We start from the raw sequence: 1,153,433 nt of genomic DNA on the forward strand, positions 1-1,153,433 counted from the left end.
GAAAAGATTTTGGAGTCCTCATGGACAAGTTAAAAATGAGCCAACAATGTGATGTGGCAGTAAAAAAAAGTCAATGGGATTTTGGCCTACCTCAATAGGAATATAGTGTCTAGATCCAGGGAAGTCATGCTCCCCATGCTCTATTCTGCCTTGGTTAGACCACATCTGGAATATTGTGTCCAAATCTGGGCACCACAATTGAAGAGAGATATTGACAAGCTGGAATGTGTCCAGAGGAGGGCGACTAAAATGATCTGGAGAACAAGCCCTATGAGGAGCGGCTTAAGGAGCTGGACATGTTTAGCCTGAAGAAGAGAAGGCTGAGAGGAGATATGATTGCCATCTATAAATATGTGAGAGGAAGTCACAGGGTGGAGGCTTGTTTTCTGCTGCTCTAGAGACCAGGACGCAGAACAATGACTTCAAAGTAAAAGAAAGGAGATTCCATCTCAACATTAGGAAGAACTTCCTGACTGTGAGAGCTGTTCAGCAGTGGAACTCTCTGCCCCGGAGTGTGGTGGAGGCTCCTTCTTTGGAAGCTTTTAAACAGAGGCTGGATGGCCATCTGTCAGGGGTGATTCGAATGCAATCTTCCTGCTTCTTGGCAGAAAGGGGTTGGACTGGATGGCTCATGAGGTGTCTTCCAACTCTATGATTCTATGATTCTAGTGTATGTCACTAGACAGATTCCCCCCCCCCCCCCCCACCCCCAGAATATTACAGTGGGAAAATAATACAAAACTATAGATTGATGTATTTAGGAACTAGGCAGCTGTTGTGTTTGAAATTTACCACAAACCAATTCCAAGAAGAAATCTGTCATCAAGGTTGAGTCAAAATGTTGGCGGTAGTCAACCAGACCCTTTTAGCACAAACCTAGTCTTACAAGCAATTAAGAAACTGCCATCTGCTTCCACTAAGATGGCCGAGCTCCCTCCACCACCCCAGCATCATTACTTCTTCAGCTTTTTCAAAATGTTTGAGAGATTGTTGCTTGAGCAATACTGGCACCCATACAATATATCTTTCAGTGTCCAACTTCCTCACATAGTAAATGTGTAGGAAGAACTCAGACTGAAAAGCTGCATGCTTTTGCCTTTGAGACAATAGCAGAAATAAATAGATGCAATTTGTTACACTTGTGCCACTGACAAGATTGCCATGGGATGCTACAGGCAGCACAAACAGCAGAGAGCTCACTGTTCCTGCCAACTGCTCCATGTCTTCAGGGAATGGGCTGATTTGCTGAACCGAGATAAACCCTCATCCAGAATCCATAAATCGTTCTTCAGATCCTCATATTGAAAAGCTAAGTTGGCTATTACATTTCCCTGTATCTTACACATTCATATAACTCAGTAATTCTTGACTGTTGTCCCCGATTCTTCAGCTAATTCTTCCATTTATATCTTGCTTTGGTTTTTGTCTAGTATCACCATCTGCAGGTGTCCTAAAACATTCAAGGACTATAGAATTCAAAAGACATTTACTGAATGACCATTCTTTTATTCTATACTAGCTGTCCCCTGCCACTCATTGCTGTGTATTTGTCTCTGTGTGTGTATTTGTGTATATGTGTATATATGTGGAATGTGTCCAGAGGAGGGCGACTAAAATGATCAAGGGTCTGGAGAACAAGCCCTATGAGGAGCGGCTTAGGGAACTGGGCATGTTTAGCCTGAAGAAGAGAAGGCTAAGAGGAGATATGATAGCCATGTATAAATATGTGAGAGGAAGCCACAGGGAGGAGGGAGCAAGCTTGTTTTCTGCTTCCTTGGAGACTAGGACGCGGAACAATGGCTTCAAACTACAAGAGAGGAGATTCCATCTGAACATGAGGAAGAACTTCCTGACTGTGAGAGCCATTCAGCAGTGGAACTCTCTGCCCCGGAGTGTGGTGGAGGCTCCTTCTTTGGAAGCTTTTAAGCAGAGGCTGGATGGCCATCTGTCAGGGGTGATTTGAATGCGATGTTCCTGCTTCTTGGCAGGGGGTTGGACTGGATGGCCCATGAGGTCTCTTCCAACTCTTTGATTCTATGATTCTATGATTCTATGTGGTTTTGCGCATGCTTTGTAATGTAATTTGTTTTTTTTATTTTGGTTGCTTCTGCTATGTTTTCCAGTGTTTTTATGAATGATGGTCACTCATTGGCCTGATAGGTATATTGTGTCCAAATTTGGTGTCAATTCGCCCAGTGGTTTTTGAGTAATGTTAATCCCACAATATTGTTGAAAGCGAGGAGGAACTAAGGAGCCTTCTAATCAAGGTGAAAGAAAAAAGTGCAAAAGCTGGGTTGCAGTTAAACATAAAAAACAACAACATTATGGCAACAAGACTGATTGATAACTGGCAAATAGAGGGAGAAAACTTGGAGGCAGTGACAGACTTTGTATTTCTAGGTGGCAAGATTAGTGCAGATGCAGACTGCAGAAGACATTTCCTTCTTGGGAGGAGAGCAATGACCAATCTTGAGAAAATAGTGAAGAGTAGAGACATCACATTGGCAACGAAGATGCGCATAGTTAAAGCAATGGTATTCCCCGTAGTAACCTATGGATGTGAGAGCTGGACCATAAGCAAGACTGAGCGAAGGAAGATAGATGCTTTTGAATTGTGGTATTGGAGGAAAATTCTGAGAGTGCCTTGGACCGCCAGAAGATCCAACCAGTCCATACTTCAGGAAATAAAGCCCGACTGCTCATTGGAGGGAAGGATATTAGAGGCAAAGATGAAGCACTTTCGTCACCTCATGAGAAGAAAGGAAAGATTAGAGAAGATAATGATGTTGGGGGAAATGGAAGGAAAAAGGAAGAGGGGCCGACCAAGGGCAAGATGGATGGATGTATCCTTGAAGTGACTGGCTTGATCTTGAAGGAGCTGGGGGTTGTAACGGCCGACAGGGAGCTCTGGTGTGGGCTGGTCCATGAGGTCACGAAGAGTTGGAAGCAATTGAACAAATAAACAACAACAGTCACACAAACGAACATTAGATTTTTATTTATATAAATTTTCCCCTTAAGTCCTCTCCTTTGATACAATAGTACAGAATGAAAACATGCTTGAAAAATTATTAGGGGTGTGCAATTTTTTGTTAGTCATGGTAAGTTGTATCAAACTCATTAAATCCGTATTTACAATGTGATATCCTTCACGTAGGCATGGCCCACACCAAAAACTAAAAAATTGAAACTTACCCAATATATTTTAGTTTGAATTTTGTAAATCTCAGAATCCTCCCAAAATCAGTTTCATTTTCAGAGGGAAGCAGCAGGGAGAAAGCAGCAGGGAGAAAGCAAAGTTCACTGGGAAAGAGACTGAGAAAGCACAGAATTCTGGGAAATGTAGTTTGGGAAGGTGAGGAGCTCTATGGCAGACATTTTTTTTTAAAAAAAACTCCTGCCCTAAACTACATTTCCCAGAATTCTGCTCATCAGAAAGCCCCAATTAGGACAGGGGAGAGATTTTGTCCCTCTGTAGCAGCAGTCAGCCAGAGTTCCAAGAAATTGTTCAATCTGCAAAGCAGAGGACTGAGTGATACTTCTAGTAAGTAAATCTCTGGCCTGGGCTGGGAAGAAATACCTAAATGGAAGTTCTATTGGTTAATATGAGAGACATGCAATGAGATAGCTGTTGTGGCCTTTTAAAATATGTTTTTATCAAAACCTTTTTTAAAAATCCCTAAAATAAGTAGATGTGTAAAGCTTTCTGAAAGTTGGGAGAATGATCCCCTATTATCTTGTATGGCTGTATAGAAAATTGAAGAAGATGTCTCATGTAGTTTCCTTTAAAAATGTCGTTTATATATTTTTTTGAAATTTCCCCAAAATCCAATTATGAGTGAAACGTTCTGAAACTTGTTGGGCTAACAGTGGTAAATGTGTTCTACCATTGTAGCAAGTTTCACCCCAATAACTGAAAAAATGAGGGAGAAGGGATCCTACTTGAGCAGTTACTATAACGAACAAGTAATGAAAAGTCATTACTCTCATTATAGTAATGAAATCTTCATTTTAGAAACAAAACACCAGCGTCCCCTAAATTTGTAATAACTTTTGAAACATTTTTTAATCAATTGCACATGCCTAAAAATTATCCTTGCCATTTGTTATCAGTAATTTTCAAAATAGTGAGTCTTGTTTAGAGTCTATTTATGAATCCACAGAGAAGTCAATATAGGTATGTGTGGTGCCCCCATACTATCTAATTGCTTGGAAAGTGAACTAGTTGCACAGGGAACAGATGGAGAACACGTAGACCAACAGGCAACAAGAATTAATAACTGAAAAAGGCTTCAACCCCTTTCTCCTCCCACGTCTAACTGCCACAGTCCTCAGAAGAGAGTTAAAGCCCTTGAGAGAGGAGCTTTGCATTACTTAAACTCTTCGCTGTTTCTTCTCTTGTTGGTATCTGACTGTTGTTGGAGTAATGCTTGACTTGACTAACTTACTTTAACTTGGAGTGAGGTTATCTAGACAGAACCCTCCACAAACTGTACATGAAATGTTCATCCTCTCTAACTAAAAAGGGCTTAAATAGGGGTAAACAGTGAAAGTCTTTACGAAGGCACAACAGTATGTATGTTCAATGTATTGTCGAAGGCTTTCATGGCCGGAATCACTCAGTTCTTGTGGGTTTTTTCGGGCTATATGGCCATGTTCTAGAGGCATTTCTCCTGACGTTTCGCCTGCATCTATGGCAGGCTTCCTCAGAGGAAGCCTGCCATAGATGCAGGCAAAACGTCAGGAGAAATGCCTCTAGAACATGGCCATATAGCCCGAAAAAACCCACAAGAACTGAGTATGTATGTTGCTTTTTATTCATTACTAGCTTGGGTACCCAGTGTTCTTTAAAAAAGTCATTTTTAATTTTTTTATGAATGGTCCCATTAAGAAAATGCATAAGGTTGTGGGTGAACTACAGCTCTCAACATATCAGGTTAACTCACTCAAACTCCATCAGTACTTAAAGTTTCCTGTTAGACATGTGTGGCAAGTTTGCTCCAGATGTGTAATTGGTGGAGTTCAGTGTGCTTTCTGACAGCAGAATAAACTACAACTCCCAACATGGTGGGTCAGTCCACTCAAATCCCTCCAGTAGGTTCATGGGAGTTCTGTGTGCCAAGTTTTGTCCTGGTCTAATGTCAGTGGGGGATACAGTGTTTCTTGATATAGAACTACAACTCCCAGAAATCAAGGTCAATTCTCCCGAAACCGCTCCAATATGTTCATGGGGTTTCTGAGTGTCCCAAGTGTGGTCCAGGTCCATTGTCATTTGGGGTCAAAGTTTATCTGGATGTAGGTGGACTACAACTCCCAGGAATAAAGGTCAGTTTCCACCTCCTAACCTCTCCAGTATGTACAGTTGGTCATGGGAGTTCTGTGTGGCGAGTTTGATCCAGGTGCACCATTGGTGGGGGTCACAGTTTCTCTAGGTGAACTACAACTCCCCAAAATCAAGCTCAAACCCTTCCCCACACACCCTGCCCTCAGTATTTAAATTTGGGTGTATCAGGTATGTGTGCTAAGTTTGGTCCAGATTCATTGTCGTTTGGGTTCACAGTTCTCTCCATATGTAGGTGAACTTCAACTCAAGGTGAATTCCCTCCAAAGCAGTGGTTCTCAACCTGTGGATCCCCAGGTGTTTTGACCTACAACTCCCAGAAATCCCAGTCAGTTTACCAGCTGTTATGATTTCTGGGAGTTGAGGGCCAAAACATCTGGGGATCCACAGGTAGAGAATCACTGCTCCAAAGCATTCCAGTTTGTTTTTGTTTTGGTCATGGGGGCTCTGCATGCCAAGTTGGGACCAGGTCCATTGCTGTTCTTTGATTGCAGATCAACTATACGTCACATTACCTACAACTCCCAAATGTGAAGGTCCTTCATGTATTAAGGGTGTTCTCAATCCATTCAGGCCCTAAATTCAGTCGGAGAGTACAACTGCTTTAACATTTGTTTATATACAAGGCATCTCCTTGATTTTTGTTTTGGGCAACGAAGCATGTTGAACAATCTCTGACCCTCCAAGTAAAATTGGCTGCTACTTCCCGGCAGATGTCAGGTGGTGCAATACCGGCTAAGCAGTGTAATTTCTCCAGTGGTATAGGGCACAGACATTCCGTGATAATGCGGCATGTCTCATTAAGAGCCACATCCATTGTTTTAGTGTGGTGAGATGTGTTCCACACTGGGCATGCATACTCAGCAGCAGAGTAGCATAGCGCAAGGGCGGATGCCTTCACTGCATCTGGTTGTGATCCCCAGGTTGTGCCAGTAAGTTTTCGTACTGGCACCCACTTTTTGCTTGATGTTCAGGCAGTGCTTCTTGTAGATAAGGGCACAGTCCAGAGTGACTCCCAGATATTTGGGTGCGCTGCAATGCTCCAGTGGGATTCCTTCCCAGGTCATCCTCAGAGCTCGGGATGCTTGTCTGTTCTTGAGTAGTAGCCAATAGTGAAAGGACCAAGGTAGAGACATCTCCAGCTCATCCCTTGTTTGGGCATCAGCCAGCACGTCAACGACTTAAATCAAGAAATAGTTTTCTAAAATCTACAGAGACATTCGCTGGAACACCTCAGCAAGCAAGAGTCCAAAAATGGCAGGCTCAAACCCAGAACCTCTCAATGGCTGATACGAAATGAGAGACTCCCCCCTGGGCACACAGAAGGCTGGGCGACTTGGAAGGCGCTGAAAAGACTGCGCTCTGGCACCACGAGATGCAGAGCCAACCTTCAGAAATGGGGCCACAAAGTGGAATCCACAACATGCGAGTGTGGAGAAGAGCAAACTACAGATCACCTGCTGCAATGCACCCTGAGCCCTGCCACATGCACAGTGGAGGACCTTCTTGCGGCAACAGCAGAAGCACTCCAAGTGGCCAGATACTGGTCAAAGGACATTTAATCAACTACCAAGCTTGGAAAATCTGTGTCTTTTGTATGTTTGTTTGTTTGTTCTGTCAAAAATGTAATACAACTGTTCGGTTGCCTGACACGATAGATAGATAAATAAATAACAAGTAAAATTTCTATATGGGTAATGCTAATGAGTAGCTTGGTCTGAATGTTAAGCCATCTCTCTCTCTCTTAAACTTAATTCTTACATATGAATCAAGATCTTAATTATATGGGATAATTTTTTATTAGATTGATATGGCAGTAATAGTGAGAAGTACTCTCTGCTCTCCACCTACTAAGAGTCAAGGGAGCTGTCTACAGGTGAAGCATGCTAAATAATAATAAGTACACCAATTATGGTAAATCAAATAGAGCACTGACATTGTTAAAACTAATGACCCAAGACATTGCCACTTAACGCACATTTTGAAGTTCACTCAGTTGTATTAATTGTGATATTGCGGAGTGCAGAGATCTGTACCAGCAGTTTATCTGGAAGTTTAAATAATGAGGCAGTATCTGACAGAGGTGTGGTGCTCGCTCGTTCACTTTCCTCCTCCATTATTTTAATACCACTCTAAGTATTTTCTACCAATGGGGTCACAAAGTTATTTTACCTCCAGGAACAGCACTTCTGTAGAAGTGGAGGAACTTTAACCTTAGAGCTCATCTACAAGGGGTCGTTGCCTAAATTGAGTGAAAAGTCACCTCTGGATATCTATGCAATCTCAAGTTTAACTGCTATGGTGCAAGTCTATGGAATCCTGGGATGTGTAGTTTGATGACGTATCAGCCCTTCTCTGTCAAGAAGGAAAAAGACCTTATGAAATGATAATTCCCGGAGTGAAGAGAAAGGAGGCCAGGGGACAGTTCCACCTTGTCTCCTGCATATATCATCAGTTGGGGACCCTTCCCCCCAGCACCAACTGCCGCTCTGGGCCAGAGTGAAGAGAGAGGGGACCAGGGGACAGTTCCATCTTGTCTTCTTCATATGTCATCAATTGGGGGCCCCTCCCCCCAGCACCAACTACCGCTCTAGGCCAGAGTGAAAAGAGAGGGGACCAGGGGACAGTTCCATCTTGTCTCCTGCATATATCATCAGTTAGGGACCCCTCCCACCAGCACCAACTGCCGCTCTGTGCTAGAGTGAAGAGAGAGGGGGCCAGGGGAAAGTTCCATCTTGTCTTCTTCATATGTCATCAGTTGAGGACCCCTACCCCCCAGCACCAACTGCTGCTCTGGGCCAGAGTGAAGACAGAGGGGACCAGGGGACAGTTTCATCTTGTCTCCTGCATACGTCATCAGTTGGGCACCCTTCCCCCCAGCACCAACAGCCACTCTGGACCAGAGTGAAGAGAGGGGGGGTGAGGGGACAATTCTACCTGGTTTCCTTCATATGTAATCAGATGAGGACACCTCCTCCCAGCACCAGCTACCGCTCTGGGCCAGAGTGAAGGGGGGGTGGGGCAGGGGACAGTTCCATCTTGTTTCCTGCATATGTCATCAGTTGAGGACCCCTACCCCCCAGCACCAACTGCTGCTCTGGGCCAGAGTGAAGACAGAGGGGGGCAGGGGACAGTTCCATCTTGTCTCCTGCATATGTCATCAGTTGGGGACCCCTCAACCACAGCATCAACTGCTGCTCTGGGCCAGAGTGAAGAGAGAGGGGGGCAAAAGACAGTTCCACCTTGTCTCCTGTGCTATTCTAATAATATAATATAATGTAATATATGATGTATTGTATATACATATAATATTTATTTTATAATGTAATGCAATATAATAATAATAATATGATATTATAATTATATATATATATTTCATGTGATATTACTAATAATATTACAATATAATGGTATAGTACAATATAGTAATTTTTCATACTGATATTGTACTCTGCTAATAATATAATATATTGTGTGTGTGTGTATATATATATCTTGTAAGCCATTCTAAGTCCCTGTCAGGGTGAGAAGAGTGGCATATAAATGTCGTAAATAAATAAATAAATAAATGATTCTGTAGAAATGAGCCATGACAGTTAAAGTGATATCAAATTATATTAATTCTAAAGGGTAGGTGCAACCCTAGAAAGCCTTGGCTGGTGTTCATCCATGTGCATATACAAAAGGGTAGAGCTGCACATGGATCCGTTTTTTTCAAAATGGACTCTGGCTGTTTCAGTGAGCAGAGAACAGAGAACAGAGAAGTATCCTGAGCTCTGACGATCACCTGGGAAGGAATCCCATTGGAGCATTGCAGCGCACCCAAATACCTGGGAGTCACTCTGGACCGTGCTCTTACCTACAAGGAGCACTGCCTGAACATCAAGCAAAAAGTGGGTGCCAGAAACAATATCATACAAAAGCTGACTGGCACAGCCTGGGGATCATAACCAGATACAGTGAAGACATCTGCCCTTGCGCTGTGCTACTCTGCTGCTGAGTACGCATGCCCAGTGTGGATCACATCTCACCACGTTAAAACAGTGGATGTGGCTCTGAATGAGACATGCCGCATTATCACGGGGTGTCTGTGCCCTACACCACTGGAGAAATTACACTGCTTAGCCGGTATTGCACCACCTGACATCCACCGGGAAGTAGCAGCCAATAGTGAAAGGACCAAGGCAGAGACATCTCCAGCTCATCCCCTGTTTGGATATCAGCCAGCACGCTAACGACTTAAATCTAGAAATAGTTTTCTAAGATCTACAGAGACACTCGCTGGAACACCTCAGCAAGTGAGAGTCCAAAAGTGGCAGGCTCAAACCCAGAACCTCAACCAATGGCTGATACCAAATGAGAGACTCCCTCCTGGGCACACAGAGGACTGGGCGACTTGGAAGGCGCTGAACAGACTGCGCTCTGGCACCACGAGATGCAGAGCCAACCTTCAGAAATGGGGCTACAAAGTGGAATCCTCGACATGCGAGTGCGGAGAAGAGCAAACCACTGACCACCTGCTGCAAGGCAACCTGAGCCCTGCCACATGCACAATGGAGGACCTTCTTGCGGCAACACCAGAGGCACTCCAAGTAGCCAGATACTGGTCAAAGGACATTTAACCAACTACCAAACTCACAAGTTTTGTATTTGTCTGTTTGTTTGCTTTGTTCTATTAGAAATATAATATAATGGACTGGTTGCGCTGACACGACAAATAAATAGTGAGCCGTAACGGCATGGGCATAGCAACCATACAGAGGTAGCTGCGCACCTGCACAGGTTTCCCTGTGAGACTACGAGCTCTACTGCCTGCCTGAGCAAATCAGAAGAAGAAAGCTGTTCACATGCTCGCTAGCTCCGTGTTTTATCTCAGTGCCTTCGCTGCTCTTAAGATCGCTTCACTTGCTTTTGGACTTAATTCCAATCTTTTCCCTTGGCAATTTCATGTATTGTCATTTGCTTGAATGTAGCATTTGTTGGATTTCTTTAGTGGGTCTGTAGATAGTTTGTAGGTTATGTTTCCTCATCAGCTTCCCTATGCGGTCAGTGGTTCCCTTGATGTATCTCTGATGCAGTTGGTATAACATTAGCTGAATACAAACATCATTCAAAATACCCTTCTTTCTGCACTTCCCACTTGCTTAGTTGCTTCGTCTTTCATTCTCAGACTCCCTGCTTCATACAGATGCTCTTTCCATGTAAAGGCATGTGCATGCTAAAGGAGAGACAGAAAATTAGCTTTCGGGACAATTGTTCTCTTTTACTACATTTGAGATCAATCTAAATAACGTAGGATTGGCTGCCATCTATTTATATTCTCTAAGTGAAATTGGTCTATCATCACAATCAAGGCTTTCACAAGCATCAATTTGTTTTTCATTGTACATGCACCCAGGCCCAGCAACTCTTCTGTAAATGAAATTGTATGCATGGGTGAGCAAGAGATGGAATGTGTGCCTGTTTATTTATTCACCTGGAAATAAATAATTCTGATCCTAGGTGAAAAGGTACAGCCTGTTATTTTGGAAGGAAGGGGGGAAAATCATAAGAGTGAGACAAGAGCCCAACCATCAGATTGGTTTGCATTCAGCGCAATGTTTTGCATGTCAAAAACAGCAAGGCCTATGCACTATTTGGCTTACCCCCTTTCCATAGACCTTGGGGCTTGTATTGATGAAATTAGTACACAGCAATCAATCCAGTGAATACAGATTGATTTTTTTAAACCACCAACTTCAGGAGCAGTATTGCAAACGAAAGCCTTGGGGGTTTATGAGTTCCACATATCATCAGCTTATGTGGTTAATTGCTCGTGGTTTTTCTCCATTTTGATTGAACAAGAAAATTGGAAATGCAACCCATCTTCCAAAAGTGAAATTAGGCTGTGTATTTTAACTTCATGGCAACCTCAAACATTCCAGTTGCTTAGGTCTAACTATGCCGTCGCGCCTGGGGGCTACAACTCTTAGTGAAAGAGACATAGACATGACATCTTTCCCCCAGGGGATTGCTTCTTGCCTTCCTTTAGAGAACTGGAATTCCCAAGGACCAAAACACTGTAGATAACTCAAAATAGGTTTTATTGTTCACAAAGAGTTATCCCTTTAAGACAATAAGCTGGAAGTTTCAAAGGGGGTAAAGGAAATATACATTACAGTCTCTGGTTGTATTGGGTCCAAGGAGATTTCGCAACTGAGAAGGTTTTCCTGTTCCCTCTTTTCTCAATGGCTGTGAAGGTTGGAACAAATGCAACCCCCAGTCCAATGGCCTATGTTGAAAGCACAGAGTCTTCCTTTTGATGCCAAAGGACCAGTTTGAAGGCGCTTGGGTCTCCTCAATGTTGTCCAGGGTGAACTGGGCATGAAGTATGAGTCCCAAGGGTAAAAACCTTAGAATTGGTGATGAGAGGTAACTTAATTAAGGGCTTTAGAGCCAAGTCTCTTTCTCACGTCTATCTGATGGTAGAATGGAGAAGGAAAAGCTCAGCCCTCCTCCAGGAAGAGGTGGAGCCAAGCAATTAAGCTGAGGAAGCAATATAACTGGTGCAAACAACACTGATTGACAGCTATAAATAACCAATCAATCCAACTATACATTTACAAAGTAAGCAAGTATGAGCATGTTATACAGTTTAAACCTTTGCACTTTAAAGTTCTACACACAGGTGGTGCCACTCATGCCGTCACACTAACTATGATAAATGTGGAGTTCTAAGGCACAAGTGGGAGCGAAAGGATTGGGTTCAAGAAGGGAAGAAGGAAGAAGGGAGCAAGCAAAGCCAAGCCGGGGTTCGGCCTTCCCTTTCCCCGCCCCCTCCGGTCCCTTCAGATATTCCTTGAGGTGGTGGCCGGTTTTGTGTTTCTTCTGGAACCTTTTTCGGACTCTTTGCCCAAGTCAGCTGCCTCTTTTCCCCTCATTTCTCAGGAGGCTCCCCTCGCAATGCAGGCCAAGGGTGACAGGCCTTTGAGGGCTTCCAAGGTGGGGAAGAAGAAGCAGCCCCAAGCGCAGCCACCTGGCAAAAGTGAAGCCCGCTTCAGCGTCCTCAGCTGGGAGCAGGTACAGCGCCTGGACCACATCCTTGAGGAGGTCGTGCCTGTCCATGGCCAACTTCACATGCTCTCCATCCTTCCCAGGAGGATTGTCCAGGTGGTCCGTAGCCGTCTGGAAAAACATGGCATCACAGTCCACAATGTGAGGTTGAATAGCTCAACAGCGAGCATGAGGACAGTGGTTTGGGCTATAAAGACCTGGGTCTCATCTTTGGAGTTGACCTAAAAAGTGAGGATGTCTTCCAATTGGTGAAAGATGTTGTGATGGACTGTCTCTTGGACTTCCTCCCAGAAGGAGTAAACAAAGATAAGATTACTCCCATGACTATGTGCAGAAACGAGTGAAAGTGTACAATGAGACAGATCGCTGGAGCCTTATATCACTGTCAAACAACAGTGGGAAGAATGTGGAACTCAAATTTGTAGACTCTCTCCGACATCAGTTTGAGTTCAGCATGGATTCCTTCCAGATAATACTGGACTCACTGTTGCTTTTTGGGGAGTGTTCTAAAAACCCAATGTCTGCAAACTTCCACCCAACTGTCACTGGGGAGAGCATGTATGAGGACTTTGAGGAGGCAATGGACCACTTGAGAAATCGGATCATTGCCACTAGAAATCCAGAGGAAAATCAGAGGCGGGGGACTTCTGAAGTACTGCAACCTTCTCTTGAGAGGATTTAAGCCCAAATCTGAAGTTGACATGAAGGCACTCCAGAGATACATGTGTTCCAGGTTTTTTATTTATTTTCCTGACATAGAGGAGCAGCAGAGGAAGCTAGAGTCTTACCTCCAGAGCCATCCAGCCTCCGTTTAAAAGCTTCCAAAGAAGGAGCCTTCACCACACTCCGGGGCAGAGAGTTCCACTGCTGAACGGCTCTCACAGTCAGGAAGTTCTTCCTTATGTTCAGATGGAATCTCCTCTCTTGTAGTTTGAATCCATTGTTCCGCGTCCTAGTCTCCAAGGAAGCAGAAAACAAGCTTGCTCCCTCCTCCCTGTGGCTTCCTCTCACATATTTATACATGGCTATCATATCTCCTCTCAGCCTTCTTTTCTTCAGGCTAAACATGCCCGGCTCCTTAAGCCGCTCCTCTTTATTTTAAATATTGTATTGCTCCTTTCTTCTTTTGCACTACAAACAATGTATGTTCAGTGTGCATAGGAATTTGTTCATGTTTTCTTTTCCAATTCTTAATTTATTTACGACACTTATAACCCGCCTGTTTCAACCATACGGCAACTCAAGGTGGGTTACAGATTGGCACAATGCAATGCCATGCATTCATAAAAGTGCAATCAAAAACAGTCAACAAAACAATATAAAAACATATATAAAAACCATTTAAACATATAGTCACCGACGTCATCTTGTAAAAATTGTTTTCCAGTAACATCATCTGGCCATTCCATGTTCATCATTCATAGTTTCATGTTATCTATTCGTCTGCATTCTCAAAAGCTTGCTCAAAGATCCAAGTTTTTACCTTTTTTGGAAAGTCAGGAGGGAGGGGGTTGATCTAATATCCCTGGGGAGGGAGTTCCATAGCTAGGGGGCCACCACTGAGAAGGCCCTGTCCCTCGTATGAAGCAGATGGGACCGAGAGCAGGGCCTCCCCAGATAGAGTCATAGAGTCAAAGAGTTGGAAGAGACCTCCTGGGCCATCCAGTCCAACCCCCTGCCAAGAAGCAGGAATGTTGCATTCAAATCACCCCTGACAGATGGCCATCCAGCTTCTGTTTAAAAGCTTCCAAAGAAGGCACCTCCACCACACTCCGGGGCAGAGAGTTCCACTGCTGAATGGCTCTCACAGTCAGGAAGTTCTTCCTTATGTTCAGATGGAATCTCCTCTCTTGTAGTTTGAAGCCATTGTTCCGCGTCCTAGTCTCCAAGGAAGCAAAAAACAAGCTTGCTCCTTCCTCCCTGTGGCTTCCTCTCACATATTTATACATGGCTATCATATCTCCTCTCAGCCTTCTCTTCTTCAGGCTAAACATGCCCAGCTCCTTAAGCCGCTCCTCATAGGGCTTGTTCTCCAGACCCTTGATAATTTTAGTCGCCCTCCTCTGGACACATTCCAGCTTGTCAATATCTCTCTTCAATTGTGGTGCCCAGAATTGGACACAATATTCCAGGTGTGGTCTAAGCAAGGCAGAATAGAGCATGGGGAGCATGACTTCCCTAGATCTAGACACTATGCTCCTATTGATGCAGGCCAAAATCCCATTGGCTCTTTTTGCCACCACATCAAATTGTTGGCTCATGTTTAACTTCTTCTTGGAGTCCATGAGGGCTCCACGATCTTTTCCACACGTACTGCTCTCAAGCCAGGCATTGTCCCCCATTCTGTCTCTTTGCATTTCTTTTTTCTGCCAAAGTGGAGTATCTTGCATTTGTCACTGTTGAACTTCATTTTGTTAGTTTTGGCCCATCTCTCTAATCTGTCAAGATCGTTTTGAATCCTGCTCTCTTCCAGTTACAGCAGGGTAGAGACCATTCTGCAAGATAGAGACCATTCTGCACACAAAATACCTGCAGAGAATATCTGTGTCAGTGTTTTAGATGCAAAGTTACTGCATTCTAGTTACTGTCTTTAGAAGATTTCACCACTTTATGAGTCAATTCTTTGTTGGGCTATGATGCATGCTCGTATTTGAAACAAGAAAGAGAAACTGTATTCACATTGCTTCATATTTGTCCCTTAAGATATTTTCTCAGTCACATTTTGTAGATGAGCCTTTCTGAGAGTGTCTGTGCCTATATAATTGATACAGACAATTATATAATGGCCTTGGCATCATCTATTATTTCTGGTTTTGCTGTCTTTTTTATTTTTGCAAATTCTGGAGAGACTATTGAGTGTGAGTTCATGGGAGAGATATGATTTGAATCAGAGACCTTTTCATTTTCACCTTCATTTCTTAGCTACCATGCTACAAATGTGAGGATCTTAATTCCATTCTGAAAAATCACATTTAGCCAGAACTCTTTATCTAGTGCAGGAGTTCTCAAACTGTGCTCTGCAGAGCTGTTAGGGCTCCGTGAAGCACAGTCAGGAGCTGGGGGGGGGGGGGGGTCCCATGCCTCCAATCCTTCTGTCTAGTAAGCACATAGACTGTGAATGCCTGCTGCCACCACCATAGCCTACCTCTCTGTCCCCTCTTTGGCACCTCTCAGCCACCGCGACATACAGGGCCTCCCTGCCACGATTGCCTGCAAGGTCTCCCTGCCACTGCGTTGACCGTGCTTTTCCTGCATGGCAGAAACAGGTTGGGCTGGGTGGCCCCTGGGTTGCCACTACTACCACTACTACTACTATTATTGCAAAAGTTAGATGGCCCCTGAAATACTGTTGAGCTTATGTTGGTTAAAATTGTTCTTTATTTTAAATATTGTTATTGCTTCTTCTTTCTTTTTTTGCACTACAAACAAGATATGTTCAGTGTGCATAGGAATTTGTTCATTTTTTTTCATTTATTTATTTATTTGCAATATTTATAGCCCGCCTTTCTCAACCATACAGCGACTCCAGGTGGGTTACAGATTAGCACGATGCAATGCCATGCACTCATAAAAGTGCAATTAAAAACAGTCAGCATAATAATATAAAAACATATATAAAAACCTTAAAACTGTAGTCACTGATGTCATCTTGTTAAAATAGTTTTCCAGTAACATCGTCTGGCCATTCCATGTGCATCATTCATAGTTTCATGTTATCTATTCTGCTGAAATCTCAAAAGCTTGCTCAAAGAGCTAAGTTTTTACCTTTTTTTAGAAAGTCAGGGGGGAGGAGGTTGATCTAATATCCCTGGGGAGGGAGTTCCATAGCCAGGGGGCTACCACTGAGAAGGCCCTGTCCCTCGTGTGAAGCAGATGGGACCGAGAGCAGGGCCTCCCCAGATAGAATCATAGAGTCAAAGAGTTGGAAGAGACCTCCTGGGCCATCCAGTCCAACCCCCTGCCAAGAAGCAGGAATGTTGCATTCAAATCACCCCTGACAGATGGCCATCCAGCCTCTGTTTAAAAGTTTCCAAAGAAGGAGCCTCCACCACACTCTGGGGCAGAGAGTTCCACTGCTGAACAGCTCTCACAGTCAGGAAGTTCTTCCTCATGTTCAGATGGAATCTCCTCTCTTGTAGTTTGAAGCCATTGTTCCGCATCCTAGTCTCCAAGGAAGCAGAAAACAAGCTTGCTCCCTCCTCCCTGTGGCTTCCTCTCACATATTTATACATGGCTATCATATCTCCTCTCAGCCTTCTCTTCTTCAGGTTAAACATGCCCAGCTCCTTAAGCCGCTCCTCATAGGGCTTGTTCTCCAGACCCTTGATCATTTTAGTCGCCCTCCTCTGGACACATGCCAGCTTGTCAATATCTCTCTTGAATTGTGGTGCCCAGAATTGGACATAATATTCCAGATGTGGTCTAACCAAAGCAGAATAGAGGGGTAGCATTACTTCCTTAGATCTAGACACTATGCTCCTATTGATGCAGGCCAAAATCCCATTGGCTTTTTTTGCCGCCACATCACATTGTTGGCTCATGTTTAACTTGTTGTCCACGAGGACTCCAAGATCTTTTTCACACGTACTGCTCCCGAGCCAGGCATCCCCCATTCTTAAGCTCCTAGATGGTTCCTAAGGAGAGATACATTTGGACAGGTAAGCTGGGCTGGAACCATTTAGGGCTTTATAGGCTAAAGCCAGCACTTTGAATTGTGCCCGTATCAAATTGGCAGCCAGTGGAGCTGACCCAACAGAGGAGTGGTGTGCTCCCTGAGCACTGCCCCCATTAGTAACCTGGATGCCACCTATTTGGCCATTTGAAGCTTCTGAACAGTCTTCAAAGGCAAACCCACGTAGAGCGCATTGCAGTAGTCTATATGGGATGTAACCAGAGCGTGGACCACTGTGGCCAAGTCAGACTTCCCAATGTACAGGCGCAGGTGGCACATAAGTTCACGCAAACATTTTTCATCAATCTGCCACTGGCCTGGCCCATCTGTCAAAATTTTTAAATGCAATGCTGTTCCTGTGTTCAAAGGTTTATTAGGGTTCCATGAAAAAAAAAAAACTTTCCTTCATAAAGGGCTCCACAGCTTTAAAAGTTTGAGAACCCCTGTTGTAGAGCATATCACTCTCTTGAGCCAGAATCTGAAAACACTTCTTGCTTTTAATTTTTGAAGCCAATGTATATCATTTTAAATAGCAGATGTGCCATTTCTAGTCATTTTTGCCTTTGGGGCAACATATAGTATTAGCCATTGACGGTCAAGTTTTTCAGGATGGCTTTTCTCTCATTTTTAATAGAAATCCTCATAAGAAAGGTCAGCGAAGTGTAAAAAATCAATCATTCATAAGACGTCTTTGGTGCACACTGAAATATTTATGAATGATAAAACTGGCCTGACATGACAAAGTTCCGCTCAAAGGCCTCTTATGACAACATGACAAGGTTTCATAAGAGCCCGTGTATAATTAAAGGATAAATGGGGAATGGATAGAGATGTGTCCAGTTTCATTACACAAACCCGAAATGAGCAAGAAACCAGAATGACTGAGTAGAACAAGAAGTTAAAGTCAATAATTCTTGAGTTCAATTCGAGAAAAGCTATTTGAAGAATCTGATGAAGCAGCAGCAAAAAAATGACAAGTACTAAAACCCAATCCCATCCATTCAAGGCATGGTACGGTGTGCAAAGCGTAATTCCAATGTGACCAAGAACCTGGATAGATGTGTTGCTAGAGAGGCTGATAATCACTGTGTTTGTGTGTATGTTTTCATATTAAGTCTTACTTACTTAGGCTCATTGTCCAAGTAGGATTGCCTTCCAAGATTGGTGTACTTGCAGGAGGTCCATAGGTGACTATGGAGCCCTATTCTTCACCTGCATGTTCTCCCACAGTGAGGGCATTGATTTCCAGGTGGAAGGTGGTCTCGATCAGAGTTGGCTTGATGCGCCTTCCTTTTGCCATGTTTCTCTCTTTTGCCTGCCATTCATGCCTCTTCAAATTCTACGATGAGGTGGATCAGTAATTGGTCAAATGGACGAACCCAGAGGGTGATTTTCCCCAAAGCTTCCTCTTCATCCTGGAAAGAAGTGACGAGTGGAGTGCCGCAGGGTTCCGTCCTGGGCTCAGTCTTGTTCAACATCTTTATAAATGACTTAGATGAAGGGCTAGAAGGCATGATCATCAAGTTTGCAGACGATACCAAATTGGGAGGGATAGCCAATACTCCAGAGGACAGGAGCAGGATTCAAAACGATCTTGACAGATTAGAGAGATGATTGGCCAAAACTAACAAAATGAAGTTCAACAGTGAGAAATGCAAGATACTCCACTTTGGTAGGAAAAACGAAATGCAAAGATACAAAATGGGGGACGCCTCACTCGAGAGCAGTACATGTGAAAAAAATCTTGGAGTCCTCGTGGACAACAAGTTAAACATGAGCCAAGAAAGTGATGTGGCGGCAAAAAAAGCCAATGGGATTTTGGCCTGCATCAATAGGAGCATAGTGTCTAGATCTAGGGAAGTCATGCTACCCCCTCTATTTTGCTTTGGTTAGACCACACCTGGAATATTGTGTCCAATTCTGGGCACCACAATTCAAGAGAGATATTGGCAAGCTAAAATGATCAAGGGTCTGGAGAACAAGCCCTATGAGGAGCGGCTTAAGGAGGTGGGCATGTTTAGCCCGAAGAAGAGAAGGCTGAGAGGGGATATGATAGCCATGTATAAATATGTGAGAGGAAGCCACAGGGAGGAGGGAGCAAGCTTGTTTTCTGCTTCCTTGGAGACTAGGACACGAGACAATGGCTTCAACTACAAGAAAGGAGATTCCATCTGAACATGAGGAAAAACTTCCTGACTGTGAGAGCTGTTCAGGAGTGTGGTGGAGGCTCCTTCTTTGGAAGCTTTTAAACAGGGACTGGATGGCCATCTGTCAGGGGTGATTTGAATACAGTATTCCTGCATCTTGGCAGGGGGTTGGACTGGATGGCCCATGAGGTCTCTTCCAACTCTTTGATTCTATGATTCTACAGCACTGCTGGTCACAGCCGACCTCCAGTGGGAGTGTTCAAGGGCCAGGGCTTCCCAGTTCTCAGTGTCTATGCCAGAGTTTTTAAGGTTGGCTTTGAGCCCATCTTTAAATCTCTTTTCCTGACCACAAACATTCCGTTTTCTGTTCTTGAGTTTGGAGTAGAGCAACTGCTTTGGCAGACGGTGGTCGGGCATCCAGACAACGTGGTTGGTCCAGCGGAGTTGATGGTGGAGGACCATCGCTTCAATGCTGGTGGTCTTTTCTTCTTCCAGCACACTGACGTTTATCCGCTTGTCTTCCCAAGAGATTTGCAGGATTTTTCAGAGGCACCACTGATGGAATTGTTCTATGTGACGTCTGTAGATAGTCCACGTCTCGCAGGTGTATAGTAGGGTTGGGAGGACAATAGCTTTATAAACAAGCACCTTTGTATCCCTATGGATGTCCCGGTCCTCAAACACTTTCTGCTTCATTTGGAAAAATGCTGCACTTGCAGAGCTCAGGTGGTGTTGTATTTCAGTGTCAGTGTTGACTTTGGTGGAGAAGTGGCTGCCAAGGTAGTGGAAATGGTCAACATTTTCTAATGTTACACCATTAAGCTGTATTTCTGGCATTGGAGAGGGATTGGCTGGTAACTTCTGGAAGAGCACTTTGGTTTTCTCGATGTTTAATGACAGGCTGAGCTTCTCATATGCTTTTGCGAAGGTGTTTAGAGTGGCTTGTAGGTCTTCTTCAGAATGTGCACAGATGATGTCATCAGCATATTGGACTTCTATAACAGATGTTGTTGTAACCTTGGTTTTGCTTTCAGTCTGCTGAGGTTAAACAGCTTGCCATCTGTCCGATAGATAATTTCCAACCTTGCTATATGCCTGTGAGACGTCACATGCAACTCCTGGCACGATTCCTTCAGCGCAGCCTCTGGAAAATCCTGCAAATCTCTTGGGAAGACAGGGGGACAAATGTCAGCGTGCTGGAAGAAGCAAAGACCACCAGCATTGAAGCAATGGTCCTCCGCCACCAACTCCGCTGGACCAGCCACGTTGTCCGGATGCCCAACCACCGTCTCCCAAAGCAGTTGCTCTACTCCGAACTCAAGAACAGAAAATGGAATGTTGGTGGACAGGAAAAGAGATTTAAAGATGGGCTCAAAGCCAACCTTAAAAACTCTGGCATAGACATTGAGAACTGGGAAGTCCTGGCCCTTGAATGCTCCACCTGGAGGTCAGCTGTGACCAGCAGTGCTGCAGAATTTGAAGAGGCACAAATGGAGCACGAAAGGGAGAAGCGTGCCAAGAGGAAGGCGCGTCAAGCCAACCCGAGACCACCTTCCACCTGGAAACCAATGCCCTCACTGCGGAAGAAGATGCAGAGCAAGAACAGGGTTCCACAGCCACATACGGACCCACAAGAATATTGGAAGACAATCCTCCTCGGGAAACAAGGGATCGCCTAACTAACTAACTAAGATAATTTCCACTCCGGTGGGAAGATTCCCACCAACAAGATGAAGTATCATAGCAATGAAGATGGAAAATAAGGTTGGGACAATAACACGTCCCTGTTTGACACCTGATTCCACCTTAAATGGGTCACTTTGGGAACTTTTGCTGTTCAGGACTGTTGCCATCGTGTCATCATGGAGGAGCCGCAGGATGTTCACAAATTTGTTAGGGCACCCGATTTTTTGGAGGATGACCCAGAGAGCACTGCGGTTCACTGTGTCGAATGCCTTTGCAATATTATGTCATTACACATATAACAAAACAAAAAATCCCTAGAATCATAGAATCAAAGAGTTGGAAGAGATCTCATGGGCCATCCAGTCCAACCCCATTCTGCCAAGAAGCAGGAATATTGCATTCAAAGCACCCCTGACAGATGGCCATCCAGCCTCTGTTTAAAAGCTGTTTTAAAGCCTCCACCACACTCTGGGGCAGAGAGTTCCACTGCTGAACGGCTCTCACATTCAGGAAGTTCTTCTTCATGTTCAGATGGAATCTCCTTTCTTGTAGTTTGAAGCCATTGTTCCACGTCCTAATCTCCATGGAAGCAGTAAACAAGCTTGCTCCCTCCTTCCTGTGGCTTCCTCTCACATATTTATACATGGCTATCATATCTCCTCTCATCCTTCTCTTTTTCAGACTAAACATGCCCAGCTCCTTAAGCCGCTCCTCATAGGACTTGTTCTCCAGACCCTTGATCATTTTAGTCGCCCTCCTCTGGACACATTCCAGCTTGTCAATATCTCTCTTGAATTGTGGTGCCCAGAATTGGACACAATATTCCAGGTGTGGTCTAACCAAAGCGGAATAGAGCATGGGTAGCATGACTTCCCTAGATGTAGACACTAGGCTCCTATTGATGCAGGCCAAAATCCCATTGGCTATTCCCTATTCTGAATAATACTGCCTCCTTTCCTCCTTCTGCCCCATGAACTGACAACAAATACTATTATTATGCTGGAATATGAGAGCTTCCTTAAAGATTCTTGTCATCCACAACATCACACTATAACAGCAGGATGTCATCTTTAGGAGCGATTTGGAAAAGGCTTGGCATTGATTTCGTTCTACATGTTAGCTCTATTGATTACAGAAATTGTCTTGGCAACTGAGAGTCCTGTTGGAAATAGGCTGAGTAGCTGGCAAAGGTTTTCAAGCTTCACGTCACACTAAGATCAATCAGTCAAACAAGAACCAGGATCAACATTGGGTCTATCTTTTTCCTCGGGTGACAGCCTTGTACAACACACAATTTATGGGTCACCTACCTGAGTTGGCTCATCTCCTGCCACTGTCGCTCTTGCCCAATTTACATTTTCCGATGGGACCAATTTGTGCTGCCACAAAGAAGGAGAGGGCAGGGCATATTGATGCCACAATTGTTTTGGTGATCAATGACCATTCATCTGCTGGAATGCAGGCTACAGGAGGTGATCAGCAATATCATCCCATAATACTGGCACTAATTTACTAGTTTAAACTCAATTGCTCTGCCAACGTGATGAAAATCACAAACTTGGGCTTAGGCGATCCATTGATCCAAGAGATTCCCTTAAGTGATAAATTGAAAATGAAATAGGCAAGCAAATCATGGACGCATCTTTGGAGTTCACTGGAAAATGGGAAAATATAGAATCATAGAATCAAAGAGTTGGATGAGACCTCATGGGCCATCCAGTCCAACCCCCTGCCAAGAAGCAGGAATATTGCATTCAAAGCACCCCTGACAGATGGCCATCCAGCAGGCCCGTAGCCAGGATTTCGTTTCGGGGGGGGGGGGGGCTGAATTTTTTTCAGGGTTTTTTTTGGGGGGGGCTGAGTTTCGGGGGGGGGGGGTGAGTCTGAGTGAAAGAGGGTCTATCCTAGCAAACCTTTTGTATCATTGCCCCAATACCCCCATGCATATGGGATATATTGAGTATGGTGATCAGATCATGATATGAATAAACATAACAGTTTAAATAATGCACCAGTAAGGCCTTTTCGTGAACCACCATGAGAATTTCGGGGGGGGGGGGGGGCTGAAGCCCCCCCCCCCCCCCCCCCCGGCTACATGCCTGCCATCCAGCCTCTGTTTAAAAGCTTCCAAAGAAGGAGCCTCCACCACACTCCGGGGCAGAGAGTTCCACTGCTGAACGGCTCTCGCAGTCAGGAAGTTCTTCCTCATGTTCAGATGGAATCTCCTTTCTTGTAGTTTGAAGCCGTTGTTCCTAATCTCCATGGATGCAGAAAACTAGCTTGCTCCCTCCTCCCTGTGGCTTCCTCTCACATATTTATACATGGCTATCATATCTCCTCTCATCCTTCTCTTCTTCAGGCTAAACATGCCCAGCTCCTTAAGCCGCTCCTCATAGGGCTTGTTCTCCAGACCCTTAGAATCATAGAATCATAGAATCAAAGAGTTGGAAGAGACCTCATGGGCCATCCAGTACAACCCCCTGCCAAGAAGCAGGAACACTGCACTCAAATCACCCCTGACAGATGGCCACCCAGTCCCTGTTTAAAAGCTTCCAAAAAAGGCGCCTCCACCACACTCCGGGGCAGAGAGTTCCACTGCTGAATGGCTCTCACAGTCCGGAAGTTCTTCCTCATGTTCAGATGGAATCTCCTTTCTTGTAGTTTGAAGCCGTTGTTCCTTGTCCTAATCTCCATGGAAGCAGAAAACAAGCTTGCTCCCTCCTCCCTGTGGCTTCCTCTCACATATTTATACATGGTTATCATGTCTCCTTTCATCCTTCTCTTCTTCAGGCTAAACATGTCCAGCTCCTTAAGCCGCTCCTCATAGAGCTTCTTCTCCAGACCCTTGATCATTTGAGTCGCCCTCCTCTGGACACATTCCAGCTTGTCAATATCTCTCTTGAATTGTGGTGCCCAGAATTGGACACAATATTCCAGGTGTGGTCTAACCAAAGCGGAATAGAGGGATAGCATGACTTCCTTAGATCTAGACACTATGCTCCTATTGATGCAGGCCAAAATCCCATTGGCTTTTTTTGCCGCCACATCACATTGTTGGCTCATGTTTAACTTGTTGTCCACAAGGACTCCAAGATCTTTTTCACACGTACTGCTCTTGAGCCAGGCATTGTCACCCATTCTGTTTGTTCCTTTAGGAAAAAACTGAAATCATGGTTTCGAAACCAGGCCTTTGGCTAGCAGGCATGACAGCACTTTGAACATTGAACTGAACCACATTTGTGTTATAATAATGTAAAGGGCTATATGATTGTGATAACTGATGTTATTGTTTTTAATCTATTGAGTATTTATGGCTTTATATTGTGATATTAGCGGCATAAAATTGTTGCCAGTGTTAGCCGCTCTGAGTCCCCCCCTTGAAAGTTGAGAAGGACAGGGTAGAAATGTTGTAAGTAAGTAAGTAAATAAATAGAAATTGACAACATATACGAGGCTTGAATGAAAAGTAATGCCTCTACCTTCGTAACTCCTCAACAGATGGCAGTACTGGTATGCGGCAGGTACTGGCTTGTTCAGTAGACTCTCCTCTACAGTTCCATTTTGGTGGGAAGCCTTAGCATTGAATGGTTGTGTTGTTAAAGTGTGAAGTATGGAACCCTAAGCGGTCAGTGCCACTTAAGTAACGTGCAGTCATTGAATTCTTGACAGCAGAAGGTGTCAACTCAACATTTTCAAACTTACTCGCCCAATGACGTACAGTACTCACATCAACACAATCACCATAAACAGCTTGCATTCTCTGATGAATATCTGATTAATCTTCTTTGAGGTGACACCTTCTGCTGTCAAGAATTTAATGACTGCAAGTTGCTTATGTCGCAAATGGAACTGTAAAGGAGAGCCTACTGAACAAGCTGCTACCTGCCACATACCAGTTGTTTTTGAGATGCAGAACACAAGCCATCTAACTGGTAGATGGCATATGCTCTGTTCCGTCTTCCAGGAGCATAGTTTGCATTACCTTTTAGTTGCATGGCATAGTGTTCTTTTGCATTTCCCCAGGGCTGCTACAGACCCAGCAGCACCCTGGAGGTTAAACAGTATCAGAGTCGGGAAAGCCAGGCTGCAGGCCCTCTGCAGTTATTGGTTTAGAAAAGTATCTCTTTGGGTCTAGGGACCACCTTTTTTCCTGGGTTGAGATCTCCATTTTGGAATCTCCCCTGCCTCCTTCAGTAGAGAAAGAAAGCCTCAGATGTGCTGTTGGTCAGACAGGTGACTCTGAAAAAACCATTGTAAGAACGATTGAGAAATAGATAGAAAGATCAGTTAACTGATTGAGATACTATAGATTGAGATTGAGTAATATTGGGTCTGATTGAGATATAGATAGTAATTGAGTTACAGATAGAAAGATAGATTGAGTTATATAGATAAAGAAGCTTATTTAGTTATAGATAGATATTGAGTCATTGAGTATTATTGAGCATTACTTCATCTCCAAAGCTAACCTTGAGCTATAGATAGGGGGAAAACCTGCTTTTTTCTAACCATAGCAGCTCAGGGTTAGGGTGAAAGGATCCCAGAATTTTTTTCTGCCATTTGGGGAAAAGTTACCTCAGTAACTGAAGGAAAGGAAAGAAAGATCATCTCTATGGTTTCACCAATTGACTGTTTTGTTTGTAACTTTGACAAGCTGTGCCAAGTCTGCAAGGACTTTGAGAAATAAATATTCTGTTTTGGTGTTCAAAACCTGTAGTAGCCTCAGTTGCTGGAAATCTCAAGCTTCTAAAGAAAGACCCCCGCGGTCCGCCCAGACAAAGAGAGAAGCACATCTTAGTTTTATTTTTATAGGGTCTGGGTGTGACGGCACACAAGCCATCTAACTGGTAGAAGGCATATGCTCTGTATCTCAAAAATAGAGCAGGGCAAATATATTGCTCGCCCATAGATGCCATCTTAGCATCTTAAATATACTTTGCATTAATTTAATAGTAAAAAAGCAACAACAATCCCTCTATATCCTATATCTGTAGAGACATTTTCTACCTTCCGCTGTGTACCTGAGTATCTATTTTTCCAGTTAATCAGTCTTATTCGATTCTTTTGTTTTCATTACTTTCCCTTATAAAATGTTTAGTGAGGCCCCGTCTGCATTGCCGTATATGCAGTTAAACTGCATTATGTGGTGGTGTAGATGGGGTCTTACTAATGGGGTCTCAGTGTAGATGGGATTTGGTTCCCCTGAACCCAGTGCATTTAATATGTGTCCAGTGATGCCTATGAAAATTTATTTATTTATTTATTTATTTATTTATTTATTTATTTCCAGAATGCTGCAGAAAGGAGAAGGTGTCACAAAGCAAACTCTTTCTTACTCAGGGTTCAATTAGGATCTTCTGGGGAGGCCTTGCTCTTATTCTCTCCATCTTTGCAGATGTCGTTGGCGGGGACGAGAGACAGGGCCTTCTCAGCGGTGGCCCCTCGGCTATGGAACTCCCTTCCGAGGCACATTAGATCAGCCCCCTCCCTCTTAACGTTTCAAAAACAAGTCAAAACCTGGCTTTTTGAGCAAGCTTTTGCAAATGCAGTGTAACTGGCAAATTTAGAGCCATGGAATGACTGGACGATGCGATTGGAAAATGTTTTTAGTAATGAGACGCTGAGGACTTACGTTTTTACTGGTTTTATATGGTTTTATATTATACTAGCTGTTCCCTGCCATGCGTTGCTGTGGCCTATAGTAAGAATTTTTGAAGTAGAGGTAGATATCTGGACTATTTTGAAAGAGAGGTACCTACCTATTCCTTCCCCCTTTTTCTTCCCCTTCCCCTTTCTCTCCTTTCTTCCTTCCCTATCTCTTTCTTTCATTCCTTCTTTCGCTCTTTGGTTTCATCCTTCCTTCTCTCTTTCCTTCCTTTCCTCCCCCTTTCTCTACTTCTTCCTTTGTCTCCTTTCTTCTCTCCCTGTTTCCTTCTTTCTTTCACTTTTTATTTCCTTTTCTCCTTCCTTCTTTTTTTACTTCTTTCCTGCATTTCCTTCCATTTTCCTTTCCTTTTTACTTTCTCTTCTTCCTTCCTTCAGTACCTCTTGCTTTCCTTCCTTCTCTCCTTCCTTCCCTTTTTCCTTCCCTCCTTCCTTCTTTCCCTCCCTCCTTCTCTCTTTCCTTCCTTCCCCCTTTCCCTCCTTCATTCCTTCTCTTTTTCCCTCCCTCCTTTCTTCTCTCCTTCCTTCCTAGCTATTCTCTCCCAATACCATGGTAGAGTCCCTTCTAACTCTATTCTATGAGTCTATTTAATATAGTAATATATATAGTAGTAACATTATATTATATAGTAGTATATATAACAATAATATATATAATATGAGATATATGTATTATATAGTAATATATATATAATAGTAATATATATTGTAATTATATATATACAGACACCAACCAGTGATCCAACATCCATCCATGTGTGTGTGTGTGTGTGTGTACGCGTGTGCATGTGTCTACACTGCCGTATAATCCAGTCCTAAGTAGATAATCTGGATTTTACATGGCAGTGTGGAAGGGTTGAGTTTGGGTGCATCTACACTGTAGATGTAATAAAGGAGTATAAAGTTGGTGAGGGGAGGAGAAAAAGGAAAGAAAAGAAGGAAGGGAAGGAGAAGGAAGGAAGGAAGGAAGGAAGGAAGGAAGGAAGGAAGGAGGGTAGGAGGGGGTTGGACCGGATGGCTTTTAGGGCTCCCTTTCAACTGGTTGGCCATCCGTTATGAGGGCTTTGACTGTGTCTTCCTTTACTGCCAAATGAGGTTGGGCTGGATGGTCTTTGGGACTCCTTTCCAAGCCATGTCAGTTTCATGTGTCCCTATGACCCCCATCATGGCACCTTCCTCCTTCCCTTGGGCTGTGGGAGTGTGTGTGTGGGGGAGATAGTCAGAGTGTGTGCACAGAGTGTGGCCCACCTCCCTCTTTTTTCCTTCCCCCCCTCTCCCTTTCCTCTCCCTCCTCCTTCTCCTCAGCCTCTGCCCTTTGACCCCTTGCCTTAGTGTTAGGGGCCCGCAGCTGCTTTGGAACTTTCATTCTGTGTCCTCAACAGGAGGGGGAGGGGGAGGGGGCAGGGGAGGTGTGTTGTCGTCTTCCTTTTTGGAATTTAAAGGTGTTTTTGTGGGGGGTTTTCAGTGATGGTCACTCCTTGGATTGTGAGGAGTTTTATTGCCAAATTTGGGGTCATTTGGCCCTGCAGTTTTTTTGTTTTTAAGCCACTCATTATGCACTGAGCATTTATATATATATACTAGCCGTCCCCTGCCACGAGTTACTGTGGCCCACATGGGGATTCTGTGCGGGAGTTTTGGCCAAATTCCATCATTGGTAGATTTCAGAATGCTCTGTGATTGTAGGTGAACTATAAATCCCAGCAACTACAACTGCCAAATGTCAAGATTCAATTTTCCCCAAACTCTACCAGTGTTCACATTTGGGCATATTGAGTATCCGTGTAGAGTTTGGTCCAAATCCATCATTGTTTGAGTCCACAGTGATCTCTGGATGTAGGTGAACTACAACTCCAAAACCAAAGGGCACTGCCTATCAAACCCTTCTAGTATTTTCCGTTGGTCATGGGAGAACTGGTTCAAGACTGGTTCAATTCCATCGTTGGTGGAGTTCAGAATGCTCTTTGATGGTAGGTGAACTATAAATCCCAGCAACTACAACTCCCAGATGACAAAATCATAATTTTTTGAGTGATGGTCACTCCTTGTGTTGTGAGACGTTTTGTTGCCAAATTTGGTGTGATTTCGTTCATTGGTTCTTTTGTTTTTAAGGTACTCATGACGCACAGAGCATTTTTATATAGATAGATAGATGTTAATTATTTTAATGGTAATTTATTTTGTTGGGGGCATCAAATTGTGCCAACTGTAAACCGCCTTGAGTCGCCATCGGGATGGGAAAGGCGGTATATAAATACGGCAAATAAATAAATAAATAAATAAATAAATAAATATCCCATTATGAGACACTCAGTCAAACCATCCAGCCAAGCTTCCCCTGTTTAAGAGCAAATAGAGCTGCTAATTTTCAACACCTTGCTTTTTTTTTTGTGGTGCTGTTAGGGTAAAGATTGGCTCCTAGTAAATTATAAAATTAGAATTAGCAATCAGTTCTTAGCAATCAGCTTTCTTGATTGAAGACATTTGCCTCATTAGTCCTGAACAACCTGTGAGCACCATTAAAGCCTAATAGAATAATGAGCAAAATTACAGAAAGTGCATATGGCTACACACAATGCAGAGTGCTGCAGAAAGGCTACTTTATATTCAGTGGTAATACTCGGAGAGCATGGAGTCTTTCTGTACAACAATTCGAATGTGATGATGAAGATTTTTGATATAATTTTGAAGCAGCAAAGATATTTTATCCAAATGCACTGATATTCACAACAAAGAAAGAAGGAGAAGCAGATAAACTTGGCAGTATCAGGTTATTATACCCCTGAATACTAGGCATGGTTAGGTTCGGTCACAATTTTCATAATTCGGAATAAATGTGAAAAGATTTGCTTTTTGAAGCGATTTAGAAGTTTTTAAGTAAAGAAGTTTTAAGTCCTTTTGCCCTTCCAAAGCTTTTTCCGCGATTTCTGTTACAAAGCAGTAAGTGAGTCGGAAATTATTCAGCTTTCCCCCACTTCTGGTCCCTGGCCTCGGCTCAAGCCTGGGAAGCCGTTTTAAACCAGAGTGGATGAATTTCCTCCCTCTCCTCTTCCCTTGCATCTGTCTCAAGCCTGGGAAGCTTTTTAAACCAGAGTGGATGAATTTCCTCCCTCTCCTCTCCCCTCGCATCTGTCTCAAGCCTGGGAAGCATTTTAAACCAGAGTGGATGAATTTCCTCCCTCTCCTCTCCCCTCGCTTATGTCTCAAGCCTGGGAAGCGTTTTAAACCAGAGTGGATGAATTTCCTCCCGCTCCTCTCCCCTCACATCTGTCTCAAGCCTGGGAAGCCGTTTTAAACCAGAGTGGATGAATTTCCTCCTGCTCCTCTCCCCTCGCTTCTGTCTCAAGTCTGGGAAGCCGTTTTAAACCAGAGTGGATGAATTTCCTCCCGCTCCTCTCCCCTCGCTTCTGTCTCAAGCCTGGGAAGCCGTTTTAAACCAGAGTGGATGAATTTCCTCCATCTCCTCTCCCCTCGCTTCTGTCTCAAGCCTGGGAAGCTTTTTAAACCAGAGTGGATGAATTTCCTCCCTCTCCTCTCCCCTCGCTTCTGTCTCAAGCCTGGGAAGCGTTTTAAACCAGAGTGGATGAATTTCCTCCCGCTCCTCTCCCCTCGCATCTGTCTCAAGCCTGGGAAGCCGTTTTAAACCAGAGTGGATGAATTTCCTCCCGCTCCTCTCCCCTCGCTTCTGTCTCAAGTCTGGGAAGCCGTTTTAAACCAGAGTGGATGAATTTCCTCCCGCTCCTCTCCCCTCGCTTCTGTCTCAAGCCTGGGAAGCGTTTTAAACCAGAGTGGATGAATTTCCTCCCGCTCCTCTTCCCTCGCTTCTGTCTCAAGCCTGGGAAGCCGTTTTAAACCAGAGTGGATGAATTTCCTCCCGCTCCTCTCCCCTCGCTTCTGTCTCAAGCCTGGGAAGTGTTTTAAACCAGTGTGGATGAATTTTCTCCCTCTCCTCTCCCCTCATTCCTGTCTCAAGCCTGGGAAGCATTTTAAACCAAAGTGGATGAATTTCCTCCCTTTGCTTCCCCCGCCCCCCTGTTTCTGGAGTAAAACAACTACTTTCAAAGTAAAGACCAACCAATGAAACAGGAAATAACACTTTCAAACCATTAAGGAAGGATTTAAAAGTCTCAGAAGTTTTGAAAAGTTTTGAACATTTTTTTCTGTGAAAATCGGAATTGACTTTAGAATCGAACCACCAGTTACATCCGAAAAGAGTTCTGAACCTTTTTTTTAATCAAATAAGTCTATCGAATACCAATGTCTGGAGAACACAAGACAGAAGACCTGCTTGTGGGCTTCTTAGAGCTATCCAGCCAACCATATCAGAAGCTGTATGCATATTTTAACATTTAACCTATTATATTACATATACTCGATTTTGATTTCCTAGCCTATTTGTTCTGTTCCTTTTGGCTATATTATACTCCTCAATGGCTGAATTTAGCTACTATATGTTGCTCGTAGTTATTGTTATCTGGTCTTTTTTAGACAGTGGAGCTCATACATTTTTTTAGATGACCAATTATTGTCATTCCAGTGAGTCTCGCAGTTTCCCTTCCCTGGTTGGTGGTGAAGGGTGATGCAGAGGGACGAGGTGGGCGTTGCCTTCAGGAAGAGCTGTTCTTAGCCACACCCACCTCATCCCTCTTAATCGCCCTTCGCCGCCAGCCAGGGAAGGGAAACGGTGAGATTTTAAAACTGCGAGATTTTAAAACGTGGCCTTCAAGAAGAGCTGTTCTTAGCCATGGCCACCTCGTCGCGCTGCATCACCATTCGCCACTAGCCAGGGAAGGGAAACTGCGAGGTTTTGCCAAAGTTGCTTAATTGTTCTAAAAATCAAAATAACTGTGGGAGACATCCAAAAATAATTCCGAACAATGGGTAAGTGGTTTAAATTCGGAATTACTGCTCCCACTATTCCTGCATGGCTTGAAATTGGTTCAAAAGGGATTTTTTTCTGAATTAATTCCGATTTTAGAAGCTTCTGAACAAACTTGCCCAAGCCTAGTAAATATGTTGGTGTCAGGATGTGCCTTCATGTTTCCAAGAGATTCCAAGAAGTCTTCTTCCTGACACTGTCCTGACACTAGAGGGAGTAGCCATGATAGATTAGTTTATAGTAGGGCCATCTGGGCCAAGCTTTCACTTTGAAGATGTGGGAAAGGAATTGTAGTCTAAACTGTGATAAGCCAAGGGGGAAAGGGGGGAGCGAGGCCAGGAGGGGGATTGGGAGAATCCTGGCGGGAAACCTCAGTTCTCTCTTTGCTGTTGTACTGTATGGACTGAATAAACCGCAATTCCAGGATCTGTACTTGTGAGTGTGTGTTTCATTCTAAGACCCAGCGGTACCTGACATAAAGAGAGAACTCACAACTCTTGGCTCTACCCGTGAGGATACAACTATCCGGGAAAAGAGCATGTTCCAGGAAGGAGAAACCCCGATGGGAGCTGAAGAGAGCATTGGAGCTTCCCCCTCCCCGGGGCTGGAAAATGAAGGGCTCGAGGACAAGGAATCCTCCCACGACGGAGACCTAGGGATGGGGAGAGAACTCCCAGCGGCGCCTGAAGACTGGAGAGCCCCCCTGACTTCCACGCAGATGCCTCTGAGGAAGGATATAACAGTGAGGCGCAAGCTGCCCATGTTGGGGGCGCGGGAGCCTCCTCTCAGAGAACCCTCGCCCCTCGGCAGCGCATCGGCACTGCCTGCGCAGCACCTCGGGGAGAAAGTGGATGCGATGGAAAGAATGCTGCAAACATTCTCATTCCAACTGGAGGAGATGAGGAGGGAGGTGGCAGCATCGTGGAGGACCACGCTGGAGGAGAGGGAGCAGCGACGCTCTCTCCCACAAGGTATGGGGCGTGGATATCGGCCCTCGGGGAGAGTGGTGTTCGCTACGTAGGGAGAGCAGCCCCCTCCCCCTCCCAGGACCTCGGCATTCACCTCGGGATGGGCGGGGAGAAGCCAACTGCATGGAGGCCCCGGGAGATGAGAGCTACGCGTGTTCAACGGAGACCCCAAGCAACTCTCCTATTTCATCACAAATGTGAGACATTTTATGGAGGACTATGGGGACACCTTCCCCTCAGAGGGGGCCATGATCCATGCAGTGGGGGCCAATTTGAAGGAAGCTGCGGCCGATTGGCTCATGCAGATGTACGACACCCGAGCGCCGGAGTTGAGGAGACTGGATGACTTCTTGGGAGCGCTCCGGGAGATATTCCAACACCCCCTGGCGGAGGAAAAGGCAAAGGGGCAGCTTAAGAAAATCTATCAAGGCAACAAGACTGTTTCCGAATATGCCTTGGAGTTCAAAGCCATCGCAGGCAGAATTAGGGACTGGTCGGAAGCCACAAAGCTAGAATACTTCCGAGCGGGCTTACGCTCCGATGTGTTGGAGTGGTCGTTGCACCGGAGCAACCCAAGCACACTCGAGGAGTGGATTGTGCTGGCGGGGAGGGTCGAGTGTGACCAAGAGCAGATGCCGCGCAGAGTGAGAGAGAGAGGGCGAACCCGGCACCCCGCAGCAGGCCCGCAGGGAGGGTCGAGACGCCCCTCGCCCAGAGGAAGGTCAGCCAGCCACGAGAGAAGAGGAAGGAGGGGCCCCTGCTTCACATGCGGCCAGGAGGGGCACAGAGCGGCAGAATGCCCAAGAGGGTGCAACCCTCCCAACACTCCCAAGCCTGACAAGACACCTCCCGCGAGGCCAGCGCCAGGATCCAAAACCACGAAGGGAAAAGCCTCCACGGCGGTGGAAACCGCTTTGGCCCCGCACCAGCTTCCTGCAGAGGAGGAGGCGGACCTGGAGGACGCAGACAGAGATTCCTACCTGGCGGGAAACGGGCCAGATCTCCTGTGAGAGGCACCGCCAACAGGAAGATCGTGAAGACGTCAGGCGGTGAGTTAAGGAAACTAAATTGTGATGTGCTTAAAATGACTGTGACTCTGGCCAACCCCAAATCTGGACTGAGAGTAAAAACTGAAGCCATGCTAGATTGCGGGTGCACCAGGTGCCTAATCACCCCCTCCCTGGCAGCCAAATTGGGAGTTGAGCCCCAGGCATTAAAGACGCCAGTCATTTTCTCCCAGTTGGATGGGACAGCAGCACACGGGGCCCCAGTAAGGGAAAAAACAGACTATTTACACCTGGAGATGGGGACCCACAGGGAGTCCCTGCAGTTTGTGATATCCCCCATGGCCCATCAGCCGGTCATACTAGGGATCCCATGGCTGAAATGGCAAAACCCTCAAATCAACTGGGCTGAGGGAGTGTTTACCTTCGCGGATGGAGAGTATAGGCCTGCGGGGCTCAGCCAGACCCCTCCCCCTACACAAATACAAGGGGCGCAGGCAGAGGCGACTCCAGAGGACCCTGAATTGTGCCTCCCAGAGGTATACCAGGAGTGGTCAGACGTTTTTAGCGAGACAGAATGTGATCAGCTGCCCTCGCATAGAAAAACGGACTGTGCCATAGAATTTGAGCCAAATGTCAAATTACCCAGCCCAAAGCTCTACGCCATGTCTGAGCCGGAGAGAAAGGCCTTGAGAGAATTCCTGGATAAAAACCTGGAAAGGGGATTCATAGTGCCATCCACTTCGCCGGTGGCGGCCCCAGTGCTTTTTAGGCCTAAGGCCGACGGATCGCTGAGGCTGTGTGTGGACTATAGGGGCCTAAACGCCATATGCACCACCAACCAGTACCCCCTCCCCCGCATGTCGGACATTTTGGCACAACTGGGCAAAGCCAAAATCTTTACAAAATTGGACATCAGGGAGACGTTTTACCGCCTGAGGGTGAGGGATGAGGACTGTTGGAAGACGGTCTTTAATTGTTGTTATGGGCAGTACCAATGGGCCGTGACCCCCTTTGGTTTAAAGGGAGCCCCGAAGGTGTTCCAACAATTCATAAATGACATTTTCCGAGAGATGCTATATGATGGACTGCTGATTTACCTGGATGACCTGTTGATATACTCGGACTCCTTGGCTCAGCACATAAAAACAACACAAAAGGTACTCCAAATCCTGAGGGAGAACCAGCTTTATGTTAAGCTCTCTAAGTGCGAGTTTCACCAAACCGAACTCACTTATCTAGGCTTCCGCATATCCACAGAGGGGCTGGCCATGGACCCACCTAAGATACAGGATGTGCTAGCATGGGAACCTCCCCGCACCCGGAAGCAGCTGCAAGGGTTCCTGGGATTTGCCAACTTTTACCGACAATTCATTAAAGACTTCGCCGAGGTGGCGCTGCCCCTTACTGAGTTGTTAAAAACGAAAGGAAAGGGGGAAACAAAAAGGGCAAAAACCCTGGGGGCTAAACTGGAATGGACACCTGAGTGCCAGAAGGCTTTTGAGGTCCTAAAAGCAAAGTTCACAAGCCAGCCCATCCTAACACATGTCCAGCCAACCAAACCTTTTGTAGTACAATGCGATGCCTCGGAGGCAGCTTACGGAGCGGTGCTCTTACAAGCTGACGATGAGGGCCGGCTCAAGCCGTGCGCTTATTTATCAAAAAAATTCTCAGAGACTGAAAAGCGCTGGCATGTCTGGGAAAAGGAATCCTTCGCGGTGCGAGCGGCACTAGCCCACTGGCGGCATTTCCTTGAAGGTACCCAGATCCCTTTTGAGGTGTGGACAGATCACAAAAACCTACAGGCCCTGCAAACCCCATAGAGACTTAACGCCAAGCATCTCAGATGGGTCCAGTTCTTTCAGCGGTTCAATTTCCGCCTCAAGTTCGTCCCGGGAAAAACGAATCAGGTGGCAGACGCCCTCTCGCGCATGCCGGAGGCAGACTATTCATCCCCCACGGAGGCAGGGACGATCTTTAACCAACAACAGATGGGATTGGTAGTTCAGACTCGGGCCAAACTCAAGGACAAACAACCACCCCCCCAGCCAGCCTGCTGAATTGTTACAGAGGTTGATAGAAGAGACAGAAAAGGATGAGTGGTTACAAGAACACAAAGGGGACCTGTCCCAAGTGGGGGGGCTCTGGTCTTATGGAGCCAAATACTATGTGCCAGCTTCCATGAGAAAGAACATAATTAAAGGGGCCCATGACTCACTATTAGCGGGCCACTTTGGGTTCACCAAGACCCTCAAGCTGTTGGCCCGCCAGTTCTGGTGGCCCGCTATGCGCAAGGACATAAAAGACTACACTCGGGAATGTCCAACCTGCGCAAAAAACAAGCAGAAGGTGGGAAAGCCCACGGGGCTGTTACAACCTGTGGCCAACCCCACACAGCCCTGGTCAGAAATTGCCATGGACTTTGTAGTGGAACTGCCAGACAGCCATGGATATAACACTATCTGGACTGTAATTGATCTGTTTTCCAAACAGGCCCACTTCGTGGCCCTGAAACGGCTTCCCTCAGCCCCTGAGTTAGCGAAGCTGTTCCTTCACCACGTGTTCTGGTTACACGGCTGCCCACGCAGGATTATAACCGACAGGGGCACACAGTTCACCTCCAGATTTTGGAAGTCCTTTCTGTCCATGCTGGGGACTGAGCGGGCACTAAGTACAGCTTTCCACCCAGAGACTGACGGGGCCACCGAGAGAGTCCAGAAAACACTGCAGCAGTTCCTAAGATGCTATTCCACTTATCAACAAGACAACTGGGCCTCCCTGTTGGACTTCGCTGAGTACAGTTACAACAATAGCGAACATGGGTCCACAGGATCTTCACCTTTTAAAATTGTGGGGGGTAGGGACTTTCCCCCGTTCCCTGGCCTAACACCCCTAGGGCCAGGAGAGACTTCACCAGATGAATGGGGGAAGTCGATTGCAGCGGCTTGGCCTGTGGTTAGAGAGACTTTAGACAAGGCCAAGATGGACTATAAAAAGTTCGCTGACAAAAAGAGATCACTGCAGCCCCAGCTCAAAGTGGGAGACCTAGTCTACTTGTCCACCAAGTATTTGAGATCCACTCAACCGTCCCGTAAATTGTCCGCTTTGTATATAGGGCCCTTCCCCGTCCAGGAAGTTGTCAACCCGGTCACAGTGCGGCTGGAACTACCCCACACTTGGAGGAGGGTCCACCCGGTCTTCCACGTGAGCTTGCTGAAGCCCGCGTGCCCCTCTCCTAAATGGTCTGAGGCTGATTCCCAGCCGGTCCCCATCATGGTGGGGGCCCACACTCATTTTGAGATCAAAGACATTTTGGACTCTAAGCGGACACAGGGGAAGTTGTATTACTTGGTTCAGTGGTCCTCTAAGGCCATCCATCTGGAGTGGGTGTTACATGAACACGTCAACGCTCCGCGCCTTGCAAAGAAGTTCCACTCCACCTTCCCCCTGAAGCCTAAACCTTGATATTGTGTCTCATGTTTCTCTCTTTTTCTTTCAGATGGGGGCCATCTTCCGAGGGGGGGAGATATGTCAGGATGTGCCTTCATGTTTCCAAGAGATTCCAAGAAGTCTTCTTCCTGACACTGTCCTGACACTAGAGGGAGTAGCCATGATAGATTAGTTTATAGTAGGGCCATCTGGGCCAAGCTTTCACTTTGAAGATGTGGGAAAGGAATTGTAGTCTAAACTGTGATAAGCCAAGGGGGAAAGGGGGGAGCGAGGCCAGGAGGGGGATTGGGAGAATCCTGGCGGGAAACCTCAGTTCTCTCTTTGCTGTTGTACTGTATGGACTGAATAAACCGCAATTCCAGGATCTGTACTTGTGAGTGTGTGTTTCATTCTAAGACCCAGCGGTACCTGACAGTTGGGTTTTTTTTCATGTCAGAAGCGACTTGAGAAACTGCAAGTTGCTTCTGGTGTGAGAGAATTGGCTGTCTGCAAGGATGTTGCCCAGGGGCTGCCCGGATGATTGATGGTTTACCATCCTGTGGGAGGCTTCTCTCATGTCCCAACATGAGAAGCTAGAGCTCGACAGACAAGAGCTTACCATGCTCCCCGGATTTGAACCACCAACCTGTCAGTTGACCAGTCCTGCCAGCACAAGGGTTTAACTCATTGCGCCAAAAGGGTCTCCTATGTTGGTGATCTTGGATAACTATAATGTCTATAGATTTTATGAGCTCATTTGAATGAACAGATAAATCTGGGACTTGGGGTCTCCACTTGCTCCTGCCAAGCATTCAGCCCAAGGTAATGGTTAAACTGGAACAAACCACTATATAGGATGCATACTCTATTCCAGTTGCATCATTGGCAATGTGTGCTGGCCCATCTTCCCGGCATATTGGAGTGAGCATACAAACTTTTAAAACAACCTAACTGAAAGGTTATTTATGAACTGACTATAAAAGAAGAGCACATATAGCAATGTTAGCAGAAAGCCGCAAATGTTCTAATCATAAATCTAAATTAGTATGTTAGAAAGGAGAACATTAAACTATTATGTTAATTGCCTATTTAAATTCATTTTGCACGCTGGCACTAAAACAAAGATGCAAAAAACCTTATACCTTTTACATAGGTCTAGGCTTCAGAGGGATAGATTATTTTTGGGATCACATAAGTGTCAAGACTGAAAGTAGAATCTAAACAATATAAATAAAAATGCAATGTTGGTTTGTGGGATTAACATAACTCAAAAACCACTGGATGAATTGACACCAAATTTGGACACAACACACCTCTTAGGCCAACGAGTGATCACCACTCATAAAAACACTGGGAAACACAGCAGAAGGGACTTAAAAAGCAAAAAAGCAAAAAGATGTTACAGCACATGTGCAAAAACAGCTCCCCCTGCCAAACAAAACACACAATAGCATATCCACACTCTCTTCTGGACTACAGCTCCCATCATCCCCTAGACCAGGCCCTTTAGGAGAGGAGGATGATCCAAATGCACTGTTGTGTACGAAGCCACACAATCTCTTCGATCATCTGGAGAGGCCCTACTCGCACTCCCACCTCAATCGCAGGCACGATTGGTAGGGATGAGGGAGAGGGCCTTCTCGGTGGTGGCCCCCTGACTCTGGAAGTCACTCCCCAAGGAAATCAGGCATGCCCCAATTTTGGCAATCTTTAGGAGGAGCCTGAAAACGTGGTTGTTCCAGTGTGCCTTCCCAGAATAGGAAACTCCCAGCAATATGTCCCTAATTGCACCTTATTAGTGATCTAGGACTGTCTGTACACCCCATTCTTTTCCGAAATTCTATCATAGTTACATTTCACCTGGTCTAGCTCAACATTATTTTTAAAATTTTAATTATTACATTTGTTATTACTGCTGTTGTTGTTTTTTGCTGATGTATTGTGGGCTCGGCCTCATGTGAGCCTCATGGGGAGATGGTTGTTGTTGTTCATTCCTTCAGTTGTCTCCGACTCTTTGTGACCTCATGGACCAGCCCACGCCAGAGCTCCCTGTCGGCCGTCACCACACCCAGCTCCTTCAAGGTCAGTCCGGTCACTTCAAGGATGCCATCCATCCATCTTGCCCTTGGTCGGCCCCTCTTCCTTTTACCTTCCACTTTCCCCAGCATAATTGTCTTCTCTAGGCTTTGCTGTCTCCTCAAGATGTGGCCAAAGGACTTCAACTTTGTCTCTAGTATCCTTCCCTCCAATGAGCAGTCGGGCTTTATTTCCTGGAGGATGGACTGGTTGGATCTTCTCGTAGTCCAAGGCACTCTCAGAACTTGCCTCCAACACCACAGTTCAAAAGCATCGATCTTCCTTCACTCAGCCTTCCTTAAGGTCCAGCGGGATAGCGGGGTATAAATTAAGTATTATTATTATTATTATTATTATAATTATTATTATTTCCAAGCTGCAAGCTTTCTTCTTCTTGGATTTCATTGAAAGCATCCCAACTCCTGCATATTTCCAATTTCCTATTCCTGGACTACAACTCCCAGCAATCCTCCAGATAGATAAGATAGACATATTGGATAGAGATAGATAGATAGATAGATAGATAGATAGATAGATAGATAGATAGATAGATAGATAGATCAGGAGGACTGCTGGGAGTTGCAGTCCAAAAATAGGTAGAGAAGGAAGAAAGGGGAGAAAGAGGAAGGGAAAGAAAAGGGGGAGGAAGGGAAGAGGAAGGAAGGAAGGAAGGAAGGAAGGAAGGAAGGAAGGAAGGAAGGAGAGAAGGAAAGAAAAAAGGGAAGGAGAGAAAGAGGGAGGGAAGGTTGGCCACAGCAATGCGTGGTGAGTAATAATAATAAACATAATCATAATCATAATCGTAATCATAATTTTTATTTATACCCCACCACTATCTCCCCAAAGGGGACTCGGGGCAGCTAACATGAGGCCAAGCCCAAAAATAATAAAGTTAGACACAAAACAACAGAAAAATTACGTCACAACAAAATACATAAATTAGCAAAATAAAATAGTGCCAAATCTATATAAATAAAAATGTAATGTTCGTTTGTGGGATTAACAGAACTCAAAAACCACTGGACGAATTGACACCAAATTTGGACACAAGACACCTAACAACCCAATTTCACTCCAAAAATTTGATTTTGTCATTTGGGAGTTGTAGTTGCTAGGATTTATCGTTCATCTACAATCAAAGACCATTCTGAACCCCACCAATGATGGAATTGAACCAAACTTGGCAATCAGTTCTCCCATGACCAACAGAAAATACTGGAAGGGTTTGGTGGGCAGTGTCCTTTGGTTTTGGAGTTGTAGTTCCAGAGAGCACTGTGGAATCAAACCATGATGGATCTGGACCAAACTCCACACAAATACTCAATATGCCCAAATGGCTTCAAACTACAAGAGAGGAGATTCCATCTGAACATGAGGAAGAACTTCCTGACTGTGAGAGCCGTTCAGCAGTGGAACTCTCTGCCCCAGAGTGTAGTGGAGGCTCCATCTTTGGAAGCTTTTAAACAGAGGCTGGATGGCCATCTGTCAGGGGTGATTTGAATGCAATATTCCTGCTTCTTGGCAGGGGGTTGGACTGGATGGCCCATGAGGTCTCTTCCAACTCTTTGATTCTATGATTCTATGAACACTGGTGGAGTTTGGGGAAAATAGAATCTTGACATTTGGGAGTTGTAGTTGCTGGGATTTATAGTTCACCTACAATCACAGAGCATTCTGAACCCCACCAACGATAGAATTGGGCCAAACTTCCCACACAGAACCCCCATGTGGGCCACAGCAACGCGTGGCAGGGGACGGCTAGTAACATAATAAAAATCAAACACAGCTAGTAAATAAGATAAATATTTAGGGTTACTTCTCATTTGACTAAAAAAGCAACCCTTTGCAATTGTTTTTCCCCAATTGTTATAGAACACAAAATATTAACATTACATATTTCTAGATGAATGCAACACAAATATAGCAACTCTCTTCTATTTGAGGTGTTTAATTTTGAATATATTTTGATGGATTTTAACTGTGATTTTTTTTAGTACTCTTTGTGTGTAATTCTATTTTAGTGTTTGCATATTTGTATATTTTAAATTGTATACTAATGCTTTTATGTCAAGCTGCTGTGAGTCCCCTTTGGGGAGATTCAGTGGGGTATAAATAAATAAATATAATAATATTAATAATAATATTTTATCATAAGCAAAAGATTACATTTTTTTTCTAGTGCAGATTTTTCTGACAGTCTTTTCTATGCAGCCTTATTTTAAAGTGACTGCTCATTAAATCACAATAGGCTTTGACACAATATTATATGTTTCTGCCACATAACCCTAATTAACCATTATTGATACCATAATGACTTTTCAAAAACAATAATGATTATGTCCCATTTACAAAAAAAAGTGCCACCATTATATTCCATAATGTATGATACTCTAGCTATAACTAAAATGTATATAATAAAAGGTGGCAATAAATAGGTTACAAGCTCTCTTTCTTTTGCTTCAGTGTACAGTAGAGTAAATCATGAACACTTACTTACAAGCTGTTGCTGCATTCAAAAATCCATTCGTGAAAAGTGATTTGTGTTTGTTAAACTTGAATTTTAAAATTCGAACTGTTTTACTTGCTGAAATGGAACTTTCTGTTTGTTGCACTGCCACAAGCCACTGGATCACCCTCAAAGGCTTATTCCTGTTTAGTCTCAGGATTTAAGAAGGAGATGGCTTAGATGAAGGACTAGATGAAGGGCTAGAAGGCATGATCATCAAGTTTGCAGACGACACCAAATTGGGAGGGATAGCCAATACTCCAGAGGACAGGATTCAAAACGATCTTGACTGATTAGAGAGTTGAATGGCCAAAACTAACAAAATGAAGTTCAACAGTGACAAATGCAAGATACTCCACTTAGGCAGAAAAAACAAAATGCAAAGAGAAAGAATGGGGGACAATGCCTGGCTTGAGAGCAGTACGTGTGAAAAAGATCTTGGAGTCCTCGTGGACAAAAAGTTAAACATGAGCCAACAATGTGATGTGGCGGCAAAAAAAAAAGCCAATGGGATTTTGGCCTGCATCAATAGGAGCCTAGTGTCTAGATCCAGGGAAGTCATGCTTTCCATGCTCTATTCTGCCTGGTTAGACCACACCTGGAATATTGTGTCCAATTCTGGGCACCACAATTGGAGATGTTGACAAGCTGGAATTTATCCAGAGGAGGGCGACTAAAATGATCAAGGGTCTGGCGGCTTAAAGAGCTGGGCATGTTTAGTCTGAAGAAGAGAAGGCTGAGAGGAGAATGTGATAGCCATGTATAAATATGTGAGAGGAAGTCATAGGGAGGATGGAGTGAACTTGTTTTCTGCTGCCCTGGAGACAAGGACGCGGAACAATGGCTTCAAACTACAAGAAAGGAGATTCCATCTGAAAATCAGGAAGAACTTCCTGACTGTGAGAGCCGTTCAGCAGTGGAACTCTCTGCCCCGGAGTGTGGTAGAGGCTCCTTCTTTGGAAGCTTTTAAACAGAGGCTGGATGGCCATTTGTCGAGGGTGCTTTGAATGCAATTTTCCTGCTTCTTGGCTGGGGGGGTTGGACTGGATGGGCCACGAGGTCTATTCCAACTCTATGATTCTATGATTCTACAAGAAGTGTGATGGCGCGAGTGGCGCCACCTATGTATAGAACTGTTAGTTGCAAGATTTAAACGGTTGTATCGTGCTTAATCCTGCCCCTTTTACCCTGCTTATGTATAGTTGTATGGATTGGTTACTTATAGCTGTCAATCAGTACTGTTTGGCTCCACCTCTTCCTGCAGGAGGGGAGTGCTTCCTTTCTTTTCATTCTGCCATCAGAGTTTGTACTAGATGGACGTGAGTAAGAGACTTGACTCTATAAGACCCTGATTTAAATTACTTCTTAGCATCAGTTCTGAGGTTTATTACCCTTGAGACTTGTGCTTCATGTTCAGACCAACCTGAATGACGTTGGAAGTCTCAAGCGCCTTCAAGCCGGTTCTTTTAGCACCAAAGGAAGATCCTGAGTCTTCAAAACATAGACCATCTGAACTGGGGTTGTAGTATTCACAGCCATTGAGTAAAGAGGAAACTTGGTGAGGCTTCAAACACCTTGGACCCAGGACTAATTGAGACTGTAACGTATATATTCCTTCACCCCTCTGAAGTTTCCAGCTTATTGCTTTAAAGAAATGACTCTTTGTGATCAATAAAACTTATTTTGAGTTATTTACAGCGTTTTGGATTTTTTGAGAGTTCCAGTTTCCTAAAGGAGGGCAAGAAGCAATCCCTTGGGGGAAAGATGCCACGTGCATCCCTCCTTCATTAAGAATAATATCTCCCAAGCGCAGCGGCACAAGAAGCAATGGACAAAAGAAAACAAAAACAAATCACAGATAAACAATTTTGGGGTATTTTTTAATCTCTTTTTTTCCTGTCTCCTTATTTTCTAACTTTCCCTCTGACATATTGTTTCCCCACTTTCTATGTAACCCTTTCCCCTCTTTTGTTAGAATCTCTGATAAAACATAATTAAAACTATTTTTTTAAAAAAAAACAGCTTTAAGAACAAGAAGCCTCCTTAAAGCACGTACACATATCTGCAGCTGAGTGCCTCTCCTCTAGAGTAGAAACAGATAAGAAGCCTCCTTAAAGCATGAGTGCCTGCCTGCAGCGGAGCAACTCTCCTCTAGAGTAAGAAACAGCTTTAAGAACTTATCTCCTTAAAATGCCTTGGAAAGTGTGCATGTGGCGTGCAGGTCCAGGAGAGAAAGCATGTCACCAACCCGCAGTGCCTCTCCTCTTGAGCAGAACCAGGTTAAATGCTTAAAATGATGGGAAATTGAGCCTGGGAAGCCCTGTTCTGTCGCCGCTGGAGCTGAAATTAAATGCTTCTAAGAGAGGATGCAAGGCTTGCATCCAGCGGGAAGCCCGAGGGCCTGAGAAAGAACCTTTAGAGGAATTTTCCCTATTAAACAGGCTTTAGGAGACTTAAGCTTAAATACAACAGTCTTTATTAATGAACAAGCAGGAATTGTAAGATTTCTAAATAGTCTATAGGCTCTTGCAGTCTTGTTTACAGGAAACAGGCACTATCTTCAAGAAACTTTGTTTAACAGAAAAATTCCTCTTTAAAGCTCCTCCCAGGCTGCTGTGAACTTAAACCTGACTGGTTTGAGTCTGCTACCGGCTGAACTGCGTCTCAGAACCGAACAGACGTACCACCAGACTTGAAATCACTTAGCTGAAGATGAAGAGCTGTTATTCCCTCCGGAGGTCCTCAGGGCTGTGAAGCTGTTCCCTGTAACCCTTTGGGAATCTGTAGAGGCCTTTTATCTGTTCTTCCCCTGGAAGCCTTAAAAGACGAAGCCTTTGCACAGGAGGAACGTCTGTACACATCCTCTGCCTTGGCTTCCCTTGCTGTGACTAACTGAAAAATGGCCCCTTCCCTCCAAAAAGCAAAAAGGGGGCGGGACCAGGGATTCTAACTATAATTGGCAGGTGGCTTACCCTATAAATGCAAATTATAACAGGAAACCCCCTACTGCAAAATCCCAAGCATGGGATTGCACACAAACATTTAAACACAGCAAATAAATCTGGAGCCCCTGGAACAACTGTTCCAGAACAAGCCCCCTCCATAATGCACTGCTAGAAAACAGATCTTTTGGCACCCCAGAGTGAAAACAGATATCTGCCCTCCCAATTTCGGGAGGCTCAAAAAATGGATCAGGGTCCCCACTGAAAGAACTGGACACCGAAATAAATCAAGGTTTACTCGGATTGCACAAGCCTAATGAAAGGCGTGGCTCTCTAGCAACTGAAATAAATGGAGATTTTAATGAACCAACAACATTTTGACAGGAAATTGTTCTCAAAAAATTAGCTGGGAGTTAACATAGGGCAAATGGCAATCGCTGCAGACAAGGGCTGGACTGGTAGTGTGAATTTCCCCGTTAGAAACCATAGCAACAGTTCCAATTGGAATAGCTCTGTATTTTGTTGCTATTTTGAAAGGGTTACAGGTAATGCTAATGCTGTAGGGTATTTTGGTTTTTCGAAATAGTCATCTTTGTGCAAAGATCAGACGTTTTTTGAAATAATTAGAAGAAAACTGCTGTGAAACCGATGCAGTAAAGATAACACATCTATCGTTTGATCTAGACACATTATAACAAACTATATCTGCATTCATGTGGTCTATATTTTATTTTTTTCTTTATTTATAATTCAAACTTATATGCCGCCACTCCCCTCGGAGCGGCTTACAAGAACACAATTTAAAAACAATTTAAAACAATTTAAAACAACAATGTCAGAGATCAAAGGCCTGTTGAAACAGGTATGTCTTACATGCCCTGCGGAAAGCTGATAAGTCCCGCAAGACACGGACTTCAGGTGGCAGAGTATTCCAGAGTGATGGTGCCACTGCTGTAAAGGCTCTGCGTCTGGTTGCTGTTAGCCACAAGGTCTTGACACTGGGAATTTCCAATAGATCTTGGTCCTCAGAATGGAGGGATCTCTGGGGTTGGTAGGGGGTGAGGCGGTCCCTCAGGTACATCGGCCCCAGACCATGCAAGGCCTTAAAGGTGAGTACCATCACTTTGAAAGTGATCCAGTGCTCAATTGGTAACCAATGCAGCTGTAGTAAGATTGGTGTTATGTGGCATCTCGTCGGAATTCCCGCAAGAAGCAGAGCAGCTGCGTTTTGTACCAACTTGAGCTTCTGGATCACCAACAGAGGAAGGCCAATGTAGAGGGCATTACAGTAGTCCAGTCTTGAGATGACCGTAGCCTGGATCACCATAGCTAGGTTGTCCCTGGACAGGGAGGGGGCCGGCCGTCTAGCCTGCCGCAGGTGAAAAAAGGCGGTTCTGCTAACGGCGGAGACCTGGGCCTCCATCGTCAGCAGAGGGTCCAAAAGGATTCCCAGACTGGGTTGTTGTAGGTTTTTCCGGGCTATATGGCCATGTTCTGGAGGCAATTTTTCTCCTGACGTTTCGCCTGCATCTATGGCAAGCATCCTCAGAGGTAGTGAGGTCTGTTGGAAGTATGAAAAAATGGGTTTATATATCTGTGGAATGACCAGGGTGAGACAAAGGACTTTTGTCTGCTGGGGCTAGGTGTGAATGTTTCAGCTGATCACCTTCATTAGCATTCAATGGCTTGGAAGTGCCTGAGGGGAATCCTTTGTTGAGAGTGATTTTATGTGCCTGTTTGTTTCCCCTCTGTTGTTTTGCTGTTGTAATTTTTGAGTTTTTTAATACTGGTATTGCCTCCAGAACATGGCCATATAGCCTGGGAAAAGCTACAACAACCCAGTGATTCCGGCCATGAAAGCCTTCGACAAGACTCCCAGACTCTTTACCAATGGTGACGGGCATAGCGCCTCACCACCTAGGGTAGGCAGCTGGATATCCCCACTGCCCAGTTGAACCAGCCATAGGATCTCCGTCTTTGCTGGATTCACCCTCAACCTGCTGGCACGCAGCCATCCAGTAACAGCCTCAAGGCACTGATGGAAATAAGCAGGTACGGAGTCCAGTCAGCCTTCCATCTTCAGCACCAACTGAGTGTCATCAACGTATTGGTAACACTCAAGCCCAAAACCTCGAACCAGCTGAGCAAGTGGTCGCATATAGATGTTAAACAACAGAGGGGAGAGAATGGCCCCCTGAGGAACCCCACAAGATAGAGAGAGGGGACCTCTCAGAGACCAGGCCTCCCCTCTCCACTCGCTGTCCATGGTTGTGAAGAAAGGAGGACAGCCAGTTTAAAGCTGTCCCCCTGACTCCAGCAACAGCAAGGCGGTGGGTCAAGAGATTGTGGTCGACTGTGTCAAATGCTGCTGTGAGATCCAATAACACAAGCAGCGTCGACCCACCCTGGTCAAGCTGGCATCGAAGGTGATCTGTGATGGAGACCAGCACAGTCTCTGTCCCATGCCCCGCACGGAAGCTGGACTGGAAAGGATCTAGTCCGGCTGTGTCGTCTAGGAATTGCTGCAACTGCTCCGCTGCTGCCCTCTCAATCACCTTGCCCAGGAACGAGAGATTCGAAAGTGGGTGGTAACTGGAGGGAACCGAGGGATCTAAATCTGTTTTCTTCAGCAGGAGAGAGACCACCGTCTCTTTTAAACCCTCTGGAAAGACTCCTTGCTCAAGGAAGCTGTTTATGATCTTCAACAGAGGGTCACGTAATCCCTCCAAGCAGGATTTCACCAACCAAGAGGGACACGGATCGAGGGAGCAAGTGGTCGGTCTAGCTGCAGCTATATACAATTTGAAATATTAATAATGCTCAATGCTTACCTAGACATGTTTAGTTTGTTACAAAATTCACACATCCTTTAAAGTCTGTCAATAAAATGATTTTTTTATTAATAAATAACTGATCTGCAGTAATTCTGTACATCTTCAAAGGCTTTTGCAACCATACAATGTTGGCAAACTCTACATAAAACATCCAGATTCTCTTATTTCCTTCCTCCAACTAAGATAGCATGTTTGGCATTACTATATGTGTGTGTGCATATATCTATACACACAAACATACTTGCATACATATACATAAGATACATATATGATGTATATACCGATTTATACAAAATGTACACGTTCTGGAAAAGAAGCCATTGCGACTTTTCCAAACAGCATTGACTGTACAACATTCAGAATTTACATTGATATTACAAGGCACAGAAAGTGTGATACGAAGCCAAGGCCATATACTTTCTTATCTTCAAGGAGGCATCAAATGTTTGCGTGTTGGCTTTCTTAAGATATAACCAAAATGGTATGCCAATAAACGTTGCCAAAATGTTAGGAATTAATTTTTTAATGCTGAAGGACTTTGGTTCCATAATTCAATTATTTTGAAAGATACGAGGGTTGAATGAAAAGTAATGCCTCCACTTTCGTAACTCCTCAACAGATGGCAGTATTTGTATGCGGAAGGTACTGGCTAGTTCAGTAGATGCTCCTCTACAGTTCTATTTTGGCGGGAAGCCTTAGCACTGAACAGTTTTATTTATTTTATTTATTTCGAGCACTTCTACCCCGCCCTTCTCAACCCTCTGGGGGGGGGGGGGGGGGACTCAGGGCAGCTTACAACCAGCACAATTTGATGCCAACAATTCAAAATAGTAAAATATATAACAGCAACAATTATAAATAGTTTAAAAACATTCAATTAATACAATAACAACTAATAAAAGAAAAGCCAATCTGGTGGCCAACGTTCACCAAGTTCTGTAATCCGTAAGTCCTTTCAGCATTATCATAATCCTTTCCAAAGCTCTAGTCGTCATTGTCCTTGTCAGTCTGCCAGATTACCCAAAGGCCTGGTCCCATATCCATGTTTTTAACTTCCTTTTGAAAGAGAGGAGGGATGACGATCTAATTTCCCCAGGGAGTGAATTCCACAGGGGGGCCACCACCGAGAAGGCCTTGTCCCTCGTCCCCACCAGCCTCACTTCTGATAGAAGTGGGGCCGAGAGCAGAGCCTCCTCGGAAGATCTTAAATTTCTAGGTGGGACGTAGAAGGAGATACGTTCGGACAGGTACGCTGGGCCGGAGCCATATAGGGTTTTATAGGTCAAGACCAGCACTTTGAATTGTGCTCAGAACTGGGTCAGTTGTGTTGTTAAAGTGCGAAGTATGGAACCCTGCGCAGTAGGCCTGTCGGTTTCGTTTCGTTAATTCGTTATTTCGTATTAAAATCGTTATTTTTTGCATATCCGAAGCGATATCAAAACATATTTTTAAACCCGGAAGGGTTTAAAAATATCGAAGCAGCAGCCCCATGTATTTTACGAGCTGAAGCTCCGCTCGTTAATGGCATGGAGGCTGCTGCTGAGCGCGCCATCCGGCTCTGGCTCCTCCTCTTCCTCCGGAGCCCATTGGATGGCGCACGCGCGCTCACAAGCGGCCTCCGCGCGCCATCCGGCTCTGGCTCCTGCGCCCCCCTCCTCCTCCTCCTCCTCCTCCTCTTCCTCCCAGCTGGGAGGAAGAGGAGGAGGAGGAGGAGGAGGAGGGGGGCGCAGGAGCCGGAGCCCATTGGATGGCGCGCGCGGGCTCACAAGCGGCCTCCGCGCGCCATCCGGCTCTGGCTCCTCCTCTTCCTCCGGAGCCCATTGGATGGCGCGCGCGCGCTCACAAGCGGCCTCCGCGCGCCATCCGGCTTGTGTGACTTTTCAGGGCTGTATGACCATGTTCCAGAAGCATTCTCTCCTGACATTTTGCCCACATCTATGGCAGGCATCCTCAGAGGTCTGTTGGAAACTAGGCAAATGGTGAGTTATATATCATCTAATATTATCTATGGAATGTCCAGGGTGGGAGAAAGCCATTCAATGCTAATCAAGGTGACCATTACTGCAACATTCACACTTAGCCTGTTTGATCAAGAAAAATTTTTTTTCTAAAATGTTTTGTAAATAATAACGAAAATTCGTAAATAACAAAACATTTTTTTGGAAAGTTTTGTAAATATTTTAAATATCGAAACAAAAAAACACCCCAATTAAGAATCGAATTTAGAAACAAATTTTTTCTTGATCAAACAGGCCTACTGCGCAGACGCTTGGTCAATGCGACTTAAGCAATGTGCAGTCATTGAATTCTTGAAGGTATCACCCCAAAGGAGATTCATCAGAGAATGCAAGCTGTTTATGGTGATTGTGTTGATGTGAGTAGTGTGCATCCTTTGTGGTGACACCTTCTGCTGTCAAAAATTCAATGGCTGTATGTTTTTTTTGTTTTTTGTTTTTGTTTTTTTGTCGTGTCAGGAGTGACTCCTAGTGTGAGAGAATTGGTCGTCTGTAAGGACATTGCCCAGGGACGCCTGGATGATTTGATGCTTTTATCATCCTTGTGGGAGGTTTCTCTCATGTCCCTGCATAAGGAGTTGGAGCTGATAGAGGGAGCTCATCCGCCTCTTCCCGGATTCGAACCTGTGACCTGTCGGTCTTCAGTCCTGCCGGCACAGCGGTTTAACCCACTGCGCCACCAGGGGCTCCTGGCTGTATGTTGCTTAAGTCGCATTGACCGACCGTCTGCACAGGGTTCTATACTTCACACTTCAACAACACAACTGTTCAATGCTAAGGCTTCCTGCCCAAATGGAACTGTAGAGGAGAGTCTACTGAACAAGTCGGTACTTGTCACATACCAGTACTGCCATCTGTTGAGGAGTTACGGAGGTGGAGGCATTACTTTTCATTCAACCCTCGTCCATAAAAAAGGAAGCGAAAGGTTAAACACCTTGATCCATAAAAATGAAAAGGAATGTTATTAGCAGAATTAATTTAAACAAAACTAAATGCAGTTGATCTATTCTAATTATGATCAAATCTGAGTATCATCCATAATCAAAGATCTGATAAATGAATGAGGAAATATAATGTACATTCTGTTAGCACATAGATTTCTTAATTATTTTTGCACATATTTGTTTTTGTTTATTCCAGAGAGAGAGAGAAATGGGGCTTAAAATACAACTGTATGTATTTGTGATGCTTTTTAACGCTGGCAAAAATGACTTGGCTCTTAAAATTTGATTGTACTTCTAACATTCATCTACTTACACACCGACTACTAAAATACACACTCACAATGGGACCAAAAAGTAGGAAACTGAAAATCTCTGTCTTTCAAAAATAGCTTTTTATGTTGAATGATGTAAAACTGGTGGGAAGGTAACAGCAAAAGAATGGAGCTAAACAACTCAATGGATTCAATATGTTAACGCATTGATGAGAAGGACAGGAGGGGATGGTAGAAAAGTCATATGTAAGGGCAAAGTAGCAGGTGTACAAAAAAGTATCTTCTAAGTGTCAAGAACTCAACAATGTTAGCTCACCTTGTGTAACTGCTTGGAAAATAAGTATTCATACTTTGTTGACTTGTTTAGCTTACAAAGCAGAGGTGAAATCAAAGAATTTCATCTCCTTCCTGTTATCTCTTTCCAAATGTTTACAAAGTTGGTTTTGTGTGCACTTTGAAATGGTACCACATTTTAGTACATGTTCTATTGTCACAAGCAAAAAGTGACTGCTAGAAACAATATCGTACGAAAGCTGACTGGCACAACCTGGGGATCACAACCAGACACAGTGAAGACATCTGCCCTTGCGCTGTGCTACTCTGCTGCTGAGTATGCATGCTCAGTGTGGAACACATCTCACCATGCTAAAACAGTGGATGTGGCTCTTAATGAGACATGCCGCATTACCACGGGGTGTCTGCGCCCTACACCACTGGAGAAATTACACTGCTTAGCCGGTATTGCACCACCTGACATCCGCCGGGAAGTAGCAGCCAATAGTGAAAGGACCAAGGCAGAGACATCTCCAGCTCATCCCCTGTTTGGGTATCAGCCAGCACGCCAACGACTTAAATCTAGAAATAGTTTTCTAAGATCTACAGAGACACTCGCTGGAACACCCCAGCAAGCGAAAGTCCAGAAGTGGCAGGCTCAAACCCAGAAAACAGCCCTAAAGGCCCAGCACGCAACAGAACAAATCTCCTTTGGGGTGACACCTTCTGCTGTCAAGACCTTTTGCTTGTGAAACTTGGTGGTTGCTATCACAGGACGTCCAACTCTTTGTTTGTCATGCAAGTCAGATGTTCCCACCTCAACCTCTTTAAACTTACTTGCCCAATGATGCACGCACAGTACTCACATCAACACAATCACCATAAACAGTTTGCATTCTCTGACTAATCTCCTTTGGGGTGACACCTTCTGCTGTCAAGAATCCAATGACTGCACTTTGCTTAAGTCACATTGACCGACCATCTGCACAGGGTTCCATACTTTGCACTTTAACAACACAACTATTCAATGCTAAGGCTTCCCACCAAAGTAGAACTGTAGAGGAGTGTCTACTGAACAAGGCAGTACCTGTTGCATACCAGTACTGCCATCTGTTGAGGAGTTACGAAGGTGGAGGCATTACTTTTCATTCAACCCTCGTAACTTCACCACCGGCGAGCTAAAATTTCACAAGTGATATTATGTCTAATTTGCCAAGACCATAAGGCATAGATAATTTCCCTCATTAGAACATATTAGCTCACACAGAGATCCTTATAAAAGAGTTCTAATCCAAGAGGTTAAATACCACTAAATGAAATGAAAGAACAGCTTTAGAAATACCTTGCAAAGCACGATATGATTTTCCTTGTCCTAACCCATTTTTTTTCAAAAAAGACAAGGTCTGCCAACATAATTGTAACAGACATTTTTAACAAAAGAAGAACAAAGTACAAGGACGTTACTATGTTATTCTCCTTTTTTGAAGGTGTTCACCATGGTCCTAAAGCTGACACGGACACCCGAGAGTTCTCAAAAAGGGGAATTTACAATGTCATGTAAAAGACAAAGGAATTAAAAGGAATTAAAAGTGTATTGTGGTTTAAATCCATACTGGCAGAGAGGAGAATTTGACATTTGATTAATCTGGAAGAAAATAAATGTAGCTTTGAGACAGTGTTTCTCAATCTGGGGGTCGAGACCCCTTGGGGGAGTCACAAGGGGTGTCCAAAGGGTCGCCAAAGACCATCACAAAACACAGTATTTTCCGTTACAGCTCCCAAATGTCAAGTCTATTTTCCCCAAACTCCACTAGTGTTCACGTTTGGGCATATTGAGTATTCGTGCCAAGTTTGGTTCAGATCTATCATTATTTGAGCCCACAGTGCTCTCTCGAAATAGGTGAACTACAATTCCAAAACTCAAGGTCAATGCCCACCAAACAAATCCAAAGTTAAGACTTTCTGTATATATTTCAGATTTCAATATTAATGTCAAAAAACATAGTATGATTTTACATACGACACCAAATTGGGATAGCCAATACTCCAGAGGACAGGAGCAAGATTCAAAACGATCTTGACAGATTAGAGAGATGGCCAAAAACTAAAAAAAAATGAAGTTCAACAGGGACAAATGCACGGTACTCCACTTAGGCAGAAAAAACTAAATGCAAAGATACAGAATGGGGGATGCCTGGCTTGAGAAAGATCTTGGAGTCCTTGGATCTTGGAGTACATGTGAAAAAGATCTTGGAGTCCTCGTGGACAACAAGTTAAATATCAGCCAACAACGTGATGTGGCAGCAAAAAAAGCCAATGGGATTTTGGCCTGCACCAATAGGAGCATAGTGTCTAGATCTAGGGAAGTAATCCTACCCCTCTATTCTGCTTTGGTTAGACCACATCTGGAATATTGTGTCCAATTCTGGACACCACAATTGAAGAGAGATATTGACAAGCTGGAATGTGTCCAGAGGAGGGTGACTATAATGATCAAGGGTCTGGAGAACAAACCTTATGAGGAGCGGCTTAAAGAACTGGACATGTTTAGCTTCAAGAAGAGAAGGCTGAGAGGACATGGTAGCCATGTATCAATATGTGAGAGGAAGCCACAGCAAGGAGGGAGCAAGCTTGTTTTCTGCTGCCCTGGAGACTAGGACGCGGAGGAATGGCTTCAAACTACAAGAAAGGAGCTTCCACTTGAACATGAAGAAGAACTTCCTGACTGTGAGAGATGTTAAGCAGTGGAACTCTCTGCCCTGGGCTGTGGTGGAGGCTCCTTCTTTGGAGGCTTTTAAACAGAGCCTAGATGGCCATCTATCGGGGGTGCTTTGAATGCAATATTCCTGCTTCTTGGCAGGGGTTGGACTGGATGGCCCGTGAGGTCTCTTCCAACTCTTTGATTCTATGATTCTATAAGTTATAGGGAGAAGGGAGCAAGCTTGTTTTCTGCTTCCCTGGAGACTAGGATGCGAAACAATGGCTTCAAACTACAAGAAAGGAGATTCCACCTGAACATTAGGAAATACTTCTTGACTGTGAGAGCCATTCAGCATTAGAACTCTCTACCCCAGAGTGTGGTAGAGGCTCCTTCTTTGGAGGGTTTTAAACAGAAGCTGGATGGCCATCTGTCAGGGGTGCTTTGAATGCAATTTTCCTGCTTCTTGGCAGGGGTTGGACTGGATGGCCCATGAGGTCTCTTCCAACTCTACGATTCTATGATTCTAGACATGTTTTGGACATTAGTAACACCGAGCTTTGAGCTATCTATAGGTCAGACTTCAAGTGTGTTTGTTTGGTGACACCATTTGGCTTTTCCAACTCTATGAGTCTATGAATTGAGAAATTGCAAGAATTGGCAGTCTGAAAGGACGTGGCCCAAGGGATGCCCAGATATTTTGATGTTTTGCCATCCTTGTGGGAGGCTTCTCTTCTGTCCCTGGATGGGGAGCTGGAGCTGACAGAGGGAGCTCAACCCGCTCTTCACATATTCGAACAGCTGACTGTTGGTCAGCAGACCTGCCAGCACAAGAGTTGAACCCATTGCACCACTGGGGGCTAAAACCTATAATTCCAGTAGACAAATTTGGCACTCCACATGTCAATAGAGCCTCCAACCTCTACCTCCAGCTCCAACGTCTCTTTCCAGGATTGATATTTTCACTTTGCCTTGGAGACAGGTAACACACAGGTAGAAGATATTTCAGGGGGTTATTTTGAGGTCAGGAATGGGTGTTCAACTGAATGTTCCAAAAACTTGAGGCACATTGAGCAGAAGCGAGAGAACATTCAACCATCCCTAATTCACACATGTCTCATGTCATCTGCAGTTTGGCTCTCAATAACTGGGTCTGCAAATCCAGATGAAATTATTTTATTATCAGTTAGTTCGCAGCATCCCCTGAAAAATGTAATGAAAGAATGTTTTCCTCTTCTCACTCTTTGCTAAGAATCAGCAGTAAGCTAATTCCAGGCATCAGTGGTTTGAGTAATAAGAGGTATGATGAAGCTAGGATAAGTCTGCAACTTGCTTTGGAATACAAATTTCCTGTTTAGGACGGTTACTCGTCATGGCATTAAAGTAAGTTGTTTACAGCTCTTGTTCAGTTAATGTACCAGTACATGCAGTAGATGCCCATACTTTAGGTATAATGGCTCTGGAAGCTAATTTTGTCTGGTATAAAATGTAAACAGCTTAAATGGTTAGCCTGGCAATATTTCCTCTTGTTTTGAGAATTTAGGCTCAGCCATAGAATTGCTTCACCATCCTGAGTACATACACGATGCACTCATTATCGCCTTGCCATGGCCAGTTCACATTATTGTGTTTGTATTTTTTTCCTGAAGTTATTTAGATAATAAAAGCGTTATTATATTCTGCACGGGAGACATAACTACAATGTTGTAGCTATAATTTGTCCTCAAATCCAACTAATTAAAACTCACCTTAAAACGCAAGGAGATGCATTAACTAATCATAGAATCATAGAATCAAAGAGTTGGAAGAGACCTCATGGGCCATCCAGTCAGGCATGTAGCCAGGGGGGGGGGGCTCGGGGGGCTTCAGCCCCCCCCCCCCCGAAATTCTCATGGTGGTTCGCAAAAAGGCCTTACTGGTGCATTATTTAAACTGTTATGTTTATTGATATCATGATCTGATCACCATACTCAATATATCCCATATGCATGGGGATATTCGGGTAATGATACAAAAGGTTTGCTAGGCTAGACCCTCTTTCACTCAGACTCAGCCCCCCCCCGAAACTCAGCCCCCCCCCGAAACCCCCCCTGAAATTTTTTTAGCCCCCCCCCCCTGAAACGAAATCCTGGCTACGGGCCTGCATCCAGTCCAACCCCCTGCCAAGAAGCAGGAATATTGCATTCAAATCACCCCTGACAGATGGCCATCCAGCCTCTGTTTAAAAGCTTCCAAAGAAGGAGCCTCCTGCCCTGGAGTGTGGTACTCCAGGGCAGAGAGTTCCACTGCTGAACGGCTCTCACAGTCAGGAAGTTCTTTCTCATGTTTAGATGGAATCTCCTTTCTTGTAGTTTGAAGCCATTGTTTCACGTCCTAGTCTCCATGGAAGCAGAAAACAAGCTTGCTCCCTCCTCCTTGTGGCTTCCTCTCACATATTTATACATATTTATACATGGCTATCATATCTCCGCTCAGCCCAGCTCCTTAAGCCGCTCCTCATAGGGCCTGTTCTCCAGACCCTTGATCATTTTAGTCACCCTCCTCATATTGACATTCCATCTTGTCAATATGGAGTTTGTGATGCTAGAAAGAGGGGTAATGATGCATGAAATATCCAATCCCCTTCTGCCACTGAGCTGCAGTGCATCAGGCCGGGCATTGGCACAGCAGGTTAACCACCAGCTGCAATAAATCTTGCCAATCAAAAGGTTGGGAGTTCGAAGCCCAGGTCGGGGGTAAGCGCCCCAATTTCAGCCCACCTCACTACCCACCTAGCATATTGAAAACAGCAGTGAGTAGATAAATAGGGAGCATACAATGGCCCTATTAAAACAGCTTCATTGGCTACCGATAAATTGCTGAGCTAAATTCAAGGTGACGGTTATGACCTAAAAAGCTGTAAAACGGTTTAGGGCTCTGCCTATCTCCACGATCGCATCTCCTTGTATGATCCGGTGCGAACTCTAAGATCTTCCGGGGAGGCCCTCCTTTCACTCCCACCACCGTCACAAGTATGGTTGGTGGGGACGAGAGAAAGGGCCTTCTTGGTGGTGCCCTCCCACCTCTGGAACACCCTTCCAAGGGAAATAAGACAGGCCCCAACCCTCCTCTCCTTTCGTAAGAGCTTGAAGACTTGGTGGTTTCAACAAGCCTTTGAGAATGACCAGTTCTAGCCCAGCCCCAATATGTCCTTATACTTCCTACCTATTACCCCGGTCATCCCTCTAATAAAGTGGTTCTCAGTCTGTGGGTCCCCAGGTGTTTTGGCCTACAACTCCCAGAAATCCCAGCCAGTTTACCAGTTGTTAGGATTTCTGGAAGTTGAAGGCCAAAAACATCTGGAGACCCTAGGTTGAGAACCACTGCTCTAATAGGTCCTGGAAATGAGCAGCCACAGAGCCATACCTGCTATTGCTCTTAGTCTGTTATAGCACTGTAGTTAATTCCCGGTCCCCTCATATTGTGAGTTTGCACTAGCCTCAGCCCGGCCTTTTAATTGCTTTGAACAGGAAGGATTATTTTTAATATATATGTATTATTGTGATAATTTTATGCTTATGTTGTTTTGTTAATTTTATGTTATGCTGTTTACTCTGTATGTTTTGGTGATGTTGCTTGGAAACTGCCCTGAGTCCCCCTCGGGGAGATAGAGCGGGATATAAATAAAGTTTTATCATTTTTATATTACTACTTAACATGGGGAATTATTTTAATTGCACCATATGGAAATACCAGAAATTCCCAGTGATATGATCATAAAGCAGGAAGTCTGTGAACAGGGCTCTTTGGCATGGTGGATGGAGTGACAGTATATCCTCTCCCCAACCCACCCGTGGCTGGAATTGAGCATGATCTCCAAGACGCCGAAGACAGGAAAAGCTTAGACACCTCTATCTATGTACTATATCTGTCCTGTCAGTGTAAAAATGGCATTGAATATTTGCCGTATATATCTTCCGTGATCCACCCAGAGTCCCCTTCGGGGTGAGAAGGATGGAATATAAATACTGTAAATAAATTATGACAGGTCCCTATGGGTTGCTGCCAGGAAGGGGCTGTCATAGGCGATCTCTCATGGCCAAGGATGATTGCCTCTCTGAGGTAGAGTCTTGACAGTGGATCCATAAATGACCGTGAAAACCTATTCTGGATTCACATGGTCTTTCACAGTGGGGGATATAGATTTCCAGGTGGAAAGTGCTCGGGACAAATATTTGGTTGATGCGCCTTCCTCTTGGCTATCCACACCATCCTTCAATGTATTGTTGAAGGCTTTCATGGCTGGAATCACTGGGTTGTTGTAGGTTTTTCGGGCTACATGGCCATGTTCTAAAGGCATTTTCTCCTGACGTTTCGCCTGCATCTATGGCAAGCACTACCTCTGAGGATGCTTGCCATAGAAGCAGGTGAAACGTCAGGAGAAAATGCCTTTAGAACATGGCCATATAGCCCGAAAAAACCTACAACAACCCATCCTTCAATGCCTTGTTTGCCTACTGTCCAATTCTGGGCACCACAATTCAAGAGAGATATTGACAAACTGGAATGTGTCCAGAGGTGGGCGACTAAAATGATCAAGGGTCTGGAGAATAAGCCCTATGAGGAGCGGCTTAAAGAGCCGGGCATGTTTAGCCTGAAGCAGAGAAGGCTGAGAGGAGATATGATAGCCATCTATAAATATGTTAGACGAAGCCACAGGGAGGAGGGAGCAAGCTTGTTTTCTGCTTCCTTGGAGACTAGGACACGAAACAATGGCTTCAAACTACAAGAAAGGAGATTCTATCTGAACATGAGGAAGAACTTCCTGACTGTGAGAGCCGTTCAGCAGTGGAACTCTCTGCCCCGGAGTGTGGTGGAGGCTCCTTCTTTGGAAGCTTTTAAACAGAGGCTGGATGGCCATCTGTCGGGGGTGATTTGAATGCAATATTCCTGCTTCTTGGCAGGGAGTTGGACTGGATGGCCCATGAGGTCTCTTCCAACTCTTTGATTCTATGATTCTACTCTATAGAACTCCTTCGGTTGTTTTGTTAATCTTATGGTTATGTTGTTTACTTTGTAAGTATTGATGATGTCACTTGGAAACCGCTCTGAGTCCCCCCGGGAAGATAGAGCGATATATAAATAAAGCTATTATTATTATTATTATTATTATTATTATTATTATTATTATTGGTGCAGCTATTTGGTTTCTAAGGGAGTTTTAGTGGACATTTGCAAATATGGCCATAGTGCCATCATCATAAATGTGAATCTATAAGAGCTTATAACATTGTAAATACTGTTCAGAATGCCAGCCATTATTTCTGAAGTTGCAAAGAGAAAACTAACTTAGCAGGGCAGTTGCCCCCTTACAGTATGTTGGGAGTCTACAATATCTCTTAAGACTTATCATCCTGATACTTCTATAACTAATATATGGAAAGAAGAGACCTGCTCTTGCGGAAAATCTGAGTAAAGTTATGCTAACTTCAGGAATTGCGAGAATTAGTGGTGAAATTATTAGGAATCCTAAATCTCTCACAAGCACCCCATTTATATTGCTACCCACACCAGATCTTCAAATGTCTGGGAGGTAAGTAAATCACTACTTAATGGGGAGGTAGTACCATGAGATCTAAAATTGGATACAAAATTTAATTACATCTAAAATTAATTGACCGTTCTAAGGACATACGCAGGATAACTAAAGTTGGATCTTCTCCAAGATCAGATTTCCTTACTATATATTCTGTAGTTGGGTTCATGGTCCCTCAAGGTCTCCTAGGGGACGAATGTGCCCCCCTCCAGCCTCCCACTGTTGTCCACCTCTGGTTTTAGCTGTGGTTCTAGCATTGTGTAAGAATACTCTTCTGATGTTGTCTTTTTTACTTTTTGCTGTGTACTGGTATGCATAAGAAAAGTGGGTTGGAAACTCTGATTAGAAATGGGAGTAGGGATAATGTCGTGACACTTTACTGTATTCTTCTCAAGCACTGATGCAGCGTTTCTCAACCTAGGGGTTGGGACCCCTGGGGAGGTCGCAAGGGGGCATCAGAGGGGTGGATAAAGGGCATCAGAAAACACAGTATTTTGTGTTGGTCATGGGGTTTCTGTGTGGGAAGTTTGGCCCAATTCTATCAATACTGGGGTTCAGAATGCTCTTTGATTGTAGGTGAACTATAAATCCCAGTAACTACAACTCCCAAATGTCAAGGTCTATTTTCCCCAAACTCCACCACTGTTTACCTTTGAGCATATTGAGTATTCATGCCAAGTTTGGTCCAGATCCATCATTGTTTGAGTCTACAATGCTCTCTGGATATAGGTGAACTACAACTCCCAAACTCAAGAACAATGCCCACCAAACTCTTCCAGTATTTTCTCTTGGTCATGGGAGAACTGTGTGCCAAGTTTGGTTCAATTCCATCGTTGGTGGGGTTCAGAATGCTCTTTGATTGTAGGTGAACTATAAATCCCAGCAGCTACAACTCCCAAATGACAAAATCATTTTTTTTAGTGAAGGACATACATTGGGTTGTTAGGTGTCTTGTGTCCAAATTTGGTGCCAATTTGTCCAGTGATTTTTGAGTTCTTTTAATATCACAAACGAACATTACATTTTTATTTATATAGACTAGCTGTCCCCTGCCACACGTTGCTGTGGCCCACATGGGGTTTCTGTGTGGGAGGTTTGGCCCAATTCCATTGTTGCTGGGGTTCAGAATGTTCTTTGATTGTAGGTGAACTATAAATCCAAGCAACAACAACTCCCAAATGACAAAATTAATTTTTTTTGAGAGAAGGACATACATTGGGTTGTTAGGTGTCTTGTGTCCACATTTGGTGTCAATTTTTCCAGTGGTTTTTGAGTTATATTAATCCCACAAACGATCATTACATTTTTATTTATATAAATAGATGCCCAGACATATTTTTTCTCCTCATTTTGAGTCCATTCCCTCCCCAATCTGACATTTACTTCTCAACGAGATGACAAAAATCACAATGCATTGCCTCCAAAGCGATTTGCGTGGCAGCTTTGTCAGAGTCTAGAATTGTAAAAATTAATTCCAAGGTTTTGGCAATGCTTTTAAAGTCTTATCTAGCTTCAAATCCTGTAAACAAAAAGGAAACATGGCCTACTTGATAGACTTCAATGCAGATTTCATTTAGTAGCAGCAGAAGCCCCATAAAGCTGGTATCTGATTGTACGACTGCAACACTGGCATTAGACTGTTTGTAAGAGTAAAACAGATTAACACAGTACTTATTAAAGTCAGGAGAATCTTGTTTGTGCTTAAAAATAACAGCTGGAATCCTTTTAGGTCTTACATCTTCATAAGTAGATTTACATATGTAGAAATTCGAAATGCAGTTGTGTAAAGTTCATATCCAGTCGAAGCTATGTAGGAGAGCTAGCAAAGTGGCCAATGCACAACAGCATCAATGCACAATGAGACCCAATGTGCGTCAGGTGACAATATGCATTGGGCACTCATGCTAATTTCCCATTACACGTCTACACAATACAGGAAAGCTTTTTTCGCACCTCTGCTATAACTAGGCATATACTCATGTATACATCAAGACATTTAAATCAGCAAATGGGCCCCAAATCCTGGATCAAACTTTCCACAGGTCAATGTAAATATTGCATCATAACTCTTATCAGAAAAGGAAACATCCCCTTCTCTGAGATTTCTGACAAAAAGCAAGACCTTAGTATGTCCTAGGACAGTGTTTCTCAACCTGGGGGTCAGGACCCCTGGGAGGGTCGCGAGCAGGGTCGGCTCGTCCATTACGCAAAGTAAGCGGTTGCAGAACTTTTTTTTGCCAGGGGTGCAGAGGCGCCTCTGTAAATGCCCCTCGACCGCCACTTGAGGAGCGCCCCCTCAGCTCACAACAGCCCTAGCAGTCTGGGGGGAGCCTCGGCTTTCTTGCCTCGCTGCCGGGCGATCCTCTTCCCAAAGGGGCCGGGCCCTTGAGCCTCGCCTTGCCCCTCTTGTTCCTGCTCCACCTGGCCACCGGGTGTGCGAGCAGAGCCGGCGCTCAATTGTTCTCCGCGTTCGATCCCTTCCCCATGACCAGCTCCCTTTCCCGATCCCCCGGCGCTCCACCCGTCTGCTTTCCTCTCCCCAATCCGTGGGTGGGCCAAGGGGCGGAGCCACCGCACCTGGCCCGCTTTGGGTCCGGAGGCGTGTCTGAAGACCCCAGCATGCGCACCAAAAGTCGCCTCTTCTCCTGACTTTCTCTTCAACCATTGGGACCAAGAGAGAGAGAGAGAGAGAGAGAGAACCCCTCCGGCTGGAGGTATCTCCCAACTCCGCTCCCTCCTTTGTTTTTGCACCTACCTTCAGGAAAGGTGGGCATCTCCACCCCGCTCTCTCTCTCTTTCTCTCTCTCTCTCTCGGTCCCAATGGCTGAGGAGAAAGTCAGGAGAAGAGGTGACTTTTGGTGCACACGCCAGGGTCTTCAGGCACACCTCTGGACCCAAAGCGAGCCAGGCAAGGGAGCAAGTGCGGCAAGTGTAATTACTGGGATGTATAGTTTACCGACAATCAAAGACAATCAATCAATTCTGAACTCCACCAATGATGGAATTGAACCAAATATGGCACACAGAACTCCCACGACAAACAGAAAATATATATCAATGATTGGTTGGGGGGGGGGGGCCAAAATACTGTTTGCTTACCGTTGAAAATTACCTAGGGCCACTTCTGGTCGCGAGGAGTGTTAGAGGGGTCCCCGAAGACCATCAGAATATACAATATTTTCTGTTGATCGCGGAGGCTCTCTGTGGGAAGTTTGGCCTAATTCTATCATTGGTGGAGTTCAGAATGCGCTTTGATTGTAGGTGAACTATAAATCCCAGCAACTACAACTCCCAAATGTCAAGGTCTATTTTCCCCCAAACTCCACCAGAGTCCACATTTGGACATATTGAGTGTCCGTGCCAAGTTTGGTCCAGACTGATCATTCTTTGAGTTCACAGTGCTCTCTGGGTTTAGATGAACTACAACTCCCAAACTCAAGGTCAATGCCCACCAAGCCATTCTAGCATTTTCTGTTGGTCATGGGATTCCTGTGTGGCAGGTCTGATTCAATTCCATCATTGGTGGAGTTCACAAAGCTCTCTGATTGTAGGTGAACTATAAATCCCAGCAACTACAACTCCCAAATGTCAAGGTCTATTTTCCCCAAACTCCACCAGAGTCCACATTTGGACATATTGAGTGTTCGTGCCAAGTTTGGTCCACACTGATCATTGTTTGAGTCCACAGTGCTCTCTGGATTTAGTGAACTACAACTCCCAAACTCAAGGTCAATGCCCACTAAGCCATTCTAGCATTTTCCATTGGTCATGAGATTTCTGTGTGGCCAGGTCTGATTCAATTCCATCGTTGGTGGAGTTCAGAAAGCTCTCTGATTGTAGGCGAACTATAAATCCCAGCAACTACAACTCCCAAATGACAACATCAATCTCCTCCAACCCCACCAGTATTCAAATTTGGGCGTATCGTGTATTTGGGCCAAATTTGGTCCAGTGAATGAAAATCCATCCTGCATATCAGATATTTACATTACGATTCATAACAGCAGCAAAATGACAGTTACGAAGTAGCAACCAAAATAATGTTATGGTTGGGGGTCACCACAACATAAGGAACTGTATTAAGGGGTCGCGACATTAGGTAGATTGAGAACCACTGTCCTAGGAGAACCCAAAAGAAGAACGGACTCTTCTACATTCTCCACCGCAATGCCACTTCTGGCCTTTGAAATATCAATGTCTCATTCTCCTCTCCGTGGAACAACCTTTGACTTATTCATGGGTCACATCAAAATCCATAATTTTGGCCCCCAAAGCTTCCCTCAACTCAATAAATGAGGTCAATTTATACATGAGTATATACGTTACAGTTAAAGTAATATAATGTTACAGATTATATAGACGAGTGCACGTGAGTAGTCCAGCTACCCTAGTACTTTGTGAGTTTAAAAGGCTATAAAGAGGTTATTATTACCCATAACTGGCATCTCTTTTAAGATAAGGATCCTTAAATACTTCAGATGGCATCATAGCTTTCTCTCTCTCTCGTTTAAAGCCCCAGAACACTCATCAAACGTACTTTTGAGAGCATTTCGTGGTCTTAAAATTGTGAAATAAAACGAGGACATCAGATGAATGTTTTGTCTATTTTTGTGACATTTTCTTTGTCGGTTTAGTTGGAAAAAACATAGTACAGAGGTTTAGCACAGCTGGTAAATCATCAGCAATTATAAGATCTATCAACCAAAAGGTTGCAAGGAGATTCCATCTGAACATGAGGAAGAACTTCCTGATTGTGAGAGCCGTTCAGCAGTGGAACTCTCTGCCCCGGAGTGTGGTGGAGGCTCCTTCTTTGGAAGCTTTTAAACAGAGGCTGGATGGCCATCTGTCAGGGGTGATTTGAATGCAATATTCCTGCTTCTTGGCAGAATGGGATTGGACTGGATGGCCCATGAGGTCTCTTCCAACTCTTTGATTCTATGATTCTAAGTTTGAAACCCCAGGTTGGCGTGAGCTTCCAACTGTCACCCTAGCTCATTGTTTACCTAAACAATTCGAAAACAGCATTAGCTGTAATTAGAGAAATCAGGGACCGCTAAAAAGCAGGGGAAGTGTTTTACAACACCATAAACGAAGAAGGACAGAAAAAGCTGGGCAGCCAAAAGGAAGGAGGAAGTTCTGACAGCTCTTCATCATCGAGCAGGGATCCTCAAACTTTTTAAACAGAGGGCCAGGTCACAGCCCTCAAACTGTTGGAGGGCCAGATTATAATTTGAAAAAAAAAATGAATGAATTCCTATGCACACTGCACATATCTTATTTGTAGTGCAAAAAGAACTTAAAACAATACAAGAATGAAAATGAAGAACAATTTTAACAAATATAAACGTATTCGTATTTCAATGGGAAGTGTGGGCCTGCTTTTGGCTGATGAGATAGGGTGGTTGTTGTTGTGTGCTTTCAAGTCATTTCAGACTTAGGTTGACCCTGAGCGAGGGCCGGATAAATGACCTTCGAGGGCTATATCCGGCCCCCGGGCTGTATCCGGCCCCCAGGCCGTAGTTTGAGAACCCCCGTCATAGAGGATAGAGCAGTGGTTCTCAACCTGTGGGTCCCCAGATGTTTTGGCCTCCAACTTCCAGAAATCCTAACAGCTGGTAAACTGGCTGGGATTTATGGGAGTTGTAGGCCAAAACACATGGGGACCCACAGGATGAAAACCACTGGGATAGAGCAACAGCACCTCCTGGACTCAAGCCCAACCTGCCATGGCACCACAAACAGCTATAACAAACCACCTCCTGTTCTGTCTGTCTTGTCCAGCAAAGCATTCCAGCGGGGAAGCATGTGGGGAATGCGGAAGTGCTTCATCAGCGTCGCAGATGTATTGTCTATACAAAGTGGCACTGAATGTTTACCAAGCATATGTACTGTGATCCACCCTGAGTCCTCTTCAGGGTGCGAAGGGCAGAATATAAATAAAGTGTTGTTATTATTATTATTATTATTATTATTAGTAGTAGTAGTAGTATTTATTTATTTACAGCTTTTATATTCCGCCTTTCTCACCCCGTAGGGGACTCAGGGCGGATTGCAGTGTACACATATATGGCAAACATTCAATGCCAATTTTTGATATACAAACATATACAGACATACACAGAGGCTATTTAACTTTTTCTGGCCGCCACGGGAGCTGTTGCTTTCATCGTCCATCTGCGACACCGATGAAGCACTTCCGCATTCCCTGCATGCTTCCCCACTGGAGTCTTCTTTATGGCCTCATAAATCAGTTAATTTAGCCTCCCCACACTTTAAGGTGGTACCTAATTTTCCTACTTGACAGATGCAACTGTCTTTCAGGTTGCAAAGGTCGACAACAAGGCTACACACAATTGGTTGGAAACCCACTCCAACCTGGGCTGGCTTCGAACTCATGACCTTTTGGTCAGAGTGATCTTAATGCAGCTGACACTCAACCAGCTGCGCCACAATCCCGGTGCAGCCTATCTTCAATGTAGGAATCTGTCAACCTATAAGTAAAGGTAAAGGTTTCCCCTTGACATTAAATCTAGTCATGTCCAACTCTGGGCGGTGGTACTCATCTCCATTTCTAAGCCGAAGAGCCGGCGCTGTTCTCCTACAAATGGACCTTGAGCTTGTTTGGAGGTTCTAACAGGGGAGCGCAGCCGGGACCGAAGACTGGAGACCTCGGTACATTCCTTCTATACCTGGGACGTTGTCCTCTTCCACCGAGCGTGCAGCTTCGGGAGGGATGCACACAGAGCGGTGAGGGAGGAAGGGGACACCCGCCTAGCCAGCCGAATCAACCCTGGCAATCAATGGGGTGACAGATGTCGCAACCAGACTGCCCTCACATCCGGCGCTGTCCGTAGATGCCTCCAAAGTCATGTGGCCAGCATGACTTCATGGAGTGCCGTTACCCTCCCGCAGAAGCGGTACCTATTGCTCTACTCACATCTGCATGTTTTTGAACTGCTAGGTAGGCAGACGCTGGGGCTAACGGTGGGAGCTCACCCCACTCTCCAGATTCGAACCACAGACCTTTCGGTCAGCAAGTTCAGCAGCTCAACGGTTTAACCCACTGCACCACTGCACCCTTTCAACCTATATGAACTACAAAAGAACACGCTTTTCCCTGACTAACATTCCATTTTATCTAGATATTTTGACAGCTGTTATAATAATGCTAACACTCTAGCACTGTAGTTCATATACTTGTCCTCCCATTCCTTGTCAACCATATTTGATTTTTGAGCATAAAATCAGTTTCATCACTGTAGCTTCTTCTAGAGTTTTGTGCATATCCAAAACACCGGAGAAAATTCTGCAAAGTGTCGTTTTTCCTAAGAGGGCAACTACAAAAAATAAATAAATCTAGGATTTCTTCTAGGACATAGGACTTCTGAGAAATTTGCCTCAAATTCAGATTCTTCCATCTTGATGTTCGTCATCAGTAAATTATATATTTGTCTCCCTCCTTTTCCTGCCAAAATACCTGCACTTACCTGTTCCCGCTACACGGCCATGTCTTAAGTTTAAGTTACAAACTAAACCATAAATAACAGAACGACAGGGGGGAAAAATCACGTGAACAGTCTAAGACACAGAAATATCTAGATTTGAGATCATTTTAGGCATCTTGGCGCATTCACATATTTCCCTCTCCTGGATACCGTAGAATGTACTCCTTAACATTTTGTGTGAACCCTAAACAAATTCAACCTTCAGCATCAGGAGACAATATTTCCCTCCTCTCATAGAGAGGCATATGTTTTCCTTGGAGCTTAGCCGATTATTGTCTTCCTTGGTTTGGTGGCATGAAGGAGTGAACCACTGCAGGAAATACAGAACAAGTTAAGTTTGTGTGTTTTTCTTGTGTGCATGTGTGAGCATGAAATCATAGTATGGTTTGTAGTTTCTTCTCCGCCAACAGGAATTTCATCAAGGACAAAGTTGGACCCAGGCCTCAGTTCTTCAAAAGGAAAGCGACAACTAAAGTCCATTTTGTCTGCTGTAGCTGAAGTTGGATTCTTCAATCTGAGTTTCTGTGAGGTCCGAGATTTGGGGTTGTGTCCTTCCTATCTCTTCCAAAGCACAGGCTAGAGAGTCTAAGTCACCATCGTGCTGGTGCCTGGCTTCCCATAAGTCCAAAATAACAGCGGATGGGCTGTGCTGGGTAGCAAAGTAAGACAAATTCCTAAACAAGGAGAGAGATAGAAATAAAACAGTTAGGGCACAGTAATGTCTACTGTCGGTATTACATTGAGTGCTGCAGTGTAATACTCCAATGCCAGCAATACAGCTTAATGGTGTAACATTGGAAAATGTTGATCATTTCCGCTACCTTGGCAGCCATCTCTCCACCAATGTCAACATCGACACCGAAATACAACACCGCCTGAGCTCTGCAAGTGCAGCATTTTTCCGAATGAAGCAGAGTGTTTGAGGACCGGGACATCCGTAGGGATACCAAGATGTTTGTCTATAAAGCTATTGCCCTCCCAACCCTGCTCTATGCCTGTGAAATGTGGACTGTCTACAGGCGTCACATGCAACTCCTGGAACGATTCCAGGAGTTGCATGTGAGTTGCATCAGCGCTGCCTCCGGAAAATCCAGCAAATCTCTTGGGAAGACAAGCAGACAAACGTCAGCATGCTGGAAGAAGCAAAGACCACCAGCATTGAAGCAATGGTTCTCTGCCATCAACTCCGCTGGACCGGCCACGTTGTCTGGATGGGCTCAAAGCAGACAAATATCAGCGTGCTGGAAGAAGCAAAGACCACCAGCATTGAAGCGATGGTCCTCCACCATCAACTCCGCTGGACCGGCCATGTTGTCTGGATGCCCAACCACCGTCTCCCAAAGAAGTTACTCTACTCCGAACTCAAGAACGGAAAACGGAATGTTGGTGGACAGGAAAAGAGATTGAAAGATGGGCTCAAAGCCAACCTTAAAAACTCTGGCATAGACACTGAGAACTGGGTAGCCCTGGCCCTTGAGCGCTCCAGCTGGAGGTCAGCTGTGACTAGCAGTGCTGCAGAATTTGAAGAGGCACGAATGGAGGGTGAAAGAGAGAAACGTGTCAAGAGGAAGGCACGTCAAGCCAACCCCGACTGAGACCGCCTCCCACCTGGAAACCAATGCCCTCACTGTGGGAGAAGATGCAGGTCAAGAATAGGGATCCACAGCCACCTATGAACCCACCCCCAGCACACCGAACTTGGAGGACCATCATCATTGGACTATGAGGGATTGCCTAAGTAAGTAAGTAAGTAAGTAAGTAAGTAAGTAAGTAAAGGAGCGCTGCAGTGATGATGAGTATAGATTGTGTTGGTAGGTAGCTAGGTTACTGAGGAAGTTTGGCAGGGAAAGAAATTCAATAAACAAGACTGCAATCCTGCACATAAAAATGGTGTACCACTTTACTCTGGGTTGATACATTTTGTTCTTAATCAAATCAGTGACAGGCACCAGTCCCAACAATCCCATCACCCCTTAAGTTTGCAAGGAACCCTTTGCTTGTGTATGTAGACAGTAATCAAAATGGGACAGGCACTTAGAGAGAAGTGTCCACTCAACTTTTGAGTTCATTTATTTATTAAGTAGGGCTGGGCGGTTTCGTTCCTTAATTTCGTAATTCGCTATTAATTCGTATTTAAATTAGATTACGATCCGATATTGAGCCATGCAGGAATAGTGTGAGGAGTAATTAAAAATCGAAACAATTTTTCCAATTTATTTCGTATTGTTTCGTAATTGTTTCGTAATTGGTTCAAAATTGTTTCGAAATTGTTTCGTAATTATTTCCGTATGTCTGGTGCAAGTTTTATAGTTGTTGTTTGTTTAACAGTGATAAAAAATAAATTATCACACCAACAGTCAACAACAGAGGGAGAGGGAAGCTTCAGAAGTTCCCCCTGTCCCATTTGGAGTTTTTTTTTAGTATATTGTGCAATCGCGTCCGCCATTAATGAATCGATTCGAAATTAACGAAATTTCGTAAATAATGAAATTTTGAAATCTCAAAATTTTGGAAGTATTTAGAATTTGGAAACGCTAGCGCCCCCTGGAAACGAATCGAGTTTAGAAACATTTTTTTCCGTGGTTATCCAGCCCTATTATTTAGAACTTTTATATCCTGTTTTTCTCTACCTCTGTGGAGGGACTCAGAACAGCTAACAACAGCAAAAATTCAATGCTACACAATAAATAACATTTTTTAAAACAACCTGCATAACAAATAAGTTATAAAATATATATAAAAAAGTTAAAACATCATCCAACTCAATCCAAACATTGTGGTCCAATAACTCTTCGTCTTTAGAGGTTCAATCCATCAATCTGTGAATGCCTGATTCCAAAGCCAGGATTTCAGTTTTTTCCTGAAGGCTAGGAGGGAGGGGGCAGACCTAACCTCGTTGGGGAGAGAGTTCCATAGCCGGGGGCCCACCACAGAGAAGGCCCTGTTTCTCGTCCCCACCAAGCACGACTGCGAAGGTGTGGGACTGAGAGCAGGGCCTCTCCAGAAGATCTTAAAGTCCTTGATGGAGTGAGTTTCACTAAAGGATGAGATAAATTGCATCACAGGGCAAGTTGTACTGAGCAGGTTGAAGTATGGGGATTTACATTCATTCCTCAAAGGCACCCCTGAACAGCCAGGTTTTTAGGCTCTTTATGTTAGTATTGTGTGTTTTATGTAGGTATTTTATTTATTTATTTGCAGTATTTATATTCTGCCCTTCTCACCCCAGGGGACTCAAAGAAGGGCGACCGGAGCGGTCCTCATCATGGACGTTGTCACGGCCATCTTTGAATTGTCGTACCCACTTACACACTTTGCTTTCACTCATAACAGTATCACCGTACACTTCACAAATCTGTCGATGAATTTCTGCAACAGGCAGGTTCCTTGCTGACAAAAACCGTATCACTGAGCGAACGTTACATGCGGAGGGTGAGTTGATAGTCTTAAACATTTTTAAAGCACAGAACAGAACCATACAGGTTAGCTACAGAGCGGAAACTGAGCACAGTTGTTCCCGAGGCATGCCGGTACACAACGCACGCGCTCGTTGCGGTATGCGCGCGAACTACTAATGTCTACAACAAAGCGGACCTTACTTAAAAAAATACCCCTCGTAGATTGCAATCCCAATTGCAGGTTATTATTATTATTATTATTATTATTATTAACTTTATTTGTACCCCGCTAGCATCTCCCGAAGGACTCGATGCGGCTTACACGGGCCGAAGCCTCAAAACACAATACAATAGAAAAAACATAACACAACAATAAACAAAGCAAATCAAAACAATTAAGCAAAATAACAACAATGACAATAACATCAAGACACTATTAAAACTGGTTCAGCCGGCGCAATGGGGTACAGGGGTTAAAAGTGCTGAAATGGCAGGAGGAACGTAGGATTAAAAGTGCGGTGTGCAGCAACATTGGTTGTGCTAAAGTGCTTCAAGGACTTGGGATGGGGATTCCTAATTTGCAAAGGCACATCGGAACAGCCAAGTTTTTAGGTTCCTTCTGAAAACTGCTAGAGTAGGGGCCTGACGAAGATCTTTTGGAAGGGCATTCCAGAGTCGGGGGGCCGCCACAGAGAAAGCCCTGTCCCGTGTCCCCACCAAGCGCGCTTGCGACGTGGGTGGGATCACGAGCAGGGCCTCCCCAGATGACCGGAGCGAGCCTGTGGGTTCGTAGATGGAGATGCGGTCACGCAGGTAGGGTGGTCCCAAACCGTTCAGGGCTTTGTAGGTGAGCACCTGCACCTTGAATTGGGCTCGGAAAATAAATGGCAGCTAGTGGAGCTCCTTAAACAGAGGGGTAGACCTCTCTTGATAATGAGCTCCAGTTAGCATCCTAGCTGCTGCCCACTGGACCAATTGAAGTTTCCGAGCCGTCTTCAAGGGCAGCCCCACGTAGAGCGCATTGCAGTAATCCATTCTAGAGGTGACCAAGGCGTGGACCACCCCAGCCAGATCAGCCTTCACGAGGTACGGTCGCAGTTGGCGCACAAGTCTCAATTGTGCAAAGGCCCTCCCAGATACCGCCGACACCTGAGCCTCAAGTGTGAGCGAAGAATCCAGGAGGACACCCAAACTGCGGACCTGTGGCTTCAGGGGGAGTGTAACCCCGTCCAACACAGGTTGCCACCCTATACCCCGGTCCGGTTTACGATCGACCAGGAGGACCTCTGTCTTGTCGGGATTGATCTTCAGCTTGCTCTTCCTCATCCAGATCGACACAGCGGCCAGGCACTCGTCCAGCACCCGAGAAGCCTCCTTGGAATTAGGTGGAAAGGAGTAGTAGAGTTGTGTGTCATCCGCATAAAGATGGCACCCAACTCCAAAACTCCGGATGACCTCTCCCAGCGGTTTCATGTAGATGTTGGCTTTATTAACAAGCAATGGAATGTCTGTTATGTCTCCATGGATATCTTGAAGTTGGAAGTAACAAAGGGATTTGAACCTCTATCCTCATAACAACACTATTGTTCCAGGCCAAGGGAAGAATGACTGGTCCATGGTCATTCAATAAGTCAGGATTTAGTGGGGACTTGAACATGAACTCAAATCCCAATGCAGCATTTCAAGCCACCACAAGACATTGCTTACATTTGCTTTAGTCCTGAAAGAACTGTAATTCTGGATACACACAGCAGAGAAACATAGGCAGACGTGGTAAAAATCCCCGTATAAAGGGAAATGTGTGTGCCTCTCTCATCTTGTGAACAAAATTTACAATATTTTCTACTCATTTCCCCCCTAAAATGATCTTTGTGAACTGCTTGTGGACTTCCCACTGTGAGAAAAGAATTCGGATAAATCTTCAGTATATTCCAGTAAGGGAATTATTATGTTTTCTTCTTTTCTTACGTATTTGTAACACATTTTAAAGAATAAAGAGTTGGAAAATGAAGGCCATTTTAGTAACAAATCATGATTACCAAATCTTGTAAATAATGTAAAGGCACAAATTTGCCTTTATATGGGGTTTTGTACTGCTTTTGGCTTCATAATGGGACCTGGGTGTTTTAGATGTCTTTCTCCAGTAGCCAGTTTTGATTATGCTATAATGTTATCTGCATGATTTATGGAAATGTTCAGGACATTTATTTGCAAGAGACCTGGTGGAACAAACTGTTTTTTAAATGCACATTATTCTCAGACTCTATCATTAAGAGATTGTGCATCTTGATAAATTGACTGGTGTTACTTCCTGTGGGCATAATCATCTGAGGAAGGCTAATGAAGCAGACAGTGTCTGCATAGTTATACTTATATACAGCCCCAACTTACATAATACATGCACATAAAATTGCTTGAAATTAACCGTTTGCAGTGTTTCTGGGAAAGGAACTATGCAAATAATATTTTTCCAGATTCAGGGTATAGTGGCTGGTGGATTCTGGGAGTTGCAATTAAGAAAGTAACTTTTTCAAGTCACACCAGCTGTGTATATAATTTGTCTTAGGGCAGAGCTTTTCAGACAGTGTACCACCTCAAGGTAAAGGTAAAGGTAAAGGGAAAAGGTTTTCCAATGACACGAAGGCCAGTTGTGTTTCGGGTGTGGTGTTCATCTCCATTTCTAAGCCAAAGAGCCGGCATTGCCTGTAGACACCTCCAAGGTCATGTGGCTGGCATGACTGCATGGAGCAGCATTACCTTCCCGCCGGAGCGGTACCTATTGCTGTACTCACATTTGCATGTTTTCGAAATGCTAGGTTGGCAGTGGGAGATCACCCCACTCCCTGGATAAGAACCTATGACCTTTCAGTCAACAAGTTTCTGTGGCGAGAGAATCAGCTGTCTACGAAGACGTTTCCCAGGGGACGCCCGGATGTCTTGCAATCCTGCGAGGAGGCTTCTCTCATGTCCCCATGGAGCGTGCTTGCTCCATCCATGTTCAACATCTACACAAATGACCAGCCACTGCCAGAAGGGACAGAGAGTTTCATCTATGCTGATGTTCGTGCCATTACTGCTCAAGCAGGGAGTTTTGAGATGGTTGAACAGAAGCTCTCTGAAGCTCTAGGTGCCCTTACTGCCTATTACAGTGAAAACCAGCTGATCCCCAACCCATCTAAAACACAGACATACGCCTTTCATCTCAAGAACAGAGAAGCATCCTGAGCTCTGAAGATCACCTGGGAAGGAATCCCACTGGAGCATTGCAGCGCACCCAAATACCTGGGAGTCACTCTGGACTGTGCTCTTATCTGCAAGAAGCACTGCCTGAACATCAAGCAAAAAGTGGGTGCTAGAAACAATATCATACGAAAGCTGACTGGCACAACCTGGGGATCACAACCAGACACGGTGAAGACATCTGCCCTCTGCTGCTGAGTACGCATGCCCAGTGTGGAACACATCTCACCACACTAAAACAGTGGATGTGGCTCTTAATGAGACATGGCATATTATCACAGGGTGTCTGAGCCCTACACCACTGGAGAAATTACACTGCTTAGCTGGTATTGCACCAACTGACATCAGCCGGGAAGTAGCAGCCAATAGTGAAAGGACCAAGGCAGCAACATCTCCAGCTCATCCCCTGTTTGGGTATCAGCCAGCACGTCAACGACTTAAATCAAGAAATAAATTTCTAAGTTCTACAGAGACACTCGCTGGAACACCTCAGCAAGCGAGAGTCCAAAAGTGGCAGGCTCAAACCCAGAACCTCAACCAATGGCTGATACCAAATGAGAGACACAGAAGACTGGGGGACTTGGAAGGTGCTGAACAGACTGCGCTCTGGCACCAAGAGATGCAGAGCCAACTTTCAGAAATGGGGCTACAAAGTGGAATCCATGACATGTGAGTGTGGAGAAGAGCAAACCACTGACCACCTGCTGCAATGCAACCTGACCTCTGCCACATGCACAATGGAGGACCTTCTTATAGTAACACCAGAGGCACTCCAAGTGGCCAGATACTGGTCAAAGGACATCTAATCAACTACCAAATTTGCAAACTTTGTGTTTCGTCTGTTTGTTTGTTTGTTTTGTTAAGCGCGATTGGTGGGAACAAGGGAGAGAGCCTTCTCGGTGGTGGCCCCTTGACTCTGGGACTCACTCCCCGAGGACATTAGGCAAGCTTTGTTTATGAAATTGATTTTTCCCTGTCACACCTAGAGGAATGTATCTAGATAAAGGAAGTTTAATCCGACTCTTTGTTTGGCATGGCAAATCATGGACACATATCCCAAAACTTTGAAGATGTTTGCTTCACGTAAGCAGCAGCACAGAGCAGAACCAGATTGATTAACATGGCCGCTCTGTTGATGGTTTCTTTTCACAGGTAAAGAGACATCCCCTCTCAGTTGCAGCACAGAACACTGGATGGTTATGGTGCTTTGAAAGCTTTACAGGAAGACCAAAGCCGTTTCTGAGAGCGGTTAGCACACAATTCCTGTCAAAATATCAGATATTCGCTTCCTGACAGCAGGGTTGAGAAAAATCAATAAGTCAATATTGCACAAAAAGCATAGAAAGTTGTCTTCGACCAAGACTTTCTAGCAGAGCAACTTTGCCCCTCTAAAATAAGAATGACAGCTTTCGCTTTCTGGTCAGGTCAGCGAAGTGTTGAACTTCAAGTTATTTAGGATGAGATCATTAGCTAATTTATATCGCATGGAAGTACAAGGGTTGAATGATAAGTAATGCCTCCACCTTCATTACTTTGGTTTGGGTGGGAATATTTTAACAAATCAAATGCAGAAATAATCCTTAGAATGTGCTCTTTAACTACCACTATTTGCTTTTCCACATAATCACCAGACAATTGAATACATTTGAAGCAAAGATCTAGGGAAGTAATGCTACCCCTCTAGTCCGCTTTGGTTAGACCACACCTGGAATATTGTGTCCAATTCTGGGCACCACAATTCAAGAGAGATATTGACAAGCTGGAATGTGTCCAGGGGAGAGCGACTCAAATGATCAAGGGTCTGGAGAACAAGCCCTATGAGGAGCGGCTTAAGGAGCTGGGCATGTTTAGCCTGAAGAAGAGAAGGCTGAGAGGAGATATGATAGCCATGTATAAATATGTGAGAGGAAGTCACAGGGAGGAGGGAGCAAGTTTGTATTCTGCTTCCTTGGAGACTAGGACGCGGAACAATGACTTCAAACTACAAGAAAGGAGATTCCATCTGAACATGAGGAAGAACTTCCTGACTGTGAGAGCCATTCAGCAGTGGAACTCTCTGCCCCGGAATGTGGTGGAGGCTCCTTCTTTGGAAGCTTTTAAACAGAGGCTGGATGGCCATCTGTCAGGGGTGATTTGAATGCAATATTCCTGCTTCTTGGCAGGGGGTTGGACCGGATGGCCCATGAGGTCTCTTCCAACTCTTTGATTCTATGATTCTATGATTTCTGTCAACAATGAACAAGTTTTCTGAAGCTATCATGGAAGAAGTCGACCTTCTGTTTCTGCAACCAGCATCTCACAGTTCTCTCCACATCTTCATCAGAAGTGTAATGTTCCCACAGATCTTCTTTCATTATTGAGAACAGATGGAAGCCAGATGGTGCTAAATGTGGACTATATGGAGGATGTCATATGGTGGTGACATCCAGTCTCTGAAATTTAAGGTCTGTGTGCTTTCATTTCAGGCGTCAGCATCCTGGGTATCCATCATGCACAGATATTCTGATAGCCAAGCAAAGCAATAATGTGACCCACACGTTCTTGTGAAATGCCAATTATGCTTGAAATTTCTCTCCAAGTGATACGACGGTCATCCTGAATCAATCTGTCAACCTTTTGCTTGTGAAACCCGATGGCTGCTGTCACAGAATGCCGAAATCTTTGTTTGTCACACAAGTCAGATGTTCCCATCTCAACACCTTTAAACTTACGTGCCCAACGATGCACAGTACTTACATCAACACAATCACCATAAACAGCTTGCATTGTCTGATGAATCTCCTTTGGGGTGACACCTTTGCTGTCAAGAATTCAATGACTGCACATTGCTTAAGTTGCAATAACCAACCATCTGCCCAGGGTTTCATACTTTTCACTTTAACAACACAACCGTTCAATCCTAAGTTTTCCTGCCTAAATGGAACTGTAGAGGAGAGTCTACTGAACAAGCCAGTACCTGCCACATACTAGTACTGCCATCTGTTGAGGAGTTACGAAGGTGGAGGCATTACTTTTCATTCAACCCTCGTATATTGCCAGCAGAAGAGAGACCTTCCCTCTTCCTATTTTTTGTAGCACCCTTTACCACCTGCCATAAGTCTGAAAACAGTGAATGATGGGTTGTTGAGTGTTAGCTAAAATGACTTGATGAATTGTTTATTGTACTAGCCATAGGCCATGACATCCATAATATACTAACATTATAAACACTAAAATGCCGCTTTCTTCTGATAGAATCTTCAAATATAGGACTGGAGAAAGCAGAGACAGGAGCAAGGGGAGGCTTGAAGGCAAAACAATCCTGCCCTCAAGATGGACATTTGAAGGCTTCCAGGATTTTGGAGGAAGAGTGGAAACCTATCATCTCTCTCCTGAGATTTCTGGAGCAGTCTGATGTAAAGAATCCATTTACAGGAAGCGATCTAGATGTGTCTCCAACTCAACCTGTGGCAATACCATAGGAGTCAGTATGGGTTAAAAATGTGTACCTATGCTAGGTTTAGCCACTCACTAACCTTCTGAAAGCCTCCAAACCCCCATCTCCATGTGGCTATTCTCTGATTTGTGGGGTTTGGACATGACAACATAATGCCTGGTTACATCTCCATAGCTAGATGTCAACTGATTACAGAAATACCAACATCGATGTTATCATTTTACATCTGGCTATGGGAACATAAGCCAGATAATTATGGAATCCTACTTGCTGACCACAACAACAACAACAACAACAACAACAATAACTTGTGCCACAGATACCATCTGCGTACAACAACTAACTGGTGGGATCACAAGCCTGAAAAAGTTATAGAAAATGGGCACGTCAAACTCCTCTGGGACTTCCGAATTCAGACAGACAGAGTTTTGGAGCACAATACTCCTGACCTCAAAATCGTGTTAAAAAACAAAGTATGGATTATCGATGTTGCAATCCCAGGTGACAGCAGGATTGAAGAGAAACAACTGGGAAAGCTGGCACGATATGAGGATTTAAAGATCAAACTACAAAGACTGTGGCATAAGCCAATAAAGGTGGTCCCACTGATGATTGACACACTGGGTGCAGTGCCTAAAGACCTTGGCATGCACTTAAACACAATCGGTGCTGACAAAATGACCATCTGCCAGCTGCAGAAGGCCACCTTACTGGGATCTGCACACATTATTTGCCGATACATCACACAGTCCTAGATATTTGGGAACTGTCTGACATGTGTTTCAAATAATAATAATAATAATAATAATAATAATAATAATAATAACAACAAATTTATTTTTAGGTTCTTGTGGGTTTTTTCGGGCTATAGAGCCATGTTCTAGAGGCATTTCTCCTGACGTTTCGCCTGCATCTATGGCAAGCATCCTCAGAGGTTGTGAGGTCTTTATACCCCGCTGAGGTGAGGGAGAGAGACTATTTACTCTTTTTAAAAAAACCCACTTTGCTGCCTTATATTAGTTCAGTTTCTTCTTTTATATTGGCTGGGACTTTCTGTAGCTGTTAAACCTTTGTACTTTATATCACAGGCAATGAAACACCCTTGTGTATAACAAAGTAACACAGTTTATTTATAACTTCTGGCTCCAACGCTTGTGGTTACATTTGTGTTTTGCTGCAATCTTGAGGCTTACAGTCAGTATCATTTACTTGGTTAACTTTTCTGAATAAACTATCAATGTTTCACATTCACAAACATGTCACTTGCTTTACATACTCTTGGCCGAATTATATTCTGAACTAAGGCAACACTAGCCTTCTTTATGTTCCTTAAAATTCGAGCTCTATTTAACTAACTGCTTCACTATATCAGAAGTCTTTAACACATCTTCATAACTGCTTATTTCTATCAGGCACTCAGAAAACCAACTCTCCTCTTCACACACAGATTCCTAACTATCATTTTGGCCTTTTCAAATCCTGGGCCTACACTAATATGCATATGACCAATCGGCTTCACATATGCAAATGAATCCTATCTCTGCTGTTGCTACCCTGTCTGTGCCCATTCTCCCCTATCTGCCATATGTAAACATAGAGCTATACACCAAAACTTTAACATAGAGTAGCAATTTCACTACACCCACCAACCATCTCCCCAAGGGGACTCAGGGCAGCTTACAAGGGACAAGCCCAAAAAATTACAGATAAAAACACAAGCAATTAAAAACATCACATAAAATATAAAAACAATCACAATCATAAACAACACCAAAACAATATGGCTGAAAAAGGAACATAACTGAGGTTCAGTTACAAAGCATGGAATAGCTCTGCAGAGGGCTTTGGAGACTTTCAGGAAGTCAAGGGGAAGTGGCTTGGGTTCTGCACAGCAAAGAAGAGAACAGCACCCAAAAAACAATACCTGCTTTGAAAAAGAATGAATGTCAGTCTCACTGATTTATTTCTGCATATGTTTTCATGGATTTTAAACTTCTTCAGATGCACTGATAGAGCGTGAAACACATTCTTCTGTCAAGGTATTGGCTCTGCCCTTGCGGTTTGTTTTGCCAGCAAAATATCCATCATAATTTCTCTGTCTATATATGTTTTGATTTTTTTAAAAGTCTAACCTTGCACAATAGGAAGAAAAATCTTTGGGCAGAGATGAAGTATTGTTTACAATTTAGATCCTAGATGCTTTCTGCAGCTTCTGCAGCTTAATAACCTCTGCCATTACAGAAAGATGCACATGAAAAATGGATCAAAACATAAACTTTGTTTCTCACAAAGAAAAGGGAACCCAAGCTAATGTTCTAGGCAGTGTTTAGCAGGGCAACATTTGAGGTGCAGAATGTGATTAATTTTCTAGACACCATTATTTGAGATTATGTCTGTAGTTCCTTCCTGAAGCATAATGTTTCTCCGTCTTTGGCCGCCACATTTCTTGCCACTGAGCAGGCTGTTTGAAATGTTTGGGAGCTGAATTTCAAAACACGTAGAGGTCCAAAGGCTGGGGACCATCATTCTTGTATAATTACAATGAAAATATCATTGCAGATTTGATAAATGTGAATTTAATATGATGTGTTGGAATGAATGGAAGAATGAAAGGAGTGAATAATTTTGGAAACACCAGTTCTAAAAGATCAAGGCCTGCAATGACTAACTACCTGCTTGCTGGACTGTAATTAAAAGTTGCTAATAAGAACTGAAAAGTAAACTCTGATAAGAACTGGGACAGAGATAACAGAAATGTTTACAATGTTAAAAAGAGAGTCAACATAAGATCAACACCAATCAAGAAGAATCAACATCTGGCCAGGAAACTGAGTTGGAGTCAACATATTCCAGGATGGAAGACATCTATCACTAATTTACAACTTTGGGACTACATCAGCAGAATATTCCTATAAAAGACTTGATCTAATAATGCTCAAATTGTAACAGACCTGAGGAGTCTGGTTCACCCACTATGCTCTGCTCCACGGGAAGGACAGAGATAGTGTACGTATGGAGAGTGGCAGATTTGCAAGGGAGCAGTCTGGTCACTTTGGCCTTCTTTCTCAAGGGAAGAGGAAGAAGTGCGCTTTTGGAGTCTTGGGTTTTGTGCAGGGAGTCAGGTTCTGCTGTATGGAAAACAGAGATCTGGTCCTTGGCATTGTGCTTAGGGAAAGGATGCATTTTGTACTTTTCGTGTTATGGAAGTTATGGAACTATGTGTGACAGCGCGAGTGGCGCCACCTGTGTGTAGAACTTTAAAGTGCAAAGGTTTAAACTGTATAACATGCCCAAACTTGCCTAGTTTGCAAATGTATAGTTGGATTGATTGGTTATTTATAGCTGTCAATCAATGTTGTTTGCACCAGTTATATTGCTTCCTCAGCTCAATTGCTTGGCTCCACCTCTTCCTGGAGAAGGGCAGAGTGTTTCCTTTTCCATTCTACCATCAAACTTTCTATCAGATAGATGTGAAAAAGAGACTTGGCTCTAAAGCCCTTAATTAAGTTACCTCTCATCACCAATTCTAAGGTTTTTACCCTTGGGGCTCATACTTCATATCCAGATTGCCCTGGACAATGTTGAGGAGACCCAAGCACCTTCAAACTGGTCCTTTGGCATCAAAAGGAAGACTCTGTGCCTTCAACATAGGCCATTGGACTGGGGTTGTGTTTGCTCCGACCTTCACAGCCATTGAGAAAAGAGGGAACAGGAAAAGCTTCTCAGCTGCGAAATCTTCTTGAACCCAACTCTTTGTGAACAATAAAACCTATTTTGAGTTATCTACAGTGTTTTGGTCCTTGGGAGTTCCAGTTCTTTAAAGGAAGGCAAGAAGCAATCCCCTGGGGGAAAGATATCACGTCTATGTCTCCTTCACTAAGAGTTATAGCCCCTAGGCGCGAAGGCATACTATGCATTGGCAGGCTGCAGGGAAGTAGGGTCTGGCCTAAGAAGGTGCTTCTCCAAGGAGGGAGAAAGGGATATGGTAATATTTGGATGCATGAGGATGAATGTGTGTACATGGGTGTGAATGGTGATTGAAAATGTAATTCTCCTTTGTTTATTTGTTAGCCATGTAATTGTAAACCCAATGTAGTTGCATAGAATCTGTATGTCTGTATGTCCAATGTCATTCTTTGTGTAAAAGTTCTGATATACCCTATCACACTGGCAATTGCAATAAAAAGAACGTATGCCTTCAAATTATTGAAAAGTTATTCATGACATAATTACTGGCTTGAAGATACCAAACATGGAAAGCAATAATCTTTTGCCTTTCTATTATGAAGACTGTAAATATCACAAATGATCCTGAAGACCATCTTGAAAACCAGTCAGTCACTCTGGTGCTGGTGAACAGAATATTGTAGGAAGATGTGACCCTACAGTAAGCAATACTACAAGGAGAAGGAGCAGGGACCCCTGTGGAGATCTGTTTATCTTAGCATTGTTTGCTGGCAGGAGGGGACTCCTCACATCATCCTGAAGCATCACACTCAGCAGTAGCACAGACTTTCTTTGTGCTGCATGGCTGACTTCCAGGTCAGAGTGGGAATAAAAGCTTATCTACAATATCAAGATGATGTCTTTGATGCAGGATTTCAGCCAAAGTCTAGTGTGTACCTGGGGGTTTCTCTGTGTTGCCACAGAATCTATGATTATGGTAGACAACATGTCAGATTGTCCACCAACAGTTGTCAGTTTTTGGTCCCTTCATGAATAATAGAAGTCTGAACAAAGTTAAAGCAGCATATGGAACTCAAGAGTGACTGTAACAACAAGAAAAATAAATTGGATGAAAATAGTCTATCTATACTTACACTGAAAACAACCGAACACTCATTCAACACCAAACCTATGAAACATCTAGATCTGGAGAAATTACACTGTCTAGCCGATATCGCACCACCTGACATCCGCCGGGAAGTGGCAGCCAATAGTGAAAGGACCAAGGCAGAGACATCTCCAGTTCATCCCCTGTTTGGGTATCAGCCAGCACGTCAATGACTTAAATCCAGACATAGTTTTCTAAGAACTACAGATACACTCGCTGGAACACCTCAGCAAGCGAGAGTCCAAAAGTGGCAGGCTCAAACCCAGAACCTCAACCAATGGCTGATACCAAATGAGAAACTCCCCCTGGGCACACAAAAAACTGTGCGACTTGGAAGGCACTGAACAGACTGCACTCTGGCACCACGAGATGCAGAGCCAACCTTCAGAAATGGGGCTACAAAGTGGAATCCTCGACATGCGAGTGCGGAGAGGAGCAAACCACTGACCACCTGCTGCAATGCAACCTGAGCCCAGCCACATGCACCATGGAGGACCGTCTTATAGTAACACCAGAAGCACTCCAAGTGGCCAGATACTGGTCAAAGCACATTTAATCAACTACCAAACTCACACATTTTGTATTTTCTCTATTTGTTTGCTTTGGTCTTGTTAGAAATGTAATATAATTGACTGGTTGCCCTGACATGAGAAATAAATAAAAAATCTAGATCTCAAAGATCATCTGGGGAGGCCCTGCTCTTGGTCCTACCTCCTTCACAGATGTGACTGGCGGGAACGAGAGACAGGGCCTTCTCAGTGGTGGCCCCTTGGCTATGGAATGGCCTCCCTAGAGATATCAGATCGACCCCCTCCCTCCTAACTTTTCGAAAAAGAGTTAAAACTTGGCTCTTTGAGCAAGCATTCACAGATGTAGTGTAACAGGCTAATTTAGATCCACGGAACAATTGGACGATGCGATGGGAAAATGATTTTAGTAATGAGATGCTGAGGACTTGGGTTTTATTGTTTTTTATTGCTTTTATTGTTTTTGTATGGTTTATACTATATGTTAATATTTTAACTATATTTTAGGTTGTTGAGACATTGAATTAAGCTGATTGTAAACCACCTTGAGTTGCCTTCGAGCTGAAAAAACAGTATGTAAATATGGTAAATAAATAAATAAACCAAAAACATTGAGTTCCAATTGCCTTTGGTGTCTCATTTGCTTTTTCAAAGTGTAAATAATATAGTGAAAACACATACTTGAGTTCCACAATGTACCAAATGTATATACCAAACAACCAAATGCACAAAGATTAAGAGTTTGGAAAAACATCCACTATTTTACAATATAGAGAATTTGGCCAATATTTTAGTCCAAATTTGGGTGTGGGAGTAAAGAGGAATGCAAGGTCTTGATCTAGCTTTTCCCTTATGTTTTGAGTATTAGGTTCAGACTACCAAGATTGATTCTGTAGTGACTTGTTTTTCCATCCTATCTCTGCTGATTTAAAAGAAAAATGACAGGAAAACAAAGGGATGCCTTTTAAATGTTGCCTTCAAGAAAACATCAGTGCTTCTATCTGAGCAAATTGATAAGTCTTGAGAGAAGCCGAGCCAAAATACAACCACTAACAAACAAGGACATCTAATCACCTCTCAACAAAAGATTGCTCCAGGCACTGCCAGGCAATCAAATGCTAATCAAGGTGGTCAGTTGAAACATTCACACCTAGCTCCAGCAGACAAGAGTCCTTTGTCCAATCCTGGTCATTCCACAGATATATAAACCCTTTTTCCTACTTCCAACAGACCTCACTACCTCTGAGGATGCTTGCCATAGATGCAGGCGAAACATCAGGAGAAATGCCTCTAGAACATGGCCATATAGCCCGAAAAAACCTACAACAACCCAGTACAACCACTAAAATGGATTTCTTTTAAAGATAACTCTATATTCCTGTAACATTCAAATGCAATTTAACAGGATTAATTCCTGACCATAGGTAAGGAAGTCCCAAATCTCTGTCCTTAATGCATAGTAATATTGCCTTCTGCAAATATAGTTCCCTATGTGAATTTCCTGTGGCAAATCTCAAAGCACAGAAGGAGGTCATATGAATTAAAATAATACAAATAAGCACCACCTGACCATTGAAGGACTTTGAGTTGTTCACTCTTCAAGATACATTTCAATTCATTATCAGTGTGTAGATATAATAATATCAGTGTGCGCATTCAGAAGAAGATCTACAAGCCACTCTAAACACCTTCGCAGAAGCATACGAGAAGCTCGGCCTGTCATTGAACATCGAGAAAACCAAAGTGCTGTTCCAGCAGTCACCAGCCAACTCCTCTCCAATGCCAGCGATACAGCTTAATGGTGTAACATTAGAAAATGTTGATCATTTCCACTACCTTCGCAGCCACCTCTCCACCAAAGTCAACATTGACACCGAAATACAACACCGCCTGAGCTCTGCGAGTGCAGCATTTTCCCGAATGAAGCAGAGAGTGTTTGAGGACCAGGACATCTGTAGGGATACCAAGGTACTTGTATATAAAGCTATTGTCCTCCCAACCCTGCTATATGCCTGCGAAACGTGGACTGCCTACAGACATCGCATGCAACTCCTGGAACGATTCCATCAGCGCTGCCTCCAGAAAATCCTGCAAATCTCTTGGGAAGACAGGTGGACAAACACCAGCGTGCTGGAAGAAGCAAAGACCACTAGCATCGGAGCGATGGTCCTCCGCCATCAACTCTGCTGGACCGGCCACGTTGTCCGGATGCTCGACCACCATCTCCCAAAGCAGTTGCTCTACTCCGAACTAAAGAACAGAAAATGGAATGTTGTTGGACAGGAAAAGAGATTTAAAGATGGGCTCAAAGCCAACCTTAAAAACTCCGGCATAGACACTGAGAACTGGGAAGCCCTGGCCCTTGATTGCTCCAGCTGGAGGTCAGCTGTGACTAGCAGTGCTGCAGAATTTGAAGAGGCACAAATAGAGGATGAAAGAGAGAAATGTTCCAAGAGGAAGGCACGCCAAGCCAACCCCAACCGGGACCGCCTTCCACCTGGAAACCGATGCCCTCACTGCGGGACAACATGCAGATGAAGAATAGGGCTCCAGTCACCTACGGAGCCACCGCCAGGACACCGATCTTGGAAGACGATCCTACTCGGACAACAAGGAATCGCCTAAGTAAGTAAGTAAATATATAAGTATCTCCATTGCTGTCATTTGCATACATTCTCATTAAAGATCAAAGAAGCTGGAGGTCAGCTGTGACCAGCAGTGCTGCAGAATTTGAAGAGGCACGAATGGAGGGTGAAAGAGAGAAATGTGCCAAGAGGAAGGTGCATCAAGCCAACCCCGACCGGGACCGCCTTCCACCTGGAAACCAATGCCCTCACTGCGGGAGAACATACAAATCAAGAATAGGGCTCCGCAGCCACCTACGAACCCACCGCCAGGACACCGAACTTGGAGGACCATCATCCTCGGACTATGAGGGATCGCCTAAGTAAGTAAGTAAGTAAGTAAATATAATAATAACTTTTGAAACACTTAAGACACTAAGCCAAGGCTGGAGGACATCCTATTTACACGATGCATTGCTACTATTCTGCTAATATTTAAATGTTGTCATGATCACCTGTTGAAGCTGTTTTTCTGTGCTAACATCTGCCAGTCTTTGCCTTTGGCGTTGGGCGTGTCAAACGTTGCACATATCCTTTGCCTGATAGAGTATGGTATCTTGAAGGCTTGCGGTCCCATCTGAACTGGGAAGTTGCTGTCCTCATGTGCAAAGAAAGGGATTGTTTCTCTTTCAGTCTGCATGGAAAAACATGAAAATGGGTTGAGATTTCTCAGAAACATCTTAATTACTTCTCTGGACATTTTTTTTGTGTGAAACTGATTTGCTGTAGCTTAAACATAACCATCAAGTTCCATGTCAGAAAACAATACATATAGAGGGGCATTTTGTGGTGCTTCAATCTATTTGAAGAAAAAGTGAGGAAATTGAATTTGCTATACCATCCTTACATCCCACCTTGTAATGTAAGATTATCCGGGAGCTCTTGCTCCCGTCAACAGCACAAATGCGCCTGGCGGGGACGAGAGACAGGGCCTTCTCGGCTGTGGCCCCCCGTCTATGGAACACACTCCCAAATGAGGTAAAATCCACTCCCTCCCTCCTGGCTTTTAGAAAAAAAAAATTATGGTTTTGGGGCCAGGCCTTCGGGCAGTAGAAGTAAATGTATGCAGCATTTCAGAAAGACAATGACTGGAACAGCAATCATTTATTATTTTAAAGATTGTTTTATTGCTTGTGGATGTACTATTTTTAACTTGATTTATGTCTAATTGTAGTGTATAATTGTAATTGTTTGTACTGGCATTGAATTTTTGCCATTACTTATGTGTAAACCGCTTTGAGTCCCCCTCGGGGTGAGAAAAGCGGTATACAAATACTGTAAATGAATAAATAATAAATAAAATATAATAAGTTTTGGCAGGTAAATTTCATAACTTTATGGAAAAGAAGGAAGAAAGTGAAAGACAGATCCATTTAATAGCAACAGCATTTCCCATTTTAAAAACCACAAGAAGTCTCACCAAACGGATGCTATTCATTTTGAATAACAATTCCCATAATACCTGGTTAGCATGGCCAAGGATGAAAGGTTGTAATCCTACTGCAGTACAAAATAGGAAGTGGAAGGTGAAACAAAACAAAAGGTGAACTGGAAGGGGGTTGGGGGATCTAAGACATAGTTCTCCCTTTTACATTTCAAACCAAAAGTTCTCAGTGGAGAATACATACCAGAGGGAATTGAAAGAGTTGAAAGAACATCATCATCATCATCATCATCATCATCATTATTATTAGAGGCAAAACAAGAGTCCACAGAAGACAAGATCACTCTGCTGGCTGTTGCATCGGACACTTCCCAAGCGTCTAGGATTGTGTGATGTAAGGCAAATAATGCATGCAGATCCCAGTAAGGTGGCCTTTTGCAGCTGGTAGATGATAATTTTGTCAGTACCGATTGTGTTTAAGTGCAGGCCAAGGTCTTTAGGCACTGCACCCAGTGTGCCGATCACCACTGGGACCACCTTGACTGACTTGTGCCGAAGTCTTTGCAGTTTGATCTTCCCAAGTGTCTAGGAATTATTATTATTATTATTATTATTATTATTATTATTATTATTATTATTATTTACTGTGGTTCTTGTAGGTTTTTTCGGGCTATAGGGCCATGTTCTAGAGGCATTTCTCCTGACGTTTCACCTGCATCTATGGCAAGCATCCTCAGAGGTAGTGAGGTCTGTTGGAAATAGGAAAATGGGTTTATATATCTTTGGAATGACTGGGGTGGGGCAAAGAGCTCTCTGCTGAAGCTAGTTGTGAATGTTTCAGCTGACCACCTTCATTAGCATTTGAAGGCCTGGCTGAGCCTGGGAAAATGTTCTGTTGAGAGGTGTTAAGATGTGCCTAGTTGTTTCCTCTCTGCTGTTTTGCTGTTGCAATTTTAGAGTTTTTTAATACTGGTAGCCAGATTTTGTTCATTTTTCATGGTCTCTTCCTTTCTGTTGAAATTGTCCACATGCTTGTGGATTTCAGTGGCTTCTCTGTGTAGTCTGACATGGTGGTTGTTGGAGTGGTCCAGCATTTCTGTGTTCTCAAATAACATGCTGTGTCCAGGCTGGTTCATCAGGTGCTCTGCTATGGCTGACTTCTCTGGTTGAAGTAGTCTGCAGTGCCTTTCATGTTCCTTGATTCGTGTTTGGGCAATGCTGCGTTTGGTGGTCCCTATGTAGACTTGTCCACAGCTGCATGGTACACGGTAGACTCCTGCAGAGGTGAGAGGATCCCTCTTGTCCTTTGCTGAATGTAGCATTTGTTGGATTTTCTTGGTGGGTTTGTAGATTGTTTGTATGTTGTGTTTCCTCATCAGCTTCCCTATGCGGTCAGTGGTTCCCTTGATGTATGGCAGGAACAATTATTTACTGTATTTATATACCGTCTTTCTCACCCCTGGGGGGGACTCATGGCGGTTTACAACATACTAATGGCAAAAATTCAGTGCCAACATACAGAACACAAAGAAATCATAATAACTAATTACTAGGCTGGATGGCCATCTGTCAGGGGTGATTTGAATGCAATATTCCTGCTTCTTGGCAGAATGGGGTTGGACTGGATGGCCCATGAGTTCTCTTACAACTCTTTGATTCTATGATTCTATGAAATGACTATGAACTTAAAATCAATTAAACAATTAAACACAAGACAAACATAAAATAATCCAAGTATAAATATTAAATATGCAATGAAATCGTATACCATAGCTATTCCAAATTGTCATTGCCTCCTACATATGTCATCAGTTGGGGACCCCTTCCTCCAGCACCAACAGCTGCTCTGGGCCAGAGTGAAGAGAGGTGGGGCCAGGGGACAGTTCCACCTTGTCTGCTGTGCTATGCTAATAATATAATATAATATAATATAATATAATATAATATAATATAATATATTGTATATACATATAATATTTATAATATTATAATGTAATGCAATATAATACTACTAATAATATGATATTATAATTATATATTTATATTACATGTAACACTACTAATAATATTACAATATAATGGTATAGTACAATAGAGTAATATTTAATTTAATATTAAGTGTAATGTTGGTTTGTGGGATTAACAGAACTCAAAAACCACTGGGCGAATTTACACCAAATTTGGACACAAGACACCTAACAACCCAATGTATGTCCTTCGCTCAAAAACACAGCAGAAGGGGCTTAAAAAGCCCCAAAAAGCTAAATGATGAAAAGGTAAATGACAATACAGAAAAAAGGGAAGAAAGAGGGAGGGAAGGGGAGAAAAGGAAGGAAGGAAGGAAAGAAGGAAGGAAGAAGGAAGGAAGGAAGGAAGGAAGGAAGGAAGGAAGGAAGGAAGGAAAGGAAGAAAGAGGGAGGGAAAGAAAGAAGGAAAGGGAGAAGGAAGCATGGAAGCAAAGAGAGAAGGAAGGAAGGAAGGAAAGAGGTAGAGAAGGAAGAAAGGAGAGAAAGAGGGAGGGAAAGAAAAAGGGGGAAGGAAGGAAAGTTAGAGGAGGAAGGAAGGAGAGAAGGAAAGAAAAAAGGGAAAGAAGGGAGGAAAGAGGGAGCAAAGGAAGGCGGGAAGATGTAGAGAAAGAGGGAGGGAAGGAAATAAGGAAAGAGAGAAGGAAGAAAAGGGAGACAGCAAAAGAGAAAGAAAAAGGGGGAAGGATGGAAAGAGATAGAGAAGGAAGGAAGAAGAGAAGGAAAGACGGGAAGGAAGGAAGGAAAGAGGGAGTGAAGGAAGGAGGGAAAGAAAGAGAGAAAGAGGGAAGGTTGGCCACAGCAACGCGTGGCGGGTACAGCTAGTAACCTAATATATTGTATGTATATATATCTTGTAAGCCACTCTGAGTCCCCTTTGGGGTGAGAAGGGCAGCATTTATATGTCATCAATAAATAAATAAATATTAAAGGAGAAATCATCATCGTATGTGTTTTTCTCACTATTCAGCACATCAGGATGTGCCCTATGTTTGAGATTTTTGGGGTTTCCGGGCAGTGTAAATATTTAATACAAGTGGCACCATAAGCCTTTTTCATATAACATTTATGGCACATCTTGAAAGCTATGCATGCAAAGCAATAGGAACACTGCATTTACATCGCATTTGCTCATTGTTTTCAATTAAATATTCAGCAGATTGGGTTCTCTGCACTTTGAAGATAAGCTGTTGCTACCTGTCTTAGAAAAAGAACAACAACAATGATAACTCAAAGCACGGAGATTGTATGTGTGTGTATGTGTGTGCAGGTGCACGTGCGTGGATGTTGAATTAACCATGCCTTCCTATCATCTTTTTGAAGCAGGATTAAGCGGTATTTGCCATATCAATGAATCTGGTTGAAGAGGAAATCATTAAGAGGCAGCACATAGCATTCAATAGATTGAGTTCTAGTGGGAGAAACAAACATTTGCCATAATGGCCATGTTCTGGAGGCAATTTTTCTCCTGACGTTTCGCCTGCATCTATGGCAAGCATCCTCAGAGGTAGTGAGGATGCTTGCCATAGATGCAGGCGAAATATCAGGAGAAAAATTGCCTCCAGAACATGGCCATATAGCCCGGAAAAACCTACAACAACCCAGTGATTCTGTCCATGAAAGCCTTCGACAATACAATTGCCATAATTCAGGAATAAGGAAAACAAACCAAGTTTCAAACAGATATGTCCATGGCATGGGCAAGGAACACATGGGTAGCCATAGAATCCTAGAGTTGGACAAGACCTCGTGGGCCATCCAGTCCAACCCCCTGCCAAGAAGCAGGAAAATCACATTCAAAGCACTCCCGACAGATAGGCCTCTATTTAAAAGCCTCCAAAGAAGGAACCTCCACCACACTCTGGGGCAGAGAGTTCCACTGCTGAACAGCTCTCACAGTCATTAAGTTCTTCCTAATGTTCAGGTGGAATCTCCGTTCTTGTAGTTTGAAGCCATTGTTCCGCGTCCTAGTTTCCAGGGCAGCAGAAAACAAGGTTGCTCCCTCCTCCCTATGAATTCTTCTCACGTATTTATACATGGCTATCATGTCTCCTCTCAGCCTTCTCTTCTTCAGGCTAAACATGCCCAGCTCTTTAAGCCGTTCCTCATAGCGCTTGTTCTCCAGACCCTTGATCATTTTAGTCACCCTCTTCTGGACACATTCCAGCTTGTCAACATCTTTCTTCAATTGTGGTGAAACAGATTTGTGTTGAGCAGTTGCGTTGACTCCAAAACAGTATGATTTTCTGTATTTTTTTTAATGTTTCTGTCTACTTTTCTTTGAAGCTCCCTTTACTATGCTTTGTTTTCCTTTTAAATTGGATTTGTGAACTTTTATAACTATGGTTCTGTAGATATCATGAACTGCCAAAAAATAATTCTGCCGTTTCAGGTTACAGCTCAAAAGAGTTAATCATTCCCAGTTATTAAATATCTTATCTAACACAATTAAAAGTTCCAATCAAGTATTATTAAAGTTAACTCTGTACATGAGGCAGGGCAGAGTGGACAAGCATACAGGAAAGAACTGAATTCATCTCTTCTCTAATTGGGAAGAAAACCACAAAAATTATTTGTCCTCTTGTGTAAAGACAAATCAGTTGAATATTTGCATCCTATCTTGAAAGAACAATTAAAAGTTCCAGTCAAGTATTATTAAAGTTAACTCTGTACATGAGGCAGGGCAGAGTGGACAAGCATACAGGAAAGAACTGCATTAATCTCTTCTCTAATTGGGAAGAAAACCACAAAAATTATTTGTCCTCACGTCTAAAGGCAAATCAGTTGAATATTTGCATCCTATCTTGAAAGATGGTGTTTATTTTTTTTTTTACCGGCATCATTTCAGACCATTCTCTTCTCCTTCAATTACGTCTTTCAAAATTGCATAGCATCTAAGCAATGTTAGCAACAGATGTTCACATATTCAAAATAAAATACCAGTGACTTTTTTTTGTTCAGAAAATAAAACTAACTAAGGAATATGAGCAAATGTGCTGTCATGCGCTGGGCCCGTGAAAGAGTCTGTAGACAGGATGTGTTTTCTGAATGCCCAACGGGACGCCGGGGGTGCCTCAGCTGAGAGGCCTTTCGGATTTCCTCACACAAAGTTCTTTAAAGACTTAGAAAATTCAACAAAGTTTTTATTGTTGCTTAAATCTTTAATAAATCAAACAAATACTTGAAGGCTTTCAATCAACTGGTGGCTTGCTTAAATCTTGTTGACAAGGGACAGGAAACCTTCTTCATAAACTGTTTCTTCCTTCTACAAGGGAAATCCTTGACCCCTCCTTGGGCAATCTAACTTAAGCTCTGCTGGCGTGGGCCCCTACACCCGGTCCAAATTGTGTTATGGCTGCCGCAAGTGGTCCTTACCAAACAGAGTCCTTTAGTAGATTTCCAAGAGGAAAGAAGGCTCTCAATTCCCAACAAAGGCTGGCTATAGAGTTGTGGAACTAAATGCTATAGTTCTCTGTAGAGCTGTGGGACTGGATCCCCCCAGCAAAGCTGTAAAAGACGAAGCTTTCTACAGGTGGAACTGATTCACGTCCTGTACGAAAGGCTTCTCTGTGTGAACTGAACTAGAGGTCCCCCTTTTTCCCTCCTTAACCCAGAAAAAGGGGTGGAAGTAAAGAACATAATGATAATTGATGGGTCACTGGCTCTATGATTGCAAACCAAGGGAAGCAAAATGCATGGAACTTTGGAATACATGCAAACACTCAATAGAAAGGAAAAGAAGTTGGAGCTCCTGATATAGCAGTACCAGCACAGCAAGGGAGAATGGCTATTGCATTGGCGGTGGGAGGGCAGGGGAGATACTTGCCTCAAGAATAGATGTCTGAATCTGTAAGATTTGTTCATGGCCCTTGACTTGTCTGACACAGATTTTGCAAGAAAGCTGCGTGGTGGCAGGAGTGTAGCGCTCCAGAGAAAAGGCACAGTGCAGTGGCTGCTGATTGTTGCGCCACACCCGAGAGAATGGAACTTCCTAGAGAAAAGAAGGAAAGAGGAGTGAAGAAGGCAAAGGAAATAATAATAAAAATAATAATAATAATGCATATGGGCAGAAGCACCATTACACCTTCGTACTGTATCCTGTTTGTTATTTTCTCTTTTAGTATTATTTCCTTGAAACGGTTCCAGCCCAGCTTACCTGTCCGAAAGCATCTCCCCTTATGAACCAGATGGATCTTAAGATCATCTGGGGAGACCCTGCTCTCGATCCCTCCCTTGTCACAAGTACATTTGGCAAGGACAAGAGACAGGGCCTTCTTGGTGGTGGCCTCTTGGATATCAGATCGTCCCCCACTTCCTTTTAACATTGCAGAAAAAAGTCAAGACGTGGCTTTTTGAGCAAATGTTTGCAAAAGCAGAGTAACTGACATAGAAAAATGAAATGACTAGACGATGGACTGGACAATGTTTAAACAAGGAGATGCTAATGATTTTTGTTTTATTGATTTGTTGTGGTTTTATATTATATATTAATGTTTTTAGTTGTATTTATGATATTGTGTGCATTGAATTGTTGCTTGTAAACCGTCTTGAGTTGCCTGTGGGCTGAGAAAGGTGGTATACAAATACAGTAAATAAATAAATAAATTGCATTATTTGAGTCTGGTTTTTGTTTCAGACACACCAATTTTTATTCCATTTTTCTAATTGGATCCAGTGGAGCCATGAAGTATTCATTCCTTTTGGTTCATCTTCATTTTTTTTATTTTTCCAATTTTTTGTTTTATTCAATTTCCTACTCTTTTTAGTTCCCTTTTTCCAAATTCTTTATCTAATGTTTCCCTTTAATTCCTTTGGGAAATTCTTTTCCATTATTACTGGTGTTAATACAGAATTCTTATTAAACTGTAGGGGTGATGCAGATATTTGAACTGGATTGGAATTGTGTATTTTAACCTTTGTTTTAACCTTTTACCTTTTAATGAGTGTTAAAATATATGTGATGTGATAGGAAAACATCTCTGCTCAAGCTACTATTGATGGATTGGAGTTTGTGGATATATTCCAGTCCCACTATTTCTCTTTCCAGTGGTAGTTTATTTGTCCAAAAACAGCCATTCTGAGGTCAAGAGATTGCATTCCCAGGAAGACAGTATTTGTGTATTACCATTTGCAATATCTGATCTATGTCTAGGTATCCTCTAACAGCTCAAGGAAGAGTGCTGAAGGACATTGTTGACAGAGGATAGCACACATCTCATTAGAGGGTGAGCAAGTGAAGGCACCTCTGAGATTGTGGGTGATGTGATTAGGTCCTGTGATGACATTTCCAGAGCAGACCTGTGGGCAGAGTTGGCATCTAATCCATCCTAGTTATCATGAAAGAATGCAATGCTGTCATGGTATTAGACTATGTTTGCAGGCATTGTGCTTCAAAACTGAAGTTGGTTCCCAGTAATGAACTACTGTGAACAAAACATTCTGGTGAAGCATATGGATGGAAAGGAAAGAGGAGGAACGGGCACTGCATCCTTTCATGGTTAGAGTTGCATTGTGATTTGTGAGATAACTCTGCCCGTAGAAGGATATACATGCTGGTATTCATGACATGGACAAACCTAATTTTATTGTTATAGCGCTATTTTAGAAAATAGAATCCCAGAATCCCAAAACGGCTTCCGCCCCTCCAGAGGAACTGTGGACATGATCTTCACTGCACGACAGCTCCAAGAAAAATGCAGAGAACAAAATCAACCTCTGTACATGGCATTCATTGACCTTGCAAAGGCATTCGACACAGTGAATCGCAGCGCTCTCTGGACCATCCTCCAAAAAATCGGGTGCCCTAACAAATTTGTGAACATCCTGTGGCTCCTCCACGATGACATGATGGCAACAGTTTTGGACAGCAATGGCTCCCAAAGTGACCCATTTAAGGTGGAATCCGGTGTCAAACAGAGATGTGTTATTAACCCAACTTTATTTTCCATCTTCATTGCTATGATACTTCACCTTGTTGACGGGAAGCTTCCCAACGGAGTGGAAATCATCTATCGGACAGATGGCAAGCTATTCAACCTCAGCAGACTGAAAGCCAAAACCAAGGTTACAACAACATCTGTTATAGAACTCCAGTATGCTGATGAAAACGGCATCTGTGTGCATTCAGAAGAAGATCTACAAGCCACTCTAAACACCTTTACAGAAGCATACGAGAAGCTCGGCTTGTCATTGAACATTGAAAAAACCAAGGTGCTGTTCCAGCAGACACCAGCCAGCCCCTCTCCAATGCCAGTGATACAGCTTAATGGTGTAACATTAGAAAATGTTGATCATTTCCGCTACCTTGGCAGCCACCTCTCCACCAAAGTCAGCATTGACACTGAAATACAACACTGCCTGAGCTCTGCAAGTGCGGCATTTTTTCCGAATGAAGCAGAGAGTGTTTGAGGACCGGGACATCCGTAGGGATACCAAGGTGCTTGTTTATAGAGCTATTGTCCTCCCAGCCCTGCTATATGCCTGTGAGACGTGGACTGTCTACAGGCGTCACATGCAACTCCTGGAACGATTCCATCAGCGCTGCCTCCGGAAAATCCTGCAAATCTCTTGGGAAGACAGGCGGACAAACATCAGCGTGCTGAAAGAAGCAAAGACCACCAGCATTTAAGCGATGGTCCTCCACCATCAACTCCACTGGACCAGCCATGTAGTCCGGATGCCCGACCACCATCTCCCAAAGCAGTTGCTCTACTCTGAACTTAAGAACGGAAAATGGAATGTTGGTGGGCAAGAAAAGAGCCAACCTTAAAACTCCGGCATAGACACTGAGAACGAGGGATTGCCTAAGTAAAGTATTTTAGAAACATTTTTGGATCTTGTCTAGTTCTTTCACAACTTCAGCATCCTCATAGCTTTAACATCTTCATAATTTCAATGTCTTCAACTATTTATTTAACATTAAATATCATATGTGACCAATATTTTTGTGTTCTTGATATTTAGCTGTAAATCTGCCTTTGCACTTTGTTCCTTGGCTTTCTTCAATAATCATTCCAAGTTTTTACTATTCTCTGTCAGTAGTATACAAGAGTTAAATGAAAAGTAATGCCTCCACCTTTGTAGTTCCTCAACAGTTGGCAGTACTGGTGTACGGCAGGTAATGGCTTGTTCAGTAGTTTTGGCAGGAAGCTTTAGCATTGAACGGTTGTGTTGTTAAAGTGCGAAGTATGGAACCCTGTGCAAACGGTTGGTCAGTATGACTTAAGCAAAGTGCAGCCATGCGCGGCTTTCCTGCGTCCTCCCGCCACTGCCCCCTCCACTGCGGCCACGCATGGGACAAGGAAGAAGGAGAGCAAGCCTGCGGAAAAGCCTGCCGAAGGGGCTTCCTTCTCCTCTGCCGCCGCCGAGGAAAGCTCGTGCTCCACGAGGGGGGGAGGGAATGACAGAAAACTGGGTGGTCATCTGTCAAACTGACCAGTAGCGGCTGCATTTTTCACCCTCGGCTTATACTCGAGTCAATAAAATTTCCCAGTTTTTTGTAGTAAAATTAGGTGCCTCGGCTTATATTCGGGTCGGCTTATATTCGAGTATATACGGTATTAAAGTTAACTACATTATTTCCCTACCCATTGTCTCCCAATCTCAATGAATGTCCATGTAATCTTCATAGCATATATCGCTCAAACTCAAAAAAGCTCAAGTCTTGTTAAATTACCATGAACTGATGATTGATTTCCACAATGCTCTCCAAACTTTTAGTTGTAATTTGTAGCACAGGGATTTAATTAATAGGCATGCTAGGCTAATTAGCATTAAAACCACATATAAAGATGGAGGTAAAAATATCTGGTGGGTCATTAATGATTTGGATTGCAGTGGGACCCATTCCTTGGAAAATATCTTATCAACACAGAGCAAGGAGACCAATCACAAACTATATTATTTATTCATAAAGCATGTATGCCCATTAGGGATACCATTGAAGATCACTGAGAAATGCCTTGGAGCTTTAAATTTATGTGAAAATTATGCACAAAAACACCAGCCTTGTTACCCAAATACCTGACATGCAGTGAATGGTTTGATTCTCCAGAGGAAAGGTGGGATATCAAGGACAGATATCTGAAGACTGAAGGTATTCCCTTTGAAATGCAACAGCTTTGGTTCTTCCAGCAACTGTCCTCCTTGTTGCCTCTCCTCTGAAATCACTTCCTACAACGGAGAAGGAAAAGACGGAGAAAACAAAAAGACAATAAGAATTCTCTCCAAGGTACGATTCAGCCTTCCAGCCCTCATCTGAGATGTATCCAATAGGGAGATTCTTCATAAAATGGTGGCTTCTACTTTTTAATTGTTGGACAATATTAGTAAGTTTATAGATGTGACTCGTTTTAATGATTCTGAAATTGGGACTCAGGAACAATCTATATAAATAAAAATATAATGTTCATTTGTGGGATTAACATAACTCAAAAACTACTGGATGAAATGCCACACAATTTGACCACAAGACACCTACTAACCCAAGGAGTAACTATCACCCAAAAAAATTGATTTTGTCATTTGGGAGTTGTAGTTCCTGGGATTTATAGTTCACCTACAATCAATGAGCATTCTGAACTCCACCAATGATGGAACTGAACCAAACATGGCACAGAGGACTCCCATGACCAACAGAAAACATTAGAAGGGTTTGGTGGGCCTTGAGTTTTGGAGTTGTAGTTCACCTACATCCAGAGAGCACTGTGGACTCAATGATGAATCTGGAGCAAACTTGGCACGAATATGCCCAAATATGAACACAGATGGAGTTTGGGGAAAATAGATCTTGACATTTGGGAGTTGTAGTTACTGGGATTTATAGTTCACCTACAATCAAAGAGCATTCTGAACTCCACCAACAACAGAATTGGGGCTGTTCTGGTACGGCTGTACCAGGAGCTCCAGTTTACCTTGCCATTTGTGGATTGTTGCATGTGTTTTAAGGTTCTGTGCATTTGCAGTTAGATGGCTTTCTTTACTTTGCAGTTATTGGGTCAATGACCTGTCAATTATCGTTAGGTTCCCTAGTCCCGCCCCCTTTTGGGTTTTGGTGGGAATAGGAGCCATTTTAGTCCAGTCCACACAGAGAAGCCTTCCTTACAGGACTTAAACCAAGGCCTCCTGTAAAAGGCTTCATCATTTACAGCTTGGCTGGGGAGTAAAGGCCCCATAGCTTGGCCAAGAATATACAGATACAGCCTCACAGCTCTCTTGCTAGGCATCCAGTCCCACAACGCTTCAGCCAGCCATCACTGGGAAGTGAACATCTTCCTCCTCCTGGAAGTTATGCGAAGTCTCTGTTTGGTAAGGGCCCTTCGCTGCAACCATAAAGCAGATTGGACCGGGTGTAGGGGCCCCACGCCAACAGAAGAGAAGACAGATTGCCCAGAGTAGAGGTCGGGGATTTTCCCAACAGTGAAGAAACAGTTGCCTGCCTTTCGAGGCAAGATTGAGAAAGCCAACAGTTTATTAAGAAACTTTGAAGCTAATCATTGAAGATTTGTTATTTGTTCAGTAATAAAGATTTTGTTGCATCTTTAAAGACATTAGAGCCCATCTTTTCTGGAAAATCCCAAAAAACCTCTCTCTGAGGCAACCCCGTCATCCCGTTGGGCTAACAGAATTTAAATCCTGTTTACAGTTTTTTATAGGAGCCCAGCGCGCGACAGCACAGGGGCAAATTTCCCACACTGAACCCCCACGACCAACAGAAAATACTTGAGGCCATCCAGTCCAACTGCCTTCACCAGGGCAAGAAAACGTAATCAAAGCCCTCCTGATAAAGCCATCCACCCATATGAATGATTCACATACACACAGAGATATAGTATCATAGATTTGAAAGGAACCCCTAAAGAAGGACAATGATATGTTGCATGTTCCAGAGGACACAAACCAGACAATCTCCACATCAACACTGACAAAGAAACAACAAGAAATACTGTTTACCCACAAGCATAAAGAAATTACATATATTAGAAACCAACACTTTCTCATTACTTTATTTTCCAGATCACCAGACTGGACCACAGCAATGCGTGGCAGGGGACGGCTAGTCTATATAAATAAAAACGTAATGTTCGTTTATGGGATTAACATAACTCAGAAACCCCTGGATGAATTGACACCAAATTTGGACACAATACACCTATCAGTCCAACGAGTGACCATCACTCATACAAAAACTGAAAAACACAACAGAAGGGACTTAAAAGGCCAAATAAGCAAAAAGATGCTACAGCACATGTGCAAAAACACCCCCCCCCCCGACAAACACAACACACAATAGCATATCCACACTCTCTTTCAGACTAGAGCTCCCAGTATCTCTTAGACCAGGCCCTTTAGGAGAAGAGGATGATCCAAATGCACTGCTTCCAAGCTGCAAGCTTTCTTTTCCTTGGATATATCTCCTGCATATTTCCAATTTCCTATTCTTGGACTGAAACTCCCAAAAACCCTCCAGATAGATCAGATAGATAGATTAGATAGAGATAGGTACGTAGGTAGGTAGATTGATCAGGAAGACTACTGGGAATTGCAGTCCAAGAATAGGTAGAGAAGGGAGAAAGAAGAAGGGAAAGAAAAGTGGAGAATGAAGGGAGGAGGAAGAGAAGGAAGGAAGGAAAGAGAAGGAAGGAAGGAAGGAAGGAAGGAAGGAAGGAGAGAAAGAAGGAGAGAAAGAAGGAGAGAAAGAGGGAGGAAAGGTTGGCCACAGCAATGCGTGGTGGGTACAGCTAGTCTATATAAATAAAAGTGTAATGTTTGTTTGTGGGATTACCATAACTCAAAAACCACTGGGCAAATTGACACCAAATTTGGACACAATGCACCTATCAGGCCAACAAGTGACCATCACTCATAAAAACACTGTAAACACGGTGTTTTGGCCTTTAAAAAGCCAAAAATTAAAAATACATTACAACGCATGCACAAAACCACATATATGCACATATACACAAATATATACAGACACATATACACATACATAACACATATACACAGACTGGGCCACAGCAACGCATGGCAGGGGATGGCTAGTTTTGACATAAAATGAGAAGGGCTAGAAAAACAACTCCAGTAATAGTCTACTGTCAAGTGAGTTCAAGATGATGAGCACAAAACTGCAGGTGAATCAGCACATCCACATCATCACGACCTCAGCACCAAATTCCAAAAGCAGCCATAATCCATTCCTTTGCATGTGTCGTGCAAAACAGCATCTATCCTACAGCTTTGAGTGACAGCTCTGGGAGTAACAGTGAGAAGCAGGTCACAACAAAAATAGCTCGTGCATGCAATTGCTCAAAATGACTAGATTAACTGAGGAATAAGCCTGAGCCTGAGTAGCAAGTTCCGAAAATGACCAGCCCATTGGATCCAGAACTAATAGTGTTAGCACTACTACACTATTACTGCAATTACAGTTACCACCATCTGGTGCTCCAAGTAGCATGCCTTTATAAAGCAATGGTTTGCAACCTTTCTTTTGACCAGGGACCACTTGACCAGGGACCTCTCTCCAACATTACTACCTAAAGGTTACGAATCAGTTTTTGGTCAACTTTAGATTTGGTTTGATTATTTGGGGTGCTGATTCAGAGAATTGCATTGGATAGACCACATCAGCTCTAGTTTCTGATACGAAACATCCAATAGTCACCATCTGATTGCCCATATTTAATAATATAGAGCTGATGTGATAGTAAACTTTCATGGGTAGTCAGTCTCTCCCCTTCCAACTTCCCTGTTGCCTCGGCACTATAAGAGGGTTTCACGGGACAAGTCACTCTTGATGACATGTGGTTTCACTGGTGGTCCACGGACCACAGGTTGGGAATCACTGCTTTAAAGCCACGTAAAAAAGAACAACAGCCAATGTTGTACAGAATAGAAAAAATAGACTTTAAGCTGATACAAGCAAAGCAGTAAATAGGCTTGGGAGCAAGGACATGGCATTCCTTTCCAGGCAGAAATTTGCAACACCCCCCCCCCCCCCCCCACCACACACACACACCGGCTATTTAAGCTTTGGGGAAAAAATTAAAAAAGGTAGAAATCAATTAATTTTTAGTTAAATTTTAAAGGGCTACCTATCTTTAAATTGCTATCTTTAGCTATTAAAATACATGTTTCATGACAGTTCTCTATTTAAATATGTGCTTAATTATTAATCGAAAGATTTCAAATGGAGTTTTGCATGATTTCCAAGTGCACTTTTGAAGTTTATCTCTTTGTACCTCACTGATTATATATGTATGTATGTGTGTGTGTGTGTGTGTGTGTGTGTGTATACATACATAATGTAATGTTAGTTTGTGGGATTAACATATCTCAAAAACCACTGGACGAATTGCCACCAATTTTGGCCACAAGATACCTATTAACCCAAGGAGTGACCATCACTCAAACAATTTATTTTGTCATTTGGGAGTTGTAGTTGCTGAGATTTATAGTCCACTTACAATCAAAGAGCATTCTGAACACTAATGATACATACATAATGTAATGTTCGTTTGTGGGATTAACATATCTCAAAAGCCACTGGACGAATTGCCACCAATTTTGGCCACAAGACACCTACTAACCCAAGGAGTGACCATCACTCAAAAAAATTGATTTTGTCATTGGGAGTTGTAGTTGCTGGGATTTATAGTCCATTTACAATCAAAGAGTATTCTGAATACCAATGATGGAATTGAACCAAACGTGGTACACAGGACTCCCATGACCAACATGGGCATTGATTGGCATGGACCTTGAGTTTGTGAGTTGTAGTTCACCTATATCCAGAGAGCACTGTGGACTCAAACAATGATGGATCTGGACCAAACTTGGCACGAATATTGCATATGCCCAAATATGAACACAGATGGAGTTTGGGGAAAATAGACCTTGACATTTGGGGTAGCTGTGTTAGTCCTACATCGGAAGAAAACCAAATCCAAAATCCACAAAAGAGCAATATCTTTATTGGCCTATCTCTCTTTATGTTCTTTGTTTTGCTTTCTCCAGCACCCCAGCTTTGCCCAGGAAGCAGCATAAACCAACATCCAAAAAAAGAAAAGTCACGCTTTTGCTACATTACCTGAAATGCACAGGGGGTGTTATCCACGCAGTACACTCGCAGGCTGTAATCCAGTGAGTTGCAAGACATACTGCCAAAGACAGCTACTTTTAGCTCTTTAACAGAACAATCGGAGAGGGATTCCCCCATAATGGCATAAGTCCCAAATGAGTCCAAAAGTATGTGACAAGCATAAGGGTCCCAGAGGCAGTAGCAGGAAGTGGTTTCTTCTTCCACCGACATAACCTCCTGTATGCATAAGAACATCACAGTCAAAGAGGGAGAAAAGCAGTATTTATTTATTTAGCAATTTTGTATACCGGTCTTCTCACCTCCATCGAGGGACTCAGGCCGGTTTCCAACAACAATATCACAAACAATAATTAAAACATCATATTCCATACTACACTAAAAACATTAAGAGAGCAAAATACAGTCATATAATTACAATGGTCAGTTGTCACAATAAAATCGTTGTTCATCATCATCCATCCATATCACAGGGTATTGCCTCACTCGTCGAATGTCAGTTTCCAGAGCCACGTTTTCACGTGTTTTCTAAATGTCAGGATAGAAGGGGCAGTTCTGATCTCCAGTGGGAGTTCCAGAGCTGAGGGGCCACCACAAAGAAGGCCCTGTCCCTCGTCACCACCAGACGCGATTGCGAGGGTGGTGGGACCAAGAGCAGGGCCCCTCCAGACGATCTTAACAATCTTGATGGTTCATATGGGAGAATCCGTTCGGACAGGTAAACTGGGCCGGAGTCGTTTAGGGCTTTATAGTTCAACACCAGCACTTTGAATTGTGCTCGGAAGCTAATTGGCAGCCAGTGGAGCTGGCGCAACAGAGGAGTAGTATGCTCCCTGTACCCCGCTCTTGTTAGTAATCTGGCTGCCACTTGTTGGACTAGTTGGAGCTTCTGGGCAGTCTTCAGAGGCAACCCCACGTAGAGAGCGTTGCAGTAATCTAAATGGGATGTAACCAGAGCGTGGACCACCGTGGCCAAGTCAGTGGCATGGTTTAGAGCAGGCGTCCTGAAACTTTTTAAAACAGAGGGCCAGATCACAGTCCCTCAAACTGTTGGAGGGCTGGATTATAATTTGAGAAATTTGAGAAATTATAAAACATGAATGCACACTGCACATATCTTATTTGCAGTGCAAAAACACTTTAAAACAATACCATAATTAAAATGAAGAGCAATTTTAACAAATAGAAACTTAGGAGTATTTCAATGGGGAGTGTGGACCTGCTTTTGGCTGATGAGATAGGGTTGTTGTTGTGTGCTTTCAAGTCGTTTCAGAGTTATGTTGACCCTGAGCCCGGTAAATGATCTTGGAGAGCTGTATCTGGCCCTCGGGCCTTAGTTTGAGGACTCCTGGTTTAGAGTATGCATGATAGCAATGCATTATTTCATATTTGTTTGGTTTGCATTAAATATGAAAAAAGGAGATGGAGAATTTCCAAGGAGAATTATCTTTCTCTCGCCGGCGCGGCTGGCGAAGGGAGAGAGCTTTTGCCTCCTCCCACTAAGGAAGAATAACCAACCCAGTCGTAACTACTTTGGGGGGCGGAGCTGGAGGAGTCTAACCTGAAATACAACACTGCTTGAGATTTGTGAGTGCAGCATTTTCCGAATGAAGCAGAGAGTGTTTGAGGACTAGGACATCCATAGGGAGACCAAGGTGCTTGTTTAAAAAACTATTGTCCTCCCAACCCTGCTATACTCCTGCGAGACATGGACTGTCTACAGACGTCACATGTAACTTCTGGAACGATTCCATCAGCGCTGCCTTCAGAAAATCCTACAAATCTCTTGGGAAGACAAGTGGACAAATGTCAAAACGATCACCAGTATTGAAGCGATGGTCCTCCACCATCAACTCCACAGGACCGGCCACGTTTTCCAGATGCCTGACCACTGTCTCCCAAAGCAGTTGCTCTACTCTGAATTCAAGAATGGAATGGAAAACGGAATGTTGGTGGGGAGGAAAAGAGATTTAAAAAAGGGGCTCAAAGCCAAGCTTAAAAACTCTCCAACTGAGAACTGGGAAGCCCTGGCCCTTGAGTGCTCCAGCTGGAGGTCAGGTGTGACCAGCAGTGCTGTCGAATTTGAAGAGGCACAAATGGAGGGTGAAAGAGAGAAACGTGCCAAGAGGAAGGCATGTCAAGCCAACCCCGACCGAGACCGCTTTCCACCTGGAAACCAATGCCCTCACTGTGGGAGAACACGCAGGTCAAGAATAGGGCTCCACAGTCATCTACAGTCCCACCGCCAGGACACCTATCTTGGAAGACAATCCTACTCGGACAACGAGGGAATCACCTAAGTAAGTAAGTAAATATATAAGTATCTCCATTGCTGTCATTTGCATACATTCTCATTAAAGATCAAAAATATACAACTCATTTAGCTCTCCGGGAAAACCATGAATTACTTTGTTTGATCCATTTTTGAATCCATCTATCTCTTCCTCTCCGGAAAGAGTGTCACTTACCTCCCATTTGCCCTGATGCTTTTTCTTTTTCACATGAATGTTCCAGTGCTCAGAGTTTACTTCTGCACAGTGTGGTATTGTCAAGGCAAACGGGGTAGAAACTGTCACTTCTGGGGGACCACAAGTTACTTCTGGGCCAAGGAGGACTTCACTGCCTTCTGGCTGTAAGCTTCAAACAAAAAGAGAAGAGAGCTTACAAAGGAAAAGCCAAACATGACATTTTATTTCGAGAGAAAAAGTAAAAGCTAAGTTAGTTCATCTCCTTTCTTGCTCAAGTAGCAGTCGTGTCTGTTTTAGTGCTGACTACTATTTTTTTTTTTTTGAAAAAAAATATATTTTACAAGAAACTCAAATTACTGCAGGTCAAACTTTGCAGATGTTATCATCAAAACAACTCCTGTATCTTGCATCTGAAACAGAACATTTTCAGGATAAATGCAAATAAAATGTTATAGCTTGAGGTAATGTAATTCCCATTGCTTCCCTTTATTTCCAGAAATGACTACGAGCAATACTGAAAATATAATTTTTCAGATTCAAATTTAGGTCTACTTCACACATCCCTCCACCCCAACTTTGGAGGATGCTTTACAGTCAACCAGACATCACACACAGAGTGCCTAGAGAAGGAATCTGCAGTTGACGTGGCCAGGAAATGAGGGCTTGGCTACTACCTAAGAATGTTGTGTGATTGTATAAGTGTCATTCACACACATACATGTTATTAACTGCCATCGACTCAACTTTGACTCCATGCATGAATGTTCTGTCGTGCGCTGGGCCTGTAAATAATTGTCTTTAAACAGGACGTGCAACCTTTGCCCAGCGGGAAGCCAGGGGGCCCGAAGAGAAGTTCTCAGAGGCTTTCCACCACAAATAGTCTTTAGATGGCTTGTGAAGTATAACAAAGTTCTTTTAATGAACAATCAAACAGAAACTTCTCTTGACTTCAGTAAAGTTAAACAAATGATTCCAAGCTTTTAGGCAACTGGTGAATTCCTAATCTTGCCCACGAAGGACAGGCAGCTGTCTTCAATAACTTCTTTAAGGGAAAATCCCTTTTTAACTTCTCACAGGCTGACTGTAATCTAACCCTTACTGATGTGGGCTCCGCTACCGGGTCGAACTGCGTCTCGAGTGCCGAGTGGACCTACCAGTAAGGCAGCACACTCTCCAGCTGGAGTTCTTTGATCTTTAGGGCTGTTTCCCTGGAAAGTCTTTGGAGACTCTTAAGGCTGTTCTCCCCTGGAAATTCCTCAAACCTTTGGGGAGGCTTCCCTGGAGTTCTCTGGTTTGCTCTTAAGACTGTTTCCCCCCGGAAAGTCTTAAGGGTTGAAGTCTTAAGGGTTGAAGCTTTTGTACAGGGGAAGCTTTCGCACGTCCTGTACATTAGCTTTCCTTGCTGAGACTAAATAAAAAATGGCTTCCTTCCCTTCCCAATTGCCCTGAGCAAGGGGCGGAACCAAACTTAACGATGACGGACAGGTGACTTGCCCTATGACTGCAACCAAAAGGAAGCCACCTATCTGTAGAGTCCCTGAAACCCAGGGCTGCAAGCAAACATTTAATACAAAGCAAATAAGTTTGGAGCACCTGGTACAGCTGTACCAGAACAATGAAAATCCTCCAAGTCAACCAGTCTTGCAGATTTGAGGCCATAATTGAATCTATTTATTTGAACCTATCCTTCTCTTTCTCTACTACCTTCTAACTTACAAAGCACTATTTTCTTTTCAAGCAAGGCATGCCTTCTCACAATATAGTCAAGGTAGAACAGTTTCTTGGCTTCTAGACTTGATATGCTCTAGGACTTATTTATTTGTCTTTTTATCAATCCATGGTATCTGTTGAACTGTTTCCAGCCCCGCTTTTCAAGGGAGTTTCGTTTTCTAAAAATTACTTATTATTATTATAAACACAGGTAAAATAATGCCAATTTCAGTAATAACCTCATAGTACAAGCAACCTATTATTATCTATCTATCTATCTATCTATCTATCTATCTATCTAAATGCTCTGTGCATAATGAGTACCATAAAAAACAAAAGAACCAATGAATGAAATCACACCAAATTTGGCAACAAAACATCTCACAACAAAAGGAGTGACCATCACTCGAAAAATTACGTTTTTGTCATATGGGAGTTGTAGTTGCTGGGATTTATAGTTCACCTACAATCAAAGAGCGTTCTGAATTCCATCAACGATGGAATTGAACCAAACTTGGAACACAGAACTCCCTTGACCAAGAGAAAATACTGGAAGGGTTTGGTGGGCATTGACCTTGAGTTTGGGAGTTGTAGTTCACCTACATCCAGAGAGCACTGTGGACTCAAACAATGATGGATCTGACCCAAACTTTGCACAAGTTCTCAATACACCCAAATATCAACACAGATGGAGTTTGGGGGAAATAGACCTCATATCGTGTCAGCTTTTCCAGTTGTTTCTCTGCAATCCTGCTGTCACCTGGGATTGCAACATCAACAATCCATACTTAGTTTTTTAACACGATTGTGAGGTCAGGAGTATTATGCTCCAAAATTCTGTCTGTCTGAATCCGGAAGTCCCAGAGGAGTTTGGCATATTCATTTTCTGTACCTTTTTCTGGCTTGTGATCCCATTAGTTCTTTGTAGCAGGCAGATGGTATTTGTGGCACAAGTTCCAATTAATCATCTGAGCAACGGTATTGTGCCTCTGCTTGCAGTCTTTCTGCGTGATCTTCTTGCAGCAGCTGAGGATGTGATCTATTGTTTCATCTGCTTCCTTGCAGAGTCTACATTTGGGATCTGTTGTCGACTTTTCAATTCTGGCTTTGATGGCATTGGTTCGAATGGCTTGTTGGGCTGCCAGAATCAGGCCCTCCTTTGTCTCCTTTTTCAGAGTTCCATTTGTGAGCCACAGCCATGTTTTTTCTTTGTCAAATTGGCTCTCAATTTTTCCCAGGAACTGTCCATGGAGAGCCTTCTTTCGCCAGTTTTCTCTTCTGCCCTGGATTGTGTTTTTATGGTATTCCCTCTTTGTATTTTGCGCTTTGAGCAGTTTACTACTATTGACTTCCCTCAATGTTGGTTCTTGACTGCCTTTCACATAATCTGCCAGTCCGTGTTTCTCTTCTTCTACCATTTGTTTCACTTGCAGAAGCCCTCTCTCTGCCTCCTGATTTTCGGGGCAGGTAAAGTCTGTCGACATCACTACATGGGTGTAATGAGTAGTGGATTGTCATCAATTTTCTTGTTTTTCTGTCCAGATCATCCAGCTCTGCTTGTGTCCAGTTCACAATCCCAGCCATGTATCTAATGACGGGGATGGCCCAGGTGTTGATAACCTTGATCATTGTGCTGGTACGGCTGTACCAGGAGCTTCAGCTTCATTTTCTTTCTATTGCGTGTTTGCATGTATTCCAAGGTTCCATGCATTTTGCAGTAAGGTGGCTTCCCTTGGTTTGCAATTATAGGGCCAATGACCTGTCTATCATTGTTAAGTTTTGGTTCCGCCCCTTTTTCCAGGGCTCTGGGAGGGAAAGGGAGCCATTTTTAGTTCAGTCTTATAGTAGAAAGCCTAGCTATAGGATGTGGATCAGCTCAATCTGTAGACAAGCTTCATTTCTCACAGCATCCGGGGGAAACAGCTCCACATCTTTCGTGGAAAAGATCCAAAAGAACTCCAGCTGGAGAATCTACAAAGCCTTAGCTGGTAGGTCTACTCGGGTAACCAGAAGCAATTGGAGCCGGGAGTAGAGCTCACACCAGCAAGCATAGAAAGTAGATTGCCTGGGAGGGGTTTAAAAGGGTTTTCCTTTTAAAGAAAAGAAACAGTTCACGAAGCTAGTTACCTGTCCATTTGGGCAAGTTAAGAAGCATTTGTTTGACTTGTTAAAGATCTGAAAAGTGCTTGTTTAAATTGTTGAAGATCTAAGCAATAATACTTTGTTAAACTTTTCAAGCATCTAAAGACTTTTGTATAGGAGAATCCTTAGGGCCTCTCAGCCAAGGCAACCCGGCTTCCCCTGGGCACAAAGAGCACGTCCTGTTCAAAAGACAATTATTATAGGCCCAGCCCGTGACAGCACAATCGTATTTCCGCCATTTAATTTGATCTTCAAAACTTTTCTGACTCTTTTGATATATTCTTTGCTGACCACATTTTTCACTTGCCCATGCTTGATATTGATATTGTATAAATAAAGTTTATTATTATTATGATTATTATTGATATCTCCAGCTTATAAACTGTTTTCATTTGCATATTTTAAACTGTTGAGATTTCTTCCTCCAATTTTCATGCCTTCCTCCTCTGCGTCTAATCCTGCTTTATTTATGTTATCTTCAGCAGTTAAAGACATAAAGTGATAAAATGCAGCCTTGCCTGACCCTTCTGCAAATGGAAACTATTCCAATTCTCTATATTCTGTTCTATTATTATCCAACCCTTGTCCTGACTACAGACTACACATTAGGATAATCAAATGTTGTAGCACACCCATAAGGTTTTTTCATGATCTTTATCATCAAGGACTTTGCTATAATCAATAAGAGCAAAAGCTGATTTTCTTCTGAAAATCTTTGGCATACGTAATTTGGTATGCTATATATATGCCTCCTTCTCTACTTTTATGCATTGCAAAAGGCTGTTCTCTGCCTATTATGTAATATTAATTTACTCAGCAACAAGCTGTCCTGTCCTGTTTTAAAAACCAATTTGAGGCTTGTACTTTTGGTTCGAAAATATGACAAGTGGGAAAAAAATGGATTGCCTTGCCATCTGTTATCCACGCTTCAAGATGAGCTTTGTTATTGTGTGAGAAGGAGAAATCATGTTAAAGCTCAAGAACGTCCATATGCATGCACATGTGTTAGAGAAAAAGAGGTCTCTACTGCCAACACCAACTTAGAGAATTGTAGAGAGGAGATAGATCTGGAGTAGCATGGGAAATCTCATCACTCAGATTAGAAACATGGGATCTCCATACGCTAAAATAGTAGAGGTCATTGAGAAGAAACAAGTAGTGGAAAATCAGTGTACGAGGCAGATTCTTCAACAAAGTGGACTTTTTTTGCAGACTGCAGTATGAAGAGGCCTGTTGGATGCCTTTAGGTCTGCTATCTTCTGGAAATGTCCATATTTACAGCCATTTGTTTCATAGAATCCTAGAGTTGGAAGAGACCTCCTGGGCCATCCAGTCCAACCCCATTCTGCCAAGAAGCAGGAAAATTGCATTCAAAACAATACTGACAGATGGCCATCCAGCCTCTGTTTAAAAGCTTCCAAAGAAGGAGCCTCCACCACACTCTGGGGCAGAGAGTTTCAAAGTAAACGATATAGCTGCATAAAATCAAACATTAAACCACAAATAATCACATTGGGCTGGGCCAAATTAAAGGATAAAATTTAAAACACTGGGGGATACGACAATGTAAAAACCAGGGAGGTTGAGGTAGGATTTAATTGCATGAATCATAAAATAAAGTGCTTCTGAGGTCATTTTATACAAAGTTTGGTCAAGGAGTATCTTATATTCAATCATTGAAAGCACACTGGAATAACCAAGTTTTCAGGCTCCTCCTGAAGATTGCCTAATATCTCTGGGGAGCCAATTCCAGAGCTGGGGGGCCACCACAGAGAAGGCCCTCTCTCTCGTCCCCACAAGTTGCTCTTGCGATGAGGGCGGGAGCGAGATAAAAGCCTCTCCAGAAGATCGAAGAGGTCGTGTGGGTTCGTAGAGGGAAATGCGGTCGCACAGGTAGGCGGGTCCCAAACCGTTCAGGGCTTTGTAGGTCAAAACCTGCACCTTGAATTGGGACCGGAAAATAAACGGCAGCCAATGGAGCTCCTTAAACAGGAGGTTGACCGCTCTCTGTAATTCGCACCAGTTAGTAATCTGGCTGCTGCCCGCTGGACCAGTTTGAATTTCCAGGCTATACCGTCGCACCTGGGGGCTATAACTCTTAGTGAAAGAGACATAGACGTGACATCTTTCCCCCAGGGGATTGCTTCTTGCCTTCCTTAAGAGAACTGGAATTCCCAAGGACCAAAACACTGTAGATAACTCAAAACAGGTTTTATTGTTCACAAAGAGTTATCCCTTTAAGGCAAGAAGCTGGAAGTTTCAAAGGGGGTAAGGAAATATATATTACAGTCTCTGGTTGTCTTGGGTCCAAGGAGATTTCGCAGCTGAGAAGCTTTTCCTGTTCCCTCTTTTCTTTTGATGCCAAAGGACTGGTTTGAAGGCGCTTGGGTCTCCTCAACATTGTCCAAGGCGATCTGGACATGAAGTATGAGTCCCAAGGGTAAAAACCTTAGGATTGGTGATGAGAGGTAACTTAATTAAGGGCTTTAGGGCCAAGTCTCTTTCTCACGTCTATCTGATAGAAAGTTTAATGGTAGAATGGAAAAGGAAAAGCTCTGCCCTCCTCCAGGAAGAGGTGGAGCCAAGCAATTGAGCTGAGGAAGCAATATAACTGGTGCAAACAACATTGATTGATAGCTATAAATAACCAATCAATCCAACTATACATTTACAAAGTAAGCAAGTATGGGCATGTTATACAGTTTAAACCTTTGCACTTTAAAGTTCTACGCACAGGTGGCACCACTCACGCCATCACACAGGCCATCTTCAAGGGCAGCCCCACATAGAGTGCATTGCAATAGTCCAATCTAGAGGTAACTAAGGCATGGACCACTGTGGCCAAATCCGACTTCACAAGGTACGGTCACAGCTGGTGCACGAGCTTCAATTGTGTGAAAAAGATCCTGAAGTCCTCGTGGACAACAAGTTAAACATGAGCCAACAATGTGATGTGTCGGCAAAAAAAGCCAATGGGATTTTGGCCTGCATCAATAGGAGCATAGTGTCTAGATCTAGGGAAGTCATGCTACCCCTCTATTCCGCTTTGGTTAGACCACACCTGGAATATTGTGTCCAATTCTGGGCACCACAATTCAAGAGAGATATTGACAAGCTGGAATGTGTCCAGAGGAGGGCGACTAAAACTATCAAGGTTCTGGAGAACAAGCCCTATGAGGAGCGGCTTAAGGAGCTGGGCATGTTTAGCCTGAAGAAGAGAAGGCTGAGAGGAGATATGATAGCCATGTATAAAATGTGAGAGGAAGCCACAGGGAGGAGGGAGCAAGCTTGTTTTCTGCTTCCTTGGAGACTAGGACGCGGAACTACAAACTACAAGAGAGGAGATTCCATCTGAACACGAGGAAGAACTTCCTGACTGTGAGAGCTGTTCAGCAGTGGAACTCTTTGCCCCGGAGTGTGGTGGAGGCTCCTTCTTTGGAAGCTTTTAAACAGAGGCTGGATGGCTATCTGTCAGGAGTGATTTGAATGCAATATTCCTGCTTCTTGACAGGGGGTTGGACTGGATGGCCCATGAGTTCTCTTCCAACTTTTTGATTCTATGATTCTATAATTCTATAAGGCCCTCCCAGCCACCACCGCTGCCTGAGCTTCAAGAGTCAGCGCTGAGTCTAGGAGGACCAAAGGTATTCCAAAATACATAATGCTTTTGGTCCTCCGCATTCCGGATAAGGGATACCCAACCCACAGATGTGATAAAATATGACGAAAACAGTAGGGCTGGGTAACAAAGGAAAAAATTGTTTCTAAACTCGTTTTGTTTTTAGGGGGTCCATTGCGTTTCGTTTTTTTAAAAGAATTCCGAATTTTTTCTTTAAATTTTTTTTGTTATTTACGAAATTTCGTAAATTTCGAATTGATTCGTTAATGGCGGACGCGATTGCGCAATACGGTAAAAAACCCTCCAAATGGGACAGGGGGAACTTCTGAAGCTTCCCTCTCCCTCTGTTGTTGACTGTTGGTGTGATAATTTATTTTTTTTATCACTGATAAAACAAACAACAACTATAAAACTTGCACCAGACATACGGAAATAATAACGAAACGATTTCGAAACCATTTCGAAACAATTACGAAACAATTACGAAATAAATTGAAAAATTCGTTTCGATTTTTAGTTGCTCCTGCATGGCTCAATATCGGATCGTAAGCTAATTTAAATACGAATCAATAACGAATTACGAAATTAACGAACGAAACCGCCCAAGCCTACAAAATACATAATGCTTTTGGTCCTCCCCATTCCGGATAAGGGATACCCAACCCACAGATGTGATAAAATATAACAAAAACAGCAACAATGCTTCTAACAAGAGGTGCTCGTCAGAGAATAAACACAATTTAAGAGATTACGTCACCTAAGACCATACACAAGTAAATAGTGAAAAGCATCTGCCAAATATATGTAGTGTTTCCCTTTCAAGTGCTTGCTTTCCCAGGAGGACAAATCCCTCTCAGCAAGTATGGAAGCAGAAGCCAATGCTTTGATCGCTTCAGTGGGGATCAATACATTTTTTCAATAGAATAACAGCATGGAAAAACTACACACAGAAAATGACAGGACGGGTCTGTGAAAAAAGGAAGAGAAATGAAACCTATCACAGTGTGTGTATTCTTTTTTCAACATCAACAACAGCAGCAATAATGATGAATAAACAAACCTGAATCACAAAACAACAAGTACTTAGTACAGGTCAGTTAAACTGGCGTCATCCTCTATTGCAAGTGTTTTATTACTTAATCGTTTTCTTAATTTACTGTAATGGAGTTGCGCAGACACAAGCCCCTGGTACTCGTGGACAATAATTTCAGCTAGAACAGAGATGATCTTTCAACGATCTACTTCATTAATTTTATAGCGTTTGTTACTGACATTGATGTTAGTTATATATTCCCAGTTTATTTCTTCTTTGTACTATCTATATAAATAAAAATGTAATGTTCGTTTGTGGGATTAACAGAACCCAAAAACCACTGGACCAATTGACACCAAATTTGGACAGAATATGCCTAACAACCCAATGAGTGACCATCATTCAAAAACATTGGTTTTGTCATTTGGGAGTTGTAGTTGCTGGGATTTATAGTTCACCTACAATCAAAGAACTTTCTGCACCCCACCAATGATGGAATTGAACCAAACTTGGCACACAGAACTCCCATGACCAACAGAAAATACTGGAAGGGTTTGGTGGGCATTGACCATGAGTTTGGGAGCGCGTTAGGCCCCATTTGTATGTGAATGTATAGCTAAATTGTTGGTTACCTATAATGTTATTTTGCCCGGTTGAATTGCTCCTTTCTACAAATATGTAGGATACTGGAGGGAAGGATACTAGAGACAAAGTTGAAGTACTTCGGCCACATCATGAGAAGAAAGGAAAGCCTAGAGAAGACAATTATGCTGGGGAAAGTGGAAGGCAAAAGGAAGAGGGGCCAACCAAGGGCAAGATGGATGGATGGCATCCTTGAAGTGACTGGACTGACCTTGAAGGAGCTGGGGGTGGTGATGGCCGACAGGGAGCTCTGGCGTGGGCTGGTCCATGAGGTCACGAAGCGTCGGAGACGACTGAACGAATGAACAACAACAAATATGTTGAGACAAATATGGCTATTCCCCTTTCACCCATATTTCATGCTCTCTCTCAAATATTTGATTAGCCACTTTGTTAATTTTTTAAAAAATCTCCCCTCTTCCACTTTTAATTTGCAGTAGTAGTAGTAGTAGTAGTAGTAGTAGTAGTATGGATTGTCCATGTTGTAATCCCAGGTGACAGCAGGAGTGAAGAGAAACTGGAAAAACTGACACAATATGAAGATTTAAAAATCGAACTGCAAGGACTCTGGCACAAGCCAGTCAAGGTGGTCCCAGTGGTGATTGGCACACATGGTGCAGTGCCTAAAGACCTTGGCCTGCACTTAAACACAATCGGCGCTGACAAAATTACTATCTGCCAGCTGCAACAGGCCACCTTACTGGGATCTGCATGCATTATTCGCCGATATATCAAACAGTCCTAGACACTTGGGAAGTGTCCGACATGTGATCCATTACAACAGCCAGCAGTGTGTCTACTGTGGACTCATCTTGTTGTGTTTCAAATAATAATAATAATAACAACAACAATAATAATACATCACACAGTCCTAGACATTTGGGAAGTGTCCCACATGTGATCCAATACAACAGCCAGCAGAGTGTCTACTGTGGACTCATCTTGTTGTGTTTCTAATAATAATAATAATAATAATAATAATAATAATAATAATAATAATCTTTATTTATATCCCACCACATCTCCCGAAGGGACTCGAGGTGGCTTATAAGACAGTCCAGGGTGCACCTATAACATACAACAGGTTAAAATGGTACAAAAGTATAAAACAAGGCACATAAAATTATTTTAAAAAACCCATCAACACATGTAGCATAAAATCAAAATGATACAATTTTAAAACAACAGTAAATAAAACGAACTGCTGTCAATTCACAAGATGCCAAGTGCCTGCTTCATATGGGCCCACTGCGTCACTGGCTACACTGAACACGTATGGTTACGTACTCTGTATCCACAGGTTTTGTATGCACGGATTTAATCATCCACAGCTTTAAAAGGCTTTAATAAATAAGATTTTCAAAAAGCAAATCTTGATTTTGCCGTTTTGTATCAGGGTAGCTGTTGCACGCTGGGCCTGAAATAATGTCTGTTTACAGGACATACCTTCTGTATGCCCAACAGGATGCCGGGGTGCCTCAGCTGAAGGGCCCCTTAGATTTCCCAACACAAAGTTCTATTGAGGGTCTGAATAAATTCAACAAAGTTCTTTATTTGGGCTTAAATCTTCAAACTAATGAATTATATGCTTTATAACCTTGGAAAACCGGTAGCTTTCTCAATCTGCCAACAAGGGGCAGGCAACTGGAGGTAAACTGTTCCTTTCTTCCTTAGGGAAATCTTTTGACTAGGGCTGGGCGGTTTCGTTCGTTATTTTCGTAATTCGTTATTAATTCGTTATTTTTTTGATAACGAAGCGATATTGAACCATTCAGGAGCAACTAAAAAACGAAACGAATTTTTCAATTCATTTCGTAATTGTTTCGTAATTGTTTCGTAATCGTTTCGAAATCGTTTCGTTATTATTTCCGCATGTCTGGTGCAAGTTTTAGGGTTGCTGTTTGTTTTATCAGTGAAATAATATAATTATCACACCAACAGTCAACAACAGAGGGAGAGGGAAGCTTCAGAAGTTCCCCCTGTCCCACTTGGAGGTTTTTTTAGCGTATTGCGCGATTGCATCCGCCATTAACGAATCGATTCGTAATTGTTTCGTTATTTCCGAAATTTCGTAAATATCGAACTTTTTTAAAGAAAATTTTTGGAATTCTTTTAAAAATCGAAACGCAAAAACCCCCTAAAAACGAATCGAGTTTAGAAACAAATTTTTCCGTGGTTGGACAGCCCTACTTTTGACCCCTCCTTGGGCAATCTTTCTTTACCTTGCTGGCGTGAGGCCCCTTATAACGATCAATCAACGATCAAACGATATCCACCTCAAATTATAAAGGATCGCCAATCGATCTCACCAATGCTGCCACCAATATTATACCTGGATCAATTAATAGATCCCGCTAGCTGCCAAATCAAATTATAAAGGTTCACAGACCAAAATGACTGCTGCAAACCAATATAATAGATTCAAACAATCCACTGACGCCAACATGTAGAGCGACCACCAATTGTTAAGGGCTAATCAAATTAGAAAGACTTAATTATTTTGAAAGGAACTATTCTTTTGTTTAACAGGGAGAATCATAAACTGTGTAAGTTTTTGTCTGTATAATGGGTGACGACTGAGAAATATTGAAACTGTTCTGTTTGGCTATGCTGCCAACTTTCTATTTTTAGTGCTGAGGGAAACCAAGTAACACTTCTTTATGTTACAATGCTGTTTGTTCTGGCTTTAGAGAGGTTATATTTTGATCTAATATATTCACACACAGTCTGTGGTAGTGTGAAAATAGAGTAACAAGTTTATTAAACAGTCTTGAAAGTATTTCAGGTACAAAAAGCTTATCGGTTGCATTAAATAGTACAGTACTTGAATTCAGTTCCAGTCACAACTTCAAAACTGGGAATTTATATTTTCCCCTCAAAATAGATTCTTCCCTACAAACAAGCCCAATACCTCAGGGACTGTCTAGCTCAGTGGTTCTCAACCTTCCTAATGACGCGACCCCTTAATACGCTTCCTCATGTTATGGTGACCCCCAACCATAAAATTAGTTTCATTGTGACTTCATAACTGTCATTTTGCTGCTGTTATGAATAGTAATGTAAATATCTGATATGCAAGATGTAATTTTCATTCACTGGACCAAATTTGGCACAAAGACCCAATACACCCAAATTTAAATACTGGTGGGATTGGGGGAGGGTATTGATTTTGTCCTGTGGGAGTTGTAGTTGCTGGGATTTATAGTTCACCTACAATCAAAGAGCATTCTGAACTCCACCAACGATGGAATTGAATCAAACTTGGCACACAGAACTCCCATGGCCAACAGAAAATACTGGAAGGGTTTGGAGGGCATTGACCTTGAGTTTTGGGTGTTGTAGTTCACCTACATCCAGAGAGCACCGTGGACACAAACAAGGATGGATCTGGACTAAACTTGGCACGAATTCTCTATATGCCCAAATGTAAGCACTAGTGGGGTTTGGGGAAAATAGACCTTGACATTTGGGAGTTGTAGTTGCTGGGATTTATAGTTCACCTATAATCAATGAGAATTCTGAACCCCAGCAACGATTGAATTGGGCCAAACTTCCCACACAGAACCCCCATGACCAACAGAAAAAAACTGTGTTTTCTGATGGTCTTTGGTGACCCTCCAGGGGTCCCGACCCCCAGGTTGAGAAACACTGGTCTAGCTATAGTCCTTCCTATGAAGTAACTATCTAGAATCTATTTCCAAGTTAGACTTCTTCTTAATTCTCCACTGCTATTCCTAATCTACAACTGCTCTCTCCTAACTATCCGCTCCAACTCCCTTCTCTAACACACACAAGCCTCAGGGTTTTAAAACGCTACTTTTTTTCCTGTCAGCTTCTCCAAAGCTCCGCCAACTTTCTCTACACCAATCCCGGCCATTCCCTGCTGTCTTATGCCTAGGACACGCCCCTCTCTCCCTGAACTGCACTTAAGACGGCGTCTCCCTTCTCCAAAATGGCCGCGGATGCTTCGCCTAGCCCACTTTCTATCTTCCTAAGCTTGCAGGCTTCTCCAGGCCCTGCATCCTGGCTGTAAATAAGGTAAGGGTTCATCACAGTCCTACTCCCGGCTCCAAGCTACTTTATGGATAGCCCGAGTGGTCCCTTACCAGACAAGATTTCTGTAGATCTGCCAAGCTGAAAGGTATCCTTTAGATTATTCCACGAAGGCTGTAGGAACTGTCCTGTTGCCCCAGCAAAGGCTGGCTGTATTCCCCCAGCAAAAGCTGTGGAACTATTTATTTATTTATTTCGGGTACTTTTACCCCGCCCTTCTCTACCCCCGAAGGAGGACTCAGGGCGGCTTACAGAAAAGGCACAATTTGATGCCTATACAAATTACACATAATATACAAAACCATAGTTAAAAACAGTTATCACAGTTAAACAGTCAAACAACCAGTACATAACACATCATATAAAAACTACTCTCGTGATCAGCGTTTCGTCTTTCAGAGTTCCATAGATGTAATCCATTAATCATTTCCTAATCATCATCAAAGTTCTTCCTTTATCTGCCCGCTTGTCCGAATGCCTGGTCCCAGATCCATGTCTTTAGTTTTTTCCTGAAGGAAAGGAGCGATGTTGCAGATCTAATTTCCCCGGAGAGTGAGTTCCACAGGTGGGGGGCCACCACCGAGAAGGCCCTGCTCCTCATCCCCACCAATCTCACTTGTGATAGAGGCGGGGTCGAGAGCAGGGCCTCCCCAGAAGATCTTAGACTCCGGGGTGGGACATAGAGGGAGATCCGTTCGGACAGATTCACTGGGCCGGAACCGTAAACTATTCCTTTACTCCCCCAGCAGAGCTGTGAGTAGTGAAGCCTTTGTGCAGGTGAGATAGAGAAACACACACATCCTGCTGTTAGGCTTCAAACAGTGAGACTGAACAAAAGTCTTCCTTTGCCTCCAAAACCCTGGGAAAAGGGTGGGTCTAAAGACTCTAACGATGATAGCCAGGTTGCTGGCCCTATGACTGCAACCTGGGGAAGCTACCTGATTGCAAAAAGCATGGCTTAAATAAATTCATACAAACTAGCAGTGCAAGAAAAAGAGGTTCAAATCTCCTGGCACTGCCGTGCCAGCACAGTTGCCATTTTACAATGCAATAGTATACAGATTTTGGTATCCATGGGGTGGAATGGGTGGCTTGGAATCAAACTCAGAGGATAGCAAGGATCCATAACACAACTATCCTAGAGTAGACAAGACAATTGACAATGTTGTATTGCCTGCCCGTTTTTTAAAAATTGTGTCAGAAGTGACTTGACAAACTGCAAGTTGTTTCTGGTGTGAGAGAATTGGCCATCTGCAGAGATGTTGCCCAGGAGACACCCGGATGTGTTAACATTCTGTGGGAGGCTTCTCTCATGTCCCCCCATGGGAAACTGGAGCTGACAGATGGAGCTCACCCCATCTTGTGGATTTGAACCACTGACCTTCAGGTCAGCAGTTTAGCCAGCACAAGGGTTTAACCCATTGTGCCACTGTGGCTTCTGCCATCTTCAGATGTGGTTTTGCTAATTTAGCATGAACATCATTGCATACTGAAACCCTAAAACTTTCGGACTTGAAACTATGGATCCAAACATTTCCGTTTCTCCCATTTTCCCTTTTAAAAATTCAATTTCTTTTCACCCTGAAGAGAAACACGGTTTGGTAAACTTTTATAAAAATGGAGGAAAATTGTTCCTTTCTCAGCCTTGGGAAATAGCATACTGCTGTCTTAACATCAAATTATTTATTGTGTGGCCGACAACTGCCCCATGTGGCACCTGTGCATATCTAGAGACCGAGATAAACATCATTATTTACTCTGTGGTTTGTATTTATATCCTTAATCCCTTTTTCACATCAGGCAAGCCAAATTCAAACCTGGTCTCCTGCATCAAAAAGACACTGCTGACAAACAAATGGAAAAGTTTACCATTGGGCGGGGGAAAAGTTAGACAATTCATGTCCCATTGTGAGAACAAAACACAGGTTACATGTTCAAAACCACTGTATGTGTGCTTCCCAGGGGCTATGATTCCAGAGTTTTTATTTATGCTGGTAGGGATGATTCCCAATAGAAAACAATCAGTCCTTTCATGCATTAAAATCTTTTCAAAAAGCAAAACAAGAACATCGAAACAATCCAACAAGAGTTTCTATTTCACTGGGGAAGCAGTAAGATTCTCACGGCTATCTTTTGGCTAAGGTCACTTTTCAAATGTGAGGAAGTTCTTGAGAACTTTGTTGTAATATCTCTACTTGCGTCTCCAGGTGGCACAGCAGGGTAAACCACTGAGCTGCTGAACTTGCTGACTGAAAAGTTGGTGGTTCAAATGCCTTTATTAATGACTTAGATGAAGGGCTAGAAAGCATGATCATCAAGTTTGCAGACGACACCAAATTGGGAGGGATAGCCAATACTCCAGAGGACAGGAGCAGGATTCAAAAGGATCTTGACAGATTAGAGAGATGGGACAAAACTAACAAAGTGAAGTTCAACAGTGACAAATGCAAGATACTTCACTTTGGCAGGAAAAACGAAATGCAAAGATACAAAATGGGGGACACCTGGCTCGAGAGCAGTACGTGTGAAAAAGATCTTGGAGTCCTCATGGACAACAAGTTAAACATGAGCCAACAATGTGATGTGATGGCAAAAAAAGCCAATGGGATTTTGGCGTGCATCAATAGGAGCATAGTGTCTAGATCTAGGGAAGTCATGCTACCCATGCTCTATTCCGCTTTGGTTAGACCACACCTGGAATATTGTGTCCAATTCTGGCCACCACAATTCAAGAGTGATATTGATAAGCTGGAATGTGTCCAGAGGAAGGCGACTAAAATGATCAAAGGTCTGGAGAACAAGCCCTATGAGGAGCGGCTTAAGGAGCTGGGCATGTTTAGCCTGAAGAAGAGAAGGCTGAGAGGAGATATGATAGCCATGTATAAATATGTGAGAGGAAGCCACAGAGAGGAGGGAGCAAGCTTGTTTTCTGCTTCCTTGGAGACTAGGACGCGGAACAATGGCTTCAAACTACAAGAGAGGAGATTCCATCTGAACACGAGGAAGAACTTCCTGACTGTGAGAGCTGTTCAGCAGTGGAACTTTCTGCCCCGGAGTGTGGTGGAGGCTCCTTCTTTGGAAGCTTTTAAGCAGAGGCTGGATGGCCATCTGTCAGGGGTGATTTGAATGCAATATTCCTGCTTCTTGGCAGCGGGTTGGACTGGATGGGCCATGAGGTCTCTTCCAACTCTTTGATTCTATGATTCTATGATTCTATGAGCAGGGTGAGCTCCTGCTGTTAGGGCCAGCTTCTGCCAACCTAGAAGTTTGAAAATGTGCAAACAGAGGGAGCTCATCCCGACTCTCCCCGGATTTGAACCTCTGACCTGTCGGTCTTCAGCCTTGCTGGCACAAGGGTTCAACCCATTGTGCCACTATTTCATGAATATGTAAGACTCACCCAAGACCTGCAATCAGAGTTTAGATATGAACATCCCCAGTCCCCAAGCTGCTGTGCAGGCATTGTGTAAGCTTGATAGGCTATACAAATCCCTCTACCTACAGTGCTTACTCTAAGGCAGTGTTTCTCAACCTGGGGGTCCGGACCCCTGGGCGGGTCACAGTGAGATGTCAGAGGGGTCACCAAAGACTATCGGAAGACACAGTATTTTCTGTTGGCCATGAGCAGGGGTCCTCAAACAACGGCCCGGGGGCCGGATACGGCCCTCCTAGGTCATTTACCCGGCCCTCGCTCAGGGTCAATCTAACTCTGAAACGACTTGAAAGCACACAACAACAACAATCCTATCTCATCAGCCAAAAGCAGGTCCACACTTCCTATTGAAATACTAATATTAAGTTTATATTTGTTAGAATTCTTCTTCATTTTAATTATTGTATTGTTTTCAAGTGTTTTTTGCACTACAAATAAGTTATGTGCAGTGTGCATAGGAATTCATTCATATTTTTTTTCAAATTATAATCCAGCCCTCTCACAGTTTGAGGGACTGACCTGGCCCTCTGCTTAAAAAGTTTGAAGACCCCTGGAAATGAGGGTTCCATGTGGGAAGTTTAGCCCGATTATATCATTGGTGGGGTTCAGAATGCTCTTTGATTGTAAGTGAATTATAAATCCCAGCAGCTACAACTCCCAAATATCAAATTCTATTTTCCCCCAAACTCCACCAGTGTTCACATTTGGGCAGATTGAGTATCCATGCCAAGTTTGGTCCAGATCCATCATTACTTGAGTACACAGTGCTTTCTGGATACAGGTGAACTACAACTTCAAAACTCAAGGTCAATGCCCACCAAACCCTTCCAGTATTTTCTCTTGGTCATGGGAGTTCTGTGTACCAAGTTTGGTTCAATTCCCTCATTGGTGGAGGACAGAATCCTCTTTGATTGTAGGTTAACTATAAATCCCAGAAACTACAACTCCCAAATGACAAAATCAATTATTCCCCCCCCCCCCAACCCCACCAGTTTTCAAATTTGGGCATCTCGCATATTTGTATTGAATACATTCTGCATATCAGATATTTACATTACGATTCATAACAATAGCAAAATTACAGTTGTGAAGTAGCAACGGAAATAATTTTATGGTTGGGGGTCACCACAACATGAACAACTGTATTAAGGGGTCACGGCATTAGGAAATTGAGAAACACTACTCTAAGGAAGGTGCCGTCAGACCAAGACAAGCGGAATAAATTACAAGGAGGCTCAGAATTAAAACAATTATGAGGAAATAGTATACCAAGAAGGTGACAACAAACAATGCATGTCATCCCAGCTAAGGTCTCATCCCTGGTAATCTCTGGAACCGGTGAAACTCTAACTTTCAAGCAATTTATCCCTGCATGGTAGGCTTGGTTGATCAAGAAAAAAAATGGTTCTAAACTCGTTTTGTATATAGAGGGTGCTGGCGGTTCGATTTTGAAATTATTTCCGAAATTTTCTTGAAAAAAAGATCGGAAATACCAGGAAATATGAATCGCTTCCTTTCATAGAATCATAGAGTTGGAAGAGACCTCATGGGCCATCCAATCCAACCCCCTGCCAAGAAGCAGGAATATTGCATTCAAATCACCCTTGACAGATGGCCATCCAGCCCCTGTTTAAAAGCTTCCAAAGAAGGAGCCTCCACCACACTCCGGGGCAGAGAGTTCCACTGCTGAACGGCTCTCACAGTCAGGAGGTTCTTCCTCATGTTCAGATGGAATCTCCTCTCTTGTAGTTTGAAGCCGTTGTTCCGCGTCCTAGTCTCCAGGGAAGCAGAAAACAAGCTTGCTCCCTCCTCCCTGTGGCTTCCTCTCACATATTTATGGCTATCATATCTCCTCTCAGCCTTCTCTTCTTCAGGCTAAACATGCCAAGCTCCTTAAGCCGCTCCTCATAGGGCTTGTTCTCCAGACCCTTGATCATTTTAGTTGCCCTCCTCTGGACACATTCCAGCTTGTTTTGTTAATGGAAGGTGCCCCTCCCTCCCTCCAGAACCATTAAAATCTCGCAGTTTCCTTGCCTTGCCACGAGCTTCCATGCAGAAGGGAGAGGTGGGCGTGGCCAAGCACAGCCCTACTTGGAGGTCGCTGGGGGCGTGGCCTTCAGGAACAGCTATTCTTACCCACGCCCACCTCCTTCCTCTTTGCATTGGCGGCTTTGCGAGGTGGGCTTTGCGAGGTGGGCGTGGCTACCTCCCTGGCGACAAGTGGCAATGCGTAAGAGCTGGGCGTAGCCATGCCCACCTCTCAAAGCCCACCTCGCAAAGCCACCGATGGAAAGAGGAAGGAGGTGGGCGTGGGTAAGAACAGCTGTTCTTGAAGGCCACGCCCCCAGCATTTACGATTCACTGGCGGAAGTCATAAGGAAGATGGTGGACGCAGCTTCGATATGGCAAAAACACTTCCGGGTTGCCAAAACGCGTCGATATCGCTTCAAAAGGTAATTTATTTACGATTTCATTACAATTTAAGAAACTTACTGAGGAGCAAGAATATATGATGTATAGATAATTGAGAATATAAAGATTTATTTTTGTATGTATGAACAAATATCTATGTATTATTTAATATGAAATTGTAGATTAACAAGATAGGGCACTACAGGAAGAAGAAAGAAAATAAAAGTCATGAAAATACGGAAGAGCGGAAAATGGCACTGAAATACCGTAGCAGAGAGAGGGGGAGGTCTGCTGCCGTTGCGGGCTCTTTTTTTTTAATATATTCGTAGTCAGTGTGCTGTGTTAGTCTGTTGATGTTAGTTAGTGATGTCCATTGATGTGTTTATGTATGTTGTCATGAAATCTACCTTTAAGACGACAAGGCCGAAGCCTGCATGACAGTAGCTGTCATCTTGGAAGGCAGGCAGAGCAGGAGGAGGAGTCAAGCCGACTCCTGATTGGGTATAGCAATTGGGGGAGGAGTCGGTTGAGAGAGGGCAAATAAGCTGTCAGCTGGTGACAGAGAGAGAGGTGTCTTGACATCAGACAGGGAAAGAAGTGTTTTGACAAGGGAGAGAGAAGGAAGGGATTTTTAGGAGAGGAAGCTAGATAGAGCAGGGATCTGACAGAAAAGGAAGAGCTTTTAGTGAGCCTTAAGTTTAGGGAATAGGCTGAGACAAAGGCTAGGATTTTACTGTGTTGTGAGGGTCAGTAAAAGAAAGATTTGTCTCCCTATACTTGGGATAGTATAAGGGAGCTTATTGGCCCTGTGGTGGAGACAGATAGGAGTCTGTTCTCCAGTTGATACTGTTTCTAAGGATAGAGCAGTGTGTTTAAGGGAACTCACAATTTTAAAAGCTTTTCTGTCAGGGAAACTATTTGTTTAAGTAACCAAGTTTCTGCAACTGAATCACACTTCTGTACCACTCATTTCTATGAGTTGTTGTTAATATAAAGTTCAATAAACCATTCTTAGTTTACCTTTAACTGGTATATGCCTCAGTCTATTAATCGCCTCAGAACCAAGTCAATAAAAGAAGCCTTTTCAAAGTCCAGTCAGCCAGTGAAGAAGTCGCAGAAGAGCCAAGGGCAAATACATCTTACCTACAGCGCATTCACACCTTTTGGTTCCTCAGGCCAATAATACTGAGGTGGTGGCAGTCATACCTACCAGCAACATCGGTCACTTGTATATATAACATAGGGTCAGCCTCAAATTTCGTTACATATGTCTATATCTATATCTGCCGTTTTTGTCTTGTCTCTTTCTTTTTATTATTGTAATAATAAAATTCAATAATAAAAAAAAGAAACTTACGACTTGGATCAACCAAGCCTACTGCATGGGTTGAAACTCTCTGCCCCGGAGTGTGGTGGAGGCTCCTTCTTTGGAAGCTTTTAAGCAGAGGCTGGATGGCCATTTGTCAGGGGTGATTTGAATGCAATATTCCTGCTTCTTGGCAGAATGGGGTTGGACTGGATGGCCCAGGAGGTCTCTTCCAACTCTTTGATTCTATGATTCTATGATTCTATGAAATAGCAAGATTTTAGAAATTCTCTCTTGGTCAATGCAATATGACAATAGATGCTGCATCAATATAAATAAAACAATAAATTAATCCTAAAGGTTTGGTTTATCTTGATTTCTTAATTGGGCTCCACAACTTTTTTAATGTTCCCTAGAAAACATTCTATGTTTACTGTATTAACTGAAACCAGTGCTGCCTGCAAATGTCCGAGTGGGATTCGCCATCCACGTGCTGTGTGACCAATGTTAGGTACTTCTGCAGGGAGCTTTTTAATTGCTTTCTGAGAAGATGCTTTTCCCAGTGAACATAATGTGCAAATATATGGGAATTCTGGGAATTATTTAATGCCAAATGAACAGAAATCAACTAATTAGATGAACTCTCACACACAGCAAACAGCAAGAGCCTCTTCTCTAATAACCAGCATGGCAGGAGGACTGTGACTAGTGTACGGTTCGCTCAGTGTTTATTAAGGGAGGAAGGGGAGGAAAACATTGTATATTTGCAGGTATTTAAGATTCCCCGGAGTGCAGAGTAAACAAATCACAAACCAGATCTAATCCTTTAGACTTCATCAAAATCAGATGCTTGTTTTGTTTGGAGAGAAAACAGTATTTTCCAGCATTCTAATTACACAGTATTTGCTAGTTTTCAAAATTATGAGTGGGCGAAGGTAAAGAAGGTGTTTTAGCAAACATAAGAAATGTGAAATTCACCATGGTTCAATTATTTCCTCAAAATGACATTGTCAAGCTCTGAACACTATTGTTATCCTTGTAAGAAATGCATTTCTTCTATTTAAAAATGACTGCACATAAATGTAAAGAAAGAGTTTATGAAAAAGCTCTCATCAACTTTCTTTCACAGGAAACCTCTTAAGAGCATTAGAAAACATTCAAGTTATTTAAATATGCAAAAGGTTTTACACTCACTTACTGTTACACATAAACTTAAATTCATGGATGATGATGAGGCAAAATGGTCTACATTTTCATATCATAAGATCTCAGATAGATAGATGGATGGCTAGATAGATGGATAGATAGATGATAGATAGATAGATAGATAGATAGACAGATAGATAGTAGGCCTGGGCGGTTTCGTTCGTTAATTTTGTAATTCGTTAAATATTCGTTAATTTTAGCAATTACAAAACGATTACAAAACTTATTTTTAAACCCGGAAGTGTTTTTAAATATCGAAACGGCATGCGCCAAATATTTTTGTATTTCCGTCCATTTCGGAAATACGTAAGATGGCTAGATGCTTGCTGGGAGCTCTCCTCTCTCTCCTCTCCTTAGCCAGTCAGAGCCTGAAAGAGGAGGAGGAGGAGGAGGAGGAGGAGAGAGCGGGGAAGGCGCCGGCTGAGCAAGCGAGCGAGAGGGCGAGCGACCCTCAGCGGGAAGGCGGCCCGTCCCTCCTTCCTCATCTTTGCGGTGGGTGTGCTTCGTTCTCCCAATTCCGCACTGAAACCTTAGCAGAGGGCTGGGCTAGATGGCCTTTGGGGAGCCCTTCTCCCAATTTCGCATTGAGACCATAGCAGAGGGCAGGACTAGATGGCCTTTGGGGAGCCCCTTCTCCCAATTCCACAATGAAACTTTAGCAGAGGGCTGGAATGTATGGCCTTTGGGGAGCCCCTTCTCCCAATTCCGCATTGAAACCTTAGGAGGGGGCTGGACTAGATGGCCTTTGGGGAGCCCCTTCCTCCAATTCCGCATTCAAACCTTAGCAGAGGGCTGGACTAGATGGCCTTTGGGGACCCCCTTCTCCCAATTCCGCACTGAAACCTTAGCTTCAGAGGAGCCGCTTGAGGGCCCGCCAGAGTGAGTGCCTGCCTTCCCTCCTTAATAATAATTTCTCCTCCCTATTCTACTAAATTAATAATTAAATTAAAAAAATATTGAAAAAATACTGAAAAAAAAAGGGCGCCATCTTTACAAAATGTTTTGTAAATATTAACGAAATTTCGTAAATACCGAACTTTTTTAAGGGAAAATTTTGTAATTATTTTAAATATCGAAACAAAAAATACAAATCGATTTTAGAAACAAATTTTTGCGTTGTTACCCAGGCCTAATAGATAGATAGATAGCCTGGCTGCTGTGATGATCTGGAGGAAGATGAACAAGCTGAGGATCAATCCTGACAAGACAGAGGTCCTCCAGGTCAGTCGCCCATCTGACCAGGGTATTGGATGGCAACTTGTGCTGGAAAGGGGTTGCACCCCCCTGAAGTCACAGGTCCGCAGTTTGGGGGTCCTCCTGGATTCAGTGCTGACACTTGATGCTGGAGGTGGCTGGGAGGGCATTCGCACAATTAAAACTCGTGCGCCAACTGCGACCATACCTCATGAAATCTGACGACCATGGTGGTCCATGCCTTAGTTACTTCTAGACTGGACTACTGCAATGCACTCTACACGGGGCTACCCTTGAAGACAGCCCGGAAACTACAACTCGTACAATGCTCAGCAGCCAGATTAATAATTGGGGCAAATTACAGGGAGCGGTCAACCCCCTTGTTTAAGGTGCTTCATTGGCTGCCGTTCATTTTCCGGTCCCAATTCAAGGTATAGATTCTCACTTATAAAGCCCTAAATGGTTTGAGACCCCTTACCTTCCTGACCGTATCTCTCTCCATGAACCAGCACAAACTCTTTGATCTTCGGGGGAGGTCCTCCTTTCACCCCTGCCAGTTTCACAGGCTCATCTTGTGAGTACAAGGGAGAGAGCCTTCTCCTCTGTGGCCCCCCGATTCTGGAACTCATTGCCCTGAGAGATTAGGAAAGCCCCTACCTTTAAAAAGAATCTCAAGACCTGGCTCTTCCATTGTGCTTTTGGAGAGTAGCCATACAACATTACTGTATTGCTCCCCTCAACGAGTGTCCTTGGAGTACACCTCCCCCTTGTATGAAGGCCTGTTTACAACCCCGTTTCTCTATGAGCACTCCCTTGCAAATAATCTGCTCCTTTTATCTCACCCTGAGTTTTTAATCATTTTATTGTACATGTGGCCCGCTCACTGTTACCGTGATTGTTCATTGCATTCTTATGTTCTGTGTACATTGCTTATTGTATTCATATGTTTTTTGTATTTTATTGTGTTGTCGCTTGCGGTTTGGTTTGGTTTGGTTTGGTTTGGTTTGGTTTGTATTTTATTTTATTTTATTTTATTTTATTTTTTATTTTATTTTATTTTATTTTATATTATTTTATTTTATTTTATTTTATTTTATTTTATTTTATTTTATTTTATTTTATTTTATTTTATTTTATTTTATTGTAATTTATTGTAATTTATTTTATTGTAATTTATTTTATTGTAATTTATTGTAATTTGCTGTTTGGGCTTGGCCTCATGTAAGCCGCCCCGAGTCTCCACTGGGAAAGATGGTGGCAGGGTAGAAATAAAGTTTATTATTATTATTATTATTATGATAGATAGATAGATAGATAGATAGATAGATGAAAAGAATAGGAAATAAGAGTGTAAGGAAGAGAAAGTCAGAATGAACATGATGAAGCAATCTGTATAATAATTCACGAAGGAAATCTAGCAGACACATTAATTTATTCCATGTTTTTGCAAACATCTAATTTGCATCTTCAGCAATACCCACAATGGTCAAGATCCTTGAGTCCATCACATACTAGGCGAGGAACTGCTTTCTTTGAACTTGAACAGAGATCTATAGGAGAAAGTTGCTGCTCCAAGTTGCCTCTATGCGACAGCCTACTCATACATAAATGCACCTAAATGCCAAGGTTCAGTGAACAGATAATATGGGCACAAAAGTTCCCCACCTCTCCAATCATTGCCAACAGATGGCTGGATTTGCAGAAGTGCTACAACATCATTCAATTTTCCAGGCAATTAGTACCCTACCTATCTGATGAGGCTCTGGCAATAGTCATCCATGCCACGTTCACATCTAGGCTGGACTATTGCAACGCCTTGTATGTTGGCCTTCTCATGTCTACGCCCAAAAGCTCCTAATTGTTCAGAATGTGGCAGCCAGGTTACTCACAAGAACACCCATGAAATGCCATATAACACCAGTGCTACAGCACTTACACTGGCTTCCAACTAATTACCGTGGTCTGTATAAGATGCTAGTTCTGACCTTTAAAATTCTTTACGGCCAGGGTGCATTGTACCTTAGGGACCGTCTTTCCTTCTCCCAGCATCGGAGGTCGCAACAACCATCCCAACGTGACTTACTTCATATACCAGGTCCTAGAGAAGTGCACTTGGAAAGAACCAGACGCAGAGCTTTTTCTATTTCTGCCCCTGCCTTGTGGAATTCCTTGCCGTCCTATATGAGAGCCATGCGTGACTTAGGGCCTTTTACTCTAGCACTTAAGACCTGGCTTTTCACTAGAGCATTTGATCTATGAGGAGCGGCTTAAGGAGCTGTGCATGTTTAGCCTGAAGAAGAGAAGGCTGAGAGGAGATATGATAGCCATGTATAAATATGTGAGAGGAAGCCACAGGGAGGAGGGAGCAAGCTTGTTTTCTGCTTCCTTGCAGACTAGGACGCGGAACAATGGCTTCCATTGTGCATGTAGCAGGGCTCAGGTTGCATTGCAGCAGGTGGTCTGGGATTTTCTCTATGGAGACTAGGACACGGAACAATGGCTTCAAACTACAAGGAAGGAGATTCCATCTGAACATAAGGAAGAAATTCCTGACTGTGAGAGCCGTTCAGCAGTGGAACTCTCTGCTCCGGAGTGTGGTGGAGGCTCCTTCTTTGGAAGCTTTTAAACAGAGGCTGGATGGCCATCTGTCAGGGGTGATTTGAATGCAATATTCCTGCTTCTTGGCAGGGGGTTGGACTGGATGGCCCATGAGGTCTCTTCCAACTCTTTGATTCTATGATTCTATGTTAATCATTAATTTCTGTACGTATGTATTTTTATCTTTTACAATTTAGCTTGTAAATTGCCTAGAGCAGTGGTTCTCAACCTTCCTTATGCCCGTGACCCCTTCATACAGTTCCTCATGTTGTGGTGACCCCCAACCATAACATTATTTTTGTTGCTACTTCATAACTGTGATTTTGCTACTATTATGAATTGTAATGTAAATATCTGATATTCAGGATGTATTTTCATTTACTGGAACAATTTGGCACAAATACCTGACATGTCCAAATTTGAATACTGGTGGGGTTTTGGTGGGTTTATTTTGTCATTTTGGAGTTATAGTTGCTGGGATTTATAGCTCACCTATAATCAAAGAGCATTCTGAACTCTACCAACAATGGAATTGAACCAAACTTGGCTGACAAAACTTCCATGACCAACAGAAAATACTGGAAGGGTTTGGTAGGCTTTGACCTTGAGTTTTGGAATTATAGTTCACCTACATACAGAGAGCACTGTGGACTCAAACAATGATGGATCTGGACCAAACTTGACACGAATACTCAATATGCCCAAATGTGAACACTGGTGAAGTTTGGGCAAAACCGACCTTGACATTTGGGAGTTGTACTTGCTGGGATTTATAGTTAACCAACAATCAAAGAGCACTCTGAACTCTACCAATGATGGAATTGAAACAAACTTGACAGACAGATTGGAAGGGTTTAGTGGGCATTGTCCTTGAGTTTGGGAGTTGTAGTTCACCTACATCCAGAGAGCACTGTAGACTCAAACAATGATGGATCTGGAGCAAACTTGACACGAATACTCAATATGCCCAAATGTGAACACTGCTGGAGTTTGGGCAAAACCGACCTTGACATTTGGGAGTTGTAGTTGCTGGGATTTATAGTTCACCAACAATCAAAGAGCACTCTGAACTCTACCAACGATGGAATTGAACCAAACCTGACAGACAGATTGGAAGGGTTTGGTGGGCATTGACCTTGAGTTTGGGAGTTGTAGTTCACCTACACCCAGAGAGCACTGTAGACTCAAACAATGATGGATCTGGACCAAACTTGACACAAATACTCAACATGCCCAAATGTGAACACTGGTGGAGTTTGGGGGAAATAGACTTTGACATTTGGGAGTTGTAGTTGCTGGAATTTATTGTTTGCCTACAATCAAAGAGCATTTTGAACCCTACAAACTGAATTTGGACAAACATCCCACACAGAACCTCCATGATCAACAGAAAATACTATGTTTTCTGATGGTCTTTGGTGACCTCTCTGACACCCCCTCGCGACCCCTCCAGGGGTCCCGACCCCCAGGTTGAGAAACACTGGCCTAGAGCATCTCGGATGGAGGGCGATTAATAAGTAATTAAATATGATGACAATGATGATGATATACCACCAATTTTAACAAGGTCTGTATTTAGGTGAGAGCAACCACCTTGCTGCCCTAAATTCTACTGAATTCAGTATCTGTTTGAGTGCCAGGCTGACAAAAAAGGAATAAGGAAAGGTAAATGCAATCTAGATATGTGAAAGCTGTATCAATGACATCAAATTAATCCTTGTCTTCTTAACATTTAAACTAGCCAATTAATTTTCAAACCTAATATCCTAAGATGTGTCTCTGCTTGGTGTAACTCTCCCATAAGACTTAAACCTATAGCTATTCTAAACTACAAAGGAGCAGAAAGCCATGTAATCAACGAAATCCTTCCTTCCTCCTCTTGACTTCTAGAAGCCCCAGGAAAACAAGCCTTCTGTTAGCATTGTGAGTGTGCTTACAAAGATTATTTTTGGGGTCTACAGTAAGTTAGATACTGATTACAGTGACATTTAGACCTTGTTGGCCTTACAGTTAATTAAATTTGAAAACGAATTAATAATTAATTTGTGTGTGCCAAGCTCTGCATTCGAAGCACAACCTCAACTAGTGTCTTAAACATGCTCTGAAACACTAAGCAAAAATATTCAAGAAATTCCAGAAGGTTAGACACCTGGCAATTACTCGAGGGATCATCATATATTTTTAAACACTGTTTAGAAGACAGTATCTCCTGGCAAAGCAGGAATCCGGAAAATTGTAGCAAGCTGCGGCTCTAGTATGAGGGTTGACTGAAAAGTAATGCCTTCACCTTCGTAACTCCTCAGCAGATGGCACTACTGGTATGCAGTAGGTACTGGCTTGTTTAGTAGACTCTCCTCTACAGTTCCATTTTATTGGGAAGCCTTAGCATTGAATGGTTGTGTTTATTTATTTATCGAGTCACCAGCAACCAGTCAATTATATTACATTTCTAACAGAACAAAGCAAACAAAAAGACAAAATACAAAAATACAAAATACAGAATACAAAATTTGTGAGTTTGGTAGTTGATTAGATGTCCTTTGACCAGTATATGGCCACTTGGAGTGCTTCTGGTGTTGCTTCAAGAAGGTCCTCCATTGTGCATGTAGCAGGGCTCCAGTTGCATTGCAGCAGGTGGTCAGTGGTTTGCTCTTCTCCACACTCATGTCGAGGATTCCACTTTGTGGCCCCATTACTGAAGGTTGGCTCTGCATCTCGTGGTGCCAGAGCGCAGTCTGTTCAGCGCCTTCCAAGTCGCCCAGTCCTCTGTATGCCCAGGGGGGAGTCTCTCATTTGGTATCAGCCATTGGTTGAGGTTCTGGGTTTGAGCCTGCCACTTTTGGACTCCCGCTTGCTGAGGTGTTCCAGCGAGTGTCTCTGTAGATCTTAGAAAACTATGTCTAGATTTAAGTCGTTGGCGTGCTGGCTGATACCCAAACAGGGGATGAGCTGGAGATGTCTCTGCCTTGGTCCATTCACTATTGGCTGCTACTTCCCGGCGGATGTCAGGTGGTGCAATACCGGCTAAACAGTGTAATTTCTCCAGTGGTGTAGGACGCAGACACCCCGTGATAATGCGGCATGTCTCATTAAGAGCCACATCCAGTGTTTTAGTGTGGTGAGATGTGTTCCACACTGGGCATTCATACTGGTTGTGTTGCTGAAGTGTGAAGTATGGAACCCTGCGGAAACGGTCAGTCAATGCGAATTAAGCAACATTCAGTCAGAGGCGACCCTAGGTAATTTTCAACGGTAAGCGAACAGTATTTTGGTGCACCCCCCCCCCCAACCAATCATTGATATATATTTTCTGTTCGTCATGGGAGTTCTGTGTGCCATATTTGGTTCAATTCCATCATTGGTGGAGTTCAGAATGCTCTTTGATTTTAGGTGAACTATTAGGCCTGGGTAACAACGGAAAAATTTGTTTCTAAAATCGATTCGTTTTTTTGGGGGGTTTTGCGTTTTGTTATTTAAAATAATTACAAAATTTTCCTTAAAAAAAGTTCAATATTTACAAAATTTCGTAAATGTGAAAAAAATTACAAAACATTAACGAATCGATTTCCGAAACAATAACGAATCAATTCATTAATGGCGGACGCGACCGCGAAATACGCTAAAAAACCTCCAAAAACTTCTGAAGTTTCCCTCTCCCTCTGTTGTTGACTGTTGGTGTGATATTATAATTTTTTTTCACGAATTAAACAAAAAACAACCATAAAACTTGCCCCAGACATGCGGAAATAATAACGAAACGACCTCAAAACAATAACGAAACGAATACAATAACGAAATACGAAGCATTTACAAAACTATTTAAAAAATCGTTGTTTTAAAAAATTGCTCCAGAATGGTTCGTTATCGTTTTGTAATTAAAAAAATTAACGAATTATTAACGAATTACGAATTAACGAAACGAAACCGCCCAGCCCTATGAACTATACATCCAAGTAACTACAACTCACATATGTCAAGGTCTATTTTCCCCCAAGAGTGCCTCAAGAGCGTCCCTGGGCAAAATCAACGCTTACTTTGCGTAATGGGTTGAGCCGGCCCTGCGTGCAGTCATATATATCTTGACAGCAGAAGGTGTCATCTCAACATCTTTAAACTTACTCGCTCAATGCCACATAATACTCACATCAACACAATCACCATAAACAGCTTAATTCTCTGATGAATCTCCTTTGGGGTGACACCTTCTGCTGTCAAGAATTCAATGACTGCACGTTGCTTAAGTCGTATAGACTACTGCAATGCTCTCTACGTGGGGTTGCCTTTGAAGACTGTTCAGAAGCTCCAGATGGTCCAGTGAGCAGCAACCATGTTGCTAACGGAAGCAGCATACAGGGAGCACACAACTCCTCTGTTGTGCCAGCTCTACTGGCTGCCAGTCTGCTACTGGTACAATTCAAAGTGCTGGCTTTAGCCTATAAAGCCCTAAACAGTTCTGGCCCAACTTACCTGTCCGAACGCATCTCCCCTTACGAACCCTCCAGGACTTTAAGATATTCTGGGGAGGCCCTGCTCTCAATCCTGTCTTCATCACAAGCACATCTGGTGGGAACGAGAGACAGGGCCTTCTCAATGGTGGCCCCTCGGCTATGGAATGCCCTCCCTAGGGATATTAGATTGGCCCCTTCCCTTTTAACATTATGAAAGAAGGTCAAGGCTTGGCTCTTTGAGCATGCATTTGCAGACAAAATATAACAGGCACGGAAGGGGGAAAATGGAACGACTCAATGACACTATTGGATAACGCTTTTAACTAGGAGGCTCAAATTGATATATGTTTTTATTGATATTGATTGCTTTACTTGGTTTTATACTTAAATTAACTGTTTTTAATAGTATTTTATGTCTTTGATACTGACTGTAAACTGTCCTGAGTCGCCTGTGGTATATAAATGTAGTAATAAATAAATTGACAGACCGTCTGCACAGGGTTCCATACTTCGCACTTTAACAACACAACCATTAAATGCTGAGACTTCCTACCAAGATGGAACTGTAGAGGAGAGTCTACTGAACAAACCAGTACGTGCCGCATACCAGTACTGCCATCTGTAATGAAGTACGCATGCCCAGTGTGGAACACATCTCACCACGCTAAAACTGTAGATGTGGCTCTTAATGAGACATGCCACATTATCACGGGGTGTCTGTGCCCTACACCACTGGAGAAATTACACTGTTTAGCCGGTATTGCACCACCTGACAGTAGCAGCCAATAGTGAAAGGACCAAGGCAGTGACATCTCCAGCTCATCCCCTGTTTGGGTATCAGCCAACACATCAATGACTTAAATCAAGAAATAGTTTTCTAAGATCTACAGAGACACTTGCTGGAACACCTCAGCAAGCGAGAGTCCAAACGTGGCAGGCTCAAACCCAGAACCTCAACCAATGGCTGATACCAAATGAGAGACTCCCCCCTGGGCACACAGAAGACCGGGCCACTTGGAAGGTGCTGAACAGACTGCACTCTGGCACCACAAGATGCAGAGCCAATCTTAAGAAATGGGGCCACAAAGTGGAATCCACCACATGCGGAGAAGAGCAAACTACAGACCACCTGTTGCAATGCAATCTGAGGCCTGCTAGATGCACAATGGAGGACCTTCTTACGGCAACACCAGAGGCACTCCAAGTGGCCAGATACTGGTCAAAGGACATTTAATCAACTACCAAGTTTGCAAACTTTGTGTTTTGTCTGTTTGTTTTGTTTTGTTCTGTTAGAAATGTAATACAATTGTCTGGTTGCCCCTGACACAATCTATATAAATAAAAATTTAATGTCCGTTTGTGATATTAACAGAACTCAAAAACCACAGGACGAATTGACACCAAATTTGGACACAGGACACCTAACAACCCAATGTATGTCCTTCACTAAAAAAAATGATTGTGTCATTTGGGAGTTGTAGTTGCTGGGATTTATAGTTCACTTACAATTAAAGAGCATTCTGAACCCACCAACGATGGAATTGAACCAAACTTGGCACACAGTTCTCCCATGACCAACAGAAAATATTGGAAGGGTTTGGTGGGCATTGACCTTGAGTTTTGGAGTTGTAGTTCACCTACATCCAGAGAGCACTGTCGACTCAAACAATGATGGATCTGGACCAAACTTGACACAAATACTCAATATGCCAAAATATGAATACTGGTGGAGTTTGGGGAAAATAAACCTTGATATTTTGGAGTTGTCATTGCTGGGATTTACAGTTCACCTACAATCACAGAGCATTCTGAACCCCACCAACAATAGAATTGGGCCAAACCTCCCACACAGAACCGCCATGTGGGCCATAGCAATGCGTGGCAGGGGATGGCTAGTAAATAAATAAATCTGTAATGAAGTGGAGGCATTACTTTTCAGTCAACCCTTGTACTAGTTAGGTAAAATCCATACTAAAGAAAACAACGGGAAAAGCCCACAGTATATGAAAAACGGCATACATTTCCATGTGAAAAGGAAGAAAACAAGTCTGAAGCAGCTATGGAATTAGAATGCAAGTGGGGTTTAGAGAAGCAAAACTGAGACAGGAAGATTTCACATGCCTTCAAAAGAGCACCTAAGCAACAAAAAGCATACAGTCCCCGTGCAATTATGCAGAGTTCTAACAAAATTCAATGAAGTTTTGCATCTGTTCCTCCCTTCCCTCTTAAAGGATACCATAACTTGCCAGCACCAATGAGCGCTGCCCTTGACAAATTGCTAGCAAGGCTTTTCTAAAAGGACCTGAGTAACGGTCTTATTCATTATTTTCTGCTCCCATTGTTCATGCTTCTTTTTGCTTCCAACCATTTCTATTCAGAGCATTCAGCAATCCCTATAAGAAATGGAGGCTGAATGCCAAGGCATCAAGGTTGTATACAAACCATTAGTGCATTAAGTGTTTTCCCACAGTGCTCGTTTTATTGTCCATGAGTCTGATACCACAACAAACATTTCCCATTGTTGAGCTGCAGCATTATAAGCGTACACAGTGAGCCACAATATCTCCCCCTATCCACAAACATGGTGTCCTTGCTGTGAGTTGTTGTCAGCTTCTTAGGATATTGTATAGAATCTTCTGGCACACACTGTACACATGATTCCTCCTCCTCCTCCTCCACCTCTCTTTTGCATGGCTATCTCGACATCTAAATCTCTTTATCAACAGATCTGGGGGTGCTAAGTCAAGCATATACTGGGGAACTTGGGCCCCAATTTATAAAGAGACTTTATGGCAGTAGTTCTCAGCTTTCCTAATGCTGTAACCCCTTAACACAGTTCCTCATGTTGTGCTGTCCCCCAGCCATAACATTATTTTCATTGCTGTAATTTTGCTACTGTTATAAATTGTAATGTAAATATCAAATATGCAGGATATATTTTCATTCACTGGATCAAATTTGGTCCAAATACCTGATACACCCAAATTTGGATACTGGTGGGTGTAGAAGGGGATTTATTTTGTTATTTGAGAGTTTTAGTTGCTGGAATTTATACAATCAAAGCGCACTCTGAACTCCACCAAGTTAAACATGAGCCAACAATGTGATGTGGCGACAAAAAAAGCCAATGGGATTTTGGCCTGCATCAATAGGAGCATAGTGTCTAGATGTAAGGAAGTAATGCTACCCCTCTATTCTGCTTTGGTTAGACCACATCTGGAATATTGTGTCCAATTCTGGGCACCACAATTGACAAGCTGGAATGTGTCCAGAGGAGGGTGACTAAAATGATCAAGGGTCTGGAGAACAAGCCCTATGAGGAGCGGCTTAGGGAACTGGGCATGTTTAGCCTGAAGAAGAGAAGGCTGAGAGGAGATATGATAGCCATGTATAAATATGTGAGAGGAAGCCACAGGGAGGAGGGAGCAAGCTTGTTTTCTGCTTCCTTGGAGACTAGGACTAGGACGCAGAACAATGGCTTCAAACTACAAGAGAGGAGATTCCATCTGAACATTAGGAAGAACTTCCTGACTGTGAGAGCCGTTCAGCAGTGGAACTCTCTGCCCCGGAGTGTGGTGGAGGCTCCTTCTTTGGAAGCTTTTAAGCAGAGGCTGGATGGCCATCTGTCAGGGGTGATTTGAATGCAATATTCCTGCTTCTTGGCAGGGGGTTGGACTGGATGGCCCATGAGGTCTCTTCCAACTCTTTGATTCTATGATTCTATGTATTGAACCAAATTTGGTACACTGAACTCCCATGACCAACAAAAAATACTGGAAGGGTTTGATGGGCATTGATCTTGAGTTTTGGAGTTGTAGTTCACCTACCTTCAGAGAGCACTGTGGGCTCAAACAATGATGGATCTGGATCAAATGTGGCACAAATATTCAATATCTCCAGATGTGACCACTGGTGGAGTTTGGGGAAAACAGACCTTGACATTCGGGAGTTGTACTTGCTGGGATTTATAGTTAATTTATTTATTTACCACATTTAAATACCGCCCCTCTCAGCCCAGAGGCGACTTGTAGCGGTTCATAATAATAATAATAATAATAATAATAATAATAATAATAATATTTTTGTCGTGTCTGGAGCATTTTGAGAATATGCAAGTCACTTCTGGTGTGAGAGAATTGGCCATCTGCAAGGTCGTTGCCCAGGGGACGCCCAAATGTTTTGATGTTTTATCATCCTTGTGGGAGGCTTCTCTCATGTCCCCGCATGAGGAGCTGGAGCTGATAGAGGGAGCTCATCCACGCTCTCCCTGGATTCGAATCTGCGACCTGTTGGTCTTCCGTCCTGCCAGCACAAGGGTTTAACCCAGGCCTGGGTAACAACGGAAAAATTTGTTTCTAAAATCGATTCGTTTTTTGGGGTTTTTTGCATTTCGTTATTTAAAATAATTACAAAATTTTCCTTTTAAAAAGTTCGATATTTACGAAATTTCGTAAATGGTAAAAAATTAACGAATCGATTTCCGAAACAATAATGAATCGATTTGTTAATGGCGGACGCGACCGCGAAATATGCTAAAAAACCTCCAAAAACTTCTGAAGCTTCCCTCTCCCTCTGTTCTTGACTGTTGGTGTGATATTATAATTTTTTTTCACTAATTAAACCATAAAACTGGCCCAGACATGCGGAAATAATAACGAAACGACCTCAGAACAATAACGAAACGAATACAATAACGAAATACGAAGCATTTACAAAACTTATTTAAAAATTCGGTTTTTTTAATAATTGCTCCAGAATGGTTCGTTATCGTTTTGTAATTGGAAAAATTAACGAATTATTAACGAATTACGAATTAACGAAACGAAACCGCCCAGGCCTAGTTTAACCCATTGCACCACCAGGCTCTCCTAAAAAATATTGCTTATCTTTTTACCCTGCCCTTCTCCACCCAAGGGGGGACTCAGGGCAGCCTCACATAAGCACCGAACAATGCTACCATCATAAAGATAGTCAACAAATACATTAAAACATTAAAACAATTCATCAAAACAATAAATTAGTCACATCAGTTAAAACCAAATCCTATTCTGGGGTTAAATTAATGTTGCGGTATCCAAGTTTTATTTCCAATTGCTGCTGTCCACTAATTGAACGCCTGGTCCCAAAGCCAAGTCTTCAACTTTCTTCTAAAGGACAGGAGGGAGGTGGCCAACCTGAAGTCCCTGGGGAGAGAGTTCCACAAATGGGGGCCCACTGCCAAGAAGGCCCTGTCTCTCGTCCCCACCAACCATATTTGCGACGATGGTGAGATCGAGAGCAGGGCCTCTCCTGAAGATCTTAAACTTTGGGATTCTCAATTCACTTCTGACAAGATAAATAAATAAAATAAATACTGTTGGCAAGTGTCGCCACTGCCACCCCATGTTTCCTGGGCTTGAGTGGCCCATGGGAAAAAATGGGAGTCACCATCCCTCCCTGTCCTCAATCTCATGGTGGTCTCCAGTTACAAGGGATCTGCCTGTTGACAATCACAGTGATGTTGGCTAGGATATGGGATGGTCTTGGAATGGAGAGGGAGAGGGTATTCTTTTTCTCCCCTCCCCTCCACTACTTTGATGTCACATCACTCCATCTGATGTTACAATATACAATGCCTGACAGGCTGGAGATCACTGTGACATGGACATTGGGAAAGGACAGGAAAGATGGCTGTCTGATGGTGCCAAACTGCATTTGGCACTGCTGAGTGGTGTGAACTCCCTCTTGCCTCTGTAGCAGCTGGGGTAATTCCTGTATTTGTTAAATATTGGGGGTGATTGGGGACAGAATTTTGAAAATGGCATATTTAGGGCTGTGTGTGACGATGTGAGTGGCGCCACCTATATTTAGAACTTTAATTTGCAAAGGTTTAAACTGTATAACATGCCCAAACTTGCCTAGTTTGTAAATATATAGTTGGATTGATTGGTTATTTATAGCTGTCAATCAATGTTGTTTGCACCAGTTATATTACTTCCTCAGCTCAATTGCTTGAGCTTCCTGGAGGAGGGCAGAGCTTTTCCTTTTCCATTCTACCATCAATCTTTCTATCACATAGACGTGAGAAAGAGACTTGGCTCTAAAGCCCTTAATTAAGTTACCTCTCATCACCAATTCTAAGGTTTTTACCCTTGGGACTCATACTTCATGCCCAGTTCACCCTGGATGACGTTGAGGAGATCCAAGCGCCTTCAAACTGGTCCTTTGGCATCAAAAGGAAGACTCTGTGCCTTCAACGTAGGCCATTGGACTGGTAGTTGTGTTTGTTCCGACTTTCACAGCCATTGAGAAAAGAGGGAACAGGAAAAGCTTCTCAGCTGCGAAATCTCCTTGGACCCAATACAACCAGAGACTGTAATGTATATTTCCTTTACCCCTTTGAAACTTCCAGCTTATTGCCTTAAAGGGATAACTTTTTGTGAACAATAAAACCTATTTTGAGTTATTTACAGTGTTTTGGTCCTTGGGAGTTCCAGTTCTTTAAAGGAAGGCAAGAAGCAATTCCCTGGGGGAAAGATGTCACGTCTATGTCTCTTTCACTAAGAGGCGCGACGGCATAGTATGGGCCCTTCATAAAGACAGAAACGGGTACATCAATGAATACATGCGGATAGCATAGTTTCTTTACATGGCGATGTTAACTGAAATCAATACTTCAATTTGGTATTTAGGCAGAACTTAGACATATTATTAGCTAATTACTGGGTGTCAGCTCTGCACATCATGAATGTTGATGGCCTATTCTTGCTGTTTTAGAAGTCTAGCAACACTGACTAGTAGTACTCATGAAACCGAATCAAATACAGTTGGATTGAAGAATTCATGAAGTTTGAAACCTGTAAATGATTTTTCATTGAATGCTGATAAGCAGTCGTTTTCTTGCATCTGGTCTGCAAAATACTACTTTTGATTCAAATTCACCCCGAAGAGAGAATAATTTTAGGGTGGGAAAGGGGTTGATACTTTCTTTCTAACAAAGGACTGGACTATGAGGTGGAGAAATTCATATTCAGTAGCATAGGTCAAGGCCATAACAACATGCAAGCATGAAATACTGTATATACTCGAGTATAAGCCTAATTTTTCAGCCCTTTTTTAAGGCTGAAAAAGCTCCCCTCAGCTTATACTCGAGTCAATGTTATTTTTTATTTTACTATATTATTATTATTATTATTATTATTATTAGGTTAGCTATATTTTTATTATTTACTATTTACATGTATTATTATACTCTATTATTATTGGAAGGATATGTAAACACATGTACATTGAAGAAGGCTAGAATAATAGTTTAGTCAGAGTTGGAAAGTCTTATCTTATAGTCTTATGTAAATATTAATAAACAGTCAACCTACTGATGCCTTAATTAATGTAATTTTATTGGTATCTATTTTTAATTTGAAACTGACCCATAGCTGCTGCATTTCCCATCCTCGGCTTATACTCGAGTCAATAAGTTTTCCCAGTTTTTTGTGGTAAAATCAGGTGCCTCGGCTTATGTTCAGGTCGGCTTATACTCGAGTATATATGGTATGTTCGTGAACCATGTCGTTAGGTTGGAAAATAAATTCTCCTAGAGATTTTGAATAAATGTACCAAATTTCATAGAACCCTAGAGTTGGAAGAAACCTCATGGGGCGTCTAGTCCAAACCCCTTCTGCCAAGAAGCAGGAAAATTGCATTGAAAGCACCCCCAACAGATGGCCATCCAGCCTCTTGTTTAAAAGCCTCCAAAGAAAGAGCCTCAACAACATTCCAGGGCAGAGAGTTCCACTGCTGAACAGCTCTCACAGTCAGGAAGTTCTTCCTAATGTTCAGGTGGAATCTCCTTTCCTGTCATTGGGAGCCATTGTTCCATTGCGTCCTAGTATCCAGAGCAGCAGAAAACAAGCTTGCTCCCTCCTCCCTATAACTTCTTCTCACATTTAAAATTTTTATCTTTGAATTTGGCCCTGCCCAATGGAATATTTTAGGTTTTAATGTTTGATTTTATATTGCTGTGTCGTTTATTATATTAGTTTTGTATTTTATGAATTTTATTTTTCTGGCTTTGTCGTGCTTTTGTGTTATATTGTGTGTTTACTGTACTGATGGCCTCGTGTAAGCCGCACCGAGTCCCGCTGGGGGAGATGGAGTGGGGTATAAATAAAGTATTATTATTATTATTATTATTATTATTATTATTATTATTACACATGGCTACCATGTCTGCTCTCAGCCGTCTCTTCTTCAGGCTAAACATGCCCAGCTCTTTAAGCCACTCCTCATAGGGCTTGTTCTCCAAACCCTTAATCATTTTAGTCGTCCTCCTCTGGACACATTCCAGCTTGTCAATATCTCCCTTCAATTGCGGTGCCCAGAATTAGACACAGTATTCCAGATGTGGTCTAACCAAGGCAGAATAGAGGGATAGCATGACTTCCTTGGATCTAGACACTAGACTCTTATTAATGCAGGCCAAAATCTAGTTGGCTTTTTTTTGCCACTGCATGACATTGTTGGCTCATGTTTAACTTGTTGTCCACGAGGATTCCAAGATCTTTTTCACACGTACTGCTCTCGAGCCAGGCATTGTCCCCTATTCTGTCTCTTTGCATTTCATTTTTTTCTGCCTAAGTGGAGTATCTTGCATTTGTCACTGTTGAACTTCATTTTGTTAGTTTTGTGGCCTATGAGATCACTACTGAAAGCATGAGCATTTTTATTTATCTTTACTGAAGTCTCAAAATCTACATATAATCCTTCTTGAATGGTAGGATCTTGAAAAACGCAAAAAATACAAAATCCAGAGATTTCAACATCTCTGCATGTCAACATCTTTAAGGAAACGTCTAACACATTTTCCTCAAGATGTGGACCAAAAGACTTGGTTGCTTTGAAAGTCTTCCTGTTGTACCACACTGGGCTGGACTTGTCGAAGCTGCTGAAAACATCTCTAGGGCTTTGTTCTCTTTTTTACAAGGCAAACCTTCATGAAGAGGCTTGTAGCATTTTCACACAGTGCACAATTCTTTTCAATGCAGTCCCCTATGGTGAGATTTAAGATTACTATATCCTGGAGACTGATGTATTCCAGGGTGGTGGTAAACCAGACTGTTGGGTTGACAATTCTGCTTTTACTGCAAGGCTCTTGCTAAGAAAGTCTATAGTACCAACAGAGGGGAAATCCCAGTAAAAATATAGATACGAGGGTTGAATGAAAAGTAATGCCTCCACCTTTATAACTCCTCAACAGACTGCAGTACTGGTATGCGGCAGGTACTGGCTTGTTCAGTAGACTCTCCTCTACAGCTCCATTTTGGTAGGAAGCCTTAATATTGAATGGTTGTGTTGTTAAAGTCAAATTATGGAACCCTGGTCAATGCGACTTAAGCAACATGCAGTCACTGAATTCTTGACAGCAGAAGGTGTCACCCCAAAGGAGATTCATCAGAGAATGCAAGCTGTTTAGGGTGATTGTGTTGGTGTGAGTACTGTGCGTCGTTGGATGAGTAAGTTTAAAGATGTTGAGGTGAGAACATCTGACTTGCGTAACAAATAAAGAGTTGGACATCCTGTGAGAGCAATCACCGAGTTACACAAGCAAAAGGTTGACAGATTGATTTAGAACAATTATCATATCATTCAGAGAGAAATTTCAAGCATAATTGGCATTTCAAAAGAACGTGTGGGTCACATTATTGCTTTGCTTGGCTATCAGAAGATTTGTGCACGATGGGTTGCGGAAACAGTGTCGACTTCTTCCGTGACGGCTTCAGAAAACTTCTTCATTGTTGGCAGAAATGTATCTAATTGTCTGGTGATTATGTGGAAAAGTGAATAGTGGCTGTCAAAGAGCACATTCTAAGGATTATTTCTGCATTTGATTTGTTAAAATATTCCCATCCAAACACAAGTAATGAAGGTGGAGGCATTACTTTTCATTCAACCCTCGTTCTAAACAATTCTTTGTTTTCTTGCTGGAAGATTTGGATAGCTATACCTGCAGCAAATCCAAGTTGTTGGCTCTCTTGGAAGACTAGGTGCGGCAACTTATGGGCCATGTAACTACTCTTCAGCAGTAGCTTCTCGAACTCTATGATTCTATGAAAACAACTGATCAAGGACAGATCCAATCTCCTACAGGAGGGATTTTCATAATCAGATTGCGGGGGAGAAAAGCCATCATTTACCATTTTTCATTTTCCTTAACCTGAACTATAACATAAAAGTTGGTAGCCACATCTTTATAGTAATGTGTGGTTGTGGTCCCAAGTATGGGTCAATGGATCAATTACTTTTTGACAGACATCTCAGCTGTTTAATTTAGACCAGGTTAACTAGGCTCTAGGGAAGTCTGTTGGGGCATGTGGGAAGTCGGTTGGTATTTGTGTCAACTGTAAAATAAGATGCACAAAGCTTGTGACGGCACGAGTGCGCCATCTATATGTATAACTGTTAGTTGCAAGATTTAAACTGTTGTATCATGCTTAATCCTGCCTTTTTACCCTGCCTATGTATAGTTGGATTGATTGGTTATTTATAGCCGTCAATCAATGTTGTTTGCACCAGTTGAATTGCTTTCTCAGCTCAAATGTTTGGCTCCACCTCTTCCTGGAGGAGGGGAGTGCTTCCCTTTTTCATTCCACCATCAGATTTTCTACCAGGTGGATGTGAGTAAGAGACTTGGCTCTAAAAACCCCTGATTAAGTTACCTCTCAGCACCAATTCTGAGGTTCTTACCCTTGCTTCATGTTCAGATCAACCTGAATGACGTTGGGAAGTCTCAAGCGCCTTCAAACCAGTTCTTTTGGCACCAGAGGAAGACTTTGTGTCTTCAAACATAGGTCATTTGGACTGGGGTTGTGGATTGCTCTGGCATTCACAGCCACTGAGAAAGAGGGACCTGGAAAAGCTTCTCATCTGCAAAACTCCTTGGACCCAAGACTGTAATGTATTTTTTCTTTCACCACTTTGAAACTTCCAGCTTATTGCCTTAAAGAGATAACTCTTTGTGAACAATAAAACCTATTTTGAGTTATCTATAGTGTTTGGGTCTTTGAGAGTTCCAGTTTCCCTAAAGGAGGGCAAGAAGCAATCCCCTGGGGAAAGATGTCATGTCCATGCCTCTTTCACTAAGAGTTAGAGCCCCCAGGTGCGACGGCACAAAGCTGATTGGTTGGACCACACCTGGGGAGCTAGCTGAGCCTGGGAGTTTTGGATACAGCTACAAATTTCAGGCTTTTGCTGTACAGGTACTTGCAGACACACACAGAGAGACAGTTTGGAGTGTGTTCTTGCTTCATGCGCTGGGGAAGGAGATTTTCCTCATGGACATGGAAAGATAATTTTATATCTCTCTAAAAGGACATTGTTGACTGAAAGGTCACAGGTTCGAATCTGGGGAGTGGCGTGAGCTTCCTCTGTCAGCCCCAGCTTCTGCCAACCTAGCAATTTGAAAACATGCAAATGTGAGTAGATCAATAGGTACCACTCCGGCGGGAAGGTAACAGCGTTCCATGCAGTCATGCCGGTGTTGTGGCTGAGCTATGTTCTGACGATGAGGATGATGGGATTCAGATTCCTACTGGGTTTCAGCTTCCTGGCTCTTTGTCTGTGCCTCAAATCTCTGAGACTGCTTCTGAGGCTCTCACAGACAGTGCAGTCTCAATACAGCCATTTTCACCATAAAGGAATTTTAATGAAGGGGATAGCGAGCAGATGTCTTCCCACGCTGATACCGAAAGTGTAGATAGTGACTTGACCCGGGAAGCTCACCTTGATCTCCGGGTCAGGCGGAGTTCGTGTCTGGCAAGCAGAAGAGACGCCAGCTCGGTGAAAGGTCGTCACAATGCTTTTATGATGCTGAGAGCCTAATGTTTTGATGTTAGAAAGGTATTTAGGCCTCTTGGAAACTCTGTGAAAGCGTCAGTTCAACATAGCTTGTTAGCCTGAAAGCTTCATGGAATAATCTTAGCCTGGAAAGCAGTAAGCTTGGGATTTCTTGCATAGTGATTCACTGGTCAATTGTTTCATTGCTTGTACCTGGGACTCTGGTTTGAACTTTGCCAAAAGGATTATGTCTCCTGTTTTTACCTGAAGATCTTTGGAACTATATTCTGCTTTTAACCTTAATCTGTGGAATTTTGCAATGCTTATTCTTTATTTTGACTTGGAATTTTCTCCTCAATAAACTATAAAACTACAGTTCTTGTGTGGTGGTGTTTGGCAGCAAGGTGAAGCTTACTCTGAGTTGCAACAGCCGGCCACATGACCTTAGAGGTGTCTACGGACAGCACCGACTCTTCGGCTTAGAAATGGAGATGAGCACCACACCCCAGAGTCGGACATGACTGGACTTAATGTCAAGGGAATACCTTTACCTTTACTAAAAGGACATTATGTGAGTTAATACAACTGATCACAATATGTTGTTTTGTATTACGAAGAGTAAACTACTTGTCCTTTATTGATCATCTGTGTGGCATATTTTCTTTCTCTGGCAAGACAGTGTATGGACTGATAAAATGTGAACTACACGTGATTTCCATTAAGCCACAAAGTCAACACTAAATCTCATTTTATACTTCCTATACTGCTGAAAAAAGTTACCTTTAATACCCAGTGTCAGAAAACATATCAAGGCTCCCTCAACCCTTTGAAAAGCAGAAAGAATGTGTGGTGTTCTAATTAAAGTTTGCTTTTGTTTGATTTTTTCCCCACTCACATTTCAGAGAGCAAATCTCTTGATGACAATTCTTTTTGTCTGGCTTGCATTTCTCACTTTTAACCTACAGATGTAGTAAAACAGCAGACAAAATATGTGCCCCTTCTATTTAATTAACCCATTTTAATTCACTTCTACTGAGCCCTTGCAGATGAAACAGCTGGGTTCATTCTTATGGGGTTTTTTTGCCCTTTTTTGACTTCACATCTCTTAATCTTCTTTTGAAAATGATCAAAAAAATAACAGCAGCAGATGGGGTTGCAATATGAAAGGTTTTGCAAAGGAGCTCAAGTATCTAAGGTAGTGCTGAGGAGCTGAAAAGGGTGTCAGATTACATTTTGGGAAGAATCTGTATGCATCTAAATTAGCAGACCAGTCTAGATCATTATTTTTAATCTTGAAAGAAGACGGGACCACATGCAAGTCCTGTCCCTCTCTTTTCTTGGTTCCTTCACACTCTTATACGGGGGTCTTCAAACTTTTTAAACCGGAGGCCATTTCACTGTCCCTCAGACCGTTGGAGGGCTGGACTATAGAGGGGTTTCTTTCTAGTCCTCTTTAGGCAGTAATTCCAGGAGCAGAGAATGGGAAATCTTCCTATTTCTAGTCTGAACAAAATCTGGCTACCAGTATTTAAAAAAAAAAAACCCTCTAAAATTATAACTGTAAATAAAGAACAACACTCAAACACAGGGGAACTCCAGACAAGAAATAATCAGGGCCATCTAATCACCTCTCAACAAAGGATTCTCCCTAAAAACTGTCAGGCTATGAAATGGTAATCAAGGTGGCCAATTGAAACATTCATACCTACCTCCAACAGACAAGAGGTCTTTCTCCCACCCTAGATCTTCCACAATTTTCCTAGTTAAAGGTTTTCCTCTGACATGAAGTCCAGTCCTGTCTGACTCTAGGGTGTGGTGCTCATCTGCATTTCTAAGTCGAAGAGCCGGCATTGTCCGTAGACACCTCCAAGGTCATGTGGCCGGCATGACTGCATGGAGCGCCAGGGCAGCCTCCCTTGGCTGACTCACGCTGCCCATCAGGCCCGATGGGCAATGTGAGCCTGCCAAGGGAGGAGCAGCCCCGCGCGGCCTACTCGCACATAAAGCACCTCGCGAGATGTTTTACATGCGAGTAGGCCCCACGGAGCAGCTGCCCTTGGCTGGTTCACACTGCCCATCAGGCCTGACGGATAGCGTGAGCCAGCCAAGAGAGGGGCACTGTGTGGGGGGGCACTCCTCCTCCATGGGCCTGATAAGTGCCCTTGGCTGGCCGGAAGTGGCCCACGGGGCGTAATTTGAGGACCCCTTCTCTTATATATGGAAGACAAGAGTCTGAAACAGAAAGTCTCTGGTATCTGTGAATGCTCCTCGTGCGAACTGGAATCTCAATCTTCTAGAGTCCAGGAGTCACTTTAGAATGTTCTTTGATAACAGAGGGCTTTTATTCATACTATAACTCTCTATGGACCTCTTCATATGGGCAAAATGTTGGCAGTGGCAGTGGATTTTTTGCAGTTTTGCCACTTAGCCTACCTGTTCTGTGGCAAAAGCACCTTGGCAGCCACCTCTCTACCAAAGTCAACATCAACACCTGTTCCATCTCCCAGGAGCCTGATTTGCCTTACTTTATAGTTGCTCGAGGTTGCTTCCTCTTGCATTTTCTCCCAGGGCTGCTGCAGCTTTGAAAGAGTCCTAAAAGTTAATAGTTTCAGAGTCTGCAGGCCTCTTTGCAACTATTGGCTTAGAGAGCAGCTCTTTGAGTTTAGGGACTGCCTTTTTTCCCAGGGAAAGATCCCCATTTTAGATTCTCCCCTGCCTTTTCAGTTCGAGGAAAGGCTTCAGGCATGCTGATGGCTAGGCGGTTAGCTCTGGGAAAACCATTGCAAAAACTAAATTGAGTAAGATATATTAAGCTATAGATAGTATACTATACATTATAGATAAGTATTGTGTATTGTGTATTGAGCTGTATTGAGATATTATAGATAGATAAGCTTAATTGAGAAGATTGGGTTATATAGTTATAGAGAGAGAGTCTTGACTGTTTTGTCTCCAGAACTAACCTTAAGTTATAGATAGGGAAAAAACCTGTTTTTTTCTAAACCACAACAGCTTAAGATTCCAGGATCTTATCTGCCATCTGGAGAAAGGGTTACCTCTGTAACTAAGGAAAGGAAAGAATATTTTTGTAGTTTCATCTATTGACTTTATTTGACTTTATTTGCAACTTTGATGAACTGTGCCAAGTCTTCAAGGACTTTGAATAAATAAATATCCTTTTTTGATGTTTCAACCAGTAATAGTCTCAGTTGCTGAGTATCTCAAGCTTCTTAATATAGACACCTGCAGTTCGCCCAGGCATAGAGAGAAGCACGTCGCAGTTTTATTTTTTATATCATCTGGGCGGACGGCACACACCGAAATACAACAACGCCTGAGCTCTGCAAGTGTAGCATTTTTCCGAATGAAGCAGAGAGTGTTTGAGGACCAGGACATCCGTAGGGATACCAAGGTGCTTGTTTATAAAGCTATTGTCCCCTGATCATTTGAGTCTCCCTTCTCTGGACACATTCCAACTTGTCAATATCTCTCTTCAATTGTGGTGCCCAGAACTGGACACAATATTCCAGGTTGTTGTTCATTAGTTCAGTCGTCTCCGACTCTTCGTGACCTCATGGGCCAGCCCATGCCAGAGCTCCCTGTCGGCCGTCACCACCCTCAGCTCCTTCAAGGTCAGTCCAGTCGCTTCAAGGATGCCATCCATCCATCTTGCCCTTGGGCGGCCCCTCTTCCTTTTGCCTTTCACTTTCCCCAGCATAATTGTCTTCTCTAGGCTTTGCTGTCTCCTCATGATGTGGCCAAAGTACTTCAGCTTTGTCTCTAGTATCCTTCCCTCCAATGAGCAGCCGGGCTTTATTTACTGGAGGATGGACTGGTTGGATCTTCTCGCAGTCCAAGGCACTCTCAGAACTTTGCTCCAACACCACAGTTCAAAAGCATCTATCTTCCTTCGCTCCGCCTTCCCTAACACATCCGTAGGTTACTACAGGGAATACCATGGCTTATTCCAGGTAATAATAATAATAATAATAATAATAATAATAATAAATAGAGTTAAATAATAACATATAATAATAATAATAATAATAATAATAATAATAATAAGAAGAAGAAGAAGAAGAAGAAGAAGAAGTAACCTTGAGTTACTTAAGTATAAGCCAAGGTGGGCTTTTTCAGCCTAAAAAAGGGCTCAAAAACTTGGCTTATACTCGAGTATACACGGTACCCCTTGTAAATGATTTGCTTCTATCAGCGTAAAAAATATATATACCAGGAATGTACAGCCAAGGGACAATTGCAAACATCACTTGTACATAGTTGGAGCTTATTTAATTGCATTGATAGATGTTGCTAGGTATCTCCCAATCCTCACCCTGCACAGTAACAAGGAAATCTGCACCAGCCCTCAAGCAACAAGTGGAGAGAAAGATCAACAGTAGTTGCCAAGCATTACAGACTTCTGTATCTGAACTAGGGCTGAAAACATAAAAGGAAAGCAGAGAAAATACATTAGGAAGCACTACTGACTGAGGGAACTACAGGGGCTCAACCAAAGGAAGGCGGGGAGACAAGTTGGAGCAAGCTTAAATCAAATGGAAATAGGATTCTGTGCACTTTAAACATGAGATGAATGATTCTGCATAACATTTTGAATGTGATTGATCAGGGAACTGTCTTGCAAGATCAAGTCCAGCCTGAGATTCCACTGATACAGATCTTTGAGGCTCAAAGGATACGGCCTTGCCGTGCAGCAGAACTGGCTGATCACTCATATTTTGAAGCTATGTAAAATAATTCTAAGCACTTTATGAAGACTGCTTCAACCTTGCAAAATCAGCCTTTTGAGACTGAAAGCTTACCTAATAATGTCATTGAAACCAACACTTGTGAACATTCCTGCATTTTCTCTCAAATAGCAAACAAAGCATGTACCTGTGCAGCGTGAAAGAATATTTATTAGTTTGTTTACTTCACTTATATACTCAAAATGGTGTCCAACAAATTCAGGGCAAAAATTCAATGCCTTGCAACATATAAAAATAACCTAGTATAAAACAACAGTAACATATAATTATAAATTACGTTAAACCGTATTAAATAGAGAAACAACATCTAGACATTTAAACATGAATTAAAACATATTAATATAAAACATGAAAATCACATAATACAGAAGACAAAGTCTTTGTATTTGGTGGGCAGGAAAAGAGATTGAAAGATGGGCTCAAAGCCAACCTTAAAAACTCTGGCATAGACACCGAGAATTGGGAAGCCCTGGCCCTTGAGCGCTCCAGCTGGAGGTCAGCTATGACCAGCAGTGCTGTAGGCACAAATGGAGGGCGAAAGTGAGAAACGTGCCAAGAGGAAGGCGTGTAAAGCCAACTTCGACCAGGACTGCCTTCCACTTGGAAACTGATGCCCTTACTGCGGGAGAACATGCAGGTCAACCCACAGTCACCTACATACCCACTGCGTGTATACCGACCTTGGGGGACAATCTTACTTGGACTTACTAAGTAAGTAAGATGGCCAAACCTTGGGGGTTTTTTTTTGGGGGGGGGAGGGGGGTTGCAACTTTCTGGCATACAGAAACTTGAAACTTCTCTACACATAGGTTCTGATGAGCTATCATAAATAGTAGCCATTGACATTGAAACCTTGAGACAAAATTTGCTGAAAGCTGCTCAGCAAGTATTCTCTTCACATAGAACCCTTTTCCTCTAGGAAGCCCAGAAGCAAGACAAAAGAGAAAACACAACATTCATTAATATGATCAGCATTTTTTTGGATCAACCAAGCCTACTGAAGACTGACAGGTTGCAGGTTCAAATCCAGGGAGAGCATGGATGAGCTCCCTGTATCAGCTCTAGCTCGTAGCTCCCCATGCGGGGACATGAGAGAAGCCTCCCACAGGATGGTAAAACATGAAAACATCTGGGCGTCCCCTGGGCAACATCCTTGCAGATGGCCAATTCTCTCTCACCAGAAGCAACTTGCAGTTTCTCAAATCTCTCGTGACACGAAAAAAAACAAAACAAAAACAAAACATAGTCTGTATTTGAAAGCACATTGTAAATATATATGTGATACATAACAACAGGAACACTACCAGTACATAGAGTTCAGTTGGGAATGTCCACTTCATAACTTGTTCTCTTAATATCTTATCTCTACACTTGGCCACCAGAGAGTCATTTAGAATAGCTCATGCCTCTTCTAGAATATTGGAGATACTCCGCTCGGCTCACACGCTGCTCCAGGCAACGTTAGATGTGTACAAATGCCAAGCTGAATCTCTGGATTCACATTTCTTGTCCACCTTGAACTTGGCAGGCCATACATAATGAGGCCGAGGTCAACTCAATGGGCTGCAAAGACTTGCAGATGGGGCCACATTTGCCCTCCAACTGTATGCTGTGTGCAGGCCTGCTTGAAACTAAACAGCCTTTGCCAAATGCAGCATATTGACAGCTCCCCCGGGGCTCCAAACAAAGGCAAACAAAACAAACTTGTGGCAGGTTGGTTTGATTTTTTAAAACACAGATACAATAAAAAAAGAAGAAGAAAGGTGCCAGGAACCCATTTCCTATTCTTTTCAAGAGTTAACAACGGCTATCAAAAACAGCGAATCTGATTCAGGTTGGTCGTTCCCCTCCAGTAACAACAAGGAAAAGAAAACATCATTTTTAAAATACAAAAAAAAATGTAGGGCAAAATTATAGAATACTCAGAAGTACATTTTTAAAAAAGTAATTATGCCCATTATAATGGTGGAAAAAAGACATTACCATGATGGCCTCTAGAATTGGAGAGGAGGGTCCTTCTATGTCAGTGGTTCCCAGCTTTATTTTTTTGACCAGGGCCCACTTGACCAGGGACCATTCTCTAATATTAGTACCAAAAGGGAACGGGCTGGTCAGCTCTGCGGAAAGGAGTGGAAATGAAAAAACTAAAATAAAATAAATAAAAAGGAAGGTTTGTGGACCGGATTTTCATTCTCACGGCCCACTGCTGGGTTGCAGTTCACTTAGGGTTCTATTACAGTAAGTTGCAAAAGGATCAACATTAAGTATGTGTGTTAAAGGAAACATTATACTGTTACTCATTATGTACAGCTGCTAATCTAGGTCAGCTAGTAAAGTTGAGCCACACCTGGTGGGGTATAACTGTATGTGCTTTAGAATACAGTTCAGCTTTTTTTCGTTATCGCGGCCCACTGCTGGGTTTAATTATTTATTTATTATTCAAACTTATATGCCGCCACTCCCCTGGGGCTCGGAGTGGTTTACAAGAACAAGCTAAAATCTAACACACTTTAAAAACAATTTAAAACAATTTAAAAACAGCAATATCAAAGATCAAAGGCCTGTCGAAACAGATTGCAGCCCACAGGTTGAGAACCACTGTTCTATGTGATTGAGAGATGTGATCCAAAAGAAATTCTAATCCAGTGGTTCCCAACTTTTTTTTACCAGGGAGAACTTCGACGAGGGACCACTCTCCAACATTGTTACCAAAATGAATTCGTTTTTGGTCAACTTTAGGTTTGGCTTGGTTATTTCAGATGCTGATTCAGAAAATTGCATTGCATAGACCACATCAGCTCTAGTTTCTAATACAGAACATATGCCACCCAGTAGTCGCCATCTGCTTGCCCCCAGAAAACCATATTTAATAAAACCTCAGCACTATAAGAGTGTTACATAAATAATTGACCAGGGACCACTTGACAGATGACCACTTTGACCAGGGACCACTCTCCAATATTGGTACCAAAAGGTGTGGTAGTGGTCAGTTCTGCGGAAAGAAGTAGACATAAATAAAATAAAATAAATAAAAAGGAAGGAGGTTTGTGGGCCCGATTTTCGTTCTCGCAGCCCACTGCTGGGTTGCAGCCCACAGGTAGAGAACCGCTGTTCTATGTCTTGAGACATGTGATCCAAAAGAACTTCTAAAGCAGTGGTTTCCAACTTTTTTTTGACTAGGGACCACTTGGACCAGGGATCACTTTGACCAGGGACCACTCTCAAACATTAATACCAAAATGAATTAGTTTTTGGTCAACTTTAGATTCAGTTTGGTTATTTGGGGTGCTGATTCAGAAAATTGCATTGGATAGACCACATCAGCTCTAGTTTCTAATACAGAACTTATGCCATCCAGTAGTCGCCATCTGCTCGCCCACAGAAAACCATATTTAATACAACCTTGGCACTATAAGATGGTTACATAAATAAATGACCAGGGACCACTTGACAGACGACTACTTTGACCAGGGACCACTATCAAACATTAGTACCAAAATGAATTACTGTATATACTCAAGTATAAGCCTCATTTTTCAGCCCCTTTTTTAGTCTGAAAAAGCTCCCCTCGGCTTATACTCGAGTCAAGGTTATGTATTATTTTACTCTGTTATTAGTATTATTTTTATTTCATGTATTATTTTACTCTCTTTGTTATTATTACATTTACAGTATTTTACCATATTATTATTATTACATTGATTATTTTACACTATTTATGATTATTATTACATGTATTATTTTATTATTATTGCATGTATTATTTTACTCTATTATTACATTTATTTTTCTACTCTATTATTACTGTTATTATTGCATTTCCATTATTTTACTTTACTATTATTATATTTATTATTTTACTCTATTATTGTTGGAAGGATATGTAAGTACATTTACATTGAAGATATGTAATGATTTAATCAGAGTTGGGCAGTCTTAACTCAAATTACAGTTTTATGTAAATATTAAAAAACATTTATTATTATTATTATTATTATTATTATTATTATTATTATTTAAACTTATATGTCGCCACTCCCCTGGGGCTCGGAGCGGCTTACAAGAATAGCTAAAATCTAACAAAGTTTAAAAGCAATTTAAAACAATTTAAAAAAATAACAGTATCAAACATTAAAAGCCTGTCGGAACAGGTATGTCTTACATGCCCTGCGGAAAGCTGGTAAGTCCCGCAAGGCACGGACTTCAGGTGGCAGAGTATTCCAGAGTGATGGTGCCACTGCTGTGAAGGCTCTGCGTCTGGTTGCCGTTAGACGCAAAGTCTTGACACTGGGGACTTCCAATAGATCTTGGTCCTCAGAACGGAGGGATCTCTAGGGTTGGTAGGGGGTGAGGCGGTCCCTCAGGTACATTGGCCCCAGACCATGCAAGGCCTTAAAGGTGAGTACCATCACTTTGAAAGTGATCCGGTGCTCAATTGGTAACCAATGCAGCTGAAGTAAGATTGGTGTTATGTGGCATCTCATCGGAATTCCCGCAAGAAGCAGAGCAGCTGCGTTTTGTACCAACTTGAGCTTCCGAATCACCGACAGAGGGAGGCCAATGTAGAAGGTGTTACAGTAGTCCAGTCTTGAGATGACCGTGGCCTGGATCACCGTAGCTAGGTCGTCCCTGGACAGGTAGGGGGCCAGCTGTCTAGCCTGCCGCAGGTGAAAGAAGGCGATTCTGCTCACGGCGGAGACCTGGGCCTCTATTGTCAGCAGAGGGTCCAAAAGGACTCCCAGACTCTTTACCAATGATGACGGGCGTAACGCCTCGCCATCCAGGGTGGGCAGATGGATGTCCCCACTGCCCGGTCCACCCAGCCATAGGATCTCCGTCTTTGCTGGATTCACCCTCAACCTGCTGGCACGCAGCCATCCAGTAACGGCCTCGAGGCACTGATGGAAACAATCGGGTACAGAGTCTGGTCGGCCTTCCATCTTCAGCACCAGCTGAGTGTCATCGGCATACTGATAACACTCAAGCCCAAAACCTCAAACCAGCTGAGCAAGTGGTCGCATATAGATGTTAAACAACAGAGGGGAGAGAATGGCCCCCTGAGGAACCCCACCAGATAGTGGGGAACCCCACCAGAGGAACCCCACCAGATAATCTCCAATACAGAACATATGTCATCCAGTAGTCACCATTTAACCTCCTGATGCCTCAATTAATGTAATTTTATTGGTATCTATTTTTATTTTGAAATTTACTAGTAGTGGCTGCATTTCCCACCCTCAGCTTATACTCGAGTCAATAGGTTTTCCCAGTTTTTTGTGGTAAAATTAGGTACCTTGGCTTATGTTCGGGTTGGCTTATACTCGAGTATATACGGTAGTTCTTGGTCAACTTCAGATTTGGTTTGGTTATTTCAGGTGCTGATTCAGAAAATTGCATTGGATAGACCACATCAGCTCTAATCTCCAATACAGAACATATGCCATCCAGTAGTCACCATCTGCTCGCCCACAGAAAGCCATATTTAAATAAAACCTTGGCACTATCAATGGGTTACATAAATAAATATGCAGACAATCAACTATATTTAACTCTCAGCTGTATTAGAAGCTTGTTTCCCTAGTGGTCTTCTACACACTGGTATTCAGCAGACGAGCACAGCATATGCACATAATGGTTGTTCCTGTTTTACCTGGACTCGCCTTGGTTGATGGAAAGATAGATCTCCCAAGAGATTTCTTCAGGAATAGCCCCATGCGGAATCAGCAGGCTCACCCCTGTAACAAAACGAGAAGAAATGTTACCAGGAAATATTCTAAATCTCTGCTGGAAGGAAACTGAACCATGGTTTCTGCATATTGTCAGCCTAAAAGAACACAATGGCTTCCCTGTGGCCTTGTAAGAGATGGAACTCTGTCATCGTCATTTGAATGGCACGACATAGATCCCATTCCAGTTTATCAGCATTATGCATTCGACAGTGTTTGTATTGCAATCTCTCTTCAAGGTCTCAGATGAGATGAGGTTTCTGTTGTATGGAGCATTCAGAAAGCACAAGAGAAGAGTGCTCTTAGCCTGCAATAGGAAAGTTTGTATTCATTTGGAGAGCTGCCAGAGCCAATTTCAATACGACATTGTGAAGATACGGAAATAATAGGTTTTTAAATACAGCCCCTTAAATGTTTGCACTTGCCACGGAATTCAAACTTTGATGCAAAATCCGGGTCTTGCTATTGATTTTAGAGTAAATGAATTGGAACTCAACCTCTACAAATCCAGCTCTCATTCTGTTTGGATTCAGATAGCACCAAAAACAAAACCATGAGGGTTTCATTCCCGTTCCAGCTCCCTAATTTGAAACTAGTAAATGTTCCAAATGGCAGCCTTGAGAGGGTCTCAGAATATGGCACACTTTGAAAAGACAGAATATATAATGGTGGAAAAACTCAGCATTCACAGTTAGACTTGTTTCTCCATGCCTGGCTCCATTTCAACTCATCCATTCCCTGCACCTTATGTCAAGGGCTCTCAAACACTATTTACTTACATTCATCAAAATATGTGGGGCTCTTAATAACTAACAATGGACTTCTTACAATTATGTTGCCTGAAGAGAGAACATGAGCGTATTTTAATACAAAACAAAAAGTTGGGAGGCAAAATGTAGGGCATGTAGGAAAGAGAAATAGGATAAGTAATAATTTTTAGGAGCCCCCAGTGGTCCAATGGGATGATAAAAACAACAACAACAACAACAACAGACTTTTACAAGTAAAACAAGCAGTCAGAGAAGAAAAACACACCCTGGCAGAATATGTCAAGGTGTGCTGGTACGCCTGTACCAGGTGCTCCAACTTTATTTTCTTTCTGTTATCTATTTTGCAGTCATAGGACAGGCCTCCTGTCCATCATAATTAAGCTTTGGTTCCTCCCCTTGTTCTGGGCTCTGGGAGGGAAAGGAGCCATTTTTTGGGCAGTCTCACACAAGGTAGCTAAGCTATAGGACGTAGACCAGCTCGTCCCGTAGAATAACCATCCAGGGAAAAAAGAGCATCCAGGGGAATTAACCATCCAGGAGAAAAGTCCCAAAAGCTCTGGCTGAGAGTCACAGCCTCTCAGCCTCACAGCATCAGAGGGAACAGCCCTGAAGTTTCTAAGAATTCCCGAAGGGAGAACAGCATTACAGATCCAGGGAACTCCAGCTGAAATATCTTCAAGCCTCGGTTGGTAGGTCTACTCAATACCCAGACACATATAGAATCGGTAGTAGGTCCCACACCGACAAGGCATAGATAGAAAGCAGCCTGGGAGAGGTTAAAAAGGGTTTTTCCTACAGAGAAGGTTTAGTTAATCAAAGTCAGGTGCCAGTCCATTGAGGACTAGACTAAGAAAGCCTTAAAGTGTTGCTTGAACCTTTGAAGATTTGTTGTTTGTTCCATAATAAAGACTTTGTTGCATCATCAAAGACTCTAAAGACCATCACGTCAGAAAAATCCCTGAGAACCTCTCTTTGAGGCCCCCTAGCTTCCCGCTGGGCTTAAAGTATACGTCCTATAGAAAAGTACAGCTGTTACAGACCCAGCGCGCAACAGAACACAAGGAAAGCCTAGAACCTACTTTAACTGAATTCAATAATTGGAAACTTCTCAAAGCACAGAAGACAAAGAACCAGTACAAGAAAACTGCACTCCAAACCAGAGCTGACAGCTGGCACAACAAAGCATTGCATGGGCAGTTCCGTGACAAAATTGAAAGAAAAGTTGACAAGGAGAAGATCTGGTTATGGCTCATGAATGGAACCCTAAAGAAGGAGACAGAAGGCCTGATTCTTGCAGCCCAGGAGCAAGCCATCAGAACCAATGCAGTTAAGGCCAGGATTGTAAAATCAGCGGATGACCCAAAATGCAGACTGCAAGGAAGCTGATGAAACCATGGACCATATCCTCAGCTGTTGCAAGAAAATCGCACAGATGGACTACAAACAAAGACACAACTCTGTAGCCCAGATGATTCACTGGAACTTATGTCACAAGGACCACCTGCCAGCAGCAAAGAATTGGTGGGATCATAAACCCGCAAAGGTCGTGAAAAAATGAACATGCAAAAATACTGTGGGACTTTTAAATCCAGACTGACAAAGTTTTGGAACACAATACACCAGACATCATGATTAAGGGAAAAGAAAAAAAAAGTCTGGATTATTGATGTCACCATACCGGGTGACAGCCGAATTGAGGAAAAAAAAAAACAGGAAAAACTCAGTCACTATCAAGACCTCAAAATCGAACTGCAAAGGCTCTGTCATAAACCAGTCCAGGTGGTCCCAGTGGTCATTGGCGCACTGGGTGCCGTGCCAAAAGATCTCAGCTGACATTTGGAAACAATAAACATCGATAAAATCAAGATCTGTCAACTGCAAAAGGCCACCTGACTTGGATCTGTGCACATCATTTGAAAATACATCACAAAGTCCTAGACGCTTGGGAAGTGTTCGACTTGTGATTTTGTGATACGAAATCCAGCATATAGATCTTGTTTGCTGTGGCATACTGTGCTTTTGTGTCAATAATAATAATAATAATAATAATAATCTTTATTTATACCCCATCACTATCTCTCCAAGGGGACTTGGGGCAGCTTACATGAGGCCAAGCCCAGTAGTACAATAAAACAATATAGAACAAGAACAGAGCAGAAAAATAAAATAAAATACAGAACCAATATTGTTCTGTCGCTGCTGGGCTTGAAACGAAGAGCCTTTAAAACAGGACGTGCACCTTTTGGCCCAACAGGAAGCCAGGGGGCCCGAATAGAAATTTTGAAGGATTTTCACCATAAACAGGTTTTAGAAGGCTTGTGAAATAACAAAGTTTTTATTGGTGAACAATCAACAGAAACTCCTTTTGCCTTCAAAGGGTTAAACAAATACTTTCAGGCTTCAAACAACTGGTGGCTTCTAACTGATTCTTTGCTTTACTTTAAAGGAAAACCCCTTTCTAAATTTCTCCCAGGCTAACTATGAACTTAAACCTTATTGATGTGGATTCACTACCGGGCTGAACTGCGTCTCAACGCCGAGCGAACCTATCAAAAGGCTTGTAATCACTTAGCTGGAATCTTTGATGCTTAAAGCTGTTATTCCTTCCGGAATTCTTCAGGGCTGTAAAGCTGTTTCCCTGGAACTTTCGAGAATCTTTAGATGATCTTAAGACTGGTTCTCCCCCGGGAGGTCTTAAGGGTCAAAGCCTTTTTACAGGAGGAAATCTGTACACATCCTGTACATTGACTTCCCTGTAGAAAACTAACTGAAATGGTTCCTCCCTCTTCCCAAAACCCAGAAAAAGGGGCGGAACCAAAGCTAAATGAAGATGGACAGGGGGCTTGCCCTATGACTGCAAACTATAACAGGAAGCCACCCTGTTGCAAAATCTCAAGCCTGAGATTGCAAACAAACCTTTAGTTCCAAGCAAATAAAATGGGAGCTCCTGGAACAGCTGTTCCAGAACAAATATAAATATACACATCAAACAATATAAAAACAATATAAAATCAGAACATTTAAACCCTTGTGTCAGCAGGACTGAAGACCAACATGTTGGAGGTTCAAATCCGGGAAGAGTGTGGATGAGCTCCCTCTGTCAGCTCCAGCTCCCCATGTGGGGACATGAGAGAAGCCTTGCCACAACAATGATAAAACATCCAAACATCCGGGCCTCCCCGGGCAACGTCCTTGCAAACGGCCAATTCTCTCACACCAGAAGTGACTTGTAGTTTCTCAAGTTACTCCTGATATGAAAAAAGCAATAATTTTGCAGATAACTGTTCCTCCCATTGCATGAAGTTATTTAATAAAGTACAAGTGTCACAGGGGCTTGTGCAGAACATTGTAGAATCACAGCTGATGTCAATGCTCTAAAATAGTTGTGAGGAACTCAAAGCTCAATTTTTCACCCATCGTTTGAATATCGCTATGAGTCCAGGGTAGTTCTATAATCCCCATAACTTTGGCTAAATGTGCACAGACTGATGTATATATACATTCATGCAAAATTCTTTCGGTCCAAGTAGCAAATACTGAGATGCAGAAACAAGCAGTCAATGAATATTACAAATATGTAAGATTTGTGACTTTACATACCTGAATTTAGACTTCAGAGCTCCTTTTTTTGTTTTTGCGTACATACATTCATGTATGTGCATACACAAACAAATCAGATTGATTTGTGTGCTGGTATGGCTGTACCAGGAGCTCCAATTATGTTTGCTTTGTATTAAATGTTTGCTTGCAGCCCAAGGTTCCTGGGTTTCTGCAGAAAGGTGGCTTCCTTTGGCTGCAATCATAGGGCAAGTCACCTGTCCATCATCGTTAAGTTTTGGTCCTGCCCCTTGCTCAGGGCAATTGGGAAGGGAGCCATTTTTAGTTAGTCTCAGCAAGGAAAGCTAATGTACAAGATGTGTGCAAGCTTCCCCTGTACAAAAGCTTCAACCCTTAAGACTTTCCGGGGGAGAACAGTCTTAAGATCACCCAAAGATTTCCAGGGAAGCAGTCCTAAAGCTTTGAGGAATTTTGGAGGGTGAAGAGTTTGGAAGACCAAAGAACTCCAGCTGGAGAATATCCAAGCCTTTACTGGTAGGTCCACTCGGTGCTCGAGAAGCAGTTCGACCCGGTAGGTCTGATGTAAGGATCAGACCCTTACTGATCCTTACATCAGTAAGGATTAGATTACAGTCAGCCTGGGAGAAGTTAAAAAGGGATTTTCCTTTAAAGTAAAGAAGAAGTTATTAAAAACAGTTGCCTGTCCTTCGTGGGCAAGATTAGGAAGCCACCAGTTGCATAAAAGCCTGGAAGCATTTGTTTAACTTTATTGAAGACAAGAAAGGTTTTTGTTTGATTGTTCATTAATAAAGGACTTTGTTATTCTGCACAAGCCATCTAAAGACTATTTGTGGTGGAAAATCCCTGAGAGCTTCTCTTCGGGGGCCCCTAGCTTCCCGCTAGGCAAAGATCGCACGTCCTGACTTAAAGACAATTCTCTACAGGCCCGGCACATGACAGAACAATTTGGATCACACTTCACATAGCTTGGGAGGATCTAAATAATTACACAAAGCCCCAAAAGAAACAATTGTCCCCATTACTTCCCATATAATGTTTCCATATCTGGGATAATTCACTGTACTGAGTAGAAATTCTGTTGACAGTTAGATGGGTCTGTTTGCTAAATCCAGATATTGTTTGCTTAAACAAAGGTGACTTTTTGACCTGTATTAATAACAGTGCTAGTTTGGCTTCACTTACTTGAAGCACAAAGAGCAAAATTTCTTACTTTTCATTGCTCTGTTGCAATTAAACCCTGCTGAGGGTCTTGCCCTTATGTAATCTTCCTTTACTACACCATCTGAAAGTCACAATGATCCCGTGGGGAGACTATTATGATACTTGCAATAGCAACAGAAGTACAATGAGTCCTTGGTACCCACTGGGGTTTGGGTCCAGGACCTCCATAAATACCCAAAACTGTGGATGCTGAAGTTTTATTTTGTACAATGGCATAGTAAAACACTGTCCCTTATGTATAATTGAAAAATCAAGGTTTGTATTTAGAATGTATTTTTTGATATAGCAAAAGGATTGTATTGGGTTGCTGTGAGTTTTCCGGGCGGCATGCCCATTTTCCAGAAGCATTGTCTTGTGATGTTTTACCCACATATATGGCAGGCAGGCATGTAGCTTTGGGGGGGGGGGGAGTCTCAAATTTCTCAGGGTGGTCCACGAGAAGGTCTTACTAGTACATTATTTAAACTCTTATGTTTATTCATATCATGATCTGATCACCATACTTAATATATCCCATATGCATGGGGCTATTGGGGTAACGATACAAAAGGTTTGCTAGGGTAGACCCTCTTTCACTCAGACTCAGCCCCCCCCCCCCGAAACAAACTCACCATGCTCAATTCAATTCAATTCAGCACATAGACGATGGCTTTGAAAGGCAGCAGATCACAGGAGCTGTCTTCATAGACCTATCAGCAGCCTATGATACTGTGAGCCACCGCCTCCTCCTGAGAAAAATATAAAATATCACAACGGACTACCACCTGACCCGCCTCATAGGAAACCTGCTACAAAACAGGAGCTTTTTTTTTTGAGTTCCAGGGCCAGAGAAGCAGATGGCGGAAACAGAAGAACGGCCTGCCTCAGGGGAGCGTCCTTGCTCCATCCATGTTCAACATCTACACAAATGACCAGCCACTGCCAGAAGGGACAGAGAGTTTCATCTATGCTGATGATCGTGCCATTACCACTCAAGCAGGGAGCTTTGAGATGGTTGAACAGAAGCTCTCCAAAGCTCTGGGTGTTCGTGCTGCCTATTACAGGGAAAACCAGCTGATCCCTAATCCATCTAAAACACAGACATGTGCCTTTCATCTCAAGAACAGAGAAGCATCCCGAGCTCTGAAGATTACCTGGGAAGGAATCCCACTGGAGCATTGCAGTGCACTCAAATACTTGGGAGTCACTCTGGACCGTGCTCTGACCTACAAGAAGCACTGCCTGAACATCAAGCAAAAAGTGCGTGCCAGAAACAATATCATACGAAAGCTGACTGGCACAACCTGGGGATCACAACCAGATACAGTGAAGACATCTGCCCTTGCGCTGTGCTACTCTGCTGCTGAGTATGCATACCGAGTGTGGAACACATATCACCACACTAAAACAGTGGATGTGGCTCTTAATGAGCCATGCCGCATTATCACGTGGTGTCTGCGCCCTACAACACTGGAGAAATTACACTGCTTAGCCGGTATTGCACCACCTAACATTCGCCGGGAAGTAGCAGCCAACAGTGAAAGGACCAAGGCAGAGACATCTCCAGCTCATCCCCTGTTTGGGTATCAGCCAACACGTCAACGACTTAAATCTAGAAATAGTTTTCTAAGATCTACAGAGACACTCGCTGGAACACCTCAGCAAGCGAGAGTCCAAAAGTGGCAGGCTCAAACCCAGAACCTCAACCAATGGCTGATACCCAATGAGAGACTCCCCCCTGGGCACACAGAGGACTGGGCGACTTGGAAGGCGCTGAACAGACTGCGCTCTGGCACCACGAGATGCAGAGCCAACCTTCAGAAATGGGGCCACAAAGTGGAATCCTCGCCATGCGAGTGCGGAGAAGAGCAAACCACAGACCACCTGCTGCAATGCAACCTGAGCCCTGCCACATGCACAATGGAGGTGAGATGGATAGGTTTTTGGAGATAAGTGTGGTGTGCAGACAATCTTAATCTCTAGTAAAGTGCAATTGGGATATGATGCTAGGAATTTCATATTCTGGGAAGGCACATTGGAACAACCACGTCTTCAAGCTCTTCCTAAAGACTGCCAATGTTGGGGCTTGTCTGATATCCTTGGAGAGAGAGTTCCAGAGTCGAGGGGCCACCACAGAGAGGGCCCTGTCCCTCGTCCCCACCAATCGCTCTTGCGACGCAGGTGGGATCGTGAGCAGGGCCTCTCCAGATGATTGGAGAGATCATGCGGGTTCATATACGGAGATGCTTGTTTTATGAGTTTATTTATTGTTGTATTTGTTATGCTGTTGTTTTATTGATGGGTTGGGCCTCGGCCTCTTGTAAGCCGCAACGAGTCCTTCGGGAGATGTTAAAGGTAAAGGTTGTCCCCTGACATTAAGTCCAGTCATGTCTAAACTCTGGGGTGTGGTGCTCATCTCCATTTCTAAGCCGAAGAGCCAGCGTTGTCCGTAGACACCTCCAAGGTCATGTGGCTGGCATGACTGCATGGAGCGCCGTTATCTTCCCATCAGACCTATTGATCTACTCACATTTGCATGTTTTCGAACTGCTAGGTTGGCAGAAGCTAGGGTTGACAGCGGAAGCTTATGCTGCTCCCCGGAATCGAACCTGTGACCTTTCGATCAACAAGCTCAGCAGCTCAGTGCTTTAACACACTGCACCACTGGGGGCTCCTCGGGAGATGTTAGCAGGGTATAAATAAAGGATTACTATTATTATTATTATTATTATTATTATTAATAATAATAATAATAATAATAATAATCAGGGACATCTAATCACCTCTCAACAAAAGATTGCTCCAGGCAATGCCAGGCTATCAAATGCTAATCAAGGTGGTCAGTTGAGACATTCACACCTAGCTCCAACAGACAAGAGTTCCTTGTCCCACCCTGGTCTTTCCACAGATATATAAACCCATTTTCTTAGTTCCAACAGACCTCACTACCCCTGAGGATGCTTGCCATAGATGCAGGCGAAACGTCAGGAGAGAATGCCTCTAGAACATGGCCACATAGCCCGAAAAAACGTACAACAACCTAATTTAAGTGTAGTTCATAACTTTATTATTTTATTCTGAGTTAGCAGCATCTTACCTGCTCATGGCACAATCAAGCAACAACACTGGCCCCATTTTTTCTCCTACTCATAAAAAAGGCAGATGAGTCAAAAAATAATGACTGAACACTACAAAAACCCTATGTCATCAAAGAGGAAAAGTGCTTTTATTCGCAGAGCAAAGCAAGTATCTCATCTAACTGTTTGGATGCTCAAGGGCCAGCTTTCCATTTTTGACATGCCACTCCAGTAGTTAGCTTTGATTAAGAAAGAAAGAAAGAAACACCTGCTACCTTGACATCCTTTTTATTTCATGTGACAAGAGAACAGCCTCTTTTGAAATTAATATGATTTTGAATATTAAAAATGTACCCAGAAATCTTCACAGCTGCAGCCCTTTCCAAGCAATACTTCTCATGCAATTATACTTAGGTGGGTGAGGGACGGATGGGGAAGGGAGTCCTTGTTGGTATGGCTAGAAAATAATTCCATTTGGATTGAGGACAGTGGGTTGTTGTAAGTTTTTTAGGCTATATGGCCATGTTCTAGAAGCATTCTCTCCTGACATTTCCCCTGCATCTGTGGCAGGCATCCTCAGAGGAGCTCCCGGTGGCACAGTGGGTTAAACTCCTGTACCGGCAAGACTGAAGACCGACAGGTTGCAGGTTCGAATCTGGGGAGAGGCGGATGAGCTCCCTCTATCAGCTCCAGCTCCTCATGCGGGGACATGAGAGAAGCCTCCCACAAGGATGATAAAAACATCAAATCATCCAGGCGTCCTCTGGGCAACGTCCTTGCAGACGGCCAATTCTCTTACACCAGAAGTGACTTGCAGTTTCTCAAGTCGCTCCTGACACAACAACAAAAAAAATCCTCAGAGGTTGTGAGGTCTGTTGGAAACTAGGAAAATTGGGTTTATATATCTGTGGAAGGTCCAGGGTGGGAGAAAGAACTCTTGTTTGTCGGAGCTAGGTGTGAATGTTCATTTGGTCACCTTGATTAGCATTTGATGGCCTGACACTTTTTAGATGTGGCTTGTTACTGCCTGGGAAATTCCTTTGTTGAGAGGTGAGTAGGTGTCTTGAGGACAGTAGGGGTTTTCTAAATACTGAGAAGACATTCTTCATGTTAAGGAGCCGTGGTGGCGCCATGGGTTAATATCATCATCATCATCATCATCATCATCATCATCATCATCATCTTTATTAATCATCTCTCCAAGGGGACTCAGGGCGGCTTACAAGGGACAAGCCCAAAAATTACACATAAATCACAACTGATATAAAAACAATCACAATTGTAAACAACATCAAAACAATATGGCTGAGAGAAAGAACATAGCTGAAGTACAGGCTCACTGAGTGCAATATATTCTGAAAGGAGTCCAAGGAAAGTGCAACTATCAAGTAGGCAGGGCTGGAAATACTGTCATCAAAAGTATAAGAGGACTGGGTTAAACCATTGTGCCGGCTGAACGGCTGACATGAAGGTCGGTGGTCCAAATCTATGAGATTAGGTGAGCTCCCATCTGTCAGCTCCAGCTTTTCATGTGGGGACATGAGAGAAGCTTCCCACAGGATGCTAAAACATCCAGGTGTCTCCTGGGCAACATCCTTGCAGATGGCCAATTCCTCTCACACCAGAAGCAACCTGCAATTTCTGAAATTGCTTCTGACACGAAAAAAAATCTTCATGTTGAGGACTTGTACCAGATCTAGATAAGCAGGATATGAAATAAATATGATATCTAATATTTACCCTTGGATTTCTCTTGAAGAAACAGATAGATTTTAATTGTATTTTTATTGTATTAACTAGCCGTCCCCTGCCATGCGTTGCTGTGGCCCACATGGGGGTTCTCTGTGGGAGGTTTGGCCCAATTCTATCATTGGTGGGATTCAGAATGCTCTGTGATTTTAGGTGAACTATAAGGAGCCCCCGGTGGCGCAGTGGGTTAAAGCCCTGTGCTGGCAGAACTGAAGACCGACAGGTCGCAGGTTCGAATCTGGGGAGAGGTGGGTGAGCTCCCTCTATCAAATCCAGCTCCTCATGCGGGGACATGAAAGAAGCCTCCCACAAGGATGATAAAAAAAAAACAACATCAAAAATCATCCAGGCGTCCCATGGGCAACGTCCTTGCAGACGGCCAATTCTCTCACAACAGGAGCGGTTGCTCCTGACACGACAAAAAAAAAAAAAAAGGTGAACTATAAATCCCAGCAACTACAACTCCCAAATGTCAAGATTCTATTTTCCCCAAACTCCACCAGTGGTCACATTTGGGCATATTAAGTATTTGTGTAGAGTTTGGTCCAGATCCATCATTGTTTGAGTCCACAGTGATCTCTGGATGTAGGTGAACTACAACTCCAAAACCAAAGGACACTGCCCACCAAACCCTTCCAGTATTTTCTGTTGGTCAGGGGAGAACTGTGTGCTAAGTTTGGTTCAACTCCATCGTTGGTGGGGTTCAGAATGCTCTTTGATTGTAGGTGAACTATAAATCCTAGCAACTACAGCTCCGAAATGACAAAATCAATTTTTTGAGTGAAGGACATACATTGGGTTGTTAGGTGTCTTGTGTCCAAATCTGGTGTCAATTCCTCCAATGGTTTTTAAGTTCTGTTAATCCCACAAACAAACATTACATTTTTATTTATATAGCTATAATGTTTATTTATTATTATTTATTTATTTACTGCATTTATATGCCGCTCTTCTCACCCTGAAGGGGACTCAGAGCGGCTTACAATATATATTTTCATACAATACATTATATTATTAGCATAGTACAATATCAGTATATATTGCTATATTGCTCTATACCATTATATTGTAATATTATTAGTAATATTACATGTAAATAAATATATAATTATAATTATAATGTTTTAATTGTTATAAGTATTGTTACTATGTATTTTATTGTGTGAATTGTAGGCATCAACGTATGTCGGTTGGAAGCCGCCTTGAGTCTCCCTTGGGGGGGGGGGGGGTAGAAGTACCCAAAATAAATAAATAATAAATAAATGTGCCACAACATTTGATTGTCCTGCATTCAGGCACTGCCTGAATGGAAAAATGGAATGGTTACCATTCAGACAAGGCTGCAATTTTTTGTAATAAACTTGAGGAAACAGTTGTCAAAACTGGAAGAAGGAACATCAGCTAACAGTTCAAGATATATAGATGACATATCACTTGTAGAAAAGAGCAAAGACGTGGAATGACTATTGAAGAACGTCAGGGAAGAAAGTGCAAGGACAGGTTCACGGTGGAGCGTTATGAAAACAAAAACTATGACTATAGCTTTGTAAAATGACAACTTCCATGATTCCAATAGCGTTGAGCCATGATAGTTAAGGTAGTATCAAACTGCACAAATTCTATAGCAGGGGTCCTCAAACTTTTTAAACAGAGGGCCAGGTCACAGTCCCTCAAACTGTTGGAGGGCCGGATTATAATTTGGAAAAAAACACGAGTGAATTCCTATGCCCACTGCACATATCTTATATGTAGTGCAAAAAACACTTATAAAAAATACAATAATTAAAATGAACGATTTTAACAAATATAAACTTACTAGTATTTCAATGGGAAGTGTGAGCCTGCTTTTGGCTGATGAGATAGGATTATTGTTGTTGTTGTTGTTGTTGTTGTTGTTGTTGTGTGCTTTCAAGTAATTTCAGACTTAGGTTGACCCTGAGTAAGGGCCGGGTAACTGACCTTGGAGGGCCATATCCGGATCATGGGCCTTAGTTTGGGGACTCCTCTTCTATAGTGTAGATCAGGCATTGGCAAACTTCAACCCTCCAGGTGTTTTGGACTTCAACTCCCACAATTCCTAACAGCCGATATATTCTGTCATGCGCTGGGCCTGTGAAAAGGTCTGTAGACAGAACGTGCTCTGTATGCCCAACGGGACATCAGGGATGCCTCGGATTAGAAGCCCTATAGATTTCACTAAACAAAGTCTTTAGAAACTTGGAAAGTTTAACAAAGTTCTTTATTAGTGCTTAGGTCTTCAATAAATCAAAAAAAATACTTCAAGGCTTTGGATCAACTGGTGGCTTTCTTAATCTTGTCCACAAGGGACAGGCAACTATCTTCATGAACTGTTTCTTCTCTATCAGGGAAATCCTTGACCTCTACCTGGGCAATCTGTCTTAGGCTCTGCTGGCGTGGGCCCCTACACCCGATCCAAACTGTGTTATGGCTGCCTCGAGTGGTCCTTACCAAACAGAGTCCTTTTGTAGATTTCCAAGAGGAAAGAAGGTCTTCAATTCTCAGCGAAGGCTGGCTGAAAAGCTGTGGGACTGGATTCCCCCAGCAAAAGCTGTAAAAGACTAAGCTTTCTACAGGTGGAACTGACTCACGCCCTGTATGAAAGGCTTCTCTGTGAGAACTGATATGGAGATATGATAGCCATGTATAAATATGTGAGAGGAAGCCACAGGGAGGAGGGAGCAAGTTTGTTTTCTGCTTCCTTGGAGACTAGGACGCGGAACAATGGCTTCAAACTACAAGAGAGGAGATTCCATCTGAACATGAGGAAGACCTTCCTGACTGTGAGAACCGTTCAGCAGTGGAACTCTCTCCCCTGGAGTGTGGTGGAGGCTCCTTCTTTGGAAGCTTTTAAACAGGGGCTGGATGGCCATCTGTCAGGGGTGATTTGAATGCAATATTCCTGCTTCTTGGCAGAATGGGGTTGGACTGGATGGCCCATGAGGTCTCTTCCAACTCTTTGATTCTATGATTCTATGATTCTATGAACTGAACTAGAAGTCCCCCTTTTCCCTCCTAAACCCAGAAAAAGGGGTAGAACTAAAGAACCTAATGCTGATTGATGGGTCATTGGCCCTATAATTGCAAACCAAGGGAAGCCACCTTATTGCAAAATGCATGGAACTTTGGAATACATGCAAACACTCAAAGAAAGAAAAAGAAGCTGGAGCTCCTGGTACAGCCGTACCAGAACACAGTAGGCTGTAAGGAATTGTGGGAGTTGAAGCCCAAAACACCTGGAGGGCTGAGGTTTGCCTGGTGTGGATACACCCTCTTGGAATCAATAACACACTTAGGACTTAGTTATATCCTTCAAATATCTAGGTGTAGTTTTCCAATCTAATGGTAGCAGAAGAGCTCATGGGGATCAAGTATCCAACACCGCACAGGGGAGCTCAATTGCCATTCTTAAATATCTCAGGACAAGAGGGGGCCACTTCACACCGGCAGTGCTCAAGCTGTTTGAAGCCAAGTCATTAGCCCAACTCTTGTATGGTGCTCAGCTGGGCCCCTTCCCCAGTTTTGCCCCATTAGAGGTGGTTCAGTCCAAGTTTCTGAGATCGGCCTTGCAGGTCCCTAAATGTGTTTCTAATGCCGCCCTGTGACTAGAGACGGGCTTTATGAGAGTGGAGGCCAGGGTGTGGGTGGCCATACTTAACCTCTGGCTCAGACTGTCCCGTGAACCCCTTGGCCTTGCCCCACTAACCATGAAGGATGACTTCCAATCCACATGGAAGCAGGCGGTAGCATCCAAAATCTCCTCGTTGGGGTTTTCTCCAGGTCTACTATTAGCTATGGATTACAATCAAGCCAAAGCACTTATTAAACAACGTATCACAGACACAGAGCGCCAACTAGATCTGGCCTCAGCTCCAACCTTCCTTATCAGTGAAGACAGCAGATACTTTGCCTCCCCTATGGCATATTTAACATACTTAGAGGTTCCTATTCATCGAAGGGCTTTCACCCTGGCCCGATGCCACGCTCTCCCATCAGCTGTACTTGAAGGCCGCTACCGGAAGATCCCTTTCCCAGAGAGACTCTGCCCCTGTGACTCGGGCCATGTGGAAACAATAGAACATGTGCTCCTTCAGTGTCTGTTCTACAGGGATACCCGTGCCAGGCTTATCTTACCTCTGATAGACAAGCACCCAGGCCATTCAGGACAATTTTATACCTCCCTGCTACTTGCAGATACTAATTCAGCTACAACCTACAATGTCGCAAAGTTCTGTGCAGCAGCATACAAAATCCGCCAGGGAATGACTAGTTCCAAAAGTTAACTGTGTCCAGTAATCTTCTTCCCTGAATCTACAATTTGGTGATGGATCTGGGCATTGTATGTTTTTACCCTGTTTTCCCTTCTGCTCCCTCACCCATATTGTGTTTTTAGTAGTTATATTTATATTTATATTTTTAATGTACCAAACATGCCAGGTTTGTATGGAAATGTGACACTATTTCCTGTGCTGGTCAATGACCGAAATAAATGTTTTGATTTGATCACACTCAGGACAAAAAAGTAAGTGGTTAGGAACAGAATCAAGAGCGCATGCTGAACGTGACTACCTTAAAAAAAAAAGATAAGCCATTGACCTCTGGCTAAACTATGCAATATTGTGGAAATGCTAGCATTAGTTATGAAGGCTGCTGGCACAACACTTTCTGAAAAGATAGCCACAAAATTACAACCCTGTCAGAGTAACATCTGTCCTGAATAGATTGGTGTTCCTACTTCTTCTCCTGCATAATAAAGGATTTGTGCAGCATGCATTTTGATGGCTCCCTTCAATTCTCTGTATCAAACAGTTCATGTATCATGTCTTATTATGTGCTGTCCATCATCATATGCTCACTCTCATTATGACTACTGCTACAGATTGTTTTCTGAATCAATGCGTTCATCACGGGGTAGTGATATATCCTAATAAAATGCAGCATCTGCCTGAAATGTAAACAATCCTGTGAAAGGTTAGTTATTAGGTACTCAGAAATATTGGAAAATAACGAGAAGTGAGGTTGCTGAAAATGTCTGATGTCTTATTTTGAGTCTGCAAATGAAGAACCAGTTTTAATCAGCTATTTTTTATTATAAACTAGCTGTCCCCTGCCATGCATTGCTATGGCTCAGTCTGTGTTTTGTGTGTATATATGTGTGTGTATATATTTGTGAATATATGTATATGTGGTTTTGCGCAAGTGTCGTAATGTATTTTTTGTTTTGTTTTCTGGCTTTTTAAGTCTCTTCTGCTGTGTTTTTCAGTGTTTTTATGAGTGATGGTCACTCGGTGGCCTGACAGGTGTATTGTGTCCAAATTTGGTGTCAACTCATTCAGTGATTTTAGAGTTATGTTAATCCCACAAGCGAACATTATATATCTATATAAATAAAGATGTAATGTTCGTTTGTGATACCATCAGAACTCAAAAACCACTGGGGGAATCGACACCAAATTTGGACACAAGACACCTAACAACCCAATGTATGTCCTCCACTCAAAAAAAATGATTTTGTCATTCGGGAATTGTTGTTGCTGTAGTTTACCTACAATCAAAGAGCAGTCTGAACTCCACCAATGATGGAATTGGGGCAAACTTAGCACACGGGGCTCCCATGACCAACAGAAAAAACTGGAAGGGTTTGGTGGACATTGACCTTGTGTTTGGGAATTGTAGTTCACCTACATCCAGAGAGCACTGTGGACTCAAACACTGATGGATCTGGACCAAAGTTGGCACGAATATTCCATATGCCCAAATATGAACACAGATGGAGTTTAAGAGAAATAGATTTTGACATTTGGAATTTGTAGTTACTGGGATTTATAGTTCATTACATTTAAAGAGCATTCTGAAACCCACAAACGAAAGAAATGGGGCAAACTTTCCACACAGAACCCCCATGACCAAAAAGCCATCCAGTCATAAATATAGATAGATAGATATGATTCTCTCTCTCACACACAGATATAATATCATAGATTTGAAAGAGACCCTTAAAGAAGGACTAGGATATGTTGCATATTCCAGAGTAGGCAAACCAGACACTCTCCACATCAACACTGACAAAGAAACAACAAGAAATACTGTTTACTCACAAGCATCAAGGAATTACATATATTAGAAACCAACACTTTCTCATTACTTTATTTTCCAGATTACCAAACTGGGCCACAGCAATGCGTGGCAGGGGACAGTTTATATATATATATATATATAGACTAGCCGTCCCCTGCCATGTGTTGCTGTGGCCCAGTCTGTGTATATTTTTTATGTGTGTATGTATGTGTGTTTTTGTGTATATGTTGTTTTGTGCATGCATTGTGATGTAATTTTTGTTTTCTGGCTTTTTAAGTCTCTTCTGCTGTGTTTTTCAGTGTTTTTATGAGTGATGGTCAGTTGGCCTGACAGATGTATTGCATCCAAATTTGGTGTCAATTCGTCCAGTGACTTTTGAGTTATGTTAATCCCACAAACAAATATTACATTTTTATTTATATACTAACCATCCCCTGCCATGTGTTGCTGTGGTCCAGTCTGCATATATGTGTGTGTATATATTTGTGTATATATGTATATGTGTGTATGTATGTGTGTAAATATATATATATATATATATATATATATGACAGCGCGTCTGGCGCCGCTTGCATGTAAATGTATAGTTGGATTGTTTGATTATCTACAGCTGTCTAGCAATGTTGTTTTGTATCGGTTGAATTGCTCCCCCAGTTCAATTGTTTGACTCCACCCCTTTCTAGGGAGGAGGGCACCATCAATCCACCATCAATCAGCTCAACAGATGGACGTGAGAAAGGCTTGGCTCTATGCTCTAGTCAAGTCATCTCTTATCACCAATTTTTAAGTTTATACTCTTAAGATTCATACTTCATGCCCAGCTCACCTGGACGACGTTGAGGAATCTTAAGCGCCTTCAAACCAGTCCTTTGGCATCAAGAGGAAGACTTTGTGCCTTCAATATAGGTCATTGGATAGGGGTTGTGAATGTTCCGATTTCACAGCCATTGAAAAAGAGAGAACTTGGAAAGCTTCTCAGCTGGAAAACTCCATGGAACCAAGACTACAAAGACTGTAATGTATATTTTCTTTACCCCTTTTGAAACATCAAGTTTAATGCCTCAGAAAGATAACTCATTGTGAACAATAAAGCCTATTTCGAGTTATCTATAGTGTTTTGTCGGTCCTTGAGAGTTCCAGTTCTCTAAAGAAGGGCAAATAAAAAATCCCCTGGGGAAAAGATGTCATGTCCATGTTTCTTTCACTAAGAACCATAGCCCCCAGGCGCAACTGCACAATATATATATATGTGTGTATGTATGTGTATGTTGTTTTGCGCATGTGTAGTAATTTTTTTATTTTTTGCCTTTTTAAGTCTCTTCTGCTGTGGTTTTCAGTGTTTTTATGAGTGATGGTCACTCGTTGGCCTGATAGGTGTATTGTGTCCAAATTTGATGTCAATTTGTTCAGTGGTTTTAGAGTTATGTTAATCCCACAAACAAACATTACATTTTTATTTATATATTATTCATTATAAACTGTTTGTAATATAAATGGTCATCAGTAAAATGTTTTTGAAAGAAACAATGATTATTAAATATCAACAAGAAATTTGCATTTCAAAATACTGTAGCCTAGCAAGGTAGGATGCATTTTGCAACATTTTCAAAACCATAACAAATATCTACACCTAAAGGAGACCATATAGGTAGTTTGTTCCACTGTTGAATAGCTGAAAAGGTCCTATTGTTCAGTGCAAACCGCTGCATAGGAAAGCTGATGAGGAAGCATAACATACAAACTATCTACAGACCCACTAAGAAAATTCAACAAATGCTACGTTCAGCAAAGGACAAGAGGGATCCTCTCAGTTCTGCAGGAATCTACCATATACCATACCAGTGCCTAGAGCAAACTTTTGTAGAGAGGTGATTAGATGTCCTTGTTTGTTTCCTCTCTGTTGTTGTGCTGTTGTAATTTTAGAGTTCTTTTTAATACTGGTAGCCTTGATTAGCATTTGATTGCCAAGTCTATATAAGGACCATCAAACACAGTGTTGCCCAAACACAAATCAAGGAACATGAAAGGCACTGCAGACTAATTCAGCCAGAGAAGTCAGCCATAGCAGAGCACCTGATGAACCAACCTGGACACAGCATATTATTGGAGAACACAGAAATGCTGGACCACTCTCACAACCACCATGTCAGACTACACAGAGAAGCCATTGAAATCCACAAGCATGTGGACAATTTCAACAGAAAGGAGGAAACCATGAAAATGAACAAAAACTGGCTACAAATATTAAAAAAACTCTAAAATTACAACAGCAAAACAACAGAGAGGAAACAAACAAGGACATCTAATCACCTCTCAACAAAAAATTGCTCCAGGCACTGCCAGGCAATCAAATGCTAATCAAGGTGGTCAGTTGAAATATTCACACCTAGCTCCAGCAGACAAGAGTCCTTTGTCCCACCCTGGTCATTCAACAGAAAGGAATAAACCATGAAAATGAACTAAATCTGGCTACCAGTATTAAAAACCTCTAAAATTACAACAGCAAAACAACACTCAAACACAGGGAAACTCCAGGGAGGAAACAATCAGGGACAGCTAATCACCTCTCAACAAAAGATTTCCCCAGGCACTAACAAACTACCAGGCCATCAAATACTAATCAAGGTGGCCAACTGAAACATCCAAACCTAGCTCCAACAGGCAAGAGTTCTTTGTCCCACCCTGGACATTCCACATATATATAAATAAAGCCATTTTCCTAGTTCCAACAGACCTCACTACCTCTGAGGATGCCTGCCATAGGTGCAGGTGAAACATCAGGCAAGAATGCTTCTAGAACATGGCCATATAGCCCGAAAAACCTACAACAAAAAATAAAACTCAAACACAGGGGAGCTCCAGACAAGAAACAATCAGAAACACCTAATCACCTCTCAACAAAGGAGTCATTATTATGGCTCTGGCTCATTTACATAAACATCTTACACACATTTTATGCCATTTGCATACTTCCAGCAACCCACCTGTGTTGGGGATACCCAGACGTCCTCCCTGGTGGCCAAATACACCAGTGGTCCTCATCTCGTTTTGTTTGGAGAGTGTTGACAAATTTTGGATATATGCCGCTTTGTTCTTTGTATGTATAGAGTTGAAGGTTCTGTTGCTGTCATGTGGGAAAGTCCCAGAATGTGTTTTTCTCTGATATTCAGATCTGTCTGTCACACCCAAGGAGACCATGAAGGAGCTCTGAACTTTGACTTTGATGTCCGACAAAGGGTTGAAAAGGGAGGATTCTGTCATGAGTTCCTTGTCAATGGGGTCTTGGAGGCAAATGGGTCCACTGTAGGTTCTACTCACAGTCAGGTCAGGCTGCATGGATGAGTTCAAAAGAAGGGAATTACCTAATGGAAGCAAATCAATTAAGCAGTCAGTTATCGGTTTTATGTACAACATAAAGTATGCACATACAGTAGCACAGTGTACAGAATTAGCTAGGTCCTTGTGAGGTTGTAACATAAATAATAGTATTTTGGAGTGGAAATAGGAGCACACTGAACTGAGTATGACTGCATTTGCAGTAGTGAAGTAATACAAAATGCATTCCTTCATTTGGAAAATCAGATGTCAGAAAAATGTCCTTTAGAGAAATCCGATTCCCCGAAGTACAAAGAGCAAAATGCCACTGTATACCAAAAGTAATGCAGTTATATAATCATAAGGATGTATATCACATGTATGCTATGGTACTCCAGCATTCAATGTACTAGCAGCTTAACAAAATATATTTAACAAAGATACACAATGCAAAGCTCTAAACCAAAACATTCCCTTATGTGGGATGAACAACTGATTCCTAGAGCAAAATGCACAAGTTTGTAAGTCCTCTTTGAAAACCAAAAGTGGACTCCAAAAAAGGACTGACAAACCCACATTAGGAATTGTCGAAGGCTTTCATGGCCGGAATCACTGGGTTGTTGTAGGTTTTTTTCGGGCTATATGGCCATGGTCTAGAGGCATTCTCTCCAGACGTTTCGCCTGCATCTATGGCAAGCATCCTCAGAGGTAGTGAGGTCTGTTGGAACTAGGAAAAAGGGTTTATATATCTGTGTAATGACCAGGGTGGGACAAAGGACTCTTGTCTGCTGGAGCTAGGTGTGAATGTTTCAACTGACCACCTTGATTAGCATACAATGGCCTGACAGTGCCTGGAGCATGAACTTTGATGGACTATTTTGGACTATTTTGTTCTGGCTTATCTTCCTACCTAATTGGATTTACCCATTCCTTTAAAGTGCTTTTTTACTTTTACTGCTTTTTAATAATCTTCAATAATGGATTGCATTTCTACTCAACTGTGTGGTGTTTAAAGTCAGAGGGCTTTTCCTGGTCTGGAGTGGAACAGGGCCATCCTGTTGGGATTTCCTGGTTTAGCTGCCCAGAGGGACACTCTTGCTGTTGCTGGGGGAACTTTAAGAGGAGTGGTGGTCCTCATCAAGCTTTTCCTTGATTTGAGTCTATTGGGAGAAGGCTGATAGCCATACAGTGAGTGGCTTTCACCGTGTTCAACCTTATTTCTCTTGCAGTTAGCAGCAACTTTTCATTGCACATCGGGAAGGAGCGATACCAGCTAGCTTATAGAGTCCATCAACAGGTGTAGGTTTAAGACATCCTGTGATTATTCTGCATCTTTTGTTCAGTGCTTTGTGTGGACAGACTTGTGCCAAACAGGGCAGGCATACTCAGCAGTTGAGTAAGATGTTCACTGAGATATATTTTTTTTATTTGAACCAGGGAGAAGCATAAGGGAAGTGAGGACGGGGGGGGGGGGTGTCTATTTTTGCACCCTGTGGACCACATCTCAATGTTCTGGTACATCCAAAGTGATTGATTTTATATGCACAATTCTTCAGGAATTCAGAAGAATGGCTGGATTTTTTCATAGAATTGAAGAGTTGGAAGAGACCTCGTGGGCCACCCAGTCCAACCCCATTCTGCCAAGAAGCTGGAGAATTGCATTCAAAGCACCCCTGACAGATAGCCATCCAGCCTCTATTTAAAAGCTTCCAAAGAAGGAGCCTCCACTACACTCCAGGGCAGAGAGTTCCACTGCTGAACAGCACTCACAGTTAGGACGTTCTTCTTAATATTCAGGTGTAATCTCCTTTCCTGTCGTTGGGAGCCATTATTCCACGTCCTATTCTTCAGGGCAGCAGAAAACAAGCTTGCTCCCTCCTCCCTATGACTTCCTCTCACATATTTATACATGGTCTTTATCATGTCTCCTCTCAGCCTTCTTTTCTTCAGGCTAAACATGCCCAGCTCTTTAAGCCACTCCTCATAGGGCTTGTTCTCCAGACCCTTGATCATTTAGTCGCCCTCCTCTGGACACATTTTCCCCTACATGTTGTGATTTATGGGATTCCGTATTTAACTTTTCCACAATGGTCTGACTTCCTTGACTTTTAAAGAAATACTTTCATAATTCAACCAGCAGATACGGACAAAGGCACGTATAATAACATTGGCACGCACATTAAAGTTTCTTCACATAAGACTTTTTTAAAAAAAAGTGAAGAGAGTCTTCTTTGGTCTTTAGTTCTTTGTTTTCTACTTCTCATTTATAGTTCATTTCGAATTCTATGAGTTTACGGTCCCTTTTTTCCTCACTTACTTTTGAACTTTACTTTCTAAAAATAATACATACGCAGAGGAAAGTGTTGAGAAATCTTATTATGGAAAACCTCTGGCCTAGTGAATACTAAGCAAATTGATGACCCCATTTTCCAGAGGGCTATTGATTTCTTCTTCTGCCAGTGCTTTCATATTTCATTGTCTTAATAATTAGAGGGATCTTCACAGAAGAGACCATTGATCAGTACGTGTTGAATTTCTATCCTTTGATTTGCAAGCGCTTTTTGGGTAATTCGCAGAACGACATATAGGCACATCACAAAAAAGAGAACTAAATCAGCTTCTAATAGCATATAAAATATTAATTTAATCATATAACCAGCAGCCAAGGAGTACAAACACTACTTGATATGTAGGATAAAACCTGGAGGCACGAACAATTGGAATATTTGACAGTTTGAATTTGCTTTGGTTTCTCAAGTAAGGTGAACCTATCATGAGGTTTCAATAGCAGAAATGGAGCCCCCGGTAGTGTAATGGGTTAAACCCTTGTGCCAGCAGGACTGAAGACTGACAGATCGCAGGTTCGAATCTGGGGACAGCATGGATAAGCTCCCTCTGTCAGCTCTAGCTCCCCATGCTGGGACACGAGAAAAGCCTCCCACAAGGATGGTAAAAACATCAAAACATCTGAGCATCCCCGGGACAATGTCCTTGCAGACAGTCAATTCTCTCACACCAGAAGCAACTTGCAGTGTGCTGGTACGGCTGTACCAGGAGCTCCTACTTCATTTTTGTCAGGTTTTACAATGTATTGTAATGTTGAGTCATGCACTGCTAATGGGCTTCTTTTACAAATGCTGAGTCATGCATTAACTGTATATAGGGAATCATTTGGGGAATGTGTTCTGGCCTGGTCCAGGCGATTGTGAATGATGTAATCCTGGGTCTAAGTTAATGAGTTGGGAATCAATCAGAGATTACTATGTGTAATTGTATAGAATTGTATATAAGGAAGTCGTGTACAGTGTATATTTCTCCTTGTGCTGTGATGTTGTTTGTCGAAGGCTATATGTAATTAAAGAACCTGTCTGCAAAGACAAGATATAACTGTGTGCTGTGGTAAATCTGTAATATAATCTAGACTGGGGGAAAGGCAATGGTAAAACTGACAATGGCCGGGCATGTGCTCAAGTGTCTGTAAAAGGTTCCAGCGTGGCTGCAGGCCGTGGAAGCAGTTGACTGAAAATACTGTGCAAGAAGAAGCTACTGGAAAGCGCTGAAGTTGTGCAATTGATCTGCTGCTGAATTGTGAATTTAATCTCAACAATTTTCTTTATATTGAGTGTTTGCATGTATTCCAAGGTTCCATGCATTTTGCAATAAGGTGGTTTCCTTTGCTCTGCAATTATAGCCAATCACCCGTCAATCATCATTATGTTCTTTAGTTCTGCCCCTTTCCCCAGGGCTCTGGGAGGGAAAAGAAAGACTTCAGGCAGTCTTTCAGTTTTGGAAGCCCAGTTACAGGACGTGAGCTTTCCCCACCTGCAGAGAAGCTTTGTTTCTCACAACATTTGGGGGAACAGCCCTAAAGCTTCTAAGGAAAACAGTTTTACAGCACAACCCTTGTTGGGGTTAAAGACACAGATCCACATCATTCGTGGAGAAAATCCAAAAGGACTGCAGCTGAAAAATCTACAAGGTCTTAGCTGGTAGGTCTACTCAGGTAACCAGAAGCATTTGGAGCCGGGAGTAGGGCTCACACCAGCAGAGCCTAGAAAACAGATTGCCCGGGAGGGGTCAAAAAGGGTTTTCCTTGTTAAAGAAAGAAATAGTTCTCCAAGCAAGGTGCCCACCAGTTGATTCAAAGCCTTGAAGCATTTGTTTAATTTGTTGAAGATTAAAGAAGTATTTAATTTGTTTGTTGAAGACTTAAGCAATAACAAAGGACTTTGTTAAACTTTTCAAGTTTCTAAAGACTTTGTATAGGAAAATCCTTAGGGCCTCTCAGTCGAGGCACCCCAGCTTCCTGCTGGGCACAAAAAGCACGTCCTGTTCAAAAGCCAATTGCTATAGGCCCAGTGCATGCCAGCACATGCAGTTTCTCAAGTCGTTCCTCACACGACAAAAATAATGAGCTCCCTCTGTCAGCTCTAGCTCCCTATGCTGAGTCCAACACTCAAACCACCCCATCACTGCTTCACCATAGTTTTTAATATTTATTTATTTATCGTATCATTAGCAAACTGAAGGTACAGTTGTAATGTATTTAAAAAGCACAAAGTTAGCAAAACTTTGCATTCTATTAAATGTCCTTTGACCAGTAGCTGGCCACTTGGAGTGTCTCTGGTGTTGCTATAAGAAGGTCCTCCATTGTGCATGTGGCAGGGCTCAGGTTGCATTGTAATAGGCATCTGTGGTTTGCTCTTCTCCACAGTTGCATGTCATGAACTCCACTTTGTGGCCCCATTTCTTGAGGTTGGCTCTGCATCTTGTGGTGCCAGAGCACAGTCTGTTCAGTGTCTTCCAAATCACCCAATCTTCTGTGTGCCTAGGAGTGAGTCTCTCATTCAGTGTCAGCCATGGTTTGAGGTGTCACGTTTTAGCCTGCCACTTTTGGACTCTTGATTACTGAGGTGTTCCTGTGAGTATCTCTGTAAATCTTAGAAAACTATTTCTTGATATTAGGCATAGCTGATACACAGTAAATGGGACAGAGATGTCACTGCCTTGGTCCTTTCATTATTGGCTGCTACTTCCCAGCGGATTTCAGGCAGTGTAATACCGGCTAAACAGTGTAATTTCTCCAGTGGTGTTGGTCATAGACATCCTGTGATAATAGTTTTTAATAAAGGCTTAGCAATAGAAGAGGACCTCAGTTTGCTGCAATAAATATTCATAGTTCTCAAAAGATATAGAAGCTCCTATTTTCTTTCTCTCACATATCTTGAAGAAGTATTTTAAATACCATATATACTCGAGTATTAGCCGACAAGAATATAAGCTGGGGCACCTAATTTGACCACAAAAAACTGGGAAAACGTATTGACTTAAGTATAAACTGAGGGTGAGAAATGGAGTCGCTACAGGGCAATTTCAAAATAAAAATAGATACCAATAAAATTACATTAATTGTAGGCTACTTTTTAAATACTTACATAAAACTATAATTTAAGACTGCCCAACTCAGATTAAACCATTATTCTAACCTTCTTCAATGTAAATGTGCTTACGCATCCTTCCAATAATAATAAAGAGAGTAAAATAATAAATGTAATAATAAAAATAAAGCAAAATAATGAAAATGTAATAACAACATTAATAATAGAATAAAATAATAAATGTAATAATAACAATAATAAAGTAGCGTGGTCCCAGTGGTCACTGGCGCACTGGGTGCCGTGCCAAAAGATCTCAGCCGGCATTTGGAAACAATAAATATCAACAAAATCATGATCTGTCAACTGCAAAAGGCCACCTGACTTGGATCTGTGCACATCATTTGAAAATACATCACACAGTCCTAGACGCTTGGGAAGTGTTCGACTTGTGATTTTGCGATACGACATCCAGCATATAGATCTCGTTTGCTGTGGCATACTGTGCTTTTGTGTCAGTAAAATAATAATAGTAATAATAATAATAATAATAATAATAATGATTTTGTCATGTCAGGAGAGACTTGAGAAGCTGCAAGTCGCTTCTGGTGTGAGAGAATTGGCCGTCTGCAAGGACGTTGCCCAGGGGACGCCTGGATGATTTGATGTTTTATCATCCTTGTGGGAGGCTTCTCTCATGTCCCCGCATGAGGAGCTGGAGCTGGTAGAGGGAGCTCATCCGCCTCTCCCTGGATTTGAACCTGCGACCTGTCGGTCTTCAGTCCTGCCGGCACAGGGGTTTAACCCACTGTGCCACCGGGGACTCCAATAATAATAATAATAATAATAATAATAATACTAGAGCAAAATAATGGAAATGTAATAGTAATAGTAATAATAGAGTAAAGTAATAAATGCAATAATAACAATAATAAATAGAGTAAAATAGTAATAATAACAACAATAATAAAGTAAAATAATAAATGTAATAATAATAATACTACTAATAATAATAATAACAGAGTAACATAATATTTATTTTATTTATTTGGTATGCTTGTATACCGCTAATATCTCAGCCTGTGCGGCGACTCGAGTATAAGCCAAGGGAGACTTTTTCAGCCTAAAAAAGGGCTGAGAAATAGGCTTATACTCAAGTATATACAGTAATACTTGTTAAAAGATCACAACAGAGCACTCAGTCCACAAAATGAAGCATAGTAACACATGACAAAGGGACATATAGCATGACAAAGGGACATATAGCAATATTCTTATGTTTAGAATGATGCTGTCCATTTTTTCTCTGTGCCTTCACACTGACAGAACTGGTGATGTGTGGCTTGAGGCCATAGTGATATTACATGTCTCGTGAAGGACACAAACATGCTGAAGCAACTCATACATCCCAACAATATCCCATCAATAAGCAGCAATTGGAATTGTTACAAACCTTGTCTGGCAGTTTTGAAGTTAAATGTCTGGAAGCCTCCTGTAAGAGCCGACGAGTCAATCACATCCACACCGTACTCGCTCTGGCTCCGTCTGTAGAGAGTCACACCAATGACAATGACCGCTACGGTGATGACCGCGGCACCCAGGCCTGAGTATAAGGCAATGTCTGTTGCGTTCTCAATGTCTGCAAAGATTGAAAGTGTGGCACCAACTAAGCAACGGCTTCCTTCTCAATAGTAAAACACATATTTATTAATTAATTAAAAGTAGACATGGACTTCAGAAGTTCAGCTTTACATCCAAACACAGAAATTCCTTCTCGAGGTTTTGCTTTTTGGTAGGCTTTACTCGGGAAACACTGTTGAAGTTGTTTGCAATTTATAATGTAGATTTCAAAGTATGTATGTATGTTTAAAATGCAGCAGCTATGTGCCGAGTGTAATATATTCCTGTGTGGAAAGAGTTAAATGAACCATGGAGGGAATGGCATTCCTAGAGAGGTCATAAATCAAGTGTATCTAACAAATGGACGCAGTGTCGTACATCTTATGTCACTCTGGAATGCAAGAGGTGTGGACTAGTACTGATAATAGTGTGTTCGCAATGTTATGATCGGATGGTAAAGAAGCAAGTTTACGATGTGTTGAGTGTTAAGTAGGTTCTAATACAGTGGTTCTCAACCTGGGGTCCCCAGATGTTTTTGCACTTTAGTTCCCAGAAAACCTAACAGCTAGTAAACTGGCTGGGATTTCTGGGAGTTGTAGGCCAAAAATATCTGAGGACCCCAGGTTGAGAACCACTGTTCTAATGTATATAGCTGTAAAATAAAGTAATTTATAACCTGGCTGTGATTGATCTGTTCCTGCCTTGCTGTGCTGGCGATGCCACTGACAAACACATCCTGTGCAACCATTGGACTGGTCACTATTTGCACTCCATAATCGATATGGTGATGGATAGAGACAAGTATGGAAAAATTGCACATATTTACAGTATGCATAGAAAGAATGGGGGACACCTCACTCGGCAGCAGTACATGTGAAAAAGATCTTGGGGTCCCCGCGGACAACAAGTTAAACATGAGCCAACAATATGATGCGGCAGCAAAAAAAGCCAATGGGATTTTGGCCTGCATCAATAGGAGCATAGTGTCTAGATCCAGGGAAGTCATGCTATCCTTCTATTCTGCCTTGGTCAGACCACACCTGGAATATTGTTTCCAGTTCTGGACACCACAACTGAAGGGAGATGTTGACAAGCTGGAATGTGTCCAGAGGAGGGCGACTAAAATGATCAAGGGTCTGAAGAACAAGCCCTATGAGGAGCGGCTTAAAGAGCTGGGCATGTTTAGCATGCAAAAAAGAAGGCTGAGAGGAGAAAGGATGAGGGCCATGGATAAATATGTGAGGGAAAGTCATAGGGAGGAGGGAGCAAGCTTGTTTTCTGCTGCCCTGGAGACTAGGACATGGAACAATGGCTCCCAACAACAGGAAAGGAGATTCCACCTGAACATTAGGAAGAACTTCCTATCTGTGAGAGCTGTTCAGCAGTGGAACTCTCTGCCCCAGTATGTAGTAGGGGGTCCGTCTTTGGAGGCTTTTAAACAGAGGCTGGACAGCCATCTGTCGGGTGCTTTGAATGTGATTTTCCTGCTTCTTGGCAAAATGGGGTTGGATTGGATAGTCCACAAGGTCTCTTCCAACTCTATGATTCTAAGAGCTGATAACATCGACTCTGCAACTCACCTCCTAGGGATATCAGGCATGACCCAACATTGGCAGTCTTTAGGAGGAGCCTGAAAACGTGGCTGTTCCAGTGTGCCTTCCCGGAATAAGGAAATAATTCCCAGCAAAATGTCCTCAGAATGCACTTTAACTATTCATTGGATTGCGCTCCCCTCACTTCTTTTAAAACCCTCCTACCAGATTTATCCTAACTTGCCCAAGGTTTATTTTTTTAATTTTTAAAATATTACATTTGGCCCGGCCATAAGTTTTTAAATCCTTGTGTGTTAATGTTTATATGTGATTTATATTAATTGTTTTGCTTTTGTTTATTGCTTTCTTGTTTTATTGATGTGCTGTTGTGCTTGGCCTCATGTAAGCCGCTCCGAGTCCCTTGGGGTGATGGTTGCGGGGTATAAATAAAGTTGTTGTTATATTATTATTATTATTATTATTATTGTTATTGTTGTTGTTATTATTATTATTATTATTATTATTATTATTACTAACAGAAGTAAAGGTTCAAGGCTGGGTGCAATCCTAAAATGTGCTCACAATTGGCACCATTGCAAGAAGATGTACAATAGGGAATACATTGGGTTGTTGTAGGCTTTTTCGGGCTATATGGCCATGTTCTAGAGGCATTTTCTCCTGACGTTTCACCTGCATCTATAGCAAGCATTCTCAGAGGTAGTGAGGTCTGTTGGAACTAGGAAAAAGGGGTTTATATATCTGTGGAATGACCAGGGTGGGACAAAGGACTCTTGTCTGTTGGAGCTAGGTGTGAATGTTTCAACTGACTACCTTGATTAGCATTTGATTGCCTGGCAGTGCTTGGAGCAATCTTTTGTTGAGAGGTGATTAGATGTCCTTGTTTAATCTTAGAAAAACAAATTAACAAACAAAATCTACATTTCTTTTCTTTTTGCAAAAGAGGAATTATCTTCTACCAAAAATGTTAGGGGTTAATCTTAGAAACGATAATATTTAGATAGAAAATGGTGCAAAGATCCAGGAAAAAACCCAATATCACGGAGGTCGTGAAATTTCGTTTTCCGTTTAAAACTCTCCAGACAGAAAAGAGGCATTAATCTTTGTCAGCGGGACCAATTAGGTAATGGAACGGTGAAGGCTTGTTGCAACATTTCCAGGACTATGCTACTTTAGCAAATCTGCAGGGATTCTCAACCATTTCTCAACCATTTTTCCTCATAATTTAAAACTGAGACATGAAACTATTCATATATGTCAAGAAACAGAAACATTTCGGTATATAACACACTCTTGTCTTCATGCATTTATTCTTTGCATACAAAAGATATCACAGGCCATGGCATCCAAACTCTGCAATGCCCTGCTAAAAGGTTGGTGTTAAATGATGATGACCTTGCTTACTTTTCTAAGAAAAATCAAAATATTCATATTTGCACAGACATTTACCGTATATACTCGAGTATAAGCCGACCCGAATATAAGGTGAGGAACCTAATTTTACCACAAAACACTGGGAAAACTTATTGACTTGAGCATAAGCCGAGGGTGGGAAATGCAGCAGCAACTGATAATTTTCAAAATAAAAATAGATACCAATAAAATTCCATTAATGGAGGCATTAGTAGGTTAAATGTTTTTGAATATTTACCATGGCTAGCTCTGTAAGTAAAGTAGGGTCAACGGATATGATATGGTATCAACAATAACATAATAATAATAATAATAATAATAATAATAATAATGTATTTCAAAAGGTAAAGGTAGTCCCCTGACATTAAGTCCAGTCATGTCTGACTCTGGGGTGTGGTGCTCATCTCCATTTCTAAGCCAAAGAGCCAGCGTTGTCCATAGACACCTCCAAGGTCATGTGGCCGGCATGACTGCATGGAGCATCGTTACCTTCCCGCCGCAGCAGTACCTACTGATCTACTCACATTTGCATGTTTTCGAACTGCTAGGTTGGCAGAAGCTAGGGCTGACAGCGGAAGCTCAGGCCGCTCCCCGGAATCGAACCTGCGACCTTTCGATCAACAAGCTCAGCAGCTCAGTGCTTTAACCCATAAAATTAATATAAAACTGATAAAAATAGAAGGTGTGTATGCAGCTAAATATATTTTGACCAAGAATGTGCAACAGAAACAGCATTGTCTGTTGCCTCCAACAATTCCTCCTCTGTACATGAGGCAGGTCACAATGGACAACATACTGTGCTGTCGTGCGCTGGGCCTATAGCAGTTGGCTTTTGAACAGGACGTGCTCTTGGTGCCCAGCGGGAAGCCAGGGTGTTGATCTAAGAAGTATTTGATTGTTTGTTGAAGACTTAAGCAATAATAAAGGACTTTGTTAAACCTTTCAAGCTTCTAAAGACTGTGTATAGGAAAATCCTTAGGGCCTCTCAGTTGAGGCACCCCGGCTTCCCGCTGGGCACAAAGAGCATGTCCTGTTCAAAAGCCAACTGCTATAGGCCCAGCGTGTGACAGCACAATACTGTTTAGCTAGTAATGCACCACCTGACATCTGCCGGGAAGTAGCAACCAATAGTGAAAGGACCAAGACAGTGACATCTTCAGCCCATCCACTGTTCGGATATCAGCCATCACGCCAATGACTTAAATCAAGAAATAGTTTTCTAAGATCTACAGAGATACTTACAGGAACACCTCAGCAAGCAAGAGTCCAAAAGTGGCAGGCTCAAACCCAGAACCTCAATCTGTGGCTGATGCCAATTGAGAGACACACTCCTGGGCACACAGAAGACTGGGCAACTTGGAAGGCGCTGAACAGACTTCATTCTGGCACCACGAGATGCAGAGCCAACCTTAAGAAATGGGGCCACAAAGTGGAGTCCACGACATGCAAGTGTGGAGAAGAGCAAACCACAGACCACTACTATAATGCAACCTGAGCCCTGCCACACGCGCAATGGAGGACCTTCTTAAAGCAACACCAGAGGCACTCCAAGTGGCCAGCTACTGGTTAAAGGGCATTTAATATAATGCTAAGTTTTACAACTTTGTGCTCTTTAAATACATTATAGCTGTACCCTCAGTTTGCTACTGATATGATAAATAAATACCGGGAGTTCCAGTAGATCAGATGATGCTTATTTAATTCTATTTCTACTCCCTGGGAATATACAAAAGTATATTATGACAATGATAACGTCACCTTTGCAACTTTTTTTTTTAAAAAAAATCCAAATTTGGTAGCAGGCCACTAAATATTGGCAGTAAAACGTCACACTGACAGTGGCACAAATGTAATTGTCAAAATAATCACAACACCTGATAGACGCTAATATGTAAATTATTTTAGGTAATCTTTCCAAGCTGCTCAAGACTATTATTTGGGGTGACGTTACATTTAAATGCACCTCCTGGTGCTATGAAAAACATTGATTGGAAGTGTATTTTTATGGTAATGGAGTCACCGTTAACCATGATTAATGTTTATAGAAGCACAGGAAAGTAATTTAAAATGTGTTGAAACACAAAACGAATTTTTGTTTTCAAAAAAGGATCGGGAATTTGAAGTGATTAAATCAGAACAAAGTTTGCACGGCAAATGTTATTTCAACTTCACAATCATGTTTCTCAGTCTCTGTTTCTGTTCACCCCATCCCTTGCTTGGAGTCTCCGGTGGTGCAATGGGTGCTGTAAGGACTGATGCCCGACAGGTCACAGGTTCAAATCCAGGGAGAGCATGGATGAGCTTCCTCTGTTAGCTCTAGCTCCATATGTGGGGACATGACAGTAGCCTCCCACAAGGATGGTAAAACATCAAAAACATCTGGGTGTCCCCTGGGCAATGTCCTTACATGTGACGGTGCGACTGGCGCCACTTGTATGTAAATGTATAGTTGAATTGTTTGGTTATCTACAATGTTGTTTTGCATCGGTTGAATTGCTCCCCCAGCTCAATTGTTTGGCTCCACCCCATCCTAGGGGTCAATGACCGAAATAAATGATTTGATTTGATAGGGAAGAGGGCAGTGCTTTCTTTTTCATTCCACCATCAGACAGCTCAACAGATGGACGTGAGAAAGGCTTGGCTCTAAGTCAAGTCATTTCTTACCACCAGTTCTTAAGTTTATACTCTTAAGATTCATACTTCATGCCCAGCTCACCTGGACGACATTGAGGAATATTAAGTGCCTTCAAACCAGTCCTTTGGCATCAAGAGGAAGACTTTGTGCCTTCAATATAGGTCATTGGACTGGGGTTGTGAATGTTCCGACTTCACAGCCATTGAGATAGAGGGAACTTGGAAGCTACTCAGCTGGAAAATTCCTTGGACCCAAAGACAACCAGAGACTGTAATGTATATTTTCTTTACCCCTTTTGGAACATCACGTTTAATGCCTTAGAAAGATAACGCTTTGTGAACAATAAAGCCTATTTCGAGTTATCTATAGTGTCTTGATCCTTGGGAGTTCCAGTTCTCTAAAGGAATGCAAGAAGCAATCCCCTGGGGAAAAGATGTCACGTCCATGTTTCTTTCACTAAGAACTATAGCCCCCAGGCAGCAACGGCATATTACAGATGGCCAATTCTCTCACACCAGAAGCGACTTGTAGTTTCTCAAGTCGCTTCTAACAGAAACAAAAAAACCCATCCCTTTTAAACCCGTGTGCCAGCACGACTGAAGACCGATAAGTTCAAATCTGGGGAGAGCGTGGATGAGCTCCCTCTGTCAGCTCCCGCTCCCCATGCGGGGACATGAGAGTAGCCTCCCACAAGGATGGTAAAAGCATCAAAACATCTGGGCGTCCCCTAGGCAACGTCCTTGCAGATGGTCAATTCTCACACCAGAAGCGACTTGCAGTTTCTCAAGTTGCTCCTGACACACAAAAGAAGAAACTGAAATTTACTGCTCAATCAAGAATTTCTCTACCCCGACTGTGAACAAGACCTACATCCAAGAAATGCAATTCCAAACTTAAGAGAATTATATATAAGTCTATTTAGTGCAATTGCTTGTTTCTCAATTATCTTAATAATTGCCTTTGATTTTACATCAATGATGATGCATGTGCTCTTAAACCTGGTGCCCATTTCACTCAATAGTAAGCAACAAGCTGTATTTATATAACTTGTCTTTGATCTCACCGCTCCAAATAAATAGTTTAATTCTCTAAAGAACTAAAAGTACTAATATCGACCGGAGTGGTTTGGCTGACTCCTCTTTAAGGATGCAGCCATCATTATGCTGGAGATGAGAAGATAAACAAAGCACAACACTTGCTCAAACAATTGTGGGTGCTTCGAGCTTACCAAGTATATTAGTGTTGAGCAAGTGGAAATGTTTCCAAACAACGAAGTTAATAAAGAAATATTTCAACATTCTCTGGAATCAAGAGCATTTCAGTGCAATTACTCCGAATGGTTACCCATGAGACACATTCTGCATACTGGAATTGCTCCTGTCCAAGTGGGAAATTGTGGAAGCTGAGTACAGAAGAACCTAGAGAACTGCATTTCTCCTCTATTGTTCCCCAGTGCCTCAAAAATCCCTCCAATGGTTCAGGAAGCATTTCTGCTATATCCCTCCCAAACCAGTCCCAGAATATTTATAATCCATGAGTTCCCATATTAAACAACAGAAAGTTAAATGAAATTAACAAAATCTGGCTACGAGTATTTTTAAAAACTCTAAAATTAGGATAGTAAATAAAGAGCAACACTAAAAAAAAAACAAACCAGGGGAATTCCAGACAATAATCTATCAGAACCAGCTAACACCTCCAAGCAAAGGACCCCCAGGCAGCAATCAGCCAGGCTTCACAGCTACAAGGCAATTCACTGCTCACCATGGAGGCTAATTGCAGCATTTGCACTTGCCTCAAGCAGACAAGAGTTCTTTCTCCCACCCTAGACCTTCCACAGATATATAAACCTCACTTTTGCCTTATTTCCAACAGACCTCACAACCTCTGGGAATGTCTGCCATAGATGTGGAAAAACATCAGGAAATAATGCTTTAATATGGCCATGCAGCCTGGAAGACTCACAGCAACCCTTAAATCAAATTACTTCCTGCTCATTCCTGTTCCAAACAAAAGTTGTGCTGGTATGGCTGTACCAGAAGCTCCAGCTTTATTTGCTTTGTATTAAATGTTTGCTTGCAGTCCAAGGTTTCAGGGACTCTGCAGATAGGTGGCTTCTTTGGTTGCAGTCGTTTGGCAAGTCACCTGTCCATCATCGTTAAGTTTGGTTCCTCCCCTTGCTCAGGGCAATTGGGAAGGGAAGTGAGCCATTTTTAGTTAGTCTCAGCAAAGAAAGCTAATGTACAGGACATGTGCGAGCTTCCCCTGTACAAAAGCTTCAACCCTTAAGACTTTCCAGGGGAAAACAGTCTTAAGAGTCTCCAAAGATTTAGAGGAAAACAGCCCTAAAGACCAAAGAACTCCAGCTGGAGAATATCTAAACCTTTACTGGTAGGTCCACTCGGTGCTTCGAGACGCAGTTCGACTCGGTAGCGGAGCCCACATCAGTAAGGGTTAGATTACTGTCAGCCTGGGAGAAGTTAAAAAGGGGATTTTCCTTTAAAGTAAAGAAGAAGTTATTGAAGACAGTTGCCTGTCCTTCGAGGGCAAGATTAGGAAGCTACCAGTTTCATAAAAGCCTGGAAGCATTTGTTTAGCTTTATTGAAGACAAGAGAAGTTTCTGTTTGATTGTTCATTAATAAAGGACTTTGTTATACTTCACAAGCCATCTAAAGATCATTTGTGGTGGAAAACCTCTGAGAACTTCTCCTTGGGCCCCCTTGCTTCCCGCTGGGCAAAGGTTGAACATCCTGTTCTAAAGGAAATTCTTTACAGGCCCAGAGCGCGACAGAACAAAAGTCCTCTCCTTGGCCCAAATTAGCCCAAAGGGCTTGGAAAAGTAATGAAAACAGTTCCAAGCTCTTAAGAGGACCTCTGGGTTATATTGGTGGGTATGAAACATTGCTGGGAGCTTCACTTTGTCACATATGCATACTATTTCATTATGTTTATCAAGGTTAGACAACATGGTCATATCTGGGGGACATTTCCATCCTCCACTGGAACTTTCCAAGCCATATCCAAGTCCCTGATGCCCCTCATAACAAAACAAAGCAAACACTGGTGTCAGAATGTCTAGCTATTTCAATAAAAGCATAATTAGATATTTAAAATTCCAGCCCCCTAACCCAGGGCTGAAAAAAAAAAACCTTAAGAAAGAAAGGTTAGCGACCAAATGATTCTTCTAGTGTGGGACCATTACTAGGTAGGCACTATTTATTAGTGACGTGCATTTGGGTAAAAGCTTGTCCCATTTCATTTCCGGGTTTTCGTTGTGGGGCCCAATCCGTTTTCGGTAAGCCTCATGAAATTGGAAGGGTTGTGCTATCACATGCTGAGCCTGTAGCAATTGTCTATTAACGGGACGCGGTCTCTATATGCCCAGCGGGACGCCCAGGGTGCCTCGGCTGAGAGGCCCTATGGATTTCCCTATACAAAGTCTTTAGAAGCTTAGAAAGTTTAACAAGGTTCTTTATTAATGCTTAAATCTTCAACAAATCAATCAAATACTTTAAAACTCTGGAAAACTGATAGTTTTCTTAATCTGCCCACAAGGGACAGGCAACTTGCTTCAAGAACTGTTTCATTCTTCTATAAAGGAAATCCTTGACCCTTCCCTGGGCAATCTGTTCTTAGGCTGGCGTGGGGCCCTACTCCCAGTTCCAATTTGCTTTATGGGTAACCCGAGTAGACCTTACTGGCCAAGACTTTGTAGATTTTCCAGTTTGTGTCCTTTACCTTCCAGCAAAGCTGGCTGTATTTCTTAGTAAAGCTGTGGAACTGCTTTTCCCTGAAGTTTGTGAGAAACGAAGCTTTCTACAGGTGGGAGAATCTCACACGTCCTGTTGGAAAGGCTTCTCCATGATAACTGAGCTAAAGGTCCCTTTTCCCTCCAAAACCCTGGGGAAAGGGGTGGATCTAAAGGCTGCAACAATGATTGACAGGTTGCTGGCTCTATAACTGCAATCTGGAGGAAGCTACCAAATTGCAAAGTGCAAAGCCTTCAGGAATTCATGCAAACAAGCAAAGAAAGAAAAAAAGAAACCTCTGGCACAGCTGTTTTTTACTCTTTCGTTTTGGGGGTCGAATACAGGCCCATTATGGGGGGGGGGTTCCCACCCGCTAGCTCCCCATTCTGAGATGCTTGACTGCCTGGCAGTCACTGACAGGCATTTGTGTGTGTGTGGGCACTACACTTCTTCTATTCTCCCTCCCTCCCTCGAGCCCACAATGTCCCGCATTCACTCATGGGAGTCATGGTCAGGCAACCCCACATCTGGACCTCAGCAAGCATGCTTTATCAGGATGGAAGGAACCACTATCCCTCCCTCCTTTCCACTCAGAGAATGTGGCAGGCAGTGGGGCATGTGTCAACTGCAGGCAGGCACTGACAGGCGCATGCAAGCTTTCCAGGCCTGCCTGCAAACCCCACATCAAACACACACTCTCCCTGGAAAGTGTGTGTATATGTGGCGGGGCACAGGCAGGCCTGGAAAGAGCACTCATGTCTTTCAGTGCCTGCCTGCAGCCGACTGCCTGCACAGTCACACATCCTATTACACGCACATGCCCGGAAAGGAAGGAGCGGCGGTGGTTCCTTCCTCTCTGATGCCGAGGCCCAGATGTGGGGCTGCCTGGCCTTGATTCCCACAAGTGAATGCGGTGCATTGTGGGTGTGAGGGAGTGAGGGAGGAGGAGAAATAGAAGCACACAAAGCATGAAATATCAGCTCCACTTGAAAGCATGCTTTCATATTGAGCTAATTTTCGTGTGGGGAGGGGGCTTCCCGTTTCATGCTTCCAAATAAACGGAAGACACGAAAAAAAATGGAAGAAACTTTAAGAACGAATTTTGCACACATGTCTACTATTTCTCCTATTTCTCACTTACTCATTCTTCCCACTCCCCAATAAGAATGTGCCACAAATGCCTCTAGAACGTGGGCATATAGCCCGGAAAAATCTACAGCAACCCAGTGATTCCAGCCATGAAAGCCTTCGACAATACATTACCACTAATCCGTTATGAAATATCTAGCCTTGGATTGCATCCATCTGTTATTAACATAAATTTTGGTCTAAAATCCCCTCTGATCTTGGGAAAAAAGCAGGGTCATGTCTGGCTAGTACCTGCACTGGGATTGTGGCACAGCTGGCTGGGAGTCAGCTGCATTAAGATCACTACTGACCAAAAGGTCATGAGTTCGAAGCCAGCCCGGGTCGGAGTGAGCTTCTGACAAATTTGTGTAGCTTGCTGTCAACCTTTGCAGCCCAAAAGACAGTTGCATCTGTCAAGTAGGAAATTTAGGCACCGCTTATTCGGGAAGGCTAATTTACAATGCCATAAAACTCTTTAGCAAGCATGCAAAGAATGAGGAAGTCCATTACAAATGGACGGTGAGGTGAAAGCTCCCCTGGTGGCCAGAATACCCTCATAATAAAGCTGGAATGTTAAATAGCCTCTGACCGTCTGTCTATATATGTTGTGTGTCTATGGCATTGAATGTTTGCCATTATATGTACATTGTAATCCGCCCTGAGTCTCCTGCAGGGTGAGAAGGGCGGAATATAAATACCGTAAATAATAATAATAATAATAATAATAATAATAATAATAAAGACTATCAAAAATGCTAAGGGGAAGACATCCCAAATATAGGCATCCCAAATATTCAGATAAACTGGCATAACCATCTTGGAGTATCCCTTGCCTTTAAAAAAATACATGCAATCTTTGTCCATGGATGACTTGAAGCCACATACATGTACACCCATCCTCCAAGTGTGAGTTAATAAAATGTGAATCCATAAATGAGAAGAAATCTCACCCTTTTTTACTTAATATCCCATTTCATCATGCCTTCACACACTCACTGAGTACTAACATAGGAGGGATAACACTCTCTATTTTTACCTTCGGATAACAATTAAGCTACTAATTTAATTCCTTGACTTTGTGCATTCAGTGAAAAGTCTGCACATGTTTATGTCCAGAATTTCAGACAATGGAAAAAGTGGAATAAAGACAATGAAATACATTGAAGCTGAAGACGGAGCTAGCAAACCCCGTCCAGCTCTTGTCTTTGCACAAACAGTGAACACATGAATGGCACGTCTATGAAAGGGCTTGCATTTGCTGCCTACTCAGCAATCTATTTTTAGTTAATTTATATTTAGCTAAAATAATGTGTTTTTTATATAAAAAGGAAACCTTTGTCAAAGGAAATATAAGAAAAAAACTTACTTTGGGGTTTTATTTCATGAAGAGGCTTTCTATCTAAAAGGGGGAAGAGGAAATGGAAGCATGGAAAAGAGAGAAAAAGAGAGAGAGAGAAAGATGCACTTAATAAACACATAAGGAATGCATCTATTTCCGAGATCACTTTCGGTCCAGCTTTATGAATGAAACATTTTCTCATACGCTGTTGACAAAATCTATTTTTGGGAATTTCTCCCTCTTCCCTTTATAAAGATATGCTCTAGTTCCTTCCACACTAAGAAATAAAATACCAGAGTTTGATTTCCTTTTGTTTGGTTCACAGAATTCCAACATAATTCAAACAGAATGCACATTCTCTGTATTCTCAGATATAAGAAGAGCAGAATAGAAGGAGTATAATTCAAATGGATACTGGGTGTTTTTGAGTTTGGAGTCAACTGGAAGTGCCGTGCCCCATTAAGACCCTCACTGTTTACCTCTACTTTTTACTTAGAGGGATTAATATTTTATGTACAGTTTCAGGGGGGTCAGTCTAGACAGCCTCTTTGCATTTGGAGCCTCTATCCCTCTGACTATTTAAGAATCCCCTTCGGGGCAGAGACTCAGACAATGAACTTCTGGTTCTTGGAAGAGTCAGCCTTTTTGTGATTGGAAGGTTAAGACAGAGGAGGACCGGAAGGTCTACAAAATAGCCTGTCCAGTCAGAGCTGTTTTCAAGTCCAGTGAGAGCTAAATTCTGAGACAATCTTAGAGACAGCTGAACACCATACAAGAAAGAGACAACAAGAAGACATAAAGATTAAAGAGCCTAACTTCGGCTAGAACTGTGCTTATCTTTCAAAGACTTTAGTAAAGATAAAGGTTTTCCCCTCACATGAAATCCAGTTGTGCCCCACTCTGGGGTGTGGTGCTCATCTCCATTTCTAAGCCGAAGAACCGGCGTTGCCCGTAGACACCTCCAAGGTCATGTGGCCGACATGACTGCTTGGAGCCCATTACCTTCCCCCTATTGATCTACTCACATTTGCATGTTTTTGAACTGCTAGGTTGGCAGAAGCTGGGGCTGACAGCGGAAGCTCACACCGCTTCCCCAGATTCAAACCTGTGACCTTTCGGTCAACAAGCTCAGCAGCTCAGCTCTTTAACCCACTGCGCCACCAGGGGCTCCTTTCAAAGACTTTACCTCTCCTCATAAAAACTTTGTAGTGAGGAGAAGAGAAAGTCTAAAATGCTTGTCAGTTAATAAATTCTTTTTTGATTAAACTATATGGTCTCCGATCTGTTCCATGCATAGCCAGTTCACCTTCCAAGTAGTTAAGAGAGCATGGGGGCAGAACAGGTAATATTATTAGTCCTAAAAGCAAGTTCCTAAGCCAAAGTCCCAAAATATTTAGCAGCATATCCTCAATCTTTCTCAATTTGGCGCCACCGGAACTCCCGGTGGCACAGTGGGTTAAAGCACTGAGTTAAGGCATTAGACTTAAGAAACCATTTCTTCTGGGGTCCTTTCCCCCAATATCCTTCAACTAGACTTGGGTTAAGGCATCAGACTTAAGAAACCACTTCTTCTGGGGTCCTCTCCCCTAATATCCTTCAACTAGACTTGGGTTAAGGCATCAGACTTAAGAAACCACTTCTTCTGGGTTCCTCTCCCCTAATATCCTTCAACTAGACTTGGGTTAAGGCATCAGACTTAAGAAACCACTTCTTCTGTGGTCCTTTCCCCTAATATCCTTCAACTAGACTTGGGTTAAGGCATCAGAGTTGAAAAACCACTTCTTCTGGGGTTTTTCTCTGTAATATCCTTCAACTAGGTTTGGGTTAAGGCATCAGACTTCAACTAGTCCTGGGTTAAGGCATCAGACAGTTAGAAGTTTTTGGAATCCTTTCTGTCAGAGTGTTGACGTTTGCCAGCAGAAGGATTGCCAGATCAGCAGACACTGAGTGCAAAATAAGGACTCTGCAGTCTTTCAGTTACAAAAGAAACTAAGTTTTACTAAGTACATCCAAGACACGTCTTAACACAGCGAGCTACAAACAGGAACTAGTGGAAAACCGAAAGTCTCTGAACATCTGCTTATCTCTCTTCTCTCTGGCTGAGACGGGGGACTCCCTTCTGTTCCCAGCCAGAACATACATTATCTCATTTCTCTCAAGGTTACTTAATCACAGCCTCATGGACATTCTGCACAGTAATTTCTAATACACATTAAACTCCATCTTGAAATTACATAGAAGCACATTTAAAACACACATATATCTAAATTAATCCTGACACTTTCTCCTAATATCCTTCAGTGAGACCTTGGGATGAATTAAATTCCCCCTGTGGGGGACTCAACCGAGTCAGGTTCTTTCCTCCCTTCAGTAAACCATCCCAATATTTAAACAAACACCCCCCAAATGTCCTTTCACTACACCCTCCAAATGCATGCCGACCCTCACTTCCCTAGCAAAATAGTAAAAAAAAAAAAGGAGCAAAAGATATTAAACAAAGAAAAATAAATGAAATTGCCAAAGGAAAAGATTGGAATTTTGAAGACCAAAAGCAAGTGGAGTGATCCTAAGAGCAGCAAAGGCACTGAGATAGAACACTATCTAACAGCCTCACAGCAAAAGCCATGCAGGTGAGCGGCTGCTTCTCTGCACCCCAAAAGAAACAGAAAACAGTCATTTCTGGCAGCTGAGTGGTCTGTTGTGGATGGAAAAAATGGCGGGGCGCCCATGTCATTATGACTTGCCAAAACAACCAAAGCCTGTCTTGAAAAACGTATCCGTGCACAGTCCTACTGGCTAGGTAGCATTACTCGGCATTCCCCGAGTAAGGTCAAAATCATGGAAAACAATGTCGTGTCAAACTGGTTTTGACCAAGCATGTTAGGGAAAGAAAATGCTACTTAATGACAGAATTGGTTCAAATCCACTTTGTTCTGATGAAAAGAAAGACAATAACAAGCTGTGCCTGCAAACACACAAAATGGGGGGAAAACACTCAGAAATTACTTTACTGAAGCACTACACTCTGCTTCCTTCATAACTCCCTAAGGGGAGGGGATTGGAGCTGGAATGGAACATATTGCAAGATGATGTGGGGGAGAAAAGCAGCCTAGTCAGTATAATTGCTACTAGCTGAGGAAGCAAAAATAAGAATGAACAGAATGCTCTGCTGCAAACACATTGTGTGATCCACAGAGGAGTAAAAGCACCACTGAGAGAGTGGGAGAGAAATTGCTTTAGTACTTCAAGTGATTGCACTAGCAGAAATGTAAATTTGGGCTCCCGATAAAATGCACAATCTTATGAAAACTTATGAAAAAAATGTAAGAAGGCGGCACTGACACCAGTTTCATTCTTGTTCTCTTTCCACCAATACTCAACCATAAATATCTTTTTTAGATGTATCTGAAGGGGCCCTGAAGCTAGTGTTGGTGTTCAGCCTGTGATTGTGTTTCAGGGTCAGTGTGCTTTGGATGTGGGGAATGATGTTCAAGATGGCAATGGTTTGGTCAGTGATAATGATGCAGAGAATGACATAGAGACACCTGTTGAAAGTGTAGTTTCCCATGAGAATGTTCCTACAGTGTATAGGGATGATGGTTTACTCCCTGAATTGCTCCCAGAGAGTTCCCAGGATTTGGGGCTTGAAAACAACTCGGCACCTACAGAAACTAATGAGCATATAGATAAGCAGACGGAAATTACTGTATATACTCGAGTATAAGCCTAATTTTTCAGCCCCCTTTTTTAGGCTGAAAAAGCTCCCCTCGGCTTATACTTGAGTCAAGGTTTTTTTATTATTTTACTCTGTTATTAGTATTATTGTTAGTATATTCGTTTTATTTCATGTATTATTTTACTCTCTTTCTTATTACATTTACAATATTTTACCATATTATTACATTTATTATTTTACACTATTTATGATTGTTATTACATTTATTATTTTACTTTATTATTGCATTTATTATTTTACTCTATTATTGCATTTATTATTGCATTTCCATTATTTTACTTTATTATTATTATTACATTAATTATTTTACTCTTTTTATTATTGTTGGAAGGATATGTAAGGACATTTATATTGAAGAAGGTTAGAATAATGATTTAATCAGAGTTGGACGGTCTTATCTCAAATTACAGTTTTATGTAAATATTCAAAAACATTTCACCTCCTGATGCCTCAATTAATGTAATTTTATTGGTATCTATTTTTATTTTGAAATTTACCAGTAGTGGCTGCATTTCCCACCCTTGGCTTATACTTGAGCCAATATGTTTTCTCAGTTTTTTGTGGTAAAATTAGGTGCCTCAGCTTATATTTGGGTCGGCTTATACTTGAGTATATACGGTAGTCAAAACAGACAGGCCGAGCAATGCCTTCGGTGTTCTGCCAGGCTCCAACAGAAAAAGATATGGGCTGCTCAAGAAAAGTGAAACCAATTCCTGAGTACTTGGAAAAGCTTAAATGTTCCAAACATGGAAAATATAGCCAGATGAAGCATCGTTTAGAATCCTGCTAAGTACTTGTCCTCGTCTTATGGAAGCCTTGCTTGGAAGACTCATGCTTAAGGATTTCTTGTTTCCTGGTTTGGTTTTTTGTCTCTTGTGATTACCTGTTCATGCTTTGGATCAATGTTTCCTGGTTCTTTGGATTTTGTTAGAGAGTTGTGGACTTTGTTTTTGGACATTGCTGAACTCTATCTTGGACTAATTTGTTCCTGCTTATATTTTTACCTAATTGGATTTACCTATTCCTTTAAAGTGTGTGTGTGTGTATTTTTACTTTGCTGATTTTACTAATCTTCAATAAAAGAATTGTTTTCCCTATTCAACGTGTGGTGTTTTAAAGTCAGGGGGTTATTCCTGTCCTGGAGTGCAACAGCTGGTGAACTCTATCCAACGTGGGACCAAACAGATGCAAAGGTAGGTTAGTCAACGTGTCAGATTGCATCAGAGTGGAGCCCCCAGTGGCGCAGTGGGTTACACCCCTGTGCCGGCAGGACTGAAGAACAACAGGTCACAGGTTCAAATCCGGGGAGAGGCGGATGAGCTCCCTCTATCAGCTCCAGCTCCTCATGCGGGGACATGAGGGAAGCCTCCCATAAGGATGATAAAAACATCAAATCATCCAGGCATCCCCTGGGCAACGTCCTTTCAGATGGCCAATTCTCTCATACCGGAAGAGACTTGCAGTTTCTCAAGTCGCTCCTGACACGATAATTTTTTTGCATCAGAATGCTTTTGAAATGGAAGGGTGACAGTTTTGTCCAAGTTAGATGTTTAAAACATATGGATTCTGTTTAGGTCCTTCCCCAAATGTTCCACTTTGGGAGAGAGTACTTACATATGGTTTCAGGTGTTCATAAGTCTATCTCAGTCTCAGATATATAGGAAATCAGGGCTGTGTCCACCTCCATCATTTGTCTTCCAATATTCCAGCAGTTTTATTTTCTCATGAAAACTTCTTTCCTTCCATCTCAGGTCTCACCGGAATTTCTTTAGATGCTATTTTTTGAAAGTGCCATAATACTGCAAGATGCTGAAGGCAGAAGCACTTGTTTATCTTTTGCTGTCCTTCCTATGTACTCCTGTTTGTTTAGTTTTGCTTTTCTACTACATCTCTCTTCATTACTCTCAGCAGCCTCTCTAGCTACACATACCTCCTGATCTGAAAAAGCCCTGTGGCAGGAGCTGCACTCTGATGCCTTCCTTTGGGCTATAAGCGATATTTAGGAAGTGGTGAAGAATGTTGGCTGTCACAGAGATACTTGCACAATGAAAAATGGCACATTCACACACATTTCTCAGCCACTTTATAAGCACAGTAAACACAAGAATCAAGAATCCTGTTCATGACTATTTCTCTGGTTTTCTTTCTCCTTTCATAGAATCATAGAATCAGAGTTGGAAGAGACCTCATGGGCCATCCAGTCCAACCCCCTGCCAAGAAGCAGGAATATTGCATTCAAATCACCCCTGACAAATGGCCATCCAGCCTCTGCTTAAAAGCTTCCAAAGAAGGAGCCTCCACCACGCTCCGGGGCAGAGAGTTCCACTGCTGAACGGCTCTCACAGTCAGGAAGTTCTTCCTAATGTTCAGATGGAATCTCCTCTCTTGTAGTTTGAAGCCATTGTTCCGCGTCCTAGTCTCCAAGGAAGCAGAAAACAAGCTTGCTCCCTCCTCCCTGTGGCTTCCTCTCACATATTTATACATGGCTATCATATCTCCTCTCAGCCTTCTCTTCTTCAGGCTAAACATGCCCAGTTCCCTAAGCCGCTCCTCATAGGGCTTGTTCTCCAGACCCTTGATCATTTTAGTCGCCCTCCTCTGGACACATTCCAGCTTGTCAATATCTCTCTTGAATTGTGGTGCCCAGAATTGGACACAATATTCCAGATGTGGTCTAACCAAAGCAGAATAGAGGGGTAGCATTACTTCCTTAGATCTAGACACTATGCTCCTATTGATGCAGGCCAAAATCCCATTGGCTTTTTTTGCCGCCACATCACATTGTTGGCTCATGTTTAACTTGTTGTCCATGAGGACTCCAAGATCTTTTTCACACGTACTGCTCTCGAGCCAGGCATTGTCCCCCATTCTGTATCTTTGCATTTCGTTTTTCCTGCCAAAGTGGAGTATCTTGCATTTGTCACTGTTGAACTTCATTTTGTTAGTTTTGGCCCATCTCTCTAATCTGTCAAGATCGTTTTGAATTCTGCTCCTGTCCTCTGGAGTATTGGCTATCCCTCCCAATTTGGTGTCGTCTGCAAACTTGATGATCATGCCTTCTAACCCTTCATCTCATTAATAAAGATGTTGAACAGGACCGGGCCCAGGACGGAACCCTGCAGCACTCAATTCTTTTAGAACCATTTCTGTTGAACTGGTTGAAGACAGTCGAAAAAATGGGACAAAACCTTAAGTCCAGCACTATTTCTTGTAACTTGCTTACACATGTGCAGAAGATTGGCTTATTTATTTATTTAAAACATTTATATTCTGCCTGAAGAGGACACAACATCCAAACATTCAATGCCAGGACATGAATTCATTTTTTTTTTTTTTGGTCATGTCAGGAGTGACTTGAGAAACTGCAAGTCGCTTCTGGAGTGAGAGAATTGGCCGTCTGCAAGGACGTTGCCCAGGGGACGCCTGGATGATTTTTTAAATGTTTTTATCATCCTTGTGGGAGGCTTCTCTCATGTCCCCGCCTGAGGAGCTGGAGCTGATAGAAGGAGCTCATCCGCCTCTCCCCGGATTCGAACCTGTGACCTATCAGTCTTCAGTCCTGCCAGCACAGGGTTTAACCCACTGCGCCACCGGGGACCCCATCGCGTCTGGTGGGGACGAGAGACAGGGCCTTCTCGGTGGTGGCCCCTCGGCTCTGGAACTCTCTCTCCCATTGGAGATTAGATCTGCCCCTTCCCTCTTGACTTTCAGAAAGCTGGTAAAGCTGGTAAAATCTTGGCTTTGGAATATAGCATTTGCAGAATGAGGATTGAGTCAATAACGGCTGTCCACACTGGCGGATGGTGATGAATTTGTGATGTTACTGGCTTTTGTAATTGTATGATATTGTATGATCTGTATTTTAATGCATTTTGTATTAATGTATTATGATGCTATTATGTTTACTCTGTTTACTCAGTAAACAAGCTTTCTCCCCCCTCCCTGTGGCTTCCTCTCACATATGTATACATGGCTATCATATCTCCTCTCATCCTTCTCTTCTTCAGGCTAAACATGCCCAGCTCCTTAAGCCGCTCCTCATAGGGCTTGTTCTCCAGACCCTTGATCATTTTAGCCGCCTTCTTCTGGACACATTCCAGCTTGCCAATATCTCTCTTGAATTGTGGTGCCCAGAATTGGACACAATATTCCAGGTGTGGTCTAACCAAAGCGCAATAGAGGGGTGGCATTACTTCCCTAGATCTAGACACTAGACTCCTATTGATGCAGGCCAAAATCCCATTGGCTTTTTTTGCCGCCACATTGTTGGCTCATGTTTAACTTGTTGTCCACGAGGACTCCAAGATCTTTTTCACACCTATTGCTCTCGAGCCAGGCATTGTCCCCCATTTCTGTATCTTTGCATTTCGTTTTTTCTGCCTAAGTGGAGTATCTTGCATTTGTCACTGTTGAACTTCATTTTGCTAGTTTTGGCCCATCTCTCTAATTTGTCAAGATCGTTTCGAATTCTTCTCCTGTCCTCTGGAGTCTTGGCTATCCCTCCCAATTTGGTGTCGTCTGCAAACTTGATGACCATACCTCCTAGCCCTTCATCTAATTCAGGACGGAACCCTGCGGCACTCCACTTGTCACTTCTTTCCAGGATAGTTTTAATAGTTTTAAGGAAAAGTGATTGGGATGCTTTAGGAATTTATTTCCTATATGAGCAGGTGGGCTAGCCTTGATATACTTTGAAGCATTTTCAGCTATGATTCTATGCTGTGTTGTAGCCATGCCAAGGACAGAGATCAACATAGAAATGCAGAGGTTTACTTAATGATTGCCTATGGTGAAGAGTTCATTTCATGCACAGCAGGATGATCAAGCAGAAACCAGCACGACAGATTCACAGGCACAGAACCCAATAGTTGTAGGCATTCCTGTACACCACTACTGATACTTTTAGTTCCACATGAACAAGTGCATTTTGGCTTGTAAAGTATTTTAAAATTATTTCCTGTCCAGTAAATTGACTGGCTCAAATAGGGAGTCATAGTATTCTACATACCTATGAGACATATGAACAAGTTTCTGGTTGCTATTCTGATTAGGTATACTTGAGAAAATTCATACTAACCATATTAATGAAATACATTTTGAAATCAATTTCGAATTGGGTTGTTGTAGGTTTTTTCGCCCATGGTCTAGAGGCATTCCCTCCTGAAGTTTCACCTGCATCTATAGCAAGCATCCTCAGAGGTAGTGAGGTCTGTTGGAACTAGGAAAAAGGGTTTATATATCTGTGGAATGACCAGGGTGGGACAAAGGACTCTTGTCTGCTGGAGCTAGGTGTGAATGTTTCAATTGACCACCTTGATTAGCATATAATGGCCTGACAGTGCCTAGAGCAAACTGTTGTTGAGAAGTGATTAGAATTTAGAATTCTACCTTTTGACATAATATGTATAGATATAGATCAGAGACCCTCAAACTTTTTAAACAGTGGGCCAGGTTACAATCCCACAAACTGTTGGAGGGCCGGATTATCATTTGAAAAACAAAATGAATGTATTCCTATGCACACTGCACATACCTTATTTGTAGTGCAAAAAGACACCTAAAAACAATACAATAATTAAAATGAAGAATAATTTTAACACATATAAACCTATTAGTGTTTCAATGGGAAACACTAATAGGTTTATATGTGTTAAAATTATTGCTTTTAGCTGATGAGATAGGATTGTTGTTGTGATTGTTGTTGTGGTTGTTGTTGTTGTTGTTGTGTGCTTTCACGTCGTTTCAGACTTAGGTTGATCCTGAGCAAGGGCCGGGTAAATGACCTTGGAGGGCTGCATCCAGCCCTCGGGCCTTAGTTTGAAGACCCCTGATATAGATATTAGGCATGTGCAAAAAATCAAAAGAGTCGGAAATCGTAAGAAAATCGGAAGGTTCTAAGTCGGAAGCCATATCCGAAGCATTTGTGTGGCACATGCCAAATATTTGAGAACTGAAACTTACTCCATACTTTTTCCTTTTCCTTTTGTAAAACTCAGAAGGATCCCAAAGACAGTTTAATATTCAGTGCTAGGAAGCAACACCATTAAGCCAAAATACTGCCTGCCTTAGTGCCTGCCTTGCCATTTCTCTTCCTGGATTTAATGGAGTCTCTCTCGGCATGAGGAGCAGTGAAAAGAGGGAGCAGTGCTGTTCTGGTAGGGCTGTACCAGGAGCTCCAGCTTCTTTTTTTTCTTTGAGTGTTTGCATGTATTCCAAGGTTCCATGCATTTTGCAATAAAGTGGCTTCCCTTGGTTTGCAATTATAGGGCCAATGACCCATCAATCATCATTAGGTTCTTTAGTTCCACCCCTTTTTCTGAGTTTAGGAGGGGAAAAGGGGACCTCTAGTTCAGTTCACACAGAGAAGCCTTTTGTACAGGATGTGAATCAGTTCCACCTGTAGAAAGCTTCGTCATTATTATTATTATTATTATTATTATTTACAGCTTTTATATTCTGCCCTTCTCACCCTGCAGGGGACTCGGGGCGGATTACAGTGTACACATATATGGCAAACATTCAATGCCAATTTTTGACACACAGACATATACAGACATACACAGAGGCTATTTAATTTTCCTGGCCGCCAGGGGAGCTGTCGCTTTCATCGTCCATCTTCGACGCTGATGAAGCACTTCCACATTCCCCGCATGCTTCCCCCCTGGAATACTTTGCTGGAGTCTTCTTTATGGCCTCATAAATCAGTTAATTTAGCCTCCCCACACTTTAAGGTGCTACTTAATTTTCCTACTTGACAGATGCAACTGTCTTTCGGGTTGCAAAGGTCGACAACAGGCTATACACAATTGGTTGGAAACCCACTCCAACCTTTTGGTCAGAGTGATCTTAATGCAGCTGACACTCAGCCGGCTCCGCCACAAGCTTTTGCTGAGGGGATCCAGTTCCACAGCACTACAGCCTTTGCTGGGGGGATCCAGTCCCACAGCTCTACAGAGAAGCATAGCTTTGCTGGGGGGATCCAGTCCCACAGCTCTACAGAGAAGCATAGCTTTGCTGGGGGGATCCAGTCCCACAGCTCTACAGAGAAGCATAGCTTTGCTGGGGGGATCCAGTCCCACAGCTCTACAGAGAAGCATAGCTTTGCTGGGGGGATCCAGTCCCACAGCTCTACAGAGAAGCATAGTTTTGCTGGGGGGATCCAGTCCCACAGCTCTACAGAGAAGCATAGCTTTGCTGGGGGAATTCAGTCCCACAGCTCTACAGAGAAGCATAGCTTTGCTGGGGGGATCCAGTCCCACAGCTCTACAGAGAAGCATAGCTTTGCTGGGGGGATCCAGTCCCACAGCTCTACAGAGAAGCATAGTTTTGCTGGGGGAATTCAGTCCCACAGCTCTACAGAGAAGCATAGCTTTGCTGGGGGAATTCAGTCCCACAGCTCTACAGAGAAGCATAGCTTTGCTGGGGGGATCCAGTCCCACAGCTTTACAGCCAGGCCTTCTTTCTTCTTGGAAATCTACAAAAGGACTCTGTTTGGTAAGGACCACTCGTGGCAGCCGTAATGCAATTTGGACTGGGTGTAGGGGCCCACACCAACAGAGCCTAATACAGATTGCCCAGGTAGAGGTCAAGGATTTCCCTGATAATGAAGAAACAGTTCACGAAGATAGTTGCCTGTCCCTTGTGGACCAGATTAAGAAAGCCACCAGTTGATTCAAAGCCTTGAAGTATTTGTTTGAATTATTGAAGACCCAAGCACTAATAAAGAACTTTGTTAAACTTTCCAAGTTTCTAAAGACTTTGTTTAGGGAAATCTATAGGGCCTCTAATCCGAGGCACCCCTGGCATCCCGTTGGGCATACAGAACACATCCTGTCTACAGACCTTTTCACAGGCCCAGCACGTGACAGCACAAGTGCCTTTTGGGAAGGGGAGGAGTCCTATCCCAAAGAATTCAAAAGGCTCTGCCCTAAACTACATTTTCCAGTATGCATTAGCAACAGAAAGCCCCAATTAGGAGCGAAGATCAGTCTGTAACCAGCCAGAATTCAAATGGATGTGTCAATATTCTACACTATGATTTCTGTTCCTGGGTTATAAATGTCATTTCCTAATCGGTTCTGTCATGAAAAAAAGTCAAAAGTTTATTACACTGCAAAAACTTTTCTTTGAGCAAGAGATATTATCCTATATATAGCATAACTTTGTTGAGTCTCCACCAAATTAGTGAAGCTGCTGCCTCAAAAGCAAAGTTTCTGGAGAATAACAACTACTTTCAAAGTAAGGACTACACAATTAAACAGGAAATAATGGTTTGAAACTAGGGACAAATTTTCTTTATTATTAAAAATTGTTGTTTAAAAAAAACCCTGAAAATTCACCAAAAATCCATGGATAAATAAAACATTCTGAAACTTCATGGGCAAAGAGTGGTAAATGTGCTCTACCATTGTAGCAAGTTTCACCCCAATAACTCTAAAAATGAGGGAGTTAGAAATCTCTGAATTTTCCCCAATTATAGTAATTAATTATGTGCAATTACTACTACGAAATAGTAATGAAATTTCATTAGTGTCATTACAGTAACAAAATTTTCACTCAGTATACTTTAGAAACACTTTAGAAACGAAGTCTCTGAAATTTCCCTAATTATAGTAATTTAATTATGCACAGTTACGACTACTTTTGTTACAGTAACAAAAATTTCACTAAGTATACTTTAGAAACACTTTAGAAACGAAGTCTCTGAAATTCCCCTAATTATAGTAATTTAATTATGCGCAATTACTACTACGAAATAATAACGAAATTTCATTAGTGTCATTATAGTAACAAAATTTTCACTTAAGTATATTTTAGAAACACTTTAGAAATGAAGCGCCAGTACCCTCCAGTTTTGTAATGACTTTTGAACCATTTTTAATTGATTGCACATCCCTAATAGATATAGATACACACACACACACACACACACACACACTAGAGGTGTAAATGCTTTATTTCATACCATTAAGTAAGAATAAATAATTTTAACAATTTTCTCTGTGTTGTTGTAGGTTTTTCAGGCTATATGGCCATGTTCTAGAAGCATTCTCTCCTGATGTTTCGCCTGCATCTATGAACTCACAACCTCTGAAGATGCTTGCCATAGATGCAGGCGAAATGTCAGGAGAGAATGTTTCTAGAACATGGCCATATAGCCCGAAAAACCTACAACAACCCAGGGATTCCAGCCATGAAAGCCTTCGACAATTTTCTCTGTGTTCCATGAGAATACAAAACACTTTTCAAGCACTATTTGTACTTGAGGATTTTGTTGTAAAGATTCATTTGCACCTAAACATTAGGGCTGGGCGGTTTCGTTTCGTTAATTCGTAATTCGTTAATAATTCGTTAATTTTGTTGATTACGAAGCGATAACGAACCATTCTGGAGCAATTTTTTTAAAAAACGAATTTTTAAAGACGTTTTGTAAATGCTTCGTATTTCGTTATTGTATTCGTTTCGTTATTGTTCCGAGGTCGTTTCGTTATTATTTCCGCATGTCTGGGCCAGTTTTATGGTTTAATTAGTGAAAAAAATTATAATATCACACCAACAGTCAACAACAGAGGGAGAGGGAAGCTTCAGAAGGTTTTGGAGGTTTTTTAGCGTATTTCGCGGTCGCGTCCGCCATTAACGAATTGATTCGTTATTGTTTCGGAAATCGATTCGTTATTTTTTTTACCATTTACGAAATTTCGTAAATATCGAACTTTTTAAAAGGAAAATTTTGTAATTATTTTAAATATCGAAACGCAAATCCCCCCAAAAAACGAATCGATTTTAGAAACAAATTTTTCCGTTGTTACCCAGGCCTACTAAACATACATTGTTTTTTATGTAGGAAATATATTCTGGAGGTGTATTATAGGAAGCTGAAAAGGTCAAATCCTTCAAGATCTTTATTGGAGAGTCAAAAGAAATACTTGTAAGGTTTGCTCCTCATCTGGACAAGCAGAGAGCCTGTGCTCACCCATTAATGTGATCCATTTTCTGAACCGATAATACAGCATCCAAGGTAATGCCTGATATATTATTCACCACAGGTTGAAAACTTCCCTTCCAGCAACTGTAAGTCTTTCCACAAACTTCAAAGGATATGAGCTCCAAGCAAAAAGATTTCAGCAAAATGAATTTCAAAGCTGCTATCTCTCTCTTACACAAAAATACTTGTGGAAATATTTTACTATGTACGACTCTTACGAGGCTCTAACATGATTCATAGAATTGTTTACGAGTCTTCATTTAAGGCTGCAAATTTGAATACTTTCCTACTTATCTATCTAGACAGATAATTGTATGTTTGGGTAATTTAACATAAACACTTGCTATCAAAGCTACTCACCATGAATGCAAAGACCTTCAGTGCAGTTCTCTGACTCTTGATTTGGTCCTTCACAGAATTTCCCACCGTTACGTGGAGGAGGAGCGGTGCATTCACGGATCCTCAAATGCTCGCACTCAGGGCTACATACAGACCATTCACTCCATGCTTCCCAACCACCGTCCACTAAACAGAAGAAATAAATTGCATGCTTTAGATGGCAAATTGTTTTGGAGAGTTCAGCAATACAGGTGAAAAATCAATTTTTATTTTATTTTATTTTTTATTTAACTTGTATACCACTACTCCCAATTTGGCTCGGAGCGGTTTATAGAAATAGATTAAAACAATACAATTAGCTTTAAAACAACCGTAACAATAACAATAGGTAGCAAGGACAGACATAGCCCATCAAAAGCTTGCCGGAAAAGAAAAGTTTTACAGGCTTTCCAAAAAGCAAATAAGTCTCGAATGGTTCGAGTTTCCACCAGCAAGGCATTCCATAAATAAGGGGCTACAATCGAGAAGGCTCTATGCCTAGTACAGTGGTTCTCAACCTTCCTAATGCCGTGACTCCTTAATACAGTCCCTCATGTTGTGGTGACCCCAACCATAACATTGTTTTTGTTGCTACTTCATAACAGTTATTTTACTACTGTTACATATCATAATGTAAATATCAGATATGCAAGATGTATTTTCATTCACTGGACCAAACTGGGCACAAATACCCAATGCACCCACATGTAAATGCTAGTGGGTTTAGGGGAGGATTGATTTTGTAATTTGGGAGTTGTAGTTGCTGGGATTTATAGTTCCCCTATAATCAAAGAGCATTCTGAACACCACCAGCGATGGATTTGAACATAATTTGCCACACAGAACTCCCATGACCAACAGAAAACACTGGAAGGGTTTGGTGGGCATTGACCTTGAGTTTGGGAGTTGTAGTTCACCTATTTCCAGAGAGCACTGTGGACACACGCAATGGTGGATCTTGACCAAAGTTGGCACAAATACACAATATGCGCAAATGTGAGCACTGGTGGAGTCTGGGGAAAATAGACTTTGACTTTTGGGAGTTGTAGTTGCTGGGATTTATAGTTCATTACAATCAAAGAACATTCTGAACTCCACCAATGATAGAATTGGCTCAAACTTCCCACATTGAATCCCCATGACCATCAGAAAATACTGTGTTTTCTGATGGTCTTTGGTGACCCCTCTGACACCCCCTCGCGACCCCCCCAGGGGTCCTGACTCCCAGGTTGAGAAACACTGGTCTAGTAGATGACAAATGATAGGTCCGGATGTTAGGGACTGCAAGCAAATTTTGGTCTTCAGACCGGAGTAATCTGTGGGGTTGGTAGGGGGATAAGCAGGCCCTCAGGTTCTTTCCTGGCTTTCTCCTCAGCCATTGGGACCGAGAGAGAGAGAGAGAGAGCCCCTCCGGCTGGAGGTATCACCCACCTCTGCTCCCTCCTTTGTTTTTGCACCTACCTTCAGGAAAGGCGGGCATCTCCGCCTCTCTCTCTTTCTTCCTCTTGGTCCCAATGGTTGAGGAGAAAGTCAGGAGAAGAGGCGACTTTTGGTGAGCACGCCGAGGCTTTCAGACACGCCTCCGGACCTGAAGCGGGCCAGGCAAGGGAGCAAGTGCGCCGTGGCGGCTCTGCCCCTTGGCCCACCTGCGGATTGGGGAGAGGAGAGGAGCGCGAGGTGTGTGGAGTGCTGGGGGCTTGGGAAAGGGAGCCATCATGGGGAAGGGATTGAACGTGGAGAACGATTGAGCGCCAGCTCTGCGCGTGCACCCGGTGGCCGGGTGGAGCAGGAACAAGAGGGGCTAGGCGAGGCTCAAGGGCCCGGCCCCTTCGGGAAGAGGATCGCCCGGCAGCGAGGCAAGGAAGCCGAGGCTCCCCCCTGACTGCTAGGGCTGTTGTGAGCTGAGGGGGCGCTCCTCAAGTGGCGGTCGAGGGGCATTTACAGAGGCGCCTCTGCGCCCCTGGCAAAAAAAAGTGTACTGCAGCCGCTTACTTCGTGTAATGGACGAGCCGCCCCTGATTATGTATACTGTATATTTCTGCAAACATGTACATCGTTTTGTACACACTTTTATTTATCACAAAATCCTGGGTGTTTGGATGTCAATAAAGGATTGCACTTTCATTTATATGTTCATTTTAGAAATCGAATCTTCATGAAATTTCTTATCCAAATATGAATTAAAATTCTCCCTCCTTTCTATAGTGAGGCAATTAGTGCTCCCTTTAATGTCCTCTCAATGTTCATGGATGCGTACATGAAATAAACATGTGTCTTCTGCTAATTGATTGCTTTGCTGATATCTGTCTCTAAATCCTATTCTTTTTTAGTGGTATTATTTATTTATCATGTCAAGAGCAACCAGACATTTGTATTACATTTTTAACAAAACAAAACAAACAAACAGACAAAACTCAAAGTTTGCAAGCTTGATAGTTGAGTGGTAGATTCACCACTGCTCATCTCATTTGGGATCTGGATGCTCTGGGTCTGATGGTTTTCCTATGAAGCATCATGTTTTTAGTAACAACTGATGTTATGCCTGAATAAAAGAATTCTTGGTGTGAAAAAAAATCAAGGTCCAGTCAAATCTAGAGTCATAGATAATTCCAATGTGGACGAGAAATATCACAGTGGGGCTTGTAGGACATTTGTTAATGACTACCTAAAAAAATTCCCAAGGATGAATATGTTTTTGTTCACTGACTTACAACAGTTTCCTTTTTGTCCAGCTCTACTCTATATTGTTTGTGTGCACAATATTGAAATGAACAAAAGCAGATCAAAAGAAAGGAACGGGGAAAAAGAAATCCCAGTTTCAATAAATTCCAATTTAAATCCTGTGGACATGAACAGACACCTATGGTGTTCAAAGGACTATGAATAATAAAAGCTAAAGAGAATAAGCAGGCAATCTTAAAATTTACTGACATGCACAGTCCAGCTTCATTTGCAGCAAGAAGGTGAATTCAGAAGAACACAATAGACTATTGGCGGTTCTATTCTTCATGCTCATTTCTGCTATAGTCTGTAGGTTGAGGATCGCTTTGAAGAAAGTGGCAAATCAAAGCTTTTTAAGAAGTTGTCAAGGAAATTGTGTTGATTTGTGAGTACCAAAATGAAAATGCATTCATACATGCTAACTAGCATTATTTTATGGACATTCTGGGGGTCAAGAGAGAATTTCTGTGTTATATGATTAACTAGCTGTCCCCTGCCACACGTTGCTGTGGTCCAGTCTGTGTATATGTGTTTTGTGTGTGTGTGTGTGTGTATGTGTGTGTATTTGTGTATATGTGTATATATGTGGTTTTGCGCATGAATTGTAATGTATTTTTATTTTTTGGCTTTTTAAGTCTCTTCTGCTGTATTTTTCAGTGTTTTTTTATGAGCGATGGTCACTCGTTGTCCTGACAGGTGTATTGTGTCCAAATTTGGTGTCAATTTGCCCAGTGGTATTTGAGTTATGCTAATCCCACTGTGGTCAAGTGCGAATTTTAACCTACAGTCATGTATAACTATAGGTAGGTGTTTAAAGGGGTAAATATTTAAAATAGCATAACTAAGGGGATGGTAGCCAGCTCAGCTCCCTCTGAGATGGGTTGCAATGGAAAAAGGGGAGAAGCCAACTGCCACTTGGCAAAAGCAGGCATTTTAAATAGGCAGTCTGTGGTCAGAGAACCGCAGGGAAAGCTGGTTCTACTGTGTTGAGAAGCAGGAAGGTTTAGATAGGTCAAGTTGACTTATTTAGATTAGTAGTTAGGGTTTGAGCAAAAAGGGGAAGAGAACCCCAGTAAGAATTTTTACTGTAACAGAGATAACAGAGGGAAAGAATAGGCTAGTTAAGGAAAGAAACACATTTTGAAGGAAATAAGTTTAAAATCGGTCTAGTGGAAAGAACAGTCATAGAATCATAGAATCAAAGAGTTGGAAGAGACCTCATGGGCCATCCCGTCCAACCCCCTGCCAAGAAGCAGGAATGTCCTCTTAAGAGTTGTTTTATGAAAGTAACCACTAAATGTATAAATGTAACCACCAAAGAAATGTACCTCTAGGAGTTAAGAAACACTGAAACCATTAAGCTTCTATACTTCAATAAACTTATTACAGTTTCTCTTAAATCCAAATCTCTGTTTCGTATACTTTCGAGTCAAGCCGCGCTACACACCAAACAAAGATAAAGAGCATATTACAGGCTAGTGGCTGTGTTATCGATTTTATAGATTCATTACAAGTTGTAGGAGACCCTGACAAATCAGGAATGTCCCTACAACTGGTGGCTTTGTTAAACCCACAAATGAACATTACATTTTTATTTATATACTAGCCGTTCCCTGCCACGTGTTGCTGTGGCCCAGTCTGTGTATGTGTTTTCTGTGTGTATATATATGTATATGTGTGTGTATATATTTGTGTATATGTGTATATACATGTGTTTGTGTATATATATGTAATTTGTATGTAATGTATTTTTTGTGTTTTTTGGCTTTTTAAGACTTTTCTGCTGTGCTTTTCAGTGTTTTTATGAGTGATGGTCACTCGTTGGCCTGATAGGTGTATTGTGTCTAAATTTGGTGTCAATTTCTTCAGTGGTTTTAGAGTTATGTTAATCCCACAAATAATTACATTTTTATTTATATAGACTAGCTGTACCCGCCATGTGTTGCTGTGGCCAAACTCCCCCCCCCCTCTTTCTCTCCTTCTTTCTCTCCTTCATTTGCTCCCTCTTTCCTTCCTTCCCTTTTCTTCTTTCCTTCTCTCCTTCCTTCTTTCTCTACCTCTTTCCTTCCTTTCCCCTTTTCCTTTTCCTTCTCTTTCTCTCCTTTTTTCTTTCTCTACCTCTTCCCTTCCTTTGCTCTTTGCTTCCATGCTTTCTTCTCTCTTTCCTTCTTTCCATCAGGAGAGAATGCTTCCGGAATATGGCTGTACAGCCCAAAAAACTTACAACAAACCAAACAACACCTTCTCTGTTTGCATGGAAGTCAACCACATGTGAAGTTAGAGGAAAATAAGTGCAAATATAACATTTTCTGTGCAGGAAACTATTTTCTTGAGGGGGAAATAATATTTCTGCATAGAAATATTTTCTGCAAAGAAAAATCCGTTTCTTGCACAGAAAATGCCATTTCCTGTACAAAACAACCATATGTGAATTTTGTGCAAAATAAGTGCCAAACTGTGAAGATTCTTGATAATCCAATACTCGTCTAATCAGGATTTCATGACATTGAAATAATTTTTTTTCTGAATATTATTTCCATCCCTAGACAGAATTATCAATCCATTATGTCAATTTATTGTCATAAATATTTTGGCACAGCTGAAATCTCCATCATACCACACAACGTAAGGATGCCTCATGAAGAGCAGACCTAGCACCTGATGCTTGACGTCCATGTGACTGTAGAACAACATTCTGAAGAAGGACACACAACGGAGTTACTTTTCATAGTGCTAAGGCAGTGGTTTTCAACCTTCCTAATGCCACGATCCCTCAATACAGTTCCTCATGTTGTGGTGACCCCCAACCATAAAACTATTTTTGTTACTACTTCACAACTGTAATTTTGCTACTGTTTTGAATCGTCATGTAAATATGCAGGATGTATTTTCATTCACTGGACCAAATTTGGCACAAATACCCGTTTCACCCAAATATGAATACTAGTGGGGTTGGGGAAGATTGATTTTGCCATTTGGGAGTTGTAGTTGCTGGGATTTATAATTTACCTACAATCAAATATTATTCTGAACTTCACCAATGATGGAATTGAACCAAACTTGGCACACAGAACTTCCATGACCAACAGAAAATACTGCAAGGATTTGGTGGGCAGTGTCCTTTTGTTTTGGAGTTGTAGTTCACCTACATCCAAAGATCACTGTGGACTCAAACAATGATGGATCTGGACCAAACTCTACAAGAATACTCAATATGCCCAAATGTGAACACTGGTGGAGTTTGGGGAAAATAGAATCTTGACATTTGGGAGTTGTAGATACCAGGATTTATAGTTCACCTACAATCACAGAGCATTCTGAACACCACTGATAGAATTGGGCCAAACCTCCCACACAGAACCCCCATGTGGGCCACAGTAATGCGTTACTGTGTTGTGTGGTATGATGGCTAGTCTGTATAAATAAAAATGTAATGTTAGTTTGTGGGATTAACATAACTCAAAAATCACAGGATGAATTGTCACCAAATTTGGACACAATACACCTATCAGGTGAATGAGTGACCATCACTCATAAAACCACTGAAAACCACAGCAGAAGGGACTTGGTTTTGGAGTTGTAGTTCACCTACATCCAGAGAGCACTGTGGATACAAACAGGGACGAATCTGGACCAAACTTGGCACAAATACTCAATATGACCAAATATGAACACTGGTAGAGTTTGGGGAAAATAGACCTTGACATTTGGGAGTTATAGTTGCTGGGATTTATAGTTCACCTACAATCAAAGAGCATTCTGCACCCCACCAGCGATAGAATTGGGCCAAACTTCCCACACAAAACCCCCATGACCATCCCCCAGGATGAGAAACACTGTGCTAAGGGTTCAAGTTAAAGTAACAGTATTATTTCTGTCTTTCTCTTTTTCTCACCAGGACACAAGGAAGTGCAGGTAATTTTCTGCACAGACATTCCCTCGCAGAAAGCACCTCCATTAAGAGGAGCAGGGTTCGTGCAGGTCCTGGACCTCTTCTGCCATCCTCTGCCACAGCGTACATTGCAGTTAGACCATTCTGTCCAGGATGACCAACCTCCATTCACTGAAACCAGAATATTTGAAAGAAGAAACACAGATAACACATTATAGTTTTTAGAGAGTAAACCTTCATTTCAAATCCTTCCATTTCCAAGCTTTTTCTAAAAAAATATAAAACATTCTGTCTGTAAAATTTCAAGCTCGGTTGTAAATATTGCAAAATAAATAATATTACTAAATAAATAATGTTGAGATGCATTTTCATAAAAGGACTTGGTGTAAACAAATGCAAAACAGACTGATATGCCAGGTATGATGCTAAGGTGTTTCAGAAGTTGTGTTTCACCCCAGATTTGCTTAACCATAGGTCAGTGGTTCTCAACCTGGGGTCCCCAGATGTTTTTGGCCTTCAGCTCCCATAAATCATAACAGCTGATAAACTGGCTGGGATTTCTGGGAGTTGTAGGCCAAAAACATCTGGGGACCCCAGGTTGAGAACCACTGCCATAGGAGAAAACTATATTAAGTAGCTTTTCCTGAGTTAAGCTGGATCAGGCAGTGTTAAGCCACCCACGATGGCAATCCACACAGATCTAAGTGTTCAGAGTAGATATGCTGTGGAAGTGCAATATGGTTCTGCTTGCATAACTACTACACAATGCTGAGCCATATAGGATTGTGGCTTCAATGTGTAGTCTCTCACTAAGCATCTTTTGCATAATGCTTTTGTGCAACTAGGCAATAAAGCCATATACGATTCCGGCCCAGTTTATTTGTAAGAATGTATCTCCCTCTATGACCCATCTCGGAGTTTACGTTCATTGGGGGAGGCTCTGCTCTCGATCCCGCCACCCTTGCAAGCGCGATTGGCAGGGACGAGAATCATAGAATCATAGAATCAAAGAGTTGGAAGAGACCTCATGGGCCATCCAGTCCAACCCCCTGCCAAGAAGCAGGAATATTGCATTCAAATCACCCCTAACAGATGGCCATCCAGCCTCTGTTTAAAAGCTTCCAAAGAAGGAGCCTCCACCACACTCCGGGGCAGAGAGTTCCACTGCTGAACGGCTCTCACAGTCAGGAAGTTCTTCCTCATGTTCAGATAGAATCTCCTTTCTTGTAGTTTGAAGCCATTGTTTCGCGTCCTAGTCTCCAAGGAAGCAGAAAACAAGCTTGCTCCCTCCTCCCTGTGGCTTCCTCTCACATATTTATACATGGCTATCATATCTCCTTTCAGCCTTCTCTTCTTCAGGCTAAACATGCCCAGCTCCTTAAGCTGCTCCTCATAGGGCTTTTTCTCCAGACCCTTGACCATTTTAGTCGCTCTCCTCTGGACACATTCCAGCTTGTTAATATCTCTATTGAATTGTGGTGCCCAGAATTGGACACAATATTCCAGGTGTGGTCTAACCAAAGCAGAACAGAGGGGTAGCATGACTTCCCTAGATCTAGACATTATGCTCCTATTGATGCAGGCCAAAATCCCATTGGCTTTTTTTGCCGCCACATCACATTGTTGGCTCATGTTTAACTTGTTGTCCACGAGGACAAGATCTTTTTCACACGTACTGCTCTTGAGCCAGGCGTCCCCCATTCTGTATCTTTGCATTTCGTTTTTCCTGCCAAAGTGGAGTATCTTGCATTTGTCCCTGTTGAACTTCATTTTGTTAGTTTTGGCCCATCTCTCTAATCTGTCAAGATCGTTTTGAATCCTGCTCCTGTCCTCTGGAGTATCGGCTCTCCCTCCCAATTTGGTGTTGTCTGCAAACTTGATAATCCTGCCTTCTAACCCTTCATCTAAGTCATTAATAAAGATGTTGAACAGGACCGAGCCCAGGCCTATATATCTAAGAGACACTTCTTCAATCAAGCTTTCCTTGAGTCACTGAGACTTCATTTCTGCACAATCCCATCTCCTCATTCATTATATGTTGCTTCAAAATCAGATGCAGACCACCTCGCCCAGCTTTGGGCATGTAGAGTGGAAACTGTCTGGTTAGAGCTTGCATTATTCATCTATACCCAACACACTGTTGCAAAATGTAAGTTTGGCAGCAATATTAAAAGCATTAAGCATTGGTGGCATGGCCCACAGTTTGCTTTTACGCAGTCCAACACACATTTTATTTCTCTCCGTTACTGACCCTTGGGATGGGTTAGCTATTTCTGATTGTCTGCTTGCACCATGGTTGCCTAGCTACGTTTTAATAACTTGTGGCGAAGCATGTCATTTTGTAATAGCTGTTTGGTGTTAAGTTATCAAGGAGGCATGTTAGGACTGTCAATCAACAGGCTTTACCAGCTAATTAATGCTCTTGGTGTTAACTGTTTGTTCTGTTCACTGATTAGGATGTACATTGCAATATCTTAATCTAAGTGACACTTTTGGAACAGCTAAGCAGGATCACTCCATTATGCATTTATCACAGACACCACATTTATTGTTTGGGGAAGGAAAGGAAATAACTTTATTCAACAAATATGTGCAGCAACCTGCTCCATTCTAGAAAATCCGCCTATCCACAATCACTGCAGGGAAAAACTTGTGCCAGGGCTTCAAGCCACAGTCTAGAAGTCATCAGTTACACATAATGAGTTATTTATAATGATTTCACTGCTCTAAGTGGGAAAGATGGTGTAACTATTTTTGGGTAACTTCAAGGGGATTGTGTCTAATTTCACTAAAGCAGTGGTTTCCCAACTTTTTAAAAGTAATTTTTATTCATTTTACCAAAAGTAACATAAAACCACAATGCAACACAATACACTTACTAAAGAGAAAAACAGAACCAAGAAAAAAGAGAACAAAAACAAACAAACAAAACCCCAAAGGGTTGACTTCCATTCTTCCTCCTTTTACCCCAATAATGAAGAGAAAAAAATCTACAGTCCCCCCCAAATATATACATATGTATGTATGTTTGGCCTATGCATTTTGACTAACCCTGTATATCAGGGGTCTTCAGACTTTTTAAGCAGAGGGCCAGGTCACAGTCCCTTAAACTGTTGGAGGGCCGGATTATAATTTAAAAAAAAAAAACATGAATTAATTCGTATGCATACTGCACATATCTTATTTGTAGTGCAAATGACACTTTAAAACAATACAATAATTAAAATGAAGAACAATTTTAACCAATATAAACCTATTAGTATTTCAGTGGGAAGTGTGGGCTGCTTTTGGCTGATGTGATAGGATTGTTGTTGTGTGCTTTCAAGTCGTTTCAGACTAAGATTGACCTAAGCGAGGGCCAGGTAAATGACCTTGGAGGGCCATGTCCGGCCCTCAGGCCTTAGTTTGAGGACCCCTGATGTATATATTAGGGCTGGGCGGTTTCGTTTCATTAATTGGTAATTCGTTAATAATTCGTTAATTTTTTCAATTACAAAACGATAACGAATCATTCTGGAGCAATTTTTTTAAAAAACGAATTTTTAAACACGTTTTGTAAATGCTTCGTATTTCGTTATTGTATTCGTTTTGTTATTGTTCTGAGGTCGTTTCGTTATTATTTCCGCATGTCTGGGGCAAGTTTTTTGTTTAATTAGTGAAAAAAATTATAATATCACACCAACAGTCAACAACAGAGGGAGAGGGAAGCTTCAGAAGTTTTTGGAGGTTTTTTAGCGTATTTCGCGGTCGCGTCTGCTATTAACGAATCGATTCGTTATTGTTTTCGGAAATCGATTCGTTAATGTTTTGTAATTTTTTTCACATTTACGAAATTTTGTAGATATCGAACTTTTTAAAAGGAAAATTTTGTAATTATTTTAAACAACGAAACGCAAACCCCCCCCAAAAATGAATCGATTTTAGAAACAAATTTTTCCGTTGTTACCCAGGCCTAGTATATATATAATATAGTTTTTGCTCAGACTTTGTCAGAAATCTTATTTATCATCCTTATTAATAAAGTCTTCCAAAATCGTCCAATCCGTCCTTTTTATTTCCTTTCTGTTGCTTGATTTAAGTAAAAAATATCAATTTGTCTATCTCCTTAATTTCCATTATTTTATCCAACAATTGGGTCTTAGAGGGGATTGACTCCATTTTCCAAAACTTAGTAAAAGCAATTCTTGCTGCAGTTGCAAAAAAAGTGAACAATTTATCAACATTTAAATCTTTAAATAAATCCAAATCATATATTCCTAATATTTGGGTCTCATTGGAAAAGTTCTCAACTTTTTTTTTACCAGGTACCACTTGACTAAGGACCACTTTGATGAGTGACCACTTTGACCAGGGACCACTCTCCAACATTTTATTTATTTATTTACTTATTTATTTATATTTCAAACTTATATGCCGCCACTCCCCTAGGGCTCGGAGCGGCTTACAAGAGCAAACTAAAATCTAACACAAATTAAACAACATATCAAAGATCAAAAGCCTGTCAAAACAAACATGTCTTACAAGCCCTGCAGAAAGCTGATAAATCCCGCAAGGCACGGACTTCTGGTGGCAAAATCATAGAATCATAGAATCAAAGAGTTGGAAGAGACCTCATGGACCATCCAGTCCAACCCCCTGCCAAGAAGCAGGAATATTGCATTCAAATCACCCCTGACAGATGGCCATCCAGCCTCTGTTTAAAAGCTTCCAAAGAAGGAGCCTCCACCACACTCCGGGGCAGAGAGTTCCACTGCTGAACGGCTCTCACAGTCAAGAAGTTCTTCCTCGTGTTCAGATGGAATCTCCTCTCTTGTAGTTTGAAGCCATTGTTCCATTGGGTTCTAATCTCCAGGGAAGCAGAAAACAAGCTTGCTCCCTCCTCCCTGTGGCTGGATGGCCATCTGTCAAGGGTGATTTGAATGTAATATTCCTGCTTCTTGGCAGGGGGTTGGACTGGATGGCCCATGAGGTCTCTTCCAACTTTTTGATTCTATGATCTATTCTGCCATCAACTCCGCTGGGCCGGTCACGTTGTCCGGATGCCTGACTACCGTCTCCCGAAGCAGTTGCTCTACTCTGAACTTAAGAATGGAAAACGGAACATTGGTGGACAGGAAAAGAGATTTAAAGATGGGCTCAAAGCCAACCTTAAAAACTCTGGCATAGACAGTGAGAACTGGGAAGCCCTGGCCCTTGAGCGCTCCAGCTGGAGGTCAGCTGTGACCAGCAGTGCTGCAGAATTTGAGGAGGCACAGGTGGAGGGTGAAAGAGAGAAATGTGCCAGGAGGAAGGCACGTCAAGCCAACCCCGACCGGGACCGCCTTCCACCTGGAAACCAATGCCCTCACTGTGGGAGAAGATGCGGGTCAAGAATAGGGCTCCACAGCCACCTACGAATCCACAAGGAAACCCATCATGGAAGACTATCTTACTCGTCCAACGTGGGATCGCCTAACTAACTAACTCTATGATCTGTATGCTAAGTTCCTGATTGCTCAGAAATTTGCCTATATGTAAGTGGTACGTTTGAACAAATGCATTGCTGATATCCCATTCTGATCAAAAGTTGTATACTTGTAAACAAAACTGATGTTAGAGATAAGGAAAGAGCTTGGTGACAGATTTTGCCTCCTTTACTGTTGGAAGACTAGTAAAAGATTAACCTCTGACTTAAATTTCTATAAGAAGTGTCCACATATTAAACTAAATGGACAACAAGTTAAACATGAGCCAACAATGTGATGTGGCGGCAAAAAAAGCCAATGGGATTTTGGCCTGCATCAATAGGAGCATAGTGTCTAGATCTAGGGAAGTCATGCTACCCCTCTATTCCGCTTTGGTTAAACCACACCTGGAATATTGTGTCCAATTCTGGGCACCACAATTCAAGAGAGATATTGACAAGCTGGAATGTGTCCAGAGGAGGGCGACTAAAATGATCAAGGGTCTGGAGAACAAGCCCTATGAGGAGCGGCTTGGGGAGCTGGGCATGTTTAGCCTGAAGAAGAGAAGGCTGAGAGGAGATATGATAGCCATGTATAAATATGTGAGAGGAAGCCACAGGGAGGAGGGAGCAAGCTTGTTTTCTGCTTCCTTGGAGACTAGGACACGAAACAATGGCTTCAAACTACAAGAGAGGAGATTCCATCTGAACATGAGGAAGAACTTCCTGACTGTGAGAGCCGTTCAGCAGTGGAACTCTCTGCCCCGGAGTGTGGCGGAGGCTCCTTCTTTGGAAGGTTTTAAACAGAGGCTGGATGGCCATCTGTCAGGGGTGATTTGAATGCAATATTCCTGCTTCTTGGCAGGGGGTTGGACTGGATGGCCCATGAGGTCTCTTCCAACTCTTTGATTCTATGATTCTAAATGAGCTAACTGCTTAACTGCGTCAAACAAAACAGACCCATATTTGTGGGGCAAAAAGATATAGCACTTCACATCACTGACCATACACCACAACAGTGGCTGACAGGCTTCTTCGCTTGGCAACGATGTTGTTTGCCATACAGGTGTAGTTCCCAGAATCAGACAGGCGGGCTTGGCGGATGATCAGGTTGTGATCTGCCCTGGTGTCAATATTCTCATCCTCCGCAGCAACAATTATTTCTTCATTCTTCAGCCATTCCACCTGAAGACAAAGAGGACATAACAAGCAGGGAGGGAGGATTAATTCATTGTCATACAATATTCATACACTTTTGTGTGTGTGTGTGTCAGGAGCAACTTGAGAAACTGCAAGTTGCTTCTGGTGTGAGAGAATTGGCCGTCTGCAAGGATGTTGCCCAGGGAACACCCAGATGTTTTGATGCTTTACAATCCTTGTGGGAGGTTTCTGTCATGTCCTCACATAATAATAATAATAATAATCATCATCATCATCATCATCATCATCATCATCATCATCATCATCATCATCATCTTCTATATAAATAAAAATGTAATGTTAGTTCGTGCTACCATCAGAACTCAAAAACCACTGGGGGAATTGACACCAAATTTGGACACAAGACACCTAACAGTCCAATTTATGTCCTCCACTAAAAAAAATATGATTTTGTCATTTGGGAATTGTCATTGATGGGATTTATAGTTTACCAACAATCAAAGAGCATTCTGAACTCCACCAATGATGGAATTGGACCAAACTTAGCACACAGAGCTCCCATGACCAACAGAAAAAACTGGAAAGGTTTGGTTGACATTGACCTTGAGTTTGGGAATTATAGTTCACCCACATCCAGAGAGCACTGTGGACTCAAACAATGATGGATCTGGACCAAACTTTGCATGAATATTCCATATGCCCAAATATGAACACAGATGGAGTTTAAGGGAAATAGACCTTGACATTTGGGAGTTGTAGTTACTGGGATTTATAGTTCACCTACAATCAAAGAGCATTCTGACCTCCACCAATGATGGAATTCAACCAAACATGGCATACAGGACTTCCATGACCAACAGAACACACTGGAAGAGCTTGGTGGGCAATGACCTTGAGTTTGGGAGTTGTAGCTCACCTACATCCAGAGAGCACTGTGGACTCAAACAATGATGGATCTGGACCAAACTTGACACAAAAATTCCATATGCCTAAATATGAACACAGATGGAGTTTGGAGGAAATAGACCTTGACATTTGGGATTTGTAGTTACTGGGATTTATAGTTCACTACAATTAAAAAGCATTCTGAAACCCACAAACGACAGAAATGGGGCAAACTTCCCACACAGAACCCCCATGACCAACAGAAAATACTTAAGGCCACCCAGTCCAACTCTCTTCACCAGGGCAAGAAAATGTAATCAGAGCCCTCCTGACAAAGAGCCATCCAGTCATAAATATAGATAGATAGATATGATTCTCTCTCACACACACACAGATATAGTATCATAGATTTGAAAGAGACCCTTAAAGAAGGACTATGATATGTTGCATATTCCAGAGTAGGCAAACCAGACACTCTTCACATCAACACTGACAAAGAAACAACAAGAAATACTGTTTACTCACAAGCAGAAAGTAATTACATATATTAGAAACCAACACTTCCTCATTACTTTATTTTCCAGATCACCAGACTGGGCCACAGCAATGCGTGGCAAGGGGACAGCTAGTCATAATAATAATAATACTTTATTTGTACCCCGCTACCATCTCCCCAAGGGACTCGGTGTGGCTTACATGAGGCTGTGCCCACATGCAAAAACAACAACAGCAATACAAAACAATAAAATGAAACTCATAAATTAAAAAAAACAAGCAGTAAACATTAACAATAGTACAACAACACTTAAAAACCTATGGCTGGGTCAAATGTAAAAATTAAAATTAAAAAAAATAATGCTGAGCATGACCAGGTGAAATATACAACTAGGATAACATTTTGGAGAGGAAAGGGTGTGCAGACAATCCTAGATCATTGATAAAGTGCATTTAGGGACATATTGCTGGGAGTTTCATGGAACAACCATGTTTTCAGACTCCTACTAAAGTCTGCCAGAGTTGGGGCATGCCTGATGTCCTTGGGGACTGAGTTCAAGTCAGCCGATACACTCCCCAGACCCATATTATGTGCCATTCAGTCAATCTAATACACAAAACTGTCGCACTTTATCTCACAATTCAGCAGCAGATCAGTTGCACAACTTCAGCACTTTCCAGTAGCTTCTTCCTGCACAGTATTTTCAGTCAACTCCTCCCACAAACTGCAGTCACTCTGGAACTCTTTAGAGGCACTTGAGCACATGCCCAGCTATTGTCAGTTTTACTATTGTTTTCCCCTCCAATCTAGATGACACTACAAACTTACCACAGCACACGGTTATATCTTGTCTTAGCAGACAGGTTCCTTTAATCAGTTACACAGAGCCTTCGGCAAACAGCATCACAGCACAAGGAGAGAGAATACACTGTACATGACTTCCTTATATACAATTCTGTACCTTTACACATAGCAATCTCCAGGCCTGTCACGAGGGGGGGGGGGGGTTAGGGGTTCAACCCCCCCCCCCCAAAGTTTCAGATTTCTTTAAAAACCTGGTTTACTCATGAATTTTAACTGGTTAACCATATCCCCATGCTAAGTCTATGAGATGCAAAAAATTAAGAGTCCTTCCAGAACTGCGAGCACTATCTCAAGCAAATATTGACAATTTATTCACACTATTTGGGACCTGCCTACCTGCCTGACCACATCTCTGTGTATGAACCCACGCGATCTCTTTGTTCATCTGGAGAGGCCCTACTCACGATCCCACCTGCATCGCAAGTGCAATTGGCGGGGACGAGGGATAGGGCTTTCTCGGTGGTGGCCCCTCGACTCTGGAACTCTCTCCCTAAGGACAACAGGCAAGCCCCAGCCAGGATAACTGCATGCCCATCCCCCTCCAAACACCTACCCTTTTCACCTGGTCATGCCCAGCACTTTTTAATTTTAATTATTACATTTGGCCCTGCCACAGATTCTAATTGGGTCATGGTGTGTTGTTAATGTTATTGCCTTGTTTTTGAGTTATTTTGCTGTATTATTGTTGTTGTTTTTACTGTTGTATTTGGGCTTGGCCTCTTGTATTATTATTTATTATTATTTTAATTTACTTTACTTATATACCGCTGTTCTCAGCCCGAAGGCGACTCACAGCGGTTCACAACAAATAAGAACAGCAAAAATTCAATGCTACAGTGTAAAAACAGTTAACAACCTAACATATGACATAATTAATAAACAATTACTACAATAACCATTCACTATTCACTATCGTCTCATCATCAAAAACATGATCCAGATTCGTCATCCATTATTCCGTTCCAATGTTCATTAACCAATCATTGCAGTAATTATTCGAACGCCTGCTCAAACAGCCAGGTCTTCACTTTCCTGCGGAATACCATTAGAGATGGTGCTAGTCTAATGTCCATAGGAAGGGCGTTCCACAGCCGAGGAGCCAACACCGAGAAGGCCCTATCTCTTGTCCCCGCCAGCCGTGCTTGAGAAGGCGCACCGAGTCCTCCGGGAGATGGTAGCGAGGTACAAATAAAGGATTATTATTATTATTATTATTATTATTATTATTATTGTCATTGTGGGGTGTGTGTGTTGAATGTTCTCATTAAGGAGGGCAGACTTGGTGGAGGTGGTTGACAGGGGCAGAGCTGCAGGCTATTGAAGGCTTTTCTGCCCCCTGCTGTGCTCTTTGCTTCACCGTGAGCTAGGAGGCAGGTTTCAACCCCCCTCCCCTGCGAAATTTTCAGCCCCCCCCCCCGAAAATTTCAACCCCTCCCGAATTTTTTTCTGGCTACGGCCCTGGCAATCTCTGATTGGTTCCCAACTCATTGACTTAACTCAAACCCAGGATCGCATCATTCACAATCGCCTGGACTAGGCCAGAACACATTCCCCAAATGATTCCCTATATACAGTTAATGCATGACTCAGCATTTCCAATAGAAGCCTATTAGCAGTGCATGACTCAGCTATATTACATTACAACACATTGTAAAACCTGACAATGAGATTACTAAGACCTTCTTTTCACACTTCTTCTCAAGGAACCACAAGCTGTGGGTCTTATACACATTCACATCCCCAGGCACTCTATGGAAGATATCACTTCACTATGGAGAGCTGGCACAAACCAGCTCAAACTAAATTGCACCAAGCTAATTGGCACTGCAGAGCAGGCAAATTAAAGGCAGGACCAGCAGTCTCCATCAAAACATGTAAAAATCGAGGCTCCACTCTGAGAGGCAGATCCTCCAGATCTATAGGCATTAGCAAGTGGCTATTAAGTCACAATTTATTTCCCCATCTCCAGCTAAGGCAGACAACTTCAGCTGGGAACCGGTGGAAGAAGGTCTTGTCCTCTGTAGGTAATCAGCTTGTGGATCTGCAGCTACAGGCATTCATTAGCAAGCTATTCTGTGCAGACGGTTGGCAATTTATAGATTTCCTAGTTTATAAACAAATCTGCAGCCACAAGCTATCACAGCCAATTAGAATCGATGCCAGGCATTGAGTGTCTTCGCTCCCTCCCACCCACCCCCCAACCATCCATCAAGTTGCTTAGCTGAGAATAGAAGTAGCAAAAATTACAGAAGTGGGAAGGAAAAAAGTAATCCAGAAACAATGACACATTGCATTGAGATATGCTATATTGGGGTTATAAGGGATTATATCAGTGTTTCTCAACCTGGGGATCGGGACCCCCAGGGGGATTGCAAGGGGGTGTCAGAGGGGTTGTCAAGACCTAGAAGCCTCAAGTAGAGCCAAACACAAGATAAAGAGTTCAAACATAGCTTTAGTGTACAAAAATAGTCTTTTAAAGCACTTAACTTCAGTGCATAGAGTCAATGTAGCAATTTGGCATCAAAAACGCAGTAATATCAGTAACAAAAATATAACCTGGATTATAATGCTGTTTAATCCAGATTAAACTCAAAGTTCAGCAATCTGCTTGAAAATTAGCACAGCACAAAAACACAGTCACAGAAGATGAAAAACGAAGTCCCAAAAATGATGAGATGTTCAAGCACAAAGTTAGCAGAGTTTAAAGTTCCAGAAGTCAAAAGCGAAAGTCAAACTGGTCCGTGGTCAAGCTGTAGTAAAAGGTAAACACAGGAATGCAGGAGTCTCAGGAAAGCAGGAATGCAGGAACGCTGGAAGCTGTAGCCCAAGGACCCAAGCTAGAGAGTTTGCAGCAACAAAGATTTGTGTCCCATAAAGACACTTTGCCTTCTGCAAAGTATCATTCAAACAGAAGCCACTTTTATCTTAGATCTCCTCATTAGAGGATGATGAGCTCCCCACCCTTTCCTCATCGCTCTCAGCAGCATCCAACCCCGCAGCTGAGCCCGAGCGCGCATCCCTCCATCTCTGCCAGCGTCTGCTTAGACTTAGATCTTGCCAAGTGCTCCCCGGTTGCCAATCCCCTGTGAACCCCTCAAATTCATCACTGGAGGTGGGTTGGTTACAAATGTCCCTTATCTGTTGAACATGGGTGCAATCCAGCTCCTCCTCCTCCTCTCCCATATCACTCCCAGACCCATCACTCCTTTCAAACCCCATGAAATCCTCGTCCTCTATCGGGGCAGTAAGTATTTCCCAGATGCGCTTCCTCTGAAGCTCCTCATCGGACTCCGGATCGCGAGTAGCCCTCTTTACTCCCCTGCTCTCCTCCCCATCTCCCATTTTGCAATCAGAGAAACCCTCAAACGTCTCGGAATCACTTGGGGCCAATATTATTTCCCTAATGCATTTCCGCTGTTGTTCCCCTTTGACTCTTACACAGACCTCTTCTCCCTCCTACAAGTAGTAGGAACATTATCATCATGCTGAACTACAACAGGGGTCACCAAAGACCATCAGAAAACAGTATTTTCTGTTGGTCATCATAGTTCTGTGTGAGAAGTTTGGACTAATTCTATCATTGCTAGGGTCCATAATGCACTTTGATTGTAGGTGAACTATAAATCCCAACAACTACAACTCCCAAATGTCAAGATTCTATTTTCCCCAAACTCCACTAGTGTTTACATTTGGGCATATTGAATATTCATGCCAAGTTAGGTCCAGATCCATCACTGTTTGAGTCCACAGTGCTTTCTGGAGGCAAGTGAACTACAACTCACAAACTCAAGGTCAATGCCCACCAAATCCTTCCAGTATTTTCCGCTGGTCATCAGAGTTCTGTGTGCCAAGTTTGGTTCAATTTCATCATTGGCGGAGTTCAGAGTCCTATTTGATTGTAGGTTAACTATAAATCCCTGCAACTACAACTCCCAAATGACAAAATCAACCCTTCCAACCTCGCCAGTAGTCAAGTTTGGGCGTATTGGGTATTTGTGCCAATGAATCCAGTGAATGAATGTCCAGTGAATGAAAATACATCCTGCAGATCTGATATTTACATTACGATTCATAACAGTAGCAAAATTACAATTATGAAGTAGCAACGAAAATAATTTGATGGTTGGGGGTCACCAGAACATGAGGAAGTGTAATAAGGGGTTGCGGCATTAGGAAGGTTGAGAACCACTGGATTATATTATAACATAAATCAATCGTATTATATAAGACTAGATGTACCCACCACGCGTTGCTGTGGCCAACTTTCCCTCTCTCTTCTCTCCTCCTTTCTTTTTCTCCTTCCTTCCCTTTTTTCTTTCATTCTCCCCTTCCTTCCTACACTTTGCTTCCCCCTTTTTCTTTCCCTTCCTCCTTCCCCTTCCTTCCCTCTCTCATCCCTGCCAGCCATGCTTGTGACGAGGGCGGGATTGAGAACAGTGTCTCCCCAGATGATCTTAAAGTGCTGGAAGATATAATCTAGAGCTGATGTGGTCTATCCAATGCAATTTTCTGAAACAGCACCCCAAATAACTCCAGTAACAGGCCTCAAAATGAAGACACCAATGCGCCCCTGCTTCCAGGTGCCACATGGAATGGCTCCGCTCATGTGGAGGGAGGAGGCATATTGTCATGCCTTTTGCGGGTAGTCAGCCTCTCCCCTCCCGACATCCCCGTTGTCTCGGCACTATAAGAAGCCAGTCCCTCTCGTTGCAATGGTATAGTAATAGTAAGGCCACTGACCATATTTTAGTTCTTGTGGACCATTAGTCATCCTTCGACCACAGGATGGGAACCACTGGTTTTGGATGTCAATGTGTTTTTGAACAAAATTCAAAGTGCTGGGTTTAAACCTCGAAACCGAATTTGATTTGGGGTTTGAGTTTATCCTCCCCAGAATCTAAGATGAATTCTCTCTGGCAACTAAGGTGAGGTTTTTTTTGTGGACAACTAAAAAAAAAGAAGGATTTTCAGTAATAGTACCCCATCTTTGGAATGCCTTCCCTAGAGAGGTTGAGCTAGCATCTATCTAAGGAAAGACCTTTTTAAAATCGTGAACTGTTCTTAGTGCTTTTAGACCTGTCTATGTGTGGGAGAGCAACTTCAAGAATATGACATTAGCTCCTCAACAACACAATCCTACACTGGGAAAAAAATATCATTTATACAACCTGAAGCTGGGAGTTACTTTTCTCACTGTTAGTCAAAGCTGTTCCATTTGGCTGCTACTAAATTTCTCCAGCAATACATGGAGCGAGAGCTGCCAGATGTTCAAGCTGGGTTTAGAAAAGGCAGAGGAACCAGAGACCAGATTGCCAATATCCGCTGGAGAATGGAGAAAGGCAGGGAGTTTCAGAAAAACATCTACTTCTGCTTCATTGACTATTCTAAAGCCTTTGACTGTGTGGATCATAATAAATTGTGGCAAGTTCTTGGTGTGATGGGCATACCAAGCCACCTTGTCTCTCTCCTGAGGAATCTGTACAAGGACCAAGCAGCAACAGGAAGAACTGACCACGGAACAGGAGACTGGTTCAAGATTGGGAAAGGCATACGGCAAGGCTGCATCCTCTCACCCAACCTTTTTAACTTGTATGCAGAACACATCATGCGAGGATGTGCGGGGCTTGAGGAATGCAAGGCTGGGGTGAAAATTGCTGGAAGAAACATTAACAACCTCAGATATGCAGATGACACCACTGATGGCCGAAAGCGAGGAGGAGTTGAGGAGCCTTCTAATCAAGGTGAAAGAAGAAAGCGCAAAAGCTGGGTTGCAGCTAAACATAAAAAAAACCAAGATTATGGCGACAAGGATTGACAACTGGAAAATAGAGGGAGAAAATGTGGAAGCCGTGACAGATTTTGTATTTCTAGGTGCAAAGATGAGTGCAGATGCAGACTGTGGCCAGGAAATCAGAAGACGCTTACTTCTTGGGAGGAGAGCAATGTCCAGTCTCGATAAAATAGTAAAAAGTAGAGACATCAGACTGGCCACAAAGATCCATTGCCTAGTCAAAGCCATGGTATTCCCTGTAGTAACCTACGGGTGTGAGAGCTGGACCTTAGGGAAGGCTGAGCGAAGGAAGGGAGATGCTTTTGAACTGTGGTGCTGGAGGAAAGTTCTGAGAGTGCCTTGGACTGCGAGAAGATCCAACCAGTCCATCCTCCAGGAAACAAAGCCTGACTGCTCATTGGAGGGAAGGATACTAGAGACAAAGTTGAAGTATTTTGGCCACATCATGAGGAGACAGCAAAGCCTAGAGAAGGGAATGATGCTGGGGAAGGTGGAAGGTAAAAGGAAGAGGGGCCGACCAAGGGCAAGATGGATGGATGGCATCCTTGAGGTGACTGGACTGACCTTGAAGGAGCTGGGGGTGGTGACGGCCGACAGGGAGCTCTGGCGTGGGCTGGTCCATGAGGTCACAAAGAGTCGGAGATGACTGAATGAATGAACAACAACAAAATTTCTGAAGACTTGCTAATACAACTATAAATCCCAGCAACTACATCTCCCAAATGTCAAGGTCTATTTTCCCCTAATTCCACCAGTGTTCACATCTGGGCATATTGAGTATTTGTGCTAAGTTTGGTCTGGATCTATCAATCCTCGACCTCACCATTATTCAAATGTGGGTGTATTGGGCATTGGTGCCAAATTTCATCCAGTGAATGAAAATACATCCATGCATATTAAATATTTATATTATTATTCATAACACTAGCAAAATTATAGTTATGAAGGAGCAACGAAAATAATTTTATGGTAGGGGGTTACCACAACATGAGGAAGTGTATTATGGGATCGCGGCATTAGGAAGGTTGGGAACCACTGCGATCTATATAAATAAAAATGTAATGTTCGTTTGTGCTATTCACAGAACTCAGAAACCACTGGGGCAATTGACACCAAATTTGGACACTATGTCCCTAACAACCCAATGTATGTTCTCCACTCAAAAAAAAAAAAAAACAAACAAAAACAACGAAAACCAAAAGCAGAAAGGACTTCTAAACTGCATGTCCACAAAGGAGAAACTGCGTGTCTACAGAGACCCACGGCCACGCCCCCTCCTCCTCGCGGGGAAACAGCCCGCCGTTAAAGCCAGGCGCACGTGCATGGCCACATACACACACACACACACACACACACAAGTGAGTGGAGTGGAGGAGGTGGAAGCAGTCTCCTCCTCCTGTTGGAAGAGGAAAGGGCAGACGAATGCCAGCAGCAGCAAAGGAGGAAGGAAGAAGGGAAGGGGAGGGGGAGAAGGAGGAGGTGAGGAAGGTCCATGGTGCTTGAATGAAGGACCTTCCTTCTCTCCCTCCCTTCCCTTCTTTCCTCCCTTTCCTTCCTTCCTTCCTTCCTTCCTTCCTTCCTTCCTTCCTTCCTTTCCTTTTCTTCTTTCTTTCTCCTTCCTTTCCTTCTTTCCCTCCTTCCCTTCCTTCCTGTCCCTCCTTCCTTCTTCCTTTCCTTCTTTTCCTTCCACCCTCCCTCCTTTTCCTTCTTCTTTCCCTTTCTTCATTTCCTTCCCCTTCATTTCCTACTCTCCCTCCTTTCTTCATCCTCCTCCTTTCTTTCCCTCCTTCCTTCTCCTCCCTCCCTCCCTGTCCCTCCTTCTTTGTTTTCCTTCCTTCCCTTCTTTCCCCCTCTCCCTCCCTTTTTCCTTCCTTCCTGTCCCCCCTTCCTTCCTTCTTCCTTTCCTTCTTTCTATATAAGATATAAATACAATATTAAATGGAAGGGACAGTCAAGAAGTAACGAGAGAAGGAGGGAAAGAGGGAAGGAAGGAAGGAGAGAAGCAGGGAGGGAAAGAAAGAAAGAAAGATAGAGAAGCAAGGAAGGAGAGAAGGAAATTAAAATTGAAAGGAAAAAAGAGAGGGAAGGAAGGAGAGAAGGAACAAAAGATAGGGAGGGAAGGAAGTATGTAACCAAAGAGCAAAGAAAGGGAGGAAAGAAACAGGTAGAGATGGAAGAAAGAAGAGAGATAGGGAAAGAAATAGAGGAAAGGAAGGAAAGAGGGAAGGAAGGAGAGAAAGGAGAGAAAGAGGGAGGGAGGGAAAGTTGGCCACAGCAATGTGTGGCGGGTATAGCTAGTAAATAATAAATACCATCAGTCAAGCCCTTTTTGTTTGAGCAGGTGTTAATCAGGTACATTTTTATTTAACTTTTAAAATGTTTGTATATTTTATTTGTTTTTAAACATTTATTGAAGTGATCGTAATTCTTCTTAGATTTTATTATAAATGTTTTTAATTTACTGTTTTTGGAAGCCATCTCAGGTCATGCTCTGGGAGAAAGGTGGCACATAAAGCAAACAAATAAATAAACAGGAGAGCCATTGTTTTGCTGAGGCTGAAATTTGGTGAGATAAGGTGAAAGAAAAATGTTTATTTAATGAGGCTCATTTAAGAAGAATGACGATCTGTGCAAAAAGAGAACATTACGCAGAAGGGACATAAAGACAAAAAAAAAAAAATCCTGACAGTTTAACGTAGCCAGAAGATGATTTGTAAGGGACGGCACAGTACATGAAACACCTTTCATTTGCTTATACTAGCCGTTCCCTGCCACACATTGCTATGGCCCAGTCTGGTGATCTGGAAAATGAAGAAATGAGAAAGTGTTGGTTTCTAATATATATAATGTCTTTATGCTTGTGGGTATACAGTATTTCTTGTTGTTTCTTTGTCAGTATTGATACGAAGATTGTCTAGTTTGCTTACTCTGGAACATGCAACATAGAATTGTCCTTCTTTAGGAGTCCCTTTCAAATCTATGATACTATATCTGTGTGAGAGAGAATCATATCTATCTATAACTAAGGCTGGATGGCTCTTTGTCAGGAGGGCTTTGATTATGTTTTCTTGCCCTGGTGAAGGGAGTTGGACTGGATGGCCTTAAGTATTTTCTGTTGGTCATGGGGGTTCTGTGTGGGAAGCTTGGCCCAATTCAGTTATAGGTGGGGTGCAGAATGCTCTTTGATTGTAGGTGAACTATCAATCCCAGCAGCTACAACTCCCAAATGTCAAGGTCTATTTCCCTAAACTCCATCTGTCTTCATGTTTGAGCATATCAAATATTCATGCCAAGTTTGGTCCAGATCCATCATTGTTTGAGTCCACAGTGCTCTCTGGATGTAGGTGAACTACAACTCCCAAACTCAAGCCGAATGCCCACCAAACCCTTCTAGTGTTTTCTGTTGGTCATGAGAGTTCTGTGTGCCGAGTTTGATTCAATTCCATCACTGGTAGAGTTCAGAATGCTCTTTGATTGTAGGTTAACTATAAACCCTAGCAACTACAACTCCCAAATGATAAAATCAATTTTTTGAGTAATGGTCACTTCTTGGGTTAGTAAGTGTCTTGTGGCCAAATTTGGCAGCAATTCATCCAGTGGTTTTTGAGTTATGTTAATCCCACGAATGAACATTACATTTTTATTTAAATAGACTAGCTGTACCCACCACACATTGCTGTGGCCTACCTTCCCTCCCTTTTTCTCTTCTTTGTCTGTATTTTAGATGGATTAGGGATCAGTTGGTTTTCCCTGTAATAGGCAGTAAGAGCACCTAGAGCTTCGGAGAGCTTCTGTTCAACCATCTCAAAGCTCCCTGCTTGAGTGGAAATGGCACGATCATCAGCATAAATGAAACTCTCTGTCCCTTCTGGCAGTGGCTGGTCATTTGTGTAGATGTTGAACATGGATGGAGCAAGCACGCTCCCCTGAGGCAGGCCGTTCTTCTGTTTCCGCCATCTGCTTCTCTGGCCCTGGAACTCAACAAAAAAGCTCCTGTTTTGTAGCAGGTTTCCTATGAGGCAGGTGAGGTGGTAGTCCTTTGTGATATTATACATTTTTCTCAGGAGGAGGCGGTGGCTCACAGTATCATAGGCTGCTGACAGGTCTATGAAAACAGCTCCTGTGATCTGCTGCCTTTCAAAGCCATCTTCTATGTGCTGAGTCAGGTTCAGCACTTGCGATGTGCAGCTTTTGCCTTTTCTGAAGCCAGCTTGCTGTGGGATCAGACAGGGGTCTATATTTTCCATAATTCTATGCAAAATAAGTCTCTCCAGAACTTTGTAGAGGTGGCACAACAGGGAGATTGGTCTGTAGCTTTTTGGGTCCAGAAGCAATCAGAAACCAGAGACACACACAGAGATATAGTATCATAGATTTGAAAGGGACCCTTAAAGAAGGACAATGATATGTTGCATGTTCCAGGGTGGGCAAACCAGACACTCTCCACATCAACACTGACAAAGACACAACAAGAAATACTGTTTACCCACAAGCATAAAGAAATCACATATATTATAAATCAACACTTTCTCATTACTTTATTTTCCAGGTCAACAGACTGGGCCACAGCAACGTGTGGCAGGGGACAGCTAGTTATTTATATAGATTGCTTTGGATCTTATTTGAATTCTAGTCAGCTCCTTGAAAAATCTGGCCCGTCTAGAAAAGAACTGGCTTGAATCTCATACTGTGTTCTCTCCACAGCTGTTGAGTGCCTTTAAAGCAATAGGACTTTAAAGATGCTTCTTTCAAGAATGAGACACTGCCGCTTTCTTTATTTTATCTTATTCTTTCCAACGGTTTGAGGTTTCTCTGGGAGAAGAAACATCTCGAATGTCTCTGCAGGATACACAAAGAATAAGAGGAAGTAGGAAAATGTGCTAAATTTCCATATCTGAATTGAAACAGGTACTGCCCTTTAAAGGAAACAAAAAACAGGAAGCAAAGAAAGAAGATGAGAGATTAATTTGTACTGAACTCCTTTTGCCTTATCGGAGATATCTATTGTGCAGTTGTAATGGGCCGAATATGCAGACATCTCCTGTACTGGATTAGTCAGTGAGGAAATGTTAATGCCTTAATCATGAAGTAGAAAATGTCAGAATAATGGTCTAAAGCACACTCAAAATTTATCATTCCCTCCCCTCTTGATAGCAAGCATGCTCAGAATTGAAATGATCATATCAGGCAATACCCAAGCGCAAAATGAGCTATGAACGCAATTCAGGGGCAGTCTGGATTGACTCCACATATAGCATGGCAGCAAATAAATTAGTATAATCATATATTTGCACTAATGATGTATCATTTGGAAAGAGCAGCTTACAGTATTATCAAAACGAAAACCATATAAGAGAGATCCCTAGAGAGAAACGGCTTACTTACAAACAACTGATAAAAAGGAATGGACGAGATACAATACTAAAAACACGAGAGGAATTAAAACAAATGGATCCTTTGTAGGCTTGGGTAACCACGGAAAAATTTGGTTCTAAACTCATTTCGTTTTTAGGGGGCCCTTGCGTTTCGTTTTTTTAAAGAATTCCGAAATTTTCCTTTAAAAAAGTTCGAAATATACAAAATTTCGTAAAAATTACGAATCGATTCGTTAATGGCGGACACGATTGCGCAATATGCTAAAAAACCCTCCAAATGGGACAGGGGGAACTTCTGAAGCTTCCCTCTCCCTCTGTTGTTGACTGTTGGTGTGATAATTTATTTTTTATCACTGATAAAACAAACAACAACTATAAAACTTGCACAAGACATACGGAAATAATTACGAAACAATTTCGAAACAATTACGAAACAATACGAAATAAATTGGAAAAATTGTTTCGATTTTTAATTACTCGTCACAGTAGTCCTGCATGGCTCAATATTGGATCGTAGGCTAATTTAAATACGAATTAATAACAAATTATGAAATTAACGAACGAAACCGCCCAAGCCTAATCCTTTGATTTCCTGATTCCAATACTTCCAATTTAAAGAGAATTATGTAATAGATAAGAAAGTAGGTTTCGAGACAGAAGAAACCTTCTGGGATAAAATAAAAGTAGACACAAAACTAATTAGGAAAGTATATCAGCAGTTGCTAAGATGGTCAACGGAAGAGGAATGAGTGAAAGAAACTATGATAAAATGGGCCAAAGATATAGGCTGTTCTATTAACTTTTTGGACAAGGAAGTTAAAGTTCACATACTCCACTGATCTCAGAGAAAACTGGTTCAAAATATTCTATAGGTGGTACTTAACACCGGTACAGATATTAAAATTTAACAAAGGAAAAATAGATGGGAAATGCTGGAAATGTGGCAAACATACAGGGGACTTTATCAACATGTGGTGGAAATGCAAAAAAAGTCAAGACTTTTTGGCATCAGATTTATAAAAGAATAGAACAAATTTTACAAATCAAATTCGACTTTAAACCAGAATTTTTTTTGTTGGGGATCACAGATTTTGAGATGGATAAAAATACGAATAAAATATTTTTTTATTTAGTAACAGCTGCAAGAATCAAACTAGCACAGCTTTGGAAATCCAAAGAGATACCCACATTAGAACAGTGGATTTTAAAAATGCTAGATATAATGAATTCAGATTTACTAACTCAGAGAATGTCACATAGCCACATTAAAAACAAGGAAATGAACTTGGAAAACTTTTTAATTTTTCTAGAAAACGAGAATAAGGAAATAAATATTTTCAGAATGAAATAGAAGCAAAAGAATATATACTAAAGTGGCCGAGGATCGAAAGACAAGAAGAGTGAAAAGACTGTCAGTTAAAAAAAAAGATTACTCTTCACCCTGGGGGACCCAGAAGTGTACTACTCTCTCTCGTCAGAGACCACTTTCTTGTTCCGTACTTTTTTCTTTTTTTCCTGTTATATATATAATTTCATCCTAAGCTGTTGGGGTAATGCCTGCATGTGACCCTGGACCTGGTCAGCCTGCGTGTGACCTGACCCTGATTCTCTGATTGTATTTACTGATTCCATCTGAACATGAGGAAGAACTTCCTGACTGTGAGAGCCGTTCAGCAGTGGAACTCTCTGCCCCGGAGTGTGGTGGAGGCTCCCTCTTTGGAAGCTTTTAAGCAGAGGCTGGATGGCCATCTGTCAGGGGTGATTTGAATGCAATATTCCTGCTTCTTGGCAGAGGGTTGGACTGGATGGCCCATGAGGTCTCTTCCAACTCTTTGATTCTATGATTCTATGATGCAACTGAACACGCTACTGAACATGAATTTGTCCCTGATGGTTTGGAAACTGTTGATTCTGAGGTCAGTGGCTTGGAAAGTGAAACTATGCATCCTGATGGGAATGTTTCTGAATCAAGCGGTGATAGCTCTGCAGAGGAGCTAGCACCTGCTTTTTTTTAATGAGGATAGAAAAGGACAGATTTGGAAAAACAGGAGTAAATTGCAGAGTCTGCGAAGGTCAAGCAGATTAAAGGAAAGGGAGGCACAGGCTTCAAAGCCTGGAGGCGTGTCCCGAAACAGTTTCTTTAGTTTTAAGTGTCTCTCCCCGGGCTCTCTCGTTAGATCAAGCATCGTTTAGACTGAGGCATTACCTTGGCAGATTTCCCGGTTCCCATGACCTGCATTCCCAGAAGCTTCTAGTTTCCAAGTACGATTAGTGAAATGCTAACAGGTTCCAGGTTTTTATAGTGTTGCTTTTGCAATTTTGATCTAGTTCATAGATATTCCTGACTGCTGAATTTTACCATGGCTTTATGAACTTTGTATTTTCCTCTATTTTGTAACCATTTTTCATCAATAAAAAAAGGATTGTTTTTTCCCACAGTCAAGTGTGGTGGATTAATATCTTATGGTCTTGTTTCCTGATCTGGGTTGCAACATAAGCTATCTTCTTTTTTTTTCTTGCTTCTTGTTTAGCTTACCACATTGTTTCCCCACTTTCTATGTAAAAAGCTTACTTTTATTTTACAACATTAAAAAAAATCTCTATCCTATCACGCTCCACTCTTGTGAGCAACGTTTATTCCAAATAAAAATAATTTAAAAACAAAAACAGGTAAGAAACCCTGAACCCAAGCAGAGGCAAAGAGACTGATAAAGCACAGTATTTTGGGGAATGTAGTTTGGGAAGTCCAGAAGCCCTATGGCAGAGAATACAAAAGACCCTGCCCTAAACTACATTTCACAGAATTCTGCTCAGCATCAGAAAGCGCCAATTAGGATACGGGAGAGAGCTGTCCCTCTTAAAAGCAGCAAGAGTTCCAATAAATTGTTGAATCTACAAAGAGGAGGATTGACTGACACTTCAATTCTGGTAAGTAAATCTGTGCTGCGCTGGGAAGAAATCCCTACATGGAATTTTTTGTTTTGATGTGTTACACTTTAATGTTATGTTGTTTATGTTATTACAATTTGAATTTTTATATTGAAGTTGTTGTTCGGGCTTGGTCCCATGTAAGTCGCTCCGAGTCCCCGTTGGGGAGATGGTGGTGAGCAGGCCCGTAGCCAGGATTTTGATTGGGGGGGGGGGGCTGAGTCTGAATGAAAGAGGGTCCACCCTAGCAAACCTTTTGTACTGTTACCCCAATACCCCCATGCATATGGGATATATTGAGCATGGTGATCAGATCATGATATGAATAAACATAACAGTTTAAATAATGCACCAATAAGGCCTTTTCACAGACCACCATTAGAATTTCAGGGGGGGGGGGGCTGAAGCCCCCAAAGCCCCCCCCCCCAGCTACATGCCAGGTGGTGAGGTATAAAGATTATTATTATTATTATTATTATTATTATTATTATTATGGAAGTTCTATTGGTTAAATACATTCAATAGGATAGCTGTTGTCAAAACTTTTAAAACTTCCCAAAATCAGTAGATATATGAACATTTCTGAAATTTGAGCAAATAATCCCCTGTTGGGGGACATGAGAGAAGCCTCCTCGCAGGATTGCAAGACATCCGGCTGTCCCCTGGCAACGTCTTCGTAGACGGCTGATTCTCTCACTCCAGAATCAACCAGAAGCGACTTGCAGCATGCAAACAAGCAAGCAAAACAACCAACGGACCTTTTCAGGACCAACCATGACAATAATCTCAATCAACATTGAAGGCATGCCAGTTGCCAAAGAACAACTGCTCTATGAACTGTGCCAAGATAAGAAATCCCCTGTTATCTTGTCTCACTGTATAGAAAACACAAGGAGACAGCTCTTATAGGTTTTTTAAAAGGGGGGGGGGGGGTTGTAAAAAAAAAAAAAAGAAAGAAAGAGAAAACTGCTGCCCAATTACTGCTGTGTAGAAGAGTGAAGCAAAGGCAGAGAGAGTGTTCAAGAAAGGTTTTTGATGAACCAAATATTAAAATGCTAAAGGCATCTTGACTGCTTTCTTAAGACCTTTGAATAGGATGGATCTTCCTGCTGTGATGGCACTCCATATGCATTCTAAATACAAATTATGTTTGCTGCCGACTTCTGCCTTTTACCATCTGCTTTGTATCTACCCTTGAAAACTAGGAGAACAAACTTACAAAACAACATTTTCCATTATCTCAAAGCCTTTATGAGACATTAACTAGTACTCATACCTATAAGATACAGGAGATATGAGGGCCATGAGAAGATACAGGAGGCATCAGGGACAGGATGAAATGCCCCAGTCTCTACAGGAGAGAAATCTAGCAGCTGGGTTGTTGTAGGTTTTTTCAGGCTATATGGCCATGTTCTAGAGGCATTCTCTCCTGACGTTTTGCCTGCATCTATGGCAAGCATCCTCAGAGGTAGTGATAATATTCCAGGTGTGGTCTCACCAAAGCAGAATAGAAAGGTAGCCTTACTTCCCTGGACCTAGACACTATGCTCCTATTGATTCTCTCCTGACATTTCGCCTGCATCTAGGGCAAGCATTCTCAGAGGTAGTGAGGTCTGTTGGAACTAGGAAAATTGGTTTATATATCTGTCGAAAAACCAGGGTGGGACAAAGGACTCTTGTCTGCTGGAGCTAGGGTGAATGTTTCAACTAACCACCTTGATTAGCATTTGATAGCCTGGCAGTGCCTCGAGCAATCTTTTGTTGAGAGGTGATTAGATGTCCCCGATGGTTTTCCCTCTGCTGTTTTGCTGTTTTAATTTTAGAGTTTTTTTAAATATTGGTAGCCAGATTTTGTTCATTTTCATGGTTTCCTCCTTTCTGTTGTCCACATGCTTGTGTATTTCAGTGGCTTCAGTGGCTTCATTTTCATGGTTTCCTCAGGGACATCTAATCACCCTTCAACAAAAGATTGCTCCAGGCACTTCCAGGCTATCAAATGCTAATCAAGGTGGTTAGTTGAAACATTCACACCTAGCTCCAGCAGACAAGAGTCCTTTGTCCCACCCTGGTCTTTCGACAGATATATAAACCAATTTTCCTAGTTCCAACAGACCTCACTACCTCTGAGGATGCTTGCCCTAGATGCAGGCGAAATGTCAGGAGAGAATCAATAGGAGCATAGTGTCTAGGTCCAGGGAAGTAATGCTACCCTTCTATTCTGCTTTGGTGAGACCACACCTGGAATACTGTGTCCAATTCTGGGCACCACAATTCAAGAGAGATATTGACAAGCTAGAATGTGTCCAGAGGAGGTCGACTAAAATGAACAAGGATCTGGAGAACAAGCCCTATGAGGAGCGGCTTAAGGAGCTGGGGATGTTTAGCCTGAAGAAGAGAAGGCAGAGAGGAGATATGATAGCCATGTATAAATATGTGAGAGGAAGCCACAGGGAGGAGGGAGCAAGCTTGTTTTCTGCTTCCCTGGAGACTAGGACGCAATGGAACAATGGCTTCAAACTACAAGAGAGGAGATTCCATCTGAACATGAGGAAGAACTTCCTGACTGTGAGAGCCGTTCAGCAGTGGAACTCTCTGCCCCGGAGTGTGGTGGAGGCTCCTTCTTTGGAAGCTTTTAAACAGAGGCTGGATGTCCATCTATCAGGGGTGATTTGAATGCAATATTCCTGCTTCTTGGCAGGGGGTTGGACTGGATGGCTCATGAGGTCTCTTCCAACTCTTTGATTCTATGATTCTATGAATGCCTCTAGAACAGTGTTTCTCAACCTGGGGGTCGGGACCCCTGTGGGGGTCGCGAGGGGGTGCCAGAGGGGTCACCAAAGACCATCAGAAAACATATGACCAATTTCTGGTGGTCATGGGGGTTCTGTGTGGAAAGTTTGGTCCAATTCTATCATTGGTGGGGTTCAGAATGCTATTTCACTGTGGGTGAACTACAAATCCCAACAACTACAACTCCCAAATGGCAAGGTCTATTTTCTCCAAACTCTACCAGTGTTCACGTTTGGGCATATTGAGTATTTGTGCCAAGTTTGATCCAGATCCATCATTGCTTGAGTCCACAGTCTGGATATAGGTGAACTACAACTCCAAAAACTCAAGGTCAAAGTCCACCATAGAATCATAGAATCAAAGAGTTGGAAGAGACCTCATGGGCCATCCAGTCCAACCCCCTGCCAAGAAGCACCAGACCTTACCAGTATTTTCTCTTGGTCATGGGAATTCTGTGTGCCATGTTTGATTCAATTCCATCATTGGTGGAGTTCAGAAGGCTCTTTGATTTAAGGCGAACTATAAATCACAGCAACTCCAGCATTCCCAAATGACAAAATCAATCACCCCCAACCCCACCAGTATTCAAATTTTGGGCGTATCGGATTTTTGTGCCAAATGTGGTCCAGTGACTGAAAATACATCCTGCATATCGGATATTTACATTACGATTCATAACAGGGGCAAAAATACAGTTAAGAAGTAGCAACAAAAATGTTATGGTTGGGGGGTCAACACAACAGGAGGAAGTGTATTTAGGGGTCGCAGCATTAGGAGGGTTGAGAACCACTGCATTAACATTTCCTTAGCTATCTCCAACCAGAGACCTAATCTCATATCACGGGACAACAGTAGCAAAATGACAGTTGTGTAGTAGCAACGAAAATAACGTTATGGTTGGGGGTCACCACAACATGAGGACCTGTACTAAGGGGTCACGGCATTAGGAAGGTTGAGAACCACTGCTCTAGAACATGGCCATATAGCCCAAAAAAACCTACAATAACCCAGTGATTCCAGCCATGAAAGCCTTCAACAATAAATCTAGCAGCTATTTGTTAGCCTAACTGTCTTATATTTTGGCACGCACTTTGGTTCGCTAGGGAGCAATAGAAGAAACTAAAAGCATTCCCTGATAAACAATAAGAGAAAACACCTGAGCAATTCTGGACTTACCTAATTTTGTTATAGGTCACAATACAACAACACTGAGTATCCAAGATATTGGATTAAGCCATCTTGACCTTTAGAGAAACCTGACCTTCTTGTTCAGTCAATATAAAGAATGCACATACAGATAAGCGAACTGGATTACCAGCTCCCCTTGAAAAGAAAATGACTTAGCTTTCCAATACAAGAAAAAAATGTTTTGTTAGTTAAAAGACACAAAAAGGTCAACATCTGCACTAGTTTTTAGCATCACAAATTACTTTTTTCAAAGAAGCCTTCCTAAATTTACCAAACAGAAACAGTGTTCACTTATGCAGCAACAATACACAATTAAAACTGATTACAATATATTCAGGCATGGTAATTATTTCATCTGCACTTTTGTGTGAGTACTATTGCATATCACATGGTGGCCCAATTGCAGCATCTGCTACAATAGAATAATCTTGAGTGAGGAAATAGATGCCATTTGCTCAATGGGGAGCCTTTACTAAATCTGACTTTGCATATAATGTTGGGCTAAAACAGCAATCAGCTCCAGCCAGTAACACCAACCTTTGGGGGAAAACTTGACAGATATGTCTGTTGTAGTAGAGTCTGCTGGCAACGATACTACTACTAGTGGGAGTAGTAGAGGAGGGAAACGAGGTGCTCAGGAGTTAGAAAAGGAACAACAAAAGAAGAGAATCCGGGCAATACTTATGTCTCCCACAGACGAAGACTCCTTCGAAGGTTTCTCAGAGAGTGAAATGTGTGAGGAGGAGGAGGGACATGGGAGTAGAAGTGTCAAACGGATTACTCGGGAGCAGGAATCAGACAAAGAATGTCAAAGGAAAAGGATCCGGGACATACTTAGTGCTCCCACTGAAGATGAGGATTTCATGGGCTTTACTGAAAGAAATGGGTCTGGGAGTAGTGAGGAGGAAGAGGAATCATTGGATTGGACTCAAGTGCAAGAGGTCAGGAATGTGTGCATAACAACAACAACAACAACAACAACACTTTATTTGTACCCCACTACCATCTCCCCAAGGGACTTGGTGTGGTTTACATGAGGCCGAGCCCAAACACAACAATACAAGCAATTAAAAACACATAGGCAATAAGATACACAACATTATCAATAAAACAACACATAATTAAAAACAGTGGGAAGGCCAAATGTAGAGTTAAAATTGGAAATAATGCTGGGACATGAATGGAAGGTGATATTGGTGTTTGTGGAAGGGCATACGAGCAGACTTAAAGAAATGTAAAGTGCTTTGGAGGACAAAGTACTATGGGGTCATTATTCCGGTAAGGCACACTGGAACAGCCACGTCTTCAAGTTCCTCCTGAAGACTGCCAAAGTTGGAGCCTGTCTGATGTCTTTAGGGAGTGAGTTCCAGAATGCAACCCACATCCAGTGATACGTTTGAGGGTTTTTCTGGAGATTGGCAGTCTGGAGATACCAGAGATTCATGAGGAGACTTAAGTCTTGACAAGAGGTGGAAGAGTTGGAGAGATGGGTGTTGGCGCTCAGCTGTAATGGGTAAGACAACTGATAGTGATGAGGAAAGGGCGGAGGGCAGCTCATCAACGGATGATGAGTTGTAGGATAAATGAAGGCACTGAAACTATGGAACTTTGCAGTAGGCAAAGTGTTGGTTACGTGCCTTGGGTTTTGTTGCTGCCGCTTCTCTTGGGTCCTGGAACTGCAGGTTGCTGTATTCTTCGTGTGCTGACCGGCTTGGACTCTCATAAGTGCAGATTTCCCCTCTCCTTGACCACGGACTGTTTCTGACGACGACACTGCCTTTTGGACTTTAATCTCTTCAACTGGGACTTCTTTGACTTTGGACTGCTTTTGGACAACAGCTTCTCTTCACAGCGTTATCTTTAAACTGTGTGATTTTGGTGCATTTTGCTAGAACTCTTGTTTAATCCGGATTATTTGCCAGTTTAATCCGGTTTATTTGCTTAGTTCGTTTTTCAAGGTGCAAATTGCTGCAAACTTTGTGTTTTGGCCAGAGACACTGAAGGAAGTGTCTCTGAGTCCTGTTTACTTTGACTTAATAAACTGTTGATTTGTTTACATTACCGTGTCTGGCTCTTTAAAGGCATCTGAGTTCCGACAATGTCAGTGAGAATAATTTCACATATCTGGGGACTGAATGTTTGGCAATACTACCTTAAAACATGGGTAAGTTCTGTTATTATGCCTCATATCTGGTAGAAGACTGAGACAAAATGAGGGATGATGGCTGTCCTGATCCATTTCCACTCTAGAATAATGGGGATATTATTGTAGTATTCAAGTAAACATAATTGTCTATCCTATCAGCATTGTTAGGAGGAGGAGATTCATAAGATCACAACCTCTGTCTATATTATTAGGAAAACTGCAAGCAATATTTTCTTACTTATTGCAAAAGGAGGTGCAGAGATGTTCTCTGTCTTTTTTTTGCCCCACCCATATCACCAGATAATAGATTATATTTACTTATTTTGGTCATTTGTATATTGCCACCAATACACCAGATCAACTTTTGTTAGCCAGCTTTTTCTCTCAACACAAAAATGCTATGGAATCCTGGGATGCGTAGTTTGGTAAGAAACTGGCACTCTTTCACAAAGGAGAATAAAGGCCTTACAAAACTACAACTTTGATAGATTCCATAGCACTGAATCATAGGATTTAATTTGGTGTCAAATAGCATTCACCCTACAGTGTAGATCAGCATTTCTCAACCTGGGGGTCGGGACTGAGGGAGTCACAAGGGGGTGTCAAAGGGGTCGCCAAAGATCATAAAAACACATTATTTTCTGTTGGTTATGAGGATTCTGTGTGGGAAGTTTGGTCCAATTCTATCATTGGTGGGATTCAGAATGTTCTTTGATTGTAGGTGAACTATAAATTCCGCAACTACAACTCCCAAACGTCCAGGTCTATTTCCCCCAAACTCCACCAGTGTTCATATTTGGGCATATTGAGTATTCGTGCCAAGTTTGGTCCAGATCTGTCATTGTTTGAGTCCACAGTGCTCTCTGAATGTAGGTGAACTATAACTCCAAAACTCAAGGTCAATGCCCACCAAACCCTTACAGTATTTTTAGTAGGTCATGGGAGTTCTGTGTGTCAAGTTTGGTTCAATTCTATCATTGGTGGAATTCAGAATGCTCTATGATTGCAGGTGAATTATAAATCCCAGCAACGACAACTCCCAAATGACAAAATCAACCCCACCAACCCCACCAGTATTCAAATTTGGGTGTATCGGGTCTTTGTTCCAAATTTGGTCCAGGGAATGAAAATACATCATGCATATCAGACATTTACATTATGATTCATAACAGTAGCAAAGTTACAGTTATGAAGTAGCAACAGGGTCAGCACAACATGAGGAACTGCTTGAATCATAGAATCAAAGCGTTGGAAGAGACCTCATGGGTCATCCAATCCAATCCCCTGCCAAGAAGCAGGAATATTGCATTCAAATCACCCCTGACAGATGGCCATCCAGCCTCTGTTTAAAAGCTTCCAAAGAAGGAACCTCTACCACACTCTAGGGCAGAGAGTTCCACTGCTGAACGGCTCTCACAGTCAGGAAGTTCTTCCTCATGTTCAGATGGAATCTCCTTTCTTGTAGTTTGAAGCCATTGTTCCATTGCGTCCTAGTCTCCAAGGAAGCAGAAAACAAGCTTGCTCCCTCCTCCCTGTGGCTTCCTCTCACATATTTATACATGGCTATCATATCTCCTCTCAGCCTTCTCTTCTTCAGGCTAAACATGCCCAGCTCCTTAAGCCGCTCCTCATAGGGCTTGTTCCCCTACCCTTGATCATTTTAGTCGCCCTCCTCTGGACACATTCCAGCAGGTCAATATCTTTCTTGAATTATGGTGCCCAGAATTGGACACAATATTCTGGGCTTGAAGGGTTACGGCATTCAGAAGGTTGAGAAACATTGGTTTAGATGCTCTTCACAGCACTGATTTAATGGCCCTGGATTCCACTGGCAGTGAAATTTCATTAATTTGATGTGTCTGCTTCAGTTAAATCTACCAAAACTATTCAGATACGTGTGTGGTAAAAAAAAGACTGCCTATTCAAAACACAGGAGAAGGTGCTGAACTTTTGAGTTTGTTCTGTCTTTGAAGTTTCTTCACTTCAGGTCATAGTGTCCTCTTCTGGAGTTAGTTTGTGGGAATCATTCAGACGGTTTTTCAGACATTTTGAATTTTTAAATCAACTTTTGCTCACCCTGCAATTGTCTGTATAATTTCAAGCTTCTTTCAGCTTGTAGGCTGTGTCACTCTCATTTTCATTTGACAATTTGAAGATGAAGGATGAGACCCAGGGATCTATGCAAGGCCAAGCAAATATTGAAGGTCATATCACTAAGATTCAACCAAACATTGAACCACAGTAATTCTCAACTGCTATTTATGAAGGTGAAACGTTGTGAGAAAGCTGAAATGATGTCTTCAAGCCAGGATATGAATGGCTTTGGGAAAACAATAGCCAATAAAAACCGAATCATTTTCTGACACAATATTTGGTTCATAAATGTAATATTATATGACATAGGCCACAGACAAAGTTCAAGTGGGATGTTAAACAAATAAGAATGGGAAAGATCAGAATCAATGATCATAGAATCATAGAATCATAGAATTATAGAATCAAAGAGTTGGAAGAGACCTCATGGGCCATCCAGTCCAACCCCCTGCCAAGAAGCAGGAATATTGCATTCAAATCACCCCTGACAGATGGCCATCCAGCCTCTGCTTAAAAGCTTCCAAAGAAGGAGCCTCCACCACACTCCGGGGCAGAGAGTTCCACTGCTGAACGGCTCTCACAGTCAGGAAGTTCTTCCTAATGTTCCGATGGAATCTCCTCTCTTGTAGTTTGAAGCCATTATTCCGCGTCCTAGTCTCCAGGGAAGCAGAAAACAAGCTTGCTCCCTCCTCCCTGTGGCTTCCTCTCACATATTTATACATGGCTATCATATCTCCTCTCAGCCTTCTCTTCTTCAGGCTAAACATGCCCAGTTCCCTAAGCCGCTCCTCATAGGGTTTGTTCTCCAGACCCTTGATCATTTTAGTCACCCTCCTCTGGACACATTCCAGCTTGTCAATATCTCTCTTGAATTGTGGTGCCCAGAATTGGACACAATATTCCAGATGTGATCAGGGAAGGAAAAGGGGAAACCAAAAAAAGAGAAAGGAAACTGCCAAGGCAAATGTCTAGGATGGACATTTGACTTGCCTTTATGATATTCAGTACTTCAAGTCTCAAGCAAAAAGTGGGTGCTAGAAACAATATCATACGAAAGCTGACTGGCACAACCTGGGGATCACAACCAGACACAGTGAAGACATCTGCCCTTGCGCTGTGCTACTCTGGTGCTGAGTATGCATGCCCAGTGTGGAACACATCTCACCACACTAAAACAGTGGATGTGGCTCTTAATGAGACATGCCGCATTATCACGGGGTGTCTGCGCCCTACACCACTGGAGAAATTACACTGCTTAGCCAGTATTGCACCACCTGACATCCGCCAGGAAGTAGCAGCCAATAGCGAAAGGACCAAAGCAGAGACATCTCCAGCTCATCCCTTGTTTGGGTATCAGCCAACACGCCAACAACTTAAATCTAGACATAGTTTTCTAAGATCTACAGTGACACTCGCTGGAACACCTCAGCAAGCGAGAGTCCAAAAGTGGCAGGCTCAAACCCAGCACCTCAACGAAGGGCTGATACCAAATGAGAGACTCCCTCCTGGGCACACAGAAGACTGGGCGACTTGGAAGGCACTGAACAGACTGCGCTCTGGCACCACGAGATGCAGAGCCAACCTTCAGAAATGGGGCTACAAAGTGGAATCCTCGACATGTGAGTGTGGAGAAGAGCAAACCACTGGCCACCTGCTGCAATGCAACCTGAGCCCTGCCACATGCACCATGGAGGACCTTCTTGCAGCAACACCGGAAGCACTCCAAGTGGCCAGATACTAGTCAAAGGACATTTAACCAGCTACCAAACTCACAAGTGGTGTATTTTTCTGTTTGTTTGCTTTGTTCTGTTAGAAATGTAATATAATGGACTGGCTGCTCTGACACGACAAATAAATAAAGTACTTCAAGTAATTGCCGGAGATGCCAAGAACCACGGGCATGGATAGAATTGCTCGGATAACTTGTTGCTCATAATAATTTTGTTAAAATTACCCTTTTGAAGCAATATTGAAGCTTTAAAAAAAAAAAAAAAACAGAAGTCCCTTTGTCCTACCGAAGCTTTCTTAGGGAGACTGATGCAAGGTACTTTGGCTTCCTCATCTTTGCAGGTCTTTTCTGTCATCCCAAGGGAGAGTTTCGCCTGAATCTGAGAGCTTACATATATAGAGAATAGGCTTGGGTAACCATGGAAAAATTTGGTTCTAAACTCGTTTTGTTTTTAGGGGGCCCTTGCGTTTCGTTTTTTTTTAAGAATTCCGAAATTTTCCCTTTAAAAATTTCAAAATATACGAAATTTCGTAAAATAACGAATTGATTCGTTAATGGCAGACGCAATTGCGCAATATGCTAAAAAAACCTCCAAATGGGACAGGGGGAACTTCTGAAGCTTCCCTCTCCCTCTGTTGTTGACTGTTGGTGTGATAAAACAAACAACAACTATATTATATTATATTATTATAGTATTATTATATTATATTGTTGTATATTATATTATATTATTATATATTATATTATATTATATTATATTATATATTATAATATATTATATATTATATTATAATATACAATTATAATATAATAATAATATAGTAATATAATATATAGTATAATAATATAATATACAATACTATAATATAATAGTATTATAATAATATAATATAATTTATAATATATATTATATTATTATTATATTATTATATATTATATTATTATATTATATATTATATTATATTATATTATAATTGTATTTTATATTATATTATATTATATTATATTATATTATATTATATACTAGCTGTACCTGGCAACGCATTCCTGTGGCATAGAGTGAGAGGAGGAGGGAGGGGGGAATGTGGGATTTGCCAGCTGGAAGGAAGGAAGGAAAGAAGGAAGGAAGGTAGCCCAGTGCAGCCCAGAGTGAGGCAAGGAGAAGCATAAGGAGGGAAGCAGCAGAGCAAAGGGACCGGAAGTGGGGTAAATGCAATATTGTAAAACTTGCACCAGACATATGAAAATAATTACGAAATAATTACGAAATAATTACGAAATAATTACGAAATAATTATGAAATAATTACGAAATAATTACGAAATAATTACGAAAATTGGAAAAATTGTTTCGATTCTTAATTACTCCTCACACTATTCCTGCATGGCTCAATATTGGATCGTAAGCTAATTTAAATACGAATTAATGACGAATAACGAAAATAACGAACTGGATCGCCCAAGCCTAATAGAGAACGACTGCATTTGAAACTATGAGATATATTTCTTCCATGATGGCTGTTTTACACATCAGTGCTTGATGAGAGGAGTAAGAATGAGTCAACTTGCTGACTTTTTAAGCCATTGAAAACAGCTGCCCACCTTTGTGCTGCAACAAAAGCTTCCTGACTCATCCAATCCTCAGGATCTCCAATTTGTCTGAGATATTCAACACCCCTTCCCTTCTTTTTTCTCATTCTGTTCTGGCTTTTATGAAAAACACGTCAAATTGAAAGTACAAAAAGGCCATTACTGTAACTCTGGCAGTGCCTACAACTTTGTATTCATTGAAGTACTCAGCCTTATAAACATCTGTTATAAATAGGACCAAAACAACCCCACCGGTTGCTCAGCAGGAGAGAGATGCTTTAATGGGCTTCCTTTTGCAACATATCTGCATGTGGGAAAGCTAAACACCAGCAATGCTTTGCAACATAAAACACAGTAGTATCAAAAGGAAGCAGGCAGGGGAGATCATCAAGGAAACAAAGTCACAAAGATTTTATGATGTTCGAAGGGTTATCATCCTAGCTCAGACTGGTCTGCCTTTTTTTACAAATCCAGTATTTGTGCATTTCTTGCGACAAAACTCTTTCTACAAACCAATTAGACAATAAGCCATTAAGAGCGTATACACACTGCGGTATGCATCTGTACACATTCTGAAGATAGGCTGTGATTGTACTACAGTTGCACATTGTTGCAATTATCTTGCATCTTTATAATACTGGGCAAAATCATAGAATCATAGAATCAAAGAGTTGGAAGAGACCTCATGGGCCATCCAGTCCAACCCCCTGCCAAGAAGCAGGAATATTTCATTCAAATCACCCCTGACAGATGGCCATCTAGCCTCTGCTTAAAAGCTTCCAAAGAAGGAGTCTCCACCACACTCCGGGGCAGAGAGTTCCACTGCTGAACGGCTCTCACAGTCAGGAAGTTCTTCCTCATGTTCAGATGGAATCTCCTCTCTTGTAGTTTGAAGCCATTGTTCCGTGTCCTAGTCTCCAAGGAAGCAGAAAACAAGCTTGCTCCCTCCTCCCTGTGGCTTCCTCTCACATATTTATACATGGCTATCATATCTCCTCTCAGCCTTCTCTGGCGTTGGAACCAGGAAGAATTTACACCATCAGTCTGTGTAAGGGTCTTTGATTTTCTCTATTTTCTCACATCATAATTTTCTCATATCATGATTTTCTCACGTCATAACTTTTTCATTAAAGGTTGGCATCATGAATTTTCAACAATCCAGAAATACAGTGGCCCCTCACTTATCACGGGTGTTATGTTTCTGGACCACCCACGATAAGTGAAATTCTGCGTAGGGATGCACCCTCACCTTCGCTCCTCACCCTCCTTACCTTCCTCTTCCTCCTCCTCATTGCCACATGGGGCCTCTTGCCGTCACTTGGGCCCCACAATGCCTCCTCAGTCGTGGGGCCCAAGCTGTAGCAAGAGGCCCCATGTGGCGATGAGGAGAAGGAAGAGGAAGGTAAGGAGGGTGAAGGTGAGCCTCTTCTTCCCCCCTCACCCTCTTTACTTTCCTCATCCTCCTCCTCTTTGTTGCTTGGTGCCTCTTTCTGCAACGCCACATGGTGCCCATGTGGCAGCAAGAGGCCTCATGCGGCAACGAGGAGGAGGAAGAGGAAGGTAAGGTGGGTGAGGGTGAGCCTCTTCTTCCCCCCTCACCCTCTTTACTTTCCTCCTCCTCCTCCTCCTCCTCCTCCTCCTCCTCCTCCTCCTCCTCCTCCTCTTTGTTGCTTGGTGCCTCTTTCTGCAATGCCACATGAGGCCATGTGGCAGCAAGAGGCCTCATGGGACAACGAGGAGGAGGAAGAGGAAGGTAAGGTGGGTGAGGGTGAGCCTCTTCTTCCCCCCTCACCCTCTTTACTTTCCTCCTCCTCCTCCTCCTCCTCCTCCTCCTCCTCCTCCTCCTCTTTGTTGCTTGGTGCCTCTTTCTGCAATGCCACATGAGGCCATGTGGCAGCAAGAGGCCTCATGCGACAACGAGGAGGAGGAAGAGGAAGGTAAGGAGGGTGAGGGGGATTCTCTTCTTCCCCCCTCACCCTCTTTACGTTCCTCATCCTCATCCTCTTCATTACCCAGGGCCTCTTTCTGCAACACCACATGGGGCCCAAGTGGCAGCAAGAGGCCTCATGCTGCAACAAGGAGGAAGAGGAAGGTGTGGCGGGTGAGGGGGCACCTCGTCTTCCCTCCTCACCCTCCTTACCTTCCTCTTTCTCCTCCTCATTGCCACATGGGGCCTCTTGCTGTTACTTGGGCCACGCAACGCCTCCTCAGTCTCAGAGCCCAAGCAGTAGCAAGAGGTCCCATGCGGTGATGAGGAGGAGCCAGAGGAAGGTAAGGAGGGTGAAGGAGCACCTCATCTTCCCCCTCACCCTCCTTACCTTCCTCCTCCTCCTCTTCACTGCCTAGGGCCTCTTTATGCAATGCCACATGGGACCCAAGTGGCAGCAAGAGGCCCCATGCGGCGACAAGGAGGAGGAAGAGTAAGGTAAGGAGGGTGAAAGGGCACCTCGTCTCCCCCCCCTTACTTTCCTCCTCCTCCTCTTCACCGCCTAGGGCCTCTTTATGCAATGCCACTGGGACCCAAGTGGCAGCAAGAGGCCCCATGTGACGATGAGGAGAAGGAAAAGAAAGGCAAGTAGGGTGAGGGAGCACCTCATCTTCTCCCCTCGCCCTCCTTACCTTCCCCTTCCTCCTCTTTGCTGCCTGGGGCCTCTTTCTGCAATGCTACATGGGGCCTAAGTGGCAGCAAGAGGCCCCATGTGATGACAAGGAGAAGGAAGAGAAAGGCAAGTAGGGTGAGGGGGCACCTAGTCTTCCCTCCTCACCCTCCTTACCTTCTTCAACCTCCTCCTCTTCACAGCCCGGGACCTCTTTCTGCAATGCCACATGGGGCCCAAGCAGCAGCAAGAAGCCTCATGCGGCGATGAGGAAGAGGAAGAGGAAAGTAAGGAGGATGAGGGGGCACCTCATCTTCCCCCCCTCGCCCTCCTTACCTTCCTCTTCCTCCTCTTCTTTGCCACCTGGCGCCTCTTTCTGCAACACCATATGGGGCCCAAGCGGCAGGAAGAGGCCCCAAGTGACAAAGAAGAGGAGGATGAGGAATGCAAGGAGGGCGAAATTATTATTTATTTATTTTTTTTAAAAAAACCCCACAAAACAGTGAGTCTGTGATAAGCGGACTACAAAGGAGCGAGGGACCACCGTAGCTTTCCTGGAATAGGAAATATATTACAAGCAGGATCCCAGTTGATGCACCAACAACCAGGAGACTACCTGAATCAACAAGATAGGGATGTTTAAGTCTGTCAGTTTTGTTTTCTTTCACTATCTTTCTTTTCAATCTATACTTTAGCTCATACTGAATTTTGGATTTTTTTTCAATCTTAGAACATTAACAAATATAGCTGCTATATGATCATATGATCATATGATCTGCTATTGTGGCTACTTACCATCTTTGTCACCTTATTTTTCGTCACATTGCTATCAGCATTGCATGGTTGTGACATATTAGCTGTGTGAGGCCACACCTCCAAGTGAGTGATGGAACTCTGCTCTCCCATTATGCCAGTGTTTTTTAAAAAATCTACTTTTTTCAGTGAGGAGAAAGGACAGTGCAACCAATGATGACACCAGCATGCAACCACATATTTATTTATCATGTCAGGAGTGAACCAATCAGTTGTATTGTTGTTTTTTTTTATAAAAAACAAACAAAACAAAACACAACGTTTGCAGACTTGGCATTCTATTAAATGTCCTTTGACCAGTATCTGGCCACTTGGAGTGACTGGTGTTACTATAAGAAGGTCCTCCAATGTGCATGTGGCAGGGCTCAGGTTGCATTGCAGTAAGTGGTCGGTGGTGTGCTCTACTCCGCACTCGCATGTTGTGGTTGCCACTTTGCAGCCCTATTTCTTAAAGTTGGCTCTGCATCTCATATTGCCAAAGTCTGTTCAGTGCCTTCCAAGTCACCCAGTTTTCTGTGTACCCGGGGGAGTCTCTCATTTGGTATCCGCCATGGATTGAGGTTCTGGGTTTTAGCCTGCCACTTTTGGACTCCCGCTTGCTGAGGTGTTCCAGCAAGTGTCTCTGTAGATCTTGGAAAACTATTTCTTGATGGGCCGGAGATGCTACTGCCTTTGTCCTTTCACTATTGGCTGCTACTTCCCAGCGGATGTCAGGTGGTGCAATACCAACTAAACAGTGTAATTTCTCCAGTGGTGTAGGGCGCAGACACCCTGTGATAATGTGGCATGTCTCATTCAGAGCCACATCCACTGTTTTAGTGTGGTGAGATGTGTTCCACACTGGGCATGCGTACTCAGCAGCAGAGTAGCATAGCGTAAGGGCAGATGTCTTCACTGTATCTGGTTGTGATCCCCAGGTTGTGCCAGTCAGCTTTTGTATGATATTGTTTCTAGCACCACATCCTCAAAGTGTGGCCCTCCAGCTGTTTAGGCCTCCAACTATCAGAAGCCATAACAAGCTTGTTCAATTACCAGGAATTCTGGGAGCTGAAGGCCCAAACAACTGGAAGGCCACAGTATGAGAATGCCTGGGTTTGGGGCTCCATTTCCATGTGCCATGTGAAGGTCCTCACATGACATAAGGACACTTTTGGTTGAACTCTGTGGTGTTACCTAACTCCAAACAGCTTTACAATGGGAGACAGCAAAGGAAAGTCAGGTATCAATACAGTAAGGACATGGGATGGCTGGCCATGCCACAAAACAGGCAAAGACAAGAAGGAACGTGGTAAGATGGTTCCTTCCATTTTCTCTGCTCCATCAGATAAAGTCCTGAGTCTATCCAACTGTAATGAGATCTTCCTCTTCTTCTGCTGACATGTCTTCTTCTGATATGGTCAAATTATATCAGTCCCTTGGTTTCTAGAGAGAGTTCTGACTTGATTTGTTCCACTACCCATTCATCTGTCATTTTGACAGTTCACAGAATCCACAGAACTCTCTTCCAGCAACACATTTCAATTGAGTTGATTTTCTTCCTGTCAGCTTTCTTCACTGTCCAGCTTTAACAACCATACACCGAAACCAGAAATAAAGGACAGAGGAACTTGATTTTGGTATTCAATTACATAGTTTGTATGATATAACTATTAGTGAAAATGAAAAGAGAGAGAGAGAAAAAGATTAGGGGAAAGGAAAGGAAATTGGTAGGGTGTTATTTCACTTTAACATGATTTAAGCTAGTTGCAAACTTTAGGTACAATAGCACTAGGATAGGAATCCAATATTCTTTCATATCTTGTAGGATTGCAACTTCTTTCAGACACTTAGATAACAATACTATGAAGTTCTTTATTTATTTATTACATGTGTAATACATTTGTATTACATTTTTAACAAAACAAACAAACAGACAAAACACAAAGTTTCCAACCTTGGTAGTTGATTAAATGTCCTTTGACCAGTATCTGGCCACTTGGAGTGCCTCTGGTGTTGCCGCAAGGAGGTCCTCCATTGTGCATGAGGCAGGGCTCAGGGTGCATTGCAGCAGGTGGTCTGTAGTTTGTTCTTCTCCACACTCACATGTTGTGGATTCCACTTTGTAGCCCCATTTCTGAAGGTTGGCTCTGCATCTCGTGGTGCCAGAGCGCAGTCTGTTCAGCGCCTTCCAAGTCGCCCAGTCTTCTGTGTGCTCAGGGGGGAGTCTCTCATTGGGTATCAGCCATTGATTGAGGTTCTGGGTTTGAGCCTGCCACTTTTGGACTCTTGCTTGCTGAGGTATTCCAGCGAGTGTCACTGTAGATCTTAGAAAACTATTTCTTGATTTAAGTCGTTGACATGCTGGCTGATACCCAAACAAGGGATGAGATGGAGATGTTACTGCCTTGGTCCTTTCACTATTGGCTGCTACTTCCCGGCGGATGTCAGGTGGTGCAATGCCGCCTAGACAGTGTAATTTCTCCAGTGGTGTAGGGCACAGACACCCTATGATAATGCGGCATGTCTCATTAAGAGCCTCATCCACTGTTTTAGCGTGGTGAAAGGTGTTCCACACCGGGCATGCATACTCAGCAGCAGAGTAGCATAGCGCAAGGGCAAATGTCTTCACTGTGTCTGGTTGTGATCCCCAGGTTATGCCAGTCAGCTTTCGTATGATATTGTTTCTGGCACCCACTTTTTGCTTGATGTTCAGGCAGTGCTTCTTGTAGGTCAGAGCATGGTCCAGAGTGACTCCCAGGTATTTGGGTGCGCTGCAATGCTCCAGTGGGATTCCTTCCCAGGTAATCCTCGGAGCTCGGGATAATATGAAGTGACGTATAACAATATCTGGTAGAGATTTGCACATCAGCAACTATCCATTACCCTATACCAGGGGTTCTCAAACCGTGGAGCCCCTTTTGAAGCAAAAGTTTCTTGTGCAGCCTCAAGAAATGTTTCTATATTATATTATATTATATTATATTATATTATATTATATTATATTAAATGTATATCTATCAGGCATGGGCCAGGCCAGTGGCAGATGGATGGAGAGGGTTTGTATGAACTAATTCACACAGTGCAAAAAAAAAAAAAGGGGGGGGGGAGGAGCTAAAGAACAGTACCATCTTAAAAATGAATAATTTTAACCAAAATAATCTTAACAGTATTTCAGTGAAAGACCCCTGGTGCTATCCAGTCTAACCTTTTTCTGCCATGCAGGAAAAGCACAATCAAAGCATCCCCAACAGATGGTCACCAAGCCTTTGTAATAATAATAATAATAATAATAATAATAATAATTCTGGCAGCCCAAGAACAAGCCATTAGAACAAATGCCATCAAAGATAGAATTGAAAAGTTGATGGCAGATCCCAAATGTAGACTCTGCAAGGAAGCAGATGAAACAATAGATCACTTCCTCAGCTGCTGCAAGAAGATCGCGCAGACAGACTACAAGCAGAGGCATAACGCCGTTGGTCAGATGATTCATTGGAACTTGTGCCACAAATACCATCTGCCTGCGACAAAGAACTGGTGGGATCACGAGCCAGAAAAGATTACAGAGAATGAACACGTCAAACTCCTCTGGGACTTCCAAATTCAGACAGACAAAGTTTTGGAGCATAATATTCCTTTTTTTTTTTTTTTTTTTTTGGGAGCCTTCAAAAATTACATCGCGAACGATGTTGGAAGACTATCCTACTCAGACTCGGACTGGAGCATAATATTCCTGACCTCATAATTGTGTTAAAAAGCAAAGTATGGATCGTCGATGTTGCAATCCCAGGTGACAGCAGGATTGAAGAGAAACAACTGTAAAAGCTGACACGAAACTGCGAGATTTTAAAACATGGCCTTCAAGAAGAGCTGTTCTTAGCCACGCCCACCTCATCCCGCTGCATTGCCGTTCGCCGCCAGCCAGGGAAGGGAAACCGCGAGGCTTGGCCAAAGTTGCTTAATTGTTCTAAAAATCAAAATAACTGTGGGAGACATCCGAAAATAATTCTGAAAAAAGGGTAAGTGGTTTAAATTCAGATTTACTTCTCCCACTATTCCTGCATGGCTCGTAATTGGTTCAAAAGGGATTTTTTTCTGAATTACTTCCGATTTTAGAAGACAGCGACTGTACCTACCCATGCCTAAAGAGTAGTAATGTTCTGAGCCCCATGTGGCTCAGTGGGTTACAGCACTCAGCTGCTGAGCTTGTTGACCGAAAGGTCACAGGTTTGAATCTGGGGGGCGGCGTGAGGTTCCGCTGTCAGCCCTAACTTTTGCCAACCTAGCAGTTTGATCAATAGGTACCACTGCAAATGTGATCAATAGGTACCACTGCGGCGGGAAGGTAACAGCGCTCCATGCAGTCATGCCGGCCACATGACCTAGGAGGTGTCTATGGACAACGCTGGCTCTTCAGCTTAGAAATGGAGATGAGCACCACACCACAGCACAGTGACAAATGCAAGATACTCCACTTTGGCAGAAAAAATGAAATGCAAAGATACAGAATGGGGGACGCCTGGCTCGAGAGCAGTACGTGTGAAAAAGATCTTGGAGTCCTCGTGGACAACAAGTTAAACATGAGCCAACAATGTGATGTGGCGGCAAAAAAAGCCAATGGGATTTTGGCCTGCATCAATAGGAGCATAGTGTCTAGATCTAAGGAAGTAATGCTACCCCTCTATTCTGCTTTGGTTAGACCACATCTGGAATATTGTGTCCAATTCTGGGCACCACAATTCAAGAGAGATATTGACAAGCTGGAATGTGTCCAGGGGAGGGCAACTAAAATGATCCAGGGTCTGGAGAACAAGCCCTATGAGGAGCGGCTTAGGGAACTGGGCATGTTTAGCCTGAAGAAGAGAAGGCTGAGAGGAGATATGATAGCCATGTATAAATATGTGAGAGGAAGCCACAGGGAGGAGGGAGCAAACTTGTTTTCTGCTTCCTTGGAGACTAGGACGCGGAACAATGGCTTCAAACTACAAGAGAGGAGATTCCATCTGAACATGAGGAAGAACTTCCTGACTGTGAGAGCCGTTCAGCAGTGGAACTCTCTGCCCCGGAGTGTGGTGGAAGCTCCTTCTTTGGAAGCTTTTAAGCACAGGCTGGATGGCCATCTGTCAGGGGTGATTTGAATGCAATATTCCTGCTTCTTGGCAGGGGGTTGGACTGGATGGCCCATGAGGTCTCTTCCAACTCTTTGATTCTATGATTCTATGACCCCAGAGTCGGACACAACTGGACTTCATGTCAGGGGAAAACCTTTACCTTTACTAGTAATGTTCTAGGTCTATCATGGGAAGACATTATAAGATCAGAAAAACGAGTTATAGAATCAATTTACTAAAGAAGTACACAAATGGGATAAAATAATTGAACTCTCCCATAAGGAATAAACTTTTGACAACTGTCACAATTTTAAAAAGCAGCTCTTAATGCACTTTGAGAAGAAATCACGAGGAGCAGATAGCAGACAACTAGAGTTGCTTCAAGCTAGAGGTGAAATCTATTCGAATTATAACAGAAAACTGCCAGCAAGTGTAGAAAATGACATAATGACCTAAAGACAAAAAATGCTCAATATACATTCCAGTCTCCAAGAGAGGGGACATCAGGGATTTCAGTAGCCATTTTGTCTATTGTGCTGACTTCCAATTCAAAGCAATTGAAGCTCAAAATTTTACAATAAAGCTTTTCATCATACATACCGAGAGAAAAATGTTAGACATCCAAACAGGGTTCAGAAAAGGGAGATGGCATTGTAAAACGTATATTGGATAATAGGGTGCACTTAAGAATTTCAGTAGAAAATTACCCTGTGCTTTATAGAGTAAATCAAAGCCTTTAATTCTACAGATCATGGGAAATTATGGTTTGCTTTAAAAGACATGGATAGGCCGCAACATTGGATTGTCCTAATATTCTGGAAGGGGCTATTGTACGAACAATATATAGTGGAGCATAATGATTTCCAAATGGCAAAGGAATCAGCCAAGGCTACATTTTATCTCTTTATCCATTTAAATTATAAGCAGAACTCATCATGGACAAAGTGGGAATAGACTCAGAAAAAGCAGAGAATAGAAACTTGGAAAGGAACATCCGTTTTAGACATGAAAATGACACCATATTACTAGCAGAAAATAACAAGGATTTGATACAATTACGGATGAAATTTAAGAAAGTGCAAAAGGAAGAAAGTGGAAAAGCAAAAGAAAAGGCATAGCGGTGATTTATGTAACTTCAAAAATAAAAATAAAAATAGTTGAAGATTTTAAATTTTGTTGTTGTTTATTTGTTTAGTCCTCTCCGACTCTTTCATGACCTCATGGACCAGCCCACGCCAGAGCTCCTTGTCAGCCGTGGCCACCCCCAGCTCCTTCAAAGTCAAGCCAGTCACTTCAAGGCTACCATTCATCCATCTTGCCCTTGGTTGGCCCCTCTTCCTTTTTCCTTCCATTGGTTGTGTACTCCTGCATGGCAGGGTGTCGGACTGGATGGCTCTTGTCATCTTTGCAGTAATCTATATGGGATGTAGCAAGAGCCTGGACCAATGTAGCCAAGTCGGACGTCCCAAGGTACAGGCACAACTGATGCACAAGTTTTAGTTGTGCAAAAGCTCTCCTAGCCACTGCCAATACCTGGGGTTCCAGGCTCAGAGTTTGGTTTTTTTTATTGTGTCAGAAGCGATTTGAGAAACTGCAAGTCGCTTCTGGTGTGAGAGACTTGGCCATCAGCTAATACATTGCCCTGGGGATGCCCGGATGCTTTTGATGTTTTATCATCCTTGTGGGAGGCTTCTCTCATGTCCCTGCATGGAGAGCTGGAGCTGACAGAGGGAGCTTGTGACGGCGCGTGTGGTGCCACATATATGTAGAACTGTTAGTTGCAGGATTTAAACTGTCATTTTATTCCTGTCTACCTTGTATATGTATAGTTAAATTTCATTGGTTATTATAGCTGTCAATTTATTGTTGTTGTGCACCAATTGGCTTGTTTCCCCAGTTCAGTTATTTAGGCTCCGCCCCTTCCAAGAGAGAAAGGAAAGGTATCTCTCTCACCTTTTTTACCTCAAAAAAAGACTCATTGGATGGACGTGTGCAAAGCTTGGCCCAAAGCCCCTGGTCAAGGCATTTTTTTACCACCAACTCTTAGGTTTTTACCCCTGAGACTTATTCTTTATATTCAGACCACCCTGAATGAAATTGGGAAGTCTCAGGCACCTTCACACCGGTTTTTTGGCACCATAGGAAGGTCTTGTCCTTCAACATAGGCCATTGAACTGGGGTTGTGGTTTGCTCCGGCATTCACAGCCATTGAGAGAGAGGGAACAGGAAAAGCTTCTCAGCTTATAACTCCTAGGACCCTGGACTTTAACGTTTGTCAAGTATTTTTCCCTGTTGAAATATCAAGTTTGTGCCTAAGAAAGAGAACTAATTGTCAACAATAAACACCATTACGAGTTACCTGTTGTGTTCTGGTCCTTGGGAGTTCCAGTTTCCCTAAAGGAGGGCAAGAAGCAATCCCCTGGGGGAAGATGTCATGTCCATGCCTCTTTCTCTAAGACCTATAGCCCCAGGCGTGACGGCAAAGAGTTCATCCGCGCTCTCCCCGGATTTGAACCTGCGACCTGTTGGTCTTCTGTCCTGCCGGCACAGGGGTTTAACCCATGTGCAACCGGGGGCTCCAGGCTCAGAGATGAATCTAGGATCACTCCCAAGCTGCAAACCTGTGTCGTCAGAGGGAGTGTAATCCCATCCACCACAGGCTGTAACCTTGTGACCTGTTCAGCCGTACAACTGACCAGGAGAAATTATGTCTTGTCTGGATCCAATTTCCATCCATTACTAGCTAACCTTTAATAATAATAATAAGAAGAAGAAGAAGAAGAAGAAGAAGAATGGAGTCCCTGGTGGCACAGTGGGTTTAACCCCTGTGCCGGCAGGACTGAAGGCCGACAGGTCGCAGGTTCAAATCCGGGGAGAGGCGGATGAGCTCCCTCTATCAGCTCCAGCTCCTCATGCGGGGACATGAGAGAAGCCTCCCACAAGGATGATAAAACATCAAAATCATCCAGGCATCCCCTGGGCAATGTCCTTTCAGAAGGCCAATTCTCTCACACCAGATGCGACTTGCAGTTCCTCAAGTTGCTCCTGACATGACTAATAATAATAATAATAATAATAATAATAATACTCATTTGTCTGTGCTTTACTTTTTGCAAATCCATATCATAGTTATGATCAAATTGCATCATGCCAAGCCAAAAAAAAAATACTTTACATTTGCTTTTGGAGACACTGAATTAAAATATCTCACAATCTGTTTTCAACTCTGTTGTTGTTTATTCATTCAGTCACTTCTGACTCTTTGTGGCCTCATGGACCAGCCCACACCAGAGCTCCCCATCAGCCGTCACTACCCCCAGCTCCTTCAGAGTCAGTGACACCATCTCACTTCTGCAGGAGTCTACCGTATACCATGCAACTATGGACAAGTCTACATAGGGATCACCAAACGCAGCATTGCCCAACCATGAATCAAGGAACATGAAAGGCACTGCAGACTCCTTCAACCAGAGAAGTCAGCCATAGCAGAGCACCTGATGAACCAGTCTGGACACAGCCTATTATTTGAGAACACAGAAATGCTGGACCACTCCAACAATCACCATGTCAGACTACAGAGAGAAGCCATTGAAATCCACAAGCATGTGGACAATTTCAACAGAAAGGAGGAAACCATGAAGATGAACAAAATCTGGCTACCAGTATTAAAAAAACTCTAAAATTACAACAGCATAACAACAGAGAGGAAACAAACAAGGACATCTAATCACCTCTCAACAAGATTGCTCCAGGCACTGCCAGGCAATCAAATGATAATCAAGGTGGTCAGTTGAAACATTCACATCTAGCTCCAACAGACAATAGTCCTTTGCCCCACCCTTGTCATTCCACAGATATATAAACCCTTTTTCCTAGTTCCAACAGACCTCACTACCTCTGAGGATGCTTGCCATAGATACATGTGAAACATCAGGAGAAAATGCCTCTAGAACATGGCCATATAGCCCAAAAAAAACTACAACAACCCAGTGATTCCGGCCATGAAAGCCTTCGACAATACAGTGAACATTACATTTTTATTTATATAGATTTTGGAGGCTATGTTCAGCACCTTGAACAGATCCTTTAAAATTCAGAACGAAATGGAGAGGATTCACCACTGCATTCACATGGAAGCCACCAGCTGCTACTAATGGGAGTCCACTCTTTATGTTGTGCTAAAAAATAGTAAGTATCAAAAGGATGGAAAAGGAGCTGCTCTCCTTTGATCGTTTTTCAAAACGTAACTATAGCAGTTCATCCCGCTTCCCCTCCAACACTTCAAAGAGGAGGTTAAGCGGAAGAGGTTCAGGGACAACTTTGGAACACACATCACCAAATCTTGTTAGTGTTTTATGTGCTTTGACGAGATATACTCTCTAGACTAACGTCACTTAGTCCTTTGTTATCCCTTTCCAAATGAAACTGTAAGTCAGGGGAGGGGATCACATACTTTCCTTACAGAGAAGAATCATAGAAATAATTTCAGCAAACCCATTTAACTGCTCCCTTTCAAGTTATCATCCTCACAATGACTGACTGCACAGAATGAGTGAATACTGATAATCAGTTTACGGCATTATTCGATTGAAGGTTGTACACTTGCATGCTTGCTCATATTTTTTTAAAATGGACACATTTTGGCACCTTTACAGTGATATGACTTGATTGCAATGACTCAACACTGGATGTGAAAAATACATTTTCAAATATCCATTCACTCCTGAAAATTATCAGATGTGTAAATTATCCATCCAGTCTTTCTATAAATAGGATTTTTTTTTGGGGGGGGGGGGATCTGGAAGTGATTGCCAAAATAAATCTGCAGTCAAAATTATTAATACGTACATACTAATTTCCTTTGTGTGTGCATGTGTTATTTTGGGAGATTATTGGTCATTTTCACCCCTTCTCTGTGAGACATAAAATATCTGGATGGGGGCTAGGTTCAGGCTATCTTATATTGACAAGAGGAATCATAGAATCATAGAGTTGGAAGAGACCTCATGGGCCATCCAGTCCAACCCCCTGCCAAGAAGCAGGATTATTGCATTTAAATCACCCCTGACAGATGGCCATCCAGCCTCTGTTTAAAAGCTTCCAAAGAAGGAGCCTCCACCATACTCCAGGGCAGAGAGTTCCACTGCTGAACGGCTCTCACAGTCAGGAAGTTCTTCCTCATGTTCAGATGGAATCTCCTCTCTTGTAGTTTGAAGCCATTGTTCCGCATCCTAGTCTCCAGGGAAGCAGAAAACAAGCTTGCTCCCTCCTCCCTGTGGCTTCCTCTCACATATTTATACATGGCTATCATGTCTCCTCTCAGCCTTCTCTTCTTCAGGCTAAACATGCCCAGCTCCTTAAGCCGCTCCTCATAGGGCTTGTTCTCCAGACCCTTGATCATTTTAGTCGCTCTCCTCTGGACACAAGCTGAACTGCAAGCTGAGGATCTTTATGTAAAAATTGGCTGTCCTCATTTCTTCACAACCATGGACAGCGAGTGGAGAGGAGAGTCCTGGTCTCTGAGAGGTCCCCTCTGTCTTGTGGGGTTCCTCAGGGGGCCATTCTCTCCCCTCTGTTGTTTAACATCTATATGCGACCACTTGCTCAGCTGGTTCGAGGTTTTGGGCTGGAGTGTTACCAGTACGCTGATGACACTCAGCTGGTCCTGAAGATGGAAGGCCGACCGGACTCTGTCCCCGATTGTTTCCATCAGTGCCTCAAGGCCATTACTGGATGGCTGCGTGCCAGCAGGTTGAGGGTGAATCCAGCAAAGATGGAGTTCCTATGGCTGGGTCAAACGGGCAGTGGGGATATCCAGCTGTCTACTCTGGATGGCGAGGCGCTACGCCCGTCATCGTTGGTCAAGAGTCTGGGAGTCCTCTTGGAGCCTCTGATGACGATGGAGGCCCAGGTCTCCGCCGTGAGCAGAACCTCCTTTTTTCATCTGCAGCAGGCTAGACGGCTGGCCCCCTCCCTGTCCAGGGGCGACCTAGCTACGGTGATCCAGGCTACGGTCATCTCAAGACTGGACTACTGTAATGCCCTCTACATTGGCCTCCCTCTGTCGGTGATCCGGAAGCTCAAGTTGGTACAAAATGCAGCTGCTCAGCTTCTTGCGGGAACTCCGATGAGATGCCACATAACACCAATCTTACTACAGCTGCATTGGTTACCAATTGAGCACTGGATCACTTTCAAAGTGATGGTACTCACCTTTAAGGCCCTGCATGGTCTGGGGCCGATGTACCTGAGGGACTGCCACACCCCCTACCAACCCCAGAGATCCCTCCGTTCTGAGGACCAAGATCTATTGGAAATTCCCAGTGTCAATACCTTGCACCTAACAGCAACCAGATGCAGAGCCTTTACAGCAGTGGCACCATCACTCTGGAATGCTCTGCCACCTGAAGTCTGTGCCTTGCGGGACTTATCAGCTTTCCGCAGGGCATGTAAGATATACCTGTTTTGACAGGCCTTTGATTTTTGATATTGCCGTTTTTAAATTGTGTTAGATTTTAGCCATTCTTGTAAGCTGCTCCGAGCCCTAGGGGAGTGGCGGCATATAAGTTCAAATAATAAATAAATAAATAAATGCATACCACCCCTCTGCTATGCCTGTTCCACTGGCTGCCGGTCCATCTCCGAGCCCAATTCAAAGTGCTGGTTTTGACCTGTAAAGCTCTATACCTGGCCCAGATTACTTGTCCGAATGCATCCACCCCTACGTCCCACCTCAAAACCTAAGATCATCTAGGGAGGCCCTGCTCTCACTCCCATCAAGAGCACAAATGCGCCTGGCGGGGATGAGAGACAGGGCCTTCTCAGCGGTGGCCCCCCACCTGTGGAACACACTCCCAACTGAGGTAAGTCGGCCACCTCCCTCCTAGTTTTTCGAAAGAAACTAAAGCCATGGTTTTAGGACCAGGGTTTCGGACAATAAATGCAAGCAGCACTTTAAGGGAATGTTACTGGAATGACGATTTGGCTGATACTGTTTCACTGTTTTGATTATGGCTTATGTATTGTTAATTATGCTTTTATGTTTAATTGTGGTTTTAATTTTGTAATTTGTTATGTAATGGCTTTGGAATGGGGCCCATTGTAAGCTGTCCTGAGTCCCCCTTCGGGGATTGAGAATGACAGGATAGAAATGCGAGAAATAAATAAATAAATAAATAATAAAATTCCAAAATTGTCTGTGTGGGTGGCTAAGACAGTGCTTTCTGATGGTTCAACAGACAATTCCAGGGGAAAAGGAGTTCAGGTTTCGGTGATGGATGGCTGAAGTCCCTCAGCAAAGAATCTGTAGGGCTGTATAACCCTGGCCAAGCTGTGGGCTGTATATCTTCCTGGCCAAGCCGTAGAAGACAAAGCTTTCTACAGGAGCTCTTGGTTTTATGTCCTGTGTGAAAGGCTTCTCTGTGTGGACTGAATTCAAAATGCTCCTATTCACTCTAAAACAGTGGTTCTCAACCTTCCTAAAGCCGTGACCCCTTAATCCAGTCCCTCATGTTGTGGTGACCCCCAACCATAATATTGTTTTTGTTGCTCCTTCATAACAGTCATTTTACTAATGTTATATATCATAATGTAAATATCTGATATGCAGGGTGCAATTTCATTCACTGGGCACAAATACCCAATGCACCCAAATGTGAATGCTAGTGGGGTTGGGGGAGGATTGATTTTATAATTTGGGAATTGTAGTTGCTGGGATTTATAGTTTACTTATAATCAAAGAGCATTCTAAACTCAGCGATGGATTTGAACCAAACTTGGCTCCCATGACCAATGGAAAACACTGGAAGGGTTTGATGGCCATTGACCTTGAGTTTGGGAGTTGTAGTTCACCTATATCCAGAGAGCACTGTGCACTCATGCCATGATGGATCTGGTCCAAACTTCGCATGAATACTCAATATGCCCAAATGGGAACACCGGTGGAGTCTGGGGAAAATAGATCTTGACATTTGTAGTTGCTGGGATTTATAGTTCATTACAATCAGGGAATATTCTGAACTCAACCAACGATCGAATTGGCTCAAACTTCCCACACGGAATCCCCATGACCATCAGAAAATACTGTGTTTTCTTATGGTCTTTGGCGACCCCTCTGACACCCCCTCGCGACCCCCTCAGGGGTCCCGACCCCCAGGTTGAGAAACACTGCTCTAAAATCCAAAAAGGGGGCGGGACCAGGAAATCTAATTATAATTGACAGGTGGCTTGCCCTATGATTGCAGCCAAAAGAAGCAACCTATCTACAGAGTCCCTGAAACTTAGGACTATAACAAACATTAAATGCAAAGCAAACAAATTCGGATCTCCTGGTGCAGTTGTACCTGCTCAGTAACAAGAAAACATTGTCACAACATCAGGAACAACATGGCAATATTTTGTAAACACTGCAATATTATTTACATATTCCACTATCATGGTGTTTTGGAAAAAAAGTTCTTAATGTTAGAAGTGTTAAGATTTTTTTTCTTCTCGCACTTATACACACACAATAGCTACAACTAAGAAGCAGAGTTATTGGCTAACAAATGTGTTCCATTTAAGCAGTGCTACAACATGCATACCAAATGTACCTAAATACCAGGTTTCTTGCAAAACCCGAGTATTCAGGCACTTTTTCTCTCCCAACAGCCCCTCCATAATTTAAATAGGCTTGGATTTATGTCAGAAGAAATAAAGCAAGTTCTTTAATAGTAAAACTGTTGCAGTTTGAGCTTGTGTTTTATGGCACTTCCCCCAGATTGTTAAAAAGTCACAGCTAGGCGTATTGCATCTACCCAGTGTGAGCAGAAACCCCCCTCCCCTTATTTTATTTTAGATGCTAACAGAAGGCACGCACTAAAAAGAAATGCAACTGGACCATTGGATGACAAATGTGTTGACCATAGAAACAAGCTGAAGCAGCTTGGAGGGAGGGGAACCTGTTATCCTGTCTCCAAACGAAAGGTGTTTGCCAATTTGCTCTTGCTTTGCTTTCCCACACCAGATGTAGAGATATATAATGGGCGAAATGGTAGGCTGAATCGATCTGTCTTTTAAAGATGTGCACATTTTCAAGATACACTGAGCAATAAAGACAGAAAAAACACAAAATGGACAATTAAAAGGTGGCACAAGAACCTCTTACATAGCCAACGGAGGCTAAAGATGATGGTCAAAATCCAGTTGGGGCATTATATCTTCATAAATGGACTTACGTTTGCAGGAATTAGAACTGCATAGTTGCATACCATCTATATCCAGCAAATGGGTGCTGTTACACAGCAGTATCCTTTTACACACCTTTACAATCCCGTAATTGGATTTCTTAGTGCCTCTGCTATATGGTATGTATGGGGTCATAAAGGATTCCTCCCACAGTTTGTTCAGTCATGCTGGTAATGTCATAGCAGCGTTGCTGTCTCACTTATTCCAGTTTTTAAAATATCCAAATTGAATCTCATTTCATAAATCTGATCAGTTCTTATCCAAAAGCAAACGGAACAAAAAAGCCTGGCTAAATTCAATAGTTGTTCTCAGCGCAGATTGTACACATTGTACAGGCCTACCATGGAGTTTGAAGATGAAGACGCTGTGAGGCAAAAACCAGCCTTAAATCAGTTTCACAAACATGTTTAAATATGTAGGGATGGAATCCCAGATTTGTAACTCTGAGTCTTCTGCCAGAATGATTAAATGTGTCAGCTCTGCTTTTCTTACATCTTTTTCTTACATCTGTACGGTTCCGGTCCAGTGTATCTGTCCGAACGTATCTCCCTCTACGTCCCACCCCGAAATCTAAGATCATCTGGGGAGGCCCTGCTCACGACCCCACCACTCTCACAAGTGAGGCTGGTGGGGACGAGGAGCAGGGCTTTCTCAGTGGTAGCCCCTCACCTGTGGAACTCACTCCCGGGGGAAATCAGGGCATCATCATCCCACCTCTCCTTCAGGAGGAGGGTGAAGACGTGGTTATGGGACCAGGCCTTTGGGCAACCAGGCAATTAAATAAGACAGTCAGGTGAATAAGACCAACAGGATTGATGAAGTGGAAAGGAAAACTAGAACTATGAGTTAGCGATCGCTGACCATGTAAGAGAGGAATTGGGTTTGTATTGGTTTTTTATTGATTTTATTGATTTTATTGATATAATGCATGAACTAGTGTGATGTAATTGTGTAATTGTGTAATTTTGTGTCTTGATTGTTTTGTACTGCAGGCATCAAATTGTGCCTTGCTTCTGTAAGCCGCCCTGAGTCCCCTTCGGGGTGAGAAGGGTGGGGTAAAAGAACCCCAAATAAATAAATAAATAAATAAATAAATAAATAAATAAAAATGTAATCTTAGTTTGTGGGATTAACATAACTCAAAAACCTCAGGATGACTTGACACCAAATTTGGACACAACACACCTATCACGCCAACAAGTGATCATCACTCATTAAAAAAAACCAAAACACACACACACACACACACACACACACGCTGAAAAAGACTTTAAAACCCCAAAAACCAAAAAGACATTACAGCGCATGCACAAAAATGACTCCTTGCAAGGCTCCCTTCCCGCCAACGCCTAAGAACGGTAGAGAAGGAAGGAAGGATAGAAAAAATGGAAGGAAGGAAGAGGGAGGGAAGAAAGGAGTGAAAGAAAGAAGGAGAGAAAGAAAGAAAGAAGGAAAGAGAAGGAAGGATGCACACAAAGAACGCAGGAAGGAAGGAAAGAAAGAGGTAGAGAAGGAAGAAAGGAGGGAAAAAAGAAGGGAAATAAAAAGGGGGGAAGGAAGGAAAGAGGTAGAGGACAAAGGAAGGAGAGAAGGAAAGAAAAAAAGGGAAGGAAGGAAGGAAAGAGGGAGTGAAGGTTGGCCACAGCAATGTGTGGTGAATCTAACCTTTTGCCTGGAAGGCCGAATCCTGGAAAGTCAGTAGCTGACATGTTGAGAGATAGGCAGGAGAGCTAAGAGGCAAGAGGGAGGAGTCAGCCGGCTCCTGATTGGCTAGAGCAGTCAGGGGAGGAGTTAGGGTTTAGAGGGAAAAAAGGCTGTGTCTTTTTGACAAGCTGGGGAGTAGAGTTTTAAACATCGTAGAGTGAAGAAGTATATTTAGGAAGAGGGAGCTGAGAGGAATTTAGACAGAGAGAACTTTTGAAGTGAGCCTTGTAGTTAGAGCATAGGAAAGGCAAAGGTTCCTGGTTCACTATACATAGAAGGGTCAGTGAAGGAAAGCCTATTTTGCTCTGTGAGGCAGTCAGTGGGCTGTTCTCAAAGACACACTGTGTCAGTGTAGTGGCCAGTGTGTGGGAAGGAACTCACTGGGAAACAAAAGTTAAAGTCTTTAAGGAAAGACTGCTTGTCTAACCAGCTAAGCCTTTGAAACGCATTACGCTTTTGTACCACTCTTTTTAAGAGTTGATTTGTTCACCAAGTTTAAATAAACCTGTTTCTATTTTTCATCTTTAAACTGGTGTCTGCCTTGGTCTATCACACTCCTTAGATCTCAGCTAGCCTTAAGACAACTTAATTTTCAGTCCAGTCAGTGAAAGAAGCAGACTTTGAAGAAGAACAAAGGGCTTGAACAAACTTTACCTATTTCACATTCACACTCATGTTTTCCTCAGACATATATTGAGGTGGCGGCGGCGAATCTACCTAATACATCGGTCATTAACAACGTTAAATCAGTTGGTCACTTAACAATAATATTGAGGTGGGATAAGAGAGTCTTTCCCCCTTTGTCACAGCCATATATCCTCGTTAAAGTAGTGTCCAGCTGAACGTTAACATCTTTACACTGCTGGTAGAGGTGGGATTGCTTGTCCCCTCTGCCCAAGGTTGACGTTGATCTCCTTTACACAATGCATGGCAGGTACAGCTAGTCTATCTATATAAATAAAAATGTTATGTTTGTTTTGTGGGATTAACATAACTCAAAACCACTGGGCGAATTGACACAAAATTTGGACACAATACACCTATCAGTCCAACGAGTGACCATCACTCATCAAAACATTGAAAAACACAGTGAAAGGTACTTAAAAAGCCAAAAAAACAAAAATTACATTACAACTCATGTGCAGAACAACACACACATATATATATGCAAACACACACATACACATACACACAAATATACACACACATATACGCCGACTGGGCCACAGCAACGGGTGGGAGGGAACAGCTAGTGTATGTGTGTGTGTGTGTCTGTGTCTGTGTGTGTAAATGTAATGTTTGTTTGTGGGAGTCACATAACTCAAAAACCACTGGGCGAATTGACATAACATTTGGACACAATACACCTATCAGTCCAATGAGTGACCATCACTCATCAAAACACTGAAAAACACAGTGGAAGGTACTTAAAAAGCCAAAAAACAAAACACACAATACACCTATTAGTTCAACGTGCGGCCTGGGGGCCACGTGCTTGCTCCTAGGAGCACGTGGAGCCTCTGTGTACCAATGGGAAGGGGTTTAAAATATGCCACCTATAACTACTGCCCTGGCTCAATGCTATGGAATCACAGACATTTTAGTTCTGCAAGGCCTTTGGCCTTCCCTGCCAAAGACTGCTTATGTCTCATTAATCTACAAGTCCCAGAAATCCATAATATTGCACACTGGCAGTTAAAGTGGCATCAAACTGACAGAAAAGGTGGATTTGTGAAAGATGGACAATGTGGAACCCAGTTTGTAACTAACCACTGTTCTTCAATGAACCAAGAAGATGAAAGAAGAGGATTTACTATGCCCACAGGGAGAAAAAAAAATAAACTGATCTCAACACCAAAGTATTTTTCGTCAAAGTGGAATTATGAATTTTCAGAGCCGCTGACATTGCATATCAAGTATTCAGAGCTCTACGCGTAATTTTCATATTCATTTTCATATTCTGCTATAGATTTCCTTTAAGATTGTATCCGTATTACTGAGTTATATGTTCTTCCTTTTCAAGAGAATGTTTACAGATTTTGTTTAGATAAGGGTATGTAATAAGGCATTTGCATCAAAATGAAACAAAACAATTTTGTTTCTTTCCGCAAACACGCTGACTTGGTTGGATGCTTAGAGTTTAGAATGGAAATCATGTTCCCATACTGTACTTGTAAAAATAATGTTCCCGAATACTTATTTACAACCTACTTAAAGAGATTGGAAGGCAATACATGTTTCTATGCAGGTATTCATCCTTGCAAAAAGCTGATAAATGCAGGTTTTTGTAGGGTATATTTTTTTCATTTACTCTGAATATGTTTCAATGTATGAGAAGTTTGCTGTTTAGCCTTGGTTTAGTGAGACCAGTGTTCAGCTCACTCTTAAGGTTGGCACATGTTTCCATTGTTTGGCATTTTATGTTTAGACTTACATACATTTATATGCCGACACTGAGAAGTGGGAAGCCCTGGCCCTTGAGCACTCCAGCTGGAAGTCAGCTGTGACCAGCAGTGCTGTAGAATTTGAAGAGGCATGAATGGAGGGCGAAAGAGAGAAATGGCAAGAGGATGGCACATGTTCCCATCATTTGGCATTTTATGTTTAGACTTACATACATTTATATGCCGACACTGAGAACGGGGAAGCCCTGGTCTTTGAGCGCTCCAGCTGGAGGTCAGCTATGACCAGCAGTGCTGTAGAATTTGAAGAGGCATGAATGGAGGGTGAAAGAGAGAAACGTGCCAAGAGGATAGCGCATCAAGCCAACCCAGACTGAGACCACTTTCCACCTGGAAACCGATGCCCTCAATGCAGGAGAACATGCAGATCAAGAATAGAGCTCCACAGTCACCTACGGACCCACCGCCAGTACACCGATCTTGGAAGACAATCCTACTCGGACAATGAGGGATCGCCTAAGTGACATCTATATGCCATTTATGTTATATTATGTTTTTACTGGGTTGTTGTAGGTTTTTTCGGGCTATATGGCCAAGTTCTAAAGGCATTTTCTCCTGACGTTTCGCCTGCATCTGTGGCAAGCATCCTCATGATTTTTAAAAGGACAATATAAAAACATAATGTATTGTCGAAGGTTTTCATGGCCGGAATCACTAGGTTGTGGTAGGTTTTTTTGGGCTATATGGCCATGTTCTAGAGGCATTCTCTCCTGACGTTTCACCTGCATCTGTGGCAAGCATCCTCAGAGGTAGGGAGGTCTGTTGGAACTAGGAAAAAAGGGTTTATATATCTGTGGAGAGACCAGGGTGGGACAAGGAATTCTTGTCTGCTGGAGCTAGGTGTGAATATTTCAACTGACCACCTTGATTAACTAGGGAAATGGGTTTATATATCTGTGGAAAGACCAGGGTGGGACAAGGAACTCTTGTCTGCTGGAGCTAGGTGTGAATGCTTCAACTGACCACCTTGATTAGCATTTGATAGCCTGGCAGTGCCTGGAGCAATCTTTTGTTGAGAGGTGATTAAATGTCCCTGATTGTTTTCCCTCTGCTGTTTTGCTGTTTTAATTTTAGTGTTTTTTAAATACTGGTAGCCAGATTTTGTTCATTTTCATGGTTTCCCATTTTCCTAGTTCCAACAGACCTCACTACCTCTGAGGATGCTTGCCATAGATGCAGGCGGAACGTCAGGAGAGAATGCCTCTAGAACATGGCCATGTAGCCCAAAAAAACCTACAACAACCCAGTTATTTGCATAATTGAGCAACTTACAGGAAGGGTACAACAACTACATAATATACCGTAGATATTTTATTATCCAGGCGGAGGCCACTAGGGGGCACTAGAAACTATCCTTCTGATAGTCCATTTTACAGGGAGGGAGTTGAAGGAAGATAACCATTTTCCCCATTTTTGCTGGTTTTTCCCCCTCCCAACTTCCCTTATCATAAATAAGGGTTGCTTCCAGGATGGAGGACATGCGTGGGGGCAATAACAGGAAAACATGGTTTTGCTCCTTCAATCCACCCTCCACCCTCATAACATGGATTATCCATCTCTCTCTAGCGCTCCCTAGTGGCCTCCGCCCAGATAATGGAACAGTACCATAAATAGTACGTAGCAATATTGCTGGACCTTATTTTCACTGTACAGTGATTTGTAGCAAGAGACAAGCAAATGACAATGTACCTTGTACAAACCCAAAATAAAAGAGCTACTTATTCCTGGCTGATGGGAAATGTAAGTAGACGGTGTGGCATTTCAAACCACTTGCCCTGTTAGGTTGCAACAGAGTGGTCTGACATGGTAATCATCTGCTTCTAAGAAAACAAGACCCTTAAACATTAGCAGAATCATTATTTAAGGCCTACTGTCCTGGAAACCAAGGTTACTGGATATTAGCTGTCATGTATCTGAGCACAAGACTTAACAGCAAAGACTTTTGCTTCCTGTTCTTTCTAGTTATTCTGTCCTCAGCAATTCCCTTTCTGGTTTTTCGGGCTGTATGGCCATGTTCTAGAAGCATTCTCTCCTGACATTTCGCCTGCATCTGTGGCAGGCATCCTCAGAGGTTGTGAGGTCTTCTTTATTATTAATTTATGTTTTACTCTTTGCTTTTTAATTTTAAAAAAATTATAAATACTGCAAACACACACAAAGACTTAACTATGCTCGGAAAGACTTAACTATGCTCTGTGGTCATTCGACAGATATATAAACCCTTTTTCCTAGTTCCAACAGACCACAGACCTCACTACCTCTGAGGATGCTTGCCATAGATGCAGGCTAAACGTCAGGGGAAAATGCCTCTAGACCATGGCCATATAGCCCGAAAAAACCTACAAGAACCCTATGCTCGGAAAGTTTGAATAATCTCAGCACTCAATTTGCATTTTACCCTTTTGACATCAATTAGTTGTTACTATGGGTCGTCAAGTTGTTTGTGACTTCAATTGACACTAAGTGAACCTATTATGGGATATTCTTGAAAAAAAATTATTCAGAGGGGGTTTGCCATTGATTTCCTTTGAGGCTGAGAGAGTGTGATTCATCCAAGGTCGCCCTGTGGATCTCCATGGCCATCAACTGATTACGGGACTTGGACCTTGGATTCCCAGAGTCCAAGTCCAATACTGAAAGTACTACACCATCCTACCTCTCTAACATTTCTTATAACAGAACACCAATCATTAGGACTATAGAAAATAAAAGGTCTATGTTACCTTACACCAGCGTTTCTCAACCTGGGGGTTGGGACTCCTGGAGGGGTCATGAAGGGGTGTCAGAGGGGTCACCAAAAGCCATCAGAAAACACAGTATTTTCTGTTGGTAATAGGGGTTCTCTGTGGGAAGTTTGGCCCAATTCTATCATTGGTGGGGTTCAGAATGCTCTTTGATTGCAGTTGAACTATAAATCCCAGCAACTACAACTCCCAAATGCCAAGATCTATTTTCCCCAAACACCACCAGGGTTCACATTTGGGCACATTGAGTATCTGTGCCAAATTTGGTCCAGATCCATCATTGTTTAAGTCTACTGTGCTCTCTGGATGTAGGTGAACTACAACTCCAAAACTCAAGATCATTGCCCACCAAACCTTTGTAGTATTTTCTGTTGGTCATGGAAGTTCCGTGTGCCAAGATCGGTTCAATTCCATTGTTGGTGGAGTTCAGAATGCTCTTTGATTGTAGGTAAGCTATAAATCCCAGCAACCACAACTCCCAAATGACAAAATCAATCCCCCCCAACCCCATCAGTATTCAAATTTGGACGTATCAGGTATTTGTGCCAGATTTGGTCCAGTGAAGGAAGATGCATTCTGCATATCGGATATTTACATTACAATTCATAACAGTAGCAAAATTACAGTTATGAAGTAGTATTCCGTCTCCCAGGAGCCTGGTTTGCTTTTCCTTACAGTTGCTTGAAGTTGCTTCCCCTTGCACATTCCACAGGGATGCTGCAGCTCTGCAGAGCTCTGAAAGTTAACAGTTTCAGAGGCTGGAAAGCCTGTCTGCAGACCTTTTGCAGCTATTGGCTTAGAAAGTATCTTTTCGGGTTTAGAGACCGCCCTTTTTCCCAGGGAAGAGATCTCCATTTTGGAATCTCCCCTGCCTTTTTAGTTTAGAGAAGGAACTTCAGCTGTGCTGGTGGTTAGTCAGGGTAACTCTGAGGAAATCATTGTAAGTACTATTAATACTATTAAGATACTATAGATAGCTAAGCTTGATTGAGTGACTGAGTTATAGCTGATTGAGAAATTGAAGATTGAGATATTATAGATAGATACTGAAAATTGAGATTGAGATACTATAGATAGAGAAGACTATTGAGAAACTGAGTTATATAGATATAGAAAGAGAGACTTCATTGCTTTATCTCCAGAACTAACCATGAGCATAGATAGGGAAAGACCTGGTCTTTCTAAAAAGTAACAGCTTAGGGTTAGGGTGAAAAGATTCCAGGATCTTCTCTGCCTTCTGGGGAAAAGTTAACTCAGTGACTGGAGGAGAAGGGAAAGAAATAATATCTCTGTGGTTTCACCTATTGACTGTTCTGTTTGTAACCTCGATAAGCTGTGCCAAGTCTGCAAGGACTTTGAAGAATAAATATCCCTTTTTTGATGTTCAAAACCTTTAATAGCCTCAGTTGCTTCTCAACTGAGGCTAACAGTCTCAAGCTTCTAAAGAAAGACACCGGCAGTTCGCTCAGACATAGAGAGAAGCACATCTTAGCTTTATTTTTATAATGTCTGGGTGTAACGGCACAAGTAGCAACAAAAAAAATTATGGTTGGGGGTCACCACAACATGAAGAACTGTATTAAGGGGTCACGGCAGGCCTGTAGCGAGGGGGTGGTTTTAGGGGTTCACCCTCCCCCGAAATGTTTCAGATTTTTTTTTATAAAATGAGCTAGGAGGCAGGTTTCAACCCCCCCCCCCGAAATTTTAAATCCCCCCCCTGAAATTTTTTTCTGGCTACAGCCCTGGGTCACAGCATTAGGAAGGTTGAGAAAAACCGCCGTACACACTCTAGACTAGCCATCCGCCCTCACATTCAGTGAATAGTGCTGTTTTATGCTTGATACCAAAACAGCATTCACCTGTCAGTCCAACTGAATTCACTACATGGAATGAATGGTGGGCAGGAAGGCTCAGCCAATGCCAGTTCATGCGATAATATGGCTCCTTCAGGCAAGAGATCCAGAGAAATGGGAAGTAGGCAAGAGCTATGTGTCCCTGGGGCTGTTAAACTTGCCAGCGAGCCAACTATCCTTAGGTGAAATGGAAAATATTGTTCCATCTCTAGGACTGAAACAACTTTCAGCTGTCAGCATTGTTGGCTTTTATATGTGGAATTAGTGCTTTTGTCTTTCAACTCAGGCAGCAAAATGTCTTTGGCCAGCTTTGAGTACTCTGATCAAATGCAAAATTTATTCATATAAATCTTTTAAACTCCGGGCTTATCATTTAAGTGATACACAATGAGAGGCTATCGGAACTTGGCTTTCAAATAGGCTACTTAATAAGCACAGCTCTCCCCGAAACCCTACCAACTGGGAATATGGGCTGTAAAGGATGACATTATTAGTAAATTCGTTGGGATTGTCTCTGCTTTGTTTTTCATCTGTCAAAACAGAAACCGCTACGTTAGAGTTGAAAACAGATTGTGAGATATTTATATTCAGTGTCTCCAAAAGCAAATGTAAAGTTTTCTTGGCTTGGCGTGATGCAATTTGATCAATTTTTTGAGTGAAGGACATACATTGGGTTGTTAGGTGTATTGTATCCAAATTTGGTGCCAATTGCCCCAGTGGTTTTTGAGTTCTGTGAATAGCACAAATGAACATTACATTTTTATATATATAGATAAAAAGAAGAGAGAGTCCCCGGTGGCGCAGTGGGTTAAAGCACTGAGCTGCTGAGCTTGTTGATTGAAAGGTCGCAGGTTTGATCCCGGGGAGCGGCGTGAGCTTCCGCTGTCAGCCCTAGCTTCTGCCAACCTAGCAGTTTGAAAACATGCAAATGTGAGTAGATCAATAGGTACCGCTCCGGCGGGAAGGTAAGTGCGCTCCATGCAGTTATGCCAGCCACATGACCTTGGAGGTATCTATGGACAACGCTGGTTCTTTGGCTTAGAAATGGAGATGAGCACCACACCCCAGAGTAAGACATGACTGGACTTAATGTCAGGGGACTACCTTTACCTTTACCCTAAAAAGAAGAGGGGAAAGGAAAATGTTTTCTTTATACACGTAAAGTGGTGGAACATTAATATTGAGAGAAAGTAGGAAAAGGAAGAGAGAGGGAGAAAAAAAGATAATAATAATAATAATAATAATAATAATAATAATAGTAAAACTGGTGACTTCCATCCAATCCTTTGCGGTCTTTAACAAGTTTGTTCCATGTAAAATACATACTTGAAATAAAAATCATAAACTTTTGACTTTAACATATGCTGAGTCCATTTTCCTAATACTTCGATTTAATAAAATTTCAAAGTGCTGGCTTTAGCCTATAAAGCCCTAAACGGTTCTGGCGCAGCTAACCTGTCTGAATGCATCTCATCCTATGAACCATCACAGAGATTAAGATCATCTGGGAAGGCCCTGCTCTCGGTCCCACCACTCTCACAAGTGTGACTGGCAGGGCCGAGAGACAGGGCCTTCTCAATGGTGGCCCCTTGTCTGTGGAACTCCCTCCCTAATGAAATCAGGGCAGCCCCCTCCATCATGTCTTTCAGGAAAAAAAACGTAAGACATGGTTATGGGACCAAGCATTCGAACAGTGCAATGCAACACTTGTGATTAGTTGAAACAAGCCAGGTTCATAAATCATAGTTTGAAGTCATTTGGCCCAATGTAATATAATGTATGGTTTCTGCAAAGTATAAGCAATTGTTTCTTGGGCCTCTTCCACACAGCTGTATAAAATCCACATTGATTATATGACAGTATGGACTCAGATAATCCAGTTCAAAGCAGATAATGTGGATTTTCTGCTTTGATAATCTGGATTATCTGGCAGTGTCAAAGGGGCCTTAGTTGTTGCATCAGAGGAAAAAGGAAGCATATAAGTCCAAGTCTCTCTGTAGTTCTCTCATGAAACTATGGTTTAATATGAATTACATGCAGAGGCGGCTCAACACGGTACGCAAATTACACTTTTGTGTATAGCGCGCGTCTCAGGGGGCGCTCTTGAGGAGCTCTTGAGGTGCCCCTGCCCCAAAGAACACCAAGAGGCAGCTCACTCTTCCTCCCTCCTTCCCTCACAAGTGCCCATTGGGCATCTCCTCCTCCTCCTCACAGGGCAAGGGAGACAAAATGCCAGTGTGCGTCTGTAGTGAACTCATACCTTGTAGGCCGAAGCTGAAGCCTAAAAGTCAGTAAGCCAGCCTCCATCTTAGTGAGGGAATGCAAGGAAGGTCAGATCAGCAGAGGGGAGGAGTTTAGTTAGGCCAGGATTGGCTAGGACAGATGGGAGGAGCTGGAGCTGTCAGTGTAAAAAGGCAGGCAGTTTCTTTCAGAGAGAAGGGATTTAACATCAGAGGGAGAAGGGTTTTAACAGCAGAAGAGGGTAGTTTCGAGTGAGCTGGAGATTTCCTGAGTGAGAGTGTTTGAAGGCAGGTAGGGCTATAGAGTGGCCTGGAGAGCCAATAGCCGCCTGTGAACTGGTGTGGGGGGAAAACACACTGGTTGTTATACACTCTATAAAGGACAGAGTATTCTAGTGGGATCTAGATACGCTGAGGGGACAGATAAGTGGAGTCTGTCTGAGGGAATTTGCTCACGTCGAAGAACAGATACCCAGTTGGGAAGTTCAGTAAGCTTGTTAGGACTTAGGAACTGTTCAAGAAGATTGTGCTGTGCTAACCATTACGCTTGTATAACTCAAAGGAGAATCCAGTTGTTTGTTCTAGTAATTATAAATAAACTTTGTTCTAGTTCAACTTTACATGAAGTCCTCACATTGATTCATTCCAGTAAATCCCAACATCTTTTCGCCTCAGACACTTTAGGGGGAGTTAAAGGAAGGGCTGGGGCACAACAAGCTTTACCTCAGACATATCATCAAGTTAAATTCTCAAAATATATTTGAGTGGTGGCAGTAATACCTCAATACACATCAAGCTTTGTGACAGGTGTCCAGTTGGAGCCTTAGTAAACAAAGTCCTCTACCCCGTTCCTTCAAATTGGTACCAACGGCCAGACGGGTCACTCAATCTAGTTCACATTGGTGACCAACTGAGAGCAATATAACAGCCGAAGGAACATGAGAGTGTGTGTGCTAGGGAATATATTTTAAGTATTATTCCTTAGAGCAGTGGTTCTCAACCTTCCTAATGCCGCGACCCCTTTAATACATTTCCTCATGTTGTGGGGACCCCCAACCAGAACCCTAACATTATGAATCGCCATGTAAATAATGATCTGCAGTATGTATTTCCATTCACTGGAGCAAATTTGGCACAAATACCCGATATGCCCAAATTTGAATAGTGGTGGGGTTGGGTATGGGCGGATTGATATTATCATTTGGGAGTTGTAGTTGCTGGGACTCACCTACAACCAAAGAGCATTCTGAACTCCAGCGACGACGGAATTGGACCAAACTTGGCACACAAAACTTCCATGGCCAACAGAAAACACTAGAAGGGTTTGGTGGGGATTGACCTTGAGTTTGGAGTTGTAGTTCACCTACATCCAGAGAGCACTGTGGTCTCAAAGAATGATGGATCTGGACCAAACTTGACATGAATACTCAATATGCCCAAATGTGAACACTGGTGGAGTTTGGGGGAAATTGACCTTGACATCTGGGAGTTGTAGTTGCTGGGATTTATAGTTCACCTATACTCAAAGAGCATTTTGAACCCCACCAATAATTGAATTGGACCAAACTTCCCATACAAAACTCCCGTGACCAATAGAAAATATTGTGTTTTCTGATGGTCTTTGGCGACCCCTCTGATACTCCCTGGCGATCCCCGCAGGGGTCCCGACCCCCAGGTTGAGAACCACTGCCTTAGAGCTCAGGCTGATCATTATAGCGTCCCTCCCCAGGTGTTAGGAAGTGTGTGGAGAAGAAGGGACAATGCAGGGCACGCACTTCCTAATGCAGGGAAAGGGACGTGCAGCAGTCTTGCTGGGCACGCCGGAAAAGAGGCATGCATGAGGCCTCTTTTCCCGCATATAAATTAATCCTATGCAAGTTTACTCAGAGGTAAATCCAATTTATCGAAACGAAAGTGTCAAAACGGAGGTGAAAATGAAACAATGTCCAAATAAGCATGCACGGTGTTGCAATCTGAATTAAAATAAGGCATTTGAGTTTCAAATCACTGTTCAATGGAAAATGGAAAAATATTAAAAAAAACTTCTTTGTTCCAGGCTATGCTCAATTATCCAACATCACAATGAAATATATCCTTTATTATTTTATCATATTGAGACATAGCATAAAACAGATTTTAAAAGCGCTAGTGATCAGAAGCTTTTTGCCTTTGAAACCTGTTCTTTGTCTGAACCTCTGCCGAGTATTACTCTAGGCTCTCCAGTTGTGCCTGCTGTTCTAATACTTCATCAGAGATCCACGGCCAACAAAAAATATGCTCAGGGTAGTAAAGATGAAACACTTAAGAACAACAGTAACGTCGTCGACCAAAAGAGAGTGCCTCAAACAGGGAGTTTTTTCTCTCTCCTCTAAGTATAACTGTCAAAGGGCAAAAATGCATCCCCGAGTTTATGAAAACAGAACAAACAGAGCCATAATATAACACTTCACAAAATCCCAAAGTCTCTTTGCTCTACAAATATTTGTTAAAAGGAGGCAAAAGAGGACCCTCAGCCGATGCCTACGATTGTATTATGTTCCAGGAGCACAAATGTGTGAGTGTGTATGGGGAAAACATATGAATAAATTCTTTAAGTATATTGCTTTTGTAGGTAACAATGGCAAATGGATCCTTTAAAGCTTATTAATAGATAGGGAAGAATCTGCAGGGGTTCAATATTTTGTATTTATAGTTGTGATTAAGTGAGAAAGGAAGAGGGCAGGAAAATGGGAAAGAACCAAAAATAATTTGGACTGATTCACTGAGTGAATTTAGCATAGAATAGAATCATAGAATCAAAGAGTTGGAAGAGACCTCATGGGCCATCCAGTCCAACCCCATCCTGCCAAGAAGCAGGAATATTGCATTCAAAGCACCCCTGACAGATGGCCATCCAGCCTCTGTTTAAAAGCTTCCAAAGAAGGAGCCTCCACCACACTCCGGGGCAGAGAGTTCCACTGCTGAACGGCTCTCACAGTCAGGAAGTTCTTCCTCATGTTCAGATAGAATCTCCTCTCTTGTAGTTTGAAGCCATTGTTCCGCGTCCTAGTCCCCAAGGAAGCAGAAAACAAGCTTGCTCCCTCCTCCCTGTGGCTTCATAGAATCATAGAATCATAGAATCAAAGAGTTGGAAAAGACCTCATGGGCCATCCAGTCCAACCCCATCCTGCCAAGAAGCAGGAATATTGCATTCAAATCACCCTTGACAGATGGCCATCCAGCCTCTGTTTAAAAGCTTCCAAAGAAGGAGCCTCCACCACACTCCGGGGCAGAGAGTTCCACTGCTGAACGGCTCTCACAGTCAGGAAGTTCTTCCTCATGTTCAGATAGAATCTCCTTTCTTGTAGTTTGAAGCCATTGTTCCGCATCCTAGTCTCCAAGGAAGCAGAAAACAAGCTTGCTCCCTCCTCCCTGTGGCTTCCTCTTACATATTTATACATGGCTATCATATCTCCTCTCAGCCTTCTCTTCTTCAGGCTAAACATGCCCAGCTCCTTAAGCCGCTCCTCATAGGGCTTGTTCTCCAGACCCTTAATCATTTTAGTCGCCCTCCTCTGGACACGTTCCAGCTTGTCAATAACTCTCTTGAATTGTGGTGCCCAGAATTGGACACAATATTCCAGGTGTGGTCTAACCAAAGCGGAATAGAGGGGTAGCATGACTTCCCTAGATTTAGACACTATGCTCCTATTGATGCAGGCCAAAATCCCATTGGCTTTTTTTGCGGCCGCATCACATTGTTGGCTCATGTTTAACTTGCTGTCCACAAGGACTCCAAGATCTTTTTCACACGTACTGCTCTCGAGCAGACGGTCTTTTCTCTAAATCTGACTCAATCTTTGCAGAGGGTCTTTTCTCTAAACCTGAATAGAAAAACATAATACTAATATTGTGGTGTGCAATTCCTTTCTCACATTATTCGTAGTATTATATTGCATTACAATATTATATGTGTATACAATATATTATCATAATATATTGTATATAGATATATTTATAACAATATTATAAGGTAACACAATATAATATTATTAATAATACAATACAATAATTGTATATTATATATTGCATGTAATAATATTGCAGGATCGTAGTAAAGTAAAGCTTGTATTGTTGTTATTATTGCTTGTATTGTTGTGTTAGGGCTCGGCCTCATGTAAGACGCACCGAGTCCCTTGGGGTACAAATAAAGTGTTATTATTATTATTATTATTATTATTATAAGTAAAATATAATACGAAATTGTGCTATGTTCATAATTATAATATATTGTATGAACCAATAATATTGATCATAATTTAATACAATATAATGCTAATAACAATACAATATAATAATATATTTTATATTACATGTAATATTAGTAATAATATTGCAGGATCGTGGTACAGTAAAGGTAAAGGTAAAGGTAGTCCCCTGACATTAAGTCCAGTCATGCCTGACTCTGGGGTGTGGTGCTCATTTCCATTTCTAAGCCGAAAAGCCAGCGTTGTCCGTAGACACCTCCAAGGTCATGTGGCCGGCATGACTGCATGGAGCGCCGTTACCTTCCCTACTTCCCTACTTGATCTACTCACATTTGCTTGTTTTCGAACTGCTAGGTTGGCAGAAGCTAGGGCTGACAGCAGAAGCTCACGCCGCTCCCCGGAATCGAACCTGCGACCTTTCGATCAACAAGCTCAGCAGCTCAGTGCTTTAACCCACTGCGCCACCGGGGGCAGTACAATATAGTAATATATATAGTGGTATAGTACAATATAGTAATATATAATACTAATATCGTGCTATGCTAATAATTATAATATACTGTATGTACATATAATATTGATTATAATGTAATACAATGTAATACTACTACTAATAAAATATAATTATATGATTATATATTTTATATTACATGCAATATTTGTAATAATATTGTAGTATAGTGGTAAAGTACAACATAGTAATATATAATACTAATATTGTGCTATGCTAATAATTATAATGTATGTACATATAATATTGATCATAATATTGTAATACAATATAATAATAATACAATATAATAATATAATAATATTTTTATATTACATGTAATTTGTTATTGTTCATTCGTTCAGTCGTCTCCGACTCTTCGTGACCTCATGGACCATCCCACGCCAGAGCTCCCTGTCGGCCGTCACCACCCCCACCTCCTTCAAGGTCAGTCCAGTCACTTGAAGGATGCCATTCATCCATCTTGGCCTTGGTTGGCCCCTCTTCGTTTTGCCTTCCACTTTCCCCAGCATAATTGTCTTCTCTAGGCTTTCCTGTCTCCTCATGATGTGGCCAAAGGACTTCAACTTTGTCTCTAGTCTCCTTCCCTCCAGTGAGCAGCCGGGCTTTATTTCCTGGAGGATGGACTGGTTGGATCTTCTCGCAGTCCAAGGCACTCTCAGAACTTTCCTCCAACACCACAGCTCAAAAGCATCGATCTTCCTTCGCTCAGCCTTCCCTAAGGTCCAGCTCTCACATCCGTAGGTGACTACAGGGAATACCATGGCTTTGACTAGGCAATGGATCTTTGTTGCCAGTGTGATGTCTCTACTCTTTACTATTTTATCGAGACTGGACATTGCTCTCCTCCCAAGAAGGAAGCGTCTTCTGATTTCCTGGCCACAGTCTGCATCTGCAGTCATCTTTGCACCTAGAAATACAAAGTCTGTCACAGCCTCCACGATTTCTCCCTCTATTTTCCAGTTGTCAATCATTCTTATTACATGTAATATTACTAATAAAATTGCAGTATAGTGGTATTGTGCTATGCTAATTTCATATGTGTGTGTGTGTGCCAGGAGCGACTTGGCTGAAAAGTCATGCTTTTCTAAAACATTATGATATTCAAAAGATGTTTTCCAAAAGGTTATAAATGCCATTTTCCAAAAGGACAGAGGTTCATTCTGTGGCTGAAAAGTTTTGCAAAGAGTAAATCTAATATACTTAATTAAGTAGCTGATAATAGGATTTGTTACAACTGCTTTAAGGAAAGATTGCAAACAGATGACAGGCATATAAATACTTGAGAAGATGGATATACAAGTATTTGGCTCCTTTTTGGCTCTATGTAAAGATACCAGGTTTTGACACATACACGCAATGTCTGTATTTAATCTTCAATATATAGGACATAAAGCGTTGGAAACTGGAGAGCGAACCCATATAGGCAGCTAAGTTCTCTCTGAAATTCCTTCCTGTGATTTTGTTGATAGGAAGGATTGCCTACCAAAAGAGGAAATGGTGAGCTCACATGCTCCAAAATCCCTTAAGTCTTCATTAAAAACTCCATGTCACCACACATACACAGAGAGATAAATCTATCTGCGAGCCTCTTTGTTGGACAGCATATGTACTCCAAAGTTAACACACACAGCAAAAAGGTTTTGAATTTTTTTTGTGTGTGGATCCTTTGCTGGAAGCATAAGGAAGCTTCCGTGGCAAAGCATTAATGGAAGCAGCCTTTGTGCTGGAGATACCAAGGGACAGCCACAGACTCCCTTGATCTAATCAATAGCTGCCACTCAGCTTGAATGTGGCGTTGTAACCAACAGAGCTTCTTCCCCCTAAAGATATGTTATTTTGTGAGATATCAAATAAAACAAAAGCACAGGCTTTTGACAGCTCACTCAGAAAGAATGATAATCAGCCAAAAAGTTCGTGCGCTTTAACATTACCCAGTGGACTTCTACTGCGGAGAAGCACACATGGGTGAATCGGCAAAGTCACATTTTTTAAACAATTCTTGCTGCATAGCAACAATATTCCTAAACCATAGTTCAAACGAGCAGTTGCAAAATGAGTTATTTGTCAAAAGAGGAGTCCTCGTGGCAATGTCATTGGGGAGAACAAAGGGGATATGTGTTTATAGTGTATGTGTCCTACACATACCCAAATAATTACTGTCTGGTCAGTCTCACGTCGATACCAGGCAAGATTCTGGAAAAGATTGTTAAGGAAGTGGTCTGCAAACACTTAGAAACAAATGCGGTCATCGCTAATAGTCAACACTGATTTATCAAAAACAAGTCATGCCAGGCTAATCTGATCTCTTTTTTTGATAGAGCTACAAGCTGGGTAGATGCGGGGAATGCCATGGATGTAGCGTACCTGGATTTCAGTAAGGCCTTCGACAAGGTCCCCCATGACCTTCTGGCAAGGAAACTAGTCCAATTTGTGCTAGGCAAAACTACAGTGAGGTGGATCTGTAATTGGTTAAATGGACGAACCCAGAGGGTGCTCACTAATGCTTCCTCTTCTTCATCTTGGAAAGAAGTGACAAGTGGAGTGCCATCCACAGGGTTCCGTCCTGGGCCCGGTCCTGTTCAACATCTTTATTAATGACTTGAATGAAGGGTTAGAAGCAGGCTTGTAGCCGGGGAGTGGGGGGGATTGAGGGGCTTCAACCCCCCCCCCCCCGAAATTCTCATGGTGGTTCGCGAAAAGGCCTTACTGGTGCATTATTTAAACTGTTATGTTTATTCATATCATGATCTGATCACCATGCTCAATATATCCCATATGCATGGGGGTATTGGGGTAACAATACAAAAGGTTTGCTAGGCTAGACCCTCTTTCACGCAGACTCACCCCCCCCCCAAACTCAGCCCCCCTGAAACCCCCCCCGAGAAAAACTCAGTCCCCCCCCCCCCCCGAATCGAAATCCTGGTTACGGGCCTGGTTAGAAGGCATGATCATCAAGTCTGCAGACGACACCAAATTGGGAAGGATAGCCAATACTCCAGAGGATAGGAGCAGGATTCAAAATGATCTTGACAGATTAGAGAGATGATTGCCCAAAACTAACAAAATGAAGTTCAACAGGGACAAATGCAAGATACTCCACTTAGGCAGAAAAAAATGAAATGCAAAGATACAGAATGGAGGACAATGCCTGGCTCGAGAGCAGTACGTATGAAAAAGATCTTAGAGTCCTCGTGGACAACAAGTTAAACATGAGCCAGCAATATAATGTGGCGGCAAAAAAAGCCAATGGGACTTTGGCCTGGATCAATAGGAGCATAGTGTTTAGATCTAGGGAAGTCATGCTACCCCTCTATTCCGCTTTGATTAGACCACACCTGGAATATTGTGTCCAATTCTGGGCACCACAATTCAAGAGAGATATTGACAAGCTGGAATGTGTCCAGAGGAGGGTGACAAAAATGATCAAGGGTCTGGAGAACAAGCCCTATGAGGAGCGGCTTCAGGAGCTGGGCATGTTTAGCCTGAAGAAGAGAAGGCTGAGAGGAGACATGATGATAGCCAAGTATAAATATGTGAGAGGAAGTCACAAAGAGGAGGGAGCAAGCTTGTTTTCTGCTTCCCTGGAGACTAGGACGCGTAACAATGGCGTCAAACTACAAGAAAGGAGATTCAATCTGAACATGAAGAAGAACTTCCTGACTGTGAGAGCCGTTCAGCAGAACTCTCTGCCCCGGAGTGTGGTGGAGACTCCTTCTTTGGAAGCTTTTAAACAGGGGCTGGATGGCCATCTATCAGGGTTGCTTTGAGTGCAATATTCCTGCTTCTTGGCAGGGGGTAGGACTGGATGGCCCATGAGGTCTCTTCCAACTCTATGATTCTATGATTTTATGAGTCATGTCCCCATTTGCCATCTCAGAGACATGACTCCAAAAGGACACATACACTACAAACACACCTCACAACCTCTGAGAATGCTTGCCACAGATGCAGGCAAAATGTCAGGAGAGAATGCTTCTAGAACATGACCATACAGCTTGAAAAACTTACAACAACCCAGTGATTTCAGCCACAAAAGCCTTTGACAATAAGTGACTTTTAACTGAATGATGGTTGATATGCCAGGACAACAAACAAGCTATTCTGCCTTGTCCGTTCCTCCCTGTAAGTAAGGAGAAACCAAAATGCAGCTTACTAGCCATGTGGAACCCACATCTGTTGCAGTAGAGTATGTTTAGCAAGCTTCAACTGGTAGTAGGAGGGGGAAAGAGGTGCTGGATCAAAAGCAGCAAAGGAAGCGAATTAGGGAGATATTCATGACACCTACAGATTCTGAATCATTTGAAGGTTTCTCTGATTCTGAAATGGAGGAGGGAGAGAGATTGGGGCAGAGGCTTGAAACGGGCTACTCGGGAGCAAGAATCAGATGAGGAACGTGAAAGGAAACGTATCCATGAAATACTTAATGCTCCGACTGAGGAGGAGGATTTTATGGGGTTCACGGGGAGTGATGGGACTAGGAGTGATGACGGAGAGGAGGATGGGTTAGATTGGACTCGTGTACAAGAGATCAGGGACATATGTACCCAACCCACATCAAGTGAGGAGTTTGAAGGATTTTCAGGAGACTGGCAACCTGGAAATACATGGGGTGATCTAAGTCTTGATAGATGCTGGAAAAGTTGGAGGGACGGGCGGTGGCGAGCAGCTGTGGAAGCAAAGGCACTTGAGAGTGATGAAGACAGGGTGGAGTCCAGCTCCACCTCTGATGAGGAGTTATAGGATAAAAGTAAGGTATCAAACTATTGGAACTTTGCAGTAGGCAAAGTGTTGTATTGGGCTTGGGACCTAGTTGCTGCCATTACTCTTGCCTTGGGTCCTGGGACTGCAGATCGCTGTGCTTTTGTGCTTCTACTGACTGGAATCCTGTAAGTGCTGATTTCTACTTCCTTGCTGACTTCGGATTGTTTTTGGGATGACGACATCGCATTTTGGACTTAACTTCTGCTTTTGGACGTGCCTCAACTTTGGACTGTTTCCTGACTACATTTTTGCTTGCTCCCACCTTGCTACATTGTGTTTATTGAACTCTGTGATTTTGAAGCAGTTTGCTTAAAGTTTTTGTTATCCCAGATTATATCCCAGTATAATCTGTATTATATTCCAAGTTGTGTTTTTTGCTTGGCTTTTTGCTACAGACTTTCAGTTTTGCTAGTAACACTGAGTTAAGTGTTTCTAAGCCATTTTTGTTACTTTGATAAACTTCGTTGGACATTTACCCTTTTGTTTGGCTCTGTTAAGGCTTCTGGTTCACAACAACATCCCTAACCTGTTAGTAAATAGTCCCAACGGATTTCTAGACTTATTCCTATGTGCTCTGCCACAGAGGTCTACCTCCTTTACAATGATGCTATGGACAGAAATATTTCCTCTAGAAACAAGGCCAAAGTAGCAATTGCAATACCTCAATCAACTGAAGGGAGAAATTTGGTATTGTAGGAATACTGGAAGTAATTTAAACAAGTAATCATTTTGAATAGCCTTTCATTATAACTACACCCTACTATTAATGATTATTAAAAGAAAAGGACTTAAAATATTTGGGGAGAACACAAATGATTTTATTTATACGCACAGGACCTTCAGAGTAAAAGAGGTATTGATATTCCAGTCATGCAATCTATACAGAAAAACATAAAATGCATGTTATACGTATTAAGTAATCATACTGTGTTTTCTATAGCTGGGAACACAGTCTGGTGATGACCATAATTCACAAGCTATTTTTGCAAGAACCACAGTACTTTATTGCAATATACTTATCCTGCTAGATTACACGTCTCACCGTGGTGTGCAAAAACTATAAATACACCCGTCTCCCAGATATCGAAACAACACGTTGCTTTTACAACGCTGGCAACATTTTCAATTTTCAGTAGTTTTGTTCATATTTTGTTGATGTGTTTTCAATAGGACCGTGGACTGCGTTGAAGAAGGATTGCTTTGCATTTCCACTCAAAACAATGGTATTAAATAAACAAACAGAGTTTAGCTGGGTTTTTACAGCCTGAAACAGTCCATTAAGTTACCAAAAGCAGAATGAATGTTTAAAAAGGCAATTCGTATACAAAACGTCCAAGTCTTTTTTTAAAAAAACAAATTAAATGGCTGTTATTTTACAGGACTATTTTTACAGTGGCATCTTGTGATGGAAAGAATAAAATTAGAAACTGGTAAAGAAAAGCAGAGCAAAATCACATTGTTGAAGAAACCAATGAATAGAATGTGGCCTCTTCTCAGCTCTGTTTATCTAGGAGCCCTTTAAATGTCCCTGTTCTTTTCTTTTCCTCCCACCTTCCCCTTCTGTCCATAGTTTGCTTCAATTGGTGCAGACCAACTTCAAAGTGTAAAAGTATGGTAGTGCCCAACCAACTTTCCCAATAAACTCAGGCAAAGGCAAACTGCTGAAGCTTTGCCTAGACTATATATTCTTCTTCAGTAATATCTTTTAAACATATTTTTATTTATTTTATCATGATCTAATACAGTGGTTCTCCTCTTACCTACAAGAAGCACTGCCTGAACATCAAGCAAAAAGTGGGTGCCAGAAACAATATCATACGAAAGCTGACTGGCGCAACCTGGGGATCACAACCAGATACAGTGAAGACATCCAGGGCCGTTGACAATTTCGGCGGGGGGGGGGGGGGGTGTTGAAAATTTCGGGGAGGGTTGAAAATTTCAGGGGGGGGGGTTGCAACCTGCCTCCTAGCTCACGCTGAAGCAAAGAGCACAGCAGGGGGCAGAGCAACCTTCAATAGCCTGCAGCTCTACCTCTGTCAACCACCTCCACCAAGTCTGGCCTCCTTAATGAGAGCATTCAACACACACACACCCAACTTGGTTGCTTCACTACATTGGCTATTGCTGCAAGTAATGACAGTGTGAATAAATTGTCAATATTTGCTTGAGATAGTGCTTAGAGTTCTGGAGGGACTCTTAATTTTTGACATCTCATAGACTTAGCATGGCACAACCTGGGGATCACAACCAGATACAGTGAAGACATCCAGGGTAGGGCTGGGCGGTTTCGTTTCGTTAATTCGTAATTCGTTAATAATTCGTTAATTTTTTCAATTACAAAACGATAACGAACCATTCTGGAGCAATTATTCAAAAAACGAATTTTCAAAAACGTTTTGTAAATGCTTCGTATTTCGATATTGTATTCGTTTCGTTATTATTTCCGCATGTCTGGGCCAGTTTTATGGTTTAATTAGTGAAAAAAAATTATAATATCACACCAACAGTCAACAACAGAGGGAGAGGGAAGCTTCAGAAGTTTTTGGAGGTTTTTAAGCGTATTTCGCGGTCGCGTCCGCCATTAACGAATTGATTCGTTATTGTTTCGGAAATCGATTCGTTAATTTTTTTACCATTTACGAAATTTCATAAATATCGAACTTTTTAAAAGGAAAATTTTGTAATTATTTTAAATATCGAAACAAAAAAACCCCCCAAATACAAATTGATTTTAGAAACAAATTTTTCCGTTGTTACCCAGGCCTAATCCAGGGCCGTAGCCAGAAAAAAATTTCGGGGAGGGTTGACAATTTCGGCCGGGGGGGGGGGGGGGGTGTTCAAAATTTCAGGGAGGGTTGAAAATTTTGGGGTGGGGGGTGGGTTTGAAACCTGCCTCCTAGCTCACGCTGAAGCAAAGAGCACAGCAGGGGCAGAGCAACCTTCAATAGCCTGCAGCTCTACCTCTGTCAACCACCTCCACCAAGTCTGGCCTCCTTAATGAGAGCATTCAACACACACACCCCCAACTTGGTTGCTTCACTACATTGGCTATTGCTGCAAGTAATGACAGTGTGAATAAATTGTCAATATTTGCTTGAGATAGTGCTTAGAGTTCTGGAGGGACACTTAATTTTTGACATCTCATAGACTTAGCATGGGGATTTGGTTAATCAGTTAAAATTCATGAGTAAACCAGGTTTTTTAAAAAAAATCTGAAACATTTCGGGGGGGGGGTTGAACCCCTAAAACCACCCCCTCGCTACAGACCTGAAGACATCTGCCCTTTCGCTATGCTACTCTGCTGCTGAGTACACATGCCCAGTGTGGAACACATCTCACCACGCTAAAACAGTGGATGTGGCTCTGAATGAGACATTCCGCATTATCATGGGGTGTCTGCGCCCTACACCACTGGAGAAATTACACTGCTTAGCCGGTATTCACCACCTGACATCCGCCGGGAAGTAGCAGCCAATAGTGAAAGGACCAAGGCAGAGACATATCCAGCTCATCCCCTGTTTGGGTATCAGCCAGCATGTCAATAACTTAAATCTAGAAATAGTTTTCTAAGCTCTACAGAGACACTCGCTGGAATACCTCAGCAAGCAAGAGTCCAAAAGTGGCAGGCTCAAACCCATAACCTCAACTAATGGCTGATACCAAATGAGAGACTCCCTCCTGGGCACACAGAAGACTGGGCGACTTGGAAGGCACTGAACAGACCGTGCTCTGGCACCACGAGATGAAGAGCCAACTTTGAGAAATGGGGCCACAAAGTGGAATCCTCGACATGCGAGTGTGGAGAAGAGTAAACCACTGACCACCTGCTGCAATGCAACCTGAGCCCTGCTACATGCACAATGGAGGACCTTCTTGCAGCAACACCAGAGGCACTCCAAGGGGCCAGATACTGGTCAAAGGACATTTAACCAACTACCAAACTCACAAGTTTTGTATTTGTCTGTTTGTTTACTTTGTTCTGTTAGAAATGTAATATAATGGACTGGTTGCTCTGACATGACAAATAAATACAGTGGTTCTCAACCTTCCTAAGGCCGCGACCCCATAATACAGTTCCTATGTTGTGGTGACCCCCAATTATAAAAAATATTGTTGTTGTTACTTCAGAACTACTATTATGAATCGTAATGTAAATATCTGATATGCAGGATGTATTCTCATTCACTGGACCAAATTTGGCACAAATACTCAATATGCCTAAATTTGAATACTGGTGGGGTTGGGAAGGGGGATTGATTTTGATATTTGAGAGTTATAGTTGCTGGGATTTACAGTTCGCCTACAATCAAAGAGCATTCTGAGATCCATCAACAATGGAATTGAACCAATCTTGGCACACAGACCTCCAGTGACCAACAGAAATATATTGGAAGAAACCTTGAGTTTGGGAGTTGTTGTTCACGTACATCCAGAGAGCACTGTGGACTCAAACAATGATAGATCTGGGCCAAACTTGGCACGAATACTCAATATGCCCAAATGTGAACACTAGTGGAGTTTGGGGAAAATAGGCCTTGACATTTAGGAGTTGTAGTTGCTGGGATTTATAGTTCATCTACAATCAAAGAGCATTCTGAACTCCACCAATGATAGAATTGGGCCAAACTTCCCACACAGAACCCCATGAACAACAGAAAATACTGTGGTTTTTGATGGTCTTTGGTTCAGATGATTCACTGGAACTTATGTCACAAGTACCACCTCCCAGCGGTAAAGAATCAGTGAGATCATAAACCCTCAAAGTCATGGAAAATGAACAGGCAAAAATACTGTGGGACTTTTGAATCCAGACTGACAACGTTTTGGAACACAATACACCAGACATCACGATTGTGGAAAAGAAAAAAGTCTGGATGATTGATGTTGCCATACCAGGAGACGGTCGCATTGAGGAAAAACAACAGGAAAAACTCAGCCGCTATCAAGACCTCAAAATCGAACTGCAAAGGCTCTGGCATAAACCAGTCCAGGTGGTCCCACTGGTCATTGGCGCACTGGGTGCCGTGCCAAAAGATCTCAGCCGACATTTGGAAACAATAAATGTCAGAACCCAGATGCCTTAAAAAGCCAGACACAGGAGTATATCCAAAACAATAGTTTATTAAAGCAAAGAAACAGAACTCAGAGACACTTGCTACATTGCCTCTGGTCAAAACTTAAAATTTGCAGTAATTTGCAGCTTGCAAAACAAACTTGGAAAATAAACCAGATTAAACTGGCAAAAAATCCGGATTAAACAAGAGTTCCTCCAAAACACACCAAAATCACACAATAATAAGCAAACAATGAGCCGTGAAGAGTAGCCATCATCCAAAAGCAGTCCAAAGTCGAAGAAATCCCAGTTGAAAGTTCCAAAGTCCAAAAGGCAGCGTCATCGTCAAAAACAGTGCGAAGTCAAGGAGAGGGGAAATCTGTACTTATGAGAATCCAAGCTGGTCGGTACACGAAGAAGGCAGCAACCTGCAGATCCAGGACCCAAGCCCAACAAGAAAAGTGGCAGCGACAAGACCCAAGGCGTGAAACCAACACTTTGTCTAGTACAAAGTTCTATCACTCCAGTGCCTTCATTTATCTTACAACTTATCATCTGTTGATGAGCTGCCCTCCATGCCTTCCTCATCACTCTCAGCTGGCTTAGCCTCTACAGCTGAACGCCAACGTCCATCCCTCCAACTCTTCCACCTCTTGTCAAGACTTAGGTCTCCCCACGATTCCATGGTATCACCAGATTGCTAATCCCCACCACCAGAAAACCCCTCAAAAGTGTCACTGGACATTGGTTGAGTACACACATTCCGAATCTCCTGAACCTTGGTCCAATCCAGTGGTTCCTCTTCATCCCCACTACCCTCAGACCTATCATTCCCAGAAAAGCTCATGAAATCCTCTTCCTCTGTGGGACCAGTAAGTATGTCCGGGATCTTCTTTCTCTGACGTTCCTCGTCTGACTCCTGCTCTTGAGTAACCCTCTTAATGCCTCTATTCCCATCTGAATCTCCTTCCTCCTCCTCACTCATTTCATTCTCAGAGAAACCTTCAAAGGATTCTTCATCAGTGGGTGACATAAGAATCTCTCAAATTCTCCTCCTTTGCTGCTCTTCATCTAACACCTGGGATCCTTGTTTCCCTCCTCTACCACTCCTACTATCAGTTGCAGCATTGCCAACAGACTCCGCGACAACAATAAACATTGACAAAATCACGATCTGTCAACCGCAAAAGGCCACCTGACTTGGATCTGCGCGCATCATTCGAAAATACATCACACAGTCCTAGACGCTTGGGAAGTGTTCGACTTGTGATTTTGTGATACGAAATCCAATATATAGATCTCGTTTGCTGTGACATACTGTGCTTTTGTGTCAGTAAAATAATAATAATAACGTTATTCTTATACCCCGGCACCATCTCCTCAAAGGGACTTGGACTGGCTTACATGAGACCAAATGTCCGTAAGACAACAAACAAGCAATCCATCAAACAAAAACACAATTAAAATGAGAACATGATCAAATGGAGATCTAGTGGAAGTTCCAACCTGCCTGATGCTCAACTCATTGTTGTTCATTCGTTCAGTCGTCTCCGACTCTTCGTGACCTCATGGACCAGCCCACGCCAGAGCTCCCTGTCGGCCGTTACCACCCCCAGCTCCCTCAAGGTCAGTTCGGTCACTTCAAGGATGCCATCCATCCATCTTGCCTTTGGTCGGCCCCTCTTCCTTTTGCCTTCCACTTTCCCCAGCATCATTCCCTTCTCTAGGCTTTCCTGTCTCCTCATGATGTGGCCAAAGTACTTCAACTTGGTCTCTAGTATCTTTCCCTCCAGTGAGCAGTCGGGCTTTATTTCCTGGAGGATGGACTGGTTGGATCTTCTCGCAGTCCAAGGCACTCTCAGCACTTTCCTCCAACACCACAGCTCAAAAGCATCGGTCTTCCTTCGCTCAGCCTTCCCCAAGGTCCAGCTCTCACATCCGTAGGTGACTACAGGGAATACCATGGCTTTGACTAGGCGGATCTTTGTTGCCAGTCTGATGTCTCTACTCTTCACTCATTAAGCAGAGCAAATGCATTTTTGCATATATGTCAAACTGGTAAATATTCACTTGTGAAGAAGCAATAAAGGAACACAAACATGAAAATCTTTCAAAACCCAACCAAGTCAAGGACTTCCCCTTCTCTTGGTTCCTGACTGGTTTGTCACCATGGCTGTTACAATCAAACAGAATGTAACACCATTGCTATTACAATCAAAAAGAAGGAAGGGATTATGTTAAGTGAGCTAGAGAGGATGTGATAATTCATCCTGTTTGCAAGCTCCATCACAGAGAGACAGAATCTATTAGTCATATTGATTGGGGATGTTCCACCTTTGATGATACCGAGCTGTAGACAATGACAGAATCAAGTTATCCGCATTCATCATTCTTTTACTTTGAAAGTAAGTGAGCATGTTTCTACAGTGATGCCTCCTGTCTCAGTATAACTTGTATAAAGGAAGCGATAAAGTTCCTCCAGCGAGCAAATATTAAGAACACGTCATTTGATAATGAGAGCTGTATGCCTGAGAATTGGAGACAGAACGTGTCTCCATAATTCTCAGGCATACATATATATTTCAAAAGAATATCTACACCACTACATCTATATAAATAAAAAAATGTAATGTTAGTTCGTGCTACCATCAGAACTCAAAAACCACTGGGGGAATTGACACCAAATTTGGGCACAAGATACCTAACAGTCCAATTAATGTCCTCCACTCAAAAAAATTGATTTTGTCATTTGGGAATTGCGGTTGCTGGGATTTATAGTTTACCTACATTCAAAGAGCATTCTGAACTCTGCCAATGATGGAATTGGGCCAAACTTAGCACACAGGGCTCCCATGACCAACAGAAAAAACTGGAAAGGTTTGGTGGACATTGACCTTGAGTTTGGGAATTATAGTTCACCCACATCCAGAGAGCACTGTGGACTCAAACAATGATGGATCTGGATCAAACTCTACACGAATACTCAGTATGCCCAAAAGTTGAACACTGGTGGAGTTTGGAAAAAATATAATCTTGAAATTTGGGAGTAGTAGCTGGGATTTATAGTTCACCTACAATCAAAGAGCATTCTGAACTCCACCAATGATGGAATTCAACCAAACATGGCATACAGGACTTCCATGACCATTGGAAGGGTTTGGTGGGCATTGACCTTGAGTTTGGGAGTTGTAGTTCACCTACATCCAGAGAGCACTGTGGACTCAAACAATGATGGATCTGGACCAAAAGTGACACAAATATTCCATATGCCCAAATATAAACACAGATGGAGTTTGGAGGAAATAGACCTTGACATTTGGGATTTGTACTTACTGGGATTTATAGTTCACCTACAATCAAAGAGCATTCTGAACTCCACCAATGATGGAATTGGACCAAAGGTGACACACAGGACTCCCATGACCAACAGAAAAGACTAGAATAGTTTGGTGGACATTTACCTTGAGTTTGGGAGTTGTAGTTCACCTACATCCAGAGAAAACTGTGGACTCAAACAATGATGGATCTGGACCAAACTTGGCACAAAAAATCCCATATGTCCAAATATGAACACAGATGGAGTTTGAGGGAAATAGATCTTGACATCTGGGAGTTGTAGTTACTGGGATTTATAGTTCACCTACAATCAAAGAGCATTCTGAACCCCACAAACACAGAATTGGGCAAATTTCCCACACAGAACCCCCCATGACCAACAGAAAATACTTAAGGCCATCCAGTCCAACTCTCTTCACCGGGGCAAGAAAACATAATCAAAGCCCTCCTGACAAAGAGCCATCCAGCCATAGATATAGATAGATATATATGATTCACACACACACACACACACACACAGATATAGTATCATAGATTTGAAAGAGACCCCGAAAGAAGGACAATGATAGGTTGCATGTTCCAGAGTAGGCAAACCAGACAATCTTCACATCAACATTGACAAAGAAATAACAAGAAATACTGTTTACCCACGAGCATAAAGAAATTACATAGATAACAAACCACTACTTTATTTTCCAGATCCCCAGACTGGGCCACAGCAACGCGTGGCAGGGGACGGCTAGTATAATCATAAATGTGGAGTACATTTGGCAACATGGTTAGATACAGATTGCAGTGGAGAGGTTCTATGAAATTCAGGGAAGAGCTACAATAATTTAGGTTGATAGATACTACTAATTAATTTCTGACTTATGGCAACCCTAAGGCAAATCTTTTTCTTAGACTGAAACAGCGTGACTTGACTGAGGCATGCAATAGGTAATCTATGACTGAGAAGGGATTCTTTTCACCTACAGTCCTAATCCAATACTCAAACCACTACATTCCACTATTTAAAACATGTTAGATTAAAGTTGCTGTTGTTTGCTTTCAAGTTGATTCTACTTTATGGTAACTCTAAGATCCAGGGAAGTCCTGCTCCCCATACTCTATTCTGCCTTGGTTAAACCACACCTGGAATATTGTGTCCAATTCTGGGCACCACAACTGAAGAAAGATATTGATTTAGCGTGTCATCAGCAACCATTGTATTACAATTCTAACAGAGCAAAACAAACACACAGATTAAAAAGAAAAAGGAAAAAAAAACACACAGATTTTGCAAATTTGGTATTCCATTAAATGTCCTTTGACCAGTATCTGGCCACTTGGAGTGCCTCTGGGGTTGCCGCAAGAAGGTCCTCCATTGTGCATGTGGCAGGGCTCAGAGTGCATTGCAGCAGGTGGTCAGTGGTTTGTTCTTCTCCGCACTCGCATGCCGAGGATTCCACCCTGTAGCCCCATTTCTTAAGATTGGCTCTGCATCTCGTGGTGCCAGAGCGCAGTCTGTTCAGCGCCTTCCAAGTCGCCCAGTCTTCTGTGTGCCCAGGGGGAAGTCTCTCATCTGGTATCACCCATGGATTGAGGTGCTGGGTTTGGGCCTGCCACTTTTGGACTCTCGCTTGCTGGGGTGTTCCAGCGAGTGTCTCTGTAGATCTAAGATAACTATGTCTTGATTTAAGTCGTTGACATGCTGGCTGATACCCAAACGGGATGAGCTGGAGATGTCTCTGCCTTGGTCCTTTCACTATTGGCTGCTACTTCCCGGCGGATGTCAGGTGGTGCAATACCGGCTAAGCAGTGTAATTTCTCCAGTGGTGTGGGGCGCAGACACCCCGTGATAATGCGGCATGTCTCATTGAGAGCCACATCTACTGTTTTAGTGTGGTGAGATGTGTTCCACACTGGGCATGCATACTCAGCAGCAGAGTAGCATAGCGCAAGGGCAGATGTCTTCACTATGTCTGGTTGTGATCCCCAGGTTTGCCAGTCAGCTTTCGTATGATGTTGTTTCTAGCGCCCACTTTTTGTTTGATGTTCAGGCAGTGCTTCTTGTAGGTCAGAGCACGGTCCAAAGTGACTCCCAGGTATTTGGGTGTGTTGCAATGCTCCCGTGGGATTGCTTCCCAGGTAATCCTCAGAGCTCGGGATGCTTCTCTGTTCTTGAGATGAAAGGCACATGTCTGGGTTTTGGATGGATTAGGGATCAGCTGGTTTTCCCTGTAATAGGCAGTAAGGGCACCTAGAGCTTCAGAGAGCTTCTGTTCAACCATCTCAAAGTTCCCTGCTTGAGCAGTAATGGCACGATCACCAGCATAGATTAAACTCTCTGTCCCTTCTGGCAGTGGCTGGTCATTTGTGTAGATGTTGAAAGATATTGACACGCTGGAATGTGTTCAGAGGAAGGCAACTAAAATGATCAAGGATATGGAGAACAAGCCCTATGAGGAGCAGCTTAAAGAGCTGGGCATTTTTAGCCTGAAGAAGAGAAGGCTGAGAGGAAACATTAGCCATGCATACATATGTGAGAGGAAGTCATAGGGAGGAGGGAGCAAGCTTGTTTTCGGCTGCCCTGGAAACTAGGATGCGAAACAATGGCTTCAAACTACAAGAAAGGAGATTCCATCTGAACATTAGAAAGAACTTACTGACTGTGAGAGCTGTTCAGCAGTGGAACTCTCTGCCACCGAGTGCGGTAGAGGCTCCTTCTTTGGAAACTTTTAAACAGAGGCTGGATGGCCATCTGTCAGGGTGCTTTGAATGCAATTTTCCTGCTTCTAGGCAGGGGGTTGGACTGGATGGCCCATGAGGTCTCTTCCAACTCTATGATTCTAAGATGAAGTTATCATGGGATAGGGTACATAGGAAAATCAGAAGACCGCATTCCAAATGGATATGTTTAAGGAAGCTATGGCCATGTGTCTGCAAGATGTGAGCAGTGCTGGTAATAAAGCAATTTGGTTGTCTGTCAACAGTGGTTAACAACATTTTTTTGACAGGGACCATTTGACCAGGGACAACTCTCCACCATTAGTCCAAAAAGGGTTAGAAATCATTTTTTTGGTCAATTTTAGATTTGGTTTGGTTATTTGCAGTGCTAATCTAGAAAATTGCATTAGATAGACCACATCAGCTCTCGTTTCTGATACAGAGCATATGCCAGCCAGTAGTCGCCATCTGCTTGCCCACAGAAAACCATATTTAATAAGATGTGGCCTTATGAGAGGGTTTCACAAGACCAGTCACTGTTGCAATGGTGTAGTAACGGTAAGGCCACGGACCATATTTCAGTTCTTGCAGACCACTGTGGTCCACGGACCACAGGCTGGGAACCACTGCCATAAATCAATGTTATTTATTTATTTATTTATTTACAGTATTTCTATTCCACCCTTCGCACCCCGCAGGGGACTCAGGGTGGATTACTATGTACATATACATGGAAAACATTCAATGCCATAGACACACCACATATATACACAGACACAGAGGCTATTTAACATTCCAGCTTTTTCATGAGGGTATTCTGGCCACCAGGGGAGCTGTCACTTCACCATCCATTTGTGACACTGATCAAGTACTTCCTCATTCTTTGCATGCTTGCTGGAGATTTTTATGGCTTTGTAAATTAGCCTCCTCGCGTAAGCTGTACCTAAATTTCCTACTTGACAGATGCAACTGTCTTTCACGCTGCAAAGGTCAACAGCAAGCTATACAAATTGGTCGGTAACTCACTTCGACCCGGGCTAGCTTCGAACTCATGACCTTTTGGTCAGTAATGATCTTAATGAAGCTGATTCCCAACCAGCTATGCTACAGTCCCGGTTTCTTGACTCCTGAGTATCTTCCTGAAGCTTTCCCCCTTTTCCTTCTTTCCTTTTTCTCTTAAATCATCCTCCCTCCCTTCTTTCCTTTACTGTTTCAGCATGTCTTCTTTTCTTCAGTATTCACTATTCAGTAATATGGCTCTAGTCCATTTCTTTCATTGGCTTCCCGTTTATGTTTCTGATTTCTAGAATTTTTATCATCCAATCTTCTTCTTCTGGTATCTCCTTATTTTTCCAAAGTTTTGCATAGCATGGTACTCCCTCATTCTTTGCATGCTTGCTGGAGATTTTTATGGCTTCGTAAATTAGCCTCCCTGCGTAAGCTGTACCTAAATTACCTATTTGACAGATAAAACTGTCTTTCAGGCTGCAAAGGCTGACAGCAAGCTACACAAATTGGTCGGAAACTCACTCCAACCCAGGCTAGCTTCGAACTCATGACCTTTCGGTCAGTAGTGATCTTAATACAGTTGACTCCCAACAGCTGCGCCACAGTCCTTTTTTTGTGTGTTTCAGGAGAGACGTGAGAAACTGCAAACCACTTCTGGTGTGAGAGAATTGGCAGTCCACAAGAATGTTGGTCAGGAGATGCCTAGATGTTTGATGTTTTGCCATCCTTGTAGGAGGCTTCTCTCATGTCCCCACATGGGAAGCTGGAGCTGACAGAGGGAGCTCAACCCACTCTCCCTGAATTTGAACTGCAGTAGTCCTGCCAGAACAAGGGTTTAACCTATTGCACCACCGGGGGCTTCTCATGTTGACTTAACGGCAATTGACAACAGCTGCAAACATGTATATCTGGTTGTGTATTCTCGCATGGCTGTGGGTTGGAATAGATCATAGATCAGTGGTTCTCAACCTTCCTAGTATAGGTCCTCAAGTTGTGGTGACCCCCAATCATAATGTTATTTTCATTGCCACTTCATAACTGTAATTTTGCTGCTGTTGTGAATCGTAATGTAAATATCTGATATGCAGGATGTATTTTCAGTCAATGGACCAAATTTGGCACAAATACCTGATACATCCAAATTTGAATACTGGTGGGGTTGGGGGTGATTGATTTTGTCATTTGGTAATGCTGGAGTTGCTGGGATTTATAGTTCACCTACAATCAAAGAGCCTTTTGAACTCCACCAATGATGGAATTGAATCAAACTTGGCACACAGAATTCCCATGACCAAAAGAAAATACTGGGAAGGTCTGGTGGACATTGACCTTGGGTTTTTGGAGTTGTAGTTCACTTACATCCAGAGAACACTGTGGACTCAAGTAATAATGGATCTGGATCAAACTTGGCAGAAGTACTCAATATGCCCAAATGTGAACACTGGTAGAGTTTGGAGAAAATAGACCTTGCCATTTGGGAGTTGTAATTGTTGGGATTTATAGTTCACCCACAATGAAATAGCATTCTGAACCCCACCGATAGAATTGGACCAAACTTTCCACACAGAACCCCCATGACCAACGGAAAATACTATGTTTTCTGATGGTCTTTGGCGACCCCTCTGACACCCCCTCACGACCCCCCACAGGGGTCCCGACCAGGTTGAGAAACACTGTCATAGATGGTCTTTGTGGTCCCCTCCAACTCCCAGATTCTATATTTCTAACACCCCTACTGGTTTAAGATGGCATCTTAAACCAGAGTATAGATGTAAATGCACAAAGTGAGAAAAGAGATTGAATTGGGTATAGGGGCATGTACAATGGCAATGTTTATTTTCAAGCATACAATGGAATACAATAGATTCCATTTGTAGACCTAGCAATGAAAGAAACAACAGTGATTGGTCGATAAGTGGTGCTTCAGGACGTATCTGAACAATGCAAGAGACGCAAGATCTAAGGAAACCCACACAAAGGACTCCCATAAAGAAAGGACACATCAAGGCATTCGCTTGAAGGAATTTGGGGGAGATAAAACAGAAAGCGGGGGTATTCTCTATTGTAGAACACATCAGAATAACCTCAATGGAAAAAGGTATGTAGTATAACATATCTTGTTGTAAACTAAACAGCTGTGCTTACGTTAGTGAAATGCTGGAGATAACAACTTGATAGATTGTAAAGAGAATGTGAAAAGAGAAACTGTGGCTACATTTCATACTTTTGGTCGAGGAAAAATGTTAGCTGAAATCTCGGCAGAAGTCAAAACCCAAGACAAGCTTGAGAAAAAATATGTGGAAAATGGAGAGCTTTTAAACAGCACACATGCAGGGAACGGTATTCCTAGTAAGCTGAGAAATGTGTCAAGTTTGCTTTCTCCAACGCCTGAGTTTGAGAAAAATGAACTCAAAGTCTAACCCATGCCATTCCCAGCACAGAAGCAGACATTGAGTAATGCCCTTGATCACATGGGAGAAAGGAGAAAGATATATATGTTGGAAACCTTGTGAAGATGTCCTTAGAGGTCTCCATTCATAGACTTGCCAAAAGTAGACTTGTTGCCAGGAATTACCAGCACTGTTCAGTTTAAGGTTAATGAGTAAAATAGTACATTTCCCTCATGAATAAGGTAATTAGTAGGCTTGTTTGATTTTTTAAAAATGGTTCAAAACTCATTTCAGATGTAGGGGGTGCTGGTGGTTTGATTCTAAAGTCAATTCCGATTTTCACAGAAAAAAAATGCTCAAAACTTACAGAAACTTCTGAGACTTCCGAATCCTTTCGTTAATGGTTTGAAAGTGTTTTTCCTGTTTCATTGGGTGGTCTTTACTTTGAAAGTGGTTGTTTTACTCCAGAAGCGGGGAAAAGCAAGTGGGGTAAATTCTTTTCTTCTCCGGTTTAAAACTGGCTTCTCTGGCTGTAGCAAGACCAGGGACCAGAAGCAGGGAAAAGCAAGTGGAGTATTCTTTTCTTCTCTGGTTTAAAATTGGCTTCTCTCGCTGGAACGAGGCCAGGGACCAGAAGTGGAGAAAATCAAGTGGACTATTCTTTTCTTCTCTGGTTTAAAACTGGTTTCTCTGGCTGGAGCGAAGCCAGGGACCAGAAGCAGGGAAAAGCAAATGGAGTAAATTCATTTCTTCTCTGGTTTAAAACTGGCTTCTCTGGCTGGAGCAAGGCCAGGGACCAGAAGCGGTGAAAAGCTGAATAATTTCTGACTCATTCATGAGTCGTAACAAAAATGGAGGAAAAAGCTTTGGAAGGGCAAAGGGACTTCCGGTTTTCTTAAAAACTTCAAAATCGCTTCAAAAAGGTAATTTTTCCAAATTTATTCCAAATTTAGAAGATTTTAACGGTACCTAACCATGCCTACTAAGTGAACACAGAGAACATAAGACAGAAACAAGTGGCTGATGGGATTCTTAGCAACCAGAGTTTGTTGCTACTTCTGCTGCTGCTGTAAACCATTTTTAACAGGGCTTTGCAGAGAGACTGCAAAGCCACGCCAGGCTTATAAACTGCTATTAAAATGGTGTAGAGAAGCTATGGAGGTGGCAGTAAGTTCCACCAGCTGTCTACTTCTGTCTTGTGAAGGAACCCTGCTACCTTAGAGGCAAAAGTGGGTCAATGGCATGTTTCCTACTCAGAGTTCAAATGTTTAGTATTGTATACACGTGATTCTGCAATGGATTGAATCTATAGAGTATGCTCCCACAGCTATTACCAGTCCACTGTATGCAATTTTCATACTCAGTTGCAGTGAATGAACATTAATTCCCTCTCATTGTAAGTTTTCTTGAGTATCTCTGTGTTGAACTGAGGTCAAAATGCTGTTCAATTGTTTTTGTAAAATGTAGGTAAAGGTAAAGGTTTTCCCTGACATTAAGTTCAGTCATGTCCAACACTGGGGGTTGGTGCTCATCTCCATTTCTAAGCCGAAGAACCGACATTATCCATAGACATCTCCAAGGTCATGTGGCCGGCATGACTGCATGGAGCGCCATTACCTTCCTGCAGATCTACTCACATTTGCATGTTTTCGAACTGCTACGTTGACATGAGCTAGGGCTAATAGCAGGAGCTCATGCTGCTCCCTGGATTCGAACCTGCGACCTTTTGATCAGCAAGTTTATTTGACTATTTTTCTTAATAATAATATAATATATTTTTATATAAGCATTGCATATATTAGTATAAAACCGATAAAATATGTCTGTAGCCTCCAACAACTCTTCCTCTGGGCATGAGGCAGGGCATAGTGAACAAGCATACAGATGCAGAGTTGTCTGTTCTGCTCCACAGTCCCATCTAATATAATATATTATATACACATATAACATTTATAAAATTATAATATAATACAATATAATAATAATACAATATTATATTTATATATTTTATACTGCATGTAATATTACTAATAATATTACAATATAATGGTATAGTACAAAATCATAATATATAATACTGATATTGTACTATGCTAATAATTTAATATATTGTATGTATATATATACCGTATATACTATAATATAAGCCGAGTTTTTCAGCCCTTTTTGGAGGCTGAAGAAGCCCCTCTCGGCTTATATTCAAGTTAAGGCTCAGCCTGGAGAGGCGGCAGGTGGCGCGGTCCTAAAACCGCTTCTACTGGCGCCTCCTCCGCCTTCTCCTGGCTTCAGGATGAGGCAAGGCCCATTCCTGAAGGCAGGAGAAGGCAGGGTGGGCCCGGGGAGGTGGCGGGCGGCGGTCCTAAAGCCGCATTTCCCACCCTCAGCTTATACTCGAGTCAATGCATTTTCCCCAGTTTTTGTGGCAAAATTAGGTGTCTCGGCTTATATTCGGGTTGGCTTATACTCGAGTATATACGGTATATATCTTGTAAGCTGCTCTGAGTACCCTTTGGGGCGAGAAGGGTGCCATATAAATGTTGTAAATAAACAAATAATAAATTAAGTCAAAAGGCCTCACATTTTAAAGACTGAAATGTGTAATCCCAAATTAAATAATTATTGTTAAGATACCACATACAACATTTATGCCAGACTGAAAATCAAAAGACAAATCCAGCATTCCAGCCAGATGACTTCCCCCTTGCGGCCCCATTTGTATTCTATCATTAGTTTTTGGAGGTCATGGAGGAGAAATGAAATGGATCATGGCTGGCTGCCTGAGAACAAGCTTGTGCCTTTGAAAGTACCCAGCTTGATCCTCCATTTGCAATAAATTAGTCATCAGGATCGTATATCACCATACTTTTCAGAAGAAAGGAACATATTACCTTGATATCTATTGTTGTGGGGAGCACCCTATCATTAATCCGAATGTAGACTAGAATTCCAATGGTTATGAATCACTACATTAAGTAGGCTGCCTATCTTGATAAGAAGAGAAAATTAGCTCCGTACACCAAACCTTTATAAGAATTTTACTATCCAAAGCAAATATGACCTGTAAGGATTTACAGGCTTTATTAGCAGCAATAACTATTTTACAACCAACACCAGTAAATCAGGGTTTATTGAGAAGTCCACCATTTTAATCTGTGGAAAACCATTAAAATGTCGGCTTTTTATTGGACATCATTCCTAACTTTTATGAAAGATAGATTTTCCCATTTAACTGGCAAATGTAAAGTAGTAGAGTTGAGAATAATGAATTGATCTGAAAGTAGTCAAGTGGGCTGTGTTTCAAGAGACATAAGGTCTAAATCCAGAAACGATTTCCATGGTTCACTAGACCCACATTACACAATTAACATAAACACAATATATGAAAGGGAAGACGAGCTCCTCTAGCACACTTAATCCTCTGCCTCATAACATCCCAGTCATTTTATCTCTTCCTGTCTTTCGTGATGAAATGCCGAAGATCATTAAGCTGAGATGAGAACGCTATATGGCTTCTGTGGACAAAATTCATATATAGCTAGCCATCCCCTGTCACGCGTTGCTGTGGCCCAGTCTGTGTATATGTGTTTTGTGTGTGTATATGTGTGTATAAATGTGTGTATATGTGTATATATGTGTGTTTGCAAATATATGTCAGAGTGCGACAGAAACTTTGAAGCTTAGAAGAATGAACACATTGAGACTTCAGTAAAAGCAAACATATAGCTTTACTGAGTAGACAAATATACAGCACACACTCACATTGACACCCAACCAAAAAGAACAGAAACAAGACAAAAGCACCGAAGTAAGAAGGAGGAACAATATCTTATCTTTGGACCCTCTCTACGCGTTCCAGGCACATTCAGGGTCACAACTTCACAGTTCATTAGAGGCTTAACTGATTAAGCATTTCAGAGTCAATACACTCTCTGCTAATGCAATCAGGTTGCATTTACAGGCATTGCACAAAATTACATTTAAACATTCACATTACACTAATCTTACATTGACAATATATGTGTAGTTTTGCACATGTGTTGTAATGTATTTTTTTTTTTGGCTTTTGTAAGTCTCTTCTGCTGTGCTAAATTAACTGATTCATGAGGCCATAAAGAAGACTCCAGCAAAGCATTCCAGCGGGGAAGCATGCGGGGAATGCGGAAGTGCTTCATCAGTGTCGCAGATGGACGATGAAAGCGACAGCTCCCCTGATGGCCAGAAAAAGTTAAATAGCCTCTGTGTATGTCTGTATATGTTTGTATGTCAAAAATTGGCATTGAATGTTTGCCATATATGTGTACACTGTAATCCGCCCTGAATCCCCTGCGGGGTGAGAAGGGCGGAATATAAAAGCTGTAAATAAATAAATAAATAAATAATTTTTTCAGTGTTTTTAATGAGTGATGGTCACTCATTGGCCTGATAGGTGCATTGTGTCCAAATTGGGTGTCAATTCGTCCAGTGGTTTTTGAGTTTTGCAAATCCCACAAATGAACATTACATTTTTATTTATATAGATACTAGGCGTCCCCTGCCACACACTGCTGTGGTCTATTCTGTGTATATAAGTGTATATATTTGTGTATAAGTGTGTATATATTTGTGTTTATATGTGTGTTTGCATACACACACACACACACTAGCCGTCCCCTGCCATGCGTTGCTGTGGCCCAGTCTGGTGATCTGGAAAATAAAGTAATGAGAAAGCGATGGTTTCTAATATATGTAATTTTCTTTATGCTTGCGGGTAAACAGTATTTCTTGCTGTTTCTTTGTCAGTGTTGATGTGGAGAGTGTCTGGTTTGCCTACTCTGAAACATGCAACATATCATTGTCCTTCTTTAGGGGCCCCTTTCAAATCTATGATATATATGTGTGAATCATATCTCTCTCTCTCTCTCTCTCTCTCTCTCTCTATCTATCTATCTATTTATCTATGGCTGGATGGCTCTTTATCAGGAGGGCTTTGATTATGTTTTCTTGCCCTGGTGAAAGGAGTTGGACTGGGTGGCCTTAAGTGTTTTCTGTTGGTCATGGGCGTTCTGTGTGGGAAGTTTGGCTCAATTCTGTCATTGGTGGGGTTCAGAATGCTCTTTGATTGTAGGTGAGCTATAAATCCCAGTAACAACAACTCCCAAATGTCAAGATCTATTTCCTCCAAATGCCATCTGTGTTCATATTTGGGCATATTGAGTATCCCTGCTAAGTTTGGTCCAGACCCATCATTGCTTGAGCCCACAGTGCTCTCTGGATGTAGGTGAACTACAACTCTCAAACTCAAGGTCAATGCCCATCAACCCCTTCTAGTGTTTTCTGTTGGTCATGGGAGTCCTGTGTGCCACGTTTGGTTCAGTTCCATCATTGGTGGAGTTCAGAATGTAGGTTAACTATAAATCCCAGCAACTACAACTCCCAAATGACAAAATCAGGCTTTTTTGAGTGATGGTCACCTCTTGGGTTAGTAGGTGGCCAAATTTGGTAGCAATTCGTCCAGTGGTTTTTTGAGTTATGTTAATCCCTCAAATGAACATTACATTTTTATTTATATAGATATATAGGTGTATTTATGTGTGTGTATACATTGGTGTATTTGTGTGTTTATATGTGTACATGCATATTGTGTATATGTGTGTGCTTATCTATATGCTTACTTGTGTGTATATATGTTTGTATGTGGAGATGTATGTATGTGTGTGCATGTGTATATGTATATATATGTGTGTATATATATGTATATGTGTATATGTGTATATTTGTGTGTTTGTTTGTGCATATATATATATATATATATATATATACGTGTGTTTCTATAAATGTGTGCATGTGTGTGTGTGTGTGTGTGTGTGTGTGTGTGTATATATATATATATATATATATATGAGAGAGAGTGTATGTGTATATGTATTTACGGTGTATTTTGGGGGTTTTTAAGTCTGTTTCGCTGGGGTTTTGTGTGTGTGTGTTTATGGTGATGGACACTAATTGGACTGTTAGGTGTATTGTGTCTAAATTTTGTGTCAGTTCATTCAGTGGTTTTTGAGTTATGTTAATCCCACAAACGAACATTACATTTTTATTTATATAAATGAGGACAGGGAAAAAATATTTCTAATTGTATATGTTGGCCCCATAGAAATTTCAGTTGGGGAGACAATGGTAAAAAAGAAAAGAAGCAACAGAAGGAGAAAAATAGTCTGAAAATAGTTTTTCATCCACCTGAACATGTGTTTTCTGAAGCTATTTGGGTATTCTGATCCTACATAGATGAAGAATCTTCTGGGCAATTTAAGAGAGCATTTTAATACCTTATAATGTAATTCCTATTGGGGTCAAACATCACTCCAAAACTCATTCAAGATATTTTGAAAATTCTGGTGAATAAGATTTGATCATACTTGTTAATCTTTTCCCTTCAGATACAATCAGATTACTGAATTGTAACCGTTGTTTCCCTTTGATTGTCTCACCTGAAAAGAACATATTTATCTTGAACAGGTACATCGTGAAGATTAAGAGAGAAGATTCCAACTTTAGAAGTTCTGAGGATCTTTTTCCTGTTTCTTTTTTAAAAAGTTTTACACATATTGAAACCACATATTAAGTATAAAGTAAACTATACTACATTATGAACTTAATTACAAAGGACATCACAGTGTCTGATGGCTGTGATGGATTGGATGAGAGCTAACAAGTTGAAGCTTCATCCAGACAAGACAGAGGTCCTCCTGGTCAGTCGTGGGGCTGACCGGAGTACTGGGTGGCAACCTGTACTTGACGGGGTTACACTCCTCTTGAGGGCACAGGTCCATAGCTTGGAGGTCCTCCTGGACTCAATGTTGTCGTTTGTTGCTCAGGTGTCGGTGGTGGCCAGGAGGACCTTTGCACAACTCAAACTTGTGTGCCAGCTGTGACCATACCTTGTGAAGTCTGACTTGGCCAACATGGTCCATGCCTTGGTTACATCCAGATTGGACTATTGCAATGCGCTCTGTGTGGGGCTGCCCTTGAAGATGGCCCGGAAGCTCCAACTGGTACAATGGGCGGCAGCCAGGCTCCTTACTGGAGCAAACTATAGGGAGCATACAATGCCCCTTTTAAAACAGCTTCACTGGCTGCCAATAAATTGCCGAGCCAAATTCAAGATGCCCTAAATTCAAGCCCTAAACCAGTGCTTCTTAACTTTCCTAATGCTGTGACCCCTTAATACAGTTCCTCATGTTGTGGTGACCCCCAACCATAAAGGCCTTTGCATTCATCTAAAAACACCATGTGGTGTGCAATTTCCTCAGCTGGAATTATTGGTCCCTGGTTCTTTGAGGAAAATGAAGTCGCAGTGACAGTGAATTTGGACCGGTATGTAAACATGTTACAGGATTTCTTTTCCCACGGCTAGATGGGTTGGACTTAGGGGACATTTGGTTCCAACAAGATGGTGCAACTGCACGCACTTCAAGAGCATTGATGGCTGTTTTGAGGGAACACTTCCCAGAGCACCTCATCTCAATTAGGGGGGATTTGGAGTGGCCACTCTCCAAATTTGGCCCCTTGTGATTTTTTTCTATGGGGTTTTTTTTTTTTTAAATCCCGTGTTTACGTGAACCATCCAAGGACCCTACAAGATTTGAAGACCAACATCCAGGAAGAAATTGCCAACATAATGCCTGCTATGCTGGCAAGAGTAATAATAATAATAATAATAATAATAATAATAATAATACTTTATTTGTACCCCGCTACCATCTCCCCAAGGGACTCGGTGCAGCTTACATGAGGTTGAGCCCACAATAGAACAATAAACAATAACAGCAATAATACAAAAACAATACATAAACTCATAAGCAAAATAAGCAATAAGCATTAACAATAACACGATGCATTTAAAAACCTATGGCTGAGCAAAATGTAATAATTAAAATTTTAAAAATAATGCTGGGCATGAACAAGATGACATGTAACTGGGATAGAAGTTTTGGAGAGGGAAGAAATGTGCAGACAATCTTAAATCATTATTAAAGTGTGTTTAAGGACATATTACCCTTATTCTGGGAAGGCACACTGAAACAGCCACGTTTTCAGGCTCCTCCTAAAGACTGCCAGAGTTGGGGCTTGCCTAATGTCCCTGGGGAGTGAGTTCCAGAGTCGAGGGGCCACCGCCGAGAAGGTGGTCATGACAAACGCCAGAAATCGGTTTACTCATGGAGAATGGGGGACGCCACCTACCTAATTTGATCTTCAAAACGACGTAAAACAAAACTTTAGGTATGCGCCTTCATTATAAAAAAAAATCTGATTCATACAATGGGTTTTATTAAGTTTTGAAAAAAGGAAGTTATGCTGCTGCACCCTGTATGAGTCCCCACTGCCAGATAACCTGAGATAAACAGATTTTGGTCGTGTCAGGAACGACCTGGTGTGAGAGAATTGGCCATCTGCAAGGACGTTGCCCAGGGGACACTTGGATGATTTGATATTTTTTGTCATCCTTGTGGGAGGCTTCTCTCATGTCCCTGCATGAGAAGCTGGAGCTGATAGAGGGAGCTCATCCACCTCTCCCCGGATATGAACCTGCGACCCATCAGTCTTCAGTCCTGCCAGCACAGGGGTTTAAATGTATAAATAGGGCTGGGTAACCATGGAAAATTTTGTTTCTAAACTCGATTCGTTTTTAGGGGGTTTTTGCGTTTCGTTTTTTAAAAGAATTCCGAAATTTTTCTTTAAAAAAGTTCAAAATATACAAAATTTCGTAAATTACGAAACAATTACGAAACAATTACGAAACAATTACGAATCGATTCGTTAATGGCGGACGCGATTGCGCAATATGCAAAAAAACCCCCTCCAAATGGGACAGGGGGAACTTCTGAAGCTTCCCTCTCCCTCTGTTGTTGACTGTTGGTGTGATAATTTATTTTTTTATCACTGATAAAACAAACAACAACCCTAAAACTTGCACCAGACATACGGAAATAATAACGAAACAATTTCAAAATGATTTCGAACCAATTACGAAACAATTCCGAAATAAATTGAAAAATTTGTTTCGATTTTTAGTTGCTCCTGCATGGCTCAATATCGGATCGTAAGCTAATTTAAATACGAATCAATAACGAATCACGAAATTAACGAACGAAACCGCCCAGCCCTAATAAATAACTTAAATGCAATAACTTAAATAACTGAATGCAATATTCCTGCTTCTTGGCAGGGGGTTGGACTGGATGGCCCATGAGGTCTCTTCCAACTCTTTGATTCTATGATTCTATGAAATACTCTAAATATATCCCAGGACTTTGCATTATTATTTTTCAACATGCCAAACCATGGACCATGGAGCATCTCATCACTTAAATGCAGACCACACGGCAATATGACTTGGGCATGACTCCAGCCTTTGGAAACAGACACACTTGGAGGTGGCTTATTAATCTTCTACTGCTATGAGCAAAGTATTGTTAGAGAAATGAACTTCTATTGCTTCTGGTTCCCAACTGGAACAATGTTGTATTTTCTTGAAGAGCTTACTGTAAGATCTGAGAAACACATCAAGAGCACTGACAGCAAACACACACATACACACTGTTTATACACGAGGCTCAGATAATTTTTGAGCCATCGTTGTATAGGTTATGTTAATGACGTATCGTTCGACATTTAAACACAAAAGTAGAGACATCTTTGTAAAACAGAAAGGTTCTTTGCCCCATCATGATTTCATGTTCTTGTTACAGCATGTCACAAGATCACAAAACAAAAAGTGTTTGTTGTGACGTGCCATAGGGCTCAGCTCTCACCTCTGCTGCAGGTACACCCTCTGGCGGTCGACAATGGAGCACGATCATCCCTTCGAGAGGCACTTCCTTTCCCTGCGGGTCTTGCTCAAAGTTTTTGCGTAAATCTGCAAAGAAGATCATATGGAAGTTAACAGCGCCAAATACATGGAAGTATAAGACAACAAATAACTCTTTTTTTAAAAAAAGGATCTTGCGGCATCTCCAAGACCAGCACATATATTGTGGCATGAACAGATAAGCATTTCATACAATCATATGAGGGTTGAAGGAAAAGTAATGCCTCCACCTTCATTACTTGGGTTTGGATGGGAATATTTTAATAAATCAAACGCAGAAATAATTGACACATTCCAGCTTGTCAATATCACAATTCAAGAGAGATATTGACAAGCTGGAATGTGTCCAGAGGAGGGTGACTAAAATGATCAAGGGTCTGGAGAACAAGCCCTATGAGGAGCGGCTTAGGGAACTGGGCATGTTTAGCCTGAAGAAGAGAAGGCTGAGAGGAGATATGATAGCCATGTATAAATATGTGAGAGGAAGCCACAGGGAGGAGGGAGCAAGCTTGTTTTCTGCTTCCTTGGAGACTAGGACGCAGAACAATGGCTTCAAACTAGAAGAGAGGAGATTCCATCTGAACATTAGGAAGAACTTCCTGACTGTGAGAGCCGTTCAGCAGTGGAACTCTCTGCCCCGGAGTGTGGTGGAGGCTCCTTCTTTGGAAGCTTTTAAGCAGAGGCTGGATGGCCATTTGTCAGGGGTAATTTGAATGCAATATTCCTGCTTCTTGGCAGGGGGTTGGACTAGATGGCCCATGAGGTCTCTTCCAACTCTTTGATTCTATGATTCTATGATTCTAATCCTTAGAATGTGCTCTTTAACTACCACTATTAACTTTTCCACATAATCACCAGACAATTGGATACATTTATGCCAAAGATGATCAAGTTTTCTGAAATGGACACTCTGTTCCAATTCAGGCGTCAGCATCCTGGGTACCCACTGTGCACAGCTTATGAATGAAACAAATAGAAACGGATAGTGATTCTATACAAACGAACAAGACTACTGGCCAATGCAATAGAGAAGGGGTTAGTAAAAGTGGCCATCCAGTCACACCAAGGTGAGATTAGTGTTACTGGACAGTCAGGACTCCCTCCCATACCTTCAGAGGCCGAGGTGGAGGTGTCGGTCTAAACTATCCTGGTGCTAATCCAGCATTCATCATGCTGGATCAACCCTGAAATAAATGATCTTTGTAGATCCACCCAAGGAAACAGGGCGATCAATGGACCCAAACTGCAGGATGAGAGTTTCCACCTTCAGGATGTACTCCACTCATGGAGTCCGAACCGCAGCTATGTTCTTTCTCAGCAGTATTATTTTGATGTTACTTATAATTGTGATTGTTTTTATATTTTAATTGCTGTTTTTAATTTGATTGTATTTTATCTGTAATTGTTGGGCTTGTCCCTTGTAAGCTGCTCTGAGTTCCCTTGGGGAGATGGTTGGCGGGGTATAAAAATAAAATTATTATTATTATTATTATTATTATTATTATTATTATTATTGTTATTATTTGAAAAACAACAAGATGAGTCCACAGCAGACACTCTGCTGGCTATTGTATTGGATCACACGTCGGACACTTCCCAAGTGTCTAGGACTTGTGTGATGTATCGGCGAATAATGCGTGAAGATCCCAGTAAGGAGATGGTAGATGGTAATTTTGATTGTGTTTAAGTTCAGGCCAAGATCTTTAGGCACTGCACCCAGTGTGCCAATCACCACTGGGACCACCTTGACTGGCTTGTGCCAGAGTCTTTGCAGTTCGATCTTTAAATCCCCATACCGTGTCAGTTTTTCCTGTTGTTTCTCTGCAATCCTGCTGTCACCTGGGATTGCAACATCAACAATCCATACTTCGTTGTTTAACATGATTGTGAGGTCAGGAGTGTTGTGCTCCAGAACTCTGTCTGAATCTGGAAGTTCCAGAGAAGTTTTGTGTAACTTTTTCCAGCTTGTGAACCCACCAGTTCTTTGTCGCAGGCAGATAGTATTTGTGGCACAAGTTCCAATGAATCATCTGAGTAACAGTGTTATGCCTCTGTTTGTAGTCTGTCTGCGCGATCTTCTTGCAGCAGCTGAGGATGCGATGTATTGTTTCATCTGCTTCCTTGCAGAGTCTACACTTGGGATATATTGTCGACTTTTCAATTCTGGCTTTGATGGCATTGGTTTGAATGGCTTGTTCTTGGGCTGCCAGAATCAGGCCCTCCTTTGTCTCCTTTTTCAGAGTTCTATTTGTGAGCCACAGCCATGTTTTTTCTCCCAATTTGGTGTCGTCTGCTAACTTAGAAGGCAGGATCATCAAGTTTGCAGACAACACCAAATTGGGAGGGATAGCCAATACTCCAGAGGACAGGAGCAGATTTCAAAATGATCTTGACAGATTAGAGAGATGGGCCAAAACTAACAAAATGAAGTTCAACAGTGACAAATGCAAGATACTCCACTTAGGCAGAAAAAACAAAATGCAAAGGTACAGAATGGGGGACAATGCCTGGCTCGAGAGCAGTACGTGTGAAAAAGATCTTGGAGTCCTCGTGGACAACAAGTTAAACATGAGCCAACAATGTGATGTGGCGGCAAAAAAAGCCAATGGGATTTTGGCCTGCATCAATAGGAGCATAGTGTCTAGATCTAGGGAAGTAATGCTACCCCTCTATCCCACTTTGGTTAGACCACACCTGGAATAATGTGTCCAATTCTGGGCACCACAATTCAAGAGAGATATTGACAAGCTGGAATGTGTCCAGAGGAAGGCGACTAAAATGATCAAGGGTCTGGAGAACAAGCCCTATGAGGAGTGGCTTAAGGAGCTGGGCGTGTTTAGCCTGAAGAAGAGAAGTCTGAGAGGAGATATGATAGCCATGTATAAATATGTGAGAGGAAGCCACAGGGAGGAGGGAGCAAGCTTGTTTTCTGCTTCCGTGGAGACTAGGACGCGAAACAATGGCTTCAAACTACAAGAGAGGAGATTTCATCTGAACATGAGGAAGAACTTCCTGACTCTGAGAGCTGTTCAACAGTGGAACTCTCTGCCCCGGAGTGTGGTGGAGGCTCTTTCTTTGGAAGCTTTTAAACAGAGGCTGGATGGCCATCTGTCAGGGGTGATTTGAATTCAATATTCCTGCTTCTTGGCAGGGTGTTGGACTGGATGGCCCATGAGGTCTCTTCCAACTCTTTGATTCTATGATCCTTTTCAATTCTGGCTTTGATGGCATTGGTTCGAATGGCTTGTTCTTGGGCTGCCAGAATTAGGCCCTCCGTCTCCTTTTTCCATTTTCTGAGCCACAGACATGTTTCTTCTTTGTCAATTTGGCTCTCATTATTATTATTATTATTATTATTATTATTATTATTAGGAGAAACGTCTTGACTGTATATTGAGCTTTCTGGATTACAGGCAGAATATTGGCAAATCAAACCCTTACGAGGAAAAATCTATCAGATAAACAACCAAGAAGGGAGAGCAGAGGGATCACCTTTTAAAATAATGGTAGAGGTCCTTTCTTGCCCTATATCAAACCCTGTTTCTTCTTTCATATCCACATGGGACTTATTCAGCCATAAACCAAAGTGCGTTTGAAAACATGGACAAGGTTGTTTCAGTCAATGGAACTGTCAATGGAAACAAACTGAGCAGGGTTTTTTTTTTTTTTTTGGTTTTGTTTTTGTATATATCATGGCTACAAAAGGGCCCAGGGCCTTGCAGATATGATGTAAAGCCTTAATGGGAATGGGAAAAAACCCACAAGTGGATGTGTAGCATATGAGTGTTCCAACAGCAAGTGGCAATACAGGCTGAACATAAGAGAGCCGGATCGAATCACTTGCTTTAATGCATTTTTGGCTCCCTTTTCACACTTCCATGTCAGAAAAGAAAATTCACAGAACAGAGCACAAGTCAATAAAAAATTCAATTCTGAATAATAGCCCATTGCAGCACTGCAAAACTGGGGAATTATCCACTCCTTCAACGTAATGGCAGTTAATGCAGTGAAATAAAAATAATTTATGCATTCCAAATAAACCAACCAAGAAAAAAAAAACACAGCCATTTATAAAAATCACAAGTCTGTTGCGTTGCCTTATTAGTTTACCCCACTGTTCAATTTAAAGGGGCTCTGTTGTGTAGGCGTCTTTAGGTGGAAAATGTGGTAGAAAAACAATGCTTGAGAAACAGAAATAAATATAATATTTACAGAGATGTGAACATCACATTCCTCCTGGGGAATACTTGTTGCTTTATATAAGAAAATGCATTCTTGCCAAAGAAAGGAATGAGTGCAGGAAAAATGTAATTTTCTTGGTTCAGATGTAATACAACAAGTCAAAGTTCATTTCTGAGGCATGTGCTAGTCTGTGTTGCTCAACTGTTCCTATTAAACTCACCCTAAAAGCAAAAATATCTATGTTTTGAACTCTTCTCTGGCCATTGTAGGTCTAGGATAAACCCTAAAAACAACAGTAGCAGCAGCAACAACAACAACAACAACAACCAGATGAAATCTGGAAGTAGCTTTCCATTGTTTCATGATTTGAAAAAAAAGGCCCTTTCCAGGGAGCCCTACACATGGTATAGTACACTTCATAGAATCATAGAATCAAATCATAGAATCAAAGAGTTGGAAGAGACCTCATGGGCCATCCAGTCCAACCCCCTGCCAAGAAGCAGGAATATTGCATTCAAATCACCCCTGACAAATGGCCATCCAGCCTCTGCTTAAAAGCTTCCAAAGAAGGAGCCTCCACCACACTCCGGGGCAGAGTTCCACTGCTGAGCAGCTCTCACAGTCAGGAAGTTCTTCCTAATGTTCAGATGGAATCTCTTCTCTTGTAGTCTCCAAGGAAGCAGAAAACAAGATTGCTCCCTCCTCCCTGTGGCTTCCTCTCACATATTTGTACATGGCTATCATATCTCCTCTCAGCCTTCTCTTCTTCAGGCTAAACATGCCCAGTTCCCTAAGCCGCTCCTCATAGGGCTTGTTCTCTAGACCCTTGATCATTTTAGTCGCCCTCCTCTGGACACATTCCAGCTTGTCAATATCTCTCTTGAATTGTGGTGCCCAGACCTCACGGTGAGACTTTTTTTGCAATGGGTTTGCATTGCACTTTCAATGTGCCCCTTGACCTTCCATAGCTTTTCTCACCTGTTGCAGAAAAACTCATAAAAATAAACAACCCTTATTTCAAATTGTATCGAGGCCACCAGTTTGTAAAGGAGCCACCACTTTGTAAGGACTTACTAAATTGATAACACAACTAATGGCTGTAATATTGAATTGGTCTTACTTCAATGTGTAGCGTGGCTTAACTTGAAAGTATTTGTAACAGAGACTTGGCTTTAGAAGAAACTGTAACAAGTTTATTGAAGTATAGAAGAAGCTTGATGGTTTCGATGTTTCTTAACTCTTAGAGGCACATTTCTTCAGAGGTTACATTTAATACATTTCATAAAACAACTCTTAAGATAACTATTCCTTTTCATGTGAAGTGTAACTTCACTCAGGGAGCACACAACTCCCCAGCTGCGCCAGCTCCACTTGCTGCCAGTCTGCTACCAGGCACAATTCAAAGTGCTGGCTTTAGCGTATAAAGCCCTAAATGGTACAGACCCAACTTGCCTGTCTGAATGCATCTCCCCTTATGAACCCTCCAGGACTTTAAGATCATCTGGGGAGGTGTCACAAGTATGTCTGGCTGGGACAAGAGACAGGGCCTTCTCAGTGGTGGCCCCTCAGCTTTGGAATGCCCTTCCTAGGAATATTAGATCAGCCCCTTGCCTTTTAACATTTCAAAAGAAGGTCAAGACTTGGTTCTTTGAGCAAGTGTTTGCAGACACAATATAACAGACATGGAGAGAAAAACGGAATGACTTGACGACGCTATTGGATAACGCTTTTAATTAGGAGACTCAAATTGATATACGATTTTATTGATATTGACTGTATTACTTGGTTTTATACTTAAATTAACTGTTTTTTAATTTCACTTTATGTCTTTGATTCTGACTGTAAACCACCCTGAGTTGCCTGCGGGCCAAGATGGGTGGTATATAAATACAGTAAATAAATAAATAAATAAATATGTACAAATTCAACTTAAAAACAAACCCACACTGCAGCCAACATATTGTGTCCAATTCTGGGCACCACAATTCAAGAGAGATATTGACAAGCTGGAATGTGTCCAGAGGAGGGCAACTAAAATGATCCAGGGTCTGGAGAACAAGCCCTATGAGGAGCGGCTTAGGGAACTGGGCATGTTTAGCCTGAAGAAGAGAAGGCTGAGAGGAGATATGATAGCCATGTATAAATATGTGAGAGGAAGCCACCGGGAGGAGGGAGCAAGCTTGTTTTCTGCTTCCTTGGAGACTAGGACGCGGAACAATGGCTTCAAACTACAAGAGAGGAGATTCCATCTGAACATTAGGAAGAACTTCCTGACTGTGAGAGCCGTTCAGCAGTGGAACTCTCTGCCCCGGAGTGTGGTGGAGGCTCCTTCTTTGGAAGCTTTTAAGCAGAGGCTGGATGGCCATCTGTCAGGGGTGATTTGAATGCAATATTCCTGCTTCTTGGCAGGGGGTTGGACTGGATGGCCCATGAGGTCTCTTCCAACTCTTTGATTCTATGATTCTATGATTCTATGATACTGACTGTAAACCGCCCTGAGTTGCCTGCAGGCCGAGATGGGTTGTATATAAATACAGTAAATAAATAAATATGTACAAATTCAACTTAAAAACAAACCTACACTGCAGCCAACATGCTCATGTGTTTCGACATACAGTTTGGAGAACTCTAGACTAAGGAATTTACAAATTTAAAATCCCAGGTTTCTCCAGGAGGGAACCATGGCAGGTAAAGTGGCATCAACCAACTTGAATTATCCAATGTGCCTGTACAGCGGGATGCTCTGAATGTATCCACTCTGTTAGCAGCTGGAAACCACTTACAGGCTATGCGGACAGAAGCCTTCCTGCTTTTTGACGTTCCCAGGTGGCTCCATGCCACACATTGGCACCAATAGTCCTCTGGTCCGTGAAAATCCTCCACTTGCTGTCTTGTCACATTGATATATGCTTCCCGAACCTTCAAGCCTGAATGAGAAAGATACAGGAAAATTAGCTGATAGAAAATGGCTTACTCCAGCATAATGCTAAGGTTAGCCAAACCTTTGCTTTTTAATTAAACAATTCCATTTTTAATCAAGGCAAAGCTCTAATTACTCTGACAATAATGTATGGCTGCTAATTAAATTCTAACAGCCAAGTAGGTCAGGATGCATGAGCTGAAAGAATTTGCCTGCCAAGATGGTTTTCAGAAGCGTGTGATATCTGCATTCAAAATCTTCTCTTGGCACATCCATACTTCAAAATTGTTAGTTTATTTAGCTTGAAACACACACACACACACACACTAATATAGCAAATAAGCAGTCATCTAAGAAGTTATGATTGCAATTCTAAGCACATTTGCTTATTTATGTCTTTTAAATCTGTGGGATTTCCATCCAAGCAAAGGTGCAAACCTTTCTGCTTATTTGTTTCATTCATTGGCAGTATAGCCGAAAACAATAAAGCAGAGATGACAGAATGGTAGATATCAAAGAAATGAATACAATGTACCCATGATACAATAACAAATGGCACTAAGAGACCAGAATCATTATTAAAAATCTATACCGAAAGAAGGATTGATTGGATACAATAATTAATGGAATATGCCACTGGGATCCATGGCATTTCCATCAAGCTGATCCTTTAATTTGAAATAGCAACCTGTTAATAATCATTTCGGACAGCAGGCATAAACAGCACTTTGGATATGGAATTGGACTGGAATGGTGATACGGCTGTTATACTGTTTTAATTAATGTTCTATTTATGGTTTTAATTGTTATTCTATTGCTTTGTCATATGTAGTGGCATCGAATTGCTGCCAAATGTAAGCCGTCCTGAGTCCCCCTTTGACGATTGAGAAGGAATGGGATAGAAATATTGGAAATAAATAAATTGTTCTATAACTTTATAATAATAATAATAATAATAAGAAGAAGAAGAAGAAGAAGAAGAAGAAAAAGTTCTTGTGGGTTTTTTCGGGCTATATGGCCATGTTCTAGAGGCATTTCTCCTGACGTTTCGCCTGCATCTATGGCAAGCATCCTCAGAGGTAGTGAGGTCTGTTGGAATTAGGAAAATGGGTTTATATATCTGTGGAATGACCAGGGTGGGACAAAGGACTCTTGTCTGCTGGAGCTAGGTGTGAATGTTTCAACTGACCACCTTGATTAGCATTTGATTGCCTGGCAGTGCCTGGAGCAATCTTTTGTTGAGAGGTGATTAGATGTCCTTGTCAGGAGAGAATGCCTCTAGAACATGGCCATATAGCCCAAAAAAACCCACAAGAACCTAGTGATTCCAGCCATGAAAGCCTTCGACAATACAATAATAATAATAATAATAACAACAACAACAACAACAACACGTTATTTGTACCCCGCTACCATCTCCCCAAGGGACTCGGTGCGACTTACATGAGGCCGGGCCCAGACACAACAATACAAGCAATAATAACAACAATACAAGCAATTAAAAAACAATAAAATACACAACATTATCAATAAGACAACACACAATTAAAACAGTGGGAAGGCCAAATGTAAAGTTCAAAATTGGAAATAAGGCTGGGACATGGATGAAAGATGATACTGGTGTTTGTGGAAGGGCATATGGGCAGACCTAAAGAAATGTAAAGTGCTTTGGAGGACAAAGTGCTATGGGATCATTATTCCAGGAAGGCACACTGGAACAGCCACATCTTCAAGCTCCTCCTGAAGACTGCCAGAGTTGGGGCCTGTCTGATGTTTTTAGGGAGTGAGTTCCAGAGTCGAGGGGCCACCACCAAAAAGGCCCTCTCTCTCGTCCCCACCAATCGCGCCTGCGATGCTGGTGGGATCGAGAGAAGGGTCTCTCTGGATGATCGAAGGGATAGTGTGGGTTCATATACAGAGATGTGGCATACAGAGATGTTGCAAACCAGAAGGGACAGAGAGTTTCATCTATGCTGACTATCGTGCCATCACCGCTCAAGCTGGAAGTTTTGAAATGGTTGAACAGAAGCTCTTCGAAGCTTTACACGCTCTTACTGCCTATTACATGGAAAACCAGCTGATTCCTAATCCATCCAAAACACAGACATGTGCTTTTCATCTTAAGAACAAGCAAGCATCCTGAATTCTAAAGAATACCTCAGAAAGAATCCCACTGGAGCATTGCAGCACACCAAAATATTCAAGCATTGCTTGAATATCAAGCAAAAAGTGGGTGCTAGAAATAACAACATGACTGGCACAACCTGGGGATCACAACCAGAGACAGTGAAGACATCTGCCTTTGTGCTTTGCTACTCTGCAACTGTATATGCATGCCCAGTTTGGAATACATATCACCATGTTAAAACATATTGCATTATTACAGGAAGGGTATGTTCTACACCAGGGGTCCTCAAACTTTTTAAACAGAGGGCCGGGTCACAATCCCTCAAACTGTTGGAGGGCCGGATTATAATTTGAAAAAAATGAATGAATTCCTACACACACTGCACATAACTTATTTGTAGTGCAAAAAAAAAAAAACCACACTTAAAATCAATACAATAATTGAAATGAAGAGCAATTAGTATTTCAATGGGAAGTGTGGGCCTGCTCTTGCCTGATGAGATAGTGTTGTTGTTGTTGTTGTTGTTGTTGTTGTTGTTGTGTGCTTTCAAGTTGTTTCAGACTTAAGTTGCGCTGTCGCACGCTGGGCCTGTACAAAAGACTGTAGACAGGACATAAATTCTGTGTGCCCAACGGGCCGCCGGGGCTGCCTCAGATTAAAGGCCTTTGGATTTCCTTAAACAGAGTCTTTAGATTGCTTAAAGGTTCAACAAAGTTCTTTATTATTGAAATCAAACAGGTACTTCAAGGCTTTCTTAATAGTCTATTGGCTCTCTCAATCTTGTCCACAGGGGACAGGCACTATCTTCATAACTGTATTTTAACTAATGGGGAAATCCTTAACCTCTTATTTGGGCAGTCTGTCTTTGCCTCTGTTGGCGTGGAGCCCCTACACCCAACTGCTTCTGGCTGCTGCGAGTGACCCTTACCAAGCAGAGCTTTGTAGACTTCCAGGGGAAAAGAAGGTGTTCAGTTTTACGGAGATGGCTGGCTGAAGGGCTGTGGGACCGGATTCCCTCAGCAAAGGAGCTGTAAGGCTGTAAAATCCTCAGCAAAGGAGCTGTGTTGAGACTGTGTCTCTCTGGCCAAGCTATGGGGCTGTATCTCCCTGGCCAAGCTGTAGAAGACGAAGCTTTCTACAGGAGCTCTTGGTTTTATGTCCTGTGTGAAAAGCTTCTCTGTGTGGACTGACCCAAAATGCTCCTATTCCCCCCAAAACCCAAAAAGGGGGCGGGACCAGGGAACCTAACAATAATTGACAGGTCATAGATCCAATAAATGCAAACTAAGGAAAGCCATCTAACTGCAAAGGCATAGAACTTTAAAATACATGCAGTAATCAACAAATAGCAAGATAAGCTGGAGCTCCTGGTGCGGCTGTACCAGAACATAAATTGATCCTGAGCAAGGGCAGAATAAATGACTTTGAAGGGCCGTATCCGGCCCTCGGGCCTTAGTTTGAGGACTCCTGCTCTACACCAATGGAGAAATTGTACTGTTTAGCCGGTGTCGCCAGACATTCACTGGGCATCCACTGGGAAGTAGCAGTCAATAATGAAAGGACCAAGGCAGTGACATCTCCACTCCATCCTCTGTTCAGATATCAGCCAGCACACCAATGTCCTAAATCAAGAAACATATTTCTAAGATCTACAGAGATACTTGGAGAAACACCTCAGTAAACAAGAGTCCAGAAGTGGCAGGCTAAAATCCAGAACTTCAACCGGTGGCTGAGACCGGATGAGAAACTCTCTCCTGGGCACATAGAAGCCTGGGCAACTTGGAAGACGGTGAACAGACTGCACTCTGGCACTACGAGATGCAGAGCTAATCTTACGAAATGGGGCTACAAAGTGGAGTCCACAACATGCAAGTGCGGATAAGAGCAAACCACAGACCACTTACTACAATGCAGTCTGAGCCCTGTCACATGCACAATGGAGCACCTTCTCACAACAACACCAGAGGCACTCCAAGTGGCAAGATTCTGGTCAAAGGAAATTTAGTATAATGCCAAGTGTTTAACGTTGTTTATGGTCTTTTAAAAATACATTATAACTGTTCCCTCATTTCACTTCTGACACGATAAATAAAATACTTTGACCATGCTGTGAGGCTTCCTGTCCCACTATCTGTGTAATGTTAACCATGATATATCACTCACCATTGTATAAATGATGCCATTCACTTAAGAAAACCAAAATCTATCAAATATATGCAGCCATACTTTTCAAAGTGACAGTACTTTTGTCCTGAGTTTCTGCCACCTCATGCCATGGGCCATACATATAATTCTTTTAAAAATATCCACTTGAAGCAATTCTCCTTTCCTTGTATTTTTTTTTTCCGGTGGATGATACAGAAGGAGCCCGAGAGCTACAATAAAAAATTCAGAAGCTGCTTGCGACCTGCCTGCCCTACGATTCGCCCTCCACGCTAGCCTACAGTCTCTGGTCAGACATGCATTACAGATTTTAATAATGTTAAGAAGCAAGTTCTACTTGACCAAAGACACAAGCAAGACAAAAGAGACAACCAGAGGCAATAGTTGTACCCTAATAAATTACCTTCAACTCTTTTGAAATCTGGCATATGTCATTAGTCTTAGTCAGCTTTTCCTTGGGCTAATATGGGCAAGATTAGAAGCAGCAGCAGTGGGAAAGAATTGGGTCACTGAGGCAGCACAGACAGTCTGAGAAGTAAGGATTTCAAACAATAACATATCTCTCTTGCTTTTTTTCTCCAAGGAACTGAATGGAGTACAAGAGCTCTTTTCTTTCCCACTTTATCTTTAAAATAACCCAGTGTTTCTCAACCTGGGGGTCGGGACCCCTGAGGGGGTCGTGAGGGGCTGTCAAAGGAGTCGCCAAAGACCATCAGAAAACAGTATTTTCTGGTGGTCATTGGGATTCTGTGTGCAAAGTTTGACCCAATTCTATTGTTGGTCAAGTTCAGAATGCTCTTTGATTGTAGGTGAACAACAAATCCCAAATGTCAACGTCTATTTTCCCCAGACTCTACCAGTGTTCACATTTGGGCATACTGAGTATTCGTGCCAAGTTTGGTCCAGATCCATCATTGCATGAATCCACATGAATTCACAGTGCTCCTCTGGATATAGGTGAACTACAACTCCCAAACTCAAGCTCAATGCCCGCAAAACCCTTCCAGTGTTTACTATTGGTCATGGGAGTTCTTTGTGCCAAGTTCGGTTTAAATCCATCGCTGGTGGTGTTCAGAATGCTTTTTGATTATAGGTGAACTATAAATCCCAGCAACTACAACTCCCAAATTACAAAATCAATTCCCTCTTCCCAACCCCACTAGCATTCACGTTTGGGCATATTGGGTATTTGTGCTCAAATTAGTCCAGTGAATGGAAATATATCCTGCATATCGGATATTTACATTACAATTTATAACAGTACTCAATGGTTGTGAATGTTGGAGCAAACCACAACCCCAGTACAGATGGCCTATGTTTTGAAGACTCAGGATCTTCCTTTGGTGCCGAAAGAACCGGTCTGAAGGCGCTTGAGACTTCCAACATCGTTCAGGTTGGTCTGAACATGAAGCACAAGTCTCAAGGGTAAAAAACCTCAGAACTGGTGCTAAGAGGTCATTTAAATCAGGGTCTTTTAGAGTCAAGTCTCTTACTCACATCCATATGGTAAGAACTCTGATGGCAGAATGAAAAGAAAGGAAGCACTCCCCTCCTGCAGGAAGAAGTGGAGCCAAACAGTACTGATTGACAGCTATAAGTAACCAATCCATACAACTATACATAAGCAGGGTAAAAGGGGAGGATTAAGCATGATACAACAGTTTAAATCTTGCAACTAACAGTTCTATACATAGGTGGCACCACCCGCGCCATCACATAAACCATCACTTTGCACCAGAGTCAGAAGACTCCGGAAAGATGACTACAGCCAGCAAAGGCTCCTTTTGTAATGTGCTGTTTTAAATTACTTTATAATAGTCCTAGGTGGAGTTAACCCTTTATTTATCTTGTTTAAATAAACTCATTTGGTTATTTTTTCACCTTGCCTAAAAGTGCCTCTGTCTGCTAAGGGTCTTAATCATAACAGAAGATATACAGATAGCCCCCCAAGTAAAACCAGACACTATAGTTTTTTCCCAAAGGCTTGGGTGTGCCATCACAAAACCTATTGAGTGATCATAGGCAAGTCACACTTTCTTAGATTTGGAGGAAGAAAAAGCCAACTCCCTCTGAACAAACCTTGCCAAGAAGCCACTGTAATAGGTTTCCTTTGGTCACCATGAGAAGGAAACAACTTGAAAGCACAAAACAACAATAAACTATTGGTTTTAGCCAGTGAAAAATCTTACTATTTTGTAGTACTTTCAGAAGTACGACAAAATATTGTGTTCAAGCTGTGCATGGAATACGCAGAAAGGAAATGGAGAATCGGAACAGCGTGAAGGAAGAGCTCAAGTTTATATAACACAACTGCAACCAATGAGACTTGATTCTTTTCTTTCTTTTTTCGGTTGGTACTTCTCTGTGATGAAGAAGCGAATGCAAGTTGAAACACATTTGGCTTTTAAACATCTGTTTTGCACTTCATGATTTTGTTCAACTCCGTAAACCCAGGTTCTCCATTAATCAGTTCCTACTTTATCTCAGACACCAAGAGGCCTTAAGAACTCAATCTGTTCTTTCAAGAAGCAACAGGGAAATATAGATACTTAAAGAAGAAAGGGGAAGTAACAATCCTCGGAGTGGTGGATTAAAGCATGGAAAGGGGCTACAAAATGCAAATAACAAGAGGTGTTAAAGAGTTCCCCCCTCCCATGTTTTTCAGAGTTCAATAGCTTCAATGGTCTCAAATGCGATGCTAGCAGATATCGTTCGCAGGACTGCAGAGTGAACTCTGACCAAGCAAGGTTTTGATATTCCAAGACAGAGCATCCCACCTTCTTTGCCACTCATGGGAAGAAAAGCAAAACAAAATACTTGAAATCTTCCTTTCTTTTGAGTCTACTTCAGCTGATGATTATGCATGATATCTTGAGATTCAGAATCTTTTTGGTAGGTAAAGCTGAATATGTCTCTGTGGCCTCTCGTTGCCATATTGATCCACGCTGAACTCTTGGATCTCTTCCCCTCCTCCTTCCCCCCCCCCCCCTTTGGTCTAAAAGGAAAAAGAAGATGCTTGAACAGATCGAGGTTTTTTAATTTAATTTTATTATTTTCGTGTCAGGAGATACTTGAGAAACTGCAAGTCGCTTCTGGTGTGAGAGAATTGGCCGGTTGCAAGGACGTTGCCCAGGGGACGCCCGGATGTTTTGATGTTTTACCATCCTTGTGGGAGGCTTCTCTCATGTCCCCGCAATGGGGAGCTGGAGCTGATAGAGGGAGCTCATCTACACTCTCCCCAGATTCGAACCTGCGACCTGTCGGTTTTCAGGGAAACAAAGAGGAAAAAGTGGTGAAATAACTAATGTGGAATATCTAGTTGTTAATTTCATTGAAGAGCGACAAAAGGCAGGCCAAACTCCTAGAAAATGAGACATAGCTTTTCTCCCTCTCCCACAATACAGGAAAGTTGTTGTTGTTGCTTATTCATTTAATCACTTCCGACTCTTCGTGACCTCATGGACCAGTCCATGCCAGAGCTCCCTGTTGGCCGTCACCACCCCCAGCTCCTTCAGAATCAAGCTTCAGGGATAACATCCACCCACCTTGCCCTTGGTTGGCCTCTCTTCCCTTTTCCTTCAATTTTCCCCAGCATAGTTATCTTTTCTAACCTTTCCTGTCTTCTCATGATGTGGCCAAAGTACTTCATCTTTGCATCTTTGCATCCTTCCCTCCAATGAGCAGCCGGGCTTTATTTCCTGGAGTATGTGTTGTGACTCAGCTGGAACCACAGAGTGCCTCTGATGAGGATGATGGGACTCAGGTTCACAATCCGGTTCAAAATGTCCCTGTTATAGTCAATGAGGAACAGGGTGTGGAAGTTCAGTTTCCCACAGCAAGGAATGAGTTTGTTGATACTGAAACTAGCCAGGTACAGGTGCAAATTAACTCAGAAAAGGAGGATAGTTCTCAGCCTGATAATGAGCAGGAAGGCAAACTGGATAACACTAACGAACAGACTGACCTTGACGAAATGGGAACCTTAGATGGTGCTGACCATTTGGAATTCAGAGTCTGAAGGAGTGTGAGAATAGCTAACAAGAAGGAAGTCAGAGGCCAAAAAAACACCTTCATGTTTTGCAAAGGGTATTAAGCAGTGTGTTTGGGACCAAACCTTTGTCAGAGCAACTTTACATTAACCAAGAAGCTTGCATTTTGCTTGTCTGGGTTATCCTGCAGTTCTTGTGTTCATGGTCCCAGGATTCAGTCATGTTCTCATGGGAATTTACTTTGCTGGTGCTTTTTTGGATCATGCTTCAAAGTGTTATTTTGTATTGATCTTTTAGAACATTAGTTTTGCTTTTAAGAACTTATTATCTTTTGTTGTTGTTCATTCGTTCAGTCGTCTCCGACTCTTCGTGACCTCATGGATCACCCCATGCCAGAGCTCCCTGTCGCCGTCACCACCCCCAGCTCCTTCAAGGTCAGTCCAGTCACTTCAAGGATGCCATCCATCCATCTTGCCCTTGGTCGGCCCCTCTTCCTTTTACCTTCTACTTTCCCCAGCATCATTGCCTTCTCTAGGCTTTGCTGTCTCCTCATGATGTGGCCAAAGTACTTCAACTTTGTCTCTAGTATCCTTCCCTCCAGTGAGCAGCCGGGCTTTATTTCCTGGAGGATGGACTGGTTGGATCTTCTCGCAGTCCATGGCACTCTCAGAACTTTCCTCCAACATTACAGCTCAAAAGCATCTCTCTTCTAGGCCTGTCGGTTTTGTTTCGTTAATTCGTTTTTCGTTTTTTAATCGTTATTTTTTTAATATCCGACGCGATATCAAAACATATTTTTAAACCCGGAAGGGTTTAAAAATATCGAAGCAGCAGCCCCATGTATTTTACGAGCTGAAGCTCCGCTCGTTAATGGCATGGAGGCTGCTGCTGAGTGGTGCTGCAGTGCTGGAAGCCGGATGGCGCGCGGAGGCCGCTTGTGAGCGTGCGCGCGCCATCCCAGCGGCCTCCGGCTCCTGCGCCCCCCTCCTCCTCCTCCTCCTTCTCCCAGCTGTGTTGCAGGAAGTGCAGCTGGGAGGAGGAGGAGGAGGAGGAGGAGGGGGGCGCAGAAGCCGGAGGCCGCTTGGATGGCGCGCGCGCTTACAAGCGGCCTCTGCGCGCCATCCGGCTCCGGTTCCTGCGCCCCCCCTCCTCCTCCTCCTCCTCCCAGGAGGAGGAGGAGGAGGGGGGGGCGCAGGAACCGGAGCCGGATGGCGCGCGGAGGCCGCTTGTAAGCGCGCGCGCCATCCAAGCGGCCTCCGCGCGCCATCCGGCTCCGGTTCCTGCGCCCCCCCTCCTCCTCCTCCTCCTCCCAGGAGGAGGAGGAGGGGGGGCGCAGGAACCGGAGCCGGATGGCGCGCGGAGGCCGCTTGTAAGCGCGCGCGCCATCCAAGCGGCCTCCGCGCGCCATCCGGCTCCGGTTCCTGCGCCCCCCCCCTCCTCCTCCTCCTCCTCCCAGGAGGAGGAGGAGGGGGGGCGCAGGAACCGGAGCCGGATGGCGCGCGGAGGCCGCTTGTGAGCGCGCGCGCGCCAGCTGGGAGGAGGAGGAGGAGGAGGGGGGGCGCAGGAGCCGGAGCCCATTGGATGGCGCGCGCGCGCTCACAAGCGGCCTCCGCGCGCCATCCGGCTTGTGTGACTTAGTTTTCAGGGCTGTATATGACCATGTTCCAGAAGCATTCTCTCCTGACATTTTGCCCACATCTATGGCAGGCATCCTCAGAGGTCTGTTGGAAACTAGGCAAATGGTGAGTTATATATCATCTCTAATACTATGGAATGTCCAGGGTGGGAGAAAGCCATTGGTGACCATTACTGCAACATTCACACTTAGCCTGTTTGATCAAGAAAAATTTTTTTTCTAAAATGTTTTGTAAATAATAACGAAAATTCGTAAATAACAAAACATTTTTTTGGTAAGTTTTGTAAATATTTTTAATATCGAAACAAAAAAACACCCCAATTAAGAATCGAATTTAGAAACAAATTTTTTCTTGATCAAACAGGCCTACTCTCTTCCTTCACTCAGCCTTCCCTAAGGTCCAGCTCTCACATCCGTAGGTTGCTACAGGGAATACCATGGCTTTGACTATGTGGATCTTTGTTGCCAATGTGATGTCTCTACTCTTTACTATTTTATCGAGACTGGACATTGCTCTCCTCCCAAGAAGTAAGCGTCTTCTGATTTCCTGGCCACAGTCTGCATCTGCAGTAATCTTTGCACCTAGAAATACAAAGTCTGTCACGGCCCTTTTTTACTTTTTTTACTTTTTAATAAATTATCAAGAATTCTGGCTGTGTGCAGTTTGGTGTTTTCAGCAATGTGAACCTATTCTGAGGTGCGACAGTATGGACTGGTTGGATCTTCTAGCGGTCCAAGACACTCTCAGAATTTTCCTCCAGCACCACAGTTCAAAAGTGTCTTATCTTCCTTCGCTCAGCCTTCCGTATGGTCCAGGAATATGACTAGAGAAAGAACTGAGACCCCGTCCTCAGCATCCCAAGGCACCGAGATGGTTAATTATCCATCAAAGCAATTATGTTTTGCTCCTCATTTCTATTGAGATGGGGCTCATTGATTTTTTTTTTAAAAAAAACAATAGGTAGGGAATAATGTAGATGCAGACTTTTCTCTCTACTTTCCTTCTTCTCTCCTTCCCAACTCTCTCTCTCTCTCTATGTATATATATCTTTCTGAATTGCTTTTAATGGGAACTAACCAGACATTTCTAATTGAAAAATCAGTCACACACAGTTCCCCCTTTGAAATATAAACCTTTTGGAATAATAATTCAGCCCGAAGGTTCCTTAATTAGCTTATCTCTTCCTCCCACCCTCTCATTTTATTGGCTCTTCATCTGAACAGAAATACTTGAACTTCCGGTTATGATAAATTCAGGCTTATGGTAAAACTACCAATTTGAGGACACATTTTCTTTCTTGCTTCAGTTCTTCATGTTGCCTGGGAAAATCAATACACATTCGCACAACAGAGTGATTTAACAAAAAAAATCCCATGTAGAAACTTAAGTTCTCAAGAATTCATCATCAAGTTGAAGTTGGACCAGGGAAAAAGAGGACAGGTGTGATTGTGTGTATGCGTTTGCACTACAGATGCATTAAAATGTTCGGAAAAGTAAATACGAGGGTTGAATGAAAAGTAATGCCTCCACGTTCGTAACTCCTCAACAGATGGCAGTACTGGTATGCGGCAGGTACTGGCTTGTTCAGTAGACTCTCCTCTACAGTTCCATTTTGGTGGGAGCCCTTAACATTGAATGGTTGTGTTGTTAAAGTGCAAAGTATGGAACCCTGCACAGATGATCGGTCAATGCGACTTAAGCAATGTGCATAGAATCATAGAATCATAGAATCAAAGAGTTGGAAGAGACCTCATGGGCCATCCAGTCCAACCCCCTGCCAAGAAGCAGGAATATTGCATTCAAATCACCCCTGACAGATGGCCATCCAGCCTCTGTTTAAAAGCTTCCAAAGAAGGAGCCTCCACCACACTCTGAGGCAGAGAGTTCCACTGCTGAATGGCTCTCACAGTCAGGAAGTTCTTCCTCATGTCCAGATGGAATCTCCTCTCTTGTAGTTTGAAGCCATTGTTTCGCGTCCTAGTCTCCAAGGAAGCAGAAAACAAGCTTGCTCCCTCTTTTCTGTGGCTTCCTCTCACATATTTATACATGGCTATCATATCTCCTCTCAGCCTTCTCTTCTTCAGGCTAAACATGCCCAGCTCCTTAAGCCGCTCCTCATAGGGCTTGTTCTCCAGACCCTTGATCAGTTTAGTCGCCCTCCTCTGGACACATTCCAGCTTGTCAATATCTCTCTTGAATTGTGGTGCCCAGAATTGGACACAATATTCCAGGTGTGGTCTAACCAAAGCGGAATAGAGGGGTAGCATGACTTCCCTAGATCTAGACACTATGCTCCTATTGATGCAGGCCTAAATCCCATTGGCTTTTTTTGCTGCCATATCACATTGTTGGCTCATGTTTAACTTGTTGTCCACGAGGACTCCAAGATCTTTTTCACACGCAGTCACTGAATTCTTGACAGCAGAAGGTGTCACCCCAAAGGAGATTAATCAGAGAATGCAAGCTGTTTATGGTGATTGTGTTGATGTGAGTACTGTGCGTCGTTGGGCAAAGAAGTTTAAAGATGTTGAGGTGGGAACATGTGACCTGCTTGACAAACAGAGTTGGACGTCCTGTGACAGCAACCACCGAGTTTCACAAGCAAAAGGTTGACAGATTGATTCAGGATGATCGTTGTGTCACTCAGAGAGAAATTTCAAGCATAATCGGCATTTCACAAGAACATGTGGGTCACATTATTACTTTGCTTGGCTATCGGAAGATCTGTGCACGATGGGTACCCAGTATGAGAGAACTGTGAGACACTGATTTCGGAAACAAGAGTGTCAACTTCTTCCATGACGGTTTCAGAAAACTTGTTCATCATTGACAGAAATATATCCAATTGCTTCGTGATTATGTGTAAAAGTGAATAGTGGTAGTTAAAGAGCACATTCTAAGGATTACTTCTGTGTTTGGTTTATTAAAATATTCCCATCCAAATCCAAGGAACAAAGGTGGAGGCATTACTTTTCATTCAACCCTCATAATACGCAAGAGAAAACAGCAAACAAGAAAGCAAATGAGAGTCCAAAAGTGGCGGGCTCAAACCCAGAACCTCAATCAATGGCTGATACCAAATAAGAGACTCCCCCCTGGGCACACAGAAAATTGGGCGACTTGGAACCTTAGTCCTGCCATTATGCACAATGGAGGCTCTTCTCACAGTGACACCAAAGGCACTCCAAGTGACCAGCTTCTGGTCAAAGGAAATCTAGTATAATGTCAAGTTTTTAACTTTGTTTATGCTCTTTTAAAAATACATTATAACTGTTCCCTCACAACCAGATACAGTGAAGACATCTGCCCTTGCGCTGTGCTACTCTGCTGCTGAGTATGCATGCCCAGTGTGGAACAGATCTCACCACACTAAAACAGTGGATGTGGCTCTTAATGAGACATGCCGCATTATCACGGGGTGTCTGCGCCCTACACCACTGGAGAAATTACACTGCTTAGCCGGTATCGCACCACCTGACATCCGCCGGGAAGTGGCAGCCAATTGTGAAAGGACCAAGGCAGGGACATCTCCAGCTCATCCCCTGTTTGGGTATCAGCCAGCACGTCAACGACTTAAATCGAGAAATAGTTTTCTAAGATCTACAGAGACACTCGCTGGAACGCCTCAGCAAGTGAGTCCAAAAATGGCAGGCTCAAACCCAGAACCTCAACCAATGGCTGATACTAAATGAGAGACTTCCCCCTGGGCACACAGAGGACTGGGCGACTTGGAAGGTGCTGAACAGACTGCGCTCTGGCACCACGAGATGCAGAGCCAACCTCAAGAAATGGGGCCACAAAGTGGAATCCTCGACATGCGAGTGCAGAGAGGAGCAAACTACAGACCCCCTGCTGCAATGCAACCTGAGCCCTGCCACATGCACAATGGAGGACCTTCTTGCGGCAACACCAGAAGCACTCCAAGTGGCCAGATACTGGTCAAAGGACATTTAATCAACTACCAAACTCGCAAATTTTGTATTTTCTCTGTTTGTTTGCTTTGTTCTGTTAGAAATGTAATATAATTGACTGGCTGCCCTGACACGAGAAATAAACTGTTCCCTCATTTCACTTCTGACACCATAAATATAATATAATGCCAAGTTTTAAACTTTGTGTTTTCTTAAATACATTATAACTGTGCCCTTGGTTTGCTCATAACATGATAAAGAAATAAAGAAACATCTGAATTCCTAGAGTCCTTTTTTGTTTGTTGGTTTCAGGGTCAAAACAAACCAAGACACCCCGCTCATAATTAAGAGCTGTTAACACGTTTTCCTGTCAATACTGTAACTGCTTTAGAATTAGGAGTCTGGGCAATCAGACTTGCAAATGAAGCCGGTGGTTACATTTCAAGGATCAATCACATTTCTGCTGGCAAAGCCCTCCCATAATCCTGTTGCAAGTGAGGGACACTGAGGCAAAATTCATAGTTACCAGTCTGCTAATACTGACCTCCTTTTACCTTAACAGTAGATCTAGGGTCCCCATTCTTATCCCTACGATGTCAATGCAAGAGTTATTTGAGGTACATTGAGCTTAGAGATAGTGATGGCTGGTTTAAGGGCAACCCTGTGCGACCATATCTAAGTGGACATCCAACATCCCTAAATAATGATAATCTATATATATATAAATGCTCTGTGCATAATGAATACCTTAAAAACAAAAGAACAAAAACAAAACACCTCACAACACAAGGAGTGACCATCACTCAAAAGATTATGATTTAGTCATTTGGGAGTTGTAGTTGCTGGGATTTATAGTTCACCTACCATCAAAGAGCATTCTGAACTCCATCAACGATGGAATTGAACCAAACTTGGCACACAGGACTCCCATGATCAACAGAAAATACTGGAAGTGTTTGGTGGACATTGACCTTGAGCCTGGATTTGAACCTATGACCCGTCGGTCATATCCTTAGGGAGAGAGTTCCAAAGTCGAGGGGCCACCACAGAAAAGGTCCTCTCCCTTGTTCCCACCAGTCACACCTGCGAAGGGGGCAGCAGCGAGAGAAGGGCCTCTCCGGATGATCGAAGAGATCACGTAGGTTCATAAACGGAATTGCGGTTATGTATATCCCAATGGCAATTTTTTTTCATGTTAGGAGTGACTTGAGAAACTGCAGATTGCTTCTGGTGCGAGATAATTGGCCATCTGCAAGGACATTACCCAGGGGACGCCCAGATGTTCTCTCATATTCCCGCATGGGGAGCTGGTGCTGACAGTGGGAGCTCATCCACGCTCTCCCTGGATTTGAACCTATGGCCTGTCAGTCTTCAGTCCTGCTGGCATAAGGGGGTAACCCACTGTGCCAAAAAAATCGCAATGCTTTCTTCAATATACTGCAACATTTAATAGACCAGAGCACTCTTTACAGATATTAACACACAAAATAAGCATACTAGTTAAGTGAAACTTGGTCTAGTTTTCTAGCAAAATTGTTTTTCCTACTATGTTAAACTTCTGATCATCTCTCCCTAGAAAAATGGAAATTAGATGGAAAGAACTCCTAATCAATTTGAGAAAGAGCAACTGTGTAATAAATGGAAACGAATGCTGTTCATTTGATACCTTAGGTAATTTCGACTCACAGTGGTGGTCCAGCTCTTTAAATTGTTGTGAAAATTATAAGCATCATCCTTTGTCATCCTACGCAGCCTCAAAGAATGTGGAATGGATGCCTCTGGTAGTGCTATGCTAATAAGCTTTCTGTACTGCTGAGTGGCTTCGCGGCAGACAGAGCAGTACTGGCAAAGGATGAATAATTGCTTGGTATGTGCTAAATATAACAGAACAGCACCCAACTTCATCATTTGTCAGCTTTATTTGTTTAAATGAGAAAAATGCTGACAACAGTTATTGCTGTAATCTTTTCATTTTATCAGACAAGGAGACTTTAGTTACTCTTAGCAGGTCTTCATCCTACTGGCAAAACCCAGAAATGGAAATATTAAGAACCATTCTGAGACAAAAGTTTGTTGTTGTTCATTTGTTTCTGACTTTTCGTAACCTCATGGACCAGCCCATGCCAGAGCTCCCTGTTGGCAGTCACCACCCCCAGCTCCAAGTCAATCCAGTCACATCAAGCATCCCGAGCTCTGAAGATCACCTGGGAAGGAATCCCACTGGAGCATTGCAGCACACGCAAATACCTGGGAGTCACTCTGGACCGTGCTCTTACCTACAAGAAGCACTGCCTGAACATCAAGCAAAAAGTGGGTGCTAGAAACAATATCATACGAAAGCTGACTGGCACAACCTGGGAATCACAACCAGATACAGTGAAGACATCTGCCCTTGCACTATGCTACTCTGCTGCTGAGTATGCATGCCCAGTGTGGAACACATCTCACCACACTAAAACAGTGGATGTGGCTCTTAATGAGACATGCCACATTATCACGGGGTGTCTGCACCCTACACTACTGGAGAAATTACACTGTTTAGCCGGTATTGCACCACCTGACATCCACCGGGAAGTAGCAGCCAATAGTGAAAGGACCAAGGCAGAGACATCTCCAGCTCATCCCTTGTTTGGGCATCAGCCAGCACATCAACGACTTAAATCCAGACATAGTTTTCTAAGATCTACAGAGACACTCGCTGGAACACCTCAGCAAGCGAGAGTCCAAAAGTGGCAGGCTCAAACCCAGAACCTCAATCAATGGCTGATACCCAATGAGAGACTCCCCCCTGGGCACACAGAAAACTGGGCGACTTGGAAGGCGCTGAACAGACTGCGCTCTGGCACCACGAGATGCAGAGCCAATCTTCAGAAATGGGGCTACAAAGTAGAATCCACAACATGCGAGTATGGAGAAGAGCAAACCACAGACCACCTGCTGCAATGCAACCTGAGCCCTGTCACATGCACAATGGAGGACCTCCTTGCAGCAACACCAGAAGCACTCCAAGTGGCCAGATACTGGTCAAAGTACAGTTAATCAACTACCAAACTCACAAATTCTGTATTTTGTCTGTTTGTTTGCTTTGTTTCTGTTAGAAATGTAATATAATGTAATATAATCGACTGGTTGCCCTGACATGATAAATAAAAAGGATCCCATCCATCTTGCCCTTGGTGGGCCCCTCTTCCTTTTTCCTTCCATTTTCCCTAGCATCGTTGTCTTCTCTAAGCTTTCCTTTCTTCTCATGATGTGGCCAAAGGACTCATTGTGGTGCTGAACTTTGCTCCAGCACCACAGTTCAAAAGCATCCACCTTCCTTCACTCAGCCTTCCCTATGGTCCAGCTCTCACATCCATGGGTGACTATTGGGAATATCATTGCTTTGACTATGCGGATCTTCATTGTCAGTGTGATGTCTCCACTCTTCACTATTTGATCGAGATTGGTCATTGCTCTCCTCCCAAGAAGTAAGCCACAGGGAGGAGGGAACAAGCTTGTTTTCTGCTTCCCTGGAGACTAGGACACGGAACAATGGCTTCGAACTACAAGAGAGGAGATTCCATCTGAACATGAGGAAGAACTTCCTGACTGTGAGAGCCGTTCAGCAGTGGAACTCTCTGCCCCGGAGTGTGGTGGAGGCTCCTTCTTTGGAAGCTTTTGAACAGAGGCTGGATGGCCATCTGTCAGGGATGATTTGAATGCAATATTCCTGCTTCTTGGCAGGGGGTTGGACTGGATGGCCCACGAGGTCTCTTCCACCTCTTTGATTCTATCACTCAGAGAGAAATGTCAAGCATAATCAGCATTTCACAAGAATATGTGGGTCACATTATTGCTTTGCTTGGCTATCGGAAGATCTGTGCATGATGGGTACCCATGATGATGACACCTTAAATAAAAGCGCACCGACTTTTAACTTCAGAGATTGGATCTCACCACTGTATGCCATCCTCCATAGAGTCCAGATTTAGCACCGTCTGACTTCCATCTGTTCCCGATAATGAAAGAAGATCTGCGGAGACATCATTATGCTAATGATGAAGACGTTGAGAGAACTGTGAGATGCTGGTTGCGGAAACAGAGTGTCGACTTCTTCCGTGACGGCTTCAGAAAACTTGTTCATCATTGGCCAAAATGTATTCAGTTAGCATTTCACAAGAATGTGTGGGTCACATTATTGCTTTGCTTAGTTATCAGAAGATCTGTGCATGATGAGTTGCGGAAACAGAGTGTCGACTTCTTCCATGGCGGCTTCAGAAAACTTGTTTATCGTTGGCAGAAATGTATCCAATTGTCTGGTGATTATGTGGAAAAGTGAATAATGGTAGTTAAAGAGCACATTCTAAGGATTATTTCTGCATTTGATTTATTAAAGTATTCCCATCCAAACCCAAGTAACGAAGGTGGAGGGATTACTTTTCATTCAACCCTCGTATATTTCTCCTGCTGCTCGATTTCTACGAATTTTTACCGAAATAAAAACCTCATAAAATAGTATTTGAATCTATGTACCAATGGGCATTTCCTCCATCTTCTTCTACTCTGTCTGAATAAACTATGCTATGTGCAAACTGCTGGGAATTCTGTTCCAATATTTGAAGATGAAATCCAGGGAACAGCTGAATTTGGCTTTGCACCTGACTCTGACAGCTGTGCATCAAGCCATATGATGAAAGCACATAGCTCAAAATCCCAAGCATCTTTAGCTGGAAAATGTTTTGGGCTAATTGTTCTTGCTTTGAACTCAGCTGTAATTGAAATGCTTGTGATATAAAATATTTTTATACTGTAATTGTACTTGCTCTTACTAAAAAATTAATGCTGTCTGTAACCTTAAGTGCTACTTCTTAGAGGGGAAAAAAGAGTAGAGATAAATAAATACAGAAAGCAGGAAAGTTTGAGAAAATACAATTACGTTAGGTTAAATAACTGTACAGCACTTCATGGCCTGGCACCAGGTATTTGTCAGTCAACCATTTTTCTTTCATACAGTATTTTCCAATGAATTGAATGTGTTCAGATGCTCCAAGAAAATGAGTCAATGCACATGGGGAAATAAACAAACACTGTTATGACCATAAATGAAACTGAATCATAAACTGCAGGAGGAACAAGCAACTGTGCCAATGTTGCACAATAATAGTCAGGATCAGGGCCAGGAAGTGTAACTGCTGCTATCATTGCTATTGTTAGAAGGAACCATACAGCCAAGTTACATGACTAAATTAAGATGATGAAAATTTGGCTTATACGTGCCTCTGGGTACATACTGGCACACAGGTAAGAGGGAATTAGAGATTGAAACACCCAGATTGCTTCACATTGACTACTACAATGCTGTTTGCAAGAGAATTGAAAAAGAAATGTGTACAGAATTGCAAGTTGCATACATACCAAAGAACTTGCACTGCCTTTGCATCCTACCTGAAATATATCTTCTATTCGCACATTTTATATTGAATGTGGGGCATTTTCCTTTATTAGCCTATTTTAAAACAGTGCTCATATGTGCATACACAGGGACTGTGGCTCAGCTGGCTGAGTGTCAGCTGCATTAAGTGTAGGAAACCAGTAGAAAACCAGTTATGCCACTGGAAAACATCGGCAAACCGTGTTCCCCAGATGCATACACTGTTCCTACCCCACTGACCATGTATGGACATTACCCTTGAGGACAGGAAGGATGACATCATCTATAGCTGACCTCACCTGCAGGCTACCTCACCTTAAGATGACCTCACCTCTAGCCAATCACTCTGCCAATGATGTAATCCAACTCACTGTTACTATGCAAGCTTTGCAAAGAGCACAAGAAGGTATATAAACAGCTTGGCTGATCAATAAATTTGAGATCACCTTCACCCTCCTGGACTGCCTATTTTCTTTATCGTCGCTACATCTGGTGACCCCGACGTGATCCTCCCCGCCTTCTGCTCACCGCTGGAATAGCTTTCGTGCACGACAACGGTCCAACCGTTCCCAATCTCGTGAGTACATGGGTGGAAATGTGTCAACTTACCACCAGCAAGATCATGCTGGGGAGTTGCGCAAGTTGTTGGGGCAGAGGGAGGGTCCCGAAGTCAGTCAAGGAGACTTGGAAGACTTAGTTAGAGAAATTCAGAGCCACTGCCCTTGGTATCCACAGCAGGGGTCATTAAAACCATCGGATTGGGTCAGGATAGGTCAAACCTTCCTTGAAAAACCCCAGGGGACAATTCAACACTTATTGCTGTGGAAGCAATGTTGTGAAACAATCACTCTCCTGGGAGTGACAGATAATTGCCCACCCGTGGCTCCGGTCACGAATCAACCTCTCCCAACTCAGATCATAAATCCTCTTTTTACCCCGCTCGAGATGAGATATTCACAGATAGCCCTCCCTATCCCGCCTTCATGTGTCTTTGCTTTTGAATCATCCCCCGCCGATCCAAATCTCCCCTCTACTTCTCTTCAAAATAAACAGCCAAGTCTTGAAAAATTGTTACAGCCCCAGCCACTGAGAGACATGATTCCTCAGACCATTCAGAATGCTGGGGGCCGAGAAAACATGACCGCAACCCTTCTTGACATGGCAGGATTCGAGGAAGCTGTATCCTCGACTGAGCACATTCAAAACACAACAGCCGTGGTTCCAGACCTAATTTATGGCTCCGGCACATTCACTAAAACAGCTGGACGACCAGAGCTTCCCATAATGTCAGTTAATCCCGCAACATGCGCGGTTGAAGAATCTGACATTAATCACCAAACAATCATAAATATCATAATTCACCTCCCAGATTTTGAGTCTGAAAAGACATATGCTTTTAAAGGGGGAGTTACATAAATAAACAGTGCTTATACCACGTCTGGATGAACCGTTAGGTCACAGACCCCCACCTTTTCTTAATACATCATTGATGAGACAGTTTAACGACCCCTATCCCATTCCCATAGTTTCAATCGACACTAGCTAAGATACAGCTATGTCAATGTTCTCTTTTAACCCCTCTCTTTAAGAGACAACATTAAAACATTTCCATTCAACAAAACGTAAAGCTCCCATATATACTGTCATTAAATAAACATTTGTTACAAAATGATTTTCAGAATGAACTTCTGTTCAATCAGAAGTTCCAGGGTCATAAATACATACACAATATACAGTTAAAGATCAATATAGAGAGTCCTCATTCTTTTAAAGAGTGTTTTGATAAAAAGCTTTCAAAGTTTTATCTTTGATAAAGATAGACAATACACAGTCCTCTAAAGGTTATCAAACTTCATTTTCTTTAACACTAAACAATATTAATTAGTTATAAGATATAATGAGAGCCACTACAACTCTTTAAGATAGTTCTTTATGTTATACTAACCCTCAACTGAGAGATTGTTTGAGATTGTTTTCATTGTTGTTGTTGTTTCATAGTTATAATTTTACTCATTGTTATTGTTTCATAATTATAAGTTTTTTACTGTCATAAATTGTGATAAAAATGTCTTACATACAAAACAGACTTTCATTTGCTTGATCAAGTGTGATACACATACCCATATACAACAATTTAAATACTGATAGAGTTGGTGTTGATTTCATAATCAAGAGTTGTGATTCTTAAAATCTATAGTTCACAACTAAAACACATTCTAAACTCCACCAACAATAACATTAAACCAGGCTTGACACACAAAGCTTCTTGTCCCTTTCGTTTCAAAGGGTTAATTATATATAAGACTCACATTCAATTCATACAATCTTAAATTTTAATCACACCTAAACAATTACATGCTTGGTTTCCATGCCTTTCATCTGATACTTACAGATAATCAGCTTCACAAAAACACACTTCTTACAAAACATTAGTTGACAACACATGCTTACATAATAACAGATCTTGCTATGTTACACTTTAAACATTCTCATTTTAAGATTGAGTTTATTAAGTCTACAAATCATAACTTTGTTTGCTTCCTTTTGATGTTCTTCCTTCTTTCCTATCACACTACAACACGCTACAATCAACACTTTAAAAGTCTGATCTCAGCTTTCACTAGATTTAAACATTCTGTCATTAAATAAAATCAACACTCACTTCTTACAGACAGACACACACCTCTATTCGTTACCCACATTTAAAAATTAACAAAACAATACTCAAAACCAGACATTTATTGCTTTATTCACACATCATATCTACCTTACAAGACACTAAAATCCATGAGACAAAAAATCTCTCCCTCTCTCTCTCTCTGAGAGACCAAAAGCAACACACGCTGCCCAAAAAGGGGGGCATACATTCCACAACCCGTACAAGACACGGCTAGGCTCTGAGATCTAATCAATACACACACACACCAACATTGCCTCCCTTCCCCTTTCTGTCTGTTTTAAAATGATTTTTTTATTCATAATTGTTTATACTTGATTACTCTGTTTTATGCTTTTAATTTGTCTCTTTTATATGATATTATTAGATGTTTTTAAATATGCTTTCATTCTGCTTTCATGCCTAATACTTCAAAACTACAATTCCCTTCCTTACACACACCGATCCCCATTCTATACTGTGCTGGTCAAAGACCATAATAAATCATTGATTGATTGATTCATAGCTACCACATCCTTCCTCTACAACAAAACACAACCCTATGAGCCATGCCTTTTCATCCTCAAACTACAAAACCTATTATCCCTTTCTCATTACATAATCACTAAAGTGATCCAACAGCTTTGCTGTTGCTCATTGCCTCACTCATCCACATATATTTCAAAATACATTCCCTAAAGATTTTAATACAACATTTTCCACCTTGGTCGAGTCTATTCTTTCTGAGACTCCACCCACATTGCTACCTAAACCTAAAAAGAGTTTAAAACCACTTTTTTTTCCTTTTATGACTCTGTGTCAGTTCCAAAGCTTTTAAAATCATACCATCCCAATGCTAAGAGTTAAACATGGCTTGCTACTATTAACCTGGGTTTAACACACTCAGTTTTCTTAAAATGTTCAATTGATCTAATACATATGTTTACAGCTCATTTTAACCTACACCCCATAGACACTAAAACAAACCAGCTTTCACAAACAAACAACACACATTTTCCCTCATTTTTCCCTTACACAATTCTTCATGTCACTGTTGACACATTCTCTAATTACATTTAAACAACCCCTCACAAAAAAGACACACCAAACGTGTTCTCAACCACTTTCTTTATACCTTTACATTTATGAGGGTCCCTCCTACAATAAAAACTACCACCAAACCCTCTTATTACAGCGCTACGCTTACAACGTTCTACTCTTCCTACACATCTTTAACATTCCATACGATGGCCACACAAAACAAGATTGCTGAGCGTTCAAATCATACCTCTACAAACCATCTGCTTTTTCTCACACACAAAGAAAAGGGGGGAGTCACCCCCTTCCTCTTTCCTGCTCGTTTTTGGGTTTCGCTTTCCAATGGCCTTCCTATACGTGTTATTTACCATTAATCATTTGAATTTAATTTTATCTGATTCTTCTCTCGTTACCAGGATCCAGAAATATTTCCAAACCTCCACACCCCCTCTCCCTCCTCCTCCTCCTCCTTTGATGCAGGTTACCAGATCCGGAGTGAGAAGGCCCAGCCCCCCTCATCGCCTAGAGTCAAGGAGTTAAAAGAGACCTCATGGGCCATCCAGTCCAACCCCCTGCCAAGAACCAAGAGTTCCTGCTTCAACTGTCATAAACCTATGAACTTTAACAAACACAACTTGCTTTTTGACAACATTGTTTAAACACACATTCTCTGTCATTGACTTCTTAAATCAAGCGCTTTGGGTTCCTGCTCACTACATTTGCCTCTAAAAAGATGACGTGACACCAAGGCCTTCAAAATTCCATTCACCTTCTAGTCTATTCTATGTGTTGTTTCAAATCTCACAAATAACTTCAACAAAATACTTATGCATGTTGTTTTTTAATGACTTAGCTTAACATTTTAAGCAAAACACTGTACCTGCTTGATAAAACTTTTATTATCCAATTTGTTTACTCTACACAACTATTGATGGCTATATAATAATCTGCTACTGCTATATATATCCCATTGTTATAAGCTTCTTGCTAGCCTCACGCTCTGCTGACCTTTCCCCCCGCCTCAGGATAATGTCCTATATATGTCCTGGCCTTTAAATAAACAAAAAAAGGTGGGATGTAGGAAACCAGTAGAAAACCAGTTATGCCACTGGAAAACATCGGCAAACCGTGTTCCCCAGATGCATACACTGTTCCTACCCCACTGACCATGTATGGACATTACCCTTGAGGACAGGAAGGATGACATCATCTATAGCTGACCTCACCTGCAGGCTACCTCACCTTAAGATGACCTCACCTCTAGCCAATCACTCTGCCAATGATGTAATCCAACTCACTGTTACTATGCAAGCTTTGCAAAGAGCACAAGAAGGTATATAAACAGCTTGGCTGATCAATAAATTTGAGATCACCTTCACCCTCCTGGACTGCCTATTTTCTTTATCGTCGCTACAATTAAGATCACTCTGACCAAAAAGGTAATGAGTTCAAAGCCAGCCCGGGTTGGAGTGGGTTTCCAACCAATTGTGTATAGCCTGTTGTCGACCTTTGCAACCCAAAAGACAGTTGCATCTGTCAAGTAGGAAAATAAGGTGTGGGGAGGCTAAATTAACTGATTTGTGAGGCCATAAAGAAGACTCCTGCAAAGCATTTCAGCGGGGAAGCATGCGGGGAATACGGAAGTGCTTCATCAGTGTCGCAGATGGACGATGAAAGCGACAGCTCCCCTGGCGGCCTGAAAAAGTTAAATAGCCTCTGTGTATGTCTGTATATGTTTGTATGTCAAAAATTGGCATTGAATGTTTGCCATATATGTGTACACTGTAATCCGCCCTGAGTCCCCTGCGGGGTGAGAAGGGCGGAATATAAAAGCTGTAAGGTAGGTAAAGGTAGTCCCCTGACATTAAGTCCAGTCATGTCTGACTCTGGGGTGTGGTGCTCATCTCCATTTCTAAGCCGAAGAGCCAGCTTTGTCCGTAGACACCTCCAAGGTCATGTGGCCGGCATGACTGCATGGAGCGCCGTTATGCTGTAAATAAATAGATAAAGCTGTAAATAAATAAATAAATAAATATACCGTATATACTCGAGCATAAGCCGACCTGAATATAAGCCGAGGCACCTAATTTTACCACAAGAAACTGGGAAATCTTATTGACTCGAGTATAAGCCGAGGGTGAGAAATGCAGCAGCTACTGGTGAATTAGACAGATGGCCACCCAGTCTTTCTGTCATTCCCTCCCCCCCACGCGGAGCACGAGCTTTCCTCAGCGGTGGCAGAGGAGGGGGGGGAGCCCCTGCGGCAGGTTTTTCCACAGGCTTGCTCTCCTTCTTCCTTGTCCCATGCACAGCCGCGGTGGCGGGGGTAGTGGTGGGAGGAAGCAGAAAAGCCGTGCATGGGGTGAGGGGGGAGGGGAAAGTGTGCCGCATGCACAACTTCTTCGGCGGTGGAGGCAGGAAAGACATGCGAGGGAGAAGAGAAAGGTGTGCGCCTTGCTCTCCTCCCATGCCCTGTGTGCGACTTTACCGCCGCTGCCGAGGAAGGCGCACACGGGGCATGGGAGGAGAGAAAGGCATGCACCTTTCCCTTCTCCCTCGTGTGTCTTTCCTGCCTCCGCTGCCAAAGAAGGTGTGCGTGCGGCAAGAGAGGTTTAAACTGTATAACATGCCCAAACTTGCTTACTTTGTAAATGTATAGTTGGATTGATTGGTTATTTATAGCTGTCAATCAATGTTGTTTGCACCAGTTATATTGCTTCCTCAGCTCAATTGCTTGGCTCCACCTCTTCCTGGAGGAGGTCAGAGCTTTTCCTTTTCCATTCTACCATCAAACTTTCTATCAGATAGACTTGAGAAAGAGACTTGGCTCTAAAGCCCTTAATTAAGTTACCTCTCATCACCAATTCTAAGGTTTTTACCCTTGGGACTCATACTTCATGCCCAGTTCACCCTGGATGACGTTGAGGAGACCCAAGCGCCTTCAAACCAGTTGTTTGGCATCAAAAGGAAGACTCTGTGCCTTCAACATAGGCCATTGGACTGGGGGTTGTGTTTGTTCCAACCTTCATAGCCATTGAGAAAAGAGGGAACAGAAAAAGCTTCTCAGCTGCGAAATCTCCTTGGACCCAAGACAACCAGAGACTGTAATGTATATTTCCTTTACCCCTTTGAAACTTCCAGCTTATTGCCTTAAAGGGATAACTCTTTGTGAACAATAAAACCTATTTTGAGTTATCTACAGTGTTTTGGTCCTTGGGAGTTCCAGTTCTCTAAAGGAAGGTAAGAAGCAATCCCTTGGGGGAAAGATGTCACGTCTATGTCTCTTTCGCTAAGAGTTATAGCCCCCAGGCGTGACGGCATAGTATAAGTGTTCTGTAATCCACCCTGAGTCCCCTAGGAGAGATGCAGCGGAAAATAAATAGGGTATATTGTTACATTATCATTATGACTTTATTCAATTAAGGCCAGCAAAGCATATTAATTATATACGAGGAACGTCTGGGTTTTGGCTTTGTCAGTCAGGCCACACAAAGGAGATTCTCAGCCTTGAAAATCAGCTTCAGAGGATGTGAACATCACGTCTGAAAAGGCCAATTAATCACTGCAAATTCTTTTCCATTCTGAGAAAAATATGAGCAGGGAAATTCATCTCATTACTACTGCCAGTCCTCCAACCCCTTCCCCTTAAACAAGCAAACATTCATTTTACTGAAATGATAACAGGATTAGTTGCAGGAGGAAGCAAATATGCATTCCCCGTACTTCACTTTGCTGATTCGAGAAGTCACAGACAGGTAGGGTGGTCAGATCTGACTTTTTCCGTGGGTCACCTGCAAGTGGGAAATGAAGGTTTCTAGTTGTTTTGAGTTCGGCTCCTGGCAAGAAGAAATGACTATGTGCAGATCCCTTGCTCAGCTAGTAATGCAAGAGCTTGCTTCAGTTTGCAAAGTCTAATTGTGTTGTTGCTGCTATTTGCAAAGACTTTCCAGAGGAAAGGCTTTGCAAATAGATACTGAATTAGCTTCGTCCTTCCTTCCCAGTCAGAGAGCCAGGGTACACACTTTGCTCTGCACTATCTACATCTTGGGCTAGAAGCAAATAGGCTAGATTAGATGTTCCTAATCCTGCCTCTCTAAAGTAAATGATAAGGAGTGATCCCCTCATTTCACTTTGCCTTTAGCTAAAATGTCTACCTTGATTTCCAATAAAATAAAATAAAATATGTTCTCTGCATACTAGTGTGAATGACAAGTTACAACCAAACATGCTTGTTACTTAATCCATAAGGCATGATTACATCACTGTTCCCATATCTCGTGAAATCTGACCTGGCCATGGTGGCCCATGCCCTAGTTACCTCCAGGCTGGATTACTGTAACGCACTCTACGTGGGGCTGCCCTTGAAGACGGCCCGGAAATTGCAACCAGTCCAAAGATCAGCGGCCAGGTTGTTAACGGGAGTTAGTTACAGGGACAGGTCAACCCCCCTGTTTAAACAGCTCCACTGGATACCAATAACTTTCCGGGTCCAATTCAAGGTGCAGGTTATTATCTACAAAGCCCTAAATGGTTTGAGATCTGCCTATCTTCACAACCACATATTCCCATATGAACACTCGCACCCCTTGGGATCATATGGGAAGACTCTCCGGTCACTTCCGCCACCGTCTCAAGCACGATTGATAGGGACGAGGGAGAGGGCCTTCTTGGTGGTGGCCCACCGGCTCTGGAACTCCCTCCCTGGGGAGACTAGACAGGCCCCGATCTTATCCATTTTTTGTAGAGAATTGAAAATGTGCGTGTTCTGTTGTGCCTTTGATTGAGTAGTTTCACCAGAGAACTATTCCCTTCCTATCCTGACTATGCACTTTATTTGCCCAACGACTTGTTACCTGACATGTTTAGGCATCTCTAACCCCAGTTCCTTTAATATGCACTCTTCACTGAGCATATATATATATATATATATATATATATATATATATACACACATACACACACACACACATGTGTATATACATTATTTATTCCAATTCCTCTCCAGTGCCAGAGATACATCTTAATGGTGTAACATTAGAAAATGTTGATCATTTCCGCTACCTTGATAGCCACCTCTCCACCAAAGTCAACATCAACACCGAAATACAATACTGCCTGAGCTCTGTGAGTGCAGCATTTTTCCAAATGAAGCAGAGAGTGTTTGAGGACCTGGACATCCGTAGGGATATCAAGATGCTTGTTTATAAAGCTGTTGTCCTCTCAACCCTGCTATATGCCTGAAAAACATGGACTGTCTACAGATGTCACATACAACTTCTGGAACGATTTCATCAGCACTGCCTCCGGAAAATCCTGCAAATCTCCTGGGAAGACAAGCGGACAAATGTCAGTGTGCTGGAAGAAGCAAAGACCACCAGCATTGAAGCGATGGTCCTCCAACATCAACTCCGCTGGGCCGGCCACGTTGTCCGGATGCCTGACCACCGTCTCCCAAAGCAGTTGCTCTACTCCGAACTTAAGAACGGAAAACGGAATGTTGGTGGGCAGGAAAAGAGATTTAAAGATGGGCTCAAAGCCAACCTTAAAAACTGTGGCATAGACACTGAGAACTGGGAAGCCCTGGCCCTTGAGCGCTCCAGCTGGAGGACAGCTGTGACCAGCAGTGCTGCAGAATTTGAGGAGGCACAAGTGGAGGGTGAAAGAGAGAAACGTGCCAGGAGGAAAGCGCGTCAAGCCAACCCCGACCGGGACCACCTTCCACCTGGAAACCAATGCCCTCACTGCGGAAGAAGATGCAGAGCAAGAATAGGGCTCCACAGCCACATACGGACCCACAAGGAAATCCATAATGGAAGACTATCTTACTCGTCCAACGAGGGATCACCTAAGTAAGTAAGTAAGTGCTCCTTCAGTGCCCGTTCTACAGGGATACCCATGCCAGGCTTATCTTACCTCTGATAGACAAGCACCCAGGCCATTCAGGACAATTTTATACCTCCCTGCTACTTGCTGATATTAATTCAGCTACAACCTACAATGTCGCAAAGTTCTGTGCAGCAGCATACAAAATCCGCCAGGGAATGACTAGTTCCAAAAGTTAACTGTGTGTCCAGTAATCCAGTAATCTTCTTCCCTGAATCTACAATTTGGTGATGGATCTGGGCATTGTACGTTTTTACCCTGTTTCCCCTTCTGCTCCCTCACCCATATTGTGTTTTTAGTAGTTATATTTATATTTATATTTTTAATGTACCAAACATGCCAGGTTTGTATGGAAATGTGACACTATTTCCTGTGCTGGTCAATGACCGAAATAAATGTTTTGATTTGATTTGATGGTGGGCTCTAGGTTACGAGATTTGAGCTGGAAACATCAAGTATTTGAATGATCCTAAACTACCAACTTGTGCCATCACACCCAGACACTATGAAGTTAAAACTAAGATGTGCTTCTCTTTTTATCTGGGCGAACCACGGGTGCCTTTCTTAAAAGCTCCAAATTCTCAGCAACTGAGGCCAGTCAAGAATTGAACATCAACAGAACATTTAATTTACAAAGTCTTTGGCAGACTTGGCACAGCTTGATGAAGTTACAAACAAAACAGTCAATTTGGGAAACCATACAGATGTTCTTTTTCCTTTTTCCTTCAGTTACCAAGTTAACTTATCCCGAATGGCAGAAAAAATCCTGAGATCTTTTATCCTAACCCTGAGCTGTTATCTTTCAGAAAGAGCAGGTCCTCCCCAATCTAAGCTCAAAATTAGTTTTGGAGATGAAGTAATGAAGCCTTTCTGAATGGCAGAGAAATCCAGAGATATATCCTACCCCAGCAATGAGCTACTGTCTTCTAGAAAGAGCAGGTCTTTCTCTATCTGAGCTCAATGTCAGTTTCAAAGGCGAGAGGGTAAGCTCGACTCTAATCTCAATCGTACTCACAATGGCTTGTCTGAGCTTCCCTAGCTGGCCACCAGCACATCTGAGTTTTTTCTATATTAAAGAAAGCAGGAGAGACTTTACAAAATGGAGATCTCATCCCCAGGAAAAAAGGCGGTCTCTAGACCCAAAGAGACACTTTTTAAACCAATAGCTGCGAAAGGCCTGCAGGCTGGCTTTCCAGCCTCTGTTAATGTTTAACTTTTAGGGTGCTGCTAAAGTTGTAGCAACCCTGGGAGAAATGCAAAGGGATGCTATTTCAAGCAACTAAAGGGCAATGCAAACCAAGCTCCTGGAAGATGGAACACAACTCTATTCCAAAGTGTTTTTGAGCTACATCTCACAGAATTCTTGATCAGTCATGATGCTGCCTTGATTTCATATGATTTGAAATCCAACAAAAATTGAAGGACCAAGATTGGGGAATCTCTACCTTAAGCTATTCAAAGCACTTGTCTTACAAACAACTCTTTGAGACAGAACAATATTTTCCTCACATTGAATGTGTGTGGGCACTGAGTATAATTGTATATGGATGTTACTTGTTGCCATTGAAGGACTTGAATCATGGAATTGTAGTTTCAGTTTCATGACCCTTTCAGCTACATAGACCCGTTTTGATGATTCCGGTGAAAAGACAAATCTGGGCCCAACCTTCTGACACTGACAACCATACCGTTTCTGGGAAGTGATGAAACAGTAGCACATGTTACCACACCAGAAGCACATTTCTGAAATGACACATCTGTGAAGAGTAAGACCCTTGGCAGCAGTAATTTCATGGCATTTTTGAGCTTGAGTGAGCATCCACAACACTCAATCCACTATTTTAAACCAAATGTTGCCCCCTTCCATTATCTGGATCATCATTCTTGTGCGATGTATATCCTTTAGCTCAATCCATCCAGGATAATAGCAGTCTCTTATCTGTGAAGTTATCTAACCGATAGATTTTTCCACAGAATTGCAACTCACTTTCTATTGTAATTATTAACTATATATACTCGTGTATACAACTACCTCATGCATGAGTTGAGGGCAGGCTATGGGGGCAAAAAAGAGATTTTGCTTTGACTTGTGGATGAGTCAAGGGTAAAGCTTTGGGCCACAGAATGAATAAACCATGCCCTGTTCTTTCAAAAATGCACATAGGGAACACACTTAGGAAGACTTAAAGAGAAGAAGAGGACCTGTTCATTTGAGTGGTTCCACTGGGTTACAATACTCCATTGCTGATCTTAAAATGTCTACAGCTATAAAAATACGGATAGGAAAAGAAATATAAATGAGGGGAAAAAATGAAATGCAGCAGAAGGAGCAGCAGGAGCAGAAGATGTGAAAAAGATCTTGGAGTCCTCGTGGACAAGAAGTTAAACATGAGCCAACAATGTGATGTGGCGGCAAAAAAAGCCAATGGGATTTTGGCCTGCATCAAGAGGAGTCTAGTGTCTACATCTAGGAAAGTCATGCTCCCCATACTCTATTCCGCTTTGGTTAGACCACATCTGGAATATTGTGTCCAATTCTGGGCACCACAATTCAAGAGAGATATTGACAAGCTGGAATGTGTCCAGAGGAGGGTGACTAAAATGATCAAGGGTCTGGAGAACAAGCCCTATGAGGAGCGGCTTAGGGAACTGGGCATGTTTAGCCTGAAGAAGAGAAGACCTGAGAGGAGATATGATAGCCATGTATAAATATGTGAGAGGAAGCCACAGGGAGGAGGGAGCAAGCTTGTTTTCTGCTTCCCTGGAGACTAGGACGCGGAACAATGGCTTCAAACTACAAGAGAGGAGATTCCATCTGAACATTAGGAAGAACTTCCTGACTGTGAGAGCCGTTCAGGAGTGGAACTCTCTGCCCCGGAGTGTGGTGGAGGCTCCTCCTTTGGAAGCTTTTAAGCAGAGGCTGGATGGCCATTTGTCAGGGGTGATTTGAATGCAATATTCCTGCTTCTCGGCAGGGGGTTGGACTTGATGGCCCATGAGGTCTCTTCCAACTCTTTGATTCTATGATTCTATGATTCTATGAAATCTATATAAATAAAAATGTAATGTTCGTTTGTGGGATTAACAGAACTCAAAAATGAATCGGTGAATTGACACCAAATTTGGACAGCATACACCTAACAACCCAATGTATGTCCTTCATTCAAAACAATTTGATTTTGTCATTTGGGAGTTGTAGTTCTTGGGATTTATAGTTCACCTACAATCAAAGAACATTCTGAACCCCACCAATGATGGAATTGAACCAAAGGTGACACGCAGGACTCCTATGACCTACAGAAAAGACTAGAAGGGTTTGGTGGGCATTGACCTTGAGTTTGGGAGTTGTAGTTCACCTACATCCAGAGAGCACTGTGGATTCAAACAATGATGGATCTGGACCAAACTTGGTATAAATATTCCATATGCCCAAATATGAACACAGATGGAGTTTGGGGAAAATAGACTTAACATTTGGCAGTTGTAGTTATTGGGATTTATAGTTCACCTACAATCAAAGAGCATTCTGAACTCTACAAATGACAGAATTGGGGCAAATTTCCCACACAGAACCCCCATGACCAAGAGAAAATACTTAAGGCCATCCAGTCCAACTCTCTTCACCAGGTCAAGAAAATCTAATCAAAACCCTCCTGACAAAGAGCCATCCAGCCATAGATATAGATAGATATATATGATTCACACAGAGAAAGATATATAATATCATAGATTTGAAAGGGACCCCTAAAGAAGGACAATGATATGTTGCATGTTCCAGAGTAGGCAAACCACATCAACACTCTCCACATCAACACTGACAAAGAAGAAACAAGAAATACTGTTCACCCACAAGCATAAAGAAATTACATAGATTAGAAACCATTACTTTATTTTCCAGATCACCAGACTGGGCCACAGCAACGCGTGGCAGAGGACGGCTAGTGTATAATAATGTTAGGCAGAATCAACAAGTCCTGTTTTTTAAAAAACAAAACAGGGATGTTGCTCATTTTGCCTAACATTATTATACATTTACTACATTTATTATACATTATTATACATTTACTACATTTATTATACATTTATTATGATTCTTCTTCCTCTTCCTCCTCCTCCTTATGCATTTCACATGAAGCAGGTGAATATAGCACTAAACAAAACATGCAGAATAATCACAGGATGCCTCAAATCTACACCTGTTGATAGACTATAACAGTGTTTCTCCACCTTCCTAATGCCACAACCCCTTAAAATAGTTCCTCATGTTGTGGTATTTATTTATTTATTTATTTATTTATCGTGCCATCAGCAACCAGACATTTGTATTACATGTATTTGTATTAAATGTAATGTAATACATGTTGTGGTGATCCCCAACCATAAAATTATTTTCATTGCTACTTCATAACTGTAATTTTGCTACTGTTATAAATCATAATGTAAATATCTGATATGCAGGATATATTTTCATTCACTTTGACCAAGTTTGGAACAAATACCCAATACACCCAAATTTGAATACTGGTGGGGTTGATGGGGTTGATTTTGCCATTTGGGAGTTGTGGTTGCTGGGATTTATAGTTAACCTACAATCAAAGAGCATTCTGAACTCCATCAATGATAGAACTGCACCAAACTTGGCACACAGAAGTCCCATAACCAAGAGAAAATACTGGAAGGGTTTGGTGGGCATAGCCTTTGAGTTTGGGAGTTGTAGTTCACCTACATCCAGAGAGCACTGTGGACTCAAGAAATGATGGATCTGGATCAAACTTGGCACAAATACTTAATATGCCCAAATGTGAATACTGATAGAGTTTGGGGGAAATAGACCTTGACATTTGGGAGTTGTAGTTGCTGGGATTTATAGTTCACCTACAATCAAAGAGCCCCTTGAACCCCACCAAACACTGCTTATAGAGCAGCGTTTCTCAACCTGGGGGTCGATATCCCTGGAGGGGTCATGAGGGGGTGTCAGAGGGGTCATCAAACTTCCCACACAGAACCTCCATGACCAACAGAAAATACTGTGTTTTCTGATGATCTTTGGCGACTCCTCTGACACCCCTCTCGTGACCCCACCGGGGTCTCGACCCCCTGGTTGAGCCCCCCTACAAGGGTCTTCCTCTGAGGGCAAACCAAGAGTAAGTAATTTGGAAGTCCCTGAACAGACTCAGAAGTGGACTGGGCAGATCAAAAGACAACCTGACAAAACGGCACTACCTAGAACAGTGGTTCTCAACCTTCCTAATGCTGCAACCCCTATATACCATTCCTCATATTGTGGTGACCCCCAACCATAACATTATTTTCATTACTACTGTCATAACTGTAAATTTTCTACTGTTATAAATCGTAATGTAAATATCTCATATGCAGGATGTATTTTAATTCACTGGACCAAATTTGGCACAAACACCCAATATGCCCACATTTGAATATTGGTGAGGGGTTTTTTTTGGAGGGGGGGGGGTTGGGTTTGTCATTTGGGAGTTGTAGCTGCTTGGATTTATAGTTCACCTACAATCAAAGAGCATTCTGAACTCCACCAACGATGGAATTAAACCAAACTTGGCAAACAGAACTCCCATGACCAACAGAAAATACTGGAAGAGTTTGGTGGGCACTGACCTTGAGTTTGGGAGTTGTAGTTCACCTATATCCAGAGAGTCAAGCTAGGATGGATCTGGACCAAACTTGGCATGAATACTCAATATGCCCAAATGTGGCTACTGGTGGAGTTTGGGGAAAACAGACCTTGACATTTGGGAGTTGTATTTGCTGGGATTTATAGTTCACCTACAATCAAAGAGCATTCTGAACCGCATCAAAGATAGAATTAGGCCACACAGAACCCCATAACCAACAGAAAATACTGTGTTTTTCTGATGGTATTTGGCAACTCCTTTAACACCCCCTCGCGACCCCCCCCCCAGGGGTCCTGACCCCCAGGTTGAGAAATGCTGACCTAGAAGAATCTTCCACCTTGTGTGACTGTGGAGCAAAACAAACAACTCCACATCTGAATGCTCGCCCACAATGCCCTGCCTTATGCACAGAGGAAGAATTGTTTAAAGTAACAGACAAAGCGGTCACTGTTGCCCATTTTTGGTCTCAAATTATTTAGCCACTTATGTTCCCTCTATTTTACGAGTTTTATATTATTTATGCAATGCTTTTGACACAAAATAAATTAAAAAATAGCAATGGTCCTAGCTGTGTATATAGAGTTCTTAAGAGTTTATTGTGAGCATGAGAACATTGAAACAGACATGGACAATAATGGTGACTACTGTTTTATAACTGAAATAAATTGGAAAGTATTCTGTCCCCACCCCACTCCGCTCCGCTCACAAAAACCCAACATTTTTATACCACAATCCACAACACACTATGATTCCCAGTGCTGCACGTCTTTATCTTTCTCCGTTCCAACCAATGCTCAATTAATTAAAATAAATAAAATAAATGAAAGGAAGATCAAGCTGAGCCACTGAAGGGAGCATACAACATCAATTGTCTGAGCAACTGAATTCGTCTGTTCTGAAGATTAGATGCCTGCAGGCTAGAATACCTGTACTGGTAATTTAAATGTGCATAATTAAAAAACAGGATCTCGTTCCGTTGTAAAACACTAATGATTAATTGAAGCTAAAATCTAGTTTGGTAGTTCATACTTTTAAAAGATTGATACTTTTTAGTGTATTTATTTATTTCATTTAAGTTGTAGTATGCTATAAAATTATATGGCAATAATAACAGTAATAACGTAATTCTAGGATATAACAACAATATAGATGGCAGTGAATAAAGAGCTGGATTAAAATCAAGCACTGGAATATCCAATCCAAAGATCCTTCTGGAAAGCAATTTCAGTTATCAGTTATCTCTATATTATATTCTCTCTGACTGTTAAACACTAGGGCTGGGCGGTTTCATTTCGTTAATTCGTAATTCGTTAAAAATTCGTTAATTTTTTAATAACGAAGCGATAACGAACCATTCTGGAGAAACTTAAAAACGAAACGAATTTTTAAATACGTTTTGTAAATGCTTCGTATTTCGTTATGTATTCGTTTCATTATTGGTTTGAGGTCGTTTCGTTATTATTTCCGCATGTCTGGGGCAAGTTTTATAGTTGTTTTTTGTTTAATTAGTGAAAAAAAATTATAATATCACACCAACAGTCAACAACAGAGGGAGAGGGAAGCTTCAGAAGTTTTTTTAGCGTATTGCGCGATCGCGGCCGCCATTAACGAATCGATTCGCTATTGTTTCGTTATTGTTTTGTAATTTTTTACCATTTACAAAATTTCGTAAATATCAAACTTTTTTTAAGGAAAATTTTGTAATTATTTTAAATAACGAAACGCAAAACCCCCCAAAAAACGAATTGATTTTAGAAACAAATTTTTCCGTTGTTACCCAGGCCTATTAAACACAATAAAGCTTTATTATCTTAAATATCATCTATATTTATCATTTTTCAATAAGTACTCCCGTAACTGTGTGGAATAGAACCAGGGTTACTTTGATAGGCATTTACAACAAACAACACTATCGTATTATGAAATGATAAAGGGTTGGAAAAGAATAACATTATTAACCACTCAACATTATTATTATTATTATTATTATTATTATTATTATTAGGTTCTTGTGGGTTTTTTTGGGCTATAGAGCCATGTTCTAGAGGCATTTCATGTTCTAGAGAAATGCCTCTAGAACATGGCTCTATAGCCCGAAAAAACCCACAAGAACCTAGTGATTCCAGCCATGAAAGCCTTCGACAATACATTATTATTATTATTATTATTATTATTATCTTTATTTGTACCCCGCTAGCATCTCCCAAAGGACTCGATGCGGCTTACAAAGACCAAGGCCTCAATAAAACAATAGCATAACAAATACACAACTTAAAGCAAATCAAATCATTAAAGCAATGACAGAAACAACAAAAACAATACACCATAACACAATAAAACTAGGGCCGGGCCAAATGTAATGGGTACAGATTAAAAAGTGCTGGGTGTGACAGGTGGTACGTCGGATTTTAGGGTAAGTGCAATGTGCAGGCTACATTGCACCTAAAACTCCGATAAAGTGCTTCTAGGACATATTGCTGGAGTTTTCCTATTCGGGAAAGGCACATCGGAACAGACAGGTCTTCAAGCTCTTCCTAAAGACTGCCAAGGTAGGGGCTTGTCTCATGTCTTTGGGGAGGGTGTTCCAAAGTCGGGGGGCTACCACAGAAAAGGCCCTGTCCCGCATCCCCACCAGACGCACCTGCGATGCAGGTGGAATCGCGAGCAGGGTCTCTCCGGATGAGCGAACAGAACGCGTGGGTTCATAAACGGAGATGCGGTCACGAATCATATGCTACCATTATAATCAGTACGAGCCAGATTTGATCAACTCGATACAATGGTTAGATACGGGAGATTTAACAGCATCCCTTATAATGAATGGAGTTGTATCTATGGGGCACCTGAAATTGAGGCTATAGCACACATATTGTTTGATTGCAAATTGTATCAAAAGGTGAGAGACTTCCACCTTGGTCCATATATCAAACGGACAATGTATTGGGATTTTCACATCAGAACAACATATTTTATGTGTGGCCAAGACCCAAAAATAACATATCAAACAGCTCTGTACTTAAGCAAAACAATACGTCTGAGAACCACATATGATGGGCTGATTGGGGTAAATTGTAGGGGTGATAATGAAATATGATGTATAAACTCAGCTTGATCAGTTTATCAGTTTTATCATGTCTTATCATATGTATTTACTGTATTATTATAAGTGTCGTATTTTAACTTTCTACGTGGAGTGTGATCAGGTCTTGTCAGGCCTTGTTGTTCTGTTTCTTATTGTGATATGGCCTAAGGGCTAATCAATAAAATTACTACTAAAATTACTACTAACATTATAATCAGTAGGCTTGTGCGATCAATGAAAAAAATATCAATATTCATTACAAAATTAGGGGGTGGGGGGAAAATCATTTCTAAAGTATTTCTGAAATTGGACAGGGTCTGTATCATAACTATAATGAGCTAATTGTTGTTGTTTTTTTTGTTACACATCGTTAAATAATTGTGCCAATGGGGAAACTTCAGGTCCCTTTCTTCCTCAATGCTAGAGATATTGGGATGAAACTTACTATGATTACAGAACTCATTTACCACAGTTAGCCCATCAAGTTTCTGAACATTTCACTCATCCACAGATTTATTTGGGGAATTCTAAAAACTTTTACAAACAATATTTAAAAAAAGACTACAAGAGCTATCTCCATGATTTTTCTATACAACGACACAAGATAACAGGGGATCATTTCCTCCCCCCCCCCCCCCCCAAGTTTAGGAAAAAATCATATATTGACTAACTTTTAGGAATTGTTAAAGTTTTGATAAAAACTTTGTTTAAAGCCACAACAGCTATCTAATTAATTGTCTTTAACCAATATAACTTCAATTTAGAGATTTCTTCCCAGCCCAGCACAGATTTACTTAAAGCACTGAGCTGCTGAGCTTGTTGATTGAAAGGTCGCAGGTTTGATTCTGGGGAGCGGCGTGAGCTTCCGCTGTCAGCCCTAGCTTCTGCCAGCCTAGCAGTTTGAAAACATGTAAATGTGAGTAGATCAATAGGTACTGCTCTGGCGGGAAGGTAATGGCGCTCCATGCAGTCATGCCGGCCACATGACCTTGGAGGTGTCTACGGATAATGCTGGCTCTTCGGCTTAGAAATGGAGATGAGCACTGTAAAGATCCCTTACCTTTCCAGCCTGGGTGGCAGGGCCTAGGAGAAGCAGGCCAGTTAGTTGCAGCTTTAGAAGGCCTGGCAGAGGGCAGCAGGAGCCATTTTAGTTTAGGGAAAACACCATTTCAGAGAGGGGGAGTGGCCTAGGCCTGAGTCAGCCTTAGAACAGCCAGGATTGGTTTATTACAGGGGGGCGGAGTTTAGACTGTTTGGAGGGAAAGAAGAGGGCTTTTTCAGTCAGTCTGTTGTTGTTAGGGATTAGAGTAGGAAGGTAGTTTTAGGAGTTCGTGTTTGAGATTAGTTAAGAGTAGGCAGTTTGCCTTAGGTTTGCCAGCGAAGTAAGCTGTAGCAAACTGGAAACAGCTATTAGGGGGAAAATAGCTGGATTTGTAGTTAGCTAGGCCATAGTTTAGGATAGGTAAGCTACAGTTGTATCTTGACAGAGATTCAGCTCCTGTCAAGTATACTTGGTTTTAAAGAGAAGAAAATCTCTGTATCTTGTAACAAAGAAAGAACCATTTACATGTAACCATTACGCTTTGAAGACAAGAACCAACATTTTATCTGTAACAGCCAAGCTTTTAACCAGCATCTACTTTCTTCTGTATATTTCATCAATAAACTTTCCTTGTTTATTTTAAAACTCAAAAAGCCTGAGTCAAGTGTGCCTTTTGTGGCTATAGTCCTTTTTTAAAAAACAACCTCAAGTGTTTTCCTTTAAAGAAGAAATAGGACACAGTGCTGGGTGGTCCTTAAAAAGCATTTTTAATATTTTACGCAGCTAGGGTGTTCCTGTACATTTCAGTTTATGGTGGCAGCGGAAGTTATTCAAGTGTGATATCCCCTCATAACAGTTAAATAGGTGCCAGTGAATTCTTTATATTGGAGGGACAGTTGGTGGGATCTGCTTTACCCCCTGTCCAGAGATATTGTTTGCCATACTCGTGCCTTTATAAGCACCACACCCCAGAGTCAGACATGACTGGACTTAATGTCAGGGGACTTGTTGTTGTTCATTCGTTCAGTCGTCTCCGACTCTTCGTGACCTCATGGACCAGCCCACGCCAGAGCTCCCTGTCGGCCGTTACCACCCCCAGCTCCCTCAAGGTCAGTCCAGTCACTTCAAGGATGCCATCCATCCATCTTGTCCTTGGTCGGCCCCTCTTCCTTTTGCCTTCCACTTTCCCCAGCATAATTGTCTTCTCTAGGCTTTCCTGTCTCCTCATGATGTGACCAAAGTACTTCAACTTTGTCTCTAGTATCTTTCCCTCCAGTGAGCAGTCGGGCTTTATTTCCTGGAGGATGGACTGGTTGGATCTTCTCGCAGTCCAAGGCACTCTCAGAACTTTCCTCCAACACCACAGCTCAAAAGCATCGATCTTCCTTCGCTCAGCCTTCCCTAAGGTCCAGCTCTCACATCCGTAGGTGACTACAGGGAATACCATGGCTTTGACTAGGCGCATCTTTGTTGCCAGTCTGATGTCTCTACTCTTTACTATTTTATCGAGATTGGACATTGCTCTCCTCCCAAGAAGTAAGCGTCTTCTGATTTCCTGGCCACAGTCTGCATCTGCAGTAATCTTTGCACCTAGAAATACAAAGTCTGTCACGGCCTCCACGGTTTCTCCCTCTATTTTCCAGTTGTCAATCATTCTTGTTGCCATAATCTTGGTTTTTTTGACGTTTAGCTGCAACCCGGCTTTTGCGCTTTCTTCTTTCACCTTGATTAGAAGGCTCCTCAGCTCCTCCTCGCTTTCGGCCATCAGAGTGGTGTCATCTGCATATCTGAGGTTGTTAATGTTTCTTCCAGCAATTTTCACCCCAGCTTTGCATTCATCCAGCCCCACACATCGCATGATGTGTTCTGCATACAAGTTAAAAAGGTTGGGTGAGAGGATGCAGCCTTGCCGTACGCCTTTCCCAATCTTGAACCAGTCTGTTGTTCCGTGGTCAGTTCTTACTGTTGCTACTTGGTCCTTGTACAGATTCCTCAGGAGAGAGACAAGGTGGCTTGGTATGCCCATCCCACCAAGAACTTGCCACAATTTATTATGATCCACACAGTCAAAGGCTTTAGAATAGTCAATGAAGCAGAAGTAGATGTTTTTCTGAAACTCCCTGCCTTTCTCCATTATCCAGCGGATATTGGCAATTTGGTCTCTCGTTCCTCTGCCTTTTCTAAACCCAGCTTGAACATCTGGCAACTCTCGCTCCATGTATTGCTGGAGTCTTCCTTGCAGGATCTTGAGCATTACCTTACTGGCATGAGAAATAAGGGCCACTGTACGGAAGTTTGAGCAGTCTTTCGCATTTCCCTTTTTTGGTATGGGGATATAAGTTGATTTTTTCCAGTCTGATGGCCATTCTTGTGTTTTCCATATTTGCTGGCAAATGGCATGCATCACCTTGACAGCATCATCTTTTAAGATTTTAAACAGTTCAGCTGGGATCCCGTCGTCTCCTGCTGCCTTGTTGTTAGCAATGCTTCTTAAGGCCCATTCAACCTCACTCCTCAGGATGTCTGGTTCTAATTCATTCACCACACCGTCAAAACTATCCTCAATATTATTATCCTTCCTATACAGATCTTCTGTATAGTCTCGCCACTTTCTCTTGATCTCTTCAGCTTCTGTTAGGTCCCTGCCATCTTTGTTTCTTATCATACCAATTTTTGCCTGAAATTTACCTCCAATGTTTCTAATTTTCTGGAAGAGGTCTCTTGTCCTTCCTATTCTGTTGTCTTCTTCCACTTCCATGCATTGCTTATTTAAAAATAGTTCCTTATCTCTTCTGGCTAACCTCTGGAATTGCGCATTTAACTGGGCATATCTCCCCTTATCCCTGTTTCCTTTTGCTTTCCTCCTTTCTTGGGCTACTTCCAGTGTCTCAGCAGACAACCATTTTGCCTTCTTGGTTTTCTTTTTCTTTGGAACGTACTTTGTTGCCGTCTCCTGAACAATGTCGCGGACTTCTGTCCATAGTTCTTCTGGGACTCTGTTTACTAAATCTAGTCCTTCAAATCTGTTCTTCACTTCCACTGTATATTCGCTAGGAATGTTAGTGAGATCATATCTAACTGGTCTGTGTATTTTCCCTGATCTCTTTAGTTTTATTCTAAATTGGGCAATAAGAAGTTCGTGATCTGAGCTACAGTCAGGGGACTACCTTTACCTTAATAAGCAGATACTGTAATGAACAAAACCTTTGTATCCTATTAAAAATGGAGGGTTGGTTAAACACTTAATTCAGACCAGTCCATTCTGATTCTTCTACAATCTATATCACTCTGAATTGACCCAATGCAGTTCTGGTTTTGAAATTCAACCAAACTCGTGGTGCAGTCCTAGCATATACTTCAGTTTGTGAGTGTGCATGTGTATTCAAAAACTCGATTCTGCTTAAAATGTGTGTCATTTTATAATTTGCTCCTTATTCCCAGTCTCTATTCTCTGTTCGGGATCTGTTGTTTCCCTCGTCTCTTTCTCCTTTTATGTTGATGCTATATTTACTTTATTCTTTCAGAGCCAGAGTTTTTTTTACCAGTCTGGAGAGTTACAGAAAAAGAAGAGTGAGGAGTGGGCTAATAACAAAACAGACCTTTGAAATTACAAAACAGCACAATCGTCTTGTAATACTGGTTTGCAATTGTTTTAAGGGTCTTTCTAAATGAGAAAGGATATTGGATTTACAGTGAGTGCAATAAAATATTGTTATCATTTCTGAATATCCTCTCCAGCCTTACAATGACTTGCTATCCAGATATGCCATTATTGCAAGTTTCTGCGTTTAACATTGTTAGCTGTAAACAACAGGTTTTGTGTAGTAAGTAGTCAAGCTGCTTTTCTACGTGCAGGTACATTCTGCAAGAAATGATCTTAAAACATGAGATATATCAATGGAGGCATAAATATGTCACTGTCTCAATATTGTATCTAGACTTAAGCTCTTTTTCCAAATAATTTCTTAAAACATTTTTTACTCCACATGAAAGTATTTTATTTATCCTGTCTCCCATCGAAGAAGATAGGGCAGGATACAAATAAAGATTATTATTATTATTATTATTATTATTATTATTATTTTGTGTTGTATTTTATTTTGTTGTGTTGTATTTTCGGGCTTGACTTCATGTTAATTGTCCTCTTTGGTAGATGGTGGCGGGGTATAAATAAAGATTATTATTATTATTATTATTATTGTTATTATTATTATTAGAAACACAACAAGATGAGTCCATAGCAGACACTCTGCTGGCTGTTGAATTGGATCACACGTCGGACACTTCCCAAGTGTCTAGGACTGTGTGATGTATCGGTGAATAATGCGTGCAGATCCCAGTAAGGTGGCCTTCTGAAACTGGCAGATTGTAATTTTGTCAGCGTTGATTGTGTTTAAGTGCAGGCCAAGGTCTTTAGGCACTGCACCCAGAGCCCTGCCACATGCACAATGGAGGATCTTCTTGCAGCAACACCAGGGGCACTCCAAGTGGCCAGCTACTGGTCAAAGAACATTTAATCAACTACCAAGCTTGCAAACTTTGTGTTCTGTTCTGTTTGTTTGTTAAAATATGCAATGCAATTGTTTGGTCTGCTCCTGACACGACAAATAAATAACCCACTGTGCCGATCACCACTGGGACCCCCTTTAGTGGTTTGTGCCAGAGTCTTTGCAGTTTGATTTATTATTATTATTATTATTATTATTATTATTATTAGAAACACAACAAGATGAGTCCACAGCAGACAAGATCACTCTGTTGGCTGTTGTATTGGATCACATGTCGGACACTTCCCAAGTGTCTAGGACTGTGTGGTGTATCGGTGAATAATGCATGTAGATCCCAGTAGAGTGGCCTTTTGCGGCTGGCAGATGGTAATCTTGTCAGCGCCAATTGTGTTTAAGTGCAAGCCAAGGTCTTTAGGCACTGCACCCAGTGTGCCGATCACCACTGGGACCACCTTTACGGGTTTGTGCCAGAGTCTATTATTATTATTATTATTATTATTATTATTATTATTATTACTATTATTTATTTATTTATTTATTTCATTTATATACTGCTTTTCTCAGCCCTCAGGCGACTCAAAGTGGTGAACAACATCGATACAAAACATCACGAGACAAGTATAGGGCAATTAAAAACAATTGTAGCATAAATCATTAAACGTATAACAATAATTAGCACCTCAACAGTAAAATCAGAATCCAGTCTCATCATCCATTATTCCGTATTCCTATGTTCAATTACACTGTTTAATCAAATGCTTGTTCGAAAAGCCAGGTCTTCACTTTCCTCTGAAACGCCAGCAGGGAGGGGGCTGATCTGATATCTGTAGGCAGGGCGTTCCACAGCCGAGGGGCCACCACTGAGAAGGCCCTGTCTCTCGTCCCCGCCAAGTGCGCCTGTGATGCAGGCGGGACAGAGAGCAGGGCCTCCCCAGATGATCTTAGTGTCCTGGCCGGTTCATAGGAGGAGATGCATTCGAAGAGGTAAGTAGGGCCAGAACTGTTTAGGGCTTTATAGGCTAACGTCAGCACTTTGAATTGCGCCCGGTAGCAAACTGGCAGCCAGTGGAGCTAGCACAACAGAGGAGTAGTATGCTCCCTGAGTGCCGCTCCTGTTAGCAACCTGGCTGCCGAACGCTGGACCATTTGACGCTTCCAAGCAGTCTTCAAAGGCAACCCCACGTAGAGAGCATTGCAGTAGTCTATACGGGATGTAACCAGAGCATGGACTACCATGGCCAAGTCAGACTTCCCAAGGTATGGGCGCAGACTTCCCAATGTATTATTATTATTATTATTATTATTATTATTATTATTATTATATTTTAAGCAGAGGCTGGATGGCCATTTGTCAGGGGTGATTTGAATGCAATATTCCTGCTTCTTGGCAGGGGGTTGGACTGGATGGCCCATGAGGTCTCTTCCAACTCTTTGATTCTATGATTCTATTATTATTATTATTATTATTATTATTATTATTATTATTATTATTTCTCCTGATGAATGTCCAAACTGTCCCCCTATTTAAAAAATGTAGGAAGATGTGGTTCTTGTTTGGATTCCCCATCCTACATTTTCAAACCACAACACGTGAGATGTTTGGGAGAGAAAAAACACATTCAGTATCACATGGAAACCGATCCTGCCCTTACCTGTACTTTCATCTGTGGTCTCTTCGGAGAAATGCTCGTTCTGGTGGACCCACTCCCCATTGCACTTGAAGAAGATTTGCATTGCAGGTGCAGCTCTGCAGCGTAACACTATAGGGTTGCTTTTAATTATATATGCATCATCTGGCTCCTGAATAAAATGGGGCAGTGTCCCAGGAGCTGATGGGATAGATTCTGGAAGAATTTCACCGTTGTCATTTCCTGTAAAGGTAAAGGAAAGAAAGTGTCACATAGTAGCTGGGCTTTCTTACAAATCCCAGTATGAAATATCCCCCATTTAGTTGAGTTGCTTTATAATACATCTATATCTATAAGTCAGTGTTTGTAATCTTGACAGATTAGAGAGATGGGCCAAAACTAACAAAACGAAGTTCAACAGTGACAAATGCAAGATACGCCACTTTGGAAGGAAAAATGAAATGCAAAGATACAGAATGGGGGACGCCTGGCTCGAGAGCAGTACGTGTGAAAAAGATCTTGGAGTCCTCGTGGACAACAAGTTAAACATGAGCCAACAATGTGATGTGGTGGCAAAAAAAGCCAATGGGATTTTGGCCTGCATTAATAGGAGCATAGTGTCTAGATCTAGGGAAGCAATGCTACCCCTCTATTCTGCTTTGGTTAGACCACATCTGGAATATTGTGTCCAATTCTGGGCACCTCAATTCAAGAGAGATATTGACAAGCTGGAATGTGTCCAGAGGAGAGCGACTAAAATGATAAAAGGTCTGGAGAACAAGCCCTATGAGGAGCAGCTTAAGGAGCTGGGCATGTTTAGCCTGAAGAAGAGAAGGCTGAGAGGGGATATGATAGCCATGTATAAATATGTGAGAGGAAGCCACAGGGAGGAGGGAGCAAGCTTGTTTTCTGCTTCCCTGGAGACTAGGACGCGGAACAATGGCTTCAAACTACAAGAGAGGAGATTCCATCTGAACATTAGGAAGAACTTCCTGACTGTGAGAGCCGTTCAGCAGTGGAACTCTCTGCCCCGGAGTGTGGTGGAGGCTCCTTCTTTGGAAGCTTTTAAGCAGAGGCTGGATGGCCATTTGTCAGGGGTGATTTGAATGCAATATTCCTGCTTCTTGGCAGGGGGTTGGACTGGATGGCCCATGAGGTCTCTTCCAACTCTTTGATTCTATGATTCTTTAAGTTAGTTTTGTATGTATGTGGCAGCTTTCTGATTGGCTCCCATTTCCACAGGCCACTGGGACACCCACCAATGACAGAACTGGATGCAATTTGGCGCACAGATTCCCCATGACTAATAGAATATACTGGAGAGGTTTTGGGGACATTGTCCTTGATTTATGAGAGTTATAGTTCCCCTGTATCCAGAGATGAGATATAGTGAGATATAGTCACCCAATTTGTGCAGTACGATTAAATACAACTGGTAAAAATCATAGAATCATAGAATCAAAGAGTTGGAAGAGACCTCATGGGCCATCCAGTCCAACCCCCTGCCAAGAAGCAGGAGGGGAGTAATGATAGCCAATGGAATAAAACTCACACGGAGCCAAAGCCAGTGAAAATGATCATTTTAAGAATAAAACAGGCCTGGGAGATGAGAAACAAAATAGTACAACAGAAGTCACGGATAATCAGATACTATCACTGGTTTTCTCAATGCTTTGGCTGATATCCTCATTTTGCTGAGTAGGACAATGCAATAATTGGTTGGGGAAGGAGAATAAGAATCACATCACTCCAATATTTTACAGATGGAAATGCACACACATCTGGGTATAAATGCAAACAGGCAAAGAGGCCAGATGCTTTGCTGTTTCAGTATATTTTGAATCGTGCATCCTCAGTGGTTACTCAGTTGAAAAAGAACCCAGCCTGCAAATGTGCCATAAACAGAAAACAGAAACTAACAACCTATATCTAAAGTGAGCCAGAAGAAATTCCTGGCCATTATTATTACGCATTCAAGCATGTTAGAAGGCACTTGTGCAAAACATGTTATCACTCACATATGAGGGCCAGAGAACCAGATAGTTGAATAGCCCACCTCAATTTGTGCACTTGTGGCAAACAAACAAAAGATAATGTACAAGCCACCAGCCAAGCAAAACAATATACAGGATGTTCTTATACAACTCTGAAGCTCTCCATTCAATCATAATTTTCATCTCTTTTTATGTTACAACTAGGTCTTGGAAGATCTAACTAGGATCTAACTAGGCTTGCTGTGTATAAGTCAGGGGTCCTCAAACTTTTTAAACAGTGTTCAACAGTGACAAATGCAAGATACTAAGTTCAACAGTGACAAATGCAAGATACTCCACTTTGGCAGAAAAAATGAAATGCAAAGATACAGAATGGGTGACGCCTGGCTCGAGAGCAGTACGTGTGAAAAAGATCTTGGAGTCCTCGTGGACAACAAGTTAAACATGAGCCAACAATGTGATGTGGCGGCAAAAAAAGCCAATGGGATTTTGGCCTGTATCAATAGGAGCATAGTGTCCAGATCTAAGGAAGTAATGCTACCCCTCTATTCTGCTTTGGTTAGACCACATCTGGAATATTGTGTCCAATTCTGGGCACCGCAATTCAAGAGAGATATTGACAAGCTGGAATGTGTCCAGAGGAGGGCGACTAAAATGATCAAGGGTCTGGAGAACAAGCCCTATGAGGAGCGGCTTAAGGAACTGGGCATGTTTAGCCTGGAGAAGAGAAGGCTGAGAGGAGATATGATAGCCATGTATAAATATGTGAGAGGAAGCCACAGGGAGGAGGGAGCAAGCTTGTTTTCTGCTTCCCTGGAGACTAGGACGCGGAACAATGGCTTCAAACTACAAGAGAGGAGATTCCATCTGAACATTAGGAAGAACTTCCTGACTGTGAGAGCCGTTCAGCAGTGGAACTCTCTGCCCCGGAGTGTGGTGGAGGCTCCTTCTTTGGAAGCTTTTAAGCAGAGGCTGGATGGCCATTTGTCAGGGGTGATTTGAATGCAATTCCTGCTTCTTGGCAGGGGGTTGGACTGGATGGCCCATGAGGTCTCTTCCAACTCTTTGATTCTATGATTCTATGATTCTAAACAGAGGGCCAGGTCACAGTTCCTCAAACTGTTGGAGGGCCGGATTATAATTTGAAAAAAAAATGAATGAATTGCTATGTACACTGCACAGGATGAGCTCCCGTTGTTAGCCCCAGCTTCTGCCAAACTAGCAGTTTGAAAATATGCAAATGTGAGTAGATCAATAGAGACTGCTATGGCGGGAAGGTAACAACACTCCATTCAGTCATGCTGGCCACATGACCTAGGAGGTGTCTATGGACAAAGCACACTTGAGGCTAGAAAAATGTCTGTTGGCCACTGTAAGAGCAAAGCAAAATCTTCACATTCCTTATATAGCATTAATCCTACTTCATTTTTAATTTGGTGTTAACTGCTTATATCCTACACACTGCATATTTACATTGTGCATTTATATGCTCTTTTTATTACAGATATCTTTAATTTGTGTATTGCCTTATGGTCTGTTGACTGTAATACAGACTTTGATTGATTGATTGAAATACCATAGGTTATTATTTGGAAATGAGAGTTGACACTCTCTAGAGTCTCAGATGTTCTTTTTTTTTTTTTTAAGTAAACACATGCACATATTTTAAATGTAAGCGAAATGGGGACACTAAATATCATTTAAATTCTATTAAGAGTCTCCTTAATGCTGTAGACTGGTGCAGTCTGCCCATTTATGACATGGCAACTTGTCAGGATTTACAATGTATTATAATATAATATAGCTGAGCCATGCACTGCTAATGGGCTTCTATTGGAAATGCTGAGTCATGTATATAGGGAATCATTTGGGGAATGTGTTCTGGCCTAGTCCAGGTGATTGTGAATGATGTAATCCTGGGTCTGAGTTAAGTTAATGAGTTGGGAACCAATCAGAGATTGCTATGTGTAATTGTATAGAATTGTATATAAGGAAGTCATGTACAGTGTATATTTCTCCTTGTGCTGTGTGATGTTGTTCGTCGAAGGCTATATGTAATTAAAAGAACCTGTCTGCTAAGACAACATATAACTGTATGCTGTGGTAAGTTTGTAATATCATCTATACTGGGTGAAAGACAATGGTAAAACTGACATTGGCCGGGCATGTGTTCAAGTGTCTGTAAAAGGTTCCAGAGTGACTGCAGGCTGTGGAAGCAGTTGACTGAAAATACTGTGCAGGAAGAAGCTACTGGGAAAACACTGAAGTTGTGCAACCGATCTGCTGCTCAACTGTGAAATTCATCTCAACACAAGTGATAGTAATTATCATTTCCATATCGGTTTTATGAATTTCATGCATCAGAAAAAGCAAAAGGCATTAAAAGTTGTTAGGCAAGAGGACACAATGGTGGCACAATGAGTTAAACCCTTGTGCCAGCAGGACTGCTGACCGAAAGGTTGGTGGTTCGAATCTTGGGAGCAGGGTGAGCTCCTGTCTGTCATCTCCAGCTTCCCATGCAGGGACATGAGAGAAGCCTCTCATAGGATGGTAAAACATCCGGGTATCCCCTAAGCAGATGGACAATTCTCTCACAACAGAAGTGACTTGCAGTTTCTCAAGTCACTCCTGACACACACACAAACACACACACAAATGCTTCTGCTGGTGTCTTGAGCACAGCTATGTTGTATATTCTTGTTTGAACTTACACAGTTCAATAGTATATACAAAGGAGATAACGTAGACTAAAATATGATGTAATCACAGGATATTAGAATTAGGTGAACATGTTACCTTGGTTATCCAAAACCCAAAGAATTCACTGCAATTTATAACCCTGTTATCATCAACACTATCACTGTGGCTTCGCAATTATATTAAAAACAATGGAGAGCAAAACCTCAGCAGAATGGAAAACTGTGATATGATTTATCTGCTTGAAGATTGCCTGGTTTATTACTATGGCTAGAGGTTCTATTTCAATGACGCCTGGGTTATTTATCTGTTTGTTTCTTTTTTCCCTCCAAATATTTTTATTCCACACCTTTTTCATAAGAACTGAGAGCAGCAAAAAGATAAACCTATACAAACAATTCTAAATTAAAACAAATACAAAAACAAGATAAAAATATTAGTGTATACAGTCATGTATGTATACTAATATGTATACAAAACGATGGAGAAACAAGCCTCTAAAGTTTCCAAATGGCGCCAGTGGACCAAATCTTTCCGGCATGGAAACAGAAACCCCTCCTGCACTCAGGAAGTTCCCTAAAAACAAAATGGGGGGGGGGGGGAGGCAGCCAAAGACTAGGAACCAAAGATAGAACAGGGTTTTCCCAAATTGCACACTCCTACTTTGGAGACCAGCGTTTGACTTTCTGCTCAGTCAGAGAAACTCGCTGGGCTACCTTGGTGTACCTTGCAGCACACCCAAATACCTGAGAGTCACTCTGGACTGTGCTCTTACCTACAAGAAGCACTGCCTGAACATCAAGCAAAAAGTGGGTGCTAGAAACAACCAGACACAGTGAAGACATCTGCCCTTGCGCTATGCTACTCTGCTGCTGAGTACGCATGCCCAGTGTGGAACACATCTCACCATGCCAAAACAGTGGATGTGGCTCTTAATGAGACATGCCGCATTATCACGGGGAGTCTGCGCCCTATACACCACTGGAGAAATTACACTGCTCAGCCGGTATTGCACCACCTGACATCCGCCAGGAAGTAGCAGCCAATAGTGAAAGGATCAAGGCAGAGACATCTCCCGGTCACCCCTTGTTTGGGTATCAGCCAGCACGTCAATGACTTAAATCTAGAAATAGTTTTCTAAGATCTACAGAGACACTCAGCAAGCGAGAGTCCAAAAGTGGCAGGCTCAAACCCAGAACCTCAATCAATGGCTGATACCAAATGAGAGACTCCCTCCTGGGCATACAGAGGACTGGGCAACTTGGAAGGCGTTGAACAGACTGCCCTCTGGCACCACGAGATGCAGAGCCAACCTTCAGAAATGGGGCTACAAAGTGGAGTCCACAACATGCGAGTGTGGAGAAGAGCAAACCACTGACCACCTGCTGCGACGCACCCTGAGCCCTGCCACATGCACAATGGAGGATCTTCTTGCAGCAACACCAGAGGCACTCCAAGTGGCCAGATACTGGTCAAAAGACATTTAATGAACTACCAAACTCGCAAATTTTGTATTTTGTCTGTCTGTTTGTTTGTTTGTTTTGTTGTTAGAAATGTAATAAAATTGACTGGTTGCCCTGACACGACAAATAAATAAATAAATGTATTAATAGAACTTTTGGCCATCGAGCAATGTAAATCCTTGCAATGTTGCTCTCTCTATGCTTTTGCTTTGAAGCTGCTCAGTTGTGTTGCTATGAGCATTTATTCCATCTCACTACACTCTTCATCACTTTTATAAAGCTCTAACTTGTGCCTGAGGCAGGCCACAACACCTGGAATTACACACCGTTACCTTCAGACAGACATAATTGAAAAGCATCTCTGCCATCCCATTAACTTTGCTTCCAAATTCCATACAGAATAATATACGGAATATTAACCGAAGTAGATAAATCAAAACAATGGCTCAGACACAATCAAATTACTCACTGAATGATATCCCTGGACAAAAATAAACTATTTTCTCTGTTGTTTATTTAGTGTAACTATTTATTGTTCTGTGACAAAGGTTTTTAACGCCAACTGGGACTCCGGAGCACTTCTGCTTTCAAAATTATTATAACCTTTCATTTATATCTGTCAGTTTGCAAGATTAAGGCTATTCATACTCTAGGAAAAAGAGAAAGTTGAATGCTGCAATGAAAACACGACAATCAAATCTATCTGCTGATATATATATTTTCATAACACTGAACTTTTCTTTTTTATGACAACAATATAAGTAGGTTGTTAGAAGGGACCTAATACAGCAGGCATGGCCACACTTTCTAACTTGGGGGGCACAGGCTAGCATTCCCTGCTAAGAGGACTGGCTGCCCAGTGATGGAAGGAAGGAAGGGAAGGAGGAAGGAAAGAGGGAAGGAAGGAATGATGAAAGGGAGGAAGGGAAGGATGGAAGGAGAAAGGGGAAGAGAAGGATTGAGAAAAGAAGGAATGAAGGAAAGACAAACTGGAAGGAAGGAAGGATGAAAGGGTGGAAGGGAAGGAGGAAGGAAAAAGAGAAGGAAGGAAGGGAGGAAGGATGAAGTAATGAAAGGGAAGGTTGAAGGAAAGAGAATGAAGGAAAGACAAAAGAGAAGGAGAAGGAGGGAGAGAAGGAGGAAAGGGGGAAGGAAGGAAGGAAGGAAGGACAAAAGGGTTGCAAGGGAAGGATGGAAGGAGAAAAGGGGAGGTAAGGAGGAAGGAAAGAGAGAAGGAAGAAAAGACAAGAGAGAAGGAAGGAATGATGAAATGGCAGAAGGGAAGGATGGAAGCAAGAAAGAGAAGAAGGAAAAAGAGAAGGGAGGAAGCAAGGGAGGAATGGGAGGATGAAAGAAGGAAGGGAAGGGTAAAGGGAAAAAGAATGAAGCAAAGACATAAGGGAAGGAAGGAAGGATGAAAGGGTGGAAGGGAAGGATGGAAGGAGAAAGAGGGAGAGAAGGATGAAAGAGGAAAGGAAGGAAGGACGAAAGGATGGAAGGGAAGGATGGAAGGAGAAAGGGAGAGAAGGGTGAAAGAGGAAAGGAAGGAAGGACGAAAGGGTGGAAGGATGGAAAGAGAAAGAGGGAGGGAGGTAAGGAGAAAGGAAAGAGAGAATGAAGGAAAGACAAAAGGGAGGAAGGAAAGAAGGAAGGAAGGAAGGATGAAAGGGAGGAAGGAAAGGATGGAAGGAGAAAGAGAAGGAAGCAAGGAGAAAGAGAAGGATGGAAGGGAGGAAGGGAAGAAGGGAGGAAAGAGAGAAGGAAGGAGGGATGAAAAAGTAGAAGGGAATGGAGGGAGGGAGAAAGAGGGAAGGAGGGAGGAATGAGAAAGAAAGATAAAAGGAAGGAAGGAAAAAGAGAGGGGGAAGGAGGGAGGACAGGGCGAAGAAAGGAAGGATGAAAGGGTGGAAGGGAAGAGGGAGAAAGAGGAAGGTAAGGAAGGGAAGGAAGAAGCTAGGAAAGAGAGAGAATGAAGAAAGGATAGGATGGAGAGAGAGAGGAGGGCTTGAGCTGCATCTGGCCACCTAGCCTGGGTTTGCCCATATCTGAACTACAGTATAGTAAAAATAAAAATAGGATAAAAATAAAAACAAAAACGGATATCTTGCATCAGAAATTAAGGTATATAACATAGCTTTACATAGATCAGCTTGAATTCTTCTCTCAAATATATTAGCAATAGACGTGGGGAGAATAAATCACTGTGAATGTAAGAATCAAAGAAAAATTATGTAAGTTTAGATTTCCAAATGTTGACCCATTTCATTGAGAATAATCTCAATTAAAGAGTTGGAAGGGGGGGGGGGGGGTTAAAGCTATCCCTGCTTCCTGCCAGTGCAAGAATTTACCACTGTAGGAATCCCTGACAAACCCATTTTAAATTAATCCAGAGAGTTTAAAACCGAGTTTAAAATACTCTCATGGATATAGAGAGCATTAGCCATGCTAAGATGAGGCACCAGATATGCCATTAGCAACGTGTTGCATTTAAATTTTTCCAATTTTATGGACTATGATTTGGGTACTTTTTACCAGCTATATAGCCTCATAAAACTAAACAGCATATTATTGCAGGAAAATGTGCCTTAGGAAGTCCCTAAAAGGAGAAACGGAAAAAAGGAGGCCGGTCACAATGGAACCAACACTTTGCTCTTCCTTTGGAGCAACCAGTGTATTTACAGAGAGAGAAAATGGCAAGGAAGGAACGTTGTTTCATCTAAATTGTAAACATGAATTCCGATCCGATTATCAATTCCAACTTGTTCTCTGCCTTGGAGAAAAATAAGTGCATTGTGGGGTGGTGACAATGAAATTCAAATGCATCTCAACAGAGCAGCTGGAGATGGTTCAGTGAGCATTCAGCCAGTTTAGGCATCAAGTGCAAAGTGCTCACGTGGGAAAAGATCAGCTTGGCTCCAAATGTAGTATTTAGTCTGCAACAGGCTTGCTTGCTCAACCAAAATATGCACATAGACACACAAACCTTGGCTGGTTCTATATTGCAAACACTGCAGTTCAAACATTATATGATCAGTACAGTTTAAACTGCATTATATGGGTCTACACTGCCTATATAATGCAGTACTTGGGAGTTAGATCCAGCCTACATATTTCCCTACCCTTTGCACTGAATTCTCTTGCAGTTCATCTATATAAATACAGAGCCTCCGGTGGCGCAGTGGGTTAAACCCCTGAGCCAGCAGGACAGGTAGCAGGTTCGAATCCGGGGAGAAGCGGATGAGCTCCCTCTATCAGCTCCAGCTCTTCATGCAGGGACATGAGAGAAGCCTCCCACAAGGATGATAAAACATCAAAATCATCCGGGCGTCCCCTGGGCAACGTCCTTTCAGATGGCCAATTCTCTCACACCAGAAGTGACTTGCAGATTCTCAAGTCTCTCCTGACACAACCAAATCTATATAAATAAAAATGTAATGTTCGTTTGTGATACCATCAGAACTCAAAAACCACTGGGGGAATTGACACCAAATTTGGACACAAGACACCTAACAACCCAATGTATGTCCTCCACTAAAAAAAAATGAATTTGTCATTTGGGAATTGTCGTTGCTGGGATTTATAGTTTACCTACAATCAAAGAGCATTCTGAATTCCGCCAGTGATGGAATTGGGCCAAACTTAGCACACAGGGCTCCCATGACCAACAGAAAAAACTGGAAGGGTTTAGTGGACATTGACCTTGAGTTTGGGAATTGTAGTTCACCCACATCCAGAGAGAACTGTGGACTCAAACAATGATGGATCTGGACCAAATTTGACACAAAAATTCCATATGCCCAAATATGAACACAGATGGAGTTTAAGGGAAATAGACCTTGAAATTTGGGATTTGTAGTTGCTGGGATTTATAGTTTACCTACAATCAAAGAGCATTCTGAACTCCACCAATGATGGAATTGGGCAAAACTTAGCACACAGGGCTCCCATGACCAACTGAAAAAACTGGAAGGATTTGGTGGACATTGACCTTGAGTTTGGGAATTGTAGTTCACCCACATCCAGAGAGCACTGTGGACTCAAACAATGATGGATCTGGACCAAACTTGGCACGAATATACCATATGGTCAAATATGGCCACAGATGGAGTTTAAGGGAAATAGACCTAGACATTTGGGATTTGTAGTTTGGTGGGATTTATAGTTCACCTACAATCAAAGAGCATTCTGAACTCCACCAGTGATGGAATTGAACAAACATGGCGTACAGGACTTCCATGACCAACAGAACACACTGGGTTTGGTGGGCATTGACCTTGAGTTTGGGAGTTGTAGTTCACCTACATCCAGAGAGCACTCTTTGATTCTATGATTCTATGACCCAAATAGCTCTTTCCCACATATATGGCAATAGACACTTAGTTAACTTTTTAGCCTTCTGCCTGAACTGTCTTGTGAAAGTTGTTGATTGCATGTTTCTTAAGTGCTAACTACAAATGTTCCAGACAAGATGTACCCTTAGTGGAAGCTCATTTCTAAATACAGAGGGGGTACATTTTTAACTTTGATTTCTCTCGTTTCATGATTATTGCCCTATCAATTTTAGTCGCCCAGGCAATCCTTCTCCAATGCCAGAAATATAGCTTAATGGTGTAACATTAGAAAATGTTGACCATTTCTGCTACATTGGCAGCCACCTAACCACAAAAGTCAACATGGACACTGAAATTCAACACCGCCTGAGCTCTGCGAGTGCAGCCTTTTTCCGAATGGAGCAGAGAGTGTTTGAGGACCAGGACATCCATAGGGATACCAAGGTGCTTGTCTATAAAGCTATTGTCCTCCCAACCCTGCTATACGCCTGCGAGACGTGGACTGTCTACAGACGTCACATGCAATTCCTAGAACGATTCCATAAGCGTTGCCTCTGAAAAATCCTGCAAATCTCTTGTGAAGACAAGCGGACAAATGTCAGCTTGCTGGAAGAAGCAAAGGCTACCAGCATTGAAGCGATGGTCCTCTGCCATCAACTCCGCTAGACTGGCCACGTTGTCCAGATGCTGGACCACTGTCTCCCAAAGCAGTTGCTCTACTCCGAACTCAAGAACGGAAAACAGAATGTCATGCTATCCCTCTATTCCGCCTTGGTTATACCACACCTGGAATATTGTGTCCAATTCTGGGCACCACAACTCAAGAGAGATATTGACAAACTGGGATGTGTCCAGAGAGGGCCGGCTAAAATGATCTAGGGTCTGGAGAACAAGCCCTATGAGGAGTGGCTTGAGGAGCTGGGCATGTTTAGCCTGAAGAAGAGAAGGCTGAGAGGAGATATGATAGCCATGTATAAATATGTGAGAGGAAGTCACAGGGAGGAGGGAGTAAGCTTGTTTTCTGCTTCCTTGGAGACTAGGACACAGAACAATGGCTTCAAACTACAAGAGAGGAGATTCTATCTGTACATGAGGAAGAACTTCCTGACTGTGAGAGCCCGGAGTGTGGTGGAGGCTCCTTCTTTGGAAGCTTTTAAACAGAGGCTGGATGGCCATCTGTGAGGGGTGATTTGAATGCAATATTCCTGCTTCTTGGCAGGGGGTTGGACTGGATGGCCCAAGAGGTCTCTTCCAACTCTTTGATTCTATGATTCTATGATCTATGGATATTGGTGGACAGGAAAAGAGATTGAAAGATGGGCTCAAAGCCAACCTTAAAAACTCTGGCATAAACACTGAGAACTGGAAAGGCCTGGTCCTTGAGCGCTCCAGCTGGAGGTCAGCTGTGACCAGCAGTGCTGTGGAGTTTGAAGAAGTGCGAATGGAGGGTGAAAGAGAGAAATGTGCCAAGAGGAAGGCGCGTCAAGCCAACCCCAACCAGGACCGCCTTCCACCTGGAAACCAATGCACTCACTGCAGAAGAACATGCAGATCAAGAATTGGACTCCACAGTCACCTACGGACCCACAGACAGAACACCAACCTTGGAAGACCATCATTCTCGGACTTAGGGATCACCTAAGTTTTGTCACCCTCCTCTGGACACATTCCAGTTTGTCAACATCTCCCTACTGGTGAAGTTGTTAGAAAGCTGCCTAAACCCATTTGTATGGGCCAGAGTTTGAGTCCAGAATCCAGTACCTCCTAATTCAATAGGACACACCCAGGGGCGACTCAACCATTACGCAAAGTAAGGGGAAAATAGACCTTGACATATATGAGTTGTAGTTACTGGGATGTATAGTTCACCTACAATCAAAGAGCATTCTGAACTCCACCAATGATGGAATTGAACCAAATATGGCACACAGAACTCCCACGGCGAACGGAAAATATATATCAGTGATTGGTTGGGGGGAGGGGGGGGCGGGCGCCAAAATACTGTTTGCTTACCATTGAAAATTACCTAGGGCCACCTCTGCATACACCACAAAAGCGCAGGAGATGCCCAACACCAGCCTCTTTTTTGTCCTTCCCATCTCCCTGGCTATGAGCTTTATGTGATATTCGAAGAGCTAGGACTTTGTGAGCAGATGACAACATCACAAAGATGGTAAAAGCAAACAAAAGAAAGCCAAGACGCACTAGGGTGCATTTGCAGTGTGTGAGAAAAGAGTATTAGCAGAGAAAAGCACATTTGTTATTCAGATGGGAATGTGCAACCAGATGGGCCTTGTCTGCTTGCTCTTAATCAAGAAGACCTGACCCTCTTCCCCTTTTTGCATTTGGATTTCTTTTAAAAATTACTTAAGATGTTGATGAGAGCTGGAGATTTGATCTCCGCACAAATCCTTAATACCTTTGTACCTTTAATACATGGATTTGCTAAAGCCTACAGGGACGTGGTATTTAGCAAAGATTGACAATAAAGGAAACAGCAAGCGTGGTCAGCAATAGAACATGCATGCTGATTTGTTCCACAGCTTATAAAGAGTGCAAAGAATTACAATGTGTGTGTGTGTGTGCATGCATCCATGTAGTGGTGGGAGGGATCCACTTATGATTTATTTTCCAGCCTAAAAAGGAAGTTTGGACTCACATGGCGCCTGTCATGTGTCAAAATTTCTGACAGCTTCTCTGGTCTAATTCTCAAATATTGAGCCTCGTCCACACTAGCAAAAAAATCTGCACCAACTTCTATTTTGGGGCTGTGGGAAAATACAGTCATTTTAACACTGAAGACACTTTGGTTGCAGTCCCCCAGTTTCCAGGGAGAAAGCCCATATTGTTTCCCTATCAGGATTGCATAGGGTGAATGGGACAGATTGGAAGGTAAGTATTGTGCAGTGCTATTTGTTGAACACTGACAACATTGAGCTAATTTACTATTTTATTAATAAAGAACACCATTCATCTCATGGTTGGGATGGGCATGTGGAAGCCCCAAGGAGAATGAAAATAACTATGTTTGGCCAGGAATTTGGAAACAGTGGTCCCGAGGAGAGAAAAAAACATTTTTGGTCTTTCTCCTTGGGTCCACCACATATTACACAATTAAGCCCAAGCATAAAATCAATGGCAAGGAGGTAAATGAAGTTCAACAGTGACAAATGCAAGATACTCCACTTTGGCAGAAAAAACGAAATGCAAAGATACAGAATGGGTGACGCCTGGCTCGAGAGCAGTACGTGTGAAAAAGATCTTGGAGTCCTCGTGGACAACAAGTTAAACATGAGCCAACAATGTGACGTGGTGGCAAAAAAAGCCAATGGGATTTTGGCCTGCATCAAGAGGAGCATAGTGTCTAGATCTAAGGAAGTAATGCTACCCCTCTATTCTGCTCTGGTTAGACCACACCTGGAATATTGTGTCCAATTCTGGGCGCCACAATTCAAGAGAGATATTGACAAGCTGGAATGTGTCCAGAGGAGGGCGACTAAAATGATCAAGGGTCTGGAGAACAAGCCCTATGAGGAGCGGCTTAGGGAACTGGGCATGTTTAGCCTGAAGAAGAGAAGGCTGAGAGGAGATATGATAGCCATGTATAAATATGTGAGAGGAAGCCACAGGGAGGAGGGAGCAAGCTTGTTTTCTGCTTCCTTGGAGACTAGGACGCGGAACAATGGCTTCAAACTACAAGAGAGGAGATTCCATCTGAACATGAGGAAGAACTTCCTGACTGTGAGAGCCGTTCAGCAGTGGAACTCTCTGCCCTGGAATGTGGTGGAGGCTCCTTCTTTGGAAGCTTTTAAACAGAGGCTGGATGGCCATTTGTCAGGGGTGATTTGAATGCAATATTCCTGCTTCTTGGCAGGGGGTTGGACTGGATGGCCCATGAGGTCTCTTCCAACTCTTTGATTCTATGATTCTATGATTCTATGATTCACTGTTGAAAATAAAAAGAAATAACATGTATTGTCGAAGGCTTTCATGGCCGGAATTGTTGTAGGTTTTTTCGGGCTATATGGCCATGGTCTAGAGGCTTTCTCTCCTGACGTTTCACCTCCATCTATGGCAAGCATCCTCAGAGGTAGCATCCTCAGAGGTATCCTCACTACCTCTGAGGATGCTTGCCATAGATGCAGGCAAAACGTCAGGAAAGAATGCCTCTAGACCAGGGGTCTTCAAACTATGGTCCGGGGGCCAAATGCGGCCCTCCAAGGTCATTTACCTGGCCCTCACTCAGGGTCAACCTAAGTCTGAAACGACTTGGAAGCACACAACAACATCAACATTCCTATCTCATCAGCCAAAAGCAGGCCCACACTTCCCATTGAAATACTAAACATTTTATATTTGTTGAAATTGTTCTTCATTTTAATTATTATATTGTTTTAAAGTGATTGTTGCACTACAAGTAAGATATGTGCAATATGCATAGGAATTCGTTTATTTTATTTTTTTCAAATTATAATCTGGCCCTCCAACAGTTTGAGGGACTGTGACCTGGCCCTCTGTTTAAAAAGGTTGAGGACCCCTGCTCTAGGCCATGGCCATATAGCCCAAAAAAACCTACAACAACCCAGAAATAACATGGCTGTTGCCTTTCTAGGAAGGAGCAGGGGAGGGAAGAGAAAAATCTTGGTGGACATTCTGTCCAGTATTTATGTTGGCTACATTTACATCAGAATTTTCCAAACGGTGTGCCGTGACACATTAATGTGTTGACTGCAATATAGAGGTGTGTAACACAAAGGTAATGAGAAATGACAACCATCTTGGAAATGTATATGTTTTTATCTTACAAATATCTATTTAACCCTCTCTCTCTCTCTCTCTTTCTTTCTCTCTCTCTCTCTCTCTATATATATATATATATATAAATACTCTCTCTCTATATGTGTGTGTGTGGCAGCTCATTTCCAGGGCCTATTAGAGGGATGACCAGGGTAATAGATAGGAAATATAAGGCCATATTCAACAACGTTTGTGGCTGAGCTAGAACTAATCATTCTCAAAGGCTTGTTGAAACCACCAGGTCTTCAACCTCTTACGAAAGGAGGGGAGGGATGGGGCCTGTCTTACTTCCCTTTGAAGGGCATTCCAGAGTCGGGAGGCCACCACCGAGAAGGCCCTCTCTCTCGTCCCCACCAACCGTACTTGTGATGGAGGTGGGAGCAAAAGGAGGGCCTCCCCAGAAGATCTTAGAGTTCGTGCATAGAAGGAGATGCGATCGTGAAGATAGGCAGGGCCTGAACCGTTTAAGGCTTTATAGATCATGACCTGCACCTTGAATATAAATCCCACTTGCCTAGTTTCCAACAGACCTCACAACCTCTAAGGATGCCTGCCATAGATGCGGACAAAACATCAGGAGAGAATGCTTCTGGAGCATACATTTTGTTATTACAATTTACATATGTGTCCGTATCTCTTATAAGGGTTGGTTTAATCTCTGGTTTGCCAGTAAAACTGAATTAATGTGCCGTGAAATGATGGTCTAAACTGGGATTGTGGCATAGATGGCTGAGTGTCAGCTGCATTGAGATCATTTTGACCAAAAGGTCATGAGTTCGAAGCCAGCCCGGGTTGGAGTGGGTTTCCAACCAATTGTGTGTAGCCTGTTGTCGACCTTTGCAACCCGAAAGATAGTTGCATCTGTGAAGTAATAAAATAAGGTACCACTTAAAGTGTGAGGAGGCTAAATTAACAGATTTATGAGGCCATAAAGAAGACTCCAGCAAAGCATTCCAGCGGGGAAGCATGCGGGGAATGCGGAAGTGCTTCATCAGCATCGCAGATGGACGATGAAAGCGACAGCTCCCCTGACGGCCAGAAAAAGTTAAATAGCCTCTGTGTATGTCTGTATATGTTTGTATGTCAAAAATTGGCATTGAATGTTTGCCATATATGTGTACACTGTAATCCGCCCTGAGTCCCCTGCGATGTGAGAAGGGCAGAATATAAAAGCTGTAAATAAATAAATAAATAAATAAATAGCATGTCACCAAAAATGAAATATTTGGAAAACTCTGATGTACAGCCTCATACATTTTGCCATTCTCATTTCCATGATGACAAATGCCCTCACATTCTCACCTCAAAAGCAAGGCAATGGAGTCAACTGAGGCCCCATCCAGACAACTCCAGCAGAGACTTGTGGTGATATGACCATTTTTGCAAAAAGCCATAGCTATCCCACTGTTTGTTGCCCCACAGATTTCTGCCAAGAATGACCCTGTCATTCACCCTTTCACAACCCATTCATGTCATCCTTGAACAGCTCACTTATTAGTGCCACGTGACTCCTTCACTTGATAGGCCTGCTCTGCTTTTAAGGTGCATTTGGGGAGTTTGGAGTGACAAATAATAGGTTTCTCTTGCTGTCTCTTTTTCCTTTGTTAGAACCAACAAATGTAGCACACATATACTTTCGTCAAAAGGCTTCCTCCTCACACAAGGACACAGACAATATATTGTAATTTGCAGGTAAAATAAAATAAAAGTTGTTTCAGTTTATCCACAAGAGACTATAGAAGGTCTAAATTGTTCCGACATGCTCCAAAGGCGAGTAAGCCATTCTGGACATGCTGCGTTTTTTCCCCCTTTTAGATTTCTGTAGAGATATTGCTTGCGTTTCATTTCAGTGCAACTTGCAATCATAATTGGGTTGCCAAGATAATATCCGTACAAGTGTGATATGGTAAGACAATGTCAAAAAGAAAATAAAGAAAGGGATGTCTGCGCCGTTGAAACAGAGATGACTTTCTGATACCGGGTTGCAGCAAATAATGTCATAGTGAGCGTGGGAAGACAACTGTTCAATGTCAAGGCATTAAGGAGGGGCAATGTTAACACATCTCTCTGTGTGACAGTGTGATGCACAGACAACATCTCAACAGTGTCAAGGGGATGCTGATGTGAGCAGCATTGCAAATTTCAAATCAAAGCATGCCATCGGAATCGACAACTCCTGCCTCATTTTCTAAACTGCATGGAAGTGTTAAACATTTTTTTTTGCACCTATGGAAGTCTTCTGGAATACCATTTCAGGCTTTTCACTGCACCACGATCCCTAGAGAGTCGCTATCTGATTGTATTTACTTTGGCTAACTGGGCACTGGAGACATGTTTTATTTAAAAATGTGGATAAGACCTATAGATCCACAAAGTACTTCACCTTCAGCCAGTTCAAAGTCTCCTGTCTCCTTCCATTTCAATCTCTTTTCTTTCTTCACACACATTTTGCAAAGCACACATCTTAGACCACCACAAGGCATGTGATCTGCAGGTAGTATTCAGAAAGTATGAACTTTAGTTCTGGTTCTTGTAGGTTTTTTCGGGCTATAGAGCCATGTTCTAGAGGCATTTCTCCTGACATTTCGCCTGCATCTATGGTAAGCATCCTCAGAGGTAGTGAGGTCTGTTGGAAATAGGAAAATGGGTTTATATATCTGTGGAATGACTGGGGTGGGGCAAAGAGCTCTCTGCTGAAGCTAGGTGTGAATGTTTCAGCTGACCACCTTCATTAGCATTTGAAGGCTTGGCTGATCCTGGGAAAATGTTCTGTTGAGAGGTGTTAAGATGTGCCTGGTTGTTTCCTCTCTGCTATTTTGCTGTAGTAATTTTAGAGTTTTTTTAATAATGGTAGCCAGATTTTGTTCATTTTCATGGTCTCCTCCTTTCTGTTGAAATTGTCCACATGCTTGTGGATTTCAATGGCTTCTCTGTGTAGTCTGACATGGTGGTTGTTGGAGTGGTCCAGCATTTCTGTGTTCTCAAATAATATGCTGTGTCCAGGCTGGTTCATCAGGTGCTCTGCTATGGCTGACTTCTCTGGTTGAAGTAGTCTGCAGTGCTTTTCATGTTCCTTGATTCGTGTTTGGGCAATGCTGCTGCGTTTGGTGGTCCCTATGTAGACTTGTCCACAGCTGCATGGTACACGGTAGACTCCTGCAGAGGTGAGAGGATCCCTCTTGTCCTTTGCTGAACGTAGCATTTGTTGGATTTTCTTGGTGGGTTTGTAGATTGTTTGTATGTTGTGTTTCCTTATCAGCTTCCCTATGCGGTCAGTGGTTCCCTTGATGTATGGCAGGAACACTTTTCCTCTGGGTGGATCTTCATCTTTACTCTTGTGGCTTGTTCTTGGTCTTGCAGCTCTTCTGATGTCTGAGGTGGAGTCTCCATTGGCCTGGAGAGCCCAGTTGAGGTGGTTGAGTTCATCTTGGAGGAGGTGGGGTTCGCAGATTCTTTTTGCACTGTCTGCCAAGGCTTTAATGGTGCTTCTTTTTTTGACTTGGGTGATGGTTGGAGTTTTTATGTAGATATCTATCTGTGTGTGTGGGTTTTCTGTAGATGGTGTGACCCAATTGTTGATCTGGTTTACGGATGACTAGGACATCTAGAAAAGGCAGTCTTCCTTCATTTTCTTTTTCCATGGTGAACTGGATGTTTGGGTGGATGCTGTTAAGATGGTCCAGGAACTTGTTGAGTTCTTCTTCTCCATGGCTCCAAATGGTGAAGGTGTCATCCACATATCTGAACCATATCGTGGGCTTTTTGGTTGCTGTCTCCAGGGCTTGTTTTTCAAAGTGTTCCATGTAGAAGTTAGCTATGACCGGGCTGAGAGGGCTCCTCCCCATCCTTAATGAAGGCCTAACCCCACTGTTCCTCCCTTATGAGCTCCTCCCTCACAAATACATTTTTCCATGACTACCTCATCCAGGGTTTAGCATTTTTATCTTGAGCATTTGGCCCACCTGTTGTGCTCTATTTTTTCATTGTATTATTTTGCAACTGTTTATTTTATTTTGTTACTTTATGTATCTTATTGTCATGTAATTTTTATTTGCTTTGTATTTTATTTTGTTGTGTTGTATTTTTGGGCTTGGCCTCATGTTAATTGCCCCGAGTCCTCTTTGCGTAGATGGTGGAGGGGTATAAATAAAGATTATTATTATTATTGTTGTTGTTGTTGTTGTTGTTGTTGTTGTTATTAAACAGAAACACAACAAGATGATTCCACAGCAGACACTCTGCCGGCTGTTGTATTGGATCACACGTCGGACACGTCCCAAGTATCTAGGACTGTGTGATGTATCAGTGAATAATGTGTCCATATTTCAGTAAGGTGGCCTTCTGCAGCTGCCAGATGGTTATTTTGTCAGCGCCGATTGTGTTTAAGTGCAGGTCTACGTCTTTAGGCATTGCATCCAGTGTGCAGATCACCACTGGGACCACCTTGACTGGTTTGTTCAGTTCAATCCTTAAATCCTCATATTGAGTCAGCTTTTCCAATTGTTTCTCTTCAATCCTGCTGACACCTGGGGTTGCAACATCAACAATCCATACTTTGTTTTTTAACATGATTGTGAGGTCAGGAGTATTATGCTCCAAAACTCTGTCTGTCAGAATTTTATTATTAAAAGGCACAAAATAATATTTATAGTTGTAAAAAAATACACAAAACTATGCATATTAGTAAAAGAAATATTCACGGCCTCCTCACCAGGAGTGTGGCGCAGCTGGCTGAGATTCCGACCAATTGTGTTGCTTGTTGTTAACCTTTGCAACCCAAAAGACAGTTGCATCTGTCAAGTAGTAAAATTAGGTACCACCTATGTGTGGGGATGCTAATTTAACTAATTTACGAGGCCATAAAAAAGACTCCAGCAAAGCATGCGGGGAATGCAGAAGTACATACTTCATCAGTGTCGCAGATGGATGATGAAAGCGACAGTTCCCCTGGCGGCCAGAAAAAGTTAAATAGCCTCTGACTGTCTGTCTATATCTGTTGTGTGTCTTGGCATTGAATGTTTGCCATATATGTGTACACTGTAATCCACCCTGAGTCCCCTGCAGGGTGAGAAGGGCGGAATATAAATATTGTAAATAAATAGAAAACTAAAACACACAGCCATCGAAAAGGGCTCACCTTGCTATGTGTTGCCACGGGGTGTGGGGAAGCCGCTGCCTCTCGCCGCACCTTGCCCAGCTCCTGCAGCTGTTGATCCCACAGCTCCACAGTGTGGAACATGTGGCTTCACCCCATTAAAGTAAATGGCAGCATGGGAAGCCTCCCCTGTTGCCGTGCCATGCCAATTCCACCCTCCTTCACCCACGGAGCCAGCAAAATGTCATTGGATGGGAGCCGGTCAGTTCCATGAGTGACCGGGGCTAGATAAGCATATGCCACCAATTTTAGTCTGAATTGGTAAGGTTATAAAAGGTATCATAGATGGGTAATGGCTTGCCAAAACTGTAGGTGTGTAAAACCAGGGAAAGATATATGGAAATATTCATATGCATTTTAAAATAGATCTCTTTGTGGATGAGCTAATCTCCAGAGTACCGAATGGTATGGAAACATCCTTAAAGTGTTGGGAGGAATTAAAGTGAAGACCAAAAGAGAGAGAAAGAAACAGAGGAAACAAAACCGTCAGGGCCTCCCATCTTTAGATAAAATACTGCCAAAGAACAAATAGAGATCACAGCTGAGATCTGGAAGAAGGAGGGGATGCGTGTATTTTTTTCTTTTTCTGACTGCTAAAAAAGCCTTTGGGTGTAACTGCCTAAAAGCCAAATGTCTGCACGGTAGTTTAGCGGAGGAACAATATGCGAAGATCAATACATCGTCTGTTCCTTGGCTTCTGCCTTTTCTACTTAGCTAGAATGTTTCATTTCATTTTAATTTTCTTTTCTCCAAGCAGTAATTGTCTTGAGAGTAGAATCTTGTGCAGATCTTATTGAGGGTTGTTAAAGAAGCCTTCCTTGTAAAGGTTGTTGCGATAGAGAAGAAATTTTGTTCCTCCAAAACCGTAGTCTGCAATCTTGTACTGTAACAAGAGATTCCAAGGTACAGAGAGCTGATACTACAAGCTTGCTTGAGTGCGCTTTTCGCACAGCAATGAACACGAACGTGACTATTCAAACCCTGTCTTTCAGCAAGCATTTTACATCTTTAACGCTGCCAGGTATGTAGAATTCAAAGCTCAGGCACATGAGAGATTGAATGGTTACAGCATGTTGCTTTTTTTAAAATAAAGGGGAAATGCTGGGTGTTCTGTCGCGTGCTGGGCTGGAATTGTCTTTAGAACAGGTCATGCAACCTTTGCCCAGTGGGAAGCCAGGGGGCCCAAGGAGAAGTTCTCAGAGGTTTTCCACCACAAATGACCTTTAGATGTATTGTCAAAGGCTTTCATGGCTGGAATCACTAGGTTCTTGTGGGTTTTTTCGGGCTATGGGGCCATGTTCTAGAGGCATTTCTCCTGACGTTTCGCCTGCAACTATGGCAAGCATCCTCAGAGATAGTGAGGTCTGTTGGAATTAGGACAATGGTTTATATATCTGTGGAATGGCTGGGGTGGGGCAAAGAGCTCTTCCCTGCTGGAGCTAGGTGTCAATATTTCAACTGACCACCTTCATTAGCATTTGAAGGCCTGGCTGAGCCTGGGAAAATCTTTTGTTGAGAGGTGTTAAGATGTGCCTGGTTGTTTCCTCTCTGCTGTTTTGCTGTTGTAATTTTAGAGTTTTTTTAATACTGGTAGCCAAATTTTGTTCATTTTCATGGTCTCTTCCTTTCTGTTGAAATTGTCCACATGCTTGTGGATTTCAATGGCTTCTCTGTGTAGTCTGACATGGTGGTTGTTGGTGTGGTCCAGCATTTCTGTGTTCTCAAATAATGTGCTGTGTCCAGAAAATCCAACAAATGCTATGTTCAGCAAAGGACAAGAGGGATCCTCTCACCTCTGCAGGAGTCTACCATATACCATGCAGCTGTGGACAAGTCTACATAGGGACCACCAAACACAAATGAAGGAACATGAAAGGCACTGCAGACTACTTCAACCAGAGAAGTCAGCCATAGCAGAGCACCTGATGAACCAGCCTGGACACAGCAACTGTCTTCAATAACTTCTTATTTACTTTAAAGGAAAATCCCCTTTTTAACTTCTCCCAGGCTAACTGTAATCTAACCCTTACTGATGTGGGGTGATTTCAAAGCATTTTAAAAATCCGGAAGTCCCTTCCGAAGCTTTTTCGGCTATTTTCGTTATGACTCAGGAAGTGAGTCGGAAATAATTCAGTGTATTTTCAGCCCTCTCGCCTGCTGGGAGGCTCCTTGCATCCCCTCCAAGCCAATCAGGGGAGAAGTTTTGGGGAGGGGAGGGGTTTCAGCACTGGCAGCCATTGCTGTATATAAAGGGGAGCACGGCTCAGAGGCTCATTCAGAGCCGGAAAGGGAAGGGAGAAAGGGAAAGAGAAAGACAAAGACTAAGGGAAGGGAGGTTGTGTTGAAGGGAGGTTGGAAGAATAGCACAGGAGGCAAGCAAGCAAGCGGAAAGGAAGAAGGGCTGGAAGAAGGGCTGTTGCCAGCCATGCTTGGCTGCCTGTCTTCCTGCCTGGCTGGGCAGTGGGTAGCCTGCCTTGCTGCTTGTGTGTTGTTGCTGTTGAGGTTTGGGTCAGGTGGGCACCGCAACAATAGCATGTGGGTGAGTGGCATGGGTGGAAGAGCAACACGGAGGAACCAAAGCACTCACTCCAACATTTTTTAAAAGCCAACATTGTAGCTGGTCTCTCTGGCCTCGGTGTTTTTTTAGTTTGTGTTGCACGTTACCTCAAAAGAACTAGATCTCCCATCAATTCAAGCCACTCTTTGAACACAAACTCTCCTTCCCAAAGTAGTGAAATCAGCTTCCAAGGCAAAAAGGGCAGGGCTGTTTGTTATTTTCTTTTGTTTGCTGTGAGTTGCCTAAGAAGACACTAGAAATCCCATATTTTCCAGCCTTTACTTCCCTAACTGGTGAAATCATCTCACAAGGCCCCTAAAGCTACCAGGGCTGTTTGTTTTTTTCTTTGTTTGCTCTGTGTTGCCTAAAAAGACACTATTGCTCAATCACGTCCGCCATTAACGAAGTGATTCGGAAATTTTGGAAAGTTCTGAATTTTTTTCGGAAAAAAATCAGAATTCAATTCTGAATCGAACCACCACTACATCCGAAATGAGTTTTGAACCATTTTTTTTTTTTTTGGATCAACCAAGCCTAATAGTCGTAATAGCCAGGTAGTTAACTGGGGCTCCTTACAGAGAGAGGTCATCCCTCCTTTTCAAGGAGCTCCACTGGCTGCCATTCATCTTTTCCCGGTCCAATTCAAGGTGCAGGTTTTTACCTACAAAGCCCTGAATGGTTTGGGACCCACCTACCTGCGTGATCGCATCTCTATTTACAAATCCATGCAATCCCTTCAATCATTTGGAGAGGCCCTGCTCTCGATCCCACCAGCATCACAGGCGCGATTGGTGGGGATGAGAGAGAGGGCCTTTTCGCTGGTGGCCCCTCAACTCTGGAACTCACTCCCTAAAGACATCAGACAGGCTTCAACTTTGGCAGTCTTCAGGAGGAATAATGTGCCTTCCCGGAATAATGACCCCATAGCACTTTGTCCTCCAAAGCACTTTACATTTCTTTAAGTCTGTTCATATGCCCTTCCACAAACACCAGTATCACCTTCCATTCATGTCCCAGCATTATTTCCAATTTTAACCCTACATTTGGCCTTCCCACTGTTTTAATTATGTGTTGTTTTATTGATAATGTTGTGTATCTTATTGTCTATGTGTTTTTAATTGCTTGTACTGTGTTGTTATTGTTGTATTGTTGTGTTTGGGCTCGGCCTCATGAAAGGCGTACCGAGTCCCATGGGGAGATGGTTGTTGTTCATTCGTTCAGTCGTCTCCGACTCTTCGTGACCTCATGGACCAGCCCACGCCAGAGCTCCCTGTCGGCCGTCACCACCCCCAGCTCCTTCAAGGTCAGTCCAGTCACTTCAAGGATGCCATCCATCTATCTTGCCCTTGGTCGGCCTCTCTTCCTTTTTCCTTCTACTTTCCCCAGCATCATTGTCTTCTCTAGGCTTTGCTGTCTCCTCATGATGTGGCCAAAGTACTTCAACTTTGTCTCTAGTATCCTTCCCTCCAGTGAGCAGCCGGGCTTTATTTCCTGGAGGATGGACTGGTTGGATCTTCTCGCAGTCCAAGGCACTCTCAGAACTTTCCTCCAACACCACAGCTCAAAAGCATCTATCTTCCTCCGCTCAGCCTTCCCTAAAGTCCAGCTCTCACATCCGTAGGTTACTACAGGGAAGACCATGGCTTTGACTACCATCTTTGGGGAGATGGTAGCGGGGTACAAATAAAGTGTTATTATTATTAATTGTTAATGCTATTGTTAATGTACCTCACATGCCTCAATTGCTGTAAGACAGCTTGACTTTCTCTTTGTTTAAAGTACACTAAAGTTTCTAAGACATTTAATAAATAACACTATCAGCAATTTAAGAATCTGAAGCAGAACCTTGGTGGATCAGAGCAGATGGTCTTGCCTGGTCCAGCATCAACAGTGATCAGTCAAGTGTGTCTAGCCTTCAAACAGCAATCTTGGAAAGGCAGCAATCTTTTCTCACTGTAGCTTCCCAACACCAAATATCCTAGGCATATGCACTCCGTACCTTACATTTCCAGAGACACATCACAGTGAGTAACAGCTGTGTGTGCATCTAAACAGCCCAACCTCTGCTATCAGAGCTGCAATTTCATCAGACCTTCTCATGTTTCCTGGGGAAACTTGCAATGCACCTTTCTTAATCCCTCTCATCAGACAGTTGGGCGACAGGTGGAAAATTGTTCTGCCACTAAAAGAAAACAAAATTCATTTCCTCGGGCAATTTTCTGCAAGGACATTCCCCCCTCCCACCATGAATGAGCAGTAAGTTGTAGAAATAAATATGAAATATCACACAGATGCAACTCAAACAAATCACTAAGCAGAAACCTGTTCCCCATCTTATCAGGAAGTCGATGGTGAAAAGTTGATTTTCTGTTAACGCATATTGAGGGAAGCCTTCTAACACAAAGCAGGATTCTCCTCCATGAAATGAGAAGCTATTGTGTTTTTAAGCACACCAATTGTGCCTTCTAAACATCTAAGTATACTTTTCTTGATATCTTACACATGACACCAAGGAAGTTCATTTTTGCCTAAAGATAACCTATCACAGAGTTTTGTTAGCAGGATTATTCAGTTAAGGTTTGCCACTGCTTTCTTCTGAAGCTGAGAGAAAACTACGAGGGTTGAATGAAAAGTAATGCCTCCACCTTCATAACTCTTCAACAGATGGCAGTTCTGGTATGTGGCAGGTACTGGTTTGTTCCATAGACTCTACTCTATAGTTCCATTTTGAGAGGAAGCCTTAGCATTGAATGGTTGTGTTGTTAAAGTGCAAAGTATGGAACCCTGCGCAGCCGGTCAATGCGACTTAAGTGATGTGCAGTCATTGAATTCGTGACAGCAGAAGGTGTCACCCCAAAAGAGATTCATCAGAGAATGCAAGCTGTTTATGGTGATTGTGTTGATTTGAGTACTGTGCATCATTGGGCGAGTAAGTTTAAAGACGTTGAGGTGAGAACATCTGACTTGCGTGACAAAGAGTTGGATGTCCTGTGACAGCAACCACTGAGTTTCACAACCAAAATGTCGACAGATTGATTCAGGACAATCATTGTAGCACTCAGAGAGGAATGTCAAGCATAATCGGCAATTCAGAAGAATGTGTGAGTCACATTATTGCTTTGCTTGGCTATCGGAAGATCTGTGCATGATGGGTTGCAGAAACAGAGTGTCGATTTCTTCCGTGATGGCTCCAGAAAACTTGATCATTGTTGGCAGAAATGCATCCAATTGTCTAGTGATTGTGTGGAAAAGTGAATAGTGGTTGTTAAAGAGCACATTCTAAGGATTATTTCTGCATTTGATTTATTAAAATATTCCCATTTAAACCTAAGTAACGAAGGTAGAGACATTACTTTTCATTCAACCCTCATATTTGCTCAAGGTCAACAGGTAGGTTTCCATAGCCAAGTTGGGATTCAAACTCGAATCTCTCAGATCACCAAGGAAATCTCTGCATCACATTGTTGCTGTTTGCCTTCAAGTCATTTCCAACTGATACCATTCCTACACCAACTCTTAGGACTTCATCACACTAGAGAATGAATCCACTTAAAATCTGGTTGCTGCCTCCTGCATAATTCTGGAGTTTGTAGTTTAGTGAGGCTGTTAAAGGCTCCTCCCTAAACTACAAACCTCGGCATTCTGCAGGAGGCAGCAACCGGATTTAAAGTGGATTCATTCTCTAGAGTGATGAATGTCACACCTCAGGGTAGATTCACCTTGTTCAGAACACCACACACACCAAGGCTGTAGGTTTTGTAGTTTATTAAAGAAAAGGCAAAGTCTTAAACACAAAAGCAAAGTTGCAAAAGTTCAATAGCCAAACAGAGTCTTAAATGCAAAGGCAGAGTTTCCAAAGTCCAAAGGCAAATAGCACAAAGCATATTCCATAATCTGTCCGAACGCATCTCCCTCTACGTCCCGCCTCGAAGTTTAAGATCTTCTGGGGGGGGGGGGGGGCTGCTCTCGGCCCCATCTCTATCACAAGTGAGGTTGGTGGGGATGAGGAGCAGGGTCTTCTCGGTGGTGGCCCCTCACCTGTGGAATTCACTCCCTGGGGAAATAATATCATCGACATCCCTCCTCTCTTTTAGAAGGAAATTAAAAACATGGATATAGGACCAGGCTTTTGGGTAATCTGGCAGACAGATAAAGGACAATGACGACTAGAATTGATAGGATTTGACAATGTGGAATGAATTTACGGACTCTGAGCTGGCGAATGCTGAGCACTAGATTGGTTTTTATTGATTAAGATGTATAATTGATTGTTTTAGCTGTTTATATATGTTTTATCTTATTGTTGTGTTGTCATCGAATTGTGCCTTTTGTAAGCCGCCCTTGGGGGTTGAGAAGGGCGGGGTAGAAATGTGTGAAATAAAAATAATAATAATAAATAAGCATTGATCAAACATGACAGAGTCCCAAGAAGCCAAGATCCAAATCAAAGTCTCAAGTAGCCAAAAGCATTGCCCCAAAAGCCAAGGCAACCCAGAGAAGTTATCACGGTGTTCCCTGAAGTTGCACTGACAAAAAGTTGTCTTCAATCAGCTCACTAAATATACTTTCCCAGCATGAAAGCATTCCTTTGACCTCTAACCTCTCTCTTGTTTGCAAGCCTTGTACTGCTGCGAACCCTGAACTGCAAGCGATCCTCCCTATCTAAATCTGCAAAGCCTTCAAGGTCAAATAACTCATTATCCTGGGACTGGAAATCGGGAGCCTGAGAATCAGGCAGAGAGCTCACAGGCTGGCTTGCCTCCTCCACCTACACCTGTGAAGTTTCACTAAGATCAGAAACATCTTCTAAGACAACATCCCTTCCCATGGGAAATTGGAACTCCTCATCTTCAGCATCAACATCATCTGTATCAGCAACAGGAATATGTTCAGGAATCTGAAACCCATCATCCTTTTCCTGCTCTTCTTGAGAGCTCCAGCTGAGCCACAACAATGAGGTCCTTAACCAGGTTTCTTCCTTGTTTCAACTACTGTATCTTTGCAGATGGTAGAAAAACAGATATCTCCTGCACTATGTTTCTACTGCAGATTTAAATATTTCACTGATGTTTTCCTCTTGTACTCCTTCAGCAGTTTCATGTGAAAGTTGCACTTTGGGGAAATTAAGAGAACCATTTTGCATAAACCCAATTTATAATAGTTGCATCAGGGCAGAGAGTTTATCTCCACCAATGAGGATTAATATGATCTTTAGAAAACACTACTGGCCTTCCCTTGCCAGGCGAGATGAATGTGTTATCCTATTGTAATCCCATATGTATTCTAAATCTGTGTCTCACTTATGCATATTTATAAAAATGATATATTGCATTTATTAAATATTAAATGGATTACAAACTTGAAGAATCCTTCATGCATTTATTTAACATCTTGGTATTTTTTAAAGAAGAGCACATGGAATATATAAATCTCTTTTTTCCCCTTTAGATTCACAGAAGGTTTCTTTCGCCAGCATTCTAAAAAGGCAAATCTGCAACAAAAAGGCTTCTAGTATCTACTATGCAAAGAATACAAAAGTATAGTGGATGGGTGGAGGCAGGGAGAGAGATTTGGCTTATAAGCATTAAAGAGCAATAAGGATAGGCAGCGATGCACAGATATTATTTTCAGGACATTCTGAGGTTTCTTCTATTTAAACCAGCATTTCTCATCCTGGGGGTTGGGACCCTTGAAGGGGTTGTGAGGGGGGTATCAGAAGGGTCGAAAAAGACCATCAGAAAACACAGTATTTTCTGTTGGTCATGGGGGTTCTGAGTGGGAAGTCTGACCCAGTTCTAACGTTGATGGAGTTCAGAATGCCCTTTGATTAAAGGTGAACTATAAATCCCATCAACGACTAATCCCAAATGTCAAGGTCTGTTTTACCCATACTTCACCTGTGTTTACATTTGGACACATTGAGTATCCATGCCAAGTTTGGTCCAGATCTATCATTGTTTGAGTCTACAGTGCTTTCTGGATGTAAGTAAACTACAACTCCAAAACTCAAGGTCTATGCCCACCAAACCCTTCCAGTATTTTCTGTTGGTCATGGGCGTCCTGTATGACAAGTTTGGTTCAATCTCATCATTGATGGAGTTCGGAATGATCTTTGATTGAAGGTTAGCAACTACAACTCCCAAATGACAAAATCAATCCACCCCAACCCCACCACTATTCAAATTTGAGCGTATTGGGTATTTGTACCAAATTTGGTCCAGTGAATGAACATAAATCCTGCATATCATTACATTACAATTCATAACAGTAGCAAAATTATTGATATGAAGTAGCAGTGAAAATAATTTTATGGTTGGGGGACACCACAACATCAGGAACTATTTTGAAGGCTTTCATGGCCGGATTCACTGGGTTGTTGTAGAATCACTGGGCGCAGCTGGCTGGGAGTCAGCTGCATTAAGATCACTACTGACTGAAAGATCATGAGTTTGAAGCCAGCCTGGGTCGGAGTGAGTGTCCGATCAATGTGTGTAGCTTGCTGTCAACCTTTGCAGCCCGAAAGACATTTGTGTCTGTCAATTTAGGTACAGTCCAAGTTGCAGTCCAAGAATAGGTAGAGAAAGAGGAAGGGAAAGAAAAGGGGGAAGGGAAGAAGGGAAGAGAAAGAGAAGGAAGGAAGGAAGGAAGGAAGGAAGGAAGGAAGGAAGGAAGGAAGGAGGGAGAGAATGAAAGAAAAAAAGGGAAGGAGAGAAAGAAAGGAGAGAAAGAGGGAGGGAAGGTTAGCCACAGCAATGTGTGGTGGGTAGGTACAGCTAGTTATTAATATTAAACCACTAATCTACAGAACTTGCTGATCGGAAGGTCAGCGGTTCAAATCCACGGATGGGGTGAGCTCCTATTGTTAGCCCCAGCTTCAGGGTAGCTCTGGGAAAATCATTGTAAGTACTATTAAGACTATTAAGATACTATAGATAGCTAAGCTTGATTGAGTGATGGAGTTATAGCTGACTGAGAAATTGAAGACTGAGATATTATAGATAGATATTGAAGATTGAGATATTACAGATAGAGAAGCCTATTGAGAAACTGAGTTATATAGACATAGAAAGAGAGACTTCATTGCTTTATCTCCAGAACTAATCATGAGCATAGATAGGGAAAGACCTGGTCTTTCTAAAAAGTAACAGCTTAGGGTTAGGGTGAAAAGATTCCAGGATCTTCTCTGCCTTCTGGGGAAAAGTTAACTAAGTGACTGGAGGAGAAGGGAAAGAAAGAATATCTCTGTGGTTTCACCTATTGACTGTTCTGTTTGTAACCTCAAAAAGCTGTGCCAAGTCTGCAAGGACTTTGAAGAATAAATATCCCTTTTTTGATGTTCAAAACCTTTAATAGCCTCAGTTGCTGAATATCTCAAGCTTCTAAAGATAGACACCTGCAGTTCACTCAGACATAGAGAGAAGCACATCTTAGCTTTATTTTTATAACGTCTGGGTGTAATGGCACATGGAAGACAAAACTCTCACCAATCAATCACTCAATCATTATGAAATATAATATGACGAAATAAACAAAATCCCAACTAATATATTGAACTGCTTAACTGCACTATTTAGTTTAAGAGCTTCCAGGAGATTGCTATTTTCTCCTTGAAAATGTAAATTCATATTAATGTTTAATTGGTGCCTCCTCTGCCATTAAAAAGGCCCCACTATATGTCTACAAATATATTTGCATAATGATACGACTGCAAATGTATTTCATTAAGAACAGCACAGTTATTTGATATTTACTCAGTTTCAAATTGATATTTTCCTCCCAAACAATCCAATTACAGTGGCAAGCTTTTAAAAATAAACTCATTTCTTGTATTTGTTTTTCCTTCTATACATCTTACAGCCGAAGTCCATGAGATGTTAAACAAATGGATTGCTATTCTGTGTCTCTTTTCTGAAAAACTCTAAATGGTGGATATAAGGAAAGCCGATTAGCAGAATCAATTCAACATTTTCCTGCCTGAACCATATATCTCAAAGTGGGACCCAAGATGGATAACAATTTGAGTTAAAGCCAAATATAGTTAAAACTGTTTCCAGGGGGGAAAAATGTAAAACTCAATTGCACTGTCATACAAAAACAACAATTTAGAATAGTTTTGCTTTTAAAAAGCAATTAAAAAAGAATGGTAAGAATACAAATACATTTCCAACACAGATTAAAAGATCTTCTGCAGCAGACAGTTACAACTGTGTGAATAAACAAGAGGGAAATGGCCTTGGTTGTGATTTTTTAAAGTTTTTTCAAAGATCCAAGTAAGCCATTGTTTTTTTATGTAGCTTGACTCATAAACAAATGGAACCAACATTGGATGGAGAAGAATGAGGAAGAATATAGAAGGAATTGTCACAGACTGATCCTATGACTCCAATCCTATAAGTAGCATCTATCCTAGGCTGAGCATTAACCACCATCACTCAAATTTCTCGCACACATACATACACCCTTCCCCGCCACTCCCGTTCCATGCTTCATAGGAAATAGGAATCGCATATGCCTCAACTGACCTTTCTATAAGGTAAAGCTGGAATGTGTCCAGAGGAGGGCGACTAAAATGATCAAGGGTCTGGAGAACAAGCCCTATGAGGAGCGGCTTAAGGAGCTAGGCATGTTTAGCTTGAAGAAGAGAAGGCTGAGAGGAGAGATGATAGCCATGTATAAATATGTGAGAGAAAGCCACAGGGAGGAGGGAGCAAGCTCGTTTTCTGCTTCCTTGGAGACGTGGAACAATGGCTTCAAACTACAAGAGAGGAGATTCCATCTGAATATGAAGAAGAACTTCCTGACTGTGAGAGCCGTTCTGCCTCAGAGTGTGGTGGAGGCTCCTTCTTTGGAAGCTTTCAAAACAGAGGCTGGATGGCCATCTGTCAGGGGTGAGTTGAATGCAATATTCCTGCTTCTTGTCAGGGGGTTGGACTGGATGGCCCATGAGGTCTCTTCCAACTCTTTGATTCTATGATTAAGATGAGAATGACGAAATTTGCACGTTTCATCATACCCAGTATGGAAAGAATGTTATTTTTCCAGAAAAAAAAAAAATCAAATTTCCAGGCCTAGGACAGATGCACCACTGTGCTTTCTGGATGAAATATTTGTGCCAAATTTGGTCCAGATCCATCATTGTTTGAGTCCACAGTGCTCTCTGGATGTAGGTGAACTACAGCTCCCAAACTCAAGGTCAATGCCCACCAAACCCTTCCAGTATTTTCAGATGATTTCAGATAAAGGATATACACTCTGTACTAACTGTAGAAGTACCCAAAAAGGGCATGCAAGTTTTATAGTACCAAGATAATGTGAATTGTTTTGTGTTCATTCAGGGGCTGAGAAATTTATTTATTGAAGTGCTTCTACCCTGCCCTTCTCAACCCCCTAGGCGGGACTCAGGGCAGCTTACAAAAGGCACAATTTGATGCCCAACAATTCACAAAATAAAATATACAATTTACAATGTAACGACGACAGTTATAACTAATTAAAACAGTCAAACTAAAACAACAGCAGCAATTAAATCATCTTGTGGTCAACATTCGCCAATTCATAAATCCATAATTCATCCAGAATTGCCATTGTCCTTTCCTACTCTGGTTGTCATTGTCTTTTATCCATCTGCCAGTTTATCCAAAGGCCTGGTCCCATATCCAGGTCTTTAGCTTCCTTCTGAAAGAGAGGAGGGATGTTGATGACCTAATTTCCCCGGGGAGCACATTCCTTAAACATGAATCTTTCCAAAGCAAAGTTTTCAAGGAACAGGGATGGGATCTTGACTTGATTCCAAATGATGCTTCATCTGATGACAGATCCTGTACTTGGGACTTTTATCTCCTCGTTAAGCTATGTCCCCAAGTGGCCAGAAATTGGTTTCGCTTTAGCCTTGAATCCCTTATCTTTCTTTCTCTGAGCCTGGCAGAACACCGAAGCCACTGATCTGCTTTCCTATTCTAATAACATCTCATCTATCTATTTGCTCATTAATTTCTGCAGCTGGGCCAGATGCCGAGCTGTTCTCAAGCTCCAAATCATGGGAATTCTCTGGTAGCGATTCAGGGAGCACACCATCATCCCCACACCCTTCAGGGACATTCTCATGAGAAAATACACTTCAAACAAGGATCTCCTGGTCATATTCTGCAACAATATCATTGGAAACACCATTACCTTCACGAGCCTTATTGTGATCAATGTATTGTCGAAGGCTTTCATGGCTGGAATCACTAGGTTCTTGTGGGTTTTTTCGGGCTATAGGGCCATGTTCTAGAGGCATTTCGCCTGACGTTTCGCCTGCAACTATGGCAAGCATCCTCAGAGGTAGTGAGGTCTGTTGGAATTAGGATGCAGCGCCCAAACACGAATCAAGGAACATGAAAGGCACTGCAGACTACTTCAACCAGAGAAGTCAGCCATAGCAGAGCACCTGATGAACCAGCCTGGACACAGCATATTATTTGAGAACACAGAAATGCTGGATCACACCAACAACCACCATGTCAGACTACACAGAGAAGCCATTGAAATCCACAAGCATGTGGACAATTTCAACAGAAAGGAAGAGACCATGAAAATGAACAAAATCTGGCTACCAGTATTAAAAAAAACTCTAAAATTACAACAGCAAAACAGCAGAGAGGAAACAACCAGGCAGAGCTTAACACCTCTCAACAAAAGATTTTCCCAGGCTCAGACAGGCCTTCAAATGCTAATGAAGGTGGTCAGTTGAAACATTCACACCTAGCTCCAGCAGAGAAGAGCTCTTTGCCCCACCCCAACCATTCCACAGATATATAAACCCACTAGCTATACCCGCCACGTGTTGCTGTGGCCAACATTCCCTCCCTCTTTCTCTCCTTCCTTCCCCTTCTTTCATTCCCTCTTTTTCTTACCCTTCTTATTTCTCTTCTTCTTTCTTCCATCTCTGTTTCTTTCCTCCCTTTCTTTGGTCTTTGGTTACATCCTTCCTTCCCTCTTTCCTTCCTTCCTTCCCTCTGTCTTTTGTTTCTTCTCTCCTTCCTTCTGTTTCCTTTAACTTTATTTCCTTTTCTCTTTCCTTCTTTCCCTCCTTCCTTCCCCCTTTCCCTCCTTCATTCCTTCTCTTTCCCTCCTTCTCTCATTACTTCTCGACTGTCCCTTTCAACTCTATTCTATGGATCTATGTAATGCCGCGCGGGGGGTGAGGGGGCGTGTGTGTGCGTGTGCCGCGACGGGGGGTGAGGGGGCGCACGCGTGCGCATGTGTGTGTGCCGCACTGGGGGGGTGAGGGGACGTGCGCGCGCGCGCGTGTGTGTGTGCCGCACTGGGGGCTGAGGGGGCACGCGTGCGCAAGCGTGTGTGTGTGTGCCGCGCGGGGGGGTGAGGGGGCGCGCGCACGCAGGTGTTTGTGTGTGCCACGGCGGGGGTGGGATGAGGGGCCATGTGTGCGTGCGCGCCAGGGAGTTTGCGCCAGTGCGCATGCTCAGTTGTTTTGCCGTTTTTTGTGGTTGTTGTTGTGTGGTTTTGATTTCTGAGTGGATTAGTTTGTACCTAGTGGGTTGTCCTTGGGGCATGGCAATTTTGGTAGAGTTTTGTGGAGGGGTTTTAGAGTTTTGCTTCCCCGTTGGACGCCAGTAGGAAATTTATAGATATAGATTGTCCTAATTCCAACAGACCTCACTACCTCTGAGGATGCTTGCCATAGTTGCAGGCGAAATGTCAGGAGAAATGCCTCTAGAACATGGCCCTATAGCCCGAAAAAACCCACAAGAACTTATTGTGATCATTCCCCACATCCAAAGCACCCTGATCCTTAACATAATCACAGGCTGAGTTCCAACACCCTTGGCATTAACAAATGACTCAACCCTCCGAAAAGTTTTACTGTCAGCTGGACACCATCCTACTTAACTGCAATGGGCAGTGCTTGTAGAAGAATAATTTAGCCTATGAATTTGGTCAGAGAAGTGGTCTTTCCTAGGAGTACAGAGGCACACGTATTGTAATTCAGGTACAAAATCCTGGAGGGTATAAGAAACGGCTTGTGAAAAGACAGAAGGAGCTATTAATGAGCGTTCCCATTTGCTGAAAATCAGAGAGTGGAAAGCAGCTCCCCTCCCGGGTTCCATTACTGACTTCGCATTGTGGCTTATCAGACGCTGGACCCAAAAACAGCTTTGCTGACGCAAGTGGTCGACTGCAGGGACAGGACAATAATAAAAATAATAGCTGTGCTCAGCTCATAATTGCACCTTGTACTACAGTGCTTACTCTTAGCTAAAGTAGCATTTTATTTACTGGACTTATTGGCCAGAATGAGTCGGTGAGATCTTTCACCCCTCCTTCCGCCAACTCGATTCACAAATCAATTGTCATGATTAAGGTTTAAAGGCTTTGATGGGGCTAACTGCTGATTCAACGGCTGGAGAAGATGCTTACTGCTGAGTTATTTGACTCCAGAATGGACGGGGGAGATACAGCTTGGAGGAGAAAACAGAAAGTATGATTACTGATAGCAGGTAAAAGGGGAAGGCTGGGACTGGCTTGTCTTTCCTTCTTCTAAGGCAGTGCTTCTCAACCTTCCTAATGCCGCGACTCCTTAATACAGTTCTTCATGTTGTGGTGACCCCCAACCATAACATTATTTTCATTGCTACTTCATGACTATAATTTTGCTACTGTTATAAACCATAATGTAAATATCTGATATGCAGGATGTAATTTTGTAGTTCTCCTTCATTTTCATTCACTGATTTTGTCATTTGGGAGTTGTAGTTGCTGTCATTTGTAGATCACCGACAATCAAAGAGCATTCTGAACTCCACCAATGTTGGAATTGAACCAAACTTGGTACACGGATCTCCCATGACCAACAGAAATTACTGGAAGGGTTTGGTGGGCATTGACCTTGAGCTTTGGAGTTGTAGTTCACCTACATCCAGAGAGAACTGTGGACTCAAATAATGATAGATCTGGACCAAACTTGGCATGGATACTCAATACATCTAAATGTGAACACTGGTGGAATTTGGGACTCCCATGACAGAACTCCCATGACCAAGAGAAAATACTGGAAGGGCATTGACCTTGAGCTTTGGAGTTGTAGTTCACCTACATCCAGGGAGCACTAAGGACTTGAATAATGATGGATCTGGACCAAACTTGGCACGGATACTCAATACATCCAAATGCGAACACTGGTGGAGTTTGGGGAAAATGGACCTTGACATTTGGGAGTTGTAGTTGCTGGGATTTATAGTTCACCTACAATCAAAGAGCATTCTGAAATCAACTAACGATGGAATTGAGCCAAATTCGGCACACAGAACTCCCATGACCAAGAGAAAATACTGGGTTTGGTGGGCATTGGCCTTGAGCTTTGGAGTTGTAGTTCACCTACCTCCAGAGAGAACTGTGGACTCGGATAATAATGGATCTGGACCAAACTTGGCACAGATATTCAATACATCCAAATCTGAATACTGGTGGGGTTGGGGGAGGATTGATTTTGTCATTTGGGAGTTGTAGTTGCTGGAATTTATAGTTCACCTCCAATCAAAGAGCATTCTGAAATCAACCAACAATGGAATTGAACCAAACTTGGAACACAGAACTCTCATGACCAAGAGAAAATACTGGAAGGGCATTGACCTTGAGCTTTGGAGTTGTAGTTCACCTACATCCAGAGAGCACTATGGATTCAAATAATGATGGATCTGGACCAAATTTGGTACAGATACTCAATACATCCAAATGTGAACACTGGTGGAGTTTGGGGAACATGGACCTTTACATTTGGGAGTTGTAACTGCTGGGATTTATAGTTTACCTACAATCAAAGAGCATTCTGATATCAACCAACGATGGAATTGAACCAAACTTGGAACACAGAACTCCCATGACCAAGAGAAAATACTGGAAGGGTTTGGTGGGCATTGACCTTGAGTTTGGAGTTGTAATTCTGGACCAAATTTGGCACAGATATTCAATATGTCTAAATGTGAACACTGGTGGAGTTTGGGGAAAATAGACCTTGACATTTGGGAGTTGTAGTTGCTTGGATTTATAGCACTGCATGAAAGAGGGTCTACCTTAGCAAACCTTTTGTATCGTTACCCTATGAGATGCATATGAGATATATTGAGCATAGTGATCAGATCATGATATGAATAAACATAACAGTCTAAATAATGTACCAGTAAGGCCTTTTTGCAAACCACTATGAGAATTTTGGGGGGGGGGGCAAAGTCCCCCCCACCCCCGCCCCCCGGCTACATGCCTGGCACCAAACATAGCCAACATTGAATACTGATGGGGTTAGGGGGGCTGTTTTTGAATTCTGAGAGTTTCTCTTCCAAAAAAGGAAGAGAAGGACAGGCAGAGAGATGTGCTTTCTGATGATCTTTGGCAACCTCTTTGAACCCCCCCACCCGCCATGACTGCTCCAGAGGCCCCGACCCCCAGGTTGAGAAACACTATTTTAAGGTAACATTCTACAACACAGTTCAAAGAAACAATAAGCAGTACGTGAGATAAAAAACGTTGAAGTGACACATTTAATATGTTGCATTAACATTGCAGATTTGTATAAAACGCAGTTTCGCTGAACACATTTTGTCATGTTTTAATGAAAATATTAAGTATGCCGTCATTCACTCTATTTCAGGAAACATGAGGAAAGGCCTTTTTACCTTCCATGACAGATAGGATTTTTTTTCATTCAAAAGGGCAGCTAAGCAACAGCAATGCCTGTTTTTGACCTGAATATTCTTGAGGCTCTGCTTTTAAAATTATCCAACAAGTTTCATCATTCTTTTAAAAAATCAAAAATCAAATAAAGGGATTGCATTTTGATTGCTAGCTTTGTTTCCCCAAGTTGCCTTATAAACAGTTTCCTTTCCAGTAAGATTAGAACCAGCCTCAGCTTTTTCTCCCCGCTGAAAATATCTGCCTAAAACATAAGGCTGAGACAGATTGTTACCACTGTAAATGATGCAAATCTTCATTTGGAAGGGGACATAGAAGATGTTGTTTATTTGTTCAGTTGTTTCCGACTCTTCATAACCTCATGGACCAGCCCACACCAGAGCTGGCCATGGCCACCCCCAGCTCCTTCAAGGTCAAGCTTCAAGGATACATTGCACTGTCGAAGGCTTTCATAGCTGGAATCACTGGTTGCTGCGAATTTTCTAGGTTGTATGGCTATGTTTCAGAAGCATTCTCTCCTGATGCTGCAGGGTTCCGTCCTGGGCCCGGTCCTGTTCAACATCTTTATTAATGACTTAGACGAAGGGCTAGAAGGCAGGATCATCCAGTTTGCAGACGAGACCAAATTGGGAGGGATAGCCAATACTCCAGAGGGCAGGAGCAGAATTTAAAACAACCTTGACAGATTAGAGAGATGGGCCAAAACTAACAAAATGAAGTTCAACAGGGACAAATGCAAGATACTCCACTTTGGCAGAAAAAACAAAACGCAGAATGGGGGACGAGGCCTGGCTTGAGAGCTGTATGTCTGAAAAAGATCTTGGAGTCCCTGTGGACAGCAAGTTAAACATGTGCCAACAATGTGATGTGGCGGCAAAAAAAAGCCAATGGGATTTTGGCCTGCATCAATAGGAGCATAGTGTCTAGATCTAGGGAAATAATGCTACCCCTCTATTCCGCCTTGGTTAGACCACACCTGGAATATTGTGTCCAATTCTGGGCACCACGATTGAAGAGGGATATTGACAAGCTGGAATGTGTCCAGGGGAGGGCGACTCAAATGATCAAGGGTCTGGAGAACAAGCCCTATGAGGAGTGGCTTAAGGAGCTGGGCATGTTTAGCCTGAAGAAGAGAAGGATGAGAGGAGATATGATAGCCATGTATAAATATGTGAGAGGAAGTCACAAGGAGGAGGGAGGAAGCTTTTTTTCTGCTTCCCTGGAAACCAGGATGTGGAACAATGGCTTCAAACTACAAGAAAGGAGATTCCATCTGAACATTAGGAAGAACTTCCTGACTGTGAGAGCTGTTCAGCAGTGGAACTCTCTGCCCCGGAGTGCAGTGGAGGCTCCTTCTTTGGAGGTTTTTAAACAGGGGCTGGATGACCATCTGTCAGGGGTGCTTTGAATGCAATTTTCCTGCTTCTTGGCAGGGAGTTGGACTGGATGGCCCATGAGGTCTCTTCCAACTCTTTGATTCTATGATGTTTTGCCCACATCTATGGCAGGCATCCTCAGAGGTTGTGAGTTTTTGCTCTGAGGATGCCTGACATAGATGAGGGCGAAACATCATAGGAGAATGCTTCTGGAACATGGCCATACAGTGCAGAAAACTCACAGCAACCCAGTCAAAACATTGTTTGTTAGCTATTGGTGACAAATTGCATGCATGGATGTTTTGGTTTGGGTGTTGGACTAAGATTCTGGAAGACCAGAGTTCGAATCCTTGCTTGGCCATGGAAACCCAGTGGGTGACCTTGGGCAAGACACACAGATATTGAGAAAAACAGTGGCAAGCATTTTCTGAAGAAATCTCACCAAGAACATCCCATGTTGTGGTTGTCTTAGGATTGCCAATCAACTTGGAAGCACATTTTGCTGTTTATTCGTTCAGTCACTTCCAACTCTTTCTGTCCACCATGGCCAGCTCCAGCTCCTTCAAGATCAAGCCAGTCCCTTCAAGGATACCCTCTATCCATCTTGCCCTTGGTCTGCCCCTCTTCCTTTTTCCTTCCATTTCCCCCAACATCATTGTCTTCTCTAAACTTTCCCGTCTTCTCATGATGTGGCCAAATTACTTCATCTTTGCCTCTAATATCCTTCCCTCCAGTGAGCATTTATTTCCTGAAGTATGGACTGGCTGGATCTTATCGCAGTCCAAGACACTCTCAGAACTTTCCTCCAATACCACAGTTCAAAAGCATCTATCTTCCTTCGTTCAGCCTTCCCTATGGTCCAGCTCTCACATCCATAGGTTACTATGAGGAACACCATTTCTTTAACTGTGTGGATCTTCATGGCTTCAAACTACAAGAGAGGAGATTCCATCTGAACATGAGGAAGAACTTCCTGAGTGTGAGAGCCGTTCAGCAGTGGAACTCTCTGCCCCGGAGTGTGGTGGAGGCTCCTTCTTTGGAAGCTTTTAAGCAGAGGCTGGATGGCCATTTGTCAGGGGTGATTTGAATGCAATATTCCTGCTTCTTGGCAGGGGGTTGGACAGGATGGCCCATGAGGTCTCTTCCAACTCTTTGATTCTATGATTCTATGATTACCAGTGTGATGTCTCTACTATTAAGTATTTTATCGTGATTGGTCTTTGCTCTCCTCCCAAGAAGGAAATGTCTTCTGATTTCCTGGCTGCAGTCTGCATCTGTAGTCATCTTTGCACCCAGAAACACAAAGTTTTGGAGGCTGGGCATGGACTTGTGCAACATAGATCATTGCGCCAGGACTGGGGGTAAAGTGACTGACAGATTGACAAGTCACATAAAAATCTATAATGTTGTGCCCTTTGACTTATATAAAAGGTTGACTTACACATGAGTAAATATTGTACTTTTCTCTAAAATTCACATTGTTGCAAGCAATTCCCTTGCTTTTTTTTTAGAAACCTAGAGGTTTTCCTGTGAACTATGCCTTCCCAAAAAATTTGGCATAAATTTTGGATCAGAATGCTGTAAGATAGCATTCATAAAAGTATAAATATCGCAGCATTTCAGTTCTCCTAGTTATTCAGGAAATGACAAACAAATTAAAATAAGAATTAATAACATTTCTGCCTTTATCCTACTCAAAACCTGGAATGATGTTTTTCAGTGAACTGTTTCCACATTCCAAAGGTTGATCTTTGGATGTTTTCTAAAAATGAAAATTCTGCAGCTGCTGTACATGATCCTGAACGGAGACATATTTTTGTATCCAGCAGCATGATGCATAATGAGGCAGACACCTGTGCCTTCACGGATACCAAGCAGCTATATCTAACGTGTGGGAAGGAGAAGGAAAGCAAAAAGGAGAAAAAAAAGTGTATGCAAAATCTTTATGAATAAGCCAGCCCCCTCAACTCATCCAAAATAGCAGATAACAAGTTTATGTGATCTCATCTGGAAGGATGCTTCTGTGGAAAACATATCTATTTATTAATAATTGTTGTCTTATGATGGGGCATTAATTGTGTTATGAATCAGATATGAATAACTACCTACTAGAATCATAGAATCATAGAATCAAAGAGTTGGAAGAGACCTCATGGGTCATCCAGTCCAACCCCATTCTGCCAAGAAGCAGGAATATTGCATTCAAATCACCCCTGACAGATGGCCATCCAGCCTCTGTTTAAAAGCTTCCAAAGAAGGAGCCTCCACCACACTCTGGGGCAGAGAGTTCCACTGCTGAACGGCTCTCACAGTCAGGAAGTTCTTCCTCATGTTCAGATGGAATCTCCTTTCTTGTAGTTTGAAGCCATTGTTTCGCGTCCTAGTCTCCAAGGAAGAAGAAAAGAAGCTTGCTCCCTCCTCCCTGTGGCTTTCTCTCACATATTTATACATAGCTATCATACCTCCTCTCAGCCTTCTCTTCTTCAGGCTAAACATGCCCAGATCCTTAAGCCGCTCCTCATAGGGCTTGTTCTCCAGACCGTTGATCATTTTAGTCGCCCTCCTCTGGACACATTCCAGCTTGTCAATATCTCTCTTCAGTTGTGGTGCCCAGAATTGGACACAATATTCCAGGTGTGATCTAACCAAGGCAGAATAGAGCATGGGGAGCATGACTTCCCTAGATCTTGACACTATTCTCCTATTAATGCAGGCCAAAATCCCATTGGCTTTTTTTGCCGCCACATCACATTGTTGGCTCGTGTTTAACTTGTTGTCCACGAGGACTCCAACATCTTTTTCACACGTACTGCTCTCGAGCCAGGCATTGTCCCCCCATTCTGGTTCTTTGCATTTTGTTTTTTCTGCCTAAGTGGAGTATCTTGCATTTGTCCCTGTTGAACTTCATTTTGTTAGTTTTGGCCCATCTCTCTAGTCTGTCAAGATCGTTTTGAATCCTGCTGCTGTCCTCTGGAGTATTGGCTATCCCTCCCAATTTGGTGTCGTCTGCAAACTTGATGATTCTGCCTTCTAGCCCTTCATCTAAGTCATTAATAAAGATGTTGAACAGGACCGGGCCCAGGACGGAACCCTGCGGCACTCCACTCCTCACTTCTTTCCAGGATGATGAGGAAGCCTTGGGGAGAATCACCCTCTGGGTTCGTCCATTTAACCAATTCCAGATCCACCTCACCATAGTTTGCCTAGCCCACATTGGACTTGTTTGTTTGCCAGAAGGTCATGGGGGACCTTGTCGAAGGCCTTACTGAAATCCAGGTACGCCACATCCACGGCATTCCCCGCATCTACCCAACTTGTAACTCTATCAAAAAAAGTGATCAGATGAGTCTGGCATGACTTGTTTTTGATAAATCCATGTTGACTATTAGCGATGACCGCATTTGTTTCTAATTGTCATCAAAAACCAAACTTAAGTAGTTTGTTTGTGGTGTTTAAACTGGATACATAAGAGACAGAAGGAGAGAGATCCAAATATATAAATCAATTTGCGCCATATGATAAAACATTATTCTTCGCCAGTATGAACATATTCTTCCCTCTAAACCAACTTGAAGCAGAGCATTCAATTAACCTTGCCTAAAACAATTATGAAGAGTCAAGAAAGAAAGCAAGGATAGGAAACGCATAAATGAGAAATAGTGTTGTTAGGTCATGGTTAAAATGTAAGTTTAGAAGATCTGAAGAAAGCCACTCTGTTGTAGTCAAACAATGAATATCCCTTTTACATCCACCCTCCTTGTTCTTCCTTTTGCTTGAATGAAGATAAACTCTACAGCTAGTTTGGATCAGAGTGGTATGGCCATAGGCAGCTAGTTTGTATTAAGAACCTTAGCAAAGACATCTATATGATCCCAATGTCAACAATCTATATAAATAAAAATGTAATATTCATTTGTGGGATTAACATAACTCAAAAACCACTGGATGAATTGACACCACATTTGGACTCCATACACCTAACAAGCCAATGAATGTCCTTCACTCAAAAAAATTGATTTTGTCATTTGGGAGTTGTAGTTGCTGGGATTTATTGTTAACCTACAATCAAAGAGCATTCTGAACTCCACCAATGATGGAATGGAACCAATCTTGGCACACAGGACTCCCATGACAAACAGAAAACACTACAATGGTTTGGTGGGCATTGACCTTCAGTTTGGGAGTTGTAGTTCACCTACATCCCGAGAGAACTGTGGACTCAAACAATGATGGATCTGGACCAAACTTGGCACAAGCACTCAATACACCCAAATATGAACACAGATGGAGTTTGGGGGAAATAGACCTTGACATTTAGAAGTTGTAGTTACTGGGATTTACAGTTCACCTACAATCAAAGAGCATTCTGAACCCTACGAACGACATAATTGGGGCAAACTTCCCACACAGAACCCCCATGACCAACAGACAATACTTAAGGCCATCCAGTCCAACACCAGGGCAAAAAAACCGTAATCAAAGCCCTCCTGACAAAAAGCCATCCAGCCATAGACATACATAGATATATATGATTCACACACACACACACACACACACACTATTATAGATTTGAAAGGGACCCCTAAAGAAGGACAATTATATGTTGCATTTTCCAGAGTAAGCAATCTCCATATCAACACTGACAAAGAAACAACAAGAAATACTGTTTCCCCACAAGGATAAAGAAATTACATATATTAGAAATCAACACTTTCTCATTACTTTATTTTCCAGATCACCAGACTGGGCCAAAGCAACACATGGCAGGGGACGGCAAGTTATACATAAACAATAAGGGTGTGCAAATCTTCGTTTTGAAATCATAGGTAAAAGTAAAGGGTTTCCCCTGACATTAAGTCCAGTTGTGTCCGACTCTGGGGTGTGGTGCTCATTTCCATTTCTAAGCTGAAGAGCCGGCATTGTCCATAGACACCTCCAAGGTCATGTGGCCGGCATAACTGCATGAAGCGCCATTGCCTTCCCACCAGAATGGTACCCATTAATCTACTCATATTTGCCAACAGTGATAAATGTGTACTATAATCATAGCAAGTTTCACACCAATAGCTCTAACAATGTGGGAGATAGGAGCCCTGAATTTTCCCCATATACCCAGATATCTATAATTATAATTGGACCTAGAAAGCATAGGTAGGTCTTCTGCCACAAGGTTTTTAGCTTCCCACAAAATGAATATTCCACTTCCACTACCCTTAAGAAGAATATATACTAGGACTAGGTTTGAACAACTCGGTATTATGATGCAAACCAGGCATTACTGTAGCATTCCAAATAGTGAGAGATGTTGCGTATGAGGAGAACAAACTGTGGAAGATATCGAACATTTCTTAATTGACTGTCCAGCATAGACTGAACTGCGAGACAGATATCTACATCCAATATTATCCAACTGCAGGTCTCCCAACAGAAGTGACCTTCTGACATTCCTCTTGCAAGGACAGGAAAGATCCACCATAATCAGAGTAATCCTTTTCATTCTGAAAGCTATCAAGAAAAGAGCACATTTCCTGAAAGAAGACCCAGGAAAATCAGACTGACTGTAAATAGAAAGTCAGCTGCTGTCCTCTCCTTTTTGCCTTGTCTTCTACTCATGTTGTATTTAATTGTTTAGATTATTGTGGCATCGAATTGTGCTGTTTCTAAACCGCCCTGAGTCACCCTTGGGCTGAGAAGGGCAGTATAGAAATATAGTTAGTAAATAAATAGATAAATAAATAAATGGTCATATGACTGGTCAAATAAATAAATTTATATAAATAAAAATGTAATGTTCGTGGGATTAACATAACTCAAAAACCACTGGACAAATTGACACCAAATTTGGACACAATACACCTACCAACCCAATGTATGTCCTTCACTCAAAAAAATTGATTTTGAAATTTGGGAGTTGTAGTTGCTGGGATTTATAGTACACCCACAATCAAAGAGCATTCTGAACTCCACCAATGATGGAATTGAACCAATCTTGGGAAGCAGAACTCCCATGATGAACAGAAAATGCTAGAAGGGTTTCGTGGGCATTTAACTTGATTCTTGTAGGTTTTTTCGCACTATAGGGCCATATGGCCCTATAGCCCGAAAAAACCTACAAGAACCTAGTGATTCCAGCCATGAAAGCCTTCAACAACACATTTAACTTGAGTTTGGGAGTTGTAGTTCACCAACTCCCAGAGAGAACTGTGGACTCAAACAATGATGGATCTGGACCAAACTTGGCACGAATATTCCATATGCCCAACTAGGAACACAGATGGAGCTTGGGGGAAATGGACCATGGCATTTGGGAGTTGTAGTTACTGGGATTTATAGTTCACCTACAGTCAAAGAGCATTCTGAACCCCAAGAACGATCCACAGAACTTTCCACACAGAACCCCTATGACCAATAGAAAATACATAAGGCCATCCAGTCCAACTCCCTTCATCAGGACAAGAACACTTAATCAATTACTGTTTAGTCACAATCATAAAGAAATTAAATATATTAGAAACCAACACTTTCTAATTACTTTATTTTCCAGATCACCAGACTGGGCCACAGCAACGCATGGCGGGGGACGGCTAGTAAATTATTATTGTTATATTTGATTGCACAGTAGAAAATGTAGTTTATTTCACTACAATTCTTTACTTTTTTACTCTGGCATATGGCTCATTCAGTAAAAAAAAAATAGAATTCTTCCCATTGGTATTAATTACTTTAAAAAGTAGTTAACTGGTTATAGTTACATTACAGACCCTGTCCAATTTTGTAAACACTTTAAAAATAATTTCCCCCACCCCCTAATTTTGCAATGAGTATTGACATATTTTTCATTGATCGTACAAGCCTCATAAACAACAAACTACTTATGGTTTGGGGGCCTCCACCATCATAAACACATCTATACCAGAGGGGAGGGGGGGGCAATCAGGTTTGAGTAATATGAGTCTGGTTATGCATAGAAATTGCATCTAGTTTCATGATACATATCCAAAAAAAGCTCAGATGGAAAAACTAGGTGGGAAAACATACTGTGGACTGGGAGCTCTTCCATACAGCCCTATATTTCAGAATATCAAGGTAGAAAATCCCACATTATCTGAGTGTGGACTCACATTACCCAGTTCAAAGAAGATATTGTGGTGGTATGGCTGTACCTGGAGCTCCAACTTCTTTTCATTTATATTGAGTGTTTGCATCTATTCCAAAGTTCCATGCATTTTGCAATAAGGTGGCTTCCCTTGGTTTGCAATAATAGGGCCAATGATCCATCAATTATCATTATGTTCTTTAGTTCTGCCCCTTTTTCTGGGTTAAGGAGGGAAAAAGGGGACCTCTAGTTCAGTTCACACAGAGAAGCCTTTCGTACAGGACGTGAATCAGTTCCACCTGTAGAAAGCTTCGTCTTTTACAGCTTTGCTGGGGGGATCCAGTCCCACACCTCTACAGAGAACTACAGCATAGTCTTTGTTGGGGAATTTAGTTCCACAACTCTACAGCCAGCCTTCGTTGGGAATTGAAAGCCTTGTTTCCTCTTGGAAATCTACTAAAGGACTCTGTTTGGTAAGGACCACTCACGGCAGCCATAACACAATTTGGACTGGGTGTAGGGGCCCATGCCAGCAGAGCTTAAGTTAGATTGCCCAGGGAGGGGTCAAGGATTTCCCTTGTAGAAGGAAGAAACAGTTTATGAAGATAATTGCCTGTCCCTTGTGGACAAGATTTAAGCAAGCCACCAGTTGATTCAAAGCCTTGAAGTATTTGTTTGACTTATTGAATATTTAAGCAACAATAAAATCTTTGTTGACCTTTCTAAGTCTTTAAAAGAACTTTGTGTGGGGAAATCCGAAAGGCCTCTCAGCCGAGGCACCCCTGGCATCCCGTTGGGCATTCAGAAAACACATCCTGTCTACAGACTCTTTCACAGACCCAGCACGTGACAGCACAGATATTGTGGGTTTTTCTGATATAATATTTGGGGATATAGGGCTGTGTGGAAGGGCACTGGAACTGGTGCTTGGCCACTGTGACAGTCTGGATGAGGGCGAACAAATTGAAATTGAATCCAGACAAGACAGAGGTACTCCTGGTCAGTCGCAAGGCCGAACAGGGTATAGGGTTACAGCCTGTGTTGGATGGGGTCGCACTCCCCCTGAAGACACAGGTTCGCAGCTTGGGTGTGACCCTGGACTCATCACTGAGCCTGGAACCCCAGGTTTCGGCGGTGACCAGGGGAGCATTCGCACAGTTAAAACTCGTGCGCCAGCTGCGCCCATACCTTGGGAAGTCTGACTTGGCCACGGTAGTCCACGCTCTGGTTACATCCCGCTTAGACTACTGCAACGCTCTCTACGTGGGGTTGGCCTTGAAGACTGCTCGGAAGCTTCAAATGGTCCAATGTTCGGCAGCCAGATTGCTAACAGGAGCGGCACTCAGGGAGCACACCACTCCTCTGCTGCGCCAGCTCCACTGGCTGACAATCTTCTACTGGGCACAATTCAAGGTGCTGGCTTTAGCCTATAAAGCCCTAAACGGTTCTGGCCCTACTTACCTCTCCGAACGCATCTCCTCCTATGAACCGACTAGGACATTAAGATTGTCTGGGGAGGCCCTGCTCTCAGTCCCGCCCGCCCGCATCGAAGGCGCGGTTGGCGGGGACGAGAGACAGGGCCTTCTCGGTGGTGGCCCCTCGGCTGTGGAATGCCCTACCTGTGGACATCAGACAGGTCCTTTCACTGCTGGCATTCCGGAGGAAAGTCAAGACTTGGCTTTACGAACAAGCGTTTGGCTAAATAGTGCAACGAAATACAGTAAGATGGTACAACTGAACATAGGAATTGGTATAAGGATTATGACTACGGATTCTGATTCTGATTTGTTTGCTGAGGCGCACGTGTATGATAATGATTGTTTTTAACTTGATATGTTTTGTATAATGTGCTTTTAATTGCCTTTTTGATGTTGTTGTGTTGATCTTTACTATGTAAACCGCCTTGAGTCGCCATTTCGGCTGAGAAAGGCGGTATAGAAGTAAAGCAAATAAATAAATAAATAATATGGGATCAGGGTGTTGTTGTTGCTCTTCTGTTATTATCTACCTTCAAACTAACTCTGACTTATGTTGGACTCTCACAAGTACTACAGTACTCTTCTTATTTTGGGTTATCAAGTATAAACCCCTTTATTTTGCTTGGGAATCAAATAATGCTGTCTATTCTTTCCATCTGTAGCTATACAGTATTCTTCTTCATCTTCTCCATAATGTTCCTGTATTTTCTTTTCAAAGCTTTAGATTTATGAGGGGTTTTTTTGTTAAAAAATGAGTATCCAATTATGATAGCAGAGATAACAAAAACCCACACCATCCATCCAATCTCAGTTCAGTCACAGTCCACTTGTTATTTTCTGAAGGCAATCTTAAATCAATCCCTTTATTACTGTGAGTCTGTTTATTTGAATCTGTATATTTATTGGCTCATTCTGATTAATGTAATAAATTTGCAATTTCCTAGTCTCTCCAGTAAAATTATATACTGTAGTTATTTTTTTGTTCTTGCCCATTTTAATATCAGAGATGAAAAATAGAAAATATAATTTCAGGAGGTTCATACGCACTACTCAAAACTTGGCCTTCAGTCTATTTTTTTTAACATTTTTTGACATGTTAGAATCATAGAATCATAGAATTAAAGAGTTGGAAGAGACCTCATGGGCCATCCAGTCCAACCCCCTGCCAAGAAGCAGGAATGTTGCATTCAAATCACCCCTGACAGATGGCCATCCAGCCTCTGTTTAAAAGCCTCCAAGGAAGGAGCCTCCACCACACTCCGGGGCAGAGACTTCCACTGCTGAACGGCTCTCACAGTCAGAAGTTCTTCCTCGTGTTCAGATGGAATCTCCTCTCTTGTCGTTTGAAGCCATTGTTACGTGTCCTAATCTCCAAGGAAGCAGTAAACAAGCCTGCTCCCTCCTCCCTGTGGCTTCCTCTCACATATTTATACATGGCTATCATATCTCCTCTCAGCCTTCTCTTCTTCAGGCTAAACATGCCCAGCTCCTTAAGCCGCTCCTCATAGGGCTTGTTCTCCAGACCCTTGATCATTTTAGTCGCCCTCCTCTGGACACATTCCAGCTTGTCAATATCTCTCTTGAATTGTGGTGCCCAGAATTGGACACAATATTCCAGGTGTGGTCTAACCAAAGCGGAATAGAGGGGTAGAAGGACTTCCCTAGATCTAGACACTATGCTCCTCTTGATGCAGGCCAAAATCCCATTGGCTTTTTTTGCCACCACATCACATTGTTGGCTCATGTTTAACTTGTTGTCCACGAGGACTCCAAGATCTTTTTCACACGTACTGCTCTCAAGCCAGGCGTCACCCATTTTGTATCTTTGCATTTCGTTTTTCCTGCCAAAGTGGAGTATCTTGCATGCATCTTGCATGTTAGATCCATTATCAAGGTGTTTCTTTAAAGTCCAATTGCATCTCCTTTCACAATGATGGTGTCCCATTTCTCCTTCTTCTCCAGTGTTCTTTAGGTCTAAAAAACCTAAAGAACACTGTGTTTTAATTCCTCTATCATTTTATTTTGAGACTGTGTATTGTATATTTTGCTATTGTTTGCATTTTACTTTGATGTTATTATTTGTTTGTTTGTATTTTACTTTGCTGTACTGTAATTCTTGGGCTTGGCCTGATGTTAGCCACTCTGAGTCCCCTTGGAGACATGGCGGCACGGTATAAATAAAGATTATTATTATTATTTGGTTGTGGGCACAGTTCTTTTCAACATCTTTATTAATGACTTAGATCAGGGGTCCTCAAACTTTTTAAACCGGGGGCCAGTTTACTGTCCCTCAGACCGATGGAGGGCCAGACTATAGTTTTTTTTAAAAAAAAATCAATAAAAAATCCCTCTGCACATTGCAGATATCTTATTTTGCTGTGTGGAAGGGTTCTTTCTAGCCCTCTTTAGGCAGTAATTCCAGGAGCAGAGAATGAAAAATCTTCCTATTTCTAGTCTGAATAAAATCTGGCTACCAGTATTTAAAAAAACTCTAAAATTATAACTGTATATAAAGAACAACACTCAAACACAGGGGAACTCCAGACAAGAAACAATCAGGGCCAGCTAATCACCTCTCAACAAAGCATTCTCCCTAAAAACTGTCAGGCTATGAAATAGCAATCAAGGTGGCCAATTGAAACCTACCTCCAACAGACAAGAGTTCTTTCTCCCACCCTGGATCTTCCACAATTTTCCTGGTTAAAGGTTTTCCTCTGACATGAAGTCCAGTCGTGTCTGACTCTGGGGTGTGGTGCTCATCTGCGTTTCTAAGTCAAAGAGCCGGCGTTGTCCGTAGACACCTCCAAGGTCATGTGGCTGGCATGACTGCATGGAGTGCCAGGGCAGCCTCACTTGGCTGGCTCACACTGTCCATCGGGCCTGACAGATAGCGTGAGCCTGCCAAGGGAGGAGCAGCCCCGTGCGGCCTAGTTGCGAGTAAAGCACCTCGCAAGGTGCTTTACATGCGAGTAGGCCATGCGGAGCCGCTTCCCTTGGCTGGCTTACGCTGTCCATCGGGCCTGACGGATAGCGTGAGCCAGCCAACGGAGGGGCACTGTGGGGGGGGGGGGGGGCGGAGAAGGGCCCTTGGCGGGCCGGAAGTGGCCTGTGGGCTGTAGTTTGGGGACCCCTGACTTAGATGAAAGTTTAGAGGGCATGCTTATTAAGTTTGCAGATGACACCAACTTAGGTGGAATCAGAATTCAAATGTCAAGGTCGATTTTCCCCAAACTCCACCAGTGTTTGCATTTGGGCATATTGAGTATTCGTGCTAAGTTTGGTCCAGATCCATCATTGTTTGAGGCCACAGTGCTCTCTGGATGTTGGTGAACTATAACTCCCAAACTCAAGATCAATGCCCAACAAACCCTTCCAGTACTTTCTCTTGGTCTTGGGAGTTCTGTGTGCCAAATTTGGCTCATTTCCTTTGTTGGTGGAGTTCAGAATGCTCTTTGATTATAGGTTAGCAACTACAACTCCGAAATGGCAAAATGAATCCCCTCTAACCCCACCAGTATTCAAATTTGGGCGTATTGGGTATTTGTGCCAAATTTGGTCCAGTGAATGAAAATACATCCTGCATATCAAATATTTACATTATGATTCGTAACAGTAGCAAAATTACAGTTACGAAGTACCAACGGAGCTAATGTTATGGTTGGGGGTCACCAACACATGAGGAACTGTAATAAGGGGTCCCGGCATTAGGAAGGTTGAGAACCACTGGTCTAGATAGAGAGAAGTCACGGGGCCTTTGTATTCTGCTTTGGTTAGACTTCACCTGGAATACTATGTCCAATTCTGGGAACAACAGTTCAAAAGAGATATTGACAAGCTGGACGGTGTCCAGAGGAGGGTGACTAAATGATCAAAGGTGTGGAGACCATACCTTATGAGGAGCATCTTAAAGAATTGGGCATATTTAGCCTGCAGAACAGCAGGTTGAAAGGAGACATGATAGCCATGTATAAATATGTGAAAGGGTGGCATAAGGAAGAGGGAGCAGACTTGTTTTCTTCTGCCCTTGAAACTAGGACTAGGAGCAATGGGTTCAAATTACAGGAAAGGAGATTCCACCTGAACATTAGGAAGAACTTCCTAACCAAGCTATTCAACAGTGGAATTCTCCGCCTTGGAGTGTGGTGGAATCTCCTTTCTTGGAAACTTTTGGATGGCCATCTGTCAGGGATCCTTTGAGTGTGCTTTTTTCCGCATGGCAGGTGTTGGACTAGATAGCCCATTTGGTCTCTTCCAACTCTATTATTTTATGATTCTCTGTTTTGCTCATTTTTCTCACTTAAGTACAGAAATGTGGTTCTTGTCATATTTATAGCCTCAGACCACCACAGTAAGCATTGTAAAATGACAGTGTTTCTCTTACTATATTTATTCATAGACTGCAACAGGTGGGAATGTAATCAGTTAGCAGGTGTTGCTCAAAGGCTTACATTTTATACTGTGCTGGAAGTGTACCAACAATCTGATTCATTGGAGTAATAAATAATACATACCTCCTCCCAAGAATCAATGAATAATATTTAATTGATGTTACAGTCTGGTCCCAAGCATTATTTTCATTGTCCTGTCGAATACCTTTCTAAGGCTGAGGATTTGAAGTACATGGAGGAGGCACGTGGGTTTCAACGGTCTGTCATGTTACAAAACAAACCTGCCATACATACAATGTAATAATAATAATAATAATAATAATAATAATAATAATAATAATTTATCTATACCTGGCCACCAGCATGGGTGACAGACCTGGATCAATCTTGGCACACATAACCCCCATGACCCCCTGTACGTCCTGGTGAGTTATTAGGGAGGACAGCAAAGGATGATGGATTTGTAGTACTTTCAACCCCTTTGGTTTCCAGAGACCACTGTGGCCCCCAACAAAGACCGATAAAGGCCAAACTTGGCACACCGAGCCCCCATGACCCAATCTACTTCCTACTGCGGTTTGGAGGAGGGTGGATCATGGATAATGGGACTTCAAGTACCTCCACTCCTTTCCCGAGACCACTGTGACCGTCATCCGATGAAGACCAAACTTGGCACACATAACCCCATGACCCCCTTTAGTTCCTGGTGGGGTTTGGGGGAGGACAGACAATGGATGATGGGATGTGTAGTACTTTCCAACCCTTCGGTTTCCACAGAACACTGCAGCCCCCAACAAAGAGTGATAAATCCAAACTTGGCACATAGCGCCCCCATGACCCACTCTACATACTGGTGCAGTTTAGGGAGGATGGCCTACGGATGATGGGACTTGCAATACCTTAACTCACTTTCTGAGACCACTGCGACCCTCATCCAATGACTGATCTAGACTAAACTTGGCACTCAGAGCCCCCATGATCCACCCTACATCCTGTTGTGGTATGAAGGAGGATTCACCATGAATGATGAGACCTGCAGTACCTTCACACACTTCATGAGATCACTGTGACCCTCACCAATGACAGAGTAAGATCGAACTTGGCACACAGAGCCACCATAACCCATTCTACATCCAGGGGCTGTTTGGAGGAGGATGGACCATGCACGATGGGATTCACAGTACCTTCCTTAACTGATAACTGATAAAGAATACCTTTGCCACACAATGCCTTTCTCAAATAACCTGGGAAGCGCCAGGTCCCCAAGCTAGTACAAAATAAAACCAAAAGCAACTTAGGAATACAGTAAAACAAAGCAAAACAAAACAAAACAAAATAATGCAATGAAAAATCAATCACAAAGAGTGGGCCACATGTACAACATAAAATGATAAAACTCTGGATGAGAAAATGAAAAAAGAAATGTTTGCAAGGGTTTAAACACATAGGAGATGGAGTAGAGAGGACAGGCTTTCACACAAGGAAATATAGTAAGAGGACAAGATTGTATTCGGAACGACAAAAAGAGGTACATGGTCACCCTCCTAAAGCACAACGGAAAAGCCAAGTTTTGATATCCTTCTTGAAGGCTGCTAAGGTAGGGGCTTGCCTAATCTCAACAGGCAGTGAGTTCCAGAGTTGGGGGCCCACCGCGGAGAATCATAGAATCAAAGAGTTGGAAGAGACCTCATGGGCCATCCAGTCCAACCCCATTTTGCCAAGAAGCAGGAATATTGCATTCAAATCACCCCCGACAGCTGGCCATCCAGCCTCTGTTTAAAAGCTTCCAAAGAAGGAGCCTCCACCACACTTCGGGGCAGAGAGTTCCACTGCTGAACGGCTCTCACAGTCAGGAAGTTCTTCCTCATGTTCGGATGGAATCTCCTCTCTTATAGTTTGAAGCCATTGTTCCGCGTCCTAGTCTCCAGGGAAGCAGAAAACAAGCTTGCTCCCTCTTCCCTGTGGCTTCCTCTCACATATTTATACATGGCTATCATATCTCCTCTCAGCCTTCTCTTCTTCAGGCTAAACATGCCCAGCTCCTTAAGCCGCTCCTCATAGGGCTTGTTCTCCAGACCCTTGATTATTTTAGTTGCCCTCCTCTGGACACATTCTAGCTTCTCAATATCTCAATATAAAATGAAGATGTTACTAGTTTAGAATTTTTCACTAACAAAACATCACCCCAAGAGAGGATTAAAACTCGTCTAGCAAGCCTGGAGACGTATTTCTGATAAAAGATTTTACGGATAGATAGATAGATAGATAGATAGATAGATAGATAGATGATAGAGATAGATAGATAGATAGATAGATAGATAGATAGATAGATAGATAGATAGATAGATGTCACACGTGTGTGCTGGTTCTGCATAAGTGTCAGCTGAATCTCAGCATGCAGACCTGTTGGCCAATTAACCATATGTGATCCCCATCCTTCCTCCCCCTCCTTGGACAGATGCTTAACCTAGCAGTTACATAATAGTGCAATTAATAGAGCAAGGAGTGCTCTGGAAAGCAATAAGTGAAGAAACAGCTTGCATAAACTCTTCCTTATCTAACTAAATCCAAAGTTATAAGGCCATCAGTGTTTGTCTATAACAGGGCTCCTCAAACTAAGGCCCGGGGGCCAGATATGGCCCTCCAAGGTCATTCACCCAGCCCTTGCTCAGTGTCAACTAAGTCTAAAATGACTTGAAAGCACACAACAACAACAACAACAACAACAACCCTATCTCATCAGCCAAAAGCAGGCCCAGACTTCCCATTGAAATACTGATAAGTTTATATTTGTTAAAATTGTTCTTATAGATTCAAAGAGTTGGAAGAGACCTCATGGGCCATCCAGTCCAACCCCATTCTGCCAAGAAGCAGGAATATTGCATTCAAATCACCCCTGACAGATGGCCATCCAGCCTCTGTTTAAAAGCTTCCAAAGAAGGAGCCTCCACCACACTCCGGGACAGAGAGTTCCACTGCTGAACGGCTCTCACAGTCAGGAAGTTCTTCCTCATGTTCAGGTGGAATCTCCTCTCTTGTAGTTTGAAGCCATTGTTCCGCATCCTAGTCTCCAAGGAAGCAGAAAACAAGCTTGCTCCCTCCTCCCTGTGGCTTCTCCTCACATATTTATACATGGCTATCATATCCCCTCTCAGCCTTCTCTTCTTCAGGCTAAACATGCCCAGCTCCTTAAGCCGCTCCTCATAGGGACCAGCTTTGTGACCAGTCATTCGATTAGTGGACAGTGGGAATTGGAAAGTAGACTTGGATACTGCGACAACAAATGGTAAAATTTCAGATTAAATGGGAGTTCAACCAGAAATGTATATGGATTTGACATAAAGGAGCCCCATGGTGGTGTAATGGGTTAAACTCTTGTTCTCGCAGGACTGAAGACTGACAGGTCGGAGGTTCAAATCCAGGGAGAGCATGGATGAGCTCCCTCTGTCAGCTCCAGCTCCCTGAGAGAAGCCTACCACAAAGATGAGCAGATGGAGTCGGTTTGTATTTTAGATTTGCAATCATCATATTGCAATCATCATCCTTGTGGGAGGCTTCTCTCATGTTCCCGCATGGGGAGCTGGAGCTGACAGAGGGAGCTCATCTGTGCTCTCCCTGGATTTGAACCTCCGACCTGTCGATTTTCAGTCCGGCCGACACAAGGGTTTAAACCATTGCGCCACTGGGCGCAAGGTGAAGAAGCATCTTAGAAGCCTTACTCCGAGATCAGAGAACACACTATTGGTAATTTTCGAGATTAGGTGGACTTCCTACTTAAGATGGCAATTATATTTGCATCGTTAAGCAATAATACTTGGCTGAGAATTATCTGCTTTCCCACTTAGCATAATCTGAAAGCTTTAACAGTAATTTAACCAGCAGAATTCGGTTCAATAAATGGCATTGGTTTACCTCTTTCATATCTCTCTCTCACACACATTTCCAGGATGAGAACTATCCGCCTGCTTTGATCACATTGATGTCTGTCACCAAGACTGATTATAATCTGCTGATTAGCAAGGATCCGGCTTCAGGTTAAATATCTTTCCCTATAATGTTGCACAGAAACAATAGCCTTTGATTACATCAGGAAGAATGAGTTGGACCACCTTTGCAGAAATTAGAATATGGGGGAGGAGATGTTTGTGCAGCACAATTTCATGTGTCTGTGCTTCCTAATCACCTGTTGACTCACACTTCCACTATGGCAAAATATCATTAGTAGTTCTCTAGCTGAAAATATCTAAGAATGATTCACTTATATGAGAAAATGTAAACATCTCAACAAAGTCATTGTCGAATGGTGAAAAAAGATCCCTTTTGTATCAGGTTCTCATAACTCCTGGAACCATCACATAATGATATTTGGGGAATATGATAATTGCAAATCTAAAATACAAACTGACCCATCGGCTCATCCTAAACCACATGGATTGCCATAAGCCAGCATTTCTCAGCCTGAGGGTCGGGACCCCTGGGGGGTCGTGTGGGAGTGACAGAAGGGTCACCAAAGACCATCAGAAAACAATATTTTCTGTTGGTCATGGGGGTTCTATGTGGGACGTTTGGCTCAATTCTGTCGGTGGGGTTCAGAGTGCTCTTTGATTGTAGGTAAACTATAAATCCCAGCAACTACAACTCCCAAATGTCAAGGTCTATTTTCCACAAACTCCACCAGTGTTCACATTTGGGCATATTGAGTATCCATGTAGAGTTTGGTCCAGATCCATCATTGTTTGAGTCCACAGTGATTTCTAAGTGGAGCCTCCAGTGGTGCAGTGGGTTAAACCCCTGTGCCGGCAGGACTGAAGACCGACAGGTTGCAGGTTCGAATCCGGGGAGAGGCGGATGAGCTCCCTCTATCAGTGGAGGATCACCTGGGAAGGAATCCCACTGGAGCATTGCAGCGCACCCAAATACCTGGGAGTCACTCTGGACCATGCCCTGGCCTACAAGAAGCACTGCCTGAACATCAAGCAAAAAGTGGGTGCTAGAAACAATATCATACGCAAGCTGACTGGCACAACCTGGGGATCACAACCAGACACAGTGAAGACATCTGCCCTTGCGCTATGCTACTCTGCTGCTGAGTATGCGTGCCCAGTGTGGAACACATCTCACCACACTAAAACAGTGGATGTGGCTCTTAATGAGACATGCCACATTATCATGGGGTGTCTGCGCCCTACACCACTGGAGAAATTACACTGCTTAGCAGGTATTGCACCACCTGACATCCGCCGGGAAGTAGCAGCCAATAGCGAAAGGACCAAGGCAGAGACATCCCCAGCTCATCCCTTGTTTGGGTATCAGCCAGCAGGTCAACGACTTAGTTTTCTTAGATCTACAGAGACACTCGCTGGAACACCTCAGCAAGCGAGAGTCCAAAAGTGGCAGGCTCAAACCCAGCACCTCAATCCGTGGGTGATACCAGATGAGAGACTCCCTCCTGGGTATACAGAAAACTGGGCAACTCGGAAGGCGCTGAACAGACTGCGCTCTGGCACCATGAGATACAGAGCCAATCTTAAGAAATGGGGCTACAAAATTGAATCCACAACGTGCGAGTGCGGAGAAGAGCAAATCACAGACCACCTGCTGTAATGCAACCTGAGCTGTGCCACATGCACAATGGAGGACCTTCTTGTGGAAATACCAGAGGCACTCCAAGGGGCCAGATACTGGTCAAAGGACATTTAATCAGCTACCAAGTTTTCAAAATTTGTGTTTTTTTTTTATCTGCTTGTTTGTTTTGTCCTGTTAGAAATGTAATACAATGGTATGGTTGCTGATGACACGATAAATAAATAAATGTTATTTCCTAATTGGTTCTATCATAAACACATGGAAAAAGATGATTAAACCTGGAGCATATTTTGCTATAGTTTTCCAATGAATATCTCATAGGAAATAATACTTTCAAAGAGAACATATTATTATTATTTTCAAATTTTGTTACATAAGCAGGTTGGATTCACTTCTCACATCAAGTAAAAAGCTTCCCAAGTTTCAAAGCCCCCTTCCCCAATTCAAGGACCATTAGGAAAAATGTGGAATGTGGACATTTAGAATGAGTGCGTAGGTATTAAGGAGGTCACTCACTTTAGATGGCATTGGACCATTTCATAGAATCATAGAATCAAAGAGTTGGAAGAGACCTCATGGGCCATCCAGTCCAACCCCCTGCCAAGAAGCAGGAATATTGCATTCAAATCACCCCTGACAAATGGCCATCCAGCCTCTGCTTAAAAGCTTCCAAAGAAGGAGCCTCCACCACACTCCGGGGCAGAGAGTTCCACTGCTGAACGGCTTTCACAGTCAGGAAGTTCTTCCTAATGTTCAGATGGAATCTCCTCTCTTGTAGTTTGAAGCCATTGTTCCGTGTCCTAGTCTCCAAGGAAGTAGAAAACAAGCTTGCTCCCTCCTCCCTGTGGCTTCCTCTCACATATTTATACATGGCTATCATATCTCCTCTCAGCCTTCTCTTCTTCAGGCTAAACATGCCCAGTTCCCTAAGCCGCTCCTCATAGGGCTTGTTCTCCAGACCTTTGATCATTTTAGTCGCCCTCCTCTGGACACATTCCAGCTTGTCAATATCTCTCTTGAACTGTGGTGCCCAGAATTGGACACAATATTCCAGATGTGGTCTAACCAAAGCAGAATAGAGGGGTAGCATTACTTCCTTAGTTCTAGACACTATGCTCCTATTGATGCAGGCCAAAATCCCATTGGCTTTTTTTGCCGCCACATCACATTGTTGGCTCATGTTTAACTTGTTGTCCACGAGGACTCCAAGATCTTTTTCACACGTACTGCTCTCGAGCCAGGCGTCCCCCATTCTGTATCTTTGCATTTCATTTTTTCTGCCAAAGTGGAGTATCTTGCATTTGTCACTGTTGAACTTCATTTTGTTAGTTTTGGCCCATCTCTCTAATCTGTCAAGATCGTTTTGAATTCTGCTCCTGTCCTCTGGACTATTGGCTATCCCTCCCAATTTGGTGTCGTCTGCAAACTTGATGATCATGCCTTCTAGCCCTTCATCTAAGTCATTAATAAAGATGTTGAACAGGACCGGGCCCAGGACGGAACCCTGCGGCACTCCACTTGTCACTTCTTTCCAAGATGAAGAGGAAGCATTAGTGAGCACTCTCTGTGTTCGTCCACTTAACCAATTACAGATCCACCTCACCGTAGTTTTGCCTAGCCCACATTGGACTAGTTTCCTTGCCAGAAGGAAAACAGTATCTAAATATTAAAAGTGGGGTGGCAGAAGACAGATCAGGGTGGCCCTCTCCTATTTGAATAATTGGAAGGCACGGGAGAATGACATCTTCAAGTTTTTGGCTGTTTCCAAGGTCATGACGCCTGTCTTCAATGTCACAACCCCTAGCTATAGAAACCGAAACAGTGAAATGCTAATGCACTGAAATGTCACCAGAGAGAGAACAGCTGACATATGGCTGACATCCTCTTCATGTGGTAGTATCTTACATACTTACAGTAAATTCTCCTTCACACATACATAATGTTAACACAGTTTGCATGAGTACTCTGAATACTATTCCCTCATTAATAATTGACCATGGCTCTGCTCTGGATCTATAGTCTGCCCGAGACAAAGAGAGCTTAATGGACAAGGAAAGGAGTGTTCTCGTTGCCTAGTGCAACCTGAACCTAAAATGAGCCCTCCAGGAATACCAGCAGGCTGTCCTTGGCTTTGTCTCCGCCATGTCCCCTTTTAGACTCATAATGGATTTTTAAAAAGTACACAATCACCCTAATCTAAGAAACAACCGAGACTCACCCGTCTCTAAATGGCTCGAGATTCAATTATCACTCTCACATTCAGATTACATACATACGTATTTATTATTATGGTCAATAACCAGCACCAAAAATACATTCAGATTATTCATCCTGATACTATTTGCTCTACAGACTACTGCAACACACTCTACATGGGGCTGCCTTTGAAGACTGTCCGGAAGCTTCAACTAGTCCAACGGTCGGCAGCCAGGTTGCTCCACTGGTTGCCGATCAGCTTCCGAGCACAATTCAAAGTGCTGGTTTTAACCTTTAAAGCCCTAAACGGTTCTGGCCCAGACTACCTATCTCCTGTTATGAGCCATCACAAAGTTTAAGATCTTCAGGAGAGGCCCTGCTCTCAATCCCACGTCCATCGCAAACGCAGTTGGTGGGGATGAGAAACTGGGCCTTCTCGGCAGTGGCCCCCTGTCTGTGGAACTCTCTCCACAGAGACATCAGGTTGGCCATCTCCTTCCTGTCCTTTAGAAGAAAATTGAAGACTTGGCTTTCACAGAATCATAGAATCAAAAAGTTGGAAGAGACCTCAAGGGCCATCCAGTCCAACCACCTGCCAAGAAGCAGGAATATTGCATTCAAATCACCCCGACAGATGGCCATCCAGCCTCTGTTTAAAAGCTTCCAAAGAAGGAGCCTCCACCACGCTCCGGGACAGAGAGTTCCACTGCTGAACGTCTCTCCCATTCAGGAAGTTCTTCCTCATGTTCAGATGGCATCTCCTTTCTTGTAGTTTGAAGCCACTGTTCCGCGTCCTAGTCTCCAAGGAAGCAGAAAACAAGCTTGCTCCCTCCTCCCTGTGGCTTCCTCTCACATATTTATACATGGCTATCATATCTCCTCTCAGCCTTCTTCAGGCTAAACATGCCCAGCTCCTTAAGCTGCTCCTCATAGGGACCAGCTTTGTGACCAGTCATTCGATTAGTGGACAGTGGGAATTGGAAAGTAGATTTGGATACTGCGACATTGAATTATCTCCAAACTTGGATTTGGTTTTAACTGGCATGACTAATCTATTGTTTTAATGAATTGTTTTTAATGTTTTAATGTATTTGTTGACTATTTATATAATGATAGCATCATACGGTGCTTATGTGAGGCTGCCCTGAGTCCCCCCTTTGGGGGAGAAGGGTGGGGTAAAAGTGTATGAAATAAATAAATAAATAATATGATGGTGTGCTAAACCAGTAGTGAGAACCTTACACCCTTCAGACCATATCTGGCCCATCTCCTGCAGATATCCCCTGTCTGACCTCCATCATCTTCTGATACAGAGGAAAACTGTGAGGTCAGCGGGGGATCCAATCTTGGGACTAAAATATCTGTTTAGAGATATTCAGTCAGGTCCCAGGATATTTTACTCCCTACTTAGCATGGATTTTGGTGCTGTCTGGAAGCCCCCCTCGAATTACACATTCATCGCTGGTTCATATTCATGATCCCATGTAAATTTACAATTAGGCAATGCAAAAAGGGAAATATTCATTAGCGTCATAACATTAAGTTTTCCTTTTTTCAGCAAAGAAAATATTTCAATAAGTCTCATCAGAAATGGTTCCTCATATACCTATCTTGATCCTCAAATTCCAGATCCTTCCAGATATTTTGGATTATAATTCCCCTTGACCATATTGCCTAAACCTTCTGAGAGGTATGGCTCCAAAACAGGGAAGCAGTGGGGATATTATATTTGTTGAAGACTGACATAGCTTGCTCTCTATCACAGACGCACAGATGACATCTGAAGCACAGAGTGTTTGAAGACCAGGACATCTGTAGGGAGACCAAGGTGCTTGTTTATAAAACTATTGTCCTCCCAACTCTACTATATGCCTGCAGAATGTGGACTATCTACAGATATCACATGCAACTCCTGGAATGATTCCATCAGCGTTGCCTCTGAAAAACCCTGCAAATCTCTTGGGAAGATAGGCAGACAAATGTCAGCATTCTGGAAGAAGAAATTGAAGCACCTAAGCAATGGTCCTCCACCATCAACTCCGCTGGGTTGGCCACGTTGTCCGAATGCCCAATCACCATCTCCCAAAGCAGTTGCTCTACTCTGAACTCAAGAACAGAAACTAATAAAGATACTATACCAAAAACTACTGGAAAAAGACACAGAGACTGAATTAATAAAAGATAATATGATAAAATGGGCAGTGGACTTTGGTCACAATACATTGTTTAAGGAATGGGAAAAAGTATGGAGGAAAAAAAATATTCCAAATTGACTAACGTAACTGAAAAAATGTTCTATTGTTGGTATCTTACCCCCCCCCCCCCCAAAATTGGCAAAATTTTATAAAGGCGCAAGTAACAGCTGCTGGAAATGTGGAGACCAATTAGGCACCTATTACCACGTATGGTGGCAATGCAAAAAAGTGAAAACTTTTGGAAAGAGATATATTCATATACACAAAGAGATACATTCACATACACAAAGAATTTTGCAGACTAAATTCAAGTTGAAAGCGGAGTACTACCTACTACATCTATTAGATTTTGATCCAGGGCTAAATAATGATAAGTTACTGTATTACTTGTCAGCCGCAGCAAGGAATGTTCTAGCTAGAAAATGGAAATCTAAAGAACTCCCTACATTCGAATCTTGGATTCTGAAAATTAGGGAATATATGGAAATGGACGACTTGGCGAATATGGTCTATGAAAAAAGTAACAAGAGAAGGATCGACTGGCAACCACTGAAGAAATATTTAGATGAAAGGAAAAACATTCAGATATAACAACAGTGAAGGTGTTTTATATACACACACAAAAATTGTTACAAAGAAACTAGAAAGCAAGTATTGTGTTTGCTTTTTTTACCCTGTGGACTCTACTGGAAGTCAACCATATGTTTAACATGTCATCCCACCTCACTTCACTTCCCTCCCTTCCCTCCCTTCCCTTCTATCCCCCCACCCCTACCCCCTATCTCCCCAATTGTACTTCCCTTTATCCCTCCCTTCGTATTGTATGTCATAATTACTGAAAATCTGCATAATAAAGATGATTTATATATAAAAAAGAACAGAAAATGGAAGGTTGGAGGACAGGAAAAGAGATTTAAAGATGGGATCAAAGCCAACCTTAAAAACTCTGGCATAGACACTGAGAATTGGGATGCCCTGGCCCTTGAGTAGCTGGAGGTCAGCTGTGACCAGCAATGCTGTAGAATTTGAAGAGGCACGAATGGAGGGCAAAAGAGAGAAATGTGCCAAGAGGAAGGTGCATCAAGCCAACCCCAACCGGGACCGCCATCCACATGGAAACCAATGCCCTCACTATGGGAGAACATGAAGGTCAAGAATAGGGCTCCACAGTCACCTACGTATCCATCACCAGGACACCAAACTTGGAGGGCAATCTTACTCGGACAATGAGGAATTGCCTAAGTAAATCTGTATCAAAACATTGTCTTGGATGCTCAGCAGTATGTCTTTTCTCTCCATGAAAACATGATTTAATTTAGTAAGTTAGTTGTTTTTCAATTCTGCACAGTCAGGATTTGACACAGAATTGCAACAGGCAAAGGGCAAACCTGATTTTGGAAAGAAGCCATCTGGTGTTTGCAAGGGCAAATTTTATTATTTTTGTTTACTATGGAAAAACTCAACTTTTCAGATCAATTGATACTATTCAGATCAGTTCATATCTGTGATGCACGACAGCTCAAAATAGTTGGCACATTACATTAACACTTGGCTTATGTATCTGTTTTAATTTTGCAGGGCACACATATGCCTATGTAACAGCTACATGTGCTTAAATTATGTACATAAAAAAGACACCGATAGATAGGTGCAACTGTGACGGCTATCAGAATTGACACTGAATACCAAACTTGTCAGAATCTCCATTATGTGATTTAGAGCCATTTAATAGAGTGCAATAAAGAAGGGAGACTTTCTGCCCAGCCTTTACATCTCTCACAGGAGTTGGAGCGCCTCCAATTATACCAAAAGCTGTTTTGTCAATGCAAGAGGAATAAATCATGGAAGATGCATTTCACCTTTCGAGGAGCCAAGCAATCAGCCAATCCATCATCTTCCATCAGGAAGAAATTTAGCAAATAGCAGCAGAACAGCAGTCAATAAAAAGTGCTTAAATACTATCCTGGCTTTTACTTGCTGTGCTTTTAATTTGGTAAATAAATGCCTTCCGTTGGGCACACACCCTGGAGTCTTGGCGCTGACGTGGATTAAGTGCTCTGTTAGCTCCACGGTGCTGAATGGATCTCCGAGGTACAGCCAGCTATAATGGCTTTGAAACATCCAGCTGAAATCTCCCCGCTGTTTAATTTCAAACATTAAAAGGGTGCACGTGGGGGTAACAAAATCCAAGAGTTAAAGAGGTAGACCTGTTTAGTTTTATCTCGATGGGTAATGGTAGGAGCAAGGAATGCATTTCCTATCTGCAAGAAATACTATTCTAATAATATCTGGTAACTTGCAAATTAAATCATGTTTAGCCTTAGAGGATCTCGCTTGCCTCTTTCTTAATTAAACACTTTGAGGGGGGAGTTTATATATAAAGCAACGTTAAATGGAAAAGGGTGAATAAAGTTTACTTATTATTAAATATGGGTAACTACACTGGAAGGTTTATTATTCATCTTAAGCATCTTATATCAAACCGCGGGTAGTTGCATGGGTAATATATGAGATTTAGGTGTGTTAAATTAAAGGAGCCCCCTGTGGCGCAGTGGGTTAAAGCACTGAGCTGCTGAGCTTGTTGATCGAAAGGTCGCCGGTTCGATTCCCGGGAGCGGCGTGAGCTTCCGCTGTCAGCCCTAGCTTCTGCCAACCTAGCAGTTCGAAAACATGCAAATGTGAGTAGATGAATAGGTACTGCTCCGGCGGGAAGGTAACAGTGCTCCATGCAGTCATGCCAGCCACATGACCTTGGAGGTGTCTACGGACAACGCTGGCTCTTCGGCTTAGAAATGGAGATGAGCACCACACCCCAGAGTCAGACATGACTGGACTTAATGTCAGGGGACTACCTTTACCTTTACCTTGTTGTTGTTCATTCGTTCAGTCGTCTCCGACTCTTCGTGACCTCATGGACCAGCCCACGCCAGAGCTCCCTGTCGGCCGTCACCACCCCCAGCTCCTTCAAGGTCAGTCCAGTCACTTCAAGGATGCCATCCATCCATCTTGCCCTTGGTCGGCCCCTCTTCCTTTTGCCTTCCACTTTCCCCAGCATAATTGTCTTCTCTAGGCTTTCCTGTCTCCTCATGATGTGGCCAAAGTACTTCAACTTTGTCTCTAGTATCTTTCCCTCCAGTGAGCAGTTGGGCTTTATTTCCTGGAGGATGGACTGGTTGGATCTTCTCGCAGTCCAGGGCACTCTCAGCACTTTCCTCCAGCACCACAGCTCAAAAGCATCGATCTTCCTTCGCTCAGCCTTCCCTAAGGTCCAGCTCTCACATCCGTAGGTGACTACAGGGAATACCATGGCTTTGACTAGGCGGATCTTTGTTGCCAGTCTGATGTCTCTACCTTTACCTTAGGTGTGTATTTAATATGGCAATGTTGAAGAAGCAAAGACTACCACATCTGGAATATTGTGTCCAATTCTGGGCACCACAATTCAAGAGAGATATTGACAAGCTGGAATGTGTCCAGAGGAGGGCGACTCAAATGATCAAGGGTCTGGAGAACAAGCCCTATGAGGAGCACCTTAAGGAGCTGGGCATGTTTTGCCTGAAGAAGAGAAGGCTGAGAGATGATAGCCATGTATAAATATGTGAGAGGAAGCCACAGGGAGGAGGGAGCAAGCTTGGTTTCTGCTTCCTTGGAGACTAGGATGTGGAACAATGGCTTCAAACTACAAGAGAGGAGATTCCATCTGAACATGAGGAAGAACTTCCTGACTGTGAGAGCCGTTCAGCAGTGGAACTCTCTGCCCTGGACTGTGGTGGAGGCTCCTTCTTTGGAAGCTTTTAAACAGAGGCTGGGTGGCCATCTGTCAGGGGTGATTTGAATGCAATATTCCTGCTTCTTGGAAGAATGGGGTTGGACTGGATGGCCCATGAGGTCTCTTCCAACTTTTTGATTCTATGATTCTATAATATAATAAACGACACAACAATATAAAATCAACTATTAAAACACAAAAGATTTTCACTGGGCAGGGCCAAATTCAAAGATAAAATTTTAAAACGCTGGGAGATAGGGCAATGTAAATTATCGGGGAGGAGGATCCGGGGATAAGGAAGGATTTAATTGCACTAACCATAAAATAAAGTGCTTCTTAGGTCTATTTGTGCAAAGTTGGTCAGGGAGTATCTTACATTCAATCATTGTAGGCACTTTGGAATAACCAGGTTTTCAGATTCCTCCTGAAGATTGCCAGCGTGGGTGCCTGCCTAATATCCCTGGGGATTGAATTCCAGAGCTGGGGGGCCACCAAAAAGAAGGCCCTCTCTCTCGTCCCCACAAGTTGCACTTGTGATGCGGGCAGGAGCGAGAGAAGAGCCTCTCCGGAAGATTGAAGAGATCATGTGGGTTCGTAGACGGAAATGTGATTGTGCAGGTAAGGCGGGTCCCAAACTGTTCAGAGCTATGTAGGTCAGAACCTGCACCTTGAATTAGGCCCAGGCCTTCCACCTGGAAACCGATGCCCTCACTGTGGGAGAAGATGGAGATCAAGAGTAGGGCTCCACAGTCACCTACGGACCCACCAGTACACTGATCTTGGAAGACTATCCTACTCAGACAACGAGGAATCGCCTAACTGAACTCAACTAATACAGCAGTGCTTACTTTCTCACTAACCTTATTTGTTTTCTCCAAAAAGGAAAGGGATGTACACATTTCACTGTATTTTTCCCCTTTATTATAGTTCTTCATACAATTTCTCTTTTCAAAGAGAATAACTCGCACCGAATCAGAAAAAGAGGGTAAGAAAGCTCCTGACAATCACATAATTACCAACAACGTTCTACAGAGTCAGAGATTTAATGACTTTACATTTAGGACTTTATCACACAAACCCACTATTCCATTACCGTCACATTATCAGAGATAGTGGAAACTTCACTGCTGGCATTTTGGAAAAGCAGCAGAAGGGACTTATCACACCAAGGTAGATAATAGTAATGTTGCAAAACCAGGAGATATTAATGGGTTTTACCTATTAATAGTTGAGAATGGGAGGATCATGGGGAGGAGGCAGATCAGCAATGAGATGCAAATGGCATTGTGCAATTGGGATTGTTCCCAAAGGTGATGGCACCAATGCAATGCTAGTTTGTCTGGCTTCAGAAAGGATTCTTACGGTTAAGATTTAGCACTACAGACACCTCTTATGACAGCGTTTCTCAACCTTCCTAATGCCGCGACCCCTTAATACAGCTCCTCATGTGGTGGTGACCCCTAACCATAACATTATTTTTGTTATTACTTCATAACTGTAATTTTGCTACTGTTATGAATCGGAATGTAAATACCTGATATGCAGGATGCCTACCTGCATGACTGGATCTCTGTGTACGAACCCACACGATCTCTTCATTTATTCGGAGAGGCCCTGCTCTCGATCCCACCAGCATCGCAGGCGCGTTTGGTGGGGACGAGAGAGAGGGCCTTTTCGGTGGTGGCCCCTCGACTCTGGAACTCACTCCCAGAGGCGGCCCTAGGTAATTTTCAACGGTAAGCAAACAGTATTTTGCCCCCCCCCCAACCAATCACTGATATATATATATATATATATATATATATAGAGAGAGAGAGAGAGAGAGAGAGAGAGAGGCAGGCATGGACAAATTTTGGCCCTCCAGGTATTTTGGACATCCTACTGGTTATTTGGAATTGTGGATGTTGAAGTCCAAAACACATGGAGGGCCGAAGTTGGCCCATGCCATATATATATACACACACACACACACACACACACACGCTAGCCATCCCCTGCCTGCAGTCTGGTCATCTTGAAAAGAAAGTAATGAGAAAGTTGGTTTCTAATATATGTAATTTCTTGATGCTTGTGGGTAAACAGTATTTCTTGTTGTTTCTTTATCAGTGTTGACGTAGCGATTGTCTGGTTTGCCTACTCTAGAACATAAAACATATCATTGTCCTTCTTTAGGGATCCCTTTCAAATCTATGATATTATATCTTCCATGTGTGTGTGTGTGTGTGTGTGTGTGTTTGAATCCTATAGATCTATCTATATCTATGGCAGGATGGCTCTTTATCAGGAGAGCTTTGATTGTTTTCTTGCTCTGGTGAAGGGAGTTGGTCTGGATGGCCATAAGGCAGCATTTCTCAACCTGGGGGTTGAGACCCCATGAGGGGGTGTCAGAAGGGTCGCCAAAGACCACCGGAAAACAGTGTTTTCTGTTGGTCATGGGGGATTCAATGTGGGAAGTTTGGCCCCATTCTATTGTTAGTGGGGTTCAGAATGTTCTTTGATTGTAAGTGAACTATAAATTCCAGTAACTACAACTCGCAAATGTCAAGATCTATTTCCCCCCAAACTTCACCAGTGTTCACATTTGGGCACATGGAGTATTTGTGCCAAGTTTGGTCTAAATCCTTCATTGTTTGAGTGCACAGTGCTCTCTGGGTGTAGGTGAACTACAACTCCAAAACTCAAGGTCAATGCCCACCAAACCCTTTCAGTATTTTCTGTTGGCCATGGGAGTCCTGTGTGCCAAGTTTTGGTTCAATTCCATCGCTGGTGAAGTTCAGAATACTCTTTGATTATACGTGAACTATAAATCCCAGCAACTACAACTCCCAAATAGCAAAATCAATCCCTCCCAACCCCAGCAGTATTCAGCTTTGGGAGTATCTGATATTTGTGCCCAATTTGGTCCAGTGAATGAAAATTCATCCTGCATATCAGATCTTTACATTACAATTCATAACAGTAGCAAAATTACAGTTACGAAGTAGCAACACAAATAATTGTATGGTTGTGGGTCACAACAAGATGAGGAGCTGTATTAAGGGGTTGCAGCATTAGGAAGGTTAAGAACCACTGGTCTAGAGGAACACTTTCCTTCCTTCTGCCCCTGTCTTGCAGAAGCACATTCACACAAAATAGAAACATAACCTGGTAGGAAACTGTCTGCCATTTTAATCTTATTGATTCAATGCCAAGAGCTTTAAGCACATGCCTAACTCTCCCATTGAAATCAATAGGATTTAAAAGTGCATCACTTTGATCAGATCATGCCCTAAGGGGTTCTAACAATATTTTTAGAAAGGCAATAGCATTTTACCATTCCCCTAAGACCCGTATAAATCAGAGGAGCTAAACAGAGATGCTCTTAAGTAAAGCGAGCCGGACAGCTCAGGTTGGTTCCGTAAACGTCACATTTTAACATGGCTGAGAAATATTGCCTAGTGGAGATTACAGATAATACAGACTAGATTGTAAAGCACCTCCTAATCCCAAAATAGCAGTTATGTACCATTTTCCATTGCAAAATGGGAGAGATGTAGGGAAACATAATGTAATTATACACAGTAAAGTGTTATAGTTGTGGGATTTTCCCTTGTCCCCTCATTTGTGCGTCATTCTGTATTGGTACCCAAATTAAGATGTGGCTTCAAGGTTGAAGTCTCTGATAATAACTGTTTCTCCTGAGGCCAGGCAGTTCTGTGAACAAAATAGATCAGGTTGAAGGGCAATTGCAATAAAACCTCGAGATTGGCCAACTCGCAATAGTGCAGGCACTGAACCAAAATGCAACAGCTGCAAAATAAATTCATCGCTCTTGTCATATCTCTTGCCAGTTCAATTCAAGAGAGATATTGACAAGCTGGAATGTGTCCAGAGGAGGGCGACTCAAATGATCAAGGGTCTGGAGAACAAGCCCTATGAGTAGCAGCTTAAGGAGCTGGGCATGTTTAGCCTGCAGAAGAGAAGGCTGAGAGGAGATATGATAGCCATGTATAAATATGTGAGAGGAAGCCAAAGGGAGGAGGGAGCAAGTTTTCTGCTTCCCTGGAGACTAGGATGCGGAACAATGGCTTCAAACTACAAGAGAGGAGATTCCATCTGAATATGAGGAAGAACTTCCTGACTGTGAGAGCCGTTCAGCAGTGGAACTCTCTGCCCTGGAGTGTGGTGGAGGCTCCTTCTTTGGAAGCTTTTAAACAGGGGCTGGATGGCCATCTGTCAGGGGTGATTTGAATGCAATATTCCTGCTTCTTGGCAGGGGGTTGGACTGGATGGCCCATGAGGTCTCTTCCAACTCTTTGATTCTATGATACTATTTCAAATCTATGATACTATATATGATACTATATGTAGACCCTGTTTAGGGGTTTCTTTGAAAGAAACCCCTAAACACTATATCTCTCTGTGTGTGAATCATATAGATCTCTCTATATCTATGGCTGGATGACTCTTTGTCAGGAAGACTTTGATTACATTTTCTTGCCCTGGTGAAAGGAGTTAGACTGGATGGTCTTAAGTATTTTCTGTTGGTCATGGGGGTTCTGTGTGGGAAGTCTGCCCCAATTCTGTTGTTGGTGGGGTTCAGAATGCTTTTTGATTGTAGGTGAACTATAAATCCCAGTAACTACAACTCCCACATGTCAAAGTATATCGCCCCCAAACCCCATCTGTGTTCATATTTGGGCATATGGAATAGTCGTGCCAAGTTTGGTCCAGATCCATCATTGTTTGAGTCCACAGTGCTCTCTGGATGTAGGTGAACTACAACTCCCAAACTCAAGGTCAATGCCCACCAAACCCTTCTAGTGTTTTCTGTTGGTCATGGGAGTTCTTTGTGCCAAGTTTGGTTGAATTCCATCATTGATAAGTTCAGAATGCTCTTTGGTTGTAGATTAACTATAAATCCCAGCAACTACAACTCCCAAATGACAAAATCAATTTGTTTTGAGTGATGGTCACTCCTTGGGTTTGTAGGTGTCTTTTGTCCAAATTTGGCAGCAATTCGTCCAGTGGTTTTTGAGTTATGTTAATCCCACAAACGAACATTACATTTTTATTTATATAGACTAGCTGTACCTGCCACGCGTTGCTGTGGCCAACCTTCCCTCCCCCTTTCTCTCCTTCTTTCCCTCGCTCTTTCCTTCCTTCCCTCTTTTTCTTTCCCTTTTTCTTCCTTCCTTCTCTATCTGTTTCTTTTCTCCCTTCCTTTGCTCTTTGGTTCCTTCTCTCCCTCCCTCCCTCCCTCCCTCTTTCTCTCTTTTGGTCCTTCTCTCCTTCCTTCCCTCTCTCTTTCCTTCCTTCTTTCACTTTTTTATTTCTTTCGCTTCTTCCTTCCTTTTCTACCTTTCTTTCTTTCGTTCCTTCTCTCCTTCCCTCCTTCTTTCCCTCTTTCTCTTCTTCCTTCCTTCCTTCCTTCTTTATGTATCTATGTGTGTTTGTGTGTATATATATGCACATATGTGTGTATATATTTCTGTATATGTGTATATATGTGTGTTTGCATGTATATATGTGGTTTTTCAAGAGCCCCCGGTGGCGCAGTGGGTTAAAGCATTGAGCTGCTGAGCCTGTTGATCGAAAGGTCGCAGGTTCGATTCCGGGGAGCGGCGTGAGCTTCTGCTGTCAGCCCTAGCTTCTGCCAACCTAGCAGTTCGAAAACATGCAAATGTGAGTAGATCAATAGGTACCGCTCCGGCGGGAAGGTAATGGCGCTCCATGCAGTCATGCCGGCCACATGACCTTGGAGGTGTCTACGGACAACGCTGGCTCTTCGACTTAGAAATGGAGATGAGCACCACACCCCAGAGTCAGACATGACTGGACTTAATGTCAGGGGACTACCTTTACTACCTTTTATGTGGTTTTTCACATGTGTTGTAATGTATTTTGTGGTTTTTGGCTTTTTAAGTCTCTTCTGCTGTGTTTTTCAGTGTTTTTATTAGTGATGGTCACTAGTTGGCCTGATAGGTGTCTTGTAGGGCTGGGCGGTTTCGTTTCGTTAATTCGTAATTCGTTAATAATTCGTTAATTTTTTCAATTACAAAACGATAACGAACCATTCTGGAGCAATTATTAAAAAAACGAATTTTCAAAAACGTTTTGTAAATGCTTCGTATTTCGATATTGTATTTGTTTTGTTATTGTTTTGAGGTCGTTTCGTTATTATTTCCGCATGTCTGGGCCAGTTTTATGGTTTAATTAGTGAAAAAAAATTATAATATCACACCAACAGTCAACAACAGAGGGAGAGGGAAGCTTCAGAAGGTTTTGGAGGTTTTTTAGCATATTTCGCGGTCGCGTCCGCCATTAACGAATCGATTCGTTATTGTTTCGGAAATCGATTCGTTACATTTTTACCATTTATGAAATTTCATAAATATCAAACTTTTTAAAAGGAAAATTTTGTAATTATTTTAAATATCGAAACAAAAAAAAAACAAATTTTTCCGTTGTTACCCAGGCCTAGTGTCTTGTGTCCAAATTTGGTGTCAATTCATCCAGTGGTTTTTGAGTTCTGTTAATCCCACAAACAAATATTACATTTTTATTTATATAGATAAATAAATGAATAAATACATTTGCACAGCTTCAAGTGTAGGTCATGCAACTGGTCAGCCTAACTTCTGCCATCTAGCACACATCCTGCAAAATGGTTGGGATGAAATTTGGGGTCTTACGTGTGCCAAGCATGGGTTCTCCCATGGCTTGGCGACCCGCTCTCTTTTCCAGTTCCACCCTGCAGTAACAGCATTAACTTTGAATCTCTGCTGCAGTGAGACAGCCAGTTCCCTTTAGTATCAGCTGAAAAGCTCTGCTGTGCAGCATTTACCATGAACTCATTTAAATTCCACTTTGTTTATATTTGATGGGAAATTAGCATTTCCTCATACAAAGGAAAAGTGTTCTCTACCTTGAATACTGTCTCGTTCAGCACTTTATTCAGGCCCAAATTAAATCCCCAAAGCCTTTATAGTTTCTAAGGGATTAATAGCACTGATATTATGCTATTAAAAGTTTCATTGGAAAGGAGGTGGAAAACTCTACTCCTAGCATTTGTTAATTAGCTGGTGTTTTGCAGAGGTAACACTGTGTAGCTGTATATAATTAGACCAGTCAACCAATTATAGAGTTTTTACTTGATTAATCATCTGCCTTTTAAATGATCAATTAATAATTCAATTGGCACACACTTGCCTGTAGCCAGAAGATCAATACAAATGCTTTTATTCATGTTGTTATTGGTTTGTTGGTTATGGGCACAGAGGCGGATTCAGACATTCTTCTGGTATAGAGCTAACCCGTAATATAATAGTATTGGAGTGTTAAGAGTGTGTTTGGCTTTTTTGTGACAAGAACTTTCCAAAATTCACACATTTCTTGGCGGCTTCTATATTTACAGATTTTTTTTCACTGTTGAATAGCTTTTTATATGTGGGTGGAGATGCTGTTGGGAAATAAATGTCTCTATTTGGCTAATAACACATGAATTTCTTTTGGAGTACCAGAAATCCATCATTTTGCACTGGGATTGTGGCGCAGCTGGCTGATTGTCAGCTGAATTAAGATCACTCTGACCATAAGGTCATGAGTTCGAAGCCAGCCCGGATTGGAGTGGGTTTCCAACCAATTATGTGTAGCCTGTTGTCGACCTTTGCAACCCGAAAGACAGTTGCATTTGCCAATAGGAAAATTAGGTACCACCTTAAAGTGTGGGGAGGCTGAATTAACTGATTTATGAGGCCATAAAGAAGATTCCAGCAAAGCATTCCAGCGGGGAAGCATACGGGGAATGCGGAAGTGCTTCATCAGCGTCGCAGATGGACGATGAAAGCGACAGCTCCCCTGGCGGCCAGAAAAAGTTAAATAGCCTCTGTGTATGTCTGTATATGTTTGTATGTCAAAAACTGGCATTGAATGTTTGCCATATATGTGTACACTGTAATCCACCCTGAGTTCCCTGCGGGGTGAGAAGGGTGGAATATAAAATAAATAATAAATAAATAATTTTCCTCCAACAGTGCTTGCACTGGATCAATTACAGTAGGGACAAGGAGATGTTATGTACTGAGCTGCTGAGCTTGTTGATCGAAAGGTCGCAGGTTCGATTCCGGGGAACGGCGTGAGCTTCCGCTGTCAGCCCTAGCTTCTGCCAACCTAGCAGTTCGAAAACATGCAAATGTGAGTAGATCAATAGGTACCGTTCCGGCGGGAAGGTAACGGCGCTCCATGCAGTCATGCTGGCCACATGACCTTGGAGGTGTCTACGGACAACGCTGGCTCTTCGGCTTAGAAATGGAGATGAGCACCACACCCCAGAGTCAGACATGACTGGACTTAAGGTCAGGGGACTACCTTTACCTTTTAGCAACCATTACTACACCGTTGTCTTGAAACAACGCAGCAACAAGAGCGACTGATCTTGCAAAACCCTTTTATGGTGCCGAAGCAACGGGGATGTCAGGAGGGGAGAGGCTAACTACCCACAAAAGATTACTACTACCACATCAGCTCTAGATTATTAAATATGGTTTGCTGTGGGCAAGCAGATGGCAATTACTGGATGACATATATTCTGTATTAGAAACTAGAACTGAAGTAGCATACTCAATGCAGTTTTCTGAATCAGCACCCCAAATAACCAAACCGAATCTAAAGTTGACCAAAGACTGTTGGTACTAATGTTGGAGAGTGGTCCCTGGCCAAAGTGGTCTCTGATTTAAAAAAAAAAAGGTTGGGAAACATTGATCTAGAGTTATTTAAGTTATTATAGTCCTTGGTTGATGTATATTCCTGTTAAGAAGAAGGCATATGTTGACATCTTGAAGGCATCCCAAACTAGTATCCGGAGCATGATTGCTCAGTTATAGATGATTTCAGCATGCCATTTAATGAATTCTTTGTATAGTTATCTCTCCTAGTTCTTCTTTGCAATACCATATTTGGAGCTCTTGTGTGTCTTCACAAGCACAACATGCGTCATCACAATCATTTCCCACATTTACAACCATATCCCCTTGTGGCAGTCCTATCAGTTTAGTCACATCAGCTGCCTATAACATTTAGCACTGCTGTGCTGTCGCATGCTGGGCCTGTGCATAAGACTGTAGACAGGACATAAATTCCGTGTGCCCAACGGGGTGCCGGGGCTGCCTCAGATTAAAGGCCCTTGGATTTCCTTAAAACAGAGTCTTTAGATTGCTTAAAGGTTCAACAAAGTTCTTTATTAATGAAAAGAAGCAGGTACTTTAAGGCTTTCTTAACAGTCTATTGGCTCTCTCTCAATCTTGTCCACAGGGAACAGGCACTGTCTTCATAACTGTAACTAATGGGGAAATCCTTAACTTCTAATCTGGGCAGTCTGTCTTTGCCTCTATTGGTGTGGAGCCCCTGCACCCGGTACCAACTGCTTCTGGCTTCCGCGAGAGACCCTTACCAAGCAGAGCTTTGTAGACTTCCAGGGGGAAAAGAACACAGGTTTCCGTGATGGCTGACTGAAGTCCTTCAGCAAAGGAACTGTAGGGCTGTATAACCCCGGCCAAGCTGTGGGCTATATATCTCCCCAGCCAAGCCATAGAGCTGTATATCCCCGGCAAAGCTGTAGAGCCTTTTCTCCCCGGCTAAGCTGAGGGCTGTATATCTCCCCGGCCAAGCCGTAGAAGATGAAGCTTTCTACAGGAGCTCTTGGTATTATGTCCTGCGTGAAAGGCTTCTCTGTGTGGACTGAACCCAAAATGGCTCCTATTCCCTCCAAAACTCAAAAAAAAGGGGGGGGGGACCAGGGAACCTAACGATAATTGACAGGTGGCTTGCCCCATGATTGTAGCCAAAAGAAGCCACCCATCTGCAGAGACCCTGAAATGTAGGACTACAACAAACATTCAATGCAAAGCTAAACAAAATTGGAGCTCCTGGTACAGTTGTACCTGCTCAACTGCATTTTTACATGTTAGGTCTGTCATAAGAAGATTAACAATGGAAAGCTGTACTTCTGCACCTTCTCCATGAATGTTTTCAGTTGGGTGTAGCATACAGATTTCTTAAATAGAGTAAGGAAATAATAGCCTTGTTGAATATAGACTTATTTTTACCAGATTCTCTCATGGGCAACTTTCTACAGCAAATAGCTGGTTCAGTTTAAAGTAAAGGCATAAGTATGCAAACAGAGTTTTCATTTCCCTTACTCCCTTCCCGTGAATCATTCGGTGGCATGGTGTCAGCTCCAATGAGTGTTGCTGTGCGAAGGCTTCATCAGGAGTTACAAACACACACAATAGGTCGCATTCAAAATGTTAGTTAGTCATGATTCATCTCCTCCTACACTGTTGCACACATAAGTTATGAGCCCAGAACACTGAATCTAAAATATAGCTAATGAAAACAAAAAAAATGGTTAAAAGCTACCGATTCCCTCTAAGCTTTTGCTTTGTTCAAAGAAATGGACTTCTACACTGATACAATTTCACAGAAGTCTTTGGCCAGCATATTAAGACACATTGAGGGCTTATTCCCAGAACTAACACCTGGTTTCAGGAGTGCTAGATCCCAGGAACGGAACTAAGAAAATTCTAGACATATGCTCACAAGCCCAAGAGAATCATATGACAGAAAATATCAACCCATACCTGAGCAATGTAAAGCTGGATGTAAGGCCAGGCCAGCCATATATATATATTAGGCCTGGGTAACAACGGAAAAATTTGTTTCTAAAATCGATTTGTATTTGGGGGGGGGGGGGGGTTATGTTTCGATATTTAAAATAATTACAAAATTTTCCTTTTAAAAAGTTCGATATTTACGAAATTTCGTAAATGGTAAAAAATTAATGAATCGATTTCCGAAACAATAACGAATCGATTCGTTAATGGCGGACGCGACCGCGAAATACGCTAAAAAACCTCCAAAAACTTCTGAAGCTTCCCTCTCCCTCTGTTGTTGACTGTTGGTGTGATATTATAATTTTCTTTCACTAATTAAACCATAAAACTGGCCCAGACATGCGGAAATAATAACGAAACGACCTCAGAACAATAACGAAATGAATACAATATCGAAATACGAAGCATTTACAAAACGTTTTTGAAAATTCGTTTTTTTAAAATAATTGCTCCAGAATGGTTCGTTATCGTTTTGTAATTGAAAAAATTAACGAATTATTAACGAATTACGAATTAACGAAACGAAACCGCCCAGCCCTAATATATATGTGTGTGTGTGTGTGTGTGTGTGTGTGTGTGTCTTATATATATGTATATATGTCTTATATATATATACACATATATATGTCATATATATATATATATATATATATATATATATATATAAGACATACCTGTTTCAACAGGCCTTTGATTTTTGATATTGCTGTTTTTAAATTGTTTTAAATTGTTTGTAAATTGTGATAGATTTTAGCCATTCTTGTAAGCCGCTCCGAGCTTCAGGGGAGTGGCGGCATATAAATTCGAATTATATATATATATATATGGATGGTTGTGTCAGGAGTGATTCCTGGTGTGAGAGAATTGGCCATCTGCAAGGACATTGCCCAGGGGACGCCTGGATGATTTGATGTTTTTATCATCCTTGTGGGAGGCTTCTTTCATGTCCCCGCATGAGGAGCTGGATCTGAAAGAGGGAGCTCATCCGCCTCTCCCCGGATTCGAACCTGTGACCTGTCAGTCTTCAGTCCTGCCGGCACAGGGGTTTAACCCACTGTGCCACGGGGGGCTCCTGGCCAGCTATATAATATACTAACAACACTGCAATTTTCTTTTTAAAAGGCAAACTTCCATATGTACTGACTAAACGCACACCAAAAAAAAATCATCTCTCACTCAAGGTTAACTTCACATGATCACTGTGTTTTTTTCAAGTCTGCCCATCTTCCATTGGATGGTTTCCAGCTTCTCGTGAACTGGATACATGAGCAACTAAGCCCATGAATATCTGAGAAATGAAAACATATTGAGTGCATTCCTTGGTAAATGTAGGGCTCATCCAGGCAGGGCCGAAAATACATGATCTCTTGTGCTTTTATTGGAGGCACCCAAACAATGCCTCCGGTAAAAGAGGAAAACCCTGCTTCATTATCTGTTGATTATCTGCTTTAATAATCAGGATTATATGGCAGTGTAGAGGGGTCCATAGTCATTAGATGTCCTCATTAGTCATTAGATGTCCTCAAGTCTACATTTGAAGGAAAAAAATGGGGCCAAAATAGGATCCATCTTTACTGGTACAAGACTAGTATCAGAAAATCAGGACAGGAGCATAGTTACATGGGGTAGTGTAGAATAGAATCATAGAATCATAGAATCAAAGAGTTGGAAGAGACCTCATGGGCCATCCAGTCCAACCCCATTCTGCCAAGAAGCAGGAATATTGCATTCAAATCACCCCTGACAAATGGCCATCCAGCCTCTGCTTAAAAGCTTCCAAAGAAGGAGCCTCCACCACACTCCGGGGCAGAGAGTTCCACTGCTGAACGGCTCTCACAGTCAGGAAGTTCTTCCTAATGTTCAGATGGAATCTCCTCTCTTGCAGTTTGAAGCCATTGTTCCGCGTCCTAGTCTCCAAGGAAGCAGAAAACAAGCTTGCTCCCTCCTCCCTGTGGCTTCCTCTCACATATTTATACATGGCTATCATATCTCCTCTCAGCCTTCTCTTCTTCAGGCTAAACATGACCAGTTCCCTAAGCCGCTCCTCATAGGGCTTGTTCTCCAGACCCTTGATCATTTTAGTCGCCCTCCTCTGGACACATTCCAGCTTGTCAATATCTCTCTTGAATTGTGGTGCCCAGAATTGGACACAATATTCCAGATGTGGTCTAACCAAAGCAGAATAGAGGGGTAGCATTACCTCCCTAGATCTAGACACTATTCTCCTATTAATGCAGGCCAAAATCCCATTGGCTTTTTTTACCGCCACATCACATTGTTGGCTCATGTTTAACCTGTTGTCCACGAGGACTCCAAGATCTTTTTCACACGTACTGCTCTCGAGCCAGGCGTCACTCATTCTGTATCTTTGCATTTCATTTTTTCTGCCAAAGTGGAGTATCTTGCATAATAATAATAATAATAATAATAATAATAATAATACTTTATTTATACCCTGCCACAATCTCCCCAAGGGACTCGGAGCGGCTTACATGAGGCCAAGCCCAACAACACATCAAAACAACAAGCAATAATAAAAACAACAAGCAATAAACAAAAATAAACAATACAGTTAATATAACTCACAGGTAGGCAATACGATCTTAAATACACATACAAACATCTCCCATAAGGATTCAGTTTTCCCCACTATTTTCTACCACTGCAGTATGGAATGCTTCAGCTGAGCATTGAGATGTATAGTTTAGGCATCCAAAAAGAAAGGGGTAGGTAAAGCTCTTTCCCAACAAAGAAAAAAATGAGTTCTAGGTATTGACAAGTTTCAGTGCCTCGATCTCTGAGAATTTGGTGACTGAAAGACATTCATTTGGGTGGCCAGAATCTGTATTAATTCATAGCTACATCTCTCTATATATAAATGCTCTGTGCATAATGAGTACCTTAAAAACAAAAGAACCAATGAATAAATCACACCAAATTTGGCAAAAAAAGTCTCACAACACAAGGAGTGACCATCACTCAAAAAGTTATGATTTTGTCATTTGGGAGTTGTAATTGCTGGGATTTATAATTCACCTACAATCAAAGAGCATTCTAAACTCCATCAACGATGGAATTGAACCAAACTTGGCACACAGAACTCCCATGACCAACAGAAAACACTGGAAGGGTTTGGTGAGCACTGACCTTGAGTTTGGGAGTTGTAGTTCACCTACATTCAAAGACTACCGAGGACTCAAACAATGATGTATCTGGACCAAACTTGGCACGAATATCCCATATGTCCAAATATGAGCACAGATGGAGTTTGGGGGAAATAGACCTTGACATTTGGGAGTTGTAGTTACTGGAATTTATAGTTCAAAGAGTGTTCTGAACCCCACCAACGACAGAATTGGGCCAAACTTCCCACACAGCCCATGACCAACAGAAAATACTTACGGTCATCCAGTCCAACTCCCTTCATCAGGGCAAGAAAACGTAATCAAAGCCTTCCTGACAAAGAGCCATCCAGCCATAGATATAGATAGATATGATTCACACACACAGATATAGAATCATAGATTTGAAAGGGACCCTTAAAGAAGGACAATGATATGTTGCATGTTCCAGAGTAGGCAAACCAGACACTCTCCACATCAACACTGGCAAAGAAACAGCAAGAAATACTGTTTACCTACAAGCAGAAAGAAATTACATATATTAGAAACCAACACTTTCTCATTACTTTATTTACCAGATCAACAGACTGGGCCACAGCAACGTGTGGCAGGGGACAGCTAGTTCCTTATAAGCCTATGCAAGCACGCACCATGGTCAGAAATGCCGAAATATCCCTTGAACAGAGTGAGAACTAATGTGCCAAATCCACAAGTCTATAACCATAAAAACTACAGTACTTGATCCGTGTTGAGCTTTACAGCCAAAGTAAATGACATTTAATGCATCATTGCATTGAATGCACCTCCTTCCCCACTTTTTGTTTTCTTTCTGCAATAGCAAATCATTGGAAATTGGGACCACATTGCATGAGAGAAGGCACATTTCCCTTCCAGGGCAAATAGCTCCTGATGGCATTGGGGACTCATTGTCAGGATCATGGCACACAAAGGAAAGGTTAAGCTCACTTCTTTAAACTGTAGTCCCAATCCTGTTCAAGACCCCACACCAGTATTTAATATGCATGTAATTAAAATTATTCATGCATTTCGTCATTTAAACTTATTCATGCATTTAACCTATCCCCTGGCCTTAAAGTCTCTATTTGTGGTACCAGATATATTCATCACTTCTTTAAGGGTGATTTGGCAGGACAGCAATTTGCAAGCAATCACTCTTGGACGAAGTTTTACCCAGAGTCAAATAAATGTGCTTAATAAAAAAAGTGTGGGGTGGGGAAAAAGTTGAACACTGATGCCACAGGAATTTGTCTATATCTAATAAATTATTATTATTATTATTATTATTATTATTATTATTATTACAAGCAGAGGCATAACACCGTTGCTCAGATGATTAATTGGAACTTGTGCCACAAATACTATCTGCCTGCGGCAAAGAACTGGTGGGATCACAAGCCTGAAAAAGTTACAGAAACTGAACACGTCAAACTCCTCTGGGACTTTTGAATTCAGACAGACAGAGTTTTGGAGCACAACACTCCTGGCCTCACGATTGTGTTTAAAAAACAAAGTATGGATTGTCGATGTTGCAATCCCAGATGACAGCAGGATTGAAGAGAAACAACTGGAAAAGATGACACAATATGAGGATTTAAAGATTGAACTGCAAAGACATCGGACTGCAAAGACTGTGGCACAAGCCAGTCAAGGTGGTCCCAGTGGTGATTGGCACACTGGGTGCAGTGCCTAAAGATCTTGGCCTGCACTTAAACACAATCTGCACTGACAAAATTACCAAAAAAAAAAAAAAAGCCAATGGGATTTTGGCTTGCATCAATAGGAGCATAGTGTCTAGATCTAGGGAAGTAATGCTACCCCTCTATTCTGTTTTGATTAGACCACATCTGGAATATTCTGTCCAGTTCTGGGCACCACAATTCAAGAGACATATTGAGAAGCTGGAATGTGTCCAGAGGAGAGTGACTAAAATGATAAAAGGCCTGGAGAACAAGCCCTATGAGGAGCGGCTTAACGAGCTGAGCATGTTTAGCCTGAAGAAGAGAAGGCTGAGAGGGGATATGATAGCCATGTATAAATATGTGAGAGGAAGCCACAGGGAGGAGGGAGCAAGCTTGTTTTCTGCTTCCCTGGAGACTAGGACGCGGAACAATGGCTTCAAACTACAAGAGAGGAGATTCCATCTGAACCTGAGGAAGAACTTCCTGACTGTGAGAGCCGTTCAGCAGTGGAACTCTCTGCCCCGGAGTGTGGTGGAGGCTCCTTTTTTGGAAGCTTTTAAACAGAGGCTGGATGGCCATCTGTCAGGGGTGATTTGAATGCAATATTCCTGCTTCTTGGCAGGGGGTTGGACTGGATGGCCCATGAGGTCTCTTCCAACTCTTTGATTCTATGATTCTATGATTCTATGATCTGCCAGCTGCAAAAGGCCACCTTACTGGGATCTGCACGCATTATTTGCCGATACATCACACAGTCCTAGACACTTGGGAAGTGTCCGACGTGTGATCCAATACAACAGCCAGCAGAGTGTCTGCTGTGGACTCATCTTGTTGTGTTTATAATAATAATAATAATAATAATAATAATAATAATAATAACAACAACAACAAGAAGAAGAAGTCTGGCTTATTGATGTTGCCATACCAGGTGACAGTCGCATTGAGGAAAAACAACAAGAAAAACTCAGCCGCTATCAAGACCTCAAAATCAAACTGCAAAGGCTCTGGCATAAACCAGTCCAGGTGGTCCCAGTGGTCAATGGCGCACTCGGTGCCGTGCCAAAAGATCTCAGCCGGCATTTGAAAACAATAAACACTGACAAAATCACGATCTGTCAACTGCAGAAGACCACTTTACTTGGATCTGTGCCCATTATTTGAAAATACATCACACAGTCCTTGTTGTGTTTCAAATCATCATCATCATCATCATCATCATCATCATCTTTATTTATACCCCACCACCATCTACCCAAAGGGGACTCAGTGTGGCTTACATAAGGCCAAGCCCAAAATTACAGTAGTAAAGGTAAAGGTTTTCCCCTGACATAGAGTCCAGTCATGTCTGACTCTGGGGGTTGATGCTCATCTCCATTTCTAAACCAAAGAGCCAGCATTGTACGTAGACACCTCCAAGGTCATGTGGCCGGCATGACTGCATGGAGCACCATTACCTTCCTGCCAGAGCAGTACCTATTGATCAACTCATATTTGCATGTTTTCCAGGTTGCCAGAAGCTGGGGCTGACAGCGGAAGCTCACGCCATTCCCCAGATTCGAACCTGCAAGTTTTCGGTCAGCAGATCAGCGGTTTAACCCATTGCGCCACCAGGGGCTCCAGGACAACAATTTAAAATCCAAACAAACAAATAATAATAACATCAAAAGGAAATACATGAAATCTATATAAAAAAATGTAATGTTCGTTTGTGGGATTAACAGAACTCAAAAACCACCTAACAAATTGACACCAAATTTTGACACAAGACACCTAACAACCCAATGTATGTTCTTCACTCAAAAAAATGGACTTTATCATTTGGGAGTTGTAGTTGCTGGGATTTATAGTTCACCTACAATCAAACAACATTCTGAACCCCACCAAAGATGGAATTGAACTAAACTTGGCCCACAGTTCTCCCATGACCAACAGAAAATACTGGAAGAGTTTGGTGGGCAATGTCCTTTGGTTTTGGAGTTGTAGTTCACCTACATCCAGAGATCACTGTAGATTCAAACAATGATGGATCTGGACCAAACTCTACATGGATACTCAATATGCCCAAATGTGAACACTGGTGGAGTTTGGGGAAAATAGAATCTTGACATTTGGGAGTTGTAGTTGCTGAGATTTATAGTTCACCTACAATCACAGAGCATTCTGAACCCCACCAACGATAGGATTGGGCCAAATCTCCCACACAGAACCCCCATGTGGGCCACAGCAATGCGTGGCAAGGGACAAAATACAAAATTAACAATTGCAAAGTAACATAATAGAGAAACAAAAAAACAGTGGGAGGGCCAAATGCACAGGATAAAATTGATAAAACCATGGATGAGATAAGGAAATGGAGAAATATGTCTTGGGGGGGGGGGGGGAGCTCAGAAGAGGCGAGCAATGGAGTTGAGCCTTCATTAAGGGCGGGGGAAAGAGCATCATGAGAACAGAACTGTACTTGGAACAGACATAATATGGGATATGTGTTCACTCGCTAAATATACGCAATCCCAACTCAGATTGTGCCAGTTCACTTTGTTCATCTTTGAAAACGAGACAAAGACTCTGCTGTTTGCACTTCTAATCTCGCAAAGCCCCAACGGCAGTACCATACGTGCCATGGGGAAAGGATTGCTAATTTATGTAAAATATTACGGAAAATGATCTATATGACAGGTTTGATATAAAATGTTAAATGCAAACCATTACTCACTGAAGATAATTTGAAACACTATCATGTCAAGGGAGTCATTAGATTAGAGGATAAAAAGTAGGAATAGGTATTCAGATATTTAGACATATTTGCATAATCATGTGAAGGAGATAACAGATGCTCTCCTGGGCCCAACTAGCACACAATGAATAGAACAACAGTTTGAAAACTTAGCATTTTCTTCACATAATCATGACACAGGCCCTCGTTTCCTTGAGTTCCTAAGTTTACTAAAGGGACCTCTCTTTTTTAAGGAGTAAGATGAGGAGGGGGATGATTCAAGCAAGAAATAAAACTGGTTTGGGGAAATAAATGGGAACGAAAGGCTATTATTATCTGGGAGTGAGCCTAGAAAAGCAATGATTTAATCCATGCTGTGTAGTATCTTAATTAAGGCTGGTGTAGGACAAAATAAATTGTATGAGGTCCAAAAAAAAAATATGAAGGAAGGAAATCAATCAATCAATCAATCAATCAATCAATATACATAAAATGTAGTGGGTTACGAATCACTTTTTGGTCAACTTTATATTTGGTTTGGTTATTTGGGGTCCTGATTGCAAAAATTACATTGGATAGACCACATCAGCTCTAGTTTCTGATACAGAACATATGCCATCCAGTAGTCGCCATCTGCTTGCCCACAGAAAACCATCTATATAAATAACAATGTAATGTTCGTTTGTGGGATTAACAGAACTCAAAAATCACTGGACGAATTGACACCAAATTTGGACACAAGACACCTAACAACCCAATGCATGTCCTTCACTCAAAAAATTGATTTTTGTCATTTGGGAGTTGTAGTTGCTGGGATTTATAGTTCACCTACAATCAAAGAGCATTCTGAACCTCACCAACGACGTAATTGAACCAAGTTCTCCCATGATCAAAAGAAAACACTGGAAGGATGTCTTTTGGTTTTGGAGTTGTAGTTCACCTACATCCAGAGATCACTGTGGATTCAAACAATGATGGATCTGGACCAAACTCTACACGGATACTCGATATGTATAAATGTGAACACTGGTGGAGTTTGGGGAAAATAGAATCTTGACATTTGGGAGTTGTAGTTGCTTCCTACTGCTGTGACCCCTTAATACAGTTCCTCATGTTGTGGTGACCCCCAACCATAAAATTATTATCGTTGCTACTTCATAACTGTAATTTTGCTACTGTTATGAATTGTAATGTAAATATTCGATATGCAGGATGTTCTTTCATTCACTGGACCAAATTTGGCAAAAGTATTCAATACACCCACATTTCAGTACTGGTGGTGTTGGGGAGGATTGATTTTGTCATTTGGGAGCTGTCGTTGCTGGAATTTATAGTTCACCTACAATCAAAGAGCATTCTGAGCTCCACCAATGATGAATTGAACCAAACTTGGCACACAGAACTCCCAAGACCAACAGAAAATACTGGAAGGATTTGGTGGGAATTCACCTTGAGTTTTGAAGTTGTTGTTCACCTACATCCAGAGAGCAGTGTGGACTCAAACAATGATGGATCTGGATCAAACTTGACACGAATACTCAATATGTCTGTGCTGTCGCACGCTGGGCCTGTGCATAAGACTGTAGACAGGACATAAATTCTATGTGCCCAACGGGATGCCGGGGCTGCCTCAGATTAAAGGCCTTTGGATTTCCTTAAAACAGAGTCTTTAGATTGCTTAAAGGTGCAACAAAGTGCTTTATTATTGAAAACAAACAGATACTTTAAGCCTTTCTTAACAGTCTATTGGCTCTCTCTCAATCTTGTCCACAGGGAACAGGCACTAGCTTCATAACTGTAACTAATGGGGAAATCCTTAACTTCTAATCTGGGCAGTTTGTCTTTGCCTCTGTTGGCGTGGAGCCCCTGTACCTAGTACCAACTGCTTCTGGCTTCCGCGAGTGATCCTTACCAAGCAGAGCTTTGTAGACTTCCAGGGGGAAAGGAGTTCAGGTTTCGGTGATGGCTGGCTGAAGTCCCTCAGCAAAGAAGCTGTAGGGCTGTATAACCCGGCCAAGCTGTAGAAGACGAAGCTTTCTACAGAACCTCTTGGTATTATGTCCTGCATGAAAGGCTTCTCTGTGTGGACTGGCCCCAAAATGTCTCCTATTCCCTCCAAAACCCAAAAAGGGGGCGAGACCAGGGAACCTAACGATAACTGACAGGTGGCTTGCCCTATGATTGCAGCCAAAAGAAGCCACCTATCTGCAGAGTCCCTGAAACTTAGGACTATAATGCAAAGTAAACAAAATTGGAGCTCCTGGTACAGCTGTACCTGCACAATGCCCAAATGTGGATACTGGTGGAGTTTGGGGAAATAGACCTTGACATTTGGGAGTTGTTGTCGATGGGATGTATAGTCCACCTGCAATTAAAACGCATTCTGAACCCCAACTATGATAGAATTGGGCCAAACTTCCCACACAGAACCTCCATGACCAACAGAAAATACGGTGTTTTCTGATAGTCTTTGGCCACCCCTCTGTCAACCCCTTCGCAACCCCCTCAGGGGCCCCGACCCCCAGGTTGAGAAACATCAACTTAATGGGATATGACTGCTGAACATGTTGGCCTCATCTACACTATCATTAGGTGGCAGTGTAGGTGGGGTTATTATTTTTTCTTTCCTGAACTGAGCTGTATGAAGAAGTTTTGCCATTCTGCCTCAGGCAGCAAAGTATTTTAGAATTACTCTGCCCCTCCCCCCCAACTAAAAAATGAATAATAATATAGATCTTTCTACTTTCAGCTATGTTTATCTGACAATATTGTATTCAAGCTGAGAAGCCCAGGGAGGGGAGGAGTGGAAATTGCCAGAGCAAAAAAAATAATATAAAATAGAAATCCCAAACCAGTTAAATTTACTGAGCAGTTATATCCATCATCCATAAACTGAGTTTAATCCATAAAGGAGCTAATTAGATATCTGAAAATGGAATCCATGCATCAGTACGTTTGGAGAGACTTGGTTGGGGTTAATGAACTACCAGAGAACATATTGGAAAGATATATCCACAGCAGGCTTTCTGAGCTCGCCAATGAAACCATTTGATGGTTTTTTTTAATATAAAAATCTCATTAGGTTTCATGTGGCTTGCCCACCTTGAAGGTTCAGTTCAGTGCGCACTTTCTGTGTTAATGCCTCCTGCCTTGCACTCCGTGGCAACCACGGGCTTACCCAAGACCTTTAGGGCGGCTCCGTCTGCAGCAATCGGGTTGGTATGCAAGGCAGCTGCTGTTTCATTTTTATCTGTCTGAATAGCTGTTTGGTTTTTTCCCCCCTCTGATTATCCCAGATAGTAGACTAACACTGTCTCAGACAGATAAGCAGCTCAATACCATCCAGCACTCCATTAAGGAATTTAACTGAATCTGCAATACATCACACTCCCCTACTTTGGAAACTAATTTGGTGTTTGAAGTCAAAAGGACAGCAGCTGGCAGCCTGAATGGAGAAATACAGTATTCGCCTTTAAAAAACAGAAATGGTTGTGAGGGAATGTGAACTGTTGGGTGCACATTTGTGATCTGAAAAACATAACCCCACCATTTAACCAAGCTGAAACTGGTTTTGCACAAGTTACATACATGACCTGAGACATCAGGTCGGATGCAGATTTAAGAGATTGGGAAAGTTAACCATGTATGACAAAGAAAAATCCAATTAAAACATATTGGGTGGCCATCTGTTGGAGTGTTTTGAGGACCGGGACATCCACAGGGATACCAAGGCACTTGTTTATAAAGCTACTAGCCGTCCCCTGCCACGCGTTGCTGTGGCCCACATGGGGGTTCGGTGTGGGCAATTTGGCCCAATTCTATCGTTGATGGGGTTCAGAATGCTCTGTGATTGTAGGTGAACTATAAATCCCAGCAACTACCACTCCCAAATTTCAAGATTATATTTTTCCCAAACTCCACCAGTGTTCACTTTTGGGCATACTGAGTATCCGTGTAGAGTTTGATCCAGATCCATCATTGTTTGAGTCCACAGTGATCTCTGGATGTAGGTGAACTACAACTCCATAACCAAAGGACACTGCCCACCAAACCCTTTCAGAACTTTCTTCACTTCACTTTATTTCTTAATTAGTCGCTCTCCACCAAGGTGCTCCGAGCAACTTACAATCTAAAATAGCATTTCACAATATAAAAACATTCAACATAAAAATATTCAACAGTGACTATTTGGCAAATTAGATCTGATTACTTAAATGCACAACCAAACTTTCTGTTGGTCATGGGAGAACTGTGTGCCAAGTTTGGTTCAATTCCATCGTTGCTGGGGTTCAGAATGCTCTTTAATTGTAGGTGAACTATAAATCCCAGCAACTTCAACTCCCAAATAACAAAATCAATGTTTTTGAGTGAAGGACATACATTGTGTTATTAGGTGTCTTGTGTCCAAATTTGGTGTCAATTCGTCCAGTGGTTTTTGAGTTATGTTAATCCCACAAACGAACATTACATTTTTATTTATATAGATTGTCCTCCCAATCCTGCTATAGGCCTATGAGACATGGACTATCTACAGATGTCACATGCAACTCCTAGAAGGATTCCATCAGCGTTGCCTCTGAAAAATTCTGCAAATCTCAACAACAACAAAAATTGGCAGAGAGATACTGCAATAATAACAATAATAATTTGTTAATGTAGACTCTGCACGGAAGCAAACAAAATGATCACATTCTCAGCTGATGTAAGAAGATCACACAGAGGCATAATACCATTGCTCAGATCATCCATTGTACCTTGTGCCACAAATACCATCTGCCTGTGACAAACAACTGGTGGGATCACAAACCTTAAAAGGGTACACAAAACTACTCTGGGACTTCCAAATCCAGACTGACAGAGTTTTGGAGCACAATACTCCTGACCTCATGATTGTGGAAAAAAGCAAAGTACAGATTGTCGATGTTCCAATCCCAGGCGACAGCAAGACTGACGAGAATCAACTCAAAAAGCTTACACTATATGAGTATTAAAAGCTCGAACTCCAAAGGCTATGGCACAAGCCAGTAAAGGTGGTCCCAGTAGTAATCAGAATACTGGATGCAGTGCCTAAAAACCCTGGCCTGCACTTAAAAACAATCAGCGCTGACAAAAGCACCATCTGGCAGCTGCAAAAGGCTATCTTACTCAGATCTGCATGCATTATTCACCGATACATCTCACAGTCCTAGACATTTGGGAAGTGTCCGACGTGTGATCCAATACAACAGCCAGCAGAGTGTCTGTTGTGGACTCATCTTGTTGTATTTCTAATAATAATAATAATAATAATAATAATAATAATAATAATACATGTGATCCAATACAACAGCCAGCATAGTGATCTTGTTTGCTGTCTACTAATCCTGTTGTGTATAATAATAATAATAATAATAATAATAATAATAATAATAAACAATGTGTAATCCACACATTGTTTATTATTATTATTATTATTATTATTATTATTATTATTGCCAATGCTGCAATCCCAGGTGACAGCAAGACTGAATAGGAACAACTGGAAAAGCTGACACAATATGAGGATTTAAACATCGAACTGCAAAGACAGTGGCACAAGCCAGTCAAGGTGGTCCCAGTGATCAGCACACTGGGTACAGTGCCTGCACTTAAAAACAATTGGCGCTGACAAAAACACCATCTTGCAGCTGCAAAAGGCCACCCTACTCAGATCTGCATGCATTATTCACCGATACATCTCACAGTCCTAGACATTTGGGAAGTGTCCAGTGTGTGATCCAATTCAACAGCCATCAGAGTGATCTTGTCTGCTGTGGACTCATCTTGTTGCGTTTCAAATAATAATAATAATAACAATAAGACATGTGATCCAATACAACATCCAGCATAGTGATCTTGTTTGCTGTCTACTAATCCTGTTGTGTATCTAATAATAATAATAATAATAATAATAATAATAATAATAATCAAAGTGTGGATTGTCGATGCTGCAATCCCAGGTGACAGGAGGATTGAAGAGAAACAACCGGAAAAGCTGACACAATATGAGGATTTAAACATCGGACTGCAAAGACTGTGGCACAAGCCAGTCAAGGTGGTCCTAGTGGTGATCAGCACACTGGGTGCAGTGCCTAAAGATCTTGGCCTGCACTTAAACACAACTGGCACTGACAAAATGACCATCTGCCAGCTGCAAAAGGCCACCTTACTGGGATCTGCACGCATTATTCGCCGATACATCACACAGTCCTAGACACCTGGTAAGTATCCGACGTGTGATCCAATACAACAGCCAGCAGAGTGGTCTTGTTTACTGTGGACTCATCTTGTTGTGTGAAGCAGGATCAAACTGCATCCATTCTACAGTGTAGACATCCCCTGTCTTGTTTGCTCTGCCACCAATAACAACAATAACAATAACAACATCAACAACAACAACTCTGGTACAAGCCATTAAAGGTGGTCCCAATGGTGATCGGCACACTGGGTGCAGTGCCTAAAGACCTTGGCCTGCACTTAAACACAATCGGTGCTGACAAAATTACCATATGCCATCTGCAAAAGGCCACTTACTGGGATCTGCACACATTATTGCCGATACATCACACAGTCCTAGATGCTTGGGAAGTGTCCGACGTGTGATCCAATACCACAGCCAGCAGAGTGATCTTGTCTGCTGTGGACTCATCTTGTTGTGTTTCAAATAATAATAATAATAATAATAATAATAATAATAATAATGTTCTAATAATATAAGAAGCTGAAATTCAGGGTATTAATTCAGGTAGAATTAATGCTGTCTGAAACTGTAGAATTATATTGTTCACATGCGGAGAGAAGAGATAGTTGAATCTGTTAGTTTCATTCTGCCTAACATTCATTTCTCTTTTTCAAATCTATAGTTCTTTTCAATCTGCTCATAAATAACTGGAAAATCATAGTAAAAAAAAACAAGCTGCTTAAAATTCTTGGCCATCTGTGCGAGTCAGATTCAATAGGTTTAGTCATTCACAACACGGAGAAGTGTCATAATCCCCTGTTACAAAACCAGGTCCTGCAAAAGTTACTTTGTAATACTCAAGTCCCAGGAGTCCTTGTTGGATGGAGAATTCATAATCCAAAGATAGAATGTAATCATAATTCAGCATTGGGGATTCATAGTTTTAATTACAGTGAATGAAAAACAGACTTTTGAGAGTTATGGATGCAAAAGTTGCAAAGATATCGAATGTAGAATTGGGAGGCATCCCTTGTCAGTGCAAGAATCCACAAAAAAGACATCTCTGGCAGTTGCCCTTCAAACTTTGTATTGTTGGGTTGTTGTTTTTTAAAGTCCAATACCTACACTTCCTGAGGCACTCTAACAAAGTGAATTAGATAGTTTCAACGTCTACATGTGAAAGTTTTAAGTGTCAAGTTCTCTCCTGCACTCAGGCTGGGCAAATACATAGGGGAAACAAGTCAATTCCTCCCCCAGGCACCTCTATAGGCTACCACACACACATACACGAAAACACACAAACAATAGTTCTATATATTGTCGAAGGCTTTCATGGCTGGAATCACTAGGTTCTTGTGGGTTTTTTCGGGCTATAGAGCCATGTTCTAGAGGCATTTCTCCTGACGTTTCGCCTGCATCTATGGCAAGCATCCACAGAGGTAGTGAGGTCTGTTGGAATTAGGACAATGGGTTTATATATCTGCGGAATGGCTGTGGTGGGGCAAGGAGCTCTTCCCTGCTGCAGTTAGGTGTGAATGTTTCAGCTGATCACCTTCATTAGCATTTGAAGGCCTGCCTGAGCCTGGGAAAATCTCTTGCTGGGAGGTGTTAATCTGTGCCTGGTTGTTTCCTCTCTGTTGTTTTGCTGTTGTAATTTTAGAGTTTTTTAATACTGGTAGCCGGATTTTGTTCATTTTCATGGTCTCTTCCTTTCTGTTGAAATTGTCCACATGCTTGTGGATTTCTCTGTGTAGTCTGACATGGTGGTTGTTAGAGTGGTCCAGCATTTCTGTGTTCTCAAATAATATGCTGTGTCCAGGCTGGTTCATCAGGTGCTCTGCTATGGCTGATTTCTCTGGTTGAAGTAGTCTGCAGTGCCTTTCATGTTCCTTGATTCATGTTTGGGCAATGCTGCGTTTGGTGGTCCCTCTGTAGACTTGTCCACAGCTGCATGGTATACGGTAGAGTCCTGCAGAGGTGAGAGAATCCCTCTTGTCCTTTGCTGAACGTAGCATTTGTTGGATTTTCTTGGTGGATTTGTAGATTGTTTGTATGTTGTGTTTCCTCATCAGCTTCCCTATGCAGTCAGTGGTTCCCTTGATGTATGGCAGGAACACTTTTCCTCTGGGTGGATCTTCATCTTTACTCTCGTGGTTTGTTCTTGGTCTTGCAGCTCTTCTGATGTCTGAGGTGGAGTATCCATTGGCCTGGAGAGTTCTATATTCCTCTGCAGAGTTTCTCAAAATGACTACAAGAAATGAAGGCTCACCTATTACTGTTCCCATTTTAAGAGGGATCACAGAGGGAAATTGAGTCAGCCCTCCACATTCCCTAAGCACAATGCTTTCATGGAAGCAGAAAAAAAAAACACTAATTGCACATGAAAGGCACTGCAGACTCCTTCAACCAGAGAAGTCAGCCATAGCAGCGCACCTGATGAACCAACCTGGACACAGCATATTATTTGAGAACACAGAAATGTTGGACCACTCTAATAACTACCATGTCAGGTATAACGTAGTCAGGCCCCAGGGGATTAATACTTCACTAATATATCCCCTAGCACACACACCCACACGTTCCTTCAGCTGTTATATATCCCACGGCTGGCCACCACTTTGAAGGGTCAGTGTAAAGGATTTTATTTATTAAGGCTCCAACTGGACACCAACACAATCCTGTCGCAAAGCACTTTGAGGTGTGTTGAGGAAACGTGGATGCGTATTGGTAGAGTTGCTGCCACCACTCAAATGGATTTGAGAAATTATCTTGATGTTATGCCTGAGGTAAATCTTGTTGTTCGCCAGCCCTTCCTTTAACTCCCTTTAAAATGTCTGAGGTAAAAAGATGTTAAAAATTACTGGAACAGATCTTATGGAATGAATCAATGCGGAGGCTCTATTGAAAGTTGAACTAGAACAAAGTTTATTTGTATACTTGAACACACAACTAACTTCTTCTTTGAGGTACACAAGCGTATTTGGTTATCAAAGCACAATCTTCTTAAATGGTTTCTTGGTCTTAACAAGCTTGATGGTTTCCTTAACTGGGTTTCTTTTCTTTAACGTGAGCAAATTCCCTCACTCTACCCTAAATCTAGTAGCAGTGAGTCCCTCTGACAAATCAATCTTGGCTGTCCCCAGAGTATTTAGCTTCCCTCCTCACAGACATCCCTAATAGCTAAGATACCTTGTCTCCTAGAGAGTAAAAACAACTTGTGTTCTAACATTCACACAAGTCTTGATGTCTTCTTTGGAAGCTTTTAAACAGAGGCTGGATGGCCATCTGTCAGGGGTGATTTGAATGCAATATTCCTGCTTCTTGGCAGGGGGTTGGACTGGATGGCCCATGAGGTCTCTTCCAACTCTTTGATTCTATGATTCTATGATTCTATTATTCTAAGTCCACAGGTGGCTATCTTGACCCTCCAGGTCAATCCCTATAGACACATCTGCCTCCAAACACTCTCTCACAGGAAAACTTGAGCTCACTAGAAATCCACCTGCTTCCCTTCAGATCAAAATCCAATCTCCCCTCTGTCAGAAGCTGCCTGCCTTTTTACACTCACAGCTCCAACTCCTCCCATCTATCCTGGCCAATCCTGGGATAGCTGAACTCCTCCCTTCTGCTGATCTGCCTCTCCTAAGATGTCTGCCTCACTGTACTACCTTCCTAACATGGAGGCCAGCTTACTGACTTCTAGGCTTCGGCTTCGGCCTACAAAGGTACGAGTCATGACATCAGGCTACACAGATAAGCTATTGAAATCCACAGGCACGTGGACAACTTCAACACAAAGGAAGAAACCATGAAAATGAACAAAATCTGGCTACCAGTATTAAAAAACTCTAAAATTATAACAGTAAACAAAAAACAAAATTCAAACATAGGGAAACTTCAGACAAGAAACAATCAGGAAAACCTAATCACCTCTCAAGAAAAGAATTTCTCAGGCAGTAATAAGCCGCACCTAAAAACTGTCAGGCCATCAAATGCTAATCAAGGTGGCCAATTGAAACATTCACACCTAGCTCCAACACACAAGAGTTCTTTCTCCCACCCTGGACATTCCACAGGTATATAAACCCAATTTTTCTAGTTTCCAACAAACCTCACAACCTCTGGGGATGCTTGCCACAGATGCAGGTGAAACGTCAGGAGAGAATGTTTCTAGAACATGGCCATAGAGCCCGAAAAAACGACAACAACCCAAAACACGAATTTTCTTTCTTTCTTTTCTTCCTTTCTTCATTTTCTTTCTTTCCTTCCATAACTTCCCTTCCCTTCCTTCCTTTCCTTTCTTTCATTTCTTCCTTTCCTTCCTTCCTTCCTTCCTTTCTTTCCTTTCCTCCTTTCCTCTCTTCCTTTCCTTTCCTTTCCTTTCCTTTCCTTTCCTTTCCTTTCCTTTCCTTCCCTTCCCTTCCCTTCCCTTCCCTTCCCTTCCCTTCCCTTCCCTTCCCTTCCCTTCCTTCCTTCCTTCCATCCATCCATCCATCCATCATTTCTTCCTTCCCTTCCTTCCCTTCCTTCCTTTCCTTCCTTCTTTGTGGATGAGAGAATACCTGTCTAGAAAGCCTGCCACGAAGAGGACCTTTATGTCATCTCCAAATAACCACGCTGGAGGTGATTATCAACACCTCCCCAACAACACCAAAACAAATCCTCACGACATAACAGAGGAGAAAATGTAGTCAAATGTCTCACTTTTGACACCTGTATGAAGGCACAATGCCTTGTATGGTCAAATAGCCCAAGACAAGGAGGGAAGAGATCATATTGCTAAAATGATTTACGTGGATTTTGCTACATTCTTCTTAAAAGCAAACCAGACTGAATCCTTATACATTCAAGTCCTGAATTTGATCAGTGGTGTTTCCAAATGGGAATGTTGCTTACCCAACCTCACATTCCACCAAATGCAATAACAAAGCAAACAAAAATAAATTCATATTTTATTATGGAGTCCCTAGAAGAAAACAGACATGAGCTGAGAAAAGAGGATACCTTCGAAAATTGTATATTGCAGTTAAAATGAAGTGGATAGAGGTTTCAAAAAAAATCCAACTTGCCAGAGGGAAAAATAGCTAAGTATGGAATATAATATTTCAACCTGCTCAGGAAGGATATGACTTTGAACGTAAATGAGCCAACTAGGTTCCCATAAACAGAGCAAATTTTTGCTAACAGATGCAGTCTGAACACATAAACATATGGTATCTTCAACTGTAATTGGGGTTTGGGCTGCTGATTTATTTAGTTTTTTATCTGTTAACTGTATATTTGAGGTTGGATGTACTGAGGTTGCAAAAAATCATTTTAAAGCTGGCTTCTTGACTATACATAACCATGAGAATAACCTATCCAAGGAAGAAAGGGAAAAATATGTGTCCATTAAAGTGTCTCTGAAATGGCCCCAAATTGCACTTCATCAGACTTTTTCTTTAATGAAAATCTTGTGGCAACTGGAGGGTTGTAGGACTTTCTCTCACAGAAGTCATGGAATCATGGCATACCATATCAGTATGAGCAGCCTTGCTATCACACAGCTCTGCGTTTGTGCAACTGTGTCGATTTGCTGATCTGTGGCCGTGTATTCCTCCCTCTGTACAAGTTTGTAAGCCTGTCTTTCCATACTTTTGCTGCTCCATATTTTTTCCAAAGTTTTTAAAATCAATTTTGCAATTCCAGTTATAGTTACTGTATATACTCACATAATCCAACCCAAATATAAGACAAGGCACCTAATTTTACCACAAATAACTGGGGGGGGGGGGGGGGGGGGAGGAATTGACTAGAGTTAGGCCTGGGTAACAACGGAAAAATTTGTTTCTAAAATCGATTTGTATTTGGGGGGTTTTTTTGTTTCGATATTTAAAATAATTACAAAATTTTCCTTTTAAAAAGTTTGATATTTACGAAATTTCGTAAATGGTAAAAAATTAACGAATCGATTTCCGAAACAATAACGAATCAATTCGTTAATGGCGGACGCGACCGCGAAATACGCTAAAAAAACTCCAAAACCTTCTGAAGCTTCCCTCTCCCTCTGTTGCTGACTGCTGGTGTGATATTATAATTTTTTTTCACTAATTAAACCATAACACTGGCCCAGACATGCGGAAATAATAACAAAACGACCTCAAAACAATAAAGAAACGAATACAATATCGAAATACGAAGCATTTACAAAACGTTTTTGAAAATTCGTTTTTTTTAATAATTGCTCCAGAATGGTTCGTTATCGTTTTGTAATTGAAAAAATTAACGAATTATTAACGAATTACGAATTAACGAAACGAAACCGCCCAGCCCTAACTAGAGTATAAGCCGAGGGTGGGAAATGCTGCAGCCACTAGCAAATTTCAAAATAAAAATATATACCAATAAAATTGCATTAATTGAGGCATCAGAAGGTTAAATGTTTTTGAATATTTACCATTTAAAAAAAACCCAGTAAACTAGCTCTGTAAGTGGAAAAGGAGGTGTGCTGGTACATCTGTACCAGGAGCTCCAATTTTATTTTCTTTCTATTAAGTGTTTGCATGCATTCCAAAGTTTCAGGGATTCTGCAAAAAAGGTGGCTTCCTTTGGTTTGCAGTCATAGGGCAAGCCACCTGTCTAACATTGTTAAGTTTGGATCCTCCCCTTCTCCCAGGGAGATGGGAAGGGAAGAGGGAGCCATTTTTAGTTAGTCTTAGTGAGGAAAGCTAAGTTAGACGACGTGGACAAGCTTCACCTGCAAAAAAGCTTCATTTCTCAAGGCATTCCGGGGGGAAATTCCCAAAGCTCTGGCTGGGAGCTTGCAGCCTCTCAGCCTCACAGCATCTGAGGGAAACAGCCCTAAAGTCTTAAAGAAATTCCAGAGGGAAGACAGCTTTACAGACCCAAAGAACTCCAGCTAGAGAATCTACAAGCTTTGTCTGGTAGGTTTACTTGGTACCAAGACGCAGTTTGGAATCGGTAATAGATCCCACACCAACAAAGCTTAGATAACAGACAGCCTGGAAGAGATTAAAAAAGGGTTTTCCTCTCAAAGTATAAGAACAATTAACAAAGACAGTTGCCTGTCCCTTGTGGACAAGATTAAGGAAACCACCAGTTGATTTAAAGCCTTGAAGCATTTGTTTGACTCATTGAAGATTTGAGAAATATTTGTTTAATTTGTTCAATAATAAAGGACTTTGTTTAACCTTTCAAGCCATCTAAAGACCATTTCTTCAGGAAAATCCTCGAGGGCCTCTTTTGTGGCACCCTGGCTTCCTGCTGGTCACAAAGTGCACATCCTATTTCAAAAGACAATTATTACAGGCCCAGTGTGTGACAGAACAGGAGGGTCAACAAAAACAATATGGTCTCAACAATATTATTATTATTATTATTATTGTTATTATTATTATTATTATTCTGACACAAAGACACAGTATGTCACAGCAAACAAGATATATATGCTGGATTTCATATCACAAAATCACAAGCTGAACACTTCCCAAACGTCTAAGACTGTGTGATGTATTTTCGAATGAGGCGCACAGGTCCAAGTAAGGTGGCCTTTTGCCGGCTGAGGTCTTTTGGCACAGCACCCAGTGTGCCGATGAGCACTGGGTTCAGCTGTAATGGTTTATGACAGTGCTGCTATTATTATTATTATTATTATTATTATTATTATTAGCCTAGACAAATGTGCCACAGTGGCATTTAACAAAGGGAGGGTTACTCACAGCAAGGACATAGATATGCCAAACGGACAAACCACAAAATACAGTCAGCCTGAAGCAAATATCTGGGCATATTACAGTTGGACAATATCAAGCATGGGCATGTGAAAAAAATGTGGTCACCAAAGAATATGTCCAAAGGGTCAGAAATGTTTTGTAGAGCAAATAAAATGGTGGAAATACGATCAAGACTATCAACCCCTGGGCCATCCCTGTCATCAGATACACTGCTGGAATTGTGAACTGGACACAAGCAGAGCTGGATGATCTGGACACAAAAACAAGAAAACCAATGACAATCCACTACTCATTACACCCATGTAGTGATGTCGATAGACTTTACTTGTCCAGAAAATCAGGAGGCAGAGAGAGGGCTTCTGCAAGGGAAACAAACGGTAGAAGAAGAGAAACATGCACTGGCAGATTATGGGAAAGGCAGTCAAGACCCAACATGGAGGGAAGTCAATAGTAGTAAACAAAGAGGGAATTTCATAAGAATACAATGCAGAGCAGAAGAGAAAACTGGCAAAAAAGAAGGCTCTCCACGGACAGTTCCTCGGAAAAATTGAGAGCCAAATTGACAAAGAAAAAACATGGCTGTGGAACTTTGGAAAAGGAGACCGACTCATTATGTTTATTTATCTTAATCCTTGACTTCGACTGTCTATAAGTTATATTTAGTTATTTGATTCTATGTTCTGCCCTGATTGTTGTTTATCGGTTTTGGGCACTGAATATTTGGGCACTGTCATTTCTGTAAACCACCCTGGGTCCCTTTGGGGAGAAAGGATGGGTTATAAATAATTTTTATTCTTATTTGAAACACAGCAAGACAAGGCTGCTGGCTGTTGTATTGGATCACACGTTGGGCCCTTCCCAAGTGTCTAGGACTGTGTGATGTATTGGCGAATAATGCATGCAGATCCCAGCAAGGTGGCCTTCTGCAGCTGGCAATCTTGTCAACACCATTGTGTTTAAGTGCAGGCCAAGGTCCTGAGGCACTGCACCTTATTATTATTATTATTATTATTATTATTATTATTATTATTATTATTGCTACTCAAAATGCTCATTCCCATAGTGCATAAGATATCACTGGTATCAAAAATGAAATGCTTCATGGAGAAGCTCAGCCTGTCATAGAATATCGAGAAAACCAAAGTGCTGTTCCAGCAGTCACCAGCCAACCCCTTTCCAATGCCAGTGATACAACTTAATGGTGTAACATTAGAAAATGTTGACCATTTCCGCTCCCTTGGCAGCCACCTCTCTACCAAAGTCAACATCGACACCGAAATACAACAACGCCTGAGCTCTGCGAGCACAGCATTTTTCCAAATGAAGCAGAGAGTGTTTGAGGACCGGGACATCCGTAGGGATACCAAGATGCTTGTCTATAAAGCTATTGTCCTACCAACCCTGCTATATGCCTGCGAAACGTGGACAGTCTACAGACGTCACATGCAACTCCTGGAACGATTCCATCAGCGTTGCCTCTGGAAAATCCTGCAAATCTCTTGGGAAGACAGGCGGACAAATGTCAGCATGCTGGAAGAAGCAAAGACCACCAGCATTGAAGCCATGGTCCTCCACCATCAACTCCGCTGGACCGGCCACATTGTCTGGATGCCCGACCACCGTCTCCTAAAGCAGTTACTCTACTCCGAACTCACGAACGGAAAACAGAATGTTGGTGGACAAGAAAAGAGATTTAAAAATTGACTCAAAGCCAACCTTAAAAACTCTGGCATAGACACTGAGAATTGGGAAGCCCTGGCCCGTGAGCGCTCCAGCTGGAGGTCAGCTGTGACCAGCTGTGCTGAAGAATTTGAAGAGGCACGAATGGAGAGTCAAAGAGAGAAATGTGCCAAGAGGAAGGCATGTCAAGCCAACCCCGACCGAGACTGCCTTCCACCTGGAAACCAATGCCCTCACTGCGGAAGACGATGCAGATTGAGAATAGGGCTCCACAGCCACCTACGGACCCACAAGAATTCTGATTCTGGAGGAGGAGGAGGAGGAGGAGGAGGAGGAGGAGGAGGAGGAGAAGGAGAAGGAGAAGGAGAAGGAGAAGGAGAAGGAGAAGGAGAAGGAGAAGGAGAAGCAGCAGCAGCAGCAGCATCATCATCATCATGGAATTACAAATCCAAGCATTCTATATGCTGGAACCATACATCTAAAGTGGACCATAGAACAGTGCGGACAAAGACCTCATGCCTCAGAGAGCAATACTCTTCTGTTTTTTGTTATATATTCTGGTAAAGAAAAAAAATACACAGAAAGCCAATTATTCATTTGAAAACTATGCATATTGGGAAAGATGCATAGAAGCAAGTTTTTGCTAATAAGGAGAAATACATAAAATCCCTGTACAGTGAGGAAAATGCCTACAGAAAGTGCTAACTTCAGGAAAAATGTGTGTGAACATATGTCCATGTTTCCATTCACAAGGAGGAAAAAAAGTCTTACTACTTACTAAAAAAACAGGGAGTAAATGCTGAGGATCCGGGGAAGGGGGGGGGGGGGGCTGGTGTAAAAATGAAACAGATGGATTTTCATATCCCTAAACATCAATTAGAGAAAAAATGGGGAAAAAACGTTTTTAAACCCTAAATCCTAAAATGATTTTAAATAAAAAGCAATAAGCATGTTCTTCTCTATCTCTCCTTATAACAAAAGAGCAAATAAGACAAAAATATAATCGGGAAAAAATCATAATAGAAAAATAATCTGAATAGACCTTCACCTTCACTGCTGTTTTGCCCTTTAAGCAGCTTTAAAAAGCTCAAAACACGTTTAACAATGTAACACATTAAAAGAATGAAATTAGTTCATAACAATTTAAATGTAGTCTTTAAAAATGGGGGAAACAAGTAAAATCGAACACACACACAGCTCTACTGCTTTCCTTGTGCTGTTGCTCTAAAAAGGGGAGAGAAAAAAATATCAGGAGGAGTTCCAAAGAGGAAGGAAAAATGAAAGCAACAAAGCACTGAAGGGAAAATACAGAGAGAAATCAATAGCTTATTGCTTGAGACATTTAAAAGGTATTGGATGTGTCTAGAAGGAGACGTTGGGGGAGCAGAAGATGTAAGAGTTATCTGGTTTTCTGAAGGGCAAGAATGTGTCAGTGGTTGAACACACATTTCCAGCCTACAACCTCAAAGCATTTCCCTTGAACAGTGTCTTTCCTTTCAGTCTAAATAGAGGGAAGTGGTTTGGTAACTTTGGAGAAGCGGCACTCTCCAAAGAAAAGTGTTGTCTGCATGTTAACCACTTGGTAATGACTTGATGTTAATATGCTATAGGGCAGTGTTTCTCAACCTGGGGGGTCGGGACCCCTGAGGGGGTCATGAAGGGGTGTCAGAGGGGTCGCCAAAGACCATCAGAAAACACAATATTTTCTGTTGGTCATGGAGGTTCGATGTGGGAAGTTTGGCCCAATTCTGACGGGATTCAGAATGCTCTTTCATTGTAGGTGAACTATAAATCTCAGCAATGACAACTCCCAAATGTCAAGGTCTATTTCCTCCCAAACTCCACCAGTGTTGACATTTGGGCATATTCAGTATCCATGCCAAGTTTGGTCCAGATCCATCATTGTTTGAGTCCACAGTGCTCTCTGGATGTAGGTGAACTACAACTCCCAAACTCAAGGTCAATACCCACCAAACCCAGAATTTTCTCTTGGTCATGGGAGTTCTGTGCGTCAAGTTTGATTCAATTCCATTGTTGGTGGAGTTCAGAATACTCTTTGATTACAGGTGAACTATAAATCCCAGCAACTACAACTCCCAAATGACAAAATCAATTCTCCCTCCAACCCCATCAATTTGACTTATTGGGTAAGGTAAGGTAAAAATTTTCCCCTGACATTAAGTCCAATCGTGTCCAACTCTGGGGGTTGGTGCTCAATTTCTAGTTGGTGTTCTCCATAGACACCTCCAAGGTCATGTGGCCGGCATGACTGCATGGAACTCTGTTATTGGGTATTTGTGCCAAATTTGGTCCAATGAATGAAAATATATCCTGCATTTCAGATATTTACATTATGATTGAGAACAGTAACACAAGTACCATTAGGAAGTAGCAATGACAATAATTTTATGGTTGGGGGTCACCACAACATGAGACGCTGTATTAAGGGGTCGCAGCATTAGGAAGGTTGAGAAACACTGCTATAAGGTATTGTGGCGCACCGGGATTGTGGCGTAGCTGGCTGAGTGTCAACTGCATTAAGATCACTCTGACCAAAAAGGTCATGAGTTCGAAGCCAGCCCGAGTTGGAGTGGGTTTCCAACCAATTGTGTGTAGCCTGTTGTCGACCTTTGCAGCCCGAAAGGCAGTTGCATCTGTCAAGTAGGAAAATAATGTACCACCTTAAAGTGTGGGGAGGCTAAATTAACTGATTTATAAGGCCATAAAGAAGAAGACTCCAGCAAAGCATTCCAGCGGGGAAGCATGTGGGAAATGCAGAAGTGCTTCATCAGCGTCGCAGATGGACGATGAAAGCAACAGCTCCCCTGGTGGCCAGAAAAAAAATTAAATAGCCTCTGTCTATGTCTGTATATGTTTGTATGTCAAAAATTGGCATTGAATGTTTGCCATATATGTGTACACTGTAATCCGCCCTGAGTCTCCTGCGGGGTGAGAAGGGCGGAATAGAAAAGCTGTAAATAAATAAATAAATAAATAAATAAATTCCAGCTGAAATGACTGAACAGAGATTGATCCCATGCAAAAGCACATTGTTCTCAGAATTCCATGCTTTCCCTTACAGCGATGGAAAGGGCATCCAAGTGCCAAGTAAGTGTAATTATCCCATTCCCAAATTGACCATAGGCACAAATAAAATGTGGGTTTTTGAGATGAAGCTCAGCAAAGACAATATCGGTATCACTATCTACATTTGTGAAAAGGAAGACATACAGGAACAATCACTGTCTTAAGCATTTCACATTTGAAGACAACGCTGGGAAAGTTGTGTGTGTGTGTGTGTGTGTGTGTATGTGCAAATCTCTTGGGAAGACAAGCGGACAAATGTTAGTATACTGGAAGAAGCAAAGACCACCAGCATTGAAGCGATGGTCCTCCGCCATCAACTCCGCTGGACCGGTGATGTTGTCCAGGTACCCGACCACCGTCTCCCAAAGCAGTTGCTATACTCCCAAATCAAGAATGGAAAATGGAATGTTGGTGGGCAGGAAAAGAGATTTAAAGATGGGCTCAAAGCCAGCCTTGAAAACTCTGGCATAGACACTGAGAACTGGGAAGCCCTGGCCCTTGAGCGCTCCAGCTGGAGGTCAGCTGTGACCAGCAGTGCTGTAGAATTTGAAGAGGCACGACTGGAGAATGAAAGAGAAATGTGCCAAGAGGAAGGCGCGTCAAGCCAACCCCGACCAGGACCACCTTCCATCTGGAATTACAAATCCCAACCCCGACCACTGCACCACCAGGGGCTAACAGGTTTATCCTGGGTTAACTCACATTATCCAAGAGTGTCATTTGAAAATCAGAGAGTTCCTATTGTTGAGATTATTATTAGCCAAAAAAGACTGAACTCACCTGTCTCCCTAGCCTAACATTTGTTCAGTTACACTTGATTTCACCCCTACTCTGAACTGAATAAGGAAAAACAAATAGCTCAACACTGAATACTAGTGGGACACACAAATCTGGCTAGACTTTTAATTTTGGGAAAATCTCATTTACAAGAGGATCTGTTTTCCCCTTCTCTGCAATTTTGTTTATATGTCTAGCTGGCTTGATGAACTTTTGTTTGTTAGTTTATTCATTTAAGACTTCCACAGTGCTGCAAACATGGTTATATAGCAAAAAAGTGCCTGGTGGGATGAACAGATGCAAAAGACAGTGTGATCCTCTTAGTCTTAAGAAAGGAAGACAGCAAAAAAAGAGCAAAGCCAGAATAATTTTGCATTTAAAAAATCCCGGAAGAATCCAGAGCAAGACATCTGTGCGCAACCCACACAATTTAATTGTTCAGTTGAAGCTCTTCTTCAGATGGGGCTCCTTGAGTTATGGCTGGTTGTTGGAGAAAAGCAAAATGTACCAGGTGCAGCTATTTATACTTTATGTGATTCAGTAAATATCTTATCTTATTTTGTAACTTGAATAGAATTAAATCAGATAGCTGAGCCATGACCATTGTGTCTTGATTCCAGAGGCTGGGAATAGCCCTCCTTCCATACCAGATGCCTTGTTCCAACATCTACAGGAGGAAACAGAACCCAGTGTTTGCCGGACTTAATCCTTTACTTTACTGTCATCCTCTTTTCCTTGTGTTTCATTTTTTTTAAAATTGTGAGCCTGAGCAGGGAGTTGATTTATTTATTTACAATATTTATAGTCCGCCTTTCTCAGCCATATGGTGACTCAAGGCGGGTTACAGATTGGCACAATTCGATATCAGGCATTCATAAAAGTGCCATTACGAACAATCAACATTACTATATATATATATATATATATATATATATGGAGCCCCCGGTGGCGCAGGAGTGGGTTAAAGCACTCAGCTGCTGAGCTTGTTGATCGAAAGGTCGCAGGTTCGATTCCGGGGAGCGGCGTGAGCTTCCGCTGTCAGCCCTAGCTTCTGCCAACCTAGCAGTTCGAAAACATGCAAATGTGAGTAGATCAATAGGTACCGCTCCGGCGGGAAGGTAACGGTGCTCCATGCAGTCATGCCGGCCACATGACCTTGGAGGTGTCTAGGGACAACGCTGGCTCTTCGGCTTAGAAATGGAGATGAGCACCACACCCCAGAGTCAGACATGACTGGACTTAATGTCAGGGGACTACCTTTACCTTACCTATATATATACACACACATATATATATACACACACACACTAGCTGTCCCCTGCCACGTGTTGCCGTGGCCCAGTCTGGTGATCTGGAAAATAAAGTAATGAGAAAGTGTTGGTTTCTAAAATATGTGATTTCTTTATGCTTGTGAGTAAACAGTATTTCTTGCTGTTCCTTTGTCAGTGTTGATGTGGAGATTGTCTGGTTTGCCCACCCGTGTACATGCAATATATCATTGTCCCTCTTCAGGGGTCCCTTTCAAATCTATGATACTATATTTGTATGTGTGTGAATCATATCTATCTATATCTATGGCTGGATGGCTCTTTGTCAGGAGGGCTTTGATTATGTTTTCTTGCCCTGGTGGAGGGAGTTGGACTGGATGGCCTTAAGTATTTTCTATTGGTCATTGGGGTTCTGTGTGGGAAGTTTGCCCCGATTCTGTCATTCGTGGGGTTCAGAATGCTCTTTGATTGTAGGTGAACTATAAATCCCAGCAACTACAGCTCCCAAATGTCAAGATTCTATTTCCCCAAACTCCACCAGTGTTCACATTTGGGCATATTGAGTATTCGTGTGGAGTTTGGTCCAGATCCATTATTGTTTGAGTCCACAGTACTCTCTGGATGTAAGTGAACTACAACTCCAAAACCAAAGGACACTTCCCACCAAACCCATCCAGGATTTTCTGTTGGTAATGGGAGAACTGTGTGCCAAGTTTGGTTCAATTCCATCGTTGGTGGAGTTCAGAATGCTCTTTGATTGTAGGTGAACTATAAATCCCAGCAACTACAACTCTCAAATGACAAAATCAATTTTTTTGAGTGAAGGACACAAGGTGTCTTGTGTCCAAATTAGGTGTCAATTCATGCACTGGTTTTTGAGTTCTGTTAATCCCACAAACGAACATTACATTTTTATTTATATAGATATTTATAGTCCGCCTTTCTCAGCCATACGGTGACTCAAGGTGGGTTACAGATTGGCACAATTCGATGTCAGGTATTCATAAAAGTGCCATTACAAACAATCAACATTACAGTATTATACATATACACATACAGTTAAAGAATATAACATTAGTGCCATCCTGTTAAAAACGTTCCAGTAACCAGTAACATCGTCTGGCCATTCCATATTAATTGTTCATAGTTCCGTGCGATCTATTCCGTTGCATTCTCAAAAGCTTTCTCAAAGAGCCAGGTCTTTACTTTTTTCGAAAAGTCAGGAGGGAGAAGGCCGATCTAATATCCCTGGGGAGGGAGTTCCATAGCTGGGGAGCTACCACTGAGAAGGCCCTGTCTTTCATATCTGCCAATCGCACTTGCGAGGCAGGCGGGATCAAGAGGAGGGCCTCCCCAGGTGACCTTAAGCTCCTAGATGGTTCATAGGAGGAGATACGTTCAGACAGGTAAGCTGGGCTGGAATCGTAGGGCTTTATAGGCTACAGCCAGCACTTTGAGTTGTCAATTTAACAATTTCTAAGCCATTATTGGAACTGTTTGCACTGAAAGGTAGGGTATAAATTCAGGAAGGAAAGGAGGAGGGAGGGAAGGCAGAGTTACCAACTAGTCCTCCAAAACACTAGCAGGAACAGTGATTTGTCTACTAATAGAAAAAGCAATGAAAAACACAAGAACAAATAATTATGGACTCAGGTGGGCCTTCCTGGGTAGAGAATAAAATCATAGTCGCCTGTTTCTTGATTGTATGGATTATATTTCAGTCAAGAATAGGGCTCTATGGTCACCTACATATCCACGGCTGATCCTACATTTGGAGGGCCATCATACTCGGACAATGAGGGATCATCTAATTAAGTAAGTTTATGCATCATATTTCAGTACTGTTCCATTATCTGGACAGAGGCCACCAGGAAGTGCTAGAGAAAGAAGGATAGTCCATTTTAAAGGGGGGAGTTGAAGGAGGAAAATCATTTCCTGTTGCACTCCAGGACAGGAAAAGTCCTCTGACTGTAAGCATCACACCGTTGATTGGAAAACAATCATTTTTATTGAAAACAATCATCTTTATTGAAGATAATTAAAAAGCAGCAAGTAAAAAGCACTTTAAAGAAATAGGTAAATCCAATTAGGTAAGAGAAGATAAGCAGGAGCAAAAATAGTCCAAAGTAAAGTTCAGCAAAGTCCATAAAAGCAAAGCCCACACTTCTCTAATATAATTCAGAAAACCAGGAAACATTAATCCAAGGCATGAGTAGGCATTCATACAATCCAAGAATCCAAACCATGAAACAAGAAATACTTAAATAAAAATCTTCCAGCAAGGTTTTCATGAAACAAGGACGAGAACTACACTAATGCTTCATCTGACTATATTTCCCATACTTGGAACTTTTGTCTCCTCGTTAAGCTACCCCAAGCACTCAGAAATTGGTTTCACTTTAATCGAGATTCCCTTTTCTTTTTCTGTCGGATTCTGCCAGACAGCCAAAGGTACTGTTCGGCTTGTCTGTTTTGACTAATCTCCTGCCATCTCTCTATTTGCTCATTAACTACTGCAGGTGCAGAGTTGTTTTCAAGCTCCAAATCCTGGGAACCCTCTGGTAACAATTCAGGGAGTACACCATCATCCCCACATCCTTCAGGGATATTCTCATGGAATATTACACTTTGAACAGGGATCTCCTGGTCTCTGCAATAATATCCTTGACCAAACCATTGCCATCTTGAAACTCATTGACATCACTCCCCACATCCAAAGCACCCTGATCCTGAAACACAATCACAGGCTGAGCTCCAACATTTCCCCTTTTTGTGCTGATTATGCCCCCTCCCCACTTCCCATATCATAAACAAGGGTTGTTTCCACAATGGGGACATGGGTAGCGAGAATGACAGGAGCACAGGGGAAAATAGTTTTACTCCTTCAACTCACCTCGACCCCCATAAAATAGACTAGCCTTCTCACTCTAGCACCCCGCGTGACCACCCAGACAATGGAACAGTACTCATATTTCTGATAGGAAAGCGTTTAAGAAAACATGGAGCCCCCGGTGGCGCAGTGGGTTAAACCCTTGTGTCAGCAGGACTGAAGACTGACAGGTTGGAGGTTTGAATCCGGGGAGAGCACGGATGAGCTCCCTCTGTCAGCTCCAGCTCCCCATGTGAGGACATGAGAGAAGCTTCCCACAAGGTTGGTAAAACATCAAAACATCCTGGCATCCCCTGGGCAATGTCCTTGCAGACGGCCAATTCTCTCATACCAGAAGCGACTTGCAGTTTCTCAAGTCACTTGTGACACACACACACACACACACACAAATAAAGAAAACTTTCAAGGACATCTCAGCATTTTATATTTATTCATCATTTAATATACCTTTCTTTAAACATTCTCATCCCAGAGATGTATTCAAGTGGTCAGAAAAAAGTTCTCTTCCAATTAGAAATGAATTTTACTTCTTTTAGACTAGTTAAGAAGAGTAATTATACGAGTAGTATATCTTATTATGGGCTTTTTTTAAAAAAAGATTTATTAACAGGGTTAAGCCTTGGGGTTTCTATATTTACTCAGTGTGGCTTTCTCATATGTCCTTCGAACACACTGAAGATTTTTTTTATCAGATAGTAAAGATAAATGTTCCTTCAAGTTCTCAAAAACTCATGAAGGTAATTTAAGATTCTTTGGGATTACTTTTTCCCAACTGTCCAAGAAGATAAAGAATTGCTTCTTTGTGAAATGTTTGGATTATTTCTTATTGAAGTACCTGAACAAAATCCCAAAGGTATTGAAAACTTCTTCAAAAACATGCTAATCATCCTTTGCAAATATTGTTTGTTAAATGCACCTGGCACCCAAATATGTTAGGAACATCGAAAACACCTCTTGATAATTTTGTTTGTAATAAACCAAAAATAGTAAATATACTTATTCAACCCCAATATAACTCAATCTATACCTTTGCTGCCAGATAAAAACTGGCATGTGTTCTCCTTTCACAGGAGAGACTCTGGAATCAGAAAATGCTTTACACTGAATAGACGTTATGTTGCAAATGCTACAAGGGGACATTTAGGGCGTAAATACTACTGGCATTTTTGTGGGGCTAATGAACACCCTTCCACACAGGTATCCACAATTGCCCACTCCTATTTTAGATTATTTCAAATTGTTTTTAGTTTTTTGGAATTTTTATACTTCCCCAAAACAGGATGACACTGATACTAAAAGTGTTCCTAACATTTTTTTTAAAAAAACATAAATCTTATTTTTGAAATCCCTGAAATTGAAAAAAAATGAGTCCCAAACAGACTGCAGTTGATCTCCCTTTTCCATACTTCTGTAAACTAGAGATAAGATGAGCCATTCTCAGATAGGCTTGGCATCTAGAGAGAGCACCTGGAGAGGAACTAAACTATCACAAGTGATGATAGTAGTATACAATAAGGATACTACAATTTCATGTTGCCAAAAGGGTAGAAATGTGGAGAAAACACCAACAGGTGAAACATATATGCAGAGGCGGCGCTAGGTAATTTTCAACGGTAAACAAACAGTATTTTGCCCCCCCCCCCCCCAACCAATCACTGATATATATTTTCTGTTCGTCATGGGAGTTCTGTGTGCCATGTTTGGTTCAATTCCATCATTGGTGGAGTTCAGAATGCTCTTTGATTGTAGGTGAACTATACATCCCAGTAACTACAACTCGCATATGTCAAGGTCTATTTTCACCCAAGAGCGCCTCAAGAGCGCCCCCGGGCATAATGAACTATACTGCAAATGCTTACTTTGCGTAATGGGTTGAGCCGCCCCTGATCAAAGAGCATCCTGAACCCCACCAACAGTAGAATTGGGCTAAACTTCCCACACAGAACCCCCATGACCATCAGAAATATGTGTTTTCTGGTGGTCTTTGGCGACCCCTCTGACACCCCCTTGAAACCCACCCACGGGTCCCGACCCCCAGGTTGAGAAACACTGCTCTAGACCATGGCCATATAGCCCGAAAAAACCTACAACCCACTGTTCCTAACATTTTTTAAAAAAAAACATAAATCATTCACACCTAGCTCCAGCAGGGAAGGGCTCTTTGCCGCACCCCAGCCATTCCACAGATATATAAACCCATTGTCCTAATTCCAACAGACCTCACTACCTCTGAGGATGCTTGCCACAGATGCAGGCGAAACGTCAGGAGAAATGCCTCTAGAACATGGCCCTATAGCCCGAAAAAACCCACAAGAACCTAGTGATTCCAGCCATGAAAGCCTTTGACAATATAAATCTTATTTTTTAAATCCCTGAAATTGAAAAAAAACGAGTCCCAAACAGACTGCAGTTGATCTCCCTTTTCCATACTTCTGTAAACTACAGATAAGATGAGCCATTCTCAGATAGGCTTGGCATCTAGAGAGAGCACCTGGGGAGGAACTAAACTATCACAAATGATGATAGTAGTATTCAATAAGGATACTTCAATTTCATGTTGCCAAACGGGTAAAGATGTGAAGAAAACAAGAACAGTTGGAATATATATGTATATTAACCATACAATATGACTAAGAATAATTTTAAAAACCTGGAAGCCAAAATCCATATCCTAGTCTGGAGATTAACACATGAGCAATGGATTCAAATTGCAAGAGGAAAGATTCCACCTCATGATCAGGCAGAACTTCCGAATGGTAAGAGCAACAGTGGAATATGCCCCTTGGAGAGTGGTGGAGTCTCCTTCCACCACACTCCAAGGCCACCTTGCTGGGATCTGCACACATTATTTGCCGATACATCACACAGTCCTAGACACTTGGGAAGTGTCTGATGTGTGATTCAATACAATAGCCAGCGGAGTGATTTTGTTTGCTGCGGACTCATCTTGTTGTGTTTCAAATAATAATAATAATAATAATAATAATATAATTATTATATAATAATAATTATATATAATTATATAATAATAATAATAATAATAATTATTATTATTATTATTATTCTAGAACATGGCTATATAGCCTGAAAAAACCCACAAGAACCTTATTATTATTATTATTATTATTATTATTATTATTCCACAAATTGTGCCACAAATACCATCTGCCTGCGACAAAGAACTGGTGGGATCACAAGCCAGAAAAAGTTACAGAGAATGAACACATCAAGCTACTCTAGGACTTCCGAATTCAAACAGACAGAGTTTTGGAGCACAATACTCCTGACCTCACGATCGTGACAAGTATGGATTGCCAATGTTGCAATCCCAGGTGACCCATCAATCATTGTTAAGTTTTGGTTCCGCACCTTTCCCTGATAGAAACATGATTTCTATCCAATTATTACAAGTCCCAGAATCCCTGTCTATAGAGAAAACCTTGCTTGCCAAGGGCTGCTGCTGATAGAGAAAGAATAATTATTCTCTGTGTTCCTTGTTCAGTCAGACACAAGCAGATGCACTCCCTCACTCCCACACTCCCTAAAATTCTTTCAGCCATGGGTAAGCAAAACTTGCAGATAGATAAGCCACAGCTCAGGGTCAAACATTCAACAGGATCATTAAATAGGCTTTGACGTTAGAAACAGAAGAACCAATCAGAAGTTGCTTACGTGTTGTTTTTACCAGTTTGATATAAAAACTTGTTAAGTGTGCCACAAATGATGGACAGTTCTTTGTTTTTTGACCAGGATGGTCAAAAGGCTGTTCATCTCAGTGTTGATCAACCTGAAATAAAGCCTTTTTGAAAACCCTCATCGGAATCTCATTTCCTCCTTGCCCTCTGGGCTTGTCACCCTAAATTCCCAGTCTCTAACATCCCCAGGGCCCTGGGAGGAGAGGGAGCCATTTTTAGTTCAGTCTTACAGAAGGAAATTAAGCTACAGGGCGTGGAGCAGCTCCACCTGCAGAAAAGCTTCATTTCCTACAGTTTCGGGGAAAACAGTTTTACAGACCCAAAGAACTCCAGCTGGAGAATTTACAAAGCCTTGACTGGTAGGTCTACTTGGGACCCAAGACGTAGTTTGGAACTGGTAGTAGGACCCACATCAGCAAAGCCTAGATAGTAGATTGCCTGGGAGAGGTTAAAAAGGGATTATCCTTTCAAAGGAAAAGAGTGTAAACAGTTCTACAGTGTAAACAGTTCTCAAAGCCGGTTGCCTGTCCCTTGTGGGCAAGATAAAGAAAGCCACCAGTCATTTGTATGATTGTCGTTGAAGACTGAAGAAGTATTTGTTTAATTGGTTCAATAATAAAGGACTTTGTTAAACCTTTCAAGCCTCTAAAGACTCTTCCAGAGGAAAATCCTTAGGGCCTCTCTATCAAGGCTCCCTGGCTTCCTGCTGGGCACAAAGTGCACGTCCTGTTCAAAAGACAATTATTACAGGCCCAGCGCGTGACAGCACATAAGGTCATTTATCCCAAAAGACCTTGCTAGTTCTGCAATGGGGAGGTGTATAACAGGTTGCTCTTGAGTAAACACGACTCCTATCATTCTTCACATGTTGGCTGGGGATAGTTCAGATTAGAACCCAATAACAGCTTGGCTATTTCTGATATAAGGCAGCAAAAGAAGAGATTGGGTAGGAGGATGATTAAACAGGAAAAATGCAACAGCAGATCCTGAAATACAGAAAAGACCATCTGTATACCAATTCGACTTTACTAGGTTAATTGGTATTTAAGGGTTTTCAAAATGCTACTTATGCTAACCAGCCTCATCTTCATAAAGCTGTTCAAACATGTCATCTCATTAAAGGTTACTCATAATACATTTAATAATCCTTCCAGCTCCTTGACTAGACAAAAATGCAAATGTGTGTCACCCAAGACGTAACCTGAGAGCCAACAAATTATTGTTTCATTTGAGGCTGTGTCTGGCTTTATTTGTCAGACACGGTCTAATAATTTGGAAGTACTGTGTCACACTTCCTTTTTATGTCTGGCAAAAATCGAAGGCTTCCGCAAAATTTTTATAACAGTAAAAAAAATTACAAAACTATAAGCTTAGCACACTGAACTGCTTTTGGATGAGAACCAACTACAGTGTAAACAGAAGTGTGCCATGTTAAGTATTTATTTACATATTCCCATTACCTTCATTTTTTTTCATCATTCAACCAACCTTCGGCCAGGTTGAAAAACATCCTTGATGATTGATTTACTTGTAGTCTTTATTATAGCAGTCAAACCCATAGCCAAGGGGGGGGGGGGAGGAGTTATGGGTTCAAATCTACCCCTGAATTTACTCATGAATTTTAACTGGTTAACCGAATCCCCATGCTAAGTCTATCAAAAGCAAAAGTTAGAGTTCCTCCAGAAATGCAAGCACTAGCTCAATCTAATTTTGATAATTTGTGCTCCTTGGGAAGTTTGACTTGGCCATGGTAGTCCACGCTCTGGTTACATCCCGTAAAGACTACTGCAATGCGCTCTACGTGGGGTTGCCTTTGAAGACTGTTCAAAAGCTGCAAATGGTCCAACGAGCTAACAGGAGCAGTGCTCAGGAAGCACACAACTCCTCTGTTGCGCCAGCTCCACTGGTTGTCTGTTTGCTTCTGGGCACAATTCAAAGTGCTGGCTTTAGCTTATAAAGCCCTATATGGTTTCGGTCCAACTTACCTATCTGAACCATCTAGGATGTTAAGATCTTCTGGGGAGGCCCTGCTCTCACTCCTGCCTTCTTCACAGATGCGTCTGGCGGGGACGAGGGACAGTGCCTTCTCAGCGGTGGCCCCTCAATTGTGGAACACCCTACCTAGAGATATAAGATTGGCTCCCTTCCTCCTGACTTTTCGAAAAAAGGTGAAAACCTGGCTTTTTGAGCAGGCCTTCCCAAATACGGCATAGCTAAACGGAATTATGAAACTACTTGATAACGCAATGGAATAACAATTTGACGCTCTCGATAATGTTTTAAGGCTTTGTACGGTTTTTATTTTTTTGTGTCATATGCTATTGTTTTTAACAGAATTTCTTGATTGATTTTACTTGTTATAATTGTTGAGGCATCAAATTGTAGCCAATTTGTGAACCACTCCGAGTCACCTCTGGGCTGAGAGGGTCGGTATATAAACATAATAAATAAATAAATAAATAAATAAATAAATTATTCACACTATCATTACTCACATTTCCTTCAGTTATATCACAGAAGTATCCAATGGCTGTGTACATCCACAGCAGTGCTTAAATCAAGCCTTAGCAACTACTTGCAGCATTTCATCTGCCAAAAACTGCCAAGGAATAATATTATCTGTATGCAGTTTCCTCAGATCATCTTCCATCATACTCAAACTGTTGAAAAAAATATAAAAGACTGTGTCCCTGAATCAAGAGCACACAACCTGTTGCTGCTTTGTGAAACACACTGAGTTAAGTGACATTATGCAGTTTTACATTTTGTTAAACTGTACGGTATGGTAGTGGGAACACTTGAAGAACTAAAAGAGAATCTTCTATACAACAATGAGCCTTCTTCCCAAGCTGGACACCTTTTTAAAGCTGTTCTTAATGCTGAACTTGTAGTAACCATACACCTACGAAAGCGTCTATCATCATCCCTTCAGCTTAGCAAAACATTACAAAGAGTAGATATGCAAATTTTCTGTAGACTGCAACATGACAATAGTCTCTTTTTAAAAAGCCAGGGAGCTACGCAAAGAATCTTGAAATAATTTTAGGAGATCTTTTACGACGACTATAAAAAATGTTGCACAGTCCAAACTAACACAGTTTTAAGTGTTTCCAACAGGTGTTGTGACATTCTTTTGTAACTACTAAATTACAAATTAAGAATAATTACGAATTAAGAATAATTACGAATTAAGAATAATTACAAATTAAGAATAATTACAAATTTTCATTTTTTTAGACCAAAATAAAAATTTTATTTAATTAAGTCTATTTTTTTCATGTGAGGAGTGACTTGAGAAACTGCAAGTTGCTTCTGGTGTGAGAGAATTGGCTGTCTGCAAGGACATTGCCTAGAGAATGCCCGGATGTTTTGATGTTTTACCATCCTTGTGGGAGGCTTCTTTCATGTCCCCACATGGGGAGCTAGAGCTGACAGAGAGAGCTCAACCCACTCTCCATGGATTCGAACTACTGACCTCTTGGTCAGCAGTCCTGACACAATAAGGGTTTAACCCATTGCACCACTGAGGGCTCCTAATTAAGTCTAAACCAAAATATAGACTGGGTTACAGAATTTAAATTATTTTGTTTTATGGACCTACTGTTCATAATAATAATAATAATAATGATGATAATAATAATAATAATAATTTTGGGTTGTTGTAGGTTTTTCTGGGCTATATGGCCATGTTCTAGAGCCATTTTCTCCTGATGCAGGCAAAACGTCAGGAGAAAATGCCTCTAGAACATGGCCATATAGCCCGGAAACACCTACAACAACCCAGTGATTTCCAGCCATGAAAGCCTTCGACAATACTGTGATGATGTGTAACTTTTATTCTTATGGTTATGTGTTGTTTAAACAGTAGTTAATAAATGGTAGGTATGTAGGATGGTGTTTTGTTAGAGATCGTGGCAGGCTTGGCTTGGGATGAGTTGCGATAGCAACAGGGGCGGAGCCAACTGCCAACTGCCTCTTCACGGGGCAGCTGTTTGAAAGTGGCAGTCTGTGACCGGTAGAGTTACAGGGAAGACTGATTTCTCTAGTGGGAGAAACAGGGAACTAGTCTGTGACCAAAGAGTTACAGGAGAAGGTAGTTGATCCTGTGGTGTATGGAAAACCATCAGGAATATTATAGTTAGAGAACTATAGGGAAGACTGGTTCTTTAATATTAAGAATCAGGGTTTGGCTGGGAGACCATTCTATTAAATAAGCCTTTTAGCTTATTTGTTTTATTAGGACAGTTGTCCAGGAAACATACATCTGCTTATAGAAACCTCTTAAAGCCTGTACCTGAGGTTACTCATGAAACCTTACTAATGTAACCAATCAAGATTCGTGCCTCTTGTGAAGAAACAATCAAATCTGTTATACCTTGCTTGTTCCAATAAAATTGTTACTGTTCTCCTCAAGCCTTGCCTGATACAGTTTCTCCTAAGTCGAACAGCCTGCATAAGTAGGAAAACCAAAGCAGGGACAATAAATACTATGCTATCAAATAAATAAATACTTCTGTAACTAATAGTCCCTTTATAAACCAACTCTTAAGCTGATATTGATCATTGTCCGGCTCACACATTTGGTGGCAGTAGTTTTATCCTCCTTTACAAATACAATAATAATTTTATTTTTATACCCTGCCAACCATCTCCCCAAGGGGACTCGGGGCGGCTTACAAGGGATACACCCAAAATTACAATTAAAACACACATGTAAAACACTTAACCAATTAAAACATCAGATAAAAACAAATAACAGCACAATCATGGTTCACAAAATTTTGTAAGAAAAATTCACACACACGCCCTGATTTTTTTCTGGCTACGGGCTTGATAGTAGTTCATAGTACTACATGCAATATGCTGGAGGCCTCAACTAGATAACCAAAAGTTGAAAGTGAGTATTAAAAAATCCAATTAGAATTCAATTAAAATCTAATTAAAGTGCTAAAAATGTAATAAATGTTAGAATTCCCAGTCCTTGGAAGGATTAACTGAATTCCCAACTCCAGCCAGTCTTAAGAAGGCCTTATAACGTGGCAAACATGATTGGGGAAGTCTTGTATTGAACATATGGAGCTCGCTGTAAGTCAGAAGCAAACTGAAGGCACACAACAACAATATTCAAATGCATTGTTGCTAAATTACACCCTTAATATCTAAATTGGAAGTATATATGAATGCACAATTCAGTTGCTCAATTTTGAAATAGTGAAGTGTTCCTCTAAAAGTCTCCCCTATAGAAAAAAAATCGTATCACCTCATTTTATACTTTTTTTTTCTTCCAACAAAATGATCAATTCAATTCCATGGTGGTTACTTGGGTGATAAGCAATTTCATACCAAACAGGAGAGTTATGAGCCAAAAGCAGAATGATATCATTTACAATATAATTAAGCAATATAATTAAGTGAAGCCCTAAATATGTATATCCATATACAAGTATATTTCAGATTGAAATGAAGTTTTAGAATGACTGATCTCCCAGAAGTAAGGAAGTCCATTCAGGCACAAAAAAATACACCAGGTTTATTTTTTTATGCCTGTTTTCTATGAAGGTAAAGAAATTTTAGTTTCCTAACAAATAGTACTTTCTGAATTTTCAGCAACCAGAGGCAATGTACCGTATATACTCAAGTATAAGCCAGCTGCATCCGTACCTTGGGAAGGCTGACTTGGCCACGGTAGTACACGCTTTGGTTACATCCCGCTTAGATTACTGCAATGCTCTCTACGTGGGGTTGCCTCTGAAGACTGCCCGGAAGCTGCAGCAAGTACAACGCGCGGCAGCCAGATTACTAACGGATGCTGGGTACAGGGAGCACACCACTCCACTGTTACTCGAGCTCCACTGGCTGCCAATTAGCTTCCGAGCACAATTCAAAGTGCTGGTGTTAACCTATAAAGCCCTAAACGACTCTGGCCCTGTTTACCTCTCCAAACGTATTCTCCCCTACGAACCATCAAGACCATTAAGATCGTCTGGAGGGGCCCTGCTCTCGGTCCCACCGCCTGCACAAGCACGGCTGGTGGGGACGAGGAACAGGGCCTTCTCAATGGTGGCCCGTCGACTTTGGAACTCCCTCCCATTAGAGATCAGAACTGCCCCCTCCCTCATGACGTTCAGGAAATTAACAAAGACCTGGTTGTGGAACGTGGCATTTGACAACTGATTTAATTATTTGCCCACATGAAAGGTGGATGATGAATGGGATTGTGATGGTGTTGGACGATTTGGCTCTTTTAACTGGGATGATAATGTTTTAATGTGTATGGTGCTGATATTTTAATCTTGTAATGAAGTTGTTATTGTATTTTTTTGTATGTTAACACATGTTGTGAACCGGTCCGAATCCCTCTTTGAAGGTGAGAGGGTCGGTATATAAAATCTTGAAATAAATAAATAAATAAATAAATAAGCCGACCCGAATATAAGCCGAGGCACCTAATTTTGCCACAAGAAACTGGGAAAATGTATTGACTCGAGTATAAGCTGAGGGTGAGAAATAAAGATGCTACTGATAATCATCAGTAGGTTAAATGTTTTTGTGTATTTATATAAAACTGTAATTTAAGATACGACTGTCCAACTGTCCAAACCATTCTGCTAATTTTCCTCAATGTAAATGTGCTTACGTATCCTTCCAATAATAAGAGAGTAAAACAATAAATGTAATAATAATACATAGAACAAAATAATAAATGTAATAAAAATAATAGTACAGTAAAATAATGCAAAGGTAATAATAATAATAATAATACATAGAGTAAAATAATAAATGTAATAATAATAATAATAGTAATAATAGAGTAAATAATAGAAATTTAATAAAAGTAATAGAGTAAAATAATAACTGTACTAAAAATAATACTAATAACATAGTAAAATAATAAATAACCTTGACTCAAGTATAAGCCGAGGGGAACCGTTTTAGCCTAAAAAGGGGGCTGAAAACTAGGCTTATACTCGAGTGTATACAGTATGTGGAAAAGGAGTTGAATCAGTTGTGGATTTGGAGCACTTTTGCATTATGGAATTATAGCTGTATCATTCCACTTTAAATGAATTCTATAGAATCCAACAGTTTGTTGTTTGTGATGCACTGGAGCTCTCTGGCTGAAAATTAACCAGTTTAAACTGTGAATCCCAGGATTCCACCGAACAAAACCACAACATTTAAAGTGGATTCATAACAGTATAGTAGTGGATTCCCCGGTGGCACAATTGATTAAATCCTTGTGCAAGCAGGACTGAAGACCGATAGGTCGATGTTTCGAATCCAAGGAGAGCACAGATGAGCTCCCTCTGTCAGCTCCAGCTCCTGATGTCGGGACATGAGAGAAGCCTCCACAATGATGGTAAAACATCAAAACATCTGGGTGTCCTCTGAGCAATGTCTTGCAGACTGCCAATTCTCTCACTCCAGAAGTGACCTGCAGTTTCTAAGGCTCTCCTGACACACAAAAAATAGTGTTGTTCGAAAAGGGCTCAAATTGGATTTCTCCTAAAATATTTATATGGTGCCGTTTGGTCCCACCACAGACTTGTAAGAGCATTAAAAGAATACATAAACATAAGAAATACGCTACAATCAAAATGTAGCAATTTTATAAGAAGGATAGTCTATAAACTCAACAATCAGAAGGAGGAAATTCATCAACACGGTTTGCTTTTTACAGTGCACCAGAATGCCAATAAAGAAGAGAACCATATTCAGGAGATGAAGTTCCACAACATGGAAAGACTATAATAATAATAATAATAATAATAATAATAATAATAATGACGATGATGATGATGATAATTTGTCGATGTTGTAATTCCAGGTGAAAACAGGATTGAAGAGAAACAACTGGAAAAGCTGACACGATATGAGGATTTAAAGATCGAACTGCAAAGTCTCTGGCACAAACCAGTAAAGGTGGTCCCAGTGGTGATCAGCACACTAGGTGCAGTGCCTGAAGACCTTGGCCTGCACTCAAACTCAATCGGTGCTGACAAAACTAGCATATACCAGCTGCAAAAGGCCACCTTACTGGGATCTGCATGCATTGTTTGCCAATACATCACACAGTCCTAGACACTTAGGAAGGGTCCAACGTGTGATCCAATACAACAGCCAGCAGAGTGTCTCCTGTGGACTCATCTTGTTGTGTTTCAAATAATAATCATAATCATAATCATCATCCTAAGCTGCTGCAAGAAGATCACACAGACAGACTACAAGCAGAGGCACAACACTGTTGCTCAGATGATTCATTGGAACTTGTGCCACAAATACCATCAGCCTGCAACAAAGAACTGGTGAGATCACAAGCCGGAAAAAGTTACAGAGAATGAACACGTCAAGCTACTCTGGGACTTCTGGGATCAGACAGACAGAGTTTTGGAGCATAATACCCCTGACCTCAAGATTGTGTTAAGTATGGATTGTCAATGTTGTAATCCCAGGTGACAGCAGGATTGAAGAGGAACAACTGGAAAAGCTGACACAATATGAGGATTTAAAAATCGAACTGCAAATACTCTGGCACAAGCCATTCAAGGTGGTCCCAGTCGTGATCGGCACACTGGGTGCAGTGTCGAAAAACTTTGGCCTGCACTTAAACACAATCAGCACTGTCAAGATTATTATCTGCCAGCTGCAACAGGCCACCTTACTGGGATCTACACACATTATTTGCCGATACATCGCACAGTCCTAGACACTTGGAAAGTGTCCGAGGTGTGATCAAATAAAACAACCAGCAGAGTGTCTGCTGTGGACTCATCTGGTTCTGTTTCCAATAATAATAATAATAATAATAATAATAATAATAATAATAATAACAATTTTATTTATATCCTGCTCTATTTCCCCTAGGGGACTCAGGGTGGTTTCCACGTAGGCAAAATAACACACACACAAAACATACAGAGTGAAGCATAAACATAGGCATAAAATATTAACACAGCAAAAACTTTAAAACGGCACTCCATACAGTCATTCTGACCACATGACCTTGAAGATGTCTATGGACAACACTGGCTCTTCAGCTTAGAAATGGAGATGAGTACCACCCCCAGAGTCGGACATAACTGGACTTCATGTCAGGGCATTATGGTGTCTATGGTGTCATTCTGGCCATATGACCTTGAAGGTGTCTACGGACAACACCGGCTCTTCAGTTTAGAAATGGAGATGAGTACCAACCCCCAGAGTCGGACATAACTGGACTTAATGTCAGGGCATTATGGTGTCTATGGTGTCATTCTGGCCACATGACCTTGAAGGTGTCTACGGACAACACCGGCTCTTCAGTTTAGAAATAGAGATGAGTACCAACCCCCAGAGTCGGACATAACTGGACTTAATGTCAAGGCATTATGGTGTCTATGGTGTCATTCTGGCCACATGACCTTGAAGGTGTCTACGGACAACACCGGCTCTTCAGTTTAGAAATGGAGATGAGTACCAACCCCCAGAATCGGACATAACTGGACTTAATGTCAGGGCATTATGGTGTCTATGGTGTCATTCTGGCCACATGACCTTGAAGGTGTCTACGGACAACACCGGCTCTTCAGTTTAGAAATGGAGATGAGTACCAACCCCCAGAATCGGACATAACTGGACTTAATGTCAGGGCATTATGGTGTCTATGGTGTCATTCTGGCCACATGACCTTGAAGGTGTCTACGGACAACACCGGCTCTTCAGTTTAGAAATGGAGATGAGTACCAACCCCCAGAGTCAGACATAACTGGACTTAATGTCAGGGCATTATGTTTCCATGCATTATGTATCCATGTCTATTGGGTATGTTGACCTTCAGGTTGGAATCAATGTTCCATACTGTTGAGGAACATAACTAAGGAAGAGATAAAATGTATGTTACATTTAGAATGTGACATTACTCTGATTGAATACAAAAATTGACTTAAATTGCATTTTGTATTTGCAGTATTTGTTTATAACTGGCACATAGTAGCACACATCTAAACTACCTCAGTTTGTTGCAAGAATGAAACGGGTGCCAAGAAAAATGGACATGCTGCTCTGATCTCCTTGGAATGAGGGCAGGATAAACAAACAATAAATCTAGAAGTGGCCAGAAGAGAATGCCAGGATAGATGGATCCAAAGTTGTTTTGACTTCTTTGGTGGACCATAAATCAAGATGAGGACCTGTGATCCATCTACCAAGGAAAGGTCCCATTGCCTCTAGGCTGGTAAAAATAAATCTATCCATTTCTCTTAGCTTCTCATTTTTAAAATATTAATTTTGCTCTTCAGCTCATACATTTGTATTCATTTTTCCTAATGCACCTTTTTGTCAAATAGACTCTTTTTACAATAGAAGTCATTTTGATCATTAACCCACTAATAAATGCATTAAGAGTATATTAATATATACACTTTCTTCCATCATATATAACGCAACTTATATAACCAATTATTTTTGGTCGTATCAGGAGTGAGCGACTTAGAATCATAGAATGTGCTCCTGCAATTTGAGGTACAAAGGAAGGCCGAAACTAAGACAAGTCAAACCCGCATTTTGGACTTTAGGAGAGCCGATTTCCAAAAAATGAAGGAAATGCTTAGCAGCATTCCGTGGACACAGATACTAAAAGATAAGGGAGTTACGGATGGATGGGAATTTCTCAAGAGTGAAATACTCAAGGCACAATTGCAAACTGTGCCAACAAAGAGAAAAAACAGGACAAGTGTAAAGAAGCCAGAATGGATGTCCAATGAACTTCTAACTGTGCTAAAACACAAAAGAGGCATGCACAAGAAGTGGAAAAAGGGAGAAATCACCAAAGAAGAATTCAAACAAATAGCCAACACCTGTAGGGAAAAGGTCCGCAAGGCTAAAGCACAAAACAAGCTCAGATTCAGATTCTAGAATCAGATTCTATGATTCTAATCCTATAGTTGGAAGAGACCTCATGGGCCATCCAGTCCAACCCCCTGCCAAGTAGCAGGAAAATTGAATTCAAAGCACCCCTGACAGATGGCCATCCAGCCTCTGTTTAAAAGCTTCCAAAGAAGGAGCCTCCACCACACACCGGGGCAGAGAGTTCCACTGCTGAATGGCTCTCACAGTCGGGAAGTTCTTCCTCATGTTCAGATGGAATCTCCTTTCTTGTAGTTTGAAGCCATTGTTCCGCGTCCTAATCTCCATGGAAGCAGTAAACAAGCTTGCTCCCTCCTCCCTGTGGCTTCCTCTCACATATTTATACATGGTCCTCATCATATCTCCACTCAGCCTTCTCTTCTTCAGGCTAAACATGCCCAGCTCCTTAAGCCGCTCCTCATAGGGCTTGTTCTCCAGACCCTTGATCATTTTAGTCGCCCTCCTCTGGACACATTCCAGCTTGTCAATATCTCTCTTGAATTGTGTTTCCCAGAATTGGACACAATATTCCAGGTGTGGTCTAACCAAAGCGGAATAGAGCATGGGGAGCATGACTTCCCTGGACCTAGACACTATGCTCCTATTGATGCAGGCCAAAATCCCATTGGCTTTTTTTGCCGTCACATCACATTGTTGGCTCATGTTTAACTTGTTGTCCACGAGGACTCCAAAATCTTTTTCACACGTACTGCTCTCGAGCCAGGCATCGTCCCCCCCAAATTTGAATACCCCACCAGTATTCAAATTTGGACGTATAGGGTATTTGTGCCTAATTTGGTCCAGGGAATGAAAATACATCCTGTATATTTACATTATGATTCATAACAGGAGCAACATTAGTTATTATTATTATTATTATTATTATTATCATTATCATTATCATTATTTGTACCCCGAAGGACTCGATACAGCTTACAAAGGCCAAGGCCTCAATAAAACAACAGTACAACAATACACATAAACCATAAAGCAAATCAAAACATTAAAGCAATAACATTAAACAGTAAAAACAGTACACCATAGCACAATAAAATTAAGGCCGGGCCAAGTGTAAATACCCATTTACACTTGGCCCGGCCTTAATTTTATTGTGCTATGGTGTACTGTTTTTACTATTTACTGTTATTGCTTTAATGTTTTGATTTGCTTTATGGTTTATGTGTATTGTTGTACCCACCAATTAAAACTGCTGAGTATGACAGTTGAAATATAAGGATTTTTGGGTAAGTACAATGTGCGCACAATCTTAAGTCTCTAGTAAAGTGCTTCTGGGACATATTGCTGGGGTTTCCTATTCTGGAAAGGCACACCGGAATAACCAAGTCTTCAAGCTCTTCCTAAAGACTGCCAATGTAGGGGTCTGTCTGATGTCCTTGGGGAGGGCGTTCCAGAGTCGGGGAGCTACCACAGAGAAGGCCCTGTCCTTCGTCCCCACCAACCACGCTTGCGACGCAGGTGGAATCGTGAGCAGGGCCTCTCTAGATGAATGAAGGGAGTTATGAAGTAGCAATGAAAATAATTTTATGGTTGGGGAACTGTATAAAGGGGACACAGCATTAGAAAGGTTGAACTATAGGATTTGGATCTGTGCCTGGGCTTGACTTACAGCAAATCCAGACTTCTCTGTGTGCATTGGCACACACATACCTGAAAAGGCAGGGAGAAAAAGAACGAAAGCAATGAAGTGTAATTTGTAAAAACCCCTCTCTGAAGATATGCTTGGCTAGTATGTCAATTTTAATTATAGCCAGTGTTTTATGCATTTGTGACTGTCCTTGCCCCCCTCCCTTCATTATTCAGTAATGAAACTTGTTCAATTTTTTAATTAAAATGTAGGCAGCTCAAACAATGATTATGTTTCAGCACTCAAATATTGAAAGCACATTAGCAAAGAAGGAGCAGGAGGGGAAAATCTTTAATTCTTCATCTCCCCACCTCACCTAGCGGAATGTAGTTCTTCATAAACCATGTAATGATAGAATTGATTTCTCTCTCTTCCCCGTTCCCACTGAAGGAGAAGCTATGTATGAGGCACAGGGAAGAAGTTTTAAAGAGCAATGGGTAGATTTCAATTCACGCCTGAGAATCTGGTCTCAGAAATGCATTTTCCATCTGGTTTTCGGAGTGGGGGCATGGAATGGGGAACTATCTTTTCTCCTTTGAAACCATGTCCATAGAAGGTAATTACTCTGGGATGGAAATGTCAAATAGGGCCAATGACCTATGGAAAAGCATTATCTATCTATTGTGCTAGGAAAGAAAACACGAACTGGATAGCCATCTGTCAGGGGTGATTTGAATGCAATATTCCTGCTTCTTGGCAGGGGGTTGGACTGGATGGTCCATGAGGTCTCTTCCAATTCTTTGATTCTATGAAAGTTCATATCCAGTTCGTGTTTTCTTTCCATGTTCCCGAAGCATTCTCTCCTGACGTTTCGCCTGTATCAATGGCAGGCATCCTCAGAGGTTGTGAGGTCTGTTGGAAACTAGGCAAGTTGGGTTTATACATCTGTGGAATGTCCAGGGTGGGACAAAAAACCCTTGTCCACTGTTTTTTTCGTGTTGTTCTTTAATTACTGTTATAATTTTAGAGTTTTTTTAAATACTGGTAGCCAGATATTGTTCATTTTCATGGTTTCTTCCTTTCTGTTGAAATTGTCCACATGCTTGTGGATTTCAGTGTGTAGTCTGACATGGTGGTTGTTGGGAGTGGTCCAGCATTTCTATGTTTTCAACAAATAATATGTTGTGTCCACGAATCCATGAAAATGATCAAAATTGGTTACCAGTATTAAAAATCTCTAAAATCATAACTGTTATTATTATTATTATTAATATTATTATTATTATTATTAACTTTATTTGTACCCCGCTAACATATCCCAAAGGACTCGGTGTGGCTTACAAAGGCCAGGACCCACAACAAAAACAACAGCATAACATATACAACAATAAAACTCAGAAAGCAAACCAATAAACATTAAAGCAATAACAGTAAAACAATAAAACAATAACATCATGACACATTTAAAGTAAGGGCCGGGCCAAATGTAATGAATAAAAATTAAAAGTGCTGGGCATGACAGGAGAAATGTAAGGATTTTAGGGTAGGTGCGATGTGCAGGCGATCTTAAATCCCTAATAAAGTGTGTTTGGGACATGATGCTGGGAGTTTCCTATTCTGGAAAGGCACACTGGAACAGCAAGGTCTTCAAGCTCTTCCTAAAGACTGCCAACATTGGGGCTTGTCTGATGTCCTTGGGGAGAGAGTTCCAGAGTCGGGGGGCTACCACAGAGAAGGCCCTGTCCCTCGTCCCCACCAAACGCGCTTGCAACGCAGGTGGGATCGTGAGCAGGGCCTCTCCAGGTGAACTGAGGGATCATGTGGGTTCATATACGGAGATGCGGTCACGCAGGTAGGCGGGTCCCAAACTGTTTAGAGCTTTGTAGGTGAGCACCTGCACCTTGAATTGGGACCGGAAAATGAACGGCAACCAATGGAGCTCCTTAAACAGGAGGGTTGACCTCTCTCTGTAAGGAGCACCAGTTAACAACCTAACCGCCACTCGTTGGACGAGTTGGAATTTCCGAGCCGTTTTCAAGGGCAACCCCACGTAGAGCGCATTACAGTAGTCCAATCTAGAGGTGACCAAGGCATGGACCACCCCGGCCAGATCAGCCTTCACGAGGTATGGTCGCAGTTGGCGCACGAGTCTCAATTGTGCAAAAGCCCTCCCAGCCACCGCCGACGCCTGAGCCTCAAGCATAAGCGATGAATCCAAGAGGACACCCAAACTGCGGACCTGTGACTTCAGGGGGAGTGTAACCCCGTCCAACACAGGTTGCCACCCTATACCCTGATCCGGTTTACGATCGACCAGGAGGACCTCTGTCTTGTCAGGATTGATCCTCAGCTTGTTCGTCCTCAACCAGACAGCCACAGTGGCTAGGCACTCGTCCAGCACCTGAGGGGCTTCCTTGGAGTTAGGTGGAAAGGAGTAGTAGAGCTGTGCGTCATCTTCATAGAGATGGCACCCAACTCCAAAACTCCGGATGACCTCTCCCAGCGGTTTCATGTAGATGTTAAGAAGCATAGGAGACAGAATGGAACCTTGCGGGACCCCACAGGTCAAAGGCCAGGGGTCCGAGCAGGCGTCTCCCAGCTTCACCATCTGGGATCGACCCTCCAGGAAGGACTGGAGCCATGACAGAACCGTGCCCCCGAGACCCATCTCAGAGAGTCGACCCAGAAGGATACCATGATCGATAAATAAAGAACACTCCAAGTATAAGTCTGGTGCTGTTTTGTTTTTGTTTTGTCTTCCAGGTTTGTTTTTAAAAGTTGTATTTTTAAAGTATGACATTCAAACTTAGCAAATCTGTGAACCATAACATTTATTGTGAGATTACACTGCTCTTCCCATAATCCATTGACTTTTTCAAAATTTTAACCATTCAGTATTCACAGGAAATCACTTCGACAATTATACAGAAGAAGCATCACATTAAGAAAGGCTATGACAGAACACTTAGTTAAATGTTATATTAAAGATTCATCGTAAATTAAATATTTATAAGTATCCAACAGATCCTAGCATAGTTCAAAATCCATCTGTTCCCATCAACTACACTTTTCCTTTATCTTAATATATCCATATGCCACGGAGTAATAACCAAATCATTTGCTTTTAATCCTCAGAAGAGAAGGTCATACTAGAATCTGAGAGACAATGTTTGCCTTAAAGGGATAAAAAGATTGGGGAGCTTAAGAAGATTCTAATAATGGGATAATGCTCCCAAGAGTTGGTTGCATACAAACTCCTTAATGAGGTTGTTAAAATCAGTCCTCGTTCCCTACGATTCGATGCACAGAGACCCTGCGTATGTTATGCACCTTCCAATTTGGGCTGTGTCATCATAGTTAGATTATTATTAATAAGGCACAATGTCCAACCAGATTTATGACCAGCAATCCAGTGTACTAGTATGCATCTTACTGAAGCAAGGAAGCCAATTAACAGAACATTATATCGAAGAATTATTGTTATCTTTGTGAGTTGTTGGAACTGCTGCCAATATTACCATTGCATTCAGTTTTTACTAAACTACAACACTAAGATAGTTTTCTGGAAAATGAATGTTTGCTGTATTTTCGAAGGCTTTCATGGCTAGAATCACTGGGTTGTTGTAGGTTTTTCGGACTGGAAACTAGGAAAATTGGGTTTATATACCTGTGGAAGGTCCAGGGTGGGTGAAAGAACTCTTGTCTGTTGGAGATAGGTGTGAATGTTTCAACTAGCCACCTTGATTAACATTTGATGGTGTGACTTGTTACAGCCTGGGGGAATCATTTGTTGATAGGTGATTAGCTGTCCCTGATTGTTTCTTGTCTGGAGTTCCCCTGTTTCTAACAGACCTTACAACCTCTGAGGATGCCTGCCATGGATGCAGGCGAAACATCAGAAGGGATGCTTCTAGAACATGGCTGTACAGCCCGAAAAACCCACAACAACCCAAAGAATGTTTTGACTATAGGATTTTATGGGGCATTGATAGCATACATGAGGATCCCAGGAAGCATTTTATCTAGTTATGGATTAGATACGTTATGGGCAAACCCAGGCCCGGAGGCTGGATGTGGTCCCTTGGGCTCTTTTCTCAGGCCCTCTCTTTCTCTCACCACCCTATCCTTCCTTCCTTTTCTCTTTCCTTCCTCCTTCCTTCCTTCCTTCCTTCCCTCCCTCTCCCTCCTTCCTTACTTTCCTCTTCCTCCCTCCTTCCCTCTCCTTTCTCCTTCCTTCCTTCCTTCCCTCTTTCTCCCTCCATCCTTCCTTCCCTCTTTCCTCCCTTCTTCCTTATTTCCCTCTTCCTCCCTCCTTCCCTCCCCCTTTCTCCTTCCTTGCTTCCTTGCTTTCTTCCTTCCTTCCCCCTTTCTCCCTCCTTCCTTGCTTCCTTCTTCCCTCTCCTTCCCTCTCCCTCTTTCTCCTTTCTTCCTCCTTTCTTCCTTCCCTCTTTCCTCCCTCCCTCCCTCCCTCCCTCCCTCCCTCCCTCCCTCCCTCCCTCCCTCCTTCCTTCCTTCCTTCCTTCCTTCCTTCCTTCCTTCCTTCCTTCCTTCAGGTCTTTTCTCCCTCCCTCCATTTTCTTCCCCCTTTCCTTCCTCACATAATTTTCTTCCTCCCTCCCTTCCTTCTCTTTTTCCTTCCTCCTTTCCTCCTGAAGGATGTTTAGCTGGGAGAAGAGGGGTCATGAGAACCACGTTTCAAGATTGAAAACGGAGTCCTTTGGGGGGGGGGGGGCAGACTTTCCGCTGCTCTAGAGACCAGGGCACAAGAGAGCAATGTTTTCAAATAGCAGGGAAAGAGATTTTGTTGAAAAGATTAGAAAGAACTTCATGAGAGCAAGAGCTGTTGGAGAGTGGCCTAGGCTGCCTTGGAGTGTGGTGGAGTCTTCTTCTCTGGAGGCTTTTCCTCAGAGGCTATTGGGATTGCTTTAATTGTGCCTTCTTGCATGGCAGGGGGTTGGAAGTGATGGCCCTTGGGGGTCTCTTCCAGCTCTAGGATTCTAGGATTCTATATCAGGAGTAGGCAATACAGGGTCTAATGGATATACTTTTCTCTCTCATCCACCATCTCATCCTGACCAAACTCAACCCTTTTGGGGTCCAAACATTCCCCATCTTTCCTTCACTTCCTGCCTCCAAAAGAGAAGAGGAAGAGGAGGAAAGAGCAGGGAGGGGGGCTTGGGGAGAACCCCCCTGGCCACCCTCCTTGCTCCGGTCTGCCATCAACCTCAAAGTTAGAAAGTTTGCCCATGCCTGGACTTGATTCACACCCAATTTTTAAAAATGTTGCTTGCAATGCATTCCATTAGAACATGACTTGGAAGCACAAAACAATTGAAAAGATATGCATGATTAATTCTGCAGTAACAATAGATCAATAGAGGCGTATCGAGATATATATGTATAGATGCCAATGTGCCTACAGTAGACCATTGAAATCAGTGTAACTTAAATTGGTCACGACTTAATTTCCCTGAGTCTCATTCAAACAGAGATAAATAATGCAACATAGGATTTCCAAAGCACATTCAAACACACTGCATCAGGCATCGTCTTCAAGTGGCCTTCTTAATCTTTCATCATGCGCAAGGGATTGTCTCTTCAATGCTTTGTTCTTCGAAATTATCACAATTTGTTATATACAAGCTTACAGCTAATGCTGAATTGATTAACAACAAGACTATAATCGCTTCTACACACAAGTAACTCTGATTGAACTCTATGAAGTTTACTTCCATGTGAGTAAACCGTGGCACAGCTAGTTAGTAGCCAGCTGCATTAAATCACTACTGACTGAGAGGTGATGAGTTCGAAGCCAGCCCGGGTTGGAGTGAGCTCCCAATCATTAATAGTCTAGCTTGCTGTTGACCTAAGCAGCCCAAAAGACAGTTGCATCTGTCAAGTAGGAAATTTAGGTACCGTTTTATGCAGGGAAGCTAATTTAACTAATTTACAACACCATGAAACCTTCCAGCAGTGTGCGTAAGAATGAGGAAGTACTCCATCAAGGACACAGTGTCACAAGTGGATGGTGAAGCTCCCCCTGTGGTCGGAACCAAGAATACCCACATGAAGCCAGAAAGCTGAATGTTAAATTGCCTCGTGTCTATCTATATATGTTGTATGTCTAATGGCATTGAATGTTTCCATGTATATGTGCATTGTAATCTGCCCCGAGCCCCCTGAGGTGGAATATAAATACGTAAATAAATAAATACAATTGCAGCCTAAAATATATATTTACCAGACTGCTGGAGAGATAGGACAGTGCATGTCTAGACACTGAGATCAAAGGAGATTACATCCAGCTAAATGTCTACAGCAAAGATAGACTATGGCCCTTCAGACTGTGCTAGACTTCCAATTCCATCTGTTGCAACCTACACAGTAAATTACTCAGCAACAGTGAGCAATGCAGACCAGCAATATCTGGATAACCTTACATTGACTGTCCTTGGAGTATAAGATTAGTGTACAATAACATGGGAGGAAATGCCACAGAATTGGATGGTCCCTGTAATATGTTTCTGTTTTTTTTTTTTTTAAAAAAAGTTTATTTTATAAAATTCTATTAAAATCATTAAAAGCAAGAGAAAAAGGAGTGAAAAGAGAAAAAATAAAATAAAAAAAGGAAAAATTAAAAATAAGGAATAACTTGAAGATTTTATTTATTTATTTATTTATTTATTTGCAGTATTTCTATTCCGCCCTTCTCACTTCTGCAGGGGACTCAGGGTGGATTACAATGTACATATACATTGCAAACATTCAATGCCATAGACACACAACATATATAGACAGACACACAGAGGGTATTTAACATTCCAGCTTTTTCATGAGGGTATTCTGGCCACCAGGGGAGCTGTCGCTTCACCGTCCATTTGTGACACTGATGAAGTACTTCCTCATTCTTTGCATGCTTGCTGGAGATTTTTTTTGTCAGGATTAATTTAGTTATGTATGTGTTTTAAATGTGCTTCTATGTATTGCAAATATGGATGCCACTGTGAATTAGAAATGCTGTGCAGAAATGTTTATACTTTGAGGCTGTGATTAAGTGAACTTGAAAAAAGTAAGATAAGGTTTGTTCTTGCTGAGAACAGAAGGGAGTTGCCAGTCTCAGAAAGAGAAGATAAGCAGATGTGAAGAGGCTTTCGGTTTTGACTGGTTCTGAATTGTAGCTCGCTGTAGTAAGACATGTCTGATATATGTACTTAGTAAACTTAGTTTCTTTTGTAACTCAAAGCCTGCAGAGTCCTTATTTTGCAACTCAGTGTCTGCTTGATCTAGCATTCCTTCCACTGGGTATCGTCAATCTCTGACATTTTTATGGTGTCGTAAATTAGCCTCCCCACTTAAGCGGTATCTAAATTTCCTACTTGACAGATGCAACTGTCTTTCGGGCTGTAAAGGCTGACAGCAAGCTACACAAATTGGTCGGAAGCTCATTCCGACCCGAGCTGGTTTCGAACTCGGTCAGTAGTGATCTTAATGCAGCTGACTCCCAGCTAGCTGCGCCACAGTTCTTGACTCCTGAGTATCTTCCTGAAGGTTTCCCCTGAAGATGCTATTTTACTACAGCTGTGAATGATCCTTCCTCACTATCTTTTCTAAGGCTGATGGAAGATGCGGCCCAACAATATTTATATTGTCCATTTAGGTCTGCCTGCATAAAGAAGCCTGGACAATGATTTGCCAATGAGTCCAAAGTACATTGCACGCATTTTATAAGCCATTAGTTCCAATCGAACTACACAATGGTCTTTGGTACTGATCACTCACTGTGAAGGACTCCCTCTCCCACACTCCCTAACAATAGTCTGCTTGATAGGGAACATTATTTTAGCATATCCCTCCCTACAAGAGTCTGTTTAGGAAAAATACCTGATTACTCATACTCTCAACTGTGACACAAACTGAGAAAATAATACCCATTAATCTGCAGTTATTAGATACAATTGCTTTGCAGCCTGCCACATGCTAGAGACTTTTGCCCCCAATGGATCTGCTGCAGCAGCCGTTAATAAATCTGGTTCCAGGTCTCAGTGTTTTTCAGGTGCCACAAAAGGCCTCAACAGACACTCAAGATTTGTGTATCATGTACAAGAATAGAGAAAATGGGTTTTCCTGCACTTTGTTCTAGAAAACCACAAATTCTATCTTTCCTGAATAAATGATCAGCAAATTTTGGAAAACTGTCCCCAAAGGAACTCCTGCTTTTAAAAGATATTTCCAGCATAGTGCTCTTGCCTCCCATATTTTATCTATATATATATAAATGGTCTGTGTGTAATGAGTACCTTAAAAACAAAAGAACCAATGAACGAAATCACACCAAATTGGCAACAAAACATCTCACAACACAAGGAGTGACCGTCACTCAAAAAATTATGATTTTGTCATTTAGGGGTTGTAGTTGCTGGGATTTATAGTTCACCTACAATCAAAGAGCATTCTGAACTCCATCAATGATGGAATTGAAACAAACTTGGCACACAAAACTCCCATGACCAACAGAAAATACTGGAAGGGTTTGGTGGGCATTGACCTTGAGTTTGGGAGTTGTAGTTCACCTACATCCAGAGAGCACTGTGGACTCAAACAATGATGGATCTGGACCAAACTTGACACACACACTCAGTACACCCAAATATGAACACAGATGGAGTTTGTGGAAAATAGACCTTGACATTTGGGAGTTGTAGTCACTGGGATTCACAGTCCACCTACAATCAAAGAACCCCACGAATGACAGAATTGGAGCAAACTTCCCACACAGAATCCCCATGAGCAACAGAAAATACTTATCCAACTCCTTTAATCGGGGCAAGAAAACATAAAGTCCTCCTGACACAGAGCCATCCAGCCATAGATATAGATAGATAGATAGATATGATTCACACACAGAGATATATAGTATCATAGATTTGAAAAGGACATTTAAAGAAGGACAATGATATGTTGCATGTTCCAGAGTAGGCAAACCAGACAATCTCCACATCAACACTGACAAAGAAACAACAAGAACTACTGTTTACCCACAAGCATAAAGAAATTACATATATTAGAAACCAACACTTTTTCATTACTTTATTTTCCAGATCAACAGACTGGGCCACAGCAACACGTAGCAGGGGAAAGCTAGTGTGTGTGTGTGTGTTCCATATAAGTAAAGGTAAAGGTTTTCCCCTGACATTAAGTCCAGTCATGTCTGATTCTGAGGGTTGGTAATAATCTTCATTTCTAAGCCAATGAGCCAGCATTGTCCGTAGACACCTCCCAGGTCATGTGGCCAGCATGACTGCATGCTTGGAGCACCTTTACCTTCCCGCTGGAGCAGTACCTATTGATCTACTCACATTTGCATGTTTTCGAACTACTAGATTGGCAGAAGCTGGGGCTGACAGCGGAAGCTCACGCCGCTCCCCAGATTCAAACCTGCAACCTTTCAGTTAACAAGTTTAGCAGCTCAGTGGTCTAACCCACTGCACCACCGGGGACTCCTTTTTTATTCCATATACAAAACTCTCTGACTAACACTGTCCGAATCTTTAGCATAGATATCAACATGGAGTTTGGTTTGGACAAATGTTCGACAGTGGCACTGAAGAAGGAAATAATCATTGAAAATGAGAGAACAAATATGCCCAATGGCCAAGCGATAAAGTGTCACCAGCCAGAGGCCTATAAATATCTGGGCATACTACAGCTGGACAACATCAAACATGGACATGTGAAAATACATTCAAAGGATCAGAAAAATTCTCAAAAGCAAGCTCAATAGAGGCAATACCATCAAGGCCATAAACACCTGGGCCATACCTGTCATAAGATATACTGCTGGCATCATAAACTGGACACAGGCAAAACTGGACAATTTGGACAGAAAAACAAGAAAACCCATGACCATTCATAATTCATTACATCCTTGCAGTGATGTTGACCGGCTCTATCTGCCCAGAAAGTCTGGTGGCAGAGGACTTTCAAACAAGCAGTTGAAGAAGAAAAACATGCCCTGGCAGAATATGTCAAGGAAAGCCAAGAACCTGCTTTAATTGAAGTCAATAATCAGAAACTTCTCAAAGCACAGCAGACAAAGAGTCAGTACAAGAAAACTGCACTCCAAACCAGAGCTGGCACAACAAAGCCTTACAAGGGCAGTTCCTTGAGAAGATTGAAGGAAAAGTTGACAAGGAGAAGACCTGTTTACAGCTCACGAATGGAACCCTGAGACAGAAGGCCTGATTCTTGCAGCCCAGGAGCAAGCCATCAGAACCAATGCAGTTAAGGCCAGGATTGAAAAATCAGCGGATGACCCAAAATGCAGACTGTGCCAAGGAAGCTGATGAAACCATGGATCATCTCCTCATCTGCTGCAAGAAAATCGCACAGACGGACTACAAACAAAGACACAACTCTGTGGCCCAAATTATTCATTGGAACTTAAGTCACAAGTACCAACCACCTGCCAGTAGTAAAGAACTGGTGTGGCCCAGATGATTCACTGGAAATAATAATAATAATAATAATAATAATAATATCATAGAATCAAAGAGTTGGAAGAGACCTAATGGGCCATCCAGTCCAACCCCCGGCCAAGAAGCAGGAATATTGGGTTCAGATCACCCCTGACAGATGGCCATCCAGCCTCTGTTTAAAAGCTTCCAAAGAAGGAGCCTCCACCACACCCAGGGGCAGAGAGTTCCACTGCTGAACGGCTATTATTATTAGGTTCTTGTGGGTTTTTTCGGGCTATAGAGCCATGTTCTAGAGGCATTTCTCCTGACATTTTGCCTGCATCTATGGCAAGCATCCTCAGAGGTAGTGAGGTCTGTTGGAATTAGGACAATGGGTTTATATATCTGTGGAATGGCTGGGGTGGGGCAAGGAGCTCTTTCCTGCTGGAGCTAGGTGTGAATGTTTCAGCTGATCACCTTCATTAGCATTTGAAGGCCTGCCTGAGCCTGGGAAAATCTCTTGCTGGGAGGTGTTAATCTGTGCCTGGTTGTTTCCTCTCTGTTGTTTTGCTGTTGTAATTTTAGAGTTTTTTAATACTGGTAGCCAGATTTTGTTCATTTTCATGGCCTCTTCCTTTCTGTTGAAATTGTCCACATGCTTGTGGATTTCAGTGGCTTCTCTGTGTAGTCTGACATGGTGGTTGTTGGTGTGGTCCAGCATTTCTGTGTTCTCAAATAATATGCTGTGTCCAGGCTGGTTCATCAGGTGCTCTGCTATGGCTGATTTCTCTGGTTGGAGTAGTCTGCAGTGCCTTTCATGTTCCTTGATGCGTGTCTGGGCGCTGCGTTTGGTGGTCCCTCTGTAGACCTGTCCACAGCTGCATGGTATACGGTAGACTCCTGCAGAGGTGAGAGGATCCCTCTTGTCCTTTGCTGAACGTAGCATTTGTTGGATTTTCTTGGTGGGTCTGTAGATTGTATGTTGTGTTTCCTCATCAGCTTCCCTATGCGGTCAGTGGTTCCCTTGATGTCTGGCAGGAACACTTTTCCTCTGGGTGGATCTTCATCTTTACTCTCGTGGCTTGTTCTTGGTCTTGCAGCCCTTCTGATGTCTGAGGCTATTATTATTATTATTATTATTATTATTATTATTACATCCCAGTGGCACTGCAGATTAACCAAGTTCCCATCTCTATTGACTGTCTTTTGCAGCTCAAGGTTAGTTTAAAACTGCAGTAGCCAGGTAACAAATCCCCACAAAAGTGCATGACAGAAAGAATGTGCATCAGTGCTCTGTGATTTGTGTCATTACCACCAGGGCTTCAAAACCATTCCAGGATTTCCTGTGTAATCATCTGCACAGTGAAAACACTTTCTTCAATATTGGTTTGAACCTGCATCAAATGGTTCGGTTAGATGGGGCCTTGTTGTTCATTCGTTCAGTCATCTCCGACTCTTCGTGACCTCATGGACCAGCCCACGCCAGAGCTCCCTGTCGGCCGTCACCACCCCCAGCTCCTTCAGGGTCAGTCCAGTCACTTCAAGGATGCCATCCATCCATCTTGCTCTTGGTCGGCCCCTCTTCCTTTTGCCTTCCACTTTCCCCAGCATCATTGTCTTCTCTAGGCTTTGCTGTCTCCTCATGATGTGGCCAAAGTACTTCAACTTTGTCTCTAGTATCCTTCCCTCCAGTGAGCAATCGGGCTTTATTTCCTGGAGGATGGACTGGTTGGATCTTCTCGCAGTCCAAGGCACTCTAAGAACTTTCCTCCAACACCACAGCTCAAAAGCATCTCCCTTCGCTCAGCCTTCCCTAAGGTCCAGCTCTCACATCTGTAGGTGACTACAGGGAATACCATGGCTTTGACTAGGCGGATCTTTGTTGCCAGTCTGATGTCTCTACTCTTTACTATTTTATGGAGACCGGACATTGCTCTCCTCCCAAGAAGTAAGCGTCTTCTGATTTCCTGGCCACAGTCTGCATCTGCAGTAATCTTTGCGCCTAGAAATACAAAGTCTGTCACGGCCTCCACATTTTCTCCCTCTATTTTCCAGTTGTCAATCATTCTTATTGCCATAATCTTGGTTTTTTTTATGTTTAGCTGCAACCCAGCTTATGCGCTTTCTTCTTTCACCTTGATTAGAAGGCTCCTCAGCTCCTCCTCGCTTTCGGCCATCAGAGTGGTGTCATCTGCATATCTGAGGTTGTTAATGTTTCTTCCAGCAATTTTCACCCCAGCCTTGCATTCATCCAGCCCCACACATCGCATGATGTGTTCTGCATACAAGTTTAAAAGGTTGGGTGAGAGTATGCCTTTCCCAATGGGGCCTAACCCTTCCCAAGTCATGACCTTCAGTGTGGTCCATAAGCCAATTTGGGGGTGAAGTCCTAAAACGGAACCACAGAGTGTAATTGAACACAGGCAACTCCAGCACTGTAGCAACCAGGCTTTTGAAATATCTCTGGATAGGATTACCCACTCTCTCGACACAGAACATTAATTCTCACAATTAACTGAAGAAATGTCCCTGTCTCCCTTTCACTACTTCAGTGTTTGGAGGCATTTGTCACAGCTACATTGGGCATAAAGGAGAGGATGGATTGTCCGACCCATTTCAAGCTTACTCAGTATTTAAAGGAAGAAGGAAAACAAGCACAAGGTCATCTCCATGGAGTTCCCCCGATCCGTTCTCATTACCTAACACAACAACAACACAATGTCTTTTTTAAACAAGAGCCCCCTTTATATTAGAAATACTAAATTAAGATTTAGTTCTTGCCAAAGGGAATGAGAAAGCTATTCAGACCTTCGCTAGAACACTATGAAATAGCCCCTTTCTTTCAAAAAAAGGGGGAGGCTCGGGATGTACAATAATTGCATCAGAATCCTTTGGATAAAGCAGACGGCATTATTTGGAAGGTGCAGAACCATTTATGTTTAAAGGCTGAAATTAAATGCACAAATCTTGTTTAACTTCATCTTAGGCTTGCCAGCCATTTTCACAAACACTTCGGCGTGCCATTTGAAACCCAATTCTTTGGCGTTGGGAGGGGGGGGGGGAGAGTCGAATTAGAGGCATAAATCTCCAGTCGTGTTGATGTATTACTTTTATTAGACAGCTTTACATTCGACATATTTTAGACAAAGAAGTCTAATGCATATTTCATATTCCCTGTGTTTTTCAGAGGGCTCAAGAGGACATTTAAATAAAACTTTATAGGGCAGACCCAGGAACAGACTGTGTTGCTAAATCTCCAATCTAGGTCCAAAATAGATTTATGTGGCACTCTATCTCTTATGATAGAAGAGATGTTTAAAAAGTCAGTAGGCTAAGAAGATGTAAAACGACACCATTCTTCTTTCACAACAGAAGAAAACGAACAGAAGAAAAGGAAGATCTTTAGATGGAAGATCACCCATTCTGGGACAGAGTTCAGGTAGAACAAAATTCCACATGCACATACAGTTTTCTCTCTAGACAACCTAGAAACAACGATGAATCCAGATTGTGTATTGAAAGTATTCCAGTTCATTTTAATCATAATGTATCCAATCCAGTTCTAATCTCCAGTGGGAGGGAGTTCCAGAACCGAGGGGCCACCACCGAGAAGGCCCTGTCCCTCGTTCCCACCAAACGTGCTTGTGAGGCTGGTGGGACCGAGAGCAGGGCCCCTCCAGACGATCTTAACAATCTTGATGGTTCATAGGGGAGAATCCATTCGGACAGGTAAACTGGGCCAGAGTCGTTTAGGGATTTATAGGTTATCACCAGCACGTTGAATTGTGCTCGGAAGCTAATTGGCAGCCAGTGGAGCTGGCGCAACAGAGGAATATTATGTTCCCTGTACCTCGCTCCTGTTAGTAATCTGGCTGACCCTCATTGGAGTAGTTGGAGCTTCCGGGCAGTCTTCAGAGGCAACCCCATGTAGAGAGCGTTGCAGTAATCTAAACGGGATGTAACCAGAGCGTGGACCACTGTGGCCAAGTCAGGTGTATATGTTTTGTGGATATCCTGCCCTGGAGCTGGCTTCGAAGTGCATTATAGTGTCTGTGTAGAACTGCCCTGAGAGAGTTCAGTTCAAGTTGATTTCATCTTCAGTTATCTTCAGCACTGAATAAATGATGGAGATGCTGTAAAAACAAGAAAAAAGCTTTCCTGCCACTGCTTAACTAAACTGCAAGGGCTGTGGTTATTAATTTTGTAGCAACATTTCACTATTAATACCTGACAATTACCTGGGGCATTTGTTTTTGTTTCGGAAAGGCTTAGAAGCAAGGAGTTTTTTGTTTTCTTTTATGCTGAGCATATGCAATTATAAAACAACCCGACTCTTGTTAATGATGCTATCTTATTTCTGCATTATCATTCCGGTGTGTATGTGTACGCGCGCACACACCTATACACAAAAGCTCTACAGTATAATTTCAAAGGTAACATGTTCAAATGGTTTGACGCTAATGCCATAGCATCTCAGCATCGATAACAGCTCATAGACGCTAAAGATTCAGCCTTGTAAGCCAATTTATGAGAACCGGAGTAGTTAGAGACAAAATTGCAAATAGGAAAGTGCAGATTGCTTTGATTCAAAAAATTGTTGCCATTAAGTGGTTTACAAATAGCCTAGTGTTTCTGCATCATTATCCCCAATGTGTCAAAGTCAGTGGTTTCACAATATTTAAAGCACTCCCAAATTCCTCATAAATATCATTTATATTCTGGTGCAGCTATTCAGCATATCAAGGAATATAATTTACATCCCTCTATACTTATACAGTGAGACTGCCTGAACTGATGTATGCTAACCTGACATCAGTAATGACAACATAAAGGGCAAAGATTGTTTAAGTGCTTTGCCATATAATATAGCTCAAATGCGAGTTTTGTGCCACAGTCTGAGTTTATTGTTGTTCTGCTTTACCTGCTTAGGCGGAACAACTTCAGATTATGTTACTATTAGAGGGGATGGTAAAGGCATAAATGCACCCTTAGCATGATAAGAGGTGGAATGGTGCATGGACTATAACTAATATGCATGGATAGAGCCGTGCTGAAGACTAGCTGAAGTTTCCGAACAGTCTTCAAAGGCAACCCCACGTAGAGCGCATTGCAGTAGTCTATTCGGGATGTAACCGGAGCATGGATCACTGTGGCCAGATCACTCTTCCCAAGGTACGGACGCAGATTACTCGTTACTCACAATAATTTTACTCGTTACTCGCAATAATTTCATTAAAGTTATCTTTTTGAAGCAATTTCGAAGCATTTAAAAAACCCGGAAGTCCCTTTGCCCTTCCGAAGCTTTCTCTGCAAATTTTCAGCCCTCTAGCCTGCTGGGAGGCTCCTTGTCTCCCCTCCCAGCCAATCAGGGGAGAAGTTTTGGGAAGGGGATGGTTTCAGCACTGGCAGCCATTGCTGTATATAAAGGGGAGCACATGGCTCAGAGGCTCATTTGGAGCCAGGAAGAGAAGGGAGAAGGAGAAGGGAGAAGGGGAAAGGGAAAGGGAAGGAGAAAGAGAAAGAAAGACAAAGACTAAGAGAAGGGAGGTTGTGTTGAAGGGAGATTGGAAGAAGAGCACGGTGGTCAAGCAAGCAGAAAGGAAGAAGGGCTGGGATAAGGGCTGTTGCCACCTATGCATGGCTGGCTGGCTGCCTGGCTAGCTGGGCAGTGGGCACAGCCTACCTTGCTGCTTGTGTGTTGTTGCTGTTGGGCTTTGGGTTGGGTGGGCACCACAAGGGTAGTGTGTGTGGCGGTGAGTGTCATGGGTGGGAGCAACAGGGAGGAACCAAAGCATTCACTCCAACGTTTTTAAAAGCCAACATTGTAGCTGGTCTCTCTGGACTCAGTGTTTTTTTTAGTTTGTGTTGCATATTGCCTCAAAAGAACTAGACCTCCCATCAATTCAAGTCACTCTTTGAACACAAACTCTCCTTCCCAAAGTAGTGAAGTCATCTTCCAAGGCAAAAAAGGCAGGGCTGTTTGTGTTTCTTTTTTTCTTTGTTTGTTGTGAGTTGCCTAAGAAGACACTAGAAATCCCAAACATTGTGCAATCGCGTCCACCATTAACGAAGCGATTCAGAAATTTCGGAAAGTTTCGAAATTTTTTTGGGAAAATTTGGAATTCAGTTCTGAATCAGACCACCAGCACCCTTACATCTGAAAAGAGTTTTGAACCTTTTTTTTCTCTTTTGGATCAACCAAACCTAATATCTAACACACAATAAAGGAGCCTCCCATTGTTACACATGTTGGGTGCGAGGTAGAGATCTACAAACAGATATATAACACAGAATTCCATATTTTCCCACTCTATCATAAACACATCTTGGAAATGGGTGAGGTAGGAGTCAAATGTATGCCAGTTGACCTGGGAGAAGAGAGCAAAATGGATATATACTCTGGTATCTGGTATCAACCAGAGCATCTATAGCAGACATGGGCAAACTTGGGCCCTCCAGGTGTTTTGGACTTCAACTCCCACAATTCCTAACAACCTAGGGCTTTAAGACCAGCACTTTGAATTGTTCTTGGAAGTGCACTGACAGGCAGTGGAGCTGGCACAATAATAATAATAATAATAATAATAATAATAATAATAATGATAATAATAACACTTTATTTGTACCCTGCTACCATCTCCCCAAGGGACTCGGTGTGGCTTACATGAGGCCGAGCCTGAATACAAAAATACAAGCAAAACAACAACAGTACAAGCAATTAAAATAAAAACATAGACAATAAAATATACAACATTATCAATAGGACAACAAGCAAATTAAAAACAGTGGGAAGGCCAAATGTAAAGTTAAAATGGAAATAATGCTGGGACATGGACGAAAGGTGATAGTGGCATTTGTGGAAGGGCATACAGCAGATCTAAAAAAGTGCTTTGGAGGACAAAGTGCTATGGGATCATTAGTCTGGGAAGGCACACTGGAACAACCACGTCTTCAAGCTCGTCCTAAAGACTGCCAAGGTTGGGGCCTGTCTGATGTCTTTAGGGAGTGAGTTCCAGAGTCGAGGGGCCACCACCAAAAAGGCCCTCTCTCTAGTCCCCACCAATCGCGCCTGCGATGCTGGTGGGATCGAGAGCAGGGCCTCCCCGGATGATGGAAGGGATCATGTGGGTTCGTATACAGAGATGCGGTCACGCAGGTAGGCGGGTCCCAAACCATTCAGGGCTTTGTAGGTAAGAACCTGCACCTTGAATTGGGTCCAGTAGATTTTTTTTTGTCGTGTCAGGAGTCGCTCTTGTTGTGAGAGAATTGGCCGTCTGCAAGGATGTTGCCCAGGGGACGCCCGGATGATTTGATGTTTTTATCATCCTTGTGGGAGGCTTCTCTCATGTCCCCGCATGAGGAGCTGGAGCTGATAGAGGGAGCTCATCCGCCTCTCCCCGGATTTGAACCTGCGACCTGTCGGTCTTCAGTTCTGCCGGCACAGGGCTTTAACTCACTGCGCGACCGAGGGCTCCGGTCCAGTAGATGAATGGCAGCCAGTGGAGCTCTTTGAACAGGGGGGTTGACCACTCCCTGTAAGGCGCCCCAGTTAGCAACCTGGCCACTGCCCGTTGGATCATTTGAAATTTCCGGGCCGTTTTCAAGGGCAGCCCCACGTAGAGTGCATTGCAGTAATCCAGTCTAGAGGTGACTAAGGCATGGACCACTTTGGACAGATCTGCAACACTTTGGCCAGATCCACAACAGTGGGGTGGTAACCTGGCTGCTGCCCACTGGACTACTTGAAGTTTCCGAACAGTCTTCAAAGGCAACCCCATGTAGAGCATGTTATAGCAGTCTATTCGGGATGTAATAATCAGAGCGTGGACCACTGTGGCCAGATCAGGCTTCCCAAGGTACGGGCGCAGCTGGTGCACAAGTTTTAGCTGTACGAAAGCTCCCCTGGCCACTGCCAAAACCTGGGGTTCCAGGCTCAGCGATGAATCCGGGATCACTCTCAAGCTGCGAACCCGCATCTTCAGGTGGAGTGTAACCCCATCCAACACAGGCTGTAACCCTTTCAACTGACCAGGAGGACCTTAGTCTTGGCTGGATTCATAAAAATTCAGAATAAACAGATTTGCATCATAACTAGCAGAAGAACTTCTGAATGGCATTGTAGTCGTGTTTCTGCAAACGGTGAAGCTTTCCCATTATTGCCTAGCTTCTTGCTCTCCCTGTTCCTTGACCATTCCTTATCTTTTTAACATTTAGCCTCTGGAAGACTTCTTTGGTCCTAATAAAGGTATTACCTTCCACAGGCTGCTAAGCATTTGACATACAACCATCCACCTGGCACACTAAACCCACACATATCCCTCTCACGGAAATGACAGTTTTGTGCTGCTTGATAGATATGAAGCAATCTTTTGCTAAATTAAACTGCTGGTCTGTCTAATCCACTACTTTCTACTCCAGCAGGCATGAACTGTCCAAAGCTCCAGGCAAAAGCTTCCCCCAATATGCTACCCAATATGGCCTTTATGGAAGCATTTCATCTCAGTGCACTGTCTGATGTTGTACTTGATGTCCACAAAGGCTGCTGCTTCCAATAGTGATGAGCACTTATTTACTCAAACCTAAGCCCCTCTGTGGAACTGAAATGTCATGTACACATAGCCCAAAGGCCTTAAGACCCAAAGAGAGAGGACTACAAATGATGAAGTAATGGCTTCTGTATCAACAGGAAAAGCAAAACCTTGGGCAGTCTGCCTTGTAACGTTTGTGAGGATTAGACCCCACTGATGTTGACATTTCATTTAGCATCGCTGGAATATGTTTGCTTTTCTCAAATGGCAGCCAGGGCAAAAATTCTCGTTTTGAGATAGAGAGTTCTATTCTAAACCAGAAATAATAGAAGGATTATGGGAACTTGACCAATTCACCTGTTCAAGCAACTGATGAAAATATTTTTTTTCAAAATATCTTTCTAAACATACACATGCGGAGTAATAATTTTATACTACATAAAATATATATGAAATAGTGCCAAATAGCACACATTTATTTATTTATTTATCGTATTCATATCCCACCTTTCTCTACCTTGAGGGTTACTCAAGATGGCTTACAATCGTACCTCCATGGTACCTTAAAACATACAAACATATTAACTACAAAAAGAAGAGGAAAAAGGTGGGGAATAACAGGGTTTGATTTCCAATCTACCCGGGCATTTTTTTTCATGTCAGGAATGACTTGAGAAACTGCAAGTCATTCCTGGTATGAGAGAATTGGCTATATTTATTTATTTACTAGCTTGAGAAAGGCATTGTGTGGCAAAGGTGTTCTTTATCAGTTATCAATAAGTGAAGGTACTGCAAATTCCATCGTGCATGGTCCATCCTCCTCCAAAGAAGCACCTGGATGTAGAGTGGGTCATGGGGGTCCTGTGTGCCAAGTTTGGTCTTGATCAGTCATTGGATGAGGGTCACAATGGTCTCAGAAAGTGAGTTAAGTTACTGCAAGTCCCATCATCCATAGTCTGTTCTCCCCCAAACCTCACCAGACTGTAGAGTGGGTCATGGGGGCTCTGTGTGCCAAGTTTGGTCTTTATTGGTGTTTGTTGGGGGCCACAGTATCCGTAGGAACCAAACCATTTGAAATCCTATAATCTGTGGTCCACCTCCACCAATCCCCACCAAGATGTAAAGGGGGTCATGGGAGTTATGTGTGCCAAGTTTGGTCTTTATTGGTGTTTGTTGGGGACCACAGTATCCGTAGGAACCAAACCATTTGAAATCCCATAATCTGTGGTCCACCTCCACCAATCCTCACCAAGATGTAAAGGGGGTCATGGGGGCTCTGTGTGTCAAGTTTGGTCTTTATTGGTGTTTGTTGGGGGCCACAGTATCCATAGGAACCAAACCATTTGAAATCCCATAATCTGTGGTCCACCTCCACCAATCCCCACCAAGATGTAAAGGGGGTCATGGGGGTTATGTGTGCCAAGTTTGGTCCAGGTGCATCACCAGTGTTGATCACAGTGGCCTGTGAAAGTGGCAGCCAATCAGAAAACTGCCACATACACCTCCAGCCGCATACATACATACAAACTGACTTTTGTTATATATATATAGATTTGTTTGTTTGACAGTCATGACCATTTCAAAATACAACATGAATAACAGACAAGGCAAGAAGGAGAGGACAGCAGCTGACCTATTTACAGTCAGAATCTTATTTACCATCCTTGTGGGGGGCTTCTCTCATGTCCCTGCATGGGGAGCTGGAGCTGACAGAGGGAGGTCAACCTGCTCTCTCTGGATTCAAACCACTGACAGTCCCGCCGGCACAAGGGTTTAACCCACTGCGCCACCGGGCCTCTTTACTCAGGCGATGATAGTGTTCGTCAATTTACCTTACTATCTCTAACAAACATTATTGCCATTTTATTTGCCCTTTAAACTAGATAATAGGGCTGTCCAACCACGGAAAAAATTGTTTCTAAACTCGATTCGTTTTTAGGGGGTTTTTGTGTTTCGTTATTTAAAAGAATTCCAAAATTTTTCTTTTAAAAAGTTCGATATTTACAAAATTTTGGAAATTATGAAACAATTTCGAAACAATAACGAATCGATTCGTTAATGGCGGACGCGATTGCGCAATACGCTAAAAAACCCTCCAAATGGGACAGGGGGAACTTCTGAAGCTTCCCTCTCCCTCTGTTGTTGACTGTTGGTGTGATAATTTATTTTTATCACTGATAAAACAAACAACGACTATAAAACTTGCACCAGACATACGGAAATAATAACGAAACAATTTCGAAACGATTTCAAAACGATTTCGAACCGATTTCGAACCAATTACGAAACAATTACGAAATAAATTGAAAAATTCATTTCGATTTTTAGTTGCTCCTGCATGGCTCAATATTGGATCGTAAGCTAATTTAAATACGAATCAATGATGAATTACGAAATTAACGAACGAAACCGCCCAGCCCTACTAGATAACATTGCCTTCTGCTGATAACATCTACTGCTCTTCGAATGCTGTTACTGCAAACCTAATCCAACAGTCCATTAAATATGCAACAAGAGCCTGCCAATTTAGTGAGCCATGGTGGCGTAATGGGTTAAACCAGTGGTTCCCAACTTCTTTTTGACCAGAGGCCACTTGACCAGGGACTGCTTTGACCAGGGACCACTCCCCAACATTAGTACCAAAAGGGTTACAAATTGGTTTTTGGTCACTTTGGCTTATTAGCCTCGGCACTCACTTTTTGGTCAAGTTCAGATTCGGTTTGGTTATTTGGGGTGCTAATTCTGCAAATTGCATTGGATAGACCACATTAGCTCTAGTTTGTGATACAGAACATATGCCATCCAGTATTCGCCATCTGCTTGCCCACAGAAAACCATATTTAATAAGCCTCGACACTATAAGGGTTACGAATCAGTTTTTGGTCAACTTTAGATTCGGTTTGGTTATTTGGTGTGCTGATTCCAAAATTTGCATTGTATAGACCACATCAGCTCTGGTTTCTGATACAGAACATACGCCATCCAGTGCTTGCTCACAGAAAACCATATTTAATAAACCTTGGCACTGTATTTATTTATTTACTTTACTTGTATACCGCAGTTTCTCAGCCCAACAGGCAACTCAACGCGGTTTACAACAAGGATAAGATCAATCAACAATATACAATTTAAAACCATAAAAGCATAATATACAATATTGACACAACAATAGACAACACAATGCATCTCATAACTAGAGTCGTGATCCAATCCGTCGTCCAAATTTACATTCCTGTAATCATCACATTCATTGCACTGTTTAACCGAATGCCCATTCAAACATCCAAGTTTTTAATCTTCTTCGGAACACCATTAGCAAGGGGGCTGATCTTACCTCCATAGGAAGGGTGTTCCACAGCCGGGGGGCCACCACAGAAAAGGCCCTGTCTCTCGTCCCCGCCAGCCGCACCTGTGAAGCAGGCGGGATAGAGAGCAGGGCCTCCCCAGAAGATCTTAGGGTCCTGGCGGGCTGATAGGCAGAGATACGTTCGGATAGGTAACTTGGGCCAGAACCGTTTATGTTACAAACTAGTTTTTGGTCAACTGTTAAGTACTCTATCACCTTTGCCCTATCTCTTATCTACAAAATTAATTTCTCAACTTATATACCAGTCACCAGCACAGTTTGTTAGCTGATTCAAAACATCTTTTCTTGCTGTTTCTCATTTTTCCCTTTCCTTCCAGTCATTTTATTGGTGTATGTTTCCCAATGTTAAAAGAGTTGAATTTGGTGGTGTTTTTGTTAATTCCTTCTCTTTGTTCTTTAACTCAGCTTGAAACTTCTGTAGTCTCTGTCGTTTCTTCTTCTTTTTATTTCTCAATTTTGTTCTATTAAAGAAACCTCTCGTAAGTGCCTTGCTGGCGTGGCATACCACTTTGATATCTCTACCTTTCTTCAAGTTGTTTTTAATGTCCTTTGAACATTCTTTTGCTCTTCCAAGGATCTTTTCCTTCTTCAAGAGACTCCAATGAAAAGATATTTTTTTCTCCTAGTCAACTTTCATACAAGAACTGAATTACGGCCTGAAAAAGTTCTGGCAATACTTTTACATTCTTAATTCCACTTGTGTAAAGTAAAGGTTTCCCCTTGACATTAAGCCTAATCGAGTCCAACTCTGGGAGGTGGTGCTCATCTCCATTTCTAAGCCGAAGAGCCAGCATTGTCCATAGACACTTCCTACGTCATGTGGCCAGCATGACTGCACGGAGCGCCATTATCTTCCTGCCAAAGCGGTACCTATTGATCTTCACACATTTGCATGTTTTCAAACTGCTAGTTTGGCAGAAGCTGGGGCTAACAACAGGAGCCCACCCGTCTTGTGGATTCGAACCACCGACCTTCCGGTCAGCAAATTCTGCAGCCTAGCTGCACCACTGCAGCCCCTTATAAAGGACTTCACTTGGGAGTCCTTTATATATCAAATCCATGTCAGTTCGCACCCAAATATCTGGGAGTCACTCAGGACCGTGCTCTTACCTACAAGAAGCACTGCCTGAACATCAAGCAAAAAGTGGGTGCTAGAAACAATATCATATGAAAGCTGACTGGCACAACCTGGGGATCACAACCAGATACAGTGAAGACATTGCCCTTGTGCTATGCTACTCTGCTGCTGAGTACGCATGCCCAGTGTGGAACACATGTGTAATTTCTCCAGTGGTGTAGGGCGCAGACACCGCATTATCACGGGGTGTCTGTGCCCTACACCACTGGAGAAATTACACTGCTTAGCCGGTATTGCACCACCTGACATCCGCCGGGAAGTAGCAGCCAATAGTGAAAGGACCAAGGCAGAGACATCTCCAGCTCATCCCTTGTTTGGGTATCAGCCAGCACGTCAATGACTTAAATCAAGAAATAGTTTTCTAAGATCTACAGAGACACTCGCTGGAACACCTCAGCAAGTGAGAGTCCAAAAGTGGCAGGCTCAAACCCAGAACCTCAACCAATGGCTGATACTAAATGAGAGACTCCCCCCTGGGCACACAGAAGACTGAGCAACTTGGAAGGCACTGAACAGACTGCGCTCTGGCACCACGAGATGCAGAGCCAACCTCAAGAAATGGGGCCACAAAGTGGAATCCTCGACATGCAAGTGTGGAGAAGAGCTAACCACTGACCACCTGTTGCAATGCAACCTGAGCCCTGCCACTTGCACAATGGAGGACCTTCTTGCAGCAACACCAGAAGCACTTCAAGTGACCAGATACTGGTCAAAGGACATTCAATCAACTACCAAACTCACAAATTTTGTATTTGTCTGTTTGTTTACTTTGTTCTGTTAGAAATGTAATACAATTGACTGGTTGCCTGACACGACAAATAAATAAGTTCTTGAAAAATATGCTTCCCTGAGAAAAAAAGGATATTTTTTCGCTTCTCCATATTTATATCTCCATGCATGTATAAGTTTTTTTTTCCCATTGAGAATCTGCAAGTCCTTTCTGGTGTGAGGGAATTGGCTGTCTGCAGGGACATTGCCCAGGGGATGCCCGGATGTTTTCCCATCCTGTGGGAGGCTTCTCTCATGTTCTTACATGAGAAGCTGGAGCTCACAGACAGGAGTTCACCCCACTCCCCGGATTTGAACCGCCAACCTTTTGGTCAGCCGTCCTGTCAGCACAAGGGTTTAACTCATTGCACCACCGGGTTCTCCTATGTATGAATTCAAAATTATCCATTAGTTGAAAAATTATTTTAATACTTTCCCTTTTCTCTCCCTTAACTTTTCCCTTGATGGTCTATCTATCCACTTTAGGGGAAACACACAATTGCAATCTATTGTGAAAATTAAATTTTCATATGAAAATTCAAACACAAACAAAAAAGTTTGAAAAGGCATAAAGGCCAATCACAAGAATCTTTTGTTCCAAATACAATAGCAATACCCTAAGAAAACAATCATTAGCAAAACAGCCTTCTGTTGTGGTGTAGCAAACTCACTGCCTAATTTTGGATTCGTCCAAAAAAACCCTTCATCTTTTTTTTCTTACATGAGTTTCTTGTAAAAAAATTAAATCACATTTCAGTCATTCCAAATAATTTTATTTTTTCATTCTTTTCTGTGGGAAGAGAACATTTCAAGTCAAAAATGAGGCTGGGTTATCACGAGTGACTATTTCTGCTTTTGGCAATGTAGCTTTCTCCTCTTCATCCCCAGTACTTGTATGGCTTGAAGTTTGAACTTCCTTTTCTCCCCCCCCCCCCCCTTTGGAGAAGGTCTCCTCTAAATATTTTCCATACTTCTTCAGAAAATCTTTGGCCTTCTCTACTGTATTCCAATTAAATCTTCTCTATCTGTATCTCAGAAAAATTCTTAAAAGTGAAATCTCAAAGAAGAATAAGAGAATCTCTGTGTTGAAGGACAGATCCCCATAGCTGATCTTGAGCTATACGAGGGGCTGCTGATAAATCTTTGGCTTTACCCAGAAGAAAACGAGATAGGAAAATGAAACTTTACATTTATTCTACATACTCTCCATTGATATCAACACACTTCTTACATCATTATTCCAAGTTCTGTAAGCCTTGCAAAAAGAAGGATTTTGGTTGTGCCTTAATCCAGTCATCTGTTGTAACTATGGCGGAAATGGTGTGAAATTTGGTACCCTTGAGACAGGCCCGTAGCCAGGATTTTGTTTCGGGGGGGGGGGGGGGGGGCTGAGTCTGAGTGAAAGAGGGTCTACACTAGCAAACCTTTTGTATCGTTACCCCAATAACCCTATCCATATGAGATATATTCAGCATGGTGATCAGATCATGATATGAATAAACATAACAGTTTAAATAATGTACCAGTAAGGCCTTTTCGCAGACCACCATTTTCGCAAAGCCCCCAAAGCCTCCCCCCACCCCCCCCACCCCGGCTACATGCCTGCCGTGAGATGTTTCTTCAGGTTTGGAAACAGATGATAGTCGGAGGGAGCTAGATCCAGTGAATAAGGTGGGTGGTCAACCAGCTGAAAGCCTAGCTCCACCAGTTTTGCCATGGTTGCTTGTGCAGTGTGAGCAGAGGCATTGTCTTGCAGGAACAAGATTCCTTTGGACAGCTTTGTCACATTGCCAAGGCTCTGCCTTATTTAGGTAGAGATTAATCAAACTCCCAGTTTTATCAAACAGTTTAATTAAAACAGCACTTACTTGCTTTTATACTTGTTTTTATAGTCCAAAATATAAAACACAAAGATAGCACTCCATTACAGAATGAATAAAAACTGATAGCAAAAACAACTCCATAGTCAAAAGGGTCCAGTCCAGTGGTCAAATGCCGAGAATTCAATAAACAAAGTCCAGGGATCAAGAGTCTATACCGTAGTCAAAAGCCAGTCCAAAGGTTCAAGGTTCCAGGATTCCAAGATTACAGGAGACAGGCCAGGATACCGAAAAATCCAACAGACCTGGGGGGAAAACCAGCAGCATCCACCACCAAAATACAACAAATACTTTTCTCCCAAAGATCGGTCTCAAGGTTAGCTCCTTAAATCCAGTAACACCCAACTGCAAGCCATCTCCCGCACACCTCCACCCCTAATTGCTTTCACCCATGAACTCCTACTTACAGCTTACTCTAGAACTAATACTCACATTAACCCTTCCATCACCAACCACCTTCAACTGCAGAACATATGACAAGCTTGCAGCACCCTGTGGCCTTCAGAGCCGCCTTCAACTGGTCCAAAAGTTCAATGTAAAACAGTGCATTGATCGTGGAACTATTTTAAAGGTAGTCCACTAGCAGCACACCCGCCTTATTCCAGAACACCTTATTCCAGCACACCCGCCTTATTCCAGAACACCTTAGAGTTTTGCACCCTGAACTTCTTTGGACGAGGAGAACCACTGTGCCTTCACTCTTTTGACTGCTCCTTAGTTTCAGGGTCATACAAATAAACCCAAGTCTCCTTCATAGTGACCAGTAGATCCAGGAAGTTCTTATCAGTCCGGAAACACTGACAAATGGACTGGGAAGTTTTCACTCGCTTGCTTTTCTCATCTGTTGTCAAACATTTGGGGACCCGCTTTGCAGATAGTTTCTTGTTGTTGTAGGTTTTTTTGGGCTATATGGCCATGGTCTAGCATTCTCTCCTGACGTTTCTCCTGCATCTATGGCAAGCATCCTCAGAGGTAGTGAGGTCTGTTGGAACTAAGAAAAAGGGTTTATATATCTATGGAATGACCAGGGTGAGACAAAAGACTCTTGTCTGCTGGAGCTAGGTGTGAATGTTTCAACTGACCACCTTGAAAAATTAGCCATAGCAGAGCACCTGATGAACCAACCTGGACACAGCATTTTATTTGAGAACACAGAAATGCTGGACCACTCTCACAACCACCATGTCAGACTACACAGAGAAGCCATTGAAATACACAAGCATGTGGACAATTTCAACAGAAAGGAGGAGACCATGAAAATGAACAAAATCTGGCTACCAGTATTGAAAAACTCTAAAATTACAACAGCATAACAACAGAGAGGAAACAAACAAGGACACCTAATCACCTCTCAACAAAAGTTTGCTCTATTATTATTATTATTATTATTATTATTACTTTATTTGTACCCCGCTAGCATCTCCCAAGGGATTCGATGCGGCTTACAGCAGGCCGGAGTGCAACACAATACAACAAAACAGTACATAGCAAATAAAACAGTTAAAGCAGAAAACAATAAACAATAGCAATGCAACAGGACAATTATTAAAAACTGAGCCGGCCGGAGTAGGGGTACAGGATTAAAAAGTGCTGAAGTGTCGGAGGGATATGGGATTAAAATCAAGTGCAGTGTGCGGTGAACAGTGATCTTGGCTCTACTAAAGTGCTTCTGGGGTTTGGTAGTGGGGTACCTAATCTGAAAAGGCACGTTGGAACAGCCAGGTTTTCAGATTCTTTCTGAAAACCGCCAAAGTAGGGGCCTGTCTGAGATCTTTCGGGAGGGCATTCCAGAGGCGGGGGGCCACCACAGAGAAGGCCCTGTCTCGCGTCCCCACCAAACGCGCCTGTGACGTGGGCGGGATCACGAGCAGGGCCTCTCCTGATGACCGGAGTGAGTGTGTGGGTTCGTAGACCGTTCAGGGCTTTGTAGGTAAGCACCTGCACCTTAAATTGGGCTCGGAAAATAAACGGCAGCCAGTGGAGCTCCTTAAACAGGAGGGTTGACCTCTCTCTGTAATGGGCCCCCGTTAACATCCTGGCTGCTGCCCGTTGGCAGCAAGCCATTATATGCCAATCAAGGTGGTCAGTTGAAACCAGTCTGTTGTTCCATGGTCAGTTCTTACTGTTGCTACTTGGTCCTTATACAGATTCCTCAGGAGAGAGACAAGGTGATTTGGTATCCCCATACCACCAAGAACTAGCCCCTCGTATAGGTAAAGGTAAAGGTAGTCCCCTGACATTAAGTCCAGTCATGTCTGACTCTGGGGTGTGGTGCTCATCTCCATTTCTAAGCCGAAGAGCCAGCGTTGTCCGTAGACACCTCCAAGGTCATGTGGCCGGCATGACTGCCCCTCGTATAGGTCAAGATAATCACTTCAACCATTTCTAGATAACCTCAACCACTCAAATAAAATTCAACTCTTTCCCTACTCTCCCCTCCTCAAAAGAATACAGAACATACATTATAGAAAGACAGACGCTGGGAAAACCATGCCAACCTCTATATAACATCCCTTGAAAGTTTGTCTTTATTATTCCTTACTTGGCAGGAAAAGTTACATATTGGGATCTGTACCAGTGGGGCTGTTTTCTCTCTCTCCTTTTCTTGGCCAGCTGTGCTTTGGTTGCCATTCAGCAGAAATTCACCCATTCTCCTCTCTCATGAATTGATGGAGAATCTCAATTGCGACAATGTCCCAAGGCAATTTCAATTTATGTTCAACTGTTGTAGATTAGAGGAACCGTTTTCATGGCAACTTCTAATGCAAATTGCCTTTGTGCCCTTCTCTCTCTTTTTTTTTTTTGCAAGCTGCTTTTTGCTTGTTTTTCTTTCCTACATCTTCAAAGATATTCTGAGCATTATTCTGTCCACAAAAGATGATAAGCGTTTAACTCTTTGCTCTGCGAGCCATTTCAAGTTTTTCTTCACAATAAAAAGTGGGCATTTTCCTTTTAATCTCTTTACTAACACACAGTTGTGGAGAGCTGTATTTTGAAGTATGAGTATACTGAATGCGACAGTGGTCACCAGAGAGGATCATCACAGGCAACTGCACGATTCACAGAATATTATGGCACTGGCCAGAATGGATTTGAAGGAGTACTTTGTCTAAGACAGTGTTTCTCAACCTTCCTAATGTCACGACCCCTTAACACAGTTCCTCATGTTGTGGTGACCCACAACCATAAAATTATTCCTGTTGTTAATTCATAACTTTAATTTTGCTGCTGTTATGAATCGTAATGTAAATATCTGATATACAGGATGTATTTTCATTCACTGGACCAAATTTGACACAAATACCTGATATGCTAAAATTTGAATACTGGTGGGGTTTGCGGGGGATTGATATTGTCGTTTGGGAGTTGTAGTTGCTGGAATTTCTAATTCACCTACAATCAAAGAGCATTCGTAATGCTACCAATGATGGAATTGAACCAAACTTGACACACAAAACTCCCATGACCAACAGAAAATACTGGAAGGGTTTGGTGGGCATTGACCTTGAATTTTGGAGTTGTAGTTCACCTACATATGGAGAGCACTCTGGACTCAAACAGTAATGGATCTGGACCGAACTTGGCACAAATACTCAGTATGCCCAAATGTTGTAGTTCACCTACATCCAGAGAGCACTGTGTTAGGGACTCTGCAGATAGGTGGCTTTTTCTGGCTGCAATCATAGGGCAAGCCACCTGTCAATTATAGTTAGGTTCCCTGGTCCCGCCCCCTTTTTGGGTTTTTGGAGGGAATAGGAGCCAGTTTGGGTTCAGTCCACACAGAGAAGCCACACAGGACATGAAACCAAGAGCTCTTGTAGAAAGCTTCGTCTTCTACAGCTTGGCTGGGGTTATACAGCCCACAGCTTGGTCGAGGATCATACAGCCTACAGCCTGACCAGGATTATACAGCCTTACAGCTCCTTTGCTGAGGGACTTCAGCCAGCCATCACCGAAACCTGAACTCCTTCCTTTTTTCCCTTGGAAGTCTACAAAGCTCTGCCTGGTAAGGGTCACTCGCGGAAGCCAGAAGCAGTTGGTACCGGGTGCAGGGGCTCCACACCAACAGAGGCAAAGACAGACTGCCCAGATTAGAAGTTAAGGATTTCCCCATTAGTTAGTATACAGTTATGAAGATAGTGCATGTTCCCCATGGACAAGATTGAGAGAGAGCCAATAGACTGTTAAGAAAGCCTTAAAGTACCTGTTTGTTTTCAATGATAAAGAACTTTGTTGAGCCTAGAGTGTTTTAGGGAAATCCAAGGGCCCGTTGGGCAGACAGAGTTTGTGTCCTGTCTACAGTCTTATGCACGGGCCCAGCGTGCAACAGCACAGGCACAGTCTCAGTTCTCTATTCCTAATTCTTGATCTGCTGTAAGTACCGTATATTCTGGCATATAAGATTACATTCTAACCCAAGAAAACCTTCTCAAAAGTCAGGGGTCATCTTATACGCAGGAGTCATCTTATACATGGGGGTAGTCTTATACACTGGGTCGTCTTATACACTGGAGTAGCCTTATGCATGGGAGTCATCTTATATGCGGGAGTAGTCTTATATGCTGGGAGTTGCCTTATAGAGCGGGTGCTGAAACTTCTAATCCAGATTGGAGAATCTGTAGTTGCTGCATTTTGGGGGAAGCTCAAAAATGGCAGTGATCATGTCCCTGCCGTATGCAGCGACTGTATGAAAGCATTAAGGGCGACACTGTACAAGTACAGTAGAGGAAAAACCATTAATCAGGATTCGTGGACTTAATGTTGTCCCGATGTTGAGGTGATGGGGCACTTCACCAGGAAAGTGTAAGTGAAGGGTTGAGCAAGCTGCAGGCATCTGGGGTGCCCGTGGTATGGAAAAAAGAAAAAAATTGGCTCTGGGCCCAGAAAAACACACCTCTTTTACCCGTCTGGCTCGCCCTTGTATCCTATTACTATACCTCCTCCTCTCTCTTTCAGATCTCGTTCCTGAAGACTGCAGTGAAGCTGTGCAGGTGCGCATGTACGAGGTCTGAGAGGCAGAGAAGGAGGTACAGTAATAGGAAAATTACCATATTGAAATCAAATCTGATTGAGGCGAGGGAGAGAGACTGTTCCCTCTTTTTGAAAACCTCTTTGCTGCCTTATACTGATTCAGTTTCTTCTTTTATATTGGCTGGGACATTCCGTATGCTGTTAAACCTTTGTACTTTATATCACAGACAATGAAACACCCTTGTGTATAACAAAGTAACACAGTTTATTTATAACTTCTGGCTCCAACGCTTGTGGTTACATTTGTGTTTTGTTGCAATCTTGAGGCTTACAGTCAGTATCATTTACTTGGTTAACTTTTCTGAATAAACTATCAATGTTTCACATTCACAAACATGTTACTCGCTTTACACACTCTTGGCCAAATTCTATTCTGAACTAAGGCAACACTAGCCTTCTTTATGTTCCTTAAAACTCAAGCTCTATTTAACTAACTGCTTCTCTATATCAGAAGTCTTTAAAACATCTTCATAACTGCTTATTTCTACCAGGCACTCAAAAACCAACTCTCCTCTTCACACACAGATTCCTAACTGTCCTTTTCAAACTCCCTCACTCTTAACTGCCTCTTTCAGAATCTTGGCTTCACCCATTTGGAATGTTCAGCTCTGCTCTCCCCAACTGTCATTTTGGCCTAACAGCTTTTTCAAATCTTGGGCCTACAGTAATCTGCATATGACCAATCAGCTTCACATATGCAAATGAGTCCTATCTCTGCTGTTGCTAACCTGTCTGTGCCTATTCTACCCTATCTGCCATATGTAAACATAGAGCTATACACCAAAACTTTAACACAGAGTAGCAATTTCACTACACTGATGCTTTTAAAAATTTTATTTGGTGTGTGTTGGAAGAGGGGTAGTTTTATACGGCGAGTATATCCCAAACTCTATATTTTAACTGGAAAAGTTGGAGATCGTCTTATAAGCCCAGACGTCTTATATGCCGGAATATACGGTAGTGACTTTCTTGCATCCCTATCAGCCCTGGCCATTACACTGCCATGGAACCAGAAAGCTGCCTTCTGGGGAAATAGTTAATTGCACAGGCAGACTCTTACACTCTACCCACCAGATGTAGAATCAATATTTTCCCAAGTAGCCTTTTAGATAGCCTGGACCCAGCCAAATAGGACTTTATTTATTACACTATAAATTGTCTCCAGAAATGGACTGGCAGTGATGTTGTTGTAACAGGGGAGTCATAGGTTCCCTGTAAATGGTTCTGGTAAACGGTCTAGCCACCCTGTGAAATATTTGGGAGCATTCGTGGACAGAAATATGATTAAGAAACACAATTTGGCAATTTCCTTTTTAAAAAGAGAGACTAAAAGTTTTGTCTGATTAGTAAGCTAAGCATTGTGGCTGAAAAGCCACCACATCAACACACCGTTAATGGCAAAAGCTGGCTAACTATTTGATAATCTATATAAATAAAAATGTAATGTTTGTTTGTAGGATTAACATAACTCAAAAACCACTGGGTGAATTGACACCAAATTTGGACACAATATACCTCTCAGGCCAACGAGTGACCATCACTCATACAAACACTGAAAAAACACAGCAAAAAAGACTTAAAAAGTGGGGGAAAACATTACAATGCATGCACAAAACCACATATATACAAATATACACATATACACACACACAAAACACATATACACAAACTGGGCCACATCAATGCGTGGCAGGGGACAGCTAGTCTATATAAATAAAAATGTAATGTTTGTGTGTGGGATTAACATAACTCAAAAATCACTGCATGAATTGCCGCCAAATTTGGCCTCAAGACACCTACTAGCACACGGAGTGACCATCACTCAAAAAATTGATTTTGTCATTTGGAAGTTGTAGTTGCTGGGATTTATAGTTCACCTACATCCAAGAGCATTCTGAACCCCACCAATGATGGAATTGAACCAAATGTGGCACACAGGACTCCCATGACCAACAGAAACACTAGAAGAGTTTAGTGGGCATTGACCTTGAGTTTGGGAGTTGTAGTTCACCTACATCCAGGGAGCACTGTGGACTCAAACAATGATGGATCTGGACCAAACTTGGCACAAATATTTCATATGCCCAAATATGAACACAGATAAGAGTTTGGGGGAAATAGTCATTGACACTTGGGAGTTGTAGTTCACCTGCAATCAAAGAGCATTCTAAACCCCACCAACTACACAATTGGGGCAAACTTCCCACACTGAACCCCCATGACCAACAGAAATTACTCAAGGCCATCCAGTCCAACTCCCTTCACCACGGCAAGAAAACGTAATCAAAGCCCTCCTGACAAAGTGCCATCTGGCCATAGATATAGATACTAGATATATATATTATTCACACGCACACAGACATAGATTTGAAAGAGACCTCTAAATTATTATTATTATTATTATTATTATTATTATTAACTTTATTTGTACCCCACTAGCATCTCCCGAAGGACTCGATGCAGCTTACAAAGGCCAATGCCTCGACAAAACAACAATCTAACAAATACACATAAACCATAAAGCAAATCAATAAAGCAAAGCAATAACAGTACACAGTAAAAACAGTACACCATAGCACAACAAAACTAGGCCGGGCCAAGTGTAATGGGTACAGATTAAAAGGCGCTGAGTATGCCAGGTGAAATATAAGGATTTTTAGGTAAGTGCAGTATGTGGACAATCTTAAATCTCTAATAAAGTGCTTCTGGGACGTATTGCTGGAGTTTCCTATTCTGGAAAGGCACACTGGAATAGCCAGGTCTTCAAGCTCTTCCTAAAGACTGCCAACATAGGGGCTTGTCTGATGTCCAGGGTGTTCCAGAGTTGGGGAGCTACCACAGAGAAGGCCCTGTCCCTCGTCCCCACCAACCGCGCTTGCGACGCAGGTGGGACCCCTAAAGAAGGACAATGATGTGTTGCATGTTCCAGAGTAGGCAAACCAGACAATCTCCACATCAACACTGACAAAGAAACAGCAAGAAATACTGTTTACTCACAAGCATAAGGAAATTACATATATTAGAAACCAACACTTTCTCATTACTTTACTGGGCCACAGCAACGCATGGCAGGGGATGGCTAGTGAAAAATAAGAATATAACTCAGGGAGCATGTCACTTCCTCTCTCCTTTTCTATTCCCTTGTAACTTCTAACTAAATGTTATATCTTTTCCTTTCCTTCTCTCTGCCCTCCCTTCTTATATTCACACATCATGGGAGATCGTTTCAGAAGAGACTCAGAATCATATAGCAGCCAAACTGGCCTCCAAATAAAATGGTATTTGCCCAGGGTTGTCTTTAACATGTCATTTCATATGGAAGAAAACTGTACCTGACATATTCGGAGACAGGACCATTTAGGGCAAGGTTGGGCAGCTGTGGCCCTTGAGATACTGTTGAGCATCCTTCATCATGGAGTGTGTTGATCAGGACTGACAAGATTTACAGGCCAGTGACTTCTGCAGTCCCCTGTCCTTGAAGTAGGGCTTTACAGAAGGCACTAGCTGTAGGTTTTGTTTGTTTTTTTACCCAAACTCCCCAAGGCCAACCAAAGGGTGGCTCAGAAGCTGAGCCAATTATCAACTGAAGCTCTATGAGCCATGCACAAAGAGTAGGGAAGTGTCAGTTCTTGCTAAAATTACTAGCTGTTGAAACAACATAATGAGACAAGGTGTCCCAAAAAGAATCACAAAACCCTGTATACTTTTTCACTTTCAGCACAAGAAGGAAGAGTACATTTTTTCCTTATCAAGGTTTCCACAACTTACACAATATGTTTTTGGGCAAAATCTATTTATGACACTAGCCACATATACAGAGTGAGCACAAAAAAAGATGTAAACAATTCATTCAATCCTTCTAATCTGGAAACGTCTATATAAGGAGACAACAGCTAGCTTGCAGAAATGGCCATAATTTGAACAAAAAAAATACTTGTACATTTGCAAAATCTCACCAATATTACAGAGAAATATCTGATTGGTATGCAGGCAAGGATTAAAAATCTTGTTTTGTTGTACTCATTTATAAGAACAAGACAAAAATGACTTAATATTATTAATTGGGATAATCAGTACCACCCAAAAACCAATCTATATCTAAATTATTTCAAACTAGCTTGGGGACCCGGCGCTGCCCGGGTTATTAGAGAAAGTGGGTAATGGCGGTTCTGTATGCCAAGTTTGGTCTTTATTGGTCATTGGATGATGGTTGCATTGTTTTCAGGAAGTGAGTGAAGGTACTTGAAGGTACTATATCCTCCAAACAGCAACAGGATATAGAGTGGGCCATGGGGGCTCTGTGTGCCAAATTTGGTCTTTACCAGTCATTCGATGAGGGTCACAGTGGTTTCAGTAAGTGAGTGAAGGTACTGCAAATCCCATCATCCAAAGTCCATCCTCCAAACTACAGCAGGATGTAGAGTGGGTCATGGGGGCTCTGTGTGCTAAGTTTGGTCTTTATCAGTCATTGGATGAGGGTGGCAGTGGTTTCAGTAAGTGAGTGAAGGTACTGCAAGTCCCATCATCCATGGTCAACCCTCCCCCAAAACTGCAGCAGGATGTAGAGTGGATTATGGGGGCTCTGTGTGCCAAGTTTGGTCTTGATTGCTCATTGGATAAGGTGGCAGTGATTTCAGTAAGTGAGTGAAGGTACTGCAAGTCCCATCATCCATGGTTCATCCCCCTTAGAACTGCATCAGGATGATTTCATAATTGGAAATAATGGAAAAAGCAAAATACAAAGAATACCATGAACTGAACTGCACAAATATCTGGGACCTGATAATAAATGTTGTGTGTGCTTTTCAAGTTTAGCCTGAATAGGGTTGCCAAGGTTCTTTATTATAAGCCTTATTTGAGAGCTAGAAAACTTGTATATGGCTGAAAAGTACCTCTTATGAGAAGTGATGCCCCCATTTGAGGATTAGAAAGGTTTCTCTGTCATATGAATTGCACAAGATGTCAAAAAAAAATCCCAAATGTGTGCATCATGAATTTAGGGATGTGATAAACATGTTAATTTTACAGTGAAATACTGTACATGGTTAAGTGTACTAAAATCAAAATGATCAAAAATCTGGGGGGGCATGCTCTATGCTCTGTGGAACTGCTTAGAGAGCTGTGTAGATTTAACTTGGGAGAAGAGAAGGTCAAGAGGGGATAGGTAAGGGTAAAGGTAAAGGTTTTCCCCTGACATTAAGTCCATTCATGTCAGACTTTGGGAGTTGGTGCTCATCTTCATTTCTAAGCTGAAGAGATGGTGTTGTCCATAGACACCTCCAAAGTCATGTGGCCAGCATGACTGCATGGAGCGCCGTTACCTTCCCACCGGAGCGGTACCTATTGATCTACTCACATTTGCATGTTTTCAAACTGCTATAATAGCTTAAATATTTGAAAGGATATCATATTGAAGATGAAACAAGCTTGTTTCCTTCTTTTCCAGAGACAAAGGACCTCATCACATTAACCCCACAGTTCATAATGGATTGTGGCAAATCCAGCGTGTGGCATGGAGAACTCGTTGCCCCACGCTCCGAATCACTTGTCTTCCTCCTCACCTCATCCCATTGGAGAAAATATCACTCCGATCCATTGTTTTCAATGCAACACAGGAAGCTTCCCATGTTTCCACCACTGCCTCCTACACTGATTTCACCCCTCTTCAGGCACGGAAATAGATCTCCATTTGTTGATCTCCACGGAAATAGATCTCCATTGATTGTCTTTCAGGATCAGGGTGCTTTGGATGTGGGAAGTGATGTCAATGAATTTCAAGATGGTAATGGTTTGGTCAATGATACTGATGCAGAGAATGACCAGGAGACCCCTGTGCAAAGTGTAGTTTTCCATGAGAATGTTCCTGAAGGGTGTGGGAATGATGCCTGAATTTCTACCAGAGAGTTCCCAGAATTTGGGGCTTAAAAACAACTGGGCACCTGTCCCAGCTGCAAAACGTAATGAGCAAATAGATAGGCAGCAGGAGATTAGTCAAAACAGACAAACCAAACAGTGGCTTCAGCGTTCTGCCAGGATCCGACAGAAAAAGATAAGGAATGTCAATTAAAGCGAAACCAATTTCTGAGTGTTTGGAATAGTTTAACAAGGGGATAAAAGTTCCAAGTATGGAAAATATAGTCAGATGAAGCATCGTTTGGAATCTAGTGTAGTTCATGTCCTTGTTTCATGGAAGTCTTGCTTCGAAGATTCTCAAGTGTTAACTTGTTTGGTCATGTTGGCAGCACAACAGTATTTCTTGTTTCATGAAACAAGTATTTCTTGTTTCATTGTTTGGATTCTTGGATTGTATGAATGCCTACTGATGCCTTGGATTAATGTTTCCCGGTTTTCTGAATTATATTAGAGAAGTGTGGACATTGTTTTTATGGATTTTGCTGAACTTCACCCTGGGCCATTTTTGTCCCTGCTTATCTTCTTACCTAATTTGATTTATCTATTTCTTTAAAGTGTTTTTACTTTGTGTTTTTTTTAATTATCTTCAATAAAAGGATTCTTTTCCAATCAATGGGGTGGTGTTTACAGTCAGAGGGCTTTTCCTGTCCTGGAGTGCAACACCATTGTGGGATGGGAACCAGCGGCTTCCATGCCTGAAGACAGGTGAAACTGGTGTAAGACTGGCAATTTTGTCTGTCTAATGAGGTGGTAGGATATGGAGCAATGCATTCTAATGATGGAAAAACAGATTCCACCTAAACATTTGGAAGAACTTTCTGAAAGTAAGAATTGCTCAATAGTGGACTACGCTGCCTAAGAACACGGTGGAAGTTTCTTTGGAGCGTTTTAAAAAGAGATTGGATGACCATCTGTTAGGAGTGCTGTGATTGTGTATTCCTTCATGATAGGGATTGGGCTTGTGGTCGCGTCCAACTCTATGATTCTATTATTCTTTCATTTGGCTTTTAGGAAAACACACTTGTTAATAACTACTTCCCATATGTCATGAATTTTGGCTGTCCATTACTGTTGTTTCGAAAACTTGGCAATACTACATGGAAACAACAAATGGTCAGGGAAAACAAAGCTACAGCTTTATTAATTACTGCAGTATAGGCTGGGACCTGGCATGAGGTCTGACAACCTGTCTGTTATCTAATATGCCTAAGCGCTCAAATCATTTGATGAGGGATAAAACTGGAAGAACATTTCTGGAATCCCTTGAGTGCCAGCTGAATGCCAGAGTAGCACTGGCAGGTCTGTTAAATATTCTCCATTTCCCCATGGAAGTGCTCCATGGGCCATGAAGAGCCGTGAAAAGAATATGCAGATCCAGGGAAGAAAAACAGACGTTAGAGAAGATAGTGGCTTCTTGCTGTCCTACAAATCAAACTCCCTGGTAAGCCAGGGGCTACTGCATGTTAATAGACCTAGATCTACAAGCCACTCTAAACACCTTCGCAGAAGCATACACGAAGCTTGGCCTGTCACTGAACATCGAGAAAACCAAAGTGCTGTTCCAGCAATCACCAGCCATCCCCTCCCCAATGCCAGAGATACAGCTTAATGGTTTAACATTAGAAAATGTTGATCATTTCCGCTCCCTTGGCAGCCATCTCTCCAACCAAAGTCAACATTGGCACCAAAATACAACACCGCCTGAGCTCTGCGAGTGCAGCATTTTCCCGAATGAAGCAGAGAGTGTTTGAGGACGAGGACATCCATAGGGATACCAAGGTGCTTGTCTATAAAGCTATTGTCCTCCCAACCCTGCTATATGTCTGCGAAACGTGGACTGTCTACAGACGTCACATGCAACTCCTGGAACGATTCCATCAGCGCTGCTTCCGGAAAATCCTGCAAATCTCTTGGGAAGACAAGCGGACAAACGTCAGCATGCTGGAAGAAGCAAAGACCACCAGCATTGAAGCGATGGTCCTCTGCCATCAACTCCGCTGGATCGGCCACGTTGTCCGGATGTCTGACCACCGTCTCCCAAAGCAGTTGCTCTGCTCCGAACTTAAGAACGGAAAACGGAATGTTGGTGGACAGGAAAAGAGATTTAAAGATAGCCTCAAAGCCAACCTTAAAATCTCTGGCATAGACACTGAGAACTGGGAAGCCCTGGCCCTTGAGCGCTCCAGCTGGAGGTCAGCTGTGACCGGCAGTGCTGCAGAATTTGAGGAGGCACGAGTGGAGGGTGAAAGAGAGAAACGTGCCAGGAGGAAGGCGCGTCAAGCCAACCCCGACCGGCACCGCCTTCCACCTGGAAACCAATGCCTTCACTGTGGGAGAAGATGCGGGTCAAGAATAGGGCTCCACAGCCACCTACGAATCCACAAGGAAACCCATCATGGAAGACTATCTTACTCGTTCAACGAGGGATCGCCTAAGTAAAAAGTAAGACCTAGACCTTCTATTTAAAAGACTAGAACTCCAGAGCTTGAAGCAGTCAACTCCTAGTCTCAACAAAGAGCAGAATGTAATTCTGAATTTCTATAATATTGCTTTATATTTTGTTAGCAGAGGCCAGATTTGTACTGCATACCTCTAGTTATGGCCCCAAAATTTGTCCCCTTCATTTCATTCATGCTTCTGTTTTGTTCCATCCATTTGGATGGCACAAAATGGAAAGGCCACTCCTGAAACAAAATTGCAATCAATATGAAAGGCAAGCAGGCCTGTCTTTCAGATGGATTGTGTGGGCCTATGGGTGTGTCATGTATCATGTCCCACAGTTAATGGTGGTTGGTGGTGGCAGACCTAGCAGTTGGTGATGGAAGGGTTAATCTAAGCCTTAGTTCTAAAGGGCTGAGTAATTTGTAAGTAACAGTTCACAGATAAAAGCAATTAAGGGTGGGGGTATGCAAGGGATAGGTTGCAGCTGGATGTTACTGGATTTAAGGAGCTAACCTTGGGACTGATCTTTGGAAGAAAAGTATTTGTCTTATTTTGGTAGTAGATGCTGCTGGTCTTCCCCCAGGTTTGTGGATTTTCGGTATCCTGACCTTTCTCTGTTACTCTTGGAACCCTAGAACCTTGAATCACTAGACTGGCTTTTGACTACGGAATAGATTCTTGATCTCTGGGCTTTGCTTATTGAACTCTCGGTGTTTGACCACTGGACTGGACCTTTTGACTACGGTGTTATCTTCAGCCTGCAACAGTGTTTGCTCTCAGTTTTTGCTTTATATTCTGAAGCTCAGTAATATCTTTATGTTTTATATTTTATATTTTAGACCAGTGGTTCTCAACCTTTCTAATGCCATGACCCCTAAATAAAGTTCCTCATGTTTTGGTGACCCCCAACCATATTTTCGTTGCTACTTCATAATGGTAATTTTGCTACTCTTATGATGCATAATGGAAATATCTGATATGCAGGATTATTTTCATTGTTACAAATTTAACATAATTAAAGCATAGTGATAGATCACAAAAATGATGATTTAATGATGTGGTTTTTACTGTACTGAGCTGTACTATTTTAATATGTAATGAGTTGTATTTGCTGTTTTATCTGATTGTATTTGATATGTATTGTAAACCGACCTGAGTCCCTCGTTGAGGTTGAGAAGGCCGGTATAGAAATCTTCTAAATAAATAAATAAATAAATAAAAACAATATGCTCGGGAAGTATGGGCAATGGATGATGGGATTTGCAGTACCTTCAACAGATTCAGCTCTGACTTCCACAGACCATTGAGACTCCCACAAATTATAGACCTGGAACAAACTTGGCACACAGAATCCCAATGACCAACAGAAAATACTGGAGGGGGCTGGGAGGAATTGACTATGATTTATAGGAGATGTAGTTCACCTACATACGGAGAGCACTGTGAACTCAAACGACTGTGCATTTGGACCAAACTTGGCACAAATACTCAATATGCCCAAAATTGAACACTGGTTGCATTTGGGGAAAACAGATCTTGACATTTGGGAGTTGCAGTTGCTGGAAATGGCAGGGCCATGAGGGCAGCCCTCCACCTGGCCCCTGCACCTTGCTCTAACGGCAAGGTGAACCTTCTTCCCAAGCGCCTTTTACTGCAAGCTCCTGCTCTTGGCACCACACAGCCCTGTGGAAAGAGCAGGGGGAGGAGCTGATCAGGAGTGCTAGCTTTTTGGCTGGCACAAAGAGTCAGCAGCAATTTTGGAGGGGGCGGAGCCATCCAAGGCACCTTCGCGACCCCCTGAAAATGGCCCAATGACCCCCCTGGGGGTCACGACCCCCAGGTTGAGAACTGCTGTTTTAGACTATTCAAACAGCTAGACAGTAAGTGCTGCTTTAATTAAATTGTTTAGCTCAAACTCGGAGATTGTTTGGTTCATCTCTGCCTTTGTACTGGCAGAGCCCTCGCATTGTGACAGGGTGCAGGCTTTGGGCCTATGCATCCGGGCCTGGCAGGGCCTGAACCCAAGCACCCAGTAAGGAGTGCTCCTTACTCAGCGCTTTGCTGCAGGCACCATGGCATTTTGTACCTATGCGCCCTGGGCTGTCAGGGCCTGCAGCTGAGTGTCGAGAGAGGAGCTCCTTACTCGGCGCTCAGCTGCAGGCCCTGACAGACCCGGGCGTGTAGGCCGAGAAGCCTGCACCCCGTAGACCCAAAGTGCCATGGTGCCTGCAGCCAAACGCTGAATTAGGAGTGCTCATTACTTGGCACTCAGCTGCAGGCCCTGCCAAGCCCAGGTACGTAGGCCGGGGTGGAGACTTTGGGCCTAAACAAAAACAGAAACAAATATCTGATCTCCTGATTTTCGAAGGTTCAGACGAAAACAGATTATTATTATTATTATTATTATTATTATTATTATCTTTATTTGTACCCCGCTAGCATCTCCCGAAGGACTCGATGCGGCTTACACAGGCCAAGGCCTCAATAAAAACAACAGCATAACAAAACACAGCAAACAAAACACATAACTTAAAGCAAATAAAACAATAAAACAATAGCAATAAACAATAAAAACAACACACCATGACACAATAAAACTAGGGCTGGGCCAAATGTGAAGGGTACATATTAAAAAGTGCTGGGTGTGACAGATGGTATGTCGGAAATTAGGGTAAGTGCAGTGTGCAGACAATCTTAAAACTCTGATAAAGTGCTTCTGGGACATATTGCTGGAGTTCCTATTCTGGAAAGGCACATCGGAACAACCAGGTCTTCAAGCTCTTCCTAAAGACTGCCAACGTAGGGGCTTGTCTGATGTCTTTGGGGAGGGTGTTCCAAAGTCGGGGGGCTACCACAGAAAAGGGGCTACCCCACCAAACGTGCCTGCGATGCAGGTGGAATCGTGAGCAGGGTCTCTCCAGATGAGCGAAGAGAACGCATGGGTTCATAGACGGAGATGCGGTCACGCGGGTAGGCTGGTCCCAAACTGTTTAGGGCTTTGTAGATAAGCACCTGCACCTTGAATTGGGTTCGGAAAATAAACGGCAGCCAATGTAGCTCCTTGAACAGGAGGGTTGACCTCTCTCTGTAAGGAGCACCAGTTAACATCCTGGCCGCCGCCTGTTGGACCAGTTGAAATTTCCAAGCCATTTTCAAGGGCAGCTCCACATAGAGCGCACTACAGTAGTCCAATCTAGAGGTGACCAAGGCATGGACCACCCCGGCCAGATCGGCCTTAGCGAGGTACGATCGCAGTTGGCGCACGAGTCTCAATTGTGCAAAAGCCCTCCCGGACACCGCCGACGCCTGAGCCTCAAGCGTAAACGATGGATCCAAGAGGACTCCCAAGAGATCAGGGCCCCTACTGAAAGCCGTACACGAAACGGATCAAAGTAAGCCCCAAATGCACATGACTAATACCCTCCAACATTTCACAGGTGAACTGGGTGGTCATCCCAAGAAAAAAATTATTAATGATGGAGAACGCATAAGCTGCAAGAGGTTTTTTGGTTTAATTTACTAGGAAAGAATCACAAAAGAGATAATGCCTTAATCATCCATCTATTCTCCAATATATTCACAAAGGAATATACACTCACAGCTATTTTTTTATAAAATAAACACTATGTTGTTCTATCCTGATAAAACTACAGACTGCACATTCTGTTCCTTGTCCTCTACTGCAAACGAGGAAGCCCTTGCTAAAGCATACTGAAGTGCCCAGGAATCTTGGTCTTTCAGACTTGGGTCTTTGCCCACAATATTAACAAGCTGTTTTAAGCGTTCCACATAAATGGAGCTGAAAAACAAGAATATGATGATCGTTAATGGGCAAGTGGTGACTGATCTGTAAAATGAGGCACAATGCAGAATTCATTAAGGAACAAGTAGTTGTAATGCATGAAGTCTGATACATTGAACCCAAGCCAAGCGATGATCCAACTCAGTGCTTTGGAATTAGACTCCAGCTTCTGCATCAAGTAAAGCCATCCAACAAATCAGGAAGGTCTTATTTCTAAATGGTTGCTTGGTTCTTGGAGCCTGAAGAGCAAGCTAGAGATAAATTCACACTATTCAGCTATAACATTTTGTTACTATGTCCTGGAATCATGGAATCTTATTGAACTGGAAGGCAGGACAAAAGCCATTTAATCCAATCCTCTGCCACGCCGGAATACACAACTAAATCAGTTCTGAAAGATGTTCATCCAACTCCTGCTTCAAGGCCTCCAAAGGTGGAGAGTCTACACTAGGCTTGTGCATTTCGGCTGAACTTCGATCTGTTTCTGCTGGCGGATACTGGTAGATCTCCATATTTTATTTATCTATCTATTTATTTATTTATTATTCGAACTTATATGTCGCCACTCCCCTTGGGCTCGGAGCGGCTTACAAGAATGACTAAAATCTAACACAATTTAAAAACAATTTAAAGAAATTTAAAAACAGCAATATCAACAATCAAAGGCCTGTCAAAACAGGTGTGTCTTACATGCCCTGCGGAAAGCTGATAAGTCCCGCAAGGCACGGACTTCAGGTGGCAGAGTATTCCAGAGTGATGGTGCCACTGCTGTGAAGGCTCTGCGTCTGGTTGCCGTTAGACGCAAGGTCTTGACACTGGGAATTTCCAATAGATTTTGGTCCTCAGAACAGAGGGATCTCTGGGTTGGTAGGGGGTGAGGCGGTCCCTCGGGTACATCGGCCCCAGACCATGCAAGGCCTTAAAGGCGAGTACCATCACTTTGAAAGTGATCCGGTGCTCAATTGGTAACCAATGCAGCTGTAGTAAGATTGGTGTTATGTGGCATCTCATCAGAATTCCCGCAAGAAGCCGAGCAGCTGCATTTTGTACCAACTTGAGCTTCTGGATCACCGACAGAGGAAGGCCAATGTAGAGGGCGTTACAGTAGTCCAGTCTTGAGATGACTGTGGCCTGAATCACCGTAGCTAGGTCGTCCCTGGACAGGGAGGGGGCCAGCCGTCTAGCCTGCCGCAGATGAAAAAAGGCGGTTCTGCTCACGGCAGAGACCTGGGCCTCCATCGTCAGTAGAGGGTCCAAAAGGACTCCCAGACTCTTTACCAATGATGACGGGCGTAGCGCCTCGCCATCCAGGGTAGGCAGTTGGATATCCCCACTGCCCGGTTGACCCAGCCATAGGATCTCCGTCTTTGCTAGATTCACCCTCAGCCTGTTGGCACGCAGCCATCCAGTAACGGCTTCGAGGCACTGATGGAAATAATCGGGTAGAGAGTCCGGTCGGCCTTCCATCTTCAGCACCAGCAGAGTGTCATCGGTGTACTGATAACACTCAAGCCCAAAACCTCGAACCAGCTGAGCAAGTGGTCGCATATAGATGTTAAACAACAATCTTCATGCACCTCCTGAAAATGGGTACGCAGCCGGATGGAATTTTAGACCACAGAAAAATATAACTAGATCTGGCCCATTGTCATTTTCCTGTCATTTTAGCATTTGTCCTTATATCCTTCATTAAGACCGGGATTAAAAAGCATCAGAGTTAAGATACCACTCTTGCTGCAATACTTTCCCTGTAGAGGAGACCTGGGTTTAATACTTCCTTAAATCTCTTTCTGCTCTAGAGGAGACAGGAGCTATTGGCACTGCAGACGTGCATGCTCTCTCCCTGTGCACAGCTTTCCAAGGCATTTTAAGGAGGCTTCCCACTTCCGATGGAAGGAAGAGTGATGACCTGGAGCTATCCTACCCTGGTCTTCCTTTAAAAAGCCCTCTCTTTCCTCTTGATTGCACTCCAGGCCCTGCCTAGGGTGATACTTGCCTTTCTTCCCCTCACATCTTTCTGCTTCAGGTTTAATGCTTCCTTGAAGGTGGGCGTGGCTACGCCCAGCTCTTCCGCATCGCCGCTTGTTGCCACGGAGGTAGTCACGCCCACCTCGCAAAGCTGCCGATGCAAAGAGGAAGGAGGAGGGTAAGAACAGCTGCTCCTAGAATCATAGAATCATAGAATCAAAGAGTTGGAAGAGACCTCATGGGCCATCCAGTCCAACCCCCTGCCAAGAAGCAGGAATATTGCATTCAAATCACCCCTGACAAATGGCCATCCAGCCTCTGCTTAAAAGCTTCCAAAGAAGGAGCCTCCACCACACTCCGGGGTAGAGAGTTCCACTGCTGAACGGCTCTCACAGTCAGGAAGTTCTTCCTAATGTTCAGATGGAATCTCCTCTCTTGTAGTTTGAAGCCATTGTTTCGCGTCCTAGTCTCCAAGGAAGCAGAAAACAAGCTTGCTCCCTCCTCCCTGTGGCTTCCTCTCACATATTTATACATGGCTATCATATCTCCTCTCAGCCTTCTCTTCTTCAGGCTAAACATGCCCAGTTCCCTAAGCCGCTCCTCATAGGGCTTGTTCTCCAGACCCTTGATCATTGTAGTCACCCTCCTCTGGACACATTCCAGCTTGTCAATATCTCTCTTGAATTGTGGTGCCCAGAATTGGACACAGTATTCCAGATGTGGTCTAACCAAAGCAGAATAGAGGGGTAGCATTACTTCCTTAGATCTTGACACTATGCTCCTATTGATGCAGGCCAAAATCCCATTGGCTTTTTTTGCTGCCACATCACATTGTTGGCTCATGTTTAACTTGTTGTCCACGAGGACTCCAAGATCTTTTTCACACGTAGTGCTCTCGAGCCAGGTGTCCCCCATTCTGTATCTGTACCTGAAGGCAATGCCCCCAGTATTTATGATTCACTGGCGGAAGTTGTAAGGAAGATGGCGGACGCGGCTTCGATATGGCAAAAACACTTCCGGGTTGCCAAAACGCATTGATATTGCTTCTAAAGGTAATTATTTAACGAATTAATAATGAGATAAGAAATTAACGAACTGGATCAACCAAGCCTACTACGTACCCATCGCCAGGACACCGAACTTGGAGGACAATCTTACTCAGACAACAAGGGATCGCCTAACATTTAAAGAAAGCTTTCATATCCACTCTGCGTGTCTTTGGCGGAGCAGGAGCAGTGGGGGCAGCCCTTTAAGGCTTTCCTGGGGGCTAATGCTACCTTCTAGCCTTCTACACTTGTCTATTCATTTTAGAAGTTCACATTTCTAAAAAATGCACACCTAGGTTTGTACATATTTCTTTCTCCAAAATATATCTTAAACCCCCCGAATGAATGGTTCTCAAGGCATGTGAAATGGATATCCAAATACCTCCCATCCCTAGAGAAGGCCGCTATAAGTTAATCTTCACTGGTTTACTTTATATAAATATAAAGCCTGAAAGCTTGGAAGGGTTTCATAATACTACTTCAGATCCAAAAGTAAAGTCAGCTTATTGCTGATCCACTTTGCAATCATGGCAGTTTGGGGCAAATCATTTTGACAGTTCAAAAGATCCCACAGACATGCATGAGCAACTAAGACACATTAAAAACAGGAATGGACAAATCTGGATCCTACTACATGTCACCTTTGCATATTTTACCCATAATTCCATTCCGTTTCCACGCTAAGCTGCCAATAGAGAAGGGGAAATATCCTCTCAAAATATGTATTTAAATGTTTATTTTTTTCCCTTTCAAAAGTTATATTTAAATACTTACCTGAATGCATTTTAAACTAAAGATGGAATGTCAGTCCGTTTGAGATTTGAATGAATTTATAAGCCTTTCCCAAGACACTTCTACATTATTATTATTTTTAATCTGCACAGGATTTTGTATTTGCATTCGTATTTTGGATATATTTTCTGCTTTTGTCCAATGATGCACATTAATTTTTCATAGGTATTATGCTACATTTTGAGCTGAAAAATGCAAAATCCAGAGGATAGCAGCCCTACAATTGACACATTGATCTGAGGAATATGGTTCAGGTCAGTTGATTTCAAAATGAAAATCTTTAACCCAGTGTTTCTCAGACTTTCTAATGCCGCAGCCCCTTAAAACAGTTCCTAATGTTGTGGTAACCCCCAACCATAAAATTATTTTCGTTGCTATTTCATAACTATCATTTTGCTATTGTTATGAACTGTAATGTAAATATCTGATATGCAGGATGTATTTTTATTCACTGGACCACATTTGGCACAAATACCCAATATACCCAAATTTGAATACTGGTGGAGTTGGGGGGATTGATTTTATCATTTGTGTTCTGTCACCACTGGACCTGAAATGAAGTGCCTTTAAGAGAGGATGTATGGTTTGAATCCAGCGGGAAGCCAGGGGGCCCGAAAAGGAGCCTTTAGAGAAATTTCCTTCATTAAACAGTCTTTAGGAGGCTTGAGCTTAAATATAACAGTCTTTTACTGATGAACAAACAGGAATTGTAAAGCTTTCTTGGCAAAAAAAAACCAGTTCTCTCAAACTTGTCCACAGGGAACAGGCACTATCTTCAGTAACTTTGTTCAAAGGAAAATTCCCCTTTCTAGCTCCTCCCAGGCTACTGTGAACCTAAACCTGACTGATTTGAATCCACTACCGGCTGAACTGCGTCTCAAAACCGAGCAGACGTACCAGCAGGCCTGTAGTCACTTAGCTGGAGATCTTGACGATTAGAGCTGTTATTCCCTCTGGAATTCCTCAGGGCTGTAAGGCTGTTTCCCCGGAACCTTTGGGGATCTTTAGAGGCTCTTAAGACTGTTCTCCCCTGGGAAGTCTTAATGGAAGAAAGCCTTTGTACAGGAGGACGTCTGTATACATCCTCTGCATTGACTTCCTTTGCTGAGACTAACTGAAAAATGGCCCCTTCCCTCCAAAAAAACCCAGAGAGGGGCGGGACCAGGGATCCTAACTATAATTGACAGGTGGCTTGCCCTATGAATGCAGCCAAAGGAAGCCACCTATCTGCGAAGTCCCTGCAACTTAGGCCTATGAACAAACACTCAGTGCAAAGCACAAAATTGGAGCCCCTGGAACAGCCATGGCCATTGATGGAATTTATAGCTCACCTACAATCAAAGAGTATTCTCAACTCCACCAATGATAGAATTGTGCCAAACTTTCCATACAGAACCCCCATGACCAACAGAATATACTGGAAGGGTTTGATGAGCATTGAACTTGAGTTTGGGAGTTGTAGTTCACCTACATCCAGAGAGCACTGTGGCCTCAAACAATGATGGATCTGGGCCAAACTTGGCACCAATACTCAATATGCCCTATTGTGAACACTGGTGGAGTTTGGGGAAAATAGAATCTTGACGTTTGGGAGTTGTAGTTGCTGGGATTTATAGTTCACCTACAATCACAGAGCATTCTGAACCCCACCAACAATAGAATTGAGCCAAACTTCCTACAGAGAACCCCCATGACCAACAGAAAATACTGTCTTTACTGATGGTCTTTGGCGACTCCTTTGAACCGCCTCGCAACCTCCCCCCCCCCCCCCCCCCGGGGTCCCAACCTCCAGGATGAGAAACGTTGCTTTAACCCTTCCTATCTTAACCGGGTAAGACTTTTGGAGAGAGGCGAAATCTTACAGAAAGTACTTTCCATTCATCCTTAACTGAGATCAGCATATTTTATATTGTAGTTCTTGTTCTGTCGCCGCTGGGCCTGTAGTTAGTTGACTTTAAATATAGGATGTGTAACCTTTGCCCAGCGGGAAGCCAGGGGCCTAAGAAGAAGTTCTCAGAGGTTTCCACTACAAAAGAGTCTTCATATGGCTTGAAAAATACAACAAAGTCTTTTATTAATGAATCAAACAAACAGGTAATCAAACAGGTACTTCAAAGCTTTCTTGATAAAGAATTAGTTCTCTCAATCTTGCCCACAGGGGACAGGCACTATCTTCAATAACTTTCTCTAAAGGAAATTTCCCCTTTTTTAACTTCTCCCAAGGCTGACTAAAATCCAACCCTCACTGGTGTGGGTTCCGCTGCCAGGCCAAACTGCTTCCATCAGTTCTATATAAGTCAACACATCAGCAAGTCAGCCTAATCTACAAAGGCCTGATTCCATAGTGTGCCGTCGCGCTTGGGGGCTATTATTCTTAAGGAAGGAGGCATGGACATGGCATCTTTCCCCAGGGGATTGCTTCTTGCCCTCCTATAGGAAACTGGAACTTTCAAAAACCCAAAACGCTGTAAATAACTCAAAATAAGTTTTTATTGATTACAAAGAGTTATTTCTTAAAGCAATGAGCTGGAAACTTCAGAGGGGTGAAGAAAAATATACATTACAGTCTCAATTAGTCCTGGGTCCAAGGTGTTTGAAGCTGAGAAGCCTCACCAAGTTTCCTCTTTCCTCAATGGCTGTGAATGCCGGAGCAAACCACAACCCCAGTTCAGATGGCCTATGTTTTGCAGACTCAGGATCTTCCTTTGGTGCCAAAAGAACCGGTTTGAAGGCGCTTGGGTCTTCTCAATGTTGTCCAGGATAATCTGGACATAAAGCATGAGTCCCAAGGGTAAAAAACCTCAGAGTTGGTGCTAAGAGGTAACTTAAATCAGGGTCCTTTAGAGTCAAGTCTCTTACTCACGTCCATATGGTAGGAACTCTGATGGCAGAATGAAAAAGAAAGGAAGCACTCCCCTCCTCTAGGAAGAGGTGGAGCCAAACAGTACTGATTGACAGATATAAGTAACCAATCCATACAACTATACATAAGCAGGGTAAAAGGGGCAGGATTAAGCATGATACAACAGTTTAAATCTTGCAACTAACAGTTCTATACATAGGTGGTGCCACTCGCACAGTCACACATAGACAGGATTTTACTTGTTTCCAGAAGGTCAAGAGGGGTGCAGCAGATCTAATTTTAGTCAAGAGGGAGTTCCATAGCCTAGGGGCCACCACAGAAAAGGCCCTGTCCCTTGTCCCCGCCAGACGTAATTGCAACAATGGGGAAACAACGAGCAAGGTCTCCTCAGATGATCCTAGGACCCTAGGTGGATTGTAGCAGGTTACCTAATAAAAAAGGATGCCTTTTGCTATTTATGTCAACAACTACTACTACAGTAAACATAAAGGTAAAGGTTTTCCCCTGCCATTAAGGCCAGTTGTGACCGACTCCAGGGGTTGGTGCTCATCTCCATTTCTAAGCCGAAGAGCCGGGATTGTCTCTAGACACCTTCAAGGTCATATGGCCGGCATGACTGCATGGAGCCCTGTTACATCAACAACTATACTCGTAGTATTTTCCTTTTAAACCATATTTTATCTTCAGCCTCCAAATTTTCAAGCAAGACATGCTAAAGGCATCAAACATTCACCCAGCAACTCTTAGCTATTCCGCTCCAATTCTGCCCAGATCCAATTTCATCATTTAATCTTCAAGCACATAATTGGTTCACAGACTGCAGATAAAATATTAAATGAAAGGTTGTACAAGTGGCCCATTTCTAAACGCTTGCCCCGTCTTACAATTCAGAAAGAGTGACAAGCATTTTCTACAGCCAAACCACCATTTATCTCCCCTTATTCCAGGAACACAATATAGCACCATTTTTAAAACTAAAAATTTAATAAAAAAGGGGATAAAATTAGAGAGTTCTTCTCCAAAGCTGCGAAAAAGGACACCTAACATGCACTTCTAAAGGGATGAAAATGATAAAGCTTTACTTTGTTCCCTGAGGGTGAAAGACCTTACCGTTTGACAATACGCCACACTTGCACTATCATTTTTCAACTTGCTTATCACTTTATCCTCATTTTTTGCGATAATGCAACAGAAGAATACACTCAAAACGCCGAAGCATTAGCCCATTAAAATGCCCTGCCATGGTTCACATTGTTCAATTTCATAGATTTGTACATCACAGCCCCCAGCTAGGCTGTGGGGTAAAGTCATCAAAACTGGAACGAGAGGAATACAATTCTGCATTTCAACATCTTCAAAAAGAAAAACTCAGAAAGTTGAGAACTCAGCTATGGTTTTTACTTTCATTCTCAGCCAGGGAAAACATAAAATTGTCCTAGAATGGAACCTTAAGTGAATACACAAAAAGGGTTTGAAGCATTCATTCATTTATTTACTCAGTTCTTGTGGGTTTTTTTCGGGCTATATGGCCATGTTCTAGAGGCATTTCTCCTGACGTTTCGCCTGCATCTATGGCAGGCATCCTCAGAGGGTGAGGTCTGGAGCTGGGAAAAAGGGGGTTTATATATCTGTGGAAAGACCAGGGTGAGACAAAAGGCTACTGTAAGATGGGCTAGGTGTGAATCTTTTCAATTGACCACCTTGATTAGCATACAATGGGCTGACTGTGCCTGGAGCAAACTCTTAATGAGAGGTGATTAGATGTCCCTGCCTGTTTTTCTCTCTGTTGTTTTAATTTTAGAATTTTTTAAAACTGGTAGCCAAATTTTGTTCATTTTCATGGTTTCTTCCTTTCTGTTGAAATTGTCCACATGTTTGTGGATTTCAATGGCTTCTCTGTGTAGCCTGACATGGTGGTTGTGAGAGTGGTCCAGCATTTTTGTGTTCTCAAATAGAATGCTGTGTCCAGGTTGGTTCATCAGGTGCTCTGCTATGGCTGATTTCTCTGGTTGGAGTAGTCTGCAGTGCCTTTCATGTTCCTTGATGCGTGTCTGGGCGCTGCGTTTGGTGGTCCCTATGTAGACTTGTCCACAGCTGCATGGTACACGGTAGACTCCTGCAGAGGTGAGAGGATCCCTCTTGTCCTTTGCTGAACGTAGCATTTGTTGAATTTTCTTGGTGGGTTTGTAGATTGTTTGTATGTTGTGTTTCCTCATCAGCTTCCCTATGCGGTCAGTGGTTCCCTTGATGTATGGCAGGGACACTTTTCCTCTGGGTGGATCTTCATCTTTATTCTTGTGGCTTGTTCTTGGTCTTGCAGCTCTTCTGATGTCTGAGGTGGAGTATCCATTGGCCTGTAGAGCCCAGTTGAGGTGGTTCAGTTCATCTTGGAGGAGGTGGGGTTCACAGATTCTTTTTGCACGGTCTGCCAAGGCTTTGATGGTGCTTCTTTTTTGACTTGGGTGATGGTTGGAGTTTTTATGTAGATATCTATCTGTGTGTGTGGGTTTTCTGTAGACGGTGTGACCCAATTGTTGATCTGGTTTGCGGATGACTAGGACATCTAGAAAAGGCAGTCTTCCTTCCTTTTCTATTTCCATAGTGAACTGGATGTTAGGGTGGATGCTGTTAAGATGTTCCAGGAACCTGTTGAGTTCTTCTTCTCCATGGCTCCAAATGGTGAAGGTGTCATCCACATATCTGAACCATATCGTGGGCTTTTTGGTTGCTGTTTCAAGAGCTTGTTTTTCAAATTGTTATTTACTAGCCGTCCCTTGCCACATGTTGCTGTGGCCCAGTCTGGTGATCTGGAAAATAAAGTAATGAGAAAGTGTTGGTTTCTAATGTATGTAATTTCTTTATTTTTGTTGGTAAAAAGTATTTCTTGTTGTTTCTTGGTCAGTGTTGATGTGGAGAGTGTCTGGTTTGCCTACTCTGGAACATGCAACATATCATTGTCCTTCTTTAGGGGTCCCTTTGGAGTCCCCAGTGGTGCAGTGGGTTAAACCCCTGTGCCGGCAGGACTGAAGACCAACAGGTCGCAGGTTTGAATCCAAGGAGAGGTGAATGAGCTCCCTCTATCAGCTCCAGCTCCTCATGCGGGGACATGAGAGAAGCCTCCCACAAGGATGATAAAAACATCAAATCATCCGGGTGTCCCCTGGGCAACGTCCTTGCAGAAGGCCAATTCTCTCACACCAGAAGCGACTTGCAGTTTCTCAAGTTGCTCCTGACACGACAAAAAATAAAGGGGTCCCTTTCAAATCTATGATGCTATATCTCTCTCTGTGTGATTCATATATATCTATCTATATCTATAGCTGGATGGCTCTTTGTCAGGAGGGCTTTGATTATGTTTTCTTGCCCCGGTGAAGGGAGTTGGACTGGATGGCCTTAAGTATTTTCTGTTGTTCATGGGGGTTCTGTGTGGGTCACTTGGCCTAATTCTATTGTTGGTGGGGTTAAGAATACTCTTTGGTTGTAGGTGAACTATAAATCCCAGTAACTACAACTTCCAAATGTCAAGTTCTATTTCTCCCAAACTTCACCAGTGTTCACATTGGGTATATTGAGTATTGGTGCCAAGTTTGGTCCAGATCCATCATTTATTTATATAGATGTGGTCAGTTGAAACATTCACACCTAGCTCCAACAGACAAGAGTTCTTTGTCCCACCCTGGTCATTCCACAGATATATAAACCCAATTTTCCTAGTTCCAACAGACCTCACAACCTCTGAGGATGCTTGCCATAGATGCAGGCGAAACGTCAGGAGAGAATGCCTCTAGAACATGGCCATATAGCCCGAAAAAACCTACAACCCAGTGATTTCAGCCATGAAAGCCTTCGACAATATTAATTGTCCTTCTTTAGGGGTTCCTTACAAATCTATGATACTACTATATCTCTCTGTGTGTGTATGTGTGTGAATCATATATACCTATATTTATGACTGGATGGCTCTGTGTCAGGAGGGCTTTGATTAGATTTTCCTGCACTGGTGAAGAGAGTTGGACTGGGTAGCCTTAAGTATTTTCTGTTGGTCATGCGGGTTCTGTATGGGAAGTTTAGCCCAATTCGATCGTTGATGTGGTTCAGAATGCTCTTTGATTGCAGGTGAACTATAAATCCCAGCAACTACAACTCCAAAATGTCAAGGTCTCTTTCCTCCAAAATCCAACAGTATTCACATCTGGTCATACTGAGTATTTGTGCCAAATTTTGTTCAGATCCATCATTGTTTGAGTCCACAGTGCTCTCTGGGTGTAGGTGAACTACAACTCCCAAATTCAAGGTCAATATCCACCAAACTTTTCTAGTGTTTTCTGTTGGTCATGGGAGTCCTGTGTGCCACGTTTGGTTCAATTCCATCGTTGGTGGAGTTCTAAATGCTCTTTAATTGTAGGTGAACTATAAATCCTAGCAACTACAACTCCCAAATGACAAAATCAAAAAATTTTGAGTGAAGGACATACATTGGGTTGTTAGGTGTATGCTGGTCAAATTTGGTGTCAATTTGTCCTGTGGGTTTTGAGTTATGTTAATCCCACAAACGAACATTACATTTTTATTTATAGAGACTTACTTATTTACTATATTTATATACTGTCCCCCTCAGCCAACAGGCAACTTGGGGCGGTTCATAATTGGTACTAAGACCATAAAATACAAATAAAAACATTAAAATATTATAAAACCATAGCAACATTAATTAACAAACGTATATCATTAGCATCTCCTTACTTAAAACTTTGGCCAATCACATCGTCTAATTGTTCTATTTCCTATGTCATTACACTGCACTTGTAAACGCTTGCTAAAAAAAGCCAAGTCTTGACTTTCCTCCGAAATGTTAAAAGGGAAGGGGCCAATCCAATATCCCCAGAGAGGGCGTTCCATAGCTGAGGAGCCACCACTGAGAAGGCCCTGTCTCGTCCCCGCCAGCCGTGCTTGTGACGAGGGTGGGATCAAGAGCAGGGCCTCTCCAGACGATCTTAACGTCCTGAAAGGTTCATAAGAGGAGATATGTTCGGACAGGTAAGTTCAGCCAGAACCATTTACGGCTTTATAGGCTAAAGCCAGCACTTTGAATTGTACCTGGCAACAAACTAGCAACTCGGACAACAAGGGATCGCCTAAGTAAGTAAGTAAGTAAGTGTTTCAGAAGATTTTGCCTCACTTTCTGTCCCTGTGATCATTGCATTTTGAAAAAAAAAATGACTTGTATTGGAAACAAGGATTTGTGATAGATCTTCAGCTGAGAATGATACCTTTCCCCCATGATAACTCTTACAGGAGTGAATTTCTCTTCCAAAGGGTAGATTACTCTCACTTCCTGTTGTCTCACCTCCATCCTTGACTATGAGTCATTTGTAAGTTGGATGTTTGTTGTTTGCAACTTGGGGACTGCCTGTATTTATAGTAGTGCAAGTGGGACATACAGTCATGGAAGTAAAACAATTCAGTCTAAGGGTGCAATTCTTATTTTTTACTTTTCCTTGAGAGATTTCTTTTTGGTTCTTTTTTCTTCAATCAGTTTCTCCATTTCTGATTTTATTCTTAAAACTTACTTTGTTGCATCTTCCAAGTTTTTTCAGACCTATGGAGACCCAAAGATGAACGTGTTGTGTGTTTTTTGGAAATATTTGTTTGGAAAGGTTTTTGTCTTGCCTTCCTCTGAGGCTGAGTGTAAGTTGAACAATGTCTCCCAAAAGATTTCCATGTTTAAGTGAAGACATGAACCTTGATCTTCCAGAGTCCTTACCTGGCACTCAAATCACTACACCTCATTTTCATTCTCTCTCCATCTCTCTCTTAAAGTTTTCAAAATGGCAAAGGAAACAAAAACTGGGAAGCACCCAATAAAGGTGCAGAAAACCGGAATCACATTGCAAGCAAGTCAATGGATGGAATGGTTGATTGATAAAATAGCCCAACATTTATTAGTTTGCATACACTCTCAAAGAGCTATATAATATCATCAAAAAAGGGAAAACAGGAAGACATAACAAAACCAGCCATAATTTTACACAGTGAGAGTCTTATTTCATTAATTCCTTATTTAGAAACATTAATAATAATAATAATAATAATAATAATAATAAGATTGCGCAGACAAACTACAAGCAGAGGCATAACACCATTGCTCAGATGATTCATTGGAACTTGTGCCACAAATACCATCTGCCTGCGACAAAGAATTGGTGGGATCACAAGCCGGAAAAAGTTACAGAGAATGAACATGCCAAACTCCTCTGGGACTTCCGGATTCAGACAGACAGAGTTCTGGAGCACAACACTCCTGACCTCACAATCGTGTTAAAAAAACAAAGTATGGATCGTCGATGTCGCAATCCCAGGTGTCAGCAGGATTGCAGAGAAACAACTGGAAAAGCTGACACGATATGAGGATTTAAAGATCGTACTGCAAAGACTGTGGCACAAACCAGTAAAGGTAGTCCCAGTGGTGATCGGCACACTGGGTGCAGTGCCTAAAGACCTTGGTCTGCACTTAAACACAATCGCTGCTGACAAAATTACCATCTGCCAGCCGCAGAAGGCCACCTTAGTGGGATCTGCATGCATTATTCGCCGATACATCATACAGTCCTAGACACTTGGGAAGTGTCCGACGTGTGATCCAATTCAACAGCCAGCAGAGTGTCTGCTGTGGACTCATCTTGTTGTGTTTCAAATAATAATAATAATAATAATATAATAATAATAATAATAATCTTTATTTATACACCGCCACCATGACTAGAGGTGACTTGAGTGGCTTACATGAAGCCAAGCTTGGTAATACATTAGAGCAAAATAAATACAAAATGGCAAAAAATAACATCACAATAAAATAAGTAAAACATACAAGTAAAATAAAACAGTGCAAATTACAAAGTGAAAAATCAAACACACCATATGCCAGAATTGATTGTTTGGAATTTTAATGCTTTCTGCATTAACTAGCAAGTCCACATTCCCAGATATTTTTTGTCTCTCAGTTCTTGCTGTATTTGTTTTGAAAAGGTAGGTTTGCCTCATTCTCTCTTTCTCTCTGTTATGTCTTTTGATTTCGAGTGCGGCACACTCATGAAGCCAAGGTTAACACCAGGATATTACTGCCTCCTCAATCATTGTCAATAATTTCCTTTTGCTATTTTGTTCACCGAGAGCCACAAGCATCCTCCATACAGACACAATGCTTTTCGGGCATTCACAGGAAGAAACCGAGGCGAGTGGCCTCCGATACTTCTGCAGGAATAGTAACAACCAAAGCTGAGAATAACTTCAAACTTATTGTCAAGCACATCTCTTTCTCAGCAGGGAGAACAAACAGTGCCAGGCTGATAGGCACTCCAGTGTGGTGTTATATGCAAAAACTTACAAGACATTGCTTATGGGTTTTTACCATATACTATAAAATAACCCAAATTTGTAGGGTGACTATATTCTGTTTTAGCAAACTCTGAGATGGATCACAATAAGGAAAAAATCCATAGGATTTTTTTTATTGTGATCACTACCTAGAAAGAAACACAGAGTTCAATAATTAAACCATTAGGTGAAATAAAAGTCATTAAGTCTAGTCAAGTCCAACTCTGGGGTATAGTGCTTATCTCCATTTCTAAGCCCTAAATGACTCCCAGTTTACCTGTCCGAATGGATTCTCCCCTATGAACCATCAAGGTTATTAAGATCTTCCGGGGGCACCCTGCTCTCGGTCCCACCACCCTCGCAATCACGTTTGGTGGGGACGAGGGACAGGGCCTTCTCGGTGGTGGCTCCCCGGCTTTGGAACTCCCTCCCACTAGAGATTAGATCTGCTCCTTCCCTCCTGACTTTCAGGAAACTAATAAAGACCTGGCTCTGGAATGTGGCATTCGAGGACTGAATCTATAACCTTCGTCCACAAGGAAGGAGGACGATGCACTGTAACTATGACTGTGACTGTATTGACGACTTGGCTTGGGTAATGTGATGATGATGTTTTTACTGTACTATTTTAATCTGTAATGATGTTGCACTTTGTTGTTTTTGTATATTATTGTATTTGCATACATGTTGTAAACTGGCCTGAGTCCCTCGTTCGAGGTGAGAAGACCGGCATATAAAACTTCTAAATAAATAAATAATAAATAAATAAGCCAAAGAACCAGTGTTGTCCATAGACACCTCCAAGGTCATGTGGCCAGCATGACTGCATGGAGCGCCGTTACCTTCCCACTGGAGCAATATCTATTCATCAATTCACATTTGCATGTTTTCAAACTGCTAGGTTTGCAGAAGCTGGGGCTAACAGTGGTTGTGCTGTCACGCGCTGGGCCTATAGCAGTTGGCTTTTAAACAGGACGTGCTCTTTGTGCCCAGCGGGAAGCCGGGGTGCCTCGAGTGAGAGGCCCTAAGGATTTTCCTATACAGAGTCTTTAGAAGCTTGAAAGGTTTAACAAAGTCCTTTATTATTGCTTAAGTCTTTGACAAACAATCAAATACTTCTTAGATCTTCAACAAATTAAACAAATGCTTCAAGGCTTTGAATCAACTGGTGGCTTTCTTAATCTTGTCCACAAGGGACAGGCAACTGGCTTCGTGAACTGTTTCTTTCCTTTAAGAGGAAAACCCTTTTTAACCCCTCCTTGGGCAATCTACTTTCTAAACTTTGCTGGTGTGGGCTCTACTCCCGGCTCCATACTTCATCTTGGGTCCCGAGTAGACCTACCAGTCAAGGCTTTGTAGATTCTCCAGCTGGAGTCCTTTGGAACTGTTTCCCCCCGGATGCTGTGAGAAACGAAGCTTCTCTACAGGTGGCGCTAATCCACATCCTGTAGCTAAGCTTTGCAATGCAAGACTGACCTAAAATGGCTCCCTTTCCTTCCAGAGCCCTGGGGAAATGGGCGGAACCAAAACTTAACAATGATTGATGGGTCATTGGCCCTATAATTGCAAACCATGGGAAGCCACCTTATTGCAAAATGCATGGAACTTTGTAATACATGCAAACACAGAAAGAAAAGGAAGTTGGAGCTTTAGGTACAGCCCTACCAGCACAGTGGGAGCTCACCCTGCTCCCTGGATTTGAACCAACGACCTTTCCATCAACAAGTTCAGCAGCTCAGCAGTTTAACCTGCTGCGCCATGGAGGCTCCATACAAAAAGCCAACAATTTCAGCAAGAACAATGGTGAAATGCATACAGATAAGAAACAATTGGTATCAATTGTCTCTCCATATTTGCAAGTTTGATTTTGTGTGGATTTGATTATTAATAGGTTTGATTAAAATACTCTCTCTAGGAATTCAGTGATGCTTTTTAATATTTTTATATTGATTTATACTGTTTTTATTACATTATTTATATTTATGCTTTTCTTATTGTGGGCAGTGTGCTGTGCCGGTTGTTAGCTGTCCTAAGTCCCTCCGCGGAGGTGAGATAGGACAGGATATAAATGCCTTAAATCAGTGGTTCTCAACGTTCCTAATGCCACGATCCCTTAATACAGTTCCTCATGTTGTGGTGACCCCCAGTCATTAAATTATTTTCATTGCTACTTCATAATTGTAATTTGCTCCTGTTATGAATCGTTATGGAAATATCTGATATGTAGGATGTATTCTCACTCACTGGACCAAATTCGGCACAAATACCCAATATGCCCAAATTTGAATACTGGTGGGGTTGGGATGGGAGGATTGATTTTGTCATTTGGGAGTTGTAGTTGCTGGGATTTATAGTTCACCTACATTCAAAGAGCATTCTGAACTCTACCAACGGTGGAATTGGACCAAACTTGGCACACAGATCTCCCATGACCAACAGAAAATACTGGAAGGGTTTGGTGGGCATTGACCTTGAGTTTTGGAGTTGTAGTTCACCTATATCCAGAGAGCATTCTGAACTCCACCAATGATGGAATTGAACCAATTGACAAGCAGAGAATATTGGAAGGTTTTGATGGGCATTGACCTTGAGCTTGGGAGTTGTAGTTCACCTACATCCAGAGAGCACTGTGGACTCAAACAATGATGGATCTGAACCAAACTTGGCACAAATACCCCATATGTCCAAATATGAACACAGATGGAGTTTGGAGGAAATATACCTTGACATTTGGAAGTTGCAGTTGCTGGGGTTTATAGTTCACCTACAACCAAAGAGCATTCTGAAGCCCACCAACGATAGAATTAGGCCAAACTTCCCACATAGAACTCCCATGACCAACAGAAAATACTGTCTGCGGTGGTCTTTGGCGACCTCTCTGACACCCCCTCGCGACCCCTCTAGGGGTCCCGACCCCCAGGTTGAGAACCACTTAAATAAATAAATGAATAAGGTTCTGCTGGAAGTTGACCACAGAATTACACTGGAAACCTGGAGATTCCTAGAGAAAACACCTCTCTTAAAATCTCCATGTCCTTCAATGGATCTTCACTTTTGTTGGCACCCTAGTCCCAGTGAATGTGGAGAGCTCACTGTGTTTTTCTGCTTCTCCTTTTAAAACGGTTCCAAACAGCAAAGGAGCATCGCAAATAACAGCAGGATTCCAACCATGTGTGTCCTACAAGTTTTGAGGAAGCGTTCCATGAGACATCAAGGTTCCTGCTTTCAAATGTTTCAGGCAAATCACGAAAAGGAAGCAGTGGGATATGAGTCAAAAGCCTGGCAGTGATTCAGTGCATTGCTTCCGAGTTCTTCTATGACTTCATGAAACTCAAAGAGACACAAACCAAGTGTTGCTTCCTGGAAGACTGGTTATTTCAGTATTTGGTTATAAATATACACCACCTAAGAGTTGCTTCGTTCCTTTATTGAAATGCTCATCTGATAATCAGAGCAACTTCTTTTGTGTCTGTGTGATTTTTTTCTTATTGAAAACCATATTAAGCTCAACGTCTACCAACACTTCCACCATATCTGTATAAATAAAAATGTAATGTTCGTTTGTGGGATTAACGTAACTCAAAAACCACTGGATGAATTGCTGCCAAATTTGGCCACAAGACATCTTCTAACCTAAGGAGTGACCACCACTCAAAAATTTGATTTTGTTTTTTGGAAGTTGTAGTTGCTGGGATTTATAGTTCACCTACAATCAAAGAGCATTCTGAACTCCACCAAACGGGGCATACAGAACTCTCATAACCAACAGAAAACACTAGAAGGGTTTGGTGGATATTGACCTTGAGTTTGGGAGTTGTAGTTCACCTACATCCAGAGAGCACTGTGGACTCAAACAATGATGGATCTGGGCCAAACTTGGCACGAATATTCCATATGCCCAAATATGAACACAGATGGAGTTTTGGGAAAACAGACATTCACATTTGGGACTTATAGTTACTGGGATTTATAGTTCACCTACAATCAAAGAGTATTCTGAACTCCACCAACAACAGAATTGGGGCAAACTTCCGACACAGAACCTCCCATGACCCACAGAAAATACTTAAGGCCATCCAGTACAACTCCCTTCACCAGGGCAAGAAAACATAATCAAAGCCTCCTGACAAAGCCATAGCTATACATACATACATACATACATATGATTCACACAGATATAGATTTGAAAGGGACCCCTAAAGAAGGACAATTATATGTTGCACGTTCCAGGGTGGGCAAACCAGGCAATCTCCACATCAACACTGACAAAGAAACAGCAAGAAATACGGTTTACCCATAAGCATAAAGAAATTACATATATCACATTCTCAGACTGGGCCACAGCAATGCATGGCAGGGGACGGCTAGTCACAGATAAAAATATGACTCTCTTTGGGCATTATTACAATTTTTTTCCAAACTGGGCATTTTCTGATGTTGCTTGCAACTCACAAGATAAACAGATATTTTAATCAAGAAGGCCAACATAAAAGAAATGCTTCATCTAGGTCAGTGGCTCTCAACTTTCCTAATGGCACAACCCCTTAATACAGTTCCTCATGTTGTGGTGACCCCCAACCATAACATTATTTTCATTGCTACTTCATAAATGTCATTTTGCTGCTGTCATGAACCGTAATGTAAATCTCTGATATGCAGGATGTATTTTCATTCACTGAACCAAATATGAATACGGGTGGGGTAGGTTGAATTTGTCATTTGGGAGTTGTAGTTCACCTACAATCCAAGAGCATTCCAAACTCCACCAATGATGGAATTCAACCAAACTTGGCACATAGAGCTCCCAGACCAACAGAAAATACTGGAAGGGTTTGGTGGGCATTGACTGTGGATTTTGGAGTTGTAGTTCACGTACATCCAGAGAGCACTGTGGACTCAAACAATGATTGATCTGAACAAAACTTGGCACAAATACTCAGTATATCCAAATGTGAATACTAGTGGGTTTAGGAGGAAAGAGACCTTGACATTTGCGAGTTGTAGTTGACCAAACTCAAGGTCAATGTTCATCAAATCCTTCCAATGCTCATTAAATGCTTTCTGTTGGTCATGGGGGTTCTGTGTGGAAAGTTTGGCACAATTCCATCGTTGATGGAGTTCAGAATACTTTTTGATTGTAGGTGAACTATAAATCCCAGCAACTACAACTCCCATCTGATGGATCTGAACAAAACGTGGCACAAATACTCAGTATGCCCAAATGTGAATACTACTGGGTTTAGGAGGAAAGAGACCTTGACATCTGGGAGTTGTAGTTGACCAAACTCAAGGTCAATGTTCATCAAACCCTTCCAATGCTCATTAAATGCTTTCTGTTGGTCATGGGGGTTCCGTGTGGAAAGTTTGGCACAATTCCATCGTTGATGGAGTTCAGAATACTCTTTGATTGTAGGTGAACTATAAATCCCAGCAACTACAACTCCCATCTGATGGATCTGAACAAAACTTGGCACAAATACTCAGTAAGATCAAATGTGAATACTGGTGGGTTTTGGAGCAAAGAGACCTTGACATTTGGGAGTTGTAGTTGCTAGGATTTATACTTCACCTACAATCAAAGAGCATTCTGAACCACACCAACGATTGAATCTGGCTGCCGTCCATTGGACCAGTTGAAGATTCCATACAGTCTTCAAAGACAACCCCATGTAGAGCATGTTGCAGTAGTCTATACGTGATGAAACAGAGAACTTGCACCCATGATTACACACTCCTATGCTTTTTTTCAAGGTGCTATATTGGTAACTTTAAAGTCAACAACTTCAATCTGGGAGTGGGGGCTTCAGTCGATGACAAATCTGCCCCTGCACTCTGCTTGATAACGAAAAGTATCAGAAATTTCATTTCCACTCCCAGATCTTCTGAATTGTACCGTTGGCCTGATGCAGAGATAGACAGCAAGCTTTACAAACACCACAAGTCAATAGAAAGCCTTCACTGGTACACAAAACATGAAACATTTAACAGCACCGAAGAAAATGGATTGGTTCTGATCACAGTGGAGAATGCCTTTTTGGACAGCTCTTGAAATGACTGCCTGGCTCAGACTAGTACTTTCTGTCATTTCAAGTTATAGCTAACGTTACTGGCATTCGAGACACAAACACATATTTGAAAATTATGCCATCACAGTTAAGTGGTTTGGGTGTTATTATAAACATCTGAAAAAAGCTTTGCTTCACAAAGGTCACGACTGCCAGCACACTGGGGCTGACAGGAAGCCATCTCCATAGATTTCTCGCACATGTAATTATATGCAATTATACTGAACACCAAACCAGTGTTACCATCGGAAAAGTTGGCTGCATCTCACCTCCTGAAATATGATACTCGTTTGGATTGCAAGACCAAAGCATCAACTTAATACCGGCGGTTCAGATAATTGCACACTCAAATACGAAATACGTTTAGCGTTTGGGGCTGCTTGACATGCTTCATTTTGCAAAGTAGGAGCAAGAGCTCAATGGGAGAGTTTGCGCTTTGTATGCAGAACATTCTGCATTTAACTTCCAGCATCTCCAATTTCAAACAGGATGCTGGGAGCAGTGCTAGCCTCAAAAATATTTCTGTGCCCAACACCACAGAGAGGTACAATCCATTAGTTTAAAAATCAGAGAGGCCAAGAATCTGATGTGGTAGATTTCTATGTAAGTACTAGCTGTACCCACCATGCGTGGCCAACTTTCCCTCCCTCTTTCTCTCCTTCCTTCGCGCCCTCCTTCCTTCCTTCCCTTTTCTTCCTTCCTTCTCTCCTTCCTTCCTTCTCTATCGCTTTCGCTCCTCCTCCCCTTTTTCTTTTCCTTCTCTTTCTCTCCTTTCTTCCTTCTCTGCCTCTTTCCCTCCTTCTCCCTTTTTCCCTTCCTTCTCTTTCTCTCCTTTCTTCCTTCTCTACCTCTTTCCTTCCTTCCTTCACTTTCTGCTTCCATCCTTCCTTCTCTCTTTCCTCCTTTCTTTCCCTCCCTCTTTCTCTCCTTCCTTCGCTCCCTCCCTCCTTCCCTTTTCTTCCTTCCTTCTCTATCTCTTTCCCTCCTTCCCCCCTTTTCCTTTTCCTTTTCTTTCTCTCCTTTTTCTTTCTTCCCTCTCTACTTCTTTCCCTCCTTCTCCCTTTTTTCCTTTCCTTCTCTTTCTCTCCTTTCTTCCTTCTCTACCTCTTTCCTTCCTTCCTTCACTTTCTGCTTCCATCCTTCCTTCTCTCTTTCCTCCTTTCCTTCCCTCCCTCTTTCTCTCCTTCCTTCGCTCCCTCCCTCCTTCCTTCCATTTTCTTCCTTCCTTCTCTCCTTCCTTCCTTCTCCATCTCTTTCCCCCCTCCTCCCCTTTTTCTTTTCCTTCTCTTTCTCTCCTTTCTTCCTTCTCTACCTCTTTCCTTCCTTCCCTCGCTTTCTGCTTCCACACTTCCTTCTCTCTTTCCTCCTTTCCTTCCCTCCCTCTTTCTCTCCTTCCTTCGCTCCCTCCCTCCTTCCTTCCATTTTCTTCCTTCCTTCTCTCCTTCCTTCCTTCTCCATCTCTTTCCCCCCTCCTCCCCTTTTTCTTTTCCTTCTCTTTCTCTCCTTTCTTCCTTCTCTACCTCTTTCCTTCCTTCCCTCGCTTTCTGCTTCCACACTTCCTTCTCTCTTTCCTTCTTTCCTTCCCTCCCTCTTTCTCTCCTTCTTTCCCTCCTTCCTTGGCTCTCTCTTTCCTTCCTTCCTTTGTCTTTCCTTCTCTCTTTCCTTCCTTCTCTACCTCTTTCCCCCTTCTCCCTTTTTTCTTTTCCTTCTCTTTCTCTCCTTTCTTCCTTCTCTACCTCTTTCCTTCCTTCCTTCACTTTCTGCTTCCATCCTTCCTTATCTCTTTCCTTCTTTCCTTCCCTCCCTCTTTCTCTCCTTCTTTCCCTCCTTCCTTTGCTCACTCTTTCCTTCCTTCCTTTGTTTGTCTTTTCTTCTTTCTTTCCTCCCTTCTCTACCTCTTTCCCTCCTTTTGGTTCAGTAATGCAAAGCAAAATAATGATAGCATGCCAAACTAAATTTCATCAAACCAATAGTATGATGCATATACTATCAATTCTATTCAACTGATTCGAGTTTTCTAAATCACTTTTGCTTGCTGGCTTAACTGTATCTGTATTATTTATTATTTATTTATTTACTGTATTTGTATACCGTCTTTCTCAGCACGTAGGCAACTCAAGGTGGTTAACAGGTCAAAATTCAATGCTTACAATGTCTTAAATACAATTAAAAACATAACATATAATAAAAACTAAACCAATCAATAAAATATAAATTCATGGTGTCTACTTGTTAAAAACGTTGTCTGGACTCATTGTCTAGTTGTTCCATTTTCCTATGTCAGTTACTCTGCATTTGCAAACGCTTGTTCAAAAAGCCACGTGTTGTCTTTTTTCTGGAATGGTATAAGGGAGGTGGCTGATCTCCCTTGAGGGGCCACCACCAAGAAGGCATGGTTTCTCATCTCCACCAAACGTAATTGTGACAAAGGCGGTAATGAGAGCAGGGCCTCCCCAGATGATCTTAAGGTCCTAGATGGTTCATAAGGGGAGATGCGTTCGGACATGTAAGTTGGGCCAGAACCAAAGTTTATGGCTTTATAGGCTAAAGCCAGCACTTTGAATAGTGCCCAGTAGCAAACTGGCAGCCAGTGGAGCTGGCGCAACAGAGAAGTTGTACGCTCCCTGAGCGCCGCTCCTGTTAGCAATCTGGCTACCATTTGTTGGACCATTTGAACCTTCTGGATAGTCTTCAAAGGCAACCCAATGTAGAGTGCATTACAGTAGTCTATATGGGATATAACCAGAGTGTGGACTATCATGGCCAAATCAGACTTCCCAAGGTACTGGCGCAAATGGCGCACAAGCTTTAACTGTGCAAATGTGCCCCTGGCCACTGCCGAGACCTGAGGTTCCAGGCTCAGCGATGAGTCCAGGATCACACCCAAGCTGTGAACCTGCGTCTTCAAGGGGAGTGTAACCCCATCCAGCACAGGCTGTAACCCTTTGCCCTGTTAGAAGAAATGGAATTTCTGTGTCTTCACACTTTTTACCTTTATTTAACAAAGTCAGACCTAAGAGATCGCTGAACAGTGTGAGGGTACACAAAGACACAGAAAAGGTAGTGTAAATGAGCATGTGGATACAGCTGATAGATTTGGTAGATGTTCCATGTGAAGCTTTCCAAGGTTTCAACATCTAAGATCCAACGTAGTATTGAAGGTTAAGACGCGAACCCACTTCCCTAGAGTCTCCTGTGCTTAATTAACCTTACAAATCTCATTTCATGCTCTTTGTCAAACCGGGCTTTTTTATTTTTCAGATAAACACTGACCTTCATTCTCCTACATAGCACACGAACACACAAATGCCATGCTGTGACTTTCCAACCAGTATCGACTCGCTGTCAAAGCTTGCAGCACTGATTGCATGGGGGAAAAGTATACCGGTTTGTTTTTCAATACATTCAAGGATTTCAAAGTATGCTCCTAGGATTGACTAGTTTTTCTGATTCTTGAAGTTGGGGGTGTAGGGTAGTCATGGGAGTTTTCCATCTGCTCAACTGCAGAGAAGAATGACTCAATATTCACTATACTCTGCGTGTTGTGAGTCTCTGACAGTATTCAGACATTGAACACAAAAGGCTTTTTCTCACTCCCATCTCACCTATGGATATACAATAAATTGGTTAGATGACTGGTTTCTTCAAGCGAACAAATTTACTATAGTTTGGTGTCATGAATTTTTCAATAACTTTAAAGCATAGGTTCTTTTTATTGCAATTTCCAGTCTGAGAGGGTATATCAGATTACAGAAAGAATGACATTTAGGCAAAGAATGACGTCCAACTCTATCACTCATTTCCAGCAGATGCTAAGGAGGCTGTTCAAGTCCTGAACTGGTGCCGCCAGGGGTGGCTCGTCCATTATGCAAAGTAAGCGGTTGCGGTACACTTTTTTTCCCAGGGGTGCAAAGGCGCCTCTGTAAATGCCCCTCCACTGCCACTTGAGGAGCACCCCCTCGGCTCACAACAGCCCTAGCAGTCCGGTTGCCTAGCCCCTCTCATTCCTGCTCCATATCAATGATTGGTTGGGGGGGGGGCGCCAAAATACTGTTTGCTTACCGTTGAAAATTACCTAGGGCCACCTCTGGGTGCCGCTGTAACGGTCTGGATGAGGGCAAGCAAATTGAAGTTGAATCCAGACAAGACAGAGGTCCTTCTGGTCAGTCGCAAGGACGAACAGGGTATAGGGTCGCAACCTGTGCTGGACGGGGTCACACTCCCCTTGAAGGCACAGGTTCGCAGCTTGGGAGTTCTCCTGGATTTATCACTGAGCCAGGAATCCCAGGTTGCAACCGTGGCCAGGGCAGCATTCACACAATTAAAACTTGTGCGGCAGCTGCGCCCGTACCTTCGAAAGTCAGACTGGGCCATGGTGGTCCATGCTCTCGTTACATCTAGGATAGACTACTACAATGCACTCTACATGGGGTTGCCTTTGAAGACTGCTTGGAAGCTTCAAATCAGGGGCCCGCAAACTAAGGCCCGGGGGCCGGATACGACCCTCCAAGGACATTTACTCAGCCCTCTCTCAGGGTCAACATAAGTCTGAAATGACTTGAAAGCACACAACAACAACAACAACAACAACAACAATCCTATCTCATCAGCCAAAAGTAGGCCCACACTTCCCATTTAAATATTAATAAGTTCATATTTTGTTAAAATTGTTCTTTATTTTAATTATTGTATTGTTTTAAGTGGTTTTTGCACTACAAATAAGATATGTGCAGTGTGCATAGGAATTCATTCTTTTTTTTCAAATTATATTCTGGCCCTCCAACACTTTGAGGGACTGTAACCTGGCCCTCTGTTTAAAAAGTTTGAGGACCCCTGCTTCAAATAGTCCAATGAGAGGCAGCCAGGTTAATAACTGGGGCGGCATACAGGCAGCATACAACTCCCATGTTACGCCAGCTCCAAGGGCTCCACTGGCTGCCAGACTTGGACAGTCTTATCTTAAATTACAGTTTTATGGAAAAACATTTAACTACTGATTCCTCAGTTAATGTTATTTTATTGGTATCTAATTTTTATTTTGAAATTTATCCATAGCTGCTGTATTTCCCACCCTCAGCTTATAATCGAGTCAATACATTTTCCCAGTTTTTTGTGGTAAAATTAGGTGCATTGGCTTATATTCGGGTCAGCTTATACTCAAGTATACATGGTATATATTTTAAAAGATCTCACCTAAACAACTTTTGCATATTTCACATGCATTACTGTATTTTCCGGCATATAAAATGACTGGGCCTATAAGACAACCCCCAAATTTTCCAGTTAAAATATAGAGTTTGGGATATACTCGCTGTATAAGACTACCCCTCTTCCAACGCACACCAAATAAAAATTTAAAAAGCATCAGATTTGATTTCAATATGGTAATTTTCCTATTACTGTACCTCCTTCTCTGCCTTTCAGATCTTGCACATGCGCATCTGCACCACTTCACTGCAGTCTTCAGGAGCAAGATCTGAGAGGCAGAGGAGGAGGTACAATAATAGGATACAAGGGCAGGCCAAACATGTAAAAGAGGTGTGTTTTTCTGGGCCCAGAGCCACTCTATCTCTTTTTTCCCAAGCATTTATTATTTATTTATTTATTTATTTATTTATTTATATACCGCTTTTTTCAGCCCTCAGGCGACTCAAACCGGTGAACAACATTGATACAAAACATCATGAGACAAGTCTAGGGCAATTAAAAACAATTGTAACATAAATCATTAAACATCAGTATAACAATCATTAGCACCTCAACAGTAAAGTCAGAATCCAGTCTCATCATCCATTATTCTGTATTCCTATGTTCAACTACACTGTTTAATCAAATGCTTGTTTGAACAGCCAGGTCTTCACTCTCCTCTGAAATGCCAGCACGGAGGGGGCCAATCTGATATCTGCAGGCAGGGCGTTCCACAGCCGAGGGGCCACCATTGAGAAGGCCCTGTCTCTCATCCCCGCCAAGTGCGCGTATGATGCAGGCGGGACAGAGAGCAGGGCCTCCCCAGATGATCTTAGTGTCCTAGCCGATTCATAGGAGGAGATGCGTTCGGAGAGGTAAGTAGGGCCAGAACCATTTAGGGCTTTATAGGCTAACGCCAGCACTTTTAATTGTGCCTGGTAGCAAACTGGCAGCCAGTGGAGCTGACGCAACAGAGGAGTCGTATGCTCCCTGAGTGCCGCTCCTGTTAGCAACCTGGCTGCCGAACGCTGGACCATTTGAAGCTTCCAAGCAGTCTTCAAAGGAAACCCCACGTAGAGAGTGTTGTAGTAGTCTATATGGGATGTAACCAGAGCATGGACTACTGTGACCAAGTCAGACTTCCCAAGCATCCCAGACAACTGCAGCTTGCTCCACCCTGGTGAGGTGCCCCTTCACCTCACCAGCGGGACCACATTAAGTCCATGAATCCTGATGAACAGATTTTCTTCTACCGTACTTGTACAGCGTCGCCTTTAATGCTTTCATACAGTCGCTGCATACGACACGGACGTGGCCACTGCCATTTTTGAGCTCCCCCACCATATGCGGCAACCACAGATTCTCCAATCTGGATTGCAAGTTTCAGCACCCGCTCTAGAAGACGAACCTCATCGTATAAAACAACTTCCGACGTATAAGATGATCCTTGACTTTTGAGAAGATTTTCTTGGGTTAAAAAGTAGTCTTATACGCCAGAAAATACGGTAATTGCAATTAAGCTGCTGCTATACATAACCTGCAGTCATCAAAATCCATACCATGCTTCTGAGTTGACCTGGAAAACGATTCTCTATCAGCTCAAGAGAACACCTTGATGAAATATTCATTCCATGAACTAATCTGCAAATCCTCAAACATGCACTGGGTAAGCTATCATCAAAATGTTTGGGGATAGAAAATATTACACGGAAATGTCAGTGGCTCATTATAAAGCAAAAAACATGCCATGTTTTGTACATGTGCCGATATATTGTTCAGCTCAGCAGGAAGGCATACTGCTCCTGGATTTACCTTGTATTGTAATACAGATTAACTAGAATTCACGTTGCCATTCAATCATACTGACAGTCTAAACAACGTACAAGTTGTTTTCACTGTTTGCCTTTAAGTCTGTGCCAATGTATGGCAACCCTAAGGTGAGCCTATCATGAGAGTTTGTTCAAAGGAGGTCCTGCCTTTTCCTTCTTCGGATGCTGAGAGAGAATGACTTGCTCAAGGCCACCAAGTGGGTTTCCATTTGCAAACCCTGGTCTCCAGAGCCATACTCCAGTGTTGACACCAGTATGCCACACTGTGAACTAGAAGCCTCAAAAAATTATCCACTCTATATGTGACAAGAGAAATAAACACATCTATATATATATAAATGTCATGTTCATTTGTGGGATTAACATAACTCAAAAACCACTGGACAAATTGCCACCAAATTTGGCCACAAGACCCCTACTAACCCAAGGAATGGCCATTACTCAAAAAAATTGATTTTGTCATTTGGGAGTTGTAGTTGCTGGGCTTTATAGTTAACTTTCAATCAAAGAGCATTCTGAACTCCACCAGTGATGGAATTGACCCAAACTTGGCACACAGAACATACAACAACCCAGTGATTCTGACCATGAAAGCCTTTGACAATACGTTTCTGAGACTGTTTGAGAATGATTTTGAATGGGTCCTATCACATGACATTTGCCCCATCTCATCAGTATCCATCTGTGAAGTGTCGCAGAAATGGATTATTTGCAGATGAAATTCTAACTGTGTTTTTTAAAATACTATGGATTGTTCTATTGCTTAAGTGCTGTTTCTGCGTGTGATGGGAACATTTGTATGCATCCCTGTTGAGATTAACTTCACAATTCAGCAGCAGATCAGTTGCACAACTTCAGCGCTTTCCAGTAGCTTCTTCCTGCACAGTATTTTCAGTCAACTGCTTCCACAGCCTGCAGTCACTCTGGAACCTTTTACATACACTTGAGCACATGCTCGGCCATTGTCAGTTTTACCATTGTCTTTCTCCCAGTCTAGATGATATTACAAACTTACCACAGCATACAGTTATATCTTGTCTTAGCAGACAGGTTCTTTTAATTACATATAGCCTTCGACGAACAACATCACAGCACAAGGAGAAATATACACTGTACATGACTTCCTTATATACAATTCTATACCATTACATATAGCAATCTCTGATTGGTTCCCAACTCATTGACTCAACTCAGACCCAGGATTGCATCATTCACAATCACCTGGAGTAGGCCAGAACACATTCCCCAAATGATTCGCTATATACAGTTAATGCATGACTCAGTATTTCCAATAGAAGCCCATTAGAAGTGCATGACTCAGCTATATTATATTACAATATATTGTAAAACCTGACAATCCCATCAGCAATGATACTTTTTAAAAGATCCTAGAGTGATGTAGGGGGTGTTTTGAATTAATTGGTAGGAGACAGCCTTCCGTGGTGTGATGAGTCAAAGTGCAGCATTTTCAAATCATAAGAATCGTAATAATTAGGTGTGATGAGGAGAGTATGGATCCCATCTCAATACAGTATGTATCCAGTCCTAAAAAAATATGGAATGCATACTGATATAAATGGATTATATCCCAATGTGATAAGGTCCACAGTCCAAGAACACAAATCAAGGAGCATGCTTTCCCCACTCTTGCATGACATGAAAACAGATTCCTATATAAATGGTGCAAATTCTTCCTCTCTTGGATGTTTGGAAAGGTAGGCTTTATTTTCTCCTCAACTAGATTTCTTTTTCAGATATGACTTGATGCACTGGGCTCTCCTTTGATCTTCCATTCTGTTTGGTCTCTCCCTCCTTCCAAATGCGCTCCCAGCATTGTAGAAGAGTAGCAACATTGAAAACATTTTTTTTCCAGAACTCAATGCGGCCAGGTTCATCTTCTTGGTAAAAATAACTACACCTTGAAGTGTTACCTTTTAAAAAGCAAAACAGTACATGAAACATGAATTAGAGCTGATCTGAAATTTCACACATACACATTTTTTGCCTTTACTGGAAAAAAGACACATTTTCAGAAATTCTCTCCAAATATTCACTGCTACTTTTTACGCCTGATCACTTAGCAGGTAAGTGTAGATCCAGGTGCAGCATCTAAAATGGTGGCTAGATTGTCATCACATTCGCTGTGGATTATGAAATCATGTCAGTGTTGATCAGTATTACAAAGCTCTAAAACTATAACAGTAAATAAAGAACAACACTCAAACTACAAGAGAGGAGATTCCATCTGAACATGAGGAAGAACTTCCTGACTGTGAGAGCCATTCAGCAGTGGAACTCTCTGCCCCGGAGTGTGGTGGAGGCTCCTTCTTTGGAAGCTTTGAAACAGAGGCTGGATGGCCATCTGTCGGGGGTGGTTTGAATGCAATATTCCTGCTTCTTGGCAGGGGGTTGGACTGGATGGCCCATGAGGTCTCTTCCAACTCTTTGATTCTATGATTCTATGATTCTATATGATTCTATGATGGGGAACTCCAGACAAGAAACAATCAGGGACAGCTAATCACCTCTCAACAAAGGATTTCCCCAGGCAGTAACAAGCCAGACCTTGAAACTGTAAGTTATTAACAAAGTAAAGACTTTCTGTATATAGTTCAGATTTCAATATTAGATTTCAAAGTAAAGACTTTCTGTATATATTTCAGATCTCAATAATGTCAAAATACGTAGTATGATTTTACATAGGATTTTTACTACATTAGAACAGTCAAGACAAATATCACTTAAGTAAAATAAACATTAAATATTAGATAACCAGAAAAATAAAATAAGGTGTAAACACTAAACTAATCTGGGAATCTGCTATTGCAACACATCCAATGAAATGGTTTGAAACCAGTATAAAAAAAGATTAGGACTAAGTACATTCCAGTCTACTTGGAATACACAAAGCTCATTCCAGAAGAGTGTTTAAGAATTGGTCCAAGAGTCCAGAAGAGCCTTGACTCCCAATGTGACCATCAACCCACTTTCTTTGCTAGTTAGCTTATACCCAGTATTCGTTATTATGCCAATTGTTTGTCTTAGATAGTTGAGCAAATAGTTTTTATGGTTGCCTCTCGCTACATAAACACAAACCTCACAACCTCTGAGGATGCTTGCCACAGATGCAGGCGAAACGGCAGGAGGGAATGCTTCGAGAACATGGCCACACAGCCCAAAAAAACCTACAACAACCCAGTTTCAGAAATGGATTATTTCCTAATGTGATACTGTTATGTAACACTCTTCATCCCAAGTGAACATAATCACAAGAAGAGAGGATGGAAGTAGCAGTCCAATCCTGGAAGGTTACCAAAACCCATCCCAGCTGTTGAAAATACTGGAGATTGTGCTTAGATGTGTATCATTTTCATGGAGATTTTTGTACAGGACCTCCATACTTAAATATGCCATAGAGAGTAATGCTTTGATGCTTATAAATTGTCACTAGGTGGTGATGTAGTTCTGTTGTCATATTAGCTCAAAAAAAATGAATCGGAAAGCCGCCCATTTCAAAAGGGCTGCAGTTATTCAGCCCTCTTCTCGTCACCATCCCTTTATTCAACAGAGAGAGAAAAATATCCAGTTGAGTAACTGGGCTACAATCATTTTGCATTATATGCGGTGCAATGGGGGAAGGAGACACTGGAAGGACCTTTCCAGAGAAAGCTGTACCTCTCAGGGTCTCTGCAAGATATGTTATTGCCAGAGGCAAGAAACAGCACAGCATCCCCTCCTATTCCAAATGAAGATTCAGATCAGCTCTAATTCAGACTTCATGTAGTTTTGCTTCACTGATGATGAGCACTTAATGTCCTAAGACAGGTGGGACATTAAGATGCACTATCTAGTGTTTTGTCTCAATCTAAATTGTGTCTCAAGGTCATAGTGGGTTCCATGGTCCCCTCAACATCTACACTGAAATCTGAGGCCAGTCCAGAGTAGCAATACTCCAGACCTGTCATGGGGTGAGCTATACAATAATAATCACCATCACCATCACCATCACCATCACCATCATCATCATCATCATCATCATCATCCAGTCTCTGACTAACACTGTCTGAATCTTTAGCACGGATATCATCATCATCATCATCATCATCATCATCATCATCATCATTTAATAACTTATTAATCGCCCTCATAGAATCATAGAATCATAGAATCAAAGAGTTGGAAGAGACCTCATGGGCCATCCAGTCCAACCCCCTGCCAAGAAGCAGGAATATTGCATTCAAATCACCCCTGACAGATGGCCATCCAGCCTCTGCTTAAAAGCTTCCAAAGAAGGAGCCTCCACCACACTCCGGGGCAGAGAGTTCCACTGCTGAACGGCTCTCACAGTCAGGAAGTTCTTCCTTATGTTCAGATGGAATCTCCTCTCTTGTAGTTTGAAGCCATTGTTCCACGTCCTAGTCTCCAAGGAAGCAGAAAACGAGCTTGCTCCCTCCTCCCTGTGGCTTCCTCTCACATATTTATACATGGCTATCATCCGAGAATGCTCCAGGCGATTTACAGCTAAATTACAAAAGATAAAATACATACATACAAAAATTAAAAATCAACAGAGATCGAATGCTGTAGTAAAAAGCCAGGTCTTAAGTGCGAGAGTAAAAGGTCCTAAGTCACGCATGGCTCTCATATAGGGAGGCAAGGAATTCCATAAGGCAGGGGCAGAAATAGAAAAAGCCCTGCGTCTGGTCCTTTCCAAGTGCACTTCTCTAGGACCCGGTATATGGAGTAAGTCACGTTGGGCTGGTTGTTGTGACTTCCGATGATGGGAAAAGGAGAGGCGGTCCCTAAGGTACGATAGACCCTGGCCGTAAAGAGTTTTAAAGGTCAGAACTAGCATCTTATACAGACCACGGTACTCAGTTGGAAGCCAATGTAAATGTTGGAGTACTGGTGTTATATGGCATTTCATGGGCGTTCTTGTGAGTAACCTGGCTGCCGCATTCTGAACAATACGAAGCTTTCGGGTCGTAGACATCGGAAGGCCCACATACAGGGCGTTGCAATAGTCCAGCCTAGACGTGACCGTGGCATGGGTGACAGTTGCCAGAGCCTCGTCAGATAGGTAGGATATCAACATGGAGTTTGGTTTGGATAAATGTTCGACTGTGCTGTCTGCCCAGACAATATAAAAAATAAAACTGCGACGTGCTTCTCTCTATGCCTGAGCAAACTGCAAGTGTCTATCTTGAGAAGCTTGAGATACTCAGCCATTGAGACTATCACTGGTTTTAAACATCAAAAAAGGTTATTTATTTATACAAAGTCCTTGAAGACTTGGCACAGTTATTCAAAGTTGCAAACAAACAGTCAATAGATGAAGCTACAAAAATATTCTTTCTTTTCTTTAGTCACAGAGGTAACCCTTTTCTCCAGATGGCAGATAAGATCCTGGAATCTTTACACCCTAACCTTAAGCTGTTGTGGTTTAGAAAAAAGCAGGTTTTTTCCCCTATCTATAACTTAAGGTTAGTTCTGGAGACAAAGCAGTGAAGACTCTCTCTCTATAACTATATAACTCAATCTTCTCAATTAAGCTTATCTGTCTATAATATCTCAATACAGCTCAATACACAATACACTATATATCAACTCAATATAGCTTAATACTTATCTATAATGTATATATACTATCTATAGCTTAATATAGATTACTCAATTTAGTTTTCGCAATGGTTTTCCCAGAGCTAACCGCCTAGCCATCAGCACATCTGAAATCTTTCCTCTAAACTGAAAAGGCAGGGGAGATTCTAAAATGGAGATCTCTTCCCTGGGAGAAAAGGCGGTCCCTAAACCCCCCCCCCCTCAAAAAAAATACTTTTTTGAACCAATAGCTGCAAAAGAGGCCTGCAGACTCTGATACTATTAACCTTTAGGGCTCTTGCAAAGCTGCAGTAGCCCTGGGAGAAAATGCAAGAGGAAGCAACCTCAAGCAACTTTAAAGTAAGGGAAATCAGGCTCCTGGGAGACGAAACATCGACAGTGGCACTGAAGAAGGGAAAAATCATTGAAAGTGAGGGCATAAATATGCCTAATGGCCAAGCGATAAAGTGTCACCAGCCAGAGGCCTGTAAATATCTGGGCATACTACAGCTGGGCAACGTCAAACATGAACATGTGAAAACTGTGGTAAGCAAAGAATACATTCAAAGGGTCAAGAAAATTCTCAAAAGCAAGCTAAAGGGAGGCAATACCATCAAGGCCATAAACATCTTGGCCATACCTGTCATAAGATACACTGCTGGCATCATAAACTGGACATAGGCAGAACTGGAGAATTTGGACAGAAAAACAAGAAAACTCATGACCATTCACAATTCATTACATCCTCGCAGTGATGTTGACCGGCTCTATCTGCCTAGAAAGTCTGGTGGCAGAGGACTTTTACAAGTCAAACAAGCAGTCGAAGAAGAAAAACATGCCCTGGCAGAATATGTCAAGGAAAGCCAAGAACCTGCTTTAACTGAAGTCAATAATCTCAAAGCACAGCAGACAAAGAGTCAGTACAAGAAAACTGCACTCCAAACCAGAGCTGATAGCTGGCACAACAAAGCATTGCATGGGCAGTTCCTTGACAAAACCAGAGCTCACCCCTTTCCCCGGATTTGAATCAGTGACCTTTCAGTCAGCAAGTTCAGCAGCTCAGTGGTTTAACCCACTTCAGCACCGGGGTAACCCTGACACTAAGTCCAGTCGTATCTGACTCTGGAGGTTGGTGCTCATCTCCATTTCTAACCCGAAGAGCCGGCATTGACCATAGACACCTCCAAGTTCATGTGGCTGGCATGACTGCATGGAGCGCTGTTGCTTTCCTGCCAGAGTAGTAACTATTGATCTACTCGCATTGGCATGTTTTCAAACTGCTAGTTTGGCAGAAGCTGGGGCTAACAACTGGAGCTCACCCTGTTCCCCGGATTCGAACCAGCGACCTTTTGGTCAGCAAGTTAAGCAGCTCAGCGGTTTAACCCACTGTTTCAATGGGCAGCCTAACCTATTAATTTCTTTCAATTGCATTCTGTATTCAAAACACAATTCCATCTGAGGTTCTGTTAGCTGAAGCTTCCTTCCTTTGTGTGCTCTTATGAATAATTTTTCCCCCTGTAGCTCAAGCCCCATGTAGCTCAAGGCTTTATCCCACTGCTTTTTCTACAAGGCAAAGAATCTGCCTGTGTTTCACAGTCAATCGTGAAGTTAAATGAAAGCTCCATTTGTGATGTTTATACCATTTAACAGTTGTCAAGACAGATTTGAGAGAAGACGGGGGCTTTAAGAAACACAAAGTATTTTTCATCTCTTTGTAGGATCCCCGGGAATCTATAAGATAAAGTTATTCTTTTGAAGTTGCTTTTTTTTTACAAGCTAGACACTAAAATGTGACATTCATATTTCAGAAAAGTGATTATTCGTCGGCAAGATTAGGAAGATTTTTTTTCCAGCTAAATTTGGAATGTTTTCTTCCTTTTGCTGTGAAAAAGACAACCCAAGGTGCATCTACATTGTAGAATGAACACAACTTGACACCACTTACACCATTGTTTCTGAAACTTCCTAGTGCGGTGACCCATCAATGCAGTTCCTCATGTTGTGCTACCATAAAATTAGTTTTGTTGCTACTTCATAACTGTAATTTTGCATCTGTTATGAATCGTAATGTAAATATAGATAGGTTCTTGTGGGTTTTTTTGGGCTATAGGGCCATGTTCTAGAGGCATTTCTCCTGTATCTATGGCAAGCATCCTCAGAGGTAGTGAGGTCACTACCTCTGAGGATGCTTGCCATAGATGCAGGCAAAACGTCAGGAGAAATGCCTCTAGAACATGGCCCTATAGCCCGAAAAAACCCCCAAGAACCTAGTGATCCCAGCCATGAAAGCCTTCGACAATACATTAAATATAGATATGCAGGATGTATTCTCATTCCCTGGATCAAATTTGTAGCAAATACCCAATACGCCCAAATTTGAATACTGGTGGGGTTGGGAACTCTCATTTGGGAGTTGTAGTTGCTGGGATTTATAATTCACCTACAAACAACCCTAACTCCACCAATGATGGAATTGAACCAAACTTGGCATACAGGACTTCCATGACTAACAGAACACACTGGAAGGGTTTGGTGGGCATTGACCTTGAGTTTTGGAGTTGTAGTTCACCTACAACCAGAGAGCACTATGGACTCAAACAATGATGGATCTGGATCAAACTTGGCACAGATACCCAACATGTCCAAATGTGAACACCTGTGGAGTTTGGAGAAAATAGATCTTGACATTTGGAAGTTGTGGTTTCTGGGATTTATAGTTCACCTACAATCAAAGAGCATTCTGAACACCACCAATGACGGAATTGAACCAAACATGGCATACAGGATTTCCATGACCAACAGAACACGCTGGAAGGGTTTGGTGGGCATTGACCTTGAGTTTTGGAGTTGTAGTTCACCTACATCCAGAGAGCACTATGAACTCAAACAATGATGGATCTGGACCAAACTTGGCACAGATACTCAATACGTCCAAATGTGACCACTTGTGGAGTTTGGAAAAAAATAGACCTTGACATTTGGGAGTTGTGGTTTCTAGGATTTATAGTTCACCTACAATCAAAGAGCATTCTGAACTCCATCAACGATGGAATTGAACCTACATTCACCTACAATCAAAGAGCATTCGGAACTCCACCAGTGACAGAATTGGGCCAAACTTCCCACAGAGAACCACCATGACCAACAGAAAATACTGTGTTTTCTGATAGTCTTTGTCAACCCCTTCTGACACCCCCTCGTGACTACCCCAGTGGTCCTGACCCCCAGGTTGAGAAATGCTGACTTAAAGGTACTGCAGTTCAGCACTATGCTCACATGGGAGTTGTAGTTGTCCAACGTCTTTAGCCTCCTCTGACAAAGAGTGCTGGTGCCTCACCAAACTCTATCTCCCAAATCCCATAGCACTAGTGATACCCAACTGTATTAATTCAACGGTGTATTATGGAAACCAGAATTCAATATTTGTATTTCAGAAGTGCAGTGAACCAAAATATGAATGGTAACACCTTATAAATCAATGTCAATCTAATGCTGAAGACTATTCATAGATTAAATTTAACTACAGATTGGCTTAACATAAAAGGATTACGCAGTACTGTTGGCAAGATCACTGCATAACTGCATCAATAAGGGGGATTCCGGCAAGAAATAATTCATTTTTATGAAAATTCTATCAGGAACCACTTTTTAGAGAAGCTTCTGTCATTATGTTGCTGTGAGTTTTCTGGGCTGTATGGCCATGTTCCAGAAGCATTCTCTCCTGATGTTTTGCCCACATCTATGGCAGGCATCCTCGAGTTTGTGAGGTCTGTTGGAAACTAGACAAGTGAGGTTTATATATCCGTGGAATGTCCAGGGTGAGAGACATCACACCCTGGACATTCCACATATATATAAACTTCACTCATCTAGTTTCCAGCAGACCTCAAAATCTCAGCTCGGAAAACTCACAACAATCCAGTGTTTCCAGCCATTGAAGCCTTTGACAACACATTTCTATAATTGTTGTTGTTATTGTTGTTGTTTACCTTTTTTGAAAGGGGAAATACTAACCCCTTACACAGAGAAGTTTTGATATATTGCTGGGGTCTGCAGGAAAGAATAAATTCTGACACTGGTTGGATTTTTGGTAGATTACAACCCAGAACCTCAATCCATGGCTGATACCAGATGAGAAACTCCTCACTGAGCACACAGAAGACTGGGCAACTTGGAAGTCACTGAACAAACAATATCATATGAAAGCTGACTGGTACAACCTGGGGATCACAACCAGACACAGTCATCGGCCCTTGCGCTTTGCTACTCTGCTGCTGAGTACTCATGCCCAGTGTGCTGGTACGGCTGTACCAGGAGCTTCAGCTTCACTTTCTTTTTATTGAGTGTTTACATCTAATCCAAGGTTCCGTGCATTTGCAGTAAGGTGACTTCCCTTGGTTTGCAATTATAGGGCCAATGACCTGTCTATCATTGTTAAGTTTTGGTTCCGCCCCTTTTTCCAGGGCTCTGGGAGGGAAAGGGAACCATTTTTAGTTCAGTCTTATAGTGGAAAGCTTAGCTACAGGACGTGGATCAGCTCCATCTGTAGACAAGCTTCGTTTCTCACAGCATCCGGGGGAAACAGAAGCATCAGGGGAAAACAGCTCCACATCTTTCGCGGAAAAGATACAAAAGAATTCCAGCTGGAGAATCTACAGAGCCTTGACTGGTAGGTCTACTCGGGTAACCAGAAGCAATTGGAGCTGGGAGTAGAGCTCACACCAGCAAGCATAGAAAGCAGATTGCCAGAGAGGGGTTAAAAAGGGTTTTCCTCGTAAAGGATAGAAACATTTCTCCAAGCAAATTGCCTGTCCATTGTAGACAAGTTAGGAAGCACAGGTTTGATTTGATAAAGATCTAAGAAGCATTTGATTGTTTGTTGAAGACCTAAGCAATAATAAAGGACTTTGTTAAACTTTTCAAGCATCTAAAGACTTGTATAGGAAAATCCTTAGGCCTCTCACTCGAGGCACTCTGGCTTCCCGCTGGGCACAAAGAGCACGTTCAAAAGCCAACTGCTATAGGCCCAGCGCGTGACAGCACACCCAGTGTGGAACACATCTCACCATGCTAAGACAGTGGATGTGGCTCTTAATGAGACATGCCTGTTATCACGGGTGTCTATTAGGTCTGGGCGGTTTCGTTTCATTAATTCGTAATTCGTTAATAATTCGTTAATTTTTCCAATTACAAAACGATAATGAACCATTCTGGAGCAATCATTAAAAAAAACGAATTTTGAAACACGTTTTGTAAATGCTTCATATTTCGTTATTGTATTCGTTTCGTTATTGTTCCGTGGTCGTTTCGTTATTGTTTCCGCATGCCTGGGCCAGTTTTATGGTTTAATTAGTGAAAAAAAATTATAATATCACACCAACAGTCAAAAACAGAGGGAGAGGGAAGCTTCAGAAGTTTTTGGAGGTTTTTCAGCGTATTTCGCGGTCGCGTCCGCCATTAACGAATCGATTCGTTATTGTTTCGGAAATCGATTCGTTAATTTTTTACCATTTATGAAATTTCGTAAATATCGAACTTTTTAAAAGGAAAATTTTGTAATTATTTTAAATATTGAAACAAAAAAAAACCCCAAATACAAATCGATTTTAGAAACAATTTTTTGCGTTGTTACCCAGGCCTAGTGTCTCTGCCCCACACCACTGCAGAAATTACACTGTTTAGCCAGTATTGCACCACCTGACATCTGCCAGGGACTAGCAACCAATAGTGAAAGGACCAAGACTGTGACATCTCCAGCCCATCCCCTGTTCAGATATCAGCCAGCACGCCAACGACTTAAATCAAGAAATAGTTTTCTAAGATCTACAGAGATACTCACTGGAATACCTCAGCAAGCTAGAGTCCAAAAGTGGCAGGCTCAAACCCAGAACCTCAATCAATGGCTGATACCAAATGAGAGACTCCCTCCTGGGCACACAGAAGACTGGGTGACTTGGAAGGCGCTGAACAGACTGCACTCTGGCACCACGAGATGCAGAGCCAACCTTAAGAAATGGGGCCACAAAGTGGAGTCCACAACATGCGAGTGTGGAGATAGCAAACCATAGACTATTGGCTACAATATAGCCTGAGCCCCGCCACATGCACAATGGAGGACCTTCTTACAGCAACACCCGAGGCACTCCAAGTGGCCATTATAAATTTAGTATAATGCCAAATTCTTAACTTTTGTTTGTGGTTTTTAAATATACTATAACTGTATTCTCAATCTGCTTCTGACACAATAAATATCTTGCAATACAAGTCCCATATAAACAGGATATCATAGTATGACTGCAGTAACTAAATAAAATTTACTCTATTATATCCAAGGAACAGAAAAACACTCCACCAGTGAGGAAATGCAGCCCAAGATGTTTTGCCCTTTCAATCACAGAAGCAGAAGGCAACCTCATACACCCTTTTTCATTCAGCCAAGATTTACAGCACTTCAACTCAGCCAAGTCATTGCAGGCAGAAATCTCATAATTGCATCTCCTTGTACCTGGGGAAAAGTTAATTTTGCATTAAAAATACAAAACATTCCAATTAGTAGATAATTAGCTGACCTTTTACTGTGCTGAAGGTCTGCTGCCTGAGGTGGTGTTTTATTCTCCTTCGTCGCCACATCTTCTTTACAATAACTTAAGTCACGATACAGAAAGGAAAAGGACTGTTTGTACACAAAGTACGGAAGAGCCACCTTGCATGATGGATTGAAGGAAGACAGGGCAACCCTTTGGTACTGGAGGAGAATGCTGCGCCCGTACCTTGGGAAGTCTGACTTGGCGACAGTAGTCCACGCTCTGGTTACATCCCGTATAGACTACTGCAACACTCTCTACATGGGGTTGCCTTTGAAGACTGTCCGGAAGCTTCAAATGGTCCAACGTTCAGCAGCCAGATTACTAACAGGGGCGGAGCTCAGGGAGCATACAACTCCTCTGTTGCACCAGCTCCACTGGCTGCCAGTTTGCTACCGGTGTGCTGGTACGACTGTACCAGGAGCTCCAACTTCATTTTCTTTCTATTTAATGTTTGCATGCATTCCAAGGTTTCAGGGGTTTTGCAAAAATATGACTTCCCTTGGTTTGCAGTTATAGGGCTAGCCACCTGTCTATCATTGTTGTGTTTGGTTCTGCCCCTTTCCCCAGGGATCTGGAGAGGAGAGGGAGCCATTTTTAATTCAGTCTTACAGAAGAAAACTAAGCTATAGGACGTGGACCAGCTTCACCTGCAGAAAAGCTTCGTTTCTTAAGAATTTCCGGGTGGAAAGTCCCAAAGCTTTGGCTGGGAGCTTACAGCCTCTCAGCCTTACAGCATCTGGGGGAAAACAGCTTTACAGACCCAAAGAACTCCAGCTGGAGAATCTACAAGCCTTGACTGGTAGGTCTACTTGGCACCCAAGAAGCAGTTTGGATCAGGTAGTAGAACCCACATCAGCAAAACTTAGATAGTAGACAGCCTGGGAGAGGTTAAAAAGGGTTTTCCTTGTTAAAGAAAGAAATAGTTCTCCAAGCAAGGTGCCTGTCCATTGTTAAGAAGCATTTTTGTGAGTTTTTTCCAGGCTATAGGGCCATGTTCTAGAGGCATTTCTCCTGACGTTTCGCCTGCATCTATGGCAAGCATCCTCAGAGGTAGTGAGGTCTGTTGGAAGTAGGAAAAAGGGTTTATATATCTGTGGAATGACCTATAAAGCCCTAACCGGTTCTGGCCTAACTTACCTGTCCGAACGCATCTCCTCCTATGAACCAGCTAGGATGTTAAGATCGTCTGGGGAGGCCCTGCTCTCAGTCCCGCCTGCATCACAAGTACATCTGGCAGGGACGAGAGATGGGGCCTTCTCAGTGGTGGCCCCTAGGCTGTGGAACACCCTTCCTCCAGAAATTAGATCAGCCCCCTCCCTGTTCGTATTTCGGAGGAAAGTGAAGACCTGGTTGTTCGAGCAGGTATTTGAATAGGCAGTGTAACGAATATAGGAATATGGAACAATTGGATGATGAGACCGGATCTTGATTTTAACTATGAGACGATAATGAGATGTTATATGATGTTTAATTGATTGTTTATCATGCTATTGTTTTAATTGTTTTTAACTGTTTTAGGATGTTTTAAGCATTGAATTTTACTATTGTGAACCACTCTGAGTTGCCTGAGGGCTGAGAAGAGCGGTATACAAATATAGAAAATAAATAAATGAATACCTCAACTATATTAAATTTTGGAAATTGATTTTTTTTCATGAGAAGTTGAACTGAGAAGTTGAGAATCTAAACTGAAGCTTGGAAACATTTTGTGTGTGTGTGTTTCAGGTATGACTTGAGAAACTCCAAGTCGCTTCTGGTGTGATTTTTTTTTTTGTCGTGTCAAGAGCGACTTGAGAAACTGCAAGTCACTTCTGGTGTGAGAGAATTGGCCGTCTGCAAGGACGTTGCCCAGGGGACGCCCGGATGAATTGATGCTTTTATCATCCTTGTGGGAGGGGTCTCTCATGTCCCCGCATGAGGAGCTGGAGCTGGTAGAGGGAGCTCATCCGCCTCTCCCCGGATTCGAACCTGCGACCTGTCAGTCTTCAGTCCTGCCGGCACAGGGGTTTAACCCACTGCGCCACCGGGGGCTCCTTCTGGTGTGATAAAGTTGCCTGTCTGCAAGGACTTTGCCCAGGGTATGCCCAGATGTTTTACCATCCTGTGGGAGGCTTTCCTCATGTCCCTGCATGAGAAGCTGGAGCTGACAGATAGGAGCTCACCGGTCCTGCCGGCACAAGGGTTTAATCTACTGTGCCACCGAGGGTTCCAGCTTGGAAACATGAGGAATATTGAACCGTAGTGCTTCCATCAAAACCCCCAAATATTTTCAAAGCCTGATTCATACACCTGAACAACATGACAAAAATAGATTTTCAAGCATACATTTCGAATTTCCACCCATGATTTCAAATTATAGCTGAAGGAACGAGGGAAGAGAATGAGCTGAAATCTAAGAGTGTGCTGATTCAAGCATCCTCTCTGATCCAAATGGCTACTAAATCTATTCTTATGGGATTCAGAGAAGAACGATACCATCTCGTTTTACAAGACTGTGTAAGAATTCTTTGAACGTGTCTGAGAAGTGCTTCGAATTCGGAGTATACATCACTACAGTCTCCACAAAACTCTACCCATCCTGAAAAGTAGTGTTCTGTTTCCAGATTCAATTATTACCAATCACTGAATTCCATAGTCAGTGCAGGCTCATATAATGAAGTTCAATGCAGTTAAACAGCATTATATGGGTCTACACTGACATATAATTTGCTTGAGTTAAGGTTGGAGCAAGGGACCAAGAGTGAAGCAGTTGCCGCCATCATCAAGGATGTTGAAGAAACAGACAATGGGTGGATGATTTTTCTTCGTTTTTGTCATTTTGTTACCACTTTCCTTTGAGGAAAGGAGAGGAGTGCCCTTCCCTTTGGGACAAAGGGAATTTGGAGGATTTGTTGGATCCCTCTGGAAATAGAGAAGCCTAGAGGGAAAAAAAGTAAAGAGGATTCTGGCCAATGAATATATATCAATTGCTTCTGAGCTCCTGCCCTACTCAGATTTGTCAGTTTGGTTGCAACCCTGGAGGATGGTTTTGATGTAAATCTATCTGTGTATTTGGCAGGTTGGTTGGAGGAGGCAAACGTTGCCCAGTGTTGGATCCAGGCTCATTTCTCCCAATGCTCTCTGGATCACAATGTGATTTTTAGCTTTGAATATGTTTTAACTATGAATTTTTAATACTGTTATGTTTAATTCCATTTTAATGTTTGTATATTTGTATATTTTATGTTGTGTGGTTATACTTTTAATTGTAAGCTGCCTTGAGTCTCCTTTTGGGAGAGATAAAGCAGGGTATAAATAAACATAATAATAATAATAATAATAATAATAATAATAATGGGTTGTTGTAGGTTTTTCCGGGCCATGTTCTGGAGGCAACATGGCCATATAGCCCGGAAAAACCTACAATAACCCATGGATTCTGGCCTTGAAAGCCTTCGACAATACAATAATAATAATATTGTTTGTCGTGTCAGGAGCAACCGCTCCTGTTGTGAGAGAATTGGCTGTCTGCAAGGACGTTGCCCAGGGGACACCTGGATGATTTTTGATGTTTTATCATCCTTGTGGGAGGCTTCTCTCATGTCCCCGCATGAGGAGCTGGAGCTAATAGAGGGAGCTCATCTGCCTCTCCCCCCCCCCCCCCCCCCGGATTCGAACCTGCGACCTGTCGGTCTTCAGTCCTGCTGGCACAGTGCTTTAACCCACTGCGCCACTATAATGATAATAATAATAATAATAATAACAACTGCAAAGACTCTGGCACAAACCAGTCAAGGTGGTCCCAGTGGTGATCAGCATACTGGGTGCAGTGCCTAAAGACCTTGGCCTGCACTTAAACACAATCAGCCCTGACAAAATTACCATCTGCCAGCTGCAGGCCACCTTACTGGAATCTGCATGCATGATTCGCCGATACGTCACACAGTCCTAGACACTTGGGAAGTGTCCGACGTGTGATCCAATACAACAGCCAGCAGAGTGTCTGCTATGGACTCATCTTGTTGTGTTTCTAATAATAATAATAATAATAATAATAATAATAATAATAACAGCAACAACATCAACAACCTGGACACAGCATATTATTTGAGAACACAGAAATGCTGGACTACTCTCACAACCACCATGCCAGACTACACAGAGAAGCCACTGAAATCCACAAGCATGTGGACAATTTTAACAGAAAGGAAGAAACCATGAAAATGAACAAAATCTGGCTACCAGTATTAAAAAAAACTCAAAAATTACAACAGCAAAACCACAAGAGAGGAAACAATCAGGCACATCAAATCACTCTCAACAAAGGATTCCCCCCAGGCACTTTCAAGCCATTAAATGCTATTCAAGGTGGTCAGTTGAAACATTCACACCTAGCTCCAGCAGACAAGAGTCCTTTGTCCCACCCTGGTCATTCCACAGATATATAAACCCATTTTCCTAGTTCCAACAGACCTCACTACCTCTGAGGATGCTTGCCATAGATGCAGGCGAAACATCAGGAGAAAATGCCTCTAGAACATGGCCATATAGCCTGGAAAAAACTACAACAACCCATAATAATAATAATTTATTTCTAGACTCAGGGCAGTTTACACATATTAAAAAGGCAAACCTTCAATGCCATAATGCCATGTAGTTTCTATTTGCACTGTATGGCAGTGTAAATGGGGCTTAGTCCAACATTCAAATTGCATCAGATGCCGGCTCTCTTTGGCTAGATCTACACTGCCATATAATGCAGTTTCAGAATGCAGATTAACTGCATTGAATTGGATTAAATGGCTGCATAGTTTCATATAATCCAGTCCAATGCAATTAATCTGCATTCTGAAACTGTTATTGCATGGCAGTGTAGATCCAGCCTTTGAAAGGTCAAAATGTCTTCAGGGCAACTACAAAAATCAGGAAAGACAATAATAATAATAATAATAATAATAATAATAATAATCCTTTATTTGTACTCCGCTACCATCTCCACAAGGGACTCGTGCGGCTTACATGAGGCCGAGCCCACAATACATCAGCAAAAACAAACAAAAAAAAACCAACAATAAAATAAAACTCATAACAAAAAATAAGCAGTAAACATCAACAATAACACAATAACATTTAAAAACCTATGGCTGGGCCAAATGTAATAATTAAAAATTTAAAAATAATGCTGAGCATGACCAGGTGAAAGTAAGTAAGTAAGACTAGGATAGAATTTTGGAAAATAATGGGGCGTACAGACAATCCTAGATCACTAATAAAGTGCAATTAGGGACATATTGCTGGGAGTTTCCTTATTCTGGGAAAGCACACTGGAACAACCACATTTTCAGGCTCCTCTTAAAGATTGCCAAAGTTGGGGCATGCCTGATGTCCTTGGGGAGTGAGTTCCAGAGTCGGGGGGCCACCACCGAGAAGGCCCTCTCTCTCGTCCCCACCAATTGCACCTGCGATGGAGGTGGGAGCGTGAGTAGAGCCTCTCCAGATGATTGAAGAGATCGTGTGGGTTCATACACAGTGATGCGGTCACGCAGGTAGGCAGGTCCCAAACTGTTTAGGGCCGTGATGGCGAACCTATGACACGCGTGTCAGTACTGACACGCGTAGCCATTTCTACTGACACGCGTCCGCCGGATATTATTTGTTTATTTATTTTATGCCATTTTTAAAAATAAATAGAAAAGAAATTATTATTTTGCAATATTACCTAAATATTAAGGAGTTTCATATTTAAACTGAATGATAAATACTGTTACTTTGCTATATTATTCAAATATTAAAATGAATTACATTAAATGTCAAATTTAAAAATATTTAATTATTATTAATATTTAGGTAACATTGCAAAATAATATTGGTTTATTTAATTATTAAGTAAACGAATATTATTTTGCATTGTTTCCTAGATATTAAGGAGTTACATATTTAAATTAAATTAAATGATAAATAATACTTTGCTATATTTCTCAAATATTTCAGAATGCCTTAAATGAAATGGTAAATTTTAATTTGACATTTAATTTAATGCATTTTAAATATTTTTAATATATGCCTATATATATATATATATATATATATATATGCCTTAAATGAAATGGTAAATTAAATATTATTTATTTATTTATTTATTACTGTGCTTATATACCGCTGTTTCTCAGCCTAAATTGGCGATTCAACACGGTTTACAACACAACGACAAGCAACAATATTCCGTTAAAAAGCATAAAAACACATACACAATACACAATATTATTGGGCCACCAATAAAATCCAATGCATCTCTTAATTGTAATCGCAATCCAATTTCGTCGTCTGTGATTAACCAATCCTTGTTCATCAGTTTCGTTGCACCAGATTAACCGAATGCTTGTTTAAACATCCATGTCTTCAACCTTTTTCGAAATACCATCAGCGAAGGGGCTGATCTCACCTCTATGGGGAGAGCATTCCAAAGCCGAGGGGCCACCACAGAAAAGGCCGTGTCTCTCGTTCCCGCCAGCCGCAGCCGCACATTATTTTGCAATGTTACTTTATTGTTATTGCATTATTATTATTATTATTATTATTATTATTAGAAATACATTAAACAGCATATTAAATGCTAGAAATACATTTAAATTAAATTAAAAATAAATAATATTTTGTTGGATTTTTACAATTATATTTTTATTAAACACTCCAAAAAGGATATTATTTACATAAAGAGAGGTAGAACAACATGGTAAGAGAGAAAATGGGAATTACAATTATATATTTTTTTTTGTTATTTAAACAAAATATTGCGAAATGATGGTTTTTTTCTTGAAGTGACACACCACCTGAATTCTGCTCAGTTTTTTGGCGAATTTTGACACACCACGCTCAAAAGGTTGCCCATCACTGGTGTAGGGCTTTGTAGGTAATTGGGACCGGAAAATGAACGGCAGCCAGTGGAGCTCCTTAAACAGGAGGGTTGACCGTAAGGAGCCGCAGTTAACAACCTGGTCACCACCCGTTGGACCAATTGAAATTTCTGGGCCGTTTTCAAGGGCAGCCCCATGTAGAGTGCATTACAGTAGTCCAATCTGGAGGTGACTAAGGCATGGACCACCCTGGCCAGATCCACCTTCACGGGGTACGGTCGCAGTTGGCGCACGAGTCTTAATTGTGCAAAGGCCCTCCCGGCCACTGCCGTAAGTGATGAATCCAGGAGGACACCCAAACTGCGGACCTGTGACTTCAGGGGGAGTGCAACCCCATCCAACACAGGTTGCCACCCTATACCCCGATCTGGTTTACGATCTACCAGGAGGACCTCTGTCTTGTCGGGATTGATCTTCAGCTTGTTCCTCCTCATCCAGACAGCCACAGCGGCCATATATAAGAGAAAATGCAATTGTAGGTGTTCAGAATTCCTTGGATGTTTCATTCTTTTTCTTTCTCGAGCGAAAATAAAATAAACGTGTCAAATAACAGCAAGGCCTTTGCAATTTTCTTGGCATATTCAATCTATGAAGATGCACATTAGCACAATAAGTGAACATCAGGCAAAGCACTTGAGTCTTGTGCAAAGTGATTTAATGGCAGTCTTTATTGGCAGCTCTTAGAAGGAATAAAGAATTCTGATTTACAGTCAAGTAATGCACAATTAAATGTGAGTTGTTTTAAATGCTAGGAACTGCCTAGTGCTGTATTAATAGCCACGTGCATTGGGTTTGGCCTGGTTTAAACACTTTGAAGTATTATGAAGTGAACGAGAACTTTCTCATCAAGAACGTACTATCAGAGATCAGATGAATGGCCCTAGATTTATAATATATTTGAGCTCTATTTTGAAGAGATGCAGAGAAACTATTCTCAGTCTGTATAATTTTTCCATTCTTGCTTTAACCATTTTAAAACTATCAAAATACATTGGCATGTGATCAAACATGTCTTCATTTATTTAAACTTCTAAAAGTTCTGGCACATTTTGTGGAAAAGTGAAAAGTTTAAATACTTCCCAATTTGTCCCTGAGGGTTAGATCCAGTGATTTGACATACAGTAAGGATTGTGAAATATCAAAACCATCATTCAAGGTAAGTGGATATGAATTTGGAGACTGATTGGCCTGCATCAATAGGAGCATAGTGTCTAGATCTAAGGAAGTAATGCTACCCCTCTATTCTGCTTTGGTTAGACCACATCTGGAATATTGTGTCCAATTCTGGGCACCACAATTCAAGAGAGATATTGACAAGCTGGAATGTGTCCAGAGGAGGGTGACTAAAATGATCAAGGGTCTGGAGAACAAGCCCTATGAGGAGCGGCTTAGGGAACTGGGCATGTTTAGCCTGAAGAAGAGAAGGCTGAGAGGAGATATGATAGCCATGTATAAATATGTGAGAGGAAGCCACAGGGAGGAGGGAGCAAGCTTGTTTTCTGCTTCCTTGGAGACTAGGACGCAATGGAACAATGGCTTCAAACTACAAGAGAGGAGATTCCATCTGAACATTAGGAAGAACTTCCTGACTGTGAGAGCCGTTCAGCAGTGGAACTCTCTGCCCCGGAGTGTGGTGGAGGCTCCTTCTTTGGAAGCTTTTAAGCAGAGGCTGGATGGCCATTTCTCGGGGGTGATTTGAATGCAATATTCCTGCTTCTTGGCAGAGGGTTGGACTGGATGGCCCATGAGGTCTCTTCCAACTCTTTGATTCTATTATTCTATGATTCTATGATTTCTTCTTCTACAGCTACTATGAAATCTTCACTTGATTGGAAAATGGATAAAATTCCACTCATTCTATTTATTCTTTTTTTTTTGTGGGTTTGCCCTATTGTTTCAGTCCTTAAAAATGGCTTGAACTTCCTGAAATGTCCCAGAGTACCAGTAAAAGGTAAAGGTAAAGGTTCTCCCTTGACATTAAATCCAGTCATGTCTGACTCTGTGGGTTGGTGCTCATCTCCATTTCTAAGCTGAAGAGTCGGCGTTGTCCTTAGACACCTGTCACGTTGCCAGTCCTCTGCCAATATTTAGGCAGAGATTAACCAAACTCCCAGTTTCTGTTAAACAATTTAATTAAAACAGCACTTACTTTCTGGCTGTCTTAATAGGCCAAAACATAAAACATAAAGATTGCACTAAGCCACAGAATATAAAACAAAAACAGCAAACACTATTGCAGGTTCAAGATAACTCTGGAGTCAAAAGGTCCAGTCCAGTGGTCAAATGCCGAGAGTTCAATAAACAAATTCCAGGGATCAAGATTCTATACCGTAGTTTTCTTAGATCTACAGAGACACTCGCTGGAACACCTCAGCAAGCGAGAGTCCAAAAGTGGCAGGCTCAAACCCAGCACCTCAATCCGTGGGTGATACCAGATGAGAGACTCCCCCCTGGACACACAGAAGACTGGGTGACTTGGAAGGTGCTGAACAGACTGCGCTCTGGCACCACGAGATGCAGAGCCAACCTTCAGAAATGGGGCTACAAAGTTGAATCCACGATATGCGAGTGTGGAGAAGAGCAAACCACTGACCACCTGCTGCAATGCACCCTGAGCCCTGCTACATGCACGATGGAGGACCTTCTTGCGGCAACACCAGAGGCACTCCAAGTGGCCAGATACTGGTCAAAGGACATTTAATCAGCCACCAAGTTTGCAAAATTTGTGGTTTTTTTAATCTGTTTGTCTGTTTTGTTCTGTTAGAAATGTAATACAATGTTCTGGTTGCGGATGACACGATAAATAAATAGTCAAAAGCCAGTCCAGAGATTCAAGGTCCCAGTATTCCAAAGATTCAGGAGACAGGTCAGGACGCTGAAAATCCACAAACCTGGGGGGAAACCAGCAGCATCTACCACCAAAATAAGACAAATACTTTTCTCCTGAAGATTAGTCCCAAGGCTAGCTCCTTATATCCGGAAACACCCAGCTGCAACCTATCTCTTGCATACCTCCACCCTTAATTGCTTTCACCCATGAACTCTTACTAATAGATTACTCAACCTTTTAGAATAAGACTTACATTAATCCTTCCATCACCAACTGCTAGGCCTACCACCACCAACCACCACCAACCACCATCAACTGCAAACCTTGATACATGACAACACTTTAACACTACTTTAACTGCTATGGTTCAATGCTTTGCTATCCTGAGAGTTGTAGTTTTACAAGGTCTTTATCCTCCTTTGCTAAAGAGTACTGGTCCTCTAAGGAGCCTTCAGTGGTGCAGTGGGCTAAACTACTGAGCTGCTGCACTTGTTGACTGAAAGGTCACAGGTTAGAATCCGGGAGCGGCATGAGCTCCCGCTGTTAGCCCCAGCTTCTACCAACCTAGCAATTCAAAAATGTGCAAATGTGAGTAGATCAAGAGGTACTGCTCTGGCAGGAAGGTAACAGCACTCCATGCAATCATGTCCTGTGATAGCAACCACCGAGTTTCATAAGCAAAAGGTTGACAGATTGATTCAGGACAATCGTCGTATCACTCAGAGAGAAATTTGAAGCAGAATCGGCATTTCACAAGAACGTGTGGGTCACATTATTGCTTTGCTTGGCTATCGGAAGATGTGTGCCCAGGAGGGAGTCTCTCATTTGGTATCAGCCATTGGTTGAGGTGCTGGGTTTGAGCCTGCCACTTTTGGACTCTCGCTTGCTGAGGTGTTCCAGCGAGTGTCTCTATAGATCTTAGAAAACTATGTCTAGATTTAAGTCGTTGGCGTGCTGGCTGATACCCAAACAGGGGATGAGCTAGAGATGTCTCTGCCTTGGTCCTTTCACTATTGGCTGCTACTTCCCAGCAGATGTCAGGTGGTGCAATACCAGCTAAGCAGTGTAATTTCTCCAGTGGTGTAGGGCGCAGACACCCCGTGATAATGCGGCATGTATCATTAAGAGCCACATCCACTGTTTTAGTATGGTGAGATGTGTTCCACACTGCAGCAGAGTAGCACAGCGCAAGGGCAGATGTCTTCACTGTATCTGGTTGTGATCCTCAGGTTGTGCCATTCAGACCAGTGAGCCATGGCACCTTAAAGGGTCCTGCCTATAGGAGAGACACTCCAGAAACAAATGCTCCAAGGCACTCGGGCTTTACATTACAGATGGCTAATTTACTAAGAGCTGCATACATGGGATTTCTCTTTAAATGTAGATTTAATTAGGTGCATAAGCAAATGATGTACTCTCTAAGCAATGGCTTGGATAGCACTCGGCAACTACCGCTTAATGAAGCTTTTCTCGAGTTTCCTCTAAGAGCCAAGGACATTGAGTAATTAATACGAGTTCTCAAAATAAACTGCTCCAGATTATGGCATTTGATGATGGCATGGATTTTGGAGTATTGGCTATATCTGAGCTGTATCACAGGTTTTGGGACATGGAAGTGAAAACAGATGACAAGTCCCAAAAGTCTATGCTTTCCACGAGGCATTTTCCAGATGGTGTCCACACACTCACACGCTTTGTGCATCGAGCAAGCATCTGAGTGGTAATTAATTATGGGTGACAATTTTACAACAAGAAGAAAGAATAAACTCAATGTGACAAACGTTTGTAAGATTTATTTATTTATTTTACATTAAGGAAAGGAGGGCAACTTGAGAATACTGGGGCCCACATTGGTCCCATACATACTCTCTATGCAAAATATAACAACAACAACTATTATTATTATTATTATTATTATTATTATTATTATTAAACAACTGGAAAAGCTGGCACGATATGAAGATTTTAAGATTGAACTGCAAAGACTCTGGCACAAGCCAGTAAATGTGGTCCCAGTGGTGACTGGTACACTGGGTGCAGTGGCTAAAGACCTTGGCCTGCACTTAAACACAATTGGCGCTGACTAAATTACCATTTGGTGATACATCACACAGTCCTAGACACTTGGGAAGTGTCTGACGTGTGATCCAATACAACAGCCAGCAATGTGATCTTGTCTGCTGTGGACTCATCTTGTTGTGTTTCAAATAATAATAATAATAATAATAATAATAATAATAATAATAGTCTGCTGTGGGCTCATCTTGTGTTTCAAATAATAATAATAATAATAATTAATAATAATAGTCTGCTGTGGGCTCATCTTGTGTTTCAAATAATAATAATAATAATAGTCTTTTGTGGGCTCATCTTGTTGTGTTTCTAATAATAATAATAATAATAATAATAATAATAATAATAATGGTCTGCTGTGGGCTCATCTTGTTGTGTTTCTAATAATAATAATAATAATAATAACCGTCTGCTGTGGACTCATCTTGTTGTGTTTCAAATAATAATAATAATAGTCTGCTGTGCGCTCATCTTGTGTTTCTAATAATAATAATAATAATAATAATAATAGTCTGCTGTGGACTCATCTTTCAAATAATAATAATAATAATAGATTTCTATCATTTCTCATGCTTTATGGGAACCATAGGGTATTTTCACTGTGGGTTCTTTTTGTTTTCTCACATCATTTGATTCCCAAGAGGAGGTACTTTTGGAATAAGTAAAGTCTCTGTACATCTGCTTTAAAAAAGGTTTCTCTATGTTGGCAGCCTCGGGGGGGGGGGGGGGAAGGCGGGGCTTCGGAGCAAGCCCCCAAGCTTCCTGTAGTTTGCTGCGGCACGAGCGTATGCTCGCAACGCTGCCCTAGCAAAGGGAAATAGGCAGATAAAGAGGCAGAGCATCGTTCATGCTGGCTTAGTTTGCTCTCGCAAAATCCTAGTTTGCTACAGCTCTAAAGCACACACAACTTAGAATCATGGAGTTGGAAGAGACCACATGGGCCATCTAGTCCAAACCCTTGCCATGCAGGAAAAGCACAATCAAAGTATCCCTGACAGATGGCAATGCAGCCTCTGTCGAAGGCTTTCATGGCCAGAATCACTGGGTTGTTGTAGGTTTTTTCGGGCTATATGTCCATGTTCTAGAGGCATTTCTCCTGACGTTTCGCCTGCATCTAGTGGCAGGCATCCTCATTACCTCTGAGGATGCTTGCCATAGATGCAGGCGAAACGTCAGGAGAAATGCCTCTAGAACATGTACATATAGCCTGAAAAAACCTACAACAACCCAATGCAGCCTCTGTTTAAAAGTTTCCAAAGAAGGAGTTTCAACCAGACTCCTAGGCATTTTAATCACCCTCCTCTGGACACCTTCCAACTTGTCAGTACCTCTTTTGAACTATGGTGCCCAGAACTGGACAGGGTATTCCAGGTGAGATCTAATCAAAGCAGAATACAAAGGCACCATGACTTCCCTCAATTTAGATGCTATTAATAGCATTTTAATTAATTTCAATAGGGAAAATTGCTTTGGGATAAGAGCTATTTAAGTTAAGAGTTCAGGGCGCATCCAAACAGGCCCTTTATGGTGGAAACTTCTGCAATAAAAAGGGCGCTGTTCAGGTGACTTTCTGGGCAACTCACAATTAAATCATCACAAACAAGGAAAACCCTAGTTTGTGGTGAATTAATTAGATAGTGGATTTATTCTGCACCTTGGAAGGCATGGGTGCAGTCCAGGCACTATTCCCACAGTTTTCTATGCTCTGGGAGAGCTCCGGCAACTACTGGAGGCCGGATAAGTCTCCCTACTTTTAAAGGGGGCTTTAGGGCTTTGGGGGAGGGGGCTGAGTCGCCAGCTGTTCTCCTGGGCCAGTCCTGGAAGAACATCTGGATACCCACCCCAGAAAGTGCACACTTTCGGGGGGGGGGGGGTTGAAGGCACGAGTGGCGCCACCTATGTGTAGAACTGTTAGTTGTAAGACTTAAACTGTTGTATTATGCTTAATCCTGCCTTTTTACCCTGCTTATGTATAGTTGGAAGGATTGGTTACTTATAGCTGTCAATCAGTACTGTTTGGCTCCACCTCTTCCTGCAGGAGGGGAGTGCTTCCTTTCTTTTCTTTCTGCCATCAGAGTTTCTACCAGATGGATGTGAGTAAGAGACTTGACTCTAAAAGACCCTGATTTAAATTACCTCTCAGCACCAGTTCTGAGGTTTTTTTTACCCTTGAGACTTATGCTTCATGTTCAGACCAACCTGAACGACGTTGGAAGTCTCAAGCGCCTTCAAACCGGTTCTTTTGGCACCAGAGGAAGATCCTGAGTCTTCAAACATAGGCCATTTGAACTGGGGTTGTGGTTTGCAGCCATTGAGGAAAGAGGAAACAGGAAAAGCTTCTCAGCTACAAAACTCCTTGGACTTCAGCGATCGTAAAGTATATTTCTTTTATCCCTGTTGAAACATCAAGCTTATGCCTGAGAAAGATAACTCATTGTGAACAATAAACACCATTTCGAGTTACCTGTTGTGTTTTGGGTCTTTGGGAGTTCCAGTTTCCTATAGGAGGGCAAGAAGCAATCCTGTGGGGAAAGATGCCACGTCCATGCCTCTCTCATTAAGAGTTATAGCCCCCAGGCGCAACGGCACAGTGTGTGTGGATAGGGGCTCAGGAACATCCGCATTTTTTAAACATGGATGCTCTTGGGATAAAGGGCTGGGTGGAAGCACTCACAGTCATGGAACAAATTAAACGCTTAAGTCACTGTAGTTAAAACAATTACATCATTCTATAATTCCCATCCCTGGAGTCATGAGTCAATATATTTAACAAGACTTTTGGCTATTTGAAGGTTTTTTTAAAAAGAACATATAGTATCAACATTCAATTCTCTTCCCTCTGTGGGATGCTTGTAGGAAGAGCCAAGTGCTAGTCTTCCACAGTACAAAAACAAAATATACACAGTTGGACCAAGAGAATGTCTTTTGAGAATAAGATTTGGCAATGGGCCACCCTGAACAAAATACACCACGTATTCCACCACACCTGCAAGGCACATCAAACCATTTAGCTATTTATTATCCACTCAGTTCTTCCATTGCTGCCATGAGAACAGTGCCAAAAGCTTGAATGGATGGCTTATAAAGTCACTAAAAGCTATTTAAAACAGCACTAGCAAGCAGGTTGCTGTGATACCCAGCTATGGGACAAACCATTGTGCTGGAAGGAGATGTCAGGCAGCCAACACTTCTCTCAAATTTGGTCATCCATGATTTACATTGAATTATATCTATTCCCTTGCTGAACAGTGCATCAGCCCCAATCTTTAGACTGAGGTGGTTATTGTGGGCCATGCATATGTTGTTGAAATTCAACTCCAAGCATTCCTTAACACTTGCTGTGATGGGAAAAACTTCTGGAATCCACAACATCTGCTTAACTACACAATTTGCATTGTAGCCTGCTCAGATTCTGAGGGCTCAGAAGATGAGAAAGGGAATGCAAGGATAGATTCAGAGGGCCAAGAGGAAGATAGAAGTGGCCTGGAGACAGTTGTTTTGGAATCTCCTGGCAGTTCCCATGAGACTGGAGAAAGCGATATCAGTTCACATGAGAATCTGCCAGAAGTGCAGGCTGAGATAAATGTGGGAGATGAATGCTTTAAAACATCAATTATGTTTTATTGATGTTATTTGTAATGAATTTTTATCTATGTTAAATGTTTTTAATGTTTGATTATCTTTTTATTGCTGTTGCCATTGAATTGTGCTGTTTTGTGAACCGAAATGAGTCCCCCTTGGGCTGAGAATGGCGGTATAGAAATATAGTAACTAAATAAATAAATGCTTGTCCAGATCAAGATTCTTGGAACTTCGGAGCCAGAGCATACAACAGGGACAGACTCACTTTTCCCAGTGGCTTAGAGATAAGGAGAAGAAAAGCAGGTGTATGAGGCATGATGCCATGGGAGGATTTGAGGCCTTTTAAGTAGTTTTCTGCTGGTACAATTGTTTGTGAGAGCAACATTGTATTCAGATGAACAGCTCTTGATTTCTGGTCCTATGTTTGTGCATTCATGTATTTACGTTTCCAAGTTTGTTCCTGGGTCTGGTTTCATGTGTGATGTAGGTTGCCTGCCTTGGATTCATGTTAACATGTTTATGGATATATCTGAGGATTGACTCTTGAGACTATATTTGAAAGACTATATCTTGGAAATAACTGTTTGCTTATTTTTATATACTCTTAATAAACTTTTACGTACTGAGTTACCTGGACAGAGTGTGGTTTGTGGTGAAAAAGTGTTTCAGGGCTCTAGTGCAACAATTCCCACCCTTATTAAAAGAATATTGCTCTAATTGTGCTTTAGGGGGCAAAAATATGGATTTTGATATTAACCAAGGATAAGTTGAGAGTCAATCCACAAGAGAGAGAAAGTGCTAACTATATACCTCTATATACCTCCCTGTTTTGGGGAAATATGACCCTGAGAACCTTGTACTGAAAAAATGTATAACCTGTCGATTGCAGAACACACAGGCTCCAGCAACTCCTCTTTACATTGAGGTCTAGCAGAGAATGAGATACGATTATATTCGTATCATGTTACCGGGGCCAATGATTTATGGACTGCAAGCTTCAAGACACTCTGAATAGCTTCACCTTCATGAGTTCTAAGTCTTTATCCAACCACTTCCTTTACTCTCCTTCACTACCCACCATTGCTTATTCGCTACACAACGCTCCAACAGAAACCAATGTAGTGAAAATGAAGCCTGCCAGAAAGCTTATCGGGTACCGAGGGCTTTTTTTTAGGGGTAAAGAGACAAACTACATCAAGCACTTAATTAAGGGTTTCAGTTACCATATTCAAGAAAGCTTCTGCATTACTGCAAATCTATCACACAACATGACAAAGGAAACACTTCCATGTTTTGTTTTTTTCCCCAAAATTGCATAAAATTTAGTGGGCGTTCGACAGCCTTGCATTAGCATCTTAAAACACTTCTCACCAACAGACATATGGATAATTTTGAATGCCTTATAAATAAAGAAGACAATGTTTCCCCTGATTTCTTACTCCAAATCCTCTCCCCCCTCCACCACAAAAGGTTCAGCTGGTATGCATTTATTGTTTAATGGCGTTCAATCCAGATTTGGAAGCGTATGCCTCATTAGAACCAGATGTTCCAAGTCTCTAAAGAGATGCATTTATTGTCTCTTCGGGTCCTGACCTCCGTTCTTCTCATATGAGCTGATTTCCTGTTCATTCAGCCACTCCAAATCCAGAAGTTGTTGGAGTGTCCTTCATGTACTGTTTCCCTTTGTATCCAACAGTAAATAAGCAAATCCTTGACATATGCATCTTCACATTCAAGGACTAATAAGTATGGGAGTTCTCTCCTGCATAGTACCATCCTTGTACTAGAACATCATGTTAGGAAGAAACTACACTATGTAGAAAAACACGTGGCTTTTTTTCACAAATACATCTTTTACATTTGAAAAAGGTCTCCCACTAAAAGGTAATATTGGGTGATGCAGCGAGCTAAACTGCTAAACTGCACAACTTGCTGACCAGAAGGTCGGCAGTTCGAATCCGCAAGACAAAGCAGAAAAAATGAAATGCAAAAAATGAAATGCAAAGATACAGAATGGGGGACAATGCCTAGATTGAGACCAGTATGTGTGAAAAAGATCTTGGAGTCCTCGTGGACAACAAGTTAAACATGAGCCAACAATGTGATGTGGTGGCAAAAAAAGCCAATGGGATTTTGGACTGCATCAATAGGAGAATAGTGTCTAGATCTCAGGAAGTAATGCTACCCCTCTATTCCGCTTTGGTTAGACCACATCTGGAATATTGTGTCCAATTCTGGGCACCACAATTCAAGAGAGATATTGACAAGCCGGAATGTGTCCAGAGGAGGGCGACTAAAATGATCAAGGGTCTGGAGAACAAGCCCTATGAGGAGCGGCTTAGGGAACTGGGCATGTTTAGCCTGAAGAAGAGAAGGCTGAGAGGAGATATGATAGCCATGTATAAATATGTGAGAGGAAGCCACAGGGAGGAGGGAGCAAGCTTGTTTTCTGCTTCCTTGGAGACTAGGATGCGGAACAATGGCTTCAAACTACAAGAGAGGAGATTCCATCTGAACATTAGGAAGAACTTCCTGACTGTGAGAGCCGTTCAGCAGTGGAACTCTCTGCCCCGGAGTGTGGTGGAGGCTCCTTCTTTGGAAGCTTTTAAGCAGAGGCTGGTTGGCCATTTGTCAGGGGTGATTTGAATGCAATATTCCTGCTTCTTGGCAGGGGGTTGGACTGGATGGCCCATGAGGTCTCTTCCAACTCTGATTCTATGATTCTATGATTCTATGAAAGTGAGCTCTCATCATAAGCCCTGTCTTCTGCCAACCTAGCCGTTCAAAAACATGCAAATGTGAGTAGATCAATAGGTACCATTTCGGCAGGAAGGTAATGGCGCTCCATGCCATCATGCTGGCCACATGACCTTGGAGGTGTCTACGGGCAACGCCAACTCTTCGGCTTAGAACTGGAGATGGGCACCACCCCCCAGAGTCGGACACAACTAGACTAAATGTCATCAACAATGAGGGGAAAAATCAGGACATGGGTTTAGAAACATAAACATTTTTTGCAAGATAAAATCATATAATCCAGGGGTGCTGGTGGAGTTTCCTTCTGTTAATCCACCTGTTCCACATAAAATGATACTAAACAGCTACAGGAACCATTGCAAAGCTATAAAGTCATGAAAGGCATCCAAAAAGTCTGGTGTACACAAATGGTAACTCACCAAGCTCAAATGCAAGTTTCGTGGAGGTAGCAATCTATGGTTCAATACACAAGGATTCCAAAGCAGACTATTAGGGAAAAAGCATTCATATCCATCTAGTTCACTGTTTCTCAACCTTCTTAATGCCGCGACCCCTTAATACACTTCCTCATGTCGTGGTGACCCCCAACCATAACATTATTTTTGTTTCTGCTTCACAACTATAATTTTGCTACTGTTATGAATCATAATGTAAATATCCGATAAGCAGGATGTATTTTCATTCACTGGACCAAATTTGGCACAAATACCTGATGCGCCCAAATTTGAGTACGTGTGGGTTGCAGCGAGGGATTAATATTGTCATTTGGGAGTTATAGTTGCTGGTATTTATAGTTAACCTACAACCAAAGATAATTCTGTACTCCACCAATGATGGGATTGAACCAGTCTTGGCACACAGAACTCCAATGACAGACAGAGAATACTGGAAAGGTTTGGTGGGCATTGATCTTGCATTTGGGAGTTGTAGTTCACCTACATCCAGCGAGCACTGTGGACTCAAACAATGATGGATCTGGACCAAACTTGGCATGAATACTCCATATGCCCAAATATGAACACAGATACCTGATATGCCCAAATATGAGTACTTGTGGGTTGCAGCGAGGGATTGATATTGTCATTTGGGAGTTGTAGTTACTGGGATTTATAGTTCACCTACAACCAATGATAATTCTGTATCCACCAGTGATGAGATTGAAGCAATCTTGACACACAGAACTCCAATGACAAACAGAGAATACTGGAAAGGTTTGGTGGGCATTGATCTTGATTTTGGGAGTTGTAGTTCATCTACAACCAGCAAGCACTATGGACTCAAACAATGATGGATCTGGACCAAACTTGGCAGCAATACTCAATATACCCAAATTTGAACACTGGTGGAGTTTGGGGGAAATAGACCTTGACATTTGAGAGTTGTATTTGCTGGGATTTATAGTTCACCTACAATCAAAGAGCATTTTGATCTGCACCAATGATAGAATTGAGCCAAACTTCCCACACAGAACCCCCATGATCAACTGAAAATATTGTGTTTTCTGATGGTCTTTTTTGACACTCCCTGACGACACCCCCCCCCCCCCCAGGGGTCCCGACCCACAGGTTGAGAAACACTAATCTAGTTGGATGCATAAATTTATTACTTTCATCCAAATTGACTGAAAACTCAATGATTTTCCATTAAATGCATGAAGAAATTTAAGAATTCTACAAAGTTCTTATTTTACAAAGAACCAAATAAATTCTCACATATTTCTAAAACATAGCATGAGGCTGCTGTTTACTTCTACCTCTTAAGGAGCACTTTTCCCTCCACAGAACTAAGGAGACTATAATGATAAGCGTCTCTCTGGAGGCACAAATTCACTCAGGAATAGCACCAGGGAGCTCCTGATAGCAGGGATTTCATCCCCAAGGGTTGCAGGTTGGCAAATTGTGAGCAAAGAGGAGAAAGACAGCTTTCCGAATCCATTTTTGTACATTCATTAAGGAGAATTTAAGTAAGCCTTTGGAAAGCAAAGGCGTAAAAAGATGTAAAGCAAAGTTTTCATTATATTTCCAGAGCAGCAATTATGTTTAGCCTTCAAATGGAAGTGCTCCCCTCTCTGTATGGCAACGGCACCCCTTTCTCAATGTAGAAAATGGACCCAGAATATTTATGACTTGTTTTGACACGTAAAAAAAGGAAGAAAATGTTAAAAGGTGGAGTTGTCTGTTTTGCTGCACTCTCCTCTCTTTTGCTGAAGTTGCTATTGCCCTTTGAAAGTATGAAAGCTCTTCAACACTTTCATATTTTCAAAGGGTAAAGAGCTAAAGAGCACTCCTGCATTTCAAAACACAGTGCAGACAGGAAATTCAAGTAGTATCTGCCGAGGTTGCTTGCCTAGAAAAAGCATTTTTTAAGAAAAGGAGGAGGAGCAGGAGTAGTAAGAAATGTTACTTATTCTTACTTTTCTGACTCCTTTGAAAAAGAAGGGTTTCCAACTGATTTCCAAGCAAATCTCAGCATACTATTCAGCATGACTTATCTGAATGAGTAGTGGGGAACCTTTGGCTCTCCAGTTTTTTTCAACTTCAATCCAGCATGAGGCTATGGGAAATGGCCAAAAACATCTGGAAATCAAAGTTCTCCGAATCCTTTGATTTCGTGAGGAAAGGCCATAACTCAGAGGAAGAGGATATCTATTGCATGCAGGAGACTTATTTTGCATAGAATTACAGAAAAAATAGACCCATGTCTGATCCCACAGCAAGCTGGCTTCAGGAAAGGCAAAAGCTGCACATCGCAAGTGCTGAACCTGACTCAGCACATAGAAGATGGCTTTGAAAGGCAGCAGATCACAGGAGCCGTCTTCATAGACCTGTCAGCGGCTTATGATACTGTAAACCACCGCCTCCTCCTGAGAAAAATGTATAATGTCACAAAGGACGACCACCTCACCCGCCTCATAGGAAACCTGCTACAAAACAAGAGCTTTTCTGTTGAGTTCCAGGGCCAGAGAAGTAGATGGTGGAAATGGAAGAACGGCCTCCTTCAGGGGAGAGTGCTTGCTCCATCCATGTTCAACATCTACACAAATGACCAGCCACTGCCAGAAGGGACAGAGAGTTTCATCTATTCTGATGATCGTGCCATTACTGCTCAAGCAGGGAGCTTTGAGATGTTAGAACAGAAGCTCTCCGAAGCTCTAGGTGCTCTTGCTGCCTACTACAGGGAAAACCAGCTGATCCCTAATCCATCCAAAACACAGACATGTGCTTTTCATCTCAAGAACAGACAAGCATCCCGAGCTCTGAAGATCACCTGGGAAGGAATCCCACGGGAGCATTGCAGCGCACCCAAATACCTGGGAGTCACTCTGGACCATTCTCTGACCTACAAGAAGCACTGCCTGAACATCAAACAAAAAGTGGGTGCCAGAAACAATATCATACGAAAGCTGACTGGCACAACCAGACAAAGTGAAGACATCTGCCCTTGCACTATGCTACTCTGCTGCTGAGTACACATGCCCAGTGTGGAACACATCTCACCACACTAGAACAGTGGATGTGGCTCTTAATGAGACATGCCGCATTATCACAGGGTGTCTGCGCTCTACACCACTGGAGAAATTACACTGCTTAGCTGGTATTGCACCACCTGACATCCGCCGGGAAGTATTTATTTATTTATATTTATTTATTATTTATTTGCTTCACTTTTATACCGCATATTTCAGCCCTTGACGGGCGACTCAATGCGGTTTACAGTGCACTTAAAAACACAGCAATACAACAACTGGGACGACAATGTCGCTCCACAACAATTAACATCAGACAGACAAATCTACAAACAACATATAAGTAGCAGCCAATAGTGAAAGGACCAAGGCAGAGACATCTCCAGCTCATCCCTTGTTTGGGTATCAGCCAGCACATCGATGACTTAAATTAAGAAATAGTTTTAGATCTACAGAGACACTCGCTGGAACACCTCAGCAAGCGAGAGTTCAAAAGTGGCAGGCTCAAACCCAGAACCTCAATCCGTGGGTGATACCAGATGAGAGACTCCCCCCTCAGCACACAGAAGACTGAGCAACTTGGAAGGCGCTGAACAGACTGCGCTCTGGCACCATGAGATGCAGAGCCTATCTTAAGAAATGAGGCTACAAAGTGGAATCCATGACATGCGTGTGTGGAGAGGAGCAAACCACTGACCACCTGCTGCAATGCAACCTGAGCCCTGCTACATGCACAATGGAGGACCTCCTTGCGGCAACACCAGAGGCACTCCAAGTGGCCAGATACTGGTCAAAGGACATTTAATCAACTACCAAGTTTGCAAACTTTCTGGGTTTTTTAATCTGTTTGTTTTGTTCTGTTAGAAATGTAACACAATGGTCTGGTTGCTGATGACACGATAAATAAGAATAACTCCAGCAATGATGGAATTGAACCAAACGTGGCACACAGAACTCCCATGACCATCAGAAAATACTGGAAGTGTTTGGTGGGCATTGACTTTGAGTACTGGAGTTGTATTTCACCTACCTCCAGAGAGCACTGTGGACTCAAACAATGACGGATCTGGACCAAACTTGACACAAATACTCAATATACCCAAACGTGAACACTGGTGGAGTTTGGGGAAAACAGACATTAACATTTGGGAGTTGTAGTTGCTGGGATTTATAGTTAACCATTCTGAACTCCACCACCGATGGGATTGGGCCAAACTCCCATAACTAACAGAAAATACTGGAAAGGCCTGATTTGTGAGAACATTCTGTATGCCCAAATGTGAATGCTGGTGAAGTTTGGGGAAAGTAGACCTTGACATTCGGGATGCTCAGTATGCTCAAATTTTAATACTTGTGGGTTTTTGGGAGGGATTGATTTTGTCATTTGGGAGTTGTAGTTGCTGGGATTTATAGTTCACCTATTTATTTATTTATTTATTTGGGGTGCTTCTACCCCGCCCTTCTCAACCCCCTAGGGACAATTCTGGGCGGCTTACAAAAGGCACAATTCGATGCCCAGTTCACTTAATACAATATACAAAATACAATATAACGACAACAGTTATAACTAGTTAAAAAATCAAATTAATACAATAGCAGCAATAAAATCATCTTGTGGTCAACGTTTGCCAGTTCATAAATCCATAATCCATCCAGCATTGTCATTGTCCTTTCCTACTCTGGTCGTCATTGTCTTTTATCCATCTGCCAGCTTACCCAAAGGCCTGGTCCCATATCCAGGTTTTTAATTTCCTTCTGAAAGAGAGGAGGGATGTTGATGACCTAATTTCTCCGGGGAGTGCATTCCACAGGAGAGGGGCCACCACCGAGAAGGCCCTGTCCCTCGTCCTCACCAGTCTCACTTGTGATAAAGGTGGGGCCGAGAGCAGAGCCTCCCCAGAAGATCTTAAAATCCGAGGTGGGCTGTAGAAGGAGATACGTTCAGACAGATTTGCTGGGCCGGAGCCGTATAGGGTTTTGTAGGTCAAAACCAGCACTTTGAATTGTGCTTGGAACTGGATCGGCAGCCAGTGGAGCTGACATAACAGGGGGGTGGTATGCTCCCTGTATGATGCTCCAGTGAGTAATCTAGCTGCCGCCCATTGGACTAATTGAAGTTTCCGAACAGTCTTCAAAGGCAACCCCACGTAGAGCGTGTTGCAGTAATCTATTCAGGATGTAACAAGAGCATGGACCACCTACAATCAATGAGCATTCTGAACCCCAACAACAACACAATTGGGCCAAACTTCGCACACAGAACCTCCATGCCTTTAAGGGACTCACTGGCACAAGCCTCCCTCCAGCCTCACACGCTCTCCTTTGCCCACACATGTGCACCATGCTGTCATGCCCCGAGCACGGTGTCTCTCCCTTCCCCACTTGGAGTCTCCGAAACAGCTCTCCCCTTGGCTGAGAGGCAGCAAAATACAATGAGTTGGCATTTATATGGAAGGCAACATGCACTCTGATTACTAAGGGTATTGTGAGAGATCAATAGTCTCTTATGAGTTTTTTTCCTAAATGGTGCAAAGATTTGAATTTTTCGAAATGGCAATTTGAATATTGAAATGGCAACGTGTGGTTAACAGTGCTAGCACGTTTGAGTACCTCTTTACTCGTCCTCCAATCTTTTTCTCTAAAAGCATGAATACAAAACATGGCAGGGAAGGTTTTAATGTAAGGTGAGCAACTCGATAGCTAATTGAGTTGCTAAACTGTCTTGGGCAAGACGGAAAGTTCTCCACAAATTACGAGAGGAAGTAATAGAAGTAGCACTCGAAACATTAAACCAAACCTATTCCTCCTCAAGCTAAAGTAGGAGGCGAGAACAAGAAAGGTATCCTTTTAACAAGCCCAAGATTCAATTGGAATGGAGCAGGAATATTTAAATGGTAGATATAAATTAGATCTGCAACAGCCTTTATAGGAATAGGCAAGTCAAGTAGCAAAGTTATCGTTGGAAAAAATCTATTAGCCGTAATGGAATGATAATCCTCTTAGATTCATTGATGCTGACAGATTAAATTCACTCAATTCATTTTTTATTTGGTTAGCTCATTTGACACAAGATAAGACTTAGATTTTTCTCTTTCATTATGTGAACACCAAGCATCCAGTTATTGCCGTGGTAAATTATGAGATCTGGGCAATATTAGACACTGTCACAAAATGACCACTGAAGGAAACCGTCTTTATAAAGAAAACACATTCCATTGCACCTAACACAGCTTTCCTGTGTAGGATTCGTCATGTTAGATTCATAACTGTGCCCAAGATCTTCTATATGTGTACTATGTGTTGTCGAAGGCTTTCATGGCCAGAATCACTGGGTTGTAGGTTTTTCCGGGCTATATGGCTATGTTCTAGAGGCATTCTCTCCTGACGTTTCGCCTGCATCTATGGCAAGCATCCTCAGAGGTAGTGAGGTCTGTTGGGTCATGTTATGTTAGATTCATAACTGTGCCCAAGATCTTCTATATGTGTACTATGTATTGTCGAAGGCTTTCATGGCCGGAATCACTGGGTTGTTGTAGGTTTTTTCGGGCTATATGGCTATGTACTAAAGGCATTCTGTCCTGATGTTTCGCCTGCATCTATGTCAAGCATCCTCAGAGGTAATGAGGTCTGTTGGAACTAGGAAAATTGGGTTTATATATCTGTGGAATGGCCAGGGTGGGACAAAGAACTCTTGTCTGTTGGAGCTAGGTGTGAATGTTTCAACTGACCACATCTATATAAATAAAAATGCAATGTTAGTTTGTGGGATTAACATAACTCAAAAACCACTGGACGAATTGCCACCAAATTTGGCCACAAGACACCTACTAACCCAAGGAACGGCCATCACTAAAAAAAAATTGACTTTATCATTTGGGAGTTGTAGTTGCTGGGATTTATAGTTCACCTACAATCAAAGAGCATTCCGAACTCCACCGACAATGGAATTGAACCAAATGTGGCACACAGGACTCCCATGACCAACAGAAAACATTAGAAGGGTTTGGTGGGCATTGACCTTGAGTTTGAGAGTTGTAGTTCATCTACATCCAGAGAGCACTTTTGATTCAAACAATGATGGATCCGGACCAAACTTGGCCCCAATATTCTATATGCCCAAATATAAACACAGATGGAGTTTTGGGGATTTCACTGGGATTTATAGTTCACCTACGATCAAAGAGCAAAGAGATCTATATGATTCACACACAGAGAGATACAGCATCATAGATTTGAAAGGGACCCTAAAGAAGGACAATGATATGTTGCCTGTTCCAGAATAGGCAAACTAGACACTCTCCACATCAACACTGACAAAGAAAACACAAGAAAGACTGTTTACCCACAAGCAGAAAGAAATTACATATATTAGAAACCAACACTTTCTCATTACTTTATTTTGCAAATCACTAGACTGGGCCACAGCAACGTGTGGCAGGGAACGGCTAGCCTATATAAATAAAAATGTAATGTTAGTTTGTGGGATTAACATAACTCAAAAACCACTGAACAAATTGACACCTATCAGGCCAACGAGTGACCACCACTCATAAAAATACTGAAAAACACAGCAGAAGATATTTTAAAAGCCAATAAATAAAAAATACACTAAAGCATTCGCAAAACCACACTGAACCGCTGGGCCTGTAGTTAGTTGGCTTTAAATATAGGATGTGTGCCCAGCGGGAAGCCAGGGGCCTAAGAAGAAGTTCTCAAAGGTTTCCACTACAAAAGAGTCTTGATATGGCTTGAAAAATATAACAAAGTCTTTTATTAATGAATCAAACAGGTACTTCAAAGATTTCTTGATAAAGAATTAGTTCTCTCAATCTTGCCCACAGGGGACAGGCACTATCTTCAATAACTTTCTCTAAAGGAAAATTCTCCTTTTTCAACTTCTCCCAAGGCTGACTAAAATCCAACCCTCACTGGTGTGGGTTCCGCTGCCAGGCCGAACTGCTTCTCGAGCGCTGAGAGGACCTACCAGCAAGGCAATGTATGTTCTCCAGTTGGAGTTCTTTAGACCTTAAGGCTGTCTTCCTGGTAACTCTCAAGGCTGTGGGAAGGCTTCCCTGGAGTTCTTACGAGACTCTTAAAGCTGTTCTCCCCTGGAAATTCTTTCCCTGGAGATTCTGTTGTAACCCTGGAAATTCTTAAAGGTTGAAGCCTTTGTACAGGGGAAGCAACACACATCCCATACATTGGCTAACCTGGCTGAAACTAAACACTTCCCTAGTAAAGGTAAAGGTAGTCCCCTGACATTAAGTCCAGTCAGGTCTGACTCTGAGGTGTGGTGCTCATCTCCATTTCTAAGCCGAAGAGCCAGCGGTCATGTGGCCGGCATGACTGCATGGAGCGCCGTTACCTTCCCGCGGTACCTATTGATCTACTCACATTTGCATGTTTTCGAACTGCTGGGTTGGCAGAAGCTCACGCCGCTCCCCGGAATCGAACCTGCGACCTTTCGATCAACAAGCTCAGCAGCTCAATGCTTTAACCCACTGCGCCACTGGGGGCTCCAAACACTTCCCTACCAAAGCCCAAAAAGGGGGCGGGACTAGGAAACCTAAGGATAATTGACAAGCAATTGATCCAATAACTGCAAAATAAGGAGAGCCATCTAACTGCAAAGGCATATAACTTCAAAATACATGCAGCAATGAACAAATAGCAAGATAAGCTGGAATTCCTGGTGCGGCTGTACCAAAACACACACACACATATGTGTATGTATGTGTTTGCATATATATACACAAATATATACAGACATATATATATACACACACACAAAACACATATACACAGACTGAGCCACAGCATCGCGTAGCAGGGGACGGCTAGTTCTAAGTAAAGCATACATTCAGATTGGTAGCCCAGTACAAATTCACCCAATGGTTTTGCTGTGACAATTGTACAGATTGCAAAATGCCCTTGGGGGGCAGGGGTGGCGATTCAAAAAGCAGGGTGGATTTGCCATATCAAACACATTCTTGTCAAGCACCACTTTAAAGACCGCAGCCCCTTGATATGATGATGATGAAAGAAGCTGATAAGACTACAAGTTCGAGCAGCAGGATAAAAAAAAAGAACAATAAAATGGTATAAAAACAATAAGAATTATTTTTAAGGAACTTTCGTACCCAGCTTCAGAGCGATTCCTTTCTAAAGAAGAAGCTGCTTTGATACTTCTCTTTTGTCTGTCATGACCTCATTTATTTCTCTTGTGATTCCACATGACAAGATAGATTGCATTTTTAAGGCTGACGAAAGACTGAAGCGTTATTAGCTTTTAGTGGCTGGGTTCGGATGAAGGAAAACAATTGGTCTCTGCGAACATTGTAGTTCACAAGCATTTGTTTTGACGGAAGCTGTTGGGTGACAAGTTCATCAGTTCATTAGCTGGAGCTCTGCAAATTTAAGAGGAAGGTTTTTGAGCCAGATTCAATGTGATCCTGGGTAGCTTCGTCAGTGAACAATGGGCAGTTTTTTTTTGTGACAATTGAGTAATAGTATAAAAGAAAACATTCTTAGAAAAAGAACTTCACTACATGCATCTTTTTGTATAAAGCACAGACAGAAGTGTGTGGGCTGATTCTGTGTAATATTAAATGGTGGGCAAAGAAAATACAAACAACCGTAGCAATCTGGTTAACCACATTTGCTACACGTAGAATCAGTCAGCATCCACAGAATGAAGCTGCTCATTTGCCTCCTTTAGACCAGTCGTTCTCAACCGTCCTAATGCCGCAATCCCGTAATACAGTTCCTCATGTTGTGGTGACCCCCAACCACAACATTATTTTTGTTGGGTTGTTGTAGGTTTTTCAGTCTATCTGGCCATGTTCTAGAAGCATTCTCTCCTGATGTTTCTCCTGCATCTATGGAAAGCATCCTCAGAGGTTGTGAGGTCCTCTGAGGTCCTCTAAGGATGCTTTCCATAGATGCAGGCGAAATGTCAGGAGAGAATGCTTCTAGGATATGGTCATATAGCCCAAAAAACCTACAACAACCCAGTGATTCCAGCCATGAAAGCCTTCAAGAATACATTATTTTTGTTGCAACTCCACAACTATAAATTTGCTACTGTTTTGAATCGGAATGTAAATATTTGATATGAAGGATGTATTTTCATTCACTGCACCAAATTTGACAGAAATACCCAATATGCCCAAATTTGAATACTGGTGGGGTTGGGGAGGGGATTGATTTTGTAATTTGGAAGTTGTAGTTGCTGGGATTTGTAGTTCACCTACAATCTACAAGCATTCTGAACACTACCAACAATGGAATCAAACTAAACTTGGCACACAGAACTACAGTGACCAACAGAAAATAATAGAAGGGTTTGGTGGGCCCTAACCTTGAATTAGTTTTCTAAGATCTACAGAGACACTTGCTGGAACACCTCAGCAAGCAAAAGTCCAAAGGTGGCAGGCTCAAACCCAGAACTTCAATCAATAGGGAACTGGACATGTTTAGCCTGAAGAAGAGAAGGCTGAGGGGAGATATGATAGCCATGTATAAATATGTGAGTGGAAGCCACAGGGAGGAGGGAGCAAGCTTGTTTTCTGCTTCCTTGGAGACTAGGACGCGGAACAATGGCTTCAAACTACAAGAGAGGAGATTCCATCTGAACATTAGGAAGAACTTCCTGACTGTGAGAGCCATTCAGCAGTGGAACTCTCTGCCCCGGAGTATGGTGGAGGCTCCTTCTTTGGAAGCTTTCAAGCAGAGGCTGGATGGCCATCTGTCAGGGGTGATTTGAATGCAATATTCCTGCTTCTTGGCAGGGGGTTGGACTGGATGGCCCATGAGGTCTCTTCCAACTCTTTGATTCTATGATTCTATGATTCTATGATTCAATGGCTGATACCAAATGAGAGACTCCCCGCTGGGCACACAGAAAACTGGGCGACTTGGAAGGCGCTGAACAGACTGCGCTCTGGCACCATGAGATGCAGAGCCAACCTCAAGAAATGGGACCACAAAGTGGAATCCACAACATGCGAGTATGGAGAAGGGCAAGCCACTGACCACCTGCTGCAATGCACCCTGAGCCCTGCCACATGCACAATGGAGGACCTTCTTGCGGCAACACCAGAGGCACTCCAAGTGGCCAGATACTGGTCAAAGGGCATTTAATCAACTACCAAGCTTGCAAACTCTGTTTTGTCTGTTTGTTAAAAAATTGTTAAAAATGTAATACAATTGTCTGGTTGATACCGACATGATAAATAAATACATGTATACTGCATACATTTGTACTGTCTGTTTTGATAAGGCCTATTGGCTGATCAATAAAATTGTTCCACGCACATTTGATATACACACGCGCACACACTTTAGTTAACAAGAGCAATACACGAAGAAAACACTGGGAAAACGTTAATTATACATTGTGGAAAATGGACATGTTCCAGAAAAATATGTACCAAAATACACATTCTCCTGTGGAACACACTTTTAAAAATCTTGCTACACAATTCAGAACTGAGACAGGATGACTGTTGGGATTTTGAGAAATTCAACTGAAAAAAAAAACTGCCAGGGACTTGACACATGCCAGGCAGGTGCTCTCTGCCCTCACCAAGGTTGTTTTGGTCCAAAGAGCATCGAAACCTTCACCAATGCAGCTGAAAGCCATTTGTTCCAGAACATTTCCTCAAAGCTTGCTGCCTAACCTTCCAATGTTTAATGTTCTCTACATACTCTCTGAACACTCAAAATATTTGCAAAGCACATAGACATTTGACATCGTTTTCTGCCATCCAGTGGTATTTGATTTCAACATTTTGACAGTTGGTACTTGACAGTTGACATGCAATGGCATTTAGTATTGACAATATTCTATAAGCGAATGGCTTATGAGTGCTCACATTTGAAAGCTGCCAGAATCCAATCAGGATATGCCAACATATATAATGCACACACACTCTGAGATAGCATTTGTCGCCCAAACCGAAGCAGAAACAGATATCTTACCAGGGTTTAGCTGGAATTTATTTGCAACTTCTTTGAATGCAATTCACTTCTCCGTTCTTAAGGCTGAACTAAGGTAGATTGTTTGTGACACAGTAAAGAAATAATAATAATAATAATAATAATAATAATAATCCTTTATTTATACCCCACTAACATCTCCCGAAGGACTCGGTGGGGCTTACAAGAGGCCAAGTCCAACAAATCAATAAAACAACAGCATAACAAATACAACAATAAATAAACTCATAAAACAAGCAATAAACATTAAAACAATAGCAATTAACATTAGACAATAACACCATGACACATTTGAAACTAAGGCTGGGCCAATGTAATAATTAAAAATTTTAAAATGCTGGGCATGACAGGTGAAATGGATAGGTTTTTGGAGATAGGTGCGATGTGCAGACAATCTTAAATCTCTAATAAAGTGCATTTGGGACATGATGCTTGGAGTTTCCTATTCTGGGAAGGCACACTGGAACAAACATGTCTTCAAGCTCTTCCTAAAGACTGCCAATGTTGGGGCTTGTCTGATGTCCTTGAGGAGAGAGTTCCAGAGTTGGGGGGCCACCACGGAGAAGGCCCTGTCCCTCGTCCCCACCAATCGTGTTTGCGACGCAGGTGGGATCAAGAGCAGGCCTCTCCAGATGATCGGAGAGATCGTGTGGGTTCATATACGGAGATGCGGTCACGAAGGTAGGCGGGTCCCAAACCATTTAGGGCTTTGTAGGTAAGCACCTGCACCTTGAACTGGAACCGGAAAATGAAATGACTTTGCTCCCTTATACCATAACTAGAACTAGTTTCATTACTTTGACAAAAAATGAAAGATGGATCGCTACACCATGAAAAACTGCATCTCTGTGTACAAACCAGCACGAGCACTGTGGTCCATGGGGGAGGCCCTCGTCTCCCACTCCCCGTCTCAAAGGCAGCTGGTGGGAACGGGAGAGGGGGGCTTCTCCGTGGCCACTCCCCACCTCTAGAACTCCCTCCCTAAATAACTAAAGATTGCCCCCTCTCTCCTTTCCTTTAAAAAGCTTTTAAAGACCCACTTGTGTAACCTACCCTATGGAGAGGAGGAATTTATTTATTTACAGTATTTATATTTTGCCCTTCTCACATCACAGGAGACTCAGGGTGGATTATAATGTACATATACATGGCAAACATTCAATGCCATATAGATACAGAGGCAATTTAACATTCCAACTTTTCATGAGGGTATTCTGGCCACCAGGGGAGCTGTTGCTTCACCGTCCATTTGTGACACTGATGAAGTACTTCCTTATTCTTTGCAGGCTTGCTGGAGATTTTTATGGCATCATAAATTAGCGACTTTGATACATATTCTTGCCCAACATTTAATACTTCCTTAGCCTGCTGATGTGATATATTATATTGTGCTTTTAATGTTTAGTGTTTTAATTGGTTTAATTCCCTGTATTCATTATGTTTATTTAGTTTAACCCTCAATTTTGGTTTGTTTATAAGTTATATTGAGTTGTTTGATTTCATGTTTTGCTTTGATTGTTGTTTATTTGTTTATTGGCATTGAATGTTTGCCATTTTTGTTATTTTTGTAAGTCACCCTGAGTCTCTGTGGTGAGAGTGGGTTATAAATAAAGTATTACTATTACTAAGACGACAACGACGACTACATTGCTTCGGTGTGCTGTCCACTACATGGCAGCAGCTTATAGACTCCTGATTAAATTAAAAAATAGAACAGCTATCACAATTATAAATTACTTCAGGGAAACTTTCTAATGTAGCTATAATTAATTGCCTTTTAAAACTATTTTACCAAGTTTGGGATCTTACAAGCTTTTATGCTTGAATAGAGATGCTGGATCCTCTCCTAAAATGTATTTTAACTATTATTAACTTTCAATGTTTTTGTTGTGGAAGCAAATTATGGTTTCCGTTTAGCATCTTTGGTGCCTGTACTCCGAGGGTGCTATTGTGTGCATGTGGTGCTTTTTGTCATGGCCTTTGTCCCGTACAATAAACTATTTTTGATTGATAGATTGATTGATTGAATAGAGATGGGATTAATGTCCCCTGCCACAAGTTTTTTAAAATCTGGATCCATACTTTCCAACAGGGCTTTTCTATTGTGATAAATATGGGAAAATGCATACTAGGCTTCAAAGCATTCCTGTCTTCACTTTCATAGAAAGTCATAAGGAAAATATGGCATTGTTGTTATCATACCCCATGAAAACCCTCACTGTTTACTCCAAGTTAGACCCCTTTTTAGTTAGAGGGATTAATATTTTATGTAGAGTTTCTGGGGAGAAGTCAGTTTAGATCAGGCATGGGCAAGATTCGGCCTTTCAGGTATTTTGGACTGCAGGCTGTTAGGAATTGTGAGAGTTGAAGTCCAAAACACCGGGAGCGCTGAAGCTTGCCTATGCCTGGTCTAGACAGCCTCTTTGCATTTGAAGACTCCATCACCCCGCCCCTTTAAGAATCCCCTCAGGGTGCAGAGCTTTGGTTCAAGGAAGAGTCAGCCTTTTCGTGACTGGAAGGTGATGAGATGGAAGGCTGGAAGGTCTACAAAATAGTATGTCCAGTTGGAGCTGTATTCAAGTCCAGTCAAATATTGAGACCATCTTAGTTGAACACCATACATGAAAGAGACAACAAGAAGAAATAAAGAGGCTTAGTTCAGCCAGAACTGTGTTTATCTTTCAAAGAATTTACCTCTCTCCTTAACTGGCACCACGAGATGCAGAGCCAACCTTAAGAAATGGGGCCACAAAGTGGAGTCTACAACATGCGAGTGTGGAGAAGATCGCACCACAAACCACCTATTACAATGGAGTCTTAGCCCTGCCACAAGCACAATGGGGGACCTTCTTATAGCGACACCAGAGGCGCTCCAGGTGCCAACTACTGGTCAAAGGACATTTAGTACAATGCCAAGTTTTAAGTTTTAAGGAGGAGCTGAGGAGCCTTCTAATCAAGGTGAAAGAAGAAAGTGCAAAGGCTGGGCTACAGCTAAACATAAAAAAAAAAACCAAGATTATGGCAACAAGAATGATTGACAACTGGGAAATAGAGGGAGAAAATGTGGAGGCCGTGACAGACTTTGTATTTCTAGGCGCAAAGATTACTGCAGATGCAGACTGTGGCCAGGAAATCAGACGCTTACTTCTTGGGAGGAGAGCAATGTCCAGTCTTGATAAAATAGTAAAGAGTAGAGACATCACACTGGCAACAAAGATCCATTGCCTAGTCAAAGCCATGGTATTCCCTACGGGTGTGAGAGCTGGACCTTAGGGAAGGCTGAGCGAAGGAAGATCGATGCTTTTGAGCTGTGGTGTTGGAGGAAAGTTCTGAGAGTGCCTTGGACCGCGAGAAGATCCAACCAGTCCATCCTCCAGGAAATAAAGCCCGACTGCTCATTGGAGGGAAGGAGAGTAGAGACAAAGTTGAAGTACTTTGGCCACATCATGAGGAGACAGCAAAGCCTAGAGAAGACAATCATGCTGGTGAAAGTGGAAGGCAAAAGGAAGAGGGGCCAGCCAAGGGCAAGATGGATGGATGGTATCCTTGAAGTGACTGGACTGACCTTGAAGGAGCTGGGGGTGGTGACGGCCGACAGGGAGCTCTGGCGTGGGCTGGTCCATGAGGTCACGAAGAGTCGGAGACGACTGAACGAATGAACAACAAACAAGTTTTAAAACTTTGTTTGTGTTTTTAAACACATTATAACTGTACCCTCGGTTCCCTTCTGATACAATAAATACTGTATTTTTATATTTTAAAAAGAAAAAGTATTGCTATTTGAATCTATTGGTTTGTATTTTCATCTGTGGAGCATCAGAAAACAAGCACCATCTTCTAAACGGCATCTCTTCAGGGTTTTAAAAAACATGTCCATCATGTCACCTCTCCATCTTTTCTTCTCCATAGCCAGCTCCCTAATTTAGTCACTGCAAGGCTTCCTTTCCACTTCATCTTGGTTGCCCTGCTATGAATATATTCCTCTTGTCAAAATACTTGGGTGCCTTTTCTTTGGCTACATTTCAGCTTAATGATAGCTTTTATACAGAGGCCAGCTGTGCCCATACCTTGAGAAGCCTGTTCTGGCCACGGTGGTCCACACTCTTGTTACATCCCGAATAGATTACTGCAACGCGCTCTATGTGGGGTTGCCTTTGAAGACTGTTCAGAAACTTCAATTAGTCCAATGAGCAGCGGCTAGATTACTCACCAGAGCATCATACAGGGAGCATACCATCCCTCTGTTATGTCAGCTCCACTGGCTGCCGACCCAGTTCCAAGCACAATTCTTTTTTTTAAAGTAATTTTTATTGTTTTACCATAATTACTACATTTGTTGTTGCAGTTACATATTATTCAACACACTCTTTAACATATAATCTTATTATTCTGTTTAAGCATTTCCCCCCCTTTTTTCCCACCACTGTGCTCCCCTCCGCCCGTCTCAAGCCACTACTTTTACATATAATCTGTCCAAAATTTCAATTCTTCTTGTGATGATAACTTTCCTTCTTTGTTTTTTAAACCATTTACAACAAATTTTCCCCATACAGCATCAAAATCGCTTTTTTTCCATTTCCCTTTTTTAACCTTTAATATACATGTCAGCTTATCATTTATTGCCAGTTTCCATGCTTCCTTATACCACTCCTCTATTTGTATATTCATTTCTTTTTTCCAGTTCCTTGCTATGAGCAGTCTTGCTATTGTTAATAAGTTTGCTATCACTTCTTTATCCTCCTTTTCAATTGCTTGTTATTATATAATGATAATAAGGCTATACTAGGACTTTTCTCAATTTTCATAGTTCCGAGCACATGTCCAAACGTATTTCCTTCTACGTCCCATCTTGGAGTTTAAGATCTTCTGGGGAGGCCCTGTTCTCGGCCCTGCCTTTATCACAAATGAGACTGGCAGGGATGAGGGACAGGGCCTTCTCGGTGGTGGCCCCTCGCCTGTGGAATGCACTCCCCGGGGAAATTAGGTCATCAACATCCCTCCTCTCTTTCAGAAGGAAGCTAAAGACCTGGATATGGGACTAGGCCTTTGGGTAAGCTGGCAGATGGATAAAAGATAATGACGACCAGAGTAGGAAAGGACAATGACAATGCTGGATGGATTATGGATTTATGAATTGACCAACGTTGACCACAAGATGATTTTGTTGCTCTTGTTGTTTTAATTTGACTGTTTTAATTCGTTATAACTGTCGTCGTTATATTGTAAATTGTATATTGTATTTTGTGAATTGTTGGGTCTTTTGTAAGCCGCCCTGAGTCCCCCCTAGGGCGGGGTAGAAGCACTCCACATAAATAAATAAATCTGTTGGGGGTGCTTTAAATGCAATTTTCTTGCTTCTTGGCAGAGGGTTGGACTGGATGGTCCATGAGGCCTCTTCCAACTCTATGATTCTATGATTCAACCCAAAGCATTAGACCTGGTATAGGCTTACCAGGAGAATCCTGAACTGCTGAGTCCTCTGATGTGATCCAGATGGTCTCTTCTTACCCACTTTTAAAGAGAGAACCTAATCTATTTTCATGCTCCCAGTATGAAATTAAATCGGCACTTCTCTCAATAGCATTCACAGGCAACCGGCTTTGATTTTTTTTATGCATATGAAAAATGAAGACTTTGTGGCTCCATTTAACACCTTGAATTCGAGCCAGATTCACCATGACAGAAGCACACTATCAAGCACCAATCTTAATCAGATTTATGAGACTTATGCCGCAGCCTTTGGATCTGCAGGTCATTTAAAATATATGAATACAACACAGTGCGGCTATGTAAGCACAAAACTAATCTATCCGCAGGTAATCCTATCCTGACAGCTGCCTCTTCACTCCAAAGCTTCCTTAAAGATGGAACAATTTCCAAAAGAGGGCACTTAAACCTTCCATTTTTAAAAATGAAAGTTCCCCTTCACACTTCTCCCATGCACAAGGATTGAATGAAAAGTAATGCCTCCACCTTCGTAACTCCTCAACAGATGGCAGTACTGGTATGTGGAAGGTACTGGCTTGTACAGTAGACTCTCCTCTACAGTTCCATTTTGGTGGGAAGCCTTAGCATTGCATGGTTGTGCTGTTAAAGTGTGAAGTATGGAACCCTGCAGACAGTCGGTCAATGCGACTTGAGCAATGTGCAGTCATTGAATTGACAGTAGAAGGTGTCACCCCAAAGGAGATTCACCAGAGAATGCAAACTGTTTATGGTGATTGTGTTGATGTGAGTACTGTGCGTCGTTGGACAAGTAAGTTTAAAGATGTCGGGTGGGAACATCTGACTTGCATGACAAACAAAGGGTTTGATGTCCTGTGACAGCAACCACTGAGTTTCACAAGCAAAATGTTGACAGATTGATTCAGGACAATTGTCGTATCACTCAGAGAGAAATTTCAAGCATAATCGGCATTTCACAAGAACGTGTGGGTCACATTATTGCTTTGCTTGGCTTTCGGAAGATCTGTGCACAATGGGTTGCGGAAACAGAGTGTCGACTTCTTCCGTGATGGCTTCAGAAAACTTGTTCATCGTCGGCAGAAATGTATCCAATCATCTGGTGATTATGTGGGAAAGTGAATAGTGGTCGTTAAAGAGCACATTCTAAGGATTATTTCTGCATTTGATTTATTAAAATACTAGTCGTCCCCTGCCACGTGTTGCTGTGGCCCACATGGGGGTTATGTGTGGGAGGTTTGGCCCAATTCTAACATTGGTGGGGTTCAGAATGCTCTGTGATTGTAGGTGAACTATAAATCCCAGCAACTACAACTCCCAAATGTCAGGATTCTATTTTCCCCAAACTCCACCAGTGTTCACATTTGGGCATATTGAGTATTTGTGTAGAGTTTGGTCCAGATCTATCATTGTTTGAGTCCACAGTGCTCTCTGGATGTAGGTGTACTACAACTCCAAAAGTCAAGGTCAATTCCCAGCAAACCCTTCCAGTATTTTCTGTTGGTCATGGGAGTTCTGTGTGCCAAGATTAGTTCAATTCCATCGTTGGTGGGGTTCAGAATGCTCTTTGATTGTAGGTGAACTATAAATCCCAGCAACTACAACTCCTAAATGACAAAATCAATTTTTTGAGTGAAGGACATACATTGGGTTAGTAGGTATCTTGTGGCCAAATTTGATGGCAATTTGTCCAGTGGTTTTTGAGTTCTGTTAACCCCACAAACGAACATTACATTTTTATTTATATAGATTCCCATCTGAACCCAAGTAACGAACGTAGAGGCATTACTTTTCATTCAACCCTCACTTTTGCCTTGTGAAAAAACCACAGGCCTGGAAACCCAGTGAGAAGAAGTAAGAGAATGATTTATAATGTGCCTTAAAATGTAGGGAGGTTTTAAACAACTACACTAATAAGGATAAGTCAGCTTGTGTGTGTGTCAACATAAAATAATGTATACGTCAATCTGATAAAGCTGTAGTCTTACAACTCCTGGCTGCCTTGATGCTGTGTGACTTGCAGTATCAAATCTAGCAAATGACTCCCTTGCTACAAGGCTGCCTATCGATTTCTGGGCTCAAGTCAAAAGTGCAGACAATTTGAATGACCATGTCTTCTTGTATGTGCCCTAAGATCATCTGGGGCAGCATTGCTCTCTGTCTCATCACCTTCTCAGGCTCATTTGCTGGAATAAGGGGGTGAGCCTTTTCAGGGACTCTGAAACTCTATCCTCAGAGACAACAAGATGGCCTTACCTTTGCTTCCATCCAGAGCTATGTCAAACCATTTTCCTGCTATTAGGCTTCTGCACATTAAAATATCAGGCTTTTAATGCTGCTCAGTGCTGGTATAAAATATTTCAAGGGTTTGCACGGAACTAATTTCAATACACTAGTATATCTCACTCAATATATTGTCAAAGGCTTTCATGGCCAGAATCACTGGGTTGCTGTGAGTTTTTCTGGCTGTATGACCATGTTCCAGTAGCATTCTCTCCTCATATTTCATCTGCATCTCTGGCTGGCATCTTCAGAAGTCTTTTGGAAGTCAGGCAAGTGGAGGATATATATACATGTGGAATATCCAGGGTGGGAGAAAATCAAGTGTGAATGTTGCAAATAGCAAGCTTGAATAGCATTGAGTAGCCTCAAAGCTGCAACGTCAATTGGTGAGAGTATCTGCATAGAAGTAGCTTGGCTGTTGTTGCCTGGGGACAGAGGCGGCCCTAGGTAATTTTCAAGGGTAAGCAAACAGTATTTTGCCCCCCCCCCCCAACCAATCACTGACATATATTTTCTGTTCGTCGTGGGAGTTCTGTGTACCATATTTGGTTCAATTTCATCATTGGTGGAGTTCAGAATGCTCTTTGATTGTAGATGAACTATACATGCCAGTAACTACAACTCACATATGTCAAGGTCTATCCCCCCCCCCCCCCCCCCAGAGCGCCTCAAGAGTGCCCTTGGGCAAAATCAACTATACTGCAAATTCTTACTTTGCGTAATAGATTGAGCCACCCCTGCCTGGGGAGATTCTTCTGTTTGGGAGGTGTTAACTGATACTTGATTGTTTACTAACTGGAGTTCCCCTGTTTCTGAGTAGTGTTCCTTATTTACTGTCTTGATTCGGGTATTGTTTAATACTGGGCAGCCAGGAAATCAGGAGACACTTACTTCTTGGGAGGAGAGCAATGACCAATCTTGATAAAATAGTGAAGAGTAGAGACATCACACTATCAACGAAGATCCGCATAGTTAAAGCAATTGTATTCCCCATAGTCACCTACGGATGTGAGAGCTGGACCATAAGGAAGGCTGAGCGAAGGAAGAGAGATGCTTTTGAACTGTGGTGCTGGAGGAAAGTTCTGAGAGTGCCTTGGACAGTGAGAAGATCCAACCAGTCCATACTTCAAGAAAGAAAGCCTGACTGCTCATTGGAGGGAAGGATATTAGAGGCCAAGCTGAAGTACTTTGGCCACATCATGAGAAGAAAGGAAAGCTTAGAGCTTAGCTTCCTTCTGAAGGAGAGGAGGGATGTTGATGACCTAATTTCTCCGGGGAGTGAGTTCCACAGGCGAGGGGCCACCACTGAGGAGGCCCTGTCCCTCGTCCCCACCAGCCTCACTTGTGATAGAGGCGGGGCCGAGAGCAGGGCCTCCGCAGAAGATCTTAAACTCATTAGCTTCTCATTAGTAGAATCAAGATCCTATCTCATCATCTGTTATTCCGTATTCCTATATTCATTACACCGCCTAATCAAATGCCTGCTCGAACAACCAGGTCTTCACTTTCCTCCAAAATGCCAGTAGGGAGGAGGCCGATCTAATATCTGTAGGAAGGGCATTCCACAGCCGAGGGGTCACCACTGAGAAGACCCTGTCTCTCGTCCCTGCCAGGCATGCCTGTTTTGCAGGTGGGACTGAGAGCAGGGCCTCCCCAGATGATCTTAATGTCCTAGGTGGTTCATAGGAGGAGATGCGTTCTTTTCCTAATTGAACCACCAGTGCCCCCTACATCCGAAACGGATTTTGAACCATATTTTTGGATCTACCAAGCCTAGTAACCATGCTTACTAGGGCTGGGCGGTTTCGTTTCGTAATATCGTAATTCGTTAAAAATTCGTTATTTTTTTTTTGATAACGAAGCGATAACGAACCATTCAGGAGCAACTAAAAAACGAAACGAATTTTTAAATTCGTTTCGTAATTGTTTCGAATCATTTTGTATTCGTTTCGTTATCATTTTGAAATCGTTTCGTTATTATTTCCGCATGTCTGGGGCAAGTTTTATAGTTGTTGTTTGTTTAATCAGTGAAAAAAATTATAAATATCACACCAACAGTCAACAACAGAGGGAGAGGGAAGCTTCAGAAGTTCCCCCTGTCCCATTTGGAGGTTTTTTAGCGTATTGCGCGGTCGCGTCCGCCATTAACGAATCGATTCGTAATTGTTTCATAATTGTTTCGTATTGTTTTGTAATTTACGAAATTTCGTAAATATTGAACTTTTTAAAAGAAAAATTTCGGAATTCTTTTAAAAATCGAAACGTAAAAACCCCCCAAAAATGAATCGATTTTAGAAACAAATTTTTCCGTGGTTGCCCAGCCCTAATGCTTACCTGTACATGGTTACAAACCTGTATGCATGGCTTCCTGAAAATGGCACATCTAAGAAAAAGGACTTTCAAATGTCTTTGGAAATAAAATTGGATGATATTTACTATTTTCTTTAAAGCAGCATTTTTGTGTGCTATAAATAAATCCATTCACCCCTTCCACTATCCATCTCAGGAAAAGCATTAGAACAATGGCTCATTCTGATGTTAAGATTCCTCTCTTCAAACTCCACATTTCCGCAGTGAGCAGGACTAAAAATATGGACGGAGGAGAAAGGTAGCATCATGTTTCCTCAAGGGAACCTTTGTACCACAAATAATTTTCCATTCTAGCGTACCATTGTATCCTCTGCTCTCTCTTTCTTTTTCATTGCGTACTGCAGCAGGCTACAAAAGTTACTGTCTTAGCGAAATATACCCTGTGGTCAGAAATTAATCTTGAAAGGAGGGATCGTGCAGAGCCCTACAACGATGGAGGCTGAGTTCACCAACAAGAGCCTGAGCTACACCATTAAACTGGACTTGAACACCGACAGAAGGAACGACAATGACCGAGTTGTGCAAAAGCTAAGGCCTTCCCCAGGGGCTCAAGTACAATCAACTGTTATTTTGACTGTTCGTTTCCATTCATTTCCTCATTAGCAGCCTTTCCACCCAGCTGTTCAAAGAAGGAAAGGTGAGATGCCAAAATCTCTTCTATCATCCTTTTCTAAGGCCAAGTAATCTCTGGTTTCTTTTCTCCCAGGCTGTTTCATGCACTGAATCTGCTATTTTCCTCTTGGTTTTGTGTTCATTTTCTATCATATCTTCTAGATTGCAAGGGGCTATTTTCAAAAGATAAACAAATAAAGAAACCCACTACTTCTGAGGATGCTTGCCATAGATGCAGGCGAAACGTCAGGAGAGAATACCTCTAGACCATGGCCATATAGCCCGAAAAAAACCTACAACAACCCAAACCCATGATGATCTCTAAACAATGTTGTTGTGTGTATTGTCGAAGGCTTTCTTGGCCAGAATCACTAGATTGTTGTGAGTTTTCTGGGCTGTATGGCCATGTTCCAGAAGCATTCTCTCCTGACGTTTCGCCTGCATCTATGGCAGACATCCTCAGAGGTTGTGAAGTCTGTTGGAAACTAGGAAAATGGGGTTTATATATCTGTGGAATGTCCAGGGTGGGAGAAAAAACTATTCTCTGTTCAAGGTGGGTGTGAATGGGTTGCTGTAGGTTTTTTTCGGGCTATATGGCCATGTTCTAGAGGCATTTTCTCCTGACGTTTCACCTGCATCTATGGCAAGCATCTTCAGAGGTAGTAAAGGCCTATTGGAACTAGGAAAATGGGTTTATATATCTGTGAAATTACCAGGGTGGGACAAAGAACTCTTGTCTGTTGGAGCTAGGCGTGAATGTTTCCACTGACCACCTTGATTAGCATATAATGGCCTGGCAGTACCTGCGGCAATCTTTTGTTGATGTCCCTGACTGTTTCCTCTCTGTTGTTTTGCTGTTGTAATTTTAGAGTTTTATGATACTGGTAGCCAGATTTTGTTCATTTTCATGGTTTCCTCCTTTCTGTTGAAATTGTCCACATGCTTGTGGATTTCAATACCTTCTCTGTGTAGTCTGACATGGTAGTTGTAAGAGTGGTTCAGCATTTTTCAAATAATATGCTGTGTTCTCAAATAATATGGTGTAAATGTTTCTATTGGCCATCTTGATTAGGATTTAATGGCCCAGCAGTTTCAAGGTCTGGCTTCTTACTGCCTTTAAACCCTTTATTTAAAAAAAAACTCTAAAATCATAACAGTAAATAAATAACAACACTCAAAAACAGGGAAACAAGTGCGATTGGTGGGGACGAGGGACAGGGCCTTCTCCGTGGTGGTCCCCCGACTCTGGAACTCTCTCCCTAAGGATATCAGACAAGCCCCAACATTGGCAGTCTTTAGGAAGAGCTTGAAGACGTGGTTGTTCCTGTGTGCCTTCCAAGAATAGGAAACTCCTAGCATCATATCCCAATTGCACTTTACTAGAGATTTAAGATTGTCTGCACACAGCACCTATCTCCAAAAACCTATCCATCTCACCTGTCATGTTCAGCATTTTTAAATTTTAATCATTACATTTGGCCCGGTCTTAGTTTTAAATGTGTCATGGTGTTATTGTCTAATGTTTATTGCTATTGTTTTAATGTTTATTGCTTGTTTTATGAGTTTATTTATTGTTGTATTTGTTATGCTGTTGTTTTATTGATGTGTTGGGCCTCAGCCTCTTGTAAGCCACACCGAGTCCTTCGGGACATGTTAGCGGGGTATGAATAAAGGTTTATTATTATTATTATTATTATTAAATTCCAGACAAGAAACAATCAGGGCCAGCTAATCACTTCCCAACAAAGGACTCCCCCAGGCAGTAAGAAGCCAGACCTTGAACCTGCTGGGCCACTAGATGCTAATCAAGGTGGCCAATAGAAACATTCATACCTACCTCAAACAGACAAGAGTTCTTTCTTCCACCAAGGACATCCCGCAGATATAAAAACCCAATTTTCCCAGTTTCCAACAGACCTCACAACCACTGAGGATGCCTGCCATAGATGCAGGTGAAATGTCAGGAGAGAATGCTTCTGGAAGATGGCCATACAGCCTGGAAAACTCACAGCAATCCAATGATTTTGTTTCATTTCTATCCTACCTTTTTCCCACAATGGGAAGGCATTTATATCCCATTTCTTGCCTTATAGGGAACATTGTCTTTCTCCTCTCCATGGGGAGAGACAGACAGACATGGGAGGCGAAAAATTGATCCAGTGCATTTCATGACTGAAATTCTCAAGTTATAGTCAAATACTCCAACCATTCTACCATGCCGACTATTGCTTTCAAGGTCAACTCTATAGCATTCGTCGCTCTCTCTTCCAAGAACAGCAGGAGTGGTGCATTTCTCCATTTCTATCCTCCCAGCATGTAGACCATCCCATTCCGATACTTTTTTCCAAGACTATCCATAAAATTCAATCAAAGAACTCTGTGTCCAACAGAGTTGGCTGGTTTGGCATTCTCTGTTTCAAGCATAAGCAAAGTAACCACTGAGAATATTGAGTTCGGCTAAGAAACAATGCAAGCAAATGAATAGAGTGTGATGGAACAAGTGTGAATTTCACACCAAAGTCCAAAGATAAACTCATGTGACAGACTTTATTTCTGGAACATTTCCTTTGTGCAAACATTCTTATCTTATCGAGCCTTAAAAGGACATGACTATAATTTACCTAATTTCAAGAAAAAAATTAAAACTTACCCAATACCTCCCAGGAACAGTTCTGATTCATGTTATTTGAAGTTTCAGGCTATTCTCCATTCGAGACCCCTTGGATATCTTCTAGGGCTGGATCCACAATGTCCTATAATTCAGTTTATAGCCTTTGAACTGGATTATATGAGACTACACCAGAGTTTCTCAGCCTTCCTAATGCCGCAACTCCTTAATACAGTTCCTCATGTTGTGGTGACCCCCAACCATCACATTATTTTTCATTGCTACTTCATAATTTTGCTATTGTGATGTAATCGTGATGTAAATATCTGATGTGCATGATGTATTTTCATTCACTGGACCAAATACCCAATACACCCAAATTTGAATACTGGTGGGATAAGGGGGGATTGATTTTGTCATTTGGGAGTTGTAGTTGTTGGTATTTATAGTTAATCTATAATCAAAGATCATTTTGAACTCCACAAATGATGGAATTGAACTAAACTTGGCACACAGAGCTCCCATGACCAACAGAAAATACTGGAAGGGTTTGGTGGGCATTGACCTTGAGCTTTGGAATTGTAGTTCCCCTACATCCCGAGAGCACTGTGGACCCAAACAATGGTGTATCTGGACCAAACGTGGCATGAATACTCAATATGGCTAAATGTGAACACTGGTGGAGTTTGAGGAAAATAGACCTTGACATTTGAGAGTTACTGTTTCTGGGATTTATAGTTCACCTACAATCAAAGAGCATCCTGAACTCCATAAATGATGGAATTGAGCCAAACTTGGCACACAGAACTCCCTCATGCCAAGTTTGGTCCAGATCCATCATTGTTTGAGTCCGCCGTGCTCTCTGGATGCTGGATAGGTTTGGTAGGCATTGACCTTGAGTTTTGTAGTTCACCTACATCCAGAGAGCACTGTGGACTCAAACAATGCTGTATCTGGACCAAACATGGCACGAATACTCAATATGACCAAATGTGAACACTGGTGGAGTTTGGAAAAAATAGATCTCGACATTTGGGAGTTGTAGTGGCTGGGATTTATAGTTCACCTACAATCAAAGTGCATCCTGAACTCCACAAATGATTGAATTGAACCAAACTTGGCACACAGAACTCCCATGACCAACAGAAAATGCTGGATAGGTTTGGTAGGCATTGACCTTGAGTTTTGTAGTTCACCTATATCCAGAGAGCACTGTGGACTCAAACAATTATGGATCTGGACCAAACTTGGCATGAATACTCAATATGACCAAATGTGAATAGTGGTGGACTTTGAGGAAAATAGACCTTGGCATTTGAAAAGTTGTAGTTGCTGGGATTTATAATTAACTTACATTCAAAGATGAAGTACTTCAACCACATCATGAAAAGAAAGGAAAGCTTGGAGAAGACAAATATGATGGCGAAAATGGAAGGAAAAAGGAAGAGGTGCTGGCCAAGGGCAAAATGGATGGATGGTATCCTTGAAGTGACTGGATTGACCTTGAAGGAGCTGGGGTAGGTGACAGCTGACAGGGAGCTCTGTCGTGGGCTGGTCCATGAGGCCACGAAGAGTCGGAAATGACTGAACGAATGAACAACAACAAAAACAAACAATCAAAGAGCATTCTGAACCCCACACAATGATAGAATTGGGCTAAAACTCCCACACAGAAACCCCATGACCAACAGAAAATACTAGAAGAGTTTTTGGGGATTTACCATGAGTTTTGGAGTTGTAGTTCGCCTACATCCAGAGAGCACAGTGGACTCAAACAATGATACATCTGGACCAAATTTGGCATGAATATTTAATATGATCAAAAGTGAACACTGGTGGAGTTTGAGGAAAAAAGACCTTGACATTTGGGAAATGTAGTTTGCTGGGATTTATAGTTCACCTGCAATCAAAGTGCATCCTGAACTCCACAAATGATGGAATGGTACAAAACTTGGCACACAGAACTCCCATGAGCAACAGAAAATGTTGGATGGGTTTAGTAAGCATTGACCTTGAGTTTTGTAGTTCACCTACATCCAGAGAGCACTGTGGACTCAAACAATGATGGATCTCCTTTCTCATGGTCTTTGGTAACTGCTCTGACACCCCGTTATGGCCTGACCCCCAGTTTGAGAAATGCTGTAATACGGCAAATAAAATGTGATCACTCTTGTCTATTGCAACCTGGCCTCTCCCCGTCCATGTCTTCAATACATGGACTCAGGTCCAACTTTTCAGTTTACTTTCATGACAGCCATCCTTGAACACTCTTTCTCTCTGCAAAGTGGGAATCAAAGGAACTTCCCTCCCAGGATTACTGAAAGAAGAGGTCAGAGAAGAGCCATAAAGCACTTTTCTAAAAGTTAAACAGATGTGCCTGTCCTTGGTATTGTTTAATCAAAATCTGAAGAGAGAGAGATAGAAAGGCAATTGTACTCCAGTACCCGGCTGGCCTCAAAAAGCCTCACATGCTTCACTGAATATGTTAGTTGGGTATTCTTAATCATCATAAATCAAGAGACACCACAAGATGAATTCAGGCAGTGGCATAGGTACAAGAGCATTATCCAAAGGCAGAAAAAAAGTCTTATAGCTATTAGCTATTTTCCCAGGAAAAAGGGGGTAACTAATTAATCATAAATAGATTAAATGTGATATATGACAGCTATTGCCGTGCCTGGGAGTTCCATCTTCCGATGGTATATCGACATATTTCTCATTGTACAGATCCATTTAGTTTTCATGGCAAGAATACTGGGATGAGTTGCCATTGCCTTCCCCAGGAGTCATATTATAAAGGAAAAAAGCTGATGGCACAGGAGACATGTTGGAACCGTGTCTTCCTGGATCCCCCCCCCCCCCCTTCACTCTGTATAACAATCAAATAGCAATCTGGGCGGGGTGGTCCATGCCTTGGTCACCTCCAAATTGGACTACTGCAATGCGCTCTACGTGGGGCTGCCCTTGAAGACGGCCCGTAAATTCCAACTGGTCCAACGGGCGGCGGCCAGGTTGTTAACTGGTGCTCCTTACAGAGAGAGGTCAACCCTCCTGTTTAAGGAGCTCCATTGGCTGCTGTTCATTTTCCGGTCCCAATTCAAGGTGTAAGTGCTTACCTACAAAGCTCTAAACAGTTTGGGACCCGCCTACCTGAGTGACTGCATCTCCGTATATGAACTCACATGATCTCTCCGATCATCTGGAGAGTCCCTGCTCACGATCCCACCTGCGTCGCAGGCGCGGTTGGTGGGGACGAGGGACAGGGCCTTCTCTGTGGTAGCTCCCCGACTCTGGAACTCTCTCCCCAAGGACATCAGACAAGCCCCAACATTGGCAGTCTTTAGGAAGAGCTTGAAGACGTGGCTGTTCCAGTGTGCCTTTCCAGAACAGAAAACTCCTAGCATCATGTCCCAAATGCACTTTACTAGAGATTTAAGATTGTCTGCACACCGCACCTACCTCTAAAAAACCTATACATTTCACTGGTCATGTCCAGCACTTTTTAAATCATTACATTTGGTCCGGCCTTAATTTTAAATGCGTTGTGGTGTTGTTGTTCTAATGTTTATTGTTATTGCTTTAATGTTTATTGTTTTGCTTTATGAGTTTTATTGTTGTATTGTTCTGCTGTTGTTTTATTGAGGGCCTTGGCCTTTTGTAAGCCGCACCTAGTCCTTCGGGAGATGTTAGCGGGGTATAAATAAAGATAATAATAATAATAATAAGAAGAAGAAGAAGAAGAGACCAGGAAACAACAAACTAGTTCAAGACTGGGAAAGGAGTATGGAAAGGCTGTAAACTCTCCCCCTACCTATTCAACTTGTATACAGAAGACATCATGTGACATGCAGGGCTTGACGAATCCAAGACTGGAGTTAAAATTGTGTGTGTGTTTCCCACTTTCTTTCTTCAGCCAATCAGAAGCCTGGTTGACTGTTTCCATTCTCCTCCCCTCTTGTCCCGTGCACTTGGGACTTCAATTCCCAAAACTCCCTCTTGTGGTTCTTTTTAAAAATGTAATGGTAAAAACTTTAAAATTTTCCAAACAAATAGTGGATTGCTGAAACAAAGTAAATGTGGCCAGAAATACAGCTTAATGGTGTAACATTAGAAAATGTTGACCATTTCCGCTACCTTGGCAGCCACCTCTCCACCAAAGTCAACATTGACACTGAAATACAACACTGCCCGAGCTCTGCGAGTGCAGCTCTTTTCTGAATGAAGCAGAGAGTGTTTGAGGACCAGGACATCCGTAGGGATACCAAGGTGCTTGTTTATAAAGATATTGTCCTCCCAACATTGCTATACACCTGTGAGATGTGGACTATCTACAGACGTCACATGCAACTCCTAGTACAATTCTATCAGTGCTGCCTCCAAAAAATCCTGCAAATCTCTTGGGAAGATAAGTGGACAAATGTCAATCTGCTGAGAGAAGCAAAGACCACCAGCATTGAAGCGAACATCCTCCGCCATCAACTCCTACTAACCCAAGGAGTGATCATCACTCAAAAAATTGATTTTGTCATTTGGGAGTTGTAGCTGCTGGGATTTATAGTTAACCTACAATCAAAGAGTATTCTGAACTCCACCAACGATGGAATTGAACCAAACTGGGCACACAGGACTCCTGTGACCAACAGAAAACACTAGAAGGGTTTGGTGGGCATTGACCTTGAGTTCTGGAGTTGTAGTTCACCTATATCCAAAGAGCACTGTTGACTCAAACAATGATGGATCTGAACCAAACTTGGCACAGATATTCCATATGCCCAAATATGAACACAGATGAAGTTTGGGGAAAGTAGACCTTGTCATTTGGGAGTTGCAGTTACTGGGTTTTATAGTTCACATACAATCAAAGAGCGTTCTGAACCCCACCAACGATTGAATTGGGCCAAACTTCCCACACAGAACCCCCACAAGCTACAGAAAATACAGAGTTCTGGCACCCCCTCATGACCCCCCCCCCAAGGGTCCTGACCCTCGGGTTGAGAAATGCTGCCTTAAGGCCATCCAGTCCAACTCCAATCCAGCTATAGATATAGGATTCACACACACACACACATATATATGACAGATATAGTATCATAGATTTGAAAGGACCCCTAAAGAAGGGCAATTATATGTTGTGTGTTCCGGAGTAGGCAAACCAGACAATCTCCACATCAACACTGACAAAGAAACAACAAGAAATACTATTTACCTACAAGCATAAAGAAATTACACAGATTAGAAACCAACACTTCCTCATTACTTTATTTTCCAGGTCCCCAGACTGGGCCACAGCGACGCGTGGCAGGGGACGGCTAGTTAAAATCTAAAAGGCTAGAAAACCGAGGTATGTTGAAGGCTAAAGCACAAAAGCTACTTAGAGAAGGGAAGGGACTAGAAGAGGATGGAGAGGGAGAGAGATTGATGGAGGAGTAGGAGCATTCAGGGCACAAGTCTTGGGGATTAGGGTGGGAAGAACAGATTTACATTCCAGTTAGCTGATAGTTAGATTGTTAACTTTTGGAACCAGTCATCACCCGGCAGATTTTAAGTGCTGCTGCACAAAACTTGGCAGCATTATAGGTTATAACTGGGTTGGTATCTGAGAGCAGCAGGGTGGTGCAAAATCGTCCCGAACGACCTGGGTAATTATATAGCAAAGGCAGGATGACTCTGGATCGAATGTCCCTGTAGAACAGGCACTGAAGGAGCACATGTATTTATTATTTATTTATTATATGGAAAAATTATATTCCTCCCTTCTCACCCCGAAGGGCAGAGCAAAACATATATACAGCAAGTATTCCAGGCCGGGACATAGAATAACTATAAATATACACAAACACTAAAATCAGTTAAAGCTACTTTAAAATCAGTTGTCTTAAACCATCTCAAAACACCATGCTGGCTCCAATCAGAGGAGTGGGTTTCCTAATATTGCCTTATTGCACTGTCCCAAAGGATTGGTCCCACAGCCATGTTTTTGCCATCTTTCTGAAGGATAGGAGGGAGGGGGATGATCTCATCTTGCCAGGAAGGGAGTTCCATAGCTGGGGGGCAATCATTGAGAAGGCCCTGTCTCTCGTCCCCACCAAACGCGCCTATGACAGTGATGGGACCGAGAACAGGGCCTCCCAGTAGATCTTAGTCTTCATGGTGGTTCATAGAGGGAAATGTGTTCAGCCAAGTTAACTGGTGCTGGGCCATTTAGGGCTTTATAGGCCAATGCCAGCACTTTGAATTGTGCCCAGTAGCAAACAGGCAGCCAGTGGAGCTTATGTAACATGGGAGTTGTGTGTTCACTGTATGCCACCCCAGTTATTAACCTGGTTGCCTCTCATTGGACTGTGTAAGCTTCCGAACCCCCATAGAACTATAGACTCATAGAGTTGGAAGAGGCCTCATGGGCCGTCCAGTCCAATCCGATTCTGCCAAGAAGCAGGAAAATTGCATTCCAAGCACCCCCAACAGATGGCCATCCAGCCTCTGTTTAAAGGCTTCCAAAGAAGGAGCCTCTACCACACTCTGGGGCAGAGAGTTCCACTGCTGAACAACTCTCACAGTTCTTCCTAATGTTCAGATGGAATCTCCTTTCCTGTAGTTTTAAGTCATTGTTCCATGTCCTAGTCTCCAGGGAAGCAGAAAACAAGCTTGCTCCCTCCTCCCTATGACTTCCCCCCACATAGTTAAACATGGCTATCATGTCTCCTCTCAGCCTTCTCTTCTTCAGGCTAAATATGCCCAGCTCTTTAAGCCACTCCTCATAGAGCTTGTTCTCTAGACCCTTGATCATTTTAGTTACCCTCCTCTGGACATATTCCAGCTTGTCAATATCTCTCTTCAATTGTGGTGCCCAGAATTGGACACAATATTCCAAGGCAGAATAGAGGGGTAGCATGACTTCCCTCGATCTAGACACTATATCCCTATTGAGTACAGACACTAAACTCCTATTGAGTATCGACACTAAACACTATACTCCTATTGAGTATACAGTCTTCAAAGGCCACTCCACATAGAGTATGCTGCAGTAGTCTATCCTGGATGTAACGAAGCGTGGACCACTGTGGCCAAGTCTGACTTCCCAAGGTACGGGAAGTTGATTATATTTGACCCAAGTCACAGGGCTTGGGCAATAAACGATAAGGCCCCTTAGATGTGTTTGGACTACAACTCCTCAACATTGGCTATGCTGGCCTTGAACTGATAGGAGCTACTGTCTGGTCACAAGACGAGGGACACACACTTTGTGCATTAAAAGAAACTTTGTGCATTGTTTTTATATTATTTATATAGTTTTTTATTGTTTCTATGGTTTTTATATGTACTATGATGTAATTTAATTGCTTTTCACTGAGATATGTATGTATTTATATATTAATTGTGCCGGTTCTGTACGCCGCCCTGCCATCAGCGCTGCCTCTGAAAAATCCTGCAAATTTCTTGGGAAGACAAGTGGACAAACATCAGCATGCTGGAAGAAGCAAAGACCACCAGCATTGAAGCGATGGTCCTCCGCCATCAACTCCGCTGGATTGGCCATGTTGTCCGGATGCCCAACCACTGTCTCCCAAAGCAGTTGCTTTACTCCGAACTCAAGAACGGAAAATGGAATGTTGGAGGACAGGAAAAGAGATTTAAAGATGGGCTCAAAGCCAACTTTAAAAACTCTGGCATAAACACTGAGAACTGGGAAGCCCTAGCCCTTGAGCGCTCCAACTGAAGGTCAGCTGTGACCAGCAGTGCTGCAGAATTTGAAGAGGCACGAATGGAGGGCGAAAGAGAGAAAGGTGCCAAGAGGAAGGCATGTCAAGCCAACCCCAACCGGGACCGCCTTTCACCTGGAAACCAATGCCCTCACTGCAGGAGAAGATGCAGATCAAGAATAGGGCTCCACCATCACCTACGAACCCACCCCCAGGATACTACACTTGGAGGACCATCATCCTCGGACTACGAGGGATTGCCTAAGTAAGTAAGTGTGTAAGTACGCCGCCCTGAGTTACCTTCGGGCTGAAATGGGCGGGATAGAAATGATAGTAAATAAATAGAAATGATAATAAATAAATAAAGAAAAATGGTATAATAATAATGATAAAGAAATACAATATGTATAAGTGGAAAAAAGGTGTGTGATAGAGTTATATGTATGTATTTATTTATTTACAGCATTTATATTCCGCCCTTCTCAACCTGCAGGGGACTCAGGGCGGATTACAGTGTACACATATATGGCAAACATTCAATGCCAATTTTGACATACAAACATATACAGACATAGACAGAGGCTATTTAACTTTTTCTGGCCACCAGCGAGCTGTTGCTTTCATCGTCCATCTGTGACGCTGATGAAGCACTTCCGCATTCCCGCATGCTTCCCTGCTGGAATGCTTTGCTGGAGTCTTCTTTATGGTCTCATAAATCAGTTAATTTAGCCTCCCCACACTTTAAGGTGGTACCTTATTTTCCTACTTGACAGATGCAGCTGTCTTTTGGGTTGCAAAAGTCGACAACAGGCTACACATAATTGGTTGGAAACCCACTCCAACCCGGGCTGGCTTCGAACTCATGACCTTTTGGTCAGAGTGCAACTGACACTCAGCCTGCTGCGCCACAATCCCATGTAGCATAAGTTGTAATGGAAATTTAAAAATAATGATAAGAAATATGATTAAAGATGTTTTTGATGTTTATTTACTGTTAGATTGTATATAAGATGACATACTCTTTTGTCTAAGATACTGTAGAAAGAGAGAAGAATGTATGCTTATACATTTTGTTGGACAAATTTATAAATAAAATCTTTTTAAAAAATATATAAAACTATCTCTGCATTGCTTTTTGAGCTTCCTTATGAATAATACAAAGCATGCACAATTCTGCATCGGTAAGACTTTGAGGCCCTGCAATGCTATGTTGGGGAGCATGGTGTGCACCATTGAGAATTAAGCTTTCAAGCTAAGACATTAATTCCTGTTTGCAGGGTAGAAGCTACTTTTCAGACGGAAGGGAGCGTTCAGGAACCTGCCTGGCTTGTGCCCCTTTCAGCCAACATCATTGTCAACACTCCTCCTTCGCCACTTCTCACTCAAGTGCTAAGAAGGGATGTGGGAGGAACAGGCTGTATTCAAAACATTCGGATATTTACACCACCCGATTTAGAAAAAGGGAAAGGCCTCTGCTCAGAAGCAAAACACCCCTGGTTGGAAGCCTGGGGAGAATATCAAGCAGCTAGTAATGGGGAAATCTCCACTTAAGACTTTGGATGAACAGTGAGTGAGGAACAAGGATAAATAAATGACCTAACCCAGTATTTCTCAACCTTCCTAATGCCGCGGCCCCTTAATACAGTTCCTCATGTTGTGGTGACCAGAGGCGGCCCTAGGAAAGCAAGAAGTATTTTGGTCCCCCCCCCCCCCTTCCAACAAATCACTGATACATATTTTCTGTTCGTCGTGGGAGTTCTGTGTGCCATATTTGGTTCAATTCCATCATTGGTGGAGTTCAGAATGCTCTTTGATTGTAGGTGAACTATACATCCCAGTAACTATAACTCGCATATGTCAAGGTCTATTTTCCCCCAAGAGTGCCTAAAGAGCACCCTTGACCAAAATCAATTATACTACGAATGCTTACTTTGCGTAATGGTTGAGCCGCCCCTGGGTGACCCCCAACCATAAAATTATTTTCATTGCTGCTTCATAACTGCAATTTCCCTACTGCTATGAATCAAAATGTAAACATCTGATATGCAGGATGTATTTTCTTTCACTGGACCAAATTTGGCACAAATACCCGATACGCCCAAATGTGAATACTGGTGGGGTTAGAGGGGGATTGATTTTGGGAATTGTTGTTTCTGGGATTTATAGTTCACCTGCAGTGAAAGAGCATCCTGAACTCCACCAATGATGGAATTGAACCAAACTTGGCACACAGACTCCCATGACCAACAGAAAATACTGAAAGGTTTTGGCAGATGTTGACCTTGAGTTTGGGTGTTGTAGTTCCCCTATATCTAGAGCGGTGGTTCTCAACCTTCCTAATGCCGTGACCCCTTAATACAGTTCCTCATGTTGTGTTGACCCCCAACCATAAAATTATCTCCATTGCTACTTCATAACTGTAATTCTGCAACTGTTATGTATCATCATATGAACATCTGTTATGCAGGATGTATTTTCATTCACTGGACCAAATACTGGTGGGGTTGGGGGGATTGATTTTATTATTTGGGAGTTGCAGTTGCTGGGATGTATAGTTCACCTACAATCAAAGAGCATTCTGGACTCCACCAATGATGGAATTGAACCAAACTTGGCACACAGAACTCCCATGACCAAGAGAAAATACTGGAAGGGTTTGGTGGGCACTGACCTTGAGTTTGGAGTTATAGTTCACCTACATCCTGAGAGCACTGTGGACTCAAACAATGATGGATCAGGACTAAACTTGGCACAAATACTCAATATGCCCAAATATAAACACTAGTAGAGTTTGGGGGAAATAGACCTTGACATTTGGGAGTTGTAGTTGCTGGGATGTATAGTTCACCTACAATCAAAGAATATTCTGAACCCCACCAACAATAGAATTGGGCCAGACTTCCCACACAGAACCCCCATGACCAACTGTGCTTTCTGATGGTCTTTGGCGACCCCTCTGACACTCCCTCGCGACCCCCCTCGGGGTCCCGACCCCCAGGTTGAGAACCACTGAGAGAGTGTACTATGGACACAAATAATTTATTATTTATTTATTTATTTATTATTTAAACTTATATGCCGCCACTCCCCTGGGGCTCGGAGAGGCTTACAAGAATAGCTAAAATCTAACAAAGTTTAAAAGCAATTTAAAACAATTTAAAAACAACAATATCAAACATTAAAAGCCTGTCGGAACAGGTATGTCTTACATGCCCTGCGGAAAGCTGGTAAGTCCCACAAGGCACGGACTTCAGGTGGCAGAGTATTCCAGAGTGATGGTGCCACTGCTGTGAAGGCTCTGCGTCTGGTTGCCATTAGACGCAAGGTCTTGACACTGGGGACTTCCAATAGATCTTGGTTCTCAGAACGGAGGGATCTCTGGGGTTGGTAGGGGGTGAGACGATCCCTCAGATACATCGGCCCCAGACCATGCAGGGCCTTAAAGGTGAATACTATCACTTTGAAAGTGATCCGGTGCTCAATTGGTAACCAATGCAGCTGTAGTGCATGGATCTGGACCAAACTTGGCACGAATACTCAATATGCCCAAATGTGAACACTGGTGAAGTTTGGGGAAAACAGACCTTGACCTTTGGAAGTTGAAGTTGCTGGGATTTATGGTTCACCTACAACCAAAGAGCATTCCGAACAAGGATAGAACTGGGCCAAGCTTCCCACACAGAACCCCCATGACCAACAGAAAATACTGTGTTTTCTGATGGGCTTTGGCGACCCCTTTGACAGCCCCTTGTGACCTGCCAGGGGTCCCAACCCCCAGGTTGAGAAACACTGACCTAACCATTCAAAACAACAATTGGAGACTTCCTCAGAAGCAGACATATTCTGAGTGAGCCGAGACAGGTAGAGCATATTTATACAGACTAAAACTAGATCCAAAAAAGGACAGTATCATCATACCATGATAGCCAGAGAACTTGGAGTTGGCACTATATTGAGAAATTATTTTTTGATCAAATTAGGCTGTAATTTTCAATTTAATGGGCTACTGAGAGTTGATTATAAGGCGAATAAAAATAAACTAACGTCGTGATAACCTGACAACAGTTTGGGAAATTTTGTTTTTTTTCTTCTCCTATGACTATAAGCATACATTGTGATAATGTGACAACAGTTTGGAAAATTTTAATTCCTCTTCTCCTATGTCCAAGATGCACACAACCCCCTTAAACTCCCCTCTTTGGATTGCAATTGCTCATCGAAGTGGCTCCAAAAACAACTTCCCAAACTGTAATATTATATCCGAATGGGTCAGGGGCTGAGGTTAAGTGCTCTGGCTGGAGCTACAGCTAAACACGGCGAGCGCAGCATCAAATGCGAGAAGGGAAGGACTGCAACCAAGCTAAAAATACCCCGCCATCTCTCATCTAGCGTCTGAAAGCAATTCCACAACACAGATTTTTCAACATCCAGAACGGTGCGAAGTGCAACTGTGGCGATCTCAAAAAACATATCACATCGTCAGCAAGGCGTGCACATCCCCAATGCCAAATGCCCCTTCCTACACAGCGAGGAATTATGAAATGAGCCTCTTTTTTTCAAAAGCAGCATCCTTTTCCCCTTTGCGGTGTATTTAAAACTCCCAAATGCTTTCCATTAGCCGAGCATTAGCAGCGTTTTCCCCCCATCAGGTGGTGAGCAGGAAAACTGAAGCTGCTCTTTGCTCACAAGTCACATTTAAAGTTCACTTTCCTGGGAGTGGAGCTGCTGTCCAAGGTCCTTAAATCATAACAGCTCACTGGGTTGCTGTGAGTTTGCCAGGCTGTATGGTCACGTTCCAGAAGCATTCTCTCCTGACGTTTCACCCACACCTATGGCAGGCATCCTCAGAGGTTGTGAGATCTGTTGAAAACTAGGCAAGTGGGTTTATTTATCTGTGGAATGTCTAGGGTGGAAGAAAAAACTCTTAACTCTTATTTTTGTATTTATTTTGCTGTAATGTAAGCCATCCCGAGCCCCTTTGGGAAGACAGTGGCGGGGTATAAATAAAGATTATTATTATTATTATTATTATTATTATTATTATTATTATCTGTTTGAGGCAAGTGTGGATGTTTCAATGGACCCCCTTGATTAGCACTGTGTAGCCTTGCAGCTTCAAAGCCTGGCTGCTTCCTGCCTGGGGGAATCCTTTGTTGGGAGGTGTTAGCTGGCCCTGATTGTTTCATGTCTGGAATTCCCATTTTTTATTGTTGTACTTTATTTTCTGTCCTGATTTTAGAGTTTTTTAAATACTGGTATAGCAGGCATCCTCAGAGGTTGTGAGATCTGTTGGAAACTAGGTAAGTGGGTTTATATATCTGTGGAATATCTAGAGTGTGAGAAAAAACTCTTAACTCTTATTTTTATCATTCTGTATTTATTTTGCTGTAATGTATTACTGGGCTTGGCCTCATGTTAGCTGTCCTGAGTGTTCTTTGGGGAGGCAGTGGTGAGGTATAAATAAAGATTATTATTATTATTATTATTATTATTATTATTATTATCTGTTTGAGGCTAGTGTGCATGTTTCAATGGACCCCCTTGATTAGCACTGTGTAGCCTTGCAGCTTCCAAGCCTGGCTGCTTCCTGCCTGGGGGAATCCTTTGTTGGGAGGTGTTAGCTGGCCCTGATTGTTTCATGTCTAGAATTCCTGATTGTTTTTTATTGTTGCTCTTTATTTACTGTCCTGATTTTAAAGGTTTTTTTAATACCCATAGGCAAATTTTGTTCGTTTTCATGGTTTCCTCCTTTCTGTTGAAGTTGTCCACATGCTTGCAGATTTCAATGGCTTCTCTGTGTAGTCTGAAAAGGACTACCCTTCAGGCACTATGTATGTTCCCTTTAGCAACCTCTTTTCAAGGGCACTGTTAATAGACCACTTGCCTCAAATATTGAGCTTTATTGATAAGCAAGTAGCTATATATTCATGCTAGATAATAATAATAATAATAATAATAATAATAATAAACTCTCCCTCCCTCTCTCTCTCTCTCTCTCTCTCTCTCTCTCTCTCTATATATATATAGTTAAAAGCTAGATGTTTCCATTTGACAAACTGTATGTATGTATTAATAACATGCATTGTTTATAGACCTAACTACTACCTGATGAAGACTCCTGAGAGTCTAAAACAATTGAATGTTGGAGTCTACTCTTGTGTAATAAAGCAAATAGGACATTTTCTGTGCATGGATTTGACATCTACTCATCTGTAGTAAAGACACAAGAGCTATTTCCACTCATGTCAAGAGGCATTTTATCATCTTTTGAGAAAAGAACGAATTGTTTCTGTTAAATCTGAATGTAACAATCCGATGTTTTACTGACATTTGTATTTGTATGTATGCATTGAACTTCTATGTGTTTAGGTACAGTTGCATCAGTGCAATTAGTCGTCCTTCTCTGTGTAGTCTGACATGGTTGTTGTATGAGTGGTCCAGCATTTCTGTGTTCTTAAATAATATGCTGTGTGTGTCCAGGCAGGAAGCAGCCAGACTTTGAAACTGCAAGGCCATTCAATGCTAATCAAGGTGGCCAATTGCAACATTCATGCTGACTACCATGTCAGAAAACACCGAGAAGGCACAAACATGTGTACAATATCAACAGAATGGAGGAAACCATGAAAATAAACAAAATCTGGCTACCAGTATTTAAAAAAACCCTCTAAAATCAGGACAGTAAATAAATAGCAGGGGAATTCTAGACAAGAATCAATCAAGGTCAGCTAACACCTCCCAACAAAGGATTTTCCCAGGCAGGGAGCAGCCAGGCTTTGAATCTGCAAGGCCATTCAATGCTAATTAAGGTGGCCAATTGCAACATTCATGCTGACTACCATGTCAGAAAACACCGAGAAGGCACAAGCATGTGGACAATATCAACAGAATGGAGGAAACCATGAAAATGAACAAAATATGGCTACCAAAATCAGGGCAGTAAATAAAGAGCAATACTCAAAAACAGGGGAATTCAAGACAAGAATCAATCAGGGCCAGCTAACACCTCCCAAGAAAGGATTTCCCCAGGCAGGAAGCAGCAAGGTTTTGAAACTGCAAGGCCATTTAATACTAATCAAGGTGGCCAGTTGCAACATTCATGCTGACTACCATGTCAGAAAACACAGAGAAGGCACAAGCCTATGAACAATTTCAATATAAAGTAGGAAACCATGAAAATGAGCAAAATATGGCTACCAGCATTTTTAAAAACTCTAAAATCAGGCAGTAAATAAAGAATACTCAAAAACAGGGGAATTCCAGGCAGGAATCAATCAGGTCCAGCTAACACCTCCCAAGAAAGGATTTCCCCAGGCAGGAAGCAGCCAGGCTTTGAAGCTGCAAGGCCATTTAATGCTAATCAAGGGGGGCAATTGCAACTTTCACACTTAATTTTAATTATTACACTTGGCCCGGTCATTGTTTTTAATTGCGTCATTGGGTGTTGCTAATGTTATGGCTTTGTTTTTTGAGTTATTGTGTTGTTGTTGTTGCTGCTGTTTTAATTGTTGTATTTGGGCTCGGCCTCTTGTAAGCCTCACCAAGTCCTTCGGGAGATGGTAGCGGGGTACAAATAAAGGTTTATTATTATTAGCATTGCCTCCAACAGGCAAGAGTTCTTTCTCCCTCCCTGGACATATATAAACCAAATTTTCCTAGTTTCCAACAGACCTCACAACCTCTGAGTGGGTGAAGCGTCAGGAGAGAATGCTTCTGGAACACGGCCATACAGATGAGAAAACTCAGCAATCCAATGATTCCAGCCACGAAAGCCTTCGACAACACAAAAAGCTGGAATGCAACAGTAACAGATGCAAAATCTCTATAGTATATATAGATATCGATAGAAATATTGCAAATATATATATCGGAAGAGGATTTACAGCAGCAAGCTCCAATCTCAATGTGAAGCAGATAAACACAGACACATGCAACGCCTTGGAGAAGTGGGACACACAGAGAGTCCCAAAGGTCGCAAGGCTGTGTCATCTCCAAACCTTTGTGGTGTCTCTCAAAGGCCTTACGACAATGATAAGCAGACAAATCAGAACAATAATAATAAGAAAACACGGGTCCTGGTTCAGGCGTGCAGTGGAATGTGACTTTCCAAGCAGCCCTTTTCATCCTGGAGGCTGATCCCCATCCACACTGACCATTTCGCACAGTTTGACTGTGCAGGGGATTGAGTCCATAGGGGGCAATTTGAAGCCCGAATGGGGAGTCCCTAAATTCATTTCTCTCTTTATTTACGACATTTATATGCCATCCTTCTCACCCCAAAGGGCACCCAGAGAGGCTTACAAGATATATACATACATACAATATATTAAATTATTAGCATAGTACAATATCAGTATTAAATATCACTATATTGTACGACACCATTATATTGTAATATTATTAGCAATATTACATGAAATATAAAATATATAATTATAATATTGTAATATTATTAGTAGTATTATATAAAGGTAAAGGTTTTCCCCTGACATGAAGTCCAGTCATGTCCAACTCTGGGGTGTGGTGCTCATCTCCATTTCTAAGCTGAAGAGCCGGCGTTGTCCATAGACACCTCCAAGGTCATGTGGCCGGCATGACTGCATGAAGTGCTGTTACCTTCCCGCTGGAATGGTACCTATTGATCTACTCACTTTTGCATGTTTTCAAACTGCTATGTTGGCAGAAGCTGGGGCTGACAGTGGAAGCTCACACCACTCCCCAGATAGTATTATATAGTATTAGATTATAATATTATAAATATTAGCTGTATATACAATATATTATATTATTAGCAGAGTACATTATCAGTATTATATATAACTATATTGTACGACACCATTCTATTGTAATATTACTAGTAATATAAAACATATAATAATATTGTATTATTAGTAGTAGTAGTATTATATAGTATTACATTATAATATTAGAAATATTATATGTATTCACAATATATTATATTATTAGCATAGTACAATATCAGTATTATATATGAATATATTGTATGACACAATTATATTGTAATATTATTAGTAATATAAAATATATAATTATAATATTATATTATTATTAGTAGTATTATATTGTATTACATTATAATATTATAAATATTATATGTTTTCACAATATATTATATTATCAGCAAAGTACAATATGAGTATTATATATGACTATATTGTACTACACCATTATATTGTAATATTACATATAATATAAAATATATAATTATATTATTGTATTATTATTAGCATTTTATAGTATTACATTATAATATTTTAAATATTATATGTATTCACAATATATTATATTATTAGCATAGTACAATATCAGTATTATATATTGCTATACTGTACTACATCAGTATATTGTAATATTATTAGTAATATAAAACATATAATTATAATATTGTATTATTATTATTAGCATTATATAGTATTGCATTATAATATTATAAATATTATATGTATACACAATATATTATATTATTAGCATAGTACAATATCCGTATTATATATGACTATATTGTATGACACCATTATATTATAATATTATTAGGAATATTAAGTATATAATTATAATATTGTATTATTATTATTATTAGCATTATATATCACTGCATTATAATATTATAAATATTATATGTATATACAATATATTATATTATATTATTAGTAAAGCACAATAATTAGAATTGCCCATTTAAGAGTTACTTTTTTTGCTTTTTCCTTGGAGTTTGCTTCGCCTGGCTGCCCCAGTTGGGAGTTAGCATCGAAGTGGGTTAAATGGTCAGTGCAGATAGGGTTCAAAGAAGAACGGCTATTTTGGAAGCCTTGCAGAGCCCGATCCATGCCCAAGATTATTCCTCCTCCTCTTCCTCCTTGCTTTCCCTTTTTCCTTGGAGTTTGCTTCTCCTGGACTGCTCAATTTGGAAGTTAGCATCGAAGTAGGTTAAATGGTGAGTGCAGACAGGGCCTGGGATGGGGTTCAAGGAAGATCGCCTGCTTTGGAAGCCCTGCAACGCCTGATCCAAGCCTAAGATTATTCCTCAGCCTCCTTTTTCCTTGGAGTTTGCTTTGCCCGGACTGCACAGTTTGTAAGTTAGCATAGAAGTGGGTTAAATGATCAGTACAGACAGGGCCTGGGATGGGGTTCCATCCTGCTTTGGAAGCCCTGCAACGCCTGATCCAAGCCTAAGATTATTCCTCATCCTCCTTTTTCCTTGGAGTTTGCTTTGCCTGGACTGCTCAATTTGGAAGTTAGCATCGAAGTGGGTTAAATGGTGAGTGCAGACAGGGCCTGGGATGGGGTTCAAGGAAGATCGCCTGCTTTGGAAGCCCTGCAACACCTGATCCAAGCCTAAGATTATTCCTCAGCCTCCTTTTTCCTTTTTCCTTGGAGTTTGCTTCACCTGGACTGCTCAATTTGGAAGTTAGCATAGAAGTGGGTTAAATGATCAGTACAGACAGGGTTCAAGGAAGATTGCCTGCTTTGGAAGCCCTGTAACGCCTGATCCAAGCCCAAAATTATTCCTCCTCCTCCTTTTTCCTTGGGGTTTGCTTTGCCTGGACTGCTCAATTTGGAAGCTAGCATCGAAGTGGGTTAAATGGTCAGTGCAGATGGGGTTCCAAGAGGAAAGCCTGCTTTGGAAGCCCTGCAACGCCTGATCCAAGCCTAAGATTATTCCTCCTCCTCCTTTTTCCTTTTTCCTTGGAGTTTGCTTCGCCTGGACTGCTCAATTTGGAAGTTAGCATAGAAGTGGGTTAAATGGTCAATGCAGATGGGGTGAAGGAAGATCATTTGCTTTGGAAGCCCTGCAACGCCCGAGCCAAGCAAGCCTAAGGTGATTCCTCCTCCTCCTCCTCTTCCTCCTCCTCGAATAATCCTGGAGCGTGCTGCAGAGGCTGGAGTTGTTCACCTGTGGAACCCTCCGACCCGATCCCCGGACGCTTCCCGGCTCACCTCGCAGCGCTCCCGCGGCGCCCAGCAGCAGCAGCAGCACCACCGCCCGGGTCTTCCTCCTTGCCCAGCGCCTCGCCCATGAGGATAGCCCCATAGCCGGCAGCCCAGAGATCCCAAAGGCCGGCATAGAGCCCAGTCCAGTCCAGCAGCGCCTTCTCCAATACCAGCACCACCAGCACCACCAGCAGCAGCATCCGCGCCTCTCCCGGCGCCAGACTAAAGGCGAGAAGCCGCGCGCCCGCATCCCGAGCAGACCCCCGCCTCCCCGGCGGCCAATCAGCATCGGCGTGGGCGGGGCCTGGACCTAAGGGGCGGGGCTGGGGCGAGGCCAGTCTCTCTCCCCCACTCTCCATCCTTTTTGGTGGACAGGCAGCAAAGGAATTCTTGCTCCTGGGTTGTTGTAGGTTTTTCCATATTCCAGGAACACTCTCTCCTGACGTTTCGCCCGCATCTAGGGCAATCACAGTTCTTTCCCCTGAGATATAGCCTATACTTTCAGGAAAAAAAAAAATCTATTTCTGTTTTATTGACTATTCTAAAGCCTTTGTCTGTGTAGATCATAATAAATTGTGGCAAGTTCTTGGTGGTCTGGGAAAACCAAATCATCTTGTCTGTCTCCTTGGTCCTTACAAGCTGGGTAGATGCGGGGAATGCCGTGGATGTAGCGTACCTGGATTTCAGTAAGGCCTTCGACAAGGTCCCCCATGACCTTCTGGCAAGGAAACTAGTCAATGTGGGCTAGGCAAAACTACGGTGAGGTGGATTTGTAATTGGTTAAATGGACGAACCCAGAGGGTGATTCTCACCAAGGCTTCCTCTTCTTCATCCTGGAAAGAAGTGATGAGTGGAGTGCCGCAGGGTTCTGTTCAACATCTTTATTAATGACTTAGATGAAGAGCTAGAAGGCAGGATCATCAAGTTTGCAGACGACACCAAATTGGGAGGGATAGCCAAGACTCCAGAGGACAGGAGTAGGATTCAAAACGATCTTGACAGACTAGAGAGATGGGCCAAAACTAGCAAAATGAAGTTCAACAGTGACAAATGCAAGATACTCCACTTTGGCAGGAAAAATGAAATGCAAAGATACAGAATGGGGGACGCCTGGCTCGAGAGCAGTACGTGTGAAAAAGATCTTGGAGTCCTCGTGGACAACAAGTTAAACATGAGCCAACAATGTGATGTGGCGGCAAAAACGCCAATGGGATTTTGGCCTGCATTAATAGGAGCATAGTGTCTAGATCTAAGGAAGTAATGCTACCCCTCTATTCTGCTTTGGTTAGACCACACCTGGAATATTGTGTCCAATTCTGGGCACCACAATTCAAGAGAGATATTGACAAGCTGGAATGTGTCCAAAGGAGAGCGACTAAAATGATCAAGGGTCTGGAGAACAAGCCCTATGAGGAGTGGCTTAAGGAGCTGGGCATGTTTAGCCTGAAGAAGAGAAGGCTGAGAGGAGATATGATAGCCATGTATAAATATGTGAGAGGAAGCCACAGGGAGGAGGGAGCAAGCTTGTTTTCTGCTTCCTTGGAGACTAGGACGCGGAACAATGGCTTCAAACTACAAGAGAGGAGATTCCATCTGAACACGAGGAAGAACTTCCTGACTGTGAGAGCCGTTCAGCAGTGGAACTCTCTGCCCCAGAGTGTGGTGGAGGCTCCTTCTTTGGAAGCTTTTAAACAGAAGCCGGATGGCCATCTGTCAGGGGTGATTTGAATGCAATATTCCTGCTTCTTGGCAGGGGGTTGGACTGGATGGCCCATGAGGTCTCTTCCAACTCTTTGATTCTATGATTCTAGAAGCATTCTCTCTTGACGTTTCGCCTGTATCCGTGGCAGGCATCCTCAGAGGTTGTGAGGTCTGTTGGAAACTAGGAAAATGGGGTTTATATATCTGTGGAAGGTCCAGGATGGGAGAAAGAACTCTTGTCTGTTGGAGCCAGGTGTGAATGTGTCAGTTGACCACCTTGACTAGCATTTGATGGCCTGAAAGTTTTAGGGGTGCCTTGCTCCTGCCTGGGGGAATCCTAAACATTAGGAAGAATGTCCTGAGGATAAGAGTCATTCAGTCATAGAATCATAGAATCAAAGAGTTGGAAGAGACCTCATGAGCCATCCAGTCCAACCCCATTCTGCCAAGAAGCAGGAATATTGCATTCAAATCACCCCTGACAGATGGCCATCCAGCCTCTGTTTAAAAGCTTCCAAAGAAGGAGCCTCCACTACACTCCGGGGCAGAGAGTTCCACTGCTGAACAGCTCTCACAGTCAGGAAGTTCTTCCTCATGTTCAGATGGAATCTCCTCTCTTGTAGTTTGAAGCCATTGTTCCGCATCCTAGTCTCCAAGGAAGCAGAAAACAAGCTTGCTCCCTCCTCCCTGTGGCTTCCTCTCACATATTTAGACATGGTTATCATATCTCTTCTCATCCTTATCTTCTTCAGGTTAAACATGCCCAGCTCCTTAAGCCGCTCCTCATAGAGCTTGTTCTCCAGACCCTTTATCATTTTAGTTGCCCTCCTCTGGACACATTCCAGCTTGTCAATATCTCTCTTGGATTGTGATGCCCAAAATTGGACACAATATTCCAGGTGTGATCTACCCAAAGCGGAATAGAGCATGGGGAGCATGACTTCCCTAGATCTAGACACTATGCTCCTATAGATGCAGAAGCATTCTCTCCTGACATTTCGCCTGCATCTGTGGCAGGCATCCTCAGAGGTTGTGAGGTCTGTTGGTAACTAGGAAAATGGGGTTTATATATCTCTGGAAGGTCCAGGGTAGGAAAAAGAACTCTTGTCTGTTGGAGCCAGGTGTGAATATGTCAATTGGCCCCCTTGACTAGCATTTGATGGCCTGACGGTTTTCAGGTGTGGCAAACAATACTCAGAGCTAGTTTTGATAATCCATTTCACTTTTACACTCCTTTACATTTCTTAAACGACGTATTCTTTCTATTCTGTATTGTCCAAGGTTTTTATACCCAGAATCACTGGGATGTTGTGAGTTTTCTGGGCTGTATAGCCACTCCGAGCCCCAGGGGAGTGGCGGCATATAAGTTCGGAAAATAAATAAATAAATAAATAATGTTCTAGCAGCATTTTCTCCTGACGTTTCGCCTGTATCCATGCCAGGCATCCTCAGAGGTTGTGAGGTCTGTTGGAAACTAGGAAAATTGGGTTTATATATCTGTGGAAGGTCCAGGGTGGGAGAAAGAACTCTTGTCTGTTGGAACCAGGTGTGAATGTATCAATTGGCCACATTGACTAGCATTTGATGGACTGACAGTTTTAGGTGTGCCTTGCTCCTGCCTGGGGGACTGCTAGGGCTGTTGTGAGCCGAGGGGGTGCTCCTCAAGTGGTTTTAGAGGCGCATTTACAGAGGCGCCTCTGTGCCCCTGGCAAAAAACAGTGTACTGCGACCGCTTACTTTGCGTAATGTATGAGCCGCCCCTGGATGTCCTGGTAGCTTCCCTTCCAAGACATAACTAGATCAGACCCTTCTTAGCTTCCAAGATCAGACCGGACTTGATGCCCTTGGGATTTTAATGTTTTCTAACTTCTCTCCTTTAGATCCATTTCCCTTCTTTTTGAAAAGATGCTGCCCTTACATTGACTTTCTCTTTTCTCTTATTTTTTCCCCAATCTGACTGTATATTTCCTTTTTCTCCTCTAGTGTTTGCATATCTGCTTTCTCAACTACATGCCCCATTGAACTCAAGTCCTGTTTTCCTACTCTCTGATCTGCCGTTTACCATGACAATAATTTTCAACCCAGGGCCTCTGTTGCCAAGGCTCTCCAGACTAGTTGGATGGGCAGAAGGACAATTGAGGGGCACCAATAACCTCTCCCTTTCCAGTATGGCATTACAGTTTCCCTGCTCTCAATCGGTTTCTGTTCTCTGTGTTCCCAATAGCTTCTCTGTGGTCCCCTTCACCACTCTCCCGCTTTTTCTCTCTGCCAGCAGACAAAAAGGGCTACAGCAGTAAAACACAGTAGTCATGGATGCTCAAGACCAATTCTACACAATAGCATAGAACTAGAAGCTTTATATAAAATGCCATATATAAAATGTGCATCCTGGAAACAAGCCCTAGCAGGTATCAAATTGGTTTACAATCTGGGTAAACCTTTAATCATTTAGTGTCCCGGCTTTCGATGGGGGCTCCGGTCCATTTTTGGGAGCCTCCTGATTTTTGAAGCAAAGATATCTGTTTTCATTCTGGGGTGCTGAAAGATCCATTTTCTATCTTCCCATCATTATAGGCATTTAAGCCATTTCTACTCTAGAGGAGAGGTGCTGCAAAAAGGCACGTATGCTTTCTCTCCCAGGCCTGCACACCACACACACACATTTTCCAAGTCATTTAAATGAGACAAGTTCTTAAAGCTGCTTCTTACTCTAGAGGAGAGGCGCTTGGTTGCAGGCAGACACATGTGCTTTAAGGAGGCTTCTTACCTGTTCTACTCTGGAGGAGAGGCACTCAGCTGCAGACAGGTGTGCACACTTTCAGGAGGCTTCTTACCTGTTCTACTCTAAAGGAGAGGCATGCAGCTGCAGACATGTGTGCACACTTTAAGGAGGCTTCTTACCTGTTCTATCCTAGAGGAGAGGCACTCAGCTGCAGACAGGTGTGCACACTTTAAGGAGGCTTCTTACCTGTTCTACTCTAGAGGAGAGGCACTCAGCTGCAGACAGTTGTACACACTTTAAGGAGGCTTCTTGTTCTTAAAGCTGTTTTTCTCCTCTAGAGGAGAGGGACTCAGCTGCAGACAGGTGTGCACACTTTAAGGAGGCTTCTTGTTCTTAAAGCTGTTTTTCTCCTCTAGAGGAAAGGGACTCAGCTGCAGACAGGTGTGCACACTTTAAGGAGGCTTCTTGTTCTTAAAGCTGTTTTTCTCCTCTAGAGGAAAGGGACTCAGCTGCAGACAGGTGTGCACACTTTAAGGAGGCTTCTTGTTCTTAAAGCTGTTTTTCTCCTCTAGAGGAAAGGGACTCAGTTGCAGACAGGTGTGCACACTTTAAGGAGGCTTCTTGTTCTTAAAGCTGTTTTTCTATTCTAGTGGAGAGGCACTCAGGTGCAGACATTTGTACACACTTTAAGGAAGCTTCTTACCTGTTGCACTCTAGAGGAGAGGCACTAAGCTGCAGACAGGTGTGCACACTTTCAGGAGGCTTCCTACCTGTTCTACTCTAGAGGAGAGGCACTCAGCTGCAGACAGTTGTACACACTTTAAGGAGGCTTCTTGTTCTTAAAGCTGTTTTTCTCCTCTAGAGGAGAGGGACTCAGCTGCAGACAGGTGTGCACACTTTAAGGAGGCTTCTTGTTCTTAAAGCTGTTTTTCTCCTCTAGAGGAAAGGGACTCAGCTGCAGACAGGTGTGCACACTTTAAGGAGGCTTCTTGTTCTTAAAGCTGTTTTTCTCCTCTAGAGGAAAGGGACTCAGCTGCAGACAGGTGTGCACACTTTAAGGAGGCTTCTTGTTCTTAAAGCTGTTTTTCTCCTCTAGAGGAAAGGGACTCAGCTGCAGACAGGTGTGCACACTTTAAGGAGGCTTTTTGTTCTTAAAGCTGTTTTTCTCCTCTAGAGGAAAGGGACTCAGCTGCAAACAGGTGTGCACACTTTAAGGAGGCTTCTTGTTCTTAAAGCTGTTTTTCTCCTCTAGAGGAAAGGGACTCAGCTGCAGACAGGTGTGCACACTTTAAGGAGGCTTCTTGTTCTTAAAGCTGTTTTTCTATTCTAGTGGAGAGGCACTCAGGTGCAGACATTTGTACACACTTTAAGGAAGCTTCTTACCTGTTGCACTCTAGAGGAGAGGCACTAAGCTGCAGACAGGTGTGCACACTTTCAGGAGGCTTCCTACCTGTTCTACTCTAGAGGAGAGGCACGCAGCTGCAGACAGGTGTGCACACTTTAAGGAGACTTCTTACCTCTTCTACTCTAGAGGAGAGGCACGCAGCTACAGACAGGTGTGCACACTGTAATTAGGAGGCTTCTTACCTGTTCTACTCTAGAGGAGAGGAATGCAGCTGCAGACAGGTGTGCTCTCTTTCCAAGGCATTTAAGGAGGCAAGTTCTTAAAGCTGTTTCTTACTCTAGAGGAGAGGCGCTTGGTTGCAGGCGGACATATGTGCTTTAAGGAGGCTTCTTACCTGTTCTACTCTAGAGGAGAGGCACGCTGCTGCACACCTGTCTCTTTGATTGTAGACAAGTGTGCACACTTTAAGGAGGCTTCTTACCTGTTCTACTCTAGAGGAGAGGCACTCAGCTGCAGACAGTTGTATACACTTTAAGGAAGTTTCTTGTTCTTAAAGCTTTTTTTCTACTCTAGAGGAGAGGTGCTCGGCTGCAAGCAGGCACGCAAGCCTTAAGGAGGCTTCTTGTTCTTAATACTATCTCCTCTAGAGGAGAGGTCCTGCAGGCAGGCACATGAGCGCTTTCTCTCTCAGGCCTGAACTATGCAGCAGCCAGCCACACACTCTTTCCAAAGCATTTTAAGGAGGCTTCCCCCTTCCAGGTAAGGCAGAGTGATGACCTCCTGGAAGAGAAGAAGTAACTGGTAGTCATTTTCAAGGAATGAAGGTTTTCTTTTAGTTTGCAGGATGAGTCATAAAATAGATTAAGCTGTGATGCTGAAATAGAGAAGAGAAGCCGAGATTAGCTCCTGCTTGCTTTCACTGCAAGCGGGTTTTTGTATTGGGAGGGCCCTTACCATTACAGGCTCCTGAAGTACCAAAGGAAATGGAGGAAACAGAAGAATTTTGTGCACAAGTCTAGTATCAAGGGACCTCTGTATATATCTTTCCCCTTCTACCCATTAAAAAGAAACCAGGAGCATCAGATTTTGATCTATTGAAGTAAAGTATATACAAGAGCATTGTAAAATGGTTTGCTTTTTGAGTTTAAGAAAATATTTTCAAACTGTAATTAGGGGGATTTTGAATGCCAAATCCATGGATACAGAGGGCTGACTGTACATTTTTCTGTTCCTAGTTTTGCAAATACTAATTGAATAAATGCATAAAAGATCTCCATTAATGCAGATGTATTTTCTTTCCCGACTTTCCACACAATCTGTTTTACCCAAGTGATGGCATCACTGACAGATCGCCTCTAGCTATTGGAATCAGATCATGAGAAAGTAGTTCCTTCATGACTGAGGCTGTGTGTGAAGGCTGTGAACCTTAGCTCCAGAGCATCAGGGATCCATAGCATCAGTAGATTTATGGGCTTGAAGGAATGGAGTGCTGACATAAGTTTCCTACAGCTGGCTCACAGATTGGCCAAAATGTTTCTCTGGAAATTTGACTGCTGTATAGACTGACTAAAGAAACAAACAAACAAACAAAAAACCTACAAGGTGTACTTTAGATAAACTGTTTCAGATTGTAGGTCTCTTTTTAGAAATAAGTAGCTATCCCCTGCCACCCGTTGCTGTGGCACAGTCTCGTGAGCTGGAAAATAAAGTAATGAGAAAGTGTTGGTTTCGAATATATGTAATGATTATAATATATGTGATGACATAATTAATGACTTAGATGAAGGGCTTGAAGGCATGATCATCAAGTTTGCAAACGACACCAAATTGGGAGGGATAGCCAATACTCCAGAGGACGGGAGCAGGATTCAAAACGATATTGACAGATTAGAGAGATGGGCCAAACTAACAAAATGAAGTTCAACGGGGACAAATGCAAGATACTCCACTTAGGCAGAAAAAACGAAATGCAAAGATACAGAATGGGGGACAATGCCTGGCTCGAGAGCAGTACGTGTGAAAAAGATCTTGGAGTCCTTGTGGACAACAAGTTAAACATGAGCCAACAATGTGATGTGGCGGCAAAAAAGCCAAAGGGATTTTGGCCTGCATCAATAGGAGCATAGTGTCTAGATCTAGGGAAGTAATGCATCAAGAGGAGAATAGTGTCTAGATCTAGGGAAGTCATGCTACCCCTCTATTCTGCTTTGGTTAGACCACACCTGGAATATTGTGTCCAATTCTGGGCACTACAATTCAAGACAGATATTGTCAAGCTGGAATATGTCCAGAGGAGGGAGACTAAAATGATCAAGGGTCTGGAAAGAAGCCCTATGAGGAGTGGCTTAAGGAGCTGGGCATGTTTAGCCTGAAGAAGAGAAGGCTGAGAGGAGATATGATAGCCATGTATAAATATGTGAGAGGAAGCCACAGGGAGGAGGGAGCAAGCTTGTTTTCTGCTTCCCTGGAGACCAGGACGTGAAACAATGGCTTCAAACTACAAGAAAGGAGATTCCATCTGAACATGAGGAAGAACTTCCTGACTGTGAGAGCCGTTCAGTAGTGGAACTCTCTGCCCCAGAGTATGGTGGAGGCTCCTTCTTTGGAAGCTTTTAAGCAGAGGCTGGATGGCCATCTGTCAGGGATGATTTGAATGCAATATTCCTGCTTCTTGGCAGGGGTTGGACTGGATTGCCCATGAGGTCTCTTCCAACTCTTTGATTCTATGATTCTATAATGTCTTGATGCTTGTTGGTTAAAAGTATTTCTTGATGTATCTTTTGTCAGTCTTGATGTGAAAATTGTCTGGACAAAGAAACAACAAGAAATACTGTTTACTCACAAGCATAAAGGAATTACATATATTAGAAACCAACACTTTCTCATTACTTTATTTTCCAGATCACCAGACTGGGCCACAGCAACGCATGGCAGGGGACAGTTAGTATCACAATAAAACATAAAATCATAAAAACAGCACCATGCAGAGCAATAAAAGTACAACAGCATCCTCTCTTTTGCAAAAAGCTTCAAAGCCTCCCCACCACCCCAGATCTCTTTCTCTCCACTATAAACTATATGCCTACAGTTTTGGACTCCCATATAATCTTTGGATAACATGGACAATGGTAAGACATTATGAGAGTTGTCACTTAAAATGTCTGGAAGAAGTCACCAATGTTCCCATCCCTACTAATTCATACTAATGAAGAATTACATTTCCATCAATACTCTTGTCTCCTTTTTTCCCAGTTAGAATATCATAATTAATTTTGCATACCCTCCAGCTGTCCCAATAGCAGCTGTTTCGTGTGTAGAAATAAAAATATACCTTGCCATTGTCCTGATTTGGCAGAGTAAGAAAGTAATGCTGTGATTACTAAAAGTCAACATAGGTTTCTGAAAAATAAGTAATGACAAGCTAAAGCTTTGTATGTGTGTAGTTAAACGCTTGGTCAATTAAGAGAATATTGCTAATGTTGCATATCTTGATTTCAGTAAGGCCTTCAACATGGTCTCCCATGTTGTTATTGCAATGAAGTTAGTAAAATGTGGACAAGATAATGTCTACTGTTGCTCAACCTAACCCAAAAGGCTGCCATATTTTGAACCAGCTGGAGTTTCCAAACTTGGTACTAAGGTAACCCAATGAAAGTTCAACCTTGAGGCTACCAGTGCATGCACTCCCATCTTCAAGTGCAGCTGTGTATCAGCCAAAACTGTTAGTAAGCACTCCTGACCATCACATCTATCTGGGCTGATGCTTGGAGAAGCCTTTGTCCCAAGCTGCTAACACCATATTTCTGGGAAAATGTAACCCAGGGGTGCATCCTCTGGAATCTGTCCAGAGGGTGGTCAAGGAACTGGAAACAATGGATTCCTAGGATGAGTAGCTTAGGGAGCTATGTTTAGCCTGGGAAAGGAGAAGATAAGAGGTGACATGACAGTCATGTTTAAATATTTAAAAGAATGTTACATTTTAGATGGAGCAAGCTTTGCTTTCTGCTGCTCTCAAGACCAGGACATGGAGCAATGGATTCAAACTACAGGAAAAGTGATTCCATCTAAACATTAGGAAGAATGTCCTGAGGATAAGAGTCATTCAGTAGTGGAATAGGCTGTTTTGGAGTGTGGTGAAGTCCCCTGTTTTACAGGTTTTGAAACAGGCTGGAAACAGTGGGTAACGGTGGTGGTGAATGCCTCCCTTCGGGAAGGCAAGATTCCAGCGAGCTTAAAACAAGCTATTATAAAACCGCTGTTGAAGAAACCATCATTGGACCCCACTAAATTTGACAACTTTCGGCCTGTTTCCAATCTCCCCTTTTTGGGCAAAGTCATGGAAAGCGTGGTGGCCTCACAACTCCAGGTATTCTTGAGAGACACGGATTATCTGGATCCGGCACAGTCTGGTTTCAGACCGGGATATGGAACCGAGACGGTCTTGGTCGCCTTAGTGGATGATCTGCGCCGGGAGCTAGACAGGGGGAGTGTGTCCCTGTTGGTGCTCCTGGACCTCTCAGCGGCCTTCGATACCGTCAACCACGGTATCCTTCTGGGGCGCCTTGCGGAAATGGGCCTTGGGGGCACTGCTCTACAGCGGCTCCAGTCATTTCTGGAGGGCCGCACCCAGAAGGTGTTATTGGGGGACTCCTGTTCTACACCACAGCCTTTGACTTGTGGGGTTCCACAGGGTTCTATACTGTCCCCCATGCTGTTTAATATCTACATGAAGCCGCTGGGTGAGATCATCCGGAGTTTCGGGGTGCGGTGTCATCTGTACGCAGATGATGTCCAACTCTGTCACTCCTTCCCACCTGCTACTAAGGAGGCTGTCGAGGTCCTGAACCGGTGCCTGGCCGCTGTAATGGTCTGGATGAGGGCGAACAAACTGAAATTAAATCCAGACAAGACGGAGGTACTCCTGGTCAGTCGCAAGGCCGAACTGGGTATAGGGTTACAACCTGTGCTGGACGGGGTCGCACTCCCCTTGAAGGCGCAGGTTCGCAGCTTGGGTGTGATCCTGGATTCATTGTTGAGCCTGGATCCCCAGGTTTCAGCGGTGACCAGGGGAGCATTTGCACAGCTCAGGCTCGTGCGCCAGCTGCGCCCGTACCTCGGGAAGTCTGACTTGGCCACGGTGGTACACGCTCTGGTCACATCCCGCCTTGACTACTGCAATGCTCTCTACGTGGGGCTGCCCTTGAAGACGGCCCGGAAGCTTCAGCTAGTCCAGTGCGCGGCAGCCATGTTACTAACTGGAGCGGGACGCAGGGAGCACACAACGCCCTTGTTGTTCCAGCTCCACTGGCTGCCGATCTGCTACCGGGCCCAATTTAAGGTGCTGGTGTTGGCCTACAAAGCCCTAAACGGTTCTGGCCCAAAATACCTCTCGGACCGCATCTTGGCCTATGAGCCCATGAGGGCCTTGAGGTCTGGGGAGGCCCTTCTCTCGATCCCGCTTGCCTCACAGGCACGCCTGGCGGGGACGAGAGAGAGGGCCTTCTCGGTGGTGGCCCCCCGGCTGTGGAACACTCTCCCTGTAGACATCAGACAGGCGCCCTCCCTTATGTCTTTCCGTAAAAGCCTAAAGACATGGCTGTTTAATAAGGCATTTAATTAAGTGCTACAAAAAATTTGGTAAATATGACTGGAACGGAATATGGATTATGAGATTGGTTACGATTCTACTATGAGACGGAGCGGATTATTTAGTGTAACTATATAACTGTTGTATTGTGGATATGCTGTTTTTGCTATTGCTTTTTGTAAATTGCCTTTTATATGTTGTACACCGCCGTGAGTCGCCCTAGGGCTGAAAACGGCGGTCAACAAATGCAGCAAATAAATAAATAAATAAAATAAATGGCTATCTGTATTAGTGTTTTGGTTGTGTATTCCAGTATGGCAGAATGAGGTTGGACTGGATAGCCCATGTGGTTGCTTGCAACTCTATGATTCTAAAATTACTTCACCTTTCCACTTTTTCAGCTGTTTTAAAATGTCCTAGTTTTTTTTTTATTCTCCTCCCATGGCTACCATTTGTCTTCAGCATACTGAGGTTGCTGCAAACTGAATTCAAATGCACAATTACTTTATACCCAGGAAAGATGGAAACTTTCCTTCCTCATAGGCTTAGGGAAAAGCAAACTGACATAGCCTCTCCAAGCTTGCCTGTGCTGTCATGCACTGGGCCTGTGAAAGAGTCTGTAGACAGGACGTGTTTTCTGAATGCCCAACAGGACGCGGGGGGTGCCTTGGCTGAGAGGTCTTTCGGATTTCCCCACACAAAGTTCTTTTAAAGACTTTAAAGTCAAAACCCACCAAACCCTTCTAGGGTTTTCTGTTAGTCATGGGAGAACTGCTTGCCAAGTTTGATTCAACTCTATCTTGGTGGGATTTCAGAATGCTTTTTGATTGTAGGTGAACTATAAATCCCAGCAACTACAACTCCCAAATGACAAAATCATTTTTTTGAGTGAAGGACATACATTGGGTTGTTAGGTGTCTTGTGTCCAAATTTGGTGTCAATTCATCCAGTGTTTTTTGACTTCTGTTAATCCCACAAATGAACATTACATTTTTATTGATATAGAAGACTAGCTGTCCCCTGCCACGCGTTGCTGTGGCCCACATGGGGGTTCTGTGTGGGAGGTTTGGCCCAATTCTATCGTTGGTGGGGTTCAGAATGCTCTTTGACTGTAGGTGAACTATAAATCTCAGCAACTACAACTCCCAAATGTCAAGATTCTATTTCCCCCAAACTCCACCAGTGTTCACATTTGGGCATACTGAGTATTAGTGTAGATCCGTCATTGTTTGAGTCCATAGTGATCTCTGGCTGTAGGTGAACTATAACTCCAAAACCAAAGGATACTGCCCACCAAACCCTTCTAGTATTTTCTGTTGGTCAGTGGAGGACTGTGTGCCAAGTTTGGTTCAATTCCATCTTGGTGGGGTTCAGAATGTTCTTTGATTGTAGATGAACTATAAATCCCAGCAACTACAACTCTCAAATGACAAAATCAATTTTTTGAGTGAAGGACATTGGGTTGTTAGGTGTCTTGTGTCCAGATTTGGTGTCAATTCATCCAGTGGTTTTTGAGTTCTGTTAATTCCACAAATGAACATTACATTTTTATTGATATAGACTAGCTGCCCCCTGCCACGCGTTGCTGTGGCCCACAAGGGGGTTCTGGATGGGAGGTTTGGCCCAATTCTGTTGTTTGTGGGGTTCAGAATGCTCTGTGATTGTAGGTGAACTATAAATCCCAGCAACTACAACTCCCAAATGTCAAGATTCTATTTTCCCCAAACTCCACCAGTGTTCACATTTGGGCATATTGAGTATTAATGTAGAGTTTGGTCCAGATCCGTCATTGTTTGAGTCCATAGTGATCTCTGGCTGTAGGTGAACTACAACTCCAAAACCAAAGGACACTGCCCACCAAACCCTTCCAGTATTTTCTGTTGGTCGGGGAGAACTGTGTTCCAAGTTTGGTTCCATTCCATCGTTGGTAGGCATTCAGAATGCTCTTTGATTCCCAGAAACAGGGGCGGCTCAACCATTACGCAAAGTAAGCATTTGCAGTATAGTTTATTTTGCCCAGGGGCGCTCTTGGGGGAAAATAGACCTTGACATATGCGAGTTATAGTTACTGGGATGTATAGTTCATCTACAATCAAAGAGCATTCTGAACTCCACCAATGATGGAATTGAACTAAATATGGCACACAGAACTCCCATGACGAACAGAAAATATATATCAGTGATTGGTTGGGGGGGGGGGGGCAAAATACTGTTTGCTTACCGTTGAAAATTACCTAGGGCCACCTCTGCCCAGAAACTACAACTCCCAAATGACAAAATCAATTTTTTTGAGTGAAGGACATACATTGAGTTGTTAAGTGTCTTGTGTCTAAATTTGGTGGTAATTCGTCCAGTGGTTTTTGAGTCCTCTTAATCCCACAAATGAACATTACATTTTTATTGATATAGATTTGCAATTAGAAGATTCAAACCTAAGCCAGGTGGGACATGATTTACTTTGGAAGTAGCTTCATTTCCCCGTACCCTGCTGGAATCCTGTCATCTCAAATATACTCCAAGTTAATAGTCTTTCTTAATGCGTTGGCCAAACTCACCAGCTGTTACTTTTTCCTCTCCCTTTCAAATGTTGTTTCCCTTTTCTTTCTCTGTCATAACTGTATGAATAACAAGGAACTTCGTTGCACTTTGATGTCTCGGATAAAATATTCACTCAGAAACCTATCCAAGAGCACACAATTAGGTGGACTCACTGCAAATCTAGTTGAGTATGTAGATCTGGAGAGGGAAAGTACTGCGGTGTCAGGACCCCAAGGCTCCAAAGGCAGGATTCTAAGCTCCTTTCAGATTTTTTGCTGACATATACTTTCTTGAAGCAAAGTTCCTTCCTTAAGTAGACAATTGGCTAGCAGTGATGTGCCCGTGTCTATTACAGAAAGTGCTTGGGGAGAGTTTTTAAATTTCATACATCTGCCTCAGCAATGCAGAGGGCTGTAGGGGAGGGGTTTTTTTTTGGAAAAAGAAAAGTGCTTGGCTTATCGCTCAAAGTTTTGGAATCCACTGGTGATGGAGCTGACCTATGCTCCTTGGAGGAAACGTAGGTCTCATTTGGCTCTCACAAATTCCTTGCATCAGTCCAACTGTGACCTACTGACATTTCATAGGCTCACACTGGATGGTGTGGGAGAATATTGATTCCCAAGTAGAATATTAATACAGACATTAAGAGTAGATGTGCATTTGAGGATAAATGACACGCTACAGAATTAGTACGATGGCACATACGGAATTGCTCGTTGGATTTATTGCTATTGTGTTTGTGGATACATAAATAAGATTATAGTGTGATTAAGGAAATTTCAGGACTGAAGAAAAAGTGTCTGATGCACAGGGGCGGCTCAACACATTACGCAAAGTAAGCATTTGCAGAATAGTTGATTTTGCCCAGGGGCGCTCTTTAGGTGCTCTTGGGGGAAAATAGACCTTGACATATGCGAGTTGTAGTTTTTGGGTTTTTTTGTCATGTCAGGAGCGACTTGAGAAACTACAAGTCGCTTCTGGTGTGAGAGAATTGGCTGTCTGCAAGGACGTTGCCCAGGGGACACCCGGATGAATTGATGCTTTTATCATCCTTGTGGGAGGCTTCTCTCATGTTCCTGCATGAGGAGCTGGAGCTGATAGAGGGAGCTCATCCGCCTCTCCATGGATTCAAACCTGCGACCTGTCGGTCTTCAGTTCTGCTGGCACAGGGGTTTAACCCACTGCGCCATCGGGGGCTCCGAGTTGTAGTTACTGAGATGTATAGTTCACCTACAATCAAAGTGTATTCTGAACTCCACCAATGATGGAATTGAACCAAATATGGCACACAGAACTCCCAAGATGAACAGAAAATATATATCAGTGATTGGTTGGGGGAGGGGGGGGGGAAATACTATTTGCTTACCGTTGAAAATTACATAGGGCCACCTCTGCTGATGCGGCCTTGCAGCAAAGCATGTAATACAGTTTGAATTACATTATATGGTCAGTGCAGACTTATATAATTTATTTATTTATCGTGCTTACTTGTTTATAAAGCTATTGTCCTCCCAACCCTGCTATATGCTTGTGAGACGTTGACTGTCTACAGACATCACATGCAACTTCTGAAATGATTCTATCAGCTCTGCCTCTGGAAAATCCTGCAAATCTCTTGGGAAGACAAGCAGACAAATGTCAGCATGCTGGAAGAAGCAAAGACCACCAGCACTGAAGCGATGGTCCTCCACCATCAACTCCACTGGACCGGCCACATTGTCTGGATGCCTGACTACTATCTCCCAAAGCAGTTGCTCTACTCTGAACTCAAGAATGGAAAATGGAATGTTGGCGGGCAGGAAAAGAGATTTAAAGATGGGCTCAAAGTCAATCTTAAAAACTTTGGCATAGACACTGAGAACTGGGAAGCCCTGGCCTGTGAGCGCTCAAGCTGGAGGTCAGCTGTGACCAGCAGTGCTGCAGAATTTGAAGAGGCACGAATGGAGGGTGAAAGGGAGAAGCATATCAAGAGGAAGGTGCGTCAAGCCAACCCCGACTGAGACTGCCTTCCACCTGGAAACCAATGCCCTCACTGCGGAAGAAGATGCAGAGCAAGAATAGGGCTCCACAGCCACATACGGACCCACAAGAACATTGGAAGACAATCCTCCTCAGAAAACGAGGGATCGCCTAAGTAAGTAAGTATGATGTTATTATGTTTTAGTTGTATTTGTGTATTGATTTTCTGTTGTTAGCTGGTCTGAGTCCCTCTACGGAGGTTGAGAAGATCGGGGTATAAAAGTTTTAAATAAATAAATAATAAATAAATTTGTCTTTTCAAATAATATCTACCATTTAAATGACTGGAAGCAAGTAAATGTTCTTGATGCTGGAACTCAATCCACATAAGAGATTAAGCACCATGGACAGTTCCTTTAAAGCTCATAGGTAAAGGTAAAGGTAGTCCCCTGACATTAAGTCCAGTCATGTCTGACTCTGGGGTGTGGTGCTCATCTCAATTTCTAAGCCGAAGAGCCAGCGTTGTCCGTAGACACCTCCAAGGTCATGTGGCCGGCATGACTGCATGGAACGCCGTTTCCTTCCCGCTGGAGCAGTACCTATTGATCTACTCACATTTGCATGTTTTTGAACTGCTAGGTTGGCAGAAGCTAGGGCTGACAGCGGAAGCTCACGCCGCTCCCCGGAATTGAACCTGCGACCTTTCGATCAACAAGCTCAGCAGCTCAGTGCTTTAACCTACTGCGCCACCGGGGGCTCAACTTAAAGCTCATACTAAGACCAAAAATGGACTCATCATATCACTGAAATGGAACTGAGCAGCACCCAATGATTAATATGCATCCTTTGCTATTAAAATCACAGGTTCATGCCCTCTTGTTGGAACAGTTGTGGCTTCAGACATACATATTTCTCGCTCTTATATCTAATTTAGACCTTGGAAGACTGATAAGTAGAGTCTATACGGCTGCCCTCTTCATCATCAAGATGCAATGCAACATGTTTACCTCTGATCTGCATCACAATCCAATTCTTTTCAGTTCACAGCCATCTCTTTTTAAAGCCTGGGTAAAATTCTAGACAGATTTCCCCCACACTTTATGTTGTTTTCTTAATATCTTATGCAAAGATGAAATGTAGCTCTTAGGTTTCTGGGCTATTATGCTTCATAGTCATCAAAACGGATGGGAAACCTTTTATCTAAAGATAGAGATCTAACGTCATCTGTGATGGGTGAAAATATGGGTTGACTTCTTCCTTCCCGCTCTTTAAAGTCCTGAACGATTCCACATCACTCACTCCAAACGAAAGTCACCATATGGGCAGTCATAAACCATCACGTTTGATGAGATGAAAATCGATATTATTTTCAAGCTGATTAACCCAAGATGAATCGCAACACAACTGTTTGCAGTTCTTTCCCTCTGTGTTTACACTGCCTACAATTGACAAACAACATAAGGCAAAGCTAATGTGATAAAAGAAAGCAGAATGCCAAAGTGGCTGGGTTTACACTAGCAATGAAATCTGGGGATTTAAACCACCAGTTGGATGCTCCCAATTTAAACTCGCCTAATACATCTTAAAGCCACACAATGCTCTGGCAGTTGAAGATAAACATCTTTAACACTTCATTAAAGTCCTTGAAGAATATAGTTTTTGAGGGGAGGGGCACACACAGAGAGTTAAAACATTCCTTGGAGAGCACAGCTCTTCCTTTCTTCTACCTGGCAACAAAGGAAACAGGATATTATGCTTTCAAATACAGTATCTATCTTACTTAGGCAATCCCTTGTCCGAATAGGATAGTCCTCCAGGATTAGTGTGCTGGCGGTGGGTCCGTAGGTGACTCTGGAGCCCTATTCTTGATCTGCATCTTCTCCCGCAGTGAGGGCATTGGTTTCCAGGTGAAAGGCGGTCACGGTCGGGTTGGCTTGATGCATCTTCCTCTCTTTCACCCTCCGTTCATGCCTCTTCAAATTCTATATAATCTATATAAATAAAAATGTAATGTTCATTTGTGGAATTAACATAACTCAAAAACCACAGTACGAATTGACACCAAATTTGGACACAATACATCTAACAATCCAATGTATGTCCTTCACTCAATTTTTTTTTTGATTTTGTCATTTGGGAGTTGTAGTTGCTGGGATTTATAGTTCACTTACAATCAAAGAGCATTCTGAACTCCACCAACGATGGAATTGAACCAAACATGGCACACAGGTCTCCTATGACCAATAGAAAACACTAGATGATGGATATTGACTTTGAGTTTGGGAGCTGTAGTTCACCTACATCCAGAGAGCACTCTGGACTCAAACAATGATGGATCTGGACAAAACTTGGCACAAATATTGCATTTGCCCAAATATGAACACAGATGGAGTTTGGGGAAAATAGACTTTGACATTTGAGATTTGTAGTTGCTGGGATTTATAGTTCACCTACAATCAAAGAGCATTCTGAACCCCACCAAAAACAGAATTGGGGCAAACTTCCCACACAGAACCCCCATGACCAGCAGAAAATAAGGCCACCCAGTCCAAATCTCTTCACCAGGGCAGGAAAATGTAATGAAAACCCTCCTGACAATGAGCCATCCAGTTTTTTTTGTCCTGTCAGGAGTGACTTGAGAAATTGCAAGTTGCTTCTGGTGTGAGAAAATTGGCCGCCTGCAAGGACATTGCCCAGGGGACGCCTGGATGATTTTGGTGTTTTTATCATCCTTGTGGGAGGCTTCTCTCATGTCCCCACATGAGGAGCTGGAGCTGATAGAGGGAGCTCATCTGCCTCTCCCCGGATTCGAACCTGCGACCTGTTGGTCTTCAGTCCTGCCAGCACAGGGGTTTAACCCACTGCGCCACCGGGGTTCCAGCCATCCAGTCATAAATATGATTCACACACACACACACACACACACACACAGATATAGTATCATAGATTTGAAAAGGACCCCTAAAGAAGGGCAATTATATGTTGCATATTCCAGAGTAGGAAAACCAGACACTCTCCACATCAACACTGACAAAGAAAAAACATGAAATACTGTTTCCCACAAGCATAAAGAAATTACATATATTAGAAATCAACACTTTCCCATTACTTTATTTTCCAGATTACCAGACTGGGCCACAGCAACGCAAGGGACAGCTAACAGCTTTATAAACAAGCACCTTGGTATCCCTGTGGATGTCCTGACCCGCAAACACCTTCTGCTTCATTCAAGAAAATGCTGCACTCGCAGAGCTCAGGCGGTGTTGTATTTCGGTGTGAATGTTTACTTTGGTGGAGAGGTGGCTGTCAAGGTAGTGAAAATGGTCAACCTTTTCTAATGTTACGCCGTAATACAGAAATACAGCTGTATTTCTGGTATGGAAGAGGGATTGGCTGGTGACCGCTGGAACATCACTTTGGTTTTCTCGATGTTCAATGACAGGCCACGCTTTTCATATGCTTCTGCAAAGGTGTTTAGAATGGCTTGTAGGTCTTCTTCTGAATGTGCACAGACAACGTTGTCATCAGCATACTGGAATTCTGTAACAGATGCTGTTGTAACCTTGGTTTTGGCTTTCAGTCTGCTGAGGTTAAATAGCTTGCCATCTGTCCGATAGATGATTTCCACTCCGGTGGGAAGCCCCCAGTCAACAATATGAAGTATCATAGCAATGAAGATGGAAAATAAAGTATCTATCTATACACATAATAAAAGCAAAAAAGCTAGTCTATATAAATAAAAATGTAATGTTCGTTTGTGCTATTCACAGAACTCAGAAACCACTGGGGCAATTGATACCAAATTTGGACACTATGTCCATAACAACCCAATGTATGTTCTCCACTCAAAAAAACCCCAATGAAAACAAAAAGCAGAAAGGACTTCTAAACTGCATGTCCACAAAGGAGAAACTGCATGTCTACCGAGACCCATGGCCACGCCCCCCCCTCCTCGCGGGGAAACAGCTGGCAGTTAAAGCCAGGCGCACATGCATGGCCACACACACACACACACACACAAGCGAGTGGAGGTGGAGGCTTGCCGCATGCAGCCCCTTCTCTTCCCTTCCTATGTCAGGAGAGCAGTCTCCTCCTCCTTTCCCTGTTGGAAAGTGCCATCAGCAGCAACCGAGTGCTCCACGCAAGGAAGAAGGAAGGGAGGCGGAGGGGGAGGAGGGGGAGGGGGAGGAGGAGGAGGAGGTGAGGACGGTCCACGGTGCTTGAATGAAGGACCTTCCTTCTCTCCTTCCCTTCCCTTCTTTCCTCCCTTTCCTTTCTTTCCTTTTCTTCTTTCCTTCTTTCCCTCCTTCCCTTCCTTCCTGTCCCTCCTTCCTTTTTCCCTTCCTTCTTTCCCTTCCTTCCTCCCTCCCTTTCCTCCTTCTTTCCCTTTCTTAATTTCCCCTTCATTTCCTTCCCTCCCTCCTTTCTTCACCCCTCCTTTCTTTTCCTCCTTCCTTCTCCTCCCTCCCTCCCTCCCTCCCTCCCTTCCTCTCCCTCCTTCTTTCTTTTCCTTCCCTTCTTTCCCTCCCTTCCTTTTTCCTCCCTCCCTTCCTTCCTGTCCCTCCCTCCTTCCTTCTTCCTTTCATTCTTTCTATGTAAGATATAAATACAATATTAAATGGAAGGGACAGTCAAGAAGTAACGGGAGAAGAAGGGAAAGACGGAAGGAAGGAAGGAGAAAAGGAGGGAGGGAAAGAAGGAAAGAAAGAAAGAGAAGCAAGGAAGGAGAGAAGGAAATAGAAAAGGGAAAGGAAAAAGAGAGGGAAGGAAGGAGAGAAGGAACGAAAGATAGGGAAGGAAGGAAGGAAGGAAGGATGTAATCAAGGAGCAAAGAAAGGGAGGAAAGAAACAGAGATGGAAGAAAGATTTTTTTTTTTGCCGTGTCAGGAAGCAACCGCTCCTGTTGTAAGAGAATTGGCCGTCTGCAAGGACGTTGCCCAGAGGACGCCTGGATGATTTTTGATGTTTTATCATCCTTGTGGGAGGCTTCTCTCACATTCCCGCATGAGGAGCTGGAGCTAATAGAGGGAGCTCCTCCGCCTCTCCCTGGATTCGAACCTGCGACCTTTCGGTCTTCAGTCCTGCCGGCACAGTGCTTTAACCCACTGCACCACTGGAAGAAAGATGAGAGATAGGGAAAGAAAAAGAGGAAAGGAAGGAAAGAGGGAAGGGAGGAGAGAAAGAGGAAGGGAAGGTTGGCCACAGCAACGTGTGGTAGGTACTAGGCCTGGGTAACAACGGAAAAATTTGTTTCTAAAATCGATTTGTATTTGGGGTGGTTTTTTTTGTTTCGATATTTAAAATAATTACAAAATTTTCCTTTTAAAAAGTTCGATATTTACGAAATTTCGTAAATGGTAAAAAATTAACGAATCGATTTCCGAAACAATAACGAATCGATTCGTTAATGGCGGACGCGACCGCAAAATACGCTAAAAAACCTCCAAAACCTTCTGAAGCTTCCCTCTCCCTCTGTTGTTGACTGTTGGTGGGATATTATAATTTTTTTTCACTAATTAAACCATAAAACTGGCCCAGACATGTGGAAATAATAACGAAACGACCTCAAAACAATAACGAAACGAATACAATATCGAAATACGAAGCATTTACAAAACGTTTTTGAAAATTCGTTTTTTTAAATAATTGCTCCAGAATGGTTTGTTATCGTTTTGTAATTGAAAAAATTAACGAATTATTAACGAATTACGAATTAACGAAACGAAACCGCCCAGCCCTAGTAGGTACAGCTAGTTTAAAATAAAAATCAAGGGTCGGGATAGGACACTACATTATTAACTGCATTAATTTGTCATCAATGCGGTCCTTCTTTTCTTCCTGGCACTTGGTTAAGGGCACAAGACAATTAGCCAGTTCACTAAAACTGCAGTATTTAGGGAGCGAAAGGAAGAGATAAGCCAGAAATACGCAAATATCAATCAGGAGGTGTCAGTATTTTCTCTTTTCACAACTGATGAACAGAATGGCTGCTTTGCAGTTCTTGATATCTGTACTTACCAGGAGGCAGAGCATGGTTTAACAAGTGCTAGAGCGGGGACAATGGGGCCTGTGGAAAGAATCCATTCATGGAACGACAACAATAGGAAAGGGGAGCAGCAGGAATCCTTTTGTTTAGCATCCACTTTTAACCTGTGTTTCAAAGCACGGGTTGGTATGCGGGTGATCAGGAGAAGGCTCAACCTTCTAGCAAAAGGAGATGCATTGAGGAGTTTCGTTTGAATGAATCCTGCAGGCTGTGTGTGCAGTACAGAACATCTGTGAGTCACTGTCAGTGAGCAAGTGTACGGTTACAGGGCAGGAGAGAAGAAAAGCCCCACCAGAGACACAGAGCTGTCTTGCGTGCACTCTCTCTAACTAGCTCTCTCTCTCTCTCTTCCCCACATCTCTCTCCCTTTCTGTCTCTATCTCTCTGAACCAGTGAGTGTGTTTTTAATCTGAGCCAGGCTTTACTGGCTGTCTTCAAATGGCTCCTGGTGACCAAGATCAAACCCGGCTTCACCTTTGCTCCTCTGCAATTTCACCACTCTGCAAAGAGGAGGCCTGGTTTTTAAAAGTTCCCTTCATTAAGTGAAAAATAACAGAATTCAACCCACTAGATTTCAATGAAGGCTATAAAGAATAAGAGAAATTCTCCCTCTCATTCTTTTCCCTTGTGAGAGCAATGTGTTGGATCCAGATGGAACCAGATAATCCTTCCTGAAAAGATATAATTCTCAAAAACCCTTATTTTGGGGATCCACGTGATGTTTTTTTCCACTCAGGTGCATTTCATAGATATTTTCACCTTTATCAGAGGCTTTGCATTGTTTGGTGTCTACAAATAATACTTTTAGAGCAGCATTTCTCAACCTGGCAGTTGGGACCCCTGGGGGTGTTGCAAGGGGGTGTCAGAGGGGTCATCAAAGACCATCAGAAAACACATTATTTTCTGGGTTGTTGTAGGTTTTTCCGGGCTATATGGCCATGTTCTAGAGGCATTTTCACCTGAATCTATGGCAAGCATCCTCAGAGGTAGTGAGGTCTGTTGGAACTAGGAAAATGGGTTTATATATCTGTGGAATGACCAGGGTGGGACAAAGGACTTTTGTCTGCTGGAGCTAGGTGTGAATGTTTCAACTGATCACCTTGATTAGCATTTAATGGCTTGGAAGTGCCTGGGGGAATCTTTTGTTGAGAGGTGATTTGATGTGCCTGATTGTTTACTCTCTGTTGTTTTGCTGTTGTAATTTTTGAGTTTTTTAAAAACTGGTAGCCATATTTTGTTCATTTTCATGGTTTCTTCCTTTCTGTTGAAATTGTCCACATGCTTGTGAATTTCAATGGCTTCTCTGTGTAGTCTGACATGGTGGTTGTGAGAGTGGTCCAGCATTTTTGTGTTCTCAAATAATATGCTGTGTCCAGGTTGGTTCATCAGGTGCTCTGCTATGGCTGCCAAGCCATCAAATGCTAATCAAGGTGGTCAGTTGAAACATTCACACCTAGCTCCAGCAGACAAACGTCCTTTGTCCCACCCAGGCCATTCCACAGATATATAAACCCATTTTCCTACTTCCAACAGACCTCACTACCTCTGAGGATGCTTGCCATAGATGCAGGCGAAACATCAGGGGAAAATGCCTCTAGAACATGGCCATATAGCCTGAAAAAACCTACAACAACCCAGTGATTCCAGCCATGAAAGCCTTTGACAATACACATTATTTTCTGTTGGTCATGGGTGTTCTCTGTGGGACGTTTGGCCCAATTCTATCATTGGTGAAGTTCAGATTGCTCTTTGGTTGTAGGTGAACTATAAATCCCAGCAACTACAACTCCCAAATGTCAAGGTCTGTTTTCCTCACACTCCACCAGTGTTCACATTTGGGCATATTGAGTATTCATGCCAAGTTTGGTACAGATCCATCATTGTTTGTGTCCACAGTGCTTTCTGGAATTAGGTGAACTACAACTCCAAAACTCAAGGCCAATGCTCACCAAACCCTTCCAGTATTTTCTGTTGGCCATGGGAGTTCTGTGTGTCAGGTTTGGTTCAATTCCATCATTGCTGGAGTCAGAATGCTCTTAGATTTTAGGTGAACCATAAATCCCAGCAACTACAACTCCCAAATGTCAAGGTCTGTTTCCCCCAAACTCCACCAGTGTTCACATTTGGGCATATTGAGTATTCATTCCAAGTTTGGGCCAGATTCATCACTATTTGAGTCCACAATGCTTTCTGGATATAGGTGAACTATAACTCCAAAACTCAATGTCAATGCCTACCAAAACCTTCCAGTATTGTTTTTGTTGGTTATGGGAGTTCTGTGTGCCATGTTTGGTTCACTTCCATTGATGGTGAAGTTCAGAATACTTGTAGATTGTAGGTGAACTATAAATCCCAGCAACTGCAACTCCCAAATGATAAAATCAATATACCACCCCCCCCCCACCCCATCAGTATTCAAATTTGGGTGTATTGGGTATTTGTGCATTACATCCTGCCTATTAGATAGTTGCATTACGATTCATAACTGTATCAAAATTACAGTTGTAAAGTACTAACGAAAATAATTTTATGGTTGGGGGTCACCACAACATTAGGAACTATATTAAGGGATTGTGGCATTAGAGTCTCTCATATTTATTTTATTTTTAAAACAGAATCTCAGGGTTTTTTTAATGCAAAGATAAATTGTCTAAAATCCATAGTCAACTAAATCTTTGAAACAGGGTTGATCCAAAGCATTTTTTTTTTACCTGAGGAAGAGAACAAAATGATCTTGTCCTTGCCTAGCTATGATGCAAATCTTCTGGTGCATCTATGGAAAATAGTCTAACCTGGAAAGCATAGGCCCTGCTCCTCCAGTGCATGGAAATATACTTTTAGGAAGAATGAATATAAAGATATGATGAATCAGATCATAACTGAACATGGTAAGATTATTTATTTATTTATCATGTTAGTATCAACCAGACAATTGTATTACATTTTAAACAAATTTTTAACAAACAGACAAAACAGAGTTTGCAAGCTTGTTAGTTGATTAAATGTCCTTTGACCAGTATCTGGCCACTTGGAGTGCCTCTGGTGTTGCCGCAAGAAGGTCCTCCATTGTGCATGTGGCAGGGCTCAGGTTGCATTGCAGCAGGTGGTCAGTGGTTTGCTCTTCTCCACACTCGCGTGTCGAGTATTCCACTTTGTGGCCCCATTTCTGAAGGTTGGCTCTGCATCTCATGGTGCCAGAGCGCAGTCTGTTCAGCGCCTTCCAAGTTGCCCAGTCTTCTGTGTGCCCAGGGGGGAGTCTCTCATTTGTCTATAAATAATACTTTTAGAGCAGCATTTCTCAACCTAGGGTGGTGTCAGAGGGGTCGTCAAAGGCCATCAGAAAACACATTTTTTTTCTGTTGGTCATGGCTGCTACCAAATGGGAGACTCCCCCCTGGGCACACAGAAGACTGGGTGACTTGGAAGGCGCTGAACAGACTGCGCTCTGGCACCATGAGGTTCTAGGTTTGAGCCTGCCGCTTTTGGACTCTCGCTTGCTGAGGTGTTCCAGTGAGTGCCTCTGTAGATCTTAGAAAACTATTTCTTGATTTAAGTCGTTGATGTGCTGGCTGATACCCAAACAAGGGATGGGCTGGAGATGTCTCTGCCTTGGTCCTTTCCCTATTGGCTGCCTCTTCCCGGCGGATGTCAGGCTAGACAGTGTAATTTCTCCAGTGGTGTAGGGTGCAGACACCCCGTGATAATGTGGCATGTTTCATTAAGAGCCACATCCACCATTTTAGCGTGGTGAGATGTGTTCCACACTGGGCATGCATACTCAGCAGCAGAGTAGCATAGCACAACGGCAGATGTCTTCACTGTATCTGGTTGTGAACCTCAGGTTGTGCCAGTCAGCTTTCGCATGATATTGTTTCTAGCACCCACCTTTTGCTTGATGTTCAGGCAGTGCTTCTTGTAGGTCAGAGCATGGTCCAGAGTGACTCCCAAGTATTTGGGTGCACTGCAATGCTCCAGTGGGATTCCTTCCCAGGTAATCCTCAGAGCTCGGGATGCTTGTCTGTTCTTGAGATGAAAAGCACATGTCTGTGTTTTAGATGGGTTAGGGATCAGCTGGTAAGATGAAGCTCTGAAATCCATCCATTATAGTAATTATTCCTATAAGGTCATTATGTTCATTATTCTTGAGAAATATAGTTCAAGCTCTGAAGGTACCCTGAGTTTCCAGGTCTGCTGCCTAAAGCATCTCTCTCTTCTCTGTTATGATAAAACCGGTCTTGCTTTGCCTTCTCTGCCAATGCCATCCATTACAATGAACAATAAAGTGATGGACTAGTTCCCTCAGGTAAGCAAAAGTTTCTGATCTTTACAGAATAATGTTGGAGCAGGATATCACTTTTTATTGTGTGAGAGGTTTTTGAAAACACAATGTATTTTGGAAGAGGTGCTCTAGAAACATTGATAGCAGTAGCAGGGATCTTTCTCTGAGGGGCACCCTAATCCTATCAGTTCTGAAGCTGTGGTGGCAAAAAGCCTGGTCCTTGGTTTCAATGGGGAAACCTGGGCAAACCATATTCTCTAAGGAAAATTGGGGAACCTTTTCATTACAATACAGTTTTGGGAACACTTGTGCATGGTGTGTATGTAAAGGAGTGAGAAATGTACCTGTCTCAGTGGAGCCAAAATACTGTGGTTTTTTTTTTTATGTCAGCGAATCTTCAAAGTCATGAAACACGCAAAACCCCTGGATCAAAGCAAATGTGCTGAAATACAAGAAGCCCAAATTAAATCCCTTTATGTAAAACCCCAAATTGCACATTCAGCCAGCTTTCTCATCTCTCGCAAGCAAAGCCGGCATTCACATCTCCTTTGCAAAGATATAAAACAATTTTGTTCAACCAGTTAGCTATAAGATTCATCAAGGGTGATTGTACTATTTTGCCTGGAAAAGGGGGGGGGGGGGGGCTGGGTAGGGAAAAATTGAAACCAACGCTCTTGGCAAGGCATACATCGCATCAATTGCAACCAGGTGGTATATAACAGAGGAGGAAACATCATTTCTGTCAAGCAATCCCTCTCCATGGTACTAATATGTCATGGACCATGTGAAGGCCTGAAGAAGAGAAGGCTGAGAGAGATAGTGACAAGCTGGAATGTGTCCAGAGGAGGGCGACTAAAATGATCAAGGGTCTGGAGAACAAGCCCTATGAGGAGTGGCTTAAGGAGCTGGGCATGTTTAGCCTGAAGAAGAGAAGGCTGAGAGGCGATATGATAGCCATGTATAAATATGTGAGAGGAAGCCACAGGGAGGAGGGAGCAAGCTTGTTTTCTGCTTCTTTGGAGACTAGGACGTGGAACAATGGCTTCAAACTACAAGAGAGGAGATTCCATCTGAACATGAGGAAGAACTTCCTGACTGTGAGAGCCGTTCAGCAGTGGAACTCTCTGCCTCTGAGTGTGGTGGAGGCTCCTTCTTTGGAAGCTTTTAAACAGAGGCTGGATGGCCATCTGTCAGGGGTGACTTGAATGCAATATTCCTGCTTCTTGCCAGAATGGGGTTGGACTGGATGGCCCATGAGGTCTCTTCCAACTCTTTGATTCTTTGATTCTTTGATGGACAAAGCTGAAGCCAAGGATGGTGGGGTCAGAGCCCAAACAAAGATGGGCAATAGGGCTGGGCGGTTTCGTTCGTTAATTTCGTAATTCGTTATTAATTCATTATTTTTTTTTATAACGAAGCGATATTGAACCATTCAGGAGCAACTAAAAATCGAAACAAATTTTTCAATTCGTTTCGTAATTGTTTTGAAATGGTTTCGAAATCGTTTCGAAATCGTTTCGTTATTATTTCCGTATGTCTGGTGCAAGTTTTATAGTTGTTGTTTGTTTTATCAGTGAAAAAAAATATAATTATCACACCAACAGTCAACAACAGAGGGAGAGGGAAGCTTCAGAAGTTCCCCCTGTCCCATTTGGAGGTTTTTTTAGCGTATTGCGCGGTCGCGTCCGCCATTAACGAATCGATTCGTAATTGTTTCGTAATTGTTTCGTAATTTCCGAAATTTCATAAATTTCGAATTTTTTTAAAGAAAAATTTCGGAATTCTTTTAAAAATCGAAACGCAAAAACCCCCTAAAAACGAATCAAGTTTAGAAACAAATTTTTCCGTGGTTGCCCAGCCCTAATGGGCAACCTAGGATGGGGCATATATGGACCTTCAGATGTTTTGGATTTCATCTATTGGAAGACCTTATGAGTAAAATAAAAAATAATTGATTATCTGAGACATTTACAAAGGTTGAATGAAAAGTAATGCCTCCACCTTCGTTACTTGGGTTTGGATGGGAATATTTTAATAATTCAAATGCATAAATAATCCTTAGAATGTGCTATTTAACTCCTACTATTCACTTTTTCCACATAATAACCAGACAATTGGATACAATTCTGCCAACGATGAACAAGTTTTCTGAAGCCGTCACAGAAGAAGTTGACATTCTGTTTTTGCAACCAGCATCTCACAGTTCTCTCAACATCTTCATCAGAAGCATAATTATGTCCCTGCAGATCTTCTTTCATTATCAGGAACAGATAGAAGTCAGTTGATGCTAAATCTGGATTGTATGGAGGATGTTATATAGTGGTGAGATCCAGTCTCCTAAGTTTCAGGCATCAGCATCCTGGGTTCCCATTGTGCATAGATCTTCCAGTAGCCAAGCAAATCAATAATGTGACCCACACATTCTTGTGAAAGGCCGATTATGCTTGAAATTTATCTCTGAGTGATACAATGATCATCCTGAACCAATCTGTCAACCTTTTGCTTGTGAAACTCAGTGGTTGCTGTCACAGGACATCCAACTCTTTGTTTGTCACGCAAGTCAGACGTTTCCACTTCAACATCTTTAAACTTACTTGCCCAACAATGCACAGTACTCACATCAACACAATCACCATAAACAGCTTGCATTCTCTGATGAATCTCCTTTGGGTTGACACCTTCTACTGTCAAGAATTCAATGACTGCACACTGCTTAAGTCACATTGACTGACCATCTGTGCAGGGTTCCATACTTTGCACTTTAACAACACAACTGTTCAATGCTAAGGCTTCCCAGCAAAATTGAACTGTAGAGGAGAGTCTACTTAACAAGCCAGTACCTGCTGCATACCAATACTGCCATCTGTTGAGGAGTTACGAAGGTGGAGGCATTACTTTTCATTCAACCCTCATAGATAATCAAGATTTCTCCATCCCCTGGTGTCTTTCCTTCCCCACATCACTGGACCATTACTCAGTGGGAGAAGACCAGACTGCTTTTGATAGCTGTCTGATGGCCCATGTGTGCTAGGTAGCATGTCACATAAGTTTCAGGTGGATGTATGTCATAGTGCTATAGGATAGTCAACAGAGTCAAAACCAGTCCAGGCTGCCCAACAAGATGAAGGGAGGAACCATAGCAAAGTCATCACCTAGTCTAGATGTCCTTACACCAAGCCAGTAATCCTGGATACATGAAGCCAACAAGAAGTAAAACACAAAATCTTCAATCATAGCCAGCCCAAAGTCGAGATCATCCAAAGCAGTGGTTCTCAACCTGTGGGTCCCCAGGTGTTTTGGCCTACAACTCCCAGAAATCCCAGCCAGTCTACCAGCTGTTAGGATTTCTGGGAGTTGAAGGCCAAAAACATCTGGGGACCCCAGGTTGAGAACCACTGATCCAAAGCAATGAGTACTGCCTGTCATAATGGTTGCAATCAACAAAGACACCAAGGAGTTGCTGTGTTGTCTATTTAATGGACCTACCTCTCCATATATCTTTGGTGATCATCAAAGAAATGATGTCTTTGTTGACTGTCATAGGTAAAGGTAAAGGTAGTCCCCTGACATCAAGTCCAGTCATGTCTGACTCTGGGGTGTGGTGCTCATCTCCATTTCTAAGCCGAAGAGCCAGCGTCGTCCGTAGACACCTCCAAGGTCATGTGGCCAGCATGACTGCATGGAGCGCTGTTACCTTCCCACCGGAGCGGTACCTATTGATCTACTCACATTTGCATGTTTTCGAACTGCTAGGTTGGCAGAAGCTAGGGCTGACAGCGGAAGCTCACACCGCTCCCTGGAATCGAACCTGCGACCTCTCGATCAACAAGCTCAGCAGCTCAGTGCTTTAACCCACTGCGCCACTGGGGGCTCCGACTGTCATATCAGTCCCCAATTCCTTGGACTCAAAGGGTGCATCTACACTGTAGCATTAATGCAGTTAGACACCACTTTAACTCCCATGATTCCATAGCATTGAGCCATGGCAGTTAAAGTGGTGTCCAACTACGTTAATTCTACAGAGACCATGAGAAGTGGAGCAGTACATTCCTGGTCACCTGACTCCTTTGTGTCCAATTCTTCAGATGTCAAAGTAATCTGAATGGATTATTTGGTCCCACCAAATGTTCAGTGCACATCTTAAGATGAAGAAGGGACACCACAGGAACCTTCACTATATAGGGAATTCTTACCGTTTTTTAAAAATTTTCATAGCTATTCATATATTCTTATGTCCACAATATAAGCATATACCTTGTTCTTACCAGATTAGTGGGAAATGTCCCAAATAGGACCACCTGTTAAATAAGACTGTAACAACGTCTCAGAAGTGACAGGTGAGGATTTATCTGGCTTGCAAGGGGGTTGTTACGCCTTGTTCCAAGCTTCTATTTGCCCATACACTTTGTTGGCAATGCCGGAAGCATAAGAGAGTGCATGTGGAGATATAGCTAGCAGACCCATCCCTGGCTTGGCAGCCTAATTTGTCATGGGTCCACTTTACTTGATTTGGGCAATTTAGCTTGAATGAAGATCAATTCTGGAAAAGCTGGCTCAGGTTATATTGCTGACCTAAGAGAAATGAAATCTGCACTCTCCCCTCTGGATTCCTGTAGACACTGGAGCACCTTTTAATGTATGGTTTTATGCTTGATTTAATGAATGGTTATGTTACATTGTTTGTTATTGTTGTTGTGAGCCACTTTGGGTCCATCTGGAGAAAGGCGGCATATAAATTCCTGAAAGAAATAAATAGTAGGGCTGGGCGGTTTCGTTTCGTTAATTCGTAATTCGTTAATAATTTGTTAATTTTTTAAATTACAAAATGATAACGAACCATTCTGGAGCAATTTTTTAAAAAAACAAATTTTTAAATAGTTTTGTAAATGCTTCGTATTTCGTTATTGTATTCGTTTTGTTATTGTTTTGAAGTCGTTTTGTTATTATTTCCGCATGTCTGGGGCAAGTTTTATGGTTGTTTTTTGTTTAATTAGTGAAAAAAAATTATAATATCACACCAACAGTCAAGAACAGAGGGAGAGGGAAGCTTCAGAAGTTTTTGGAGGTTTTTTAGCGTATTTCGCGGTCGCGTCCGCCATTAACGAATCGATTCGTCATTGTTTCGGAAATCGATTCGTTAATGTTTTGTAATTTTTTTCACATTTATGAAATTTCGTAAATATTGAACTTTTTAAAAGGAAAATTTTGTAATTATTTTAAATAACGAAACACAACCCCCCCAAAAAACGAATCGATTTTAGAAACAATTTTTTCCGTTGTTACCCAGGCCTAATAAATAGGACAACTCAGATTCTTTTGCTAGGAGCTTATCTATTTCGCTCCATACATGGAAAGACACCTAGGCTTCATTCACTTGTATAGAATGGGAGTAAAGAAGGTGGCATTGGAAAGGTGCCTTCCCAAACAAATTGTATGCCTCTCAGGACCCATCAAGACAGGCCCAAAATGCGGGACCTGTCTCAGTTTTACCAGAAGTGTCCAAATGACACCTCCGGTAAAAGCAAGTTAATGTGGAGTAAATAAAGGTTTCCCTGATTTATTCTGCATTGATTAAGCACCTCATTATATCTTTATGAAAGATTTCGGTCTAAGGAGGTGCTAGACCTGTGGGGACCATTCCAAGGACGCATCACACGTTTCCTGGGGATGAGTCTCCACAGTTATTCCACTTCTATTCTACCCCCAATTTACCGCCTGAAACTTACTGGAAAAGCTCACTGGCCACCACAGAGCTTCTCCTCATGTTCTCGTGGCATGAGAAAATGACATGTAAGGAGACAGGGGAGGAGGCATGGAGGATTTTTGTCCTCACCTCTCCCATCTCCTCAGGTGCCATTTTCTCTCATCATGAGGACACAAGGAGAAGATCTATGGTGGCCAGTAGGCCTGTTTGATCAAGAAAAAATTTGTTTCTAAAATCGATTTGTAATTGGGGTGTTTTTTTTGTTTCGATATTTAAAATATTTACAAAACTTTCCAAAAAAATGTTTTGTTATTTACGAAATTTCGTAAATATTTACAAAACATTTTTTAAACTCCATTTGCCTAGTTTCCAACAGACCTCTGAGGATGCCTGCCATAGATGTGGGCAAAATGTCAGGAGAGAATGCTTCTGGAACATGGTCATACATACAGCCCTGAAAACTCACACAACCGGCCTCCGCGCGCCATCCAATCGGCTCCGGCTCCTGCGCCCTCCTCCTCCTCCTCCTCCTCCTCCCAGCTGTGTTGCAGGAAGTGCCAGGAGGAGGAGGAGGAGGAGGAGGAGGGCGCAGGAGCCGGAGCCGATTGGATGGCGCGCGGAGGCCGGTTGTAAGGGTGAGCGCGCGCGCGCCATCCAATCGGCTCCGGCTCCTGCCACGGTGCACTGCTGGGGTGCTTGGGAGCGCCGGATTGGCTCCCAGGCACCAGCAGCACTCAGCAGCCTCCATCCCATTAACGACACGAGCTGAAGCTCGTAAAATATATGGGGCTGCTGTTTCGATATTTTTAAACCCTTCCGGGTTTGAAAATGTGTTTTGAAATCGCGTCGGATGTGGTAAAAATAACGAATTAATAACGAAATAACGAATTAATGAACGAAACCGCACAGGCCTAGTGGCCAGAGATCTTTTCAGTACGTTTTTTTTTTGGGGGGGGGTGGAATCGGGGTCTTTGGGATGCTATCCTGATTTCAATCAGGATAGCATGTAGCTACCCCAGGACAGAAATTCCAGGGTTATGGAAGGAGATGGGGACTAGAAACTTTGCCGAGGCAGGTCACTTTAACTCATTTTGGTGCAGGTTTCAGTGCTGTCTAGAAGTGCCCTCAGTATCTGAACTGGCAATCCAAATTACTTCTGTGTCATCCCACTCTGTCACAATAATAATAAAAAGGAAAACACATATTACAATTAGAAATCTTTCCATGGCTTGTGTATTCTGCAAAAAGAGGGGGGATTTCTCATTGTCAAACCAGCTCAAGTTGTGTTTTTCAGCAATCTGTTTCCAACACATTGGTTTTACCTTTGCAAAAGAGCAAAGGGAAGTTTGCAAACAGTCCAGCAATGCATTACTAAGAGGGAAAATTCCTATAAATATCTGGATGGAGAGTTAAAAAAATAGTTTTTTTAAGGAAGCAAGGGGAACAAAAGGAGACAAATATTGCTTTGCAGCCAGTGCTCTTTTTGTTTGAATGGCACTACATAAAACGACTAGAATTATTTACATTAGTATTATATTTTACTCTTTGTATTGTGTATTTTAATAAATGGCATTCGATTTTATTTGGGTGTTTTAACTTTGTTGTATCCTGCCTCAAAATATGTTGTTATTGATTGTTATTGTTACTATTGCCATGGAAAAGTGAAGCAGTTCAACATGATGGCCCCAACACATGTCACAATCCTCAGACTCACAACTAAAGCACTTTTGGATTTATTGCACAGGTCAAAACACTTCAAACACAAATTCAAAGTATTTTCTGTAGCCCAGAAACAGGAGTTCCCTGTATTCTTTGAAAAACATCAATTACAGATGAATTGCAGTTGGGTTGGAGTTATTATATGATGACATTGTGTGATGGTAAGCAATTCCATTAATGGTTGGGGAGGCTGCAGCTCCCATTAGGAAAATTATATATGCAAATATATTTATTGATTTGCATTGGGGAGTTGCAACATCTTCTAGATATAGTTGGACTACATATAGTTTGTGGGCTTCCTCACCATTGCTATTCTAGGTATAGCTGCTAAAAATGGTAAGCCAACACCATCTGGAATTCAAGCTGGAAAAGACCACAAGGACCATCCAGACCAGCCCTTTGCTGTGTGATAATATATCAACTTTAAGTTAGTGATGACTTAAAGCAGTGGTTCTCAACGTTCCTAATGCCACGACCCCTTAATACAGTTCCTCATGTTGTGATGACCCCCAGCTATTAAATTATTTTCGTTGCTACTTCATAATTGTAATTTTGCTACTGTTATGAATCCTAATGTAAATATCTGATATGCAGGATGTATTCTCATTCACTGGACCAAATTTGGCACAAATACCCAATATGCCCAAATTTGAATACTGGTGGGGTTGGGATGGGAGGATTGATTTTGTCATTTGGGAGTTGTAGTTGCTGGGATTTATAGTTCGCCTACATCCAGAGAGCACTGTGGACTCAAACAATGATGGATCTGGATCAAACTTGGCACGAATATTCAACATGCCCAAATGTGAACACTGGTGAAGTTTGGGGAAAATAGACCTTGAAATTTGGGAGTTGTAGTTGCTGGGATTTATAGTTCACCTACTACCAAAGAGCATTCTGAAGTCCACCAATGATAGAATTAGGCCAAACTTCCCACACAGAACTCCCATGACCAACAGAAAATATTGTCTGTGATGATCTTTGGCGACCCCTCTGACACCCCCTCGCGACCCCTTCAGGGGTCCCGACCCCCAGGTTGAGAACCACTGACTTAAAGGGACATAATAGCAACGAAGAAACCTTCCATATGAAGCAAGCTATTGAAAACCACAGTTCTGGCATTTTGCTCTCTTATTTTGGAAGCAGTTGCCTCTGATTTTAGATTCCAACATTTTTAAACGGCTCGGTGTTAAATAGCTACAACCTATGCAACCAACCCAGACAGATTTTATTACAGGCTGATACTAAAGTATTGAGCAGAAAATTTCCAGCTATGTTCTGAGGGCTGGGCAAATGTTTCAAGATCACTAAGAGGTCTGAGTCAATTAACCCAATTTTCACAAATGAGGTCAACTATCTAAATCACACCGTTACCAGCAATGTGTTGTTCCTAGTTAAACGCACAGTACGATACAAACACAGTAAGACACTGAAAATTCTAATTGGAAGGAATGAACTCAGGTAAAACGGATGGCAATAAGAAAAGATAATCATAGAATCATAGAGTTGGAAGAGATCTCATGGGCCATCCAATCCAACTTTATTAGTGACTAGCTGTGCCCTGCCACGTGTTGCTGTGGCTTATAGTAAGAATTTTCGAAGTAGAGGTAGATATCTGAACTATTATGAAAGAGAGGTACCTACCTATTCCCCCTTTTTCTTCCCCTTCCCCTTTCTCTCCTTTCTTCCTTCTCTACCTCTTTCTTTCATTTCTTCTTTTGCTCTTTGGTTTCATCCTTCCTTCTCTCTTTCCTTCCTTCCCTACCCTTCTCTACTTCCCTCCCTGTTTCCTTCCTTCTTTCCCTTTTTTATTTCCTTTTCTCCTTCCTTCCTTCTTTATCTCTTTCCTGCCTTTCCTTTCCTTTTTCTTTCATATTTTCTCTTTTTCCTTCTTTCGGTATCTCTTTCCTTCCTTCTCTCCTTCCTTCCCTCCTTCCTTCCTGTCTGTTCTCCCACAATACCATAATAGAGTCCCTTCTAACTCTATTCTATGAGTCTATTTAATATAGTACTATATAGTAGCAACATTATATTATATAGTAGTATATCAGTGCTGTAATGGCTGCTCTTCCCTTGTGTGGATTTTTGGGGTTTCTGCTGTTTCTTTGGGGGTTTTTTTTTTGAGTGGAGGACATAAATTGGACTGTTAGGTGTCTTGTATCCAAATTTGGTGTCAATTCCCCCAGTGGTTTTAGAGTTCTGATGGTAGCACAAACGAACATTACATTTTTATTTATATAGATCTAGAACTGTTTCTATCATAGTTATATTTCACCTAGTCTTGCCCAGCATTATTTTTTTTACAATTTTAATTATTACATTTGGCCCAGCCATCAGTTTTTAAATGTTATTGTGTTATTGTTGATGTTTACTGCCTATTTTTTGTTTATGAGTTTTATTTTATTGTTTTGTATTACTGTTGTTGTTTTTTGCTGATGTATTGTGGGCTTGGCCTCATGTGAGCCGCACCGAGTCCCTTGGAGAGATAGTAGCGGGGTATATTATTATTATTATTATTATTATTATTATTATCCCCTGCCAAGAAGCAGGAAAATTGCATTCAAAGCACCCCTGACAGAGGGTCATCCAGCCTTTGTTTAAAAGCTTTCAAAGAAGGAGCCTTCACCACACTCTGGGGCAGAGAGTTCCACTGCTGAATGGCTCTCACAGTCAGGAAGTTCTTCCTCATGTTCAGATGGAATCTCCTCTCTTGTAGTTTGAAGCCATTGTTCTGCATCCAAGTCTCCAAGGAAGCAGAAAACAAGCTTGCTCCTCCTCCCTATGACTTCCTCTCACATATTTATACATGGCTATCATATCTCCTCTCAGCCTTCTCTTCTTCAGGCTAAACATGCCCAGCTCTTTAAGCCGCTCCTCATAGGGCTTGTTCTCCAGACCCTTGATCATTTTCGTCACCTCCTCTGGACACATTCCAGTTTGTCAATATCTCTCTTGAATTGTGGTGCCCAGAATTGGACACAATATTCCAGGTGTGGTCTAACCAAGGCAGAATAGAGGGGTAGCATGACTAAATTCAATAAGGGAAGCCGTGGTCCTGAGCCTGCAAGACCCCCACAATGCTCCTAATAACAGAGTCATTTGGAGGTCTCTCGTTCATAGGCTTGCCACTAGGCCTGGGTAACAACGGAAAAATTTGTTTCTAAAATCGATTCGTTTTTTGGGTTTTTTTGCGTTTCGTTATTTAAAATAATTACAAAATTTTCCTTTTAAAAAGTTCGATATTTACGAAATTTCGTAAATGTGAAAAAAATTACAAAACAATAACGAATCGATTCGTTAATGGCGGACGCGACCGCGAAATACGCTAAAAAACCTCCAAAACCTTCTGAAGCTTCCCTCTCCCTCTGTTGTTGACTGTTGGTGTGATATTATAATTTTTTTTCACTAATTAAACAAAAAACTTGCCCCAGACATGCGGAAATAATAACGAAACGACCTCAGAACAATAACGAAACGAATACAATAACGAAATACGAAGCATTTACAAAACGTGTTTAAAAATTCGTTTTTTAAAAAAATTGCTCCAGAATGGTTCGTTATCGTTTTGTAATTAAAAAAATAACGAATTATTAACGAATTACGAATTAACGAAATGAAACCGCCCAGCCCTACTTGCCACCTGTCAAAGCTCATCTGAGAGCAGACAATCACAACTAGGATCATAGGAAAGATTGTTATGTTTCTGACAATGCAACCAGAAGAATAACAGACAGGGAGGGACATAACCTGGAGAAGCATAGACTTGTGACCAGTCATGAAAGCACAGAGCTTAAGCAGTGCACTGAGAAAACGAAGCAAATCACTCAGCCTGTTTTCATCCTGCAGAAGTGGGAATGGGAAGGAAAAATTGCTTGGTGACAGAATGTAGAGTTCACACGAAGAAAGTCTTCCATTTATTCTTCAGTCATACCAATAAGAAAGAGGAATCTAGGTAGAACTGCAGATTAAGATAAGTACCTCAAATCTTTGAGAAACAATACATGTTGTTTAATATTACAGCTACATATGTTTAACCATCTGAGACCACACTGGAAAGTGAGATTTTCCATGGTGTGACATTATATGGCATATCTGCATCTAGGGCCCATTTTTCTCCTGCTATTGGAGCATTGGTTGAGTGAGTTGGAAGCTTTCCTGCAAATGTCCTCTGAGAAATAAATGCCAGCCTCTGTCTTGGAGAACTACTGTTGGTGCTTATCCATCTAAGGCATTGGTTCTTAACCTGTGTGCCCGTGAGGATGAAAATCTGGTTTGTGAGTCTCCTTCCCCTTTATTTTATTTATTTCCGCTCCTTTTGCACTACCTGCCACTCCTTCGATGTCGCCAATCATGACATATGTTCTTGTCCTGAATTGCCTTTAAAAAAAAAAGCCTTAATACAATGTGGAAAATAAAAGAAAAATGCTTTACTTCAGCAGACACAAAGGATAAGCAAATGCAATTGAAAAGTGCAAAAGAAAGCAAGGAAATCTTAATCCAGACACAAATTAAAGTCTCTTCAAAATCCCAAACTAAACAGCAGTCTTCCATCAGACAATGGGCAATGAACTAAGTCTTTAGCAGCAGACACAAAGCAGATTCCATTGGAGTGAAAACATCAGTATCAGGGTCATTGTTGCCAGCGAAAACTGACTATTGCTACTGATTTACAACCCTGAATTCTCCATGCAGGAAGTACTAGGGTATCTCCCAATTAGCTCAGTGTTCTTAGCAGCTATTCTAGCTGACCGCCTTCTGTGCTCTGACTCTTTTCATCTCTCTAGAAATGTGGGCACTTTCAAAATCTCATTGTCTGATTTTTCTTCTGCCTCCAATTCCTGAGAACTTCCCTGCTCCCCTTCCTCTTCCGAAGATGAGGAATCCCTAACAGTTCTTTATCAAACTAGAGCTGATGTGGTCTATCCAATGCAATTTTCTGAAGTAGCACCCCAGACTGAATCTAAAGTTTACCAAAAACTGGCTCGTAAGCCTTTTAGTTCTAATGTTGGAGAGTGGTCCCTGGTCAAAGTGGTCCCTGGTCAAAAAAAAAAAAAAAAAGGCTGGGAACCACTGATTTAAGGAGATAAACTCATTGTCATTGAAAGTGCTTCTACACTGTAGAATACATACAGTTTGACATCACTGTATGACTCAATGCTAGGGAATCCTGGGGTGCGTAATCTGGTCAGGCAGCAGAATTCATTGGCAGAGAAGGATAAAGACACCCCCTCCCCCCAGGATTCCATAGCATTGAGCCATAGCATTCACAATGGTATAAAAATACATTAATTATACATTGTTGCTGGGGAAAATGGAAGAAAAAAGGAGGAGGAGCCGACCAAGAACAAGATAGATGGATGGTATCCTTGAAATTACTGGCTTGATTCTGATGGAGCAGGGGGTGGTGACGGTTGACAGGGAGCTCTGGCGTGGGCTGGTCCAGGAAGTCATGAAGAGTCAGAAGAGACTGAATGAATAAACAACAACAAAGCTGCACCTGAATGCTCACAAGAGTAGAAGAAAAAAGGAAGAGGAGCCGACCAAGGGCAAGATGGATGGATGGCATCCTTGAAGCAACTGGCTTGACTGAAGGAGCTGGGGGTGGTGACGGTCGACAGGGAGCTCTGACATGGACTGGTCCAGGAGGTCACCAAGAGTTGGAAGCGACTGAACTAATAAACAACAACAAAGCTGCATCTGAATACTCACAAGAGTAGAAGAAAAAAGGAAGAGGAGCCGACCATGGGCAAGATGGATGGATGGTATCCTTGAAGCAACTGTCTTGACTCTGAAGGAGCTGGGGGTGGTTGACGGTCAACAGGGAGCTCTGGCGTGGGCTGGTCCAGGAGGTCACCAAGAGTTGGACGTGACTGAACTAATAAACCACAACAAAGCTGCACCTGAATACTCACAAGAGTAGAAGAAAAAAGGAAGAGGAGCCGACCAAGGGCAAGATGGATGGATGGTATCCTTGAAGTGACTGGCTTGACTCTGAAGGAGCTGGGGGTGGTGATGGTCGACAGGGAACTCTGGCATGGGCTGGTCCAGGAGATCACCAAGAGTCGGAAGCGACTGAACTAATAAACAACAAAGCTGCACCTGAATACTCACAAGAGTAGGAGAAAAAAGGAATAGGGGCTGACCAAGGACAAGACGGATGGATGGTATCCTTGAAGCGACTGGCTTGACTCTGAAGGAGCTGGGGGTGGTGACAGTCAACAGGGAGCTCTGGCATGGGCTGGTCCAGGAGGTCATGAAGAGTCGGAAGCGACTGAACTAATAAACAACAACAAAGCTGCACCTGAATACGCACAAGAGTAGAAGTATTGTGATTGTGCTTAAGGACAGGAAACAACTTTTGAATAGAATGTTCTTCCTGTCCAAGGTTATGCTTGAATGGGGGAACTTCTTGAGGCAGTGCTCCTTTCCTCATGTGATCATTAATGTACAGTGTTATCACACAATAACAACTCTTCTTAGCTAAGCATTTCCCCTCTTTTGTTGTAGGAATGCTCCCTGCTGCTATTGTTCTGCATAAGCCTTTACGGCGAATGTCCCCTCTCTTGTATTTCTGACTCAAAATTCATTGATAGTTGCTTTGTTACAAAGAGATTTTGTACTGCTCTGTATTCCTTGAAATCATTGAAGGAGAACTTGCTTTAGATTTTTCATAATGCTGTTTCAATACCTGGATGATTAATATGCACATAATTTAGTCCCCCTCAATTTCTTTTTTTCTAGCTGTACCACCCGAAAGCCATTTATTTCCCTAGCCTTTTCCAGAGGAATGTTTCGAAGATTCAAGCCCATACAATCTAACCTCAGTTGTTTGATATTGTCATTTTAATTAAAGCCATAGGCCAACCACTCAATTCCCCCCCCCCAAAAAAAAAGAAAGAAAGAAAGAAAAAGAAAGAAGAGTGGGAGAAGCTCAGTGCTGCTGAAATGCCTGATAAGATCCTATTATCAGGAGCGAGCACATTTGTGATGTTATCTGGGCCAGCCCATGATTATCTGCCAGAACAAAAGGAATCTTATTAAAGCCAACCAAGTTTGCGCACAGTGGGGGTGGCAGTGCAAATGCCTGGATTGTGTCACCTCCTCCCCATCAAACCCAGAGCTGGGGTGCTTCTGAAATTCTCCTCCATAGCTTTCTCTGCAATCTTGAGTTTCTGAATGATGTGATCTTGTTTCTAACACTGAACAAAAGCTTTAGACATTAACAGTTGTGGCTCATCTCCCTTCGTTTTTTTTTAAGCACAGCGTACCTGTCCGAACGTATCTCCTTCTATGTCCCACCTAGGAATTTAAGATCTTTTGAGGAGGCCCTGCTCTCAGTTTCACCTTTATCACAAGTGAGGCTGGTGGGGACAAGGGACAGGGCCTTCTCAGTGGTGGCCCCCCGCCTGTGGAATTCATTCCCCGGGGAAATTAGATCATCGTCATCCCTCCTCTCTTTCAGAAGGAAGTTAAAAACTTGGATATGGGACCAGGCCTTTGGGTAAGCTGGCAGACTGACAAGGACAATGATGATGATAGGTTTTGAAAGGATTATGATAATGCTGAATGGACTTACGGAATACAGAACTCGGCGAACGTTGGCCACCAGATTTGTTTTTCTTTTTATTAGTTGTTATTGTATTAATTGAATGTTTTTAACTATTTATAATTGATGCTGTTATATATTTTACTATGTTGAATTGTTGGCATCAAATTGTGCCGGTTGTAAGCTGCGCTGAGTCCCCCCTGTGGGGTTGAGAAGGGTGGGGTAGAAATGCTCGAAAATAAATAAATAAATAAATGTTCCAGAAGCATTCTCTTCTGACGTTTCACCTGCATCTATGGCAGGAATCCTCAGAGGTTGTGAGGTCTGTTGGAAACTAGGAAAATGTGGTTTGCATATCTGTGGAATGTCCAGGGTGGGAGAAAGAACTCTTGTCTGTTGGAGTTAGGTGTGAATGTTTCAATTGGCCATCTTGATTAGCATTTAATAGCCTAGCAGTTTCAATGTCTGACTTCTTACTGCCTGGGGGAATCCTTTGTTCGGAGGTAATTAGCTGGCCCTGGTTGTTTCTTGTCTGGAATTCCCCTGTTTTGAGTGTTGTTCTTTCTTTAGTGTCATGATTTTAGAGATTTTTTAAAACTGGTAGCCAGATTTTGTTCATTTCCATGATTTTTTCCTTTCTGTTGGAATTGTCCACATGCTTGTGGATTTCAATGGCTTCTCTATGTAGTCTGACATGGTGGTTGTTAGAGTGGTCCAGCATTTCTGTGTACACAAATAGTATTTTGTGTCCAGGTTGATTCATCAAGTACTTTGCGATGGCTGATTTCTTTGGCTGAAGTAGTCTGCAGTGCCTTTCATGTTCCTTGATTCATGTTTTGTGGTCTTTCTATCCTGTTTATAAAAACGCTAGCTGTCCCCTGGCACAAGTTGCTGTGGCCCAGTCTGTGTATATGTGTTTATTTATTTATTTTATTTATTTGATGCATTTATTAACCGCCATTCTCAGCCCTTTAGGGCGACTCATTTAGTGTATGTATATATGATATGTGCATATGTGTATATATATGTGGTTTTGTGCATGCATTGTAATGCATTTTTTGGCTTTTTTAAGTCCCTTCCACTGTAGTTTTCAGTGTTTTCATGAGTGATTGTCATTCATTGGCCTGATAAGTGTATTGTGTCCAAATTTGGTGTCAATTCACCCTGTGGTTTTTGAGTTATGTTAATCCCACAAATGAACATTACATTTTTATTTATATAGATTTCTGGAGTTTAGTACATTCTTACAAGACAAAATAAACCAGACAAAGCTCTCACTATTTTTTTTTACTTAAAACAGCATGAGCCACAAGATGTATAACACAGCAAAACTGCTCTACTTTCCAGTATCATCTAGATTTATTATACTAGTCAACAAAAAGTAAGCAAATCTTTCCATAAATTACTGTGTGAAGCAAGTGGGCAATTTTGTCTAGATGCAATAATTAATAAATGTAGCCTATTTTACATAGAATGAATTGTGATTGATCCTTATTTCTATGAGCATGAACAAAAATAAGGAATTATGCAACATTCCCATGCTGTAGTTTACTTACTCGTAGTCTGAGGATGATGGTCCCATAAGATCGGTGTTCTGGTGATGGGTCCGTAGGTGACTGTGGAGCCCTATTCTTGACCTGCATGTTCTCCCACAGTGAGGGCATCAGTTTCCAGGTGGAAGGCAGTCTCAGTTGGCATGTTTCTCTCTTTCACCCTCCATTCATGCCTCTTCAAATTCTACATCACTGCTGGTCACAGCTGACCTCCAACTGGAGTGCTCAAGGGCCAGGGCTTCCCAGTTCTCAGTGTCTATGCCAGAGATTTTAAGGTTGGCTTTGAGCCCATCTTTAAATCGTTTTTCCTGTCCTCCAACATTCTGTTTTCTGTTCTTGTATTCAGAATAGAGCAACTGCTTTGGGAGATGGTGGTCGGGCATCTGGACAACATGGCCGGTGCAGTGGAGTTGATTGTGGAGGACCATTGCTTCAGTGCTGGTGGTCTTTGCTTCTTCCAGCACGCTGACATTTGTCCGCTTGTCTTCCCAAGAGATTTGCAGGATTTTTCGGAGGCAGCACTGATGGAATTGTTCCAGGAGTTGCACATGATGTCTGTAGACTGTCCACATCTCGCAGGCATATAGCAGGGTTGGGAGGACAATAGCTTTATAAACCAGCACCTTGGTATCCCTAAGGATCCCCTGGTCCTCAAACACTCTATGCTTAATTTCGAAAAATGCTGCACTCACAGAGCTCAGGCAGTGTTGAATTTCAGTGTCAATGTTGACTTTGGTGAAGAGGTGGCTGCCAAGGTAGTGGAAATGATCAACATTTTCTAATGTTACACTATTAAGGTGTATCTCTGGCATTTTTAAGGGATTGGCTGGTGACTGGGCATGTTTAGCCTGAAGAAGAGAAGGCTGAGAGGAGATATGATAGCCATGTATAAATATATAAGAGGAAGCCACAGGGAGGAGGGAGCAAGCTTGTTTTCTTCTTCCTTGGAGACTAGGATGCGGAACAATGGCTTCAAACTTCAAGAGAGGAGATTCCATCTGAACATGCGGAAGAACTTCCTGACTGTGAGAGTCGTTCAGCAGTGGAACTCTCTGCCCTGGAGTGTGGTGGAGGCTCCTTCTTTGGAAGCTTTTAAACAGAGGCTGGATGGCCATCTGTCAGGGGTGATTTGAATGCAATATTCCTGCTTCTTGGCAGGGGGTTGGACTGGATGGCCCATGAGGTCTCTTCCAACTCTTTGATTCTATGATTCTATGACTGCTGTAACACCGCCAAATTCAATAGGTGTTGATTTCAGTGTTATACTGACTTGACAAATGGTAAGTAAGAGGAACCTAGCAGAAGAAAATGAGGTGGTTGCCCTAATTCAGATACACAATGTGGGTTTAAAACCCTAGCATTACCTCTGCATATAAGAAAAACCATGAGGAGGTAATGATAGGCTAAATAATGAGACAAAAACAAACCATAATTTGATATGTATTCATATATACAGTCCTGTCGGGATCCATTGCTGTTATTCATGGGTTATTTAGCATGGTTACTTAGCCTGTTATTACCCCCTTGTGTTTTTTTCTTACCCCAAATTCAGTGCCACAAATGTGGATTGAATTCACAGGAAACAGATTTCAAAATCCTCTTCTCAGACAGATATATCTGACCTTTGCATTTGCCCATTAAAAAAAATAACAACAACAACCCTGATGTTTTTTCTATCATGTCTCTGAAGATATGTGTGGATATCTGCAAGGCATTTAATCAAAAGTGAGCTATGGGGAAGAGATGGAACGAGATGATGAGAGGACGTGCCAAGGTGTGTGTTTTTCTTTTTTTCTGTCTTCTCTGCCGTTTGTTATTGGCTTGGTGAAAAAGTATTGACTAACTCCAATTAATTCCCAGGGAGAAAAACAGTTGGCACTGGTGTTCCTTCCACACACTTCATTATGAAGCCATTGGGTGGATAAGTCAGCTTTCTCAGTTCAAGCAATGATTCCTGTTTGCTTTGAATGGCTTATTTGACATCTAAGAGGAGAAGAGATGCCAAAAGGCCTCTCTCCACTCTTATCCAAGCTTATAGTGATTTCATGAAGATGATGGGGCAGAAGACAGTTTACCTTCCTTCCTCTGTGGCGGGATTTCCCTACCATTTTCTATTTACTTTCTAAGAATGTATTGTTATTATTTATTATTTACAACATTTCTAGCCCACTCTTCTCAACCCACAAGGGGGGACTCAGAGCGGCTAACACTGGCAACAATTCGATGCTGCAATATCACAATATAACAACAATATCTATATAAATAAAAATGTAATGTTCGTTTGTGGGATTAACAGAACTCAAAAACCACTGGGCGAATTGACACCAAATTTGGACACAAGACACCTCTCAATTCAAAGTGCTGGCTTTAGCCTATAAAGCCCTAAACGGTTCCAGCCCAGCCTACCTATCCGAACGCATCTCTTCCTACTAGGGCTGGGCAACCACGGAAAAATTTGTTTCTAAACTCGATTCGTTTTTTGGGGTTTTCTGCGTTTCGATATTTAAAAGAATTCCGAAATTTTTCTTTAAAAGAGTTCGATATTTACGAAATTTCGTAAATTACGAAACAATTATGAAACGATTTCGAAACGAATACGAATCGATTCGTTAATGGCGGACACTAAAAAACCTCCATATGGGACAGGGGGAACTTTTGAAGCTTCCCTCTCCCTCTGTTGTTGACTGTTGGTGTGATATTTATAATTTTTTTTCACTGATTAAACAAACAACAGCTATAAAACTTGCCCCTGACATGCGGAAATAATAACGAAACGATTTCGAAACAATTTCGAAACGAATACGAAGCAATTACGAAGCAATTACGAAACGAATTGAAAAATTCGTTTCATTTTTTAGATGCTCCTGAATGGTTCAAAATGGCTTCGTTATAAAAAAAGTAACGAATTTTTAACGAATTACGAAATTACGAAACGAAACCGCCCAGCCCTACTTCCTACGAACCCTCCAGGAAGTTAAGATCAGTTAAGATCATCTGAGGAGGCCCTGCTCTTGATCCCGCCAAGCACGATTGGCGGGGACAAGGGACAGGGCCTTCTCTGCGGTGGCCCCTCGGCTGTGGAACTCCCTGCCTAGGGATATTACATCAACCCCCTCCCTCCTGACTTTTCGGAAGAGAGTAAAAACCTGGCTCTTCAAGCAAGCATTCGGAACCCCAGAATAGATAGTCAAGCTTGAGATGGAGAATGACCCAGGAACGGCCAAGACGATGAAATGGATGAGGATTGGAATGAGAGGATATAGCTCTTTTTAAATTGTTATTGCACTGTCTTTTTTGTCTAAATGCACTTAATTGTTTTTGCTGTTGTATTGTATTGATGGCATCGAATTGTGCCGATATGTAGACTGCCCTGAGTCGCCTGCGGGCTGATATGGGCGGGATATAAGTGATGTAAATAAATTAATAAATCAGACCAACAAGTGACCAGCACTCATAAAAACACTGAAAAACACAGCAGAAAGGACTTAAAAAACAAGAAAAACAACATTACAATGCATGCACAAAACCACATATATATACACAAACACACATATATGCATATATACACACAAACACATATACAGAAAGAATGAAGAAAGGGAGAGAAGAAGGGATAGAAGGAGAGCAGGAAGGAAAGAAAGAAGGGTAGAGAAGGAAGGAGGGAGAGAAGAAGGGAAAGAATGAGGGAAGGAGAGAAAGAAGGAAAGAAAGAAAGGCAGAGAAGGAAGGAGGGAGAGAAAGAGGGAGAGAAGCAGGAAAAGAAGGAGGGAAGGAGAGAAGGAAGAAAAAAAGAAGGGTAGAGAAGGAAGGGAGGAGAGAAGGAGGGAGAGAAAGAGGGAAGGAGAGAAGGAAGTAAAGACGGAGGGAAGGAGATAAAGAAGGAAAGACAGAAGGGTAGAGAAAGAAGAAAGGGGAGAAGGAGGGAGACAATGAAATAAAAAAGTGAAAGAGGGAAGGAAGGAGAGAAGGAATGAAAGAGAGAAAGAGGGAGGGAAGAAAGGAAGGAAAGAGACAAGACAGGATGGAACCAAAGAGCAAAGGAAGCGAGAAAAGAAACAGGTAGAGAAGGAAGAAAGAAGGGAAAGAAAAAGAGGGAAGGAAGGAAGGGAGAGAAAGAAAGAAAGAAAGAAAGAAAGAAAGAAAGAAAGAGAGAAAGAGGGAGGAAAGGTTGGCCACAGCAATGCGTGACGGGTACAGCTAGTAAAACCATAAATACACAATTGTTTAAAAAAACAATAACATTAATTATACAGTCATATAGCCATTGACAGCAGAAGATGTCACCTCAACATCTTTACATTTACTCACCCAATGACGCACAGTACTCACATCAACACAGTCACCATAAAAAGCTTGCATTCTCTGATGAATCTCCTTTGAGGTGACACTTCTGCTGTTAAGAATTCAATGACTGCATGTTGCTTAAGTTGCATTGACCGACTGTCTCCGCAGGGTTCCATACTTTGCACTTTAACAACACAACCGTTCAATGCTAAGGCTTTCCGCCAAAATGGAACTGTAGAGGAGAGTCTATTGAACAAGTCAGTACTTGCCGCATACCAGTACTGCCATCTGTGAAGGAGTTACGAAGGTGGAAGCATTACTTTTCATTCAACCCTTGTACATGGACACTCTCCAAGGTCCTGAAATCATTCTGCACTGATTGCTATGGTGTACAGGACCATGGAAAGTGATCATGTATGTTACATATATCTCTTATTAGAAATGTTTGGTCCCACAGTTAACAAATCCCATATTTTAAATGAATTTAATGAGTCTTCTTTGAGAAAAAAACCTGTGTGCCAGGATCAAGCTGCCTATGAGCTGTGTATGATATTTTGCACTGGGTGTTAAGATGCTCCGGTGGTGCAATGTGTTAAATTCTTGTGCTGGCAGGACTGAAGACTGACAGATCAGGGGTTTGAATCTGGGAAGAGCATGGATGAGCTTCCTCTGTCAGCTCCAGCTCCCCATATGGAGAAATGAGAGAAGCCTCCCACAAGGAGATCAGAGTGAAGAGAGGGGCCAGGAAGGCAGTTCCATCTTGTCTCCTGCACTGTGCTTATAATAATATAATATAATATAATATATTGTATATACATATAATATTGATAATATTATAATGTAATACAATATAATACAACTAATAATATGATATTATAATTATATATTTTATATTAAATGTAATATTACTAATAATATTACAGTATAATGTTATAGTACAATATAATAATATATAATAGTAATAGTAATAATATAATATATTGTATTTACATTTTACTTGTAAGCTGCTCTGTGTCCCCTTCGGGGTGAGAAGGGCGGCATATAAATATAGTAAATAAATGAATGAATAAATAAAAACATCTGGATGTCTCCTGGGCAACGTCCTTGCAGATAGCCAATTCTCTCACACCAGAAGTGACTTGCAGTTTCTTAAGTTGCTCCTGACACACACAAAAAAACCCTTTACAATACTAATTTACAAAATTAAAAGACACAATACATAATAATTATAACAATACACCAATGGGAGCACATGATATTCAAACTATCATAAAAGCAACAGTAATATTACAAACTTGAGTAGATATATATAGTAATAACACAATCAATATATCAAACAAAGGGAGGATAAGTGAATTTAAACGTTCTTATAAGATCCCTGTATATATCTCCTCTAACAAACTACTTTAACAGCAAAGGCAGTAGAGAAATGTTAGAAAATGTAGGACTACAGATTAAGAAAATGCAAAACATATACTTCTACTAAGCTTGAAGCATACAGAAACTCCTGATACAAAAACTGGAATTGGAGTTACACGGGGATTGTGACAATATATTATTGAAGGTTCTGAAAACAAAAAGGTTCTGTCAAAAAGTCTTAAAAGAACATCTCTGAACTGGGAGAATGGCATTTAAAATGGCAAATGACAATTTAGTGGGGAAAAAAGTGTAAAGTGCTTATATTGGGGCAAAAGTAATTTTATAACTTCACGTGTACACTGAATGGGAACTGGCAGCAACTGACAACCGATCTGGGGGTCACAGTTGATGTTTCTGTGAAAATGTCAACACAGTGTGAGGTCTGTTAGAAAGAAAAGGCAAATTCCAAGACTGGCATAATTAGAAAAGGAATCAGAAATCAACCTGACAGTATTGTATTGCCCTGCCTTTATACAAATCCACTATATGGCCATCTTAGGACTACTGTTTTGGTCATTGTAATTGAAATGCTACTGTAAAGCTGGAAAGGGTACCAAAAAGGACATCCAAAATGACCAGAAGATTAGAGCAATTTTGGTCTTAATTACACCAAAGTAGATTAACCTGAGTGGAAATGAGCCCCAGACTATTTCAGATTTGTCACATCTGTTGTGAAACTGGGACCACCATTTACACGGTCACAGAGCATAGCTGTTTCTCTGGGGCTGCACACTATTATTTTCTTGGTTGTGTGGGTGCACCATTCTGGTGTAAGCAGAGGTTCCTGCAAGGGCAGTTCATAGAATCATAGAATCAAAGAGTTGGAAGAGACCTCATGGGCCATCCAGTCCAACCCCCTGCCAAGAAGCAGGAATATTGCATTCAAATCACCCCTGACAGATGGCCATCCAGTCCTTGTTTAAAAGCTTCCAAAGAAGGAGCCTCCACCTCACTCCGGGGCAAAGAGTTCCACTGCTGAGCGGCTCTCACAGTCAGGAAGTTCTTCCTCATGTTCAGATGGAATCTCCTCTCTTGTAGTTTGAAGCCATTGTTCCACGTCCTAGTCTCCAAGGAAGCAGTAAACAAGCTTGCTCCCTCCTCCCCGTGGCTTCCTCTCACATATTTATACATGGCTATCATATCTCCTCTCAGCCTTCTCTTCTTCAGGCTAAACATGCTCAGCTCCTTAAGCCGCTCCTCATAGGGCTTGTTCTCCAGACCCTTGATCATTTTAGTCGCCCTCCTCTGGACACATTCCAGCTTGTCAATATCTCTCTTGAATTGTGGTGCCCAGAATTGGATACAATATTCCAGGTGTGGTCTAGCCAGAGCAGAATAGAGGGGTAGCATTACTTCCCTAGATCTAGACACTATGCTCCTATTGATGCAGGCCAAAATCCCTGCAGCACTCCACTTGTCACTTCTTTCCAGGATGAAGAGGAAGCATTGGTGAGCACCCTCTGGGTTCATCCATTTAACCAATTAAATGTGTTCTCATCAAGCTCCTTGACAAGCAGCAACATCACCATGATCTATTCCCTTTCATTATGTGGATGAGTGTGATGATGCCTCACGTTCCATCTGGATAGCCAACTAGGTTGCATGCTTCTAGTCACTTCTGGTTGCTTCTGGAGTGAGAGAATCAGCCATCTATAAAGACTGTCCAGGGGATGCCTGGATGTGTTGTAATCCTTTGAGGAAGCTTTTCTCATGCTGCATTATCAGTCTGTCTGAGCCCTACACCACTCGAGAAATTACATTGTCTAGCCGGTGTTGCACCACCTGCCATCTGCTGGGAAGTAGCAGCCAATAATGAAAGGACCAAGGCCGTGACACCCCCTACCCATCCCCTGTTTGGACATCAGCCAACACGCCAATACCTTAAATCAAGAAATAGTTTTCTAAGCTCTACAGACATACACCCCAGCAAGCGAGAGTCCAAAAGTGGCAGGCTCAAACCTAGAACCTCAACCAATGGCTGATACCAAATGAGAGACTCCCTCCTGGGCACAAGAAGATTGAGCAACTTGGAAGGTGCTAAACAGACTGTACTGTGGCACCACGAGATGCAGAGCCAACCTCAAGTAATGGGGCCACAAAGTAGAATCCACAATATGTGAGTGTGGAGAAGAACAAACCACAGACCACCTATTACAATGCAGCCTAAGCTCTGCCATATGCACAAAGGAGGACCTTCTTATAGCAACACCAGAAGCACCCCAAGTGGCCAGCTACTGGTCAAAGGACATTTAATATAATGCCAAGTTTTTAAACTATGTTTTTTCTCAAATACATCACAACTGTACCCTTGGTTTGCTCCTGATATGGTAAATAAATAAATAGTGAACCAGGTTGAATCAGACCTGAACCAACTGGCCAGACTATCCTGAAGCCATGAGATACTCTGAAGTTTCCATCAAGCTTCAGAGTATCCATGGACTTTGTCCAAAGCAGGGCAAAGCCAGCTTAAAGCTTTTAAAAACCTCAAAATCCAATACACTCAATAGAAGTATCTGTATATTGTGAAGTCAGTCTTCCATTCATGGTGAGCCTGGGGTTTTTGGCCTATTTTGACAACCCTCAGTTTTAGATTAACTTAGCTTTTTAGGATAAGGCAAGAAAGGGAAGGCACAACAGAGATATGTGCTCTCTAATAGTTTGTTGGAGTTCAGCCTGTGATTGTGTTTCAGGATCAGGGTGCTTTGGATGTGGGAAGTGATGCCAATGAATTTCAAGATGGCAATTGTTTGGTCAATGATACTGATGAAGAGAAGAACCAGGAGATCAATGTGCAAAGTGTAGTTTCCCATGAGAATGTCTCTGAAGGGTGTGGGGATGATGGTGTACTCCCTGAATTGTTACCAGAGAGTGTCCCGGATTTGGGGCTTGAAAACAACTGGGCACCTGGCCCAGCTGCAAAACTTAATGAGCAAATAGATCGGAGGCAGGAGATTAACTAAAACAGGCAGACCAAACAGTGCCTTCGGCTGTCGGACAGAATCTGACAGAAAAAGATAAGGGAATCTCAATTAAAGCGAAACCAATTTCTGAGTGCTTGGGATAGCTTACCGAGGGGAAAAAAGTTCAAAGTATGGGAAATATAGTCAGATGAAGCATCATTTAGAATCAAGTGTAGTTCATGTCCTTGTTTCATGGAAGCCTTGCTGGGAAGATTATTGTCTATCCCAAAAACCATGAGATACTCTGAAGTTTTCATCAAGCTTCAGAGTATCCATGGACTTTGTCCAAAGCAGGCCAAAGCCAGCTTAAAGCTTTAAAAAACTCAAAACCCAATACACTCAATAGAATTACCTGTATATTGTGAAGTCTTCTATTCATGGTGAGCCTGTTCCGTGGTTTGGATTCTTGGATTGTATGAATGCTACTCATGCCTTGGATTAATGTATCCTGGTTTTCTAAATTATTTTAGAGAAGTGTGGACTTTGTTTTTATGGACTTTGCTAAACTTTATTCTGGACTACTTTTGCTCCTGCTTATCTTCTTACCTAATTGGATTTATCTATTCCTTTAAAGTGCTTTTTTACTTCACAGTATTTTAATTATCTTCAATAAAAGGATTGTTTTCCAATCAACAGTGTGGTGTTTACAGTCAGAGGGCTTTTCCTGTCCTGGAGTGAAACATAGTTAGGTTTCTTAGGTGTCCCATTTTCTATGGCTCATCCTGTATTGAAGTATTGGGTGTACAGAATACAGAATACTACAGACCCTATTTGTTAAGACCAACTCCTGAGTAGTAGGCAGCAAAATGACTTTATATAATAAATGCTGGCAAGCAACTTGTAGGGATTGCAGCTGATGTGGTGCTGCTATTCTTCTTCCTCCTTGGCCAGTGAGGTTGAGCATCCTCCAAATGAGGAAGAGTATCCCCATGTGCCTCTCCACAGCCATCTGTACAGCTGAAAGTAGGAAGAGCAGGTGCCAGCTGTACTTGCAAAAGACTGGTCTGAAGCCATTCTACTGTGTGCTGAACGCTTTGTCGGTCTGTTTTAAGAACAACTTGTGCCAATTTTTGGATACAGCAAGCACCAGTTACACTAATAGCAGAGTTATCCTGAAGCAAATTGGACCCAGAATATGTAGCAAATTGGCCTCAGATGGGCTTCATCTGTAGAAAGCTCACCTTGTGCTATTGGCTCTATCTATAAGCAAGACAAAAAGTGTGGCCTGAGAAGGAGTTGGACTAAACGACCTTTGGGGTTCTTCCCTACTCCATGATTCTATGACCCAGATCTGAACCACCATTGTCCCAAAGCTGCATTGAATCAGCTCCAGAATCTATGACATATGTCAACAATGATTACAGGGGGGGGGGGGGGAACTGTTTTGAAAATGCAACGTATACATAGCCCTGAAAGCACAATGCTACAGTAGGCCTTTCTCCTTCATTTTTCTCTCTACTACATCAACTCAAATGGCTGCTTCAAGGTTTCAAGTCACATTCTTCTATTTTCTTTTATATGACACTATTGTATAAATAAAGCATAACTTTCACTGTAGTACAAACAGTGTATTTTCTTTGGTACCAGTCTTTCAGAGCAGTTAAAAGGCGTACTGTCCTCTCCTTGGGTAATCCACATTATTTTTACATAGGCGATCCCTTGTTCTCCAAGGATGATGGTCCTCCAAAATCGGTGTACTGGCAATGGGTACAAATTTCATGACAATTTGTCCAGTGGTTTTTGAATTCTGTTAATCCCACAAACGAATATTAGACTTTTATTTATATAGATGGATAAATATTGGGACTTGTGTATCCACTGGAACCAAATGTCAGCAGATACCTAAGGCTCACTGTACTTACCATTCATGTGTTCAGTGTCACTTATTCTCAAGTCATTGAATGTAAGATAAAGAAAGTAATTATACATAGGATAAGGCTCCAGAATGATCCTGTGGTTTCTGTGGTTTGGACAGATGTATTGGGCTGGATATGGCCTGATCTGCTGTTTACACTGCCAGGAGGCTCATCACTGCAACCATAGCTCTCCATATACCTGTCATTTTCATTAGGTTAGATCAAATTTGGTTATTTATTTATCATGTCAGGCAACCGAACAGTTGTATTACATTTTTGTCAGAACAAACAAACAAACATGCAAAAGCCACTTTCTCTTCAAGCAATCCCCAGTCCAGGATTGGAATATAGTAGAGTCTCGCTTATCCAACATAAACATGGCAGTAGAATGTTGGATAAGTGAAAATGTTGGATTTATTTATTTGTCGTGTCAGGACAACCAGTCAAATTATATTACATTTCTAACAGAACAAAGCAAACAAACAGACAAAATACAAAATTTGTGAGTTTGGTAGTTGATTAAATGTCCTTTGACCAGTATCTGGCCACTTGGAGTGCCTCTGGTGTTGCCGCAAAAAGGTCCTCCATTGTGCATGTGGCAGGGCTCAGGGTGCATTGCAGCAGGTGGTCTGTGGTTTGCTCCTCTCCGCACTCGCATGTTGAGGATTCCACTTTGTAGCCCCATTTCTGAAGGTTGGCTCTGCATCTCATGGTGCCAGAGCGCATTCTGTTCAGTGCCTTCCAAGTCGCCCAGTCTTCTGTGTGCCCAGGGGGGAGTCTCTCATTTGGTATCAGCCATTGGTTGAGGTTCTGGGTTTGAGCCTGCCACTTTTGGACTCTCGCTTGCTGGGGTGTTCCAGCAAGTGTCTTTGTAGATCTTAGAAAACTATTTCTTGATTTAAGTCATTGGCATGCTGGCTGATGCCCAAACAAGGGATGAGCTGGAGATGTCTCTGCCTTGGTCCTTTCACTATTGGCTGGTACTTTCCGGTGGATGTCAGGTGGGGCAATACCGGCTAAGAGGTGTAATTTCTCCAGTGGTGTAGGGCACAGACACCCCGTGATAATGTGGCATGTCTCATTAAGAGCCACATCCACTGTTTTATCGTGGTGAGATGTGTTCCACACTGGGCATGCATACTCAGCAGCAGAGTAACATAGCGCAAGGGCAGATGTCTTCACTGTGTGTGGTTGTGATCCCCAGGGTGTGCCAGTAAGCTTTCGTATGATATTGTTTCTAGCACCCACTTTTTGCTTGATATTCAGGCAGTGCTTCTTATAGGTCAGAGCACGGTCCAGAGTGACTCCCAGGTATTTGGGTGTGCTGCAATGCTCCCGTGGGTAATTCCCAGGTAATCCCCAGAGATCGGGATGCCTGTCTGTTTTTGAGATGAAAAGCATATGTCTGTGTTTTAGATGGATTAGGGATCAGCTGGTTTTCCCTGTAGTAGGCAGTAATGATCTTGGTATTATTTAGACACGCCACATTGAAAAGCTAATGGTAGCTCTTGTTTTGAAAACATACAAGTTAGGAGCTCAATTGCTTAAGGTGAACTGAAAACTCACCAGCTTCGCAGCATTGTAGAATAGTCCATTTAGTACCATTGGGATATGAGTGATAGGATGCCAATATGCAGACCACAACTTGAAAGCAACACCACCTGTTCCAAACCTTCCCACTGTTATTCTTCTGTCAGGAATGAAATGGATTCGTCCTTTGTAATATTTTATTTTGTCTCCTGACACAGCTTTCTTACCTATCAACAGTTCTTTGCTTCCTGGCCATTTTAGCTACTTTTGAAGCTTTTGATCACAGATTTTATTTGAAGCAGGTAACAGTATCAGTAACTGGGATTTCATAAGTGGAAGAGCTCCATCCCTTTTGATATATAGCCAATGGTCATGACTGAATCCCAAAGCCACTTTTGGATACGAGGCTGTCTATTGATTGAGGAGCAGACCATCTCAATTTCAAGAAGCACAACTTCTTCAAACATAACTAGCAAATGTAATTAGCCAGCATTCTAACCGAGCCAAGAAATCAAGGCTAATCCCCAAACGCTACTCAGGATGAAAAACACATCCGAGTTTCATGGGATATCCTTACAACATCTTTACCATCTGCTGCTGCAGTTGGCAACTTTGCACTTGGTTTGAATGGGAAGAATCATTAGATTATCAATCAAAGTCTCTTACTTATTTAGGCGATCTCTCATTGTTCGAGTAAGATTGTCCCACAAAATCGGTGTCCTGGCGGTGGGTCCGTATGTGACTGTGGAGCCCTATTCTTGACCTGTATATTCCCCCGCAGTGAGGGCATTAGTTTCCAGGTGGAAGGTGGTCCCAGTTGGGGTTGGCTTGACACGCCTTCCTCTTGACACGTTCTTCTCTTTCACCCTCCATTCGTGCCTCTTCAAATTCTACAGCACTGCTGGTCACAGCTGACCTCCATCTGGAGCACTCAAGGGCCAGGGCTTTTCAGTTCTCAGTGTCTATACCAGAGTTTTTAATATAATAATAATAATAATAATAATAATAATAATATTTATTTGTATCCCACTACCATCTTCAAACTACAAGAGAGGAGATTCCATCTGAACATTAGGAAGAACTTCCTGACTGTGAGAGCCGTTCAGCAGTGGAACTCTCTGCCCCGGAGTGTGGTGGAGGCTCCTTCTTTGGAAGCTTTTAAGCAGAGGCTGGATGGCCATTTGTCAGGGGTGATTTGAATGCAATATTCCTGCTTCTTGGCAGGGGGTTGGACTGGATGGCCCATGAGGTCTCTTCCAACTCTTTGATTCTATGATTCTATGATTCTATGATCTCCCCAAGGGACTCAGTGTGGCTTACATGAGGCCGAGCCCACAATACAACAACAAAAACAATAGCAATAATAATACAAACAATAAATAAACTCATAAACAGAAAATAGCAATAAACATTAACAGTAACACAGTGATGTTTTAAAACCTATGGCAGGGCCAATGTACTAATTAAAATTTTAAAATTGGGCGTGACCAGGTGACATATAAACATGATAGAAATTTTTGGAGAGGGATAGAGCATGTAGACAACTCTAGATCATTAAAAAGTGCATTTAGGGACATATTGCTGGGAGTTTCCTTATTCTGGGAAGGCACACTGGAACAACCACGTTTTCAGGCTCCTCCTAAAGATTGGCTTTGAGCCCATCTTTAAATCTCTTTTCCTTTCCTCCAATATTCCATTTTCTGTTCTTGAGGTTGGAGTAGAGCAACTGCTTTGGGAGATGGTGGTCAGGCATTTGGACAACGTGGCCGGTCCAGCTGAGTTGATGGTGGAGGACCATTGCTTTAATGCTGGTGGTCTTTGTTTCTTCCAGCATGCTGACATTTGTCTACTTGTCTTCCCAAGAGATTTGTAGGATTTTTCAGAAGCAACGCTGATGGAATTGTTCCAGGAGTTGCATATGATGTCTGTAGATAGTCCATATTTCGCAGGCATATAGCAGGGTTGGAAGGACAATAGCCCTGACTCTGCAGCTCAAGGCCAGCAACAATGTTGAGATTAACTTCACAATTCAGCAGCAGATCAATTGCACAACTTCAGCGCTTTCCAGCAGCTTCTTCCTGCACAGTATTTTCAGTCAACTGCTCCCACAGCCTGCAGTCACTCTGGAACCTTTTACAGACACTTGAGCACATGCCCGGCCATTGTCAGTTTTACCATTGTCTTTCCCTCAGTCTAGATGATATTACAAACTTACCACAGCATACACTTATATCTTGTCTTAGCAGACAGGTTCTTTTAATTAGATATTGCCTTCGACGAACAACATCACAGCACAAGGAGAAATATACACTGTACATGATTTCCTTATATACAATTCTATACAATTACACATAGCAATCTCTGATTGGTTCCTAACTCATTGATTTAACTCAGACCCAGGATTACATCATTCACAATCACCTGGACTAGGCCAGAACACATTCCCCAAATGATTCCCTATGTACAGTTAATGCATGACTCAGCATTTCCAATAGAAGCCCATTAGCAGTGCATGACTCAGCTATATTACATTGCAATACATTGTAAAACCTGACAAACAACAACACCTGTTTGCTCCAGAGGCTGGGGCATAAAAAGAACTATGCCAGCGGGGCCTCAGGCCTAAGCAAGAAGTGAAGATACCATCACAAGGGCTTTGAGGGAGGGGGCAGTGTTTGTTTCCCTTGCTGCCTCCAGCTCAGCTTCTAGGGACTCACTGAGCTTCTGTTATTTGTTGTTGCACTACTGCATTTATATGTTTTAATTGTTATCTAGTGTGATATGTTATATTTATTATTTGTTGTATGATGCGGCATTGAATGTTGCCATAATCTGTAAGCCTGTTGTCGACCTTTGCAACCCGAAAGACAGTTGCATCTGTCAAGTAGGAAAATTAGGTACCACCTTAAAGTGTGGGGAGGCTAAACTAACTAATTTATGAGGCCATAAAGAAAACTCCAGCAAAGCACTCCAGCTGGGAAGCATGCGGGGAATGCGGAAGTACTTCATCAGCGTCGCAGATGGACGATGAAAGCAACAGCTCCCCTGGCGGCCAGAAAAAGTTAAATAGCCTCTGTGTATGTCTGTATATATTTGTATGTCAAAAATTGGCATTGAATGTTTGCCATATATGTGTACACTGTAATCCATCCTGAGTCCCCTGCGGGGTGAGAAGGGTGGAATGTAAAAGCTGTAAATAAATAAATAATAAATAAGCTGCTCTGAGTCCCTTTCGGGGTTGAGAAGAGTGGGGTATAAATACAGTAAATAAATAAGTAATAAATGAATAAATAAACAAGCATCCTGGTTTCCTTACGGATGTCCTCAAACACTCTGTGCTTCATTCGGAAAAATGCTGCACTTGCAGAGCTCAGGAGGTGTTGTATTTCAGTGTCAATGTTGACTTGTGGAGTCTCTACACCAGCAATGTTGACTTGTGGAGTCTCTACACGACAACCTGGGGGTCAGGACCCTTGGGGGGGTCATGAAGGGGTGTCAGAGGAGTTACCAAATGCCATCAGAAAACAGTATTTTCTGTTGGTCACTGGGGTTCTGTGTGTGAAGTTTGGCCCAATTCTATCTTTAGTGGGGTTCAGGATGCTGTTTGATTGCAGCTACAACTCCCAAATGCCAATGTCTATTTCCCCCAAACTGCACCAGTGTTCACAGTTGGGCATGTTGAGTATTTGTGCCAAGTTTGGTCCAGATCCATCATTGTTTGAGTCCACAGTGCTCTCTGAATGTGGGTGAACTACAACTCTAAAACTCAAGATCAACGCCCCCCCCCCCCCCAATCCCTTCCAGTGTTTTCTGTTGGTCATGGGAATTCTGTGTGCCAAGTTAGGTTGAATGCCACTGTAGGTGAAGTTTGAAATGCTCTTTGATTGTAGGTGAACTATAAATCCCAGCAACTACAACTCCCAAATGACAAAATCTATCTCCACCTACCCCACCAGTATTCAAATTTGGGCGTATCGGGTATTTGTGGTAAATTTGGTCCAGTGAAAGGAAATGCCTCCTGCATATCAGATATTTACATGACGATTCATAACAATAGCAAAATGACAGTGATGAAGGAGCAACGAAAATGATGTTATGGTTGGGGGTCACCACAACACGACAAACTGTATGAAGGGGTCGTGGCATTAGGAAGGTTGAAAAACACTGCTCTACAAGATCATAAAAAAGAGTGTAGAAGATGAGAGAAATGATAGGAATGGCGATCATAAGTCAGGGGTGGAGAACAAGTCTTCCATTGTTGCAGAGTCTGAAGATAGCTGAACTGATGTAGATATTTAGAAACAGATATTTCAAGGAACAGAATTTTTCCTTCTCCAAATGTCAGGTTACCTAACTTTCAATCACAGCAGCATCCAGGTTTCTGTCATATCTCTGAAAATCAATACCTTCTTGTTTAGCCTGGTGTTTTCTTTAAGATAGCATCCTGTAAAAACGAAATGGTATTCTCACAGGATGACTTCGTTGAGGATCTTGTATGTTTTAACCCAGGGATCAGTCTTAGACAGAAGAAAAATAAGACACTCAGACATAATGACAGCCTACCAGTCCCAAGCTAGAAATTCACAGAGTTTATCATGGGCTTTTCTCTCGAGTATCGCAGCACATCTGGAATCAAAACAAAGACACTCTCAAGCCTGTTGATAAGCCTCAAGTCTCCATGTTTAACTGACTGATTCTGTTTCAGAGTCATTTGAAATTCTGAAAACAATGATGGTGGGGGGAAAGGGTTTCAGATGATTTATTTAAAGTAGACTACACCCAAATTCAGATGAATCTGGATGCAGCATGAATAAATGGCAATGCTATATTTTGAAAACCAATGCAAAATTCTCATTGTTGCAGTATGGAATGAACCAAGTCGACATCTGTTGGAGTCACTGGGAATTTATCATTCATCAATTCAGTGTTTTTATGTTCAACATATGGCTGATATTCCTGAATCTTTGGGCTTGTCTGTTCTGATAAAAAAATAATCATGTGTAGCTCATAGAAGGCTTGATCCTTGCACACAAATTTTCAAAGGAAGACTCATTCAATTATTTTAAAATATGGAATTTGTTAATGGTGGGACCAAACATTTCTAAGAAGAGATATATGTAATAGGCCTGGGTAACAACGCAAAAATTTGTTTCTAAAATCGATTTGTAATTGGGGTGTTTTTTTGTTTCGATATTTAAAATAATTACAAAATTTTCCAAAAAAAAAGTTCGGTATTTACGAAATTTCGTAAATATTTACAAAACATTTTGTAAAGATGGCGCCCTTTTTTTCAATATTTTTTAAATATTTTTTAAATTTAATTATTAATTTAGTAGAATAGGGAGGAGAAATTATTATTGAGGGAAGGCAGGCACTCACTCTGGCGGGCCCTCTCGCTCGCCGCTCGCTCGCCGCTCGCCCTCTCGCTCGCCGCTCGCCCTCTCGCTCGCCCTCTCGCCCTCTCGCTAGGATGGGTTCCTTCCAGGAGGGGCTCTTTTTCCCAGGCTGCCAAACTACAACTCCCAGAATGCTACAGCATTGAGCCAATGTGGTGCCAAACCTCATCCAGGCTGCAGTGTAGATGGCTGCAGGATGGAGGGGTTTCCTGCCTCGAATTGAGAGAGAGAGAGAGAGAGAGAGAGAGAGAGAGAAGAGGAAGCAAGTGAGCCTTCTTTGGAAGAGAGCTCAGAACCCCCCTGCGAAAGGTGAGAGAGAGAGAAAGAAGAGAAAAGGAAAGAAAGAGAAGACCTCCCTCTCGCCCTCTCGCTCGCCCTCTCGCTCGCCGCTCGCCCTCTCGCTCGCTTGCTCAGCCGGCGCCGAGAGAGGAGAGCTCCCAGCAAGCCAGGCGGCCATCTTACATATTTCCGAAATGGACGGAAATACAAAATTTTTTGGCGCCTGCCGTTTCGATATTTAAAAACACTTCCAGGTTTAAAAATAAGTTTTGTAATCGTTTTGTAATTCAAAAATTAACGAATTTTTTAACGAATTACGAATTAACGAAACGAATTGCCCAGCCCTAATATGTAACATTCATGGCTGCTCTCCATGGTCCTGAAATCACTCTGCACTGATTGCTATGGTGTTCAGGACCACGGAGAGTGGCCATGCATATTACATATATTGTTGTAACTCAGAGTAAGCTTCACCTTGCTTCTAAACACCTCCACACAAGAGCTATCGTTTTATAGTTTATTGAGGAAGAAATCCAAGTCAAAATAAAGAATAAGCATTGCAAAGTTCCAAATATTAAGGTTAAATGCAGAATATAGTTCCAAAGATCTTCAGGTAAAAGCAGGAGACACAATCCTATTGGCAAAGTTCAAACCAGAGTCCCAGGTACAAGCAATGAAACAATTGCCCCATGAATCACAATGCAAGAAATCCCAAGCGTACTGCTTTCCAGGCTAAGATTAGTCCATGAAGCTTTCAGGCTAATAAACTACCTTGAACTGACACTTTCCCTTGGTTTGCAAGAAGCCTAAATACCTTTCTAACATGAAAACATTACATGAAATCATTGCGATGACCTTTCACCGAACTGGCCTCTTGTCTGTTGACCAGGTGAGAATTTCACCTGACCCGGAGATCAAGACGAGCTTGCCGGGTCAGGTCACTGTCAAGGCTTTCAGCACTTTCAGTATCAGCGTGGGAAGGAGACGAATGCCTCCCCACCTGTTCACTATCTCCTTCGTTAAAATTCCTTTCACTTGGGAACTGCTGTGTTGGTGTTGACTCTGCACTGTCTGTGCTGTCTGTGGGAGCCGCAGGCCCAGAGATCTGAGGCACAGAAAACGAGCCAGGAATCTGAATCCCATCATCCTCATCATCACAGAACATCTCAGCCACAACATATATCTGTTATTAGAAATGCTTGATACCAAAGATACCAAATTCCATATTTTAAAACAATTTAATGAGTCTTCTTTTGACAAAAAATTGTGTGCCAAGATCAAGCTACTTATGAGCTGTGTATGATATTTTGCACTGATCACTATGGTGTTAGGAGCCCACCATGAGTTAAACCCTTGTTCTGGCAGGACTGAAGACTGACAGGTTGGAGGTTCAAATTTGGGGAGAGTGTGGATGAGCTCCCTCTGTCAGCTCTAGCTCCCCATGTGGGGACATGAGAGAAGCCTCCCACAAGGATGGAAAAATATCAAAACATCTGGGCATCCTCTGGGCAACATCCTTGCAGATGACCAATTCTCTCACTCCAGGAGCAACTTGCAGTTTCTCAAGTCACTTCTGACATGAGAAAAAAAAATCTGTGTTTGCCATAGTCATGAAATAGCTTCTCAACCAATTCCCTGTTCTATTTTGTGTCTCTTTGACCAAATTAACTAAAGCAGAATCTTAAGTGGAGCATAATGCCTAATTACAGGCGGGTATCTATGGGAAAAGATACCCTGAAGTTGTAATGTTAGAGCTAAAATGACCACCTATTTGCAAAGGTATGTGAACTTGGAGAAATGTCTCTAACGTTGATATAAGTGTAGAAAAATGACAAAACTTCTATTACTTTGAATCTAAGCACTAAGCAGCAGTAAGGAGAGAGTTCACAGTCAAGAATATTTCATCATATGCTCCAGGTAAACAGCATATTACCGAACAAGAATTTCCCTTGTTAGAAGGCATTATTTTTGTAACAGTGCTTCTTGCATTTTTACCCTTTGTTTCATGTTGGTCCTTTTGTTCCCCTATAGGAAGTAGCATACTTTGAGCAACTGCTTGATAAAGTTCCAGGTTTGGGCTTGCCAGTTCCAATTTTTGTAGTGTTCTTCAGAGTGTAATAGTCTTGATTTGATGTTTGTTGTGTTTGGTTTCCTAGAAGTGTCTGCCAACTCCTTTCTTTTAATTTCTGAAACAGGGATCAAATAGGTGGTGTTTAATACAAGAATATATGTCATGGCAGGACATTGATCCAAATGGACATAATCCTAGCTAATCCTTAGAGAGCATCTGTATACTGTCTGCCATTGAAGATCTTTCATCCTCTCAGCAGGGAGAATAGTTTTCTTACTTGTGCTACAATTGGGGATGGTTATATTTGAGTTTCTGGTTATTCCCATGTTTTGTAAAGCCAAATGAAAGAGTATTTAGAATCTAGATCCCACTGGTTATCCTCAGGATATAGAATAGTTCTGGTATTTGATTATTAACTTTGTGATGCAAGACCACATTCATCTGATTTGGAGGTAATGGGAAAATTGAAATAGTTGGTTCAGGGTAAGTGAAGTTGTTGTTGTTGTTGTTGTTGTTGTCGTTGTCATCTTTGTTCATACCCTGCCTTTCTCCCTATAGTGACTCAAGACAGCTAATTTGTATGTATTTCCTTCTACGTCCCGCCTAGGAATTTAAGATCTTCTGAGGAGGCCCTGCTCTTGGCCCCACCTCTATCACAAGTGAGGTTGGTGGGGATGAGGGACAGGGCCTTCTCGGTGGTGGCCCCCCGCCTGTGGAATTCAGGGAAATTAGATCATCATCATCCCTCCTCTCTTTTAGAAGGAAATTAAAAAATGGATATGGGACCAGGCCTTTGGGTAAACTGGCAGACTGACAAGGACAATGACAACTAGAGCTTTAGAAAGGATTATGATAATGCTGAATGGACCTACGGATTACAGAACTCGGTGAAACATTGGCCACCAGATTGGCTTTTCTTTTTATTAGTTGTTATTGTATTAATTGAATGTTTTTAAATTATTTATAATTGTTGCTGTTATATATTTTACTATGTTGAATTGTAGGCATCGAATATGTGCCGATTGTAATCCGCCCTGAGTCCCCCCAGGGGGTTGAGAAGGGCGGGGTAGAAATGCTCAAAATAAATATATGCAAGTTTCCTATGTACATGGTTGGTACTATATTCATTCCTGCAATATTTTAGTTTTTTAATACTGTTGCTCTATGGCTAGTACAAAAGAAAGAAGATATTTGGAGCCACCTTGCCTGGTCCTTTTGGATAAAAATTGTGGAGTGTTTTTTGAGTGTATGAATACCTATTAGTGACACAGCAGGTTAAAACGATGAGCCGCTGAACTTGCTGACCAAAAGGTCGGTGGTTCAAATCCAGGGAGCGGAGTGAGCTCCCACTGTTAGGCCCTGCTTCTACCAACCTAGCAGTTCGAAAACATGCAAATGTGAGTAGATCAGGAAATGCTGGGTGACAGCTGGTAAATCATCAGCAATTATAAGATCTATCAGCCAAAAGGTTGCACATTTGAAGCCCCTGAACGGTTTGGGACCAGCCTACCTACGTGATCACATCTCTGTATGTGGACTCACATGATCCTATCGATCTTCCGGAGAGGCCCTGCTCTCGATCCCACCAGCATCGCAGGCTCGTTTGGTGGGGACGAGGGAGAGGACCTTTTCGGTGGTGGCCCCTCGACTCTGGAACTCACTTCCTAAAGATATCAGACAGGCTCCAACTCTGGAGGTCTTCAGGAGGAGCTTGAAGACATGGCTGCTCCAGTGTGCCTTCCCGGAATAATGATCCCATAGCACTTTGTCCTCCAAAGCACTTTACATTTCACCGAGTCTGCTTGTATGCCCCCACAAACACCAGGCTCACCTTTCGTTGGTGGCCCAGCATTATTTCCAATTTTAACTCTACATTTGGCCTTCCCACTGTTTTAATTATGTGTTGCTTTTTTGATAATGTTGTGTATTTTATTGTCTATGTTTTTAATTGCTTGTATTGATGCTTTATTGCTTGTATTGTTGTGTTTGGGCTCGGCCTCATGTAAGCCGCACCGAGTCCCTTGGGGAGATGGTAGCGGGTTACAAATAAAGTTAATAAATAAATAAATAAATAGGCGTGAGCTGCCAACTGTCAGCCTAGCTCATTATTTACCTATGCAGTTTGAAAACAGCTGTGATTAGAGATATTAAGTACCGCTAAATAGCAGGGGAGGTGTTTTACCACGCCATAAAGAAGATCAAAAAATGCTGGGCAACCAAAAGGAAGGAGGAAGTCCTGACAGCTCTTTATCGTAGAGGAAAGAGCAACAGCACCCCCTGAACTCGAGCCCAACCTTCCATAGCACCTCCTTCTGTTCTGTCTATCTGTGTATTGTCTATACAAAGTGGCATTGAATGTTTGCCGTGTATGTGTGCTGTGATCTGCCCTGAGTCCCCTTCGGGGTGAGAAGGGCGGAATATAAATAAAGTGTTATTATTATTAATAGGTACCGCACCGGTAGGAAGGTAACAGCGCTCCATGTAGTCATGCTGGCCACATGACCTTGGAGGCGTCTATGGACAATGCCAGCTCTTTAGCTTGGAAATAGAGATGAGCACCAACCCCCAGAGTTGGACACAACTAGACTTAATGTCAGGGGAAAACTTAATGTCAGGAGAGAGAGGGGGCACGTGCGCGCGCGCGCGTGTGTGCCGCGCCGGGGGGGTGAGGGGGCACGTGCGCGTGTGTGTGCCGCGCCGGAGGGGGGAGAGGGGGCGCGTGCGCGCAGCGCGCGTGTGTGCCGCGCCGGGGGGGGTTGGGGGCACGCGCGTGTGTGTGTGTGCCACGCGGGGGGGGGGGTGAGGGGCCGTGCACACACGCGCGCGTGTGTGCCGCGCGGGGGGGGGGGGAGGGTGAGGTGCCATGTGTGTGCGCGCGCCAGGGAGTTTGCGCCAGTGCGCATGCTCAGTTGTTTTGCCGTTTTTTGTGGTTGTTGTTGTGTGGTTTTGATTTCTGAGTGGATTAGTTTGTACCTAGTGGGTTGTCCTTGGGGCATGGCAATTTTGGTAGAGTTGTGTGGAGGGGTTTTAGAGTTTTGTTTCCTCGTTGGACGCCAGTAGGAAATTTATATATATAGATTACTCTTAATGGTGCCACCAATGTGTGATGTGAGGTATTATTGGGAGATATGGCACACTGGACGCAGAATTAATGGAGATGAGGCAGTCTTCAAACAAAAGAGAACAAGTTTATTTTGAACAAAGCGTATGGTTGCAGGCTGTTGATAAACTTGGAAATACTTTGAGAACTTTACATGTAACTTGGTTGCAATACAGTTCACACTTCTGGATGTTACAAATTGTAATTGACTTTTACTGTGGTGAAGCACTTTCTTAAACAATGTTTCCTGAGGTGAATAGCCTTCCTGTTTGATCCTTCCGTGATCAAACCCCAGATCTCTAGTTCATTTCTAACTAGTGATCTAAACAAGCTTCCCTTAGTCCTCTCTAACTAATGAAACTAATTAGGTTTCCCCTTCAGCCTTCCTAAACTGAAGAAACCTCTGACTATTCACAAACACTGCTTCTCTACTTCCCACTCTCTCTCTCTCTCAACTGCTAACTCCGACTCCAAAACCCTAACTCCTCACTCCTCGGAACCTAAAACCTAACCCTGACTGAACATAAACTGTCGTTTTTCAAACTCTCCCCTCTAAGCTCCTCCCACTTCTCTCTCTACAGCATCGTCTCCATGGCAACACACTCCTCTGACTTAGGCCGCTTCAGCATTACTGCAGCCAATCTAAACACCAATACAGTTAAAGTCATACAATTTATAATCAACTTCTGTACAGCTGGTATTAAATTAGATACCTGGCTTCCGCAGAAACTTCAATCTCCAGTCCTTATGCAGAATCCAGGATCACACCAAACTCCAAACCTGTTCCTTTCGAGCGGGATAATTCCATATAACAGGCTAAAGTCCTATTTCCTGATTTGCTTTCTGTCTGATCAAGAGCACCTGTGTAGTGTCTGGATCAGTACTTCTCAACCTGTGGGTTCCCAGATGTTTTTGGCCTACACCTCCCAGAAATCCTAACAGCTGGTAAACTGGCTGGGATTTCTGGGAGTTGTAGGCCAAAACATCTGGGGACCGCAGGTTGAGAAGCACTGGTCTGGATTTAAGTTTCAGTTTGTATGACTTTAAAAATGACAGTGACTAAAAGTGCATAAGGAAAACTTTGTAGATGAGTGCCTATTATGGAAATTGCGCACCGAAAATTAAAATTAATTTCAGATAGTCCAAAAAAACCCCCAAACCTCTTAACCTCGAAAAAAAAACAAGGGGTGTGATAGGAACGGACATGAGACTCTAAAGAGAAGGTTTTCACATATTTAATTGAAACTGACAACACTCTTAGTGAAGTGTTATCATTGGTGTGTTACCACTTAACAGTTGAGGAATATTAAGGCAGATCTAAGTATGATTGAGGTGGGTTGTTTTCTTTCTTCCTTTTCTCTTCAGGAAGAAAACTGCATCCGGGAGAAGCAAGTCTATGTCCTTGTTTAGCCTCACTTTCAATTTGAAGCAACTTTTGCAGTTCACTTGCACCTAGACTTTTCAGATCAAACTTTCAAAAATAAAGAAACACTATAGTACATAAAATAATGAGAATGGATGACACTTTCGGAGAGTGTGAAACCCAATAGCTGGTGTTAGTGGACTCTGATACTACAGAAGATGGCACAACAGTCTGGTTCATCCAGACATAAAACTGAAGAATGTCTCAGCATGAAACCCATATATTGGCTCACGTACTCTGCTTTCCTACTGTGGCTGGAAGACTTTGCTTCCATTTTCAATTAACAAAAGTTTAGTGTTGTATCCACATTCTAAAGGCTGTCGATAGTAAATATGGTTCAGGACTGGGATAAAGCCTGCAGCTGTGCCATCACCACTTTTCTCCTTTTGTATGTTTTCCTTTTCTGATGAATTTGCCAGTGAAGCTTTGAATGCTTTATCATGTATTTTACACATTTATGCATTTCACGTGGTCAAAAACAGTACCACTCTTTTATGGAATTACTTTAAAATGAAATGTGCCATTCACCCAGACACTATAAAAAATAAAACTGCGACGTGCTTCTCTCTATGTCTGAGCGAACTGCGGGTGTCTTTCTTGAGAAGCTTGATATACTCAGCAACTGAGGCTATGACTGGTTTTAAACATCAAAAAGGATATTTATTTATACAAAGTCCTTGGCACAGTTCATCAAAGTTACAAACAGTCAATAGATAAAGCATAGAGATGAGTTTTCCCTTCCTCCAAAAGGTAAAAGGAATTGTGGAATCCCTTACCCTAACCCTGAGCTCCAATGGTCAGAAAAAAGCAGGTTTTTTCCCTATCTATTGCTCAAAGTTGGGGGCAAATGCTCAATACTATCTATTAGGCCTGGGTAACAACGCAAAAATTTGTTTCTAAAATCGATTCGTTTTTTGGGGGTTTTTGCGTTTCGATATTTAAAAGAATTCCGAAATTTTCCTTTTAAAAAGTTTGATATTTACGAAATTTCGTTAATATTAACGAATCAATTCGTTAAAATGGCGGACGCGGTTGCGCAACATGAAAATATTAGTTTTAAATAATAGTTTTAACCTCGGAGAAGGAAAGAGGGGGGAAAGAGAGAGAGAAGAGGGGTGAAATCTCTATTCTGGTTTGACAATGCTTCTCAATAATAATAATAATAATAATAACAAACCACTTTCTGCCTTCGTGCATGTAAGGGACAGTGAAAGCACTACTGAAAGATGGCCATCCATTCTTAATAATAATAATAATAATAATAATAATAATAATAATAAATATAATAAATATAATAGTTTTAACCTGGAGAAGGAAAGAGGGGGGAAAGAGAGAGAGAGGAGGGGTGAGATCTCTATTCTGGTTTGACAATGCTTCTCAATAATAATAATAATAATAATAATAACAAACCACTTTCTGACTTCGTGCATGTAAGGGACAGTGAAAGCACTACTGAAAGATGGCCATCCATTCTTAATAATAATAATAATAATAATAAATATAATAAATATAATAGTTTTAACCTGGAGAAGGAAAGAGGTTAGGCAGGCAACAGGCAGGTCTCAGAGTGCTGCACTGCTGTGTCTCTTTGCCCAATGCACGCAGGCCAGAGTGAGGAACGAGGTGAGGTGACGACAGGAGGAGAGGAGAATTTGATCCACTTAAGCAGAGGCCAGGGACCCGGAAGTGGGGTAAATGCCGACCGCTTGCAACCAGGGAGAGGGGAGGGAAACAACTATAAAACTTGTGCCAGACGTACGGAAATAATAACGAAACAATTACAAAACAATTACGAAATAGCTTTAAAAATTCGTTTCGTTTTTTAGTTGCTCCTGGATGGTTTGTTATCGCTTCGTTATCAAGAAAAATAACGAATTATTAACGAATTACGAAATTAACGAACGAAACCGCCCAGCCCTACTATCTATCTAACTCAATAGTTCTTTCTCAATAAACTCAATACTTTCTCAATAGCTTTTCTATTAATCTATCTATCATATCTCAATATAGCTCAATACACAATATACTATCTATATTAACTTAATATAGCTTAATATACAATACACAATATATAATGTATAGCTTAACACTCAATATATAATGTATTCATTATTTATTTATTTATTTACAGCTTTTATATTCCGCCCTTCTCACCCCGCAGGGGACTCAGGGTGGATCACAGTGTACACATATATGGCACATATACACATATATGGCATTCAATGCCAATTTTTGACATACAAACATATACAGACATACACAGAGGCTATATAACTTTCTCTGGCCGCCAGGGGAGCTGTCGCTTTCATCGTCCATCTGCGATGCTGATGAAGTACTTCCGTATTCCCCGCATGCTTCCCCGCTGGAATGCTCTGCTGGAGTCTTTATGGCCTCATAAATTAGTTAATTTAGCCTCCGCACACTTTAAGGTGTACCTAATTTTCCTACTTGACAGATGCAACTGTCTTTCGGGTTGCAAAGGTCGACAACAGGCTACACTCAATTGGTTGGAAACCCACTCCAACCCGGGCTGGCTTCAAACTCATGACCTTCTGGTCAGAGTGATCTTAATGCAGCTGACACTCAGCCAGCTGCGCCACAATCCTGGTGCTCCCACAATCCCAGTGAGTATAGCTTAATACTCAATATATAATGTATATTAACTTAATGTATAGTTTTTGCAATGGTTTTCCCAGAGCTACCTGCCTAACCATCAGCATATCTGAAGTCTTTCCTCTAAACTGAAAAGGCAGGGGAGATTCCAAAATGGAGATCTCTTCCCTGGAAAAAGATCCAAAAAGATACTTTTCTGAACCAATAGCTGCAAAGGAGGCCTGCAGACTGGCTTTGCAGACTCTGATATTATTTACTTTCAGGGCTCTTGCAAAGCTGCAGCAGCCGTGGGAGAAAATGCAAGAGGGAGCAACCTCAAGCAACTGTAAAGTAAGGCAAATCAGGCTCCTGGGAGACGGAACATGAAAGTTAAACCTTTCCATTTTGTTTTTGGGCAATACAGGCCCCTTCTACACTGTCATATAATCCGGATTATCAAAGCTGGTAATCCACATTATCTGTTTTGAACTGGATTATATTAGTCTACGCTGTCAAAAATCCGGTTCAAAGCAGTGTAGAAGGACTAACTGAAACATTAGATTCACAGGTTCATACCATTTTAGAAAGAATCCTTTCTGAGTTGCTATGAGTTTTCTGGGATGTATGGCTGTGAACCAGAAGCATTCTCTCCTGATGTTTCACCTACATCTATGGCAGGCATCCCCAGTGGTTGTGAGGTCTGTTGGAAACTAGGTAAGTGATTTATTTTTATTTATTTATTGGTATGCTTGTATACCGCGATATCTCAGCCCGTGCGGCGACTCATCGCGGTTTACAACATGTTAAAATATACAATGTTAAAATATACAATTCACTAAGCATAGAAAACTAAAATTTTGAGAATACATACAAAAACATACGCAGTATTGGGCCACCAATACAGATCGGGACATCTCATAGTTAAAATCATCATCCAATTCGTTGTCTTGATTGCTAATCCATGGTCAGATAAAACATCACGATGAAGGTCAATTGAAGACTTGCTCAAACATCCAAGTTTTTAGTTTTTTCCTAAATGCCATTAGCGAGGTGGCTGATCTTAATTCAGTAGGGAGGGCATTCCAAAGCCGGGGGGCCACCGCAGAAAAGGCCCTATCTCTCGTTCCCACGAGCCGCACCTGTGAAGCAGGTGGGATAGAGAGACGGGCTTCTCCTGAAGATCTAAGGGTCCTGGTGGGCTGATAGGCCGAGATACGTTCGGATAGGTATGTAGGGCCAGAACCGTTTAGGGCTTTAAAGGTCAAAACCAGCACTTTGAATTGGGCTCGGTAGCTAATCGGTAGCCAGTGAAGCTGGTACAGCAGAGGAGTTGTGTGCTCCCTGCGCCCAGCTCCTGTTAATACCATGGCTGCCGCCCGTTGGACTAGTTGGAGCTTCCGGGCCGTCTTCAAAGGCAACCCCACGTAGAGAGCGTTGCAGTAGTCAAGACGGGATGTAACAAGAGCGTGGACTACTGTGGCCAAGTCAGGCTTCCCAAGGTACGGTCGCAGTTGGCGCACGAGTCTTAACTGTGCGAATGCTCCCCTGGTCACCGCCGAAACCTGGGGCTCCAGGCTCAGCGATGAGTCCAGGATCACACCCAAACTGCGAACCTGTGTCTTCAGGGGGAGTGCGACCCCGTCCAACACAGGCTGTAACCCTATACCCTGTTCGGCCTTGCGACTGACCAGGAGCACCTCTGTCTTGTCTGGATTCAATTTCAATTTGTTCGCCCCCATCCAGACCGTCACAGCGGCTAAGCACCGGTTCAGGACTTCGACAGCCTCCTTAGTAGCAGGTGGAAAGGAGTGACAGAGTTGGACATCATCTGCGTACAGATGACACCGCACCCCGAAACTCCGGATGATCTCGCCCAGCGGCTTCATGTAGATGTTAAACAACATGGGGGACAGTATTGAACCCTGAGGAACCCCACAAGACAAAGGTTGTGGGGTAGAGCAGGAGTCCCCCAATGACACCTTCTGAGACCGACCCTCGAGGAATGACCGGAGCCACTGCAGAGCAGTACCTCCGAGACCCATTCCCGCGAGGCGTCCCAGAAGGATACCGTGGTCGACGGTATCGAAGGCCGCTGAGAGGTCGAGTAGCACCAACAGGGACACACTCCCCCTGTCGAGCTCCCGACGGAGATCATCCACTAAGGCGACCAAGGCTGTCTCGGTACCATGTCCCGGCCTAAAGCCAGACTGTGCCGGATCCAGATAATCCGTGTCTACCAAGAATGCCTGGAGTTGTGAGGCCACCACACGTTCCATGACTTTGCCCAAGAAGGGAAGATTGGAAACAGGCCGATAGTTTACCAATTGAGTGGGGTCCAGTGATGGCTTCTTCAACAGCGGTTTTATCACAGTGATGTTTATATCACAGTGATGTTTATATATCTGTGGAATAATGTCCAGGGTGGGAGAAAGAACTCTTGTCTCTTTGAGGCAAGTGTGAATGTTGCAATTAGCCACCTTGATTAGCATGTAATGGTCTGGTAGCTTCAAAGCCTGGCTGATTGCTGCCTGGGGGGATTCAGACAATCAGTCAGGGACAGCTAACACCTCCCAACAAAGGATCACCCCGGGCAGCAATCAGCCAGGCTTTGGCACTCAAGGCCATTCAATGATAAACAATTGCAACATTCACACTTACCTCAAGCAGACAAAACTTTCTGCCTGGGGAATCCTTTGTTGGGAGGTGTCTATTGTATGCCATGCAACGGTGGACTATTTATTTATTTATTTACTCTATTTGTATCCTACCTTTTCTACTCTGAAGGAGACTCAAGAGGGCTTTACATATGGCAACTATTCAATGCCTTTGAATAAAAACAGTTAAAATACACTCAGTTAAATGTAAACATTAAAATTAGATGCACATTAAAACGTATAAAATATTGCAAACACTACTAAAATCATGTCATCCACAAGCGTAATCCAGGGTTGTTCCAAAGGTCATTGCACAATTATGTAGCTATTATTGCACTATAGTTAATTTCCAAAAGTTTAACCCCAGAGCCAGGTTTTCATTTTCCTTCTGAAGGCCAGGAGGGAGGGAGCTGTATAGGGACCACCAAACTCAGCGTTGCCCAAACACGAATCAAGGGACATGAAAGGCACTGCAGACTAATTCAACCAGAGACGTCAGCCATAGCAAAGCACTTGATGAACCAACCTGGACACAGCATATTATTTGAGAACACAGAAATGCTGGACCACCTCAACAACTACCATGTCAGACTACACTGAGAAGACATCAATGTCTTCTCAGTGTAGTCTGACATGGTAGTTGTTGGAGTGGTCCAGCATTTCTGTGTTCTCAAATAATATGCTGTGTCCAGGTTGGTTCATCAAGCATGTGGACAATTTTGACAGAAAGGAGGAAACAATGAAAATGAACAAAATCTGGCTACCAGTATTTAAAAAAATTCTAAAATCGGGACAGGAAATAAAGAACAACACTAAAAAACAGGGGAGTTCCAGACAGGAAATAATGAGGGCTAGGTAACACCTCCCAACAAAGGATTCCCCCCAGGCAGGAAGGAGCCAGGCTTTGAAGCTGCAAGGCCAATCAAACTGGCTAATTGCAACATTCAGACTTGCTTCCAACAGACAAGAGTTCTTTCTTCCACCCTGGACATTCCACAGATACATAAAAACCCACTTTCCAAGTTTCCCACAGACCTCACAATCTCTAAGGATGCTTGCCATAGATGCAGGTGAAATTTCAGGAGAGAATGCTTCTGGAACATGGGCATACAACTTGGAAAACTCACAGCAACCCAGTTATTCCAGCCATGAAAGCCTTTGACAACACAATCCTTTCTGAGGCTGCAAAACATTGAATAATGGATTGAGCCTTTCTTAAGGAAACTAGAAAATGTCGACCATTTCCGCTACCTTGGCAGCCACCTCTCCACAAAAGTCAACACTGGCACTGAAATACAATACCGCCTGAGCTTTGTGAGTGCAGCATTTTTCTGAATTAAGTACAGAGTGTTTGAGGACCGGGACATCCATAGGGAGACCAAGGGGCTTGTTTATAAAGTTATTGTCCTCCCAACCCTGCTATATGTCTGTGAGATGTGGACTATCTACAGACAGCACATGCAACTCCTAGAACGATTCCATCAGCGTTGCATCTGAAAAATCCTGCAAATCTCTTGGGAAGACAAGTGGACAAAGGTCAGCATGCTGGAAGAAGCAAAGACCACCAGCCTTGAAGCTATGGTCCTCTGCCATCAACTCCGCTGGACTGGCCACGTTGTCTGGATGCCCGACCACCATCTCCCAAAGCAGTTGCTCTACTCCAAACTCAAGAATGGAAAACAGAATGTTGGTGGGCAGAAAGAGATTTAAAGACGGGTTCAAAGCCAACCTCAAACACTCTGGCATAGAAACTGAGAACTGGGAAGCCCTGGCCCTTGAGCGCTCCAGTTGGAGGTTAGCTGTGACCAGCAGTGCTGTAGAATTTGAAGAAGCATGCATGGAGGGTGAAAGGGAGAAACGTGCCAAGAGGAAGACGCTTCAAGCCAACCCTGACTAGGACCACCTTCCACCTGGAAACCAATGCCCTGACTGTGGGAGAACATGCAGGTCAAGAATAGGGCTCCACAGTCACCTATGGACCCACCGCCAGAACCCCAAACTTGGAGAACCATCTACGAGGGATCACCTAAGTTAAGTAAGAAAGAGCAGGGACTTGTGGAGAATAAATACTCTCAAATTTCCAAGGACTGGAATAAAGCATGCGAATGTACAAGTGTTTCCATAATCATGAAATATTCTGTGGATCCTGCCATGTCCAGTAATACCACAGAAAATGAAAATATCCTACATTTATCTCTGAGATTTTTAAGAGGGAGAAGAAACATATGAATGCAAGTTTCCATCTGTTTGGGGCAATCAATAATCAAAATATTTTCCGCCATTGAATGCAATGAATGGATCAGGCCTCACTTCTGCTTTTGAAACTGGCGTGCTTCTTTTCGAACACCACTTCTGTTTGTCTCTGCATGATTTAATATTTTAAGTGATCATTACAAGTACTTCCAGTTAACACAAGGTCTGGAACATATAACAAACCACTGGCAGCTGTTGGCAATATATCTGCACAAACCCAAAACTAATTAAGCTTTTAAAACACCAGCATCTAAAGCAAAAAGGAGGAAAGAGGCCATTTAAACAACTCCATGTAATAGCAAGTCAGAGTTTGTGGAAACGTAGGTAAATGAAGGAGAGAAAGACCGGGGGGAAAGATAGCTGCACTTCATATTATTACTCTTTTCCGTGCGCTCAAATATGTTTAGAAAAGAGGAACAGATGTTCAGGAAAGTACTAATTCTACTCCCTAATTTACTGATAAGTCTCTCTGGAAAGAAATTCACTAAGGGCCAATTAACATAATATAGTTTTGTTGCTATGTGGGTAATCTGGACTGTCCCCAAGTGTATGTTCATATAGAAAAATGTGATGTTTGCAGTTCAGCAGCTTGCCATGGAAAAGGGACCAAGACAGCATTTCGTTACATTTAAAAACTCTTAATACACAAGTTAAAACACAGTTAAACTAAGATTCTGTTTTAAAAAACCACACAAGTTTAAGTCCAGTTAAAACGGCATTAAGAAACAAGTTAAAAACATTGTCAAAGGCTTTCATGGGCGGAATCACTGGGTTGTTGTAGGTTTTGTCGGGCTATGTGGCCATGTTCTAAAGCAGTGGTTCTCAACCTGGGGTCCCCAGATGTTTTTGGCCTACAACTCCCAGAAATCCCAGTCAGTTTACCAGCTGTTAGGATTTCTGGGAGTTGAAAGCCAAAAACATCTGGGGACCCCAGGTTGAGAACCACTGTTCTAGAGGCATTCTCTACTGACGTTTCGCCTGCATCTATGGCAAGCATCCTCAGAGGTAGTGAGGTCTGTTGGAACTAGGCAAAAGGGTTTATATATCTGTGGAATGACCAGGGTGAGACAAAGGACTCTTGTCTGCTGGAGCTAGGTGTGAACGTTTCCACTGACCACCTTGATTAGCATTTGATTGCCTGGCAGTGCCTGGAGCAATCTTTGGTTGAGAGGTGATTAGATGTCCTTGTTTGTTTCCTGTCTGTTGTTGTGCTTTTTCTAATTTTAGAGGTTTTTTTTTAATACTGGTAGCCAGATTTTGTTCATTTTCATGGTTTCCTCCTTTCTGTTGAAACACGAATCAAGGAACATGAAAGGCACTGCAGACTACTTCAACTAGAGAAGTCAGCCATAGCAGAGCACCTGATAAACCAATCTGGAAACAGCATATTATTTGAGAACACAGAAATGCTGGATCACTCCAACAATCATCATGTCGGACTACACAGAGAAGCCACTGAAATCCACAAGCATGTGGACAATTTCAACAGAAAGGAGGAAACCTCAGGCTAAACATGCCCAGCTCCTTAAGCCACTCCTCAAGGGTCTGGAGAACAAGCCCTATGAGGAGAAGAGAAGAAGAGAAGGCTGAGAGCAGGCCCGTAGCCAGGATTTCGTTTCGGGTGGGGGGTGTGTGTGAATTTTTTTTCAGGGGGGTTCGGGGGGGGGGGGCTGAGTTTCGGGGGGGGGGCTGAGTCTGAGTGAAAGAGGGTCTAGCCTAGCAAACCTTTTGTATTGTTACCCCAATACCCCCATGCATATGGGATATATTGAGTATGGTGATCAGATCATGATATGAATAAACATAACAGTTTAAATAATGCACCGGTAAGGCCTTTTCAGAACCACCATGAGAATTTCAGGGGGGGGGGGGGGCTGAAGCCCCCCAAGCCCCCCCCCCCCCCCCGGCTATGTGAGAGGAAGCCAGAGGGAGGAGGGAGCAAGATTGTTTTCTGCTTCCTTGGAGACTATGACATGGAACAATGGCTTCAAACTACAAGAAAGGAGATTCCATCTGAACATGAGGAAGAACTTCCTGACTGTGAGAGCAGTTCAGCAGTGGAACTCTCTGCCCCGGAGTGTGGTGGAGGCTCTTCTTTGGAAGCTTTTAAACAGAGGCTGGATGGACATCTGTCAGGGGTGATTTGAATGCAATATTCCTGCTTCTTGGCAGGGGGTTGGACTGGATGACCCATGAGGTCTCTTCCAACCAGAGGCGGCTCAACCCATTACGCAAAGTAAGCATTTGCAGTATAGTTGATTTTGCCCAGGGACACTCTTGAGGCGCTCTTGGGGGAAAATAGACCTTGATATATGCGAGTTGTAGTTATTGGGATGTATAGTTCACCTACAATCAAAGAGCATTCTGAACTCCACCAATGATGGAATTGAATCAAATATGGCACACAGAACTCCCACGACGAACAGAAAATATACATCAGTGATTGGTTGGGGGGGGGGGGCAAAATACTGTTTGCTTATCGTTGAAAATTACCTAGGGCCGCCTCTGCTTCCAACTCTTCGATTCTATGATTCTATGATTCTATAAACTTGGAATATTCTGTATACAGTGCATGTACTCTGTCGTCATCATCATTGTCATCCTGGTGGTGCTTTTCTAACAACAACAACAACAACAACAACAACACTTTATTTATATTTATATTATTAAGCCCAGCAATATAGTAAAACAATAGAACACAAAAACCCAACAGAAAATAAGAAAATAAAAAATAACATAAGATACAAAAACCAATATAAATAAATAGAACAGCAATATAAGATCAGAACATGAAAACACAGAGAATTGATCACAGTGGGCAGGGCCAATTCCAAAGATAAAAATTTAAAAACACTGGGTGAGATGGCAATGTAATGTATCAGGACAGGGAATCCGGGGGATAAAGCAGGGTTAATTGCACAAACAGGTAAAATAAAGTGCTTCTGAGGGCATTTATGCAGAATTTGGTCAGGGATTATTGTACATTCAATCATTGAATGCACACTGGAACAGCCAAGTTTTCCAGGCTCCTCCTAAAGACTGCTAGGGTGGGGGCTTGCCTAATATCTCTGGGGAGTGAATTCCAGAGCCAGGGGGCCACTACAGAGAAGGCCCTCTTCCTCGTCCTCACAAGTCGTGCTTGTGATGGGGGCAGGAGTGAGAGAAGGGCCTCTCCGGAAGATTGAAGAGATTGTGTAGGTTCGTAATAAAATCATGTAGAAATATTTCGTATATACATGATACATCTACTATGATTGTAGTATATAGATCAGTGGTTCTCAATAGGCCTGGGTAACAACGGAAAAATTTGTTTCTAAAATCGATTTGTATTTGGGGGGTTTTTTTGTTTCGATATTTAAAATAATTACAAAATTTTCCTTTTAAAAAGTTCGATATTTACGAAATTTCGTAAATGTGAAAAAAATTACAAAACATTAACGAATCGATTTCCGAAACAATAACGAATTGATTAGTTAATGGCGGACGCGACCGCGAAATACGCTAAAAAACCTCCAAAAACTTCTGAAGCTTCCCTCTCCCTCTGTTGTTGACTGTTGGTGTGATATTATAATTTTTTTTCACTAATTAAACAAAAAACTTGCCCCAGACATGCGGAAATAATAACGAAACGACCTCAGAACAATAACGAAACGAATACAATAACGAAATACGAAGCATTTACAAAACGTGTTTAAAAATTCGTTTTTTAAAAAAATTGCTCCAGAATGGTTCGTTATCGTTTTGTAATTGAAAAAATTAACGAATTATTAACGAATTACGAATTAACGAAACGAAACCGCCCATCCCTAGTTCTCAACCTTCCTAATGCTGTGACCCCTTAATACAGATCCTCATGTTGTGGTGACCCCCAGCCATAAAATTATTTTTGTTGCTACTGGTGGGATTGCGGAGGGCGCAGGACTGATTTTGACATTTGGGATTTATAGTTCACCTACAATCAAAGAGCATTCTGAACTCTACCAGCAATGGAATTGAACCAAACCTGGCACACAGAACTCTCATGACCAACAGAAAATAGTGGAAGGGTTTGGTGGGCATTGTCCTTGAGTTTGGGAATTGTAGTTCACCTACATCCAGAGAGCACTGTGGACTCAAACAATGATGGATCTGGACCAAACTATGCCCACATGTCAACACTGGTGAAATTTGAGGAAAATAGACTTGACATGTTGGAGTTGGAGTTGCTGGGATTTATAGTTCACCTACAATCCAAGAGCATTCTGAACTCCAATAACAATCGAATTGAACCAACCTTGGCACACTGAGCTCCCATGCCCAACAGAAAATACTGGAAAGGTTTAGTGGACATTGACCCGGAGTTTGGGAGTTGTAGTTCACCTACACCCAGAGAGCATTGTGGAATCAAACAATGGTGGATCTGGAACAAACTTTGCACAAACACTTAATATGCCCACATGTCAACGCTGGTGGAATTTGGGGAAAATAATAGACTTGCCATTTGGGAGTTGTAGCTGCTGGGATTTATAGTTCACCTACAATCAAAGAGCACTCTGAACCTCACCAATGGTAGAATTGGGCCAAACTTTCCACACAGAGACCCCCATGACAAACAGAAAATACTGTGTTTTCTGATGGTCTTCGTGACCCCCTCCCCAGGGGTCCCGACCCCCAGGTTGAGAAACTTCATCATAGATAGTGTAAAAGTAAGATGGTTGTTTGCTTCTGCTAAAGTCAATGCCAACTTCATCAGTACTAGCGCAAGGCAGAAATGCAAGATGCAACACCAGTTCCGTCTTTCTTCTTGCCCTAATTTTTCCTCCACTCTTAAATAATTCTTTCCCCTCAAATGAGATTTATCTTGTTTATCTTCTGAGCCACTGGGATGCAAGATAGGTATAAGCAGAGGAGACATTTCTAAAGTTAACACATTACCTTGGAGTAGTTATTCCATTAAACTTTGATCGTAACAGCTTGTTAACATGCTTAGCCACTCTGAGGAATGAGGGTTCTGCTCTCAACCACCAGGGCTACACTTTCCATGATACGGAAGCGTTTCTTACATACAGACAATACCAGTTCTTTCAGAAATGTTCAACCCTCAACATAATTAAATAATGGAAAATTTGGGCAAAGAACATGGAATATCATAAGACATAGGGCTGGGCGGTTTCGTTTCGTAATTTCGTAATTCGTTAAAAATGCGTTATTTTTTAATAACGAAGCGATATTGAACCATTCAGGAGCAACTAAAAAACGAAACGAATTTTTCCAATTTGTTTCGTAATTGTTTCGGAATTGTTTCGTTATTGATTCGTTATTGATTCGTAAATGTTTCGTTATTATTTCCGCATGCCTGGTGCAAGTTTTAGGGTTGCTGTTTGTTTTCTCAGTGAAAAAATATATAATTATCACACCAACAGCCAACAACAGAGGGAGAGGGAAGCTTCAGAAGTTTTTTTAGCGTATTGCGCGATTGCGGCCGCCATTAATGAATCGATTCATAATCGATTCGTAATTGTTTCGTAATTGTTTTATGATTTCCGAAATTTCGTAAATATCGAACTTTTTTAAAGGAAAATTTCGGAATTCTTTTAAATAACGAAACGCAAAAAAACCCCTAAAAACAAATCGAGTTTAGAAACAATTTTTTCTGTGTTTGGACAGCCCTAATAAGACATACTTTTTCACCTGGGAATAACATCTCCATTTATATATTTGCCTTCTTGGACTCCAGGGGGACATTTGACTCTGTGAACAGAGAAAAGCTTTGGGAGAAACTAGCAGCCCTTAATATTGACCCAAGACTTCTCTTTTTGATTAAGAAACTGCACAACCAAAACCTATGCCAGGTAAAAGACCACAGGGGATTCCTTTTGACCCGATCCAGGTCCAAAAGGGAGTTAAACAAGGGTGCAAACTAGCCCCAATTCTCTTCAACAACAACAACAACAAAACTTTATTTATATACTGCTCTATCTCCCCAAGGGGACTCAGAGCGGTTTCCAAGTGACATAATCAATACATACAAAGAGAACAGCATCAATAAATGCAAAAAATAAATAAATAAAATAAATAATTAACAAGACAAAATATGCATTAAAAACCACAATAGCATATATATTTAAAATAATCCTGCCTGTTCAAGGCAGTTTAAAAGGCCGCGCAGGGCTAGTGCGATTTTAAAGGGCCCAGGAAATTAGGTAGAGTCTATAGCTATACATTTCCAAGGCCTAATAAAAGAAAGTGACCTGGGTAATTGATAGAAAAAGATATGGCCAATTTACCTGTCTGAACAGATTCTCCCCTATGAACCATTGAGGTTGTTAAAATCTTCTGGAGGGGCCCTGCTCTCGGTCCCACCTTCTTCGCAATCGCGTTTGGTGGGAACAAGGGACAGGGCCTTCTCGGTGGTGGCCCCTCGGCTCTGGAACTCCCTCCCGATGGAGATTAGATCTGCCTCTTCCCTCCTGACTTTTAGAAAGCTGGTAAAATCATGGCTTTGGGATACTGCATTTGCAGAATGATGATTGAGTCAATAACTGCTGACCTTACTGACGGATGGCGATGAATTTGTGATTTCACTCTGACGAATTGACTTCTCGTAATTTGTATGAATTGTATTTTAATGTATTTTATGTTGATGATGTATATTGTTTTATCTCATTGTATTGAATCCTCTGTTGTTAGCACGCCAACTCTTGAAGAATGGGAAACCCAACCTTGCCACCAAAGTAGGAAAGAAACCAATAGCCAGACAACCAGAGATTGAGAACAACAACCTTCATGAACCCTTTACTAGGGCTGTCCAACCACGGAAAAATTTGTTTCTAAATTCGATTCGTTTTTAGGGAGTTTTTGCATTTCGTTATTTAAAAGAATTCCGAAATTTTTCTTTTAAAAAGTTCGATATTTACGAAATTTCGGAAATTATGAAACAATTTTGAAACAATAACAAATCGATTCGTTAATGGCGGACGCGATTGCGCAATACGCAAAAAACCCCTCCAAATCGGAAAGGGGGAACTTCTGAAGCTTCCCTCTCCCTCTGTTGTTGACTGTTGGCGTGATAATTTATTTTTTTATCACTGATAAAACAAACAACGACTATAAAACTTGCACCAGACATACGGAAATAATAACGAAATAATAACAAAACAATTTCGAAACAATTACGAAAAAATTTCGAAACAATTACGAAACGAATTGGAAAAATTTTAGTTGCTCCTGAATGGTTCAATATCGCTTTGTTATAAAAAAAATAACGAATTAATAACGAATTATGAAATTAACGAATGAAACCGCCCAGCCCTACCCTTTACATCTACTGAATTGGACATGGCTCTCAATAAATGTAAGAATGGCAAAGCAGCTGGCTTGGATGATCTACGGATGGAACAAATCAAAAACTTTGGTCCAAAAGCAAGGCGCTGGCTGCTGGAGCTGATGAACAACTGCACTGCATCCTGTCAGATCTCCAAAATCTGGAGGAAAGCAAGAGTCATCACCATCTTGCAGCCAGGCAAAGACCGTAATGATCCAAAAAGCTACAGACCAATCTCCCTGTTGTGCCACCTCTACAAAGTTCTGGAGAGACTTATTTTGCATAGAATTACGGAAAAAATAGACCCCTGTCTGATCCCACAGCAAGCTGGCTTCAGGAAAGGCAAAAGCTGCACATCGCAAGTGCTGACTCAGCACATAGAAGATGGCTTTGAAAGGCAGCAGATCACAGGAGCTGTCTTCATAGACCTGTCAGCAGCTTATGATACTGTGAACCACCACCTCCTCCTGAGAAAAATGTATAATATCACAAAGGACTACCATCTCACCTGCCTCATAGGAAATCTGCTACAAAACGGGGGCTTTTTTCAGGGCCAGAGAAGAGGATGGAAACAGAAGAAAGACCTGCCTCAGGGGAGCGTGCTCGCTCCATCCATGTTCAACATCTACACAAATGACCAGCCACTGCCAGAAGGGACAGAGAGCTTCATCTATGCTGATGATCGTGCAATGACCGCTCAAGGAGGGAGCTTTGAGATGGTTGAACAGAAGCTCTCCGAAGCTCTAGGTGCTCTTACTGCCTATTACAGGGAAAACCAGCTGATCCCTAATCCATCTAAAACACAGACATGTGCCTTTCACCTTAAGAGCAAACAAGCATCCCGAGCTCTGAGGATTATTTATTTATTTGCTTTATTTCTATACCGCATTTTTCAGCCCAAACAGGCGACTCAATGCGATTACCTGGGAAGGAATCCCACTGGAGCATTGCAGCGCACCCAAATACCTGGGAGTCACTCTGGACCGTGCTCTGACCTGCAAGAAGCACTGTCTGAACATCAAGCAAAAAGTCGGTGCTAGAAACAATATCATACGAAAGCTGACTGGCACAACCTGGGGATCACAACCAGACACAGTGAAGACATCTGCCCTTGCACTATGCTACTCTGCTGCTGAGTATGCATGCCCAGTGTGGAACACATCTCACCACACTAAAACAGTGGATGTGGCTCTTAATGAGACATGCCGCATTATCACGGGGTGTCTGCGCCCTACACCACTGGAGAAATTACACTGTCTAGCCGGTATTGCACCACCTGACATCCACCGTAGTAGCAGCCAATTTGTGTTTTTTTAAATCTGTTTGTTTGTTTTGTTCTGTTAGAAATGTAACATAATGGTCTGGTTGTTGATGACACAATAAATATATATAGCCAGGCTGAGTCCCTCTCCGGAGGTTGAGAAGACCGGGTTATAAAAACTCTAAAATAAATAAATAAATAAATAAACACCACAGTGACCCAGACAAAGTAATTATGCTTTTAAATGATCAAGATTTTAACTGCTGCCTTTCAGTGGCAAGATTCCTGAACAAAGTCTGTAAACTGAATGTGTAGCAAATGTCAAGTTCCCTTTTCTATGGTTTGTTCTGTATTTTATACCTCTTTGCTATGTATATGCCAATAAAGGTTATTGGATTGGATTGGATATATATTGAAGTCTGGCTAAGAGATGGGCCTCTGCACTAGCAAGCAAACCCTTTATCCTCCACAATCATAATTTTCTATATGGTGCCAATTGTATACATTTTTCATATTTCCCATCAAAAGTATAATCAACTTGAGCAATACTTCTCCATGGAATAATTTTGCAGTTATTTGCAAGTTGAGTGAATTCCTTTCCTGCCCTTAAATTGCTCTAAAGTAAGAATGGCACCAGCGAGCCCAACCTAACATCATTGAAGTTGGCATTTAAACCAATACGAGCATCTGTGGCATATTAAAAATATTATACAAGAGCATTAGTGCCTAATAACCTGAGAGAGCCATTTCCCCCAGATTATAAATTAGAACTATCACAGAAAGCTACATGTAATAAACCTAAGGAGATATCTCCAGATTGCAAAGAATGAGCAACGGGTTTATGAATTACAGGAAAACTGTCACCAATGGTGATTTTGATGCAGTGAGAGCTCCTCAAGATATAGTATAGAACAGTGGTTCTCAACTTTCCTAATGCTGCGACCCCTTAATACAGTTGCTCATGTTGTGGTGAGCCCCAACCATCAAATTATTTTTGTTGCTACTTCGTAATAGTAATTTTGCTACTGTTATGAGTCATCATGTAAATGTCTAATATGCAGGATGAATTTCCATTCACTGGACCAAATTTGGCACACATACCCAATGCACTCAAATTTGAATACTGGTGGAGTTGGGGAGCGGTATTGATTTTATCATTTGGGGGGTTTATTGTTAACTTACAATCAAAGAGCATTTGATCTCCACCAATGATGGAATTGAACCAAACTCAGCACAAAGAACTCCCATGACCAACTGCAAATACTGTAAGGGTTTGGTGGGCATTGAGCTTGACTTTTGGAGTTGTAGTTCACCTACATCGAGAGAGCACTGTGGATTCAAACAATGATAGATCCGAACCAAACTTGGCACCAATACTCAATATGCCCAAATGTGAACACTGGTAGTGTTTGGGGAAAATAGCCCTTGACATTTGGGAGTTGTAGTTGCTGGGAGTTACAGTTCATCTACAATCAAAGAGCATTCTGAACCCCACTTATTTGTTGGGAATCAACCTGTGTTTGTGTTTCAGGATCCTAATGAGGGAAATGATGAGAGAAACTGTAATTTTGCTACTGTTATGAATCATAATGTAAATATTTGATATGTAGGATGTATTTCCATTCACAAGACCAAATTTGGCACAAAAACCCGATACACCCAAATTGGAGTACTGGTGGGGTTGAACAGGATTGTGTTTCTTATTTGGGAGTGGAGTTGCTGGGATTTATAGTTAACCTATGATCAAATAGCACTTTTCCACCTGCCTTGAAGGGATGTGAAGCTTACAAAAGGCACAATTCGATGCCTAGCAATTCACAAAATACAGTACAATATACAATAAACAATACACAAATTTACCATATAATGTCAACAATTATAACTAATTAAAACAATCAAACAGTATACTAGCAGCAATGGAATCATTCTGTGGTCAATATTTGCCAATTCATAGTCCATAATCCATCTAGCATCATCATTATCCTTTCCTACTCTGGTCGTCATTGGTTGTCTTTGTCCATCTGCCAGCTTACCCGAAGGCCTGGTCCCACATCCAGGTTTTTAGCTTCCTTCTGAAAGCAAGGAGGGATGTTGATGACCTAATCTCCCCCAGGAGTGCATTCCACAGGCGAGGGGCCACCACCGAGAAGGCCCTGTCCCTCGTCCCCACCAGTCTCGCTTGTGATAAAGGTGGGGCCGAGAGCAGGTGGGGCTGAGAGCAGTTCTCCCTCACCTGCACATGCACACCACACTACCATGCGCCGAGCATGCCTGCTCTCTCCTCACTTGGGAGTCTCAGAAACAGCCCTTCCTTTGGCTAAGAGGCCAACTGAGAGGCTGGCCAATCACAGTGGAGGAGGGCCTTTGGTGGGAGGATTCAATCAGGGCCAACTAACACCTCCCAACAAAGGATTCCCCACCTTTGGTGGAGGGCCTTTGGTGGGAAGATTCACCATCTGTTTCCAAAAAGAAAGAAAAGGACAGGTGGAGAGATCTTCAGCCTTCTCTGCCAAAGGGGTTCATAAGACCATCAGAAATATGTGTTTTCTGATGGTCTTTGGTGACCCCATTGAAACCTCCTTGAGACCCCCAAAAGGCACCCAGACCCACAGAAACATTGGTATAGAACCTTTTAAAAAAGTCAGGATAATCTGCTGTTCAGATTTGCTTCAGACATGGAGCATAATTGTTAAATTTTAAGATGAGATATATAGGTGGGGGTCAGACCACGGTGCAAATCTTTTTTTCTTCTTCAAGTTTTCAAACAATGCAGATTTACTGAATTTCTTTCTCCTGAAACAAACGTTCTCTTAAGCAAAACAGGGCATAACATTACAATAATTTAAAAGAAAATTAATTTAAAAGCAAATCTTAAACTAGCTATCATTTCAAGTGACTCAGTCACTTCTGCCCTTGATGCTTTGGCCAATGTCTGAGCTCTTTTGCATATTGTAGAATGATGATGAATATTCTAGCTTTGGATGACTTAAGTATAAGGAGGTCGGTTTCACTAAATGGACTGCATATATAACATACACGTCTACAGTGCTAGCAGAATAAAGTAATATGTACAGTGATAGACACTAAGGAGAGAAGGGCAACTGAGGACAGGCCTTGAGAGATGGCATCTTTGAAGGAAGAAGTAGCAGATATAAAGTTTTGAAAGGAGAAGATGCCAAGAAGACAAGCTCGAGAAGAATGCCATTGAAATCCACAAGCATGTGGACAAATTCAACAGAAAGGAGGAAACCATGAAATTGAACAAATTCTGGCTACTAGTATTTTAAAGACTCTAAAATCAGAATAGTAAATAAAGAGCGACACTCCAAAAGCAGGGGAAGAAAAATGCCATTGAAATATACAAGCATGTGGACAATTTTAACAGAATGGAGGAAACCATGAAAATGAACAAAATCTGTCTACTAATATTAAAAAAAACCCCTCTAAAATCAGGACAGTAAATAAAGAGCAACACTAAAAAAAACAGTCAAGAATCAATCAGAGCCAGCTGACACCTCCCAACAAAGGATTCCCCCAGGCAGGAAGCAGCCAGGCTTTGAAGCTGCAAGGCCATTCAATGCTAATTGCAACATTCACCCTTGTCTCAAGCAGACAAGAGTTTGTTTACCCACACTGTATATTTCACAGATATATATACTTCACTTACCTAGTTTCCAACAAACCTCACAACCTCTGAGGATGCCTGAGGATGAGGAACCTCTGAGGATGAGGGTCGCAGTGGTTTCAGTAAGTGAGTAAAGATACTGCAAATCCCACCATCCATGGTCCATCCCCCTTAGAACTGCATCAGGATGTTTTGCAACTGCTGATTTACAATAGGTTAGTATTGTAACCCCTGCTTTTTGAGTGTTGCTCTTTATTTACTGTCCCGATCTTAGAGTCTGGATGAGGGTAGCAGTGGACCAAATTGGCACACAGAGCCTCCACAACCCACTCTACATCCTGCTGCAGTTTTGGAGGAGGGTTGACCATGGATGATGGGACTTGCAGTACCTTCACTCACTTACTGAAACCACTGCCACCCTCATCCAATGTCTGATAAAGACCAAACTTAGCACACAAAGCCCCCACAACCCACTCTATATCCTGCTTTAGTTTGAAGGAGGATGGACTTTGGATGGGACTTGCAGTACCTTCACTCACTTACTGAAACCACTGCTACCCTCATCCAATGACTGATAAAGACCAAACTTGGCACACAGAGCCCCCATTACTCTATCTACATCCTGTTTCAGTTTGGAGGAGGGTGGATCATGGATGATGGGACTTTCAGTACCTTCACTCACTTACTGAAACCGCTGCGGCCCTAATCCAATGACTGAATAGGACCAAACTTAGCACACAGAGCCCCCATGACCCACTCTACATCCTGCTGCAGTTTGAAGGAGGGTGGACCATGGATGATGGGACTTCACTCACTTCCTGAAAACAATACAACCATCATCCAATGACCAATAAAGACCAAACTTGGCATACAGAACGGCCATTACCCACTTTCTCTAATAACCCGGGCAGCGCTGGATCCCCAAGCTTGTCTGAAATAAAAAAAGGCAGGTTACCTTATGAGACAATAACCTGCAGCAATGTATTATCGATTCTCCCTCCTTTAACCAATGGGATTTAGGACCAGAATTTTCAATTTGGCCATCTGGGCAAATACATACCTTGATAGAAATTTGATAAGAGGCTTCCTCATGTTGATAAGAAGTGCAGAAGTTGTCGGGCAAAGAGCAAAATACCACACTAGAGAAAGGAGATATTCATGCCATGCTAACCAGTCAAACCTTTGATTGAAGAATGACCTAAATTTTGAGGAGGTACAAGCATATTTTCGGGCTTCCAAAGTCTTACAATTACATACTCTTCTTTTGGCTTTTCTTCAATAGCTTTTAAACTCCCCAAAAGAACATAAAGTTAAAATAATGGCGTTTCTGCAGAGTCTTTCTGAATTTTGTATTAGATCTCAATTTAGCCCCGGGTAAAGCTGTTAGAAGGGGGGAAAAAGAAGGGGGGAGGGGGAAATCTGATGCTTGAAAACATAATAATCATACAGGAACATTCCAAAGCCAGCATCAAATAGAATAAGATATATTTTATTAATGATACAATTCACAAAATTACCACTTCTGCCACTCTGTGCCTGCCAGAGACACTGGCTCCCTCCGCCTCTTATTCCAGGCGCGATCAGCCAGTAGAGATTCTTCTGTTTGATTTAACCTTATGATTGCCCAGAATGCTTAATGAACTGGCAATTCACTAATGATTAGGCAGAAGCTAGCCATTAGAAGGGCACTCACATCAAAACCTGCCCACATGAATAAAGCAAAAAACTGGCACAACTAAGGAGAAAGGTATGTTTTGATGCAACGGTGGGCAGAAGGAACGTGTCACATGCACTTTGGCTGCACAAACTCAGCCGTGGTGGCTTTGAAAATGCAAACATGTTAGCAACAAGAATTGCAATCGAATATGTATTCTTAGTGATTTCTGTTGCGCTAAGCATATTTTAGTAAAGTCCAATGCAGTAGACACAATAATTATTTATTATTATTTATTTACAGTATTTATATTCCGCCCTTCTCACCCCGCAGGGGACTCAGTGTGGATTACAATGTACATATACATGGCAAACATTCAATGCCATAGACACACAACATATATAGACAGTCACTCATAGGCTATTTAACATTCCAGCTTCTGGCCACCAGGGGAGCTGTTGCTTCCTCATTCTTTGCAAACTTTGCATACTTCCTGGAGATTTTTTTTTTGATAGCCTCATAAAACAGTTAATTTAGCCTCTCCACAAAGTGGTATCTAATTTTCCTACTTGACAGATGCAACTGTGGGGTTGCCTTTGATCTATGCGGGGTTGCCTTTGAAGACTGCTCGGAAGCTTCAAATGGTCCGGCGTTCGGCAGCCAGGTTGCTAACAGGAGCGGCACTCAGGGTGCATACTACTCCTCTGTTGCGCCAGCTCCACTGGCTGCCAGTTTGCTACCGGGCACAATTCAAAGTGCTGATGTTAGCCTATAAAGCCCTAAATGGTTCTGGCCCTACTTACCTCTCCGAACGCATCTCCTCCTATGAACTGACTAGGACACTAAGATCATCTGGGGAGGCCCTGCTCTCTGTCCCGCCTGCATCACAGGTGCGCTTGGCAGGGACGAGAGACAGGTCCTTCTCAGTGGTGGCCCCTCGGCTGTGGAACACCCTGCCTGGAGATATCAGATCGGCCCCCTCTCTGCTGGCGTTTTGGAGGAAAGTGAAGACCTGGCTGTTTGAACAAGCATTTGATTAAACAGTGTAATTGAACATAGGAATACGGAATAATGGATGATGAGACTGGATTCTGATTTTACTGTTGAGGCGCTAATGATTGTTATACTGATGTTTAATTATTTATGTTACAATTGTTTTTAATTGCCCTATACTTGTCTTGTGATGTTTTGTATCCATGTTGTTCACCGCTTTGAGTCGCCTGAGGGCTGAGAGAAGCAGTATATAAATAAAGTAATTAAATAAATAAATAAACTGTCTTTCGGGTTGCAAAGGTCAACAACAAGCTACACAATTTTGGTCAGGAGCTCACTCCAACCCGGGCTGGCTTCAAACTCATGACCTTTTGGTCAGTAGTGATCTTAATGCAGCTGACTCCCAGCTAGCTGCGCCATAGTCCCGATGCAATAACATTGCACTCATGCAAGAGGAAAAAGAACAGAAAAATGTACTCTTATCAGCAGAGTTAAACATAAACTTGCAATGTTGCAAACAAAACAAACAGTGCAACAAACTTACAAAGTCCTTGTAATCACTACAGAATAAGGCTTCTTCATCTTCATCCAAATGAGAGAGCAGTATAAATGATTGAGCGCAATGCCTGAACAAAGGCTTCTCAGAGCAAAGCTAAACTGTATTCTAAAAACCATACAGTTATACCCCCCTGGGTGTGGTTCAAACTTACTAGTTGACCTACATTAGCAGCTGCACATAATAATTAATAGCATATGGTTTTCTTTAACACATACCCATACTTGATCCTGTTACAACTTACTGTAACAATTTCCATGTCAGGTTAGTTAAGTTTTAGTCTGAACGGTGGATGTGCAGTTCAAGATGGGAGAACTATTTCAAGGATTGACTAGGCAGTTACAAAGAATTGGCCAATAATACCTAAGTTTCAGCAATTTAACATGGCCTTCTGCTCTACAATCCTGACATTTTAATGCCCAAGGACATTACTCTCCCATTCCTGCCTAGTGAATTCTGTACTTTCCATTAGCTCTGTCTAGGAATTTTGCACAAACCCAGAACCCTCTGAACTCAGCACTTTTATTTCTCTGCATGGTACTAGTTTTATGATGCTATGTTTTATTGTGATATGTTTCTATTTGGTTTTGTTTTGATTTGATTTGATTGTGTTATGTTTTTAACTCTGTGCTCTCTGGGCTTGTCCCTTTGTAAGCCGCCTGAGTCTTTTTGGGGAGATGGAAGCAGGGTATAACAATAAAACTATTGTTGTTGTTGTTGTTGTTGTTATTATTATTATTATTATTATTATTATTCCGACACAAAATTTTATTTATTTATTTATTTAGCAGTTTTGTATACCGGTCTTCTCACCTCCGTTCAAGGGACTCTGGCCGGTTTCCAACATCAATATTACAGACAGTCATTAAAACATCATATTCTAAATCACACTAAAACATTAAAATAGCATTATACAATCATATAATTACAGTGGTCAGTCGTCATAAAAAATCATTATTCGTCGTCATCCATCCATGTCACAGGATCATGGCTCATTCGTCGAATGCCAATCCCTAAAGCCAAGTTTTCACCTGTTTCCTGAATGTTAAAATAGAAGGGGCAGTTCTGATCTCCAGTGGAAGGGAGTTCCAGAGTCGAGGGGCCACCACCGAGAAGGCCCTGTCTCTCGTCTCCACCAGCTGCGCCTGTGAGGCCGGTGGGATCGAGAGCAGGGCCCCTCCAGATGATCTTAACAATCTTGATGGTTCATAGGGGAGGATACGTTCGGACAGGTAAACACAGTATGTCACAACAAACGAGATATATATGCTGGATTTCGAATCACAAAATCACAAGTCGAACATTTCCCAAGTTTATTTATTTCCTGAAAGAAGAACCAAGAAAATAAGATTCTGACTATAAATAGAGGGTCAGCTGCTGTCTTCACCTTGTTGCCTTGTTTTACTCGTGTTCTATTTTGAAATGGTCATATGACTGATCAAATAAATAAATATTATTATTAAGTTTATTTATTTATTAACAACATTTATGTGCTGCCCTTCTCACCCTGATATAATGTGTGGTGCAATGCAGCTATTCATCATTTTCTATGAACAATTCAAAAAAAGACAGATCAAGAAGGGAGGAAGATAATATCTCAATTTGAAAATACACCCGGGAAGAGAAATGTATGCATATATTCAATGTTATCATAACAACTACCTTGCAGTAATATTGTTCATTTAAATTTTAACAAGTATGGTTCCCTACCCTATATTTTTGCAGTGGTTCCCAACTTTTTCTTTTTGGCCATGGACCACTTAAAAAGGGACCACTTGGATAGGGACAACTTTGACCAGGGACCACTCTCTAACTTTAGTACCGAAAGGGTTACAAATCAGTTTTTGGTCAACTTTAGATTTGGTTTGGTTATTTGGGGTGCTGATTCAGAAAACTGCATTGGATAGACCCCGTCAGCTCTAGTTTCTGATACAGGACACATGCCATCTGGTAATCACCATAATAAACAAGCAAACAAACAAATAAATAAATAAAGTCCGGGAAGGATAGTAGAGGCAAAGCTGAAGTATTTTAGCCACATCATGAGAAGAAAGGAAAGCTTAGAAAAGACAATGATACTGGGGAAAATGGAAGGAAAAAGGAAGAGGGGCCGACCAAGGGCAAAATGGATGGATGGCATGCTTAAAGTGACTGGGTTGACCTTGAAGGAGCTGGGGGTGGTGAAGTCTGACAGGGAGCTCTGGCGTGGGCTGGTCCATGAGGTCACGAAGAGTCGGAAATGACTGAACAAATGAACAACAAAATCGCCATCTGCTTGCCCACAGAAATCCATATTTAATAATCTAGAGCTAATGTGATAGTAATCTTTTGTGGGTGGTCAGGCTCTCCCCTCCCTACATCGCCATTGCCTTGGCACTATAAGAGTTTTTCGTGAGACCAGTCATAGAATCATAGAATCAAAGAGTTGGAAGAGACCTCATGGGCCATCCAGTCCAACCCCCTGCCAAGAAGCAGGAATATTGCATTCAAATCACCCCTGACAGATGGCCATCCAGCCTCTGCTTAAAAGCTTCGAAAGAAGGAGCCTCCACCACACTCCGGGGCAGAGAGTTCCACTGCTGAACGGCTCTCACAATCAGGAAGTTCTTCCTCATATTCCGAAATCATGCATCTCTCATTGATGCATGGTTTCGAGACTACGATGTAGTAATGCTGAGGCTGCAGACCATATTTTTTGTTCTTGCAGACCACAGGTTAGTGACCACTGCTTTGGGAATTGGGTGTTTGTTGTTGCTACTGTTTGTCAACTTAATCCAGTCCCTTTTGTGATCTTCTAGTTGCATGAGCTTTCAACTTATAATCAATGGTATAAAATAAACAGGCTGAAAAAATATCAAACTCCACTTAAGCATTTGTAAGTATTGGAATTTCAGAATATTTAATCTGGAAGAATGAGCAGGCTCTCTGTTATTCCTTTAGGCTATTTTGTTCTATGTGGTCATAGCTGTTTTTATTCAAATCAACCATTTAATTATATCCCTTTTCATGACATTTTAATTACAGTTAGGTTAAATTCCCACCTGTAAGCAGTCAGTTTATTTAATTATTCACTGCATTTGTATACCGCCTTTCTCAACCCGGAGGTAACTCAAGGCAATTCACAGTCAGCAGGATTTGATGCCTTAGCAATTATAAAAATACAGTTAAAACAATTATAAAGACAATTAAAACATTTAAAATGTGATATAGAAATGATACAACCTGTAAAAACAAAATCATCGGCGTCTCCTTACTAAAATCGTTGCCCAATTGCATCGTCAATCATTCTATATTTTAATTTTTACCTATTTATTTATTTATTTATTTGGCTTGTATACCGCTACTCCCAATTTGGCTCAGAGCAGTTTACAGCAGTAGATTAAAACAATACAATTAACTTTAAAATACAATAAAAACAAGAACAGACGTAGTCCCGCGTTTTTATGCTGCATTAGTGAAAGCTTGCTTGAAGAGCCAGGTTTTAACCGTTTTGTGGAATGTCAGAAGGGAGGGGGTCAATCTTATATCCCTGGGGTGTTCCACAGCTGAGGGGCCCCCACTGAGAAGGCCCTGTCTCTCATCCCTGCTAAGCACATCTGCGAGAAAGGTGGGATTGAGAGCAAGACCTCCCCAGAAGATCTTAAGGTCCTAGATGGTTCATAAGGAGAGATACGTTCAGATAGGTAAACCGGACCGGAACCATTTAGGACTTTATAAGCTAAAGCCAGCACTTTGAATTGTGCCCATAGCAAACTGGCAGCCAGGGGAGCTGGTGCAACAGAAGAGTCATGTACTCCCTGAAGGCCGCTCCCGTTAGCAACCTGGCTGCCACTTGTTGGACCATTTGAAGCTTCTGAACGGTCTTCAAAGGCAACCCCATGTAGAGAGCATTGCAGTAGTCTATACGGGATGTAACCAGAGCATGGACTACCATGGCCAAGTCAGACTTCCCAAGATACGGGCACAGTTCTTATGTCCTTGGCATTACACTAATATTCTATCGTAATGCTTTTCAAGACTATTATCACCTTGCTATTCGGGGTTTAGGGGCTTCCATTTTCCAAAATAAAATCCAAATTGTAGCAAAATTGTATCATCCAAAAGATTAATAAAAAGGTAACATTAACAGTAAAACTGGCAGCTCAATATATTATTAATTACACCTAATGGTAAATGGCCAAAGACTGCCGATGATTATACTGGAGATACACAAGCATTTGAAGTGCAGATGGCTGCCAAATGTAGCATTGGAGTACTTCCTCCAGAGTAATTGGAAATGTTAACACAAAGCAATCTTTCCTTTCCCTGAATGTTTAGTGCTAAGATAAAGATGCATTTGTTAGCATGCAGTCCTCCTCTATTGACTTTAACTGTCCTCCTGCCATTTTCAACAAAGGTATGAAAGGTACAGAAATGCCGAGAAAGGCAAACATTTCGAATTACATCTTCATCTCAATGAAAGAAAATATGTGCATAGTTTTCAATAATCTTGATAAATAATTCTTCTTTCCATTTTAATTAAATGACAAACTTTGCATGAGGATTGGAGAAGCGTTTTTTCTCTCAGCCTGTCTATCGAGTTGTAACCTTTTCAGAGGTTGCAAAGATCTCTGTATTTTCCTTTGATATTTTATTGCCTGCCCATCATCAGAAATTGGGGTCTCCTCCTCTCGTTCTTATCCTTAAATTTCCATGTCTGATTTCCATGTTTGATTTATTGCTTAGCAACTCCAGGAGGAAAAAAAAAGATTTCACAAAAGGAAAAAAATATATGTCAAAATGTGCTATTATTTAAATGGGAGGTAGAAACCTAAATGTGACAGATAAAGCTTTGACTACTCACTTGGTGGCATAATCCACCATTAGTAAAATGTCACTTTAATTTAGCGACTCCCCCCCACCGCCCTCCTCCATACAGTGCAAAGAGAGAGAGAACGAGAGCGAAAAGAACCAAAGCAATTCCATTCTGCAAGAATAAATCCACAATTGTATATGCAGCTGGGAATTGTAAGTGGAAAGTGGAAACCTCCCATAAATCTTCCCACTGTAGAGTCACACTCTATGCTAGATAATTAGGTTCCGAGGATTTGTAAGCAGGGATTGTATCATTGCACTTCAGAGAAGTGTGTGTTAAAGAGAAAAGGCAGGAAAGGCTAGGCCTGGGGGGCCGGTTTGGTAAAAAAAGAAAGAAAGAAAGAAAGAAATGGAACTCGGCTCTGAACTTGGTTTCATTCAGAATCCAGTGTTGTTGTTCCATATGCATTTTTGTATGGAGATAATCTAAATAGAGCTGTCTGGTACTTTAAGTTGATACATGAATAATTCATAGGCAAGCCCCCACCTAATGAAAGTATCCCTGTTTCTTTGGTCTAATGCAGGTAGGGTTTTTTTTTTTATATTAGTGAAATGATGGAGTTGTCTTTCAGTTTATGTCTCCTTCCTCTTCCTTTGATTAAGAATAGAAGCTGCTCTGCTGCTCACAGTGTTAGCTAATGTGGCAGAGAGAAGGGCTTAAGTCAGCGTTGCTCAACCTGGGAGTCGGGACCTCTGGGAGGGTCGCAAGTGGTTTTCAGAAGATGACAGTAAAAGAAGAAATAATAGAGGAAAATTTCCAAACATGGAGAATGGACATGGAAATGGAGAGGGAAATAAGTATTTATTTGTCGTGTCAGATTCACCAGTCAATTATATTACATTTCTAACAGAACAAAGCAAACAGATAAAATACAGCATTTGTGAGTTTGGTAGTTGGTCAAATGTCCTTTGACCAGTATCTGGCCACTTGGAGTACTTCTGGTGTTGCTGCAAGAAGGTCCTCCATTGTGCTTGTGGCAGGGCTCAGGTTGCATTGCAGCAGGTGGTCAGTGGTTTGCTCCTCTCCACATTCGCATATCAAGGATTCCACTTTGTAGCCCCATTTCTGGAGGTTGGCTCTGCATCTTGTGGTGCCAGAACATAGTCTGTTCAGCGCCTTCCAAGTCGCCCAGTCCTCTGTGTGCCCAGGGGGGAGTCTCTCATTTGGTATCAGCCATTGGTTGAGGTTCTGGGTTTGAGCCTGCCACTTTTGGACTCTCGCTTGCTGAGGTGTTCCAGCGAGTGTCTCTGTAGATCTTAGAAAACTGTTTCTAGATTTAAGTCGTTGATGTGCTGGCTGATACCCAAACAGAGGATGAGCTGGAGATGTCTCTGCCTTGGTCCTTTCACTATTGGCTGCTACTTCCCGGCGGATGTCAGGTGGTGCAATACCGGCTAAGCAGTGTAATTTCTCCAGTGGTGTAGGGCGCAGACACCCCATGATAATGCGGCATGTCTCATTAAGAGCCACATCCACTGTTTTAGTGTGGTGAGATGTGTTCCACACTGGGCATGCATACTCAGCAGCAGAGTAGCACAGCGCAAGGGCAGATGTCTTCACTGTATCTGGTTGTGATCCCCAGGTTGTGCCAGTCAGCTTTCGTATGATATTGTTTCTAGCACCCACTTTTTGCTTGATGTTCAGGCAGTGCTTCTTGTAGGTAAGAGCATGATCCAGAGTGACTCCCAGGTATTTGGGTGTGTTGCAATGCTCCAGTGGGATTCCTTCCCAGGTGATCCTCAGAGCTCGGGATGCTTCTCTGTTCTTGAGATGAAAGGCACATGTCTGTGTTTTAGATGGGTTGGGGATCAGCTGGTTTTCCCTGTAATAGGCAGTAAGAGCACCTAGAGCTTTGGAAAGCTTCTGTTCTACCATTTCAAAGCTCCCAGCTCGAGAAGTAATGGCACGATCATCAGCATAGATGAAACTCTCTGTCCCTTCTGGCAGTGTGTAATTTAATAAGTAATAAGTAATATAGTTATTTATTTATTATGTCGGGAGCGATACAAACAGTTGTATTCCATTAAAAACAAACAAACAAACCTTAGCAGACTGTGCAAAAAGAACCCCACCTCCTCCAAGATGAACTGAACCACCTAAACTGGGCTCTACAGGCCAATGGAGATTCCACCTCAGACATCAGAAGAGCTGCAAGACCGACCAAACTCCACCGGTGTTCACATTTGGGCATATTGAGTATTTGTGCCAAGTTTGGTCTAGATCCATCATTGTTTGAGTCCATAGTGCTCTCTGGTTATGGGTGAACTACAACCCCCAAACTCAAGATCAATGGCCACCAAACACTTCCAGTATTATTCGTTGCTCATGGGAGTTCTGTGTGCCATGTTTAGTTCAATTCTATCATTGGTGGAGTTCAGAATGCTCTTTGATTGTAGGTGAACTCTAAATCCCAGCAACTACAACTCCAAAATGTCATAGTCTATTTCCCCCAAACTCCACCAGTGTTCACATTTGGGAATATTGAGTATTTATGCCAAGTTTGGTCGAGATCCATCATTGTTTGAGTCCATAGTGCTCTCTGATTATGGGTGAACCACAACTCCCAAACTCAAGATCAATTACCACCAAACACTTCCAGTATTATCCATTGCTTATGGGAGTTCTGTGTGCCATGTTTGGTTCAATTCTATCACTGGTGGAGTTCGGAATGCTCTTTGATTGTAGGTGAACTCTAAATCCCAGCAACTACAACTCCCAAAGATTAAGTCTATTTTCCCCAAACTCCTCCAGTGTTCACATTTGGGCACATTGAGTATTCATGCCAAGTTTGGTCCAGATCCATCATTTTTTGAGTCCACAGCGATCTCTGGATGTAAGTGAACTACAACTCAAAAACTCAAGGTCAATGCTCAGCAAACCCTTCCAGTATTTTCTGTTAGTCATGGGAGTTCTGTGTGTCATGTTTGGTTCAATTCTATCATTTGTGGAGTTCAGAATGCTTTTTGAATGCAGGGTAACTATAAAACTACAACTCTTAAATAACAAAATCAACCCCCACCCAAACCCCATCAGTATTCAAATTTGGGCATATTAGGTATTTGTGACAAATTTGATAACAGTAGAATTACAGTTATGAAGTAGCAACAAAAATAATGTTATGGTTGGGGGTCACCACAACATGAGGAACTGTATCAAGGGGTCATAGGATTAGGAAGGTTGGGAATGTATGTAAGGTATGTATTAATGATATCATAGTCCCATGACTCCGAATGTAGCTCAAGAGTAATTGGTCATGGCACCCAGAGCTAAAGTGGTACATCCTCTACTTGACCGCTCCACATCTCCCCAACAGCAAATATTATCCTTGCCTTCTAATCAGTTACCTGTATGTCCTTCACCACTTCACATATTCCATAACTGTAGGAAAACAATAAAGCGGAGAAAAGAAATAGCCGGATGATATTGTTCTGAGATAAGCCTGTCCAATATAACATGAACAACAGTAGTCCCCATATGGGAAACAATGGAGCGTTCTATTCAAGACAAAGTGTCTTTTTAAAAAACCTATTTATTTTCAATTTCTGAGATATAAAACAAAGCTGCTTTGTTTTCCGGCTAATCCTCATATTGTCTTGGCTAAGAGATATGTTATTGTCACTTCCTTGGGCTGATAGTTGTATCAAAGTTGTGAGGGGACGGAATCACCATTTTTCAATTTAAGTGACTGCTCCTATCAGCTGTCTCAGTTAAACAAATCCCCAGTGAAGCAGCTGATAAGGCACAATCTATTAGGATATTAAATCGAAAATTTGTTTCCTATATTCTGTGCACCAGAAAAGGATTTCTCCTGGTGTTTCCTGATAATTACTGACTAACGGGCAATTAATATGCTCTCCAGTCAATTACCCTGACACAAATATTTGCTCTGGATTACATTTATTGCATTGATGATGAACTAGGGGAAATGTTCTCCTACATCCAGGTCTCTATTGTGACTTCCGGATCCTCCAACGAGACAACACACGCTATTGTCTTTCACATACATGTGGAGGCTGATTAGGCATCAGAGTGGAGGAGGGATCATGATGGCAGGCTTGTCATAAACTGATTTTTTTTTTCCGTAACAGCTTTCGGAAGATTTTATTTATTTATTTACTAGCTGTACCCGCCACACGTTGCAGTGGCCAACCTTCCCTCCCTCTTTCTCTCCTTCTTTCTTTCTCTTCTTCCTTCCCTTCCTCTTTCCTTCATTCCCTCTTTTTCTTTCCCTCCCTCTTTCCCTTCTTTCTTCCTTCTCTACATGTTTATTTCCTCGCTTCCTTTGCTTTTTGGTTCCATCCTTCCTTGTCTCTTTCCTTCCTTCCCTCCCTCTTTCTCTTTCGTTCCTTCTCTCCTTCCTTCCCTCTCTCTTCCCTTCCTTCTTTCACTTTTTTATTTTCTTCTCTCCTTCCTTCCTTCTCTCCTTCCTTCCTTCTTTCTCTCTTTCTCTCCTTCCTTCCTTCCTTCCTTCCTTCCTTCCTCCCTCCCTCCCTCCCTCCCTCCCTCCCTCCCTTCTTTCTTCCTTCTTTACCTGTTTATTTCCTTGCTTCCTTTGCTTTTTGGTTCCATCCTTCTTTGTCTCTTTCCTTCCTTCCTTCCTTCCTTCCTTCCTTCCTTCCTTCCTTCCTTCCTTCCTTCCTTCCCTCCTTCCTTCCTTCCCTCCCTCCCTCCCTCTTTCATTCCTTCTCTCCTTCCTTCCTTCTCTCTCTCTTTCCTTCCTTCTTTCACTTTTTTATTTTCTTCTCTCCTTCCTTCCTTCTCTCCTTCCTTCCTTCTTTCTCTCTTTCTCTCCTTCCTTCCTTCCTTCCTTCCTTCCTCCCTCCCTCCCTTCCTCCCTCCCTCCCTCCCTCCCTCCCTTCTTTCTTCCTTCTTTACCTGTTTATTTCCTTGCTTCCTTTGCTTTTTGGTTCCATCCTTCTTTGTCTCTTTCCTTCCTTCCTTCCTTCCTTCCTTCCTTCCTTCCTTCCTTCCTTCCTTCCTTCCTTCCTTCCTTCCTTCCTTCCCTCCCTCCCTCCCTCCCTCCCTCTTTCATTCCTTCTCTCCTTCCTTCCTTCTCTCTCTCTTTCCTTCCTTCTTTCACTTTTTTATTTTCTTCTCTCCTTCTCTCCTTCTTTCCCTTTCTCTCTTTCCTTCCTTCTCTCCTTCCTTCTTTCTCTCCTTCTTTCCTTCCTTCCTTCCTTCCTTCCTTCCTTCCTTCCTTCCTTCCTTCCTTCCTTCCCCCTTTCTGTGTCTATGTGTTTTGTGTGTGCATGTATTTGTGTATATATGTATATTTGTGTTTGTGTATATATGAATACACATATATACACACGAGGGAGAGGGCCTTCTCAGTGGTGGCCCCCCGACTCTGGAACTCACTTCCCAAGGACATCAGGCATGCACCAACATTGGCAGTCTTTAGGAGGAGCCTGCAAACGTGGCTGTTCCAATGTGCCTTCCCGGAATAAGGAAAATAATTCCCTGCAATATGTTCTCAGAATGCACTTTAACTATTGGACTGGGTTGGACTGCGCTCGCCTCACTTCTTTTAAAACCCTCCTATCAGATATATCTTACCTTGTTCATGCCCAGCGTTTATTTTTTAAATTTTAAACTATTACATTTGGACCGGCCATAGGTTTTTAAATCCTTGTGTGTTATTGTTTATTGCTTATTGTTTATATGTGATTTATTTTAATTTATTGCATTGTATTGCTTTGTTTATTGCTTTCTTGTTTTATTGATGTGTTGTTGGGCTTGGCCTCATGTTGGGCTTGGCCTCACTCAGAGTCCCTTGGGGAGATGGTGGCGGGGTATAAATAAATAAATAAATAAATGAATAATAATAATAATAATAATATGTGGTTCTGTGAATGAGTTGTAATGTATTTTTGGGGTTTTTTTGCTTTAAAAGTCTTTTCTGCTGTGTTTTTCAATGTTGTATGAGTGATGGTCACTCGTTGCCCTGATAGGTGTATTGTGTCCAAATTTGGTGTCAATTCGCCCAGTGGTTTTTGAATTATGTTAATTCCACAAATGAAAATTATATTTTTATTTATATAGATTTATTTATTTTCTAGCTGTCCCCTGCCACACCTTGCTGTGGCCCAGTCTGTGTATTTTGTGTTTTGTTTGTGCATATATGTGTATATGTGTGTATATATATTTGTGTATATGTGTATATATGTGGTTTTGTGCATACATTTTAGTTTTAATGTATTTTTTTGTTTTTTTGGCTTTAAAAGTCTCTTCCACTGTGGTTTTCAGTGGTTTTATGAGTGATGGTCACTCATTGACCTGATAGGTGTATTGTGTCCAAATTTGGTGTCAATTCACCCAATGGTTTTTGAGTTGTTAATCCCACAAACGAACATTACATTTTTATTTATATAGATTTGAAGCATTTATATTCCGCCCTTCTCACCCCGAAGGGAACTCAGGGCAGAGCACAACTTACAAATGGCAAACATTCAATGCCAAGACATAAATAGATTAAACACATGCATAAACATTAAAATAATTTATTTCAACATTAAAATCCACTGTTTAAAATTGTCTCAATCATCCACAACAAATCTAGTTGGCATGGTAAGGTTTCCTATTGCTGCCTTATTGCACAGTCCCAAAAGCTTGGTCCCAGAGCCAAGTTTTAATCATCCTTCTGAAGGACAGGATGGAGGGAGCTGATCTAATCTCAACAGGAAGAGAGTTAGTTCCCTAGCTGAGGTGCAATCACCGAGAAGGTCCTCTCTCTTGTCCCCACCAATCACGCCTGTGACAGTGGCGGGATGGAGAGGTGGGCTTCCTCGGAGAGGATAACCCAATAGGCTACCATTTGAATAAATAATATTTGGAGATTGGTGGAATCTTATAGATTCTCCGGCCGCCCTGCTGATTTGCCATGGGTGGTGGTGAATCACCCCATAGGATCTCATTCATGTGATGAGGTTCTTATTTATTTATTTATTTATTTATTTATTTATTTACAGCTTTTATATTCCTTCTCACCCCGCAGGGGACTCAGGGCGGATTACAGTGTACACATATATGACAAACATTCAGTGCCAATTTTTGACATACAAACATATACAGACATACACAGAGGCTATTTAACTTTTTTCTGGCCGCCGGGGAGTTGTCGCTTTCATTGTCCATCTACGACGCTGATGAAGCACTTCCGCATTCCCCGCATGGTTCCCCGCTGGAATGCTTTGCTAGAGTCTTCTTTATGGCCTCATAAATCAGTTAATATAGCCTCCCCACACTTTTAAGATGGTACCTTATTTTCCTACTTGACAGATGCAACTGTCTTTCGGGTTGCAAAGGTCGACAACAGGCTACACACAATTGGTTGGAAACCCACTGCAACCCTGGCTGGCTTCGAACTCATGACCTTTTGGTCAGAGTGATCTTAATGCAGCTGACACTCAGCCAGCTGCGCCACAATCCCGGTGATAAGCAACCAGCATAGCTATATATTGTCACCCAGATAAGATTTTACAAAATCAGGAGAGGGGATTAGGGGCTTTTTTTTGGGGTCACTCAGACATCCCAGGGGCAAATGCAGGTCCAGGTCACAACTGCCTATTCCCTTGCATGCCACTTTTATTCCTGATTCCGATGCTTGTGCATTCATCTGGGTAAAGATGCTCCTTGCAGAATGAAAAATCAAAGGCATTCAATTTCACACTTGTGAAACCAAACACAGAGGCTGCTAGCTTCTCTTCGAAATTGGGAAGCTAAGTGTTTCCACTGGGAGTGTGTGCGGCAGGGAAGGGGGAGGCAATAGAAATGAAAGATTGAGAAGAATGGCTAAAAAGAGATCTGAGTGTTACTTCTCAAAGGGCTTATCAAAGCAGAAGACCCACAACACCCAAATAAATTGCTCCAATTGCAGGACAAATAATTTTAACATTCTCTTAAGCTTTCCACATCCAGAATAACTAGAATTTTCCCTTTGATTTTTTAATGGTTGTGCTGGTACAGCTGTACCAAAAGCTCCCACTTCATTTGCTTTGTATTAAGTGTTTGCTTGCAGCCCAAGGCTTGGGATTCTGCAGAAGGGTGGCTTCCTGCTAAAGTTTGCAGTTATAGGGAAGGCCCCCTGTCCATCATCATTAAGTTTGGTTCCACCCCCTGTTCAGGACAATTGAGACATTTTCAGTCAGTCTCAGCTAGGAAAGTTAATGTACAGGACGTGTACAGACTTTCTCCTGTATAAAGGCTTCAACCCTTAAGACTTCCCGGGGAGAACGGTTTTAAGAGCATCTAAAGATTCCCAAAGGTTCCAGGGAAACAGCCTTACAGCCCTGAGGAATTTCGGAGGGAATAACAGCTTTGAACACCAAGAACTCCAGCTAAGTGACTACAGGCCTACTGGTAGGTCCACTCAGTTTTGAGACGCAGTTCAGCCCGGTAGTGGATCCACATCAGTCAGGTTTAGGTTCACAGTTAGCTTGGGAGGAGCTAGAAAGGGAATTTCCTTGGAAGTAAAGCAAAGAAACAGTTAGAAGCCACCAGTTGCTTGAAGCCTGGAAGCATTTGTTTAACCTTTGAAGACAAAAGAAGTTTCTGTTTGATCATTCATCAATAAAAGACTTTGTTGTATTTAAGCTCAAGCCTTCTAAAGACTGTTTAATGGGGGAAAATTCTCTAAGAGCTTCTCTTCGGGCCCCTGGCTTCCTATTGGGCTAAAGTTGCACGTCCTGATTTAAAAGCACTTCATTGCATGCCCAGCGGTGACAGAACAATGGTTAAGAGTCAGATTGGTCATAATCAACAAAGAAGAAAGTCTTAATATGAGTTTAGACAGGAGATGGTCACATGTGTAATGTGCAGAGGTCAAAAGAGAACATAGCTGTGCCTGAAAATGGAGTATGCCGATTCATATCCATGAGCCCATGTTTAAGAGCAATGGTTGGATCCTGTGTAGGAGTTACAGCTTCATAAAGTGGATATTAGAATTGGTCAGACTGTTCCACTCCAGGACAGGAAAAATCCTCTGATTTTAAACACTACACGTTGAATAGGAAAACAATCCTTTTATTGAGGATAAGCGAAAAGCATCTAAATAAAAAGCACTTAAAAGGAATAGGCAAATCCAATTAGGTAAGAAGATAAGTAGGAGCAAATTAATATAAGGTAGAGTTCAGCAAAGTCCATAAAGCAAAGTCCACACTTCTCTGATATAATCCAGAAAAACAGGAATACATTGATCCAAGGTTTGGATGAGCAATCAATAAATCCAGGAATCAAAAACAATGACACAAGAAATATCTTAACATGAATCTTCAAAGCAGAGCTTCCATGAAACAAAGACAAGAACTTGGCGTGATTCTAAACGATGCTTCATCTGACTACACATCCCAAAGTTGAGACTTTTATTGCCTTGTTTGCTAGGTTACTAGCGGTCAGATATTGGTTTTTTCTTTAATTGAGGCTTTATTATTGTTTACTGTTGAAGCCGGGGGGATCGGCAAAGCCACTGTTCAATCCTCCTGTTTTGGCTAATCTCTTCTCGCCTATCTCTTGGCTCGTTCTCTACTTGTGATGAAGGCCTGATGAAAATACATGATACACATATTGGAAAATATATATTTGATATAACTATATTAGAAATAGGAATTAGAATTACGAATTAGAAATAGGAATTAGGATGTATGTATGCATGAACTTCACTTCACTTGGCTTCTTAAAAGCTGCAAAATTAGATGCCCCAAGGAGGCCGGGGTCTAAGAAAGGAATGTCAAGGGGCCTCTGGCAAATTTCAAGAGACTCTTTCCATTTTGGTACCAGGCGAGGCTTATCGTAAGACTAATGAGCTGGCCATCAAGAGGCTTCAGGAAGAACTTATCTCAAGATGGATGGAAGCTCTTGCTATCAGTGGCCTAGTAGACACTCTGGCGCAATGGTCCTCATTAATAGCAGCTCCTTAGATAAAGATGCTTAAATGAAGATTGAGAGGTGTTGAAGTCAAAATATGCCATTGAAGTCAATGTTAAAGTAGCATCTTGTGACGCACATTGTGATGCCTGTATGATGCATGCATATTATTTTAAAGGGTATATAAACCAAGGCATTTCTTTGTTTGGTACCCCATTTCTGGACTACCAGCGGGGTCCATATCCGGTTGGCACCAACCAAGAATAAACCATGCTTTTGCAGACTTCAGGAACTCTCTTTGTCTCTTTTCCTCAAACCTTCTCCTTGCCATTTCACTTGCTCATTAATTTCTGCAGGTGCTGAGCTAACTTTTTGTTCTCTCTCATGGAAACCCTCTGGTAACAATTCAAGCACACTAGAATCATAGAATCATAGAATCAAAGAGTTGGAAGAGACCTCCTGGGCCATCCAGTCCAACCCCATTCTGCCAAGAAGCAGGAATATTGCATTCAAATCACCCCTGACAAATGGCCATCCAACCTCTGCTTAAAAGCTTCCAAAGAAGGAGCCTCCACCACACTCCAGGGCAGAGAGTTCCACTGCTGAACGGCTCTCACAGTCAGGAAGTTCTTCCTAATGTTCAGATGTAATCTCCTCTCTTGTAGTTTGAAGCCATTGTTCCGCGTCCTAGTCTCCAAGGAAGCAGAAAACAAGCTTGCTCCCTCCTCCCTGTGGCTTCCTCTCACATATTTATACATGGCTATCATATCTCCTCTCAGCCTTCTCTTCTTCAGGCCAAACATGCCCAGCTCCCCAAGCTGCTCCTCATAGGGCTTGTTCTCCAGACTACCATCCCCACACCCCTCAGGGACATTCTCTTGGGAAACTACAGGAATCTCCTTGTCATTTTCTGCATCAATATCCCTGACCAAACCATTGCCCTCTTGAAACTCATCTTCAACCTCATTGACACCGTGATCCTGAAACACAATCACAGGCTGAGCTCCAACACAGTCCACATCCAGCAGAAAGATGTTGTTACATTATTACATAGCAGAGGACACGTGTTCATTATGCACTGATGCACCTCAGCCCAGATGTACATCAGATGCCCTTGTTGGAGTAACAAGATGGATACACTTAGAGACCTTCTTAGCTGGGAGCATCCACTCATGTTGATCTTTCTTGTAATCCCAAGGTTTACATCAGAAGAAATGAAGGTTGGGCTTATCAATCAACAGAAGCATTGATCAATGCCTGAATCTGAACTCATGCTGGGCAAACACACATTTGTAGCAACAAAATTTAAAAATGGTCACCTATCTCTTCCAGTTAAATATTGTGTAGAATGTTTATTTTGGAAGAGAGGAGCTTGCTTCCTGTTTCAGAAATATTATTTCCCTCATATGCAAATGAATGCAAACTTAATTGAGAGGTGAACCAATTAACACTCCTATTGACTAAAAATTACTTAATGGGAAGACAGCCCTACATCCTTCCCATCAGTATATTTTAAATAGCAATAGAGAATCAGTGTGTTTCAGCTTATATGTTCCTACCTAATTCAATTCTATTTCCTCTCCAGATTTTCATTTTTGAAAAATAGCCCTTGAAAATGTTTATATTCAGACAGTATTTTAACAGGTTTTAATGAGAATTTTTGCTTAAAATGCATAGCGAAATGTACATTAGTACCAAGCATGGTGGGCCCACTGGTGGCACAGTGGGTTAAACCACTGAGCTGTTAAGCTTGCTGACTGAAAGGGTGGCAGTTCGAATCTGGGGAGCGGGGGAGCTCCCGCTGTTAGCCCCAGCTTCTGCCAACCTAGCAGTTTGGAAACATGCAAATGTGAGTGTGCTGTTGCACGCTGGGCCTGTGCATAAAACTGTAGACAGGGCATAAATTCTGTGTGTCCAACGGGACGCCAGGGCTGCCTCAGATCAAAGGCCTTTGGATTTCCTTAAAACAAGTCTTTAGATTGCTTAAAGGTTCAACAAAGTTCTTTATTAATGAAAACAAACAGGTAGTTTAAGGCTTTCTTAACAGTCTATTGGCTCTCTCTCAATCTTGTCCACAGGGAAGAGGCACTATTTTCATAACTGTAACTAATGGGGAAATCCTTAACTTCTAATCTGGGCAGTCTGTCTTTGTCTCTGTTGGCATGGAGCCCCTACACCCAGTACCAACTGCTTCTGGCTTCCGCGAGTGACCCTTACCAAGCAGAGCTTTGTAGAATTCCAGGGGAAAAAGAACTCAGGTTTCCGTGATGGCTAACTGAAGTCCTTCAGCAAAGGAGCTGTAGGGCTGTATAACCCCGGCCAAGCTGTGGGCTGTATATCTCCCCGGCCAAGCCGTAGAAGAAGAAGCTTTCTACAGGAGCTCTTGGTATTATGTCCTGCATGAAACGCTTCTCTGTGTGGACTGAACTCAAAATGGCTCCTATTCCCTCCAAAACCCAAAAAGGGGGCAGGACCAGGGAACCTAACTATAATTGACAGGTGGCTTGCCCTATGATTGCAGCCAAAAGAAGCCACCTATCTGCAGAACCCCTGAAATTCAGGACTACAACAAACATTCAATGCAAAGCAAACAAAATTGGAGCTCCTGGTACAGCTGTACCTGCACAGTGAGTAGATCAATAGGTACCGCTTATGCGGGAAGGTAACGGCGCTCCATGCAGTCATGCTAGCCACATGACCTTGGAGGTGTCTATGGACAATGCCGGCTCTTTGGCCTAGAAATGGAGATGAGCACCGCCCATCAGAGTTGGACACATCTAGATTTAATGTCAGGAGTAACCTTTACCCTTTACTTTTACCAAGCATGGTTTCATGGCACCAATGTTTATAGGGATGAGCCCAAGATGTTATTCTAGTCTAAGACCCTGCCACCTCCCCAATAGGCTGCCATTTCAATAAATAATATTTGGAGAGTGGTTGAATCTTATAGATTGCTATTCTTAGGGTTGCATTTGCAAAGATGAGTTGATTGTCAGTTTGGCAGTGCATTTATCATCTGATGGCATCATTCAGAACGCGCTTAGGACTTTGGATAAGTAATGCATTTTTCATTTCACAAAGAAAGCTTCTAGCAATTATACAAATGTTGTTGCCCGCCCCCTCCCCTCCCCCTGTTTATTTATTTGCTGTGTTCTTTTCTCTCAGCTTCAGAGCTCAAGGGGAAAAAAATCACATTCTTCAACACCAAGGAGCAATCCTGTTGAGGTAATGACCACAGCGAGCGTCCCATCCATTGTGGCAAAATGTCAACCAAAGTGCTTCTAAAGCAGTAGAGCAGGTTGAAGAACGCAGCTTGTCATGACTCTTTCTGGGTAGGAGTAGAGGAATAAAAAGCAGGCTTATCCAACCCATGCATTTAAATGTCATGCTTGTGTATTTCTGAGAGGTTTGGGTCAGATTGAATGGAACACTACCTCTGCTTATATTAACTGATAGACCAAAATCAGCCATTTTCAAGGAATTATGTGAAAACGGGACAATTCCTCAGCACAATTCCATAGCATTGTATTTTTTTCCTATGATGTATCAATAGCCCTTGACAAATGTGCTGTGGTGCTTTCCATATAACTGCATAGAGATTTGCAGGATTTTTCGGCAGCAACACTGATGGAATTGTTCTAGGAGTTGCATGTGACATCTGTAGATAGTCCACTTCTCGCAGGCATATAGCAGGGTTGGGAGGACAATAGCTTTACAAACAAGCATCTTGGTATCCCTACAGATGTCCCGCTCCTCAAACACTCTGTGCTTCATTCGGGAAAATGCTGCACTTGCAGAGCTCAGGCGGTGTTGTATTTCAGTGTCAATGTTGACTTTTGTGGAGAGGTGGCTGCCAAGGTAGCGGAAATGATCAACATTTTCTAATGTTACACCATTAAGCTGTATCTCTAGCATTGGAGAGGGATTGGCCGGTGACTGCTGGAAGAGCACTTCGGTTTTCTTGATGTTCAATGACAGGCCAAGCTTCTTGTATTCTTCTGCGAAGGTGTTTAGAGTGGCTTGTAGGTCTTCTGAATGCGCACAGACAATGTTGTCATCAGCATACTGGAGTTCTATAACAGATGTTGTTGTAACCTTGGTTTTGGCTTTCAGTCTGCTGAGGTTAAACAGCTTGCCATCTGTCCGATAGATGATTTCCACTCCGGTGGGAAGCTTCCCATCAACAAGATGAAGTATCATAGCAATGAAGATGGAAAATAAGGTTGGGGCAATAACACATCCCTGTTTGACACCTGATTCCACCTTAAATGGGTCACTTTGGGAGCCATTGTTGTCCAAGACTGTTGCCATGATGTCATCATGGAGGAGCTGCAGGATGTTCACAAATTTGTTAGGGCACCTGATTTTTTGGAGGATGGTCCAGAGAGCACTACGAAGGCAAGAGGACAAATGTCCGCAAGCTGGAAGAAGCAAAGACCACCAGCATTGAAGCGATGGTCCTCTGCCATCAACTCCGCTGGACCAGCCATGTTGCCCAGATGCCCAACCACCATCTCCCAAAGCAGTTGCTCTACTCTGAACTCAAGAGTGGAAAATGGAATGTTGGTGGACAGGAAAAGAGATTTAAAGATGGGCTCAAAGCCAACCTCAAAAACTCTGGCATAGACACTGAGAACTGTGAAGCCCTGGCCCTTGAGCGCTCCAGATGGAGGTCAGCTGTGTTGTAGAATTTGAAGAGGGATGAATGGAAGGTGAAAGAAAGAAATGTACCAAGAGGAAGGCACATCAAGCCAACCCTAACCGGGACCGCCTTCCACCTGAAAACCAATCCCCTCACTGCGGGAGGAGATGCAAATCAAGAATAGGGCTCTACAGTCACCTACGGACCCACTGCCAGTACACCGATCTTGGAGACAATCCTACTTGGACAATGAGGGATCGCCTAAGTAAGTATAATTGCATAAAAGAATCAGGAGAAAGAGTAACAGAACTTATATTCTTGGTGCACATATTTTGCTTGTAGAGAAATCCTTCACCATTGGCTGAATGTCTATAAAGCAGATCAAACAAGAGCTGATCTAGACCTGAAATCAGACAGTCACTGAGCATGTAAAAGCAAAATCTTCCAGGCTGAGTTTACTAGCTAGAGTGCAGCAAACTCCAATCCTCTGTAGGTAAATACCAGCAGTGAAAGCTGGTGATCCATGAAAGCACATATTTCCTCCTCCCAGATAAAAAAATGGAACTTGAGCGCTGACAGCTGTTTGTCCCAGCTGGGCGAAGTGAAACAGAGAACCGGGATGGGTAAGAATTCTATTTGCTTACTTTCTTTTGATACAACCATTTGGAAACAAACAAATGCCACAAATCCAACAGAAAGAACTGGAGATTTTTGAAAAATGTTCTGTTGGGGAGATAAGCAACCATTATAGAGAACATGGGACACTTAGCTGTTCAATGTCTTGCATAAATAAGTATAAAACCGATAAAAATAAAAGGAGCGCTGGTGGCTAAATATCTTTTGACCAAAAATGGACAACATGGCACTGTCTGTGGCCTCCAACAATTCTTCCTCTGTACATGAGGCAGGGCATAGTGGACAAGCATACAGATGCGCAGTTGTCTGTTCTGCTCCACAGTCACACAAGGTGTGGGATTCTTTTAGGTAGTGCCATTTGGCCATTTCTGAGTCTGTTCAGGAACTTCCAAGTTGCCCATTCTTGGTTTGCCCTTGGAGGAAGACCCTTATGGGGGGCCATCCAGTTGAGATTTCCGGGTTTAGCTGCCAGGAGGGATACCCTTGCTGTTGCTGGGGGGACCTCAAGAGAAGTGGTAGTTCTCATAAAGCTTTTCCTTGATTTGAGTCTACTGGGAGGAGGCTCCTAGCCATGTAGTGAGTGGCTTTCACAGTGTTCAACCTTATTTTTCTCACATTTAGCAGCAACTTTCCATCGCACATCGGGGGGGGGGGGGATGCCAGCTAGCTTGGAGAGTTTATCAACAGGTGTAGGTTTACATCCTGTAATTATTCTGCATGTTTCATTCAATGCTATGTTCACCTGCTTTGCATGGGCAGACCTATGTTTGAATCCATGTTGATGGACTTGCATTGAACTATATAAAAACGATACAGAGAGGAGCATGTTATATCTGCATCCTATGAGCTGTTGAAGTAAAAGAGCCTTACAGAAAACAGTGTGGGAAAGAGATGGCAATGACAGATTAGAGAGATGGGCCAAAACTAACAAAATGAAGTTCAACAGTGACAAATGCAAGATACTCCACTTAGGCAGAAAAAACGAAATACAAAGATACAGAATGGGGAACAATGCCTGGCTCGAGAGCAGGACGTGTGAAAAAGATCTTGGAGTCCTTGTGGACAACAAGTTAAACATGAGCCAACAATGTGATGTGGCGGCAAAAAAAGCCAATGGGATTTTGGCCTGCATCAATAGGAGCATAGTGTCTAGGTCCAGGGAATTCATGCTACCCCTCTATTCCGCTTTGGTTAGACCACACCTGGAATGTTGTGTCCAATTATGGGCACCACAATTGAAGAGAGATATTGAAAAGCTGGTATGTGTCCAGAGGAGGGCAACTGAAATGATCAAGGGTCTGGAGAACAAGCCCTATGAGGAGCAGCTTAAGGAGCTGGGCATGTTTAGCCTGAAGACGAGAAGGCTAAGAGGACATATGATAGCCATGTATAAATATGTGAGAGGAAGCCACAGGGAGGAGGGAGCAAACTTGTTTTCTGCTTACCTGGAGTCTAGGACACGAAACAATGGCTTCAAACTACAAGAAAGGAGATTCCATCTGAACATGAGGAAGAACTTCCTGACTGTGAGAGCCGTTCAGCAGTGGAACCCTCTGCCCCGGAGTTGTGGTGGAGGCTCCTTCTTTGGAGGTCTTTAAACAGAGGCTAGGTGACCATCTGTCAGGGGTGCTTTGAATGCAATATTCCTGCTTCTTGGCAGGAGGTTGGACTGGATGGCCCATGAGGCCTCTTCCAACTCTTTGATTCTATGATTCTATGATGTCTGCTATCCTATTCAATAAAGTAATTTCACCTAAGCTGTCACTGCTCAGATTGAGGATCACTGTACATACAAAAACCAAAAATATAATTATCGAACAGGTAGCTACAATGCCCAAGATTCCATAGCAATGAGCCATGGCATTTAAAGTGGTATAAAAGTGCATTAATTTTATAGTACATGGTACACTGTAGGTGCCACTGTCTATTCTCACTGTCTATTAAGGACCTCCCTTTTGATGGATTGTCATCTTGTTGTGAAGAGGGAGCTTGTGTGTTCCAATGAACCTGCAGGCATAACCACTGGAGTACAAATACAACCAAATACAGTGAAAACATCTGCCCTTGCGCTTTACTACTCTGTTGCTGAGTATGCTTGCCCAGCGTGGAACACATTTCACCATGCTAAAACAGTGAAACATGCTGCATTATCACAGGGTGTCTGCACCCTACACCACTGGAGAAATTACACTGCTTAGCTGGTATTGCACCACCTGACATCTGCTGGGAAGTAGCATCCAATCGTGAATGGACCAAAGGAGTGACCTCTCCAATCCATCCCCTGTATGAATAACAGCCAGCACACCAATTCCTTAAATCAAGGAATAGTTTTCAAAGATCTACAGAGACACTCACAGGAACACCTCAGCAAGCGAGAGTTCAAAAGTGGCAGGCTAAAATCCAGAACCTCAATCCAAGGTTAATACCAAATGAGAGACTCCCTCCTGGACACACAGAAGACTGGACAACTTAGTAGGCACTGAACAGACTGCACTCTGGCACCACGAGATGCAGAGCCAACCTTAAGAAATGGGGCCACAAAGTGGAGTCCACGATATGCAAGTGTGGAGAAGAGCAAACCACAGACCACCTATTACAATGCAGTTTGTGCACAATGGAGGACCTCCTTATAGCATCACCAGAGGCATTCCAAGTGACCAGCTACTGGTCAAAAAACATTTAATATAATGCCAAGTTTTCAAACTTTGTGTTTCTTGTTATGGTTTGCTTTTAAAATATATTACAACTGTATCCTTGGTTTACTCCTGATACAATAAATAAATAAATAAATAAATAAATAAATAAATAAATAAATGGCTCAGAAAGGAGGTTCCAGATCGAGCACAATCCAAAGGCCTTAGTGGTGGATCAGGTGAAAGATAACATGGTACATGTTACAAAAGCTGTGAAGGCAGAAGAAGGCTGCAACAGATAGTGAAACCACTGTTGTTGTGTCAACCACACTACTGGTTGGGATCCTCACTCTATGAAGACTGTGTGTTGATCGGCTGTGCACCAAGCTCCACACTTTAAAAAAATCTCATTTGCAGGAGTCTTCCAATAACTTGGAAGGCCATCATACTTGGAAAACAAGGGAGCACCTAAGGAAGGATTAAGGGCCTCATCACACTTACCAAAACAAGTGTCCTAGAATGCTGTGAGCCTTCTTCAAGGACAGAGCCCTACGCTTGTCATTGCACAATGTCTTTAGACACTTCCCTGTCCTCGGCAAGATGGAAGCCTTCTGCCCTGTTTAGGCAATGCTTACCCCATGTGATCAGGAAAGCATTGCAACTCCTGCCATTTCGCCACACTTGCTGGCAAAATGGCACAGGATGGGAGTGCTCCCTATGTGATAAGGTCATTACGTCTCAACATTGAGAAGAGGCTTTTCAGTATTGCAGTCTTCCAAATCCTTTCGTGCAGCGTTTCTCAACCTGGGAGTTGGGACCCCTTGGGGGGTCACCAGGGGTTATCAGTGGGGTCGCTAAAGACCATCAAAAAACATAGTATTTTCTGTTGGTCATGGGGGTTCTGTGTGGGAAGTTTGGTCCAAACCAGGCAGTAACAAGCCAGACCTTGAAACTGATAGGCCATTAAATGCTAATCAAGAATTTATGCCAAGTTTGGTCCAAGTCCATAATTGTTTGAGTCCACGGTGCTCTCTGGATGCAGGTGAACTACAACTCCAAAACCCAATGTCAATGCTCACCCAACCCTTCCGGTATTTTCTGTTGATCATGGGACTTCTGTGTGCCAAGTTTGGTTCAATTCCATCATTGGTGGGGTTCAGAATGCTCTTTGATTGTAGTTGAATTATAAATCCCAGCAACTACAACTCCCAAATATCAAGGTCTATTTTCCCCTTGTGCCAAGTTTGGTCCAGAACCATCATTGGTGGAGTTCAGAATGCCCTTTGATTGTAGGTTAACTCTAAATCCCAGCAACTATAACTCCCAAATGACAAAATCAATCCCCCACCCTCCCAACCAGCATTCAAATTTGGGTGTTTTTGCCAAATTTGGTCCAGGGAATGAAAATACATTCTGCATATCAGATATTTACATTATGATTCATAACAGTAGCAAAATCACAGTTATGAAGTAACAACAAAAATAATTTTATGGTTGGGGGTCACCACAACACGAGGAACTGTATTAAGGGGTCACAGCAGTAGAAAGATCGAGAACCACTGCTTTGGTAAGACATCAAGAATTGTTCTTGACCTTCATAGATGCTACTTCTGTTCAGGAACGCCGTTGCTGGTAAGTAATGATGGGATAGTTTGGAGGTTTCCAAAGGCATCTCGTTCGGCAATGTAGGAAATGGGAATTTTAGTTAATTCAACAGAGTTTATTTTTTGTGTCTCTGTTGAGGAAACTCAAGTGTTGTGGTTTCTTCCTAACATTTGTAAGTACTGAAACAAGGCATGCTTGAAGAACGTTGTCTTTGAACCTTTGGTTACAAATCAACCTCTTCTTCCAGAACAACGTGCTGATTAAAATGTAACCATCCTGCTTTGAATTTTATGAACTAGCTCTCATCTCCAAAAGGATATTTAAATGCATATTTTAAACACAATATTTCAAAACACGTTTCAAATAATCTCCATTTGGCAATGGGTGTTTTCTGAGAAAATACAATTAAGCAAGTATTGAAACATGAATTTCTATGCAATATTTTTTGAAACAGCAGATTAATATAGCGCTAAGGCAGAATAAATTTGCAAAGTAAACAGATGCAGCACTGATAATTGATACAACCAGCAGTTGTATTTTGCAAACGCCATCACTGAAAAGAAGTGAAAAGACCAGCTGTCCAGTCATACCTGATCTTTCTGATCCAACCTCACATTCCCATCTGGTTTAACAAGGAGTGAATCAGAATTATTCATGACACTAGCTGCAAGAGCTATGAAGAATTCCTCATTTTCACTGCCTGAACTAATGCTGAAAATATAGCCTGAAGACATCTTGACGTCATGCATTCCCCTCATTATGAGAAGAACATGTGAGCGAGAAAGAAATCATTTGTTATTTCTCGACATTTTAAAAATGGAAATGCTTGGAGGGAAGAATGAGGCAGCAGAAAAGAAGGTGGCACAAGACTCAGGATGGGTCCAAATGAAAGAAGGTCAGAATCTCTTTGGGCTCATCCACACTGACACGAGAGTGCTCCTTCAAGACAACTCAAAATTGTGGCCGCCACACAATACACACTACCAGTGCATGCTGTAGAGTGGATTGAGGGTACAGCATCTTAAAGACAATCACATAAAAGGCAAATACAAGATCTTTAATTTACTACAGCACTGGGACTGTGATGCAGCTGGCAGGGAGTCCGCTGCATTAAGATCACTACTGACCAAATTTGTGAATCTTGCTATCAACCTTTGCAACCTGAAAGACAAGTAGGAAAGTAGGAAATTTAGGTACCGCTTATGCAGGGAGACTAATTTACGACGCTATAAAAATCTCCAGCAAGCATGCAAAGCATGAGGAAGTACTTCATCAGTGTCACAAATGGACGGTGAAGCAACAGCCCTCTGGTGGCCAGAATACCCTCATGAAAAACCTGTAATTTTAAATAGCCTCTGTGTGTCTGTCTATATATGTTGTGTGTCTACTGCATTGAATGTTTACCATGTTTACCAGCTATACTTACTGCTCCCACAGATGATGAACCATTCATGGGTTTCTCTGGGAGTGATGGGTCTGGGAGTGATGAGGATGGGGATGACACATTGGATTGGACTAAGGTGTAAGAGGTGAGAGATGTATGTGCAGAAGCAACGTCCAGTGACACGTTTATGGGTTCCTCTGATAATGAGGATTGGCAAACAGGAGATACATCTAAGTCTTGGGGGGATCTCAGTCTTGACAGATGCTGGAGGAATTGGAGAGATGGAAACAGGAGTTCATGAGTGGAGACAAGAACAGCTGTAAGAGATAATGACAGGGCGGAGGTCAGCTCATCGTCCGACAATGATCTGTAAGATAAAAGTAGGCTCTGAAATGTCGGTTACGGTCCTGTATCGTGTGGATTTTTTTCTGCCTCTTTTTGTGTTGGGCTTTGGGTCCAGGATTCTGCAGCCTGGAGTTCCTGTTCCTGTGTATCTTCGACTTGGACTGACTTCTCGTGTGTGTGGCTTTCTCCCTTCCTGGATCTCGGACTGGTTTGACTACGACGCTGTTCGATGGACTTGGAAACAACGCTTCTTTGGAATCCTCCTACGACGACTTCTGGACTTTGGCTGGCTTTGGTTTCTCTTTCAGCAATTCCTCCTTGCTGTTAACTGTTTGAGTGCAGCTCTGTTTGTTCGCTACTGAGTGCTGCATTTTAATCCGGTTCTTTTTCCTGTTTAATCCGGATTATTTTCCGTTTGCCTTTTTGAATCAAGTTTGGTTAGTTTTTAAGTTTGGGCCAGAGACACTGAAGTTTAAGTGTCTCTGAGCTATTGTTTTGTTTTCTACAATAAACCTTTTGTTGGACTCAGTATGGTGTGTGGCTCTTTAAGGTGTCTGTGTCTCGACAAGAGGGCTACTGAAAAATGATCCAAGGGCATGGCTGGTCCTACTTTTTCCATCTCCTATTCCTCTGGAGTGCTGATACTCCTTTTTCCCAGAAGTGGGAGGGGTGGATATTCGCAGAGGTGTTTAAGGCCAGGTTCCATGGTTAATATAACCTCTAGGGAGTGCAATTTTTTTGTTAGTCATTGTAAGCCAAATCAAATTTGTTAAATTCATACTTACGATGCACTATCCAACACGTGGGCTTGGTCCGTGCCAAAAACTTATGAATTGAAACTTACCCAATACTTTTTCCTTTGAATTTTGTAAACCTCAGAACCCTCTCAAAGTCAGTTTTATTTTCAGTGCAAGCAAGCAAAGCAAAGCCATGAAAGTTCTATTTTTAATAGGAGAGAGGTATTACTTTTCACTCAACCCTCATAATAATTCGCAAAGTGAAATGGTTCCAAGATGCATTATAGTGTCTGTATAGATGGTGTCTTTGAAAGCAGGCTATATGCTTCTGATAGTAGGAGAGGTTGCTCCTGAATCCCTGGAATACCATCTAGTTCAGTGGTTCTCAACCTGGGGGTCTGAACCCCTGTGGGGGTCGCAAGGGGGTGTCAGAGGGGTCACCAAAGATCATCAGAAAACATAGTATTTTCTCCTTGTCATGGGCATTCTGCGTTGGTCCAATTCTATCACTGGTGGGGTTCAGAATGCTATTTCATTGTGGGTGAACTATGAATCCCAGCAACTACAACTCCCAAATGGCAAGGTCTATTTTCTCCAAACTCTACCAGTATTCACATTGGGGCATATTGATTATCTGTGCTAAGTTTGATCCAGATCCATCACTGTTTGAGTCCACAGTGTTCTATGGATGTAGGTGAACTACAACTCCAAAAACTCAAGGTCAATGCCCACCAAACCCAGTGTGTTCTGTTGGTCATGGAAGTCCTGTATGTCATGTTTGGTTCAATTCCATCATTGGTGGAGTTAGGGTTGTTTGTAGGTGAATTATAAATCCCAGCAACTACAACTCCCAAATGAGAGTTCCCAACCCCACCAGTATTCAAATTTGGGCATATTGGGTATTTGCTACAAATTTGATCCAGGGAATGAGAATACATCCTGCTCTCCCAGTATTTCTCTTGGCCATGGGAATTCTGTGTGCCAAGTATGATTCAATTCCATCATTGGTGTAGTTCAAAAGGCTCTTTGATTTTAGGTGAACTATAAATCCCAGCAACTCCAACATGCCCAAATGACAAAATCAATCCCCTCCAACCCCACCAGTATTCAAATTTGAACGTATCAGGCATTTGTGCTAAATTTGGTCCAGTGAATGAAAATACATCCTGCATATCAGATATTTATATTACGATTCATAACAGTAGCAAAATTAAAGAAGTAGCAACAAAAATGACGTTATGGTTGAGGGTCACCACAACGTGAGAACCTGTACTAAGGGGTCGCAGCATTAGGAAGGTTGAGAACCACTGATCTAGTTGAACTCGCCTAAATGACTTATTCAGGTTTTGAGAATTGATGGAAATGGAATGACAGTGAACCCACCACTTTCACTGGAGCTGGGGGGCATAGAATCCACGTAAAAGCAGAAAAATCATGAAATGATAATTTAGAAATACCTTAGAGAACATCTCTCTAGGAATCTATATGTTCTCCAACACAACTGTATCATCAACTTCTGCCAGAAGCCGGAATAAGTTGTGGAAAAAGTTGAAATTGAAAGGTTCATTCATCCAGTCCTAGAGATTTGAGAGCTGAACTCCTACACATTCTGGCTTTGAATCCCTCTGTATTCAATTGTGTTGGGGCACTGCCACATCTTTTTCCCCTCAAAAGGCTTATCCATCATCAGGCAAGTAAGTAGACTGTGGTGCTCTCTGTGCTGGAAGAACTATTGAATTTGGCTGGAACAAAATGGGGAAAGGGTTTTTTAGTTCCGTTTTGAAGAATTTACTCATTCACTGATCATATCTTTGGGATGGAAAGCATCCGAAGCTTAAAATGAATACTGAGAAGGAAAGCATAGGCAGACAGATTTTCATACTTCTACCTTTAGATGACAACTGTGATGTATTTTCTAAGCACTTTGCGTGTAAAATGGAAGCTTATGCTAAAGGGTGGCTCATAAATCTTCAACAACATATAAACAAAATTACTTGCATCTGTTCCAGCTTTTGTGCCACAACGGATGCAGATCTCATGCAGGGACATCCATGGTCTGTGTCAACTGTCCTTACTTAAACAAGGATACGGAAGGGTGATTACCTTGCTACTCATCCTTCAAATCAATCTGATTTTTACTGTTCTTCTTCTAGTTGTAAGCAACCTATGACAGTATTACATGGAGCCCAATTAGAGACTTTGGCTGGTTCAAAACACAACAGAAATGTTTACTGATGTTTACTATAAGGGTTTTTGTTGTGTCAGGAGTGAATTGAGAAACTGCAAGCCGCTTCTGGTGTGAGGGAATTGGCTGTCTGCAAGGGCATTACCCACAGGATGCCCAGATGTTTTGATGTGTTACCATCCTTGTGGGAGGCTTCTCTCATGTCCCCACATGAGGAGCTGGAGCTGATAAAGGGAGCTCATCTGCGCTCTCCCAGGCTTAGAACCTGTGACCTTTCAATTTTCAGTCCTGCCAGCACTGGGGTTCAACCCATTGTGCCATTGGGGGCTCCACTATAAGGGTAATATGTTGGAAGTAATGTTTAAAATAGCCAGCACTCAATTGTTTTCCAAATCTTCCCCTCAGCCCCGTAGTTTTTGCTAGTAGTATGGTGTCATCTGCATCTGTATGACACTGTAAATCATCACCTTCTCCTGAGAAAAACACAAAGGGTTATCACCTCATCTACTTCATGGGAAATCTGCTACAAAACAGGAGCTTTTTGTTGAATTCCAGGGCCAGAGAAGCAGATGGCGAAAACAGAAGAATGACCTGCCTCAGGGGAGTGTGCTCACTCCATCTATGGTTAACATTTACACAAGTGATCACCCACTGCCAGAATGGACAGAGAGTTTCATCTATGCTAACGATCGTGCCATCACCACCCAAGCAGGCAGCTTTTATTTATTATTATTTATTTACAACATTTCTACCCCGCCCTTCTCAGCCCCTGAGGGGGGACTCAGAGCGGCTAACACTGGCAACAATTCACTGCCGCAAATATCACAGTATCACAGCAAATATCACAGCTTTGAAATGGTTGAACAGAAGCTCTCCGAAGCTTTAGGTGCTCTTACTGCCTATTACAGGGAAAACAAGCTGATTCCTAATCCACCTCAAACACAGATGTGTGCTTTTCATCTTAAGAACAAACAAGCATATTGAGCTCTGAGGATGACCTGGGAAGGAATCCCATTGGAGCATTGCAGAACACCCAAATACCTGGGAGTGACTCTGGACCATGCTCTGACCTACAAGAAGGACTGCTTGAATATCAAGCAAAATATGGATGCTAGAAACAATATCATATGAAAGCTGAGTGGCATAATCTGGGGATCACAATCAGAGACAGTGAAGACATCTGCCCTTGCGCTTTGCTACTCTGCTGCTGAATACTCATGCCCAATGTGGAACACATCTTATCATGTTAAGACAGTGGATGTGGCTCTTAATGAGACATACTGATGATCACAGGATGTCTACGGCCTATTCCACTGGAGAAATTATGCTGTTTAGCCAGGAAGTAGCAGTAATGAACAGACCAAGGCATTGAAATCTCCAGCCCAACCCCTGTTCAGATATCAGCTACCATGCTAATATCTTCAATCAAGAAATAGTTTTCCAGGATCTACAGAGATACTTTCAGGAGAGTCCAAAAGTGGCAGGCTAAAATCATGCACCTCAATCAGTGGCTGAGATTGAGGTGCAGGCTAAAATCATGCACCTCAATCAGTGGCTGAAACTCCCCCTTGGACACATAGAAGAGTGGATGACCTGGAAGGCACTGAACAGGCTGCGAAATGAGATGCAGAGCTAACCTTAAGAAATAGGGCTACAAAGTGGAGTCCACAACATGCAAGTATGGAGAAGAGCAAACCACAGACCACCGACTACAATGCAGTCTGAGCCCTGCCATATGCACAATGGAGGACCTTCTTATAGCAACACCAGAGGCACTTCAAGTGGCCAGCTACTGGTCAAAGGACATTTTGTATATCACCAAGTTTTTTTTAACATTGTGTTTTCAAATACATTATTTTATTTTATTTATTTATTTACCACATTTATATGCCGCCCTTCTCACCCCGAAGGGGACTCAGAGCGGCTTACAAGTTATATATACATACAATATATTATATTATTAGCATAGTACAATATCAGTATTATATATTACTACTAGCTGCCTCCCTTCCACAAGTTGCTGTGGCCCAGTCTGGTGATCTGGAATATAAAGTAATGAGAAAGTGTCAGTTTCTAATATATGTAATTTCTTTATGCTTGTGTGTAAACAGTATTTCTTGCTTTTTCTTTGTCAGTGTTGATGTGGAGATTGTCTGGTTTGCCTACTCTGGAACACGCAACTCATAATTGTCCTTCTTTAGGGGTCCCTTTCAAATCTATGATACTATCTCTCTCTCTGTGTGTGTGAATCATATCTATCCATCTCTATCTATCTATCTATCTATCTATCTATGACTGGATGGCTCTTTGTCGGGAGGGCTTTGATTACGTTTTCTTGCCCTGGTAAAGGGAGTTGGACTGGATGGCCTTAAGTATTTTCTGATGGTCATGGGAGTTCTGTGTGGGAAGTATGCCCCAATTCTGTCGTTGGTGGGGTTCAGAATGCTCTGATTGTAGGTGAACTATAAATCCCAGTAACTACAACTCCCAGATGTCAAGGTCTTTTTTCCCCAAACTCCATCTGTGCTCATATTTGTTCATATTGAGTATTTGTGCCAAGTTTGGTCCAATTCCATCATTGTTTGAGTCCATAGTGCTCTCTGGATGTAGGTGAACTACAACTCCCAAACTCAAGGTCAATGCCCACCAAACCCTTCCAGTGTGTTCTGTTGGTCATGGAAGTCCTGTATGGCATATTTGTTTCAATTCCATCATTGGTAGAGTTCAGAATGCTCTTTGATTGTAGGTGAACTATAAATCCCAGCAACTACGACTCCCAAATGACAAAATAATATTTTTGGAGTGATGGTCACTCCTTGTGTTGTGAGACTTTTTGTTGTCTCACAACACAAATTTTGTTCATTGGTTATTTTGTTTTTAAGGTACTCATTATGCACAGGACATATTTATATAGATAGATATTGTACTATATCATTATATTATAATATTATTAGTAATATTATGTGTAATTTAAAATATATCATTATTATATCATCATTATTAGTAGTAATATTGTATTGTATTGCATTATATAATATAATATTACTAAATATATATACATATATTTATAATATTACTATTATAAATATATGTTTATAAAATATATTACATCGCAACTGTACCCTCAGTTTGCTTCTGTTACAATAAATAAAATAATTATCTGCATCTGTACTGTGAAACATACAAATCTCAGCATAAAAGGAAAGCATAAAGAATGAAAACAAAGTCCTGATTAATAGAGATGGGAAAGAGTATTCCAATATATGCACAGTTCTTCAAAGAGGGAAAGGAGCTATAATCCCACAAAGCTCTCCCAAATTATGAAACAGATACATTTCTGAACAGCGACCCTCTAAGTGTTAGGGACATTTTTCAGACAGAATCTGAAATCAAATAAATATAAATTCCACAGCCTGAAACTGGCAGCTTGGAACCGTAGGTTTGCTCTGATCACGGGGCCGTTGGGGGATGGAAACAAGCACCAGGGGATGTGTGTTGTTGACCTTGGCATCCGATTGAAAAGACACAGGGCGCAAAAGATCAGGCACTTTCCTCTTCTTCCTTTTCATCCTTCCCTTTATGTAACAAGAAGAATTATTGATAGCGGCACCTCTTCGGTTTTCTTGTGTGGGATTGTTTAAAAATCCACCTCTTCAGATTCCAGCTCATGCTTCCTCCAGAGTCAAACGGCATCCTCGGAGTGAGGTAGTCATTAAATGGCACTGAAGTGTTAATAAAAAAGTAATTGTACCTCCATTGTTTCAGCAACTTTGCTTTAATTATATAGCAGTTATATTTCTCTGTGTACTTATTCACTCCCAGCAAGAGCTCCCCTTACCATCTGCTGTGACTTAATTAATATATGTTAAATGTCCCTACTACATTATTAAACCTCATTAGAAGCCTTCTTTAGATCTAGTTCCAGAACTCCATACATTTGGAAAAAAAACAGTCCCTTGAGTGAGATTTTCAAAGGTGCTGGATGATTAAAACGAAAGGGAGACATGCTTCTGCTACAGTTATAAGTAGAGGGGGAAGTGTCAGGAAAAGAGAAAGATTGGAGCGTTTTCTCAAAACATCACCTTTCTATTGATGTATGCATATTCAAAGAAAATGTGCATGCTGCATGTTGGTTTCTCCCTCTTCTTTTGCCTCCTCATCTTCCTCCTTGCCTCCAATGTGCAATGGGTTAAACCTTTCTGCCGGCAGGACTGCTGACGGACAGGTTGGAGGTTCGAATCTGGGGAGAGCGGGTTGAGCTCCCTCTGTCAGCTCCAGCTCCCCATGCAGGGACATGAGAGTAGCCTCCCACAGGATAGTAAAGCATCAACACCCAGGCGTCCCCTGGGCAATGTCCTTGCAGACATCCAATTCTCTCACACCAGAAGCGAGTTGCAGTTTCTCAAGTTGATCCTGACACACAAAAAAGATCTCCCTCTTCCAGTTGCAGTCGAGTAGTCAAATAAGAGAGATAACTTTTTTTTGACAGAATTGGATGGGTCACAAAAACAGCATTAACATGGGCATTCCAGTCTTTAGAACATACCCTGAAACTGCAATATTCAGCATTTATTTATTCATTTTTAAAAGATCTGCTTTGTCTTTTCCCTAAAATTAACATTTTGAGGAATGTACAAAAATTTGGAAATTGACATGATGTTTTTTTTATTTCTTAAGTTTAGCCAAAATGCTTCAGATCATAACAAAGAGAAGTGAAGGATCTTCTCAAAGCATAGTAAAAAAAAAGATTAACAGAAAGTCTGAGATCATTTAATTTTCATCATCATCATCATCATCTTTAATTACTTATTAATTGCCCTCCATCCGAGATGCTCCAGGCGATTTACATTGCATAAATTATACAGGATAAAACACATACATACAAATATTAAAATTAACATGGGTCAAATGCTCTAGTAAAAAGCCAGGTCTTAAGTGCTAGGATAAAATGCCCTGAGTCACGCATGGCTCTCAAATAGGGAGGCAAGGAATTCCCTAAGGCAGGGGCAGAAATAGAGAAGGCCCTGCGTCTAGTGCTTTCCAAGTGCACTTCCCTAGGACCCGGCATATAGAGCAAATCGCGTTGGGATGGTCGTGGCGACCTCCAATGGTAGTAGAAGGAGAGATGGTTTCTAAGATACAATGGACCCTGGCCATATAAATTTTAAAGGTCAGGACCAGCATCTTATACAAACCATGATACTCAATTGGGAGCCAGTGTAGATGCCGCAGCACTGGTGTTATATGGCATTTTAATGGTTAATGGTTCTGGCACCACGAGATGCAGAGCCAACCTTAAGAAAGTGGAATCCACGACATGCGAGTGTGGAGAAGAGCAAACCACAGACCGCCTATTACAATGCAGTGTGAGCTCTGCCATATGCACAATAGAGGACCTTCTTGCAGCAACACCAGAGGCACTCCAAGTGGCCAGCTTCTGGTCAAATGACATTTAATAGAATGCCAAATTTGCAAACTTTTTTTTAATGCAATAAAAGAATGTTGCAAAATTTGTTTAAAAATGCCAAAAAAGGACAGTTTAATTTTGTACAGTTTTTGTTTTTTAGCCAGATTTTGTTTGTTTTTTTATGGCTTTTTCCTTTTCTATTGAAATTGTCCACATGCTTGTGGATTTCAGTGGCCTCTCTGTGTAGCCTGACATGGTAGTTGTTAGAGTGGTGCAGCATTTCTGTGTTCTCAAATAATATGCTGTGTCCAGGTTGGTTCATCAGATGCTCTGCTATGGCTGACTTGAAGTAGTCTGCAGTGCCTTTCATGTTCCTTGATGCGTGTCTGGGCAATGCTGCTGCGTTTGGTGGTCCCTCTGTAGACTTGTCCACAACTGCATGGTGTACGATAGACTCCTGCAGAGGTGAGAGGATCCCTCTTGTCCTTTGCTAAACATAGCATTTGTTGGATTTTCTTAGTGGATCTGTAGATAGTTTGTAGATTGTAGGTAGGCAAAACTTCAGGAGAGAATGTTTCTGGAACATGGCCATACATCCTGGAAAACTAACAATAACCCATATACTACAGTGTTGCTCAAAACTGCACTTCTATGAAAAGCAGGATGTGACAAGCTAGCTTCACACAACTCAGTGCTTTCATGCCAAACCTGCATTCAAAACTGAAAAGAAGTAAGAAGGGCAAATTCCACAGACTATCAGCCTATATAATTTTGGTGAACGTATCACAAGCTTGACAGGAGAAGATTCAAACAGCAAGTCTATGAGATATTGAAGCAGAGCACTGAATACGTGGAGAAGCTGTATGATGTTGAAACATTGTGTTCTTTTTTTTAAAGGTCAGTGTTCTTACTTCACAATGATGTGAAATGGGCAGCTTTACAGAATCCTACTACAAAATTTCACATCGCGTTTGGTATTGACAAGCTACATGATTTCTGAGAAATGTGGGAAGGGGTTGCTCCAAGGCACAGACCATACATCAGAGATGTGCGCATGCTTTCAGATAAATGCAAAAGGATAGTGGCAGCCAAATGGTCTCTTTTACATTTTCCATTCCTGTGTTTGATGCCTAATGTGAAAGAGTTTCCAGTTTATGATACACAGAAAACAAAGGAAATGATAGCACTGTGAAATCCAAGCTGAAACATTAACACAACCTGCGTAGCATTTCCAGACATCTGAAGAAATAACTTGAATCTGTCAAAAACAGGAAGAGTTTGGCTCAAATATAATTTAAAAAGCAGAAAACCTAAGACAAGCTTACCTAGCTGGATGGTTAAATAATGGTTTATCCTTCAAGCATTTAATATAAAAATTTTCAAAGAGATAGCCAACTTAATGCAGTGTTTTTCAACCTGGGGGTGAGGAGGGGGTATCACCTGTCATCTGAATCTGTTTGTTTTAATGGCTCTCCTTTTAGTTGTGAAAAACTAATGAAAACACTTTGACTCATCACTTCTCAATACCATCTGTCCGGCCCATGACCATGTTGACCATGTATATTTTTCTTTTGAATCTATGATTGAGGGATGATTTGATGGGCAGAAATGTTGGTAAGGTTGTTGTTGTTCATTCGTTCAGTCGTCTCCGACTCTTCGTGACTTAATGGACCAGTCCACGCCAGAGCTCCCTGTCGGCCGTCACCACCCCCAGCTCCTTCAAGGTCAGTCCAGTCACTTCAAGGATGCCATCCATCCATCTTGTCCTTGGTCGGCCCCTCTTCCTTTTGCCTTCCACTTTCCCCAGCATCATTGTCTTCTCTAGGCTTTGCTGTCTCCTCATGATGTGGCCAAAGTACTTCAACTTTGTCTCTAGTATCCTTCCCTCCAGTGAGCAGCCGGGCTTTATTTCCTGGAGGATGGACTGGTTGGATCTTCTCGCAGTCCAAGGCACTCTCAGCACTTTCCTCCAGCACCACAGCTCAAAAGCAACTCTCTTCCTTTGCTCAGCCTTCCCTAAGGTCCAGCTCTCACATCCGTAGGTTACTACAGGGAATACCATGGCTTTGACTAGGCGGATCTTTGTTGCCAGTGTGATGTCTCTGCTCTTCACTATTTTATCGAGACTGGACATTGCTCTGGTAAGGTGATCATCCTTTATTAAATGTCCTGTATGAATCTGCATGTGTGATGAACTGCCTACGTTTTAGGCCATGGAAAGCTAAAGAAGTAAGCCCAAGAATTTCAGCGGCCATTTTATGAGATGGTGCATGGAGGCAGCCGTCTTAGAGTACCCATTTCCTAGAAGGAGCGGACCTTAGGAGCAGCCTGGAGGGAAATGTGGGGAGCCTTTGTAATTGGCTGGGAGAAAGTGGGCTGAGCTTCGCTAGAGTGCAGAAAAAAAATTGCCTGTAAGGGTGAGTTTTAAAATCTGACAGCTCAGTCATGGTCTGGTGTTTGAAGAGTTCAGATAGGGTTGAAAATCTGACAGTTCAGTCATGGTCTGGTGTTTGAAGAGTTCAGCACCAGGATTGTGGCGCAGCTGGCTGAGTGTCAGCTGCATTAAGATCACTCTGACCAAAGGTTCATGAGTTCGAAGCCAACCCGGGTTGGAGTGGGTTTCCAACCAATTGTGTGTAGCCTGTTGTCGAGCTTTGCAACCCAAAAGACAGTTGCATCTGTCAAGTAGGAAAATTAGGTACCACCTTAAAAGTGTGGGGAGGCTAAATTAACTAATTTATGAGGCTATAAAGAAGACTCCAGCAGAGCATTCCAGCGGGGAAGCATGTGGGGAATGTGGAAGTACTTCATCAGTGTCGTAGATGGACTATGAAAGCGACAGCTCCCCTGGTGGCCAGAGAAAGTTAAATAGCCTCTGTGTATGTCTGTATATTCCATCTGAACATTAGGAAGAACTTCCTGACTGTGAGAGCCGTTCAGCAGTGGAACTCTCTGCCCCGGAGTGTGGTGGAGGCTCCTTCTTTGGAAGCTTTTAAGCAGAGGCTGGATGGCCATTTGTCAGGGGTGATTTGAATGCAATATTCCTGCTTCTTGGCAGGGGGTTGGACTGGATGGCCCATGAGGTCTCTTCCAACTCTTTGATTCTATGATTCTATGATTCTATGATTCTATGTCAAAAATTGGCATTGAATGTTTGCCATATATGTGTACACTGTAATCCGCCCTGAGTCCCCTGCGGGGTGAGAAGGGCGGAATATAAAAGCTGTAATAGTAATAATAATAATAATAATAATAATAAAGTAATAAATGCAATAATAACAATAATAGAGTAAAATAATAAATGCAATAAAAATAATAATACAGTAAAATAATAAATGTACTAAAAGTAATAACAGAGTACAATAATGTAATGTAATAAAAATAATACTAATAGCAGAGTAAAATAATAAATAACCTTGGCTTGAGTATAAACCGAGGGGATTTTTTTTCAGCCTAAAAAAGGGGCTGAAAAACTAGGCTTATACGTGCGTATATACAGTATATACTATATACCCTATAAGTGTAGACAAGGAGGAAGAGGATGATAAGCGTCTATGATACTTTTACATGTATTATTTAAATAGTAGAATCATAGAATCATAGAATCAAAGAGTTGGAAGAGACCTCATGGGCCATCCAGTCCAACCCCCTGCCAAGAAGCAGGAATATTGCATTCAAATCACCCCTGACAGATGGCTATCCAGCCTCTGTTTAAAAACCTCCAAAGAAGGAGCCTCCACCACACTTCGGGGCAGAGAGTTCCACTGCTGAATGGCTCTCACAGTCAGGAAGTTCTTCCTCATGTTCAGATGGAATCTCCTCTCTTGTAGTTTGAAGCCATTGTTCCGCGTCCTAGTCTCCAGGGAAGCAGAAAACAAGCTTGCTCCCTCCTCCCTGTGGCTTCCTCTCACATATTTATACATGGCTATCATATCCCCTCTCAGCCTTCTCTTCTTCAGGCTAAACATGCCCAGCTCCTTAAGCCGCTCCTCATAGGGCTTGTTCTCCAGACCCTTAAAGGAAATATATTATCTGAGAAATGATTATGGAACACTAATAGATGGAAAGTACTGCACTGTACGCAACAAACACTTGCAAATGTATGTCTATTTGAACAAATAAATAAACAATTTAAAAGAAAATTCCTTTGCATCCTGAGTTAGGAGCCAGCGGGCTCCAAGGATCAACAAGGGCTGAACTGCATATGCTGCCAAAGTAAGCTCTATCTGATGAGGTCATTAATGACCCCAACACACCTCCCAAGTCTCCTTTACACCATCTTTTCCCCTTAGTTTTAATTGCCTATCTGTATAAACCAGGGATCTTCAAACTTTTTAAACAGGGGGCCGGTTCACGGTTCCTCAGAGCAGATTGTTTGTGAGGGAGAAACTCATAAAGGAATGGGGTCATAAAAATAGACCTTCATACAGGTGGGGAAATATACTCTGGGGATAAAAAACCATTGAGGGGGAGCAACTGTGTATGATAGTATGGCTACTCTCCAAAAGCGTATCAGAAAAGCCAGGTTTTGAGATCCCTCTTGAAAGTTTCTAAGGTGGGGGCCTTCCTAATCTCACTGGGCAATGAGTTCCAGAGTCGGGGGGCCACAGAGGAGAAGGCTCTCTCCCTTGTACTTACAAGACGAGCCTGTGATAATGGCAAGGATGAAAGGAGAGCCTCCCCCAAGGATCTAAGAGCTCGGGGTGGTTCATGGAGAGAGATCCGGTCACAAAGGTAGGCGGGTTCCAAACCGTTTAGGGCTTTGTAGGTCATAACCTGCACCATGAATTGGGACCAGAAGACAAACGGCAGCCAGTGAAGCTCCTTAAACAGGGAAGTTGACCTTTCCCTTTAATTTGCCCCGGTTATTAATCTGGCCACTGCACATCTTTATTTATTTATTTATTTATTTATTTATTATTCGAACTTATATGCCACCACTTACCCTGGGGCTCGGAGTGGCTTACAAGAACAGGCTAAAATCGAACAACAATTTAAAAATAATTTATTTACTTACTTACTTAGGCGATCCCTCGTTGGACGAGTAAGATGGTCTTCCATGATGGGTTTCCTTGTGAATTCGTAGGTGGCTGTGGAGCCCTATTCTTGACCCGCATCTTCTCCCACAGTGAAGGCATTGGTTTCCAGGTGGAAGACGGTCCCAGTCGGGGTTGGCTTCATGCGCCTTCCTCCTGGCACATTTCTCTCTTTCACCCTCCACTCGTGCCTCCTCGAATTCTGCAGCACTGCTGGTCACAGCTGACCTCCAGCTGGAGCGCTCAAGGGCCAGGGCTTACCAGTTCTCAGTGACTATGCCAGAGATTTTAAGGTTGGCTTTGAGGCCATCTTTAAATCTCTTTTCCTGTCCACCAACGTTCCGTTTTCCGTTCTTAAGTTCAGAGTAGAGCAACTGCTTTGGGAGACGGTGGTCAGGCATCTGGACAACGTGACTGGCCCAACGGAGTTGATGGCAGAGGACCATCGCTTCAATGCTGGTGGTCTTTGCTTCTTCCAGCACACTGATGTTTGTCTGCTTGTCTTCCCAAGATATTTGCAGGATTTTTCGAAGGCAGCGCTGATGGAATCGTTCCAGGAGTTGCATGTGACGTCTGTAGACAGTCCATGCAGGCATATAGCAGGGTTGGGAGGACAATAGCTTTATAGACAAGCACCTTGGTATCCCTACGGATACATATTTAAAACAATTTGAAAACAGCAATATCAAATATCAAAGGCCTGTCGAAACAGATATGTCTTACATGCCCTGCGGAAAGCTGATAAGTCCCGCAAGGCACGGACTTCAGGTGGCAGAGTATTCCAGAGTGATGGTGCCACTGCTGTAAAGGCTCTGAGTCTGGTTGCTGTTAGACACAAGGTATTGACACTGGGGACTTCCAATAGATTTTGGTCCTCAGAATGGAGGGATCTCTGGGGTTGGTAGGGGGTGAGGCGGTCCCTCAGGTACATCGGCCTTAGACCATGCAAGGCCTTAAAGGTGAGTACCATCACTTTGAAAGTGATCCAGTGCTCAATTGGTAACCAATGCAGCTGCAGTAAGATTGGGGTTATGTGGCATCTCATCAGAATTCCCAAAAGAAGCCGAGCAGCTGCATTTTGAACTAACTTGAGCTTCCGGATCACCGACAGAGGAAGGCCATCTTCAAGGGTAGCCCACGTAGAGTGCATTACAGTAATCCAGTCTAGAGGTAACTAAGGCATGGACCACCATGGTCAAGTCAGACTTCACGAGGTATGGTCGTAGTTGGCGCACAAGTTATAATTGTGTGAAGGCCCTCCCGACCACCACTGACACCTGCGCATCTAGTGTCAGTGTTGAATCTAGGAGACATTGATTCACCTTTAGTGGGATGCAGGTGCCTCTCCTCAGGTTAACCTTAGAAAAATAAGATTTTTCTCCCCAAGAAGTGGACTGCTAGTAACTTCTCCCCGTTCCTACATCTTCTGGCATTTGGAGCCGTCTGTGCCGTTCCCAGAACATTTCAGAAGCAGAGAATTGGCCTTGGGCCATATAAAGGTGCCCATTGGTCCTAGCTGATTCATTAATCACATCCTTCAGGACCAGTCCTCCAAATGTGATGGACACTGCCAGAATTCACTTGGTACCTGTTTCTTCAGCAATATAACTCATTTCAGTGCTGAACTGCGTTTTTTGTTGTTCTTCTGGTGAGTCTGCTTTTGTAGACTGGATGTTGTGACACTGGGAAGGTCATTACAATGCCTTCTCCAGCACTGAAAAGGGAGCTATATTAAGCCACAACAAAAAGTGTGATTGGGAAGCAGGCAATTTCCTCAACTCCAGTGCTGAAGGTAATGAAAAATAAAGGATATATCACATTTCTTGGGTTTGCACTTCCTGTCCTTAATTCCAGTCACTTTTTTAACATCAACTTCTGGCTACAGTTGTGCCGTGGATGAGAAGGAACTCTCTGAAGGGCTGTTCCATAGGATTTCTCATTAGCAAAGGAGTGTTTTTGTCAGATTCCATCTACTTAAAAAAAAAAATCAAAACGTACCACTGTGGATGACCTTCTGAGCAGGGATGAATAAATCTCTTACTCTCAGGTTCTCTTGGTTTCTCATTTTCCCAAGTTATGAGCATTCTGTACAACTACTGTATAGATAAACAAGGCAAAGAAAGCAGTCTGCACAGCAACATGTATGGGGGGGGGGCAGCGTTCATTAAATGTGATCGCATCTCTGTATACGAACCCTCATGATCCCTTCGATCATCCAGGGATGCCCTGTTCTCGATCCCACCAGCATCACAGGCGTGATTGGTGGGGACGAGAGAGAGGGCCTTTTCGGTGGTGGCCCCTCGACTCTGGAACTCACTCCCTAAAGACATCAGACAGGCTCCAACTTTGGCAGTCTTCAGGAGGAACTTGAAGACGTGGCTGTTCCAGTGTGCCTTCCCGGAATAATGACTCCATAGCACTTTGTCCTCCAAAGCACTTTACATTTCTTTAAGTCTGCTCGTATGCCCTTCCACAAACACCAGTATCACCTTCTGTTCATGTCCCAGCATTATTTCCAATTTTAACCTAACATTGGGCCTTCCCACTGTTTTTATTTATGTGATGTCTTATTGATAATGTTGTCTCTTATTGTCTATGTGTTTTTAATTGCTTGTACTGTTGTTATTATTGCTTGTATTGTTGTGTTTGGGCTCGGCCACATGTAAGCCGCACCGAGTCCCTTGGGGAGATGGTAGCAGGGTACAAATAAAGTATTATTATTATTATTATTATTATTATTATTATTATTATTATGTTCAATAAGCCCTTGGTATCTGCTGGGGTTTGGTTCAAGGATATCAAAATCCATGGGTAAAGTCCCATTTATATACAATAATGTAGCAAAATGATGTATCATATAAAACTAGGCATCCCCTGCCACGCATTGCTATGGCCCAGTCTGTGTATATATATTTTGTGTATATATATATGTGTATATAATATATACGCTCTCTACGTGGGGTTGCCTTTGAAGACAGCTCGGAAGCTCCAACTAGTCCAACGCTCGGCAGCCATGATTTTAACAGGAGCGGAGCGCAGGGAGCACACAACCCCCCTGTTGCGCCAACTCCACTGGCTACCGATCTGCTACCGGGCTGAATTCAAAGTGCTGGCGTTGGCATTTAAAGCCCTAAATGGTTCCGGCCCAAGATACCTATCTGACCGCATCTCTGCCTATGAACCCACCAGGACTTTGAGATCTTCCAGGGAGACCCTGCTCTCGATCCCGCCTGCTTCTCAAGCACGGCTGGCGGGGACGAGAGATAGGGCCTTCTCGGTGGTGGCTCCTCGGCTGTGGAACGCCCTTCCTACGGACATTAGACTAGCACCATCTCTAATGGTATTCCGCAAAAAGGTGAAGACCTGGATGTTTGTGCAGGCGTTTGAGTAATTTAGTGCAATCTGGTAATGGAACATAGGAATGGAACAATGGACGCCGAACCTGGACTACGCTTGGATGATGAGAAGATTGGGTACGGTTGTTTTTTGTAATAATTGTGCACTGTAATTGCTTATTGGTAATTTATGGATAATGTGTTAAGTCAATTGTTATATGTTGTATGGAACCACTGCTGTTTCTACTGTTTTTACTGTTTGTGAACCGCTGTGAGTCGCCTTCGGGCTTGAGATACAGCGGTATATAAGCAAAGTAAATAAATAAATAAATAAATAAATAAATAAATAAATATATGTGTGTATATGAGTATATATGTGGTTTTGAACATGCATTGTAATGTATTTTTTAATGTTTTGGCTCTTTAAGTCTCTTCCACTGTGTTTCTCAGTGTTTTTATGAGTGATAGTCACTCGTTGGCCTGATACGTGTATTGTGTCCAAATTTGGTGTCAATTCATCCAGTGGTTTTTCAGTTATGTTAATCTCACAAACGAACATTATATTTTTATTTATATAGACTTGCCATCCCCTGCCATGCGTTGCTGTGGTCCAGTCTGTGTATATGTCTTTTGTGTGTATATATGTGTATATATTTTGTGTATATGTGTATATATTTATGTGTTTGTGTATATATGTGGTTTTGAACATTCATTGTAATGTATTTTTTATTTTTTGATGTTTAAGTCTCTTCTGTTGTGTTTTTCAGTGTTTTTATGAGCGATGGTCACTCATTGGCCTGATAGGTGTATTGTGTCCAAATTTAATGTCAATTCATCCAGTGGTTTTTGAGTTATGATAATCCCACAAATGAACATTACATATTTATTTATATAGATGCAAAAACCAAGGTTTATGTTTTGGAATATTTTGTGGGAGGATGAAATTTTCAAGCCATGGGTTGCTGAATCCATTGACTGAAAACAGTGTTACTCCACCTTTCTAATGTCACGACCTCTTAATACATTTCTTCATGTTGTGGTGACTCCCAACCATAAAATTATTTTCGTTGTTACTTCATAACTGTAATTTTGCTACTGTTATTAATCATAATATAAATATCTGATATGCAGGATGTATTTTAATTCACTGGATCAAATTTGGCACAGATACCAAATATACCCAAATTTGAATACTGGTAGGGTTGGGGGGATTGATTTTGTCATTTGGGAGTTGTAGTTGCTGGGATTTATAGTTCACCTATAATCAAAAAGCATTCTGAAATCCACCAATGATGGAACTGAACCAAACTTGGCACACAGAAGTCCCATGCTCAACAGGAAATACTGGAAGGGTTGGGTGAGCATTGACATTGGGTTTTGGAGTTGTAGTTCACCTACACCCAGAGAGCACTGTGGACTCAAACAATTATGGACCTGGACCAAACTTGGCACAAATTCTTGATTAGCATTTAATAGCCTATCAGTTTCAAGGTCTCACTTGTTACTGCTTGGGGGAATTCTTTGCTGAGAGGTGATTAGCTGTTCCTGATTGTTTCTTGTATGGAGTTCCCCTGTGTTTGAGTTTTGTTCTTTATTTACTGTTATAATTTTGGAGCTTTTTAATACCAGATTTTGTTCATTTTCATGGTTTCTTCCTTTCTGTTGAAATTGTCCACATGCTTGTGGAATTGAACCAAACTTGGTACACAGAACTCCCATGACCAACAGAAAATACTGGAAGTGTTTGGTGGGCATTGACCTTGAGTTTTTGAGTTGTTGTTCACCTACATCCAGAGAGCATTGTGGACTCAGACAATGATAGATCTGGACCATACTTGGCACAGATACTCAATATGCCCAAATGTGAACATTGGTGGAATTTGGGGGAAATAGACCTTGACATTTGGGAGTTGTTGATGCTGTGATTTATAGATCACTTACAATCAAAGAGTATTCTGAACCACACCAACAATAGAATTGGGCAACACAGAACCCCTATGACCAACAGAAAATACTGTGTTTTCTGATGGTCTTTGGTGACCCCTCTGACACCCCCCCCCTCACGAACCCTCAGGGGTCCCGACCACCAGATTGAGAAATACTGTTCTAGGATGAAATGGTCTCCAAATGAAAGCATTTCTTGGGTGGTTGGTGTTTTTGAAAGTCATTGGCAGGGGGTTGGCTACATGTTCACAGCACTCACTCTAACCTGCACTGTCAGTGAAAACAGTGCCTTTGGAGGCTTCTCAGCACTTGGATCTATAGCCTGTTTGTAGAGGTGGGAGACTGTGTGTGTAAATGGACTCCTCCACCACATACACACATTTTCACGTTTATTATGTGTATAGATAATGTAGCAAAAATGTTGTATCTTATATAAAATGGCAAAACCAAGGTTTATGTTTTGGAATATTTATGGGGAGGATGAAATTTTCAAGTCATTGGTTGCCGAATCCATGGATTTAGAGTCTATCGATATAGACAGCTGACTGCTCACGCATATTTTTACTGATCCCTTATTCATACTATTTTTTACAAGTCATTTCCTTTTATAAGGCTTTTATGTTGCTTTTTTGTACATTGTCTCGCATCAATATATTCTCTTTTGTGTGTGATTTCCTTTAATGTATGCATATTTATAAGGTTTTTTTTCCCCCAAGATGGAAATATTCTGAAAAGCATTATTATAATTCTGGTGCATCTCTCAATTTGGGAAGTGCAAATTTGTTACTTAAAAAATAATCAAAATGCAAAGTAAATGAAAAATTTCTCCATCTCTATTTCTGAGATGAATTTAGCTAGATGATTTGCCACATTCTTTTAATTGAGATTTGCAAGCATTTTTTATCACACCATATTGGTGAAGATGAATATCTAAGCAATGAAAACACATGGGATTATTTTGACCATTGATGTCTTCTGTAAGTTCTGTGAGTTGTAAAACAATAGCCAATATCCCACATTCACTGGAGCATAAATATCTCCTAACAATGGTATGTTAAATTGAGCACCAACATAGCATAAAGCATGAAGATCAGTACTCAACCCACATGGCCAACAACCCTTTATGGAAATACATGCACAAAGTGCAAAGGAATGCATGGAGGCAATACATTCATACACTTCTCTGTGCTTTAATGGAGTACCACATATGCAACTTCACTTACACCACTGGTTTTCAACCTATGGGTCCCCAGGTGTTTTGGCCTACAACTCCCAGAAATCTCAGCCAGTTTACTAGCTGTTATGATTTCTGGGAGTTGAAGGGCAAAACATCTGGTATTCTGTTGCGCGTTGGGACGGTAAATAGTTGTCTTTAAAACAGGACGTGCAACCTTTGCCCAACGGGAAGCCAGGGGCCCCAAAGAGAAGTTCTCAGAGGTTTCCACCACAAACAGTCTTTAGATGGCTTGAGAAGTACAACAAAGTCTTTTATTAATGAACAATCAAACAGAAACTGCTCTTGTCTTCATTAAATTAAGCAAATGATTCCAAGCTTTTAGGTAACTGGTGAATTCCTAATCTTGCCCACAAAGGACAGGCAACTATCTTCAATAACTTCTTCTTTAAAGGAAAATCCCCTTTTTAACTTCTCCCAGGCTGACTGAAACTTAAACCTAACTGATGTGGGCACCACTACCAGGTTGAACTGTGTCTCAAAGCACCGAGTGGACCTACCAGCAAGGCCTGTAGTCTCTTCAGCTGGAGTTCTTTGACCTTTAGGGCTGTTTCCCTGGAAAGTCTTTGGAGACTCTTTTCCTTCTGTTTTTGTTGGAATTTCTGTAACCCTGGAAATTCTTAAAGGTTGAAGCTTTTGTACAGGGGAAGCTTTACACACGTCCTGTACATAGCTTTCCTTGCTGAAACTAACTAAAAAATGGCTCCCTTCACTTCCCAATTGCCCTGAGCAAGGGGTGGGACCAAACTTAATGATGATGGACAGGCAGCTTGCCCTATAACTGCAATCAAAAGAAGCCACCTATTTGCAGAGTCCCTGAAACTTAGGACTGCAAACAAACATTCAATGCAAAGCAAACAAAATTGGAGCTCCTGGTACAGCTGTACCAGAACATCTGGTGATACACAGGTTGAGAACCATAGTCCTATAGTTAATATTCAATAGAAGTTGACTGCAGAGCCAAGCTGCAGAATGTGAATGAATGAATGAATGAATAGGCAGTCCCTCCTTGTCCAAGTATGATGGCCTTCCAAATGTAGTGTCTTGGTGGTGGATACGTGGGTGACTGTGGAGCCCTATTCTTCAACGGCTGGTGGAAGGCGGCCCTGGTCTGGGTTGGCTTGACCCACCTTCTTCTTGGCACGTTTCTCCCTTTTACCCTTCATTCGTGCCTCTTCTAATTCTTCAGCACTGCTAGTCACAGCTGACCTCCAACTAGAATGCTCAAGGGTGAGGGCTTCCCAACTCTTGGTGTCTATGCGACAGCTTTAAAGGTTAGCTTTAAGCCCATCTTTAAATCTCTTTTCTTGTTCACCAACATTCCACTTTCCATTCTTGAGTTGGGAGTAGAGTAACTGCTTTGGGAGATGGTAATCAGGCATTCAGATAATGTGACATTCAGTCCAGCGGAGTTGATGGTGTAGGAGCATCGCTACAGTGCTGGTGGTCTTTGTTTCTTCCAGCATGGTGACATTTGTCCGCCTGTCTTCCCAAGAGATTTGCAGGATTTTTTTAGAGGCAACGCTGATGGAATCATTACAGGAGTTGAGTGTGATGTCTGTAGACAGTCCATGTTTTGCAGGCGTATAACAGGGTTGGGAGGACACTATGGATATGGCCATAGTGTACTGTCCCTAAAATCATTGCATGTGCATAGTATTATGCACATCAGTTAAAGCCCCCCTGACAACGCCATACAGCCTGGAAAACTCACAACAATCCAGTGATTCCAGTCATATTTATTTATTTATTTATCGTGTCATCCGCAACCAGAACATTGTATTACATTTCTAACAGAACAAGACAAACAAACAGATAAAAAAACCCACAAATTTTGCAAACTTGGTAGCTGATTAAATGTCCTTTGACCAGTATCTGACCACTTGGAGTGCCTCTGGTGTTGCCGCAAGAAGGTCCTCCATCGTGCATGTGGCAGGGCTCAGGTTGCATTGCAGCAGGTGGTCAGTGGTTTGCTCCTCTCCACACTCACATGTCGTGGATTCAACTTTGTAGCCCCATTTCTTAAGATTGACTCTGCCTCTCGTGGTGCCAGAGCGCAGTCTGTTCAGCGCCTTTCAAGTCGCCCAGTCTTTCAAGTGTGCCCAGGGGGGAGTCTCTCATCTGGTATCACCCACAGATTGAGGTGCTGGGTTTGAGCCTGCCACTTTTGAACTCTTGCTTGCTGAGGTGTTCCAGCGAGTGTCTCTGTAGATCTAAGAAAACTATTTCTTGATTTAAGTCGTTGACGTGCTGGCTGATACCCAAACAGGGGATGGGCTGGAGATGTCTCTGCTTTGGTCCTTTCACTATTGGCTGCAACTTCCCGGCGGATGTCAGGTGGTGCAATACCGGAAAGCAGTGTAATTTCTCCAGTGGTGTAGGGCGCAGACACCCTGTGATAATGCGACATGTCTCATTAAGAGCCACATCCACTGTTTTAGTGTTGTGAGATGTGTTCCACACTGGGCATGCGTACTCAGCAGCAGAGTAGCATAGCGCAAGGGCAGATGTCTTCACTGTATCTGGTTGTGATCCCCAGGTTGTGCCAGTCAGCTTTCGTATGATATTGTTTCTAGCACCCAGTTTTTGTTTGATGTTCAGGCAGTGCTTCTTGTAGGTCAGAGAATGGTCCAGAGTGACTCCCAGGTATTTGGCTGCGCTGCAATGCTCCAGTGGGATTCCTTCCAGTGGGGGACATGAGAGAAGCCTCCTCGCAGGATTGCAAGACATCTGGGCATCCCCTGGGCAACGTCTTCATAGACGGCTGATTCTCTCGATCCAGAAGCACCCAGAGACAACTTGCAGCATTCCAGTCATGAAAGCCTTTGACAACACAATGGAGCTAGAGTTTATTTAGTGTTGCTCTTTTTCTTTGCTAAGCCATCTAGGACTATCCGGAAACATGTGTCTTCCTTGGCAAATATGCATTAGCAACAGAATGGAGGAACAGCTTTAGTAGTTTTGCCAGGTTTTCAGAATAGCAATAAAGGATAGTCAAAATTTGTGACATGCAGGGTTGACACTCAGGAAGTGACTCTTGGCAAATTTGTATCGCAGTTAACTTAGTCATGGGTTTACCGATAAAACCGACATATTGTTGACATCCATAAATTATACGATGCACACATTTCTGTCTGCACGAAGGATCTACATCCCAAAATGCAGTGTTTTGTTTTGTACCATATTTAGTTTGTATGAAAGGGGGGAAATCCAATCCTGGAACAGGAGATGTCCCTGACAGCTCTATAATGAACACACTTTCAGATGCTGAAAAAAGAGAGATAATTTTATAACAAATTATGTCTAAGAACTGTAGGCTTCAGACATATATAATGTGCCTTTCTCTTAACACATAGCATCCTCAAGCAGTGGGAAAGGCTCACACAAATGTTTCTATGCGCTTTTCTCTTAATATATGCATTTTGGTATGTGGATCAAGTAGATGTAATCACATCAAAAAGAGGACTTTAATCGTTGTATAAGAGGGAATATTTAATTACTAAAATGCATGCATATGTGGTCATAGCCACATCCAATATTTTTATCTCAGAAAACTTACATGATCATGTATGCATATCTTCCTCCTCCTCCTCCTCCTCCACCACCACCACCTCTTCTTCTTCCTCTTCTTCTTCTTCTTCTTCTTCTTCTTCTTAGGCAATCCCTTGTAGCCCGAGAATGATGGTCCTCCAAGTACAGCGTCTTGGTGTTGGGTATATAGGTGGCTGTGGAGACCTATCCTTGATCCTTGTGTTCTCCCACATTGGTTTTCAGGTGGAAGGCAGTCCCAGTAAGGGTTGGCTTGATGCGCCTTCCTCTTGGCACATGTCTCCCGTTTGCCCTCCATTTGTGCTTCTTCAAATTCCACAGCACTGCTGATCACAGCTGACCTCCAGTTAGAGCACTCAAGGGCCAGGGCTTCCCAGTTCTCAGTGTCTATGCCAGAGTTTTTAAGGTTAACTTTAAGCTCACCTTTAAATCTATTTTCCTATCTACCAACATTACATTTCCTGTTCTTGAGTTGGGAGTATAGTAATTGCTTTTGGGAGACAGTGATCAGGCATTCAGCAAAGTTGATGGCATAGGAGCATCGCTTCAGTGCTGGTGGTCTTTGCTTCTTCCAGCACACTGACATTTGCCCACCTATCTTCCCAAGAGATTTGCAGGATTTTTCAGAGGCAACGCTGATGGAATCGTTCCAGGAGTTGAGTGCAACATCTGTAGACAGTCCAAGTTTTGAAGGCATATAATAGGGTTGGGAGGACAAGCCTATTATGTGGCTGAGGCAAACTAAAAATAAAATAGCTTCACAAACAAGCAGCTTGGTCTCCCTATGGATGTCCCAATTCTCAAACACCCTCTGCTTCATTTAGAAAAATGCTGCACTTGCAGAGCTCAGACAGTGTTGTATTTCAGTGTCAATGTTGACTTTTGTGGAGAGGTAGCTGCCAAGATAGTGGAAATGGTCAACGTTCAGACTTAGGTTGACCTTGAACAAGGGCTGGGCAAATGACCTTGGAGGGCCATATCCGGCCCCCGGGCCTTAGTTTGAAGACCCCTGGTCTAACAGATGACATTTTTCTAGCACATATACATAGAGCCCAAATTGATGTGTGTGTGTGTGTGTGTGTGTGTGTGTGTGTATATATGTGTGTATATATATATATATATATATATATATATATATATATAGTAAGTCGCTCTGAGTCCCCTTTGGGGGGAGAAGGATGGCATATAAATGTTGTCAATAAATAAATAAACTAATAAATAAATTAATACTACACAGAGAAGCCACTGAAATCCACAAGCATGTGGACAATTTCAACAGAAAGGAGGAAACCATGAAAATGAACAAAATCTGGCTAGCAGTAATAAAAAAACCTCTAAAATTACAACAGCACAACAACAGAGAGAAAACAAACAAAGACATCTAATCACCTCTCAAAAAAAGCTTGCTCTAGGCATTGTCAGGCCATCAAGATGGTCAGTTGAAACATTCACACCTAGCTCTAGCAGACAAGAGTCCTTTGGGACACCCTGGTCATTCCACAGATATATAAACCCTTTTCCTAGTTCCAACAGACCTCACTACCTCTGAGGATGCTTGCCATAGATGCAGGCGAAACGTCAGGAGAGAATGCCTCTAGAACATGGCCATATAGCCCGGAAAAACCTACAACAATCCAGTGATTCCAGCCATGAAAGCCTTTGACAATATAATTATATAGTTTATATTACATGTAACATTACTAATAATATTACAATATAATGGTATAGTAAAATATAGTAATATATAATACTGGTATTGTACTATGCTAATAATATAATATATATAATATACCACGCGGTCCTTATTGTGTGTATGTATATGTGTGTGTGTGTGTGTGTGTGTGTGTGTGTGTATTAGGGCTGGGCGGTTTCGTTTCGTAATTTGTTAAAAATTCGTTATTTTTTTATAACGAAGCGATAACGAACCATTCAGGAGCAACTAAAAAACGAAACGAATTTTTAAATTTGTTTCGTAATTGTTTCGAATTCGTTTTGTATTCGTTTCGTTATCGTTTTGAAATCGTTTCGTTATTATTTCCGCATGTCTGGGGCAAGTTTTATAGTTGTTGTTTGTTTAATCAGTGAAAAAATATATAAATATCACACCAACAGTCAACAACAGTGAGAGAGGGAACCTTCAGAAGTTCCCCCTGTCCCATTTGGAGGTTTTTTAGCGTATTGCGCGGTCGTGTCCGCCATTAACGAATCGATTCGTAATTGTTTCGTAATTGTTTCGTATTGTTTTGTAATTTACGAAATTTCATAAATATCGAACTTTTTAAAAGAAAAAATTCGGAATTCTTTTAAAAATTGAAACGCAAAACCCCCCAAAAAACGAATCGATTTTAGAAACAAATTTTTCCGTGGTTACCCAGTCCTAATATATATATATATATATATATATATATATATATATATATATATCTTGTAAGTCACTCTGAGTCCCCTTTGGGGGGAGAAGGGCGGCATATAAATGTTGTCAATAAATAAATAAACTAATAAATAAATAAATACTACACAGAGAAGCCATTGAAATACACAAGCATGTGGACAATTTCAATAGAAAGGAGGAAACCATGAAAATGAACAAAATCTGGCTACAACAACAGAGAGGAAACAAACAAGGACATCTAATCACCTCTCAACAAAAGTTTGCTCCAGGCACTGCCAGGCCATTATATGCTAATCAAAATGGTCAGTTGAAACATTCACACCTAGCTCTATCAGACAAGAGTCCTTTGTCCCACCCTGGTCATTCCACAGATATATAAACCCTTTTTCCTGGTTCCAACAGACCTCACTACCTCTGAGGATGCTTGCCATAGATGCAGGCAAAACATCAGGAGAGAATGCCTCTAGACCAGGCATGGGGAACCTTCGGCCCTCCAGGTGTGGTGGACTTCAACTCCCACAATTCCTTGAGGCTTGGCATTCGCCCCAAAGGCTTACCGAGCCTCAAGGAATTGTGGGAGTTGAAGTCCACCACACCTGGAGGGCCGAAGGTTCCTGACCCCTGCTCTAGACCATGGCTATATAGCCCGGAAAAACCTACAACAACCCAAGAAATAAATAAATTTCCAAGTCAAAAGTTCACAGAACTCAGGTGATACAAGACGAAAACCCAACAGCTCTTCCTGGATCTTTAACCTTTGTGTGATATTCTGCTCTCCCTGCATCTCTTGAAAGCGCCTGGGAAATAGCCTCTATATGGCTGAGACAAGCTAAAAATAAAATCCAGACAGGATTGTCAGGTAGTTCCTTCCAAACCCAAACAACTGTAATTATATGACAATAGCTTTCAGTCAATTTACGCACAATAATCTAAACTGTGTTAATAGCCGACTTGTAGCAGTGTAGCGTTTCCCCAAAGAGCATCCTCGTAATACTCAGGGAGTCTCCCATGTTGTAAAATTACACATTAATGCAGAAAAGCATCAATTGAGAGTGGGGAGGGGTGCGCTGCTTAATTCATGACTTTGTTTTGTTGACATTCCCCAGAATGTTAACGAAAATTGCCATCATAAATCCTGAATGAGTTCCCACTAATGTAACCAGTAAGTATATCTGAATGTTTGCTAGACTGAAATGCAAAGTTATGATTCAGAATCTCATGAATTTATGAATGAGTCCCAAAGGTTTTAAACATCAAGCACTGATATATATGCAGGAGGCACCCCTGACTGATAGCCAAAGCGGAGGTTTAAATCTAGAAGGGAGTGGCTAGAATGGTTTCTCATCTGGTAATGGCCATTTTCAAATCTTTTTGTATGCTATTGCCCACATCATGCCTTTTCATCTAATTGCATTTATCAATATACATGATTCTGTGTAGGAAAACGAGGGGGAATCTATGCCTGTGGATCTGGGAAACTGCAGTCATTCAGAGTACAAAATATCATTTTGATTCAGTGCGTGGAGTTTTAAAGCAAGATGAAAGAAAACCAGATTCAAGAGTAAACAAAGAAGTGTGTAAATTAAGGACATTTGCAAATGACTCTGTGGAATTTTTGGAAAATCCACTGGAGAGTATAGAGTTGTTAATCAGAAATTGGAAGAATGTGGCACATCGACAGGTTTTAAGATTGATAGCCAAAAGGCAACGAGTGTAAAACAAACAAAATAATTGACTGAGTTTTTTTAATTAAGAAGTTGCTTTTCTTTTTCTTTTTTTCCATGTCAGGGGTGACTTGAGAAACTGCAAGTTTCTTCTGGTGTGAGAGAATTGGCCGTCTGCCAGGACGTTTCCCAGGGGATGCCCGGATGTTTTGATGTTTTACCAACCTTGTGGGAAGCTTTTCTCATGTCCCTGCATGGGGAGCTGGAGCTGACAGAGGGAGCTCAACCTGCTCTCCCCAGATTCTAACCGCTGACCTGGCAGTCAGCAATCCTGCCAGCACAAGTGTTTAACCCATTGCACCATCGGAGGTGAGGACATCAGACATGTCCCAACGTTGGCAGTCTTTACAAGGAGCTTGAAAACGTGGATGTTCCAGTGTGCCTCCCCAGAATAAGGAATTTATTTATTTATTTCATAGAATCATAGACTCAAAGAGTTGGAAGAGACCTCATGGGCCATCCAGTCCAACCCCCTGCCAAGAAGCAGGAATATTGCATTCAGATCACCCCTGACAAATGGCCATCCAGCCTCTGCTTAAAAGCTTCCAAAGAAGGAGCCTCCACCACACTCCGGGGCAGAGAGTTCCACTGCTGAACAGCTCTCACAGTCAGGAAGTTCTTCCTAATGTTCAGATGGAATCTCCTCTCTTGTAGTTTGAAGCCATTATTCCGCGTCCTAGTCTCCAAGGAAGCAGAAAACAAGCTTGCTCCCTCCTCCCTGTGGCTTCCTCTCACATATTTATACATGGCTATCATATCTCCTCTCATCCTTCTCTTCTTCAGGCTAAACATGCCCAGTTCCCTAAGCCGCTCCTCATAGGGCTTGTTCTCCAGACCCTTGATCATTTTAGTCGCCCTCCTCTGGACACATTCCAGCTTGTCAATATCTCTCTTGAATTGTGGTGCCCAGATTTGGACACAATATTCCAGATGTGGTCTAACCAAAGCAGAATAGAGGGGTAGCATTACTTCCTTAGATCTAGACACTATGCTCCTATTTATTTATTTATTTATTTATTTGCTTTACTTCTATACCGCCTTTCTCAGCCGAAATGGCGACTCAAGGCAGTTTACATAGTAAAGGTCAACACAACAACATCAAGAAGGCAGTTAAAACACATTATACAAAACATCAGGTCAAACAATCATAATCATAGATATACGCCTCAGCAAACAAATCAGAATCAGAATCCGTAATCATAATCCTTTATACCAATTCCTGTGATCAATTGTACCGTCTTACTGTATTTCATTGCATTATTTAGCCAAACGCTTGTTCGTAGAGCCAAGTCTTGACCTTCCTCTGGAATGCCAGCAGTGAAGGGGCCTGTCTGATGTCCACAGGTAGGGCGTTCCATAGCTGAGGGGCCACCACCGAGAAGGTCCTGTCTCTTGTCCCCGCCAACCGCGCCTGCGATGCGGGCGGGACCGAGAGCAGGGCCTCCCCAGATGATCTTAATGTCCTGATTGGTTCATAGGAGGAGATGCGTTCGGAGAGGTAGGTAGGGCCAGAACCGTTTAGGGCTTTATAGGCTAAAGCCAGCACCTTGAATTGTGCCCGGTAGCAGATTGGCAGCCAGTGGAGCTGGCGCAACAGGGGAGTGGTGTGCTCCCTGAGTGCCGCTCCTGTTAGCAACCTGGCTGCCGAACGTTGGACCATTTGAAGCTTCCGAGCAGTCTTCAAGGGCAACCCCACATAGAGAGCGTTGCAGTAGTCTAAGCAGGATGTAACCAGAGCGTGGACTACCGTGGCCAAGGAATCCCAAGCAATAGGTCCCAAATGCACTTTACGAGAGATTTAGAATTGTCTGCACGCCCACCTATCCCTAAAATATCCATCCTATTTCTCTTGGACATGCCCAGCATTTTAAAATTTTAATCATTACATTTGGCCCTGCCACAGGTTTTAAATGTGTCGTGATATTATTGTTATTGTTTTGCTTTGTTATGAGTTATTTATTGTTGTATTGTTGTATTGTTGTTGTTGTTGTTGTGTTTTATTGATGTATTTGGGCTTGGCCTCTTGTAAGCCTCACCGAGTCCTGCGGGAGATGGTAGCAGGGTATAAATAAAGGATTATTATTATTATTATTATTATTATTATTATTATGTAAGGAGGCAAAAGAAGAGGGACGCCCAGATGTTTTGATGTTTTACCATCTTTGTGGGAAGCTTTTCTCATGTCCCTGCATGGGGAGCTGGAGCTGACAGACATTGTTGTTTTGACTATGCGGATCCTCAGCTCCTCCTCGCTTTCAGCCATCAAAGTGGTGTCATCTGCATATCTAAGGTTGTTAATGTTTCTTCCAGCAATTTTCACCCTAGCCTTGGATTTGTCAAGCCCTGCACATCGCATGATGTGTTCTGCATACAAGTTGAATAGGTTGAGATTAACTTCACAATTCAGCAGCAGATCAGTTGCACAACTTCAGCACTTTCCAGTAGCTTCTTCCTGCACAGTATTTTCAGTCAACTGCTCCCACAGCCTGCAGTCACACTGGAACCTTTTACAGACACTTGAGCACATGCCCGGCCATTGTCAGTTTTACCATTGTCTTTCCCCCAGTCTAGATGATATTACAAACTTACTACAGCATACAGTTATATCTTGTCTTAGCAGACAGGTTCTTTTAATTACTAGGGCTGGGCGGTTTCGTTTCGTAATTTCGTAATGCGTTAAAAATTCGTTACTTTTTTTTGTTACGAAGCGATAACGAACCATTCAGGAGCATCTAAAAAACGAAATGAATGTTTCAATTCGTTTCGTAATTGCTTCGTATTCGTTTCGAAATCGTTTCGAAATCGTTTCGTTATTATTTCCGCATGTCTGGGGCAAATTTTATAGCTGTTGTTTGTTTAATCAGTGAAAAAAATTTATAAATATCACACCAACAGTCAACAACAGAGGGAGAGGGAAGCTTCAGAAGTTCCCCCTGTCCCATATGGAGGTTTTTTAGCGTATTGCGCGGTCGCGTCCGCCATTAATGAATCGATTCGTATTCGTTTCGTATTCATTTCGTATTGTTTCGTAATTTTACGAAATTTTGTAAATCTCAAACTTTTTTAAAGAAAAATTTCGGAATTCTTTTAAATATCGAAACGCAAAAAACCCCAAAAACGAATCGAGTTTAGAAACAAATTTTTCCGTGGTTGCCCAGCCCTATTAATTACATATAGCCTTCGATGAACAACATCACAGCACAAAGAGAAAAATACACTGTACATGACTTCCTTATATACAATTAATACAATTACACATAGCAATCTCTGATTGGTTCCCAACTCATTAACTTAACTCAGACCCAGGATTACATCAGAGACACAAAATAATAAACATAAACATATGAAGAAGATGGATTGGACACCCTTAAATACCTGGCTGAAAGAAAATAAAGTACTTTTATTAATAGAACAGAAACAACAACAATAATAAAACTCATTCATACAGACCTACTACCAAGGAAAGGAAGAAAAGAGAGAAATATCTACTGTAAATGCTTATATGGTGAGAGACAGAAGAACACCCCCCCCCCAAACTGTCTTCCCTACCCCTGTTTTCCCTCACCCCTCTTTCTTCCCCTAATCAGGGGCGGCTCGTCCATTACGCGAAGTAAGCGGTCGCAGAACAATTTTTTTGCCAGGGGCGCAGAGGTGCCTCTCTAAATGCCCCTTGACCACCACTTGAGGAGCGCTCACAACAGCCCTAGCAGTCCGGGGGGAGCCTCGGCTTTCTTACCTTGCTGCCGGGCGATCCTCTTCCCAAAGGGGCCGGGCCCTTGAGCCTCGCCTAGCCCCTCTTGTTCCTGCTCCACCTGGCCACCTGGTGCGCGAGCAGAGCCGGAACTCAATCGTTCTCCACATTCGATCCCTTCCCCATGACCGGCTCCCTTTCCTGATCCCCCGGTGCTCCACCCGCCTCCTCTCCTCTCCCCAATCCAAGGGATGGAGCCACCACGTCTGGCCCGCTTCGGGTCCAGAGGCATGTCTGAGGACCCCAGCGTGTGCACCAAAAGTCACCTCTTCTCCTGACTTTCTCTTCAGCCATTGGGACCAAGAGAGAGAGAGAGAGAGAGAGAGCCCCTCCGGCTGGAGGTATCTCCCACCTCCGCTCCCTCCTTTGTTTTTGTGCCTACCTTCAGGAAAGGTGGACATCTCCACCTCTCTCTCTCTCTCTCTCTCTCTCTTGGTCCCAATGGCTGAGGAGAAAGTCAGGAGAAGAGGTGACTTTTGGTGCACATGCCTCTGGACCCAGGCACTTCAGGCACGCCTCTGGACCCAGAGCGGGCCAGGCAAGGGAGCAAGTGTGGCAAGTGTAGTTACTGGGATGTATAGTTCACCTACAATCAAAGAGCATTCTGAACTCCTCCAATGATGGAATTGAACCAAATATGGCACACAGAATTCCCACAATGAACAGAAAATATATATCAATGATTGGTTGGGGGGGGGGGGGGGTGTGCCAAAATACTGTTTGCTTACCTTTGAAAATTACCTAGGGCTGCCTCTGCCCCTAATGTACTCCCCCCCCCCTTTCCAAAGCTGTTCTATTGTCAAAGAAAAATCATGAATGAAAATTATTATTAAAAAAAGCAGATATTGTGGGATTTTCTGCCTTGATATTCTAGGGCTGTATGGAAGGGACCTGAGTCCCTAAAACAATAGCCACAGCCCTACATTAAAAGAACGTTTTCCTTTTTAATAAAAGAGGAGAGAAGATAAACACTGTATTGAACAAGACTGAGCTTCAGAAATTCTCCTGGGAAGACAGTGGTTATTTAACACTTATTGCATAATTTTATTACTGTTATTTTTTTCCCCTAATGCCATTTCATTTGTCTAAAATTCAAAAGAAACCCGCAGCTTTTATTTTATCCAGATTGCTTATTTTCTTAGAGCAGCGTAAATGACTAAAATTAGAAAGGTGAATTTGACCTTAAAAAAGTAGGCACATTGGGTGAGATAGTTAATCAACTATAATTCCTCTGCAATATAATTCCGTCTTTGGCAGTACATCAAATTTCACTGGTTTGAAAGTATATAATACTGTATATATTCTTAAAGCATGACTATAAATATCAGGCTGATATCCTCCAGTATTCCAGATGGGAAATTCATTGTCAGGAAAGAATTGTCACCAAAGGGCTTCTTCTACTCCTAGGAGAGGGGTTAAAACAGTATTTCTCAACCTGGGGGTCAGGACCCCTGGGGGAGTTGTGAGTGGGGTGTCAGAGGATTCACCAAAGACCATCGGAAAACACAGTATTTTCTGTTGGTCATGGGAATTCAATGTGGGAAATTTGGCCCAATTCTATCATTGGTGGGGTTCAGAATGTTCTTTGATTGTAGGTGAACTATAAATCCCAGCAACTACAACTCCCAAATGTCAAGGTCTATTTTTTCCAAACTCCATCAGGATTCACATCTGGGCATATTGAGTACTTGTGCCAAGTTTGGTTCTGATCCATCATTGCTTGAGTAAAGAGTGCTCCCTGGATGTAGGTTGAACTAAAACTCCAAAACTCAAAGTCAATGTCCACCAAACCCTTCCAGTATTTTCTGTTGATCATGGGAGTTCTGTGTGCTAAGTTTGGTTCAATTCTATCATTGGTGGAGTTCAGAATGCTCTTTGATTGCAGGTGAACTATAAATCCCAGCAACTACAACTCCCAATGTCAAGGTCTCTTTTTTCCAAACTCCATCTGTATTCATATTTGGGCATACTAAGTATTTGTGCCAAGTTTGGTCCAGATCCATCATTGTTTGAGTCCACAGTGCTCCCTGGATGTAGGTGAACTACAACTCCAAAACTCAAAGTCAATGTCCACCAAACCCTTCCAGTATTTTCTGCTGGACATGAAAGTTCTGTGTGCTAAGTTTGGTTCAATTCCATCATTGGTGGAGTTCAGAATGCTCTTTGATTGTAGGTGAACTATAAATCCCAGCAACTACAACTCCCAAATTCCAAAATCAATCCCCTCACCTCCAACTCTCAAATGATAAACTCAAGTGAATGAAAATACATCCTGCATATCAGATATTTATATTATGATTCATAACAGTAACAAAATTGGGTTGTTGTAGGTTTTTCCGGGCTATATGGCCATGTTCTGGAGGCAATTTTTCTCCTGACGTTTCGCCTGCATACTGTAGCAAAATTACAGTTATGAAGTGGCAAGGAAAATAATGTTATGGTTGGAGGTCACCACAACATTAAGAGGTCACAGCATTAGGAAGGTTGAGAAACACTGGATTAAAATAAAGGAAATTTTACAATGCTCCCATCTTGAAAAAGAAGTCTTACCTAAGATTTTACATCAAAAGGCAGAGCTTGGACCTATGTTTACTGGCCTTGTATTGGATCAGAGAATGAGGAATACTTGCTCAGTAAAGGTGGCCTTCCATGAACTTGCCCAGGCGGCTAGCATTGGATGAGGATGAGAAATGAAACATTTATTTATTTATGTATTTCATAGAATCATAGAATCATAGAATCAAAGAGTTGGAAGAGACCTCTTGGGCCATCATCCAGTCCAACCCCATTCTGCCAAGAAGCAGGAATATTGCATTCAAATCACCCCTGACAAATGGCCATCCAGCCTCTGCTTAAAAGCTTCCAAAGAAGGAGCCTCCAACACACTCCGGGGCAGAGAGTTCCACTGCTGAACGGCTCTCACAGTCAGGAAGTTCTATGTATTTATGTATTTATTTATCACATTTATATACAGCCTTTCTCAGCCCGAAGGCGACTCAGGGCAGTTCACAATCAGCAACAATTTGATGCCTCCACAACTATAAAATGCAAGTTAAAACAGATTATAAATACAGTTAACACATTAACATATAATATAAAAATCAAACAAAGCAATAAAAACATAATCTGCAAAGTCTCCTTACTAAAATCGTGATCCAAGTGGTCAAATCGTTCGAAATTTCATCTTAATATAATTATGTTGCGTTAGCAAAAGCTTGCTCGAAGAGCCATGTTTTAACCTTTTTACGGAATGTCAGGAGGGAGGGGGCCGATCTTATCTCTGTGGGAAGGGCGTTCCACAGCCGAGGGGCCACTGCTGAGAAGGCCCTTTCTCTCGTTCTCTGTGAAGGAGGCAGGTCCGAGAGCAGGGCCTCCCCAGAAGATTTTAACGTCCTAGATGGTTCATAAGGAGAGATACGTTCGGACAGGTAAGCTGGGATGGAACTGTTTAGGGCTTTATAGGCATCTCTTCAAACATCTCTTCAAATGCCAATGTGTGACACATAGAAAGTAGTAGACAATGGCAGCATTACTGAATAAGTATTTTTCATTCTCTGACCCAATATAAAGTCAGTAAACTTCGGCCCACAGTTCAAATATTTTGAATAACACAAACCACTATCCTAAATGCATATTGAATAAGGAAAAAAAGATACCATAAATATTATCACAAAATTTCACATTCTCTAACTTCAATGAAAAAACTAAGCAGCTGCCTTGCTTGGCTTGGTTTTAATTAATTTGCATTGCATGTTTAAGCTAATTAACGACATCTTATCAACTTAACCTGCAAATTACAAAACAATCGTGAACCATAAGGCTGGAATCCTGTTGGTGCAGAGCAGCGGAGCAACACTGGCAACAGTAGTGAACCACACAGAGAATGAAAAAGTTGGCCTTTGCAATAGTAACAACAAGGGAAGGCAGGTAAAGCTGGTCCATCAGGAAGGAGAAGGTGTCAGCTGCAAACAGGGTGCTTTTCCAGTGCCTAGCATTGGTCCTTGGAGTTCTGGGACCAGGTAGGCTTTGGAGAAAAAAGCTGCTTGGAACTGGCAGCCATTTCTTTGCCCTACCAAAGTGGCACTGCATAATTCCAGCTAAAGTGCAATTGCTACTATAATGTAACCATGGATTCTCCTCTATGAATATAAGAAGGCTAGATAGGATTGTCAGATCTCAAGACGAGGCCCTGATTCTCCAGTTTTCATGGGTCATTTCCACAAAAGGTTTCAAATTCTCCCCCTTTGATGGATTCAGCTCAGTTAGCAGATTCACTGGATGCCGGTCTGCTTCTGAGCTAGATACAAAGTGCTGGTCATTACCTTTAAAGTCCTAAATGGTCTGAGTCCAGGCTACTTGAAGAACTGCATCTTCTCTTATAGATCTCCTCGGGCTCTGCGGTCAGCGGAGGAGCCCCTACTCTTGGTCCCACCCCCATCTCAAGTATGGCTCTCACCTCGGGAATGCCGCCTTCCCTCCTCTTCTTCAAAAAACAATTAAAAATCCACTTGTGCACTTTAGCATATTGAAAGGAGGACTAGGGTGTGAAAATCAGTTAATTCAAGCTGGCAAAAAGGCAAAGCAAGGAGATCAAGAAAAGATAACATGTTTGTACAGGAGTTGATTATACATTGTATGATTTTAACTGTATTTGTGTTTAGATTGGCTGCAGTAATGCTGGAGCGGCCTAAGTCAGAGGAGTCCTCCATGTGCGTTGCCATGGAGACCGATGCAGGAGAGAGGGAAGTGGGAGGAGCTTAGAGAGGAGAGTTTGAAAAAATGACAGTTAAAAATCAGTTAGGGTTTAGGTTTAGAGGAGTGAGCAGTCAGGAGTTAGGTTCAGAGGAGTGAGGAGTTAGGAGTTGGGAGAGAAGGAAAGGAAAGGTGGCGGAGTGACTTGTGAAGCAAAGCTTTGAGGCTTTGAAAAGCTGGGTTTGGCTATTGGAAGTTTCTCAGGCTAGTGCAGCCGAATGGTGAAACAGAGCTGGTATTCTTTTAGTCTAAGGAGAGGCTAAAGAATAGTTTACTTAGTATTTGATCTAGGAAGGATCAAATAAGGGAAACATCCCTGTATTGAAACTTTGTCTGAAACAAGTGCTCTACGTCAGAAAGATACTGTGTTACTTGAAAGAATGAACTGTTAAAGTTACAAGTATTATTCCAAGTGCAACAAGGAAAAGTTACGTCTTGCAACCACACACTGAGTACTTAATAAAATTGTTAACTTTTATTTGAAGATTGCCTCAGCTCTGTCTATTCTGTGTCCAAAATGCCATTTCTCACAATATTACAACTTACCTCACGTGGTGGCAGAAATGCAGGGAAAAGTAACCAAATAAATCTACATTCTTCTCTCTAGTCACACTACAGTATATACAGTGTAATTACTACTAAGTTATTACTTTCTTAATAAAGGAGGAGGTGCAATTGAACAGCCTCCCTTCCAACTTGATGGTAAATTTGGTTCCTAATCGGCAACCTCCATTGCAAATCGGCCAGTTCTTTTTAAAATTGGGAACTGGGGTAAAATCTCCTGAATACTGGTTCCTTTCAAATTGGTGGCAACAAAAAATCATCCCTCCGCTCCCTTGCTTCTTTTCAATGTTTACTGAGAACATGTTTACTGAAAGACCTCTCTTCTCCTGGGCCAAAAGCTCACCAGGGACACAGATGTGGGATGGGATGCAGGGGCACTTTTATGAGCTTTTAAAAACTATGTAATTTTGAGAAGTTTTCCCCAGTCATTAAAGGGCTAGTGCAGCTTCTCAAACCCTGGTCATGCCCATCCTAGTTCTCTGTCTCAGTCTTTCTGTCCTTTTCTCACTCCTTACTCCTGACATTATGGCCTGGCCATTGCTCCCACTTGGTTTATGTTGTCTGTTTTCATCAAACTGTTCTAATATATTTGATACTTCTTTGTTCAGTTGCCCTCTCTACAATCTCAAGTAAATGATACAGAAGGCCTAATGTGATACATCATCATCATCATCATCATCATCATCATCATCATCATCTTTATTTGTACCCCACCACCATCTCCCCAAAGGGGACTTGGGGCGGCTAACATGAGACCAAGCCCGAGACCAATCCGTCACACGCAGACACTATAAAGTTAAAACTAAGATATGCTTCTCTCTTTATGTGGGTGAACCACGGGTGCCTTTCTTAGATGCTCAAGATTCTCAGCAATTGGAAAAATTTACATGAAGAAACACAAAAAATATTGGGAATATCTTTCCCAAGAAACCCTGAATATTACCTATTAAATATTACGGATTCAGATCTTATTTTAGATCCAAACATGGATATTTTATTTACTTATATCTTGACGGCAGCAAGGATATCATACGCAAGAAATTGGAAATTGGACAATATTCCGGAAACAGAAGATTGGACAAATAAGCTGCAGGAGATTAAAAATATGGACAAACTTTTTTTTAAAAGAAGAGCTCAGGAAAACCAGTAAAAGAGACAAACTGGTCATTGTTTGAAAATTATTTAAAGGAAAGAAGTGAAGAGGATAAATAATAATAGAATTCTTGAGACTTCCTAGATATATGAGGGTAGAAGAAAAAATCTCATAGAGAAATGAGAAGAGACAATTCAAATTTGAAAAAAGCAGAAATATATTATAAGCGAAGACACAGAATGGAAGACAAACCTTATGTGTGTGTTTTTTTGTTTGTTTGTTTTTTTGGTGTTCCTTTTCTGGGGTTTTTTTTTGGGGGGGGGGGGTTGTTGTTCTTTCTCTTTTTCTTTATAATGATTTCTAAAATTTCCTACTATCCTATAACCAAATGTTCCCCCACTTTCCCTGTAAATCTTTCTTTTTTAAGCATTTGTAAAACTTAATAAAACTGGTATTAAAAAAAAAGATTATCAGCAACTGAGGCCAGTCCAGATTTGAACATCAACAGAACATTTATTTTTTAAAGTCCTTGACAGACTTGGCACAGCTTGATGAAATTACAAACACAAACAGTCAATTTGGGAAACCATATAGATGTTTTTTCTTTCCTTTTTTTTCCTTCAGTTACCGAGTTAAGTTTTCCCCAACGGTAGAAAAATCCTGGGATCTTTTACCCTAACCCTGAGCTGTTATCTTTCAGAAAGAGCAGGTCTTCCCCTATCTAAGCTCAAGATTAGTTTTAGAGATGAATTAATGGAGTCTCTCTCAATGGCAGAGAAATCCTGAAATATTCCCTGCCCCAGCAATGAGCTACTGTCCTTTAGAAAGAGCAGGTCTTCCTCTATCTGAGCTCAGCACCTGTTTCAAAGGTGAGAGGGTAACCTAAACCTTAACCTTAACCCTAACCGTTCTCACAATGGCTTGTCCGAGCTGCCTAGCTTGGCCACCAGCACATCTGAGGCTTTTTCTCTACTAAAGAAAGCAGGAGAGCTTTTCCAAAATGGAGATCTCATCCCCAAGAAAAAGGGCGGTCCCTAGACCAAAAGGATACCTTTTAAACCAATAGCTGCAAAAGGCTTGCAGGCTGGCTTCCAGCCTCTGTTAATGTTTGACTATTAGGGTGTGTGCTAAGACTGTAGCAAGTAGGCTTGGTGGATCTGGTTCATAAGCTTCTAAAATCAGAATGAATTTGTATTTAAATGACTTTTAAAACAATTTCGAGCCACGCTGGAATAGTGTGAGGAGTAATAACGAATTGAAACAATTTACCCATTTTTTGGAATTACTTTCAGATGTCTGGTCAAAGTTTACAATCTTGCAGTTTCCCTTGCCCCCCTGGCGACAAGCCATGATGTGGAAGGGCAAGGTGGGCGTGGCTACACCCAGCTCTTCCTGAAGACAATGCCCGCAGTGGCTGTCAAAAAGAGCTGGGCGTAGCCACGCCCACCTCATTCCCCTGCCACCCATCGCCTTCGCAGTCACCCACCCAGGGAAGGAAAACTGCGAGATTTTAAAACTAATCTCGCAGTTTCTCTTCCTTGGGGGTGATTGCGAATGGCGATGGGTGGCAGGGAAATGAGGAGGGCATGGCTACACCCAGCTCTTCCTGAAGGCCACGCCCCCAGTGGTAGCCACGCCCACCTCATTTCCCTGCCACCATCACCATTCGCAGTCACCCATCCAGGGAAGGGAAACTGCGAGATTTTAAAACTAATCTCGCAGTTTCCCTTCCTTGGGTGGGTGATTGCGAACGGCGATGGGTGGCAGTGAAATGAGGTGGGCATGGCTACACCCAGCTCTTCTTGACGGCAACTGGGGGAAACCGCATCGGCACTTGTTGCCAGGGAGGCCAGGGAAACTGCGAGATTTTAAACTAACAAGGGGGAGGGCACCTTCCATTAACAAAGTAAACGAAACTATTCAGATTTTTACTATTTCTGGTCTTTTTTTCAAGAAAATTTGAGGAATAATTGTAAAATCGAAATGCCAGCGCGCCCTATATACGAAACGAGTTTAGAACCAATTTTTTTCTTGATCAACCAAGCCTAGTAGCAACCCTGGGGGAATTGCAAGGGGATGCTATTTCAAGCAACTAAGGGGCAATGCAAACCAAGCTCCTGGAAGATGGAACAGATACAATATAGCACAATAAAATACAATACAGAAAGCAAACAACAAAAATTCAATCACAATAAATTCCATATAGAAACAACATAAAATAAACAGAGCGAAATAACATAATATAAAATCAAAATCAACCACAGTGGGCGGGCCAAATGGACACGGTAAAATGATAAAACCCTGGATGAGGTAGGAGTAGAAAATGTATTTGAGAGGAGTCCAAAAGGATGAACATTCAGTTGCTAATTTGTAAACTGAATACCATGCACATGTGTGTATTGCGTGTGAGAGGCAAAAATTGCAGGTATCTTATAAGGATTTGGAAATTCTGATTAATTTTTATGTGTGCTTTTCTGCATGCACGCACATACCATGTCTGTGTCATCTTGTGCCCTCCTTCCTCCACTTCATTGCAGTGAACATTTTCAAACATCTTGATTCAATTACCTAATAGCAAGAAGAGAGCAAGATTAGCAGCTGATTAAAATGCTTACAGAAAATAGATATGCTTAAGTGGAATAATCCTCCAGAAGCCAAAAGCTGCATTAGCTAAATTCTGCCTTGCAAGACTGAACTCTGTTTATTTGCAGAAGATTCACCATGTTTTGTTTTTGTTTTTTTGCCGAGAGCCCAAACTCTGACTAGGATACCTGAATCTGATTTTGCTTCTTGGTCCGTTGCAGTCCTGTAAGTTGATGGGCAACGCATCAACAAACTGCCCAGCAATGTTTGTTTTTGCTGCCATTTAATGAGGGAAACAGGCATTCTGGGCTTGATGCAGCTGTGTTTATGATGCAGAACTTTCCAGGAGGTGTTTTATTAATTAATCTTATTTATCGAACCACTGAGTTGTTGCCCTACAGGTCATTCTTTCTGCATTTTAATGAGAGTTTTGTGATATGCACATTTTCTCTGTGCTGTTTGGCTAATCCTGTGATCCAGGTATGGGACAGCATTCGTGCCTTGGCCATATAGTACATGCCCAGATTCAATTTCTGTCGTTTCCAATTATTTTTAAAAAATCAGGAAAAAGGTGGTGGAAAAAACTTCTGTTTAGAGCTATTTGGGGGCACAAACAGGGATTCGGGGCTCAACTGACCTCTGATTTGAACTGCTATTACAGTGGTTCTCAACCTTCCTAATATTTACAATCATAATCTGGTATGCAGGATGTACCCAATATGCCCAAATTTGAATACTGGTTGGGGTTGGGGGATTGATTTTGCCATTTGGGAGTTGTAGTCATTGGGATTTATAGCTCACCTATAGCTCACCTACAATCAAAAAGCATTCTGAACTCCACCAATGATGGAATTGAACCAGACTTGGCACACAGAAGTCCCATGACCAACAGAAAATACTGGAAGGGTTGAGTGAGCATTGACATTGGATTTTGGAGTTGTAGTTCACCTACATCCAGAGAGCACTGTGGACTGGATTATGGATCTGGACAAAACTTGGCACAAATACTCAATATGCCAGATGTGAATACTGGTGGAGTTTGGAAAAAATAGACCTTGACATTTGGGAGTTGTAGTTGCTGGGATTTATAGTTCACCTACAATCAAAGAGCATTCTAAACTCCACTAATGATGGAATTGAACCAAACATAGCACACAGAACTCCCATGATCAACAGAAAATACTGGAAGGGTGTGGTGGACAATGACTTTGGGTTTTGGAGTTGTAGTTCAACTACATCCAGAGAGCACTGTGGACTCAAACAATGATGGACCTGGACCAAACTTGGCACAAATTCTTGAATCACATTTAATGGCCTATCAGTTTCAAGGTCTCATTTGTTACTGCCTGTGGGAATCCTTTGCTGAGAGGTGATTAGCTGTTTCTGATTGTTTCTTGTCTGGAGTTCCTCTGTGCTTGTTTTTTGTTCTTTACTTAGTGTTATAATTTTAGAGGTTTTTTTAATACCGGTTCGTTTTCATGGTTTATTCCATTCTGTTGAAATTGTCCATGTGCTTGTGGATTTCCATGGCTTCTCTGTGTGGCCTGACATGGTTATCCACTCCACACAGAACATGAGACATCAAAATCATGCTAAATCCTCACTATACTTTGTATATTTTTTCAGATTGGATTTACAGACCACGGGTCTCTTGTTAGTAACATAGAGCAAGGAGCCTATCAGAGGTGAATGAGAAATCAACGATGAAAAGTGCCAAGAAAGAAAAACCTATGTGCATTTGCCAAGTGAAGACCCATAAGAAGGGACAAAAGAAGGATTTAACTACAAAGTGGATAAAAATGTGGTCTTATTTGTGAGTCACTATTGTTTATTTACAATCTCAAAGACTTTATAGTTCTCTCCAGGTGTCTGAGTCCATTAATTCTCCTCTCAGATCTTTTAATTTAAATAAGCCTGTGGCCCCGCTGGCATTTCTACCGCATGGGTCCAAAGACAAATGGAACTGGATTCACGGTCTCATCTTCTGCTTCTGGCATGCAGCCACTAATGGAATCCCTGCCAGAGCACTAAAAGGTATCCATAAAAACGAGGTCTGACTACTTCATCAAATCCCTCATTATATATTGTTAGCCATCAGAGATTAAAATACAGTTACAAACATCCCTGAAATAAAATGAATTGATTTTCCAACCTCTATGGGGTACTTGACATATAATGGATTCAGAATGTGAATCCATCCACTGAATGGAGGCAACGGTACATTCTAGCAAGCCAGGGATCATAGGAGGAAGTCATCTCATTATGAATAATAAGGATAATGAACCCATCTCTGGAAGGTTCCGGAGTATAAATTGTCCCCCTCCTGCAGTTGTTGTTGTTGTACTAAGCGTATTTCAGTCAGGTCCAATACAGAAGACACAATAACATTGCACCCAGGCAAGAGGAAAATGAACAGAAAAAACTTTACTCTTATCAGCAGAGTTAAAACATAAACTTGTAATGTTACAAACAGTGCAACAAACTTACATCCAAATGTGAGAGCAGTAGAAATGGTTGAGCAAAATGCCTGGGCAAAGGCTCCTCAGAGCAAAAGCCAAACTGTATTCTAAAAACCATACAGTTATACCCCACCAGGTGTGGTCCAAATTTACTAGTTGACCTACATTAGCAGTTGCACATAATAATTAACAACATAAGATTTTCTTTAACACATGATTATGGAAAAATAGACCCCTGATTGATTCCACAGTAAACTGGCTTCAGGAAAGGCAAAAGCTGCACATCGCAAGTGCTGAACCTGACTCAGCACATAGAAGATGCCTTTGAAAGGCAGTAAATCACAGGAGCTGTCTTCATAGACCTCCCGAAGGGAGGAGAGGCTGGGCCAATGAAGGCGATGGGCAAAGCAGGCCCAAGCCGCTTTGCCCGTCAACTCCCCCCTCCTTCCTCTGGGATGCATCCAGGATGCATCCCGAAGGGCGAAGAGGCTGGGCCCACGGAGGCGACGGGCAAAGCAGGCCCAAGCTGCTTTGCCCGCCACCTCCCCCTCTTCGCCCGCCGCCTCCCTCCCCCTTCGCCTGCCTCTCACCCTTCTCCACAGCCTGCGAGCTGGATAGATGCCCTCGGGAGGCCGGATCTGGCCCGCGGGCTGTAGTTTGGGGACCCCTGGTTTAGAAGCTCGGTTACAGGACGTGAGAGCTTTTCCCACCTGTAGAGAAGGCCCATTTCTTACAAAGCTCCAGGGGAAAATAGTCCCAAAGCTTCTGGGGAAGACAGTTCTCAAAGTTCCTGCTGGGGAACTTACAGCCGCACAGCTCTACAAGCCTCTGGGGAAGACAGCCCTAAAGCTTCTGAAGAAAACAGTTTTACAGATCCAAAGGTCTCCAGCTGGAAAATCTCTAAAGTTTTGGTCGGTAAGGTTTACTCGGGTACCCAAAAGGCAAATTGAAACTGGGAATAAGGTCTCACGCCAGCCAGCCTAAAGACAGATTGCCCAGAGAGGGGTCGGAGGGTTTTCCTTGTAAAAGAAAGAAGTAGTTCACGAAGCAAGCTGCCTGTCCTTTGTGGGCAAGTTAAGAAGAATTTGTGTGTTTTGTTGAAGATCTAAGCAATAATAAAGAACTTTGTTAAACTTTCCAAGTTTCTAAAGACTTTGTTTAGGAAAATCCATAGGACCTCTTAGCCAAGGCACCCCGGCGTCCCACTGGGCACAAAGGGCATGCCATGTTTTAAAAGACAATTGCTATAGGCCCAGTGTGTGTCAGCACAGGGCGATCCAGTTACACAGCATTTTTCATCAACCTCCAAGGCTTGGGTGGAATGGGAAAACAGAAAACTTTTATCCTCTGTTTTAAAATTGCAAAATAATAACCTTACTACCCATTCCCTTAGATATCAGGTGCAATGTGCTCCATTCTCCCAATCAGTGCAATTACTCATATGTTTCATGTGCTTTTATATATCTTTGGGTTTTAGTTTTCATCTGTGAAATGCTGGAGAAAATATCTTTTCCCATCCTGCTTCTTTTTATATTTCATTATGGTGTTGTTTCAGTCTTGTTTATAAGCCACTTTAGAGAACTGCGGCATATATTTGTACCATAGATGTACTGCTGTTTGCTATTTGTTTTTTTAATCCCCATTGAAAATAAAAGGCATGGTTTCATTTAGCATGTTAAGTGCTTGTTTGGCCTCCCAAGATGATGCCCGCTCGAATCTGTCAGTTTTGATTATAACTGACCAAGTTCTTGAAAGAGCTCATAAGCATACCAACAGGTCCCTAGAGAAAGCATACAAAATGTTGCTGCAATTTAACTCCAGAGTTCAGCTAAACGTTAATTTAGGACCAACTGAAGGCATAAATAGAAATAATATAATTACATATGAGTAACATGACTTCTCTGAAGAAGTTTACTCAGGGCGCTTCCAGGGAGGACTAAAATCCATGCCAGAGCAGGGTTTGATATGGATTTCAGTCCCCATTGAACCCCCAAAACCCAGGCTTTTCTGTGGGGGGCAGGGTACATGCCATCCTGATTAAAATTGGGATTGCATGCAACCGCCCCGAAGCCCCGCAGTTTCATCCTAAAAGTTAAGTAAAATGTACCCAATGGGGTATCTAGCACCGGGACTGTGGCACAGCTGGCTGGGAGTCAACTGCATTAACATCACTGCTGACCAAAAGGTCATGAGTTTGAAGCCAGCCCAGGTCGGAGTGAGCTTCCAATCATTGTGTGTAGCTGGCTGTCGACCTTTGCAGCCCAAAAGACAGTTGTATCTGTCAAGTAGGAAATTTAGATACCACTTATGAGGAGAGGCTAATTTAACTAATTTACAACACCATAAACTCTCAAGCAAGCAAGGAAGCAAGCAATGAGGAAGTACTCCATCAGTGTCTCAAATAGATGGTGAAGTGACAGCTCCCCTGGTGGCCAGAATACCTGGAAAGTTAAATAGCCTCTGTGTGTCTGTCTATATATGTTGTGTGTCTATGGCATTGAATGTTTGCCATGTATATGTACATTGTAATCTGCCCTGAGTCCCCTGCACGGTGAGAAGAGTGGAATATAAATACTGCAAATAAATAAATTGGAACAAACCAGGGAAACCTTGTTTTGTTCTGAATTAATGTGCTGGTAAAATCCAAGACAGGTCCTGGGATATGGGCCTGTCTGGATGGGCCTCAGGGTAGCCATGTTGGCCATGCATCAAAACAAGTGGACAGAAGAATGAATATACTTTTTGTGTATCTCAATTCATTTCAAGGTAGAGACTGACTTTAAAATAATTTTAAAAACTTTTTCAATCCAGGGCATATGATGGTCCAAAAGGGCAGTTGGTATTATGTCCAGAGTCCATATCAAACCTGGTTAGACCACACCTGGAATATTGTGTCCAATTCTGGGCACCACAATTCAGGAGAGATATTGACAAGCTGGAATGTGTCCAGAGGAGGGCGACTAAAATGATCAAGGGTCTGGAGAACAAGCCCTATGAGGAGCGGCTTAGGGAACTGGGCATGTTTAGCCTGAAGAAGAGAAGGCTGAGAGGAGATATTATAGCCATGTATAAATATGTGAGAGGAAGCCACAGGGAGGAGGGAGCAAGCTTGTTTTCTGCTTCCTTGGAGACTAGGACGCGGAACAATGGCTTCAAACTACAAGAGAGAAGATTCCATCTGAACATTAGGAAGAAATTCCTGACTGTGAGAGCCGTTCAGCAGTGGAACTCTCTGCCCCGGTGTGTGGTGGAGGCTCCTTCTTTGGAAGCTTTTAAGCAGAGGCTGGATGGCCATTTGTCGGGGGTGATTTGAATGCAATATTCCTGCTTCTTGGCAGAATGGGGTTGGACTGGATGGCCCATGAGGTCTCTTCCAACTCTTTGATTCTATGTTTCTATGATTCTATGATCAAACCAAAGATATGGCAGTTCTTTGCTAAATTTTCCCAGTTCCACAGCTCTCCCATTGTCACAGAGTAGACTAGAAACCATTAGAAAATTATAATACAAATATCCACTATAACGAGGAGTTATATAAAGTTACAGGAGTCTCCTCCTAGACTTCCATTTTGAAACCTTTCAACTACTTCTTGTGGACAAACAAGATGTGTGCGCTTGAGAGGTGTTTTATTTTTTTCAAGGGTGAGTCTTTAAAAAAAAACTACTATGTGAAATAATAATTCCAAACTACCCATAATAATGTCTCAAGTATAGCATTGTGCTGAACAACATTTTCTTTACAACCTCTTTCAGCTTCTGTATGCTGAAGGGCTTGACAGAAAGAATATACTGTAATTCAGTATAAGTTGTTTGGTTTGGTTCTATGTATATTCAATTTAAAAAATCTCAAGTCTATTTTATCTTGAATGTGAAGGCGTTTCAAATCTGGGCAAATTTTTGTTCCAAAATGAATTGGAACAAATTCCAGGTTCCTTCTGGTGGATGAAAGAAACAGTGGGCAATGGGATGAGATCTGAAAAGGACTAAGGACCTCATCAAAGTTTGGGAGGTTCACAACACATGGGACAGGGAGATGATTCGCTGAGCAGTATGGCGAATCCATGGGGCAGTGAGAGAAACCGTTGCCGCACACCCCATATTGCTGGCATGGCTGCTTTCCTCATCACACGGGGGGAAAGCACTGTTGCACTCCAAGACAGGAATAACCCTCTGACTTTAAAACACCACACGTTGAATAGGAAAACAATCCTTTTATTGAAGATAAGTAAAAACAGCAAAGTAAAGAAAAACATTTTAAAGGAATAGGTAAATCCAATTAGGTAAAAAGATAAGCAGGAACCAATTAGTCCAAGGTAGAGTTCAGCAATGCCCAAAAACAAAATCCACAACTCTCTAACAAAATCGAAAGAACCAGGAAACGTTGATCCAAGGCATGAGCAGGTAATCAAAGAATCATAGAATCAAAGAGTTGGAAGAGACCTCATGAGACATCCAGTCCAACCCCCTGCCAAGGAGCAGGAATATTGCATTCAAATCACCCCTGACAGATGGCCATCCAGCCTCTCTAAGATGAGGACAAGAACTTAGCATGATTCTAAACTATGCTTCATCTGACTGTATTTTCCATGCTTGGAACTTTTAAGCCTTTCCAAGCACTCAGAAACTGGTTTTGCTTTCCTTGAGCGGTCCTTATCTTTTTCTGTTAAAGTCTGGCAGAACGCCGAAGGCATTGTTCATCCTGTCTGCTTTGACTAATTTCCACCCACCTATCTATATGCTCATTAGTTTCAGCAAGTGCTGAATTGTTTTCAAGCCCCAAATCCTGGGAACTCTCTGGGAGCAATTCAGGGAGTAATCCATCATCCCTATACTCTGTATGAACATTGTCTTGGGAAACTACACTTTGAACGGTGTCTCTCTGTCATTCTCTATATCAGGGGTCCTCAAATTACGGTCCGAGGGCCAAATACGGCCTTCCAAGGTCATTTACCCAGCCCTCGCTCAGGGTCAACCTAAGTCTGAAATGACTTGAAAGTGCACAACAACGATCCTATCTCATCAGCCAAAAGCAGACTTATACTTCCCACTGAAATATTAATACACTTATATTTGTTTAAATTGTTCTTCATTTTAATTATTGTATTGTTTTAAGGTGTTTTTGCACTACAAATAAGATGTGTGCAGTGTGTATAGGAATTCATTAGGTTCTTGTGGGTTTTTTCGGGCTATAGAGCCATGTTCTAGAGGCATTTCTCCTGACGTTTCGCCTGCATCTATGGCAAGCATCCTCAGAGGTGGTGAGGTCCTCACCACCTCTGAGGATGCTTGCCATAGATGCAGGTGAAACGTCAGGAGAAATGCCTCTAGAACATGGCTCTATAGCCCGAAAAAACCCACAAGAACCTAGTGATTCCAGCCATGAAAGCCTTCGACAATACATAGGAATTCATTCATGTTTTATTCAAATTATAACCCGGCCCTCCAACAGTTTGAGGGACTGTGACCTGGCCCTCTGTTTAAAAAGCTTGAGGACCTCTGCTCTATATCAATATCACTGACCAAACAGTTGCCATCTTGAACCTCATTTACATCATTCCCCACATCCTTATCACCCTGATCCTGAAACACAACCACAGGGTGAACTCTAAGAAGCACAGCCACCCAGCTTTCCCCACACTTGCCCTGTTCTAAACAGTGGGAACATGGGATGCTTCCTGTGTTCTCAGGGCTCTGTCCTAGGACGTTTCCAGGATGGAGCCAAGATGGAGCCTTGCCAGAAGTAGTGGGCTTTGTCCGGGAAGCATCCTAGAATGGAGCCCTAGCTCAATGTGATGTGTTCCTAAGGGTCAAGTCCATCAAGAATTTGCATGTTCACATGATTAGAAATGCATCTAGTTATACTCACTCAAAATCCTATACCTTCTTTTAAGGATGTTCAGCTTGTCTCTTATTTCTAGCCAAAGTGGCTGTACTTCTTGAGATTGATCACAACCCGCCACACTCCATGCATTATTGCCTCATCCATCCACCTCAGCCTTAATTTGAACATGCCTCCTGCTGCAGAAAGGAATGAAGCAGCATTTCTAATGTGTGGGTGCCAGCCGCCAACCAAGAGGCATGCGTGGGCTTGATGGCAGCAGCGGGAACAGAGATTAACAGCGTCTCTTTGTTCCCAGCCTAACAAAAACTGCTTTGATGCCAGCTGTGCCTCTCGGAGCCTCTAACATGGCAGAGCGGCTGCCCAGTGGTGTCCTTCAGAGGCCTGCTATTGCCAAAGTGAGTCTAATTGCCACAGCTCCTTTGAGAAACTATCCATAAGCGAAGCTGGTGGAACAACAGTTAATCTTATGCTCCTCAAGCAGGACCTGGCATTGGCAAGAACAACCACTACACTTTAGGGAAAGAGAGAGAGCGGTATACAATAAAGACAGTGTTAAAGACTGGGGAAAAATCAGCCAGGTTATCTGACATGAATTGTGGATGGAGGGGAAATAACAAGAAATAGGAAAGTAAAGAGAAAAACAGATGATGTGTTAAAACAAAACAGGCTCCTATTTTGCTCATTTCAGATGGAAATCAGGCTGTTGTCTGACACAACAAAAGCACCCAGAGCAAGATTGTCTTATGGTACCCTGAAAGAAAGAAACCAATACCATAGCCATACATTATACAAAAGACACTTTGGGATCCTTACACAAAATTTATTTATTTATTTACGTCACTTCTATCCCACCCATATCAGCCCAAAGGCGACTCAGGGCGGTGTACAAATCGGCAACAATTGGATGCCATATATATATAAATACATACATCGGTTCAAAAAATCACATCACAGTACATTTAAAAACCATAAAAGCAATCCAGAATAAAATTATAAAAACTGTGTCTTCTTGTTCAATTCCTCAACTGTTCCATCGTCTTAGCTGTTCCTAGTTCATATTCCAATTTGAGTTTATCTGGTCATGCTGAAGTTCCAAACGCTTGCTCAAAGAACTTCACTCTTTTTTGAGTGAAAACCGATCTAATTTCCCTAGGTAGGGAGTTCCACAGCTGAGAGGCCACCACTGAGAAAGCCCTGTCTCTTGTCTCCGCCAAACGTGCCTATGAAGCAGGCAGATTTTGAGAGCAAGGCCTCCTCAGGCGATCTCAAGTTCCTGGGCGGTTCATAGGGAGAAATGCATTTGGATACATCAAGGGAACCACTGACCGCATAGGGAAGCTGATGAGGAAACACAACATACAAACTATCTACAGACCCACCAAGAAAATCCAACAAATGCTCTGTTCAGCAAAGGACAAGAGGGTTCCTCTCACTTCTGCGGGAGTCTACCGTGTACCATGCAGCTGTGGACAAGTCTACATAGGGACCACCAAATGCAGCATTGCCCAAACACGGATCAAGGAACATGAAAAGCACTGCAGACTACTTCAACCAGAGAAGTCAGTCATAGCAGAGCACCTGATGAACCAACCTGGACACAGCATTTTATTTGAGAACACAGAAATGCTGGATCACTCCAACAACCACCATGTCAGACTATACAGAAAAACCATTGAAATCCACAAGCATGTGGACAATTTCAACAGAAAGGATGAAACCATGAAAATGAACAAAATCTGGCTACCAGCATTAAAAAACTCTAAAATTGCAACAGCATAACAACAGACAGGAAACAAACAAGGACATCTAATTACCTCTCAACAAAAGTTTGCTCCAGGCACAGTCAGCCAATTGTATTCTAATCAAGGAGGTCAGTTGAAACATTCACACCTAGCTCCAGCAGACAAGAGTCCTTTGTCTCACCCTGGTCATTCCACAGATATATAAACCCTTTTGCCTAGTTCCAACAGACCTCACTACCTCTGAGGATGCTTGCCATAGATGCAGGTGAAACGTCAGGAGAGAATGCCTCTAGAGCATGGCCATACAGCCCGAAAAAACCTACAACAACCCAGTGCATTTGGATAGATAAGCTGGGCCAGAACGATTGGGCTTTATAGGCTAAAGCCAGCACTTTGAATTGTGCCTGGTAGCAAACTGGCAGCCAGTGGAGCTGGCGCAGCAGCGGAGTTGTATGCTCCCTGTGCGCAGCTCCTGTTAGTAGCCTCGCTGCCACACGCTGGACCATTTGAAGCTTCCAAGCAGTTTTCAAAGGCAACCCCACGTAGAGCGCATTGCAGTAGTCTATATGGGATGTATGCTGAGTGTGGAACACTGTGGCCAAGTCAGACTTCCCAAGGTACGGGCGCACAAGCTTTAACTGTGCAAATGCTCCCCTGGTCACTGCCGAAACCTGGGGTTCCAGGCTCAGCGATGAATCCAGGTTCACACCCAAGCTGCGAAACTGCGTCTTCAGGGGTTACTTTTTTATTGGCGGGCTAGAATGCTAAAATAACATACAAAATGGCCCTTTTACTATTTAAAGCAACACAGCCAAAAACTTCATATTTGGCGATGATTGGTATAAATTGTAGGGGTGATGCAGATATTTGATCTGGATCAGGATCTTGGCCCCTTGTTAATTTCAACTTTTGTTGTACTGTGGGTTGTAGAAAACTATTTCTTGATTTAAGACATTGGCGTGCTGGCTGATATCTGAACAGGGGATGGGATAGAGATGTCACTGCCTTGGTCCTTTCATTATTGGCTGCTATTTCCCGGCAGATGTCAGTTGGTGCGGTACCAGCTAAACCAGGGGTCCTCAAATTTTTTAAACCGGGGGCCAGTTCACTGTCCCTCAGACCGTTGGGAAAAAATCAATAAAAAATTCCTATGCACATTGCACATATCATATTTTGCTGTGTGGAAGGGCCCTTCGAGGGGGTTCATTCTAGTCCTCTTTAGGCAGTAATTCCAGGAGCAGAGAATGGGAAATCTTCCTATTTCTAGTCTGAACAAAATCTGGCTACCAGTGGTAGCTCAGTGGTGGCTCCCCGGCTGTGGAGCGCCCTTCCCACAGACATCAGATTGGCACCATCTCTGATGGTTTTCCGCAAAAGAGTAAAGACCTGGTTATTTGCGCAGGCATTCGAATGATTGGTGCAAAGACTGGTAACGACATAGGAATGGAACAATGGACGACGAACCTGGATCATGTTTTAATGATGAGATGCTTAGGAATGGTTACTATAGTAATTATGTATTAATTGTGTATTGCATTAGGTTTTTAACTGTTTATATTGATGTTGAATTTTGCTGTGTTTTGTGCTTTGTGAACCGCTGTGAGTTGCCTTCGGGCTGAGAACAGCGGTATAGAAGTAAAGTAAAGTAAAGTAAAGTAAATAAATAAATAAATTTAAAAAACTCTAAAATTATAACTGTAAATAAAGAACAACACTCAAACACAGGGGAACTCCAGACAAGAAACAATCAGGGCCAGCTAATCACCTCTCCCTAAAAACTGCCAGGCTATGAAATGGTAATCAAGGTTTGACCGCATTGAGTCGCCTGTTAAGGGCTGAAAAATGCGGTATAGAAATAAAGCAAATAAATAAGGTGGCCAATTGAAACATTAATACCTACCTCCAACAGACAAGAGTTCTTTCTCCCACCCTGGATCTTCCACAATTTTCCTAGTTAAAGGTTTCCCTCTGACATGAAGTCCAGTCGTGTCTGACTCTGGGGTGTGGTGCTCATCTGCATTTCTAAGTCAAAGAGTCGGCATTGTCTGTAGACACCTCCAAGGTCATGTGGCCAGCATGACTGCATGGAGCCCCGGGGCAGCCTCCCCAATGGGCAGCGTGAGCCTGCCAAGGGAGGAGAAGCACCGCGTGGCCTACTTTCACGTAAAGCACCTCACGAGGTGCTTTTCGTGAAAGTAGGCCACGCGGAGCAGCTGCCCTTGGCTGGCTCATACTGCCCATCGGGCCTGACAGATAGCGTGAGCCAGCCAAGGGAGGGGCACTGTGTGGGGGGAGGGCGCTCCTTCTCCGCGGGCCGGATAAGTGCCCTTGGCGGGCCGGAAATGGCCCACAGGCCGTAGTTTGGGGACCCCTGAGCTAAACAGTATAATTTCTCCAGTGGTGTAGGGTGTAGACATCCTGTGATAATGTGGTATGTCTCATTAAGAGCCACATCCACTGTTTTAGTATGGTGAGATCTGATGCCTAGACAATATTTAGGTCCTGCCTCATTCTAAAATCCCTGTTTTAATTCCTTCTGGTGTACAATGGAGACTGAAAATATAAAATGCTACCTGTCACAAGATTTGGATTTAACCATAACACTCAACTAACAAAGCAAACGTGACGTTTGCTGAGATATATCTTCTTTTGCTTCGTAGTTTGCACCGCTGCCACATAGTTAAGTCCAAGATCAGCAAAGAAGCTTTCTGCTGAATATCTTGTGCAGCTCTGGCATGTTTCCTTCAGACTCGTCTTTTTTTTTGGAACCAAGGACAGTATTGACTGAAGGACATTCAAGGTAAAGGCACAAAATTATCTTAATAAAATACACTTAAATTTCACTGTCTTCATCTCTGATGTTCTCCTTGCTCCCCTTGTAGTTCCCTAAATTCTCCGCAAGAGGGAACCAGACAGGATCCTCAAAGAGCCTCTTTTTCTCATTATTTCCTACTCATTTGTCATTATTACCTATTATATTACAATTCACATCACCACTGGCCCCATAATTATACTCAATATTTGATCTATTTCTCCCAAATGTGGTGTGGATAGATTCAGAACCAGACCAAGGATGCATCTACGTTGCAGAATTATTGCAGCTTTACATTGATTTAACTGCCATGGCTCAACGCTATGGAACATTCGGATTTGTAGTTCAGTGAGGCATGCCAGATAAAGTAGTGTCAAACTGCATTAACTCTTAAGTGTAGACTAGTGGTTCTCAACCTTCCTAATGCCGTGGCCCCTTAATACAGTTCCTCATTGTAACGAGGCACATATAATCAAGGAGGGAATTAAACTCAGGCCTCACTTATTGGAAAGAATATATTGTAGGGGAGGCCAATTATTTGTAAACTAGGGTAGCTGCCACCAATCGTGAGGTAAGTTATAATATTGTGAGAAATGGCACACTGGATGCAGAATTGATGGAGGTGAGGCAGTCTTCAAACAAAAGAGAACAAGTTTATTTTGTACAAAGCGTGTGGTGACGAGTTGTTGAATGACTTCTGGAACTTTAAGTAACACTTAGTTTGAAATACAGTTCACTCTTTCAAATGATACAACTTATAGCAACTGTTAGTGAAATGTAGCACTTTGCTGAGCAATGTTTCTTGAGGTGAATAGCTTTCTAATTTGATCTGTCCTTGATCAAACTACTAATCTCTAGTCTTCTCTCGACTAGCGATCTTAACTAGCTTTCTTTAGCCTTCCCTGACTAAAGAAACTATCTAGGTTTCTCCCTCCCGCCTTCCTAGGCTGAAAAACCTACTGCTATTCCCTCTCACTGCTCTTCCACTAAACTACTATCTCTGACGGCTGACTGAATCGACCTCCTAACTGGAACTGCTCACTCCAAGCTCCAAACCCTAACTCCTCACTCCTCGGAACCTAAAACCTAACTCATGACTGTTCACTCCTCTGAACCTAAACCCTAACTCTGACTGAACTTAAACTGTCGTTTTTCAAACTCTCCCCTCTAAGCTCCTCCCACTTCTCTCTCTACTGCATCGTCTCCATGGCAACGCACTTCTCTGACTTAGGCCGCTCCAGCATTACTGCAGCCAATCTAAACACAAATACAGTTAAAATCATATAACTTATAATCAACTTCTGTACACTCATGTTGTGGCATCCCCCAACCATAATATTATTTTTGTTGCTACTTCACAACTGTAATTTTGCTACTGTTATGAATCGTCATGTAAATATCTGATATACAGGATGTATTTTCATTAACTGGACCAAATTAGGTACAAATATCCATTTGAATACTGGTGGGGTTGGAGGGAGATTGATTTTGTCATTTGGGAGTTGTCGTTGCTGGGATTTATAGTTGACCTACAATCAAAGAGCATTCTGAACTTCACCAATGATGGAATTGAACCAAACTTGGCACACAGAACTCCCATGACTAATAGAAAATATTGGAAGGGTTTGGTGGGCATTGACCTTCAGTTTTGGAATTGTAGTTCACCTACATTCTGAGCGCACTGTGGACTCAAACAAAGATGGATCTGTACCAAACTTGGCATGGATACTTGATATGCCCAAATGTAAACACTGGTGGAGTTTGGGGAAAATGTAATTATCCAAAAGGCAGGATGTATTTTCATTCACTGGACCAAATTTGGCACAAATAACCAATACACACAATTTGAATACTGATTTATATTGATTTTGTCATTTGGGAGTTGCAGTTGCTGGGATTTATAGTTCACCTATAAGCAAAGAGCATTCTGAACTCCACCATCGATGGAAGTGGAGCAGACTTGGCACACAGAACTCCCATGACCAACAAAAAAAAAATACTGGAAGGTATTGACCTTGAGTTTTGGAGTTGTAGTTCACCTATATCCAGAGAGCATTGTGGACTCAAACAGTGATAAATCCAGACCAAACTTGGCACAAATAATATGCCCAGATGTGAACATTGATGGAGTTTGGGGAAAACAGATCTTAACATTTGGGAGTTGTAGTTGCTGGGATTTATAATTCACCTGTAATTAAAGAGCACTCTGAACCTCACTGTTCTGTCATGCGCTGGGCCTGTAATAATTGACTTTTGAAATAGGACGTGCACCTTGTGCCCAGCGGGAAGCAAGGGCGCCACAAAAGAGGCCCTCAAGGATTTTCCTGAAGAAATGGTCTTTAGATGGCTTGAAAGGTTAAACAAAGTCCTTTATTACTGAACAAATTAAACAGATATTTCTCAAATCTTCAATGAGTCAAACAAATGCTTCAAGGCTTTAAATCAACTGGTGGCTTCCTTAATCTTGTCCACAAGGGACAGGCAACTGTCTTCGTTAATTGTTCTTATACTTTGAGAGGAAAACCCTTTGAGAGGCTGTCTGTTATCTAAGTTTTGTTGGTGTGGGATCTACTACCAATTCCAAACTGCGTCTTGGTACTGAGTAAACCTACCAGACAAAGCTTGTAGATTCTCCAGCTGGGAGTTCTTTGGGTCTGTGAAGCTGTTTTCCCTCTGGGATTTCTTTAAGACTTTAGGGCTGTTTCCCTCAGATGCTGTAAGGCTGAGAGGCTGCAAGCTCCCAGCCAGAGCTTTGGGAATTTCTCCCTGGAATGTCTTGAGAAATGAAGCTTTTCTGCAGGTGAAGCTTGTCCACGTCCTCTAACTTAGTTTTCCTCACTAAGACTAACTAAAAATGGGAGAAGGGGCGGATCCAAACTTAACAATGATAGACAGGTGGCTTGCCCTATGACTGCAAACCAAAGGAAGTCACCTTTTTGCAGAATCCCTGAAACTTTGGAATGCATGCAAACACTTAATAGAAAGAAAATACAGTTGGAGCTCCTGGTACAGATGTACCAGCACACTCACCAATTATAGAATTGGGCCTAACTTCTCACAGAGAACCCCCCTGATCAGCAGAAAATACTGTGTTTTCTGATGATCTTTGGCAAACTGTCTGACACCCCCTCACAACCCCCTTAGGGGTCCTAACTCCCAGGTTGAGAAACACTGCTTTATATGTTCTCACTTCACTATACTGACATAAAAACACAACAACAAACATTTTCAAAGCATGTATAATGAAATCGCTCTTCATCACTTTTCCATCCCTAGCAAGACCGTGCAATAGTCATGTGCATTTCCCCTGCACCCAAGCTTGGGTGCTCTAAGATTAATAATCATGTTGGATGGAAAATTGCAAAAAGATTAGGAAGATCAGAGTGTGCCACTATCCTCTCAATGGCTCAGAAAAATACTTTCTGAAGCCAGAATAAGAGGCAACACAAAGGTTTGTTGTCATTTTTTTCTTCAATAGGACGACTACTCTTTTATCTATTCCCACTTCCCATACTAGAAAGCTGCAGGTAATACTTTACATCCCTTTGACTTAATGAGAACTGTATTGTACTGTGAAAATGCATTAAATCACACCAAGCCAACCGCAGGTGAGCAGCATCTACGGAGATTTTATGTGAGTCAGGCTGTACTGAACAGAGGTTTTATTTTTCAATCAGGATGTATCTAATCATGTACCTCATTTGCAGTGAGATGCAGACTTTTTGGTAAAGGAGCATAGAATAACCCAAGCCTTGGCCAAGTTTCCTGCCTGCTAGGAAAATATTTTTATTTTGCAAACTACTTACTTCTTACTTAGGCAATCCCTCGTTGTCAGAGGAGGATTGTCTTCCAAGATCGGTGTGCTGGCGGTGGGTACATAGGTGACTGTGGAGCCCTATTATTGACCTGCATCTTCTCCCACAGCGAGGGTGGAAGGCGGTCCTGGTCGGGGTTGGCTTGACGTGTCTTCCTCTTGGCATGTTTCTCTCTTTCTCCCTACATTCGTGCCTCTTCAAATTCTACAGCACTGCTGGTCATAGCTGACCTCCAGCCAGAGGTGGCCCCAGGTAATTTTCAATGGTAAGCAAACAGTATTTTGGCACCCCCCTCTCCCAACCAATCACTGATATATATTTTCTGTTTGTCGTGGGAGTTTTGTGTGCCATATTTGATTCAATTCCATCATTGGTGGAGTTCAGAATGCTCTTTGAGTGTAGGTGAACTATACATCCCAGTAACTACAACTCGCATATGTCAAAGTCTATTTTCCCCCAAGAGCACCTCAAAAGTGCCCTGGGCAAAATCAACTATACTGCAAATGCTTACTTTGCGTAATGGGTTGAGCCGCCCCTGCCTCCAGCTGAAGCGCTCAATTTCTCAGTGTCTATGCCAGAGTTTTAAAGGTTGGTTTGAGCCCATATTTAAATCTATTTTCCTGCCCTCCAACATTACATTTTCCATTCTTGAGTTCGGAGTAGAGCAACTACTATAGGAGACGGTGGTCCGGTATCCGGACAACATAGCCAGTCCAGCAGAGTTGATGGCGGAAGACCATCGCTTTGATGCTGGTGGTCTTTGCTTCTTCCAGCACACTGACATTTGTCAGCTTGTCTTCCCAAGAGATCTGCAGGATTTTTCAGAGGCAACGCTGATGGAATCATTTTACGAGTTGCATGTGATGTCTGTAGACAGTCCATGTCTCGCAGGCATATAGCAGAGTTGGGAGGACAATAGCTTTATAAACAAGCACTTTGGTATTCCTACGGATGTCCCGGTCCTCTAACACTCTACAAGTCAGAATAAAGACACAGTGCAGAGGCAGTGACAAGAAGCAGAGATGGGAAGTGCTTCTATTCCATAGCCAATTCCAAACTAAGAAAGGCAGTCTTCCCTCCTTCCAGTTTTCTTCAATTTCTTCTTCCTCCTGAACAGCATCAGCAATGTCAGGAAACCTGCAGAATACAGCGTTCCTATCATTTTAGCCATTTTTAATAAGCATCTTCGCAGAAAGATCGTGATGGCTTTAAAAAAATGTAATGGCCACCTTGCAGAATTGAGATGCCTCTAAGGCTTTGCTATGAATCTGGGCCCACATTCAAGGCATTGGAAAGTGACAATTCCAGTGACAAATGTTCTCAACTAAAGTTATTTATTTTTTCCTGTTAGTCTCATTTAATTTCTTACTTACTTACTTAGGCAATCCCTCATAGCCCGAGGATTATTGTCCTCCAAGTGTAGTGTCTTGGTGATGCATCTGTAGGTGGCTGTTGAACCCTATTCTTGATCTGCATGTTCTCCTGCAGTGAGGACATTGGTTTCCAGGTGGGAGATGGTCCCGATCAGGGTTGGCTTGATGTGCCTTCCTCTTGGCATGTTTCTCTCTTTCGCCCTCCATTCATGCAGCACTGCTGGTCACAGCTGACCTCCAGTTAGAGCGCTCAAAGAGCCAGGGCTTTCCACTTCTTCCAGCACACTGATATTTGTCCGCTTGTTTTCCCAAGAGATTTGCAGAATTTTTCGGAGGCAACGCTGATGGAATCGTTCTAGGAGTTGCATGTGCGTCGGTAGATAGTCCATATCTCGCAGGCATATAGCAGGGTTGGGAGGACAATAGCTTTATAAACAAGCACCTTGGTATCCCTGTGGATGTCCTGGTCCTCAAAGCTAACTTAGATAGGTTTTGGGATTATGGTTGTTTTCAGATGTGATTTGGCCATTGGGAATAGGGATGAGAAAAAGCCAAGAGGTTCTTTTAGCTGAATGTGGCACATGGCACAACCATCAGTGAATCTGTGCTTCATAACAGATGTTAAATGAATGCCTAAAGTTACAGCAATTTCATTAAGCAAAAGACTTGAACTACTCTTTTATCAACAGGAGAGCTATCCGATTTTTTTTTTAAAGACAAAATCCTCAAGGGAAATTTCTGACTAAGTTTGCTTTTTACCTTGTGGTTCTTCTGCCCTCTTAAAAAGAAATGTTTACATTCTAATTACTTTTCTTTCCTGTGTGAATTGTATTTTTCATGGGTAATAATGTAATATAAGGTTCTCCATATTCTGTTTCCAGTCTACCGAGGCCCCTTCTACAATGCTATATAAAATCCAGATTATCTGCTTTGAGCTGGATTATATGGCAGTGTCAAATCATATAATACAGTTCAAAAATAATGTGGATTATCTGCTTTGATAATCTGGATAATATGGTAGTATAGAAGAATATGGTTAACGTAGCAAAGAAGAAGCAACAGTGCAAGAAAGTAGGAAAGATGCATTTAAATGCTATGAACAATAAAGCTGGGATTACCAAATCATGTCTTATTTATTTATTTATTTATTTATTTATTTATTTATTGTGTCAGGAGTGAAGTGAGAATACAGTTAAAATGTATGAAAAAACCACAAGTGTGTGTGTCAGGAGTGACATGAGAAACTACGTCGCTTCTGGTGCCTAGGAGATGCCTAAATGTTTAATGTTTTTACCATCCTTGTGGGAGGCTTCTCTCAAGTCCCCGCATGGGGAGCTGGAGCTGGCAGAGGGAGCTCAACCTGTTCTTCCTGGATTCTAACCACTGACCTGTCAGTCAGCAGTCCTGCGGCACAAAGGTTTAACTCATTGTGCAACCAAGGGCTCCATACAAAGTTAAAAACATTATACTAAATTTCCTTTGACCAGAAGCTGACCACTTTGACTGCCTCTGGTGCTGCTGTAAGAAGCAGGGCACACACTGCATTGTAGTAAGTGGTTTGTGGTTTGCTCTTCTCCACACTCGCATGTCATGGACTTCACTTTGTGGCCCCATTTCTTAAGGTTAGCTCTGCATCTCATGGTGCCAGAGCGCAATCCGTTCAGCACCTTCCAAGTTGCCCAGTCTTCTATGTGCCCAGGAGAGAGTTTCTTATCCGGTCTCAGCCACTGATTCAGGTTCTGGGTTTTAAATTGCCACTTTTGGACTCTTGCTTGCTGAGATGTTCCTACGAGTATCTCTTACGAAGCTATTTCTTGATTTAAGACATTGGCTTGCCAGCTGATATCAGAACAGAGGCTGGGCTGGAGATGTCAATGCTTTGGTCCTTTCATTACAGGCTGCTACTTCCCGACAAATGTCGGGTGGTGCAATATTGGCTAAACTGTATAATTTCTCCAGTGATGCAGGGCATAAACATCTTGTGATAATGCGGCATGTCTCATTAAGAGCTGCAACCACTGTTTTAACGTGGTGAGATGTATTCCATACTGAGCATGTGTATTCAGCAGCACAGTAGCAAAGCGCAAGAGCTGATGTCTTCACCGTATCTGGTTGTGATTTCCAGGTTGTGTCAGTCAGCTTTCGTATGATATTGTTTCTAGCACCCCGTTTTCGCTTGATATTCAAGCAGTGCTTCTTATAAATCAGATCACGATCCAGAGTGACTCCCAGATATTTTAGTGTGCTGCAATGCTCCAGTGGGTTTCCTCCCCTTCTGAACCATCTAGGACTTTAAGATCGTCCAGGGAGGCCCTGCTCTTAATCCCGCCCTCATCAAAGTACGTTTGGTGGGGACAAGAGACAAGGCCTTCTCTGTGGTGGTCCCTTAGCTAGAACGCCCTCCCTAAGGAGATTAGATCGGCTCCCTCACTCTTAACGTTTTGGAGACAAGTTAAGACATGGTTATATGAGCAAGCATTTACAAATGCAGAGTAACTAACACAGGAAATGGAATCACTCGACAATGGAACTTGGACAACGTTATTTAACTAGGAGACACTGATGATAATGATGTTGGTTTTTATTGTTTTTATTGATTCTGTTGTAGTTTTATACTGTTTTGATGTTCAATTTGTATTTTGCTGTTATGTGTACTGACTTGTTGTAAACCGCCTTGAGTTGCTGATAAGGCTGAGAAAGGCGGTATAGAAATATAGTAAATAAATAAACAAATAATCCTCAAAGCTCAAAATTCTTGTCTGTTCTAAAGGCGAAAATCACATATCTGTGTTTTAGATGGATTATATACAGCTCATGAATTGTAGACATCTCGCAGAGGTCCTCATTATAGACCATAGATCCCACAGTTCACAGGGAGTTTAGCAACATACATAAAATACTGTATTTCCTGGAAACAGATAGATAAGGGATGTCCAAAAGCAAAGTGTCCAAAGTAGAATTGAGGTCACAACCAGTCAAGTCTTACCATGTTTTCAAGACACAGTACAGTGCTGCTTGTGGAAAGTTCACACTATGTTCTTCTTTTTTCCTTTTTAAAATAATAAAAAGAAGGAGCAAGATAGAAAGAAGAGTTTTTAACTTTGAAAATAATATATACAACGAAAGTGTGAGAACAATATGATTTTAGAAAAGTAGAAAGAAGAGATAATATTTAAACAGAAACATACAAGAAAAAATTAGGAAAAGAAAAAAGGAAAAAAAACAACAAAAAATAAAACGTTTGTAGACTTCTATTCTTCTTACTAATACCCAAAAAAGTCTGCCTCTATATGATTCAAAGAGAATACAATTTTTCCTCAGTCATGCAGTTATGTGTTTATTATTTTCCTCATTATTTATATATTCCTTGAAGGTTGTCCAATCCGTTCTTTTTGTTCCTTTACCATTATTTTGTTTTAACAAAAATGTTAATTCATCCATGTCCTTTATTTCCATTATTTTATCTATCTGTGCGGTCACACCCAGACACTATAAAGTTAAAACTAAGATGTGCTCCTCTCGTTATCTGGGTGAACTGCGAGTGCCTTACTTAGAAGCTCAGAATTCCCAGCAACTGAGGCCAGTCCAGATTTGAACATCAAACAGAACATTTATTTCTCAAAGTCCTTGACAGTCTTGGCACAGCTTGATGAAGTTACAAACACAAACAGTCAACTTGTGAAACCATATAGATATTCTTTCCTTCCCTTTTCCTTCAGCTGCTGAGTTAACCTTTCCCCAACGGTAGAAAAATCCTGGGATCTTTTACCCTAACCCTGAGCTGCTATCTTTTAGAAAGAGCAGGTCTTCCCTTATCCAAACTCAAGGTTTGTTTAGGGGATGAAGTAATGGAGCCTCTTCCAATGGCAGAGAAATCCTGAGATATTCTCTGCCCCAGGGCTGAGCTGCTATCTTTTAGAAAGAGCAGGTCTTCCTCCATCTGAGCTCAGCACCAGTTTCTAAGGCAAGAGGGTAACTGTATTCACGTTGGCCTGTCCGAGCTGCCTAGCTTGGCCATCAGCACATCTGAGGCTTTTTCTAAACTGAAGAAGGCGGGAGAACTTCTCCAAAATGGAGATCTCATCCCCAGGAAAAAGGACGGTCTCTGGACCAATGAGATACTTTTTAAAACCAATAGCTGCAAAAGACTTGCAGCCTGGCTTCCAGCCTCTGTTAATGTTTGACTTTGAGGGTGCTGCTGAGACTGTAGCAACCCTGGGGGAACTGCAAAGGGATGCTATTTCAAGCAACTAAAGGGCAATGCAAACCAAGCTCCTGGAAGACAGAACACTATCCATTGTGTTTTGGAGGGAATTAAATCCAGTTTTCATGATTTTGCAAATACCTTTCTAGCCGCCGTAGCAAAAAAGGTAAATAATTTGTCCCTATTAGTATCCTTAAAAATCTCCCGATCTAATATTCCTAGAAGGCAAAACTCTGGTTTCATTGAAAAATCAATTTTTAACAAAAAAAATTGCACTCAGTATGTACCATTTCCAATTATTTTGTTTTTTCACAAGTCCACCACATGTTCTGAAACACGAGTCCTCAGCCAATCTGAGGGAGATGTCATCGCCTTATGAGGTCAACTATTCCATTTCCATATCATTCATAGCATCTGGAGTTAAGGAAGAAATCTCCTTCATGTAATGTGAATCCTATCTTTGGTCTTATTTTTTGGAGAAGCAGAAAATAAGCTTTATCCATCCTCTACATGACAACCCTTCAGTTAGTTAAAGATGACTTGATCCGGAAATCCCTTTGATGCTAGAATTATGCTCAGGCAGTCTTGAATTGCATTGACAGGTTTGTCACACACTTAACTAAGCCTATTGTCTTCCCAGAACCCTGGGTCCTTTTCACACGTACTTGTGTGTGATTTTTTCCTCTCTTGATTCTGCTAGGTGTGGCCCCGCTCTGAATCCTTAAGATCATCTTGAATCGTAATTACTGGTATCTCTTCTGAGGTATTAGCTACCTAAGTTTGGTATTATATGCACATTTGATGAGCATGCCCCCTTTTCTTCATCCAAGTAATTTATAGTGATGGTGAACAAATGTAGCCCCAGGACAGAACAGTACAGGTGCATATATGCTGTAAAATTAATGCAGCTTGCCACCACTTTAACTGCCATGGCTCAGAGCTACAGAATCATTGGAGCTGAAAGTTTACAAGGTCTTTACCTATATCTGCCAAAGACTCCTTGCGCCTTACCGAACTGCAAATCCTAGGATTCCATAGCATTGAGCCAAAACAATTCAACCACGTTTGCATTGACTGTGCCAGATCTTGACTACTTCATATAATAGGGAATCCTCATCATAAAGGTCTTTCATCTCATTGAATGTCTCCTTTGGTGTGCAAACTTTCAAGTAAAGGAACTTGCGGACTGCTCTGTATTCCACTGGGTCTATTATCAAACCTCACACCACTTCAGCACCGGTAAAATCAAGACAGTTATCAGTCCTGAGTTTAAAATTAGCACATAACCTATAGAGACTTTTATTATTACATATGTGCAGTTCTGGCATCCTGTGATAAATAGAAGTACCTTCAATGAACACTCCTTGTACATAGGTGACTGAAAAGCTCTATTCTTGACCCGCATGTTCATCCACAGTGAGAACAGATGGAAGGCAGTCCCGGTCAGGGTTGGCTTGATGCGCCTTCCTCTTAGCACGTTTTGCCCTTTTATCCTCCATTTGTGCCTTTTCGAATTCCGCAGCACTGCTGGTCAAAGCTGACCTCCAGTTAGAGGGCTCAAAGGTCAGGGCTTCCCAGTTCTCAGTGTCTATGCCACAGTTTTTAAGGTTAGCTTTAAGCCCATGTTTAATTCTCTTTTCCTGTCCACCGACTTTCCTCTTGGCATGTTTCACCCTTTCACCCTCCATTTGTCTCTTTTCGAATTCTGCAGCACTGCTGGTCACAGCTGACCTCCAGTTAGAGGGCTTAAGGGTCAGGGTTTCCCAGTTCTTGGTGTCTATGCCACAGTTTTTAAGGTTAGCTTTAAGCCCATCTTCTGTTTTCCTGTCCACCAACATTCCTCTTGGCATGTTTCACCCTTTCACCCTCCATTTGTGCCTTTTTGAATTCCACAGCACTGCTGGTCACAGCTGACTTCCAGTTAGAGGGCTCAAGGGTCAGGGCTTCCCCGTTCTCGGTGTCTATGCCACAATTTTTAAGGTTAGCTTTAAGCCCATCTTTAATTCTCTTTTCCTGTCCACCGACATTCCTCTTGGCATGTTTCACCCTTTCACCCTCCATTTGTGCCTTTTCGAATTCCACAGCACTGCTGGTCACAGCTGACCTCCAGTTAGAGGGCTCAAGGGTCAGGGCTTCCCAGTTCTCGGTGCCTATGCCACAGTTTTTAAGGTTAGCCTTAAGCCCATCTTTAATTTTCTTTTCCTGTCCATCGACATTCCTCTTGGCATGTTTCACCCTTTCACCCTCCATTTGTGACTTTTTGAATTCCACAGCACTGCTGGTCACAGCTGACCTCCAGTTAGAGGGCTCAAGGGTCAGGGCTTCCCCATTCTCAGTATCTATGCCACAGTTTTTAAGGTTAGCTTTAAGCCCATTGTGCAGGTACAGCTGTACCAGGAGCTCCAATTTTGTTTGCTTTGCATTGAATGTTTGTCATAGTCCTAAGTTTCAGGGACTCTGCAGATAGGTGGCTTCTTTTGGCTGCAATCATAGGGCAAGCCACCTGTCAATTATCGTTAGGTTCCCTAGTCCCGCCCCCTTTTTGGGCTTTGGAAGGGAAGTGAGTAACCAGTTTAGCCAATGTACAGGATGTGTTTACTTCCCCTGAACAAAGGCTTCAACCTTTAAGAATTCCAGGGTCACAGAATCTCCAGGGAAAGAATTTCCAAGGGAGAACAGCTTTAAGAGTCTCTTAAAAACTCCAGGGAAGCCTTCCTACAGCTTTGGGAGTTTCCAGGAATACAGCCTTAAAGTCTAAAGAACTCCAGCTGGAGAACATCCATTGCCTTGTTGGTAGGTCCTCTCAGCGCTCGAGAAGCAGTTCGGCCTGGTAGCAAAACCCACACCAGTGAGGGTTGGATTTTAGTCAGCCTTGGGAGAAGTTAAAAAAGGGGAATTTTCCTTTAAAGAAAAGTTATTGAAGATAGTGCCTGTCCCCTGTGGACAAGATTGAGAGAACTAATACTTTATCAAGAAAGCCTTGCAGTTCCTGTTTGATTTCATTAATAAAGGACTTTGTTGTACTTCTTAAGCCATTTGAAGATTCTTTGTAGAGGAAACCTCTGAGAACTTTTCCTTAGGCCCCTGGCTTCCCACTGGGTAAAGGTTACACATCCTACTTTTAAAGTCAACTAACTACAGGCCAGGCGGCGACAGAACACCCATCTTTAAATCTCTTTTCTTGTCCACCAACATTCCATTTTCTGTTCTTGACTAGGGAGTATAGTAACTATTTTGGGAGATGGTTATCAGGCATTCGGACCATGTGACCAGTCCAGCAGAGTCCAGTCTAACAGAGACTGACCTATCCAAGAGAAGCATCACTGACAACTTTTTAACAGCAAGCACTTTAGTCCACTGTTTCAGGATTTCCAACGAAAAAGCGTGCCTTTGAAGATGTAATTGGGATTTGATTCAAGAGCTTCCCAGCAAAAATCCATTGCTTGCAACAAATCTCACTGGGATAACCAAGGACAGATGCTCCTGTTTTCAGAGTGTGAGCCTGCTCAGAAGTAAGCCCCGCAATGTTCATTGGGACTTACTTTTAGGTAATTGTGTCTGGGTTTCTAACCTCATTGGGAAAACAGACAGAGAAAATCAGAACCACAAATTGTTTTTGCAGACTTCAGACGCTTGGCTATCAGCTATTTCGGCTGCTGGTGGATGGCATCCTAGACTCTGGAGAGTCTAACCTGAGTACTTCTTAGTCATGCCATATCTAGCCAGCATCTCTGAATAGAAGAGGGACTGAACCGGAGTGGGACTAACTTGCCTCCCTCGTGACACAGTTGACGAGAACTTTGCACATTCCTTCTAATAACATTTCTTGCATTTTTAAAAAAACAGTATTGGAATATTAAACTATTTTTACTTTCTATAGAAGCAGATTGCCCAAGGCAGTATCTTCTTCCACGCCTGTGCATGTTTACAAGGGAAATTTTGTCTACCTTTTCTCCAGCAGAGGACTGACAGCCCTCTGTGGTCCGGCTGCAATTAGCCGTAAATAGTAGTGAATAAGGCACGTTGAGGGACATGCATAATGACTAACCTTCCTTAGGCCTATAAAATATTCAGCAGCTCCCTATTACTTCAGTTAGTTATATTAATCTAAGTTTTTTGAGACTGGAGGAGAGGGGGGAGGCGCAAATCAAAGCCTAAAGCTCTCATTTTGCCCAGCTCTGTAAATGCTTCTTTCCCAGGTTGATTTTAGCTATGTGTTGCACTGAGTTCTCATACCAAAATACTGAGATATTTTGAGAAAGCAAAGCAGCTATCCAGGTCAATGCTTGCCTATATGCGTATCAAATAAAAATGCAGGTTGCTCAGATAATAATCATCATAATGGGCTCCTGCATAGGGATATGAGATAGATAAGGTATGGGCAAAGCCAGCCCCGGGAGCTGGATGTGCCCCCTTGGGCTCTTTTCTCAGGCCCTCCTCTCTCCCACTATCCAATCCTTCCTTCCTTCTTTCTTTCCTTCCCTCCCTCTTTCTCCCTCCCTTCCACCCTTTCATCCTTCCTTCTTCTATTTCCTTCCTCCTTCCCTTCCTTCCCTCCCTCTTTCTCTCTCCCTCCTTCCTTCCCTTCCACCCATTTGTTTTTCCTTCCTTCCCTCTCTCCCTCTTTATTCCTTCCCTTTTATATTTCCTTCCTTCCCTCTTTCCTCCTTCCCCTACCTCTTTCTCCCTCCCTCCCTGCCTCCATTCCATTCCATTCCATTCCACCCTTTGTCCGTCCGTCCTTCCTTTTCTTTCTTTCCTCCTTTCTTTCCTTCTTTACTTCCTTCCTTCTTTCCTTTCCTTCCTCCTTCCCTTCCTTACCTCCCTCTTTCTCTCTCCCTCCTTCCTTCCCTTCCACCCATTTGTTCTTCCTTCCTTTCCTCTCTCCCTCTTTCTCCCTCCCTCCATTGCATTCCATTCCACACTTTTGTCCTTCCTTCCTTCTCTTTCTTTCCTCCTTCCCTTCCTTCCTTCCTTCCTTCCTTCCTTCCTTCCTTCCTTCCTCACTTTCCTTCCTCCTTCCTTCCTTCCCTTCCTTCCCTCCCTCTTTCTCCCTCCCTCCTTCATCCCCTTCCACCCATTTGTTCTTCCTTCCCTCCCTCTTTCTCCCTTCCCTTAAGTATTATTTTCCTTCTCTCTTTCCTCCTTCCCCTCCTTCTTTATCCCTCCCTCCCTCCCTCCATTCCATTCCATCCCACTCTTTTGTCCTTCCTTCCTTCCTTCCTTTTCTTTCTTTCTTTCTTCCTTTCCTTCCTACCTTCCTTCCTTGTCTTTCTTTTCTCCTTTCCTCCTTTCTTTCCTTCTTTCCTTCCTTTTTCTCTTTCCTTCCCCATTCCCTTCCTTACCTCCCTCTTTCTCCCTCCCTCCTTCCCTTCCACCCATTTGTTCTTCCTTCCTTCCCTCTCTCCCTTTCTCCCTTCCATTTTGTATTTCCTTCCTTCTCTCTTTCCTCCTTCCCCTCCCTCTTTCTCCCTTGCTCCATTCCCTTCCATTCTTTTGTCCTTCCTTCCTTCCTTCCTTCCTTCCTTCCTTCCTTCCTTTTCTTTCTTTCCTCCCTCCCTCCCTCCCTCCCTTCCTTCCCGTCTACCCTTTTGTCCTTCTATCCTTCCTTCCCTTTTGTCTTTCCTTCCTCCTTCCCTCCCTCCCTTACCCCCTTCCTTTTCCTTCTTCCTTCCTTCCTGCGCGCTTTCTGGGGTGTGTGTGAACAGGCCCCCAGGAACATCCGTGTTTTTAAAACGTGGATGGTTCTGGTATAACAGCCTGTCTGGAAGCGCTCTCAGTCTCAGAGAAAAGCAACCTTTTCTGAGCAAAATGTTGCCAAGAAAAAAGCCCATGACAGCTTCACCTTAGGTAAAGATAAAGGTTTCCCCTGACATTAAGTCCAGTCATGTCTGACTCTGGGGGTTGGTACTCATCTCCATTTCTAAGCCAAAAAGTCAGCATTGTCCATAGACACCTCCAAGGTCATGTGGCTGACATGACTGCATGGAGTGCCGTTACCTTCCCACCAGAACGGTACCTACTGATCTACTCACATTTGCATGTTTTGAATTGCTAGGTTGGCAGAAGCTGGGGCTAACAGCAGGAACTCATGCCACTCCCCAGATTTGAACCGGCAACTTTTCGGTCTGCAAGTTCAGCAGCTCAGCAGTTTAACCCACTGTGCCACTAAAGTCATTATAGGTTAGAAACACCCGAGCATGCACAATACCTGAAAAAGAATGGGAAAATACAAGTGTGAATTGGAGATCTGCACCCAAAGAGAGATTTTTACATCCTTGATTACGGAAAGCCTCTACTTTCTTTACTCTCCTTTTTAAGATGTCATAGGAGATATCTTTATGAAAGGAAGTGTTGTACTCATTCAACCACATATCTGTGAGAAGGTATCTAGTAGGCTTGGTTGATAAAAAAAATGGTTCAAAACTCATTTTGGATGTAGGGGATGCTGGTGGTTCAATTCGGAATTGAATTTTGAACTTTCCGAAATTTCTGAAATTTCCAAATCGCTTTGTTAATAGTGGGCGTGATTGCACAATATGCGAAAACAGCATAGGCATGAAACTATGGAATTTATAGTGTCTTCTTAGGCAACTCATAGCAAACAAAGAAAAAAAACAAACAGCCCTGAGACCTTCTGGGGCCTTTTGAGCTGATTTCACCAGTTAGGTGAAATTAGGCAAGAAATTATGGGATTTCTAGTGTCTTCTTAGGCAACTCACAGCAAACAAAGAAAATAACAAAAAGCCCTGCCCTTTTTGTTTTGGAAGCTGATTTCACTTCTTTGGGAAGGAGAGTTTGTGTTCGAAGAGTGGCTTGAGGAGAGAATGCCTCTAGACCATGGCCATATAGCCCAAAGAAACCTACAACAAAGCAGGGTGGGACAAAGGACTCTTGTCTGCTGGCGCTAGGTGTGAATATTTCAACTGACCACCTGGTTAGCATATAATGGCCTGACAGTGCCTAGAACAAAATCTGGCTACCAGTATTAAAAAACTTTAAAATTACAACAGCACAACAACAGAGAGGAAACAAACAAGGACATCTAATCACCTCTCAACAAAAGTTTGCTCTAGGCACTGTCAGGCCATTATATGCTAATCAAGGTGGTCAGTTGAAACATTCACACCTAGCGCCAGCAGACAAGAGTCCTTTGTCTCACCCTGATCATTCCACAGATATATAAACCCTTTTTCCTAGTTCCAACAGACCTCACTACCTCTGACGATGCTCGCCATAGATGCAGGCGAAACGTCAGGAGAGAATGCCTCTAGACCATGGCCGTATAGCCCGAAAAAACCTACAACAACCCAATGAGTAATTTGGTTCCTCCATGTTGCTCATTCCACCCATGCCACTCACCCACACACTACCCTCACGGTACCCACAACCCCAACAGCAACAATACACAAGCGGCAAGGCAGGCTGCCCACTGCCCAACCAGTCAGCCAGCCAGCGAGCCAAGCATAGAATCATAGAATCATAGAATTCTATGGCTGGCAACAGCCCTTCTCCCAGCCCTTCTTCCTTTCTGCTTGCTTACTTGTCCACCATTCTCTTCTTCCAACCTCCCATCAACACAACCTTCCTTCCCTTAGTCTTTCTCTTTCCCTTTCCCTTTCCCCTTCTCTCTTCCCAGCTCCAAATGAGCCTCTGAGCCATGTGCTCCTATTTATATACAGCAATGGCTGCCAGTGCCGAAACCCCTCTCTTCCCCAAAACTTCTCCTCTGATTGGCTGGGAGGGGAGACAAAAAGCCTCCCAGTAGGCTAGAGGGCTGAAAATACGCAGAATTATTTCCGACTCACTTCCTGAGTCATAACAAAAATGGCGGAAAAGGGTTTGGAAGGGTAAAGGGACTTCTAGGTTTTTAAAATTGCTTCAAAAAGGTAACTTTAATAAAATAATCCGAGTCATGAGTAATTCGACGCAGCTCTATCCATGCTTGTATCTAGTGTTTTGAGAAAGTGGATAAAGGAAGCCATGCTAGCAGCCCATTTTTGCCCTTCCCTGTGTGGGCCTGTGCTATTGATCATTGGGGATTTCCTGTAGTTCTTATGAAAAGGAAAGGGAGTGAATGCCCACTTTCAACAAAAGAGAAGGCCTGCCAGAAACCCCAGGCAGCGAGGATGTAGCTAAGATCAGTACACGGTAAAGACTCTGCAATCCGTCAGGAGGAGATGCCTGCCGTTGACCTGCTGATCACCTTGTGCCATTGTACTTTGCAGAAAGCAGCCAGTACTGGAGGCACCCCTGTGGGGAAAGCACTTGGAGACACCTGTGAGTTTGCCCTTTACTGCAGCAAGCCCAAGCTGTTAAATATCATGTTCTTTTGGGCTGTGATTTACTCTGCTGATGCCTCCCTCCCTTCGCCCCCAATTCCAACTGCCTTCTCACCGCAAGGGACCAATTTTGGACATATAGAGAAAAGGCAACAATGGCTTTCATAAAGATCAGAAGAGCAAGAAAGATTGATTGGGTCAGTGAAAGCAGACAAGGCAAAGTAATGGGGCTACAGGCAAGAATCAAGAAAGAAGTGGAAGTACAAGAGGCAAAAATAATAAAATAAAATAAAATAAAATAAAATAGATAATAATATTATAATGCAATGCAATATAATACTAATAATTTGGAGCCCCCGGTGGCGCAGTGGGTTAAACCCCTGTGCCAGCAGGACTGAAGACCGACAGGTCGCAGGTTCGAATCCGGGGAGAGGAGGATGAGCTCCCTCTATCAACTCCAGCTCCTCATGCGGGGACATGAGAGAAGCCTCCCACAAGGATGATAAAAAAAAAAAAAACATCAAATCATCCGGGCGTCCCCTGGGCAACGTCCTTGCAGACATCCAATTCTCTCACACCAGAAGTGACTTGTAGTTTCTCAAGTCGCTCCTGACACGACAAAAAAAATACTAATAATATTACAATTTAATAATAGTATATTATATATTGCACATAATATTACTAATAATATTGCAGTATAGTGGTATAATACAAAACAGTAATATATAATACTAATATTGTTCTATGCTAATAATTATAATATATTGTAAAAGGTAAAGGTAAAGGTTTTCTCCTTACATTAAGTCCAGTCGTGTCCAACTCTGTGGGTTGGTGTTCATCTCCATTTCTAAGCCAAAGAGCCGACGTTGTCTGTAGTCACCTCCAAGGTCATGTGGCTTGCATGACTGCATGGAGCGCCACTACCTTCAACCCAGAGCAGTACCTATTGATCTAATTAAATTTGCATGTTTTCAAACTGCTAGGCAGGCAGAAGCTGGGGCTAATAGCAGGAACTCATGCCACTCCTGGATCAGAACATGTGACTTTGTCACCACAATTCAAGAGAGATATTGACAAGCTGGAATGTGTCCAGAGGAGGGCGACTAAAATGATCAAGGTCTGGAGAACAAGCCCTATGAGGAGCGGCTTAAGGAACTGGGCATGTTTAGTCTGAAGAAGAGAAGGTTGAGAGGAGATATGATAGCCATGTATAAATATGTGAGAGGAAGCCACAGGGAGGAGGGAGCAAGCTTGTTTTCTGCTTCCTTGGAGACTAGGACGCAATGGAGCAATGGCTTCAAACTACAAGAGAGGAGATTCCACCTGAACATGAGGAAGAACTTCCTGACTGTGAGAGCCGTTCAGCAGTGGAACTCTCTTCCCTGGAGTGTGGTGGAGGCTCCTTCTTTGGAAGCTTTTAAACAGAGGCTGAATGGCCATCTGTCAGGGGTGATTTGAATGCAATATTCCTGCTTCTTGGCAGGGGGTTGGACTGGATGGCCCATGAGGTCTCTTCCAACTCTTTGATTCTATGATTCTATGATTCTATGAGCTTCAATTGACCACACTGATTAGCATTTAATGGCTGAGCAGTTTCAAGGTCTGGCTTCTTACTTCCTGAGGGAATCCTTTGGTGGGAGGTGATTAGCTGACTGATTGTTTCTTGTCTGGATTTCCCCTGTTTTTCAGTATTGTTCTTTATTTACTTTGTTGTTTTGAGTGTTGTTCTTTGTTTACTGTGTTGTTCTTTATTTACAGTAACACTCAAAAACAAGAAACAATCAGGGCCAGCTAATCACCTCCCACCAAAGGATTCCCTCAGGAAGTAAGAAGCCAGACCTTGAAACTTTATCATACGAGGTAGTCAAACTGTCACTGTAACTGTTGTGTGGACCTGCCAGACAGTCTATGTTCTCTTCGTGGTTATTGTGCAGGTACAGCTGTACCAGGAGCTCCAATTTTATTTGCTTTGCATTGAATGTTTGTGGTAGTCCTAAGTTTCAGGAACTCTGCAGATAGGTGGCTTCTTTTGGCTGCAATCATAGGGCAAGCCACCTGTCAATTATAGTTAGGTTCTCTAGTCCCGCCCCCTTTTTGGGCTTTGGTAGGGAAGTGAGCCATTTTGAGTTTAGTTTCAGCCAGGTAGCCAATGTATAGGGTGTGTGTTGCTTCCCCTGTACAAAGACTTCAACCTTTAAGAACCTCCAGGGTCACAGAAACTCTCTAACAGAATCTCCAGGGGAGAACAGCTTTAAGTGTCTCCTAAGAACTCCAGGGAAGCCTTCCCACAGCCTTGAGAGTTTCCAGGAAGACAGCCTTAAGGTTTAAAGAACTCCAGCTGGAGAACATCCATTGCCTTGCTGGTAGGTCCTCTCAGCACTCGAGAAACAGTTCAGCCTGGCAGCGGTACCTGTGAAGATCCCTTACCTTGCCAGCCAGGGTGGCAGGGCCTAGGAGAGACAGGCTAGGTAGTTTCAGCTTAGAAGTCCTGGCAGGGAGCGGCAGGAGCCATTTTGGTTGAGGGAAAAGCTCCAGTTCAGAGAGGGGGAGTGGCCTAGGCCTGGGCCAGCCCTGAAACAGCCAGGATTGGTTTGTTAAAGGGGGGCAGAGTTAGCCTGTTGGAGGGAAAGTAAGAAGCTGCTTTTAGTCAGTTCAGTTCAGTTCTGGTTGATGTTAGGTTTAGAGCAAGATTATAGAAGGCTTTTGGGAGTTCCGGTTAGGAATAGGCAGCTTGCCTGAAGTTTGCACAGCAAAGTAGTCTGTGGCAGACTGGTTACAGCTATTTTAGAGAAGAAATAGCTGGGTTTTGTATAGGAACTGTAACAAAGATAGAACCATTCTCTCATGCAACCGTTACGCTTTTAAGAACAAGAACACTTTAATTGTAACAGCCAAGCTCATGAAACTGCAATCTCTTCATTCTGTAACTTTTACTTCAATAAACTTTCCTTGTTATTTTTGAAACTTAAGCCTGAGTCAAGTGCCATTTGTGGATTTAGTTCCTTTTCTTTTTTAAATCAACCTCTCCTGTTTCCCCTCAAAGAAGCCCTTTTTAAAGACACAGTGTTTGGTGGTCCTAGAAAAGCCTTTCTAGTATCTTAAAATAGCTAGAGGGTTCCTATTCATGTAATCTATGGTGGCAGCGAAGGTTTAAATGAAGAGACATCCCCTCAAGTGGTATCTAGGTGCCAAAGTGGGGTGAATTCCTTATTAAAGGAGGGACAGTGGTGGGATCTGTTTGCCCCCTGTCCAGCTATTGTTTGGCCATAAAGCCTGCCTTTATAATTAGGGGTAGATGGTGGGATTGATCGTATTGCCATCTGACCGGTTATTATAATTGGTGGGGCAGTGGTGGGATTGCTTTACCCCTGCCCAAATAGCCTAAAGGAGCCTTTATAGTACCCACACCAGTGAGGGTTGGATTTTAGTCAGCCTTGGGAGAAGTTAAAAAAGGGGAATTTTCCTTTAATTTTATTTATTTATTTATTTATTTGATGCACTTATTAACCGCCATTCTCAGCCCATAAGGGCGACTCATGGCGGTGTACAGTACACATAAAAGACAATTACAAAAAAGCCAGTTTCAACAACATATAAACTATACAACAATTACAGACTACACTAAAAATCCGCTTCGTCTCTTAGTGGAATCATAGCCAGTCTCATATTCCTTGTTCCATTCCAGTTCTCATTACCGTATTGTTTAGCACTTAATTAAATGCCCTCTCGAACAGCCATGTCTTAAGGCTTTTTCGAAAGGACATGAGGGAAGGCGCCTGTCTGATGTGTGCAGGGAGAGTGTTCCACAGCCGGGGGGCCACCACCGAGAAGGCCCTCTCCCTCGTCCCCGCCAGCCGTGCCTGTGAGGCAGGCGGGATCGAGAGAAGGGCCTCCCCAGACGATCTCAAGGTCCTCGTGGGCTCGTAGGCCAAGATGCGGTCGGAAAGGTATTTTGGGCCGGAACCGTTTAGGGCTTTGTAGGCCAAAACCAGCAACTTGAATTGGGTCCGGTAGCAAATCGGCAGCCAGTGGAGCTGGGACAACAAGGGCGTTGTGTGCTCCCTGCCACCCGCTCCAGTTAGTAACATGGCTGCCGCGCGCTGAACCAGCTGAAGCTTCCGGGCCGTCTTCAAGGGCAGCCCCACGTAGAGAGCGTTGCAGTAGTCCAGGCGGGATGTGACAAGAGCGTGTACCACCGTGGCCAAGAAAGTTATTGAAGATAGTGCCTGTCCCCTGTGGGCAAGATTGAGAGAACTAATTCTCTATCAAGAAAGCTTTGAAGTATTTATTTATTTATTTACTTACTTTATTTGTATACCGCTGTTCTCAGCCCGTAGGCGACTCACAGCGGTTAACAAGAACAAGAACAGCAAAAATTCAATGCGGCAATAATACAGTATAAAAACAATTAAGAACACATTATACAATTAATAACAACTAACTATAATAACCATCACTAACATCTCATCACTAAAAACATGATCCAGAAGTACCTGTTTGATTCATTAATAAAAGACCTTGTTATATTTTTCAAGCCATATCAAGACTCTTTTGTAGTGGAAACCTCTGAGAACTTCTTCTTAGGCCCCTGGCTTCCCGCTGGGCAAAGGTTACACATCCTATATTTAAAGCCAACCAAATACAGGCCCAGCGGCGACAGAACAGTTATCCTGGTCCTTGGTATTAACAGGAAAACCCATTAATTGCTTCCTCCAAGAAGGCAGGCAGCGGTTAGTTCATTGAAGTTGCTTAGACAAGTTCTAAGACTTACAGTTCAAAAAAAATATTTGGAAGGAAACCATAAATGGGGAGAGGAATAAAAATCGTCCTACTTAAGACGCAATGTCCCCATTGGCCATATAATGTTGTGTGCCTACCAGTAAATAAAAATAAATGGAAAATGGAAGAATGGAATGCTCTGCCTGAGAACCCATACACTTGTATTCCACACCACAACATGTTGTTCTCTGTAAGTGCATCCAATAATTCAGAGTGAAGTATGTGGCATGAGTTAGTATGCTGTTGCACACCATCATTATGAGAGTGAGTATCAGTATATAAATCACAGTGCGTAAAATCTCAGGGGGGTCCTTTTCCTGATCTAAGCCAGGCTTTTCTTATATTCTTGTGGGTGACAAGAGAGCGAATAATAAAGTTGCACTTAGGCTGCTGTGTCACAGCATTGTTATGAAATTATGTGATTATGACAGTGACGGCTGCACACCATACAACATAGAAATGAAGATAAATGAACAAAACCAGAAGACTGTTCAAAAATAGCTTCAAATGAGGAATGGTTAGGGCTTTGCTTTCTCCAACTCTTGGTTGAAATCTTTTCTCTGATCAAATGCCATTTCATGCCAGATTTGTCTTCCTCTTGCTGAGTCTGTCAATTGCTTCTTGATCCTTCACTGATGTATTAAAGGATTAGGCTAAAGATTTTCCTTCTACATAGCAATTTGGGGGCTAAACATATCAGAAATGTACATATTGAGATGGTAAAAAGAATGCAAAGTAATCTTTATTTTCCCCTATTGCAGTGGTTCTCAACCTTCCTAATGCCGTGACCCCTTATTACAGTTCCTCATGTGTTGGTGACCCCCAACCATAACATTAGCTCTGTTGGTACTTCGTAACTGTAATTTTTCTACATGTAAATATTTGATATGCAGGATGTATTTTCATTCACTGGACCAAATTTGGCACAAATACCCGATACGCCCAAATTTGAATACTCGTGGGGTTGGAGGGGATTCATTTTGTCATTTGGGAGTTGTAGTTGCTAACCTATAATCAAAGAGCATTCTGAACTCCACCAACAAAGGAATCGAGCCAAATTTGGCAAACAGAACTCCCAAGACCAAGAGAAAGTACTGGAAGGGTTTGTTGGGCATTGATCTTGAGTTTGGGAGTTATAGTTCACCTACATCCAGAGAGCCCTGTGGACTCAAACAATGATGGACCTGGACCAAACTTGGCACGAATACTCAATATGTCCAAATGCAAACACTGGTGGTGTTTGGGGAAAATAGACCTTGACATTTGAGAGTTGTAGTTGCTTGGATTTATAGTTAACCTACAATCAAATAGCACTCTGAACCCAGCCCAAAATGGATCTGCACCAAACTTGGCACACTGCTGATATGGCCAACATTTACTACTGGTGGGGTTGGGGGGGGGGGCTGTTTTTGAATTCTGGGAGTTGTCATTCACCAACACCAAAAAGGATGAGAGCAGGCGGAGAGATCTTCAGCCTTCTCTGCCAAAAGGGTTCCTAAGATCATTAGAAATATGTGTTTCCTGATGGTCTTTGGTAACCCCTCTGAAACCCCCTCATGACCCCCCCCCCAGGGGTTCCGACCCCCAGGTTGAGAAACACTGCCCTATTGGTTACGTGGTGGCAAGGCTGGTCATTGCTTGAAGTTCTTTGAAGGCAGGCAGGACTTAGTTCCACAAGTCTTCAACTTTAAAACATAGGAAATACTAATTAAGTGTTCCTGAAGAAGTATAACAAGATGTATAGCAAATTGGGATGGATAGCCAATAGGCTTGTTTGATCCAAAAAAAGAAAGAAAGAAAGATTCAAAACTCATTTCGGATGTAGGGGGCACTGGTGGTTCAATTCTAAAGTCAATTCCGATTTTCACAGAAAAAAATGTTCAAAACTTTTTGAAACTTCCGAGACTTCTGAATCCTTTTGTTAATGGTTTGAAAGTGTTATTTCCTGTTTCATTGGGTGGTCTTTACCTTGAAAGTAGTTGTTTTACTCCAGAAGCTGGGAAAAGCAAGCAGAGGAAATTTCTTCTCTGGTTTAAAACTGGCTTCTCTGGCTTTAGTTGAGGCCAGGAAATTCCTTCCTTTTCTGGTTTAAAATTGGCTTCTCTGGTTTGAGCCGAAGCCAGGGACCAGAAGTGAGGAAAAGCAAGTGGAGGAAATCCCTTCCTTCTCTGGCTTTAAAACTGGTTTCTGTGGTTTAAAACTGGATTCTCTGGCTTGAGCCAAGGCCAGGAAATTCCTTCCTTTTCTGGTTTAAAACTGGCTTCTCTGGCTTGAGCCAAGGCTAAGGACCAGAAGCGGGGGAAGCTGAATAATTTTCGTAACAAAAATGGCAGAAAAAGCTTCAGAAGGGCAAAGGGATTTCCGGTTTTCTTAAAAACTTCGAAATCATTTCAAAAAGGTAATTTTTCCGACTTTATTCCGAATTACAAAGATTCCAATGGTACCTAACCATTCCTAATAGCCAGTACTCCAGAAGACAGGAGGAGAATTCAAAACAATCTTAACAGATTAGAGAGAAGGGCCAAAACTAACAAAATGAAGTTCAGCAGGGACAAATGCAAGATATTCCACTTAGGCAGAAAAAAAAATGAAATGCAAAGATACAGAATGGGGGACGCCTGACTCAACAGCAGTGCATGTGAAAAAGATCTTGGGAGTCCTCATGGACAACAAGTTAAACATAAGCCAACAATGTGATGTAGCGGCAAAAAAAGCCAGTGGGATTTTGGCCTGGATCAATAGGAGCATAGAGTCTAGATCCAGAGAAGTCATGCTCCCCATGCTCTATTATGCCTTGTTTAGACCACACCTGGAATCACACTGTGTCCAATTCTGGGCACCACAGTTGAAGGAAGATGTTGACAAGTTGGAATGTGTCCAGAGGAGGGTGACTAAAATGATCAAGGGTCTGGAGAACAAGCCCTATGAGGAGTGGCTTAAAGACCGGGCACAATTCAAAGTGCTGGTCTTAATCTATAAAGCCCTAAATGGTTTTGGCCCAGTTTACCTGTCCGAATGTATCTCCCTCTATGTACCACCAAGGACCTTAAGATCATCTGGCAAGGCCCTGCTCTCAGTCCCACCGCCATCGCTGTCACGTTTGTTGGGGATGATCCTCGGCTGTGGATTTCCCTCCCTTATGAGATTAGATCCAATTAGAGTAGAAGATAAGCCAGAGCAAAAATAGTCCAGGGTAAAGTTCAGCAAAGTCCGTAAAACAAAGTCCACACGTCTCTAATATAATTCAGCAAACCAGAAAATATTAATCCAAGGGATGAATAGGCATTCATACAATCCAAGAATCCAAATCATGAAACAAGAAATAGTTAGACAAGAATTTTCCCAGCAATGCTTCCATGAACAAGAATGAGAACTTCCCTTGATTCCAAATGATGCTTCACCTTACTATATTTTCCATACTTGGAACTTTTATCCCCCTCATTAAGCTATCCCCAGCACTCAGAAATTGGTTTCGCTTTAATTGAGATTCCCTTATCTATTTCTATACTCTGGTTTCTCTTCAGATCGTATAAATCTTTCCCCTTATCTATTTCTGTTGGATTCTGGCAGACCACCGAAGCCACTGTTTGGTCTGCTTGTTTTGACTAATCTCCTGCCTCCTATCTCTTTGCTCATTAAGTTTTCCAGCTGGGCTAGGTGCCCAGTTGTTTTCAAGCCCCAAATCCTGGGAACTTTCTGGTGACAATTCAGGGAGTACACCATCATCCCCACACCCTTCAGGGACATTCTCATGGGAAACTACACTTTGCACAGGGATCTCCTGATCCTTCTCTGCAGCAGTATCATTGACCAAACCATTGTCATCTTGAAATTCATTGGCATCACTTCCCACATCCAAAGCACTCTGATCCTGGAACACAATCACAGGCTGAACTCCAACAAGAGATAACCTAACCAATACCATGGCAGACTATGATCTGCTGGATTCCAGATCAGACTACTAAAATGATCTCTATTTGAAATTAAGAAGACTTAGAAACTGCAGATCCTACAAAATCCTGCAACAGGAATACCATGTAGGCAGCATACAATGCCAGTGTTAAAAGAACTGTCATGGTTATCTGTATGTTTTCAGCCCTCGGTGGTGCAATGGATTAAATCCTTGGACTGGCAGGACTTGCTGTTTGAATCCAGGGAGAGCAGGTTGAGCTCCCTCTGTCAGCTCCAGCTCCCCATCTGGGTTCATGAGAGAAGCCTCCCACAAGGATGGTAAAACATCCAGGCATCCCCTGGGCAACATCCTTCTCTCACACCAGAAATGACATGCAAATTCTCAAGTCGCTCCTGATGTGGAAAACGAAATCTGAATTGAACAAGCTTGTACTGATATTTAAAGCCTTTACAATTTGGGACCTTGACACTGAAAGGGAGCATCATTCTCCATATCTGCTTTAAGATTGGCAGGGAGGATCCTATATTGGGACAAAGGAGAGAGCCTTTTCAGCTATGGCATCCCTAGAGTCCCAACTGGCATAAACTCCCTCGGCATTTCAGGCACCAAGTTAAAATGTGATTGATAAACCAAGGATGTTGAATCTTATAAATTTAACCCAAGACGGTTATTTATAATTTTAAACAATTTATCTGAAAATCATTGTATAGTTTAATACATTTTGGCATATTTAGTACAGTATACTTTGAGATGTTGTAGATTTTTCGGGCGATATGGCCATGTTCTAGAAGCATTCTCTCCTGATGTTTCACCTGCATCTATGGCAAGCATCCTCAGAGGTTGTGAGGTCAAAACCTCTGAGGATGCTTGCCATAGATACAAGCGAAACATCAGGAGAAAATGCTTCTATAACATGGCCATATAGCCTGAAAAACCTACAACAACCCAGTGATTCTGTCCATGAAAGCCTTCGACAATACACAGTATACTTCCTTATTGTTTTTAACTTGTTTAATCCGTTTTAATGCTACTGGTATTTGCAAGCCATCCTGAGATTTTTTTGATATAGGACAGGCTATAAATATTCTCATCATCATCATCAAAGATTTTTTTTGTGTGTGTATATTCTAACAATCCTTCTTTGGAATCACTTTTGAAAATATATTTGCGCCTATGAAAAATGCCACTTGTCACTTCAAGCCTCGGGAACAGTTGCCCTTATATGTATTAATTATATATAATCATTCCATTAGGATGTGAGTGACTACGTCTTAGTCTGGTATTATTTTAAAATCAGTTCAGGAAGAATCACCATTATAGAGCTAGACAGAGAAATATTTTTAAACTGTTGATTCTTTTTATAGAATCCAGTGCTTTCTTTAATATTTATCTCATGTGATATCCTTAACAACAGGTATCTGATGGAGTTGTTTTACATCAGCGTTTCTCAACCAGGGGGTCAGGATTCCTGGGGGAGGGGTTATGAGGTGGGTATTAGAGGGGTCACCAAAGACCATAAAAAACACAGTATTTTCTGTTGATCATATGGGTTCTGTGTTTGAAGTTTGTCCCAATTCTATCATTGGGGGGGGGGGGGGGAATCAGAATGCTCTTTTATTGTAGGTGAACTATAAATCCCAGCAACTACAACTCCCAAATGTCAAGGTCTGTTTTCCCCAAATTCCACCAGTGTTTACATTTGGGCATATTGAGGACCCGTGCCAAGTTTGGTCCAGATCCATTATTGTTTGAGTCCACAGTGCTCTCTGGTTGTAGGTGAACTACAATTCCAAAAATCAAGGTCAATGCCCACCAAACCCTTCCAGTATTTTCTGTTGGTCATGGGACTTCTGTGTGCGAAGTTTGGTTCAATTCCATCATTGGTAGAGTTCAGAATGCTCTTTGATTGTAGGTAAAGGTAGTCCCCTGACATTAAGTCCAGTCATGTCTGACTCTGGGGTGTGGTGCTCATCTCCATTTCCAAACCGAAGAGCCAGCGTTGTCCATAGACACCTCCAAGGTCATGTGGCCGGCATGACTGCATGGAGCACCGTTACCTTCCCGCCGGAGCGGTACCTATTGATCTATTCACATTTGCATGTTTTCGAACTGCTAGGTTGGCAGAAGCTAGGGCTGATAGCGGAAGCTCATGCCGCTCCCCGGAATCGAACCTGCGACCTTTCAGTCAACAAGCTCAGAAGCTCAGTGCTTTAACCCACTGCACCACCGGGGCCCCCTATAAATCGCAGCAACTACAACTCCCAAATCACCCCCCCCCCCCCCCCAACCTCACCAATATTCAAATTTGGGCATATCGGGTATTTGTGCCAAAATTAGGTCCAGTGAATGAAAATACATCCTGCATATCTGATATTTACATTACGATTCACAACAGTAGCAAAATGACAGTTATGAAGTAGCAACAAAAATAATTTGAATGTTGGGGGTGACCACAACATGAGGAAATGTATTAAGGGGTCACGGCATTAGGAAGGTTGAGAACCACTGTTCCAGATAAAGGGTAACATGCTTTGGAGAAGACAATGAGATAAGGATATCAGAGGGTTTAAAACCTAGTTTTTAAACTTAAATTTAATCTTTAAACAACCCCTTTAGAAAAAGAACTCTGTGTGTCTAACACCCAAATTGGAGAGAAACTGTTTGAAGGTTACACAGAAGTGTGCCTTAATGCCACTGAAATTCCTTTTGAGCTTGATCTAAAGATTGAGAAGAATGGCCCATTTAAGGCTGGAGGATGTGTAGGAAGGAGTTGTGTAACCTGAACTAGCTACTCTGGAGCAAGGGATGATTGCGCCCATCTTATGAGAATCCATGTAGTAAGAGGGATTTCTTACAACCATGCAAAAAAGCAACACCAGATGAAACTTCCTCTTCTATAAAACAACATCTATATAAATAAAAATGTAATGTTCGTTTGTGGGATTAACATAACTCAAAAACCACTAGACAAATTGACACCAAATTTGGACACTATACCCCTAACAGACCAATGAGTGACCATCACTCATAAACCCCTCCAAAAAAACAGGGGAAAGAACTTAAAAAACACCAAAAGCTAAATGACGAAAAGCTAAATGACGATAGGGAAGGAAGAAGGAGAGAAGGAAAGGGAGAAAGAAAGAAAGAAAGAAAGAAAGAAAGAAAGGAGGGAGAGAGAGAGGGGGGGGGGGAGGGAAAGAGGAGGGAAGGAAGCAAAGACCGAAGGAAGGAAGGAAAGTGGTAGAGAGGGATGAAAGGAGAGAAAGAGGATGGAAAAGGAAAAGGGCGAAGGAAATAAAGTTTTAGAGAAGGAAGGAAGGAGAGAAGGAAAGAAAAAAAAGGAAAGGAAGGAAAGAGGGAGCAAAGGAAGGAGGGAAAGACAGAGAGAAAGAGGGAGGGAAGGTTGGCCACAGCCACGCATGGCGGGTACAGCTAATCACACTATAAAATCACATCACACTGGCAACGAAGATCTGCATAGTTAAAGCAATGATATTCCCCGTAGTAACCTACGGATGTGAGAGCTGGACCATATGGAAGGCTTAATGAAGGAAGATATATGTCACACACCAAGGCTGAAAGCATACATTTGAACCCACAAACACTCCAAAGTTCTTTAGCAATTAAACAGTTTATTGAATAAAGGCAAGCAGTATGGAACAAGGTAAAACAGGCAAGTAAAATATTATGTAAGAACGTCTAAAAACAATCCAAACCAGCAGGTAGGCAAATATAATCCATGAAAGAGAACAGAGTTGATTCTTATTTCCCTAGCAAGATCCACGAATGCATTGTCTTAAAAACCCACAGAGGGAAATGTCCAAAGTCTCTTGAAAAGCCAGGGAACAAGGTTGCACAGATTCAAAATCCACAGAAGAATTACACAGGGAAATATTCACCAACAGCAACTTGAACATGAGTCTTGAGCAGAGAGCTCCATGAATCTTGACATGACATACATACAAGACTTGACCAGAAACCGACATTGCGCTCACTGAAGGCAATGCTGTGAAAGCCCTATATTTATTCAAAAAGGCCTACACAAAATGCATTCCGATTCCCTTGAGAACTCTCCTGCAAATTCCTCTTTTCCCTTATCCTGACAGACCTTTGGACTCCCCCTTGCAGGTGGTGATCTTGATAGATTTGACCCCTTCTATCAAAGGTTGATTCCTCCCGGTTGCTCGTTAGCACCTTTCGCTTTCCTTATCTGGCAACCCAAGCTTGTTCCCATCAGACTGTCTGGAAACCATTCTATCTTGAGAACTAACAGTCCCAGAGTCTTCCAACTCTCTTTGCTCTGCAGTTTGTTCTGTGCCCTCTCCTTCGTTCACAATCCCCTGAGAATCTACATTAAAATCCAACATGGAAATCTCAGAAGGGTCCTGCTCTGAGGGAAATTGAACATAACCATAATCCTCCTCTTGAGGCACTGCGACAACCCCAGTCGGCTGAGCTCCTACAAGAAATGCTTTTGGACTGTGGTGCTGGAGGAAAATTCTGAGAGTGCCTTGGACCGTAAGAAGATCAAACCAGTCCATACTTCAGGAAATAAAGTCTGGCTGCTAATTGGAGGGAAGGATATTAGAGGCAAAGATTAGGGCTTGGCGGTTTCGTTTCGTTAATTCGTAATTCGTTAATAATTCGTTAATTTTTTCAATTACAAAACGATAACGAACCATTCTGGAGCAATTTTTTAAAAAACCGAATTTTTAAACACGTTTTGTAAATGCTTCGTATTTCGTTATTGTATTCGTTTCGTTATTGTTCTGAGGTCGTTTCGTTATTATTTCCGCATGTCTGGGGCACGTTTTTTGTTTAATTAGTGAAAAAAAATTATAATATCACACCAACAGTCAACAACAGAGGGAGAGGGAAGCTTCAGAAGTTTTTGGAGGTTTTTTAGCGTATTTCGCGGTCGCGTCCGCCATTAATGAATCGATTCGTTATTGTTTCGGAAATCGATTCGTTAATGTTTTGTAATTTTTTTCACATTTACGAAATTTCGTAAATATCAAACTTTTTAAAAGGAAAATTTTGTAATTATTTTAAATATCGAAACAAAAAAACACCCCAAATACAAATCGATTTTAGAAACAATTTTTTCCGTTGTTACCCAGGCCTAGCAAAGATGAAGTACTATGACCACATAATGAGAAGACAGGAAAGCTTGGAGAAGATGATGCTGGGAAAATGGAAGGAAAAAGGAAGAGGGGCCAACCAAGGGCAAGATGGGTGGATGTTATCCTTGAAGGGACTGGCTTTACTCTGAAGGAGCTGGGGGTGTGACGGCTGACAGGGAGCTCTGACGTGGGCTGGTCCTGTCAGGATTTATTGAGATACATTGTGTATGTGTTTTAAATGTAATTCTTGTACTGCCAATATGGATGTCACCTAGAATGAAATGCTATGCTGAAATGTTTATGTTGAGGCTGTGATTGAGTGACCTTAACATAAGCTCTCTGCTGCTGAGAAAATTTAGGGAGTAGCCGCTTTGAGCAGAAGAGCTTAGCAGCTGCAATGTACTGTTTTGACTTTCAGTTTTTCCCGTGTTATCCAGTGTGTCGCTCGCTGAAGATGGATGTGCTTTTGCTCTGTGCTTAGTAAACTGGATTTTCCTTGTAACCTGACATCTCCAGAGTCCATAATTTTACAGAAATGTATCTGGTGGATCTAGCATTTGCTTCTGTCAAGTTGCTCCTTAGCTTGACAGTCCATGAGGTCACCAAGAGTTAGAAGTGACTTAGCAAATAAACAACAACAACACAAAACCACAAAAGATACAGAAGTGGTCTCCTGTTTTCATTCCAGAAACCCTCCTTGAGCCGCTGCCTCTTCCAAGCCGTTTCTGGCCTTTACCGTCCTGCTAAACCTTGATTCTTTCCTCAATCCTTGCAAACCAAATCCCCCATGAATGCTTTGAACTAGCAGCCAGAGAAGGCTGGTAGCGGCTGTGATATTTCTGATGTTACAGTCATTACTACCGCGCATTCCTTTAAATATTTACAAATCCATTTATCATGGAGTTTAAGGACTCTGCTTTCATAATGATTCAATAAATATCAACTAAAAATACATATAAAGAACCCCACTGCCAGAATTCCAAGGGCAGAAATAACATTACAATGCTAATATGGTCTGTTGGAGGCTGCAGTAATCCAGATTACCATACATAACCGTCTCCTAGAAACTAATTTGACTTTTATTGTGCTGCTAAATGAAATTATTACATGAACTATAGATTATTGAGCCCTGTGGCGGTGTGGGATAGCAAAGCATTTGGATGATTCTTATATGTGTGTGTGTATATATATTCATATATATTCTTTTTCTTCTTGGCTTCAAGGTTTATGGAATAGTTTGCACTTTAAGGGTGAATACCGGATGCTCTACTACTTATTAGCCTCGGTACAGCAAGTAAATAATTATTACTAGGCTAAGAAAGAAGCAGCCACTGTGCTGGGGACTGGAGAGCATACAATATGCAAAACATGGAGCTCATTACCAGCATCTTTCTGTCAGAGGCAGAAACCATGAAACGCTGTGACAATTCAGCTCCAAAAAGTGAGTGGTGGCAGTCACACAGAATCTCCTGTGGTTCTATAGCCCTAAAATGCATAAGGGAAATGTCTGAGATGTGCATGCTTTCGGCATGCTTTTTGGCTTGCACCTTTCATTAGCAATTCATCGGTGGCTTATTGTTTAACTGGAACTGTATTGCTCTGGCCTGTTCCTTAGATCAGCAGGTCATGCATTTGGAAGGATGAATGCTCAGTGCTTGACATCTCCAACCACAACTGAAAAAGCCTGGCACGTTTCAGCTAGGCAGTGTATGAGTGGAGCTAAATTGGCTGGTGGTCTCACTAAAAATAAAACAACTTCCCATGTTCCATCATTCTCAGGCAGCTGCCAAGCTCTAGTGCCAATGGGAGCTGCAGGCTGTTGCTTCTCCTCATTAATTCTGTGCATTTTCAAGTGACTGTTCATGTCATTTACCTACCTAACTCCCTCCTCAAGGTTTGGTGAGTACTGGGTGCACCAAATAGATCATGCAGGAAGTGTCTACACCTGAAATTGGCATGTCACAAGTTGTGCTGTCACGTGCTGGGCCTGTGAAAGAACCTGTAGACAAGACATGTTTTCTGTACGCCTAACGGGATGCCAGGGGTGCCTCAGCTGAGAGGCCTTTTGGATTTCCCCACACAAAGTTCTTTTAAAGACTTAGAAAGTTCAACAAAGTTTTTATTGTTGCTTAAATCTTTAATAAATCAAACAAATACTTCAAGGCAGGCATGTAACCGGGGGGGGGGGGGGGGAGGCTTGGGGGGCTTCAGCCCCCCCCCCCCCCAAATTCTGCTGGTGGTCCGCGAGAAGGCCTTACTGGTACATTATTTAAACTGTTATGTTTATTCATATCATGATCTGATCACCATGCTCAATATATCCCATATGCATGGGGGTATTGGGGTAACAATACAAAAGGTTTGCTCGGGTAGACCCTCTTTCACTCAGATGCAGCTCCCCCTGAACCAAACTCACCCCCCTGAACCAAACTCACCCCCCCCCCCCCGAAACAAAATCCTGGCTACGGGCCTGCTTCAAGGCTTTGAATCAACTGGTGGCTTGCTTAAATCTTGTCCACAAGGGACAGGCAACTTTCTTCATAAACTGTTTCTTCCTTCTACAAGGGAAATCCTTGACCCCTCCCTGAGCAATCTGACTTAAGCTCTGCTGGCGTGGGCCCCTACACCCGGTCCAAATTGCTTTATGGCTGCCGCGAGTGGTCCTTACCAAACCGAGTCCTTTTGTAGATTTCCAAGAGGAAAGAAGGCTTTCAATTCCTAGCGAAGGCTGGCTGTAGAGTTGTGGAACTAAATTCCCCAACAAAAGCTATGCTGTAGTTCTCTGTAGAGCTGTGGGACTGGATTCCCCCCAGCAAAGCTGTAAAAGATGAAGCTTTCTACAGGTGGAACTGATTCACATCCTGTACGAAAGGCTTCTCTGTATGAACTGAACTAGAGGTCCCCCTTTTCCCTCCTTAACCCAGAAAAAGGGGTGGAACTAGAGAACATAATGATAATTGATGGGTCATTGGCCCTATTATTGCAAACCAAGGGAAGCGACCTTATTGCAAAATGCATGGAACTTTGGAATACATGCAAACACTCAATAGAAAGGAAAAGTAGTTGGAGCTCCTGGTACAGCACACAAGTCATCACTATAAGTAGAGAAATCATTGCATCGGTCACTTTATTTCTCAGGTTTTGGGCAATATCAGCGCAGCCTGGCAAATTACAACTCCAGTCCATTGATAGACCTTACCTCCACTTGACTTTACCTCCATTGAATTGTTAAATGGGCATTTGGCAGAAGTGTGCAAAACTTCATTTTTGATTCAAGTTTTGTATCTAATTCATAAGATTTCTCTATCCAAACAGATACTATGAAACAAAGAGGGATGCCCATGCAGAAACTTAAGAATTGAAACACTCACCCAATATTTTTTGTTTAAATTCGGTAATCCTTGGAAGCTTCCCAAAGTCAGTTTCATTTTCAGCGCAAGCAAGTAAGGTAAAGCCGAAAAGACCCCATTCTTTTTTAAATTGAAGAAAAAGGCTGCCTTTCACCATGATGAAAACAATTTGATGGGACATGCAGAATGAGCTGGGAAAGAGACTGTGAGAGAGCCCTAAACTACAATTTCCAAAATTCTGCTCAACATCAGAAAGCCCCAATGAGGATAGGGGAAAGATAATATAATAATATATAATAATAACTTTATTTTTATACCCCGCCAACCATCTCCCCAAGGGGACTTGGGGTGGTTTACAAGGGACAAACCCCAAAAATTACAGATAAAAACACAAGTAATTAAAAACATCAGATAAAATATAAAAACAATCCCGGTAACTACAACTCCCAAATGTCAAGGTCTATTTCTCCCAAAATCCATCTGTCTTCATATTTGGGCATAAGGAATATTCATGCCAAGTTTTGTCCAGATCCTTCATTGTTTGAGCCCACAGTGCTCTCTGGATGTAGGTGAACTACAACTCTCAAACTCAAGGTCAATGCCCACCAAACCCTTCCTGTATTTTCTGTTGGTCATGGAAGTTCTGTGTGCGAAGTTTATTTATTTACAGCTTTTATATTCCGCCTTCTCACCCCGCAGGGGACTCAGGGCTGATTACAGTGTACACATATATGGCAAACATTCAATGCCAATTTTTGACATACAAAAATATACAGACGTACACAGAGGCTATTTAACTTTTTCTGGCCGCCAGGGGAGCTGTCACTTTCATCGTCCATCTGCGACGCTGAAGAAGTACTTCCGCATTCCATGCATGCTTCCCCGCTGGAATGCTTTGCTGGAGTCTTCTTGATGGCCTCATAAATTAGTTAATTTAGGCTCCCCACACTTTAAGGTGGTACCTAATTTTCCTACTTGACAGACACAACTGTCTTTCGGGTTGCAAAGGTCGACAACAGGCTACACACAATTGGTTGGAAACCCACTCCAACCTGGGCTGGCTTCGAACTCATAGAATCATAGAATCATAGAATCATAGAATCATAGAATCATAGAATCATAGAATCATAGAATCAAAGAGTTGGAAGAGACCTCATGGGCCATCCAGTCCAACCCCCTGCCAAGAAGCATGAATATTGCATTCAAATCACCCCTGACAGATGGCCATCCAGCCTCTGTTTAAAAGCTTCCAAAGAAGGAGCCTCCACCACACTCCAGGGCAGAGAGTTCCACTACTGAACGGCTCTCACAGTCAGGAAGTTCTTCCTAATGTTCAGATGGAATCTCCTCTCTTGTAGTTTGAAGCCATTGTTCCGCGTCCTAGTCTCCAAGGAAGCAGAAATCAAGTTCACTCCCTCCCCCCTGTGGCTTCCTCTCATATATTTATACATGGCTATCATATCTCCTCTCAGCCTTCTCTTCTTCAGGCTAAACATACCCAGCTCCTTAAGCCGCTCCTCATAGGGCTTGTTCTCCAGACCCTTGATCATTTTAGTCGCCCTCCTCTGGACACATTCCAGCTTGTCAATATCTCTCTTGAATTGTGGTGCCCAGAATTGGACACAATATTCCAGGTGCGGTCTAACCAGAGCAGAATAGACCTTTTGGTCAGAGTGATCTTAATGCAGCCTGCTGCGCCACAATCCTGGTGGTTCAATTCCATCCTTGGTGGAGTTCAAAATACTCTTTGATTGTAAGTTAACTATAAATCCCAGCAACTACAACTCCCAAATGACAAAATCATTTTTTTTTTTTAGTGATAGTCACTCCCTGGGTTAATAGGTGTCTTGTGGCCAAATTTGACGGCAATTCATCCATTGGTTTTTGAGTTGTGTTATTCCCACAAACGAACATTACATTTTTATTTATACGTATAGATGACTAAATATATAAAGCTGATATGGGTCTGAACACACTTCACACTTGGTTTCCTTTTATGCCCCATCTATGCATCAGTTCCTGCATTGAATTTAAACTTCGCATAATTGTCACTTTTGTTAAGAACAGAACAAAAGTAGTGCTATTGCTTGTTTCAACTCCACAGTTCTTACTTCCGCTGTCTCTGTGCAGAGATACCTGTCAAACACATTTCAGAGCTTCATGGTTCATTGCTTTCTTTTGTCATAGACAGTTTGAAGCCTAGGAGAGTGTTCACCTCCCAGAGTAACATCACACAGAAGTCAGTTGTTGACTCGTGTAAGGGGGAGGGGGGCTTTTCCTTCTGCACAAGGTAAGCCTTTCACTTATTCAAAGGTTGCATCCTCCAGAGACTACTGAGCAGTATCTCTCAGAGCCAGCCCCAATTGCTGCATCATCCATGCATGGGAAGACATGTATGATGGGTACGGGCAGAGGCGGCCCTACGTAATTTTCAAAGGTAAGCAAACAGTATTTTGGTGCCCCCCCCCCCCCCCCAACCAATCATTGATATATATTTTCTGTTCGTCGTGGGAGTTCTGTGTGCCATATTTGGTTCAATTCCATCATTGGTGGAGTTCAGAATGCTCTTTGATTGTAGGTGAACTATACATCCCAGTAACTACACTTGCCACACTTGCTCCCTTGCCTGGCCCGCTTTGGGTGTGCCTGAAGACCTCGGCGTGTGCACCAAAAGTCACCTCTTCTCCTGACTTTTTCCTCAGCCATTGGGACCAAGAGAGAGAGAGAGAAAGAGAGAGAGAGGTGGAGATGCCCACTTTTCCTGAAGGTAGGCGCAAAAACAAAGGAGGGAGCAGAGGTGGGAGATACCTCCAGCCGGAGGGGCTCTCTCTCTCTCTTGGTCACAATGGCTTAAGAGAAAGTCAGGAGAAGAGGTGACTTTTGGTGCGCATTCTGGGGTCTTCAGACATGCCTCCGGACCCGAAGGGGGCCAGACGCGGTGGCTCTACCCCTTGGCCCACCCGCGGATTGGGGAGAGGAGAGGAGGCGGGTGGAGCGCCGGGGGATCGGGAAAGGGAGTCGGTCATGGGGAAGGGATCGAACGCAGAGAACGATTGAGCGCCGGCTCTGCTCGTGCACCCGGTGGCCGGGTGGAGCAGGAAAGAGTGGGCCTAGGCGAGGCTCAAGGGCCCAGCCCCTTTGGGCAGAGGATCGCCCGGTAGCAAGGCAAGAAAGCCGAGGCTCCCTCCGGACTGCTAGGGCTGTTGCGAGCTGAGGGGGCGCTCCTCAAGTGGCGGTCGAGGGGCATTAACAGAGGCACCTCTGTGCCCCTGGCAAAAAAAAGTGTTCTGCGACCGCCTACTTCGCGTAATGGACGAGCCGCCCCTGGGTACGGGGATGGGAAAGGTATAAGATCTGAGGAGGCCTTGCATCTTCCTCCTCTGTAAATTATAAACCTGCTCTACCAGACACAGAATCAAAACGCTGCCTGCCAACTGTAGCTTTGCAGACCGGTGGGTTTAATTTTTCTTGAAAATCTTGCCCTGGGCTATTTTAAAAAGTACATTGCTGTTGTGGTTACAAAGTGATGCATTTGTTTCACATGAATGCTGGCAGAATCCAAAACCAAACCCGGCAACTTCTCTACAATTTCCAGGGCTGGGTTTTGAGGAGCACCAGAGACAAACGCAGAGCTCTATAAGAAGATGCTCCTGACTCTTAACATTAAAGATTCATTTAGCTTGAGGACTTGTTTGCATTGCGGAGATGATTGAAAATGGCAGAGAAGCTCTGAGCTGGCATGCAAAACAGTGCGTGCTGAGATGAAAGAAGAAAATTTAGGATCAACTTTCATTGTACTCTAGGCAGTTTGGGACAAAACTGACTAAAGGACTGGTTGCTTCTTCATGTTCCCTTTGACCGAAGGTTATTTTAGGTAATAATAATAATAATAATAATAATAATAATAATAATAATAATAGTAATAATAATTATCATCATCTATATATATAAAAATGCTCTGTGCATAATGAGTACCTTAAAAACAAAAGAACCAATGAACAAAATCACACCAAATTTGGCAACAAAACGTCTCACAACACAAGGAGTGACCATCACTCAAAAAATTATGATTTTGTTATTTGGGAGTTGTAGTTGCTGGGATTTATAGTTCACCTACAATCAAAGAGCATTCTGAACTCCATCAACGATGGAATTGAACCAAACTTGGCACACAGAACTCCCACGACCAACAGGAAATACTGGAAGGGTTTGGTGGGCATTGACCTTGAGTTTGGGAGTTGTAGTTCACCTACATCCAGAGAGCACTGTGGACTCAAACAATGATGGATCTGGACCAAACTTGGCACAAGCACTCAATATGCCCAAATATGAACACAGATGGACTTTGGGGAAAATAGACCTTGACATTTGGGAGTTGTAGTCCCCTGGATTTATAGTTCACCTACAATTAAAGAGCATTCTGAACCCCACCAATGGTGGAATTGAACCAAACTTGGCGCACAGTTCTTCCATGACCAACAGAAAATACTGGGTTTGGTGGGCAGTGTCCTTTGGTTTTGGAGTTGTAGTTTACCTACATTCAGAGATCACTGTGGACTCAAACAATGATGTATCTGGACCAAACTTGGCACAAATACTCAGTATGTCCAAATGTGAACACTGGTGGAGTTTGGGGAAAATAGAATCTCGACATTTGGGAGTTGTAGTTGCCGGGATTTATAGTTCACCTACAATCACAGAGCATTCCGAATCCCACCAACAATAGAATTGGGCCAAATCTCCTATACAGAACTCCCATGTGGGCCACAGCAACGTGTGGCAGGGGACAGCTACTTATTATTATTATTATAAGTTCGAGGTCAGGCCTTCAATTGGTTCGACTCATTTCGCCGAAACCGGAGCCAGTGCGTGGAGTATATGGATCAAGTCTCTGAAAGATCTCCCCTCCTATGTGGGGTACCCGAAGGTGCAATTCTCTCCCCTCTTCTCTTCAACATCTATGTTAGACCCCTTGCTAGTTTGGCTCGGAGTTTCGGCCTAGACTGCTATCAATATGCAGATGACACCCAACTCCTTCTGCATTTGGAGCCTGGAGCAATGTCAATACCAGACAATTTCACCTTATGTCTGGAAGCTCTGTCGAACTGGCTATGTGCTAGTAGACTGAAGGTGAACCCGGCGAAGACTAAGATTCTCTGGCATGGCCGCTTGATTGGTCTCACCCATTTGCTACCCACCTTCGATGGTGCTGCCCTATCTCCTTCACCTACCGTTAAGAGCTTGGGTATTGTTTTGGATTTGCAGCTGACAATGGAAGCTCAGGTTGCTGCTGCCAGCAAACAGGCCTTTTTCCATCTACGACAAGCGAGGCAATTGGCACCCTACCTATCTGATGAGGCTCTAGCAACAGTAATCCATGCCACGGCCACATCTAGGCTGGACTATTGCAATGCCCTGTATGTTGGCCTTTCAATGTCTACGACCCAAAAGCTCCGTATTGTTCAGAATGCGGCAGCCAGGTTACTCACAAGAACACCCATGAAATGCCATATAACACCAGTGTTGCGGCATTTGCCTTGGATTCCAACTGATTACCGTGGTCTATATAAGATGCTAGTTCTGACCTTTAAAATTCTTTACGGCCAGGGTCCATCGTATCTTAGGGACCGTCTCTCATTCTCCCATCATCGGAGGTCGCAATGACCATCCCAACATGACTTACTTTATATACCGGGTCCTAGAGAAGTGCACTTGGAAAGGACCAGACGCAGGGCTTTTTCTATTTCTGCTCCTGCCTTGTGGAATTCCTTGCCGCCTTATATGAGAGCCATTCGTGAGTTAGGGCCTTTTACCCTAGCACTTAAGACCTGGCTTTTTACTAGAGCTTTTTATCTTTGTTAATTTTATCAATATCTGTATGTATGTATTTTTATCCTTTACAATTTTAGCTTGTAAATCGCCTAGAGCATCTTGGATGGAGGGCGATTAATAAGTAATTAAAAAATGATGTTGATGATGATGATGATTATGATACCCCGCCACTATCTCCCCTGGCACAACCTGGGGATCACAACCAGACACGGTGAAGACATCTGCCCTTGCGCTTTGCTACTCTGCTGCTGAGTATGCATGCCCAGTGTGGAATACATTTAACCACGCTAAAACAGACGTGGCTCTTAATGAGACATGCCACATTATCACAGGGTGTCAGCACCCTACACCACTGGAGAAATTACACTATTTAGCCAGTATTCCACCACCTGATATCCACTGGGAAGTAGCAGCCAATAGTAAAAGGACCAAGGCAGTGACATCTCCAGCTCATCCCCTGTTTGGGTATTGTAGTGAATCTTACCTAGTAGGCTGGAGAAGAAGCCTGGATAACAGTAGGGCTAACCTCCATTTTGAGAGTGTACTCCAGGGAAGCAGCCATCTTGAGTGAGGATAGCTGGAAGATGGGAGGAGTTTGAGGTCTCCTGGGATTGGCTAGAGCAGATGGGAGGAGCCAAGTCTTAGGAGGGAAAAGATTTTCAGCTTCTGTAGAGAGGAGAATTGGGAGCTGGTGGGAGAAGAAGTGAAACTGAGTTTTGAGAGAGAGAGCGTCTGTGTCAGGAAGGGCTGATTTGCTGACAAGAACATTCAGGCAGCAACCTGATTTCTTGTGGGAGATAGCACAAGGGATTAGCTCTCTAGACTGAGTTAGTTAGCAGTAAGAACTGGGAGAGTTAGCTGATAACTCAGGGGACTACCTAGATTAGGTTAGTCAGTGACTCATTACTATTTCTCTGAAGTAGAGTGAGGGATTTTTGTAACCAGCGGCTATATCTGTTTGATTAGCTCTGTGTGTAACTAAGTGAAGAAACTCTTTTCAAGTAACCATCAAGCTATAGTTAACTTTTGTAACAAGTCAAGTGTTTTGTGCCTCTCAGAAGAAGAACCCCAAGGCTTTTAACAGTGGCAGACGGAACCAGAGCTTCCCCATTGAAATCAGGCAGAGACTGGATTAATTCTGGTGGCTGGCTGGGCCAGAGTATCTCAGTTTTTGCAGGATTCACTTTTAGTCTGCTCGCTCGCAGCCAACTCATCACTGCTTCCAAACACAGCCTAAAGTTCTCAGGAATTGCGGTTGTCCCAGGTTCGAGACGCATGAGTAGCTGGGTATCATCTGCATACTGGTAGCACTCTATGCTAAAGCTCTGCACCAGTCCAGCAAGTGGCCAGACATTGATGTTAAATAACAGGGGCGAGAGGATAGCACCCTGGGGAACTCCACAGCAAAGGCAGGAGCTGTCATAGATTTGGCCTAACCACACCACCCCTCTGTCTCCGGTCCCAGTTTATGTTAACATAGTCTTGTTTGGATAACAATTTGCAACTTGTATTTTGTTAAGAAATCGTGGTTGCCCCAGGTTCGAGACGCAAGAGTAGTTGGGTATCATCTGCATACTGGTAGCACTGTGCCGGCAGGACTGAAGACCAACAGGTTGCAGGTTCGAATCTGGGGAGAGCGCAGATGAGCTCCCTCTATCAGCTCCAGCTCCCCATGCGGGGACATGAGAGAAGCCTCCTACAAGGATGATAAACGTCAAAAACATCCGGACGTCCTCTGGGTAACATCCTTGCAGACGACCAATTCTCTAACACCAGAAGCGACTTGCAGTTTCTCAAGTTGCTCCTGGCACAACAACAAAAAACAAAAAAAAACATTTAGTTTTGATTGCTGTTTTTCAGTGTTATGTGATGAATAGGATTCTAGCCAATTATATACACATCACAAAACATTTACTTACTTATTCATTTACAGCTGTGGAAGGACAGTTATACCATCCAATCAAACAGAGGGTAGTAGATGATGGAGATACATGCAAACATCACGTTGGCACTCAGTTAGGAAGCTCTATCTGCCTAAGCATTCTTTCTTGTTTATAAAGTATATTTTTTAACTTGGAGGCCCACCAGCCAGACCTGCATCTGATTAGGGATGCTAATTCTATTCATTTTGCTGTTAAAATATTTTCTACGACTAATTGGCACTCATTTCCAAATGAATACATTTAGCACCAGGCTGGCAAACTGCATTTGATTCCTGAAGGCATATATTACATGAGTATAAAATGCAAAAGTTCACACATATTGAGCCCTATCATTTGGGAATTCGGGGCAATTGCCAGTGGCAAGTGATGCAGGAGGGCAGCATTGACAACTCCCCAGTCATTTTCCTTTCTTAGGGGCAAGTGTGCCACACAATCAGTCTTTCAGCCCCTTCACCAACATTTGTCTGATGGAGGAGCTATCCTATTGCCAATATTAATAACATTCAACTACCAGTCCAGTTTGGGGTTTGTCAGAGGGCATAATACTATTATTTGCTACAGGCAGTGAAATCTCTTGGACATCTCTGAAGCTTGGAGTATTTTTTTGGCTCCCCCAATCCAAAATCAAAATTGGCAAATTGTTGTTTCACTTTAATATGCCAAGAATGCCACAAAAAACTGTATCGAGTAGAATGGCAGGAATGGAGAAGAAAATAAGTGTTAATTATTTGCATTAAAGATGTGGCATTCTAATAGGGGCATCAGACTTTTAAGTACAAAATTTGCTAGCCACATGTTGGGATATGAGCCATGTTGGGATATGAGCCAATATTGGTGAGAGGACAGCAAGGTAGATCATGATCCTGACTATTAACACCTACAGGTCTTCTAAACTAGTGATCTACAGACGATGATACATCCAATGCATGTCTGAGAGCCCCTCCATACAACCACAAAATGTGACAGGAACTGGTATTAAAAATGCCATTCCAAACTGTTTGCAGCAGGACAGCAGCCCCACAGCCCACCTATGCCAAAGCCGGTATGACAAGGCTGAGCATTGGCTGGGGCCTGAGAGAAGCCTCCCACAAGGATAATAAAAACATCAAATCATTCAGGCGTCCCATGGGCAATGTCCTTGCAGACGGCCAATTCTCTCACACCAGAAGCGACTTGCAGTTTCTCAAGTCGCTCCTGACACAACAAAAAAAATCGGCTGGGGCTCCAACCCTCCCTGCACACCCCCCCCCCCCCCCCCATTCTCACAGATATGTGCTTCCTGATTCTGTGTCATTCTGACAGTGGTGGAGCCTAGAAATGGTAAGACCCTTCCCCTCAAGGTCTGTTGCTACCAAAATGATGCAGTGTCAGGAACTATAGACCCAACCATAACAGTGGAGCATGTTTTTCTGTAGTTTTGGAGGAGGGAATGAGGGTGCTTGGGGGTAGGAAGGCACTGCCATCCCACTCCTCAAGCCAATAGTGTGAAGCCTGTTGTCGACCTTTGCAACCCGAAAGACAGTTGCATCTGTCAAGTAGGAAAATAGGGTACCACCTTAAAGTGTGGGGAGGCTAAATTAACTGATTTATGAGGCCATAAAGAAGACTCCAGCAAAGCACGCCAGTGGGGAAGCATGCGGGGAATGCGGAAATGCTTCATCAGCGTTGCAGATGGACGATGAAAGCGGCAGCTCCCCTGGCGGCCAGAAAAAGTTAAATAGCCTCTGTCTATGTCTGTATATGTTCGTATGTCAAAAATTGGCATTGAATGTTTGCCATATATGTGTACACTGTAATCCGCCCTGAGTCCCCTGCGGGGTGAGAAGGGCGGAATATAAGGAACACAAGATGGCTGTAGGGATCCAATCAGGCGATCCTAGATGGCAGTCCCACTACTGAAACACTGGCAAAGATACAGATCTTCCTGGAAAATTCAAACCTTTGTCAAGGGTTTTTAACCTGGGGTCACTGCTCTTTTTTTTGTCATGTCAGGAGTGACTTGAGAAACTGTAAGTTGCTTCTGGTGTGAGAGAATTGGCTGTCTGCAAGGATGTTACCCAGGGGATGCCTGGATGTTTGGATGTTTTATCATCCTTGTGGGAGGCTTCTCTCATGTCCCCGCATGAGGAGCTGGAGCTGATAGAGGGAGCTCATCCGCCTCTCCCTGGATTCGAACCTGCGACCTGTTGGTCTTCAGTCCTGCCGGCACAGGGGTTTAACCCACTGCACCACCGGGGGCTCCAGAGAGAGAAGAAGAAGGAGAGTGAAGAAGAAGGAGTGAAGAGAGTGAAGAAGAAGGAGAGGGAGAAGAAGAGGGAGAAGAAGAGGGAGAGGGAGAGGAAGAAGTCGTTAGTCCTGCCAGCACAGGGGCTTAACCCACTGTGCCACCGGGGTCAGTGCTGCATCTATATAAATAAAAACGTAATGTTCGCTTGTGGGATTAACATAACTCAAAAACCATTGGACGAATTGTCACCAAATTTGGACACAATACACCTATCAGGCCAGCAAGTGACCATCACTCATAAAATCACTGGAAAACACAGTGGAAGAGACTTAGAAAACAAAAAAATATATTACAATACATGCACAAAACCACATATACACACATAGACATACATACACACACAAAACACATATACACAGACTGGGCCATAGCAACGTGTGGCTAGTAAACATATATAAAGATATTGTGGTGATGGGCAGCAGGAAGACTGCAATGGGAAAATATATAAATGTCCAAATGAAAATTGCTTGCACAACAGAAAAATAAAGTAATAATCATATGTCATCATCATACAATTGTTGTCATCACTTTGCAATATTGTCCTTCAGGATGACTCTCCAGTAGAGCCACTGACATCATAAGGCTAATAAAACCTGTGTGGACTTGCTTGGGCATCAGCCTCACTTGAACCTACTGGGACTTAATTCCATATAAACATTTATTGGGCCAGGTTGTATAGATTAGGTGAATCAGCAGTAAATTTTGCTAGTTCATGACAACTGTGCTCTCCCTTCTGGCTTTAATATTACATTGCTTCTCAGTTTGAAGCCTAATTACTCCGATAGGTATTTCTTTGGGGAGTACAAATATTGCCATTATTTCTTTCTTCTATACCACAAAAAAGATTGCTGGATGAAGGGATATTGCCAAAGTTTTAGCAAATGTGAACTTTTCCAGCTATTGTTTGATTGTTGTGTTGCTAGTGCTTTGCCATGTGCAAGGATGAACAATCTTGCCGTTCAGAAAAACATCATTCCAGTAGCCGTTCTCTTTCCATTCTTCATTCAGCTGAAGTACTTTTATAGTTCAACTGCTGGATGGCTTACAGATTAAGATGTATAAACCAGGCTGTTTCGGTTTTGCTGTTCTTCTTCTGCCTTCAAGTTGTCTCCAAATTATAGTGACCCTATCATGAGATTTTATTGGTAGGATTTGTTCAAAGTATAGTTGCTTTTCTCTAAGGCTGTGGGCACATCTATATTAACACTTGTCCATAACAATCTGGCATGCTAGATATTGGATTGGCCCTGAGAAGTGTCCTCACATGGATTCCCTTACTTCTGCAGATTTGGAAGGGAATCTCCACTGCTCAGTTATGCCAAATTGAACAGCCACCAAACTAATTAGGCACCCCAACAGTCTCCCCTTTGTTCCATCTGCTCTCTAGCCTTCCTTCTTGGCATCCTTTCTGGCCAAATCATAGTAAATCTCTGGTTTGTCTTTAACCTGGTGAGCGTGTTTCCCTGTCCTGGCTGATTTGGTTTTAGTGAATGCTCACCAGGCATGGACCTCTCTAACTGAGATCCTAGCTAAAATCACTACACCATGTCACCACCAAAAATCTTGAAATTCGGAAATACAGCTTAATGGTGTAACATTAGAAAACATTGACCATTTGCGCTACCTTGGCAGCCACCTCTCCACAAAAGTCAACATTGACACTGAAATACAACACCGCCGGAGATCTGCGAGTGCAGCATTTTTCCGACTGAAGCACAGAGTGTTTGAGGACCTTCGTAGGGATACCAAGGTGCTTGGCCTCCCAACCCTGCTATACGCCTGCGAGACATGGACTGTCATAGAATCATAGAATCATAGAATCAAAGAGTTGGAAGAGACCTCATGGGCCATCCAGTCCAACCCCCTGCCAAGAAGCAGGAATATTGCATTCAAATCACCCCTGACAAATGGCCATCCAGCCTCTGCTTAAAAGCTTCCAAAGAAGGAGCCTCCACCACACTCCGGGGCAGAGAGTTCCACTGCTGAACGGCTCTCACAGTCGGGAAGTTCTTCCTAATGTTCCGATGGAATCTCCTCTCTTGTAGTTTGAAGCCATTGTTCCGCGTCCTAGTCTCCAAGGAAGCAGAAAACAAGCTTGCTCCATCCTCCCTGTGGCTTCCTCTCACATATTTATACATGGCTACCATATCTCCTCTCAGCCTTCTCTTCTTCAGGCTAAACATGCCCAGCTCCTTAAGCCGCTCCTCATAGGGCTTGTTCTCCAGACCCTTGATCATTTTAGTCGCCCTCCTCTGGACACATTCCAGCTTGTCAATATCTCTCTTGAATTGTGGTGCCCAGAATTGGACACAATATTCCAGATGTGGTCTAACCAAAGCAGAATAGAGGGGTAGCATTACTTCCTTAGATCTAGACACTATGCTCCTATTGATGCAGGCCAAAATCCCATTGGCTTTTTTTGCCGCCACATCACATTGTTGGCTCATGTTTAACTTGTTGTCCATGAGGACTCCAAGATCTTTTTCACACGTACTGCTCTCGAGCCAGGCGTCACCCATTCTGTATCTTTGCATTTCATTTTTTCTGCCAAAGTGGAGTATCTTGTCTACAGACGTCACATGCAGCTCCTGGTACAATTCCATCAATGGGGATTTTGGCATCATTTGGAAACTGGCCTTCTGGCTCTGGTGCAGAATTCAGTAACACGGGACAAAGCTGCGATTATTATTATTATTATTATTATTATTATTATTATTATTATCTTTATTTGTACCCCGCTAGCATCTCCCGAAGGAGTCGATTCGGCTTACAAAGGCCAAGGCCTCAAAACACAACATAACAATACAACACCTAAAGCAAATTGAAAACAATTAAGCAATATTAAACAACAAGCAATAAACAATACATCAAAACACTATAAAACTGGACCGGGCCAGAGTAATGGGTACAGGATTAAAAGTGCTGATGTGACAGGTGATATGTAAGGATTATAGGGTAAGTGCAGTGTGCGGTGTGCAGCAATCTTAGTTCTAATAAAGTGCTTCTGGGACTTGTTATTGGAGATTCCTAATCTGGGAAGGCACATCAGAACAGCCAGGTCTTCAAGTTCTTTCTAAAGACTGCCAATGTAGGGGCCTGTCTAAGATCTTTTGGGAGGGTGTTCCAGAGTCTGGGGGCCACCACAGAGAAAGCCCTGTCTCGCATCCCCACCAAACGTGCCTGCGACGCTGGCGGAATCACGAGCAGGGCCTCTCCGGATGAACTAAGTGACCGTGTGGGTTCATAAACGGAGATACGGTCACGCAGGTAGGGTGGTCCCAAACCATTTAGGCCTTTGTAAGTAAGCACCTGCATCTTAAATTGGGCTCGGAAAATAAACGACAGCCAGTGGAGCTCCTTGAACAGGAGGGTTGACCTCTCTCTGTAAGGAGCCCCAGTTAACATCCTGGCTGCTTACATCGTTGGACCAGTGGGAATTTCCGAGCTATTTTCAAGGGTAGCCCCACGTAGAGCGCATTACAGTAGTCCAATCTAGAGGTGACCAAGGCATGGATCACCCCGGCCAGATCAGCCTTCGCAAGTGTTTTACACTGGCCTAAGTGCTTACCAAATATCACCCAGTGGGTTTCCATAGTTGAGCAATGCCTGCTTTCTAGGCCTGGGTAACAACGGAAAAATTTGTTTCTAAAATCGATTTGTATTTGGGGGTTTTTTTTGTTTCGATATTTAAAATAATTACAAAATTTTCCTTTTAAAAAGTTTGATATTTACAAAATTTCGTAAATGTGAAAAAAATTACAAAACATTAACGAATCGATTTCCGAAACAATAACGAATCGATTCGTTAATGGCGGATGCGACCGCGAAATACGCTAAAAAACCTCCAAAAACTTCTGAAGCTTCCCTCTCCCTCTGTTGTTGACTGTTGGTGTGATATTATAATTTTTTTTCACTAATTAAACAAAAAACTTGCCCCAGACATGCGGAAATAATAACAAACGACCTCAAAACAATAACGAAACGAACACAATAACGAAATACGAAGCATTTACAAAACGTGTTTAAAAATTCGTTTTTTTCAAAAATTGCTCCAGAATGGTTCGTTATCGTTTTGTAATTGAAAAAATTAACGAATTATTAACAAATTACGAATTAACGAAACGAAATCGCCCAGCCCTTTCCATTCATAGACTAAAATCCAAACCATTATTCCACACCAGCTCTTGCATCCGTTTTGCATGCATTCCATCATACCTTAATCCAGTATTGTTTTTGTTTTTCATATGCAGATAGATCATAGATATAAGCATTTAACTTATTTTTTTATCTCAGTAGACCTGCACCCATATTGTTTTTGGATACATGATCCAGACAAAAGTGCAAAGTAAAAACTAGAGAAGTTTCTAGGCTTAAAGATCACTGTGTTGGTATTCACAGCACAGGATACCTTGTTTAAAAATGCTGACAAAATGAAATTCTCTAGCATCCCGATATTTACATTTTTCTAGAAATAGGTCAGCCGGAATTTGGATAAAAACAACTTGGGGGGAGTAGTGGTTCTGTAGCTCCTAGTGAATGCAGCCAATTAAGTCTCCTTATTTCCCCAAAAGGCTGGCAGAAAAGTGCTATTAACATCCGATTCACAGGGAAAGAGTCTGAAAGCAAGGAGGAGGACTAAAGTTCCATACGGTGATTAAGTGAACAGAGCATTTTGGAATATTTAAATTTAGTTTTCCCAGTGGTATCCTGTAGTCGCTAGACCGAAAGACTGTAGGAAGAAGGGGAAATCAAAGGGAGTATAATAGTACATTTCAATGCCTGCTAATACAATTTGTGAGCACTTTGTGTCTGCAGAACGAATTACTTCCTTTGTTATATTTGAGAACAGTTCTTTTAATTTGGGGACTACATTTTAAAATTGATACAATTAATCACCGTTTAAAAAGAAAATCTCACAACTATGCTGCGGTGGTCAAACTACATAGGAAATGGATCTAAATCAGTGATTCTCAACCTTCCTAATGCTGCAACCCCTTTACACAATTCCTCGTGTTGTGGTGACCCCCAACCATACCATTATTTTCGTTGTTGCTTCACAACTGTAATTTTGCTACTATTATGAATTGCCATGTAAATATCCAATATGCAGGATGTATTTCCATTCACTGGACCAAATTTGGCACAAATACCCGATACACCCAAATTTGAATACTAGTGGGGTTGATTTTGTCAATTGAGAGTTGTAGTTGCTGGGATTTATTGTTCATCTACAATCAAAGAGCATTCTGAACTCCACTAATGATGGAATTGAACCAAACTTGGCACACGGAACTCCCATGACCAACAGAAAATACTGGAAGGGTTTGGTGGGCATTGACCTTGAGTTTGGGAGTTGTAGTTCACCTACATCCAGAGTGCACTGTGGACTCAAACAAGGATGGATCTGGACCAAACTTGGCACAGATACTCAATATGCCCAAATGTGTACACTGATGGTGTTTGGGGAAAATAGACCTTGATATTTGGGAGTTGGAGTTGCTGGGATTTATAGTTCACCTACAATCAAAGAGCATTCTGAATCCCACCAATGATAGAATCGGCCCACACAGAACCCCCATGACCAACAGAAAAAACAGTGTTTTCTGACGGTATTTGGCGGCCCCTCTGACACTCCCTCGTGACCCCCCCCCCGGGGTCCCGACCCCCAGGTTGAAAACCACTGATCTAAATAAATAAAAACCTGGGGAAAACAATTTTTCTTGCACTTAATATGAAGTTGGAACCCCCTCTTCAGTTTCCTCGTGAAATGTGCTCCTAGTTTATTCTGTGAATCTTGTTTCCCAAGTTCCTGCTTTTTCTCTTCACAACCAGAAGTGAGTTTCCTCAGGTCATCACTGAGTCCATCTATAATTCCTCTGAATGAATAAAAATCTATTTGTATTGCAGGTTGCCTTGATATATGAGATATATTGAAACCAGATAACTTCATAACTATTTGACTACTCTCCTTTTTACAATGTAGATTCACTTTTAAGGCACGTGTTCAAATTAACCAGGCTCTTTTTGAAAGATTTTGTGCCCAACTTCCATTATTTTACAATAACATCCTGGCAGCGGCTGTTGTTATTTTGCTATTTCAGCTGAAACTGCTGTCAAAATCATACCAATTAGCTATTTAGGATCATTTGTTTTCTCCTCCTAACACTGAAAACAATTAACATTCTCCCTGGGGAGCAATGCTCTGATTTGTCATGCATGAGATAAAATCTATTACTTAATTCTTACTTGATTATATTACTTGATTTCAGAACTCTCTTGCCTTTGGGCATTTCAGCCTCATACGCCTCACTGTGCCATTTTCTCCATGAACTCGCAAAGATGGTAAATTTGTATTGTTTTTTTTTATTCTTTAACATCTGTGCAGGATGTCAGGGCCAGTGGTGTACTGCTTTTAACATTGTTTCTTCGTTTGAGGTAGAAATTGATTTAAATAGCTGTGAGTTTCCTAAATTGAGCCAAGAGGTCCCTGGTAATTTGATTTCTACAGCATGTTCACACGCCAGGCATGATTTTTGATCATGGCCAAACTTAGTCACCACAAAACAACTATATAATAACTGCTGTAACCACAGGACTTTGCTGAACACACAAACTTTCAGACACCATTAAGTATTTTGGTTTCATCTCTGTTCATGCCAGATACTTAGCAAATTTGAAACCTTGTCTCTTGTTTGTTTGTTTATTTATTTACACTATTTCTATCCCTCCTATATCAGCCCGAAGGCGACTCAGGGCGGCATACAAAGTCAGCACAATTTGGATTGTTGTAGGTTTTTTCGGGCTATATGGCCATGTTCTAGAGTCATTCTCTCCTGATGTTTCACCTGCATCTATGGCAAGCATCCTCAGAGGTAGTGAGGTCTGTTGGAACTAGGAAAAATGGATTGACAACTGGGAAATAGAGGGAGAAAACGTGGAGGCCGTGACAGACTTTGTATTTCTAGGGGCAAAGATTACTGCAGATGCAGACTGTGGCCAGGAAATCAGAAGATGCTTACTTCTTGGGAGGAGAGCAATGTCCAATCTCGATAAAATAGTAAAGAACAGAGACATCACACTGGCCACAAAGATCTGCCTAGTCAAAGCCATGGTATTCCCTGTAGTCACCTACGGATGTGAGAGCTGGACCTTAGGGAAGGCTGAGCGAAGGAAGATAGACGCTTTTGAACTGTGGTGTTGGAGGAAAGTTCTGAGAGTGCCTTGGACTGCGAGAAGATCCAACCAGTCCATCCTCCAGGAAATCAAGCCCGGCTGCTCATTGGAGGGAAGGATACTAGAGACAAAGTTGAAGTCCTTTGGCTACATCATGAGGAGACAGCAAAGCCTAGATAAGACAATGATGCTGGGAAAGTGGAAGGTAAAAGGAAGAGGGGCCGACCAAGGGCAAGATGGATGGATGGCATCCTTGAAGTGACTGGACTGACCTTGAAGGAGCTGGGGGTGGTGACGGTCGACAGGGAGCTCTGGCGTGGGCTGGTCCATGAGGTCACGAAGAGTCGGAGATGACTGAACAAATGAACAACAACAACACATCTGTGGAAAGACCAGGGTGGGTCAAAGGACTCTTGTGTGCTGGAGCTAGGTGTGAATGTTTCAACTGCCAGGCTATCAAATGCTAATCAAGGTGGTCAATTGAAACATTCACACCTAGCTCCAGCAGACAAGAGTCCTTTGTCCCACCCTGGTCTTTCCACAGATATATAAACCCATTTTCCTAGTTCCAACAGACCTCACTACCTCTGAGGATGCTTGCCATAGATGCAGGCAAAATGTCAGGAGAGAATGCCTCTAGACCATGGCCATATAGCCCGAAAATCCTACAACAACCCAATGATTCCGGCCATGAAAGCCTTCGAGAATACATCAGCACAATTTGATGCCATACATAAAATACATACAAAGCAATATGCTTTTTGCTTGATACAAAGCAAAAAGAAACATTACAGTACATTTTGAGACATAATAACAATAAATAATTAAAAAATTTAAAACTATGTCCTCTCGTTCAAATCCTCTTCCATTCCTTCATCTTAACCGTTCCTGGGTCATTTTCTGATTCAAGTTTGTCTGTTTATCCTGAGGTTCCGAATGCTTTCTTGAAGAGCCAGGTTTTCACTCTTTTTCGAAAGGTCAGGAGGGAGAGGGTTGATCTGATATCCCTAGGTAGGGAGTTCCACAGCCGAGGGGCTGCCACAGAGAAGGCCCTGTCTCTCGTCCCCGCCAAACGTGCTTGCAAAGCAGGCGGGATCGAGAGCAGGGCCTCCTCTGACGATGTCAAGTTCCTGGTGGGTTCGTAGGAAGGTTTGTAGGTTTCAAGTTCCTGGGGGGTTCATAGGTTTCAAATAAAAGTTGCAGAAAATTTAAGAGAATCATAGAATCAAAGAGTTGGAAGAGACCTCTGTATCTTTGCAGGAGCTAAGCACCTAAACTTTCTGCAACTTTTATTTGAAACTTTGTCTCTCAGAGTTCAACTGAAGATGTAGTTTTGCAGCATGGGAGTTCTCCTGGATTCATTGCTGAGCCTGGAGAGCCATGTTTTGGTGGTAGCCAGGGGGACTTTTGCACAAGTAAAACTTATGCACCAGTTGCGCCCATACCAGGGGAAGTCAGACTTGGCCATGGTGGTCCATGCTCTGGTTACATCTCAAATAGATTACTGCAACACACTCCACATGGGGTTGCCTTTGAAAACTGTTTGGAAGCTGTTCGGAAATGGATGGCAGCCAGGTTGCTCACCGGAGCGGCGTACAGGGAACATATAACCCCCCTGTTACAACATAAAATCATAGAGTTGGAGGAGACCTCATGGGCCATCCAGTCCAACCCCATTCTGCCAAGAAGCAGGAAATTTTCATTCAAAGCACCCCCAACAGACGGCCATCCAGCCTCTGTTTATAAACCTCCAAAGAAGGAGCCTCCACCACACTCCAGGTCAGCTCCACTGGCTGCCAGTCTGCTTTCCTTGGCAGACTTTAGCCTTGATCTAGAGCAGGGATCATCAAACCATTTAAACAGAGGGCCAGGTCACAGTCCCTCAAACTGTTGGAGGATGAGAATATAATTTGAAAAAAAAAAACCACGAATGAATTCGTATGCACACTGCACATGTCGTGAACCAGAAGCTTTAAAGGAGCCAAACACAAGTAAAAGGTCCAAACAAGGTTTATTAATGTAACAAAAATAGCTTAGAAACACTTAACTCAATGTATCTAACAAGAAAACAAAGTCTGTAGCAAACTGCTATGCAAAAAACGCAACTTGGAAAATAACCTGGATTATACTGGAGTATAACAAAAAGTTTAAGCAAACTGCTTCAAAATCACAGAGTTCACAAAACACAAGGTAGCAAGGTGGAAGCAAGCAAAAATGTAGTCAGGAAACTGTCCAAAGTCGTAGCCCGTCCAAAAGAAGAAGTTTGAGTCCAAAACGTGATGTCGTCGTCCAAAAACAATCCGAAGTCAGCAAGGAAGTAGAAGTCAGCACTTACTGGATTCCAGTCAGTAGAAGAGATCTGCAGAGATCTGCAGTCCCAGAACCCAAGGCGAAAGTAATGGCAGCAACAAAGTCCCAAGCCCAATACAACACTTTGCCTACTGCAAAGTCCCCAATGTTTGATACCTTCTTTTATCCTATAACTCATTATCGGATGATGAAGTGCTCCCCACCCTGTCTTCATCACTCTCAGGTGCCTTGGCTTCCACAGCTGCTTGCCACCGCCTGTCCCTCCAACTTTTCCAGCGCCTATCAAGACTTAGATCACCCCATGTATTACCAGGTTGCCAGTCTCCTGAAAACCCTTCCAACTCATCACTTGATGTGAGTTGACTACAGATGCCCCTGATGTCCTGCACCCGGTCCAGTCTAGCCCATCCTCCTCTCCGTTATCACTTTCAGTCCCATCACTCCCTGTGAACCCCATGAAGTCTTCCTCCTCCGTTGGAGCATTGAGTATTTCACGGATCTGCTTCTTTTCCCGTTCTTCATCTGACTCTTGCTCCTGAGTAACCTGTTTCAAACCTCTACTCCCTTCTCCCTCCTCCTCCATCTCAAAGTCTGTAAAACCCTCGAACGACTCAGTATCTGTAGGTGTCATGAATATCTCCCTAATTCGCTTCCTTTGCTGCTCTTGTTCCAACACCTGAGCAACCCTCTTTCCCCTTCTACTACTAGTAGTAGCTTGATCAACACACTGTACTACCACAGCACATATCTTATTTGTAGTGCAAAAACACTTTAAACCAATCCAATAATTAAAATGAAGAACAATTTTAACCAATATAAACTTATTAGTATTTCAGTGGGAAGTGTGGGCCTGCTTTTGGCTGATGGGATAGGATTGTTGTTGTTGTGTGCTTTCAAGTTGTTCCAGACTTAGGTTGACCCTGAGCGAGGGCCGGATAAATGACCTTGGAGGGCCGTATCTGGCCCCCGGGCCTTAGTTTGAAGACCACTGAACTAGAGGGTTGGCAAGAAATGAAAGTAATCCAGGAGTACAGAAGTGATCCCTAAAGTGTGCTTTCAAGCAACCAGGCAAACAGACGAGGTTTGGGCAATTAGAAAACCCAAGCCCTCCCAAAAGCGTGCAATTTCCATCTTGAAAACCAGCACACCATAACTCATTCCATAAATTTGTTATTAGCTATCATTGAAACAAATAAATTACACTCCACTGGACCATTATCCACAGATCGGCAGCATTGTGACTAGCAATATACCTGGTGAGTGAGATAAACATGATGGGTATTTGGAGATAAGTCGAAGGAATTCAAAAACAGCCTCTTGTAATGAATGTGTATTCAACTGTTATTTTCTAACCTTGTTTTCCATTACACTCCAGGCAGGACCTACTCCTTGAATGCACATATAAAGAAGAGGGTCAGAGTTTGCAAAGCACCTTGAATGTGTTTCTCAGCTCAAAGAAAATAAAATCTATCTACATTCTTTGAAAACATTCATCCCTTGCTATTTGTTCATGTTATTATTGTGGTATGTTTTTGTTGGGCTTATTATCCCTGGAGGCTCATAAGGAAGCCCATGTATTGCGTTTCCTTTGAGAGAATAACGAAAAGAGTTTCTATTTAACACTGCTGTGTTATTGTTTGCATTATGACATTTTCCCTCTTAAGATAATAAGATTGGAAAACTATCACTCTTTCCCCCCAATTCTTTATTTCTGCCACTTCTCAGCTCCAAACATGGCTCTGTGCTTATATCTCTAAATACAAATATGCATAATTAGATCAGAGTTGAATGTTGTTTCCCAAGGAGATTCATTTAAACATCCTCGGAAGTAAACAAAGGAGGGAGAGAATAACCTTGAGAATGCAATGCACTCGTATGTTAATGCCTTCTGCATAACTTCAGCTGTTTTACAGTTGAAAACCAGAATACACATGGGTAGGTAACATCAAAGTGTGGCCATGAAAAAAAGAAGACAAGATTGAAGAGGCTGTGGCAACTTGATTTTGTCTGAGTCTACAATGATAGGCACTAGGGCTGGGCGGTTTCGTTCGTTAATTTTGTATATCGTTTTTTTTCTCGTTAATTTTCCATATACGAAACGATATCAAACTTTTTTCCAAACCCGGAAGTGTATTTTCAAAATCGAAACAGCATGCGCCAAATATTTTTGTATTTCCGTCCATTTCGGAAATACGTAAGATGGCTAGATGCTTGCTGGGAGCTCCGGGAGCCAATCAGAAGAACCCACGGAGCTGATTGCCCTGTGGGTTCTCCTGATTGGGCGGGCTCAGAGGCCAGAGGGACCCTGCTGCTGGTGGTATCGAAGCCTGCTGCTCCTCCTCCTCCCATCCTCCTCCTTCTCCGCCTCCAGCAGCAGCAGCAGGAGCAGGGTCCCTCTTCCTCCCCGCCCCCACCGAGCGGCGCAGCCTGCTGCTCTTGCCCCGCCCCTGTGGATTGCCCCTTCCACTGCCGGCACCCCCCGTCACTCCAGGCTTGACAGGGAGCCAGGGGCGGGGACAGCTCAGCTGGCCACCACCCCGCCAGTCTCCCTGGTCATGGGGCCTTCCGTTCCTCCCCCCCCAATCCTCCGACCCTTTCTCTTCCTCCTCCTCCTCAGGCCGCGCCGCTCGGAGATGCCGAGGGCGAGGGGGGAGGAAGAGGAGGAGGAGCGGCAGGCCCGGTTATCAGGGAGACTGGTGGGGTGGTGGCCAGCTGAGCTGTCCCTGCCCCCGGCTCCATCTCAAGCTTGGAGTGACTGGGCAGCGGCAGCAGGAAGGGGCATCCATGGGGGCGGGGCAAGAGCAGCCGGGGGCGACCTCTCCCGCCGACCTCCTCACTCCACTCCCAGCCACCCACTCCCCATGAGTATATGGCCGTGGAGAGGGAGGTTTAGGGCCCGTCTGCACAACTACATGATCCAGAATAATACCAATGGCAGGGGGATGTACAAAAACAAAAAAAAACCCCAGAGTTGAGTTTTTTTTTCTTTTTCTTATTTTTTTTCATATTATCTGCTTTGAACTGGATTATCACAGGGCCCTTCCAGGCAGAACTTATATCCCAGGATCTGATCCCAGGTGTTCAGTTTATCCCAGATTAAAAATTAAAAATTAAATTAAAAAAATATTGAAAAAATATTGAAAAAAAAGGGCGTCATCTTTACAAAACGTTTTGTAAATATTAACGAAATTTCGTAAATACCAAACTTTTTTAAGGGAAAATTTCGGATATATTTTTAAATACAAAACGCTGAGGCACCCTAAAAACGAAAAGATATTAGAAACAAATTTTTCCGTTGTTACTCAGGCCTAATAGGCACAATTCTATCCCCCCCCCCCCCGTCTTCTCCTCTGATTTAACTGAATGCAAAGTAGTTCAGCAGTTGAAGTTGAGGATGATGAGCAAAGTGGGAGGAAGAAAGAGAAACCGGAACATTTTAAAAGCAGCTGAAAAAGTGGGATGACAGAGAATTGATTGGGACTGTCCCTGTTCCGTCTCCCAGGAGACTGGTTTGCACTGCTCTTTTAGTTCCTTGGATTGGCTGCCCCTTACCTTTCTCCCAGGAGCTGCTGCAGCCTTGCAAAGCCTGGAGTTTAACAGCCAAAGGCGGGGAAAGCCAGTCTGCAAACTCTTTGCAATGATTGGCCTAGGGAGCAACTCTTTGAGCCCGCCCCTGCTCCCGGGGAAAGACTTCCATTTTGGACTCCTCCCTGCCTGTACAATTCTGAAGAAGGAATCTGATGTGCTGGTGGCCAGAAAGGTAGCTCTGACAAACCACTGTAAAAACAATTGAATTATAGACATGTATTGAGAACAATTGAGAAATTAAGATAAACAGAGAAGTTTATTGAGAAGAATTGAGCTATAGTTAGATAGATTATAAGAGAGTTATAGACTATAAAGAAAAAATAGATATTGAGCTTTGAGAATTGAGTTTTATAGGGTCTTATAGAGAGAGAGAGACTGCATTGCCTTATCTCCAAGGCTAATCTGGAGCTTAGATAGATAGGGAAAGATTTGTTCTTTCTAAAAGACATCAGCTCTGGATTAGGGTGAAGGATCCCTGGATCCCTTTGCCACTTGGGGAAAGATTGACTCAGTAACTGGTGGAGAAGAGAAAGAATAAATATCTATTTGGTTCATCAATTGACTGTTCTGTTTGCAACTTTGAGAAATAAATATCCTTTTTGATGTTCAGAACTTGTAATAGACTCAGTTGCTGAGAATCTCAATCTTCTCAAAAAAAGCACCAGCAGTTTGCCCAGACATAGGGAACAGCACATCATAGTTTTGTTTTTAAAAGCGTCTGGGTGTAACGGCACAGTCCCTGCCATATAAAGACAGTTGAAGGATATGAAATCACTCCGTAGCATTTTTATAGTGCCATAAATTATGGGAATCTGGTCATTATCTTTTATACAGGTGGATGCTCTAAAAGACAGGTAGGTAGGGTTTTTTTTCATGTTAGGAACGACTTGAGAAACTGTAAGTCACTTCTGATGTGAAAGAATTGGTTGTCTGCAAGGACGTTGCCCAGGGGACACCCGGATGTTTTGATGTTTTAGCATCTTTGTGGGAGGCCTCTCTCATGTCATAGAATCATAGAATCCTATAGTTGAAAGAGACCTCATGGGCCATCCAGTCCAACACCCTGCCAAGAAGCAGGAATATTGCATTCAAATCACCCCTGACAGATGGCCATCCAGCCTCTGTTTAAAAGCTTCCAAAGAAGGAGCATCCACCACACTCCAGGGCAGAGAGTTCCACTGCTGAACGGCTCTCACAGTCAGGAAGTTCTTCCTCATGTTCAGATGGAATCTCCTTTCTTGTAGTTTGAAGCCATTGTTCCTTGTCCTATTCTTCATGGAAGCAGTAAACAAGCTTGCTCCCTCCTCCCTGTGGCTTCCTCTCACATATTTATACATGGCTATCATATCTCCTCTCATCTTTCTCTTCTTCAGGCTAAACATGCCCAGCTCCTTAAGCCGCTCCTCATAGGGCTTGTTCTCCAGACCCCTGGTCATTTTAGTCACCCTCCTCTGGACGAGGAGAAACGTAAGCCTAAAAGGAATGCAGCTTTTCCCAGTTCCGGGTACTGTATATTTATTTATTTACCATATTTATAGACCGCCTTTCTCAGCCCAAAGGTGACTCAGGGCAGTTCACAATTGGCAACAACTTGATGCCTCCACAACTATAAAATGCAAGTTAAAAAACAGATTATAAATACAATTAAAACATTAACATATAATATAAAAACCAAACATAGCCGTAAAAGCATAATCTGCAATGTCTCCTTACTAAAATTGTGATCCAAGTCCATCGTCAGATCATTCAAAATTTCATTTTAATCTAATTATGTTGCATTAGCAAAAGGTTCCTCAAAGAGCTATGTTTTAACCTTCTTACGGAATGTCAGGAGGGAGTGAGGGCGATCTTATATCCATGGGAATGGCATTCCACAGCCGAGGGGCCACTGCTGAGAAGGCCCTGTCTCTTGTTCCCGCCAACGCATCTGTGAAGGAGGCAGGACCGAGAGCAGGGCCTCCCCAGAAGATCTTAGAGCCCTAGATGATTCATAAGGAGAGATACATTCAGACAGGTAAGCTGGGCCGGAACCATTTAGGGCAGTGTGACGGCGCAAGTGGCGCCACCTATATGTAGAACTGTACGTTGCAGGATTTGAACTGTTGTATCATGCCTGATTTTGCCTTTTTACCCTGTAAATGTATAGTTGGATTGATTGGTTATTTATAGCTGTTAGGCCTGGGTAACAACGGAAAAAATTGTTTCTAAAATCGATTTGTATTTGGGGGGTTTTTTTGTTTCGATATTTAAAATAATTACAAAATTTTCCTTTTAAAAAGTTCGATATTTACGAAATTTCGTAAATGGTAAAAAATTAACGAATCAATTCATTAATGGCGGACGCGACCGCGAAATACGCTAAAAAACCTCCAAAACTTTCTGAAGCTTCCCTCTCCCTCTGTTGTTGACTGTTGGTGTGATATTATAATTTTTTTTCACTAATTAAACCATAAAACTGGCCCAGACATGCGGAAATAATAACGACCTCAAAACAGTAACGAAACGAATACAATATCGAAATACGAAGCATTTACAAAACATCTTTGAAAATTCATTTTTTTAAATAATTGCTCCAGAATGGTTCGTTATCATTTTGTAATTGAAAAAATTAACGAATTATTAACGAATTATGAATTAACGAAACGAAACCGCCCAGCCCTAATAGCTGTCAATCAATGTTGTTTGCACCAGTTGAATTGTTCCTCCTGCTCAATTGTTTGACCCCACCTCTTCCTAGAGAGCAGGACAGTGTTTCCTTTTCCATTCCACCATCAAACTTTCTATCAGATGGATATGAGAGAGAGACTTGGCTCTGAAGCCCTTGATTAAGTTACCTCTCAGCAGCAATTCTGAGGTTCTTACTAGGCCTGTTTGATCAAGAAAAAATTTGTTTCTAAAATCGATTTGTAATTGGGGTGTTTTTTTGTTTCGATATTTAAAATATTTACAAAACTTTCCAAAAAAATGTTTTGTTATTTACGAAATTTCGTAAATATTTACAAAACATTTTGTAAGTGTGAATGTTGCAGTAATAGTCACCTTGATTAGCACTGAATGGCTTTCATTTCTCCCACCCTGGACATTCCATAGATAAACTCCATTTGCCTAGTAGTTTCCAACAGACCTCTGAGGATGCCTGCCATAGATGTGGGCAAAATGTCAGGAGAGAATGCTTCTGGAACATGGTCATCCAATCGGCTCCGGCTTCTGCGCCCTCCTCCTCCTCCTCCTGGCACTTCCTGCAACACAGCTGGGAGGAGGAGGAGGAGGAGGAGGAGGGCGCAGGAGCCGGAGCCGATTGGATGGCGCGCGCGGCTCCGGCTCCTGCGCCCTCCTCCTCCTCCTCCTCCTCCCAGCTGTGTTGCAGGAAGTGCCAGGAGGAGGAGGAGGAGGGCGCAGGAGCCGGAGCCGGGTGCGCCATCCAATCGGCTCCGGCTCCTGTGCCCTCCTCCTCCTCCTCCTGGCACTTCCTGCAACACAGCTGGGAGGAGGAGGAGGAGGAGGAGGAGGGCGCAGGAGCCGGAGCCGATTGGATGGCGCGCGGAGGCCGGTTGTAAGGGTGAGCGCGCGCAGGCCGGGCGCCCAACAGGCAGGGGCGGTGCTTGGCTCACTGGGTGTGCGCTCGCGCCGCCCCTTCGCCCCGCCGGATTGGCTCCCAGGCACCAGCAGCACAGCAGCCTCCATCCCATTAACGACACGAGCTGAAGCTCGTAAAATATATGGGGCTGCTGTTTCGATATTTTTAAACCCTTCCGGGTTTAAAAATGTGTTTTGAAATCGCGTCGGAAGTGGTAAAAATAACGAATTAATAACGAAATAACGAATTAACGAACGAAACCGCACAGGCCTAGTTCTTACCCTTGAGACTTATGCTTCATGTTCAGATCAACCTGGACGACGTTGAGAAGTCTCAAGCGCCTTCAAACCAGTTCTTTGGCACCAGAGGAAGGCTTTGTGCCTTCAAAATACAGGTCATTGGAATTGGGGGACCTGCCATTGAGAAAGAGGGACCTGGAAAAGCTTCTCAACTGCAAAACTCCTTGGACCCAAGACAACCAGAGACTGTAATGTATATTTTCCTTTACCCCTTTGAAACTTCCAGCTTATTGCCTTAAAGGGATAACTTTGTGAACAATAAAACCTATTTTGAGTTATCTACAGTGTTTTGGTCCTTGGAAGTTCCAGTTTTCCTAAAGGAGGGCAAGAAGCAGGTAGGGAAAGATGTCACGTCCATGCCTCTTTCACTAAGAGTTATAGCCCCCAGGCACAACGGCACAGGCAGAATTTGACGCACTCCTCTAAAAACTATTCAAAACTGATTCTTTGTACCTTAGCTTAATTCAATGCTAGAGTTTTGGTTTTAAAAACAACATGTTTTGTTTTTGTAGTACTTTAACTTCTTTTAAGACTTAGAGTCACTAGAGATTCAAGTCCATATCATCAATGCTGGTAGTCCTTATATAAATCAACCATACATGAAATCAGACTGATGATCCAGTGGGGCACACTGTAATGGACACAACAATGATTCTCTGGAAAGTCCACCGGGGTCTTTTCCGATGTTGTGAACAGAGATGCTTTTAAACTGGAGTTTTCAGGGAACGGAATCTGAGATTTTCTGCATCCTAAGCATGTTCTTCACCACTGAGTCTCCTTCCCTTGAGGACTGAACAACAGCAAATGTGTAAGGGCATTATTTGAATTTCAAAAGGAATCTTTTCACAAGAATCTTCTTAAAGTGCTACACATTTATTTCTTCAAACTGGTTTTCTAATGAGAAGCCCTAGTCCCCATTGAGATGTTGGTTTATGCAATTAAAATGCCATCAGTTCTTTCAGATACCTTTTCTGATATCTCCATCTAAGTCTGTTTAAAGAGCAAGGGCTGAATTTTACACTTTTGCCTCCCAGGGATTTGATAAGAAGCATATATTCCCATTAAAAGGGATAAAGTGAAAACTGCCTTTGAAGAAGTGATAGTTCTGAGCAATGCGAAGAGAGAGTAGGAAAGACAGAAAGCTTTCACGTACCTCATAACTAAATCTTCTCTTCTACTATAAGAGAAGACCCATGATAGGCAGGTAAGATTGTCAGTTGTGTGGAGTATAAATATAGTTAATAATAATAATAATAATAATAATAATAATAATAATAATAACTATAGTAGTGGTCCTCAACCTTCCTAATGCCTCGACCACTTAATAAAGTTCTTCATGTTGTGGTGACCCCCAACCAAAATTTTATTTTCATTGCTACTTCATAACTGTAATTTTGCTACTGTTATGAATCATAATGTAAATATCTGATGTTGTTTATTTGTTCAGTTGCTCATTCGTGACCTCATGGACCTACCCATGCCAGAGCTCCCTGTCAGCCATGGCCACCCCCAGCCCCTTCAAAGTCAAACTAGTCACATCAAGGAAACCATCCATCCATCTCGCAACTTGGGAGTGATCCTGGATTCATCGCTGAGCCTGGAAACCCAGGTCTCGGCGGTGGCCAGGGGAGCTTTTGCACAGTTAAAGCTTGTGCACCAGTTGCGCCCATACCTTGGGAAGTCTGACTTGGCCACGGTGGTCCATGCTCTGGTTACATCCCGAATAGATTACTGCAATGCACTCTACGTGGGGTTGCCTTTGAAGACTGTTCGGAGACTTCAACTTAGTCCAACGGGCAGCAGCCAGATTACTCACTGGAGCGCCATCCAGGGAGCATACCACACCCCTGCTGCATCAGCTCCACTGGCTGCCGGTCCACCTCCAAGCACAATTCAAAGTGCTGGTCTTGGCCTATAAAACCCTATACGGCTCCGGCCCAGCTTACTTATCCAAACGTATCTCTCTCTACGTTCCACCTCGTAATTTAAGATCTACTTGGGAGGCCCTGCTCTCAGTCCCACCAGTGTCTCAAACGTGTCTGGTGGGGACAAGGGACAGGGCCTTCTCGGTGGTGACCCCCCACTTGTGAAATTCGCTCCCCAGAGAAATTAGATCGGCATCCTCCCTCCTTACTTTTAGGAAAAAAACTAAAGATGTGGTTTTGGAGCCAGTCCTTTGGCTAGTGGGCACAACAGCACTTTAGGCACTGAACTCGGACAATAGGATTGTTTGAAAATTGGAAATGGCTTTATGACCTGTGATTCTGTGATCTGTTCTATGTGGTTATGTAATTTTAATTAATATCACTGCTTAATTGTTATGTAATGTATTTTATATTGCTGTTTTATATTGTTGTTTCAATACTGTTGGCATTGAATAGTTGCCTGTGTTAGCCCCCCTGAGTCCCCCTTTGGGGGTGAGAAGCATGGGGTAGAAATGGTCTAAAAAATAAATAAAATCTCTTCCTTTTTCCTTCAATTTTTACCCAGGATGTATTTTCATTCATTGGACCAAATTTGGCACAAACACTCTATATACCCAAATATGAATACTGGTGGGGTTGGGAGGGGGGATTGATTTTGTCATTTGGGAGTTGTAGTTGCTGGGATTTATAGTTCACCTACAATCATAGTGCATTCTGAACCCCACAAATGATGGAATTGAACCAAATTTGGCACACAGAACTCCCATGAAGGCTTTGGTGGGCATTGACCTTGAGTTTTGGAGTTGTAGTTCATTGATATCCAGAGAGCGCTGTGGACTCAAATAATGATGGATCTGGACCAAACGTGGCACAAATACTCAATATGCCCAAATGTGAACAAGGGTGTAGTTTGGGGAAAATAGACCTTGACATTTGGGAGTTGTAGTTGCTGGGATTTATAGTTCACCTACAATCAAAGAGCATTCTGAACTCCACCAACGATGGAATTGAACCAAACTTGGCACACAGAACTCCCATGAAGAGTTTGGTGGGCATTGACCTTGAGTTTGGGAGCTGAAGTTCACCTACATCCAGAGAGCACTGTGAACTCAAACAATGATGGACCTGGACCAAACTTGGCATGAATACTCAATATGCCCAAATGTGAAAATCGGTGGAGTTTGGGGAAAATAGACCTTGACATTTTGGAGTTGTATTTGCTGGGATTTATAGTTCACCTGCAATCAAAGAGCATTCTGAACCCCACCAGATAAAATTGGGGCAAACTTCCCACACAGAACCCCCATGACCAACAGAAAATACTGGAAGGGTTTGGTGGCAATGACCTTGAGTTTTGGAGTGTTAGTTCACCTACCTCTAGAGAGCAGGAGGAGGGCTTTTGGTGGGAGGATTTGCCGCCTGTTTCCAAAAAGAAAGAGAGGGACAGGCGGAGAGATCTTAAGCTTTTTCTGCCAAAAGGGTTCCAAAGACCATCAGAAATATGTGTTTCCTGATTGTCTTTGGTGATCCCTCTAAACCCCCTTGCAACTCTTTCAGGGGTCTGAACCCCCAGGTTGAGAAACACTGTACTATAGCATCCCCTGCCAAGGATACTGGGAAAGAAGTAATCATTCTGACATTCCTTGGAGCAAACATGCATTTTCAGAACGGATGAGATTCCATCGTACTGTCCATTATTAAATATGGAAATAGAAGTACCAGCGTTATAGAGAGTTGAGTTACATTTTTATAGCAAAATGCAACAACAGTTAGTATGCGTTGATGGTTAGGGAGATGGACTGAATGCTGAAGGACTCGAGGTCTCCTCCCTACTGGATCAGGACACTCAGTAGGTAACCGTGGTCCAGTCTGTGTTTTTCAGTCTGACCTAGCGCAGAGAGGTTATTATGATTTTACATTGGGAGGAGGGAAGCCATGTAGGCCAGCTGGAATTCATTAAAGTAAAGGTTGAATTTAATTAACTAACTAATAAATAAAATATTATATCAGCATAAGTGCAGTGGTTTGGCAATGTGCTCTGAAAAATAAAGGTTTTTGTTGAGATTAACTTCACAATTCAGCAGCAGATCAGTTGCACAACTTCAGCGCTTTCCAGTAGCTTCTTCCTGCACAGTATTTTCAGTCAACTGCTCCCATAGCCTGCAGCCATGCTGGAACCTTTTACAGACACTTGAGCACATGCCCGGCCATTGTCAGTTTTACCATTGTCTTTCCCCCAGTCTAGATTATATTACAGACTTACTACAGCACACAATTATATCTTGTCATAGCAGACAGGTTCTTTTAATTACATATAGCCTTCAACTAACAACATCACAGCACAAGGAGAAATATACACTGTACATGACTTCCTTATATACAATTCTATACAATGACACATAGCAATCTCTGATTGGTTCCCAACTCATTGACTCAACTCAGACCCACAATCACCTGGACTAGGCCATAACACATTCCCCAAATGATTCCCTATATACAGTTAATGCATGACTCAGCATTTCCAATAGAAGCCCATTAGCAGTGCATGACTCAGCTATATTACATTACAATATATTGTAAAACGTGACAGTTTTATCATTCACACCATCATACACTCCAGTATGTACTGGGGTATCCTCTGTACTTCTCGTACCATGTGGTTTAGAATTCTTAGTCTGGCCAATGAGATTGGGAAACAATCCAGCAGAGCAAGGACTTCCATTCAAGGCAATGTTGAAGCACAGGACCCCTATGAAACTGAAAAACCATGCATTAAAATTGTTGTTTTTTGACCTCTCTAAGGTCCCTTCTACATTGCCATATCAAGTCCAAATTATCTGTTTTGAATGGATTATATGGTAGTGTAGGCTCACGGTAGTGTAGATTTCAACTGGATTATATGGCATTAGTGGCGCAGCAGGTTAAACCACTGAGCTGCTGAACTTGCTGAACTTGCTAACTGAAAGGTTGCAGTTTAGATCTGGGGAGTGGGGTGAGCTCCCACTGTTGGCCCCAGCTTCTGCCAACCTGGTAGATCGAAAACATGCAAATGTGAGATCAATTACCTTCCGCTTCAGCCAGGCCCGTAGCCAGGATTTTGTTTCGGGGGGAGCTGAGTTTGATTTGGGGGGGGGGGGCTGAGTCTGAATGAAAGAGGGTCTAGCCTAGCAAACCTTTTGTATCGTTACCCCAATACCCCCATACATATGGGATATATTGAGCATGGTGATCAGATCATGATATGAATAAACATAACAGTTTAAATAATGTACCAGTAAGGCCTTCTTGCGGACCAAGGGAGACAACGCCGGCGTGCATCCCTCTCCCGGCGTTAGGAAGTGTGCACCCTGCATCGCTCCTCCTTCCCCATGCACTTCCTAACGCTGGGAGAGGGATGCACGCTGCCGTTGTCTCCCTTGGCCTGCGAGAAAAAGAGGAGAGGAAGACAATGCACGTGTGCACGCACACTTGTGAGGGAAGGAGGAAGGGAGAGTGAGCTGCCTCTGGATGTTGTTCGGGGCAGGGGCAACTCAAGAGCTCCTCAAGAGCGCCCCCCACCCCAAGATGCGCGCTCTACACAAAAGCGTATTTTGTGTACCACCTTGAGCCGCCCCTGCCTGTCGGCTTGGCTTTCTAATACAGAGAGAACCTGTGGCCAGGAAATCAGAAGACGCTTACTTCTTGGGAGGAGAGCAATGTCCAATCTCGATAAAATAGTAAAGAGCAGAGACATCACACTGGCAACAAAGATCCGCCTAGTCAAAGCCATGGTATTCCCTGTAGTAACCTACGGATGTGAGAGCTGGACCTCAGGGAAGGCTGAGCGAAGGAAGATACATGCTTTTGAGCTGTGGTGTTGGAGGAAAGTTCTGAGAGTGCCTTGGACTGCGAGAAGATCCAACCAGTCCATCCTCCAAGAAATAAAGCCCGACTGCTCACTGGAGGGAAGGAGACTAGAGACAAAGTTGAAGTCCTTTGACCACATCATGAGGAGACAGCAAAGCCTAGAGAAGACAATTATGCTGGGGAAAGTGGAAGGTAAAAGGAAGAGGGGCCGACCAAGGGCAAGATGGATGGATGGCATCCTTGAAGTGACTGGACTGACCTTGAAGGAGTTGGGGGTGGTGACGGCCGACAGGGAGCTCTGGCGTGGGCTGGTCCATGGGGTCACGAAGAGTCGGAGATGACTGAACGAATGAACAACAAACAACAATGTACATACAATATATGTATAAATATTAGGCTTGGGCAATCCATGGTTCTAAATGGTTCTAAAGTACTTACAAAACTAAAGTTCTGGTGGTGAAAATTTCAGAACTCTAACAAAACTCTCAAAATTTCATTATAAATGGCAGTTCCTAATTGGTTCTGTCATTAAAATCACCAATAATGAAATAATAATTAAATTTTGAAAGTTTTGTTAGAGTTCTGAAATTTTCACCACCAGAACTTTAGTTTTGTAAGTACTTTAGAACCATTTAGAACCATGGATTGCCCAAGCCTAATAAATATCTATATTTCCAATATGTCCACAACAAATAGCATGGGTCCATGGCAGTAAAGTGGTGTCAAACAGCATTAATCCTACAACCTCTGTTCTCAGATATTCCTGGCAAAATTCATTCAGAGGAGGTTTTCCATGGCCATCTTCTCAGGTGGAGAGAAGGGGACTTGCCCAAGGGTGACTTCCATAAGGTAAAAGTAAAGGTAAAGGTAAAGGTAAAGGTTTTCCCCTGACATTAAGTCCAGTCGTGTCCAACTCTGGGGGTTGGTGCTCATCTCCATTTCTAAGCCAAAGAGCTGGCGTTGTCCATAGACTCCTCCAAGGTCATGCAGCCAGCATGACTACATAGAGCGCCGTTAATTCCATAAGTAGAGATTTGAACCCTGGCCTCCTGGAAACCTTGCCCAATCTTCAAAATGTTAAATTGGACCTGGGTACGCTCAGAAAATAGAGTACCTACTAGTTCCAATTTAAGCACCAATTCAGCAGCTGCTGTCACTTGGAGGCTGTGGTGCTTAAATTTCACAGTATTATTTATCTGCCACTTTGAGCAAAGGCAAGAGAGTTGTCATCATATTGCATGTGGCAGGGAGAAATATACTTTCTTTCCCTATCTTGGGGATGATGACAACCAGCAAAGCATAATTCAATTGTCTCCAGCATAACTATTTCCTTTAAAAATTAACTCAGCTAGGATAGGCAATAAGTGGATGTGAATTATTTAATGCCTTCTTCATGAGAGACTTTTTGAGACTGGCTTCCTTTTTCTTTTTACTCCCCTGCTCAGAAGTGTGTGTCTCTGTGTGAGTGTGTTTAAAAACAAGTACTCAACTTCTGAATAATTCATTCGACACTTGGCAAGGGAACAAAGTGACACGCATTTTTTAAAAAAAATGATATTTCTCCTTACCTTTAACCCAGCTTCCAAGGTAAACTCACAACTATAGAGGCCCATCTAGAGGAAAAGATATAAAGATCTAGTTCAAAGGCCAAACTATAAAGAATTATGTAACCTTCTCCTTCTGGGATACATAAACATTGTCACTAGGGATTGGTGAGAATATGGTTCACTGTGTTTAGTTGTTATGGTTAAAACTTGAGAGATAAAAAAATATCAGGGAGGAAAAGAGTGAGACAAACATATGGACAAGCTTATGGATCGTATGGAGTACACTTTGTTGTTGTTGAGTAGAATCGTAGAATCATAGAATCATAGAATCATAGAGTTGGAAGAGACCTCATGGGCCATCCAGTCCAACCCCCTACCAAGAAGCAGGAATATTGCATTCAAATCACCCCTGACAAATGACCATCCAGCCTCTGTTTAAAAGCTTCCAAAGAAGGAACCTCCACCACACTCCGGGGCAGAGAGTTCCACTGCTGAATGGTTCTCACAGTCAGGAAGTTCTTCCTCATGTTCAGATGGAATCTCCTCTCTTGTAGTTTGAAGCCATTGTTCCGTGTCCTAGTCTCCAGGGGAGCAGAAAACGAGCTTGCTCCCTCCTCCCTGTGGCTTCCTCTCACATATTTATACATGGCTATCATATCTCCTCTCAGCCTTCTCTTCTTCAGGCTAAACATGCCCAACTTCTTAAGTCGCTCCTCATAGGGCTTGTTCTCCAGACCCTTGATCATTTTAGTCGCCCTCCTCTGGACACATTCCATCTTGTCAATATCTCTCTTGAATTGTGGTGCCCAGAATTGGACACAATATTCCAGCTGTGGTCTAACCAAAGCAGAATAGAGGGGTAGCATTACTTCCCTGGACCTAGACACTGTGCTCCTATTTATTTATTTATTTATACAGTAGGTTTAGTGCTAAGTGAAATATTACATCCAAAGAGCATTCCTCCATGATGAGATGGTAATCTCAGACTTAATAAGCATATCACTAGGGCTGGGTAACCACAGAAAAATTTGTTTCTAAACTCGATTCGTTTCCATGGGGCGCTAGCGTTTCCAAATTCTAAATACTTCCGAAATTTTGAGATTTCAAAATTTCATTATTTACGAAATTTCGTTAATTTCTAATCGATTCGTTAATGGCGGACGCGATTGCGCAATATGCTAAAAAACCCTCCAAATGGGACAGGGGGAACTTCTGAAGCTTCCCTCTCCCTCTGTTGTTGACTGTTGGTGTGATAATTTATTTTTTATCACTGATAAAACAAACAACAACTATAAAACTTGCACCAGACATACGGAAATAATTACGAAACAATTACGAAACAATTTTGAAACAATTTTGAACCAATTACGAAACAATATGAAATAAATTGGAAAAATTGTTTCGATTTTTAATTACTCCTCACACTATTCCTGCATGGCTCAATATCGGATCATAAGCTAATTTAAATACAAATTAATAATGAATTACGAAATTAACGAACGAAACCCAGCCCTAAATATCACTCCAGACCAGTGTTTCTCAACTTTCCTAATGCCGCGACCAATTAATCCAGTTCCTCATGTTGTGGTGACCCCCAACTATGAAATTATTTTTGTTGCTTTGCCATCACTGTAATTTTGCTATTGCTGTGAATCATAATGGAAATGTCTGATATCCATTATGTATTCTCATTCACTGGACCAAATTTGGCACAAATACCCGATATGCCCAAATTTGAATACTGGTGGGGTTGGGTTATTGATTTTGTCATTTGGGAGTTGTAGTTGCTGGGATTTATAGTTCACCTACAATCAAAGAGCATTCTGAATTCCATCAATGATGGAATTGAACCAAACTTGGCACACAGAACTCCCATGACCAACAGAAAATAATGGAAGGGTTTGGTGAACATTGACCCAGAGTTTTGGAGTTGTAGTTCACCTACATCCAGGGTGCATCCAGGGTAGTTCACCTACATCCAGGACCCAAACAATGAGGGACCTGGATTAAACTTGGCACAAATACTCAATATGCCCAAATGTGAACACTGATGAAGTTTGGGGAAAATAGACTTGACATCTGGGATTTCTAGTTCACCTACAAACAAAGAGCATTCTGAACCCCACCAATGATAGAATTGAGCCAAACTTCCCACACAGAACCCCCATGACCAACAGAAAATACTGTTTTCTGATGGTCTTTGGTGACCCCTCTGAAACCCATGGCGACCCCCCCCCCCAGGGGTCCCAACCACCAGGTTGAAAAACACTACTCCAGACTATTTTTTTGAAGGACAATGCTTGCTAGATAAGGGAAAGCTGTGATTGTAAGGTATCTTGATGTCAGTAATTGTGACATTGTGTTCTTGAAGGTTAGATGTCTTTACTGTTTCTTTGTAATTAACTGACAAACTTTACTTGGATTTGGATCATCACTAATGGTTCCTCATCATCTTAGAGGGAAGTGACAAAGGTAGTGTCTTGGGACTTTATCTTTATAAATTATATTGACCCGTGTGGATGAAATAGTTCTATTGTATTTCCCTCTAATATTTCAGAGTGTTTGAAGAGGGTGTTAAAATATTTGGAGCTGCTCTAGCTTTTTTGTACTACACTTGGCTTCACAAAAGCAGGCATCTCACACCTTTCAGATGCTAGAAGTGTCCATTACTCACGCTAAGTGAAAGACATCCAAGCAAGCACATTTGCTGCTTCATTTTTTCAAAACCTGAAACTGCCCTTCGACTACGCTTCCGTATGTCTCTCTGTTTTTAAGCTGCAGGCTGAGGGTGCATCTAGAATGAATGTAGTTTAACTGTTGCAGTAGAGTGTGTTGAGCAAGCTACAACTGGTAGTTGGAGGGGAAAGAGGGCTGCTCAGGTGCTGGATCAAGAGCAGCAAAGGAAGTGAATTAGGGAGATATTCATGACACCTACACATTCTGAATCATTTGAAGGTTTCTCAGATTCTGAAATGGAGAAGGAGGGAGATGGAGGCAGAGGCTTGAAACGGGCTACTCGGGAGCAAGAGTCAGATGAGGAACGTGAAAGGAAAAGTATCCGGGAAATACTTAATGCTCCAACTGAGGAGGAAGACTTCATGGGGTTCGCAGGGAGTGATGGGACTGGGAGTGATGACGGGGAGGAGGATGGGTTAGATTGGACCCGTGTACAAGAGATCAGGGACATATGTACCCAACCCACATCAAGTGAGGAGTTTGAAGGGTTTTTGGGAGACTGGCAACCTGGAAATACATGGGGTGATCTAAGTCTTGATAGATGCTGGAAAAGTTGGAGGGACGGGCGGTGGCGAGCAGCTGTGGAAGCAAAGGCACTTGAGAGTGATGAAGACAGGGTGGAGTCCAGCTCCACCTCTGATGAGGAGTTATAGGATAAAAGTAAGGTATCAAACTATTGGAACTTTGCAGTAGGCAAAGTGTTGTATTAGCCTTGGGACTTTGTTGCTGCCATTACTCTTGCCTTGGGTCCTGGGACTGCAGATCGCTGTGCTTTTGTGCTTCTACTGACTGGAATCCTGTAACTGCTGACTTCTACTTCCTTGCTGACTTCGGATTGTTTTTGGGACGACGACATCGCATTTTGGACTTAACTTCTGCTTTTGGACGTGCCACATCTTTGGACTGTTTCCTGAATACGTTTTTGCTTGCTCCCACCTTGCTACATTGTGTTTATTGAACTCTGTGATTTTGAAGCAGTTTGCTTAAAGTTTTTGTTATCCCAGATTATATTCCTGTATAATCATGATTATATTCCAAGTTGTGTTTTTTGCTACAGACTTTCAGTTTTTGCTAGTAACGCTGAGTTAAGTGTTTCTAAGCTATTTTTGTTACTTTAATAAATTTTGTTGGACCTTTACCCTTGTGTTTGGCTCTGTTAAGGCTTCTGATTCACAACATTAACTGCCATGGTTCAATGCTATGGAATCACACTAGCTGTCATTTTACAAGGCCTTTTGCCACCTCTGCCGAAAAGTCTGGGTGTCTCACCAAACTACAAATCCAAGGATTCAATAGCCGCAGTGTCAAACTGCATTAATTCTACTATGTAGATGTGCCCCCTGAGTGATTCCTTGGCTTCTTGACCTCTGGATTGTTAATTACCTACATAATTTCTCTCCCACTTCAGAGTGAGTTATGACACCTCTCCATTCACCCATAAATGTGTTATTTCTCACCTCAAATCAGCTGATTTCTCAAGCAAGGAAGATTCAGAATGAACAAAAGAATTCTACATTTCTATTCCAATGCAAAACTTGTTGTTGTTCATTTGTTCAGTCGTTTCCGACTCTTCGTGACTTCATGGACCAGCCCACGCCAGAGCTCCCTGTCGGTTGTCACCACCCCCAGCTCCTTCAAGGTCAATCCAGTCACTTCAAGGATGCCATCCATCCATCTTTCCCTTGGTCGGCCCCTCTTTCTTTTTCCTTCCATTTTCCCCAGCATCCTTTTCTTCTCTAAGCTTTCCTTTCTTCTCATGATGTAGCCAAAGGACTTTATCTTGGCCTCTACTATTCTTCCTTCCACTGAGCATTCAGGCTTTATTTTTTGAAGTATGGACTGGTTGGATCTTCTCGCTGTTCAGGGCACTCTCAGAACTTTCCTCCAGCACCACAGTTCAAAAGCATCGATCTTCCTTCGCTCAGCCTTCCCTATGGTCCAGCTAAAGCATAACTAGTACCTTTCAAAATGCTAACAGGGGCCAGCTATACGGAGCACACCACACCTCTATTGAAACAGTTCCATTGGGTGCTGACTATTTATTTATTTATTTATTATTGATTTTATTATTTATTGTTTATTTATTTAGAACATTTATATTCTGTCCTATTCTCGACCTCTGAAGAGGGGCTCAGGGCGGCTACCAGCAAGCAACAATTCAATGAAAATACAATTAAAAAAGCAATAAAATACACAATGACATGATTATAAATATACATTAAAAACAGGCTGAGGGTGCATCTAAAATGTCCTGGGTGCAGCTGAATCATGATGGTGACCCTGAACCTTGCTGCTAAAAAAATCTATATATATATAAAGGTAATGTTCGTTTGTGGGATTAACAGAACTCAATAATCAGTGGGCCAATTGACACCAAATTTGGACACAATACACCTAACAGTCCAATTTATGTCCTTCACTCAAAAAATTGGTTTTGTCATTTGGGAGTTGTAGTTGCTGGGATTTATAGTTCACCTACAATCAAAGAGCATTCTGAACCCCACCAACAATGGAATTGAACCAAACTTGGCGCACAGTTCTCCCATGACCAACAGAAAATACTGGAAGGGTTTGGTGGGCAGTGTCCTTTGGTTTTGGAGTTGTAGTTCACCTACATCCAAAGATCACTGTTGACACAAACAATGATGAATCTGGACCAAACTTTACACGAATACTCAATATGCCCAAATATGAACACTGGTGGAGTTTGGGGAAAATAGAATCTTTACATTTGGGAGTGGTAGTTACTGGGATTTATAGTTCACCTACAATCACAGAGCATTCTGAACACCACCAACGATAGAACTGGGCCAAACCTCCCACACAGAACCCCCATGTGGCCCACAGCAATGCATGGCAGGGGATGGCTAGAAAGGTTCATAAATGCCAGATTGCGTAACATTAGAATATGGCAGTTAAAGTGGTGTGAGATTGCATATATTCTATATTATAGATGCAACCAAGATCTGTAATTCAACAACCTCTGGAGGACCACATGTTTCCTAACCTAGAACCAGGAAAAACATGTTCTTCCAGATCTTACCAGTCTTTAAGATTAACTAGATGGGGTGATTGGAATTGTAGTCTGAAATATGGCCAGGATTATGGATTCTCCATCCATGACCTATGTCCAGTCCCTTATATGACCAGGCATTAATGAAATGATAGTAAAGGTGTGTGTATGTGTGTGTCAGGAGCAACTTGAGAAACTTCAAGTTGCTTCTGGTGTGAGAGAATTGACCAACTGCAAGGATGTTGCTGTTGCACACAGAAGCAGGGGTTGACACATTTGAATCCGTAAACACACCAATGTTCTTTATAAGCAAGCAGTGTTGTAACTCAGCGTGTGCCTCATGTATCTACTAGTGCTAGTAGGAGGAAACGAGGCTTGGAAGAGGAAGACGCTCAGCAGCAGCTGAAGCGCATTAGAGACATGTTCCTAGAATCTAGTGATGGGGAAGAGTTTCAGGGGTTTACTCATGAGGAGATGGAGATGGAGGATTACCGTGGTGTAAAGCGAGTAGCACGCAGTTCAGATAGCGATGAGGAATCCATTTCCAAGCGTCTTAAAGAGATAGCAGATAGCTACGGGTCTGAAAGTGATGATGAAGAGCTTGACTGGACTAGGGTCCAGGAGATTCATGATGTAATTAATGCTCCAACCTCCAGTGATGAGTTCCAAGGGTTCACAGACCCATGGGTTTTGGATACTGCTTCTCAGAATGCAGCCCGGAGTGCAGACTGGCAACAATGGAGGGAACACAGTTCACCTGTGGAACTGGATGCACCTGGAGGCGAATCTAGTGATTCTGATGGGATTTAAGGAGTAGCCTTGGGTCCATCATGTTACAGAGTTCAAAGTGTTGTGTACCTGTGTATTCTGCTGTTAACTCTTGCCTTGAGTCCTCGCATCCAGAATCATGTTTCCTTGACTGTGCTGACTACTTTGCCTGCCTTGGAACTGTGAGTCTTGTCTCCTGCCCTGACCTTGGACCGTCTTGACTATTCTGCGATTCTGCCTGTCTCCTGCGTTGACTTCGGATCGTTCCTCATACTGCTTTTTGCTTTGTGATTTTTGAACTGCCTGTATTCCATTCTAACCATGAACTGTTTGTCTGTTTTACTTCAGTTTCCTTTTTTCTGCCCAGACTGCCTGGGTTGCTGCCTTGTTTACATTCCTGCAAGCCGTAGGCTCTTTTGTTTACACGCTCTGCTGATAAGAGTCATTTGACTTGTTAGTTTGCCATTAAACACCTTTTGTTAACCCTTAAGCTGCTGTTTCGCCTCGTTGGTCCGCCTGGGTCTCGACAAGCAGTTTATTGAATATTAATATAGCATTAGCCAAAAAAGGGATCAATGAGGGATCTGGAGCATTCAAACAAGTATTAAGGAAATATCCACAAAATAGTCAGTTGAGCAATGTAGTATAATCCAGTCAAAATCCAAGTCAGAAAACAGGAAGGTCTCAAAATCCAATAAACAAGTCCACAGGAATAAAGTATTTCAGTTCCAGAGGGCTGTAAAGACCAAAGTCCCTTGAAGAAACAGGAGCAAACTTGAACCAATAAAGCCAAAATGCAGGAGATTGAAAACAAGACAAACAGCTTACAAAGATCTCAGCATGAGCATGAATTCTAGGCAGAATCTCAGAATGAACAAGAAGGCATGGATATTAATTAGGCATGAAGCAAAGGCATGGTTTACATGAAAAACAAACGTTGGACTCACTGAAGACTATACATTCTATACAAAGAGACTATACAAAGAGGCAAAGAGACTATACATTCACAGGCTCTATATTTTTTCAGAAAGCCATAACAAAAGCATTCCGTTTCCCTTGGGAAATCTCTCCCTGACCCTTCTTGTCTCTCAATCTTGCTGAGTGCCTCCTCCCTAATTCCAGGTGGTGATCTTGATAAATCTGGCCTTTTTGGTCAAAGCTTGACTCCCTTGGTTTGCCAATTAGTACATTTCTTTTGCTTTCTTTCACTATTTAACCTTGACTGTTCAACCCTGGCCTCTTTCTCTGCCTGCACCGAGGCAACTTTGCCTTGTAAATCAACTATCCCAGAATCCTCAGGTCCACTCTGGCTAACTGTATTCTCTTGACCATCATCTCTAATCACAAAGCCCTGAGAGTCAGCAGAAACCTGATCTTTTAACTCAGACATTGGAACCTCTGCAGGCTCATGATCATTGTCCTTTGAAGCCTGAGGCAAAGAGACAATCCCAGGCTGAGCCCCTACATTTGCTCAGGGGACGCCCGGATATTTTGATATTTTACCATCCTTGTGGGAGGCTTCCCTCATGTCCCTGCATAGTAAAGGTCATAACAAATTTATTTTAAAGTTTGTGTAATGGGATGCCATGGAATAATGGAATATGAAATATAATCCAAATCTGAGGAAGAAAGAAATTATTTCGTCTACTGAATTCTTTCCCTGTTTGCCGTGAGCACCGTGGTTCCATTTATAATGAGCAATGACAAATGTGCTCCGTCAAGAATGAAGAGACCAATAATGTCTGTAGACAACCAGACCTTAATCATACTTGAATCCCACCTGAAAAATCACTCAAGTTAAGCCCAGAATTACCCCCTAGTGTTCTGCTTGCCCACTTAACAGATCCTTTCTGCACTTTTGGCTCTGACTGGCAATCTAACAAACAAACAGACCATTTGACTCTCTGGGCTCTTAAGAGAAGGATAACTTAAAGACGTGTTTGCTGTCAGAGAGCGCATTTCATCATGGTACTGATGAGTGAGGATTTAATTAACTCACTATACCTGTCTCCTCTCACATGTAGATAAATAGAACAATGCTTTGAAAGAAGAATAATTAATGTGACACCGCAGAACAGTTGGTGTGAAGGACATCACAACATAGAGAAAGGAGTGCTGCTGGTTAGGTGTACCGTTGGAAGGGGGCAAGGGAAAAGATTACATCTTGAATTCAAGCAATATGGGAGTAGTGTTTGTGTGTGTGTGTGTGTGTGTGTGAAAGAGAGAATGAGGTTTTCCTGAATCCATTTTCTGCCCCATATTACGAATAATTTTAATGCAGCAGTGCCTTGTCCTTCCTTAAAAAATAGCTCTAATTTCTTTTGTCTCTCCTTGCCAAGGAGAATTGGATACTTTGTGCAGATCTGGGAAGTTGTGTGGGCAGAGGGATATTCCCTGAGATAAAAGAGAGAAATTCAACCCATATTCATAAAACCCATTTCTTGCAACTAGGAGGCATTCAACGCATAATTCTTGCTGTTGGTTCTTCTATTTTATTTGTCGTGTCAGGACAACCAGTCAAATTATATTACATTTCTAACAGAACAAAGCAAACAAACAGACAAAATACAAAATTTGTGAGTTTGGTAGTTGATTAAATGTCCTTTGACCAGTATCTGGCCACTTGGAGTGCCTCTGGTGTGGCTGCAAGAAGGTCCTCCCTGGTGCATGTGGCAGGGCTCAGGTTGCATTGCAGGAGGTGGTCAGTGGTTTGCTCTTCTCCACACTTGCATGTCAAGGATTCCACTTTGTAGCCCCATTTCTGAAGGTTGGCTCTGCATCTCGCGGTGCCAGAGCACAACCTGTTCAGCGCCTTCCAAGTTGGCCAGTCCTCTGTGTGCCCAGGTTGGTTCTTCTGCAAAAGATAGAGAGCAAGGTTCCCTGAAATGCAAAAGGTCCCTAAGACCAAGAGTAAAACAATTATATAATTGCAATAATGTATATTATGTCATTGCTTAATTGCTACAACATTCAATATATAGGCATCTAGTACAAGTTATACAACATACACTTCTCTAAACCAATTTTTTCTTCTTATGTGGTATAAACAACAAATTCTTACAGCAAAATGTACAGCTGTTTTAAGGTTCTTTTGAAAATAAATTTGTCAATAACAATACACAGTTTGTGAACCTTTTTACAAATCTCTTAATCCAGAGCTCCTTAATGTAGGTAGAGTTTGTCCACAGCAACACACAGTTTATCAGTCCTTTTTCATTTTTTAAAATATTTTTATTGCATTTATTCAATTTAACATAAACATATTAAGTAAACATACCTTTATCACTAAATTATTCCTATACTCTATAACTGCTACAAATTCCAACTAACTATAAATCAATTCAGACTTCTCTCAATTTACAAAACAAAAAAATAATAATTAGAATCTGATCAATACTTATAATCAAGTCACTCATTCTTCACTCTCCAAATGCAATATAATCGTAACATATATACAACATGCAAATTCTAAACATGTCCCATCCTTCAATCTTATTCTGTTTTAGAAACATAATAATGAGCACTCTCTGAAAACTGACCATGGTCCATTCCTGTTGTTTCTCTATCAGTCCTTTTTCAAAATCCACAGTTTGTCAAGCACAGTTTATCAGTCCTTTTTCAAAATCCATGGTTTGTCAACCATAACCGGTTTCGACTATATGCAGTCTTCTTCAGGTGGTAGAAGAAATCCAAAATAGTAAGTTTTTTAAAGTGGACAATTCTTCAAGTAAAGTCAATATATGAAGGTAAACAATGATGAGGACCTAAAGGGAACACATTCAGTGGCTAAACATAGTAAGGAAAGCAATTATCAAAAATAAAGAAACATTCAAAACGAGAATCAAAATACTCACATAGGTTTCCCTACAAAGGTGCTCTGCTTATTTAGTCTATTTCTGTGACAAGCACAAGGGAAGCAGGTGGAGATTCCAGTATATAAAGAGAAACTAATAGTGTATGAAGAGAATTTTAAAGGGGCCCCATATAGCTGTCAGTGTGGGTGTGTTCCAGTTTGCAATAGTAAGTTACTCCAAAGAGAAACTTGTTTTAAGAGGCCTGTGCCAGCTCACATGAAACACTGAAATGAAATAGAATCATTCAGACCCTTAGGATATACAGTTTCAAGAGTGAAAATCCAAAAGGCTTCACGTTGTAGTAGTCTAGTAGATACATCTATATTTATGGAGGATGTAACCACCTCTAAAACTAGGACCCTAAGTGATTCTGGACTATGTTTCATGTCATTGAAATGTTTGTATAGGCTTGAATCGACAGCTTGATTTCTAATTTTGCTCTTGTGTTTGATTATACGGAGTTTAATTTGTCTGCTGATTTGTCCAACATACATCAAGGAGCAGGGAAAAAAGATGATGTAAATGACACCAGTGGTTGTGCATGTAGCAAAATGACGCAGTTGATAGATACTCTTAGTTTGAACATTTTGAACACCTTGGTTTGAATGAATTGCGGACATACGGCACAATGGTGACAAGGGAAATTTCCTACTAAATTGGGTCTAGTCCTCCTAATTTGTGAATTATAGTTGATACCTGAGTGTACCAGCATATCTCTCAAGTTTTGTGTTCTTTTGTGTGCCATCATAGGATGCTTTTCACAGCCTGGTATGTCCCTTATAAGTTGCCAATATTTCTTCTGCAAAAGGTCACCAAAAGCCACACACGGTTTCCCATATTCCTCAATTATGTTTTTTTCACCATGTTGAAAAAGAAGTTGTGGAAGTGACAACAATATTAATGAAGTGGCCCCAGAATGAATGGTGATTAGATAGATCATTCATGGAACGATTGGACGATGCGACTGGAAAATGATTTTAGTAATGATATGCTGAGGACTGTATTTTATTGTTTTTATTATTTTTATATGGTTTATATTATATGTTACTGTTTTAATTGTATTTTATGTTCTTGGGACATTGAATTATGTTGACTGTAAATTGTTATGAATTGTAATGTAAATATCTGATATGCAGGATGTATTTTCATTCACTGGACCAAAATTTGGCACAAATATCCGATATGTCCAAATTTGAATTCTGGTGGAGTTGGGGTTATTTTGTCATTTGGGAGTTGTAGTTGCTAGGATTTATAGTTCACCTACAATCAAAGAGCATTCTGAACTCCACCAATGATGGAACTGAACCAAACTTGGCATACAGAATTTCCATGACCAACAGAAAATGCTGGAAGGGTTTGGTGGACATTGACATTAAATATTGGAGTTATAGTTCACCAATGTCCAGAGAACACTGTGGCCTCAAACAATGATGGATCTGGACCAAACGTGGAACGAATACTCAATATGCCCAATGTGAACACTGGTGGAGTTTGGGGAAAATAGACTTGACATTTAGGAGTTGTAGTTGCTGGGATTTCTAGTTCACCTGCAATCAAAGAGCATTCTGAGCCCCACCAATAATAGAATTGGGCCAAACTTCCCACACAGAACCCCCATGACCAACAAAAAATACCGTGCTTTCTGATGGTCTTTGGTGACCCCTCTGACACACCCTCGTGACCCCAACAATAGTCCTGACCCCGAGGTTGAGAAACACTGGTTTAGAGCCTGACAATCACAGCTCATGGAATGCTTTGAAAGAGATCCAATGGGGTAAAGGTTATAAGCTACAGATTTGCTGGGTAAAAAGCTTTATTTATCCTGAGAGAACCTAAAAGAAGAACTGAGGACCTTTCTACACAGTCAAATAACCCAGAACATCAAGGCAGATAATCCACAATATCTGTTTTGAAATGGGTTATCTGAGTCCACCTGTCATATAATCCAGTTCAGTGTGGATGTTATACAGCTGTTTGTCTGGACTCCAGATAGAATGTTGTGTCTAGAATTCAAATAGTTTTGGATCCAGATCAATAGGGGACAATTGCCTTCAGTGACAGTTCCAACATTCTGGAATTGTACATTGGCCTCAGTTAGTCCTAAGAATGGACAGCTAGATTCTCTAGCAAAGAAAGAAGTGGAACAAACTGAGAAAAATGGTAAGGCACATGGCATCTTTCAGATTCCCTAATTTATTTTGAGAACAGCTTCAGTAAACTAGATCATACTCCACACTTCATCAAATTCAAAAGGTCATACAAAGAATCAATAAATCTGTACTTACTCCTTAAGGTGCAGTACATTTCCTACGAATATCTCAGGAGGCCTCATAGGAAATGTGTAGTTGATAAAGTTTGTTGCCATGTTTTCTATGGCAAATTTCTTATGATGAATGTGGCTAGGACATGTGGTCCAAACTGTTCTCCAGGCACTTTCTTTATAGACTTATGCATTTTGACTGAACCATGATCCATTTTTGCTACCAAATTCCGGCAGACCTGCGGATCCATTTTTGCAGGCCTCCAGAAAACGGGTGCTGTCTGAAAAGCCGAAAAATGCAGCAAGATCCAGCTCATTAGCTGCAATGGGGAGGGGGCTTCCCAATCTCCCCTTCTCGTCATTTTTATAGCTATCAGAATGGGAATAGCCACACTTGGAGGACATATCTGCCACTCTTAGCCCACCAAGTTTCATAAGGTTTGTGTCATCCCCTGATTTTTAGGAATTTCCTTTCTTTTTAGAAATTAAATCTCCTTTAAAAATTCCCCAGAAGGGATCCCCCTGCTGACCCCACCAGGAGCAGGGCACCATTCCTTCCTGCCAAATGTCAAAGATGCACTTCCCCATCACATAGGCCAGTGCCCTACTATAACACTTTCTTCTTTACTACTGGCAACAGCCAAAAGATTGTTACTTATTATTATTATTATTATTATTATTATTATTGTTAGTAGTAGTAGTAGTAGTAGTATTTAGTAGGGCTGGGTGGTTTCATTCGTTAATTTCATAATTCGTTATTAATTCGTTATTTTTTTTATAACGAAGCGATATTGAACCATTCAGGAGCAACTAAAAAACGAAACGAATTTTTCAATTCGTTTCGTAATTGTTTCATAATTGTTTTGAAATCGTTTCGAAATCGTTTCAAAATCGTTTCGTTATTATTTCCGCATGTCTGGTGCAAGTTTTAGGGTTGCTGCTTGTTTTATCAGTGAAAAAAATATATAATTATCACACCAACAGTCAACAACAGAGGGAGAGGGAAGCTTCAGAAGTTCCCCCTGTCCCACTTGGAGGTTTTTTTAGCGTATTGCGCAATTGCGTCCGCCATTAACGAATCGATTCGTAATTGTTTCGTTATTGTTTCATAATTGTTTCGTAATTTCCGAAATTTCGTAAATATCGAACTTTTTTAAAGAAAAATTTCGGAATTCTTTTAAAAATCGAAATGCAAAACCCCCTAAAAACGAATCGAGTTTAGAAACAAATTTTTCCATGGTTGGACAGCCCTAGTATTTAGGCGATCCCTCGTTGTCTGAGTAGGACTGTCTTCCAAGATCAGTGTACTGGTGGTGGGTCCGTAGGTGACTGTAAAGCCCTATTCTTGATCTGCATGTTCTTCCACAGTGAAGGCATTGGTTTCCTGGTGGAAGGCGGTCCCGGTCGAGCTTGGCTTGACACGCCTTCCTCTTGGCTTGTTTGTCTCTTTCGCCCTCCATTCCTGCCTCTTCAAATTCTACAACACTGCTGGTCACAGCTGACCTCCAGTTGGAGCACTCAAGGGCCAGGGCTTCCCGGTTCTCAGTGTCTATGCCAGAGTTTTTAAGGTTGGCTTTGAGCCCACCTTTAAATCTCTTTTCCTGACCACTGACATTCCATTTTCTATTCTTGAGATTGGAGTAGAGCAAATGCTTTTGGAAACGGTGGTCGGGCATCCAGACAATGTGGCCGGTTCTCATGAAATGACTCCAACCTGCTACCGGTTTTGACTCACAAGAGCCTTCATCAGGCGGTTGGGTAACTATTCTTTGTGGAGCAGTGCACTCTGCAAGGAGTTTTATTCTGTGGCGAGTGTGACATGTAATAAAGAAAGGACATTTTCTCAAACGAAGACTTTGCTTTATACTTCAAGAGAAGAACCAATTGTTTCTACTTATATGTATGTGGCAGTTTTTGATATGTGTATTTGTAATATATACATTGAGTTAATTTAGCTATTTTCATACCACCACTATCAGTGCTTTTGGTCTCCACAGTTTCAGGGGAACCCATTTTTCTTTTTGTTAATGTGGCCGGTCCAGCACGGTTGATGACTGTGGACTATCGCTTCAATGCTGGTGGCCTTTGCTTCTTCCAGTATGCTGACATTTGTCTGCTTGTCTTCCCAAAAGATTTGCAGGATTTTTCTCAGGCAACGCTGATGGAATTGTTCTGGGAGTTGCATGTGACGTCTGTAGATAGTCCACATCTCGCAGGAGTATAGCTGGGTTGGGAGTACAATACAAGAACCTTGGTATCCCTACGGATGTCCCGGTCCTCAAATTCTCTGTGCTTCATTCAGAAAAAAGCTGTACTCGCAGAGCTCAGGCGGTGTTGTATTTCAATGTCAATGTTGACTTTTGTGGAGGGGTGGCTGCCAAGGTAGTGAAAATGGTCAACATTTTCTAATGTTACACCATTAAGCTGTATCTCTGGCATTGCAGTGGGATTGGCTGGTGACTGCCAATTATTATTATTATTATTATTATTATTAATAATAATAATAATAACCCAGAAGGCAGAGACCACAGAGAGAAATATAAACAGAGATAATTTCTTTGCAGGCCAAAAGCTAAAGCTGCAAGCGAGGGAGCGAGCGGCAAGGCAATCTGACTGCAGCGATCAAGGCACCCCTCTCGAGAGCCACGATGCAACTGAACAACAGAGGTGCTTGCCCCATTAAATAGACATAGCTTGTGTAAGACATGTCATGGCTTTCTTCTATTCTGATTGGCCCAACAGGCAACACTCACAGGGAACCCTTTGTGATCATGCAGCAGCCTCTCCGTGTGCTGGATGATCTCGAATAAAACCAAAGGTAGCCATGACTGGGAGTCACGTGGTCTGTTTATATTGGAAAAACTTGGTAGCAGAGCCCTTGCCATTAAATGAGTCCGAACAAACCAAACAAGCTGACAGCAAACATCCAAAACGAATTCATTCACAAGCCTATTTCGTTACACTTTAGGTAAAGGTAAAGGTTTTCCCCTGACATTAAGTCCAGTCGTGTCCAACTCTGGGGGTTAGTGCTCATCTCTAAGCTGAAGACCCGGCTTTGTCCGTAGACACCTCCAAGGTCATGTGGCTGGCATGACTGCATGGAGTGCCGTTACCTTCCCGGTAGAGCGCTACCTTACTAAACTTCACTTAGGCTATCCCTCGTTTTCCAATTGGGATAGTCTTCCAGTGTACTGGTGGTGGGTCCGTAGGTGATTGTAGAGCCCTATTCTTGATCTGCATCTTCTCCTGCAGTAAGGGCATTGATTTCCAGGTGGAAGGCGGTCCCAGTTGGGGTTGGCTTGACGCACCTTCCTCTTGGTACATTTCTCTCTTTTGCCCTCCATTCATGCCTCTTCAAATTCTACAGCACAGCTGGTCACAGCTGACCTCCAGCTGGAGCGCTCAAGAGCCAGGGCTTTCCAGTTCTCAGTGTCTATGCCAGAGTTTTTCCAGGAGTTGCATGTGATGTCTGTAGACAATCCACGTCTCTCAGGCATATAGCAAGGTCGGGAGGACAATAGTATAAATGAACAGCTATTGATCTACTCACATTTGCATGTTTTTGAACTGCTAGGTTGGCAGAAGCTGGGGCTGACAGTGGGAGCTCATGCTGTTTCTTGGTATCGAACCTGCATCCTTTCAGTCAACAAGCTTAGCAGCTCAGTGCTTTAACCCACTGTGCCACTGGGGGCTTCTTTTTCCGCTTTAGCTTCTGGTAATGGCTATGGAGCTAAATGCGTTGACAGCAAGACTAGGTCACTGTTCTTGGTTTGTATGGATGGTACGGTGGAGGTTTTACTCCTTAGCTTCTTTTTTAGATGACCTCTTGTTAATCCAATTTCCTACAGTTATTAGCCATCCTCCCAAGAATTTGAAGAAGGACGGGCCCATGTATAAATCTTTGGCTCCATCTGTATCAATACCACTGTGTCTGTCTGTCTAATTGCTATTGACTGTAGAAAGTAGTTTCTGATTGAGGCATGAGGCAAAGTGGTATTGATCACACTAAATGAACTTTTCTACAAGCCCTGAGTCAATTGGCCAGAGAGAGAAATGTGCCAGAGTTGTCACCTCTGATACTGAATCAAAACCTCATCCAAATGCCCTCTGGTCTTCTTGACTAAAAGATGCAAGGGCATGCCAGGTCTCCAAGCCTATTTCCTATCAAAATATCTTGCCTTCAGCATGAGCAAAACAAAAATCCATTTGATCTCCGTGCCTCCCTGAAACATAACATAAGGAAATGAAAAGCAAAACAGATTTAACTTTTAATCCTTCAAATAAGAAGCTTTTGCCATGTAGTGCCACCGCATGCTTTTTGCAAAACAATGTATTTTTTCATTTCTGAGAAACAAGAGTGACAAAACAAAGAAATCCATTTCAGTATTCATTTTCCTTAGAAGGTCTTCTGGGTTCCAAACCATCTTCCATTCTGTTTGTGACCAGAATTAGTCAAAGTTAAGGGGATGAAGCGATGAAAAGTAAAAGTATTATTGCAGTGGATTTACTAAGTCAGGGAGAAGCTCAAGAGGAGTGACTTGCACTTCGTACAGCAAAGTCACATACAAAGCGTAGCCTCTTTCCCAGAAAATATGATAAAACCAATCCTGTTATAGTACAATTTTTCACCCAAGTTGTAATCATGTCTTTTGTCCTCTAGCAACCTCCTCTACTTTTTGTTTTTGTGTTTGTACTAACTAGGGAAGTGCTTTGCAAGAAAGCCGTTTGGCAGTTTAGCACCTTCTGTTCTGCACATACAGTTCCTCTTTTCATTATCCATTTCTCACATTGTAGAGCTTCTATGAAGAGCCTGGGGCATTGGGTCTTCAGAGAAAATAACAGACATGGACAATTTCTAATTCATAATAACCTTTTACCCCACTGTTTATCCTTTTTGGGCTCCACTCAATTGCACTTTTTCTATTCCTGGCTCATCCAGGGTTTTATCATTTTACCTTGTCCTTTTGGCCTGCCCATTCTGTTCGATTTTATATTGTGTTAATTTGCTTTATTTATTTTATTTTTTCCCATGGGAAACTACACTTTAACAGGTGTCTCTCAGTCATTCTCTGCATCAATATCACTGAACAAACCATTGAAGAACAAGCCCTATGAGGAGCGGCTTAGGGAACTGGGCATGTTTAGCCTGAAGAAGAGAAGGCTGAGAGGAGATATGATAGCCACGTATAAATATGTGAGAGGAAGCCACAGGGAGGAGGGAGCAAGCTTGTTTTCTGCTTCCTTGGAGACTAGGACGCGGAACAATGGCTTCAAACTACAAGAGAGGAGATTCCATCTGAACATTAGGAAGAACTTCCTGACTGTGAGAGCCGTTCAGCAGTGGAACTCTCTGCCCCGGAGTGTGGTGGAGGCTCCTTCTTTGGAAGCTTTTAAGCAGAGGCTGGATGGCCATCTGTCAGGGGTGCTTTGAATGCAATATTCCTGCTTCTTGGCAGGGGGTTGGACTGGATGGCCCATGAGGTCTCTTCCAACTCTTTGATTCTATGATTCTATGATTCTATTGCCATCTTGAACCTCATTTACATCATTCCCCACATCCAAAGCACACTGACCCTGAAACGCAATCACAGGCTGAACTCCAACACCTCTGAACATCTGGTTGAGCAGTTCCAGGTTTCCCCACCCAACAAGGAGGAGATTCCCGGCGACATCATTGGAGCTTCTACCAAGCAGGAGCTTCTACCAAGCCAGTCTAGTCCCTCCCTCTAACCCAGTGGTTCTCAACCTTCCTTATGCCGCGACCCCTTAGTACAGGTCCTCATGTTGTGGTGACCCCCAACCATAACGTTATTTTTGTTGCTACTTTATAACTGTAATTTTGCTACTGTTATGAATTGTAATGTAAATATCTGATATGCAGGATGTATTTTCAGTCACTGGACCAAATTTGGCACAAATACCCGATACGCCCCAAATTTGAATATTGGTGGGGTTGAGGGTGATTGATTTTGTCATTTGGTAATGCTGGAGTTGCTGGGATTTATAATTCACCTAAAATCAAAGAGCCTTCTGAACTCCATGAATGATAGAATTGAATCAAACATGGCACACAGAATTCCCATGACCAAGAGAAAATACTGGGAAGGTCTGGTGGACATTGACCTAGAGTTTTTGGAATTGTAGTTCACCTACATCCGGAGAACACTGTGGACTCAAGCAATGATGGATCTGGATCAAACTTGGCACAAATACTCAATATGCCCAAATGTGAACACTGGTAGAGTTTGGAGAAAATAGACCTTGCCATTTGGGAGTTGTAGTTGTTGGGATTTATAGTTCACCCACAATGAAATAGCATTCTGAACCCCATCAACGATAGAACTGGACCAAACATTCCACACAGAACCCCCATGACCAACAGAAAATACTATGTTTTCTGATGGTCTTTGGCGACCCCTCTGACACCCTCTCGCGACCCCCACAGGGGTCCTGATCCCCAGGTTGAGAAACACTGCTCTAACCAATCAGGAGCAGAGGCACAGCTAGACTCCCTCCGCACTAAGCTAATCACAGATGGGAGCAAGAGAATTAAACAAAGACAATGTTAACAAATGAGTTTTACTATATAAAAATGTTTACACACAATAATATGGTTATGCTTGTATTTTGGAGCAAGCCTTACATGCATCATTTACTTAAGAGATCATAATTAGAAAGCCCCCATTTCTATCTTCAACCCTGGTGAGCATGTTCTTTAATCTGGAAGTTTGGTTGTGTTCATGTAAATACTTGCCCAGGCAGGACCTTCCTTATCTGTGGTACTACTTAGTCTAAATTCAACCTCACTACTATTACAATTTGATTAGCAATGGAGATATTATAAAAGGGATTTTTCTTTGCTTCCTTTTAGCACAGTGCCACCATAATTTTGTCTTGAACTTTTGGTAGATATGTCAAACCTCAAAAGCTCAGGGTAAAAATATTTTCATCAATCAATCAATTCCTAAAATCAAGTAATAAAGTCTTTCCTCAATCAACTTTCTTTGTGCATTTTGGATTGATTGTGTTTGGCTCCCCCCCAATCTGGCTTTTGACTTGTTCTGAATTGTTCTCAGTATATTTTCAGTTCTTACCCTCCCACTGTTTCTTTCTTAGGCTGCCTTCCCAGTTTTTAATGCAGCTTTCATAAACAGCACTTTTGCTTTTTCTTACTTTTTGTTGCCGTTAGTGCTCTACACAATCTTCTTAATTAGACTGGGTGCTGGGAGGAGTTCCTAAAAATCCTGTTATTTAAATGCTATTTGTGTTTAACTGTTTTATGAGCCAAACTTCCCATGACAACTTTATTACTGCAATTTCATTTTAATATTTTTTTTCCCCATTACAATGGCACTGGCAATGTTTGAGACCAAAGACGTTATTGCAAAAAGCAGGCAAACCAGCATTGAAGCTGGACAGTTTCCTTTGGTGATTGTCCCTAGTACACAACACTATGCACATCCCACTGCTGATTTCCCTCTTCTCCACAATTAACCCATTCAGTGCTATTAACCAGAAAAATCAACTAATAGCTCATAATCCTGCAGTGCTCCCATCATTTACCTTGGTGTGATAAGTCCATTCCACCTCTCTGCCATTATGCACACAACAAAGTGACATCAGGGGATGTGATTCACCTCTTCCCCCTTTCTCTTTTATTTATTTATTATTTATTTCGGTCATTTCTACCCCGCCTTTCTCACCCCCTAGGGGGGACTCAAGGCAGCTTACATCCGGCACAATTCGATGCCCACAATTACAATAAAATGCAATAACAATAACACAATAGATTAAAAACAGACAATTAATACAGTACAATATAACACAATACGATATCAACTAAAACCGCTCTAAAGCCCGCGTTCATCGTGTTCTAAAATCCGTCAATCCGTTTAGCATTGCCATAGTCCTTTCCAACTCTAGTCATCATTACCTTGTTACCCTGCCAGACTACCCAAATGCCTGGTCCCATATGCATGTCTTCAGCTTTCTCCTGAAGGAGAGGAGGGATGTTGACAACCTAATTTCCCCGGGGAGTGAATTCCACAGGCGAGGGGCCACCACTGAGAAGGCCCTGTCTCTCGTCCCCACCAGCCTCATTTGTGATAAAGGTGGGGCCGAGAGCAGGGCCTCCCCAGAGGATCTTAAACTCCGTGGTGGGACATAGAAGGAGATATGTTCGAACAAGTACACTGGGCCAGAGCCGTAGAGGGTTTTAAAGGTCAAAACCAGCACTTTGAATTGTGCTTGGAACTGGATCCTTCTTTCCCTTCACTATTCCCAAATATATTTTATATTTATTTTTACAGTTATATTTGCCTCATTGTGCTGTCACACCCAGACCCTATAAAAATAAAACTAAGGTGTGCTTCTTTCTTTGCCTGGAAAGACTGCGGGGGTCTTTCTTTAGAAACTTGAGATTCTCAGCAACTGAGGCTACAACAGGCTTTGAACATCAAAACAGAATATTTATTTCTCAAAGTTCTTGCAGACTTGGCACAGCTTGTCAAAGTTACAAACAAAACAGTCAATTGGTGAAACCATAGAGATGATCTTTCTTTTTTCCTTTAGTCCCTGAGTTGCCTTCCTCCAAATGGAAGAAAAAATCCTGAGATCTTTTTACCCCAACCCTGAGCCCCTATCTTTTAGAAAGCATAGGCCTTCCCTATTCCAGCCCAAGGTTAATTTGGAGATGAAGCAAATAGTGCTCAATAACTATTTCTCAATAACTCAATATCTATCTATAACCCAATTGCTCAATCACAATCTATAGTATCTCAATCACTAAATTTATCTTTTTATCTATTTCTCAATCAGCTTCTTTATCTATATAACTCAATAGTTCTTACAATGGTTTTCTCAGAGTACCTGCCTGGCCAACAGCACATCTGAAGCTTTCTTCTCTACTGAAGGAAGGAAGGAAGATTCTAAAATGGAGATCTCAACCCAGGAAAAAAGGCAGTCCCTAGACCCAAAGAGATACTTTTTTAAACCAATAGCTGCAAAAAGGGCCTGCAGTCTGACTTTGCAGACTCTGATACTGTTTAACTTCCAGGGTGCTGCTGGGTCTGTAGCAGCCCTGGGGAAATGCAAAAGAACACTATCCCATGCAACCAAAAGGTAATGCAAACTATGCTCCTGAAAGACAGAACACTCATTGTGAACTGGAGTTAGTGAATACAGCTAGTGCTGACAGCTGTGTGCCCAGTGCTGGGAATCCGTTCATGCAGCTAACTAGTCAATAGTTTATTAATGTTTCAAAAATTTACACGGAAATAAATACAATATAAAAGTGAACCAATATAAAGCTATATAAAAACACTACATAAAGCAATTGCTTATTTATTAATTACCTAGCCGCCCACTGCCAAGCGTTGCTGTGGCCCAGTCTGGTGATCTGGAAAAGTAATGAGAAAGTGTTGGTTTCTAATATATGTAATTTCTTTCTTCTTATGGGTAAACATAACTTCTTGCTGTTTCTTTGTCAGTGTTGATGTGCAGATTGTCTGGTTTGCCTACTCTGGAACATGCAACATATCATTGCCCTTCTTGAGGGGTCCCCTTCAAATCTATGATACTATATCTCTCTGTGTGTGAATCATATCGATCTATCTATATCTATGGCTGGATGGCTCTTTGTCAGGATGGCTTTGATTATGTTTTCTTGCCCTGGTGAAGGGAGTTGGACTGGATGGCCTTAAGTATTTTCTGTTGGTTATGGGGGTTCTGTGTGGGAAGTTTGCCCCAATTCTGTCATTGGTGGGATTCAGAATGTTCTTTGATTGTAAGTGAACTATAAATCCCAGTAACTACAACTCCCAAATGTCAAGGTCTATTTCCCCCAAACTCCATCCATGTTCGTATAATCAAACATAATCAAAGTCCTTCTGACAAAGAGCCATCCAGCTATAGATATAGAGATAGATAGATAGATAGATAGATAGATAGATAGATAGATAGATAGATATGATATGATTTACACACAGAGAGATATAGTATCATAGATTTGAAAGGGATCCTTAAAGAAGGACAACGATATCTTGCATGTTCCAGGGTGGGCAAACCAGACACTCTCCACAATCAACATTTATTTATTTATTTATTATTTAAACTTATATGCCGCCACTCCCCTGGGGCTCGGAGCAGCTTACAAGAATAGCTAAAATCTAACAAAGTTTAAAAGCAATTTAAAACAATTTAAAAACAACAGTATCAAACATTAAAAGCCTGTCGGAACAGGTATGTCTTACATGCCCTGCGGAAAGCTGGTAAGTCCCGCAGGGCACGAACTTCAGGTGGCAGAGTATTCCAGACTGATGGCGCCACTGCTGTGAAGGCTCTGCGTCTGGTTGCCGTTAGACGCAAGGTCTTGACTCTGGGGACTTCCAATAGATCTTGGTCCTCAGAACGGAGGGATCTCTGGGGTTGGTAGGGGGTGAGACGATCCCTCAGATACATTGGCCCCAGACCATGCAAGGCCTTAAAGGTGAGTACCATCACTTTGAAAGTGATCTGGTGCTCAATGGGTAACCAATGCAGCTGTAGTAAGATTGGTGTTATGTGGCATCTCATCGGAATTCCCGCAAGAAGCCGAGCAGCTGCGTTTTGTACCAACTTGAGCTTCCGAATCACCGACAGAGGGAGGCCAATGTAGAGGGCGTTACAGTAGTCCAGCCTTGAGATGACCGTGGCCTGGATCACCGTAGCTAGGTCGTCCCTGGACAGGGAGGGGGCCAGCCGTCTAGCCTGCCGCAGGTGAAAGAAGGCGGTTGTGTTCACGGCGGAGACCTGGGCCTCCATTGTCAGCAGAGGGTCCAAAAGGACTCCCAGACTCTTTACCAACGATGACGGGCGTAACGCCTTGCCATCCAGGGTGGGCAGATGGATGTCCCCACTGCCCGGTCCACCCAGCCATAGGATCTCCGTCTTTGCTGGATTCACCCTCAACCTGCTGGCACGCAACCATCCAGTAACGGCCTCGAGGCACTGATGGAAACAATCGGGTACAGAGTCCGGTCGGCCTTCCATCTTCAGCACCAGCTGAGTGTCATCGGCATACTGAAAACACTCAAGCCCAAAACCTCGAACCAGCTGAGCAAGTGGTTGCATATAGATGTTAAACAACAGAGGGGAGAGAATGGCCCCCTGAGGAACCCCACAAGATAGAGGGGACCTCTCAGAGACCAGGCCTCCCCTCTCCACTCGCTGTCCACGGTTGTGAAGAAAGGAGGACAGCCAGTTTAAAGCTGTCCCCCTGATTCCAGCAACAGCAAGGCGGTGGGTCAAGAGGTTGTGGTCGACTGTGTCAAATGCTGCTGTGAGATCCAATAGCACGAGCAGCGCTGACCCGCCCTGGTCAAGCTGGCATCGAAGGTGATCCATGATGGAGACCAGCACAGTCTCTGTCCCGTGCCCCGCACGGAAGCCAGATTGAAAGGCTTCCGTGCGGGGCACAGGACAGAGACTGACAAAGAAACAACATGACAAAGAAACAACAAGAAATACTGTGTACCCATGAGCACAAAGGAATTGCATATATTAGAAACCAACACTTTCTCATTACTTTATTTTCCAGATCAACAGACTGGGCCACAGCAACGTGTGGCAGGGGACAGCTAGTGTTTTATAACGGAGAGGAAAATAAAAAGAAGTTCTATAATCTACATTATTCGATTTAGACCAATGTATTCTGTAAAAGTTATCTGGAAATAAGATCCATGAAACACAGAACAAGCTTTCCTTCTTTGCAAACATCCATGCATGAAACCAGGCTGCTTTAAAGGATCCAGCTTCATATGGAAGTAACATCTTGAATAACATGTTTGAATTGAACATGTATAGATCAGGCCAGCAGATGTCACAAGTTTTGGTTATCAGCTTCTTTATTTTTTGACAGAGAAAAGATATGTTCCGCGCACAACAGCTGTGAATGCGATGTGAAGAATATGGCAACTAAAACTGTGAAAAAAATTCAAAACATTTAGAAAACGAAGGAAACAGGCCTCACTCCGGGGAACATATGGCTGTCAATTGACAAATGTGATTTGTGTAGATGAAGGGACGTTGTTATTGCTGTTTTGCTTTTGTATTCTCTCCAAAGTAAATAGTTAAATTGCACTGTTTTTAACAACTTTGTTGTTTATGTATGCCTTCAAGTCCTTTCTGATCTATATTTATTTATTTATTTATTTATTTATTTATTTGGAGTGCTTCTACCCTGCCCTTCTCAACCCCCAAGGGGGGACTCAGGGCGGCTTACAAAAGGCACAATTCGATGCCCAACAATTTACAAAATACAATATACAATTTACAATATAACGACAACAGTTATAACTAATTAAAACAGTCAAATTAAAACAACAACAGCAATAAAATCATCTTGTGGTCAACATTCGTCAATTCATAAACCCATAATCCATCCAGCATTGTCATTGTCCTTTCCTACTCTGGTGACTATTTTCTTTTATCCATCTGCCAGCTTACCCAAAGGCCTGGTCCCATATCCAGGTCTTTAGCTTCCTTCTGAAAGAGAGGAGGGATGTTGATGACCTAATTTCCACGGGGAGCGCATTCCACAGGCGAGGGGCCACCAACGAGAAGGCCCTGTCCCTCATCCCTGCCACTCTCACTTGTGATAAAGGCAGGGCCGAGAACAGGGCCTCCCCCGAAGATCTTAAACTCCGAGATGGGACGTAGAAGGACATACGTTCGGACAGGTATGCTGGGCCGGAGCCGTATAGAGTTTTGTAGGTCAAAACCATCACTTTGAATTGTGCTCGGAACTGGATCGGCAGCCAGTGGAGCTGACAAAACAGGAGGGTGGTATGCTCCCTGTATGATGCTCCGATGAGTAATCTAGCCACCGCCCGTTGGACTAATTGAAGTTTCTGAACAGTCTTCAAAGGCAACCCCACGTAGAGTGCGTTGCAGTAATCTATTCGGGATGTAACAAGAGCGTGGACCACCGTGGCCAGATCAGGCTTCCCAATACCCTAAGGTGACCCTTTAACAGGGTTTTCTTGGCAAGGTTCATTCAGAAGAGAATTGCCATTGGATTTTATGGGCAAGTAAGAATTTGATCCCTGGTTTCCAGAGTTTTAGTCCAATGTTCAAACTATTGGGGAATGGATTATGACCTGTTAGGATCATAACTTATTGGGTAGCAGAGTTTCAGGAGTGTTCCTGATGACCCAACCTGGACACAGCATTTTATTTGAGAACACAGAAATGCTGGACCACACCAACAACCACCATGTCAGTCTACACAGAGAAGCCATTGAAATCCACAAGCATGTGGACAATTTCAACAGAAAGGAGGAAACCATGAAAATGAACAAAATCTGGCTACCAGTATTAAAAAACTCAAAAATTACAACAGCAAAACAACAGAGAGGAAACAAACAAGGACATCTAATTACCACTCAAGAAAAGTTTGCTCCAGGCACTATCAGGCCATTATTTGCTAATCAAGGTTGTCACTTGAAACATTCACACCTAGCCCCAGCAGACAAGAGTCCTTTGTCCCACCCTGGTCATTCCACAGATTTATAAACCCCTTTTCTAGTTCCAACAGACTTCACAACCTCTGAGGATGCTTGCCAAAGATGCAGGCGAAACGTCAGGAGAGAATGCCTCTAGACCATGGCCATATAGCCCGAAAAAACCTACAACAACCCAGTGTTCCTTTAGTTTATTAGGTAATGAATGATCACGGGGCATGTAAATCTCTTGTTTCTATTCCATGCTCTCAACAGACAAAGATTCAAGTAGTCTTCTTTAATTTTTTTAACAATTTTATTGGATTATGCATTTGTTCAAACCTTATAATTAAGTGACTCCTCAAACCCTATTATAATTCAACCTCCTTCTGTTCTCTTCAGACAGCCCACAAATAAATTCCACTCTCTTAAACAAATTTTCTCAGATCTCAGTCATAAGAAATATCTTATTTTATCAATTCCTGCTACTGCCAATATTAAAAAAAAACAACAAATTTTCACTTGAAGGACTTTTTAAAGATGTAGCATATTTTATTTATTTTATTTATTTTCTATTTATTTATTTGAATTAATTTATTTATTAATACAGCACAATTCAGGATTGGTTGACTTCAGCACACACAAAAACATAGAAACTGCCCAAATTCAAAAGAAGAAAATCGAGAACTGTGGATTTGGAAATCCTTCTGATGGACCAATATAAATCAATTTCCCCTTCTGATTTTGCTATATAACGGAAGATTATGTGCTTTGCACAGAGGCACACACATTGAATGTGGCTCAGCTGAATGGAGGGTGAGTTTTCTTTATACCAAAATGAGACACAGAAGGTAGGGTCTGTTACATTTTAACATATCAAACGAGTGGAACAACTCTTTGAAATTGAGGCTGTTTTCACTGAAGAATATCTGGCTCAGATCTTGTTAACTGACTGCATAGATGAAAATTATCCTCCCGTCGCAACACTGGGATTCATGCAGTATACAAATATTTGCACAACGGGTGGAAAGAATGTACACACCTCTTTTGCACATAAATGTATCCAACTCTAGGATCATAAAATCCTAGAATCATTGAGTTGGAAGAGACCTTGTGGGGCAACCAGTCCAATCCCTTGCCAAAAAGCAGGAAAATTGCATTCAAAGCACCCCTGACAGATGGCCATCCAGACTTTATTTTAAAAGCCTCCAAAGAAGAAGCCTCCAACACACTCCAGGGCAGAGAGTTCCACTACATCCTCTGAACTTTTGGACTGTTCCAGACAGGGTGTTTGAGGACCAAGAAATCCGTAGGTATACCAAGGTTCTTGTTTACAAAGCTATTGTCCTCCCAACCCTGCTATACGCGGATTATCTACAGACGTCACATACAACTTCTAGAATGATTCCATCAATACTGCCTCCGGAAAATCCTGCAAATCTCTTGAGAAGACAATAGACAAATGTCAGTGTGCTAGAAGAAGCAAAGACCGCCAGCATTGAAGCAATTGTCCCCTGCCATCAACTCAGTTGGACCGGCCACGTTGTCCGGATGCCCGACCACCGCGTCTTTGGTGGTTGCTCTACCTCGAACTCAAGAATGGAAAACGGAATGTTGGTGGACAGGAAAAGAGATTTAAAGATGGGCTCAAACCTAACCTTAAAAATTCTGGCATAGACACTGATAACTGGGAAGCCCTGGCCCTTGAGCGCTCCAGCTGGAGGTCAGCTGTGACCAGCAGTGCTGTAAAATTTGAAGAGGCATGAATGGAGGGTGAAAGAGAGAAACGTGCCAAGAGGAAGGCATGTCAAGCCAACCCCAACCGGGAGCATCTTCCCCCTGGAAACCAATGCCCTAACTGCGAGAGAAGATGCAGGTCAAGAATAGGGCTCCACAGTCACCTACGGACCCACCGCGAGTACACTGATCTTGGAAGACAATCCTACTCGGACAACAAGGGATCGCCTAAGTAAGTAAGTAAGTAAGTAACTTTGTAACAGTTTGAGGTCAGAAGGGAAAAATATAAATACTGTAAATAAATAAATAATACAGGTACTCCAAAATCTGTAAATTCCCTCAAATCTGTTTATTTTCGTAGATACCAGTCCTAGTGCATCCATATGTCCTAGTGCATAGATTTCAATACCTTTTTTCCGCTGGAATTGCCCTGCGCTTATGTCTACTTTTAAATTGCATAGAAATTTTAGCTATTTACATTTTGTTACTGTAGCTATATCTTTATGCGCCCAAACATATGATGAGCCCTCCTGAGGCAAGGAATACTTTATCTCACAACGAAGTGTGAAAAGAATAATTATGGTGATCATTTCAAAAGTGCCAAAATTATTTTCCATCGCTACCAGCCAGGAAGTCAGGACTATAATGCCAGAAACTGTCCAGATGGTCTTGCTCTAGTATAATCAAGTAAATGTAAGCATTTCTAGCTTATCTTATGCCCCACTGTTTCTAGGACATTGGTAAATCACTGATATGAAGTGCTATATCCTTAGGTTAAGAGAAAAAAGCCTTTAGCTTTCCAGGAAAGCATTTGGCTCTCTGATTTGGTTTTCATCAGACATCCATTGTCAGTTCTGATTCTGAGTTCCAAAGCTTGAAGGACAATTGGGAACTCTCTGATGCTTTATATTCAACTAAAACTGGAGAGTTCAGGCACATATTTTAAGAAACATCATTACTAGGGCTGGGTGGTTTCGTTTCGTAATTTCATAATTCGTTAAAAATTCGTTATTTTTTTGATAACGAAGCGATATTGAACCATTCAGGAGCAACTAAAAAACGAAACGAATTTTCCCAATTCGTTTTGTAATTGTTTCGGAATTGTTTCGTTATTGATTCGTTATTGATTCGTAAATGTTTCGTTATTATTTCCGCATGTCTGGTGCAAGTTTTAGGGTTGCTGTTTGTTTTCTCAGTGAAAAAAAAATATAATTATCACACCAATAGTCAACAACAGAGGGAGAGGGAAGCTTCAGAAGTTTTTTTAGCGTATTGCGCGATAGCGGCCGCCATTAACGAATCGATTCGTAATCGATTCGTAATTGTTTCGTAATTGTTTTATGATTTCCGAAATTTCGTAAATATCGAACTTTTTTAAAGGAAAATTTCGGAATTCTTTTAAATAACAAAACGCAAAAATCCCTAAAAACGAATCGAGTTTAGAAACAAATTTTTCCGTGTTTGGACAGCCCTAATCATTACCTCAATATATAGGACTTTCCCACATAATTGTTGTTGTTGCTTTTATTATTATTTCTTTACTGACACAAAAACACAGTATGACACAGCAAATATGTGCTGGACTTCATATCCCAAAATCACAAGTTGAACACTTCCCAAGCATTTAGAACTGTGTGATGGTGATATTATTATTATTATTATTATTATTATTATTATTATTGGCACAAGCCAGTAAAAGTGGTCCCAGTGGTGATCAGCACACTGAGTGCAGTGCCTAAAGACCTTGGCCTGCACTTCAAAACAATCAGAGCTAACAAAATTACCACTGGTTTGCACGCATTATTTGCCGATAAATCACACAGTCCTAGACACTTGGGAAGTGTCTGATGTGTGATCGAATACAAAAGCCAGAATAGTGATCTTGTTTTCTGTGTACTAATCTTGTTGTCTATCAAATAATAATAATAATAATAATAATAATAATAATAATAGTAATAATAATAGAAAAAAACATGGATGTGGCACAAATGAAACTTTGAAAAAGGAGACAGAGGTCCTGATTCTGGCAGCTCAAGAACAAGCCATTAGAACCAATGCCATCAAAGCCAGAATTGAAAAGTTGATGACAGATCCCAAGTATAGACTCTGCAAGGAAGCAGAAGAAACAATAGATCACGTCCTCAGCTGCTGCATGAAGATCGCACAGACAGACTACAAGCAGAGGCATAACACCGTTGCACAGATGATTCATTGGAACTTGTGCCACAAAGACCATCTGCCTGCAACAGAGAACTGCTGGAATCACAAGTTGGAAAAAGTTGCAGAAAATGAACACGTCAAGCTACCCTGGGACTTCCAAATTCAGACATACAGAGTTTTGGAGCACAATACTCCTGACCTCATGATTGTGTTAAACAACAAAGTATGGAATGTCGATGTTGCAATCCCAGGTGACAGCAGGATTGAAGAGAAACACTGGGAAAAGCTGATACGATATGAGGATTTAAAGATTGAACTGCAAAGACTCTGGGACAAGCCAGTCACGGTGGTCCCAGTGGTGATCAGCACACTGGGTGCAGTGCCTAAAGACCTTGGCCTGCACTTAAACACAATCGGCGCCGACAAGATTACCATCTGCCAGCTGCAGAAGGCCACCTTACTGGGATATGCACACATTATTCGCCGATACATCACAGAGTCCTAGACACTTGGGAAGTGTCCAACGTGTGATCCAATACAACAGCCAGCAGAGTGTCTGCTGTGGACTCATCTTGTTTTTCAAATAATAATAATAATAATAATAATAATAATAATAATAATAATAAGTTTTATTTCTTGCCTGCCTTTCCTCATGGCTCGAGGCACGTTACAGCATTACTAAAACATGAAGCACTTATCTCCTGACATTCCCACAATTTGGGATAAGGACTATTTACTGGTTTTGGTGTGACATAATTGATGTATGTTTTACAAGAAATTTTTTTTGTCGTGTCAGGAGCGACTTGAGAAACTGCAAGTCGCTTCTGGTGTGAGAGAATTGGCCGTCTGGACGTTACCCAGGGGACGCCCAGATGATTTGATATTTTTATCATCCTTGTGGGAGGCCTCTCTCATGTCCCCGCAAGAGGAGCTGGAGCTGATACTGGGAGCTCATCCGCCTCTCCCTGGATTTTAACCTGCGACCTGTAGGTCTTCAGTCCTGCTGGCACAGGGATTTAACCTACTGTGTCACCGGGGGCTCCAAGAAATACTTAAATACAAGAAATTTACAACAAATACATATTACAGAATAAACATAGAATCATAGAATCATAGAATCAAAGAGTTGGAAGAGACCTCGTGGGCCATCCAGTCCAACCCCCTGCCAAGAAGCAGGAATATTGCATTCAAATCACCCCTGACAGATGGCCATCCAGCCTCTGTTTAAAAACTTCCAAAGAAGGAGCCTCCACCACACTCCGGGGCAGAGAGTTCCACTGCTGAACGGCTCTCACAGTCAGGAAGTTCTTCCTCATGTTCAGATGGAATCTCCTTTCTTGTAGTTTGAAGCCATTGTTCCGTGTCCTAGTCTCCAAGGAAGCAGAAAACAAGCTTGCTCCCTCCTCCCTGTGGCTTCCTCTCACATATTTATACATGGCTATCATATCCCCTCTCAGCCTTCTCTTCTTCAGGCTAAACATGCCCAGCTCCTTTAGCCACTCCTCATAGGGCTTGTTTATCCAAAACATCATTTATCCAAAACTCCAAAATACTCCCAAATCCAAAATTGTACACATGGGTAATGGAGATGATGGCAGATTTGCTTTCTGATAGTTTAATGTACACACTTTGTTTCATGAACAACATTATTAAAATATTATGTATAAAATTACCTCCATTCTAAGTGCATAAGGTGTAACCAATGATGATGATAATGTTCCATACATTAATTTTGTATGCAGACTTGGATCCCATTTCCAAGATATCTCCTTAGGTATGCATACAGGCATTTCGAAATCTGAAAAAATTCTAAAATCCAAAACGCTTCTGGTCACAGGCATTTAGGATAAAGACTATTCAACCTGTATTTAAATTTTAATTGTAATACTTTAAAATATTAATTTTAATATTACCGTTAAAATATTAATTTTGATATTAATTTTTAAAAGTGAAGATTTATGCAGGAATGGAATGCATGGATTATCAACAAATCCATCAAAAATTGACATTGCATGCCTTTGCGGGCCATGGATCAGCCGGGACAGCCGCAGTGAGCCCTCTGCTTTTCCAGTGTCTTTCAATTAGCATTATCGGCTAGAATCTTGTAGAGAACCTACATCCACTGACTTGCTTCTGTGAGAATTAGAATTGGAATATAGTATAATGTTTGCATCCAATAAAGGCTTTCTGTTATGTTACTATAAAAGGGAGCCAGAATTTTGTGGTATGTTTCTGGCCCAAATAAAGTCAATATATAGTGTTTCCAATTATCCATGGTTTCACGTATCACTATAATAAGTATAGAATCATAGAGTTGGAAGAGACCCCATGGACCATCCAGTTCAACCCCCTGCCAAGCAGCAGGAAAATCACATTCAAAGCACCCCCGACAGATGGCCATCCAGCCTCTGTTTAAAAGCTTCCAAAGAAGGCGCCTCCACCACACTCCGGGGCAGAGAGTTCCACTGCTGAATGGCTCTCACAGTCAGGAAGTTCTTCCTCGTGTTCAGATGGAATCTCCTCTCTTGTAGTTTGAAGCCATTGTTCCGCATCCTAGTCTCCAAGGAAGCAGAAAACAAGCTTGCTCCCTATTCCCTGTGGCTTCCTCTCACATATTTATACATGGCTATCATATCTCCTCTCAGCCTTCTCTTCTTCAGGCTAAACATGCCCAGCTCCTTAAGCCGCTCCTCATAGGGCTTGTTCTCCAGACCCTTGATCATTTGAGTCACCCTCCTCTGGACACATTCCAGCTTGTCAACATCTCCCTTCAGTTGTGGTGCCCAGAATTGGACACAGTATTCCAGATGTGGTCTAACCAGGAAAGAATAGAGGAATAGTATCACTGTGATATCTTGGAATATATCCTCTGTGGATATGGGGGTGTACTGTACACCTAAAATTACAGAACATACACTGTAACAGAGGTTTCCACCATCATCGTAATCTTCATTCATATCCTACTGTTTTCCCAAGTTTAGAATTCAAGGCAGCTTATACATCAAACAGATTAAAATTAAAGTATTCACTAATGTGAATATTCACTATTAAAACAAATTAAGCGATTAACCGCATTAATGAGGATGGACTGGCTGGCCCTTGTGACTATTTCCCGTTCTATGACTCTTTGGTTCTTTTCCTGATCCAGCTGGCACATTATGCTTTGAATCTGATCATGGCAAAAGCAGAAACATATACCGCAAAGTTGTAAATTCATAAATAGAGTAATTACAATATAACGTTACCATATACTGAACTGCTTTTTCTGGCCAATTGTTATAAAGCATGATGTTTTGGTGCTTAAATTGTAAAATCATCATGTAATTTGAAGATTAATAGGTTTTTCCTCACTCTCTCCTTATTATCCAACATTTTTGCTTATCCAATGTTCTGCCAGCCCATTTGTTTATTTATTTATTTACCATATTTATATATCAACTTTCTCAGCCCGAAGGTGACTCAAGGCGGTTTACAGTCGGCAATCAATGCCCCCAACAACATAAAATATAATTTAAAAAATTAACATATAACATAGGCCATTTGAAAACAGTAGAAATAATAAAAACAATAAAACATGTCCTCGTATCATTATTAAAATCGTTTTCCAGTCGCATCGTCCAATCATTTTGTAAATCTAAATTAGCCTATTACACTGCATTTGCAAATGCTTGCTCAAAAAGTCAGGTTTTAACTCTTTTTTGAAATGTTAGGAGGGAGGTGGCTGATCTGATATCCCTAGGGAGGGTATTCCATAGCCAAGGGGCCACCACTGAGAAGGCCCTGTCTCTCGTTCCCGCCAATCACATTTGCGAAGGAGGTGGGAGAGCAGGGCCTCCCCTGACAATCTTAAGCTCCTAGCTAGTTCACAGGGAGAGATACGTCCAGACAGGTAAGCTGGGCCGGAACCATTTAGGGCTTTAAAGGCTAAAGCCAGCACTATAAATTTGTGCCCGGTAGCAAACCGGCGAGAAGATCAACAACGAGAAGATCTAACCAGTCCATACTTCAGGAAATAAAGCCTGACTCCTCATTGGAGGGAAGAATAGTAGAGGCCAAGATGAAGTACTATGGGCACATCATGAGAAGAAAGGAAAGCTTAGAGAAGACAATGATGCTGGGGAAAATGGAAGGAAAAAGGAAGAGGGGCTGACCAAGGGCAAGATGGATGGATGGCATCCTTGAAATTACTGGATTGACCTTGAAGGAGCTGGGGGTGGTGATGGCCAACAGGGAGCCCTGGCGTGTGCTGGTCCATGAGGTCACGAAGAGTCAGAAACGACTGAACGAATCAACAACAAAGCAAACTGGCAGCCAGTGGAGTTGTTGCAACAGAGGAGTTGTATGCTCTCTGAGCACCACTACTGTTAGCAATCTGGCTGACACCCGTTGGATCCTTTGAAGCTTCTGAACAGTCTTCAATGGCAGCCTCATGTAGAGGACATTGCAGTAGTCTATACAGGATGCAACCAGAGCATGGACTACCATGGCCAAGTCAGACTTCCCAAGATACAGGCGTAGCTGGCACACAAGTTTTAATTGTGCAAATGCTCCCCTGGTCACTACCGAAATGTAGGAGTCCAGGCTCAGTGATGAGTCCAGGATCACACCATGGACTCATTTATTTATGTTGGATAAACAACACTCTACTGTATTTTGAACCATTATAGATTACTACAACTGGTTTCCACCCCAGCAAATGAGTTGTACAAGATGTAATCTATTGTTTAGCAGTGGAACACTGTCTCAGAGTGTGGTGTAGGCTCCTTCTTTGGAAGCTTTTAAACAGAAGCTGGATGGGGTACTTTGAATGTGACTTTCCTGCTTCCTGGCAGGGGGTTGGACTGGATGGCCCATGAGGTCTATTCCAACTCTATGATTCCAAGAGTCTATGAACTGCTTCTGGACCATGATAAGTAATGTTTTTGTCTTATTTATACACTGTGACGGCGCGAGTGGCGCCACCTGTGTATAGAACTTTAAAGTGCAAAGGTTTAAACTGTATAACATGCCCAAACTTGCCTAGTTTGTAAATGTATAGTTGGATTGATTGGTTATTTATAGCTGTCAATCAATGTTGTTTGCACCAGTTATATTGCTTCCTCAGCTCAATTGCTTGGCTCCACCTCTTCCTGGAGGTGGGCAGAGCTTTTCCTTTTCCATTCTACCATCAAACTTACTATCAGATAGACATGAGAAAGAGATTTGGCTCTAAAGCCCTTAATTAAGTTATCTCTCATCACCAATTCTAAAGTTTTTACCCTTGGGACTCATACTTCATGCCCAGATCGCCCTGGACAACGTTGAGGAGACCCAAGCACCTTCAAACTGGTCCTTTGGCATCAAAAGGAAGACTCTATGCCTTCAACATAGGCCATTGGACGGGGGTTGTGTTTGTTCCGACCTTCACAGCCATTGAGAAAAGAGGGATCAGGAAAAGCTTCTCAGCTGCGAAATCTCCTTGGACGCAAGACAACCAGAGACTGTAATGTATATTTCCTTTACCCCTTTGAAACTTCCAGCTTAAAGGGATAACTCTTTGTAGACAATAAAGCCTATTTTGAGTTATCTACAGTGTTTTTGGTCCTTGGGAGTTCCAGTTCTTTAAAGGAAGGCAAGAAGCAATCCCCTGAGGGAAAGATGTCACGTCTATGTCTTTCACTAAGAGTTATAGCCCCCAGGCACGACGGCATATACACCTAGCACCTGGATGTAGCATCAGTGCCTAGGACTTGAGTATGTGTGTCTCAGCTTTGATGATAGAGTCTTTGCTCATTAAACCATAATAGAGCCCTTTACATAGATTCACATAATGGGGTTGCCAATGTAATAAGTCCTGCCCTCTCTTCCATTATTTACTTCGCACTGAACACCTTCCTTATCGGCCACATGGTGCATTACTCTGGTGCAGATATTCATTCCGGATGTCAACAGAAATTCAATTATACTTGTTTAAAAGATGGTATTAAGGACTTAATGGGCTGTTTTCTATGCCTCATTTTGGCAGCTCGGCTAATTTCCCATGGAATATACTATGAGGCCATGATGAGATTTTGAAAATGGCTTGACCTTTCAGTCTTCTTCTACATTTGTCATGCCCTCATCCATGTAGCCAAATTTTCATGACTTTTCCAAAAGCGCCTTTCAAAACTGTAATTTCCTTACTCGTGCCTTATGCTAAATTTTGAAGAGGGAAAACCCACTGTTAATAGTATCTTGCTGTATTTCAGGGGTCTGATTATTTGAAAGGAAGAAGGTTACTTTACATGTTCATGTATATGTTGAAAAAAATGAAAAAAATGTCCTCCAAACTTGGTTCAACTTATTACTTACTTACTTACTTACTTAGGCGATCCCTCATAGTCTGAGGATGATTTTCCTCCAAGTGTAGTGTCTTGGTGGTGGGTCCATAGGTGCAACAATTCCACCAATTTGTAAAGAAGGCACCAGTTTGTAACGGTTTGTAAAGGAGCCACTACTTTGTAAGGACTTACTAAATTGATAACACAACTAATAGCTTGTAATGTTGATTTGATCTTTCTTGAATGTGCAGCATGGCTTAACTTGAAAGTATTTGTAACAGAGACTTGGCTTTAAGATAAACTGTAACATGTTTATTGAAGTATAGAAGAAGCTTGATGGTTTCAATGTTTCTTAGCTCTTAGAGGCACATTTCTTCAGGGGTTACATTTAATACATTTCATAAAACAACTCTTAAGAGAACTATTCTGTTCACTAAACAGGTTTTAAACTTATTCTCCTTCAAAATGTGTTTCTTTCTTTAATAGATTACTTCAGGTACAAGCTTATTCTTTCCTTATGTTATTTCTGTTGCAGTAAAGACTCTTATTAGGGTTCTCTCCCCCTTTTGCTCATACACTAACTAATAATATAGATAAGTCAGCTCAACCTATCTAAACTACACAGGCTAAAAGCCAAAACCTTCCTGATTCTCAACACAGTAGAATCAGCCTTTCCCTGTAGTTCTTAGACTACAGACTACCTTATTGGTTCTAAACACACAACAGAACCAGCCTTCCCTGTAGTTCGCTGACTACAGACTGCCTGTTTTAAAATGGTTGCCCTGCCAAGTGGCAGTTGACTCTGCCCCTTTTTCCATGGCAACCCAGCTCAAAGTGAGTTGAGTTGGCTACCATCCCCTGCCCCCCAGTTATGCTAGTTTAGATACTTACCCTTATAAACACCTATCTATTATTATATGTAACTGTAGATTAAAACTCACACTTCACCATAATAGGTGACTCTGGAGCCCTATTATTGATCTGCATATTCTCCCGCAGTGAGGGCATCAGTTTCCAGGTGGAAGGTGCTCCCGGTCAGGGTTGTTTTGACGCGCCTTCCTTTGGCACATTTTTCTCTTTCACTCTCTATTCATGCCTCTTCAAATTCTACAGCACTGCTGGTCACAGCTGACCTCCAGGGCCAGGGATTCCCAGTTCTCAGTGTCTATGCCAGAGTTTTTAAGGTTGGCTTTGATCCCATCTTGGCTTTGATCCCAAATATCTTTTCCTGCCCACCAACATTCCGTTTACCGTTCTTGAGTTCGGGGTAGAGCAACCACCAAAGACGGTGGTTGGGCAACCGGACAATGTGGCTGGTCCAGCAGAGTTGATGGCGGAGGAGCATCGCTTCACTGCTGGTAGTCTTTGCTTCTTCTAGTACGCTGATGTGTGTCCACTTGTCTTCCCAAGAGATTTGCAGGATTTTTTGGAGGCAATGCTGATGGAATCATTCTAGGAGTTGCATGTGATGTCTGTAAATAGTCCATGTCTCGCAGGCGTATAGCAGGGTTGGGAGGACAATAGCTTTATAAATAAGCATCTTGGTCTCCCTATGGATGTCCTGGTCCTCAAACACTCTACAAATCAGAATAAAGACACAGTGCAGTGACAGTGACAAGAGGCAGAGAGTGCTTCCATTCCATTGCCAATTCCAAACTAAGAAAGGCAATCTTCCCTCCTTCCAGTCTTCTTCACTTTCTTCTTCCTCCTTCCAATGTCAAGAAACCTGCAGAATACAACGTTCCTATCATTTTAGCCATTTTTAATAAGCATCTTTGCAGAAATATTGTGATTGCTTTAAAAAAAATGTAATGGCCACTTTGCAGAATTGAGATGCCTCTAGAGCTTTTGTTATGGATCTGGACCCACTTTCAAGGCATTGGAAATCAGAACTATTCAAGAGACATGTGTGTTTTCTTTTCTAGTGACAAATGTTCTCAACTAAAGTTATTTATTTTTCCTGTTAGTCTCCTTTACTTTCTTACTTACTTACTTAGGCAATCCCTCGTAGCCCAAGAATGATTTTCCTCCGAGTGTAGTGTCTTGGTGATGGGTCCGTAGGTGGCTGTTGAACCCTATTCCTGATCTGCATGTTCTCCTGCAGTGAGGACACATTTCCAGATGGAATGTGATGTTGCATACCAAGGCTGTGATGAGCACCTTTGAACCCACAAACACACAAATGTTCTTTAATGAACAAGAATTTATTGAAGATTAATATAGCAAGTGCCAAAAGGTAAAAGGCAATTAAAAAGGAAATAAGAGAATGTCCAAAAAACAATCCATAAGCAATGTAAACTTATCCAGGAAAGTCCATATCAGGAGAACAGGATAGTTCCAAAGTCCAATTAATCAAGTCCACAGGAAATAGTCCTTAAGTCCAAAAAGTTTTAAGTCCCTTGAAGAGTCAGGAACAAACTTGAACAACACCAAATGCAGCAGCTTGAAATCAGGATACAACACTTATAAAAATCTCAGCATGAACATGAATCTGGAGCAAGATATTACATGAGTCTCAGCACGAAACAAAAGTCATGAAGCAGGCATGGAAGCTGAACGTTGGACTCCCTGAAGAGCATGGATTCACGGGCCCTATATTTATTCAGAAAGCCATGGCAAAAGCATTCCGATTCCCTTGGGAAACCTCTCTCAAACCCCTTCTTTCTCTTAATTTAGCTGAGTGCCTCCTCCCTAAGTCCAGGTGGCGATCATGATAGATTTGCCCTTTAAGATCAAAGATTGCCTCCTCCAGTTTGCTCATTAGCACATTCCTTTTGCTATCACTATTTAACCTTGACTGTTCAGCCTCAGCCTGTTTCACATCAGACTGTCTCAAAACATCTTTGCCTTGGGAAATAACAATCCCAGAATCCTCGGTTTCACTCTAGCTAACTACATTTTCTAGGCCATTGTCTGCATTCACAAACCCCTGAGAATCAACAGAAACTTGGTCATTAAAGTCAGACGTGGGAACCTCTGAAGGGTCCTGATCATGATCATTCTCTTTTGAAGCCTGTGGCAAAGAGACAATCACAGGCTGAACCCCTACAGGTGGTCCCAATCAGGGTTGGATTGACACACCTTACTCTTGGCAGATTTCCTCCTTTCACTATTTATGCCTCTTCGAATTCTGCAGCACTGCTGGTCACAGCGGACCTCCAATTAGAGCACTCAAAGGGCCAGGGCTTTCCACTTCTCAGTGTCTATGCCACAGTTTTTAAGGTTGGCTTTAAGCTCACCCTTAAATCTCTTTCCCTCTCCACCAACATTACGTTTCCTGTTCTTGAGTTGGGAGTATAGTATCTGCTTTGAGAGATGGTGATCGGACATTCAGACAATGTGTCCAGTCCAGTGGAGTTGATGTCATAGGAGAATAGCTTCAATGCTGGTGGTCTTCGCTTCTTCCAGCATGCTGACATTTGTCCACCTCCATGTACAGCATGATGGTATGTTAGACCAAACCCAAAAATGCCATTTTGAGGCTCATCTGGGAATCAGTGAATTGATTTGGGGGACAAGACTTCTGGTGGAATGGCCTCGTCTGCATGGATCATTCATCCTAATGATTTTGCAGTTGAACCATCGCATTTTGCATAAAATCCAAAACAAACAAGCTCAACTGAAAAAGCACTGATCTTATTACTCTTGCTTAATAATGTACAAATGAAAACCCTCACAAGAAATTATATGTTTTTTCCCATTAGGGTAAAGCAATATGCTGAAATATTTCCGTTCCTCTTCGTCATCACAAATAACATGAATGTTTGTGAACGTTGTTTACATCTCTATTCAGCACAGACCTCTCTCTGTTAATGCAACAGGAATATTTGTAAGGTGTGCCTAATACTAGGTGCTACAATCACGACACATTAAATAAAGTCCAAATCCTTGGGCACAACTTGGGCAGCAGTAACGTAGAAAATATGCTTGCAAATCCAGAGTTCCAAACAAAACAAATAAAGCAATTATCTGATTGTTTGAACCACTGCCTTCTCAGGTTTGTAGAGTCCAATTATAACTCCCTTAGGATAAACTGCTACTGGCTGGCTCAGTTCTTCTTGCTGTCTGCCAAGTTTGGGAACAAAAAATATAGTCTCCAACTTTCCCAATTTGCCAGGGACAGTCCCAGTTAATCCTGTGATAACCGGGGCTGCAAATAGCACAGCAGGTTAAACTGCTGGAAAATCTTGCCGACTAGTAGTTGGCATTTCAAGACGCGGGTTGGGGTGAGCTCCTGCTGTTAGCCCTAGCTCCGACTTACCTAGCAGTTCGAAAACAGCAATGTGAGTAGATCAATAGGTATAACTTTGGCAGGGAGGTAAAAGGAGCCCCTGAAGAAGTCATGCGGGCAATTCGATCAAGAAGGCATCCATGGACAATGGAACAAAAGCATTTCCTCATGGCCGAGTCGAGTACAACCTCCAGATGCCAGAAATTTTAAAAAGAGGGAAGCCTTGCCTCTGTCTATGTACTGTCTGAATTTGCCAATTGTATAACAGCATTGAATGTTTATCATGTATGTGTTCCATCATTGGTCGAGTTAAGAATGCTCTTTGATTGTAAGTAAACTATAAATCTCAGCAACTACAACTCCCAAATGACAAACTCAATTTTTTTGAGTGATGGTCACTCCTTGGGTTAATAGGTGTCTTGTGGCCAAATTTGGCAGCAATTCATCCAGTTATTTTTTATTTATGTTAATCCCACAAACGAACATTATATTTTTATTTAAATAGACTAGCCGTCCCCTGCCATGCATTGCTGTGGCTCACATGGCTGTTCTGTGTGGGAGTTTTGGCCCAATTCTATTGTTGGTGGGGTTCAGAATGTTCTGTGATTGTATGTGAACTACAAATCCCAGGAACTACAACTCCCAAATGTCAAGATTCTATTTTCCCCAAACTCCACCAGTGTTCACATTTGGGCATATTGAGTATTCGTGTAGAGTTTGGTCCAGATCCAACATTGTTTGAGTCCACAGTGCTTTCTGGATGTAGGTGAACTACAACTCCAAAACCAAAGGACACTGCCCACCAAATCCTTCCAGTATTTTCTGTTGGTCATGGGAGAACTGTGTGCCAAGTTTGGTTCAATTCCATCGTTGGTGGGGTTCAGAATGCTCTTTGATTGTACGTAAACGACAAATCCTAGGAACTACAACTTCCAAATGACAAAATCAATTTTTTGAGTGAAGGACATACATTGGACTGTTAGGTGTATTGTGTCCAAATTTGGTGTCAATTCGTCCAGTCATTTTTGAGTTCTGTTAATCCTACAAACGAGCATTGCATTTTTATTTATATAGATTACTTTTCCAGTTGATTTTAACACATCCCACTATTTTGCTTCTACTTCAGTTTCCCCTTTTGTCGTCAGCTTAATTCAACTGCTGCAAACTGGTTAAACCCTTGTGCCAACAGGGCAGCTGAGCAACAGGTCAGCTGTTCAAATCTGGGGAGAGCAGGTTGAGCTCCCTCTGTCAGCTCCAGCTCCCTATGCGGGGACATGAGAGAAGCCTCCCACAAGGATAGTAAAACATCAAACATCTGGGCATCCTCTGGACAACATCCTTGTACACAGCCAATTCTCCAACACCAGAAGCGACTTGCAGTTTCTCAAATTGCTCCTGACAAAAAAGAAACTGCTGCAAACTGAGTTCAAAGCTCAAAAGTTGTTTGCACTAAACTCACCAGAATGGAGAAGAGAGGAGGCAAGAACCGTTCTCTTCTCACTAGGCTCAGAAAGGAGTACATGTCCTGGTTTTCATCTGTGAAACATTTGAAAAGTGTGAAAGAAGGGAACAGTTATCTGGCTTAAAATGCCCTTGAGGATTCTGATTGATCCCTCCTATCTAGTCGGCTAGGCTCACCTCAGTAATTGTAACCCATTGCAGGCAATAGGTCAAGGCTTCCTGGCAGGTTCATTAAAATGTCAGTTTAAAGTGTTTTCCATGAAATCTCCTTCAGTCTACAGAGCTGTTGGTTTAGTTTAAGAATGTCTCCTGACAATCTGGTGGGCCAACAATCTTAGACGTCTCCAGATAATTAGATTTCAATAGAGCTCTCTCTCTTTCCCCTGATTTTTTTTCTTTTTAATAACTTTTCTGGAGTTTCCACAAAAACAAAAGAATGATTTTATTTATCATGATATGTTTTATAATGTTTATAATTATAGTATTACTAGCCACCCCCTGCCATGCGTTGCTGTGGCCCAGTCTGTGTATATGTGTTTTGTGTATGTGTGTGTATATATATATATATATTAGGGCTGGGTGGTTTCGTTCGTTAATTTCGTAATTCGTTATTGATTCGTATTTAAATTAGCTTACGATCCGATATTGAGCCATGCAGAAGCAACTAAAAATCGAAACAAATTTTTCAATTTATTTCGTAATTGGTTCGTAATTGGTTCGAAATCATTTCGAAATCGTTTCGAAATCGTTTCGAAATTGTTTCGTTATTATTTCCGTATGTCTGGTGCAAGTTTTATAGTTGTTGTTTGTTTTATCAGTTGTTGTAGGTTTTTTCGGGCTATATGGCTATGTTCTAAAGGCATTTTCTCCTGACGTTTCGCCTGCATCTGCAACATCAGGAAAAAATGCCTTTAGAACATGGCCATATAGCCCGAAAAAACCTACAACAACCCAGTGATTCCGGCCATGAAAGTCTCCAACAATACATTGAACATTACATTTTTATTTATATAGATACTAGCCGTCCCCTGCCACGCGTTGCTGTGGCCCACATGAGGGTTCTGTGTGGGACTTAATGTTGGGGAAACCTTCTTTACTTAGGAGTGTGGTGGAGGTGACTTCATTGGAGGCTTTTAAACAGAGGCTGGATGGCCATCTGTCGGGGGTGCTTTGAATGTGATTTTCCTGCTTCTTGGCAGGGGGTTGGGCTGGATGGCCCATGAGGTCTCTTCCAACTCAATGATTCTATGATTCTAGACTTGTCAAAAATACATTTTACATTTGATATTCGTAAATTGCATGAGTTTACGAGGCTTTCAATCTGTATTTAACATTTTATCAGTGTGATGAATAGATCTGTTCATAATTCCCATGCAAGATGCAAATTGGCCCTGGGAAAATTATTCTTAAGTCTTTTCAATTTAATTCGCTAAACTCTTGGAATAGTGAATTGCTTCTACCAGGTTTGAGTGACTCTTCCGTTCAGCGTTTTGCCGTGCGACAGCAAACACGAAGCATTGCAAAGTCATCCAATGGATTCTGGGTTTCCTGCTGTACATGCAAATGTGCTTTTCAAAGGGTTAGACTCACTTTAATCACCACTGCTAAAAGGACCTGGTGCTTGCCTTTCATCTGGCAGCAAATTAATTATAAAAGCTCTGTGTTAATATTAATATTGTCTCACTGTAGATCAATGGTTTTATTACCTTTGATTCTAATATTACCCGTTTGATGACAAAAAAAAAATCCTGGTGGTATAAAATCCAGAGATTTTCAGGCTAGTAAAATCAGGTAAAGATTTAAATGGAAATGTTTTATCTTTTAATCTGTTGACCTAGTTTAAAGTTCAGAACTGTAATCTACTTAAGATGAGAATTTTCTTAACTTTTTAAAATGGAAATGATTTAAAGGAGTCTTAAGTGCACGTTCATTTTTTCTCTCACTGCCTCCCACTATATTAGCTGCAGATGAAAACGAGAACCGCACGAAGAGAGGAAACAGAGAAGGAAACAAGGAAACTATGAGAAACAAAAACCAGAAATGTGCAAGTACAGCTGTACCAAGAGCTCCAATTTTGTTTGCTTTGCATTGAATGTTTGTTGGTAGTCCCAAGTTTCAGGGACTCTGCAGATAGGTAGCTCCTTTTGGCTGCAATCATAAGGCAAGCCACTTGTCAATTATAGTTAGGTTCCCTGGTCCCACCTCTTTTTGGGTTTTTGGAGAGAATAGGAGCCAGTTTGGGTTCAGTCCACACAGAGAAGCCTTTCCTGCAGGACATAATACCAAGAGCTCCTGTAGAAAGCTTCATCTTCTACAGCTTGGCCGGGGAGAAAGCTCCCATAGCTTGGCCGAGGATTATACAGCCTTACAGCTTCTTCGCTGAGGGACTTCAGTCAGCCATCACTGAAGCCTGAATTCCTTCTTTTTTTCCCCTGGAAGTCTACAAAGCTCTGCTTGGTAAGGGTCTCTCGCAGAAGCCAGAAGCAGTGTAGGGGCTCCACGCCAACAGAGGCAAAGACAGACTGCCCAGATTAGAAGTTAAGAATTTCCCCATTAATTAAATTACAGTTTATGAAGATAGTGCCTGTTTCCTGTGGACAAGATTGAGAGAGAGCCAATAGACTGTTAAGAAAGCCTTAAAGTACCTGTTTGTTTTCATTAATAAAGAACTTTGTTGAACCTTTAAGCAACCGAAAGACTCTGTTTAAGGAAATCCAAAGGTCTTTAATCTGAGGCAGCCCTGGCGTCCCGTTGGGCACACAGAATTTATGTCCTGTCTACAGTCTTATGCACAGGCCCAGCGTGCGACAGCACAAGAAACCAACGCACATTTCAGACAGAGTCGGAGTTACCAGAAAATTATAGACTCCCTGGAGGTATTAAAAGCAACAAAAAAATATGGCGTCATTCATCAGTAGGACAAAGTAAGTCTGGGCACCAATGGACATTTAAGGTTAATTAAAAAAGAATGTGAAAGTCTAGAGTTGACCACTGAAGATCATCCACACAAAAAATCCGAGACCTTGGGATGGCCCCTGGTAATGCCATTAAGCATTATGCATTAAATGCCAAGCACAGTTGCTCACTGCTTGGCATTCAAACACACATAGAGAACATTTATTTCCTGTTCCAAAATTAAGACAGAAGTCTTAGCTAAAGGGGCTGCTCCCTGATCAAAGTGAGTTATTCCTTCTCACTTACCTAGGGAGACAAAATAAATAACATTTAATCCATGCTACGTTTTTCTAGCTAGGCAATTGATGCGGAATAGTAGGTGAGCCCTGCTGCCACAATGATGGAAAGGGAAGACCAAAGTGGGACCAAGCCTTTGGGGCAGTGCAATGAGGCAAAATGGTGTCCTGAGATGGTTTTAAAGCAACTTTTAGTCTATATAAATAAAAATGTAATGTTTGTTTGTGGGATTAACAGAACTCAAAAACCAGTGGGCCAATTGACACCAAATTTGGACAGCATACACCCAACAATTATTATTATTATTAACTTTATTTGTACCCTGCTAGCATCTCCCGAAGGACTCGATGCGGCTTACAAAGGCCAAGGCCACAATAAAACAACAATATAACAATTACATATAAGCCAAAAGCAAATCAAAAACATTAAAGCAATAACAGTAAACCGTAAAAACAGCACACCATGACACAATAAAACTAGGCTGGGCAAATGTAATGGGTACAGATTAAAAAGTGCTGAGTATGCTGAGTGATATAAGGATTTTGGATAGGTGCAATGTGTAGACAATCTTAATCTCTTTGGGACGTGTTTCTGGGATTTCCTATTCTGGAAAGGCACACCAGAATAGCCAGGTCTTCAAGCTCTTCCTAAAGATTGCCAACGTAGGGGCTTGTCTGATGTCCTTGGGGAGGGAATTCCAGAGTCGGGGGGGGGGCTACCACAGAGAAGGCCCTGTCCCTCGTCCCCACCAGCCGTGCTTGCAACGCAGGTGGGATCGTGAGCAGGGCCTCTCCAAATGATCATGTGGGTTCATATACAGAGATGCGGTCACGCAGGTAGGTGGGTCCCAAACCATTTAGGGCTTTGTAGGTGAGCACCTGCACTTTGAATTGGGACCGGAAAATGAACGGCAGCCAATGGAGCTCCTTAAACAGGAGGGTTGACCTCTCTCTGTAAGGAGTACCAGTTAACAACCTGGCCACTGCCCGTTGGACCAGTTGGAATTTCCGAGCCGTTTTCAAGGGCAGTCCACGTAGAGCGCATTACAGTAGTCCAATCTAGAGGTGGTCCAAGGCATGGACCACCCCAGCCAGATCAGCCTTTACGAGGTACGGTTGCAGTTGGCACACGAGTCTCAATTGTGCAAAAGCTCTCCCGGCCACCGCCAACGCCTGAGCCTCAAGCGTAAGAAGAAGAGAAGGAAGGAAGGAAGGAAGGAAGGAAGGAAGGAAGGAAGGAAGGAAGGAAGGAAAGAGAGAGAGAGAGAAAGAAAGGGAAAGAAGGAAGGAAGGAAAGAGATGGCCCTTAAATCTTTAATGGTTTTGTAGAAGAGCAAATTTCAGTGGCTATTGTTATGCAACTAGATAACAAGTGTGAACGGTAGGCTCTTCCAGATAAATGTTAGGAATGTGCACTCTTTTATTGAAAACATGTACTTTAGAGGCATCCACAAATAATACTGCCTCCTCTTTCCCAGACAAAGCAATTTCTAGTTATTTCAAAGAATAAACAATAGAACCAACCAACAAAAGCAGATGTTGTTTTTGATAACACATTACTGGCGAAACCATGTAAGAACAAGAATAATGTATTTTTCTTATCTCACCTGCTTACTAGCTCCCCTTTCACCTTCCTTTCTCTCTCGATTATGTGATCATTGCATCTACTACTTATGTTTTGTCCCACATAAGCAATACCTATTGAAATCCTGACTTGTACACAACCATTAAAAGTACAAATTTGCTCTTCAGTTTTCACTCTGGCAACCCTAATGACACCCAATGCAGAAATTAACATTTTTCATATGAGCTTACCTATTAAAATGATTTTGTGTTGCCTTGGTTTCCCTTCATAAAGTTGACACTGTGAAGCTTGCATAGTCTTTGTCATCCCCAAGAAGACCAAGGAACAGGGGAATGTGTCACATAGCAAAGTTTGGAGAATGATTGGTTACCTTAAAGGAGGTTGTGCATGGCCAACAGATCCTGAGCTATAGCCAAAATGTTTATCAAGTAGTCATGGCCCCAGTAACTGGTTCAGCTTTTAATTCATGGTTTCATATCATTACTGTTGCACTCCAGAACAGGAATAACCCTCTGACTTTAAAACACCGCATGTTGAGTAGGAAAAAACAATCCTTTTTTATTGAAGATAAGTAAAAACAGCAGAGTAGAAAAAACCACTTAAGGGAGTAGGTAAATCCAATTAGGTAAGAGATAAGCAGGAACAAATTAGTCCAAGCCATTCCCAGCACTTAGAAATTGGTTTTGTTTTCCCTAAATGCCTCTCATAGTTATCTGCCAAAGCCGGGCAGAATGGCGAAGGCCTTGGCCAAGCTGTCTGTTTTGGCTAATTTCCACCCATCTGTCTATATGCTCATTAATTTCTCCAGGTGCCGGGTTGTTTTCAAGCTCCAAATCCTGGGAACTCTCTGGGGAAAATTCAGAGAGTAAACTATCACTTTGAACCGGTGTCACTACACTTTGAACCGGTGTCACTATGTCATTCTCTGTATTAATGTCATTGACCAGACCATTGCCATCTTGACCCTCATTGATATCCTTCCCCACATCAAAAGCATCTTGATCTTGAAACACAATCACAGGCTGAACTCCAACACTTGCTTTCATTTGGATGGTACGAAACGGTATACCCCCCTCCAGTATGAAAATATCAGTGAAACGAAAGGAAAGTGGGAACAGTAACCATCTGGTCACCTGATTTTTGACTCTTGGCTGCAGGCCCTGGCAGGCGTGAGCACTTTGGGCCTGCCTGCCACACACACACTCTCTATCCAAGGAGAGTGTGTGTGTGGTTTGCAAGCCCAAAGCACCCATGCCTACCAAGGCCTGCAGCTGAGTGTCGGGCACTGACAGGCATAGGTGCCCAAAGTGCCCGCACCTGCTAGGGCCTGCAGCCAAGCACCTAGCACTGAGCGCCGAGTAAGGGGCACTCAGCGTTCAGCTGCAGGCTCTAATAGATGTAGGCACTTTGGGCCTGCAAGCCACACATGTGCTCTCCTTGGAAAGACAGTGCATGTGTGACATGCAGGCCCAGAAGGCACCCATGCCTGCCAGTGCCTTTCTGGGCCTGCACGGTTGCGGAGTTCTGATGAGTTCAGTGTGTCAGCGTGAGTGGCGCCACCTATATGTAGAACTGTAAGTTGCAGGATTTGAACTGTTGTATCATGCCTGATTTTGCCTTTTTACCCTGTAAATGTATAATTGGATTGATTGGTTATTTATAGCTGTCAATCAATGTTGTTTGCACCAGTTGAATTGCTCCTCCTGCTCAATTGTTTGACCCCACCTCCTCCTAGAGAGCAGGACAGTGTTTCCTTTTCCATTCCACCATCAAACTTTCTATCAGATGGACATGAGAGAGAGACTTGGCTCTGAAGCCCTGATTAAGTTACCTCTCAGCAGCAATTCTGAGGTTCTTACCCTTGAGACTTATGCTTCATGTTCAGATCAACCTGGACGACGTTGAGAAGTCTCAAGCACCTTCAAACTAGTTCTTTGGCACCAGAGGAAGGCTTTGTGCCTTCAAAATATAAGCCATTGGAATTGGGGTAGTGATTATTCCGATATTCACAGCCATTGAGAAAGAGAGACCTGGAAAAGCTTCTCAGCTGGAAAACTCCTTGGACCCAAGACAACCAGAGACTGTAATGTATATTTTCCTTTACCCCTTTGAAACTTCCAGCTTATTGCCTTAAAGGGATAACTCTTTACAAAGAGTTAACAATTAAACTTATTTTGAGTTATCTACAGTGTTTTGGTCTTTGGGAGTCCCAGTTTTCCTAAAGGAGGGGGAAAGATGTCACGTCCATGCCTCTTTCACTAAGAGTTATAGCCCCCAGGCCAATTCTCTCACACCAGAAGCGACTTGCAGTTTCTGAAGTCGCTCCTGACACACAAAAAATAGTGTCTGAGTTGATGGCTAAAGGTTCCCATTCTAGTCAGATTTGAATCTCAGTGAGGGGAACCAAAATGTATTTCTTTCTCTAAATGAAGGTGGGTGTGCCGTCGCGCTTGGGGGATATTATTCTTAATGAAGGAGGGATGGACATGGCATCTTTCCCCCAAGGAATTGCTTCTTGCCCTCCTTCAGGAAACTGGAACTCTCAAAAACCCAAAACGCTGTAAATAACTCAAAATAAGTTTTATTGATCACAAAGAGTTATTTCTTAAAACAATAAGCTGGAAACTTCAGAGGGGTGAAGGAAAATATACGTTACAGTCTCAATTAGTCCTGGGTCCAAGGTGTTTGAAGCTGAGAAGCCTCACCAAGTTTCCTCTTTACTCAATGGCTGTGAATGCTGGAGCAAACCACAACCCCAGTTCAGATGGCCTATGTTTTGAAGACTCAGGATCTTTCTTTGGTGCCAAAAGAACCGGCTTGAAGGCACTTGAGACTTCCAATGTCCTTCAGGTTGGTCTGAACATGAAGGACAAGTCTCAAGGGTAAAAAAAACCTCAGAACTGGTGCTAAGAGGTGACTTAAATCAGGGTCCTTTAGAGTCAAGTCTCTTACTCACATCCATATGGTAAGAACTCTGATGGCAGAATGAAAAGAAAGGAAGCACTCCCCTCCTGCAGGAAGAGGTGGAGCCAAACAGTACTGATTGACAGCTATAAGTAACCAATCCATACAACTATACATAAGCAGGGTAAAAGGGGCAGGATTAAGCATGATACAACAGTTTAAATCTTGCAGCTAACAGTTTTATACATAGGTGGCACCACTCGCGCCGTCACAGTAGGTCCTTGGTAAACCAAGACCGAAGTAATTCTCCTAGAATTGGCTGTGTAAGGAAACTGCGGTGCCCTCTGGTTGCAGCATGCTGAGTTATTTGGAGGCAAGAGGAAAATGCCAGAAGCATCCCCACCGCCACTCCCCAGCAATAAAAACACAGTAAAAACAAATTAAATAAATAACAGCCTGAGGATCTTTCACAAAACCTGGAGTCTGCCTAAGGTACTCACCTCACTCTTCCAGCCCAGCTTTGGGTACATTTCCCAACTAATATTATTCTCTACCATGCTAGTAGCTTTGTTGTGATCTATGCCAGCAGCTTTGTTGTGAATCAGATGAAGCTGATGTCCACTCTTCAAAGGCAACTCCATACTGTGCTTGCTAACCGTAATTTATGCTGTATGAAGAGAAGCAGCAGTGGATATCATCCTTCCAGGGAAAGTTGAAAACAACGTGATCAGAAGGGTGAAAGGAAGGCAAGTGTGGGGGACTAAATAAGCAGCCTTGGTCCTTCTGTAGGCTTGTATTGAAGTGACCTGGACAAAGTGAAACTGCAGGTCACATAGTGGAATTCTGTTCCATTTTACTGTGGCAGGGAAAGTTTTGAATGGATTGCAGTGGAAAGGTTATAATTCATAATGCTGTATTCTGACTTGCAAATACTCGCCTGCAGAGTAAATTGCACTGCAGCAAATTTAGTTGAATATAGCATTTATACTGTACATTTCCCAGCATTGCTATTTTCTTATTTTTTGCCCTTTAAATAAGAATAGACTTGCTTGTATGGATGAGATGGAAGGAACAACGTTTTAATTGGACAAATAAAAGAAGTGGTTGCAATAAACAAAAGGAGATAAAAATGGAGCAAACAGCAGACAAAAGTTAGGAACTGGGGCTGCTTTTTAAACTACTTCCTTTATGTTTTTCTTTGTTTCTGTGCTGTCGCGCCTGGGGGCTATTATCCTCAATAAAGGAGGGATGGACGTGGCAGCTTTCCCCCAGGGGATTGCTTCTTGCCCTCCTTTAGGAAACTGGAACTCCCAAAACCCCAAAACGCTGTAAATAGCTCAAAATATGTTTTATTGATCACAAAGTCATTTCTTCAAAGCAATAAGCTGGAAAACTTTAGAGGGGTGAAGAAAACATATGTTACAGTCTCTATTAGTCCTGGGTCCAAGGTGTTTGAAGCTGAGAAGCCTCACCAAGTTTCCTCTTTCCTCAATGGCTGTGAATGCCGGAGCAAACCACAACCCCAGTTCAGATGGCCTATGTTTGAAGACTCAGAATCTTCCTCTGGTGCCACCAAAAGAACTGGTGTGAAGGCGCTGGGGGTCTCCTCAGTGTTATCCAGGATGATCTGGACATAAAGCATGAGTCCCCGGGGTAAAAAACCTCAGAACTGGTGCTAAGAGGTAACTTAAATCAGGGTCCTTAAGAATGAAGTCTTTTACTCACGTCCATGTGGTATGATCTCTGAAGGCAGAATGAAAAGAAAAGGAAGTTCTCCCCTCTTGCAGGAAGAGGTGGAGCCAAACAGTACTGATTGACAGCTATAAGTAACCAATCCATACAAATATACAGAAGCAAGGTAAAGGGGGGCAGGATTAAGCATGATACAACAGTTTAAGTCTTACAACTAACAATTATATACATAGGTGGCGCCACTCGTGCCGTCACAGTTTCCAGAGTTGTTATGGAGACATAATTCCAAAATGTATCGGTGACAAGAAAATGTACATGTCCTGTTCACCTATAGAATGCTTTCTCCTTCTCAAAGGATCAGCAGTCTTGGCACACCGAATTGGATGCCATTGTCCTAGCCCTGTAAAGTCTGGCTCCCTAGGCAGCAACCAGCAGGGCTTTGAAGCTGCAAAGCCATTTGATGCTAATCAAGCAGGCCAATTGCAACATTCACACCTGCCTCAAGAAGACAAGAGTTCTTTCTCCCACCCTGGACATTCCACAGATACATAAACCTCACTTAGAATCATAGAATCATAGAATGATAGAATCTAAGAGTTGGAAGAGACCTCATGGGCCATCCAGTCCAACCCCCTGCCAAGAAGCAGGAACATCGCATTCAAATAACCCCCGACAGATGGCCATCCAGCCTCTGTTTAAAAGCTTCCAAAGAAGGAGCCTCCACTACACTCTGGGGCAGAGAGTTCCACTGCTGAACGGCTCTCACAGTCAGGAAGTTCTTCCTCATGTTCAGATGGAATCTCCTCTCTTGTAGTTTGAAGCCATTGTTCCGCGTCCTAGTCTCCAGGGAAGCAGAAAACAAGCTTGCTCCCTCCTCCCTCCTCCCTGTGACTTGCCTAGTTTCCACCAGACCTCTGAGGATGCCTGCCATAGAAGTGAGTGAAAAGCTAGGAGATAATACTTCTGGAAAATGACCATACAGCCCGGAAAACTCACAGCAGCCCAGTGATTCCAGCCATTAAAACCTTTGACAACACTCTTTAAAAACCATCACTGGAAGAGACCCCCAGAAGGAATCCAGTTCAACCCCCTTCAGCAAGGCAGGAAGACACAATCAAAGCACCCCTGACAGATGGCCATCTAGCCTCTATTTAAAAATCTCCCAAGAGGTTTAATCACGACAGAAACAGGGTACTGGTGATGTTCCCAAGGTGGGAGAAAGAACTTTTGTCTCAATAAAGAGCAACACTGAAAACGGGGAAATTCCAGACAGGAAACAATCAGGACCAGCTAATACCTTCTAACAAAGGATTCCTCCAGGCAGGAAGCAGCTAGGCTTTGAAGCTGCAAGGCCATTCAATGCTAATCAAGGTAGCCAATTGCAACATTCACACCTGCCTCCAACAGACAAGAGTTCTTTCTCCCACTCTGGAGATTCCACAAATATATAAACCCCACTTGCCTACTTTCTAACAGACCTCACAGTTAGGAGAAAATACTTCTGGAACATGGCCATATTGTCCAGAAAAGTCACAGTAACCCAAACTTAATTCTTGTTTAATTAGAATAGGTTAATAAGATGAACCCAGAGAAGAATACTACCACTGAATTTATTTTGCCGTTATAGACAACCCCTCACCTAACATGAGGATGTTAGCAATGTCTATCCATTTCTGCGTATCAAGCATAATTATTTCTCACTCACTCACTCACTCATTCTTTTTAATCTCCTCTCTCTTTTACAAAAGCAGCTCCATTAAAACAAAAACATTTTATTGAAGTTCCTTGCAAAAGTGCATGTGAAGTATAGTGAAATAAAACATTTTAAAGACAAAAAACCCCCTGACTTCCATTTTAATGGAAAGAAATAGCTCTGAGACATTAAAGAAGATACAAACTTATCTCAGCGATTGTCATAGGATGGAACAATAATAGAAATTTCCAGGCCTTTGGCTCTGATCACAGATAGCAAGCATATAAGACTGAGAGTAAAGACATAAAGAACACATTCCTGTGTACTACCAAAAGGATGTGCTAAAACAGCATTCCTCAACATGGGGTTTGAGACCAGGGGGGTGTCAGAGGGGTCACCAAAGACCATTAGGAAACACTGTATTTTCTGTTGGTCACGAGGGGTTCTGTGTGGGAGGTTTGGACCAATTCTGTCTTTGGTGAAGTTCAGAATGCTCTTTGATTGTAGGTGAACTATAAATCCCAGCAATCACAATGCCCAAATGTCAAGATATATTTTCCCCAAACTCCAACAGGGTTCACATTTGGGCATACTGAGTATCCGTGCCAAGTTTGGTCCAGATCCATCATTGTTTGAGTCCACGTTGCTCTCTGGATGTAGGTGAACAACAACTCCAAAAATTCAAGGTCACAGTCCACCAACCCTTCCAGTAGCTTCTGTTGATCATGGAAATTCTGTGTGCCAAGTTTGGTTCAATTCCATCGTTGGTTGAGTTCAGAATGCTCTTTGATTGTAGGTGAACTATACATCCCAGCAACTGCAACTCCCAAATGACAAAATCAATACCCTCCAACCCCACCACTATTCAAATTTGGGCATATTGGGTATTTGTGCCAAATTTGGTCCAGTGAATGAAAATACATCCTGCAAAGCAGATATTTACATGACGATTCATAACCGTGGCAAAATGACGGTTCTGAAGTAGCAACGAAAAAAATTGTATGGTTGGGTGTCACCACAACATGAGGAACTTTATTAAGGGGTTGTGGTATTAGGAAGGTTAAGAACCACAGAGCTTAAAGCAGAATTCTCATGTGTCATGAGGTATTCTGAAGATATTAAGGAAAGAAATAATAAAATTTGCAAAAACGAAGTGGGAGTTCATAAGGTTATCTGAAGAAAGACATATTCCTGTATTCTGGGCTGTGGCGCAGCTAGTTAGTAGCCAGCTGCATTAAATCACTACTTACTGAGAGCTCATGACTTCAAAGCCAGCCCAGGTCGGAGTGAGTTCCTGACCATTAATAGTCTAGCTTGCTGTTGACCTATGCAGCCTGAAAAACAGTTGCATCTATCAAATAGGAAATTTAGGTACCACTTAATGCGGGGAGGCTAATTTAACTAATTTACAACACCACAAAACCTTCCAGCAGTGTATGTAAGAGTAAGGAAGTACTCCATCAAGGACTCGGTGTCACAAATGGACGGTGAAGCAGCAGCTCCCCCTGTGGCCGCAATCGAGCATATCCTCATGAAAGCTGGAAAGCTGGAATGTTAAATTGCCTCTGTGTCTGTCTATATATATTGTATGTCTAAATGACATTGAATGTTTGTCATGTAGATGTGCATTGTAATCTGCCCTGAGTCCCATGTGGGGTGACTCAGGGCACCGAGACTGTGGTGCAGCTGGTTGAGTGTCATCTGCATTAAGATCACTTCTGACCAAAAGGTCATGAGTTTGAAGCCAGCCCAGGTCGGAGTGAGCTTCCGACCAATTGTGTAGCTTGTTGTCGACCTTTGCAACTCGAAAGACAGTTGCATCTGTCAAGTAGGAAAATTAGGTACCACCTATGTGTGGGGAGGCTGATTTAACTAATTAACGAGGCCATAAAAAGACTCTGTCTATATCTGTTGTGTGTCTTTGGCATTGAATGTTTGCCATATATGCAGGGGCGGCTCGTCCATTACGCGAAGTAAGCGGTCGCAGAACCCTTTTTTTTTGCCAGGGGTGCAGAGGCGCCTCTGTAAATGCCCCTCAACTGCCACTTGAGGAGCGCCCCCTCAGCTCACAACAGCCCTAGCAGTCCGGGGGGAGCCTCGGCTTTCTTGCCTCGCTGCCGGGCGATCCTCTTCCCAAAGGGGCCGGGCCCTTGAGCCTCGCCTAGCCCCTTTCGTTCCTGCTCCACCCGGCCACCGGGTGCATGAGCAGAGCCGGCGCTCAATCGTTCTCCGTGTTCGATCGCTTCCCCATGACCGACTCCCTTTCCCGATCCCCCAGCACTCCACCCGCCTCCTCTCCTCTCCCCAATCCGCGGGCGGGCCAAGGGGTGGAGCCGCCGCGTCTGGCCCGTTTTGGGTCAGGAGGCATGTCTGAAGACCCCAGCATGCGCACCAAAAGTCACCTCTTCTCCTGACTTTCTTTTCAGCCATTGGGACCAAGAGAGAGAGAGAGAGAGAGAGAGCCCCTCCGTCTGGAGGTATCTCCCACCTCCGCTCCCTCCTTTGTTTTTGCGCCCACCTTCAGGAAAGGTGGGCATCTCCACCTCTCTCTCTCTCTCTCTCTCTCTCTCGGTTCCAATGGCTGAGGAGAAAGTCAGGAGAAGAGGTGACTTTTGGTGCACAAGCTGGGGTCTTCAGGCACGCCTCCAGACCCAAAGGAGGCCAGGCAAGGGAGCAAGTGCGGCAAGTGTAGTTACTGGGATGTATAGTTCACCTACAATCAAAAAGCATTCTGAACTCCACCAATGGTGGAATTGAACCAAATATGGCACACAGAACTCCCACGACGAACAGAAAATATATCCGCCTTGAGTCCCCTGTGGGGTGAGAAGGGCGGAATATAAATATGTAAATAAATAAATACTATAAATACTATAAATACTATAAATACTATAAATAAATAAATAAATAAATAAATCTAATGTTCATTTTCTTGTGTTCATCAGAGAAGTCAAAATAGATCTGTGAACCAATCCTTTAAATGTAAAGAGATGTCTTCTTCCTTTTCTCCTTGAATCTGGAGCACTCAATATAATTGCCACCTTGCTAAGAACGAAATCATCATTAAGGGAAGCGCGAGGGGGGAGTTTGGTTCTATAAGGCTATTTCTTCCATCAAGATGCATAATTAGGGCGACCTAAATAGGGTGCTGCTGTGCCTTTATCACTGCCAGAGCACTAACTTTCATGAAACAAATAAACAAATAGAAGTCCTCCAGAGTCTTCATCCAAACTGTCACCATTGAAATTAAGGTGTTTTAAAAAGTTAGATCAAAGCCAGAACTTCCCACTGTGAGATCAGGGGCTGAGAAGACAAGACGATTGGCTTTGTTGTCATGCTGCCATGAAAAGGTAGTTCATTATGATTGCTTGCAGGAAATTAACAACAAAGATGTTCATTATAATCTCCTCATGCAGAACCACCACCCCCCTTTCCCCCCCAAAGAATTAGCAGCAACAAATGTTCTTTGACATTAGAAGGAATCATTTATATTTTGCGGTCAAACAAGGTGATCATAAAGATGCCTTCTGGCCATAAAATTCTACTAATCTTTTATGGAAAAACAGATGAGAAGAGTGATATCAAAAGCTCAGTCATCGCGACTGCGGGAAAAGAAGGAGCTAATAAACCAAGGTCAGCGGCGTACACATTCTCTGGTTCATTGCTTATGCGGCTCCCATTGGTACACAGAATTGGCCAGTCTTCATAATCATTAGAGATGAAACAGTGGGAAGTTTTGTTGTTGTTGTTGTTTGTTTATTTATTTATTTATTAACTTTATTTGTACCCCGCTACCATCTTAGATCTAGTGTCTAGATCTAAGGAAGTAATGCTACCCCTCTATTCTGCTTTGGTTAGACCACATCTGGAATATTGTGTCCAATTCTGGGCACCACAATTCAAGAGAGATATTGACAAGCTGGAATGTGTCCAGAGGAGGGCGACTAAAATGATCAAGGGTCTGGAGAACAAGCCCTATGAGGAGCGGCTTAGGGAACTGGGCATGTTTAGCCTGAAGAAGAGAAGGCTGAGAGGAGATATGATAGCCATGTATAAATATGTGAGAGGAAGCCACAGGGAGGAGGGAGCAAGCTTGTTTTCTGCTTCCTTGGAGACTAGGACGCGGAACAATGGCTTCAAACTACAAGAGAGAAGATTCCATCTGAACATTAGGAAGAACTTCCTGACTGTGAGAGCCGTTCAGCAGTGGAACTCTCTGCCCCGGAGTGTGGTGGAGGCTCCTTCTTTGGAAGCTTTTAAGCAGAGGCTGGATGGCCATCTGTCAGGGGTGATTTGAATGCAATATTCCTGCTTCTTGGCAGGGGGTTGGACTGGATGGCCCATGAGGTCTCTTCCAACTCTTTGATTCTATGATTCTATGATTCTATCTCCCCAAGGGACTCGGTGCAGCTTACATGAGGCCGAGCCCAAACACAACAATAGAAGCAATAAAACATCAACACAAGCAATTAAAAACATAGACAATAAATTACACAACGTTATCAAAAAAGCAACACATAATTAAAACAGTGGGAAGGCCAAATGTAGAGTTAAAATTGGAAATAATGCTGGGCCATGAACGAAAGGTGATACTAGTGTTTATGGATGGCATACAAGCAGACTCAGGGAAATGTAAAGTGCTTTGGAGGACAAAGTGCTCTGGGATTCATTATTCCGAGAAGGCACACTGGAACCGCCACGTCTTCAAGCTCCTCCTGAAGACTGCCAGGGTTGGGGCCTCTCTGATGTCTTTAGGGAGTGAGTTCCAGAGTCGAGGGGCCACCACCAAAAAGGCCCTCTCCCTCGTCCCCACCAAACGTGCCTGCGATGCTGGTGGGATCGAGAGCAGGGCCTCTCCAGAAGATCGAAGGGATCGTGTGGGTTCGTATACAGAGATGCAATCATGTAGGTAGGTGGATTCCAAACCATTCAGGGATTTATAGGTAAGAACCTGAACCTTGAATTGGGTCCGGTAGATGAATGGCAGCCAGTGGAGCTCCTTGAACAGGAGGGATGACCGCTCTCTGTAAGGGGCCCCAGTTAACAACCTGGCTGCCGCCTTTTGGATCATCTGAAATTTCCGGGCCATTTTCAAGGGCAACCCCACGTAGAGTGTATTGCAGTAATCCAGTCTAGAGGTGACTAAGGCGTGGACCACCTTGGCCAGATCCACCTTCCTGAGGTATGGTCGCAATTGACGCACAAGTCTTAATAGTACAAAGGCCCTCCCACCACCACCGACGCCTGAGCCTCAAACATAAGTGAAGAATCCAGGAGGACACCCAAACTGTGGACCTGTGACTTCAGGGGGAGTGCAACCCTGTCTAGCACAGGTTGCCACCCTATAACCCGGTCTCGTTTACGATCGACCAGGAGGACCTCTGTCTTGTCGGGATTAATCTTCAGCTTGTTCGTCCTCATCCAGTTTATTCATTCAGTCACTTCTGACTCTTCATGACCTCATGGACCAGCCTATGCCAGAGCTCCCTGTTGACCGTCACCACCCCCACCACCTTCAGAATCAATCCAGTCACTTCAAGGATACCATCCATCCATCTTGCCCTTGGTCAGCCCCTCTTCCTTTTTCCTTCCATTTCCCCAGCATCATTGTCTTCTCTAAGCTTTCCTGTCTTCTCATGGTGTGGCCAAAGTACTTAATCTTTGCCTCTAATACCCTTCCCTCCAGTGAGCACTCAGGCTTTATTTCCAGAAGTATGGACTGGTTGGATCTTCTCACGGTCCAAGGCACTCTCAGAATTTTCCTCCAACACCAGTTCAAAAGCATCTATCTTCTCAGTCTTTCTTATAGTCCAACTCTCACATCCGTAGGTGACTATGGGGAATACCATGGCTTTGACTATGCGTATCTTTGTTGCCAGTGTGATGTCTCTACTCTTCACTATTTTATCGAGATTGGTCATTGCTCTCCTCCCAAGAAGGAAATGTCTTCTGATTTCCTGGCTGCAGTCTGCGTCTGCAGTAATATTTGCGCCTAGAAATACAAAGTCTGTCACTGCCTCCACGTTTTCTCCCTGTATTGCCTATTATCAATTACTCTGTTACTCCTTTCCACCTGCTACTAAGGAGGCTGTTCAAGTCCTGAACCGGTGCTTGGCCGCTATAACGGACTGGATAGGGCCAACAGATTGAAACTAAATCCAGACAAGACAGAGGTACTCCTGGACAGTCGAAAGGCCGAACAGGGTATAGGGTTACAGCCTGTGTTGGACGGGGTTACACACCCCCTGAAGGTGCAGGTTAGCAGTTTGGGAGTGATCCTGGACTCATCGCTGAGCCTGGAACCGCAGGTCTCGGCGGTGGTCAGGGGAGCTTTTGCACAATTAAAACTTGCGCCCATACCTTGGGATGTCTGACTTGGCCACCGTGGTCCACACTCTGGTTACATCCTGTATAGACTACTGCAACGCTCTCTACGTGGGGTTGCCTCTGAAGACTGTCCAGAAGCTGCAATTAGTCCAACGAGCGGCAGCCAGATTACTAACAGGAGCGGGGTACAGGGAGCATACTACTCCTCTGTTGCGCCAGCTCCACTGGCTGCCAATTAGCTTCTGAGCACAATTCAAAGTGCTGATGTTGACCTATAAATCCCTAAACGACTCCGGCTCAGTTTACCTGTCCGAACGGATTCTTCCCTATGAACCATCAAGGTTGCTAAGATCTTCTGGAGGGGCCTTGCTCTCAGTCCCACCACCCTCGCAATCGCGTCTGGTGGGGACGAGGGACAGGGCCTTCTCGGTGGTGGCTCCTTGGCTCTGAAACTCACTCCCATTGGAGATTAGAACTGCCCCTTCCCTTCCTGACCTTTAGAAAGTTGGTGAAAACCTGGCTCTGGAAGCTGGCATTTGATTAGTGAGTCAATAACCCTTGATCACATGGACAGATGGTGATGGCTTGTGATTTTATTCAGACGACTTGGTCTTATGTAATTATATAATTGTATTTTAATGTGTTTTATATTAGAGTTTTATAGGATGTGATGTTTTTATCCATTGCGTATTAACTCCTCTGTTGTAAACTGGCCTGAGTCCCTCGTCGGAGGTGAGAAGACCGGTATATAAAAGTTCTAAATAAATAAATAAATAAATAAATAAATAATAGTCTAGTTGCCAGAATCTTTGGAAGTTTCAAAATGAGGAATCAGAAACATATCTGAACTGAGTTTTTTTGCTAGGATTCCCCATCCCCCAAGATTGGGAACTATGAGGTAAGGTTGGCTTCCCCCAATTTGCAGTAAGCCAGAAAGAAAATGTGACTGTGTTCAGGAGGCTAGGTTGTTAGTATTACAATATATATATAGTTGCCAAGAAACCACAATCTCTGTTCAGCCCACTGGTGATGGACTGGGAATTGTGGATAGATTCCAATTCTGCTGTTTCTTTTTCAATACTCCATTTTACATTTGCTGTAGAGTACTGAAGGGTGGCATATATCATATAATAGGATGAGCAAGTGATAACACTTCTAATAGGAAGTCATTCTGGTTCAGGTTTTGCCACAGTTTCAGAATGTTGCTAGGGACATCTTACTTGTTATCAGATGGTTGCTAATGGCAGCTAAGGCAAAACAGTATATCGAACAAAAGTCTCAAAGAGCATTTTTGACTGTAGGATCTGTTTGCAAGTCATAAACACAGGAGACAAGTCGAAGTTCTATGACTTAGAAGGATTGTCAGCCACTGCAATGATCAAAGTCTCAGAAATCTAGAGCTAGAGCCAGAAATAAGACAATTTTGGATCTGCAATATAGTGTTGTGCTTAGAATTCTGTTGTGAGTGTAGTAGGGCTGTCCAACCACGGAAAAATTTGTTTCTAAACTCGATTCGTTTTAGGTTTTTTTTGCGTTTCGTTATTTAAAAGAATTCCGAAATTTTTCTTTTAAAAAGTTCGATATTTACGAAATTTCGGAAATTACGAAACAATTTAGAAACAATAACGAATCGATTTGTTAATGGCGGACACAATTGCGCAATACGCTAAAAAACCCTCCAAATGGGACAGGGGGAACTTCTGAAGCTTCCCTCTCCCTCTGTGGTTGACTGTTGGTGTGATAATGTATTTTTTATCACTGATAAAACAAACAACAACTATAAAACGTGCACCAGACATATGGAAATAATAACGAAATAATAACGAAACAATTTCGAAACAATTACGAAACAATTTCGAAACAATTACGAAATGAATTGGAAAAATTCGTTTCGTTTTTTAGTTGCTCCTGAATGGTTCAATATCGCTTCGTTATAAAAAAAAATAACGAATTAATAACAAATTACGAAATTAATGAACGAAACTGCCCAGCCCTAGAGTGTAGCTGTATGATGGAGTTCAGAAAGTGAATTCATTTGGTTAATAATTCCAGACCAGGACTGATGGTAGGGTGGAAATGGTCGAACATTTGTTGGTATGTCTTGAGTGAGTCCTCTCCATAAGTCTAATTAAAATGTTGTGTCATACAGGCCTGTAGCCAGGGGGAAGGGGGGGGGAGTTAGGGATTCACCCCCCCCCCCCGAAATTTTTCAGGTTAAAAAAAACCCTGGTTTACTCATGAATTTTCACTAGTTAACCAAATACCCATGCTAAGTCTATGAGACGCAAAAAATTAAGAGTCCCTCCAGAAATGCAAGCACCAGACCTGTAGCCGGGGGGGGGGGGGGGGCTATCTGATGTCTTTAGGGAGTGAGTTCTAGAGTCGAGGGGCCACCACCGAAAAGGCCCTCTCCCTCATCCCCACCAAACGCGCCTGCGATGCTGGTGGGCTCGAGAGCAGAGCCTCTCCAGAAGACCGAAGGGATCATGTGGGTTCGTATACAGAGATACAACCCCCCCCCCCAATTTTCTTTTTTTAAAGTACATTTTTATTGAAATATTATAGGATTACAGCAAAAGAGGGTGAATATTTAAAAGAAAATAGAACAGTAGGAAATAATAATGGAATAGAGAAAAAAGAAAAAAACCACCACCCCTCCCCCAAGGTTCAAAAAAGAGGAGGAGAAAAAAAATTAATTAAAATTAAAATTAAAAAGAGTTGACGTCCATCTCCTCATCAGGTGTTGTATCTCCAAAAATAAAAATGTTTCCATTGCTTCCACAAAAAAACCTTCCACTTACTTACTTCCTTCTTTCTCGTAATTGTCATAGAGTGTGCAGTCTGTCTTCTTTATCGGGTTCCTGGTATTTTTTTTCCAAAAAAAAGTTAGTTCATACATCTCTCTTGTTTCTCTAATTTTCCCTAACCATTCTTCTATGGTGGGGATACTATCCTGTTTCCAAAGCTTTGCCAAAGATATTCTCGCTACCGTAGTAAGATATGTAAATAATTTGTCTTCATTTTCATCTAATTGTAATTCTAAATCTGTAAAACCTAATAGATAATATTCTGGTTTCTTCTTGAATACTCTCTTCAGGATTTTTTGAGTTTCTTCGTGTACCATCGACCAATATTTTACTATTTATTTACATGTCCACCACATATGATAAAAGGTACCTATCTGGTGACAACCTTTCCAACATTTATCAGAAAATGTTTTGTTTATAAGAGCCAATTTCTTAGGAGTACTATACCATCTCTGGAAAATTTTTATTCAGTTTTCCTTTAAGTCTGTCGCATAGACATATTTTAACTTTTTGTTCCACATCTGCTCCCACTGTCTAAATTGGTCTTCTTATATTCTCTGCCCATTTTATCATACATGGTTTAACCTGTTCACATTCCGTGTATTATAGATGACTGAGATTACTTTTTTTTCATCTTCAAAATCTTATCCCAAATTGTTTCTCCCCCCCCCCCCCCCAAATTTTCTGACTACAAATTTTCTGACTATGTGTGATAATGGCAAGAAGAAGAAGAAAAAGAAGAAGAAGATGACTCTGGCACAAGCCAGTCAAGGTGGTCCCAGTGGTGATTGGCACACTGGGTGCAGTGCCTAAAGACCTTGGCCTGCACTTAAACACAATCGGCGCTGACAAAATTACTAGGGCTGGGCAACCACGGAAAAATTTGTTTCTAAACTCGATTCGTTTTTTGGGGTTTTTTTTCGTTTCGATATTTAAATGAATTCCGAATTTTTTCTTTAAAAAAGTTCGATATTTACGAAATTTCGTAAAATTACAAAACAATACGAAACAAACACGAAACGAATACGAATCGATTCATTAATGGCGGACGCGACCGCGAAATACGCTAAAAAACCTCCAAATAGGACAGGGGGAACTTCTGAAGCTTCCCTCTCCCTCTGTTGTTGACTGTTGGTGTGATATTTATAATTTTTTTTCACTGATTAAACAAACAACAACTATAAAACTTGCCCCAGACATGCGGAAATACCGTATATTCCGGCATATAAGACGACTGGGCGTATAAGACGACCCCCAATTTTTTCAGTTAAAATATAGAGTTTGGGATATACTCGCCGTATAAGACCACCCCTCTTCCAATGCACACTAAATAAAAAAAATTAAAAATCAGATTTGAATTCAAGATGGTAATTTTAATTCAAATGCTTATGACATGCAGGTTCCCATGAGAGGGACATTGTACCTTACATTGTACATTACATTTGCTCTTTCTCCCTTGAATTTCATTTATACTCTGGGTCCTTTACATCATGCTGGCAATAAGTTAAAATAAACTGTTACATGAAATAATTCTCATTTAAAGCAATTATAAAAACCAGCCAAGGTAAAGTGTCATATCAGTTCCCTTTTGCCTTTTCTCAGGCTTCTCCTATTGACACAGCCTAAAACAGCATTGGCCTTTTTAGCTGCAGCATCATACTACTGGCTCATGTTCGACAAAGATTCCCTTCACAGAATCCTAAAGTTGGGAGGGACCTCTAAAGGCCATTTAGTCTAACCCCCTTCATTCTGCCTTCTTGCCGGGAAAGCACAATCAAAGCACTCTCGACAAATGGCTATCTAGTCTTATTAATATTAATAATGGCATTGGAAGGGAGCTCTAAAGGCCATCTAGTCCAACCCCCTTCATTCTGCCTTCATACAGGGAAAGCACACTCAAAGCAGCCCTGACAGATGGCCACCCAGCCTCAATAACAACAATAACATTAATACTAATAAAAGTTGGAAGATATCCTTTAGGCCAGTGGTTCTCAACCTTTCTAATGCCATGACCCTTAAATAAAGTTCCTCATGTTGTTGTGACCCCCAACCACATTTTCGTTGCTACTTCATAACAGTAATTTTGCTACTGTTATGAAATGTAATGTAAATGTCTGATATGAAGGATGTATTTTCATTGTTACAAATTGAACATAATTAAAGCATAGTGATTAATCACAAAAACAATATGTTTGGGGGAGTGTGGGCAACGGATGATGGGATGTGAAGTACCTTCAACCGATGCAGCTCTGACTTCCAGAGACCACTGAGACACCCCTCCCCCCCCCCCCCCCCCGAAATACAGACCAGGACCAAACTTGGCACACAGAACCCTAATGACCAATAGAAAATACTGGAGGGGGTTGGGAGGAATTGATAGTGAATTATGGGAGAGGTAGTTCACCTACATCCAGAGAGCACTGTGAACCCAAATTACTATGGATCTGGACAGAACTTGGCACAAATACTCAGTATGCCCAAATCTGAAGACTGGTGGAGTTTGGGGGAAATAGACCTTGGTGTTTGGGAGTTGTTGGGATGTATAGTTCCCCAGCCATCAAAGAGCATTCTGAACTCCAACAATTAAATTGGACCAAACTTGGCCTGCAGGACTCTCACGACCAACAGAAAACACTGGAGAGATTTTGGGAAAATAGACCTTGGCATTTGGGACTTGGGGTGTTTAGTTCCCCAGCCATCAAAGAGCATTCTGAAATCCAACCACAATTAAATTGGACCAAACTTGAGTTGTGTGGAAGGGGACTGGGTTATCTGAGGCCCCTTCCATACAGCTGCATAAAATACACATTGAAGTGGATTATCTGGCTGTGTGGACTCAGATAATCCAGTTCAAAGCAGATAATGTGGGATTTCATTCAGCTGTGTGGAAGGGGCCTGGGTTCTCTGGGTCCCCTTCCATACAGCTGCATAAAATACACACTGAAGTGGATTATCTGGCTGTGTGGACACAGATAATCCAGTTCAAAGCAGACAATGTGGGATTTCATTCAGCTGTGTGGAAGGGGACTGGGTTATCTCGGACCCTGTTCCTTCGCTCTTTCGCTTGCCTTGCAACCTCTTCTCTTCCCTTCAGTCTCCTCTCACGCTGCTTTCCCCATTCACCTCGCGCGGAGGCCATTGGCGAGAGCGCGAGGCAGGCGACAAGGGGCTTCTGGGATGGCAGGCTATCGGCGAGAGAGCGGGGCAGGCGAAGGGCCAGATGCTCCATTGGCCTCAATTGGGTCCAGGAAGGAGAGAGGAAGCGTGAGGAAGGCGGCCCTCCGGCCTCCTTCCTCATGCTGCCTCTTTCCTCACTGGGCCCAGCTGGGGCCCAACGGAGCGTCTGGCCCACGCCGCGCTGCTGCAGGAGCCTGTAGACATGCTGGAAGCCTCTCCAGAAGCAGCAGGGGTGAGCGCGCTCACCAGCGCAGGTCTCCCTCCTCCGTCCTCGCCCCGCAGATGCCTTCCTCGGCAGGCGCACACGGGATGAGAGAGGAGGGAAAGGTGTGCACTAGCTGCAGAAGACAGTGCAGGGTGCATCTTTCCCTCCTCTCCCATCCCGTGTGCACCTCCACCACCGAGGAAGGCATCTGCGGGGCGAGGACAGAGGAGGGAAAGGTGCCAGACGCTCCGTTGGGCCCCAGCTGGGCCCAGTGAGGAAAGAGGCAGCGTGAGGAAGGAGGTCGGAGGGCAGGCCGCTGCGGGTGGATGTTCTCCTCCGCTGCCTCGGCTCCGCTGCCATTCGTCATCTAATATGTCCGGAAGACAAGACGACCCCCAAGTTTTCAAAGGATTTTAAAGGTTTAAAAAGTCGTCTATTACCCCGGTTTTTACGGTAATAACGAAACGATTTCGAAACGATTTCGAAACGAATACGAAACGAATACGAAGCAATTACAAAACGAATTGAAAAATTCATTTCGTTTTTTAGATGCTTCTGAATGGTTCGTTATCGCTTCGTTATAAAAAAAATAACGAATTACGAAATTACGAAACGAAACCGCCCAGCCCTAAAAATTACTATCTGCCAGCTGCAGAAGGCCACCCTATTGGAATCTGCACGCATTATTCGCCGATACATCAGATAGTCCTAGATACTTGGGAAGTGTCCGACATGTGATCCAATACAACAGCCAGCAGACTGTCTGCTGTGGACTTGTCTTGTTGTGTTTAGAAGAAGAAGAAGAAGAAGAAGAAGAAGAAGAAGAAGAAGAAGAAGAAGAGGAAGAAGAAGAAGAAGAAGAAGAGGTGTGTGGGAAGTGTCTGGTGTGTGATCCAATACAACAGCCAGAAGAGTGATCTTGTCTGCTGTGGACTCATCTTGTGTTTCAAACAACAACAACAACAACAACAACAACAACAACAACAACAACTTTATTTATATCCCACCACCATCTCCCTAAAGCAGTGGTTCTCAGCCTAAAGGGACTCTAAAGGGACTCCGGGTCACTTACAAGGGAAGAAAGTGCAACACAGAACATAGAAAATACAACAAGAGTTTGCCCAAAACAATGAGCAGCATCAAGTAACATAAAATTAACTCAAAGGTAGATGTTATTCCCAATGTGAAGGGTGTGAGAACAAAGTAGGAAACCTTGGTGGCTAGATCTGCTATGGTCCCATCTGAAATGGTGTTCGTGACAGCTTGTAATCCCTCCTTAAGTGGGATGCTGTTATATTTCACATCCATACTGACTAAGATGGTGTTACGTGGGAAACTGTGGGTGGACTGTAATTTCTTCAGGAAGTCGGTGGTAGCGTAGGATCTAAGGATATTGCCCATGTATCCAGAGGCACCAACTGTGTTACAGTGATTCAGATGATGGATTGTCTAGGGTTGCCTCGTTTATGTATTTTGTTAATAGATAAAATGTACCTGGTTGAAGGTTTGAGGGTGTGTCGATTCAGATTTGGTTCTGCACCTCTGTGGGAAATTCCCTGTATAATTCCTTCTTCACCTCATTTTTTTAAAAAAATCCTTTTTTTCTAAACTACATCCCATTCAGAAAAGGTTCCTTCTTGAAGCATCAAGGTGATTGTCACTGAATATAATAAAAATACAAATGAAGTGCCTCTCCCCAGACCTGCACTCTATTGCAAGTCACACAATTACTTTAATATTAAGCTTATTTTCTCTTTCCCACAAAGGGACATTCAGCTTGAATTAATGATGAGCCACAGAAGCCAAGTTGGGGAATGATAAACCACTGCACACCTTTGGTGCACAGCTGTTAACTCTATTTAGATGGTTTTGCTTGTTATAGTCAATTAATTCAAAGAGTGGTTCCTGCTAAATATAAAGAAACATGCACGAACAAGAGGCTCTAAGATGAAATAAGTTCATTATATTCATCAGCATTTCTGTTGAGGAGGTGGTGGTATTTTAAATTTCTAAATTTGTGGAGATTATTCACTTACATCCTTCTTCCCACCCCCTTAGCTTCTGATGTCTATATGGTAGAGAAACTGTTTTCTGGAATAGAATCAAATTGACACCTGATAGAATGATAGGCCATCACCTTCTGTTTCATAATTATTCTATTTTCTGGTCTCCAAATCAATTGGGTTTCATTTTTTTTAACTCCAGACTTCATAGCTTTAACCTGGCTGTCCTCCATTCTTCACAACCGTGAACAGTGAGTGGAGAGGGGAGGCCTGGCCTCTGAGAGGTCCCCTCTATCTTGTGGGGTTCCTCAGGGGGCCATTCTCTCCCCTCTGTTGTTTAACATCTATATGCGACCACTTGCTCAGCTGGTTCGAGGTTTTGGCCTTGAGTGTTACCAGTACGCCGATGACACTCAGCTGGTGCTGAAGATGGAAGGCCGACCGGACTCTGTCCCCGATTGCTTCCATCAGTGCCTCGAGGCCGTTACTGGATGGCTGCGTGCCAGCAGGTTGAGGGTGAATCCAGCAAAGACGGAGATCCTATGGCTGGGTCGACCGGACAGTGGGGACATCCAGCTGCCTACCCTGGATGATGAGGCGCTACGCCCGTCATCATTGGTAAAGAGTCTGGGAGTCCTTTTGGACCATCAGCTGACGATGGAGGCCCAGGTCTCTGCCATTAGCAGAACCGCCTGCTGTCATCTGCGGTAGGCTAGACGGCTGTCCAGGGATGACCTAGCTACGGTGATCCAGGCTACGGTCATCTCAAGACTGGACTACTGTAATACCCTCTACATTGGCCTTCCTCTGTCAGTGATCTGGAAGCTCAAGCTGGTACAAAATGCAGCTGCTCGGCTTCTTGCGGGATTCCGATGAGATGCCACATAACACCAATCTTACTTCAGCTGCATTGGTTACCAATTGAGCACCGGATCACTTTCAAAGTGATGGTACTCACCTTTAAGGCCTTGCATGGTCTGGGGCCGATGTACCTGAGGGACCATCTCACCCCCTACCAACCCCAGAGATCCCTCTGTTCTGAGGACCAAGATTTGTTGGAAATTCCCAGTGTCAAGACCTTGCGTCTAACCAGACGCAGAGCCTTTACAGCAGTGGCACCATCACTCTGGAACACTCTGCCACCCGAAGTCCGTGCCTTGCGGGACTTATCAGCTTTTCGCAGGACATGTAAGACATATCTGTTTCGACAGGCCTTTGATCTTTGATATTGCTGTTTTTAAATTGTTTATTTGCTTTATTTGCTTTATTTCTATACCGCATTTCTCAGCCTATTTAGGCGACTCAATGCCGTACCAGCAGCTCCAACTTTATTTGCTTTGTATTAAATTGTTTTTAAATTGTGTTAGATTTTAGCCTGTTCTTGTAAGCTGCTCCGAGCCCCAGGGAGTGGCGGCATATAAGTTTGAATTATAAATTAAATAAATAAATATTGCAATGCATAACCAGCTAAATAGAGATGTCCTTGGTTTAAACTCCCACCAGGCCTGATCAGTTCGGCTAATTCTGATACATGATGGGAATTGTTGGAGCTCAGCCTGTGATTGTGTTTCATGATCAGGGTGCTTTGGATGTGGGGAGTGATATCAATAAATTTCAAGGTGAGTTTCAAGATGGCAATGGTTTGGTCAGTGATATTGTTGCAGAGAATGACCAGGAGATCCCTGTTCAAAGTGTAGTTTCCTATGAGAATGTCCCTGAGGTGTGTGGGTGATGATGGTGTGCTTTCTGAATTGTTACTAGAGAGTTCCCATGATAGCAAACATGAAAACAGCTCAGCACCTGGCCCAGCTGTAGAAATTAATGAGCAAATAGATAGATGACAAGAGATCAGTCAAAATAGGAGAGCTGAACAGTGGCTTTGGAGTACTGCCAGGCTCCGAGAGAAAAAGATATGAAATTCTCAGCTAAAGCTAAACCAATTTCTGAATGCTAGAGACGTAACTAACAAGGAGATAAAAGTCCCAAGTACATGATATGTAGTCAGATGAAGCATCATTTGGAATCAAGTCAAGATGTCGTCCTTTTTCATTGAAGCTTTGCTTGGAAAATTTATGTTTTAAGTGTTTCATGGTTTAGATTCTTGGATTCTATCTATATATATAAATTTGTTAGGGGCATCCAACGAGGAAACAAAACTCAAAAACCCCCCAACGAAACTTAACCAAAATTCCCATGCCCATAACACAACCCACAAGGTACAAACATATCTACTCAAAATGAAAAACAACACAACAACACACTCACAAAACGGCAAAACAACAAAACTCAAAAAAACCCCAACGAAACTTAACCAAAATCCCTGTGCCCATAACACAACCCACAAGGTACAAACATACCTACTCAAAATGAAAAACAACACAACAACACACTCACAAACCGGCAAAACAACAAAACTCAAAAAAAACCCAACGAAACTTAACTAAAATCCCCGTGCCCATAACACAACCCACAAGGTACAAACATATCTACTCAAAATGAAAAACAACACAACAACACACTCACAAAACGGCAAAACAACAAAACTCAAAAAAACCCCAACGAAACTTAACTAAAATCCCCGTGCCCATAACACAACCCACAAGGTACAAACATATCTACTCAAAATGAAAAACAACACAACAACACACTCACAAAACGGCAAAAGAACAAAACTCAAAAAAACCCCAACGAAACTTAACCAAAATTCCCATGCCCATAACACAACCCACAAGGTACAAACATATCTACTCAAAATGAAAAACAACACAACAACACACTCACAAAACGGCAAAACAACTGAGCATGCGCATTGGCGCCCAGCCGCAAGTTCCCTGGTGCGCGCACATGGCCTTCTGGCCAACGTTCCCTCTGCGGAAACCATGCCCACTCCAAGCCCTGCCGCGCCGCTTCCCGCACACACACACCCCCTGCCGCACACACACACGCAACCCCACGCTCCATCACTCCCCCCGCCGCCGCATACACACACGCAACCCCACTCCCCCCGCCGCCACACACACACACGCAACCCCACGCTCCATCACTCCCCCCGCTGCCGCACACACACACGCAACCCCACGCTCCATCACTCCCCTGCCCCAATCTTACCTCCTTTTACTTCACGCCACCTCCAAACCCCACCCCGCCCCTTCCCGCCCTGTCAAAATCTAGGAAAGACAGGAAGGAAGGAAAGAAGGAAGAAAGAGAAAGGGAGGTAAAGAAAAAGGGGGAAGGAAGGAAAGTTAGAGGAAGAAGAAAAGGAAAGAAAAGGAAAGATGGAAGGAAAGAAAAGAGAGACAGCAGAAGAGAAAGAAAAAGGGGGAAGGAAGGAAAGAGATAGAGAAAGAAGAGGAGAAGGAAAGATGGGAAGGAAGGAAGGAAGGAAGGAAGGAAGGAAGGAAGGAAGGAAGGAGGGAGGGAAAGAAGGAGAGAAAGAGGGAAGATTGGCCACAGCAACACGTGGTGGGTAAAGGTTGTTATTTCTATTATTATTATTATGCTATTGTTCCTATGAGACCCTTTTAGGGGGAATGGGAGAGGTGTCAGGTCCCGGAGGCAATGCATTGCATTATTGTTATTGTTATGATGGTGGTGAAATAAAAGGAAATAAAAAGTGAAAGAAGGAAGCAAACAGGGAGGGAAGAAAGGCAAAGGAAGAAAGGGGGAGGGAATGAAGGAAAGAGAGAAGGATGAAACCAAGTAGTGAAAGAAGGAAAGAAAGAAAGAGGTAGAGAAGGAAGAAAGGAGAGAAAGGGGGAGGAAAAGGGGGAAGGAATAGGTAGGGACCTCTCTTTCATAATAGTCCAGATATCTACCTCAACTTTGATAAGTTTTACTATAGGCCACAGCAACGCGTGGCAGGGCACAGCTAGTGCTTTTATATTCATGCCTTGGATTCATGTTTCCTGATTTCTTGCATTTTATTTGGGAAGTTTTGACTTTGTTTTTATGGACTTTGCTGGACTTTTACCCTGGACTTCTACCCTGGACTTTTACCCTGTGTTGATGTGAGTACTATGCGTCATTGGGTGAGTAAGTTTAAAGATGTTGAGGTGGGAACATCTGACTTGCATGACAAACAAAGGGTTGGATGTCCTTTGACAGCAACCACCGAGTTTCAATATATATGTAGGTGTGTGTGTGTGTGTGTGTGTGTGTGTGTGTGTGTGTATATATATATATATATATATATATATATATACATACATACATACATACATATATATGCTGGTACGGTTGTACCAGGAGCTCCAACTTTATTTGCTTTGTATTAAATGTTTGCTCACAGCCCAAGGTTTCAGGGATTCTGCAGAAAGGTGGCTTCCTTTAGTTGCAGTCATGGGGCAAGTCAGCTGTCCATCATCGTTAAGTTTTGGTTCCGCCCCTTGTTCAGGGCAATTGGGAAGGGAAGGGAGCCATTTAGTTAGTCTCAGTAAGGAAAGCTAATTTAGAGGACGTGTACAAGCTTCTCCTGTACAAAAGCTTCAACCCTTAAGGCTTTCCAGGGGAGAACAGTCTTAAGAGCATCCAAAGGTTTCCAAAGATTTCCAGGGAAACAGTCCTAAAGCTTTGAGGAATTTCGGAGAATAAACAATTTGGAAGACCAAAGAACTCTAGCTGGAGAATCTATTGGCCTTACTGGTAGGTCCACTCGGTGCTCGAGACGCAGTTCGACCCGGTAGCAGAGCCCACATCAGTAAGGCTTAGATTACAGTCATCCTGGGAGAAGTTAAAAAAGGGATTTTCCTTTAAAGTAAAGAAACAGTTATTGAAAACAATTGCCTGTCCCTCATGGACAAGATTAAGGAAGCCACCAGTTGCATAAAAGCCTGGAAGCATTTGTTTAGCTTTATTGAAGACAAGAGAAGTTTCTGTTTGATTGTTCATTAATAAAGGACTTTGTTATACTTCACAAGCCATCTAAAGACCATTTGTGGTGGAAAATCCTTGAGAACTTCTCTTCGGGGGGCCCTGGCTTCCCGCTGGGCTCAAGTTGCATGTCCTATTTTAAAAGCAATTCATTACATGCCCCACACGTGACAGAACTATATATATATATATATATATATATATATATATATATATACCTATAAACATTAAAACCAATTATTAAAAACCATACAATCCAAAATATCTGTTGGCATTCATTACCAACAGGGTTCCAGCTTCTGGAGGAGGAGTGGGAGAAGAGGTTATTTCCAGCCGCACATTTCTATGCTCATGGAGGTAACATTTGTTCTGTTTTCCCCTAAAATTATCTATGAACTGAAAAGACGTCAGTATCTACATATAGATCCGTAAGGTATTGTCACCTTAAAGTGCAACTGAATGTAACACTAATGATACCCCCCCCCCCTTTATTTATTTTTTTTAAAGGATTCTGCCTTTGGGACAGTAAGTGTGCTCTATCTGCTTTTCGCCCAGGATTAAACTCATTCATTTTGAGAGCTCAGACATATTATGAACTGCTTTCCAAGACCTTCCCTCCTTTTCCTTCCAAGGTGCCATTTGCTTTTGAGTGAATGAAGGATGCATTCTCCCCCTCTGTTATCTAGCACAGAGATGGCTTTGTGCCAGGGCAGCACCCTATCTCTGATAATTCCACAGCATTGGATTCAATTTCAGATAAGCAGGTTCTCATGAGGAACAGAATGTCACTAGGCTAGCTGTCTGGGAATGTCACACACTTTTTGTGGAAAGGGAGAAAGAGGGGCGAGCTAGTTGGTTTCTATATTTATGTGACCCTGTCCTTGGTTGGAAAGAAATAAATTCATTTTAACTAAGGAAACGGAGGAGAACATAGCAATCCCATATTTCATTGTCCCAACTCAATTACTACAATATGAATCATGAAATGTAAAAGTTGGTTTTGCATGCCTGGACGTAGGTAGACAAAGATGTGAAATAAAGCTTAATTTCAATATAGAATAGAATAGAATCAAAGACAATTATGAGAAGACAATTATGCTGGGGAAAGTGGAAGGTAAAAGGAAGAGGGGCCGACCAAGGGCAAGATGGATGGATGGCATCCTTGAAGTGACTGGACTGACCTTGAAGGAGCTGGGGGTGGTGACGGCCGACAGGGAGCTCTGGCGTGGGCTGGTCCATGAGGTCACGAAGAGTCGGAGACGACTGAACGAATGAACAACAACAAGAATCAAAGAGTTGGAAGAGACCTCCTGGGCCATCCAGTCCAATCCCCTGCCAAGAAGCAAGAATATTGCATTTAAAACACCCCTGACAGATGACCATCCAGCCTCTGTTTAAAAGCTTCCAAAGAAGGATCCTCCACCACACTCCGGGGCAGAGAGTTCCACTGCTGAACGGCTCTCACAGTCAGGAAGTCCTTTCTCATGTTCAGATGGAATCTCCTTTCATGTAGTTTGAAGCCATTGTTCATATATAGTTTCTCTTAAAAATGGTTTCATTGAGTGAGGCATGATCATTTGTAAAGTGCATTTCAACTGAATTATAAAATGTTAAGTAAGAGATGGTAATCTGGAATAGTAATTATAAAGATGATTGTACACAGGGATGGGGAACCTTTGGCGTTTCTGTTGTTTGAGGCTGTAACTCCCTCGGCTGTGGAACGCCCTTCCCATGGACATAAGATCAGCCTCTTCGCTAATGGTGTTTCAAAGAAAACTAAAAACCTGGCTGTTTGAACAGGCGTTCGGATAAATAGTGCAATGAACACGATGAATATAGGAAACGGAATTATGGATGATGAATTGGATCACGATTTTAGTTACGAGACGTTAATGTGTTGTTATTGAGATGTCATTAGTTTGTATTTTATACTGTTAATGGTTTTAATATTGTATGTTGTTGGACTGACTTTTGCTCTTGTAAACCATGTTGAGTCGCCTACGGGCTGAGAAACTGCGGTATACAAGCAAAGTAAATAAATAAATAAATACATTAGACTGGTTACAGGGAGTGGTCTACCCCCCTGTTTAAACAGCTCCACTGGCTTCCAATAAGTTTCCAGTCCCAATTCAAGGTGCAGGTTATTACCTATAAAGCCCTAAACGGTTCGGGACTTGCTTATCTCTGCGATCACATCTTCCCCATGAACCAGTGCGTAACTTGAAATCATCCGGGGAGGATCTCTCTCCCTCTACTATCTCAAGCACAGTTGGTGGGGACGAGGGAGAGGGCCTTCTCAGTGGTGGGCCCCCTTGGTTCTGGAACTCCCTCCCTAAGGAGATCAGACAGGCTCCCACTTTGCCCTCTTTCCGGAGACATCTAAAAACTTGGATGTTCCAGTGTGCTTTTGATTAAGTAGCTCACCAGTAATTTTCCTGTCCCTACTTTAAGTTCAGCACTTTATGTTTGCCCTCTTATTGTCTAACTCAACACTTTTGTTGACAGTATTTCCAGCCCTGCCTACTTGATTGTTGCACTTCTCTTGCGCTCCCTTCAGAATGTATTGTATTCAGTGAGCCTGTACCTCAGCTATGTTTTTTATTTCAGCCATATTGTTTTGTTGTTGTTTACAATTGTGATTGTTTTATATCTATATATCTGATGTTTTTAATCTGTTGTGTTCTATTTGTAATTTTTGGGCTTGTCCCTTGTAAGCTGCCCCAAGTACCCTTGGGGAGATGGTTCGTGGGGTATAAAATAAAGTTGTTGTTGTTGTAATTATTATTGTTATTATTATTATTGTTATTATTATTATTATTAGGCTTAGCCTTAGCCTTAGCCTTAGCCAAGGTGGATTGAGAACCTTCCTTGGGTGAGTCATAATTTTTTAGCAGGCTTTGAATTTGAATTCTAAATCACATGAGGGGACTGCCGATACTTTTTTTACCCTAACAAATGGCAGATCACAGGAATATGTGACTTGGGGAATGGAAACAGAATATCTAAATAGGATTTTTGTTTTGAAAACAAGTCTTTAAAAGTTCACATCTCCAATGGGTAGATCAGAAATTGACTAAAGCAGAGTCTCGCTTATCCGACCTTTGCTTATCCGACATTCCGTCTTATCCGACATTCTTATCCTCCAGCATTTCCCCTTCAATTAAATTAGTGCTCCCCAACTCTCTCTCCATTTCCAATAAGTGAAAAAGGCAAGACAAGGAGGAGAAGGAGGGAGGAAAGGGGGAAAAGAGTCAGGAAGCGGAAGCATCCTCCCTCCTTCCCTCTGTGATTTCAACATTCCTCTTCTGCATCCGGGCACTTCCTGCTAGGTTGCTCTAACCATGAGGTATTGTCTTGCCTTAACGCTTTGAGTCCTTGTTGTTAGTATTTTAGGTGTCTAGCGTCATGTCAGATGGATAACAGTAGGAGACTCAGTATTATCTGACATTTTCGTTTATCTGACATTCTGCCAGCCCATTTATGTCGAATAAGCAAAACTATCTTCAGCTACCTAGATGTCATTGGACTATGGTTCCTGTTGCACTCTAGGACAGGAAAAGCCCTCTGACTTTAAACACCACACAGTTGGATATAAAACAATCCTTTTATTGAAGATAATTATAAAGCAATAAAGTAAAAAAAACACTTTAAAGAAATAGGTAAATCCAATTAGGTAGGAAGTACTCACATCAACACAATCACCATAAACAGCTTGCATTCTCCTTTGGGGTGACACCTTCTTGGGGGTGTCACCTTCTGCTGTCAAGAATTAAATGACTGCACGTTGCTTAAGTCGCATTTACCGACCGTCTGCGTAGGGTTCCATACTTCACACTTTAACAACACAACCGTTCAATGCTAAGGTTTCCCACCAAAATGAAACTGTAGAGGAGAGTCTACTGAACAAGCCAGTACCTGCCGCATACCAGTACTGCCATCTGTTGAGGAGTTACGAAGGTGGAGGCATTACTTTTCATTCAATCCTTGTAAGAAAGAAACAATCCTTTTAGTTGAAAGCACAGACAGTATATCTGGAAAATATTCTACTTCCTGATTTGCTTCTCTCCTAGAATTTACTTTTAAGGAAATAATTTTCAAGGGGAGGAAACGCCCCTTCCTTTGCTGCTTCTTTTTCCATTTTCTTTTTCCATGTGCAAAAAAATAGCAGTTGACAATATTGGACCAGTGGCATCCTCTCATTTCGTTCTTACAACAACAGATCTCAAAGACAGGACACCAAATCCTCTAGTTAGCTCTTTCATTCAAATAGGATTTTTTGTACCTTGGATGGGAAATCTCTCCGACTTACTTGCAGCATCTTGCGTATTTTCCAAAAAACCCTGGTATATGCACATTTTAAACTTACTTTAGAAGAAACAAAGCATTGCATCTCTTTCTTTCCTGACCAAAGGATTACAGTGCAAACCTAGCTAGAGATTTATACAGACTCACTTCTGCCTCTTGGGGAGATAATTTATATAGGGAAATATTCTTTGAAAGGCAGTAAACAGGACAGAATGTGCTCGGCTTTAGTAAGTTGAGCAGGAGTTCAGACAGAGAGAGATAGTGCAGCAGCGCATCAAATCTGACCAAGGACAAATAGGAAAAAAAACTACACTTGAAAGAAGGGCATTGTTATCAGGTAAGTTTTCAGTAAAATGATACTTCTTAGGCAATCCCTCATTGTCCAAGTAGGATTGTCTTCCAAGATTGGTGTACTGGTGGTGGGTCCGTAGGTGACTGTGGAGCCTTATTCTTGACCCGCATCTTCTCTCACAGTGAGCACATTGGCTTCCAGGTGGAAGGTGGTCCGGTCGGGGTTGGCTTGTTTCTCTCTTTCACCCTCCATTCATGCCTCTTCAAATTCTACAGCACTGCTGGTCACAGCTGACCTCCAGCTAGAGTGCTCAAGGGCCAGGGCTTCCCAGTTCTCAGCGTCTAGCCCAGAGTTTTTAAGATTGGCTTTGAGCCCATCTTTCAATCTCTTTTCCTGTCCACCAACATTCCATTTTCCATTCTTGAGTTTGGAATAGAGCAATTGCTTTGGAAGATGGTGGTCGGGCATCTGGACAATGTGGCCGGTCCAGTGGAGTAGATGGCGGAGGACCATCGCTTCAATCCTGGTGGCATTTGCTTCTTCCACCATTTGTCCGCTTGTCTTCTCAAGAAATTTGCGGGATTTTCTGGAGGCAGCACTGATGGAATCGTTCCAAAAGTTGCATGTGACATCTGTAGATAGTCCACATCTCACAGGCATATAGCAGGGTTGGGACAATCACTTTATAAACAAGCCCCTTGATATCCTTATGGATGTCCTGCTCCTCAAACACTCTGTGCTTCATTTGGAAAAATGCTATGCTTGCAGAACTCAGGCGGTGCTGTATTTCAGTGTCAATGTTGACTTTTGTGGCGAGGTAGCTGCCAAGGTAGAGGAAATGATCAACATTTTCTAATGTTACACCATTAAGCTGTTTTTCTGGCATTGGAGAGGGATTGCCTGGTGACTGCTAGAAGATCAGTTTGGTTTTCTTGATGTTCAATGACAGGCTGAGCTTCTCGTATGCTTCTGAGAAGGTGTTTAGTGTGGTTTGTAGGTCTTCTTCTGAATGTGCACAGATGACGTTGTCATCGGCATACTGGTGTTTTATAACAGATGTTGTTGCAACCTTGGTTTTGGCTTTCAGTCTGTCGAAGTTAAATAGCTTGCCATCTGTCCGATAGATGATTTCCACTCTGGTCAACAAAATGAAGTATCATAGCGATGAAGATGGAAGTAAAATGATAGTCATATACAGTCAACATTTTGCTTTTATGGAACAATTCATTTGTGATCAAGATACACAGCAAGAGAGGCTTCAATCAAGTTTAAAGAAGCAATGATCCTGCCATTCATATAAACTTGCTCTTTGGGTTTGTTCTAAAATGCCTGGACCTCTCTAAGCTGACCTTGTTGAAAGAAAAATGCTTATTAGGGATGTGCAACAAGTCATTTGTGCATTGTATATTGGTTCTGTTTTGTAAGATTCGTACATACATACAATGTGATTTTCAAATTGTGAGCAGTGCCGATGCAAAAAACATAAGACTCAAAACAATGACCTATGATGCTTCGGAAGAGTTATGTAAGTCTCGTAAGTGGCTCCAGGTCTCCATTGCAGGTGTCGCTTTTCCCTCCAAAAGCCTGGGTTTGGTTCCCCCTAAAGCGCCCCGAGGAGGATGCTGAGGTCCAGAGTTGAGGGAGAAACTCCGCTCTTCTCTGAAAAGGAATATGGTTGGTGGGCGGGCAGGCAGGTGGGTGGGTGGGATGCTTGGCTGGATGGCTGGGCAAGGAAGAAGCCCCTTCTGTACATGGTTGGCCCAGAAAGAGACATGCAGATACCAAAAAGAAAGGAAGAAAGATGAAGAGGGCAGCATGGGCAGCAGGGGATGCTGCTTTCTTGCTCTCTCTCTCTCTTTCTCTGTTTACCGCCTTATGATCCCCCCCCCCTCCTCCTCCTCCCTGCACCTGAACTGCTGCTCCAGATCTTTGCTTTCCCACTCGGGGAACAGGATTAAGCTGCTGCCCAGGATATGAGAGCAAAGGCCTCCTGACTGCCACTGCCAATTCCAAGAGAGAGGAAATCGACATAGGCTATCAATTTCAAAATGCGATCAGCACGATATTTATTAATTAATGGAAATACAATGGAAAAAATCCCAATAGAAAAAGGAACTTGTCAAGGATGCCCATTATTTATTTATTTATTTATTTATTTATTTATTTATTTATTATTTGAATTTATATGCTGCCACTCCCCTGGAGCTCGGAGCGGCTTACAAGAATAGTTAAAATCTAACAAAATTTAAAAGCAATTTAAAAACAATTTAAAAACAGCAATATCATTAACACCCTTGCTCTTCATTTTCACACTGGAGATCTTAATCTATATAAATAAAAACGTAATGTTTGTTTGTGGGATTAACAGAACTCAAAAACCACTGGATGAATTGACACCAAATTTGGACACAAGACACCTAACATCCCAATGTATATGCCCTTCACTCAAAAGTTTTTGATTTTGTCATTTGGGAGTTGTAGTTGCTGGGATTTATAGTTTACTTACAATCAAAGAGCATTCTGAACTCCAAAGGACTCTCATGACCAACAGAAAACAGAGGAGGTTTTGGTCTCCCAGATCTAAAACTTTATTATGAATCATGTGTATTGACTTGAGTCCGAGATAGGTCAAAATTATCTAAGTCAAAACATTGATATTGGAGGAGGTGGGCAGAGCTTTTCCTTTTCCATTCTACCATCAAACTTTCTATCAGATAGATGTGAGAAGGAGACTTGGCTCTAAAGCCCTTAATTAAGTTACCTCTCATCACTAATTCTAAGGTTTTTACCCTTGGGACTCATACTTCATGCCCAGATCGCCCTGGACAACGTTGAGGAGACCCAAGCGACTTCAAACTGGTCCTTTGGCATCAAAAGGAAGACTCTGTGCCTTCAACATAGGCCATTGGACTGGGGGTTGTGTTTGTTCTGACTTTCACGGCCATTGAGAAAAGAGGGAACAGGAAAAGCTTCTCTGCTGCGAAATCTCCTTGGACCCAAGACAACCAGAGACTGTAATGTATATTTCCTTTACCCCCTTTGAAACTTCCAGCTTATTGCCTTAAAGGGATAACTCTTTGTGAACAATAAAACCTATTTTGAGTTATCTACAGTGTTTTGGTCCCTGGGAGTTCCAGTTCTTTAAAGGAAGGCAAGAAGCAGTCCCATGGGGGAAAGATGTCACATCTATGTCTCTTTCACTAAGAGTTATAGCCCCCAGGCGCGACGGCATAAGTCCGGCCACTCAACAGTCTGTAGGTCAGTGAACTGGCCCTTCACTTTAAACGTTTAAGGGCCCCTGAGTTAGATCCTGAAAAAATTATTTAAAATTGCAAATCCTAGAATCCCCCAGTGAAAATTGATTCTAGCCATTCCAGATGGGGATCATGGAAGATGTAAACCCCAAAAAGCAGCTTATCATGCCTCTGCTTCATTCAGCTGCATGTCTTCCGCGGAAACAATTTTGCCTAGCTGCCCAGCACTAAACAAAGACACAATTTCCTTTCCCCCTTTCCCCGTGTGTTTTATTTGATGGCTTGTGGCATAATAACAACAATAGTCACTCAGTTGTAGCATAATTACAATGAACTGCTGTGCAATGGCATTTAGTCAATTGCAGTCGCCATTTATTGCCTTGTACACAACAAAAAGCCAGAGAGATTACCACTCTAAAAACACACACATGTCTTGGGTATTATACTCTCCCACTGAATGCAAATATTACAGAGGTATAATAGCAATTGATCTACACATAACCATATGTATGTAAATTATAGACGCCGGCCATCATTAATTCAGCACTGACAAGTATTAGTTTGGCATGAATGACATGAAACAGATTAACAACATAATGGCGCCATGAGAAGGAGAATATGGGGAAATAATTTTGATACTTTAAAAAAATTATTACGCAGCCAACCCTCAGGCAAGTCAAGCCATATATCAGATCCCTGCATCCTGATCAGTTCACATTGGTGGCAGGGCACAGCAAACCTAAAGGGGGTTGAGATCAGTTCTTTCCTGACTTTGCTCTTCAGAGGTTGCAAACCTGTAGTTCCTATCATTAAGGAATGTATAAATTAGGGCCTGAACCCTTTTCTGGAATTCAGAATGCTCTTTGATTGTAGATGAACTATAAATCCCAGCAATTACAACTCCCAAGTGACAAAATCATTTTTTGAGTGATGGTCACTCCTTGGGTTAGTAGATGTCTTGTGTCCAAATTTGGTGTCAATTCGTCCAGTGGTTTTTGAGTTATGCTAATCCCACAAACAAACAAACAAACATTACATTTTTATTTATATAGATAACCATGATTCTAGATCACTCTGCACAGGCAATTTTTAAAACCCATATGTTGACTTGACTGGATGAACCTTATTGTACAATTCTTTTTGCATAGTGTTTTACCAATGCACAAGGATGCACACGTATTACGAAAAGACTACAACCATAGAAACCTGCCTGACAGAGTCAGGATTTTGCTCCATTGGTCTAGCATTATCAACACTGATTGTCAATTTCGAACAGAGCTTTCCCCTCAACTGTACTTAGGAATGCTGGAGATTGAATTTGGTACTTTCTGCATGCAGAGCATGTGCCCCAGCACTGAACTGCGGGCCTCCTGAAAAGAATCTTGATGCAATTATACATATGCTCACATCAAGATTGCTTTGCTCTGCTAGTTCATCAGTGCCAAAGTGAACATTGGCAATGTGTCTGGAGCAACATGAGGGGAAAAAAAGAATGAAAGAAGTAAAAGCTGCAAGGAATTATATAAGTCCTCATTCTGTAGCTGATTTTAGAACACCACCCACAGTTCAACTGAAATTCAGAAATAACATGTGGTACAGCAGTTGCAAGGGACAAAAAATAAATGAGGTAGGTGAATAAGTATAAGTCAACTTCATGTATAAGTCAAGGGAAGGTTTGACTTATATTTAGTCAAACAAGACAAAAGTATGGGTATGATTGTGGATAAGTCCTCCATGAAGACGGATGACCAACTCTGCTATTTCCCTGCTCAGCCTTTCAAAAAAGCCCTGAAACAGCAGAGCAGCAAAGAGAGGGCAAAGGAAGTTTGTTGTTAATTCGTCGTTTCCAACTCTTCGTGACTTCATGGACCAGCCCATGCCAGAGCTTCCTGTCAGTCATCACCACCCCCAGCTCCTTCAAGGTCAATCCAGTCACTTCAAGGATCCCATCCATCCATCTTGTCCTTGGTCGGCCCCTCTTCCTTTTTCCTTCCACTTTCCCCAGCATCATTGTCTTCTCTAAGCTATCCTTTCTTCTCATGATGTGGCCAAAATACTTCATCTTGGCCTCTACTATTCTTCCCTCCAATGAGCAATCAGGCTTTATTTCCTGGAGGATGGACTGGTTGGATCTTCTCGCAGTCCAAGGCAGGCTCATAACTTTCCTCCAGCACCACAGTTCAAAAGCATCTATCTTCCTTCGCTCAGCCTTCTTTATGGTCCAACTGTCACATCCGTAGGTGACTATGGGGAATACCATTGCTTTAACTATGCGGATCTTTGTTGCCAGTGTGATGTCTCTACTCTTCACTATTTTATCGAGATTGGTCATTGCTCTCCTCCCAAGAAGTAAGCGTCTCGTGATTTCCTGACTGCAGTCTGCATCTGCAGTAATCTTTGCACCTGTCACTGCCTCCACGTTATCTCCCTCTATTTCCCAGTTATCAATCATTCTAGTTGCCATAATCTTGGGTTTTTTTGTGTTTAACTGCAACCCAGCTTTTGCGCTTTCTTCTTTCACCTTGATTAGAAGGCTCCTCAGCTTCTCCTCGCTTTTGGCCATCAAAGTGGTGTCATTTGCATATCTAAAGTTGTTAATGTTTCTTCCAACAATTTTCATCCCAGCCTTGCATTCCTCAAGCACCGCACATCACATGATGTGTTCTGCATACAAGTTGAATAGGTTGGGGGAGAGGATACAACCCTGCTGTACGCCTTTCCCAATCTTGAACCAGTCTGTTGTTCTATGGTCAGTTCTTCCTGTTGCTGCTTGGTCCTTATACAGATTCCTCAGGAGAGAGACAAGGTGATTTGGTTATGCCCATCCCACCAAGAACATACCACAATTTATTATGATCCACACAGTCAAAGGCTTTAGAATAGTCAATAAAACAGAAATAGATTTTTTCTGGAACTCCCTGCCTTTCTCCATTATTCAGCAGAGATTGGCAATTTGGTCTCTTGTTCCTCTGTTTTTTCTAAACCCAGCTTGTACATCTGGCAACTCTCACTCCATGTATTGCTGGAGTCTTCCTTGCAGAATCTTGAGCGTTGTATTGTCGAAGGCTTTCATGGCTGGAATCACTGGGTTGTTGTAGGTTTTTTCAGACTGTATGGCCATGTTCTAGGAGCATTCTCTCCTGACGTTTCACCTGAATCTATGGCAAGCACCCTCAGAGGTTGTGAGGTTTGAGGATGCTTGCCATAGATGCAGGCAAAACGTCAGGAGAGAATGCTTCTAGAACATGGCCATATAGCCCGAAAAACCTACAACAACCCAAAGTTAGGCTTCTTTTAGGTTTTCCAGAATGGACTAAGCTCTTCCCTTTGGCCACTCTGCTCAAAGAAAAGTGTAATTTCTTTTGTGATAAGATTTAAGGTTTGGTAAAAGCATTGACTTGTGGATTAGTCAACCCAGGTTTTTTATGGTTAACTTTGGATTTTTACTGACATTTTTATATTTGGATTGCTGTGAGTTTTCCGGGCTTTATGGCCATGTTCCAGAAGAATTCTCTCCTGGCCATACAGCCCAGAAAACTCACAGTAACCCAGTCATTCCCGCCATGAAAGTCTTCGACAACATATTTTAATATTTTATAGGAGTACTAGCTGTACCCGCCACGCGTTGCTGTGGCCAACCTTCCCCCTATCTCCCCTTCTTTCCCTTCTTCCTTCACTCCCTGTTTCCTTCCTTCCTTCCTGTCTTTCCTTCTCTCCTTCCTTCCTTCTCTATCGCTTTCCTTCCTTCCCCCTTTTTGTTTCTCTTCTGCTGTCTCTCTTTTCTTCCTTCTCTCTTTCCTCCTTTCTTTCCCTCCCACTTTCTCTACATCTTCCCCCCTTCCTTCGCTCCTTCTTTCCTTCCTTCTTTCCCTTTTTTCTTTCCTTCTCTCCTTCCTTCTTTCTCTAACTTTCCTTCCTCCCCCTTTTTCTTTCCCTCCCTCTTTCTCTCCTTTCTTCCTTTTCTACATCATTCCTTCCTTCTTTCTTTCCCTCCCTCTTTCTCTCCTTTCTTCCTTTTCTACCTCATTCCTTCCTTCCTTCCTTTCCCTCCCTCTTTCTCTCCTGTCAGGGGTGATTTGAATGCAATATTCCTGCTTCTTGGCAGAATGGGGTTGGACTGGATGGCCCATGAGGTCTCTTCCAACTCTTTGATTCTATGATTCTATGATTCTTCCTTGACAGATTAGAAGGGGACGTGGCTTGGAGGTAACGTGAGGAGGGGGGAGGGGAGATGAGTTTAGAAGGGGGCGTGGCTTGGAGGTAACGTGAGGAGGGTAGAGGGAGGGGGGATGGGTTTAGAAGGGTGCGTGGCTTGGAGGTAACGTGAGGAGGGGGAGGGGAGGAGGATGGGTTTAGAAGGGGGCGTGGCTTGGAGGTAACGTGAGGAGGGTAGAGGGGAGGGGGGATGGGTTTAGAAGGGGGCGTGGCTTGGAGGTAACGTGAGGAGGGTAGAGGGAGGGGGGATGGGTTTAGAAGGGTGCGTGGCTTGGAGGTAACGTGAGGAGGGGGGAGGGGAGGAGGATGGGTTTAGAAGGGGGCGTGGCTTGGAGGTAACGTGAGGAGGGTAGAGGGAGGGGGGATGGGTTTAGAAGGGGGCGTGGCTTGGAGGTAACGTGAGGAGGGGGGAGGGGAGGAGGATGGGTTTAGAAGGGGGCGTGGCTTGGAGGTAACGTGAGGAGGGTAGAGGGAGGGGGGATGGGTTTAGAAGGGGGCGTGGCTTGGAGGTAACGTGAGGAGGGGGGAGGGGAGGAGGATGGGTTTAGAAGGGGGCGTGGCTTGGAGGTAACGTGAGGAGGGTAGAGGGGAGGGGGGATGGGTTTAGAAGGGGGCGTGGCTTGGAGGTAACGTGAGGAGGGTAGAGGGAGGGGGGATGGGTTTAGAAGGGTGCGTGGCTTGGAGGTAACGTGAGGAGGGGGGAGGGGAGGAGGATGGGTTTAGAAGGGGGCGTGGCTTGGAGGTAACGTGAGGAGGGTAGAGGGGAGGGGGGATGGGTTTAGAAGGGGGCGTGGCTTGGAGGTAACGTGAGGAGGGTAGAGGGAGGGGGGATGGGTTTAGAAGGGTGCGTGGCTTGGAGGTAACGTGAGGAGGGGGGAGGGGAGGAGGATGGGTTTAGAAGGGGGCGTGGCTTGGAGGTAACGTGAGGAGGGTAGAGGGGAGGGGGGATGGGTTTAGAAGGGGGCGTGGCTTGGAGGTAACGTGAGGAGGGTAGAGGGAGGGGGGATGGGTTTAGAAGGGTGCGTGTCTTGGAGGTAACGTGAGGAGGGGGGAGGGGAGGAGGATGGGTTTAGAAGGGGGCGTGGCTTGGAGGTAACGTGAGGAGGGTAGAGGGGAGGGGGGATGGGTTTAGAAGGGGGCGTGGCTTGGAGGTAACGTGAGGAGGGTAGAGGGAGGGGGGATGGGTTTAGAAGGGTGCGTGGCTTGGAGGTAACGTGAGGAGGGGGGAGGGGAGGAGGATGGGTTTAGAAGGGGGCGTGGCTTGGAGGTAACGTGAGGAGGGTAGAGGGAGGGGGGATGGGTTTAGAAGGGTGCGTGGCTTGGAGGTAACGTGAGGAGGGGGGAGGGGAGGAGGATGGGTTTAGAAGGGGGCGTGGCTTGGAGGTAACGTGAGGAGGGTAGAGGGGAGGGGGGATGGGTTTAGAAGGGGGCGTGGCTTGGAGGTAACGTGAGGAGGGGGAGGGGAGGGGGGATGGGTTTAGAAGGGGGCGTGGCTTGGAGGTAACGTGAGGAGGGGGAGGGGAGGGGGATGGGTTTAGAAGGGGGCGTGGCTTGGAGGTAACGTGAGGAGGGTAGAGGGAGGAGGGGAGGGGGGATGGGTTTAGAAGGGGGCGTGGCTTGGAGGTAACGTGAGGAGGGGGAGGGGAGGGGGATGGGTTTAGAAGGGGGCGTGGCTTGGAGGTAACGTGAGGAGGGTAGAGGGGAGGGGGGATGGGTTTAGAAGGGGGCGTGGCTTGGAGGTAACGTGAGGAGGGGGAGGGGAGGGGGGATGGGTTTAGAAGGGGGCGTGGCTTGGAGGTAACGTGAGGAGGGGGAGGGGAGGGGGATGGGTTTAGAAGGGGGCGTGGCTTGGAGGTAACGTGAGGAGGGTAAGAGGGAGGAGGGGAGGGGGGATGGGTGCGTGCGTGTGTGTGCCGCGCCGGAGGGGGGAGAGGGGGCACGCGCGTGTGTGTGTGTGCCGCGCCGGGGGGGTGAGGGGCCGTGCGCACGTGCGCGCGCGTGTGTGCCGTGCGGGGGGGAGGGTGAGGGGCCATGTGTGTGCGCGCGCCAGGGAGTTTGCGCCAGTGCGCATGCTCAGTTGTTTTGCCGTTTTTTGTGGTTGTTGTTGTGTGATTTTGATTTCTGAGTGGATTAGTTTGTACCTAGTGGGTTGTCCTTGGGGCATGGCAATTTTGGTAGAGTTGTGTGGAGGGGTTTTAGAGTTTTGTTTCCTCGTTGGACGCCAGTAGGAAATTTATATATATAGATAAATTCCTTCTCACCAATTTTATACACACCTCACTTTGGAATGGTGAGAGGCTTCAGACCTCACTCTAGTTTTAATTTATGCACTGAAAATGCTAAATTGATGGGATGCTAAAATGGAAAATAAAATTGAATGCAGTGAAAATTAGCCCAATTCTGTTTGATTAGTTGTTGGTTTTAAGTATATAACAAATTTTGGGGGTGTGGAGTTTCTGAGGGAGGGCAAACCACCACACTAATGAATAGCTGTGTTGGTCTGGATATGAAAATTAAACTGAAAATATAAATCTGGGGTTTTGCCAGATACAAAAGTGGAGTTGTGGTTCTCAACCTTCCTAATGGAGCGACTCCTTAATACAGTTTCTCATGTTGTGCTGAACCCCAACCATATTTTTGTTGCTACTTCATAACTGTAATTTTGCTACTGTTATGAATCATAGTGTAAATATCTGATATGCAGGATGTATTTTCATTCACTGGACCGAATTTGGCACAAATACACCCAAATTTGAATATTGGTGGGGTTAGGGAAAGGTTAATTTTGTCATTTGGGAGTTGTAGTTGCTGGGATTTATAGTTAACTTCAATCAAAGAGCATTCTGAACTCTACCGACAATGGAACTGAACCAAACTTGGCACACAGAATTCCCATGACCAACAGAAAATACTGGAAGGGTTTGGTGGACAATAACTTTGAGTTTTGGAGTTGTAGTTCACTTATATCCAGAGAGCACTGTGGACTCAAACAATGATGGATCTGGACCAAACTTGGCATGAATCTTCAATATGTCCAAATGTGAACACTGGTAGAGTTTGGAGGGGAAAAATAGACCTTGACATTTGGAAGTTGTAGTTCCTGTGATTTATAGTTCACAATTAAAGATCATTGTGAACCCCACCAACAATAGAATTGGGCCAAACTTCCCACACAGAACCCCCATGACCAACAGAAAATACTGTGTTTTCTGATGGTCTTTGGTGACCTCTCTGACATCCCCCTTTCTTTCCCTTTTTCTTCAATTACTGAGGTAACCTTTCTCCAAATGGTAGAAAAAATCCGGAGATATTTCACCTTAACCCTGAGCTGCTATGGTTAGAAAGAACAGGTCTTTCCCTATCTAAGCACAAGGTCAGTTTTGGAGATGAAGTAATGCTCAATAATACTCAATTGCCTTTCTTATTAACTCAATTTCTATCTATGACTCAATTGCTCAATTGCTTTTCTTTATCTCTATATCTATCTATGACTCAATAGTACTCACAATGGGTTTTTCAGAGCTTCCTGCCTGACCAACAGCACATCTGAGGTTCTTTTCTCTACTGAAGGAGGCAGGGGAGATTCCAAAATGGAGATCTCAGCCCCAGGAAAAAGGGCAGACTCCAAACCCAAAGAGATACTTTCTAAACCAATACCTGCAGAGAGCCTGCAGCCTGACTCTCCAGACTCTGATACTGTTTAACTTCCAGGGTGCTGCTGGGTCTATAGCAATCCTGGGGAAATGCAAAGGAATGCTATCCCATGCGGCTAAAAGGCTCCTGGAAGACGGAACAGTTTACATATAGTAATGCAATCTGTACACCGACATCCTAGCAGGAGCCAGTGCATCCCCCAAACACCAGGCATTTCTCGTCTCAAATAATAGACTTCATTATTTGACCACTGCTAAGATGCATTTCCCTCAGGACCGTATCTTTTCCTCATCTGCTTTATCGTATCACTTTTAGACTTTCAGGACTGACATAGTTAAATTCCTCTTGAGTTCAGCATTTAAGAAATGCTGTCATTGTAGTCAGCAGTTGATATGAAATATGTAGAAGATGTGAGCTTGGAAATGACACCTTCCGATTTGGAAGATTCTCACACCTTCTTATTTGGAGACGGGTTTTCTTGTAATTACACAACAGCTGTGAAGAGGCCCTCTGCACACGCTTGATATTCTGCTAATTTTATACAGTCTGAGCTCTTGAATCACAATATATTCCATATCTGGAGATAGGAAAGTTAGCAGAAAAAAAGTAGATGCATGTATTTAGTGACTGATAAGATTTGTTAAAAATCTAATTCAATTATGGTTATTTCAGAAGGGAAATGTAGATTATATTTATGTTAAATTGCTATTTAAATTTGAGCAAGATGTCTATCCTAAAAGCCTGATAGGAGTGAAGCTGGAAAATACCAACTTCTTTTCTTGTCCCTGTCTGGAGTAAAAGAGAATAGAAAACAGGGCATGATTTTTTGAGAACATTTCTGGGTTGTTGTAGGTTTTTTGGGGCTATATGGCCATGGTCTAGAGGCATTCTCTCCTGACGTTTTGTTTGCATCTATGGCAAGCATCCTCAGAGGTAGTGAGGTCACTACCTCTGAGGATGCTTGCCATAGATGCAGGTGAAACGTCAGGAGAGAATGCCTCTAGACCATGGCCATATAGCCCGAAAAAACCTACAACAACCCAGTGATTCCGGCCATGAAAGCCTTCGACAATACAACCTCATTTCTCATCCACTGTTCTTCTCTTTCTCCATTGTGATTCTCAACCTTCCTAATGCTGCAACCCCTTAATACAGTTTCTCATGTTGTGGTGACCCCCCAACCATAAAATTATTTTTGTTGCTACTGTGGGAGTCAGCTGGATTAAGATCACTACTGACCGAACGGTCATGAGTTCGAAGCCAGGCTGGATCGGACTGAGCGCCCAACCAATTTGTGTAGCTTGCTGTCGACTTTTGCAGCCCGAAAGAGAGTTCCACTGTCAAGTAGGAAATTTAGGTACCGCTTATGCAGGCATATTTAACTAATTTACGAGGTCATAAAATCTCCAGCAAGTACGCAAAGAATAGGAAGTACTTCATCGGTGTCACAAATGGTCGGTGAAGGGACAGCTCCCCCGGTGGCCAGAACACCCTTATGAAAAGCTGGAATGTTAAATTGCCTCTGTGTCTGTCTATATATGTTGTGTGTCTATGGCATTGAATGTTTGCCATGTATATGTACATTGTAATCCGCCCTGAGTCCCCTGCGGGGTGAGAAGGGTGGAATATAAATACTGTAAATAAATAAACAAATAAATACTGCTGTTATGAATCGTAATGTAAATACCTGATATGCAGGATGTATTTTCATCCCCTGGATGAAATTTGGCACAAATACCCAATGTTCCCAAATTTGAATACTGGTGGGATTGGAGTTGTGTGATTTTGTCATTTGGGAGTTGTAGTTGCTGGGATTTATAGTTTAACTAAAATCAAAGAGCATTCTGAACTCCACCAATGATGGAATTGAACCAAACTTGGCACACAGAACTCCCAGGACCAACAGAAAATACTTGAAGAGTTTGGTGGGCATTGACCTTGAGTTTTGGAGTTATAGTTCATCTACAGCCAGAGAGCATTGTGGACTCAAATAATGATGGATTTGGATCAAACTTGGCATGGAAACTCAATATGCCCAAATGTGAACACTGGTGGAGTTTGGGGAAATCAGACCTTGACATTTGGGAGTTGTTGTTGCTGGGATTTATAGTTCACCTACAATCAAAGAGCATTCTAAACTCCACCAAAGAGAGATTTGGGCCAAATTTCCCACACAGAATCCCCATGACCATTAGAAAATATTGTGTTTTCTGATGGTCTTGGTAACCCCTCTGACACCCCCCTGGTTACTCCCCCCCCCCCCACCCGGGGTCCCAACCCCTAGGTTGAGAAACACTCTCCTAAACCCAACTTTCCTTAGCTGGCTCCATGTGAATCCCAGAAAAGGTTCCAGATGTAAGTGGCATTGGAGAGGATCATTTATGGAGACTGCTACACTCAAAACCCTTGACACAGTATCCCATTAGAACTGCTTCAAAATGTCCAAGGATGTCAAAGGGAAGATGTTGCTCCAGAGACTAGTCCATTTAGCAATGGAAAAGAGATTCCCCCTAGACATTAGGAATTCCCCAACCATGAAAGACTAACAAAAAGCAAAAAATACTTTTGGAAAAAGTCTCTTGGTAATGAACAAGCTGAAATCATAGAATCATAGAATCAAAGAATTGGAAGAGACCTCATGGGCCATCCAGTCCAACCCCCTGCCAAGAAGCAGGAATATTGCATTCAAATCACCCCTGACAGATGGCCATCCAGTCTCTGTTTAAAAGCTTCCAAAGAAGGAGCCTCCACCACACTCCAGGGCAGAGAGTTCCACTGCTGAACGGCTCTCACAGTCAGGAAGTTCTTCCTCGTGTTCAGATGGAATCTCCTCTCTTGTAGTTTGAAGGCATTGTTCTGCGTCCTAGTCTCCAAGGCTATCATATCTCCTCTCAGCCTTCTCTTCTTCAGGCTAAACATGCCCAGCTCCTTAAGCCACTCCTCATAGGGCTTGTTCTCCAGACCCTTGATCATTTTAGTCGCCCTCCTCTGGACACATTCCAGCTTGTCAATATCTCTCTTGAATTGTGGTGGCCAGAATTGGACACAATATTCCAGGTGTGGTCTAACCAAAGCGGAATAGAGCATGGGTATAGGGCTGGGCGGTTTCGTTTCGTTAATTCGTAATTCGTTAATAATTCGTTATTTTTTTAATTACAAAACGATAACGAACCATTCTGGAGCAATTTTTTTAAAAAACGAATTTTTAAACACGTTTTGTAAATGCTTCGTATTTCGTTATTGTATTCGTTTCGTTATTGGTCTGAGGTCGTTTCGTTATTATTTCCGCATGTCTGGGGCAAGTTTTTTGTTTAATTAGTGAAAAAAAATTATAATATCACACCAACAGTCAACAACAGAGGGAGAGGGAAGCTTCAGAAGTTTTTGGAGGTTTTTTAGCGTATTTCATGGTCACGTCCGCCATTAACGAATCGATTCGTTATTGTTTCGGAAATCGATTCGTTAATGTTTTGTAATTTTTTTCACATTTACGAAATTTCGTAAATATCGAACTTTTTAAAAGGAAAATTTTGTAATTATTTTAAATAACGAAACGCAAAACCCCCCAAAAAACGAATTGATTTTAGAAACAAATTTTTCCGTTGTTACCCAGGCCTACATGGGTAGCATTACTTCCCTAGATCTAGATCTAGAAATTGTAGAATTACTTGATTATTCAGCATCAATTAATTAATTAATTCATAACTTAATTCTAGAATTATGATAATACTAAAAATCCGCCTTAAGACAACAACTTTAATAATTCAATAATTCATAACACACATTGCCATTTTTGGTTTATTTATAACTGATTGATTTCAATTAGTTATTTCCTATCATTCTCTAGCTCTGAGCTAACTACTGAAGTCTTACTGTTAACACTGGCAGAGAATTTATCCTGAAATATTTTTACTCAACCCCACCTTAACTCAATTTCCGCTTGCAAATGAAGAGGGGAAGTATTGCTTGCCTAAAACAGTCAGGCTTCTACTAGGGATGATGTACAATCCCCATCAATTTTATTTGTATGTGATGATGATAGAACACATACAATCTGGTCACTGCCAGCAAACAGAGGCAATAAATCTGTGAATTTATTGTGTAAATGTGCCCTGGTTATAGCTATGTACAGCTATAACAAGCAGGCCTGCTTTCCCCCCACAAACATATTTATTACCATTGGCTTCTCTTCTATTGCATTCAGTAAAGAATCCCCAAATAATAATGATTTAAGGTGCTTTCAGTTCATCTGAATATTCAGTAATTTTTTTGTGCATTATGATAAAATTGCACCAAGTGTACTTTTTAAAGGGATGGACCTACGCTATCCTTTTTGGTGATCTAGAACAGTAATAATAGCAGCAGCCATAATAACAACAGTAACAGCTTTTGTTACAGACTGTTGGAAGAAAGCTTCTGGTGCTATGTGAGCACTGCAGTCCTAAGGTCACTTCCATGTTACGATTTATGTTGGTGGTTTTCTGCTTTGGCTTCATTATTTTGGACTTCATTTCCTAGAATCACTGCCAAATATCCATGTTAGTAGGACTTCATAGGAAGAGAGGCCCAGGAAATAAAGCCCGACTGCTCACTGGAGGTTGTTCATTCGTTCAGTCGTCTCTGACTCTTCGTAACCTCATGGACCAGCCCACGCCAGAGCTCCCTGTCGGCCGTCATCACCCCCAGCTCCTTCAAGGTCAGTCCAGTCACTTCAAGGATGCCATCCATCCATCTTGCCCTTGGTCAGCCCCTCTTCCTTTTACCTTCCACTTTCCCCAGCATCATTGTCTTCTCTAGGCTTTGCTGTCTCCTCATGATGTGGCCAAAGGACTTCAATTTTGTCTCTAGTATCCTTCCTTCCAGTGAGCAGTCGGGCTTTATTTCCTGGAGGATGGACTGGTTGGATCTTCTCGCAGTCCAAGGCACTCTCAGAACTTTCCTCCAACACCACAGTTCAAAAGCATCTATCTTCCTTCGCTCAGCCTTCCCTAAGGTCCAGCTCTCACATCTGTAGGTTACTATAGGGAATACCATGGCTTTGACTATGCGGATCTTTGTTGCTCACTGGAGGGAAGGATATTAAATAAAAGCCCTAAACTGTTCCGGACCAGCTCACCTATTCAAACATATCTCTCCTTATGAACCATATAGGACACTTAGATCGTCTGGGGAGGCCCTGCTCTCGGTCCTGCGTTCCTCACAGATGTGGGGACGAGAGACAGGGCCTTCTCAGTGGTGGTCCCTCGACTGTGGATTGCCCTTCCAAGGGATATAAGAGTGCCCCCCTCCCTCCTGACTTTTCAAAGAAAGGTTTAAAACCTGCCTTTTTGAGCAGGGTTTTTGCTAATATAGCATAATTATACAAAATCATGGAATGACCTGACGATGCAATTGAATATCGATTTTAACAAGGAGACACTCACAACAATGTTTTTATGGCTTTGTATCATTTTTTTTATATTTTTATATTTTATGCTAAATGTTTTAACAGTAATCCATGATTTTTTTATTTGTTGATTGTAAATAATAATAATAATAATAATAATAATAATAATAATAATAATAATTAGATGCAAAGATGAAGTGAAGCACTTTGGCCACATAATGAGAAGACAGAAAAGCTTGGAGAAGACAATGATGCTGGGGAAAATGGAAGGAAAAAGGAAGAGGGGCTGACCAAGGGCAAGATGGATGGATGGCATCCTTGAAGAGACTGGCTTGACTTTGAAGGAACTGGGAGTGGCAACTGCCAACAGGGAGCTCTGGCGTGGGCTGGTCCAGGAGGTCACAAAGAGTCCGAAGCAACTGAACAAATAAACAACAACAACAACAACAACAACAACAACAACAACAACGACAACAGGAAGAGAGTCCATTTGGTCCAACATGGTGTTCAATATATGGCTTACTTGAGTTTGGGGAATTACCTTTCTAGCCCACTCAGATGACCATTCCTATCCAGATCTCAACCTGAAGTAGTCTTCTGTATTGTTAAAACAGCTCTTACTGTTTTATACTGTGTTATATATATATATATCATTTTTATTTTATTTAAGTAGACATACATTTGCAAGTGTTTGTTGCATACAGTGCAATACTTTCTATCTATTAATGTTCCATAATCATTTATCTGATAATATATTTCTTTTAAGGGGTCACAGTCTACTATCTAAGTAATACATATAAAAATATCATAGACTCTTACTTTATATCCACTTCCTCCTTGTCTACAATTTTATAGGATCCTCTATATTAGTTTAATTTTACATTAAGATGTTGAATCATTGGTTGCCATTCATTAATTATATAACTTCATTCAATGAAGTTATATAATAGTTCTCCTCTTAATAATACAGCATATCTATAATAAACTGTTAGATATATTTTAATTTATGGTCAGAATTGGCCTTTCTGCAATTTATTCTGCCATTTATTCTAATCCACACTCCTGAACTAACAAAAAAAGTGTATATTTTGCATGACAGTCTTTCAGATATTTGGAGAACACAGTAATATTTTCCCTTGACTTTTTCCCCTTCAGACATATCATGTGTATTTCTCTTAAGAGAGAAAAAAAGCCAATGGGATTTTGGCCTGCATCAATAGGAGCATAGTGTCTAGATCTAGGGAAGTAATGCTCCCCATGCTCTATTCCGCTTTGGTTAGACCACACCTGGAATATTGTGTCCAATTCTGGGCACCACAATTCAAGAGAGATATTGACAAGCTGGAATGTGTCCAGAGGAGGGCGACTAAAATGATCAAGAGTTTGGAGAACAAGCCCTAGGAGGAGCGACTTAAGGAGCTGGGCATGTTTAGCCTGAAGAAGAGAAGGCTGAGAGGAGATATGATAGCCATGTATAAATATGTGAGAGGAAACCACAGGGAGGAGGGAGCAAGCTTGTTTTCTGCTTCCATGGAGACTAGGACGCGGAACAATGGCTTCAAACTACAAGAAAGGAGATTCCATCTGAACATGAGGAAGAACTTCCTGATTGTGACAGCCATCTCTGCCCCGGAATGTGGTGTAGGCTCCTTCTTTGGAAGCTTTTAAACAGAGGCTAAAGTGCCCCGAGGAGGATGCTGAGGTCCAGAGTTGAAGGAGAAGCTCCGCTCTTCTCTGAAAAGGAATGTGGTTGGTGGGCGGGCAGGCAGGTGGGTGGGTGGGATGCCTGGCTGGATAGCTGGGCAAGGAAGAAGCCCCTTCTGTTCATGGTTGGCCCAGAAAGAGACATGCAGATACCAAAAGGAAAGGAAGAAAGATTAAGACTGTGAGAGCCGTTCAGCAGTGGAACTCTCTGCCCCGGAGTGTGGTGGAGGCTCCTTCTTTGGAAGCTTTTAAACAGAGGCTGGATGGCCATCTGTCAGGGGTGATTTGAATGCAATATTCTTGCTTCTTGGCAGGGGGTTGGACTGGATGGCCCATGAGGTCTCCTCCAACTCTTTGATTCTATGATTCTATGATTCCTGATTGGACTTTGTTTCTATGTCCTTCCTCATCCACATTGCTTGTTTCAGTTGCCTACTATCTCTATTTTTAAAATGTCTAATAATGTATACCCAGAAGTGAGCAAAGTATCTCAGCTTAGTCCTGCCCAGCTCAGAAGAGTCTATTATGTCTCTTCAACTGGACACTCAATTTAATACAACTCTTCTTCTTTTATCATGTAATGACAAGTTTGGAGAGTTACCTGGATGGAATTAGACATTTTGAAGGACATGGGCTCTAAGCAACACCTCTGCAACTCTTTCTTCTCTTCCTGATAACATAATACAGTTTTTTGTATGGTCTGCAGAATTCTAGTTCTATATTTTGAAGTCTTCTAGAATGGCAATTCTTATAAACATCTCCACAAAGAAAGTGGAAAAAGAGAAATGTTCCATATGGATAAACTAGAACCGGCCATTTTATCTCCTTGTGGAAGAAGTCTTTCAGAATTAATGGGTTGAATGCTCTACTCAAAATTAATAGATTTGCAACGTTCTTCAATGAGGAGCCCCCGGTAGCGCAGTGGGTTAAACCCCTGTGCCAGCAGGACTGAAGACCGACATTCTTCAGTCCAGGTTCGACTCCAGGGAGAGGCGGATGAGCTCCCTCTATCAGCTCCAACTCCTCATACGGGGACATGAGAAAAGCCTCCCACAAGGATGATAAAACATCAAATCATCTGGTCATCCCCTGGGCAACGTCCTTGCACACTAGAAGTGACTTGCAGTTTCTCAAGTCACTCCTGACACGACAAAAAAAAGTTCTTGAGAATTATGCTCAAGAAGAGGGGCCGTTAATAGCAGTTCAGCAGCTAAAATATGCATAAAAGAGTATGGGTAGGCAGAGAAACTTGTTGTCTTGCTTGTTGCTAGCAATAGCTGACTATCCTTGATCAAAACAGTATCATGGTAGTCTATTTCTCCCAACTTTCTCCCTCTAATGAAATTGCAATGGACATCATCCTACACAGTATTTTTTATTCCCTCTGGAGAAGAAGTACACATTCCCTGGTTTGACAAAGAACATGACTGGTGTTCTTCAGGTGAGAACATCTTCAGAATCTGCTATTGCCATCTAACTGCTCACTTCTCCTCCCAAAGAGGAAATTGACACACTGCTGATGAACCCCTTGCATCTCCATTTTACAGCCCCATCACAAGCTTCCACCAGAGGCTTGGAAGCAATCAGAAAACCAGATGGCTTCAAAAGACCCCAGTTTGCCTTCGAGGCAACATATGGAATATTAATTAATAATAGATTAATAGACCTTTCCCCATGTTAAATTTTAATCTGTTTGTTAGAGCTTTTTCTGTGCATGGCAAAACAATGGCTGCACTTCAGTGCTCATGTCATCTTTGCCGCTCTGCTGAAATGACCTTCATGGGGAGTGTATTAAGATATGGAATGATTCACAAAGCTTTATTGCTTGAACTGGAGCTGCTAGGGAACTTCAAAGCAGGAAGAGTTTAGGGACAGAAGGAGAAAGCTGATGGACTTTGTTTTTCCCCGTAGAGGCTTCCAGCTCTCCTTCTTGGCTCTCCATGCATGATGAAACCTTTGAATATAGGGTTTTTATCTTCTTTCTCTCTCTTTCCCCTTTTCTTTCCTCTTTCCTACCTCCCCTCTCTGTATTTAAGGATTCAAGCTACAAACAAACAAACCCAACACTGTGAGCTGAACAGAAACAAATTGCCAACTTTTAACACATTGAGTTTGGTTAAAGACCTCTTCAAAGATATCCACATGGACATTGCTGTCACTGTATTATCGAAGGCAGGCCCGTAGCCAGGATTTCGTTTCGGGGGGGGGGGGGGGCGCTACAAAAATTTCAGGGGTTTTTTGGGGGGGGCTGAGTTTCGGGGGGGGGGGGCTGAGTCTGAGTGAAAGAGGGTCTAGCCTAGCAAACCTTTTGTATCATTACCCCAATACCCCCATGCATATGGGATATATTGAGTATGGTGATCAGATCATGATATGAATAAACATAACAGTTTAAATAATGCACTAGTAAGGCTTTTTTGCGAACCACCATGAGAATTTCGGGGGGGGGGGGGGGCTGACGTTTTGCCTGCATGTATGGCAAGCATCCTCAGAGGTTGTGAGGTCTGTTGGAACTAGGAAAAAGGGTTTATATATCTGTGGAATGACCAGGGTGAGACAAAGGACTCTTGTCTGCTGGAGCCAGGTGTGAATGTTTCAACTGACCACCTTGATTAGCTTGACAGTGCCTAGAGCAAACTTTTGTTGAGAGGTGATTAGATGTCCTTGTTTGTTTCCTCTCTGTTGTTGTGCTGTTGTAATTTTAGAGTTTTTTAGTACTGGTAGCCAGATTTTGTTCATTTTCATGGTTTCCTCCTTTCTGTTGAAATTGTCCACATGCTTGTGTATTTCAATGGCTTCTCTGTGTAGTCTGACATGGTGGTTGTGAGAGTGGTCCAGCATTTCTGTGTTCTCAAATAATATGCTGTGTCCAGGTTGGTTCATCAGGTGCTCTGCTATGGCTGACTTCTCTGGTTGAAGTAGTCTGCAGTGCCTTTCATGTTCCTTGATTCGTGTTTGGGCGCTGCGTTTGGTGGCTACCAGTATTAGGGATCACCTAAGTAAGTAAGTAAATAGAAGCACAATTGGAAAGCAATTACGATGAGAACTCTCTGCCACTATTCCTTTGTTCTGATGTTTATGAAGTTAAACGTAACTTGGAGAAGAGTGAGGAGAGATAATAAGACACCTGCTTCTGCACACATAAATATCTACATCAGTGCATATGAGGTCCAGCACATCTCGAAGCATCAATTTAAAAAATCCACTACAAATGAACATGACAGGACACTGGAGAGCATTTTCCAGGACTTGCTATCAAGTACTGCAATTTTTTTGCCCCACTTTATCACGCATTTTGATGCTGTATGGAAGCGCCCTTAATCATGTTGATAATAAAACCATTGACCCTGGTTCAGTCATTTTTTTTCGCTGGGTCTACTATAAACATAACAATCACCTAAATCTCATTTTCCAAAGTACAATTCAAACAGAGGGGATGTGGTAATCCAACATTTATGTATATTTCATTAATCCACGTACTACATTTGAGTTGGGGCAAATGAATGGGTCACATCTAGTTTATATCCTATTTGTCTTCCACTCTCACGCCTCCCTGCCCCCTTTGTTTGCTTGCAATCTTATAAAGCAGATAAATATTTATTTATGTATTACCACTTTTCCAGCTCTGGGGATATTAAAGGATATGGGATATCTTTTATAGACTGTCAGCTTAGTTTACTGTCTTAAAGGGCTGGCTACAGCAAAACTATTGCAATGCCTTGTGTTGGTAGAGGAGGAAATATATGCACATGTGTACAGAATGTGCATGTCTTGGAAACCAATGGTGGACTAAAAGAATATATGTCTGTTCAGTTATTTAACAATATTACTGTGCGTTTTAGCACCGGAGAGTAGAAGAATGGGGAAGGTTGCTAAATAATCTCTTCCCAAAAAATTATTTTATGTGTCTCTCTTCTCCCTTCCAACACAACAAAGGTTTATGTTTTTGAAACACAAAACAAATAACCCACAAATGTGGAATTATACAGCTAGACAAAGGCAAGAACTCGCAGTACATATTCCAATGAATCACTTGAGAGACTCGCAACTTGCAGCAAATTATGCAGCTTTTTCTGGGAAGAGCAACGAAACAAAGAGAGGAAAGAGGAAAGGTTGCCAGGGCAATAGAATTCTTTAGGAGTTATGGCTTTCATTTCGGTAGGAAAGAAGGATAATTCTCTCTCTCCAGCACAAAATTGGGCTTAGATGGAAGCCTTCAGCAGCACAATCAATTGCAATTGAAATTCGAAGTTGAGCATCACCCCAGATTACCAAACTGTGCAAGAGTCAAGATACAGCAAAGAAATATATGCAGAGGAAACCACGTACTTCTTTCAGTGTTAACACTCAAGAGCATTATGAAGCCATAGTTTTCTTGCCATGGAAATAAATCTTGGCGAGTGTGAGATCATTTCATTCACTACAGCAAGTTTCAGAAGTATAAAGACTACCACAATGTAGTAAAGTGTGGCATTTTGGACTGAGAAAAGAAGCCCAATCACAAAAAATAATTAGTGCAACATTGTGGTGTCGCACGCTGGGCCTGTGCATCAGACTGTAGACAGGACATAAATTCCGTGTGCCCAACAGGACGCCGGGGCTGCCTCAGATTAAAGGCCCTTGGATTTCCTTAAAACAGTCTTTAGATTGCTTAAAGGTTCAACAATGTTCTTTATTAATGAAAACAAACAGGTACTTTAAAGCTTTCTTAACAGTCTATAGGGTCTTTCAAGCTTGTCCACAGGGAACAGGCACTATCTTCATGACTAGTATTTTAACTAATGGGGAAATCCTTAACTTCTCATCTGGGCAATCTTTCTTTGCCTCTGTTGGCGTGGAGCCCCTACACCCGGTACCAACTGTCTTCGGGCTTCCACGAGTGACCCTTACCAAGCAGAGCTTTGTAGACTTCCATGGAAAAAGGAGTTCAGGTTTCAGTGATGGCTGACTGAAGTCCCTCCGCAAAGGAGCTGTAAGGCTGTATGATCCTCGGCCAAGCTGTGGGCTGTATAACCCCGGCCAAGCTGTAGAAGACGAAGTTTTCTACAGGAGCTCTTGGTATTATGTCCTGCATGAAAACGTGCGATTGGTGGGGATGAGAGAGAGGGCGTTTTCGGTGGTGGCCCCTCGACTCTGGAACTCACTCCCTAAGGACATCAGGCAGGCCCCAACCCTCGCAGTCTTTAGGAGGAGCTTGAAGACTTGGTTGTTCCAGTGTGCCTTCCCAGAATAATGATCCCATAGCACTTTGTCCCTCCAAAGCACTTTATATTTTTAGGTCTGCTCGTATGTCTTCCACAAACGCCACTATCACCTTTTCGTCCATGCCTCAGCACTATTTCCAATTTTAATTTTTACATTTGGCTTTCCCATAGTTTTTAATTGTATGTTTTCTTATTGATAATGTTTTATGTTTATCGTCTATGTTTTATTTTAATTGCTTGTATTGTTGTGATTATTGCCTGTATTGTTGTGTTTGGGCTCGGCCTCATGTAAGCCGCACCTAGTCCCTTGGGGAAATGGTAGTGGGGTACAAATAAAGTGTTATTATTATTTATTATTATTATTAAGGGGTCATGGCATTAGGAAAGTTGAGAACCACTGTTTTAGAGGTTGAGACCAGTATAGAACTGTGGGTTCCAATCTCAAATTTATTATCAGTAAACTGTTGATTTTTATATCTATTTTTTTTTAGTTTTCTTTCCTATTTCCATTGTTTCCTTGCTCCAAAAGTTGATGGATCCCAAACACAGGTATGGTAATGGTCCCGGGCTCACTCACACAGCTTTGTGGCTGAATCTGAATTTCAACTTGGATCCTAGTTCAACCTTTGGTTTCATCACAATGTCTGGCTAGGAACCTGGCTGTGCCCCAAGATCTTAAGCAGCACCGACCAAAACATGTCTTCTGCTCTATTTGCAGATTGATTCACTGAAAAAAAAAAAACCTTCGGAGCTGTATGGTTCTTTGAAACCTATCAGGAATGAGTGATGCTAATCATAACGTTGGGAAAAGCATGCTGACAGCTCTAAACACTCCCACTAGACATAAAGCAACTGAAAGATGCTTGGAGGTGCAAAATAGCTATGATATAACCAGAGCTGCATAATGATCAAATTACTTTAAAAACCGAGCTACTGCTCAAGGTAAGAAAGATTAGCGAAAAATAGGAAGGACACATTAATACTGGCAATTTAAAGCTCCTGATTTTCTACCAACCAAGCATGAAATCTGGCATTCTTGACCATCAAGTTGAGTTCTCATAAAACATATATTTCTATGAGGGCGAGAGAATGGAACAATACCACTGCTTGCATTGCAGTTATGGATTTTGGAAGGTTACTCATGTCAATGTACTTTAAAGTAATCCAAAGCATTTGTGGATATATTTGTATTAGGAAAAAAATGGAAAAAGAAATTCATGATGAACAAACATGGGTTTTCAAAAGATGGACTTTAAAAGACAGGTAGATAAGAAAGGCCACAGTAGTCCATGATCTTGTTACATCTTACATAGACTACTGTAATGTGCTCTGTGTGGGGCTGCCTTTGAAGACAGCCCAGAAACTTCAACTAGTCCAAAGGCTGGCAGCCGGATTTCTAACTGGGGCGATGTACAGGGAGCATACTACTTCTCTGTTACATCAGCTCCACTGGCTGCCAATCTGCTGCTGAGTCCAGTTCAAAGTGCTGGTCTTGGCCTATAAAGCTCTCTATGGTTCTGGTCCAACTTACCTGTCTGAACGTATCTCCCTTTATGAGCCTACAAAAGCTTTAAGATTGACTGGAGAGGCCCTGCTCTCGGTCCAACCTCTTTGCAAGCATGTTTGGTTGGGGCGAAAGACAAGACCATCTCAGTGGTGGCCCCTCGGTTGTGGAACTCCCACCTTAGTGACATCAGGCAGGCCCCATCCCTTCTGGTTTTTAGAAAGTTACTGGCTTTTTAAGCAGGCATTTGGTGAATAGGATATTATGCAGCAATGTGTTTTGCCCAGCGTCCCAGCGCCCAAAGTCCAAATGCAAAGACTCGCAGACCAGAGTAAAAATGAACAGAAAAATCTTTACTCTTTACTCAGCAGAGATGAAAACATAAACTGGCAATATTGCATACAAAAATCAAGCAGTGCAACAAACTTACACAGTCTTTGTAAGAAACGCAAAATAAGGCATCTTCATCTTACAGCAAATGAGAGCTCAAAATAAACCTTGAGTAAATGCTATTTCACCATAGCTTCCTTCAGAGTAGCTTCTTCAAACTGCACCCCAGAGCCAAGCCTTTGTCCATAGGCCTCCTCAGAGAAAGGCTCTCCAGAAGCTCTCCAGGACCTCTCCTTCAGCATCTATTGTATGATAATCAAGAAAACTCAAACACATATAGCCCCTTGGGTCACAGCCAAGCTTGCTGGTTGACCTACATTTCCAGCTGTACATGATAATTAAATACAATAAGGTTTTTCTTCAACACACATATACTTGGTTCTGCAAGGACTTATCATCACATAGGAAACTATGGAATGAGACTTTAACAGCTTGAATAATGAACTATGGATTTTGATTTTGACATGACATCATGACACGGCATTTTATATGTGGATATTAATCTGCTTGATAGATTGTTATGAATTTTAGTTGTTGATATGCTTAGATTGTTTATGTTTTTATGAGATGTGTTTTATTGTTTACCTGTGTGGCATCGATTTTTTGCTGAATTTAAAAGCCACCTTGAGTCCCCTCTCGGGTCAAGAAAGGCAAGGTAGAAATGAAGTAAATAAATAAGAGAGAAAAAGAGGGAGAAAAGTTGGGAGAGCATAGAGAGATGGATCATAACATTGGAGGAGGCCACTTGGGACTTTGAGCTCAACCACCTTCTCAATGCTGAATCTCCAGCAGTGGTTCTCAACCTGGGGTCCCCAGATGTTTTTGGCCTACAACTCCCAGAAATCCTAACATTTGGGGACCCCAGGTTGAGAACCATGGAGCTAGAACATCAACAGCAAGTAGATGTCCAAGTTCTTTTTGAAGATGTCCACAGAAGGAGAGATATTGGTTCCATGGTTGGACTGCTTTTACTGTCCTTTCTATGCGAGTTTTGTATAGTATATGTTGAGTATCCCTTCTTTAAAATACAATAATCTGAAATATTCTAAAATCCCAAATTTTCCATCTAGGTAATTGAGACAATGACTATATTTTCTGATTATTCAGTATATTCAAATATTGTTATGCTAATTTTAAGAAGTGAGCCTCTGCACTATTTTAGTTTACTATAAATGTACTTAGACCCTATAAAGGAGGGGGTTGGATAACAGGAAAAATATATCTTTTTCTACCAATGGTGGCCCACCAGCCACGCTTGACTCTAGCCATTACTGCAGACCTGGTTTAGAAGAAAGGGTACTGTTGCATTATCCAGGTGGAGGCCACTAGGGGGCATTAGAGAGAGAAGGATAAGTCCGTTTTATGGGAGTGGAAGGTGGGTTGACTTAATTTTTTAACTATTCATAATTATTGTTTTTGATTTGTATTTTATTGTGTTTACTTGTCGGCATCAAATATGTGCTGGCTGGAAGCCCCCCTGTGCATATGTAAACACATATATACACATATACACAAATATGTTGTTGTTCATTCGTTCAGTCATCTCCAACTCTTCGTGACCTCATGGACCAGCCCACGCCAGAGCTCCCTATTGGCCGTCACCACCCCCAGCTCCTTCAAGGTCAGTCCAGTCACTTCAAGGATGCCATCCATCCATCTTGCCCTTGGTCGGCCCCTCTTCCTTTTACCTTCCACTTTCCCCAGCATAATTGTCTTCTCCAGGCTTTGCTGTCTCCTCATGATGTGGCCGAAGTACTTCAACTTTGTCTCTAGTATCCTTCCCTCCAATGAGCAGTCAGGCTTTATTTCCTGGAGGATGGACTGGTTGGATCTTCTCGCAGTCCAAGGCACTCTCAGCACTTTCCTCCAACACCACAGCTCAAAAGCATCGATCTTCCTTTGCTCAGCCTTCCCTAAGGTCCAGCTCTCACATCCGTAGGTTACTACAGGGAATACCATGGCTTTGACTAGGCAATGGATCTTTGTTGCCAGTGTAATGTCTCTACTCTTCACTATTTTATCGAGACTGGACATTGCTCTCCTCCCAAGAAGTAAATACACAAATATACACACACACAAAACACAAATATATACACACAAAAAACACATATATACAGACTGGGCCACAGCAACGCATGGCAGGGGATGACCAGTAAATAATAAATAATTTCTCTCTCACACACCCCCTAGTGGCCTTCACCACTAGATGCTGTTAACTTCATTACAAAGTGGTGGAATCTAGCACAGATGCTGTTAACATCTGGGACCGGGCTGTGGCGCAATTTGTTAGTAGCCAGCTGCATTAAATCACTACTGACTGAGAGGTGATGAGTTCAAAGCCAGCCCGGGTCAGAGTGAGCTCCCAACCAATAACAGTCTTGCTTGCTGTTGGCCTATGCAGCCCAAAAGATAGTTGCATCTATCAAGTAGGAAATTTAGGTACTACTTTTTTGCAGGGAGGGTAATTTAACTAATTTCTGACACCATAAAACCTTCCAGCAGTGTGCCTAAGAATGAGGAAGTACTCCATCAAGGACTCGGTGTCACAAGTGGACAGTGAAGCGACAGTTCCCTCTGCGGCCGGAATCGAGCATACCCTCATGAAGCAAGAAAGCTGGAATGTCAAATTGTCTCTTTGTCTGTCTATTAGGGCTGGGCTATTCGTTTCATTAATTCGTTAATTCGTTAAAAATTCGTTATTTTTTGAATTACGAAACGATAACAAAACTTTTTTTAACCTGGAAGTGTTTTTAAATATCGAAACGGCAGGCGCCAAAAAATTTTGTATTTCCGTCCATTTCGGAAATACGTAAGATGGCCGCCTGCCGGTGCTTGCTGGGAGCTCTGCCGGCTGAGCAAGCGAGGGAGAGGGCGAGCGAGAGGGGCGAGCGAGCGGCGACGGTGAGAGCCATTCAGCTGTGAAACTCTCTGCCCCAGAGGGAGTGCGGTGGAGACTCTTTGAAACAGAGGCTGGATGGCCATCTGTCAGGGAAGGGCTTGGTGGGCCATTGACCTTCAGTTTTGGAGTTGTAGTTCACCTACATCCAGAGACCACTACAGACTCAAACAATGATGGATCTGGACCACACTTGGCCAGCGAGAGGGGCGAGCGAGCGGCGAGCCGAGCGAGAGGGGCGAGAGAGCGGCGAGCCGAGCGAGAGGGGCGAGAGAGCGGCGAGCGAGAGGGGCGAGAGAGCGGAGAGCGAGAGGGGCGAGAGAGCGGCGAGCCGAGCGAGAGGGGCGAGAGAGCGGCGAGCGAGAGGGGCGAGAGAGCGGAGAGCGAGAGGGGCGAGAGAGCGGCGAGCGAGAGGGGCGAGAGAGCGGAGAGCGAGAGGGGCGAGTGAGCAGCGAGCGAGAGGGGCGAGGGAGCGGCGAGCGAGAGGGGCGAGAGAGCGGAGAGCGAGAGGGGCGAGTGAGCGGCGAGCGAGAGGGGTGAGAGAGCGGCGAGCGAGAGGGGCGAGAAAGCGGAGAGCGAGAGGGGCGAGAGAGCGGAGAGCGAGAGGGGCGAGAGAGCGGCGAGCGAGAGGGGCGAGTGAGCGGAGAGCGAGAGGGGCGAGAGAGCGGCGAGCGAGAGGGGCGAGAGAGCGGAGAGCGAGAGGGGCGAGTGAGCGGCGAGCGAGAGGGGTGAGAGAGCGGCGAGCGAGAGGGGCGAGAGAGCGGAGAGCGAGAGGGGCGAGAGAGCGGAGAGCGAGAGGGGCGAGAGAGCGGCGAGCAAGAGGGGCGAGTGAGCGGAGAGCGAGAGGGGCGAGAGAGCGGCGAGCGAGAGGGGCGAGAGAGCGGAGAGCGAGAGGGACTCAAACAATGATGGATCTGGACCACACTTGGCAAAAGCACTCAATATACACCCAAATATGAACACAGATGGAGTTTGCGGGAAATAGACCTTGACATTTGGGAGTTTTAGTTATGGGGATTTATGGTTCACCTGCAATCAAAGAGCGTTCTGAACCCCACAAGCGGCGAGCGAGAGGGGCGAGCGAGCGGCGAGCGAGCGAGAGGGCCCGCCAGAGTGAGTGCCTGCCTTCCCTCCTTAATAATAATTTAAATTTAATAATAATAATTTTAATTTCTCCTCCCTATTCTACTAAATTAATAATTAAATTTAAAAAATATTTTTAAAATATTGAAAAAAAAGGGCGCCATCTTTACAAAATGTTTTGTAAATATTTACGAAATTTCGTAAATACCGAACTTTTTTGGGGGAAAATTTTGTAATTATTTTAAATAACGAAACAAAAAAACACCCCAATTACAAAATGATTACAAAACCAAATTTTTGCGTTGTTACCCAGGCCTACTGTCTATATGTGTTGTATGTCTAACCTGCATTGAATGTTTCACATGTATATGTGCATTTATAATCTGCCCTGAGTCCTCTGCGGTGTGAGAAGGGCGGAATGTAAATACTGTAAATAAATTAATACATAAATAACAGTGACAATTATGCAAAGTGGTGCAATACTCACCGCCGTTCCGCCATCTTTTTGTTATGTATCCATCCCTGGCCATCATGGCAGGCTGCAAGGCCTTAGCTAGGTATGATGAGGTCCAGATGCTTATGAGGTGGCATGCTGGTGATGAAGGGGGGTGGGGCTGTTTTCTGCCCTTACATTTTTTTTAACCCCACTTTGCATAATTGCAAAGTGTGTTTTAAATGTAATAAAGAGGGAAGCAGCACAGCATGGGAACAGAATTATACCACTCACCCAGAAATGTGGCCTTTCACTGCCAAGGTGTCACAGTCACCAAATGCAACAGTGGGACAATGAGGAGGGTGACAATGCCATGAGACTGCTACTATACCAGGTCGTGAGGATGCCATAGAATAGTAGTTTCTAGGGCTGGGTGACCACAGAAAAATTTGTTTCTAAACTCGATTTGTTTTTAGGGGGTTTTTGCGTTTCGTTTTTTAAAAGAATTCCGAAATTTTTCTTTAAAAAAGTTCGAAATATACGAAATTTCAGAAATTACGAAACAATTATGAAATTACGAAACAATGAAACAATTACGAATCGATTCGTTAATGGCGGACGCGACTGAGCAATATGCTAAAAAAAACTCCAAATGGGACAGGGGGAACTTCTGAAGCTTCCCTCTCCCTCTGTTGTTGACTGTTGGTGTGATAATTTATTTTTTTATCACTAAGAAAACAAACAGCAACTATAAAACTTGCACCTGACATACGGAAGTAATAACGAAACAATTTCGAAACGATTTCAAAATGATTTCAAAACGATTTCGAAACAATTACGAAATGAATTGAAAAATTCGTTTCGATTTTTAGTTGCTCCTAAATGGTTCAATATCGGTTCGTAAGCTAATTTAAATACGAATCAATAACGAATTACGAAATTAACAAACGAAATCGCCCAGCTCTAGTAGTTTCATGTGGCAAAGCTCTGTAAATGCTGGAAAACATGAGCAGATACCTAGTTTGCACTGTAAATAGATCAGCAGGTACAGCCTTTCATATTACAATGGGAAGGAAATTGAAAGTGACCCTTTGGTCATTAGTTTACTTGGTGTTACATCTAAATTTTGAAACAGGGAAATTATGAAACCCCCAGGACTCAGAAAGGGAAGCAAGTGTATGTGGTGCAGTAAGAGTATTCCATTAATGCATTTTGAATTCCATAAATATAATATGAAAGGTGCAGATGTAGTGAGAATTCATAGCGCAATTTGCATCTATCATGCCACATTAGTAGAATTGGTCAATAAAATAGCCCCCAACATCAAAATGTGACTTTCTTTTTAATTAAAAAGAGTGACTAATAGCTTTGCATAGAAAATAGGGCTGCTATTACATTGGAGACATTACAATCTGGCTTTTATAGGCTCAGTTTCCTGGGCACAGTCAGAAGTGTTACATACACCACAGGCGAGGACTGTTGTTTGCAGGAAAAATAGAGTCTTACTTTGGACTGCTATTTGAATTCTGTCCCTGAGAAGTCACAATCTTTGTATTTTGGATGCTTAATTAAATTTGCAGGTATATGTTATTAGAAAGTTAATTTCCTATTCCTTAGGCTTTCTAGAGCTTCATTTGTTGAGTGGATGTCTCTTTTAAACTTATAAATGAAGATGCAGAAATTTGTAATTTTCAGTTTCTCTCCAGTTTAATTTTCTAATTGTTAATTTGGTTCATTCTGGGTTAAACAATGGGTTAAACCAGTGTTTCTCAACATGGGGGTCGGGACCCCTGGAGGGATCGTGAGGGGATGTCAGAGGGGTCGCCAAAGACCATCAGAAAACACAGTATTTTCTGTATTGTCAAAGGCTTTCATGGCCGGAATCACTGGGTTGTTGTAGATTTTCCCAGGCTATATGGCCATGTTCTGGAGGCAATTTTTTGCCTCCAGAACATGGCCATATAACCCGGAAAAACCTACAACAACCCACAGTATTGTCTGTTGGTCATGGGGTTTCTGTGTGGGAAGTTTCGCCCAGTTCTGTCACTGATGGGGTTCAGAATGATCTTTGATTGTAGGTGAACTATACATCCCAGTAACTACAACTCACAAGTGTCAATGTCTATCTTCCCCAAACCCCACCACTGGTCACATTTGGGCATATTGAATATCCATGCCAAGTTTGGTTCAGATCCATCATTGTTTAAGTCCACAGTGCTCTACCTGGGTGTATGTGAACTACAGCTCCCAAACTCACGGTCCCACCAAAGTGTTTTCTGTTGATCATGGGAGTTCTTTGTGCCAAATTTGGTTCAATTTCATCATTGGTGGAGTTCAGAAGGCTCTTTGATTGTAGGTGAACTATAAATCCCAGCAACTACAACTCCCCAATGACAAAATCAACCCTCCCCCAACCCCACCAGTATTCAAACTTGGGTGTATTGAGGATTTGTGCCAAATTTGGTCCAGTAAATGAAAATACATCAGATATTTACATTACAATTGATATGAGTAGCAAAATGACAACTATGAAGTAGCAATGAAAATGATTTTATTGTTGGGGGGGGGGGGTGTCACCACAACAGGAGGAACTCTATTAAGGGGTTGTGGCAAAAGGAAGGTTGAGAACCACTGGGTTAAACCCTTGTGCCAGCAGGAGTGAAGGTTCAGATCCGAGGAGAGCATGGAAGAGCTCCCTCTGTCAGCTCCAGCTCCCCACACAGGGACATGAGAGAAGCCTCCCACAAGGATGGTAAAATATCAAAACATCCAGGTAACCCCTGGACAATGTCCTTGCAGACAGCCAATTCTCTCATACCAGAAGTGACTTGCAGTTTCTCAAGTTGCTCCTGGCACGAAAAAAAAATCTGAATTTTGAGGCTGTTAAGTTCACATGAAATTGTGTATAATATATGACTAACACAGACATGCCTCACTTAACTGCAAGACTTAGAAACAATAGAAATAGTTTCCTGTATCACAAAAAAGAGGAGGAGCTGTAACATGTTTCAGCAAACTTCCCCGCCCCCCCAAACTGATGAAGGTTAACTGTGAAATGTCACTCTAAATAAATAAGAAACATTTTGAATGTTCTAGTGACCACTTGAAGGTGACTTCCAAAATGTATTCAGGGATGTATTTTTTTTTCTTTTCTCAACTTTAAACATTCTTATGATTTCTATTTTAATGAAAAACAAACCTTCCAGATTGATGCTTCTTTAATATGCTGGAATAGTTGGTGGGGAAGGTTTGTGTGCTGTGCCCTTTTCTCTCTGTATAGCATTCAAACATAGCCAGGAAAGGATTTTGCAGGCAGCTGCTGTTTCCTTTGTCTGTTGTAGGTAGGCTGCAGCATAATTGATAAGTTACAGTCTTATTGTTTCCTAGGTCAAGTTTTATCGTATTGTTTACTGTAGACACACTTCTGCCACTCCATATGAAAGGCAGGATAGAGAATAAACATAAACAAACAAACACTATTTTCTTTACAAAATATAGAAGTCAAATTCCATTCCCATTAGGCTAGGGTCCCCCCTCCCCATATGCCAATCTGTGTGATTTCCACAGATTTTAGGGGCAGAATATTGGCCACTGGATTCACCAGTTAATGGCTAATGGGTGTTACTACTAATGATGGTGGACTTATCTTGATCATTAGATATACATATTAGAACTGTGCGCAGATTCATTTTTCAGCTTCATTGAAAGTGAGTTGATGGCAGACGATCCTAGGAAGGGTGGTTTCCTAAGCCTGATGCCTTTAACCCAGGTCCTTTTGAAGGATATAAAGAGAAAGGATCACAGACAGTTTCTTAAGTCTGATGCCTTTAATCCAGATCTTATTGAAGGATATAAGGAGAAACTTTCCCAGAAAGGGTGGTTTAATTTTTTGATGCCCTAAAAATTACAGAAAGGGGATCCTTCTAAGTTCCCTGTGGGCTGGATCTTATTATTATTTATTTATTTACAGCTTTTATATTCCGACCTTCTCACCCCGCAGGGGATTCAGGGCAGATTACAGTGTACACATATATGGCAAGCATTCAATGCCAATTTTTTACATACGAACATATACAGACATACACAGAGGCTATTTAACTTTTTCTGGCCGCCAGGGGAGCTGTCGCTTTCATCGTCCATCTGTGACACTGATGAAGTACTTCCGCATTCCCCGCATGCTTTTTGCTGGAGTGCTTGCTGGAGTCTTTTTTTTTATGGCCTCATAAATTAGTTAATTTAGTCTCCCCACACTAATTTTCCTACTTGACAGATGCAACTGTCTTTTGGGTTGCAAAGGTCGACAACAGGCTACACAATTGGTTGGAAACCCACTCCAACCCGGGCTGGCTTCGAACTCATGACCTTTTGGTCAGAGAGATCTTAATGCAGCTGACACGCAGCCAGCTGTGTCACAATCCCGGTGCTTCCCAGACCTTTCACTTCTCATATTGAAAAATTGATTTTTTTTCCCTGACCAAATTTGGGAGGTTCCCAAAAATGGATCTGGGGGTCCACCGAAATCCGGTTACAGAAAACAGAACGGGGTTTAATCCAATTGCACACCCCTAATAGATACACTTTCAAATGCAGTCTACCAACTTTTGCTGTATGGATTGTTCTGAACATCAACTAATGGAGATAAAATTCTTGTTGAGCATTAAAATAAGCCCTCAGGTTTATCCAATTTGTGGTGTGCAGAACTATTAATGAAGAACTTATTTCAGATTCTCATTATTTAGGAGTAACTGTGGGCAACTGAACAAGCAAGAACATGTCCAGTTGAGCAACCAATATGATCAAAGACTTAGGGAGTTTAATTTGTTTAGCTTGGAGAAAAGAAGAGATGACATAATATCCACCTTAAATAAGGATGTCATGCAGAAGATATAGCAAGCTTATTTTCTACTGTTCCAGAGATAAAGGGATATATCAATGGATTCAAATTACAAGAAAGGGGGTTCTACCTAAATATTAGGTAAGAACTGCTTGACCAGTGCCACAGAAAAGTCTAGACCAGTGTTTCCCAACCTGGGGGTCAAGACCCTAGTCAAGACCCCAGTATTTTCTGTTGTTCATGGGGTTTTGTAGGGGAAGTCTGGCCCAATTCTATCGTTGGTGGGGTTCAGAATTCTCTTTGATTGTAGGTGAAGTATAAATTCCAGCAACTACAACTATCAAATGTCAAGGTCTATTTTCCCCAAACTGCACCAATGTTCAGATTTGGACATATTGAGTATTTGTGCCAAGTTTGGTCCAGATCCATCATTGTTTGCGTGCACAGTGCTCTCTGGATGTAGGTGAACTACAGCTCCAAAACTCAAGGTCCTTCCAGTATTTTCTGTTGGTCATGGGAGTTCTGTGTGCTAGGTTTGGTTCAATTCCATCATTGATTGAGTTCGGAATAATCTTTGTTTGTAGTTGAACTACAAAATCCAGCAACTACAACTCCCAAATGACAAAATAACCCCCCCAACCCCCCCCCCCCCACCCCACCCCAGTATTCAAATTTGAGTGTATTGGGTATTTGTGCCAAATTTGGTACAGTGAATGAAAATACATCCTGCATACAAGCATATCAGATTCATAACAATGGCAAAATTACAGTGATGAAGTAGCAATGAAAACAATGTTATGGTTGGGGCTCACCACAACATGAGGAACTGTATTAAGGGGTCATGGCATTAGAAAGGTTGAGAACCTGAGTTTTGATTTTATTTATTTATTATTTATTTCTAACATTTCTACCCCGCCCTTCTCAACCCCCAAGGGGGAACTCAGAATGGCTTACACTGGCAGCGATTCGATGCAGACACGTAAAAAACAGATACAATAAATATAACAATGTTTAAGCAGCAAAAACAGTAAATTAAAAAAACAATCTAAAAACATATTTATCAGCCAACAGTGGCATCCAGTCCAGGGATGTTTTAGTTGTGGCCCATTCCAACTCTTTGATCATTTTTTATTCTCCCACCCATTTTATGGAAGTTAATGTGTGTGACTAATGTGTGTAACTAACAATGTCTTTTCACTATTGGTTGCTACTTCCCGACGGATCTCAGGTGATGCAATACTGGCTAAACAGTGTAATTTCTCCAGTGGTGTGGGGTGCAGACACCCTGTGATAATGTGGCATGTCTAATTAAGAGCCACATCCACTGTTTTAGTGTGGTGAGATGTGTTCCACACTGGGCATGCATACTCAGCAGCAGAGTAGCATAGTGCAAGGGCAGATGTCTTTGCTGTATCCGGTTGTGATCCCCAGGTTGTGCCAGTCAGCTTTCGTATGATATTGTTTCTAGTGTCCACTTTTTGCTTGATATTCAGGTAGTGCTTCTTGTAGGTCAGAGCATGGACCAGGGTGACTCCCAGGTATTTGGGTATGCTGCAATGCTCCAGTGGTATTCCTTCCCAGGTAATCCTCAGAGCTCGGAATGCTTCTCTGTTCTTAAGATGAAAGGCACGTGTCTGTGTTTTAGATGGATTAGGGATCAGTTGGTTTTCCCTGTAATAGGCAGTAAGAGCACCTAGAGCTTCGGAGAGCTTCTGTTCAACCATCTCAAAGCTCCCTGCTTGAGCAGTAATGGCATGATCATCAGCATAGATGAAGCTTTCCATCCCTTCTGGCAGTGGCTGGTCATTTGTGTAAATGTTGAACATTGATGGAGCAAGCATGCTCCCCTGAGGCAGGCCATTCTTCTGTTTCTGCCATCTGCTTCTTTGGCCCTGGCACTCAACAAAAAAGCTCCTGTTTTGTAGCAGGTTTCCTATGAGGCAGATGAGGTGGTAGTCCTTTGTGATATTATACATTTTACTCAGGAGGAGGTGGTAACAGGTCTATGAAGACAGCTCCTGTCATCTGCTGTGATTTCACTAACAATGTGAAAAAACACACAAAAGCATGACAACAGCAATGCATTAACAGCAATGCACTGAAAATCCTTTCCATGAGAAAAAAATTGCACCAAATAAGCACAGATTTCATGAAGGAGTTAAAAAAGGAGCTCCTGACCCAGGACAGAACTGGGATGGAATGAGAATGCTAGTGGGGACCTGAGAGACACAATGAAAATGAAACTGACAGGTTTTTATCAACCTTGAGCTGGGCAGCAGGCCTCCAGGGCTTCCTTAGAGCTCCAAGAATCTCCCCGTTCATTTGTCACCCGCAGACTATGTCTAGTGGATCTGGCTCCTAATTAGTTGTGCTTTCACGTTTTTAAACGGGTCCAGAAGAAAAATGCGACATGTGCGGAATGAGGTCATCACAGCGGGCGGACCAATTAGCTAAAAATAAAACTGCAAATGTTCTGTGGACTGTCGGAGGAAGTAGCCTCTGAGAGTGTCATAACCAAATTGTTCCCTTTTTTCCAGAAAGTTTAGCGAGACCTTTTTGCCTTTCAATGTGTTCCTTACCCAAGGTTTGCTTTGCGAAGGGCAGAGCACGGATTGCAAAAATCACCGGCATCTTAGTTAAAAAAACAACAAAACAACAACAACCCCAAACACAAACCTGCTCGTCTCTTTGCCATGCTTACAATTACCTGGACAGCAAACATCTGCTTTTGTCCATTAAGGAGTAAAGATTAGTAGGTTTTATTTAAACTTGGCATTCTCGGTTATTTACTGGGCTTGGGGGTGTGGGGAAGGGGGGGGGGAGAGAAATTGGAACCTAATTATGGAGCAGATGCTGAGAGTGGTATTTATTCACCAAAACCGCACAGGTCATTCATTAAAATCTCAGTTTTAATTAGCAAACACCTGTTTTGTGTTTGATTTTACACTGATACGCACTGTCTGCAATTTGCTTTCTTCAGTACAAGCAATTAGATAGCCCTGACAGTAACAGTTAATCTAATTAGAACAGGGGTGTCCTGGGAGGCAGACACTGACTTCAAGAAATTACAAATGCATAATCACAACTCCATTCCATTAGAGACCGAGGGGACTAGGCGACCCTCCCTCCCTTCCTTTGGCCCCACCATCACAAGGAAGGCCCAATCACACGTCTGTGTGAACGTGCGTGTCATGTTTAAAGGGCTTTAGGGTCAAAAACGCAAATGAATCTGGATTTGTGAAGCATCATCACACATGCAATCTGTTCCCGCACTTTCAAAGAGCAGCTCAAATCTGCCTCGGAAGTGGAGAATATGTTACAATAATGAATAATGCACTTCTGCTCTAGAGTCATACAAAATCCAACCCGAACGAATACAGTGCCCACACCTGTCAAATTTCTTCCTTTCTCAGAGCCATGTTTAGTCTGGCAAGGTTCATAGGTTTCTCTTTGTTCTTTTCTTAGAATCACAGACTTGGAGGAGGACCATAAAGCCCATTCTGTACCCTGCCATGCAGGAATGTACAATTAAACATCTTCTGGAAGATGTTCATTCTACCACTCCCTGAAAATTTATGAAGAAAGACTGGAAGATCTGGGACACCATCTACAGATTCCACATAAACATTAGGAAGAACACATTTACTGTGAAGTCTCCCTCTGAGATTATGATTTTCTCAATGTCATCCAGTGGGTTTCCATGTCCAAGTGGAGATTTAAACCCTAGTCTCCCAGAAAGCTGAGTTTTAATTGATACTAAAACTGGTCCTGAGCCTTTATGCATTACATTTGTGTCCACCTAGTCCAGTGTTTCTCAACCTGGGGGTTGAGACCCCGGGGGGGGGGGGGGGTCATGAGATGGGTTTCAGGAAAGTCGTCAAAGACCATCAGACAACACATATTTCTGATGGTCTTAGGAACACTTTTGAGAAGGCTGAAGATCTCCCCGCCTGTCCTTCTCTTCCTTTTTGATGTTGGTGAACTATCAGAATTCAAAAACAGCCCCCCAACCCCACCATTGTAGGCTTGTTTCAGAGTGCTCTTTGATTGTAGGTTAACTATAAATCCCAGCAACTAAAACTTCCAAACTTCAAGGGTATTTCCCCCAAACTCCACCAGTGTTCACATTTGGGCATATTGAGTATTCGTTTCAAGTTTGATCTAGATCTGTTATTATTTGAGTCCACAGTGCTCTCTGTATGTAGGTGAACTACAACTTCAAAACTCAAGGTCAATGCCCCGAAACCTTTCCAGTGTTTTCTGTTGATCATGGGAGTTTTGTGTGCCAAGTTTGGTTCAATTTCATTGTTGGTGGAGTTCAGAATGCCCTATAGTTATAGATGAACTATAAATTCCAACAACTCCCAAATGACAAAATCAATCCCCGCAAACCCCACTAGTATTCAAATTTGGATTTATTGGTTATTTGAGCCAAATTTGGTCCAGTTAATGAAAATATATCCTGCATATCAGATATTTACATTACGATTCATAACAGTAGCAAAATTACAGTATAAAGTAGCAATAAAAATAATTTTATGGTCAGGGATCGCCACAGCATGAGGAACTGTATTAAGGGGTCACGGCATTAGGAAGGTTGAGAAGCACTGACCTAGTCCAACCAGGTTGATATTGCATCATCTCATCTACGATGCTCAGGTTGAATTCCTTCACCGCCACAAGTGCTTCTGCTGATATCAGAATGGAACACCTGTCAACAGAGGCACCCTTGCTGGCCAGGAGCACAGCTGTAAAATGGGATGAGCCTTCTACGTCCCCTATGTTATTCGGCACAGGGAAAGGGTGATGGTGGCACTGTCCATCTGGGCAGCAATTTGACCTGGCACCAGTTCCAGGATACACCAGAATTCCCAGGCAAAAGTGTGACAAAGCTGGAGTAAAGCAAGACAACCCACCATACTCACCAGAATTCAACAAACGTAATGGGAAAAGCCAGCAGGGGATTTTAGGCGCATCTATCTTTTTTGTTCTTCTTGAGTTTTGCTTGTATAGATTCTCCCTTAGTTGAGCACTCAGAACACTACATCATATGCAGGATCCCAAGTTTGGGAGAGAAAGTAAAAACAAAAGAACCTAGAATAATGTGGTTACATAGAATGGAATGAAGATGGAATCAAAGTGTTATAATAGTGCAGTATGAACAGATTGTCCATACCTGTCCTAGATATTAGGGCTTCAGCCTAACATTCTACTCATTGCTTTCAACCTGCAATGATGGATTCCCTCCTCCCTCTGTTCGGTATGAAGAAATATAATTGATATTGATACAGGACATTAAATAAACTGTTTACTCATCTATATATATATATAAATGTAATGTTCGTTTGTGGGAATAACATAACTCAAAAACCATTGGGTGAACTGACACCAAATTTGGATGCAATACACCTATCAGGCCAACAAGTGACCATCACTCAAAAAAAACAACTGAAAAACACAGCGGAAGAGACTTAAAAAGCCAAAAAACAAAATTACATTAGAATGCATGCACAAAACCACATATATATATACACACAAACACACATATATACACATATACATATATATATATATATATATATATATATATATATATATATATACACACACAGCAACATGTGGCAGGGGATGAATAGTGTGTGTGTGTGTATATATAGAGATATATATGTGTGTGTGTGTGTGTGTGTGTAATGTTCATTTGTGGGATTAATATAACTCAAAAACCACTGGGCAAATGGACACCAAATTTGGACACAATACACCTATGAGGCCAACAAGTGACCATCACTCAAAAAAAAAAACACTGAAAAAAAAACAGCGGAAGAGACTAAAAAAGCCAAAAAAACCCACAAAATTACATTAGAAAGCATGCGCAAAACCACACACACACACACACACACACACATATATATACACAAACACACATATATACACAAATACACACACACACACATACAAAATGTGGCAGGGGATGGCTAGTATGTATGTGTGTGTGTATATATATGTATATATGTATATATATGTGTGTGTGTGTAATGTTAGTTTGTGGGATTAACATAACTCAAAAACCACTGAGCAAATTGACAACAAATTTGGGCACAATACACCTATCAGGCCAACAAGTGACCATCACCCAAAAAAACACTAAAAAACACAGCGGAAGAGACTAAAAAATAAAAAAGACAAAAACAAAATTACATTAGAATGCATGCACAAAACCACACATATATATACACACAAACACACATATATACACACACACACATACACACACACACACAGCAACATGTGGCAGGGGACGGCTAGTGTGTGTGTGTGTGTAATGTTAGTTTGTGGGATTAACATAAATCAAAAACCACTGAGCGAATTGACACCAAATTTGGACACAATACACCTATCAGGCCAACAAGTGACTATCACTAAAAAAAAAACCCCACTGAAAAACACAGCGGAAGAGACTTTAAAAGCTAAAAAATAAAACATTAAAATGTATGCACAAAACCACATATACAAATATACGCATACGAATCATACACAGACTGGGCGACTGCAACGTGTGGCAGGGGACAGCTAGTAAATACTCATAAAACAAACAGCCTGGCTGTCCCTTTACTTTCAATGTTTTTCTAAGGCTGGTCTTGCAAAAACCAGCAGGTGAAATATTTTTTAGCCTAGAGCTAAATATCATAATCTATTTATTGCTTTGACTCAAACTCCTGTTTAAAGGGACAGTTAAAAAATTGAATACCCCGGGTCTCTACAGAGGATGTATTTCTATTCATCTTGACATGCGTTCGAGATGAATTTCTACAATAGAGTTGTTTGTTGGGCAAAATTTGTTTGAAACCCATCGGAATCAGAAGAAAACATCACTTGGAAACATATGATGAACCCATTGCTTCACTTCTACTTAGCTATCCAAAGATGAAATTTACCCAGAAGGGGAAAAACACAAGCAAAAAACCCCAAACAAACTGCAGTGATCCCTGCACAGGAGTTTAATTCTAAGCAAAGGGAAGAATATATAACATTCTGCTGCTACCTGAAACTAAGAGGAAGCTTGTATTTGGTAAATTGTTGTTTTGGTTTCTTTCTTTTGGGGGGGGGGGAGTAGGGAGGTAAAGAGAATGAGGACCTTTGAGAAATCATAGCAAACAGGTAAGATAATGTGGTTAAACTAGGCATGGGCAATCCATGGTTCTAAATGGTTCTAAAGTACTTACAAAACTAGGCGGTGCTGGTGCTTTGATTCTACAGTGTTGCTAAAGTTCTGGTGGTGAAAATTTCAGAACTCTAACAAAACTTTCGAAATGTCATTACAAATGGCAGTTCCTAATTGGTTCAGTCATAAAATTTATCAATAATGAAATAATGATGAAATTTTGAAAGTTTTGTTAGAGTTCTGAAATTTTCACCACCAGAACTTTAGCAACACTGTAGAAGTTATAGCTACATGGAGCATTCACATCTCCTGAAAAGATTTCAGTTGCTTGGGAAAGAACAGTTGCAATGTAAAAGTTACCCTACTGACTTTATCTTTTCCAATTTTAGCTGGGATATTATTACTTTGAGTAAGATGAGAAACATGCTTCTGAACCCTGGACGGACTTCCAAAATTTCCCTGAACATTTTTTCTCCCACAATTTCATCAATTTAAGTTTATTTTCTGCTTTATTTTTAAGGCAGGGGAAATCTCATTTGGGTGGATTAGGAGTTTCAAGCAAAACAGGGAATGAGCTAATTAAGTCGAACGGTTTTAGCTTGGCAAGAGTAAACACCCTAATTAATTAATCCATGTCTCAGATTATCCTGGAAGGGAATGGTGTTCCTAGGGGCACCAGGTGAAGTCTGCACATTGAGAGACGGGGCAGCTCTAACCACTATTAAAAACAGAAAGATGCAAAGGTCTCCACAGGAGAGTACAAAGGAACAGGGTGATCTTATTAACATTGGAAAACAGAACACACTGTCAGGGAGCCAAGGCCAAAAAGCAGCTCCCCTGCAAGAGAGAGGAGCATGTGGCAGACAGCTCTCCCAGGCACATGCAAATGTCTTGGTGCCTAGAGTTTTGCAAATTAAAACCAGCAGCTCCCTGCATGATATAGAAGGGCACATTCATGCATGGTGCCAAGTGAACTGCTAGTATCGGTTGCCTAAGGAAAACAACTGCCTACGAGTTCAAGTCACTGATTCTTTTCTTATCTGTACAATCCTCTCTCCTCTCCACCAGCCACAGAATGGCCAGTAGGTGGTTTGCAGTAATTGAAAAGCAAGTCTGGGGTGCTTATGAGGGAATGGATGAGAGTATTAACCTCCACAACACTCTAAAAAAGACATATGCAAACATAACTTGTATATGTCCCTCGGAGAGTGACAGGTTTGGGTGCATTTTCCCCTTTATTGTATAGGACAGTGGTTTTCAACTTTCCTAATGCTACGACCCCTTAATACAGTTCCTCATGTTGTAATTACCCCCAACCATAACATTATTTTCATTGCTACTTCATAACTGTAATTTTGCTACTGTTATGAATCGTCATGTAAATATCTGATATGCAGGAAGTATTTTCATTCACTGGACCAAATTTGGCACAAATACCCGATATGCCCAAATTTGAATACTGCTGGGCTTTGGGGGGGGGGGTGTGTTAATTTTGTCATTTGGGAGTGGTAGCTGCTGGGATTTATAGTTTATCTACAATCAAAGAGCATTCTGAACTCCACCAATGATGGAATTAAACCAAATTTGGCATACAAGACTCCCATGACCAACAGAAAATACTGCGAGGGTTTGGTGGGCATTGACCTTGAGTTTTGGAGTTGTAGTTCACCTACATCCAGAGAACACTATGGACTCAATCAATTGTTGTTCTGAACCAAACTTAGCACCAATATTCAAGGATGGAGGGCCGGCTGGACTCTGTACCCGAAAATTTCCATCAGTGCCTTGAGGCCGTTACTGGATGGTTGTGAGCCAGCAGGTTGAGGGTGAACCCAGCGAAGACGGAGATCCTTTGGCTGGGCCGTCCAGGTTGGAGGGAGATCCAGCTGCCTACCCTGGATGGCGAGACACTACGTCCGTCACCTTCTGTAAAAAGCCTTGGTGTCTTATTGGACCCTCTGCTCACAATGGAGGCCCAGGTCTCTGCTGTGAGCAGATCTGCATTTCTCCACCTACGTCAGGCTAGGCGACTGGCTCCCTTCCTATCTAGGAATGACCTGGCTACGGTGATCCAGGCAATGGTCATCTTGAGGCTTGACTACTGTAACGCCCTCTACATTGGCCTTCCTTTGTCAATGATCCGGAAACTGAAGCTGGTGCAAAATGTGGTGGCTTGTCTTCTCACCGGGGTGCCGGCGAGGTGTGGTATCATCCCAATTCTACAACAGCTGCACTGGCTTCCGATTGAGTACCGGATTACTTTCAAGGTGCTGGTACTAACCTTTAAGGCCTTATATGGTCTGGCACCGGCGTACCTGAGGGCCCGCTTATCCCCCTACCAACCCCAGAGATTACTTCGGTCCGAGGACCAAAATTTGCTTGAAGTCCCCAACATCCGGACTTATCATCTGTCCTCTACTAGGCAGGGAGCCTTCTCGATTCTGGCCCCTTATTTTTGGAATGCCTTGCCAGTTGAAACCCAAACCATCCAAGAGCTACTTGCTTTTTGGAAAGCCTGTAAAACCTTTCCCTTCCGACAAGCTTTCGATGGGTGAATAACTCGGGACTATGTTGGTTCTCGTTTTTATTGTATTTTAAAGTTGGTTGTATTGTTTTAATCTACTGCTGTAAACCGCTCCGAGCCAAATTGGGAGTGGTGGTATACAAGTCAAATAAATAAATAAATAAATAAATAAGCCCAAATGTGAACACTGCTGAAGTCTGAGGGAAAAAATAGACCTTGACATTTGGAAGTTGTAGTTGCTGGGATTTCTAGTTCACAATTAAAATTCATTGTGAACCCCACCAACAATAGAATTGGGCCAAACTTCCCACACAGAACCCCCATGACCAACAGAAAATACTGTGTTTTCTGATGATCTTTGGTGTCCCCTCTGACACCCCCCTCGTGGTCCCCCCCAGGGGTCCCAACCCTGAGGTTGAGAAACACTAGTATAGAATCAAATATTTACTGAGCAGAATGTGATTCTTCTTGAATTTGTTAATGATGTCTTGAACAGGAGTGGGAATCACATGGTTGTCCAGTCAATGTTGGATTATGACTCTCATTGGCACTAACCAGTATGGGAAATGGTAAGAAATGCTGGAAATTCTAGTTCTACAATATCTATGAAGTTCAATATTTTTGCCTACAAACCTTGGCATTACTCCCTTAGAATCAGGAGTGCATGTGCTACACCAAGCCACAACCCATGGTAAAATATAGATAAAATATGCTGGGAACTATCTCAGATAAATAATGCTTTCTCTACACTGCTGTCTCTTATTCTTTTTTTTTTAAAAAAGTCTCTCTTTTCTTGCTAAAATTTCTAATTTGAGGACCTTTGGCTGTGGGGCTGTTGTCTTCTTTCTATCAAAACCTGAATTTATGCCTGTTTCCCTGAAGCAATTCTTGCAATTTTTTTTACTGCTGGGAAAATGCTATTTTCCTTCAACAGTAGAACCACTTTGCGAAATGATGCCTGAATCCTCTAAAGGTACTAAGTAGTCGCAACTGTGCATTTACAGCACCAACAACATTGATTGGAAAGGTTCTAAGTGGCCCTTCAGTCATGGGATCAATCAATAAGGCACTAATACTATGATAAACATACAGCTCTAAGGAGATTGGTTGGTTGTCTTTTTTCCTCCCAGTTCCCTCTGTAAGGTAGGCTCATTTCATATAAGCTTCTGGTTGCTTCTGGCGTGCACCCAAATACCACGGAGTCATTCTGGACCATGCTCCGACCTATAAGAAGCACTGCCTGAATATCAAGCAAACAGTGAGTGCCAGAAACAATATCATATAAAAGCTGACTGGCACAACCTGGGGACCACAACCAGACACAGTGAAGACATCTGCACTTGTGCTATGCTACTCTGCTGCTGAGTATGCAAGCCCAGTGTGGAACACTGTGAACACAGTGAAGACATCTGCCCTTGCGCTATGCTACTCTGCTGCTGAGTATGAATGCCCAGTGTGGAACACATCTCACCACACTAAAACAGTGGATGTGGCTCTTAATGAGACATTCCGCATTATCATGGGGTGTCTGCACTCTACACTTCTGGAGAAACTACACTGTCTAGCACTACCTGACATCCGCCGGGAAGTAGCAGCCAACAGTGAAAGGACCAAGGCAGTGACATCTCCAGCTCATCCCTTGTTTGGGTATCAGCCCGCATGTCAACGACTTAAATCAATAAATAGTTTTCTAAGATCTACAGAGACACTCGCTGGAACACCTCAGCAAGCGAGAGTCCAAAAGTGGCAGGCTCAAACCCAGAACCTCAACCAATGGCTGATACCAAATGAGAGACTCCCCCCTGGGCACACAGAAAACTGGGCGACTTGGAAGGTGCTGAACATACTGCGCTCTGGCACCACGAGATGCAGAGCCAACCTTAAGAAATGAGGCTACAAAGTGGAATCCATGACATGCGAGTGTGGAGAAGAGCAAACCACAGACCACTTGCTGCAATGCAACCTGAGTCCTGTTACATGCACAGTGGAGGACCTTCTTGCGGCAACACCAGAAGCACTCCAAGTGGCCAGATACTGGTCAAAGGACATTTAATCAACTACCAAGCTTGCAAATTTTGAGTTTTGTCTGTTTTGTTTGTTTTGTTAAAAATGTAATACAAATGTCTGGTTGCTCCTGACACGATGAATAAATTTCATATAAGCTGCAGGTTAATAAAATAGAGGGACGTACTCATGTTTTTAAATCTCCCAAAACCTCATCACACTGGCGGTTTGCGGGTCTTTGCTCCTCTTTAGGGACAGGGCCTACTGAGTGCCATCACATGATGCTGGCCATGGCCCCATCTCATTGTTTGCCGAAGTGGCGAGAAAGCGTTGAAAGGTTCAAAACTGATTTTTGTGAGAAGATTGAGGCAAAGAAGATGTTGAGTAGTTCTGCCTTTTCCCTACCCTATCAGCATTTCTCCATCTTCTCCACACAGAAGTCCTACCATTTCTTTGTTCTTCCTTTTTCTACTCACATAACAAAAAAACCACCCTTTTATTGTTTTTAATCTCCCTGGCAAGGTTGAGCTCATTTTGCGCTTTAGCCTTAAAGAGTCTTTTCCCTATATATGTTAATTATTTGTTTGAATTCCTCTTTGGTTATTTCCCCCTTTCCCATTTCTTGTGCATGCCTCTTTTAAATCTTAGCTCAATTAAAAGTTCTCTGGACATCCATTCTGGTTGTTTTACACTTCTCTCATTTTCTCCTCCTTGCTGACACTGTTTGCAATTGTACTTTCAGTATCTCACTTTTAAGAAACTTCCTGATCATTAACTCCCATCCAGGGGTGGCTCGTCCATTACGTGAAGTAAGAGGTTGCAGAACACTTTTTTTTGCCAGGGGCGCAGAGGCGCCTCTGTAAATGCCCCTCGACTGTCACTTGAGGAGCGCCCCCTCAGCTCACAACAGCCCTAGCAGTCCGGAGGGAGCCTCGGCTTTCTTGCCTCGCTGCCAGGCGATCCTCTTTCCAAAGGAGCCGGGCCCTTGAGCCTCACCTTGCCCCTCTCGTTCCTGCTCCACCCGGCTACCGGGTGCGCGAGCAGAGATGGTGCTCAATTGTTCTCTGCGTTCGATCCCTTCCCCATGACCGGCTCCTTTTCCCGATCCCCCGGCGCTCCACCTGCCTCCTCTCCTCTCCCCAATCCGCGGGTGGGCCAAGGGGCGGAGTCGCAGCTCCTGGCCCGCTTCGGGTCCGGAGGCGTGTCTGAAGACCCCAGCGTGCGCACCAAAAGTCGCCTCTTATCCTCACTTTCTCTTCAGCCATTGGGACTGAGAGAGAGAGAGAGAGAGAGAGAGAGAGAGCCCCTCCGGCTGGAGATATTTCCCACCTCCGCTCCCTCCTTTGCTTTTGCGCCTACCTTCAGGAAAGGTGGGCATCTCCACCTCTCTCTCTCTCTCTCTCTCTCGGTCCCAATGGCTGAGGAGAAAGTCAGGAGAAGAGGTGACTTTTGGTGCACATGCTGGGGTGTTCAGGCAACCTATATTATATTATATTATATTATATTATATTATATTATATTATATTATATTATATTATATTCTAGCTGTACCTGGCAACGCATTCCTGTGGCATAGAGTGAGGGTATGAAAAATAAAGTAATGAGAAATTTTGGGCAAGAAGGATGCCAGGAGAAAGAGGAGAGAGGGGGGAATGTGGGATTTGCCAGCTGGAAGGAAGGAAGGAAAGAAGGAAGGAAAGAAGGAAGGAAGGAAGGAAGGAAGGTAGCCCAGTGCAGCCCAAACGAGGCAAGAAGAAGCACGAGGAAAGAGGAGGGAAGCAGCAGAGCAAATGGACCGGAAGTGGGGTAAATGCGAGATTGTAAAACTTGCACCACACATACGAAAATAATTACGAAATAATTACGAAATAATTACGAAAATTGGAAAAATTGTTTCGATTCTTAATTACTCCTCACACTATTCCTGCATGGCTCAATATTGGATCGTAAGCTAATTTAAATACGAATTAATAACGAATAACGAAATTAACGAACTGGATCGCCCAAGCCTAATACTACTCTGCCCCCTCTCCTGTTTGGTCTTTTCTTTTTTCTATTTTCATATTATATGACTCGTCCCACCAGGTTTCAGTTATACCTGTTACATCCTAGTTGTCTTGTTGTGCTAAAAGTTGGAGTTCCTCTTATTTCCCGTGATCTGGGCATTAGTTTAAAGACATTTAAGTTCGTGGGACATTCCCTTTAGCTGTTTATTTGAGATTATTGTTATTTCACTGCTTGGTACTTGTTGTGTTTGTCCAACCCTCTCTTTAGCCTTTTGGCTGTTTACTCCAGGCCTTGGTAAACTACTGCTCCCAAGGAAATTGTCATCCTTCCCCACACAACCATCTGCCTTCTGTTTAGAAAGCTCCAGAGAAGAAGACTCCCCCACACTCTAAGACTCCATCTACACTGCCATATAAAATCCAGAATATCTGCTTTGAACTGGATTATATAGCAGTGTAGACTCATATAATAATAATAATAATAATAATTATTATTATTATTATTATTATTATTATTCCGCCCTTCTCACGCCGAAGGGGACTCAGGGCGGATCACAAGTACACAAACATGGCAAACATTCAATGCCGTTTGTACAGACAGTACACAGACAGCACAGAAGGAGGTGTTGTTTAAATGTTGGGCTTGAGTCCACAAGAGGTGCTGTCGCTCCATCCTCTATGATGAAGAGCCGTCAGGACTTCCTCATTCCAGCATTTTCTGATTTTCTTTTTCTTTAATGGCGTTGTAAAATACCTCCCTCGCTTTTAGCTGTACCTAATTTATCTAATTACAGCTAAAGCTGTTTTCGAACTGCTTAGGTATACAGTGAGCAGGGCTGACGGTCGGCCGCTCATGCCAAGCTGGGGCTTTAAACTTGCAACCTTTCAGTTGATAGATCTTATAGTTGCTGATGATTGCCCCAACATCAGACATGTCCCAACGCTGGCAGTCTTTAGGAGGAACCTGAAAACGTGGTTGTTCCAGTGTGCCTTCCCAGAATAAGGAAAACTCTAAGCAATATGTCCTCAAATGCACTTTAATACTGATTTAGGATTGTTTATGCGCCCTCATCTTCCTTTGAAAACCCTTTCCTAGTTTACCTTACCTTGTTTCATGCCCAGCATTTTTAAATTTTAATTACTACATTTGGCCTGGCCATAGGTTTTTAAATGCTATATGTTATTGTTAGTGTTATTCTTTATTGCCATTGTGGATTTTTTGTTTTTGAGTTTTTATTTCAATTGTTTGTATTGATTATTTGTTATCGCTTCTGTTTATTGATGTGCTGTGGGCATGGCCTCATGTAAGCCGCACTGAGTCCCTTGGGGAGATGGTAGCGGGGTACAAATAAAGACCCCTTCCCACAGCACCAACTGCTGCTCTGGGCCAGAGTAAAGAGAGGGGAGGCCAGGGGACAGCACCATCTTCTCTCCTGCATATGCCATCAGCTGGAGACCCCTCCCCCCAGCACCAACTGACGCTCTGGGCCAGAGTAAAGAGAGGGGAGGCCAGGGGACAGCACCATCTTCTCTCCTGCATATGCCATCAGCTGGAGACCCCTCCCCCCAGCACCAACTGACGCTCTGGGCCAGAGTAAAGAGAGGGGAGGCCAGGGGACAGCACCATCTTCTCTCCTGCATATGCCATCAGCTGGAGACCCCTCCCCCCAGCACCAACTGACGCTCTGGGCCAGAGTAAAGAGAGGGGAGGCCAGGGGACAGCACCATCTTCTCTCCTGCATATGCCATCAGCTGGAGACCTCTCCCCCCAGCACCAACTGACGCTCTGGGCCAGAGTAAAGAGAGGGGAGGCCAGGGGACAGCACCATCTTCTCTCCTGCATATGCCATCAGCTGGAGACCCCTCCCCCCAGCACCAACTGACGCTCTGGGCCAGAGTAAAGAGAGGGGAGGCCAGGGGACAGCACCATCTTCTCTCCTGCATATGCCATCAGCTGGAGACCTCTCCCCCCAGCACCAACTGACGCTCTGGGCCAGAGTAAAGAGAGGGGAGGCCAGGGGACAGCACCATCTTCTCTCCTGCATATGCCATCAGCTGGAGACCCCTCCCCCCAGCACCAACTGACGCTCTGGGCCAGAGTAAAGAGAGGGGAGGCCAGGGGACAGCACCATCTTCTCTCCTGCATATGCCATCAGCTGGAGACCTCTCCCCCCAGCACCAACTGATGCTCTGGGCCAGAGCAAAGAGAGGGGAGGCCAGGGGACAGCACCATCTTCTCTCCTGCATATGCCATCAGCTGGAGACCCCTCCCCCCAGCACCAACTGACGCTCTGGGCCAGAGTAAAGAGAGGGGAGGCCAGGGGACAGCACCATCTTCTCTCCTGCATATGCCATCAGCTGGAGACCCCTCCCCCCAGCACCAACTGACGCTCTGGGCCAGAGTAAAGAGAGGGGAGGCCAGGGGACAGCACCATCTTCTCTCCTGCATATGCCATCAGCTGGAGACCCCTCCCCCCAGCACCAACTGACGCTCTGGGCCAGAGTAAAGAGAGGGGAGGCCAGGGGACAGCACCATCTTCTCTCCTGCATAGGCCATCAGCTGGAGAACCCTCCCCCCAGCACCAACTGACGCTCTGGGCCAGAGTAAAGAGAGGGGAGGCCAGGGGACAGCACCATCTTCTCTCCTGCATAGGCCATCAGCTGGAGAACCCTCCCCCCAGCACCAACTGACGCTCTGGGCCAGAGTAAAGAGAGGGGAGGTCAGGGGACAGCACCATCTTCTCTCCTGCATATGCCATCAGCTGGAGACCTCTCCCCCCAGCACCAACTGACGCTCTGGGCCAGAGTAAAGAGAGGGGAGGTCAGGGGACAGCACCATCTTCTCTCCTGCATATGCCATCAGCTGGAGACCTCTCCCCCCAGCACCAACTGACGCTCTGGGCCAGAGTAAAGAGAGGGGAGGCCAGGGGACAGCACCATCTTCTCTCCTGCATATGCCATCAGCTGGAGAACCCTCCCCCCAGCACCAACTGACGCTCTGGGCCAGAGTAAAGAGAGGGGAGGCCAGGGGACAGCACCATCTTCTCTCCTGCATATGCCATCAGCTGGAGACCCCTCCCCCCAGCACCAACTGACGCTCTGGGCCAGAGTAAAGAGAGGGGAGGTCAGGGGACAGCACCATCTTCTCTCCTGCATATGCCATCAGCTGGAGAACCCTCCCCCCAGCACCAACTGACGCTCTGGGCCAGAGTAAAGAGAGGGGAGGCCAGGGGACAGCACCATCTTCTCTCCTGCATATGCCATCAGCTGGAGACCTCTCCCCCCAGCACCAACTGACGCTCTGGGCCAGAGTAAAGAGAGGGGAGGCCAGGGGACAGCACCATCTTCTCTCCTGCATATGCCATCAGCTGGAGAACCCTCCCCCCAGCACCAACTGACGCTCTGGGCCAGAGTAAAGAGAGGGGAGGCCAGGGGACAGCACCATCTTCTCTCCTGCATATGCCATCAGCTGGAGAACCCTCCCCCCAGCACCAACTGACGCTCTGGGCCAGAGTAAAGAGAGGGGAGGTCAGGGGACAGCACCATCTTCTCTCCTGCATATGCCATCAGCTGGAGACCTCTCCCCCCAGCACCAACTGACGCTCTGGGCCAGAGTAAAGAGAGGGGAGGCCAGGGGACAGCACCATCTTCTCTCCTGCATATGCCATCAGCTGGAGACCTCTCCCCCCAGCACCAACTGATGCTCTGGGCCAGAGCAAAGAGAGGGGAGGCCAGGGGACAGCACCATCTTCTCTCCTGCATATACCATCACCTGGAGACCTCTCCCCCCAGCACCAACTGACGCTCTGGGCCAGAGTAAAGAGAGGGGAGGCCAGGGGACAGCACCATCTTCTCTCCTGCATATGCCATCACCTGGAGACCTCTCCCCCCAGCACCAACTGACGCTCTGGGCCAGAGTAAAGAGAGGGGAGGCCAGGGGACAGCACCATCTTCTCTCCTGCATATGCCATCAGCTGGAGAACCCTCCTCCCAGCACCAACTGACGCTCTGGGCCAGAGTAAAGAGAGGGGAGGTCAGGGGACAGCACCATCTTCTCTCCTGCATATGCCATCAGCTGGAGACCTCTCCCCCCAGCACCAACTGACGCTCTGGGCCAGAGTAAAGAGAGGGGAGGCCAGGGGACAGCACCATCTTCTCTCCTGCATATGCCATCAGCTGGAGACCTCTCCCCCCAGCACCAACTGATGCTCTGGGCCAGAGCAAAGAGAGGGGAGGCCAGGGGACAGCACCATCTTCTCTCCTGCATATGCCATCAGCTGGAGACCTCTCCCCCCAGCACCAACTGACGCTCTGGGCCAGAGTAAAGAGAGGGGAGGCCAGGGGACAGCACCACCTTCTCTCCTGCATATGCCATCAGCTGGAGAACCCTCCCCCCAGCACCAACTGACGCTCTGGGCCAGAGTAAAGAGAGGGGAGGTCAGGGGACAGCACCATCTTCTCTCCTGCATATGCCATCAGCTGGAGAACCCTCCCCCCAGCACCAACTGACGCTCTGGGCCAGAGTAAAGAGAGGGGAGGCCAGGGGACAGCACCATCTTCTCTCCTGCATATGCCATCAGCTGGAGAACCCTCCCCCCAGCACCAACTGACGCTCTGGGCCAGAGTAAAGAGAGGGGAGGCCAGGGGACAGCACCATCTTCTCTCCTGCATATGCCATCAGCTGGAGAACTCTCCCCCCAGCACCAACTGACGCTCTGGGCCAGAGTAAAGAGAGGGGAGGCCAGGGGACAGCACCATCTTCTCTCCTGCATATGCCATCAGCTGGAGAACCCTCCCCCCAGCACCAACTGACGCTCTGGGCCAGAGTAAAGAGAGGGGAGGCCAGGAGACAGCACCATCTTCTCTCCTGCATATGCCATCAGCTGGAGACCCCTCCCCACAGCACCAACTGACGCTCTGGGCCAGAGCAAATAGAGGGGAAGCCAGGGGACAGAATCATCTTCTCTCCTGCATATGCCATCAACTGGAGAACCCTCTCCCAGCACCAACTGACGCTCTGGGCCAGAGCAAAGAGAGGGGAGGTCAGGGGACAGCACCATCTTCTCTCCTGCATATGCCATCAGCTGGAGACCCCTCCCCCCAGCACCAACTGACGCTCTGGGCCAGAGCAAAGAGAGGGGAGGCCAGGGGACAGCACCATCTTCTCTCCTGCATATGCCATCAGCTGGAGACCCCTCCCCCTAGAACCAACTGACGCTCTGGGCCAGAGCAAAGAGAGGGGAGGCCAGGGGACAGCACCATCTTCTCTCCTGCATATGCCATCAGCTGGAGAACCCTCCCCCAGCACCAACTGACGCTCTGGGCCAGAGCAAAGAGAGGGGAGGCCAGGGGACAGCACCATCTTCTCTCCTGAATATGCCATCAGCTGGAGACCTCTCCCCCTAGCACCAACTGACGCTCTGGGCCAGAGCAAAGAGAGGGGAGGCCAGGGGACAGCACCATCTTCTCTCCTGCATATGCCATCAGCTGGAGAACCCTCCCCCCAGCACCAACTGATGCTCTGGGCCAGAGCAAAGAGAGGGGAGGCCAGGGGACAGCACCATCTTCTCTCCTGCATATGCCATCAGCTGGAGAACCCTCCCCCAGCACCAACTGACGCTCTGGGCCAGAGCAAAGAGAGGGGAGGCCAGGGGACAGCACCATCTTCTCTCCTGAATATGCCATCAGCTGGAGACCTCTCCCCCTAGCACCAACTGACGCTCTGGGCCAGAGCAAAGAGAGGGGAGGCCAGGGGACAGCACCATCTTCTCTCCTGCATATGCCATCAGCTGGAGAACCCTCCCCCAGCACCAACTGACGCTCTGGGCCAGAGCAAAGAGAGGGGAGGCCAGGGGACAGCACCATCTTCTCTCCTGCATATGCCATCAGCTGGAGAACCCTCCCCCCAGCACCAACTGATGCTCTGGGCCAGAGCAAAGAGAGGGGAGGCCAGGGGACAGCACCATCTTCTCTCCTGCATATGCCATCAGCTGGAGACCCCTCCCCCCAGCACCAACTGATGCTCTGGGCCAGAGCAAAGAGAGGGGAGGCCAGGGGACAGCACCATCTTCTCTCCTGCATATGCCATCAGCTGGAGAACCCTCCCCCCAGCACCAACTGACGCTCTGGGCCAGAGTAAAGAGAGGGGAGGCCAGGGGACAGCACCATCTTCTCTCCTGCATATGCCATCACCTGGAGACCCCTCCCCCCAGCACCAACTGACGCTCTGGGCCAGAGTAAAGAGAGGGGAGGCCAGGGGACAGCACCATCTTCTCTCCTGCATATGCCATCAGCTGGAGAACCCTCCCCCCAGCACCAACTGACGCTCTGGGCCAGAGTAAAGAGAGGGGAGGCCAGGGGACAGCACCATCTTCTCTCCTGCATATGCCATCAGCTGGAGACCCCTCCCCCCAGCACCAACTGACGCTCTGGGCCAGAGTAAAGAGAGGGGAGGCCAGGGGACAGCACCATCTTCTCTCCTGCATATGCCATCAGCTGGAGACCCCTCCCCCCAGCACCAACTGACGCTCTGGGCCAGAGTAAAGAGAGGGGAGGCCAGGGGACAGCACCATCTTCTCTCCTGCATATACCATCCGCTGGAGACCCCTCCCCCCAGCACCAACTGACGCTCTGGGCCAGAGTAAAGAGAGGGGAGGCCAGGGGACAGCACCATCTTCTCTCCTGCATATGCCATCCGCTGGAGACCCCTCCCCCTAGCACCAACTGATGCTCTGGGCCAGAGCAAAGAGAGGGGTGGCCAGGGGACAGCACCATCTTCTCTCCTGCATATGCCATCCGGTGGAGACCCCTCCCCCTAGCACCAACTGACGCTCTGGGCCAGAGCAAAGAGAGGGGAGGTCAGGGGACAGCACCATCTTCTCTCCTGCATATGCCATCAGCTGGAGAACCCTCCCCCAGCACCAACTGACGCTCTGGGCCAGAGCAAAGAGAGGGGTGGCCAGGGGACAGCACCATCTTCTCTCCTGCATATGCCATCAGATGGAGAACCCTCCCCCTAGCACCAACTGATGCTCTGGGCCAGAGCAAAGAGAGGGGTGGCCAGGGGACAGCACCATCTTCTCTCCTGCATATGCCATCCGCTGGAGACCCCTCCCCCTAGCACCAACTGACGCTCTGGGCCAGAGCAAAGAGAGGGGAGGTCAGGGGACAGCACCATCTTCTCTCCTGCATATGCCATCAGCTGGAGAACCCTCCCCCAGCACCAACTGACGCTCTGGGCCAGAGCAAAGAGAGGGGTGGCCAGGGGACAGCACCATCTTCTCTCCTGCATATGCCATCAGATGGAGAACCCTCCCCCAGCACCAACTGATGCTCTGGGCCAGAGTAAAGAGAGGGGAGGTCAGGGGACAGCACCATCTTCTCTCCTGCATATGCCATCAACTGGAGAACCCTCCCCCAGCACCAACTGACCCTCTGAGCCAGAGCAAAGAGAGGGGAGGCCAGGGGACAGCACCATCTTCTCTCCTGAATATGCCATCAGCTGGAGACCTCTCCCCCCAGCACCAACTGACGCTCTGGGCCAGAGCAAAGAGAGGGGAGGCCAGGGGACAGCACCATCTTCTCTCCTGCATATGCCATCAGCTGGAGACCCCTCCCCCCAGCACCAACTGACGCTCTGGGCCAGAGCAAAGAGAAGGGAGGGCAGGGGACAGCACCATCTTCTCTCCTGCATATGCCATCAGCAGGAGAACCCTCCCCCCAGCACCAACTGATGCTCTGGGCCAGAGCAAAGAGAGGGGAGGTCAGGGGACAGCACCATCTTCTCTCCTGCATATGCCATCAACTGGAGAACCCTCCCCCAGCACCAACTGACGCTCTGAGCCAGAGCAAAGAGAGGGGAGGCCAAGGGACAGCACCATCTTCTCTCCTGAATATGCCATCAGCTGGAGACCTCTCCCCCCAGCACCAACTGACGCTCTGGGCCAGAGCAAAGAGAGGGGAGGCCAGGGGACAGCACCAACTTCTCTCCTGCATATGCCATCACCTGGAGAACCCTCCCCCCAGCACCAACTGACGCTCTGGGCCAGAGTAAAGAGAGGGGAGGCCAGGGGACAGCACCATCTTCTCTCCTGCATATGCCATCAGCTGGAGAACCCTCCCCCCAGCACCAACTGACGCTCTGGGCCAGAGTAAAGAGAGGGGAGGTCAGGGGACAGCACCATCTTCTCTCCTGCATATGCCATCAGCTGGAGACCTCTCCCCCCAGCACCAACTGACGCTCTGGGCCAGAGTAAAGAGAGGGGAGGCCAGGGGACAGCACCATCTTCTCTCCTGCATATGCCATCAGCTGGAGACCTCTCCCCCCAGCACCAACTGATGCTCTGGGCCAGAGCAAAGAGAGGGGAGGCCAGGGGACAGCACCATCTTCTCTCCTGCATATACCATCACCTGGAGACCTCTCCCCCCAGCACCAACTGACGCTCTGGGCCAGAGTAAAGAGAGGGGAGGCCAGGGGACAGCACCATCTTCTCTCCTGCATATGCCATCACCTGGAGACCTCTCCCCCCAGCACCAACTGACGCTCTGGGCCAGAGTAAAGAGAGGGGAGGCCAGGGGACAGCACCATCTTCTCTCCTGCATATGCCATCAGCTGGAGAACCCTCCTCCCAGCACCAACTGACGCTCTGGGCCAGAGTAAAGAGAGGGGAGGTCAGGGGACAGCACCATCTTCTCTCCTGCATATGCCATCAGCTGGAGACCTCTCCCCCCAGCACCAACTGACGCTCTGGGCCAGAGTAAAGAGAGGGGAGGCCAGGGGACAGCACCATCTTCTCTCCTGCATATGCCATCAGCTGGAGACCTCTCCCCCCAGCACCAACTGATGCTCTGGGCCAGAGCAAAGAGAGGGGAGGCCAGGGGACAGCACCATCTTCTCTCCTGCATATGCCATCAGCTGGAGAACCCTCCCCCCAGCACCAACTGATGCTCTGGGCCAGAGCAAAGAGAGGGGAGGTCAGGGGACAGCACCATCTTCTCTCCTGCATATGCCATCAACTGGAGAACCCTCCCCCAGCACCAACTGACCCTCTGAGCCAGAGCAAAGAGAGGGGAGGCCAGGGGACAGCACCATCTTCTCTCCTGAATATGCCATCAGCTGGAGACCTCTCCCCCCAGCACCAACTGACGCTCTGGGCCAGAGCAAAGAGAGGGGAGGCCAGGGGACAGCACCATCTTCTCTCCTGCATATGCCATCAGCTGGAGACCCCTCCCCCCAGCACCAACTGACGCTCTGGGCCAGAGCAAAGAGAAGGGAGGGCAGGGGACAGCACCATCTTCTCTCCTGCATATGCCATCAGCAGGAGAACCCTCCCCCCAGCACCAACTGATGCTCTGGGCCAGAGCAAAGAGAGGGGAGGTCAGGGGACAGCACCATCTTCTCTCCTGCATATGCCATCAACTGGAGAACCCTCCCCCAGCACCAACTGACGCTCTGAGCCAGAGCAAAGAGAGGGGAGGCCAGGGGACAGCACCATCTTCTCTCCTGAATATGCCATCAGCTGGAGACCTCTCCCCCCAGCACCAACTGACGCTCTGGGCCAGAGCAAAGAGAGGGGAGGCCACGGGACAGCACCATCTTCTCTCCTGCATATGCCATCAGCTGGAGAACGCTCCCCCCAGCACCAACTGACGCTCTGGGCCAGAGCAAAGAGAGGGGAGGTCAGGGGACAGCACCATCTTCTCTCCTGCATATGCCATCAACTGGAGAACCCTCCCCCAGCACCAACTGACGCTCTGGGCCAGAGCAAAGAGAGGGGAGGCCAGGGGACAGCACCATCTTCTCTCCTGCATATGCCATCAGCTGGAGAACACTCCCCCCAGCACCAACTGACGCTCTGGGCCAGAGCAAAGAGAGGGGAAGCCAGGGGACAGCACCAACTTCTCTCCTGCATATGCCATCAGCTGGAGAACCCTCCCCCCAGCACCAACTGACGCTCTGGGCCAGAGTAAAGAGAGGGGAGGCCAGGGGACAGCACCATCTTCTCTCCTGCATATGCCATCAGCTGGAGAACCCTCCCCCCAGCACCAACTGACGCTCTGGGCCAGAGTAAAGAGAGGGGAGGTCAGGGGACAGCACCATCTTCTCTCCTGCATATGCCATCAGCTGGAGACCTCTCCCCCCAGCACCAACTGACGCTCTGGGCCAGAGTAAAGAGAGGGGAGGCCAGGGGACATCACCATCTTCTCTCCTGCATATGCCATCAGCTGGAGACCTCTCCCCCCAGCACCAACTGATGCTCTGGGCCAGAGCAAAGAGAGGGGAGGCCAGGGGACAGCACCATCTTCTCTCCTGCATATACCATCACCTGGAGACCTCTCCCCCCAGCACCAACTGACGCTCTGGGCCAGAGTAAAGAGAGGGGAGGCCAGGGGACAGCACCATCTTCTCTCCTGCATATGCCATCACCTGGAGACCTCTCCCCCCAGCACCAACTGACGCTCTGGGCCAGAGTAAAGAGAGGGGAGGCCAGGGGACAGCACCATCTTCTCTCCTGCATATGCCATCAGCTGGAGAACCCTCCTCCCAGCACCAACTGACGCTCTGGGCCAGAGTAAAGAGAGGGGAGGTCAGGGGACAGCACCATCTTCTCTCCTGCATATGCCATCAGCTGGAGACCTCTCCCCCCAGCACCAACTGACGCTCTGGGCCAGAGTAAAGAGAGGGGAGGCCAGGGGACAGCACCATCTTCTCTCCTGCATATGCCATCAGCTGGAGACCTCTCCCCCCAGCACCAACTGATGCTCTGGGCCAGAGCAAAGAGAGGGGAGGCCAGGGGACAGCACCATCTTCTCTCCTGCATATGCCATCAGCTGGAGAACCCTCCCCCCAGCACCAACTGACGCTCTGGGCCAGAGTAAAGAGAGGGGAGGCCAGGGGACAGCACCATCTTCTCTCCTGCATATGCCATCAGCTGGAGACCTCTCCCCCCAGCACCAACTGACGCTCTGGGCCAGAGTAAAGAGAGGGGAGGCCAGGGGACAGCACCACCTTCTCTCCTGCATATGCCATCAGCTGGAGAACCCTCCCCCCAGCACCAACTGACGCTCTGGGCCAGAGTAAAGAGAGGGGAGGCCAGGGGACAGCACCATCTTCTCTCCTGCATATGCCATCAGCTGGAGAACCCTCCCCCCAGCACCAACTGACGCTCTGGGCCAGAGTAAAGAGAGGGGAGGCCAGGGGACAGCACCATCTTCTCTCCTGCATATGCCATCAGCTGGAGAACCCTCCCCCCAGCACCAACTGACGCTCTGGGCCAGAGTAAAGAGAGGGGAGGCCAGGGGACAGCACCATCTTCTCTCCTGCATATGCCATCAGCTGGAGAACCCTCCCCCCAGCACCAACTGACGCTCTGGGCCAGAGTAAAGAGAGGGGAGGCCAGGGGACAGCACCATCTTCTCTCCTGCATATGCCATCAGCTGGAGAACCCTCCCCCCAGCACCAACTGACGCTCTGGGCCAGAGTAAAGAGAGGGGAGGCCAGGGGACAGCACCATCTTCTCTCCTGCATATGCCATCACCTGGAGACCTCTCCCCCCAGCACCAACTGACGCTCTGGGCCAGAGTAAAGAGAGGGGAGGCCAGGGGACAGCACCATCTTCTCTCCTGCATATGCCATCAGCTGGAGACCTCTCCCCCCAGCACCAACTGATGCTCTGGGCCAGAGCAAAGAGAGGGGAGGCCAGGGGACAGCACCATCTTCTCTCCTGCATATGCCATCAGCTGGAGAACGCTCCCCCCAGCACCAACTGACGCTCTGGGCCAGAGTAAAGAGAGGGGAGGCCAGGAGACAGCACCATCTTCTCTCCTGCATATGCCATCAGCTGGAGACCCCTCCCCACAGCACCAACTGACGCTCTGGGCCAGAGCAAATAGAGGGGAAGCCAGGGGACAGAATCATCTTCTCTCCTGCATATGCCATCAGCTGGAGAACCCTCCACCCAGCACCAACTGATGTACTGGGCCAGAGCAAATAGAGGGGAAGCCAGGGGACAGAATCATCTTCTCTCCTGCATATGCCATCAACTGGAGAACCCTCCCCCAGCACCAACTGACGCTCTGGGCCAGAGCAAAGAGAGGGGAGGTCAGGGGACAGCACCATCTTCTCTCCTGCATATGCCATCAGCTGGAGACCCCTCCCCCCAGCACCAACTGACGCTCTGGGCCAGAGCAAAGAGAGGGGAGGCCAGGGGACAGCACCATCTTCTCTCCTGCATATGCCATCAGCTGGAGACCCCTCCCCCTAGAACCAACTGACGCTCTGGGCCAGAGCAAAGAGAGGGGAGGCCAGGGGACAGCACCATCTTCTCTCCTGCATATGCCATCAGCTGGAGAACCCTCCCCCAGCACCAACTGACGCTCTGGGCCAGAGCAAAGAGAGGGGAGGCCAGGGGACAGCACCATCTTCTCTCCTGAATATGCCATCAGCTGGAGACCTCTCCCCCTAGCACCAACTGACGCTCTGGGCCAGAGCAAAGAGAGGGGAGGCCAGGGGACAGCACCATCTTCTCTCCTGCATATGCCATCAGCTGGAGAACCCTCCCCCCAGCACCAACTGATGCTCTGGGCCAGAGCAAAGAGAGGGGAGGCCAGGGGACAGCACCATCTTCTCTCCTGCATATGCCATCAGCTGGAGAACCCTCCCCCAGCACCAACTGACGCTCTGGGCCAGAGCAAAGAGAGGGGAGGCCAGGGGACAGCACCATCTTCTCTCCTGAATATGCCATCAGCTGGAGACCTCTCCCCCTAGCACCAACTGACGCTCTGGGCCAGAGCAAAGAGAGGGGAGGCCAGGGGACAGCACCATCTTCTCTCCTGCATATGCCATCAGCTGGAGAACCCTCCCCCAGCACCAACTGACGCTCTGGGCCAGAGCAAAGAGAGGGGAGGCCAGGGGACAGCACCATCTTCTCTCCTGCATATGCCATCAGCTGGAGAACCCTCCCCCCAGCACCAACTGATGCTCTGGGCCAGAGCAAAGAGAGGGGAGGCCAGGGGACAGCACCATCTTCTCTCCTGCATATGCCATCAGCTGGAGACCCCTCCCCCCAGCACCAACTGATGCTCTGGGCCAGAGCAAAGAGAGGGGAGGCCAGGGGACAGCACCATCTTCTCTCCTGCATATGCCATCAGCTGGAGAACCCTCCCCCCAGCACCAACTGACGCTCTGGGCCAGAGTAAAGAGAGGGGAGGCCAGGGGACAGCACCATCTTCTCTCCTGCATATGCCATCACCTGGAGACCCCTCCCCCCAGCACCAACTGACGCTCTGGGCCAGAGTAAAGAGAGGGGAGGCCAGGGGACAGCACCATCTTCTCTCCTGCATATGCCATCAGCTGGAGACCCCTCCCCCCAGCACCAACTGACGCTCTGGGCCAGAGTAAAGAGAGGGGAGGCCAGGGGACAGCACCATCTTCTCTCCTGCATATGCCATCAGCTGGAGACCCCTCCCCCCAGCACCAACTGACGCTCTGGGCCAGAGTAAAGAGAGGGGAGGCCAGGGGACAGCACCATCTTCTCTCCTGCATATACCATCCGCTGGAGACCCCTCCCCCCAGCACCAACTGACGCTCTGGGCCAGAGTAAAGAGAGGGGAGGCCAGGGGACAGCACCATCTTCTCTCCTGCATATGCCATCCGCTGGAGACCCCTCCCCCTAGCACCAACTGATGCTCTGGGCCAGAGCAAAGAGAGGGGTGGCCAGGGGACAGCACCATCTTCTCTCCTGCATATGCCATCCGGTGGAGACCCCTCCCCCTAGCACCAACTGACGCTCTGGGCCAGAGCAAAGAGAGGGGAGGTCAGGGGACAGCACCATCTTCTCTCCTGCATATGCCATCAGCTGGAGAACCCTCCCCCAGCACCAACTGACGCTCTGGGCCAGAGCAAAGAGAGGGGTGGCCAGGGGACAGCACCATCTTCTCTCCTGCATATGCCATCCGCTGGAGACCCCTCCCCCTAGCACCAACTGACGCTCTGGGCCAGAGCAAAGAGAGGGGAGGTCAGGGGACAGCACCATCTTCTCTCCTGCATATGCCATCAGCTGGAGAACCCTCCCCCAGCACCAACTGACGCTCTGGGCCAGAGCAAAGAGAGGGGTGGCCAGGGGACAGCACCATCTTCTCTCCTGCATATGCCATCAGATGGAGAACCCTCCCCCCAGCACCAACTGACGCTCTGGGCCAGAGCAAAGAGAAGGGAGGGCAGGGGACAGCACCATCTTCTCTCCTGCATATGCCATCAGCAGGAGAACCCTCCCCCCAGCACCAACTGATGCTCTGGGCCAGAGCAAAGAGAGGGGAGGTCAGGGGACAGCACCATCTTCTCTCCTGCATATGCCATCAACTGGAGAACCCTCCCCCAGCACCAACTGACGCTCTGAGCCAGAGCAAAGAGAGGGGAGGCCAAGGGACAGCACCATCTTCTCTCCTGAATATGCCATCAGCTGGAGAACGCTCCCCCCAGCACCAACTGACGCTCTGGGCCAGAGTAAAGAGAGGGGAGGCCAAGGGACAGCACCATCTTCTCTCCTGAATATGCCATCAGCTGGAGACCTCTCCCCCCAGCACCAACTGACGCTCTGGGCCAGAGCAAAGAGAGGGGAGGCCAGGGGACAGCACCATCTTCTCTCCTGCATATGCCATCAGCTGGAGAACGCTCCCCCCAGCACCAACTGACGCTCTGGGCCAGAGCAAAGAGAGGGGAGGCCAGGGGACAGCACCAACTTCTCTCCTGCATATGCCATCAGCTGGAGAACGCTCCACCCAGCACCAACTGACGCTCTGGGCCAGAGCAAAGAGAGGGGAGGCCAGGGGACAGCACCAACTTCTCTCCTGCATATGCCATCAGCTGGAGAACCCTCCCCCCAGCACCAACTGACGCTCTGGGCCAGAGTAAAGAGAGGGGAGGCCAGGGGACAGCACCATCTTCTCTCCTGCATATGCCATCAGCTGGAGAACCCTCCCCCAGCACCAACTGACGCTCTGGGCCAGAGCAAAGAGAGGGGAGGCCAGGGGACAGCACCATCTTCTCTCCTGAATATGCCATCAGCTGGAGACCTCTCCCCCCAGCACCAACTGACGCTCTGGGCCAGAGCAAAGAGAGGGGAGGTCAGGGGACAGCACCATCTTCTCTCCTGCATATGCCATCCGCTGGAGACCCCTCCCCCTAGCACCAACTGACGCTCTGGGCCAGAGCAAAGAGAGGGGAGGCCAGGGGACAGCACCATCTTCTCTCCTGCATATGCCATCAGCTGGAGACCTCTCCCCCCAGCACCAACTGACGCTCTGGGCCAGAGCAAAGAGAGGGGAGGCCAGGGGACAGTTCCACCTTGTCTCCTGTGCTATTCTAATAATATAATATAATATAATATAATATAATATAATATAATATAATATAATACAATATAATATAGTATAATATAATATAATATATATTGTATAAACATATAATATTTATAATATTATAATGTAATGCAATATGATATGTAATTTCATATAATATCATAGTAATATGATATTACAAATATATATTTATATTACATGTAATATTACTAATAATATTACAATATAATTGGTATAGTATAATATAGCAATATTTAAAACTGATATTGTACTATGCTTATAATATATTATATTGTATGTATATATACCTTGTAAGCCGCTCTGAGTCCCCGTCGGTGTGAGAAGGGCGGCATATAAATGTTGTAAATAAATAAATAAATAAATATATTATTATTATTATTATTATTATTATTATTATTATAGAATCATAGAATCATAGAATCAAAGAGTTGGAAGAGACCTCATGGGCCATCCAGTCCAACCCCCTGCCAAGAAGCAGGAATATTGCATTCAAATCACCACTGACAAATGGCCATCCAGCCTCTGCTTAAAAGCTTCCAAAGAAGGAGCCTCCACCACACTCCGGGGCAGAGAGTTCCACTGCTGAATGGCTCTCACAGTCGGGAAGTTCTTCCTAATGTTCAGATGGAATCTCCTCTCTTGTAGTTTGAAGCCATTGTTCCGCGTCCTAGTCTCCAAGGAAGCAGAAAACAAGCTTGCTCCCTCCGCCCTGTGGCTTCCTCTCACATATTTATACATGGCTATCATATCTCCTCTCAGCCTTCTCTTCTTCAGGCTAAACATGCCCAGTTCCCTAAGCCGCTCCTCATAGGGCTTGTTCTCCAGACCCTTGATCATTTTAGTCGCCCTCCTCTGGACACATTCCAGCTTGTCAATATCTCTCTTGAATTGTGGTGCCCAGAATTGGACACAATATTCCAGATGTGGTCTAACCAAAGCAGAATAGAAGGGTAGCATTACTTCCTTAGATCTAGACACTATGCTCCTATTGATGCAGGCCAAAATCCCATTGGCTTTTTTTGCCGCCACATCACATTGTTGGCTCATGTTTAACTTGTTGTCCACGAGGACTCCAAGATCTTTTTCACACGTACTGCTCTCGAGCCAGGCATTGTCCCCCATTCTGTATCTTTGCATTTCATTTTTTCTGCCAAAGTGGAGTATCTTGCATTTGTCACTGTTGAACTTCATTTTGTTAGTTTTGGCCCATCTCTCTAATCTGTCAAGATCGTTTTGAATTCTGCTCCTGTCCTCTGGAGTATTGGCTATCCCTCCCAATTTGGTGTCATCTGCAAATCAAGACCATGCCTTCTACCCTTCATCTAAGTCATTAATAAAGATGTTGAACAGGACTGGGCCCAGGACAGAACCCTGCGGCATTCGGCTCGTCACTTCTTTCCAGGATGAAGAGGAAGCATTAGTGAGCACTCTCTGTGTTCGTCCACTTAACCAATTACAGATCCACCTCACCGTAGTTTTGCCTAGCCCACATTGGACTAGTTTCCTTGCCAGAAGGTCATGGGGGACCTTGTCGAAGGCCTTACTGAAATCCAGGAACGCTACATCCACGGCATTCCCCGCATCTACCCAGCTTGTAGCTCTATCGAAGAAAGAGATCAGATTAGTCTGGCATGACTTGTTTTTGATAAATCCATGTTGACTATTAGCGATGACTGCATTTGTTTCTAAGTGTTTGCAGACTGCTTCCTTAACAATCTTTTCCAGAATCTTGCCCAGTATCGATGTGAGGCTGACCGGATGGTAGTTGTTTGGGTCATCCTTTTTTCCCTTCTTGAAGATTGGGACCACATTGGCCCTCCTCCAATCTGCTGGAATTTCTCCCGTTCTCCAAGAACTCTCAAAGATGGTTGCCAATGGTTCCGAAATGACTTCCGCTAGTTCCTTCAATACTCTGGGGTGTAGTTGATCTGGCCCTGGGGACTTGAACTCATTAAGAGCAGCCAGGTATTCCTGGACGACTTCTTTCCCAATTTGGGGTTGGATGTCCTCCAATCCCTCATCCACTCCATCCTGCTGAGGTTGAAGACTCTCTTTTTGTGAGAAGACCAAGGCAAAGAAGGCATTAAGTAGTTCTGCCTTTTCCCTATCCCGTCAGCATTGCCCCATCTTCTCCTCAAAGAGGTCCTATCGCCTCCTTGTTTTTCCTTTTTCTACTGACATAAAAATAGAAACCCTTTTTATTGTTTTTAATGTCCCTGGCAAGTCTGAGCTCGTTTTTTGCTTTAGCCTTGCGGACCTTTTCCCTACAGGTGTTGGCTATTTGTTTGAATTCTTCTTTGGTGATTTCTCCCTTTTTCCACTTCTTGTGCATGTCTCTTTTCTGTCTTAGCACAGTTAGAAGTTCTTTGGACATCCATTCTGGCTTCTTTGCACTTGTCCTATTTTTTCTCTTTGTTGGCTCGGTTTGCAATTGCGCCTTGAGTATTTCACTCTTGAGAAATTCCCATCCATCCGTAACTCCCTTGTCTTTTAGTATCTGCCTTTAGTTATTATTATTATTATTATTATTATTATTATTATACCAGCTGTGATAAACCTCAAGTCAGAGCAGAACAGGTGGATTATCTGCTGTGATAAACTGGATTATATGGCAGTGCAGAAGAGGTCTAAGACAGATTTTATAATCAGGTAATTCCCCCTAATGTTTAGGTGGAATATCTTTTCCTGCTATTTGAATCCCTTGCTCTGTGTTTAAAGCAGCAGAAAACAAGCTTGTCCCCTCATCCCTGTGACATCTTTTCACATATTTAAACATGGCCATAATGTCCATTCTCAATCTTCTTTTCTCAAAGTTAAACATACCCAGATTCCTAAACTGCTTCTCAATGAGCTTGGCTTTCAGATCTTTGATCACTTTGGTCAACTTTTTCTAGACATATTCCATCTTGTCAATGTATGTATTTATCACTCCTTACCTTGGATTCCGTTGGGTGAAAAGCAGCTTCTCTGAAATTTTTTGAATGTGATAGAAATGTGATGGGAAAGAGATGGACACTAAAAGGGAGAACAATTTAACCTCATTCCCACATCAGTCACAGTCATAAGTAGTGTTTAAGGTTCAATAACATGTCCAAGAAATCTGGTTTTCTTCCTGATCTTCAAACTGGGAGTCACAAGCTAAAAGTTGTCTATATGTGGTTTAATCCCTGATGACTGGGGCCTTTTCAGCAGCAAGGAATTTGCAAGCATCGCTTTACAACTCACTTAAATGATGGGTTGTTTGTGACTGTACCATCTCTTTTTTTAATCTCCCCAAGGAGTCCCAAAATATAAGATTGCTTTGGCAGAATCTATTCCAGGAAAATACTTGAATAGAAAAGCACAAGCATCCTTCAGTACCACTAGGTATCATTTGAGCATGTAAGATCTGGAAAATACATGTTCTATTACAACTAGGTTAACAAGTTAGAGGAGTTACATTTGGGAGGTTAATGGACAATTGTCTTAGTGCCCTCTTAGACAATTAGAATACTCAACAGCAAATAGCGGGATCTGTTATGAATGGATAATTCAAGTGGCAGTTTGCTAGAATAGTCTGATGTTCATTCAAACAGAGATTAGAGAAATAAACTAACGTTGAATTTATTGTTGAAGGCTTTCATGGCCAGAATGACTGGGTTGTTGTAGGTTTTTTGGGCTGTATGGCCGTGTTCTAGAGCAGTGGTTCTCAACCTGTGGGTCCCCAGATGTTTTGGCTTTCAGCTCCCAGAAATCCTAACAGCTAGTAAACTGGCTGGGACTTCTGGGAGTTGTAGGCCAAAACACCTGGGGACCCACAGGTTGAGAACCACTGTTCAGTAGGCATTCTCTCCTGATGTTTCGCCTGCATCTATGGCAAGCATCCTCAGATGTTATGAGGTCTGTTGGAACTAGGCTTTTGGCTGATGTTGATATGGAAGTGCAACAGTTCCTTGTCTGTGTTTGCGAGTTTTTTTGCGGATGATGTGAATTCTCTCTCGGAAGAGGTTGTGTTCCAGGCGGTAATAGATCCGGTGAGCTTGTGGTGTTTTTTTTTTTTTTTTGTTTTTTTTAAAAAAAATTATTAAGTTTTCAAATATACAAATATATGATAAAATCACATGTCTAGTTTATAAGTCATAAATCGGAAAAAGAATAACGAGAAGAAAAAAGTGAAGAAGAAGAAGAAGAAATAGACAATAAAAGGAAGAAAAGAACATAGAACAAAAACCAATATATATATATATATATATATATATATATATATATATATACACACTAGCTTGGGGACCCGGCGCTGCCCGGGTTATTTGAAAAGGGAATTGTGTATCAAGGTTGGTCTTTATCAGTTATTTATATGACTCGCAGTTGTCTCAGGAAGTTAGTGAAGGTACTGTGAGTCCCATTATCTGTGGTCCACCCTCCTCCAAACTGCTCCAGGATGGAGAGTGGGTCATGGGGGTTTTGTGTGCCAAGTTTGGTCTTGATCGGTCATTAGATGAGTGTTGCAGAGGTCTTGGGCAGTGAGTGGAGGTACTTGAAGTCTCATCATCCATAGTCTGTACTCCCCCAAACCTCACCAGAATGTTGAGTTGGCCATGGGGGCTCTCTGCTCAAAGTTTGGTCTATATTGGTTTTTGAATGAGTGTCGCTATGGTTTCAGGAAGTGAGTGAACGTACTGCAAGTCCCATCATCCATCGTCCATCCTTCAAACAGCACCGGGATGGAGGGTGGGTTATGGAGACTGTGTGTGCCATGTTTGGTCTTGATTGGTCATTAGATGAGGGTTGCAGCAATCTTGGGAAAAGAGTGGAGGTACTTGAAGTCCCATCATCCATGGTCTGTCCTCCAAACTGCACCAGGGTGTAGAGTGGGTCATTGGGGCTCTGTGTGCCAAATTTGGTCTTGATTAGTCATTGGCGAGGGTCTCAGTGATCTCAGAAAGTGAGTGAGGTTACTGCAAGTCCCATCATCCATCTCCAATTTTTTTCCAAATGACACCAGGATGTAAAGTGGGTCATGAGAGGTCTATGTGCCAAGTTTGGTCTTGATCAGTCATTGCATGAGGTTTGCAGAGGCCTCAGAATGTGAGTGAAGGTACTGGAAATCACATCATCCACCGTCCGTCCTCCTCCAAAACTGCAGCAGGATATAGAGTGGGTCATGGGGGCTCTGTGTGCCAAGTTTGGTCTTGATCGGACATTAGATGAGGGTTGCAGCAGTCTTGGTGAGTGCAGGTACTTGAAGTCCCATCATCCATGGTCTGTCCTCCTCGAAAGTGCACCAGGATGTAGAGTGGGTCATGGGGTCTCTGTGTGTCAAGTTTGGTCTTGATTGGTCATTAGATGAGGGTTGTAGCAGTCTTGGGAAGTGAGTGGAGGTACTTGAAATCCCATCATCCATAGTCTGTTCTCCACCAAACCTCACCAGAATGTTGAGTTGGCCATGGGGGCTCTGTGTGCCAAGTTTGGTCTTCATCAGTCATTGGATGAGGGTCTCAGTGGTTTCACTAAGTGAGTGAAGGTACTGCAAGTCCCATCGTCCATGGTGCATCATCCTCCAAACCACACCAGGATGTAGAGTGCATCATGGAGACCCGGTGTGCCAAGTTTGGTCCTTATCGGAAATTGGATGATGGTTGCAGTGGTCTCAGGAATTGAGCGAAGGTACTGCAAGTCCCATAATCCATCCTCGATTCACAGTCAAACCACACCAGGGCATAAAGTGGGTCATGAGAGGTCTATGTGCCAAGTTTGGTGGTGTTCAGTCATTGTTGAGGGTCACAGAAGTCTCGGAAAGCGAGTAGAGGTACTTCAAGTTCACTCCCCCCCCCCCCCCACACACACACCAAATTTAGTAATGAGTATTGATTGTTGTCCCCATTGATTGCACAGGTCTATACAGATGGACAGAACACTGAGTTCCTTGGTGCTCAGCCATGGGTTTTTGGGACCACTTAGAGAGGCCAAAGTACTCACCCGTTCTCCAAAGGGCCAAAGCTGGGACACAATTCCAAGGCAGGCAGAAAGGCATCTGTGAGATGTTTGACACAGTTCCTGCCGTAATGGAGGGTATCTCAGGAGCTTCCAAATCAGGTAGAGAAGTAATGCATGGATTACCAGAATTAAAAGAAATTCACGCTTAATGGAATCATCAATGTCTAGCATTGCCTCTTCCATCATCATCAGCAAACCCAAGGTGACATTGCCACCTTGGGTCCTTTGCCAATGCTGGCTGGAGAGGCAGGTGCCAAGCCTTGGGAGGAGTCCTGCTCGCATCATAAAGATCTCCAGGCCCACTTGGGGCAGCAGCCACGGGTCAGAAGAAACATCAGGACTTCATAAAGGTCCTATCCTCTGAACAGTGATGAGTCAGATGACATCACCAGACTTCATAAAGATCTCCAGGTCTCCTTTGGGCAGCAGCCACAGGTCAGAAGAAACATCAGGACTACATAAAGGTCCTATCCTCTGAGCAGTGATGGGTCAGATGACATCACCAGACTTCATAAAGATCTCCAGGTCTCCTTTGGGCAGCAGCCACAGGTCAGAAGAAACATCAGGACTTCATAAAGGTCCTATCCTCTGAGCAGTGATGGGTCAGATGACATCACCAGACTTCATAAAGATCTCCAGGTCTCCTTTGGGCAGCACTTTGTCCAATCAAGACCAAACTTGGCACACAGAGCCCCCATGACCCACTCTACATCCCACTGCGGTTTGGAGGACGACGGACGATGGATGATGGGACTTCCAGTACCTTCACTCACTTCCTGAAACCACAGCCACACTTATCCAAATACCAAGAAAGACCAAACTTGGCACAGAGAGCCCCCTTAGCCCACTCAACATTCTGGTGAGGTTTGGGGGAGAACAGACTATGGATAATGGGACTTGAAGAACCTAAACTCACTTTCCGAGACCACTGTGACCCTCATCCAATGATTGATCAAGAACAAAACTTGGCACAAAGAGCCCCCAAGACCCACTCTCCATTCTGGTGCAGTTTGGAGGAGGATGGACCACAGAGGATGGGACTCACAGTACCTTCACTAACTTCCTGAGACCACTGCGAGCCATATACATAACTGATAACGACCAACCTTGATACACAATTCCTTTCTCAAATAACCCGGGCAGCGCCGGTTCCCCAAGCCAGGAATAATAATAATAATAATAATAATAATAATAATAATAATAATAAGCCAGGCATGGCCAGGCCATCAAATGGGCACTGGACTCTCAGCCTCTTCTCCTTTGGCAGGGAACTGAATCTCAACCTCAACCCCTCGGCCTATTTGTAGAATACCAATTTTTATAACCTGAAGAGAAATAGAGTTGGTTTCAGGGGTGGGAAGAGATGTATACAATAAATGATTTATTTTTATCAGGAAAACCCATTTAAGAGTCTGGGAGGCCTTTTGGACCCTCTGCTGATGATGGAGGCCCATCGTCAGCAGAACCGCCTTCTTTCACCTGCGGCAGGCTAGACGGCTAGCCCCCTCCCTGTCCAGGGATGACCTAGCTATGGTGATCCAGGCTACGGTCATCTCAAGACTGGACTACTGTGACACCCTCTACATTGGCCTTCCTCTGTCGGTGATCCGGAAGCTCAAGCTGGTACAAAATGCAGCTGTTCGGCTTCTTGCAGGAATTCCGATGAGATGCCACATAACCCCAATCTGACTGCAGCTGCATTGGTTACCCATTGAGCACCGGATCACCTTCAAAGTGATGGTACTCACCTTTAAGGCCTTGCATGGTCTGGGGCCGATGTACCTGAGGGACTGCCTCACCCCCTACCAACCCCAGAGATCCCTCCGTTCTGAGGACCAAGATCTATTGGAAGTCCCCAGTGTCAAGACCCTGCGTCTAACAGCAACCAGACGCAGAGCCTTCACAGCAGTGGCACCATCACTCTGGAATACTCTGCCACTTGAAGTCCGTGCCTTGCGGGACTTGTCAGCTTTCCGCAGGGCATGGAAGACATACATGTTTCAACAGGCCTTTGAGCTTTGATATTGCAGTTTTTAAATTGTTTTAAATTGTTTTTAAATTGTGTTCGATTTTAGCCTGTTCTTGTAAGCCGCTCCGAGCCCCAGGGGAGTGGCGGCATATAAGTTCGAATAATAAATAAATAAATAAATAAATAAAAACAATTAATGAATAAAGCGGTACCTTAGGGACCGCCTCTCCTTCTCCCATCATCGGAGGTTGCAACGAACAGCCTAACATAACTTACTCCATATACCGGGTCCTAGAGAAGTGCACTTGGAAAGCACCAGGCGCAGATGGGCTTTTTCTATTTCTGCCCCTGCCTTGTGGAATTCCTTGCCACCCTACATGAGAGCCATGCGTGACTTAGGACCTTTTACTCTCACACTTAAGACCTGGCTTTTTACTAGAGCATTCGATCTCTGTTAATTTTTAATTTCTGTATGTATGTATTTTATCTTTTACAATTTAGCTGTAAATTGCCTAGAGCATTCTCGGATGGAGAGCAATTAATAAGTAATTAAATATGATGATGAAGATGATGACGATGATGATGATGAAAGCCAATGAATCCATCTTGAGTGCAATTAATACCAGTAAATACATTTTAGAGAAATACCATCACAAAAGGACACCCACACTCCTCAAGAGTTTTAATGTTATATTTAATGTAATATGAATCTATTTGTCATTATAAACTAAATCAAACTAAAACTTGGAAGTAAAACTTGAAATGCTAAATGCCAGTTGTTCTTTTGGTCTTCATGCTCTTCCACCAGATGCTCATCTTGTGAGCACAGTTTGCTTTCTTCTTCCCGTCATTTGCAGCACTGATGGAGGCTTTCTCTTCCTTGGCATTCACACTGAGTGCGAGTTGAGGGCGGCACTCAGGTTTTTGAGGTATGGTTCCCTCCACATGTGCAAACTCACGAAACTTTCTCCATATTCTCAGCCGTTTCTCTAAGTTCAATTTCTTCCCCAAAGCTGTAGCAATAACAGCCACTTGCTCGTGAATGGGACCCGTGATCAATATCGATTCACGGCCCACAGGCCAATAAGAGACCATATGCAAATTTCCTTCTCATGTCCCCGTTTCTGTCATGAACTCTTTTCTCCACCAGGGGCTCCTATTGAAGCTAGCCAATCAGAGACCATATGCAAGTAGCACCACAGCGGTAGCCAATCAGAATGCTGGTACATACTCCTACCGTCGCACCGCCACACTTTTGTCCTCCGCATACAAACTTTGACTTTTATTATATGTATATGTATAGATATAGATAGATAGTAGGCCTGGGCGGTTTCGTTTCGTTAATTCGTAATTCGTTAATAATTCGTTAATTTTTTCAATTACAAAACGATAACGAACCATTCTGGAGCAATTATTAAAAAAAAGAATTTTTAAATACGTTTTGTAAATGCTTCGTATTTCGTTATTGTATTCATTTCGTTATTGTTCTGAGGTCATTTCGTTATTATTTCCGCAAGTCTGGGCCAGTTTTATGGTTTAATTAGTGAAAAAAAATTATAATATCACACCAACAGTCAACAACAGAGGGAGAGGGAAGCTTCAGAAGTTTTTGGAGGTTTTTTAGCGTATTTCGCGGTCGCGTCCGCCATTAACGAATCGATTCGTTATTGTTTCGGAAATCGATTCGTTAATTTTTTACCATTTACGAAATTTCGTAAATATCGAACTTTTTAAAAGGAAAATTTTGTAATTATTTTAAATATCGAAACAAAAAAACCCCCAAATACAAATCGATTTTAGAAACAAATTTTTGCGTTGTTACCCAGGCCTAATAGATAGATATAGATATAGACTAGCTTGGAGACCCGGGCTGCCCGGGTTATTTGAGAAAGGAAATGTGTATCAAGGTTGGTCTTTATCAGTTATTTATATGGCTCGCAGTGGTCTCAGGAAGTTAGTGAAGGTACTGCGAGTCCCATCCTCTGTGGTCCAGCCTCCTCCAAACTGCACCAGAATGGAGAATGGGTCGTGGGGGCTCTGTGTGCCAAGTTTTGTTCTTCATCAATCATTGGATGAGGGTCACAGTGGTCTCGGAAAGTGAGTTTAGGTACTCCAAGTCCCATCATCCATTGTCAAGTCTGCAAGTCTCATCATCCATTGTCAAATTCTTCCAGACCGCACCAGGATGTAGAGTGGGTCATGTGGACTCTCTGTGTAAATTGTGGTCCTGATCCATCATTGTTGGCAGTTGTAATGGTCTTAGGAAGTGAGTGCAGGTATTGCAAGTCCCATTGTCCATGGTCCATCCTCCTCCAAACTGCACCAGGATGTAGAGTGCATCATGGAGACTCATCAACAAAACTCAAACTTAAAAACTTAATATGGACACGCCACTAGTTTTACCTACCCATGCCCCCCACCCTAACCCTATTTTAAGGAATTAATCAAGTTTTAATCTTTTTGCCTCTTTGTCTTGTAGTTGCTCAATTATTTGGGAGTGGGTCGACAGGCCATTAGTCCATGATGCCTTGTGTTCATATGTGGTTTTACTGTATGTGTATGTTTTGTATGTTTTGCATGTTTTGATATGGTCAAAATTGACTAATCAATAAAGAATTGTTGTTGTTGAGACTCAGTGTGCCAAGTTTGGTCTTTATCGGTAATTGGATGAGGGTTGCAGTGGTCTCAAGAATTGAGCAAAGGTACTGCAAGTCCCATAATCCATGGTCCATCCCTGGCCAAACCACACCAGGACATAAAGTGGGTCATGAGAGGTCTATGTGCCAAGTTTGGTCCTGATAAGTCATTGGATGACGTTAACAGCGGTCTCAGAATGTGAGTGATGGTACTGCAAGTCCCATCATCCATGGTTCATCCTCCTCCAAACTGCAGTAGGATGTCGAGTGGGTCTTGTGGGCTCTGTGTGCCAAGTTTGGTCTGTATTGGTAATTTTCTGACTCCGCCCTCACTGGCCTTTTCCTTTCCGCTCTTTGTCATCTCGGAATCTTGGAATTGAGGCTGGCCAATCAGAAACCATATGCAAATTTCCTTCTCTCATGTCTCCGTTTCTGTCATGAACCCTTTTCTCCACCAGGGGCTCCTGTTGCAGCTGGCCAATCAGAGACCATATGCAAATAGCACCACAGTGGCAGCCAATCAGAAAGCTGGCACATACCTGGTCGCACCGCCGCATACAAACTTTGACATATATATATATATATATATATATATATACACACACACACACACACACATGCATATATATACATGTCTACACCCACATATACACATAAACATACGCATACATACACCCGCACACCTATACATACACTCACATGAAGAAAGATATACTATCTAAACACACATAAATATAAATGAAACTGTTGTTCTCGAGACCTCCACCCTTCTCTAGTATGGCTTTCAAAAATTTCTCTAAAACAGCTTTTTGACGTTGTTTCTTTCCCATTGACGGGCAACAGTGTTTTCACCTTTCTTTCATTCCTCTTTTCTTCCTTTTTCCTTCCCTTTTTTCTTGTTTTGTCTATCATATTGTTAATCCTATTCCTCTTACTATTACTTAAGTTCAAATTAGTATCTTTATCTGCTGTGATTAAATAAATAAATAGTTTATCATTCTCCTTATCCCACTTCTTATCTGTTAGTCCTAGTATGTAGGATTCAGGTTTTAGGGGTATTCTTTAGGGCTGGGCGGTTTCGTTTCGTTAATTCGTAATTCGTTTAAAAATTCGTTAATTTTTCAATTACAAAACGATAACGAACCAGTCTGGAGCAATTTTTTTTAAAAACGAATTTTTAAATCGTTTCGTAAATGTTTTGTATTTCGTTATTGTATTCGTTTCGTTATTGTTTTGAGGTCGTTTCGTTATTATTTCCGCATGTCTGGGGCAAGTTATATAGTTGTTTTTGGTTTTCTAAGGGTCTTTATAGTGGTTTTTGGTTTAATTAAGCTTCAGAAGTTCCCCCTGTCCCATTTGGAGGTTTTTTAGCGTATTGCGCGGTCGCGTCCGCCATTAACGAATCGATTCGTTATTGTTTCGGAAATCGATTCGTTATTGTTTTGTAATTTTTTTCACATTTACGAAATTTCGTAAATATCGAACTTTTTTAAAGGAAAATTTTGTAATTATTTTAAATAACGAAACGCAAAACCCCCCAAAAAACGAATCAATTTTAGAAACAAATTTTTCCGTTGTTACCCAGGCCTAGTATTCTTCTCTTCAGTATCTTCTGGCATTCTTCTTTGATTATTTTCCAAAATGATTTCACTTTTACACAAGACCACCACATGTGGTGGAAAGTCCCCTCTTCAGTGCCACATTTCCAACATTTGTTACATAGATCTTTTGAAAATTTCGCTAATTTGCATGGTGTAAGATACCATTGGTGGGTTATTTTCATCCAGTGTTCTCTGATGTCGTATGAATAGGAGTAGTTGGTTTTCTTATTCCAAATCAAATTCCACTCGTCTAGGGAGATGGGTCATTCTACCATTTTACCCCATATTATCATATATTATTTTATGCGCTCTTCTTCTGTGGCCCATTCTAGTGGTAATTTGTAGGTTTTTGTAACATATTTTTCCCCATTGACTAGTAGTCTTTCCCAAGCTGTTGTGCTTTCTGTGAATCCTATTTGATTATCTTCTTTAAAGTATTCTTTAAGTTGCCAATGCTGCAGCCATGTAATGTTTTCCAAATTGATTTTTTAGTTCCTCTTGAGATTTTATTCTAATTCCCTGTGGTGTTTTGAAAGTCACTTTGGCTGCGGGAAATTGTGGGATGGTATCTGTGTCTCTGCAGCGTAGAAGGAAAGTCAGGGAGCACAGTAGATGTGCTTTCCTGGTCCTTAGTTTTTCCAATTTTCATGTGTCTTGGAACAGTTTCTCCCCATAGAGATGTCCAATGTATTGTCAAAGGCTTTCATGGCCGGAATCACTGGGTTGTTGTAGGTTGGATAATGTGATTTTAATGCTTGTATTAAGTGTTTTAATACTTATATTTCATGTTTTAAATGTCATTTTCTCTTATCTTATGGTGAATTGCCCTTTTGATTTTATGCTAGTTATATGTTTTTTATTTGAGTTTTGGTTTATGTGTGTAAAGCATTGAATTTTGCTGTTATTTTTGTGTAAACCGCTTTGAGTCTCCCCAGGGGTGAGAAAAGAAGTATATAAATACTGTAAATATATCAATACTGTAAATACTGTGGCTGATTTCTCTGGTTGAAGTAGTCTGCAGTGCCTTTCATGTTCCTTGATTCGTGTTTGGGCAATGCTGCTGTGTTTGGTGGTCCCTATGTAGACTTGTCCACAGCTGCATGGTACACGGTAGACTCCTGCAGAGGTGAGAGGATCCCTCTTGTCCTTTGCTGAACATAGCATTTGTTGGATTTTCTTGGCGGGTCTGTAGATAGTTTGTAGACTACTTCAACCAGAGAAATCGGCCATAGCAGAGCACCTGATGAACCAACCTGGACACAGCATATTATTTGAGAACACAGAAATGCTGGACCACTCTCACAACCACCATATCAGACTACACAGAGAAGCCATTGAAATACACAAGCATGTGGACAATTTCAACAGAAAGGAGGAAACCATGAAAATGAACAAAATCTGGCTACCAGTATTAAAAAAAACTCTAAAATTACAACAGCACAACAACAGAGAGGAAACAAACAAGGACATCTAATCACCTCTCAACAAAAGTTTGCTCTAAGCAATGTCAGGCCATCAAGGTGGTCAGTTGAAACATTCACACATAGCTCCAGCAGACAAGAGTCCTTTGTCTCACCCTGGTCATTTCACAGATATATAAAACCTTTTTCCTAGTTACAACAGACCTCACTACCTCTGAGGATGCTTGCCATAGATGCAGGCGAAACGTCCGGAGAGAATGCCTCTAGACCATGGCCATATAGCCCGAAACAAACCAGAACAACCCAGTGATTCCGGCCATGAAAGCCTTTGAGAATACATCCAGATACATCAGATACATCACTGTTTGAGTTCACAGTGCTCTCTGGACGTAAGGGAACTACAACTCCCAAACTCAAGGTCAATTCCTATCAAATCCTTCCAGTATTTTCTGTTGGCCATGGGAGTTCTGTGTGAGAGGTTTGACCCAATTCTATCATTGGTGGGGTTCTGAATGCTCTACTATTGTAGGCGGACTATAAATCCCAGCAACTACAACCCCCAAATGTCAAGGTCTATTTTCCCCAAACTCCAACAGTGTTCACATGTGGGCATATTGCCAAATTTGGTCCAGTGAATGAAAATACATCCTGCATGTCAGATATTTAAATAATGATTCATAACAGTAGCAAAATTACGGTTGTGAAGTAGCAACCAAAATAATGTTGTGGTTGGGGGTCACCACAACAGGAGGAACTGTATTTAGAGGTTGCGGCACTAGGAAAATTGAGAAACATTGGTGTGGAGCCACTGCTTCTCTATATTTCAATATGTAAACAATGAACTAGAAATTCCACAATACTAGATATTTACTCTCTCTAGTGTATTTCCATTTTCACTAAGCAGCAAATTCCCAGATTTACAAGAAGGTAGAAGGTTTTTCTAGTTCTCCTAAGATTCTCTTCTTAAGGTGGAGATGCCAGGCATTGAAAACAGTCTTTCACATTTGTGTGCTTTGGTACTGTGTAGGTACAACTGCACCAGAAGCTCCAGTTTTGTTTGCTTTGCATTGAATGTTTGTTGTAGTCCTAAGTTTCAGGGACTCTGCAGATAGGTGGCTTCTTTTGGCTGCAATCATAGGGCAAGCCACCTGTCAATTATAGTTAGGTTCCCTGGTCCCGCCTCTTTTTGGGTTTTGGAGGGAATAGGAGCCAGTTTGGGTTCAGTCCACAAAGAGAAGATTTTCATGGAGGACATGAAACCAAGAGCTCCTGTAGAAAGCTTCGTCTTCTACAGCCAGGGAGAAAGGTCCCATAGCTTGGCCGAGGATTATACAACCTTACAGCTCCTTCGCTGAGAGACTTCAGTCAGCCATCACCGAAGCCTGAATTCCTTCTTTTTTCCCCTGGAAGTCTACAAAGCTCTGCTTGGTAAGGGTCACTCGCAGAAGCCAGAAGCAGTTGGTACCGGGTGTAGGGGCTCCACGCCATCAGAGGCAAAGACAGACTGCCCAGATTAGAAGTTAAGGATTTCCCCATTAGTTACAGTTATGAAGATAGTGCCTGTTCCCTGTGGACAAGACTGAGAGAGAGCCAATAGACTGTTAAGAAAGCTTTAAAGTACCTGTTTGTTTTCATTAATAAAGAACATTGTTGAACCTTTAAGCAATCTAAAGACTCTGTTTTAAGGAAATCCAAGGATTTTAATCTGAGGCAGCCCCGGCGTCCCATTGGGCACACAGAATTTATGTCCTGTCTACAGTCTTATGCACAGGCCCAGCGTGCGACAGCACAGGTACTATTTAGCTATTTGCACCTTCCTTAGTTCTATTTTTTCCTGCTGATCCAGAAGCTCCTTTTTCAACATCTAGGATACACAGGAAATTTTAGATGTACATCTCTTCTGGTATTTCCTTTTGATATTGTGAGATCTGACACGAGGGTCTTTTTTTCCCCCAGTAGGAATCAGCACTAATGAAATTCCTTCTTATTGTTGTGATGAATGCAACCCCACAGTAGGCTCTGGTGGCTGCATTAAGCTATCATGATCAAAGGCACTTATGCCACCTGCTTTCTTTCCCTCTAGTCATCTTTTACTTATGAAAAAACAGTTTATTAAATCTCCATGCACTATTAGATAGATGACAGTTTTTCCTAGTGAACAGAGCAGTAGACCAATGCATAGTGGATCCTAATTTTGTATCTTAACAATGAAGATATTTATTCAGAAATCATAATCATGGCAGACATTGGGAAAAGAAATTTTAATGGACCTAACATTTTGTTCAGACATAGGCAGTTGAATACTCCTCTATTCTTTCAGGGATATAACAACTTTCAAAAGTGTTTCACTTCTGGGAATGTCCTATGGACAGAACACATTGTAGTCACAATGCTAAAGACAGAACATAATATAATACCTTTTTGCCTTGTTTTTTTACTCATGTTCCATTTTGAAATGGTCATATGACTGATCAAATAAATAAATATTATTATAATACTACTAATAATCTCTCTCTCTCTCTCTCTCTCTCTCTCTATATATATATATATTAGGCCTGGGTAACAACGCAAAAATTTGTTTCTAAAATCGATTTGTAATTGGGGTTTTTTTTTGTTTCGATATTTAAAATAATTACAAAATTTTCCAAAAAAAAAGTTCGGTATTTACGAAATTTAGTAAATATTTACAAAACATTTTGTAAAGATGGCGCCCTTTTTTTTCCAATATTTTTAAAATATTTTTTAAATTTAATTATTAATTTAGTAGAATAGGGAGCAGAAATTAAAATTATTATTAAGGAGGGAAGGCAGGCACTCACTCTGGCGGGCCCTCTCGCTCGCCGCTCGCTCGCCGCTCGCTCGCCCCTCTCGCTCGCCCTCTCGCTCGCTTGCTCAGCTGGCGCCGAGAGAGGAGAGCTCCCAGCAAGCATCGGCAGGCGGCCATCTTACGTATTTCCGAAATGGACGGAAATACAAAATTTTTTGGCGCCTGCCGTTTCGATATTTAAAAACACTTCCAGGTTAAAAAAAAGGTTTTGTAATCGTTTCGTAATTCAAAAATTAACGAATTTTTTAACGAATTACGAATTAACGAAACGAATTGACCAGCCCTAATATATATATATATATATATATATATATATATATATATATATATAAATGCTCTGTGGATAATGAGTACCTTAAAAACAAAAGAACCAATTGATGAAATCACACCAAATTAGGCAACAAAATGTCTCACTACACAAGGAGTGACCATCACTCAAAAATATGATTTTGTCATTTGGGAGTTGTAGTTGCTGGGATTTATTATTATTATTATTATTATTATTATTATTATTTCGTGTACTTCTACCCCGCCCTTCTCAACCCCCGAGGGGAACTCAGGGCGTCTTACAAACAGGCACAATTCGATGCCCACACAATAAAAATGCATAAAAACAGCAGTTAAGCAGTTATAACAATTAAAACAATCAATATATATCACAATCAATAACCAATGTCATGCTCAGCATTCGCCAACTCAGAGTCCATTCTTCATTCCACATTGTCTATTCCTATCCATCGTCGTAGCCCTTTATTTATCTGCCAGATTGCCCAAACGCCTGGTCCCAAATCCATGTTTTTAATTTCCTTCTAAAGGAAAGGAGGGATGTCGCTGATCTAATTTCCCTGGGGAGTGAATTCCATAGGTGAGGGGCCACCACTGAGAAGGCCCTGCTCCTCGTCCCCGCCAATCTCACTTGTGATAGAGGCGGGGCCGAGAGCAGGGCCTCCCCAGAAGATCTTAAACTCCAAGGTGGGGTGTAGAGGGAGATCCATTCGGACAGATTTATAGTTCGCCTATAATCAAAGAGCATTCTGAACTCCACCAAGGAAGGAATTGAACCAAACCTGGCATCCCCTAGACCAGGCCCCTTAGGAGAGGAGGAGGATCCAAATGCGCTGCTTCCAAGATGCAAGCTTTCTTCTCATTGGATTTCTTTGAGAGCATCCCAATCCCTGCATATGTCCAATTTTCTATTCCTGGACTGCAACTCCCAGTAATCCTGCCGATAGATAAGATAAATGGATTAGATAGAGATAGGTAGGTAGGTAGGTAGGTAGGTAGGTAGATTGATCAGGAGGACTGCTGGGAATTGCATTCCAAGAATAGGTGGATAAGGAAGAAATGAGAGAAAGAGGAAGGGAAAGAAAGGGGAGGGGAGTAAGGGAAGAGGAAGAGAACGAAGGAAGGAGAGAATGAAAGAAAAAAAGGGGCAGGAAGGAAGGAGAGAATGAAAGAAAAAAAGGGAAGGAAGGAAGGAAGGAGAGAAAGAAAGGAGAGAACGAGGGAGGGAAGGTTGGCCACAGCAACACATGGCGGGTACGGCTAGTAAATAAATAAATAAGAATGATGTCTGAGCTTTGGGTTTGTTAGGCTTACATACAAATATACCAAATATATACATCAGATCCCTTTATTCAGGCTGGCTCCAACTCCTAGAAATCCTACTGCTCATCCTGCCTTTGTTCTCCCAATTATTTCTTTGCTAGATTGGGTTTGTGAGCTGCAAGATGACCCCTTCAATGCGGATTGAGGTTGTGTTATTGCTTGGGTTGTTTTTTCAAATTATGTGTGGCTTGAGTCCAATTCAGGCTTGACAGCCAACTGGAGATAGGTGTAAGACAACAAAAATAAGTTTATTGAACACTATGGAAAAATATATTAAACCTCAATAATCTAATCTCTAGGTTTGCCCCCAATTCCTTTTTCCTCAAATCCAAAGCTCTCTATCAGCATAACTCTCTCAGTTTCATCTACAAACCCTGACTATATGAAATCCACACCCCACCTGTACAAAATTCAGACTCAAATTCTATTTTGTGGGGCAAGTCTCTGCTTTCTGATTGATAGATCTAAAGCATTACAACACATTACACTTATCATTATAATACTTCTACAGTCTTCGATATATATCTATCTATATCTTTGGCTGGATGGCTCTTTGTCAGGAGGGCTTTGATTACGTTTTCTTGCCCCGGTGAAGGGAGTTGGACTGGATGGCCTTAAGTATTTTCTATTGGTCATGGGGATTCCTTGTGGAAAGTTTGCCCCAATTCTGTCATTCGTGGGCTTCAGAATGCTCTTTGATTGTTGGTGAACTATAAATCCCAGTAACTACAACTCCCAAATGTCAAGATTCTAGTTTCTCCAAACTCCACCAGTGTTCACATTTGGGCATATGGAGTGTTTGTGCCAAGTTTGGTCCAGATCCATCATTGTTTGAGTCCACAGTGCTCTCTAAATGTAGGTGAACTACAACTCCAAAACCCAAAGTCCATGGCCACCAAACTCTTCTAGTATTTTCTGTTGGTCATGGGAGAATTGTGTGCCAAGTTTGGTCCAATTCCATCGTTGGGGGAGTTCAGAATGCTCTTTGATTATAGGTGAACTATAAAGCCCAGCAACTACAACTCCCAAATGACAAAATCATTTTTTTGAGTGAAGGAAATACATTATTTATTTATTTATTTGTCGTTTCAGGACAACCAGTCAGATTATATTACATTTCTAATAGAACAAAGCAAACAAACAGGCAAAATACAAAATTTGCAAGCTTGGTAGTTGATTAAATGTCCTTTGACCAGTATCTGGCCACTTGGAGTGCCTCTGGTGTTGCTGCACGAAGGTCCTCCATTGTGCATGTGGCGGGGCTCAGGGTGCATTGCAGCAGGTGGTCTGTGGTTTGCTCTTCTCCACACTTGCATGTCGAGGATTCCACTTTGTAGCCCCATTTCTTGAGGTTGGCTCTGCATCTCGTGGTGCCAGAGCGCAGTCTGTTCAGCGCCTTCCAAGTCGCCCAGTCTTCTGTGTGCCCAGGGGGGAGTCTCTCATTTGGTATCAGCCATTGGTTGAGGTTCTGGGTTTGAACTTGCCACTTTTGGACTCTCACTTGCTGAGGTGTTCCAGCGAGTGTCTCTGTAGATCTTAGAAAACTATTTCTAGATTTAAGTCGTTGATGTGCTGGCTGATACCCAAACAGGGGATGAGCTGGAGATGTCTCTGCCTTGGTCCTTTCACTGTTGGCTGCTACTTCCCGGCGGATGTCAGGTGGTGCAAGGAAATACATTGGGTTGTTAGGTGTCTTGTGTCCTAATTTGGTGTCAATTCGCCCACTGGTTTTTGAGTTCTATTAATCTCACAAATGAACATTACATTTTTATTTATATAGATTGTATTGGGGTAGAATTATTTCATTGAAAAGGAACTTTTTCCCTCTTAATGTATGGAGATCGGTAGAATTCCTGCTTCTGAAGGATTCTACTGTAGGAATTTAGGATTATGGGCAAGAGTGGGGCTGGGTGCTATATTGCTCTTTTAAAAATCTACATGAAACATTTTTCTTTATGCATAAAAACTGCCATCAGAATTCAGTTCAAAGGCTTAGGCTCAGCATAGAGTTAATTTAAGCCAGCAGAAATGCTGAGGGCGAGCAAGCACGACTAATAAAGCAAAAGCAACAGAATGAATCTTAGCTATATTAAATCCCAAGCAGCGCCAATATAAGATTCTTGAATAATGAGAAATAAATCATTCTAGAATCCAAAGTGCAATAACTGAGGAACTGCTTTCAGAATATAGAACTGTATACTTTAGGACACGGCGTCTCCAAAAAATGAAGGAAGCTTACGAAGAATCAAAAAGCACAAATTGTGGTAACCCCTGTCCCCTTCCAACATGATTGACTAAAGCACTTACTCTTTGAATAAAATCTCTTGCCACTCAATGAATTGGAGAAACATGTGGTATACACTGAATATGAACAAAGAAACTTGGGTCAAGATTGTCAGTCAGTTACTTACTTAAGAATACAGTCGACACATCATTGATTTGCTCTTCTGCTCATTATATTCAGAACCAAGGACCAAATTCTTGGGATCTGTTCTGCCTAATCTACATTCACTAATGTGTCAGAAAAGATTTCCTATCTTCTGCGTGATACGGCACAAAATATGATAACTCAAAAGCTTTTTCTTTTCACCCTGACAGCAATGCAAATTTGAGCTAAATGTATTGCTGATATTGGAATTGATTGTAATGGGATTACTCTTAGCTAATTAGATGTTGTCTAATCTCAACGTTAGTATCATTCTTTATATTTAATGCGTTATATTGTATTTTAAAATAATTGAATTCTAATGTGTGAGAGGATACTTCTCACAAAGGAAAGGAAGGAATACAGCACATATGCGAGGATTGAATGAAAAGTAATGCCTCTACCTTCGTTACTTGGGTTTGGATGGGAATATTTTAATAAATCAAGCACAGAAATAATCCTTAGAATGCGCTCTTTAATGACCACTATTCACTTTTCCACATAATCTCCAGACAATTGGATACATTTCTGTCCATGATGAACAAGTTTTCTGAAGCCGTCACAGAAGAAGTCGACACTGTTTCCGCAACCCATCGTGCACAGATCTTCTTTCATTATCAGGAACAGATGGAAGTCAGATGGTGCTAAATCTGGACTGTATGGAGGATGTCGTACGGTGGTGTGTTCCAGTCCCTGAAGTTTCAAGTCTGTGTGCTAACATTTCAGGTAAGAGCATCCTGGGTACCACCATGCACAGATCTTCCGATAGCCAAGCAAAGCAATAATGTGACCTACATGTTCTTGTGAAATACCGATTGTGCTAGAAATTTCTCTCTGAGTGATACGACAATCGTCCTGAATCAATCTGTCAAACTTTTGCTTGTGAAACTCAGTGGTTGCTGTCGCAAGACGTCCAACTCTTTGTTTGTCACACAAGTCAGATGTTCCCACCTCAACATCTTTAAACTTACTTGCCCAATGACACACAGAACTCACATCAACACAATCACCATAAACAGCTTGGATTCACTGATGAATCTCCTTTGGGGTGACACCTTCTGCTGTCAAGAATTTAATGATTACATGTTGCTTAAGTCGCATTGACTGACCGTCTGTGCAGGGTTCCATACTTTTCACTTTAACAACACAACCATTCAATGCTAAGGCTTCCTGCCAAAATGGAACTGTAGAGGAGAGTCTACTGAACAAGCCAGTACCTGCCGCATACCAGTACTGCCGTCTGTTGGGGAGTTACGAAGGTGGAGGCATTACTTTTCACTTTAACAATATAACTGTTCAATGCTAAGGCTTCCCGCCAAAATAGAACTGTAGAGGAGAGTCTATTGAACAAGCCAGTACCTGCCACATACCAGTACTGCCATCTGTTGAGGAGTTACGAAGGTGGAGGCATTACTTTTCATTCAACTCTCGGACAAGACCTTTCAGCTAGGTGGCATTGGTTATGCCTTAGTATGCAAACAGGTGTGTTAAAGCCCTGGCCATGTTCTCATTCTAAAATATTGGAAGGTGTGTTGGTGATGATGAGGTTTTATAAGGCTGACTTAATTATACTGTTCTTTTGGGAGCCGTTATTACAGACATGACAGATGCAGGGCATGCTGCATTATGTTCAAATTTATTTGTTTCCGCCATAAGCCATAACAAGTTTGTGTCCATTAATTTAATTAAAAAATTCAATGCAACAAGATAGATGGCATACTGAACCACCCAAACCGTGAATTTGCATTTCATAAAAATAAATTATCCATGCAGTCAAGCAAAGGAGTGTCCACAAACTTTGTCCTCCTTTGGACAGAACTTGTTTTACCCTAGCCTAGCTTTTATTCTTCTTTTGTTGCAGGAAAAGAGGAGGAATAATAGGAACAGAACTATAGCTTTGACTGAGCAAAAAGGCACAAGAAAAGGGGAAACCGGTTCACCCTCCTATTTCTAGACAGAGAAGGCTCTGCTAACAAGGGCTAACAGTCCAGAGTGAATGCTAATAAATCCCAGGAGTCAGACCACTCCAAAAACAGAGCCCAAAAATAGTTCAGAGTTGAAAAAAAGTCCTATTAGAGAATCATAGAATCATAGAATCAAAGAGTTGGAAGAGACCTCATGGGCCATCCAGTTCAACCCCCTGCCAAGAAGCAGGAACGTTGCATTCAAATCACCCCTGACAGATGGCCATCCAGCCTCTGTTTAAAAGCTTCCAAAGAAGGAGCCTCCACCACACTCCGGGGCAGAGAGTTCCACTGCTGAACGGCTCTCAGAGTCAGGAGAATTAGGGTGCTTCCATACAGGCTGTTATCCCAGAAGCATCCATGTTTAAAAACCATGGATGTTCCTTGGGGGGTGGGGGTGGGAAGCAAGTAGTTGTAGTCCAGAAGAAAGTGTGGATATGCTATTGGATATGTGTTTTGTTTGCCAGGGGAGTCATTTTGCGCATGCGTTATACCACCTTTTTGCTTTTTTTCACTTTTAAGTCCCTTCTGCTGTGTTTTTCAGTGATGGTCACTCGTTGGCCTGATAGGTGTATTGTGTCCAAATTTCGTGTCAATCCATCATGTGGTTTTTGAGTTATGTTAATCCCACAAACAAACATTACATTAGATTTATTTACCTTATTTATGTCTTGCACTTCTCTACCCCAAGAGGGATTCAAGGCAGCTTTCAAGTGGCACGTCTGCAGTGCCTTAAAAACATACAGTGTTATCTTTAAAATATCTTGGATTAAAACTAAAACATATTAAACATACCGTATATACTCACGTATAAGCCGACCCGAATATAAGCTGAGGCACCTGATTTTACCACAAAAAACTGGGGAAACTTATTGACTCGAGTATAAGTCAAGGATGGGAAATGCAGCAGCTATGGGTCAGTTTCAAAATAAAACTAGATACAAATAAAATTACATTAATTGAGGCATCAGTAGGTTGACTGTTTATTAATATTTACATAAAACTGTAAGATAAGACTTTCCAACTCCGACTAAACCATTATTCTAACCTTCTTCAATGTACACGTGTTTACTTAACCTTCCAATAATAATAGAGTAAAATAATAAATGTAATAATAATACAAATAAATGTAATAATAACAACAACAACAAAACAACAACAACAACAATAATAATAATAATAGAGTAAAATAATAAATAACCTTGATCCGAGTATAAGCCGAGGGGAGCTTTTTCAGCCTAAAAAAAGAGCTGAAAAACTAGGCTTATACTCGAGTATATACAGTAACTAAAATACATTCAATGTTAAACAAACACATCATCCAAGTTTCTAAGGCCATTCCATAGTCAATTGCACATTTTGTTGTTTATTTGTTCAGTCGCTTCCAACTCTTCGTGACCTCATGGACAAGCCCATCCCAGAGCTCCCTATCGGCCGTCACCACCCCCAGCTCCTTCAAGGTCAAGTCAGTCACTTCAGGGATACCATTCATCCATCCATCTTGCCCTTGGTCGGCCCCTCTTCCTTTTTCCTTCCATTGCAGATATTACACATTAAAAATTACAGCATTGCACTATTTTTCACTCCCAGAGCCAGGTTTTTACTCTCCTTCTGAAAGCTAGAAGGAAGGGTCTGATCTGATATTGCTGTGGAGGGGGCTCCACAACCGAGGGCCACCACTGAGAAGGCCCTGTCTCTCATCCCCACCAGCCATATTTGCAAAGAAGGTGGGACCGAGAGCAGGGTGTTCGGTCAAATAGGCTGGACTGGAAAACAAATAATATGTATTTTCTGTGGGTTAATGATTATAACCATATTTATTTAGGTATTCATATGTTTCTAATAAATAGCACATAGTAGAGTCTCTTGGAACATATCCCCTACAGATAAAGGGGTTGTACTTTTAAAAATAATTATACAATAAAGCTGTACACTACCTAGGAAACAAAATGTAGCTTTGCCATGATTTATACCTACTATCCACAGTACTCCAAGTTGGTGTGTGTTTACGCCATGTTGAAAATCACAACCTTCATAAAATGAAATAGCAGTGAAGTTTCAAGCTCCCTTTGGAAACAAAGGTGTTGAAGTGTGTGTGTGTGTGTGTGTCAGTGTGTGTAATTACATTTGAAAATTGTTCCCTGCTATCTGAGGGTTGGTGGGTAGAGAAACAGCAACACGAATAGCATGCATTTCATCATGTTTCTGCATTTCTTATAATTCTGTCTCCCCTTTGTTTATTGCTCTAATGAAAACTTTTCAAACAGTGAATTATTAAAAAGATGCTGGGATCTAAACTCATATTACATTTTTTCAAGTATTGCCAGATTCTGGGCTGTTTCAATCTCATGAAAAAACAACAAAACAAGCATTGCTAATCTCATTGAACATCTTCAGGGAAAGAGAATTACAGACAGAACGAGAATTGATGGTTTTGTGACTGAAAGCATCGAGAAGGGGAATTTTAGTCATTCGTGCCAAATACATCCAGTTGTGACCTTGATGTTTGGGAACGATTTCCATAATTGCTTTAGGCAAGAAGAGGGCAACCTGTTCCACACAAAGGGTGACATTTGAAATATGGAAAATGTGGGAGGAAGGGAGGAAAGATAGATGAGACTGAAGATTATTCACATAGTTTGAGATACTTTTATGCACATATCATTTGTACAATGTTATCGTGCATTGAAATAAGGTTCAAAGCTAGTGGCCATAGTGCTCTGACTCTCACACAACAAGCCTATTAATTCACACTTTGTGCAGAGACATGCAGTGTTCGTGCCAACACACGTTTGAAGGTAGAAAGCTTGACGAATCCTTCCCTCTCTATCTTTTATACCACAAAAGTGTGGTATAAAATTACACATCACAAAAAACATGTAAGAAAAATGCTACCCAAATGCGGTTGTTAGATCTGACTGGAGTAGACTCATTGTTTTATCTGTATGTTAGCTCACAATTCAATAACTGATTGGTTCTATTGACATTGCATCTAGCCAATAGGATGTTAGGCTTTGTGGGAATTTTTCATAGAAACAGGGAGGTAGGGGATGCAAACAGCACAGTACTAGGTTACTCATACCATGGTAATGGCAGAGTAGACCTTTGATGGGACTACTCTACTAAAAGCCAGACAGTGTGATGCATTTACAGAAGCTGTCTGTCCTGCCACTTTCCACATCAATCACATTAAAGGGGTGAGATAAGCTGATTTTCCCTTGTATATTATTTTATTGGATCTCCAAACTTCATTTCTTTTTTTTAGAGATACAGCTAAGCCACACATGCATTCTGAAATCGGAAGATGGGGACAAGAATGCTCTAGCATCCCTTGCAGAACTGGGTAATTCTTAGGAACATGGGAATCTGTCTAATACCTTGCTGGACCTTTGACCTGTTGTAGTTCAGTTGCCTTCACTAACAAGCAGCGGCTTTCTGAGGTTTCAGATTATAGTCATTCGCAGCCTAACCTAGAGGTGCTAGGGATTGATTGGCATCTTCTACATACAAAGCATATGCTTCACGGGTGTTGTTATGGCTCTTTCTAGCAGTATGCTATTCTGAGAATTTAGCAAACTCCTCGAAAAGATTATTTGTCATGGTATGTTGAACTATGACTCAAATAGTGGTGGGACACTCTTTTTTATCTGTCTAGTCTAGAAAAGTTATCAGAATGGGCTAGGGAAGGTGGGGGGAGGGGACAGTTCCATCTTGTCTCCTGCATATGTCATCAGCTGGGAACCCCTCCACCAAGCACCAACTGCCACTCTGGGCCAGAGTGAAGAGAGAGGGGGCCAGGGGACAGTTCCATCTTGTCTCCTGCATATGTCATCAGCTGGGGACCCCTCCCCGCAGCAGCAACTGCCGCTGTGGGCCAGAGTGAAGAGAGAGGGGGCCAGGGGACAATTCCAGATTGTCTCCTGCATATGTCATCAGTGGGGAACCCTCCCCCCCCCAGCACCAACTGCCGCTCTGGGGACCCCTCCCCCCAGCATGAATTGCCGCTCTGGGCTGGAGTGAAGAGGGGGGGGGCAGAGGGCAGTTCCATCTTGTCTCCTGCCTATGTCATCAGTTGGGGTCCCTTCCCCCTGCACCAACTCCTGCTTTGGGCTAGAGTGAAGAAAGAGGGCGGCAGAAGACAGTTCCACCTTGTTTCCTGTGCTATGTCAATAATATAATATAATATAATATAATATAATATAATATAATATAATATATTGTATATAAATATAATATTTATAATATTATAATGTAATGCAATATAATACTACAAATAATAATATGATATTATAATTATATATTTATATTACATGTAACATTACTAATGATATTACAATATAATGGTATAATACAATATAGTAATATTTAATACTGATGTTGTACTATGCTAATAATGTAATATATGTCTGTATATATATCTTGTAAGCTGCTCTGCGTCCCCTTTGGAGTGAGAAGGGCGGCATATAAATGTTGTAAATAATTAAATAATAATAAATGGGCAGTAGGGCTGGGCAACTATGGAAAAAATTGTTTCTAAAATCGATTCGTTTTTTGGGGATTTTTGCGTTTCGATTTTTAAAAGAATTCCGAATTTTTTCTTTTAAAAAGTTCGATATTTACGAAATTTTGTAAATTACAAAACAATACGAAACAATTACGAAACAATTACGAATCGATTCGTTAATGGTGGACGCGACCGCGCAATACGCTAAAAAACCTCCAAATGGGACAGGGGGAACTTCTGAAGCTTCCCTCTCCCTCTGTTGTTGACTGTTGGTGTGATATTTATAAATTTTTTTCACTGATTAAACAAACAACAGCTATAAAACTTGCCCCAGACATGCGGAAATAATAACGAAACGATTTCAAAACGATAATGAAATGAATACAAAACGAATTCGAAACAATTACGAAACGAATTTAAAAATTCGTTTCATTTTTTAGTTGCTCCTGAATGGTTCGTTATCGCTTCGTTATAAAAAAAATAACGAATTTTTAACGAATTACGAAATTACGAAACGAAACCGCCCAGCCCTAATGGGCAGTATTAATCTCTGTTGCTCCTACACAGATAAAATTTGGTCCTTATTACATCACACATTTGCTAGCTTGAGTACATAGAGATAGAACTGAACAAGGAAGAGCTGAGATGGAGGTGGCATGGAATCCCCCTGTTCCTAAAGTAAATATTATCCCCATTTACTCTCCATAATTATTCAGTCACCTTTAATTCCATAGATGAGCACTTCAAAATCCCTGTTAAACTAATGAGTTCGCTTGAGTCCAAAGGAAATGGGAAACAACAATTGCACACAAGCATGATAGAACCAGAAAAAGTCTATGCACATAACCCTAATTAATTTACTATGTTTGGTTTCCTGTCTTCCATTTTCTATTGTGTAAACTGCAGTATCTTCAGCTGCATTGCAATCGTGACCAACATTATGTATATTTTAGTTTGCAAATATTTGAGGCTTCAGCCCAGGAAGGTTGACATAGCATTGCAATCAATTAAACAAACAAGCTACAAGGGGATTATTGACTAGAAACATAAAATCTTCCGCAAACCTGGCCATCAGACGGAATGCATAAAACACCTACATGGCTCCATTCATCCCATTATGTTCCATCTGCAACCCTTAACACATATGGGCTTAGTAAAACATTGCAGAAACTACTGCGGGATACACTGAATGAAAGAACAAAGTCGAACCACATAAAAATTGTAGAAATCCTGACTCAAGAAATTTGTAACTATTATTCAGTTCCTTAGGAATTTTCTTTTGTACCTACTTCTTCTAAGAAGATTTCTGGTCCATCCATCTAGCCCATATTTTGCACTAATTAGTTCCTTGCAGACACCAGGAATTAAACCTGGGGGATTTCAAAATGTGGCATTCTAAAAAAAGTAATTAGTCCCAAAATCTCAAAGTAGTCACTTACTGTTGGTTACAGTTTAAAGTTGTGGCCAGAATTATCCTGGGAGTCTAATGGCCTGATCTCTACAAAGCAGATAATTATTGCTTTCATCTATGCTCGGATTACCAACAGAATAGAACTCTAAAATCAGGACAGTACACAAAGAGGAATACTCAAAAAGCAGGGGATTTCCAGACAAGAATCAATCAGGACCAGCTAAAAACTGCAAGGCCATTAAATACTAATTGTTGCACTCCAGGTCAGGAAAAAAAAAAAACCCTGACTTTAAAACACACCACACGAAGAATGAAGAAACAAATCTTCTTTTATTGAAGCTTAGTAAATAGCCAGAAGAAATAAATGCTTGTAAGAAAATAAAATTCCAAAAAGTAATAAGTCCATAAAAGGTAGTAACACAAAGCAATGTTCAAACCAGATATAAAAGCAATCCAAGACAGCATTAAACCAGACGGGAATCAACAGGATGCAAAGACAATCCAAAAGACTAAAAAAACTCCACAGGAAGAAGACCCCTTGAACAGAATTTCCATGGCACATGAAATTTATTTCCAAACGATGCCTGATCTAACAGGTTTCCCCTTGAGGCAAAGCTTATATCCCAAAACTCAGAAATTGGTTTCACTTTCCCCCACATTTACCCCTTATTAGACGAAGCCTTTCAAGGTGACGTAAACACTGAGTTTGCTGTTGATCCTGGCTAATCTCCAGCTGCCTATTCTTCAGCTCCCTATCTGGCTGCTCATTAAAATTCCCAGGTGTCAGATTGTTTTCCAAACCCAAATCTTGAGAGTTCACAGAGAGAGGGAGTGAACCATGATTGCTTGGCCCAGCAGGAATATTCTCATGAGAAACTGCCCTTTGCACTGGGGCCTCTCTGTCATTGTCTGCAAGAAAATCATTGACCAAACCATCTCCATCTTGTACCTCAGCCTCAGCACCATCATTTCTCTCATCATTTCCCACATCAGGATCCTGAAAAACACAGGCTAATTCCCAACACTAATCAAGGTGGAAAATTGCAATATTCATATGTGCCTCAAGTAGACAAGAGTTCTTTCTCCCACCCTGGACATTCCACAGATACATAAAGTTTGGACTTAGTTTGCAACAGACCCCTCAAGAGATGTCAGGAGAGAATGCTTCTAGAACATGGCCATACAGTCCAAAAATTGCACAGCAACCCATAATGGACCTCTTTCTCCACCAACGATGCTGGGAAAAGCAGTTTAGGGGACACTAACAATCATGACCATCATGACAAAACAATAATAGAAATACAACATTTTGGAAGACCACAAGTACCATCTAACCTGATTCTGCCACACAGGAAGATATGATCAAAGTACTTCCAGCACACAGCATCCAGCCATTAGTTACAAACTCATAAAAAGGGAAACTTCACCACACTCTGAGGCAGTGTATTCCAGGACTGAACTACTCTTACTATCAAAACACTATACTCTTATTGATGGAGCCCAGCATCCCCATTACTTGTTTTAGCTACTGCATCATCACATTATGAACTCACAAAAACTTCTAGATCTCTTTTGCAGGTACTGTTGTTGTGCATGTATCACTCATCCCTAATGTGGCCATTTTATGTCTTCTTCCTTAGTGTAAGTTATTTACTTAGGTGATCCCTCATTGTCCAAGTAGGATTGTCTTCCAAGATCGGTGTACTGGCAATGTGTACGTAGGTGACTGTGGAGCTCTACTCTTGATCTGCATGTTCTCCTGCAGTGAGGGCATTGGTTTCCAGGTGGAAGGCAGTCCCGGTCGGGGTTGGCTTGATGCGCCTTCCTCTTGGCACATTTCTCTCTTTCATCCTCCATTCATGCCTCTTCAAATTCTACAGGACTGTTGGTCACAGCCAGAGGCGGTTCAACCCATTACGCAAAGTAAGCATTTGCAGTATAGTTGATTTTGCCAAGGGCACTCTTGAGGTGCTCTTGGGGGAAAACAGACCTTGGCATATGTGAGTTACTGGGATGTATAGTTCACCTACAATCAAAGAGCATTCTGAACTCCACCAATGATGGAATAGAACCAAATATGGCACACAGAACTCCCACAACAGACAGAAAATATATATCAGTGATTGGTTGGGGGGGGGGGGCACCAAAATACTGTTTGCTTACCATTGAAAATTACCTAGGGCCGCCTCTGGTCACAGCTCACCTCCAGCTGGAGCTTCCCTTTAGTGTAGTACCATGCATATCCCCCTATTGAAATTCATTGATAGAGATGTTGAATAGCACTGGGTCCAAAAAGAACTACCCAGAAATACAGAACATGTTGCTTTCAGACTTTCTTCACACACACACACACACATCTATACATATAAAAATGTAATGTTCATTTGTGGGATGTGCATAACTCAAAAACCACTGGACGAAATGACACCAAATTTGGCCATAAGACACTTACTAACCCAAGGAGTGACCATCACACAAAAAATCACCAAAAACAGTGGAAAGAACTTTAAAATCCAAGAAAGGTAGAAGACAACATAGTGCATGCATGCAAACAAATTTCATGGCCCCGCCCCTCCTGCACGAGGACATAGCAAGCATGAGAGGTACGGCCGACCATCCTCCCTCTTCCGATCAGAGCTGGAGCTAGGAATGGTACAATGCTGGATCTGGCAAGGGGGAGCCTCATCCGCTGCCAGGGAAGGAAGGAATGAGGGAGGGAAAGAAGGAGAGAAAGATGGAGAGAAGCAAAGAAGGAAAGAGGATGGAAGTAAAGAGTGAGGGAAGTAAGGAAGGAAAGAGGTAGCGAAGGAAGGCAGGAAAAAAAGGTACAAAAGGAAGAAAGGAGAGAAAGAAAAAGGGAGGGGAAGGAAGGAGGGAAAAGAAGAAGGAGAAAAAGAGGAAGGGAAGGCTGGCCACAGCAATACGTGGTGGGTACAGCTAGTATACGTATATGTACACTCTTCTAATGAGAGAGGAAATTATCATCTTAGGCTGTTCACACATAGAAGACAAATTAGTACACTTTTGGCACTGGAGAAGAACATGGAAAGCTATTCTGAAGAAGAATTAACATGCAGAAGCTACCCACAACTGAGCTCTGGGTCAGTTATGGATGGATTCAACATATCAATACATGCATCCTTCTTTAAAGTAACTACAGTAGAGTCTCGCTTATCCAACCTTAGCACATCCAATGTTCCTTATTATCCAATAGGCTTGGTTGATTTAAAAAATGGTTCAAAACTTGTTTTGGATATAGGGGTGGTTCAATTTGGAATTGAATTCCAATTTTTTCCGAAAAAAAATTCGGAACTTTCAGAAATTTTCAAAATTTCTGAATTGTTTTGTTAAAGGTGGACGCAATTGCACACTAGTGTCTTTTTAGAGCAAACAAAGAAAAAAACAAACAGCCAGCCCCGAGAGCTTTTGTGGCCTTGTAAGCTGATTTCACAAGTTAGGTAAGGGAAGACTTGAAAGTATGGGATTTGTAGTGTCTTCTTAGGCAACTCCCAGCAAACAAAGAAAATAAACAAACAGTCCTGCCCTTTTTGCCTTAGAAGATGATTTCACTATTTTAGGAAAGAGAGTTTATGTTCAAAGAGTGGCTTGAATTGATGGGAGATCTAGTTCTTTTGAGGCAATGTGCAACACAAACTAAAAACACTGAGGCCAGAGAGACCAGTTGGCTTTTAAAAATGTTGGATTGAGTGATTTGGTTCCTCCAGGTTTTTAAAATGCTTCAAAATCACTTCAAAAAGGTAACTTTAATGAAATTATTATGAGTAATAAGTAATCCGATGTGGCTCTATTCATGCCTATTATCCAACACAGTATGCCTCCTGCCCAGATTCAATACATTATGATATTTTGGTACTAAATTCGTAAATACAATTACTACATAACATTACCGTGTATTGAACTGATTTTTCTGACAATTTGTTGTAAAACATGATGTTGTGGTGCTTACTTTGTAAAATCATAACATAATTTGACATTTAATAGGCTTTTCCTTAACCCCCCCCCCCCTTATTATCCAACATTTGAAGATCACCTGGGAAGGAATCCCACTGGAGCATTGCAGCGCACCCAAGTACCTGGGAGTCACTCTGGACTGTGCTCTTACTTACAAGAAGCACTGCCTGAACATCAAGCAAAAAGTGGGTGCTAGAAACAATATCCTACGAAAGCTGACTGGCACAACCAGGGGATCACAACGAGATACAGTGAAGACATCTGCCCTTGCACTTTGCTACTCTGCTGCTGAGTATGCATGCCCAGTGTGGAACACATCTCACCACGCTAAAACAGTGGACGTGGCTCTTAATGAGACATGCCGCATTATCACGGGGTGTCTGTACCCTACACCACTGGAGAAATTACACTGCTTAGCCGGTATTGCACCACCTGACATCCGCCAGGAAGTAGCAGGCAATAGTGAAAGGACCAAGGCAGTGACATATCCAGCTCATCCCCTGTTTGGGTGTTAGCCAGCACGTCAACGACTTAAATCAAGACATAGTTTTCTAAGATCTACAGAGACACTCGCTGGAACACCTCAGCAAGTCAGAGTCCAAAAGTGGCAGGCTCAAACCCAGAACCTCAACCAATGGCTGATACCAAATGAGATTCTCCCCCCTGGGCACACAGAGGACTGGGCGACTTGGAAGGCACTGAACAGACTGCGCTCTGGCACCACGAGATGCAGAGCCAACCTTCAGAAATGGGGCTACAAAGTGGAATCCTCGACATGCGAGTGTGGAGGAGAGCAAACCACTGACCACCTGCTGCAATGCAACCTGAGCCCTGCCACATGCACAATGGAGGACCTTCTTGCAGCAACACCAGAAGCACTCCAAGTGGCCAGATACTGGTCAAAGGACATTTAATCAACTACCAAACTCACAAATTTTGTATTTTGTCTTTTTGTTTGCTTTGTTCTGTTAGAAATGTAATATAATTTGACTGGTTGTCCTGACACGACAAATAAATAAATCCAACATTTTCACTTATCCAACATTCTACTGGCACGTTTATGTTGGATAAGCGAGACTCTACTATATTCCAATCCTGGACTGGGGATTGCTTGAATAGAAAGTGGCTGAAAAGTGGATTTAAAGTCCCGCTACTCAAAAAGCTTCCATTATATTTCTGCAAGCTTGAAAATCCAAACGACTGGATGTCCCATTTGGACAGGATAGATATAGACACCCGAAACGGATGCCCATTCCAAAATTAGCCTGCAACTCTTGCCATCTGTCACTTTGGTTTCTGGATTTTGTCATAGTGGTTAGGAACCTCATGAACCTGATGAGTTCCTCCTGATTGACAGGAGTCTGGATGCATTCACTGTGTGCTTCCAAAACAGGGCATCAGCTTCTCCCTTGATTGTTTCTGTCACATGTTCCACACACTTCTGACAAACTGAGAAAAAAGCAAGAAGCAGACGGATCTGTCACATTGCTCCAGCGTCAGTCTCTATTAAATACTGGGCAGTCAAAGAGATAAGCTACTGCTAAATGCAATATTCTTCAGCTACTACTCGAAGCACCCTTTTTGGGAACATTTATGTGTCCATCTGCACTATGCTGCTCACATAGTTGTATGTCCATCTGCACTGGCACTCTCCATAATCCAAGTCTTTAAACATTCCCAGCAAACAAGCAATGGCAACAGGCTCAGAATATTAATGCATCTCACACAACTTGTTTATGCACCGATAGGATATTGAGGGGTATATTGGATAAGAAGTGATGCTTTAGAAATACTTGTGGGTGGAGTTTGACCTAGTTTTTTATTTACATGAACCTCACTAGAAAAACAGTTTCTATTTTTGACACCATATTATTAAACTTTTAGGGGATGACGAGGATAATAATGATGGTGGTGGTGATGATAATTTTCCTAACTGGAAACATTTCTACGAGCTTTCTTTATTGCAGTCATAAACCAGCATAAGGAGAGTGTGGTACAGTCTGATAAAAGCACAACACATTAAAATATAGGCTAAAAGCTAAAATGCAAAGATGTATTAAAAAGTCAAAACACAAGATACTAAAAAAGGAAAGACAATCTAGAGGGAGGGGTAGGCGCATTCAGGGAATATGACAGAGCATAAAGAGGGTGGGGGTACAGTTAGATACAGGTCTAGGAAACTAGGGTTGTGGAAGCATTGACTATATCTCGGCTGGAGGTTTAGCACAACTGGTAAATCACCAGCAATTATAAGATCTAGAAACTGAAAGGTTGCAAGTTTGAAGCCCTGGGTTGGCATGAGCTGCTGACTGTCAGCCTAGCTCATTGTTTACTGTCATGTTGCTAGGGCTCTATTACTTATTTATTTATTTATTTTCAGTATTTATATTCTGCACTTCTCACCCCGCAGGGGACTCAGGGCAGATTACAGTGTACACATATATGGCAAACATTCAATGCCAATTTTGACATACAATGTATACAGACATAGGTAAGGTAAAGGTAGTCCCCTGACATTAAGTCCAGTCATGTCTGACTCTGGAGTGTGGTGCTCATCTCCATTTCTAAGCCAAAGAGCCAGCGTTGTCCGTAGACACCTCCAAGGTCATGTGGCCGGCATGACTGCATGGAGCAAAGTTACCTTCCCGCCGGAGCGGTACCTATTGATCTACTCACATTTGCATGTTTTCGAACTGCTAGGTTGGCAGAAGCTAGGGCTGACAGCGGAAGCTCACGCCGCTCCCCGGAATCGAACCTGCGACCTTTCGATCAACAAGCTCAGCAGCTCAGTGCTTTAACTCACTGCGCCACTGGGGGCCCTGTATACAGACATAGACAGAGGCTATTTAACTTTTTCTGGCCTCCACTGGAGCTGTCGCTTTCATCATCCATCTGCGACATTGATGAAGTATTCTGCATTCCCCGCATGCTTTTTTTGCTGGAGTGCTTTGCTGGAGTCTTTTTTATGGCCTCATTAATTAGTTAATTTAGCCTCTCCACACATAGGTGGTACCTAATTTTCCTACTTGACAGATGCAACTGTCTTTCGGGTTGCAAAGATCGACAACAGGCTACACAATTGGTTGGAAACCCACTCCAACCCGGGCTGGCTTCGAACTCATGACCTTTTGGTCAGAGTGATCTTAATGCAGCTGACACTCAGCCAGCTGCGTCACAATCCCGGTGCCTTGTTTAGGTAGAGATGAATCAAACTCTCAATTTTAACAAACAGTTTAATTAAAACAGCACTTACTTGCTGGCTGTTTTTATAGTCCAAAGTATAAAACACAAAGATAGCACGCAGCTACAGAATAAACAAAAACTGATAGCAAAAATAACTTTGTAGTCAAAAGGGTCCAGTCCAGTGGTCAAACACCGAGAGTTCAATAAACAAAGTCCAGGGATCAAGAGTCTCTACCATAGTCAAACGCCAGTCCGAAGGTTCAAGGTTCAGGGTTCCAATATTACAGGAGACAGGTCAGGATACCAAAAATCCAACAGACCTGGGGGGGAAACCAGCAACATCCACTACCAAAATGCAACAAATACTTTTCTCCCAAAGATCAGCCCCAAGGTTAGCTCCTTACATCCAGTAACACCCAGCTGCAACCCATCTCCTGCACACCTCCACCCCTAATTGCTTTCACCCATGAACTTCCACTTACCAATTACCAAACCCTCTAGAACTAATACTCACATTAACCCTTCCATCACCAACCACCATCAACTGTAGACCATATGACATTCACCTAAGCCATTCAAAAACAGCTTTAGCTGTAATTAGAGAAATTAGATACAGCTAAAAGTGGGGGAGGTGTTTTACGACACCATAAAGAAAGAAGATCAGAAAATCCTGGCCGATCAAAATGGAGGAGGAAGTCCTGATGGCTTTTGTCATAGAGGATAGAGCAACAGCAGCCCCTGGACTCAAGCCCAATCTTCCATGGCACCAAAAACAGCTGGACACTGAGTCAAAACAAACCGCCTCCTTCTGTTCTGTCTGTCTGTGTATTATCTATACAAAGCGGCATTGAATGTTGTATTATAAAAAGGTGTTTGTTAAAATATCCCATATGACCCTGCAGCAAAAAATCATAACTAATAAGTGTAATTAAGTAATATTTATTGAATTTTTCGTTTTATAATATGGTTTATTGCAAAAGTTAACATGATTTAAACTATTTTCATGCTTTTCTAGGCTTTGAAAGTCACTTTGAGCCAGATGATGGGAAAAATATTGTATATACATTTTTTAAAAAGATCTGGAGCCTCTTAGATACCCTAATTCAGATTCCTAACTGCTTGGACACACAAGGATCCAGTAAATACTTTAAAGAGCTAATTGAAAATTTTATTTATTGACTTTTTAAAGTATTTGCCAGTTTAGCTTTCTCCAGCATTTAACTGAAACAAAAAATCAAGTAATTTCTTTCTTTAAAAATGAATACAGTTGGAATTTTTTTTATTAAATTCTGATAAAAATGAACTGGAAAGAAATTATCATCCATCTTCCTAATTAGATATCAAGGAAAAGTAACACTGGAAAATGTAATGATTTGTAATTCAATAATTTCACCAGTTTCAGCAAAGCAGAACAAAATACTCCTGTCCTTCTGGTTTTAGATAGATAGATAGATAGATAGATAGATAGATAGACAGATAGATGTGTGTGTGTGTGTGTGTATTCTCCCAAGCATGCCTATAAAATGAAATTGAAAAGAACTCAAGTGATAATATTTCCTTTCTTAATTAAATGCAGTTTTACTTGGCAGAAATAATATTTATTTATTTATTCATTTATTTATTTACAGTATTTATATTCTGCCCTTCTCACCCCGCAGGGGACTCAGGGCAGATTACAATGTACACATATATGGCAAGCATTCAATGCCAAAGACACACAACAGATATAGACAGACTGTAAGAGGCTATTTAACTTTTTCTGGCCGCCAGGGGAGCTGTCGCTTTCATTGTCCATCTGGGACACTGATGAAGTACTTCCGCATTCCCCGCATGCTTTTGCTAGAGTTTTTTTTATGGCCTCGTAAATTAGTTAAATTAGCCTCCCCACACATAGGTGGTATCTAATTTTCCTACTTGACAGATGCAACTGTCTTTCAGGTTGCAAAGGTTGACAACAAACTGCACAATTGGTCGGAAGCTCACTCCAACCTGAGCTGACTTCGAACTCATGACCTTTTTGGTCAGAAGTGATCTTAATGCAGCTGACACTCAGCCAGCTGCGCCACAGCCCCAGTGTTAGAGATGTAAAAATTTGAGAAATGTTGAAGACATTTTTGGGGAGGGTATTTTTCCTATTTTCCCTGACATTTTTCAGATAAAAAATAAAACTGCAATTTTAAACCCTGTCTTTGCAGACTGAAAGCATAAAAGTACAAAGTTTACTAGACGTAAGCTTGGTATAAAATTACCATGTCTGATGTATTGCAAGTTGCAGAACATACATTTACAAATTAAAGTTATATTGCAAATGGAGCTATAATATCCTGAACTGTAAGAGAAAGCTGAACTGTAAAGAACCTGTTCGCTTTTTGCCAGTTTGCAAACATAAACCTTGCTATAAAAAGAGCACATTAACATTAATAAAACAGAAAAATTAATTCATCTCCAGTAAGTTCTCCGTAGTGTTAATCAGCATTATGAACTCAATCCTATACAAAAAAAATTGAGAAAAAAACAACAGAGGACAAGCAACATGAGAGGGTGATCAAAATAGCAACACTTATTAAGGAGCTTGGTGAAGCTGCAGCTTTTGCTTTAGGACCTAATTATATTGAGTTCCTGAAGCCGGGCAACATGAGGGAATCCATAGGGCAGCGTGTAGAATTCGTGGGGCAGTAGAGGAAACCATTGTACCAGGCCCGACATCACTCCCATCATCCCCTTCCCCATCACATGGGGGAAGGTATCACTGCCCAGTGTCCTCCGTGCTGTCCTCAGCCTACTCAGTCAGAACATGGGCAGTGACCTTTGTTCTGATTTTTTCTCCCAGCATGTTTTCAACATGAAGCTTTACAGTTCGGATCCAGCCTATTTGTGTGACCGCGTCTCCTCCTATGAACCCACTTGGATCTTAAGGTCCTCCGCGGAGGCCCTTCTCACAGTCCCACCACCCTCAGAAGCGTGGTTGGTGGGAATGCAGGAAAGGGCCTTCTTTGTGGTGGTGCCTCAGCTCTGGAATGCCTTACCCCCCAAAATTAGACAGATTGACCACTGGGACCACCTGTACTGGTTTGTGCCAGAGCCTTTGCAGTTCAGTTTTGAGGTCCGGATAATGGCTGAGTTTTCCTGTTGTTTTTCCTCAATGCGACTGTCACCTGGAATGGCAACATCAATAAGCTAAACTTTTTTCTTTTCCACAATCATGATGTTTGGTGTATTGTGTTCCAAAACTTTGTCAGTCTGGATTTGAAAGTCCCACAATATTTTTGCGTGTTCATTTTCCACAACCTTTGCAGGTTTGGGACACAGAGTTGTGCCTTTGTTTGTAGTCCGTCTGTGAGATTTTCTTTCAACAGCTGAGGATATGATCCATGGTTTCATCAGCTTCTTTGCACAGTCTGCATTTTGGATCATGAGTTTTCTTGTTTTTCTATCCAAATTGTCCAGTTCTGCCTGCGTCCAGTTTATGATGCCAGCAGTGTATTTATTATTATTATTATTATTATTATTATTATTATTATTATTATTATTATTATGGACTCCCACTGGAAATAGCCCTACATCATGTGTAGGCAGGCTCCGTATCAGCTCCATGCTGAAAGTGTCCTATAGCGGGGGCAAAAGCCTCATGTAATGAGATCCTTAGTCTACATTTCCACCACTCATTCTCTTCTTTCTTCTGAACTAAACAAAACCCCTGCCACATTACTAAGAATAGATTCTATAGTCAGTTTAGGTTTGACCAATCGCCCCACCCCAAAATAATTCATTTCCTCTTCTATTGACCAAACATAATGCTCACAAATGGTTGAAGCATCCACTCTCTCTCTTTCTCAGTCTCTCATTGCACACATACAATTGCCAGATTGAAAACCTGAGAGGACTCATGTTTCTTTAATGGTTGTATAGTCAAGGGAATTCGGAAGGCATCGCTGGTTACCAGGTTATCTTCTACACAACCGTTAATTCTGGGGAAGAGTTACATTGCACACTGAATTTAAATGTCATACTTCACTCTAGCACACAATTTCTTTTTTTGAGATGAAAACAAACTACCAAGGATGTCTGGTTAGTTAAAAGGAAGGGGAAGGTTACATGCATGGAATAATCTAGGGCAGTGTTTCTTAACCTAGGGGTCAGAACCTCGGGGGGGGGGGGGGGGGGTAGTGAGGGGGTTTCAGAGGGGTCACCTTAACCCAATGTTTCTCAATCTGGGAGTCGGCACCCCTGGAGGGTGTCATGAGGGGGTGTCATCAAAGACTATCTGTTGGTTATGGGGGTTCTGTGTGGGAAGTTTGGCCCAATTCAATCGTTGGTGGGGTTCAGAATGCTCTTTGATTGTAGGTACACTACAAATCCCAGCAACTACAATTCCCAAATGCCAAGGCCTATTTTCCCAAATTCCATCTGTGTTCACATTTGATCATATTGAGTATTAGTGCCAAGTTTGGTCCAGATCCATCATTGTTTGAGTCCACAGTGCTCTCTGGATGTAGGTGAACTACAACTTCAAAACTTAAGGTCAATGCCCACAAACGCTTCCAGTATTTTCTGTTGGTCATGGGAGTTCTGTGTGCCAAGTTTGGTTCAATTCCATTGTTGTTGGAGTTCAGAATGGTCTTTCTTTGTAGATGAACTGTAAATCCCAGCAGCTATAACTCCAAATGAGAAAATCAATCCCCCCAACCCCACTAATATTCAAATTTGGGCATATCGAGTATTTGTGTCAAACTTGGTCCAGTGAATGAAAATAGACCCTGCACATCAGATATTTACATCATAACAGTAGCAAAGTTGAAGATATGAAGTAGCAACAACAACATGAAGAATTGTATTAAGGGGTCGTGCCTTAAGAAGGTTGAAAGCCACTAGGGCTGCGTAACAACGGAAAAATTTGTTTGTAAACTCGTTTCGTTTTTAGGGGGTCCATTGCGTTTCGTTTTTTAAAAGAATTCCGAATTTTTCTTTTAAAAAAATTCGTTATTTACGAAATTTCGTAAATTTCGAATTGATTCGTTAATGGCGGACGCGATTGCGCAATACGCTAAAAAAACCTCCAAATGGGACAGGGGGAACTTCTGAAGCTTCCCTCTCCCTCTGTTGTTGACTGTTGGTGTGATAATGTATTTTTTTATCACTGATAAAACAAACAGCAACTATAAAACTTGCACCAGACATACGGAAATAATAACGAAACAATTTTGAAACGATTTCGAAATGATTTCGAAACGATTTCGAACCAATTACGAACCAATTACGAAATAAATTGAAAAATTCGTTTCGATTTTTAGTTGCTCCTGCATGGCTCAATATCGGATCGTAAGCTAATTTAAATACGAATCAATAACGAATTACGAAATTAACGAACGAAACTGCCCAGCCCTAAAAGCCACTGATCTAGGGCTCTTTGCTATACAATACTCCCAGGTTTTCCCCAGCAACTTCTGTGAAAAGAGTGACCTAACTCTTATTTGTTGCTCTACTTGCAGTAATACAGCCTGATACAGCTTCTCCCTTGATAAGAACAAATGCCATTTCTCAACAACTTGGGCTGCAAGGATTTTAGACAATAGTGACAACTGAAAAGACACTAGATTGTTTAGGAGTACCAACAAGGTTGTTTTGTTCTGTTTTGTTTTGCTGCGAAGTATTTCCAGGAGGTATCCTGTCAGCGCCTGTTTTTCACTTGGGAATACCAGAACTGATGACTGGAAACATTTGAGTGACATTCCAAAACAGAATGAATTTCACTGCACGCAACAAGCGGATAGAAACAGAACTGGTTTTAAATTAAACAAGTGCATTGATGCAAAACAGCAGTAGCCTTTAAACTGAGAAATGTATCACCAATGTGCCATATTCAAATTCCTAATGGATATTACATTGTTCATCATGTTCACCACCAGCATACATTTGCAGGGGCTTATAAAGACTTGACTTTCATAGAATCATAGAATCAAAGAGTTGGAAGAGACCTCATGGGACATCCAGTCCAACCCCCTGCCAAGAAGCAGGAATATTGCATTCAAATCACCCCTGACAGATGGCCATCCAGCCTCTGTTTAAAAGCTTCCAAAGAAGGAGCCTCCACCACACTCCGGGGCAGAGAGTTCCACTGCTGAACGGCTCTCACAGTCAGGAAGTTCTTCCTCTTTTGCACAAAGTGTTCAAAGAATAAGTTACTACAGGTTTTGACACGGTCTGAATTAAAGATTTGAGCAAGGTTATCGGATGAATGGAATTATGCACCTTATACGTTTTTAATTTGTATACTGTTTTATGTGTTTTTTTTTATTAACTGTTAATTGTTTTAACTGTGGGAATATGTTTTTACTGTTTATTGTTGGTTTTTACTGGCATTGAATTCTTGCCAGAGCTGTAAGTTACCTTGACTCCCCTCGGGTGAGAAAGGCGGTGTTCTGGTACGGCTGTACCAGGAGCTTCAGCTTCTTTTTCTTTCTTTGAGTGTTTGCATGTATTTCAAAATTCCATGCATTTTGCAATAAGGTGGCTTCCCTTGGTTTGCAATTATAGGGCCAATGACCCATCAATCATCATTAGGTTCTTTAGTTCTGCCCCTTTTTCTGGGTTTAGGAGGGAAAAGGGGACCTCTAGTTCAGTTCACACAGAGAAGCCTTTCGTACAGGACGTGAATCAGTTCCACCTGTAGAAAACTTCATCTTTTACAGCTTTTCCTGGGGGAATTCAGTCCCACAGCTCTACAGAAAAGCATAGCTTTTGCTGGGGGAATCCAGTCCCACAGCTTTACAGCCAGCCTTCGCTGGGAATTGAAGACTTCTTTCCTCTTGGAAATCTACAAGAGGACTCTGTTTGGTAAGGACTACTCGCGGCAGCCATAACGCAATTTGGACCGGGTGTAGGGGCCCACGCCAGCAGAGCCTAAGACAGATTGCCCAGGTAGAGGTCAAGGATTTCCCCGATAGAGAAGAAACAGTTCATGAAGATAGTTGCCTGTCCCTTATGGACAAGATTAAGAAAGCCACCAGTTGATTCAAAGCCTCAAAGTTTTTGTTTGATTTATTGAAGACCTAAGCACTAATAAAGAACTTTGTTAAACTTTCCAAGATTCTAAAGACTTTGTTTAGGGAAATCTATAGGGCTTCTAATCCGAGGCATCCCCGGCGTCCCATTGGGCATACAGAGCACGTCCTGTCTACAGACCTTTTCACAGGCCCAGCGCATGACAGCACAGGCGGTTTAAAAAAAGAAGTAAATAAATAAATAAATACACATACTTTCTTGATACATGTGATAAGATAGTGGAAGAGCATTTATGGTATGTGTATTTATTTATTTATTTATTTATTTACAGTTGAGAAGGGCGGAATACCAAAAAACACTATCTTACCACATGTATCAAGAGCATATGTGTATTTATTTATTTACTTTTTTTAACCCCACCTTTCTCATCTCGAAGGGAAGTACATATGTACATATGCATGGCAAACATTCAATGCCATAGACACAAACCATATATAGATAGACACACAGAGATTATTAACATTCCAGCTTTTTTTTATAAGGGTATTCTGGCCACCAGGGGAGCTGTTGCTTCATTGTCCCATTGTGACACTGATGAAGTATTTCCTCAATCTTTGCATGCTTGTTGTTGATTTTTATGGCCTCGTAAGTTAGCCTTCCCACATAAGCAGTACCTAAATTTCCTACTTGACAGATGCAATTGTCTTTCGGACTGTCTTTCCTCATTCTTTGCAGGCTTGCTGGAGATTTTTATGGCGTCATAAATTAGTTCAATTAGCCTCCCTGCATACGTGGTACCTAAATTTCCTACTTGACAGATGCAACTGTCTTTCGGACTGAAAAGGTCAACAGCAAGCTACACAAATTAGTTGGAAGCTCACTCTGACCTGGGCTGTCTTCGAACTCATGACCTTTCGGTCAGTAGTGATCTTAATGCACCTGACTCCCAGCCAGCTGTGCCACAGTCCTCTTCAATTGTGGTGCCCAGAATTGGACACAGTATTCCAGATGTGGTCTAACCAAGGCAGAATAGAGGGGTAGCATGACTTCCCTGGATGTAGACACTAGATCCCATTGGCCTTTTTTTGCCACCGCATCACATTGTTGGCTCATGTTTAACTTGTTCACGAGGACCCCAATATCTTTTTCACACGTATTGCTCTCGAGCCACACATTTCATATACTCATCTGAAATGTATTTATTTATGTATTTTATGAAGGTGGTGTTCCTTTTTGGACGGTGAAGCGACAGCTCCCCTGGTGGCCAGAAAATTGGAATGTTAAATAGCCTCTGACTGTCTGTCTATATGTGTTGTGTGTCTAAGGCATTGAATGTTTGCCATGTATGTGTACATTGTAATCCACCCTGAGTCCCCTGTGGGGGAGAAGGGCAAAATATAAATACTGTAAATAAAATAATAAATAAATAAATAAATAAATAAGCTAGAATGTGTCCAGAGGAGGGAGACTAAAATGATCAAGGGTCTGGAGAACAAGTCCTATGAGGAGCGGCTTAAAGAGCTGGGCATGTTTAGCCTTAAGAAGAGAAAGCTGAAGAAGAGACATGGTTAGGGCCATGTATAAACTCCTGGAACGATTCCATCAGCGCTGCCTCTGGAAAATCCTGCAAATCTCCTAGGAAGACAAGCGGACAAACGTCAGCATGCTGGAAGAAGCAAAGACCACCAGCATTGAAGCGATGGTCCTCTGCCATCAACTCTGCTGGGCCGGCCACGTTGTTCAGATGCCTGACCACCACCTCCCAAAGCAGTTGCTCTACTCTGAACTTAAGAATGGAAAACGGAATGTTGGTGGACAGGAAAAGAGATTGAAAGATGGCCTCAAAGCCAACCTTAAAATCTCTGGCATAGACACTGAGAACTGGGAAGCCCTGGCCCTTGAGAGCTCCAGCTGGAGGTCAGCTGTGACCAGCAGTGCTGCAGAATTCGAGGAGGCACAAGTGGAGGGTGAAAGAGAGAAACGTGCCAGGAGGAAGGTGCGTCAAGCCAACCCTGACCGGGACCACCTTCCATCTGGAAACCAATGCCCTCACTGTGGGAGAAGATGCGGGTCAAGAATAGGGCTCCACAGCTACCTACCAATCCACAAGGAAACCCATCATGGAAGACCATCTTACTCGTCCAACAAAGGATCACCTAAGTAAGTAAGCAAGTAAATATGTGAGAGGAAGTCATAGGGAGGAGGGAGCAAGCTTGTTTTCTGTTGCCCTGGAGACTAGGATGCGGAACAATGGCTTCAAACTACAAGAACATCTGAACATGAGGAAGAACTTCCTGATTGTGAGAGCAGTTCAGTAGTGGAACTCTCTGCCTCAGAGTGTAGTGGAGGCTCCTTCTTTGGAAGCTTTTAAACAGAGGCTGGATAGCCATCTGTCGGGGGTGTTTTGAATGCAATTTTCCTGCTTCTTGGCAGGGGAATTGTACTGGATGGCCCACGAGGTCTCTTCCAACTCTATGATTCAATCTTTTTCTTTCTTCCCTTGACAGGTGTCTGCCCTATTTTAGTGGCAGGTTTAGTAAATCTAAATATTTGACAATATGTTCCCTAGTGTTTTGACATAACAAATAAACACTGCCTTTTTAGTACACACAGGGTTTGTTTTTAGTGTCCTCATCCATAGTTCTCTAGCCTATCTTAAGCCTGCTGCGTGCAATGCCCTTGATTACAGTCCCAGTCATTACTGCTTCTCAGTCTTGCCTGCAGCGTTCTTTGTTATTCTAGGTTTTGGACATCCACACATTGGCCAATGTATGTGACTTGCCCTGGAGCAACCCCTGACTTTCCCTTCTCCTGCTGTGCACACTTTCTGTAGCTCTTTTTATCGAACTGCTAGTTTTTTAAAAGAAGGTTTTTGTAGGCTATTCTTGTAGAAGGTGGATTGGTGCCTGAGGATATTTTGGAATTAGAAAATGGGCAAACCTTGTTATTTTGTGCTAGTGCAGCTACATATATACTATTTTTTTCAAAAAAAAAAAAACAACCTCTCATGCAATAATCAAAATTATCAATTGCACATTTTTATGTCCTTGTCTCTATATCATAGTTATAAAAAAAAGAATGGCTAGTTAAATATCAAGAGGCACTGAATGCAGAAACAAACAGAATTTGGATCTGACTTTTATACATGAAGAATTTATGTTGGGTTGCACAATTCACCAGAGTTTTCCCCCACCCCATCCCCAAATAAATCGGGACTGTGGTGCATCTGGCTGGGAGTCAGCTGCATTAAGATCACTACAGACCGAAAGGTCATGAGTTCGAAACTAGCCCTGGTCGGAGTGAGCTTGCAACCAATTTGTGTAGCTTGCTGTTGACCTTTGCAGCCCGAAAGACAGTTGCATCTGTCACCTGAGGGCTGAGAAGAGCGGTATACAAATATAGTAAATAAATAAGTAGGAAATGTAGGTACTGCGTATGCAGGGAGGCTAATTTAATTTATGATGCCATAAAAATCTCCAGCAAGCATGCAAAGAATGAGGAAGTACTTCATCAGTGTCACAAATGGCTGGTGAAGGGACAGCTCCTCTGGTGGCCAGAATACCCTCATCAAAAAAGCTGGAACGTTAAATAGCCTCTGTGTGTGTCTATATATGTTGTGTGTCTATGGCATTGAATGTTTGCCATGAATATGTACATTGTAATACTCCCTGGTCCCTTGCGGGGTGAGAAGGGCAGAATATAAATACTGTAAATAAATAAATAAATAAATAAATAAACTCTTCCCTTCAATTTCCCAATAAATTCTAATACAGGATTCTGTTTCCTAGGAAGGAATGAGAAGATCAAGGTAATGACTAGAATCCTGACACTCACATTTAAAGGCATTGTGTCTGTGTATATTTTTTAAAGAAGCTACCCAGTTCCTCCTTTACATAATCAGTCATCACCATGCATACAACCAACTTTTCTGGTCATTTAGGGGCAGAGGAGGGTAAGGATAGTCAGGTAGCATCTAGCTGCATGTGTGCAGATGAATATCTGATGAAAATATCCTTCTGGATCTCTGATGCACAGTAAGAGGTTAAGAGAGATGATATTTCCACATTACCTCTCACTATTTTTCCAGTTTGGCTCACTTCCAATATCTAGGAAGATACTTGACTCACTGCTAATATATTGGATTCAGAAGCTCTCAGGTTCATTTTTGAAAGGGGCAGTGTAGAGTTGGGGGGAAGGGTACCATCTGAGACCATAGAAAGCTTTTGTAGTGATGGCTACTCATTCCCATGTCAGTAGTGCACTGAATCGAATAATAATAATAATAATAATAATAATAATAATAATAATAATACCATTGCACAACACCATTGCTCAGATGATTCATTGGAACTTGTGCCACAAATACCGTCTGTCTGCGACAAAGAACTGGTAGGATCACAAGCCAGAAAAAGTTACAGAAAATGAACACGCCAAACTCCTCTGGGACTTCTGAATTCAGACAGAGTGAGTTTTGAGCACGATACTCCTGACCTCACAATCGTGTTAAAAACAAAGTATGGATTGTCGATGTCACAATCCCAGGTGACAGCAGGATTGAAGAGAAACAACTGGATATGAGGATTTAAAGATCGAACAGCAAAGACTCTGGCACAAGCCAGTCAAGGTGGTCCCAGTGGTGATCGGCACACTGGGTGCAGTGCCTAAAGATCTTGGCCTGCACTTAAACACAATCGGTGCTGACAAAATTACCATCTGCCAGCTGCAAAAGGACACCTTACTTGGATCTGCACACATTATTCGCTGATACATCACACAGTCCTAGACACTTGGGTAGTGTCCGACGTGTGATTCAATTCAACAGCCAGCAGAGTGTCTGCTGTGGACTCATCTTGTTGTGTTTCTAATAATAACAATAATAACAACAAGAATAATAACTGTGTTGTTTTCTGGCATTGTATATTTCTGCCGCTTTTGTGATTGTTCATTTATATTTTGATTCTGTAGCTCACTTGTTGATGGATGTCCAGAATCAGCAGCATCCATCGCAGTCCTTTTTATCCTGGGCATTGACCGAGCCAGCATAGACTTCGTTTTGGTTTGTTTCTCCATAATGCTATTGGGTTAGCATTATGACCTCAAAATTGAACTATTGCAAACTTGGCACAAATTCTCAATATGCCCAAATGTGAACACTGGTGGAGTTTGGAGAAAATAGACTTGACATTTCGCAGTTGTAGTTGCTGGGATTTATAGTTCGCCTACAATCAAAGAGCATTATGAACTCCACCAAGGATGGAATTGAACCAAACTTGGCACACAGAACTCCCATGTCCAACAGAAAATACGGGAAGGGTTTGGTGGGCATTGACCTTGAGTTTTGGAGTTGTAGTTCGCCTACATCCAGAGAGCATTGTGGGCTCAAACAATGATGGATCTAGACCAAACTTGGCACGAATACTCAATATGCCCAAATGTGAACACTGGTGGAATTTGGAGAAAATAGACTTGACATTTGGGAGGTGTAGTTGTTGGGATTTATAGTTCACCTACAATCAAAGAGCATTCTGAACCCCACCAAAGATAGAATTGGTCCAAACTTCCCACACAGAACTCCCATGACCAACAGAAAATACTGTGTTTTCTGATGATCTTTGGCAACCCCTCTGATGCCCCCTCAAGATACTGACCCCTAGGTTGAGAAACACTGATTAGAGTTTGCTATGGCCAGCAGAACATGGCGGGCACCATTACTTTATCATCAGTTTCCTTTTCTCCTTCCCAAAGACCTGCATGACTTTCACCATAGAAGAAGAAAAAAGTACCTTTGAGTTGGTTGTATTTATTCTTATTGCAGTTTATGGATTATTGGATGGATTTAAAAAAATAGAGTAAGAAAATAAACAAAAACTGGAAAAGCAGTACTTCACTTTGCCAGAAAGTATGAGTTTATTAGTGGGTTATAACCATCACCAAGATTGCATTATGGACAGTGCATACATGGGTGCAGGGAACATGTGTGCATCTGTCCAAGATTTAATTTTAAGCCAAGTTTTTTTTGTAAGTGGCAGGCAAATGGATGCTTATGCTAGAGTTCTGTGTTGCCCAGTTTTAAGAGCAATCTGTCGATCCTTCCAGGCCTCCAGCTATAGAACTAATACCGCGTACTGCAATTCCACTTGGCTCTATGTTTACCTTGGGCCTCTTTTCAGCTTTATACAATTTTAATTAATCCTTTATGATCTGCAGCAAAAGATCTGCCAGACAGCACCGCACAATTCCTGCTGTCAAGTTTCTGACTGTGGCTGCTTTCAGCTAAACAGTCTGTCTGTTCCGATGTACAAAGAGGTTCGTCATCGACAATAACGCTACACTGCGTAATTAAAATTATGCAGCAGTATGTGGTTGGCTTCTCCAACAGACAAGGATAGTTTATGAAACCAGCCAACTCCTCCATGCTTGCTACAAATTGCTTGCTTATGTATGCAATAATCCCACTGCTGGAACTGGTTCATGGCTTTGCACAGAGATGATAGATAGATAGATACTTAGATAGATAGATAGATAGATAGATAGATAGATAGATAGATAGATGTTGTTGTTGTTCATTCGTTCAGTCGTCTCCGACTCTTTGTGACCTCATGGACCAGCCCACGCCAGAGATCCCTGTAGGCCGTCACTACCCCCAGCTCCTTCAAGGTCAGTCCAGTTACTTCAAGGATGCCATCCATCCATCTTGTCCTTGGTCGGCCCCTCTTCCTTTTGCCTTCCACTTTCCCCAGCATAATTGTCTTCTCTAGGCTTTGCTGTCTCCTCATGATGTGGCCAAAGGACTTCAACTTTGTCTCTAGTATCTTTCCCTCCAGTGAGCAGCCGGGCTTTATTTACTGGAGGATGGACTGGTTGGATCTTCTCGCAGTCCAAGGCACTCTCAGCACTTTCCTCCAACACCACAGTCAAAAGCATGATCTTCCTTCGCTCAGCCTTCCCTAAGTTCCAGCTCTCACATCCGTAAGTGACTACAGGGAATACCATGGCTTTGACTAGGCGGATCTTTGTTGCCAGTCTGATGTCTCTGCTCTTTACTATTTTATCGAGATTGGACATTGCTCTCCTCCCAAGAAGTAAGTGTCTTCTGATTTCCTGGCCACAGTCTGCATCTGTAGTAATCTTTGCACCTAGAAATACAAAGTCTGTCACGGCCTCCACGTTTTCTCCCTCTATTTCCCAGTTGTCAATCATTCTTGTTGCCATAATCTTGGTTTTTTTGATGTTTAGCTGCAACCCGGCTTTTGCGCTTTCTTCTTTCACCTTGATTAGAAGGCTCCTCAGCTCCTCCTCGCTTTCGGCCATCAGAGTGGTGTCATCTGCATATCTGAGGTTGTTAATGTTTCTTCCAGCAATTTTCACCCCAGCTTTGCATTCACCAAGTCCCGCACATCGCATGATGGGTTCTGCATACAAGTTAAAAAGGTTGGGTGAGAGTCTGCAGCCTTGCCGTACGCCTTTCCCAATCTTGAACCAGTCTGTTGTTCTGTGGTCAGTTCTGACTGTTGCTCCTTGGTCCTTGTACAGATTCCTCAGGAGAGAGACAAGGCAGCTTGGTATGCCCATCCCACCAGGACTAGCCACAATTTATTATGATCCACACAGTCAAAGGCTTTAGAGTAGTCAATGAAGCAGAAATAGATGTTTTTCTGAAACTCCCTGCCTTTCTCCATTATCCAGCGGATATTGGCAATCTGGTCTCTCATTCCTTCTGCCTTTTCTAGACCCAGCTTGAACATCTGGCAACTCTCGCTCCATGTATTGCTGGAGTCTTCCTTGCAGGATCTTGAGCATTACCTTACTGGCATGAGAAATAAGGGCCACTGTATGGAAGTTTGAGTAGTCTTTCGCATTTCCCTTTTTTGGTATGGGGATATAAGTTGATTTTTTCCGGTCTGATGGCCATTCTTGTGTTTTCCATATTTGCTGGCATATGGCATGCATCACCTTGACAGCATCATCTTTTAAGATTGTAAACAGTTCAGCTGGGATCCCGTCGTCTCCTGCTGCCTTGTTGTTAGCAATGCTTCTTAAGGCCCATTCAACCTCACTCCTCAGGATGTCTGGTTCTAATTCATTCACCACACCGTCAATAGATAGATAGATAGAGGTAAATATTTTCTCCTGACATTAAGTCCAGTCGTGTCCAACTCTGGGGGTTGGTGCTCATCTCCATTTCTGCTGGAGTGGTACCTACTTACATTTGCATGTTTTCAAACTGCTAGGATGGCAGAAGCTGGGGCTAACAGTGAGAGCTCCCTCTGCTCCCCAGATTTGAACTGCCGAATTCAGCAGCTCAGCATTTTAATAATAATAATAATAATAATAATAATACTTTATTTATACCCCTCTACCATCTCCCAAGGGACTCGGTGTGGCTTACATAGGCCGAGCCCACAATAAATCAATAATAAAAGCAATAACAACAAATAATACAAAACAATAAAATAAAAACTCATAACAAAAAATAAGCAATAAATATTAACAGTAACACAGCGACGTTTAAAAACCTATGGCTGGGCCAAATGTAATAATTAAAATTTTAAAATAATGCTGAGCATGAACAGATGAAATATGAACTAGGATAGAGTTTTCAGAGAGGGATGGGGCGTGCAGACACTCCTAGATCCATAGTAAAGTGCATTTAGAGGACATATTGCTGGGAGTTTCCTTATTCTGGGAAGGCACACTGCAGCAACCACGTTTTCAGGCTCCTCCTAAAGACTGCCAGAGTTGGGGCATGCCTGATGTCCTTGGAGAGTGAGTTCCAGAGTCGAGGGGCCACCACGGAGAAAGCCCTGCCCCTCGTCCCCACCTGCGATGAAGGTGGGAGCGTGAGCAGGGCCTCTCCAGATGATCGAAGGGGTTGTGTGGGTTCGTACACAGAAATGTGGTCACGTTTCATCATCGGGGATGACTGGTATTTATTTAAAAAGGTAAAGGTAGTCCCCTGACATTAAGTCCAGTCATGTCTGACTCTGGGGTGTGGTGCTCATCTCCATTTCTAAGCCAAAGAGCCAGCGTTGTCCGTAGACACGTCCAAGGTCATGTGGCCGGCATGACTGCATGGAGCGCCGTTACCTTCCCGCCGGAGCGGTACCTATTGATCTACTCACATTTGCATGTTTTCGAACTGCTAGGTTGGCAGAAGCTAGGGCTGACAGCGGTAGCTCACGCCGCTCCCCGGAATCGAACCTGCGACCTTTCGATCAACAAGCTCAGCAGCTCAGAGCTTTAACCCACTGCGCCACCGGGGGCTCCGTATTTATTTATTTATTTATTTATTTATTTACCTTATTTATATACCGCCTTTCTCACCCTTAGGGAGATTCAAGGCAGTTTACAACATGCTAATGGCAAAAATTCAATGCCAAAAATGGATCTGGGGTCCCTCCGAAATTTGAGCAACATAAACAGATCGAGGTTCAGCTGAAATGCACAAGCCTAGTAGCTTGTGCATTGGAAACATTGACTATTAATGCCACACTTTGGAATAATGCTTGTTCGGTATTTCATGACTGCCACCTTGGCTAGAAATCCTTTTGCTTTCAGAGTAGCTGAAGGGGGCAGAAGTCAAAAATCTTGCTTTGAGGCTTTAACATCTTTCTTATATTAGCCACTGCATTGAATATTTAGGTAATCTGATTAAGCCCCTTCTTCCAGGGTCTAGAAGAAAATTTCTGAAGTGCTAACAAATGGTTTAAAAATCTTTTCACTCTCCTTTGTTTTTAGAGTTTTGGGTATTTCTGTTAACGTTAGTTGCGGTGATATATTTATCTGTAAATTCCAGGGAAAGTCTGAAAGCAACCCCCCCCCCCAAAAAAAAAACCCAAAAAAGGGCATCATAGTTTCTCTTTCAAAGAGGAATGGACATCTGTTTTATAAAGGAAGGAAGGAAGGAAGGAAGGAAGGAAGGAAGGAAGGAAGGAAAGAAAAAAAAAGAAAAGAAAAGAAAAGAAAAGAAAAGAAAAGAAAAGAAAAGAAAAGAAAAGAAATTTTTGGGCAACAGAAATAGAAATCAATGCAGAGAAGCTAGGCATGGCTTCGAGAGCACCAGCATGATTAGAAATGTCAGCACAACAATTTTCTCATCCAAATATTGAAAGCAAGAGCAGTTTTACTTTGAAGAACTGACACTTTGGAATGAACAAAAGTCAGAGTAAGTTTTCATTCATATTACACTGATCAGAAAATGAAAGAAAAGGCATTTTGTTACTTCTTGAAAAATAGTATGTCCTCGTCTGCTCGAAGCATGAATTTTAAAGCTTTTTTTCCATGTCAGGAACGATTTGAGAAACTGCAAGTTGCTTCTTGTGTGAGAGAATTGGCTGTCTGCAAGGACACTGCCATGGGGATGCCTGGATGTTTTGATGATTTACCATCCTTGTGGGAGGTTTCTCTCATGTCCCCAATGGGGAGCTAAAGCTGACAGAGGGAGCTCAACCCGCTCTCCCCAGATTCGAACCGCTGACCTGTCATTCAGCAGTCCTGCCGGCACAAAGGTTTAACCCAATGCACCACCAGGGACTCCTAGTTGTAAAGCTGATAGATTGAATTAAGAGAGAGTTACATTTTAAATCTTAAGATTCATTTATACAATCTAGTCCAGATGTTTTCATAGGCCATATTTACTCAGAGGACGCCTCAACAATAAGAGGCTAGCTATGCCTTTGCAACTATTTGTTGACCCAAATAAAAATGTGCATACAAATCATGCAATTACCCAAAATTACCCTATTACAGGAAAAACCAGCTGATCTCTAATCCATCTAAAACACAGACATGTGCCTTTCACGTTAAGAACAGGCAAGCATCCCAAGAATCCCACTGGAGCATTGCAGTGCACCCAAATACCTGGGAGTCACTCTGGACCGTGCTCTGCCCTACAAGAAGCACTGCCTGAATATCAAGCAAAAGGTGGGTGCTAGAAACAATATCATATGAAAGCTGACTGGCACAACCTGGGGATCACAACCAGACACAGTGAAGACATCTGCCCTTGCGCTATGCTACTCTGCTGCTGAGTACGCATGCCCGGTGTGGAATACATCTCACCACACTAAAACAGTGGATGTGGCTCTTAATGAGACATGCTGCATTATCACGGGGTGTCTGCGCCCCATACTACTGGAGAAATTACACTGTCTAGCCGGTATCACACCACCTGACATCCGCCGGGAAGTAGCAGCCAATAGTGAAAGGACCAAGGCAGTGAGATCTCCAGCCAGGCCCGTAGCCAGGATTTTGTGGGGGGTTTTTTTTTTGGGGGGGGGGCTGAGTTTGGTTTGGGGGGGGCTGAGTCTGAGTGAAAGAGGGTCTACACTAGCAAATCTTTTGTATCGTTACCCCAATACCCCCATTAATATGGGGTATATTGACCATGGTGATCAGATCATGATCTGAACAAACATAACAGTTTGAATAATGTACCAGTAAGGCATTCTCGCGGACCACCATCAGAATTTGGGGGGGGGGGGGTGAAGCCCCCCAAGCCCCCCCCCCCCCCCCCGGCTACATGCCTGCCTCCAGCCCATCCTTTGTTTGGGTATCAGCCAGCACGTCAACGACTTAAATCAAGACATAGTTTTCGCTGGAACACCCCAGCAAGCGAGAGTCCAAAAGTGGCAGGCTCAAACCCAGAACCTCAATCAATGGCTGATACCAAATGAGAGACTCCCCCCTGGGCACACAGAAGACTGGGCAACTTGGAAGGCACTGAACAGACTGCGCTCTGGCACCATGAGATGCAGAGACAACCTCAAGAAATGGGGCTACAAAGTGGAATCCACGACATGCGAGTGTGGAGAAAAGCAAACTACAGACCACCTGCTGCGATGCAACCTGAGCCCTGCTACATGCACAATGGAGGACCTTCTTGCGGCAACAACAGAAGCACTCCAAGTGGCCAGATACTGGTCAAAGGACATTTAATCAACTACCAAGTTTGCAAATTCTGTGTTTTGTCTGTCTGTTTGTTTTTGTTAAAAAATGTAATACAAATGTCTGGTTGCTGATGACACGATAAATAAAATAACCCAAAATTGATAACAGCCACAAAAGGTTGGAATTAGTTACATGTCAAAGTTCAGTCTTCCAAAGGCTACTCATTCTGTTTCTCTTCAGGGTAAAGAATTAGCCCCCAGAATTGTTGAAATTGAACATTGCTGTATAATGCATTCAATTTTTAGCTTCTAGATGGATTATTTATCCATATATCTATTCTGTCTTTTAGGCTGGTTAGAGTCACAGTCACACAACTTCCTGACTAGCTGTGGATTTCCACTCAGATATTATTACCAGTGGTTTAAACACTCTAGCCACTCTTTGCCCTCACTGGCCTTTGGAAATAGCTTCAAAATCGAGTTGCCTCAAGAGAAATGAGCTAGATCAGTGGTTCTCAACCTTCCCAATGCCACGACCCCTTAATACAGTTCCTCATGTTGTGGTGACCTCCAACCATAATATTATTTTCGTTGTTACTTCATACCTGTCATTTTGCTACTGTTATGAATTGTAATGTAAATATCTGATATGCAGGATATATTTTCAATCACTGGACCAAATTTGGCACAAATACCCGATACACCCAAATTTGAACACTGGTGGGGTTTCAGGGGATTGCTTTTGCCATTTAGGAGTTGTAGTTGCTGGGATTTATAGTTCACTTACAATCAAAGAGCATTCTGAACTCCACCAACAATGTAATTGAACTAAACTTGCCACACAGATCTCCCATGGCGAATAGAAAATACTGGAAGGGTTTGGTGGGCATTGACCTTGAGTCTTGGAGTTGTAGTTCACCTACATCCAGAGAGCACTGTGGACTCAAACAATGATGGATATAGAGCAAACTTGGCACAAATACTCAATATACCCAAATGTGACATTTGGGAGTTGTAGTTGTTGGGAATTATAGTTCACCTACAATCAAAGAGCATTTTGAACCCCACCAACGACAGAATTTGTCCAAACTTCCCACACAGAACTCCCATGACCAACAGAAAATACTGTGTTTTCTGATTATCTTTGGCGACCCCTCTGACGCCCCCTTGTGACCCCATAGGGGTCCCGACCCCCAGGTTGAGAAACACTGATTTAGAGTTTGCTATGGACAGCAGAACATGGCAGGCACCATTACTTTATCGCCAGTTTCCTTTTCTCCTTCCCAAAGACTTGGCACTAACCAACAATAGAACTGGTCCAAACTTCCCACACGACCAATAGAAAATACTGTGTTCTGGTGCTCTTTGGAGACCCCTCAGGCATCCCCTCACGACCCCCTCAGGGGTCCTGACCCCCAGGTTGAGAAACACTAAGCTAGATCATAATAATACAGTAGTATTTGGTGGTGATATCAGCATGTTCAAGGAGAGGACCAACACTAGTGATCTAAGGCAGAGATGCACAGCATCTAGAATCATAGAATCATAGAATTTTAGAGTTGGAAGAGACCTTGTGGGCCATCCAGTCCAACTCCCTGCCATGAAGCAGGAAAATTGAATTCAAAGCACTCCCAACAGATGGTCATAAAGTCTCTGTATAAAAACTTACAAAGAAGGAGCCTCCACCACACTCCGGGGCAGAGAGTTCCACTGCTGAACAGTTCTCACAGTCAGGAAATTTTTCCTAATGTTCAGATGGAATCTCCTTTCTTGTACTTTGAAGCCATTGTTCCAATACGCCCTAGTCTCCAGGGCAGCAGAAAACAAGCTTGCTCCCTCCTCCCTATGACTTCCTCTCACATTTGTATATATGGCTATCGTGTCTCCTCTCAGCCTTCTCTTCTTCAGGCTAAACATGCCCAACTCTTTAAGCCACTCCTCATAGGACTTGTTATTCAGACCCTTGATAATTTTAGTTGCCCTCCTCTGGACACATTCTAGCCTGTCAATATCTGTCTTCAATTGTGGTGCCCAGAATTGGACACAATATTCCAGTTGTGGTCTGACCAAGGCAGAATAGAGCATGGGGATGCTCTTCTGGGCACCACAATTGTGCTGTAAAGTTCAGCAAAGTTACATGGATCCTCACGGACAACATTTTGAGCTCCTCAATGGATCAGGTACATGCAAATAAGATTTTCAGTTCAATTGAGGTCAGGCTTTGAAAGCTGGCATCTGGGTTGCTACAACAGTGAGATCCCCTCCCCACTGTTTGAGTTCAACGCTGCCTACATATTGCCAGAATATAAACAATATAATAAGCAAGGGATTAATCAGACTTTCTACTTTGCTTCTGGGCAAACACGAGGCTGTTTAAAATTTGATTTCTTCTTTCCTGTCTCTGCTTTTGATTTTATCTACTCCTTGATCATGCAAAACATAGCTTGACTTCTGAGTGAAATGGCTGTGGTTTTGTGGGCTTGGCTCTGCCTAACACCAAAATGGGAAGGTATTGCTTCTATGCTAGAGGGAATTGTGAGTACAAGATCTCATTTTCTTAAAGCAGAAAATCCTATTTTCTGCAACTGATGAACCAAAGCGTGTGTTCCTACATTTTTATGCTTTATTGATTTCAAAGTGGTTTTTCAAAAAGACAAAAAAGTGGGGGGAAGGGTGTTTCCATTTTGTCGGGAACGAAGGTGGAAAATTGGGGGGAAATCATAGAATCACGGAGAACAGTTGGAGAAGGGAATCTTCTGGTGCTAGACTGGCACTTACAATGACTGTGGAAGCTACACATTTTTCTAAATGATATAAATTTAGCTAAGAGACATTCATTTATCAGCCATGATCACATATATCTGGAGAACACATGGTCTGGTTTTAGAAATCATGCTATGATGAGTTATACTCTGATGGGCAACCACAAAGGGAAAGGATCTTATTTATTATTATTTATTTAAAACACTTATATTCTGCCCTTCTCACCCCGAAGGGGACTCAGAGCGGAGCACAACATATACATGGCAAACATTCAATGCCTGGGTACAATACATAAACATTAACAAAACATTTATCTAAATATTAAAATACACCATTTAAAATAACACAATTTAAAACCCGTCCCAGCCATCCGCATCAAATCCAATTGGCCCTGTCATCTTTCCCATTATTGCTTCATTGCCCTGTCCTGAAAACTTGGTCCCACAGCCAAGTTTTTACCATCCTTCTAAAGGACAGGAGGGAGGGGGCCGACCTGATCTCACAAGGAAGGGAGTTCCATAGCCAGGGAGCAATCACCGAGAAGGCCCTGTCCCTTCTCGGCAGGGGCGGCTCAACCCATTACACAAAGTAAGCATTTGCAGTATAGTTGATTTTGCCCAGGGGCGCTCTTGGGGGGAAATAGACTTTGACATATGCAAGTTGTAGTTACTGGGATGTATAGTTCACCTACAATCAAAGAGCATTCTGAACTCCACCAATGATGGAATTGAACCAAATATGGCACACAGAACTCCCACGACAAACAGAAAATATATATCAGTGATTGGTTGGGGGGGGGGGCACCAAAATACTGTTTGCTTACGGTTGAAAATTACCTAGGGCCACCTCTGCTTCTCGGTGATTGCTCCCCGGACAATCACCGAGACAAAGACAATGACGACCAGAGTAAGAAAGGACAATGACAATGCTAGATGGATTATGGATTTATGAATTGGCGAACATTGACCACAAGATTATTTTATTGCTGCTATTGTATTGTTTTTGATTGTTTTAAGTAGTCATAATTGTTAACGCTATACTGTAATTTGTACATTGTATTTTGTGAATTGTTGGGCATCGAATTGTGCCTTTTGTAAGCCGCCCTGAGTCCCCCCTAGGGGGTTGAGAAGGCCGGGGTAGAAGCACCCCAAATAAATAAATAAATAAAATAGAGATGACAATGATGCTGGGGAATTTGGAAGGAAAAAGGAAGAGGGGCCAACCAAGGGCAAGATGGATGGATGGTATCCTTGAAGTGACTGGATTGACCTTGAAGGAACTGGGGGTGGTGACAATCGACAGGGAGCTCTGACGTGGACTGGTCTATGAAGTCATGAAGAGTCAGAAATGACTGAACAAATGAACAACAACAACAACCATTACTTTTTCGGATCAAATTAAATCTGAACCAATAAGGGGGGATAAAGACAAGGGGAAAAGTAGGAGGATGAAAGAGAAACTAGGACATTTTAGAAAGAGTTGACAGAGTGGAACAGCATAGAATTAATTGTGATGATCCCTATCAAATTGGACAAGTTGGAGAGTATGCTATTGTTGTCCCTATGCATTTTCTGAAACACTAGGGCTGGGCAGTTTCGTTCGTTAATTTCATAATTCGTTATTAATTCGTTATTTTTTTTATAAGGAAGCGATATTGAACCATTCAGGAGCAACTTAAAATCGAAACGAATTTTTAAAATTTATTTCGTAATTGTTTCGTAATTGTTTCGTAATTGTTTCAAAATTGTTTCGTTATTATTTCGTTATTATTTCCGTATGTCTGGTGCAAGTTTTATAGTTGTTGTTTGTTTTATCAGTGATAAAAAAATAAATTATCACACCAACAATCAACAACAGAGGGAGAGGGAAGCTTCAGAAGTTCTCCCTGTCCCATTTGGAGGGTTTTTTAGCATATTGCGCAATCGCGTCCGCCATTAACGAATCGATTTGTTATTGTTTCGAAATTGTTTCGTAATTTCCGAAATTTCGTAAATATTGAACTTTCTTAAAGAAAAATTTCGGAATTCTTTTAAATAACGAAACGCAAAAACCGCCTAAAAATGAATCGAGTTTAGAAACAAATTCTTCCGTGGTTGGACAGCCCTATGAAACACGATTCAACATGTGTAGAATTGAGCCGGGGGGGGGGGGGGGGGCTTGGAGAGAGAGACATATATAGATTTCAACTGATTCATTCCTGCTCAGTAAGAACTTCTCTCCATTTACTAATGTATTCCATATTCCAATCTGTAAATATAAATAGTGCAAAAGTGATATCCTAATATCCGTTCTCTCTAACAGCAACCTCAATTAGGTGCCTGCCCATTTAGAACTGGAACAATGTCACTGGAAATATAAAGAAGATATTTCAGCAAAGGTACACTTTTCCCAGAAAAAGAAACAAAAGTAACCTGATTAAGACCTGTGAGCCACAAGGCTATATGGCATGACGTGGCTTTCGGCGTGAAGAGGAAAATGAAAGTGGAGGTGACAAAGGATGAAGAGGAAATTATAAGCTTGAGCAGCAGTCAAGTAACCTGAGCGGAGGGATTGGAGTTGAGACAACTTGGTATGATCTAAAGAAATAAAAAGCAAAACAAAATGGGGAAAAATGTTGCTTCTAGAGTGACTCACCTACAGGAACATTTCAAGAATAAGATGTCAATCAGGAAGCAAGGAAGAAGTCTGTTCCAGTCTCTTGCCATCCATGAGTGATGCTGTGATAAAGAAGCAGGACCTTGTCATAATGCCTGGTTGACCACAGTTGAAGGGAGGCTGGGACAGGAGTCATGACTTATAGTGCATCTGTGCTGTAGTATTAATGCAGTTTGGCCTCACTTTAACTGTAATGGCTCAATACTATAAAATGACTGGAATTGTAGCTTTCACCTTCTCTGCTGATCTGCAGCAAACTAGAAAAGAGTTTCCATAGTATCGAGTCATGGCATTTGAAGTGGTGACAACTCTACAGTGCAGATCAGGGGTCCTTAAACTAAGGCTCATGGGCCAGATATGGCCCTCCAAAGTCATTTACCCAACCCTCACTCAGGGTCAACCTAAGTCTGAAACTCCTTGAAAGCACACAACAACAACAACAACAACAACAACAGCAGCAGCAGCAGCAGCAGCAGCAGCAGCAGCAGCAGCAGCATCAGCAAGCCTATCTTATCAATCAAAAGCAGGCCCACACTTCCCATTGAAATACTAATAAGTTTATACTTGTTAAAATTGTTCTTCATTTTAATTATTGTATTGTTTTTAAGTGTTTTTTTTCAGATCACAAATAAGATATGTGCAGTGTGCATAGGAATTCATTCATGATTTTTTTTCAATTATAATCCGGCCCTCCAACAGTTTGAGGGATTGTGATCTGGCCCTCTGTTTAAAAAGTTTGAGGACCTCTGGTAAATTAACCCTTGGTTGTATATAACTAGCTGTAGAATAATGGCAAGTTTATTTTTCCCATTCTCTCAGAATGAAAAACACACATTTTATGTAATTTATTATATACAAGAACTCCCTGAGTTACAAACATCCAACTTACAAATGACTCATAGTTAAGAACAAGGGTGAGACAACTGGTGGTGAGAGAAATCTAACAACAACAACAACAACTTTATTCTTATATGCCCCGACCATCTCCCCAAAGGAACTCAGGGTGCCTTACATGGGGATCAGTCCTAATCAATAATAATAATAATAATAATAATAATAATAATAATAACAACAACTTTAATTTTCTACCCCGCCTCCATCTCTATCTCCCCGAAGAGACTCAGGGCAGCTTACATGGGACCATGCCCAGACAACATACAATTAACAACCGAACAACAAAATATAAAAAAGCATAAAAAAAACAACATCATAAACAATAAACGCAAATATCATAAGCAGCAACATAGGTACCTCTAATCTCATTTTTGGGGGAGGGGCTCAATATGCAAAGGAAATATAGCACAGAAAAATACATTGCAAGAACAGGAGAGGTTCAGCGTCCTGGCTGCATCTCCCCCACACTGGTGAGAAAGCCTTCTTCGCCTCAGCCGGGGGAAGGAGGCGGGAAGGGAGGACGCCGACTGGTGTGTCTTCGCGGAGCAGGGAGGGAAGCCTGGTTCAGCGAGAGGATGGGCCTGGCCTCGTGTGACGCCTTCCCCTGAGGTGTTGACCTGAAAGATACAGTGGAATCTGGACTTAACAGCGTTTTAAGCTAAGAGACATTGCTTGGCCCCGTTTTGCTTTGACATTGGTGAAGCCAGGTGATGGGCCGCCGCCGCTGAGCCGCCGTTGCCAGACCGCCGCCACCGCCGGCCGCCGGGTGGGGGGGCTGGGCGCTCCCTGGCCTCCGCAACCGCGGCCGGTGGAAAGTCATCATTGGACTGCTGCTGGGCTGCTACTGAGCTGCTGGGCCGCTGGCCCGTTTCACCATCAGGCGAGTTCGCCCCCTCCTACCATCTCAGGCGAGTTTTCCACTCTGAACTTGCAGTTTCCACCGAGCTTCCCATCGTCAGCTGAGTCCACCCCGCCCTTCCATCTTCGGGCGAACCCGCCCCGCCGGCACAAAGGCTGGGATCCCGTGTTGCCTGCCCTCTTCGTCTGGCTATTGCTGACCACCGAGGGCCGCTTGGCCGGAAGGAGAGGCCGAGTGTCGCCTGGCCCCATCCATCAGTCCACTAGGCCGCCAAACCAACGCCACTACCAGCTGCCAAGTGGGAGGCCGGGTGTTGGGCCGCCGCCGCTGAGCCGTCGCCGCCGGACCGCCGTCGCCGCCGCCGCTAGGTGGGGAGGCCGGGTGCCCCTGGCCTCCGCGGCAGCCGCCGGTGGGAAAGTCGTCGTCGCTGGGCAGCCGCTGGGTTGCTGGGCCACTGAGCCGTTCCACCTGTTGGGCGAGTCCGATTTCACTGAGCGTTGCCCAAGCCCGGCCACGGCTGCGTAGCCATTCCATCTTGTGTAGACCGCTTTGTGGATCTTGGCCGGCCATTCGTTGTGGATTTTTGTGTAGATCTTTAAGTTGACTTCTCCGCTGTTATTTACTGAGCAAAAGTGTGTCTGACCATCTGTGCTGCCCCACCCCCGAGTTATCAACTCCGGAAGCCTATCCGCTGGTTTACCAACCGTCTAGAGTCTCACCGGGGTCATAGCAATATTTAGCTAACTACCACCACTATCGCCCCATAAGGGGTAGTCGTAGAATATCAACTAGCACTTTCCTGGTAGTCTTTGTTGCCATCTGTCATATTGTGATAAGAACAAATTAGAGCACTTAGGCGCCTGCCATCTGCTGCTAGATTGCACCAGCACTTTCGCCCCTTCCCAGTCCCTCTGTGCCGCACTTTATATCGCTAAGTAGAGCACTTTAGACCTAGCACTTTATTAATGTGCCTTTGAATGTGTGTTGCTGCTAAGTAATTTACGTTCATTTATGCTCACCGACGGACTGCTCCTGAAATTTAAGCACTTTAAGAACTGGTCTGTTGAAGCAGACTGCTCCTGAAATTTAAGCACTTTAAGAACCGGTCTGTTGAAGCAGTCAGAATATCGACTATCATCTGTATTGCTGCTACCCATGTGGTCCCCTGCCCCCCTTTGTGTACTGTTTCTGTTGCTCTGGTGTAGCGGAGGGGGCAGAAGAGGAAGTGGCCCGGAGCCGGTGATTGAAAGTGGGGTGGGGAGGGGGGAGGAGGGGGAGGGGGGATGCTGGCAAGAACCAATAAACCTAACAACAAACGTAGGAGAAAGTAATCTTATGACTCATAACTGCGGCATGGAGGGGGGGAGGTGTTCCACTAGCCGAGGGGCCCCCATAGAGGTCGTGGTGGGAAGGAGGAGATGCGGGAGAAGGAGACCCCGAATTCGGCCTAATTCGGACCGTTTTTCCAAATTAACTATTCCCAATAGGTCTCCTAAGGTAACTTGGTGTAACCAGGTGAGCGGGCCCTCTGGCTTGAAGGTGGTGTTGTTGAACGCCAGGTCTGTCAACGGAAAAACAACTTGGATTCAGGATTTAATCCTGGAGGAGCGGGCAGATCTGGCGTGCATCACGGAGACCTGGTTGGATGAAGCGGGGGGCGTAAATCTCTCCCAGCTTTGTCCTCCAGGTTTCTCCGTGCAACACCAACCAAGAACCGGAGGACGGGGAGGCGGGGTCGCAGTGGTCTATAGAGATACCATCCATCTAACCAGGAGCCCCATCCCGCAGACCACAAATTTTGAATCTGTCCACCTGAGGGTGGGTGACCGGGACAGAATAGGGATTCTGCTAGTGTACCGTCCACCTCGCTGCACTACAGTCTCCCTACCTGAGCTAGCGGGGGTGGTCTCGAGCCTGGCGGTGGAGTCCCAACGGCTTCTTGTGCTGGGGGACTTCAACATCCACGCCGAGGCAACCCTCACAGGTGCGGCTCAGGACTTCATGTCCGCCATGGCAACCATGGGGCTGTCCCAACAAATAACTGGCCCCACCCACTGTGCTGGACACACATTGGACTTGGTTTTCTGCCAGGGATGGGAGCAGGGTGGCGGTGTGGAGGAGTTGTCCATCTCTCCGTTGCCGTGGACCGACCATTTCCTGATTAGATTTAGGCTCACTGCGCCCCCTAACCTCCGCAAGGGTGGAGGACCCATTAAGATGGTCCGCCCCAGGAGGCTAATGGATCCGAATGGATTCCTGACGGCTCTTGGGGAGTTTCCCGCCACCGCGGTAGGTGATCATGTCGAGGCCTTGGTCGCTCTCTGGAATGGGGAGATGACCAGGGCTATTGACAAGATCGCTCCGGAATGTCCCCTCTCAAGTAACCGAGCTAAACCAGCCCCTTGGTTTACTGAGGAGCTGGCAGCGATGAAGCGAAGGAAGAGGGTTCTAGAGAGCGTGTGGCGCTCGGACCCAAGCGAGTCAAACCGAACACGGTTTGTGTCCTTTTTAAGGGCATATGCCGCGGCAATAAAAGCCGCAAAGAAAACTTTCTTTGCGGCCACTATTGCGTCTACAAAAAACCGTCCGGCGGAGTTGTTCCGGGTTGTCAGAGGTCTTTTAACTCCCCCCATCTCAGGTGGGAGCCCTGACAATTCGGCAGCGCGCTGTGAAGCATTTGCTCGGTTCTTTGCAGACAAAGTCGCTTTGATCCGCTCTGGGCTGGACGCCACATTAGATGCAGTCTCTGTGGATGTGACACAAGCACCTGCTTGTCCAGTTTTGTTGGATTCTTTTCAGTTTGTGAAACCCGAGGATGTGGACAAGATACTTGGAGGAATGAGACCCACCACGTCCATCCTAGACCCCTGCCCATCCTGGCTTCTGAAGGAGGCCAGAGGGGGATTGGCCGAGTGGGTAACGGTGGTGGTTAATGCCTCCCTTCGGGAAGGCAAGATTCCAGCGAGCCTAAAACAGGCTGTTATAAAGCCGCTGTTGAAGAAACCATCACTTGACCCCACTAAATTGGACAACTTTCGGCCTGTTTCCAATCTTCCCTTCTTGGGCAAAGTCATGGAAAGCGTGGTGGCCTCACAACTCCAGGTATTCTTGAGAGACACGGATTATCTGGATCCGGCACAGTCTGGTTTCAGACCGGGACATGGTACCGAGACGGTCTTGGTCGCCTTAGTGGATGATCTGCGCCGGGAGCTAGACAGGGGGAGTGTGTCCCTGTTGGTGCTCCTGGACCTCTCAGCGGCCTTCGATACCGTCGACCACGGTATTCTTCTGGGGCGCCTTGCAGAGATGGGTCTTGGGGGCACTGCTCTGCAGTGGCTCCGGTCATTTCTGGAGGGCCGTACTCAGAAGGTGTTACTGGGGGACTCCTGTTCAACGCCACAGCCGTTGATCTGTGGCGTTCCTCAGGGTTCCATCTTGTCCCCCTTGCTGTTTAACATCTACATGAAGCCGCTGGGTGAGATCATCCGGAGTTTCGGGGTGCGGTGTCACCTGTACGCAGATGACGTCCAACTCTGTCACTCCTTCCCACCTGCTACTAAGGAGGCCGTCGAAGTCCTGAACCGGTGCCTGGCCGCTGTAATGGTCTGGATGAGGGCGAACAAACTGAAACTAAATCCAGACAAGACAGAGGTACTCCTGGTCAGTCGCAAGGCCGAACAGGGTATAGGGTTACAGCCTGTGCTGGACGGGGTCGCACTCCCCTTGAAGGCGCAGGTTCGCAGCTTGGGTGTGACCCTGGACTCTTCGCTGAGCCTGGAGCCTCAGGTTTCAGCGGTGACCAGGGGAGCATTTGCACAGCTTAGGCTCGTGCGCCAGCTGCGCCCGTATCTTGGGAAGTCTGACTTGGCCACGGTGGTACACGCTTTGGTCACATCCCGCCTCGACTACTGCAACGCTCTCTACGTGGGGCTGCCCTTGAAGACGGCCCGGAAGCTTCAGCTAGTCCAACGCGCGGCAGCCATGTTGTTAACGGGAGCAGGACGCAGAGAGCATACAACGCCCCTGCTGTCCCAGCTCCACTGGCTGCCGATTCGCTACCGGGCCCAATTTAAGGTGCTGGTGTTATCCTACAAAGCCCTAAACGGTTCCGGCCCAAAATACCTTGCAGACCGCATCTCGGCCTACGAGCCCACGAGGGCCTTGAGATCATCTGGGGAGGCCCTTCTCTCGGTCCCGCCTGCCTCACAGGCACGTCTGGCGGGGACGAGAGAGCGGGCCTTCTCGGTGGTGGCCCCCCGGCTGTGGAACACCCTCCCTGCTGAGGTTAGACAGGCGCCCTCCTTGATGTCCTTTCGTAGGGGCCTGAAAACATGGCTCTTCGAGCAGGCCTTCAACTGAGTGTATCTTGAAACGACACTGGAATGAACTAGGACTATGAATTTTGGCTATGACCCCAGGACTTGACGAAGCGGATTTTTAGTATAAGTATATGTTATGTTGTATTTGTCTGGTTTGTATTGTCGTGATTTATTGTACACTGTCTTTTTGTTGCTGTTCACCGCCCCGAGTCGCCCTCGGGCTGAGAGGGGCGGTCAATAAATGCAAGAAATAAATAAATAAATAAATAAATATGTAAAGACAGATTTTTTTTATTTGATTAATTAACTCAAACAATCTTCTGGCAGGGGGGACCCTTTATTCAGCCATTCCACCACTGCCACCAAATATGTAAAGATTTTTTTCTAACTAACAGTCCAGAATGGTGGCCACCAATATATGTAAAGACTTTGGGCAATTAACTTGGATCTGATAAAGACAAAAATAATTTTCAGGCCACTGCCACCTATTAACGATATTCTTAGGAGATTGTACTATTGAATCAGGCTACCACCAAAGACTAAAAGAGGTTTTAGATATTATTTGTCCAGTGTATTGGAAGTAAACTGGATTGTGCTGAATTTGAACTCAGGGTGCAGAACACTGAGGTGGATATTATTGAGATTCTTCTAAGTAGTTGCTGCCACCAATATGGAAACTCTGTCTCCCTAACTTGTAATGGACACTTCTTCACACAGAGGCACACTGAGGCAAATGTTTGTTAACAAGGAACAAAGATGTTTATTTATGTAGTTCTCAAAAACAGGCACTTAAGCATAGCGATTGTAAGAATGAGATAAAGCTTATTTGGCTTCTTTAAATCAGTTCAGTACTTGGTTTCCAGTAAAACTCTTAACTCCCTCAGGAAACTAGCCGTCTTCCTCCTGACTAGAATCCTTTGACTTCAAAACAGTCCTTTCTCTGGGATCTGTTTGTAATCACAATACCAGCTATTCTTCACTAATAGGTCTCTGAACTCTATAACGTACTTCTTTGGCTTCACCCTCCTTTTTCCTAACTCACACCTTCAACACACCAGACCCTGACTAACTTCTTCAACACCGAGAACCTGACTGACTGTCAGAATTCAAAACCCTCTCCTCCAAGCTCATTTTTTATTATACTTCAACCAAGCTCCTCCCACTTTCTCCCCAGCCAATCACAAGGGTTCTCCACATTTTCCCCAGACTGCTTCTAAGCTCCGCCTCCACTAGGAAATGACTAACCTAAGATGGCTGCCCCCAGGCATCACACAAAATGGATGCCAAAAAATATATATACCTAGGCCTAACTCCTGAGCTTATCCTGGTCTAAAGGTAGGCAATTCATCACACATTACAATGAATTAAAACAAAAATCTATGCCTTGGAAGGGAAATTTACACTTGAAAGAATTACTATCATAGGAAAAAAGGTGTGTCTAATCCTTGTTTCCACACACACACATACACACACACACACACTAGCCGTCCCCTGCCAGGCGTTGCTGTGGCCCAGTCTGGTGATCTCAAAAATAAAGTAAAGAGAAAGTGTTGGTTTCTAATATATGTAATTTCTTTCTGCTTGTGGGTAAACAGTGTTTCTTGTTGTTTCTTTGTCAGTGTTAATGCAGAGATTGTCTGGTTTGCCTACTCTGGAACATGCAACATATTTTTGTCCTTCTTTAGGGGTCTCTTTCAAATCTATGATAATATATCTGTCATATACATATGTGTGTGTGTGTGAATCATATATAACTATATCTATGGCTGGATGAATAAACCTAAAAACCTATCTTGTTCATAATATGGAGATTGCCTGTATTGCTATAATTATTATCTATTGCACCTATATAACTATTATCCTCGACAAAAAAAACAACATGGCAGGTTCTAGCAAGGTGACAGAGTTTGTGATGTGGTTGCAATGGTATACATATCTGCCACCTGAGGAGCAGCACAACTCAGTATATTCCTCTTATCATAAAACAAATTGACCACTAAGAAATGAAATACTGATAAACCATGATGACATAAAGACATAGTTGCGATTTCTACAGGTGGAAGGGTGCACTAGTGAAATTATGGCTCTTATTAATCTTATCTATATTGTAACATAATTCATTGGATCATTCTTGCCCAAGCCAATTCATTATCTTAGTGGTGGCACAAATCCCATAATTTTCATCTCCTCTAGCTTCAATGTTTAAAAAAATGTCCATATCTGAAGCATTGCAGCCATTTCGGTTCATTGTCATTACAAACAAGGGATTTGCTTATTTTAGGCAAAATCTGTATATGTTGCTATTCTTCCAGAGTTAACAGTTATTGTTCTTCACCATGAAATGGCAGCTATTCAGGCTGCTAATACCAAGATTTTGCAGCTGTTTCCTGGAAGTAGGATTGCCAGATTGAATATTGTCATAATTCTGACTTTGGAAACTGAAAAACTGAACACAGAAGACTCCGTTTGCCAGAAATTTATGGCTCTAGATAAGTGCAGCTTCTCCAAATCTGAAGAGCTGGAGGCTGAAACAGTTGGAGGCCCTTTCTTCAGCAGGATGGCAGATGCTGAGGACACACTCCTTCCTCTGAAATCCACAGAAAAGGCAAGGAAAGACTTCATAGATCTCAGGAAAAAGTGCAACTTGCTGTTGCTTGTAACCATTCCATATCTAGTGATCCCCTGACTTGGGTCACATGGGGACTGTAGCATATGACTCAAGGAACCAGTTGCTTTAATATTTAGCAGATCCCTGATCAGCAAGATTTACTATGAAGTTCCTTCAGGAAGAACTATGGCATGTCTCCTCTTTAACACACACACACACAACCCATCTTTAGTTAATGCATTCCACATCTAACTTTAATATTTATTTCTATTTACTGGCTGATGGAATGTGCTGCTGAGCTTAGTGCAATGATTTCATCCTTCTGGACCTTCTGTGGATCATGGATGGTGCCTGATGCTGTAACATCCAGCCACAGGAATGGAGTGGTAGAAGGCCATATCACAATACCAAACCAGACAAAAAGATTTGATAAAATTTTGATTGTTGTTGTTCATTTGTTAAGTCGTTTCCTGTTGTGGCTGAGCTATGTTCTGACAATGAGGATGATGGGATTCTGATTCCTGCTGGGTTTCAGCTCCCTGGCTCTTTGTCTGTGCCTCAAATCTCTGAGCCTGCTTCTGAGGCGCTCACAGACAGTGCAGTGTCAACACAGCCATTTTCACCAGAAAGGAATTTTAATGAAGGAGATAGCGTGCCTTCTCACGCTGATACCGAAAATGTCGATAGTGACTTGACCTGGGAAGCTCGCCTTGAGGCGGAGTTTGCGTCTGGCAAGCACATGAGAAGCCAGCTCAGTGAAAAGTCTTCACAATGCTTTTATGATTCTGAGAGCCTAATGTTTTGATGTGAGAAAGGCATTTAGGCCTCTTGGAAGCTCAATGATAGCGTCAGATCAACGTAGCTTACTAGCCTGAAAACTTCATGGAATAATCTTAGCCTGGAAAGCAGTATGCTTGGGATTTCTTGCATGGTGATTCATGGGGCAATTGGTTCATTGCTTGTACCTGGGACTCTGGTTGGAACTTTGCCAATAGGCTTATGTCTCCTGTTTTTACCTGAAGATCTTTGGAACTATATTCTGCTTAATCTTTGGAATTTTGCAATACTTATTCTTTATTTTGACTTGGATTTTCTCCTCAATAAACTATAAAACTACAGCTCTGGTGTGGTGGTGTTTGGCAGCAAGGTGAAGCTTACTCTGAGTTGCAACATTTCCGACTCTTCATGACCTCATGGACCAGCCCACGCCAGAGCTCCCTGTCGGCCGTCACGACACCCAACTCCTTCAAGGTCAATCCAGTCACTTCAAGGATGCCATCCATCCATCTTGCCCTTGGTGGGCCCCTCTTCCTTTTCCCTTCCATTTTCCCCAGCATCATTGTCTAAGCTTTCCTTTCTTCTCATGATGTGGCCAAAGTACTTCATCTTTGCCTCTACTATCCTTCCCTCCAATGAGCAGTCGGGCTTTATTTCCTGAAGTATGGACTGGTTGGATCTTCTGGTGGTCCAAGGCACTCTCAGAACTTTCCTCCAACACCACAGTTCAAAAGCATCTATCTTCCTCCGCTCAGCTTTCCCTATGGTCCAGCTCTCACATCCGTAGGTGACTACGGGGAATAGCATTGCTTTGACTATGCGGATCTTCGTTGCCAGTATGATGTCTCTACTCTCCACTCATTACATAGAGTGTAAAATTTTAATTACACTCCATATAATAAGTTAAGTAAAACACTTACAACAATACAGTAAATAAATATGATAAAATTGAAGATATACCTAATGTTTCCGTATGGTGTGACCCACACGTTCTTGTGAAATGCCAATTATGCTTGAAATTTCTCTCTGAGTGATACAACAATCACTCTGGACCGTGCTTTTACCTACAAGAAGCACTGCCTGAACATCAAGCAAAAAGTGGGTGCTAGAAACAGTATCATACGAAAGCTGACTGGCACAACCTGGGGATCACAACCAGACACAGTGAAGACATCTGCCCTTGCGCTATGCTACTCTGCTATGCTACACTGCATGTCCAGTGTGGAACACATCTCACCACACTAAAACAGTAGATGTGGCGCTTAATGAGACATGCCACATTATCATGGGGTGTCTGCACCCTACACCACTGGAAAAATTACACTGCTTAGCCAGTATTGTACCACCTGACATCCGCCGGGAAGTAGCAACCAATAGTGAAAGGACCAAGGCAGAGACATCTCCAGCTCATCCCTTGTTTGGGTGTCAGCCAGCACGTCAACAACTTAAATCAAGAAATAGATTTTTTAAGATCTACAGAGACACTCGCTGGAACATCTCATCAAGCGAGAGTCCAAAAGTGGCAGGCTCAAACCCAGAATCTCAACCAATGGCTGATACCAGATGAGAGACTCCCCCCTGGGCACACAGAAGACTGGGCGACTTGGAAGGCACTGAACAGACTGTGCTCTGGCACCACGAGATGCAGAGCCAACCTCAAGACATGGGGCTACAAAGTGGAATCCACGACATGCGAGTGTGGAGAAGACCACCTGCTGCAATGCACCCTGAGCCCTGCCATATGCACAATGGAGGACCTTCTCACAGCAACACCATAAGCACTCCAAGTGGCCAGATACTCGTCAAAGGACATTTAATCAACTACCAAACTTGCACATTTTGTGTTTTGTCTGTTTGTTTGTTTTGCTTTGTTAGAAATGTAATACAATTGACTGGTTGCCCTGACACGACAAATAAATAAATAAATCCACATTAGTGTACAACAGCAAGCAAGGGTTCACATGCTTTACTCTCTCCAAGGAAATAAACTGGGCTCCAACAATCCAAAGTTTTCTTCTAGACTATCAATGCTTATAGAAAGCTTTGAGAGCTACTTTTATGTCATGCTGATGACTGATGGGGTTTAACTTCTAATTACCTTACTCAGCTAATATCCTCCTAGTACCTGCAATGGATGGAAAATGTTTGTGACAACAAGTCTACAGGTCCTAGCACAATCAGAATTGCTTCATTCTGGCGTTGTAACTTCTGTTCTAGTAAAACTTAGATAGTCATGATTTTTTTTTTATCTTTATGGAAGTCTCCAGCCACCAGCTGAAAAGACCAAGATTTATGAAGACAAAACTCTGCCAGATGTCTTTTCCTCTTTACTTGCAAAAGGTTCAATTAGGTAATTATGCATTTGATGCACACTGCAAAGAGGCGGGGCATTGCTGACTGCACACGTTTCTCTTCCTGGGAAAACAGAGGGTACCATTTGCCACATCAGATCAGAACACTGATCCATCAAGTGTTCCCATTTGCTTCTGGAAGTGCCCCTGCCAAGCTGGCCAGGCTCCAGTCTGACCAATTATGTTTTCTGCAATATGTGAGCTATTTTAGGTGAACTAGGATGAGGGCCGGGGGGAGGGGGGGAATTAAACTGATTCAGCCAAAGAACAAAGTTTGGAGAAGAAAACTCCAAACTTTAATAATGCCAGAAAATCAATTGAAAGTAGTTGCATACTTGTACTTAATATGCAATGAGTGGGAATTGGGTTGAAGTGAGAAATAAGCGATGGGGCTCTTGCCCAACTCCCAACAGCCCCAGCCAGTATATCTTGGCATTAGGGGTGTAAATATTTGTTAATTTCATTTTGAGAGGAAAGGCTGAATGAACAATTTCACCCTGGTGCAAGCAAATCTTTGAAAAGCATGTCACTTCCAACATCAAGTCATAGATTTCTAATCTAGGGATTAAAGGTAAGTGGTGCTTTGTTTTGTTTTGTTTTGTTTTGCATTGAAAAAAATGATTTGTTTTATGAGAATTTTTCTGCTTAGAAAACTCACACAGAATCATAGAGTTGGAAGAGACCTCATGGGCCATACAGTCCAACCCCCTGCCAAGAAGCAGGAAAACTGCATTCAAAGCACCCCCCGACAGATGGCCATCCAGCCTCTGTTTAAAAGCTTCCAAGTAGGGCTGGGCGGTTTCGTTTGTTAATTTCGTAATTTGTTATTAATTCGTTTTTTTTTTATAACGAAGCGATATTGAACCATTCAGGAGCAACTAAAAATCGAAACGAATCTTTCAATTCGTTTCGTAATTGTTTCATAATTGTTTCAAAATCGTTTCGAAATCGTTTCGTTATTATTTCCATATGTCTGGTGCAAGTTTTATAGTTGTTGTTTGTTTTATCAGTGAAAAAAAATATAATTATCACACCAACAGTCAACAACAGAGGGAGAGGGAAGCTTCAGAAGTTCCCCCTGTCCCATTTGGAGGTTTTTTTAGCGTATTGCGCGGTCGCGTCCGCCATTAACGAATTGATTCGTAATTGTTTCGTAATTGTTTCATAATTGTTTCGTAATTTCCGAAATTTCGTAAATTTTGAACTTTTTAAAAGAAAAATTTCGGAATTCTTTTAAAAATTGAAACGCAAAACCCCCCTAAAAACGAATCAAATTTAGAAACAAATTTTTCCGTGGTTGCCCAGCCCTACTTCCAAGGAAGGAGCCTCTACCATACTCTGGGACAGAGAGTTCCACTGCTGAATGGCTCTCACAGTCAGGAAGTTCTTCCTAATGTTCAGATGGAATCTCCTTTCTTGAAGTTTGAAGCCATTGTTCCACGTCCTAGTCTCCAGGACAGCAGAAAACAAGCTTGCTTCCTCCTCCCTATGACTTCCTCATGTCCTGTATGTGGGAATAATTATAAATTTCAGTGCAGCTGAAATTGGCAAATAATCTAGCAGCATCTAGATATTGTTAGCAGAAAAGCCTGACAGTCAAGAAAACCCCTTCTCACGGTCAATTGGAACCCTGTTACAGATCCCAATAGAAAGTTGCAGACCTACAACATCTGGAAAGCCTAATGATCCCATCTCCTATAAAGATTTTAGGCTGAGTCCTTTACTGAAAGTGCTGTTATCAATTGCTTAGGACTTGTTGACACCAAAAATATATTTGAGATGGTGTTGTATGATCAGGAATGTTTCCTATCATGGTTAGGGAGTTGCTAATGTCTGCCTCAACCCTCATGAGATAATCTCCTTAATTATGTAACTACTTAATGTCCTATGATCCACTTCACCTGTTGTTGTGTGGCAAGGAAAATGTGAAGATTTAACTCCAGATGATCTTCTCTGTTGTCCATAAGGATCTTCTATTTTCCACATTGGTGTGTTGATTGATGACATATCAAGGCTATTAAGAGTGACTGAATACATCATCACCATCCTCATCCTCATCATCAATGCATTACCTGTCTCTCCTGTTGGATCGAGGTGGGGTACAGCATGGTTAAAACAGAGAGATGAGGGCCGGGCTTTAGCACAGCTGGTAAATCACCAGCAATTATAAGATCTACCAACCAAAAGGTTGACATTTTGAAGCCCTGGGTCAGCGTGAGCACCTGACTGTCAGCCCAGCTCACTGTTTACCTAAGCAGTTCAAAAACTGTTTAGAGCCGTAAGTAGAGAAATTAGGTAATGCTATGAAGAGCAGGGGATGTATTTTACGACACCATCAAAGAAAAAAAAAATCAGAAAATTCTTGGTGACAAAAAGGGAGGAGGAAGTTCTGATGGCTCTTCGTCAGAGAGGATGGAGCAACATCACCCCCTTGTGGCTGGATTTGAGCACAACCTCCAAGATACCAAAAAGCTGGGCATTGACACAACATTTTTGTCTGTCTGGGCTCTGTCCTGTCTGTCCAAACAACATTAAATATTTGCTGTGTATGTGTACTGTGATCTGCCCTGAGTCCCTTTGGTGAGTTAGGGCGGAACATAAATAAAGAATTATTATTATTATTATTATTATTATTATTATTATTATTATAAACAAGTAAAATTCATATCTTAGATATGAATCTATAAAATCCTTGCCAAATGATTTAATTCTTACTCACTGTTTTGAATCAATTAAAAAAAGAAATATACAAGTTGTTTTTCACTGCTGCTGCAAAAGTTTGCAGAATATTCACCCTCACATTTTCTCCTATCATATCCTACTTTCTGTCTCCTCATTACTTCACATATTGACACATCACTTTATTTCCACCAGCAAGTGTTTTTTTTTTAAAAAAATGTTACCAACAGATGTTAATGTTGTTTGTTATAAACATCTGCTAACTGGTTTCTAACTGGTTGCTGAGGAGGAGCTGAAGGGAATTCTTGATTCGTGCTTTCCTTTGGTCATCTGGAGGCCCTAGAGTCTATTTAAATATCTCTCTAAAAGCTGGGGGCTGCAGGCTCTTCTAAATTATCTGGCACCAGGGATTCTTCAAATGAGCTCCCCACTGTGACTTACAGCTGAATTTTCAGCTTCATCTGGAGTTGGAATAGACAAAGTGCTTTCTTTCCCAGGATGTGTATTTGGCTTTTGTGGAATTGATAAAGCAAATATGCTGATTGCCAAATCCAGATCCTCTTGGATCCAGCATGTATTTTGCAAATGGTTTGAGTTCCAGTGTGTAGCAGCTCTAGCCAATGCTAGTTTTTGGTATGTCCACATGACAGCTTTCCAAGCTCTTTTATTTTTACACCATGAGTGAGAGAATCAGAAGAAATGAGGGATTTATTTAAAGGTTTCCAGATACACTATTTAAATGCAAACTTACACTCACCTTGACTCTAGTTTGCCATGTAAATTGGCAACATGGATCTAGATTCACAAAACAATGCATTGTTAAATGTTAACATTTGCATTGCGGCGCACCCAAATACCCGAGAGTCACTCTGGACCATGCTCTGACCTACAAGAAGCACAAGCAAAAAGTGGGCTCTAGAAACAATATCATATGAAAGCTGACTGGCACAACCTGGGGATCACAACCTGTTTTGGTACGGCTGTACCAGGAGCTCCCATTTTATTTGCTTTGTATTAAATGTTTGCTTGCAGTCCCAGGTTTCAGGGACTCTGCAGATAGGTGACTTCTTTTGGTTGCAGTCATAGGGCAAGTCACCTGTCCATCATCATTACGTTTTGGTCCCGCCCCTTGCTCAGGACAATTGGGAAGGGAAGGGAGCCATTTTTAGTTAGTCTCAGCAAGGATAGCTAATGTACAGGACGTGTACAGGCTTCTCCTGTTCAAAAGCTTCAACCCTTAAGACCTTCCGGGGGGAAAACAGTCTTAAGAGCATCCAAAGATTCCCAGGGAAACAGCCCTAAAGCTCTGATGAATTTTGGAGGGAAAAAAACTTTGAATATCAAAGAACTTCAGCTGAAGAGACTACAGGCCTTGCTGGTAGGTCAACTCGGTGCTTTGAGACGCAGTTCAATCCGGTAGTGGAGCCCACATCAGTTAGGTTTAGGTTCACAGTCAGCCTGGGAGAAGTTAGAAAGGGATTTTCCTTTAAAGTAAAGTAACAGTTAGTAGCCACCAGTTGCACAAAAGCCTGGAAGCATTTGTTTAACCTTTTGAAGACAAGAGAAGTTTCTGTGTGATTGTTCCTCAATAAAAGACTTTGTTATATTTCACAAGCCCTCTAAAGACTGTTTGTGGTGGAAAATCCCTAAGAGCTTCTCTTCGGGTCCCCTGGCTTCCCGCTGAGCTCAAGCTACACGTCCTGTTTTAAAGGCACTTCATTTCAAGGCCAGTGCGCAACAGAACACAACCAGACAAGTGAAAACATCTGCCCGTGCGCAGGCATGTAGCCGGACCGGGGGGGGGGGGCTTGAGGGGCTTCAGGCCCCCCTCCCTCCCTGAAATTCTCACGGTGGTTCGTGAAAAGGCCTTACTGGTGCATTATTTAAACTGTTATTTATTTATTTTACTTATATATCGCTCTTCTCAGCCCGAAGGAGACTCACAGCGGTTCACAACAAATACGAACAGCAAAAATTCAGTGCTACAGTATAAAAAGAGTTAACAACCTAACACATGACACAATTAATAAACAGTTACTACAATACCCATTCATATCATGATCTGATCATCATACTCAATATATCCCATACGCATGGGGGTATTGGGGTAATGATACAAAAGGTTTGCTAGGGTAGACCCTCTTTCACTTAGACTCAACCCCACCCCCCGAAACAAATTCAGCCCCCCGCCCCCCGAATCGAAATTCTGGCTACGGGCCCGCCCTTGCGCTATGCTACTCTGCTGCTGAGTATGCATACCCAGTGTGGAACACATCTCACCACACTAAAACAGTGGATGTGGCTCTTAATGAGACATGCCGCATTATCACGGGGTGTCTGTGCCCTACACCACTGGAGAAATTACACTGCTTAGCCGGTATTGCACCACCTGACATCCGCTGGGAAGTAGCAGCCAATAGTGAAAGAACCAATGTAGGGACATATCCAGCTCATCCCCTGTTTGGGTATCAGCCAGCACATCAACGAGTTAAATCAAGAAATTGTTTTCTAAGATCTACAGAAACACTCGCTGGAACACCTCAGCAAGCAAGAGTCCAAAAGTGGCAGGCTCAAACCCAGAACCTCAATCAATGGCTGATAACAAATGAGAGACTCCCTCCTAGGCACACAGAAAACTGGGCGACCATGAGATGCAGAGCCAACCTTAAGAAATGGGGTTACAAAGTGGAATCCACGACATGCGAGTGTGGAGAAGAGCAAACTACAGACCACCTGCTGCAAAGCAACTTGAGCCCTGCCACATGCACAATGGAGGACCTTCTTATAGCAACACCAGAGGCACTCCAAGTGGTCAGCTACTGGTCCAAGGACATCTAATCAACTACCAAGCTTGCAAACTTTGTGTGTTATTTGTTTGTTTGTTAAAAAATGCAATACAACTGTTTGGTTTGCTCCTGACACGATAAATAAATAAATAGTGCATGTTTTGGCTCATGATTTGGTGTCTAACTGAATTTGTTTTTGGAGACGGGGGATGTTTTCATTAACAGATGGACCCTGTCCACCAATTTGTTTGTTTATCATTTGTGCTCAATTCTTATGACAAGGATACTATTTGGGACATTGCTTACAACCTATTTCTATTTTCCAGAAACAATGGGGATAGGGATCAAGCCTGTTTCATCCAATCTCAATCAGTCTGCAATTTTATTTAGAAAAACTTCAGGAAAGTTTGTATTAATTTTCATATCCAGTTTCCCCCATTATGTATTCATTTTTTTTTACAAAAGCCTAATCCAGGATCCTCAATTGTTCATTTGATCTGGCTAATGTTTGCTTTTCAATTTGAAAGCCAAAGTCTACAATCTGCTCCAGTCTGCATATTTGTCTGGAGAATTGGGTAGATTTGTTTTAAAATGCTAACCAAAACAAATTCTCCTCCATTTGCCAATACAGGTTGCGTTCCAAATACACAGGATGTTCTAGAGCAATGGTTCTCAGCCTTCCTATTACCGTGAGCCCTTAATACAGTTCTTCATGTTGGGGTGACCCTCCAACCATAAAATTATTTTCGTTGCTACTTCATAACTGTAATTTTCCTACTATTGTGAATCTTAATATAAATATCTGATATGCAGGATGTACTTCCATTCACTGCACCAAATTTGGCACAAGTACCTGATATGCTCAAATTTGAATACTGGTGGGGTTGGGGAGGGGATTGATTTTCTCATTTTGGAGTTGTAGTTGCTGGGATTTATAGTTCACCAAAAATCAAAGAGCATCCCAAACTCCACCAACAATGGAATTGAACCAAACTCGGCACACAGAACTCTCATGATCTGCAGAAAATACTGGAAGGGTCTGCTGGGCATTGACCTTGAGTTTGTGAGTTGTAGTTCATCCATGCCCAGAGAGGACTGTGGACACAAGCAATGATGGATCTGGACCAAACTTGGCATGAATACACAATATGCCCAAATTTGAATACTGGTGGGGTTGGTGGGGGGATTGTTTTTGTCATTTGGGAGTTGTAGTTGCTGGGATTTACAGTTAACCTGCAAACAAAGAGCACCCTGAACCCCACCAACAATGGAATTGAACCAAAGTTGGCACATAGGAGTCCAATAACCAACAGAAAATACTGGAAGGGTTTGGTGGGCATTGACCTTGAGTTTGGGAGTTGTAGTTCGCCTACATCCAGAGAGCACTGGGGGCTCAAACAATGATGAATGTGGACCAAAGTTGGCACGTATATTCCATATGCCCAAATGTGAAAACTGATGGGGTTTGGGGAAAATAGACTTTGACATTTGGGAGTTGTACTTGCTGGAATTTATAGTTCACCTACAATCAAGGAGCGTTCTGAACCCCACCAATGATAGAATTGGGCCAAAGTTCCCACACAGAACCTCCATGACCAACAGAAAATACTGTGTTTTCAGATGGTCTTTCGCGACCCCTCTGACACACTTTCGGGACCCCCCAGGGGTCCTGACCCCCAGGTTGAGAAACACTAGGTTAGAACAATGGGGGAGGGGGCAAGGTAAGGGTGATAGTTCAGTGGTGCTGAACTGGTTCCAGCACTGCTGGGTGATGTGCTTGCCACCCAGCTACTGGGCCAGCTCAGGGGCATGTAATCCAGACATATATCAGTCCCTGGCCCATCTAATGCAGATGCTGATCTGGGGTACCCAACTCCAGATTAATATCACTGTGTTCTGTGTAAATGATCCCTTAGTAGCTATGACACAGAATAGGAGCTTTGTTTATACTTCTGCTGTGGTTTCTTCTCTCTCTCTTTTTTTTTTTACTCAACCTCTCTGTTTTTCATTCAACTTACAGTAATTCTCTCCCATTTACATTTTCAATGGGTGTCATAGCACCAGTCAGTTGAGAATACACAGCTAGGTAATAGGCTTCAAAATTAAATATGTTCTATATTTCCCATAGAATGTGGATTTATTTCTGAAGACGCATGATAGAACATGATGCATGCCTGCTCAAACAGTCAGTTAAGCAGATGTTCACACAAAACTTCATTTATCAACAGACAAACAGATGAAACCAACTTTCTGATACATCACATTGTCATGTAAATGGCAGTTTCAGGAAGTCAGAAGTTGCACATTTAGAATTGAATAGAACAAAGCAAATAAATCCTATCCTATAATTTTCCTGCTCCAAAAATGAAGATCAGAACAAGCTTTTTGAAATTAGATCTGGGTAATCACAGTTGTTTGTACAAACACTTTGTGTGATGAAGAACTGAGGTCACTAAACCAAGAGTTAGCACCAGAAAAACAGAGGTTTGCAACATAAATATATAATGTTTCAGGAGGGCAGCATTTAGTATCAATGTTCTTTGCCATTGCATTCCTTGTACTGTTTGTTGATGTTGTCAATTCTTTTTTCATTGGCTTCAACTTATGAAGATCCTAAGAGTGGAGACTTCCAAGAGTCCAAGTCAATAACCACCATGTTAAGATCTCACAGATGTATGTCTTGAACTTTGAGGCAGAATGAGGAGGTAGAAGAGAGGGAAGGTGGCAGAAAAATGTATTTCACAATATATATTTACTCTTGATACATCAGTGTGTGTGTGTGTGTGTGTGCTAAAGTGCCATGTACCATTTTTCATATGGGATGGGCTTAACAGAGCTAAGGATTTTGGAAATATGTATTGGGGAAAATAAATGTCAAGTTTCAGATGCTATTGGAATTTTATTTGCTTGTGTTGTTAGATAATTAATATGAAAAAAATGGAAAATTTCTGCAACATAGGATTACAGCCACCAGATTGTTTTATGCTTAAAGTAGAATGATATGACAATTCCATCAATATAAGACAGACTTTCGAAGATGTATTGATGAATTTGTGTTCTGTCTGTGCATTGTCTATACAAAGCGGCATTGAATGTTTTTTTAAAAAAATATAACCTTTATTGAGCATTTTTCTTTTAAAATACAAGGTAATAAAATAGAAATAGCATAAGAAAAAAGAAGAGAGGGGAAGTAGAGATAGAAAGAAGAGAAGAAAAAGAGAAATAAAAGGCTAAAGAGAGAGCAAAGAAAAGAAAAATAAAGGAAGAAAAAAACAGAAAAATAATGAGAACAGAGATAGAGAAAGGAAATGCCAACAGCAGATAAGTAATTAAAAACCAGGAGAAAGATGATATACTTCTCCTTTGTTGACTTCTTGAGTATATTCCGAGTGATTTTTCCTTTTCTTTCTTTCAACTTATTTTTTCTTCCCTCTTATTTTCTCTTCCTTCTATATTATTGTATTTCCATTCTTCTGTTTCAAATAATTTGTCACTTTTGTCCAGTCAGTTTCTCTTATTGGGGTCCCCTTATTTTTTGATATCAAGTATGTTAATCTGTCCATATTTCTAATGTCTATAGTTTTTTCTATCCAATCACTAACTTCTGGGTCTCTTCTTACTTCCATAATTTTGCGTAGCAAATTCTTGCAGCAGTATTCAATAGGAAAGGAGCTTATCCATATTTTTATCTAACTTTTGATCTATTATCCCTAAAAGGAATACCTCTGGTTTGAATGGTATTCTTATATTTAGTATTTCCTGCAATGTTTCATGGATTTTTCTCCAATATATTTTAGATTTTGTGCACGACCACCACATGTGGAAATATGATCCCTCAATCTGTCCACTTTTCCAACATTTTGTAGTTAAGTGGCATTGAATGTTTGCCGTGTATGTGTACTGTGATCCGCCCTGAGTCCCCTTCGGGGTGAGAAGTGCGGAATATAAATAAAGTATTATATTATTATTATTATTATTATTATTATTATTATTATTATTATTGTGTGCTACAAGGTGGAGAAGACTCCATTCTCAGGTGCTATCCGACTCCTGGTTCCAGAAATTGGAGGGAGGCAAGGGAAAGCCAAATGAAGATAAGGAAAGGTCATGGGGTGGCCCTCCCCAAAGATGGACCTTGCCAGAAGATAACAGGATACTATGTATTGTCGAAGGCTTTCATGGCTGGAATCACTGGGTTGTTGTAGGTTTTTTTGGGCTGTATGGTCATGGTCTAGAGGCATGGTTACCCCACTCTTCCCAATGCTTTCCTCTGTCTTCCCGTGCTCCCTTCCTGCCCATATGATGAAGTCCTAAGGAAAATGCAAAAATAAAATTGCCAAGATCGGCAACCTTTTTTTTGCATATTTAACAGATAATTTGGGAGGACCACCAGTTATTGTTTTTAGAAGATGAGTAGATGATATAAACACACACAATGATGGTACTTATATTCAGAATCAATTGCAGACAACGTCATTGTCCAGAAAGTGGAACAAAGGGATCAGCTATTTTAGGTCAAATTCTAACCAACAGTGATGATTTGGATAATGGGGTGGAAGCAGCAGGATCCGGAGGTGGGAGTGATGATATTCTCCTGGGGTACAATGGAAAGGGGAAGCCATGGGTAGCTGAAAATGCATTCTAGAATTTAAGACAGCTGATTTCAATAACTAAGGAAATACTGACTGTGATTGAATACTAAGAGGGAAAGGAGTTTATGATGGATGGGAGTTTCTTACAAGTGAGATATTGGAGACACAATTACAATCAGAGAAAAAACTTTCAAAAGGGTCTATGTACCTGTATGATCGTTAGACCTGTACTTTTCTCATATAGAATCCAATATGTTGATGTTTGCTCAGATATGTCAGATGTGTTATCCCTGTATAAGAACAAGAAGTGCAGTGCATTTCCTCTAGCAATATCTTTTGAATTTGTGCACAAAACATCTAGGCAAACCATCTCTTTTCTCCTACTGGGAGGAAAAGTCCTATTTTACACACTATGTTTTACCTAAAACATTTTCACATTATTTGCATCCAACAAGCCTGAAAATGTGAAATATCTTAGAACAGTATGTATATTCCCACAAAACTCAGAGAGAAGAATTATATTACATTTTTCATATACTCTTCCATTTGTTGAAACATTCCAGAGGCAGTTGAGAATGTGTGAGCTTATTCATCAACATCAGCACTCATTCTTCCATTGTGGTGAACGCTACTTGTTTCCAGTATTTCCACATAAATTACACTGAAAAATGGGTATTTTGTTTTCTTTACCATTTTCGGTGTACCAAAAAGATTTCTTGATCACATAAAAAACTTCAAAATTGTCACACCACATAAAGTTTTTGAGAAACAGCCAATTTTGTTTTAGAATTATTTTTAAATTATGAAACATTTTCTTTCTCGAGAGTAATTTGCATGATTTTTTAGATTGCTCATATCTTTGACAGCATTAACCAACATTATGTAAACATATATGTAAAAAGGTAAAGGTTTTCCCCTGACATTAAGTCCAGTCATGTCCAATTCTGGAGGCTGGTGCTCATCTCCATTTCTAAGCCAAAGAGCCGGCATTGCCCATAGACACCTCCAAGGCTATGTGGCTGGCATGACTGCATGGAGCACTGTTACCTTCCTGCCGGACCTGTACCTTTTGATCTACTCACATTTGCATGTTTTCGAACTGCTAGGTTGGCAAAAGCTGGGGCTAACAGCAGGAGCTCACCCTGCCCCCCACATTTGAACCTGTGACCTTTCAGTCATCAAGTTCAGCAGTTCAGTGATTTAACCCACTGCATCACTGGGAGCACCATGTAAAGATGTAACAGACAAAAATACATTTCTAATCATATAGAAATTATTAAAAGTGATTATTTATATCCCTTCAATGTTAAGAGATGATGATGATGATAATAATAATAATAATAATAATAATAACAATAACAATAATAATAAGTTGCCTTTTTTCTAGAAAATTCTATAATAATAATAATAATAATAATAATAATAATACTTTATTTGTACCCCGCTACCATCTCTCCAAGGGACTTGGTGCGGCTTACATGAAGCCGAGCCCACAATACAACAATAAACAATAACAACAATAATACAAAACAATAAATAAACTCATAAGCAAAAATAAACAATAAACATTAACAATAACACAACATGTTTAAAAACCTATGGCTGGGCCAAATGTAATAATTAATTTTTAAAAAAAATAATGCTGGGCATGACAAGGTGACATGTAACTGGGATAGAAATTTTGGAAAGGGAAGAAATGTGCAGACAATCTTAGATCATTAATAAAGTGCATTTAGGGACATATTGCTGGGAATTTCCTTATTCCGGGAAGGCACACTGAAACAACCATGTTTTCAGGCTCCTCCTAAAGACTGCCAGAGTTGGGGCTTGCCTAATGTCCTTGCGGAGTGAGTTCCAGAGTTGAGGGGCCACCACCGAGAAGGCTCTCTCCCTCGTCCCCACCAATCACGCTTGCGATGGTGGTGGGAGCGTGAGCAGGCCCTCTCCAGATGATCGAAGAGAGCGTGTGGGTTCGTACACAGAGATGCAGTCACGCAGGTAGGCGGGTCCCAAACTGTTTATTATGATACAAACACAATAAATACATAGCTGTGGTCAGCGTGTTAAAGTCTCGGTTCACCCAAAATTGTGGAGGAAACAAAACATTCCCAAAAAATTGTTGACCAGTGTTATGAGTGGTTATTAATGAATTCCCGAGTAGGTTTCAGTGATTTTTCTTTATGATGGAAATATCTCAGAAGGAGTACAGTAAAATCCAATCGTAGTGCATACTCGATGGTGTCTCTCTTTTTAAATATTGGTTACAGTGTTTTCCAGAAAATTCACCCTGGAAATTGTGCTTATGCAGTGAATTTCCATCTGCTTTTGCTGATGCAGGAACGCAGTGTATTATACTGGCACTTGATGAAATTATTTCTGACATCCAGTTCTCGGCCCTTTCCATTTTTACCTTTTATGAGACACTATAGAATTAAACCAAACAGACCCAAACATATAAGGCCATTGTATCTCACTTGGTTCTTGTGATTCTGGATCCCAAGAAATGTAAGAAGAAACATTGCTGATCCAACTAAAGTCCTGGAAAAGCTCCTTACTCTTCCTATCAATGTGTACAGGGAAGGCACGAAAGCAACCTCTGCTGCTTTTCTCTCAGACTATCAAAACATGTCAATATAACACAAATCTATACACAAAAAAATTGCATGACTTTCTGTGTATGCAAATTGATATGCATAGGTATAAATTTAGAAATAATTACCAGGAATTTAGGATTTTAAGATAAGAGGAAGTCAACCAATAAATGTCTTGTCTAAATAATCTCAATAAAACACATTATTTAAATAATTTGCACTGATCTGGAAGGAAATGCAAACTTTGTAACTGCTATTGTCATTTTTCCACCTGCCTTTTCTCTTTCTTACTCTATAATTAAAAATTGGGAGAAATTCCGGGAAGGGGAGGTTTCCAAATCTATATATATAAATGCTCTGTGTGTAATGAGTACCCTAAAAACAAAAGAACCAATGAACGAAATCACACCAAATTTGGCGACAAAACGTCTCACAACACAAGGAGTGACCATCACTCAAAAAATATGATTTTGTCATTTGGGAGTTGCAGTTTCTGGGATTTATAGTTTACCTATAATCAAAGAGCATTCTGGACTCCACCAACAATGGAATTGAACTTGGCACAGAGGGCTCCGCTGACCAACAGAAAACACTAGAAGGATTTGGTGGGCATTGACCTTCAGTTTTGGAGTTGTAGTTCGCCTACATCTAGAGATCACTGTGGACTCAAACAATGATGGATCTGGACCAAACTTGGCACAAATACTCAATATGCTCAAATATAAACACCGATTGAGTTTGGGGGAAAACAGTCCTTGACATTTGGGAGTTGTAGTTACTGGGATTTATAGTTCACCTATAATCAAGGAGCATTCTGAAGCTCATCAATGACAAAATTGGGGCAAACTTCCCAAACAGAACCCTCATGACCAACAAAAAATACTGTGTTTTCTGGTGGTCTTTGGCAACCCTTTTGACACCTCCTTTAATTGCAGCTATCGGAATTTGTCACTATAGTATTTGCAGTGGGATGCTGGGATTTTCTGTTTTAAAAACAGCAGAACTGTATAGTTACTACACCAGATATAAAAATTAGGGATTGGTGAGATGTCTTTGCTATGTGAGGAGACTGAAACCCTGGATCAACCAAGCCTAATATATACAGTCATGTGAACAGCTGCATTAACTCACACAATGTCCTTTGAGAGAGTTTCAAATGGTATTTAAGTGTCCATGTAGGAGATCTTCTTTCAGCAGCTCATGAAGCAAGAACTCAAACTGTCTCTCTATGCTAGCTCCTGCACAGGTCAACCCTAAAAATGTAACTGTTGCCAAAACTCCCAGGCTCAGCTAGTCTTCTGGGTGTAGCCCAACCAATCAGCTTCAAGCTTTGCATTTTCAGTTAACACACTCCCCAACTGATTTGTTACATGCTCTAACAATATAGATATCCAGTTTAGTCTTTCAGAAGTACAACTGCTAAATCTTTCTTCTCTGAATATGTATCCTCCATTTCTCTTCTTTCTCTCTTTGTCTTCTGTCCCCTGTTATGTGGTTAAATTTTGCAGCAGTATCTTTTGGAACAAGTAGAAGGCTTTTTGTTTTCCACTTAAATGCCAACAAGCAATGAATTGCCCTATGGAACAATCGAGCAACAGAGAACAAATCTTCCTCCTTTGCATGGCAGCTTTTCAGATATTGGAAGATTGCTGTTCTGTTTTCCCCCTTTTCTTCTTCGAGCTATGCATGCCAGTAGAGAATTTGAGGAGTAGAAAGTCTGGCTAAGAACGAGTTATTGGGACTGTTGGCTGGCTACACTCAAATAATCAAATTGTGTACACAACTTTCTGCTTATTTTTTAAATTCTCCTGCAAACAGCATCTCTATGTAACTTTAAGTTGGGTATTAAAATGCAGGAATCGCACCTTGTAGCTCCAGCTCTAATGATTTCAGGTAATGAAGCCACAGAAGAATATGATTAATGGCAGGGAGTCATTTGGCCACTTCAGAGTGTATTAATCAAGCATTTGAAATGTAGGGGAACCTCGCACTGAAAACCAGGGGAAAGATATTCATCTGTGGTCCTCAAATGGAATCTTAATGCAGGCTAATGTGCAAATGAAATGTAGCAAATCGGAATTGGAAGAAGACACAAGGATGAACGCAGCTAGAAAGGCTGTGACCGTGGGAAGCAAGGCAGACCACATGCATGAACCATTTCCTGCCTACTTCTCACCCACTCACAATCAATTACTGAAGTTACAACCCTTGAGACTCATAATAGAGAATGCAGGGGCATTTACTTCATGTTGGCAGGTGTTTGTAGCAGGACACCTTGATCAAAAGTTAGGCTTTTAAAGACCAAGTGATTGGGATTTTAAGGTGGGTATAAAGTTTTCGTATTCTTCCATTATCTAGGCAGATGTCAGAAGGGGGTGCTAGACACCTTGGGGGGGGGGGGGAGGTGATAGAGTTGAACCATTTCCCCTGTTTTCGCTAGTTATTTCCCCTCCCCACTTCCCATTTCATAAATGAGGGTTGTTTCCACAATGACGACATGGGTGGGGGAAATATCAGGACAATGTTTACACTCCAATGTTGCTTGGCCACATGTGTCCCAGTTTTCATCTGTGAAATGCTTGCAGGTATGTAATTCCCCTTTGTTAATAATGATAATAATCATCATCATCATCTGTGCTGATGATCGTGCCATTACTGTTCAAGCAGGGAGCTTTGAGATGGTTGAACAGAAGCTCTCCGAAGCTCTAGGTGCTATTACCGCCTACTACAAGGAAAACCAGCTGATCCCTAATCCATCTAAAACACAGACATGTGCCTTTCACCTTAAGAACAGACAAGCATCCCGAGCTCTGAGGATTACCTGGGAAGGAATCCCACTGGAGCATTGCAGCGCACCCAAATACCTGGGAGTCACTCTGGACCGTGCTCTGACCTACAAGAAGCACGGCCTGAATATCAAGCAAAAAGTGGTGCTAGAAACAATATCATACGAAAGCTGACTGGCACAACCTGGGGATCACAACCAGACACAGTGAAGACATCTGCCCTTGCCCTATGCTACTCTGCTGCTGAGTATGCATGCCCAGTGTGGAACACATCTCACCACACTAAAACAGTGGATGTGGCTCTTAATGAGACATGTCGTATTATCACAGGGTGTCTGCGCACTATACCACTGGAGAAATTACACTGTTTAGCTGGTATTGCACCACCTGACATATCCACAATGGAGGACCTCCTTATAGCAACACCAAAGGCACTGGTGTTGCTATTACTGGTGTTGCTATTAATACAATGCCACATTTTTTAAACTTTGTGTTTTTAAATATATCGCAACTGTACCCTTGGTTCACTCCTGATACGATAAATAAATAATGATATAATAGACAAACTAATTAGGCTATCAGTGTTATTATGTATCCATCTGTGTCTTATGTGTGTTCATGTAGAATCAGGGGTGGCTCAACACATTATGCAAAGTAAGCATTTGCAGTATAGTTGATTTTGCCCAGGGGCGTTCTTGAGGCGCTCTTGGGGGAAAATAGACCTTGACATATGCAAGTTGTAATTACTGGGATGTATAGTTCACCTACAATCAAAGAGCATTCTGAACTCCACCAATTATGGAATTGAACCAAATATGGCACACAGAACTCCCATGACGAACAGAAAATATATATCAGTGATTAGTTGAGGCGGGGGAGTGCCAAAATACTGTTTACTTACCATTGAAAATTACCTAGAACCGCCTCTGTGTAGAATGCCAGGCCAGAATGACTGCCTGTCCAATTCACGAGGAAGGGCTAGCTTCCTGCATTACACAACATCCTTCCAATCAGGTGAGATCTGCAAGAACAGAGGTTCAAGGAAGAAACCTCATTGTAACCAGGATTACCTGTTACTCTCCTTGCAAGCTTGTTCTGCTGCAAATTCAGAAGGCGGGAATCCAAAATGAGTCCCAGCCAAGTCCTGACATTTGAGTGTTTCCAAGAAATTCAAAAGGTTTTTTATACAATGAGGAAAAAAAAAGGTAGAAAGACTTGCAGAATCAAAAAGGGAAGATTCCAGCAGATTGGAGGAGGGCCAATGTGGTCCCAATCTTCAAGAAGGGAAAAAAGGATGACCCAAACAACTACCGTCCGGTCAACCTCACGTCAATACCAGGCAAGATTCTGGAAAAGATTGTTAAGGAAGTGGTCTGCAAACACTTAGAAACAAATGCGGTCATTGCTAATAGTCAACATGGATTTATCAAAAACAAGTCATGCCAGACTAATCTGATCTCTTTTTTCGATAGAGTTACAAGCAAGGTAGATGCGGGGAATGCCGTGGATGTAGCGTACCTGGATTTCAGTAAGGCCTTCGACAAGGTCCCCCATGACCTTCTGGCAAGGAAACTAGTCCAATGTGGGCTAGGCAAAACTACAGTGAGGTGGATCTGTAATAGGTTAAATGGACGAACCCAGAGGGTGCTCACCAATGCTTCCTCTTCATCCTGGAAAGAAGTGACGAGCGGAGTGCCGCAGGGTTCCGTCCTGGGCCCGGTCCTGTTCAACATCTTTATTAATGACATAGATGAAGGGCTAGAAGGCATGATCATCAAGTTTGCAGACGACACCAAATTGGGAGGGATAACCAATAGTCCAGAGGACAGGAGCAGGATTCAAAACGATCTTGACAGATTAGAGAGATGGGCCAAAACTAACAAAATGAAGTTCAACAATGACAAATGCAAGATACTCCACTTTGGCAGGAAAAACGAAATGCAAAGATACAGAATGGGGGATGCCTGGCTCGAGAGCAGTATGTGTGAAAAAGATCTTGGAGTCCTCGTGGACAACAAGTTAAACATGAGCCAACAATGTGATGTGGCGGCAAAAAAAGCCAATGGGATTTTGGCCTGCATCAATAGGAGCATAGTGTCTAGATCTAGGGAAGTAATGCTACCCCTCTATTCTGTTTTGGTTAGACCACATCTGGAATATTGTGTCCAGTTCTGGGCACCACAATTCAAGAGAGATATTGACAAGCTGGAATGTGTCCAGAGGAGAGCGACTAAAATGATAAAAGGTCTGGAGAACAAGCCCTATGAGGAGTGGCTTAACGAGCTGGGCATGTTTAGCCTGAAGAAGAGAAGGCTGAGAGGGGATATGATAGCCATGTATAAATATGTGAGAGGAAGCCACAGGGAGGAGGGAGCAAGCTTGTTTTCTGCTTCCCTGGAGACTAGGACGCGGAACAATGGCTTCAAACTACAAGAGAGGAGATTCCATCTGAACATGAGGAAGAACTTCCTGACTGTGAGAGCCGTTCAGCAGTGGAACTCTCTGCCCCGGAGTGTGGTGGAGGCTCCTTCTTTGGAAGCTTTTAAACAGAGGCTGGATGGCCATCTGTCAGGGGTGATTTGAATGCAATATTTCTGCTTCTTGGCAGGGGGTTGGACTGGATGGCCCATGAGGTCCCTTCCAACTCTTTGATTCTATGATTCTATGATTCTAGGTGAAATGTAGTGGCTGACTTACAGAAGCAGTCTGAAGAGACCAAAAGATATGTCATCAGCCTCCATCTGTGTTTATATTTGGGCATATTGAGTATTCGTGCCAAGTTTGGTCCAGATCCATAATTGTTTGAGTCCACAGTGCTCTCTAGATGTAGGTGAACTACAACTCCAAAACTCAAGGTCAATGCTCACCAAACCCTTTTAGTGTTTTCTGTTGGTCAGGGGAGTCCTGTGTGCCAAGTTTGGTTCAATTCCATCGTTGGTGGAGTTCAGAATGCTCTTTGATTATAGGTGAACTATAAATCCCAGCAACTACAACTCCCAAATGACAAAATCATAATGTTTTGAGTGATGGTCACTCCTTGTGTTGTGAGATGTTTTGTTGCCAAATTTTGTGTGATCTCGTTCATTGGTTCTTTTGTTTTTAATGTACTCATTACGCACAGAGCATTTTTAGATATAGATAGATAGATAGATAGATAGATAGATAGATAGATATCCATTCAAGGTTACATTTTCATTTGCTGTGGTTCTACTAAATTGGTCCAAGAGAGGGTAATTTGCTTCTGAGGGTGGGGTAACAGTAAAAACCCAAGAAAATCCCGAGTATTACTTAATAACAAGTTGGGTCTGCCCTACGACGCCCCATTTCCAGATATTCTGTTTCATCCTACCTCCGGGAATTCAGGAAATGGGGTCAGGAAATCATTCTATATTTTAAAATTCTTTTTTGAAATGGAATGAAGAGAAACGATTTATTCAAAGCCATTATCAATGGTTGCCATTTTATTCTTTTGTTCTGGAATAAATTGCTCATTTGACCATGTGAGGGAGAGTTGGACCCTTAGGGAATCTATTTCTTTAAAAGACACCAACAGATCTCAGTACTATAATCCTGTAAGAAATAAATAGGGAACTTGTGGGTCAACAAATGCTGCTAAACTAGTTTTGGCCTTCAACTCCTAAAAATCCTAACAGCTGGTGAACTGGCTGGGATTTCTGGGAGTTGTAGGCCAAAACACCTGGGGACCCACAGGTTGAGAACCACTGTGCGAGACTGTGGCTTCCGTAATTTTGATCTAGAATTCAACCAAGCTTCCACTGAAGTTGTGTTGCCTATCACAAAAAGACATAATTCTCAAAAGAAAGATGCATACCATTGGCTTGAGGATAGTATTGTGGGATGCAAAGCAATGGCTTCCACAAAAACCCTCACATATTTTCAAATATCTCTAAATGATTTTTAAAAACAACATATTTGCGCGTTGCTGTGCGAAACCAATTTTGGATGTGTTTTGTGTTAAAGTGAATATATTGGGGCAATTTGTTCCAGGACAGTCTACTAAATCTGCCCATGAGAACCAGTATGGTGGTGTAGCTTGAGTGTTGAACTAGAACTTAACTGCATTGAACTGCATTATATGAGTCTACACTGACCACATAATGTAGTTTACGTGGGGACTGGGTCTGAATCTCCACACAGCTATGGAAACATATAGGGTAAACTTGGAAAAGTCACACTCAGCTTTAGAGAGAGTCAAGGCAAGCCCTTCAGATGAATCTCACCAAGAAAACTTTGTGATACGGTGACCATAAGTTGTAGGGCTGGGCGGTTTTGTTTCGTTAATTCATAATTCGTTAATAATTTGTTAATTTTTTCAATTACAAAACAATAACAAACCATTCTGGAGCAATTATTAAAAAAACGTATTTTCAAAAACGTTTTGTAAATGCTTCGTATTTCGATATTGTATTTGTTTCGTTATTGTTCTGAGGTCGTTTCGTTATTATTTCCGCATGTCTGGGCCAGTTTTATGGTTTAATTAGTGAAAAAAAATTATAATATCACACCAACAGTCAACAACAGAGGGAGAGGGAAGCTTCAGAAGGTTTTGGAGGTTTTTTAGCGTATTTCGCGGTCGCGTCCGCCATTAACGAATCGATTCGTTATTGTTTCGGAAATCGATTCGTTAATTTTTTACCATTTACGAAATTTCGTAAATATCCAAATTTTTAAAAGGAAAATTTTGTAATTATTTTAAATATCAAAACAAAAAAAACCCCCAAATACAAATCGATTTTAGAAACAAATTTTTCCGTTGTTACCCAGGCCTAATAAGTTGAAAAGGAGCTGAAGGCACATAACACCAATAATAACAACAACAAATCAGCCCATGCTTTTTGAAAAGATGGAGATTTTGGGCCAGGGACAAGTCATAATTTCTTAAATGCAACAGAACGAAAAGAGAAGAGAATCTCATTCATTTGGAAAGCAACTGGGCCCAAAGCACACCACGACAAGCTTCTTTGAAGGGAGGCCAAGTTGGGATCCAAAACGACTCAGGCATGCCCACAGAAGAAATGAGAAAATTACATGTTGATAGCTGAACAAGCTCATTTGGCTCATGGAGAATCAAAGGAGGATACATTCCCAGACGAAAGCTTGTGTTTTAAGTCATTAATTTGAAACAATTGCATTTTAAAAGAAACAAAATTAAAATTGTAAATTATTTAAATTGCTTGGGTATTGCTTAAGGATTGCTTCAATACTGCTTTAAGTCCTGAATTAGTAAAGCATTGTTTTAGACCAATACAACACAAAATCTACCCTAATAGAAGTCTGGAAGGAGGAAATAAGTTGCAGTGAGAGAGAAATAGACAATTGGATGAATTCAATCAATAAAATAAAACACCTAAAGATTAAAGAAATGCAACGAAAAATACTGACAAAATTGTACAGAATTCCTGTGCAACTGGCGCATATCACAAAAACGTGCCCAAAATTATGTTGGCACAACTGTGGTAAAATAGGAACATATGCCCACATGTGGTGGGAATGTGAAAAAATCCAAAAGTTCCAAGAAATAATCAGGAAAGAAATGGAGGAAAGAAATGGGGAAAAAACTGGTATTTTGAATGTTACTTTCAAAGATGGTATGTTTCTATGTATTATACAATAATAATAAAAAATTTAAAAAAAACCTTAAAAAAAAGACCTTGCTTTCATGCCTTAGGATTACAAACGAGCCTCTCTACCGACCTGAAGCATTTCTAGACCTGTTTGAAGATTCTTGACCTTGATGATAATTTGCTCCATTCTGTAGCCCAGTGGTTCTCAACCTGGGGTCCCCAGATGTTTTGGGCCTACAACTCCCAGAAATCCCTGCCAGTTTACCAGCTGTTAGGATTTCTGGGAGTTGAAGGCCAAAACACCTGGGGACCTCAGGTTGAGAACCACTGCAAAGCCTGTTACAGCCTTTCCCCTGATCTCCACAAACCCAAAACATGAATATACTTGTGGTGGTACCAACACATCTATGAATAGCCATAAAATTTATTTATTTATGACATTTTTATCCCGCCCATTTCAGCCCGTAGGCGACTCAGGGCGGCATACAGACCGGCAACAATTAGTTACCATATATAAAAACATACATATGCCAGTTAAAACAATTAAATCACATCCTAATACATATAAAAACCATAAAAACTATAAAACCTATAAAAACTGACATGATTGACAATGGCAACTACATGCTGTTTTTTTTTCCATGTCAGCCAATCAGAAGAAGAAAGATATTATTATGAATAATAATAATAATAATAATAATAATAATAATAATAATAATAGCATCACATGCTCTTCCTCAGCCAACCACAAGGCTGGTTTGCCCCTCCATTCTCCTCCCCTGTTGAGAGGTTTTTCTGGAATTTAAGTCCCAGAAAGTTCTGGTGCCAGCTGCTGAATGAAATCTGTATTTTGTATTTTTATGCAAGTTTTCTCCTATTCTCACTACGTGAGGGAGAAATTTTTAAAAAAATTCAAAAATAATCAGTGCATGACAGAAATGTTCTGAAACTTGGCAGACTTACATTGATAAATGTCTTCTACAAGTGTGGCAGGTGTCATCACTATAGCCAGAAAGAAATTCAACCCTCTGAGGCCGAGAGAGTGTGCCTCACCCAATGTACTTACATTAGGAAGGAAATCCTAAAAATCGGTGGATGAGTGAAATGTTCTGAAATGTAACAATCTTACAGTTGTAAAAACAAACCTACAAATGTGCCAAGTTTCATTCTGATAGCAAAAAAATAATTTAAAAGCTTCTGAGGGTGAAAGAGTGTGACGAGCCCATGGTGCTTAAACTGGAAAAAAATTCCTAAAATCAGTTCTGAAATTTGGCAGACTTTTAGTCGTAAATGTGGCCTACAAGTGTGCCAAATTTCATGCTTTTTTAAAAGTAATTTTTATTGCTTATCAACTGAATACTAAAACATAAGACTACAATGAAAATGGGGAAAACAATTAATCAAAGAAAAGTAGGAAATTTAAAAAGGTAAATAGAAAAAAGGAGAGAAGAAAAAATAAAAAATTAAAATAAAAAAATGTATACTAGAAGTAAAAAATTTGGTGACTTCCAATCTTCTTCCTTTCATAAATTCTTTCATGACTGTTTCTTTGCATACTGCTGCAAAGTTCTTATTGTAAGTCTTTTCCTCTGTATATCTAAGTCCATCAAGTACACAACTAGTCAAATTTCATCCCGAGAGCCAGAAAAAAAAAATCCATGCCTCTGAGGCTGTGACTCACCTAAGGTTCTTAAATCGGAAAAAAAATCCAAAAATTTGGTGGGTGAGTGAATCTTTCTGAAACTTGGCAGGAATTATGCATTACTCCTGCTCTGTAACTGTGGAGAAATTGAAGGGGATACCTCTTTTGGTTTTTTAAGACATTTTTATTTGTAAAACTTTAAAAAATCCTAAAAATCAGTGTATGAGTGAAATATTCTGAAACCTGGCTAGCACACAGTGATAAATGTGTGGTGAGTTTCAACCTGATGGCCATATAAATGGGAAAAAAAAGATGAGCCTTGCAAGTTTCCCCATTGATACTAATGGACCGAATCTTCCAGAAATGGAAATGAAACTCTGTATTTCAAATTTCAAATTGAAATGTGCCCCCCTCAAATCTTTCAAAAATGAAATGGGGGCAATCCGATATCCGAAATGAAATGGAAACAGATTTCTGCTGTTTCACACATCCCTAATCCATACTCATCTTGCCAGATGCTACTGTGTGAGAAGCTCAAGCAGAAAGCCCTTTGGGATCTTCTCTCAACTCTTCAGTACATTAGAGTTTACTGATGGAAAGGAGCTGAATTGTTCATTCCTGAATGTCCCATTTAGCAGTGCTACATAAGTCTTGCTGGAGGCTTTTATCTAAATGTGTCCTGGGTGGTCCTGATGAACACCTGCATCAGTGGAACAGCACCACACTCGTTCCACTGATGCAGGTGTTCATCAGGACCACCCAGGACACATTTAGATACACTAGGAGTACTACATCTGTTTTCTGAGAAGAGAATGCACTTAGAATCATAGAATCATAGAATCAAAGAGTTGGAAGAGACCTCCTGGGCCATCCAGTCCAACCCCCTGCCAAGAAGCAGGAATATTGCATTCAAATCACCCCTGACAGATGGCCATCCAGCCCCTGCTTAAAAGCTTCCAAAGAAGGAGCCTCCACCACACCCCGGGGCAGAGAGTTCCACTGCTGAACGGCTCTCACAGTCAGGAAGTTCTTCCTCATGTTCAGATGGAATCTCCTCTTTTGTAGTTTGAAGCCATTGTTCCGCGTCCTAGTCTCCAAGGAAGCAGAAAACAAGCTTGCTCCCTCCTCCCTGTGGCTTCCTCTCACATATTTATACATGGCTATCATATCTCCTCTCAGCCTTCTCTTCTTCAGGCTTAGAATCATAGAATCATAGAGTTGGAAGAGACCTCATGGGCCATCCAGTCCAACCCCCTGCCAAGAAGCAGGAATATTGCATTCAAATCACCCCTGACAAATAGCCATCCAGCCTCTGCTTAAAAGCTTCCAAAGAAGGAGCCTCCACCACACTCCGGGGCAGAGAGTTCCACTGCTGAACGGCTCTCACAGTCAGGAAGTTCTTCCTAATGTTCAGATGGAATCTCCTCTCTTGTAGTTTGAAGCCATTGTTCCGCGTCCTAGTCTCCAAGGAAGCAGAAAACAAGCTTGCTCCCTCCTCCCTGTGGCTTCCTCTCACATATTTATACATGGCTATCATATCTCCTCTCAGCCTTCTCTTCTTCAGGCTAAACATGCCCAGTTCCCTAAGCCGCTCCTCATAGGGCTTGTTCTCCAGACCCTTGATCATTTTAGTCGCCCTCCTCTGGACACTTTCCAGCTTGTCAACATCTCTCTTGAATTGTGGTGCCCAGAATTGGACACAATATTCCAGATGTGGTCTAACCAAAGCAGAATAGAGGGGTAGCATTACTTCCTTAGATCTAGACACTATGCTTCTATTGATGCAGGCCAAAATCCCATTGGCTTTTTTTGCCGCCACATCACATTGTTGGCTCATGTTTAACTTGTTGTCCACGAGGACTCCAAGATCTTTTTCACACGTACTGCTCTCGAGCCAGGCGTCCCCCATTCTGTATCTTTGCATTTCATTTTTTCTGCCAAAGTGGAGTATCTTGCATTTGTCACTGTTGAACTTCATTTTGTTAGTTTTGGCCCATCTCTCTAATCTGTCAAGATCGTTTTGAATTCTGCTCCTGACCTCTGGACTATTGGCTATCCCTCCCAATTTGGTGTCGTCTGCAAACTTGATGATCATGCCTTCTAGCCCTTCATCTAAGTCATTAATAAAGATGTTGAACAGGACCGGGCCCAGGACGGAACCCTGCGGCACTCCGCTCGTCACTTCTTTCCAAGATTGGGCACAATCCCGCTCCTCATTGAGGGCCAGAAATGTCATGATGCCAGGGCTCTGGCTTTACGGAGGCAGAGATGAACCAAACAAAAACCCAGTTTGTATAAAACAATTTAATTAAAACAGCACTTACTTTCTGGCTGTTTTAATAGTCCAAAATATAAAACATAAAGAAAGCACTCGGCCACAGAATCCAAAACAAAAACAGCAAACACTGTTGCAGGTTCAAGATAACTCTGTAGTCAAAAGGTCCAGTCCAGTGGTCAAATGCTGAGAGTTCAGTAAACAAAGTCCAGGGATCAAGAGTCCATACCGTAGTCAAAAGCCAGTCCAGACATTCATGGTTCCAGGATTCCAAAGGTTCAGGAGACAGGTCAGGACACTGAAAATCCACCAACCTGGGGGGAAACCAGCAGCATCTACCACCAAAATAAAACAAATACTTATCTCCCAAAGATCAGTTCCAAGGCTTGCTCCTTATATTCAGAAACACCCAGCTGCAACCTATCTCTTGGATACCTCCACCCTTAATTGCTTTCACCATGAACTCTTACTTACAGATTACTCAACCCTGTACATTACTTACATTAACCCTTCCTGCACCAACCACCATCAACTGCAGAACATAATACATAACAAGAGAGATGCCTGAATACTGATAATTTCACAATTCTAAGCATTCTCCATCCCTTCTGACAGAGCCACATTGGCAGGGAGTTACATTTCAGCAATATTTGACAGGATCTTGGCCATGATGTGTCCCATGTGGAATGGATGGGGCAATCCATATCCATCAACATTTGGAAGCATATAAGCTACATCTCACATGCCTGAGCATTAGAAATGGAGGAAATGGTAATATGAGAATGTAAACAATATGAGCTGCCTAGCAATGATTCTCCAAAAGCATGATTGGTGTCCTTAAAACATTAATACAGAACAAATGCATCCATCAAGCCAAAGCTGAACTGGCAGCCTGCCATTGACAGGATCTGATGGGGAAAGGCTTGTTAGCAATAAAGGCTTTAAAATGCCGTTTCAAGAGGAGTAAACAGAAATTAACAATAAGGCTGGATTACTGCAGAAAAAGGGAAACAAAGGCATGATGAGCCGGTCACTCTGCCTAATTTAACATTATTTTCCTAAATAGACGCTTTCTCGGTTGAATTTGGTGCATTAGGAAAGGAATGTAGGGATGCTTAAAAAATGTGATTACAGTGTTCCATCACTTATCGCAGGGGTTACGTTCCAGGACCACCCACGATAAGTGAAAATCCTCAAAGTAGGGACACTAGGTATATACAATCCTATGTACTGTAAATCATAATGTTTATGATTTATAATATTCTTTTAATGTTAGAATTAATGTTTTTAATATATTTTATACATTTGTCATTTTAAAATCAGAAATGCCTTGCTTGACTTGTTGGGTAAGGGCCGTTGTGGTGGTGGGCACTCTCCCGCCAGCCATGATGCTTGCAGGGGGCTTCTTTTTCCCACCCCTGGATTGGCCAGGCCCAGCTTCCTCACCTCGCCCTGGCATCCTTTGTAGGGCTGCTGGGGTCACTGAGCCCTGCGGAGGCCACGGAGGCCCAGGGCAACCCTGCAAAGGCCGCCGGGATGAGGTTGTTGTGGCTGAGATGTTCTGTGCTGATGAGGAGGATGGGATTCAGATTCCTGGTTCTTTTTCTGTGCCTCAGATCTCTGGGCCTGCGGCTCCCACAGACAGCACAGACAGTGCAGAGTCAACATCCTCCTTCCCACGCTGATACTGAAAGTACTGAAAGCCTTGACAGTGACCTGACCTGGCAAGCTCGTCTTGATCTCCGGGTCAGGCGGAGTTCTCGCCTGGCCGGCAGACAAGAGGCCAGTTTGGTGAAAGGTCATTGCAATGATTTCATGTAATGTTTTCATGTTAGAAAGGTATTTAGGCTTCTTGCAAACCAAGGGAAAGTGTCAGTTCAATGTAGCTTATTAGCCTGAAAGCTTTATGGAATAATCTTAGCCTGGAAAGCAGAACGCTTGGGATTTCTTGCATTGTGATTCATGGGGCAATTGTTTCATGGCTTGTACCTGGGACTCTGGTTTGAACTTTGCCAATAGGATTGTGTCTCCTGCTTTTACCTGAAGATCTTTGGAACTATATTCTGCATTTAACCTTAACCTTGGGAACTTTGCAATGCCTATTCCTTATTTTGACTTGGATTTCTTCCTCAATAGACTATAAAACTACAGCTCTTGTGTGGTGGTGTTTGGAAGCAAGGTGAAGCTTACTCTGAGTTGCAACAGTGGTGGGGAAGCCGGCCCTGGCACAGACGGGAGAAGAGAAGGTTGCCACGGAGGGCTCGTTGAAGGTAGTGGCCCACCAGCTCCAATAAATTCATATTTATTTAAAAAATACATATTTTTTAAAAAAACTGCAAAACAGCGAGTTTGCGTAAGGTGAACCACGAGGCTGTATTGTAAATTACTATGCAGGATGAGCTGTTTAAGAAATATTGAATTAATATATGGAGTTGAATGTAGCTAGCTATTGACCATACTGCTCCAGATGTTGCAAATGGCAGCAATTTAAATGTAACAAAATAAGTAATATTTTAAAAGGCAATATAAAACATTTATTTAAATCTTTTGTGCAAAAGGACACCTTTATATGTATTTTTCGTTGTCATTAATGGCTTATTTCTAATTTCTCAGGATTGTTTTTCACAAGGCTTCATCCCAAAATGCCCATTATTTTCCCATGCCTGTACAGCCCCTCCACATTTCCTATTTTATATTATGTAGCTTTACAATGCAAATCCCTTGTTGTAGTCAGATTTTTATGGAAAGGGGAAATAAAAGCAATCAAGGCAGTGGGGAGATAAAGAAGCAGGAAAGGGGGAGAGAGAAAAAAGAACGGAAAGGAAAGGAAAGAATGGAGAGATTAAATTGTGATTCAATTTTTGGGTGAGAAAATGGAAATTAAAAAATTATATAATATATATTGGAATAGATGGAATCTATGGATTAATTCAGAAATGAAACAGCATCCTAACAACAACAGCATAAACGAAATTATACAGAGATTAGCTTAACCTTTATAACCACCACCACCATGATAAAACAATCTTGTTTTCTTTAAAAGAATTCTCTTAATTATACTACTATTTTTTTTACTCAGTTTGTGTATCAGGTTGTGATACTTTCCTGTTCTTTCCACACATAAATGAGCACATGTGATTTTTTTAAATAACAGATATGGCTTCTTGATTGCCTTTCCTCTACTGTACAAATTTGTTATCTGTTATAGACCTCCAGTATGTTGATGATAACGTATTCTGTGCACATTCAGAAGAAGACCTATAAGCCACTCTAAACACCTTTGCAGAAGCATACAAGAAGCTCGGCCTCTCATTGAACATCGAGAAAACCAAAGTGCTCTTCCAGCAGGTACAAGCCAATCCCTCTACAATGCCAGAAATACAGCTGAATGGTGTAACATTAGAAAATGTTGACCATTTCCACTCCCTTGGCAGCCACCTCTCCACCAAAGTCAACATTGACACTGAAATACAACACTGCCTGAGCTCTGTGAGTGAAGCACTTTTCCGAATGAAGCAGAGAGTGTTAGAGGACCGGGACATCTGTAGGGATACCAAGGTGCTTATTTATAAAGCTACTGTCCTCCCAACCCTGCTATAAACCTGTGAAACATAGACTGTCTACAGACATCACACTCAACTCCTGGAATATACTGCAAATCTCTTGAGAAGACAGGCAGACAAATGTCAGTGTGCTGGAAAAAGCAAAGACCACCAGCATTGAAGCAATGCTCCTATGCCATCAACTCTGCTGGACTGACCACGTTGTCCAAATGCCTGATCACCATCTCTCAAAGCAGTTACTATACTCCTAACTCAAGAATGGGAAACATAATGTTGGTGGACAGGAAAAGAGATTTAAAGATGGGCTTAAAGTCAACCTATAAAACTGTGGAATAGACACAGAGAACTGGGAAGCTCTGGCCCTTGTGTACTCTAACCAGAGGTCAGCTGTGACCAGTTGTGCTGCAGAATTCAAAGAGGCATGAATGAAGGGTGAAAGGGAGAAACGTGCCAAGAGTAAGGCATGTCAAGCCAAACCTGACCGGGACCACCTTCCCCTTGAAACCAATGTCCTCACTGCGGAAGAATATGTGAATGAAGAATAGGTCTCCACAGCCACCTATGGACCTACCACCAAGACTTGGAGGGCCATCATCATCAGGCTATGAGGTATCTCCTAAGTAAAGTACAATTTTGGTACACATTTTTGGGCTGACATAAAAATATTTGTAGGTAAAGGTAAAGATTTTACCTGGTAGATCGTAAACCGGATCGGGGTATAGGGTGGCAACCTGTGTTGGATGGGGTTGCACTCCCCCTGAAGTCACAGGTCCGGAGTTTGGGTGTCCTCCTGGATTCATCACTTACACTTGAGGCTCAGGCGGCGGTGGCAGCCGGGAGGGCCTTTGCACAATTAAGACTCATGCGCCAACTGCGACCATACCTCGTGAAGGCGGATCTGGCCAGGGTGGTCCACGCCTTAGTCATCTCTAGACTGGACTACTGTAACGCACTCCACGTGGGGCCACTCTTGAAAACGGCTTGGAAATTCCAGATGGTCCAACGGGTGGCAGCCAGGTTGTTAACCAGGGCTCCTTACAGGGAGCGGTCAACTCTCCTGGCTGTCATTCATTTTCTGGACCCAATTCAAGGTGCAGGTTCTTACCTACGAAGCCCTGAACAGTTTGGGACCCACCTACCTTCATGGCTGCATCTCTGTATACGAGCCTACACAATCTCTTCGATCATCTGGAGAGGCCCTGCTCACGCTCCCACCTGCATCACAAGCGCGATTGGTGGGGACGAGAGAGAGGCCTTTTCGGTGGTGGCCCCTCGACTCTGGAACTCACTTCCTAAGGACATCAGGCATGCCCCAACCTTGGCAGTCTTTAAGATAAGCTTGAAGACATGGTTGTTCCAGTGTGCCTTCCCAGAATAATGATCCCATAGCACTTTGTCCTCCAAAGCACTTGATATTGTTTTAGGTCTGCTTGTATGTTTCCACAAACCGCCCAATCACTTTTTTTGCCCATGTCCAGCATTATTTTTAATTTTAATTACATTTGGCCTACCCATAGATTTTAAAGTGTGTTGCCCTATTTGATAATGCTTATGTTATTGTTTTATTGTTTTGTTGTTTTAAATTGCTTGTATTGTTGTTATTGCTTGCATTGTTGTATTTTGGGCTCGGCCTCATGTAAGCCGCACCAAGTCCCTTGGGGAGATAGTAGCGGGGTATAAATAAAGTGTTATTATTATTATATTATTATATTCCCCTGACATTAAGTCCAGTCTTGTCCAATTCTGGAGGCTGGTGCTCATCTCCATTTCTAAGCCGAAGAGCCGGCATTGTCTGTAGACACCTCCAAGGTCATGTGGCCGGCATGACTGCATGGAGCGCCATTACCTTCCTGCCGGAGTGGTATCTATTAGGCCTGGGTAACAACGGAAAAATTTGTTTCTAAAATCGATTCATTTTTTGGGGGGTTTTGCGTTTCGATATTTAAAAGAATTCCGAAATTTTTCTTTTGAAAAGTTCGATATTTACGACATTTTGTAAATGTTAAAAAAATTATGTAACATTAACGAAACAAATACGAAACAATAACGAATCGATTCGTTAATGGCGGACGCGACCGCACAATATGCCAAAAAACCTCCAAATGGGACGGGGGAACTTCTGAAGCTTCCCTCTCCCTCTGTTGTTGACTGTTGGTGTGATATAATTTTTTTTCACTAATTAAACAAAAAACAACTATAAAACTTGCCCCAGATATGCGGAAATAATAACGAAACGACCTCAAACCGATAACAAAACGAATACATAACGAACCGAAGCATTTACGAAACGAATTGAAAAATTCGTTTCGTTTTTAAGTTGCTCCAGAATGGTTCGTTATCGCTTCGTTATCCAAAAAAAATAACGAATTTTTAACGAATTACGAATTAACGAAACGAAACCGCCCAGCCCTAGTACCTATCAATCTACTCACATTTGCATGTTTTCGAACTGCTAGGTTGGCAGAAGCTGGGGCTGACAGTGGAAGATCACACCATTCCCCGGATTTGAACCTGCGACCTTTCGGTATGATTAAAAAAAATAGTATGATTAAAAAAATAGTCACACATTTCCCACCAAATCTCGGCATGGTTTTTATGTATTTTTATATATGAAATGTTCTACAAGCTTCACAAAAGTATTGATTTAAGATACAAGATGCTGCTCATCCCTTTGCCAGTCTCAAGAAGTGCAAAGCGGGTGTATTTGTATGGAAATATGAACCCTATCAATGTATTTTCTATCCCTGCAATCAAAAGCCTATCATTCTGGATCCCAATTTGGATTCATAACGTTCGGAGCCAAAAACGTGGCATAAAAATCACCCCAAAGAAATCATTGTAAAATAAACATACTTCACTTGACTTTTCTTTCTCTTTCCTATTCTTCTGGAAGATTTTCCTCCTGCAAAACAGAAAAGCAGTCAAGAGCAGGGAGCAGATGAAGTTGGCATTAGAAATATAACAGTTACTATTTAAGGATCACATTGCCCGAGGACTCTGCTGTGCTGCCTACAGAACTCAGAAGTGACACAGCAATCAGAAAAAGTTATGCTGGCTTAGGCCCTGTTGAAATTAATGGAACGCAAACTCCAAAACCAAAGCAAAGAACCAAAGCCCATTTATCTCAAAACATGTTCCATTGAAATCAACAGAACAGCATCAATTGCAACAGGGTTTCACATTTATTTGACTTTAGGTCTAAATTGGGCTTATGAGTTCAGAAGGCAGAATCCCAGATTTCAGAGGAAGAAACTAGCAAAACCACCTCTAAATATTCCTAGCCTAAGAAAACCCTTTGAAATTAATGGGGTTGCCATAAATCAAAAGGCAACATGAAGGCACATGCTTTCCACTTGATGTCCCTTTCTTGTTTCTTCATTGCTGCTCTTCCAAGCTTTTCATTGTCTAATGCAGTGATTCTCAATCATTGTTTTGACCTATAACTCCTAGAAATCCCAGTCGGTTTACCAGCTGTAATGATTTCTGGGAGTTGAAGGCCAAAACATCTGGAGATCCACAGGTTGAGAACCACTGGTCTAATGTCTTGACTTCAAACTCTGTTTTGGTTAAGGTATAGGAAGCTTTCATGGGTCCTCTGGTGGTGCAGTGGGTTAAACAACTGAGCTGCTGAACTTGCTGACCAAAACGTCGCAGGTTCAAATTTGGGGAGCGGGGTGAGCTCCTGCTGTTAGCCCCAGCTTCTGCCAACCTAGCAGTTCGAAAACATGTATTTATTTATTTATTTACAACATTTATATACTGCCCTTCTCTCCCCGAAGGGGACTGAGAGCGGCTTGCAAGATATATATATATAAACACAATATATTATATTATTAGCATAGTACAATATCAGATATATATATATATATACACACACACACACAATACATTATATTATTAGCATAGTACAACATCAGTATTATATATTAATAATAACATGCAAATGTGAGTAGATCAATAGGTATTGTTTAACAATCTGTGGGGAAAAATAGGGAACTTTATTCAATAATAAAAATCCCAACACTGTTTCACCAAATTATAACAACCACACAGCAGCCTACCCAAATTATAACGATGACACCAAAAATATACAGGGAGTATGGTTGTTGAAACCAACTGTATATTTAAAAGCTAGGAACTGGGAACCACAGGTAGCCGGCTCATCAGAACGGAGAGACTTAAAATGATCCTTTAAAAGATTTCTGCTGCCATCATACTACTCAGGTTGAGGTATTATTGAGAGGTTGTTTTGTGACCCACTCTGTGTCACTATAGTTTTCTTAGAGGCTGTTAAAAAGCTGACTTAAATAATGCTTTGACCACAAAGGTATTCACACTGAGGCTGCTATAAATTGATAAAAATAACAAGAACATTTATTGAACAGGCTTGAATAACTTAGATACAAAAGCTTATTGGTTTCAGTAAAGTTCTGGCATACAAAGCTTGTGGTTATGTTTGAGAAGAGATCTTAAAAACTTATGGGTTACAAGTCTTAAAGTTTCAACACAGAAAGTTACTTCAGGAAATGAATCTCTGAAAGTAACTCCCACAAAAATTCCCCTTAGGAATCTAGCCAACACCTGAACTAGCCTTCCTTAGGAAAAGAACAGCCCACTAACGGGGTTCTGCACCACACAATATTCTAGCTATACTTCTCTATAGCTACTCTGAATATTAAACAAAAGACTGACCCAAAGTTCTTCTTCAAAACCCAAACTGCTCTCACTAACACGCAACATCTTCGCTCTACCCTTTCCAAGCTCCAACTCTCCACTGGCAATCTGGGAACTCAAGCCTCAGTTTAAAAGTCACTTTTTTTCCTTCAGATCACTTAGGCTCCACCCCATCTTCCTAACCAATTCTAGCTTTCTGATTTTCCCTCCAAGACTAGAACACGCCCCCTTTAGGCAAACCTAACCTAAGATGGCCTCTCCCTGTCTCCCTTCTTCAAAATGGATGCTGTGGCTTCGCCAGGCCCACTCTCTTAGGCCTAAGCTAGCTTGCCAAGGTAAGGGATTCATTGCATACTGCCTTGGCAAGAAGGTAACAGTGCTCCATGCAGTCATGCTGGCCACATGACCTTGGAGGTGTCTATGGACAACGCCGGCTCATCGGCTTAAAAATGAGGATGAGCACCAATCCCCAGAGTTGGACACGGCTAGACTTAATGTCAGGGGAAACTTTTACCTTTACTATAGGAAACATTTAACTGTTTGAAAGTTATATAACCGCTCTGTGGTCATTTTTTAAATCACTCTCTAGGTAGGTCAAGAGAAAATCTTTCATTTTGCTTGTATTCATAGTTGAAATATTGTATCCATCTAAGAGTGTTTATTTTTTAAAACCAGATTTAAGTGAAAATAGATTTCTGAGAGCTCGATCCCAATAGGAAGATGCAAAGAAACCATGCATTGCTGGTTCCTCCATTGTTTTAGGTTGTACTGCGCATAGTAGTTCTATTGTTTCATGCATCATTTGAGGTACAAGGAGGAAAAGAAGGAGAGGTGCTTCCAGTGTTCAAACCTGCTAAAATCTATTCTTCTCATATTGTCCTTGGACATAATGCCAGAACTATATCTTTTTTTCTCTTCCAAAGGCTGAGTAGTTGGAGAGTGAGCCTGGAATAGATGTACACTCTCAAACACCTGCATCTGCTCAGTGCATTTAATTGGATTACACAGGCGAATAATCCCCAAAATGAGCCAATCTTGGGCTGTTCAAGATCTTTCATTCCTTTCCCAAATCTGAACTTCCTCGACACTGCACTGCCAACTGTAATATAACAATTAGTTCCAGCAAACTCTACTTGCTTATATACCTAATTAGAGACCAAGAAGGATGACCTGCTTTTGATAATTGCACGGCTGTGTCCTGTCTATCAGCTGCTATTAAACTGTTGTTATATTAAAATAAAGCTCTTAAGCAGGAGTGTCCTAAATTGCATAAATGTCCATCTTGCCAATTCTCAGATGCAATTAATTTACATAAGCTTCTGGAACCAAAATGATAATGATATGCATTTTTTTTTGCATAGGGAGCCATTGCAAACGCGAGCGCCACATATTGTCTTCTGTATTTTCACCTCCGTTGCAGCTAATGGCAAAACAACTCATAAATGCGGGTAAAACCAACTGATTAAAAAGGGACATAGCCATGCTTCGTTGCCCACGTGTCACAATCCAAGACATACATATTCTATTTGGTCTGTTCCTGCGCAAAGCAGAAGTTAGCAGTGCACAAGGTCGAGGAATAGTGAGTTTTTCTCCAACTCATCTGCATATAAATCAAACTTACCTACATCAGGTGTTTAGATATGGCTGAACAGAGATGACAGTACTAGGCACAGGAATGCACGCGACTCAGCTATTCAGCAGAGCAAGTCTTAAGAAACCATTAACTAGGACATAGTTTTACTCAAGATCTTTACAAAATGATATAGAAGAATCAGTGTGAGTTAGAACTTTATTGCATGAAGCTGCTATTCCATGGCAGTCATTATATCTATATAAATAAAAATGCAATGTTTGTTTGTGGGATTAACAGAACTCAAAAACCACTGAGGGAATTGACACCAAATTTGGACACAAGACACCTAACAACCCAATGTATGTCCTTCACTCATAAAAACACAGCAAAAAGCAGCAGAAAGGAATTAAAAAGCCCCCAAAAGCTAAATGATGGAAAGCTAAATGACAATACAGAAAAAAGGGAAGAAAGAGGGAGGGAAGGGGAGAAAAAAGAAAGAAAGAAAGAAAGAAAGAAAGAAAGAAAGAAAAGAAAAGAAAGAAAAGGAAAGGAAAGGAAAGGAAAGGAAAGGAAAGGAAAGGAAAAGAAAAGAAAAGAAAAGAAAAGAAAAGAAAAGAAAAGAAGAGGAAGGGAGTGAAAGAAAGCAGGAAAGGGAGAAGGAAGCATGGAAGCAGAGAAGGAAGCAAGGAAGCAAAGAAGCAAGGAAGCAAGGAAAGAAGTAGAGAAGGAAGAAAGGAAAGAGGGAGGGAAAGAAAAGGGGGAAGGAAGGAAAGTTAGAGAAGGAAGGAAGGAAGGAAGGAAGGAAAGACAAAAGGAAAAGAAGGAAGGAAAGAGGGAGCGAACGAAGGGGGGAAGGTGTAGAGAAAGAGGGAGTGAAGGAAAGAGAGAAGGAAGAAAAGAGAGACAGCAGAAGAGAAAAAAAGGGGGGGAGAAAGGAAAGAGATAAGAGAAGGAAGGAAGAAGAAAAGGAAAGACAGGAAAGCAGGAAGGAAAGAGGGAGTGAAGGAAGGAGGGAAAGAAGGAGAGAAAGAGGGAAGGTTGGCCACAGCAAAGCATAGCAGGTACAGCTAGTATCTATTTAAATAAAAATGTAATGCTTGTTTGTGGGATTAACATAACTCAAAAACCATTGGTCGAATTGTCACCAAATTTGGACACCACACACCTACTAACCCAAGGAGTGACCATCACTAAAAATGATTTTTTCAATTGGGAGTTGTAGTTGCTGGGATTTATAGTTCACCTACCATCAAAGAGCATTCTGAACTCCACCAACGATGGAATTGAACCAAACTTGGCACAAAGGACTTCCAAGATCAATGGAAAACAGTATAAGGGTTTGGTGGGCATTGACCTTTAGTTTTGGAGTTATAGTTCACGTACACCCAGAGAGCACTGTGGACTCAAACAATGATGAATCTGGACCAAACTTGACACAAATACTCCATATGCACAAATATGAACACAGATGGAGTGTGGGGAAGTAGACCTTGACATTTGGGAGTTGTAGTTGCTGGGATTTATAGTTCACCTACAACCAAAGATCATTCTGAATCCCCCCCAACGATAAAATTGAACAAACCTTTCCACACAGAACCCCCATGACCAACAGAAAATACTGTTTTCTGATGGTTTTGGTGACCCCTCTGACACACCCTCATGACCCACCCCAGGGGTCCTAACCCCCAGGTTGAGAAATGCTGCCTTAAGGCCATCCAGTCCAACTCCCTTAACCAGGGCAAGAAAACATAATCAAAGCCCTCCTGACAAAGAGCCATCCAGCCATAGATATAGATAGATATGATTCACACACAGACACATATGTATATGACAAATATAGTATCATAGATTTGAAAGGGACCCCTGAAGAAGGACAATTACATGGTGCATGTTCCATTGTAGGCAAACCAGACAATCTCTACATCAACACTGACTAAGAAACAAGAAGAAATGCTGTTTACCCACAAGCATAAAGACATTACATATATTGGAAACCAACACTTTCTCATTACTTTATTTTCCAGATCACCAGACTGGGCCACAGCAATGCGTGGCAGGGGATGGCTAGTATATATATATTTCTGTATATATATACAGAAAACCACCTTTCTCACCCAGGAAAAGTCAAGGCAGTTTATAATAATAAATAATAAAACTTTATTTATATACCGCTCTGTCTCCCCGAGGAGGACTCAGGGCGGTTTCCAAGCAACATCACCAAAACATACAGAGTAAACAGCATAACATAAAATTAACAAAGCAACATAAGTATTAAATTAACAGAATAACACATGTATATTAAAAATAATCCTGCCTGTTCAGAGCAGTTAAAAGGCCAGGCCGAGGCTAGTGCAAACTCACAATACCGGGAATTAAATACAGTGCTATAACAGACTAACAGCAATAGCAGTTTACAACATATTAACATCAAAATTTCAATGCCAACATGCAGTAACACAAAGAAATCATAATATCTAATTACTACATGTAACTTTGACTTAAAATCATTAAAACCATTAAACGTAAGACATAAACAAAATGTAAACATCCAGACAAAGCATTAAAATCATCCTAGTATAAATATTAAAATCACAGAATCTTAAAAAAAATACACCATAGCCATTTCGATTGTCATTGCACATGTTCCTTAATTATTCTTTGTACTGTGTTATTTTACTAGCTAAAGGCTTGATCCCATAACCACATCTTTGTTCTCTTTCTAAAGGTCAGGAGGGAGGGCGCTAAGATAAATATTGTGGGTACATACTGGGCTAAACACTAATGTAGAGAAGTGATATGACACTTCTCTTCATTTGTGCAATTATGCCAGATCTACACTCTGGAGTCGCACAATCATGCTTCTGCATAGCTTTATGACCCTGTTTTTCTGCACCATTCCTGCTCTGTAATATTTTTGAACAATTTGATAATTTTGTCAATTTATAATAGAAAAGGATAAATTGTAAAATATTAAATGAACACAAAAGAGAGAGATTTGAAATAGTGAGGGGGAGAGAAGGGGAAAATCTCATCCCCAGACCTCACTGTACTGCCAGTATATGGTACAGAAGCAGAATGGGCCATCGCAGGAGACAGGGACACTGTGGGACTGTAAGCAATTGATGGAGTTTGCCTGTCATTAGCAGGGGAAAAGTTAATCATGGGGTGGAGGCAGACTGATTGTGGGATACACACAGTGTTTTTTGATAGGAAACATGACCAAAGGTGGTGGCCCAACTTAAATGCAAGTTTACTTGCTTTGTAGGGGACCCCCTGCTTGGGGTCCTTGCTGAGTCCGTCACAGAGGGCAGCAAAATGAAGAGAGTCTAGTCTCCAGAGGTAAAGCAGAAATCTCTTTATTTCAAGTGTGGCCACACAGGGAGAAACAGCCCAGACAGACCAGTGTCTTCAAAGAGAGCTGTCTCTGCCATTTGGATCTTTCAGTCTCCTTATATACATGTCTTTTCACTGTGTCATGGGCACACACCTCTCTTATTGGATCAACCATTCAAAAACATGTTTTTCTCATATTTTGCCACTTCAGTGTCTTTCACTGCTAACCTTCTACAAACTACGTAAACACACACATTATTGTTACAGATAAGCATTTTGGGTGTTAACCCACCCTGGGTACTCCCTAGGCGAACTTGACAAAGAGCATCTTGTGTCTTCTAGATACATTATCTCCTCTTGACTTTTGGTCTTCTGCAAGCCAGAGGAGAGGGACAAACCCCTCTTTAGGTTTGCATTTCAACATTTCTAAGTTCTGTTAACCCTTTCAGCTTCATCTAATAAAATCCATAGTAAGGTTTAAACCCCAAGTGACTGATCACATAATAACAACAACAACAACAACAACAATAGAGTCACAGTCTGCACTTCTATGGCTGTGCAAGGAAGCTGATGAAACCATGGACCATATCCTCAGTTGTTGCAAGAAAATCACACATACGGACTACAAGCAGAGGCACAACTCTGTGGCCCAGATGATTCACTGGAACTTATGCCACAAGTACCACCTGCCAGCAGTAAAGAATTAGTGAAATCATAAACCCGCAAAGGTCATGGAAAATAAACATGCAAAAATACTGTAGGACTTTCAAATCCAGACTGACAAAGTTTTGGAACACAATACACCAGACATCACGATTGTGGAAAAGAAAAAAAGTCTGAATTATTGATGTCGCCATATGGCTACCTGTATATTTGCATTTTATTTTAAGAGGACTAGATGTATGTTGTATGTTGTGTCTGCACTGTTGTTTTTGATAAGGCCAACTGGCTAATCAATCAAAGTTGTTCTTGTTGATGTCACCATATCAGATGACAGTTGCATTGAGGAAAAACAACAGGAAAAACTCAGCCGCTATCAAACCTCAAAATTGAACTGCAAAGGCTCTGGCATAAACCAGTACAGGTGGTCCCAGTGGTTATTGGCGTACTGGGTGCCGTGCCAAAAGATCTCAGCCGCCATTTGGAAACAATAAGCATCAACGAAATAACGATCTGTCAGCTGCAAAAAGCCACCTTACTTGGATCGGCATGCATCATTCGAAAATACATCACACAGTCCTAGACACTTGGGAAGTGTCTGACGTGTGATCCAATATAACAGCCAGCAGAATGATCTTGTTAGCTGTGGACTCATCTTGTTGTGTTTCAAATCATCATCATCATCATCATCATCATCATCTTTTATTTATATCTCACCACCATCTCCCAGAGGGAATTGGGGCAGCTCACAAAACACTCAAGGTGTGACATGCAAAATACAAGTGCAAAACAAAACACATGAGTAGTCAATAAACAATCAACATAACATCATAAATTCACAGCACTCCCTGGTAAAAACAATAAAATACAGCAATTGCTGTAATCGGCAGTCCTCGTTCTCAGAAGTACAAAGTGCTAATATAGAATCTAAAGTTCCTCATTTATATTATTAGACAGTCTAAACATGGTCGAAGGCTTGTTGGAAAAGCCAGGTCTTTAATTGTGTGCAGAAGGTTTGGAGTTTGGGCACTAGCCTGATCTCCCTCGGGAGGGCATTCATAAGCCGGAGGCCACCACTGAGCAGGCCCTCTCTCTCACCCCACTACACTTAAGACAATGGTGGAACGGAGAGGAGAGCGTCCCCAGTAGAACTTAAAGCCTGTGCTGGTTCATAGAAGGAAATGCGGTCTCAAAGATAGGTTGTACCCGAGGAATATAAATTCTGACCAGGATTTCTGAATGACACAGAAACATCACATCACTGTACCTTTTCATCCTCCCTAGATCAGATCAGGAAAGATGAAAAAGTCAAAGTTCGGGGCATATAGGAACACTCTCAGTTAATCGTTTGTCGTACTGCTTTTTTAGATACCTTTACAATATTCCAATTTTCCTCCTCTCACTTTCCTCCTTTACTCTCAGCTTACTTCAGTTGCTGCAAATTGAATACAAAGGGCACAAGTTATTTACACTCAACTCAGCATGAAAGGGGAATGGTGGTGTTTTTCTTTTCCTGGTAGACTCTTGCAAAAGCTAATTACTGCAGCCTAGCTTGTGAGTTCTTCCTAATAAATAGTGTTTGCCATCTTGACCACATTTTGATGTTGCTTGGTTGCATGTCTCCTAATTTTAATCTGTGAAATATTAGCAGTTACGGGGTTGAATGAAAAGTTATGCCTCCACCTTCGTTACTTAAATTTGGATGGGAATATTTTAATAAATCAAATGCAGAAATAATCCATAGAATGTGCTCTTTAACTACCACTATTCACTTTTCCACATAATCACCAGACAATTGGATACATTTCTGCCAACCATGAAAAAGTTTTCTGAAGCTGTCATGGAAGAAACTGACACTCTGTTTCCACAACCAGCATCTCACAGTTCTCTCAACGTCTTCATTAGAAGCATAATGATGTTCCCGCATATCATCTTTCATTATCGGGAAGGGATGGAAGTGAGACGGTGCTAAATCTGGACTGTATGGAGGATGTCGTACGGTGGTGAGATCCAGTCTCCAAAGTTTCAAGTCTGTGCGCTTTCATTTCAGGCATCAGCATCCTGGAAACCCATCATGCAGAGATCTTCCGATTGCCAAGCAAAACAATAATGTGACCAACACGTTATTGTGAAATGCCGATTATGTTTGAAATTTCTCTCTGAGTGATACGACGTCCTGAATCAATCTGTCAACCTTTTGCTTGTGAAACTCAGTGGTTGCTGTCACAGGATGTCCAACTCTTTGTTTGTCACGCAAGTCAGATGTTCCCCTCAATATCTTTAAACTTACTTGCCCAACGATGCACAGTACTCACATTAACATAATCACAATAAACAGCTTGCATCCTTTGGGATGACACCTTCTGCTGTCAAGAATTCAATGACTGCACGTTGTTTAAGTTGCATTGACTGACTGTCTGTGCAGGGTTCCATACTTCACACTTTAACAACACAACCGTTAAATGCTAAGGCTTCCCACCAAAATGGAACTGTAGAGGAGAGTCTACTGAACAAGCCAGTACCTGCCACATACCAGTACTGCCATCTGTTGAGGAGTTATGAAGGTGGAGGCATTACTTTTCATTCAACCCTCATATGTTCCAGTGTGCTTTGGCCTTCAGATGCAAAATGTAGAGATATCAGCTCTGCTGAGATAACTGGTGTTGCTTGTGATACTTTTGACAAAAGCCCTCCACACAAAACCAAATGAGAAGGCAAACTCCTTTTTTAAAAAAAAAAAAAGGCAAAGAAAAGAAGACCAACGTTGCTGTCTTTAATATGATGGCCATCTGATGGCAATAAGAAATTCAACTTTTTGAGCCCTGAGCTGCTCTTTCTCAAGTAGAACGACAAATGTATGTCATTTGAAGAAAGGCTTGTGCAGTGAAGTTCATCACAATAATTGGTCTATTGAAAGGTACTGTGAGTCTTACCTATGTTTTGTCTTTAATTCTACATACATTCAGAGACAGCAGCAAGATGTTTTTGCATGGTTGGTTTTGTTGACAATTGCTGAAAAAGAGTCAGCAGGCCCTGGTTCTCAATTGTGTTATACTGCTTACGTTTCCTTAAAAGTAGTATCTCTCATTAACAAGGACACGAAGCTTACTTGTTGTATGTAGAAATACATACTCTCAGGCTGTCTTGATTTGGCCAAGATAGATCTGGTGAATCTTGTTCCACTCAATTTCTTCATTTGCATTTAAAATGCCCCAGTTCATAAGTCTTATTCCAAGTTTCCCCTTTCTCAGCCACTTCTTTCAATTTCAACAAACTCTTTTCAGAATGTGAAATAAGTTTGCATTCAATTAACACAGGAGACTAAAGGGTCGAATCTTGTGCTTTCTGTTAGCCTCATGGCCCTTCTACATAGGAACTAAAATCAAGACCAAAATGTGGAGGCTTGTAAGGACAGGGCTAGTAGGCATGGTTAGGTCCGTTCGGAATCCTCAGAATTAGGATTAAATTTGGATCAAATTCCTTTTTGAAGCGATTTCGAAGCGATTTGGGAACCCGGATGTATCCTTGCCCTTTCGAAGCCACTGTCACCATCTTTGTTCCGAGTCAGGAAGTGAATCGGAAATGACTCAGCGTTTGGAGGCAAGAATGCAACAAGGCAGGCAGCAGTTTGCATGCTGGGATGCTTGCCTCCAGCCAATGAAGGGAAACCATGTGGGGAGGGGCAGGTTTACGGCATGGCAGCTATTGCCCTTTAAAAAGGGCTCCGCGTGCCTCGTGGGCTCATTGTGAGCAGGGGATGCGAACGGATCAGGTTGGGAAGGCAGCTTGGGTGGGAAACGTGCGACTGAGCAACAGGGTTACAGATAGGGAAGGAAGGGAACAACAAATTGGGGAGAAGAGAATGGCTGGTAGCAGGCCCGTTGCCTGCAAAGCTTGCTTGGGGAGGGAAGAAAAGACAGGGCAGCACAAAATGGCAACTGGGAGAAGGGTTCTTCTCTTGCCTGCCACTGTCTGCCAATTGAATTAAACTTTCTAGAGACCTTGCATTTTGGGATCCCTGAAAGTCCCTTTGAACTTTTGGAATCCCCTTATCTGCTAACAATTTCAAATAATGTGTAATAATAATTTCTAATAATAATATCTCTGCTTGGGGTTGCACACTACTTTTTTGTACTTTTTTTAGTTGTGGAAGATAGAAATCTGCTTTTATCTGTTCAAAATTACCTTTGTGAACCACCCAACACCACTTGCCTTGAGACGTCCCTGCTTTGGGAGACACACAGTGCTTGTGGGAACTACAAATCTGCTTTTATCTGTTCAAAACGTCCTTGGGAAAACACCCAACACTACTTGCCTTGAGGTGTCCCTACTTTGGGAGTCACATTGTGCTTGTGAGAACTACAGATCTGCTTTTACCTGTTCAAAATTACCTTGGGGAAGCAGTTTTTCATGTATTGCGCAATTGTGCCCGCCATTAACAGAGCAATTTGGAAAATTCTGAAAATTCTGAAAATTCTGACTTTTTTTTCCGGGAAATTTTGGAAATCATTTCCGAATCGAATCGCCAGCGCCCCCTACATCCGAAACGAGTTTTGAACCTTTTTTTCCATGATCAAGCAAGCCTAAGGGCTAGCATTGAAGCATTTGGAGGTAAACGAACACCTTTCCATAGAGAAAAAAACCTACAGAATTCCCATAACAACAACAGGCACAAAATTGCTGATGGTCATCGTTTGTCACATCTACTGACTGGCCAGAACAACAGAGCAACACAGGAGAGGGAATGAGGAATTGACAACTGCTTTCCAACTTCTTTCTCTGATCATTCTTGACAGCATCACCAGATGTGACAAGCAATAACCACCATCTATTTTGTGCCCAGTATTTTCCACTAAGCCAAAGATATAAAGCAAGCTTAGGAAAAGTGGAAAAGCTGCATCCAATCCTAACTCAGAACTGGACAAAATGTCTGCACTACCACTTTGCATGAAGTTGAACAGTGTAAAAAAAAAAACCTCCTGACTATTTAAAACATGGGCCAGGGCTGCATTAAGTGGATTTGGAAGGCATTAGGGTAAATGAACCTCTTTTGTGCCATATTCCTTGAGAAATGTGACTTGGCCATAGTGGTACATGCTCTGGTTACATCCCATTTGGATTCTATGTAGGACTGTCCTTGAAAAACATCCAGAATCTACCATTTTGTTCAGAGAACGGCAGCTCACTAGAGCTGATTCCAAAGAACATACTATTCCTCTGTTGAGACAGCTCCACTGGCTGCCCATTTGTTTCCAGGCCAAATTCAATGTGCTGGTGCTAACCTATAAAGCCCTAGACAGCTTATTTCCAGGCTACTTGAGACACTGTGTCTGGTGCTATAGACCAAGCAGACCACTCAGATCCAGTAATGAGTCTCTCATTTCCAATCAGCCCAGGGATAACTAAACAGGGATAATGAAAAAATCTCGAGAGATGGCACTTTCTCTGGAGCAGCTCCAAAATTATGGAATGAGCTGCTAGAAGAAATCAGAGCAGCCCCCTCCTTAATGCCTTTCAGAAAAGGAGTGAAGGCTTTCCTGTTCAACAAAGTTTTTTATTGTTTCTATTAAGTTCTTGCTTTTATGGTTATTTGGGAATTTTACCACCTTTTATAATACCCATGCCAACATAAAGGCAGATCAGATAGCACACCAACTCTTGAAGAATGGGAAACCCAACCTTGCCACCAAAGTAGGAAAGAAACCAATAGTCAGACAACCAGAGATTGAGAACTACAACCCCCATGAATCCTTTACATCTACTGAATTGGACATGGCTCTCAATAAATGTAAGAATGGCAAAGCAGCTGGCCTGGATGATCTACGGATAGAACAAATCAAGAACTTTGGTCCAAAAGCAAGGCGCTGGCTGCTGGAGGTGATGAACAACTGCACTGCATCCTGTCAGATCCCGAAAATCTGGAGGAAAACAAGAGTCATCGCCATCTTGAAGCCAGGCAAAGACTGTAATAATCCAAAAAGCTACAGACCAATCTCCCTGTTGTGCCATCTCTACAAAGTTCTGGAGAGACTTATTTTGCATAGAATTATGGAAAAAATATACCCCTGACTGATTCCACAGCAAGCTGGTTTCAGGAAAGGCAAAAGCTGCACATCGCAAGTGTTGAACCTGACTCAGCACATAGAAGATGGCTTTGAAAGGCAGAAGATCACAGGAGCTGTCTTCATAGACCTGTCAGCAGCCTATGATACTGTGAACCACCGCCTCCTCCTGAGAAAAATGTATAATATCACAAAGGACTACCACCTCACCCGCCTCATAGGAAACCTGCTACAAAACAGGAGCTTTTTTGTTGAGTTTCAGGGCCAGAGAAGCAGATGGCGAAAACAGAAGAACGGCCTGACTCAGGGGAGCGTGCTTGCTCCATCCATGTTCAACATCTACACAAATGACCAGCCACTGCCAGAAGGGACAGAGAGTTTCATCTATGCTGATGATCATGCCATCACCGCTCAAGCAGGGAGCTTCGAGATGGTAGAACAGAAGCTCTCCGAAGCTCTAGGTGCTCTTACTGCCTATTACAGGGAAAACCAGCTGATCCCCAACCCATCTAAAACACAGACATGTTCCTTTTACCTTAAGAACAGACAAGCATCCCGAGTTTGAGGATTACCTGGGAAGGAACCAAAATGTAAGCCTATCCCTGTTTTCCTGCATCATAGCCTATTTAAGCCCACTCACCCAATTAGCCCTGGACTGAACAGTGTAGGGTAGGCGAAAAATCCACCTAGAACATGGGAGGAGAAAAATTCCTACTGGGACCCAATAGCAATCCTTAAAGTACAATGCTAAAGGGCAGTAGGGTGGGTCAAAGATCATGCAAAATGAAAAGCATGGCAGGGATGCAAGACTATGTCCACCCCACCACCTTTCAAGTCCTGATCGGGACTATTTACTAAGCTTTCTCTTTGCCAAAAAGAAGCAAAGTGCCTTCCTCCCCCTCAATTTGAGAAGTAAAGCATTTTTTAAAAATCACAGTGAACAAAAAAACAGTATTTTAAACATCACTTTTTAAATTTGTTGAAATAAACTAGTATTTGTGCTGCAGACAATACTTTTAAAAGGAAGTAAAAAAAAATATTGAGCTAGAGAGAAATCATGTAGATTCAGTGGTTATCAACCTTCCTAATGCTGTGACCCCTTAGTACAATTCCTCATGTTGTGGTGACCACCAACCATAACATTATTTTCGTTGCTACTTCATAACTGTCATTTTGCTCCTGTTATGAATCATAATGTAAATATCTGATATGCAGGATGGATTTTCAGTCACTGGATCAAATTTGGTCCAAATACCCGATACGCCCAAATGTGAATACTGGTGGGCTTGGGGGGATTGATTTTGTCGTTTGGGAGTTGTAGTTGCTGGGATTTATAGTTCACCTGGAATCAAAGAGTATTCTGAAATTCACCAACAATGGAATTGAGCCAAACTTGGCACATAGAAGTCCCATGACCAAGAGGAAATACTGGGAGGGTCTGATGGACATTGACCTTGAATTTTTGGAGTTGTAGTTCACCTACATCCAGAGAGCACTGTGGAGTCAAACAATGATGGATCTGGACTAAAAATGGCACAAATACTCAATATCCCCAAATGTGAACACTGGTGGAGTTTGGGGAAAACAGGCCTCAGCATTTGGGAGTTATAGTTGCTGGGATTTATAGTTCACCCACAATGAAATAGCATTCTGAACCTCATCAATGATAGAATTGGAACAAACTTCCCACACAGAACCCCCATGACCAACAAAAAATACTATGTTTTCTGATGGTCTTTGGCGACCCCTCTAACACAACCTCGTGACCCCCACAGGGGTCCTGACCCCCAGGTTGAGAAACACTGATGTAGATGAACATTGTTGTTCATTCATTCAGTTGCTTCCAACTATTCGTGATCTCATGGACCAGCCCACGCCAGAGCTCTCTGTCAGCCGTCACCACCCCGAGCTCCTTCAAGGTCAAGCCAGTCACTTCAAGGATACCATCCATCCACCTTGCCCTTGGTCGGCCCCTCTTCCTTTTTCCTTCCATTTTCCCTAGCATCATTGTCTTCCCCAAGCTTTCCTGTCTTCTCATGATGTGGCCAAAGTACTTCATCTTGGCCTCTACTATCCTTCCCTCCAATGAGCAGTCAGGCTTTATTTCCTGAAGTATGGACTGTTGGACCTTCTTGTGGTCTAACTTTCCTCCAACATTATCTTCTCATATAATATGATTCCAGTATGCTATAAAGCATTGTTAAATGTCCAAAAAAGTTATCATCTAGCCCAGATTACCTGATCTGCATAATTTTATTCTTTTGCATGGTGTGCCTTAAAGTTGTTGTTTTTTTTTACTCAGTTGTCTCCTGTGAATAATATTTGACAAAACAGGTGTAATTTGGGATGCTTCCATCACTAATGTAACCTCCCAAACTCAGTATGCTTTCCACATTCTAATCTTGTATATACTTCCACAGAATTGCTACTGATGTTACAGATATTTTATTATCCAACTATGCCTAATTTTAAACAATATTCTTCCAAAATTACTCCATATGTTTATAGTTCTATTAGATGTACATAGCATTTGTTCTCCTCTGCATTAAAGTGTCACCGTTGCACATATCAGACGCAGTTAGCTATGTTTTCATAGCTCTTAAAATTTATATTACCAATGGTATATTATTATCTGAAAGGAATACTCCTTTGTTCTGCTTCTACTGAATACCTATTCCAGATACAAATGCCACTGTGATATTATACTGTTAATATTATGTGTATTTGTGACACAATGCCTTATAAATATAAAATATTAACAATGGCAGAAATTATTGTCATAGCTCCCACTAGATTCCATGTTCCTTGCACATTTCCTTGAATGTTAATGCTCATGCTTCTCATTTCTAAATAGTAAAATAGATTTGGGAGAGCATGTAGGGTCATTTTTTTGTGTCAGGAGCGACTTGAGAAACTGCAAGTTGCTTCTGGTATGAGAGAATTGGCTGTCTGCAAGGACGTTGTCCAGGGAACGCTTTGATGTTTTACCATCCTTGTCGGAGGCTTCTTTCATGTCCCTGCATGGGGAGCTAGAGCTGATAGAGGGAGCTCATCCACGCTCTTCCCAAATTCGAACCTTCGACCTGTTAGTCTTCAGTCCTGCCGGCACAATGGTTTAACTCATTGCGCCAGTGGGGGCTCCTATGTAGGGTCATGGCAATAGGCCATAATAATGGCTACATACATTTATTGAACAATAGCATACATGATGAGACTACTTTCTCCGTTTTCATTATACTAACCCCTCAAAAAAATTCACATTGTGTTACAGAATTAATACAGAACGACATTTGTCATTTTGCAAAATTGCCACCTGAAAAGTCCTAAATTGTATATGGAGGTATGCAGAGTATACAGAGCTGGGACATAAATTGTAAAAAAAAAAATCTATTACATTTGTATTGGTTATATTTTATACAGAAAAAGAGAGGTAGCAGTTACTCAAAATACATGTTTGTTTCACTCCAGGACAGGAATAATCCTCTGACTTTAAACAGCACAGGTTGAATAGGAAAAAACAAACCTTTTATTGAAGATAAGTAAAAAAAAAAAAAACAGTAAAGAAAGAAGCACTTTAAAGAAATGGGTAAATCCAATTAGGTAAGAAAATAAGCAGGAATAAATTAGTCCAGGGTGGAGTTCAACAAAGTCCATAAAAACAAAGTCCACACAACTCTAATACAATCCAGAAAATCAGGAATACATTGATCCAAAGCTTGGGTAAGAAATCATGAAATCCAGGAAGCAAAACCATTAAACAAAAAATATTTTAGCATGAATCTTAAAGCAAGGCTTCCATGAACAAGTACAGGATCTTGGCATGATTCTAAATGATGCTTCATCTGACTACACATCCCAAACTTGAGATTTTTATTCTCTCATTAGCTAGGTCACTAGTGGTCAGAAATTAGTTTCTCTTTACTTGAGGCTTTGTTATTGTTTTCTGTCGAAGTCTGGCAGAGCGCTTGTCAGGATGTGCCTTCATGGTTTCAAGAGATCCCAAGAAAAGTCTTCTTCCTGACAGTAGAGGGAGTAGTTAGTGATAGATTAGTTTATGGTAGGGCCATCTGGCCAAGGCCTCGCTTTGAAGATGTGGGAACGGAGTTCTAGCCTAGCCTAAACTGAGATAAGCCAGGAGAGAGAGGGGAGAGCGAGGCCAGGAGGGGGGATTGGCTGGCGGGAAACCTAAGTTCTCTCTTTGCTGTTAAACTGTGTGGATTGAATAAACTACAATTCCAGGACTTGTGCTTGTGAGTGTGTGTTTCATTCTAAGATCCAGCGGTAGACCTGACATAAAGAGAGAACTCACAACTTCTTGTTCCACCCGTGAGGAGTGCAACTATCCGGGGAAGGAGCATGTTCCAGGAAGGAGAAATCCCGATGGGAGCTGGACAGAGCATTGGACTTTCCCCCTCCCCGAGGCTGGAGGACGAAGAGTTCGGGGACGAGGGATCTCCCCAAGCCAGAGACCTAGAGATGGCAGGAGAGATCCCCACGGCTGCGCCTGAAGATTGGGGAGCCCCCCTAACGTCCATGCAGAGGCCTCCAGAAAAGGACATAACCGTACGGCGCAAGTTGCCCATGTTGGGAGCGAGGGAGCCTCTCAGAGAACCCTCACCCCTCGGCAGCGCATCGGCCCCGCCCGCGCAGCACCTCGGAGAGAAGGTAGATGCGATGGAAAGAATGCTGCAGACCTTTTCATTCCAGCTGGAGGAGATGAGAAGGGAGGTGGCGGCATCTTGGAGAGCCACGCTGGAGGAGAGAGAGCAACGACGCTCCCTCCCACAGGGTATGGGACGGGGGTACCGGCCCTCCGGGAGGGTAGCCTTCGCCACGGAAGGAGAGCCCTCACACCCTCCCCCCGGGACCTCAACATTCGCATCAGGATGGGGAGGGAGAAGTCATCTCCAGGGGGGCCCCGGAAGAGGAGAGCTGCGAGTAAAGTTCAACGGGGACCCCAAGCAGCTCTCCTACTTCATCACCAACGTGAGGCATTACATGGAGGATTATGGGGACGCTTTCCCCTCAGAGGGAGCCATGATACATGCAGTGGGGGCCAATTTGAAGGACGCGGCGGCCGATTGGCTCATGCAAATGTATGACACCCGGGCGCCGGAGTTGAGAAGATTAGAAGATTTCCTACGGGCGCTCCGGGCGAGATTCCAGGACCCCTTGGCGGAGGAAAAGGCGAAGGGGCAACTCAAAAGGATCCACCAGGGCAACAAGACTGTCTCTGAATATGCCCTGGAATTCAAAGCCATTGCAGGCAGGATTAGAGACTGGTCGGACGCCACCAAGCTTGAATACTTCCGAGCGGGCTTGCGCTCCGATGTGTTGGAATGGTCTTTGCACCGGAGCAACCCAGCCACTCTCGAGGAATGGATTGTGTTGGCCGGAAGGGTCGAGTACGATCAGGAGCAGATGCCACGCAGAGCGAGAGAGAGAGGCCGAACTCGGCACCCCGCAGCAGGACCGCAGGGAAGGCCACGACGCCCCTCGCCCAGAGGGAGGTCAGCCAGCCGCGAGAGGAAAGGGAGGAGGGGCCCCTGCTTCGCATGCGGCCAAGAAGGACATAGAGCAGCAGAATGCCCGAGAGGACGCACCCCTCCCAACGCTCCCAGGCCTGACAAGACACACCCCCCCCCCCGAGGCCAGCACCAGGATCCAAACCCGCAAAAGGGAAAGCCTCCACGGCTGTGGAGTCCGCTCTGGCCCCGTATCAACTCCCCGCGGAGGAGGAGGCAGACCCGGAGGGCGCAGACAGAGACTTCTACCTGGCGGGAAACGGACAAGATCTCCTGTGAGGACTGCCGACAGGAAGATCATGAAGGCGTCAGGCGGTGAGTTGAAAAAGTTAAATTGTGATGTGCTTAAAATGACTGTGGCCCTGTTCAACCCCAAATCGGGACTGAAAATAAAAACTGAAGCCATGCTGGATTGTGGGTGCACCAGATGCCTAATCACCCCCTCCCTGGCAGCCCAACTGGGAGTCAAACCCCAGGCATTAAAGACTCCCGTTGTTTTCTCCCAACTGGATGGGACAGCAGCCCACGGGGGCCCAGTAATGGAAAAAACAGACTATTTACATCTGGAAATGGGAACCCACAAAGAGACTTTGCAGTTTGTGATATCTCCCATGGCCCACCAGCCGGTCATACTGGGAATCCCATGGCTGAGATGGCAAAACCCTCAAATTAACTGGGCTGAGGGGGTGATTTCCTTCACGGATGGGGAATACAGGCCTGAGGGACTCAGCCACCCCCCCCCCCCCCCGTGCAGGTACAAGGAGCGCAGGCGGAGGCAACTCCGGAGGGCCCAGAAATCGACATCCCAGAGGCTTATCGAGAGTGGGCAGACGTTTTTAGCGAGACTGAGTGTGACCAGTTACCCCCCCACAGAAAAACAGACTGTGCCATTGAATTCGAACCCGATGTTAAACTGCCCAGCCCAAAGCTATACGCGATGTCTGAACCAGAGAGAAAAGCCTTAAGAGAATTCCTAGATAAGAACCTAGAAAGGGGATTCATAGTGCCATCCACTTTGCCAGTGGCCGCCCCAGTGCTTTTTAGGCCCAAGGCAGACGGGTCGCTGAGACTGTGTGTGGACTATAGGGGGCTGAACGCCATATGCACCGCTAACCAATACCCCCTCCCCCTCATGTCAGACATCTTGGCACAACTAGGCAAAGCCAAAATCTTCACTAAATTGGACATCAGGGAGGCGTTTTACCGCCTGAGAGTGAGAGACGAGGACTGTTGGAAAACGGCCTTCAATTGTTGTTACGGACAGTTCCAGTGGGCCGTAACCCCCTTTGGCCTAAAAGGAGCCCCCAAGGTGTTCCAACAATTCATAAATGACATCTTCCGGGAGATGCTGTATGACGGCCTTCTGATCTATCTCGATGATCTGTTGATATACTCAGACTCATTAGATCAACATATAAAAACCACACAAAAAGTGCTCCAGATCCTGAGGGAGAACCAGCTTTATGTCAAGCTCTCAAAGTGCGAGTTCCACCGCACCGAGCTCACTTATCTGGGGTTCCGCATATCCACAGAGGGGCTAGCCATGGACCCAGCTAAGGTTCAGGATGTGCTGGCGTGGGAACCCCCTCGCACCAGGAAGCAGTTGCAAGGATTTCTGGGATTTGCCAATTTTTACCAGCAATTCATCAAAGACTTTGCCGAGGTGGCGCTGCCCCTCACTGAGCTACTCAAAACAAAGGGAAAGGGGGAGACAAAAAAGGCAAAGACCCCGGGGGCGAGACTGGATTGGACCCCCGAGTGCCAAAGGGCTTTTGAGGTCCTAAAAACAAAATTCACAAGCCAGCCCATCCTAACGCATGTCCAGCCCTCTAAGCCTTTTGTAATACAATGCGACGCCTCAGAGGCGGCCTACGGGGCGGTGCTATTGCAGGCCGATGAGACGGGCCAGCTCAAGCCATGCGCTTATTTATCAAAGAAATTCTTTGAAACTGAAAAACGGTGGCACGTCTGGGAAAAAGAATCCTTCGCAGTGCAAGCGGCATTGGCCCACTGGCGACATTTCCTTGAGGGCACCCAAATCCCTTTTGAGGTGTGGACGGACCACAAAAACTTGCAGGCCCTGCAGACCCCACAGAGACTTAACGCCAAACATCTCAGATGGGTCCAGTTCTTTCAGCGATTCAATTTTCGCCTCAAGTTCGTCCCAGGAAAGACGAACCAGGTCGCGGACGCGCTCTCGCACATGCCTGAGGCGGACTACTCATCCCCCACAGAGTCAGGAACGCTCTTTAGTAAACAACAGATGGGTCTGATAGATGAAAAAGATGAGTGGCTGCAGAAACACAAGGGGGAGCTGACCCAAATGGGGGAGCTCTGGGCCTATGGGTCCAAATATCTCCCCCCCTCAGAAGATGGCCCCCATCTGGAAAAGAAAGAGAGACACAAAATGAGACATAAATTCAAGGCTTGGGTTTCAGGGGAAAACGTGTTCCTGTAACACCCACTCGGGATGGATGGCCTTAGAGGACCACTGGACCAAGTAATATAGCTTTCCCCGTGTCCTTTTAGAGTCCAAAATGTCCTTGATCTCAAAGTGAGTGTGAGCGCCCACCATGATAGGGACCGGGTGGGAATCGGCCTCAGACCTCAGACCAATTCCAGGACTTGTGCTTGTGAGTGTGTGTTTCATTCTAAGATCCAGCGGTAGACCTGACAGCGCTGAAGCCATTGCTCAGCTCTCCTGTTTTGACTGATCTCTTCTTATCTATCTCTTGGCTCGGTATCTACTTGGTCATTAATTTTGGCAGCTGGGCCAGGTGCCGAGCTATTTTCATGTTCTCTCTTATGAAAACTCTCTGGTAACAATTCAGAAAGCACACCATCATCCCCACACCCCTCAGGGACATTCTCATGGGAAACTACAGGGATTTCCTGGTCAGTTTCTGCATCAATATCACTGACCAAACCATTGCCATCTTGAAACTCATCTTGAAATTTATTAACACCATTCCCCACATCCAAAGCACCCTGATCCTAAAACACAATCACAGGCTGAACTCCAACAATGTTCTGCTTTAGGACATATGTTTTCTGGCTCTGCTCTGGGGTTTAGAGCAGTGGTTCTCAACCTTCCTAATGCCGTAACCCCTTAATACAGTTCCTCATGTTGTGGTGACCCCCAACCATAACCCTAACATTATGAATCGCCATGTAAATAATGATCTGCAGAATGTATTTTCATTTACTGGAGCAAATTTGGCACAAATCCCCGGTATGCCCAAATTTGAATACTGGTGGGGTTGGTGAGGGGATTGATTTTGTCATTTGGGAGTTGTAGTTTCTGGGATTTATAGTTAACATGTAACCATAGAGCATTCTGAACCCCACCAACAATGGAATTGAACCAAAGTTGGCACACAGAACTCCCATGATCAACAGAAAATACTGGAAGGGTTTGATGGGCATTGACCTTGAGTTTGGGAGTTGTAGTTTGTCTACATCCAGAGAGCACTGTGGGCTCAAACAATGATGGATCTGGGCCAAACTTGGCATGGATACTCAATATGCCCAAATCTGAACACTGATCAGGTTTGGGGAAAATAGTCTTTGACATGTGAGAGTTGTACTTGCTGGGATTTATAGTTCACCTACAATCAAGGACCGTTCTGAACCCCACCAATGATAGAATTGGGCCAAACTTCCCACACAGAACCCACAGAAAATACTGTGTTTTCTGATGATCTTTGGCGACCCTTCTGACACCCCTTCGCGACCCCCCCAGGGGTCCTGACCCCCATGTTGAGAAACACTGGTTTAGAGTCTTGTGAAGTACCATTGAATCTGCACCAATAAATATACCTGCGGGCACTGAACATTTTTATGCTCCACAATATGTTGAATTTGTCCATATTAAGGTTATGTTCACAAGAGCTATTGTTGCATAGTGGGTTGAGTGTTGCGTTAGGTGAATGAGAACAAAATGGGGAACTATGACCTAGTTCCTGCTTCTGATTCTTACTCAGAATTGTGTATTATGCTGTAGTCCTGGGAGTAAATGCCATTGAACTCTCCGATGCTTATTTATGTGTAGACATCCTTCAAATGATTGCACTATAAGTCAGATTCATGGGAGAGAGAAGATGAGTGAGAGACGAGTAGATAAGGTTTGAGGGTGAAAGAAGCAAAGTGCTGTTCCAACAGCAGCTGAAACCCAAAATGGTACATATAAATAGTTTGGATAATATCCATTCTTACCTCATTATCAGTAGTAGGAGGCTCTTAAACAAACACGAGTAGTTCCTTCCTATCCATTATTCATTGTTGGCTGTTTGCAATTATGTAGTCATTAAAGTTTCAGCTAGCCAAACACTTATCCATGTGGCTTAGATGAGGTATCAAGCATTGCAAATATCCTGGGTAAGCAGTTTACAAGGAAGCCACAGGCAGAAAATTGCTCCTGGAAACTGATCTGTAAATAGATGAATTAACATATTCATCACTCATATATGACAATGAGGCCTGCAGGTAGGACAGCTCTTAAGCACCGCTATGCATGGGGAACATGGTGGAATATTGTTCTTACATTTCCTTTCTCCTTCTACATTGATTTCTCACTCACTCAAACTCCATTTAGATTAGTGGTCCTCAACCTGTGGGTCCTTCAACTCCCAGAAGTCCTAACAGCTGGTAAACTAGATGAGCTTTCTAAGAGTTGTAGGCCAAAACACCAGATTGAGAAGCACTGGTTTATATATTCTGCTTCTGTATAAAGCAATACACAAGGTGGAGGGACAAGAGTGGGCAAGGTAGCTCACTTCTCTGTTGCTGCCTTCTCCCACAGGAGCAAATTATCTCCGTTTTATCTAATCTCCAGATTTAGAAATTGTGTGTTCAGATACACAAGGACACATGGTTCATTCTTCAGAAATCATCATCATCATCATCATCATCATCATCATCATCTTTAATTACCTATTAATCGCCCTCTATCCGAGCTGCTCCAGGCCATTTACATAGCAGAAATTATACAGGATAAAACACATACATATAAATATTAAAATTAACATGGGTCAAATGCTCTAGTAAAAAGCCAGGTCTTAAGTGCTAGGATAAAATGCCCTGAGTCATGCATGGCTCTCAAATAGGGAGGCAAGGAATTCCCTAAGGCAGGGGCAGAAATAGAGAAGGCCCTGCATCTGGTGCTTTCCAAGTGCACTTCCCTAGGACCCAACATATAGAGCAAATCGCGTTGGGATGGTCGTGGCGACCTCCGATGATGGTAGAAAGAGAGACGGTCTCTAAGATACAATGGACCCTGGTCATATAAAGTTTTAAAGGTCAGGACCAGCATCTTATACAAACCACAATACTCAATTGGGAGCCAGTGTAGATGTCGCAGCACTGATGTTATATGGTATTTCATGGGTGTTTTTGTGAGTAACCTGGCTGCAGCATTCTGGACAATACGGAGCTTTTTGGGTCGTAGAAATAGGAAGGCCGACATACAAGGTGTTACACGTCCAGCCTAGACGTGACCGTGGCATGGATGACTGTTGCCAGAGCCTCATCCAACAGGTAAGGTGCCAGTTGCCTCGCTTGTCGTAGATGGAAAAAGGCCTGTTTGCTGGCAGCAGCGACCTGAGCCTCCATCGTCAGCTGTGAATCCAAAACGACACCTAGGCTCTTGACGGTAGGCGATGGAGATAGAGCAGCTCTATCAAAGGTAGGTAACGGATGGGTCGGACCTATCGGGCAGCCATGCCACAGGATCTCAGTCTTTGCCGGATTCACCTTCAGTCTGCTAGCACGTAGCCAGTTTGACAAAGCCTCCAGGCATAAGGTGAAATAGTCAGGTATTGACGTTACTCCGGGCTCCAAGCACAACAGGAGTTGGGTGTCGTCCGCATATTGATAGCAGTCCAGGCCAAATCTCCGAGCCAAACTGGCAAGGGGTCTAATGTAGATGTTAAAAAGAAGAGGGGAGAGAATTGCACCTTGGGGTACCCCGCATAGGAGGGGGGAACTTTCGGAGACTTGGTCCATATATTCCATGCACTGACTCCGATTTCGGAGGAATAAATTGAACCAATTGAGGGCCTGACCGCGAACTCCGGACATGGCGAGACGGAGGATCATTTAATCGTAGTCAATGGTGTCAAATGCTGCAGTAAGGTCAAGAAGTACCAGAAGCGCCGATCTGCCGCTTTCAGATTGACGACGAAGTTCATCTGTAATGGCAACCAGGACCGTCTCCATCCCATGACCTGGGCGAAAACCAGACTGGAAAGGGTCCAGGCCGGCTGTGCCATCCAAAAATTGCTGCAATTGTCCCAAAACAGCCCGCTTTTCCTTTGTACTCCTGAAGGACAACCAATTGGGTGGCTTGATGGTAATGTTCATCATGATTTCATGTTGTTTCTACACAGATATATAATCCATGAGTATGCTCTTGGTCAATTGAGACCTTCTAGACACATTCCAAGTTGCAGTAATGGTTTGAAGGCTAAGATCGTCCAGGGACGCTCTGCTCTCGGTCCTGCCTTCTTCGTAAGCACAACTGGTGAGGACGAGAGACAGGGCCTTCTCGGTGGAATGCCCTCCGCAAAGAAATTAAATTAGCACCCTCCCTCTTGGCCTTCAGAAAAAAAGCAAAAACATTGCTGTGGAACCAAGCATTTGGGCAGTAAGCAGGACAAGAAATGAAGACAGATTACGTGCAATTGTTATTTGATACTGGAGTGGCCTGGACCATGCTTTTGGATCATATGATTTTAATGTTTATATTAATATGTTTTTAATCCCTTGTCTTAATATTCAAATGTAGTTACATTTTATGATTTGATTGATAGGCACCAAAAAGCTGGATGTTGAAATTGATATAACATACCTCCTTCTGTTCTGTCTGTCTCTGTATTGCCTATCCAAAAACGGCATTGAATGTTTGCCATGTATGTGTACTGTAATTCGCCCTGAGTCCCCTTGGGGAGATAGTGTGGAATATAAATAAAGTGTTGTTGTTGTTGTTGTTGTTGTTGTTGTTGAGATTCAGATACAGTAATTTAAGGGCCTGTCAGTAGCCTGAGGAAAATTATTCCAAACTTATGGAGGCACAACTAAGTAAGGACAATAATAAATTAATCAAAAGGTGATTCTTAGGTAGAGGAGAAGCATAGAGTTCATAGAGTAAAAATACCAAACATAGTAGTAATGAAAAATTAGGCAGAAAAATGTAGGTGGAATAAAATCAGGTAGGAGTTTTAAAATAAAATAAAAAGTTTATACTCTTCCCTTAAAAAAAAGCAGGCAACACATAATAGAGACTAAAAAGTGGAGTGACGTGACCAAAATGATGGGCCAAAAAAGGTAATCTGCAGCAGAATGTTGAATAGAAACCAAGTGACTAAGATAAGTTAATGGGAGACCAGTCAAAAGAAGATTACAATAATCAAGATGAGGAAATGACTAAGGCATGATGTAAAGGAAGCAGATAAAAAAAATTGGATTCTGACAAAAACCCATGATTTAGCTACTAACTCAGAATGAGGAACAAAAGACAAAGAAGAGTAAAAAAAAAAGTCTCCTTCACAGAATAGAGGGGAATATTATTAATAATAGAAAAATTATATTTGAAAAAAGATAAGCAATTTCATCTTTGCCATATTAAGGTGCGACAATGAAACACCTATGCTGAAGTAGCTAAGAGACGTACAATGTCAAATGTCAGAAGAATGTTCTGGAGTGGAAACACATCTAAGTATCATCAGGAGGGAAGGGTATTCGAGGCAAAGATGAAATACTTTGGCCACATAATGAGAAGACAGGAAAGCTTAGACAATTATGCTGGGGAAAATGGAAGGAAAAGGGAAGAGGGGCTAACCAAGGGCAAGATGGATGGATGAAGTAACTGTTTTGACTCTGAAGGAGCTGGGGGTAGTGACGGCCAACAGGGAGATCTGGCGTGGGATTGTCCATCAGGTCATGAAGAGCCAGAAGACACTGAATGAATAAACAACAAGACTGTCCCCGGAAATCCCTAAGCCAGCATTTCTCAACCTGGGGGTCACAGTCCCTGCGGGGGGGGGGGGGGGGGGTCATGAGGGGTTTTTAGGGAGTCGCCAAAGACTATCAGAAAACATATATTTCTGGTGGTCTTAGGAACCCTTTGGCAGACAAGGCTGAAGATATAGAATCATAGAATCAAAGAGTTGGAAGAGACCTCATGGGCCATCCAGTCCAACCCCCTGCCAAGAAGCAGGAATATTGCATTCAAATCACCCCTGACAGATGGCCATCCAGCCTCTGTTTAAAAGCTTCCAAAGAGGGAGCCTCCACCACACTCCGGGGCAGAGAGTTCCACTGCTGAACGGCTCTCACAGTCAGGAAGTTCTTCCTCATGTTCAGATGGAATATACTCTCGTAGTTTGAAGCCATTGTTCCGCGTCCTAGTCTCCAGGGAAGCAGAAAACAAGCTTGCTCCCTCCTTCCTGTGGCTTCCTCTCACATATTTATACATGGCTATCATATCCCCTCTCAGCCTTCTCTTCTTCAGGCTAAACATGCCCAGCTCCTTAAGCCGCTCCTCATAGGGCTTGTTCTCCAGACCTTTTATCATTTTAGTCGCTCTCCTCTGGACACATTCCAGCTTGTCAATATCTCTCTTGAATTGTGGTGCCCAGAACTGGACACAATATTCCAGATGTGGTCTAACCAAAACAGAATAGAGGGGTAGCATTACTTCCCTATTTCTAGACACTATGCTCCTATTGATGCAGGCCAAAATCCCATTGGCTTTTTTTGCCGCCACATCACATTGTTGGCTCATGTTTAACTTGTTGTCCACGAGGACTCCAAGATCTTTTTCACACGTACTGCTCTCAAGCCAGGCATCCCCCATTTTGTATCTTTGCATTTCGTTTTTCCTGCCAAAGTGGAGTATCTTGCATTTGTCACTGTTGAACTTCATTTTGTTAGTTTTGGCCCATCTCTCTAATCTGTCAAGATCATTTTGAATCCTGCTCCTGTCCTCTGGAGTATTGGCTATCCCTCCCAATTTGGTGTCGTCTGCAAACTTGATGATCCTGCCTTCTAACCCTTCATCTAAGTCATTAATAAAGATGTTGAACAGGACCGGGCCCAGGACGGAGCCCTGCGGCTCCGCCTGTTCTTCTCTTCCTTTTTGGAAACAGGCAGTAAATCCTCCCACCAAAAACCTTCCTCTGCTGTGATTGGTCAGCCTCTCAGCCAAGGGAAGGGCTGTTTCTGAGACTCCAAGCGGAGTGAGGAGAGCAGGCGTGGACATGTGTAGGTGAGGGAAAGCATGCACCCCAGCAAGTCCCTTCAAGACATGAGGGTTCTGTGTGGGAAGTTTGGCCCAATTCTATCATTGGTGGGGTTCAGAAAGGTCTTTGATTGTAGGTGAACTTTGCCATCGCTGCCTGGGGGCTATAGTTCTTAGTGAAAAAACAAGGATGTGGCAACTTTTCCCCAGGGGATTGCTTCTTGCCTACCTTTAGAGAACTAGAACTCTCGAGGACCAACAAACACTATAGATAACTCGAAATAGGCTTTATTGTTTACAAAGAGTTATCTTTCTGAGGCATTAAACTTGATGTTCCAAAAAGGGTAAAGAAAATATACATTACAGTCTCTGGTTGTCTTGGGTCCAAGGAGTTTTTTAGCTGAGTAGCTTCCAAGTTCCCTCCATCTCAATGGCTATGAAGTCGAAACATTCACAGCTCCAGTCCAATGACCTATATTGAAAGCACAAAGTTTTCCTCTCGATGCCAAAGGACTAGTTTGAAGGCACTTGATATTCCTCAACGTCATCCAAATGAGCTGGGAATGAAGTATGAATCTTAAGGGTATAAACCTGAGAATTGGTGGCAAGAAATGACTTGACCAAGGGCTTTGAGCCAAGCCTTTCGCACGTCCATGTGTTGAGCTTTTAAGTGGAAGAATGAAAAGGAAAGCACTGCCCTCCTCCCTAAGAAGGGGTGGAGCCAAACAATTGAGCTGGGGGAGCAAGCCAATTGCTGTAAAACAACATTGATAGATGGCTGTAAATAACCAAACAATTCAACTATATATTTACTAGGGCTGGGCGGTTTCGTTTCGTTAATTCGTAATTCGTTAATAATTCGTTATTTTTTTCAATTACAAAACGATAACGAACCATTCTGGAGCAATTATTAAAAAAAACGAATTTTCAAAAACGTTTTGTAAATGCTTCGTATTTTGATATTGTATTCGTTTCGTTATTGTTTTGAGGTCGTTTCGTTATTATTTCCGCATGTCTGGGCCAGTTTTATGGTTTAATTCGTGAAAAAAAATTATAATATCACACCAACAGTCAACAACAGAGGGAGAGGGAAGCTTCAGAAGGTTTTTGAGGTTTTTTAGCGTATTTCGCGGTCGCGTCCGCCATTAACGAATCGATTCGTTATTGTTTCGGAAATCGATTCGTTAATTTTTTACCATTTACGAAATTTCGTAAATATCGAACTTTTTAAAAGGAAAATTTTGTAATTATTTTAAATATCGAAACAAAAAAAAACCCCAAATACAAATCGATTTTAGAAACAAATTTTTCCGTTGTTACCCAGGCCTAATATTTACATACAAGTGGCGCCAGTCGCGCCGTCACATGAACTATAAATACCAGCAACTACAACTCCCAAATGTCAAGGTCTATTTTCCCCAAACTCCAAATGTGTTCACATTTGGGCAGATTGAGTATTTGTGCCAAGTTTGTTTCAGATCCATTGTTGTTTGAATCCACAGTGCTCTCTGGGTGTAGGTGAACTACAATTCCCAAATTCAAGGTCAATGCCCACCAAACCCTTCCAGTACTTTCTCTTCACCTTGGGAGTTCTATGTGCCAAGTTTGGTCAATTCCATCATTGGTGGAGTTCAAAATGCTCTTTGATTGTATGTGAACTATAAATTCTAGTAACTACAACTCCCAAATGACAATATCATTCCTTATCCCCAACCCCACCAGTATTCAAATTTGGGCATATTGGAATAAGTAAGTAAGTACAAAACTGATCTTTGCTTGCCTTGAGTTATAGTATTCTTGTATATCTGACTTTAGATTCATTTATTCGTCTACATTTAGCCAGTCTAGAAAGTGTGAAATAGGTTAGTCTACATAACAATGTAGCCTAAATGAACCTCTCTTCTTTTTTATCTCCCAGTCAGAAAGAGTCTTCTTATATTGTTCCAGAGGGACCTCCATGCTTCTAGAACAGTTTTATTTACAGGGCTATGGCCCTAAAATTAGAACAAGACTGAGTTTGTGCATTCCTGAATTCACATTATGAAGTCTAAAGGATAATAAGACATTTTAGTTTGGAATTATTGCTAACAAACAACTGCATGTGCACAATTTAAATCTGTTCCAAGTTATTAAGTGCCTGTTCTGTGGGTTGAAAAATAATCTTCACATTCATTCTTTCATACTATCAATAAGGGAAGAAATAAATGAACAACCGAATGGTTTTATTGACTAGTCATCATAGATAGTTCCATCTTTTTTTTAAAAAAAAATGAGATAAAATATAAAAATAGGAAAATCAAATTTTATCCACACTATATATGCCACACGTTTCATCTAATGAGAAACAGCAAAATAAAAGATATTTAAACAAGCTAGCTGTATATATAATCAATAATTCTGATTTATAGAGTTCCAATTCTTATTCTTCCAATCATTAGAGTAAATTTAATCAACAACTGCTCTACTATTTAGAGCAGTGTTTCTCAACCTGGGGGTCGGGACCCCTGAGGGGTGTCAGAGGGGGATTTTCTGATGGTCATGGGGATTCCATGTGGGAAGTTTGAGCCAATCCTATCGTTGGTAGAGTTCAGAATATTCTTTGATTGTAGTGAACTATAAATCCCAGCAACTACAACTCCCAAAAGTCAAGGTCTATTTTCCCCAGACTCCACCAGTGTTCACATTTGCACATATTGAGTATTTGTGCCAAGTTTGGTCCTGATCCACCATTGCATGAGTCCACAGTGCTCTCTGGATATAGGTGAACTACAACTCCCAAACTCAAGTTCAATGCCCACCAAACCCTTCCAGTGTTTTCTGTTGGTCATGGGAGTTCTGTGTGGCAAATTAGGTTCAAATCCATCGCTGGTGGAGTTCAGAATGCTCTTTGATTATAGGTGAACTATAAATCCCAGCAACTACAACTCCCAAATTGTTATAGAGCTAAAATTTAGGGGTCTTTGCCAGGAGGCAGAGACCAATTAGACTCATCAAAGAGTTCTTTTTTTCCCTGGCGAGACAGAGAAGCATCCCATATTTTTCCCTGATTTCCCAATGAAAAGTCTCATCAGTTGAAGAAAAGCCATCGAAGTTTAATGCGATTCAGCTGAAACCGGATGCAAAGCTGCAATCATTCGCCAGCAGAGCATGAGGAGATTACACCAATGCAGTCATATTTATAGTAAATTCAAATTTGCAGAGTTCAAACTCCCCACCCTGGCTTCCCTGTTGTTCCCTGCTGTGATTGGGTGATGGGCGGACACCTGGGAGGCAGCCCTCCCGCCCCCGGTGCCTCTGGACCAATCAGGAAGCTTCAGTGGTCCGTAGGATCCAATGGGGAGACCTCTGCCACCTGGTGGCGACAGCCAATCAGGAGAGATGGAGGTGGGATGATGGAACACAAAGGAATCTGGGAAGGAATCTTTAAACAAAGGAATGCCATGTGCTCTGTGAGACAAAGAGCCCATACAGTGCTGCTTTGAGTGTTGTGAATCAACATGTGTCCTTCCTGGCTGTGAGACAGGGAAACAATGCCTGGGGTTTATGCTATCAATGGGAAGTAAACAAAAAGCAGAGGGGAAGGTTTCCCCTTATCTTACAGAAACTTTTGTCAAACAATTGTTTAGGTCAGGTGGTTCCCTTACATATTTCTTTGGAGGGAGAAGGGGCAAAGGGTCAGGAATACAAGGAAACATAAAAACCATATAGAAATTATACACAGGGAAATCATATGCAGCTATCTTCCCATCCAGGACCCCAGAGAGAGATTAATAATACCAATTATAAAAAGCAGACGATATCAGGACACAGCATGAATTCATAGGTTGTCTTGAAGAAAGTTCATGGGTAGAGAGCGAGTCCTTGAAGAGAGTGAAGTCCAGGAATGTAGCAGAATTCAAAAAGCCACCAAAGGGAGTCTATGGAGTTCCACTGGGTCAAGATGCAAAGCCCTGCAGCGCTGGGATGGAAGCCGGTCCCATGGTCCTTGGAAAACTACAGCTCTGTCGAGAGAGAGAGGCAGAAACCCCAAGGTCTAGCCATTCCCAAAGTTTCATGGGGTCCTCATTGTTGTTAAGGCCTTGACAAATTGACCAAGACTTAACCCCTATTGTGCAGTCTGGTACCTTTGTCCTTTGCAGAACTATAAGTCCCCATCCCTTGTTAAGGGGGGGGGAGGTCATGCTAGGCTTCATAATTACAAAATCGGTCCTCCCCCAACCCCACTAGCATTTATATATGTGGGTGCATTGGGTATTTGTGCCCAGTTTGGTCCAGTGAATGAAAATACATCTTGCATATCTGATATTTACCTTATGATTTATAACAGTAGCAAAATGACTGTTATGAACTAGCAACAAAAACAATGTTATGGTTGGAGGTCACCACAGCATGAGGGACTGTATTAAGGGGTCACGGCATTAGGAAGGTTGAGAACGACTGACTTAGAGTTCATCCAGAAGGGGAAAAGTCTCAAGTATTAATTCTTTTCCAAGATTTATAGTAAGAGTGATATAGTGTTTTAGCTGTGTTGTTGTTGTTTTTGTCTACCTTGAAGTTGTATTGTCGAAGGCTTTCATGGCTGGAATCACTGGGTTGTTGTAGTTTTTTCGGGCTACATGGCCATGTTCTAGAGGCATTTCTCCTGACATTTTGCCTGCATCTATGGCAAGCATCCTCAGAGGTAGTGAGGTGAAGTTGTTTCCAACTTATGTAACCCAATGGGTTTCCATGGCTGAACAAGGAATCAAACCTTGATCTCCGGAGTCATAGCTTGACCTCAAACCACTACACCACACTGACTGTCTTAGCGTATTATTCCTGTTCAACATGGGGATCATTATGTTTTGGTGAAAACATCCATCCCTCTTTCCCTCACTTGATCTTATTGAATCTGTGCCCTGGAAATAACAGCTGTGCTTACTGACAGAGGCCATCTGAGCAAGTTCTGAGTTAATGCAAACAGACAGCCAAGTAGAGATCCAGTTCATTTTAGAACATACTTGGTGAATTTAAACTGACCTGGAAAGTAGGAGTGAAAAGTCCTTGGTGATGCCAGGAGTTCTCAGGAAATAGTTTGGGACGAAGTCATGTGGAACACTTAAATGAAATCCATTTGAAGAAGGGCAAAACTTGAGTTTCAGGTCCTTTTCTCTCTTCTGGGGAGGCTCTGATTTAGTTCAAGAAAATTTATATTGTGCATGTTTTGCTGATGTTTCCTAACTAAAACCTGGATTAAGAATGTGAATATTTCCCCCTTTTTGGTATCATTGCATTTCTCGGAATTCCACCTACATTTTGTTGTGTGTCTTTTTTTGTTTTCTTGGGTTTTTTCCCACTCCCACCCTCCCCTCCTTGTACATGCAATTTATACATCAAACTACAGAAGTTACATTTGAATTATCAGTCTCAGTCTTACTGTTTCTACTCCACATCTTGGCACATTCTCTAAATCAGGGGTCCTCAAACTTTTTGAACAGGGGGCCAGTTCGCTGTCCCTCAGACTGTTGGGGGTCCGGACTATAGTTTACATGGGAATATTGTGAAACGTTTATTTTATATATTGTGAAACATTTATTTCTAATTACAAATAAATGAAATGTTGACTTCAAGCATGGCGTAGCATGGCTTACTATAACAGCAGGGAACACATGAATATGTTTAATAGGGCTGTCCAAACACGGAAAAATTTGTTTCTAAACTCGATTCGTTTTTAGGGGTTTTTTGCGTTTCGTTATTTAAAAGAATTCCAAAATTTTCCTTAAAAAAAGTTCGATATTTACGAAATTTCGGAAATCATAAAACAATTACGAAACAATTACGAATCGATTACGAATCGATTCATTAATGGCGGCCGCGATCGCGCAATATGCTAAAAAAACTTCTGAAGCTTCCCTCTCCCTCTGTTGTTGACTGTTGGTGTGATAATTATATTTTTTTTCACTGAGAAAACAAACAGCAACCCTAAAACTTGCACCAGACATGCGGAAATAATAATGAAACATTTACGAATCAATAACGAAACAATAACGAAACAATTACGAAACGAATTGGAAAAATTCATTTTGTTTTTTAGTTGCTCCTGAATGGTTCAATATCGCTTCGTTATAAAAAAACCGAATTTTTAACGAATTACGAAATTACGAAACGAAACCGCCCAGCCCTAATGTTTAACTGTTTAACCTATTGTTTAACCTATGGCCAAACTCCCATAACCTCTTGTCATCATAGTTTGTGGCAGCCACACAAAGTTTCTGGATGAGAACTACTACTTTCAAAGTAAGGGCCGCACAATTTTTAAAAAAATAACACTTTCAAACCAGGAACAGATTTCTCTTCTACAATTTTATCATTATGTTTATTTATACACCACTTTTTGTCTCCACAAGGGGACTGTGGGCCCTTCCAGACAGGCCCTATATCCCAGGATCTGATCCCAGATTTTCTGCTTAAAGTTTAAAACTGGATTGTGTGAGTCTGCACTGCCAGATAATCTGGGACAAACAGAAAACGTAGGATCAGATCATGGGATATAGGGCCTGTCTGAAAGGGCCCTTCCAAACAGCCATATAACCCAGAATATCAAGGCAGATAATTCACAATATCTGCTTTGAACTGCATTATCAGAGTCCACACTGCCATATAAGCCAGTTAAGTGGATTTTATACAGCTGTGTGGAAGGGGCCAAAGCAGCTTACATTTCAATACAATTTTAAACCTACAAATATATGAAAGACTAGAACTAATAGAACTAAATATCATTGCTATTCTTTAAAGCAGGGGGTCGGGTTGGGAAAAAGAGACCCTGACATTTGGGAATTGCAGTTGTGAGGATTTATAGTTCACCAGCCATCAAAGAGCATTCTGAGCTCCTCCAAAAATGGAACTGAACCAAACTTGGCATACAGAAGTCCCATGACCAACAGATTATACTGGAGGAGTTTGAGGTAGGATCTACAACAGATTATGGGATTTGCAGTACCTTCAATTGCTTCAGCTCTGTCATCAAAACCACAGGGCTCTCTCCCACTGCCTGAAGGCACAGCTGCTGGGAGAAGCCTCTTTGCTGTCCCTAAAGGAATGCTGGCACAGCCCCCAGGAGAGGCGCACCATCGCCATGGCATCAGAGCCACCGGGCTGCCCCTCGAGGCAGGGAGTACCCCGGTGGTGACCTCTCCCCTCCCCCTCCCCGCTCTCTTCCCCTGAGCATTTGCCAATGCTGGGAGAGGGATGGTGCAGGGAGTGCATGCCCGGGGGCCAGTGGAGGGAGTGCACTCCCTGCACGCACTTGCCAACGCCAGGGAGCGTCCTTCTCCCGGTGTTTGCAAATGCGCGGGGAAAAGGGGCGGTGCAGGGAGTACACTCCCTGCACTGGCCCTGGATGTGTGTTCCTGGCACCAGTGCAGGAAGTGCCCGCCCAGGGGACGTTGACAAGTGTGTGGGGGAAGAGTGTGTGGGGGAAGAGGGCCGGTGCAGGGAGCACCCTCCCTCCACCGTCCCCTGAGCATGCGCTTCATGCACCAACCCAACACCGGGAGAAGACCAAGGGGTTTGGCAGCCCAGCACACCCCGCGGGCTGGATAAATGCCTCCAGGGGGCCAGGTTTGGCCGGCGGGCCTTAGTTTGAGGACCCCTGCTCTAAATAATTTCTAACTGGTTCCCACATCCATTTAGTTATTGTAACCTTTTCAATTTTATCTATATTATTCCATTTGCAATTTGTTATTTCCGCATTTAACATATTCACTATATAGTTATACCAATTAGTCAATGGCCATTTTGTTTTATCTTTCCAAGCCCTCACTAAAACAATTTGTGCACACGCTATTAATTTGTCAACCAATCTTTCTTTTTGTATATTTTTTGCTCCTGTTATCCACACATGTCCGGATAACATGCCTGGATGCCCGACCACCGTCTCCCAAAGCAGTTGCTCTACTCTGAACTCTTTCCTGACCTTTAGAATGAGAACAAAGATGTGGTTATAGGATCACAGTACAAAGAATAATTAAGGAACATGTGCAATGACAATTAGAATGGCTATGGTGTACGTTTTTTTGGATTATGTGATTTTAATATTTATACTAGGATGATTTTAATGCTTTGTCTGGATGTTTACATTATGCTTATGTCTTATGTTTAATGGTCTCAAGAATGGAAAATGCAATGTTGGTGGGCAGGAAAAGAGATTTAAAGATGGGCTCAAAGCCAGCCTTAAAAACTCTGGAATAGACACTGAGAACTGGGAAGCCCTGGCCTTTGAGTGCTCCAGCTGGAGGTCAGCTGTGACTAGCAATGCTGTAGAATTTGAAGAGGCACGAATGGAGGGCAAAAAAGAGAAACATGCCAAGAGGAAGGTGCATCAAGCCAACCCCGACCAGGAACGCCTTCCAGCTGGAAACCAATGCCCTCGCTGTTGGAGAATATGCAGATCAAGAATAGGGCTCCACAGTCACCTACGGACCCACCAGAACACTGATCTTGGAAGACTATCCTACTCAGACAACGAGGGATCACCTAAGTAAGTAAGTATCCACGCATGTAGTACATTTCTATTAACTCTTACTATTTGTAGATTTAACATTCTATTGATTTTTCCTTCAATCATTCTCCACAGTATTCTTGCACTCGATCACATTCCCATTCCCTTGGTTCACAACCATGCCAACACCTATCCTTTATCCCTGGTTATATTTGTGATAGTTGTGCAGGAGTTCTGTACCATTTTTGTAACAATTTTGTTGTGTATCATATTGCAAAAGGTCGTTTTTAAATCCTACATGAAAATAATCATGATCTATGATCTGAAATACCTTAAAACAAGTCTCTGCTTATGTTTTGTTGCTTGTTGTATAAATGCAATTGGCAAGAAGAATTCATGTGTGCCAGTTCATGCAGCATTTCCCAACATTTCTCAGTGTCCAAAAGATCACAATTCACTATGCACAAGCAACTGTAATACTGTATTAGTTTAGGGGCTGAAATTTATCTCTGGGTGTCCCCAGTAGCGCAGTGGGTTAAACTGCTGAGCTGCTAAACTAGCTTACTGAAAAGTTGTAGGTTCGAATCTGGGGAGCGATGTGAACCCCAACTTCTGCTAACCTAGCAGTTCGAAAACATGCATATATGAATAGATCAATAGATAGCTCTGGCTGGAAGGTAATGTGTGACTATTTTTTAAATCATACTATTTTTTAAATCATACCGAAAGGTCGCAGGTTCGAATCCGGGGAGCGGCGTGAGCTTCCACTGTCAGCCCCAGCTTCTGCCAACCTAGTAGTTCAAAAACATGCAAAAGTGAGTAGATCAATAGACACCACTCCGGCGGGAAGGTAACGGTGCTCCATGCAGTCATGCTGGCCACATGACCTTGGAGGTATTTATGGACAACACCTGCTCTTCGGCTCAGAAATGGAGATGAGCACCACTCCCCAGAGTCGGACACAGCTGAACTTAATGTCAGGGGAAAACCTTTAACTTTTAACCTAATTAACCAGGACAATAAGACTCTGTAAATAGAAGGTCAACCGCTGTCCTCTCCTTTTTGCCTTGAATTTTATTTGTGTTATATTTTGAAATGGTCACATGATTAGTCAAATAAATAAATTATTATTGTTATTGTTATTGTTATTATTATTACCTCTGCATTTGTTGGCTTGGGTGAATGGGATTTGTAGCATTACAACATTGTGAGGACCATTGATTTTCTGTAATGTAAACAGTATTCATGAAAATCAGATTTCCTCAGCAACCCTACAGATCTATATACCCAGTCCCACTGAACACAATGGCACTTCCTCAGAGGTCTGCAGCTACTGGATTGCAATCTAACAACCTCACAGACACAGAAAGAACTGTGGGTTGTTGTAGGTTTTTTTGGGCTATATGGCCATGTTCTAGAGGCATTCTCTCCTGACATTTCGACCGCATCTATGGCAAGCATCCTCAGAGAGGTCTGTTGGAACTAGGAAAATGGGTTTATACATCGTGGAAAGACCAGGGTGGGACAAAGGACTCTTGTCTGCTGGAGGTAGGTGTGAATGTTTCAACTGACCACCTTGATTAGCATTTGATAGCCTGGAAGTGCCTGGAGCAATCTTTTGTTGAGAGGTGATTAGATGTCCCTGATTGTTTTTCCTCTGCTGTTTTAATTTTAGAGTTTTTTAATAGAAGTCTACATTGGGACCACCAAATGCAGCATTGCCCAGACACGAATCAAGGAACATGAAAGGCACTGCAGACTACTTCAACCAGAGAAGTCAGCCATAGCAGAGCACCTGATGAACCAACCTGGACACAGCATATTATTGGAGAACACAGAAATGCTGAACCACTCTCACAACCACGTCAGACAACAAAGAGAAGCCACTGAAATCCACAAGCATGTGGACAATTTCAACAGAAAGGAGGAAACCATGAAAATTAACAAAGTCTGCCTACCAGTATTAAAAAACTCTAAAATTAAAACAGTAAAACAGCAGAGGGAAAACACTCAGGGACATCAAATCACCTCTCAACAAAAGATTGCTCCAGGCAATTCCAGGCTATCAAATGCTAATCAAGGTGGTCAGTTGAAACATTCACACCTAGCTCCAGCAGACAAGAGTC

General features: G+C 42.6%; 1 protein-coding gene, 1 long non-coding RNA gene and 1 pseudogene across 3 annotated transcripts; 2 read left to right on the forward strand and 1 right to left on the reverse strand.

Annotated features, from left to right (window-relative positions):
- The first annotated feature begins 12,283 nt into the window (after window positions 1–12,283).
- On the forward strand, window positions 12,284–13,209 carry LOC132782519 (terminal nucleotidyltransferase 5B-like; annotated as a pseudogene).
- Window positions 13,210–61,841: 48,632 nt separating this feature from the next.
- On the reverse strand, window positions 61,842–633,008 carry UNC5D (unc-5 netrin receptor D). Of its 2 annotated transcripts, XM_067470686.1 has the most exons (17): window positions 632,804–633,008; window positions 363,849–364,067; window positions 318,962–319,105; window positions 311,941–312,044; window positions 221,372–221,552; window positions 214,928–215,095; window positions 208,294–208,458; window positions 194,240–194,272; window positions 182,231–182,416; window positions 175,072–175,449; window positions 155,541–155,625; window positions 103,518–103,686; window positions 101,041–101,268; window positions 95,973–96,122; window positions 91,777–91,941; window positions 84,998–85,176; window positions 61,842–67,157 (listed from the first exon to the last, which is right to left on the reverse strand). In XM_067470686.1, the coding sequence occupies exons 1-17, from the start codon at window positions 632,928–632,930 to the stop codon at window positions 66,953–66,955; spliced, it is 2,886 nt and encodes a 961-aa protein (XP_067326787.1). In that variant the 5' UTR covers window positions 632,931–633,008; the 3' UTR covers window positions 61,842–66,952. The 2 variants fall into 2 exon arrangements, with proteins under 2 accessions (XP_067326787.1, XP_067326788.1); XM_067470687.1 differs by lacking the exon at window positions 194,240–194,272.
- LOC137097509 (uncharacterized) lies at window positions 338,495–343,411 on the forward strand. Its single transcript, XR_010910239.1, has 2 exons — window positions 338,495–338,916; window positions 342,450–343,411. It is a non-coding gene; the product is annotated as an uncharacterized lncRNA (long non-coding RNA).
- Window positions 633,009–1,153,433: the final 520,425 nt, after the last annotated feature.

The sequence above is a fragment of the Anolis sagrei genome, chromosome 7, assembly GCF_037176765.1.
Source record: "Anolis sagrei isolate rAnoSag1 chromosome 7, rAnoSag1.mat, whole genome shotgun sequence".
In the NCBI taxonomy this organism is placed as follows: Eukaryota; Metazoa; Chordata; class Lepidosauria; order Squamata; family Dactyloidae; genus Anolis; species Anolis sagrei.

Excerpts from the sequence above, each read along its gene's own strand:
- UNC5D (XM_067470686.1), bottom strand. The coding sequence starts at position 632,930 with ATGCCGGCCTTTGGGATCTCTGGGCTGCCGGCTATGGGGCTATCCTCA. Across the intron at positions 215,096-221,371 it reads AGCCACTGTTGTGGTGTATG|TGAATGGAGGTTGGTCATCC; the intron begins GTCAGTGATGTG and ends TTCTGGTTTCAG. Across the intron at positions 175,450-182,230 it reads CTTCAAAACTGCCAGACAAG|GTAATTCCCTTCTTTTGAAC; the intron begins GTTTGTAACAAT and ends TGCTTCCATTAG.